The 1,101,738-nt window shown below is 47.1% G+C and overlaps 1 protein-coding gene across 1 annotated transcript; it reads right to left on the reverse strand.

The window, feature by feature from the left end:
• Nucleotides 1-14,626: 14,626 nt before the first annotated feature.
• Nucleotides 14,627-971,732, reverse strand: GRK1 (G protein-coupled receptor kinase 1). The gene is made up of 7 exons (XM_069637128.1): nucleotides 970,665-971,732; nucleotides 844,015-844,142; nucleotides 786,619-786,776; nucleotides 717,958-718,041; nucleotides 601,676-601,800; nucleotides 252,819-253,020; nucleotides 14,627-15,387 (listed from the first exon to the last, which is right to left on the reverse strand). Exons 1-7 carry the CDS (start codon nucleotides 971,364-971,366, stop codon nucleotides 15,113-15,115), a joined length of 1,674 nt encoding a protein of 557 aa, XP_069493229.1. The 5' UTR covers nucleotides 971,367-971,732; the 3' UTR covers nucleotides 14,627-15,112.
• Between the last annotated feature and the right edge of the window lie 130,006 nt (nucleotides 971,733-1,101,738).

Below are 1,101,738 nucleotides of genomic sequence, written 5' to 3' on the forward strand. Positions count from 1 at the left end.
AGCGCTGGAAGCGCCGGGCTCATAATGCTTGGGTGGACTTACCTGCAGCAGACCATGCTGCTTACTTGCCTGCCAGTTGAGCCTCTGATCCTCTTCTGTTTGGAACTACTTTTCCTGTTGGGTGGGGCAGGAGCCACTCCCTAGATTCAGAACACTGGAACTCTTCTGGAAAGCAGGAACTCTTTTCTTACCTAGGCGTGGCTGTGGAAGGAGACACCTAAGCACTACAGGAGGCTATTTAAACCACACCCGATGGATGAATCTTGCTTTGCGTTATTCTGCATCCTCTGCAGCAGAACGCTCATCGTGTCTTCTGCATCTGATCCTGGGCCTAAGGAAAAAGGCTTACCATCCTGAATCCAGTCTTCAGCAACACCTATAAAGACAAGAAAGAACAGGTTAGCATTACGGTCTTCAGTGACAGCTCTTCACTTACCTGGTCCATCGGCTGTCACCAACGCCTCGCGCTGCATTCCGGCATCTGAAAGACAAAGGCTTACCTACTCTTTGTGCGCTCCGGAGGTCTTCACACTGCATTCCGGCATCTGAAAGACAAAAGCTTACCAACTCTTCGCACGCTCCGGAGGCCTTCGGCGCTGCATCCCGCATCTGAAAGACAAGACAAGGTGCGTTTAAAGACATTGGGGAACTTTAATACTCACGTGCCATTACTCCTTTCCAAATCTAACCCAGTGAGTATTCCGGCACCCTGCAGCCGCTCCGAACTTGTACCTGCAAAATAAAAAGACAGTTAGAGCGCATCGTGAAGCAGGCAACAAGCGCTTACTTACGTGCTTCCAGGCGCTTCTATTCATCACACGGGCTCCATCTTCAACTCACTTCAGCCCGTCATCCGCCATCGCCGGAACCCTGCAAAACAAGGGACATCATTACTAAAGACTTTAAAGACATTAGAATTACTCGAAACTTACAGTTCGTGCAGTAAACGACGGACAGCAGTCCTCTGAAGTCAAGAGGCCTGCTCCGCTTATCCAGTGAAGAAACTGGTTACAGCACCCTGCCCCGAGGCAGATGGAGAGCACAGCGTTCACTTACCTAAGGTGAGAGCGTTAACCTTTGGGGTTCTACAGGAGAGGAGAAAGGGAAGAAGAGAGAGACATTCAATAACCCAGTTCCTTAATCCCATATTTTCTATCTGCAGACATCTTACCCTTCGAGTCAGACATACAGTGCACAGAGATCCAGCCCAAAGAGCCAGCCCTGTGTTACACATCACCTTTGAAGATACAGTATACGCCCAGTCAAGACCGGCGCCTCTACGGGAATCAGGTGAGCGTTATAGAACGCAAAGCCTACCACAAAACTCCCGTCCAGGCGCTATGGAAACCTCGGACACCGACCAGCTAGCCCAGTTACTTGGGGAACTAAGGGCAGAAGTGCATGCAGCCGGTCAGGAAACAAACACTCTAAGAAGGGAACTGATTATTTCCAAGGAGCGAACAGATGATCTCGCTAGACAATTGCTACAGTCACAAGCCGGACAGACCCCGTTACCCGCATCTGGGGGAAATCTTCCTTCTACATCCTCTATGAATCCAGTGCAGATCAACCTACCTGGGAATGTACCTCTGGCTCCGCCGGAACGATTTTCTGGTGACCCAAAGAGGTTTGCAGTATTTCAGTGCCGGTTGCATTTCTTATGCCGGCCAGCAGCCTTTCCAACTGATCAAGCTAAAGTAGCTTTCGTGCTTTCGTACCTTAGTGGCAATGCGGCAGACTGGTCGATCCCTCTAGTAAATCAAGATGATCCGGTCCTCCATGATTTTCAAGCTTTTCAGCTCAGTATGGAAAAACTGTTCGCAAGACATTCACAGGGGCAGGCCTTGGACAATGAGCTTCTTTCGTTGCGACAAGGTAATCAAGACCTTTTGGCTTATATTGCGTCTTTCAACAGACTGATAGTGGAAACTCAATGGCCTGAGGACAAAAGGATTACGCTATTTTATAGAGGTCTAAGTGGAGAGCTCAAAGATGTGTTAGCCCAAGTAGTGAATCCCCCACAAGATTGTTCGGACTATATAGACTTAGTCGTTCAAATAGATCACAGACTGCAGAACAGGAAGGACGATTGTTCCAAGTTTGATGCTCGAGTATTTTCCAAACCGCCAACTCCTTCCAAAGGAGTAGATTCCGGGGAACCCATGCAAATAGGGGGTCTGAAAGGTCCTCTAACACAAAAGGAGCGGGAAAGGAGAAAACAGTTGCAATTATGCCTCTATTGCGGAAACTCAGGGCACTTTCTTCGAGACTGTCCGGTGAAACCTGCCAAGAAGGCAGTAGGAGCTGCAGTTACCAAAGTTACAAACTCTGAGCAGGGAAACGACCTCGCCCGACAAGAATAGAGGTCCTCTTGCCGAGCGTGAAAACCAGTTCCGTGACCTCGCATTTCGTGATACCTATGGTCCTCATTAGCCCTGATAATCCGGATCGATTACATGCAATTGAAGCTTACGTCGACAGCGGTGCCATCGGCAATTATGTGGATCATGAAATGGTTTTGAGGATGAATCTAACTCTTTGTCCCAAGGCTGTAAAGGACGTCATTACTACGGTGGATGGTACGGAGATAGCCTCCGGTCCAGTAACGCATACCACTCAAGAGGTGACGCTAGTAAGTCAAGATGGACACCATGAGAAGATCGTGTTCGATGTGATCAAGGCCCCTCAGTTTCAGATTATTCTAGGAATACCTTGGTTAGAGAAACACAATCCTCTGATCGATTGGCGAGCAAGAACGGTCCAGTTTCCAGAATGTGTCTCTACTTGTCACCCTCCACCTGGTGTTGCACTGGCAGCAATTTCTTCAGAGACTCCCCAGTTACCTCCCGAATACCTAGAATACCAAGATGTTTTCCGGAAGGATCAGGCTAACTCTCTACCTCCTCATAGGTCTTCTGACTGCCAGATAGACCTGATACCTGGATCTACTCCTCCTTGTAGTAGAATTTATGCCCTCACCGAGCTTGAGAACCTTCACCTTCGACAATACCTGGATCAATACCTGGCAAATGGGTTTATTCGTCCTTCCAAGTCCCCTGCTTCTTCAGCTTTGTTCTTCGTTCCAAAAAAGGAAGGAGACCTTAGAACTTGTATAGATTATCGCTCCCTGAACCAGATCACCGTTAAGAATAGATATCCGTTACCTTTGATCCCTGAACTCCTGGACCAAGTCAGAAAAGCATGCATATATACAAAGCTGGATCTTAGAGGAGCTTACCACTTGGTACGAGTAAAAGAGGACGATGAATGGAAGACGGCCTTCCGCACCAAGTATGGGCTATTTGAATAATAGGTCATGCCCTTCGGACTTTGCAATGCCCCGGCCGCCTTTCAATATTTTATGAACGATGTCCTCAGAGAGCTCATAGACGTGTGTGTTGTTGTTTACATTGACGACATCCTCGTTTATTCTTCATCGGAATCTGAACATCGGAAACACGTGAAAATGGTCCTCGAAAGATTGCGTCAACACAAACTTTTCGCTAAGTTGGAAAAATGTGTTTTCAACGTGACTGAAGTTGAATTCTTGGGATTCATATTATCACCTGGCGGAGTGCGTATGGATTCAAAGAAGGTCGATGCAGTTCTCAAATGGCCATCACCATCCTCCGTAAAAGGTGTGCAAAGCATGTTAGGCTTCGCTAACTTTTACCGCAGGTTTATCCCCGAATTCTCTCGAATAGTCCAGCCCATCACTGCCTTGTTAAAGAAAAACAAACGTTTTGAATGGTCTACCGAGGCGGAACAAGCTTTCCAGGATTTGAAGACTAAATTTATCTCTGCACCAATCTTAAAACACCCTCGCCCCGAACTCCCCTACATCGTGGAAACTGATGCTTCAAGCCTTGCCATGGGGGGAGTTCTATCACAAAAGGACCCGGTAACCAATCAGTTGCATCCCGTGGCATTTTGGTCCCGCAAATTCTCGCCTCCTGAAATCAATTACACGATTACTGACAAGGAACTTCTGGCTATCAAGTCTGCCTTTAAGGCTTGGCGGCATTATCTGCTGGGGGCCCGACACACCGTTACTGTGATTACGGATCACCGAAACCTGCAATATTTGAAAACCGCAAAAGTGCAATCCTCTAGACAACTCCGTTGGGCATTATTCTTTGCCGAGTTTGACTTCATAATTACCTATCGACCTGGTACAAAGAACGGTAAAGCTGATGCCCTTTCTCGGATGGGAGTGGAAGAACACTTGATCAACCCTAAACCTGTACCAATCATTCCCGAACAAAGAATTCTGGGTGTAATCGCCACAGAATCCATAGAGGAAGTTAAGGATAAAGCCAGGCAACTTGTAACTCCAGCAGACATACAGAATTGGCATCTGCAGGGAAAGGACTTTGCAGTAAAGGACAACTTATTGTATTTCCAAGAACGATTATACCTACCCAGCACAGATTTACAGAAAAAAGTAATCTCTTGTTATCACGATTCTTTAATGGAAGGACATCCCGGTATAGCCAAGACCTCAGAAAAGATCAAGCGCTACTTCTGGTGGCCGTCTTGGAAAAAAGATATCAGAGACTTTATAATGTCCTGTGGAGTATGCGCCCAAAACAAGAGTCAAAAGGAAAGACCAGCAGGCCTCTTACACCCTATTGACATCCCACCTCGCCCTTGACATACGCTTTCTATGGACTTCATCACCGATCTACCTCCATGCTCCGGATACAATACGATTCTAGTAATCGTGGACTTATTCTCCAAGATGGCGCATTTCATTCCGCTCAAAGGCTTGCCAACAGCAGCAACTCTGGCCCGAGAATTTCTCGAAAACATTGTCCGACTGCACGGTTTTCCTTCGGTTCTAATTTCGGATCGAGGTAGTCAATTTATTTCTCATTTTTGGCGAAGTTGCTGTCGGTCGGCTCAAATTGATGTGAGACTATCGACCAGTCACCACCCTCAGACCGACGGACAAACCGAGAGGACCAATCAAACTCTGGAACAGTATTTACGCTGCATGCTGCAACAAACTGAAAAAACTTGGAAAGCATCCTTTGGATAGCCGAATATGCCTACAATAACTCAGTCCATTCGGGAACTGGGAAAACCCCGTTTTTTGTTTTGTACGGCAGTCACCCTCGAACCTCGGAGTTGGATCCCCTCCAAGATCTTGAAACACCAGCAGTAGACTACCTGCATTCTACAATCACCCAAGCCTTTAAGGAAGCTGTTTCTCACCTTCAAAGGGCTAAAGAACAATACAAGAAAGAAGCAGATCAACATCGGAAGGAAGCCCCTCAATATCAAGTAGGGGATCAAGTCTGGTTATCCACCAAATATCTACCTCTAAAAGGGCCACGCACATTCAACCCAAGATACCTTGGTCCCTATTCCATCACTACCATAGTAAACCCAGTAGCGGTCAAGTTGGACTTGCCCCCGCACATGAAGATACATCCGGTCTTCCACGTCTCTCTATTAAAACCCGTGCAACCTCAAACCCGACTAACTAAATCTCCAAAACCTATCCTAGTTGATGGAGAACTCGAGTTTGAAGTCAAAAGCATTCTGGACTCCAAGATCTCCAAATCTAAACTATTTTACCTAATTGACTGGAAAGGCTACGGCCCCCAAGAGAGATCCTGGGAACCTGCTGAATATGTCCACGCTCCTCGCGTAATCAAAAGATTTCACCGAACATTTCCTGACAAGCCAAAACCCCCGGAGAAGCCCGGTTTGGGAGGGGCCTTGAGGGGGGGTACTGTCATGATCTCTGCTTCCAAAAGGTCAGGGTTTTCCCAACACCCTTGGAAGCAGATCCATAACCCAGGTTCCGAGTGCCAACCAGTCCCAATTGGGACCTTTTGGACCCAGTCCTGGCGCCAGTGGCACCAGGCTCATAAATATGCCCAGTCCCAGCGCTGGAAGCGCCGGGCTCATAATGCTTGGGTGGACTTACCTGCAGCAGACCATGCTGCTTACTTGCCTGCCAGTTGAGCCTCTGATCCTCTTCTGTTTGGAACTACTTTTCCTGTTGGGTGGGGCAGGAGCCACTCCCTAGATTCAGAACACTGGAACTCTTCTGGAAAGCAGGAACTCTTTTCTTACCTAGGCGTGGCTGTGGAAGGAGACACCTAAGCACTACAGGAGGCTATTTAAACCACACCCGATGGATGAATCTTGCTTTGCGTTATTCTGCATCCTCTGCAGCAGAACGCTCATCGTGTCTTCTGCATCTGATCCTGGGCCTAAGGAAAAAGGCTTACCATCCTGAATCCAGTCTTCAGCAACACCTATAAAGACAAGAAAGAACAGGTTAGCATTACGGTCTTCAGTGACAGCTCTTCACTTACCTGGTCCATCGGCTGTCACCAACGCCTCGCGCTGCATTCCGGCATCTGAAAGACAAAGGCTTACCTACTCTTCGTGCGCTCCGGAGGTCTTCACACTGCATTCCGGCATCTGAAAGACAAAAGCTTACCAACTCTTCGCACGCTCCGGAGGCCTTAGGCGCTGCATCCCGCATCTGAAAGACAAGACAGGGTGCGTTTAAAGACATTGGGGAACTTTAATACTCACGTGCCATTACTCATTTCCACATCTAACCCAGTGGGTATTCCGGCACCCTGCAGCCGCTCCGAACTTGTACCTGCAAAATAAAAAGACAGTTAGAGCGCATCGTGAAGCAGGCAACAAGCGCTTACTTACGTGCTTCCAGGCGCTTCTATTCATCACACGGGCTCCATCTTCAACTCACTTCAGCCTGTCATCCGCCATCGCCGGAACCCTGCAAAACAAGGGACATCATTACTAAAGACTTTAAAGACATTAGAATTACTCGAAACTTACCGTTCGTGCAGTAAACGACGGACAGCAGTCCTCTGAAGTCAAGAGGCCTGCTCCCCTTATCCAGTGAAGAAACTGGTTACAGCACCCTGCCCCGAGGCAGATGGAGAGCACAGCGTTCACTTACCTAAGGTGAGAACGTTAACCGTTGGGGTTCTACAGGAGAGGAGAAAGGGAAGAAGAGAGAGACATTCAATAACCCAGTTCCTTAATCCCATATTTTCTATCTGCAGACATCTTACCCTTCGAGTCAGACATACAGTGCACAGAGATCCAGCCCAAAGAGCCAGCCGTGTGTTACACATCACCTTTGAAGATACAGTATACGCCCAGTCAAGACCGGCGCCTCTACGGGAATCAGGTGAGCGTTACAGTAGTCCTGGATGGCGCCCCTTATGTCGTCTTCCGTAATCAGGGTTGACCTTTGACCCATATATTCGAAGGTCAGGGAGAAGGGGTAGCCCCATCTGTATTGCACCCCTTTCTCCTTAAGCAGTTGCGTTAGGGGGCGGCACATTCTGCGTTTGGCCAATGTGTAGGCCGAAAGATCCTGGTATATTGAGATCTGAGCGTTATTATAAGTGATCTCCCGGGCTTTTTTGGCCTCCTCCAGCACTTTTGTCATTTCCGAGTAGTAATGGAACCGGACCAGGATCGACCGAGTTCCCCCACGCTCTGTCCCCCGCCCTGTGCACTCTATCAAATGTGAGTTCTGTCATCATCTCCTCCGCGAACAGGAGGGTGATGATGTCTCTCACTGTGCGGGTGATGTCTCTCTCTGTTTCTCCTTCTGATTCCGGGACCCCAAAGATCCTGAGGTTGTTCCTCCGTTCTTTATTTTCAAAGTCGTCTATCTGCCTGGCCCGCTCTTCGTCCCTCTTCTCCAGGGCCGCTAGCCTCATGTCTATTTGCATTTCCTGGGAGATGAGGATTGGTTGGTCTCCACCTGTAGTAGTCTGTCTTCGACCTTATCCACCCTCTGGTCAATTTTTTCAAATTTCCGAGCGCATGTCCCTGATCTCCTGCAGGATCGAGACGAAACCCTTTTCCATTGCCGCTGTGGAGTGTGTCGGGGCCTCTGGCTGGGCCATTCCGCTCCTGAGGGTCGTACCTCGGATGCTACTCACAGCCACCTGAAAGTGAAATTCCTGCAATGTTTTCTGCCAGTTCATCTGGTCACCCCCAGTCCGCCACAGTCGAGAGGCAGCTGGTGATTTTCCTCCTGGGGAGCCTCGGGGGTCAGCGAGAGAGAGGGGGGACCGGGGCCGGGTCTCTCCCCACCCGCCCCTACTGTGGTTCTGCTGCTGCGGGGGGTACCGGTGTCGGGTGGGCACACGCCCCGCCGTCGCCGGGCGGGGGCCTCACACCCTATCAAGTTTCACCGTGGCAGTCGGGGGTTCTTGGCGGAGCAGGCAACTGGGTCCGTCCGGCCTGGCCCAGAAGGGGTTACGGGTGGGCACACGCCCCACCAATGGCGGGTGGGGGCCTCGCACCCGGGCCTCCTCAGTGTCTCCCGCGGGGGAGGCAGTGGTCAAAGGGCCTGGCTAGTCCACCTCGCCGTCCTCGCTTAGTGCCTGCGGATCCCTCCACGACTGAAGTCGGCGTGTTCGCGCTCCCTCCACTCGCTCTTCTGGTGGGAGCGGCACCTCCTGGCCCGCCTTGACTTTTTCAGGCTGTTCAGAGCCCAGCGACGACCCGTCCCGATGAGTGGGGGTTCGACCAGGATCGACCGAGTGCTCCCCGCCCTGTGCACTCTATCAAATGTGAGTTCTGTCATCATCTCCTCCGCGACCAGGAGGGTGATGATGTCTCTCACTGTGCGGGTGATGTCTCTCTCCGTTTCTCCTTCTGGTTCCGGGACCCAAATATCCTGAGGTTGTTCCTCCGTTCCCTATTTTCAAAGTCGTCCATCTGCCTGGCCCGCTCCTCGTCCCTCTTCTCCAGGGCCGCTAGCCTCATGTCTATTTGTATTTCCTGGGACGCAGATGAGGATTGGTTGGTCTCCACCTGTAGTAATCTGTCCTCGACCTTATCCACCCTCTGGTCAATTTTTTCAAATTTCTGGGCGATGTCCGAGCGCATGTCCCTGATCTCCTGCAGGATCGAGGCGAAACCCTTTTCCATTGCCGGTCTCTCCCCACCCGCCCCTAGTGTGGTTCTGCTGCTGCGGGGGGTACAGGTGTTGGGGGGGCACACGCCCCGCCGTCGCAGGGCGGGGGCCTCACACCCTATCAAGTTTCACTGTGGCAGTCGGGGGTTCTTGGCGGAGCAGGCAACTGGGTCCGTCCGGCCTGGCCCAGAAGGGGTTACGGGCGGGCACACGCCCCACCAATGGCGGGTGGGGGCCTCGCACCCGGGCCTCCTCAGTGTCTCCCGCGGGGGAGGCAGTGGTCAAAGGGCCTGGCTACTCCACCTCGCCGTCCTCGCTTAGTGCCTGCGGATCCCTCCACGACTGAAGTCGGCGTGTTCGCGCTCCCTCCACTCGCTCTTCTGGTGGGAGCGGCACCTCCTGGCCCGCCTTGACTTTTTCAGGCTGTCCAGAGCCCAGCGACGACCCGTCCCGATGAGTGGGGGCTCCACCGCTCCTGTCCCCCAATCCCACACCTCCCAACGGCCTCGGGGTAGTGCGTTTCGGCCCGGGCAGAGGGAGAGGGGGGTGAGGGCTCACCTCGCGCTCCGGGTCCGTGCTCTCGGTCCGCGCCTCCTCGTGGCCTCTGTGAAACACCTCCGTTCCTCTGGAGCCGCTGCCGCCCAGGCCTCGTTTTCCTTCTCCCCTCGTGTGCGTCGGGCCCGTTCTCAGGCTCCACGGGGTTCTCGGGGGTCGCTCTTTCGAGCCTAGGGTGCCCGGGGGGGTCACAATGTCGAGTCGCTACGTTGAGTTCGCCTGGGGGGGTTCGGGAGGCTCAAACCTCCGAAACGGCCAGGCCTCAGTGGGAGCTGTACGCTCAGGCAGCCATTGCCTGTGCGCCCCCTGGTGGCCTTCGTGAGATGCTATTTCAATGACATGTGCCATTGCCATCCTCCGATCAAATCACCTCACACTAAGTGGGACCTTAAGGTGGTTCTTCATGCAATATGTAATAAACCCTTTGAATCCATGGCTACTACCGATATTAAATTTGTTTTCTTGGAAGGTGGCATTCTTTGTGGCATTCTTTGTTTCTATAAGTTCTGCAAGAAGAGTTAGTGAGTTGCAGGCTCTTTGCGATGATGAAGCTTCCACAACGGGACAAGGTTGTCCTTCAAACTCCTCCACCCTTTTTTACCGAAAGTTTTGACGGAATTTCATATCAACCAAGATGTTTCCTTACCAGTATTATTTGCTGAACCATCTTTTGATGCAGACAGACACCTCCATAACATAGACGTTAGGAGAGTGCTTAAATTCCATCTTGACAGAACAAAGGACTTCAGAGCATCCTCAAGTCTTTTTGTCACGTTTGGCAATTCCAAGAAAGGTGCAATGGCGCCAAAGGTCACCATCTCCAGGTGGATAGCTTCCTGCATCTCGGAGGCGAACTCTGTTCAAGGTCTCCAACCACCGAAAGATCTTCATGCAGGCTTAGTGAGAGCCAAAGTGGCCTCAGTTGCCTTTCAAAAATATGTCCCCTGAGGCTGGGGGACCATCGCAAAAACATCCACTTAGGCTAACCCATCAGCCTTCTGTAAACACTACCCCATCAGTCTTCTGCAATTAGAATGCTGCTTCCCCCGCGATAAAATTCAACCTAGCGGCACATTATGCCTCACACACTTTGCACAATTCCTCTTCCACTACACTGCAGCCATCCCTACAATAATACTTGGTCTGGCTGCACACATAATGGCTCTCCTGCCTGACACATTTTACACAACACCTCTGCCATTAGAATACAGCTATCTTCACAATAAAATTCGGGCTAGATGCACACATAATGTGTTCCCTGCTTCACATACTTTGCACAACGCCTCTGCCTTTAGAATGCAGCTATCCCTACAATAGAATTCGGTCTAGCTGCACACATGTTGTCTCTCTTGCCTCACACACTTTGCACAACACCTCTGCCACTAGAATGCAGCTATCCCCAATGGTGAAAGGTGCTATACAAATGCCCATTACATTACATTACTACTGCCTCGACTTGAGTTCCAGAGCTGATACTCAGTTTTGGCAGGGAGTTCTCTAAAACCTCTTTAAATGATATGAAATCAGAACCACTTACCCATTAAACTTCATCTAGCGCTTAGGAATCTCCCATAAGTATGGAGGAACGTGGATGGGACCAAAGAGTAAGAAGAAGTTACTCACCATAGCGACTAATGTACTCTTAGTCCAGGGTCCTCTTTCCTCCATACTTATGCTCACCACACCTTCCCCTCTTCAAAATATCCATGTTGATCGGAAACAGACTGAATGATGAGGCTTGTGCAGGGCTGAAACTGCACATGTGCCAGCCCTCGCGTACAAATTAAAAAAAGAACAAACATTTTTGGTGCTCCAAAAAGTGCTCCTTTCCCATCTTGAAGGGCGGAATGCCCCATAACAAAATAAGAAAAAAGGACAGGGGACTCTGGAGTTGGAGTATGTTAGTCACTACAGTGAATAACTTTTTCTGTCCTATATTGTATCAACAAACTAGGTTGATCCATTTCCGATATCTTGCAGGCTGTTAGAACCCCAGAAATGCACACTTTTCAAGTACATGTTTGTGGTTATTATCCTTACAGTGAGGGTGAAATATATTCAGGGATAAAAAACATTTGTCTCCACAAAACTTCTCAATGCCATATTTAAAGCTTTATGAATAATCGGAGCACAGGATGTCTTTGATTTTTAGGGTGGGAAAGAAAGAACATTTCTAGTGGATACTATCAGGAATTATTTGTCGAATTATATGCAACCCTTTCCTCTGAGGCCGCTACTTCCAAGAGTCCCACGAAGGTTTGAGGAAAGTACATAATGTACACTGATACTGATTGCCAAATAGTGTTCTTCTCTGTTTCAGTTCTCAGGCCTTCTACTTTAGGGCAGAAACAGCACAAGGTATCTTCTACTATTACCTAACCAGGAGCAGGGGTGGAATTCTCAATCTATCAGGGAATCTATACATTTGAGTGCATTGTTCCCAAAAAATTGCACATCTGAAGCCCCCCGGCAGGTTTATAATCTCCATGTTAGCCCAAGCCCCTTGACGAAAAGGACAAACTCTTATAATTTTCCAGTGCTCTGCGTAGAAATGTTCTCTGATATTTAGATGAACTGAACTTGGAATCCAAGTGGACACCTGTAAAGCATAATGATTCATTGGGGCTTAGAGGAAAAGTCTTGGGGCATCCTTTTTCTTCTCAAAATCATTTATCTCTTAGCTCTGAGGTCTTCTACCGCTCCACTCCCCAATTGGACTTCAACCATCTATTTGGCACCTTCATCAGAATCTCCATTTGACATTGTATGATATCAGGTTTATTTATTTTTTATTTAAAGGGTGTTATGGCTTGATATACAAACCTTTCACCTGTCAAATACATATCATGTACATAAAAGAATTAATCAATTATTAAGAAACAATATTATATTGTAGTTACTACATTTACATAATATATCAGGTTTATTGGTAGATGGCCTCTTCTTCTTCCATCTTTAATAGTAGTGGAGTGTGTTGGCAAGCTTCAGGAACTCTGTGCCTGAAATCGTTTTACTGTCTTCCACCTCTTTACAACCCCCACCACATTTAATTCCAAGGTCTTATTGGGGGCCTCCATTTGATAGAGTAGATATGTATTTAAAATGTTTTGTGCTGAGGAAGCAAGGAAGTCTTCTGGATCTTCATCCTGTTTCTTTGGCACCTCTGGTGCAGTGGAGGGGGGGCATCCAGCTTCCAAAGCCACCATCGAAGGTGGGTTATTTCATATATTCAGTTTTAGAATGAGCTATCATGGTTTCCCTCTGAAGAAGACAGGTAGTTGTACTTTACCAGAGCTAGATTTGCACTGTTGGCATCCTCCAGCAATGTGAGATCCAGGGACTCTGTAGGTCAACTGTGCATACTGTCGCCCATGCAATCTGCTCTGTATGCATTATGAAGAAATTATGCTTAAGTCATGTAGCCCTGAGACACGTGTTTGCACGTGTTTGCTTAGGCACTTGGATACGAGTTGCTGGTATCCTCCATGCTTTTAATCCTTCTTTCTTCAGCAGCTTCCTCACTAGTTGGGAAAAGAGAGAGCCTTGGTATACAACTTTATGGGGACTTCTACTATTCCATGACTGTCTACTATTGTCAGTACTGAGTACCTTGCAGTTCAGTTTCAGGTTTTTAACCTTTCAGACAGACCATTGCGACAGAACTGTAGCCACCAAGACTGCAACGATTTTCAGGATAACCACGCATGTGTAAATATGTTCCCATTTAGATCAAATGGAGGGAGATTTATAAATTTTATGGATATTCATAATGGATATCCGGAAAGCTTGACCAGTTTCAGGGCGTCAATTGTTGGAGTTTTGCATCCCCTTTTAGATGAATCAGCACAAATACAATATCCTACAGATTTGCAATCCTATAAAAATATTATACTGATTTTACCACTGGGTACCTTTGCAAAAAGGAAAATGACAACTCCTTCCCATTAATCCCTCTATCTTGTTTGACCTTCAACCAGGTTACGAATAGGGAACAGATCCGAGTGTGTGACTGTCTACTTCCTGCCACTGTGACCATCCATATTTATGGTGTTAAGAAGCAGTTTCCTGCACAAAGGGATAAGCTCTCAGATGACTGGTATTAGTCACGATTTGTGGACTAGACTTCCTGAAATTACTTTAATGGTTGGGGTTGCACAATGCATATGGTTTCAAGCAAAGATTAAATTACTTTTCTTTTTTTGTTTTGGCTCATAGCTGGCCCTTTATTACAAATATTACAGTAACAAATGTCTGCCAATCTCATGTTTCAATTATAACCCATTTCAATTTCACCCATTTTCTCATTCCTCAACTGGTGAAAGACGTTGCCATGCCAGGATTGTAATCTAGTCACCTGTAAATTGCACACACATCTCTACAATAATTTCAACATTTAACTTGCATTTGGCTTGACATGTTTGTAAATTTGCAATGCCATGAATGATGCCAACGTGAAAAAAATGGAATCTTAAGTTCTCCATTTTTTGGGGATGTTGGGCTGTCTAATTCAGTGCCCACTCATTCACAGGACCCACTACAGGAACTACCTATTACTTTGTCAATTAGTAACCATTATGATGGGTTTTTGTGCATTTTGGATACTCTTATAGCAGGACGTAGGTATTGTAACATGGGCCATGAATAAAATGTAACGTGTTTCAGTAGTGCTCGTCTTGATCATTTTGCGAGCCATCAACTTGCAGCTGAAATACCTTCCTTTTCAGAGCTGTATCTTGTGCTAAACTTGTCATAATGCAGCCTCTTCTGGTGTTAACTGATGCCTTGTGTTTTCAAAAGACTGGGGCTTCTAATTCCAGTGGTCATGCTTGTGGAGGATGCGTATACCAGTCATACATGAACTATGATATTGGCATTTGAGTTTTTTATTTTTCTGGAATGAGCATACCTTCAAACATTGGTGGCAGTAACTTTGAGTCCTAGTAATTTGCCTTGTCATATAGTTTATACATATTCCATTGGTCTTTTTTGTGATCTTGGACCTAAGGGTACATATTTGAATTGATGTTGCCTTGAATATTTATCAGTGCATATGTGCTTTGGGTGTCTTTGACTTAAATTGGATTATAAACTTGCAAATCTAGCTACTTTTTACATCATGTAAATTCACTCAGTTAACACTTTTATATACAACTCTTTATTTGATAGTTACAACAGACAAATAATGCTACAATACAATTGAAGGGTATAGTACAAAGCAAAAAAGAGACCAGATACTTTCTAGAAATTTTAAGTCGGAGTCCATTGTGCATCCTCAATGAAATGCATGCTCATGGTGATTCTTCGGATTCTCCTAATGAAATGGAAGTGCTGTGGAGCTTTGTAGATTGATTGCTCATGATTTGTGACAGTTCACAGCACTCCTTCAGCATACAAACTTGAAAATCATCACGGAATTACTTACATTGCTGTCAGTATACAAAATAGCCTATAACAGGTTGTGGTCTATTCACTGAATAAAGAGCCCGTTTTGTGCAGGATGTCCGTTCTGCTTTATCATGTAGGAAGGGCATTCGATTTGCAATGAGCACAGACCAGCCCTCCATTCTTACATGCTTGGCTGCGCTACCTTCAGCTAAACTCTTAAATGTCTCTAAAGCTTCTTTATGCAATTCGACATACTCCAGACTTGGAAGAGCTCTCCACCATGGAATTTCTTCTCTTATCGTTTGACTGGCCATTCAGTTCCCCAAAAATACCAGTTTCGATCATTTCTTCTTGCCAGGGTATAGGTATATTGCCTGAAGCAAACTCATCAAAAAATTCTTTGTCTGAATCCTCAAGGACGACACCTTTCACTGTGGAAAAGGCACCAACATCTTGGATATCCTTAGCATAAACTGTTCTAGAATCAGGAGCAAAGGGTGGTGGAAGTATACCTGAAATAATAAAACAACAGAGACTAGGTTTAATGTGCAATTTGCATTATGGGTAAAAGTAGGGTAACAAAAACAAATGTCAATATACTAGGAAACCTTTCACAACCAAAACAACACATCATGCAAGAATTATACAAAATTGAAAACTTGTAGAATATACAAACATTTTAGAATATATGAATTTAAAATGCTCGCAAATAGTTAAGCCCGAAACAAAACTCACATAGAGCAAATGTGAAAAACTATAATCTAAACAATGCTTGCCAATATTCTTCCATATATTAAGCCCTTTTACTGAGTGCCAGCAAGGGTCAATAACCAGTTCTATGTGACGGTGCCAAATCAGGAGGGTCTACAGTCAGCCCTCTTTGTCATACAACTTTAGAAATATCAATTTACCTATTGTCTGCTTTTACCTCCAAAAACAGCCCAACAACAATGACAGGGATTACTCCTCTGACCAAGAGTACCAGCAACACCAGCCATATGCTTCTCCTTTGTTGAGTACCATCCGTACGTTACGGCTAAGGTGCAGTGTCTAATCATCCAGGCACAAAATGTCCACATCTAGATTAACCTTACTAAATCATATAATCTAAACAATTGATTAATGGGTTTCATTTTTACAATGCAAAGTTAATTGTGTTAGATGCTTCTCTTGGATGCATTTAGCAGAGGCAAGTTGCAGGTTAGTTCAGCATAAAACATACATTAACCAGCCAACAGCTGTGACAACAATTCCTACAGCCCAGGAAAAGCACCATGTAGTCTTGGTGCAGTTGACAGAAGTCATTGCTTCGACTAAAGATCACCCCAACATATTTTTGAAAGGGTGACCAGGAAAGCCCAGTTCCCCCAGGAGAAATTGAGCCAGTATATCGTGCTTTTTGCAACAGGGACAATGTAATCCGCTTATTAGGCAGCCAATCTGATGGGTGGAACCCCCTATGTGGAAGTTTAAAAAGGCATTTAAAATGGCTAGTTTTGGATAAGGAAACTTATTGGACCACCTTTAGAGAAATCAGATTTGTGGCAGGGGAGACCACCCGGAGAGTTATACTGTAGGCCAAAGGATTTGGCAGACAAATGGGTTCAACCAGCCAAGGCTACGATCCACGAAATCATGGATAGGGTCCTACTAGGACAGTTCTTGGATGCCCTATATCGATCGATCCAGAGGTAAGTCTGCAAGTACCACTGCCTAACCTCACCAAGGCCATCATAGTATTCTCAGCCGATTGGAAGGTGGAACAGGTCAGGTAGCTTGATGACCTACGGTCCTGGGATTAGAGATGCCAAAAGAATACTGCCATTCTTGAAGTGGAACCTGTGGTCTCTCATGAAGGAGCTCATTAGAGGCTTTGATGAAGGATGTAACTTCCCTGGTCCAAAAGCAGAAAAGCACTTCAGCCCAGGAAAACCAAAAACCCTGCAATGCTTTGAATGTTTGAATGAGTAAATTTTGCATGCTTGTGTCCAAAGAAGAAACAATGAGAACCTATTGACAAAGGAACTTTGGCTCTGGAAGGACCTGACGATGCAGCCACCAGCCGACCATATTGATACGCCAGCATGTAAGAAGTGTTGGTGGATGGAGAACCTGCCCAAGCTCCACTTGACAGCAGGTTCCAACAAACCGCTGTAATTACCCGGCTTGGAATGCCACATGCGCCCTATTCAACCCAATTCAGATTCTTTACTTACATGGAGATGTCAAATCCTACCCGACTAAAGACATACAACTATGAGGTAAGGACAGGACACCTGGGAGAAGTGCGCTATATTCCCCTGTCTTCCCAACCCATTAGTTATGGAAACCAACATGCCACACTTCAAAAACCTGATGAACAGCTGAACAGCGGCGTTTGGACCCCTTTTAGCATTAACCCTGAATTCCCTCCACCACAGTTCGTCTCACCAAAACATGGAAGGAAAAAAGGGAAGCCACGAAGGGGTTGTTGACGGTGGAAGGCCAATCTACATTGGTTGGTTGGAAGCAACTTATAATTGAACAAAGCCTTAGAACCTCCCTGTTGTTGGATGGGGCTCTATGAAATATTCCGGAACAAGCAGACAGAGGGATTTGGCCCACCTGCCCAAGGGCACTATGATTTTGAAAGAAGGGAGGCCTATACTATCTGTCACCCAAGATAATGCATATCAGGATAAGTACCAGCTTCCAGTCCATCCTGCAAATTGGACCTTGTTGTTACAGTTGGCAGCTACTTAGATACAGAGAAGACGCAACAGGTATTACTTTCAGTGATTTCACACGCCGGGAATATATGGCAGTCACCTGACACTTTCAATTATGCACCACCTGCCAATTCAAGAACATGTGGACTGTTCCCAGATCACCGTTACGAAGCCTGTTGCTTATCAGCGTTCGGTTCCATTGAATGGAGATGGATCAGATTGCACCCCTGAAACTGTCCAGTAGGGGACATTGCCACATTCTCGTTATAGTTGAATATGCCTCATGCTAACCTGAAGCCTTACCCATGAGAGGAAGATCAGCAAGACATGTTTGTAATCTGCTCATTCCCTTTTGTGCTAGAGTGGGCCTTCCCGTTGTGATATTCTCTGACCAAGGTACACATTTCATGACCAATGTGATGATTCAGGTGTGCCCATCCCTGCAAATCCATCAGATGCGAACCAGCAACTACCACCCACAAACTAATAGTTTAGTAGAATGGTACAATCAAACTATAAAACAAATACTTAGAAAAACCGTCAGCCCACAAGTAAGGGACAGGAGTACAGTGCTTCTGTTCATATTTATGACCTTAAGAGGGATGCCACAATACTCCAAGTGATCATTTAAACTTCCTTTTTGGCCGAAACCCCAGGACCGTCCTGCAATCAATCCAAGAAGAAAGGAAACAGCCGGAACTTGAGAAAAAAACTTTTCTGCAATATGACATTGATCTGTGTAAACCACATAAAGACACTTCAACATATACCACAATATACCAATCAGATGCAAGAGCAATGGGGGCGTGTGCAAGTGGCTAACAAGGGGCACGCTCTTGTTTACAGAAGGAGCCTCATCTACAGTGACATGGCATCCTGTGAATAACTCTAGGGGGTTGCCGATCTGCCGGTAGAGCTGACCCTCATCCCCTGAGACGAGGAGAGTTTTACAGAGGTGCCCGGTTGGCCGCGATACCTTTGCGGCGTCTGTCGCTGTGGAGGACTGCGGGTGTTAGGATTCCGGGGTCCCACCCCTGTTTTCAGTACTCATGTCCCAATGTAAATGCTCCCACCTCCAGGTGCAGACAACGCCTGTCTACCCCCTTCTACCAATGCTGGTGGTTGCCTTGGAGACGGGCAGTGGCCGCCCTCCTCGCCGTGAGGGGGCGTTTGAGGAAAACACACTGCACGTCTATGGGCGATCATGTGATCATGTCAGCTGATCTGCATGGTAGGCCCTGCCTACTACGTTCACATAAGAGGTTTTCTTAAACAGCACTCGCTGCTTCTGATTGATGTTAGCACTCTCCGGTTTCCTCTTGTTTCTGTAACTATTGACTTCAGCCTCTTGACTCACGCCTGCTTTTCACGGACTGCCTTTGCCTGCTGCTTTAGTCCCTGGATTGCCTCGCTGTTACTGATCCATGCCTGCATACATGGACTACCTACGCCTGCCGTTTTGATATTGGATTGCCTCGCCGTTGTTGACCCTCGCCTGCCTACACGGACAGCCTTGCCAACCACCTTGACACTTGGTTGCCTTACCGTTGCTCACCCGCGCTCACGGTACCAACCTGCCTTTTTTCGTTCGCTCGGAAAACATCACTGCCGGACTCCAAGTTCTTCTGTAGGGAACGTTTAGAGACTGGTGACTCAGCCTCCAGAATCCATAGTGCACTTCTCCCAGACGCTCTGCAGTTTATTCAGTTCGACCACCTCGGAACTAGTGTGTCCCTTGTGCCGCCCGGGCTGAGTTCCCTACTAACCTTCACTTTTATTATTTTGTACCTCCCTCGTTTACTTCAAGTGGAGTCCATTTCTGCCAACTACATCAACAGCCTTTCATTGTACGCCGGTAAGATAACTTCTCTATTAGTGTCCACATAGCTGCCTTATAACATTTCCTATTCCTACGGTAGCTCCCTCTTTATTGCCATTAGGTACATGGGTCCTGGAATGGGTTATCTCCCTGTTTGTCTATGAACATCCAAGTCACACAAAACAGGTTATTTACTTGTGCTACAGGGATTATTGGTTACCTTTCTCATAGACTTCCATTAAACTCTGTGTTATTCCCTTACAGCTTGGTAGCGCAGCGGTGTGGTCTCCCTGTTCTTTCATTTGATCTGCTCCTCTGTCTGGCCTCATTTCAACTCAGCAGAGGAGTGCTTCAAGGGAAAGAGTTCCCTCAAGCGAGGAGGCATGGGTTAGAACAGTTCTGAACTCCAGTACTTACCTGGCCTTGTCTCACATCGATCCTTGCTGGTGAGTAAGCGGGAAGCAGCAAGGAACGAGCCTGCTGCCCCGTGGCACAGAGGCCAGATGCGTCGTTGCACATGTCGTACTGCTGATGGGAGCAGTAGCAGGGAAGGATGCATTGTCTGAGAGGATGTGATTGGGAGACCCTCGGGGTAGACGGGGGCCACAGGCCCAATTCGGCAGTCACCCATTCTCGGCCTAGTGGCGACACATCAGTGCCCTCCCTCCCTATCTCTCAGGTACTGGTGAGTTGCGTTGGCACTGGTAGCTCCGGCTCGCGCTGAACGGAAGACACTGCAAGGACCCACTATGGATACAGTTGCTTAATCTTCCCAACCTCATGGGCCCCTGTAATGGTCAGCTCTTTGTTCCATAACACCATGGAGGAATCTTGGCAGGGGAAGCACAGTCCACACATTCAAGGGTCCCCAGTGCTTGTACCAGTGCACCTAAACATTGATGAGCCGCGGTGGGGGGATCACCTTAGTGTGCGGACAACCTTGGTGTGGGGAAAATCTTGCGGAGGGCCTACGTGCGAGTCCTCGGTGCTATCTGGCCCATGAGGTCTTGATTGCCCTTTCCACTAAGCCCTCCAGTTAGCACTCTGGTGCCCCGTGGAGGACGACCAAGTGGTGCATTACATTGCCAGTGATCATGACAAGCCTTTCCTAACCCTTGGTTTGCATGCAGCGGAGGGGTGGGGCACCTTACACGGCCACATCCCCTCCCTCTGCGTTGCTGGAAGGATCTATGGCCTCCCGGGGAATCCAGATCTCCTTTCCCCTGCACTATAGCTAAAAAGGGCAAACAGTATAAACCAGCTGATATTGTCGCAATTATGAATGCCACTGCGGATAAGGGAAACAAACATGACATCCGTATTGACGCTTAGGTTCATTTTCCAGATTCTAAATCTCACCCATCAGATACCCCTGCCACCAAATTGGATCTGCAGCTCCTCCTCCAAGAAATAAAACATGAGATTCACTCCAACACAGCGTATTTGAGCCAGAAAATCTCAGCACTTGACAATCAAGTCCTACGTCCAGAACACCACGTCAGCGACCTCGAGGACTCTACCCGCAAGCAGGCATATGAGCTAGCAGAGCTTAATAAGAGGATGTAAACTTTGGAATCAGCAGCAGAGCAACTTCAAGCTAGACAGGTAGACATAGGGAACCAAGCCAAGAGGAATAGCATTAGAATCAGGAGGGATCCCATCTTGTATTCAAGATCCGGAGCCTAAAATATTTGTGTTAGGGTTTTAAAGTCCATCCTATCGTTACCGGACAAGGAGAGCAATCTCCTGGACCTCACACATCAGGTGTACTCTACCTTTCAAAAATCGAACAATCTGAATCTCGATGTCCTCACCAGGGTTCATTGTGAGATACGCTACAAGGATGTTAAAGTTCAGCTATTCCAGGATCATGCTCCTCCACAATGGAAAATCGCTTCACATTCAGAACGGTGACCACCTGTCTGAGGGACAGAGATTTTGAATACCGCTGGGGCTTCCCTTGCTCCCTTCAATTTACTTGGAAATATAAATACTGGTTTTATCAGTTCCTAGCAAAGGGGAGCCTATGCTGAATCCGAGCCATTCTGATTCTCCAGGAACATCTGACCTGGGCCCGGATGCCCTTATGCGTGACCGCAAACCACATGACAGAGGTGAATGCTCTTCCCCGGCAGACTGCTAATCCGTTGTGGTCCTCCTGGTGCTGTCCCCTGCACCAATAACCTGCATTTTTTTCCAGCTGACCTTGGCGTCAAGACAAATTGTTGCTTGTTCAAATAGATCTATTCTCAAAATAGTGTCATTTATATAGAGTGTGTCTCAACAAATGCCCCCTTTGCCTTTGCTCTTGTAGCTGTTGTTGCCTAGTGTCCTACCATGTATTCAGCATTCCTCATAGACTTCCCAGCCAAGTCTATATGGCATCTTCATTTTTATTGTTTTATCTTTCAACACCCTCACCCCCTTTGGAAATACTTGAATCATGGGTTTTCATTGGCAGACACAGTCTCCGACTATAGCATCCTTAGACACACACATTTCAGTCTCGGCTGACCCTGTGGCCTCACCCTCTACCCCGCTAACCAACTTTAATGTGCAGGGGCTGAATTCACTGAGGAAGAGAAAAGGGATCATTCACCCTGTGGGCCAATTAGCATGTTGCATAGCTCTTATCCAAGAGACACACCTAATACAAGCTGCTGAACACCGCCTCAGACACCCTACTATTCCCCAGCAACACGTTGCATCACAGCTGCAAAAAGAGGAGGGTGGCGATCTTTATATCCAAAGACTTACCATTTACTAAACAGGCAGTCTGTAGGCACTCCGGGGGTACAGGAGGGCCTTCCTTTTGCTCAAGGGAAGCCTGAGCGGGCACCTGATAACCATTGCAACTATATACGCCCCGAACGAGGCACAAGCCTCCTTTTTCAACGAAGTTAGTGTGATCCTTGCTGCCTTCGCTGAGGGCTTAGTGGCCATGGGTGACGACTTCCATATTATGTCTAACGCTGATTTAGATAAGTCTCTTCCCCCCTCTCAACCAGACTTCTTCAACACATTGGCTCTCTTACAGTTCTTCCCAGGGCCGGTGCTATCATTAGACAAGGTTAGGTGCTTGCCTATATTTGGAAATGTTAGAGCGGCAAAATGCTGCTTTAACACCTCCACACTAATTGTATACTTAATGCATTGCATGTGAAAGCACCGGCCCTGATTGTCTGCAGGCTGAGGCTGGCTGCAGTAGCAGCAGACCAGGCGGCGCCGCCACGCCGATAAGGTTGGCGTCGGTTCAGGGTCACGAGTGGCATGGGCTTGGCAGCGCTGGCACGGTCCGGCACCTGCGCATTTGCACTCCATGTGGCAGGTCGTGAACGAAGCACCACACATGCCCCCTCGAGTCTCGACTGATCTTCATGATGGTCATGGTGTGAGTCTATCAGGGAATGTTGCAGTGCACTGTGCAGCCCGGCTGAGCCCCCTGCCCTAAGTCTGTTAAATTGAATTGGTCCACCGTCCGGACCGTCCATCAGACGTGGTGGCCTGCGCACCCTGGCTGGAGGCCAGCAGCAGCCTTTTGCTGTGCGGTGCGCCAGGCCAGTTAGTACCTGTCGCGTAGGTCACCCATCCTGGATGCGCGGCCCCTGCTGTGCTGTGAGAACAGCCCTGGGGCTGGGCCCTGCTTGTACTGGAGCCTGTTCCGAGAACAGTCGGACGTCACGGAGGTGAGGACTTCACACTAATTGTATACTGCCTTGCCTTGATAGGATTGACCCTGCTTCCTTCGCACACTCCCTCCTCCTCTTCAAATCCCCCTAGCAGGAACTGGTACCTGCGTCAACATGAGTTCTTCGCTGTACTGTGCGTGCAACATTAGGAGACTGACACTGTGCAGATTGCATGCTCGTGTGTGTGCCCTGTGTCTCCTTCACACTCCACTACACGAAGGTCAGTGCGTCCCCTGCAAACACCTTTGAAACCTAGTTTGGGTTGCACGCCCATTTGTACCCTTAATCTAAATGCATTAACTATAACAGTGGAAAATAGCACGGAGTGTAGGAAGAGGTGCGTGCGTGCAATATATTATGCATTAACTTAGCTCACTTTGTTAACACGCCTGCTGTAGACGCCCCGCCGGTGTGCAGTGCAAACCCTTCCGGTCAATGGCACTAATGCAAGCAGGACCGACTCCACCTTTCAATCTTGCAAGGTCAATCAATACCATGGCTGCCATTTCCTCCTTGGGGCAACACTTGTTCTTGACAATGTAGCCAGTCCCCCACGCTACCTATTTGGGGATTCTGAATATTGCTTTTCAATGCATCCTGGGGAGCTGGAGGCAAGAAATTCACAGAATGCCCCACGTGGAATAAATACAGGATGTTTACTGAGACCCCGGAATGCAGGCAATCCCAGCGTCCCTGTAGGTCGCAGAGTCTTTCTGATTCTCGTACATTGTTTTAGTGATTACATCAAATGCGAGGAACATGGGCGGGCCGAGTTGCCCCATCTGCCTTCGTGGGACACTTCTGCCCATTTGAGCTTGCAGTCCATTGACTACCTAAGGCCATGCTAATCCCTATGGCCAGCCATTCCAATCCACTTCCTGCCCAAAACGCATCCCCTCCTCGGATGTCTTTGAGCTAGCTTTACTCAAACCAAAAGCACCATATCGTCCAAGATCATCTCAGAGTCAGCCCTCGGCCCCATCAGTCAGGCTGCACCGACAGCAAAAGATGTTTTGAGTAAGTGCAGTTCATTACTGCTCAGTCACAGCTCTGCTCAAGTAGGTCACTTTGAAATACAGTTGTTGCTTAAAAAAGAAAAAGGGGAGTTGGGGGCTGTGAGAAGGGCCGGCTCATCACACTTCCTCTAGTACTGGAGTGCAGAGTAACCTATTTAAGGGAACATCATGACACTAATTTATTTATTTGTACTTATTTTATTGTTCATTTATACAGCGCTTATGCACAGGTGGAGTGCTTCAAAGTGCTTCAAGGAGGGAAGGGAACAAGGAAATACAGTAACTCTTAGGCCTTGAAGTTTCAGAGTGATTGACAGAAAAACTGTCAGCATTTCACCTAGTGCAAGTGCATGAAGTGGTACAGTAGGATGTCCAGTCAAAGGGTCGAATTCAAAAGGGTCGAATACAATACATTCGACTCAAAAGGACCGGAAAAAAAATGATCGAATGCCTTTTTAAAACTTTTTTTTTTTTTGGCCTTGGTATAGGTTAAATTTGTGGGTTTTGCCCAAAAAACAGGGGCACCCTCCCTGCCACCCCAAAAAATAAAAAAATTAAAAGTGCATTTGATTTTTTTTTTCCGGTCCTTTTGATTTGAAACAATTGCATTTCGAACCTTTGTATTCGATCCTTTCACCCTAAACCGTACAGTAGCGACCAAGCTACGGGGAAGGGACACCAAAGTGGTGGGGCTTTACTGTATGCAGTGATTATCATGAATACCAAAATAACTAATACCATTATAACAAACCTAAAATGACGAATTCCAAAATGTTGAATTCGGAAAAAAACAAAAAAAGAGGGTTGGGAGGGGGGATAGTGGTGTTGGGAGTGGGGGAACAGTATTAAGAGCAAACAAAAAAATTGGGGTGTTTTGGGGCGGAACCACCGCAAAAACAACGATAAAGGAATTTGTTATTTGGGAATTTGTTATTATGGTATTCGTTATTATGGTATTAATTATTTTGGATTCATTATAATTACATGTAACCGTCAGGACAGACAAACTAACTAGTCCTGGTACATTTAGATTATGCATGCATACAGATGGAGGTGCGAGGAAGGGGATTCTGGGGGGGAACAAATGGGTCCAGTCCAGCAGGGCCCTGGGTTAAGTGCAGAGAGGTTGCCCCGCTCATGGAGCATGATCTAAAAGTGCCATAATGCTGAACATAGTACAGTGGCCCGGATACATGTGCAAAAGGCTGGTGGGGGAGCCTGGGACCTGTAATGCTCTGGAGGTGAGCCAGGCAACCAGTCAGCAAAAGTGAACAGAGTATGGGAGGAGAAGGAGGGTGGAGAGAAAAAGAATGGCGGTTAGCAAGGGAGAGGGAGAGAGAAGGAGGAAGAGAAGAGGAAGGTCTTGAGGAGTTTACAGAACTTAAGGTGCTCTGGCTCAAGACAGAGAGAGGCAGAGAGGCTGTTCCAGGGGGAGGCACCTGCAGAGGATAGAGATGTACCCCCAAATCTCTGTTTGTGAAAGTGGCTCACCCGCAGAGAGTTGGAGGACGACGAGTGGAGGACTCTAGTGGGAGACTATTTAGGAAGCGAGTGTAGTAGGTAGTGCAATGCCTCAGCCCCAGAAAGCCTTGTGGATTATGCAGAGGGTCTTGAACTTGATCCTTTCAGCCACAGGGAGCCAGTGGAGGGATTTCAGTGCCCGAGAGATGTGGTTACTGGGCTTGAGGCCACGGATAAGTCTTGTGGTTCTGTTCTGGATGAGTTGTAAAGGACAGAGAGTAGAGGTAGAAAGATTGAGAAAGAGACTGTTGTAATAGTCCAGCCTCGAGAAAACCAGGGCTTGCGAGGTGGGGAGTCTCTGGGGGAAAGTGAGAAAAGGCAGAATAACTCTCAGGGGGTGCAGTTGGTAGTGGGACTTTTCAGAGATGTCTGAGATGTGAGAGGAGAAGGAGAGATGACCCCTAGATTTTTTGCCTCATTGGTAGGTGAGGGTGCAAGGCCGAGGGAGGTCGGCCAGTGTGAGAAAGTGGGAGCAGAGGTCCCAATGAGTACGATCTCTGTCTTACTGGTATTCAGGCAAAGATCGTTACAGCAAACCAAGACTGACCTGCAGATAGACAGTCAGGAATGAGTGAGGAGGAGGAGGAGGCAGAGAGTAGCCTGAAAGAGAGCTTTGTCATCCGCATAACACTGAAAGTTAGAGGTAAAGGTAGAGATCCTGTGGGCCAAGGGAGCCATGTAGATATTGAAAAACCAGGGGGATAGGTTAGATGCCTGCGGGACACCACAAGTAGAGAGAGTAATATAGGAGCGAAAGGACCTAAGTTCCACATGGGAGGGCCGGTTAGAGAGAAAGGAGGTGAGCCACGGCAGGGCCTAATTTGTGATGCCTATGATATCACTGTGACGGGTGATCAAGATGTTGTGGTTTACCATATCGAAAGCAGAAGAGAGGTCGAGAAGGATGAGGACAGAGGTAGAGTTAGAGTCAAGATTTGAGAGCAGGTCTTTACGGGTTTTCAGAAGAGCAGTTTCCGTGCCTCTGGATACTCTAAAGCCAGACTAATGGTCACAGAGACAACCAACAGATTCAGTGTGGAGTGTAAATTGAGTGATAGCAAAACAAAAGAAAGCCAGACTGTGTTTACTTTAGTTTATCAGCCAGCATCAGTCAACAATACAAGCAAAGCCTGCTGTGTGCATCCATGTGTACAATAATTGTCACACGGACATGAACGCTCCATGCACTGTGAAAGAGTCCCTTTGAATAATAACCCTGCACAAGCGATTAGCTCTTGGTTGCTGTTCCTGGCCATCTCTCAACCTGCCATCACCCGCTGCAAGCATGTGTGCAGCTGACACACAACTGCATCCGAGAGCCTTCACAAGGCAGCCAGCCTCCCTGGATACAGTGTACCAGCGACATGCTAGTGCTCTTGCAGTTTAATGTGAAGAAAGTACATTGGAATCCATACACAGCAGAAGACGTGAGCAATGTGTTAGGTGAAGGTAATGTAATGGGTTGCAGCAATCAGTAACAAAATGGTGACAGTTGGTTGAGAACGGTTATACCCCGGAAAGATAGTGGTGGGGTGGGCCCCAATCTGACAGTTGCACCGGCCCTGCTACATCCGCTGTGCAGAGGTTGTGGACTCTGGGAGTGTCTTCCATTCCAATGAGCGTGATTATTCCTTTTTTTCTAATGTCCATAGGGGTCACTCCGTCTGGATTAGCTTCTCGTTTTACTGTCCCTGATTCCTTACTAATCGGGCTTTAAAATCGGGATCAGGTGGCTAACGGACCACTCCCCAGTTACAGTGGAACGGCTCATACATCGGCTGTCACCAAAGATCAGACCTCCCTGGCAGTTGAATGAGGACCTCTTTAGAGACGTAACCATTCGCGCGACGTGAGGTCTCGTATTGACCATTACTTTGAGACCAAAATGACCCCAGATATATCCTGGAAAACCCTTTGGGACACATTCAAAGCAGTTATGAGGGGGGATTCATAGCCCAGGCCTCAGCTTTCAAGGCTAGAGAGGCCATTAGGTGTCAACTGGTGAATGAAGTCCGAGATCTGGAAAATCTTCATAAAGCATCCAATCCCTCAAGAGCCTAGAGAAATCTGCGCATAGCGAGGGATACAAACTAGAAGCACACCTAGCAGTGCGTTCTGCGCATGCGATTTCAACTGGGCAACAGAAATACTACATCCAAGGCAACAAGGTCAATAGGCTTTTAGCCTTCAAATTGAAAGGCCTGAAAACCAGAAATAGGATCCTTCGACTCTCTGATGCATATAAGACCTTGCAGTATGGTGAGGTGGAGAAATGTGAGGTAGCTTTACAATACTTTTCGCACCTTATGGCTGTAGACTCCCAGGACAAAGAGGTTTACAACGCCTATACTGAGTGAGCCAACCGTTCCGTCACTTTCTGAAACAGAGAGAAATGATCTAGACCAGCCGATTTCAAAGGAGGATTTCAAGGAAGCAATATCTGCACTACCTCCCAATAAAACACCTAGCCCGGACAGATTCACAGTATGCTTTTATAAGCTGTTTAAGTCCCAGTTGGCCAATCCCTTGACCAACCTATATAATGTTTTCCTGTCTTCAAAGGTGGTAACCTAAACAATGGAGTAATCTCTTACCGTCGTACTCCTTAAACCCGGCAAAGTAGATTCGGAATGCAATTCCTATTTCCATCATGAACACTGATGCCAAAATATTCCGAAAGATCCTAGCCACCAGACTCTCACGTGTCCTCCCGTTACTTATACATCCCGCCCAGCCAGGTTTCATCGCAAATAGGTCCACTGAGGACAATTTACGGAGGGCACTTAATCTAACTGAATTGGCCAAGTTCCATAAACAACATTTCCCTATAGTGGCACTGGATGCAAACAAGGCGTTCGACAGGCAGGATTGGGGATTCTTAGAGAAGGCACTGGTAGCTTTCGGGCTTGGCCCAAATTTCAGACCTTGGGTATTGGCCACATTGCATGCACCCTTTTACGAAAATCAGAATAAACGAAACCACAACAAAACCCATTTATATAAAGAGGGGCACTTTCGTATAAATGTCTGAACAATCCTTATATTGCATTTATGTGTGCTTTGGCTAGATTTCTATTCAAAATTGAAGAGCAATTTAGGCTGAAAATGTAGAGTTATCAAAATGTGATAGATTAAGAATGTTTACAATCCGTCTTAATTAATATTCTTGACTGTATTTTTAGTAACAGAATCTATTATTTTGTTCTTTCCTTTTCGCGATTTGATTAATTTTGAGTTATGTGGGCAAGTCCATTTTGAAGAAAGAAATTATCTAAGATTATTGTTTTACTTTCTCTTTGTCTATGAAATGTACTTTTAATGTATCAAATTTTTCTCTTCTGTTATTTTACTTCAACTATGTCAGTGTGAAAAGTTTCATTTGTAAACTATAACACACTATATTAATTAAAAAAAATGTTTTAAAAAAGAGGGGCACGTGCTACGGTTGTCCTCTAACCCCCCCAGGCCCCTATGTTAGCATGGCGATGGAACCTTTGGGATGTAAAATTTGAGCAAATACGCACATTCTTGGGATTAACACAGGACCTTCCCCTCAGAAAACTGCTCTATATGCAGATGATATCCTTTGATTTCTCAGCCAAACGGAAAGCTTTCTTCACTGTACAATTCGAGAACCTGAGGATTTTACTTGGGTTTCTGGCTCAATCATAAATTATAATAAATCCCTGGGGCTTAACATATCTGAGCCGACAGATGCAATTGGCTGCCTAGTGGACACAGTCTCCCTTAAATGGTCACATAAAAGCCTGGAATACTTAGGCGTACACATCACCCCATTGAGGAAAGGCCTCTTTAAGTACAACATTCTCCACCTCTCCTGAAAACTCTAACTACCGACTTGGATAGTTGGCTCCCCTTAGAAATCTCCTAGGTGGGTCGGATCCATTCGGTTAAGATGAATATACTCCCACATCTTTTATACCTTTTTAGTAGTCTCCTGATCCAGATACCCAAAACTGCCCTCCTCACTATACAAAGGAAAATGTTCCACTTTATATGGGGGAGTAAACATCCCAGAGTTTTGTGGAAAGTGTTGTTCCATTCTGCGTCGCTGGGGGGACACAGGGTCTCAAACGTATGGCCTTATCTGTTGGCTGCTCAATCATCGCAATTCGGGAAGTGGGACGGGGTCTCCACGGGCTCTGGTTTGCCTCAATTGGAGCAAGACCGTACTCATTTCCCCTTACCCTCATTTCCTTAATGAGAGGACGGAGGCGATTGCACTGGGGTCCCCTTCTGGGCTTGACACTGGCATCCCTTTCATATCGGGACATCGCACACAAGCTCTGGGGCCTGAAGTCGGGCCTGGACCCCCTCTCTCCGATCCTTAGAAACCCAGATTTTACCCCAGGGCTATGCCCAGTTGCATTCAGCTACTGGTTTGGTCGCGGCTCGGGTGTCCTTTCGTACTGCTATATTCAATGCCTCCCTCGCTCCTTTGAGGAATTCAAGGCGCAGTTCTCCCTCCCGGAAAGAGAAAGGTTACACTATTGCCAGTTGAGACACTGGCTCTCAGCAGTGGCATTGCGTTGTTCTGGCACTAGGGATCCTACTGCGTTGGAATTACTCATTACCAACTTAACAGTCAAAAGGAAGATTTCCGGGATCTACAGGGAGCTGGACAGGTCAGACCCGGGTGAAAAACAGCCATATATGGCAGCCTGGGAAAGAGACCTACAGCAGGAAATCCTGATGGGCTCCAGGTCACGCATTTGTTTGAGGGCTCACAAAAGCGCCAAATACACCCTTATTAAAGAAAATTGTTATACGTTAATGCTCCAATGGTATTTTCCCCCTCAGCATCTTCATAAACTATCCCTGAAGTACTCGCCATTGTTCATACTAGTCCCCGGGGATCTGTCATCCAGCTGGCCAGGACACGGCCATCGCTATTGGATCCAGTTCCTGGGGGTAGACCAGTGCGGGAGGATCACCTGGATGGGGGCTCCTCAGGGAGTGGAAGTGGGACGGACGCCGACAGGCAAAACACGGTACCGCCTTCCTTATACCACCTTTTTGCCATCCTACCCCGTAGGATATTCTGAAACTCTACCCCAACCTTTCCCATCACAAACAAACACTTTCTTACACCATGAAAAACAATGGACTAACACCAGAGCCGTTCAAGTGACATGTCCTAACACAAGGGTCAGGCAGAGTCAGGCAATAGACAATAACCACATACACCTGACGGCTCTTTCCCATCCCCACAGGGATAAGGTGGAGCATGAGAGCACACTTTGAGCAAGGCAGACCGCACGAGGAGGCAGCTATTCCAGCACGGCAGTTCAAGAGGAGGAGAAAGGCAGCAAGAACTGAAAGGACGACAAGGAGGGAAGTGCCCTTGCCATTTTTTCGACCCAGACCTGCAAAGCCTTCGAGAAAGGAATCACAAGGCCGGAAACAACAGCCAGTGTGTGGCGTAGCAGTTGTCAACGGTGCACAGAACCAGAAGATACACTGGATCAACAATAAGTGAGTTTCATTACAAAGTACAGCAGTAACCATTTCACTTTAAGGAAAATACTCACCAAACATTGGCATCTATTGAGGCTTGATGAACATATAAAACAATATGTAGCAGACAAACCAACCATCATTTACAAGCGCGCAGAGACATTGCGATCAAGAGTTTCCCCGTCCCTTTTACCTAACATCATAAATACAGAGGAGCATACATGGCTCCCAACAACTCAGGCAGGATTTAGGAAATGTTGGACATGTTCGGTGTACAAGTATGCACATGGGAAAACTCAGGAATTTACAGACAAGACTGGCAAGAAGTATACAATTTAACAAGACATGAATTGTAAATCAAAATGTATTGTTTATGGGATCATCTGCATATGCAATAAACTGTATATCGGGAACACCAAGAGAGAACTGAGAATTAGAATACGGGAACACATGAATAAAATCAACAGTCAAGACGCAATGTTCCCACTCTCTCTACATTGGCAATCAACGCACCAGACAAATCAGAGATGGAATTCCTAGGCTTGCAACAAGTGACCCTAGGAAGAAGAGGGGGTGACAGACTCAAACTATTGAGACAGGCAGAATCCAGACTTATATGTTTTTTCAACACTAGTTATTGGTCTGAACTCCGACAACGAAATGGCTTCATTTTTATGATGAACTCAGTATACAGAACTGTAAACTTAGCATATCATTTCCTATTACTGTAACTCTGGTTTTCCTTTCCATGCGCTAACATATAAATGACCACTTTGAATGACCATAGTTTAATGGGGTTAGCTCATATACCTAATGACAGCGTGGGCACCCCCAGAACTAAACCCAATATAATCAATTCCCAGAATTATGGATAAGATCGGATTGAGATTGATTTCGATCTCTATCTGTAGGGAAATGACTTTGAAATTGGCAAAATTTGAGGAGATGGGCACCATAATTATCTGCGATGCTAAAGACCATAAGGAGAATGTCTCAGTCCAAAGTTAATAATGTGACAACATAGGTATAGTAATAAGCAGTGAGTAGTAACAAAGAGACTGTTTACTGGATATTTTAACACATTGGACTAACCAGATGCAGAGGAGTTTTTTTAGCCAATACTGACATCAATACAATATCGAGAACCATATTAACTTTCCAAGCCAGATTTTAGGAATTACTTCATTTAATCACCCAATATAATAATAATATACGCGGAGATCAGTACAGTTAGATCATTAGGATTACAGTATGTACACATAACGAGATGAGTTAGATTTCAATTAAGAAACAAGTCATTCCAGTATGGCCGCCATACTATTAGATTCAGTAAGAGCACTTCCACAACAACGTGCCGTTGCTATGACAACGGCCGTTGGGAACCTCGTTGCCTTGCCGACTTACACAAACAATTATTAAATATGGCGCGGATGGCTCGCATGAAGAACAGCTACACAGAATCACTCCGGATAATACGGTAAAACCCCAGCGAGACCTCGCTACTGGGTATTTAACAAGGGATATATACGCTGGGATAGACTTAACACATAGCCAGCCCGTGATATTTACAAAGACACTAAATTTCGTACGCACACGACAGCCGCAGCACTAAGAATAACAGCAACACGGCTTACAATCAGATTATATAACCCGTATAAAATATACTTAAATCATACGCATATGACAGACTCTGCCTTAAGATTTTCAGCAACACGGCCTGCATGCAGATTTTACAACCCGTATGGTAAATAACAAGGCAGACTCAATGTTCATATTTACGAATTGAAATATCAGTACACTGAGTGTAATGAGTTTGGTTAACATATTCGATTAGTGCACAAATCCCATCAACAGTTTCACTGTAAAATGGGGAATGGATAGACATAGCTCAACAAAGACCTGATGAGAAATGTTGTCTTATCCTTAGCTGCACATGGATCTATCCCAGGAAGTCAACCAGAATACTATTTAGCAACTAAGTTTGGACGGTAAGATTAGTAAAGTAAGTGGCTTCTATCAGCTAAATAAACCCCAATGCATCGCAATACATGAATACACTAACCATATCTTGTTTACTATCTCACCTGTGCAAATTATTGTCCTCTCTTTGCTTCTTCTCATTCATAACAATCCTCCCCTGAACCCCAACCCTGTTTTCTGTTGATTGCTAATGCTTAGCAACATGAATAGCATTACACAATGCTTATGTTTTACAACTTATGTTGGAATCATGTCTTGACATACTTGCATTTGATACAAACTGATACTGTTTATTTTTGTTATGACTAATATACATGCAACTTTAGCATTTGTTGTAAGGAATATGTGCTTGCCCTAATTTGATAAAGGCGTATCCAGCCGAAACACGTGTCATCATAAGAGGGCAATTGATAAGTTTGGGTTCATGTTTGATGGGGAGGGGGTCGGGACTTGGGACTTTGTTTCAGCGGGGGTGGGTTGGGTGTTTTGGGAGGGGGTGTGTGTATTTTGCCTTGTTCTCTTCAGTTGTTTATGGTTGGTTGGGTTGTCGGGTGGGAAAATTGTACAGTGAACATGGTGGGTGAGGATTTGAGGTTGGTGACTTGGAACGTCAATGGATTGAATAATGTCAAGAAAAGAATGAAAATCTTGCGCTTCTTAGATGATCTCAAGGGTGATGTGTGTCTCCTGTAGGAGACTCACTTGGCAAAGGGTGAAATTGAGAAATTGAAGAAAGGTTGGGTGGGGCAGGTCTATGGTGCCTCATTTAATACCAAATCGAGGGGTGTGGTGGTTTTGTTCAGGAAGAATGTCCCGATCAGGGTTTGAAGGAGGTGTCTGACAAAGAGGGGAGAATAATTGCTCTGCTACTTGATGTGCAGGGTCTTGAGGTGTCCTTGTGTAATATTTATGCGCCATCAGTGGATGACGGTTCCTTCTTCAGAAAGGTGGCGCAAATATTGCAGGATTTGGGATCCAGGAATGTTGTGTTGGGCGGAAATTTTTATATCGTTTTGGATGAATCTGCGGATAGGAGTGGAAGTCGTTATAGGGGTGGTGCGGACCGACAACATTTGGCCTTGGCGGATTTGCTGTTGGAACATAATTTGCAAGACTGTTGGAGACTGGAACATCCCTTGGATAGGGAGCACAGTTTTTACTCGGGTGCACATTCAGTCTATTCGAAAATAGATATGTTTTTGACTGCTGGTCGGATGACGGAGTGTTGTGAGACGTGTGAGATTGGTAGCATACTTTTGACGGATCATGTCGATGTGGTTTTGCAATTGCGGCTGCGATATGCACTGACTGTGCATATATTTTGGAGGATGAATGTATCATTGCTGCAGAAGGATGATGTGTTGGAGACATTGAGGAAGGAAGTGGACTGTTTTGTGGAGTGTAATCATGATGGAGTGATGCGTCCCAGTGTTGTCTGGGAGGCTTTGAAATGTACGATACATGGCCATTTAATTGGTGTATCGAGTGAGCTGAGGAAAAAGAGCGTTGAAAGGGAGGCATTGTTGGAGACTAAACTTACCGAATTGTCAAGGAGGGTGATGGTGGATCCCGTTTGTGGAGAGGCGGTGGGTGAACTTAAAAGGGTAAGGAGAGAATTGAACTCACTCATTGATGAACGTAATGATCGGAGGGACTTCTATTTGAAATGTGCGTATTATGAGAAGGGTGAAAAATGCGACAGGTGGTTGACTTATAGGCTGAGGAAGCGGGAGGCAGAGCGGTTTATTCCGTCGATTCGTATGCATGACGGCAGTATAAGTTATCATCCGGGTGAGATAAACCACATTTTCAGAGACTTTTATGAAGAACTTTACAAGAATGAGTCAGAGGTATCAGGTGAGGGTACAGAATTTCTGGATAAGGTGGGCCTATCTAGGATTAATGTGGATGATTCGGCTTTACGATTGTTGCTAGATATGTATGTGGAGTCGTTGACCATCGGATTATTTCCTGAGACTACTCGACATGCTCTGATATCGGTTTTCTTGAAAGGAGGGAGGGATGTTACTCTGCCTTCCAGTTATAGGCCCATTAGTCTTGTTAATTTTTTTTTTTTGTATGTAATCAACTTGTGATTTTTACATAGTCAATTTACTTCTTGTGAATTCTAATGTTGATAATAAGATTCTGGCGAAAATGCTGGCTTGCAGGTTGGAGCGTCTGCTTCCGTCTGTGATACATGTGGATCAATCTGGTTTTGTGAAGGGTAGGAAGACCTCCAGTAACATTAGGAAGATTTTGAGTATTGTATCGAAAGCGAGTGGTCAGGAGGGGGATAGTGCTGTTTTGTCATTGGACGCGGAGAAAGCGTTTGATAGAGTGAATTGGGAATTCCTCTACGCGGTGTTGGGCAAGATGGGTTTTGGTATGAGGTTTATTTCATGGATCAGGTTGCTATATAGTGAGCCGACTGTGGAGGTGGTCACCAATGGTATGAGGTCGGCGAGGATTAAAATGGAGAGAGGTACGAGGCAGGGGTGCCCTCTGTCACCTCTTCTGTTTGTGTTGTCTTTGGAACCACTGGCCGAGTTTATCAGGAGGGCGGAGGACGTGGTTGGTCATTCGTGCTGGGGGATAGCGCAGAAGATTTGGCTGTTTGCGGATGACATGCTCTTAGTCCTTAGTGATCTTAAGAAATCTGTACCGGCATTGATGGATGTTATGGCGGAGTTTCATCATTGTTCTGGATACAAAATTAATTGGATGAAATCAGAGATTATGCCTTTGACACATTCTGTTGATAGGAGGTTTGTGGTGGACTTGGGCTTCAGGTGGTGTCCAGATAAATTGCTGTACTTGGGGGTTTGGCTTACTCCGGAGATAGGGGACATGGTTAAGGGAAATGCGTGGGTCATGTGTAGTGGTTTGCGGATGGACCTTGAGAGATGGAGTCTTTTGAATCTTTCTTTGTGGGGTAAGGTGAATGCCTTAAAGATGATATCTACCCCGAGAATTACTTATGTTTTGAGTATGGTCCCTTTGATGTTCCCTGAGACTTTTTGGAGAGAGTTGGACAGGATGCTGCAGGAGTTCTTGTGGGATAGGATGCCCCCGAGGTTGAAGTTGTGGAAGTTACAATTGCCATTGCATAGGGGTGGTCTTGGGGTGCCGAATTTCAGGGCATACCACCTGGCTTTCTTTTCAGAATTTTTGGTTCTATTTGTGGAGGACTTGCAGGATGTCTGGGTAGAGGCTGAAACCAGTTTCCATGGGCCTCTTACTCCAAGACTGTGTTGACTTCGCTCTCTAGACAGAGTTGTGGACATGATTTGCTGATGGATAACATGAGGAGCGCCTGGAAGGGCTTGTGTCGTTATTTGAAAGTGGACGCTTTGAGGGAGCCCGGTGCCTCGGTGTGGCTAAATCCTGCTATCAAAATAGATGGCAAGGTGGTCTTTTGGGCAGATTGGTTTCTGGGTGGGGTGAGGTGGGTTGCTTATATGTTTACAAATGGTCGTTGGATGAATGCAAGGGAATTGCAGCAACAATATGGTATTGAAACTCTGATTTTGTGAAGCTTAAACGTGCGATTGGAGTTGTGGATTTGGAGAGGAAAATTGCATTGGATCTGTTTGCAAGGAATTTGGTGGGTTTGGGTGGGGGACTGGCCAGTCGCCTGTATAAAGCATTTGTGTCGTGTTATCAGGGGAATGATTCTTTAAGAGAGGAATGGGGCAGGAAAATCGGATTGAATATCACAGAGGGCTTATGGCAAAACATGTGTATGAATGTGAAGTTGTGCTCGCTGGGACTCACGGAAAGATCGAGATGGATTAAAATTCTTAATCGAATTTATTGGACGCCTGAGAGAATGTGTAACAGAGGGTTGTTGGAGAGTGCAGATTGTTGGAGATGTTCATGTGAGATTGGTACGATGGAAAATCTGCTATGGGTTTGTAGGCTGGTGAGACTGTTTTGGGGTGAGATTGGACGTGTGTGTGATGAAGTGATTGTTGGTCTCCCGGTCTTGGATTTTAGTATGATCATATTGGGGAGTGATGAGTCTTTGGATGATCTCACTCAAAGTGAGAAGAAGTGGTTGTTTAGAGGGGCGATGACTGGTAAAAGAATTATATTGAGGAACTGGAAGAATGCTTTGACATTGAATGTGGAGACGTGGTTGTCTGAGATGCATGAATTGGCAAACATGGAGAGAGTGATGTATAGGAGACTTGGTAAATTGGCTTTGTTTGAGAAAATATGCAGTAGATTTTTGCAGTTGTTTTAAATTGACATTATAGTTGTTGGGTGGGGGGGTAATTGAGAGATGTATTTGAGATGTTGGGGATTTAGGGTATTGTATATCTCGCTGTGTACATAGTACTGTGTAAAATGTTGTGCTTTTCTTGTGTTTTTTTTCATGTGTTATTTGATATACGCTGATTGTATTGGGATTTGTTATGGATGTTGTGTAAATAAAGTTTTTAAAAAAAAACTATTTGGAATTACCATAGGCAGTAGTTCAATTGTGCTGAATAAACAATTTTACCCACTACCTGATTTGGCTCAAGTCTCCAGGAGAGTTACTTTTTACCTTGGTGCACAGAACCCTCCTACACTGATAACCAAGTCAGGGAGAGACTCTGGCTAATGTGGTATCGCCCTTGACTCCAGAGACAAGAAATACCAAGAGGTTCATCACAGCCGGTGAGTCAACTGTGTTGAGCGAAGTTTGCAAGTGGCAAGTAATGTGAATCAAGGAACAAAGACTTTGGGCCTCATTACAGGTCGGGTGGTCCGGAATTAACAGTGGCGGTAAACCCGCCGCCACTGTTAATTCCGGACCGCCCGATCCCGACTCCTGCAGGCGGGAGGTGATGGTTTAACACCGCCCGCCTGCAGGCGGATGTGGAAACACCAGCACCATCACGAGATGGTGCCGGTGTTTCCACTTCCCCATTCCCATTGAGTCTTATGTGACTCAATGGGAATGGGGATTTACCGAATTCCGCCTCCGTAATTCCCGGGACGCCAGGGTCGTAATGCCCTGGTATTTCCGGGAGTCACGGAGGCGGAATGGTAATACGAGTCCGGCGATAACCAGGCGGTTTTACCGCTTCGGTTACCGCCGGACTCATAATGAGGCCCTTTGTGTGTTACAGAACTGTTCAGAAAGACCAGGGAGAGACCAGGTGCAGAGTGGTCCGGCGCCACGTGGGCGCTCATTCGAAAGACTCTGGCCACTCCCCATTGTGTAAAACAACCGATACCAGAAGGCACTAGGCGAGCCCGACGTAAGAGGTCAAAGTGGTCATACAAAGGACAAGTGAAAAGCCCTTGTACCGTCGAAAGCCTTTGACCCATTGTGGATACCAAGTGAACTGTGTTTGTGGCAAATGTAAACCCAACAGACGGATGCCTGCGAATAAGGGTGATCAGTAACACCCCGAGAACATTGAAACACGTGAAGCCTGACTGGGGGATGAAATACGGACTTAAGTAGGAAAAGAACCTAAGAGATCTAACAAGCAAAGGCAAGTGTGAACCCAACAGAGGGAGGCAGACAGAAAGCTAGGGGAAGGGAACCCAGCTTTTCTAATGAGATGTTAAAATCATGAACTGTATTAGAATGACAATGTAACGCTTACCTTGTCTCTGCAGGAGCGTAAATGACCTGAAATCTATTTGGGCTGCTGTTGCTAGTCAAAAGGTTCCCCCTGTGATAAATGAGGGATAAAGTAATAGGAATGATTTTAATATGGACTCCACACTCTAAGGTTTGCTCCCATAACCCTGCTGTGAGCTCTTGGAATTTGTTTTGGGTGCCTGCTTCCCTTCCCACCTGTGATTTGGTTTTGGGGAGCTCTCCGTCCTGCTATCATGCAGGGGTGCATTGGTATAAGAGCAAGATTTTTCCAGAATGAAGATTGCTGAGACGTTTCTGAAAATGGTAAGTATCTTGACAATTCTAGGTTGGCTGTAATCTTGCTTTGAGTAATAGTCTCTGTGGACAACAATGTTCTGAGGGAGGTTTTCTCTTGACAGTCTAATCTTGTTCTGTCTCTCTTTATTTTCAGGTTTTGAAGAGAGAAAATATTTACACATGGAAATTCACAGGCGTTTTAAAACGAACGCCACAAAGTCTGGCTGTCCTGTGGTAAGGTGTGCGCGTAGTGAGAGAAGACGCACGGCAAGGATTAGGCGTTGTGGCCTGCTGCAGAACTTCACTCTGTGGCTGAGTCTCTGAGAGCTCGGAAGCTGCTTTCTTCAGGAATGTGATAAGTGAGCGCGTAATTAATATCTGAGCGCTCTGTGTAAATTATGCCTCTTTTAGCCAAAATACCTTTTATTGCAGGTTACGGAATGTCAGAGGTCAAAGAAGAACGTAGACGTCTGAGGTATGCAATTCGGAGAAAAGGCTCCTCTTCTCCAGCATGGGGTCTGGCATGGATTCACATGCTCATGAATATTCCCCGTCGTCAGGCTGGGAATCCTCGGTAAAGAAAAAACCAGTATCAGTTTCGTTTCTGATCTGTCTTTCGTAGTAATAACCAATCACTGGTCTCTGCGTCATACTGACCACAGCCAATGACTGCCCTCTACCTAAGCACCGCCTCTGGCAGCCATCTTCAGATTTTTACCGCACGTTCATGTGTTGGGATCCTCGTGCTATTGCTCTCGAGCGTTAGTGCTATTTTTCGCGCTTTTTCACAAAAAACTTCGATTCTTTCGGTCAAAAGAGCCTCAAGCTCCACCGATCCTACATCCGATCAACGGAGACCCGTGTCGGATTCGTCTGTGCCCCTCAAGGGTGAAGATTTCGTCGAGCTACACTTCGGAGGACTCCAGAAGCTTCTCAGGCCCGGTCTCGGAGATGGCCCAGGAGAAGGGAAGCTCGACGCCCGGAAAGCTGTTCAGGGTCTGCCCTGGATGCCAGCTGCAAAACGTCTTTAAGGAGGACGAACACTCTTTCTGCCTTTACTGCCTTCATGAGGACAAGACGCACGTGGAGAAGGACTGTGCGTTTTGCGGCAACATGTCGGAACGGACCATGAAGGACCGCCATCAACGTCTCGCCAACTGGCTGGAGGGTAAGAGCCCGTCTGGCGAGAAGAAGAAGAAATCCGAGCGGTCTTCTAAGACCTTTGAGGGCGCCCCGGCGACGGGGGCCCAACATAAGGCCAAGCACCGCGAGTCCGCTGGCACCGGGAGCGCCGAACGGTCGGGCTCTACGGGCGCCAGGCAGGGCGCACCCTCCCCGGCACCATCAACCACGAGCCAACGCTCTGGGTCTGGTAAGAGGAAGGCCGAGCACCCGGCGAAGCTCCTGGAGAGGCCCCGGTCGAGCTCTAAGGCAGAGGAGGAGCGTGGCAGTGCCCCCTCCCTCAAGGATAAGGCGGTGAGCGCACCTAAGGTGGTGAAGGCCTTGATCCATCCTACCAAGCCCTCTATCGAAACGGTCGCGGCGGCCCTGGCTCAGCCTGTGGAGGCTGCACCAGTGGTGGCGACCTCAGGGCCCAGAATCTCCCTGCCTCCTCGGAGGGAGTCTTCTTTTGTGCCCATCGATAGGACCCCCGTGAAACCCTCCGTGGGGAAGAAGAAGGGGGGGCAGGGCGTCGTCGTAGATTCGGCCTCAACCTCAGAAGAGGAGCTGATCGAGGTCTTAAGCCACGGCCTAGGCGTGGAAGAAGGCCAGCCCGTCGGAATGGACCCCGACGCAGGTGACGACGACGACATCGTCGAGGATACCGACGGGGCCCCTACTCGCCCGTCGGATTCCCCTCTGCCAGCGCCGCAAGACAACTCGGCGGCCATTTTGTTGGCCATATAGTCCTTATGCTTCGAGATAAGGACGAGGCTACCGTTACCGACGGAGGAACCTCTCCCGTCGGGGGATCCAGAACCGGGACCTTCTGGTGTTCCCCCTACCAAGAAAAGAAGGATCCATCCACCACCTCCTTTTCAACCGTCGCGCCCCGTCCAGCCCTCCTCCCCGTCCACCCGAGGGGATGATACGGGGACTGACACGGCAGCGACGGGTACGGACGACGAGGCATACGACGAGGATATTCCGTCGTCGCCTCCCACCAGGGCTTCTCCGCCCGACGAGATCGGATCTTTCCACTCCATGATCTCCAGGGCTTCCGAGCTTTTCCAACTCTGCCCTGAGGAGAAGAAAAAGGAAGGCTTCCTTTATCAGCGGCGCGAGGCCAAGAGGAAGACGGTCCTCGCAGTGCCTCTGTTGGACGACATTTGGGATGAGGGCCTTTCCCTCCTCAAGAACCCTTCCACGACGCCAGCTAGAAGAGACCGGTACGAGAAAAAGTACCGGGTCCTGGACACGGCCCCCCTATGCCTCCGGGCGCAGCCTACCCCGGATTCCGTCGTCTCCGCGGCAGCCAGGAAGAAAGCGGGGGGGGGGGTGCGGCCTCCACATCGACTTCCCCGCCGGATGGCGAGGGAAAGAAATTGGATGCTATGGGACGTAGAGTCATCTCGTCGGCAGCGACGACGATTAAAGCGGCCAACGCCTTGGCTATCGTGGCTCGCTACGACAGGGAGCTCTGGTACAAGATAGCTCCCCTGCTGGATTTTCTGCCGGACGACAAGAGGGCGGAGGCCCTGGAGATCCTGCAGGAAGGTGAGGTGGCCTCGGACCATGCCATCACCGTGGCGACGGACATCGCCATAACTGGGTTCCGCCAGCTGGGCAACGGCGTTTGCCTTCGACGTCGTGGATGGCTCAAAGCTACGGACTTCCGGCAGGACGTCCAGACCAGAGTCCTGGACATGCCCTTCGACGGGAACAACCTGTTTGGGAAGACAGTGGACGATTCCCTTCAGGCCATCAAGGCGGATACTGAGACGGCCCGGGCCCTTGGAGTTCTGCAGCAACGACGGACGCCCTTTCGGAGCGGCGGAGGCAAGGGCGCCTCCAAAGGTTCCGGCGGCGGTTTCGCTTCCTACCGTCAAGCGGCCCGCTCGTCGTCGCAAGAGGCCTACAGAGGACGAGGCAAGTCTAGCGGACCCCGCCGTCGTCGCCAAGGAGGTCAAGGCGGCAAGGCCGCGTCCAAGCAGGATTGAACCGGCCGTGGGGTCGGGCCCCCACCGAAGCACCCCGGTGGGAGGCCGGCTGGCGGGCTTCGTCAGCGTGTGGGAGTCCATCTCCACCGACCGTTGGGTGCTGGACGCCCTGGCCCGGGGCCACGCGCTCGAATTTCAAAGAAGGTGCCCGCGCGTCCCCCCCGTGGCCAGGAAAGAACTTCACGTCCCTCAACTTCTCCTGGAGGTAAAGGCGATGCTCAGAAAGGGCGCCATCGAACTCGTCCCAAAGAGGCTTCGGGGCTCCGGAGTCTACTCGAGATACTTCCTCGTGAAGAAGAAGACGGGAGGATGGCGCCCCATCCTAGACCTGCGACGTCTGAACAAGTTCATCAAGGCGCAGAAGTTCCGGATGGTCACCCTCCAGCACGTCCTGGGTCAGCTGGAGGTAGGAGACTTCCTATCGTCGTTGGATTTGGAGGATGCCTACTTCCACATTCCCATCCTAAAGGGGCACCGAAAATTCCTCAGGTTCGTGGTCCAGGGGCGTCATTACCAGTTCAAAGCCCTTCCCTTCGGACTACGGTCGGCACCCAGGGTATTCACCAAGTGCCTCGCACCGGTGGCGGCGCAGCTGCGCCGCGAGGGGATTCACGTCTACCCCTACCTGGACGACTGGCTCATCCGCGCCAAGACGAGGGAGCTCGCCGTGGTCCACACGGCAAGGACCGTCCAACTCCTCACGGACCTGGGATTCTCCGTGAACTACGCCAAATCCCACCTGGTGCCCGCGCAAGTCGCACTGTTTCTGGGAGCGAGGCTCGACACAGTGTCCCTTCTGGCCTCCCCGTCGGAGGAGAGGACCAGGACCATCTTGGGCAAGGTGCAACGGATGTTGGTGGCCGACGCGGCCAAAGTGAGGTCCATCAAGTCCCTCCTCGGGATGATGTCTTCCTGCATCTACCTCATTCCCATGTGCAGGCTCCGGATGCGCCCGTTGCAAGAATTCCTGGATGCGCGCTGGATCCAGACGACGGGCAGCTTCGAGGAAAGGATCAAGCTCGACGAGAGTTTCCGACGAGCGATACGGTGGTGGGGCACCCGCGCGCATCTGACGGCGGGCATGGACTTCCAGACCCCAGCCCACCAGGAGACTGTGACCACGGATGCCTCCCTGGAAGGGTGGGGAGCGCACACCGAAAATCTGCACGCAAGGGGACTCTGGCTCCCGACGGAGAAGTCCCTGCATATCAACGTCCTGGAGCTCCGTGCAGTGTTTTGGGCCCTCAGGTCCTTCCTTCCGTCCCTCAAGGGCAAGGTGGTGAGGATCTTCACCGACAACACCACCACCATGTTTTACATCAGGAAACAGGGCGGAACCAGGTCCCCAGCGCTGTCCAGGGAGGCGCAGGACCTGTGGCATTGGGCCGTCGCCCAAGGGATTTTTCTGGTGCCGTTTCATCTGGCAGGGATAAAAAACACCATCGCCGACTCACTCAGCAGGGAGCTGCGCTCATGCCACGAGTGGGAACTACGGCAGGATCTGGTGGATCGCCTCTTCCGACGGTGGGGCACACCCCAGATCGACCTGTTCGTGACGGCGACGAACACCAAGTGCCGGAGGTTCGCCAGCAGGTTTCCCCAGACGAGGAGCATGGGCGATGCGTTCTCGTTCCCCTGGGAGGGCCTGTTCCTCTACGCGTTCCCTCCCTTGCCTCTGCTAATCCGGCTCGTCAACCAGCTCAAGAGGTCACGGTGCAGGATGATCCTCGTCGCACCTGCGTGGCCGAGGCAGATATGGTTCCCGGACTTGCTGGACTTGTCAGCGTTCCCGCCGATCAAGCTGCCGGCGGACGCGGATCTACTCTCCAGGGAAGGAGGCGCCATCCTCCACCACGACCCGAAGTCGCTGAACTTGCAGGCCTGGCTCCTGCAGCGCTAGAGTTTGGAGGATACGACATACCGGCCGATTGCAGAGAGGTTCTTGCAAAGGCCAGGGCGTCCTCGACTCTTAAATGCTACGGACACAAATGGAAGAGGTTCTCTGTCTGGTGCCACGCACAGAAGATTAACCCTCTACGGATTACGGCTCCCCAAGTACTGCCGTACCTGCTGACGCTGGCCAGAGCTGGTCTGGCACACGCGTCCATCAAGATTCATCTTGCTGCGATCTCCCGATACACCAGAACCACGGGGCGGACGTCCTTGTGGTCTCATCGTCTGGTGAAAGAGTTCATGAAGGGACTGTTCAGATCGTTCCCGCCGGTGAAGGCTCCGGCCCCGGCGTGGGAGCTCAACGTGGTGCTGACCAAGCTCATGGGACCTCCGTTCGAGCCTCTGCACTCGGCCCCGTTGAAGTTTCTATCGTGGAAAACAGCTTTTCTTGTGGCCATCACCTCCGCACGACGAGTGGGAGAGATCCAGGCCCTTTCCTGCAAGGCCCCGTACTTGACTTTCCACGACACGAGGGTAGTGCTCAGGACGCACCCCTCCTTCATGCCCAAGGTACCGTCGGACTTCCATCTCAACGAACCCTTGGTGTTACCTGTGTTCTTCCCGTCGCCTTCGTCGCCGGCTGAGAGGACTTTGCACTCGCTGGATGTGGCTAGAGCGCTGAAGTTCTACGTGGACCGCACGAAGGGTTTTCGGAAGACGTCACAACTCTTTGTGAACTTTGGACCTGTCAATCAGGGGAAGGCTCTCTCGAAGGCTTCCATCTCCAGATGGCTCTCCGGCTGTATCATGTGCTGTCACCGGTTGGCAAACCGACCGCTGCCTGGCCGTCCGAGAGCCCATTCCACCAGAGCGATCACAGCTACCACGGCGTTCCTATCTGGTGTGCCCCTGCTGGACATATGCAGGGCTGCTACGTGGAGGTCGACGCACACCTTCACGAAATTCTACTGCGTCGACCGGGATTCCAGGGAGGAGTCCAGGGTCGGCCAAGCAGTGCTGCGCAACCTGTTCGCATGAGGTGAGCCTGGTGAGGAGGTAAGATGCTTAATGTTGAGTTGATGTGATGCTTAATGTTGAGCCTTTGCCACCTCCCGTGGTTGTGCATGTGTGTACTGCTATGTATTCTTTATTCATGAGCATGTGAATCCATGCCAGACCCCATGCTGGAGAAGGAACAAGTTACTTACCTGTAATTGTTGTTCTCCAGCATGGGTCTGGCATGGATTCACATGCGAACCCTCCCGCCTACCCCTCTGCGGCTCTTCACTTGGTCATACTGCCACTTCACGTGCTTCCAAATCTGAAGATGGCTGCCAGAGGCGGTGCTTAGGTAGAGGGCAGTCATTGGCTGTGGTCAGTATGACGCAGAGACCAGTGATTGGTTATTACTACGAAAGACAGATCAGAAACGAAACTGATACTGGTTTTTTCTTTACCGAGGATTCCCAGCCTGACGACGGGGAATATTCATGAGCATGTGAATCCATGCCAGACCCATGCTGGAGAACAACAGTTACAGGTAAGTAACTTGTTCCTTACTTGGAGAACTGCTGCAGAGAAAACTTCTAGTGGTGTACGTAGAATCTTTGGTCTGTGGAACTTCCTGGTACTTCGACAACATGCTTTTTCTTTTGGTTTGACAGGTCTGTGAACAGAGCGCCAGTAAGCGTTGCACCGCTGTCAGCGGAACCAACGCGAAGCGCGGGTCAAAGCGTGGGCGGGGCTTATGTACTCCTCCAATCCTAACTACAATTTCTTACAAGCACTTCTGTCCGTAGCCCACTAGGCAGCCATCTGGGGGAAACCCTCTACCATTAAGCTCCATGGGGGCTCACTGTGGATTCCAACTCTGATAACTGAGAGAAGTGCCTGGCACGCCATGCTGCTAACCATCTGGTCCCTGCTTGTCTGCATAATGAACCGTTGATTCTTGAGGTGATCATGACAGACAAGCATGAAACCGACCGCCGGATGTCTACAGTAAATTGATGGTCTGAGCACGACAGAGGGAGGCTATCATAACCAAGAAGAAAGGTAATGGAAGTAAATCCTGAATTGTGTAACGCAAAGTGAACTGTGTAACTGGCAACTATGAACACGGCTGAGGGATGCCTGTAAAACAGGGTGAAGAGCGATGACCTTGCTCTTCATAACATTGTGTTGACAAGAGTGAACCCGGCTGAGGGATGTCCACAGTGAAAGATTGTTTAAAAAGACATTGAGGGGGTTGGCCACCAGGGGGCGCGCGGATGCAGACCTTGTCCGCGTGAGCTCCCGTCGCACGGTCCCCTAAATCGGATTGAGCCCCCGTTTTTAGGGACCCCCCCGGACTGGAATTGGGCGCAGGGGTGTTGGAAGGGCCCCCCCCGCAATACAGCGAAATCCCGACCAAAATCGGCCAAGAACTCCTGGAGAAAAAGCCCTGGGCGTTTCGCTCCGGAAACGAAACCAACAGTGCCCAGAACGAGCACCACGCCGCAGTGCCCAGAGTCCCCGGCAAACCTTGCGCGCTTCGACCCACGGTGTGGGGGCAGCGCCCAGACACCCGCGCACCCCACCCTCGCGGGAACGACCCGCTGGTGGAATCCATGATCACTAGCACAAAGCGGGCGAAGAACCTCCTCGCGACGCGGCTCCAGCGAACCCCGCCGAGACACCAAGTAAGTGCGCACATTGGCACTCCCCGCCTGCTCTCGCACGACCCCACACTTACAATCCGCCCTCCCCGCCGAGGAGCGAACTAGCCCAGAGCGGTGGGTCGAGGCCCCCACACGAAGCAGCATAGACCCCGGAAACCCTGCTGCGCCCGACTACACTGGAGCTTCAACCACACAGGCCTACACAAGCAGGGCCCCGCTCTTCCAGGCCCACGGCACCTGCGGCCTCCCTGCGCCACACGTGGCGGACAGAAGGTGGTCCCCGGTCCACCCGGACGACACCAGGCCTCACAGAGTGGACTCGACTTAACGCTCCTGTCCGGACCCCACCAGCGGAAGGCCCTCACCACACAGCCAAAGAATATAGCCACAAGGAAGGGGACCCACGGCCCGTTGGGACGAACCTAACACGGCAGGACCCGCAAGAAGAGGGTGATCCCAAAACATGAATGCTTTACAGATCTACTGAACGCCACGACTCTAGGGCACTACATGGGGGGCACTCTCTAGACCTAACTCTCCTTAAACACACTGGAAAACTGCCTTGTCACACACCGCTGGGGGAAAGGCCCCCTGACTCATCATTGTCCTCTCGGGCATACCAGTGACTCCAAGAAAGACACAGGGGCGTGTGCCTCCTCAGCGGTATCCACAGTCTTACCGAGCGAACTCATCTAAAAGTCCAGAACGGGTTCTCACAAGCGCATGAACCCCCGACAGAAACTCGCCATCTACGCCTACAACGCAAGCCCCGAACCTACCGGCAACCTGGAGATGGCATCCCCGATAAACCCGGCCCCGGACGGGAACACAGCGGCAACGAAAGGAGATATTGCAGGCCTGCTCGCAGAGATCAGGAACATGGGTGCCAGCATTGATGGAAAAATTGACAAACTCACACAGCGGATAGACAACATTGAGGACAGGGTCGAAGGGATTGAAAATAACCAGGTATCAATTGATACCCTTGAGACCCAGTTGTCACTAAGGATAAGCGATCTAGAGAGGAAGGAACAAGAGTGCAAACTGAAGATGGACGATTTGGAGAATCGAGAAAGAAGAAATAACCTCCGATTTTTCGGCATCCCAGAAAAAGAGGGGGAGACTGAAGAGGACCTGAAAACGACCATACACAATATCATAAAGCTCCTCGTAGCCGACGACAATATAGATGAACCCAAAACGGAGCGCATCCACAGGGCGGGGGGGCCACCTGGGGGACCCCGGTCCGTCCTGGCCCGTTTCCATCATTACCGAGACAGATCGAGGGTGTTAGAAAAGGCAAAGAATGGAGGCAGCATCACCCTGAGCGGGGCACACATAACGATTTACCAGGATCTCTCCTCCTTAACCCTCGCAATGAGGAAAATGTGCAAACCGCTCACCACATGGCTTAAATCTCGGGACATAAGATATAGATGGGGATACCCCTTCTCCCTCTCCTTCGAACATGAGGGATCGAGAATCAAATTGTCCTCGGAGAAAGAAATCAAGGCCTGCATCCTCAACCTGTTAGGCGAACAATCTCAGGAAGAAGAGACCGATCACGCACCCCGCGAAGATAGGGAATGGCGAATACAAGGCCCAAAGAGGAGGAAAGTTAAGGGCTCGAGAAAATACCGCAGAGGAAATGGCTCACCAGAGGGATTGAGTTGACTATATCCCATCGCTTTTCCACTCAGCTAATTTGCACGCCAAACGGAGAGCGAAGCACATCGCTAATATAGGGTGTTTCGACCCTACCCGTGCTCAGCTAACAAGTACACTTGGAGGGGGGGTTCCAGGGGGCTCTAAAGTTGATATTGTCGTACATACTGCAAGGGGACCGTGAAGTAACGGTCTCCACTGGTGGTTCGGTTATGAGCCAGTGCCGCCAACTCGGCTCAATCGAACGCCACCGAACACATGGGGGGAGGGGGAGGGAAGGATGGGAAAGGGGAATGGAAGCTGATTTCGTGTCAACAAGTTGGGTATATGGCGCACACAGGGAGATGGGCTTGTTGCCCCCCGGTTACCACGGGGAAACAATGGAAGGGTCAGCGTGTCCAGGTGACCTGAAATACCACCGTCGTGATGATGGCTGAGGCATGCCCCAGGGGCAACATGAAGGTGGGCACATTGAATGTGAAAGGCCTGAACTCGCCCACAAAAAGGTCCCTCGTCTACAGAGAGTTCCGGAGGTCGGGATTTGATATCCTTCTCCTACAGGAGACGAAATACGTGAGAGGTGAAGAAAGATCAATCTTGGGGAAACGAACGGGGCTGGAGTTCTGGGGATCAGGCCGACTGCGCAAAGGTGGGGTGGGGATCTTGGTCAGAAAATGAATAGATCTGGTGGTCACGAAGGTTTGGGCGGACGTAGAGGGCCGAGCGCTACTTATCACGGGTACCATAGGTAAACTAGCTATTACGGTGGCCACAATTTACTCCCCAAATGTAGGTCAGATCCGGTACCTCTCCAAAACAATACCCAAGATTATGCTGGAAGCGACCGGCCATGTAATATTAGGCGGGGACTTCAACATGTGGGCGGATCCCGACATGGATTGGCACCCTGGCAATCCCCAAACTAAGGCCAAACCCACTGGGGACTACACCCAATTTAATAAGATGATGGAATTGTATGGCTTGATGGACGTGTGGCGTTGTAAGCACCCCACCGATAAGCGGTACACTTTCTTTTCAGCCCCACATAACACACACACCCGCATAGATTACCTTTTCTTTTCAAGGGACATATGTGATACAGCCTCTAGCTCAGATATCGTTACAATTTCATGGTCAGATCACGATATGGTACGAGCCGAATTGTCATGGGGCTCCCTCTCAGTGGGGAGGGGTAGATGGCGTTGTAATGAATCGCTTTGGAGGGATGCAGTTTTTAAACAAGAAATGCAAACCGCAATTGAAGATTACTTTCAACTGAACGACAATGGCGAGGTCTCCAAGCAGGTGGTCTGGGAGGCGGCCAAAGCCACATGGAGAGGGGTCTTAATAAGGGAAGGGGCCAGTAAAAAAAGGGAGAGAGCTTTGATCGAAAACAGGCTCCGCAAGGAAATTACCCAGCTAGAGACGGGAACCTTCAATAACGGGGTTGCAGACTCTGAACGGGTCTTAGAAGCTAGGAAGAAAAGGGAGGAACTCCGTCTCCTAGAACATGAACTAATAGCCTGCAAACTTGTCCTCTTGAAGCAGAAGTTTTATGAGAAAGGGGACAGAGCTGACGCGCTATTGGCAGCTAGACTACGGGCCCAGCAAGCCGACAGAAGGGTACTCGAACTATCTGATGCTGACAACACCCCGGAAGGGCCCCAAACTACCATCCCTGAAAAATTTGCCAACTTTTTTGAAGCTTTGTATACCCCCGACGGAGAACCCGACACACTAAACATCCAAACATACTTAAACGACATCGACATGCCCGAGATTACAGTCACAGAGGCCGAATCCCTTGACAGCCCTATAACAAGTGTGGAGATCCATGAAGCAATAAAGAGACTCACATCAGGTAAATCCCCGGGGGAAGATGGCTTCTCGGCAGGATTTTATAAAACGTTTGCAACACAACTCACTCCCTTCCTCACTGATCTCTTCAATCAGATCCTGAAGACAGGGAAACCCCCCGATTCTTTCACGAGGGCGATCATTGTGGTTATCCCAAAGGAGGGGAGAGATCCCGCGAGATGTGGCTCCTACCGCCCAATCTCCCTATTAAACTTAGACGCGAAAATTTACGCCAGGGTCCTAGCCGCTAGACTCGAATCGTTCCTCCCCCGTCTCATCCACGCAGACCAAGTAGGATTCATATTAGGCCGTCAAGGCGCTGACACCATGCGCAAAACCCTTCACTTGATACATACCTCCCATACCCTCCATACCAACCCTGCGCTGCTCTCTATTGACGCGGAAAAAGCGTTCGATAGGGTAGAGTGGGACTTCTTAATGAAGGTCCTTCAGAAGATAGGACTTGGCCCCAACTTGAGAAAGGGAATACAAGCAATTTATTCAGCTCCCTCGGCATCGGTCCATGTGAATGGAGAATATTTTAGGTGGTTCCGATTAACGCGTGGTACCAGGCAGGGATGCCCCCTCTCAGCGATTTTATTCGCCCTATCGCTAGAACCAGTGGCATGCAAAATCAGAAAAGACCTTGGTGTAGAGGGCATACGTCTGGGAGGCGTAGAGTACAAATTAGCGCTATATGCGGACGACATACTACTACACGTAGTCAACCCAGAAACCTCCATTCCTCGAGCCATCCTCCTACTTGAGGAATACGGCCACCTGTCGGGGTTCAAGATCAACCGCGCTAAGTCAGTCCTTTTCGCCTTACAAGGTGACCCACCCACGAACGTGGAAAGATATTCCTCCCTGGGGCTAACGATCGAACACCACACATTACAATACCTAGGGATTCGAATCACCAAAAATATTGCCTCTCTCTATGACGCAAACTTTCCCCAGCTCTTAATTAAACTCCGGTCGGACCTCGCCAGATGGGGTAAACTCACGATATCGTAGTTGGGCAGGCTCAATGCGATAAAAATGACTTGCCTCCCGCGGTTCCTTTACCCATTCCAGATGCTCCCAATCGGGATCCCCCAACGGTACTTCATAGACATCAGGAGGGAAATTCTAAAATTTCTCTGGCAAGGAAAGAAGCCCCGTATAGCATATGCCACCCTCACACTGCCCAAAGATAAAGGAGGAGTAGGACTACATGACCTGAGAAAATACCATGCAGCAGCCCAACTCCGTCTACTTGTCCCCCACCTGCGCAACTACAGGGAACCACAATGGGTAGCAATGGACAACCACTACCTTGCACCTGCAACACTTGGAGAGTGGATGTGGGCACCGCGGAAATGGGTGTTGAGAAGAACGAGAAACCACCCACTATTTGTAGCCCTGTGGGACATCTGGAGGGAGGGATCGGATATGACTTGCATTACAACTTGGCCGTCCCCACTAAGCCATTTATGGTCACCAGGTATTAACAATCATATTCCCAACGTAGAAAGATTCCAGACCTGGTATGAGGCGGGACTTGAACGGGTGGGTCAACTTGTTCGTACCGACTCCTTCATCTCCTTGCCAGCCCTAACAGAGACCTTAAACATAGGAACTCTATCCGCTTTTCACTACCTCCAAATTAAAGGAGTCCTGACGAGGGAGGTGTGGAAGGATAAACTGAGCAGAGAACTCACCCCATTTGAAAAAATGCTAGACTCCAAGACTGATAGGAAGGGACTGATCTCGATAATGTATAAGCTGTTGCTGGAGGGTGGTACTGGGTCGACACACACTCTCCGAACACGATGGGAAAATGACATGGGGATTGAAATTGTAGACGAATTATGGGACAAAATGTGCTCCATGGCCACACGCACCTCTATTTCAAGCCAATACAAATTACACTCCATCAAGCTCCTCCATCGCTGGCAATACGACCCACACAGATTATCAAAGATGTATCAAGCATCATCCCCCCATTGTTGGCGCGAGTGTGGTCAAATAGCTGATTATTGGCATATGTGGTGGGACTGCCCTAGGATCCAGATTTTTTGGGATGAGGTCCTGGGCTGGATAAGACACACGGACGGGATCCAGAGAACCCTGACCCCGCAACTGGTGCTATTTAGTCTGGAGGCGGAGGATGGCGAATGGACGAAGGTCCAAGGAGTAGTCCCCCACTTACTACTTGCGGCGAGGGCATTGATAGCGACCAAATGGAAATCATTGTTGACCCAGAGTAAGAAAGAATGGATTAATGTCGCTTTAAATCTTTGCACGATGGAAAAGATAACGGCATCACTCCATGGTAGAGCGTCACAATGCGAACTGTTATGGTCCGACTTTCTAAGCGCACACACGTCCACTGCAGAACCAACCCATAGCGAAGACGGCTCTCTGCCCTGAGGAGGCCAGACCAGACCGTCCTCCTCCTCTAGGGACGACCCCACCGCCACTTTACCACAGATCTTCCCCCATCCCACCAGACGCAACCAGCCCAGGCCTGTAACCACACACCCCTCATGGACGCCCCCACAGCAGAACTCAAATGACCTAGCCCTGACCCACAACATACACCTTGACCAACGATGCAAAAATCACCAAATGACCAGTCTTCCATTCCAGGGGGGAGGGGGTATTGACACTACATTTGTTGGGGGAAAAGAGATGACGTATTTGTGTATATTGTTGGTTCCCCTATGTTCTTCTGTTAATGTATGCTCTATAGTTGCACTTTCCTATCACCAGGAAGAACCTGACCTGAACAGGTATTCGTTGTTATTTCAAATGATATTTTCAGTCTGTACTTCTCTGTTCATGTGCAATGTGTCTATTTTGAAAACTCAATAAAAACAAATCTAAAAAAAAAAAAAAAAAAAAAGACATTGAGACTCGTGAATACAACAAGTGAAATAGTCTGAGTAAAAGGCCATAGTGTACCCGACGGAGGGAGGCTAGCATTCGAGAAGGGTCTAAGCCCGGAAGAGGGGGATCCAAGGGTGAAGACTTATCACCCCACGTACATATGAAAGGAACTTTTGTTTTGTTATTTTGGACACATCAGGCCCTCTGAGGCAAGAGACTTTGTAGAAAAGAGACTTAACTACCGAAGGTCCTGATAGAGCAGAAAGGAACTGTAGCCTCGTGCTAGAGAAGCCCAGAGAGTGCTGTGCTCAAGAGTCCCACCTTGTGCCGTGGGAAAACGTGGGGAAGGGAGACCCCGGCTATAACATCCTGACTTATCATTTGTGAACACTTCTTTCTTTTCTTGTAAACACTATCCCACACCTTTTTGTAACTTATCGGTAAGGATTGGCAATAGGTTTTTCTTAGTATAGGCCCTTTTATTTGACAAGACGCAACTAGGACTGTATTGTTATTATTTGATGGTCCTAGTTTGCTTCCATCTTAGATTTAGGTTTAGATTAGTCGTTTTTCTCACCCATTTATACAGTTTAATAACCACCCTTGAACTGTGATCACTTTTGTCTGTCTTTACCACCATGAGTTCCTTACAGTAGTTATGCCCACACTGACAGTTTTATTGGAAGGAAATCTGTTCAGGGTCAGAGGGCTCATGGGGCAAAGGTTCCATTTGAATCTGCTTACAGTGATTCTGGGGGACACTGACTCGGGGGGTGGATACAGTCTATTCGGGGATATATTACAACTGATCACCCAACTGCTGGTTGTGGCTCACAGACCCTCACTCAGGCGTCGAAGTCGCCAAACTGGCCTAAACTAAACGTGGTGCATACAGATTTGTGAGGACTGAGCCTCAGTAAAAGTCACTGCTACTCTGAACAACTCCCTGCTTTCATTTTCTAGAATCTGGCACCACTCTGTGACAAACTGTAGAGATACTCTAGATGCCCCGCCCAAAAAGACACTGAGTCACTTGTCTTCTTTCTGATAGACTTGCTACATACTCTGTTATGTGAAATATCAACTCCGGGGAGGAAGAGGGTACAATATCACACCCCCAAGGGGCTCCAGCTCCTACTATTGGCAGAGGGCCATGGCCGGATGCCAAACTGTGCCTGCCCGTTACATACTCATGCTTACACTCCTATGGACTTGTAGAACTCACCCTTACCCCTTTTTCCCCTTTTCAGTTAGTCCATTATTGAGTACTTGCAATTTAATTTCTTATTTGTTGACTTGTTATATCTGTTCTGATTTTCGTTTATCACAGCTCTTCTCTACTCTGTTATATGAAGCACAGAAAATAAGAACAAAGTTGGGTAAAAAAAAAAGATACAAGAGCAATATAGCAATCGAGGAACATACCTAAAAAGTTTCCAACTGATAGAGCAGGTAGTTAACCTGCTACCCGTGACCGAGAACAAATGTTGGCTGAGTGGAGCGGACTATATTCCGTATCGGAACGCTTGGGACCAGTCACCTGCAGGGTATGACTACAAAATGGAAAAAACCTGCACAGACCTTTCACATCTACCTGGTAAATAAATGGCACGTGCAGGCTGCTTGGATAGCCCTACTTGTACCAGAATGGAAGGAAGGTGCAGAAATATACTGTGTAAACCCAGGAGCTAAGTTGGCGGAGACACCCTAACTGAGTACCAGCGAACAACTGGAAGACAACATTGGGCTGGACCCACCAGAACCACTGATTTAACTAAAGGTTATTGGTAAATACTGCTCCGCTTAGAGGACAGTAAAAAAATAAATGTCCTTTGCTGCTCCATATGACCTATACCACTTCACCATCTTGCCTTTGTGGCTGCATGAGGCTCTGGCGACCTTCCAGTGACTCATGAATACCTTCTTCCACCCATGCTGTGATTATGCTGCAGCCTACCTCAATGACATGATTGTCTTTAGCGAATGTTGTGAGTCCCATCTCACCCACCGTAAGGGAGTGCTTCATTCTCTATGGGACATTGAAACTGAGAATCAACCCAAGAAGACTGCGTCCACAATGCAGACGTACTACTTGGATTATACAGGAGGGTTGGCAGGGTAGAACCACAGACAATGAAAATTGAAGCAATCCTCCAATTTCCATTACTTGAGATGATAAAGGACATACAGGTCTTCCTGGAATTTCTCTGTTCCTACCGGGGGTTTATCCCACATTTAGCTACAGTCACAAAACCTCTAACAGACCATCTGAATGCCTCTTTCCATTGCACTCCAGAGACTGACAACCTAGCAATGCAGGCCTTGATTACTTTTAAGTCCCTATTGTTTATACGGCCTGTCTTAACATGCCCGCACATCATGGCCCATTCTCCCTTCAAACCAGTGCCTATGGAATTGTCTTGGGCGCTGTTCTTCCTCAGGGTGATCCAGAGGCCTCACCACAGTTTTGTTCATCAGCTGTAAATTACTCTTTCATAAACTTCATTATTCCATGATTGGAAATGAGTGCTTAACCCTTAAAGGGGTAGTTGATGTGCTCAACTATCCGTTTGGCCAACCTTTTACACTTATTGCTGATCACTCTCCCTTGGTGTGGCTCTACCAGTACTCAAATCCCTGTCTTTTGCTGTGATTTCTGGTCCTGCAACCTTTTTCTTTTATCACAGTGTAAGGAAGGCATGGTATCAAAGTAAGACAGACACAAGTGCTCACAAATCAAGGGTGTTCATTGAACTTTATTAGGGGTGTGAAAAACGCCTATCTAAACCTAAATCTAAGATAGCAAGCTACGACCATCAAATAGTAATAATACAGTCCTAGTCGAGTCTAGTAAAATAAAAAGGGCCTATAGTAAAATGAAACTATTGCCAATCCTTACCACTATGCTATAAAATAGTGTGGAATGATGTTCACAAAAAGAAAGAAGTGTTCACAAAATGATAAGTCAGGATGTTTAGGCCGTTGGCCTCCTTGCCCCACCTTTTTAGCATGGGACAAGGGAGGTCACTCGAGCACCGGACACTCTTGGGCTTCTTCAGCACAAGGTCACAGTTCCTTTTACCAACATCAGGGCCTTCTGTGCCCAAGTCTCTTTCGTGCAAAGTCTCTTGCTTCAGAGGGCCTGATTTACCAAAAACAAGAAAGTTCCTTTCCAAATATTCAAGTCGGTTGATTTACTCCTCATCGGCCGGGCTCAGATCTTTCTTTCACAATTCTTTCACAATTAGCCTACCTCAAGTCGGGTTCGGACCAACTATAATTCGCAGGCATCCCTCAGTCAGGTTCACATTTGCCACAACAATATCTTTGCGGGTGAGTTTTACTGTTCACCCAGGATCACCCTCTTCCAGGCTCAGATCCCCTTTTAAACAATTAGTCCCCCTCTTCTGGGCTCAGACCAATTTCAGTTCGTAGGCATCCTTCAGTCATGTTCACATTTGCCACAACAATATCTTCGCGGGTGAGTTTTAATGTTCACCCAAGATCCCCCTCTTTTTAAACAATTAGTCCACCTTTTCCGGGCTCAGACCACTTTCAGTTTGTAAACAACAAAAGTCTTTCGAATGTGCACAGGTTTCAACTTAACCCGCTGGGGGACCACCTCGGTTTCACTGTTCAATAATCTTTTACACGCTCTGGGGGTACCAAACAGAGACCTTCGAGTGAGCACCCATGTGGCTCCGGAACACTCTGTATCTGGTACCGATTTTGGTTTCATAAAGTTCAATTGCACACAAGTTCTTTGTTCATACAATGTTGCTGCTTGCAACCTTGAGCACAACACAGTCCGGTCTGCTATCAGTTTCTCCCGACTCACCGGCTGTGCTGAACTTGTTGGTGTTGCTTTGCTGTCGGTGTCAAGGACAGAACCACAGTGACAATCGCTTCTCCCCACCTTGACTATCAATGCGGGAGGCCCCTGTGTACCTTTGACACATGCTAGACTGCTCGTCAGCTGTAATTACTGGTCTTATGTTTCTTTTCCTTGAGGCTACTTGAAAGTCGCAATCCTTTCTTAAAAGGGCAAGGGTAACTCCCTCCTTGTCGTCCTCTCTGTTCTCGCCACCTTTTTCCTCGCTTTAAACTGCCATACCAGAATAGCTGCTTCCTTGTGCGTTTGGCCTTGCTCAGAGTGTGCTTACGTGATCTGCCTTTTATCTGTGTGGGGAAGTGTGATGGATGTCAGGTGTGTGTAGTTATCAGTAATTGCCTGGCTCCTCCTAACCCTTGTGTTGGGACATGTCAGGTATACGGCTCTGGTGTTAGTCTGTTGTCACTCACGATGAACTGCCTGTGACAAAGTGTTTGTGTTGAAAAGGGGGGGAGGGTGTTAGGATGGGGAAAATATGTCATAAGGAAGGGGATATCGCGTCTCACCCTTCGCTGTCCCACTTCCACTCCCCGAAGACCTCCCCATCCAGGTGATCCTCCTGCACTGGTCCACACCCAGGAAATGGATCCAATAGCGAGGGCCGTGTCCTGGCCAGCTGGATTACAGATTCCTGGGGACTAAAGGTGGAGACAGTTAACTTCCTCAAACTGATTCTGAGCGTGGTGGAACTATTTCTATTGCACTTTTCCATGGATTTTCATCAGGGCTTGAGGGCCGCAGGGGGAAGGAAACTGCGGGCAGGAGTGGGTGCCAGGATTGTATCAGGGTTCAGTAGGGCAGGAACAGATCCGACCTGCAGACCCAAAGGCTGACAGGCAACCATGCGGCATGTACCGTGCTCCGCCTCGACTAACACGCAAGCGAGAGACGATAAAGGAGAATGCAGACTTAAGAAATAAGACGCTGCCCCACCACAATGACACAGGCCGGACGATGCCGGAGACGCCATGCCTGGTGTTAGAGTGGGGCGCCGACTTTGCTGTAAAGAGAGCACTGCTTCTAGTGTCTCCCGACCGCCATTCCTCATTACCCGAAAGAAGAGCCAACTTGTGAACGTTGGTTCGGCTTGTGAAGTAGGGGGGCGTTCTGCAGGTTGGGTGTCATGTGCTGCCGTAATGCAGGCCCAGGCTTGTGTATATCTGCCCCTTTCCTGGATCACTGTCATGGGTGGCTTTCATCGCAGCTCTCTAAGCAAGGGACCAACTACAGGACTACAGTTCCTGATAGGCCCTGTATTACAGGTTACCAACTCACACTGCACAATCGTTGCTCATTGATCTGAGGTGTGCATGTGCATTTCAACTCCAGGAAGTAAAACTTGCAGGTGGGAACTGGCCTTCACTCCTCAACACGTTGCCTTTCTTGCTGCAGTCATCGCTCCCAATCCCAAAGCGCACAAGGATCAAAGGTCAGACACAGCATGTTTTCTAACACATCTTCATTAGGATTTTGATAACGACAAATCAAAGCAATTCCCAGAGGGCCAAGAATGTGCACGAAAGTAACTGAAACTAAGTGTTACAGAGAAATGGGCTGTAATGCAAAACACACCAGTGCATGGGAGAGCTGATTACTGCTCTACACCCCCCCCCCCCGTCCCGCACGTATAATAACAAACAGGTACATTTCGGAGAGAAGCGGGAAGGCGTATAGCCTGCAGTTGCGAAATGCACTGTCAAATCTGTGAGTCAGCTCTGGCCTTGGGGATTCGATATAGCAATGTCATCAGCTGGGCAGTTGGGACTCATGAACTGGCCCAGGCAGCCAGAGGTATCATGTATTCCACAGCTCAGCGACCTCGCTAGGCACAGGTGTTCAGCTGTAGCCCATTCACATCACAGATGGGCCTCAAAGAAACCAAAAGAAAATGCAGTATCAGAGTTGGTAACACTAAGGTTGTAGGATCATGCACTAAAATATGCGTAAGGGTCTCTAGAGAAGATTCAGAAGGTCCAAAATAAAAGTTATTTCAGTTCTTGTTGGGGCCAAGACTTGGTCCTGGTCCTTTCCAGCAGCTTATCAAAACAAAATCCAGATGTTGGGTATGTGCTCAGTGTCCCAAATCAAGCATAAAGAATTCCAAGAAAAATGTCAAATGATCTTATCATTTCAGTGTGTAGCACTGTCTCAGTCTCTGGCCATCTCCTTGGCAATATTCTTGTGTAGCTAGTGTAGCTGGGTCTCTCTCTCTGCTAAGCCTTCTCCGTCTATCTTACACCAGCCTCTTCGATGTATCTCTCTCCCTAGCCTGCATGGTCCTTCTCCCTCCAGCCTCCTGCAGTTCTTCCCATGTCCAAATGAGCGTCTTTACCAGACTACAACAGCCTTCTGCCCACAAACCCTTCCTTATATTGTGCGTTGACCCCGGCTTCCAGCCTCTATATCCTAAGGGAACTCTGGTGTCTCACTGTGCAATTGGTATGAGGATTTGTTGGTTGGTCCTGTCTCTGATGATAGCATCCAGTTTTGACAATGGACTTGCAGGTGGCTGATACGTTCTGATTACCACCCTGGCCCACCCTCAGGAAGGACTGCCTTAGCCAAACAGGTCTTATGTGTAAGTGTAAACATTGTCGTATGACTGATTAACTACTACAGTTTTCTATCTTAAGGGTCCCACTTCATCCACCCGTTATTTTGGATAGGATTTCTGTAAAGGCCCTGACGGCTTTGACAGCTTTGTCATAACGAATTATCATAATGAATTCCCTTGAATGGACAGAAACTTCTAGGGTGGCAATGTGATGTTCCCCTGCCTGAACCTCCCCATGCCGTCCCCGGGTCTTGCATCACTTGGCATGTGTGGCACACAGCCCACTTATCAACACCACCATACACAAGTAAGTTTAGGCAAGAGACTTTGTCACAACCGGCTTCTTTAATTGACCACCCTTTGTTTATTTATTTTATTTATTGGTCACTTGTTAGGTGCCTATACATCAGCAAAACTGTTTCAAAGCATCCACAGGGCAACAGGGTGGGGACAGGGGAAGATAGACAATGAATTACAACAAAGATTAATTGGATTAATAGTAAAACATATAATGAGAATAAAAAGGAAGGGAGACAACCCTACTATGTCTTGTGAGCATTCAGAACGTGCACGTGCAAAGGGGAGGGTGTAAGGGATAGGTGCTGTGGTGCTCATGGAGAAGTGCTCAGGGTAAGTGCTAAGAAGCGGGGGTGGATTGGCCCCTCGGCCAATCGGCACGTGGCTGATATGATATGGGTCAGTCCCTACCTGGGGGCCGGTTTCTGCCCATGCTGGGCCGGTGTGAGGAAGAAAAAAAAAGAAAGCAAAAAGCACCCGCAGCACAGCAACAACTGCAGCAGGAGCCAGGAGGCTGCATGCAGTGCTGGGCTGGGCCTGGCTCGGACCACAGCACAGTGGCGGCGCCAGCGCACACATTATGTTGCTTTCAACTTTGCAGGAAGCAACAAATTTGTTGCACTTCTTTGCAAAGTTCAAAGCAACTTGTTGTGCCTGGTGGCCGCCAGCGCTGGGCCAATAAAAATGGGGCTGCAGAGGTTGAAAGAGCAATGAAGACATGGAGAGAGAGTGACAGCAATGGGGGAGGCGGCAGGAGAGGCATTGATTTATGTTACTAAAAAAGTGGTATTGCTGGAAAGAATCAGAAACATCCAGGGCTGTTCCTGCTCGCAGGAAGTAGGATAGAAAACCGATGCCGTGCAGCAGAGGAGTGACTCTGCCCAACCCCTCCGACACCTCAGCAGAATGCAAAAAGCAGGACGACATGGACCAACAACGAGAGGGATCAAACAATGGCTGCAGGTGGCCCCGGGCACACGAGGGTGTCAACAAGCCCCAGAGGGGCAGCAGGCGTGATACCTCCATACTCACCTGACTCAGACACAGCACGGCAGCCTCCGATACTGAAACTAAAAGCAGCCCTGCACGAAGGAAATGGAGAGCCAGGCCCGTTCCTTGGCCCACTGGAAGCTAAACATTGGATGCCGCGCTGGGAAGGCAGTGACTTTTTCCCAACCCGCATGACATCAGCACAGCAGGCAAAAGCCAAAGACGGCGGCAGCACAATGCGCTAAGGAAAGGAAGAGCCGGTGCTGCCTCTAAGCAGAACTGAAGGTGCACGGAAGTGGACCAGTCCAAGCCTCGGATGCCAAAAACCGGAGAGCCAGCACCAGGAGGAGCGGGCAGAGGCAGCCCCGGGCCTGCCCGTGGACCCAGGACCCCTTCATTTGCCCCTGCGGCAAAACCAGCCCTGCCTCAGGTCCCCCACCCCCTCACCCAAATAGCAGGCTGGAATGACTGCTCGGTGTAGGCAATGTACCGGCTTGTGATTGTAGGAGGCAGCAGCGTGGGCAAGCCTGCGCTCACCTTCCAGCTCATTCAGGTACAGGCGGCCCAGGACAAGAAAAAGAAAGAACTAAGAACATACCGCTCTCGTGAGGAACCGAGCTTCAGGAGCGGCACTGGCAGACTGACACTTACCCAGCCCATCCATTAGAGCTGAAATGATGCAGTGTCAGCAGTGGCCAGGGCTTCACACAAGGCGGCCCTGGGGGAATCGGAAGAATGGTCCATGCCCATGTGTAACAAAACACAGCGAGTGCCACTGGCTGGGCGACCGTCAGTGCCCCAGCCCTTCCAGCACATCTGCAGCTTCCCAGAACAAATTAAGCTGGGACAGCGTGACAAGGGATCAACTGTGTGCTTGGGAAGGCAAAGGCGGGCGGCTACAAGAAATGAAATTAGCCGACTGACAAGCGGCTTTTGAAATAGCCCTTGTCAAAATGTATGTGAGCAGACTCCCGCAGCCCCCTGCGACGAACACTCCAATACATGGAAAAAGTAATTGTTTAAATTGCTGGCCTGCAACACCTGAAAGCCGCATTTTGCAGGCACCACAGGATTGCTTTCACACACAGAGAGAGGTGAGGCCACAGTTTTTCTGTTAAGCATCCACGAGGATCAAGACAGCCGGAGCACTGACACTTTCCCAGCTCTCCGACAGCTGGGTGCTCTGCTCACCAGCCATTAGCAAGACGGAACAGAGCAAAGATCAGCGAATGAACACCAGTTTAAACAATGGTGCTACAGAAGGGCAAGCAGGCGGAATTCTTCCCCTGCTGCAGGACCAGGCACAGCATACATTTTGCGGCAGAAATCTGGAGGCCCCCCTTATTTATTTATTTTTTTTATTTGCATTTAATCAATAAAAGATTTTTAGCGTTCTTACTGAAAAAGTTCTTGCTGAAAAGTTCTTATGAGGCTACTTGGGACATAGCTCTCAGTTTCTTTTTTTTTTTCAAAAGTCAAAAGTCAGTTTCTCCGCTATCGTCATCAGACTGATCTGTGACCATTTGACATTTGAGATTTCCCAGGTTTGCTTTTTTTAAAGCAATGTCCAAAAGTTTAGCTGCAGCCCTCGACCATCTAGCAGAGTCGCCAGAAATAAGCCGACACCAGCCTATCTCTTCACTTACTACAGATGGATGGGATAGCAGCGGTGCCAAGTACGCCTCTCTTTCCGAAGACAGCGCAGAACAGGATATCAGAAGATGTCTCACAGTTTCAAGTTGGGCAGGGTTCTCACATAATCGACATGAGGCTATTGTAGATTTTGATCTAATAGACAAAATTTCCCTTGTGTGTAGGGTATTTAACCGTGCTCGCATGAACATTTTTCTCTGAGCTTTTTCAAGGAATTTTTCGCAATATTTCAGTGGGGTTTTTGGTTTATTGTGTCCAGGCGGAAGATCTTTCAATAGTTTATATGACAGAATTATTTCGTTTGTCAAGATCCAGTCTTGCTGTACTATTTTTTCCTTCACTCTGCCAGGATTTGAGATTTGAAGCTCTTCCGTGCAGGCTATCTCTTCCAGTTTGTCTTTCCGTTTCTTGACCCAAACAATTAGAGGTTTACATCCTCCTCTTTGGATTTCTTCTGCTACCATCGGAAAGATGGGGAGGGCGTTTGGCGAGACAATTTTTCTGAAGAGTTTAAGTGCCCCTTGCTCCACTGTTGAGGCAAGGGACGTGAGACCAAGGTCCCGTCGGATCGCCGCCATGGGGGCTGACTTAGGGATTCCCAATACCGTCTTCCACACAAAGCCTTCCAATTTTTGCCATAGTTCTTCCGGAAGGTTTAGATTTTCACACATTCCATAAGCTAGAGCAGGGACTATTTTTGACTTATAAAAAGTCAAAGCTGGTGTCCATGAGAACTTTCCAAATTTTCTATCAACAGCTTTTAGTTGGGCATTCAGATTTCTTGTTTTATCCCACAAAGCCTCCGTAGTGGTGTTTTCTCTCAGGGAATTGTCTATCCACACCCCAAGATATTTATATTCATTGACCACTTCCAACTTGTTTTTTTTTTACCAACTTTATTTAATTTTCAAGGCATCACAGACATGAATCCATTAGAAAAACTCAGTACAGCCCCTATCCGGGGATTCATTGTAAATACATATGGCTGTGTTGCCCATGTAAATAGAGTAACAGCCCCTGAACTCCCCCCTCCCCTCTCCCCTTCTCTTTCCCAACCTATAGGTAGAAGGTTCAACATTCCAGTTCGTAAGTGCAACAGGGTGAATCATTTGTAGTCTAAAGTTCAGTTTCCGTGATTTAGAAACGGGTTTTCAGATGATAGATATCGCTCGAAGCAGCCTTGGTTTAAAGAACATCTGCTCCTTGTCATCCATGAACTTGTGAAGTGGCAGCCAGGTGTTTAAGTATTTGGTATAGGAGCCTTGGGCCAGTGCCGTCACTTTCTCCATGGCCATCACCCCCCATATTCTAACCCACCACATGGCTGTTATTGGGCCTTCTTTTGTTTTCCATGCCTGTGCGAGTGCTATTCTGGCCGCGCTCAACATGTGGGTTATAAGGGTGGCTGTAGGCCCTGAGTTCGCGTAACTCCCCTCCACTTCTTCCCCCAGCAGAACCACCAATGGATCTTGAGGCAGTTCTACCCCGGTGACATCTTTGATATGGCTTAGAATCCCCTTCCAATAGGTCGCTGCCACTGGGCAGGACCACCACATCTGTATGAGGTCCCGGACTGTCCGCAATTTCTCCAGCAGGCTGCGGGATATTCTGGGTTGATTGCATGCATGCGTGCAGGTGTCATGTACCATCGAAGGCAGAGTTTGTATGCTGCCTCCTTTATGGAGGTGCATTTGGATCCTTTAGCTGCTCTATGCCAAATGCGACTCCAGGTCTCCTCGGAGATTGGTTTGCCCAGATCTGCCTCCCACTTTTGCATGTATGTAAGTTTGTTTTTGGGGTTAGCCTCTCCTGTCAGGCGATATAATCTAGTTATGCCCTTTTCTGGTTGACCTTCTTGTATTGTTAATTCTATGCCTGTCGGGTTTCTGGTTGCCCTTTCTTTTACTTTAGCGTTGGAAACCCAGTGCCTGAGCTGACAATAGTGATATCGTTCCCGTTCCGGTAAGAGGAATTTGGACTTGTAATCTTCGAAGATTAGGGGTGTCCCTTCTGCGTATAGGTCTTGTAGGTTTATGTTGCCCTCTCTGCCTCCCCATTTTGTCCAGAAGTTAGCTTGCATTCCTGGGATAAAGTCTGGATTATAAGCGATCGGGGCCAGCGGGCCTTCTCCTATTTTGATTTTCTTGTGTCGTAGCACTCTGTCCCAGTACCATAAAGTGGTCTTTGTTGATTCCAATAGTGGACCCTGTTTACCCCTGTGACGTGTGGCAAGAAAGCCGAGATTCCCTAGGGGAGTCTTGGTCGCCATTCTTTCTATTGTAAGCCATTGATTGCGGTTCTCTCCAGCTGTCCATTGTAACATCGGGGCTATTTGCGCCACCCATAGGTAACGGCAGAGCTCCGGAACCCCCAGTCCCCTGGATATTTGTGGTCTGAAGAGCACCTGTCTTGGTATTCTTGGCCTCTTTCCCCCCCCCAGATAAAGGACATCACGTCTCTTTGTAGTGTTTGGATAGCTGGACCAGGGATTTTTATCGGAAGGGCTTCCATCACATATAAACATTTTGGTAGTAGGGTCGTCTTGACCGCTGTAATACGTGCCATCCAGGACAATTCCTGCATTTCCCACCGTTTTAGATCTTTAGTTAGGGATTTGAGAAGATTCGGGATGTTAGCACCATATAATCTATCATAACAGGAGGTTAGTTGTATCCCCAAGTATTTTACCGATTTACGTTTCCATTTTAGCGGATATGATTTTTCCCATTCCGGAATTCGGGTCATCTCTTCCGTGATATTAAGAGCTTTAGATTTAGGATAATTAATATGGAAGCCTGAGACCTGTTCGAACTCCTCCAGTAGTCGTATGGCTGCTGGCAGGGAATTTCCGGTGTCTCTTAGGAACAGAAGAATATCATCTGCATATAGTGCTATCTTCTGTTGCCCTACATTGCCCACCTCCACTCCTCGAATCCCTGGGTGTTCCCAGACTCTACGTGCAAACGGCTCCATGGCCATGGCAAATATCAGGGGTGACAATGGACACCCCTGTCTCGTGCCTTTCTGAATGAGGATGTCTTTTGTGAATTTACCATTGATCATGAGCTTGGTGGAAGGGTGTATAAAGTTTGCCATGACCATGCGAATGAAGATCAGCCCACAACCGAATTTTTCTAGGGTTAGTCGGAGAAATCCCCAGTGTAAACTATCGAAGGCCCTGGATGCGTCCAGAGCTGCTACCGGAAATTTTTTTGCCTGTCCTCCGCCCCCAGTCGTGTCAATAGCCCTCCGTATATTGTCATATGTGTGGCGCCCCTTCACAAACCCAGCCTGGTCTGAATGTATTATCTCTGGGAGAATCAATGCCAATCTTCTCACTATTATCATGGAGTAAATCTTTGCAATCGGGCGGTAGCTTGTACATTCAGCTGGGTCCCTGTCTGGTTTCAGCAATAATATTGTAGTTCCTGCCATGCCCTCTGTGAGCCCTTTTTTTGATATTCTTCCTCCGCCACTTGTATGTTAGCCTCCATGTTACTTTGTACTCTCGCCCGTGTTTTGGTATAGTTTGAAGCTTGTGCTATAAACTCCCCCCGTATCACTGCCTTGCTTGCATCCCAGATGGTTGCCCAGTTCATCCCGGGGGTTATGTTTTCTTGAAAGTAGTTTCTTAAAGTTTGTTCTATACCCTCCCGGACAACAAGGTCTTTTAATATTATTTCATTCAAACGCCAGGGTTTGCGGGGTTGTTGTTGTGGGTGGTCTAGTTCTATTTTCAAGATAACCGGGGCGTGGTCTGAGAGGCATCGTATTCCAATGTCTAGGTCTGTGACTTGTGGGACCAATGTGTCTGAGATGAGTACCATATCAATACGGGAGTAACCTTTATGTACAGCGGAGTAGTGAGTATAAGTTTTGTCATGTGGTTTAAAAAAACGACATGTTTCTAGCAGGTGTAATTCCCTTAAAAATGTTGCGAATGCCTGCCTAAATGAGTGGTTATGGGGAGTAGCTGGAAGGGTTTTATCCATGGGCGAGTCCATGACCCCATTAAAGTCACCACCTACGAGGATCTTCCCGATACCCCACTGTGCTATTTTAGGGAGTAACTTCAGCAAAAATTCGTCCTGTTTAACATTGGGAGCATAGACTGAGATCAGTGTGACCAATTGTCCACATAGTTTCCCTCTCAGCATCAGGTATCGGCCTTCTGGATCTTTTTTGACAAAACGCTTTTCGAAGTTAACACCCTAAGATCCCCACTCCCCTTTTCTTAGACCCACTGGAGGCCAGGTATTGCATCGGAAAGGTTCTGTGCTTCAGCCTCCATTCATCGTCCGAGAGTAAATGTGTCTCTTGTAACCAAACCACTGAGGCTTGCATGTCCCTCAATCTGTTCAATATAGATTTCCGCTTGACTGGAGAGTTCACCCCCTGCACATTCAGCGAGATAAAAGTTAAGTTCGCCATTACCTCATTTTCAGCCATTTGTGATAGAGGGTGCTTTTTGCCCGTTGGTAGTTTTTAATAAATTCCAAAAGTCTCTTGTATTTTTTGAGGCGAGGGACTTCTGCATGGCTTCTGCGTCCTTCTGATACAAGCTTGCCGTGTGATGTTTTATCCACGATTTATAGTGGATTGCACCCTTTTGGTACTCGGACCATGCCTCTGCTGTTTGGTGCCTTCTTGGGAAGTTTTTCAGATTTCTTACTTCACGTCTCTTGGTCACCAACCGGTCATAGGTATGATTATGTGCGGGTTTCTTACCCCTTGTTCCTGAGAAAGCCATCCTATGGGGCGACAGTAGGGGTATGTAATCTAGTCTTTTAGCAGCTGTGCTAGTTGTTCTGAACTGAGGATCCGTACTCAACCTGGCCTTTATGGCTCTGATGTTCTCAGCCGTAAGGCGCAGTCGAGATTGTTGCTTGTTTGGCTCTACTTCTGAAGCGTATATGGGCCTTTCCGGTACATGTGCTCCCCAAGCTAATTGTAGCAGGTTGTGATCGCTTTCCAGAGTTTTCACGACTTTGAAAGATGAAACAAAGGGAATCAGACCCTCAGTTACAAAGATATAGTCCAAGGTAGCAGATGATTTGTCTCTTTCCCACGTAGGAATCTGGGGTTCGTAGTATTTTAACGTGGCTGCATTGAAAAGATTTCTTGATTTCATCAACTTTGACCATGCGGAACCTCTTTTGTCTGCCAGAGAGTAAGTCGACAATGGTTTTTCAGATATTGCAGAAGTTTTGCATTTAGCATTTAGGTCACCACAAACTATGATATTATCAATGTCGAAGTCTGCGGTGATGGTGTTGATTGCTTGAGCCACTGTACTGCAGAATTTTTTTGATGAAGTTCTCTCCGGGTTCCAGTATAGGTTTATTATCACAAGGTCTGAAGTGATCCATGCAGCCTGCCGAGGGTCAAAGCGCTGCCATGAGGTCAGGGTTCCGAGCATACCATATGCTTCAACGATTTTAGTTTTCGGCGTAATCCCTGAGCCTGTGTGAATAGCCGTTAGAAGGCCCGAAGATGGTCTTCCTAATAGAGATCTGTAAGCTGGAGAAATTTCTATTGTGAATCCATCTAATGTCGGAGGGTCTGTTAGCCAGTTTTCTTGTAAACACAGGATATCGAAACTCCCTAAGTTTATGTCGCTCGGGCGAGTCAGATGGTTGAAGCCTCTAGTGTTCCACGATGCCATAATCAGTTCTTTATTGGCCGATTTGAGGGTCAATTTCTCTGTAGACGTCGGAAGCTCTAAAGGACTTCTTGTTCGTTGCTATTTCTTATGGGATCGACCAAAAGTGTCCGCCAACCACTTCCATGGCCCCTCTGAGACTTTTCGCTTTTGCTGACACGTTTGATTTTTCGTGGAGTCTTCCCATTTGTCAATAGGGTTGTTTCTGTTTGTTGGGGTCCGCATGGTTTTATAGTTGCTTCGATAATGCGGGGTCCGCCCGATGTTTTCCCATTTTGATGATGATTCACACCTGTTGTCTTCTTTTCTCCGATCGATGTGTTCGTGGCCATTGCTCGGTAACTGATGCTGAATAATTTTGCTCCTCGAGGAGTCTTGCCTGCGATTTTGATTATACAATGCTTCAGTTCTTGAGATATAATGGGGCCTTGCCGGAGAAGCCCTCTTCCGAATTTCCTTTTCTGGTTGCTTTCTTGCCTGTTTGGAAACTGAGAACAAGTAAAATCCTAATTTATGTAAATCTTGGGAAACTTCTGAGGTGACTTCTGCAAGGGCTTCGTTTTTTATATGAATGAATGCTTTTGCTCTGTGGTCCCGATGATAAGGTTCCACCAACTTGACATCATTTGTCGTCAGATGTTGTAAATTCTTAATTTTGGCTATGGTTTTGAGAACCATTTTTCTGTTTAGGACCATGTACCCTTCTTTAGATGACGTTTGTTCAATTTTATAGACTGTAGTTCCTGCGAGTTTTTCATCAAGTTCCTTTGATCCTTTTAACGCCCATGAGTTTTCAACGTGCTTCGTGTGCCTTCGGGCGGTCTCACGTTGTTCAATTTGTCTTTCTGGGGTCATCGCCTTTTTTTATCTTTGATCTCTAAGGCTTGTTTTGTAATTAGTTTGGGGTTCCGTTTGGTTCTCAACAGCCTCGGTTCTCCGGTGTCTTTGTATGGGAGCTTCTTTGGCATCCTCCACTTCTTCAAGGTCATTCGATAAAGAAGTTTTTGCTACAGCTGCTAGAGCTGATTTGGCTTCTGGTTGGGGTGATATTGTCATGATTTGGGAATCTTCTAAATTATCGTGGTGCTGGGACAGGTTCATTAGATCGCTATTTTCTTGAAATTCCTCAATCGTTTTTGGAGATGTAGGCATAAACTGTTGAAATGGTTTAGCAGATGGAGTAATTTGAGAGCGTTCGGTTTTTCTTACTTTGGTCTCTTCATGCTTCTTTCCTTTTGTTCTGGAACCTAAAACCAGCAGTGGATGGGTTGACTTTTCTTCAGTTTTATTTGGTTCAAGTATCAGTGCGTTTTTTGCTTGCTGAGTTTGAGTTGGATTAGTTTTTTGCAACACCTGCTCTGTTCGCTCTTTTTTGGTCCTCGATTCACATATTTCAGATGGGTTCCCTGATGGTTTCATTCCAAAAATGGGTGCCAAATCCTTATGGATAGGCCCTTCACCAGTGTGTGAGCCAATAGAGATTGAAGGTAATGGTATTTGAGCGGAGTTGTGCTTTTCCATAAATTGGGCTTCTAAATTGGCAATTTTTTTCTCCATAGTCGCATGTGATAACGTGCTTTTTCTGTCCAGGGCTGTTATTAGCAGGGTAATTCATAGAATCCAGCGCACAAGTAGCGCACGCGGCTGGCGCACAGCGTGCGCCTGCGATAGTCTGCGCCAGCCGCGTGCGCCAAAACCGAATCCGGCGCACAGCGTATTCATGGATTTTAGCTTCCCCAGGCAGCCGTGGCGCACAGTGGCGCAGCGACTCGCTGCAGCGCCAGTTACGCCCCCAGGAACGCCCCTTGCGCTGTGAAATCTCATAAAAATCACAAACCAGCGCAAGGGGCTGCGCTAACACTGGACCATCACGGCAAGCGGCCCATGCGATTTTCAAGGGTGCGCGGGAAGTTTCACACGTCAAATCCCAGGCTACGTCCATTTCAGGGGTGCGCGGGAAGTTCCACACGCGAATAGCCTGGCCGCGTGTATTTCAGGGGTGCGTGGGAAGTCCCACACGCGAATAGCCTGGGCGCGTGTATTTCAGGGGTGCGCGGGAAGTCCCACACGCGATTACAGCAGGGTACTTGTATTTCAGGGGTGCGCGGGAAGTTCCACACGCGAATAGCCTGGGCGCGTGTATTTCAGGGGTGCGCGGGAATTTCCACACGCGAATAGCCTGGGCGCGTGTATTTCAGGGGTGCGCGGGAATTCTCACACGCGAATAGCCTGTGCGCGTGTATTTCAGGGGTGCGCGGGAAATTCCACACGCGAATAGGCTGGGCGCGTGTATTACAGGGGTGCGCGGGAAGTTTTACACGCGACTTCAGCAGGGTACGTGTATTTCAGGGGTGCGTGGGAATTCTCACACGCGAATTGGCTTGGTACGTGTATTACAGGGGTGCGTGGGAAGTTACACACGCGATTAGGCTGGGTGGGCCCTCACAGGTGTACCCTGTACACCCTCCACGGCCCCTGCAGGCAGCCCACAAAACAGGGGACTACCCTGCACACCTGATCATGTCCCCCTGCACCCCCATCCACCAGGGGCACCCTCCACCAGGCCCCCACCCATGTCTCCCACCACCCCCACCCCCCATCCACCAGGGGCACCCTCCACCAGGCCCCCACCCATGTCTCCCACCCCCCCCACCCACCAGCACTGTGGGGCACGTGGCCAGCAGGCAGTCAGGCAGCAGCAGATGGCAGGTGGGAGCGTGCTCAGGGCTCTGGGGGACTGTAATTTTGCCTCCTGGCCAGGAGCGTGGTCTTTCGTGTTTGAACGCGTGGACAGCCTGATAGGGAGTGAATCTGCACGTGAAAACCCCACACTCAGCGAATCGCGCGAAAACCCGTCACCAGCATATGTGCGTCTATAGTTACCTGCACGTGCAGTGTCAAAGCGTGTGATTGGTGAAAATGGATCTACACGCATGAGTGACAAAGCGTGTGATTGGTGAAAATGGATCTACACGCAGGAGTGACAAAGCGTGTGATTGGTGAAAAGTGAGCTACACGCAGGAGTGACAAAGCGTGTGATTGGTGAAAAGTGAGCTACACGCAGGAGTGTCAAAGCGTGTGATTGGTGAAAAAGGATCCACACGCAGAAGTGACAAAGCGTGTGATTGGTGAACATGGGCCAAGCACGTACACGCCGTAAGTGACGCTGTACGTGTGGGCCTGTATATAAGGTAGTGTTGAACACCATTTCCTTGTACGTGCTTTTCGTGGAGAGCGAGTGGGTGAATTCTGTACTTCTTGTCGTTTCACACGCGATTTACTTCACGGCGTTTCCAGTTCGTACTCCCTGTTACCTCTGACAGCTTTTTCTCTTTTTCCTCTTGTACTGGTTTACCTGGGCCTGTTCCCTCAAACAGTGTCCCCTTCTACTGTTGTCCTGTCTCCTCAGACAGCGTACACATCTTCTTTTGGCGGGGGTGTTGCCAACCAAACGCGCTCATTTTTCACGCTCTTTTACCTGGCAGACGGTGAGTCACGCACGTATCTAACTTCTGTGCTTGCCCCGTGTGTAGCCTACCCCTTCAGAGGTCATTCTAGGCTGCGTGTGACACGCATACGTTCATTGTGTTACTGGATGCCACAGCGTAGTGCAGGGTTTTCCATCAGCACATGTGGTCTAGGAGGGGTATTGTGCATGTTCCTTAACTTTTCTGGGGTGCCTGTGCGTTGCGTGACCCGTCATCTTTCCCCAGGGGTGTCATATAGCCTTGCCACTGCACTAGGGTACGAATACCATCTGGTACCCAACCCCTTTGACACCCAATTGCCCAGGACAATTGTGCACACCGACTCCCATACGCACAATAACATCAGTGCCATGGTTGGGAGGCGTGCAAGCCGTAAGGGTGGCAAAGGTGGCCGAGCCACACGTGGTGGCCGTGGAGGATCCACTAGGGGACGTGGTTGTGACTTGCAGGGTGCCCCTGTCCCCCCCAGTCTGGAGGACCAGTCAGGGACACCCATGACCCCCCCCCCCCCAGTTGAGGGTCATGTGGCTGATACCAACCCTGATCAGCCCTTGTTGGACCAGCCCATTGTGGCAGCAGACCTGTCCGAGGGTGATCCCATCGCTGACATCCAGGTCAGCAGGTCCACTGCACGTGCACCGGTGCACATTGGTGTCATCAGGGCACGCGCATCTATGCCAGATAGGTCATCTGCTGGCCCCCGTAGCCAGGGTGTGGCTCCATCCACCCCACCTCTCATACACCCTGCCAAGACTGTGTCGGTCCTAGTTCATGCACCTCAGATCAGGCCTGACCCCATCCCACTACCCCCAATGCCTGCACCTACTCCCATGCTGAGTGTGCAATCCCACACACCCAGTACTGAGTCCACCACGGCTCCTGCCCCTAGTGTCCACAGCGGCGTAGGACACTCTGGATCCCCACCCCCTTCCAAGCGCAAGAGGAAGAGTGCACGTCCGGCACAGGCTGATACCCCAGGCACGGCTGCACAGTCCGGCCCATCAAGGAAGCCAAGCTTCACAGACGCCGAACTGAATGCACTTGTTCAGTATGTGTCAGATCATGATAGGGAAATGGTCATCGTTGCAGGGTCCAAGACCACACATGCCAGACGCCAGGCACACTGGCAGACCATTGCTGACAGAATAAGTGCCCTTGGAGTAGTGAGGCGCACAGCTAGTGATTGCCAGAAGCGCTGGAATGACCTTAAGCGCAGGGCAAAGGATAAGCTGGCCTCAAGTCATGCCGCAACCTTGGTGACTGGAGGTGGGTCCCCAGCACAGGAAATAGAACTCACACCACACGAGTCCGTAGCTGGATCCTACGTCACCGAGGGACAACTCCAAGGTGTGGGAGATCTCCCTGATTACGAGGCATCATCCGGTGAGTGCACATGCATGTGTGTATTATCCATGTGCATGGTGTGTGTGTGAAGCATTCATGTTGGGTGCCTGTCAAGGGGGTGTGTGGCAGAGTAGATAGTGGCACCCATGTGCCTCATCCAGTATGTTCAGTGCAACACCATCTGCCCACAGCACTATCCCAACTGGCAACAGTGCACATATGGCCCTACACCATGGAAGTTGCCCTTGAATTGTCATTTTGTCACTACATTGTTGCTCATACTCCCCTGTCTATTCATCTGATGTCTTACATACCATTCCTATACTTTCCCCCAGCCAATCAAGTTTCATCTTCACATGCCTGACATGCAATGATACCACATGCTAATGCGTCCTCTGTATATAAATGCCTACCAACATGCTGTCATACTGTGGATGTTGCCTTGACATCCACCTCCTACCTGTGTGCTTTGGTACCGTCTGGTTTCGAGCCCCATTCCCTCACACTCCATGCTGCTCTTCATGGTCTATCTTCCCTGACTTCTACAGTTCAGACCATCGTGCCCTACTCACGACACCTGCTTGCTAACAGTCAAATGAGGGCACCCTGCCCTCCAATGCGACCCACCCTATTGCTGACAAGTGCATCTGAGCCTACTCAAAGCCAACTCTCACTGACATCTGCTCATACATGCCTTTGCCTGTCCCATAGACCCTTCACATGGTCCCTGTCCTCTCTCCTTGCTCCTCTTCCACCATCAATGGTGGGACCCGTTGGGGTGTACTCCTGGCCACCTTCCAACCCTCAGAGGCCACAATTGATGTGCATGGTAATGGGAGCATCTCAGTCCAAGGCCCTTAGGCCAACCTCATTCTCCTTGAGAAATGCTAGCCACATCTCATCAACTTCCTTACCTCTCCTGCTGTCCCCCCTCCTCTCTCCTCATCAATCCTGCACTGCCTCCCTGCACCCTCCCATGATCCTTCTCCGCCTCCCACTCCAACTCCTACACATGCTGCACCTCTGATCTCTAGCACTCCCCGTAAGTCCTCCAAGGCTGTCAACCTCCTCCACAATTACACTCCTTTCACTGCGGCTGCATCAGGCATTCCTCCGATATCTGTCACTTACATGAGGCTATGCACCTTGACATCCTTGGTCTCATGGAAACATGTCTGACGGCCAGCTCTGTCTGCATCCTTCACACACTCCTACCTGATGTTCAGGAGACCCTCTCCTTTGCCCGCCACTACTGTGCAGGGGGGGTGTGCCCTTGGCTTCCCTGAGGGTATTCCTGCCACTGTCACTCCTACTTAGACCTACTCCACTCTGGAATGGCTTGTGTGACGTCTCTCTCTACCACACCTTGACATTCACAAACTGTGCGTACTGTGTCTGGGAAAACTGGTCAAATGTACTACTTCCTTTCTGAGTGTCCTCACCTCTCCTCCTCACTCATGTCCCCAGACACAGAAATCCTCTTCCTTGTTGCTGTACGCATCCACCTGCATGCTTGTTGACCCCCCCACGTGACCTTTCTGTGACCTCAGCAACTCCCTCTCACCCTCTAGACTCCCGTCTGTCCCTACTCATTCTGCAGGGCACACTCTTGATGCTCTGATCTCATCTGACTTTCCCCTCTCCGTCCATCTCTGCACTCCTCTCTCCTGGAGTGATCACATTCTCCTCTCCTCCCAGCTCACCCTCACCACACCACAGGCAAAGCCACCCTCACCACTGTCACACACCTTCTTGGTATTCCAACCCATGAAGTGTGTGTCAGTCGAGGCTCATGCTGCCAAAATCTCCCCCCCATCCAGCTCCCCCTTAGGCTCACTCCCATCCTGACAGGGCCCACTCCATGCTCCACTCTATGTCAGGTACACTGGATGTCTTTGCCACGGTCATGACCACCTGTCTGAAGCCCCATGCCAATGCAGAGTCCTGGCATGACTCGGATCATGTGAACCCAGACCACAGGTGCCGGGTGGCAGAGAGGAAATGTCCTGCATCATGCTCATCCTCTGGCAAACTGGCCTGCCACATGCTCCAAAGGCAATAGCGCCTCACCCTTCTCACCAAGATGAGATCCCCAATCCAAGGGCACATATCTGCGGCATGTGACAACTCTGCAGGACAGATAGAAATCTGCAAGGACCTTGCCGAGCCAGATGCAGTGTGTACCTCCCCTGTCCCCTCCGAGCCCACAGCACTGCATGATTGTCTCTGTACCCCTATAGGCCACCCCCCCCAGCACTTGTCTGCGCCTAACACCATCTGCCCTTGACGTTAAGTCCTACTTACCTTGTACAGCACTTCCAGCCGCCACTTCCCCTTGCACATCATTGTGCCACCCACCCCTGCACTTGCGTGACATGAATGACACCAGCACCAGTAGGATTGTTGACTGGCATCCCCTACTGCCCCACCACCCCTCAGTGCTCCGCTGTACCTTCATACATTTCTGGACCGGTGCTTCACGAATGCTATATGATTCCTTTACAGGTGATGGGGAGGTGGAATCTCATTGTTTACTGCATTTTGTTGATGTAGACAAGGCACTGTGCATCGTGGCCAATTTGGACTAGCAGATCCATGTACAACATGTCAACTTATTGATGTGATGATGCAATGTCAGGACCAGAGTGGTAGAAATCCAAAAAAGTTGCCCTCCTCTCCCTCTTCACTTGGTGGCTATGTCACATGCCATGTGTGTGATGGCATGTGCGTTTGACATGGCAATCACCGGCCAATGTGTGATGGCAGTGCTAGGCAGCATGGTGAGCAGGCGTTGCTCTCCAATCTGTACATTGTATGCCCTGAGCCTCCCCTACAGACCCAGTGATGGTGAATGCATAGGAGGTCTCCCAGTCATGTGGGACATGTGTCGTAGAACTACTGCCTCTGTTGTTCATCAGCCCTTGTTGCATGCCATGGTGCTAATGCCTGTTTCCATTTTTCTCTTTCATGTCTTTGCAGGGGACGAAGCACTTGTTGATGCTGGGGATGTGGTGGTTGAGCCGTCCCAGGAGGGCAACCCGGGCCGACCTTCCACAAGTGAGGGACGTGGTGTGTTTGTGGGTGAAAACCCACAAGTGCTGCAGGTCGTGCTGTCGAGGGGTGTCTCTGGGGGTTCCTCCCCCGAGCAGTATTCAGGTGTAGACTCGGAGGATGACACCTATGTGCAGTCGCAGGTGAGTGTTCTTGGGAGAGAATCTCCTCTGTCCGACCCACCTGCAGCCGGGCCATTGCCCTCAATGGGGATGTCAGTGTCGGCAGCTCAGCCTCCGGTGGTTACGGATGCAGGGCCACACCACACAATCTCTGATCCTGTTCCTGGGGCTGCAGATCAGAGAGGGAATGCAGTCCTGCAGCCTGAGGCCTTGCCGGCACAGCAAGGCGCAGTCCGCCTTGCCCCAGGCAGGTGTGGTGCCCGTCAACGTGGTGGCCGTATGCCACCTGGCAATACCGCTTGGGAGCAATCCATCTACGGTATGGCCAACCAACAGGCAGCATCATCCGAGATGATTGCACAGGCCATGGATAGGGTGGCCACTTCCATTGTCCCCCCAGAAAGGCTGATGGAGCGACTGGAGCAGGCTACAGAGTCCATCTGCCAGGCACACAGGGAGGATATGTTGGCGTCCAACAAGGACAGGCGGGCGGCACTGGCGACTCTGCGGGAATCACTTTCCATGGAGTCCCAGCGCCACAGGGAAGGCCTGAGGGAAGAATTCCGTCACCTCAGGTCGACCCTGTTAGAGCTTGAGGCTTCATCCCATAGAAGGACAGAGGAGCAGCTGGAGCGTCTGACACGGACGCTCTCGGCCGAGATGCAGGCAACTCGTGCGGAGGTCAGGTCATCCCGGGAGTTACTGCATGGGGACCTCCGCATGATTATAACCCAGAACCAGAACTACCAGACCCGCCTGCTTGCAGCCATGGAGGAGCAAACTCGTGCTTTGCGTGGGCTGCCTCCCATTGTCACACCATCTTCTGAGGCAGCTCCCCCACCTCCTGAGTCAGCTGCAGGGTCTGGCCAGAGCGATAGCGACTCATCTCCCACAACAGAGTAGCCGTGTGGGCCACGAGCCTATGGGGTGTTTTAGTTTCCCATGATCCACACAGGTGGATTGTGGCGTGCATCCTGTCCTCGGACCTCATAGGTGGCCCCCCGCCGGCCCTTTCATGGCCATTTTTTCTCAATTTTCTTTTTCCTTTTCCAAGAGTGTTGCCTTGTGTGGGTACCTGGGCATACACTGTATTGTGGCTGGGCACATGCAGGCTTGTCCTGAGTTTGGTTTAGATGCTTGGGTAGCAGACATCCACACCCCTCCTGCTTCCGTTTACATGGGCTTGCAAAGTGTGTGCCCAAGTGACAGCAAATTACACGGTGACATTGGACTCCCATGAGCTGTTGGCCAGTCCATAGTCAATACTGTGTAGACATTCATAGTGTACATTGTTGTTGCACCTAACTATGCATGATGGTTTGATATGTGCCTCTACTTACATATGTTGCTCATGTTTTGCAGGTATTTCACACAGTTCTTCACACGGACATACTCTCTGGAGTCAGACTACATGTCGGTAGATGTGCACTGACACTTTTGCGTGGCGCCATCACTGTACATCTGGACGGTGAGGACATACCAGCAGAATCAGGTAATGAGACTACCATTGATTACATGCATTGTGTCTTGTTTGGGTGGGCTTCAAGGTGGGTTGGTGTGTAATTTGATTGAAATTACTCTTACACAGGTGTGTAGTAGTGGCTCCAGCGCGGTTAGCTGTTCAAGTGCGGCTATGTTCCATTTGGGGCACTGCTATTTGTGACACCGGTGTCATGTTGTGATGGCCAGTTTGTTTGCTCTCACATACCATGACATGGTGTCCTCAGTGGCGGGACTGTGAAGGGAATGGGTGACATGGCAATGTTGTCATGTAGTGAATCGCCTGTGGCAATGCATATTTGATTGATGGAGTTGTGTCTTCTCGTTGTGATGCATTGCTGGTGTATGTGTAGGTAGGGGTGCACACATAGTGACACTTCCATGTTCCATGTTAACAATCTCAGGCTGATGTGTATCTGACAGTTTATTGTCGAGTAATTTTGTGACATTGTCAGGTAGTGTCATCATTGATTGTCAGATGGTATGTGCCAGAGCAGTGTGCACTAGCCAGCACTGTGATTCCTAGGTGAAGAAGTTGGCCACCAGTTGCGTACGGGCTGCCACCCCCCGTGCCCTTTCCCCTCCCATGCGCAGCGGGCGTGCATGTGGTTGTGGATGTGGGGGCACCACCATGTCCACGGGCAGGCCCCGGCGTGTTGCAACGTTGTGCAGGACACATGCTGCCACTATGATCCTGCACACTATTCGGGGAGCATATAACAGCTGCCCGCCAGAACGGTCAAGGGAGCGAAAGCGTGACTTCAGCACTCCGAATGTGCGCTCCACTATGCCCCGTGTTGCAATGTGGGCTGTGTTGTACCTTACCTCGGGTGGCGTGGTGGGGTTCCGGATTGGGGTCATCATGTGGGGGCTGATAGGGTAGGCACTGTCCCCTGCGGAGGTGGTGATGGGTATCATTAGTGGTGTTGTGTCATGACCCAGTATCTGACATGCATGCATGTGCAGTGGCATTCATGCTCACCAAGCAGCCATGTATCTCCATGCTGGCCAGCCTCCAGGTCCCGGCATAGTGTAGACATTCTGTAGATGAAGCTGTCGTGGGTGGACCCGGGATAGTTGGCATATACTGATGTGATTATTCCCTTGGCATTGCATACAACTTGCACGTTGATGGAATGCCAGTGCTTGCGGTTTCTATAGATGTGCTCTGTTGCCCTGGGTGGACGTAGAGCCACATGTGTGCAGTCAATTGCACCAAGCACTTTGGGGAATTGAGCCACACCATAGAATTCCTGGATGCACGTCCGCCTTTCTGCATGAGTCCTGGGGAGATATATGTGCCTGCGGACTGATGGCCGTGCAGTGATGATGTTCAAGACCTGGTGTAGGCAGCGTGACTGCGTGGCCTGTGACACACCACCCACTATGGCACTTGTCCGCTGAAAGGATCCAGTGGCCAAGAAGTGCAGTACATTCAGGACCTTCTGCAGGGGGCTGAGTGCTTGGGAGCACAGGGTGGGTGATGTGAGGTCATCCTCCCACTCACTGACCAGGTCCAGTATGATGTGTGCTGGAAACCTGTACCTCCCATACACCTGGTCATCAGGCATCCCGAATAGGCTGGTTCTGGGTGTGAATATTCTGGCCCTGACTCTCCTCCTCCTCCTCCTTTGGTAGCCCACTGCCACTGCTGCTAGGAACGGTATGTTCATCCTGGCATCTGGCTTGTTTATTGATAAGTGCGCAAATTAATGCCTTGCGCGTGTTCTAGGCGAGCGTGTGACCCTCGCACCCCTGGAATCTAGTTCCCACTCCAATAGCGTGTGGAAATTCCCACGCAGCAGGCATACAGGTGCGCTGACGTACTTGCGTGTGTAAGTGCCCGCGCACCCCTGTAATACACGTACATAGGCCAATCGCGTGTACGCGCACTTTTGGCCAATTACACGCAATGTAATACACGTACATAGGCCAATCGCGTGTACGCGCACTTTTGGCCAATTACACGCGATGTAATACACGTACATAGGCCAATCGCGTGTACGCGCACTTTTGGCCAATTACACGCGATGTAATACACGTACATTGGCCAATCGCGTGTACGCGCACTTTTGGCCAATTACACGCGATGTAATACACGTACATTGGCCAATCGCGTGTACGCGCACTTTTGGCCAATTACACGCGATGACACTCTGACGTGCAGTATTTCCACGTGTGCTCCGTCATCACGTGCTGAGTGGGGAACGCCGTGCGGATCACGTCAGACGCGCTTACGCGGTGAGGGACTCTGGTCCAATAGAATCGCGTATGCGTGCTGATGCACTTACGCGCTAAGGGCCTTTCCTCGGATTTCACGCTGACGTGCAGGAATTTCACGTGCCAAATCACTCCGTATCAAGCTGGCCACCCGAAAACACACGGAACACCACGCTCCTGCCCAGAAGGCCGAGTTACTGCCCCCCCAGTGCCCTGAGCAGCCTCCCACGTGCTATCTGCTGCTGCCTGCCTGCCTGCCTGCCTGCTGCCACCGTGCCCTGCCATTTGGTGCCTGCACATCAGCCATCTGCAGGGGTCCAGTTGCTGTGTCCACCCCTGCTGGAACTGAAGACTCCCAACTGGGATTACATCGCTCCACAGCCCAGCCCCAGGACCCAGTTGCCCACCCACACCTGCCTCTGGGGTTGCCATGTCGGGCACTTCGACATCTGGCACCAGTGGCAACCCCAGGCCAGAGGGGCAGAGGGGCACCAGCTTCACTGCCACCGAAGTTGGTGTCCTGGTGGAGCATGTCCTGGGGCAGTATGATGCCCTCTTTGGATCGTCCCGCGCCAGCAAGGAAGGACGGGAGAGGATCTGGGCCGACTGTGTGGTTGCCATCAACGCGGAGGGGGTGGCAACCCGCAACGTCCAGAAGATCAAGAAGCGCTGGGAGGACTTGAGGTCCAGGACCCTTGTGAAGGCCCGGCGCCTCGTGGAGGGGGGCCGGGGCCGCATGAGTTCCATCCAGAAGAGGGTCCTGGAACGCGTACGCCCAGCGCTCCACGCCCAGGTCCTTGAGAGGGAGGCCCGTCTGGAGTTGAGCGGTAAGTGTGCAAGCATTACTGTGTGAGACAGGGCATGTTGCGGTGTGCTGGTTCTATGATACTTGCCTGTATGTGTGCCATGGGCCATGTATGCATGTATGTGTGCAGGGACATCATGGTAATGCATGTGCGACCAGTGATGTGTGACCCACATGGTTGTTGCATGTGTTGAAATGTGGCATGGGGAGCCCTATGCAGATTTAGGACATGAGAGCATGCCAGTCTCTGTACCTGGACATGGATGGGGGTGAAGGATGGGTGCTGATGCCAGGTACATATATGGTAGCCATGTCTGTGTGCCTGACCTGCGTGTCTGTGACTTGTGCATGCCATGGATGCATGACACATGTGTGTGACAATGCACAGATTCTGTGACGCACCCAACTAACCCTTGTTTCGCCTGTGTTCGTTGTGTTTGGGGCCAGATGGATGTGACTGAGGTGAAGTGTGTGCATGTGATATGCATGAGCCATGATGCATGTGAGTCACATATCATTGAATGTTTCAAGAGTCAATTTGACATGCATGGAAATGTGCATGGCATGCACCATGCCTGTTACTGTGTGTGTTTTGCCTGGACTGACCCATGTGTTGTGGAGGGACATGATGGAAGTGTACTTTGACAGGGGTGCTCATCTGCTATTGCTTCCTGTCTAGGGGACCATTTTACAGTAGCCTGATGCTTGTGTCCTTTGTCTCCCTCTACGCAGTGGCTACTGAAGAAGAGGGTGGAGACGGCGCTGTGGAGCAAGGCGGCGGGGATGCCCCCACGGCTGCAGCGGAAGGGGTGGGTGAGCCCCCACAGGGGCCTGCTACGGCGGGAGACGGTGAGGAGCCATCCAGGTTGGTGGTTTGCACAGAGGAGGAGGAGGCCGACACTGGTGCACACATGGGGCCTGGTGGGAGCATCCCTGCTGGTGCAAGTGGTGCAGTCCAGGGCCAGGGGCAGGAGGCAGCACAGGTCACCGTGGAGGTGCCTGTGCATGTCGCTGTCCCTGACCCTGTGAGTGCACCACCATGCACCAGCAGGGATGCCCCGTCCCAGGCCCGTCCGCAGGTAGTGGGGATGTCCATGTCAACTGACTCCCCTCCACCTGCGGCCGTGGGAACCCCTGGCCGCGTGGAGCAGGTCCTGATTGGGGTCGCGATGCGCACGGCTGTGATTCGTGATGACGTGCGTGCTTCCCGGGAGGAGCACGCACGTCATCACGAAGTGCACCGTGCCGACGTGGCCCAATTGGGATCGGCCATGTTCGGGGGGTTCCTGCATGTGTTGGCCAATCTGACGGCCCTCTCCTCCTCTGTGCAGGCTATCCAACGGTCGTTCTCCTTGCCGTCTTCCGGCCCAGATGCCACCATGGCCCCCTGTGGACCTGCCCCGACCAATGCAGCCAGCTCGGTGGGGATCCCATCCCTGCCACAGTTGGGAGTCGGAGGTCCAGCAGGGGTGGACGACACAGCAAGTGGACCCCAGCAGATGGAAGATGTGCCGGCATCATCGGGCAGGGCACGTGCACGACGGCGTCGGTGGTTACCATCAGCCTGGATGCCGTCGTGCTGGCAGAGGCAGTGGCGTCGGAGGCAGCAGCGGGCTCGACGTGGGAGGCATCATGGCTCAGGGCCATCAAGATCAGAGGGGCAGGCATCGGCCGGAGGGCAGGGCAACCCTGGCATGGCGGTGTGTTCCGTGTGGGAGGAGTTTGGCCAGCGGATAGGTGCGGAGCGGCAGCGGGCGGAAGAGGAGCGGCTCGCCATGGCCAGGGCGGAGATCTCCATGCATCGGGCATTGAGGCTGGCTGAGTGCCTCGAGGAGGCTCGCAGGGATTTTGGTGAGCACATGGGGTTGTCCCTGCGAGACCTCGGGGCCAGGACAGAGTCCCGCCTCCAGGACATTGACATGGAGTTCGAGGATGCCCTGGCCAGCATCACCAAGTGAGCCGCAGGACTAGCCCGCTGCCTTTGTATATAGTTTTTTAGTTAGTTAGTGCTAGGTTTCCTTTATTTATTTTTATTATTTTGGACCGCTCGGACAATGGCCACTTTTTTGTACATATTTATTTTATTAGTTAGTATTAGGTTTCATTTGTGCTGTTGGGCTCATGGACCCTGGAACATTCCTGTATATATTGTTTTATTTTGGGAGATACATTTTTTGATTTTTTTATTGTTTACACCATGACGTAATGGTTTTTCTTTGATTTCCTACTACATGGTTTTGCTTTGGACAAATTATATTGATTTTTTAATCCTTTGTTTTTTGGTTTATCATTTTTGTTATCGGACATGGACCTTTTATTTACTTTGCCACATAGTTGTATGTTTTATTGGTTTACTTGATTTGTGTTTTTAATACATTTTTATATTATCTTACACTTGTGTTATTTTCTCTTTGGTTTGTTACATGTCATGATATGGGTTTTGACATTCACTTGCACCCATTGTGTATGTGTGTGTGACAGACATGTGTTCTTTTGCATACTTGCCTTTGGGGTTGTGTCATGTGATTGCATTCACTATGTGGGTGCATGCAATCCTTGCCTGGGTGTTTGTGCTGGGTATGCTGGCCATTACTGCCATGATTGTGTATCGTCAGGACCTGGGGCCAGGGGGACATGGGTGGGGGCCTGCTGGCAGGTTCCCCAAAGTGCTGGGGGTGGTGGGAGACATGGGTGGGGGCCTGGTGGAGGGTGTCCCTGGTGGATGGGGGGTGGGGGTGGTGGGAGACATGGGTTGGACATGGGTGGGGGCCTGCTGGCAGGTTCCCCACAGTGCTGGGGGTGGTGGGAGACATGGGTGGGGGCCTGGTAGAGGGTGTCCCTGGTGGATGGGGGGTGGGGGTGGTGGGAGACATGGGTTGGACATGGGTGGGGGCCTGCTGGCAGGTTCCCCACAGTGCTGGGGGTGGGGGTGGTGGGAGACATGGGTTGGACATGGGTGGGGGCCTGCTGGCAGGTTCCCCACAGTGCTGGGGGTGGGGGTGGTGGGAGACATGGGTTGGACATGGGTGGGGGCCTGCTGGCAGGTTCCCCACAGTGCTGGGGGTGGGGGTGGTGGGAGACATGGGTTGGACATGGGTGGGGGCCTGCTGGCAGGTTCCCCACAGTGCTGGGGGTGGTGGGAGACATGGGTGGGGGCCTGGTGGAGGGTGTCCCTGGTGGATGGGGGGTGGGGGTGGTGGGAGACATGGGTGGGGGCCTGGTGGAGGGTGTCCCTGGTGGATGGGGGGTGGGGGTGGTGGGAGACATGAGCAGGTGTGCAGGGTAGTTCCCTGTGGTGTGTGCTGCCTGCAGGGGCCGTGGAGGGTGTACAGGTAATGCCTGGGAGCACACAGCCATATCGCGTGTGGAACTTCCCGCGCACCCCTGAAATCCACGTACACGGCCATATCGCGTGTGGAACTTCCCGCGCACCCCTGAAATCCACGTACCCTGACTAATCGCGTGTGGAACTTCCCGCGCACCCCTGCAATCCACGTACCCGGCCATATCGCGTGTGGAACTTCCCGCGCACCCCTGAAATCCACGTACCCGGCCATATCGCGTGTGGAACTTCCCGCGCACCCCTGAAATCCACGTACCCGGCCATATCGCGTGTGGTACTTCCCGCGCACCCCTGAAATCCACGTACCCGGCCATATCGCGTGTGGAACTTCCCGCGCACCCCTGAAATCCACGTACCCGGCCATATCGCGTGTGGAACTTCCCGCGCACCCCTGAAATCCACGTACCCGGCCATATCGCGTGTGGTACTTCCCGCGCACCCCTGAAATCCACGTACCCGGCCATATCGCGTGTGGAACTTCCCGCGCACCCCTGCAATCCACGTACCCTGCCATATCGCGTGTGGTACTTCCCGCGCACCCCTGAAATCCATGTACCCTGACTAATCGCGTGTGGAACTTCCCGCGCACCCCTGCAATCCACGTACCCGGCCATATCGCGTGTGGAACTTCCCGCGCACCCCTGAAATCCACGTACCCGGCCATATCGCGTGTGGAACTTCCCGCGCACCCCTGAAATCAACGTACCCGGCCATATCGCGTGTGGAACTTCCCGCGCACCCCTGCAATCCACGTACCCGGCCATATCGCGTGTGGAACTTCCCGCGCACCCCTGAAATCCACGTACCCGGCCATATCGCGTGTGGAACTTCCCGCGCACCCCTGAAATCCACGTACCCGGCCATATCGCGTGTGGTACTTCCCGCGCACCCCTGAAATCCACGTACCCGGCCATATCGCGTGTGGAACTTCCCGCGCACCCCTGCAATCCACGTACCCGGCCATATCGCGTGTGGAACTTCCCGCGCACCCCTGAAATCCACGTACCCGGCCATATCGCGTGTGGAACTTCCCGCGCACCCCTGAAATCCACGTACCCGGCCATATCGCGTGTGGAACTTCCCGCGCACCCCTGAAATCCACGTACCCGGCCATATCGCGTGTGGAACTTCCCGCGCACCCCTGAAATCAACGTACCCGGCCATATCGCATGTGGAACTTCCCGCGCACCCCTGCAATCCACGTACCCTGCCATATCGTGTGTGGTACTTCCCGCGCACCCCTGCAATCCACGTACCCTGACTAATCGCGTGTGGAACTTCCCGCGCACCCCTGTAATCCACGTACCCGGCCATATCGCGTGTGCAACTTCCCGCGCACCCCGGTATGCACGCACACGTTTATTTTTTCTCTCAGCCCGTGTCTGTGTTTGTGGGTACCCCTTTGTACGTCATTTGTCCTGGAGGGCCACAGTATTGGACATTGATCATGTCTGTATATAGGTGCTATTTGTTGGCGCACCTTTTAGCGCACATTTCTTGCAGGCGCAGAGACGCTACCGCCTGCTTTCTTGTGGCGGTCGTGTTTGTGCCTGTTTGTGCCTGTGTGCTGCTTTGAGCGTGCGCTTTTTTGCCCTATTCTATTCCATGAATACGTGTTGTATGCGAGCGTGTGGGCGTTCCGCGCACTTGCCTCCTATACTTTCCCCGTGCCGCCCACATTCTTCCCCATTCCGAGTGTTGTGCCCCATTTTATTCCCCATTCCGAGTGTCCCGCCCTGTGTTCCGCCTACTTTAGAGCTGTGCGCTGCGCTCGGAGTGATAGCGCAGTGGCCGTGGCGCACGACGTTGGTTGACCTGTGCGCCGGCCTGCGCCGCGCGCTTTTTCAGCGCACGTCCTCTGCTTTTCTTGCGCACGGACTTCCATGAATCGACGTGCGCTGGTTTCCCTGCGCTTTTCGCTTATTTTCGGCGCAGCGCACGTATTGGCCCCTCTGCGCCGGGATTTTCGGCGCACATTTATTCCATGAATCGGCCTGAAAGTCTTCAATGAAGGTCAATTTAGCGAGCATTGCCGATGACATAGAGGTGTTATCTTTGAGAGTTTCATTGATGGACTCGTAGAGTTTAGCGAAGGGATTTAAGGCGATTGTAAATGATGACATTATTTGCAGCAGATCTATTTTTTTGCTGGGGGAGTCCTTTTGAGCCGGCGCTGATATTTCACTAAGTCTTCGACTAGAGACCGGCGTGTGAAAGCTCTTGTCACTAGTATGTACAGAGACTCTGTCCATACTTCTTCTGTCTGTGGGTAGTAATAAATCTTGTGTACGAAGTTCTTCTTCTGCTTTGCGGCCTTGTGGGGGTTCTGGAATGTGGGCTTTAGTCCATGCGTGTCTATCTTCCATTTGTCCCGCTGCCTGTTTCGGAGAACACCGTGCTTCTAATGGAGTATTTGGCAGAGGAAGACTAGCTGCCCCCTGAGTCCGGGGAGCCGCTAATGTTTCCTTTGCTTCTAACCTAGGAGGCCTCCCACTGCTGCTATGAGGGCTTGAAGGAGCTGGTAGCTGAGGGGGCAGCTCTGCACAAGGGTCCTGGGCTGTTGTGCTTGTCGTTTTTTCAACAATTCTTTCCTTTTGGCCTAGTGCCTTTGGTTTTGGGTCCGGCCTTGTGAAACTTTGATTGGTCTTTTTGGCTTTGCTTACAGGCAAGGGGTCTTGTACCGCCTCCAGGATCTCTGCATCAGAAAGTTCCGAATCATGATCCAGCTTCCTTTTATGTTGGTTCAGAAAGTATTCTTTAAGGGAGGACGATATTAGGGGAGTTGAAAGACACTTTGCACTCCCCTGGGGTTTAGGTCCCAATTTTCTTTGTTTTTTCGTGTATATTTTATTTGGAGTTGACGTTATTTTTGTCAGTCCTTTTGTGTTTGGCTCCATTATTGCAGAGACGGCGGGCTCGTTTTCAGCTTGATTACAGATTCCCTGAGCCTTTAGGGAAGCCATTGCCAAGATTGGGTTTTTATCTTTAGAGGTGGTCACATTTGCCAAGTCTTCAGGTTTCTGAGTCTGATTCACCATCCGTGTGGGCGCTGGAGGTTGGTCCAGGGGTCTTTCTTTTTTTGACGAACAAGCTTCAAACGCTTCCTCATCCGAGGTCCTAAGATCGTAAATTATAGATAAATCTTCTTGGTCCGAGGCCAAAGAGACACTAGATGCGAATCTTAAAGGCCGGTTTGATGGAGAAAGTAGTCTTTGATTTCCACTGTGTGGATTGGCACTCCTGTGAATCAGTGCAGTCGTTTGGGCATTTATTCGTGGAGGTACCTGATTCTCGGCATCTCCAGTTTTTGTTTCCACCCCGTTTTCCACAGTCAGGGGGTTTTCAGGTTGGTGTAGCCGGGAGTCTTCTGAAGCAAGAGACACATTTTCCGACCCCCGCCGTTGAGGTTCCTGCCGAGGCCGTCCTCCGACCTCCTCGGGCAAGCGACCACTCGTCAATACGGTGGAACGGGTGGGGGTCTGTAGATCTATTTGATCGATCATTCGCTTTTGTTCCGTGACGGCCATTTGGTTTTGCCTTTTGCTCTTACTGTTGCCCTCATCATCCGCCTGCCAGGCGTCCGCGGGGGGCGGATCTACCCCCTGGGCTGATATATCCACTCCGCACCTCGATGTTTGTCCCATTTTTTCTTCGCCACCTAATTTAGGGCGGAGTGATGAAGTTGTCTGATGGCGTTTTGTTGTCAATAAAGATTTTTGAGCCGCCGTTGTCTTAGGTGGATTCGCCACAATCGGGCTTGTTTCCAAGTCATTATCCAAAGTAATCATGGGTACAGCTGACAGGAGACTTTCACCCCCAAATTCATTTGTGAGGGTGTCGCTTCGGAGCCACCGTTTCTGAAGGGTTGCCTCGGTTGGAATGGGCAGTGCCATATTGGAAGTGGCAAATCCAGAGGAGCAGAGAAAAAGGAAAAAGGCTAGGTCCGAGGTACGAGGCTGCAGGACGTTGTGTTTATTTTTGTAGACAACCTGGGCAGGTTATTCTCGGGCGTGTGTGAGTTAAGTGGTTTGGACAGTACTGTTGTAGATTACTGCACAAGGGGAGAAGCCAAAAGGGGGTAGGACCCGCTTACCGCTACTCCCGACTCCGGACACCAGACACACTGCTCGCACACCGCGCAGCGCTCCGCGCATGTGCGGTGTTTTTGTAGATGGAAGCTGGAAACGTTTTCAGTTGCTGTAGAGAGCGGACTGTCCTCACGAAGCAAAAGGAGCAAAAGCACAGCGGTCTATCCACCAGTTCTCCACCAGACACACTGCTCGCACACCGCGCACCCCTTATTTTCCCCAACCCTTTCAAAAGGGAGAAAGGAGAATACCGCGGCTATCTTCAAAGCGACTAAGAGCAGACAGCATCTTTCAAAGATCAGCACTCCGGCCATGGAGGTTTGCTGACCTGGCCACAGCCCATGAGGGAACCATGAGTAAGACTAAAATAACAATATGACCAGAGATTTTAATGATACGTATGGTGGTCCATTTTTGTATGAAATGTATATCACATTAGTGAAATCATAACCATATTTTTCGTAGTGTACTTAGGAACAATGCTATACAACATCTCCCTAAGCCTCATTCTGGTTTTCCTACTTCCCCCACTTCCTATCCAACCATCGTCACCCTAACCCTCCTTTCCTGCTGGGGTTCGGAACCCTATCTAAGCATCGACTTGCAGCAGGTCTCAAAACCGCAGTGGGGGTGGTAGGTTCATGTCACTCCTGCGCCTTGTAGCTGTGGACCCCGTCACAGAACTGTGCAAAGTTATGCTATTTTGTGAGTTGTGTTGTAACGTAATAGACACATGAACCCTCCATAAGTAGCATTTTCTGTAAAGTTGTGAATTGACGCAATTCATGGATGATGGTTTGAGGGCCACTTTTTTGAGGTGCGAGGTGGGCCACTTTTCTGAGGCGAGGGGTGGGCCATTTTCTTGAGGCGAGGGGTGGGCCGCTTTTTTTTGGGTGTCTGGGCCTATATCTTGTCCCAGTCCGACCCTGCTAAGAAGAGACAAATGAAAGTGCAAGTAGGGAGGGTGAGCCTAAGTAAGTGCAGTAGAAAGAAAGCAGCTGGGATGAGAGAAGTGGGGGGGTCAGAGCCCCGATGAAAATAAGGGCCCTGCACATCAGTCACACTACTGGATGATTAGCAGGGATGAGAGGAGGTAAAGAGAAAGGCCTTGAGTCTTTTTTGGAATTTAAGGGGGTTATGCTCAAGACGCAGAGGGAGAGGGAGGCTATTCCAAAGGAGGGAGCCAGCCGAGGAACGTGATCGACCACCAGCTCTCTGTTTAGCCAACCTATTAACACGCAGGGAGTTGGTGCCAGAGGAACGCAGGAGTCAAGAAGGGGAGTATTTGGTCAGGAAGCGTTGAAGATAGAGTGGTCCCTGGCCCCAGATAGCCTTGTGGATGATACAGAGGGATTTGAATGTAATCTGTGCTGAGACCGGGAGCCAGTGAAGGCTTTGTAGGGCAGGAGAGATGTGGCCCCTCGGCTTGAGGCCAAGGATAAGTCTTCCTGCCCTATTCTGGGTTAGCTGGAGGGGTCACAGGGTAGACGAAGGAAGATTAAGGAGGAGGCTATTGCAGTGGCCTGGAGAGAGCCAGAGCACGGGTAACGTTAGGCAGAAACCTGTGCAGTTCCCTTAGGGACCACTGCAAAAGATTTAGGACTACAGGTGGTTGGCAGTAAACCCAATTGGTAGCAGTCTGTACCACCCAGATTTACCTGGTAGCTGTGGCTGAGCAGTCAGACTTCTCTCAAGATGAGTTAGGCAGTATATAGAGTATACACAATAGGTACAGAGATACAGTAGCACAAGCAAACACTGACCAGAGCTTTGGTGTAAAAGTATATAATTATTTATTTAAAGACACACTTGTAAAATTACACTAGCACAAAAAGAGATAAGTAAATTCAACACATAGGCCCTCATTACGACCCTGGCGGAGTGGGTTTACGCCAGCGTTATTCGCGGCGGACCCGTCCGCCCTACTACGACTTTCCGTAGCGCCATCGAACGTTTTCCGCCTGGTTTTTCCGGGCGGAGAAATCCTTGGCGCTACGGGACCTTGATGTTAATTACGCCACCGTATTTTACGGTGGCGCAATTAACGCCTTCCCCACTCCCATTATACCCTATGGGGCAAAAATGGGAATGGGGAAGGGTAAAATGGGGAATGGGGATTTACCGCCCCGCCAAGGTCGGCATGGTGCGGAAAATCCGCCAACCTCCATGGCGCTATCGGCAGCTTTCCGCCGTGCTCCGCGGTGCATTTAGCACCGCGATTTCCGCCAGGGTCGTAATGAGGGCCATAGTCACTATTATATATATACAACCCTGATTACTTATTAGACAAGTCTTAATGAGAAACACCACTTATTTTTAGACAGAGGTGAGCGCTTAACATAAGATGGCACTCTAATAAGTTATAGAAAAAGGGAGGGAAAAGGCAAAGTTATGAAAGCCCACAATTTCAATACTTTTCAAAGAACCACAGTGAGGCAGGTTAGGCAAAGTCTACTGGAGAGCAAGGAAGTTCAAATGCCCGGCCCACTCTTAGAGAGAGCAAGCGAAATGTGTCCAGGATCACACAGTGGGGTTATGCCCAAAGAGTCTTTGTAGATAGTTCATAAAAGATTGAGATCAAGTCAGGAAAAGTTAGTTAACAGGCCCCAGGCTAACCCAGGTTAGAAAGTCGAGGATTTACTGTCACCCCGAACGATCTGTCGCAAGGGAAGCCAGGCGGGACACAGTACCTGAAATGGGAAGAACGCTCCAGCGGGGGCAGTTGTTCCTGGCAGCGGGTGCAAGTCGGTGTTTCGTCTAGAGGAAGAGGAGGTCTCGACGTGGAGGAAAGATGAAGGTCGCTGAACTGCCAGGGAAGAAACCAGCCGCTGAGTTCTCCGGTTACAAGGTACTACCCTTTTCTTCGCTGTAGTGGTAAACCGCGGTGTTCCGGTTGCCGAGGTGCTTGGCACAGGCAAGGCGGCCACGACATGGTCCAGGAAGGTGAAAAGACGGGCAAACTGGTTATCCCCACCAGTCAAAGGAAGAAGACTCTCCGGACTGGAGATCTCCTCTGTCGTCAGGAAAAGTGGTGAGACGGTTCAGCAGGGCTCCACCGGTGGTGTCGTCGTTGCAGGTCGGCTCGGCTTCTCCCTCCTCGGATTCTTTAGGTCCTGTGGCGACTTCTGAAGTTCCAGTCCCCAAAGCCCTGCTTTTATGCAGAAAACCCCCATTCATTCAGCCTAGCTGTCACTCAAACATGCTAAGTGGTGAGCCAGGAGGCTCACCACTTGGGCCAATCACACAAGAGTGCGACTTGAGTTGCCGAGGCAACTCAGTCCAGGGTGCCTAAACCCCCTCCCACACCCTGTGTGACAGAGTGGCACCACTTTAGGAGGCTTCTGTGGAGAAGCCTGCCAAAAAGTGGAACAAAGGGCTCGAGTTGGGTTGGAATTGCCCCGACCAGTACGTCCACAATTGGATGGTTTGTACTGGTTCTGTTCACAATTTAAGACTAGTAAAGCCATTGGTGACTTTACATGCCCTGGGAGACAGTAGTCAGTCCCAGGGTATAGAGTCTATGTTTGGGGGTCGCTACGACACCCCTGGGTTACTGCACGGAGGGTGCTTTGTAACCCATAAACCAAAAACACATGAAGCCCTATGTGGTAAAGGACCCCATAGCCCATAAAACACATACAAAGTCAAAGGAACACCTCAAATCATGTCTAAGAGTGGGAGAAAAAGAGTCTCACTCTTAGCAGGAGAAAAATATAAACCCCAAAAATCCAGCAAAGCTGCTGGGGTACTCACTAAGTTTAGGAAATTAGCCTTAACAGAGAATTCTCCCTAACACACGGGTAACATTGAGTCTCTGGGGGAAAGTGAGGAAGGGTAGAGTTCCTTTGAGAAGGAAGAGCTGAAAGTGGGAATTCTTGACAATGTGCTGAATATGAGGGATGGAGGAAAGGGAGGAGTCGAAGATGACTGAGAGATTACTGGCTGGATCCACATTTTCCTCTGATATAGCTGTCTTCAATTTAGATGTGCCTGTGTGCCTTCGGGCAGTTCAATGCAGACTGTGTCTGCCTCAGTTAACTGCCAATAGGAAAGTTACAGTCTGGCCTATGAACTGTTAAAGGGGATCAAAGGGGAACCACAGTATGGTTGCTATTTAGGATTTTGCCTCAGTCGAAGGCTGTTGATCAGGTGTGACATGGCCCCAGTGATTGTGTATCGTGGATGTACCAAATTTATATGGTCAGTTGTGGACTTCTGGAGATCATTGTGTACAGTTGCAGCAAGGTTTGGGAGTGAATACTTCATATATGAGAGATAAAATATTCTCTTTATATTTGCCTGCAGGGTTTACAATTTTTTCCTGCCCGGAAGAAGGTGGTTGGGAATAGGAGGCCTGTCGAAACGCCAAGTTAAGGATAGACTATGCGCACCTCTGTGTAGATACTTGCACAAAAGTTATAGCAGAGCATTGGACTTAGGCTCATGAATGGTGGCGTAGGCAAACTACATACTGGACGTAGGCCCTGGTGTTATAACACAGCCACAGCAGGAAAAGATCTACTGTTTGATTAAGGATTGGCTTGTGTTGGGTTAGAAATATAGGAAAATAATTTATATTTTAAAAAACATTGTCTTTTCTTGTTTCATTTTGTTACACTACGGCAGCAAAGAGCTTTCTTACGGCAGCAAAGAGCTTTCCCACCATGGACTCCGTTTTGGCATCGTTACAAGTTGCCTTGGAAACTGTTCAGGTTACGGAAACGTGCTAATCAGCTGATCGGACGTGCTTCACTTACACGGAAGCCACGCCCCCTTGTTCCTTAAAGCCTTCAGCCGTGGGAACTTCATTGCTGCTAATTGTACGTTACTAGGTGTCTTTTCGTAGCCCGCCTACGGCACTGTTTGCCTTCCTCGGATTGCCCTCAGTGAACCTTTGACTCTGAACTCTCGTTACCAGACCTCGGCTTTGTATTCTGTTTCTGCTTATCTGGATTACCCTAAGGACTTGTTGCCACAGTAGTTAAACCGCAGGAGCCTCCCCGCTCAACCTTCAGTTCTACGGGCTCTGCGGTTCTTCACTTCTGCTCAAAACTGAACTCCAGTTCTCATTCATCTTACGCTTGCACAAACGCCCTTGCTTTCCAACTGGAGTTTCTGGCTCTACGATCAAGGTCTGCTGAGATCCGCTGCGCGCGACATTGCTTCGTCCTTTTCTTCCTGTTCTATCTGAATCATCTATTTGGACTATAAGATCATTCTTACCAGTGCTGCTTATTAAGGACTTCCTTTGCTCCAACTATCTGATTAACTGTGTTCACATACTGAGAGACTATTTGTTCTTTCTACTGAAGTGCATTTACGAACGCTTTCCAGGACATGCACCAACCCAGCCCTAGTGCGTCCCTCGTGCCGTTCGGGTTGTCCTCCCTATACTAACCTTCCCATTTTATTATTTTTTCCTGTCGTTTTCATCAACCATTTGGATTCTGTACTCCTTATTGAAACTGGTCCAGGGTTTCCTCTCAGGACTACTCACATACACTATCTCAGGTACCGGCGGTTCTATTGTGTTTAATAGAATTAATTAAAACGAAACAAGTTAGGCATTATACTCAAAGCCTTTCCGTATCTCTTGCAGCATTGGTTTGGCGGTGCGCTCAATCCCGCTCTTTTGCATTATAGATTACTCTCTTGTTCTTACATAAATAGCAGAGGGGTACATTGTGTAAAAGAGCCCCTCTCGAAGAGGAAGCCTGATTCTTGAAATCAGGGGAACTGGGTTTTCGGAGACGTCTACGGCTCATCCTACATCTCGATCCAGGTTGGGGTCACGCATACCTTCCGGCTCGGTGAGTAACACATTTGTATATGTGTGTTAGTCCTACATGTTGGATGAGCAATTTCTATTTTGTTCATAACCAAAAGAATTGGAGCACTAGCACTTTCGGCATTAATGCAATTTAGGAACAGTTGTTGGGAGCTATGTTACCAACAGATGTTTACATGTTTTGAATTGCACATTAACCTAGGAATAGAGATGAACAAAGGGGAAGACTATAGGACACTTGGGTTGGAATGACATCAAATATTTTGTGCGGCTAATTTGAGTCTACGTGTCTTTTATGTGATGAATTTATGTCAATGTGTTTTTTGTGAATGTAAATTATACATGTAAGGTTTTAGATCAGGTCTTGATAATAAAAAAAAATAATGGTTTTATCATTACCTTGCCCTTGGCAATTAGAAGAAAGTTTTGAATTCAGCAATTGAATCTACATATGTCAGGGGCCTCTTGTTATGTTGTAGTCACTTTCCCGTTTGGCATTGGCACCTCCTTCTCCGCTTTATCTCCTTATCTCTAGTCTTGTATTCTTACTGAGCAGTCTTCGTTTCCTCCTTGATGCTTCATCGCATTTTACTCCTTTCCTCCTCCCCGCTTGCCTTTTCACTCCTTCATTTATCCCCATCTTCGTCCCCACTATATGTTTCTCTCCTTTGTTTTTAGATTGCTTGCTACCACCTCCTAGATGTTTTCTATATCTTCCTCCACGGTTGTCTCTGTGTTTTACTTATCTGCTTTCACCCTTCTACATCTCTTCTCCTCTCTGGTTATTCTTGACCTCTTCCTTCCCTTTAGTTGTTCTTTCCACCTTGTTCTTTCCGCCTTCTTCTCACCCTCCTTCACCTTTATCACACTCCTCTTATTGGTCACATCCTCCTTCACTTCAATCTTTCTCCTCCTCCCCACCTCCTCTCTGCCTCTAAACCCGTCGCGTTACTGTTCTGCATTCCCCAGCTCTATACGCCTGCAACTCCTGACTCCAACACCTTTCCAAAACTCGTGGGCCTTTTTTATAAGCCAGTCGGTCTGCCTCCTGACATTGTAATTGCTTAATGACACTTATCTGGAATGTGCTGTCATACAAGCTTTTTGATTGGGCGTATCGCAGCCTGACTATGAAAGACCCAGCTGATGTTGATTCTTTGTATGTGTGGTAATCTAGCCCTGCAGTCCGATGTTTCAGTGCAGAAGCAGTTAGGGAGAATTCTCATAAATGTGCTAATTCCCTTCACATTAGAGACCCCCAGCAACTTTGCTGGACTTTGAGGACTTGATTTTTTTTACCTGGAAAGAGTGTCAGCCTTTTTTCCCACTCTCTCATGTATTTTGATGTGTTTTACTGTTGTGTTCTTTGATTATGGGGTTTTAGATAGCTCCATGGGCATCATCTTTTCACGTGTGTCACACAGCACCCTCAGTGCAGTGACACAGGGAAGCCTTTTAGGCTGTCCCAGGTAAGTTTTACATACCTTCTCTGGGATAAACTACTGTTTCCCAGAGAATGTAAAGTTAAATTGACTTTACTAGGCTTTTTTAATTCCTAGACCCAGCACACACTATCTTACAATAGAGTGCTGGAGGGGTTACCTAGTATCCCCTATGTCTAAAATCTCATGTAGCAGTCAAATGCTACCCTTTCCTATCGAAATGGCTGGCGGCAGTGGTTTTACAACGAACTACCATGATTTTTCCCGACCATGAAGACCGGTAGATAAAAATCACGGGAGTCATGTTTTTCAAGATGGCGTCTGAGCCCCCTTTGTTTAAACAGGTCCCAGTCTTCTTTTTTCACCATTTCTATTTGGAACGGTCCTTCTAGAGTTCGTCTCTGCGTGTCAAACTAGGTTTGGTCCCTTTGTTCCTACGCCTTTGGCGGGTTTCAGGACTGAAGACCGCCTCTGGTGCCCAAGTTTCTGGGGTGGGCAGGCAGTGAGCGAGTTGCCCGAAACTCCCTGTGCTTAGTCTCCTAGGAGACCCAAATGCACTCTGGCGTGATTGGCTGGCTGACTGTCTGGCCAGGACAGTCACTCTGCTGGGTGAGTGGCAGCTAAACTGGAATGAATGGGAGAAAACGGTTTATAAGGCGAGTCTCTTGGACTGGAAAGCAGAGTCGAACACTGGAACGAAAGAACCGAAGATGACCTGGAAGAGGACGGCTGCTGCAACTACTGGACTGTTGGTTTGCCCCGTAGAGCCCTGCTGCAGGGCCGAATCGCCAAGCTCACCTCGACAGAAAAGCCCTTCAAGGACAACTTCTTCCTTTGAGTTGGTAGGACCAATCAACTTGTAAGCCACCTGGATACCATTCTCAGAGCTGGTTAGGATTAACAGGGGGAAGGACACCAGCTTGTGTGCTTGAAGGACAGCAACTGGAATTGAAGATTTGCCCATTTGCCAGCTTTGTGACCAGTCCTTGTGCCTTGCAGGAGTCCCCCGACGTCCTGCCTCTTGTCCCCACGACTGAGGCTCAGGAACAGCGAGATCTGCAGGAACTGCCAGGAACAGAAGTCTTCAGCTGCATCTTTTTCTTCAAAATAAGGTACTGTGAAATCCCAACCGAGAGAACGTACCTCTCACTGCGAAAGTGCGTCAACTTTGGCAACTTGCAGGCCTAGTCAGCTTGTGACCTGACATACAAACCTTTCTTCTGCTAACTACTTCTAAGAACTGTGGCAAAGACCTTTCCGTTTTAAATACCAGAACCATTTTTACTTATACAAGACACTAGCCCATTGACGTTGGCCTACCTATTGCATTGAATCAACTCCTCCATAGTAACTGTAATATTCGTCTTATTAATTTATGCCTTTTTGCTCCTACTTCAAGGGAGCTCAACTGCTTAGTAATCAGTACTGTAGTATAATGTTTGTGTGATATTGGTTGCCTCATTTAGTGAATGCTTTATAAATGATTGTGTAATACATTAAGAAGTGTTTTACCAAGAAACCTTGAGTATAAGTGTCTGTCTGAATACTTGTCATTTTAGACCTTTGTGTAACACCCTTACTAGTTCGCATTCCCTCTTGAGATAAGCCTGGCTGCTCAGCTCGCTACCAAAAATTGTGTGTTACAGACCTATACCAAAGGTTGGTTTTGCTTAGTAGTCCTAGTAGTCCTAGTTGTGTGTAGTGGTCCCAGAGGGTACTGCATACAAACTTTGCCTAACAGGAGCCAATTGTTTTTTCATGTCTTCTGTCTACGTCATGGGTAAGCATTTGCGTTATTGCGCTGATCCATGTTATGAGAGCTCCTGAGTGTCATGTCCCTGCAACACTGTGTGGGGAAGAGTGGTGAACAGATTGTGTCCATTCAGACCAACTCCTTCAAGTTGCATTGCCCCAATTGAGGGACCCTGCTACAGTCTTCCTGCAGGCCACCTTGTTCAAAATGTCCTCCTCGTCAAAGCCACTCCACTTTTCTGTTCACACAAATTGTACCAATATTTTAATTGGGACTTGACTTGCGTTAGAAACATTATATCCTTAATGAAGGGTGATTGCAACCTCCCAATGAATACTAGGGATTCTTACAAACAGGCAGAAGGGTTTCAGTAGCCAAAGTATTGTTCAGACAGTGGGGTAGGGATAGGCTGGAAGACCTGAGGGAACCACCATTTCCCTTCGGAGGGGTCAATTTCACACTCCAAGTGACCTCCCTGGCCCTCATAACACCCTCACGCCCATCCTCTAACCCAAAACATTACACTTCATCACACAAACGCTTCTCTCCTTATAGTGTGGGGGTGGACTGTGGTTTTCCTTCCCACCATTTTACCTGATGAGCGTTCTACATTGATTTGAGAACATATGAGGGACTTATTTGGGGATGTCACCTCCTTGGCCTTGCGCCCTTTGTTTTCTTTAAAGTCTTGTGGAAGTGTTGCAAGTGTGTGAAAGCAAACAGAGGCTTGAGTTCTTCTACTGTGAATCACATAGTTGAGTATAGGATTGCTTCACACATATACATGCACCACAAAGAAGCTATATGATGCAGCCACAATTAGATCCAATGCAAATTTTATTGTCAAGTGATAATCGTGTATATGTGTGAAGCAATCCTATACTCTACATTGATTAGAGGCACAGGCTTTGCTGACATTCAGATCCTGACAGTTTTACAGTTTTTGTCTTTCAATCCTGGTGGAATGGAGGCTGAAGGCGACCCCATGTCTACCTTTATTGTAGATATGTATGGGATTTGCAACACACAAACCTAGCTGGAAAGCAACTAAATCCTATCCATGAGGGATGCACCCAGGGGTTTACAAGTAGTAATAGGTGTAACAGAGGAGCTTTATGTGATTTAAAGGAACACTCACCTCACCCTTCTTCAGGACCTATCCCAATGTCCGTAGCACTTCAGGTGGTTCTGCAGAACTGGTTTCCATTGCCGTCTATAGCATGTTTTTATGAGTATTGTCACACAGGATGCCGGGATCAACAGATGAGCCATTCACAACTTTTGTAGTTCAAAGATTTTCGCTGTGGGAAAATTCCAAAAGGAGGGCCAAAACAACAAATAAAATTGTTATAGGTCATCCACATAAAGAGAAGAAAGTGAAAGCGGACTCCTTGCACAGGCTTTTCCATGCCTCTCATGAGTGGTAGCAGATCGGCCATCGTCAATTTTTTCAGAAATGGGGTCCTCCCTGGCACTGTGAGCAACTGTCTCTGTATCTGGAGTAAGCCTCTCGTCAGAGGTTGGGTCACTACTCCCTAGAAGATGCCTTCAGCCTGAATTGATCAGGGAGGTTTCTTTACGCATTTCCTCCCTTTCCTCTAATTTTTTCTAAACAATATTTGTATTGAGCACTTGTAAGGCGCTTATACAACTGAATAGGTTTTCAAAGCACCACAATTCAGCAAACTACGCAACTTCCTGGTGTCCCGCAGTCATAGCCTAATCTTGGTGGCTCCTTACTGTCCTCAACAAACATGGTTTTGGGGCCATCTCCTGCTCTCTAGGAGAGTATTTCATCCCATCCTCAGGACGCAGAATCTCCTAATACAGCAGGGAGGTTTGGCTACTTTTCCATGCCTACCCTTGCTGTGCTTGAGCATCTCGTTCTTTAAGAAGTTTTATACACCAATGCTGGGCGCTCTGATGCTAACATTTTGGTCATGCAGGCCCTAGGAAATATTCCACAAGAAGTCAATATAAGAGTAAATTGCTAACATTTTTTTGCTGGTCTCTATGGAAGAACCTCAATTCTCTTAAGGCCTCATTAGACAATGTTTTGCCTTTCATTACTTTTTTAGCAGATACAGGCATTCAGGTTCAGCCCTGTAAGCATTATTTGTCTGCCATAGCCGGCTACCTTAATTCTTCTGAGGAGTCTTTCTTTGAAGAATGAAATCGTTAAGCTCCATTTTGAAGGGCTTCTACATCCCCTATTCAGAGAACCTCTTCTATGACACCTTAATGTGTTTCTGGCTCTCATTATTGAAGGTCCATTGAACCTCTAAATATTTTGTGTCTTGGACCTTCTCGCATGGAGAATTGCCTTTTTGGCGGCCATTACTTCCTCGAGGAGGATGAGCAAGCTTCATTCTCTTTCTTCAGAAGATCCTTATATTACCTTCCATAGAGCTAAGGCTGTCGTCTTTACTGTGCTATCATACATTCCTAAGATTTTGTCTGGTTTTTGCTGAACTCATGAGATTGCTTTGCTGGTCTTCCACCTGACCTCACACTTCCTCAGCCGAGGAGACTTTGCACAATCTTGATGTGGCAAGAACTCTGAAGTTCTACCTGGATAGAATCAAGTCTTCAGGAAGTCTGACTGTCCATTCAATACTGGTCTTTACCGTATGAACAGAGCGAGTAAAACTACAACCTCTAGATGGATGGTATATGGTTTTTCTAAGGGTAACAAACTTACTGGTCTCCAAGTTCTTGAAAGATTACATGCTCATTCTACCAGAGCTAAGGCAGCATCTATGGCCTTCCTGAAACATATCCCCTTTGAAGATGCATTTAAGGCTGCTACCTCAGCTACTTCCATGCTTTCGTGAGGCATTATTCTTTGGATCCCTCCTCCAGGAGGGATTCTCTCTTTGGCAAGAAAGTACTGCACAACCTTTTTCCTTGATTCTGTCTCCTCCGCCCATTTCATAGATCTGCATAGTCTGGGATCCCAACCAGTTGGGAAGGAGGGAGAGCAGACTCTGTAGTACAATACATTATATTCATGGTGATCCCAGTGCTCCTAATTCTTGCTCTCCTTCCTTCACTACGCCTTCAGAACTGCTCCTACACACATATGCCGTATCACAATGAAAAAACAGCAGAATTGCAAGGTGTGCGTTGGTGACGCATGTCTGGTGGTGTGCCGGGCACATGGAGGGATCTCATGATGTTTAAAAATCTCCTCATTACTAACACCAACTAATCACCTTGATTGATTTACAGCTTAAATCCTCCCACCTCCCTTGTCTAGGCCGGTTCCCTCCTGGGGAGGCTTCACTCAGCACACTGATTGTCTTCTTCAGCCTTCAGTGTCTCTGTTTATCTCACCCCTGGTCTGGCCTCACCCTATCTCCAGGATCTATCCTCAAACCACCTCAGTGTTCTCTCGAGACTCGTCACTCTCATCCAAACTCCCATCATGCTTCTTCTCAAAGTTCTGGCCTTCCCACTCAAAACACCCATGTCGTCAGATTGCGCCTATGAGCTTTTATTACCAATGTTTTCCTTATCCCTGGTCTGGGCTCGTTGTGAGGATCTCCACATGTGTCCTGAAATTGGTAAGGGCTGCTGCCTACAGGCTCATGTGAATTTACTCATTGTATCACTTGTGGGAACACTGAAATCTGTCTGGGCCTTTGAAGCAAGTTCTTTTCTACTGCATGATCTTTGGTAAATTAACAGTATTTTTTTGTTTCATATGTTATTACATTTAAAGCAACAAAAAGGAATATCAAAACCTATATTACAGAGTGTTATGGTGGTAGGAATCAGGAACGTCCCTCAGGCCTGATGGTCACCCATAGAGTTCATTGAATGTACACCACATCTCATAATCCTCACTCTCGTGTTTGATAGGAGACGTTTTCTTTAATGGAAAGAACAACTAAACTATGTAGTCAGTCCTCAGAAGATGGCTTAGCGCTGTCTGTGTTATTTGTTTTTGTTTCTTAGCCATTGAGAGAGCTTTTTAAGCCATTTCAGTTTCCCATTTGTTGTGGAATGAAGCCCAATGTGTTGGCAGTCCACAACGGTCAAAATGCTAGGTCTATAATTAACTCTATGCGTTTAAGGCTTCCCAAAATTCTCTTACTCTAATCCTGTACCTGTACCAGAACATATGAATGGTGGATCCTATCTCTTTCTTACAAGACCAGCAGAAGTTAACAGGAAGCAGTTCACATGACCACATTCTCCATAGTAACCAATACAAATAGTGAATATTCTCCAGCATGGGGTCTGGCATGGATTCACATGCTCATGAATATTCCCCATCGTCAGGCTGGGAATCCTCGGTAGAGAAAAATCAGTATCAGTTTCGTTTCTGATCTGTCTTTCGTAGTAGTAACCAATCACTGATCTCTGCGTCATACTGACCACAGCCAATGACTGCCATCTCCCTAAGCCCCGCCTCTGGCAGCCATCTTCAGATTTTTACCGCACGTTCAAGTGTTGGGATCCTCGTGCTATTGCTCTCGAGTTTTAGTGCTTTTTTCGCGCTTTTTCTTAGGAAAATGTTCTCTTTTTCGGTCAAAAGAGCCTCAAGCTCCACCGTTTCTTTATCCGACCAACGGGGACCTGTGTCGGATTCTTCTACGCCCCTCAAGGGTGAAGATTTCGTCGAGCCACGCTTTTGGAGGACCCCAGAAGTTTCTCAGGCCCATCGCGATCATGGCCCAGGAGAAGGGAAGCTCGACTCCCGGAAAGCTGTTCAGGGTCTGCCCTGGATGCCAGCTTCAGAATGTCTTTAAGGAGGACGAACACTCCCTTTGCCTCTACTACCTGCATAAGGACAAGACGCACGTGGAGAAGGACTGTGCTTTTTGCGGCAATATGTCGGAGCGGACCATGAAGGACCGCCATCTGCGTCTCGCCAACTGGCTGGAAGGGAAGAGCCCGTCAGGCGAGAAGAAGAAGAAGAAGTCCGAGCGGTCTTCTAAGACCTTTGAGGGCGCCCCGGCGACGGGGGCCCAACAGAAGGCCAAGCAGCGCGAGTCCGCTGGCACCGGGAGCGCCGAACGGTCAGGCTCTACGGGCGCCAGGCAGGGCGCATCCTCCCCGGCGCCATCATCCACGAGCCAACGCTCTGGCTCGGGTAAGAGGAAGGCCGAGCACCCGGCGAAGCTCCTGGAGAGACCCCGGTCGAGCTCGAAGGCCCCATCGGAGGGGGAGCGAGGCGGTGACCCTCCCCCCAAGGAGAAGGCGGTGAGCGCACCTAAGGTGGTGAAAGCCTTGATCCACTCGGCCAAGGCCTCTATCGAGACAGTCGCGGCGGCCCTGGCTCAGCCTGTGGAGGCTACACCAGTGGTGGCGACCTCGGGGCCCAGAGTCTCCCTGCCACCGCAGAGGGAGTCCTCTTTCATGCCCATCGACAGGACCCCCGTGAAACCTCCGACGGGGAAGAAAAGGGGGGGCAGGAGGTCGTCGTGGATTCGGCCTCAACCTCTGAGGAGGAGCTGATCGAAGTCTTAAGCCACGGCGTTGCCGTGGAAGAAGACCAGCCCGTCGGGAGGGACCCCGACGTAGGAGACGATGAGAACGTCGAGGGTGCCGACGGGGCTCCTGACCGCCCGTCGGACTCCCCTCAACCAGTGCCTCAAGACAACTCGGCGGCCATTTTGTTGGCTATACAGTCCTTATGCTCTGAGATAAGGACGAGATTGCCGTTACCACCAACGGAGGAACCTCTCCCGACGGGGGACCCAGAGCCAGGCCCTTCTGGGAGCCCTCCGCCTAAGAGAAGAAGGATTCATCCTCCACCTCTTTTTCAACCATCGCGCCCTGCTCAGCCCTCCTCCCCGTCCACGACCCGTGGGGATGATACGGGGACTGACACGGCCGCGACGGGCACAGACGACGAGGTTTACGACGACGATCTCCCGTCGTCACCTCCTCCCCGGGCCTCCCCACCTGAGGAGATTGGATCGTTTCATGCCATGATCGCCAGGGCATCCAAGCTTTTCCAGCTCTGCCCGGAAGAGAAGAAGAAGGAAGGTTTCCTTTATCAATGGTGCGAGACCAAGAGGAAGACGGTCCTCGCTGTACCTCTACTGGACGATATCTGGGATGAGGGTCTCGCCCTCCTCAAGAACCCATCCACAACGCCTGCGAGAAGGGATCGGTACGAGAAGAAGTACTGGGTCCCGGACGCGGCCCCCCTTGAAGCCTACAGGGGACGAGGCAAGTCGGGCGGATCCCGCTGTCGTCGCCAAGGAGGACAAGGCGGCGAAGCCTCGTCGAAGCAGGACTGAACCGGCCGTGGGGTCGGGCCCCCACCGAAGCACCCCGGTGGGAGGCCGGCTGGCGAGCTTCGTCAGCGTGTGGGAGTCCATCTCCACCGACCGTTGGGTGCTGGACGCCCTGGCCCAGGGTCACGCGCTTGAGTTTCTAAAGAAGTGCCCGCGCGTCCCCCCCGTGGCCAGGAAGGAACATCACGTCCCTCAACTTCTCTTGGAGGTAAAGGCGATGCTCAAGAAAGGCGCCATCGAGCTCGTCCCAAAGAGGCTTCGGGGCTCCGGAGTTTACTCAAGATACTTCCTCGTGAAGAAGAAGACGGGAGGATGGCGTCCCATCCTGGACCTACGACGACTGAACAAATTCATCAAGGCACAGAAGTTCCGGATGGTCACCCTCCAGCACGTCTTGGGTCAACTGGAGGAGGGCGATTTCCTGTCATCGTTGGATTTGGAGGATGCGTACTTCCATATCCCCATCCTAAAGGGACACCGAAAGTTTCTCAGATTCGTGGTCCAAGGGCGTCACTGCCAGTTCAGAGCCCTTCCCTTCGGATTGAGGTCGGCACCCAGGGTGTTCATCAAGTGCCTCGCACCGGTGGCAGCGCGGCTGCGCCTGGAGGAGATCCACGTCTACCCCTACCTGGACGACTGGCTCATCCGAGCAAAGACAAAGGAGCTCGCCGCGGAGCACACGGCGAGGACCGTCCAACTACTCACGGACCTGGGATTCTCAATAAACTACGCCAAGTCCCACCTGGTGCCCGCTCAAGACGCACTGTTTCTGGGAGCGAAGCTCGACACAGTGGCGCTTCTGGCCTCTCCGTCGGAGGAAAGGACGAGGGCCATCCTGGGCAAGGTTCAGCGGATGCTGGTTGCGGACGCGGCCAGGGTGAGGTCCATCAAGTCCCTCCTCAGAATGATGTCTTCTTGCATTTATCTCATCCGCCTGTGCAAGCTTTGGATGCGCCCGTTACAGGAGTTCCTGTACGCCCGCTGGATCTAGACGACAGGCAGCTTCGAGGACAGGATCACACTCGACGAGAGCTTCCGACGAGCGATCCGGTGGTGGGGCACCCGCGCGCATCTGACGGCGGGCATGGGCTTCCAGACCCCGGGCCACCAGAAGACAGTGACCACGGATGCCTCCCTGGAAGGGTGGGGAGCGCACACCGAAAATCTGCACGTGAGGGGCCTTTGGCTGCTGACGGAGAAGTCCCTCCATATCAAAGTCCTGGAAATCCGTGCAGTGTTTTGGGCCCTCAGGTCCTTTCTTCCGTCCCTCAAGGGCAAGGTGGTGAGGATCTTCACCGACAACACCACCACCATGTTCTACGTCAGGAAGCAGGGCGGTACCAGATCCCCAGCCCTGTCCAAGGAGGCACAGGATCTGTGGCATTGGGCCGTCGCCCAAGGGATGTTTCTGGTGCCGTTTCATCTGGCAGGGATAAAAAACACCATCGCCGACTCGCTCAGCAGGGAGCTGCGCTCGTGCCACGAGTGGGAACTACGACAGGATCTAGTGGACCACCTCTTCCGACGATGGGGCACACCCCAGATCGATCTGTTCGCGACGGTGACCAACTCCAAGTGCCAGCAGGTTTCCCCAGCCGAGGAGCATGGGCGATGCTTTCTCATTCCCCTGGGAGGGCCTGTTCCTATATGCGTTCCCCCCATTGCCGCTGCTGATCCGGCTCATCAACCAGCTCAAGAGGTCACGGTGCAGGACGATCCTCGTTGCACCTGCGTGGCCGAGGCAGATATGGTTCCCGGACCTTCTGGACTTGTCAGCGTCCCCGTCAATCAAGCTGCCAGTGAACGTGGATCTTCTCTCCAGGGAAGGAGGCGCCATCCTCCATCACGACCCGAAGTCGCTGAACTTGCAGGCCTGGCTCCTGCAGCGTTAGAGTTTGGAGGTTACGACATACCGGCCGACTGCAGAGAGGTTCTTGCAAAGGCCAGGGCGTCCTCAACTCTTAAATGCTACGGACACAAATGGAAGAGGTTCTCTGTCTGGTGCCACGCACAGAAGATTAACCCTCTACGGATTAGGGCTCCTCAAGTACTGCCGTACCTGCTGACGCTGGCCAAGGCTGGGCTGGCGCACGCTTCCATCAAGATTCATCTTGCTGCGATCTCCCGATACACCAGAACCACGGGACGGACGTCTTTGTGGTCTCATCGTCTGGTGAAAGAATTCATGAAGGGACTGTTCAGATCGTTCCCGCCGGTGAAGGCCCCGGCCCCGGCGTGGGAGCTCAACGTGGTGCTGACCAAGCTCATGGGACCTCCGTTCGAGCCTCTGCACTCAGCTCCGTTGAAGTTCTTGTCGTGGAAAACAGCGTTTCTTGTGGCCATCACCTCCGCACGAAGGGTGGGAGAGATCCAGGCCCTTTCCTGCAAGCCCCCGTACTTGACTTTTCACGAGACGAGGGTAGTGCTCAGGACGCACCCCTCCTTCATGCCCAAGGTGCTTCCACCTCAACAAACCCTTGGTGTTGCCTGTTTTCTTCCCGTCGCCTTCGTCGCCGGCTGAAAGGACTTTGCACTCGCTGGATGTGGCTAGAGCGCTGAAGTTCTACGTGGACCGCACGAAGAGTTTTCGGAAGACGTCACACCTTTTTGTGAACTTTGGACCTGTCAATCAGGGGAAGGCTCTCACGAAGGCTTCCATTTCCAGATGGCTCTCCGGCTGTATCATGTACTGTCATCGGTTGGCAAACCGACCGCTGCCTGGCCGTCCGAGAGCCCATTCCACCAGAGCGATCGCAGCTACCACGGCGTTCCTATCTGGTGTGCCCTTGCTGGACATCTGCAGGGCTGCTACGTGGAGGTCGACGCACACCTTCACGAAATTCTACTGCGTCGATCGGGATCCAGGGAGGAGTCCAGGGTCGGCCAAGCAGTGCTGCGCAACCTGTTCGCCTAAGGTGAGCCTGGTGAGGAGGTAAGAATTGCTTAATGTTGAGTTTTGGATGTAATGCTTAATGTTGAGCCTTTGCCACCTCCCGTGGTTTTGCATGTGTGTACTGCTATGTATTCTTTTATTCATGAGCATGTGAATCCATGCCAGACCCCATGCTGGAGAAGGAACAAGTTACTTACCTGTAACTGTTGTTCTCCAGCATGGCTCTTCACTTGGTCATACTGCCACTTCACGTGCTACCAAATCTGAAGATGGCTGCCAGAGGCGGGGCTTAGGGAGATGGCAGTCATTGGCTGTGGTCAGTATGACGCAGAGATCAGTGATTGGTTACTACTACGAAAGACAGGTCAGAAACGAAACTGATACTGATTTTTCTTTACCGAGGATTCCCAGCCTGACGACGGGGAATATTCATGAGCATGTGAATCCATGCCAGACCCATGCTGGAGAACAACAGTTACAGGTAAGTAACTTGTTCCGTCTTTGGCTCTGTATGACTCAAGTCAAGGTCCACTTTCCATTGAAAGGCACCAGAGCATACTTGATTCCAGTCATAGGGCCTCATTACGACCCAGGCGGTAAGTTACCGCCTGGGCCGTGACTTTACCACCATGGCGTAAACTATGTTTACGCCATGGTGGTTGGCGGACTTACCGCCCCATTCCGAGGTCGGCGGGGCGGTAAGTCCCCAATCCCCATTTACCATTCCCATTTTTGCCCCATAGGGCATAATGGGAGTGGGGAAGGCGTTAATTACGCCACCGTAAATTACGGTGGCGTAATTAACTCCATGGTACCTTAGCGCCATGGATTTTAACACCTGCTAAAAGCAGGTGTTAAAAGCGCCATGGCGCTAAGGGACCTCGTAGTTGGCGGTAAGGGGTCGGCGCAGCTAACGCTGGCGTTAACCCCTTACCGCCAGGGTCGTAATGAGGCCCATAGTGTCTGACCCAGATCAGCCTCCCAGGCTTACCTTGCAAGGAGTTTAAATCCACCTCAAGCGATATGAGCAAATGGTATATTTATGGCTGCCGTAAGCTAGGACGTCTTCAAGAGATGAAGTATTGCAGAAAGCCCATGTTTTACGCATTTAGTGTGGAGAGAAGAGTTGCAAACAAGTTTCGAAGTTGCTGTTAACATTAGAGTTCTTGTGCTTGCAACTTGTACCTCAATTAGGGGAATTCAATATCCAGTAAAGTGCTCCAATCAAAAATCTGCCCTAGCATCCATATTCCAGTTCTCTGCCATTCTTTCCAGGAGATAATATGATTATCAATACATATTGCAGTTTTCCTCCAAAGCACAATTAAAAGGGGATATTTCACGCCTCTAGCCTGGTAGCTTTTCTTACACTCATAAATTCTTGTCCATTTATAGCAACAACAAAAAAATTGGATTTATTGTGTTAAGCTGATTTTCGTTGTTTCTTTCTCCTCCGGGACTTTGGGTCTGCTAGTGGGTCCTTTGGGCTGTTTCTCCTTTGAGGGGGCAATATAGATTTCTCATAGGACTATCCCATGCCATGTGAATGGTAACTCATGGTAACTCATGGGACACTAAAAGACCCAGAAACAGTCAAGGGAATTTGTCACAGGATACCACTGAGCTACCACATTTTTCTTATTCACTGTAAACTCCCCATTTTGTGCAGACTTGCTGCATTCTCCGATGCCACCTTAAAAGCAGCCCATGTTTTGCCAGACCTAGGAGTGGTGGCTACTGCTTGGGCTAACCCTTTGTTAAAAGCCAACAGCCCAGTGTTAAATGATTTTGATGCTCTGACTACAGTTATGTCTTAAGTGTTCAACACTGGGTACGATACCCAGGCCAATAACCTCAAAGTATTGGAGTTAACACAAAGGAGGAAAGGCTTGATGGTGTATGTGTCCATGTTTAATCAGCTGATTGCTAAGAAAAAGAAAAAAAAGCGTGTGTGTTTTACAAGGAACCCATATGTTGAAAAGCATCTTGCCACTTGTGTCCTCCATTACCAACAACTAACCATAATTGCTGGAACTAGGGTTACAGTTAGACACCCTTATGTTTTCTCGCCTCTCCTAAGTATTGTGAGGAACTCAAGATATAAAAAGGAGAGTCACAAACAAGAGATGCAAGTTCAACAACTTTATTGATAACTTTGCAAGGGTTTGGCGACGTCCTAACTGGCCCTGAATCTAAAGTGGGAGTAAACTCGACCAACTTCTGGCCTTCCTGTGGCTGCCTGTCATCCTCCCTTCTCTTCCTTTCCTTTGTTCACCCCTGACGATGTTTCTAGACAAGTTCGATATATGAAAGTCTCCTCAAAACAGGTTCTTCACTGTTCATCCAAAACCATCAAGGACCATATTGACACCATCGCTCCAGCCTTGGCCGACTTCTGCAACCACTCTTTCGCCACTGGAACCTTCCCTGCCCCCCTGAAGCACTCCCTTGTGCACCCTCTTACGAAACCCTCAGCCGACCCCTCCTGTCCGGCCTACTATCGCCCTATCTCCATTACTCCTTTTCTGGGCAAACTCTTGGAAAAGCTGGCCATCTCCCAGCTTAACCTTCACACTGAATCTGTTGGTTGTCTCCATGACCATCAGCCTGGCATCAGAGTGGCCAGAAGCACAGAAACCACTCTCCTGACCATCTGTGAAGACCTGCTCTCAAACCTTGACACTAACCATCCCTCTGTCCTCATCCTCCACGATCTCTCTTCTGCTTTTGATACTGTCAACCATGCCATCCTGCTCAACCGGCTATGTGATAACCTGGGTATCACTGATCAGGCCCTGGCCTGGCTGACCTCCTTTCTCTCTGACCAACCCTCCCAGGTCCAACTTGGATCCTTCCTCTCCTCTATCTCTCTCTCTACCTCTGGTGTTCCCTAGGGGTCTAATCTTTCTCCTTGGCTGTTCAACCAATACTTGGTACCTCTTGCCCATCGCATAGCTGCTCTCTGCTCCAACTTTCATTGCTAAACGGATTACACTCAGCTCGCTTTCAGGCTCCCCTCAGCCGCATCGTCTTCCTCATTTCATCCCGGATTGTCTTTCCACAATCCAGGAATGGTGTGCCACCAATGATCTCTGCCTTAATGGCAGTAAGATGATATCTTCCTCATCGGCTCACTAGCACCTTCCTCTCCTCTCACTCTCTGGCCACCCACTCTGGGCCCTCTTCCTGCACCCCACTGTCAGGCTAAGAACCCTGGGGCATCTTCAACTCCACACTCTTCTTCTCTCCTCACATCTCTGATGTCTCTAGGAAGTCAAACTACCAGCTGCACCTCCTCAGAGGTATTCTTCCTTTCCTCACTTTCCCCCAGAAGCTCATTGTCTCCAGATCTCTGGTTCTCTCTAGACTGGACCACTGCAACAGCCTCTTTCTAAATCTACTTTCCTCTACTCTCTGTCCTCTACAACTCATCCTGAACAGTGCTGCGAGACTTGTCCTTGGCCTCAAGCCCAGGGATCGTATTTCTCCAGCACTGAAATCTCTTCATTGGCTCCCAGTGGCAGCAAGGATCAAGTTAAAGACCTGCTGCATCATCCACAAGGCTTTCTGGGGCCTGGGAACGCAATACCTCCAACTCTCTCTACCGAAATATCTTCCTACTCGAGCTCTTCGCTCATCCACCTCCACCAGGGTCAGTCGCTTCTCGAAGCAACAAGTTGCTGGCAGATCTCGTTCTTCGGCAGGTGCCTCCCTCTGGAACAGCCTCCCTGCCTCTCTGAAACTTGAGCAGAACCATCTCCTGTTCCGCAAACACCAAGACCTTCCTCTTTTCTCATGCCTTCTCTCTTCCTCTGCCCTGCTGATCTCCTGTCTAATACATGCACTGGTCACCTGGCAACCCTCTGAATTCGGCCCAGGACCCTGCCTGTCAAGCTGCAAACCCACACTACCTCTTGGCACCCCCTGCACTTGTGGTCTGTATCTGTAAACCTACAGTCCCCTCTCAAGGTGCAAGGGAAATGTACACAAAATGAAAAGGATAGTGTTCTCAACAAAAGGATCATGATGGCAAAGGGTCTGAAGCAATGGTGAATCCTTTTCCCACGATTTCACCTTGGGACAATGGAATTCAAGCGCATAGGGATTTAGGCAGCACAGTATTTCCCAGTGAGGCCCACTCTGGTTTACTGGGACGAGTCAACAGAATGTTCAGGGTGCTTTCATAATCAAATGTTAGTTTGGACTTTCCAAAAACTAAGGTTGCAAATGTTTTCCACAAATGGACTTCTTTGTCTTGAAACAAAAACCTTAATAGTAGCAATCTTTCATAAACGTCTCAGGGATACCCTTCCCCAGGATTTCTTGGTCAAAGACCTTCGAGATGGCATAGGTTTGGCTTCTTACTATGCCTGACCACTTTGACAACCGTTACCTTTACTTTCTCCGAATGATTTCTGGTACTTGTAGTTGCAAGATTATGGGCTTCTCTCCATCGGGCTCGAACCACTAATTATATAAGTGGTTTCTCTCAGTCAGGCTCATACCTCGTATCTTTCACATCAGCCTCCATCAGTCAAGCTCAGGCCTTCAATACATTTTCCACAGTTCACACAAGCCTCTCTCAGTCGGACTCAGGCTTGAAATGTGTTTCTCCAGCTCACACAAGCTCCCCTCGATCGGGCACAAGCTTCAATCTTTTATTTTCTATTTCCCACAATCCCTTTTGCCTCGGAACTTTGAATAGTCAGGCAAGTTACTACAGAGGCTTTCGACTATGCAGTATCCAACAGCAGGACCACTCTGTGCACATTGTATCGCACTGTCTCTTTAAAGTGTTGATTTTTCTTTACTCGTGGTTGCCGTATTATGCGCAACCTTGTCTTGATACAGTTACTTTCAAGGAAAAACAACCAGGCCTTTGTTCTTCTCTTTTGTTAACTCAATGGCTATGTTTTAATATATTTTTTCGACTGTCTCAGGGTCAAGGTTCCTTTACTTGTAGCTTTATCGAACCTCCCCAATTCAATCATTCACTGGGAGGGAAGCAGGCTTCTCATCAAGGTTCCCCAGAAGGACCACTTCCAGCTTGAGTTATCAGCTGCTTGTTGCAAGTGGGGCACTTTTGCCTGGCTTTTCTGAGAGTTCTCCAAAGCTCGTAAAGTCCTCTGGCTTTCTGCCCTCCAATCTCACATTTGCAGCAGCTCCTAAATCCGGTCCCTTCTCGCTGCCAACCTTGCTCAGAGTATACCTGTGTGCTCTGCCTTTTATCCCAGGTGGGGAAGTTAACAGGTTTCAGGTGGGGATGATTGGAAAGGGAGACCTGACCTTGCCTGGCTTCATTACCGTGACAGAGCCATTGAAAAGAATCAGAGGCAATCTTCATGACTCTGTTCCTGATCTTCCTCGGCCCATTAGTACTGCTAGACTAAGAAGGGAGAGGATAGTTTCCTGCAAAGTAGGATGGGATAGGAGTACGGATTATGTCAAAAGAAAGGGGGGAACAAAAACGGTGGGGTTGGCATTTTCTCCGGTAGTAAGAAGATGCTGATTTTTTAAAGATGTTTGATAAAGAAGGGGTATTCCTCACCGGTGTTATGTGAGGTAGAATTTGTTCTGTCCTGGTAGGTATAGCAGGTTTGTTTTCCAATAAGGGATAGGTTTGTGGGGAGTTGTTATAACAGTAACCTACAAAGGCCAATGGGGTGTCAGGTAAGGAAGTTGAAGCAGGGGAGGGGGAATGCCATGTCTCACCTTTAGGTGTTCTCCCCAAGGTCCCAAGAGATCCTTTACCTAGGCGATCCTACCAAGCTTGTCGGGGCTGAGGGTTGGAATCCAAAGGTAATGGTCTGCCCCTGGCCACCTGAGCGCGGAATACCTGGATTCTAGCAGTGAGAACACCTTCAGGTTTCTTACAGTACATAGACCCAGGCTTTGCTAGGAAAGGTAGTCTCTCAACCACCCCTAAATAGTTCAGAGCTGACTAACTACTTCTCGTCAAACGCTTGGGAAGTTGTGTTTGACTTTATTGCTGCCCCCTTCTTTGGGCTGATCCCAGTTGATTTCTTGGTTGGCACTTCTTAACTGTGATATAGATTGGGTGCAGGAAACCGTTACTTTTTCCTCTGCCTTTTTCAAACTGCATTGTTTTCAGGAAGTACATGGAAAGGTACCAAGCCCTTCATGTTGACAGTACATGATGTTGTGGCTACATCTTCCGAGACCTCTCGTCCAGCCTGGTATTACAAGGATGTGTTCAATAAAAATAGGCAGGGAAGCTTCCTCCTCACATAGTAGGACTGTTAAATAGACCTTGCACCCAGGGCTCCCATGCCATGTGGTGAATTTTCTCTTACTAAGTAGGGGGATGTACACCTTTGGGAATATCTGAATGGGGCACTAAAGATTGGGTTATAGGACTTGCAAGAGACCGGGCAGCATTGCTGCTCTTTGTATTTAAGAAGAGGAATCTGGATAAACATCCCACCTGCATAGACTATAGAGCCATAAACACTATAACCATCAATGCGCTCCCTATTATCTGTTTCAACGGATCAGTTTCACTGGCCTGCTGTCAAATAAACCAAGTTAGAATTCGGGGTTGCCATGGCTATAACCTGGGGACAAATGGAAAACCGCCCTCCGTCCTAAGTATGGGCCGTTGGATTATACACCTATGAATTTCAGACTGTGTGACACATGTACAATCTTACAATATTTCGTTGTCAAGAATTTTTGGTATATCATGTACAGATATGTGGTGGCCTCCTCAACATCATGTTATATTCGTTGTTGATAGAAAGGCTTGTGGGTCGTGTAAAGATAACGGTTCTCCAGTGCCTGCTTGGTAATTCTTTGAATGCTAAACTCTGTATCTGTCACAAACTTGAGGCAGTGTTCCTATTGTTTATTCTGACCCTAGCAGGAGAGCAGATGTCCACGACGTAAGTCAGAGCAGTATTGGGACCCCTTCACCCGACTTCCCTCCACTCTGGCCTCCTTCCATGGGCTCTCCCCCTGCTTCCTCTTCGGAAGCTAGAAACCTCAGTCATCTTCGACTCCTCGCTCTCCTTCCTCCCTCACACTTAAGACATAGCCAAGAAGTCCCACTTTCAGCTCTTCCTTCTCAAAGGAATTCTACCTTTTCTCACCTTCCCGAGAGGCTCAATGTTTTTTTTAAAACATCTCTTTATTGAACGGTTCACATCTTAACACCATCAAACCACATTGATACCGCATTTCATTACAAAGAATTGCCATCACATACAATGTAAAGTACTTTCTGCCATGGTTGGGATCAGGGGTGCTGCTAGGTTGGAAAAGATCTGGGGCTATGTTCATTTTGGGACTGTCAGGACTGGGGGATAACTAGCGTTTTTGGTTGTAACCCCTCAGCGTCTAGCCGGGGCTACAACCAAAAGGCCCGGGGCTATAGCCCCCCTCAGCCCACCCCTAGCAACGCCTCTAGTTGGGATAAGAATACAAGTTTGCCTGGGCCCAATGTCCCATCCCCTCACCCATTTAGGTTATTCAGCGTGTATATCCCACACTTAAAGTGTCTACAATCCTCTCTCAGAGCGGAGCATCGTCTCTTGTCTGCAGGTAGACCGTGAGGGGGTCCCAAATGTTCTTGGGCCTACTCTGCAGACCACACAAGGAAGCATAGCCTCTTTCAGCATCTTTCAACAAAATTAAGTCTCTCAACCACTTGTTCACCCCGGGTGGGGAAACGGTTGTCCATTTCATCAGAACGCACCTCCTAGCTGGCATCATGCATGTCGTCAATAGCTTGCGATGTTGCTTTGGCACCCCAGGTGACCACCCAAACATACAACACAATAATGTACATGGAACGGTCTGACCCAGAATTTTAGTCACAGTAGCCACCACTGCTTCCCAGTAATTTAGCAGGCTAACACACGACCATAGCATATGTACAACATGTGCAGGTTCTACACTACACCTAGGGAATTTAGCTGATTTAGGGCCTCATTACACAGACGGCGGTAAGGGTTAACGGTCACCGTTAATGGTACCGGTGACCATTAACCCTTACCGCCTTACTACGAGGTCCCTTTGCGGGTTGGAGAATTTAACGCTTGCTTTTTGCAGGCGTTAAAAACCAACCCGCAAAGGGACCAGGGAGCTAATTACGGTACCGCAATTTGCGGTGCCGTAATTAGCACCTTCCCCATTCCCATTATGCCCTATGGGGCAAAAATGGGAATGGGGAAGGGCAATGGGGGAAGGGGGAATTACCGCCCCACCAACCTTGGAATAGGGCGGTAATTCCCCTTTCCACCAAGGCGGTGCCGGTATTTTACCGGCATGGACCAAGGTGCTAATAGCACCTTGGTCCACCGCTGTCCGTGTAATGAGGCCCTTAGATTCATCATATTTGTGTAGTCTTGCCGGTGGGATGTAGGATCTGTGGAGTGTTTTAAGTTGGATCTGTTTTAGCCTGGAGCTGCGCGCCCCCATGCGTGTAGTGCCACACATCACCACCCACTGCTTCGCGGAAAAGGATTAGCCGGAGTCCTCTTCTCACTGGGTTTTGCATCAGAGAGGCTCTCGACGTGACCCCTCCTGGATAATTTTATATATTGATGAGATCACCCCTCTGCACCCAGGTGAGCTTCTGATATATTGAAGTAGTGGAGTTGTGCGCGGCATTTCAGGGAAAACTGGGGACCATTCTCGAAAAGATGCCATCATCCTAAAATACTGTAGCCTATGCTGGAGACCATCCCCCATTTTATCAATGAATTCCTCCTGGAATACAAATCCCCCTTTCGGGTACATATCTTCTAGTCTAAAAATTGCCCCCCATCCAGTCACGCACCAGTATCGCCCTAACCAACACGGATTCCTTAGCCAAAGCAATGCCACGGATATAAGTGAGCTCTCCATCCTGCTACTTCTGGCAGGGGCACATTTATGATGAGGACCGAGTTCCTTCACTGGTCCTTCGTACGTGGCGTCCAGTCCAGCTGCAACGATTCCACGCCTTTCTGGTAAGTGTCTTTCTGTTTTCTCTTTGTCTTGAAGTATTTGTATTGTCTTTCTCACAGCCTGTTGTCAGCTCTGTAATAATGTCTATCTTTCTCCCAAATAGGTTTGATTGCGGCCAGCAGACCTACAACGCACAAGGTGGCTCCAAATGAGGAGCAGAGGATCCCGCGGCTGTCCGGCAGCAGGTAAGTGAGCTTTGTAGAACAAGCGCGAAGAATTTTGCAAGCGCGACCTCAAACTGCAAGTTCGTAATGTCTAACCTTGCCTTTTGTCCTTTTACAGGGTCGCCTTCGTGGATGAAGAAGATGTCGTGTTGTGGTGCCCAGAGCTGAAGTCCTGCCTGTCGGAGGATGAAGCGTTGCCCAGAGCTGAAGTCCTGCGTGCCGGAGGATGAAAAGGATGTCGTGCTGCGGTGCCCAGAGCTGAAGTCCTGTTTTCCGAAATATGAAGAATGTACGTCAGGCTCAGCGGTGAAGAATGCGGGTGAATGCTGACTCCAGGAGGTAAGCATATGGGCAGGAGACTGGATTCCCAAAGGTAATTTCTGCTTTATCCCAGGCGGCGGTGAGCGTTACGCTGCATGCAAATGCAGATTAACGCGAAGCGTGCCCCTTGGGGTTGGGCTGGCTTTTATAGCTGAGCTCTTAAGACCACGCCCGCTAGTTCTGTTCTGCTTGCCACACCCTGCCACTCCTTGAAGTTGCATGTGCAGCTTACTGATGGAAAGTTGCACATGCAGCTCAAGATGGAAAGCCACACCCGGACTGACTGCACACTCGTGGAAAGTTCTTGAAAAGCACTCCTGCCCATAATGAAGAGTCTTGCTTATGTTTCTCCATGAGCCTAGGGCCAAAGGCGCCAGGACTGAGTCCAACAGGGCCCCCTGTGTATAAACGTCCCAAAGGGACGTGCGTGAACCATGCTGCCCCTTGCTCCCTCAACCTGATGGTGCAACTCCTGTGATCCTGGGCAAGTGGCCATGACAGAGAAGCGTGTGAGATGACCGAGCCAGTGTTGATCTCAAAGTACTCCTCGATGCATTTCTCCATCTCAGCCGCAAACACTGGGTCAGCCAGTGCCCGTGGCTTCAGTCTTCATGGGGGTCTCGACTCCACTGCAACCCCCAGGGTGAGTGTCAATGGGACCGGAGAGTGGTCAGAAAAGGTCCTGGGCAGTATACTGGCCTCTAGAATGCAGCCAGCCAGGGTGTCAGATATCAGCCACATCTCAATATGTGAGTGAGAGTCGTTCACTGTGGAGTAAAAGAAGTACATGCAGTTTGACGGGTGTAGTAGTCTCAAGGCAGCTCTAGACAGATGTCGGTCTTTACATCCAGATCTGTCAAGGGTAGTATTCATAATGGTGTTAAAGTCTCTGCCCCACAGGATGGCCACTAGGGGGTCTATGATCTGGTAGTAGAATTCTGGGTCATCAATGTTTGGACCATATATATTCATTAACACCATTTCCTGGCCCATCAGTACCCGTGTATCTGGACGTACCGCCCAAGTCGGTCTATGTGTGAGGACTTGTGTGTATATGGTATTGTTTTATGGATCAGGGTCACGACTCCCTGACATTGAGTGGATTACGCAGTATAGTAACGTTGTGCACCCCAAGTCTTTGCAAGTCTGTTGCAGCCCATTCCCAGTGCGTGTGTTTCCTGCAGGAATAAGACACTGGTCTTATGCCTTTCAATATATAATTGGAGCTTTAGCATTGTCACCGGATTGCCCAATCCACGCACGTTCCAGCTCATGCAATGCAGTGTCTTAGCCGCCATCTAATCTGAGCACAAGGTGGATCAAGAGCCCAGTGCAAGCAGTGAGCACTTCACTAGGCTAACCTAATGGGGATACTGCTGTCCCATAAACATAACCCACATGTCAAGCACATTTTGTTTAACTCCCCATTGTTCCCCAACCCCCACCCCTCTCCCAATCACAGGAATTGAAACTCCCACACCCAGAAACCCAACATTCTTTACAGCTTTGCATGGGGGGCTGCTCGCCGACTGCAGTCCGGCCTACAGCACAACCGTACCTTCCGTATATAAACCACATTTTGAGTGCATATTGCAAGTATACAGGACCTACATGGTAGCAGAGTACTGTCGATTAAATGTCAGCAAGTGTGTTCAACATAACGAATACTGAACCAGTATTACAACAGGGACGAGCCCATTGGACTTGGGCAAGCGTGTTTGTGAAGGATCACCGCGTAAAATGGTCGTCAAGGAATTTAATGGCCTCCTCGGGTATTGTGAAGAAGTATACCTTCCCAGAGTGTTCGATCCTCAGCTTGGCCGAGGACAACATTGCATATTTAACCCCTAAGTCTCAAAGCCTCCTCTTCGCTGCCAGAAATGATTTCCGGTCCTGCTGCACCACTATCGAGAAATCAGGATACAGGTGGAGCCCAGCACCAACTCACCCATGGCCCTGGCAGCCCTCAACAGATCGTCCCTGTCTCGATAGTTAAGGACCCCGGCAATTATTGGACGGGAGAGCCCCAGGCTGGGTTTGGGAGCCAGTGAGTGGTGGGCGTGCTCTATTGCAAACTGTGGTGAGAGTTTCGGGCCCTCCAGCAATGCTAGAAGATTATGTTCAACAAAATCCTCCATAGACTTCAATATTGTTTACTGGAACACCTATAATTCGAAGGTTGTTTCACCTCGAGCGGGACTCTAAATATTCATTCTTCTTACTAATGCACTGCACTTGCTTTGAGAGTGAGGTGACATCCGCCCTTATTACCGTGATGTCATCCTCCGCTGTCCCCACTCTTCACTCCACCTAGGTGACGCGGGTGTCAGTTTTTTCCATACAAGAGTTTACAGCACTGATAATGCCGCTCATGTCGTCGAGTTTGGTGTGTATGGCCGTGAACCCCTCTCGCATATAGTCCATCATATGTTGGAGTTCAGTGGGCTCCTCAGGCACGAACGGCTCCATGCCATCGCCCTCAGTCCCACCTGGAACTTTGGTGCAGCCGTGGTGTAAATGTTTATTGTTCTCTGTTTCTTCCCCCCACCCCTGGCCATGTTGGTGCAGCGTTGCAGCAGGAGGAGTACTATGGGCTGCACGGCGGGGTCACGGTGCCGGAGGGACACAACCAGATACTATCACTACTAAGTCGGCGCGACACACCACAGTATTCACAGTCCAGCTCTAGGTTCAGTGGGTGGTGCAAGGTGGGCCGTTCAGTGTATCACAAGAGACAATGCCACATCCAGCTCCTACGGAGGTAGAACGGAAAACAGGGTCCAGCCAGTACAGCCCGCAATGAGGGCCAAAGAAAGTTGATGTGGTGGGCCCACGACCACAGCGGTGAATGTCACAAACAGATGAGGCACTTGTAGATCAGGGGGTAGCAGCTCCCTCCTGTTGATTGATATTGTGCAGGCCAGGGACAGCCGAGCGTGGCATCAGTTATGTGTGCCCATCTCAGTTATTGTCTTAGAGATGAACGTTGAATCAATGCACTCTGCAAGCCCGCTGCAAATGTGTGTGTGCAGCTTCAGTGATATTCAAATCCAGGCAGGACTCAATCAGGGCTGCTATGCCACAGCGCCACCAGTACAGAGGTCGGGGGACCGTTTATCAGTAGAATGCCCTCACTGCAGGGTGTAGATCGTGGAGTTGCACATAGACGCTGGGTGACTCCCACCACGACGGGATCAAAGGCCCGGAACAGCTGAGGTCGGGTTACAGGTTACGGCGAGGAAGAGTCGATAGCTGAGGACCATCCGCAGACGGCACAGCAGAAAGCAGAGTATATATCACATCCGCCAGCAGCAGATGCGTGGTTGCAGCAGGTCAGCAGCCCAACGCCAGAGTAGAGGGGCTGGCAGAACAGGCACAATCCTGCTCCACTGATCGGGCTGCCCACACAGCATCAAGCAACCGAGGCCGGGGACCGCTACACAGGAGAGATCCAACCGCAGTACCCCGATCTGGCAGCGCTCTCACTGGGGCGGTAGGTAGCAAGGACGGTCTGTGTGGAACCCAGGCAGGCGTCAGTCGATGACCGTGCAGCCGTAGGCATGGGGTACAAGCTCCAGCAGTCAAGGATGCTCGTGCCTTGGGCCAGCACAGGCTAGCCAGTAGTGTTGGGGATGGACGGCGGGTAAAGCAGGTCTTACTGCCGCATTGTTAGAGTGTCAGCTGCTTCAGAGGCCCAGAGGCAGGCAGAAGCACTCTGCGGGGCACAGACTGCACCAGTCAAGTCTGTGTGTGTTCCGCCTTCTTTTAGAACTGTTCTTGCTGTAATATGCACGCAAAGGACTGAGTTTGTGTCGTACTGAGGTCCCAGGCTGCAGAGCCTCCGGATCAGGCTGCCATCTTTGTCTCGCTCAACAGTGCCGCCCTGGAGTTTGACTACAACGCTTTGGAAGAAGTTGAAAATGTGTAAAGGTTTTTCTAAGTGTTTAGTGGTTATAGCGCTGTGACACAATCATTCAGACACTTCAATATTAAAGCTTGGAACCCGCAGCCCTTATTACCGTTCCATACATTCAATTATAAATTAAATAAACCCTGACTGCACTTTTGGTGCACTTGTCTTTTTGTGATGCAGCATATTTGCACACGCACAATGCTGTGTTTCAGCTGCACAGCGCCGATAAAGTTGATGAAATATTTTCTGTTTGTAAAATCTCAGCACAGAGGGATCAGTATGTGGCAATTATCACACATGTCTCGCAAACGCTATAGCAGAGATTTATTTTGTACAAAGTACTAGAGTTGATGACATTTCTAAGGGTGGGGAATGCCAGGGTGTTATGGAGGGCTTAAGATGTTTGTGGATGTATAAAAGTTGGTTTCTGTGCCAGTGCAGGATTTGTTTTGTACTTCTAAGTAGGTGCTACATTTTATTTTATTCTGCATGAAGAGTGACACAAAGTAAAACAAAATGTGTCTAATCTCTGTGTACAAGGGAAGCGCAGAGTGTTGCCCTGCATCTTTACATGTGATAACTACAATGTGTGCTTCTAAAACACAATTGTAAAGTAGAATTCTGTCAGGACTTTTTTAAATACGGTTCTAAGTTTTGCAGTGTTTTATACAATCTTAACACGTCCCAAGATGCAGTGGATTTGATTTTTTTGCCAAACGATCACACCTTTGATGAAGTGGTGTAGCCGCAATTATTTTATATAAACGGATTGAAATTAAAATTTCTTAGGGACCTCTACTTGGTTGTTACATTGGATTGACACTGACCTTGCATCACGCTGTGTGTTGCTACAGTTGTAACATTGTTGGTAAAAATTGTAATGCGCTGATGCTCGCTGTGTAATCGACGACCTATACTGATTGTTTATTTTTTGTTTTTTTATAGAAATGTTTTCCAACAACTGGATGTTACAGCAGGCCGCCCCTGAAAAAACAGCCTGCGAAGCTCAGCATTCGACACCCATTGGATTTATGAAACTTCCTATACATAATTCAACAATTTCTGGATGTTTTGAATGCTCGAGAATGGTGTTTGGGGCCCGACAAACCATTGTGGTCTCTGTACTGTTACGGCACTGTGTGGGACATGTGGCCTCTCGCAACCAACATACAGCGACGCCATGGATCTAGGAGTACCCATGGATGTGTCTGATGGGTTCACGCAATCATCGAGGCTGGATCTTCGTGGCAAGGATTTGTGGAGTGTGCCATTTATACCAGCAGATGGGCGCTTCAAACCACAAAGCCCTGGGTTTGCCACTGACAGTGGAGAATGGCTTTTGGGCTAGTTTAAGGAGCTCCAGTAACAAGGGTTATGGAAATGTCTCAAGAAAAAAAGCACGGTTTTGGACCCCGTCGCTATCCGCAAGCACAAGGTATAGAGGGGGTGATGGCGCCCATTGCTATGCCATCACCAGGGGTTACACACCAGAGGAGCTGCTACTAGCAAGATATCAATCACGGGGTGCTACAGATAGTGGTTCTGATCTCCAAAAGCGGAACTACAGAATGTGAAGCATTGTCTTGAAGGCCTGAGGATGGGTCATCTTTGTTGTTGATCATAAGGGCTGCTGGATTGCCTGACGAGCATAGTTATTTTTATTATTAGTAACCCGGCGAGAGACAATCTGAATGAAACGCTCGGGTCCTTACCTATGGGCCCCGGGGCATTACCTGAGTATGCTCGGGTTCTATTGCTTAATTATTTTATTTTTTATTCATGAAGGGCCTGAGGAATGTCTGGGGGGCACATACGAGCAGAATTGTTCTTTTGATTTATCAATGGGGCTCAAGAAGAGGTGTTATGGGGTGTCTGACAAACAGCAACCCATTGTTTTCTACTAGGGTGACGGGATGGGGTGCTATATGTTGGATGATTCATTATAACTTCTAAAGATATGTTGTGTGTGATATACAATGCCTGGGTTTTAAGGGGTGTATTGTATCATGTTTTTTTATTTGCTGCTTCTTTGTATGCCAGAGAAGACCATGCATTTAATTTGTAAGTTGTCACGTGGTGCTTAAGTGCCGAATATACATTCCCAGATACAGCAGTGTTTGTTTTAACAACCCCTAGAAGGTTGAAAGGCTAACCAGCCGCTGCGATTGAAAAAAAAAAAAAATCTAATTATTTTTAAACAACACATCAAACTTAACCAACATGTAGGACATTTCCATATGTACACTTCTTGTCTTTACATTTGCATGTTACGCTTCACAGTCCTCCCCCCTCCAGTCCCCTTAACTCAAGCTCCTACTTCAATGCCTTAAGGTTTGTTCCTTAGGGTTTATCCCCTTTACTGTTTTCAGGCATATAATGTTCATTGGATTCGACCTGGGAGAGTCCCGACATCATAGCTACCATTTGCCTCCATTCTATCAGGGGTCCCGCATCCTCCTCCCCTCCCCTGCTGACTGCTTCGTACCATGCCACCGTCTCAGCCTCTGCCCACTTCAGGAGGTCGTTCCACCACACCTCTAATCTGGGTCTTTGGGATGCTTTCCAGTGCATAGCGATTCTCTGTTTAGCCAGGATGTAGGCCAGGTCTTTCAGTTTACTGATGTGTTTTAAGTTACGTGGTCTAGTAAAGCTCCCCAGCATGCATGCCCATACTGACTCCACCTCCAACTTAATCCCCTTTTGGGACAGGCATTGTTTAACCTCCTCCCAGAACCTTCCCACCTCCGGGCACACCCAGAACATGTGAATCATCCCGGCATCCACCTCCCCACACTTGGGGCATTTCTGTGTCACTGAGTTTCCAAACCTAGTGATTTTACTCAGGGTCATGTATGCCCTGTGGGTAATATATAGCTGGATCTGCTGCAGCCACGCATTCTGGGACACCTTCCTATGATACCTCTGGGCTCTTTCCCATTGCCCATCCTGCATAGGTTCTCCGACCTCCTCTTCCTCCCAGTCCTGCCTCAGTTGGAGCAACTCCTTACCCACTCTGGACATCAGTAATTCATAAATTCAGGATATTTCGTGCCCGCCCTCCGAGATATCGTATATCGTTTCAATGGGCCTCATTACGACCATGGCGCTAATGGGTTAACGCGCCGTAAAAGGCTGCGGCGCCGGTAACCCATTAGCGCCTTACTACGAGGTCCCTTTGTGGGACCCGACCTGAACAGCTGGTCTAGATCAGCTGTTAAAGTAGGGACCCGCAAACGGACCTTGGTGCTAAGTACGGTACCACAATTTGGGGTACCGTACTTAGCGCCTTCCCCAGTCCCATTGAGCCCTATGGGGCAAAAATGGGAATGGGGAAGGGCCAATGTTCAATGGGGAATTACCGCCCCGCCAACCTTGGAATGGGGGGTAATTCCCCATTGAACATTGGCGGACTCGTTGCGATACCGGCACCAACCATGGTGCTAATAGCGCCTTGGTTTAGCGCCAGTATCGTAATGAGGGCCAATGACTGCATCGGGTTGTTCTACTAGTACTGCCTCAGACTACTTTTATCTCACTCGTTTGATGATTCTGGTGTATGTAATGTATTGTCCTCTGTGTACCCCGGTGTCCTCCATTATCTTTTGCCATATGTCTCCAAGGGTCACTAGGCCCATCGGTTCCCAAAATGTACGGATTCCCTTTATCATTTACGTGTCCTCGCAGCATAGCGCTACTAGAGGCACCTGCGGGGAGCATGGGGTCGGGTTTCTCACCACTTGGCATGCTTTGCGCCATATTCTCCAGCCTAGTTCCAGCAATCTCGCACGTCCTTGCATCTCTGATTTAGGCAGCCATATTAGTTCTTTTAGAAATAATGGGGTACAGTCCCTACTTAGTAATCTAGCTTCTGCCGTCTCTTCTTCGGCCAGCCATCTGGCCACATACTGAAGCTGCCCGCCAGGTGGTATATCTCGAAATTTGGTAGGTTTATGCCCCATCTATCATGCGGGTTCTGCAACTTCCATAGGGCCACCCTGTTTCTGGAATTATGCCATATGAAACCCCTCCATAGGCTCTGGAGTTTCGTGAAAAAGCGATTGGGGAGCATGTATGTAATGTTCGTGAAAAAGTGTAACAGCCTGGGTAGAACCACCATATTGAGCAAGGCCGCCCTGCCCACCATAGCCAGGGGGAGTTTCGCCCAGAACCCGATGCTGTTCTCGATGCCTTCCACGGCCCTCCTCGTGTTGTATTTATATTCGTCTACGACCGTATGATATATATATTGATCCCTAAGTATCTGAAAGTTCTAGTCTGCCAGGGTATCTGCAAGATAGGTAGGTCTCCCTGTGGGGACCCCCTATATCTTCCCAGGGGGAACATGCTTGACTTTTTGGGGTTTACTGCTATACCTGAGAGGGTTGCGTAGTGTTCCATCACTTCCAGGACATACTGCAAGTTTTCCTCTGGGAAGCGCAGGTATAGCAGCATATCATCAGTGTACAGTGATATCAAGTGCGGTGCCCTCTTCGTGTGGATCCCTATCTCGCCGTACTGTTGTCTGAGGCTGATTGCTAATGGTTCTAGTGCAAGAATGTATAGCATGGGTGACCAGGGACAGCCCTGCCTTTTCCCTGCCATTTGTCTGAGATTGTCGCGTCCTTTTTGACCCTAGCTATTGGAGAGCTGTATACCATCTGAACCCACCTCAGATACCCAGGTCCTAGCCCATATTCTTTCAAGGCCGCCATCATCCACGGCCACCTCATGGAGTTGAAGGATTTTATTGCATCCAGCGAGACTATTGCCATTTCGCCGAGGTCGCTCTCTGTCTGTTCAATTATATGGTGGAGTCTCCAATGGTTGTCGGTTATGCTACTACCCGGAACATAGCCAGTTTGATCAGGGTGTATGAGTTTGTTAATTACCCTTTTTAGTCTGTTTGCCAACACTGCCGTGAGAATTTTTACTTTCTTGGTTTAACACGGATAGGGGTATGTTTTACCCACATTCTGTGATCGGCTTGCCGGGTTTTGGAAGCGGAACGATCACCGCTTCTCTTAGGGATTCCGACAGCCTTGCCCTTTCGAACGCCTCATTTAGCATAGCCAGCAGCGGGGGGAGTACTTCTTGCCTATACGTTTTGTAAAATTCACTAGGGAGCCCGTCTGGCCCCGGGGCTTTGCAGGTGGGTAAGTGCAGGACCACTGTCTCAAGCTCTTCTATGGTAATTGGGGTCTCCAGGTTCTCCCTTTCCTCCTCATTTAGTTTGGGTAATCCCATGTCTTCCAGTGTTTCTTGCGTCTTCCGCCCTGCTTCCTCCCCTGTATCTTCATAGAGGCGTTTGTAAAATCTAAGGAACCCCTTGTTCACTCCCTCCTGGGTGTTCCAGATCTGCCATTCATCTCCCGTTATCTCCCTGATTACTGTTCTCGGTGTCTCGTTTTTATATAGCCATGCTAGCAGCCTCCCTGTTTTGTCCCCCCCTGCGTGATGCCTTTCAATTTATTTTTTATAATTCAATTTGCCTAGCCGTTCCCAGAGCTCCCTATTGGCTTAATGTAGTTGGTTCACTTGTTCGGTGTCCTCCTGTGAGGTACACCCCCCTCCGCATCATTGCTTCCAATTTCCTCTCAGTTTCTTGTAGCTCTCGCTCTATGCCCCTTTGGAACCCTCTAGATTTGGATATGGCTGCACCTCTTACTACCACTTTAAACGCTTCCCATAAAGTTTCTTCTGACTTCACACTCCCTGTGTTAGTGTCAGTACTCAATAATCTCCTCCCTTAAATCCTCTCGAAATGCTGAGTCCTGCAGGGCCTCGGCTCTAAGCCTCCATGTCGGGATTCTTGCCCTGGGGGGGTGGTGTCTCCACTCCATGACCAGGGGGAGTGGTCTGATAGCGTTCTTGCCTTATATTCCGAGCCCATCATTTTACCTACGAGTTCAGAGGCAACGAACATATAGTTCAGTCTCGTATATAGGTTTTGTGGGGCGGCATAGTGTGAATAGTGCCTATCATTCGGGTGTTGCTGTCTCCAGATATCCTCTAGCCCGAAGTCTCTCAGAAGGGCCTGTAATGCTTTTGCGGCATGGGTGGGTTTATCTAGTTTCGTATCTGACCTGTCCATTTTGGGGTTTAGCGTGCAGTTGAAATCTCCTCCCCATATAATCGCACCCCCCAAGAGGGGGCTGATTTTGCCATATAGGGTCCTGAAGTAGGCTGCTGTGTCTTGGTTGGGGGCATAAGTGTTTATGATACTCAATTCTCTGTTCTCCAGCAGCCCTCGCATCACTATCATCCTCCCGTCTGGCTCCGCCGTGGCTTGGAGCATCGGAAATGGCACATGAGGTGCTACCCAGGTAACCACCCCCTTGGCGTAAACTGAATATGTCGCTCCCACGGTGGTCCCTCTCCACTTTTTTTGACCACCTCTAGTTTCTCCTTGGTGAGGTGGGTTTCCTGTAGTAATGCTATGTCCACTTTCTGCCTTCTCAAATACATCATTACCTTGTTCCTCTTCAAGTAACTATTAAGGCCTCTCATATTCCAAGTTACAATTCTGAGACTTCCCATTGCCATCCATATTTTTGTTCCCCCTCCCTCCCTCTCCGTTCCTCTCTCCGACCTTATTTGGCATGAATGTGGGCTTGTTCCCCATCTAAATTCAACATCAACTCCCCAACTAACCCCCCCACCCCATTTCCCCCAACTATATTCACTACACACATTCCCTTTCCTACCCATACCAAACTGGTGCCCAGCTCCATCCCTGGATCTCAGGCTCCCCCTCATTTGGTCCTATCTCGGGTTGCCGAGATCAGGAACCCAGCAGGGTGTTACCGATCTATCAGTATCCTAACTAGTCTATTTTCTAGGGTGTGAGAGCGGGTTCCACGAGGCTCCTGCATTTTGTGCTATATCACTGTGCTTAAGCATCCTTATTTACGCAGCCCATGTAGCAAAAGTCCCAACTGCCTTTGCCCTGTCTTATATTCTAGTCCCAGTGTCTGAGTCCGCAGCACCGTAGGTACTGCAGCCTCTATTTTACTTATCTGCACCGTCTTCCTTCCGGATACCAATCTCCGATGGGCAGTTCTGTGTGTCAAGCCAATCTGACGCCTCTTCTGGGGTGTCGAAGAACAATACTCTGTTTTTGTGGTACACCTTCAGTTTCACCGGGTATATTAGCATGTACTTATAACCTGCTTCGCGCAACCTTCTTTTCACTGCACCATAGTTCATGCGCCGTCTTTGTACCATCAGTGTGTAATCCGGATATGCCGTGATGTTCGCTCATGCCCTTTGTATCGTTCCTCCTTTCCGAAAAAATTCTAAGATTCTTTCCCTGTCTCAATAGTTCAGGATTTTGGCAATTATTGGCCTCGGTGGGGCTCCTGGTGGTGGCCTCCTCGTCAAGGCCCTGTGCTCCCGTTCCACCGCAAATTCTTGAGTCAGCACCCCTCCTGTTATGTCCTGCAGCAGCATTGTTTCAATGAAGTCCGTGGGGTTTGATCCCTCTGCTCCTTCCGGCAATCCCACAATGCGTATGTTGTTTCTCCGGGCGTGTCCCTCCGCTTCTTCTGCCCTATTTTCCAGATTACTCACGCGTTGTTCTAGGATGTGAATCTCCGATTTGTGAGACACACATTCAGCTATGTTCGGGGCCATCTCCTTTTCCAATTTGCCCGTGCGTTCTGCCAGCGTTCTGACGTCTTGCCTGAGGAGATTCACCTCTTCCTTTACTGCACCCACTTTAAGTTCCAGGGCCGCCTTCAGTTCGACCATGACTGATTCCAGTTTAGTTTCCCATGCTAATTTCAAGTCTGCAATCACTTCCAGGATATGCTGGTCTTTGCTTCCCATGACGGTGTATGTGGCGGGAGTTTTCTACTTACTTCTAGCCCCTTCTGACATTTGCGGTGTTCTAGTGTATTCTTCCAACATAGGTTGTTTGCCCTTTCCCTTGGTCTGTTTGTTAGCCATCCTGCCTGGTCGTGCTGCTTGGCACTGGGCTGTACTCTGATCCTCCGTTACTGTTATTCCTGCCCTAGCAATTTACTGGGCTAAGCACCTCTGTCTCCAGGCCACCGTCATTGTGTCTATCCATGTGCCTTGCACCTCTTTCTGTGCCTACAGTGTGCTACAGCCGGGCGGTTACAGGGTCTCACTGGCGAGCATCTGTCCACCCTTCTTTACTGTTCGCAATGTGTGTCGGTTCTGCTAAGTGTAGTCACCATGTTGTGCCTCCGATGTATGGGCGGACAGACTTATATCTTTCGGGCACAGTCAATATCATTACCTGGGGGCCTCCATTCGCACTTTCTGCACTGAGATAATACCAAAGTGAATCAGGATTCCCAGAGGGTTAACTTCTCTGGCACTATGTGCTCTTGCTGCCCAGTATTTTGATGTCCTGCGTTGCAATCCCTGTGTGTTTATACCTTGAGAGCGTATCCCGCTCCTCTCAATGCGCTTTCAGCTGTTTGTTCAATTATATTTCGCTTGCGTGTTATTGTGCAGGCAGCATGGGCGAGGTTCCCAAGATACTGAAAATGGGCTGCGTTGCATTCGCGATCAGCCTGCCTCCTCACATTTGTCAGTTTCCGGAGTGAATCTGGATTCCCAGAGGGTTAACTTCTCTGGCACTATGTGGTCTTGCTGCCCAGTTTTATGATGTCCTGCATTGCAATCCCTGTGTGTTTATACTTTGTGAGCGTATCCCGGTCCTCTTCCAATGCACCTACAGCTGTTTGTTCAATTATATTTCGCTTGTGTGTTATTGTGCAGGTAGCATGGCGAGGTTCCCAAGATACTGATAATGGGCTGCGTTGCTTTCGTGATCAGCCTGCCTCCTCACATTTGTCAGTTTCACTGCTTCAGCTCGCACTGTCCGGGACCTCTCTTCACTTGCTACTCTTGTGGAGCATCCGTTGTATCCGTTCTGCCTCTCACACAGCTCTGCGCGGTGTCCCCTTTCGGACTGCGGTCAATCCCACACCTCTTGTCTTTTCTGTGTTTCCAAAGCCTTCAGCCTTCCCAGTTTATGTGAGCGCTTCGGCTACCAGATACATGTATCCGCTGTGCAGACAGCTCGGCCTGCACTCTTCCTTTACTGGGAGCTCCGGCGTGAGCACCGCGTTTCCTAGTTTCGTTTCGCCTGCCCTATCTGCGACTTGCACAGGGGCTCTAGTACGTGGCAGCGCTGCGCAGGGCTTCAGATCCGTTATTCGCCGCCTTGAAGGCTTGTTTCGTCCGTGGTGCGAACTCTTTGTTCCTTCTGCTGTGGTCCGGTGACCGATTCCTTTGTCCTTGTCTTCACTCAGTCGCCATTTTGTTGTATTCGCCGACGGGCTGCCACAATACTTCTTCTGCTCACGATGTACAGGCCACGTTATATCTTGCTGCAAGAGTCTGCTCACGTTGTTCCCTGCATGTTCATGTGTTTGCAGCATCAATTTTACACGTCGCAGCGAATACAGTATTTAGCTTTTTGTCCGGATCATGAAGGATCAGCAGGAGCACCGTGGGATCACCTCCTATCTCATGGCCATGTAGCCACACCCCCCACCAGCCGCTGCGATTTAACCTCACTCAGGGCACTCGCACGTAGATATATGAACATGGTTTGTTAGTGCACAAGTATTTGTTGTTATGGATACAATGCTACAACATCCGTTCGCGTGTGTGCTGACAGTGTCTTCCAGCTGTTGCAAGAGTTTTTTTGTCCAAAAACGTTAGAAAAAGCCCACACAATATTATCACATGTCTCCGATAATATCTGGTTCTACAGCTGCTGGCAACCTCTTTATACCACCTTGCAACAGAAGTTTAAACACCTGCAGTTCGTAGAGGGTATGCCCGACAGTCTCAATGACGATCGTTTACTTCTGGTTAGAATGGTTAATATGATCATCGTGGACGATTTGATGACCGAGGGAGGCCAAAACCCAGAGTTAGAAAAAGCCTTTGCTCAATACTCCCACCACTGCAATCTAAGCATTTGTTACATTGTGCAGAACTTGTTCAACAAGGGCAAGAGAAGCAGATCTATAATTCTAAACGCTAGTTGCATAGTGTTATTTAAAACCCCCTTGCATAAACAACAACTAGCTTTAATAGCCCGACAGATGTATCCGTCCAAAACGTGTTTCTTTATGGAGGCATTTTAAGACGCGACCAGTACGCCCTACGGATATCTCCTGGTTGATTTAAAAATGACCATTCTAGAGGATGATGGATTGTGCACCGATATATTCCCACCAGGATTACCCGCTGTGTATATTCCTAAAAAGACATCTAAAAAACATTAATCGCATTACAGCGCCAGTAGCCGGTTGTGCTTTCACCATATCGACACGCATACAGAGAAACATCGAGCTGCTCAAAATGCTTTGATACGCCACCCCTCAACAACGTAAGCCCTTCTAGCCATAACCTCTGTCGATCTGGTGGCCGCTATTTCGGAGATTGCTCAGAACACTATAAAGGGACACGTGTCTCTAACACACCGTCAAATAAGTGTGTTGAAAAAGAAAAAGAAGGTCATCAAGAAGCTGGTCAATAAGCGAATATTGCTAAGGGCTAAAAGAAAAGCGGTCTCAGAGGCTGGCGAATTCATAGGGCCTTTGATAGGCCTAGACCTACCGCTAATCACCAGCTTGCTCGTGGGCCAGTGATGGAGCACACCCATAAAATGTATTTGGTGGACAAGCGTCGGTTAGAAAGCCTGACAACTCCCAAACCTGTGCCTGATTGAGATATACAAAATGTTGTTACCTTGCATCTCGATTTGGACATGAAGGATGTTTTTAAACAGACCTGATTTAGCGGTGCATGATAAAGCGGCCTTATATACGAATATTCTGCATAAATACTTAAATCACGCCAGACACAGTGATGGAGAGAAAAACAAACTAAATGTATACATGCCGCCTGAAGAATCTAGCGGTGTGAAGGCTCCACCAGAGGCAGATCTGGTTGTGGCCGATGTGGTGAAGACTCTTAGCCAACGCTATAAACCTAGCGCGGAACTATTGTTAAATAAGATGAAACTTGCAAAGGATGTGGCCATGTGGACCGATAGAGGCGAGTTTATCTACAGAGGCAGTGTTGTCAGGGGCTCTAACTTGCACAATCTAGTACAATCTAGTATTGGGTGTTATAAATGACCACCCCGCTCCTATAATAAATGCCCCCATTGTCTGGAAAGAGTTTATGCAAGCAGTCGCGGATTTAAATATTCCGACTTCGGTCGTGTGTAATGTGGCCCAAAGACGTGTTCTGGAGCCGCTAAAAATGGGTGCTTTCGTAACTCCTCGTCAACTACACAGTCCTTTAGTGACCCCTATAAACAGTCCCGGCTCTTCCAGCTCCGAAAAGGAATGGAATATCAGCTGGTTTAAGGAATCTTTACCCTTCATTCATGACTCTGAAGATGCAGCAGACCTATATGGTTATCCGAGTAATACGGGGGCACCCCATTGTTGATTGTATACGTTTCTTCTTTGCTATATTGTGGTATAAAAACATGTTTTTTCTGGATTAAATATGTCTTTTTTTAATTTATAAATGTTTTCCATTCATAAAATCGACTGGTTCTTTATTACGTTGTATTATGTATTATGTATAATAACGCACGACCCATGATCAATTAAAAAAATGTGTTAATTTATTGATGAATGTATCACTGGATAGACGACCCGTATTTACATTTTTGACACACTGAACAATTTGCAACATCTATACACATTAGGTAACGCCTTGTTAACGAATCTGGCCACCATTTGATTGTTTTGATTGCGATTGCTCGAATACATTTTCAAAACAGCCGACAGCGATCTCCATTCAGACATTTGACTGCTAAAAAATATACAGTGCGGATCACAAGTCACAGCTTTAGAGTCTTGAACCGGCACAGTGGTATAATGTAAATACTTTGCGAGGCTTTTCACATAGTCTATTAAAATGCTGGTATATATGGGGTGTTGCAGGAAGTGTGCCAAACTATCAAACACTGTTAGCACATCCCCCTCCAACCATAAAGCTATCCAATGTGTTCCACCACAGGTCTGCGGATCGGTGTTCACCAACAGGCTAATCGGCCGATTCCTGGGTAGGCGCTTGGGACATGTATCGCTGGCGTACACACCGTGAAATGTTTTCCGAGCGTGTCTGTGCTTACACAAAAATCCTTTTATCTGTAGAGTATCCCTTAAATATCAAAAAGTATGTTTCTTTGTGCATTGATCTCGAGAACGCTATTGAAAACGCTCCACGCTAGCAGCAAGGGCGTGGCGGTTAGGTTTCTTTTAAACTTTATTTCGGGACGAAGGTTTCCTCTCCTCATGAGATTGAAATGACCCGCTAATGCGTTGTCAGGTCTAAGATCGAAGGCCAGAAGGGTATAGCCGAGACCATACTTGTTGCATGTGATTGAGACCGGTGCATCACGCATGTGCTTCCCCGTGACAGCCAGCAGGCCCAGGTATTCCCTGATTATGTTCGGAACTCCAAAGTTAGGAGCATATGCTTTGGCAGGGATCAGGACACCATCCTTATGCAGCGCAGCATAGTTCATGTTACAGTGAAGTAAAAGGGATTTTGATCGTACTCGCCGGTCATTGATATTGTTTCAACAATACCCATGATGATTATATTTGGAAGCTGGCCCAGGAACAGGTTGTCTTGACTGGTGCACCGGCTACCGGTAGGAATGCTGAAGACTTTAAGGGCGACTCTCTCCACAGGATACTTCACGTTAGATATCTGCAGCACCTCTGCATGTGCCACTCTAATGGTCGGCAAGATGCTTACACGTTTGACGAATAAAGTAGCCAATATGATGACTAGTTTGTATTGTCCAGCGTCCCGCTTATAAGACAGAACATCTCTGTGTTTCTGGATAGTTTCACTTTAAAGTCAACACCGTTGATCAATAGTTTATCCTGGAAGAAAAGGTCAGCGTGTAGACGGCCTAGTAAATCGAATACTCTACTGGTTCTGGCGTAAAAGGGCTCTCCCTTGTTATCGTCATTCTGAGCGGTGTTGTCAAAATGCCCTGGTTGGATGCAGCAGCGTGCATTCAAATTCAGATAATTGTTGGTGGATACCGATACAAAGAACTCTATGGGGCCTAGTGGTGATAGAGCCGCCACAGGCGAGACCTCCATGTAGAAACTGTTATCCATGCTTGTTTGGGTTGGGGATACTTTAAAGAGATCGAGCTCCGATTTCACACATTCCCTGGAGGCTTGGTGTAAGAAGGCCATTGTTCTTTAAAAGATATCCCCACCCTTGTGTCTTCTAGTGATAACATGCATCTAATTTAGCTGTCTGCGTCAGGCTTTTGAACTTTTTTTGGTGGGTTTCGGTGGGGCTTGCCACAGGGATGCTGACCTCTTCCTCTTTACGCTCTTGCATGGTTTATAAATGAGGCCTGATTCTTCCTGGCCCTCCTTTCTATGTTTGGCGAGACGCTCAGCATCCGCCGTTGTCACGCTTCCCATGATGTCTTTTCCAAAATTAGTGGCTGCCATTTTCACGTCCGGTTTAGCCAATTCAAAGCCGTGACGTAGTAAGGGCATTGCACGTTTGAAAAGACTTCTAAAGATACCGTCGAGCCCTGCACCATACATTGCAGGTGTTCCACTAAAATACGGCTGATCGATGTAACTGGCCTGGTGCATGTAATATTTCATATAGGCCCTGGGGTCTCCATAGTTCTTCACCGTAGCCGTTATAACGTTGTTTTATTAGTCTTTCAGCTGGAGTGGTCTGAAGTGCGACTGCAGCCAGATTTTTCCGTATTTAAATGATACAAACTCCGCCTGGTCGTCTGTTAATTGTATGTTAATGGTGTTGAAATGGTTTTTACACACTGGGCCGTAATCGAGCTTGTTGTATTGAATGTTCACAATGTAGTTGTTGTTCCCTTTAATCTCCACGTTTCTACACAGTGGGGCCTAGCTATCCTCCACCCTTTGATACTCCACGATATTGCTGTAAAGCAGTAAGCTATAAAAAACCTTGTTAATGTCGACGCAGGTATTGTCCCACGGTTCTTTACTTCCAATGTGCTGCACGCTTCCCAATATGTTGTGCAGTCTCCCTGCTGTTGAAAACCTAACCGATGCGTCCAGATTCTGTAAAAAAAACTTTACGCTGGTGCGGCTCTAGGTGTAGCGTTGTATCGCTGTACTCTGGTATGATTGATACAGCTTTTTTGATGACTCTGACAAGTTCCTGTATATTTGGGTAATGCCCCTCGGGGAACCTATCCGGCCAGAGCCTCAGGGGGTTTATTCATGGCTTCCTCTGGGCTAAAGTGTCCCACGATCGGACATACTGAACTTCAGTGAGCGCCACCATCCATTGCCCTTGCAAATTTACGGGTTGGTCAGTTTCACAGTAAAGTTGGATATTTTGTTCCCTGGGAATGTCTCGGCTGAAGCGTTGCTGGGGAGCATAATATAGAAAGGTGCAAACTCCATGCCGCCCTGTTACACACCCGATACCTCTAAAAATCCGGTGGGCACCCAACTGTTGAATTTGCCAGGACAATCTAACCATTTCACTAGATACTGTTTCTCGGCTCCACAACCTTTACTCTTTATGACTTTTTCAATTCTATAAACTCACTGTTGGCCTTTACTGACTTTCTGGATCTCCTACCTGTAAAAAATACCCTGAACACCCTCCCCCCAATAATCAATTTGTGTGTATATATAGATGCCCTCCTTTTGAATCACTCCTTCTACAATAAAGATCTTGTCGCTGTAGTTCTGCTCATAGCCCTTTGTAAAGACAGCCTTGTGTTTTGAGATCCGCACATGATCCCCCTTTTTAAAGGGCATAAGTTTAATCTTTTTAAAAAGTTTTTCGCCATACAGTTTTTTCCACACCTCCAGGGAATTCTACGGCATTACATCAGTGGGGTGGTTTTTTAGATCTATGTTGCGTGTTGTTGTACACATTTATGAAAGCGAGTAACACCTTCACATATCTACGGGTGCTTTTTTAGCTGTGAAAAATCACCAGAGCCATTTTTTTTAAGTTTGTATAAAACGTTCCACAATAGAGGCTTTAACTTCGGAGTGTATTACGAAGTGATGCACCCTGTGTTGCTTTAGAAGACACAGTAGCGGCTTATTTAAAAACTCCTTACCGGCATCCGTGTGTAGTTTGGCGGGGGCTCAGCCTTTGTTCAATATGTGTTTAAAAGCCGTTGCCACGCTGTGACCCGTCTTGTTCTATTAACCTAGGCGTATTTTGATAGAATGTCGATGATGGCTGAAAGTAGCGGAATCCATCGTTGTCTTTGCAGAACTGGCTAAAATCCATTATATCTGCCTACTATTGTTGGTCGACGTCGGATACCATGGTAATTCGTTGTTTAAAGACGTTTTCGGGATGGCTTGTGTAGCATGTAGGCCTCCTCCCCTGAAAGCCACATCTTCACCGCTCCCCGTGACACCTTCTCATCATCGGTTTTGCAGTTTACGGAACAGGCTGTCAACCCCGCCATAACTACCATCACCCCCTTCATCATGATATATTTTCGACAGCTTCAGACCAGACATGTTCACCCATAACCACTCAACATAAAGATGCAACTAGGTTTTATGGACAACAGATTTTTATTAACATTTAAAACATGTATTTGTATTCAAAATGTATTTGCATTAAAATTCTAGAACAATCAGTCCTGCTATAGGTTCCGTAGTACATGCAATTACTGCACAGATACATTGCACGCCACCGCCTCGATAAGCAAACTTGTCGAAATTCCATTAGGCATTCAATTAGATATCTTTTATCCTTGCCCTCTTGGGAACTGTTTTCTCAATGATGTTTCTAGCAGCCGTCGGACACACGTGTCTAAACTGCTTAATTTTCCAAAGAGGTTTATTCGCCGATTTTATACCCATAATGTTTTATACACGTATTGTTCAGTCCCTACGCTAATCCTTATCTGTGTCAGCAGCTGTGTCAAGCGCAGCAAATCTACTAGACGTTTAGGGCTCAACACGTAATATATTTTACATAGCAAATTATCTGTGTAAGATATTTCCAAACATTCGTGAGCATCCTGCTGGGGATCATCACATTTATGTCCGTAGCACCATCTGTAAAAGTGTTGTTTTAAACACGCCCCAGCCACAATGGCCGTAAACCCCTGGATGGCCCAAATATCAGCACAGGAGAGAGCCGGCATGTTAATATTGATCTCCATTAGGTAGATATATTCCTTACACAAACTGTTATCCCCCGGGCTTCCAATTAGTTTTGAACAGCAGGCACAATGAATAATAACATTGTCTTTAATGCTACCGGTCTCCGTTAGCGAAACACATTCCTTACATAGGCGATTATCAGGATCCACTGGGTTTTCAAGTTGGTTTGCGCAGCAAACATAATAACTATTGCTAGTCTCTGGTACAGCTTGGCGCTCAGCACCCCCACAGACAGGCCCCTGTCTTTCATCAAGGCACCCAGGGGCTAGATCAGTCTTGGGCGTCACCACCGCCTGCAAAACCCTAAATTCACAGTCCCTAGCCTCGGCTGGTTGCTCCAAAACCACATCGTCGTCGTCCCAAAACTCTTGGGGTTCACAGTTGGCTATTAAATCCTGAGAATCTTGAATCCCATCATACACCGTAAAACAATCAGAAATATGACTATCGTCATAACCCCCGGGGCTTCCAGGGGGTGTTCTCCCCTCATCTTAACTGTAGCTGTTCATAATCGTCGTTTCCTGGATAGCCCCTGGAAAGCTGAAAGAGCGCCAATGTTTCCCAGGCCTACCACAAAGGCTATATATTCAGGTTGTAAGCCCCTGCCCCCACGCCATCCTAGCCTTAGGGCTGTCCCTTTAAAATATATCAAATGTATATAAAAAAGTATTGGGGTTCAATAAAAATGCTATTAAAATCTTTGGGGGGGCTTATCAATTTGAAATAAAATGTATCTCTGCTTCATATCACCCTGGGGATGAACCCCTCTGTGACGTCATCACTGCATCACTCTGTGAAACCCTAGATTCACAGTCCCTGTCTTCAGAGCTGACTTCGCTCTCGCCGCTAGATTGAGCAACATCTGCAAGCGCTGCTCCCAGCTGCTCCCATCTATATATAGATTGTATATAAAATGTATATTCATTTTATATCAAAACTGATATAAATTAGAAAACACTTTATAGCCAATATACTTTTGATATAAAATCGGTAAACATTGTTTAAATCCTTTTTATATCAAATTTATATTAAGTTTATATCAAAGCACATCAAAAGGGGGAGGGACTAAAACCCAAAGCAGGGCGTGTGACCATCTAACCAAATTTTGACTTGGACAAAAGGGGACCCCTTCTACCACTCAAGATGACCATGAATTTTATTGTAGAACTGCCAACAGCTCAGCAGTACCATGTAGGTGTTGGTTGATTCCTTTTCCAAGAGGTGTCATTTTATTCCTTTTGTAGGTTTCTTAACTGCCTGAGCTTGGTAAATGTGGTTTATTTATTTATTTGATATTTGATTTTAGGCGGCAGTCAGCACCAGAGGACAGTGTTGGCAGTACACTGGTTATCCTATCAGCCCATTCCCCAGACCCAGACTCTCCTTCCACAACTTCTAGGGCCTTTGAGGTTTTCAGGATTATTAATCCAGTGGCTGTATGCCTAGCGCTACCTCGGACATGGAAGGTTCACTCAGTGTTTCATGTATTTGCTAAAACCATGTAGACCCACCACCATGCTTCCCAATCACTCAAGTCATGTCTCAGGGCAGGGTACACTTTAGTACCTGGGTGACTGGGACTGTGTGGACTTGACTTGGGAGCCATCCAGCACTGCCCATGCCCCTTGCTTGATAGCTCTGTTCCATGACTCCCATACTGATCACAGTTGTGATTCAAGGGCACTGCAGAGGGAATCATCAAGTGGTGCTGCTGTAGTTCACTCATTGGGCCTCATTACGACCCAGGCGTTAACCCCTTAACGCCTTACTACGAGGTCCTTTTGCGGCTCCCGACCTGAACGGCTGGTCTGGACCAGCTGTTAAAGTAGGGACCCGCAAAGGGACCTTGATGGCAATTGCAGTACTGCAATTTGCGGTACCGTAATTGCCGCCTTCCCCATTCCCATTGTGCCCTCTGGGGCAAAAATGGGAATGGGGAAGGGCCATGGAGAAAGGGGGAATTACCGCCCGCCAACCTTGGAATGGGGTGGTAATTTCCCCTTTCTCCATGGCGGACTCCGGCATGGACCATGGTGCTTATAGCACCATGGTTTAGCGCTGGAGTCCTAATGAGGGCCATTGAATTAGGGCCATGTGCCTCTTTACTATATCACTGGACATATTCATTACCATTGATCTCAAGATACAAGGCTCCTACCTATGTTGTCAGCTATGAAGTAAGCACTGAAAAAGCCCTATTCAAAGAAGTATTTAACTGATCACCAAAATGTATTGGCTCAACCTCACAACCACCATTTGAGAGGAGACCGGGACAACCCAAACATTCCATTCAGAAACCGGGCACTCCTATATTGCTCACATGGAGTTATACTCCTCAGGTATATTAAGTAACCTTCATGAGGTTAACATCTCCATGAATCTTTAGCACTGCAGAGTTGCTTCAAGGGAGCATTTTAGTTGTGTAAAAAAATAAAAGAAATATATACATAAAGATTGACTCAAAACAACTTTGCTGACTGTGTACAGTTGTCAGCTTTAAGCTTTGGTCTGGGAAATGATTTTGGTATAGTAACACACCTATAAGGGACACTGTATTGTTGAACTCATATAGTAGTCTATAACGGAATAACTTTGGTTTGTATCTGGACACACTTAGGGCCAAGGACCATAGTCTGCCATGAGATACTGGCCCTAATGCGATATACAGGAAATCCGCCAGGCCCTTCTCCACATCCCTAGCCTTTTGTCTCATACCCGACATAGCCGCAGAACTCCACTCTGTTGTCATCCACCCTATGGTCCCCGAGTATATGCTATATTTGTTCAAAGGAGATAGGGTAGGAGTCAGGGTTAAGCAATATGGCTCTTGTTATGGAATCATCATAAGTGATGACTATAGGTCACTGATGGGAGGGAAGATGTACTCTTGAAAATTAGATTGCTGGTTTAAGTTTGCATTTTAAATGTTGGTGGTCATACATTACATTGGTTTATATATTTTTTTAGATTAATTAGAATAGCTAAGGGTAATATCAGTTGAAAAGTTACAAGATGTGAGTACTGGTTTGACTTTGACTTTGAAAATTGTAGGTAGTTATATAGATGTAGATGAGCAATATTTATTTTATAGAACTAAATGTAATGTTATAGTAGATTTAGCTCTGAATGATAGGGAGACTAGGATACTTAGCATATATTTAGTATTAAGGCAGGTACAATTTGAGGGGATGGGGTTAGAATGCTGTTTGTTCAGGGAAGTTTGGTATTTAGTGTTACCTGGAGGGGTTTCCCAGGATTCTATAAGTTTATTATTTGTTCTGTGTTTCATTGTGGTGTCTTGTGCCTATGTGCCATGTGTATTTGTTTTTGTGTTGTTTTTATGTGTTGGTACCTTACTTAGTTTTCAAATGTTGGTTTCATGTGATTTTGATGGTTCCTGGTACAACAGGGCATAGTAGCTCGTCGAAATGGGGATAAATAATCTGACAGTGGTAACGTGGAATGTAAGAGGTATGAGATGCCCTAGGAAGAGGAGGAAAGTTATGGCAAGACTGTGGAGATCCAAGGCTGATATTGTTTTCTTACAAGAAACGCACTTAATTGATGAAACTAGGCAATGGCTGAATACTTCTAAATTTAACAAAGACCTACCAAACTGTTATTCTGCAAATTCAAGGGGTGTGAGTATTCTATCCAGGAAGGGATTGCAATATAAAGTTGAGAAAGTGGTGATGGATGGAGAAGGCTGCATGATTTTTGCTGATATAACTTATGAAGGGAAAGTGATCACCATGGGTTGCGTTTATGGTCCATGTACACTTGGTAAAGGCTTCTTTGATGATGTTTCGAATCTTTTGAGTGAAATGCATGGTGAGATGATCATTTTAGGGGGTGATTTCAATTGTATTCGTGATTGCAAACTTGTAGTTAGCTCGTGTAGATATACCAATTTGAGTATATCTAGGGAGTTCAATTTCTTCCTTGAAAAAATTTGAGATGATTGATATTTGGAGAGAATTGAATCTGTCTGACAAAGAATTCACATTCTTTTCCTCGGTGCATGATTCTTTCTCCAGGTTAGATTATTTTTTAGTCACTAAGTCACTATTGGACAAAACGCTGGATGTTAATATTAGGGAGAGGGACATTTCTGATCATGCACAGGTGGATGTTTGTTTGCAGATGGATGAAGTAACCTCACCTTTTAGAAAGTAGAGATTAAAAGCGGGAACATTGGAAGAGAAAGAGGTAGCAATTGATCTGTTGTCGCAAATGACCCTTTTTTAACTTAATGATGGTTTTGCTAGGAAAGGAGTTATATGGGATAGCTTTAAGGCAACTATTAGAGGATCTATGATTAACTGGACTTCTCGTCTTCGGAAGAAATCCATGAAAGAAATAAATGAATTGGAATTAAAGTTATCAGAGTTACAACAAAAATATGCCCAGTATGGGAGAGTAAAGGACAGATCGGTAAGGAATCAAATTCTGGAAAATTTGGCAAATGCAAATAATTTGATAGCAGAGCGGGGTCTTTTCTTTATGCGACAAAAATATTGGGAAACTGGTGAAAGAAGTGGTAGGTTGCTGGCGAATAGATTGAGGGCTATACAGGGGGGACATTTGTTCAGGGAATTTGGGATGAGAATGAACAGTCAGTGTGGAAGAATACTGACATTTGTTGAGGTTTTAGGAAGTATTATAAGAAATTATATACAGAAGAAGCATCAATAGCCAGACAAGATTTGGAAAATCTATTTGAAAATATACCTATCAATGTGTTGGCATGTTATAAGCAGATATTGGAGTTGATGAGGTCCTACTGGCCATTGGGAATTTGCAATTAGGGAATTCTCCAGGTTTGGATGGGGTACCTATTGAGTTCTATAGGAAATTTGATACTTTCTTGGCTCTGATTTTGTGCGACTTGTTTGATTATTTTTTTTAAAGGGGAAGATCTATGTCGATCAGTGACTGAGGCCATGATTACTGTGATACCGAAAGAAGGAAGGGATAGTAAAGAATGTAAGAACTATAGGCCTATTTCATTATTAAATGTGGATGTTAAACTTTTTACAAACATATTGGCAAATAGATTAACTAGTTGCATTGGGACTATCATTCATGAGTCACAAGTGGGATTCATGAAAGGTAGATCTGGCTATGATAACATAAGGACATTTATTGACATAATAAGCCTTTACAGTGATAAACATGTCGATGCTGCCTTGCTCTTCATGGATGCTGAGAAAGCGTTTGACAGAGTAAATTGGAACATTTTAGATTTTGCTATGGAAAAAATGGGATTTGGAAATAGGTACAGAGGAGTGATTTGCCGTCTTCAGAATTCTGCATTGGGGCGTGTTTGGGTTAATAATATGATATCTGAACCTTTTCAACTCAGCAGTGGTACGCGACAGGGATGTCCTTTATCAACTTTTTTGTTTAACATTGCATTGGAACCCTTGGTAGCATTGATACGGAATGAACAAAGAATATATGGTCTGAATTTTGGGCCAAGGGAAGTGAAAGTACTTTCTTATGTGGATGATATGGTAGTGGTACTCTCTAATCCTGAGAGAAGTAGTTTGGTTCTTAAGGAGATACTTGAAAAAGTAGGCAAATATTCAGGTTACAAAATCAACTGGGATAAAACAGAGGTGTTCCCACTTTCAACTGCAGTTAGAAGTGGGGATTTTGAAGGATGGAACTGCAGATGGTCTGAAATGTATGTGAAATATTTGGGGGGTTTTCTGATAAAAGATATGCAGAAAATTGTTCAGTTTAATGTAACTAAGTTGTTGGATACCCTTAGGAGAGATATTAGGAAATTGTCAAGATTAGATTTAGGAATTTGGGCAAAAATTAATACAATAAAAATGTCACTTCTACCAAAGATTATATATGTCATGCAATCGATTCCTCTGAATTTCTCTAACAAATTGCTTAAAGACCTGGATCGGGTTTTTCAGGATTTTCTTTGGGGTGAGAGGAAGCCTCCTAAGATTCCGAAATACATTTTTCTACGGGATACAAAGGAAGAGGGTTTTGGTTATCCGGATTTGGGGAAGTATTATAGAGGTTTTATTTTGAAAAAAGCAGCCTTATATGCATATATGAGTTGGAGGAAGAACCAATTTGGTTAACTATAGAAAGGGAAGCTTTGTTACCATTCCGTTTGGGAAATATCTTTTCGATGGGGAGATTGCCTAAATGGTCTACTAAGTTGCCGACTATAAAGGTGACTAAAGACTTAATGTCATGGTGGATACTTAATTTCAACGGAAATGTTTTTAGGAACCTTAGGTCGTCAATTTGGTATAATCCTGCTTTACAAATGGGAAACAGATTTCTATACTGGCGAAGCTGGATTTCAAAAGGTGTATTGTCATTGGGTGATTTAATGCGGGATGGACGCTTATTGACCTTTGAGGAGCTTCAGGAAGTGTTTCATTTAAGTGGGAGAGAGAGGAATAGATATTAGGAATTAGAGGGTCTATTGACTTGTGTATTCAATATGTTGCCTATACCATTAGAGAGAGAGCCGGCGGGTTGGAACATGTTTAGTTTATCAATACGTAATGTATCTACATATTTAAAACTTATGCGAGAGGGCGATTCAGTGATGGAGTCATCAAACAAATTGAAGGAAAATGGGAATTAGATTTAGATTGTGTAATTAATGATGATGCCTGGGTATATATGTGGAGGGTTGGATACAGCAGCAAAATGGATCTTAAATTGCAGTTTATTCATCAGAAGATTTTGGGGAGTTTATATTGGACACCGATACGAATGTCTGCTTTGGGTTTAATAACTGAAGATCTTTGTTGGGAGTGTGGAAATGAGAAGGGGACATTGGTCCATATGTTGTGGCATTGTCCAAGAGTGTTGACTTTTTGGTGTGAGGTGCTGGATAGGTTAGACATTACTTTGGCAATCTCATTTCCAAGGGGACTGTTTCAAGTTTTGTTAGCAAAAGGTGGGTGCTGTTTGAAGGCCCGCTTATATGGAGTTTTGATAGATACGGTTTTAGTGATAGCAGTAAAACAGGTCTTGAAGGTGTCTCAAGTTATGATTGATGTGTAATATTGTTGTGTTAAAGCTCAAAGTTTGTGTTCTTATATTAATTTCCTTGTATTCACAATGTATCTGTATTGTTAAAATCAATAAATAAAGATGTTAAAAAAATAAATTAAAAAGAGAAATCTGGCTCTTGAGCCCCTGTTTGGCGAACTGTGCTAGTCACACAGTAAGTTGACATGAAAGCAAATAACACTGAATGACAGATGTCAAAATAGTCAAAGAAACACATTGCAAATCATCCCTGCACTGACAAAGGGGAACTCACTCTCTGGTTAGTCAACAAGAGAGCCCATGCATAGTTGAGCAGAGCATTGGTACAAACAAGGAGCACCATGTTGCGGCTCGGTGACTATGGGGAAGAGATAGCCTGACTCCAAGATAGCAGACCCCCTGTTTCTGCTCTCAGTACACAGAGCTACAGCTGGACCACAATCCAAGTAGGTACACATGAGGCTGTGATAGTCGAGTGTGGGACCGGCCCATAAGAGGGCCCAAATCTAATTTCTAAAGAGATGCTCAAGATTCCCCGCTTGAAGCCCCAATTTCAGTCCAGGGAGCGATATAAAAGGGACCCTGATCAGGATTGTAGTTGGGAGTTAAGCGTTGGTTGGCCAACATAGAGAGAGCAAGAGGGGAGAAAAGGAGAGGGAGAGGTTGGAGTGGAGGGAGGGAAAAATAGAAGGGGAATATTAGGAGAGGAGGAAGTGGAGGGAAAGACAATGGAAGGCGAGGATGAGTAAATACCAGGAGAAAGAACTGTAGTGGAGTGGAGTGGAAAGAATTGGCTGGAAGTGTGCTCTGCAGTTGATGAAACAAGTAACAATCTAATGGACACTTGTGGTGGTGCAAAGACTTGTGGAGACAATCTTTAGCATAGACCTCTGATGAAAAGGGGCACCTAAAGCTTACCAGGAGGACAGCTTGTATCCTGGAGTTGAACGGTTCCTTAAGAGGGACGCCTGACCACCTGCCAGTCAACCTAAGGTTGCTGCGGTGGTCCTGATCAGCAGCATTGAGTCCAGGACAACTAGGTCGACATCCTGACTAATTATGTCCCCGAAAAGGAATACCCCAAAACCAAGAAAGCAGTACCTGGCAGCTTTATACAATCCTAGAGACTTTGAGTGACTGTTTGAGATATGCATGATGACAACCCTAACATAGAAAGAGAGGGACGGACTCCTGTGCTCCTAAAACAAGTGGCGAACATAGTGCAAGACCTCATTGCTTATTCCTTTGGCCCAAGCCACAGTTTTAGTCACCCCTCTTTGGTTTCTCTCACAGGGATTTTCTATACTCCTCACCACTGTGATATTAACAATAAATAAATGAGACCTCAGAATTGCTTGGAGCTATCTGTTGATCCCTCGACCATTAAATATGATGTAGGAAGTGAGATCAGTAGGACCATAACCAAGGGTTGCAACTTGCAAAGCACCTCCTTCACTTAGGGAGTTTATGGCTCAGACATGGCCAAAGTACTTTATTGGGTCACTCCGGCTGCGGCCTGATTAGATTTGAACAGTGCAGTCAACTCAGTGACCCTGGCGTGAGATAGAGATCCTGTCTCTGCGGACTTAAATATTCTGCTTCCCTGAGGGACCTAATGGAAGATCAGCTAATCGGAGCTTTACATTTGGAGCTCGGGTGCTAGATCGGGACTACCAGAGAGTAGTTATGGTGCTCCTCATTAACCTTTTGACACATCCCTTTCGCTTCTCCCAAATTGAACCCATAGTGGAACTTATTTGCAAGTTTATTTACATACTCAAGGTGGAGGAAGTAAAGGAATTAACCCAAACTTGGAGGTGTGAACGAGGTATGTCAACACATACAACATGATCCCTGTCACCATAACCCATGCCATTGATGGACCTTTCCCCCGTATTTGCTGCTGTCAACTGAATCTTCAAAACAGTGCCTTGAACTAGCAATTCTGGTAGAAGAGGGGGCATTGACCCCTTCTTTGTCGAAAAAAAGGCATTACTTTATCACGGATAGAGCAATTTGAAGGGGATGGCACTACCCACAGCAACTTTTAGTGCCAATCTCGTTCAACCAAACAGTGAGCAAATTGGCTCACTGTCAGCTGATGGCAGGACATCAGGGGACGGCTAAGATCAAAGATCATGTGTTTAGAGTATAGAATAAAACTTGCAATAAAAATTGACATAAGAAGTATTGTGACATCCGCCAGATATGTCAAAAGACCTTTGGGGTGAACGTGGATTAAGACGCTTTCCAAATCCTTGTTATCATTGAGGTTCAATTTTCCATAATAGACTTGGACATTGTGGGACTCTTAGCACCCAGAAATGCGTAGTTGTTTTTTCTGTCCAGAATTGTCCACCACGCATCTAATAAAGGACATTATTTGAAGTTTGAAGGAGTTGGTATCTACTTTGGAACCCAGTGGAAGAGTGCTGCCATCTTCTGACTATATATATATATATATATATATTACACAGCCCACTGTAGCAGCTGTGTAGTTATGGTTAAGTTGCTAAACTCAAAGTAAGAACACTTTTTCGGCAGCTTATAACTTCGCTCTCCCTGGACGAATCCTCACCAAACATTGCAAAAAAGGTATATGGGCGGCTCTGAATTTTTTCGCCAAGTTGGGCGAGGTTTCGTGCCAGGGGGTGGGGGGAGTTATAGGAGGGGTCCCTTTTTTGTCCCTTAGACTGAATGGGAGAAAACTTTGTGCACGACTGGACGGATTTTCACCAAACTTGCCCCAGGAGTGGGGGCTTGAGCCAGAAAGCATGCTTTTGTGTGTTCAGTGGAAATCGGACTGGTAAATTCTTTGCAAAACACAGAAATATATGTCCCAAAAAATTAGTGATATCTGGGTCTGCTCTGCGGACCCATTTCCCTGTTTGCTCTGAGGACAAATGTGTCATTGGATCGCGGTACGGCGTGGTGTCGGAGAAGTTTGGACACAGCCGGTGGTTGGCTGGAGGGAAGCATGCTGTGCGTCAACCTTTTTTGGGAAAGCCACCATGGTGTCTCGGAGGACAGTGCAGTGGCGGAAGGGTCTGAAAAATGCACCGTACGCATTGTGTTGGCGGCAATAAGGGAGGGAATTGCTTGGCGAGTGAGAAGTGCTTTATATGTGACATATGTAGGCTAGTATTTTCTGTGGTGATTGGAGGCAGCTGTCGTAACGGTCCCTTAGCTTCTGTCGCAACCTGTTTGCGGCGAATTCTTGTTGAGTGGTGGCAGGTCATTTGCAGATGGGGAATGAATTGCACATGACATAGGTTGGGTGGGAGCGCAGGTGGCGGTGAGCTGTGGATGGAATGCAGTAGTTGGGCACATGAAGGCATGCATGGGTGAATGAAGGTGCGGTGGGTAACAGTACTTTGTGAATGGGAGTGGGTACGCCTATAGTATGTGAATGAAAGTGTATAGGGGTGCAGGAGAGAGTGTTTTCTTTCCACATTGGGTTAACTGTTGCAATTTGTTGCTGCATAGCTACATGGTGGTGTGCAGGTTGAGTAGGACTGCTGGTGGTAGTGGTGTGTATCTTGATAGTCTTAGATGATGAAATGGTGAAATGCATGGTGGCATTACGTTGCTGTAGGTGTGTTCAAGGCCTATGCTGTGTGCAGAGGTGTTGGTTGAAGTAGGCCGAATGTTGTGAAAATGTTGTGCTTAGTGACACAATACTTTGTGAATGACTGTGGGTAGAGGTGGTGGAGGATGTGGTATGTTTGTACATTCTGGTAAGTGCGACCTGTGTTCGTGATTGGGTGTTTTATCGTGTGGGGGAGTTGGGGTGAAGTGCTGCTGCCTATGTGTGGCACGTTTGTGCAAAATGGTAGCTGCCCACATGGCCATCATGTTAACTGTTGCCATGTGTTGCTGCGTAGCACCATGGCGGTGTACAGGTTGGGTAGGATTTTTGGTGCCAGTGGTATCTATGTGGATTGTCGCAGTTGCTTATATGGAGACATGCATGGTGGCATTATGTTGCCGTTAGTGTGTTCAAGGCCTAGACTCTTGGATGCATGGACGTTGGCCGTAGGCCATGCATTCAAGAGCCTAGGCCTTGAGGACACTCTTTGCAGTGATGCATTATTCAATGTGCATGAGTTAGAGGGTGGTGACATGTAAGGAATGGGTGTGGGGCACATTTAAGCCGTTACAGGCCACTGTTGTAAACAGATTGTGGGTAGTTTGGCAGTGTCACAATACTTTGTGAATGATAGTGGGAACACCCATAGTACAAAATTGAAAATGCACAGGGATGCAGGAGGAGTGTCTTGTTTGTATATTATGGTAACTGTTGCAATTTTTTACTGCATAGCTCCATGGCGGTGCCCTGTGGTTGGAGATGGTGCAGTGAAAATTCACGCTGTGTGGGCTTTGGGTGCAATGCTTGTAAACTGTCAGTATGTTATGGTTGAAGGGCAACTTATATGTGCTTGGATAGTTTGCTGTGTGCACAATGCTTGCAGTATGGGCAATGTTGTAAACATGTTGTGTTTATATTGCCAGTGAAACAATCCTTTCTGAGTGGAAGCGGGTAAGACAATAGTATGTGAATGAAAGGGCGTAGGGGTGCTGGAGACAGTGTAATGTGTATACATTATGGTAACAGTTGTATGTAATGATGTGCATGTCCATTGCAGTGTCAAGGTTGATTAGGCGTTCTGGTGCCAGTGGTCCATATGTGCATAGTGGTAGTTGGTGATATGCTGACATGTATTGTTGAATTACGGTGGGGGGAATGTGTGCAAGAAGCAGACCCTCTGGTGCAATGCAGGTTTGGCAGTGTATGAAGCACAGGGTGGTGATCTTTGGAGAATTCGTATGGAGCACATTGTCAACGTGCTACAGCAGCACAAATGAGTTGCAAAGCATGTATTGTGCATTATATGGTTGTGGTAATAGTTGGAACATGCTACAGTATTTGGTGTGTGGCAGGAGATGGTGCAGTGAGAAGTTGGGTAGTGTGGCCACAGGTTGCAGTGCGTATGTAATGTGAGTATGGAAGTGGGAAAGGTTGAAGGTCAGTTTATATGTGGTTGGTTACTCTGCTGTGTGCAGATTTATTGAAGTAAGCCCAATGTTGTGAAGGTGGTGTGCATTGGTTGGCAGTGACAAAATAGCATGTGAATGGTAGTGCGTAGGGGTGGTGCAGGCTGCGCTATGTTTGTGGTGTCTGCTAAGGGTGACACGTTTTCGTGAATCGGTGTTTTATGGTTTGGGGGAGATGGGTAGAGCTGCCGCTACGTATGTAACATTTGTGAATAATGTTAGGTGCCCACATGGTCGCTTGCTTGGATGTGTAGTGTTGTGGTGGGTGTGGAAAGGGTTGCAATGTTGTGTGCATAGCTAAAGGTGTGCTGGGGGCGTGTTAGGATGTTTGTGGATGCTGCAATAGTGCCTTCTTTAGCAGACATTTCTGGTGGAGGGGCTTTGCAATGAAACAGAACGTGTACTGAGAGTGTTTAACTGTAAATAAGGAGTGTTGTATAGAAATGACAGTGTGCAATGCAGAGGTTTTGTATGTGATTGGTGCATGCATGTTTTGAAATGTGACTGCACCCAATTTGGGGAGTGCTGCAAAAAGTGACTGTGCGAAGGGAAGAAGTATTGTCAGAGCTTTACTGGGCCGTGGCCCTCACTGTAGATGGGAAAGCGCACATGAACATCCTCCCATTATGAGCAGGGCGGAAATGGAATTATAGGAAATAGGCAATTAGGAGTTTAGGACGTGCTTCATAGGAAGGGGCGGTACCATTTCATCGCAATACTGTGTTTTGAGTGTGGTCAACATAGAGAGACGCACAGTGCTTATTGTGGGTGATGCCTTTGTGCGCCATCTGCACAGGTGTTGCGTGCAAAGAGGCGTTGCTGGTAATTTCAGGTTGGAAGGAGTGGACGCTTTCTGTGCCTGTCAGGGTGACTGCAGTTTTGGTGGGATGGTTCGCCTTTGCAGATAATTGGCGTCCGTCACGAACGTGGACTGTGTCGTGGTGCACTATGGAAGCGCTCATTTGGATTAATCTGTCTACTGACGAGGTTGCTGACCGCAGTGATGCGTATTTTTCCTACTGCCATGGTGGTTTTCTCATGCATAACACCAAGAGGAGTGTGGGTCCATGACGGTGTAATTTGTCCCCAGTCAGCGGTCGGAAGGTGTGTTATAAACAGATTTATGCGTCAGTTTATGCAGACTGCTGGCATGTTTTCCACCCACAATGAGATCGCAAAATATGCAGTGGTTCCGTAGAAATGGCATTTATTTGAGCGCCATTGGCAATGCCTTTTTATTTCACACTGTGCAAGAAGCATTGACCAGAATGTTGTAAAAGTGTCAGGATAGGCAAACAGAAACGCATATAAAGAGAAAATACAAAAAAAATGTCTTGCACACACATAAAAAACAACAAAAAAAAAACACTTTATACATATACGCTGAAAGACTGAATCCCCTGTCCAGTTTCATATTGTTTAAACCCCCCCCCTGCTCATCACGAAAAGGTAGTGGATTATGCAGTACTTTCAGGATGGCACGTGCCACAGACTGGGTGGCTATGTGGATCTATGCGGATGGAGAAATCGTGCTTACTTTCATTGAACTTTGTGGTGGACGTGCTTTAGAATGGCACAACATTTGTACTGTAAATGTGTAATGGTACATTTCAAGTGTTGTACAGCAGTGACAGTGTTCGATGATGGTGGCTTTAATGCGATTGGTGGATGCGTGTGTGCCTATTTACCAGTAACCTAATGAAGTAGAGCTGCAGAGATGATAGTGCAAAGGGAAGAAGGACTGTTCCAGTTTTACAGGGGTGCGGCCCACGCGCTACTTTTTGGAGGCGCATGTTCCAAAATCTGCCCTTTACACCACCTTGCCCAATTGCCATGGCAGTGTGGGGATTAGCCAATCAGTCAGTGTGGGCACATTATACTCTGCGTACTCAGGGTGGCTGAAATGGCGAAACGTATTGTGTTGACTGTAGGTGATCCCTTTGTAATAGATCTGCACAACTATGCCCTGCAAAGAAACTTTGACAGCAATTTTGGTTTGGAAGGAGTGGACACATTGTGGAACGCTGTGCGTAAGTGCCATTTCATCGATATGCATGCACTTTGCAAAGACCTTGCCATGTTTCCAGTAGTAGATGTTATCGTAATTCATTACGGCGGCATGCATGTAGGTTACCTGCCTTGCTTACATTTGTTATGTAGACTGTGGAGGCTGCTGGATGTTGTGAGGACGCTTTTTCCCATCGCCAAGGTGCTTTTCTCATCTATAATACTGCGAAGAGCATGTCCTACTGCTCATGGATGCTGTTTCGAGCCAGACGAAGGAAGGTGACTCATCACCAAAAGCATGTACACTATTTTGTCCGCTCGTGGAATGTTCTTCTGCAACAATGACCTTATTACTTGGGGAAATGATGAGTTTTTCCAAGAAAATGGCATTTTGTTGTCATCCATTGGCAATGCAGTTCTGTTTGCTCGTCTACAGGATGCAGTGAAGAGTTTACTGAACTAATGTGTGTAGAAGAAAACACAAAAGCTACTAAAAATGTCTTTTTGTAGAAGGATCTACACAAAAAAAACAGACTCTTTTAAGAGTCGCCCCTTTCTGCAAACTCCCCCTGCCCTGGTTGCACGTTACTCCCCCACGCCTGCACGCAGCACAAAAGTCACATGCAGGGATTTTGCGGGTAGCGGCCACGAAAATGGAACTGTGGGGATTGTCCAATGAGTTGGGTTGAGGATGTGCGGCAATAGGAAGAGGGACTCCTGCTACACTGGGGACTGGCCCTCGACGTACTTGGGGACCCGCACATGCCACATTCAACGCTCCTCACAATGCTGGCCTATGGAAATGGGACTGTAGCGATTGTCCTATCATGTGCTTCTCAGGATGTGCGTCAGAGGAAAGCGCGCCAATAGGAAAAAGGACTCCTCTGGCTTTACTGGGGCGCGGCCCTGGCGGTAATTGGAGAAAGGCACGTGCCACGTTCTGCATTTGTGAGCATGCTGGCCAATAGACATGGGACTATGCCTTTGGCCAATCAGGTGGTCAGGGTGTACGTTACAGAAAAGAGCACCAACAGGGAGAAGGAGTCCTCCTGCTTCACCAGGGCGCCTCCTTCGCGGTGATTGGGGAAAGGCACATGCCACATTTTGCCCTTCTCACCATGTTGGCCAATGGAAATGGGACTATGGCCTTTGGCCAATCAGGTGCTCTGGGTGTGCGTCACGGGGAAGGGGGAGGCATTCACTTTTCCATAACTTTGTGCACTGCGGGTGGCAAACATGGCAAGATGCACAGTTTTCGTTGTGGGTGATTACTTTGTGGAAAATCTGTGCGTGTATGCCCTCCAAGAAGACTTGTCTAGCAATTTAGATTTGGAGGGAGTGCACGTTTTGTGGAGTGGTATGGAATCGTGCTGTTTCGGCTGACTGCTTCTAGAATGACGACGCGTGGCCTCTTCGGCAACTGTACATTCTTTTTATTTTTTTTATTTATTGCATTTGTTGTACGCCCAAACCCTGAGGTATCACGGCATAATTATACAGAAGTAACTGGCATAAATCTTGGTAGTTGTGTGTACAGAGTAAATTATACAAAGTCAGAGTTTTAGTACAGTACAGGTACAATACAAAGAAGAATAATGTCATAAGTAATATACAGAAAGGAGGCATACAGGAAAATAACACAGTTACTAAATGAAGGATCTGGACGCAGGCTTATTCCTTGGGTCTGGCTCTTAGTTCCGGTAAAAAGGTTGTGGAATGCAAATGGTGTGGCAGTCACTGAAATTGACTGCAAGAGAATTTAGAATAGGGCGGTGGCAGGCTGAAGTGGAGCTAGGTATCTGTGGCAATTTAATATTTGTTAAATAACCAAGTTTTGAGGAGTTTCTTAAATTTGATTAGTGAAGGCTCGTTGCTGATGTAGTTTGGGAGGGAGTTCCAAATTCTGGGTGCTGCTATTGGGAAGCTGGCGTTACCTGTTCTCGAATTCTTGAATCTTGGGATGTGTAGGAGTGTGTTGTTATTAGATCTAAGTGTTCTGGTAGTGATTTTGCGGCTGATACTTTTGTTGAGATAGTTGGGTGCGTTACCTGTGACACATTTATGTGTGAGGGTTTGTGGAGAATCCTCACTTGGATAGGTAGCCAGTGTGCCTCTCTTCTGTGTTGAGATATGTGTTCACTCTTTTTTATACCTAGAGCTGCTCTTAGTGCTTTGTTCTGCAATAGTTGCAGTTTATTTAGTTTTTTTTTTAGAGGGGCCTAGTAGTAGTATGCAGTTTTGTTGTGAGAGGAAATGTCGACTCAACGCAATGAGTTTGGCAGTGCATGCAGTAGAAGATGATAGGGCACTCATGTGTTTACTCATAGTGAGACTAGAGTCCAAGTAGACGCCTAGCATTTTTACTTGGCTGGAAATGGGGATATCAGTGCCGTCGATGACTATGGCTGTGTATTGAGGGTGAAGTTTAGCTAGTTTTGTTGGAGCTCCTACTATCAAAATTTCAGTTTTTTCACCATTTAAGCAGAGGCCATGTTAACTGCCATCCACTTTTGGATGATGGAGTAAATTTTGTTCACAAGAATGGTATCCTGTTCGAAGTTGCCTGAGATTGGGATTAGTATTTGAGTATCATCGGCGAAATTGGTGTATAATACTCCCATTGCATCTAGGGCTGCAAATAAGACTTTAGTGTATGCATTGTAAAGCTTAGGGGATAGGCAAGAACCTTGTGGGACTCCCAGGGGGACTGGGATGGGATTATCTGAGACGTCTCCTATCGCTACCCTGGAGGTGCGATCTGATAGGAATGATTTGATCCGTGCAGTTGCTTCTTCGGAGAATTGGAAGTTGTTTGCTAGTGTTAGGCAGAGTTTACTGTGATCCACTAAATCAAATGCAGCGGAGAGGTCAAGTAATAACAATATACATAGTTTTCCTGAGTCCCTGACCGCGTCCATCTGATTTTTTAGATCTGGCAGTGCTGTCTTTGTGCTATGTACAGGGCGGAAACCTGATTGTCTTTCTCCTAGCAGGTGGTTATTTTCAAGGTGAGATTGTAGTTGGGTATGAACGATTTTGTCTACGATTTTAAGAAGGAAGGATACTGTGGTGATGGGTCTATAGTTGGTGGGGATCGTGGGATCTAATGACGATTTCTTGAGAAGTGGGGTGACCCAAGCTTCTTTGATATTAGATGGGATGGAATTGGTGGCAAAAGAGGCATTGACGAAGTTAGTAATGGTTGGAACTCAGATAGGGGCACAGTCCTTTACTAGTTTAGCTGGGAAGTTGTCTTCTTTACAACTGGAGGGTTTGAGCAAAGCTATCGTTTTTTGTACTTGGTCAATAGTCACTGAGGAGAAGTGAAATTCCGGTAGATTGCTTGTCTGCAACAAGAGTTGCGGTGAGGTCGGTTCTATCTCTGGGGTGATTTGTGATGTTTTTATTTGTGTCACAATTTTATTTAGTAAGGTATTTATTTTGGATGCAAGTGCATCTTGGATGGTGGTACACCAGGCTTTGTTTATTATGGCTTTGCTAGGTGGGATAACGGGTGTTTCCAGTTCTTTGATAATGGCGAAGAGCTCTTTGCTAATAGAGGTAGTATTGGTCTACGCTCAATTAGAGAATTCGCTTTTTGTATGTATTTTTCTTGCTTGCATGCTTTAGCTATTACTTAACTAGTACATGTTGTGATCATGCACTTTGGAGGCTTCTTTTTGGGTTACATGCCTTGTTCCTGTGTGTTCAGTCAACTGAAAATTTTGATGAACGTAGTGCAGCGTATTTTCCCTACTGCCAAGCTGCTTTTCTCATGTATACTGCTGAAAATCGCGTGGAATTATTCCAATGCTTCCTGTTGCCAGCCAGAGGTCGGAAGGGGGCTCATCAACAGAAACATACGTGGGATATTCTCCTGTGAGAATGAGAACATTGGTTCCCGATACATACACCTTTTCAAGGCAAATGGCATGTCTTTGTCGGGCAGTGGCAATGAAATGTTTGTTCACAATCTACAGACTGCACTGAAGACCCTACTGTAAGAATGTGAGCTGAAGTTGAAAACACACATTCACGTGTGAAAACCCCAAACATTTTTTTTTCTAGGGAAGCACCTTTAAAAAAAAAAAACAACAAAAAAAAAAGTTTTGTTTAAGAGCCACCACAACCAACAAGTGCGCTCCCCTGGTAGAAAGTTATTCCCACAATTCTGCGCGCGTGCAACACGAAAAATCAGCGAATACCGCAATAGTTGCAGGGCAGCACGTGGTACATATGCCCCTTTTGCAGATGACATCCATAGAAATGGGTCTGCAGAGGCTACGGGATTGGGCAATAAAGTTTGTGGGTGTGCTGTGTATGGACCGACAGTACTACATTGTCTATTTGTTCACAGAAACGCAGAGGGCGCCATTATGGCTGGGTTTTTACGAGGCACAGCGTGCAGATTTTAGGGTATGCCGACATACATTCAGTGAAAGTGAATGCAAAACACTGTGCACTCGCTACTCATTTACTAATCTATGATGTGCATGTGTAGTGCTATGGACTAGGTACAATGAAGTGCCTGATTTTGATTTTTGTGTGTGATACGCAATCATGACGATATTATTGTTGTTCATTGTGCAGGGAACATTGCACAGCATGTTACACAAGTTTCAGTGCCATTTGCGATGAAGGAGGCACTTGCCCTGTTCATGCGTTTCTATCCGATCTCTTGCATAACTTTTCAGCGCAGTATGCAGCTACTGATGTGGCAGCGTCATTTTCTATTTGGTTCATCAATGGAGACAGCGCGGTACATTGCAAAGCAGTGTATTTGTGCATTTCTTTGTCATTTGCCAATGGCATACTTCGCCCGTGGCATTATGACGTTTCACAACACGAAAACTTTTCCCTAGCTACAATGTTCATCTTACTGTACCAGCTATCTCAATTTCTGCACACCCCATCTAAATTGTCTTGATGCCTTTCTTGCAAGTAGTGATATTTTCTTGTAATAAGTGTTGCGCTGTGACTCGCTTGAAAACACTCTGCAACACGTAAAGAAATTGCTTTGTACAGCGCAATCCTTTCTAACCGATGGACCTACAGTGTTCTCCACAATGCCACACCTCCCGCACGGCATGCGTGCATTGGCAATTCAATTGTTCATATGTGAAAGGTGCTTTCTTGTTTTACCTTTTTTTGTTATCCAGTGCATCTTTATTTATTATCGTGTTTTCACACACACCACAGAAGGAAAGCCAGGAAAGGTCTGGTACAGAAGGGGCAGAACCTGCCTAGATACTATATGGGACGTGCCGGGAGACGGAATTATTGGGTGGCCCTCATCTATATAGGCGGCACTCATTGGCCGTCATTACGACTTTGGCGGTAGCCATGCCGCTATTGCACGTCTGGTAAAACCAGACGTGCAGAGCGGGTCCTGCGAGGGGACCTCGTAATCAGGCGGTACGGGGTTGACAGCGCCGGCACCTTTACCGGCGCCGTTGACCCCTTACCGCCTGACTTATAATGAGGCCCCTTGTAATGCTCCTGTAATGACCTTTGCAATGCACTTCCAATTAACTTCCCTGTGTACAGTTGCGCATTGCACTACAATGCCTTTTGCTGGGTAAGGGTCTGTAGCCCAGCATATGCTTTGGAAAGGTTGTTTTACAGCTCTGCTGCCCTTCAGGAGTGTCCCTCTTGTTGCCCGCAGCAGATGTGGCAAAGGCTGTACATGAAAGTACCCAACGTCATTCTTCGAAAGGTGGTAGCCGGCCCACTGCTCCTTTGTTCTTTAATTTGAGCTGTCGTCACATGCAGTACAAACACTTTATGCTACGCCATTACTGTTGGCGGTACCATTCACGGATATACACACATACTCCTAGGTCCCGCCCCCTTTCCTCCATACTTATGGGGACATTCCTCCATCCTGTGGGACGGGACCAGAGCACTTTGTAAAAAGCATCACATTTTTCAAAAATGTGTCCTTCCTCTCTTTTTACACGGGGCACGGCACGCAGCCGTAACTCCGCCCTTCTTAGCTCCGCCCAGTGCATCGCCCATCAGTCCTTTTCTCCGCTCGATCGGGACTGGACGCACTTGCATCTTCGGAAGATTTTTTCCTTCCAGTTCCTCCTCTCTTGCTCTGGCTTAGCGGTCGCGTGGTAGTCCGTCTATGCCATTTCAGCTAGACTTTCCAAACTGTTCTTCTTTTCAGCGACTCTTCGCTAGGGCGGATCCCCATCCTCTGTGCTTAGAGTGTTTGGGTCCGGACCACCGGTGGGACTCGTGTTTTTATTGCGACTCCCTTTCGGTCCTGGTGCTTCAACGTTGTTTGGAGCAGTTGGAGGAGGTGTTTCAAAGTACTCCTGTGGCGCATTTTCAAACTTTCATCGACGAAAAAAAGAAACGCCCGGTGAGTTCTTTACTTTTTAGGGCACCCCGGCCAGGGGACTCCTTTCCGGGCTCTTTCCTGTCCGGGAGGAGCGTCAAAAGCTCTATTACCGGGGCTTGCCCTGAGGTGCCTTCTAGGCCTAAACATTCTACCAGAGTTTTCTCTGAGGGCATCCGTAAGGGGCCTATTGACACCGGATTGCATTCCGAGGTCCCTCCTGTGTGGGCTGTTTGTGGGGCATCGGGTACCGGAGCATGCTCCGAGGTCTCCTTGGTTGGAGCTTCCCGTAAAGTCACCAGGGTACGCCCTGAGACCTCGGTTGAGGTTGTTGACACCGAACGAAAGTTTGAAGGGCCTCGTGCGGGGCATTTACCAGACGAGGGTCCGATGCCCGTCAATTAGAGGCTAAGGTGACCAACAGTTCTGAGAGGCCTGTTAAGGTCTTGTCGCTGAGGTGTGTTCCTCATCGTTCTCACTCTTGCGGAGACACCAGTTCTGTTGAGGGGGCACGGAGTGAGGTTTTGGACCGTGATCCCTCCGTCACTGGTAGTGCCGAGGTCCTTCCTTCGAATGCTAGTTTGGCCGTTACGATGTTACAGAAACATTCTAGGCCACACAGTACCGACTTGGCCGAGGTTCCTTGTGTTAAGGCTAAAATGAAGACCCCTGACCCACCTGTGAAGACCCCTGCTTCACTTGCACACGTGTCGCAGTTCTCCTCAGGTGCCGACAAAATGGCGGCCGTTCCCGCCAAGACCAAGGCGGCCATTTTGGATTCATCACTTACAACTACGCCATCGGCCCTAGGCGTAGGGGGCGCTTTTTCAGGTGAACATCGGTTTCCTTGTGCACATCCGTTTCATCCAGTTTATGATTGGAACGCTTGGATGCCTCTACTGCACAATGTCTCGCTTCCTGCGGTATCACCGCCCTTGATTTATGTAGACAACAGTGGGGAAGGGCCCTCTTGACAACCCTCTCTCTTATGCCCCTGGAATTACTCCGCTCATGAGAGCCTCCTCCTGTCGCACCTAAACCGTCTGCGGAGGACGTCTTTTTCGGCAGATTTCAAATACTGATGCGTTCCGACCCCATGAAGGAGTACTTTTCGAGGCTTGTTCAGGGAGATTTGCCCGCCTGCGCCGACGGTCCCGGCTGCGGTGCATGTGCCTCCGCCGGCTCCGCCTTTACCGGCAGGGCCTCCCCCATATCTCCAACCCCTGCCTCCATTGTCCCCAGTGGACAAGGCTATTGTGGTACCGGATGTGACTGAACCTGATCCGGACCTATCGGATGAGGTACAGGGCGATCAGGACAGCGAAGACCAGCCCGCTCTGTCAGAGCTTTTCATGACCGGGTGCTGGACATGATGTGTCTGTTAGATGTTCCAGTACCTGAAGCATCTGCTCCGCAAGTGGGCGTGCTTTCGGGGGCGTTCATCTTGTCTCCTTCGGAGCGTACCAGCTTGTTCTTGCAGAAGGATGTTTTGGACGAGGTCCATAAAGTTTGGGAAAAGCCACACTCTGGACTGTTTGTCAACAAGAAGATTGATGCGCGTTACAGGCTCCGTTCTTCAGAAGAGGTGGCCTTAGCGTTGTGTCCGCACCCCACCGCCACGGTAGTGGCGGCAGCCACTTTGCAATCCAGACGTGGGTCATCCTCTTCTACAACAGCTACACAGGTTCTGGCCAAAGAGGATAAGCTTCTTGACTCCCTTGGGAGGAAGATTTTCGCGTACTCATCTCTGCAGTTGCGTCAAGCCAATGCTGAACTGGTGTTAGCGGGGGCGAATATGAAAATGTGGAAAGGTCTGTTGGAGTTTGAGGAGTTTATTCCCGCTGAAAAGTTGGAAGATTTCAAGGCGGGTTCGTCAGACGTCAGGGTCTTGGCACAGGATCTCCTGGAGGCTGTGGCTCACCATGTCGACAACTCGGCCCGGGGCCTCATGCTTGGAGTGGACACCTCTCGTCAGGCTTGGCTGCACGCCACCAAGTTCTCCAAGGAGGTGCAGGATAAGGTTTTGGACCTGCCTTTCGATGGCAAGGAGCTCTTTCACTCTACAACTGACGTGGAGCTGACCAAAACCAAGGACAGCACTCAAACCACCAAGTCCTTATCTGTCCTGGTTAAACCTCCTTTCAGGACACAGAGATCATTGTCGAACCCTCGGCCCGCCTCTGGTTTCAGGGTTTTTGTAGACTGGAAATCCTGCAGGGTTGACACTCCTTCGGGAAATTCCTGCCAAAGGCAGCAACATAGCTGTTTTTTCTCTCGCTCCTCAACCTCCTCCTCAGGGTCTGGTGGTGCCGCCACCGACAAGCCAACAAAATGAGGGTTTTCTGCGCTCGCACAAGACCCCGATGGGAGGACGTATTGCGTATCATTGGGAGGCGTGGCAGACCATCACTGAGGACCGGTGGGTCTTGTCAGTTGCTCAGGCGGGCCTCCGCTTCCCCCTTCCCCCACCCCACCCATCAATCCTCACTTCCATCAGGGCTTCTATTCCCAGCTGTTTACGGTGCCCAAACCCAACCAGGCTGGCATGAGCACCATCCTAGACCTTTCCCAGTTCAATCTCTCTCTACCCCAAGAGAAATTCAAGATGATCACGCCCTGTCAGATAAAGTCCTCTTTACAGAAGGGCGATTGTGGACCTTCAGGATGCGTATAGGCATATCCTGATTTGGAGTTCGCATCAGAGATACCTATGGTTTTCTATGGCGGAGGAGCACTTCCAGTTCCGAGTGCTCCCTTTTGGCCTCAGCTCGGCACCGTGTGTCTGTACGAAGATGATGCTGGTATCGCAGCTTATATTCGGCTACAGGGTATCCATGTGTATCCATATTTGGACGATTGGCTGCTGCGCAGTCCTTGTCCGCTGAGAGCCTCGAGCAATCTTCAGTCTCTCCTCCAGATCCTGTTTCACCTTGGGCTGTCGATGAACTGGCAGAAATCTTTCATGACGGTCTCTCAGGACCTGATTTTCCTGGGTTTTCGTTGGAACACGATCGACTGCAGAGTTTACCTGACAGGGGACAGAATGGCAGATCTGTTGGCTACGTGTCAGATGTTTGCGCAGTCGGACAGCATGTCGGCCTGGTGGTTCCAGAGGCTTCTGGGCCTCATGGCCTTGTGTGTGCTGGCTCTTCCTCGGCTCAAGATGAGACGGAAGCAAATGGCTCTTCGGAGTTCTTGGTGTCAGGCTGTGGATCCAGACTCCGAGATAATAGCAATTCCGGCTTTCATGAGAGTGGACCTGGTGTGGTGGTCGTCTCTCAGCAACCGGTCGGTGGTTGTGGGTTTCCAAGACCCTGCTCTGATGGTGACGATCACTACGGACTCCTCCCTTCAATGCAACGTTGAATCTTCTTCAGGTCTCCGACCTCTGGTCCCACACAAGACAAGTTGCTTCATATAAATCAACTGGAGCTTCTGGCGATTTTTCTGGCACTCAAGGCGTTCAGGCCAGTCATTGCCAACAAAGTGGTTTGTGTCCGCACGGAAAATGTGGTGTCCATGTTTTACATCAACAAACGGGGGCACCAAGTCTCCTCCTCTTGTGGATCTGGCCGGTTCAGCATGGTGTCTGGCTGGTGGCAGTACACATCCCGGGCCAGCTGAACGTCACGGCAAATGCCCTCAGCCGACAAACAATGGTCAGCTACGAGTGGGAATTGAAGGCGGAGGTCCTCTTACAGATTTACCTGTGTTGGGGCACTCCGGAAGTGTACCTCTTCGCGACATCGGCAAACAAGAAACTTCCTCTGTATTCCTCCAGAAAAGGGCTGGGAGCTTCCTCTCTGGGAGACACTCTCGAGATTCCATGGCACAACATGAGGGCCTATGCTTTCCCGCCTCTGCCTCCGATTCATCGGACGATTTGCAAGCTGAAGAACACAGTGAATTGTTCTCTTCTGCTCATAGCTCTGTGGTTGCTGGCCAGATTCTGGTTTTCAGGGCTTCAGCATCTGTCGGTGCGTGCACCGATCAGGCTTCCGCTAGTTCCCGACCTGCTTCACCAGAGAGATCGGCAACTGTGGCACCCCTCCCCACAATCGTTCAGCTTGGCGGCATGGTGCCTGAGTTCAGATCTTTAGAACATCTCAACCTGTCTGCTGACAACATGCGCATAATTCAGGCAGCCAGGAAGCCCTGGACGAGGTCGCAGTATAAGAGAAAATGGCTTTGGTTCTGTCACTGGTGCTTATTTAAACAGCTGGACCCCAGGGTAGCTACTATTGACACTGTACTGTCTTTCGTTTCTCATCTTGCAGAGTCAGGCATTCATATCCTGTCATGCAGGACTTATCTTTCGGTGGTGGCCGCCTACCTATCCACGGACCGATGCTCGTTCTCACTTTCAAATCTAGTGATTAAGCGACACTTTGCAGGTCTTATGTGTCTTTACCCTCCGGTTCGTAAGCCGCATCCGATGTGGGATCTGAACGTGGTCCTTACAGCCTTGTGCCATAAGCCTTTCTAACCAATGGCTACGGTAGATCTTAAGCACCTTTCGTGGAAGGTGGCTTTCTTGGTTGCCGTTACCTTGGAAAGGCGAGTGAGTGAGCTCCAGGCTTTGTCGGTGGAGCATCCCTTCTTAGTCTTCCACAAGGATAAGGTTGTCCTTAGGACAAATCCTTCTTTCCTACCAAAGGTGGTTTCCGTTTTCCATTTGAATCAGTCAATCTCGCTGCCTGTCTTCTTTCCAAACCCAGCTTCGGAAGCTGAAAGGGTTTTGCATTGCCTGCATGTTAGAAGAGCTCTTAAGTTCTATTTGGACAGAACTTCTGAACTTAAGAGTTCTTCTCAACTTTTGGTGACCTTTGGCAGCCCTTAAGGCAAGCAGGCCTCCAAAGCGACTATCTCCTGAAGGATTGCTGCCTGTATTTCGGAGTCTTACACTGTTCAGGGCCTACAGCCTCCTAAAGGGATTCATGCACATCTAGTACGGGGCAAGGCAGCTGCTGTTGCCTTTCAAAAGTATGTCCCCTGGGAGACCATTGCGAAAGCGGCTACCTGGGCCTCCCCATCGGCTTTTTGTAAATATTACTGCTTGGACTTGAGCTCCAGATCTGATGCTCAGTTTGGGCAGGCTGTGCTGAAAAACCTTTTTCAGTAAAGGGGTTTCCATCCACCCATAGTTCATGTGAGGAGTGCTTGGGAATCTTCCATAAGTATGGAGGAAAGGGGACGGGACGTAGGAGTATAACCAGGTTACTCACTGTAGTGACCACCTTACTCCTAGTCCATAGTCCCCTTTCCTCCCGCTCGCCGTCCCCTCTAATAAGGTTCCTCTATTATTGCTTAAAGGTCTCTGACCTGGCGATAGAAAAGGACTGATGGGCGGTGCGCTGGGCGTAGCTAAGAAGGGTGGGGTTATGGCCGCGTGCGATGCCCCGCATAAAAAGAGAGGAAGGACACATTTTTGAAAAATGTGATGCTTTTTACAAAGTGCTCCGGTCCCGTCCCACAGGACGGAGGAAAGTCCCCATAAGTATGGAGGAAAGGGGACTATGGACTAGCAGTAAGGTGGGCACTACGGTGAGTAACCTGGTTATTGTGTAATACAAGAAATTTTACAACAACGCAAACCACAACTTCCTTACGTATACGACAAAGCCATTTATTCTGTGCAACCCATGCACATACAGCGCTTTTCTAACCACCAGTAAGATTGTTTGTGCTCTGCATATTCTGCTGTTTCCTTACTTGCCTTTACATGCACTATTATGTGCGTGAGGAAGGTGCACCAGCTTTGCAATTTTGCAGCCTTACTACAGACTTTCCCACTTTCAGTTACATGTTTTCTTCAACTGTATAACCGGTGCGCAACCTGATCATACTTTCCGTCACACTGCCGAGTGCACACACAATGTATCAGTTTCACGGGTCATGGAAAGGGAAGCAGCAGATAAATCAAAGTAATGCCACATTTAACATGCCCACGTCACAGTGCAGGTTGTTGTTCTTTGTTTACCAGTGGCCGTTATACAGTTAGGGGTACTTTAGCCACACATTGCTAAGTTTGCAGAGCCACCCACGAAGTTGACAGCAATCCTTTAAATGCAGTAGCCTACTGCATGAATATGAAGGGCTGGCAACAGGGGCGGTGTTATCAGCATACAGTGCATGACCTATGCATGGGTCTAGGTGTGGAACGTAAACATATGCGCTTCCACAACTACTTAAAAATGCATTTGAAGATTGAAGATGCAGACATGCGGTCACTAATTGAGTCCTACGGATACTTGCCGTGCAATTGCACATACACCAACCAGGTGAAGTCTATATATGTTACTAAAAACCTTTTCCCTTACTGAGAAAACTACCCTAAAGCAACATTATGCTTAAAGTTCCCTACTGAAAACCTATGAAATTCACTAACAAAAAACGTTGTTACAGGAATGTTATGGTTACAGGTAAAACCGAAAACCCTCGAAATTCAACAGTTATGGTAAGCTAAGCAACCATAACTTGTGCCACCAGTGTGCACTGCAAGGACTAACACCCATGACATCAAAGATGCCATCACAAATCTCATTCATGACATCACTGATGACATCACATGTGCATTTAGTTTTAATAGGAATCCTCCACAAGGGATTGTTATAGTAATGGTGGGAGAAAACTATCAAACAATATTGAAAGAACTATCATGAGAGAAGTAGGTCATGGAGGAATGCATTGCTATACACACCATTGTATTACACACTTCTTCAATGTAAATGAAGGAACTCATGTGGAAACACAGCCATTGTCTGCACCATGCCTCATGGAAGTGTAACCTTCAAAATCTTTCCATGTGATACAGTGAAATTATGAATGCATTTGTTTTAGAGTGTCGGGTACTGTGAAACATGTAAGAAGTAGCTACCATTGCCTTTATAACTACATAATTGCAATACTGCACAGAAACCATGAAGACACCACAATGCATAAAAACATGAATACAATGGAATTAAAGTAAGATAAAAAGGAGCAGTATTACCAGAAACTGTTAATAACATAACTGATTATCTTCATGCACAGAAACCAGTGCTGTGTTTTATGCTTTCCTCTTCCCCTATGTGTATGTGTATCATATGATGTGAGTGAACCGTAAGGAAAGTAGTGTACGTACATATGAGAAGGATGCCGTACACAAATATAGAACCTTTTGAATTGTTTGTGCCTGACTGTTAGTGAAGAAAAGCACCTGCCCTACTTATGGTAGTGAAGAAAACAGAGGGAGCCACACATGTGATGTCATGATGAGATTTGTGATGGCATCTTTGATGTCATGGGTGTTAGTCCTTGCAGTGCACACTGGTGGCAAGAGTTATGGTTGCTTAGCTTACCATAACTGTCGAATTTCTTTTTTCGGTTTTACCTGTAACCATAACGTCCCTGTAACAACTTTTTTCCATCGAATTTCATAGGTTTTTGCTAGTGCAACTTAACCATAATATATATATATATATATGTATATATATATATATAATATATATATATATATATATATATATATATATATATATAGTCAGAAAAGACTGTTTTCTCTGCAGTCCATGGAAAGCACTCCCCCATTCATAAAATATTTCTCCAGGAAGCCGGTGTTTTTGTGTCCAAAACAAATGTTCTTTATTGATTAAAATTGCGCAGCATATGGCTCATAAAAATCCACCAACATTGTGGTCCTCCCAAAATGTGTGGCCCTTGCATAGCAGAAATGACGCGTTTCGCGGTTTCCTCACCGCTTGTTCACAATATATATTACTGGGCCACGGTAGTGGCCGTGTAGTTATGGTTAAGTTGCTGTTTCCATAGGAAGAGCACTTTTTGGGCGGCTTATAACTCCGCTCCCTCTGGACGAATCCTCACCAAACTTTGCAAAAAAAGTATATGGGCCACTCTGAATATTTCTGCACAGTTTGGTGATGTTTAGTCTACGGGGGAAAAGTCATAGGGGGGGTCCCAAAACGTCTTTTTTTCCCATAGACTGAATGGGGGAAAAACTGTGCACGCCTACAGCTCAAACCGCTGGACGGATTTTCACCAAATTTGCGGCAGGAGGAGGACCTTGGTGCCGAAAGCGTGCTTTTTGTAAATGCGTCCAGTAGTTTCCTTTAAAACAACCAAAAAGTATGTCTCAAAAAATTTGTGATATCTATGTCCGCTCCGCGGTCACACTTCCCTGTTCGCTCCGCGGATAAGATACCGATTGGCTTAGGTGCTCGCGTCATGACCGCGGACACTCGACATGTCCTCCGATTGGCTGGAGTGAGGCGTGATGTGCATCGGATTGTTTGGATGCGCCCGACATCTTGGATCCGCCGACAGCGCGGCGCCGACCAGAGGCGAAATGCTGTTTTGGGGAGTGTTTTGGTGTGTCACAGTGCTTGGGCAGGTTCACAGAGTAAGAGATTTTTGTTTAGGCGGCAGGTGCTAATGATGTATTGGCCATGCCCGTGCTGTCTGGGATGTTTGTAATTACTGAAAATGAGGGGTCTCATAAGGATAGTACTTCCATCCGTGCTGTGCGCAGGCAAGTTGAAACTGTTCTAAGGACACGCGTGGTGTTAGCGAATGCTATAATTGACTACATGCCGCAGTTAAAAATGTTGGTTTTATGGGTGTGGTACTGAGTTATAAGCCGCCATGGGTGTGATATGCTGCGGTGGTTGTGGCCAGGGCCTAGAGTCTTGGGTGCATGGCCATAGGCCGTAGGCTGTAGCCCATACCCCCAAGACTCTAGGCCCTGGCCACAACCACCACAGCATATCACCGCAATAGATACACCCGTAGTATCAAATATCAATTAGGTGGTTGTGGGGAGGGCCTAGAGTGTTGGGTGCATGGCCAAAGGCGATGCAACCAAGACCAAATTTATACGTAGTGAAGTTATAAGCCACAATGGGTGTGATATTTTGTGGTGGTTGTGGCCATAAGCACTGGAGTCATAAACCACCATGTGTTTTATATAGTGCACGCCCATAGATTCCAATATATATGGCCATACACCTAAGACCCTGGCCACAACTACTGCAGCATATCACAGCTATAGATACACCGCTAGTATCCAACATCGATCAGGTGGTTGTGGGGAGGGCTAAGAGTCCTGGGTGCAAATTGAGTATATGCTGCAGTTAAAATGTTTCATTCTATGGGTGTGGTAATGACTTTTAAGCCACTATGGGTGTGATATGCTGCGGTGGTTGTGGCCAGGGCCTAGAGTCGTGGGTGCATGGCCGCAGGCCGTAGGCCATACACCCAAGACTCTATGCCCTGGCCACAACCACTGCAGCATATCACACTCATACATCACACCCATAGAATGGAATATCTGAGGTGGTTGTGGGCAGGGCGTAGAGTCTTGGGTGCAAATTGAGTATATGCTGCAGTTAAAATGTTTCATTTTATGGGTGTGGTAATGACTTTTAAGCCGCAATGGTTGTGATATGCTGCAGTGGTTTTGGCCAGAGCCTAGAGTCTTGGGTGCATGGCTGTAGGCCGTAGGCTATATACCCAAGACTCTAGGCCCTGGCCACAACCACCGCAGCATATCACACCCATAGATACATCCATAGAATTGAATATCTATCAGGTGGTTGTGGTCAGGGCCTAAAGTCTTGGGTGCATGGCCAAAGGCCATGCACACAAGACCAAAATTCTAGGTACTAAAGTTATAAGCCACAATGGGTGTGATATGTTGCAGTGGTTTTGGCCAGGATCTACAGTTTTCGATGCATAGCCGAAGGCCATGGACACAAGACCAAAGTTATAAGCAGTGCAGTTATAAGCAGTGAAGTTGGGTGCATGGCCAAAGGCCATGCACCCAGGACCAAAGTTAAAAGCCCTGAAGTTATAAGCTAACATGGATTTCATATACTGCACTGGTTGTGTCCAGGACCCAGACTCTTGCATCCAAGAACAAAGTTCTAAGTACTGAAGTTATAAGGCACAATGGGTATGATATGCTGTAGTGGTTGTGGCCAGGACCTACAGTCTTGGGTGCATGGCTGAAGGCTATGCACCCAAAACCAAAGTTATAAGCTGTGAATTTATAAGCCAGCATGGGTTTTATATAATGTGGTGGTTGTGGCCAGGATGTAGAGTCTTGGGTGCATGGCCAAAGGCCATGCTCCCAAGACTGAAGTTATAAGCACTGAAGTTATAAGTCAGCATGGGTGTGCTGTGGTGCGGTGGTTGTGTGCACGACCTAGAGTCTTAGGTGCATGGCCGCAGGCCATGCACCTAAGACCAAAGTTATAAGCAGTGAAGTTATAAGCCACCATGGTTTTGATATGCTGCGGTGGTTGTGGGTAGGACCTAGAGTCTTGGTTGCATGGCCGCAGGGTGTAGGCCGTAAGTTATACATCCAAGACTGTAGGCCCTGCCCACAGCCACTGCACCATATTACAACCATAGATCACACATATAGATTAGAATATGTAAGGAATGTGTGAAATTATACTTACTGTTTAATTTGTTGAGATTCCATATATTTCTTACATGACTTTAGTACTTGGAGAAAATATTCTTTTTCAATTTCTGTGATAAAAGAAAAGAGCATGTTAGTGTTTGTATTTTATAAAGACTTATTACATTGTATAATAGACATTTTAGATTTTTTTTACCCTCATATTTAATTTACAAACCAGTGTACTGTGCATTTTGCTCAGTTTCTGTGTTTGTTTTTCAAATCATTGGGTCTGGGGGAAAAATAATCCTTGTCAGATTTAACAAAACCCTTTCTTTGCTGTGCTACAAACAATTTCTTTGTTTCATTTGAGTGTTCACTTGTTATTTCTGATTAATGTTCTATATGTTGGCTTCTTGCAGATTTTTTAAACATTTAGATAACTGTTGGCGTATTCTAACTGTATTTTCTGTTGCAAATCAGTGGTATTGATTTATCTGTGTGGTTGTTGTACAATCTTGGGCAGTTAGATACCTGTTGGCGTATTATAACTGTTTACAGTTTTTTATTTGAATTTTTGTTAATGTTGACGTACACATTAGTTATTAAATTTTGGCTTTAAGAAGATTAAATAAACGTTCGTAAGATTTGCTGGTAATATCTTCTTTAGAGTAATGCTACTATCATTACATTCGAACCATCCACTTTTCTTTTTAATATACGCAGAGTAATGACCTGCATTGGTTGTGGTTCCTGCGTGATAGATTATACCTATTGCTGTGAAGATTTTCTTACCAAGTGACACTTGACCGTGTGTGAATCCAGTCAGCTTGCAGTTGTTTTTGGTACCATCTGCATTGTAACGTAGAAGCATTATTATTATGTAGTTACTTTGTGTTTGTATCAGTAAGGTGGAGCGATTAGCTGAATTGCAGATAGTACATAATCTGCCATGTTTTGCATTTTGTAGAAGTTGCTGAAATGGAATAGATTCACAATAAGGTATGGATACATACACAAATCGCTCATTAGGGATTTGTTCCTGTGTCACATTGTTACAGAGCTTGCATGTATGTTTCCACATGTATGAAATCTGGAAGATTTCATTTATAGGTATGTTTTTGTTTTCAAGTACTTGTAGTAAGTACATTATACATTCTTGTGGATCTTATTGTGAGTTTATAGTGAACCTCACCATTCCAGCACAGTAGTCCAATTCTTGTCTTATTCCGTGAACACTATACGTGTTGTCAGGATTGCTTGTTGCGTTTCTATGAAGGACTAACATTTGCAAACACAATTGGTCTGTACTGTGTAAGTAAATGTTGTTCACAATTGGTGGCAATTTAAATAGAATATTCATTGCTACATTTGCGTAGCAACTTACAACAGTTTCATTTGAAAATTTGAATGGACCTGATAGTTCTGTGTCCGAGTGATTTTTTCGGAGTTTGTGTTCCTTTTTTGAAGAAGTACCTGATTTACTTTCAATTATAGGTTCTTCTTTGCTTGTGGTAATTGGTGAAGTATTAGCTTCTTTTGATTTCTTTGAAGGATTTGCAGTCAGATCCTGTTGCATTTCTGTTTGAATTAGTTTTCTTTTACAACATTTTCTTTTTTCTGGAAAAGGATATGATTTCAGATGGGGGTGTACAGTGAACGCTGTCTATTGTATTCTAAAATGCAAGGAATATCAGCGTTCACTTTACTTGCATCAAAGTTGATTGGAAATAGACCGTCAAGTGTACGTAAGCGTGATAGTGCTACGTAGCTCATGCCTTCTTTAAAGACTGTGTTTCCAATATCTATCAATGCTTTGTCTAGGGTAAGACCTTGGGATTTATGAATGGTGACTGCATATGCAAGAGTTAGAGAAAATTGTTCTCTACGTTCATACATGTCTTTGAAGAGAAGGAATCGAGCAGTTGAGCGCCCTATCCTTTTTACTTCTGAAAGTTTGTCAAAGAGAATATTGACAAACTGAATGTTGTTGTCACGTGGGTATGTTTAAACGCCAACAATTGTACCCAGTGCCCCAGTAACTAGTCCTTGCTCCACGTCAAGGTTACGTTTAAGCATTACTCTACAATTTAAGAACAATTTTAATATTTTTTCCAACCCAGCTGTGTTGGAGATTGAATTTTCTAAGGTATTTAGTCTTGTTGTGGCTTGCTGACACATGGGTAGCGTCATATCATGTACGTCCAGTTTGTCTGTGGAGCAAATTTCAGTTATTGGTTGCATTTCTTTTTTTAACATTGTTTCATTGAATTTGGAACAGCTTGCAAGAGTTGGCATTAAGGCCATACAATTGACATTTTTGTGCGCTAATTGTTCCATGACATCAGTAGCACTTGCGTTATTGCCATAAAGTGCATGGATGTGCCGGTTTTTCAATATTGCTTGTGCTTCTTGAGATAGTACATCAATTCTAATACTTTTTAAAATGTTGGCGTAAGTGAGGTCTGCAGATTGACGCAAGTTTTCTGTTAATTCTCTGTATTGGAAATGTTGCCAAAGGTTGACATTTCCTATGCTGCCAACAGTTTTACGGCAGAGTTTGTGTCCTAAGGTTTTAAAAATAGGTTCACCTTTCACTGGTGTCAATTGTAGAAGATCTCCGAAAACGATAATGTGTTTTCCTGCAAAGAGTTCTTCGTACTTTGTTTTAAGTACTTCTTGCAATCTGAGGTGAATCAAAGCCAACATTAGTTTGGAGACCATGCTCACTTCATCTATTAGTAGCATTTTCATTTGTTTTAATACTCTGCGTAGTTCCATTGCAGTTTCTGTAGAAAGTTTATAATAGTCTAATTTGTTTTGGTGTTCTACTGGAAGGAGTAGTAATTGGTGTAAAGTCACACCGCCTATGTTGTAGGCAGCTAAACCTGTGGGGGCAGTTACAACAGCTGACAGTTTTTTGTTTGTCAATTGTTGAAGGAACTTGCTGATGATTTTGATTAAGAATGTTTTTCCTGAACCAGCTTCCCCACTGACGTACAGCAGTATAGGTTTGTAATTTTGGCGGGTACATTCTTTATTGTCGTGCTGTACACCATGTGCAATTTCTTTTGTTACTTCTTCAAAAATGGTGCGCTGGTCTTTGTTAAGTCTTGATTGTAGTACAGTTAAGTCTTCTGTATGTTCTTCATAGTGACACATGGTGTTTTCCACTTCTGTCATAGTTAATTCTGCCTCATTTGATATTAGTGGTTGTCCTAGTGGTTCTTGACTTCCTGTTATAGAAGGTTGACTACTGTCGGAAGTGACCTTATCTAGTTGGGCTGGAGTTCTTCTTCATGTTGCTGTTCATTGTGCAACATTGTTTTGTACTGCGTAAAGTGCACATCGGTGATAGCGCTCTCATTTGCTTTGAAAACCTCTTCATAGCAGTCATAGTTATCTAGTATCTGCTCCTCTTTTCTCCATGGTTTAAAAAGTTGTAGCAGGGACATGTAATATAGTTCTTTCTGTTGAGGAGTTTTTAATGACAATTTGACATGATTAATTAAGCTTTGTTTGGTAAGTTTCACTAAGCTGCCTTCACAATCTGTCACTCTATATCTACCTTTGCTTTCATCGGGTTTTATATTATTTTTTAATGCAAAGTTTTGGGCTATGTGGTATAGACAAATGGGCCCTCATTAGGACCCTGGCGCTAAGTGTGGCGCCGTTAAACACTTAGCGCCTAATTACGAGGTCCCTTTGCGGGACCCGACCTTAACGGCTGGTCTAGACCAGCCGTTAAAGTAGGGACCCGCAAAGGGACCTTCGCGGTAAGTATGGTACCGCAATTTGCGGTACCGTACTTAGCGCCTTCCCCATTCCCATTATGCCCTATGGGGCAAAAATGGGAATGGGGAAGGGCCATGGGGAAATGGGGAAATACCACCCCACCAACCTTGGAATGGGGCGGTATTTCCCCATTTCACCATGGCGGACACGTTACGATACCGGCACCAACCATGGTGCTAATAGTGCCATGCTTTAGCGCCGGTATCGTAATGAGGGCCATGGTTTCCCAAGTGGTACTCCTGTTCGGGTAGTATTTGTCTAGTAAATTGTTCTTTAAAATGTCTTGGCTATTGTGATAATTTTTGGCTATTGTTTCTATGTCCTCATATGATTTGAGAACTCTTTTTCTAGATTTAGCAGGACCAAGACTTAGCCATACTATATTTTCAGATTTTCCATACAAAGCAGTACCGGTTAAACGATCTGCAGCTTCATAGATGCCATATTCTCTATGAGAGAGCATTTTTATACCTAGGCTGTACAATTTCTGAGATAGTGTTTTGTCTGATGATAGGTCATTCCAGAGGTCTTGCAACTCTGTTTTTTCTGCTTTTGTTAAGTAGGCTGTAACATATCGTGCAACTGCAGTGGAATTGTCTGCAATGTACGGCACATCTATGTTTGCATTCCATAAGAGGGCAATGATTGCATTGTAATCATTGATATATTTTGATTCTTCTGTTCTTTTTATGTAATACGTGTTCTTAGGTGATTTACCTTTAACACTATGTCGAACTGAAGACATGAAGTTGTTGACTTCACCTGTTTCTGTAACTGGTCTAGGGAAACCAAAGCGGCATTTGGTGTAGTATTTCCCTTTGCTTTTGTATTTGTGACGACAATATTTGCCACATTTGTGTCTTTGAAATTGTACAATTTGTCCATGAAGGTCACTATGTGTCCTTTGTGAAGGGATTTCACAAGTGACATATTTTTGGAAGAACTGCAAAACAGTGGCATCACTGTCCTGACCAAATTTAGGTGCACCTTTAATCCATAAAAGCATGTGGATATGTGGTGCTCCTCTGGCTTGGTATTCTTTTCTCCAAAAGAAGTGTTGCACTTCTCCGAGGGGAGGAACAGTTTTATTACAAATAAAGTGTAGCATAGCAGCGAAACGATGGTGGAAATATCTAAATATCTTGAAACATTAACAGGATCTAGAGAGCAAAGTTCTCCGGATGTTAGTATATCTATGTTGGTTTTGTTGTTTGATATGCGTAGGAAATCATATACATCTTCCCATGGATATTCTGCACAACTTAATGTAACAAACCAAGTGGGTGGTCCAAGGTTTCTGATCATACAACGTACATCTCTGTGACGTCGGAACCAGTATTCTTTCGTACCACGCATGTTTGCAAACAGATTTGTTATGCTGATTGTAAAACCTCATCTTTTTCTTGCACTTTTTGTATTAATTGCTTAGCTGACATATTTTGAAAGTGGGTTCCAGATTTCAATATGTGTGCAACTCCGTAACATACAGTTGCTAGTTCACTTTCAAAGAGTAGGTGGAACATGTATTCCACATTTTGTCTAAATCTGGGATCTTCAGAATACATTCGTAATGAGCGGTATTCTGATGCTGTTATCTGAGTGGGTCTATCATCGTATCTTCCTCCTTTGCCAGTAGGAAATAGTAGTGGAAAAGCATGTGCTCCGATACATTTTTCCCATATGCTGATTGGTGACCCTTTGGTTTGTCGCATTTGGTAAGTTTCTAGTGCATCGTCTATGCTCTCATTAGAGTGCAATGGCTGAATTGTATAATGGTCTGAAAGAGTGGATACTGCAGCAGGATCCAGAAGTTCAAATTGACCAGTTTCTGATGAGTCTTGAATTATTTCCGTTGTTTCCCTTAAGCTTTCTTCAATATTTATGTCTTTGTAGTATTCATTATTGTGTTTCAGATATTGCAAGACTTGTCTAACTTTATGTAAATCCACGAGTTGTTGCCAATTTTTTTTGTCTTTTGTTGGTACACCATTTACTAACACAATTACAGAATGCTCTATTGGACGTTGCACTCCTAGAGTGTGCACATTTTCTGTCAGATCTAATGGAAAATAAACTACTTTGCCACAAATACCTTTCACCAATTCAGAGGGAGGTAATTTTGCTGTTTTTGGTTGAAGGCATATTATTGCTTGAAATGGGTGTACTGTTTGAATTATGATGCTCTCATACAAATTGAGTTGTTTCAGGGGTTTTGGTAGTGGGAATAAATCCAAGTTATTTGTGATAGCACGTGAAGGAGTTTGGTTGTTGTCAAGTTTTGTAGTGCAGTAACTGCAACATATTAAGGGTTCACTTATTTCGTATTTGTTTTATGCTAAAAGGTAGAGAGCTAATTCAAACCATTTGGAATCTTCATTGTCTTCTATTTTGTATGTTACGTCTATAGCTTTTGTGTTACTTTTCTAAAAAGTTCTGCGGCAACACACACACACACATGGTTTGGTACTTCAGCGGATGTACTTTTAAATATTAGTATTTCTTTTTTGTATGTGTTTAATAGAAGGTTGCCATGTGTAGAATTGTTGCTAGTCTATTCTAAAGCTATTGCATTTTGTAAGTGGCTTTCACTTCCAAAATATTTTCTCTGGATACGGTCGATTTCTTCTTGTAGGTATTTGGGTGTACCATGCAGAACAGTGTTATTTAAATTGGCTAGTTCTAAAGCTGGACTTTTAGCATAGTACAGTTTATACACTGGATTTCTTACATTGGAATGATGTGTTGATATCATTTTGATATCATGGAAGGTGCTTTTGCAAATAGGTCCTGAAATGCAGGCTAATGAATGTCCTTGTAGTCCTGTGTATTTGCGCACTGGACAGGTATCCATATTTTGCAGCACTTTCATTTTGATTTTGTCTTTACCTTTCACATACTGATTGAGGAACTGGCGTAAAGATTTGAAAGATTTGTTGGGAATTTTACACATTTACGTGCACTGCCATTTGTATACTGGACGTTCTGGTTCAGTCGAATGGAGAGGTCATTCTGAGTTTTTTGGGGATACTTTTATAAGCAGTGTTTCTTGTTCCATGATGGTATAATTTAGTACTTAGTTTTGTTAGTGGTTTCATCTTTTTTTAAAACTAAAATAAATAACTTTCTTTTGAAAAGGATTGCACTGTCTACGAGAGCTTCTAGAATCCATTTTCTACAGTAGGTTTTAAGGGTTGGGGATGATTTCACTCCTCTTCTTATTAGATTCTGAAGGACTCTGTGGCGGAACATCTTTGCTAAAATACTTTTTTTACTATGGTTTCTTGCTAGTATATGAGGATTTATAGGAGCAGTGTTAGCAGTAGTGGTAGCCAAATTCTTGTTAAGCATTTTCTCTTTCGTGCCACATTTTGATAGAGGAGGGAAAGTTTCTGTAGTTGAAGATTCATTTGTTTCGCTAGATGACTGCATTAGCTGTTCTGTTTTAACGTTTTGTACAAACTCTGGTCGAGATGGATGCTTTCTTTGGACACTTTTATTTTCATTTGCTCTATTTCTGCGTTCCTTTCAACTGACTTGCTTTTTGGTAGGCATTCTTTGGGGTCTGTTGAAAAAAAAGACGGTATGGGTTGGTCTGTTTTACAATGTATGTGTGCTGTGTGCATGCGTGTATGAGTTTGATGGGGAAGATGTATGTGGTGGTGTTTGAATGTGCATTGGACAGTTACAATAAGCTGGGAAGGCTATTCTTCTGTTTGTATGTTACTACAATGCGGTTCAGATGAGAGTAGAAAGTGAGCTAGTGGTGAGGAGAAGCATTAATTGTAAACGTAATGGTATAAAATTGAAACAGTTCTTTGTTTTCTAGTACTAACATGCTAAGGGATGAGTATGTTATTTGTGTTCCAAAAAAAAAGATTTGTGTGCCATTCTGCCTGCTAATCTCTGTTTAATAAATGGGAATTTGTGGGCAGAATTGTTCAGAAATCGATGTTTTTTTTGGTGCGCAAATTACATACATAACCCACACAATCTCTTTGAGGAACAGTAAGAATATAAAGGTAGTTTTGTACTTACTTTTTTTTGTGCAATGACCAGGCTACTTCGGATGTGTTGTTTGTAGTGTAGATGCTGTTGATTTTCAGGACAGTGGTCTTCACTGCAATTGTAAAAGGAAGAAGTTAGTAATTTTGTGTGTTTATAGCACTGATGTTAATGTACACGTTCATTTTTCAGCTTTTATGGAAGTATTCTCATTTGATATCTCGACGCAGTGTATGCGTGCATTTCATTTGACTATGTGCAGCCTTTATATGATATTTGAAATATGTTAGTTGAACCTGCTTCGCAAATGAGTACAATTTTAAGTTCATGAAATTCCCTTGTTTTTTGCAGCTGTGTTGCAGATAGCAGAGAGGATTGTAAGTGAAAGGTTATTATATTAGATGAGAAAAATGTGAACGTTTATTTTTCTCGTACGATCGCATTGGAAGTAGCATTCATTTAGGTGGAAGACAGTACAAATGGTGACATTTTTTAATGAAAAATCGAGTTTCGCGCGTATATCGGGAGGGTTGGCACGTATGTATAGGTTATGTGGGAGATAGTAAGAAGTAGTGCGATTTTTCAATGACAAATCGGAAGTCTCGCGCTTAAAGCGGGAGCGTTGGTATGCATGTATTGGCTATGCAGATTTAGTGGCATTCATTTGTTTAAAAGTATTCATAAGAGTTGCACATGTAATCTGAATAATATATGCATACCTGTACTTTGTAATCATGCATGTGGGTATGCATGGAGCTGTAAGTAGAAATCTTCGAAACTTGCACAATACTTTTTGTAGTAGGTGCTTTGCAATGATATGAGACTTGTATTCAGAGTGATCAACAGTACATTTGAAGTGCGGAACTCTGATGACGGAGTTAGATGTAGAGGTCTTGGATGTGATTGGTGGATGGTTGTGTGACTGCTTAGCTCTGTCCAATGAGGGAATGGATTCGCGAGTGATGTGGAAATGGTAGAAGGGCTGGCTAAGAGTTACGTGCCGCATAGACACTGCGCTTGTCCGCGGGCAGGGCCTGCCACATACAGGGTTTTCCAGCAAATCCAGCATGGAAAGGGGATCAGCCAATCAGATGTTGACATTGTTGATTTGTGCAGAAAGAGAGTGTGTGTAGTGAAGATGGCAGAGGTGTAGACAGTCAGGGTGTTGGTGCTCAGAGATATTTTTGTCCATGGTTTACAGCACTATTCTGAATGTAGGCATGTGGCAAACAATTTCGATGTACGAGGAGTGGAGGTGGTGTGGAGCACTGCAACGGACTGCAATGTAGAGGCAATTCTCCAAGTTTGCAGAGATATGCTTAGGATGAACATTCCCCATGTGGTAGTTTTGCACTATGGTGCTTTCCATTTGGGCTACGTGAGTTCACCTGCTTTGTTGGGAGATTTGGAACAGTTGGTTCAAGCAGTCATCAACATCTTTCCAACTGCTAAAGTAATTTTTTCTGGCTTACTCCCTCGAGCAAAATGGGACAACAGTTCTGTTTTTTGTCCTGATCAACGTATTGCTAGGTGTGCAATCAATCGCTGCATGCATGCTTTCATGTTAAGAGCTTGTATGTATTTCTGCAGCCACGAGAACATTGTTTCCAGTAATGCGGCTTATTTTGAAGCAGATGGTGTTTCTTTATCTTTTTTGGGAAATGCCATGTTCTTTTGGAATGTAAGGCTTGCTTTGGAGAAGGTTATGTAATGATTGTAGGAGTAAACTAAGATGAAAAAAAACCCCAAAAAATACAAAATAACAGGTGTCTGTCAGGCATCTGCAAAAAAAACAAAAAAAACGGCTCTTTTCAGAGCCCTCCTTAAAAGGGAAAAGGGGAACACTATTTAAATGTACAGTCGTCACATTCAGATCCTCTACATGTCCGTGGACATGGCAGCAGTCTGCAGGCAGCGCGTACTACATATGGGAATTCTGGGGTGAAGAGGCATGCAAATGAGAATGAACGGAGCTAGGGATTGGTCAGTAAAGTTCAGTGGGTGTGTTGTGAACGGAGAGATTTAGTGAGAACATCTTTTCCCTGAGAGGAGAACAGACAGATATGGCTGTGTGTACTCGAAAACAGCTTATCTGGATTTTGGGAGACTCATGGATATATTGGTTGAAGGTGCATGCAGAACATTGCGGTATATCTGCAGATCTTGGATTCCCTCATGTGGAAGTGCACTGGCTTGGAGTGCGTGGAATGAAGTGGCTGGACTTGGTACCTCTCTGTGCTACTTTACAGACAGAGCGTCATCTTGATATAATTATCATTCATTGTGGAGGAAACAGTTTAGGGCATGTGTCTGGAATTTCTTTGCAATTTGCAATGAAGGAAGGTCTTGAGAAGGTCATGGACATGTTTCCAAATTGCCAAGTAATTTTTTCACGTATTGGACAAAGACCAATGTGGCTGCGTTCTTCTTTATATGGTCCACAAATGGAGAAAGCGAGGCGCAATGTCAATAAGGCTGTTTGTGCCTTTCTAAGAGATGTTGGCATGTCCTCTTTCCACAATGAAAACATTATGTTTCTGTCATGATGCCTACCCCCGGGGAACCAGACCAGGTCCAGCAACCCCAGAAGCAGGCATCAAGTTATTTTGAGCAAGCCCAAAAACCCCTGCTAGGGGCTATTTGGGTGCGGTCCTGGCACCTATGGCGCCAGGCTCATATGGAGAGTCAGTCCTGGCGCCATAGGTGCCAGGCTCATAGAGTAGAACTTACCTGATGCAGACCATGCTGCAAGCTTACCTGATGCAGACCATGCTACAGAGCTTCAAGCCAAAAGAGGCTTGGAAGGGACTATTTTACATAGGGACTATTTTTTTAGTCGGGTGGGGCTGGGGAGGAATACTTACCTGGGACTACTTTGGAGGCTATTTAAACCACGCCCGAAGAGCAGCACACGCTTCGCGTTATTCTGCATCCAGCAGCGTAATGCTCACCGTGTCTGCAAGCCTGCATCCAGTCTTCTGCCACGCCCGCTCGAGTCTGCAGTTCCTAGAAAAAGGGAGTAACAGAAGGAGAAGAGGTTAGAATAAAAGCAAAACCTTCGATCCTTACCTGAATTCCGGATACACCGCACCTTCGAGCTGGAAGAAAGAAGCATTTTACGTGCGCCGCCTCGCCTGCTGCAGCGCCGCGCTGAACTCACCGGCCTTCGCAGCATCCTCACGATCCACCGCATCCTTCTGCACGTTCCCGCCGCACTCTGGCACCTAAGGGGAACACAAGAACAGCAAAGGTGAGCCAAGGGAATAAACAGAGGCAATAGTAACTACCCCCATAGACTTACCTGATTACCGCCAGGGGTACTATTCCTCTTCACGGGTCGGCGCAGTCTCCATTGCATCCTCGCCGTACCCCGGCCCCTAAGGGGAACAAAAGGACAACAAGGTGAGACGAAGGGACAAACAAGGGGAACTCTTCTAACCACAATAGACTTACCCAATTTTACCGCCGGAGGCATTATTCCCCGAACTTCATATTTTCTCTCCACACCTGAATAAGGGAGCTAGCCACAGGTTACATTCTGACCTTATTTTATTGAACTGTGTAGGATAAGCCAAATCCTTACCTGAACTTCGTCAGCTACCACGAGGAACTCTTTGCTGGGGTCAAGCTGCAAACTGCAAGGAATCGGACAAGAGTGAAAGTCAGACATGTGAACTCTTACGAACTACATACTTTTCCGAGTCAATATCGTTCTGGAACTCACCAATTCCTTCGAGCCAGTGAAGCAACTGGTTATCAACGCACCCCTGCGCTCAATGCAGGATGGAGAGCTCATCTTTTCAAACCATCAGATGAGACTATAGGAAGGGACATCAAAGGTGATCTGTGGGGAGAACAGCAGGGGTGGGGGGAATTTACACTCGACTCCACAGGTGGTTAATTCCCTTTCTCCATTTGCAGAAGGATATTCCTACGGGCCAAGCAAACGAAGCTAGGTGGGCCAGTCCACTCCATCATCTCGGCCCTACGCGTCACATTGGTGGAGACCGCAGCTGTCCAGTTTAGACCGACGCGTCTGTGGGAGCCAGGTGAGCGTAACAGTTTCGTAGCACATTCATTTTTTGCAGAGATGGAGTCCATCTTACATATGCTGGCAATCAGATTTTTCTTCGAAATGTACAAAATGCATTGCAACCTTTTTTGCCATTATAGTCACCTATTTTGCATTACATGTTTAGGAATCCAAGTTTTTCAAACACACACAACACCACCAAAAGGCTCTTTTCAGAGCCACCACTTACTCCCGGAGAAAAGTGCATTGGTTTTGCTACGGTTGCACCCTAAAATTTTGTCTGTCCTAGGACTGTCCGCAGACTTTTTGAAAAATGCGCGGAGACCTACACCGTATACTTGATAGTTCCTTTTTTAAATTGAGAAAGGCGGCTCTGAAAAGAGCCTTTTTTTAAAAATGTTGTTGTTTTATATTTTTTTGGATTGTTTACACACCACACTAGGAGAGGAGGGGAAAGGAGGGTAAGGAAGGGACACCAACCACGGGGATAAGAAAGGGCAGGTGGAGCGAGAAAGATGTAGGGTGGGCCTTATTTAGGTAGGTAGTAGGTCTTCTGGTGCTCCGTGACCGAAGTCTCAAAAGCACTTCTAAGACTCTCCCCCCTGCAGAGTACTGCGTCGCAGAACATACGCAATATTGTGACCTTCGAAAGGTAAGGGTCAACAGCATTGCGAATGGCCTGTGAGGCAGCTGGAGGGATGCGCTCTCCCACAGGAGTGTCTCTTGTGGAGGGAGGATCGGACACGGAGGATGCTGCGGAGGTACTCAACCTACTACGTTCTTTACATGGTACCACCTTTGCTAATGTCTGCACCGTGGAACGAAGTTAGGTGTCGCTTCATGGTTGTCGTACCAAAGCTGTACGCACCAGGTCTCCCACGACTCAGCACCAAATTTCACTTTTTACAGGTGACCAGGTTGCTCGTGCTTTTGGTACGTTTCCAAAAACGGTAAACAACTGCCACACCCACGACTCCCGGCGAGTGGTGGTAGTAGGGAGTTCCCCCACCTCATTCTCTTCATTCTCTTCTTCCTCGCTCTCTACATCCTCACGCGTATTTCCCTCTGCAGGCCCTTGGGTAGGTGGTGGCAGTGGAGGGTTTGGGGGTGGTGCTGAGGCTGATGTAGCAACAGCAGCCATGGATGCCATTAGGGTTGGTGAGATAATCTCCACTAGAGCACTAAAGGCAGCAAAACTCAATCTACAATCGCCAGAAGTACAATGAAGATGAGCTCGGGGGTGTGGCCTTTTATAGGGGTGGAGGGGTGCGCTTCGTGACCATATCGATCACTCAAAAGCGTTGAAAAAGTTCCAAACAATATGTGGAAAGCTAGGGCCATTGTATGGGACATGTGAAATGGTGATTTTGTATTGTAAAATAATTTGGCCTGTCTGCATAAGTTCTTTTGAAATGTTGCGGAAGCAGACAAAGTGCTCAAATTAGGGCACACGCTCAGCGTGGGTGTGATCACATGATGACGTCGTGAACACATCCGCGAAGGAAATGGGTGCCCGCAGGACTCCAAAAGCACAAGAATGGTCGTACGCATGCGCGCGGGTGTACTACAGACAGTGCTCGGGTTCTGAAACTAATTAAAAGTGTGACACAAGTGAGAAGGACAGTTACGGACAGGCGCAATGTTCGCAGGACTTACGAGTGTGGTGCGCATGTGCGTAAATGTTCTGCTGACTGTACGGCCAGGTATAGTGTCCTTAGGACACCTATATTTTGTTTGACAATGGACACGCCGGACACCGCGCCTGTTGTACGGACAGTTCCATCTTCGCTGCGGACGGTATGGACAGGTATAGTGTCCTTAGGACACTCCTCTTTTGTTCATTTACGGACATCCCGGCCACCTGGTGTGTTCTAAGAACTGTTCCATCTTGGTTGCAAATGGTACGGGTAGGTGTATTGCCCTTAGGACATCCATATTTTATTAATTACCGACAGGCAGAACAGGCGCTCTGTCTGCGGACATTTTAATAAAAAATAATAATAATTGGACGCACACAATTCCATTAAAAGTAACATAACATTTTTTTTATCAAACACATATACAGCAATTAAGAGAGAGAGAGGGGGAAGCCGACACTGAAACAAATATATGGGAATTAGGGGTTTCCACAGGCTCGTTGTGAGGGGATGAAAGGATGGAAGTTTCATCGCAACGTTTATGTTGTTCTTCAGGGTTTGGGGATAGTTCACTGGGAAATGGAGAAGGGGGACAGGTACAGGTAGGACAGTGGTATCTTATTTTTCCTTTGACGTGGTCCTCCACAAATTGCCTTTACTCGTTAAAATTCTCTTTTAGCATGTCCACTTTGCCTTCTATGCGTTTCAAGGTGTCTTGCACTGTGTCTTTTGGTGGACTTTGTTCATTTTTTACCTGGTCTGTTGAAAATAAATATATATATGTAAAGTATCCATAAAGTACTGACTATTAATTTACTTATGCAGAGAAGTGTGTACCATTATTATCGCTATCTTCCGACATTTCGCCATGCGGAACATTCTCCTCCAGCCAGTCCAAAGTACTGCACATTTCTGTGTGAAAACAACAGAAATACATTATTTGTTCTGCACCTCATACGAAAAGTGTACCAACATACAAAAAAAATGAAGTTCACTTACTACTTTCTTGTAATTTGTATTCATTGTGTTGTGTTTGTCTAGTGTCGCTCCGAGCTGCACAGTTTCTGTGAGGTAATTACGTTGGAGGCATATCTTTTTTTGTTATGGTATGATCCATTTAATTACACATGGTATTTAAATGGATGGGTTATGTGTGAGACGTGTAGGTTCCAATGGTTATTTATTACTACTTATAATGTGTTTATGTGCTGCTTTTTAACCTTGTGCAGTTTTTATATGGCATGACAGAACAATTTCAAATACCCCCTGACTGTTTGGGTAGTGTTGCTCTTGTCAACGCCCGTCCGCGGACAGGCGCTCAGTCCGTGGCCTTGAAATATCATTAGCGAAGTAGGTTCAGTATGTTCTATGTTACATGTAAGGGAATCCTAGTAATTATCTCCCAATTTCACATGATGAATGTGTATATTCAGTAAAAAAACTTTGCTAAAGGGATGTTATGATTAAGTTGCCCTACTAAAAAAACTATGAAATTCAGTAAAAAAAACTTTGTTAAAGGGACGTTATGGTTAAGTTGCCCTACTAAAAACCTGTGGAATTCAGTAAAGAAAAACTTTGTTAACGTGACGTTATGGTTAAGTTGCCCTACTAAAAACCTGTGAAATTCAGTAAAAAAAACTTTGTTAACGGGACGTTATGGTTCCAAGTAAAACCGAAAAACCTTTGAAATTCACCAGTTATGGTAAGCTAAGCAACCATAACTCGCGCCACCACTGTGTACTGCTAACACTAACACTCAGGACATCAAAGATGACATAAGAAATGTCATTGATGACATCACTGATGACATCACATGTACATTTACTTTGAATGAAAACTCTGTAGAAAGTATTCTTATTATAATTTTCACCAAAAAGTGTCAAGGATCATTGGAACAAATATCAAGTGCTAATTAGTGCATTAAGCAATGCGTTGATATACGTAGCATTCTATTATGAAGTTCTATGCAGTATGCTAAGGTACTCATGTAGAAATATAGGCATTGTGTGCAGCATACATGATGGAGGTGCAATATTCATAAGCTTGCCATGTTGAACAGTGAAATTATAACTGTTTTCTTATTAGAGTTTTGGCTACTGTGAAACATGTGATAAGTAGGTAATGAAAACCACTTACTACATAATGGCATTATTATAGACAAAACAGAAAGAGACATCATCAGATACAAATATGAGTATATACATAAAAATTGAAGTAAGGGAAAGAAACTGCGGTAGTAGCAGTAAGTGTTCATAACCTAACTGATCATCTTTATGCAGAAAAATTATTGCTCTGTTTCAAAGGTGCTACTTACCCTATGCATATTGTAGGGGAGGAGTGGTCCAAAAAAACCCCCCTTGCCTACATCTCCACCCCAGGTGAGGGCCATGGCTCATCGGGCGTCCCCTCCTACCACCAGGGCCCAGGTGGTGGATGGCTCGCCTGCTGAAGACATTGCCTGCACGCATTAAATTTAGCTAGGCCTCAGAAACCATTTTGTCTGCTAAACATGGTGTGAGCTTAGCGACCTGTAGCGCGGCCCCCACCCTCGGAGAGCTTCAGTTATCCCTGTCGCCGCAGCACCCTGGCAGATCCGCTGTGAGCCCGTTCCCACGAACAAGACGGACATGAGCTAGCATAAGAGACTAACATTGTAACAGTTCACCTTCCGCAGTGTATCATCGCTCCCAGCATGACCCGGCCAGCAGGCCTGAGCGATGAAAAGAACGGTAAAATGGTCATCAGATGGCAGAAAATCTCTGCATATTAATGCCAAGACCACTGGCAAAATATGCTTTTCTCTACAAAATCTCTTATATTATAAAAACCTGTAAAGTGTATAAACATAGAAAGCATGCTTCCATGATATAAGCAATGGCGAGCCCACACCACTGCAGTTGGGTACTGATAATGAAGGAGCATTCTAGGGATCTATTTGTTACGTGTTTCACTGGGGAACTTACACTTCATGGTTTTGCGCCATAACCAAACTAATGCTGCTAGAGTACACGAAAAGACAAATGTAACCATACAGAGGTCTCATGTGAAGGATGCGCGAGAATGCACTTGTCATGTGCGTATGTCTAAGCCCCATATGTGCCACCACCGTCACGTACAGTGGCGGGTCATTTTCTATGTACTCCACCAACCTTAATACTACCTCACTTACTGCAAATGTATATGCATAGAACTAATCACTGTAATTGTTAAAACATAGTGTACGAATAAGGTGCTCAAGCTGGATATAATCAAGACACACCCAGCAAAGTTGAAATGCATGTTTTAAAGTGATTCGAATAAGTAGTACAGAATGTTCAAATGTTTATGATGTTTTCACCTAAAGTCGGCAACATACGAGGAAGATACCTTTTGTGAATATGTGCAAGGCCATTTCCCCTCCCACCCTGCGAAGACTGCCAAACATGAGAACAGAGGCCCGCGCCGCACTGCTCTACCTCCCCCAACCAGACTGGAGCCGCTCCAAAGATTTGTAGCCCCCTCTGCAGCATCCAAGGCCACGGCCCGCCACCTGCATTATTTACAGCACAGCAGTAAACCTCTGCCTGAACACACACTTCCAAAGGCGCCCCCCTATAAACCCCACAACCCACCGGATCATCTTAGACTTATGGCCCTGTGCAATCAGGACACCCAACACTTTGACAACACACAGCGGCACATCCATAACAACTTCTAACAAGGCAGAAAGACCTGTACCGCCCATCCCAGGCCCTAAAGCTTAACCCCTCGACCTGTGGCCCCGGTCAACAGGACACTGGTAACCATGTCCTGACGTATTGCCACCAGACCCCTCACAAGGTGCATTCCTCCTGTGTTGCATTAACCTGTAGAATAACCTATTGGAAGATTTACTAAAGAAGCTAATATTGCAATGACTGAATGACTGCGGTGTGCATGGCCTAGGGCAAATAAGTCAGGAAAAGACATTCATCTCTGACACTGGCTGCGATGGCACAACAACACCGCCCGGATGAACTCAGCCAACCTGCCAGGCCCAGCCCAACCCACGAGGCTGACCAGTGACGTCTTCCAGCCAAAGCCAACCACATCACAGCAGCACCTATAGTTAGTCGTCGCCACCCAATCCCATTGAACTTGTGCCCCCTATAGTGTGTAGGTTCTTATGACGTTTTTTGTAAATATATACGCCTGTCTTTGCGATTGTCAGACAGAGCGCTCTCGGAGTTTGCAGAGTTCTTTGCATGCCCTATTCTGATCGATAAACTCCCATTTAAGCTCACCCGCACTCTGTCTTGGCTTTATTCCCGATTTGGGAGCGTCCTTTATTGTCTCTCATTGCGGGGAGGATCGTGCTGGTTGGGGACGCTTGCCTTCAATATGTATCACATGATTTGACTAGACCCTAAGGGAATTACTGTAAGAACATACTTGAAGGATAAGTCTACAAATATAGTACCTTTTATATTTTTAATTCCTGACTGTTACCGAAGAAAACCATGTGGCCTAGATATGTTAGTAAAGGAAAAAAGGTGGAGCCAGACATGTGATGTCATCAGTGATGTCATCAATGACATTTCTGATGTCATCTTTGATGTCCTGGGTGTTAGTGTTAGCAGTGCACAGTGGTGGCGCGAGTTATGGTTGCTTAGCTTACCATAACTGGCGAATTTCAAGGGTTTTTCGGTTTTACTTGGAACCAAAACGTTCCGTTAACAAAGTTTTTTTTACTGAATTTCACAGGTTTTTAGTAGGGCAACTTAATCATAACGTCCCGTTAACAAAGTTTTTTTTACTGAATTTATATATATAATGTATATATTTTGAATGGATTGTGTCCTCCCACGTATTCCTCATTTTATGATATTCGTATCTAGCCAGCTTTGCTGCTTTGAAAAAATATTTCTCGGCCGAGGGCGCTGTGCACCAGGTCGTGGCGTCGATTTCCCTCGACGGGCTCTGTACCGTGTCGACGTCGCCATCAGTATAAGTAGCTTGTGCCGCGCCCGTTGGCTTCAGTTCTGTTTTTCCGATTGCTTCACTCTCAAGTTAACAGCGAGCTTCGAATTTTTTTGGAGAAAATGTCGTCTTCTTCTACCCCTTCTACTCCCAAGACAGGGTTAAAAAAATGTGTTGACTGTGGATCTAAAATGTCGTTCACTGACCCTCAATGCGTTTGTCTTTGGTGCCTGGGTTTGGACCATCAGACGGGTGACTGTGGCTCCTGTCAGTCGATGACAGAGAAAGCTCTTCGTGAGAGAAAAGGTAAACTGGCGTTGGAGTGGGAAACTTCCAAGGCCTCTCCGAAAGCCTCGTCAAAAAACATAGAAAGTCGGGCGATTTGAAGACGTTCTTCATCTTCTTCTTCAGAGAATATGAAGAGGAAGCAGAGATCTCCCTCCTCTTCCTCTGACACATCTACCGAATTGGTAAGATGTCCGACTAAGTCGCATTCCCCAAGGAAATGGGATGAATTTAGAAAACCAGATGATGAAGGTCTTTGAGAATGCGTGTTCGACCCCCTCAAAGAAACCCTTGAAAGAGCCAGACCCCAGTCGCTCCGTTGGACGACGCAGTAGAGTCCAAAACTACTGTGGGTAGAACAAGTAGTAAGGGTGAAATTTGAAAATCTCGACCCAACCTCAAATTGTCGAAGGTTCCTCGAGAATCGAGTGATTCCCTGACACCGACGTAGAAACATAAGTCGTCGAAGCTCTTGACGACTTTGTCGACGCCATCAGCGCCGACAGCTTCGACACCGAAGCAGAAGGAGGTTTTGACACCTTCTTCGAAGACGTCATTGATGCCTTCGAAGACTCCTTCGATTCCCTCGAGCCAAACTCAGACACAGGAAAGGAGGTTTACTCCCTTACCTAAATCAGACTTTTTAAGTCCATGTCCTCTACTTTTGAAGAGGAGAGTGCCTCAGAAGAAGACATTTCTCCTTTTACGATACAGTTTGATACCAGAGGGGTGCCAGAGGAGTTATTCGATCCAGAATCCAAAATGAGAGACCTGTGACACCCTTCACTCTGCTAGTGGCATTGATACGGCAATCATGTGAATCCCTCTCTGTCAAGCTATCACTAAAGAACTCCCAATCCCTCACCATGCATATAGTTTACAGACCCCCTGGTCCCATTGGCACATTTGAAGAGGATCTGCATAATCTAATTGCTTGTAATTTCAAACCTACCTCCCAAGCACTGTTGCTTGGAGACTTTAACTTAGGCCTGAATGATCCTTCTGACAATCATGCTGTGCAAATAGTAAACTCCCTCAATGCAATAGGATTAACCCAAAAGGTGAACGCTCCCACCCACATTAAGGGTAGAACCCTGGACTGGGTAGCCAACCATAATTGTACAGCTACCTCTATCTCTCCCCTATCTTGGACGAACCATTTAGTCGTGTCTATGACACTCTCCACTACCAGACAAAAACTCATGGCTCCCCAAGAAGCACCACCCTGTCTAACCAGGTTAAAAAAGAATATATCAGTGGACAGTGTGATCCCTAATAATCTACCCACCCTAAATTCTCTGGCAGACAACCTGGACCCAAGTACGATGGTGCATGAATATAACAAGATCATGCTCTCTACCTTGGACAAAGTCGCCCTTCTCAAACTGAGAGCTAGTAAACCTAAACTACATCTCGACAAGTGGTTTACTCCTCAGTTAAAAGACTTGCGACTATTAAAAAGAAAATGTGAAAGTGATTGGCGCCTCTGCCCCTCCCACGAAAACAAAAAGAAGCTAGCGTCCACTGCATCACATTATAAAAAAGAAATCTGCCAGGCCAAAAGAAACTCCTACAATGAACGGATAGCTAAGTCCAACTCCAGTATGAAAGAATTATTCTCAATCCTAAAAGAGCTAGAGTCCCCTATCTCTCCTCCTGATATCTGACTTAAAGACAAGAATTGGTGCTCAGAGATACAACTAGCACTAACCAATAAAATCAACACCCTCCAAACTAAAATAAAAAACAAGAAAGACTCTCTGAACTTATCTCAACCAACCAACCACCACTCCCCACCTAATGCAAATATCCCCGATCCAAATACCACATTCTGCTTCACCAAAACTACTATCCTCGAGGTGGAAAAAACTATCCTCTCTCTCAAACCATCCAACTGTAAAGGTGATACCTGCCAAGCGTATATCATAAAAGAGGCTGCGAGAGACCTCTCCCCTTTCATTTCCAAAGTGATTAACGCCTCTTTTGCTTCCGGCACGTCCCAGCCAATTTGAAACAATCCTGAGTACTTCTGCTTCTCAAGAAGCAAACCTTAGACCCACTTATCGCCACCAATTACCGCCCCATCACAACAGTACCATTTCTTCTTAAAATTTTGGATAAAATAGCATATTTGCAGATCCAAAAACACCTTGAACAGCACAAACTCCTAGGGGTCCATCAATCAGGATTCCGACCATTACACGGGATGGAAACTGCACTGATAGACCTGAAGACACAAATCGATGATCTGAGAGACCAAGGGAAAACAGCATTATTACTGCTACTCCATCTCTCAGCTGCATTCGACTTGGTTGATCATAAGGTCCTTTGTAGGCATCTTGATACAGCAGCCCACCTTTTTAGAGGTTCTGTTAAATGGATAGAATCCTTCTTGAGCGACAGAACTAGCAGAGTATTCTCTCCCTCTGCAGCTGCGGACCCTACCCCTATCATGTGTGGGGTCCCTCAGGGTTCTTGTGTGTCCCCCACTCTCTACAATATATTCACCAAGCCACTGTTCGATGATCTGGACCTTCTGGGTGTCACTTACACTAACTACCCGGATGACACTCAGATTCTCCTCCCGCTTTCCGGAGATCATGGGAAGGACCTGGCGTTCGTGAACAGAATCTATCTAATTATTTAGGCATGGATGGCCACTCACGGCCTATGCCTGAATGATGACAAGACAGAGCTGATAATCCTTGGCTCCCCATCCAACATCTCCAAACTAGGGCATGAATATGCCTCTTTCATCATTGACGGTAATAATACTATCGTCTGCAAGGAGGTAAAAACTCTTTGTTTCTACCTGGATGCAACAATGTCCTTTACCAAACAACTAAATTCTCTGGCCTCTACCACAGCCTATACTTGTAAGCTGATCAGAGCAGGCAGGCCCTTCATTTCCAATGACAGTTGCCTTATACTGGCCAGAGCATTTATCCTATCAAGACTAGATTACTGCAACACCCTCTACAGTAGTGCTAATAAAACCATTATTCAAAAACTCCAAATATTACAAAACAATGCCATTAGAGCGGCACTAGGCATCAACAAAAGAGTGCATATCTATGCCATCAGACGTCATCATAAATGGTTATCGACCCACAATAAAATACAACTAAAAATCACCTCTTTGACATATAAAGTGCTACACAACGTGGCACTGAGCTACCTCATTGACAGAATATCCAGAAGAACCTCTAGTAGACCGTCCAGAACCATTAATACTAATTGTTTGGTAGTACCCAGATTCAAATTGTCTAAGATTGGCGACATCAGTTTCCCCGTGAAGGCCGCTAAACTTTGAAATTTCCTGCCACACCAGCTGAGAGCCGACCTCCCCTACTCTTTCTTCAGAAAGAACCTCATTACTCACCTTAACCTGACTGAGAATTAGTTCGCCCTGAAACTCTGGTACGTCAGCAGGACCTGCTGCTAGATTGTAAATTGTGTATAGTTTCTGTATATTCTGCCTCTACGTGCAACTTAAGTCTTGTATATTGTATCATATTGTATTATTTCAGATGTAATGTCGACATTTCGTATTCTGCCTGTATATTTGTAACATATGTAAGATTCGCATATTCGTCTGCACCCTGCTACTCCTGGGTCTGGTGCGCCTTATAAATGCAATAAACAAACAAACAAACCTCACCAGAGCTAGAATTTACAAGACCTGACCCTGCAGAACATGCAGATTCAGGGTACAGGAGTCTGATGAATAGGGTCGTTGAATACGTGGGTTGGGGTAGATCCTCACCCATATTTGATCAGGATGATATGACTGATATCCTGGACCAGGGCCCCCAGAAGGAACCAGTTCTCCCCTTCCATAGGGTGCTTCAGAGGACAGTGGAAAAAAACTGGGAGGCTCCTGAGACTGCTTCTGCGGTTAACAGTAATTTTCCTAAGAAGTACAGAGGGCCTCATTACGACTTCGGCGGTAGCCATGCCGCTATTCGGATCCGGGTTCCCAGAATGGGGAATTACCGGGCCATTCCGAGTTCGGAGGGCCCGGTAATTCCTCCCTCCAGGAACCCGGACCCGGACCTTCCCCATTCCCATCTGAGCCCCGTTGGGCTCAATGGGAATGGGAGAGAGTGCAAACCATGGGCCGATTACGAGCGGCCCGTTGTTTGCTCCCTCTTCTCCTCGCGGGACCCGGTAAGGACACCTGGTTTGACTTGGCGTTACTTACCGGGTCCCGCGAAGGGAGCTTGTAATGAGGCGGAACAGGTTTAACGGGTCTGCCTCCTTTAGCGGAGCCCGTTAACCCGTTCCGCCTCAGTCGTAATGAGGCCCAGAGCTTCTAGTTGTGACCCGGATTACTTAAAGAGGCATCCCGCGCCTGAGAGTCTGGTGATTCAAGCAGCAACTTCTTCAAGACAAACAGCCTATCCATATATCCCCCCAGATAGAGAGGATAAGAAAGTGGATGCTTGTGCCCGTAAGTTCTTTACCTTGGGTAGCATGGCTTTCAAGTCAGCAAATGCCACCTGTACCCTGGCCAGGTTCACCCATACCCTGTGGGACTGCATCACAGGGGCGGCTGATCATATTCCGGAAAGGCAAGGAAAGGGAAGGCTTCCTGAATATTATAAAAGATGGCAAGAAGGCAATGGGGGAATGTCTCCAATCTGGACTGAATACTGCTGATAGCATCAGCAGATCCATGGCTGCAAGCACAGTGCTAAGCAGATTTGCGTGGTTGAGGAAGTCGGGGTTTGCACCTGATGTGTAGGCCAGGCTACTCAACATGCCTTTTGATGGCTTAAGGCTGTTTGCCAGTAAAGCTGATGAAAGCTTAGAAAAAATGCAGACCTCCAAAGCGGCGACTAAATCTCTTAGCGCCTCTATGCGACAGCCTCAGAAACCTTATTCAGGCTCATCTTCCTAGAGAGGTCGTTCTTTTTTATACTACTCCTCTTTTGGTAGAGGAAGAGGACAGGCCATACAAAGAGGTAAAAGAAATGTCCCTCGTGGTGGACGAGGAAGAGGTGTGAAACCAGCCTCAGGAACAGCATCTTTGCCCTCAGCCGCTCCTGCAGCCACCTCCAAGTAACTCTGAGGCGTTATCACACAAGACCTCAGTGGGAGGCAGAATCTCACAGCATCTGAAAGAATGGCGGAGAATTACTTCAGATGCTTGGGCACTGGAGACAGTAGCTCAAGGTTACTGCCTTCCCTTCCTAAAAAGACCTCAGGACCATCCACCGGGAGCCAATTCTACCAAGATTCCAGATCCGCTCCTTCTGTAAGAAATAATAACCCTGCTAGAGAAAGGTGCAATAGAACATGTACCTGTAGTGGAGAGGAACAAGGGTTGGTACTCCCCTTACTTTCTCATTCCAAAGAAGGACGGAGGTTTGAGACCCATCTTGGACTTTAGAAATTTGAACAAGTTCCTCAGGAAGGACAAGTTCAAGATGGTAACCCTTTCTCAGATCCTTCAGGCTCTCCAACTCCAAGACTGGTTGGTATCATTGGACCTTCAGGGTGCTTACTTTCATGTGCCAATCCATCTCAAGCACAGAAAGTACCTGAGGTTCACGGTTGGCGGTTCTCACTATCAGTTTCGAGTTCTGCCAGTCGGGCTGACCTCCGCCCCAAGGGTTTTCACCAAACTGATGTTGGTTGTGGCAGCGAGTCTCAGGAGAGGGGGGATTCACGTCTATCCCTACCTGGATGATTGGTTGATCAGAGCGGGTTCTCCCGAACAAGCTCAAGATCATCTGTCAATCACCTGTCTCTCCCTTCACAGACTGGGCTTCTCCCTCAATTACAAGAAGTCCCACATGATACCATTCCAAAAGCTCCAGTTTATCGGAGCAGTCCTGGATACTTCCTCAGGTAAAGCCTCGCCTCCTGAGGTGAGAGCTCTTCACATTCTGCAGATGGTAACAAAGTTCCAAAATGCCAAACATCTGCTGGCCTTCGATTTTCTGAGTATGATCGGTCTCATGGCATCCTGCATCTTTCTGGTGCCAGAGGCCCGATTGAGGATGAGACCCCTTAAATGGGCTCTCAGGACTCAGTGGTCCCAATTCTCTGGAAATATGTCGTATCTTCTGCAAGTTCCAAGCACAGTGGCTCAAGACCTTCTTTGGTGGGCTTGCAACGACAACATTCTCAAGAGAGAATCTTTTTGGCAACCATGGCCTGAGATAACTGTAGTGACGGATGCCTTACTCACGGGGTGGGTAGCTCACACCAACGATTTGACAATAAGCGGTCACTGGTCTCCATCGGAGTCCAAACTACACATCAACCTGTTGGAGCTGAGGGCAATCAGACTAGCGCTGAAGGCCTTCCTGCCCTCTGTACAGGGAAAGAATGTCTTCATAATTACAGACAACACGGTGGCCATGTACTACCTCAACAAGAGGAGGAGTAGGGTCACTACCACTGTGCAGAGAGGCAATGCAGCTCTGGTTCTGGGCAATACGAGAAGGAATCTCTCTGTCGGCAGTTCACCTAGCCGGAGAGCAGAACACAGTGACAGACGATCTGAGCAGGCAGAGCACAGTGTCCCCCGAGTGGAACTAGCTCAGGAAGTCCTTCAAGAGAGCTTCACCCTTTGGGGAATCCCTCAAGTGAATCTGTTCACGACCAGGATCAACCGGAAGTGCGAACAGTACTGCTCAAGGGAATTTCCTCTCCTGTGCACGTTCTAGGAGCTCTAGGAGATGTGTTGTGGTGGACTGGGAGTTTCCACTCCTGTACACGTTTCCGCCAGTCCCCGTGATTCCTCACGTAATCAGGAGGTTGAGAAAGTTCAGGAGAACCATGATCCTAATTGCCCCGGATTGGGCCTGGAGGATGTGGTACCTGGACCTTCTGGACATGTCCATCTTCCCTCCAGTACGTCTTCCACATAGAGAGGATCTTCTCTCGCAAGCGGAAGGTCGGTTTCTCTATCCAGAGGTCAAGACAATGAACCTACATGCATGGTTTCTGAGAGGTTGAGATACAAGGATTGGGATCTTCCGGATGACGTAATGGAGATTTTGCTTTCGGCCAGAAGGCCAGCAACTAAATCCCTGTACCGGTGTCATTGGAATAAATTCACTAACTGGTGCAGGGATAAGGATGTGGACCCTTTTCAATGTGGCACCCCAATGGTGCTTTCTTTTCTATTGCATCTAGTCAATCTGGGGCTCCAGATCGGAACAATTAAAGGATATCTGGCTGCACTGTCCATTTTGAAGCGCTCTTCGGAAGAGGTTTCCTACTTCAAAATTCCATTAATCATTCAATTCCTGAAAGGGCTCACTAATGTGTACCGTACAGTCCCTTTTCATGTCCCGACTTGGGATTTAAATCTTGTACTTAAGTTTCTAACTTGTATACCTTTTGAGCCTCTGCATTTCTGTCCTTTGAGGCTTCTAACATTAAAAACTGTCCTTTTTGTGGCCTTAACATCAGCCCGCAGGGTTAGTGAGTTGCAGGCTCTCTCATGTAAACCTCCGTACACTACTTTTCACAAGACAAAGTGGTACTTAAGGTTAAACCTTCTTTCTTACCAAAAGTTGTTTCTGACTTTCTCTTGTCACAAAAAATCATACTACCAACGTTCTACTTTCCTCCTCATTTGGGCAAAGAAGAGGAGAGGTTTCATAGACTGGACCCAAAAAGGGCTCTCAGTTTTTATATATCAAGAATGTCAAAATTACGTCAGGATGACCAACTTTTTGTGGGTTATACTGGCCATAAATTGGGATTAGCAGTGACAAAATAGACCATATCCCGCTGGATCATTTTGGCTATAGTTGAGTGCTACAGATTGGCGGGAAAGGACCAGCCGGATGGGCTTCGAGCCCATTCCACTAGGGGTATGGCTACTTACGCGGCTCTGAAGAAGGGAGTCCCTGTAGCAGATATTTGTTCAGCCGCAACCTGGGCATCAATGCATACCTTCATCAAGCATTACTGCTTAGATGCTTCTTCTTCCAATGAAGGATTATTTGCTAAGGCGGTACTCCATTCCGTCCATGAGAAAAATAATAAGTACTCCCACCTCCAAAATTATCACTGCTATGGGAGTCTATTATAAGATGAGGAATATGTGGGAGGACACAATCCATTCAAAGAACAAGTTACTTACCAACTGTAACGTTCTTTTGACTGGACATTCCTCCTACGTATTCCTCATCGCCCCTCCTATCCTACGCAGTACAGTTTGTGTTATTTACACTTCTCTCTCACAAAGAGTTTTTCAGTCATGAGGCGCGCCTGGGTGTTCCTCGAATATTTCCTTGAAAAAACAGAACTGAAGCCAACGGGCGCGGCACAAGCTACTTATACTGATGGTGGCGTTGACACGGTATGGAGCCCGTCGAGGGACATCGACGCCACGACTTTGTGCACAGCGCCCTCTGCTGAGAATTTTTTTCCGAAGCAGCGAAGCTGGCGAGATACGAATATCATAAAATGAGGAATATGTGGGAGGAACATCCAGTCGAAAGAACATTACAGTTGGTAAGTAACTTGTTCATCTCTCTCTCTCTCTCTCTCTATATATATATATGTATATATATATATAGTCAGACATGATAACACTCATCACTTGTTCAAAATGAATGATTGTGTAGGTCGCTGTTCCGCCTCACCCTGGCATGGTTCTGTTCGTTTCGGTGCATTGCGGTGCAAATATCTTGGAAACCATGCATTCTACGGTCTTGAAACGTGGTTTTCGAGGTTCCACACTACAGAGACCTCGGGTTTTGTTCCTCGTGTCGGGACCGGTTGAAAAACTTGTTTCCCTTCCCGGTAAACATGGTTTGCGGCTTCGTCCGCAGGCACCATCTCGCAAATATCCTCTGGAAAAGTAATTTCACCGGATGCAGCAAAAATGTGGAACCTTCTAGAATGCTACCTGCCTTCACCTTCGCTTCTCAGGTTCATTAGCCTCTCAGACATTTTTTGTTTCCCTTCCTGGTGAACATGGTTCACAGCTTTGTCGGCAGGGCACAAACCCACAAACACATTTGAACTTTTGCTGAAATCTAGGGAAACAGGTGAGTTGTCCAAATGTCACATAGCCAGTATTGCCCAGAGGGTCCTAACAGGTAACTGCAAAATTTGGTGCAGATTGATGAAACGGTGTGGAATTGTATAAGGAACCACGCTTCGCCAAGCCACAAATCCCGTCACAAAGCCACAAATCCCATCACAAACCCACAGACACATTTTTACATATGTAGATAGATTACTTCTTTATGCCACTCGATAAACAGAAGCTTCCTCCTGGGAAACTATACAACCCAGCAAATTCCCTGGAACTTGATGCCATTCTTGCGTAATACGTTTGTTTTTCGATGTCAGTTTAATTGTGTGCATCTTGTTCATGCACTTTTGCTCGAATTTGAACAATTACAGGTACTTTTCTAATGTATATTTCCGTGTGTGGTAAGGGGTGGGGAGGCTAAAAGGAGGCCCCATTTAAAAAAATTAATACGTTATAATCAAATTGCATGAACTAAGTGCTCACTGTTAAAATGACAATGAAAAACAAAAGTAGAACCTATTCTTTACAAGGGTTGGATGTCCGAAGGAGAGCTTTACAGATCAAAGGTCTACCTTCATGTCCAAAGTTATGTTAGAAGTTAGCGCCTTGTTGCTTATCTGCACTTTCTGAACCTCTATAGACTAACCTCCAATTGATGTCTTAGTGAAGCATTTCAATTAAATCTAAGAAGCTCCCAAGACACCCAGTGGACACATATGGGACAAATTGGGATGGCCTGATCCCGTGAGATCTTTTCATGGTCTGGAACATCCCATAAGCCTCTACAGAATTATTGCTCTTTGAACTTGTTTATTAGACAGAACCTTGTAGTGTCCTCAACATGATGAAGGAGAGCTTGGAAAGCCAAGAAGACTCCATAAATTCAGTGCAGTTTGTACAGCGTAAACCCTATATGTGATAGGTCCAATTCTAGCAGAAACTGCTTTGTGATCACCAATCTCATCAACACAAATTCAAGATGGGAGACCAAGCATCCATTCTGCGCCCTTCCTTTGAGAACAAGCTCTTAACCCAGCAGCATGGTCCATACCACATTATCAAATCATCAGTGATTTAAACTATCAAGTGTACCAACCGGACAGATGGAAGCCCTCTCAAAATTATCTTGTAAACTGGCTAGCAGAGTGGAAAGACCCAGATGGACCTATCCTGGTGGCTTCAATTAAATATGAGGTTACAAAAATGGTGTTCGGCCCACCGATCCAGGGATTGATAACTGAGGGCCTATGGCCCCAACAGACCTGATATTTTCATGATTGTGTGGCTCACTTGAAAGATATCTATTCAGAAACACAGTTTCCATCCATACCACACCAGAAATATCCACAAGGCTCCATGTATATTGTTTACCAGAAGTGCAATCGCAAATTGTTAAACAGTCCAAAACATGTTGTCTTTACATATCATTTAAGCCTCTGATAGCTACTGTGCTTTCCCGATTGTTGTAGTTGGTAATCTGAAAAGTCAATGAGTTCTCCAAGTTTGATATATAACTGATGCTATGAATTAGTGAGATAAATGATAGAATCGAATTCTACTCACATTTTAACCATTGTCCTGAACAATCGCTCTGGCTCCATAAAATAAAATTTCAGACACATTCAAGAGACTGATGAACCATTACATTTATGAATATTAATAAATTAATAATAAAAGTTTGGAAATCAAGGAAAAATCCAAATGTGGAAGATTGGCTGTTAGATGTCCGTACTTTGGGGGTCATTCCGGGGTTCGTGCTAAGGGAACAACGATGCCGGTAAATAAATACCCGCATCGAACACCGCTACGGGCTATTCCGACCAGCCCGACCGCTATTAGCGGCATCGTAAAGTACGGTGCCGTTAATAGCGGTCTGGGCGCCGGCACGCGACCCACCATGCCGGCAATAGCGGCATGCCGTAAACTGGAGTAGATCACAAGTGAAGCAGACATGCAAATAACGGCTTCATGAAGGCAGAAAAAGTCGTGACCGGCATGCCGTAAATACCGGCATCTCCAACCTACCGTAAAATGCCTTGAGCAGTGTTCCCAACTGCCACAGGTGCACACAGTCAGCACAGGTGGAGGCAATGGAGTCTGGCCCAGTACAAAAGGAGCACACCCACACACCACACCCCCTCCCACACCAAGATGATTGCAATAGCAGTAGCATTACTGGAGCTCGAGGACATGCTTGCATTGCCACACCATCAACAACAACAACAACAGCTGGCACCACAGAGGAGACGCAGGAGGAGAAGGAGGGTGAGACAGGCCCAGCATGCCCCACCAGTGCAGCCACCGTTACCACGCCGGCAGCCCCCAATCCCTTGCATCAGTGCCAGTCCTTTCAACCTAACACCTGAGCAGATCCACACCCTGTACCGTCTGGACCGGGACACCATCACCACCATAGTGGACCTGATGCACGACGACATAGTGAGCCTCATTGAAATACGCACCGCCATCCCCCCTCTACTGAAGGTAGTGTCTGTGCTCCACTTCCTTGCCACAGGCACCTACCAGCACACAGTGGGGCACATGCATGACAAATCACAACCCTTGTTTTCCCGGATTCTGAACCAAGTGCTGGATGCCCTCCTCAAGAACAAAAGGGACTACATATCCCTACCACGGACTCACCAGGAGATATTTGATACAAAAGTTGCCTTCCATGCACTGGCAGGCATGCCAAATTGTGTAGGTGCCCTCGACTGCACCCACGTGGAGTTGGTGGTCCCGCATGCCATGGAGGTGGTGTACCGCAACCGCAAGCAATACCACTCCATCAATGTGCAGATGGTATGCGACGCCAGCAAGATCATCACACATTGTTGTGCCCGATATCCCGGATCAACTCATTACTCTATGGTCCTGCGGAACTCCAAGCTACCACGCTTCATGGAGCAACATGCTGGACGACGTGTCTGGCTGCTTGGTAAGTTGCAGGACTGGCACATGGCATTGAAATGGGGGGAGAGATGCACACAACACCATGCTGTCAATGTTGATGTGACTGCACGATGTGCACATCACCGAACACTGTGCCCCAAACCATCACAAACGGTACATGATAGCCAAATACCATATGAATGAAGTAAGGTTGACACCTATCACTACATGACTAACAGGAAACCACCCCACATCCCACAACATGTGCACCATTCATCAGCGGCCCTCACCCTCCGTAACGCCATCCTGCACCATGCAGTTCATATGCACTATGTTGCTGTCTCCAGCATATCACCACACAGGACAAGCATCCCTGTGAGTGCATCAAACTGTACCTATTAGGGAATCCACTGTCTGGCACAGGGCGGGCACACTCACAGGAGTGCTGCATGTCACCATGGGAATGATCAGCGCTGATTTCCCAATATTGCACAGACTACTGCCAACGCTCCCTCTAAGTAAATCTCACAGAACACAACACCTCACTAATTTGACACTAACACAGCTGTATGCGTACACAATGCATGTGCAACAAGACGTCAGTGCACACCATGTATCATCTTGAAGATGCAACCCACACCATTAGTCCATTAGCACAGGACACGTTGAGGGACTGAAAATGGCGTCAATACATCCAGGGACATGTGCATGTGGGCAACGATAACCTGCAGGCATGTGTGACCAGTACAGCTGTCCATCATGAATCGCCTAACATTTACCTTTAACTGCCTCTTATGCACGCGATAGTGGCTATCCCTTGAAGCTGTTGCTCCTCGCCCCTGTCCGGAACCCACAGAACATGCACGAGGAGGACTACAGTCGTTCCCTAACCTGTACCCCTGTGGTCATCGAGCAGACCTTTGGCCTGTTGAAGGCACGATTTCGCTGCCTCAGCCGGTCGGGTGGGGAACTCCTCCACAGGCATGAGAAGGTGGCCAAGATCATCATGGCATGTGTCATGCTGCACAATATGTGCATCTGCCGAAACGTGCCCCTGCCCCCTGACATTGAACTGCTACCACCTGGTAATGATGAAGGGGAAGAAGAAGATGTGGCTGGACATCATCGCGGTGCCGATGCACAGGAGGGACGTGCTGTGTGCCAGTCAGTGATTGCACAATATTTCTGACACACATGGCAGCAGAGGGTGACATGATGGTTGGATAGAGGGCACTGGGTGTGGGGGTACACTATGCACTGTAAATGTATAAATGACACATGTGCAATGATGAATGTCCACTCAGGTCTTGTTTTTCACACAATGGGTGTATTAAATATAACAATGTAAACGTACGTGCAGAAATCCTCCACCGCCCTCTCCCCCTCCCCCTTCCCCCACAACTCCCCCACACACCCTCACCCCCTCCCCCACAACTCCCCCACACACCCTCACCCCCTTCACCTCCCCCCACAACTCCCCCACACAAGTCCCATTAAGTCTCCAAAGCCTACATGAGGCTGCCCTTACAATTAATCAGCACTCCCTGGTCCAGGGGGCGGCATGTCTTGCCGGCGCTGGGTACGGGCCGACCTGAGCGGGCTTGTTTGCGTAGAACTGGAGGAAGATGGTGTGGCCGACTGCTGTGGTTGTGTAGCGGGATACCCTGCCTCCATGGCATCCGCTATGCGGCCTAACACCTGCCGGAGGGCCGAGACCTCCTCGCAGAGGCGGCTGGTGTTGTCAGAGAATGATCTCACCATGGAGGCAGTGTTGTCCGTGATGGACCTGACTAGTGCGGCTAAGTCCTGATGCCACTCCTCTCTGGCCAGCCTGTTGTCCTGGACAAACTCACGCACAAGGGCAGTTAGCAGGTCAGACCGCTGCGGCCCTGCGGGTGCACCTGTGGAGGTAGTCGGCCCCTTGCTGTCCTGCCCAGCCTGCTCAGCCTCCCTAGCCCTGGAAATTGGACTGAAGTATCCCTCTATCTGCTCATGAGCAGACTGCTCCGGGGTGGTGGCGTGCTCTGTATCGAGCGACTATACTTGGGGGGATGCCGGTGGAGTTGGGGTATGGACCACATCCAAAACATCGCCCTCCATGGGGACCCAGATGTCCTCCTGTGTGTCCTCCACAGTCAGGAGTGCCGTGGCTGCCACCTCCCCAGCCGAACTCGACTCCTCCGATTGTGGTGCCTTGCATGTATCATCAGGCTGACCAATGGGTGGAGGTAGTGGTGGTGCTTCGCCGTCCACGGGCCTTGTTGGCACCGGTGCTATGGGCACCTGGGGTGGCTTACATGTTGGTATATGGCGCCCCCTGGGTTGTCCCCTCGAGGTTGAAGGCTGGTTGCTGTCATCCCGGGACCTCTTCCGGGGTGTGGCCTTTGCAGGGGTTGCGTCCTGCCCATCGCTGTCATGGGTAGTGCCTGTGGGGGTCGAAGAGAAGGACGGCATGAGTGATGTTTTGATAGGCATCATACATACATTAGGACAATTGCTCATCCACACAATTGGGGGTAATAGGCATTTGTGTTAGGATGAGCACGTTCTTTGATACATGGGTGGTTAATGCAGGCATACGTCGGCATCACTCATGTTCCCCAGGAGTAGTGCTATCTGACATGCATAGTATTTTGGCCATGCACGCTGTGTGACTCGTGGCATTTCCAGCTTTGTGTGGTATGTGTCATGTACGATATTGCCTTGCACCAGGCATCTGCATGTGGCTGTAATGCATCAGCCTACTTTAGTGGGAGTGTGTGTGTGTGTGTGTGTGGGCTACCATGGCTTGTCTCTATGAACTGACATATTGGTTGACTTTCATCAGAATTGGCATAGCAATATTTAATTTGGACACTCACCTCCATCGCCCTATGTTGTGGCACCACACTCCATCTCGCCAATACCTTCAATGCCTTCCATCCGTATCATGCTGGCGCAGATGTCCTCCCATGGGGTGAGTTGGATAAGGGAACTGGGACCTTCTCCTGTTTCCATGGCCTGGCTGCGGTTCACAGAGAGGATGTTTCGTACTCTTAGTCACAGGTCGTCCCAGCGCTTGCGGCAGTCTTTAATTGTGCGTGGTGTGTTCCCCACAGCACTGACCTTCTGGGCAACAAGGGCCCAGATCTCTTTCTTCTTTAGCACTGCCTCTCTCTTCATGTTGTTAGAGAACCCAATGGCAGCATGCTCCTGCAGTGTGTCCACCAGCATCTGCAGCTCATCCTCATTGAACCCTTCTTGCCGCAGGCGGGCAGCTCCCTTCTTCAGGGCTTTAGGCATAGTGGTGTTGGAGGTGGATGTTTTGCAAAAATCAACTGAGTCCCAGGGGTCCTGTGTGGTGAGGATGGCAATGGATTGTGTTTTTAAAGATGGCCGTCGTGCTCCTTCCCGGTCCTGTGCGATGACGTTACTTCCTGTTCCGCTTATTAGCGGTGACTGTAAATAGCGGTGACCGCTAATAACGGTCACTGCTATTTACGGCCACCGCTAATGCCACTTTGAACAATGTCGGTAGTGTTAGCTGCGCTATGCTTGATGCCGCTAAGGGCATTTTGGGTGCCTTTAACGGCATGGCGCAAAATACCTTACCGGCATGGCGTAAAGCTCGTCCCCGCGAAGTCGTAATAGTCCTCTATTAGCAGACTGGTGACAGCCCAAACACGCTATTTACGCCATGCCGGTAAGGAACGTTACTTACCTCCAAACTTGGAATGAGGGCCAATGACTTCTCTCTAGCTTTTGTCCTCCAGATGGATGATTTGCAAGTAGTACTAGGGATGGACCTCTCACAAGAACAAGAAAGTAGTGAACAAGCTATCTTGCATTAGTACAAAAAGCTATTCCATAGGTAACAAAACCATGCAACGATTGAGCTGGAATGCCTAGTTGTCAAGTAGGCAGTAGAATTCTATTTCACAGGCTGGCATTTCTAGTTGCTCACTGATCACACCCCTCCCACTTGGTTATCGAGGAACAAAGACACACACCCTTGCGTCATGAGGTGATTTTTTTGCCATACACCTTCACTATAAAACATCATATGGGGTGATTACCGATTTCCTGAGTAGGTATCTCCCATAACAGGGGCCTGCAACCTTTGGTTCTCCAGATGTTTGAACTACACATCTCATTAACCCCATCCGGCATAGTTATTGGTGAACAATCAACAGAGTTGTAGTCCAAAACATCTGGAGAGCGACACGTTGCAGAACCCTGTCCTGTCACATCAAGAAGACAAGGAGGCGCTCCATGGAGCTGTGGGAGCTACATGACAATTTACTATAGGGGCAAGTAGAGCATCCCATCGGGCATAATGCTGGTCCTGATGGTGGAATATGGGTGATTCCTCACGGCCTTCGCTCCATCCCTTGCCTTGAGTGTCACACCCCACGTAGTCACAGGGAACTGTGAGGAGTCAGAAATGCAAGGCGGACTTGGTAGGTTTCTGACACGCTGCTTCCACTTCTTTGTTCGTCGGCGCTCCTGCAACATTTGACAGCTCCCGCCAGCCTGCCGCTGCTCGCGCTTACTGTCAACGAAGCCTGTACAACCCTGTTCGCTCACCAGTGAGAATCTTACACCAGAGCGGGCTGCACGACACGGACACGGGAGCTTTTCTGTCCCACGGGGTCCTGGCCGCATTGACGCTTCCCGCTGCACATCCTCTGCATACACCAGGATCCCGACCTCCAACAGACTCTTTGCATGCCGTCTCGCTGTCAGCAGAGCAGCGACTCAAACCTCTGCTTCTTCCTGCTTCTTCCTATTTGCCCGCATTTAAAGGGCCTTGAAATGTTTATAGGTCCCACTCAGGTGTGGGGCATTACAACAACTAGAACACACATTACTCTTTGGTAAACCTGGACCCCACTTCCTTGTCTCTGTACCAGGAGCATTATGGGACTTGAAGTCAATAATGTTCCTAGTTGTTGTAACATCAGAATCATACATTTTACAATAGCAATTTAAAACTGTATGGTCATTAGGGAAATTGTTAAGAGGGTTCTCTAATTTTGCCTGACCCGGGTCCCTTCCAATGTGATCCTCCTGCATACTACCCCCATGGTCAGGATCAGGTAGCGGTTGCCTTTTCCTGGCCACAGGAGAAGGGTTCCAGGCCAGGATTTTTGGGGTGATCACCTCTGATTCATCACAGAACCTTCTCCAACTCTGCAGTCTCACTATAGGATATAGTGTGTATTCAAAATAGATAGAAATGTAGACAGAAGCTTCGGATTCCCTACTTATAGGTCCATTTGCAGCCATGGGAGGGATATAACAGGGAGCCTCATCTGAGCAGTTGTGTGGGAGTTAGGAGATAGGTGGCCAATACAGAGGAGAGGATGACAGAGGCAAGAGGAGGCAGCGGACACGGTTCTGTGAGGGAGAAAGAAAGGGGAGGAAGATGAGTACTATCAAGTTAGAGAGAGGAGATGATGAGGAGGAACATGAAAGGAGGAAGTAGGCGCTTGAGAGCCCGATCAATATGGTGGCTCCTTAGTGAGCAGCCCATAAATCCAGTGATATGTATCCTGCCAGAAATCTGCCCTATTCCGACTAATGGGGTCGAGTACTGTGTTCAGGTTGCTCCCCATATTGTCAAAGAGTCAGTAAATCTAACTAGCCTGCTCGTTATCCACTCATAATATTCCTGGGAGTCCTTGTTGGGAGCATATGAGTCTGCCAGCATGACACTATGGGCCTCATTACACGGAATGCAGTAAGGATCAGCAGTTGGAACTGGTCAAGCTTCACATTTCCAATGGATCCAAGGGCCCTGGACATGGGTCTGGGTCCTCCTCTCATCCAAGGTTTCCTAAAGATCTGCTCAGTGTGTATGATGAAAAGAATGACATTATGGACTGCTGAATACTTTTGAGTATGCATGTGAAGTTCAACAGGTTGACAATGCTGATAAGATTGCATGGTTACTTAGCAGACTGCCCCAATCTGGCTGCAGTGCTATTATAGAAATGTCAAAAGCTGAGAGAGCAGATTTTGCAATGTTGACGCAAACTCTCATCTTAAAGTTTGGAAAGACTCCTGCCCAATACTTAAAGAGATTCAGAGAGTACAAAAAGAAAGAAGGAAGTACTTGGGTATCTTATGTAACTGAATCCTTAAAAAACTTGACTGGCTGGGTTGAAGGTTATAACGTCCCTACCTTTGAGGGTATGATATGTCTTGTCATGCTTGAACATATTTTTGCATCATGTTCCCCTGAGCTTAAGCAGCATTTGGCAGATTCAAAGGAAATAGATCCTAAAAAGCTTGCCATAGCAGCATATTTGTGGGTGTCACATAGAGTGTCCCATAAGGACAAGACTCATCCTGGTAAGCAGGAAGAGGGGAAAAAGTCCAAAGATAAGGAGGGTGGGGGATCTGATAAAACTTCCTCCCAGAAGGGCCACAAAAAGAAAAATAAGGGTAAGTCACAAGAGAACTCACAGTGTAGTGGAGGATATCCTCCAAAACAGAACTCTGGTCATAATAAGCCTCCCTATGTAAACAGACCCAGTGGATCTTGTTTTGCTTGTGGAGCAACTGACCATGTGAAGGGGGACCCCAGATGTAAGGTCAAAACCTTGGGGGTCCACTCTGCTAACCTGGCCTTCTCCTCCTATGAGGAAGAAGATATTACAGGGACATCCTTCCCCTCAGACTCCTTGCCCAATGGGATAGAAGCTGAGGTAGTTTTAGTTTCCCTGAGTTCCTGGCAGCCTAAAGTCTCAGAGGCGTTTACAAGGATTCAAGATAATACCAAGCACTACTTAAAATACAGCGTGCTGATCAATGGAGTAGATACTCCAGCTCTTAGGGGGTAGTGGTTGTAGTCGAACTGTAGTGGATTCTACCTTGGTAGATCCAGAGGAAGTTGCCAGAGCTCCTCTCTTACCCACTAAGTTGGCTCATGGCCCACCTCTCCAGTTCCCAGTAATACCTGTAAATCTTACTTTAAGTGGTACAGTAGTCAGGATTCCAGTGAGCATTCAGAGAGATGTCCCAGGAAAGGTCTTGCTGGGAAATGATCTCATAGCTTTAGGGCTTGTGGGAGATACAGCTGAAAGACCCTGCACAAGGTCTCAAACAAGGGCAGCACTGGCCAAGACCACTGCAGTGCCCAGGCCAAAGGGGAAACCCAAGTCTAAGGGAGTCAGAAAAACCAAAAGAGGGAAAGAAAATATTCCCCCTAACTCACCTACCACTGAGGTGGAGGTAATTGGACGAACACCAGACCCTGACGAGGAAGTGGTGTTGCCTGAAGTGTTTGACCCCAATGACCATCCTGAACTAAAAGACTTATTAGTAGAAGGTTGTCCTGACAGGGAAGAATTCAGTAAGGGCCAACGTGAGTGCCCATCTCTCGAAGGCCTAAGGAGACAGGCCTGTGCCCAGCTTGAGGGTAAACCTCCTGGGACACATCAGATTTATTGGGAAGGTGGGCTCCTTTACAGTGAGCCTACAGAGTCTACAGAAGGAAACCATAGGAGGTTGGTGGTTCCCCTTGCTGTAAGACCCTTTCCCCTGCAGCTGGCGCATGAAGTTTCCCTTGCTGGTCACCTTGGTATCAAGAGAACCAAGCAAAGGTTATCCATGCACTTCTACTGGCCCAAGGTGGGGGTGCAAGTAGAAAGTCACTGCAGGAGTTGTGCCACCTGCCAGTTATCTGGTAAGAGTGGCTCAAAATCCGAGCTGCATTGGTACCACTCCCTGTTGTGTGTGTACCATTTGAGAGGGTAGGGATCGACATTGTTGGTCCCCTTGACCCCCAAACATCCTCAGGCAATAGGTTTATCCTGGTGTTGGTCGACCATGCCACCAGGTATCCTGAGGCCATCCCATTAAAGACTGTGACTGCCAAGTCAGTTGCAAAAGCTTTACTTGGCATATTTACTAGGGTTGGCTTCCCTATAGAAGTTGTGTCTGATAGGGGTAGCAACTTTATGTCAAAGTATATGCAGGCCATGTGGAAGGAATGCAGTGTTACCTATACGTTTTCATCTGCATACCACCCACAGACGAATGGTCTTGTGGAAAGGTTTAACAGAACCTTGAAAAGCATGATTGGGGCTCTGGAAGAACCCCAAAGAAGAGAATTGGATCTTCTGTTACCATGCTTACTGTTTGCCTACAGAGAGGTACCACAAGAGGGTGTTGGCTTTAGTCCCTTTGAACTTCTGTTTGGTCACACTGTAAGGGGACCCTTGGCCATAGTCAAGGAGGGATGGGAGATGCCCACTCCCCCTATTACTACCAACGTAGTGGACTATGTGCTAGGGCTCAGAAAAAGGCTGGTACTCCTGATGGGTCTGGCTAGTGAGAAGCTGAAGGCAGGGCAAGCACTGGTGAAACATTGGTATGACCCGAAAGCTTCCCTCATCACTTTCATACCTAGTTAGAAAGTCCCGATCATGAATCCTATAAGGCCTAGAGCTTTGCAGGACAAATGGTCAGGCCCTTACACAGTGGTGAAGTCCCCCTTGTTTTCACAGTCTCCTGGTTTGACACCTTGGTGCAAACATGACATTGACACAGGAGACAGTGTACGTACCAAAAGTAGGGGATACAGAATGTCAGACAAAGTAAGGTCTTACATTAAGACAGAGGTCAACAAAATGTTGGATCCTGGGGTGATTGAACCCTCTAGTAGTCCTTGGTCCATCCCAGTGGTATTGGTTCCAAAAGCAGGTACTTCTGAGATGATGTTCTGTGTGGATTACAGGGCTCTGAATGCTGTCACCAAGACAGATGCACACCCCTTGCCTAGAACAAATGAGCTGGTGGATACTTTGGGTGCCTCCAAATACCTCAGCACATCCGACCTAATTGCAGGCTATTGGCAAATATCTCTTGCAGAACATGCTAAGGAGAAGACAGCTTTCTCAACAAAAGAGGGTCTTTACCAGTTCAGGGTAATGCCATTTGGGTTCAAGATTGCACCTGCCACTTTCCAGAGGCTTGTGAATCATGTATTGAATGGGTTGGATGAATTCTGTCTTGCATATCTGGATGATATAGCAGTTTTCAGTGCCACCTGGGAAGACCATGTGAAACACCTTAGGATTATGTTACAGGCTCTTCAGAAGGCCCACTTGACCAGGAAGGCCAGTAAGCGCCAGATTGGACAAGGATCAGTGGTCTATCTTGGTCATGAAGTAGGTGGAGGGAGGATACAGCCTCTACCCAGTAAAGTACAAGCAGTACAAGACTGGCCTACCCCCTCTACTCAGACCCAAGTGAGAGCCTTTTTAGGACTCACTGGATATTACAGAAATGTCATGGCAGACTATGGCACCATAGCTGCCCCTCTGACTACTCTCACCACTCCAAAGAAACCCAAGAAGGTAACTTGGTCTGAAGAGTGTGAGAAGGCCTTTAATGGCTTAAAATTCTCCTTGCGCCAAGCCCCTGTTCTCAAGGCCCCTGATTACCAAAGACCTTTACTCCTACGTCCCGTCCCCTTTCCTCCATAATTATGGGACATTCCTCCGTCCTGTGGGACGGGACCGGAGCTCTTTGTAAAAAGCATCACATTTTTCAAAAATGTGTCCTTCTCTTTTTACGCGGGGTACCGCACGCGGCCGTAACCCCGCCCTTCTTAGCTCTGCCCAGCGCATCGCCCATCAGTCCTTTTCTCCACACTTTCGGGACTGGACACACTTGCATCTTCTGAAGATTTTTTCCTTCCAGTGTCCTTCTCTCCTGCTCCGGTTTAGCGGTCGCGGTGTAGTCCGTCTATGCCGTTTCGGTTAGATTTTCCTAATTGTTCTTCCTGCGAACGACATTTCGCTAGGGCGGATCCCCATCCTCTTTGTTTACAGTGTTTAGGTCCAGATCACCAGTGGGACTCGTGCTTCTACTGCGATTCCCTATTTGGTCCGGGCTCTTCAACGTCGTCTGGAACAGTGGGAGGAGGTGTTCCAGCGTGTTCCTCCTCTGCATTTTCAGAGTTTCATCGATGAGAAGAAGAGACACCCAGTAAGTTTGTTTGTTTTTAGTGCACCCCGACCGGGGGACTCCTTCCCGGGGTCTTCCCGGTCTGAGGGGGGGCTTTAAAAGCTCTGTCACCGGGGTTTCCCCTGAGGTGCCTTCTAGGCCCAAGTAAAGTACCAGAGTTTTCTCTGAGGGCCTCCGTAAGGGGCCTACTCACACCGGATTGCAATCCGAGGCCCCTCCTGTGGGGGTTATTCAACAGCCCAGGTCTACTGAGGCAGTGGGTACCAGGGCTTGCTTTGAGGTCTCCTTGTCTGGAGCTTCCCCTACAGACACCAGGGTGCACCCCGAGACCTCTACTGAGGTTTTCTGTACCGAACCAAGGTTCGATGCCCCTCGTGAGGGAGATGTTACCGGACTCGGGTCTGAGGTTCCTCTATTGGAGGCTAAGGTGACCGACACAACTGAGATGCCTGTTAAGGTCTTGTCGGTGAGGTGGGTTCCTCATCGGTCACGCTCTAGTGGGGATACCGGTTCTGTTGAGGGGCACAGAGTGAGGTCGCTGACCGTAATTCCTCTGTTACAGGCATTGCAGAGGTTCCTCTTTCAGAGGCTAATTTGGCTAATATTATGTCTCAGAAACATCCTAGGCCACACAGTACCGGCTCTGCCGAGGTTCCTTGTGTCAAGGGTAAAGTCAAGGCCCCTGACAGGTCTGTGGAGATCCCTGACTCACACCCACATGTGACGCAGTTCTCCTCAGGCTTTGACAAAATGGCGCCCGTTCCTGCGCGAACTGCAACTGCCATTTTGGACTCTTCCCTTACACCTACGCCATCAGCGTTGGTTGCTGGGTGCATCTTTTCGGGTGAACAGTGTTTTTCTGGTGCACCGTTTCGTCCAGTTTATGACTGGAACGCTCAGATGCCATTACAACACTCGGTCTCGCTCCCTGCGGCGTCTGCGCCATTGATCTACGTCAACCCGGCTGGTGATGGCCCCTCTTGGCAACCCTCTCCTTTGCGTCCCTGGAGCTATTCCGCTCATGAGAGGCTTCCTCCTGCCACAATGACTAAGCCTTCGGAAGAGGATGCTTTCTTTGGAAAATGTCATAAGCTAGTGCATTCTGACCCCATGAAAGAATATTTAAGAGGTCTTTTTAAGGAAATCTGCCCTCCCAGGCTCGGTTCAGTTCCGACGGTTCCCGTCTCAGCACCGGTTGTTACGGCAGCTGTCCCACCTCTACCAGTTGGCCCACCTTCCAGCCCTTCTGCCTCCGCTGCCCTTGTCTCCATTAGACAGGTCTTCGACGGAGCCAGACGTGACGCAGGTCGATCCGGATGCGTTGGATGACGCGCAAGGGGATCAGGATGGTGATGACCAGCCCCGCTCTGTTAGGGCGTTACATGACCAGGTACTGGACCTCCACAAGAAGGGGTGCTTTCAGGGGCGTTCACCTTGTCTCCTCAGGAGCGCACCGGCTTGTTCTTTCAGAAGGACGTTTTGGCCGAGGTCCGCAAAGTCTCGGATAAGCTCCCGACTGCATGTTAACAAAAAGATTGACGCTCGTTATAGGCTTCATACTTCGGAGGAGGTAGCCTTAGCGTCTTGCCCGCTTCCTTCCTCCTCAGTGGTGGCCACTGCCACTCTTCAATCCAGGCCAGCTTCAGCGTCATCTACAGCGGCGGCTCTGGTTCTGGCCAAAGAGGACAAGTTGCTTAACTCTTTGGGGAGGAAGATCTTTGCTAATTCAGCTTTGCAGTTGCACCAGGCGAGTTCATTCCTGCGGACAAGCTGGATGATTTTAAGTCGGGCTTTTCAGATGCCAGAGTCCTGGCGCAGGATATGCTTGAGGCTGCAGCGCAACACGTCGACACCTCGGCTCGGGGCCTCATGCTTCTCACGTCTCGTCAGGCTTGGCTTCACGCCACAAAGTTTTCCAAGGAGGTGCAGGATAAAGTTCTGGACCTGCCTTTTGACGGCAAAGAAATGTTCCGTTCGTCAACGGACGTAGAGCTAAACCAAAGGACAGCACTCAGACGGCCAAGTCTTTGTCCGTTCTGGTAAAACCACCTTTTAGGACTCAGAGAACGCCTTTGCAGCCTCTGTCTTCCTCTGTTTTTCGGGGGTTTCTAGATCGGAAAACACAGAGAGTCGATCCTCCACCTGCAACAGAGAGGCCGGTTTTTCTCTCGGTCCTCAGCCTCCTCCTCAGGATCTGGGGGTGCCACCTCTGAGAAACACGCTAAAGTAGGGTTTTTGGCGCTCGCACAAGACCCCGGTGGGAGGGCGCATTGCGTCTCACTGGGAGGTGTGGCAGACCATCACCGAGGACCGGTGGGTCTTGTCAGTAGCTTGGGCGGGCTTCCGCTTGCCCCTTCGCCCTACCCCACCCTTCAATCCTCCTTTCCAGCAGTCAGGGACGCCCTCCCACAGAGCCAAAGTCAAAAACTTCTGGATCTCAAGGCGGTGTAACCCGTTCCCCTAGGGGAGCGAGGCGAGGGCTTCTATTCCCGTCTGTTCATGGTGCCCAAACCCAACCAGGCTGGCCTGCGCACCATCCTAGACCTTTCCCAGTTCAACCTTTCTCTTCCCCAAGAGAAATTCAAGATGATCACCCCCAACCAGATAAAGTCCTCTCTCCAGAAGGGCGACTGGCTCAGTGTGGTGGACCTTCAGGATGCCTATATGCATATCCTCATTTGGAGTCCGCTTCGGAAATACCTATGGTTTTCCATGGGGGAGGAGCATTTCCAGTTCCGTGTGCTCCCTTTTGGTCTCAGCTCACCACTGCATGTCTTTAAGAAGACGATGTCGGTCATCGCAGCTTATCTTCAGCTTCAGGGTATCCATGTGTATCCGTATTTGGACGACTGGCTGCTGCGCAGTCCCTGTACACTGAAAGCCTCGAGCAGCCTTCAGTCTCTCCACCAGCTCCTGTTCCACCTTGGGCTGTTGGTGAACTGGCAGAAATCCTCCATGACGGTCTCTCAGGACTTGATTTTTCTGGGCTTTCTTTGGAACACGATCGATTGCAAGGTATACCTGACTGGGGGCAGAATGGCAGATCTGTTTGCCACATCTCAGATGTTTATGCAGTCAGAGAGTATGTCGGCCTGGTGGTTTCAGAGGCTTCTGGGCCTCATGGCTACATGCGTGCTTGCTCTTCCTCTTGCTCGTCTTAAGATGAGGCCGACGTAGATTGCTCTTCGGAGCTCATGGCTTCAGGCAGTGGATCCAAATTCCAAAATGATACTGGTTCCATCGTTCATGAGGACGGAACTCTTGTGGTGGTCGTCTCTCCGCAATCTGTCGGTGGGCGCTCCCTTCCAGGACCCTTGCCCGCATTTGACTGTCACAAAGGACTCCTCCCTTCTGGGTTGGGGGGCGACGCTGGATCATCTTCAAGTTTAAGTTCTCTGGTCGCCACAGGACATACAGCTTCATATAAATTATCTGGAGCTTCTGGCTATATTCCTGGCGCTGAAAGCATTCAAACCAGGTATTGTCAACAAGGTGGTCCGTGTCCGCACGGACAATGCAGTGTCCATGTTCTAGATCAACAAGCGGGGGGGGGGGGTATCAGGTCTCCTCCTCTTGTGGATATTGCCATTCAGATCTGGGAATGGGCCATTCAGCATGGTATCTGGCCGGTAGCGGTTCACATCCCCGGCCAGCTGAATGTCACTGCGAATGCCCTCAGCCGACGAGCGCATAATTGTCAGCTATGTGTGGGAACTGAGCACATAGATCCTCTCAGACATTTTTCGCTGTTGGGGCACTCCAGAAGTGGACCTCTTTGCGACATCTATAAACAAGAAGCTTCCCCTGTATGCCACCAGGAGCGGGCTCGGACCCTCCTCACTCAGGGATGCTCTCGAAATCCCATGGCACAATATGAAGGCCTACGCCTTTCCGCCTCTTCCTCTGATCCATCGGGTGCTTTGCAAACTGAGGAACACAGTGAATTGCTGCCTGCTGTTCATAGCCCCTTGGTTGCCAGCCATGTTCTGGTTTTCGGAGCTTCAGCATCTATCAGTGTGCCCGCCGCTCAAGCTTCCACAGGTTCCCGAACTGCTTCACCAGAGCGATCAACAATGGCACCCCCCCCACAATTCTTCAGCTTGGCGGCTTGGTGCCTGAGTTCAGATCTTTAGAGCGTTTCATCTTGTCCGCGGATAACATGCACATTATTCAAGTGGCCAGGAAGCCCTCAACAAGATCTCAGTATAAAGGTGAATGGCTACGCTTCTGTCACTGGTGTTTGGCGAGGCAGCTAGACCCCAGGGATGCTACTATCGACACAGTCCTGTCTTTTGTCTCACATTTGGCAGAGTCTGGCATCCATGTCTTGTCCCGCAGGACATATTTATCGGCTGTTTCTGCTTATTTGTCCACTGACCAGTGTTCCTTTTCACTGTCTAATCCAGTCATTAAAAGATACTTTAAGGGCCTGATTGTTAGGATACACGATCAGCCAGCCCCTAATCTACCTGGTGTTCGCATTGTGCTTCCTACGGAGAACTGTTATCCCAGAGTGAGGAGGGGCGTTACGTTACAAAGACGCCCGATGCCTTTTGCAAATCGAGTTTTTCTGATGGCTAGGACCCGTCTCGCAGAGTGTTGATGGTTGCCCTGGAGACTGGGTCATTTTGGACGACGTACTGGTCACGTGCATCGTATTTGCAGGTCACGTGATTTTGGCTTCTTAAACCGCTCGCTGAATCAGCTCGGTGCTTCTGATTGAAGTTTGTGCTTTGTTACTTGCCAACCTTGTCTTGTGCGTTATCCTGTTTCTTGACCTCTGCCTGCCTAACGGATTGCTCTTGCCTTGCCCTTTGTTTTGGTTTCCTGGTTCTGGTATCTCGACCCTTTTGGTTACGTCCCTGGATTGTTGTTTCCTTGTCTGGCGTGGTCCGCTTATTGCTATCCTTGCATGCTCTTTTGCCTGTTTCCTGTTCTGGCATTTGGGACTCTGCTCACCTGTTTACAGGTTTTCACATCACAGCGAGAAGTACCGACGTCCCAGCATTTCATCACGGAACCTGCAGTTGTGTCTTCGGGTTCAACTACTAAAGGAATCAGCATGTTTTGACATCCGCGGAACAACTTGGGAGTACTTGCTGGAAACTGTGCAGCCCAACGGAAGAACGCGGAATAACAACATTCTCCAGGCAATTTCGGGTCTAGGTTTCAACTTATCTAAGGCGTCCTCGTGCCGTCAGGTCCGGTGGTTCTGTTGTGGACTTGAGACTTACCACCTCAGGAAAGGCATCCGCGTGCCGTCGGGTCCGGTGGTTCCAGTGGACTAGATACTTGCCACCTTAGTTCTGCGTCCTCGTTTCGTCGGGTGTTGTTCATTGGTACATTCAAGACCAGAATTGCTTCACTGCTCTACTTCCACTTTGGTAAGCCTGCTTTTCCTTCATGTTTTATTGTTCTCCTATGAATTTCCAAGCTTCGCTACTGTGACTTTCTATCCTTGTACAGTGCAGTCTTTTTTAGGGTCTTAAGGGGTCTGTTCTGATATCTGAATTGTACCTTTGTCTTAGGTGATTATCTCTTAAGAGTTACACATCATCTGGTGGCTGTATCCTGTTGAGAGTTGCAAATCTTCCGGTGACGATATTACCAAGTTCGAGTCTACGACTGATATCCTTTCTCCTGAGCAATACTCCTATTGGTGTTTTCTTTACCTTGGTACTGACCCCAAGAGTGTATTGGTTTGAGGAATTCTACGGCTACACTACGTGGTCAAGGCCATGGGATTCCTAACACTGATGCATCTTTATCCTCCTGTTCGCAATCTGCATCCAAGGTGGGATTTGAATGTGGTCATTAGGGCCTTGTGTCATAAGCCTTTTGAGCCCATGGCTACTGTCGATTTTAAGTACCTTTCCTGGAAAGTATACTTTTTGATTGCTGTGACTTCGGCAAGGCGTGTAAGTGAGCTTCAGGCCTTTTCGGTTGAGCATCCATTCCTTCCTTTTCATAAAGATAAGGGTGTCCTGCGAACAAATCCCGCCTTTCTTCCTAAGGTGGTCTCTGATTTTCATCTGAATCAGTCAATTTCATTGCCTGTATTCTTCCCAGAGCCAGCCTCAGAGGCTGAAAGGGTTCTGCACTGCCTGGACATTAGAAGTGCCCTTAAATTCTATTTGGACAGAACATCTGAGCCCAGGAACTCCTCGCAGCTTTTTGTGACCTTCGGAAATCCGCAAGGAAAGCCTGCCTCGAAAGCGATCATCTCCCGGTGGATCGCTGCCTGTATTTCTGAGGCGAATACCATTCAGGGTCTTCGGGCCCAAAGGGAATTCATGCTCATCTTGTGCGGGGCAAGGCGGCTGCCGTTGCTTTCCAAAAATATGTTGCCTGGGAGACCATCGCGAAAGTGGCTACGTGTGCCTCCCCATCGGCTTTTTGTAAGAATTACTGTCTGGACCGGAATTCCAGGGCTGATGCTCAGTTCGGTAAAGCTGTGCCTAAGAACCTGTTTCAGTAATGAGTTTCCATCCACCCGTAATTCCTGTGAGGAGTGCTTGGGAATCTCCCATAAGTATGGAGGAAAGGGGACGGGACGTAGGAGTATAATAAAGCTATTCACCGTAGTGACTACCTTACTCTCAGTCCATAGTCCCCTTTCCTCCATACACCCGCCCGCCGTCGACTCTAAAAAGGTTCCTCTGTTATTGCTTAAAGGCCATAGACCTGGCGATAGAAAAGGACTGATGGCCGATGCGCTGGGCGGAGCTAAGGACGGCGGGGTTACGGCCACGTGCGGTACCCCGCGTAAAAAGAGGACACATTTTTGAAAAATGTGATGCTTTTTTCAAAGTGCTCCCGTCCCGTCCCACAGGACGGAGGAATGTCCCATAAGTATGGAGGAAAGGGGACTATGGACTAGGAGTAAGGTAGTCACTACGGTGAGTAACTTTATTATTATTGTGCAGACAGATGCCTCTGACACTGGGATAGGAGCTGTACTATCACAAGTAGATGAGAAGGGTAAGGAACACCCTATTGGCTTCATTAGTCGCCAGCTTAAGGACAGAGGGCTCAGATGGTCCACAGTAGAGAAATAATGTTTCTCTGTTGTGTGGGTCCTAAGGAAGCTGAGGCTCTACCTCTATGGGACCCACTTCACTGTACAAACTGACCATAAGCCCTTAAAGTGGCTAATGAACATGAAGGGAGAGAATCCAAAGTTGCTTAGGTGGTCCATAAGTCTGCAAGGCTTTGACTTCACTATTGAGCATAGGCCAGGTGTCCAACATAGCAATGCTGATGGGTTGTCTAGAATGTTTAATCGACGTGAACATGAGACTCATCCAGGGGTGGATTAAGTTCCCCTGTCTTTAGTCTGAGAGGGGTGAGGAAAGATTTCATTTTATGTGTAATTTTCCCTCCAGTTGTACACCCCCAAACTTTTTGCTGCTGTTTAGACACCATAGACTGACTTTGCCAGAGAAGCACAGCCTTCAGCTGCACTCCTCTGGGCTTTCGCTCACTTTTTAAGGGGGAACTAACATGCCCTTAAGACAGTCAGTACTGGGAGATTTTGTTTCCCTTAGTCCTTTTCCAATGTTGTAACTTTTGTGCAACATGTAACAAGTACACCATGTACTTTACAGTACAGTGTACTTGGGTCTCATAGTTAATTACAATGACCCTAGATACTCTCGATGGACTTTTGTGCAGATGTGTAATGGACAGGGCTGTAGGCAGCTTATCCTTTCATATAATTGGAACCCTTTCCTGCCATGTTAACTGCGTTAACCGCGTTTGGCACAAATAGGTGCCTGGCTCCAAAATGGCCATGCCACAAGGTTCTTTGTCCTGTCCTTTGGCCACCTTGCCCCTTTGCCTTCCCCAGGTCGAGCCGTCCTGTCAGTCCTTATTTGGACATGCAGTTTCCCGCGAAACGCCAAGCTTTCATGGGCTTTTGCATGTCTTTTGTGAGGGCCTCCAGGATGTGGGCTGGGGAGTCTGTCCCCAATACACATCCTGGGTGCCAGAGAGTCTGGAGTGCTGTGAATGCCTGGTACCACCATGGTCCGTGAATGGTCCACGTATGGAATGTGTGTTTGTGAACAGATTTCCCATTGGGTCCTCTTCGTTTTGGCGTGAAGGGAACTTTGGATAAGAGGAGGCCAAAAACACCCCTACCATGTCGATTTCTCTGGAGTTCTCAATGAACGAAGGATAGGATCCAAGTATTCTGAATCTAAGAAGCCGAGTCGAGGAACCGCTGGTGAACCGCTGGAAGGTTTGGCACCGTGAGCCCGCTGTCGTCCAGCGGGACCCCTCTGCATCTGGTCATCCTAGAAGGTCTGCGAAGACGCTTTGACCCATTAGAATAGTGGGACCAACTATTCTCGGCACCTTCAACAAACCTTGCAAGTAAGCCTTCTCGAAAGTGTCCCTGGGCCAACCAGTGGGCTGACTAGCTTACTCAGGACATTTGCTCTGTTTCCGCCGTTGTTTCGAGGAGCCCCTCGAAACTTGGTATACTGTTAGCCCTGTGTCCACGGCAGTACACTTGGCATTGCCAGGTCTGAAGTGAGACAAGTGCGCCAGGACTGGAGCATACTCGGTTACTGTGTTGCCCTGCCGCGGCAACGACCTTTGCAGTTATGCTGCATTTGTGACCCTCTTGCCCCTGAAGCCGGCTGCAGTGAAACTAGGGCGATTCATCCACCCAGAGCAGAGAAATCGCCACAGTGCCGTTTGGGAATCCTCACTGTAACTTCGGAACTGAAAGCCGCAGACCTGTCATATTGCCGCAGTAGAACCCGCTACCGAAGTGGACTCGACTGGCGAAGTTTGGTCCGGAGTGCGCCTGGGGCAGGTGTGTAACCCTAACCTTAACAGGTGGCCCCTAGCACCTCCGTCCATTATTATGCATGAGTGGCCCCTGGGGGTCCCTCTCCTTTCCACTGCTAGTGCTAACTAGCGACTCCATCCCTGAATAGTGGGAACTTATTCTTCATCGCCTCATCCATCTTCCCGAGCTGCTAGAGACCCCTGAAGAGACCCTGTTTTGCCCATTGGAACATCTGCCCACCAGGTCAGAGTTCAGAAATCCATCCTAACACCGAGCCCACATAGGGTGGATGGAGAATTGCGACATCTTTCCCTGCACTCTCTCTGGCCATGCCTCTGTCCAGGTCAAGCCCACAGAGCACACAGAACATGTAATGAATGGTGATTAAAGCCCAACTCCCTGGCGGATGTAATGAAATGAGGGTCAAAATAGTCTGGTTCTTTGAAAAAAAATGAACATTCTGTCGCCCCCCCCAGCTGGTACTTGGGGAACCGTTCAAATACTACATTCTCAGCATATCTATATCAAATGAGTCTGGAATTCTTTGCACCACAACGAGAGAACTGAATCAGCTTAAGAGTGAAATGAAGGCGCTGGAATCAGAGCACACTCTGCTGTTTTAGCTCGGCTCAGACGAGCCACGCAATGTTTCTATGAAAGGGCTGATAGAGAGGTTATGTTTCTTGGCCGGCAATTTTGGGCAGACGCCCTCAGAACGGTCATAACTAGCAAAGACTGCACTACACACAACAGGCACAAGGATATTATCGACACATTCATTAAATACTATACCGAGGTGTACTCATCCACCACTAGCATCAGTGAGACTCGGGTGTGGCAATAGGTGTGCTCAGGTTGGATGACAAAGTGAGTGATGTCATTGATGGGCCTCTTACATTAAACAAAATCTACAAGGCTAGTAGCAATCTTCCAAGGGTAAATCTCTCAGTACTGACAGGCTTCCTGTGGAATTCTACAGAGCCTTTAAAGAAATCGTAGGCCCATGTCTTAAGGTATATCGGGAGGCGGTCGGAGGCGGTCGGAGGCAGGGATCAACCGAGAATGATGAATGAATCCATCATCACCCTCCTGCTGAAGCCAGGAATACAGCCAGACAGTTGTTCCTCCCATCAGCCAATCTCACTTATTAACACTGAAAATGAAAGCCTGGCCAAAATATTCACAAACAGGCTCCAGCTCATAGCTGGTTGGGTGAAACCAGATCAGTCCGGTATATACCAGGAACATCCACCTCATATGGCCTGAGACGCCTCTTTGGGAACTGCATTTGGTCAACCATGACCCCTGTGCAGATACTGTAATTATGGATGCAGAAAAGGCATTCGATTCCTTGGCATGGTCATTTCTACTTTTAGTCTTTAAAAAAATCAGGTTGGGGTCTAATCTTATATCGATAAAAAATCAGGTTGGCGTCTAATCTTATATCGATAATAGCCCTCTTACATATTCATCCCACCGCCACAATACATATAAATGACAGTTTGTCCTCAGTAATACAGCTCCCTCTCCCTGATACTGGTCGCCTTAGCAGTTGAGCCTTTGGTCACGCTGATGAGGGCTAATCAACTGCACCAGGAATACAACTGTACACACTGAAAGTTCTGGTATCGATGTACACTGATGACCTAGTGCTTGTTATTAAGAACCCGGAGCACAACTAATCCATGAATTCGGGCAGTACTCCAGCCTTCGTATTAATGTAACAAAGTCAATCTTGTTTCCCCTAACCAAAGGTACACAAAGAGATGACAATGGCCTGGGATTTACTTGGCAAATGGGGAGTATGCGCTACCGGGGCAAGAGATTGCCAGTGACTTCAGCACACTTTGCAGGGAAAACTACAGAAGTGTGCTTGATAAACTGAAACTGCAAATAGTGATGTGGCAATGTCTCCTGTTGTCACTTCTGGGCAGAATAGCCTTAATAAAATGTTCGTCCTCCTGAAAAGGTTTAGACATATTTATCAACGTCGCCCTGTTTTACCCTAGAAATTCTTTACACATCTGAGAAGCTTGCTGCTTGAGTTCATTTGAGATGAGAAGCCCCCAAGAGTTGGATGGGAGACTATTATCACAACGACAGAGGACGCATTAATCATGCCAGATTTTGAGAATTATTACTTAGTCGTACAGGTGCACTATCGATTGTTCTGGTACAGCCTCGTCCCAGACAGACCCCATGTTCAAATAGAGCAGGCCATTACGGCCCCTGCATTATGCAGAACAGTAGTTTGAACTGTATTAGGCGCGCTCGGAGCAAGATAAATGCTGGTGCGTGTAAGCGCACATTGGAAAAGGATAGCCAAGAAAGTCGGGCATTACTCGCAGTACTCACCGCTCCTCCAGGCTATACAGGTGTCATGTCTGCCAATTACACACAAGAAACAAAGACCAAGCTGGGGATTAAGACGATAGCCAACCTGTTCACAGATGGTCACTTAATTGCACTAAGCACATGGAAATTCATGGGGGGCACATCTCCACTTGAGATAGTTCTCTACTTTAGGTTGAACAATGCAGCATACGCCACGCTCTTATCTTTCCCTACGCAACTAGCTTCGATGGATATCCTTCATGAAATGATCACTGCACAGGGAGACGGGAGACCAGTTTCCCAACTCTAAACCAGACTGAATGGCGATAATGTGACACGCATTGACTAAATGAAAACAAGATGTGGTTACACTAGTAGTTATGAAAAAGATCTCTGGTGACGTACTTATGGAACTTACTATGGCAGTAAATATTTCCTGAAACATGGGGGCCATTCCGGCAGAATTTAAGATCGCCACTGTGATTCACTGTACCCTTCCCTTCTTGTACATTTACGTCCCATCTCTCTTCTTCCTTTTTCTATGAAGCTGCTGGAGTCTCTGGTATGGCCTCTTCTTTCTTCCTTCTTGGAATCTTCTACACTGTTAGACACTGCCCAATTGGGCTTTAGGCCTGGTCCAGGTACGGAAAGTGTACTGGTGTCAGTAAAGGATGACCTGGCCAAGCTGGTTGATGCTGGTGGAGTGGGGGCCCTGATTCTTTTAGATCTATCAGCAGCCTTTGACACCATTGACCACCCCACCCTGCTGACCCGGGTCAGATCCTAGCCTGGTTCATGTCATTCCCGGCTGACCGCACGCAGGTGCTCTCTCTTTTTCCTTTCCTTTCTCGCTCCCACCGCCTCATCTGTGGCGTTGCAGAGGGTTCTGCCTTGCCGTCCATTCTTTTCAACATATATATCTGGCCCCTAATTTGTCACATCCACTCCCTCAGCGTCAGGTGCTACTCTTATGCCGACGACACCCAGTTTCTGATCCGCCTCGATCTTGATCCTGCTGAGGTGTCGTCATGTTTCCATCAGTGCCTGGCGGCCGTAGGTGAGTGGATAGGCCAAAATTGGTTGAAGTTGAATGGGGATAAGACAGAAGTGATGGTGGTAGGCGCCCCTACCCCCGAATCCTTCACTGTGGGTGTCTTTCTTTTAGCCCTCCTTCTTGGGTCCTCTCCCCATTCCAGTGAGGAAGGTGAAGAATCTCGGTGTGACCCTCTCTGCTTCTCTGTCTATGAATGACCAAGTCTCAGCCGTGTGCAAAGTGGGTCATTTTCATCTTAAAACATTGAAGAGGGTTCTGCCGTTCCTGTCGACTGCTCTTCATCCACTGGTTGTTGCCACCCTGTTGCTTAGCCGGCTGGATTACTGGAACTTGTTATATCTTGCACAACCTAAAGGTCTCATCCAACGGCTTCAACGCCTACAAAAACTGGCCGCCCGGGTAGCTACTGGGTCACCATATGAGCTCACATCTCCCCAGTGTTCCGCGCCATGCACAGGCTCCCTGTTAGGCAGACAATTGAGTTCATGACACTCTGTATTGTGCATCGGGCGCCTCATGTACTAGGGGCAGAATAGCTTCAGTCCAAGGACAGGGCAGGACAAAGGCTGATATGCAAATGGATATTTCCCATCTGTGAAAAGTACAGTGAGCAAAAAGCATGTGCTGCAAACTCTCATCTCAGAACAGGTTATCATGCTATGTTCTTTCTGGAGAGGAGTGCCTGCTTCCTTTTTTGAAATACCTTCAGTCCAAGTTTGTTTGTTGCTGCCCCTCCCGCCCTTTGCGCTCGGCATCAGTGGGCTTGCTGCTAGTGCCTGCTATTGCCGTGAACATATTGAGGACAAGCCTTTTCGGTAGCCGCTGGCCTATTCTGGAACGATCTTCCGCCATCGGCTAAGGCCCTATCTAACCATCTGGCCTTTAGAAAGGCCCTAAAGACTCTTTTATTCTAACATATGACGGTAGACAGCTGATGGTCCCCTCTCTCTCTCTCCTATAGCGCCAAGATTCCCCTTGTGACCATGCGCTCTAAAAGTTCAAATAACATAACATAACAAGATGGGAACACACCCTGACAGGGACCATTTTTTATTTTATTTATTGGATATTTGTAAGGCACCTATACAACAAATGATGTTTCAAGGAGCCACAGGACAAAAGGGGGGGCATGAGAGAAAGATAATACGAACGGTCCTACTAGGCCTTGTGACATTCGGAACATGCAAGTGCAGTAACAAGAAGTGCGAGGGAGTGAGGGGGGTGCCAGTTAGCCTCGAAATGCAAAGTGCTAGTGTGGGAAGGGAAGTGCAGGGCAATAGGAGAGAGTGAAGTCAAGAGGGGATGGATGACGGGGAAGAAGGCCACAAGAGCTAGGCGAGTGCTAAGGGGAGGCCAGGTGGGCAAGTGCCAGGGATTGCATGGGTGCAAGGGGTGAGGGTCGACATGCTAAGTGCGAGGAAGGGGGTGGACTGGCGGGGGGAGCTGGTGCCCTGTAGAACTCAGAGGGAAACCAGGCAGCCAGTCACTGAGGCAGACGGAAGCATTAGCAGGGGACGGGGAGAGGGAAGGATGAAGAGAAAAAGGAGGGCCTTGAGGAGCTTCCGGAACTTAAGGAGTTCTAGCTCAAGCCTGAGAGGGGCAGGGAGACCATTCCAGGGGGAGGCTCCTGCGAGGAGAGTGATTATCCCCACTCTCTGCTTAGAGAAGCGTTGGATCTGCAGAGAGTTGGAGCCAGAGGACCGAAGGGCTCTAGCAGGGAGGCATTTAGGGAGGGAGAGCTGGATGTAGCGGGGTCCCAGGCCCCAAAAAGCCTTCTGGATGATACAGAGTGTCTTGAACGTGATCCTAGCAGCAACTGGGAGCCAGTGGAGAGATTTTAGGGCTGGAGAGATGCGGTCCCTGGGCTTGAGGCCAAGGATAAGTCTTGCAGTCCTATTCTGAATTAGTTGAAGGCGACAAAGGGAGGAGAAAGGAAGATTGAGGAAGAGCTCTGGAGACATTGAGTTTCTGGGAAAGGTGAGGAAAGGGATGAGGCCTCTGAGGAGATGCAGCTGATAGTGGGCCTTCTTGGCAAGGTGCGCGATGTGAGGAGAGAAGGAGAGAGAGGAGTCAAAGATGACACCAAGGTTTTGTGCCTCACAAGAGGGTGACCAGAGGATAGGAGGGAAGGAGAGAGCTGGGGTCCCAATGAGAAGGATCTCAGTCTTACTGGCATCAAGGCTCATTGATCATTGCAGCACACCATGCCTGAATAGCAGTCAGACAATCAGGGATGAGAGAGGAGGCAGTGGAGGGTAGCTTGAAGGAGAGCTGCATGTCGTCTGCATAGCACTGGAAGTGAGGAGAGAAAGAGGAGATCAGGTGGGCCATAGGGGCATGGTAGATGTTGAAAAGCCACGTCAAGAGAATAGAGTCTTGAGGGATGCTGCAGGTGGAGAGAGTGATTGGGGAGAGAAAAGGGCACAGTTGAACCTGAGAAGGTCAGTCAGAGAAGAATGGGGTCCAGTGCCAGACCTGGTATACCAAGGGTGCAGAGAGCCGATTTGTCAGGGAGGCATGATTGGCTGTGTCAAAGGCAGAGGAAAGATCCAGAAGGATAAGTATGGATGGAGAGTTGGAATTGAGATTTGAGAGCAAGTCATCGCGGTTGTTCAGGAGATCCAAGCCTCTGGCTGCTCTGAAGCAGAGTGGTGGTCCTGGAGATAACCACCAGAGTCAGTGTGTTGAATCAGTTCGGAGATGACCAGCTTCTCCAGGAGTTTGCCCAGGAAGGGGGTAATGGAGATAGGGTTTTAGTTAGCCGGGCAGGAGGGGTCGGCAAAGGGCTTTTGGAGGAGAGGATGCACAAGGGAGTGATTGAGGGGGTAGCAGGAAGGAGGCAGTGGCAAAGGAGTGATTGCAGAAATTGGCCAAGGCTGGAACAAGGGAGGTGATGTTGTCCTTGATAGTTCTGAAGGAGCACCTGTTTGGAGGAGACTTTCATAGAGAGGACTTGTCTAGAGACGTCATCCAGTGCTATGGGCAAGAAAGAGGAGAGTAAGAGGGAAGGGGAGAGGGGGCCCAGGGGAGGCATGAGAGCTGGGGAGGGAAGAGGAAGGGGTGTAGAGTAGAGTGAGGACAGGATGTCCTGAGCTTTGGTTAGGAAGTGGGAGGCCAGTGATGTACAGAGGGTCAGGGATGGCACGGGAGAATTGGAGACTGCAGTAGGATTGGCGAGTTCCTTGACGATTTTAAACAGTTCACCTGTGTTGTTAGTGGCCCCGAAGATGCAGGGTTGTTATGGGTCCTCTTCTTCAATCGGATGGAGAGCCAGTATTGCCTTTGGAGCAGGTAGCAGGCCAGTCTCAGAGGATGTGTCTGAAGCCCGCCACTTCTGCTCAGCAACTCTGCACTTGAGTTTCAGAGAGGCTAGATCGGGGTCATACCAGGTGTTGCGCTTGGAGGCAGGCTTCATGAAGATCCTCATGACAGTGGTAAGGATGTCCAGGGCGTTGGTGATAGAGAGGTGAAAATTAGCAAGGACAGAGTCAGTGTGGGAGTCCGTGACTGGAGGGGGAATGGAAGTGGCGGCAAAAGCAGCAACTGACACACACTTCATCGGTCGAATGATGGAGAAGGAGACTGGCAGTGCAGGCAGAGGCTTAGCCAGGGGACCTGAGAGACACAAGTGAGAGGACAGAAGCGCATGGTCATACCAGGAGAGAGGTGTAGTGAGAGCGTTGGCGATGGGGATGTCTGCTGAGATGAGAGCATCCCCGGTGTGTCCGGCTGAGTGCATTGGACCGAAGGGCAGAATGGTGAGGGAAAGAAAGTCGCAGAGGCTGCGGAAGAGTCCAGTGGCAGAATCAGGAGAGTCAAGGTGAATATTGAAGTCTCAGAGGAGGAGAAATTTGGAGGTGGAGGCAAGAAGAGAAGGTGTGCAATCAGACCACTCTAAGAGGAAGACAGAGAGCGGACCAGGGGTGTGTAGATGATGGCGAGAGTCAACGAGAGGGTTGGAGAGACACCAAGGCTGCAGACGAGGCATTCGAAGGAAGAGTAGGTCTAAGTGGGAATGGTAGTAGCAAGGACCCATTCAGGAAAGATCAAGGCAACTCCACCTCCAGACCGGTTAGGCCTGGGCTTAGAGAGGATCTTGTAGCATTTGGGGAGGAGTGTGTAAAAAGCAGTGACAGAGTTGGCAGTGAACCACGTCTCGGTGAGAGCGCGAATGTCAAGGGCAAAATCTTCAAGAAGGAGACAGATAGTAGTGTTTAACAGCAGACTGAGAGTTGAGGGTAGCTAGGTGAAGCTGGTTGCTACCTTTTAAAGGCCTTCTGAGGAGGGGTACAGGAATGTGGTATGCCCGGCGGTGGTGGAGAAGGGTCAAGAGGGGTGGCAGGAGAGGGGAGGAGGTTGATGAGAGACAGAAGACGCCTATCAAGAAGGAGGAGATTGGGCAGAGAACCCTGGGCCATGATAGTGCCATTCTGATAGACATTAATGATGCACCTAGAGAATGGAAAGCATGCCAAGATTGCTTCCCATCTGATTCCACCATTAATGGGCGACGAAGAGAAAGGGGAGATGACTGAGACCATGTGGGGAGTACATATGTCCATAGAGGGAGCGACAAAGAGGATGCAAATGACAGTCTGGAAGAAGTGTTGATGTAGGTGTCAGCGATGGTGAAGCCTGGAATGGAGACCAGGAGATGTTTTTTGACCTTTTTCCTTCCAGGCTTCGAAAGAGAGGTAGGATAGGTAATAGGTAAGCAGTTCGAGAAAATAGGGGAGATGGACAGCACCCTGGAAGGAGAGAGTAGAGAGACAAAAATGCGGAGAGATAGAGATTGGGAAACTGCACAATGTGCAGCGAATTTACCAGGCGGGCAATCAGCAAGACAGGTGCAGACGAGACAGGTGCAAGAGACATCCCAGGGCCCCGAAAACAGGTTTTGCTCTGCTCCAGCAGTGAGAGGTGGGGGAATGCCCCAGTGCCAAGCACAATGGTTGAAGGATCCGCGGCTACTCTTAATGGTGAGGGAGATGAGGTGTCTGGGGTCAAAGGCTGCACTTTATCGAGTGTAGCGGCCACCTCCGGTTGTTTAGGGAAGGTTGGGAATAGCTGGTGCATAGTGTTTATCAGCCTGTAGTACAAAAACACCTCCAAAGCATTAAGTTGCTTTCATCTCTTCTAATGTTATGAATTGCCCACTCGGGAAAAGATCCCCATAGCAAGTTATCTGTAACCGTTGCATAAGGGTGACATAGCATTTTTCGCTAGCAAGAGGTACCCTGGGCGTGTATATGACTGGCAACTACAGAGAGTACAGGACTACATTTTAGTCAGGGAGATTCTACCATAGAGATTAAGGGGCAGATTCCCCCACATATCCATTGCGGAATGGCCTGATCTAGCACCCTATGATAGTTATCCTTGTACAGGATAGCTGGATGCCGAGCGATATTAACCCCTAAGTACCGGGTGTGGTCCATATGCCATTGAAACCCTCACCCATCTGCATCCCGTCCAGGCTTCCCGTTAGCGGAAATAGGAAAGATTTGGCAGCGTTCACCTTGAGCCCCGAGAAGTCCCTGAACAGTAGAACACTGCGCATAACTGGATCTAGGTTATGTTTGGGGTCAGCAACAAGCAGCACCATGTCGTCAGCGTAGAGAGAGATCACCACCCTATGTTTGCATTATTGAACTCCTCTATGCAGATGACTCTCCCGACTCTTTGTGCCTGTGGCTTTATCAGCAGCGTGAATAGCAGTGGCGACAGAGGGCAGCCCTGCCTTGTGCCCCTCTCCATCTTTATATTCAGCATGAGGTGACCACTCACCCTTATTTTAGCCATTGGTAATGAATATAGCAGTGACACCATCGAAATGAACAGTTCCCCCATGCCCATCCTACGTAGTCCTGTAAACAGGAAGGGCTATTCCACCGAGTCAAACGCTTTAGCAGCATCTATTAAATCTGCTATTACTGGCTCCTCCTGCTGTACCGCAGCTATCGACCCAAACATCCTCTGTATGCTGTACGAGGTGGAGTGCCCTGTGATAAACCCAGCTTGGTCTGCTTTTTTTTTTTTTTTTTTAAACTTTGGTTTTATTCGCATTTTCTTAATACAACAAATGGGTTCATTGTGGCTACAGATTTAACACCTTCATCAAACCCTAGAACCCAACCCCTTTCCCCCCCATACCTCCCAACTCCATCCCTCCCCCCCATTAGAATGTGCAAACAGAACTTTAACCGCAGGAGCTTCCATATGTCCACTTCTCCTTGGTGCAAGGGGCTGAACTATTCATTGACATCTGTGTTGGCTGCGTTACGTCTGCTGTCCCCCGGGCCGTGTACCGGGCGGTACTCTAAGGATACCACATATTCCCCTTTCCACCCCTCACCAAAGTGCCTGCACGGTGTCAGTGGGCGTCCCAACCCCATGCCTGTCGCACACCATACCAATTCGCCTGGAATGAGCCGGAGTCGTTATTTACCATTGCAGTCAGTTTGTCCATGAGAAACATGTTCTTCAGTTTTTTCAACCAATCCACCTTGGAGGGGGTCACCAGGCTCTTCCATTTCCGCGCCAGGGCCACCCTTCCCGCCCTCAACATTGTTTCCCACATTCTTGGGTACCTATATATTTCCGTCTCCTCCGGGGGGAGGCCCAACAGCATCGTCAGCAGGTTTTGTGGGAGTAATTCTTCAGTGACTTCCGCGATCCATCCCCTTACATTCTCCCAAAACTCCTGAACCCTAGGGCAGTACCACCACGTGTGGTCCCTCGATCCCACCTGGCTACAACCCCTTGACAATGTAGGTGACACCGCTGGGAACATCTTTGACAGTTTTAATGGGTCCCTATGCCACCCCTGCAGGATCTTAAAATTGTGCTCCATATCTGACGTAAATAAGTTCCTGTGGAATGCTATTTTAAATACCCTGGACCATGCGTCCTCCGAGAGGACCTCCCCTGCCAAATCGTTACAGAACTTGCAGAATCCCCTCCTAGCCTCTAAGTTGTTGGTGTTCAATATTCTGTACATCTTGGACACTGCCCCCTTCCTTGTTGTCGCCGTGTCCAATAGTTTTTCAAAGGGGGTCAGCTGTCTCCTCAGATTTTGGCCCCATGACTGGTCACAGAGAATGCCCTTTAGGCGAAGGTATTCGAAAACTGAGAGCGATCCCCTCCCCAGAGCTTCCCTCATTTCCTCATACTCGAGGAACTCGCCCTCTTTAAACATCTGCCCCGCCCATTCCATTCCCATATCCGACCAGGATTGAGCGTTCTTGAACCCCCTGCTACCAAGTTTGAGAGGATGATCCTAGAGTGAAGACGTTGGGGAGGGCCATGAAGTGAGTTATGCGGTCGGGGCCCCTCTTTCCAAATAGCCCAGAGTAACCCCAAGGTTGGATGGGTTTTCAATCTGCTCGGGATTAGTTTACGTGGCATCCGCAGGAGGTCACGTACTTTAAGAGGGTGAGCGTCCATATCTTCTAGGTAGGACCAATAGGTACCCATCCCCTCTTTCATGTGCTCCAGAAGGACACGCAACTGGGCGGCCCGGTAATAGAGAGGAAAGTCCGGAACCCCGAAACCCCCCTTCTCCCTGGGTAGAGTTAGCGTATCTCTCCCTATCCTCTGGGTCCTCCCCTGCCATATGAACTCTCCCACTGCTTTCTGTAAATCCCAAAAGGTTTGGTCGGGGACACTTGATGGGAGTGCTGTAAAGAGGTACAGTAATCTTGTCAGGATGTTCATTTTTACCGCTGTCATGCGACCATACCAGGACAGGATCACCCCCCCCCCCCCATCTCCTCAGGTCTGATGCAATCCCTGCCATCACGGGGTCATAGTTAGTTGGGGCTTGCTTTGAGAGGTGCCTGGTGAGGAGAATGCCAAGGTATCGGATGGAATCTTTCCCCACTACAAACCCCTTGCACCGGTCCAAAGGGTCCATCCTCGGGTCCTGCGCCCTCATGGGGAGTAATACTGACTTTGACGTGTTTGTTTCTAACCCTGAAAAGTGCCCAAAGGTTTTCATCAAGGCCAGGAGACGGGGGAGCGAGGAGCCGGGCTCCGCCAGGTAAACCAGGATGTCATCAGCAAACAGGGAGAGCTTAAACTCCACCTCTCCTCTTTTAATCCCTTTGATATCAGGGTGGGCTCTTACAGCTATAGCTAGGGGTTCCATCGTAAGGACGTATATCAAGGGGGAGAGAGGGCATCCCTGCCTTGTCCCCTGCGAAAGGGAGAATGCTTCTGACAGCTCTCCATTCACCTGCACCCTCGCCGTTGGAGCTCTGTACAGCGCGGATACCTAGTTCCTGATGTGTACCCCGAAACCGATTTTCTGGAGGAGGAGTTCCATATATCTCCACTCCACCCTGTCAAAAGCTTTCTCCGAGTCCAGAGAAAGCAGGCTTGCCTCGAGGTCTGACTCTTGAGCATAATGAACCAGGTCTATCGTTTTAAGAATTTTGTCTGAGCCTTGTCTTCCCCTTATGAACCCCACCTGATCCCCGTCAACCAGACTTGCCATTATCCCTTCCATTCGCCTTCCCACCACCTTGGCCAAAATCTTGACGTCTATGTTAAGAAGTGATATCGGGCGGTAGGAGGAGCATTCCATCGGGTCTTTACCCTCCTTGGGCAACACCACTATTATGGCCCCCATCATTGATTCTGGCAGGGTTCCCCCCTCCAATACCGCATTGAACACCCTCACTAGGTGCGGAGCAAGGGTGGAGCGGAACCTTTTGTAAAAGTACACAGAGAAGCCGTCTTCACCAGGAGACGTCCCCACTTTCATCCCACTAATCACCTGCTCCACCTCGTCCTCCGTCACTGGACCCTCGATATCCTCAACCATTTCCCTTGACAGGGCCGAGACCTGAATGGAGTCCAGAAAGCCCTCTATCTGGGCGTCGTCCTCGTCGTATTCTTTCGAGTATAAGTGTTCATAGTATCGACGGAAGGACGCTCCTATGTTTGGAGTGTCATAACCCAACGACCCTTGTTCATTCCTCACCGCCTTCACCATCCTGCTTATCTGGACCTCCCTCAGCTTCCAGGCCAAAATTCTATCCGCTCTATCCCCCTTCTCATAATATTTTTGTTTCACCAGCTGTAGACTCCTCTCGGTCTTGTGCAGAAGGAAGTCTTTCAACTGGAGCCTGTAGTGCTCCAAGGTGGACATCCGCTCTTGCACTAGGGATTCCTCTGGGGGACCCCCCGGTTGGAGTTGGGCTATTTTCCACTCAGGGACCTCTCCTGGGCCTCCCTCTCCCTTTTTTTCTGGGCCCCCATTTTAATGAGGACTCCTCGAACGGTCGACTTGAAGGCGTCCCACAGTGTGTGCGTGCCAACCTCGCCATTGTCATTCAGCTCGAAATATTCCGTTATGGCGTCCAACACCTCCTGTGCCAGGACGACATCTTTCAACAAGGAGTCATTACATTTCCAGCGCCCTCTGCAGTTTCCCCGCCATCCTCCCGCTATGGTGGCACGGACCAAGTCATGGTCGGACCAGGGGACTGGGTCGACCTTGTGTCCCGAAATGTATGGGAGCAGGAGCTCATCGACTCAAATTTAGTCTATTCGAGAGTACGATGCATGGATTGTGGAGTAATATGTGAATGAGGGGTCTCCAGTCCTGGGGCTCGGGATTGTGTCCACCAGGCCCAGTTCCATGTTAACCTTCTGGAAAGTTTGTGCCATGGCTTCGTCCGCGAGCCTAGTTGTCTGGGGTCCCATGCGCTTCCTGTCAGCGGCTGGGTCCAGGATCATGTTGAAATCTCCCCCCACCACCATCGTGCCATGAACAAAGAGTTTCAGCCTGTCCCTCATTTCTTCCCAAAATTGAGCTTGGCCTTCATTCGGGCTATACACCACCACAAGAGTCAGAGGGGAGCCCTGCAAGGAGCCCGTCACTAGCAGATATTGGCCCTCCGGATCCTTCAGGGTGGCCTCCTTTCCAAAGCCCACATCCCTTGCCAACAATATGGCCACCCCCCTTTTTTTTGTCTTGTGCGATGCACTAAACACCTCTCCAATCCCTCCCCCCCGCATTTTGGGTTCCTTCCCCTGCACCCAGTGAGTCTCTTGTAGGAAGAGTAGGCCTAGTTTAGCCCTTCTAAATTCCCTGCAGACCAGGGACCTCTTGGTAGGGGTGTTTAGACCCCGCACATTGAGTGAGCCCACTCCCAGGGCAGGCAGACTTTCAGCCATTATCCAGGTTTCTTTTTCTCTCTGTCAGCATCCTCCCCGCACCGCATCCCACCAGCTCTGTTAGGCTATACTCCCCTTTACCCCCTCTCCTCCCGGGTGGGCCATAAACTTTTCCCCAACTGCCCCCCTTCCCAACCACAAGAGTAACAAACCCAACTTTCCCCGTTCCGCCCTCCCCCCTCCCCGGCGTCCAGCCAGATAGTTCCACCATTACTGGTAATTGGCCGGACCACCAGCCTGCCGCCCCCGCTAGGCTGATATAGAGATGCGCTCCTCTTTGAGCCCACCCGTCAAATCGCCCGCCCAGAGGGCCCTTTATACTTGCTGTTCCTGGGGACCCCGATTACTGTTGGAACCCAAGATCTTCAACTCCCAGTCCCTTGTGGGCCAGGTTGGCCCGCTCCTCTTCACTTAGGGTCGATCCGCTCTCTGTCCTTCGCCGGAGATGACGTGTTCAATTTTTAGAATTTCCTTGAGCTTGTCTTCCTCCTCCTGTCTCCTTGTGGCCCTTGTCCATTTGCGCCTCCCACGGCTATCCCTGTGAGTCCCCTCTGGGGGCTCGGATCCGTCACATAGTCTCGGATGTCTCCCCTTATGTCCTCCTCCGTGACCAGGGTCGTCCGTTGACCCATATACTCAAACGCGAGGGAAAAGGGGTAGCCCCATCTGTAGCGCACCCCCTTCCCCTTTAACAACTTCGTTAGGGGGCGGCACATCCTGCATTTGGCCAGTGTGTATGAAGAGAGATCTTGAAAAATGGACACCTAAGCATTGTTATATGTGATCTTCCGAGCCTTCTTGGCTTCCTCAAGCACCTTTGCTTTTTCTGTTTAATAGTGGAACCGGACCAAGATTAGCCGCGGGCCCCCCGCTCTGCCCCCCACTCTATGCACTTGGTCGAACGTTGGTTCTGTTGTCATCTCATCCGAGAAATGGAGAGTAATAATTTCTCTTACCACCTGGGCCAAATCTCTCTCCGTTTCTCCCTCCATCTCTGGGACCCCAAAAATTCTGAGGTTGTTCCTTCTTTCCCTGTTTTCAAAATCATCCATTTGCCTGGCCCTTTCTTCGTCCCTTTTCTCCAGGGCCGACAGTCTCAGGTCCATTTCCATCTCTTGGGTCGCTGACGACGATTGGTTGGTTTCTAGTTGTAGCAGTCTGTCCTCGACCTTGTCCACCCTTTGGTCCATTTTTTCCAATTTCTGGGCAATATCCGCTCGCATGTCCCTGGTTTCCTGAAGGACTGAGGCAAAACCCTTTTCCATTGTTGTGGTAGACAGTGACGGAGTCTCCGACTGGGCCATTCCACTCTCCCGGTCCGGGCCGCTGTTTTCGCTTCTTGCCTTCTGGTATCGGTATTCCTGAAGGTTTTTTCGCCAGCTCATCAGGCCCCCTTTCCTGCTCTGCAGACGGTGTCCCTCAGGGGAGGGCGGGGGGGGACCAAATTGAAGTTTTGCCCTCTTTCCTTCTGTCCTGTCCGCCTCGGGAGGACCACCTCTGGGCGGGCACACGCCCCACCAACCTCGGGTGGGGGCCTCACACCCTGACCGTTCTCCCTGTGTCCGCCCGGGTCCTCCTTTCACTCCAGCAGGGGGGGTGGTATGGTTGCTGGGGTCTGCGTAGGTAGGACCACGGGTGTTGACTCGGGAGGGGGTCCGACGATCGTGCCTCCCGGGCTATTCCAGGTATCATGGCTCCCCTCTCGAATACCAGCAGGCGGGCACATGTCCTGGGTTGGGAACCAGGGGCCACCACCTGCGCGGGGTCTCGGCACAGGGACCCCGGCCCCACCGCCTTCTGCCACACAATGATTGCAGGGTTCTCTTCTCGCCCAGTGCCCCCAGGGGAGGGGGGGCGCGACTACGGCCGCCGAGGAGCCGAGCCGCTGACTCTCCCGAACCGGACCGGGCACCAGGCGCCCCAGGCGTCCTCTATCTGGTACCGCACCAGTGTGAGGGTTGGGAGCTAGTCCCCCACCCCCTCTGGAGCAATGCCCGCCCTAATGGGCCTGCGGGCCCAGGTCTGCGGTGCCTCCGCTCTGAAGCCCCCCCAAGGGTCTGTGGGCCGGGACCCCGGCGCTCCTGCAGCTCGTCTCTGTGCTCAGGCCCGGGCAGGGCAGGCGTCCTCGCCACCGAGGGGCCCGGGCCGCAGGAGCGGATCTCTTCCGATAGCGGGCAGGGGCTCCCGCAACGCTCCGGTGCCGTCCTCCAGCGCCGTGGGCCTTGGCGAATGGGTTCCCCACTGGTCCTCCGGCGTCCACACGGGGAGGGGTTGGGGAGGAAGAATGGCCGTGCAGGCGGCTCTCGCGGGTCCGGCGCGCTGTGGCCCTTCTCATTGCCCCGAGGCCGCTCTGATCACACGCGGCTACCCTCACTGGGCCACGGGTCTCGTTCTCTGTCACCCTAGGGTCCGCAGACATCGCTCTTTCGGCAGGGTGGCCCCTGGGGGTTCACCGCTTCGGCGGGCTAAGATTATCCCGTTGGAGGATCATGGGGGGAGCTCAATCCCTTATTTTAGCCCAGCTTTGGCGGGAGCTCAGACCTCAGGCTGCCATAACCTGTGCGCCCCCTGTTGGCCTCTGGCGCTTGGTCTGCTTTTACCATCTTTTGCATCAGGGGTGCTAATCCAGATGCCAGTATCTTGGCCAGGATTTTATTATCCAGGTTGATAACAGATATAGGCCTGTAGGAGGAGAAATCATTTGGGTCCTTGTCTAGTTTGAGCAGCACCACCGCCAGTCTCTTAGAGACTCCGGTAGTCGGCTGTCCTGCAGGCTCTGATGGAACATCTGCAGCAGGTACGGGGCCAGTTTCCCAGCATAGTGCTTGTAGAACTCAGCTGTAAATCCATCGGGTCCTGGGGATTTCTCAGATGCAAGGGATCTGATAGCTTCATGCACCTCCTCTAGGGACACTGGACGTCCTAGTCATTCAATTTCCTCTTGAGTGCACCAGTATAAGGCCACCTGGTCTAGGTAGTCATTTACCTCCTGTTGGGAAACCTGGATTTGAGAGGAGTACAGCTGTCCATAAAATCAACAGAATTGCTGTACTATCTCCATGTCAGGGAACCTCTCCATTACTTGGGCGTCTTTTATGGCTAGAACTCGGTCCTTAAGATTGTCCAGTTTTGCGACCCTTGCTAATAGCTTACCCGGTTTCTGTCCCTCCCCATACTGTCTCAGTGCCGCTCTCCTCTAGAGAAATCTGGCCTCTCTGTGCGCCAGTTCATTGAATAACTGACATTTTTTCTTGATCTCTGCTTGTTCCAAGAGTGTCGGTTTGGGTGCCCTGGACTGCAGTCCTCTAAAGTGGGCCTCTGATTTGGCCAATTCTCTCTTTATCTGTTTCAATACCCTGGATTCCCTCGATATACATTCCTCTCTAATTACACACTTAAAGCTTTCCCACAGAACCTCAACCGATCCCACCTAACCTTCGTTGATCTCGAAAAACGTGTCAATTGCTCCTGCTAGACCTTCTCAGAGCAATACATCCGTCAGTCCCTCACTTTTCAATACCCAAGCTTCCCTCTTCTTCTCTCGGCCCGTTATTTCAACAGCTAGTAATACTGGGGCATGATCTGATAATGTGCGCCCCAGGATAGTCACCTCTGTTACTTTGCCCATTAATGCGTGGGAGACCAGGAAAAAGTCCAAATTTGATGCTGAGTTGTGGACAGAGGAGTGGTACGTATACTCCAGTGTTTCCTGGTACCTAATTCTCCACACATCAACCTCCCATGTTAGGCACATGCCCTGCAATTTACCAATCCTCTTGGGTAATAGCCGATGTGTCCTGCCTGTGCGGTCCCAGACAGGACCATGACCAGGTTGAAATCCTCCGCCCATATTATTTGCCCGGGAGTAAGCATTCCCAGTAGAAGGTCAATTCAATCAAGCACCTCTGTGGAGTCCTGATTCGGGCCGTAGTGATTGACCAAGGTGTACAATTTGCCTTGTAGGATACCCTGTACTATCAGGCCCTGTCCTCCCGATCCTTAACTGTGGAGATCATACGAAATCCGACTGACTTGTGGACAAGGATACACACCCCTCTTGTGTATGATGAATAAGAGGAAAAGTAGCTGTGGCGCCTCCAGTCTTTCCCAAATGTTTCTATTTCCGGTGTTAGATGTGTTTCCTATAAGAACGCTATTCCCACCTGGCGTAGTTGCATATATACCAGGACTTTATGACATTTAGATGGGCAGTTCAGTCCTCTATCATTCCATGTAATATTTCTAAGTGACCCAGTCATTACTTTCCATTGTCGACATACCTGTTCCAAGACTCTTAGCCTTCAAAATGTCTCCATGCATGATCTCTGGTAGCTCCTCACAGTTAGTTAACACTCGATTCCTATGTACACCCCAAACCCTACCACCCCTCCCCTTCTTATAAACTCCCTCCCTTCACCTCCCCCCTCGGCCCCACACAGTTGAACAAACTGTTCAGATAGTAATAGTACCCCTAACTGTCGATTGAGGAGGTCCCCAGCCCAGCCCATCCTGAAAACCTCTACTTCATCCCCCTTCCTTACCCACAAGTGCTCATGATTGGGGGTTCGCCAGGGCCCAGCCGCCCCCGCAAACCTTCCGTAGAACACTCCAGCCACTAGCATACATCAGAAACCATTACTATTCATGCTGTAAAGTTGTATTGCAAGTGGCTCCCGGGGGTATCCCCCTCAGTCATTTTTGCCCCTCCTCGCGGTGCCCTAGGAAGGGTTTCAAGGAAGGAATTTTCCTCCTCGGAGTGTGAAAGAACTGCACCCTTCCATCATATTCAACTCTGAGCTTAGACGGGTACAACATGGCATACTTAACACCTCGGTCTCTGAGTCTCCTCTTCACGTCTATAAAGGTCTTCCTGGACGACTGCACCTTGTTGAAAAAATCTGGGAATATACAGATATGTGCTTCATGGTATCTAAAGGAGCCCTTTTCCTGAGCTTTCCGCAATGCCATGTCTCTGTCACGATAGTTCAACAGTCTGGCTATCAGCAGGCACGCGGGGGCTCCTGGTATCGGTTTCCTGCCACTTGGTATGTGATGCGCCCTCTCCACGATGGACACCGCCGAGAAGTCCCCATCGCCCAGCACTTCCTTCAGTAGATTTTCCACCATTCCCTCCATGTTGCCTTGGTCAGCCGCCTCCAGAACTCCTATTATCTGTAGGTTATTTTGTCGAGATCTGGATTCTAGGTCATCCTAGACCTGGCACTTCTTGCCCACCGCATTGCCACTCTCTGCCCCAACTTCCAGTGCTATGCGGATGATACCCAGCTCATTTTCTGGCTACCCTCGGCCTCCTCTTCTCCTTCCCTCATCCCTGACTGTCTTTCTGCTATCCAGGAATGGTGTGCCGCAAATGACCTCTGCCTTAATGCCAGTAAGACTGAGATTCTACTCATCGGCACACCCACTCCCTCCTTCCTTGAAGCTCTCTGGCCGGCCTCTCTTGGCCCTCTTCCTGCTCCTACCTGCAAAAAACCTCGGGGTCATTTTTGACTCCACACTCTCCTTCTCTCCTCACATATCTGACATCTCTAAGAAGTCACACTACCAGCTACACCTCAGAGGTATCCTTCCTTTCCTCTCCTTCCCCCAGAAGCTCACTGTCTCTAGAGCCCTGGTTCTCTCGAAGCTGGACTACTGCAACAGCCTCTATCTAAATCTGCCTGCTTCTACTCTCCGCCCTTTGCAACTCATCCAGAACAGGACCGCGAGACTTGTCCTTGGCCTCAAGCCCAGGGACCGTATCTCTCCAGGACTGAAATCACTACACTGGCTCCCAGTGGCTGCGAGGATTAAGTTCAAAACCCTCTGCATTGTCCACAAGGCCTTCTGGGGTCTTGGGCCAAATTACCTTCAACTCTCTCTTCCTAAATATCTTCCTTCTTGAGCTCTTCGCTCATCTGCCTCCAACTCCCTCAGGGTCAGCCGCTTCTCCAAGCAACGAGTTGGGGGTAGATCTCTCTCTGCAGCAGGGGCCTCCCTCTGGAACAGCCTTCCTGCCTCTCTGAAACTTGAGGAGAACCATCTCCGGTTCCGGAAGCACCTCAAAACCTTCCTCTTTGCCTCCGCTTTCTCTCCCCCTCTCCCCTGCTAAAATTACTGAAATTGCACTGAATCTGCAATCCGGGCCACACACCGAACTTCGGTCCTTGGCCCAGCCACTCTCCCTTGCACTGCCTCCCTGGCAACCCCTGCACTGTGGGACTGTCTCTGTATCCCTACAGCCCCCCTTCCCAGCACTTGTATGCACTTAACTTGCACTTGCCACCAGCTGGCCCTTATTATTTGTCATTCTACTAACCCTGTACTGCACTTCCCCTCTGCCTTTCCCCCTTGCACTTTTCCCCTCCTCTCTTCCCTTGCACTTGCACGATCTGAATGACACCTGGCTTAGTAGGATCGTTGTCTGTCTCCCCTGCCTCGTCACGCCTTGAAACACTTGTGTATAGGCGCGTTATAAATGCCATATCATATCATATCCTGTTTCTCCGTTAGATCTTTCACCGCCCGCTTTAGTACTTCCAGGTACCTCACTGCAGCATTGGCGCCATCCTCTGCCGTTGATATCCTCCGTTCGGCGTCATCTAGTCACTCACCATGTCTGTCCAGGCGTACCTGCATATGGTCCACTTTGCATGTCAGGGTGTCCATTTTGCCATCTAGGGACTGGATGCTTGCTTGAACTTGACCAAGCATCATTTTGATCTCACACAGTACCTTACCTGGAACAGACATTTGGTTATTTGAGGTTCTCTCCCGGGGTTCTAGCTTTGTCCCGGGTTTCTTGGGCAGCGAGGCGGATTTGAATTGCAGTTTCGACTGCTGTTTGCCTGATTTCTGCACCTTTGACATGGTGTGGGCTGTGGCTCCTGGGCAGACCAGTAGTTCAGACACAGAGTCACTTACTTAATGTCCAAGCCCCACAGGCTTCAGTGTCCGGGCCCACTCCAGAGCATTCCTCGCCACCCCAATAGGAAAAGATACATAGGGTCCGGGTCCCTTTGTCCAGTTCCCTTCAACCCTGACTGCAGCAGATGTCTCTTACTTAGGATGAGGAGTTAAACCACGCTGTCTGCTCCTCCGGGTGGGTTCCTCCTCCGGGGCTCCTAAATGGGAGCCTTGACTGTCCAGGTATCTCACTCTGTCAACCAGCACCTCTGATGGTCTCTGCATGGTGGTCTCAATGTCTGCCAGTGCGTCGTTACCTGTGGGTGGTGTCACCAGATATCACCAGATGGGGTTAATATCTCCTCTGGGCGGTGGTTACTGGCTCTTGTCCTTCCCTCTGTGCTAGTCTGGCAAGGGGCAGCGTTGCAACCACCTGCCCAGCACTCCAGAGTTCCCCCCTCTATTCCTGCTGGCCTTGTTGCCAAGTATAGTGCAGATCTGGGCCGTATCTAACACGATGCTGTTGCTCCTACGGCCAGGGGGGGCTGTCAACCCCACTGCAGTGCCTCTTTGAGCCTGCGGGATCGCTGTTATGATCTGGGTCGCATGGATGGTGTCCCTCACTGCCGCAGCGCTGCTGCACTGCAACTCATGTGTGTGTTGGTCCCGGTTCTGGTCACGGTAGTTTGGGTCACCGCAGCATTCAGGCAGCCTCTGGTGTGTCGCAGGCTGACTCCCTGCCTCCAGACTCCTGCCACGGTCTTGGCCGTGCCATGCACCTCTTGGCATGCGGGATCGAGTTGTCCGTCACAGCGTCTGTAAGGCTCTTGCTCCTCTCCCCAGGCTCTGTGGATTCCCAGACTTGGCTCGTCTGCTCACTGGGGTCTCCCACACTGATTCGAGCCTTAAAACGTGTGCAGCAGCTCGGCTAGGACAGGATTATGACCGGATGTTTCAGGGTTGGTTGGGAGCTTCATGGGCCTGCTGCCATTTTTAACTGGGCTCACTAGCGCCCCCTACTCACTGCCACCACTGATGACTGATTCCTCCATAGGCCTTTTTTAAAGCAGTGGAAAGATCCAGGTTTCTGTGGGTACTAGCAATCTATATCTCTGATACACTCAGACACCTACATTCTGGTAAAGTGCCCAATGCTAAGCCCAGACAAGTTGATCCCTTACATAGGTTATTTATTTAGGTATTTATTGTTTGCTTGTTAGGCGCTTATACAATAAGAAAACACTGTTTCAAAGCACCCACTATATTTATATATTGTATCACAATATTTAAGAGCAGCTGGGGGAAAAGGAAAGAGGACGAACCTTCTATGCCTTGTGAGTACTCAGACCGTGCAATTGCAGCAAGGAAGAGGGGAGGGGGTAAGTGCTGAGGAGTCTGAGCTCATGGGTGAGCCACAGGTGAAGTGCTAGGAATGCTACACGGCTTGGAGCCGCAAGGGGTGTAAGTGCGAGCCTTCAGGGCGGAGGGAGTAAGTGCAAGTGCAGAGGATAGACAGGAACTGGGCCAATTGGGTGCGGTCAGGGCCCGAGGATGCATAAGGGCCCAGGACACCAATCGCAGCAACTGTGGCATTAGCAGGATCCAGGGGAGAGAAAAAGGGAAGGAGGAGGTACAGAGGACAGTCTTAAGGAGCTTCCAGAATTCAAGAAGAACCTGCTCAAGGCTTAGAGGGACAGGGAGGCTGTTCCATAGGAGGGAGCCAGCTGAGGAAAGCAAACAACCACCTGCCCTCTGTTTAGCAAAACACTTTACACACAGTCACTCACACACTCACACACTCACTATCGTCGCCCTAATCATGTCAAAAATCGACTATGCAAACAGCCTCTACCTCGGAATACCAGAATACCTCCTGAAGAAACTGCAACGGATCCAAAATGCAGCAGCAAGACTACTCCTCAAACTATCCAGAAGAGACCACATCACTCCAGCCCTAAAAACACTACACTGGCTCCCAGTAAAACAACGCATCACCTTCAAAACAATGTGCATAACGCACAGGGCAATCAGCGGACAAGGAGCAGTATTCCTACAAAAGAAAATAACAGTCTACAAACCAACGAAACCCCTCCGATCAAGCAACGAAATCCGCCTGTAACTCAAACCATACCTTAAGAAAAAACTTGGAGGCACCTCCTTCTACCACTTACCCGCAAAAACCTGGAACAACATCCCAAAAGAAATAAGAAACACTGAAGATCACCTTAAATTCATGAAATCACTAAAAACCTGTCTCTTCAACACCATAGACTAAATCTTGAAACCAAAACCGGAAAAAGGATGACTAAGCCGGAAAGGACACAGACATCCCCGACCCGAGAGGGTAGCTCCCACGGCACCTGGACGGGTGACACCGGATAGACTGGAACACAGGCGGCATGTATAGAGACTGAGTCAACTATCCCAGACAATCCCACCAACACTTTCGCCCGCCCCTTAGTTACTGCCAGGTACCACAGTAGTGTGGAATTGTCGAGACATTGGTAATCACCACACTACCTGAGAGGTTGACATTGGCAGGTGCACTAGCCACAGGAGTATGAAGGGAGGATAAGGGGAGCTATGAGAGACCATGTTAGAGGTGGGGGCCAGAGGAGTAAGGAACCTTGTATACCAGTCGGACCCAGATCAGGACAGAGCCGCATCAGGGGAGACTACGCAAGCCGAGCGCCTCAATTCAGGATAGAGACGCAAACTAACCAACCCTACTAACAATTTCCCTTTGTGCATACACCTCTCAAACTCCAAACCAAACACAACCAAAACCTACAGCACAACAAACAGCACAAACTTCACTACATTGCAACAACAAAACAAAAACACACATAGTCTTGCAGAACAGTACACGACGACTACCGGCCGCAAACACCCCAGGCCCAGCCAATGGACCCACCGGGCTGAGGACGCCAACAGCACATCACTGCTCTCTTGCACTTTTCCTGCTTCCTCCCCAATAACTCAACCTCCCCTCCTCTTTCAGAAGCGCCAGGGGACCACTCCGGTGGTGATAGTGCGCGGTACAAATGTCCTTTAACATTAACATTAACAGAGAGTTGGAGCCAGAGGAATGAAGTGGCCTAGAGGGAGAGTAAGATACATTCGAAGATAGTGTGGTCCCTGGGCCCAGACCGCCTTGTGGATGATGCAGAGGGCTTTGAATTTAATCTGTGCAGCAACCGGGAGCCAGTGAAGACTTTTTAGTGCAGGTTGATCCCCAACATGGTACATACCAAACAGACTGTTCTTTTTGTTTAATTAAAGTAAGAGATTGCACCGGTAATGTCAAAAGGCTCTTGAATCTAATGTTGGGATGCAAGGACATGCACAATGTGTTCTTGGTGCTGGATGCCAAAAAAAGGTATTTAACAAGCTTAGGAGGGACGATCTCTCCCACATTGCAGGACTTTGGCATCTGTGGTCAATTCAAGCGAATACTGAAAATGTCATCATTGTATATGTAAAACAATGTTTTGCTGTGCATGGCAAACCAAGCATCATCTATTCCCAGGCTAATTACTACTCTAGAAATGTAGGGCTAGATTTCAGGAAATAAAATACATTATGATAAGCCAGACATATTTGCGTTATCTATGGGCTCATAGGGCAGACGCTAAGAGCAGACGATAAGAGGGTAGCTTAAAGTTAAAAATACCTAAATGAGCTGAATAAATTGTATGCTACTAATTTCCTACATATATGATAGACTGGATTGGATTGTTTCTCAACCTTTGGAATATTCTCACATTCTCAATTGCAGATTAATGTTTTAATAATGAACAGTAGCTCAGTATTAATTCCCCAATGATTATTAGCAAACAATGTTTAGGCAAAGTTATCCCCCCCCTTTCATCTGAGAAACCAAGAAAGCCAGCATAATCTCGAAAATATTGAATGCCCCCAAACATAATTCCACTCTGATCTGAAATGTTTAGGTTACATTATACATTGTTCCTGCTCCATTTCAGAACACAAGAAAGCCAAAGCAAACTCCAACAGATTGCAGACCCTCAAACCTAAAACAGTGTGAGACTCTGGGAATGAGACACGGGCACAGAATCCTCTGGTGGTTGTTATATACTTTGAATTGATTAAGGGGTTGGAAAAGGCCTAACTGTCCCTAATCCAGGAGGGATGTCCCTACGTCAACCAAAACGAAGGGTCTGGCAAGATGTCCAAAGCAAAAACGTCCTGTTTCTGAAATCCTACCTAGCCCTCACATTCCAAAACAAACTCTAAGGTGTTAAGGGTATTTGTCTTTTGCTTAGAATGTGCACAAATGCTCAAGTTCAACAAGAGGTATAGTTCCAACAAAAGTTCCAAATGGATTATGTTCACAGTTCCAGAGGGAACGACTCCCTCCTTTAAGATTCTCTCCACCAAAACAAAAGTTCAAAGAATAACCAAGCTCATTATAGCTCAAGAGGATAAATCCCTCCTCTTGTGTTGCAATTCACTCTAGGGGAAATTACTCCCATCCCCAGGCCTTTTCCACTTTCAATACAATTTCAAATCTTAAGAGCATGAGTCTTCCTTAGGATTCTCCTTTCAAACACAACTTGGGTGCGAGTACAGACTCACAAAACACACAGGGCCTCATTACACGGTATGCGGGAACCATGCGCTATTAGAGCCATGGTTGCCGCCAGTATTTTACAGTGTCCGCCTTGGTGGATCGCGGAATTACCGGCCTACTCCAAGGTGAGCGGGGCCGGTAATTCCCCATTCACCAAGGCACTTCCCCATTTTTGCCCCCATAGGGCTCAATGGGAATGGGGAAGGGGGTAATTTCGGTACCGCAAATTGCGGTACCGTAATTAGTACCAAGGTCCCTTTGCGGGCCCATTCCTTAACGGCTGGTAAAATCAGCCATTGAGGTCGGGTCCGGTAAAGGGACCTCGTAGTAAGGTGGTAAGGGTTTACCGGTACCGGTGCCCTTACTGGTACCGGTAAACCCTTACCGCATACCGGGTAATGAGGCCGATAGTCTAGCCCCCTGCCAGGTTCTTTTGTACACTTCTTTTACACAATTTGGGCGTGGGGCCCAGACTCCCAAAACACCTGGTATACTCCCCTGCCAGGTTCTCTCATACAGTTCCTTCTAACAATTTGGGTGCAGGTCCCAGACTTGCAAAACACCTGGTACACTTCCCTGCCAGGTTCTCTTGTACAACGCAATTATTTATGGGTGCGGATTCCAGATCCGCTCTTCGCCTAATAGTATACTCTCCTGCCAGGACTTTATGGTACACTCTCTCTTTCTCATTCAGTACAAGTGGGCATGGCTCTTACCCAAGTTACTTTATGGCAAATTGCTGTGAGTATGAAGATGACACTGATTACATTGAGGATTACTCTCTTTCCCCACTCTTGGCAACCAATTCACTATTTCAGGGTCTCTTTGCCTCAGTTTTGGCATTCCCTTCTCCCATCACGGTTCACCGACATCATCTGCATTCTCTCGCTCCAATCGCACACATTTGCCTTGGAATCCGATTAACTCTAACGGCTTTCCACAGTCAGCAGCACAGAGCTCGTTGCATCAGAACAAAGCCGGGCCTGGCTTCCAGTTCTCGCCGCAACTTCATTTTTCTTTGGGCGCCTCCACTGACAACCGGCACCACTTCCCAAAACAGCCGATTTGGAGCTTGCCTCTCCGTTTCTCTACTCGCTGGTAGTTTTCTGCAGCCAAAGCTTTCGGTCCAATCTACTTCCTGGTTCGCCCGACTTGCCAGAGGTTCTTGGACTGGCTCCCTCTCTCGCCACCGCCACTTGTCTGCCTCCAGGGTTCGTTCCCGGGACTGGGACACTGTCTGCTCTGCAATGCACCCTGCGTCTCCTGACGGATTCCAAGCCGACGGTTGGAAAAGGTAGGTTGCTCCATTTTCTCGCAGCAGCTGATTTAAACTCCCGCCTCCAGGCTGGAAAGTGTTGTGTACCAATCACATTCTTCAGAACACTAGACTGCTCATTATGGTTCACACTCTTGCTCATTGCTGTCCTCTTCCTCGTCTTAGTACATGTTTTTTAACCAGGTGGAAAATGTTCATGAAGTATGTCAGCAGCTTTTACAGGATGTTGAGAGGGTTTTCTATATTATGCCATTAAGACATGGGGAATGGAGTGGGTATCCCTACAAGGAAAGTGGGGATACCATGCCTCATCTGATGATGCCTGTACATCCCTCGGCCGGTCGCCTCCCCTCATGTGATCCTGCCTTGCATAGTCACCCCCAGGGTCAGGATCAGTTATCTGTTGGCCACATGAGGAAAGGCTACCTCCGGGAAAGGCTTGATGACATCATCAAATTATCACAACAGGCTTTGCCTTTCTAGAGCAGGGAAAATATATATATATTTTTTTTATTGAAACTTCAGCCTAACAATCACAACTTTACAGTTGATCAAGCATGACTTTTGTTACAGAAGCCATTTTCACGTCTGCACAACATCGAACATAAAGGGAAAGAGAAAAGTCAGTTGACATCTGTCTCGTGACCTCCAGTTTGGCTTTGATGGCCATAGACAATAAAAGGGAACAAATAACAAAAAAGCACATAGGGATAAGATATACAGTTAGACAAGTATGGCGTCAAGAGTCATTCAATTGTGCTCACTGACAATCGAAACTATGGGCCTCTCATCAGGACTGAGTCAAGATTATTCACTACGGCACAGGTTAAGGTTATGTCGTGGCCTGCGGTCACACAACCCCACCAGTTCGTCATGTCATCATCCTGGGGGGCGTACGACCCAAGGTGGCATGATCGCTGATTGATCAGCCCTGTGCATGCTATGACTACGTGATGAAGCGATTCGGTGTCACTCGAACAATATCGACAGATGTTGTCGGCAGTATCTTTATTCTTTCGCTGCCACAGCATTTCTTTGGTTTGCAGCGCGTTTAAGCGGAACCTCAAGAATTGTTCTCGATAATAGCTTGTGGGACACTTTAGTAGATATCTACATTGTTTATTCAGTCTATGGAAGCATGTTTCGGCTTTCAATGTTGATTTCAATTTGTCTCGTTGTTCGGAGTTTGAGATCCAGGTCCAGGTTTCAAATTTCTCTTTCGCCAACTGTGGTAAGTTGATCAAGTCATCAATTTTTATGTCGGCCTTTGATAGATGATTTGCTAGGGATAATTTCCACTCATTTAACAGATTATCGTTGGGTTCATCTTGTTTTATGGCAAAGATTTTGTATGCCGGTATTGCTGGTGATAAGAGCATCTTGCGCCAAGCACTTAATGATTTCCAGTTTACCACTGAATATAAGGAATTCAGTGATAACTCGTAGCGAATCGCTGTTACAGAGACGTAGTTAGGTAGTCTCAGTACACGCCTCCAAAATAGACCTTCTAGTTTGTGCCATATTTGAGGCTCTAGGTTCCATCCAGCTTTGGCGCCAAACGTAATTGCTGGTATTACTTTTTGTGAGTAGAATATGATAACGGGTGATAGACTAAATTTCCCGTACTCACTATTAATCTTGGAACCCTGAATTCCAAATTGAGTCATCCGTGCAACCAGGTCCTGTCTCCAATGCCGCTCGTTTAGAGAGTTATTGAACATGACCCCCAAATAACGGATGGAATTTACTGACAACAAGGGGTCATTGTCGATTTTCCATTTGAAGGCTTTATCTTTCCGAGACCCAGGATGACCAATAATCATTACTTTTGTTTTTTTGACATTCAATTCCAAATCATTTGATTTTAAATAATTTTGGAGATGTCCCAATAACCGTTGTAACCCAATCGCAGTGCGGTCAATCAACACAAGATCATCTGCATATGTTATGCACTTGATATGAGTCGCATTCAGTTTGGGTGAGAAGCAATGTACTTGGTTCAGGTGCTCCGGCACGTCGGCGATGAAGAGTTTTAATAGCTCCGCTGCCATTGGGCACCCTTGTTTCACGCCTCTTTGGGTTAAAATTTTATTTGACAAGTCTCCTAGATTATTTAAGCGCACACGGATTGATGTGCCGTTGTGGAGAGCTTGTATCGGTTCCAGTATGGACCTAGGGCAGTTCCAGTTCTGCAGCTTCTTCCAGAGCAAGCTTAGATTAATTTTGTCAAAAGCTTGACGCATATCAATAAAGGCTAGGTATAGCTTCTTCTTTGCCTTTAGAGATTCCAACTTCAAGATGTTAAGAATAAGCAAATTTACTTCCACCCCCACTCCTGAGGTGAAGCCAGTTTGTCGGATATCCAGGATCTTTGCGTTGCATGCCCAGTCTGCCAATTTTTGGCGGAGGAAAGCACCTAGGATTTTTCCAATCGTATCAAGTAAGGCAGTCGGGCGGTAATTTGTCGGGTCCGCCTTGTTGCCCTTCTTGAAAATTGGGACTACTATTGCCTCCAGCCATGAATCTGGAATTTGTTTTGTGGTGGCAATCGTTCTGAACAGCACTTCGATCAATGCCGCCCATTGTTGGGCATGTTTTTTCAGCATCACTTTGGTGATCATATCTGGACCAGCCGCGTGCAAATTCTTTAGAGATCTGATCATTTTAACTATATCAGGTGCTGAACTATTTACCGCCCACATTACATCGGCATCTCTTCTCTGATTAAGTGGTTCCTCTTGTGGCTTCTGATAGATTTCAGAAAAATGGTCTTCCCATTGCTTACTATTTATTTCGTTTGAGATGATGGCCGGGCATTGAGAGTTTCCCATATTCAGGATGGTCCATATCTGTCTGGTATTTTTGGTCACTAGGATTTTCATCATTTCTTCGGCTCTGTTTTGTAGTATTATCGTCTTCTGGGATTTTAACCAGTTTCGGCATATTTGTCTCCTTTGTTTGATAGCCTTTCTTAAGTCATTTGGGAGCTTCATGAGTACAAGGTTCTTTTTCAGCCGTCTGATATCGCGCCGCATGGGTTTCTTTTGCGCTGATATCATTGTGCATGTAATATGCATATGAGAGCTTCCCATTTGTCGAGCCACTACCATGGAGGTCTGAAGTTGGTGCAAAAGCGGGGCATAGTTGACTTGTTGGTCATCATGAAGTTTGAGTACCTGATCGCCGAGTAATTGAAGCTGCGGTGCGTTAATTCGCAGCCTGTTTCCACCGGCGTTTACTAATAGTGGTATTGTATACTGCTCATCTGATCTTGCCCACTCAATCGTACAAGCCAGTCGAAGAAGGTCGTGATCACTATTAGCCATTTTTTCGACGTTCAAACTGATCGTTTTTTCAATCATGTTTTGTGAAATCCAGAAATAGTCCAAGATGCTGTGCGAGTCAGCACGGTGCCAGGTAGCAACCGGTGGCTCATCGCCTTGAGCGTTTCCGTTTACCATATAGCAATTGCGGTTTGTTAAGGCCATCGTCCAAGCCTGACTACGTCGAGACATCTCATTCTCATTTAAAGGTACATTTATCTCTTGATCTGCGTCGAACCTAAACCAAGAACAGTTTAGGTCACCACAGCAGATTATAGATACGTTTCTGAGTGTTGTTAGAGCATTGTCTATCAAATGGGTGATGGCCTTTATAGAGGTCACTGTACTGATTTTAAGGGGGTTCCAATACCCATTGATAATCAGCATATGTTGACGCTCTTCCTTTTTCAGATGAGAAGATTGTAGGACTATGCCTTGAATAAAATGGTTAGGATTGAAGATCTCCAGGGTTGTCCACCAGGTATTTATTCGTATCATCGCCAAGAGCCCCGAGTAAGGACGACCCTGGGGGTTCTTCACAGCCGGGTTCAGGTGGATTTCAAAACCATCTCTAGATGGAGCTTCACTTAGCCACGTTTCTTGTAGGCAAATTACAAAGACCTTTTGTAGGTTGGTGTCGAAATCGTTGAAAAGATGCGTGAACCCTCTCGTGTTTCAGGAAAGGAATTCGCACCAGGATTCACGCATTGCAGATCATTGCTATTGCCTCGTGTTTTCGGTAGTTGGCTTGCGGTTATCTTCGGACATTTTGTTTGTTCTGAATTGCCCTTGTAGGGATCTCAGCAAGTGATTTCCTCATGTCATTGCGACTCAGAATTGCTTTTTTTTTCTTAAGGGCATAGGAGAGTGACTATTGGCAATCATTGTCAGCTCCGGAGGTTCAGTCATAATGTCGAAGCCAAAGGCTAGTAGTTCTTCAGAAGCTCGCATGATGGTATTGCGGACTGAAGCAGAAGCAATGTGCAATAGAACTTGATCTGCTGTAAGTTCCGTCGGATATTCTACAATTTTGATGTCCTCTGACTCAATAGTGCGTAGAGAGGGAATGCATTTGAACAGCTTCATGACGTTATTACGATTTAAGTTGACGACATTATCGTCGTTTTCAATGTTTTGTAGGTGTAGTTTCCCAATTTGAGTTGAAGGCAAAATTGTTTGATTATAATGTACCTTTGAAGAGTAGTGCACTTTTTTACTCTTTTGATTTGAAGTGTATTTTGGGTTCCATCTTGATAAATGATCGCTGTGTTGCTCCTGTTGCTCGTGAGAGTGTTTTTGGCTCTTGTCTAGAGAATTTCGCGTGGAATTCTTAGGATGTTGATTTGTCATCTCTTTTGATACTCAGGGCGGTGGTTACAAATCATGGCATGAATTTTCACTTTCCATGTTTTCGTAGCCCTCAGAGGATTCACTGTTGTGCGAGTATGTGGTGAGGTCGCATAAATCTATTTCAGATCCAATTTCAGAACTGTGCACTGTTTCGATGTCAGACTCCAGTCTTCTCCTTTTAAGTTACTTAGGAGCTGGAGTAGTTTTAGGAGCCTCGATTTCAACAGTAGACGCGGTTGATTTTCTCTCAGCCTCTTTTGGTGGTGCCACTCGCTTGAACAGACCCAAGTGCCAGGGAGAAGTTAGGTTTCGAATAAACTTTTTTACGTTGGTTTTGCCCTTGGCCAATTGGGGTCGTTTGGCCTTGTGTGGGTGTTTATTGAGCAGGCACTTCGTTGAATATGGGTTGACAAGTGATGCTTTTGTCTGGGCAGTAGTTATTGATTTCGCATTGCCCTCAGATATGCCAAACGAGTTTGTCGGACCCCGCAAAGCCTGTTTCGCAGCAGGTTGCGTCATCTCAGTCGCTATGATCTCCGCAGATTGTTGGTCATCTTGGTCATCCATGGTTGCTTCTTTTTGGTTTTGGGCCTTATTAAAGTTCGTCGTTATGGCCATTTGCTTCGTGTTATCGTTAGTTACTGGTGTTTTTGTTGAGCTTGTCGGCGTCATCGGCCGGGGGGACTTCGATGTTACTTGGCCACGTTGAGACATCAGGGAAGACGCTTGGCCACATTGTTTCCCTCTGTTGTTTGCTCCAGACGATGCGTGGCGTTGCCCCCCGAAGGATTTTTCGTTTATTGTCGTGGTGAATGGACGTTCTGTCCTTGTGTCACCATTGAATTGCGGGAGCGCAGTGTTGCAAATGGTCACATCAGCATTGTGCCGCATCCATTTTATGGCCTCCAATAAACCTTCCGTCAAGGTGTCATTTTGGCAGTGATGTCGAGCTGCTAAATCGGTCAGACGCTCCTGCCAACGAACTGTAAGTTCGGCCTCCATCGAGATCTGATTGGTTAGAAAGTTGTTGAAGTCCTCTACTTTCTCTATTTACTCGGATAGAGACGCTATTAAGGCGTTCTGATCTTTGAGCACTTCATGGATAGATTCATAGAGTTTTGTGAAGGGGATCATCGCCATTGATGATGCCGCAAGCACGTTGTTATACAGCTGGGTGGCTGCTGCAGCTGATAGACTTGATTTTTGCGACGCCGTAGGAGGACCATCCGAACGAGAGTGTGCACTCATCGTTGTGTTTTCGAGCGTTGGAAGATGGGTGCTCGAGTGTAAGATTCCAGGATTTCCTTGCAGTGGGTTTTTTTTTGTTTTGGGTGGCCGAGCTCTAGGTGTGCTTGTTGATGCGTAGTTAGTGGGTTGTGGGCAATCTATCAAATTGGACAAAAAATTCGAACTCTGAGTTTTGTTGAACTTGGTTAGGGGCTGGGATACAGCTTTTTCTGAGCGCCGCCGGCCGGTGTCCACCGCTGGCGGTGTAGTTTGGTTGCTCCAAATTTGATTAACGTGAGGCGCCACTTCATCTAAGTCAGATGATTTTTGTAGCGGATGTTGGAATTGTCTCTTCATACGTTTTTGCTCGTGGTAAGCAATTAGTTTTTCCTTGGCTGTGGCATAATCAGCATCCAATTGTGCCATCAAACGTGTTTCTCGTCCTGGTTTGAGGAGGCCTACATTGTTGTCTTTAGCAGCGGCGACAGCTGCTTGTGGCACTTTAGGCGGTGTGGACGTCTCATGCAGATGTAGCTGACCTGAGCCCACAGCACCTTCCCAATGTTTTTTCGTGACCAACGTTTGTTGATTTTCATGTCTCAAATGTTTGTTTACAAGACATAGGCACTCATCAGTCGGCCTTGACTGTTTATGCGTTGAGGGCGCATTACCAATTGACCTCCATTGAAATGTGTCTTTGGACCAGGGTCTTTGCTCCGACATTGTCGAGAGCGTTGGTTGAGGTATTGAATGAGGTGCAGCTGCTTCCGACATAGCACATGGGCCATTGGAGTCTCTTACCGCTTCATCCATGTTTAGTTTGTCGACAATGGTGGTTCGTTCGAGTGACGCGCCTGATGCGCTCGACCTAATTGCTGGGCTTGCAGGTTTATTCTTAATCCCTTCTTGAGTGGTAAGTGATCAGGGTAACTCGTGTCGTTGGACTGATGGCTGGATGCACGCATTTGAGCTGGTTGTAGTGTTTGTGATGTTTACACTTGTGTTTGTGGCTTCAATCAGTTCCACATCGGTCAGCTCAAAAGGGGAGTAAAAGACATCGGGGCTTGTTGGTACGACATTGCTCTCAATGGAGGTTTTTTCATGAGCATTTGTGCTCGGCATTGTGCTCAGTTCCGCCTCTGGAAGTGAGTGCTGGATCAATTTGAGGGTAGAGAGGTAATTTAATGATAGTAACCCAGTGACACAGAGGCCCTGGGGTGGGGAGACTAGTGGGGGTGTTATAGTTACTTCAGACACCCGTTCGCTTCCACTTTCTCCTCTTTCATTGACCTCATTTTAATTTCCAATGGTGGCCGGGTCAGCGTGAGCTAAAGATTGACTGCTGCTATTGGCGGTAGGCATTGGCGGCAACACTTCTAGGGGTGTCAAGGTCGTGAGGGTGGAAGAAGGGGGGCTAGCTGACATCACAGGCCCCCCTTCAGAGACGGGTACCGCCTCAACTCGCTCACTTACCTTTGGCGGCTTGTTGCCTGTTACCGCCTTCAAGGAAGTCCAGGGATTCAGCATTCGACGGTGCTGAAGCGTTTTCCTTCTTGTTTGGGGGCCTGAGTCGGCGGTCATCTGACACACGCGGACCGCCCCGGACGACCCCAGACCGCGGTCAAGAGTGCTAGGCGGGGCTCGCGGGGCCCGTGGCGGACTGTGGCAGACTGACTCTGCTTCACGACTCCGCACTGTTTTCGAGTTTTTAAAGGCTCGCCTTCTTTTTAAAGCAACAGTGTCCTTCGTAGAACTCGGGTACGTTGCTGCAGCTCCTCAGGGAAAAACACACAAGAAAAGCACTCGACTGTGGCAGACTGACTCTGCTTCACGACTCCGATATCTATAAAAAAGTATGAATCTCCTTCACCCAAGTTTTTAACACTGAAATTAATGTATGCTCAATTGCTGCTGAGTGATAGTGTTTGTCGCTCTGCCTCATACAATGGAATTTGTCTTTAGAATTCTGCGCAAATTAATGATTGCCGTATTATAATACAAACGAATTTCAATGTTCAGCTTTAAATTGTCTTCAATGACAAGCAAACCATTCACCGCTTGTTGCACGCACCATTCCATCCCCGGCAAAATATTGAATGGCAATCCTTTTGGCTTTGTCCATGCTCTTCCTACCTTCCTTGCCACTTACTTCCTTTTGCTAACTGGCTGCATCATGTCTGCTCACAGTTGGTGCTGGAGTTCCCACTCAAATATTGGAAGGACACCCAGATGTGATGTGACATACTATTGATGTCAACATCTTCCCTATTAACTACCAACTATATCTCAAGCATCTTTAAGCAGAATTTAAATCCAATAATGTGTGCAATGAGAAAGAAAATATTTAACATATTGGAGGTTTGCTTTCACAAGGCAGTTACCGGTCGGCGACAATAAAAAAATAGGAAATCCTTAAACAGATTCAGCCTGGCTTCATCACCAACTGTCAAACGTGGCGATAAAACACATTGAAGCCTCCCGCCTCAGGAATAGTTGCCTGTCCTGTTGTGAAGAGAAAATGCTAGGTGTGGATGACCTTTATTCTAGGATCATTCCCCTTTTTATTTTAATTATCCCTGATAACTTAACACAACTTAACGCTAGCTAGAAATTGGCCAGAAGATTTGCAGTGTGACATAGATCCTTTTGTGTTTGTTGGATTTTGTGATCTTCTCACTGACGTTTTCTTCTCCCGTGGAAACATGGTGGTTCTGTTTCAAATATTCCATAGATTATATTCGACACCTGCATCTGCGCACAGCCTATAACTGGCAGGGTACACACATTTCAGGAGGGGATATAACATTCTGTGTAAACTAGAGATATTATTGAAAACAGCAGGGAAATTTGAAGTTGCGTGACCCAACGATAATCCTGTTTGGGGCAGGTCCCTCATTCAAACATCAGCTCTAGAAAAGTCTGGTTACCACAGCACTCTTCACCACTAAGCAAACATTCCTCATTGATTGGAAGCAAGCTGCGAGCCCCATTTAGATGACATGTTCTAACACTTTGTTCTCACTATCTATTGCTGAGACGAGTGCCTTAAAATATGTCTCCCAGAAAACTAAAAAATGCTATTGGGAGTTACATGGTTTATCGATTTGATGATGTGCATGTTAGAACTTCTACTAGCCATGACATGGTAAACGAAGGCAAGGCATGTATGAGCACACCTGCACTTCTAAGCACTTCTCAGGGGCAAAACGCGGGTCATCGATGCGCTTAAGCATTGTACCTACTCAATTTGTCAACCTGGGTAGAATATATAGGATCAGATGGGTCATAATTTGTAATCCTGAACTGTTACAACATTATTCAAAATGTGCCTGTTAGACGATGCATGTTAGACGGAGCACATTTCTTAACTCCTATTTTTTTTAAAATTAAATCCACTTACCTTATCACTGTTCTTATTCTTTAGAAGTACCTTTTCCAATTTATATCAAATTTGCCTCTCTGAAACTTGAGCAGAACCACCTCTGGTTTGGGAAGCAACTCAAGACCTTCCTTTTCGCTTGCGCTTTCTCTCCTCTTCTTCCTTGCTGATGTCCCTTACTGCTCCGCACACTGGTCACCTGGCCTCCCAATGAACTTGGACCCAGGCTCCTGCATGTCCAGTTGCCCTTGCACTGCCTCCGGGCTCCCCCAGAATTTAAGGGCCTGTATCTGTAACCTTACAGTCCATTCTCTCTCTGCACTTATGAGCTACCCCCCGGTTGCACTTATTAAATACCTACACTTTCCCCCCCCTCTGCACTTATTGAGCTACCTGCACTTCTCCCTTCCACCTTACCCCCCGGGCACTTCCCCCCTACCCCTCCCCTACACTGGCGCGATCCTAATGACACAAGGCCTAGTAGTAAGATTGTTGTTTTTTCCTCCTTCAGTTTCCCCCTCCTTGTCTTGTCACGCCTAGGAACACTTGTGTACAAGCGCGTTATAAATTACATATCATATATGTTGTAATATTCCTAATGAAGAATTTTTTTTTTTTTAAAGTGCTAAACGAGTCTGCCCCTTCAAAAAATACCTATGTGCTTGGAATCGATGTGTCAAGTCTTCAAATGCGAATTCGGAACATTATGCTCCACAAAATCCCAGTAACAAACCTGGCAAAGGGTAAGAAAAGCTTAAAGACATTTGAGATCTAGTAATACAGACAACTCACACAGTTGATGCCAGCACTACGTTATCACTTTATTTTCTGTTTGTTAATAGTTGAAAAGATAAAATACTGTGCACGTAGTTGAGCTCTATCATATTAAAAAAGATTGTAAAAGGTCATATTCAGTTGTCAAAAGCATTGTTTGATTGTAAAATAATCATCTGTAAACCTCTAATTCATAGGATGGAACGATTCAGCATGGGTATTTGGATCGAAGGTTATCATATTGCTTATGTTTCTTCCTTCCGTATGCTCCAAGGAGGCTAATCTTTATTATTCCTTCTCCAAAATATGCTCAACACTACAAATAACACATTGCCAGTTTTCACTGGAATCAAATTCTAAGCCTGGAAATGTGAGACCACGTTTGTGTGTTTTTTAAGTAGGTTGCATTTAAACGGAACTGAACACCTACCAGCTTCAAGCTTTCTCCAGTTAATATCGTGGAAGAAAGAGTAGGCTCGCAACTCATCACAGTTTCCATTTTTGAATCCTATGCGCTTCTGTGGGTCCTTTTCCAGCAGTGCTTCACAAAAAGACTTGCACTCCTTGCTGAATTTTTCTGTGTAGATGACTGAGTCGTTGAGAATTCTGTTTTTTAAATCTTTATTTTCAACCTGAGAAGAAAAGGAAAGGCTTAGGATGCTCCCTTTCACACTTTACTAAAAATGTAGCTTTCAAAAGCTCTTTGATCTTCATTTTATGATATTTTAGTTCAGCGTTGTACACAATGTTTATTTTGGTATTGGCTATGTGGAATTAAGATCACTAGTGATCTATGAACCGAAAACCGATTGCGTTATAATTTTAAATTTCTGGTTTGAAACAAAGTCGCATATTATTTTAACTTTCAATCAATTACCAATGTACATATTTATTATATTGAAATTTATAAACCAATTTTGCCAAAGTGCTGTACATATTTAAAAAGAACAGTACAATAACACGAAATTGTGAAGGGGGGAAATAATCAGGTTGTGAAGGAATTAGAGAGGAGATAGACGGGCTAGACAGTGAGCTTTTTAATGGTAGCGGATGATATGGAGCAAAGAGGGTGAACCAATGTCAGGGGCAAAGTATTCCAGAGTTTGCAGCCAAGAAGGGAAAATGAACGGAACCAGTAAGGTTAGGGAGAAGTCAATAGGTGAAGATATTTCGAACAAGAGATCGAAAAGGCGAATATAGTGAGATGAGGGAGGCAAAATAAGGAGGGACAAAACCATGGTAACATTCCAAGACGATATAAAACAAGTGAAAGAGAAGATGAGAATCGGAGGGGAGGAGAGAGATGAAGAGATGGCAGGGAGTAATAGAGGATCGAGGGGGAAGTGAGAAAAGAAGACGAATGGCAGAGTTGAGAATAGAGCAAAGAGGTGTAAGATGTGAGATATGTTTGCAAAATGTAGATTAGCTCATTTGTGGGACTTCAAATTAAATGTGAAGAATAACAGAATCAACATATCAGTCAGCATGAATCTAATTTCTTTTGGTACAGATCTCATTTTAAGAAAACAGAAATCATCTTTCTGCAATCTGGAAGATTATATTTAGCAGCTTCATCTTAATGGAAGAAAAGGCATGACCAAAATCAGAAAATAACAGCTACAAATGTATATGGGCACTGACTGCATACAAAGGTTGGGTATCATGGTAACTGTAACAGATATTTGGCGAACAACATTGGGTGAATTATTAATTATGGCCATTGAGAAATTGTTCCATCTTAGTTCGGAAATGAAAACAAAATCTTTTCCACTAAAAGGCTTGATCCTGTTCAAAATGATTACAATTCTTTACTACAACTGGAAAGCAGACTTCCTTTTTTCTACCCCCAAATGAGAAGCATCGTTTTTCAAAACCATTATCCTGAAAATGTGCACTGTTCAATGCTTTATTAAAATTATTGGAAAATCAGGCAGAGTATTCTCCGATGGGTGAATCTTTACATATGCACATAGGTTTAATAATTACAAGTTTTGTAGTTATGGTCAAGTTGGATCCTCAAAGGTAATAGTTCTTTTTGGGTAGCTTATAACCTTGGTGCTTTTCAACTAATCCGCACAAATACTTCTAAAATAAATGTACACTCAACTTTATACATTTTCTTAGAAATGTTTGGAGCTTCATCAAGATAGGAAAAGTTATAGTGGAGGTCCAAAAACGTAGTTTTTCCATTCATTCTCAATAGACACATTTTCTGTCACAGCTACAGCCCAGACCACTGGATGGATGTATGTCAAACCTTTGCTAGGAGGTCATTTCGAATGGATTGTGTCCTCCCACATATTCCTCATTTTATGATAATTCATTATCTCCAGCTTCGCTGCTTCAGGAAAAAAAATTCTCGGCAGAGGGCGCTGTGCTCGAGGTCGTGGCGTCGATTTTCCCTCGACGGGTTCTGTACTCTGTCGACGTCACTGATGGTATAAATAGCTCGAGCCGTGCCCGTTGCTTCAGTTCAGTTTTTCAGATCGCTTCGCTATCAGGAACGGCGTGCTTCGAGATTTTCTGTGGAAAATGTCATCTTCTTCGACTCCTTCGACACCCAAGACTGGGTTTAAGAAGTGCATCGACTGTGGATTGAAAATGTCGATTACGGATCCTCACCGAGTTTGTCTCTGGTGTCTCGGTACAAGTCATCGAACCGACGACTGTGGTTCCTGTCAGTCCATGACGGAGAAGGCCCTTCGTGAGAGGAGAGGTAAACTGTTGGTGGGCAGGGAAGCCTCAAAGGTTAAGGCTGTGTCCAAAAAACGTAAAAAAGTGACCGATTCAAAGGAATCGGATTGCCATAGGCATTCCAAGAGATCTCGATCTCGTAGCAGATCGAGACACTCTTCTTCCTCATCTAAAAAAATGAAGAGGAGACATAGATCTCCCTCATCATCTTCTGAGTCGACTGAAGAAATTCGATGTCCGACAAAATCGGATTCCCCCAGAAAATGGGAGGAATTTCGTAAAAAGATGATGGAGGTATTCGAGAATGCGTCCTCGACCCCCTCGAATAAACCTCAGAAGAGCCATACCTCTAAAGTCGCTCCATTGGACGACAAAGGGAAGTCAAAAACAACTATGGTAAAAGCCAGTAGTGTTGAGGATACTCGAAAAACTCGAGTCGACGTCAAGTCGTCGAGGACTCTTCGAGAGTCGAGCACCTCTCCGGTTCCATATAAAAAACATAAGTCGTTGAAGGCTTCCACGACTTTGTCGAAGCCATCAGCGTCAACCGCTTCGGCATCGAAGCCAAAAGCATCTTCGACGCCTGTATCGAAGTCCTCTTCGAAGTCTTCGAAGATTCCTTTGACAAAGTTCAAAGGATTTTTCCATTCCTTCGAAAAAGATTGTTTAGGAAGAAAGGAGATTTACTCCATTACCCAGATCAGACTTTTTTTTTTGTTTAGATATTTTTATTGATTTTCAACAGAAAAAGCATTACAAACAATTATGTTAACAATTAATACCATTTTGTTCAAATCAAGAACCCTCATACCCCAACAATATCTCAATGTTTCCCATATTTGACATGAAATAACAGCATAGAGTATAGATTATGTGATGAAATATGTCTTCAGTTGATTAGTCAGGGGTAATGAGAGAGAAACTGGAGGAGAAAGTAGAGAAGAAAAAAAAATAAAAAATAAAATAAAAAGCCAAGTTAAGATCGTTGGATCAGTTATCTCTCTTTTAACCAATCAGAAACATGAATTCATTAAGCAATATTAGGTATTAAGAGTTCATAAACAGGACTACCATTATTGCCCATTCTCTGTCAAAAGTGCGTAAGTGCAAGGCTAACAAATCTACAGGCAAATCAGGAATTCATGAAGTGCTTCAAGAGTTGTGGTTGAAAGTACATGTGTTCTTTATCTGAGACAAAGTCCAGAAAGGGGCGCCAAATCTTCTGAAATCTCGAAAACTTTCCCTCCAGCATTGCTGTAAGTTTATCCAAACCCAACAGTTCCCACAGTTTCATCCACCAGTAGGCTATCTGCGGGCCCTCTATCGTTTTCCAGAATCGGGCTCTGGTAATGCCAGCAGCCACCAATAAATGCGAAATCAGGATTGCCCTATGCCCTGACATGTGGAAGGACCCATCCTCCGGGGCATCCCCCAGTAGAAAAACCCTCGGGTCCATGGGGAGCAAAGAGTCAGTGATTTCCTTGATTCTAGACCTCACTTCCAGCCAGTATGACTGAATTATTTGGCAGTGCCACCACATATGCGCCATATCCCCTCGCTCACCACACCCGTGCCACTATGTATCCGGATATTCTGGATTAATGGAGTGGAGTCTGCTGGGGGGGAAGTACCACCTGAAACAAAACTTGATGGCATTCTCATTCACCGGAGCACAACGAGAACTGGTCTAAGTTTGGTGCCAGATTCGCTGCCAGGATTCCTCTGGAATCTCTAAGGACAGTTCTCTCTGCCAAGCTTTCATATATGGAAGTTTCTCATCCATTGAGGCTTTCTCTAAAAGTCTATAACACAGCGAAATTTTGTGGGATTGCTGGCCTTCAAGAATTTTAAGTTCAATTCCCAGGGGGGCCCTTCTAACTGCTCTACGGGTGTCCCTATTAGTGAGCCAGTGGCGTAGTTGTATGTACCAAAAGCGTTCCGTCTCTGGGAGATCAAACTTTTCCTTGCATTCCTGGAAAGTTAAAGGTTCCTGATCAGCATATAGATCTCTCAGACGTAAGGGCTTGTCTCGACACCAGATAAAGGCCCGCATATGTTGGAGTCAGCTTTACCCCTAAATACGGAATCTCCGTTGGGGACCAAAGAAAGTTTGTCATTGTTTGCATTTCCTCTAGTCTACCAGAGTCTTCAGACAGGGGCATGCCCACCGATTTGGCTGGGTTTACCTTGAAGCCCGATATCATGGCAAACTGGTGTAAGACATCCAAGAGGGGGGGGAGTGTGTGAGGGGCGTACCTCAGGAAACAAAGCAAGTCATCCGCGTATAGCGTGATTTTATGGGATTGCCCCTCTACCTCAAAACCCAGAATAAGGCTCCGTTGCTAGGGCGAAAATTAACAGGGACAAAGGACAGCCCTGTCTAGTGCCCTTGGCTAACCTAATTAGTGGAGTTCAGTTTTTGTTAACTTTGATTTTGGTCAAGGGAATTTGAAAATTTGAGAATATTAACCTGGAAAATCCCGGACCAAATCTGAATCCCTCCAGCACTAATTCCAGGTACCCCCAAGACATACTATCAAATGCCCTACGGGCATCCAGGGACAGCAGGGATAGGTTACCTAGGATCTTTGGTGCAAGGGCGACTATGTTAATGGCACGGCGTACATTGTTGTAGGTGGACCGATTCTGTATAAAGTCCGTCTGATCATTATTTATTAAAGAGGGGAGAACCGGGCATAAGCGACTCGCTATTATTTTCCCCAACAATTTCGCGTCTGTGTTTAATAAAGCAATTGGCCTATAAGAGGAACAGTCTGTAGTATCCTTCCCAGGTTTCAGGACCAACGGCGTAGCTGATTCTGCCATAGATGCTGTGACCACTCCCGCCCTCCATACCAAGTTAAATAGTTTAGTTAAATGGGGGGCCAACTTCTCCCGGAAAGTCTTATAAAACCTGTTGGTAAAGCCATCTGTCCCCGGGGCCTTTCCCAGTGGGAGGGAGCGGATTGCCCTATCCGTCTCCTCCATGGTTATCAGGGCCTCCAAACATTCTCAAAACTCACTGGATATCTGTGGGAGGTCAGCCCTCTGGATAAACTCTCTAGCTAACTGTGGATCAGTTACATGGGGGGTGGAATGATTTCAGAAAAACTCTTCAACAATCCGGAGCTCCCCGACTTGGTGAAGACCTGCCTTCCTCCTGGTTCTTTTAGAGAGTCTATATGGTTGCGTTTTGTTGCCTAAATTTAGCCGCTAATAAGCGATTCTCCTTGTTCCCCTTAGAGTAGTAGTATTGTTTTGTGCGCATTATGCCGAGGGCTGCTTGACTCATATGGTGCGCCTCAAGTGCTTTCTGTGTCGTGCAGACCTCCCTAAGTGCGCGTCTAGAGGGTTTTTCCTTATGTGCCTCCTCTGCCTCACAGAGCCTCAGTTCTAAGTGGGCCTGGGTCTGTCTGTAAACTTTACTACGCTCAATTGTTTGAGTTATAACCTGACCCCTGATAACAGCCTTCGCCGCATCCCAGACTACCGCATACTCCAACTCCCCAGTGTCATTATCTGTAAAGTACTGGTCTATGCAGGCAGCAATGCAGGAACGGGCCCAAGGGTCCAACAATACAAGTTCGTTCAGCCGCCAAGTTCGGAGGGGTTCCGGGGAATCGCTAAACGGAGACATAGAGACCAATACCAGGGCATGATCAGTTAGGGCTTTCGGGAGGATCTCTACCTCTATGGTGCGAGGGATAAGGGTATCGGAGAGAAGAAACATGTCTAACCTAGAGTATCCCCTATGCACAGGAGAGAAAAAAGTATGATTTCGTTCTCCCTGATGGAAAAACCGCCATCCCTCAATCAACGAGTGTTCCCTGAGGAGAGAGGTTAGCGCCATAAAATTCTTCTCATCAATTAGAGTTGGGGGGATATATTTATCTTCCAAAGGGTTAACCACAGCATTAAATTCACCTCCAATCATAAGGTCTCCCACAGCATGCTCACTCAGTATTTCGGACATGGCGTCACAGATCAGACTTTTTTAAGTCTATGTCCTCAATTTATGAGGAATCTGGCTCGGAGGAGGATGAAATCACTCCTTTTGGAGTTCAATAGGGCACAAAACAAGTTCCTGAAGAACTCATAGATCAAGAATCTAAATTGAGAGACCTGAGTGATACTCTACATTCTGCTAGTGGAATTGACACATCACCAGAATTAGAGTTTGCCAGACCTGATCCTGCAGAACATGCAGACTCAGGGTACAGGAGTCTTATGACCAGAGTAATTGAATGCATGGGTTGGGGTAACACGTCACCCGTTTTTGAACAGGACGATATGACAGATATAATTGTCAGAGGTCCTCAAAAAGATCCAGTTCTCCCCTTCCACAGGGCTCTTCAGAGGACAGTGGAGAAAAAGTGGGAAAATCCTGAAAGCATTGCTGCTGCAAACAGTAATTTCCCCAAGAAATACAAACCAGCTGGTTCTGATCCTGAATATTTAAACAGGCATCCAACTCGAGAAAGTCTAGTTATTCAGGGAGCATCTACATCAAAACAAACACCATATCACACTATCCCTCCGGATAGAGAGAATAAAAAGGTTGATGCTTGGGCCCGTTAAGTTTTCACATCAGGCAGTATGGCCCTTAAATCAACAAATGTCACCTGTACCCTGGCCAGGTTCACCCATACCCTGTGGGACTGTATTTCGGTGGCGGCTGAACATATTCTGGAAGGCAAGGAAAGGGAAGGCTTCCTGAATATAGTCAAAGACGGGAAGGAGGCAATAGGGGAATGTCTCCAGTCTGGACTGGATACTGCTGATAGTATCAGCAGATCCATGGCTGCAAGCATGGTTCTACGCAGATTTGCGTGGTTGAGGAAGTCGGGGTTTGCACCAGTTGTACAGGCCAGTCTCCTCAACATGCCCTTTGATGGCTCGAGGCTGTTTGGCAGTAAGGCTGATGAAAGCCTAGAAACACTCCAGACCTCGAAAGCGGCAGCTAAATCTCTTAGTGCCTCAATGCGCCAGCCTCAGAAACCCTATTCTGGCTCATCTTCCTGGAGGGGTCGTTCTTTTCGATACTACTCCTCATTTGGTAGAGGAAGAGGACAGGCTTTTCAAAGAGACAAAAGAAATTTCCCTCGTGGTGCACGAGGAAGAGGTGCAAAATCAGCCTCAGGAGTGGCATATTTGCCCTCAGCCACTCCTGCAGCAGCCCCCAAATCTCTCTGAGACCTTATTACACAAAACCCCAGTGGGAGGCAGGATCTCTCAGCATCTGAAGGAATGGCGGGGCATTACCTCAGATGCTTGGGCACTGGAAACAGTAGTTCAAGGTTACTGTCTCCCCTTCCAAAAAAGGCCTCAGAATCATCCACCGGGAGCCAACTCCGTAAAAATTCCAGACCCGCTCCTGTTGCAGGAAATGTTAACCCTGCTAGAGAAAGGTGCCATAGAACAGGTATCTGTAGCGGAGAGTAACAGGGGTTAGTACTCCCCATACTTTCTCATCCCAAAAAAGGACGGAGGATTGAGACCCATCTTGGACTTAAGATACTTGAACAAGTTCCTCAGGAAGGACAAGTTCAAGATGGTGACCCTTTCTCAGATCCTTCAGCATCTACAACTCCAAGACTGGTTGGTATCATTGGAACTTCAGGATGCTTACTTTCATGTGCCAATCCATCCCAAGCACAGAAAGTACCTGAGGTTCGCGATTGGCAACTCTCATTATCAGTTTCGAGTTCTGCCATTCGGGTTGACCTCCGCCCCAAGGGTTTTCTCCAAATTAATGGCGGTGGTGGCAGCGAGTCTCAGAAGAGGGGGGATTCACGTCTACCACTACCTGGACGATTGGTTGATCAGAGCACGTTCTCCCGAACAAGCTCAGGAACATCTTTCGATCACCTGCCACTTCCTTCACAAATTGGGCTTCTCCCTCAATTTCAAGAAGTCCCACATGATACCATCTCAAAAGCTCCAGTTTATCGGAGCAGTCTTGGATACTTCCTCGGGAAAAGCCTCGCCTCCCGAGGTGGGCGCTCTCCACATCATGCAGATGGTAACAAAGTTCCAGAATGCCCAGCATCTACCTGCCTTCGATTTTCTGAGGTTGCTCGGCCTCATGGCGTCCTGCATTTTTCTGGTGCCAGAGGCCAGACTGAGAATGAGATCCCTTCAATGGACATTCAGAACTCAGTGGTCCCAGTTCTCAGGGAATATGTCAGATCTTCTGCAAGTCCCGAGCGCAGTTGCTCAGGATCTTCTATGGTGGGCTTGCAACGACAACATTCACAAGGGAGAATCTTTTTGGCAACCATGGCCGGAGATAACAGTAGTAACGGACGCCTCACTCATGGTGTGGGGTGCACACACCAACGATCTGACAATCAGCGGTCGTTGGTCTCCATCGGAGTCCAAACTACACATCAACCTTTTGGAGCTGAGGGCAATCAGGCTAGCGCTGAAGGCCTTTCTGCCCTCTGTACAGGGAAAGAATGTCCTGATAATGACGGACAACACAGTGGCCATGTACTACCTCAACAAAAGAGGAGGTGTAGGGTCACTACCACTGTGCAAAGAGGCAATGCAGCTCTGGTTCTGGGCATTACGGGAAGGAAGCTCTCTATCGGCGATTCATCTAGCTGGAGAGCAGAACACGGCGGCAGATGCTCTGAGGAGGCAGAGCACAGTCTTCCACGAGTGGGAGCTAGCTCAGGAAGTCCTTTAAGAGATCTTTGCCCTTCGGGGAACCCCTCAAGTGGATCTGTTTGCCACCGTGATTAACCGGAAGTGCGAGCAGTACTGCTCAAGGGAATTTCCTCAAAGAGAAGCTCTGGGAGACACATTCATAGTGGAGTGGAAGTTTCCACTGCTGTACGCGTTTCCCCCAGTCCCCGTGATTCCTCAAGTAATCAGGAGGTTGAGTAAGTTCAGGAAAACCATGATCCTAATTGCCCCGGATTGGGCCAGGAGGACAGGGTACCCGGACCTTCTAGACATGTCCATCTGCCCTCCAATACGTCTTCCGCAAAGAGAGTATCTTCTCTCGCAAGAGGAAGGTCGGGTTCTCCATCCAGAGGTCAAGACACTCAACCTTCACGCATGGTTTCTGAGAGGTTGAAATACAAGGATTGGGATCTTCCGGGTGACGTAATGGAGATTTTGCTTTCAGCCAGAAGGCCAGCAACAAAATCTTTATACCGATGTCGCTGGAACAAGTTCAGTAACTGGTGCAAAGATAAGGATGTGGACCCTTTTCAATGTGGCACTCCAATAGAGCTTTCTTTTCTATTACATCTAGCCAATCTGGGGCTCCAGATAGGAACAATAAAAGGATATCTTGCTGCGCTGTCCATTTTCAAGCGCACCTCGGAAGAGGTTTCATACTTGAAAATACCATTAATCATTCAATTCTTAAAAGGGTTTACTAACTTATACCCTCCAGTACCTTTCCATGTCCCAACTTGGGATTTAAATCTAGTACTCACATTTCTGACTTGTATACCTTTTGAGCCTCTGCACTCCTGTCCATTGAGGCTGCTAACATTAAAGACTGTCCTTCTTGTAGCCTTATCATCAGCCCGCAGGGTTAGTGAACTACAGGCTCTCTCATGCAAACCGCCATATACTACTTTTTATAAGGATAAGGTAGACCTTAAGGTTAAACCTTCCTTTTTACCAAAAGTAGTTTCTGACTTCCATTTGTCACAAAAATAATATTACCAACTTTCTATCCTCCTCCTCATTTGGGCAAAGAAGAGGAGAGACTGCATAGACTAGACCCCAAGAGGGCTCTTAGTTTTTACATTTCAAGAATGTCTAAATTATGACAAGATGACCAACTTTTTGTGGGTTATACTGGCCATAAACTGGGTTTATCAGTAACAAAACAGACCATATCCCGCTGGATCATTCTGGCCATAATTGAATGCTACAGATTGGCGGGAAAAGACCCACCAGATGGGCTTCAAGCCCATTCTACAAGGGGAATGGCTACTTCTGCGGCTCTAAAGAGGGAGTTCCGGCAGCAGACATTTGTTCAGCTGCAACTTGGAAAACAATGCATACTTTCATCAAGCATTACTGCTTGGATACTGCCTCCTCCAATAAGGGGTTATTTGCCAAGGTGGTACTTCACTCCGTCCATGAAAACAGTATTTAGTACTCCCACCTCCAAAATTGCCACTGCTATGGGTGCCTATCATAAAATGAGGAATACGTGGGAGGACACAATCCATTTGAAGAACAAGTTACTTAGCAACTGTAACGTTCTTTCGACTGGATGTTCCTCCCACGTATTCCTCATCGACCCTCCCATCCTACCCCGCAGTACAGTTTACGTTTTCTTACACTTTCCTCTCACGAAGAGTGCATCAGTCATGAGGCACGCCTGGGTGTTCCTCCTATATGTTTCATCGAAAAAACAGAACTGAAGCAACGGGTGCGGCTCGAGCTATTTATACCATCAGTGATGTCGACAGAGTACGGAGCCCGTCGAGGGACAATCGACGCCACCACCTCGAGCACAGCGCCCTCTGCCGAGAATTTTTTTTTCCAAAGCAGCAAAGCTGGAGATAACGAATTATCATAAGATGAGGAATACGTGGGAGGAACATCCAGTCGAAAGAAGGTTACAGTTGGTAAGTAACTTGTTCTTCTGGTCTAATCCTCAATCCTTTTGTTGTTGGTATGAATCCTTTCAATGTTGTTTTTTATTGTTCAGAAGAAGGCAACAATCATTTTGCAGTATCTGAGTTTGCCTGGTGGAGACTGAAGAGCCATTTATGGCAATTTTCTCCCCTAAATTGTTATATTAGGTCAGGGATTACAAATATACTACAGGGGAACCCAAACCTGGGGTTGTGGGCTTGGTAAAAGGCAACCAGGAAGGCTAGCTGAAAAACAGTCAATCTGATTAGTTGGGGACTTGTAACATTCTTTAAACAGCCGCTATTGTGGTTTGCAAAGTTTGCTGGCTGATGTCTCTGGGCCTAGCTCTTTACAAAAATGGCAAATGGGCAAACTGGAGTCCTCTGGGGGATGCTTAGGGAGGGTACGGAGGATAAAGGCGGGGCAAAGTATTGAATGTAGGGTAAAATGCACACAAAATGGCTGCTTTTTATATACTTGGCTCTCACACTTGATTGTAGATCCAGAGACGTGTGGGTCCACACATTTGGCCTGTGGGTCTGCCCACAAATCCATGGGCCAAGACTGGCTCTCAAACCATGCCTAAATCCATCCTGTAAGCACAGACCGGGCTCATACCCACGGACCAGGACCAAAAGCTAGTAGTAGCCTTTAGACCCACCCCTGTCATGCAGAGTGGACCATGGATCCGCAATGGGGGTAAAGTGGCCACTGCAGCCTGGCACAGTGACCACTTTGGGTGGCTTGGCAGGGCCTAGGGCATGGTTGAGGGCCATGCACAAAGTAGCCACAGACAATGGTCAGTTGCTCACATCCCCACAGTGGGGGTAATCTGGGAGTGGATTGGACTCACTTCACGTGGGTCATGATAACAATGCAAGAAGTCATTGCCCCCAAGAGTGGGGAGATCTATTTTGCAGTTGGAGAGTTTGATAACCTCTGGGAGTGACTCTTCAATCTGATAGAAAACAGTCTTACCCCCCAAAGAAAACACTCTTGCTTTTACTGTGCCCAGTGTTGCACTGGGGAAATTAATTTGTACACTTTAAATAGGAAATCAAGTTCATGTTTACTTGCAAACCTAGAACCATTAGAACCTTTGCTGTGGTTAAGAAGTCTTGAATGGCTTTTAGTGCTCAGCTTGACTTGATGTGCCAGTCCTCGAGCAATTGAAACAAACTTTTTTGTCTTTCTCAGATGCACAGCCACCACTACCATGCACTTTGGCAAAGTCCTTAATGCCCATTTAAGACCAAATGAGAGTACTTTGTACAGCTAATATTGATACTGCACCATGAATCTCAGCAATTATCTCTGTTTTACATGCACACGAATGTGGAAATATGCATCCTGAATAACTATTAAACACTTTCAATTGTTCTTTGCAAGGTTAGGACAAATTTGGTAAAGCGCCAACATGCTTTACATATTTGTTTGCAATTCGCAAATCCAGAATTCATCTCAACTGAGCTCTACCTTGCTTCTCGACTAGTAAGTAAGGAAAATTGATTATTCCCCCCCACCTGTATTTCTTGGAAACCTGTTCAATAGTTCCTTTTTGAAGAAGCATGCTTGCTTCCTGAACAGCAAAGTGAAGTTCAAACAGAGTCTTTGGAAGGATGGCTCAGGTAGGTTTTGCTACCTTTAGGGAATAGCCATCATGTAAAATATAGAGCACAGTGACGAGATCTCCTGTGGGTTACTGGGAGCTAGCAGTGCTGTAGCCCAAAATGTCAGGGACTCCTCTACCCGTCAACATACTTGTACTGAAACTGGGCAAGCAGTTAACACAAACGCAGACATTAACAGGCCGATTCATGGAATCAACGTGCGCCGAAAAAACGGCGCACACGTGCGATTCGCAGTGAAATAGCGAAAATCGCAGTACAAGTGCGATTATCGCAGTGCAAGTGCGATTATCGCACAGAAAACATCGCACATCTATTCATGGAAGTCCGTGCACGCGCGAAATGTGGGATGTGCGCTGAAACACGGGGCGTCACACGCAGAATGGGGAACAACTTGTGAAAATGTGGGCGTCACGGGGGAAGTACAGGAGGCAAGTGCGCAGAACGCCCACACGCTCGCCTACAACACGTATTCATGGAATCGAATAGGGAAAAACAGCGCACGGCCAAAGACGCGCACAGGCCCATACATGTCCGCCACACGAAAGCAGACGGTAGCGTCCCTGCGCAGGAAAAAAATGTGCGCCAAAGTCCTACACGCGCGAGAAGGCCCACACGCGATCGGGCCTGGGGGAGCGTGTGCGTGTATTTCAGGGGTGCGTGTGAAGTTCCACACGTGATTGGCCTGGGCGCGTGTATTTCAGGGGTGCGCGAGAAGTTACTCACACGCGATTGGCCTGGGCGCGTGTATTTCAGGGGCTCGCGGGTGTTTTCACACGCGATCGGGCCTGGGGGAGCGGGGTACGTGTATTTCAGGGGCTCGCGGGTGTTTACACACGCGATCGGGCCTGGGGGAGCGTGTGTGTGAATTTCAGGGGTCCGCGTGAAGTTCCACACGCGATTGGCCTGGGCGCGTGTATTTCAGGGGTGCGCGAGAAGCTTCTCACACGCGATTGTCCTGGGCGTGTGTATTTCAGGGGCTCGCGGGTGTTTTCACACGCGATCGGGTCTGGGGGAGCGGGGTACGTGTATTTCAGGGGCTCGCGGGTGTTTACACACGCAATCGGGCCTGGGGGAGCGTGTGCGTGAATTTCAGGGGTGCGCGTGAAGTTCCACACGCGATTGGCCAGGGCGCGTGTATTTCAGGGGTGCGCGAGAAGCTTCTCACACGCGATTGTCCTGGGCGCGTGTATTTCAGGGGCTCGCGGGTGTTTACACACGCGATCGGGCCTGGGGGAGCGGGGTACGTGTATTCCAGGGGCTCGCGGGTGTTTTTACACGTGATCGGGCCTGGGGGAGCGGGGTACGTGTATTACAGGGGCTCGCGGGTGTTTACACACGCGGTCGGGCCTGGGGGAGCGGGGTACGTGTATTCCAAGGGCTTGCGGGTGTTTTTACACGTGATCGGGCCTGGGGGAGCGGGGTACGTGTATTTCAGGGGCTCGTGGGTGTTTACACACGCGATCGGGCCTGGGGGAGCGGGGTACGTGTATTCCAGGGGCTCGCGGGTGTTTTTACATGCGATCGGGCCTGGGGGAGCGGGGTACGTGTATTCCAGGGGCTCGCGGGTGTTTACACACGCGATCGGGCCTGGGGGAGCGGGGTACGTGTATTCCAGGGGCTCGCGGGTGTTTACACACGCGATCGGGCCTGGGGGAGCGGGGTACGTGTATTCCAGGGGCTTGCGGGTGTTTTTACACGTGATCGGGCCTGGGGGAGCGGGGTACGTGTATTTCAGGGGCTCGCGGGTGTTTACACAAGCGATCGGGCCTGGGGGAGCGGGGTACGCGTATTCCAGGGGCTCGCGGGTGTTTTTACACGCGATCGGGCCTGGGGGAGCGGGGTACGTGTATTTCAGGGGCTCACGGGTGTTTTTACACGCGATCGGGCCTGGGGGAGCGGGGTACGTGTATTTCAGGGGCTCGCGGGTGTTTACACACGCGATCGGGCCTGGGGGAGCGTGTGCGTGTTTTTCTGGGGTGCGCGCAAAGTTTCACACGCGATCTGGCCTGGGGGAGCATGTGCGTGTATTTCAGGGGTGCGCGTGAAGTTCCACACGCGATTGGCCTGGGCGCGTGTATTTCAGGGGTGCGCGAGAAGCTTCTCACACGCGATTGGCCTGGGCGCGTGTATTTCAGGGGCTCGCGGGTGTTATCACACGCGATCGGGCCTGGGGGAGCGGGGTACGTGTATTCCAGGGGCTCGCGGGTGTTTTTACACGCGGTCGGGCCTGGGGGAGCGGGGTACGTGTATTTCAGGGGTGCGCGTGAAGTTCCACACGCGATTGGCCTGGGCGCGTGTATTTTAGGGGTGCGCGAGAAGCTTCTCACACGCGATTGTCCTGGGCGCGTGTATTTCAGGGGCTCGCGGGTGTTATCACACGCGATCGGGCCTGGGGGAGTGGGGTACGTGTATTCCAGGGGCTCGCGGGTGTTTTTACACGCGATCGGGCCTGGGGGAGCGGGGTATGTGTATTCCAGGGGTGCGCGCGAAGTTTTACACGTGATCTGGCCTGGGGGAGCGTGTGCGTGTATTCCAGGGGTGCGCGAGAAGTTCCACACGCGATTGGCCTGTGTACACAATTCCATTGGACCAAAGGCCCTGACAGCGCAGGCGCCTCTGTGACGTGACACGCGCGGGCGTGTCCCGGTACCCACGTCCGAGTGTCAGCCTGCGTGATTGGAGGATAGTGCCTCAGTGCGTATACGCGGAAGTGACGTTGGACGTGTGTTGCGGTTTAAAAGGTGCGTGTAGTACGTCATTTCCTTGTACGTGCTTCCCGTGGAGAGCGAGTCGGTGAAATCTGTACTTCTTGTCTTCTTACTTCACAGCGTTTCCAGTTCGTACTCCCTGTAACCTCTGTCAGTATTTTTCTGATTATCTTTTCGACCTGTTTCCTCAAACAGCGTTGACTTCTCCTTTTGTCCTGTCTCCTCAGACAGTGTACAATACTTCTTTTGGCGGGGGTGTTGCCAACGCGCGCACGCGCGTATTTTTCACGCTCTTTTCCCAGGCAGACGGTGAGTCGCGCACGTATTTACCAACTGTGCTAGCCCCGTGTGTAGCGTACCCCTTCAGAAGTCATTGTAGGCTGCGTGTGACACGCATACGTTCATTTTTGTGTTCCTGGGTTCCACAGCGTAGTGCAGGTTCCTTTTCCCACGCACGTGGTCTACGAGGGGTCGCGTGCACGTCATTTTCTGTTTTAGGGGTGCCTGTGCGTTGCGTGACCCGTCATCTTTCCCCAGGGGTTACATACAGCCTTGCTAGAGCACTTGGGTACGAATTCCATCTAGTACCCTACCCCTTTGACCCCCAATTGCCCAGGACAATTGTCCACTGCAACTCCCATACGCACAACTCCATCAGTGCCATGGCTGGGAGGCGAGCAAGTGGTAAGGGTGGCAAAGGTGGCCGAGCCTCAAGAGGTGGGCGTGGTGGGCGCGGTAGGGGACGTGGCCAGGATTTGCAGACTCCCCCAATTCCCCCACGTGTGGAGGACCAGTCAGGGACACACATCACCCCCCCATGGTTGAGGGAAACGTGGCTGACACCATCCCTGCTCAGCCCTTGTTGGACCGGCTCGTTGTGGCACCTGACCTAGCACAGGGTGACTCCCAGGCTGACTTCCAGGTCGCCAAGTCTAGGCCACGGGTGGCGGCGCAAGCCAGTGTCACCAGGCCACGTGGTACAGGGGCAGCCATGTTATCAGCTGCCCCGAGTAGGCGGGGTGGGGAGGCTGCAGGGGCAGCTGCAGCTCCGTCCACCCCATCTCTGACTCCCCCAGCAAGGACAGTGTTGCTCCCGGTACATCAGACTGAGGTTCCCCCTGCCATCATCACACTTCAGCTAATGCCTGCAGAAAGACATGTGGTCAGTGTGCCATCGCACACTACTACTACACAGTCCACCGGTGCTCCTGCCTCTAGTGTCCAGAGTGGCGTAGGGCACTCCGGATCCCCACCACCCACAAAAAGAAAGAGGAAGAGTGCTCGTCCAGTACAGGCTGATGACCCCGACACGGCTACACGGTCCGGCACGCCAAGGAAGCCTAGCTTCAATGATGCCGAACTGGATGCACTTGTGCAGTATGTGTCCGAACATGACGCCGAAATGTTGGTCACTTCAGGGTGTAGGATTACACCTGCTCGACGTCAGGCACACTGGCAGTCCATCGCGGACAGCATAAGTGCCCTTGGGTTTATGAGGCACACAGCTGTTGAGTGCTACAAGCGCTGGAACGACCTTAAGCGTAGGGCAAAGAAAAAGCTGGCCTCAAGTCATGCCGCAACTCTGGTGACTGGAGGTGGGTCTCCACAAGAGGACATAGAACTCACTCTACATGAGCATGTTGCTGGGACCTACGTCACAGAGGAGCAGATCCAAGGTGTGGGAGAACTGCCAGATTACGAGGCATTGTCCGGTGAGTGCACATGCATGTGTGTGTGATCCATGTGTATGTAGTTTGTGGGAGGGGATTCGGTTGAGTGCCAGGTCAGGGTGTGTGTGTCTGAGTGTTTTGTCCCACCCATGTGCTTCATCCAATGCATTCTGCGCCCCGGGATTTGGGTATTACAGTGTCCCTTCTGGCCACAGTAGGCGTTTTGCACTACATTGCGCCAGTTGCCCTTGAAGTGGCATCTTGCTACCACATTGTTCCGTATTAAGCTGATTAAGCAGGCCGATTGTAGGAATTCACCTGATTCTACTGCGCATCACTCTGCCCCATTGTCACATATATGTCATGGCCATGGTACATGCCATCTGTGTGATGGCATGTGTCATGTATGTGTATTGGACATGCCACTCACAGGCCAATGTGTGATGGCACTGCTAGCCAGCATGCAGCTGATGTGTTGCTCTCCCATCTTGGTGTCATCAGTGTCTGACATTTTCCTCCCCTTCCAACTCATGGCCAGTGCATGCATGGGAGGGTTATAGTCATGTGGGACATGTGTAAATCAAGTACTGGTACTGTAGCTTGTCTGGCCTAATAGCGTGCCATGGTGCTAATGCCTGTTTCCATTTTTTTTCTTTCTTGTTTTTGCAGAGGATGACGCACCTGATGCTGTTGAGGGAGAGGAGATGGTGCAGGCCCAGGAGGGATCTGAAGCACGACCAGGCACCAGTGGGGGACGTGGTTTGGTGGTGGGGGAGAACCCTCTCTTGCTGCAGGCCATACTGTCCAGGGGTGTCCCTGGCTGCACCTCCCCAGAACTCTTTTCAGGTGTTGATTCGGATGAGGCCTATGTGGATTCGCAGGTATGTGTTCATGGAAGGGATACTGTTCTGTCCGACCCACCTGCACCAGGGGTAGAGCCCACTATGGGGATGTCAGTGTTGGTAGGTGCGCCTGTGGTGGTTACGGATGCAGGGCCACACTCCGCAACATCTGATCCTGTTCCTGTCCTGCAGCCTCAGGCAGTGCTGACACAGCAAGGCGCAGTTTGCCATGCCCCAGACAGGTGTGGTGCCCGCCAACGCGGTGGCCGTCCGCCACCAGGCAATACCGCATGGGAGCAATCCATTTACGGTATGGCCAACCAACAGGCAGCATCATCCGAAATGATTGCTCAGGCCATGGAGAGGGTGGCCACTTCCATTGTCCCCCCAGAAAGGCAGATGGAGCTACTACAGCAGGCAACAGACTCCATTTGCCAATCAGTCAGGGAGGACATGTTGGCGTCCAACAGGGACAGACAGGCGGCCCTGGACAATCTGAGGGAATCAATTTCTGTAGATGCCCAGGGACAGAGGGTAGCCCTGAGGGGAGAGGTCCGGCACCTCAGGCAGACTCTTGTGGACCTTGAGGCTTCCACTGTCACCAGGACGGAACAGCTGCTGGAGCGCGTCACCCGTACACTCTCAGCAGAGATGCAGGCAACTCGGGCGGAGGTACGGGCAACACGTCGGGTGTTGCATGGGGATCTCCGCACCATATCCCTCCGGAACGAGGCCTTCCAGGCCCGCATGCTTGCTGCCATGGAGGACCAAACTAGGGCATTGCGTGGGCTGCCTCCCATGGCACCACCACCTCCTGTGGCAGCAGCAGCAGAGGTTGAGGAGAGCGAATCCAGCAGTGAATCTCCCACTATTTAGTAGCCGTGCAGGCCATGAGCCCATGGAGGTGTTTTTTTTTCTCGCAACATTCACGCAGGTGACTGTTGGTGGGCACCCTGTCCTCGGACCTCCTGGGTGGCCTTCCCCACCCCCCCGGCCCACACATGGCCATTTTTGATTTTTGATTTTTGATTTTTGATTTTTTGTTGCAGTGTGTTGCCTTGTGTGGCTCCCGTGGGCATCCACTGTATTCCGGCTGGGCACATGCAGGCTTGTCCTGAGTTTGGGTTAGATGCTTGGGTCAGTGAGACACACACCCCTCCTGTTTCCCGTTTCCATGGGCTTGCAAAGGGTGTGCCCAAGTGACAGTGAATTACACAGTGACGTTGGACTCCCATGAGCTGTGTGGGCAGTCTGTAGTCAATACTGTGTATACATTCCTAGTGCATATTGTTGTTGTATTGTGCACTGCATGGTGTATTGATGTGTGCTTGTGCATCCATGTCTCCCTCCTGATTTGCAGGTTCATTCCTCATGTCTTCACAAGGCCGTCCACTTTGGAGATGGGGCTCATGTTGTGAGCAGTGGACTTCCAGATGTGCGTGGTAACAACACTGTACAGTTGGAGGTGGTGGATGTGCTGGCATTCTCATGTTGTAAGACTACGTATCCTTTGCCTTAGTACTGTCATGTTTATGCTATGTCGATTGTATTGTGGTAAGTATTTGGTCATGTGTGTTGTTGTTTCTACATTCATGTGGGCATATTGTGTGTGGCCAGTTTCCATTAGGGACACTGTACTTTGTGACCCGTGTCATGTTTGGGGGATGACTTTGTTTGCTCTCACATGGCATGTCATGCCATGGTGTGTTGGGTGGCGGTGCTGGGGAGGGGTTGGGTGACATGGCACTGTTGTCATGTTGTGTCTTGCAAGGGGGTAATGATTTCAGCAGCATAGAAGTGTGTCTTTTGAACGCAGCATTGGTGCTGTTTGTGTAGTTTGGGAAGCACACAATGGAACACTTCCAGATGTACAATCTCAGGCTGGTATGGTTGTGACAGTTGACTGTCCATTGACACATCATAATTGTCAGTAACAATCATCATTGATTGTCAGCTGGTATGTGCCAGGGATGTGTGCACTCCACAGGGGTGTGATTTTATGTGAAGTAATTAGCCAAGAGCTGCGTACGGGCTGCCTCACCCCGTGCCCTTTCCCCTCCCATGCGCAGTGGGCATGCATGTGGTTGGGGATGTGGGGGCACCACCATGTCCACGGCCAGGCCCCGGCGTGTTGCAACGTTGTGCAGGACACATGCTGCCACTATGATCCTGCACACTACTGGGGGAGCGTATAACAGCTGTCCGCCAGAACGGTCAAGGGAGCGGAAGCGTGACTTGAGCACTCCGAATGTGCGCTCCACGATGCCCCGGGTTGCAATGTGGGCTGTGTTGTATCTTACCTGGGACGGCGTGGTGGGGTTCCGAATTGGCGTCATCATGTGGGTGCTGAGAGGGTAGGCACTGTCCCCTGGGGAGGTGGTGATGGGTATCATCAGTGGGGTTGTGACATTACTCAGTATCTGACATGCATGCATGCGCAGTGGCATTTATACTCACCGAGCAGCCATGTATCGCCATGCCGCCCAGCTTCTATGTCCCGGTTTAGGGTAGACATTCTGTAGATGAAACTGTCGTGGGTGGAGCCTGGATAGATGGCGTACACTGAGGTGATGATTCCCTTGGCATCACATACTACCTGGGCGTTGATGGAATGCCAGTGCTTGCGGTTTCTATAGATGTGCTCAGTTGCCCTGGGGGACGTAGAGCCACATGGGTGCAATCAATGCCACCCTGTAGAAGTCCTGGGCAACAGCCTGCCTTTCTGCAGGTGTTCTGGGCAGGTATATGTGCCTGCGGACTGATGGGCGTGCAGTGATGATGGCCAAGACCTGGTGTAGGCAGCGTGACTGCGTGGCCTGTGACACCCCCCCCACTATGGCACTTGTCCGCTGAAATGATCCAGTGGCCAGGAAGTGCAGTACATTGAGGACCTTCTCCAGGGGGCTGAGTGCTTGGGAGCACAGCGTGGTTGATGTGAGGTCATCCTCCCACTCACTGACCAGGTCGAGTATTATGTGAGGTGGAAACCTGTACCTCCCATACACATGGTCATCAGGCATCCCAAAAAGGCTGGTTCTGGGTGTAAAAATTCTGGCCCTGACTATCCTCCTCCTCCTCCTGCGGTATCCCACGGCCACTGCTGCTAGGAACGGTATGTTCATCCTGGCGTCTGAGCTTGTTTGTTATTTGCGTGCACTTTTATGCTGTGCGGGTGGACGTACGCCTACTTCCTTCTGGCGTACGTGTTTCCGGATTGGCCACGTTCGTTTCCATGATTACGTGTTGTAGGCGAGCGTGTAGAACTTCCTGCGCAGCCCTGGAATACCCGCACCCAGCCCAATCGCGTGTGAAACCACCCGCGAGCCCCTGAAATACACGCGCCCAGGCCAATCGCGTGTGGAACTTCTCGCGCACCCCTGGAATACACGCACACGCTCCCCCGGGCCCGATCACGTGTGAAACCACCCGCGAGCCCCTGAAATACACGCACACGCTCCCCAGGCCCGATCGCGTGTGAAACCACCGGCAAGCCCCTGAAATACACGCGCCCAGGCCAATCGCGTGTGGAACTTCTCGCGCACCCCTGAAATACACGCACACGCTCCCCCAGGCCCGATCGCGTGTGAAACCACCCACGAGCCCCTGAAATACACGCACCCAGGCCAATCGCGTGTGGAACTTCTCGCGCACCCCTGAAATACACGCACACGCTCCCCCAGGCCCGATCGCGTGTGAAACCAGCCGCGAGCCCCTGAAATACACGCACACGCTCACCCAGGCCCGATCGCGTGTGAAACCACCCGCGAGCTTCTGAAATACAAGCACACGCTCCCCCAGGCCCGATCGCGTGTGAAACCACCCGCGAGCCCCTGAAATACACGCACACGCTCCCCCAGGCCCGATCGTGTGTGAAACCACCCGCGAGCCCCTGAAATACACGCACATGCTCCCCCAGGCCCGATCGCGTGTGAAAACACCCGCGAGCCCCTGAAATACACGCGCCCAGGCCAATCGCGTGTGGAACTTCTCGCGCACCCCTGAAATACACGCACACGCTCCCCCAGGCCCGATCGCGTGTGAAACCATCCGCGAGCCCCTGAAATACACGCGCCCAGGCAAATCGCGTGTGGAACTTCTCGCGCATCCCTGAAATACACGCACACGCTCCCCCAGGCCCGATCGCATGTGAAACCAGCCGCGAGCCCCTGAAATACACGCACACGCTCCCCCAGGCCCGATCGTGTGTGAAACCACCCGCGAGCCCCTGAAATACACGCGCCCAGGCCAATCGCGTGTGGAACTTCTCGCGCACCCCTGAAATACACGCACACGCTCCCCCAGGCCCGATCGCGTGTGAAACCACCCGCGAGCCCCTGAAATACAAGCACACGCTCCCCCAGGCCCGATCGCGTGTGGAACTTCTTGCGCACCCCTGAAATACACGCACACGCTCCCCCAGGCCCGATCGCGTGTGAAACCAGCCGCGAGCCCCTGAAATACACGCACACGCTCCCCCAGGCCCGATCGCGTGTGAAACCACCCGCGAGCCCCTGAAATACACGCGCCCAGGCCAATCGCGTGTGGAACTTCTCGCGCACCCCTGAAATACACGCACACGCTCCCCCAGGCCCGATCGCGTGTGAAACCAGCCGCGAGCCCCTGAAATACACGCACACGCTCCCCCAGGCCCGATCGCGTGTGAAACCAGCCGCAAGCCCCTGAAATATACGCACACGCTCCCCCAGGCCCGATCGCGTGTGAAACCACCCGCGAGCCCCTGAAATACAAGCACACGCTCCCCCAGGCCCGATCGCGTGTGGAACCACCTGCGAGCCCCTGAAATACACGCACACGCTCCCCCAGGCCCGATCGCTTGTGAAACCACCCGCGAGCCCCTGAAATACACGCACCCAGGACAATCGTGTGTGGAACTTCTCGCGCACCCCTGAAATACACGCACACGCTCCCCCAGGCCCGATCGCGTGTGAAACCAGCCGCGAGCCCCTGAAATACACGCACACGCTCCCCCAGGCCCGATCGCGTGTGAAACCACCCGCGAGCCCCTGAAATACACGCGCACAGGCCAATCGCGTGTGGAACTTCTCGCGCACCCCTGCAATACACGCACCCAGGCCATTCGCGTGTAATACTTCTCGCAGGCGCAGCCCTTTGCGATGGTTTTGCGATCTTGATGGCTTTTCCTTGCGCGAGGGCGTTCTTGGGGGCGTAACTGGCGCTGCTGCAGGGTCGCTGCGCCACTCTGCGCCACGTCTGCTTTTGGAGGTGGGAATCCATGAATACGCTGTGCGCGGAAATTGATTTTATCGCACGCGGCTAGCGCAGACATTCGCACGGGCACGCTGTGCGCCAGCCGATTGCGACACTTTTGGGAAGAATTACATGAATCGGCCTGTAAGTCTGACTTGGGGTTACCATGGTCAGACTGTGCCTTAGTTAAACCTAGTTGGTTTAGGGGTGGGAAACCAAGCAACAGCCAACCCGGGAGAAAAGGGAACATAGCCCCTTTAGGAAAAGTGCTATTGGTCAAAATAAACATACCAAGGATGGAAAATAATAAAAACTCTGAGGAGAAGTGAGTGTGCACAACCTGAACTTTCAATTTATTTCCATTCAAGTCATAAGAGTTTGAATTTACTGTGTGGGGTGCAAACCCACTAAAGAGGTGCCTCTGTGAAAAGCACTACAAATATAAGCAAAAACAAGACCTTGACTACAAAGCCAGCAGTGTGGGCTGCACTCCCAAAAACCTCATAAATGTGGTATGTGTTTCAAATCATAAATTCGAAGAAAAAATGCATGCAAGCTGTATAGCTTATATTTTCCAATCTTTGTTTATTTTTCTATTAAATCCTGAGGTAATATTATCAATAAATTGCAGATGCATCTGAGCCAGGGCCTATGCATTTCGGACACTATCACCCTTTATCAGTGCCTGTGCTTACTGTTCATTAAGTACCATGATAAACATATTTCAAATCCACATTACAGTACAACATTAGATTCACATGATGACCATCCAAATTCAAATTCATTTGATGTCCAAAACGGTTTAGTCCTTGCAATATACCATTATGATTTTTAAGGTCCACATTGAGATGTGTGACCCGCATTGCATCGATCAAAATTTTGATTCATATAATATTATATAAAATACAAAATACATTGAGGCATAGACAACCATGGTATTTCAATGTTCCCCAGAGTTACATCATATCCACAAGTATTGGTTAAAATACATCACAATAATATGTGGCAATGTTATCAACGTTGACACGTACCCTGAAATGGTGCAATGCGGGTGGAAAAAATAGAGAGAAAGAAAATCATATGTGTCAGCTCATTAGTCGGTATAACATAATGCTATGCGTGTGCCACAGAGATTCAGTACTGACCTGATGCTATCAGTCTCTTCGTTATTCCTATAAAAGATACTTGTCATGAGCACTCTCATATATTTTAAAGGGAAAATGAAATAAAAAGCAAAAGTCTTTCAATGTAAGCTTCCTGCCGAGAGCATATTGCAGCCCCTTGGTACCTATATAGACTGATGTACTTGAACAGTATTGATACTCGCATTCAATTCACCATGGACATTGGGAATCCTGACGTACACTACATAGATGTACAAACAGTGATCAAAAGACCCAAAATCACCAGACCCCTATTTACCAAAAAGACTGACAGTAACAATTTACTTCACCGCACAAGTTTCCATCCGCCCAACATTTTGCGTAATTTACCTTACGGACAGATGTTAAGAGTAAAGAGAATTGTAAGTGACCCTGAGGAATGGGAAATACAATTGACAAAGCTACAAGAAAAACTACGTGGGAGAGGATACCCAGAGAGAGATTTGGAAACAGCCTTATCAAAAACAAAACTCAGGAACGCGATCAACTTTTACTCAGCAAATCGCAATGAGAAAGCCTAGATCTAGTCTTCGTGACGAGATATTCTATTCAGAGTAGACAAATCAAACAAAATATTCTAAATCGGTGGAATATTCTTTTTTTTTTTAAATCAACTTTATTTAATAATTATACAAAACATAATACAACTGAGTATCAACAGAATGGGAACAAGCAAAATATTACTCCATATACATCAGTGCAATAAAATGCAAATTACTACTAAAGTAACAGCTATTCAAAACAAAATCCGAAAACATCCCCACCCTCCTATCTCATGGCAAGACGTGACAACACAAAACACAAAAAAAGGACAAAACATACACCCCTACCAATCCCCAACCTCAATATCCACAAAATAAACCAAAGCCTACACCTCATCCAAATAAATCCCTGAATGACCCCCATCTTTCCTCGTACTCAGTTTCCCGATGTTGTCGAACTGCCTGAGTCTTCTCATACCAAGAGAGAGTCCGCATATCCGACTAGTGACAGTAGAACAAAAGATTTGTTCCACCGCCCTCTAGTATTTGCCTACCAAAAAAGCAGCAATTTACGAAATATGTTAGTGGCCACATGAGAAAGATCAACGCTCAAAACACCGGACAAACATCCAGGTACTTTTCCATGCCTAAATTGTGGCAATTGTAATAACATTATCATGGGAACTACAGTTTCACACCCAAGAACTATCGAGAAAATACAACTGAAACATCACGCTACATGTCTCTCTGAGAATGTGATCTACGCTATCAAATGCCCCTGTGGGATTTACTATGTTGGTGAAACATCAAGGAAAATAAGATTACATATCAACAAACGCAAATCATGTATTAGGTACCATAACCAAACATCAGGGTGGCTAGACATTTCACAGAGAAAGGCCATTCATTAACGCAGTTACAATTTTTGGTGTTAGAAATTGTAAAATCAGAGGCTACAGCACAGACATCAAAAAGCTACAAGCACAAAAGGAAGCTTTTTGGATTGAGAGACTAGATACTCCCTCGCCCAGTGGAATCAATGAAGAATTTGATCTGATTTCTTTTTTTATAATTGAATTAGGATTACCACAGTGATGTATTATCAACAATATCCCAATGTTTTTAAGTTTGTTTAAATTATCACCTTGACTTTAGTATTTACAGCTCATTAAATAGATGGTCATAAGGCCCATTCGGCCTGAACACGAAGGACACTAGCGATGAACACATTGGTAGCTTGCTTTATTAAGGTTCTTTATGCAACATGGAACATTCCCCTCTACCCCTACTTTTTTAGTCTAGTGACTTTCTACACTGCACCCTATTAGATACCAATCCAGCTATACAGTATTGGTCATGTGGCATTGGCTATTTGATTTTTTATCTCTTTCTTATCCACACTTTTTCAGTTTAGTGATTTGCTATCACTGTACCTAACCATACCACGCTCTAGCTATACATCATTGGTCACGTGACAGTATGTACGTGGCAATTCGAACTACCAACTTCCTACCATCTCTGCAAAACTTGTCTGTGTACCAACACTCCTCCTCTACTTATTTTTGACAGTCATAATTGTCTAATTTGTCCATCTGTCAATTTATATTATTGTTTATAATCTTGATTCGTGCGCGGTATAGATATTATTAAGATTGCCAATCTCGGTTCAGTATTTACAGTAAAAGTAGTTTCTTCATTTGACATGCCAGATATGCATAATAAACAAGTTTAGTGCGATTTCATTAGAAACCAAACCATGCCGTCAACTAACGCCCGTTAGATTGAAGATATTAACTGACCATTCTAAGATGGCCGACTCGTTCGGAGTCGAACGGTGGAACGATTTCCATGACAACTTTCAGCAACATAAGATATCTAATGCTACGCTCAGCTCGTCCTTGCGGCGCCCATATGACAAATGCAGACTGTCTCCAAGGTAAGAATTCTGACAGGCACTCAATCTCCAAGATCATTGTGTAATCACAACTTTGCATTTACACGTACACTACCCTGATTATTGAATCCATATTATCCTACAGAGATATTCTCTCGGCAGGAAGCTTACATTGAAACACGGAACACTACGTTCTTTCGACCAATTTACTTTAATCGCGAGTGGAATAGGCACGAATTCCCAGCTCCAGTGAGCATCCATGAGCTAATTAGACTTTTACTTTTTATTTCATTTTCGCTTCAAAAGGTATGAGAGTGCTCATGACAATTATCTTTTATAGAAATAATGTAGAGACTGATAGCATCAGGTCAGTACTTACTCCTACGTCCCGTCCCCTTTCCTCCATACTTATGGGTCATCTCTCCGTCCTGTGGGACGGGACCGTTGCACTTTGTAAAAAGCATCCAAAATTTTGCAAAAATGTTGTCCTTCCTCTCTTTCTGCACGGGGCCCGGCACACGGCCGTAACCCCGCCCATCTCGGCTACGCCCCGCGCATCGCCCATCAGTCCTTTTCTCTGCTCGTTCGGGACTGGATACACTTGCATCCGCAGAAGATTTTCTTCCCTTTTTTCCTCTCTGGCTCTCGCTAGCGATCGTGTACTAGTCTGTCTATGTCGTTCAAACTAGACTTTCCAGATTGTTCATAGTGTCACTGACGCTTTGCGAGGGCGGACCCCCATCCTCTTTGTCTCGAGTGTTTGGGTCCGGATCACCGTTGGGACTCCTGTTTTTACTGTGATTCCCTTTCGGTCCGGGCACTTCAACGTCGGTTGGAGCGGTTGGAGGAGGTGTTTCAACTGACTCCTCCTTTGCATTTTCAGGCGTTTATCGACGAAAAGAAGAAACGCCCGGTGAGTTCTTTACTTTTCAGAGCACCCCGGCCGGGAGACACCTTCCCGGGTTCTTCCCGAGCCAGGAGGAGCGTTAATCGCTCTATCACCGGGGATTGCCCCGAGGTGCCTTCTGGGCCTAATAATTGTACCAGAGTTTTCTCCGAGGGTCTCCGTAAGGGGCCTATGGATACCGGAGTACACTCCAAGGCCCCTCCTGTGGGGGCCGATTGTAGACCCAGTTCTACTGAGTCGTGGGGCCCTGAGGCCTTGGCTGGGCTTGGTGTTAGCGAACGGATGTTCGAGGCCCGCACTAGCAAGGCTGTTACCGGACCTGGGACCGAGGTCCCTCGTACAAAGGCTAAGGTTACCGACATTTCTGAGAGGCCTGGCAAGGCCTTATCGGTGAAAGTTGTTTCTCACCATTCCCACTCTTGTGGCGACGCCAGAACTGTTGAGGGGGCAAAGAATGAAAGTTCTTCCTTTACCTGCAGCGCCGAGGTCCTTCCTGGGAAGGCTAATTTAGCTATTGGTATGTCGCGGAAACATTCCAGGCCTCATAGTACAAGCTCAGCCGAGGTTCCTTATGTTAAGGCTAAAGTTAAGACCCCTGATCCATCGACGGGGACCCTTGCCTCACTTCCTCATGTGCAGTTCCCCTCAGGTGATGACAAAATGGCGGCAGTTCCCGCCACGACCACGACGGACATTTTGGGTGCTACCCCTACAACTACGCCATCGCCTCAGGTGTAGGGCTTGGTTCTGTGGGTGAACATAGAATTCCTTGTGCGCATCCTTTTCGCCCAGTTTACGTCTGGAACGCTCGGATGCCCCTTCCGCACAATGTTTCATTGCCTGCGAGGTCGGCACCATTAATTATTGTCGATACATTGGGAGATGGGCCTGTGTGGCAACCCTCCCCGTTGGGTCCCTGGAATTATCCTCCTCATGAGAGGCCTCCTCCGGTACCAAAACAGTCCCAGGAGGACGCCTTTTTTGGCAAATTTCAGAAGCTCATGCGTACCGACCCCATGAGGAAATATTTCAAAGGGCTTTTTAGGGAGATATGTCCACCCGCGCCTCCGGCCCCACCCGCTCCTCCGGTGGCTCCGCCGGCGCCGCCCTTGCCTACGGTGCCTTCCCCGACCCTTCTGCCATTGCCCCCATTGTCCCCTGTGGACAAGGCAGTGCCCGACACGGTTCAGCAGGATCCTGACCTGTCAGATGAGGCGCAGGGAGATCAGGACAACAAGGATCTGCCCCGCTCTATTAGAGCTTTTCATGACCGGATACTGGACATGATGTGCTTTTTAGATGTTCCGGTGCCCGAGGCACCTGCTCCGCAGGAGGGCGTGCTTTCTGGGGCGTTCACCCTGTCTTCTTTGGAGCGTACCGGCCTGTTCTTGCAGAAGGACGTCCTGGCTGAGGTCCATAGGGTCTGGGAAAAGCCACACTCTGGACTTTTCGTCAATAAGAAAATTGGCGCGCGATACAGGCTGCATTCTTCGGAAGAGGTGGCCCTATCGTCTTGTCCGCCCCCCTCCTCCACAGTGGTGGCTGCGGCTACTTTACAGTCCAGACCTGCAGCATCCTCTTCTACGACGGCTACTCATGTTCTGGGGAAGGAGGACAAAGCTCCTCGACTCCCTTGGGAGGAAGATTTTCGCTATCTCGGCCTTGCAGCTCCAGCAGGCCAATGCCAAACTAGTGTTAGCGGGGGCGAATATGAGGATGTGGAAAGGTCTGTCCGAGTTTGAGGAGTTCATTCCGGTCGAGAAGCTGGAAGACTTTAAGGCGGGATTATCCGATGCCAGGGTCTTGGCCCAGGATCTCCTGGAGACTGCGGGTCACCACGTAGACACTTCGGCTCGGGGCCTTATGCTAGGGGTTGATACCTCCCGACAGGCGTGGCTGCATGCCACCAAATTTTCAAAGGAGGTGCATGACAAGGTGTTGGACCTTCCTTTTGACTGTAAGGAGCTGTTCCACTCTACAACGGATGTGGAGCTGACCAAGACGAAGCACAGCACCCAGACAGTTAAGTCCTTGTCGGTCCTGGTTAAAACTCCCTTTAAGACCCACAGGCCGTTATCGCAAAGTCGGCCCTCCTCTGGTTTCAGGGGCTTCCTAGACCGGAAATCTCGTAGAGCGGATACCCCTTTGGGTAATAACAGCCAGAGGCAACAACAGACTCGGTTTTTCTCCTGCTCTTCAGCCTCCTCCTCAGGTTCAGGTGGCAATACCACTGAAAAGCCTACAAAATGAGGGTTCTCCGCACTTGAACGAGACCCCGGTGGGAGGACGCATTGCGTCTCATTGGGAGGCGTGGCAGACCATCTCCGAAGACAGGTGGGTCTTGTCAGTCACTCGGGCGGGCTTCCGCTTACCTTTACCGAATACTCCACCCTTCAACCCTCCTTTCCAACAGTCGGGGTCGTCCTCCCTAAAAGCTGAGGTTCAGAAACTGCTGGACCTCAGAGCTGTGGAACCTGTTCCCCTCGGGGAACGAGGGGAGGGCTTCTATTCCCGGCTTTTGATGGTGCCCAAACCCAACCAGGCTGGCCTGCGCACCATCCTAGACCTTTCTCAGTTCAATCTTTTCCTACCCCAAGAGAAATTCAAGATGATCACGCCCGGCCAGATACGGTCCTCCTTGCAGATGGGCGATTGGCTCAGCGTGGTGGATCTTCAGGATGCTTATATGCATATTCTGATCTGGAATCCACACAGGAGATATCTCCGTTTCTCTGTGGGAGGGGTGCACTTCCAGTTTTGAGTGCTTCCTTTTGGCCTCAGCTCAGCGCCGCGTGTCTTTACGAAGATGATGTTGGTGATCGCGGCCTATCTTCGTCTGCAGGGTATCCATGTGTATCCGTATTTGGACGACTGGCTTTTACGCAGCCCTTGCCCGTTGAAAGCAGCGTGCAATCTTTAGTCTCTCCTTCAGCTCCTGTTACATCTTGGGCTGTCGGTGAACTGGCGGAAATCTTCCATGACGGTCTTGCAGCACTTGATTTTCCTCAGTTTTCGCTGGAACACGATCGACTGCAGAGTGTACCTGACCACGGACAGAATGGCAAATCTGTTGGCAACGTGTCAGATGTTTGCGCAGTCGGAGAGCATGTCGGCCTGGTGGTTCTAGAGGCTTCTGGGCCTCATGGCCTCGTGCGTATTGGCTTTTCCTCTTGCTCATCTCAAGATGAGGCGGACTCAGATGGCTCTTCGGAGCTCTTGACGTCAGGCTGTGGATCCGGACTCCAAGCTGATAATGATTCCGGCTTCCATGAGAGTGGACCTGGAGTGGTGGTTGTCTCTCAGCAACCTGTCGGTGGGTGTGGGGTTTCAGAACCCAGCCCCTATGGTGACGGTCACGACGGACTCCTCCTTTCTAGGGTGGGGTGCGACGTTGAATCTTCTTCAGGTCTCGGATCTCTGGTCGAGTCAGGACAAGCTCCTCCACATAAATCATCTGGAGCTTCTGGCGATCTTCCTAGCGCACAAGGCGTTCAGACCGATCATTGCCAACAAGGTGGTCCGTATATGCACGGACAATGTGGTGTCGATGTATTACATCAACAAGTAAGGGGGAACCAAGTCTCCCCCCCTCGTGGACCTGTCCATCCAGATTTGGGAGTGGGCGGTTCTTCATGGTGTCTGGCTGCTTGCAGTACACATCCCGGGCCAGTTGAATGGCACGGCAGATGCCCTCAGCCGGCAGACAATGGTCAGCTACGAGTGGGAATTGAAGGTGGAGGTCCTCTCATGGATTTTCCTGCGTTGGGGCACACCGGAAATGGACCTTTTCGCTACGATGGCAAACAAGAAGCTTCCTCTGTATGCCTCCAGAAGCGGGCTGGGAGCCTCCTCTCTGGGGGATGCTCTCGAGATTCCATGGCACAACATGAGAGCTTATGCTTTCCCGCCTCTGCCTCTAGTTCACCGGACAATTTGCAAATTGAAGAACTCAGTGAACTGTTCTCTTCTACTCATAGCCCCGTGGTGGCCAGCCAGGTTTTGGTTTTCAGAACTTCAACACCTGTCGGTGTATCCGCTGATCAGGTTACCGGTTACCCCCGATCTTCTTCACCAGAGGGAACAGCAGCTGTGGCACCCCTCCCCACAATCGCTCAGCTTGGCGGCATGGTGCCTGAGTTCAAGTATTTAGAACATTTTAATTTGTCTGGTCTGCGGATAACATGCATATTATTCAGGCAGCCAGAAAACCCTCGACTAGGTCCCAGTACAGAAGCAAATGGCTTAGGTTCTGTCATTGGTGTTTAAGTAAGCAGTTGGACCCTAGGGGGGGTTACAATTGACACGGTACTGTCCTTTGTATCCTTCTTAGCAGAGTCGGGCGTCCACGTTCTGTCATGCAGAACTTATCTTTTAGCGGTTTCCGCTTACCTTTCTACGGACCAATGCTCTTACTCTCTGTATAACCCAGTGGTTAAGAGGTATTTTGCAGGCTTGACGCGCCTTTATCCTCCGATTCGTAGTCCGCACGCGACGTGGGATCTAAATGTGGTCCTGACGGCGCTGTGCCATAAACCTTTCGAACCGATGGCCATGGTGGACCTCAAGCACCTGTCATGGAAGTTGTCCTTTTTGGTCGCCATTCCTTCAGCAAGGCGGGTGAGTGAGCTCCAGACTTTGTCGGTGGAGTGTCCCTTCTTGGTTTTTTACAAGGATAAGGTGGTCCTACGGACAAATCCTACTTTCCTGCCGAAGGTGGTATCTGAGTTCCATCAGAACCAGTCAATTTCCCTGCCGGTCTTTTTTCCGAACTCTGCTTCAGAGGCAGAAAGGGTTCTGCATTGTCTTGATGTTAGAAGGGCTCTTAATTCGAGGGGGCGCTAGAGGGCCAACCAAGATGGCCGCTCTTACCTGAGCTCCCGCTCTGCCCGCAATAAATCCTGTTGAATCCCGCGGTTCCCGGCTACATACTGGAAATCAGAGGGCTTCTCCCTGCTTCTGATTGCACAGCACACTCCCTGCCGAAATTTGGGGGAGAATCGGCCAGTCCAGGTCCCCACACCACTACATCGGCGCGAAGGCCGGGACCTCCCCGAGCGCCGGGCGGACGCCGAGGGGCGGGGCGCGGCTTCGCGGAGACCGTTGAGCGGTCATTCCTTGCTCCGGAGATCCGTCACCCACGGACACCGACGGCCCTCGGGGAGCGCCGCCCCCCCCCCTGGTTCGGGGCCGACGTGGGTCCGGACGCGTGCCTGCGGAGCCCCCCCCTCCGGATCGGGGCATCGGCGCTTCGGACATAGGGCCCGGGCCGGTGCTGGTGGGACCGCCCGGGGCCCGGCAGGCAACCAGCTGCCCCCCATCCTTCCTGGGACCGCCTCGCCGACAGACCCCGTGGTGAGGGGTGTCATCACCTAGCCATCCGGCGGATCCCCAGCCCCCACCTGAGTGCGACACCTGCAGTCCGGCCACAGAGGCGCCTTCCCGCTTTCCCCGGAGCCATCATGCGGGGCCGCACCGAACCGGGAGGCAGCGACGTGAGCGGGGGAACTCCAGGACATCCGCCCGACAGATGAAGACCTGAGGTACGTGCCCGGATTCGCCGAGAGCCCCGAGAATAGACTGCTGCGCCCCCCAGACGTGGCCACAGGCGCGGTTGGCCGTGGGTGGTGGCGGCTCAGGGGGCTGAACTCCCTCCGGTCCACGAAGAAGCCCATAAAACACCTGGGGCCAGGCCTCGATTGGGGGTCGGGCCTCCACCGACCTAACGCCAGTTCTCCCTCAGTCACGGCGGCAACTACAAGCCACCTCGCCACCGCTGACCCTCTTCGCCAAGACTGCATACATTCACCCGCCAAGATGGGCAAAGTAGATAAACTTCAAAAGAAGCTGACATTCGATAGCAACACTGCACCCAAAACTCCAAACCCACAACAAGGGGATGACCCGTCACCGTGCAGTTCTAGTCAACCAGTAGCCGAAAGCTATCCAATGGAAATAAAAGAACTCCTTCTAGATCTAAAAGCAGGCATAGGAAGTCTAAATAACAAGATGGATGGTCTATCCTCCAAAGTCGATCTGATGCAACATCGCCTAGACACACATACAGAACGGCTAAACGACGCTGAGCAAAGAATCTCGAGCCTCGATGACGGTGCCACATCCCTCTCCAACAAAGTTGCGCGACTTGAAAGCCAAATGTCCGCAACAATGGCCAAGTGCGAGGACCTGGAGGGTCGCTCTAGGCGGAACAACATCCGAATCGTTGGGGTCGGGGAAAACGCTACCCCAGGGAAGATGGAGGACTTTGTGGAGTCCGTGTGCCTCTCCCTCTTCGGCCGAGACTCCTTCTCGCAAATGTTCATGATTGAAAGGGCCCACAGGACCCCGACCTCCAGACCAGCCCCAGGCGCACCTCCTAGAGTCATCATAGCGAGGCTGCTCAATTACAGAGACCGCGACACCATCCTGCGACTGGCAAGGGAGAAGGGAGAGTTACACCACGACGGAGACAAAATCCATATTTATCCCGATTTTTCATCAACAGTACAGACCCAGAGGAGAGCGTTCACCAGTGCCAAACAACGACTGCGTGAAGGGAAGCTCGCATATTCCATGATTTTCCCTGCTCGTCTCAGGGTACAATACAACGAAAAGACTCACTTCTTTAATTCACCTGAGGAAGTCCATCTATTTCTGGACCGTAACGGTTGCCCAGCTCACAATCCTCAACGACCCCACGCACGAAGAGAGAGGGTCCCCAGGAATCCTCCTTAAAACCCAAGCCAGGCTCCAAAACATACCCAAATTGCCGGAACACGCTCACTCACCATTAAACATCTGGGCAGAGTTCTTGGAAGGACCCCAAGCGCCCCGAGCACAGCATCTGTTTCCTCACTCAGGTTGAGGGGGATCCCGTCGGACATGTTGGGGGTTGTCCGCGAAATGGGAATAGTTTTAAGGGCTGTTGGACTGTTTATTGTTTTTTGTTCAGGGTCAGGTTAACAACCACCCTTCTGGCATTGCCAGATCTCGTTAAGTGCAAATCTCTCACTAGGAGAGACCAGCACCCTCCTGAGTTGCCTCCCCTCGGTTTCGCTCCTCGCTCTCCGCTTCCTGTCGTCGTGCCCCATGTAATGTACCTCGATATGCTCCATGCCCACCATTCCACCCAAAACTATATAACGACCATTGGACCAAGGAACTCCCAACGCAATTCCAAACTTTCTTCTCTTGTCAACACTCAAGGTTGCGACATGGAATATAAGGGGAGGTAACATCCCTTCTAAAACCTGCAAAATCCTACAATACCTAAGGAGACATGAGATTGACGTGGCAATGATACAGGAAACCCACCTAACACCCGTGAAAGAACGCACATGGGCCAAATCGTGGGGATGCCATAGATATTATTCATCTTACTCCTCCTATTCTAGAGGAGTGGCTATTCTAGTACACAGAAGAACCAATTTCCGTCTCACACACGTTGCAAATGACTCCATAGGAAGATCCGTACTGGTCAAGGGCATAATTGCAGGCAACGCGATAACCTTTATTAACTCCTACGCCCCCAATGTAGATGGTCCAGATAACTTTGGCTGGGTGATGTCGCAGCTCTCCTCACTTGAACATTCCACGGTGGTTTGGGGTGGCGACATGAACACGGTCATAGATCCGGCCAAAGACAGATCACACCCCTCGTCTCAGCAGACCTCTAAAGCCAGTTTGCAAATAACAGAAATCTGCTGCGCCTTTGACTTAAAAGACGCCTGGAGAACAGTTAACGGAGATCTGAGGGACTACACCTTTCACTCAGCGGTCCATAATACCAGCTCTCGCATCGACTACTTGTTCACATCCAGAACAGGCCCCCTACAGCCCGGTCCCTGTCACATCCTTCCACGAACTATATCAGACCACTCGCCAATGGTCCTTTGTCTCCTCGCCTCCCAGCCTATCCCCAGACTACAGAATTGGCGCTTCAAGACAGGTTCCATGCTGGACACGGTTTTCGCAGCAGAGCTAAAAGAGGAGATCGAAATCTTTCTCGGAGCCAATGTGGGGTCGGTCTCCTCGGCCGGAGTGCTATGGGAGTCTCTGAAATGCTTCGTAAGAGGCGTATGCCAAGCCAAGGAGAATGGCATCGTCAAACTTATTAGACGCGAACTTAAAACCTGCGAGGACCGCCTCAAAGATCTCGAACGCAAATCCAGAGATTCGGACGAACCAAAGATGAAAGCTACCCTGAAAGAAGAACTGCTGAAGTTTAATACACTCGCCGAACGCGAACTAAAATTTCTCCACCGTGGCACGGTAGTCAGAGAATACGGTGAGGGACAAAAGCCTGGAGCTCTCCTGGCGAAGTTGCTGAGAGCTGACCACACACCGACGCCCATTACAGAGATTCGCAGCCAACAGGGAAGAACGTCGAACACAGATGTCGACATGGCAGAGGAATTTAGGCTCTTCTACCAGGAGCTTTATAGTTCCCAACACCCCGAAAATTCTGATGCCCCACTGAGATACCTGAGGGAGACGGAATTATACTGGGCAGAGGCACAACTAAGGGAACCCCTCAATGAACTGATTTCCCCAGAAGAAATAGCTGAGGCAATTAAATCACTCCCGAATACCAAAGCCCCCGGCCCTGATGGCTTAACCGGGGAATTCTATAAAGCCTTCGCGCCTACCCTTGCTCCCCTTCTGGCCGATGTATACGAGGAAGCCCTAGAGAACGGTACCCTACCCCAGACCATGCGTGAAGCCAATGTGATTCTCCTGCTCAAAACAGACAAGCCACCGGATAAATGTGCTTCCTACCGCCCCATTTCCCTCCTAAATCTAGACAACAAGATTCTAGCAAAAATCCTAACGAACAGACTGATGCCACTAATGCCTGCTCTAGTTCTTGCTGACCAGGCGGGGTTCATACCGGGCCGCAATACCACATTCGGCATTAGGAGACTGTTTGGAGTGATGGGAGCACTGGACCCAGCCCAACAGGCCATTGCTCTTCTTCTTGATGCTGAAAAAGCGTTTGACTCGGTGGAGTGGCCATTTCTATTCTCCGTACTCGCCAGGATGGGCCTGGGGGCTCGCTTCATTAAACTAGTTTCCCTGCTATACTCTAAACCTACAGCCAACATACTAGTCGGCACAGCTAGATCGTCCATCATCAACTTACAACGGGGTACCAGGCAAGGCTGCCCACTGTCAGCTCTACTATTCGCCCTAGTAATGGAACCCCTTGCCTCCAATCTTCGTGAGCATAGTCAACACCGAGGTCTGGTCATAGGCCCACACAAACTCATCATCTCGCTGTACGCGGATGACGTGGTTCTTTACATAAGAGACACAATCGACAATCTGAACCCCATCATGCGCGAAGTGATCAGATTCGGGGCAGCATCTGGCCTCAAGATCAATCAAACAAAATCAATTGTCTTCCCGCTCACCCCGGCGACTCAGCCATTTCATGACGACTTCCATTTCACCTGGAAATCATCCAAGGTGCGATACCTAGGCATCCAAATGTCACTAAATCACCAAGAAGTATTCCGGGACAATTACGAGGTGGTTTTCAAGTCCCTAACAGAAAAGGTGGCCCGATGGAAATCCCTACCCCTAACACTATGGGGAAGAACCTCTCTTGTCAAGATGGTGATTCTTCCGAAACTTCTTTATCTCTTCACCAACATTCCCATCCTACTTCCACAACCCTTCCTGAAAAAACTAAAGAGTCTGGTCCTGGAGCTACTGTGGGCCGGTAAACCCGCCAGAGTGGCTCACTCCACGCTAACCCTCCCAGTAACGAAAGGTGGCTTGGCGCTCCCCGATCTGGAGAGGTACTACTGGGCGGCTCAGGCGCAATTTCTTAGCCACTGGTACGCCACAAACCCTGTCAGACCACATGTCCAGATTGAGAGGGCCCTAGCCTCACCGAATCTACTGAGAGCAGTCATCTTCGGGAAAATCCCGGTCCCCAACGACACGATGAATGTAATCTTAATAACGTACAAGATATGGAAGCTCTTAGCGCAGAGACACAACATCGTCACTCGATACTCTCCACTCCTACCTGCAAAATTCATACCGGGGATCTCGCTGACGTCCGAAAAAGTGTACCTCCAATGGCTAGAGAAACTTCAAATTAAGAACCTTGGGGACCTATTCACTGATGACAGTTTCCTGACCCCCGATCAAGCGAAGGGAAAAGGTGGCACTACCTCGCTAGACATCTTTATCTACTTCAGGGTACGCCACACTCTGCAAGCAATCCTTCCTACCTTTCCACAACAACCCCAAACATGGCAACTCTTACACTCAGTAATTCAGTCTCAGGGTGAGGGGAGACCCCTCTCTCAGATCTACAGAACCATCACTACAGACACATCTCCCACTGTGACCCGAGCCAAGATTAGATGGGAAAGGGCCCTAAACATAACTTTCTCCGACACCGATTGGTCCTTTATCCTTAGACAGACACAGAAGATTGCCCTCAATACCCGCCTCAAGTTAATCCACTTCAACTACCTGCACCAAACGTACTTTACACCAGCCAAAGCAAAAATACAGCATCCAAATTCATCCTTCGAATGTGAGAGGTGTGGATTGACATCTGCAAACTTCTTTCATCTAGCATGGGACTGCCCTAAGCTGGCCTCATTTTGGCCCCAGGTGCTGGAAATTACGAGTAAGATAATCGGTGAGCCGATTCTCCCAGCCAACACAGCAGCGCTGTTGGGTATGACCAGACTGTTGAAGGCCCCTACGAGAAAGCTAGCAGGCATTCTACTGACACTGGCTCGCAGAAGAGTCGCCATGGCATGGAGCCGTGGTCCTCCCCCATCAGTCACCGCATGGCGCAGAGATATTCTTTACTGCCAAGATGTTGAAACAGATTTCATTAAGCTGCTGCCACAGCATGCACGCCCACCCGACATCTGGGGACCCTTAGTAACCTTTTTGATGAATGAATCAGTGGGGGCTCCTGCCTCGCCGATCAGTTCTCAGTAGAGGCAGTATCTTCTCGTTAGAGACAACAAGGGAAGTTTCCCTTCTCATACCAACCGCTGACTCGGTTGCATACTCATAGACTTGGTGGAATATACACAATATAGGGGTCGGGGGGCGGGGGTGGAGGTAGGGGGGGAGGTAGAGGGGGACATGGCTAGGCTAATTCCACCCTAATGTGGGTGAGAAGTTGTTTGTTGTTTGAAAATAATAAAATAAAAATAAATATGGAAAAAAAAAGAAGGGCTCTTAATTCTATCTGGACAGGACATCCGAGCCTAGGAGCTCTTCTCAACTTTTTGTGACCTTTGGTAACCCACAAGGTAAGCAGGCCTCTAAGGCGACTATTTCTCAATGGATCGCTGCTTGCATTACAGAGTCTTACACCGTCCAAGGGCTGAAGCCTCCTAAAGGTATTCATGCACATCTGGTGTGGGGCAAGGCAGCCGCGGTTGCCTTTCAGAAATATGTCCCCTGGGATACCATCGCAAAAGCTGCTACTTGGGCCTCACCTTATGCCTTTTGCAAGCATTATTGTCTAGACATGAGCTCAAGATCTGATGCTCAGTTTGGTCAGGCTGTGCTGAAGAAACTGTTTCAGTAAGGTTTTTTTCCATCCACCCATAGTTCCTGTAAGGAGTGCTTGAGAATCTCCCATAAGTATGGAGGAAAGTGGACGGGATGTAGGTGTATAACAAGGTTACTCACCGTAGTGACCACCTTACTCCTAGTCCATAGTCCCCTTTCCTCCCTACGCCCGCCCGCCATCCCCTCTAATGAGGTTCCTCTGTTATTGCTAAGAGGTCTTGGACCTAGCGATAGAAAAGGACTGATGGGCGATGCGCGGGGCGGAGGCGAGATGGGCGGGGTTACGGCTGCGTGCCGGGCCCCGCGCAGAAAGAGAGGAAGGACAAAATGTTTGCAAAATTTTGGATGCTTTTTACAAAGTGCTCCGGTCCCGTCCCACAGTACGGAGAGATGTCCCATAAGTATGAAGGAAAGGGGACTATGGACTAGGAGTAAGGTGGTCACTACAGTGAGTAACCTGGTTAGACTCTCTGTTGCACACGCATAGCATTATGTTATACCGGCTAATGAGCTGACACATATGTTTTTCTTTCTCTCTATTTTTCTTTATTTTTTCCACCCGCACTGCACCATTTCAGGATACGTATGAACGTTGGTAACATTGCCACATATTATTGTGATGTATTTTAACCAATACTTGTGGATATGATGTAACTCTGGTGCACATTGAAATACCATGGTTGTCTATGCCTCAATGTATTTTGTATTTTATATTATATGAATTGAAATTTGGATCGATGCAATGTGGGTCACATAACTCAATATGGACCTTAAATATCATAACGGTGTATTACGGGGACTGAACCGTGTTGGACATCAAATGAATTTGAATTTGGATGGTCATCATGTGAATCTAATGTTGTATTGTAATGTGGATTTGAAATATGTTTATTATGGCACTTAATGAACAGTAAGCACTGGCCCTGATGAAGGACGATAGCGTCCGAAATGCATAGGCCGTGGCTCAGATGCATCTGCAATTTATTGATAATATTATTGATTAACTCCTGAAGTAATATTGATAATATTACTTCACGAGTTAATTGAAAAATAAACAAAGATTGGAAGAAATAAGCTATACAACTTGCATACATTTTTTCCATCGAATTTAAAGATTTGAAACACATACCACATTTATGTGGGTTTTGGGAGTCCAGCCCACACCACTGGCTTTGTAGCCAACGTCTTGTTTTCGCAAATAATAAAAACTCAACTTCAGAAATTCCACAACCATGTTCATGCCACCTATCCCAGGCCATCAGGTGAGGTTTAAGGAGGCGGAAACAAAAGTAGCGGCTGTTAGAGTCTCAAACCCACCTCCAACACTTCAGGGAAGGACCTACAGGCAACAAACAGAAAAATAGGAGGCAGGCAGTAGACTTAAGATTCAAGATGGCCGCCCCACCAAGTACAACCTTTATCCAATAAACTCTTAACCTTGCCAGGTCCAGGAAGGACGGGGAATCAACCAATCACATTGCACTCCTCCCCACACACCTCAGGTGCAAATCGCTTGAGAGAGAATACCCAGGAGAGGGGCCATGACACTGCATAAGCCTAGACTCGAAGCCTGTCAGATTAGGAGCTTGTGGGAGGGATTGACAGTAGTTGAAGGACCAGGAAGGAGCTTGTAGAGACCGGGAGGAAGGAGCAGAACTGGAGGAAGGAGTACAGGCAGAGCTGGAGACAGGCCGGAGGAGACAAAAGGAGAGGAGATGAATGTTCAGAAGGGAGATGTCCCTGGTGGAAACTATTGGGAATTAAAAGCTATATTGGAGTAGAGGGTGAACTATCAAGAGTATTATTGAGGTTGATTGATTTCCAGTATGTCCTGCTTTTTGTCTGCAGGCAAGAACTCTACCATCCTTTGTATCAAATCCAAGAGGGATTAGTTCTCTCATCCCAACAGCTACATAGAACTTGCAGACTTGGTGGTCTCCACCTTAGTGGAGATTACCTTCTTTGCCAAAAAGAGCATTTTACAGCTCTCCTTATCAGTATGTGCAGACAACTGAGAGGATGACTGGAACAAAGAGCTCCTAATGCTGGTGACTAAGGCAGACAGTCAGGAGGAGGGTCTTTCAGCCAGAAGAGCGGGTTAGAGTTAGGAGTCCTATACTTATCCCAGCTCGCATTTTGTACCACTTAAATGGGGGATATAGAAAAGTGTCCATGATTATTGATTCATTTAATTTACGCTATATTTAGATAAAAAGAATTAAAACGGTCGTCCATCAGGAGCACAAACATCATACGGCCGTCTCGACCACACAGCTGAGAATGGGCTCGTGAAACACGAGGGGCTTCCCGCATCTAACTAGAAAATCTGACTTGGCTCTAACAGATTTCGACATACTTTATTTCCAGGAAACCTAGTTAGTGGCAAACCCTCTTCTTGATGGCTTCAATCTAGCCCATGCATTGGCATTAAAAGACCTTAGTGGTAGACCCAGGTCTGGGTTAATAACAGCAATAAAAGTCGGTAGTGGCCTGTCTTTAAAGCAAGTCCTACTGGCGTCAGAATTAATTCTGGCCACGATCATCGATTGGAGAAGATATCCTATCTGTGACCAACCGACTTTGCCGGAAGAGATCTTGCTACTCAAAGTGTACTGGAATCCAGCAAGAGTTAAGACAATGACACTGCTGAACCGTATTGAAGCTCTGATTGAAAGTGCAATGGCCAGTAAGAAGCCCCCCCATATCATCATTACGGGCGACTTAAATGTGGATCTCTCTCTCTGTACAAATAGTTCCACTGGACGTGCATACGCTTGGAATAACCTAATGGATACAAGAGATCTACACAATCTGCAGCTAGCGGTTGCGGGAACCGCCCCTCAGATACCCTCCTGGGAAATAAATGATGTTGAAGCAACCATCGACTACATCCACACCTCTCGTAGCCTCCTGGCATTATTAGACTCATTCACAGTGATTCGCACCAAATCTAGCGATCACAACATCTTGACTGCGGTTTGGTTCACGGACAAACCCCCAGCGAGACATCTGAATGCCAGGGTAGAATTAAACACGTCTGGCAATAGGATAAGATTGTCAGACACAGCCATCTTGCAATTTACGAAAAGCTACGCTGATTTCACATTGCCGTCCGCAAACGCAGACTATTCCTCTTTCTTGACGGCTCTTGTCCCGCTAAAGAAAAGGATACTCAAGCACACGAAACCCACCGTGCACGTTTTCAACAAACCTTTAGTGGAGAAAAGAAAAGACTTAAGGCAACTGCGGCGGACAGCAGAAAAATCACAAAGTGCCGGCTCATGGGAAGCAGTAAAACTCGCTAAGACCAACTACAAAACCTGGCTACGTAATACCAAATATCAACGTTACCAAGACGATGCTGAACAAATGCTATGTGTGATATGCAGCATGAATTCAAGAGATTTTTGGGCATTGATCAAGGGCAACAATAACATGTCCTTGCTACCTTTGATAAACACTGTGAGTGATTCGGCCTGGACAAACCACTTTGAAACCCTGTTTAGTCCCCGCAACAGACAAGAAAGCCCGATTGTGGATCTCACATCCACCACATGGGATATTTCGGCCGATCAGGAGACAATTCTAATGAAAATTAGAAAGCTCAACAACTCGCAGGCTGCGGGTCCAGATGGAATCACCAACCACGAAATAAAGCAACATACTGTTCCTTGAAGCCTTTTTATATTGGAAGTCTTCACAAAATATGAGGAAACAAGATCTATCCCCCCATCATGGAAGCAAGCAATCGTGGTTCCGATTTTCAAAAAAGGGCCCAGGGACAACCCGAACAACTACCGGTCCATCGCCCTCCTTGATTCCATAGGGAAATTATTTGGATCCCTATTACTGGACAAGTTTCTGCTTTGGACAACATCCGCGAAAAAGGCGGACCCACTCCTAGCGGGTTTCGTGAAGAACCTGGGCACAACAGTGAACATCTTGGCTCTGAGTATATTTAAAGCAAAGGTCCTTGAAGGTCGGCCAAAAATCTACATCGCTTTTATCGATCTGGTTCAAGCCTTTGACCAGATCGATCGATCTGCGCTCTGGGAAAAACTCGAACAACAGTCTTGCCCGCCTCAAATTTTGAACCCCATCAGGGCTTTATATACAGGCACTTCCATGTGTCTGCAGCTAAATCAAACTGGCCTGCTTTCCCCATAGATTCAAAAAGGCCGTGGTGTTAAACAAGGCTGCCCACTGGCCTGGCACTGTACAATGCCTATATTGCAGACTATGAGAGATGCAAGAACAGAGTGAAGTCTCCCCCCCTCCGACTTTAGGAGAAGAAAAAATATCACGTCTACTTTATGCAGGCGATATAATACTCCTGGACTACACACCGATAGGTCTCCAGAGGCAAATTTCCAACCTGGCCGTTTACCTGAAAGACAACTCCCTACAGATGAATAGAGAAAAAACAAAAATCATGGTATTGAACAAACATAAAACCACAAAGAAAACATTTACATGATCAATTGCCAACCAACCATTGGAGGTTGTGGAATCCTTCAAATATCTTGGAGTGATTTTGAACAAAAGCACCACTGAAGCACCGATCCAGGACTGTCTACGGGCAAAGACTCGCCTCCTCACAACCCAGTCTGTTGCTATTAACAAAAAACATGGCCGTTTTACAATATCTCCGCTTTTGATGTTTTACAGGTCAAAAGTTGTTTCTAGCCTCACATATGGGATGGAGGCAATGCTCTACCTACCAGGAATATTATGTCAAAAGTTGGAGGGTCAATACTGGAAGAAGGTCTTGAACCTCCCATCTTCTCTGCCAATTTCCATGATTAGGAGGGAGCTAACTCTTCCATCCTTAAGCTCCATAGTAGCAAGGAATGAGCTGATGCTCTATAGAAAAACCCTGTTACCAATGCCGCCTTTTATCCTAAAGGTGATCAACAAGGAAATTAAAGCCGGTCACTGCAAAAGGTTAGAAATCTGGACTAGTAAGAACAAACTCCCGCTGGCTAGGATTGGCAGCACAGATGCTGAACTCATCCAGAACCCAGAAAAGGTCAAGAAAAAGATTCTGGAAAATGACTGGATTTGAACTCTGGACGCAACAAGTCATCTCCAGTCCTCATTGGAGCTTCCTCTGGACGTAAGAAAGGTTAATGAAACCCACAGCTATCTGATAAAAAGTCTGGATAGGAAACTCAGAGAAAACTTTATGCAAATACGTTTAAACATCATGCACACCAACGAAACATTAGCAAGATGGAAATTGTCCGATTCAGCAATGTGCCATTTCTGTATGCAAAAGGAAACTACAGAAACCACTCGACATCTCCTCATGAACTGTCAGGAGCTGATCGCCGTTCGTTCTCGTCACCTGGATCCACTAATTAAACACTTAAAGTTCTTTGACGAAGATGAATGGTGGCATCGGCTGATGAGTGGAGAAAAAACTTCTTGGGCGATCGCTGTAGTAGGCTTCTTCCAAGAGTTAGGTCTATTCACCAGAGTTAAAACCGATAAGACTGTAGCCCAAAACGATAAATAACCACACATCCCTGGTGGAATAAACTGGAGATTCAGCTTCCAGAAGAACGCTTAGTGGGGATCCTGGACTCGATATGGATATATAAAGTTCTGGAAGGATATAGCTTGACAAATCCTTGTAAAAATTGTTTGTAATTCAATTGAATCAAGAATAAAAATAAAAAAATAAAAAGAATTTACCATAAAAGCCAACATGTGCATAGACAACCAGAAATACAATCAAGGCTAATAACACCAAGAACTACACATTTTGCCCAATTAATAAAATATCATACAGATTGCCAATACTAAAATAAAAACTTTTTTTTTTTTTTTAATTGTATTACAATTTTTACAAAAAGACGTTCCCTTGTTTGCAATTTTTAGGAAAAGTGAAACTTTCTCCGTTGTCTTTTTCCCTTTTTTTCCCTTTAAAATTCACAGATTCTATTTGTTCCCTGTTGGATTTCCTTTCAACTCCAGGCTTTTAAGGAACTTAGCTGTTGCCACGGTTAATGTTGTTGAATTTCCACTCATTAACTTGTTCCACCAGTCGTCTTCACTTGTGGTCGAATGTGAGAGCCAGTGTAGACGCAGATAGATTGTTCTGAATTTGTCCATACCCAGGCAGTGAAGAAGTAGGTGTTGCACTGTTTCGGGCTCCAACCTGTTACAATACCGACAGTTGGGGTCTTTAGACTGTTTTCTCTGGAATAAAACTTCTTTCGTCTTCAAGACATTCAAGCGAGCTCTTAAAAAAGTTGTACGTAACGGTTTATCTGGAAACTTTTTCAGGTAGTTTCTTAGCTCATCAATCCTTTGTGTATTGATTGTATGGTGAGTCTGAGTTGTGTGCTCTTGAGCTTTTTCCAGCGTGTCAATCCAATCTTGAATTTTTAATTTTTTCTTGATTTTTCCGGGAATACGCTCTATGTCCCATTCGGAGCATCCGATTTTTTCTGTTATTTCCAGTAATTTGTTATACCAAGTCGTCAGCATTTGATTTTTTTTGCTCTTCATTTCATCGTGGATGATGTCCAAGATTTTGGGCCGGGGACTTCTTAGAATTTTTCCCAGGAATAGTAGACTGTTTCTCTCGACTACCGATTTTAATGATTGGAGGCTCAGTTCTCGTCGGATGACTGCTATGGGAGTAGAATTCGGGAGTCGTAGCACTTTACGCCAAAAGATCCCTTCCAATTTAGGCCATAGTGTCGATGGAAAATGTGGCATTGCCTCTGCTCCATAAGTTATAGCCGGTACTGCTTTTGCTTTGAAAAAGTTGATTATTGGGAGGATTGTGAATTTGCCGAATTTTCTTTCCAGGGTCAAGGCCTGTGCTGCCAATGTCTTAGTCTTGATGTGTAGGTGCTCTTGCATCGTTATTTCTATTCGACTTCGACAGATTTTTACTCCCAGGTAGGTGAAACTTTTTACTATGTCCAGTTTCTCCGAGTTTGCAAACCACTGAGGTCTTTTAGTTGGTTTTGACGATTTTTCCAGGATCAAAATTTTGTTTTTTGTTGTATTTAGTTCCAAGTAATTTTTCTTAAAATGTGTTGAAAGACTGTCTAATTGCCGCTGAAGACCGATAGCTGTTTGGCCCAGCAGTAAGATGTCAGCCGCGTAGAGCAGTCGTGTTACTTTCCACTCACCGTTTTTGGGTGGATATGAGCGGGTGTTGTTTTCTGCTTCCACTATGTCTGCCATATATGCCTTGTACAATGCTGGAGCCAGGGGGCAGCCTTGCTTAACCCCTCTGGCTGTTTGTATAGTTTTTGACAAGAGGCCGGCGTCATTGAGGCGTACTCTGATTGAGGTCTTACTGTACAAGGCTTTGACTGGGTCTAGATTTGATGGTGGACATTTCTGTTTTTCTAGTTTTCGCCATAGTTTTTCCCTGTTTACGCGGTCAAATGCTTAGACCAAATCAATCGTTGCTATATATATTGTTGGATGACCCTCGGAAACTTTAGACTTCAGGATACTCAGCATCATGATGTTAACTGCGGTGCCTAGGCCCTTTTCAAAACCCGATTGTAATGGATCTGCTGTCTTAGCCTCTTTCTTCCATTCACGAAATTCGTCCAGCACCAAGGAGCCAAAAAGTTTTCCCAGCACGTCCAATAGTGCTAACGGCCTGTAGTTTTTTGGGTCGTCTCTCAGGCCCTTCTTGTAAATCGGGACAACGTTCGCTGTTTTCCATGTTGCAGGGACAGATCTTGTAATCCTGCATCTTGAAAAAATTTCTGTTATTAGTGGTGCCCAGATTTCTGGGTCCTGTTTAAGGTCGATATTTGAAATTCCATCGGGGCCTGGGGCGCGGGAGTTGTTTAGCTTCTTTATCTTCTCCAGAATGGTCTGCTTGGTGTGCACGTTCCATTTGCTTGTACCTCCTTTGTCTGTTATATTTGTTTTTGGTATAGTTTCCTTGAAAAGATTAGTGAAGTGATCCAACCATTTTTCTTCAGAGACGCTGTTGATGATGGTCTTTTCTGTGACTGACGATTTGTTCTTTATTATCGTCCAGAAATCTTTTGAATTCCTTTTGCAAACTGTTCTCAACATGGTCTCGGCATCTTCTTGATATAGTTTCCAACGTATGTATTGAAGCCATGACTTGTAGTTTTTTTTCTGTTGGATTACTAAGTCAAGATTTTCTTGCGTTGGGTTTGTTTGAGCCCTCCTTTTGGCTTTTCTGAGGTTGGATTTCTTTAGCCTCACTTCTTCATTGTGTATATGCAGATTTGTTTTTTCTTTTCTTCTTTTCTGTCTTGGATGTGAATACGGTATGAGAAGTGGGCAATAATCCACTTTGTCTATGATGTTATTGATGGTGTTGAGTCTATTTTCATTTTTGTAAGTTGCTGTGATGGAAACAAGACCTAAAATTAGGTCTTGTGTTGTTAACTTTAGCTGGTTTCCTTGAGTGTTAGTTTCTATTTTTTGAGACATTTTCACCAGCGAGTCTTTAGTTGCATGCCATGTTGCTGTTAGTAAATTGTGGTCACTCTGAGTGGTTTTCACTACCTCAAAACTCTTGATTAGTACATATAGACCCTTGGAAGCGAAGATATGATCAATTGTACTTGAGTTTCCTTCGCTTTCCCATGTTGGAATCCTGGGTCGAGCTATTTCTAGGGAGTTGAGGTTATACAAGTCACGGGATTCCATCAGTTCAGACCATGCAAGACCTCTTTTTGCTGATTGCGAGCTGAAGTTTGTTTTATTTCGAGCTGTGTTTTTTTCCTCTTCCGGAGCTAAACAGGTGGCATTCAAATCGCCACATATCAAGATATGGTCCACATTGTAGGCTGTCGTTGCTACAGTTAATATTTCTTCTATGTCGTTAAGAAATTCAATCGTTTTTATTGCAGCCGGATTCCAGTACATATTCAGTACGAGGATAAGATCTTTTCTTCCTTTCGTCTGTGATTTTCCGTCTTTCTCCCAGTCTAATAATGTCGCTTGGATTACCAAAGATGATACCAGATTATGGGCTATTCTCAAACTTCCGCCTATACAGACGGCTGTTATGAGGCCTGATGTTGGATGACCTCTTTCCCCTTTTTGAGCTAGAGATAGTAAAACCTCAAAGCCGTCCATGCTCGGTGGTTGAAATAGCCAGGTCTCTTGCAGACTGGCTAAATTGAATCGGACTAGGTTTATCTCCCCTGGTTGTGAGAGGTGAATATGGCCTCTGGTGTTCCATGATCCGATGGTTATAATTTGCTCCGTAGTCTGTGCCGTAGTTTCAAGACCACGGACACAGTATATGGATTGCTATTTTCTGGTATAGCGTGACAGTACCGAGGGGATCCAGGCCCATCTTTTTGAGTCTTTTTCAATCGTGTCAATCGTGTCCGAGTGATCTTTGGTCAGAGATTTATCACTCACCGGGCATCTCTCTTTCCCTCTAGTGGTCTGCATGTAGATGAAACCCTTTGGTTTCCGGAGTGATCCAGGATCTTTTGTCACTTGGAATAGGTGCTTTAGCTCTCTCTTTTTTTTGAAATTGTGATTTGTTTCTTTTGTTGATTTCCTTTTGGATCTCGAGGTGGAGATTTATAATCTAAAAATGACACCTTTCTTTTTTTGTTGTTGGACGTGGTATTTCTGACTCGGAATTTTCAATGGTGTAGACACTTTTGTTAGATATGTCAATCATACTTTCATCTGGCATTTGTTGAAACTCCCTTTTGTCGCATGTCTGCTGGGAACCATTCTCCATGTGTGTGGATTTTTTTTCCGTAACCGTTATCCATTTTGTCATAAGCTCGTTTGTCTTGCTTTCGCTTTCCGATTTCTTCTGTGTCTGTTGTATTTTTAGACATTGAATTTCTTTCGGTATTAACCGATTGTTTGGTGTTGTCTGTCTCGATTGTTGTTGGTTCTTTTCCTTCCTATATCTGTCAATGTTTTTTGTTTTTAATTTGAACTGATCCTCTTTGATTTGTCCGTTCATTCTCGTTTCAGTTTCGCGAACAAAATTTTTTGGACTATTGTGTTGCTTTGTACTGCGTGATTCTCGTAAGTGCTCCTTGGCAGTGTCTTTATTCCGAGTGGAAATCTGACTCACACTGGGAATCGCTGGTGTCTCTGTTTGGTTTTTATCAATCATTTTTTCTCGATTCTCAGTCTGATATGTTTGGGTGCTAATGTTCACTGATTTTTTTTTTTAATTGAAATACCTTGTTCTTTTGCTGTTCTAGAAGATTTGTTTGGGTGTTGGTTGTGTCCGTCATTGTGCCTTTATCTTGAGTATTTGCCTTCCAAGCTTCTGTGGCCAGTATAAATCTTTCTAAGTGAGTCAGTTTTGAGGTGAAGGACGCTAATAGCGAAGTGTGGTCCTTTAATGTATCGTTAATGGACTCGTATAACTTGCCAAACGGTGCTAAGGCGATAGTTACTGCTGACATCAGCGGCTTTTCCAGGTGAAATACTTTCTTTTATTTTCAAAATTTCCTGATCACGCTTGACTTTATGTGGGGTAGAGAGGAGTAAACGCAGTGTGTCCGTTAGAGCATCATCCTTTCTTTGTGGAATAGTCGAGTTCGTGCATCTGGTCGACTCTTTGTGTTTAATCATGTTTTTGTAATTTAGTATGGCCTCTACCAGTTTTGCTTCTTCTTGATTTTTTCGATGAGTTGTTTGAGGCCTCAATATGATTTCTTGACTTTTTGTCTCCTCTGCGGGTATGGTTTCTGTACCTAGTGCCTGGTCGCTTGTTTTATCATCCAACTCTTTTTGTTTAGTCGTTGATTTGTGATCTAAAGTAGCTTCAGGTATTTTCTCTTCTTCACAGTTTCTTGCGTTGACAGTTATAAGCTTGGATGAGGCTTCTTGATTTTGTTCCCTTTCTGATGGTAACACTTCCGTCTCTAATGTATTCGTTTTTTTTCCTTTCTTTTTTCCCTCGTCATTAACCGCTGGTGCTGGATTCTTGTTTCTGCAGTCACTAGCGAGTTTGAATAGCTCTGTTGTTAGCTGAGGGGTCTTAGTTTGGCTAAGGTGCCAACGTATTTGAGGTGAGAAACAGCCACTTTCAGATGATTGTGCTGACACTGATTGGTTGAGTGATTTTCTATGCGGGGATGGTGGAATCTCCTCCAGAATTTCCATGTCGGAGAGTTCGAATCGATTCACCATGGGCGTTTTCCCTAATTTCTCAAACAACCTACCGATCGGGTTATTTGTCTGGACTGCCAATTTGCCTGTTTTCTTCGGCTGTAACTTCGGTGGCAGTTTGAAGTTGGGAGTTGATGAGCGAGTAAGGTTAAAGTCTTTGCATTCTTTACTTTTTGTGATTTGTTTACCCACAGCTTCCTCTTGTTTGGACTCAGAAGTAATTTCTACTTTTCCATCGTCGTTTTGATCGATGGGTGAGTAGTTTGCATCTTGACGCGGCGATGTTTCGCCTTGATGTTCTCTTGCTGAGTAGGTGTGTGTTTTGATCCAATTATGTTCTCTCAGCATATTAAGGTCGTCCGGTTCACGTTCGTCCAGGTCTTCCACGTTCGTCCAGGTCTTCCAAATCAGATATGGTTCCGTTGAGTGAATTGTTTTCTCTAAGATCTGTTAAGTTTGGGTCCGGACTTGGGCGGTCCGCTCTTGCTGTCACCGGATGGACCTCCGTTTTAATTTGCGATTTCTGAAATAATACATTGTTTTCTGTTATTTTCCTTTTGTTTGTGAACGTTTTCTGTGGTTAAATTGTGCGTGTTTATTTCTGGTGTGTATACGTTTTTGTGTGGTTTCTTTGGCATGCCACCAAAAGGCAATTTACAGGACACTTTTTCTTCTTCGTCAGTAAGTATAGGGCTCAACCCTTGCTGGTCTCTGGCGGGCTTGTCTCGCCACCCTTTCCACTCCTCCTCATCATCCACGGCACCAGTGTCCCCCGCGTCGTCAGGAAAACTCCGTTCACGGAGCTGCGCGGCCGCTTCCGTCACCTCTACTCCTCCCACTGATGCGGCTGTTTTCTCTAGTAACCTCTCCCCACTCGCGCTCCCAGTCTCTCCGCATGAAGGCCGCCGTGCCCTGCCCTTGTTGCTGGGAACGTTTCCGTGGTTTTCTTCTTGAGCACGACTGTCTGTAAACACAGCTTCCGACTGCGTGGGCCCATTCAGAGTTAGGCCATACTTATGGGGGGATCTTAGGGGGGGATTGGGGGTGAGAAGGACACTTTTTGCACTTTTTGTGTAATCACCGTTTCAGTTTTGGCACAATTTTCAGCTGTTTTCTGTGCCTGAATTACCACTGAGGTTTTCATGGTTACAAGGCCACTTCTCAGCAAGCGGCCGGATTCTTCAGAGTTAGTTGTCAGCGGTGTTTCCACTAGAGGGGAACCCTCCATAGTGGTACAAGCTTACAACGAATCTGTTGCGATGGTGCAGCGGGATCAAAGGAGAGACCTCCCGCAGTCTCCCGCTAACACGGCTGGCAGTATTGGTAGGAATATATGAGAATCCTACCTTTATGGCCCAATGATCTCAATTCGACTATTCAGCTTCTCCGTGTGAAGGGGCCACCTGTCTGAGTTTCTCCACTCGTTTTCGTGATGTTAATGCAGACTGCCCCTCCGCCCACCAGAGCCAAACAGCAACCCAACAGCACCGGAATAGAAAAAGCACCGCCCTTTACCCCGCACCCGGGCTTCACGCCGCAAGGGTGCAGGGCTCTGCTTTTTATTTCCGGGTCTCGGCTCCAACGTCCAGGGGGGCGTGGCTTAGAGTTCCTGCCTGTTTAAAGCCACAAGCACTGGCTTTTTTGTTTCCAGGATAAGTCTTCACTGAATCACACAGCGTGTGAATGCGAACGAAGCGAAGGGGTGGGATAAAGCTCTCCAGAGCCACAGCAGCCCAACAGCATCGGAATAGTAAAAAAGCACCACCCTTTAATCCGCACCCAGGCTTTTTTTTAACCAGTACCAATCAGAAAAGGGAAGTGTTCATGTGCATGCAGTTTATAAAGATTTTGGTTGTGATGTGCGTCAATTGTGAATGTCCATACAAATCAGGTGGTCATTCTTTAACTAACATGGGCAGAGAAACACATAAAAAAATATAATTGCATTTATGGAAGAAGGTTGCTCAGTTTCGTTCTCCTATACCAGGGCTGTATCAAAAACCAACCTGTGGTAAACGTGGCCAGGGGTACTTAGCTCCCAAACAGAACCTAATGGCCTCAGCAACATTTGACACCTAGTTCTGCAGAAAAAGATACTTTATAGACATTCAAATGAACTCTTTTTTTTTCCTGACCCCTGGACAAAAAGGACAATACAGGCTCATGTTGGCATTTAATTTTGACTTTACAGTTGCCAGAGGTAGAATGCCAAAACGAAGCTTACGGAACAAAGAGAGCCTTGCTTTGGGGCTCATAGAGTCCAGATAGTCCTCATAGCCCTGCACCTGCTTGAGAGTCCAATAGGTACTAAACTGAGACGATATTTTCAATCTCCTAGATATTTCAGCCATCCTTTCCAACTTAAGGGCATGTTGTACTTCGGCTTTTGAGTTTATATCAAGGATCGTCGGGTGGGCCCAAAGATCCACAAGACCCAGAGCCAGGATTTTGGTCTTTACATGCAGCAGCCAAGGAAATTATAGATTTTCTCTCTGGGTGCTTAGAATGGATGTTACAATTCAGACCTGCCCTCTTGTGTACCTCTGAGAATGTGATGACATACATTGTAGAAATTCTTTCAGGGCTGAATTCGTTTTGGTGAGTAGCTATGATGAAAATGGGAAATATAATGTGCAAACTGTTCTGGGAGGGAACAGAGAGCTATACTTAGGGATCTTACCCAGGGCTTTACAGATAGGGCTCAGAGGTTAGCTGGAATCAGTGGAGTGCCTAGTGAGTGGCGTCTTCAGAGTGGGATTAAGTAGGGATCAGTTGAGCGATCAGTGATTGGAGATATGTTTTTATAAGAGTAGGATCTTCAGATTCTACCTAAAGTGTAGGATGAAGGGGAGCAGTCTTCTCTGCGTGCGTGGAACATGTTCCAGAGACTGGGTACGAAACAGGAGACGGCATGTTTACTAGTTTCTTCACTCTCTTTTAGTTATGTTTACAATCTGGCAGTGTCAAGGCTTATGATGGTGCTTTGGCCTCCAGCGATGGTGTGTTCCACAGCAAAGGGGAGTGATGTGTTGGTTATGACTGCTTTATAAGCAAAGCAGGCTCTCTTGAACATGATGTATGCTGAAGGGTTAGGAAATGCCGCTCCATGAATATTGGGGAAATGTTGTTAGACACATCCATGGAGATATCCACGTCCACAAGAGTTGGAGTGAGCTTGGTAGGTCTTCTATGCCGTGTGGAGAAACATGCCTCTGTGGACAAGCTGGTATTCAAGGAACGGTGCAATGTGGATAGTGCTACTTAGAAGGACCTAGGAGTGTAGTTCCCACAGCTGAAGACTTATAGAAAGTCTTGGACTTCCCAGCTTTGCCCTGAGCTAAATGCGCTCTTCACTGTTCAATGACCTATAAAATACTTTTTGGCAAATTGCATATGGTAAGGCAAGTCGGACGATAAACTATGCACCGGGCATGGTCATCTTATTTTAGATTTTATTTTCCACCGCCAGGGCATGTTTGTCAAAAAGTGACATCTTCGGGGAGAAAGGGAAACACATTAACTCAGACGAAACATTTTCTAGCAAGGTGGTTAAAGATGAGTGAGAAACCTCCAGTAAAGTCTAAACAGTCTGAATTAAAACACCAATTTACTGCAAAGACGTAGAAAAGTGTTCCTAGATCCTCCTTGATCAGAAAAAAGAACTGGATGCCGCGGTCCAAACAGTGCATGGTGGAAGGCAGTAACTCACTGCTGCTTTAAAGTGTCAGTTTCATGTTTTCAATGCTTTTCTGTGTCCTTGTTTTGATATGATATGATATGATATGGCATTTATAACGTGCCTATATGTGTTTCAAGGCGCGACGAGGCATGGAGGGGAACAAAAGGAGGACAAACAACGATCCTACTAGGCCAGGTGTCATTCAGATCGCGCAAGTGCTTGGGAAGGGGGAAGGGACAGTTCAGAACATGGGAAAAGAAGTAACAATAAATAAGTAACGGCCAGCATGTGGCAAGTGCATGGGTAAGTGCAGACATAAGGATTAAGGGCTGGTGGGGGGGACTGTAGGGATACAGAAACAGTCCCCAAGTGCGGGGGTAGCCAGGTGGGCAGTGCAGGTGTGTGACGCTGGAGGTGGAGGGACCTGGGCCCGAGATCAGAGAGTGTCCCGGTAGCCAGTGCAGTTCAGGTTAAAGCCAGGAGTTCAGCAGGGGAGAGGAGGAGAAAAATCAGAAGCAAAAAGAAAAGTTTTGAGGTGCTTCCGGAACCAAAGATGGTTCCCTTCAAGTTTAAGGCAGACAGGGTGGCTGTACCAGAGGGAGGCCCCAGCAGAAGAAAGATATCTACCACCAACTCGTTGGTTGGAGAAGCGACTGACCCGGAGGGAGTTGGAGGCGGATGAGCGAAGAGCTCGAGAATGAAGATATTTAGGGAGAGACTGTGTCATCTCTGTTAGACTGTCATGTTAGGACACCGTGCTGTGAAGTGATTCATGTGTTTTTTAAGGAAAGCAAGATAGATAAGCAACATATTTTACTTTTAAATATGAAAAATATTTAAAGGTATCTAAGAAAGGGTGGTTGGTCTTGATTTTTAAAGTGTCCTTTGATCCCTCACATCAGTGTTTATGAATGTGATAGTTTGCTAGTGAAAACATTATTTCGACGTACATGTCTTAAAAGTCACAAACATATTATCTAAATTCTAGTTAACATACTATATACAAACATGCAGTATCATAAAAACAGAAATATAGAACCAGATCATTGAATAACCATAAAACATAGCCAATGACAGTTTACAAGGGGTGGCCAAGCTGATGGCTATAACCTTTTAAAAAGATGCAATCATAAACTATACGTTACCAACCCCAAACTGTTCATGCATTCAGTCTGATCTGAATTGTGTTCCTTCCGAAATACTATGATGCTATGTGACGGCCCTGTCTGGAATCATTTTTAACTAGCACAGCGCAGGACGACACTGCAAAACAGTTTGTGATTTTTAATAATGGGACCAACGCATTTAGCCTTAGTCATCTGGATTGCCTGCAGAACAATATAAAGTGCATCTCAACTTCATCATGGCCTGAGCAAAACAGACAAATATTTAGCTCCTTTCTTAGATTTTGCCATACAGTCACACTTTTCCACAGAGGTACGAATTTCAACCTAAATTTGGTTATCTGATGCCTATACTTCAAGTTTGATATTCATGTCAATAACTGCTTGCACAGACAATCTATTAATAGTAAAGTGGGCTTAATTCCGTTTTTATGCAGCTAATTTTTCTCCTTCATTTCTTGGTGTCTGTCTCTTATCAATATACATAGATTTTGTCAGTCCCCTTTTATTCTTAAAGTTAGTGATTTAAAAAGATGGAGACTTCCTGCCGTCTTAAGCTCTGTAAAAATAAAGTGAATACATGGGATCTTTAGTGCAAAGCTACAAGTCAAGAGATAACATGTACATGATGCAGACAGGCTACACTATATAGATAGCCAGAATAACACCTGCCTTCTTTAGAATCTAGTGAAATAAATGACTGGCTAATCTTGTTATGAATTGCAAAATTGGTTGACTCTTTTGAAACACCTAGCCCGTTTTCAAAAATATATCTTCTAAACGTAGGATTATTGTCCCCCCAGACCTTGAATCAACACAAACCTATAGTTTTAGATGTACCATTATAGATTTGTAGGATCACCGAAAAGGGTTATTTGCTAAAATATCTCCATTGCCTGGGCCATATTTACAGCTTAGTTACGCATGTGATAGGAGGCTGATCATTTCTGCAAGAACCTGACTCGCCGGTATTTGAAACTCAAAATGCTCTCAAATTCTTCACCCTCGTAAATAAACACCTGATTAAAATTACGCTTATGATTAACTATCATAAATTTTGTTTTGCTAACATTGGTTTTAATTTATCTACTCATCATAAACACACTTTAAGTATTAGTTGCTGCAATGCTTTAGAATTCGCACCGAGTAGTACAGTTTCGAAGGGATTGTGTCCTGCGACGTATTCCTCATCTTAGATATCTCCTTCCAGCTCTGCTGGCCTCGGAAATTTTTTTTCTCTAGAGGGCGCTGTGCGTCGACGTCCTTCGAGTCGATGTCCCTCGACAGCCGCCGTCTCGACGTTCGACGTCATCCTGCCTATAAAGGCCGCGCGCAGCGTCCGTTGCTCAGTTCCGTTTTTCCGCGCTTACTCGGTGCCTCGGAATACCGTTGCTCAGTTCTTAGTCAGATTAATCCTATTTACCTCGAGTTATTCGATCCGTACTCGATGGCTTCCTCGTCGGAACCGACAACTCCTCGATCCGGCTTCAAAAAATGTCGAGATTGTGGGAAAAAGATGTCGTTGACCGATCCTCACAGAATTTGTCTGTGGTGCTTGGGAGCTGAACACCATTGTTCGGAATGCGAGGACTGTATGTCCATGACAGCTAAGGCCCTGAAGGAGCATAGGGGGAAGCTGGAGAAAGGTAAGACTTTTAAAGCTTCTTCTTCGTCGACGAAGTCGAGACATTCGTCTCCTCGTCACCATTCGCGCTCCAGGTCTCGGAGTGGGTCTCATCACTCCTCGAGATCGAAGCACTCGAAGAGGAGACGTCGAAGATCCCCTTCTCCGTCTTCCTCTTCCTCTGTTTCGCCAAAAAGAATCCCTTGCCCCACGAAACATAGTTCCCGGGCTGAATGGGAGGAATTCCGAAAGAATATGAGGAGCGTCTTCGAGAAAGCGGCCTCGACCCCCTCGAAGACTGCCGAGAGCGATGCTCTGGTCGAAAGACCCGAAGGTCAAAAACGCTGCGAGTCGCAGTACCCGGCGAAAGAAACCTCTCGAGCGCGTTTCGAACCCTCGAGCAGGACTATGACCTCCAAACCTTCCTCGAAGGTTCCGTCGACGCCGTCGACGAAGGTCCCGTCGAGGTCGATGTCTTCGACGCCGTTGTCGAGGGGACCTTCGACACACGGGTCTGTCGACTCGACGCCGGCCTCGACACCGGCGTCGACGCCAAGAAAAGTCACGGTTACCACACATCCAGTGACTATCCCGAGGCCCTCGACATCGATGGCTTCGATATTGTCGAGTAGAATTCCAATTCTGTCGAGGTCCTCGAGGCCTCCACCTCTGTTTTCGACACCACGCTCGAAGCCTTCGACGTCGGCGTCGACGACATCGACGCTTTCGAGGCCAATAATGACAAGTTTGGCACCCTCTGCCTTGGAAATGGGATTTACTCCATTTATGAGTTCAGAACAATTGAGAACTATATCCTCAATTTTAGAAGAGGGTGATTTGTCTGAACAAGACACATTTGAGTTACAGGGACCTGTAACCTCAGTTAGAGAGGAATTTTCCTCTGAAGAGCGCAGATTAAAGGATCTTCATGATTCTTTACATGAGGCAAGTGGGTTAGACACTTCCCCTGAGGTGAAGTTTGCTAAGCCAGACCCGGGGGAGCATGCTGAAACCCCCTACAGAGCCTTAATGGCCAGGATTACAGAGTTCATGGGGTGGTCTGCACCTTCACAATCTTTCCAACAAGATGACCTCACGGATATTCTTGACAAAGGCCCACAAGAGGATCCTGTGGTGCCCTTTCATAAAGCTCTTCAGAGAAAGATCATGACAAACTGGGAAACCCCAGATGTAATACCAGCAGTAAATAAAAAACTGTCTACAAAGTACAGGGTATCTTCCACAGACCCAGAGTTTTTGTCTAAACACCCATCCCCAGAAAGTCTGGTGGTACAAGCAGCATCCTCTACCGATGTCAAGACGGCTTATCCTACAGTCCCACAAGACAGGGACGATAAAAAATATGATGCTATGGCAAAAAAAGTCTTTTCAGCATGTAGCATGGCGTTAAAGTCTGTTAATGCTACTTGCACCCTTGCTAGGTTCAGCCATACACTTTGGGAGTGTGCTTCTACAGCGGCTGACTGCATCCCAGAGGGAGAAGAAACGGATGCGTTCCTGAATATTATACAGGACGGTAAAGACGCTATGTGCGAATCCCTCCAGACGGGCATTGATTCGGTTGACAGTATCAGCAGAGCAATGGCGGCAAGTACATCAACCAGGAGATTCGCTTGGTTGAGAAAGTCGGGTTTTGCCCCAGATGTGCAAGCCAGGCTCTTGAACATGCCATTCAATGGCTCTTCTTTGTTCGGGAAAAAGGCGGATGACAGTTTAGAGAAACTGCAAACTTCAAAAGCTGCAGCAAAATCCCTAGGAGCTGCAATCCGTCAGACTCCTTTTCGTCCCACAGGAACCTCTGCGAGGGGCAAGTCCTTTCGCTTCTACTCCGCATTCGGAAGAGGTAGAGGATGACCGGCTCAAAGGGGTCAAAGAAGAACTACCCGAGGTGGACGGGGTAGATATTCTAAAGCCGCAGCAACAGCAGGTGCCTCTTTACCATCAGCATCTGCATCAGCCGCCCCAAAACCACTCTGAGGACTCCCCTCACAGGACACCTGTAGGATGCAGGTTGACTCAACATCTGACGTATGGCAGGCTATCACGTCAGATGCTTGGGCATTGGAAACAGTCGCCCATGGTTATTGCCTGCCTTTCCTACGTATACCTCAGAGTCATCCACCGGGGATCAGCTCTCAGAAAGCTCCAGATCCGCTCCTCTTGCAGGAAGTTTTGGACCTGCTAGAGAAAGGTGCCATAGAACCGGTACCTGTAGCGGAGAGGAACAAGGGCTGGTACTCCCCTTACTTTCTCATTCCGAAGAAAGACGGAGGACTGAGACCCATCTTGGACTTGCGAGAATTGAACAAATTCCTCAGAAAAGACAAATTCAAGATGGTCACTCTTTCTCAGATCCTCCAGGCCCTTCAGTTCCAGGACTGGTTGGTATCTCTGGACCTTCCGGATGCTTATTTCCATGTGCCTATCCATCTCAAACACAGGAAATACCTGAGGTTCGCAATTGGCAACTCTCACTATCAATTTCGAGTGCTGCCATTTGGGCTGACCTCCGCCCCGAGGGTCTTCACCAAGTTAATGTCGGTAGTGGCTGCAAGTCTAAGGAGGGAAGGGATTCACGTCTACCCCTACCTGGACGATTGGCTGATCAGGGCTGTTTCTCCGGAGCAAGCTCAGATCCAGCTAAATCACGTGTGCCACTTCCTTCACAGACTGGGCTTCTCCCTCAATTTAAAGAAGTCACAAATGATACCATCGCAGAGACTCCAGTTCATAGGAGCGATCCTGGATACTTCCCTGGGAAAAGCCTCGCCACCAGAGGTGAGGGCTCAAGATATTCTACAGATGGTTACCAAGTTCCAGCATGCCCAACGTCTCCCAGCCTTCGACTTTTTGAGGTTGCTAGGCCTCATGGCATCCTGCATTTTCCTTGTGCCAGAGGCTTGCCTGAGAATGAGATCCCTCCAGTGGGCACTGAGGACTCAGTAGTCACAATTCTCATGGAGAATGACAGATCTTCTTCAGGTTCCCGGCAGGGTGGCTCGAGACCTTCAGTGGTGGGCCTGTCAGGAGAACATTCTGAAAGGAGAACAGTTTTGGCAACCCTGGCCGGAGATAACAGTAGTCACGGATGCCTCACTCACGGGGTGGGGAGCCCACGCCAACGACTTGACCATCAGCGGTCGTTGGTCTCCATCGGAGTCCAGACTACACATCAACCTGTTAGAGCTGAGAGCCATCAGACTTGCGCTGAAGGCTTTCCTGCCAGCTGTACAAGGGAAGAACGTCCTGATAATGACGGACAACACAGTGGCCATGCATTACCTCAACAAAAGAGGAGGCGTAGGATCACTACCCCTGTGCAGAGAGGCGATGCAGCTCTGGTTTTGGGCAATCCAAGAAGGAATCTCTCTATCGGCAGTTCACCTAGCCGGAGAGAAGAACTTGACAGCGGACGCTCTGAGCAGGCAGAACACAGTCTCCCACGAGTGGGAGCTAGCTCAGGAAGTCCTTCAAGAGATCTTCGCCCTTTGGGGAACCCCTCAGGGAGATCTGTTCGCCACCAGCCTAAACAGGAAATGCGACCTGTTCTGCTCAAGGGAATTTCCTCCGAGAGGAGCTCTGGGAGACGCGTTCATAGTGGACTGGGAGTTTCCGCTTCTGTACGCGTTCCCACCGGTCCCTGTCATTCCTCAAATGATCAGGAGGTTGAGAAGATTCCGGCGAACCATGATCCTAATTGCCCCGGATTGGGCCAGGAGAACGTGGTACCCGGACCTTCTAGACTTGTCCATCTGCCCTCCAATTCGACTTCCACTCAGAGAGAACCTACTCTCACAGAAGGGAGGTCAGGTTCTCCATCCAGACATCAAAACCCTCAACCTTCACGCTTGGCTTCTGAACGGCTGAGGTACAAGGATTGGGACCTCCCTGATGATGTTATGGAGGTGTTGCTTTCGGCAAGGAGGCCAGCAACAAAGTCTTTATACCGCTGCCGTTGGAACAGATTTTGCAGCTGGTGTAGAGAACAGAATATCGACCCATTTTCTTGTGGTACACCAATGGTTTTGTCCTTCCTACTATATTTGGCAAATTCAGGCCTTCAAGTTGGCACCATTAAGGGCTATCTCGCAGCGCTATCCATCTTTAAGCGTACTGCGGAAGAACCATCCTATTTCAAATTACCCTTGGTAATACAGTTTCTAAAGGGGTTAACCAATGTTTATCCCCCAAGACCATTCCAAGTTCCCCTATGGGATTTAAACTTAGTACTAACTTTCCTGATGGGTACACCTTTCGAACCTCTCCATTCTTGTTCGTTAAGATTCCTTACCCTTAAAACTGTTTTATTAATAGCACTTACATCTGCTAGAAGGGTGAGCGAATTACAAGCTCTTTCTTGTAAACCCCCTCATACAATCTTTCACAAAGACAAAGTTGTCCTGCAAGTGAAGCCTAATTTCCTCCCAAAGGTGGTTTCTGAATTCCATATCACTCAGAAGATTACCCTGCCATCTCTCTATCCTCCTCCTCACCCGGGGAAAGAGGAAGAGAGGTTACACAGACTAGACCCTAGGAGGGTTTTAAGTTTTTACATTAGTAGACTAGCCAGGATAAGACAGGCAGACCAGCTGTTTGTAGGTTACACAGGTCACAAGCTGGGGTTACCAATAACTAAGCAGACCATTTCCAGATGGATCATTCTAGCCATTCTGGAATGTTATAAACTGGCATGGAAAGAGCCCCCTCAACATCTTAGGGCTCATTCGACCAGAGGTATTGCAGCTTCATCGGCCCTCAAAAGAGGCGTGCCGGTTAAAGACATATGTGCGGCCGCTACATGGTCGTCTGTCCATACCTTTACACGTTTTTACAATCTGGATTCCTCCTCCAGTCAAGAGACTAGGTTTGGAAGGGCTGTACTGCATTCTTTTCATCAATAGAAGACAGTGTGAAGTCAGTACTCCCTCCTCCGAATATAGAATACTGCTATGGGAGCCTATCTAAGATGAGGAATACGTCGGAGGACACAATCCCTTCGAAGAACAAGTTACTTCTTACCTTGTAACGTTCTTTCGACGGGATGTTCCTCCGACGTATTCCTCATCGACCCTCCCATCCATCCCCGCAGTTCTACTTCCCTTGTTGTTGCAGCTTACGCTCCTTCAGGGTGATTAGTCTAGTCCAGACAGTAATACTGTGGGCTACAAAACGGAACTGAGCAACGGATGCTGCACGCGGCCTTTATAGGCAGGATGACGTCGAACGTCGATACGGCGGCTGTCGAGGGACATCGACTCGAAGGACGTCGACGCGCAGCGCCCTCTAGAGAAAAAAATGTTCCGAGGCCAGCAGAGCTGGAAGGAGATATCTAAGATGAGGAATACGTCGGAGGAACATCCCGTCGAAAGAACGTTACAAGGTAAGAAGTAACTTGTTCATTTATTGTATGTGTAGCTCAACGCAGGCTCTTTCATCCCTCAAACTGTTTCTGCGCAGCCAGGTCTTCTTCCAGGGTGTTAGCATAAAGATTACATATTATTTTTTGGAAAGGAATGGTCCTACAGAGCTTGAACTTAACTCCACTGTTAACAAAAGTGTGGTCTGAATCAAATATATCTAAATTTAATGATCAATTATTTCATCTATGGTATTTGGAAGATAATATACTGATACAACATAATCTTACAAATATATTGATCGATGGACACAAATCCAACACGCATGTTAATTTTTAAAGAGGTTCCTCTTTGTATACACCTCATAACTATATATTTGACATGGTGGTTAAACGTTAAAAAAAACAAATATTGGGGAGAAAATTAAGGGCACTGACTAATGACCTGCACATCTCTTTTCCAGATAAATCTGGAAATTGATGAACAGAGTTAGCACACTCTCAGTTGATAAAGTAATAAATCCAATACCTGCCTGTATTTGGGAACATTATTTCAAAGATCCTTATTCTGGTAGTGGCCTGTGGGAATTCTTCTTACATAAAAAAGTATGATCTTGACTGGCATTTATCGGTCTCAAAAAAACATTGTTGAGTTAATTTTAAAAATGAAATAGTCAAGAGCTGTAACCTTGGAGTGACCCATGTCCAACTGATTTCATAATTGAGAGCAGATCGGCAGACAGCCCCTAATCTCAAAGCAGTTAAGATACTCTGTGTGGATAGTTCAAGGGTACCTCACCCACCACTACAGTTAGAAAGGTACGTTGACAGAACATTGACTGAATTGAACATGGGCTGCCTCAGTTACTTTTGATGCAGCCGAATCCAGGAGCTGAGCGAGATGGAGAAGTTAAAGTTTCATTTATTTATTTATTTATTTTTAGACTTGTAAAGCGTGGACTAAGGCCCAAAGGCGTCTAGGCGCTGAAGGGAAGCAGTGTATCAAGAAAGACGGCTACAAATGAGAAAAAGAGCGAAATTGGGAAATCAGAACAAATATGTTTTCAGCGCCCTATGGAAAGGAAACTAGTCCTCAATGGCTCGCAGCGAGGGGGAAGTGAGTTCCACAGTCTGAGAGCCAAAGCTGAGAACGACTGACCCCATAGCCAAGCCCGCAGAAACCTTGCTATTTTTAGAAGCAGCTGTGATGCAAGCGCAAATGTCTGGTTGGACAGTATTGTTTAATCTTCTTCTTAAGGTGTTCTGGACCTGTATTATGCACAGCCCGGTGAGTAACGCAAAGTGTCTTAAACTCTATCCTTGCCGCCACTGGGAGCCTGTGGAGACACAACAGAAGCTCTGTAGACGGGGTCAACCAGGGCACCCCCAACCACAATCTGGCTGCTGAATTCTGAAGAACCTGCATCTGCTGGATTTGGTATTTTGGTTGACCCAAATAAATACCATTATAGTAATCCAAAGACCCCATTAAGGTGGAAGTAACCACCATGGTACGGCAAGCAGGGGGAAGCATGGGGAGAATTTGCCTCAGTATTTTGAGCTTCCCAAACCCTGCATTACATATTGCAGAGATCTGGTCTTCTCGTGAGCCATTAGGGAGTAGCTTCATCCCTAGACTTTTTACAGATGTACAGGTAACTGGGCAGTGGCCCAAAGAGTCAGACCAGTATTGGGCGTTCCAGAGGTTATAAGGCATGCCATCCATTTACTGATTTTGTCCAGGCAGTCCTGAAGTTTTCTGAGAGGATCAGTCTGAGAGGAGTCCAGCCGAAACACTGAGTGTCATCAGCATAGGTATAGAAAAGGACTCCACACTCAGCAATAAGATTGGCAAGAAGGCAGACATACAAGTTAAAAAGAAGGGGGCAGAGGGGCGAGCCCTGCAGAACCCCGCAGGTTAGACCTAAAGTGGGCGCAAGGCAGCCCTGGAAGGAGATGGTCTGAGACCGCCCCTCGAAAAATGACCTAAACCACGCCAACAGGGAACCGGCCACCCCTGTTTGCTCCAGTCGGGTTAGCAGAGTGTAAGGATCCACTGTGTCGAAAGCTGCGGAGAGATCAAGGAGAATGAGAACTCCTGACTCTCCACGTTCCTGGAGAAAAGCTAAATTGTTCAGTAGTGAAATCATAACAGATTCAGTGTGCATAGTGGGACGAAAACCGGACTGAAATGGGTGTAAGCAGTAGTTGTCTTCCAGAAATCTCGAAAACTAAGGAGTGATCACTGCCTCCATCAGTTTCATGATGGCAGGAAGATGGGAGATGGGATGATAATTTGCCACATCCAGAGGGTGCAAATTAGCTTTTTTCAGGAGGGGGGCAACAACAGCATGCTTCAAAGAAGCAGGAATACTGCCCGTAGCGAAGGAGTACTGAAGGGCGTTTGTGAACATAAAGATCGCCCTTTGCAGGAGAGCTTTTAAGATCCGGAGCGGAACTGCGTCATGAGGTGAGGCCGATGCTCTCATTACAACTTAATCATCCACTGGGTCAAGGCACAATTTGCTTAGCAGAGGGGGATGGGGGGGTCATTTGATAGAGGCCTCGTCAGCCAGCCCGACCAAAGGCTGGCTAGCCCAGTCAGCAGATTGGCCACTCACGATTGCTTGGCGAATATTGCGGATTTTTTCAAAGAAAAAAGCGCCAATTGCGTTACAGTGTGACTGTGCAACTGGCAATTTAGCATGCTTCCTAGAGGAGGAAACGGACAGTTTCTTAGGCACTAAAAACAATTCCCTAGAGGAAAAGGAAGCGTCAGTTATTCGATTGGCATAATATTTAGATTTTTCGGCTACAATCATCTTGTGATAGCAGGACACTGCTTGCGTATAAGAAGCTGGATCTTCCTCAGAATAGTGAAAACGCCACTTTCTTTCCAGATGACGGCAAGCCTATTTCTGCTTCCGAAGATCTGAAGTGAACCAGGCGGCCATGGGTTTAGATCTTCGAAAGTGTGTTTTCAGGGGGGCCAGATCATCGACCACCTTTACAAGCGCTTTCAAGAGAGAGTTACAGGGATCGTCTCCCTTTCCTCCATATTCATCATTGGCTTCCAGTAACCGGACAGTAAAAACAGACAAGTCAACCTTCTGCCAGGCCCTACAAGATTGTAGGCCATGAGAAACCTCCAAACCACAAAATGAGGTTCTGACAATAAAAGTCTGATGTACCCAAGACAGTTAAGTTGCCTCTTGTGGTGGTATTGCTAGTGAAAGTACAGGTGCAAAGACAAATGTGGAGATAGGCACTTGGTTCAACGACACTATGTGCCTGACTTGCCATATTGTACCTATTCTTAAAGGCACTGTTACTGGTCCTGCTATTGCTATTACTACTTCAAAAAATGTAATGGCTTGGCCACCCAGAAAGCCTGGAAAACAGCAACCTCCTATATGTGGGCTGCTCTGTGGTGCTTGTATATCTCTGCCATCACTAGGAAGGTCTGTCCTGTTTCTTTATGCAGCTCCCTTGGTAGGTCTATTAGCGAGTCTGCAAAACAAAAGGGGTGATGGCTGAAAGGTTTGGAATTAATCCTAACCTCTGACATTGCACTGGGCATACCTCAAATGTTCACTGATTTGTTCCCCCCCTTTAACATATTAATTAGTACAAGAGACACGGTTTTCTCTTGAGCATCCTCTCATCCATTTGGATGTTGTAGTACCAATGGGATGTAATCTACTGCATTACTGATTAAAGAACTTTAGCAGGCTTCTTCTGTCGGGTGTCCTTCTTTGCCCCTTCTTGCAGCACCCAGCACATCCGTAGACAAAAGCTCTGCTTTAACTGGCTCATGCCTGGAATGCCCATTTTGACCCATTAGTCCATTATTATGTAACCCATTTGGCACTACATTTAGCCAATTACGATTATGGGACAAGGCTGTATGTTGTTTTACCAGTTTGCCCTTTCCCTTTTTATTTCCATACTTTTGGGTGGCCTGTATGTTCTTAACCCCATTTTCCTTTTCACCTTTGCCTCATGGATAGTAGGAAGCCACATGGTTAACTTTCTCTTCTACATGTGTCACAAATGCTCGACTTTCAACAAGTTAAAGGGAGCTATCGGACCCAGGGTACAACAATGGTTCAACACCAATGGAGCACCCCAGGAAAAGAAAAGCTGCAGGCTGCAAGTTAGTTGTTAAAATAGCTGAGTTGCAATATAAAACGCTACGTACATTGGGTTCCAACTGCAAATGCTATCCATAATATCACAACAGCAATCATGTGGCAACACAAATGCAGGAGCCAGTGGTCACAGAGCCGCATAGGGCCCTGTGAGCCCACAGTAACCAGACCCGAGGTTCTACCCCTCAGAGCTCACCCATGTTCACCAAGTAGGGGGCATCCTCTTTGCACTTCGCCTCGTGCTCTGCATGCTGCTCCCTGGACCCCTCCACCCCCACCAAGAACTATCAAGCATGCCATGCTAGATCTGCGCCACGTCCGGCTGATAAGTGTGCCCCCTTACTATGCACCTACCCCACTTCACGTGCTGCTCTGTGACCTCTCACCAGTAGAGCCTGACTGGGCTAACGCAGACAAATCATAAAATGTATACAGTGGTCCTCTGAACACTCCATATAAACATTTTAGTCAAAAAGAGCTCACACCGGGCCACAAGTAATGCTGTTTATTACAGCTGGTTAAGCACAAATCAAAAAGGACAGTGGACAGGCACAGGTTGATGAGAGTTGACAAGAGGGTGTTCAGCAAACATTAGTTCTATAGGATGAGTACATTAGTCCAAGCATTTAAAACAGTTATGGTTAGAATGTACACATTTTCAGTCGTTCCCAGGACAGTCATTGGCTGTGTATTTATGTCACATCCTTAGTGCTGTGCACATGTTAGTGAAACATGATTGGAGCAACCAAATCAACAATGTGACAAGACATCCATCCCGTGTGGTGCCACACCGATTCTCATCCCTCCCCGGAACAATTTGTCATTAGTAATTTTATATTTGTGCTGACGGCTGAGGCTTTATTGATCTACCATTGGTCAGCACTGTTGCGAATGAAACATGAGACACCCTGCTTCTGGTGGGAAGGGAGACAGTTACACAGTACCTTCTGAATATTGGCCATCGCAGTGTTTGTAGTTGATACTCTGAAGGCTGGCCACCACCCGGGCACACAAAACGTACTGCTTGATTGGTTCCTCCAGGAACGCCACTCCGCTCAGATCACTGGCTCAATTCCTACTCCTCTCCATCCCGAGTGCCTGCTGGATTGGCTTGCTGCCTTGTGTTGACATCACCCCATGAGGCTGCAGCTGGCTCAGTCTGCCAGTGATGCGCTGCATGAGCTCTGCTCCCCCAGGCTCCCTGGCCTGCAGAAGGTGGATCATGTGCTTGTATAACATCATGAATTCTGAGTACAATTAATCAACATTTCTTTTTATGATGTTTCATAAACAGTGTAGCAACTGCATAAGCTACCCTTTTCAACAGTGAATCACTCTGATGACAAATGAACCCTTAATCATGCCATTCTGAGAAGTTCAAATGGCATGAACGCCTAGAATCTAGTGAGAGGCGACTTGTGCTGTGCTGCATGCTTTCTGCAAGCATTACCTGTAGAACACCTTCTCCGTTTCTGTTCTTTTTGGCTAATCATTGTTTAAGAACATTAAGGGGGAAAGGACATACAAGTAAATACAAGTTGCCCAGCATTAGACCTTGTTTGACATGTTTATTCTATATTCCTCGACAATTAGGTGGTAAATAACCAGTTTAAAAAAAAAATCTTTAGCAGCTTATATGTATTGAATTATTATTCCTTCTATTAGTATGTCTTCTTTTTCCTAAGAACAGTTAGACTTGTATTAACGCACGAGCCTTGCTGACCGGTTAACCTCATGCCTCAGATTCTGAATGCACCTGATAATGTAGGGAGTCCCTGCTGAAAGATTAGGTAGTTTATCTTGTCACAAAAAAGTTTCTTTTTTGTAGGATAGCAGTAATCTTCCTAAATGTTTGAGAAGAGGAAGAATTATTTTAAGCCCTATTACGAGTGTGGGCAGAAGAATGTTTTAGAGGAGGCGAGGTGGGAGCACCAATGGTGAAGCTGTATATAGGAAAACCTGTCGGTCTCGTGCAGATGAAAGGTCTCTGCATTGAGTGAACGTCTGCGGTTCCCCTCCCTCATACAGTTGCCCCAGTGATTCCAGGCTCCCCGCAATCCAGTTCTTAAAGTTCCAGGGGTTCATACCTGGCAAAAAAGTTCGATTGAGAAAAATTGGCGATGAGGGGCTCAGGCCTCTGGGGACCCCTTTTTTCTTCAGCGCTTTGTCCCATGTGTCCACGGTGTGCCTGGTGGCCAGCAGTAGTTTCTCTGTCACATGGGCTGCGGGACGTGTGGGAGGAAGCGCAGGGGGAGGGCCAGGCGAGACTGTTCGAGTTCCACCCACCTAGGGCGGTCAGAAGATATTCGCCATGCTTGGGTAGATGCCAGTTGTGCTGCCATCATGTAGCCCTGTAGATCGGGCACCCCCAGACCGCCCAGCCTGGCGTTCCCCAACATCGTTCTCAGGGGGATCCTGGGCTTATTCCCCCGCCAGATAAAGCGTAGCATATTCCTTTGGAGGTCTCGAAGAGCCGAAGGAGGAATAGGCACCGGGAGTGAGGAGCAAGCATATAGGAATCTGGGGAGAAGATTCATTTTACAGGCAGTGATATGGCCCATTAACGAGATTTCCTGTGATTTCCATCGTTTCAGGTCATCTGCCAGATCCTTGAATAGAGGGGGGAAGTTCATGCGGTAGACTGCCCTTGGATTTGCCGGAATTTGGACCCCTAAGTAGGGAATTGCCGTAGTTTTCCATTAAATGGGACAAAGCGGGGTCAGGGATGCCCTCTCCAACTGAGACAGGCCTATCCCAAGAGCTGTAGATTTGCCAAAGTTAATAGAGAAACCAGTAACTCTCCCATAGTCCTCTATCTCGGCCAGGGCGTGTTTGAGAGAGACAGTGGGCTGTGAGATGGTGAATAGGACGTCGTCAGCATATAAGGCCACTTTGTGTTGGGAGGGTCCAACCTGGGGCCCCCTGATAGAGTCATTCAGTCTAATTCTTTGGGCGAAGGGCTCCATGACCAGGGCAAATAAAAGTGGAGAGAGTGGGCATCCCTGCCTGGTTCCGCTGGTTAGAGGAATAGGGGGGGGAGAGATTGCCATTAATTCTTAGAAGGGTCTTCGGGGATCTGTAATTCGCCATGACCATATTGCGGAACTCCAGTCCGAAGCCGAAAGCCTCCAGGGTGAGGTTCATAAAGGTCCAGTCTACTTTGTCGAACGCCTTAGTGGCGTAGAGGGCCAGCAGTGCCAAGCCTTGGGAATTTCGAGTAGCTAGATCCACCAGATCCAGGGTTCTACGAATGTTGTCGCTTGTAGCTCTGTTCCTAATAAATCCGGCCTGGTCTGGGTGGATAATGTCAGGCAGGACGCGGGAAAGGCACGTTGCTAGGACCTTCGAATAGATTTTGGCATCGATGTTCAGTAGTGCGATGGGTCTATAGGAGGCTGGATTTGCTGGATCCCCCCAGGTTTAGGCAGAAGGACTGTAATGGATTCCTGTATGGAAGGGGTTATGGTGCCTGCGACCCGGAAAGAGTTAAAGAGCTGCACCAAGGGTGGCAATAGCTGATGCCGAAAGAGTTTGTAGAATCTTGTGGTGTATCCGTCTGGTTTGGGGGCTCTGGATTTGAGGGTTTTTATAGCCTCCTCGACCTCTTCTGCCGAGATTGGTGCGTCTAGGGTGTCACAGGCTGAAGGCTTCAGCTGTGGAAGGGTAGCCTTCCGCAGATATTCCGTCTGCTTCTGCCGGTTGCGTGGCTGTGCTGACATAACTTGCACAAGATGTTCGGTCGCTAGTCGTAGTTTCTCAGGCTCAGAATATTGGGTCGTGCCCTGGGAGTCACGCAGTCTGACAATGGTGTTATTCCTCTTGAATTTGGCGAGTTTTGCTACCATTAGATTGTTTGCTTCATTATTCCTGACATAATAGAATTGCTTGGTTTTTGCTAGTAGGTGCGCCGTGTGATCAGCGTAGTGCGCCTCAATCTTCATCCGTGCCGTTCGGAGTGCTCGTTGTATTTTAGGGGACCAGCCTTTCCCCTTATGCCTCGCCTCCACTTCCCGGAGGTCTTCCTCAAGAGCCATACGAGTTTGCCTTCGGTTTTTGTGATATGCCACCCCGCAGGCTATTAGCTCTCCCCGGATGACCGCCTTCATGGCGTCCCAGGTATTGGCCGGGGAAGTGTCCTCACTGGGGTTCTCCTGGAAGAAGTTCGAGATCGAGGTAGCTACAGCATCCCTGACTGACATATCGTTCAGCATCGGGTCATACAAAGACCATTTGCGGCGGGCAGAGGGTATTGGGTCATGAGTGCGGATCTCCAGGGTTACCGGGGCATGATCTGACAGAATTCTCGATCCAATGGACACCTCATTCGTGAAGGCAAGTATCTGTGGCGATGTCAGCAGGAGGTCGATCCTAGAAAAAGTTCTATGAACACCGGAGTAGAAGGTGAAGTCCGTTTCCGAGGGGTACAACACCCGCCAGGAGTCGACCACTTCCAGGGTCCCGAATGATCGTAGCACTCCTAGAGCCACGACGGTATCTCCAGAAGAGGCCGAGTGTGATTTATCCTTCGAAGGGTCTGGGACTCCGTTGAAGTCCCCGCCCATGACGATCTGGCCCTCCGCAAAGGGAATCAGGGAGGTGGAGAGGGCTTCATAGAATGCAACTTGTCCGTATTCGGGGCATAGACCGAGATAAAGGTGTAAAGCTGGTTCAGAAGGAGGCACTTTACTGCCGCAAATCTTCCCTCCGGGCAAAGTTTAGTTTTCAAAACCTGGGGATTTAGTCCCTTCTTAAAGAGGACCGCCGTGCCTCCTTTCTTGCTGCCCCCTGAGGCAAGGAATTGTTTGGGAAATATTTGGGTGCGCAGGCGCCCGAAGTCCGCTGGTAACAAATGGGTCTCCTGGAGCAGGGCCACTGCTGCCTCCTCATCTTGGAGCTTCTGTAGGACGGACCTGCGTTTGGGGGGGGAATTCAGCCCCCTGACATTGAGGGAAACGACTCTCAGGATGCTATGGTCTCGAGTAGCGGGGGTGGGAGCTCCGATGGGCTCAGGCAAGAGGAACAGATGGGATTGAGGTCAGCCATTGTCCATAAGGTGAAAAGTGGTTGTTATCCTGCTCTTGGGTTTTTAGTCCCTGCCTCCAACGGGGAGGCCGGGTATTAACTGGTGGGGGGGCCGGCATTGTGAGGCCAGTGCCACCCAAGGCCAACTGGGCCAAAAAACACGGGACAGCCAACATGGCTGGAACTTTCGGCCAGACTGTAGCTAGCATTCCAAGGGTCTATAGGTGTAGCCTTCCTTGGAAGTGGGCAGGAGCCATGGGGGGGAGAGGCCCGCTGCGGTGGATGTCGATGGTGATTATGCAAGATTTGTGAAGTGCGGTTATTTCTACCTCCTGTCCCTTGGGACCCTAGTCCATGTGTTTCGTTTTTCTTTCGGTGGAGGTAACGGGTCCCCCTCAATGATACTTTCGGAGGTCGCTGGAGGAGACGTTCCAGGTGAAGGTGGATGCATTATTTGTGCAGCGTCCTCAAGGTGGGCGATTCTATGTAGCGTGCCTTTATAGGTGAATTGTAGTGCTGTTGGAAAAAGCCACCTATAGCGGATCCGTTGGTCCTGGAGAAAGAGAGCCAATGGACGGAGAGCCTTTCTTTTTTGCAAAGTGACGAGAGAGAGGTCCTGGTAGATTTGGAGCGGGGATCCTTGGAAGGATAACTCGTCTTGGGTGCGGGAGATGGATGAGATGGCCTCTTTGGTGGTAAAAAAGTGGACCCGGGTGATGACATCGGGGAGTGAGTCCGATTCCGCTCCGCGGCGAGGGCAAAGCCTGTGGGTGCGGTCCAGCAAGAGTTGGGATTTATCCATGTCCGGAAGAAGGCATTGAAAGAAGTCCCCGATATATTCAGCCAGCTTTTGATCCGGGACTGCGGCAGGAACACCCCGGATTCGTAGGTTGTTGCACCGGGCTCGATTTTCCATGTCTTCCTGCCTGAATTCCAGGATTTCGCATCTGTTTTGTAGAGCTGTGATGGAGTGCTGGATCCCGTCTATAGCCGTGGCGTGGTCTTGGGCCTGGTCCTCAACTTCCCCCAGTCTTTGTTCCGCCTCGGTAACTCTCTGATCGGTGTGTTCAAGCTTCGTAGAGAGCTCAGTCATGCAGGATCGAAATTCAGCCTTAATGTCAGCCATAAAGGCCAATAGGTCGCTTCTGGTTGCGAGGTGTTCCTTGCCCTCCTGGTCTGCCTGTAGGGCGGAGCTGGGTGGGTCTTGCTTCCTCCCTTTATCCGCTGCCAGCAGCATTGTAGTAATGTCTGTGTTTTTCATGACCTTAGGTTGTTTCGACATGATGCCCCTTCCCCTATATAGGCAAAGGAGGATAGGGAATCGCGGAGTGGGCCGGGGCGCCCCAGGAATAGTGGTGGGAGTCTTCAAAAGCCAGGAGTCCACAGGTCTTGGAAGTGGAGAAAAGGCGTACCATCCGGGCAGGAGTGGGAGAATGAGAGATCTAGGGGTACCCTGCACATAGGCACTGGGGTTCCAGAGAAAGACATTGGGCCTCGGAGGCGAAGAGGGGGGGTGGGGTGGGGGAGGACCCCCTCCTCCCGTGTCACAGGCCGTCCGGGAGTGACCCCAGCAGGGGGACGGGAATCGCTGAGTGGGCTGGGGCGCCCCAGGAATGGTATTGTGGGCTTGGTGGGCCTGCAGAGCCCGAAGAAGGCCAGCGCTGTGACACTTTGTAGTTGGGGCAAACTGCCCCTGCAGAGTTGCAGTGTCCTGATTTGCAGGGTCCCGGTTTATCCGCACTGGGTCCAATGGTGTGCTCCTCTCTCTCCAGGGGCCATGAAGATAAGGGGAGAGAATCTCCCCCGTCCCACGCCAAGCGGGATCCCAGCAGGGGGGGCAAGGGGGCGGCGGTTGTTGAGTGGCCCAGGAGATGGTAAGGGGGTGGGGGGCAGCTGTCTCTGGGCACAAGCAGGTCGTAGGTTCCAGGCGGGAATCAGCCCAGGGCTGGGTGCCCTTAATTACTGCAGGCAGAGCAGTGCTCGAGTTTTCCTGGATTCGGGCTCAGCCCGCGTGTCACCGCCCGCAGAGTGGGCGGGTGGATTAGCCCCAATCTCGGGCGGGGGAGACTGATGTTCGTTGCTGGTAAGGCGTGCCCCGTGGGAGTTCCGTATGATACGGGCTCTCCGCCCGCGAGACGCTGTCGCTGTTCCCGACTGGAGCAGGCTCTCAAGGGGGGGGGCAGCCAGCTCCGCAGAGCGGACCCGGACTGTCAAGCGCCCCGGCCGGGAGCCGCCGAGCCCCCGAGGTAAGGCTCAAGGAAGGACAGCAGGCAGGGCCGACACGCAGGCGGGGAGCAGGGCAGTGCGTCCACAAAGCGCTCCGCAAAGCCGATGCCACGGTCGGTGCCCTGCGGCGTCCCCGCGATCTCCGTGAGCGCTGTCTGGAGGCAGCGGGTCCCCTCCGGTCAAGCGGGATGCCCGTGAAGCTGTTGGTCTACGGGGGTGCCGGGTCTCACCCACTCTTCGCGCTGTTTCAGCTCCTCCTTCCCCCACTGAGATGTCCGTCCGCCATCTTGGGGCACTGCAGCTGGCGGGCCGAATCTTCCTGCATCAGTTCTGCATCAGTTCCGAGGCTCAAGAGGTGCGATGAGCAATATTATTAGCCCCCAGTGTGCCTGGGGAGTTCCGAAGGCGATAGCCATGCTTTCCGCTTCTTGCAAATCGCAGGAACCGCCTGATTTTCACCACCGCAGCGGGCTCCCCACAGAGGCCATTAAAAGAGCGACCACATCGATGGCGCTCTTGGCCACGCCCCCCAGCAACAACGACTTTATACAGCTGCCGTTGGAACAAATTTTGCAGCTAGTGTAGAGAAAGGAATATTGAACCCTTTTCATGCAATATACCAATGGTGTTATCTTTCTTGCTTTACTTAGCAAATTCAGGTCTTCAAATTGGTACGATCAAGGGCTACCTCGCAGCGCTGTCAATCTTTAAGCGTACTGCTGAGGAGCCTTCATATTTCAAATTACCCTTGGTACTCCAATTCCTGAAAGGATTAACTAATGTTTATCCGCCGAAGCCTTTTCAAGTTCCATTCTGGGACCTAAATCTAGTCTTAAAATTTCTGATGGGTACTCCTTTTGAACCACTTCATTCCTGTTCATTAAGATTCCTCACTCTTAAAACAGTCTTTCTAGTGGCTCTAATATCCGCCAGAAGAGTGAGCGAATTACAAGCTCTATCTTGCAAACCTCCTCATACAATCTTTCATAAAGACAAGGTTGTCTTACAAGTGAAGCCTCATTTTCTTCCAAAGGTGGTCTCTGAATTCCACATTACTCAGAAAATAACTTTACCTTCGTTCTATCCTCCTCCCCATCCAGGGAAAGAGGAATAGAAATTACACAGCCTGGATCCAAAGCGAGCCTTGACTTTTTATATTAGCAGACTTGCTAAGATAAGGCAAGCAGACCAATTATTTGTAGGATACGCAGGGCACAAATTAGGGTTGCCAATCACGAAACAGACCATTTCAAGATAGATCATTTTAACCATTCTAGAATGCTACAAATTGACAGGAAAAGAATTCCCTCAACATTTTAGGGCTCATTCAACCAGGGGTATGGCAGCCTCTTCGGCTCTCCAAAGAGGGGCTCCAATTAAAGATATATGTGCGGCTGCCACATGGTCGTCTGCACATACCTTTACCATATTTTACAGCCTGGATTCTTCCTCTAGCCAGGAGACAAGATTTGGGAAAGCTGTGTTACATTCTGTACACCTTTAAAGGGAAATATTTCATTTTTACTCCCACCTCCTCTTTACACTACTGCTATGGGAGTCTATCAAAGATAAGAAATAGGTCGGAGGACACAATCCCTTCGAAGAACAAGTTACTTTCTTACCTGGTAACGTTCTTTCAATGGGATGTTCCTCCGACGTATTCCTTATCACCCCTCCCATCAATCCCCGAAGTAAAACTTCCCTTGTAGTTGCAGCCACGCTCCTTCAAGGTTACTAACCAATTCATGCAAAGCAAATTTAAGCTTTAAAACGGAGCTGAGCAACGGATGCTGCGCGAGTCTATTTATACTCATGATGACATCGGCGCCGATACGGAGGCTGTCGAGGGACAACGACTCGAAGGATGTCGACGCGCAGCGCCATCTACTGAAAAAAATTTCCGAGGCCAGGCAGCTGGAATGGATAACATCAAAGATAAGGAATATGTCGGAGGAACATCCCATCGAAAGAACGTTACCAGGTAAGAAAGTAACTTGTTCTTCTCTTTCCTCTTTATGTTTTCTTTTGCCAGTGAAATTAAGAGTTCCTAAGGTATTGAAGTTAAATTGCATTACATTTTCTCTAATGGTCATCAATAGAAACAATTCTTCCATGTATGGGCTCAGTGTGTACACATAACAAAAGTAAGTTTTGAACACACCCTTTCCAGTGAATTAGAGCCTCAATTCAAAGCCTGCTGATTGGCTAGTACTGGAGCTGTGATAAGAACAAAGATGAGGCATAAAATGCAGGCTTTCACTGTGGTTAGATCCTGGATTCTACACTTTTGGAATGTCTAAAAGGAAGAAAGGTTGCTCTCATTTGTGATATTTATTCCAATTCTAGTAACACTGTTTGCATTTCTTGACACCATTGTATTGGTCTATTATTAACAATGTTTGATCCAAAGAGCTGCCCCATATAAATGTTCCTAATTTAGGTGGTTTTTCTTTTCATACTGAAATTGAAATCCAGAGCTCCGTGGTACTAATTGCATTTTAAACAAAGTTTGGATGACGCAAACAAAGTTAACATTCTGAAATGCCTAAATACACAAAAAATCCAATCTCATGTCAAAACTCGAATTCCAATCACATCATCACCAATTAGAATAATCCAGACTCAAAATAATCTATAACAACAAGGTTCCATTTGGACCAAGTGATTCGATTTCCTGGCACTTCTAACTGTCTGCTGTGACCACCAGCTCACAAATGATTGAATAATTTACTTACAACACTGCCAGTGGAAGATTATGACTTTCCTCTCGCTAAATAACTGTCAGAGATTTTGCCATCCTAAAATGTGTCCACTGCATTACCCTGCATTGCCGGACTACAACTTTGGTGGTAAGGTGGAGGATTTACCTCCAACAGAATGCTGAAGGTAAAACCTCACTTTACTGCCAAAAAATTGCAAAATCGGCAGAATTGAAATGGGGTCTTATATTGCCGAACACCACTTATAATCCTGTAGTAAATCTGTGGGACCAAGTGGCAGGAACGGTTTTTTCGTTCGCAGTCTTTATGTGGATTTACCACCAAAATACTGCCAAACTTGTAATGAGGCCCTTTATTACTAATTTGCCTGTTATAGTGAGTAGCCAAACCCGGACACTTAAACTTGGGCTTTCAAACTCAATTTTAGTTGGCAAAATTATATTTCTAACCCTAATCAATAGTCTTTCTTTAGGTAAACCTGACTTGCCCCTTCTAGCAAATCCTCCTAAGTAGTGATAAAACAATTGAATCACTCATTCTCAAATCTCGGCATATGCTCCGTAGTATTCTTTTCTAGTACAGTCATGGAATATAAACAATAAATGTGTGTTCAGTAGATTGGTCTGAATTAGAGCTGGCAATCAACCCCAATACACAGGTTCAGCCTCCTTTTTCTTTTGATTAGGAATTACCTCCGGTACTCAAGGCCCTCCTTTACCTTGCTGAGAACATTTAATGATTAACCTTGAGTAACCCTCTCTAGGTCTCTTCCCTTTCCCTATTGACATGTGCCCTCAGTTTAGGGCATTCAGTTAGAGCTGTATTAATACCACCTCTCGTGGGGAGGATAACCATTCAACGAACGCATAACTGAAACTGTAGTTAGGCATTTGATCGGAGGTTTTGGGTTAACCTATGATCAAGGGTTTAGGCTAAATTTTAAGAAATACTATAATCAATATTCAATTAATTTACATGATGCTATTGTAAAAAATGTTGGAAAAGAGTAGTCTCAGAGATATTATCCATCATGTATTTTGTATAAGATATTTGGAAGATGGTTTTTAACGAGACGTAATTAATGGGATGTTATGGATTTTTTATTTTTGTGTTTTGGAATAAGTGTATACGTTCATTGTTATCCAAAAATACACTATGCAATAATTTTAAAAAATCCGAATTCACAAAAAGCATTAAAAAAGACTAAATCTACTAGTAATGTAGATTTAAAAGTCACTAGATCCTGAAAATGTTTGTGTAGGACTGAACTTTTTTTTTCATTTGCTTTATGCAGCGAGTGCCAGCTACTGGATTATAATGAAAATGTAGTCGTAGCTTTTGCAAGGATTTAAACATAGTTGGTGTTTTTTTGCTAATACAAAGACTGGCGATGTTTCTAAACGCTTTCACACCGTTTTGTATTGGATGGGGCTGGAGGAAATCAGCACCCAGGCACATTCACAGCACTTTGCGGTTTTGTTCCTGCACCATGGGCGCTGGAACCTCGGACTCCGAAAAAGGTCTCATCACCACTCCCTCTCCATGCCTCGTTCATTCTGGGGATGGGTCAGAATGCTGACCCCACCCTAAGCCTGATTGCCAAGCAGGGAAGGGGAGGGGTCTAGCCCCTGATCCCCTGTGTGATTCCATACCACGAAGATTGTACTGCTGCAGCCCAAGAAACTGTGTATATATATATCTCTGTGTTCATGTTTGTTTGAACATGCTTGTTAGTTTGACTGCGCATGTACGTATGTGTGCATGTGTATAGGTATGCATATGAGAGCATGCTGGGATATTTCGCTTGTCATTCAACTCGATTTTTAAATCCCATGGCTGCTGTGTTTTCTTTTAATGGAGTTCGATATCAGACCAAATATCAGGATCAACAAAGATGCCTGCTTATATTTTATTACATTTACTGGCATTATTACCATTTTTTTGGGGCAAAGCAACTTGAGTTTTCTTTTGTGGATACTGGCATAAATTGGAACAGGCTGCATGGGCATGTTTTCTTACAGTAGCATTGTTATGGCATGAAGGTCAACGCAGCATGAGTGTTCTCGCGTAATGATACTGGCCAATGTTGGCACAGTCTGCATGTACATGATTTCTTACAGTGGGATAATTACTGGCATTAAAGGCAAAGCAACATGTCTGTTCTTGCATGCGGATGTTAACCTATATTGGCAGTTGCTTGATAGACATTTTCTTATAATTACTACTGGCATTAACTGCATGGATATTTTTTCTATCAGTGCCATTATTTTTGGTAGTATGGGCAAAGCAACATGAGCATTTATACATGGGGATACTTGCGTATATGGGAATGCTGGAATATATTGGCACACCCAGCATACACTTGTCTTCTTAGTGTGGCATCACTGGCATTATCAGCAAAGCTAGCATGAGAATGTTCTTACTTGGTAATACTGGCATACATTGCCAAAGGCAGCATGACATTGGTGCTCATTACAAGGTTGCCAGTAGGCACCGCCTGATATCCTGGTAATACCGGGTTATTACAGGCAGCAGAGGAACGGTATGTTCCTATTCCTATTGGACTCCACAGGAATGGGACCACTGAAGCACCAGCACTGTTAATAACGTTGCCGGTGCTTCAGTGATTTTTCTGCCGGTAGGGGCCTGAACTACAGCAGGTCGGGCCTGCTGGTAGTTCACTGCCCCTACCGGCAGACTCAGAGTATGCCGGTCCGGAAAAGGTGCTGGTAAAGGTTCTTACCGGCACTTTTTTCCAGACTGGCATCCTCGTAATGAGGGCTATTGTCTTCCTATAATGGCATGATGTTATTGTTGGTCTGCATATAATTGTCTTTTTACACTGGCAGAAAACTGGCATATATTGATTAGACTAGGCATTCTGAGACACTCCTTTGACTTGGAGCAGCATAAATGCCTTATACCTGACCATAACATACATTGTGGGCAATACATCATGACAATGTGCTGGAAAATGTTCTTGTGCACTGTTGGTGACATGGCATCTTTTGGATTTGTTCATGTTACCCTACAAAATCAACTGTAAATTGCATGTTTTCCCCAATTCTTTCCACAAAAAGGTGCTGCAAAATGAACAATGTTTACCCATTCTTTTATAAAATTACCTTTGGGGAGAAATATTCCGAAATCTTGCTGGGTTGGTTGGGGCTCTGCACTATGCTTGATCGCTCATGCATATTCATAGTATTTTCTCTTACGTCCTTCTCTCCCTCCTTCCCAACTGGTTGTGGACCGGCTGCATCCACAGGCGGGTCGGAAAATGCTGAATCAAAAAGATAGCTGCTTCTTTAAGAACTTTGACATGATGGGACCATATTGCATGCATGAGTCCCTCCGCGTGCCAGCCCTATCCCTCACCCCTATGTCCCCAACTGCCCACACCCAGTTCCTGTTTCCTACTGGGTGTGTTGGAATTGCTGCGGCCTGTGACATCCAACCTTTTTTGGGTGTTACTTTTTTGCTGTTCATCCTCCTTTTTTCATCTGATTGGATGTATTTTTTCTTTTTTCTCTTTCGGAGTGCCTCCTCTAACGTATGCCGTTTACCACAGGGTGCAAAGAATGCATCCGATGTAGGAAGCATTAGGAATATACGGGCCGGGTAGTCCTGCTCACTCTGCACTCCTCATGGTTATATTGCATACCGTAATATTCTTATTGAAGGACACTAGCTGCCCCAGGTACCAGTAATATATACCCAAGACCTTGAAATCATAAGATTCAGTTTAGTTAGCTACCCGTATCCTGGTGCTTACTGAATGAAATGTAATAATTGGTCAATTAATAAAGCAAGAATTGCCATAAGTAAAAGTTATACGTGTAGTGCCTTTATTAATAAGTGTGCCCTTATGTTGACATGTGTTTTGACCTGTGCTAGGACTTTTTCAAAACCGGGCACTCGTACGTTTTCTGCACTCGAGGTCAGTGTATGTTGTTAGTGTCTATACATATGCGGAGTGTATACTCCAGGTCCTGCTGCAAAATTGAGTGATCCCCGTCTTACCACAGGATCACGTAGCCTAGTGGCGGTTCGCGATCTGTTTAGGTCCATGTAGGAAGCCGTTCTCGGCAGCCGATCCTCATCATGCCTGTTTCCAATGCTTGGGGATACATCACCCTGTGAGTGCCTGTGTCTTCAGTCATGGGATTCACCCGAAGTCTCTGCAGACTCGTCTTCTTTCCATGTCACAGCTGGGACCAGTACCAAAGATGACCGGGGACTTTGTTTGGACCAAGAAGTAGGCCGATATTGGACTCCTCCTCTTTCCATGTCACAGCTGGGACTGGTACCAAAGATGACCGAGGACTTCGTTTGGACCAAGAAGTAGGCCGATATTGGTAAGAAGGAGACCTTACCGGCAGGTGAGGGACAGTGTTGGACAAGAACGCCGAAGCTTGGGAAGCTCAGTGTAACTAGTCTTACTCTAATGCTTCATTACAAATCAGACAAGTCAGCACTGCTACGGATGTGGCAGGTTTTAACATTCTGAATTGGGGAAAACCCAGATCGCTTTACAGAGCTACTTCCACAAGAAGCTGCAGATGAGTTTTCTTTCTTGGTTTCAGAAGGCAGGGATGCTGCGATTTAACAACTACAGGTTGTTAAAGATTTGACTGACACTATGGCAATGGCCATGACAGGCGCAGTGTGCATGCACAGACATACGTATTTGTCATCTACGTCTTTGCATCAAGACATTCAAGACAAAGTAATGGACGTGCCTTTCGATGGGAAAACTTTGACCCATCAACAGATGAAGTACTGCAAAAAATACAAGGCGAGTGTTACGGCGGAAACATCTCTGAGTTCCATCTCAGATAAACAATCGTACCATCAATACTTTAGAGCTTTTAAGCCATGCTCTTCAACTGGAAATAGTTCTAACAGGATCCAAAGAAGTCTGTTTTACTTCCATCCGGGGGTGTACGTCGCATCTGCTCTGCTCTACTTCAAGAAGCATACATCCATGGTAGCGGGAAGGATTTCAAAATTCCTCTTCAATGGGAAAACATCCCAAAAGAGGATTGGATTTTGAACATAATTCATCAAGTTTACTCTCTGGCCCTTCCTTCTATACCACCTCTTCGCCACCAATGTTCCCAAAATCATCTCTTGAGCTTCTGAAAGAGATTAAAAAGCTTCTTTCGCTAGGAGCGATTGAATTGGTTCCCGAAGAAAAAATAGGTGGGGGCTTCTACACCTGCTATTTTATTATTCCAAAAAAGATAGGTGGAATTCGAGCAATATTGGATCTTGCAGCTCTGCACCAATTTCTCCTGGTGTAAATCTTCATATGATATATGTGACTCAGGTTCTAGGGACACTCCATCACAACTACTCAATGACATCTTTAGATCTTCAAGATGCATATTTTCACATTCACATTTTGAAGGAACACTGTCAATATCTGAGGTAAACCTCGGGTAGGTATACTACAAATACACCCGTCTGCCATTTGGGCTGAATTCTGCTTTGATAATGTCCACCAAGGTTCTGGGTGCCATAACAGGTTACCTATGGTTGAAGAAAGTTCATCTCCACCCATACCTGTACGATTGATTGATAAACGCCCAATCTCTGGAGGAAGTGTTGAAGAAGGTGCAACTTACACGTGCCATGTTGTTCAAACTAGGCTTGTCGCTTAATGTGGCCATGTCAAAACTGATCCCATCTCAAAGGATTCAGTTAATCGGAGCAGTAATAGATACTACTCTAAAGATGGCTTTTCCTCCTGTAGACAGGGCGTCGACTATTCAAGAAGTAATCTCAATTTTCAGGACACACCAGTCTTTGGTGGCCTGGTGGCACCAAAGACTCTTGGGGCTGATGGCATCTTGCATCCATCTGATACCCTCCACGAGACTACGAATGACAATTATTCAATGGCATCTGGCCAGCAACTGGAATCAACTATCGGGCCCTCAGAGCTAAGAGATTCCGATACCGAGTTATGTTCAAGAATCCCTGTCTTGGTGGAACATTTTGGAGAATATTTTGATTGGTTTTCTTTTTCAAACTTCCCAGATCACATTGTGGTAACAACAGATTCATCAGAGTTAGGATGGGGAGATCATTGTCTAGATCTGTCAGTACCTGGTCTCTGGTCGAAACAAAAAAAAAAGAGACCACATACATGTTTTGTAGTTGAGAGCAATCTTCTATGCTCTAAAGTCTTTTCTTTCATTGGTTCAGGGAAAAGTGGTAAAGATTTTTACGGTCAATACCACCGCAATGTTCTATGTGAACAAGCAGGGAGGGACTCGTTCCCGTACTCTGTGTGTTCTCGCTGGTAAAATATGATGTTGGGCTAGGGATAACATTTTTCTGATAGCGTCCCATATAGAGGGAAAGAAAAAAGTCTTGGTGGACAAACTAAGCAGGTTAGAATCCATCCCACACAAATGGGAACTGAAAAAATCAGTTGTAAGGATGCGTTTTCAGAAGTGGGGTCGTCCAGCGATAGATTTATTTTCAACCCAATACAATGTGCCCTCTTTCTGCATCAATGTAGGGTCAGGGATGTCACTCCTTGGGGGACGCCCTGCAGCTGGACTGGTTGTAAAAGACGCTGTATGCACTTCTCCCACTTCTCCTTATATACAAGACATTTTTGAAGTTCAAGATGACTCACAATGATTCTCGTGATCCTGTTCTGTACAGATCGAATTTGGTTTCCAGACCTTCTGGATCATAATCAGCAATGGTAGATTTACTGATGATGGAGGATTTTCGGAACCAATAGAAGGGGCAGGTGCTTCACCCCTCCCCTCAATTGCTGAACTTGAAGGCTTGGTTCATGAAGAGCTGACCTTCTAACATCTACATTTATCTAAACAGAATTTGGAACACAGCTTCTAGGAAGGCTGCCACGAAGAAACAATATCAAAGCAAATGTTTGCGGTTTTGCCATTGGGCTTTAGATCGCGATTTGAATGCATTAAGCTTCTTTTTTGTTTAATAATCTTTATTGAGATTATGAGAGGTTAAGAACAGTACGTATTAATAACATTGCAGATAATTATGAAAAAAACATATTAATTACGATATAATAAGGGGGAAGATGATAGAATATTCAAAAACTAGTAGCCAAATGAGTAGGGCCATAAGAATATTGATGAGGAAAGTTCAAAATGCTGGAGATCTGCAATCAAGTTGAAGTTCATAAACCAGGACTTATAGGGGGACAAATGAGGGGAAGGACAAAATACAAAGACGAGAACAGAGGGGAAACAGAGAGGGGGGGCTTACATATATCAGTACAATATATGGCATTTTTTAATCATAACATTGGAAAAATCTGATGAACAAATAAAAAAAGAATCAGGCGATGACCAAAAAGAAAGGAAAGAGAGATCAGATAACAAAAGCCCAATACCATGCAAAGGCGCATTAAAAGAGTCTAGATAACGAATAAAAAAAGCCCATTTGGCATTTTACTTGGCTATAGTGTCCAGGCAGGTGGCCATACATAATTCAATTCTTTGCACATGACAGATGTTGTTCCACCAGCCCCTGGTGGATAAATAAACTTCAGAGCAAGGGCAATAAACAAATCATATAGCTTGTCAGAGGATTGTAATTTGATGTTTGTGACAGCCAGGCTACCCAAAAAAATATTCAGAAAAGATAGTGGAATATCAACTGTAAAAATTAGTTTGAAGAAATTCCAATCATCCTGCCAGAAATTAAATACATATGGACAGTCTAAAAATCTGTTTATAGGAGGCAGGTGCACCACAGCACGACCAACATGTATCATCTGCATCTTTTTTTGATTTGGATAATTTCAAGGGGGTAATAAATGCTCTGTGAATGAAGAAAAACAGATGTGTTATGTTTGCTGAAGCAGATGTGCCTCTGATCCTGGCGTACAATAAAGACCAAGTGTGGTCATGAAGAGCGCAACCCAGGTCATGTTCCCATAACAAGCGCACAGGCCACAAAACACTCACAGAGGTCAAGATATTGTAAAATGTCAAGGCTTTGATTTCAGAAAGCATGGTTAACAGCAAACTTCTAGAGGCATTAGGTAAAAGGATAATGTTCGAGAAATGATGGATTGCATTAAGACACGCATTGACCAAGTTACTATAATAGTTGAAGCCAGCGACAGGGATGGAAAAAAGATATAAAGTTCTATCATTAATTGTAATACATTTATTGTGCCAAAGCAACGGAGAGAGGTTCTTGGATGGGGTCTTAATATGGGGGAAGAGAAACAATTTTATAGCATAAATGCCTTAATGTGGTCAGGCAGGGCAGCAGAAGAGTGATTAAATACATAAGTAAGGTCGGCTACCTCGTAGGGATTTACCAGGTGTTTTTGTAATGTACACCAGGGCGGAATGTCTGAGGAATTAGGAGGAGCAAACCAGCAGCGGGATTGTTTAAGAAGAAATGCTGAATGATATTGTTTAAAGTCTGGAAACCTAAACCCACCCATGTCATATGGGGCTTTTATCTTGGCTATAGCAATCCTTTTACATTTAGCTGTGCCCCATAAGAAATTGAATTGACCGACTTGAAAAATGAGGGAGACAAGGGGACCGGGAGAAGTTGTAAGTAATATAAAACAATGGGGGGCAACATCACCTAGGAGAGGTAGAGTGGAGACCACATTGATGTTAATTGTCTAAGTTTATCTAATAATACTTGTGTGTTGAGTTTGATGGTGTTAGTTCAAATCATGACACCATTTAAATCCAAACATATCTAAGTCATGTTTGATACAGAAGGAGTTGAATGGTAAAATCTTGGATTTATCTTTGTTAAGTTTGTAGCCGGATACAAGGGAAAATTGATCAAGTCTATTAAGCAGATGAGGGAGATGGAGCTTGGGATTCTTAATAAGGATAAGTATATCATCAGCATAAGCAGCAGTTTTAATGATTGATTTCCCACTGGGATTCTAGGAATGTTTGTGCCTGATCTGATAAGTTCTAGCAAAGTTTCTAGAGAGAGGATGTAAAGACTAGGGGAGAGGGGACAGCTCTGTCTAGTACTTCTATGTAGGGGAAAGAAGAATGAGGATTGACTATTAATGCTAACAGATGATTTGGGATAAGATTAGAGAAGTTTAATAAGGGAGATAAACTGCTCGCCACAGCCATGCCAACAGAGAGATTGAAACATAAATTCCCAGTTGACCCAGTCGAAGGCTTTTTCCGCATCTTTCGCAATTGCAGTATAACCCTCTTTATCTTTCTTGTCCTTAGAGATTACATGAAAGGCGTCAAGCAATAATCTAGCATTTGCAGAGATGTTCCGCCCCTTCACATAACCAACTTGGAAGGGCTTGATCAAAGTGGGAAGAGAAGACTCAATTCTATTGGCGAGGATTTTAGCAAAGATCTTACTTTCAACATTAATGAGATTGGTCTATAGTTGCAGGGAAGTGTGGGATCCTTGTCAGCTCTGGGGAATAAGATGAGTAGAGCCTTAGAGAAGGAGTCTGAAGAGGATTCCTGAGAGATAAATTAGGAGTATAACGATTTAAGTTCATGTGAGAGGGAATGGGCCAAACTAACAATAAATTCTGCAGAAAGACCGTCCGGCCCGGGGGGCTTTCCTTTACCCAACCCCTTAATGGCCCGAGTGATTTCAGGAAGCAAAATGTCGCCCTCTAAATGAGAAAGGTCAAGTTTGGGATACAAATGTCTATTAATATTGCTGAGAAAGGATTCAATATTCTTGGAGGGAACATTGGTTTCAGGAGTGAAAAAGCCTGAATAGAATTGTTTAAAACAATTTAAAATATCATCAGGGTGATTAAGGGAGGTACCATATTTATCTTTAATGTGTGATATATATGTTCTTTCCCTCCTAGATTTGAGATAAGAGGTGAGTGACTTCCCAGCTTTGTTGGAAGTCTGGTAAATCTGGGTCTTATATTTTAGTGGAGTCCCAGCGGCTAACTCAGTGAGCTCATTATTCATTTGGAAACGTAAGGCCATGACCAGACAAACGTTTGTTGCGTTGGAGTCTCAATAGAAATGTTTTTCAGCATTGAATAGTTGGATATATAGATCAACAAGATGTTTTTTACGTAGTTTCTTTTTTTAGCCAAATAAGCCATGATATGGCCTCTAAGTGCAGCTTTGAACGCATCCAAATTGGTAATACTGAAGTATCACAATCTAGATTTTCAGCAAAAAATTGTTGTAAGAATGATTGAACTGATTGAATGAATTGTGGATCTTGCAACAAATAGGTATTTAATTTCCATCTAGATGACGTTGTTTTGATCTCTTTAAGATTGAAGGTAGAGCAAACAGGGGCATGATCGGAAATGATAATATTAGAGATCACAAAGTCAATAATAGTGCCCGTAAGAGATTTGCAAGAGAAGATATAATCTAGGTGGGAGAGAGTATCATGTGGGGTTGAGTGAACTGTGTAGTCTAACTGTGTTGGATGGGAAAGCCTCCATGATTCTACTAGGCCGGTCTCAGCCAGAAAACTTAAAAAAGGATTTGTGGGTTTTAGATGTTTTGAACACACATTTAGATTTCCTATCTAAGAACGGGTCGAGGACTTGATTAACATGGCCACACATAATGAGATTGGTGAGATCATTTTTGAGAATCATTTGTTTCCTGGAAACCCAAAAGCCTGGTCCTGGTAGGGTAGGACCATAGATATTCAGAATGGAAACACGATCAGTCCCAATCAAAAGCTTGACCTATATCTATCATACTCATCGCCCATTGGTATCAGCATCTTGGCCCAGAATCTTGAATGATAATTTCTTGTTGAGAAGTATAGCGACTCCATTTTTCTTACCCACTGCAGGACTTGCAATGACCTCTTTGAGCCAAAGGGATCTATGTTTCATCGCTTTGGCAGTTGATAGGTGAGTTTCTTGTATACATGCGACTGATAGCTTACATTTATTGAGATATGATATAATTTTGCACCTTTTTATTGGATAATTGCATCCCTTAACGTTCCAGGTTATACACTTAAATATCATGAAAAAAGTGGGGTAAATGTAGGGGCAAAATACAAACCTGTAATAAGCATAAAATGCAAGCAAACCAAAGTAACATGTGTATAGCCAGAACAGTATGAATCAATGAAATAAAGACACAAATACGACCTCCTGCAATGGGGACAAGACATATATACGGAAAACACACAAGGATGAGGGCATAGGGAGGGGAAGTCTGACCAAAGACTGCTTATTTGAAGTAAAAAAGTTAGGAAAAAGCCTTAGAATCATGGAAAAAAGAATCAACAACATATATGGCTTCAGAACAAAAATATGTTCAGACTGGGAAGTGGGAGAAAAAGGAAGAAAATGCAAAAAAGGTGTAGGTGACACCTACCGAGCCGTCAAAGGAAAAAGACGACTCACATTTGGAGAGGGACGCCACCACAGTGCCCGACCCACCAATGCTATAACATAAAGTCAGAACGGCAGAGAAAAAGGCCCGACATGGGTGAGATAACAAGAACCTTATGTTGCACAGAAAGAAGAGGCATTAACAGGTGACAATGTGTCCATGCCCTCAGTCTTAATAGTGCGGATACATGATTTCAAATCAGCAGGATCGTCGAACATGGCAGTGCGCCCCTCATGAGTGACTTTGAAGGAGCAGGGGTGATATAAACCATATCTAATGTTGAGTTGCTTTAATGATGAACGGAAGAATAAGAATTATTTTCTGCGTAGAGCAGTACTCCTTGCCACATCCTGTGAGATATGTAGTTTACTTCCATGCCACGTGAGGGAGTGTTTTTCCTTAACACTTAGCTGGAGCTGAGTGTATTCAAGCAAGTGCAGGGAGGAAGGCGAGGGGAAGCAGAATTTCTTGGAGGACCAATACGATGAGCATGTTGTATCTTAAATGATGTCTCCGGTGATAGATGTAGTAGGGCGGGTAGTAACTTTTTTATAAATGCAAAGGGGTCCAAACCTTCGCAACCCTCAGGCAGGCCTGAGATACGCAGGTTGTTGCGTCTGCTTCTGTTTTCCAAATCCTCATTGTGTCTCTGCAGGTCTTTGACAGTTTTTTCGAGCTGTACCACCCTGGAAGAGACATCCTCCACATGACCGACCCTTCTCTCCACCTCATCCATTCCATTTTCAAAGCCCTTACATCTGTCGTCTAATTGTTGAAGTTTTGAATTGGTAGTCTCAATGAAGGGCCTCAGTGCTCTAAATTCTTATAGAATAGTTTCAATGGCTGGATCTGCAGGTGCAAGCAGAGGAGGTGAGTCGTTTTTAGGTTTTTTCAGGTTGGTCGAGGAAGGTTTGGTGTCTTTGTTTACAGAAGGCTTTTTTATGTTATTCTTACCAGTGGCCATGTTAATCCCAAGGCCCTAGAACAGAGTTTCTTGGAACGAAGACAGCAGAATAAGGAGGAAGCAGGCTGTGGCAAAACCAGTGAGGTGTTCTGAGCAAAGGTATAAAAAAAGCAAAGGACTACAACACAGACTGCGCAGTACAGAGAGGGAAAAAGCCCACAAATTGTGAGAGAGGTGTTGTTGTAGTGATTATTTCCCTAGCCTACACCTCCTTCCTTTCCTATTCCTTGCTTTCTTCCTTCCTCTTTTCCTCCTTCCTCCTTCTCCTCTTTTCCATCAAATGATATTCTACCTAAATTCGCTTTGAAATCTTTTTTATAATCTTTGTTAGTCTTGTGGTATGGAAGGAAGTGCAGCCAATAGTAGCAGTGGTGGTTAGCGCTGAGGAGAAAGTATACACACGCTTAAAATGTATAGAGTGGGGGGGCGCTGATGCCCATGGGAGAAAATGGCCGCTTCTGTGTGAGCTCTGGAGTGAACCAGGGGCGTAATGCAAATATAACTGCTCAACGGGTCCGGTTCTACTTCTATGAAACATGGATTGATTGGCAATCGCTACTGAACAGTGCTGTGAAATCTGGAAGCTAACGGTGAACGACTCTCCGAGATATAGCATTATACAAACTTCTCGGACAGCGGGGATCGGAGCCTGAGGCCGAGCCGGAACTCGAGGGGAGGAGCTCGGCAGAAATAGGCTCACTTCACGCCCAAGACACTGGAGGCCCATCGTTATTGGGGCCTGCTGCGGGTGCTCCGCTCCTCGTAGAGTACCCCCCCACTGGCTCCCGCCATCCCCCTCCTTCGAGCACCGCTGAACGGCCGGCACTCGGCCCCTACCCGGCGACAAGAATCCACCGACGAACTGCTTGAGCAGTACCTTCTCGGCGAGAGCAACGCAGATAAGTGGGGCGGCGAGGGGGAGGTGGCAGCATTGCACAAGACACGAACCCCCACGGCCCCCGAAATGTATTTGGGGTGAATTACAAACACACACGGCAGACATAAACGATTAGAAAGAAGTTTGAATTGTGTGTCGTAGACAGTGTATACGAAGATGGGAACCGAGGCTTCTCAAGGACACTCTCAGAACTGTATCTTCATAGCTAGCAGGAGGCTTCGCGGCAGGCCGTGTCGACCTTTTACTACGGCTCTGGTGCTGCGATACCGACCACGCATTACGACTACGCACTACCTGCAACAAGCATATTGACCCCCCCACCGCTGATAAGACTTTCCGCGGAACGAGTGCTGTGTTGGCCCGACCAGGCCTGCTGTCGGCTGTGAACACCTCGACCACACATAGCAATTACCGCCATACGCCGATCAGAGAAGGCAGAGCACATTAATCCTGTGGAACAATCGATCAACAAAAAAGGCGATAATGCCCAAGAATTTTGGTCCTAAGAAGAACAAGGGGGCTATCGACAAATACACCACGACTATCCAGAAAGATCCAACGTCCGAGATGGAGGAGGTAACGATCCCGCTCGACCAGCAGGCTCCGCCAACCACGCTGATGGACCCGCAAGCGGTCTTCCTCGCAATGCAACAGGGGTTTGCAGCACTGAACGACAAACTTGACGGGATCACTGCAAACGTGGCGTCCATTAAATCAAAATGGGACAAAACGACAACATGTATAACGGAGGCGGAAACAAGAATATCGGGCACTGAAGATGCTCTTGAAGCCCTGAAAAGTACGGTATCCACGATGGCGATCGAACTAGGAATGGTGAAGACTAAATACGAGGACTTAGAAGCGAGGTAAAGACGCAACAATATTCGCATAGTGGGTGTGCCGGAGGATGCGATGAAGGGCTCCATGGAAAAAGGAATTGAGGCCTTCCTGCACACACTGCTGGGAAACCCCGGGTGGTCACCTATGTTCATTATTGAGCGAGCTCACAGATCTCTGGCCCCGAAACCGAAGCCGGGAGCATATCCCAGACCAATAATAGCACGTGTGATGAACTACAGGGACAGGGTGCTGATACTGAAGGCGGCAAGGGAAAAGCAGGAGCTGAGATCGGAAGCCAATGTGATACGGATCTTTCCGGACTTTACACTGGCGGTGCAACAAGAAAGGAAACAATTCAATGGGGTTAAGAAACTGCTCCGGGAACGGCAGGTTCAGTACGCCATGCTCTATCCGGCAAGACTTAAAATTCAATATCAGAACAAGATCCACTTCTTCACCTTCCCTGAGGAAGCCGCCAACTTCATAGAGACACATATCCCCACTCCGTCGAGGAGCACTGAAGTTAACGGACAAGAATAATCCTCATGAGTGCACATTAACAGAACGTTCAACCAATGATCCATTAGTCCTGTAGCATCGGCTCCCCCTTCTGGGGGTTGCTTTAAGTCGGGGCGGGAATGCCTCAATAAGTGTGATAAGCTGCATTGCAATGTCCCCCGCTGACAATAACAAGTGTGAGAGTAAAGTATGGAACCGGTTACCCTTATTCAAGGTTTGGAAAAGCATAGGCCCTGGGAATCACTGCAGGCCCCCCTGTAGCAGGTGCATATGCAGTTGGAAGGGGGGAAGGGTTGGGATCCTAAAAGCACAGTTGAAGTTAGGGGAACTGTGAGGGTGAGGGGAGGGGGGAGTTTGACATGTTGGGAGGGGGTTATGTTATGTTGGGGAAGAAAGTAAAAAGCACACAGTTAATGTACACTGGCAAATCTGAAAGCATTGTAAAGCAATTTTTGCAAACACACATTCACAATCATTTCGTGTGGAATGGCTGAAACAAGCATTGAAGATATTAAAGTAATGAGCTGGAATGTTCGAGGTCTAGGCTCCAGAGTTAAGAAACGGAAAATTATAGCATACATTAACAGACAGATTCCCAAGATTCTTTTCCTACAAGAGACACACATTGGGCCACAACAGGGGGGACAGCTGGTTTCGAATTGGGGAACACACCAATACTACACAACTTACTCGAAAAGAGCTTGAGGTACAGCAATCTTGTTACACAAGACCTTGCGGTTCACGTGCAAAGAAGTGGAATGTGACTCTGGGGGGAGATATGTGTTAGTACATGGTACTCTACTAGATAAAGAGTTAGTCCTCCTAAATATATATGGGCCGAACATAGATGACCCGGAATTCTACTCCACAATCTTTGGGAAACTGGCACACTACGCCACAGCCCATCTGATATGCGAGGGGGACTTTAATACCATTTTTGATGTGAGCATCGACTGTACTTCGACACAAGTGAGAGCATTATCCAAAGCAGCACAGACAATTATCACTCACATGGCAGATTTGAGACTGAAGGATGCATGGAGGACATTACACCCCTCTGCAAGAGGATACACATATTACTTGACAGTACACGACATGCACTCCAGGATAGATATTTGGTTGCTGGATAACACAGTGTTATCATGGGTCACTGACACTCAGATACTCCCCAGGACATACTCTGATCATTCCCCCATACTGATGGCATTGCGAATACCCGGCGATGCGGTGGGCAGGCCCCCATGGAGATTCAAACCGGCTGCGCTACGGGATCTGGTCTACAGAAATGCAATGGACCAACACATACAAGAATATTTTGAACTCAATGAGAACTCAGTGTCCTCTCTCGCGATATTGTGGCAAGCATTTAAGGTGTATATAAGGGGCGCATCCATATCAAAGGAAAGTGGCATCCTCAAAGACATTAGGAATAGATTGCAATGACTAGAAGCGCAAATAGCATCAATACAAGCCCAATATGTGCTCACTCCGACACCACAACTCACGTTAGATATAAAAAACAAGCTAGACGAATATACGGACACAGCGGACCAGGAGATCCGCTACTTTGACAGACCGTCGGCTGCACGCCGCTACGGTGAAAGTGAACGCCCGGGGAGGTTGCTAGCCAGAGCAGTGAGGGGAGAAAGGGGATCAACAGATATCCCATGTATACAAACAGCAGACGGCTCGGTCACCACAGATCAGGGTAAGATACGTGACACATTTCACGCATTCTATGAAGAACTTTACTCACCTCAATCTGACGCTACGGATGCGGAAATTGAACAATACCTCTCCTAGATCCCAACGACATTACTGGCGGAAGATACCAGAGAGTTGTTGGGGACTCCGATATCTGAGGCGGAAGTTGTGGAGGCAATTGAGGCACTCCCCAACGGGAAGGCCCCTGGCACTGATGGCCTTAGCGCAGAGTTCTACAAGGAGTTTAAACATCTTCTGGTGCCCAGACTACTGGCGATGTGGACCGAAGCCCTGGACAGGGGAGAGCTCCCTGAGACTACAAGGGAAGCAGTAATAACGGTGTTGCTTAAATCGGGGAAACCCCCGGACGACTGCGGGTCTAATAGACCTCTCTCATTAATTAATATGGATGCAAAGGTCTTGGCAAAGATACTCGCCACTAGGTTAACACCATTGATGCCATATATGGTCCATGAGGATCAGGCAGGGTTCATTCCTGGCAGGGCCACGGCCATTAAAATCAGAAGATGCCATGAGATCCTGACTACAACACCCCCAGACCAGCAAGCCATAGCCGTGTCACTAGACATGCGCAAAGCATTTGATATGGTATCCTGGCCCTTCCTGTTCGGGGTCTTACGAAATTATGGGTTCGGTCCAAACTTCCTGAAATGGATACAGTTACTATACACAGGGCCCCAGGCCAGAGTTAGAGTTAATGGCACCCTAACAGAAAAGCTCAAACTGCGAGGGGGCACTAGACAGGGTTGCCCATTGTCGCCACTACTGTTCGCCCTAATAATAGAACCATTGGCGGACATATTGAGGGCTCGCTACAGCGCATACGGGCTAAGGATAGGGAATAAAGTACACATCATAAATCTATACGCAGACGACATCTTGCTCTACCTAAAAAACCCAGACAGAACATTGGGGAGGGTCCTGGCAATAGTAGAACAATATGATAGACTCTCGGGCCCACGACTTAACCCCAACAAATCAGAAGTGTTCCCCATTCCTGAAAACATGAGTAAACCTCATGACCTGCATGGCCTACAGTGGTGCCCGACACATATTCTGTATCTGGGAGCATGTATAGCCAGGACGGCTCAGTTGTCTCGGGCACTAAACTATAACCTGCTGGCAGACTCCCTATGTATGAAGTTAAGGCGTTGGAGTGCTCTCCCCATTTCCATGATGGGTAGCATCGCCCTAGTGAAAATGATAATTCTCCCAAAGCTGTTTTATTTATTTGGTATGGTACCGGTCTGGCCGGGGCGGGCCTTATTCTCCAAGATGTCTAGTGCATGTGTTTCATTTGTTTGGGGTGGTCACCCTAGGTGAGCTGGAGGGTACTTACTGATGACTACCCAAAGGGTGGTTTGTTGGCACCAGACCTAGAACTGTACTATTTGACCGCACAGGCACAGCATGCCGCCCAGTGGGCCACAACATTTCTTAACCCAGCGGGCCCTGCACTGAGACAGCCCGAAAAAGAGGCCGTGTTGGCGCTCCAGCAACTTACGAGGCCCACTTCCAAGCATTATAACTCCCTGAAACCAACAAAAGTGGTGACTACGGCGTGGGCCAAAATAGTTGAGATATATGGCTTGGATAAGATATACCACCCGAGTATGCCGCTCTGGGGTGAACCCCAGACTCCCTTCAGTATAGAGGAGGAAGTGGCCCGCCATTGGTCCTTCATGGGCATATCACAATGGGGTCAACTATTCACAGATGGGCACTTTACCCAGTGGGATGATATCAAGGATGTAGTAGGGAATACGCATGGGACCAGACAACAATATTCCCGTATACGGGCAGCCATACAAAGTATATGTCCGACCTTTCCTAATGAACCACCACTTAACATGGGATTGGGATACATGTTCACGGGGGGATCTCAAAAGATAACGGCATCAGCACTGTATAAGATCATACTCCAGACACGCCCGATAGAGCAACGCACAACTAAGGCCAAGTGGGAACAAGACTTGGGTGAGCAGATTGAGGACGATGAATGGTCCCGACACTGTGCACTCACCAAACAGATTTCCTGTAACTCTAGAAACAGGCTAATTCACTACAAGATAATACAAAGAACACACTACACTCCTATGAAGCTCAAACGCATATATCCGGCCATGACTGGGAACTGCCTGAGATGCCATGCTGAAAATGCAAACATTTACCATATGTTATGGCCGTGTGTTAAACTGAGGGGATATTGGGAGGAGGTGTGTCTAGCATTGGATGAGATGGCAGATCAACCAGTAGAATGGACCCCACGGATGTGACTGTTGAAAATGAACCCTATATGGCGGAAACTACTGAACTTAAGTCTGCTCCTAGCCAAGAGGGCAATCCTGCTCAAATGGAAGAGTGCAAATCCCCCAACCAAGGCGGATTGGGACAGGGACATGGAGGAACTGTACATAGACTCGGTACTGCCTGTTTCCCGGCCAAAGAATATTTGGGAAAGATACAAACTGTACCTATTTGAAAAGACAGAGCAAGAACACTCTGACTCAGAACAGTAATTGAAATTGTACAATGTATGAACATATTAATATCACAGCTAAGTGTTTGTATTAACTGTGTGCAACAAAAATAAAGAATTAATAAAATAAAATGTATAGAGTGGTAAAAAAGAAAACTTAGCTTGAAATCATTAGATAATGTCTTTGAAGTACACTTTGTCTGCATGCGGTGGCGCTGTTCCACATAGAAGGGCCAACAGGCACTGAGCCTGCGTGTTGCGTCCCAACAACGCCAGAGGTTACCTCAGAGGAGGCAGCCGTTGTCGGGAGCAGCAGGCGCAGGAAATAAGAGGCTCGAGCGTACTTGCCGACAACGTGCCATTAAAAGCTTCAATCAATGATGTGATGTCCTTTATGTCCTTTTTGGTTTCAACAGGTGTGAAAGTTGGCACTAGTAAACATAATTTGTCAGCAATAGGGGCTTATTTGAATAAAGGGAAACATTTTCCCTTTCAAATGAGGCAATCAGGAGGCATTTTGAAGGCCTCCTTCACTTACATCTGCCGATTTGTGATCCTCCACATCAGTGGGATTTGAAGATGGTTCTTTCTACATTAATGCACAAGCCATTTGAACCCATGGCCTCTTGTGATTTGGATCTCTTAACATGGAAAACAGTTTTATTTAGTAGCTGTTACATCAGCAAGGAGAGTAGGAGAGCTTCAGGCTCTATCTTCAGAGGGACCTTATCTTGTTGTTCATAAGGATATGGTAGTCCTTCATATATGCTTTCCTTCTTTGCATCAAATTTTCATTCAGATCAAGAGATATTCCTTCTGATTTTTCATCCCAGACCTCATTATTCTCCCGTGAAAAGCCCTTACATAACCTGGATGTGTCAGGTACTCCGAAATGTAATTTAGAAAAGGACAAAACCGTTCAGAAAAACAGACCAACTTTTTGTCACATATGGTGGTCTTTTGCCTGCTAAGAAAGCTGCTAAGGCATCATTGCCAAGTGGGTTGTCTCGTGTATTACAAATATTTATGACTTGAGAGGGCGTTCAGTTACGCAGAGACTTAGGGCTCACTCTGCAAGAGCTAAGGCAGCATCAGTAGCCTTCATTAGGCATGTCCCTATTGTACAAATGTGTAGGGCAGCTACCTGGGCAACTCATCTTTCTTTTTTGCAAACATTACGCATTGGACGCATATACCATGAAAGATGCCAGGTTCGGCCAAGAGGTCTTTCGTAATTTGTTGCGTTGAATCTCATGCATGCTGCCTCCTTCACCCTTACTGTTTTTTGGGGCTTTTGAATCTGGTCCAAGCCAGTTGGGAAGGAGGGAGAGCAGGATGTAGGAGAAATGAAAACATTACCTTCACGGTGATTTAGGTTCTCTTAAACCTTGCTCTCCCTCCATCACTCTACCAACACAGCCATCCCATCTAAAAGCATATACTTCACCACAACCGACAGCAGGTGAAATCAGGAACTGTGTGTGGACAGTTGTTGACATAGGGGTGCAGGATGGGGCTAGTGCACGGAGGGACGCACGCATGCGACATGGTCCCATCACGTCAAAGTTCTAAAAGGGACAGCTATCTTTTTGATTCAGCTGTTTCCAACCTGCCTGTGGAGGAAGGCGGTCCCAACCAGTTGTGAAGGAGGCAGAGCAAGGACTAAGAGACCCTGAATCACCATGAAAGTAATGTTTTCATATTTGCACTGTTCCTTTGAGCCATGTTCTAAGCCAGTCGCTACTGGCTTCGAACATTTTCTCACACTGTCCTCTTTATTTTTATTTTTTTAACCACGTTTATTTTTGGTTCGAAAGCATATAAGCAATTACAACATAGCATTTGTCAACATTAAACTCTTATGCTCTACATTTAACATCTGTTCGAGTCTTTCAGATCGCTAGGATACGCTTTACCTCAAGTTCTCCCCTCAGTTCACTCCCTCCCTCCTCCCCCCCTCACCCACTTCTTTTTATTAACCTCTTAACCTCTATAGGATCCTCTCCCCCCAACTGTAAGTGTTGTTTTACATTTCAGATTCTAAACTTTTGAAGTTTTCTTCCCCTTCTTAACCTCAGCGTCTCATTATCTTCGTTTTGAGGGAGTTCATGTTACATGTTTATTTCGGAGCAGGCGGGGTTTAAAGAAATGAGCTTCTCTGTCCCGTACATGTTCATGAAATGGATTCCATATAGTTAGGAATCTTAGGTATTTACCAGTGCTGATGGTGCATATCTTCTCCATAGCCATCACCCCCCCAGATCTTAACCCACCAGCATGCTGAAATTGGACCTTCTTTGTTTTTCCAATTTTGTGCAAGAGTCATTCTGGCTGCTGATAATAGATGGGTGATAAGTTTGGCTGTTGCTCCCGACATTGCGTATTTCCCTTCTAAAGGGACTCCTAGCAGAATTGTCTTTGGAGATCTCGGCAGATCCACTCCTAAAATGTCTTTTACGTAGCTTAGTATTTCCTTCCAGTAGGCAACTGCCTTAGCAAACGTCCACCACATGTGGAACAAGTCTCCCTTCTCCCCGCAGTTCCTCCAACAGTTTGGTGAGTAAGACTTGGTCATTTTGTGGATGCGGTTCGGGGTCATATACCATCTAAGGCACAATTTGTATGCAGATTCCTTTATTGTAGTGCATCTGGAGGTGCTGTGTGCACGCGCCCATATTTGGTACCATTCCTTCTCCGTTAGTGACTCTTGCATATCTCTTTCCCAGTTCATTTTGTATGCGAGACGGTCGGTTGGCTGGTCGTTGGAGAGGAGTTTGTAGACTCTAGAGACCCCCTTTGCTGTGTTGCCTTCTTGTAGCGACAGTTCTAGGCCTGATGGTGTTCTAATGCCCGTCTTCTTCACCGTTGGGTGAGTAATCCAGTGTTTAATTTGCGCATATCTATAGCGTTCGTTTTCATCTATATTGAATTTCAACTGGCAATCTATGAAGAGCAATGGAGCGCCGTCTTTGTACATGTCTTTCAGGTGCATCGTTTCTGCCCCTGCCCAGCCCACCCAATATCCACGCTGAAGACCCAGAGTGAAATCTGGGTTGCCCATCAGTGGCGTATATGGACCCATTCCACCAGGAATGTGTTTCTTTTTCCGGGCTTTGTCCCAACTTAGTAGAGACCATTTTGTCATTTCTAGTAAGGATTCTCTGCTGTTTCGGTTTTCTTTGCTCAGGCTCAGAAGGGCTATTAGGGGGATGTTTGAGACTGTTTGTTCGATTCTGAACCATCCTTTATGTTCTTCTGGTTTCGCCCATCTCAGCATTGGCGCTAATTGTGCCACCATAATGTATCTGTCAATTTCTGGAACTCCCAGACTACCCATATGTGGGGAGCGCATTAGGATTAGTTTCTGGATTCTAGGTTTCTTATTATGCCATATGAATTTGAATACCGCATTCTGCAGCTCCCGGATCTTGGCTGGTGGTATTGGTATTGGCACTGGCAGTGAGCTTACTACATAGAGGAGGCGGGGGAGAATGGTCATTTTGACCGCTGTGATGCGAGCGAACCATGACAGCTCCTGGGAATCCCATCTGCGCATGTCTTCCTGTAATTGTTTCCACAGCGGTGTTATGTTTGTCTGATATAGTTTGTGTGGATTGCTGGCGAGGTGAATTCCTAAATATTCCAGTTTTCTTTCAACCCAGTGCATCGGGAATGATCTCGCCAGTGTCTCGACATCCTCTCTCCTTGCCGTTATGTTCATAGCTTTTGATTTGACGAAGTTTATGGAGAACCCCGAGACCTGTCTGAATTTCTCCAACTGGGCTATGGCTCTGGGCATTGTATTTTTTGGGTCTCCCATGAAGAGCATGATGTCGTCCGCATATAGGGCTATTTTGTGGGTTTCCTGACCTATTGTAACTCCCTTGATACTGACGTCCTGGCGGATCTGCATTGCACATGGTTCCATTGCCATTGCAAAAATTAGGGGAGAGAGAGGGCAGCCCTGTCGTTTGCCCCTTCCAATCTCCACGAATTCTGTGCCTTGACCATTGATCCTGAAGCTTGTCGATGGGTGTCGGTAGTTGGCGAGCACCATTTTCGTAAATTCTGGACCCCAACCAAACCGCTCCAAAATCAAACTCAGATAGCCCCAGTCCATGCTGTCGAAGGCCCGGGTGGCATCCAGAGCCGCTACTGCAAATGATTGTTGTGTACGTCGCCCAGCGTCTATGATGTCTACTGCCCTTCTGACGTTGTCTTGTGTGCGTCTATCGGCAATGAACCCTGCTTGGTCATCCTGTATTATGTTTGGAAGGATTTCCATTAGACGAGTTGCTAAAATTTTCGTGTAGATTTTTACGTCTGAGTTCAGCAGTGCTATAGGCCGATAGCTTGCACAGTTTTTGGGATCTTTGCCTGGCTTTAGCGGTGGTATAGTTATGGACTTCCCCATATCTTGCGTGACCTTCCCCTCTTCTCTAATTGTATTGAATAGTTTTGACAGCGGACCTAGCAATTGTGTACGAAATGTTTTGTAATAGCCATTGCCAAAACCGTCTGGACCTGGAGTCTTATTTGATGGTAGTGCTGTGATAGCGTCGCTGATTTCTTGGGCCGAAATTGGTTTCCCAAGATTGGTTCTGTCTTTCTCTGCAATTTGGGGCAGCTGGAGAGAGTTGATATAGTTGAGTTGATGTTCTGAGTCTAGATTTTCCCCCTTTAATAGTTCCTTGTGAAATCGTTTCATTATTTCTTTTTTTTCTAGCTCTGCTGTGTGACGTTTCCCATGGGAGTCATTTAGCTGCACTATGTAGTTCCGGGTTTTTTGTTTTCTTAGTTTTGCTGCCAGGAATCGATTAGCTTTGCCTCCATGTATGTAGTAGGATTGTTTTGTTTTTAGCAGCGACTTTGCCACCCGGTCCGCTTTGTGGTTCTCCAGTTGAGCTCTGATTTTCCTTAGTGCTCTTAAGGTTTTCCTTGAGCCCTGAGTCTTGTGTTGGGCTTCTGCAGCTTTCACCTCTTTTTCTAGTTGGCTTGTCACTAGTGCTCTTTCGCGGTGGTATGCCGCTGCTTGTGACATGAATTCTTCCCTGATCACTGATTTTCCTGCGTCCCATATTACCCTCCAGGTCGTTTCCCCGTTGTCGTTTTCTGTAAAGTAGTTGTTGATGGCGGTCTCCATATGGGCTCTTAGTGCAATGTCTTTTAGGAGAATTTCGTTTAATCTCCAAGGTGGTTTAACTCTGTTCCCTTCCACTCCCCAGTCCACACCCACCATCACTGGTGCATGGTCTGAATGATATTCCACTCTAATTTCTACTTCCGTTATTTGCGGAACTAATTATGTGGATACTAGGATCATATATATCCTGAAGTAACCGAGGTGAACCGCTGAGTTGCGGGTGTACTCTCTCCTATCTCCATGGAAGAATCGCCAGGTTTCAATTACTCCTAATTCTCTTTAGAACCGGCCCAGGGCTTGTCTGTTTTTCTGATCAGTGGTAGTTGGGGGAAGAGTCTTATCCAGCACTGGGCCCATGACGTAGTTGAAGTCCCCACCTATTATCAGTTGGCCCTCACACCAGCTGCCGAGTCTGCCCAGCAGATCCGTTATGAACACATCTTGGCGGCTATTTGGAGCGTAAATTGCTATGATTGTGTACAATTTTCCTTTTATCAGCCCTTTAAGCCCCAAGTATCTGCCTTCTTTGTCTTTGCAAGTTTGCAGTTTTTTAAAGTCTAGGGCCTTCCCAATTAGTATAGCCACTCCTCTTTTTTTCTCACCACTTGAAGCAAAATATTGTTGTGGAAAGCACCGACTGGACATGCGCTTTTCGTCTTTGGGGAGGAGGTGTGTCTCCTGAAGGAGCCCAATCGCCGTCTGCATTGATTTCAGCCTGTCTAGTATCGCCCGGCGTTTTATTGGTGAGTTCAGGCCCTGTACGTTCAGAGATATGACTCTTGACTCGGCCATTTTGGTTTAGGAGGGGTTGCGCTGTTACAAGCTGGGATTGAGTTGTGTCTGTGCCTTCCATGTTTACTTTTTGGTGCCCCAGGGTTCGGGTTCGTGCTGATGCTGGAGTTTTTGATACGTTTTGTTCTACTCGCCGCCTTCCAGTTCTCCCTCTCAGCTCCCACCTTTTGGGTGTGCTGTTCCCTCTCTTCTGTGTAGGTTTCGTGTGTTTTGATGTATTGTAAACCTCCATCATTGTTCTGCTGCTGTACATTCCCTGGTTAGTCGCTTCTTCGAGCGTCCTTCCGCATCTTGTCATTCTTGGCTCTGTTGCTGGATTTTGGGCTTCTCTGTTTTTTTTGGTTTACGCTTTTTCTCAATTGACCATTCACATAGTTTACTCGCAGTGTCTTGGGAATTGGGACGTGTACGGGCGATCAGACGTTCCTGGACTTCTTCTAGCTGCATGATTGCTCCGCCCTCCTCACAAGTAGTAATCTTCTGCTGTTTATCCTCCCACATAAATGAGAGGCCGAAAGGGTGAGTCCATCTATATCGTATCTGTTTTGCTTGTAGGACCTTTGTGATTGGCTGCATCATTCTTCTTTTGCGGAGCGTGACGAGTGCCAGGTCTTGATAAAGTTGAATATGGGAACTATTGATTGTGAGGTCATTGTGGAATCTTGCTGCTCTCAGTATTTCTTCTTTCTGACCGTAGGACGTTACTGATATTAGCACATCTCTGGGTCTTGCACCTGGGTCATTCCGTTTTTGGCCTACTTGATGTATACGATCAAAGCCGATTTGGTCTGATTGGGTTTCCGGCAGAAGGCTGCTGAAGCACAGTTGCATTGTATCTTTAAGGTCACAGTCCTGGATTGTTTCCGGGGGGGCCTTTGACTCTGATGTTGGAACGTCTTGAGCGGTTTTCAAGGTCTTCTGTTTGTAGTTCTAAGTTGATTGTTGCGGTAGCCAGCTGTTCCAGGAGGATACTGTTCTGGTTAGATTCTTCTGCAACAGCTGATACGCCATTTTTGACTGTATCTACTCTTTTTCCTAGGTCTGTCATTTCTCTGTTTACTTCCTGGAGGGAGGATTTCAATTCTTCTTTCATCTGTTCCAGCTGGTTGTGGAATGAGTTCGTGAGTCGGGCTTCCATCCCCTTCAGACAGTTCAGGAGTTCCTCCTTATCTGACGACATTGTGGATGATATTGTTTCTGCTGTACGGTCAACCAGTAGGGGGGGTGAATGACTCTCCTTTCGTCGACTCTGACCCCAGCACTATTCAATTTGGCCAACTTGAATTTTGGCTTGGATTCTTAATTTTGACTGTCCAGATCTACCTCTGACCCCTGGCATCAGGGCTGACCACTTCAGTCGCCGGAGTGCAGCTATATACTCGCTAAGCGCGTCTTACCGATTGTCCTTGAAGTCGCGTAGCTGTAGGGATTCACTTCCACCGATTCCCCACTGACCGCTAGCGCTCGACAGGTCGGCCTGGAGCGCCAGCAGTACGGGGAGAGGGGAACTCGGGCAGACCCACCGCAACAGCAGGGGGCCACACTGTCCCAAGTTCCGTGATCTCACTGTTCCCAATCGGCGTACCGTGTCAGTGCAGTTTGTGTGATCGCCCCTTTTTCAGCAGGGTTGCCATTAGCCACTTCTGCTCTGGAGCACCGCTCTTCTGTCTTCTCTCCTATTTTGCACTGCCCGTCCCAGCCACCAGCAGGTCTCGCCGCCTATTGATTGAGTTGGCACTCTGTCATTCCTCTGGTGTTGTGAGCATGTGCAACAGGCTCCATTACAGCGTGGGTCTGGTTCCTGAATAACACACCCTTTCTGTCTGTGGGGCGTACAGTGCGATCTCACCTCCAAGTGGTTTCAAGGTTGTCCCAATGTTATGAAGCTGTATTGGGTTGTGGGCAGTATCAATAATTCGTCTAGTGAGATTGATCTCTTCTTGTGCTCTGCTTGCTCTGGTATGCCTGTGCTTGCAGTGTCACAGGGCGCCTCTCAGGTTCTGCCTGGCCCTTTGCCCCCACATGTATGACCCCCCTGTTTCCTTTGTGCCCCAGGGCGATTGACTTTCCAATGTAATTAGGCACTTATACAGCGTGTCCTATGCTGCTTTACGTGGCTTGATTTTGCCCCAATTCAATTTGCCCCCAGCCCAGAGGAAGCAGTGGTGTTCTTGGGCCCCTCCTTCCTAACACCTCATCTTTGATCCTTGTCGCGGGACCTGCGGTGCATCCGCCTTCTATCCGCTTCTTCTTTTCCACGTCCTAGAAGGCACCGTCAGCCTCGCACTTATCTCCAGCGTTCCCCAAGCTTCCGTTCTTCGTGGCTCCGAGTCTCTGTGTGCTTGGGGGTGCCCACCCGCGGGAGCTTATGCCCCGTGCCTCCCCTGGTACGCATCCTCACTGCCCGCCGCTTTTACCTTCTCCCTGAGGGGCCTTGCCAACGCCGCGTCTCTCCGACTTACGCAGCTCCGGCACGTCCGATTCGCCGTGTGCTTGAAGGCCCGCCAGCAGCCACGTTCTTCCAGCGTCCTTTCGGGCGCACTCTCGCACTGCCAGTCTCTTTTGCCTTCCCGCCGGGGCCCTTCTCTGTGCGGCTGCAGCCTTGTACCACTCCTCCCTCTCCCACTTCGTTATCGTGCGGGTGCACCTGCCATTTTGTGCCGACAGGAGGTGGGAGGTCAGTCTTCGAGCGTCTCCTGCTTTACTTTCTATCCGATTTCTTTCGGATTCGATGCGATTCTGCTAGGGATCGCTTTATCCTCCCAGCAGCGTCTTCTTTTATCGATGTTGAAAACGGATAGTTTCTGTTTTTATATCGATGTGAGGATCTCGGCCAGAGCTTTGTGCCTTTGCTTCCTCACTCCATGCGCGCCAAGCCACGCCCCGTCCTCTTTATTTTTAACCTGCACTGCATCGGTTGAAGCAATAGCACAGAGCTGTGGAATTTGGTACAAAAAGTATATACTTAAGCTATGATTTAGGGGATGGTCATCCAGTTCACCAAAAATAGAACTTAACTCTATGGGCCAGACTCTCAAAGCTTTTATTTTTTGCAAGTGTGGAGTTGCGCTAGCACAACTCCTCACTTGCACCCAAAAAAGCAGCAGCCCAATTCTCAAAGGGCATCCAAATCATTATTCGGATGCCCTTTTTCCCTTCCTTTGTGCATTTGCACAAATAACGGGGTGTATCTGTGCATTTAAAAATGCACCCTAAATTCACAAACAGGATGACCTTTTATATGTGCAGAAATGAGCTTCACCCCCCTGCGTCTGTCACATTTGCATTTTCATCTCCCAACAGTGATGGACATGTTTGTTTTTATCGAGCGTGATTGCTGGGACCAAATGCGTCCCTATAATAGCCGTACATAAGTGAGTGAGCATACAATTCCTCGCCTTTTTTTCATATGTTTATTTTAGATTTTTATCAAATGAACATCATAGTTGCATAACCAAAGCAAATGTAATAAAACAAACATTTCACACATACCCCTTCACCCTTCAAGCTTTTAAGTCAAAGTGAACCTCTAAACAATAAAGTTTGTCATCTGCATGTATGAAGAAGCCTTTCAACTGGAGACACAGCAAATTGATAACTCTTATTTAATTCATACATTGAAAAGGTTAGCCCAATAATTATCAAACAACTTAACTTCAGAGCCTTCGTCCTTGTGATCATGGAAAACTGATAAATACATTCTTTGATCATGTCTTGCCCTTTACTCTTCAAACTGGCTTTTTCGTGCCACCACCAGTACTGTGCTACTCCATTCCACTTCTTTTTGTGATAGGGAGTTGTTGCCAGTTCCGGTGCGATCAGGAAGCACATTTTTTATTATTTCGGACAGATCAAGTCAAAACCTGTATCTTCTGGGTATTGCCAAAGCACATATAAAAATGTGCCGACTTGCCCACATCCCCTCCAACAAACAGTGAAGAGGGACTTCTCTCTATATATATATACATAAAAGAAGAAGTCCTGACTGACTGAATCATCAACGCCCAGTTCAAACTGTTTAACCTAGGAACATGAAGTTTGGAAGGTACGTTGTTTTCATGACGTAGGCACCCACTCCAGAATGATTTTTGGGAATTCCATTCCTAAGGGGGCGAAAATGGGGGTTCATTTTTTAATGAGGATATCTATATCTTCAAAACCGAAGATGTTACAGACGTGAACATTCATATTTAGATTCTTCTTCAAAAATAGAGAAAAACGTGTTTTACCATTTTCCAAAAATCCAGTTAAGGGAGGTGGAAAAGGGGGGTGAATTAATTTTGAAGGATACCCTTATCTCACAAACAGAAGATGTTAGAAAAGTAAAAATTGACATTTTAAATCTACATTGTGAAGTAAGTTTATGTGCCAAATTACTTGCTCCTAAAGTCAGTAGTTCTCAAAATATGGATATCACTAAAAAAAGTGCAGTCTTTTTTCACATCTGACATATGAGTCATAATATGTCATTATATTTATACTATTACAATTTAATATTACAGTAATTTTAAACAAAATAATATCAACATATTTTTAGTGTGATGTACGGACGCCCTGCCAATAACTTAGCTGATTGGTGCCCATCTACAAGAAATACAGAGAATTAACGAAAACTCATGAAGTTAATGTCAACGAATGTGCAACCCAAATGGGCACACACTTGAGGGCACACATCGTTGCGAGTGGGCGTGTTTGTTGCTATTTTTTTTTAATTCCAAGATTATTATTTTGGAGCTGCGTTGGTTGGTTCCTATATACGGTTGATTTCTTACTTAATTTCAATTGTTATTTCTGTTTCTTTGGTTTAAATTATCTTTCTATATTTAAGAAGTTTATTTGTATAAATAGTAGAATTAATATAGTCACCAAAAATAATATATTGACTTGCTTCATTTCTTTAACTTCTTCTCCATAAAAAAAAATTCAAAATGGAAATTGAACATTTAAATCTAAATGGTGTGGTGACACTGCACACAGTTGTAACAATTGTAGGCGATGGAGTGTGCTTATTCCGGGTGCTATCTTACGGTATATATGGCAGCCAAAATCTAGGTAGGGAGGTATGCGAACAAATAGTTGATCATGTCGTTGAAAACTGGGATGAATTCTCTATAATGTTCCACGACAGTGATTGTAACAACTAAGCGAGTGCCGATGCATACTTTGACGACATGTCCCAACCCCATACTTATGGTGGTCTCTGCGAGTTGACAGCGGCTGGACACCTTTTCAAATTAGTTTTCTTAGTTTATCGTAACAGTGAACTTTACGCAAAATTCAGTAACAAAGGTAACCCTGTAGAACGGTTACGTTTTATGCAAAATTTTTCCAGCGGCATGCTTATTTGCAATATAAACCGGATGGTGTTTCTAATAGCAACATTTCACACTCAGTTCAGTGTTATCACTCAATGCTCTCAGGAATCATCTCTTTCTATTTCCACACCTAAGACATCTCGCAAATGTTGTGCTAGATACACCAATGCCACAAGGCAAAAGCAACTTAGGACTGCGGCAAAATACCATACTCAGCGTAATCCTGATGTACAGTGGCTGTTTATCAACAAAAGAATTCAAATATCCATAAAGCAGTGTCAGTTACATAACAAAAAAACAAGCCTGAGGTTCATAGGTTGGCAAAGAAATATCAACAAGAAAAGCCAGAGGTGCATAGGGCAGCAGTAAAGAAATATTAACAAGAAAAGCCGGAGGTGCATAGGGCAGCTGTAGCAAGGTATGAGCAAAACGATCCTGGTAAACGAGTCAAAAGGCGGACGGTTCTGTGGAAAGTTAAAGCTTTCTCAGGCTTAGCATATGACCCTAATATGAGTCATGAAAATGACAACACTGTAGCTCTCGGTGCTATGTGCCACAAATCTAATTTCGAAGGGATTGTGTCCTCCGACGTATTCCTCATCTTAGATATCTCCTTCCAGCTCTGCTGGCCTCGGAAAAATTTTTCTCTAGAGGGCGCTGCGCGTCGACGTCCTTCGAGTCGATGTGCCTCGACAGCCGCCGTATCGACGTTCGACGTCATCCTGCCTATAAAGGCCGCGCGCAGCGTCCGTTGCTCAGTTCCGTTTTTCCGCGCTTATTCGGTGCCTCGGAATACCGTTGCTCAGTTCTTAGTCAGATAATCCTATTTACCTCGAGTTATTCGATCCGTACTCGATGGCTTCCTCGTCGGAACCGACAACTCCTCGATCCGGCTTCAAAAAATGCCGAGATTGTGGGAAAAAGATGTCGTTGACCGATCCTCACAGAATTTGTCTGTGGTGCTTGGGAGCTGAACACCATTGTTCGGAATGCGAGGACTGTATGTCCATGACAGCTAAGGCCCTGAAGGAGCGTAGGGGGAAGCTGGAGAAAGGTAAGACTTTTAAAGCTTCTTCTTCTTCGACGAAGTCGAGACATTCGTCTCCTCGTCACCATTCGCGCTCCAGGTCTCGGAGTGGGTCTCATCACTCCTCGAGATCGAAGCACTCGAAGAGGAGACGTCGAAGATCCCCTTCTCCGTCTTCCTCTTCCTCTGTTTCGCCAAAAAGAATCCCTTGCCCCACGAAACATAGTTCCCGGGCTGAATGGGAGGAATTCCGAAAGAATATGATGAGCGTCTTCGAGAAAGCGGCCTCGACCCCCTCGAAGACTGCCGAGAGCGATGCTCTGGTCGAAAGACCCGAAGGTCAAAAACGCCGCGAGTCGCAGTACCCGGCGAAAGAAACCTCTCGAGCGCGTTTCGAACCCTCGAGCAGGACTATGACCTCCAAACCTTCCTCGAAGGTTCCGTCGACGCCGTCGACGAAGGTCCCGTCGAGGTCGATGTCTTCGACGCCGTTGTCGAGGGGACCTTCGACACACGGGTCTGTCGACTCGACGCCGGCCTCGACACCGGCGTCGACGCCAAGAAAAGTCACGGTTTCCACACATCCAGTGACTATCCCCAGGCCCTCGACGTCGATGACTTCGATATTGTCGAGTAAAATTCCAATTCTGTCGAGGTCCTCGAGGCCTCCACCTCTGTTTTCGACGCCACGCTCGAAGCCTTCGACGTCGGCGTCGACGACATCGACGCTTTCGAGGCCAATAATGACAAGAACTATATCCTCAATTTTAGAAGAGGGTGAATTGTCTGAACAAGACACATTTGAGTTACAGGGATCTGTAACCCCAGTTAGAGAGGAATTTTCCTCTGACGAGCGCAGATTAAAGGATCTTCATGATTCTTTACATGAGGCAAGTGGGTTAGACACTTCCCCTGAGGTGGAGTTTGCTAAGCCAGACCCGGGGGAGCATGCTGAAACCCCCTACAGAGCCTTAATGGCCAGGATTACAGAGTTCATGGGGTGGTCTGCACCTTCACAATCTTTCCAACAAGATGACCTAACGGATATTCTTGACAAAGGCCCACAAGAGGATCCTGTGGTGCCCTTTCATAAAGCTCTTCAGAGAAAGATCATGGCAAACTGGGAAACCCCAGATGTAATACCTGCAGTAAATAAAAAACTGTCTACAAAGTACAGGGTATCTTCCACAGACCCAGAGTTTTTGTCTAAACACCCATCCCCAGAAAGTCTGGTGGTACAAGCAGCATCCTCTACCGATGTCAAGATGGCTTATCCTACAGTCCCACAGGACAGGGACGATAAAAAATATGATGCTATGGCAAAGAAAGTCTTTTCAGCATGTAGCATGGCGTTAAAGTCTGTTAATGCTACTTGCACCCTTGCTAGGTTCAGCCATACACTTTGGGAGTGTGCTTCTACAGCGGCTGACTGCATCCCGGAGGGAGAAGAAAGGGATACGTTCCTGAATATTATACAGGACGGTAAAGACGCTATGTGCGAATCCCTCCAGACGGGCATTGATTCGGCTGACAGTATCAGCAGAGCAATGGCGGCAAGTACATCAACCAGGAGATTTGCTTGGTTGAGAAAGTCGGGTTTTGCCCCAGATGTGCAAGCCAGGCTCTTGAACATGCCATTGTATGGCTCTTCTTTGTTCGGGAAAAACGCGGATGACAGTTTAGAGAAACTGCAAACTTCAAAAGCTGCAGCAAAATCCCTAGGAGCTGCAATCCGTCAGACTCCTTTTCGTCCCACAGGAACCTCTGCGAGGGGCAAGTCCTTTCGCTTCTACTCCGCATTCGGAAGAGGTAGAGGACGACCGGCTCAAAGGGGTCAAAGAAGAACTACCCGAGGTGGACGGGGTAGATATTCTAAAGTCGCAGCAACAGCAGGTGCCTCTTTACCATCGGCATCTGCATCAGCCGCCCCAAAACCACTCTGAGGACTCCCCTCACAGGACACCTGTAGGAGGCAGGTTGACTCAACATCTGGCGGTATGGCAGGCTATCACGTCAGATGCTTGGGCATTGGAAACAGTTGCCCAAGGTTACTGCCTGCCTTTCCTAAGCATACCTCAGAGTCATCCACCGGGGATCAGCTCTCAGAAAGCTCCAGATCCGCTCCTCTTGCAGGAAGTTTTGGACCTGCTAGAGAAAGGTGCCATAGAACCGGTACCTGTAGCGGAGAGGAACAAGGGCTGGTACTCCCCTTACTTTCTCATTCCGAAGAAAGACGGAGGACTGAGACCCATCTTGGACTTGCGAGAATTGAACAAATTCCTCAGAAAAGACAAATTCAAGATGGTCACTCTTTCTCAGATCCTCCAGGCCCTTCAGTTCCAGGACTGGTTGGTATCTCTGGACCTTCAGGACGCTTATTTCCATGTGCCTATCCATCTCAAACACAGGAAATACCTGAGGTTCGCAATTGGCAACTCTCACTATCAATTTCGAGTGCTGCCATTTGGGCTGACCTCCGCCCCGAGGGTCTTCACCAAGTTAATGTCGGTAGTGGCTGCAAGTCTAAGGAGGGAAGGGATTCACGTCTACCCTTGCCTGGACGATTGGCTGATCAGGGCTGTTTCTCCGGAGCAAGCTCAGATCCAGCTAAATCACGTGTGCCACTTCCTTCACAGACTGGGCTTCTCCCTCAATTTAAAGAAGTCACAAATGATACCATCGCAGAGACTCCAATTCATAGGAGCGATCCTGGATACTTCCCTGGGAAAAGCCTCGCCACCAGAGGTGAAGGCTCAAGATATTCTACAGATGGTTACCAAGTTCCAGCATGCCCAACGTCTCCCAGCCTTCGACTTTTTGAGGTTGCTAGGCCTCATGGCATCCTGCATTTTCCTTGTGCCAGAGGCTCGCCTGAGAATGAGATCCCTCCAGTGGGCACTGAGGACTCAGTGGTCACAATTCTCAGGGAGAATGACAGATCTTCTTCAGGTTCCCGACAGAGTAGCACGAGACCTTCAGTGGTGGGCCTGTCAGGAGAACATTCTGAAAGGAGAACAGTTTTGGCAACCCTGGCCGGAGATAACAGTAGTCACGGATGCCTCACTCACGGGGTGGGGAGCCCACGCCAACGACTTGACCATCAGCGGTCGTTGGTCTCCATCGGAGTCCAGACTACACATCAACCTGTTAGAGCTGAGAGCCATCAGACTTGCGTTGAAGGCTTTCCTGCCAGCTGTACAAGGGAAGAACGTCCTGATAATGACGGACAACACGGTGGCCATGCATTACCTCAACAAAAGAGGAGGTGTAGGATCACTACCCCTGTGCAGAGAGGCGATGCAGCTCTGGTTTTGGGCAATCCAAGAAGGAATCTCTCTATCGGCAGTTCACCTAGCCGGAGAGAAGAACTTGACAGCGGACGCTCTGAGCAGGCAGAACACAGTCTCCCACGAGTGGGAGCTAGCTCAGGAAGTCCTTCAAGAGATCTTCGCCCTTTGGGGAACCCCTCGGGTAGATCTGTTCGCCACCAGCCTAAACAGGAAATGCGACCTGTTCTGCTCAAGGGAATTTCCTCCGAGAGGAGCTCTGGGAGACGCGTTCATAGTGGACTGGGAGTTTCCGCTTCTGTACGCGTTCCCACCGGTCCCTGTCATTCCTCAAATGATCAGGAGGTTGAGAAGATTCCGGCGAACCATGATCCTAATTGCCCCGGATTGGGCCAGGAGAACGTGGTACCCGGACCTTCTAGACTTGTCCATCTGCCCTCCAATTCGACTTCCACTCAGAGAGAACCTACTCTCACAGAAGGGAGGTCAGGTTCTCCATCCAGACATCAAAACCCTCAACCTTCACGCTTGGCTTCTGAACGGCTGAGGTACAAGGATTGGGACCTCCCTGATGATGTTATGGAGGTGTTGCTTTCGGCAAGGAGGCCAGCAACAAAGTCTTTATACCACTGCCGTTGGAACAGATTTTGCAGCTGGTGTAGAGAACAGAATATCGACCCATTTTCATGTGGTACACCAATGGTTTTGTCCTTCCTACTATATTTGGCAAATTCAGGCCTTCAAGTTGGCACCATTAAGGGCTATCTGGCAGCGCTATCCATCTTTAAGCGTACTGCGGAAGAACCATCCTATTTCAAATTACCCTTGGTAATACAGTTTCTAAAGGGGTTAACCAATGTTTATCCCCCAAGACCATTCCAAGTTCCCCTATGGGAATTAAACTTAGTACTAACTTTCCTGATGGGTACACCTTTCAAACCTCTCCATTCTTGTTCGTTAAGATTCCTTACCCTTAAAACTGTTTTATTAATAGCACTTACATCTTCTAGAAGGGTGAGCGAATTACAAGCTCTTTCTTGTAAACCCCCTCATACAATCTTTCACAAAGACAAAGTTGTCCTGCAAGTGAAGCCTAATTTCCTCCCAAAGGTGGTTTCTGAATTCCATATCACTCAGAAGATTACCCTACCATCTTTCTATCGTCCTCCTCACCCGGGGAAAGAGGAAGAGAGGTTACACAGACTAGACCCTAGGAGGGCTTTAAGTTTTTACATTAGTAGACTAGCCAGGATAAGACAGGCAGACCAGCTGTTTGTAGGTTACACAGGTCACAAGCTGGGGTTACCAATAACTAAGCAGACCATTTCCAGATGGATCATTCTAGCCATTCTGGAATGTTATAAACTGGCAGGGAAAGAGCCCCCTCAAAACCTTAGGGCTCATTCGACCAGAGGTATTGCAGCTTCATCGGCCCTCAAAAGAGGCGTGCCGGTTAAAGACATCTGTGCGGCCGCTACATGGTCGTCTGTCCATACCTTTACACGTTTTTACAATTTGGATTCCTCCTCCAGTCAAGAGACTAGGTTTGGAAGGGCTGTACTGCATTCTATTCATCAAAAGAAGACAGCGTGAAGTCAGTACTCCCTCCTCCGAATATAGAATACTGCTATGGGAGCCTATCTAAGATGAGGAATACGTCGGAGGACACAATCCCTTCGAAGAACAAGTTACTTCTTACCTTGTAACGTTCTTTCGACGGGGTGTTCCTCCGACGTATTCCTCATCGACCCTCCCATCCATCCCCGCAGTTCTACTTCCCTTGTTGTTGCAGCTTACGCTCCTTCAGGGTGATTAGTCTAGTCCAGACAGTAATACTGTGGGCTACAAAACGGAACTGAGCAACGGACGCTGCGCGCAGCCTTTATAGGCAGGATGACGTCGAACGTCGATACGGCGGCTGTCGAGGGACATCGATTCGAAGGACGTCGACGTGCAGCGCCCTCTAGAGAAAAATTTTTCCGAGGCCAGCAGAGCTGGAAGGAGATATCTAAGATGAGGAATACGTCGGAGGAACATCCCGTCGAAAGAATGTTACAAGGTAAGAAGTAACTTGTTCTTCTGCAGCGCTTTAAAGTGGAGGGAAGAAGCTCTTGGCATTTGTTGTAGTGCTGGTAAAGTGCAGCTTCTCCCTTTACAGCCTTTACCTGAGCCTCTGTACAGGTTGCTAATGAACAATCACCCAGAAGATACTCATTTATGGACTGTATTTGGAAATATAACGTTTGTTTTCAAATGACGTCATTCGGTGCAAAATAGATGATAGATGACGGTTTTATGCCAAGGTGCAAGGTCAGGTATACCACTTAGTCGGAGGTCTTCTACCTGTTCCATATCAAGGACCTCCAATTCTTGCAAATGTATTTCGTTGGAGAGGACGAAAGAGTGGCACGCCTAAGGTGCAGCAATTTTCCTGGTGCCATACAAGTTTTGGTGAAACAATTGCAGCATATGTTGCACGATAACAATGAATATATAAGGGACCTGAAAACCACCTTAGGCAAGGTGCCTCTAAACTGCAAATTTAAAGTCGTCATTAATGCGGACAGAAAACCTGTTGATGGGCATAGACGTCGCTTTAACGTACCGGCAGCGAATGAAGTGGGGGTAGTGATGGTAGGGCAGCAGTTTGAATGGTAAAATATTGTTTTGTAGAGCCACGATAACACGCTTCGGCATATCTGCGATATTCACTGTTCTTGCGACGGTCTTCAGTACCCACTTCTGTTTTGTCGTGGTGAACATAGCTACTCAGTTCATATTCTTCAATGTAACCCCAGAACCAAAATGCCACTCTGCAGCTTCCTTTTATTCTTATCACCTCATGGTCAGGCAAGATGAGATTAACCACTTGCTGTACTTCTGTTCTCTCTTAAGTCCGTTTTTGGTTGACATGTATGCAAAAATAGAGAGTGAAAGGTTGAACTTCATTAAAAATAACCAGTCACAACTCAGGGCAGAGAGTTATATTCATCTTAGGGATGCTGTGGGAAGAAGGCAAGATGCTGATGCTACTTCAACTTGGTCAGATGCTGATACTACCCTCTTCATTCACCGGGAGACCCCGTTACATGCACCAAAAAAAGCAGGACGTCATGACATATGTCCACCAAGAAATCATAGAAGCACTGCTGCCTGGCCAAAAGTCCCATGATCGCCACAACATTGTAGCCAGGGTGCTTCATTTAAAAGTTAAGAAAATGATGGCTCTTTTAGGGAAAGTTGTTTGACGATGTTCGATGCTTCATATTCTCTGTGGTGTGGCAGAAGTGACATTTGCCTCACGTACACATTTTGCTATCGCTAGAGCAACGCATTTCCCCCAACAAGATCGATGATGTTATCTGTGCTGAAATTCCTGAACCTAATAAAGACCCTCTCCTTTACAACTTCGTAAAGTCCAACATGATACATGGCCCCTGTGGAAGCGTAAACCACAATAGCCCTACATCAAAGAAGGCAGCTGTAGCAAGAGGTACCCACAACCTCTCCTCAAGGACACTCAGACAGGAGATGACGGATACCCATAGAATCGATGAAGTCCTCCATCTGACAGTGGCTTCATCATTGATATCAACGGTATGCAGCTAGACAACCGCTGAGTAGTACCTTATAATCCTGTGCTTTCACATACTTTTAATTCATATATTAACGTTGAGTACTGCAACTCGGTTAAATCTATAAAATGCATTTGCAAGTACGTGAACAAGGGCAGCGACCAAGCATGTTTTGACCTTGAGCATGACAAAGATGAAGTAAAGCTTTATGAATGTGGTCGATACATTAGCAGTTCCAAGGCTGTGTGGCAAATCTTGGGGTTCACTATTAATGAGAGATACCTAACTGTTTTACATCTCGCTGTCCACCTGGAAAACAGGCAGCAGGCGTATTGTTACTTGAATAACTTGGTTGATAGAGTCAACAACCCACCTAAAACAACACTCCCCGCTTTCTTCAAACTATGCAACACTGATAGCTTTACAAAGACTCTCCTGTACTCTGAAGTGCCTTCTTCTTATTTTGTGTTGGAAGAATAACAAGTTCAAGAGAAGGAAGCAGGGAAAGGATGTCAAAAGTTAGCCCGGTGTAAAGAAGGATCATGCGTTGGGAGGGGCATACACTATACACCCTAATAACACAGAATGTTATCACCTCCACCTGCTTCTACATGAAGTGTGCGGTCCAACATCTTTCTCTGATCTGAAAACTGTCAACTGTGTCCTCCATCCCGCTTACCAGTCAGCATGCCAGGCGCCCGGCTTGCTGGAGGATTACAACCATTGGGATACTACCTTAGAGGATGCTGCTCTATGTGATTCTCATCATAAATTGCGGGTGCTCTTTTCAGTAATGTAGGTGTTTTGTCAACTCTCCAATCTCTTGAGTCTTTGGGAGAAGTATAAAAACAGTCTAGCTGAGGACATCGCATGGAAGATAGCAAGAGAGTTACAAGACAATGTGCTGCATGTGATGGACGTGGTGTATAACAGGTGCCTGTTAATGATCGAGGAGGTGATATTAGCTTTGGGAGGGCAAGGGTTATCACAGTATAGTCTTCCGCATCCGTCAAGGTCTGGAGGAGATTTTGGTAACACATGCTATTTAAGGGAGACCAGCTAAGATATGAACTCTTTAGACGCCTTGACTAACAAAGGTTCATTGACAGATGAGCAGTTTACCGTCTATAAGCAGGTCCTTAAGAGGATTGACATAGGATATGCGCAAGTGTTTTTCTTAGATTCTCCCGGTGGCATTGGGAAAACCTTTCTCATTAACATGCTATTGGTGAAAGTAAGGAGTAACAGTTGGATGGCCTTAGCTGTCGCATCATCTGGCATTGCCGAAACATTGTTGAAGGGTGGTAAAATGGCTCACGCTGCCTTTAAGCTGCCTCTTAACCTAATACACACAGAATCTCCTCTGTGCAATATTTCAAAATAAAGCAACATGGCCCAGGTGCTCCTGGATTGCAAACTCATTGTTTGGGACGAGAGCACTATGGCGCATAAGGGAAGTTTTGAGGCCTTAAGCAGAACCCTTAAAGACAACAGGGGAAACAATGGGGTGATACAAGGTGTTACTGTGCTACTAGCTGGGGAGTTTTGGCAGACTTTGCCTGTAGTGCTGAGAGGAACGTGGGCTGAAGAATTAAAGGCATGCATCAAATTGTCCTATTTATGGCCAGTTATACAAAAAGAGTCCCTTAAGAAGAACATGAAGGTTAATTTGCGAAATGATGTGTCTACAGGGCAGTTCTCCGAACTGCTTCTTAAAATTGGTAACAGAGAGTATCCCGTATTTGAGAGCAAATTTGTCATCCCTTCCGACCTAGGCACAGTCTTCAATTCTCTAGCAGACCTCACATCCCAAATTTATCCTGACATAACAAAAGTAATGGAGAAATCTACAGAATGGTAATGTGAGCGTGCCATTTTAACGCCAAAGAACAGCATAGCCGTCGTAATCAATAAGATACTTATTAATTATTTCGGAGGAGTCCAATTAAAGTACAAATCTGTAAACTCAGTGGTTAAAAGTGATGACGACGTCCACTACCCCGTTGAGTTCTTGAACACTTTAAATCCTCCTGGTGTTCCCGATCACAAACGTATTCTGAAAGTGGGACAACCTGTAAAATTATTGCAGAACCTCAACCCACCTAAGCTCTGTAATGGCACCACGTTGTGAGTGAAAGCTCTCCAGAGAAATGTGATTGAGGCTACAGTGCTAACCAGTTCTGGCCAGGGGGAGTCTGTGTTCATACCACAAATATCTCTTATACCTTTAGAATATCCATTTGAATTCACTGGACTTCAATTACCCTTAAAGGTTTGTTTCACCATGACCATCAGAAAAATCACACGGGCAGACATTAAAGTTAGCAAGGATTGACCTAAGGAAAGAATGCTTCTGGCATGGGCAGTTTTACGTGGCCTGTTCCAGAGTGAGCTCACCTAACTCTCTGGTAATCCTATCCAGGGGTGTTGCTAGGTCTGGAAAAGATCAGGGGCTAAGCTACAGTTGCGACTGGTGGGATTCACGGCTAGCTACAGCCTTTTGGTTATAGTCCCTGAGATTCTATCCAGGGCTACAACCAAAAGTCCGGGGGCTATAGCCCCCTCAGCACCCCCTATCAACACCTCTGATCCTAGCACCTGAAGGGAGAACCACAAATGTAGTTTACAAAGAAATACACAAATAGTTTTTTTTGAAGGTTGCAGATGCCAAATACGTAGTTTTCATTTTTTTGTTTGTCTCATTGTCTGTTGTAATTACAACACGAAAACATTTCTGGACAAACATCAATGGAAGAACTATCTTTGTTTTGTAGCCAATAAGCACCGAATAACGTCTGCAATAAACATTGCTTATCACGTTAAGACATCAACCTGTGAATTATATTTTGTAAAATTTGAACTAAAACCTCATGTGTCTTTTAAAAACAATTGTACTGTATCCAAAAATCCATGCGAGCGAAGCTGCGGGCAACAGCTATTTATCACATATAGCTTAATTGGATGCCAATGGGCCCTCATTACAACACCGGCGCTAAACCATGGCACTATTAGCACCATGGTTGGTGCCGGTGTTGTAACGGGTCCGCCATGGTTCAATGGGGAATTACCACCCCATTCCAAGGTTGGCGGGGCGGTAATTCCCCATTGAACCATGGCCCTTCCCCATTCCCATTTTCGCCCCATAGGGCTCAAGCGGACTGGGGAAGGCGCTAAGTACGGTACCGCAAATTGCGGTACCGTACTTAGCACCAAGGTCCCTTTGCGGGTCCCTACTTTAATGGCTGGTCTAGACCAGCCGTTAAGGTCGGGTCCCGCAAATGGACCTTGTAATCAGGCATTAAGGGTTTAATGGCGCCGACACCTTTTACAGCGCCGTTAAACCCTTAACGCCAGGGTCGTAATGACCCCCAATATGTTCTATGGATGATGATGCATGAAAGTAGCTGAGTATTAACGTCCCTGGGACCATTATGCAATTCCCTGAGGCAGTAGTTCTAAATTTCAGGTTCAAATTAGATGCCCAGCTCGCCTTCCCAATTCCTTTTCAGCTTCTCCAACAGGCATCCTACCTTTGTTTGCAGAGAGGTGTACACCCAAGAAATACTGGGTTTTAAGACTCTGATGGTTCTGAGATATTTATCTACAATTTCCAGAAATGTGTCTTATCCAAATTAAATGACCTCTGCAGCATCTCAAACATAACAAATGTTCCTTCCCTAAAACACTGCCCCAATTTAAGTAATCCCTTTCCATTCACCGTTTCCAATTCAGGCCTTACCCTAAACTGATTATGAAACCAAATTGGTGAAAAGTACGATAGAAGGGGTGACAAATTGATGTACTTGTTGATAAAGGCATTTCTGTAGAGCACAGTCAAATTGGCTTAGAGTGTAAGAGGGCAGAATTTTTCTCCCACAGAAAGGGTATGAAAAGACTGAAGTAGTGTCGATTTATATCTGACCCAACACGGTTGCTCTTGTCCCTGCATGTTCATCCTCGCTAGTTGTGTCAACCAAGTTGCCTATGAATATAATTCAAGATTTGGGACTCTTGGCACTACAATCTCTATATAAGGCTGTGATGCCAATTCTTGCTTTGCCTCCAGGCCAGAAGAACTTTCCAAGCTGTATCTCTAATATTTTTAATCTATCTTCAGAGAGATGCTACTTATAAGGTAAATAATCTAAGGAGTAGTACTCCTTTAAAAAAGAGTTATCTACCTAAAGGCGACACTGGGAGTATAGACCATTTTCAAAAGTCCTCAATCTTTCTCCCTTAGTCTTCAAAATTAAGATGAACTAGGGAGCTTAAATTACTGTGCAGAACTATTCCCAGATATGTGATGTTATCTGTGAATTACAATCCAAGGCTGTTCTGCTGGTTACCTATCGGGCTTCAAGGGTTTATGATATACGTTCAGTTTTGTGCCAGTTTATCTTATATCCTGACAGAGAGGCAAAGCTCTGTGCTAAAGCTAACATTTCAGGTAAGCTAGAAGCTGGGTCCTTGAGTGTGATGAGAATGTCATCTTTAAACAAAAGTAATTTGCTTTCAATATTCCCTAACTGGATCCCCTCTTTCGTTTGGATGCCCTGATATTAGTTGGGAGCGGTTCTAAATTGATTGCAAATAAGAGGCAGGCAGTCTTGCCTTGTTCCTCTAGATAAGGAGTGGAATCGATTTCAGATTGCCTGTTGAAACGTGTGCCATCTGGAATGTGTAGAGGGTGTTCAGCCAGGAGATAAAGAGCAGCAGGAAACCAAATTAAATCGGGGAACGCCTAAGAAAAGACCATTCAACATGATTGAATGCCTTCTCTGCATCTATCAAGACCAGGGCTGAGTGAGCATTCTAATGAGTTTGAATAATGTACCATGTTAAATATTAAATGTTTTTGTACCGCGCACAGTCACCAACGGAGTTGGTCCCCAAGCGCTCTGGCAGATCAGCAAATGAGAAGGTGGGGTGGGTTAGTAGGGTGAAGAGGGAATAGGATAGTGAGAGGAGTGGTGTTCTGTTGGCAGCTCATCTCGGTATACACGGTGCCCTGAGCTTTGGTGTGAGTATCAAAGCGATTTCAGACCTTGTGTGCTGTTGGTGCGGCTTATGTGTTGTTGCGGTGTGGTGAAGCGCATGCGACTTGCAGTGTGAGAGGTGGTTGTGTGATTTTTTTGAGTGATTTAAGTATGCAGAAAGTTTGAGCTTTTTTGTTAGTGGGTTATATGTTTTGCAGCTAATCTTCACAGTATGGCTGAATCCCTATATTTCAGGAATCCTGCATGGTGTGACAACAGCTAGAATTGAGAGTCCGGCATAGTGGAGCGAGAGTGCCATGCCTAACAGAACAATTGAGACTTCAGTACAGTCATAAACACAGCTAGATTTGAGGGTCCTGCGTAGTGGGAGAGAGGCCTACGCCTAGCAGAACAATTGGGGTTTTAGCGTGGCACACTCCCTGTTGTGTTCTAATGAACTATGTGTAGTGAGGCTGGGGTGTCTATTCTCCTCCTTGGGTGTCGGAGCTGGGGTTGAAGTGTCATCTTTCCCTACTATCTATGTGAATTTGCCTGCTGGAACTTCGGGTGTGGTACAGGCCGGGATGCTATGGTTGAGTCTTCGTAAGTGCTTCCGTCTTGGTTTGTGTATGGTTTCAGTCTTCAGTGTCCTACTCTTGTGACCGTCTCTCATTATGTCTTATTTTATGTCGTGGAGTGTGTTCCTTGGATTCTGTTTGTGTTCCGTTGTTTGGTGTGAACTGGGATCAGTAACTTTATTCATCGTTGTTTTAGCGGTGTGGGCATTCTTGTGGGTGGTCTTCTAGTTACGCAGTGAAGAGTCAGGATTTGAGCCGTTTCCTGAATACTACGTGTTTTTTTGTGTCCCGTATATTCTTTGGTAGGTCATTCCAAGTTTTCAGTGCCTGGTGAGAGAAAGAGGATCCTCTGAGTTTTCTTCTGTTGTAGGGTTTCGGTTCCAGGCGGATGTCGTTGCTTGATCTGAGCATTCTTGTCGGCTGGTGTAGGTGTAATTTATCTCTCAGGAATTCTACGCCTTGGTTGTGTATTGCTCTGTGCGTTATGCACATTGATTTGAATTTTATTTGTGGCTTTATTGGTAGTATTTTTAGCGCGGGTGTGATGTGTTCTCTTCGCAGTAGTTTGAGAAGGAGTCTGGCTGCTGCATTTTGTATACATTGTTGTTATTTTTAGAAGTCGTTCAGGCATACCCTGGTATAGGCTATTGGCATAACCTACTCCGGACATGACCACCGCGATGATGGTAAGTGTTTTGTTGGCGAATGACAGGAACGGTAGGATTCTTTTTGCCGCTCGCAGGAGAAAGATGCATTTCTTGAGTAGAGCGTTTAAATGTGGCTCTAGAGTAAGATGGTTGTTCATCAGGACCCCCAGGTTTTTTACAATCGGAGATGGCGCTGGGGTCGTACCGAGTTCTCTTGGCCAAGGGATGTAGTCGTTGTCTCCTCCATTTTTTGTGACAGTCATTATCTACGTGCATTTTCCATCTTAAGCAGTCTGTGGCCATGCGTCTATTAATGAAACCCACTTAGTTGGGTTTATAATTTGGTGGATGCATTGTTGAACTCTAGACGATTTTTAGAGTATTATTTATAAAATTTACTCTGGCCATATCAAGCCTAGTTGTTTTTCCGAATGACTTGCAGAGTCAATAGACAATCTGTCACAAAGTTTTAACAATGAAGTTTTTTTGAGTGACGAAGTAGGACAAGTAGCATTATTAAAACCCTTCATTACACTTTGAATCTGCATAGCTAGGTCAGCTCATAAAATGAACATGATCGATGGTTTGTCTGGTGTACTGAGTTATTAAACAAGGTCTCCCCGAAGACACACTTTGAGCATCCTGGGTAGAACTGCGATGCTTGTAAATAGTTACCATAATTTTATTAATTTCACATCCAGTGAGAGGTGCCATCAAAGATTCAGATTTGGAAGTATTAGCAGTCTCTGATTTACTCCTAACACTCTCATATGAACTAAAGGCAATAGTTGTGTTAATTGATTCCAAAATGTTTGTGTCTAAACAGGACAAATGAGAGGAAAATAATATTAGGGGCCTTAATACTTTTTCAGAGAAGGAACAATGTTGTAATTTTACCTTGAGCAGTGACACACTATGTGTGTCACTTCGCCTTCAATAGGGGTGGACATAAAACTGCTATTGTGTCCGTTTGAACTTTTTTTCTTGTTCTGCAAATTTTATAACTAGTGGCAGGAGGTAGAATCCTTGCCATTTCATTCAGACTAGGGATGTCACTTTATTACATTTTCAGCGATATAACCTGCTAGCAAGGTGATGGTATACCAGGGTTATCACTGTATTTTGTACAAGTATTTAGAATTCCCCCTAAGGTAGCAGCATTTTGGTAAAAACAGCTCTACAATGTTAGATTCTGTAAGAAACACATACAACCAAGTTAATGTTAGGCCCTGTTCACTGTGTTTATTTTGGTTGAACTATAATGCATGAGGCCTGTTAGATACAAAAATATGTTCATTTTGAGGTCCAAATATAAAACCCTAATATATAGTGAATACTGTTATGTTGCATTGGATTCATGCTCAGGGGCCAGCCCATTTGTAGGGCCACATCTTTTACATCAATGTTAACTGTAGCAAGTGTTAACTCATTACTACTGATTAAGAAGTGTCAATTAGCATTCCTCTTTACTAGCACTGATTGAATTACCACCACACTGAAACATTATTGGCGTAGCTTCTTTTCCCTAGCCTTGTGCTACAGCTTTGTTGCACTATAAATATCAGATGTTCCCATTAACCAACTCAAAACTAACTTTGTGAAACGAACAGTCTAGAAAGGTAAGGGCACAGACCAATGAGCTTATCTAAACAAGTTGTTTTCTTCACATAATCTCTGGAGGGCATGTATGATCCCTTCCTATGGACATCAGGTGGCATCTTTGTGAAGGAAAGCATTCCAAGGCTGCACTACAGTGACTCCTACTTACTAGCAATGATTGCCTTCCTCCCCATAAACATAAGAGCCAAGAATATATTGTGTGTCCAAGACATGCAATGGGCTACTTGTTGCAGTTAAGAAAAATGCAACCAACCATCCTGGCTCTCTTATATCACTTATATGTAAAATGCAGTACCAAGTAACACGTGTTGTTAGAAGTTCAAAGTTGAGATCTGAGGGGTATTGCACTCCTGCCTACATCAACTATGTGTTTGGAGGTTTATTAAATTAAGGATGCATTGCTCCACTTTGCATCGCATGTCTACTTGACTGTTGTCATGGTCCATGTCAAACGTGGGTCAGGTGGTATCATTCAGGGTACAAAATGTCCACTTACCACTAGCCATTGGCTAGTGATATTTGACTCTTGTCAAATAAGAAATGGTTTGTGGTGTGCATGTATAGCATTGAGATGGTGAGTTACTTTTTTACGGCTGGCTAGTAGCTTGCAACTTTAATTTTTGCCTCCTGCTTATAATTACAAAATCAGAACTTACATATGTTTTAAGGTTTTACAAAATAATAATTATTGCTACCCTAATGTGAGAAGTTGCTAGATTATTTTGATCAAGTTCGTGGTCTACTTCAGAATACTTAACTCGCCCAATCTTCAAACAATAGTAAAATAGCACCAACACAAAACCCCATAAATAATTCCTAATGGTATACAGACATCGCGGCTAAAACAAATAATTTAGAAAAGTTATTTTACAATAGATTAAAACAATGAGCAGGGGGGAATAGTGAAGTAGTGGGTCATGAATTCCTGTGATTCAAATATTTGTAAAGATTTCTGTTGATGAATGCTATTTTTAACGCTTTTGTAATTTAATAATCTAGGAAGCACTCTTTAAATTCAAAGTAAAAAATGTCAGTCAGTTTGTGCTTGATTCTGCATTTCTTTAAAATTACATTTACCAGCAGTGACTGAACCAGATGTATTACAAGCTAACTGTTTTGAGTAGGCCAAGCCATGTTTTTTTATTTTTGGCTATCAGGCGGTGCTGAAAGCGCTACCTATAAAGCCAAAACTCCTGTCATTAAAATAAGAGCTTTAACATAAGAGCTTGAAATAGGGGCTTTGGATTCAGGTTTGTAATGCTTTTCAATGCAGGTTGACATATGAGGATGGATATTATGTAGTTTGGGTATCTGTCCCACCTATTTAACGCCCATTGCTAAGTGAAATGTATAGGATTTGCCTCCTCTTCCTACCCAGTTTCCCTCCAACCACACCACCCTTTGCACTCGATTTCTACTGTGTGGTGAATTTGTCACCCATTTACTCCCAAAATGACGGCCTCCTTCTGTTAATTAAGCAATAGAACCCGAGCGTCGGGGGCATTACCTGGGACGGTAATGCCCCCGACGACGAGGGTTCTATTGCTTAATTAGTAACTCGGCCCGCAAAAATTGCGTGACCGGGGCACTAAAAGCTTTTTTTTTTGTCCCGAAACGCTACAGCGTTTCGGCGCTGTGCCGTTTTGGGAGAAAAAAAAAAGAAAAAGAAAATGGCCGCCGCCATGCAAAGGGAAAACGGAGTCCGTTTTCCCTTTCCATGGCGGCCATCGGGAGCGGACGCGCTGGGAAGACAAGCGTTCCCAGCGTGTCAGCTCCCGAATAAGGATAAAAAGAAGGTAAGTGGGATTGGGAGGGCGGGAGTGGGATGAAAAAAAAATGTTTTTAAAAAGTACCTGCGTCCCCGGCGGGGGACGAGGGAAGCCTCCAGCCGTGTGGAGGCGCGGTGCGGGGATGGCCCCGCTCCGAGTCTCCACAGGGCTGGAGGCTTTCCTCGTCCCCCGCCGGGGACGTAGGACCAAGAAGGTAAATTGGGGGGGTGGGTGGGAGTGAGGGAAGGGAGTTAAAAAAAAAGACTTACCCGAGTCCCCGGCGGGGGGCAAAGACAGCCTCTCAGCCGCGGGGAGGATCGGAGCGGGGATGGCCCCGCTTCGAGCCTCCTCATTGGTTGAGGGGCTGCCACGCCCCCCGCCGGGGACAAAGGCTGTGGAATCCCGACGGAGGGATTCCCAGCCGGGTAGGGACCTGGCGAGAGCAGATCAAAATGCTTGTTGCATTCTGCTTCGCTCTCGCCGGGTTGCTAATGTTATTTAAAGGTTATTTGACTTGATTGTTGCTTTAAAACATATGTACTGCAGCTTTCAAGTTATGTTACATGTGTGAAATATTTTATAAAGAAGGTAGTGTATTAGTATGTGTTGGTTTAAAATGGCACTGAAAATGTACATCTAGTGATTTGTGTGGTGTTGGTGTAGTGTTTTTGATGTAAGCAGCACCTGATTGACTGTTTAGTTGGTCATTTCATTAGGATGTGATTGGCTGTGTAGTGTCTGTTTGTTTCTCCAAGTAAGCAGCATAAAGCTGTGTTTTGTCTGTTTAATTGATGTGTTTGTATTTGGTTAATGAAGTAATCCATCTATTTCCACTGCAATTTAGTAGAGTGATTTTTGCCCTGAAATTATATTAGGTAAGCGCTTGTTTATGTCCACACGCTCTCTGTTCCAGGAAGGCTTCTGCGTGCGGCCACTCCATCCCTGGTCTGCCTGGTCTGCCTGCACACGCTGCAGTGGCTTGATTATCTACGTTAATAAAACTAATTCTGAGCTGGCGGCAGTTTTGCTTTTCTAATGCCGCTGCCGGCTCCAAGTTTGTTTTACTAACGTTAGAAGTATGCAGGATTAATGTTGTTCCGCTTTCCCGATGCCACCGCCGAGAATGGAAGTCACTTTAACTATAGCAAATGTTGGACAAGAACTGTACATCTTCCATTCACTTTCGCAATTACATTAATTACACAAATGTGCGTGCATTCAAGCAGTGTCTGTCCCTGAGAATGTTTATGAATTAGTTATTTTGTGAGCCTGTTTTCCCGACCCATTGGTGGTCCAGTTTTGGTGCAAGTTCTCGACCACTCAACTCCTTCTTCTTGGAGACTTCAACATCCACCTGGATGCTTCCTGCCCTTCCTCTGGACTCTTTCGCGACCTTTGCAACTCTCTCTTACTCTCCATTCTCCCCTCTGGCCCGACTCACTCTGGATGTTATGATCGCCTCAGACCTTCCCGTTTCTATCCCTCTCACCACTCCTCTCTCCTGGAGTGATCACTTTCTCCTTTACTCCCGGGTCACCCTCTCTACCCTTCATGCCAAGCCTACTCCATCATTGCCACCCACCTTCTCGGTCATCAGACCCATGAAGCGCGTGTCAGTTGAGGCTTTCGCCGCCACTTTCTCTCCTCCCCTCCCCCTTTGACTGACTCACCCTGACACAGCCCTTTCCATGCTCCACTCTGCTATATCAGACACTCTCGATGTTCTTGCCCCTGTCATGAGGATCTGACTGAAACTGAAAGCCAAGTGCAACTCCTGGTACGACTCAGACCTCGTCACCCATAAACGCAAGTGCAGGGAGGCTGAGAGGAAATGGCTTGCTTCTTGTATATCCTCTGACAAACTGGCCTGATGCCTGCTCAAAAGGCAATACCGGCTCTCTGTTCGCAATAAGAAGAGAGCTCACATACAAGCCTGCGTCTCTGCGGCATCCAACAACTTGGCTGAACTCTTTCAAATCTGCAAGGAACTGGCCAATCCTGACGAAGTCTCTACCTCTCCTGTCCCTTCCCAGGCCCTCTGCACAGCACTGGCTTCTCACTTCATCTCTAAAACTCAGGACATCTTGTCCTCTCCCTCTCCCCCTTCTCCCTCTACTCCCTGCTTTCTTCTGGCCCTTCTGCGGCCACCTCTCCTCCCTCCTTCTCTGCCTTTCCCCTGTTCTCCCCAGATGAAGTTTCTAGACAAGTCCGATCTATGAATGTCTCGTCAAAACAAGTTCACCTCTGTTCCTCCAAAACCATCAAGGACCACATTGACTCCCTGGCTCCTGCCCTTGCTGATTTCTGCAACCACTCCTTCACCAATGGAGTCGTCCCCTACCCCCTGAAGCACTCTCTTGTGCACCCTCTTCTTAAGAAACCCTCTGCCGACCCTTCCTGCCCGGGTAACTATCGTCCAATCTCCATCACTCCTTTCCTGGGCAAACTCCTGGAAAAGCTGGCCATCTCCCAGGGTAATCTTCACACTGACTCTGTTGGTTGTCTCCATGACCATCAATCTGGCTTCAGAGCTGCCAGAAGCATGGAAACTGCTCTCCTGAACATCCGCGAAGACCTGCTCTCTAACCTTGATTCCAACACCCCATGTCCTCATCTTACTTGATCTCTCTTCTGCCTTAGACACGGTCAACCATGCCATCCTGCTCAACCGACTCCGTGATAACCAGTGGATCACCGGTCAGGCCCTGGCGTGGCTGACTTCTTTTCTCTCCGATCGACCCTCCCAGGTTCAACTCGGGTCCTTCCTCTCCTCCATCTCTATCTCTACCTGTGGAGTTCCCCAGGGGTCTAACCTCTCTCCCTGGCTGTTTAACCAATACCCGGCACTTCTTGCCCACCGTCTTGTCGTGCTCTGCGCCAACCTCCAGTGCTATGCGGAGGAGGTGCAGCTGGTAGTGTGACTTCTTAAAGACATCAGAGATGTGTGGAGTCGAAGATGATCCCAAGGTTTTTAGCCTCACAGGTGGGAGCAGGGAGAGGGCCAAGAGAGGCCGACCAGAGAGTGACAGGAAAGGAGGGCGTGGGTGTGCCTATGAGGAGAATCTCAGTCTTGCTGGCATTCAGGCACAGATCATTGGCGGCACACCACTTCTTGATGGCGGACAGACCGTCAGAGATGAGAGAGGGAGAAGAGGTGGCTGAGGGTAGCCTGAAAGTGAGCTGTGCCACACTATCTCCTGCCACAACCACACAGGGCCCTCAACCAGCCAAAGTGAGTACCGATGCCCAGCCCTGCCTACCCACAACGGAACATTAATCTCATTTCCAACAACTCATTTAATATTTTGTCATGCCATTTATGTTGTACAGTAGTTGAATTTCACAGCATTGAGCATGTTTCACCTCTCTGATAGCATAGTGCAATATCTTGCAAATGAGACCACAGTTACACATTGCCTTATACACTCACTGTATAATGGATTGTGCCTCTTAAAAAATGCTGACATGCTATGCCAGTGTACTATGTGCTTTCGGTCTAGCTGGGGCACGAATCGAATATTCATTTGTCCTGCATACTACTCAGTCACGGGACATTTTGACAATAAAACCCAATTCCAGCAGTGCTGGTCAACACCCTGCCCCACAGCCTTCAGACATCTATATGGCAAACCCCTGGCAGCATTATTATGACGTTTACCTTTGTGAACAGTATCTGAACTTGGGAATCCTTCACTTCTTCTATGTGCCCCAAGGTATTGTATATAAAACATGAGCCACAGTTAGTAGCCAGTTATCCGCCTCCAACATCTGTGTGGATACTTAGGACAGGCTGCATGTTTCCAGATCCCTCGTGCTGGGGGCGTGGGGTGATGAGTGGAAGGGAAGAGGTCTAGGATTATGGTGGCCCTTGGCAGGAAAGATAATGAACCTGCAGGGTATACCCTCCTGCTTGGATGTCTTTTATAGTTTACGAAAGATTGCTGTGTCGTTCTGACTAATTTGAAGCTGCATACTTTTTTTTCAAGGACTGCCACAGGGTGCCTAGTGAGGCGACACCTTCAGCCTAATTCAATGTGCAAACTCGCAGCAGTGCAAAGGTGGGGGTCAGCTTGTACCATATATTTCACTTGATGGCAAGAACTTACATGAAAAGCAAAACACAAACATTCCACCAGAAATCAACCGCTAACATGGACAATGACAACAATCCAGATTCTGAAATACATTGGGCCTCATTACGAGGTATGAGGTAGCCATGGCGCTCTGAGGTAGCCATGGTGCTGTTAGCACCATGGCTACCCCCTTACCGCATTCCGGGTCCGGGTTCCCGAAATAGGGACTTACCGGGTCATTCCAACCTTGGAGGACCCGGTAAGTCCCTATTCCGGGAACGATTCCCCATTCCCATTCGAGCCCCCATAGGGCTCAATGGGAATGGGGATGGAGCTAATAACGGTACCTTAATTTGCGGTACTGTTATTAGCTCCTAAGTCCCTTAACAGGTCCCATCCAGACGTTAAGGAAGGGACCCGCTAAGGGATCTCGGAATAGGGTGGTAAGGGATTACCGGCACTGGTGTCCTTACCGGTGCCGGTAATCCCTTACCGCCTACCTCGTAATGAGGGCCATTGTATTACGTGTTTGGTTCAACCGTGCGTGTGCTTTCAGGTAAATGCAAATGAAGTGTATGTTCAAAGTGTGTTTGCTCTCTCTCAATATGTCTATAATTTTGCGGCCCTATCACTTTTTTTTTTTTTTAAGCTTTGAAAATGTCTTTATTGTATAACACATGTATCTGTGACACTGTTCATTCATCAGTTGATAGGAACATGTTTGTGTGCACTGCTGAAGTTAAACTCAAGAAAACAAGAATCGATCGGCATGTTGTTATTTATATTTAAGCACAAAATGTTTTAGAAAAATGTCATTACAGTGCTTAAACTATTTTTATGCAGCATATTAGAAGATGCATATTACATGTTTTCATCCAAGCAGATTCTACATCATCATCATCATCGTCATCATAGTTTATGCCATAAAACTAACAAACACATACACATCACAATGTATAAAATGCAATAATAAACAATGTTAATAACCCTCAAGTAAACCACATTTCAAATACATCAAACTGTTTAAAAAGCAAAACTCATATGATGAAGTGACTAATAAAGTGCATGATTCCATGAATAACTAAATAATGAGTGACTAATAAAGTGCACAGTTTAGTTACATCTTACAAGGCAAAGGCACTCTAAAGTGCATTGGGCTTATCGTCTACATGTTGCAATATCCTTAACACGCTGGATCCCCATTTATAATTATTTTAGAACTAAAGTGCAAGGCAGTTCAAGAGTGGATACAGGTCAGAAGCCTCACAGTCAGGGGTCTATGCATTTGCTACTAAGGAGCCAGGCCCTATACAAAACATTTGCAACAGGAAAATCTGCATTGGTTTTACAGGTCATTTTACAAAAAAGAAGTGCATCATGAACCCGTCTTACAGAATGCTCCCTCAATATTTGCTTCAAATATGCGGATCGCAACTGAACATTTTTTGGACAAAAAATGGATTCACTCTCCAGAGAGCAAGCACAACACAAATAAGAGGCGCGTAACTTCCACACCTGTTGATTATATGCCAGTGGTAAAATACCAAACCACAATTTCAGGTAAAATGTAGCCATCTAATCTAAATAAACCTCAAATCCGAAAAGTAGTTTGCACTATATAGAACAACTGGCAAGGGTAGGGTTATTACAGAATACGTTGACACTATCACACAAAAACGTACAATATGCTGAATTGAGTGTATCCTTTGTGTCAAATGTAATATTAGTGGCAGCCTTCATCCTGTGATAGGAGATTGCATACAGCTTCCCTATACTCACCCAAGGTTGGAGAACACCACAATCTAACCCAGTATAGGACAGGCCGCAAGAAAATCAAGTCGCTTATTGGTTTCTGATCTAGCTTGAGCTGTACTATAAAGTTAGTCGTACTCAGTGGGTGTATTTTCTGTGGTCACAATTTTTGCACATGTTGTATAACCCAAAAGCTCTGAGCGGTAGGTTGATGCAGCCTTTGCTTTCATATTGTAAATAGTAAATGCAGGAGTAAGTGCCCCATTGCCATGCGAGTTATTTAATTTGATAATCGCATTAGCATTCCTTTTTTTAAAAATTCTTTATTTTTGTTGCACACAGTTAATACAAACACTTAGCTGTAATATTAATATGTTCATACATTGTACAATTTCAATTACTGTTCTGAGTCAGAGTGTTCTTGCTCGGTCTTTTCAAATAGGTACAGTTTGTATCTTTCCCAAATAGTCTTTGGCCGGGAAACAGGCAGTACCGACTCTATGTACAGTTCCTCCATGTCGTTTGCCCATACCATGTCCCTGTCCCAATCCGCCTTGGTTGGGGGATTTGCACTCTTCCATTTGAGCAGGATTGCCCTCTTGGCTAGGAGCAGACTTAACACACGCCCATAACATATGGTAAATGTTTGCATTTTCAGCATGGGATCTCGGGCAGTTCCCAGTCATGGCCGGATATATGCGTTTGAGCTTCATAGGAGTGTAGTGTGTTCTTTGTATTATCTTGTAGTGAATTAGCCTGTATCTAGAGTTACAGGAAATATGTTTGGTGAGTGCACAATGTCGGAACCATTCATCGTCCTCAATCTGCTCACCCAAGTCTTGTTCCCACTTGGCCTTAGTTTTGCGTTGCTCTATCGGGCGTGTCTGGAGTATGATCTTATACAGTGCTGATGCCGTTATCTTTTGAGATCCCCCGTGAACATATATCCCAATCCCATGTTAAGTGGTGGTTCATTAGGAAAGGTCGGACATATACTTTGAATGGCTGCCCGTATACGGGAATATTGTTGTCTGGTCCCATGCGTATTCCCCACTACATTCTTGATATCATCCCACTGGGTAAAGTGCCCATCCGTGAATAGTTGACCCCATTGTGATATGCCCCTGGAGGACCAATGGCGGGCCACTTCCCCCTCTATACTGAAGGGAGTCTGGGGGTCACCCTGAAAGGGGCCCTTAGGGGTCCCTGGCGATATGGAAACAAGGCAATAACCATACACGAAAGGATGCGCCAGACACGAGGTTGAAATTCCCAATGCTAGGGTTTATTGCAAGCAAAATAGTCCCAATTGGCCAACTGTGGTCTCATGCCCCGCGACGTGTATTCTCTAGACCTCGAGGGACGCAAGAGAGCGAATGACGTACATCAGTTACATATATACAAAATGCATATCATACAATCAGCTATGTCATGTTTAACACCCCCCTTTTATTGAGTTTCTTTGAACTCGGGATGATGATGGACATTTCCGACAAGTATGACAATTATGACACTTTCGATGTCTATTCTAGTAACAATGTGCAATTTAGAAAGTGCGGAGGCATCTCCAGTTGTTGAACAGAACATGGTGCTTCTGTTCTTGGAAGCAAGCTGCACACGGGGGAAGAGTCACATTCCAAGCTTTGCTATCTATGAGGTGCTATTCGTGTCCTGGGAGCTGACACGCTCTAAAGGGTTTTGTGAAGGGGGGCCATAAGAAGAGCATAATTCAAGCCTTTAGCTGCTTTATTCTAACATATTCTACCACAGTACGAGACTGGCTGGCAGCTGTGAAATAATTAAATGCCCTGCAACTCTCCCTCAAGGCTACAGAGAGGGAGCGTGGGCATTCCTTTCTGGGCTGCTCATGAGGAGTTTTCAACAAACTCCTCAGTCCTGCGGCCTTGCCCTTTCATATTCAGACAACAATGTTAACAGTTGAGCAGAGTAAGCAGAATTCGCAAGAATTGCAAGCTGCAAAGCAGTTTAGACAGAAAGCAATGAGCAATCGTTAACAAGAAAAATGGCGATTCTTGCTACGTTTAAAATGGCCGCTTGTTGGTCAAGCATAGCAGTCTGTATTTCTATAATTCTGTGCATAAGACAGTTGGCCTTTAGCCATCAAGATACGTCTATCATCCAAATGAAGGGTATTCATTTTTCCAGATTGACAAACCCTCCTTTTGGCCGTATGCCAAACGTCTTATTCATTCATTGTATCCTCCTCTGATGAGGATAAGTCTGGGGTATCTATGTCTAAACCTTTCATGTTATCATAATTATCATCTTCATCATTAATGTCTATAGCCATGAATTGTTTTATTGTTTTTGTTTCATCAGTGTCTCTGTTATTTCGGTCATGCGTTTGTTTTCCTCTCGACACCATGTGCATACATCCCTTAGTACATCCCTCAGTTATCTCAGTGCAAACTATTGGTAGGCATTGTATGCAACAGCAACATGTTATGAATATGCCAAATACCACCACTAGTATCGAAATTAGCTTCCACCCCCAGGACCGCAATAGTCCCCAAAACCAGGATCCTATCCCCCAACCCCCTTCTTCAGTAGAGAGTGTGGAACTTAGGACATGTAATTTGCGGATTGCTTTAAATATCGTAGGGGAGTAATCATCTATAAACACACAGCATGCAGTTTTTACGATTTTGCAAACTCCCCGACGATCAACTAATATTATATCAAGAGCCATTCTGTTCTGTAGTGCCATTAGCCTAATTCCTTTTTCTTCCAACGTCATGTTGTACAAGATATCCGTTGTTGTATCTATTGTATTGTTTAGTATTCTGGACAGTTTCCTTATGTTATAGGAATTTTCTATTTGGGCCAAGAATGGTATAAACGATTTGGCTACATCCATTGCTATCATTCCATCTTCACTACTCCTTCGGGTTCTACCTTTTAATCACCTCACTACTTCTGCAGTTTCTAAGAGGAACACTCCTGGGAATAATAGACCCAAGTAACACGTACCTCCCCAGTTCCTGGGTAACCATGGATATGCTTTTTCCCCACATATAAAGTAAACAGGGTCCCCTACATACACGGGTTCTATTTTGTGCTTTAAAACCACTGTGTTTAGGCAGCTGCTAAACGTTCCTACTTTATAGGAACCTTTTTTCTTTAAACATAAGGGAGCAGTTTTGGGGCTATAATCCACTGTATAGGCAGGGGGCACAGCATCTTTACTCCATTCATCCCTTATTCGGAATCTCATTACTGATGTTTCATCTGCTGGCGGGGTCGGTCTATTCTGCCTATGTAATCTATCTAGTCTTGTTGTCTTTCTTGTATTTTTCCTTATGGGATCTGGTGATAACACGCAAGCTTTGTGGAATATGGAACAACCCGCAGGTCTCATGATCACTTCCTCAAATTCATTCATATTGGTCTCGTCTAGCTGACCCGTATTACTCTTGTTCCATTTCCCAAAGAACATTGCACTCAACGATACTTCACATGAATAAACCAATGATAACGGTTGTACATACCAGCCTATCCCTTTCCCACCGTGCTGTGGTAAATGGGCACAAACCCAGCAATCTTTTTTCTTTAAAACCGCATGGGTCATGTTCATGATGAGCAACAATGTATTGTTGTCATATCCTTCTCTATGTCTTTCTTCCATTGGGGACAAAGTACCAGTGATTACATGAACCGGGCTCTCAGTAGCTGCTTTTAGCAAAAGTGTTTCTAATAGGTGCGCGGACTCCAGGAACCATAGTGTAATAGCTATTATTGTTGGTACTACCATATTTAGAGAACACAGGACCAATGTCCAAATCAGTACCTTATTCCTTTTACCATGCTTTTTCCCTAAATTTACAGTCTCTAAAACTATCATCTTTTCAGCAGGGGTGCAGGAGGAGGCTGAAACCGGTCTTGATTTGTTCTTCATCGTCCTTCTTTTTGCTGGCAAAGTTCGTCGCAAATGTCTCTCGTTCTTGATGCAAAAAGTTCAATGAAAATGTCACAGTTCAATTCTGCCAACCCTTTCACAGCCTAGATCACTTATCCCCTCCGAGCAAGATTAGTTGTTCTTTCTCCCACTGCTCAGACGATTTCTGAACAGTTCTTTATTGACAGAGTAATATGTGCATCCAGCTTGTCCCGCTCTGGCTTAGGACACATGTACTCTATCAGCCTTAGTACCTATGTGCGTCCAGCTTGTCCTGCTCTGGCTCCTGACACATGTACTTTATTATAAGCGCACCGAGGAGCCGTGAGTCTTGAATTGTCCGACTTGGACAACTCTCACACTTCTCTCCTCTACGCCCCTGGTTCCTACTCCGTCCGTGAGTGGAACCAAAGGCAAAAGAAAAGCACCAATGATCTGTGGATCACTTTGCCTGTCGAGGCCGCAGATCATATCGTTTCACTCCTGGTATTGTGTGATCTGTAAACAGTGCCGATGCACTTCCAGTATCAGGCTCAGTGTCAGCCTGCGGTGCAATGATGGGTAGCGATGAGCGCAGTGGCAATGATGTAGTTTCTTTCTTTGGCTTTGGTGCGTTTGCAGAAGCTGGTGGGCGCCAAAGGGGTACACGCGTTGTTTCTGCTCGTGTTTGTAATGCTGAGTTTGTGTCGCTCGGCAGTGATGTTGTTTCTGCTAAGCAACGTTGGGGCATTTTTCGCCCCTTCCCCTTCCTGGCAGCCTCCTCAGGCTCTGTTTCGAGTTTCACTTCTCGCTCACGCTTTGTTTCAACTTTCACTTCTCGCTCAGGCTGATGCTGTGGCAGTGGACTGGCAACAGTTTTTTTTCTTTTTCAGGACCGTTGTCTCTTTCTGGTCATCTGGATCAGGCAAAGTTCTCAGTGAAACTGGGAGCCTTTTGGCATGCGTAGCATGAATCCAGGCCTTGCGGCCGTCCACCCGTATGGCCGTCTGCGTCGCCAGCAACACTTGATAGGTGCCGCGCCACCTGGGTGCTAATGCTGTCTTCCGCTCAAAGTTCTTAATCAGGACCCAGCTTCCAGGCTCCAGCGCGTGCCCCGGTCTGGTGTATCGCACTGGTAACGCCTCCTGCACCTGCTGATGAATCAAACGCAATTTCTGCATTAAAAGGCCACAGTATGTGCTTAACACAGGATGCTCGACCTCACATAATCTTTTGGGCTGCGGTGCGCACCATACATTTGCTGGTCTCTCCTTGATAATTTCATAGGGAGAGAGCCCAGTTTTAGCCTGCACAGACGTGCGCATGCATAATAGCGCTAGGGGTAATGCATCCACCCAACTCAACTTGCTCCCAGCACAAATCTTAGCTATCTTTGACTTTAAGATACCGTTATGTCTCTCAACAAGTCCGGCGGAACTCGGATGCCTGGAACTGTGGAATCGTTTCTCTATCTGTAGAGCTGCACAGATCTGTAGTACTACTGCGCCCACAAAATGTGGGCCGTTATCTGACCACAGGACACGGGGCAGCCCGAACTGGGAGAAATACTCCTTCAACATTACTTTTGCCGTTGACATGGCAGTACAGTCTTTTAAAGGATATGCCTCCAACCACTTGCTAAATGCACAAATCACCACTAACACATATGTGAAGTTCTGGCATCTTTCCATTTCTATGAAATCAAAATGGATCACCTCGAATGGCATAGAGGGTGGGCCAAAACTACCTACTGGAGTCACGGTTCCCTTCCCTACATTGTGTTGCAGGCACGTGATACAATTCTGCACTAGCCTTGCTGCATTCTTTTTTATGTGCCCATTTTTCCATACTGTGGATAAATGCTGTACCATTTTCTTTGCGCAAATGTGGGTAGGGCTATGCGCCATTGTAACCATTGCGGTTACGTAACAATTTGGCAACATCCATTTCTTGGTCTCTTTGTCCACCCAACATCCTTCCAAATCTAACTCAGCAGAGCCCTCAGCCCACCCCTGAATCTCTTCGGTCGTGGCCTCAGCCTGCATTTCTTTGACTGTGGCAACTCCATTCTCTATCATACAAGGTACTTCCTCTGTTTGTACTGTCATCATTCTAGTACTCAAATCAGTGGCTGTTTGTTTCGCAATCCTGTCTGCAAATGCGTTTCCCTCTCCCACTTTGCATGTTACTTTTTTATGCGCCTCGCATTTTACTATAGCTAAGCGCTTTGGAAACATGAGTGCAGACAACAATCGTACAATCAAAGGGCCATGCTGAATCCATGTGGTGTCAAGAAGCCCCTCTCAGCCCAGAGTCGGCCAAAGTTATGAACCACGCCAAAGGCGTACTGGCTGTCAGTATAAATATTCACGTTCAAATTCTCAGAGAGTTCACAGGCTCGGGTCAATGCTATTATTTCTGCGGCTTGTGCCGAATTGTAGGGGATTCTTCTGCTTTCTACAACACTTTCTAGGGTAGTAATTGCATATGCGGCCGTTGATGTGCCATCAGGTAATTTAAAACAAGAGCCGTCACAAAACAACTCCCCATCTGGCTCTTTCTGTGGGATGTCGCTCACGTCAACTCTTCCCTTTGTTTCTTCTTCAGTGACCATTAAACAATAATGGGATGGTGATTCGTTGTCACCAATTTCTGCTATGGGCAGTGGCATTAATTCTGCAGGATTCAATGCGCTACACCTCATAATTTGGATGTGGGGTGCAAACAAGATGAGCTCATATCTTGTTAATCTAGCAGAGGTGAGGCGTTGCATCTGTGTTCTGTTTAATAGAACGTCTATGGCATGTGGCACCATCAGAATTAAAGTATGCCCCAATACCATTCCTTCCGTTTGTTTCACTGACGCAGCAGCCGCTGCAACAGATCGCAAATATCGTGGTAGTGCGCGTGCTACAGGGTCCAGCGCGGAAGAATAATAGCCACACGGCCTATTTCTTCCACCTTGTTCCTGTGTCAAAACCGCCAATCCACATCCTTCACTCTCGCTCACAAATAGTCTAAAGATCTTTTTATAGTTAGGAGTGCTTAAACTGGCGCAGCACACACTGCAGCTTTCAATTGCTCAAACGCTTTCTGACATTCCTCATCCCACTGTAAAGGCATCACTGCATCCTTTTTAGTTAATTTTATCATCGGCTTCACAATCAACGCAAAATTACTGATCCACTGCCGACAATAAGAGGCCATGCCTATTACAGCTCTCACTCCTTTTTGAGTTTTTGGAATAGGCATACTAGAAATACTTTATATGCGTTCTGGTGTTAATCTTCTCCCTTCTTTCGAAAGTAGGGAACCCAAATAAGACACCTCCTTTTGATTATACTGGAATTTCTTCAAACTTGCCTTGTGACCATGGGTCGCTAGGTGTGTCAATAGTAATATAGTACTTTCTTTGCAGATCTCTTTTGTGTCAGCAGCTAGTAACAAGTCATCTATGTACTGCAAGAGTACGCAACCTTCAGGTAGTTCTAGCATGTCTAGCTGCTCTTTTAGCGCTCTGCTGTAAATGCTCGGGCTTTCTGTGTATCCTTTTGGAATGCGTGTGAATGTGAATGATCGACCTCCTAGAGTGAACGCGAACAGATATCTACTGCTTTTATCCACTGGAATGCTAAAGAATGCGTTCTTCAAATCAACTACACTAAAGTATTCTGCAGTGGCCGGTATCATTGTCAGTATTGTTGTGACATCTGGGACCAAAGGGAATTGTGGGTCTACCACTTTGTTCAATGCGCACAGATCAATTATGAAATGATATGGTACTTCATTGCCTCCTTTCTTGTAAACTGGAAGAATCGGGCTGTAGCACGTGCTGCCTGCAATTTCTTCAACCACCCCCAATCTCACCAGGTCAGTAACAATACTCTTTAATCCCTTCTCACCTTCAACAGAAATTTTATACTGGGGAATTCGTGGTAATGTAACACCTTATTTCAAAGTTATTTTTGCTGGCTCTATTTTCAAGCATCCTACATCGTTATCATGCATTGCCGATAGGCAGGTTGGTACTCTACTTAGCTCTTCTGGTAACGCTTTTGACATAAATTCCGTCACCGGTGCAGCGTGAGGCCAAATCGTGAGGAACACCCCATCTGCCGTACAATGTATAACTGCCCCCAATTTTCTCAACAAATTTAATCCTAGCAAGTTCTCCCCACAATTTTTTGTCAGAAGAAATGGACACTGTTCCGTAAATGGTCCTTTTGTAATTGGGACAGCTTCGGACATGGGGTTAATTACTGGTGTACCTGCGAACCCTACAGAAACATTCTTTTGCCCCGACAGTGGGATCTCCGGAACCAAGTGGTGGTCTATCGAACACTTCTGTGCCCCTGTATCTACAAGGAAACGGTGCTCCTTATTCCCGACTCTCATTTCTACGTAGGGTCCTCTCTGATTCACGGGAATAGACACTGCTTCCAACCCCTGCCGTGGGCTGTCCTATTGCAAAAATAACACATCGTCCGATGTGTAGTCACCGCTGCTACTATAATACGTGTTTGGCTGTGTATCAAAAATATTCCCATTTCCCCCTCGGTGTCCTCCACTCTGATCATTTCTCTGTTGGCTCTGCCTGCCCTGATTTAACACTTTGGTTCAGTGCCTGGTTCTGTTGAGCTTGGTTTTGACCATAGGATTGGTTTTGAGTACCTCCATTGGTATATCCCTGCTGCTGCTGTATGCTATTTCTGCTTGGGCCATTTGACCCCTGATGTTCTCTATGAGGCCTTCTCTGGCCAAACCCACCTCTATTCTGTAGGTGTGGGCACTGCGCTCGCCAGTGTCCTTCCTCTTTACAGTACGCACATTGATTTAATCCCAATGACACCCCGTGAATATTATTCAAATTTCCCCTGCCTTGTGCATTTCCTCTACCTCTATTGTATCCAATTACCTGCCGCAGTAACACCCCTACTATCGTTCGCATCGCTTCTTTTCTCATCTCCAATAGGTACCCATTACACATTTCACTTACTTCCTTCACTGACGTTCTTTTGTTCGACATCCATCGCATTGTTTCCCCCACCCATGCCTGCAATCTTTGTTCATCACTTATTTGTCCCGGTGCCGGCAAATGCTTTGCACCACCTGGAAAAACTGTCGGCCACGATTTTTGCATATACAACCTCGACACCTCCTTCCTACCTTTCTTAATACACTCCTGACTATATTCAGGTGTAGCAAACATTTCAGCATATCTATCTTCCATTTCATTTTTCAGTTCAATGAGTTTGTACACATGTTTTCTTACATCCTCATCTCTTTGCTCACTGCGTGCTAACTTATTCAAATCTAACAATCGTTGTGGTGGTAAATTCCCAAGTATCTTTTTCCATTCTCCCACCAAAAATTCCCCCATGGATTCCAACACTACCGGTCTCTCGTTGCTTCTTCGGTACCCATATAATGAGGCCAATGCTGCCGTCCCATCATTTCCTTCCATGTACATTTCTGCCTCTTGCTGTAATTCAATCTTTCTTTCTTTGCTGATCGCGCTGCGAGTTACCCGTCTAAATCCTGTTCCTTCAGCCCCGCCTCTCGCCTCCCCGGTCTCAATTTCGACTTCGGGAGGGGCGGATGGTGCTGAATCTGTCTCTGGAGCGGGAGGTGCGGATGGGACAAGTGACACATGTGGTATCTGTGGAGGGCCTTCCTGGGTGCTGGGGAATTGTGCGTCTGCGGTCTGCGCTTGTGGGATGGCTCGAGCTGTGGGTGGGGCAAGGGTTAATGCTTGCATGAGGGGAAGTGCTTGGGCTGCGGGAGGGGGTGTGAGAGCTACTGGTTGGGCCTGCGCAGTCACTACTGGCGTGTTTGGTTTCGATCCTGGTTTTGGGCCTCGACCCGTATGGGTTAACAAATGTTCCATTAATTCGTCTGCTATGTGTAGTTCCTGCTGCGGGTATATTCCTTCTATGTTTATTTGCTCACGATTCCCTTCCCGTCTTAGACTTGCCGTCCACTCCTCCTCCTCCTTTTCTTCTGCTACCTCAAGCTTCGATTTGTGCCTCCGCGCATGCTTCTCTCTACTCCTAAATCGAAGCATTGCTTCCCTCCTCCAATCTTTGATAGTCTCAAAAGCTACGGGTCGCGCTTTTTCCCTTATCAACACCCTTTCTAAGTTATCTATCCTCGCAATCTCAAAGCTGCCATTAATCGGCCATTGATGGTCCTGTTGCTTTCTAGTTTGCCTATGCCAAATTTCACAAAACATTATCGCACCCACACCATATTTTGCATAAATGTCATAAGCCGGCGTTCCCCCAGGCGGTGCACTTAGGCCATTTTCCAAGGACTGTCTACCGCAGCGGAAAAGCCCCGCTAAAGTGGACAGTACTCCTGGCATGTTTTTAACCTTCCCCTTGGTTAATCAACCTTACTCTGGATGTTTGAATTTGCAAAATCAACCCTCTACCAATAATCAGGGTTTCGTTTGAATTGGGGAATGACTCACCTGATAAAACAAGTCGCCTGTTTCCTGACGCAACCTCTTCTCCCAACGTTGTGTCTGCGCTTCTCTGGCTTCTGCCTCGTTTCGGGACCCTCGCCTCCATTGCCCTCTGGCCCGGTACGTCGATCAGGGATCAGATGTGTGCAGATCTGCAGAAGGAATCTCTCCTCACTTCTACAGGGCACCCCGTACACCTCTTGATACCGGCTCGATCGTCCCGTCCTCGCCGTTCTCCGCCTTTACTCCATTACAACGTATACGATGGGGCAAGTGGGGGAGGGTCCCTATTCGGGTGCCATCTTGAAAGGGGCCCTTAGGGGTCCCTCGCGATATGGAAACAAGGCAATAACCATACACGAAAGGATGCGCCAGACACTAGGTTCAAATTCCCAATACTAGGGTTTATTGCAAGCAGAAAAGTCCCAATTGGCCAACTGTGGTCTCACGCCCCGCGACGTGTATTCTCTAGACCTCGAGGGACGCAAGAGAGCGAATTACGTACATCAGTTACATATATACAAAATGCATATCATACAATCAGCTATGTCATGTTTAACACCCCCCTTTTATTGAGTTTCTTTGAACTCGGGATGATGATGGACATTTCCGACGAGTATGACAATTATGACACTTTCGATGTCTATTCTAGTAGCAATGTGCAATTTAGAAGGTGCGGAGGCATCTCCAGTTGTTGAACAGAACATGGTGCTTCTGTTCTTGGAAGCAAGCTGCACACGGGGGAAGAGTCACATTCCAAGCTTTGCTATCTATGAGGTGCTATTCGTGTCCTGGGAGCCGACACGCTTTAAAGGGTTTTGTGAAGGGGGGCCATAAGAAGAGCATAATTCAAGCCTTTAGCTGCTTTATTCTAACATATTCTACCACAGTACGAGACTGGCTGGCAGCTGTGAAATGATTAAATGCCCTGCAACCCTCCCTCAAGGCTACAGAGAGGGAGCGTGGGCATTCCTTTCTGGGCTGCTCATGAGGAGTTTTCAACGAACTCCTCAGTCCCGCGGCCTTGCCCTTTCATATTCAGACAACAATGTTAACAGTTGAGCAGAGTAAGCAGAATTCGCAAGAATTGCAAGCTGCAAAGCAGTTTAGACAGAAAGCAATGAGCAATCGTTAACAAGCAAAATGGTGATTCTTGCTACGTTTAAAATGGCCGCTTGTTGGTCAAGCATAGCAGTCTGTATTTATATAATTCTGTGCATAAGACGGTTGGCCTTCGGCCATCAAGATACGTCTATCATCGAAATGAAGGGTATTCATTTTTCCAGATTGACAACCCCAGAGCGGCATACTCGGGTGGTATATCTTATCCGAGCCATATATCTCAACTATTTTGGCCCACGCCGTAGTCACCACTTTTGTTGGTTTCAGGGAGTTATAATGCTTGGAAGTGGGCCTCGTAAATTGGTGGAGCGCCAACACGGCCTCTTTTTCAGGCTGGCTCGGTGCAAGGCCCGCCAGGTTAAGAAATGTTGTGGCCCACTGGGCGGCATGCTGTGCCTGTGCGGTCAAATAGTATAGTTCGAGGTCTGGTGCCAACAAACCGCCCTTTGGGTAGTCATCAGTAAGTACCCTCCAGCTCACCCTAGGGTGACCACCCCAAACAAATGAAACACATGCACTAGACATCTTGGAGAATAAGGCCCGCCCCGGCCAGACCGGTACTGTACTAAATAAATAAAACAGCTTTGGGAGAATTATCATTTTCACTAGGGCGATCCTACCCATCATGGAAATGGGGAGAGCACTCCAACGATTTAACTTCATACATAGGGAGTCTGCCAGCAGGTTATAGTTTAGTGCCCGAGACAACTGAGCCGTCCTGGCTATACATGCTCCCAGATACAGAATATGTGTCGGGTACCACTGTAGGCCATGCAGGTCATGGGGTTTACTCGTGTTTTCAGTAATGGGGAACACTTCTGATTTGTTGGGCTTAAGTCGTAGGCCTGAGAGTCTACCAAATTGTTCTACTATTGCCAGAACCTTCCCCAATGTATGGTCTGGGTTTTTTAGGTACAGCAAGATGTCATCTGCGTATAGATTTATGATGTGTAGTTTATTCCCTATCCTTAGCCCGTATGCGCTGTAGCGAGCCCTCAATATGTCCGCCAATGGTTCTATTATTAGGGCAAATAGTAGTGGCGACAATGGGCAACCCTGTCTAGTGCCCCCTCGCAGTTCGAGCTTTTCTGTTAGGGTGCCATTAACTCTAACTCTGGCCTGGGGCCCTGTGTATAGTAATTGTATCCATTTCAGGAAATTTGGACCGAACCCATAATTTCATAAGACCCCAAACAGGAAGGGCCAGGATACCGTATCAAATGCTTTGCGCATGTCTGGTGACACGGCTATGGCTTGCTGGTCTGGGGGTGTTGTAGTCAGGATCTCATGGCATCTTCTGATGTTATTGGCCGTGGACCTGCCAGGAATGAACCCTGCCTGATCCTCATGGACCATATATGGCATCAATGGTGTTAACCTAGTGGCGAGTATCTTTGCCAAGACCTTTGCATCCGTATTAATTAATGATAGAGGTTTATAAGACCCGCAGTCGTTCGGGGGTTTCCCCGATTTAAGCAGTAGCGTTATTACTGCTTCCCTTGTAGTCTCGGGGAGCTCTCCCCTGTCCAGGGCTTCGGTCCACACCGCCAGTAGTCTGGGCACCAGAAGATGTTTAAACTCCTTGTAGAACTCTGCGCTAAGGCCATCGGTGCCAGGGGCCTTCCCGTTGGGGAGTGCCTCAATTGCCTCCACAACTTCCGCCTCAGATAACAGAGTCTCCAACAACTCTCTGGTATCTTCCTCCAGTAATGTCGTTGGGATCTGGGAGAGGTATTGTTCAATCTCCGCATCCGTAGCGTCAGATTGAGGTGAGTAAAGTTCTTCATAGAATGCGTGAAATGTGTCACGTATCTTACCCTGATCTGTGGTGACCGAGCCGTCTGCTCTTTGTATACATGGGATATCTGTTGATCCCCTTTCGCCCCTCACTGCTCTGGCTAGCAACCTCCCCGGGCGTTCGCTTTCACCATAGCGGCGTGCAGCCACCAGTCTGTCAAAGTAGCGGATCTCTTGGTCCGCTGTGTCCGTATATTCGTCTAGCTTGTTTTTTATATCCAACGTGAGTTGTGGTGTCGGAGTGAGCACATATTGGGCTTGTATTGATGCTATTTGCGCTTCTAGTCATTGCAATCTATTCCTAATGTCTTTGAGGATGCCACTTTCCTTTGATATGGATGCGCCCCTTATATACACCTTAAATGCTTGCCACAATATCGCGAGAGAGGACACTGAGTTCTCATTGAGTTCAAAATATTCTTGTATGTGTTGGTCCATTGCATTTCTGTAGACCAGATCCCGTAGCGCAGCCGGTTTGAATCTCCATGGGGGCCTGCCCACCGCATCGCCGGTTATTCGCAATGCCATCAGTATGGGGGAATGATCTGAGTATGTCCTGGGGAGTATCTGAGTGTCAGTGACCCATGATAATACTGTGTTATCCAGCAACCAAATATCTATCCTGGAGTGCATGTCGTGTACTGTCGAGTAATATGTGTATCCTCTCGCAGAGGGGTGTAATGTCCTCTATGCATCCTTCAGTCTCAAATCTGCCATGTGAGTGATAATTGTCTGTGCTGCTTTGGATAATGCACTCACTTGTGTCGAAGTACGGTCGATGTTCACATCAAGAATGGTATTAATGTCCCCCCCACATATCAGATGGGCTGTGGGGTAGTGTGCCAGTTTCCCGAAGATTGTGGAGTAGAATTCCGGGTCATCTATGTTCGGCCCATATATATTTAGGAGGACTATCTCTTTATCTCGTAGAGTACCATGTACTAACACATATCTCCCCCCAGAGTCACATTCCACTTCTTTGCACGTGAACCGCAAGGTCTTGTGTAACAAGATTGCTGTACCTCTAGCTCTTTTCGAGTAAATTGTGTAGTATTGGTGTGTTCCCCAATTCGGAACCAGCTGTCCCCCCTGTTGTGGCCCAATGTGTGTCTCTTGTAGGAAAAGAATCTTGGGAATATGTCTGTTAATGTATGCTATAATTTTCTGTTTCTTAACTCTGGAGCCTAGACCTCGAACATTCCAGCTCATTACTTTAATATCTTCAATGCTTGTTTCAGCCATTCCACACGAAATGATTGTGAATGTGTGTTTGCAAAAATTGCTTTACAATGCTTTCAGATTTGCCAGTGTACATTAACTGTGTGCTTTTTACTTTCTTCCCCAACATAACATAACCCCCTCCCAACGTGTCAAACTCCCCCCCCCCACCCTCACAGTTCCCCTAACTTCAACTGTGCTTTTAGGATCCCTACCCTTCCCCCCTTCCAACTGCATATGCACCTGCTACAGGGAGGCCTGCGGCGATTCCCAGGGCTTATGCTTTTCCAAACCTTGAATAAGGGTAACCGGTTCCATACGTTACTCTCACACTTGTTATTGTCAGCGGGGGACATTGCAATGCAGCTTATCACACTTATTGAGACATTCCCGCCCCCACTTAAAGCAACCCCCAGAAGGGGGAGCCGATGCTACAGGACTAATGCATAATTGGTTGACCGTTCTGTTAATGTGCACTCATGAGGATTATTCTTGTCCGTTAACTTCAGTGCTCCTCGACGGAGTGGGGATATGTGTCTCTATGAAGTTGGCGGCTTCCTCAGGGAAGGTGAAGAAGTGGATCTTGTTCTGATATTGAATTTTAAGTCTTGCCGGATAGAGCATGGCGTACTGAACCTGCCGTTCCCGGGGCAGTTTCTTAACCCCATTGAATTGTTTCCTTTCTTGTTGCACCGCTAGTGTAAAGTCCGGAAAGATCCGTATCACGTTGGCTTCCCATCTCAGCTCCTGCTTTTCCCTTGCCTCCCTTAGTATCAGGTCGCTGTCCCTGTAGTTTATCACACGTGCTATTATTGGTCTGGGATATGCTCCTGGCTTCGGTTTCGGGGCCAGAGATCTGTGAGCTCGCTCAATAATGAACATAGGTGACCACCCGGGATCCCCCAGCAGTGTGTGCTGGAGGGCATCAACGCCTTTTTCCATGGAGCTCTTCCGGCACCCCCACTATGCGAATATTGTTGCGTCTTGACCTCGCTTCTAAGTCCTCGAATTTAGTCTTCACCGTTCCTAGTTCGATCGCCATCATGGATACCGTACTTTTCAGGGCTTCAAGAGCATCTTCAGTGCCCGATAGTCTTGTTTCCGCCTCCGTTATACGTGTTGTCTTTTTGTCCAATTTTGATTTAATGGACGCCTCGTTTGCGGTGATACCGTCAAGTTTGTCGTTCAGTGCTGCACACCCCTGTTGCATTGCGAGGAAGACCGCTTGCGGGTCCATCAGCGTGGTTGGCAGAGCCTGCTGGTCGAGCGGGATCGTTACCTCCTCCATCTTGGACGTTGGATCTTTCTGGATAGTCGTGGTGTATTTGTCGATAGCCCCCTTGTTCTTCTTAGGACCAAAATTCTTGGGCAGTATCCCCTTTTTTGTTGATCGATTGTTCCACAGGATTAATGTGCTCTGCCTTCTCTGATCGGCGTATGGCAGTAATTACTATGTGTGGTCGAGGTTTTCACAGCCGACAGCAGGCCTGGTCGGGCCAACACAGCACTCGTTCCATGGAAAGTCTTATCAGCGGTGGGAGGGTCAATATGCTTGTTGCAGGTAGTGTGTAGTCGTAGTGCGTGGTCGGTATCGCAGCACCAGGGCCATAGTAAAAGGTCGACACGGCCTGCCGCAAAGCCTCCTGCTAGCTACGAAGATACAGTTCTGGGAGTGTCCCTGAGAGGCCTCGGTTCCCGCCTTCGTATACACTGTCTACGACACACAATCCAAAATTCTTTCTAATCGTTTCTGTCTGCCGTGTGTGTTTGTAATTCGCCCCAAATACATTGCTGGGGCCGTGGGGGTTCGTGTCTTGTGCAATGCTGCCACCTCCCCCTCGCCACCCCACTTATCTGCGGTGCTCTCGCCGAGAAAGTACCGCTCCAGCAGTTCGTCTGTGGATTCTTGTCGCCGGGTAGGGGCTGAGTGCCGGCCGTTCAGCGGTGCTCGAAGGAGGGGGATGGCGGGAGCCAGTGGTGGGGACCCGGCAGGCGCTCTATGAGGAGCGGAGCACCCGCAGCAGGCCCCAATAACGATGGGCCTCCATTGTCTTGGGCGTGAAGCGCGCCTATTTCTGCCGAGCTCCTCCCCTCGAGTTCCGGCTCGACCTCAGGCTCCGATCCCCGCTGTCCGAGAAGTTTGTATAATGCTATATCTCGGAGAGCCGTTCACCGTTAGCTTCCAGATTTCACAGCCCTGTTCAGTAGCGATTGCCATTCAATCCATGTTTCATAGAAGTAGAACCGGACCCGTTGAGCAGTTATATTTGCATTACGGCCCTGGTTCACTGCGGAGCTCACACAGAAGCGGCCATTTTCTCCCGTGGGCAACAGCGCCCCCCCCGGCCCTATCACTATTAAGCCAGAATCCCTCCTGCCCAATCTGGAGTGAAGTCTTTGCTTTACTGCAACACACTCATTACGAGGTTGGAGGTAGTCATGGCGCTATCAGCGCCATGACTACCTCCAATACCGGTACCTTGTCCGGTCCCGTTCAATGGGGACTTACCGGTCTATTCCGACCTTTGCGGGACCGGTAAATCCCCATTGAAAAAGCCATTCCCCATTCCCATTTCAGCCCCCATAGAGCTCAATGGGATGGGGGAAGGTGCTAATAACGGTACCGCAAACTGCGGTACCGTTATTTGCTCTGAAGTCCCTTAACGGGTCACTTCCATAATGCCTGGTAAAACCAGGCGTTTAGGAAGGGACCGGCTAAGGGACCTCGTAGTAGGGCGGTAAGAGATTACCGCCACCGGTGCCCTTACCGGTGCCGGTAATCCCTTACCGCCCACCTCGTAATGAGGCTCACTGTGTTACTACATGGTCCTGTTTTCTGCCGCAGATCATGCCAAGCCCAAGTAATCGGAATCCATGTTTTGAAAATGATCCAACAGAAAGGGAATGTGATGGCTCCTATGCCCATGAGCAGGGCTTTATGTAATGCAGCACTTCTTTTGAAAGTCACATTGCGCTGAGCGCATATCTGTTCTGCTAACCACCATTAGGGCCCTTCATCATAGCCACCGGAAAGATTTGTGATGTCAAAAAAAATCGGCATCCATAATTCAAACCGAGAAACGAACAACGTACATGGAATGCTGCTTTATTGTTACACTATGTAAAGTGTTTGGACACGTTTAAACAATGTAATATTCTCAGTTGTGATGGACGTTGACAGTGATTCAAACGTGGAAATGTCTGTCAGATTGTGTTGACATTCTATATAAATTCATTAATAGCGGTACCATCCACTGAATTTTTAACATGCTCGGCCCTTCGTTTCTCCAAGAATGTAATAACGTGTGTGTGTGTGAGATGTGTGACCTGCAGGTTGGTTCTACATATATACCGCCGTCAATTACCCTTACAGCGTGCAATGCATTGCGCTAAGGACAAGGCGTTGGGGGCAGGGGACCCGATTTATGAATTTCCCGGTGGGGGGGCCCAAATACAGGAAGTGACATCACTGGCAGTTATATGACTGCAAATTTGCATGTAGTCGCCAACTTGGTGCAACGGCGCGCGGGGGGGGCGTGTGTTGGCGTGCGCAGCGCAGAACAGTGGTAACATTGGCCAGCATCTACTGCATATACTAAAGTCAAGAAAGAAGGAGATTTAAGCCTTTGAGTTGCATTCCAGTAAGACATCACTGCCCCTACTCCACCGCTCTATAATCGTTCAGCAACAAAACTAGGATGGGAGAATGAAATGCTTGTTTAACAGAAGGTACAGCTGCAAGGTGGAGTACCACCACCACCAAAAAAAAGTTCCCAATTCAAGGGAAACGAGAAGTAAAGACGTTTCCCGATTAAAAACTATCAAGCAAGACGTGTGTGGTGCCATAGTTCAGTAAAACATCAACAATTCAAACTTACAATAGTGCTGCTGTAGATTGGACAGCCGAAAGTGACATTTGCTCAGATATTACCTCTGGGTAACCAGATAGGGTTAGGGATGTAGCTTAATCTTAAACCTTTCAGTGGACAGATCAGATGTGCTGCTGAAGTATAATCCAACCCTGGCTGATGTATAATGCAATCCTGGCTGAAGTATAATGCAATCAAGTGTGGTTTCAGACTTGGGGGGAAGAGTGTTAACTGCTTTTAACATTGTAGTTTACCATTCTGGTAAAGTAGTGTACAATGTTAAAAAAGCAGTCACCCAGGCTCACCCTGCACCCAGGTGATGTTTGAGACTGATGGAAGCACTCGCGTCTAAATGTTGTAGCCATGGTTGTCTCCATGTTTTAAAAACTCCCACTTTCCGGCTTTTCAACATTCATTTGAAACACCCCTTATTCAAAAAATGAAGGAGTCAGTAAAAAAAAGTATACCCCACTTATGCTTAATAACGTCTTACCTTCCAAGAAACCTTCAGTCAAAATTCACCCACTGCAATGTTCCTAAATTCAGATTGCAGAGTAGTGTCTGACGGAACCTCAATCAGCTCTTCCTGGGCATCAAATGGAAGATGCACCACCTCCTGTGCCAGAAAAGTCTGCATCACCCAGTCATTAATGCCAGAATTTTCTTCAGGGAATTATTCATCAAAGCTGGACCTTAATGTTGCTAGGTGGCTTGCCCAGCTCCAACTGTTCTGTTGCAAAGGTCTAGCTTCCTCTTGAAGGCAAATACTTTTTTATTAATTCTTTCCTCTATGTTCCCATGTCCACAGGAATGCCCCCAAAGGTGGGATTGGGAGTTTTTGGGGTGGTGAGTTCTAGTGGTCTTAGTTTCCTTTATAAAATACACAAATCACATAGTATGTCAACCAGACAATGTATCATTGTGTACAGCTTAAAGGGGGCCACCTGACCCAAAGCAGCACACTAGGAGATGTATTTTGGAACAATCAACATTGTAAACACACCTCTAGTTTAGATTGTAAAGAGTGCTTGTGCTGCAATTACAAGCACCCAGTTAATAAAGTCCAGACTTAAAACACTTGATCAGCATTCAGTGAGTAAAATAACCTTGTAAAAATAAAATGCAGCTTTGCATAAAATTACAGAGAATTTTGGGATTATCAGGCACTGGCAAGCGGGCTCTGCTGTTGCTGTGGGAGAAGTGAGACTTGCGATGGCGACAAATTTAAGGTTAATAGCTGCTGTTCATCACAAGATGGCAGGCCAGCACAGATCTTAACCACTGAATGCCCACTGAACAGCTATACACCCTTCTATGTCAGCAAGAGGCTGATGTAGAGGAACCATTGTTAGAAAGCAATGAGGTAATTATACTGTACCATATCCCGTGGTAGGTGATGCCCCCCCAAGACTCAGTGAAGGCCCCTCATGTCAAAAGGTTGCAAAGTCCTGCCGTCTCAGTCCCCACAGTCCTAACTTCTCCCCCGCTTAAAGTGGAAGCAGTCTGCGGCACACAGCTTGTAATGCAAATCACACATTTTAAGCGTCAGGACTAAAAACAGAGAATTGAATACATTGCTGAGGTAAATGAGTTCTGACTGGCAACACTGGTAATACCGTATAGAGCCACATTATAGCACCGCCCAACTATGAGTTTGAGGGCAAAGGTGGAGGAAAATCCTTCAGCAAGAAGCTGGAGGTATTTCCTCCACCATACCGCGCAAAATAGAACAATTTGGGGTATTACCACCAGCAAAATTACTACCAGCAGTAATACCGCTGAAATCCACCATGGAGTCCTATGGACTCCAATTGATGGGGACTAACACTGCCTACCACCACTTGTAATCCGGCAGTAATATCGCCAGACCAAGTGGCAGTAATGGTAGTACAGTTTGGTGGTATCTTGGCAGATTTACAGGCCACACAGAGACATCACCCCTCTCCATGTTGTATTTTATTGTAAAGTGGATTACCAGGTTTCAGACCTGTAAAATACCCCTGTCTCCTCAGGTGACTCAGACCCCCACCATTCCATCCTACATAAACTTGATGCCCCCAGGCTGTTCTTCTAGTCTACTTTTATTCTACCCATGTAGATCCAGGAACGTCATACTCCTGTTACTTTCATGGATTATTTTACTTTCTGTTCCTTAAAGCCAGGGGTCTTAAACATGTGGCTCTCCAGATGTTTTGGACTACGACTCCTATGATCCATCACCATTGACAATGCTGGTTGGGGCTGATGAGCATTGTAGTACAACACATCTACAGAGCTAAAGGTTGCAGAACCCCGTGTCCAAGCAGAGGCCTGGAACTCCATACTGCCACAAGCACCTTATCATTGGACTCTGGCTCTGAAATAGAGACTTTATGCCGGCCCTTTACCCACAAAAACTGGTTGTTAATATTATACCTTGGAGCTGCACGCGTTAATATCACTAGTGCAAGAAACAGACGTTCAGGACGGGCGGTAAAAAGACTTCCGTGGGTCGTATGCGGCCTATGAGTTCACAGGGTTTGGTTGACCAGGGAATAGCACACGAGGCATGGAGTTGGGACAGGTTGGCAGGTTAGCTGCTGGCAACCTTTCAGGTGGCAACCGTAAACCCATGAAGAGGGAGCGGAGATGTGCAGTGCTTCTTTGCCCCTCTGGTTCTCTGATTTGTCAGAGCTACATTTTCAAAGCCTCTCTCTGAATGGAGCATGAGTACATTCATCTCTCAGTTGACTCACACAGTTATTGTTCTGTCTGCGTCTTTCATTTGTTATAAAACGGCACCCAAGGTTGGTGGCTCTCAGGGGGTAGGGAGCCTGGGACGCTCCAAGGACAACAAACTGGCAGCCAGGGGGTTTTAGTAATGTGCTACTTTTGTAAACAAAATGAGCCCCCAAAAAATCGTTTTTTTGTGACTGCACCAGTAAATCATCAAGAATCGATGACTGGGAGAGAGGCTGCAGGAGAGCGATTCCCCCTTATTTGTATGGTACAGTAGCATAGATAGGAGAAAGAGGTTGGTTGGCTCTCGACTTACATTTACCTGTTCAGTAGCACACCTGGGAGTGGGTAGTTCAACTGGCTTTGGGGTCCCCGTTTCTTTGTGATAGCATACTCTTGAGGGCATACTTTTTTAATGAACATTTAATTGCAACTGCATGTGTATACCAAGTGATTAATTTGTAAAGCAGTAGGTGCCTGTGCCCAAATATGTTCTAGCACTTCTGTGACACTTGGGCAGTTCCACACCACTGCTGCCACCACCCATAGTGCGACAGACACCCAAAGAAAAGTGGCCCACCTCTCGCCTCAAAAAAGTGGCCCACCCCTCGCCTCACGACCCTTGACCTCTAATGACATCACCAGAAGTGATGTTCTTTGACCCCACATACTGTGAAGCGATGAAACACAACCTTTCACCCCTTGACAAAACAGGAAGTGGCATCAAATAGCATTGTCCCTAAGTACACTAAATTACTGTGAATCCAAGCAGACGTCCAAGGACAAATGATAATGTTATTGTATAGCACTCACGCTTAAGCTCTTTTTTTTGTAGAAGAAATATGCATACAATATCACCCAACCTGTGGTGGTACTCATTTATCGACCTAAGAAGGATGAAAGACTTTTTGAAAAAAAAAAAAGAAAAGAAAAAAAAGAAATGTTCTATTTTTTTCTTCTTCCAAACCAGCCCAGGCATGGCTAGAAACCGGCCCCCACTCCCCAGGGACGATTTCGCCCCGGCCACGGCCGAAAGGCCGAGGGGCCAATCCGACCCTGGGCCTCAGGCTCCATTAGGAGCCTATTCATGAAGACAAAAAAAGCACACACCTTCTTTTGCCGTGATGACCATCATCAAGGCAAAAGAAGGTGTGCGCTTTTGCTTTTGTCTTCATAAATAGGCTCCTAATGGAGCCTGATACCTCACAAAGGCCCGGCCCCTGTCCCACTAAGTATGTGTGGCAGGGGCCGTGGATCGGGCTGCTGCTTGTTAATGAAGCAACAGCCCGACCCTTTGGTCATTTATCCTCTTTTTATTTGGACAACATAGTGTATAAAATTGCTTATTTAGCCAAACAATTCTTCAATGGAGGCGATTAAATTAAAGTGATATGTTTTGAATTGAGCTTATTATTTTTGTAGGTGAACTCTGATTGCGGAAGCGCACATTTTATGTGTTAAAGAGATTGGGACTTTATAGCCTCCAACTATACATTTTTTGTCTTAACAGACTCCTTCGTAAAAAGTGGGTGAGCATTTACAACTATGATACTACACTATATCATATCATGGAATTCAGTTTTTCACATAAGGGAACATGTTTATTCAATTACAAAAAGTAAATTTAAAACTTAAATTTACACAGATCTGAGGAATTGAATTGTGAATTCAAGATCAAGCATACTGAGCTACCTTTTACATCTCAAACTTGTGAATCTCAGTGAACTATACAGGGGGTAAGCTTTAGTTACAGCAACAGTGTATGCCTAAGTACTAACAGGGGAATGGAGTTACATTCACAAATTCACAATTTCATTTTTGATTACTTTTACTTTGGTAGAGCTAGAATGGTTTCACATGGTGAGAATTTGGGACTTTACAAAATTCTACTCTCTGGATAACTAACTATGCATGAAGCTAAAAGTTTTGAATTTCAAATGCTATTCCTTTCAAACTTAGTCCAATTTGGAGTAGTTATAACGAGTGGGCTTTATTGTGAAAAAAACTAATTTATGGTTTTGAATTTATGTTTTTCTCTTTCATATCGATTCAAATCTTTGATTATGGCACAAATTTTTCTCTAATCCTGACCTGACATGTGGAACTATATGGTATGGTTTTCTGTTATAATTTTCCACACTGTTTTATATTGATTGATTGTATAATTTTACACAGCCTTGAAAACGACCTTTGGTCGAAACACGTGTCGGCTGTTTTTCTTTTACAAATTAAAAACATCTTTTTTTGAGAAACATTACAATGATGGACTTCTTGGATTGACGTTGCTTCATTACAGAACAATACAGTTGTTGGACTTATATTGATTAGAAATTTTGATCAAGTGTATGGTGTGAGCGCGAGATATCTTCCCGAACCAGGATTTCTTTTGTAAAGTAAAAGGTTATTGTTAGAATAAAACAATCTTCACAGTATAAATACCTTTATACCGGTATTCCTTAACAACCCTAATTCATACCATGAAACATTACATCATACGAGTTCAAAACACTGAATCCTGACTTCATTTGATCTGCTACACTGAGATCTATTTGTCAGGACAGTCCTGGCTTCGTTCTCTGCTGAAAAGGGTCTTCTCATCCTAACCACCCACTGGATGATGGTGTGTCAGGGACGCTTTGGGCGCTTCAGCACAGCAGCAAGAATAGATGGACACAGGTGAGTTGGCTGGAGAATTAATTATACTGCTGGCGATGAAGCACCACAGAATGATTCAAAGAGCTAACAGCCCCCACAAGCGCTGCTGCTTTCTGTGCACCTTGCTGACCGCCCCCCTTCTGTCCAAGAGTGAGTAAGAGATTGCTATAAGTGCAGGCACCAGGTGAAAGCACAACTTCAGCATTGCAGTAGGAATATATGTAGACGGCTGGGCGGGGGGAGAGGGGAGAAGGGGACATACATTATTCTGATTTAAATTATATGATGTGCTCCACAGGGTGGTTTAAAGGGATCACAAGCCCAGCAGGCACCTGTGACACGACTGATGATCGGGCGTTATCAGGAGAGGGGAAGGGCGAGGTGAGATAATTTCTGAAATTAGACCCAGGGTCTCCCACACGGACCCTGACCCCTGAAGCCCCTTGTACCAGTATGTTGGTGTGAAGGCCTTTCCTTCCACCAACCTTACCTTGTAGCCCGAGTGCGAGCCTGGGTTGACCCTGTTTCAAGGGGATATACAGCGAGGGCAGAGGTTTGGACCAGATTGGTGTATGCAACGCGGTGAGAGAGAGATCCGGTTACGAATCCAGACCAAGCGGCAGCAGGAGGAGCCAACAGCCTTGATGAAGCCGCCTCCATTGACAGGGGGTGTAATGTGGTGCTGGCCGAGGACTGCCGGCATTCAAGAAGCTGCTCAGAGTGGGAGGGTGGAGCTGGTCTTCACACCCACCAGAGGTAGGGGGCCGCAAGACCACCAGACAATAGGGGAGCCTGGAGTCTTGGCCGAAACAAGGCCTGGCTCCAACAACAGAACAAGGTTCTGACAACACCGGCAATGCCAGACTGCAGTGAATCCACACGAGGCAAGGGGCCAGGACTTAAGCCCATCTTAAAGATTTCTCGCCATGCCCATACAGTCTAGCAGGGGAAGTTAAAATCAGATTGGTTAGGGAGAATCAGCGAATCACTGAGGAAAGAGGTACATTTAAGACAGGAAAGAGAAGGGGTGGGTTGTCCAGAGGACGTGAGAGGAGCGGGAGTCAGACCTAGAGACCAACAGCAGGAGGAGGAAGGAAGCAGTGGATGGTGTAAGGAGTTGTCATTAAAGGTGGGGTATTGGTTTTGTGGAAACAAAGGTACTGCACTTTGACTGCATATGTATGTGTGGTGAGTGAGTAATAGAACAGACTGTATGGGATGGCTGAAATATGGTATTAGTGGGAGGAATGGCAGTAGTGGGAGGAGAGTTAGTAGTGGGAAGAGGGGTTATTGTGAGAGGAGTGGTAGTAGTGGGTGGACCAGTAGCATTAGGAGAAGGGAATACATTTACCTCCAAGGGTGGAAGCACAAAGGTGGAGTAAACACATGAGGAACAGAAGATTGGAGGGGAGGAGAAGGGGAGAGAAAAGGGCAGGCCAGCAGGTCAAGGTGAGACTGAGCATGACTGGATTGGACACTTCTAAATGAGCAAGTGGAAAGCACTGTTCCTCAACTCCCTATAGAACAGGAGAACAAATGAACAGGGCTGGAGTAGGGACAGCTAGAAAGCCCCAAGGGAGTCAGTGAGCCAACGGTTTGGGGAAATCATCACAGCACTATATCTACGCCCATGGACAGTAGGAGCTATTGCACTAACAGGGGATTACGGACACCTGGGCTAAGGTGGGTAACCCAAGGGAGTTGAAAGATGGAGGGATGGCCTTAGCACCACATTCCAAGGCCCCTTTTACAATGAACCCTTGGATTAGTTAACCTTGCCATGATCTCACCAAAGTCCACCGACACCAGGTGAAAGTTGTCGAATGAATTGTAGCTATTGTGTATGCAAGATGCCAAAAAGCAGTTTTTTTGAAAATCATCTCTCAGGAGTACAAAACATGATGTTCCCTATTCTCCTGTGGGGAACACCAGAAATAGACTTGTGCACAACAGAATCCAATGCGAAATTTCAAACCTGTGCCTCACAATTTGCACCGAAGGGACCGATGGTCAAGGCTTTCACAATCAACTACACTCAGATTTCTTTATGCTGTCACCCTCTGCCGATGATGGAACAGCTGCTTCAGAAGCTCAAATGAGAATAATGCACAATGTTTTTGATTGCTCTACATTCTCCTCCAAGTGCATCAAACTCTCCTCGCTGTGAAGTTTGGGCACACCCTCTACCACAATCCACCTTCACTCAACCTGGCAGCCTGGCTTCCAAGAATAATCAGAATTTGAACCTTCCTTAACAATGTATGGAAATCTACTTACATTCAAGCACTTCTATTATGAATAACACATCCTTTATGAAGTGGAAAAGATCTTGTGTGTGCTGTGCTGCTCAAGGAGTCAATCCAGCAACTTGCCTCCATAAGGAGCTATGCTTTTTTTACTGCATCTGTCGCAAACAGGCTTACAGCATTGATCAATACGGGCTTACTTGTTATTCATTTCAAGGTATAAGAAAACACACATTGGAGAAGCTCTTTTCTTTCACCCGTTGATCAAGGTTTTTCTATAGGGTTAGTACATGAATTTCCACAGCTGGAGCCGCCAACTCTGCCTTCGGAACTAAATATAGTCCTTTCAACTTTATATCATCCCCTTTTTAACCAATGCACTCAGAAGTGTTGCAATTTGTCACTTGGAAATTTACTTTCCTGTATGGCCACATCATCAGCATGCAGAGTGAATGTAATGGAGGCCTTTTTGGCAACAAAACACCATCTTAGATTTCACCTGTACATAGGAACAAATAGGACACATCTAAAAATGTTTGTCAAAAATTGGCAGCATATCTTCTAAACCAGGAAATTTGCCTACCTGGATTTTTCAACTCACGTAGTTTAGGGTCAGTGTGCACTGCACATCCTACACAGGAAACATTGCCTCAATTACTATATCAGCAGGACTAAGGAGTACGGAAAACTGCCCCAGCTATTCTTTGCTTATGGGTCTTTGACTAATGGATAGTCAATAGCAAAACCAGCCATCATGCAATGGCTTTTCGACTGCATTAAATGTTGCTGCAGGTTTTCGAATTGGCAGCTGCTAAGCAGAGTAACTGATGAAGCTTCAAAAGGGAAAGAGGCAAAAACCTTTTTTTCTGACAGACACAGCATTAAATGATGGGCTCATTATGAGTTCGCCGGTCTGGAAAAAATGCCAGAAAAAATGCCAGTAATTCAGTCACCAGCGTTTTTTCTTTCTGGACTAGGTAAACACAAATTTGCAATTGGGGACTGTGAACTACTGGCAGGCCTGACCTGCCGGGAGTTTAGGCCCTTACTGGCAAATAAATGCCGTAATCACGGCACTGGTACTACCAGTGCCGGTAATTCCGACAATCCCATCTCGCGGAGTCCTATGGGACTCCGTGGAATGGGAACCTAGCAGTGTCTCCGCCGCCCATAATATCTTGGTATTTCTGTGATATGGGACGGCGGAAACGGTAAAGCAGTTTTGCCGGTATCCCACCAGAATTACCGGCAAAACTGTAATGAGGGACTTTATGTAGAAGTCCCTTGGGTTTTCTGCACACACTAACTGGGCAAAGAGACCAGATCCGACACCTTGGGCCAAGAGTGACTGAATTACCTCTTCAAATAATACCAGCCTCTGATCCCACCTCGGCAGTCATTTACTGCTCACTTCTCTAAGGATCGGAATTCATCAAAGATGTGCTAGAGAAATCTAAGTTACTTAACTGTATGTATAGTCCTCCAGCACTGGATTCACATAAGACCCACCTAGCACCCCTAAAGGTTGTCATTGTTGTTAATCTTTCATGCTTCAAATATGAGGTGTGAGGATATGGGGTAAAGTTAACGGGTCAGCAGAGCTACTCGCTACTTGGTTAAAACAAGCCCTACTGACGTTAGTAACCTGTAGAGGAGTAGATCTGCCCCCTTTCTCTGGTGATAGACAGGTGAAAATGTCAATCAGGGCATGTGCCCTGCCCTCCTGTCCATCATTGTAAGAGTCAGAAGCATTGGCCATTGAGGCAGCCAGGCTGCCCTTATTATAGGAAGGTACATTAGAAAATAGGTGACACTGCACACATTTGTTTAGGACAATATAAAAACACAAAGAAATGCTTACATTGCGCACAACATACAAAACATAGAATATAGCTTGCTCACATAAGAAATATTACCCACTCAATAGACATCAGAAAAACATATCAGAATAAGGCCGATAACAATAGCAAAGGGATCCATTCTTTTAAAAATTGATACCATGGCATGTATTAAACTGAAAATAGGCTTCAAAGCAAATTACTGAAAAAACCTAGAAATATAGAGCTGCGAAGAGCTCAAACAAAGTAGCTAGATACCCAAGCCAAGGTTATTGGGAAAAGGGAGGGTATAGACAAAAGCCAAGGTGCAGTGGCTTAGCAGTTTAAATGGCAGAAATATACAGTTTTTAAAGATGGTGTTCAATGTTTTTTTATAAATAAAATTTAGCAGTAGGCTGAAGCAGATAAGGTAGGCGAGGTAACCAATAAGAAACCAGACAGCTAATCTGTGTCCTTGTCGGTTGTCTGGAGCATGCATCATCCCCAAAACTGCTTTTTTCTGGTTTTGAAATTTGCAACATATGCCTTGTGATGCAGTAAATGTGTAAAATGCCCAGTCATGCTTATTAGCATAAATTAGGTCATTGTGACAGGAAAGAATCATGTGTTTCAGGAAGTGTTTATGTGCAATGGAAAACAAGTAACGTACTTGACCTTTAAGTAAATTGGCCTATCAAAATACAAGGTTCATAGTAGCATAAACGTATTATGTAATTTTTGCCATTTTATAAAACCTTGATGATGCAGAAATGCAGTGAGATATTACTCCTACGTTCCGTCCCCTTTCCTCCATACTTATGAAACATTCCTCTGTCCTGTGGGACAGGAACGGAGCACATTGTAAAAAGCAACACATTTTTCAAAAATGTGTCCTTCCTTTCTTTTTACGCGGCGTACCGCACGTGGCCGTAACCCCGCCCTTCTTAGCTCCACCCAGCGCATCGCCCATCAGTCCTTTTCTCCGCTCGCACAGGACTGGACGAACTTGCATCTTCAGATGTTTTTTTCTTTCCAGTTCCTCCTCTCTTGCTCTGGCTTAGCGGTCGCGTGGTAGTCCTTCTATGCCGTTTCAGCTAGACTTTCCAAATTGTTCTTCTTGTCAGCGATGCTTCGCTAGGGCGGATCCCCATCCTCTTTGCTTAGAGTGTTTGGGTCCAGACTACCGTTGGAACTCGTGCTTTTATTGCGACTCCCTTTCGGTCCGGGCTCTTCAACGTCATTTGGAGCGGTGGGAGGAGGTGTTTCAACGTACTCCCCCAGCGCGTTTTCAAACTTTCATCAACGAGAAAAAGAAACGCCCAGTGAGTTCTTTTGTTTTTAGGGCACCCTGGCCGGGGGACTCCTTCCCGGGTTCTTCCCGGTCCAGGAGGAGCGTCAAAAGCTCTATTACCGGGGCTAGCCCTGAGGTGCCTTCCAGGCCTAAGAATTGTACCAGAGTTTTCTCCAAGGGTTTCCGTAAGGGGCCTATTGACACCGGATTACATTCCGAGGCCCCTCCTGTGGGGGCTGTTTGTAGGCCCAGTTCTACTGAGGCATCGGGTACCGGATCTTGCTTCGAGGTCTCTTTGGTTGGAGCTTCCCGTAAAATCACTGGGGTACACCCTGAGACCTCGGTTGAGGTTGTTGACAACTAATGGAAGTTCGTAGCCCTTGTGAAGAGGCTTTTACCGGATTCAGGTGTGAGGCCTGTCATTTAGAGGCTAAGGTGACCAACAGTTCTGAGAGGCCTGTTAAGGTCTTGTCGGTGAGGTGTGTTCCTCATCAGTCCCACTCTTGCGGAGACCCCAGATCTGTTGAGGGGGCATGGAGTGAGGTTTTGGACCGTAATCCCTCCGTTACCGGCAGTGCCGAGGTCCTTCCTTTGAAGGCTAGTTTGGCTGTTACTACGTCACAGAAACATTCTAGGCCACACAGTACCGACTCAGCCGAGGTTCCTTGTGTTAAGGCTAAAATGAAGACCCCTGGCCCACCTATGGGAACCCCTGCTTCACTTCCACACGTGCTGCAGTTCTCCTCAGGTGCCGACAAAATGGCGGCCGTTCCCGCCAAGACCACAGCGGCCATTTTTGATACATCGCTTACAACTACGCCATCGGCCCTAGGTGTAGGGGGTGGTTTTTCAGGTGAACATCGGTTTCCTTCTGCGCATCAGTTTTGTCCAGTTTATGACTGAAATGCTCGGATGCCTCTACCGCACAATGTCCCGCTTCCTGAGGCATCAGCGCGATTTATTTATGTAGACAACAGTGGGGAAGGGCCTTCTTGGCAACCCTCTCCCTTATGCCTCTGAAATAACTCCACTCATGAGAGGCAGCCTCCTGTCGCACCTAAATCATCGGCGGAGGACGCCTTTTTCGGCAAGTTTCAAAAACGGATGCGTTCCAACCCCATGAAGGAGTACTTTCGAGGCTTGTTCAGGGAGATATGCCCGCCTGCGCAGACGGCCCCGGCTGCGGTTCCTGTGCCTCTGCCGGCGCCGCCTTTACCGGCTGGGCCTCCCCCAACTCTTCGACCCCTGCCTCCTTTGCCCCCAGTGGACAAGGCTATTCTGGTGCCGGTTGTGACTCAACATGATCCGGACCTGTAGGACGATGTACAGGGCGATCAGGACAGCGAAGACCAGCCCTGCTCTGTCAGAGCTTTTCATGACCGGGTGCTGGACATGATGTGTCTGTTAGATGTTCCAGTACCTGAGGCACCCGCTCCGCAGGAGGGCGTGCTTTCGGGGGGTGTTCACCTTATCTCCTTGGGATCGTACCGGTTTGTTCTTGCAAAAGAACGTTTTGGCCGAGGTCCGTAAAGTTTGGGAGAAGCCGGGGGGCGTGGCTTGGACGCCATGTGAAAGGACGTGCCTGAACGGGAGCTCCCGCTGATCCGAACATTATCCGGCTGAATCCGCGCAACGGCCGCTACGATGTGGCATAGACGGTGATGACTGTAAATGCGAAGCTCGGCTGCACATGTGGACGCATTTTCACATGGGATTGTGCAGCGCTTGTGTACTCAGGAGCCGCGAGAAGTTTTGGTGCCGGAGCTTCGCCGGCAGACAAGATGGCTGCCGTCGCCTGATGTTGGGACAAAGGATCGGGGACCGGGATTCTGGAGGCGATTCCCTCAGTTCACGTTCAGCGCGATCCAGCGAGAGCAAGCCTGACTGGAGGTAGCCGAAACTGTGTGGCGACGGGGGGACATAGTGCCCCCAGGCCTGGGGCCTAAGCGAGATCGAAGGGACGCTCCTGATCGAAGATATGTCGAGCAAGCTCCTGAGGGCGAAGAATAAACAGCCCACGCTCGACGAATTTGCCAAGACGTCGCCTGGCACCGAGGGGACCAGGAGCAAAGAGAAGGCCCAGCCCAAGGAGATGGCCACAGGAGGAACGAACCAGGAGGTCCTGGCAGCGATCGCAGATCTGAAGGCGACATGGGAGACCAAACTCCAACTTGCGGTGGCCGAACTGAAAACTGCGATGGAACTACAGGTCGGGGCGGTACAGGAGGACGTGAACCTCCTGAGGCAAGATGTGCGAACCCTGGCCGAGCGCACAGAGACCCTGGAGAAGGAGATGGGCCCGACTGTGGCGGAATGCACCGCGCACAAACGAGAGATCCATGCCCTGGTGCAGAGGGTAGGCAACCTGGAAAGCAGGGCTGAAGAGGCAGAAGGTCGGGCCCGCAGAAACAACATCCGGATTGTGGGCCTACCGGAGGGAGCTGAGGGCCAGAATCCCACAGATTTTATTGAGACCTTGCTGCTGCAGGAGATCACCGGAGGTGCCCTAACGCAGGGTTTTGCAGTGGAGAGGGCACATAGGGCCCTGATCAGAAGGCCACCGCCGGGTAATCCGCCCAGGCCCGTGATCGCCAAGATCCTCAACTACAAAGACCGGGAGAAGATTCTGGAACATTTTCGTAAAGGGGGCACCATACGGCGAGGGGAGGCAACCATCACTGCTTACCCTGACTACACTCTACAAGTGCAGCGCAGTCGGATGAACTTTGGGGCGGTCAAAAGGCGCCTGCGGACCTCCGGTTTCAAGTATATGTTACTCTACCCAGCCAAACTTAAGGTCTTCTTCAAGGCTAAGACGCTGTTTTTCGACACCCCTGAGGAGGCCATGGAATGGCTCGATGCGCAGAACTGCCCTCAGGAGCCCGATGAGCAGATGGCGGACGGAGCAGGGAGAGTTAAGTGAAACAGTGGGCCCGGCTGACTTTGGACATTTGGACTGGAATATAGTCTTTGCCACTTTGTGATGGGGATGCACTTTTTAACTGTTTCGAACATGGTCCGCGAGCGCGGATATAGATGTGTAGGGGGCATCCGAGGGCCGTTTTATTCGTACCCCAGTGTGTGTTTAGATTAGTCACTGTGTCGGGTTCTCTACACGGGCTTCCGGAGAGAACCGGACACGGGATGCCTGAGATCCAGGGATGGAGCTGGGCAGTTGGTTGGGTTAGGGGGGTGGGGGGTGTTAGTTGTTATGTGAGCCTGGGGAAGAAACTGAGAAGGGAAGTAGTCGGGACTGGGGGGAGGCGATCAGACCAGAGGGGGAAGTGGGAGCTACGGATAAATCATGGGAGACCTTAAGGTATTGACATGGAATGTCAGAGGGTTGAATAGCTACCTGAAGCGTAATAAGGTCATGTTGTATTTGAAGAGGCAGAGGATAGACGTGGCCTTGTTACAGGAGACGCATTTGACACGGGATAAACTTGAAATGCTGCGGAGAAAATGGAGGGGGACAGTGGTTGGATCCACATTCTCTGCGTATGCCAGGGGTGTGCTGGTTTGGGTTGCACCACATGTCCCGTTCAAGCTCTTGGGGGAGGTTGTGGAGTCGGACGGGCGGCTGGCCATGGTTCGGGGGATTGTGGAAGGTAGAGTTGTCTGTATCATAAACACTTATGCGCCCAACCAGGACACAGCGACTTACTTTAAGACACTGTGCGCGAGACTCGGTGAAGGGATGGGGAGCACAGTAATCTGGGGTGGAGACTTTAATTGTGTGCTTAACCCCAGGGAGGACAGGTCGGATGACAAAATGGTTAGGCCCAGCCTAGCGGCCAAGGTATTGCAGTCGCTGCTAACGGATCTAGGCCTGGTAGACGTGTGGAGAGCGAGACACCCGGGTGGGAGGCAGTATTCGCACTATTCGGCTCCGCACCAACTGCACACGAGGCTCGACTACTTTTTTGCCACTCCAGACATTCTTACGGAGTGTGAACAGATTGACTACAGGGCGAGGGTCCTCTCGGACCACTCGCCCCTAATCATGCAATGGCGGCTGCGCCCCCCACGTGCACGGATTCCAACATGGCGCCTTCGGGCGGAAGCGCTACGGGATCCGGTATTCAAGGAGGACATGAGGGAGGAGATAGTCGCGTACTTTGAGTCGAACACAGGGAGTGTCAAGTCGGCTGGTACTTTGTGGGAGGCTTTTAAGGTGGTGATGAGGGGAGTTGCTATCGCGAAGTCCAAGGGATTAATGGGCGGAATCCTGACCGACCTGCGAGAGGCCGAGATCGAGCTGGAAAAAGAATTGGAGAAGGGTGGGACGGATATGGAAGTAGTTACTGAGCTGCAGCAGCGGTGCTCTGGGCATTGGGACAGACTTTGTAACCTGAATTATACGAAGTACATTGAGAGGTTGCATGCGGGTGGGGACAAGACAGGCAGGCTCCTCGCTTGGCTATATAAGAGCGAAACCCCTAGGGCTCCGATCCGATCGGTCATCACCGAAGGGGGTGCGGAGATCGACACGCAAGAAGGGGTAAATGGGGCATTCGCAGAATACTACCAAACATTGTATGAAGATCGGGAAGGGGGGAGCCGAGAGGAGATAGATGAAGTACTCGGGGATATAGGCCTGCCCAGAATCAGCGATGAAGAGCGAGAGGAGATGGATGCTCAGAGAGATAGTGCGACAGCTGCCCACTTGCAAGGCCCCGGGGGCGGACGGGTTCCCCAGTGAGTTTTATAAGGCGTATGGGGAGGAGGTACTCCCACCCATGCTGGACATGTTTAATGAGGCGTTTGAGCTGGGACAGCTACCAGAATCACTCAGGGAAGCGGTCATAGTGCCACTCCCCAAGCACAATACACCGGGACACGGTTGCGGCTCCTATCGACCCTTGTCGATGCTGAACCAGGACAGCAAGATCCTAACAGCTGTCTTGGCGGCTAGAATGAGGAGAGTGATAGGCAAGCTGATTCACCCTGACCAGACGGGCTATGTCCCGGACAGGAACATTACCCACAACCATAGACGCCTACACAGAGTGGTCGAATGGGGATGTAGCAAGGACGGCGAAATGGCGATAGTGGCGCTGGATGCGGTCAAGGCGTTCGACTCTGTTCGTTGGCCGTGGCTGTTGGCGACACTGGATCACTTCGGAATGGGGCCAGGGTACAGGAGGTGGGCCGAATTATTATACAGCGCGCCTCTAGCCAGAGTTCGTACGGGGGCAGTAGTGTCGGACAGGTGGCAGTTAGGTAGAGGCACCAGGCAGGGATGTCCTTGGTCCCCAATGTTGTACATCCTGGCCCTTGAGCCCTTGGCAATTTACCTCCGGCAACAGTATGACCCGGTGGGCATAGAGGTGGGGGGGGAGAGCCATCTGATATCCCTGTATGCCGACGATATGCTGTTGTACCTCCAATACCCTGAAGAGAACTTGCAATATGTCTTGGAGGTGATGGAGAGGTTTGCTTGGCTTTCTGGCATAGCGGTCAACCCTCGGAAATCCACTCTGTTCCCGCTGGGCGGCTATGTGGGGATACCGGCTGAGAGGTTGCCAGTATTGCGGATCCCATGGGCGACAAGCACCTTTCGGTACCTTGGCATAGACGTATACCACACGACCGGGGAGGAACACAGGCACAATACTGAATTGGCAGTGGGGAGGATTGAGAAGTGCATGAGGTTTTGGGAGAAACTACCCTTAGCGATGATGGGCCGGGGTGCTATGCTTAAGATGGTCGTGCTACCTAGGCTGCTGCATTATTTCAATAACATTCCATACATGATACCCAAGGGGTTTTTTGCTAGACTACATAGGGTATGTAGAGATTTCTTATGGCAGGGCACGCGTAACAGGGTCGCATTGTGGAAATTGCAGAATGCTTATGAGAAAGGCGGCGTGAGGCTGCCGAACTTTGAGGCCTACTACGTGGCAGCGCAGCTGCAGTATGTGGCCAAGTGGCTTTCGGACGACGAAACCCCGGAACACAGACTGTTGGGAAAGGACTGCTCCCCCTTCTACCTGCGAGAGATTATTTGGGTATCCAGCACATGGATGAGGGGGCGTCCTAAGATGCTAGCGTTGGGCAGGAACATGTGGCGAAGAGCCTGCCGGATGATGGGGGATCCCCTGCCGTGCATGCCGCAGCTGCCGCTGGTGGCCTTGGCAAGGGAAGACGGACAGCTTGGGGCCATCCTGCGAACATACTGGGAGTCAGTGGGGCTGGTCACTTTGGGTGACATTTGGCAGGATGGGGCCTTGGCGGAGTTCGCAGATCTAGAGGCGGGGGCGGGGCTGCACACGGGGCAATACATGATGTTCCACAGAGTGATCAGGGAGGTCCGGAGCACTTGGCCCGAGACCGTATTGGCTGACGAGCCGGATGCGACGCTGGAGATTATGTATGACGCATCCGAGGGCGGGCATGAGGTCTCCAGGCTGTACGATATGCTGATGGCAAAGGTTGGGAAGGATTTGGGGTACCTGAGGTTGGAATGGGAAACAGAGATGGGGGCCCCGATGGCGGATGGGCAGTGGGAGCGCGCCCTGGGGTACCACAAAAAAGTATCGAGGAATGCCAGGTTTAAACAGATACAACTATATATCACGCATAGGGCATACATGACCCCCCTGAGAATTTCCAGATTTCGAGACACTGGGCGCCAGGCGTGTCCCAAGTGTAACACAGAGAACGCTGATATGATTCACATGTTCTGGGCCTGCCCTGTGATTGCAACCTACTGGAGTGAAGTAGCGCAGAAGCTGGCAGGGAGGGGCATTGTACTTAAGATAGATTCGGCCTGGGCCTGTTTGCTTGGAGGGTACCCCAGGGCGCGCAAGCTTCGGCACGTGGAGAAGCTTAAGGATTTGGCTTATGTACTCGCCAAACGCAGAATAGCCATGGGATGGAAGAATTGTCAGAGGCCACGGGTGGAGGTATGGTGGCGCGACCTCCAGAAATGGGCTGCCGCCGAGACGACAGCATGGTGGGAGGCCAGCAGGGCGGGAGGGGAGGAAGAGGTGAGCTCCCTCACGGCATGGAAGGTGCTATTGGCTGAACTGTTTAGTACGGGGTCGACCTCGGCTGGATCTGAGAGCGACGGAACCCCACCACACGGAACGGACAATGATGGTGGACACCCCACAGGCTCATAGGGGGGAGGGAAGGGGATTGTTAAGTTAATTCTGTTCTGTTTTTTCTTTCTTTTCTTTTTCATATCTGTTGTTTGGCCTTTGTTGTGGCTTGATGTGTTCTATTTATGTTCTGTTGCACTGTGTGGTCGTTATAAAATAAAATACATTTAAAAAAAAAAAAAAAAAAGTTTGGGAGAAGCCACACTCTGGACTGTTTGTCAACAAGAATATTGACACGCGTTACAGGCTCCATTCTTCGGCAGAGGTGGCCTTAGCGTTGTGTCCGCCCCACTCCTCCACGGTAGTGGCTGCAGCCACTTTGCAATCCAGACCTGTGTCCTGGCCAAAGAGGATAAGCTTCTCGACTCCCTTGGGAGGAAGATTTTCGCCAACTCAGCCCTGCAGCTGCGTCAAGCCAATGCAGAACTGGTGTTAGCGGGGGCGAATATGAAAATGTGGGAAGGTCTGTTGGAGTTTGAGGAGTTCATTCCCACTGAAAAGTTGGAAGATTTTAAAGTGGGTTTGTCGGACTCCAGGGTCTTGGCACAGGATCTGCTGGAGGCTGCGGCACACCACGACAACACCTCAGCCCGGGGCCTTATGCTTGGTGTGGATACCTCTCGTCAGGCTTGGCTGCACGCCACCAAGTTCTACAAGGAGGTGTAGGATAAGGTTTTGGACTTGCCTTTCGATGGCAAGGAGCTCTTTCATTCTACAACAGACATGGAGCTGACCAAAACTAAGTACAGCACGCAGACTGCCAAGTCCTTGTCTGTCCTGGTAAAACCTCCTTTCAGGACACAGAGATTGTCGTCAAACCCTTGTCCTTCCTCTGGTTTCAGGGGTTTTTTAGATCGGAAATCCTGCAGGGTTGACACCCCTTTGGAAAATTCCTCGCTGAAGTCAGCCTAAGAGTCGGTTTTTCTACTGCTCCTCAGCCTCCTCCTCAGGTTCAGGTGGTGCTGCCACCGACAAACCAGCAAAATGAGGGTTTTCTGCGTTCGCACGAGACCCTGGTCAGAGGACGCATTGCAACTCATTGGGAGGCGTGGCAGACCATCACCGAGGACCGGTGGGTCTTGTCAGTCGCTCGGGCGGCCTTCCGCTTACCCCTTCACCCTACCCCATCCATCAATCCTCCCTTCCAGCAGTCCGTGTCGCCCTCCCTCAGAGCCGAGATTCAGAAGTTACTAGATCTCAGGGCGGTGGAACCCGTTCCTCTAGGGGAGCGAGGGGAGGGCTTCTATTCCCGCTGTTTACGGTGCACAAACCCAACCAGGCTGGCCTGCGCATCATCCTATACCTTTATCAGTTCAATCTCTCTCTATCCCAAGAGAAATTCAAGATGATCACACCCTGTGAAATAAAATCCTATTTACAGAAGGGCGATTGGCTCAGCGTGGTGGACCTCCAGGATGCGTATATGCATATCCTGATCTGGAATCTGCATCGGAGATACCTACAGTTGTCTGTGGGGTAGGAGCACTTCCAGTTCCGAGTGCTCTCTTTTGGCCTCAGCTCGGCACCGCGTGTCTTTACGAAGATGATGTCGGTTATCGCAGCTTATCTTCGGCTACAGGGTATCCATGTGTATCCGTATTTGGACGATTGGCTTCTGCGCAGTCCATGTCTGCTGAAAGGCTCGAGCAATCTTCAGTCTCTCCTCCAGCTCCTGTTTCACCTTGGGCTGTCGGTGAACTGGTGGAAATCTTCCATGATGGTCTCTGAGGACTTGACTTTCCTGGGTTTTCGTAGGAACACGATTGACTGCAGAGTTTACCTGACCGGGGACAGAATGGCAGATCTGTTGGCCACGTGTCCGATGTTTGCGCAGTCGGAGAGCATGACGGCCTGGTGGTTCCAGAGGCTTCTGGGCCTCATGGCCTTGTGCGTATTGGCTCTTCCCCTTGCTCGGCTCAAGATGGCGCGGACGCAGATGGCTCTTCAGTGTTCTTGGCGTCAGGCTGTGGATCCGGACTCCAAGATAATATCGATTCCGGCTTTCATGAGAGTGGACCTGGTGTGGTGGTCGTGTCTCAGCAACCTGTCGGTGGGTGCCGGTTTCCAAGACCCCGCTCCAATGGTGACGATCATGACGCACTCCTCCCTTCTGGGGTGGGGTGCGACGTTGGATCTTTTTCAGGTCTACGATCTCTGGTTGCCCCAAGACAAGTTCCTTCATATAAATCATACAGAGCTTCTGGCGATCTTCCTGGCGCTCAAGGTGTTCAGGCCAGTCATTGCCAACAAAGTGGTTCGTGTCTGCATGGACAATGGTGTGTCCATGTTTTACATCAACAAGCAGGGGGGCACCAAGTCTCCTCCTCTTGTGGATCTGGCCATTCAGATTTGGGAATGGGCGGTTCAGCATGGTGTCTGGCTGGTGGAAGTACACATCCCGGACCAGCTGAACATCACGGCAGATGCCCTCAGCAGTCAAACAATGGTCAGCTACGAGTGTGAATTGAAAACGGAGGTCCTCTTGCAGATATTCCTGTGTTGGAGCACTCCGGAAGTGGACCTCTTTGCAACATCGACAAACAAGAAACTTCCTCTGTATGCCTCCAGAAATGGGCTGGGAGCCTCCTCTCTGGGAGATGCTCTCGAGATTCCATGGCACAACATGAGGGCCTATGCTTTCCCGCCTCTGCCTCTGATTCATCGGACGATTTGCAAGCTGAAGAACACAGTGAACTGTTCTCTTCTGCTCATAGCTCCGTGGTGGCCGGCCAGGTTCTGGTTTTCAGAGCTTCAGCATCTGTCGGTGTGTGCACCGATCAGGCTTCCACTAGTTCCCGATCTGCTTCACCAGAGAGATCGGCAGCTGTGACACCCCTCCCCACAATCGTTCAGCTTGGCAGCATAGTGCCTGAGTTCAGATCTTTAGAACATCTCAACCTGTCTGCTGACAACATGCGTATTATTCAGGCAGCCAGGAAGCCCTCGACGAGGTCTCAGTATAAGAGCAAGTGGCTTCGGTTCTGTCACCGGTACTTAGCCAAACAGTTGGGCCCCAGGGTGGCTACGATTGACACAGTGCTGTCCTTCATCTCTCATCTTGCAGAGGCAGGCATTTATGTCCTGTCATGCAGGACTTATCTTTCGGCTGTGGCCGCCTAACTATCCACGGACCAGTGCTCTTTCTCACTGTCAAATCCAGTGATTAAACGGCACTTTGCAGGTCCAATGCGTCTTTACCCTCCTGTTCGCAAACCGCATCCGACGTGGGATCTGAACGTGGTTCTTACGGCCTTGTGCCATAAGCCTTTCGAACCAATGGCTACGATAGATATTAAGCACCTTTCGTGGAAGGTGGCTTTCTTGGTCGCCGTTACCTCGGCAAGGCACGTGAGTGAGCTCCAAGCTTTGTCAGTGAAGCATCCCTTTTTAGTTTTCCACAAGAATAAGGTTGTCCTTAGGACAAATCCTTCTTTCTTACCAAAGGTGGTTTCCGATTTCCATCTAAATCAGTCAATCTCGCTGCCTGTCTTCTTTCCAAACCCGTCTTCGGAAGCTGAGAGGATTTTGCATTGCCTGGATGTTAGAAGAGCTCTTAAGTTCTATCTGGACAGAACTTCTGAATTTAGGAGTTCATCTCAATTTTTGCTGACCTTTGGCAAGGCAAGCAGGCCTCCAAAGCAACTATCTCCAGATGGATTGCTGCCTGTATTACGGAGTCTTACACTATTCAGGGTCTACAGCCTCCTAAAGGGATTCATGCACATCTGGTATGGGGCAAGGCATCTGCTATTGCCTTTCAAAAGTATGTCCCCTGGGAGACCATTGCGAAAGCGGCTACTTGGGCCTCCCCATCGTCTTTTTGTAAACATTACTGCTTGGACTTGAGCTCCAGATCTGATGCTCAGTTTGGCCAGGCTGTGCTGAAAAACCTTTTTCAGTAAGGGGGTTTCCATCCACCCGTAGTTCCTGTGAGGAGTGCTTGGGAATCTCCCATAAGTATAGAGGAAAGGGGACGGGACGTAGGAGTATAACCATGTTACTCACCGTAGTGACCACCTTACTCCTAGTCCATAGTCCCCTTTCCTCTATATGCCCGCCCGCCGTCCCCTCTAATAAGGTTCCTCTATTATTGCTTAAAGGTTTCTGACCTGCCGATAGAAAAGGACTGATGGGCGATGCGCTGGGCGGAGCTAAGAAGGGCAGGGTTACGGCTGCGTGTGGTACCACGCATAAAAAGTGAGGAAGAACACATTTTTGAAAAATGTGATGCTTTTTACAACGTGCTCCGTTCCTGTCCCACAGGACGGAGGAATGTCCCATAAGTATGGAGGAAAGGGGACTATGGACTAGGAGTAAGGTGGTCACTACGGTGAGTAACCTGGTTAAATTATTTCAGCTTGTAAGACAGTTGATTAAACAAGGTGCTCTCAGCTGGCTGTCTTTATGTCTGTTCCTTGCACAGTGTGTATTTACTTTCCAGGATGGCTGGCAGCAGAAAATTATCTGAGAGATGACCTCCTTTAATGTCAAACCCAGAAAGGGAAGAGAGCATCGACACTCTCCCCCGAACCACATGCCTGATGTCAAGACCACAGGTAACCACATGGCAGCCAATGGAGGTAAGAGGGATTAGGTAGGTTGTGGATAGGGAGGGAGAAGTTAGGAAAACCGGAAAGAGGTGAAGGGAAACCATTTTTGGATAGGGATGGGGGAGTTTAGGTAAACATATGTATAATGAAACTGATATAAACTCTTATAACCCTGCTCCTTCCTGCCACCTCTCTTGATTCATAACCTCCTGTACCTAAAACACTATACAGTGTTCATATAGCTTCTCCCTTTGACCACCTGTTTCGAAACTTAGACATGTGACATGAAACAATATTAGCATGATACATGGTCAACACTTAGCAAGCAATATGAAACACACAGGAAATCTTTCTCATTTGAATACACAAACGCATGGCCACAATGGCAAGCAAAGCAAACATGACATGAACATAAATCAGCAAACTGGATTGTAGCATAGATAGCCCTATAGTGTCCTGTGGGGCCTGATTTGTGTTATCTGATCACACGCGCTTACATAACTCAAAATGTGAACCTGCTTACTGCTGCGGACCCATAGCCCCTTTACTGTCCCTCCCTGACTCAGAGCGTGTCGTTTATACAAACATTTCCCACTTTGGATCTTATTGCAGCAGTTCAAAAGGGTAAGCCCTGGAATTCCAACATCATAATATTGTTCAAACAAGAGTGTGCCACTTAGCTTTATGTCCGGGAGCCCCACTGGACTGCTCGGACTCAAAGAAGTTGAGAGTAATTAGGGGAGAAGCATTCAGCCACCGCCGCATGTTCCGGGTTGTCCCTTCACAGGGCAGACCTCCGGCGTTCCGCTTTTCCCTCCGTGGTTCTTCCTCGTTGCCGTAGCCACCCGTGCTGATTCAAAATAATCTGCACCTGGCACAGGCGGCCGGCCTTCTAATAAACCTGCTGCAGTTACCTACAGATGCTGCCGCGGGTGCACAAAACTACACCACTCCCCAATCCTGCTGGGAGATGTAGTTTCTTTACCTGCTCCGGCCTAACATTTGTTTCGCTTAATGCGTCCTCGTCTGCCCCAGCCCTTAACCCTGACGTTTACAAACCTACATTGTGTAGGTCCTATATAAAATGTTAACTCTGTGTACAGCAATTGGAGAAAGGTTCACGTTAATGGAGATTCCCATCTCAAGGTTGAAGAATATTCAATAAGCATGTGAATCTAAGTGCGTTCAAAGTGCTGTGGGCTATGAAGTGGAGGTGGTGCAATTTTCTGCAGGAACAGCTTCCCTGGTGGTCTAGTGTGCAGTGAGCCGCTGGTGTGCCTGAAAGCTTAAAGGCTCAACCTTGCACTTCATTGTGCGTGTCTAAGTGCGTTTGAAGTGCTGTCGGCTGACGGCGACTGGAGAGTGTAGACTGCAGATTTGTGGCCTCTAATACCTGCTGTTTGTCGGGACGTCTCGGGAGTTCTCGAGACAGTGCCAGTGGGACAAGCATGGAGTCCAGCTATGCATTGAGAAGCAACCATTTGCTGGTGACATGCGCTCATGATCAGGTAAGCGCTAAACCTGATCATTTGTATGAGCGCGAGAGTGAACATAACGGAACATCTTGACCCCTCCTGGCTTTGCCATCTATTAGCTGTAACACTAACTTTAACCTGACTCCTCTTACTACGCCAGCGTCTTCATTAACACTCTCTAAGAATTGATCTTCGCTAGAGGAAGAAGGAGTGCTAAAGGAGGTTTCATTGTCTGTAACTTTGCTGCACTTGAATTAAGTTACTAATGCGTGTCAACTTAGTGAAACTTTGGCAGAGATCACATTTTTGGAAAGGAATATCACTTCATTTTTTTCAACTCGAAGTACGGTAGTTCCTAATTTGGGGAATGTGGATTTACCAATGGAACGCGCTCAAGTAAAAGAAATTACTGATGTTGAGTTGTTGGCTGGGGTGAAGATTACTTATCCATCAGATTTCTAACTACCAGCTGAGTCGACGCCGAATCTGGATCTACACTCGAAAGCATCTGTTATCTGCCAGAGTAAGGCTGCCCTTATATGGCATATGGAAATACCTAGGTACTTCCTGGAAATATAAATACACAGGATAGAGGCCCGGAGGGGGTAGATAATAACTCGTTTGAACTGAAACTGCTGTTAAACCCCGAAGGGAGGGTCCCTGGAATGGCTCTCATGTCCCCTAACCGCATGACTGCCCGAAGGACGAGAAATGACAGATAACAGTCACTGTTTGGCCAACCCTCAGGTGGACCGGTGCATTCCATGTATGTGAGCAGATATTGGCTCAGGCAGCAGTTCGAACCCTATCCAGCTGATGTCTTCGCGGATAGAGGTGCCCATCACTGGACCAACGTTACTATGTTACAACATAGTAACGTTATCACAAAGTAAACTTGCATCCCTCCACGAAGTTACACAGACACACACGTGCATACATGAAGAACATGCATACACAGTTCTGTAGACAGAGGATGGATGCATGTACATATTGTCAGAAGCCTCTTTCCTTTCACTAGCCAAACGCAGAAACGCAAGAATGCAGAAAGTCTCACAGAGCAAGCTTGGAACCACTTCACTGCAACTCACCATATGGATCTACAGGGACGCATAAGGAACCTGGAAGAGCCGAATACTACTAACCCCGAAAGAGAATAATATAATATACATGTAGAGAAACCATAGAATGACTGTAGTGAATCCATATGAAGCCACAGGCCTCAGAATAAGGGACGAAGAGATGTAGACTCTAAAGCACGAAGCAAAGGGCCGGTGCTCGCAGCCAAGGACAAGGTCGGGTGGAAGATTCCTGGCTCCCAGGGCAGGGTACCACCTGCAAAAATAACAGAATAAATCCTCACTAATTACCGACCCAAAAGCTCAGTTTTGCAGTCCTCACCCACGTGACTCAGCCAAGCCGAACAATAGCCATTTAACCATGGTGGGAAGAGAAGCGGTTCCCAGCGAAGACGGACAGAATTGTTACATGTGTTGCCCAACGAACATAGCTATCTGCAGGCACTCTCCCAGGCTAGGTGGCTATACCAGTGGCAACAATAGGGATACACAGTCTTTCACATTACCTTGAAAGTTATCTGTGTTAGGGCTGCACCCATGCATCCAAGGGGCTACAAATTACGTCACACAGCACACCATAGTACACGCTATGTTTAAATCCTCATGTGTCGCGGAATGCACTCCCCTTCTGCAAATGTGCCTGCCACCACTCATGACAGAAAGACATTGCAGCTGTAGCTCGCATGCCATACCACAGGTTGCCTACAATGACCACACAAGATAGTTCCCTGTTGAGGTATCTGTGCATTGGCAGAGCATGCACGGATATCGCTGGCAGACCTCAGTCTTCTGTATAATGATATATATCACGTGAAGCTCTTCTCACTCACGCACCCTTTCCATCCCTTCTTTCCACCACCAGATGCCGTACACTATGTTTTTCAGATCCTTTTACCGCTGCATTGTCCTCCGATACAACATACTGCCGTCATGGAACACTTTTCACACATCCCGTCACTGCACACTGCAGTTCATTCAAAGTTTTGACCGCGCTGTGAACAGGGAAATGAGACCACGGAGCGGAGCCAGATTCGACTAAATTTAGTACGCACACTGCTACGTACAAGAGGCCCAGCCATGCACACAATGGCTTAGAGCCTTGCCACACAAACCGCAACACTATCCTCCGATACACCGTGGCGGTATTTGTGATCTCATCTTTGGTGTCCTGGGTGTTAAGTCTTAGCAATGCACGTAGATGGTGCTAGTTATGGTTGCTTAGCTTACTATAATGGGGGAATGTGCAGTGGTGTTTGGTTGCACTGTGAAGTATAACATTTCTTTAGTGAATTATTTTTACTGATTGTACATATATATGTATGGCAGGGAAGGAAAAGAAAGGGGCTAAACAAGTGATGTCATCATTGATGTCAGCATTGACATTTGAGATGACATCTTTCATGGTCTGGGTGTTAGTGTTAGCAGTGCACAGGGGTGGTGGCAGGGTTAGGGGCTTACTTTACCATAACTGGCAAATTTCAGGGGTTTTTCGGTTTTAATTTGAAGCATAAAGGGGAGGTGGAAAGTTTTTTTTAGTGAAGTGTACAGGTTTTTGTTAGGGCAACTTAACCATAACATCCCCTCAACAAAGTTTTTTTTTGTAGTGAATTTCACTGGTTTTTGGGAGGGCAACTTAACCATAACATCCCCTTAAAAAAGTTTTTTTTGTAGGGAATTGTGTAGGTTTTTGGAAGGTGGAAGGTAAGCATGAAATTGTGGCAATGAAGTTGGTGAGCAGAATATACACTGTAATCATGTGATTTTGAGAGATATGTAGTATAATGTACGTACTTGACATACATTTAACATGGAACATACAGAACCCCCACACTATTGAAATCGGAAAGGTACGGCCTGAGCGCCTGTTTGCGGACGGGGTTTGACAGGATCAACATTACCCAAAGAGGCGGGGGGTAGTTGAAAATGTACTATTGTCTTACACAAAAAGTTTGCAACATAGAAGAAGGACATAAAGATATTATAAGTAGTAATAAGTAAATATGGAAACCTGAAGCTGGGAAAAGAAAACAACACATTTAATAAGCATGTAGAATGAAGTGGATGGTAGCATTAAAAAAAAGGATGCCTCCAGCGTAATCACTTCACAGAAACTCGACAGCCTGGAACGACAGTGGACGGACGCAGTAGGACTAAGGGAGATTGCAGCAAAAGAGTGAGTGCAGATCATTTTTTTATATGCGTGAGGTTTTTTTTGGTATGGGGTGCATAAATAATCATTTCTTTCTGTTGTTTTGACTCAGAAATGGCCAGTACTTTGGAGTGGCTGGAGGAGTATTTCCCGCATGGGGAAATGTCTGAAGACAGCGACAATAATGGTACACATTGCTCTGCATATGGAAAATAGTGACCAGTATTTTAGAGGCATTCAACTTATATATTTTTTATTTTAACAGACCAGGAAAAAAAAGACAAAAGGGCAACAAACGAGACAGAAGAAGACAGGATTAAGAGGGTAGAGGAGAAAATGGACATATTGAACACCAATTTTCAAGGTTTACAGGAGTTTGTGGTGGACTGTGTGAGAGAAAAAGTTCGTTATCATTGCCCCATCTGCACCTGCCCTGCTTCTCCATTCCCTAGTAAACCATCCCCAAACCTTGAACAGGAAAATAGACGTTTTGACGAAATATCCATCCCTTCTTCCCCTCACAAATCTTCTCCTCATAACCAGCCCGTGTTGAATCCTAATTCCCCCATATTTGTTTCAGTGTCCGCTTCCCACGCTACTTCTTTAGATTGATGCGTGTGTATGTTTGAAATGTTTTTGTACAGTAGTTGTAGAGAAAAGGTTTATACGCAAAGAATGGATATGGGTCCTGTGTAATGTCAAGTAAGACGGATGTGATGTGTGACTGCACCATCTGTTGAAATTGTGCGTACATAAGCAGAAAGGGGTGTCCAAAGGATATACTACCTCGGTGTACCGCTTGGAAACGAGATAATACATGTTCGTAGAACACACCAGATGTCCGGAATGGGTGTAAATGAGGAAAATGGGAGTGTGTGAAGGACAGTATAGCGGTCCTTATTGGGCGCAGCCACAATGGTGCTGCCCGTAGAACAGGCACGGTTGCCGGCAAGTTCGTAGGCAAACAAAATGGAGTTGTCCTAAGGACACAGGAACTGTCCGTACAGTGAACATAGCATGCGTGCACATGCGCAGTAGAAACATACGTATTGCGAACTTTGCGCCTGTTCCTAACTGTTCGTCCCACTTGTGTCGCACTTTGAAGTAGTTTGAGAACCCGAACACTGTCCGTAGGACACTTGTGCGCATGCGCACGTTTGATTCATTGCATTTGCTGTCCAGGAGACTTTCATTACTGGGGCGGATGTGTTGAGGGTGTCATCATGTGACCGCACCTATGCTGAGCGTGGGGACTAATTGCTGCAGTTGGTGTGCTTCCGCAACAATACAAATGACCTTGTAGACACAAGACAAAGTATTGTAGAGTGTAAAAATGTGATTTCACACATCCCAAACAGTAGGCCACCTCAGGACTTGCTGTGTAAAATTTGTTTACCGCTTTGTAGTGATGAAGACGGTCACGAGGCACACCCCTGCACCTCTACAAAAGGCCACACCCCCGAGCGCATCTTCATTGTCCTTCTAGCTATAGCAGATTGAGGTGTGTTGCCTTTACTGCTGTAGTGACCAAAAGGAAACTAATCGGTATGGCTTCCATGGCTGCTGTTGGGTCATTAGCCTCTGTACCACCCCCAAACCCGCCACCACCACCACCTCACCAAGGCCCTGCAGAGAAATATATGGGTGAGGATGTAGAGATCGAGGAAGAAGAGGAGGAAAAGAATGAAGTGGAGGAACTCCGCACTAGGAGCACTCGGCGGGAGTCGTGGGTGTGGCGGTTGTTTTCCGTTTATGGGAATGTACCAAAAGCATGTGCGAACCTGGTGAAGTGTAACCAGTGCGCAGTGGTGTTGAGTCGCGGGAGATTTGGAGTGTACAGTTTTGGTACGACAACCATGAAGCGACACCTCACTTTGTTCCACACTGCGGACATTCGCAAGGTGGTGCCATATGAAGAGCGTAGTTGTTTGAGTTCCTCCACAGTATCCTCGGTATCCAATCCTCCCACCACAAGAGACACTCCTGTGGGGGAGCGCCTTCCTCCAGCTGCCTCACAAGCCATTCGCAATGCTGTTGACCCTTACCTTTCAAAGGTGACAGTAGTGTGCACGTATTGTGACGCAGTACTCTGCAGGGGGGGAGAGTTTTCGAAGTGCTTTTGAGTCTGCAGTCACCGAGCACCAGAAGATCTGCTCCTTACCTAAATAAAGGTCACCCTAAATATTTCTCTGTTCAGTTGCCCTTTTTTATCCCGTGGCTGGTGTCCCTTCCTTACCCTCCTTTCGCCTCTTCTCCTAGTGTGTCGTGTGCTGTTAAGCAATGAGCGTAAAAACAACAAAAATTACAGAAAAGACTCCTTTCAGAGCCGCCTTTCTAAGTATAACAATAGAATTATGAAGCGACGGCCATAGACCCCTGCGGAGTTCTGAAAACGTTTGCGGACAGTCGTAGAGGAAAAAAAGGAGGGTGCAAGCGGAGCAAACGCAATAAAGTGTACGTTTAGAGTAAGTGGCGGCTCTGAAAAGAGCCTTGGGTGGTGTGTTGTGTGGGTCAAAAACAGTGGATTGGGGAAAACGGATTGTCAGATAGGTTAGTGTGATTGCAAAAGAGGTTGCAATGCATTTTGTACATTGCGAAGAAAAATCTGATTGCAGGCATATGTGAGGTGGACTCCATCTCTGCGGGAAATGAAAGTGCTGCGAAACAAAATGTTTTCATTGTGTAAAGAGGACATGCCAACATCTCTTAGAAATGCACACACAGCCTTATTCACATTGCGTCTCGCTTTCTCCATTTGTGGACCAAACATAGAAGAACGCAGCCATATTTGTCTTTGGGCAATACAGGAAAAAAGTATTTGACAATTTGGAAACATGTCCATGAGCTTCGCGAGTCCTTCCTTCATTGCAAATTGCAAAGAAATTCCAGATACATGACCTAAACTGTTTCCTCCACAATGAATGATCAGTATATCTGGAGGACGCTCTGTCAGTAAAGTAACACAAAGAGGTATCAAATCCAGCCATCTCATGCCACGCACGCCATGCCAGTGCACTTCCGCATGTAGAAATCCAAGATTTGTAGATAAACTGCAGCTTTCTGCATGCACCTTCAACCAATGTATCCATGAGTTTCCCAAGATCCAGATAATCTGTTTTCGAGCATGGAAAGCCATGACTGTGTGGTCTCCTGTGAGGGAGAAGACGGTCTTACTAAAGTACGTCGGTCAGAACACACCTACTGAACTTTATGGACCAATCCCTAGCGCTGCTCATTCTCATTTAAATGCGGCTCCACCCTTGAATCCCCGGTGGTAATATGTGCTGGCTGCTAACTACCGCCATGTTCGCGGACATGTACAGGATCAGAGCGTGACGACGGTACATTAAAGTACTATTCCCCTTTTTCCCCTTTAACGTAGGCTCTGAAAAGAGCCGTTTTTTTTATTTTGGCCACATACCGTACAGACATCTGGTATTTTATGTATTTTTTTGTATTTTTTGTCCTTGCTTTACCGTTACAAATATTACAGAACCTTCTCTAAAGCAATCCTTATGTTCCAAAAGAACATCGCATTTCCCAAAGAAGATAGCGCAACACCATCTCCTTCAAAGTAATGCGCATTGCTTGGAGCAATGTTTTCGTGGCTGCAAAAAAACATACCAACTCGTAGCATGAATGCACGCATGCCACGATTGATGATACACCTCCCGATGCTTTGATCTGGACAGAAAACAGAAGTGTTGTTCCATTGTACTCTCGGGAGTAAAGCAGAAAAAATTACTTTCGTTGTTGGGAAGATGGTCATGAGTGCTTCAACCAACTGTGCCAAATCTGCCAACAAAGTACGTGAAGTCAGGTATCCCAAATGGCAAGCGCCATAGTGCAAAATTACCACATGAGGCGTGGTCATTCTACGCATGTCTCTACAAACTTGCAGAATTGCCGCAGTATTGGCATCAGTGTCAGCACTCCACACTACCTCCACTCCTCGCACATCGAAATGGTGTGCCACATGCCTACTCTCGGCATAGTGTTGTAAGCCTTGCACAAAAATGGCTCCAAGCACCAAAACCCTGACCCTCTCCACCTCTGCCATCTTCAGTGTGCGCACCGTCTTTACACACAAAAGAGTAATGTGAACATCTGATTGGCTGATGCCTACAGTCACCTTTCCATGCAGGATTTGCTGTAGAAACCCATATGTGACACGCCCTACCACCGGACAAGCATTGCCTACGTGCGGCACGTAACTCTTACCCAGTCCTTCCACCCTTTCTACAGCGGTACCAAAGCGAGTCCCTCATTGGACACAACTAAGCGGTCGCACAATCATCCACCAATCACATAGAACATCGCTAATTTTAACTCCGTCATCAACATTGCACACTTCAAAATTACTGTCGATGATTCTGAATGGAAGTCGCATACCATTGCAAAGCACCTACTTCATAAGATACTGTGCAAGGATTGCGAATTTCTACATACAGCTCCATACATGTGCACATGCATCAGTATAGAGTACAGGTATGTATATTTTAATCAGAGAACATGTGGAAGCCCTATGATTTAAATTAGACAAAATAATGCCGCTAAATGTCCATAGGGAACACATAACAACGCTCCCCCTTTAAAGTGCACGATTGCCGATTTGTCATGCACAAATCGCACGACTGCTCACTGTATTCTGCATAACCTGTACATACGTTGCAAGCATGCCTAGTTAGGACAGACCTCAATTTTATATTTGAAAATGTCAGAGTTCTGTACTCTGTACGGCCTACAGTAATGCTACTTGAAATGTGATCGTATGAGAACAGTAAGCGCTCCCGATTGTAGTGCTGACATTTCCTTCTTCACAGAGTGAAGTTAAATGTGCACGTGCACTGGGTTGAAATATGAAAGTTAAATCCTGTGACAAAAGAAGCACAAGTAATGTCTGCAGTATCATCACTGCTGCAAACACACAAAGTAATTGATTTTGTTTTTTTAATTCGCAGTGAAGACTACTCTCATGAGAATTAACAGCATCTACACTGCAGACGACATATCGGAAGAAGCCTGGCCATCTTGCACAAAAAAGTAAGTACAGTACAACCTTTATATTGTAACTACTCGGTAGAGAGGCTGCGTGGGTTATTTGTTTATTTTGGGCACCAAAGCAAGCATTGATTTGTAAACCATTCTACCTACAAATATCCATTTATTGAACAAAGAATAACAGGCAGAATGTCTGACAAATCCCTGTGTGTTTGGTACTGAAATAACATAGGTAATCCTTAGAAGGTTAGATGGTGAAAAGAAGTTGCTGTAGCAAGTTTTTGGCCTTTCGGTTCTTAATAATGGTTCTCGTCACAAGTAGGCCACTTTGTACTCTCATCTGAAGCACATTGTAGTAGTATACACACAGTAAAGTAGCCTTACCAAATGATTGTTAGAGTTCACTGTACATTGAGACACCATGACAAAGAGCTTTCCCATCAGACTTATGCACACATGCACACAGCACACATACATTGGATAGCAGACCAAAGTATATTTATTTTCTCAACAGACACCAAAGAAAGCCTACCAAAAAGCAACTCCGTAGAAAGGAACGCAGAATTAGAGCAAAGACAAATAAAGGTGCCCAATGTAAGCATCCACCTGTTGTAGAGTGTGTAGAGAATCTTGGTACAAACTAGCTAATGCAGTTGGGTAACATAATAAAGGAAGTCGCAACTACCGAAACTGTACCTCCTCCATCAAAAAGTGTCACAAAACACAGAAATGTTGTAAAAAAAAACGGCTGTCAGTACAGCTAACAATGTTCCTAATAATCCTGATAGTGTAAGAAGAACCCATAGTAAAAAAAGTATTTTAGCAAAAATATTTCATCAGAGTCCTTCAGTATCTACTAAGAAGAGGACCAAAATGATCCTCACCCCTTAAAACGTACCGTAGAAAGTTAATTCTACAAGCACTCGTGGACAGTGCAATCCTTCTCAAAAGGAAGTTGTTCATATTAGTGTTAAATAGGATGAAAGCACTAACAAAACTAAGTACCAAACTACAAAAGAAACTCAGCAATAAACGGAACATGAACAAAAATAATTTCTTGCATGTTTGTGGTGGTGAATGGAGTCACACAACAACCACAGAGCCATTTTAATGAAGAAGCATACAAACAAAATAAAAAAAAAACACAATTGCCATCCATAGCAGTGGACGAGGGTATGAGAAAATCAATACTACCAACATGGAACAAGAAACACTGCTTACAAAACGCGATCTCCTGAAAACTTAGAATTACCTCTCGATTCAGCAGAACCACACCGTCCAGTATACAAATGGCAGTGCACCTCAATGTGTGCCATTCCAAACAAAGCTTTCAAATCTTTACGTCAGTTCCTCAAACAATATGTAAAAGGTAAAGACAAAAGTAAAATGAAAGTGCTGCAAAATAAGGATATTTGTGCAGTGCAGAAATACACAAAACTAAAAGGACATTCATTAGCCTGCATTTCTGGGCCTATTTGCAAAAGTACCTTCCATGATATCAAAAGTATATCAGTACATCATTCCAATGTAAGAAATTTAGTGTATAAAATATACTATGCAAAAAGTCCAGCTTCAGAATTAGGCATTTTAAATACCACTCTTCTGCATGGTACACCCAAATACTTACAAGAAGAAATGGACCGTATTCAGAAAAAGTATTTTGGAAGTGAGAGCCACGTAGAAAATGCAACAGTTTTAGAACATAGTAGTGACAATTCTGCGCATAGCAACCTTCTACTACACACATACAGAAAAGAAATAGTAAATAATTCAATGCCTAATATGTTACAGTTACTGTACTGCAAAATTACACAACAACCACACTCCTTCATGTGCTATTACAAATAATTTGGAATTATTTCCATTACCAAAAATCCTGCAACAGCTCAATTTGTATGAGAGCATAATAATTCAAACAGTTCACCCATTTCAAGCAATTATACGCCTTCATCCAAAAACAGCAAAATTACCTTCCTCTGATTTGGTGAAAGGCATTCGTGGCAAAGTAGTTTACTTGCCATTAGATCTAACGGAAAATGTACACACTCTAGGAGTGGAACGTTCAATAGAGAATTCTTTAATAGTCTTGGTAAATGGAGTACCAACAAAGGACAAAAAAAATTGGCAACATTTAGTGAACTTACACAAAGTTAGACAAGCATTGCAATATCTAAAAGACAATAATGAGTACTACAAGGAAATAAATATTGATGAAAGCTTAAGGTAAACAACTGAAATAATTCAAGAGCCATCAGAAACTGGACAATTCGAACTTCTGGATCCAGCTACAGTATCCACTCTTTTGGACCATTACACAATTCATCCATTGCATTCCAATGAAAGCATAGATGATGCACTAGAAACTTACCAAATGCGACAAACCAAAGGGTCACCAATGAGTATTTGGGAAAAAAGTATAGAAGCACATGCTTTTCCACTGTTATTTCCTACTGGCAAAGGTGGGAGATACGATGATAGACCCACTCAGATTGGGGCATCAGAATACCGCTCATTACGAATGTATTCGCAAGATCCCAGATTTAGACAAAATGTGGAATACATATTCCACCTACTCTATGAAAGTGAATTAGCAACACTTTGTTATAGAGTTGCACACATTCTTAAATCTGGAACACACTTTCAAAATATGTCAGCTACGCAGTTAATACACAAAGTACAAGAAAAAGATGAGGTTTTACAATCAAGTATAACAAATTTGTTTGCAAACATGCGTGGTACAAAGGAATACTGGTTCTGACGGCACAGAGACGTGCGTTGCATGATCAGAAACCTTGGACCACCAACTTGGTTTGTTATACTAAGTTGTGCAGAATATGCATGGGGAGATTTACATGAGTTCCTACGCATAGCAAACAGCAACAAAAACAACATAGATATATTAACACCTGGAGAACTTTGCTCTCTAGATCCAGTTAATGTCTCAAGATAATTCCATCATCGTCTCATTGCAATGCTACACTTTATTTGCAATAAAACTGTTCCTCCCCTTGGAGAAGTGCAACACTTCTTTTGGAGAAAAGAATATCAAGCAAGAGGAGCACCACATATTCACATGTTGTTATGGATCAAAGGTGCACCGAAATTTGGGCATGACAGTGATAGCACTGTTTTGCAGTTTATCCAAAAATATGTCACATGTGAAATCCCTTCACAACAGACACATAGTGAGGTGGAAGGGCAGATTTTACAATTTCAAAGACACAAATGTGGCAAATATTGTCGCCGTAAATACAAAAACATAGATAAATACTACACCAAATGCCGCTTTGGTTTCCCTAGACCAGTTACAGAAACAGGTGAAGTAAACAACTTCATGTCTTCAGTTCAACATAGTGTTAAAGGTAAATCACCGAAAAACACGTATTACATAAAACGAAGTAAAGAATCAAAATATATCAATGATTACAATGCAATCATTGCCCTATTATGGAATGCAAACATAGATGTGCAGTACATTGCAGACAATTCAACTGCTGTTGCACGATATGTTACAGCCTACTTAACAAAAGCAGAAAAAACAGAGCTTCAAGACCTCTGGGATGACCTAGCATCAGACAAAACATTATCACAGAGATTGTACAGCCTAGGCATAAAAATGCTCTCTCATAGAGAATGTGTGGCCTATGAAGCAGCAGATCGTTTAACTGGCACTGCTTTGTATGGAAAATCAGACAACATAGTATGGCTCAGTCTTGGTCCTGCAAAATCTAGAAAAAGAGTGCTAAAATCATATGAGGACATAGAAACAATTGCCAGAAATGATCCCAACAGCCAAGGCATTCTAAAAAACAATTTACTGGACACATACTATCCGAACAGGAGTAGCACTCTGGAAAGCATGTGTCTATACCACATAGCTCAAAACTTTGCATACAAAAATAATGTAAAACCCGATGAAAGCAAACATAGATATAGAGTGACCGATTGTGAAGGGAGCTTAGTGAAACTTGCCAAACAAAGCTTAATTAATCATGTAAAATTGACATTAAAAACTCCTCAACAGAAAGAACTATATTACATGTCTCTGTTACAACTTTTCAAACCATGGCGAAAAGAGGAAGACATACTAGGTAACTATGACTGCTATGAAGATGCTTTCAAAGCAAATGAAAGCGCTATCACCGATGTGAACTTTACAGAGTACAAAACAATGTTACACAATGAGCAGCAACAGGAAGAACTTCCCGCCTAACTAGATAAGGACTCTTCCGACAGTAGTCAACCTTCTGTAACAGGAAGTCAAGAACCACTAGGACAACCGCTAATAGCAAATGAGGCTGAAGTAGCTATGGCAAAAGTAGAAACACCATGTATCAGTATCAAGAAGATACAGAAGACTTAACTGTACAACATGCAAAACTTAACGATCAGCGCACCATTTTTGAAGACGTAACAAAACAAATTGTACATGGTGTACAACACTAAAATAAAGAATGTACCTGCCAAAATTACAAACCTATACTGCTGTACGTCAGTGGTGAAGCTGGATCAGGGAAAACATTCTTAATCAAAATGATCAGCAAGTTCCTTCAACAATTGACAAACAACAAACTGTCGGCTGTTGTAACAGCCCCCACAGGTTTAGCTGCCTACAACATAGGCAGTGTGATTTTACACTGATTACTACTGCTTCCAGTAGAGCATCAAAATAAATTAGACTACTACAAACTTTCTGCAGAAGCTGCAATGAAATTACGTAGAGTATTGAAACAAATGAAAATGCTACTAATATGTGAAATGAGCATGGTCGCCAACCTAATGTTGGCTTTGATTCATCTCAGATTGCAAGAAGTACTTAAAAGTAATAACGAAGAACTCTTTGCAGGGAAACACATTATCGTTTTCGGAGATCTTCTACAATTGACACCAGTGAAAGGTGAACCGATTTTTAAAACCTTAGGCCACAAACTCTGCCGGAAAACTGTTGGTAGCATAGGTAATGTTAACCTTTGGCAACATTTCCAATACAGAGAATTAACTGAGAACATGCAGCAATCTGCAGATCTCACTTATGCCAACATCTTTAAAAGCATTAGCATTGGTGTGTTATCGCAAGAAGCACAAGCTCTATTGAAAAACTGGCATATACATGCATTTTATGGCGATAATGCATGTGCAACTGATGTTATGGAACAAATGGCGCACACAAATGTCAATTGTATGGCCTTAATGCCAACACTTGCAAGCTGTTTCAAATTCAATGAAACAATGTTAAAGAAAGAAATGCAAGCAATAATAGAAATTAGCGCCACAGACAAACTAGACATACATGGTATGACAATACCCATGTGTGAGCAAGCCACAACAAGACTAAATAGTTTAGAAAATTCAATCTCCAACACAGCTGGGTTGGAAAAAATATTGAAATTATCATTAAATTGTAGAGTAATGCTTAAACGTAACCTTGACGTAGAGCAAGGGCTAGTTAATGGAGCACTGGGCACACAATTGGACGACTGTGCTGGAATGGTGAGATTCACTATGAACTCACAAGAAGATCCAGAAGAATTTCTAATGTACATACTATTAGTATTGGAAAACAAAAGCATACCTGTAAATGAAATCTTCCAAATTTCGTACATGTGGAAACATACATTCACTCTCTGTAACAAAGTGATACAGGAAGAAATCCCAAATGAGCGATTTGTGTATGTTTCCATACCAAATAGTGAGAGCATTCCATTTCAGCAACTTGTACAAAATGCAAAACATGGCAGATTATGTAGTATTTGCAATTCAGACATTCGCTCTACCTTACTGATACAATCACATAGTGCCTACATAATACTTATGCTTCTACGTTATAATGCAGATGGCACCAAAACCAACTGCACACTGACTGGATTCACACACGGTCAAGTGTCACTTGGAAAGAAAACCTTTACAACAGTAGGAATAATCTACCATGCAGGAGCAACAACCAATGCAGGTCACTACACTGCACACATTAAAAAGAATTCTGGATGGTTTGAATGTAATGATAGCACCATTACTCTAAAGCAGAGGTTGCCAGCTAACCTAACAAATGCGTATTTAATGTTCTTGAAGCCAAAATTTACGAAATAATGTGTACTTCAAAATTGTCAACAAATTATGTAAAAGACTACAAACAGTTAGAATATGCCCACAGGTATCTAACTACCCAACAGGATGGAAGATGACACAACTAAATCATTATCACAGATCGTTGGAAACAAATGCACAGGTAGAATACGCCTATAGGTATCTAACTGTTGTTAAAAATCGGCAAGAAGGCAACAAAGAAAACATTAATGGGAAAGATAAAGGAAACAGGATATGACAATGTCACAAATGAAAGAGTATCACAAATCTGCAGGAACAAATGCACAGTTAGAATACGCCTATAGGTATCTAACTGTTGTTAAAAATTGGCAAGAAGGCAACAAAGAAAACATTAATGGGAAAGATAAAGGAAACAGGATATGACAACGACACAAATGAATGAGTATCACAAATCTGTAAGAACAAATGCATAGTGAGAATACGCCTACAGGTATCTAACTGTTGTTAAAAATGGGCAGGAAGGCAACAAACATAACATTCTTTAGCCATGCACCCAAGAGTGCAGGGTCTCCCCACAACCGCCTCGGTGATGTGTGGTGTTGGGGGGGTTATTCTATAGGTGTGTTATCCTTCAGCACCTCTGCCCAGAGGCTTCCCTCCTAGCTGTATGTCTGTAGATCTTACATGGGATGGGTGTGCAGTGTCTTCCAAGTCTAGTACTTACCACTTTGTTCTTGGTTGCATGGCCTTCGGCCATGCACCCAAGACTGCACGCACTCCCCACAACTTGCCAATCAAAACGCAACACTACGGGTGTATGCATGGGTGGCACATGCAGCGGTGGTTGTGGCCAGGGCCTACAGTCTTGGAAGTAAGGCCTTCGGCCGACGGCCATGAATCCAAGACTCTAGTCCCTGGCCACAATCACCGTAGCATGTGCCACCCATGGCGGCGTACTAATGAGTATAATAACTAATTGCTTATTTAAAGGAGGGAGCGCGCAGGGCTTGGTGCCCGAAATCTATGACATTGTTGGGAATTATAGACCCGCAAGAGGAATCGGACATATAAGATGAATCAAGAGTGGTCTGGATTCAAGGATCTATCGTTTAGGGGTATGGGTCTCACCCCTTGTTCGGATGCCTGGAACTTATCGGTGACATCATGGGGGGGGGTATTTCCTGGATCAAGCAACGGGGAGGGGGAGATGGGGGTAGGGGGGGGGTTCTGTCCTGTTGACACTTTCATTGTTGGTGTATGAAATGCCAATAAAAATCAAGTTGAAGAATAATAGCCATTGGAAAAAATAATGCATTCACGGCATGTTGTCAATTTCAATGTGTTCCCTAACACGACACGTGTCCTTACAAATGTAACAACTGCCCCGTACACTGCACAGGCTGAAATACTGGCCTTATTGGACCCCTCATTTTCTGTGCGTACAAGGAGGTCATAGAACATACGTCATTAAGTAGGTATAAGTGTGCTGTGCGTACAAGATGTCCATAGAAATTACATCATGACGACCGACCCCCAGAACAAATGCATTCATCACCCATATCTTAAAACTCTAACCCCTGGCCACAACCACCGTAGCATGTGCCACCCATGGCGGCGTACTAATGAATATAATAATAGCCATTGGAAAAAATAATGCATTCACGGCATGTTGTCAATTTCAATGTTGCCTACCAATACGCGTGTGCTTTCAACAGTTACAAATTTCCTGTCCACTACATGGACTGAAGTGTTACAAATTTCCTGCCCTACATGGACTGAAGTGCTATCGTTATTACACCCCACATTTACTGTGCCTACAAGGTGTCCATAGAAATGACATCATGATGACTGAAGAACAAATGCATTGAACACCCATGTCTTACTGTCTGAACCTTTCCCAATGCTCTGTGACACAGCAAAATAGTTTCATGAAAAAAGCATGTGTACGCTTGTTGTTAATCTGCTTTCCGGGGATCCAAGATGTCAGGCGCATCCAAACCATCTGACGCAGTGCACGTCTCGCAGCAGCCAATTGGCAGAGACCTTGCGTGTCTGTGGTCATGATGCCAGCCCCTTAGCCAATCGGTATCTTGTTCGTCGACCGAACAGGGAAGTGTGACCGAGGAGCGAACATAGATATCACTAATTATTTCAGGTCTACTTTTGGTTCATTATAAAGAAACATACTGCACGGATGGTGACCAAATTTACAAAAGCATGCTTTCTGGACCAAGCCCTGTACCTGCCGCAGATTTGTCCAGCGGTTTCACCTGTAGCCGTGCGCAATGTTTTTCCCCCATTCAGTCTATGGGAAAAAAAAGTTTTGGGCCCCCCCTATAACTTTGCCCCCCCTGGCCCAAACATCTCCAAACTTTGCAAAAAAAATCAGAGTGGCCCAAATACTATTTATGCAGAGTTTGGTGAGGATTCGTCCAGGGGGAGCAAAGTTATAAGCCGCCCAAAAAGTTCTCCTCTATGGAAACAGCAACTTAACCATAACTACATGTAATATATATATAAATATATATATATATATATATATATATATACATATATATATATATATATATATATATATATATATATATATATATATATATATATATATATAAGAATTTAATTTCAGATATCCTGTTATAACCCACACTACATTACTCAAATGCCCTCTCTATGTTTCCACTTTTATTTGTTTACATTTTAGTGCACTCCATTCATCACATGAAGGGTGAGAGCTTAATGTGAGAAACGTATAGAGCACAGACCGTCCAAACTCCTCAACAAGAGGAATAATATTGGGGCCACACTTGTCCATCGTAAGCCAAATATTGTGACAGGTGAACAAACAAAAAGAGGAAATCAAAGTCAAACAGTGAAAAGTCTTAAGTGAAAAAGATAAAGTTACCGCTCACAAACGATCCATTGAGTTATTAAATGTCAACGGGTGAAAGGAAATAACTTCTAAAACAGTCGAAGTCATAACTTATAAGAGGAGTTGATCAGTCCCTAATTCATGATTGATTCAGAATGCATCCCTTATTGACAATATGGGATATTTCACCGTTGCTGCTATCACTTTGTATATGTTCAATTTACCAAAAACAACATTTATGTTGGTGACCTTTATTAATGTCATGCTCTCTTACCTATATAGTGTTGAAAATAAGGGTAACAGTTGCGCAGCTGATTTGGTCTTGTTTAGCATAGCAGCCTCTCAAATATTGAATATATGAATCTATAATATAAAGTCATATAAACACTTAATTAATGTCCTAGCATTTGGAATTAAGTTTGTAGCATGTTTTTATTTCTTTTCATGTTAAGTGATGGCTTATTATATTAATCTTATTTGAGCAACACCAGAACTATTGGTCATGTTGCTTAAGTAGCAAGCCTCTTATTCTTTTATGTACTATTGATAGATACCCACTGGAAAGTTACAAGGTCATTGCTATCAGCTTGAGGACTTAATCTACTTAAATCGTCGGCTTGGATTTAATATGATCCGAAGACATCAGCAAGATTACATAAGAACATTGTGCCTGCATTCACTTAGTACGTTATTACAGCTTTGGTGTTAATGTTAAAACAGGTGATATTTCGAATACTACCTTTTTAACAACTATGACATTACAGGTACGAAGGATACTGTGTTAAAAATAAACCTTTTTTAAAACAGCCCCTCCAGTATTTGATAAATACTGCCTACATGGTTTGTTTTTCAGAAATAATTAATGGTGGCAGTAAATATCGCCTGATTAAAGTATGAAAAAACACCCACAATGTCAAAAAAACCTTCATGGTTACTTCCTGATCAAAGCTGGTATTAATGACGGGCAGATCCAGGCCAGTGTCTAATTACATACTGTTAATTGGCTGCAAGTCGAAATGGTGCATGCAAAACACTGTTACACATATAAATAAGCACAGTTGCCTGAATCCCTCAGGAATACCAGTTGTTCAGTGCTTGGAAGTCTGATTTATGGGCCTGAGTGAAGCAAGGGCGCATAAGGAAGGCCATGGGCCCTTAAATGATATGCCATGGGGCTGTGGGTAATATGACACTTGCACCCGGCCATGTGTCGGGGTAATTGATTGAAGCATTAAGTCTATTACAATGGAAAGCAAATGACGAATGCTATTTAGTAAAGGCCGCCAAGCAATCAAAGGGGACTTTATGTAGCTCCATATATAAGGTTCCAAAATTCAAAACTTTCCCCAAACTTTCAAAACTGGTGTTGGTGTAGCAAATGATACCCTCCAAGAATATTTGGGGAAAAAGGACTAACATCGGCAGCTTTTTTATTTACTCTTTTTACGTCACATTTAAAAATGGCTGTGATAGGCCCATAGCACTCTGAGGGCATAAGTCCCTTTTCGAGTGGATTGTGTCCTCCAACATATTCCTCACCTTAGATGTATTCCATCCAGCTTTAGCTGCTTCGGAAAAATATTTCGGCAGAGGGCACGGTGCGTCGATGTCGTTGAGTCGATGGTCCCTTGAAGGCCTCCGTCGAGGGTGACGTCATCGGGTGTTATAAGTAGCATGCGCGGCGCCCGTTGGCCTCAGCTCTGTTTTTCCGCAGTATACGGTGCTTCGGAGATTCGGCGTCCCTCGAGTTCTGTGAGAATAATCTAAATATAACGAATATGTCCTCGTCATCGACGCCGACCCCGAGATCGGGTTTCAAGAAGTGTAAATTGTGCGGTTCAAAAATGTCTATCACAGACCCGCACCAAGAGTGTTTGTGGTGCCTCGGAGAAGGCCACGACATGGAGGCCTGTACGAAGTGTCAGGCCATGACGGGGAAGGCCTTGAGAGAGAGGAGGGGAAAACTACAGGTAGGTCGTAAATCCGACCGTAAAGCCTCTAGGGTCGAGTCGAGGTCCCGTGAGGAGAAGTCTCCTCGACGCGAAAGGCATCGGTCCAGGTCCCAAAGCGGTTCCCATCGCTCGTCTTCTTCGACAAAAAAAATCGAAGAAACAACACCACAGGACCCCCTCCACTTCGTCCTCAGACGAATCCCCAAAAAGGATGAAATGTCCCACTAAACATTTGTCATCCGAAGAATGCGAAGCATTCAGGGTCAAAATGATGGAGGTGTTCAAGAAAGCGAAGCATCGGTCCCGCCTTCTTCGGAAGCTGGCCAGGAGCATCATCGCTCCGACACTTGCGGGCCCTCGAGCCCGGGTGATCGAAAGAGGAAGGATAGAGAACCTTCTAGGACGCCGAGCAAGAAAAGCCGCTCGAGTCGAATCGACCACTCGAGGTCCCTGACGCCGTCCAAGACCGAACACACCTCAAAGGGCAAGTCTTCGAAGAGCGCCTCGACGCCCTCGAAACCGGCACCGTTGATGACAGGTATTACGTTGACGCATTTGACGCCTTTGTCGACGTCGACCCCGAAGCCCTCGGCACCAAAAACTCCAGTTCGGCCAAATCAGCCAGAAAAAGGGAAAGAGAAGGCTACAAGACCTGTAATGCCTTCAGGACCTATAAATACTCCTCCTCCACCTCTCCCAGAAAAGGTTTTCAAACCTCCTCCTAGGAAGGAATTCTTCAAGTCCCTGACCTCAATTTATGAGGAACAGGAGAAATCTGATGAGACGAATGTACCCTTTGGGCTGGAATATGTTCCAGAATGTCCGATTTCAGAAGAAAGCAGGATGAGAGATTTGGTTGAATCACTACACAATGCAAGTGGCATTGATACATCTCCTGAAAATTACTTTGGTAGGCCAGAACCAGGAGAACATGCCAGTCCATCATACTGTAAGCTAATGACAAAGGTGATAGATTATTTAGGATGGGCCAGACCTCCAGCCCAATTCATCCAAGATGATCTAACAGACATATAAGATCATGCTCCTACTGAAGACCCAATACTACCCTTTCACATAGCCTTGCAAAATAGGGTGGCCAAAAATTGGGAGACTCCAGAATCTATTCCGCCAGTGAATAAATCCCTCACTTCAAAATACCGCCCTGCCAGTAGTGACCCCAGCTATCTGTCTAAACATCCCACTCCCGAGAGTTTGGTCATACAGGCAGCCACAGCTTCTAACAAACTGGCGTACCCTTCTATCCCTCCGGACAGGGACGATAAGCGTGTGGATGGCTGGGCATGGAAGGTATTTCAGCTGGGAGAATGGCATTAAAATCAGCCAACTTCACATGTGCCTTGGCAAAGTTTTCGTACACTCTGTGGGAGTCCATTGCAATGGCGGCGGAGCACATTCCAGAAGGGGACGAAAGGGAAGGATCCCATTGCCATTATTAGATATGGGAAGGAGGCCATGCAGGAATCCCTTGAATCTGGATTGGACACTGTAGATAGTGTGAGCAGGTCCATGGGCACTAGCACGGTAATGCGCAGATTTGCGTGGTTACGGAAGTCGGGTTTCGCACCAGACGTGCAGAACCGTCTTCTGAACATGTCCTTTGACGGGCCTCACTTTTTTGGCAGCAAGGCTGACGAGAGCCTTGAGAGGTTGCAGACCTCAAAAGCAGCTGCCAAGTCTTTGGGAGCTGCTATTAGGCAACGTCAGCCTTTCCGTGCGCCAGGTCAATCTTGGAGGGGACGATCCTATCGTTACTACTCCTCATATGGAAAGGCGAGAGGAATGGCCAGTCAAAGGGGCCAGAGGAAGGCCACTCGCGGTGGACGAGGAAAACGTGCAAAGCCAGCTCCAGCTACAGCCTCTTTGCCATCAGCGGCTGCAGCAACAGCCACAAAATCACTTTGAGGACTTGCATCACAAGACACCTGTAGGAGGCAGGCTGTCACAGCATCTGCAAGAATTGCGAGCCATTACTTCAGATTTTTGGGCTCTAGAAATAATAGCCCATGGTTACTGCCTTACTTTTCTAACGCAACCTGAAAGCAATCCACCAAGGAGACACCCGTTGAAGTTTTCAGACTCGCTCCTACAGCAGGAAGTTATAACCCTGCTGGAGAAAGGTGCTATAGAACCAGTACCTGCAGCAGAGAGGAACAAGGGATGGTACTCCCCGTATTTTTTGATCCCCAAAAAGGACGGAGGACTGAGACCCATCCTGGACTTAAGAAACTTGAACAAGTTCCTAAGGAAGGACAAGTTCAAGATGGTTACCCTTTCTCAGATCCTTCAGGCCCTTCAACTTCAGGATTGGTTGGTGTCATTGGACCTCCAGGATGCTTATTTTCATGTGCCGATTCATCTCAAGCACAGAAAATACCTGAGGTTCGTAGTTGGCGACTCACACTATCAGTTTCGAGTCCTGCCATTCGGATTGACCTCCATCCGAGGGTCTTCACCAAACTGATGGTAGTAGTGGCGGCGCACCTCAGGAAAGGGGGGATTCACGTCTACCCCTACCTAGACGATTGGTTGATCAGAGCACGTTCTGCCGAACAGGCACTGGATCACCTGAAAGTCACCTGCCACTTCCTCCACAGACTGGGCTTCTCCCTCAATTTCAAGAAATCACAAATGACACCTTCTCAACGGCTCCAATATATAGGAGCTGTATTAGACACATCCCTGGGAAAGAGCTCGCCTCCCAGGCCGAGGGCTCAAGACCTTTTTCTAGATGGTTTCCAAATTCCAAAATGCCCAAAATCTCCAGGCCTACGACTTTTTAAGGTTACTCGGCCTCATGGCATCCTGCATCTTCCTGGTTCCGGAGGAACGTCTGAGGATGAGATCCCTTCAGTGGGCTCTAAAGACTCAATGGTCCCAGTTCTCAGGTCAAATGACGGATCTTCTCCAGATTCTGAACAACGTTCGACAAGATCTTCTATGGTGGACTTGTTCAGAGAATATCCTGAAAGGAGAACGTTTTTGGCAACCATAGCCGGAGATCACAATAGTGACAGATGCCTCACTCATGGGGTGGGGAGCTCATGTCAACGATCTGACAATCAGCGGTCGTTGGTCTCCATCAGAGTCCAAACTAGACATCAACCTTTTAGAGCTGAGAGCAATCAGACTAGCGCTGAAAGCCTTCCTGCCATCTGTCAGGGGAAAACATTTCCTGATAATGACGGACAACACAGTGGCCATGCATTATCTAAACAAAAGAGGAGGTGTAGGGTCACTACCTCTGTGAAGAGAGGCAATGCAGCTCAGGTATTGGGCAATTCAGGAAGGAATCTCTTTAACAGCAGTTCATCTAGCCGGGGAGGAGAATATGATGTTAGATGCTCTGAGCAGGCAGAGCATGGTGTCCCACGGATGGGAACTGGCTCAGGAAGTAATTCAAGAGATCTTCTCCCTTTGGGGAACCCCTCAAGTGGACCTATTTACGACCGGAATCAACCGGAAGTGCGAAAGGTATTGCTCAAGGGAATTTCCCCCGAGAGGAGCCCTGGGGGACGCGTTCGTGGTGGAGTGGAATTTCCCACTACTGTACGCGTTCCCTCCCATTCCCGTCATTCCTCAGGCCATCAGGAGACTGAGACGCTTCGGGAACCGCATGATCCTAATTGCCCCGGATTGGGCCAGGAGAACATGGTACCCGGACCTTCTAGACATCCAGAGGTCAAAACGCTCAACCTTCATGCTTGGTATCTGAAAGGCTGAGATACAAGGATTGGAACCTTCCAGATGACGTCATGACATCATGGAGGTGTTGCTTTCGGCAAGAAGGCCAGCAACAAAGTCTCTATACCGTTGCCGTTGGAAAAAGTTTTGCAACTGGTGCAGAGAAAAGAATGTCGATCCTTTTCTATGTTCTATTCCGCAAGTACTGTCCGTCCTCCTGTCCCTAGCACATAGAGGTGTAAATGTTGGAACCATTAAAGGTTATCTTGCGGCGCTTTCCATCTTCAAGCGCTCGTCGGAAGAATGCTCCTATTTCAAAATTCCTTTGGTAGTGCAATTCTTAAAAGGACTCACTAATGTGTTTCCTCCTTACCCATTTCAAGTGCCAATTTGGGATCTCAATCTGGTCCTAAAATTCTTAATGTGTGCTCCTTTTGAGCCTTTGCACACTTGTGCATTAAGATTACTGACATGGAAAACTGCTTTCCTAGTTGCTTTAACATCGGCAAGAAGATTGAACGAATTGCAGGCACTGTCTTCTGGGCCCCCCTATACTGTGTTCCATAAGGTCAGAGTTGTGTTGAGGGTTAAACCCTCATTTTTACCTAAAGTGGTGTCTGATTTTCATTTAAGTCAGAAAATTGTTTTACCCGCATTCTATCCTCCACCTCATCCTAGTAAGGAGGAGGAAAGATTACACAGGTTGGATCCAAAAAGAGCTTTGAGATTTTACATCTCTAGGCTTTCCAAGCTTAGAGTGGACAATCAACTGTTTATCGGCTACACAGGAAGGAAATTGGGTCAATCAGTGACAAAGCAAAGAGTATCACGCTGGATTGTGCTTTTCATTTCAGAATGCTACAGATTAGCACAAAAAGACCCACCAGAAGGTCTAAGGGCTCATTCCACCAGAGGCATCGGCTCTTCGACAGCCCTACAAAAGAGGTGTTCGTATAAGGTCCATTTGTGAAGCAGCAACTTGGTCCTCGCTGCATACTTTTTCAAAATTCTCTAGTCTGGATGCTTCCCAGTCTAAGGATCTGAATTTTGGTAAAGCACTACTATATTCAGCCATTTAAGGCTAACTCAAAATCTAACCCCGTCCTCCAGAGAAATTGTCCATACTGCTTTGGGAGTCTATTTAAGATGAGGAATACGTTGGAGTACACAATCCACTCGAAGAACAAGTTACTTACCAACTGGTAACGTTCTTTCGATTGGATGTTCCTCCAACATATTCCTCATCGCCCTCCCAACCTACCCCTCTGTAGATTTTTGCGGGCTATTGCCACTTCAACTCTCGCAAGGCGAATACCTGTCTGCCGGCACAATCTACACAGTGTAAAATCGATAGTAAAAAGGGAAAAACAGAACTGAGGCCTACGGGTGCCGCGCGTGCTACTTATAACAGCTGATGACGTCACCCTCGACGGAGGCCATCGAGGGACCATCGACTCGACAACATCGACGCACGCCGCCCTCTGCCAGAATTTGTTTCTGAAGCAGCTAAAGCTGGATGGAATACATCTAAGAGGAGGAACACATTGGAGGAACATCCAATCGAAAGAACATTACCAGTTAGTAAGTAACTTGTTCTTCTCTTGCAATTCTGCGGGCACAGTGGCACTGTGAGGGGTGTTTAGAGGGTGAGTCTCATTGGGGAAAAGATGGTGCCATGCAGTTTAGGCAGACGGCCAGAAAGAAGACCAAAGTGAAGCGGGGACAGTGGTGGAAGGAAGCAGGAACGTTGGAATCGTGAGCAACAACCCAATCCAAGGCTGCACCAGTGAATATTGGACTAGAAGGGTCTAGGGAAGCTTTTCTTAAGAATGAGCAGAACGATTGCATGCTTGAAAGCAGAAAGAAGAGAGAAAAAGATTAAGAATAGTGATGAGAAAAGAAAGAAGAGAAGGATAGACTTTCAGGATAAGAGAGGTAGGGAGTGGATCAAGTGGGGACGCAGTAGGATGGACACGAGCAATAAAGTGGGCAGTATCCAAATCAGAAAGGAGGGAGAAGCAGGACAGAGAAGAAGTAACTGAGGAAGAATGAGGTGGGAATTCATGAGTAGAAGGGGACACAGATTGTGAAGAATGTAAAAGACAGATCTTTTCTGTAAAGACGTTAGCAAAATCTGCAGGGGCAAGAAGCAATTGAAGGGAAGGAATGGGAGTGGGGGAGAAAGGATGCAGTTAAGAGTCTGGAATAGACGGAAAGGTTGAGGGGAAAAAATATGTTCATAATAGTACAGTTGGTTACCAGCTAGCAAGGAAGAGTCATAGGCAGAGTGTAGAGCAGAAAGTGAGTGAAGATCAGCAATAGAGTGGGACTATTTCTAGAGTCTTTTAGCCCACTGAAGTTAGGTACGGAGAGGCAAAAGATCAGATGAGAGCCAGGGCTGAGGAGGTTGACGCAAAGGGCGAAAAGGTTGAGATGGATGTAATAGATCTAAAGTGAAGGTTAGGGCAGAGTTCAGAGATGTGAAGGCTGTATCATTGCGTGTGTTGGAGATTTCAAGACCTGGAGCCTATCCATGACTCTGATGTAATCTGGTGGGTTTGTGCACAAACGGAAGGTGCGGACCTCCTTTCCAGAACTGCCAAGGCCGGAGCAGCACAGTATGCTTTTGTTATCCTTGGGGCGGTCGTGGCTTTTAAGTGCGCCAGAAGCGCTAGCATTCTCTCTCTCTCTCGGGATAGGGCTGTAGAGCCTCTTCACGCTCCGTTGGCCTGGGTGTCACTGCAGGCGGTGGCTTGGCCAGTCCTATGCAGCTGCATCGCTTGGATGGTTTGGCACAATTCCTTCACTTTTTGTTGCAGGTCAGAGTCTGGGGCTGTGTATGAAGACCATTTGCGTTGGTAGACTGTATGCTGTGTCCTCTATCTCTCCTTCCAGAGTATGCAGCTCTTGGACCAGTTCATCAAAGCAAGGTGGTCTCTGGTTAATTTCTCGGAGTCATAGCTGCAAAAGCATCAGCAGCAATGATTTTGCTCCAAGCATGACTTGTTGCAGACTGACCAGGTTCAGGCTGTTTGGCTCAATCCCCAGCCGTTAGAAAGCCAGCTGCAAAATCGTCTCGGCCCTAGCCAAATATTCTGAGAGTCTCTCACCATATTGGAGGCAGGTGGCAGAGCATTTGACCATCAGCTCTATGCTAGATTCAGTAGCCCCAACAATGTCATTTGCGTTGGGGTCTGGATGCGTGGTACGTGGTGTCTGTATGACTCTCATCGCAGGACAGCACAGACTCTCGATGACGCAGTGCCTCTTCTCCCGGTCTGAAGCTCACCGATCATGTATCGTCTGGTTTGTCTGGTCTGCCCAAAGTTGATATTTTTCTTCACCTCTCGGGATGGGTTTCTCCCTGAGATGGGTATCAGCGGGACATAGGGGCAATGCTTGGATGGTGTGTTGGTCACCTCATGTCACATGTGCTTGAAAGCTGTCTGCCATGGAGAAAGTGATCAGTTTGACACCTCTATCCACTGATTTGGCACAGCACACACACTAGGCCCTGCTGAAATAGAGGTGCTTATGGGTGCAGCTATATACTGGGCGCTGCAGGATGACTGGATCCAGCGCTGGGCAAGGCAGGGCTTGGACTAGCAATAGGTGGTGTGATTGGTATACTAGCCTGCAACCTTGTCCATGTGTTCAATGCCCACAGAGGATATGACACTGTAGGCTCTCCCACGTGGATGGTAAGGGGCATTGTCTCAGGGTTCACTTCCTTAAACCCATAGCAGACCAGGATACTGGTCCCTGCTAGGCCAGGGGCTTTGCCTATGCACGTAACCTGGCCGGTAACAGATTATAGGGACTCTGTCAACTTGAGCACCTGATGGAGAGGTGTGTTCCAAGGGACATAACTTATAATGAAACAATGTTCAGGCTTAATCCCCTTAAGCTCAGCCCTGCTGGATACCTGAAGCCGATCCATGAGGATGGTGCCTGTCTGCCAGATGGGTGGAAAATCTGGTAAAAATCAATTCAACAACCATTATCACAGTATATAGAAATCCCTATCCACACAAAAAATGCAAACTTATACTAGAGATCTGCACACTACCCAGAGAAGAGAAAAGGGTAGTTATGGGCAAAGTAGGTAGGATAGGGTAGGTATAGGCTCACCAAAGGTGATCTCATCGGTGACTCCAAAAGATGTAGCATGGAGATCTCACCATGCACTTATTGGGAGACAGGTGTAGGCAGGCACCACCTCTTACATGTCTCTGAACCCTGCTTACCTGAGCTCTACATAACCTTGGTGGTTTAGCTGCAAATAGATAAGGATGAAAAGGCAAAGGTTAGGGCAGGATGGATTTCCCTCAAACCCCATAGGTGATAAACACGAGGTTAGAATAACTTTGTACAAGAAAGGGAAGGCGGACAATGAAATGCTGGTGTAAGTTTCTTTAGTTGTTCATTAGATTATCTATACTTATCTCTTCCAGCACACCAGCAGGGTTTTTATACGTTTTATATAAAAAGGGGGAATCACGAGACACTTCTGCTTTTTCTCTCTCTCACCCCGATGATGTTCTTGTCTGCTGCACTAACTGTATACCGGCCTCCCTCTGAACCTTATGGGGACCAGGTCCCATTCACGACCAGTAGCCCTATGCACTCTCTCCGGTCCCACCGCACACTAGGGACTGTATCTGTAACCCTACAGTCCCCTTCCTCCTTGCACTTACTTAGAGTCGGCCACCCCAGCGGCACTTACTTGAGCTTTGCTATTGCACTCTTCCCTTCCCTCCCCCTGGCACTTCCCCTCTCCCTTCCCCTTGCACTTTCACGATCTGAAAGACACAAGGTATTAAGCGTGTTATAAATAACCAATTATAATTATAATTTGGTCAGATCACTTGCATCCACAATTTGTTGAACTTTCGTGGATGAAGTTACAGAAGAATTTTTTTTTTCATTTTCCTATGTAAAGTGTCATGTAACCTGTTATGTGTGGGCTTGAGTGGGCCGGATCACCGCTTGCATGCAATCATAAACAGATATTAATTAAAGACAATAAATCAGGAAGAGGAGTCGGAGCGTCTTGTTGGTTCTTTATTCGAGTGCGAACTGCCTCCAGAGGGTAACCCCGCTTCTCTTACCCACGTGGGTCGCAGCCCACTAAATAATTGGAATAAACAGAGGACTGCTCTTCTACATGTCAACAAACAATAGAGATAGGACGTTACAGCTCCCCGTCACTTTAACATGCACTTCAACGTGGTTAATTGAGTTCTTCAATCCATCTTGTGGGCCTTCTGATATCCCTCTTGGATAGACTGCACGCTGGTGGGGGCAGGTTGGAAAGTGTCTCTTCACCATCACTGTTGCTGTCATCAGCATCTCTTTTGCTCTTCACGGTACTCAGAGTCTATGTCTGAGGAATCATGTGTCACTGTCCTTGGGGTGCTGGCATTTGTGGAAGTGCCTCTAAATGTTTTGAAGAAGGATGAATTTCTGGTGATTGTGCCCTGTGGGCTAGCTGCCATTATCATCGAGCCCTGGATGTGAGTGACTGTCATGGGTTCCGGCTTGAAGGTGGGTGTGTCCTTCGTGACTTGAGTTTGCCGCACCAGGACTTAGTCTCCAATACAGATCGAGCTTGGTCTTGCTTGTCTCCTTGTGTCCGCGTATTCTTTCATCCTGGCTTTGCTCTCTCGATCCTTGCTTCTGGCCTCTTCTACTTGGGTGTCTTCATTCTTGGCTCGTGGGTGATGCGGGAGCCTTGTATTGATGACACGCCCAAACATTAGCATTGATGGGCATCTACCAGTGTAGCTGTGAGGCGTGTTCCGGTATTCTTGTAGCAGTGTGCAGATGGCTTGCATGAATGATCCATTTGTGATGGAACATATCTGTAGGGTGCGTTTGAGGTTTCCCATGAACCGTTCCACCATTCTATTCTCTTGTGGCCACAGTGGTGTGACCTTGTGGTGCTGGACACCTAGGTGTTCTGCGAACATAGCGAAGTCGTGTCCAGTGAACGGAGGTTCTTTGTCTGATTTGACTCTGGAAGGGATGCCGTAGTCGGCAAAGGTCTTGTCCAGAGCTGGTATGACGGCCTGAGCTCTGGTGGAATGAATCAGATGGACTTCTGGGAATCGTGACATCTCGTCGATGATTACTAGAGCATATTTACCATTGGCCAGCGGCCCAAACATGTCTACAGCTACCTTGTCCCACACTCGTAGAGGCATTTCAGATGGTTGGATTGGCTCGGGGAACGTGCAAGGGCCACTGCCTGGCCTGGTAGACATTTCCGTAGCATTTGTTCCACTCGTTCATCAATGGATGGGAACCAAACCTTGGTTCTCAGTTGTCGTTTTGTTGATACGATGCCTCGGTTTCCTGCGTGTGCGATGTCTAGTACTTGGTCTTGCAAGCCAGCCCGAATTACTATTCTGTTTTCCTTCAATAGCAGGCCTTCGGGTGACGTGGATAGGGTGTTGCGGACGAGCTTGAATGTTCGGAAGTGTTGTTCTTCCTCCGCAGACATGAGTGGTGCCCCTCTCTGTTTGCTTTGCCACAGGTTTGATCTCAGACATGCTTGTACTGTCTGAAGTAGTCGGTCCTTTTGTGTTGCCTCCAGTAACTGAGCTGTGGTGACAGACTTGGGTAGTGCACTGCTGATCAGGTAGCGTAGGTATTGATTTGCTTTGTTGATTGATGCTCGTCTTGAGCTGGAAGTGGATATCTCGATAGAAAATCTGCAGGATTGTTGTCCTTGCCCGGCTGATGGATTATTTTAAATGAGTACTCTTGTAACCTCAGGCCCCACCTGGGGATGCGTGGTGGCATCTTAGCTGTTGGTTTGCCGTAGATACAGGTGAGAGCCTGGTGATCAGTGATTATGGTGAAAGGTCGCCCGTACAGGAATAAATGGTAATGCTTGCACACCCATACTACTGCCAGGCTTCTGCTTTTCAGGTTGAGAATATGCACATTCTGTGGGGGACAGACTGCGGCTTGCGTATGCTACGATTCTCCTCGGAGAGTCTGGGGACGCTTGCGCCTGGATTGTGCTAGAATGGCTCCAAGCCCTACCGGGCTAGCGTCTACTGTGAGTTCGGTGTCAAGATCGGGGTTGTAGTATGCCATGCATGAGGCTATGGCGATCCATTTTTTAATTTCTTGAAATGCCTCTTCGCATGTGTCGGACCTTTGGAATTCTTGATGCTTCCCTGTGAGAAGTCGAAGCGGTGTGCTCAAGGACGCAAAATCTTGAATATATTGTGTGCAGTAGCTCGCCATGCCCAGGAATGAGCATATTGCAGAAGCTGATGTGGGTGTGGGGGTTTCCACTAGAGCTTGAACTTTTTCCGGATCTGGTTTCTGGCCGTCTTTTGAGAATATATGTCCGAAGAATTTGAGGGTGGATTTGCTGATCTCACATTTGTTCGGGTTAAGTGTAAGGTGGGTGTCTTCCAGCGCCATACAGACTCTCCTCAGCGTGTCATCGTGACTGTCTTGCGTGGTGCCGAAGATTAGTATGTCGTCGGAGTAGTTTAGGCAGTTGGGAATGTGTTTTATTACTTGGTGTATTTCGTTCTGAAACATTTGTGCAGCTGAAGATACCCCGAAGCTAAGTCTTTTATATCTGAACAAACCAAGATGTGTTGAAAATGTGGTGATATATCGAGGTAGGGTGTAACTCCAGCTGGTGGTATCCCTTGTTCAAGTCTAGCTTCGAGAAAACTTTAGAACCGTGAAGTAAATGCATCATATCAGTCATTCTAGGGGCAAGGTGTCATTCTCGCTCTATGGCCACATTCGGGGCCCTCAGGTCAACGCATATGCGAATGCTGTCCTTGTTGTCCTTCTTGGGTACTGGTACAATGGGCGACACGCACAGTGTCGGTCCCGATGTTGGTTCTATGATGTCCTGCTGTAATAATGACTGAATTTCGTCCTCCACGTGCGTTTGTATGTTGAGAGGTATGCCTCTGTAGTGTTGCGCCGTTGGGGGAATTTGTGGATTGATGTGTAATTTGACTTGTTTGTCCTTCAGTTTTCCTAGGCCTGTGAATAAGGAGGGGAACATTTACTGCATCATGTCCATTGGGCTCGTGGTGTATGCGGACATTATTTGGTACATTATTTGAATGAGTCCCATTTGAATTGCAGACTTGAAATTTAGGATGCTGCCACCTGGCACTTCCCCTTTTATGACGTATATTTTGATCTTTTGACTCTTGGCCTTGTATTGACAGTGTGCCGTAAACATCCCATGGCAATTGAGTGGCTTTCATGGAGCCGTATGGATATATCAATGTCTCAGCTTCTTTCAGTGCCTTTTTGTAAGTGAGTAATTTATATGTCTCATCATTGGTGACATTGACCGTTGCTCCCGTGTCAATTAGGAACTCTTTATTTTGTCCACTTATTGGTAGTAGTAGAGTGGGGCTGTATTCCGCGGCTATGCTGTTTCCGATGGCATGCACATTTCCCCTTTTTCGGTCCCCACTTGATTATGATTAGTGCGACTCACGTCCTCTGCGAGGCGAATCATCTAGATGTTTAATCTTTTGCATGGAATGACGTCTTTGTGAATCGTGCCTGTTGCTGGTGTGATTCGAATAATCTCTTCGGTCTTCTCATTTTCTCTCCTCCCACGGTGCATCGCGTGATGAGCTTTGAGATTGATGTCTGGAAGATGTCCTGCGTGGTCTTGTGCTTTCTTGCCCTGGGTTGCGGTCTTGCCTCCGAGTGTCCCTGTTCCCTTCAGTCGGTTGAAAGAAATTGATGTTTCTGCACACGGACTGGAAATGGTTTTCCCCACCGCATTTGTCACAGTTGTGTCCAATGGCAGGACATGGGCCTACATGTGGAAATTTGAAACCACACCTGTAGCATTTTTTTTGTTCTGTAGGATGTGTCTCTCATTGTTCTGATGGGGCATACTGATGCAGTGGAAGCGGACTGGGTAATTTTTATGTTGCTTAATGATTCCGTCTATAGCATGAGGGCAGAGTCAGCCCGTGCGAGTTGCAATATTTCTTCTAGTGTCCTGCTCTTTTGAAGTAGCTTCTTTCTGAATTCATGTGATGCACAGCCAGCTATGGTTTGAGATTTTAGCGCCTCGTCCGTTGAATATCTGTCAAAGTCACAATATTTCGCTCTCTTTCTTAGCCTCATTACAAAACTGTCCATATTTTCACCACTTTCTTGTGTGGATGTGTGGAAGATGTGACGTTCATAGTCAACATTGCACAGCGGTGCAAAGTAGGTATTTAATGCATCAATAATGCCTTGGAAAGTGTTTGTGTTGGACTCAGGCATTTCAAAGACAATATCACGTACTACTGGGCCCAGTGAATGTAGCAGGATTCCTTTCAGTCGGCGCTCTACCCTTACCTCTGATGCATCAAAGTAGATGTGCAATTCTTTAAGCCATCTAGCCCATCTGGGGGCAAGGCTGCTGGTGTCAGCCATGTGAAATGGTGGCAGTGCTTGTAATTGTGAAGATTCTGAGCCACTATCTTCTTTGTGCGTGGCCTGGCGAGGTGTGGAGGAGGAGGAGGGGCTCAGGATCCCACTGTCTGGGTTGTATTCCGACATGGCTGAGTTCTTTCAGATGGTGGTAAGTTTTGCTTGATTGCTGGAACCTCGTGTCTTGTGAAATGCTGCTGGGTTGGGTGGCGCAGTACATGCTTTATGATGAGCGTGTTAGAATGCTTTTGAACTTTCACAATTGGCGAGTCTGTGCTTCCTCAGAGCATGTGTGGTTGCGCTGGCTCGGGATTGTAATCAACGCTTTGAATAGAGCGTGTATGAGAGGCCGCAGGTGATTTCACTATTGGAATGTCCTTGTGCTTAGTTCCGAGTGCGCGCGTAAGGATACGCCGACTCTCCTCATGTAATACGCATCGTGCGTAACACGTGTGCCGGCAGCTTCCTTCTTGTAATGCGACTGCGGCAGTCGTGCGCGAGGAATTTCTTACTTGAGCTGAGTGCTGATGCCGCGTGTGGTCTACGTGAGACCGGTGCATCAATTCAGTCAGATTTGTAACTTGTGCCACGTCAGAGTGGCTGGACTGGAATCCGGGTTCCGGTGTTGTGTCAGAATGACCTTGTCGCCATTGTTATGTGTGTGTCAGGTTTTCACATTTTGTACCTCACATTGGCAAGGGGTCTATGAGATTAGGTTGTTTCAAATATTTTCCCAGGAAACTTAGAAAGGGAGGTTTGTTAAAATAGTAAATAAAACCTAGTTAGAGAGTAGAGAATTTCATTTGTAAGTTTGATCTACTTTCCTTAACTAACTTTCATTTAGAAAGATGAAATGCTCCCAAGCCAAGATGGTGGAACACTTTCCCAGTAGTGATTGGTTTAGTTTACTGCAGGCAGCATTGTGTTGTCATTTGGAATGTTCTTAACAGTTCTAAGCTGCCTTTCATTAAAGTATTCATTAGAGTAGGTCATATATTTCTTAGCTATGGGTAAATCTAGTAAAAGTTATTTAAAAGATATGGAAACTCAGTTTTTTTTAGTTCATTACAGTTTTTATCATGAATATGTTTTCAGAAATCTACTGTGAAGATTCCAAGAGAAAACCAGGATGCTGAGCTGCTTAGTTGCCCTGCATTGTTGACTAAGACTGAGCTAAGTGAATTTTCGTATTTTAGGAAAAAACTCAAGACTTTTGAACTAAGACTTCTTAAGACTTTTGGAAAGGTTGTTGTAGATTTTACCTTAGTGTAAGAAACTGTATTTCGTATTTTAATTTGAGGATTAAACAAGAGTTTTAAAACGAAGGAAAGATACATGAAGAAGGATTCTGCAGTTATTTTGTGTAAATACCACTAACTGAATTAATAAGGCGTGCGGATCGTAATCGCTGTAGCACTAATGTAAAATAACCAACTTTAACTCCAAAAACTAACATAGAATAGTTGTATTGATATTTGTTTTTCGATGCGTATAGCAGGGATCTATGCGCGAGCGCGGATTAAAGAAAAGGACCTTTGTGCATCGCGAGTGCGTCGCGGCCATTTTGTGGATTGTTTGTTATCCTTTTTATCCTGCGTAGCGCGAGTTACGGAAAGGTGTCAGCTCCATTTACCACGCGAGCGTATGTTCGTTAAAGCAGCTGATTAAGTGAGTGCCTTCTGACAAGTTTATTTATAAAGACATTGTGTTTGAACTACACGCAATATTTTTCCTGGGAACAACATTATATCAGAATATAATTAAAAGCCTACAAATACAGAGAAATCAGCAGGTAATTTACATAGAATGAATAGTAATATCAATCACACAGAAGAATTAATTCAATTATAATAATTACATTGTTGCTTGGGTATTATTAAAAGGATCCAAGAAGTAAAAGAGTTGAGAGAAGATAGTCAAGTTGAAGACATAGTAATCTGAAAATCCACAGCCAGCAGCACAAATCTTCTTGAAGCAGCCTAAGGGCAAATTAAGCGTAGGCAACAGGTAATTAGAGTTAAGGATTAGTCTCAGAGTAAATTTAAAAGTGAGTAGTAGACATTGTATATATAAAGTTGTATTTCCCTTTTAGGAACTCAACTGTGTTGAAAAACTCCAGTGAAGACAGTCTGAAGTACCTGCAGTGGGAGTTCTTGTCTTTTGTTATTTTCTCCCTTCCCCTTTCCCCTTGGGTTTGCCTGGCCAATAGTTTTAAAGAAAACAGGATTGTTGAGCAGGCAGGCTTAGGGGGTTTGGTGGGCCAGCTTCACTCCTGCAGGATCCAACAACTTCAGTACTTGACAGTGTGGGCTTGAGTGGGCCGGATCACTGCATGCATGCAATCATAAACAGATATGAATTAAAGGCAATAAATCAGGAGCAGGAGTCGGTGTGTCTTGATGGTTCTTTATTCGAGTGCGAACTGCCTCCAGGCGGTAACCCCGCCTCTCTTTCCCACGTGGGTCGCAGCCCACTAAACAATTGGAATAAACAGAGGACTGCTCCTCTACATGCCAACAAACAACAACAATAGAGATAGGACGTTACATAACCTTAACTATGTAGCTGTGACTCTATAATATAGCTATCACTCCTGCTTCAGTGGGGGCTTACATGGCTGGCAACAGCCCACAGTCCAAACCAAGGCAACTCTGAGCGAAAGGCTTGGGGCCAATACAACCCATTTAAGTACCCCCAACAAAGGGGTGATTGCACACTGGGGCACTGTCCGAGTTGCAAATAGTCTTTTATTCATGGGAGACAGGCTATGTGCATATTGCATGAGCCCAATCTCCCAAATAAAAAAACAAGTCGGCCCCCTGCCATAGTAAATAGAAAGGGACGTATACCTCTCAATTCACACATTTTTGGCGGGTCTTAACTGCCCTGAAAGCAGCAGACTCACCGCCAATCTCTCTACCCTTCCATGTAAATTAATGGGATTTCACACACCAAAAGCTAAATCGGCTGTTTTCACCCGCCATGGAATGACAAAACGTTCAGAGCTATGGGGACGTAGTCCCTTTTTTATTTCTATTGTTGGCGTAGAAGATGGGAAGGAGCTTTGAGAAGGGAGCACAAAGCACCAGTCCAGCAGATAAGTGTGTAGGGAAAGGGTTTGGGATGTCTTGGAGGGTGGGGGGTAGGGTTTGAGTGTGGGAGGCAACAGGGAGTGGCTCCCTGTTGCCTCCCAACAATCAAGATGACGGCACCTGTAGAAGGGCCTCAGGAGGCTGGAGAAACTCAGGCGAGACACTGTGTGTTCTCACGCAGGTTTCCAGCCACCTGATTGGCTGAGCACCCTTCCACGGTGCAAAAAAAATATACTTATACACAAATATATTAGTGTCATGTTAGTAACACTATAGTTAAAGATCCTTAACACTTTAACAGTGTACCTTTTGTCCCTTCCATGAAAGATGACCACATTTAATAATAATAATAATAATAAACATTTGAAAAGCAGCTGATCTGATCACTTCTCATGACCAATACTTATGCCAAATTGAAGTGAAATTTCATTAACGTTTTCCTGTAGAAAAATTATTTGATTTTGAAGTGGGATTTGTCCTAAACCCACAGAAAATATGATTTTAGGACACATCTCCATAGTGTTCAACTTTGGTTGTCGATTTCCAACTGATGCATGCAGCAAGCTTGTGAAAATTGGATCAGCAAACCACAAGATATTACGTTTCAAAAGAAAAAAAACCATTATCAACATATTTGTGCATGCACATTAGGTCCGTAGTGACCAATATGCCTGGTGCAGATGAGTCATACCGATACAAAAATAAATATCACCCGCATTAAACTATGTCCATCAAAAAACACCAAACACACACTGACAGTTCATGCAGAATACTGTCTACAATAATACACAGGAAGAACACACATGAAATTAACTTATGCCCACACACTGCATTGAATAACACTGAGCATAATAGTTACAGGCAGCGGGCACATACTACATGCACATGCCATTTATTCAGAATGTGCTTGTGTGTAATGGCAGAATACAATTAAGCCCAATAGGGCCAGGCAATAAGTTGGCCAATAGGCCCAGACGTTATTATCTATGGAATTAATGTAAGCACAGGTCAAGCTTGGAAGTAAGACTGACAATTTGATACTCGGAAAGAACATAAGCAGAAATCTCAAGTGTGAAGTAGCCAATATACACATAACATGCATACACATTGTAATAAAGTACCCTGCCTGGCTGTGTGGTCAGGTGGGAGGTGCCCTGTGGTTCTGTGTAGGTAGCTACACCAGTGGATTATGGGCCTGTGAACGGGGTTTTGGGGGAATCCCATGAGCACTCTTCACTGTTCAGGCCATTTTGGTGCCAAACTACCCACTCCTCATGTAAGCCCTTGTCAAGACTTTAGTCAGAATCGTCCAACCCCTTTCCCACCTCTGTCTCCTCACCTGACGAACTTGAATCCGTAGAATAGCTGGATGACTCCCGGTAAGTATGCACGGCAGATGAAGAGAACCTTCCGCGGTGGGAAGCCACAACGGCCCCAAGAAACCGTGGCCGCTGTGGCCCCGTCACTGCAGAAAGGCTTTTGGGGAAAAAGCCACAGGCGTAAAAAACCCTGTGAAGAAATCCAAAAGTTTCTTAGGAGGATGCGTCCATGTGGAATGGTGAGTTGTTGAAGTAAATGGAGATCCGTTCAGCAGATACAGTGTCCTCCGTACAGGCTGCGTGGGATGAAGCTGAAGGAGGCACGGGAAGACAGGTAAGGAGTAGGAGAAAGGGAGACAAAGAGAAAATGGCGGGGAAGGAGAATGCCCCACAGGTCTGCGAAATGCAGAAAGAGAAAGAAAGGCTGCCGAGCTGGCAGTGATAAGCACTAGGAAAAATAGCAACAGAAACTGGGAAGATAGAAAATCACAGCGTACAGCAACAAGACAGCGAAAGACGCTAAGACGTTGCAACGCGCCGACAGTCCGGAAACCCGAAAGTAAATACTTCCTGGCTGTGGACAGTCACAACTAGAACGTGAAAAAGACTAGACCGATACCCAAGAATAGCAACCTGCATGGTGGAACGTCTAATGGCCGCTCCATCGAAACCGCCGCCATAAACTCCATGCGTTCGGACGCATGACAGTATGCCCCCGTCTGAAGGCCACCCCCCCCGGTTTACCCGGGTGGAGGCGATGAAATGCTCTAAGCAGCCGTGGGGCGTGAATGTGCGACATGGGTTCCCAAGAATCTTCAGATCTGGGATAACCCTTCCACCCAATGAGGTACTCCAATCGACCTCTATGGTATCTAGAGTCGAACACATGGGACACCTCATATTCTTCTTTTTCATCAACCGCCTTAAGGTGTGCGTGATTCTGTATGGACCGTCCATGAGACTGGAAGAAAGGCTTGAGCAAAGATGCATGAAAGACTGGGTGAATGCTTTTCAAATTAGGAGGAAGGTGAAGTTTATTGGATACAGGGTTGATTTTAGCAAGAATAGAGAAAGGACCTATATATTTTGGAGATAGTTTGGATGAATGGGCCCATCGGGGTAGGTACTTGGTAGAGAGCCATACCTTTGACCCTACCTTCCAGTGAGGTCCCGTCTGGCGATGTAAATCAGCTTGTTTCTTGTTGTACTGTGCAGAATCTCTGAGACTAGTTGAGGCGCTGGCATGGGCTTCTCTAATGGCTGCTAAACAACCCTCGACTGCAGATATTGGAGTCTGGCTAATCGACCCTGGCTGAAACCCTTTCGGATGTAGACCATAAGTACAGTAAAACTGAGACATCTTGGTGACCGAATGTCTGGTATTATTATAGGCAAGCTCTGCTGTGGGAATGAGCGATACCCAATTATCTTGCTGATGATTACAGAAACAGCGGGGATACTGTTCAAGCGTAGCGTTTACCCTTTCTGTCTGGCCATTGGTCTGTGGGTGATATCCAAACGAAAGAGCCCTTTCTATGCCCAAGTGTTGGCAGAATGCTGCCCAGAATCTCGAAGTATACTGAGTTCCCCGATCCGAGATTATCTTGTCTGGGATGCCGTGCAGGCGAAAAATATCCCGGGACATCTCCTCCGCGGATGGTATCTTTGGTAGCGGTGAGAAATGTGCCATTTTGGAATAAGAGTTAATCGTCACCATGATACATGTACATGAATCAGATGGGGGCAGATCCACAATAAAGTCTATGGTTATTACTTCCCAAGGACGAGTGGGTATTGCGGGCTGTTCCAAGAGGCCAATGGGTTTGCCTGTCTGATACTTCGCCTTGGCACAAACCGAGCACCTCCTAACATACTCAGCAATCCTGCTTCCCATCTGAGGCCAAAAGTAATAGCACTCAACTAGGTCCTGTGTACCCTTTACTCCTCTGTGACCTGCAATGAGGCTGTCGTGACACCACTGGATAGCCTTAATTCTGAGATTCTTCGTGGGAAGATAGAGATGTTGATTCTTGAACCAGAGTCCATCCCTTTGAGTGAGACCCTGCAACGACTGAGGCGGCATTTGTTTGGTTGCTTCTTTAACTTGTTGAAGAAAAGAGTCCACAACAGAGATTTGGTGAGGTTTAGGAAACATGAGTTCACGACTTGAGGTGATGGTGTCTCCAGTGTCCTTCTGGGATAAAGCGTCAGCTGTAATGTTTTGGCTTCCCGGATGGTAGGTGATGTGAAAATCATACTGTGCAAAAAAATGCACCCATCGGGCCTGGTGCGAGTTGACACACTCCATGGATTCCAGGATCTTTAAATTCTTGTGATCTGTGCGGATTGTAAAAGGCTTATCTCCGCCTTGAAGTAAATGTCTCCAGGTTTCACACGCCTGCTTCATCGCTAGAAGTTCTCTTTCAAGGACCGAATAGTTTCTTTGGCTGGAAGTTAGTGTTTTAGAAAGGTAAGCAATGGGGTGTTCGACTCCATCAAATGATTGGGGTAGTACTGCCCCAATGGCAGCCGCTGAAGCATCAGTTTCGACGAGAAATGGTAGGGATTGATTGGGGTGCTTGAGTATCGCAGCCGAACAAAAAAGGCCCTTGAGGTATTCAAAGCTCAGGAGTACAGTGGAACGGAAGTGTACTCTTTTTTAGGAGAGAAGAGATGGGGAGAACCTTGTTGGAGAAACTCGGATTAAACCGGCGATAATAATTGGCCAATCCCAAAAATCGCTGGACCTCATTCACAGAGGAGGGCGGCGGCCAGTCCAGAATTGCTGAGACCTTTTGTTTATCCATGGACACCCCTTCTGCGAAGAGCACAAATCCCAGATAAGGGATTGAGGTAACTGTCATGATGCCTACCCCCAGGCATCCGGACCAAGCCCATCAGCCCCGGGAGCAGGCTTCTAGACATTTAGTCAAACTTCAGCGGCCCCGGCCCAGTCCTTAGGCGCCAGGCTCATAGTAGAAATCAGTCCTGGCGCGTAAGGCGCCAGGCTCATAGTCATTACTTACCTCCGGCAGACCATGCTGCAAATGACTCCAATCCAACATGAAGCCTGAAAGGGACTATTTAACTACAGGGACTATTTTTTACTCGGGTGTGGTTCTAGGGACTTCTTACCTGGGACTACTTTTGAGGCTATTTAAACCACGCCCGACCAGCAACACACGCTTTGCGTTATTCTGCATCCAGCAGCGTAACGCTCACTGTGCCTGCAAGTCAGCTTCCAGACCTATGCCACGCACGTCCTGAATCCGGAGCTCCTAGAGAGGAAGGAAAGTAGAGGCAAGGTTAGAAAACAAACTTTATTCCAGTTTCTCACCTGATTCCAGAACCATCACGTCTCAGCACCTGGAAAGGACATTCTTTCTACATGCGTCGCATCGCCAGCTGCAGCGCCGCGCAGTCCTCACAGCACCTTTCGATCCGGCGCTGCCTCCATCATTTCTTTGCCGGGCTCCGGCATCTGGGGACAAAAGTAATAATCAGGTGAGCCGAGAGAGCCAACAAATACAATCTCTCTTAGCACCATAGACTTACCTGATTTACCACCGGAGGCATTATTCTTTAACTCTTCACATCTTCAAACGCCGCATCTGAAAACGGAGAGAAAACAACACGTTAAATACATGCATCATTTACCGGACAGCATCGGGTAATACAGACTCTTACCTGAACGCCATCTACCGCCACAAGACCATCTTTTCTCGAACTCCACTGCAAGATAAGAAAGGAATGGGACAAGAGTGAACATCGGACATATTGAACTCTATGAACTCTATACTTACTGGTCTTCGCCAGGAACCTCAGAGTCAACTCTCGTCCGGAACTCCCCAACGCCTTTTAACCAGTGAAGCAACTGGTGTCTACGCACCCCTGCAATCCACGCAGGATGGAGAGCTCATCTTTCAAGAATATAAGGTGAGAGTACTGGAAGGGGATTTCGGAGGTGATTAGTGGGGAGAGCAGGGAGGTGCCATCACTAGAATCCACGGGTGGCTAAATTCCTCTCTCCACTTGCAGGAGAATCCTTCTACGGGTCAAGCTGACGAGATTAGGAGGGCCTGTTCAGTCTGTCATCTCTGCACTACGCATCACGTTGGTGGAGGCCGCAGCAGTCCGGGTCCGACCGACGCCCCTGTGGGAGCCAGGTGAGCGTATCAGAACGCAAAGCCAATCTGCAAACACCCACCCGGGCGCCATGGAAACCTCAGAAACCGACCAACTAGCCCAATTGTTAGGGGAATTTAGGGCTGAAGTGCACTCCGCGCACCAGGAAACTAATGCCCTCAGGAGGGAACTGATCATGTCAAAATAGCGCACTGATGATCTTGCTAGACAACTGCTGCAAAACCAAGCTGGGCAAACACCGCTACCTGGACTCGGGGGGAATCCAACTCCTGTTTCATCGAGCAATCCTGTGCAAGTGGTCCTACCAGGGAGCATTCCTTTAGCTCCACCCGAACGTTTTGCTGGGGACCCGAAAAGGTTCGCCGTGTTCATGAATCAATGCCACTTGCACTTTTTATGCAGACCTGGAGTTTTCCCAAACGATCAAGCTAAAGTAGCCTTTGTACTATCATAGCTTAGTTGTAGCGCAGCGGATTGGTCAATTCCACTAGTCATCCAGGATGACCCTCTTCTTCGGGATTTTCATTGTTTTCAATTCAGCATGGAAAAACTATTCGCCAGACATTCACAAGGACAGTTCCTGGATAACGAACTTTTATCCCTACGACAAGGTAATCAGGATCTGCTAACCTATATCGCAACCTTCAATAGGTTAGTGGTGGAAACCGGATGGCCAGAAGAAAAACGAGTCACATTATTTCATCGTGGACTTCGGGGTGAACTCAAAGATGTTTTGGCCCAAGTTGTGAACCCACCTTAGGATTGCGCAGAATATATAGACTTAGTGGTCCAGTTAGACCACCGACTTCAGAATAGAAAGGCTGATCGAGCTAAGTTCGAGAATCGGGTATTGGTTAAACCTAATGTTAACCCCAAAGGAATAGATGCATCAGAACCTATGCAGATCGGGGGGGTTAAGGGACCTCTAACTCAAAAGGAAAGAGAAAGGAGACGGCAGATGCAATTGTGTCTGTACTGTGGGGCCTCAGGACATTTTATACGGGATTGCCCTATAAAACCATCCAAGAAAGTAGTTGGAGTTCCTGTTAAAAATCAAACTGAGCCTGACTCGGGAAACGACCACGCCCAACAAGCGTACAGGTCCGCTTGCCGAACTTGAAGAAGGACACTCAGACCTCACACCTAATCATACCAATGGTCCTTATTGATCCAAGGCAGCTATCACGTATACACTCAGTATGGGCATAGATCTATAGCAGGGCCGTAGGAAACTATATGGACCACAAATTGGCTTCTAGGATGAATCTACCTCTCTGCAAAAAGACCACTTCGGATGTCATCACCACAGTCAACCGAACTGAAATTGCTTCTGGGCCTGTAACTCATTCCACTACAGAGATGACTTTGCTAGGTCAAGATGGGCATCAAGAGACTATTGTGTTTGATTTAATCAAAGCCCCGCAGTTCCAAATAATACTGGGGATACCTTGGTTGGAAACACATAATCCTTGTATTGATTGGCGAGAGAAGAGAATAACCTTCCCGGATTATGCGCACACCTGTTACCTGGAAAAAACCTTGAACACAGGCCTGGCCACAGTCACTAATCCAGTCGTGCAGTTACCTCAGGAATACCTAGAATTCCAGGACGTTTTCCAAAAAGAACAGGCAAACACCTTACCGCCTCACAGATCATACGATTGTCAAATCGACCTCATACCCGGTGCGCAACCTCCATGCAGTAGGATCTACGCCCTTACGGTACCCAAAAACCTACACCTACGACAATACTTGGATCAATACCTGGCTAACGGCTTCATTCGTCCATCCAAGTCCCCTGCATCCTCAGCTTTATTCTTCGTACCTAAAAAGGAAGGTGACCTCAGAATGTGTATAGACTACCGCGCATTAAATCAGATTACGGTGAAGAAGCGATACCCATTGCCTCTGATCCCCGAATTACTACACCAAGTAAAGGATGCTTGCATCTACACTAAATTAGATCTCTGAGGGGCATATCATCTGGTATGTGTAAAAAAGGGGGACGAATGGAAGACTGCCTTTCGTACCAAGTACGGATTATTCGAATATCAGGTGATGCCCTTCGGGTTGTGCAATGCACCAGCAGCCTTCCAGTATTTTATGAACGATGTCATTCGTGAACTCATTGATGTCTGTGTTGTCGTATACATCGACGACATTCTAGTATACTCCTCCTCGGAATCAGACCATGTTAAGCACGGTCGTGCAGTCCTCGAGAAACTACGTCAGCACAAGTTATATGCAAAATTGGAAAAATGTGTTTTTCATGCTACAGAAGTTGAATTCCTTGGATTTATCCTGACTTCAAAAGGAGTCCGAATGGACTCTCGAAAGGTGGATGCAATTCTCAAATGGCCATCACCCAGTTCAGTTAAAGGGGTACAAAGCATGCTTGGATTTGCTAATTTCTACCGCAGATTTATTCCTGACTTCTCACATGTTGTACACCCCATCACAGCACTTTTGCGAAAAAACAAACCCTTCTTGTGGACCGAGGAGGCTGAAAAGGCCTTCCAAGAGCTGAAATTGAAATTCACGTCGGCACCTGTCTTGAAGCATCCACGCCCCGAGCTCCCATATGTAGTCGAAACCGATGCATCCAGTTTAGCCATGGGAGCTGTCCTGTCCCAGAAGGATCCTGAAACCGGTCAACTTCATCCAGTAGCATTTTGGTCCAGGAAGTTTTCAGCCCCCGAGTTAAACTATGCGGTTACCGATAAATAGTTTTTAGCCATCAAATCCGCCTTCAAGGCTTGGCGGCATTATCTTCTCGGTGCAAGGCACACCATTAATGTAATCACCGATCACAGGAACCTGCAGTATTTAAAGACAGCCAAGGCCCAATCATCGCGTCAACTTCGATTGGCATTATTCCTTGCCGAATTCGATTTCGTGATCACTTATCGACCAGGATGCAAGAATGGTAAGGCAGATGCCTTGTCCCGAATAGGGATAGGAGAAGCATATTCGAACCCAGAACCGGTGCCTATAATTCCAGAACAAAGAATTCTTGGTATAACTACTCTACAGACTCTAGAAGATATTCATTTAAAAATCCAACAACTTTTCGATTCAGCAGCCCTGCAAGATTGGGTGAAAAAGGGCCATGATTATTCAGTCATCAATGACTTACCTTACTATCAAGGGCGTCTCTTTCTACCACTCAAGGAACTACAAGAACTAGTCATCTCCAGTTACCATGATGCTCTGATGGAAGGACACCCAGGTATTGCAAAGACTGAAGCTAAAATTAAAAGACCATTCTGGTGGCCCACCTGGCGAAAAGAGGTAAAATCATTTGTGCTGTCTTGTGGTATCTGCGCCCAAAACAAAAGTCAAAAGAAAAAACCAGCCGGTCTTTTACAACCTTTGGATATTCCACCCGCACCCTGGCACACTTTGTCTTTAGACTTTATTACAGATCTAACTCCGTGTAATGGGTATAACACCATTCTGGTTATTGTTGATCTTTTTTCCAAGATGGCCCACTTCATTCCTTTAAAGGGATTACCTTCCACTTCAATTTTGGCCAAAGAATTTCTTGAAAACATAGTTCGAATACATGGATTTCCTTCCGTATTGGTCTCTGACCGAGGTAGTCAATTCATTTCGCAATTTTGGAAGAAATGTTGCCAATTGGCGCAAATCGACGTGAGGTATTAACCAGTCACCATCCCCAGACCAATGGTCAAACGGAGAGGACTAACCAGACTCTTGAACAATACCTACGTTGCATGCTACACCAGACCGAAAAAAACAATTGGAAGGACATTTTATGGATTGCTGAATACGCATACAATAACTCAGTACATTCAGGAACCGGACAAAGCCCCTTTTATACCATGTATGGACATCATCCTCGAACCTCAGAACTCGATTCGCCCCAGCACTTGGAAATGCCGGCAGTGACCCATCTGCACTCTACTATTACACAGGCCTTTAAGGAGGCAACTGAACATTTGAAACAAGCAAAAGAGAAATACAAGAAAAATGCTGATCAACATAGAAGTGACACTCCCCAATACCAGATTGGAGATCAAATTTGGCTGGCTACGAAACACATACCTCTAAGAGGAACTCAAACTTTTAATCCTAGATATTTGGGACCTTACACCATTAAGGCCATTATCAACCCGGTGGCCGTCAAATTAGAACTAGCCTCTAATATGCGGATCCTTCCTGTCTTTCATGTTTCACTTCTAAAACCAGTTCAACCCGGAACAAGATTAACCAAACCACCGGACCCCATCCTGATAGATGGAGAATCTGAATTCGAGGTAAAAAATATCCTGGACTCTAAGATGGTTAAATCAAAACTTTTTTATTTAATCGAGTGGAAAGGTTACGGACGACAAGAAAGGTCATAGGAGTCCAGTGACCACGTTCATGCACCTCGGTTGGTGAAAAGATTCCATCGGAACTTCCCAGACAAAGCAGGGCCCAGGGGAAGAACAACTTTAGGAGGGGCCTTGGGGGGGAGTGCTGTCATGATGCCTACCCCCAGGCATCCGGACCAAGCCCATCAGCCTCAGGAGCAGGCATCTAGACATTTAGTAAAACCTCAGCAGCCCCGGCTAGGGGCTATCTGGGTTCAGTCCTAGCGCCTTAGGCGCCAGGCTCATAGTAGAAATCAGTCCTGGCGCCTAAGGCGCCAGGCTCATAGTCATTACTTACCTCAGGCAGACCATGCTGCAAATGACTTCAATCCAACAGGAAGCCTGAAAGGGACTATTTAACTACAGGGACTATTTTTTACTCGGGTGTGGTTCTAGGGTCTTCTTACCTGGGACTACTTTTGAGGCTATTTAAACCACGCCCGACCAGCAACACACGCTTCGCGTTATTCTGCATCCAGCAGCGTAACGCTCACCGTGCCTGCAAGTCAGCTTCCAGACCTCTGTCACGCCCGTCCTGAATCCGGAGCTCCTAGAGAGGAAGGAAAGTAGAGGCAAGGTTAGAAAACGAACTTTATTCCAGTTTCTCACCTGATTCCGGAACCATCACGTCGCTGCACCTGGAAAGGACATTCTTTCTACACGCGTCGCATCGCCAGCTGCTGCGCCGCGCCATACTCACCAGTCCTCACAGCACCTTTCGATCCGGCGCTGCCTCTCATCATTTCTTCGCCGGGCTCCGGCATCTAGGGACAAAAGAAATAACTAGGTGAGCCGAGAGAGCCAACAAATACAATCTCTCTTAGCACCATAGACTTACCTGATTTACCACTCAAGGCATTATTCTTTAACTCTTCACATCTACAAACGCCGCATCTGAAAACAGAGAGAAAACAACACGTTAAATACATGCATCATTTACCGGACAGCATCGGGTAATACAGACTCTTACCTGAGCGCCATCTACCGCCACAAGACCATCTTTTCTCGAACTCCACTGAAAGATAAGAAAGGAATGGGACAAGAGTGAACATTGGACATATTGAACTCTATGAACTCTATAATTACTGGTCTTCGTCAGGACCCTCAGAGTCAACTCTCGCCCGGAACTCCCCAACGCCTTTTAACCAGTGAAGCAACTGGTGTCTACGCACCCCTGCAATCCACGCAGGGTGGAGAGCTCATCTTTCAAGAATATAAGGTGAGAGTACTGGAAGGGGATTTCGGAGGTGATTAGTGGGGAGAGCAGGGAGGTGCCATCACTAGAATCCACGGGTGGCTAAATTCCTCTCTCCACTTGCAGGAGAATCCTTTTACGGGTCAAGCTGACGAGAGTAGGAGGGCCAGTCCAGTCTGTCATCTCTGCACTACGCATCACTTTGGAGGAGGCCGCAGCAGTCCGGGTCCGACCAACGCCCCTGTGGGAGCCAGGTGAGCGTAACAGTAACCCCAAACACACACTTTTCGAGTTTGACTAGTAGATGGTTGACTTGGAGCTGGCTTAGGACTTCAGAGACATGTTGAGTGTGATGTCTGGGTTCCTTAGAGAAAATCAGAATATCATCTAAATAGATGATGAAAGTTATGAACATGATATCAGAGAACAAACGGTCCATGAATCTCTAAAATACCGCTGGAGTATTCACTAATCCAAACGGCATAACTCTGTACTCGTAGAGGGCAAATGGGGTACGAAAAGCGGTCTTCCATTCGTCCCCTTCTCGAATTCGCAAGAGATGATAGGCACTACGTAGGTCGAGTTTGATGAAGATTTGAGCCCCTTGGATGGCTTCCAAAATATCGGAGATGAGCAGCATCGGGTATCTGTCCCGGATTGTTACTTTGTTTAAGCCCCGGAAATCTATGCAGGGCCTGAGTTCCGACGGATCCCTCTTTGGGATGAAGAAGAGGGGAGCTCCTGCGGGTGATTTGGAGGGTTGAACCAGGCCGTTTTGTAGATTATGGTCCAGATATTGTCGAAGTGCTTGCTTTTCTACCAGAGAGAGAGAAAACATCCATCCAAATGGTACCAATGCCCCAGGTGTCAGCTCTATTGCGTAATCCTCGGGTCTATGCGGGGGTAGTTCCACAGTGGGTTGCTCAGAAAAAACGCTCTGATACGGAAGATATTCCGCTGGTAAGGCGTGAATACCCACTGACTGACTCACGGCAGGGCTCGCAGCCTGGACCCGAACTGGACAAGTCTGTAAACTGCAATGACTTTTACAAAAATCAGACTCGAAGGCCAGCTGGTTTTTTGCCCAGTCAATGCGGGGATTATGCTGGCGAAGCCATGAGATTCCCAAAATGATCGGAAAATGCGCGGCTCTGATAATGTCAAATGTTATGATTTCTGAGTGTTGAGAGATCTTGAGATAGAGTTCTTCGGTGAGATGGGTGATCGATCCTGATGACAACGGCGTTCTGTCTACCCTTTCAACCTTTTGACTCTCCTGTTTTCCGATCCGTTTGATTCCCATCTTGGATGCCCAGTGTGTATCGACAAAATTCCCTGCTGCACCGCAGTCTAACAAGGCTAGAGTATCCATCCATACGCCCTTGATGAGTAACTGCACAGTGATCACCATAAGTCGGGAATCTTCGGCCTTCGGGATTTTTGAGGCCGAAACTGATAATGAAACGTAGGGACTGGAAGGGTATCCTCAGTGATTCATCCCTTTTAATTCCGAGGATATTCGTTTCCCGACCAGCGGCCAGCCAACTCCACACAATCCTGGATAGAGTGTTGACGCACAATACGCGCATAAGCCCTTCTCCCTGCGGCGTCGTCGTTCTTCAGCAGTGAGAGGACCCCGGGCGACTCCGATTTGTATGGGTTCTTCCTTGGGTAGTGAGGAGGGAGTAGGAGGAGCGGTTAGGGAAGGACCAGCCAAATAAGATCGACTCCTGAACTTGCGACGTTCATTCCTTCTCTCTGACAGTCGGTGTTCGATCTGAAGGACCGCGGAGAGTAGCTCTGCAAACGAGGAAGGCCGTGGCATCCGGACTAGTTCATCCTTTATGTCCTCTTTCAATCCTCTGCGGAAGATTGCATACTGGGCCTTTTCAGGCCAGCCTGCCTGTGCAGCCAATGACTTGAAGTACGAGATGTATGTTAGGACATTCATGGAACCTTGATGCGCATCCAGGAGGTCTTCACACGCTGAAAATGTGGTCTCTGGATGCTCAAAAGTCTGCTTGATAAGTGCACAAAAACCCTCATAGTCTTGTAATGAAGGATCCTCCCCCGTGACTAGAGAAGTGACCCAGGACAAAGCATTACCCGACATGTTTGAGATCATAAACCCTACTGGGGCCTTACTGGTGGCAAAAAGAATAGGTCTGTAAGTGAAATATAGTTTGCAAGCATCCAAGAACTCTTTTACCTTTCTCGAGGCCCCATCAAACTTCCCCGAGGACAACGGCATAGGGGGTAATTCCAGATCCGGTGGATTATCCCTTGCAGTCATCAATTGTTTAAGAACCACATTCTCTGCCTTCAGAGTTTGGACTTCTTGGGATATTTGTTGTAGGGTTTGATTTTCGACCTTCAGAGGTTGTACCTCTTGGGAAAGCTTCTGTATAGCCCCCACTAACTCTTGGATCTGCTCCGGTGTAGCCATAGTCCTTTGGCATTGCAATCTGTCAGGACTTGAGTCAGAATCGTCCAACCCGCTTCCCACCTGCGTCTCCTCACCTGACGAACTTGAATCCGTAGAATAGCTGGATAACTCCCGGTAAGTATGCGCGGCAGATGAAGAGAACCTGCCGCGGTGGGAAGCCACAACGGCCCCAAGAAACCGTGGCCGCTGCGGCCCTGTCACCACAGAAAGGCGTTTGGGGAAAAAGCCATAGCCGTAAAAAAACCCTTGAAGAAATCCGAAAGTTTCTTAGAAGGATGCATCCAGGTAGAATGGTGAGTTGTTGAAGTAAATGGAGATCCGTTCAGCAGATACAGTGTCCTCCGTACTGGCTGTGTGGGATGAAGCTGAAGGAGGCACGGGAAGACAGGTAAGGAGTAGGAGAAAGGGAGACAAAGAGAAAATGGCGGGGAAGGAGAATGCCCCACAGGTCTGCGAAATGCGAAAAGAGAAAGAAAGGCTGCCAAGCCGGCAGTGATGAGCACTAGGAAAAATAGCAACAGAAACTGGGAAGATAGAAAATCATAGCGTAAGGCAACAAGACAGCGAAAGACGTTAAGACGTTGCAACGCGCCGACAGTCCGGAAACCCAAAAGTAAATACTTCCCGGCTGTCGACAGTCACAACTAGAACGTGAAAAAGACTAGACTGATACCCAAGAATAGCAACCTGCGTGGTGGAACGTCTAATGGCCGCTCCATCGAAACCGCCGCCATAAACTCAATGCGTTCGGAAGCATGACAGCCCCTTTCCAAGCCCAGCTCCATTAAAGATCCCCTTCTCAAGCATAGGCCAGGTTCCCTAAAACAGGCCAGCCTCAAACCCTCAATCCCGATCACCAAATTCACGCAAGAGCACAGCCGCATAAACAGTAGAATCACCTTCAATTCCCAAGAACACATGCATGTTTGTGACTCCAATCTCACATACTGCTGAACCGCCTACAAATTCTGTCAGCTGATGAGCAAAGGCATGGAACTTAATGCTGCGATAGAGTGTTTGTTCATGCCTGCACTTCAGCAGCATCCTTGCACAGTCCACATCCTCTCCAAGATCAGACTAGTACAAGGACAAAATCTAAAATAGCCATCTCAATATATATAATTTGGGACATCCTCCTGAACCTCATTGTCATTTGTGGGGAGGGACGCAACCTGACCAATCCCAGCCTCAGACAGCCCTAGGTCCACAAGGGCAGACTCTGAATCATAATACGAACCAAGAGTAGGGGATACCGTGGTAGAAAACCCACCCAGCCCAGATTTGTGGTGTGGGTTGCAGGAGAAGGAGGACGCTTGAGGTGCAAGGAGGCTAAGGGATGGTAGGATTCCCACTGAATCTGTTGGTTGTCTCCATGACCATCAGTTTGGCTTCAGGGCAGCCAGAGGCATGGAAACTGCTCTCCTGAACATCCGTGAAGATCTGCTCACTAATCTCAATTCTAGCCTTCCTTCTGTCCCATCCTCCTTGATCTTTCCTCTGCTTTTGACATAGTCAATCACGACATCCTGATCAATCGTCTCTGTGAGAACCTGGGCATCACAGATCAGGCCTTGACATGGTTGACCTCCTGGGCCAACCTTCCCAGGTCCAACTCGGGCCCTTTCTCTCCACCACCCCTCTCTCCACATATGCTGTTCCTCAGGGCTCTAACCTCTCACACTGGCTCTTTAATGTCTACTTGGCCCCTTTGGCCCACCTTATCTCTACCTTCTCCTCTAACCTTCAGTGTTATGCAGATGACACTCAGCTCTCTTTCAGGCCCCCCTCAGCCTCCTCTCCTCTGTCTCTCATTCCTGACTGCCCATTCCGCGATTCAGGAGTGGTGCGCTTCAAATGATCTCTGCCTTAATGCTAGCAAGACTGAGAACCTTCTCATTGGGACTCATGCTCCCGCTTTCCTCCTCTCACCCGGGCCACCCTCCTTGGGCCCTCTTCCTTCGCCTTCCTGTGAGACAAAAAACATTGGTTTCATCTTCGACTCCACTCTCTCCTTCTTGCCTCACATCACAGGCCTTGCCAAGAAGGCCCACTATCAGCTGCACCACCTCAGAGGTATTCTTTCTTTCCTCACTTTCCCCCAGAAGCTCACTGTCTCCAGTGCCCTGGTTCTTTCTTGTCTGGACTACTGCAACAGCCTTTTTCTCGATCTGCTTTCCTCTACTCTCTGCCCTCTGCAACTAATCCAGAACAGGACTGCAAGACTTGTCCTTGGCCTCCAGCCCTGAAATATCTGCACTGTCTCCTGCAAGGATCAAGTTCAAGACCTTCTGCATCGTTCACAAGTCTTTCTGGGGCCGGGGCCCACACTGCATCCAACTCTCTCCTTCTAAACACCTTCTTCTCAAACCCTTTGCTCAGCCACCTCCAAATCTCTGAGGGTCAGACGCTTCTCCAGGCAGAGAGCGGGGATAGATCTCTCTCCTCTGCAGGTGCCTCCCTCTGGAATGGGCTCCCTGCCCCTCTCAAACTTGAGCCAGTCCACCTAAAGTTCCGGAAGCTGCTGAAGATTTCCTTTTCGCCTCTGCTTTCTCTCTCTCACCTGCCGACCTACCTGTCTGCTGCACAGACTGGTGCCTGGCTACCCCCAGAGTCTCATAGGGTACCAGGCTCCTCCCAACCAGTAGCCCATTCACTGCCCCCGGGCCTACCGCACACTTAGGGGCTGTAACTTGAGCCCTACAGTCATCTGCCTCCATGCACTTACCCAGAGCCGCGCCGCTCTGGCTGCAATTACTCAGAGCAATGCTGCCCTTATTGCACTTCCTCCTTCCCTCCCCCTGGCACTGCTCCTCTCCATTCCCCCTGCACTTTGTATTACCTCACTTGCAAGATCTGAATGACACAAGGCCTAGTAAGATCATTTATTTTGTCCTCCCTCAGTTTTCTCTCCCTTGTCTTGTCGTGCCTAGAAACACTTGTGTACAGGCGCGTTATAAATAACTTATATCACAGAATGGACTAGTGGGTAGAGCGGTGGAATGTATAGAGCAGACGAGTACATAAGAACGAATGAGAGGTGCGTAAAAGCGGGTGAGTGCGTAAAGTGAGTGGATGGAATGGTTCGGAGTGCGTGGAATGGTTCGGAGTGCGTGGACTGGTTCAGAATGCGTGGAATGGTTCAGAATGCGTGGAATGGTTCAGAATGTGTGGAATGGTTTGGACTGCGTGGAATGGTTCAGAGTACGTGGAATCGTGCAGAGTGCGTAGAATGGTTCGGAGTGCGTAGATGGTTCAGAATGCGTGGAATGGTTTCGGAGTGCGTGGATCGGTTCGGAGTGCGTGGATCGGTTCGGAGTGCATGGAATGGTTCGGAGTGCGTGGAATGGTTTTGGAGTGCGTGGAATGGTTTTGGAGTGCGTGGAATGGTTTTGGAGTGCGTGGAGTGGTTTTGGAGTATGTGGAGTGGTTTCGGAGTGCGTGGAAGGTTTCGGAGTGCGTTGAGCGGACTGGAATGCACGGAGCGAACTGGAATGCACGGAGCAGACTGGACCGCACAGAGCGGACTGGAGTGCATGGAAGTGCGCGACATACATGAATGGTTTGGAATGCATGTAACGTTTGAAAGAGCATGTAAGCCATCTTATCACATCACCATGCTTACTCTTCTCCTTAAACCACCATTCAACTAGAACACAGTGATACTATGACACCATTTGGTATAGCTGTTCTCATACCAACATCTTCCTCATACTCCACATCACCCTAACTAATCACTGCTGGTTTCACCCCCCCCCCCCCCAGCCAGGTGTTCTCCTCAGGCCTAATGCAGCCAGAACCGGTCTAAATAAAACCTACCAGAACGAACACATACCCCTGATCTCTCAACCACCACACCTACCGCTATGAAGCAGCTATTACACGAATGCCACACCAGCTGCACACATATCCGGTGCTCACAAGCACCTTTGACTCTCTCTACTGACTTGAACTTCGGTTCCCGAGGGCGTTCAACCTACCAGTGCCTTCAGACCATACCAATGGTACATAAGGCGCTATATAATGCAAAGTAACATAACATAACATATCAAGACGGCAAAGGAGCAGAAGGCGACAAGAATGGAGGATGGCAGAGGTATTAGTAAAAGCTGGTTGAAGAAATAAGCCTTGGTGGGGAAAGGGACATTTTGTGGAGGAAATTAGATCTGGAGGAGGAGAGGTGAGTAATAGGTGGTTGGAGGATAAGACTTGGAGGAGGCGATGACATCTGGTAGACCAGTTAATGAGGTCAGTTCTGGGATAGGAGGTGCGAATAAGAGGTTTTTCGATGTCTAAGACTTGGGGGGAGGAAGGCAAATCTAGTGGAGGAGGTGATCATTTGAAGAGGAGAGGCAGACGGCAGTGTAATAAATTGTATGTGGAGGAGGAACTGAGATGGTGAGACCAGAAGAAAGGAAAGAGGGTGGTTTGAATATAGTGGGGAAGGAAGAGGGACTTCAAGCATAACGAGGAGGAAAGTGGCAATACCAGAGATGGGGAATGAGACAGAACCCATCAAGACATTATGGGAGAGTTACGTAGAGGAGATGGGAAGACATGGAGAATGGTGGGTGCTAACAGGGCAAGTTCCAGGGCCTAGCCAGCCAGAGGTATGCAGGTTCTGGAGGGTTCGGGGGCTAGGCAGGCTCAGACTGAGTACTGACAGTTTGGAGAGGTAAAAGGAATAAGGGCTCCCTGATTTATATTCTCCCACTCTTCCTCCCTCCTCTGCCCATCAATAGGTAATGGGGGAAATACTGGACTTGAGGGTTCTGTTTCAGCCCATGGCTGTTTGTCCGAGTCGTAGAGCTAGAGAAGAGGGCCTACAGGTTCTGCCAGGGAAGGCAGATGTGATGCAGCAAAGTGGGGAGCGTGGAGATATGGCAGAGCCCTACTGTCCTCATGGAGCAGATAGTGGTTTATTGGATGATGGCTGTGGGCACCTGTGGGCTGGCCACCATTTGGGAGTGGGGCGTTTGTACCTGGCAATGGGTGAATCTGTCCCTGAGAGGAGGAGAGCGCACCCCGGGACTCTCCCAGGATTTGGGTCTCACTTCTAGGCAACGGTCATCATGCATCATGTATTTAGCCTCTGCTCTGGGGAGCCTACCACTCTTGTTCATTGTGCTGTGCATGGTATTTGAGGCTTACATATGAATGGGGGTGCAGTGCTTTTCGACTTCGGCCATCCCCATGGTTATCCTTCAAGATGCCACTGTTTGATAATCCTTTTGCACCATGATGGCTGCTTCTTGTCTGGACTTTCCCTCGATGGGGATGAGGTAGGAGAGGGACCCGAGCGATCATAGACACACATTTTATAGTTCTTTTTGTGGAAAAGACAGAGAGTGCTGTAGTGATTCGGAAATACAAGGTTGGGGGTACTATAACCTCTTTCTTGGCTTGGCTTGATGCACACTGTCATACCTACGGATTGGGTGTGGTGCACAAGTAACAGGTATACTTTATCGGGAGAAAAGAAACCAAGATGATTCTCAGAAAAGTTACAGCAGCCGTTTTGTATACTTTTTCGTCGAATTCGTTCAGGGATATAAACCAGAATTGTTTTCATTGTATAACAACTTTAACAACATTCTTTGAGCCATAAGACATACGGCAAAGGACTTGGATGTGATGCTGCTTTGGATATACGAACGTGGTCTATTTGTGAAGTACCTTGCATTGTTTCTAGACTAATGTGCCTTACATGGAATCTTAATTGGGAATTGTTGGATTACGACTTGCCTTGAGGACGACCCAGAGGGGGTCGAAACACGTGTCAGCTGTACAGACTGTGCCAATGGAACAATTAAAACAGCCTCTATCTTAATCTGCCCGCCTCTACTCTCTGCCCTTTGCAACTCATCCAGAACAGGACTGCTAGACTTGTCCTTGGCCTCAAGCCCAGGGACCGTATCTCTCCAGGACTGAAATCACTACACTGGCTCCCAGTGACTGCGAGGATCAAGTTCAAAACCCTCTGCATTGTCCACAAGGCCGTCTGGGGCCATGGGCCAAAATACCTTCAACTCTCTTCCTAAATATCTTCCTTCTCGAGCTCTTCGCTCATCCGCCTCCAACTCCCTCAGGGTCAGCCGCTTCTCCAAACAACAAGTTGGGGGCAGATCTCTTTCCACTGCGGGGGCCTCCCTCTGGAACAGCCTTCCTACCTCCCTGAAACTTGAGGAGAACCACCTCCGGTTCCGGAAGCACCTCAAAACCTTCCTCTTTGCCTCCGCTTTCTCTCCCACTCTCCCCTGCTAATACTACTGAAACTGCACTGAATCTGCAACTGGGCCATTCACCGTTCTCGGCCCAGCCACTCTCCCCTGCACTGCCTCCACGACAACCCCTGCACTACGGGACTGTGTCTGTATCCATACAGCCCCCCTTCCCAGCACTTGTCTGCACTTACCTCGCACTTGCCACCAGCTGGCCCTTGTTATTTATCCTGTATGCTGTATGCTAATAACCCTGTACTGCACTTTCCCCTCTCCCTTTCCCCCATGCACTTTTCCCTTCCCCTCTACCCTTGCACTTGCGCGATCTGAATGACACCTGGCCTAGTAAGATCGTTGTCTGTCTCCCCTTGTTCCCCCCCCTGCCTCGTCGCACCTTGAAACACTTGTGTATAGGCGCGTTACAAATGCCTTATCATATCTGAAAGCTTATACTTTGTTGCTAACCACATACAATTGGATGATGTTTCTTTCTTGAATTATTCACTTTAAATGCCTTCTCAGAATAATTAACAGAGTAGAGCGCTGACATCTAAGCCCCAGCCCCTTTCTTCCTCTTTTACACATATCTTAAGCCCTTACTGGTGGTCTATAGGTCTTTGGAGCACGTGGCCTCCCTTTAAAACATATCATTCTCATTTTTGGGCTTTAGCGCCTTCCCCTTTTTAGGATCGTACCCGTAGGTACTTTGTTTTTAAGTTACAGCAGCAACAGACTTGAGGGATAGGTAAATTAACCCCCTCTGTATCTATCACTCTGCCTGTCATCCACAATATTGTTGTGTTGACTCAGTTACTGAATACATAACTGTAATCCATTTAAAGCTTTCTGTTTTTTCCTCTGTGCGGCCCGGATGGTTTGCTCTTGTCACTGTCCCAGTGGCTTGCTGCTAGGGCGAAGATGCACTACATCCTCAGTGTTTTACCATATTGTACTGCATACCTCTCAACTGACATGCTTTTGGCGGGTGTCACCTGCTACGTATGCAGCGTTCTCACCTGCCAAACCCCTTACACGTCCATATAAGTCAATGGATTTCAAACGCCAAAAACAATATCGGGTGTTTTCACCCACCCTGGGTTGAGATTTATGGCATTGCTCTCTCCAAATGCTTACTTAGTGCTCGGGTTTTTGTTGGAGGCCTTGGTTCTCTATGGGCATCTGTGGGTCTGTATGGGTAGTAGTCAGTAGGACTGAGCATGTAGAATGAGGAGGATGGCATAGTTTGCGTGCTGTTCTCGGCAGCCTGGTGGGATAGCCAATATTAGCCAAAATTCGAATTATTGAAGGGGATCAGGTTCAGGGTGGCTGGGTTTAACACAAACTTACATTGGAGGCTTGTGGGAGAAATATAAGAGGTTGAGAGATCACAGGGGGAGCGAGGTGAGACTGGGAGCAGAATCACAGAAACTACCCGCACAAAATGTCTGCTTCTGATCTTGCTATTTGGGTGGGCACGGACAGTGGTCTTGTTCCCTGGTTGGCGTTTGCATGGGTCTTGTAACTGTCTGATGCCCACAGTGAACATATTCTGAAATATGCAAGTAGTAGGCCCAGGATATTGTATATTCTTCTATTCTAAGTGCGACACAACTTTGCTGCATTTCACAGAGGTACATGAGTCTTTATTGTATAGTCTTTTATACGAAGCACACGTGTGAGACACGAGTCATGAGTGGAGTTACAAGAATGGGCGCCTATGTGGCACTGGAGGCCCAGCAGATGAGGGATAGCCTGCGGCTTCCATGGGTTTGGAGAGAGAAGAGCATTTGATGATGGGTGGTTGGAGAGTGATATATGATCTCGGAAGAGCGAGTAGGGATCGTCTGAAGAGGACCTGTACATCAGGGCCTTGGATGCTTTGGAGAGTGAGGTGGTAGCTGACATTGCACTGGTTTGGCCTAGCTGTCTTTTGGATAAGGTGTCTGCTAAGTTAAAATAGGGAGAAACAGGTAACATTTGTCTTCGGTTCTTGCCTTGCCAGATGGGTCGGGAAGAAGTGTTTACTGTATTTGGCTGCAGCGGTTAAGGCTCGGATTTCTATCTGCCAAATCTCACCCACCCTGGATCCTGGTACAACGCAGCTCATAAGGTAGGCGAGCTATAATTATTGTTTTTGCTCCAAATGTTTATGAATCTTGGTCGCTGTACATGATTCATATTGCACTGTTTGAATTGCAGTGATATAGATTGTATTGCACACCACCATATCTGCTTTGCATGTTTTCTTCCACACTTTAAGCTGTATTCAATTGCTGTTGGAGTGCCCCTCGTGCACATATTTCATAATTAAGCTGGGCTTTATGTTCAGTAATGGCTTCTGACCAATGTGACTTAAAACAAAAAATGGTGACTTATTTGGAACTAAACGTGGAGCAAGACATTTCGCTCAGCTCATTCCCAGACCTGTACACATACGTGGGTCGCCCCAAATGCTCCCTCAGGGGTTTATACTAATATGATTCTTGGTTGAAACCCTCATTGTGACTCCGGGGCTAGGGGTGGGTCAGTGACCACGATTACTGACTCTCCTGATGTAACCGAGGTTACCTGGAATACCCAAAACTCAGTCAATATTGCAGCAGTGAATAAGGAGGATGCATTGGAAGCCTTGTGTGCAGAAATATCAATGATGGAGAAATCTCCCCCCTGCGTCTAAGCCATTTAACATTGTGAGGTCTAACTTAGGGGTGGGGGTAAAACCCACCAGGCAACCCACGTTTTCCTCTTGTTCCGAAACTCAGGTGACGTCGGTACAAGACGTCTGTATGAAAATACCTGCTCAAGCACGAAAAATTATTAGAGATCAGGCCGATGGTACGAGGCGTACAGTAACTCTAAAAGGCCCTATGGACAGGTGGACCATCTCTAAGAGTGATCTTTTGTCATGCAATTCCCCAGGCGGTTGGCCTTGATACAGAAACTGGCAGGAAAACCCCTGTGGTAACAATGGGTAGTTATTTTGATCAACTCCCCCCTATCAGGTTGGGATTGGGTACCCGGAATACACCTAAAGTCACTTCTGGGCCACACTCGTATATAAATGGAGGGGGCTCCTCATCCCACGCTAGTGGAAGATCTAGGGGAGTTAAGTTTTTGAGTGATATGTAGTGCCCGGGGGTAAGTGTCCCTATGTTATGAGGCCCCTACAGCATAACCACTGGTAATAGGTTGCTGGGTCCTATTAGGGCCGGATGTTCAGTGAAACGTGAGGAGAAGCAGCCAATGGAACAAAGCCCATTTTTGAATAGATCTACTCTACTTCGACTCTGTGCTCCCACAACAATGCTATCCACGATCTCCACCACTGATATGGCCCAACTGGAATTACCTAAATGGGGTAGCTCGACCAATTGGGTCTTGATACGCTTTGCTTCTACATATACAGTTTCTTTATTGTGTGCAAATGCTGATGTTTTGTTTGCTCTAGGGCTGAAATTAACTATTTGTCATGAGTTACTGTCCCTGACCAGGTCCCCGACCCTTATAGGGAGGGCCCACACACTAAGGGGAAAGATAGCCACCACGATTATAGGGTTTTCAATAAATATGGTGGCACTTTTTCGCCTTATGTATCCCCTGTGCATCCTCTACCAGGCATTGAAGCAGTTCATTGAGTGATGAGGCCCCAGGAAAGGGCTGCCCTGGAGGAAAGCTAGATAGGGACAGACTGGCCCTCATTAGGACCCTGGTATTAACCAATGGCGCTATTAGCGCCATGGTTAACGCCGGTAACTTACCGAATCCGCCATGGTGAAATGGGGAATTACCACCCCATTCCAAGGTTGGCGGGGCGGTAATTCCCAATTTACCATTGGCCCTTCCCCATTCCCATTTTTGCCCCATAGGGCTCAATGGGAATGGGGAAGGCGGTAATTACAGTACCGCAAATTGCGGTACTGTAATTACCTTCAAGGTCCCTTTGCGGGTCCCTACCTTAACGGCTGGTACAGACCAGCCGTTAAGGTTGGGAGCCGCAAAGGGACCTCGTAGTAAGGCGTTAAGGGGTTAACGGCACCGCAACCTTTTACGGGGCCGTTAACCCCTTAACGCCTGGGTCATAATGAGGCCAACTGACCCCTAAAGATTGCAAGCTGGAACACCAGAAGTTTAGCCACTTACTGGCGGTGGAGGGGACTGGTAAAATCCTGGGTGACTATGACATTTTTTCCGCTGTAGGAAACCTGGTTGGATTGTCCACTGATGGTAAATGGTTTCCACCTGTACCAAGTTTTTGAAATAAAGGCCCCAGGGTACGCCCCTTTGGGGGTCTTCTAATGGAGGCAGCCACAAAATATGCTCTCGTTGCGTGTCTCCAGTGACAGGTGGGGACAATGTGTTGGCTGTTGACTTGTGGTCGGACACTATCGGAATGAAGTGGAAGATGCTACTCATAAACATATATTCCCCGCCGGGTTTGGGCAATATGGGAAAGATGTTTGAGCAGCTAGAAGAGGCCTTAGCTATGGTTAGTGGGCGCCTCGCTGATTATTTTGTTTTGTTGAGAGAAGATTTTAATGCCAAATGTATAGATGAATCATCTTGTGACACATGTAGAAATGTGGTTAATCAGTGTACTATGCTGCAAGGTAAAAGTAATGAAAAGGGCGAGCAGTGGATCAAGTTGCTGAGAACCTGGGACTTGGTTATGGAAAATGGCCAGTCCAGGGGTGATATACCAGGAAATTATAGGTGGACTGGGAATAATAGCCAGTCGATTTTGGATTATTATTTTGCGAATAAAGCATGCCTTATGGCCGTTACTGAATTTAGGGTGATCCTTAATGATAGTAGTGATCATAATATATTGGCCCTTAACCTCCATACTTCCCCCACTCCATACCTCCCCCACCTTAGGTCCGCCAAGGTCGGCATGACCAGGTAATTGCCCATTCCATGGACCCGGTAAAAATTAATTACCGGCGGCAGCCCTGCCCTTAATAACAGCAGCATGTGAGGTGTTAGTCCTGTACCTGAGCAAAGGTAGGGTACACAGTGCGCTGACTGCATTAGGCCCCTGCAACGAGTATCTGGACATATCAAGTAAGTTTGCTGCCTGGTCACTACTCTTCCTCTCAAGCTCCTTATTAAGAGAGCAGTTACATCACTGCCTGTGAATGCGCGCCGTGCAGTTTCAACAACTCCATCTTTCTTACAGGAGCCACACTGGGCCCACGCTGCTTATTACACAATAGCACACAGAGACCACTTATTACTGTGATTTGTGCAACCTTGTGCAATAGGCGCGCTTTCATTCACTCACTAGTCTCTCAATAAAATTGCCAGATACACACGCCACCTGAAAGATGCCCGTGAAGTGTATTGTGCTCCCTGCCTCCTCATACAATTATGACGTTCTATCGCAATATGTGTTACGTAGTTACTATATAACTGTCGGTGCTCAAACATGTTTATACATTAACAGTTGTTAATCCTCATCATCATTTACTGATATGTTTATGCACTCGGCGAGGAAGTGGGGAGGGGGGGAGTTTTACGAATATTTCCCCCTGCCCCCACAGCCCACTCCCAGGATTGTAATCCTAGACTCTTAAAGCATTTGTCTGGGTCAGCCGCCGAGTGTGGTGAAATAGGGGGTAGGGGGGCAGTGGAAATAAAAACAGTCGGCACTCGGCAGAAGATGCTTTGAAACGCGGGCAGACTGCAAGGAAAAGCAGTCTATGCCCGCTTTTTGTTTTATACACTGCTTATGTTTTTACGGTTTGCCAATAAGAGTACCAAGGCACACAGAGAATGTGCACAGGATTACACATACTATGGGTTAATGTGCACAGGATCACACATACTATGGGCTAAGTGTGAAAGCCGAGGTTACAGACTTGATCAGCAGTTGGGTCACTTGGTTGGTAACATCTCCTTCTGGGAACAGTTCCATGGTTTCATGACTTCCATAGTGTGTGGTGGTGGCCTACTTCGTTGTGCTTTGAGGAACAGCATTTGTTATTTTTTTGTGGGTCCAGGTGGGTGGATGTATGAGCAGCTGGTACTAGGATTGGGTGGTTGGTTCGTCTTTTGGTATGGTGAGGAAGTGGGCATTTCATAAATTAATTCTGTAAGTAGCCATCTTCTCGGACCCCAGGCCCCACTTTAGCAACAGCAATGCAGTCTAGAGGCCAACACAACTGTCAGCACCAACTTCTAATACAGTTGTAGTACCCTTTTTTATCTCTTCAACCTCCTCACCTGTGGAGTCGTAATCCTCCTCAACTGGGCTGAGCGCTCGATGTGCCGTGTAGTCCTTTTCCTTTTTTCGAGGCTGAGCGTGTCTCCCACAAGAGGAAGCCACAGTGAGAGCGTGTAAATGCGCCCTGACCGTGTCCCCCTCCCGGGAGGGACAAAAAGGGGGAAAAAAGCCAGAATAGGCAAAAAACCCCTTGAACCGGCAGGTATCCTGATGGCAGCTGGGCGTGTAAGCAGATGATCAATGGGAGAAGGCAGCAACAGGACCCTCCAGGATAAGTAAACTCGAGCAAAACACCAGAAGAGAAAGTAAACAAACTAAAGGCAGAAAGCCGGGCACGAAGGAGTGAAAGTACGGAGGAGGGAGAGAACAGAAGGCGGGGACCGGAGAAGGACCGGGAAGAGAAAGTAAGGTGCAAGAGGGAAGGCTCGAGGAGCAAGAGGAAAAACAGCGTTTAGCAAGACCGCGGCAGCGAGGAAAAGCAGCTGACCGTGGAAGGTTGCAACGCGCTGGACCCAGGGAGAGGAGTGGTTAAATAACGCTACGGTCACCCTAGCGGAAAAAAGACTAGACCGCTTAGTGAACGTAGCGTCAAGCGTGACGGAAATCAGGAAGCCCGTAAGCGGCAGCAGGGCCAAAGACCCCAGGTGAGAAAGCGGCGCATGACAGTATGCCCCCCGCTAAGGCCCAGGCCACCCGGTTTACCGGGATGTAAACGGGGAAACTTCCGGAGAAGGACAGGAGCGTGGATGTGTGTTTTAGGTTCCCAAGAGTCCTCAGCATGGGAAAAACCCTTCCAATGCACCAGGTATTCCAGGCACCCTTTGCGGTACCTGGAGTCCAGTAACCTGGATACTTCATACTCAGGTGTGTCAGGTGAGTGAGAGAGAGTGGGGAAAGGACGAGCCCTTAGTGACTGTTCGGCACCCTTCAAAAGTGATGCGTGAAACACTGGGTGAATTTGCCTAAGCGAATGTGGCAGCTTTAGGCGGAAGGCCACTGGATTGATCTTGGCAATAATGGGATAGGGACCAATAAACCTGGGGGACAGCTTAGACGGCCGAGACCATCTAGGAAGGTATTTGGTGGATAACCACACCTTGGAGCCCACCTCCCAATCAAGTACTACCTGCCGGTGCCTGTCGGCTTGCTTCTTGTATGCCTGGAGGCTATCTCTGAGGTTCAACTTAGCTTTGTCCTGGATGTCCCTTATACGGATTAGTACCTCCTCTACCGCCGGAAGTGCAGGTTTGCAGGAAAAATGGGGAATGATGGCTCGGGGATGAAATCCATATGAACAATAGAAGGGAGACATTTTGCTTGCGGAGTGACTGGCATTATTATATGCGAATTCCGCCAGCGGCAGCATATCCACCCAGTTGTCTTGTTCCAAATTGGTGTAGCTGCGCAAATATTGTTCCAAGGTGGCGTTTAACCGCTCTGTCTGCCCATTGGTGTGGGGATGATATCCTGATGACAATGCGCGCTGAATATTAAGAGCGGCGCATAAGGACTTCCAGAATTTGGAGATGTATTGGCTCCCTCGGTCTGATACAATCTTGTCTGGGAGACCATGGAGTCGAAACACATCTTTAATGAAAACCAATACCATACCATCAGCAGTTGGTATACCAGGGAGTGGAGAGAAATGAGCCATCTTGGTGAGGGAATCGATGGTCACCATTATGCATGAACATCCTTGAGACAAAGATAAGTCCACAATGAAATCAGTAGATATATGACTCCACGGACGTTCCGGGATGGAATCTTGTTGCAGCAGACCTATGGGTTTCTTTGTGTTGTTTTTACTCTGACAGCAGACTCTGCAGGACCTGACGTAACGTTTAACGTCTTCAGACAAACTTGGCCAATAAAAGGCTCTACTAATCAGGTCCAAGGTACTCGCCTGTCCCCTATGGCCTGCAGTCTTGTGATCATGGCACCAGGACAATATGTCTTTCTGAAGAGGTTTGGATGGTACCCAGATCCTCTGATTCTTCAGGAACAAACCATCCTTTTGAATCATGCAGCGGGGTTCTGGATGTAAGGAGACGGCTTCTTTTATCCGTTGAAACAAGGAGGAGATAGTGGCAACAATGCGGTTCCTGGGAAACAACTTCTCCGGGCAGGATGAGGCAACATGGGAGGAGAAAGACTTCCTGGACAGGGCATCTGCCAAAGTATTTTGGCTTCCAGGAATATAAGTGATGGTAAAGTCATATTGTGAGAAGAAATGCGCCCATCGGGCTTGTCTGGAATTGATGCACTCCATTGACTGTAGAACTTGTAAATTCTTATGGTCGGTCCGGATTACAAAAGGGTGGCTGCACCCCTGTAGGAGGTGTCTCCAGACTTCACAGGCTCTTTTCATGGCCAGAAGTTCACGTTCAATTACGGAATAATTCCGTTGACTAGTAGTGAGAGTTTTTGACAGATAAGCTATTGGGTGTTCCGCGTTGTCATGCTCTTGTAGTAGAACAGCTCCTATAGCTGCGGCAGAGGCATCTGTCTCAACGATAAAAGGTTTGTTTTGGTCCGGCTGGCATAGGATGGGAGCGCTGCAGAAGCTCTTCTTCAAAAGTTGAAAGCTCTCTTCAGCCTGAGGGCTCCAGATGAAAGGCCCAGATGTCTTCTTTAACAAGTTGGTAATCGGTAGAACAGTGTTGGAAAAACCTGGCACGAAACGCCTATAGAAATTAGCCAGGCCAAGGAATCTCTGAACCTCTTTGACTGAGGAAGGAGCCTGCCAATGGAGAATAGCCTCGACCTTCTTTGGATCCATTTGTACTCCTTGTGGTGAGAGGATAAACCCCAAGTAAGGGACCGAAGATGCCCCAAATTCACACTTTTCACGTTTGGCCAATAAATTATGTTTCTTAAGGCGCTCCAGAACCTCTGTGAGATGCAGCAGATGCTCCGACATAGACTGTGAAAAAACAAGTATGTCGTCAAGGTAAACTACTACTGAAATAAACAATAAATCTGAGAATATTCGGTCTATGAACCTTTGAAAAATTGCTGGAGCATTGACCAGTCCGAAGGGCATTACGTAGTATTCGTACAGGCCAAATGGTGTCCTGAAGGCCGTCTTCCATTCATCTCCTGGACTTACTCTGAGTAAGTGATATGCATTGCGCAGATCCAATTTGGAGAAAACTGTCGCTCCCTGTACCGATTCCAAAATGTCAGGAATGAGGGGCATGGGATATCTGTCCTTGCGAGTTACCTTATTGAGTCCCCTGTAGTCGATGCATGGCCTGAGGTCCTTAGAATCCCTCTTTGGGATAAAAAACAAGGGAGCACCCGCCGGGGACTTAGAGGGTCTGATGAGACCGTTACATAAGTTGTCATCTAAATACTTTCGTAAAGCGTCCTTTTCAGTCTTGGATAAGGCAAACATTCTGCCAAATGGCACCAGGGATTTGGGTATCAGCTCAATGGAGCAGTCCTCCGGTCTGTGGGGTGGTAATGCCATGGGGGCGGATTCAGCAAACATCATAGGGTATTCTTCCAATACCTTGTCAATGGAATGCACCCCTATACTCGTGGGGAGAACAGTGGGAGATATTTTTACCTCCTGGTAATGTGCTTCTTGAAAGCAGTGTGTCTGGCAATAACTGGAATTAAAATGCAAACAATTAGACTTCCAGTCGACATGGGGATTATGTTGTCGCAGCCAGGTAATCCCCAAGATTAGGGGAAAATGGGCTGCTCGAATGATGTCAAAAGTAATGATTTCTGAATGCTGAAAAATAGTTAGAGGAAGGGGTTCGGTCGTCTGAACGATGAGTCCTGAGCTCAAAGGTGTACCGTCCTGAGCTCAAAGGTGTACCATCTACTCCTTCTACCTTCTGGCCGTGTCCGCGATCTATCCTTGAAGCACCTACTTTGTCAACCCAAAGGGTGTCCGCGAAGTTCCCTGCAGCACCACAATCCAAGAGAGCCAGCGTCTCTACAGGGCTGCCATGGATAGTAACCTTAACCGTTATAACCATCAGGCGGGAATCTTCTGAAGGGTTCAAGGAATCAATAGACATAGTAACGTAGGGACTGGAAGACTGCCCTCGATAACCCGTCCCAATTAGGCTCGAGGGTTTGCGTTTTCCGCCGGTTTCTTGGTTAGTTCAGTACAATTATGCACCGTGTGGCGATCAGAGGCACAATAGGCACATAGGCCCTGTTCCCTTCTCCTCCTTCTTTCTTCAGGCGTTAGGGAACGGCGAGTAGCGCCGATTTGCATGGGCTCATTGTGAGGTTTGAGCGCTGCTGAAGGTGGTGAGGAGGTCCTTGAAAAGGAGGTACGTGTCTTTCTTCTTTCTTGGCGTCTTTCTTGCATCCTGAACTCCATCTGAAGGGCGGCCGTCATCAGATCCTGCAGGGAAGTAGGACGAGGAAAGTGAGCCATTTCATCTTTTAATTCTTCCCTAAGGCCTCGGCGGAATAGAATAAATTGGGACTGCTCAGACCAACCCGTCTCCATGGCCAATCTCTTAAAGGAGGAGATATAAGACAGCACATCAACTTGTCCTTGACGAATGTCCATCAAGTCTTCTCCAGCTGCCATTGAAATTTCGGGTCTTTCAAAGGTTTGTTTGACAAAATCAACAAAGGCATCGAAATTCTGAAGGACAGGGTCATTTCCGGTGACTAGGTGGGTGGCCCAAGCAAGAGCGTTCCCTGTCATATTGGACACCAGAAATCCAACCTTGGCATGATCAGAGCGGTAGGTGCGGGTTCTGAAGGAAAAATACACCCTGCAGGCGTCAAGAAATTCTTTTAGGGTTTTGGGGGAACCATCGTACTTCCCCGAAGACAAAGGCATAGGAGGCAGGTCTGTGTTGGGGGGCTCCCTCACTGCCACCATTTGTTTTAACAGGTTGTTTTCGGTTTTCATATTTTGCATTTCTAGAGAGAGGCTTTGTACTGCAGCAATTAGTTCCTGTACTTGCTCAGGAGTTGCCATGGTTGTTGTTTGTAGGCTTTGCAAACTGTCAGCACCAACTTCTAATACAGTTGTAGTACCCTTTTTTATCTCTTCAACCTCCTCACCTGTGGAGTCGTAATCCTCCTGAACTGGGCTGAGCACTCGATGTGCCGTGTAGTCCTTTTCCTTTTTTCGAGGCTGAGCGTGTCTCCCACAAGAGGAAGCCACAGTGAGAGCGTGTAAATGCGCCCTGACCGTGTCCCCCTCCCGGGAGGGACAAAAAGGGGGAAAAAAGCCAGAATAGGCAAAAAACCCCTTGAACCGGCAGGTATCCTGATGGCAGCTGGGCGTGTAAGCAGATGATCAATGGGAGAAGGCAGCAACAGGACCCTCCAGGATAAGTAAACTCGAGCAAAACACCAGAAGAGAAAGTAAACAAACTAAAGGCAGAAAGCCGGGCACGAAGGAGTGAAAGTACGGAGGAGGGAGAGAACAGAAGGCGGGGACCGGAGAAGGACCGGGAAGAGAAAGTAAGGTGCAAGAGGGAAGGCTCGAGGAGCAAGAGGAAAAACAGCGTGTAGCAAGACCGTGCCAGCGAGGAAAAGCAGCTGACCGTGGAAGGTTGCAACGCGCTGGACCCAGGGAGAGGAGTGGTTAAATAACGCTACGGTCACCCTAGCGGAAAAAAGACTAGACCGCTTAGTGAACGTAGCGTCAAGCGTGACGGAAATCAGGAAGCCCGTAAGCGGCAGCGGGGCCAAAGACCCCAGGTGAGAGAGCGGCGCATGACAACAACAAATAGGTAAAAATCATAATCTATGGGCCTCATTACGACCCAGGCGTTAAGGGGTTAACAGCGCCGTAAAAGGTTGCGGTGCCGTTAACCCCTTAACGCCTTACTACGATGTCCCTTTCTCGGCTCCCGACCTTAACGGCTAGTCTGTACCAGCCGTTAAGGTAGGGACCCGCAAAGGGACCTTGAAGGTAATTATTGTACTGCAATTTGCGGCACCGTAATTACCGCCTTCCCCATTCCCATTGAGCCCTATGGGGCAAAAATGGGAATGGGGAAGGGCCAATGGTAAATGGGGAATTACTGCCCCGCCAACCTTGGAATGGGGTGGTAATTCCCCATTTCAACATGGCAGATTTGGTAAGTTACCGGTGTTAACCATGGCGCTAATAGCTTCTCCCATCCTAGTTGTGTTGCTCTGCCTTTTGAGGGAGGGCTACTACAAACTGGATGATGATGGCTTACTGGAATGCTTACGGGAATGCAACCGAAAGGCTTAAATCTCCTTCTTACTTGACTTTAGTATATGCAGTACATGCTAGCCAATGATTCCACTGTTCTCGCTCTGCGCCCCCACGCCATTGCACCAAGTTAGCGACTACATGCAAATGGGGTCATACAACTGCCAGTGATGTGACTTCCTGTATTTGGGCACACCCCACCCCCATTCCCCGCCCATGGGAAAATCATAAATCGGCTACCCTGGGTTAGAGTTGGTGGTGATGCGTACGTGTATGCAGGCACGGAATGGTGTGTGTGTGCAGTGACTAGTTGTGGCTCGTCAAGAGACTCTGTGGTAAAGTCAGTGGTGATGCATGGGTAAATGCAGCCACAGTAGTTTGTGTTGGTGTAAGGACCAGTGTTTGAACTGGGTCAGAGACTCTGCAGAGTTGTGAGGTGTAGTGACCAGTGATGTCCTGGTCGGGAAACTCTGCAGAGCTGTAGTGTGTAGTGACCAGTGGAGACTGGTTGAGTGACTCTGGTGTACAGTTGCTGGTGATGCAGGTGGGTTTGTATCCCATTTAGGATTAATGTTATTGTTCGACTTTTGTTCGACATTAGTTTGGTTCATTCGCTGGTATGTATTGGTTTTTATTAGGCATTGTGAGGTGATGAACTCTTGAACGTTTTGAACCTTGAATTGTGCTGATATGCTTGTGATCTAAAAATGTAAAATGTTGTCCTCCCAACTATGATTTTGTGTATACATATACAGGTGTATGAAAGTATATGTATACTTGTGTCTATATTTGTACATGTATTTGTGTATCTGTACTTGTATTTGAAAGTATTTTATCCTGACAAATGTGTTGTGTTTGTAAAAGTTCTTTGAACTGTACACAAATAAATAAATAAATCAGCTAAACGGTTTAACCCAGTTCTCAGTAGATGCCGTTTTTTTATATGTCTTGTGGCCTACTATTACCTGTGCACAGTATTGAACCACACACACAATGTCAGGTGTTGCCATATTCAAGCTTTATAATTCCAGTTGCATTTGACCCTGATCATTAAGGCAACAATCTATGTAATTCTTAACTTGAACTATGAACAAGTGTGCATCATTTACCTTGCATCTGGGTGCCAGGCTTAATACCATTTATTACACCTATTCCATTGCACTGCTTGTGTTGCCATCAGCACCCACCTTTTTCACACCCTGATCTTGAACAGGGTCATTTTGGCAATTGGCTTTGTGTCTCCAGAGCCATTTGGGAAGTAACATAAATAGCCATCCGATGTAGGCCTACATGTCCTTGTGAAAGTCTTCTCTCAAATCCTTTTGTAATATAGGGCGATGGTATAAACCTAGAATCCATAAGAAATGCAACAATTCTGTGGCTAATAACTTTTGAATTGTAGGATCAGCGCAACATTTAAAATGTGTAATTTTGGGCCAGGGCCCCCCACAACAGGAACATTTTGTACAAATCCATGTTACAGTTCAAAAGATATAAAGGGTAAAAAAAGAGTGTGTTTTTCTCTTTTTCATTCATCTTCCAATTGGGAAAACTTCCAAATTGTAATGAAACGCACAACATAAACCGCTGGACGGATATAGGCCAAATAAGGAACAAGACAGGCACAAAGCGCTCAAAGGAAATTCTTTGTTGGTTTGTCGTAAATCCGCCCAGCCGTTTGTTTTTAAATTTGGTATAGAGTGTGCTGCCTTTGTACCCAAAAAGTGAGTTATATCTCCCATAATGCTTTGCTGGTGCCAAGATTTCTCAGTTCTGAAAAACCGCCATTATAGAAATCTCTATTTGAATCTCGAATCTGCCTCATCAGAGTAACTGCTCTAAAATGATATATTTATTTTTATTTATTTCTTTACATTTGTAAAGCGCCCCAGCCCAAGGGCTTCAGGGCGCTGTTGCAACCGGTTATACTGAAAAATAGTGATGTCATTTGAGTTCGTAGTTGGCGGTCACATGCAGGGATAGACTTTTTGGAAGGGCCAGTAGGATGTCTCAGCTCTCAGTTCAGGCGTTAGGGAGTTCCAATGTTTAGCTGCGACTGATGGGAAACTGAAACCTGCTCCTCTTGACCTTTTTGTCTTAGGCATCTTTAGTCAGTTGGCATAAATTGTCCTTACTGGTCTGATGGACGTGGATCTTTTCAATCTTCTGCCATAAGTATTGTGGAGCAGTGTTGGAGAGGCATTTGTGCATGATGCAAAGAGATTTGTATATGATCCTTTCCCGAGGTAGCCAGCAGACTTTTTTCCTAGTGTCTGAGATATGGAGTAGTCATTACGAGCTGGGCGGTAAGGGGTTAACGGTACCGGTAATGGTGCCGGCGCCATTAACCCCTTACCGCCCTATTACGGGTCTGCTCGCGGGACCCGCAAAGGGTGCCTGGTAAAACCAGGTGCCCTTAACAGGTCCCGCTAGCAGACCAGGGAGCTAACAACGGGCTTGTTATTAACGGGCCCGTTGTTAGCTCCCTCCCCATTCCCATTCGAGCCCTACTGGGGCTCGAATGGAAATGGGGATGTACCGGGTCCGGGTTCCTCAAATGAGGAATTACCGGGTCCTCCAAGGTTGGAATGGCCCGGTAAGTCCTCATTTGAGGAATCCGGACCCGGTACACGGAAAGGAGGTAACCATGCCGCAAATTGCGACATGGTTACCTCCAACCTCGTAATGAGGCCCATGGTCTCTTTCGGATATATTCAGGGCTGCTTGTAGTTTATTTTGGATGACCTGGAGTTTCTCCACATTGTGTTGCGAAGTTCCGGCGAAGAGGACATTGCAATAGTCACGTCTTGCTCCGATGATTGCTCTTGCAATGGTTAGGCAGCTTGCTGGGGAGAGGAAGTGTCTGGCAGCGTTAATGAGTTTTGTTGTGTATGCGGCTGAGGAGGCGATTGCGTTCACTTGCTTGGTAAAGGTGAGGGTAGCATCCAGATGTACCCCTAGTGTTTTTACTGAAGTGGATATTGGTATTTGAAGACCATCAATGAGGAAGGAGGTAATTCACCACCAAGCTTTTTGAGCAAACTAGGTGAGCCCACAAGCAGAATATTTTGCCTTCTCGTCGTTCAGGCTTCAGGGCGCTGTTGCAACCGGTTATACTGAAAAATAGTGATGTCATTTGAGTTCGTAGTTGGCGGTCACATGCAGGGATAGACTTTTTGGAAGGGCCAGTAGGATGTCTCAGCTCTCAGTTCAGGCGTTAGGGAGTTCCAATGTTTAGCTGCGACTGATGGGAAACTGGAACCTGCTCCTCTTGACCTTTTTGTCTTAGGCATCTTTAGTCAGTTGGCATAAATTGTCCTTACTGGTCTGCTGGACGTGGATCTTTTCAATCTTCTGCCATAAGTATTGTGGAGCAGTGTTGGAGAGGCATTTGTGCATGATGCAAAGAGATTTGTATATGATCCTTTCCCGAGGTAGCCAGCAGACTTTTTTCCTAGTGTCTGAGATATGGAGTAGTCATTACGAGCTGGGCGGTAAGGGGTTAACGGTACCGGTAATGGTGCCGGCGCCATTAACCCCTTACCGCCCTATTACGGGTCTGCTCGCGGGACCCGCAAAGGGTGCCTGGTAAAACCAGGTGCCCTTAGCAGGTCCCGCTAGCAGACCAGGGAGCTAACAACGGGCTTGTTATTAACGGGCCCGTTGTTAGCTCCCTCCCCATTCCCATTCGAGCCCTACTGGGGCTCGAATGGAAATGGGGATGTACCGGGTCCGGGTTCCTCAAATGAGGAATTACCGGGTCCTCCAAGGTTGGAATGGCCCGGTAAGTCCTCATTTGAGGAATCTGGACCCGTTACACGGAAAGGAGGTAACCATGCCACAAATTGCGACATGGTTACCTCCAACCTCGTAATGAGGCCAATGGTCTCTTTCGGATATATTCAGGGCTGCTTGTAGTTTATTTTGGATGACCTGGAGTTTCTCCACATTGTGTTGCGAAGTTCCGGCGAAGAGGACATTGCAATAGTCACGTCTTGCTTCGATGATTGCTCTTGCAATGGTTAGGCAGCTTGCTGGGAAGAGGAAGTGTCTGGCAGCGTTAATGAGTTTTGTTGTGTATGCGGCTGAGGAGGCGATTGCGTTCACTTGCTTGGTAAAGGTGAGGGTAGCATCCAGATGTACCCCTAGTGTTTTTACTGAAGTGGATATTGGTATTTGAAGACCATCAATGAGGAAGGAGGTAATTCACCACCAAGCTTTTCGAGCAAACTAGGTGAGCCCACAAGCAGAATATTTTGCCTTCTCGTCGTTCAGGCGTAAGTGGTTCTTTGCCATCCAAGTTTGGACATTGTTGTAGATTCTGTTGATGTTTAGGGAGTCATTTGGGTGGGATCCGGATAGGGGGATGAGGATTTGGGTGTCGTCAGCGTAGTTAGTGTATGAGACATCCATAGAGTCTAGAAGGTCGAACATGGGCTTGGTGAAGATATTGTATAAGGAAGGGGAGACACAGGACCCTTGCGGGAACCCACAGGGTTGGGGCTAGGAAGTTCGCTATCTGTGTCTGAGAAGACTCTCATGGACTCTCATGGACTCTCATGGATCTGTTGGTTAGGAAGGAGTTAATCTATGGCATGGATTCCATTGAGAAGTTGGCAGATGAGTTGAGGTGGTGGCATAGCGTGTTATGTTCGAACATGTCGAAGGCCTCCGATAAGTCCAGGAGAAGGAGGAGGGCTAGTTTGCCTTCATCTTTAAGGGAGTGAAGTTGCATTATTAAGTCAAGAAGGGCCGATTCTGTGCCATGTCCTGGTTTGGCGTATTCCGAGGATATGGTGGGCTTCGAGGTAAGCTTGAATTTGTATGTATGTTGCCCTGTCTAGGATCTTGAGGAGAAACGGTACTGTGGTAATCAGGCGATAGTTGTTCGGGGAGAGTGGGTCGAGTGAGGATTTCTTTAGCAATGGGAGTACTCAAGATTCTTTTAGACTGTTTGGGACTAGGTTAGAGGAGAAGGAAGCATTGATGAATCTGGTTAAAAATGGGACTATAGTTTCAGAGCAATCTTTGCTGATCATGGCTGGGCATACATCCCCTTTGCACCTTGAGGGTTTAAGGGTTTTGAGTATTTTAGCTGTTTCGTCGTCAGTCACATTTCTGAATTTAAAGGTTGGAATGGAGTGATATGACCTTGTGGAGGTAGGCAAGTTAGTAAGGGTAGTTGCTGCTTGTTTCTTGGCAATTTTGCATTGAAGGTACATTATTTTGGCATGCATCGCGTCCTGGATACTACTGCACCTAGTTTCATCCTTGATGAAGGTACTAGTCGGGGCGGAGGGGTTTTCTATTTCTCTAAGTGTTTTAAAGAGCTCTTGTGAGTTGGAATTGGCGTTGGAAATCCTTAAATTGTATGCTGAGGTTTTAGCCTCAATGATGGCCTGTTTGAATTCATTGGCTAGGCTAATAAAGGTGGATCTGGTGCTGGTGGAGGGGTTTTTCTTCCATGTGCTTTCCGCTAGTCTCTTTTTAGAGCGTAAATCCAAAAAGTCAGAGGAGAACCAAGAGTTGATGTGACTTGTGGTTTTTCTTTGGAGGAGGGGGGCAACCACATTTACTGCGTTGGTGAGGGTGGTGGTGTACAGGTTGGCCAGGAGTTCTGGGTCAGGTGAGTCTGTGTGATCTGAGGCAAGGAGGATGAGGAGGGGTGCAGTGGTGTCTTTGGTAATGTTTTTAGTGCTTCGTTCTAGAATGGGTGGTAGATTCTTGGTGTTGGGAGATGAGTGTTTCAATAAGGGGAGAGAGAAGCATATGACATGGTGGTCGGACCAGGGGCAGGGGGCGTTAGACGTGATTGAGATTTGGCCGTTGAGGTCTGATATCCAATCCAAAGATCTACCTTTGATGTGAGTAGGTTTGCAGACTCTGGGGATCATTACGAGTTTGGAGGTAGCCATGGTGCTATTAGCACCATGGCTGCCTCCAAAGTTGTGTCCGGGTTCTCTGAATGGGGACTTACCGGGTCATTCCAACCTTGGAGGACCCGGTAAGTCCCCATTCAAAAAACCATTCCCCATTCCCATTCGAGCCCCCATAGGGCTCAATGGGAATGGGGAGGAAGCTAATAACGGGCCCGTAAATTATGGGCCCGTTATTAGCTCCCTGGTCCCTTAGCAGCTCCCGCTAAGGACGGCTGGTTTTACCAGCCGGCCTTAGTGGGACCTGCTAAGGGACCTCGGAATGCGGCGGTAAGGGGTTAACGGCACCAGCATCCTTACCGGTGCCGTTACCCCTTACCGCCGCACTCGTAATGAGGCCCACGGTGTGAAAAACCTAGGTCTGTCAGATCTTTTGTAAGTGCAGCTGCAGTTGAGTCGTGGGGTTCAAGGCGGCTTAGGCTGAGGTCTCCTAGGAGTACAATTCTAGAATTAGGTTTAATGTTGGTTCCGATAGAATGTAAAAGTTCTTCTTCGAAGGAGATGGGTTTGCCAGGTGGTCGGTGTATAATGTGGATGGTGATAGCGTCCGAATGGGAGGATATGAGTTTGAGAGAGAGAGAAGTTCACAATTCTTTACCACTGGGGAGTGGGAGTTTCGAATTCGGAAGGAATCTTTGTGGATGAGGGCAACGCTGCCACCCCTGGATTCAGTTCTATCCTGACTAAGTATGGTGAATCCCTCTGGAAGAGCCAAAGAAAGTGCAGGGGCAGAGGCATGATGGAGCCAGGTTTCGGAGATGACCAAGAGGTCTAATTTCTGGACGTGATGAGGTCATTTGTAAGTAGAATCGTTTTGAGGCTAAGGGAGCAAGTGGGCAGGCTAAGAAAGGATGATTTGTGAAGGTTTTCGGCCTGCAGATAGTATAGTTTAGTCTTTTTTAAAAACATGTTTCTGAGGTCTAGATTCATTTTCGCGTGACCAAAAAAGAGTACACACTTCCAAACTATAATATATTGAGATGTGGCAGTCATTGCGATGGCTAGTTAGGGAAAAGGAGTATTTTAATTTAAGAAGATATTTGTTTTTGTAATATAAAATAAAAGGGATTGTTTTCTAAATGTACTTAAAATGTGTGGGAAGGCGGTGTTATGGGGCTATTAGTGTTTTGGGGGGTGGTAGGTGTGCTTAAAAAGCTTATATTTCATTAATTAAATTGAAAAATAGTGTGCAATATAAGACTGAGTGAAGCCGATGCTTGTTTAGTATATCTTTTGTTTTGATTGGACAAGCTTTTCACGTGAAGGTCTCGGTTCGCTCCTGACATCAGCAGGGGAGATATCTTCATTATTGCACCTCCCTCTTCTTTGTCACAGTACCTAATTATTAATCCTACCTGAACCTATACATCCCTCTTCCTCATCCCAGTACACAATGGTAATCTTACGTTTACCCTCATAACAGTACCCCCTAACCCGCCTCATTCCTGCTTGTCACAATCCCCGTTTACCACCATGTCACTCTTCTTCGTCACAGTCCCCCACTACTACCACATCACTCTTCCTAATCGCAGGGTCCTTCTACCACCAACTCACTAGTCTTCATCACAGTACCCCACAACCACCAAGTCAATCTTCCTTGTCAGTCCCCCACTACCACCATGTCCCTCTTCCATGTCGCAGTACCCTCCTACTAGCAACTTACTCTTCCTGTCAAAGTCCCCCACTATAACCATCACACTCTTCCGTGTCACAGTTCTCCACTACCACCATGTCACTCTTCCACCTCAGAGCCCCCACTACCACCCGCCACTCTTCCTTGTCACAGTACCCCCACTATCAACATATCACTTTTCCTGTCACAGTACCCTACTATGACCATCACACTCTACCTCGTCACAGTTCCCCACTACTACCACTTCACTCTTCCTTATCACAGGGCCCCACTACCATCACATCACTCTTCCCCATCACAGTCCCCCACTATCACCATCTCACTCTTCCTGTCAAAGTACCTCACTATGACCATCACACTCTATCTCATCACAGTCCCCCACTACCACCATGTCGCTCTTTCTCTTCAGAGTGCCCCACTACCACCGCGTCACTCTTCCTTGTTATAGTTCCCCCACTATCACCATTGCACTCTTTCTGTCACAGTACCCCACTATGACCATCACACGCTTCCTCGTCACAGTACCCCATTACCACCATTTATTTATTTTATTTTATTTATTGCTTGCTTGTTAGGCGCTTATACAATAAGAATATACAGTTTCAAAGCGCCCACAGGGCAGGGAGGGAGGGTACATTACAACAAAACATTAAGAGCTGTGGGGGAGGAGGAAGAGGGACAAACCTACTATGCCTTATGAGTATTCAGAATGTGCAAGTGCAGAAAGGAAGAGGGAAGAGGGGGTAAGTGCTGGGGAGTCCGAGCTTGTGGGAGAGCCATGGAGGAAGTGCTAGGAATTTTGAGTGCTACACGGCCAGGCCGCGGGAGGTGTAAGTGCGAGTCTCCAGAGAGGAGGGTGTGCAGATGCAAACTGCTATGGATAGACAGGGGCTGGAAATAATTGGTGAGGGAGGTCAAGGCCCAGAAGATGCATAAGGGCCAAGGACACCGATTCAGCAACTGTGGGACTAGCAAAGGAGAGAAGGTGGGAAGGAGGAGGAAAAGAGGAAAGTTTTAAGGAGCTTCCGGAATTTGAGAAGGTCCTGCTCAAGGCACAGGGGGAGGGGGATGCTATTCCCAATGAGGGAACCCGCAGAGGAAAGTGAGCGACCCTCTGACCTCTTTTTAGCAAAACACTTTACACACAAAGAGATGGTGCCAGAGGAATGGAGACGTCTAGTGGGAGAGTATTTAGTGAGATAGAGTTGAAGATAGTGTGGTTCCCGGGCCAGACAGCCTTGTGGATGATGCAGAGGGATTTGAATTTAATCTGTGCAGCAACTGGGAGCCAGTGAAGACTTTTTAGTGCAGGAGAGATGCGGTCGCTGGGCTTAAGGCCAAGGATAAGTCTTGCTGCCCTATTCTGGATAAGCTGAATGGGTCGCAGAATGGAAGAAGTAAGATTCAGGAGAAGGCTATTACAGTATTCAAGTCTAGAGAAAACTAGGGCTTGAGTCACATTGAGCCTCTGCATGAAAGTGAGGAAAGGTAGAATTCCTTTGAGAAGGAAGAGCTGGAAATGTCCTGAGTGTGAGGGAGTAAGGAGAGAGAGGAGTCGAAGATGACTTCAAGATTTCTGGCTTCAGTTGAAGGAGCATGGGGAGAGCCCAAGGAGGAAGGCCAGAGTGAAGGAAAGAAAGAGGGGGCAGGAGTCCCAATGGGAAGGATCTCAGTTTTACAGGCATTGAGACAGAGATCATTGGAGGCGCACAAGGGCTGGATGGCAGATTGGCAGTCAGGAATGATGGAGGCTGAAAGAGTGTCAGCAGGGATTCTGAAGAAGGGCTGTGTGTCGTCTGCGTAACACTGGAAGTTGGAGGAGAAGGAAGAGATGAGGCGTGCAAGGAGGTCAAGGTAGATGTTAAATAGCCAGGGGGAGAGAATATAGCCCTGGGGGACGCCATGTGTGGAGATGGAAGTAGGAGAAGAGAATGGGCCCAGGATGACATGGGAAGAGCGGTTAGTGAGGAAAGAGGACAGCCAATTCAGTGCCTGCTGTGAGATACCAAGTGTATCGTGGATCCTTTGTATGAGGATGAAATGGTTAACTGTGTCAAATGCATAGGAGAGATCAAGAAGGATAAGGACCGCCTGGGAGTTTGAGTCCAGAGAAGCGAGCAGTTCTTCAAGGGTGTGCAGAAAAGCAGTTTCCATTCCTCTGGATGCTCGGAATCCAGATTGATGGTCATGGAGGCCACCAACAAGTACAGTGTGAGAGTTAAGTTAGGAGAAGGCCAGCTTCTCGAGATGCTTCCCATGGAAGGGGGTGATGGAAATAGGGTGATAGCTGGCAGGGCAGGTAGGCTCAGAGGAAGGTTTTTTCAGGAGTGGGCGCACAAGGGAGTGCTTAAGGGGAGAGGGGAAAGATCCTGTGGTAAAAGAGTGATTGCAGAACTCAGCGAGATCAGGGGCAAGAGAGCCAATGTTATCCTTGATGGTCCTCGATGAGCAAGAGGAGACCTGTTTAGTAGAGACCTTCATGGAGTGGACAACTCTGGTAACTTCCTCAGGTGTGCCAGGTGTGAAAGAAAGAAAGAAAGGAAGGAAGGAAGGAAGGAAGGAAGGAAGGAAGGAAGGAAGGAAGGAAGGAAGGAAGGAAGGAAGGAAGGAAGGAAGGAAGGAAAGAAAGAAAGAAAGAAAGAAAGAAAGAAAGAAAGAAAGAAAGAAAGAAAGAAAGAAAGAAAGAAAGAAAGAAAGAAAGAAAGAAAGAAAGAAAGAAAGAAAGAAAGAAAGAAAGAAAGAAAGAAAGAAAGAAAGAAAGAAAGAAAGAAAGAAGGGGGTGGGGGAGGTATGTGTAGGGGGGTGTGGGATGGGATGTGGGGATGTGTAGAAAGGGAGGTCAGAATATCCTGTGTTTTGGTGGCAAAGTTTGAGAACAATGCATTGCAGAGGGACTGTGAAGGAGAAGGAGAGGAGGAGACTGCGGAAGGGTATGCTAGTTCCCTGCAGATTTTGAAAAGTTCAGCCGTTATTGGATGCGCCTGGAGACCTGTGCCTGAATGTGTGCTCTTTTCTTTGCACAGATGGCAAGTCTGTTTTGCCTTTGGAGCAGGCGGCAGGCCAGTTTGTCAGAGGATGAGCCTGAGGTTAGCCAATTCGGTTCTGCTGCCCTACAATTTCGTTTCAGGGCTGCAAGTTCGGAGTCGTACCAAGAATTACGCTTTGAGGCAGGTTTCAGTCGAATCCTAATGACTGGGGCAAGAATGTCAAGGGTGTTGGTGATGGGCTGATGGAGGTTGCTGAGGGCAGAGTCAGAGGTAGAGTCAGAGGTGGGAGGGTGAGGGGGTAGGTAGGTGGAGGCTGAGACAGCCGCAGTCCCTCGTTTCACCGGGCGCGTGTCGGTGAATGAGGTTGGTGCAACTTTTTGGGGGGCGGTCAGAGGGCCAATGGGACCCAGGTGAGAGGAGAGGAGAGAGTGGTCAGACCAGGATAGAGGGGTGACTAATGGGGGAGAGAGAGAGAGAGGTCTGAGTGTATGAGGGCATCCAGAGTGTGTCCAACTGTGTGGGTTGGCCCAGAAGGGAGAATGGAGAGGGAAAGCGAGGAGCAGAGATCAGTGAATAGGGTGGTTGAGGAGCCAGCAGAATCCAATTGAATGTTGAAGTCACCCAGGAGGAGAAGGTTAGAAGTGGAAGCAAGTAAAGAAGAGCAGAAGTCAGCCCATTCAGAGAGGAATAGGAAGGCGGCACCTGGAGGACAGTAGATGGTGTAAAGGTCGGGGTGGAAGTGGGAGGATTTCAAACGAGGAATAGGTCTGGGTAGGTAAGATGGTGGCAGGCACCCACTCGGAAAATTAAGGCAAACCCCCCTCCAGTGCAGTGAGGTCGAGGCTTGGAGATGATCTAGAATCCGACATGGAGGAGGAAATCAAAGGCAGTGACTGAGCTGGCATTGAACAAAGTCTCGGTAAGCGCGAGAATGTCGAGGTCAATGTCTTCAAGAAGGAGACTGATGTCAGAGGAGTGTTTGTTGGATGAGCGGGCGTTAAGAGTCGCCAGGTGGAGGTGGTCAGTGCTTTTGAAACTTTTCTGAGGTGGAGTACTGGGGTGTCATTCTTCCCATCACAGTCCCCTGTTGCCACCATGCCACTCTTCCTGGTCACAGTCCCCCACTACCACCACATCACTCTTCCTGGTCACAGTATACTGATGTAATTTGTGATGTCATTTGTGATGGCATCATTGTGCTAAGAGGAAGCGCAGTGGGGCTTCAGTGTTAAGTTAGCGTAGCTTCCAACACCTGCTGAATTTCAGCAGTTTTGTGGCATTAAATCTGCACCTTAAAGTCACTTAAAGTAACATTTGTTTCACTGAATTTAATGGGTTTTGTTGCACTGAACCTAATCACCTTCACATCAACTGTCCCTTAACAAAAGTTTTTTTCATTAAACATATATTTTGTTTAATACTTAGCTGACTGATTAACGACTGTTATAAGCATCTAAGTGTAGTTAATGTGTGTCTCCTCCCTTCTCCTACCTCTTGGTCTCCCACACATTCATCTTTACATGCCAAATTCTTGGAGCAGACACTTCTATGAGCTGGCTTGGCAAACCAGATCTTTCCCTTACACTGGGGCTGTCCCTTAGATGACTAACGTAGTGATAGCCTCCATACTTCAAGGGTTCGCTTGAGTACCTCTGAAGTCCATCACGCACCCACACAATACTCTCGTACCATGCATTGACTGGCCCAGAAATTGCAATCACAGTAACACTTTCTCTGAAACCAAATCTACAGCTAAGAAACATGAAGCCCTGCTATCACAATCATATTCCCTGCTCCTTTTTCAAATTTGCTCTATCCCGCTGAACTGCTCATATACCGACTACTCCCTCTCTTCTATCACATCCCTTCCTGATTTCCTATCTTTTCCTAACCTCAGACGAACGTGGGGCGACACCCAGGCAGGGACACAATACACCATTTATCGGACAAGATTTTGGCATTGTAAGACCACTACTAGACCACTGATCTTTGTACTCCGCTTGGCTCTACCGGATACTGGGCTGCCTTTGGCTTTGTCATCTTGATCACCAGTAAGTTCTGTTGTGGGCTCCCAGAATGTGGATTCTCTTAAATGTTTTTTATTCAGTGCACGCTGAATGGTTGCGCACTCACCATCCTGTTATGATCTTATATCGGAACACAGGCCTGACGTTGCCTGCATTACCAAAACCTAATAGCAGGGGGTTTTAGTCTTAGATTTAATGCTCCAACTGACCCATCCACTACTCAGTTTGTCACTGCTATGACTGATTTAGGTCTTCAACAACGTGTACTAGAGCCCACATTGGTAATACGTTGGATCTTATTTTTTCTGCCGAGACCCATATCACCATTTTTCCTGCCTTTCAGGTAACCTGGACTGACCATTTGATTGTTCCCTTGTCTGTTGAGATCCAAGCTCCTCAACCTATTCCAACCTCACAGGACGATCTGAAACAAAACTGGCGTACAGTTGCTAAATCTGATATATCTTCTATTGATGCTAGTTGTAGCAGCGACCCTTTTGCTGACTTGTCAGGCATTCATTTTTACAGCCAACAGCCTTACCCCACTTCTATCTATTAAGCTTTGTGGACGTTTATCTGAGCCATAGTTCAATGAGGACCTTAAGTCACTCCGTCTTAAACGTAGGCAAGCCAAGCACAAAGGGCTGGCTATGTATTTCCAGAATGAAAACATTCTGCTGAATCAAATTACTATTGCCTACCACAAATCTATTAGGGAGGCTAAACTCACTTTTGATACTACTAGAGTTGAAGGGGCTCTTAATCAACCCAAGGAACTGTTCCCTCTGTGCGTTCTCTGTCATCCAACTCCACCTCTCTGGCAGGGGTTGTTCCAACCCAGGCATTGTGTGACTCTCTTTCGAATTTCTGTATACAAAAGATTGACAATATTCAAAATAAAATGTCTTCTTCTGGTTTAAGAATAGGAAAATACATTCCTCCAATTCACTCCTGGTCCTCTTTTCCCTTGTTAACAACAGACAATATTTTGGCCACTAACTCAAATCTAAAATCTTCTTCTCCTCTTGACCCCATTCCATTAGGCATTCTTAAATATATTATTAATGATATTGCCCCCCCATGTTGCGCAGGCAGTGAATTTCTCATGCACTTCTGGCTTTATTTCAATGGAGCCGAAGCAACCTTTAGTTATTCCTCTTCTGAAAAAATCTTCTTTAGAACCCACTATACCGGCAGACCTTTGTCCTATCTCTTCTTCCCTTTTTTATGAAGCTTACTGAATCATTGATTTCACTTTTGCTTAGTTTATTTCTGGAAGATTCTAATTTTTCTTACCCTTTTCAGTCCAGTTTCCGACCAGGTCGCAGCAGGGAGAGTGTCTTGGTCTCTGTGGTGGATGATCTGGTACAACTTTCCGATCAGGGCGGAGTGGGTGCAGTGATCCTATTAGATCTTCCAGCAGCATTTGATACCGTCGACCACTCTCTCCTGCTGGACTGCCAGGGCAGGTCAATACAGTTTGGTTTTGACCTGGTTTATATCTTTCCTGACTTACTGAGGCCAATCTCTTATTCTTCTTCTTTTTTTCGTTCCCGGTCTACCCCTCTATCCTGTGGGGTCCCCCAGGGCTCTGCCTTGTCCCCCATTATATTCAACTTTTGCATTCAGCCTTTAGTTGAGCTCATCAACTCCCATGGCCTCCGGTGCTACTCCTATGCTGATGATACCCAGGTTATAGTTCGGCTTAACCTTACTCTGCCTGGCATGATTGCTCAGTTTAGGGCCTTCCTGGATGCTGCGGGTTGTTGGATCAGCAACAACTGGCTTAAATTGAATGGGGAAAAGACAGAGGTGCTGGTGGTCGGCTCCCCTTCTGCCACTGCTTTGTGGACTTCTATGTTTTGGCCCCTTTCCCAAACCGGTTTCTGTTGTTAAGAACTTGGTTTAAAAAAAAAAAAAAAAGAATTGTTTATTGAATTTTCAGAAGAAAGAATATCATCAATCTGCCAAATTTGTCACTTTCAACTAAGGGGGTACTTTGTAAGGTTCTGCCTTTTCTCCCACCACAGTTACATGCCCCCTTTGCTGCCTCACTTGTTCTCAGTAGCATTGCCTACTGTAATTCCCTTTTCTTAACTCAGCATTTGTATCTCAATCGCCGTTTGCAACATTTTCAAAGCCTTGCGGCTTGAGGCTTCTATGTCATATCATTGACAACAGTTTTTTCGAGGGTTTATGTCCGAAAAATGTTTGCCGAATAAAATGTATTGAACTTTTCTTTTTTTTCTTTTTGGGCGTTTCCCCCCCCAGTCCTCTCCTCTTCCACCTATTTTTTTGCTGTTCCTGACCCCCTAACCCTTTATACCCCTCCCCGAACCCAAATAATTTCAATGGGCCTCATTACGACCCTGGCGGAGTGGGTTTACGCCAGCGGTATTCGCGGCGGACCCGTCCGCCCTACTACGAGTTCCCGTAGCGCCATGGAGCGTTTTCCGCCTGGTTTTTCCGGGCGGAGAAATCCATGGCGCTACGGGACCTTGTTGTTAATTACGCCACCGTATTTTACGGTGGCGTAATTAACGCCTTCCCCACTCCCATTATACCCTATGGGGCGAAAATGGGAATGGGGAAGGGTAAAATGGGGAATGGGGCGGTAAATCCGCCAACCCCCATGGCGCTATCGGCAGCTTTCCGCCGTGCTCCATGGTGCATTTAGCACCGCGATTTCCGCCAGGGTCGTAATGAGGCCCAATGTGTTTTTTCAGCAATAATTTTTCGTCAAACAACCGTCAACAAATCTACTGTCGATGATACTACGCTGTATCGGCTAGAGTTGCCCCTGGTTCTCCTTTTGGTTCTCATATTTCTCCTGTTCTTTGCTCTTTGCACTGGCTCCCCACTTCTAAATGCATTGAATTTAAATCCTTGCGTATAGTCCATCGACCTTTCTATGGCTATGGCTCTGAATATTTGCAATGCAAATTCCAGCCATACATCCCAGGGCACGTTCTTCGCTCTCAGGAAGCTTTCCTCACTCCAGTTCTGCGCTTTAGACTATCAAGGATGGAGATCGTGCATTCTCAGTGGCCGCTGCCAAGCTTTGGAACTCACTGCCTCTGTCGCTCAGGGCCACTGAGAACCACGTGGTGGTTCGCCGCTCCTTAAAATCGTACCTGTTCTAGTCGGTCTGTACTGTTTGGCTGGCCGCCTCTGTTGTGTTCTTAGCGCCAAGATGCCTTCTGGTGGATGTGCATTTTACAAATACTGATAACATAACATATGATGGTGACAGCCACAGTATACATTTTTATTAACATAACCTCTACAGAAGTGCCATACAGAGAGGAAAAATACACAGCAGAGGCAGCCCCTGCAACAGGGTTGTTTTCAAAGTTTCAATTAGTATATTGGTGCATGTGGGCCGTGTAGTGGAGGGGTCATTCATTGGTGCATAAGAAGGGGACTTTAGGTGACACTGAAACATACATAAATATAGTGTACAGTATTTACATGAGTTCAATATACAGTTGCTACTGCAAACAATGCGGCAAACAAGTCGCGTAAGGGAGGGCACTGCTCGACTCCCTTTGGAAAGCAAAAAAAGAAAAGGCAACAAATATATGCTTATTTCCACGCTTCCAATCCTCGGGAAGGAAGAGAATCGGGACCAAAAATTAGCTATAAAAATGAATTTATTAGCACCAACAAACAACCGACATTTCGCCGTCACCTATGCCTTATTCATGGTTGATAATCATAGACAAAGGACACAAATTTCAAACCACAATATGCACTATATTGCCCATGATTCCTACACAAATTATGCAGTTTTAAGAATAATTGAAGATATATTAAAGTGTCTAGTGAAAATGACTAAATACTATCGATCAGCAAAAAAGTGACAAGTGCTTAAAATGAAGAAACAGTCCTCCATAAACATGTATAGTATATGCAATGTAAGAGCTCAGTTTATTTATTTATTTTCATTTATTTATTGGACATTTGTAAGGCACCTATACACAAGTGTTTCTAGGTGCCACAAGACAATAAGGGGAGCGGGACAGGGGGGAGAAAAAAACAATAACAGTAAACGGTCCTACTAGGCCTTGTGACATTCGGACCGTGCAAGTGCAGTGACAGTAAGTGCAGAGGGAAAGGGGGCAGGTCAGGGGGAGGGGGTGGGATGGGTTAAGGGGAGGGAGAAGTGCAGGAAGGCATGGGCTGTAGGGGCTAGGCAAGTGTGGAGGGGAGCCCAGGAGGGCAAGTGCCAGGGGTAAGGGTCGACAAGTGCAAGGAAGGAGTGGACCAGATTAAGGCTAGTCAGGAAGGGGGCCCAAAGGCAAGTGCTGGTTGAGGGGTGCTGGAGTAGACTGGATGAGGTGCGCCTGGCCCCAGTAAGGCAGATAAGGGACCAGGCACCAATCGCAGCATCAGGGGGACATTAGCAAGAGAGGGGGAGAAGGAAGGAGGAGGAGAAAATTAGAAGTTTCCGGAACTTAAGGAGATCTGGCTCAAGTCTGAGAGGGGCAGGAAGGTCATACCGGAGGGAGGCTCCCGCTGAAGAAAGAGAACTGCCCCCCTCTCTGCTTGGAGAAATGTCTGATCAGCAGAGAGTTTGAGCTAGTGGACCGAAGGATTCTAGCAAGGAGATATTTAGGGAGTGAAAGTTGGATGTAGCAGGCTTCCAGGCCCCAGAAAGCCTTGTGGATGATGCAGAGGGTCTTGAATTTTATCCTTGCAGCCACCGGGAGCCAGTGGAGAGATTTTAGGGCTGGAAACATGTAGTCCATGGGCTTGAGGCCAAGGATAAGTCTTGCAGCCCTATTCTGGATTAGTTGAAAAGGGCGAAGGGAGGAAAGAGGCAGATTGAGGAAGAGGCTGTTGCAGTAGTCCAGTCTAGATAGAACCAGAGCTCTGATAACATTGATCTTCTGGGGAAAGGTGAGGAAAGGGAGAATGCCTCTAAGGAGGTGGAGTAGAAAGGGGGACTTCTTGGCAAGGTCTGATATGTGAGGGGAGAAGGAGAGAGAATAGTCGAAGATGACCCCAAGGTTTTTTGCCTCACAAGAGGGTGAGGGGAGGGGGCCCAAGGAGGACAGCCAGAGAGTGGGAGGAAAAAAGGTAGCAGGTGTCCCAATGAGAAGGATCTCAGTCTTACTGGCAGAGATCGTTTGCAGAGCAACATGCCTCAATAGGAGTCAGGCAGTCAGGTTTGAGGGAGGAAGAAGAGGAGGTAGAGGAGGGAAGCTTAAAGGAGAGCTGTGTGTCATCAGCATAACACTGGATTTGAGGAGAGAAGGTGGAGATCCAGTGGGTCAGAGGGGGAAAGGTAAATATTGAAAATCCACAGTGATAGGAAGGAGCCCTGAGGAACGCCACATGTAGAGCGGCACTTGGGAAGGTCGGTTAGAATGGAAGGAGGTCAGCCAGGCCAGTGCCTGGTCTGTGATGCCTAGAGTATCATGGAGACAATTTATAAGGATGGCACGATTGACCGTGTCAAAGGCAGAAGAAAGATCAAGAAGGATAAGAACTTAAGGAGAGTTGGAATCAAGTTTGAGAGCAAGTCTCCAAGGGTGTTCAGGAGAGCAGTTCCTGTGCCTCTGGATGCTCTGATGCCAGACTGGAGGTCATGGAGACAGCCAGCAGATTTGGTGTGGTGAGTCAGTTGGGGGAAGACCAACTTCTCCAGGTGTTTGACAAAGAAAGGGGTGATGGAGATAGGGCGATAGTTAGCCAGACAGGAAGGGTCTTTAGACAGCTTCTTTAGTAGAGGGTGCACAAGGGAGTGCTTAAGGGATTGTGGGAAAGAGCCAGTGACAAATGAATGGTTGCAGAGGTCTGCCAAGGAAGGGGCAAGAGAGGAGATGTTGTCCTTGATAGTTCTGGAAGAGCAAGGCAGCACCTGTTTGGAGAAGACTTTCATAGAGCAGACTACTCTTTGAGACCTCGTCCGGTACAATGGGAGAGAAAGGGGGAGCAGGAGAGGGGGGCCAAGGGAGGCAAGAGCGGAGGGGGATGGGGAGGGGAGTAGAGGAGAGGACAGGATGTCCTGGGTTTTGGTGGAGAAGTGGGAGGCTAGTGCAGTGCAGAGGGCCTGGGAGGGAAGCGGAGAAGAGGAGACTGCAGTAGGATTGGCAAGTTCCTTGCAGATTTTGAAAAGTTCTGCCATGTTATTGGTGGCCCCACTAATGCAGCTTGGACATGAGCCCTCTTCTTCGAGCGGATGAAGAGTCGATATTGCTTTTGGAGAAGTCGGCAGGCCAGTTTGTCAGGGGATGTGCCTGAAGCCTGCCATTTCCACTCAGCAACTCTGCACTTGCGTTTCAGAGCAGCCAAGTTGCAGTCATACCAAAATTTTGCACTTGGAGCCAGGTTTCATGCGGATCCTCATGGCTGGGGCAAGGATGTCCAAAGTGTTTGAGATGGAGATATGGAGGTTCTCAAGTGAAGAATCGGAGAGTCAATAGCAGGGGTGGGAGGTGGAATGACGGTAGCAGTGAATGCAGCGACTAACACACGCTTCATCGGTTGAATGACAGAGTAGGGGATTGGCAGTGTGGGTGGAGGCATCGCCGAGGGGCCAGGGAGCTCCAGATGAGAGGAGAGCATGGTCACACCAGGAGAGAGGGGTTGTGAGAGGATTGTTGGAAAGAGCGGTGTCTGCTGAGATGAGCGCATCCAAGGTGTGACCAGCAGAGTGGGTCAGGTCGGGCCAGAGGGAAGAATTGTGAGAGAAAGAGAGACACAGAGGTCACAGAAAAGAACAGTGGGCACATCAGGAGAGTCTAGATGAATATTAAAGTCACCAAGGAAGAGAAGTTTGGGGGAAGAGGTCAGAAGGGAGGAAGAGAGGTCATCCCATTCAGAAAGAAAAAGGCAAGTTGGTCCAGGGGGCCTATAGATAGTGGCGAGAGTGAGCAAGAGGGTGGGAGAGACACCCAACCTACAGACGAGTCATTCAAAGGATGAGTAAGACTGAGTAGGAATGAAAGTAGCAGGTATCCGTTCAGGGAAGACAAGGGTGACTCCACCTCCAAGCCGGTTAGTTTTGGATTTGGAGAGGATCTTGTAGCCTTCAGGAAGGAGAGTCTCAAAAGCAGTTTCAGAGCTAGCATTCAACCACGTCTCAGTAAGAGCGAGGACATGAAGGTCAAAGTCTTCAATGAGGTGACAGATGCCGGGTGAGTGTTTAATAGCAGAGCAAGAATTAAGGGTAGCTAAGTGAAGCTTGTTGCCAACTTTGAAGGTCTTCCGAGGTGGTGTACAGGGACGTGGTACACCCATCGGTGGAGGTGGAGGGGCCAGAGGGGTGGCAGACGGAGGAGCGGGAGGAGAGGGGAGGAAGGTAATGAGAGACTGGCAAAGTCTATCCAGAAGGAGGAGGTTGGGCTGAGAGCCCTGGGCCATGATAGTGCAATTTTGGTAGACATTAATGATGCACCTAGATGATGAGAAGTATGCCAAGAGAGCTTCCCATCTGGTTCCACCATTAATGGGAGAGGAGGGAAAAGGGAATAAGATAGAGATAATATGGGGAATAAATAGATCAGGAGAAGGGACAGTGAAGAGGATGTCGGTGATAGTCTGTCTGGAGGAAGCATGGACGTAGATATCGACAATGGGAGGCCTGGGTTGGAGACCCAGAGCGCTTTCTTAAACTTTTTCTGTCCAGACTTCGGGAGAGAGGTGGGATAGGTGATATGTGAAACATATTATTATCCCAAAACACATTCCATTTATGAAATTCGGTAGATAATGGTACTAAAGTGCACAGTTATCTTTCTATTTTTATGTTACTTATCCTATATGACAAGAAATGTGTTGTACTATTAGAAGTAAAGTCACTAACAAAGAGACTGATACACAGTTCCCATGATGCCATAATGACATAAAAATACAATAGACAGATAAACTCATTGGGCCTCATTACGAACCTGGCGGTCCCGTAATGAAGGGTGCCGGTACGGGACCAGCACCCTTCATTATTACAGGATGCCCTATTACGAGGTTCCCTTGTGGGACCCGGAACAGATGTCTGGTAAAACCAGACGTTCTTTCCGGGTCCCGCGAGGGGACCAAGGAGCTAATAACGGGCCCGATATCAATGGGCCCGTTATTAGCTCCATCCCCATTCCCATTGAGCCCTATGGGGGCTCAAATGGGAATGAGGAATGGTTCTGTGCATGAGGAATTACTGGGTCCTCCAAGGTCGGAATGACCCGGTAATACCTCATTCACAGACCCCGGTATTGGAGCCCGGTATGGAGGGTGCCATTACCTCCATACTCGTAATGAGGCCCATTGTATCGACTATGCTTCTTTTTTATTGTCAACTTTTGATGATAAAGTTCAATGATTTAGATAAGTCACAACTAAACAGTACACACAAAAAAACAATGTGTCTATTATAATCATATTCAATCTAAAATTTAGGATGGGGGGGAAACTGTCCTGTCAGTTAGTTAAGCTAAAGGGTTAAAGAAATACATGGTAACCCTTGGTTGTGTTTATACCATTGGGGGCTGCACAGTTAAATCTTAGAATCAGTTGGGTCTCAAAAGAGATACTTCACCCATCTGTGTTGATGAGCCATGTCTCACATTTAGCCCATTTGTATTACTGAGCCAAATCTTGCATTTATCCCACCTGTTTTAGGGAGCAGTATCTCGCATTTAGCCCATTTCTGCTAGTGGGCCATTTCAAATGGATCGTGTCCTCCCACGTATTCCTCATTTTATGATAATTATCTCCCCAGGTTCAGCTGCATTGGACAGAGGGCACTGTGTGCTGTGTCGTCGAATCGATGTCCCTTGAGGGCCTCAGTTCGACTGTCGACGTCATCATCAGTATAAGTAGCACACGCAGCACCCATTGGCTTCAGTTCCGTTTTTCCGAGCTAACGATTTGAGTGAATTACGGCACGCTTCACTAAAATAGTGATTTTCGTTGGAGACATCTTGGACCAGGGTCCTCAGAAAGACCCAATTTTACCTTTACACATGGCGCTACAGAAAAGTGTCTCTTCAAATTGGGAGATCCTGGAAACTGCGGCTGCAGTAAATAAAAACTTTACAAGGAAGTATAGACAATCCAGCAGTGACCTGGAATATCTCAACAAGCATGCCACACCAGAAAGCTTGGTGGTTCAGACGGTCAGCTTGCCCATCCATCCCTCCTGACAGGGATAAGAGAGTGGATGCCTGGGCGCGAAAAGTTTTCACTGCGGGTAGTATGGCTTTGAAATTGACTAATGTGACTTGCACATTATCTAGATTTACGTTTACCCTGTGAGACTGTGTTGCTTTGACGGCTAAACACATCCCGGAAGGTGAAGAAAGAGACGGCTTCCTGGTAATCATTAAGGATGGTAAGGAGGCTATTGGTGAATGTCTCCAGTCAGGTTTGGATAAGGCAGACAGCATCAGCAGATCCATGGCGGCTAGTACAGTGTTACGCAGATTTGCGTGGTTGAGGAAGTTGGGGTTTGCACCAGATGTGCAGGCAAGACTACTCAACATGCCCTTTGACGGTTCGAGGCTGTCTGGCAGCAAGGTGGATGAGAGTTTGGAAAAGCTGCAGACCTCACAGGCAGCGACTAAATCCCTTAGTGCCGCCATTAGACAGCCTCAATCCTATTCGGGCTCATCTTCCTGGAGGATTAAGTCCTTTCGATTCTACTCCTCAATTGGAAAAGGAAGAGGACAAGCCGGTCAAAGAGGTCAGAGAAGATTCCCTCATGGTGGATGAGGGGGAGGTGCTAAGTCAGCCCAAGCAGTGGCAACTTTACCTTCAGCTGCTACTTCAGCCGCCTAAAAACCACTCTGATGCCTTGACTCACAAGACCCCAGTGGGAGGCAGACTTTCTCAGTATCTGAACGAATGGTGGGGCATTACTTCAGATGCTTGGGCATTGGAAATTGTGCCCCAAGGTTACTGCCTTCCTTTTCAAAAGAGGCCTCAGGATCATTCACCGGGAAACAACTCTGTCAAAATTCTAGATCCACTCCTTGTGCAGGAAATTTTGACCCTGCTAGAGAAAGTTGCAATAGAACATGTACGAGCGGAGAGGAACAAGGGTTGGTACTTCTCGTATTTTCTCATCCCCATAAAGGACGGAGGATTGAGACCCATCTTGGACTTAAGAAACTTGAACAAGTTCCTCAAGAAGGACAAGTTCAAGATGGTTACCCTTTCTCAGATCCTTCAGGCTCTCCAACTCCAAGACTGGTTGGTTTCATTGGACCTTCCGGATGCTTACGTTCATGTGCCAATCCATCTCAAGCCCAGAAAGTACCTAAGGTTCGCAGTTTACACTTCTCATTTTCAGTTTTGAGCTCTGCCATTCGGGCTGAAGTCTGCCCCAAGGGTCTTCACCAAGTTGATGGCGGTGGTGGCAGCAAGTCTCAGGAGAGTGGGGATTCACGTCTATCCCTACCTGGATGATTGGCTGACCAGGGCTCGCTCACCCGAGCAAGCCCGGGAACATCTCAGGGTAACCTGCCACTCACTCCACAAACTGGGTTTGTCCCTCAATTACAAGATGTCCCACATGATGCCATCCTAAAGACTCCAATTTATTGGAGCAGTCCTGGATACTTCCTCTGGAAAAGCCTCGCCGTCCGAGGTGAGAGCTCAGCACATTCTGCAGATGGTTACCAAATTCCAGAGTGACCAGCATCTTCCTGCCTTCGATTTTCTGAGGTTGCTCGGTCTCATGGCATCCTGCATGTTCCAGGTGCCAGAGAATGAGATCCCTCCAATGGGCTTTCAGGACTCAGTGGTCCCTGTTCTCATGCAAAATGTTGGACCACCTGCAAATTCCAGGCAGAGTTGCTCAGGACCTTCTGTAGTGGGCTTGCAAAGCCAACATTCTCAAGGGAGAATCTTTTTGGCAACCATGGCCGGAGATAACGGTAGTGACGGACGCCACACTCACGGGGTGGGGAGCCCACACCAACGATCTGACAATCAGCGGGCGTTGTTCTCCATCAGAGTTCAAACTACATATCTATCTTTTGGAGCTGAGGGCAATCAGACTAGCATTGAAGGCCTTCCTGCCCTCCGTATGGGGAAGGAATGTCCTGATAATGACAGACAACAAGGTGGCCATGTACTACTTCAACAAGAGAGGAGGTGTAGGTCACTACCTGTTACGCTCACCTGGACCCCACAGGGGTGTCGATCGTACCCGGACAGCTGCGGTCTCCGTCAACGTGATGCGTAGTGCAGCGATGACTGTCTGGACTGGCCCGCCTAGTCTTGTCTGCTGGACCCGAAGAAGTATTTTCCTGCAAGTGGAGACAGAGATTAGCCACCTGTGGGTTTTAGTGATGGCCTCCCAACTGTTCTCGCTCTCCCCCACTAATCACCTCCGATATCCCCTTAGTAACCTCACCTTATGTTTGTAAAAGATGAGCTCTCCATCCTGCGTGTTTTGCAGGGGCGCGTAGATACCAGTTACTTCACTGGTTTGAAGGCGTTGGGAGAGTTCCGGTAAGCATTGACTCTGAAGTCCCAGGCGGGATTGGTACGTATCAAGTTCAAAGAGTTCAATGTGCCCGATGTTCACTCTTGTCCCCTTCCTTCCTTAAGTTGCAACTGAGTTCGTGAGAAGAAGGTCTCGTAGCTGCTTCTGGCGTTCAGGTAAGAGTCTGTGTTACCCAACGCTGTCCGGTAACTATTGCATGCGTTAATGTTGTTTTTCTCCCTCTTTACAGATGCGGCATATGAAGATATGGAGAATAATACCGCCGGTGGTAAATCAGGTAAGTCTATGGTGGCAAGAGGTATTTGTTGATTCCCTTGGCTCACCTTGTTATTCTTGTGCCCCTAGGTGCCGGAGTACGGCGAAGAAATGATGGAGACAGTGCCGGATCGAAAGATGCTGTGAGAACTGGTGAGTATGGCGCTGTGCTGGAGCTGGCGAAGCGACGCGTGCAGGACTGATGTACTTTCCAGGTCGGGAGATGAAATGAATCCGGAATCAGGTGAGGAATTTGAAATAAGTTCGTTTTCTAACCTTGTCCTTTTCTGCCTCTTTATTCTAGGAGCTCCGGATTCGAGGCGGGCGTGGCAGAAGACTGGATGCGGGCTGCAGGCACGCGGGCGTGGCAGAAGACTGGATGCTGGCTGCAGGCACGGTGAGAGTCACGCTGCTGGATGCAGAATAACACGAAGCATGTGCTGCTGTTCGGGCGTGGTTTGAATAGCCTCCAAAGTAGTCCCAGGAAAGAAGTTCCCCAGGACCACACCCGAGTAAAGAATAGTCCCTGTAGTAAAATAGTCCCATCCAGGCCTCACGTTGGCTTGGATTTATTTGCAGCATGGTCTGCATGAGGTAAGTAATGTCTATGAGCCTGGCGCCTATGGCGCCAGGACTGATTTTTATTATGAGCCTGGTGCCTACGGCACCAGGACTGAACCCAGACAGCCCCTAGCTGGGGCTGCTGGGGTTTTTGTAAATGTCTGGATGCCTTCTCCCTGGGCTGATGGGCTTGATCCGGATGCCCGGGGGTAGGCATCATGACAGCACTCCCCCCCAAGGCCCCTCCTAAAGTTGTTCTTCCCCTTGGCCCTGGTTTGTCTGGGAAGTTCCGATGGAATTTCTTCACCAACCGAGGTGCATGAACGTGGTCACTAGGCTCCCATGACCTTTCCTGTGGTCCGTAACCTTTCCAATCGATTAAATAAAAAATTCTTGATTTAACCAACTTAGAGTCCAGGATATTCTTTACCTCGAATTCAGGTTCTCCATCTATTAGGATGGGGTCAGGTGCTTTGGCAAGTCTTGTCCCGGGTTGAACTGGTTTCAGAAGTGAAACATGAAAGACAGGATGGATCCGCATATTAGAGGGTAATTCAACTTGACGGCCACCGGGTTGATAATGGCCTTAATAGTGTAAGGTCCCAAATACCTAGGATTAAAAGTCTGAGTTCCTTTTAAACGAATGTGTTTTGTAGCCAGCCAAACTTGATCCCCAATCTGATATCGTGGAGCATCGCTTCTATGTTGATCAGCATTTTTCTTATATTTCTCTTTCGCTTGTTTCAAATGTTCTGTTGCCTCCTTAAAGGCTTGTGTAATAGTAGAGTGTAAATGACTAACTGCAGTGCTGAGGCGAATCGAGTTCTGAGGTTTGAGGGTAATGTCCGTATATGGTATAGAAGGGGCTTTGTCCGGTTCCAGAATGTACTGAGTTATTGTATGCATATTCGGAAATCCATAAAATATCCTTCCATTTGCTTTCGGTCCGGTGCAGCATGCAACGTAGGTACTGTTCAAGGGTCTGGTTGGTCCTCTCCGTCTGACCATCGGTCTGGGGATGGTGACTGGTTGATAACCTCACGTCGATTTGCGCCAATTGACAACATTTCTTCCAAAATTGTGAAATGGATTGACTGCCTCGGTCAGAGACCAATACGGAAGGAAATCTGTGTATTCGAACAATGTTTTCGAGGAACTCCTTGGCCAAAATTGAAGCAGAAGGTAATCATTTTAAAGGAATAAAGTGGGCCATCTTGTAAAAAAGATCCACAATAACTAGGATGGTGTTAAATCCATTACATGGAGGTAGATCTGTAATAAAGTCTAAAGACAAGGTGTGCCATGGTGTAGGTGGAATATCCAAAGGTTGTAAAAGGCCAGCAGGTTTTTTCTTCTGGCTTTTGTTTTGGGCGCAAATGCCACAAGACATCACAAATGTCTCTACGTCTTTTCGCCAAGTGGGCCACCGGAACTGTCTCTTAATTTTTGCTTCAGTTTTTGCGATACCTGGGTGCCCTTCCATCAGGGTGTCATGGTAATTGGAGATGACTAGTTCTTGTATTTGCTTGTGTGGTAGAAATAGTCGTCCTTGATAGTAAGGTAGGTCATTGACGACTGAGTAGTCCGGGCCTTTCTTTACCCAGTCCTGCAGGGTTGCTGGATCGAAGAGTTGTTGGATTTTTGAATGAATATCTTCTAGTGTCTGTAGAGTAGTTATGCCAAGGATTCTTTGCTCGGGAATTATTGGCACCGGTTCCGGGTTTGCATATGCTTCTCCCATCCCTATTCGGGATAAGGCATCTGCTTTGCCATTTTTGCAGCCTGGTCGATAAGTGATCACGAAATCGAATTCGGCAAAGAACAATGCCCATCGAAGTTGTCGGGATGATTGGGCTTTGGTTGTTTTTAAATACTGCAGGTTCCGGTGATCAGCGATTACGGTAATGGTATGCCTGGCACCAAGAAGGTAGTGCCGCCAAGCCTTAAAGGCGGATTTGATAGCTAATAGCTCTTTATCGGTAATCGCATAGTTTAACTCAGGTGCTGAGAACTTTCTGGACCAAAACGCTACTGGGTGAAGTTGACCGGTTTCAGGATCCTTCTGGGACAGGACAGCTCCAGTGGCTAAACTGGATGCATCAGTTTCTACTATGTATGGAAGCTCAGGGCGTGGATGCTTTAAGACAGGTGCTGATGTGAATTTCGCTTTCAGCTCTTGGAAGGCCTTTTCAGCCTCTTCGGTCCACAAGAAGCGTTTGTTTTTTCGCAAAAGTGCTGTGATGGGGTGTACAACATGGGAGAAGTCCCGAATGAATCTGCGGTAGAAATGAGCAAATCCGAGCATGCTTTGTACCCCTTTGACTGAACTGGGTGATGGCCACTTGAGAATTGTGTCCACCTTTCGAGAGTCCATTCGGACTCCCTTTGGAGTCAGGATAAATCCAAGAAATTCAACTTCTGTAGCATGAAAAACACATTTTTCCAATTTTGCATATAACTTGTGCTGGCGTAGCTTCTCAAGGATTGCACGCACATGCTTAACATGGTCTGATTCTGAGGAGGAGTACACTAGAATATCATCTATGTATACGACGACACAGACGTCAATGAGTTCACGAAGGACATTGTTCATAAAATACTGGAAGGCTGCTGGTGCATTGCACAACCCGAAGGGCATCACCTGATATTCGAATAATCCGTACTTGGTGGGAAAGGCAGTCTTCCATTCGTCGCCTTTCTTGACACGTACCAGATGATATGCCCCTCGGAGATCTAACTTAGTGTAGTTACAAGCATCCTTTACTTGGTCTAGTAATTCGGGGATCAGAGGCAATGGGTATCGGTCTTTTACCCTAATCTGATTTAATGCGCAGTAATCTATGCACGTTCTAAGGTCACCTTCCTTTTTTGGCAAGAAGAATAAAGCTGAGGATGCAGGAGACTTGGAAGGACGAATAAAGCCATTAGCAAGCTGTTGGTCCAAGTATTGCGGTAGGTGAAGATTTTCAGGTTCCGTGAGGGCATAGATTCTACTGCATGGGGGGTTGTGCACCGGGTATGAGGTCGATTTGACAATCGTATGATCTGTGAGGAGGTAATGTATTGGCCTGTTCTTTTTGAAAGACATCCTGAAATTCTTGGTATTCCTGAAGTAACAGCACGATTGGGTTAACGACTGTAGCCAGGCCTTTGTTCAAAGTTTTCTCCGGGTAACAGGTGTGTGCACAATCCGGGAAGGTTATTCTCTTCTCTCGCCATTCTATACAAGGATTATGTGTTTCCAACCATGGCATCCCCAGTATTATCTGGAACTGTGGGGCTTTGATTAGATCAAACACAATAGTCTCTCGATGCCCATCTTGACTCAACAGTGTCATCTCTGTAGTGGAATGAGTTACAGGCCCCGAGGCAATCTCAGTTCCATCAACTGTGGTGATGACATCCGAAGTGGTCTTTTTGCAAAGAGGTAGATTCATCCTTGACACCAATTCGTGGTCCATATAGTTTCCTACGGCCCCGCTATCTATGTATGCCCTTACTGCGTGCATACGTGATGGCTGCCTGGGATCAAGTAGGACCATTGGGATGATCAGATGCAAGGTCTGAGTGTCCTTCTTTAAGCTCGGCAAACGGACCTCTAAGCTTGTCGGGCGTGGTCGTTTCCCCCATATCCAGGTAGGGGCGTTTGCCCAGCTTGGTTTTGCAGTAGTTGTCTAGCCAGATCATCAGTGCGCTCCTTTGAGACAATCAGTTCTCTCCTGGGGGCATTAGTCTCTTGGCGAGCGGCATGTACTTCTTCCCCCAATAATTGGGCCAGTTGGTCGGTTTCCGAGGTTTCCATAACACCCGTGTGGGTATTTTTAGAAAGGCTTTGTGTTCTGTTACGCTCACCTGGACCCCACAGGGGTGTCGATCGGACCCGGACAGCTGCGGTCTCCGTCAACGTGATGCGTAGTGCAGAGATGACTGTCTGGGCTGGCCCGCCTAGTCTTGTCTGCTGGACCCGAAGAAGTATTTTCCTGCAAGTGGAGACAGGGATTAGCCACCTGTGGGTTTTAGTGATGGCCTCCCAACTGTTCTCGCTCTCCCCCACTAATCACCTCCGATATCCCCTTAGTAACCTCACCTTATGTTTGTAAAAGATGAGCTCTCAATCCTGCGTGTCTTGCAGGGGCGCGTAGATACCAGTTACTTCACTGGTTTGAAGGCGTTGGGAGAGTTCTGGTAAGCATTGACTCTGAAGTCCCAGGCGGGATTGGTAAGTATCAAGTTCAAAGAGTTCAATGTGCCCGATGTTCACTCTTGTCCCCTTCCTTCCTTAAGTTGCAACTGAGTTCGTGAGAAAAAGGTCTCGTACCTGCTGCTGGCATTCAGGTAAGAGTCTGTGTTACCCAATGCTGTCCGGTAACTATTGCAGGCGTTAACGTGTTGTTTTTCTCCCTCTTTACAGATGCGGCATATGAAGATATGGAGAATAATACCGCCGGTTGTAAATCAGGTAAGTCTATGGTGGTAAGAGGTATTTGTTGATTCCCTTGGCTCACCTTGTTATTCTTGTGCCCCTAGGTGCCGGAGTACGGTGAAGAAATGATGGAGACAGTGCCAGATCGAAAGATGCTGTGAGAACTGGTGAGTATGGCGCTGTGCTGGAGCTGGCGAAGCGACGCGTGGAGGACTGATGTACTTTCCAGGTCGGGAGATGAAATGGATCCGGAATCAGGTGAGGAATTTGAAATAAGTTCGTTTTCTAACCTTGTCCTTTTCTTCCTCTTTATTCTAGGAGCTGCGGATTCGAGGCGGGCATGGCAGAAGACTGGATGCTGGCTGCAGGCACGCGGGCGTGGCAGAAGACTGGATGCTGGCTGCAGGCACGGTGAGAGTCACGCTGCTGGATGCAGAATAACACGAAGCATGTGCTGCTGTTCGGGCGTGGTTTAAATAGCCTCCAAAGTAGTCCCAGAAAAGAAGTTCCCCAGGACCACACCCGAATAAAAAATAGTCCCTGTAGTAAAATAGTCCCATCCAGGCCTCACGTTGGCTTGGATTTATTTGCAGCATGGTCTGCATGAGGTAAGTAATGTCTATGAGCCTGGTGCCTATGGCGCCAGGACTGATTTTTATTATGAGCCTGGTGCCTACGGCGCCAGGACTGAACCCAGACAGCCCCTAGCTGGGGCTGCTAGGGTTTTTGTAAATGTCTGGATGCCTGCTCCCAGGGCTGATGGGCTTGATGCGGATGCCCGGGGGTAGGCATCATGACACTACCACTGTGCAGAGAGGCAATGCAGCTCTGGTTCTGGGCAATACAAGAAGGAATCTCTCTGTCGGCAGTTCACCTAACCTGAGGGCAGAACATGGCGGCAGACACTCTGAGCAGGCAGAGCACAGTCTCCCACAAGTGGGTACTAGCTCAGGAAGTCCTTAAAGAGATCTTCACCCTTTGGGGAACCTCTCAAGTGGATCTGTTCGCGACCAGTGTCAACCGGAAGTGCAAACTGTTTTGCTCCAGGGAATTTCCCTCAAGAGGAGCTCTAGGAAACGCTTTCATAGTGGACTGGGATTTTCCACTCCTGTATGAATTTCCTCAAGTCCCCTTCATTCCTCATGTGATCAGGAGTTGAGAAAGTTCAGGAAATCCATGATCCTAATTGCTCCGGATTGGGCCAGGTGGACGTGGTACCCGAACCTTCTGGACATGTCCATCTACCCTCCAGTACGTCTTTCACAAAGAGAGGATCTTCTCTCGCAAGAGTAAGGTTGGGTTCTCCATCCAGAAGTCAAGACACTCAGCATTCACACATGGTTTCTGAAAGGCTAAGATACAAGGATTGGGACCTCCCGGATGATGTAATGGAGAATTTCCTTTCGGCCAGAAGACCAGCAACTACATTTTTGTACCGTTGCTGTTGGAACAAGTTCAGCAACTGGTGCAGGAAGAAGAATGTGGATCTATTTCTATGTGACACATATGTGGTGCTTTCCTTTCAGTTACATTTCGCAAATCTGGGGCTCCAGATTGGAACAATTAAGGGTTACCTAGCAGCGCTTTCCATTTTCAAGCGCTCTTCAGAGGAGGATTCATATTTTAAGAACCCTCTGTTTGTCCAATTCTTGAAAGTACTTAGTAATGCATATCCACCAGTTCCATTCAAAGTACCTGTATGGGACCTCAATCTTCTGTTAAAGTTTTTAACATGCATTCCCTTTGAGGCTTTACACTAATGTCCTTTAAGACTCTTAACATTAAAAACCGTTTTGCTTATTGCAATAACGTCAGCCCGCAGGGTAAGCGAGTTGCAGGCCCTTTCTTGCAAACCTCCACATTCAGAATTCCATAAAGACAAAGTTATTCTCAAGGTAAAGCCTTCTTTTTTACCGAAGGTTGTCTCCAACTTCCATTTGTCACAAAAAATTACCTTACCAATCTTCTATCCACCTCCTCATCCAAGAAAGGAGAAGGAGAGGGATACACTGGACCTAAAAAGGGCTCTCAGTTTTTATATATCCAGAATGTCTAACTTTCGCCAAGATGACCAAGTATTTATTGGCCATACTGGTCCCAAATTGGGTCTTGGTAACTAAACAAACAATATCCCGATGGATCATCCTGGCTATTGGTGAATGCTACGGATAAGAGGGCAAGGACCCACCGGAAGGCCTAAGAGCACATTCCGCAAGGGGCATGGCGACCTCTGCTGCTCTTCAAAGAGGTCTCCCAATCAAAGACATTTGTTCAGCCGCCACTTGGTTGTTTATCCATACCTTCGTAAGACATTACTGCCTGCATTCATATTTCAGTCAGGGAAGACAATTTGCAAAAGGGGTCCTTCATTCAGCCCATGATTAGATCTAAATTGAATTGGTACTCCCACCTCCAAATTATTACTGCTTTGGGAGTCTATGATAAGATGAGGAATACACAATCCATTCAAAGAACAAGTTAGTTAACCCTCGTAACGTTCTTTCGATTGGATGTTCCCCCCACGTATTTCTCATCTCCCCTCCCAGCCTACCCGCTGTACAACTTGCGTGTTCTTACACTTACACTTAACGCTTTCTGTGAGCCTCCGGTCTGTGGTACGCTTGGTAATTCCTCTTCAGGAGGGGGGAAAAACAGAACTGAAGCCAACGGGCTCTGTGTGTGCTACTTATACTGATGATGACGTCGGTAGTCGAATGGAGGCCCTCGAAGGACATCGACTCAATGACACTGCACACAGCGTCCTCTGTCGAAATATTTTTCTGAAGCAGTTGAAGCTGAGGAGATAATTAGCATAAGATGAGGAATAGGTGGGAGCAACATCCAATCGTAAGAACGTTATGAGGGGTAAGTAACTTGTTCTTCGAAGGGATTGTGTCCTCCGACGTATTCCTTATCTTTGATAATACGTTTCCAGCTTGCTGGCCTCGGAAATTTTTTCTGTAGAGGGTGCTGCGCGTCGACGTCCGCCGATTCGATGTCCCTCGACGGCTACCGTATCAGCGGCGACGTCACCATGCCCATAAATAGCCACGCGCGGCGTCCGTTGCTCAGTTCCGTTTTTCTGCGCTTCGTGGGGCCTCGGAACATCGTTGCTCAGTTCAGTCAGATAATCTAATCTACATCTACTCGAATACCAACTCGTTCTCGATGGCATCTTCATCGGAACCGACAACGCCGCGATCCGGCTTCAAAAAATATCGAGACTGCAGTAAAAAGATGTCGATAACCGATCCACACAGGATCTGCTTGTGGTGCTTGGGAGCCGAGCACCATTGTTCAGAGTGTGAGGACTGCATGTCCATGACGGTGAAAGCCTTGAAGGAACGCAAGGGGAAGCTCGAGAGAGGTAAGTCAGTCAAAACCTCCTCGAAAGTTTCTTCGGCCGAGTCAAGGCATTCGTCTCCTCGCCATCGAAAACATTCCCATTCTAGATCTCGAAGTAGCTCCCACCATTCGTCGAGATCAAGACACTCAAAGAAGAGACGTCGAAGATCCCCTTCCTCGTCGTCTTCTGTTTTCCCAGAAAGGGTCTCCTGCCCCACAAAACACAGCTCTCAGGCTGAGTGGGAGGAATTCAGGAAGAAAATGTTAAGCGTCTTCGAGAAAGCGGCCTCGTCCCCCTCGAAGACAGCTGAGGGTGATACCCCAGGTGAAAAACCCAAAAAATCAAAACGCTGCGAGTCGCAGCACCCGGCAAAACATTCCACCCGAGAGCTCCACGGGCCATCGGGTAAGAAGGCACCGTCTTCGACGCCGTCGTTGAAGATCCCTTCGACGCATGGATCTGCGCCATCAATGCCGTTGTCAAAGGGTTCTTCGACGCATCGGTCGATCGACTCGACACCATCGTCGACGCCAACGTTGACGCCGATGAAAGAGAAGACCATGGCTACTCCACAGCCAACGGTGATTCCAAGAGCCTCCGGCAGGACGCCGAGACCGTCGTCGATGTCCTTGAGTAGGATCCCGATCCTCTCGAGTTCTTCGAGGCCTCTTCTGGTTTTCTCGACGCCGTTTTCGGGGCTTTCGAAGCCTGTCACATCGGCGTCGATGACATCGACTTTTTCTCGGCCAATAATGACGAATCTGGCTCCTTCTGCCTTAGAAATGGGTTTTATACCATTTCAGAGGTCAGAGTACCCTGGACTATCTTCAATTTATGAAGAAGGGGAAGATTCTGACCAGGAAACATTCAAGTTGCAGAGGACCACACTACCTGTTTCAGAGGACTTCACCTCTGAGGAAAGAAGGTTGAAAGACCTACAGGAGTCATTACATGAGGCAAGTGGGCTAGACACTTCCCCAGAAGTGGATTTTGTTAAGCCAGAACCAGGGGAACATGCCGAAACACCCTATAGAACCCTGATGGCAAGAATTATTGAATTCATGGGTTGGTCTGCGCCTTCGCCTGTTTTTCAACAGGATGACCTGACAGACATATTAGACAAAGGTCCACAGGAGGATCCTGTGGTCCCCTTCCATACAGCCTTACAAAGAAAAAATTGCATCTAACTGGGAAACTCCTGAAGTTATCCCTGCTGTCAATAAAAGATTATCAGCCAAGTATAGGGTAGCTGCTGCTGACCCTGAATACTTATCGAAACACCCGACTCCAGAGAGCTTGGTGGTCCAAGCGGCAACGTCATCAAGCAGCAGGACCGCTTATCCTACTGTCCCACAAATTAGAGACGACAAGAGGTACGATTCTATGACAAAGAAAGTCTTCTCTGCTTGTAGTATGGCGTTGAAGTCCATCAACGCCACCTGTACGCTCGCCAGGTTCAGTCACACACTATGGGAGTGTGCTTCATCAGCGGCTGACTGCATACCCGAAGGAGAGGAAAAGGAAGCCTTCCTTAACATTATTAAAGATGGCAAAGATGCCATGGCGAGTCACTTCAAACTGGCATCGATTCCGCTGACAGTATCAGCAGGGCCATGGCGGCAAGTATAACAATCTGCAGGCATGCGTGGTTGCCAAAGTCTGGCTTTGCTCCAGATGTACAGGCCAGACTTTTGAATATGCCCTTTGACGGCTCTTCATTTTTCGGAAAAAAGGCTGATGACAGTCTGGAAAAGTTGCAGACATCTTAAGCAGCAGCAAAATCTTTAGGAGCTGCTATCCGCCAAACTCCTTTTCGCCCCTCAGGAACCTCTGGGAGAGGAAAGTCCTTTCGCTATTATTCCGCATTCGGGAAAGGCAGAGGACAGCCGGCTCAAAGAGGCCAAAGGAGATCCACCCGAGGTGGACGGGTCAAAGGTACTAAGGCCGCAGCAGCAGCAGGTGCCTCTTTACCCTCGGCATCTGCATCAGCCGCCCCCAAACCACTCTGAGGTCTTTCCACACAAGACACCGGTAGGGGGCAGGTTAACTCACCATCTGAGGGAATGGCAGGCTATAACGTCAGATGCTTGGGCATTGGAGACAGTTGCCCAGGGTTACTGCCTGCCTTTTCTACACATCCCTCAGAGTCATCCACCGGGGACCAGCTCCCTAAAAGTTCCAGATCCACTCCTCTTGCAGGAAATTATAAACCTGCTAGAGAAGGGTGCCATAGAACCGGTACCTGTAGCGGACAGGAACAAGGGCTGGTACTCCCCCTACTTCGTAATACCAAAGAAGGACGGAGGACTGAGACCCATCCTGGACTTACGAGAATTGAACAAGTTCCTCAGGAAAGACAAGTTCAAGATGGTAACTCTCTCTCAGATCCTTCAGGCCCTCCAGCTCCAGGAATGGCTGGTATCTCTGGACCTTCAGGATGCTTATTTCCATGTGCCAATCCATCCCAAACACAGGAAATACCTGCGGTTCGTAATTGGCGACTCTCATTATCAATTTCGAGTTCTGCCATTTGGGCTGACCTCCGCCCCGAGGGTCTTCACCAAGCTAATGTCGGTAGTGGCTGCGAGTCTAAGGAGGGAAGGGATCCACGTCTACCCCTACCTGGACGATTGGCTGATCAGGGCTGTATCTCCGGATCAAGCTCGGACCCAGCTAGATTATGTCTGCCACTTCCTTCACAAACTGGGCTTCTCCCTCAATTTAAAGAAGTCACAGATGATACCATCACAGAGACTCCAGTTCATTGGAGCGGTCCTGGACACTTCCCTGGGAAAAGCCTCGCCACCAGAGGTGAGGGCTCAAGATATTCTGCAGATGGTCAACAAGTTTCAAAATGCCCAACGTCTCCCAGCCTTTGACTTTTTGAGGTTGCTAGGCCTCATGGCATCCTGCAACTTCCTTGTGCCAGAAGCTCGCCTGAGAATGATATCTCTTCAGTGGGCACTGAGAACTCAGTGGTCGCAATTCTCAGGGAGAATGTCAGATCTCCTCTGGATTCCGGACAAAGTAGCCCGCGACCTTCAAAGGTGGGTCTATCCAGAGAACATCTTGATAGGAGAACTGTTTTGGTAACCATGGCCGGAGATAACAGTAGTCACAATCGCCTCACTCAAGGGGTGGGGAGCCCATGCCAACGACTTGACCATCAGCGGTCATTGGTCTCCATCTGAGTCCAGACTACACATCAACCTATTGGAGCTGAGAGCGATCAGACTAACGCTGAAAGCTTTCCTGCCATCACTACAGGGGAGATATGTCCTGATAATGACGGACAACACGGTGGCCATGCACTACCTCAACAAAAGAGGAGGCGTAGGGTCACTGCCACTGTGCAGAGAGGCAATGCAGCTCTGGTTTTGGGCAATTCGGGAAGGAATCTCTCTATCGGTAGTCCACCTTGCCGGAGAGAAGAACTTGACAGCGGACGCTCTGAGCAGGCAGAGCACAGTCTCCCACGAGTGGGAGCTAGCTCAGGAAGTCCTTCAAGAGATCTTTGCCCTTTGGGGAACCCCTCAGGTGGATGTGTTCGCCACAAGCACCAACAGGAAGTGCGATCTGTTCTGTTCAAGGGAATTTCCCCCGAGAGGACCTCTAGGAGACGCGTTCGTAGTGGACTGGGAGTTTCCACTCCGTTACGCGTTCCCACCAGTCCCTGTTATTCCTCAAATGATCAGAAGATTCCGGAAAACCATGATCCTAATTGCCCCGGACTTTGCCAGGTTAACGTGGTACCCGGACCTTCTAGATATGTCCATCTGCCCTCCAATCCGTCTTCCACTCAAAGAGAATCTTCTCTCGCAGAAGGGAGGTCAGGTTCTCCATCCAGACACCAGAACCCTCAACGTTCACGCTTGGCTTCTGAAAGGGTGAGGTACAAGGATTCGGATCTCCCTGATGACGTCATGGAGGTGTTGCTTTCGGCCAGAAGGCCAGCAACAAAGTCTTTATACCGCTGCCGTTGGAACAAATTTTGCAGCTGGTGTAGGGAAGAGAATATCGACCCGTTTTCATGTGGTACACCAACAGTGTTATCGTTTCTACTCTACTTGGCAAACTCAGGCCTTCAAGTTGGCACTGTAAAAGGCTATCTCGCAGCGCTTTCAATCTTCAAGCGCACTGCGGAGGAACCATCGTATTTCAAACTACCTCTAGTGATACAATTTCTCAAAGGATTAACTAATGTTTATCCTCCAAAACCATTCCAGGTTCCCTTATGGGACTTAAATTTAGTCTTAAACTTCCTAATGGGCAAATGGGCACTCCATTCGAACCACTTGACTCTTGTTCGCTGAGATTTCTCACGCTTAAAACTGTCCTATTAGTAGCACTAACATCTGCTAGGAGGGTGAGCGAGCTACAAGCTCTCTCCTGTAAACCCCCTCATACAGTTTTCCACAAGGACAAAGTTGTCCTACAGGTGAAGCCTAATTTCCTCCCAAAGGTGGTTTCTGAATTTCATATTACTCAGAAAATTACCTTACCTTCGTTCTACCCTCCTCCCCATCCGGAGAAAGAGGAAGAAAGGCTACATAGGCTGGACCCAAGGCGAGCTCTCAGCTTTTACATCAGCAGAATGGCTAGGATCAGGCAAGCAGACCAACTGTTTGTAGGATACTCAGGTCACAAGTTGGGACTACCCATAACAAAACAAACCATTTCCAGGTGGATTATTTTGGCCATTTTGGAATGTTACAAACTGGCAGGGATAGAGCCACCCCAAAATCTTAGGGCTCATTCAACCAGGGGTATCGCAGCCTCTTCGGCTCTCCAAAGAGGGGTACCGGTCAGAGACATATGTGCGGCTGCCACATGGTCGTCCGCACATACATTCACAAAATTTTACAACCTGGATTCCTCCACCAGTCAAGAGACCAGATTTGGCAAGGCCGTATTACATTCGGTCCATCCTTAAAGGGATACATAACATTCTTACTCCCACCTCCAATTACATGCCACTGCTATGGGAGTTTATCAAAGATAAGGAATACGTCGGAGGATACAATCCCTTCAAAGAACAAGTTACTTCTTACCTTGTAACGTTCTTTCGACGGGATGTTCCTCCGACGTATTCCTTATCGCCCCTCCCATCCATCCCTGCAGTAATACTTCCCTTGTGGTTGCAGCTTACGCTCCTTCAAGGTCAATAACCAATTCAGGCATGACTTTTCTTATGCTACAAAACGGAACTGAGCAAGGGATGCCGCGCGTGGCTATTTATGGGCATGGTGACGTCAGTGCCGATACGATGGCCGTCGAGGGACATCGACTCAGCGGCCGACGATGCGCAGCGCCCTCTACAGAAAAAAATTCCGAGGCCAGCAAGCTGGAAACGTATTATCATAGATAAGGAATAGGTCGGAGGAACATCCCGTCGAAAGAACATTACAAGGTAAGAAGTAACTTGTTCATCTCACACGGACCGACCGACGGGCACAGAGAACACATCACCCCTGGAGGAACACGGGGTGGTGATATGTAGACGACACTCCACTCTTTTTCAGGCTTCCTGCTGACTCACTCGCACCTTCCTTCATCCCTGACTGCCTATCTGCCATCCAGGCCTGGTGCACTTCCAACAATCTCTGCCTCCGTGCCAGCCAAACTGAGATCCTTCCGATTGGGACCCCTGCTCCCTCCTTCTTCCCTTCTCTCTGGCCTCCCACCTTGGGCTCTCCCCCTGTTCCTTCTTCTGAAGCCCGAATCCTTGAAGTCATCTTTGACTCCTCTCTCTCCTTCCTTACTCCCACTCGGGACATTGCTAAGAAGTCCCACTTTCAACTCTTCCGTCTCCAAGGAATTCTCCCTTTTCTCACTTTCGCCCGGAAGCTCAATGTCTCCTGAGCCCTGGTTCTCTCTAAGCTTGACTATTGCAACAGCCTGTTACACTCTGCAACCGTCGGTATATTGACGACATCTTACTGCTATGGGAGGGTGATATTGCCACACTTGAACTTTTTGTTCAGTGGCTTAATCAAGTAGACATCAACATCAAATTTACCCTGGAACACTCTACCTCCCGTATCGCGTTCCTAGATCTATCTATTTACAGCGAGGATGGGTTCCTGCAGACCGAGCTCTATAGAAAACCCACAGAAAGGAACATGACACTACAGTTTGAAAGCCAACACCCTAAAAGTCTTTTACGTAATCTCCCTTATGGGATGTTTTTACGGTTACGCCGCAATTGTTCCAACCTTATACAATTTAATACTCATGCGGACGTACTACAGACTAGATTGCTAGATCGCGGATACCCGCGTAAACTTATCAAACATTCAAGAAAAAGAGCGCGATATACCAATCGGGATGCCCTTTTAAGACCTAAAAACAAAATTGTGGACAAAGAACAGTTAGTTTGTGTGTCCACTTTTTGCCAACATAGTGAGACAATTAAAGCTATTGTTCTGAAAAATTGGAGGATCCTTAATTCCACAGATCTCCAGCTAGAGAAACCTTTATTTGCTTTTAAAAAAAGCAAAAATTTAGGGCAGAAACTAACCCGAGCCTCCAGACTTCCTGTTCGCATTAACCAGGTCAGAGATATTAACCTGAATCAGGTTAAAGGCCATTATCCGTGCACTTCGTGCGCAGCTTGTAAATTTTCTAAAAAAATTACAGACTTTTCTTACAATGGTAGATCTTGGGCACTACGTACATTCACTACGTGCAAAAGTAAGAATGTTATTTATGCTATCCAGTGCCCGTGTCAGCTTTTGTATGTAGGAAAAACCTCTAGGGAAGTCCATCTACGTATCAATGAGCACCGGTCTAAAATTAGAACACGCAACCTTTCGGCTCCACTAGTGATTCATTGCGTAGAAATGGGACACAACCCAGACTCTTTAATCTGGTTTTGTTTGGAAAAATGTTTTGCTAATAATACAATACAACTAGCTAATAAATTGTCCTACAAAGAACAAATGTGGATGTTTAATTTAAAAACACTCCACAAAGGCCTTAACACATTGGAGTCGTGGGACTTCAATAGTCGCTAGCAAGCTTGTTCTGCATTTCTCTATTTGCCCTCTATGGCTATTATGACTGTTTAGCTATTTAGTTTAATTGACACAATTTAACATCTTTTACATTAGATTATCGCCTTTTCAGCCAAGGCTTTTTACCATCTTTCTTGCCTATCTCTGGTCTAAAAACACTCTTTTAGTCATTGTATAGTAGCTCCAGAATTGCTTAGAGATATAGGGCCTGTTATATGGTTCTGTCCTAAATTGGACTACAACTCCCAGAATTCACTTGGTGTGGTGATGGCAGCCCAAAATTTATTTACGCTGCTTTTTAGTCTGATGTTCATCCTTTTCTAGTATTTATTTAGTATTATTTTTTCTATCAGCAGCGGCGTTTTTCATCATCATTTCCTTTTAATTTGGGCGGCATTATTTGCATTATTTGCGCTTTGTTCTGCTCGTGGAATGTCTTTACTGGCAGCACTTGCTGACATGCGCAGTCAGTCTTTAGTTTTGCCTTTAAAAAGGCTTTTGTTTACTATTGGCTGTAGCCAGCCACTCCTTGCAGGTCCCTACACGCATGCGTAGCGTTTCGAATTTACAACTAGTTTCAAACAAAGAGATTACCATCTGTTCTCCCTCGTTGCTGGACAATTCCATTATACAGCAACCGTTTTCCAGGTAAGCGTGTGGCCAGCCTTCCTGCAATGTTAATAGCTTTTCAGCTTCAGTCCTCTGCATAATTAACTTTGCAGCGTCGCCCTTTAGACTACTGTTTGTTGCCTTTGAGCTCACTATTACATTTCAATTGTGCGAGCTGCTCCAATTGATTTATTTGGCACTTCGTGTGTTTATATTTAAACATAGCACCGTTTATCTTAGATAGCTGCCATTTGCCCTTAAGTTTACCTTCTCATTTCAATTGTGCTCGTAGCTCCATTTGATTTATTGGGCTTTTTGTGCATTTACATTTAAACACCTTTTGGATCCCCCAGAACGGTGTGGTTGTCTGTAGGCTTCCTCCCATTTTATTGGAGATCTTTTAGAGGCATTTCATGCAGTGCCCTTGTACTCTGGTAAGCCGTGGGTCACTGCTTGCCATTTAACATTGTAATGAAGCTCTTTTGCCACTTTTGTAGTCATTTACAGACGGCGTTGAAGGCTCAGGCTAAGTTGCGCTGCCTCTTCACTTTTCAAATACATGCAGCGCTGGATCATCTTAAACTGCATGGGGCGCCCTCCAGGTGAGCTATTATTATTATTTTTGCCTTAGTCATAGGCACTCCACTTTGAACCTAGGTTTTTTATTTATTTTTTTATTTTTTTATATTTTTTTATTTATCTGACCTAGTGCATTCTGGTCTTGTTTCTGGTTTCAGGTTATGTTTTAGTCCTGAATTGTCTCGCGTGACTGGCCACACTACACTGCATAGATTTTTGCAGCAGCTAGGTTTTCATCAGGTTAGTCCACTACTAGTTCTTTTTAGATACAGACATTGCCATTGGTCAGGCTTTTTTGGTATTTAGATATATATTATTATATATATACATTCTTGTTGCCGATCCACCATGGTCTTGAAGGTTCCCTTTCATCTTGCACGGTTCTCTTTTGGGAGTCACTTACCCTCTTGTTCTGGTTTACACAGCTGTTGTAGCGGGGGCCGTATATGCTTATTTTCACTATGGTATACACGGTTCTTAATTGTTTTTAATAACTTAGGCTGCTAGCAGCAGTCCTTTTTCTCCTTCTTTAATTGTATGTTACAGGCAGTCGGCAAAGACTTTTTCATGTAGTAGCTTATAGTCGCTTTTGCGTACTTGTTTTTCAGAATGGTAACACCCACCTCCTGAGGAAGACGTTCAGTTAACCACCACTACACGTCGAAACCGGTCGAGAGAAAAAATTCTACAGGGATGTGATCTTTGCATTTGTTCTTCCTATCCACCCTGACAATAGATTGTTTGTGAATTATTTCTATTGTTTGTAAACACCGCAATAATGAGTGTTATTATGGGGACTAGTTATGAATTCCTCTTCCCCATTGGTTCTTAGCATGTTTTCTGTGTTTTTAGTACTTTGGATGTATGCCACGGTATGATGAGTTGTGTGTGTATGTATGTACTATGTATGTTGAGTATGAGTGATGAAGTTTTAGCCGATTTTCGGCATATTGTTGCTGCTGTTCTGTTATGTTAAAATGATCAGTGTATAATAATTTTGAGTGATTTATTCACTAGTTTTCAATTTTTGTATCACCTTTAATAAATTTGGATACATTTTTTCTAAACATATTTTGCTCTGGACATATCTTTTCTGTTTCTTGATGTTATTATAATACTCTGGTCCAGAGGCTAGAGTTACCCTGCTCCTTTCAGTGTTTGCACACTCTGCAACCCCTTCAGCTAATCCAGAATAGAGCAGCAAGACTTATCCTTGGCCTCAAGCCCAGGGACCGCATCTCTCCTGCCCTAAAAAGTCTCCACTGGCTCCCGGTTGCTGCACGGATCACATTCAAATCCCTCTGCATCATCCACAAGGCTGTCTGGGGCCGGAACCACACTTTCGAATGGATTGTGTCCTCCCACGTATTCCTCATCTTGTGATAAATCGTTATCTCCAGCTTCGCTGCTTCGGAAAAAAAAGTTCTCGCCAGAGGGCACTGTGCTCGAGGTCATGGCGTGATTGTCCCTCGACGTACTCCGTACTCTGTCGACGTCACCGATGGTATAAATACCTCGAGCCGCGCCCGTTGCTTCAGTTCCGTTTTTCCGATCGCTTCGCTATCGAGAACGGCGTGCTTCTATTTTCTGTGAAGAAAATGTCGTCATCTTCGACACCTTCGACACCCAGGACTGGGTTTAAAAAGTGTGCAGATTGTAGATCTAAGATGTCGATCACCGATCCCCACCAGATTTGTCTCTGGTGTCTCGGTTCCAGTCACCGAACCGACGACTGCGGGTCCTGCCAATCGATGACCGAAAAAGCTCTTCGTGAGAGGAGAGGTAAACTGTCGGTGGAGAGGGTGGCTTCAAAAAAGGTTTTGTCTAAAAGACATAAGAAAACGACTGATTCTAAGGAATCGGATCGTCATAGGCAGTCGAAGAGATCTCGATCTAGGAGTAGATCGAGACACTCTTCGTCGTCATCGAAGAAAATGAAGAGGAGACATAGATCTCCCTCATTATCATCTTCTTCTTCAGAGTCGACCGAAGAAATTCGTTGTCCGACTAAATCGGATTCTCCCAGTAAGTGGGAAGAATTCCGCAAAAAGATGATGGAGGTTTTCTAGAATGCGGCCCCGACCCCCTCGAAAGACCCTCGAAAAAGCCATACCCCTAAAGTCGCTCCATTGGACGACAAAGGGAAGTCCAAGGCTACCATGGCTAAAACCAGTAGCGCCGAGGAATACAAAAAACCTCGAGTCGACGTAAAACCGTCAAAGACTCTTCGAGAGTCGAGCACATCTCCAGTGCCGTATAAGAAACACAAGTCGTCGAAGACTTCGACAATTTCGTCGACGCCCTCGACGTCGATAATTTCAACGGCAAAGCCAGATGCGTCATCGACGCCATTATCGATGGACTTCGAAAGACAACCTCGAAAACTTCGAGGGATTTACAATTTTCTTCGAAGCAGATGGAAGAGGAAGAAAGGAGATTCACTGCTTTACCCAGATCAGATTTTTTCAAATCTATGTCAGCAATCTATGAACAGTCTGCTTCAGAAGAAGACGATGTTTCTCCTTTTGGAGTTACTTATGGTACAAGTCAAGTTCCTGAAGAACTCATTGACCAGGAATCTAGAATGAGAGACCTGAGTGATGCTCTACATTCTGCCAGTGGAGTTGACACATCCCCAGAATTAGAGTTCGCCAAACCTGATCCTGCAGAACATGCAGATGCTTGGTACAGGGGTCTTATGATCAGAGTAGTTGAATATATGGGTTGGGGTAATACTTCACCCATTTTTGAACAATATGACATGACTGATATAATCGTCAAGGGACCTCAGAAAGATCCTGTTCTCCCTTTTCACAGGGCCCTTCAAAGGACTGTAGAGAAAAACTGGGAGAAACCAGAAACTATTGCTGCTGCAGACAGCACTTTTCCAAGAAAATATAGATCCGCTGGAACGGATCCTGAATATTTTAATAAACATCCGACTCCAGAGAGTTTAGTCATTCAGACAGCATCTATTTCAAAACAAACTGCTTATCCAACTATTCCTCCAGATAGAGAGGATACAAAAATTGATGCCTGGGCACGTAAAGTTTTCACGTTAGGCAGTATGGCACTCAAGTCGGCAAATGTCACCTGTACCCTAGCCAGGTTTACCCATACCCTGTGGGACTGTATTTCGGCAGCGGCTGATCATATTCCGGAAGGCGAGCAAAGGGAAGGCTTCCTGAATATAGTCAAAGACAGGAAGGAGGTAATGGGGGAATGTCTCCAGTCTGGACTGGATACTGCGGATAGCATCAGCAGATCCATGGCTGCAAGCGTTGTGCTACGCAGATTTGCGTGGTTGAGGAAGTCGGATTTGCACCGGACGTGCAATCTAGACTCCTGAACATGCCCTTTGATGGCTCGAGGCTCTTTGGCAGAAAGACTGATGAAAGCCTAGAGAAACTTCAGACCTTGAAAGCGGCAGGTAAATCACTTAGCGCCTCTTTGCGCCAGCCTCTAAAACCCTATTCGGCTCATCTTCCTGGAGGGGTCGTTCCTTTCGCTACTACTCTTCTTTTGGTAGAGGAAGAGCACAGGCTTCTCAAAGGGGCAAAAGAAACTTCCCTCGTGGGGCACGAGGAAGAGGTGCAAAATCAGCCTCAGGAGCGGCATCTGTACCCTCAGCCACTCCTGCAGCCGCCTCCAAATCCCTCTGAGACCTTGTTACACAAAACACCAGTGGGAGGCAGGATCTCCCAGCATCTGAAGGAATGGCGGGGCATTACCTCAGATGCTTGGGCACTGGAAACAGTAGCCCAAGGTTACTGCCTCCCCTTCCAAAAAAGGCCTCAGGATCATCCACTGGGAGTCAACTCCGTCAAAATTCCGGATCCGCTCCTGTTGCAGGAAATTTTAACCCTGCTAGAGAGAGGTGCCATAGAACCGGTACCTGTAGCGGAGAGGAACAGGGGTTGGTACTCCCCATATTTTCTCATCCCAAAAAAGGACGGAGGACTGAGACCCATCTTGGACTTGAGAAACTTGAACAAGTTCCTCAGGAAGGACAAGTTCAAGATGGTGACTCTCTCTCAGATCCTTCAGGCTCTCCAACTCCAAGATTGGTTGGTATCATTGGACCTTCAGGATGCTTACTTTCATGTGCCAATGCATCCAAAGCACAGAAAGTACCTGAAGTTCACGATTGGCAATTCTCATTATCAGTTTCGAGTTCTGCCATTCAGGTTGACCTCCGCCCCGAGGGTTTTCACCAAACTGTTGGCGGTTGTGGAAGCAAGTCTCAGGAGAGGAGGTATTCACATATATCCCTACCTGGACGACTGGTTGATCAGAGCAAGCAACGTCCCTGGTCGATCACCTGCCACTTCCTCCACAAACTGGGCTTCTCCCTCAATTTCAAGAAGTCCCACATGATACCATCCCAGAAACTCCAATTTATCGGAGCAGTCTTGGACACTTCATCGGGAAAAGCCTCGCCTCCCGAAGTGAGAGCTCTCCACATCCAGCAGATGGTAACGAAGTTTCAGAATGCCCAACATCTACCGGCCTTCGATTTTCTCAGGTTGCTCGGCCTCATGGCATCCTGCATTTTCCTAGTACCAGAGGCCAGGTTGAGAATGAGATCCCTTCAATGGGCTCTCAGAACTCAGTGGTCCCAGTTCTCGGGGAACATGTCGGATCTTCTACAAGTCCCGAGCGCAGTTGCTCAGGATCTTCTATGGTGGGCTTGCAACGACAACATTCTCAGGGGAGAGTCCTTTTGGCAACCATGACCGGAGATAACGGTAGTGACGGACGCCTCACTCACAGGGTGGGGAGCACACACCAACGATCTGACAATCAGCGGTCGTTGGTCTCCATCGGAGTCCAAACTACATATCAACCTGTTGGAGCTGAGGGCAATCAGAATAGCTCTGAAGGCCTTTCTGCCCTCTGTACAGGGAAAGAATGTCCTGATAATGATGGACAATACAGTGGCCATGTACTATCTCAACAAGAGAGGAGGTGTAGGGTCACTGCCACTGTGCAGAGAAGCAATGCAGCTCTGGTTCTGGGCAATACGAGAAGGAATCTCTCTGTCGGCAATTCACCTAGCTGGAGAGAAGAACATGGCGGCAGACGCTCTGAGCAGGCAGAGCACAGTCTCTCACGAGTGGGAGCTGGCTCAGGAAGTCCTTCTGGAGATCTTCGCCCTTTGTGGAACCCCTCAAATGGATCTGTTTGCCACCGCGATCAACCGGAAGTGCGATCAGTACTGCTCAAGGGAATTTCCTCAAAGAGGAGCTCTGGGAGATGCATTCGTAGTGGAGTGGAAGTTTCCACTGCTGTACGCGTTTCCCCCAGTCCCCGTGATTCCTCAAGTAATCAGGAGGTTGAGAAAGTTCAGGAAAAACATGATCCTAATTGCCCCGGATTGGGCCAGGAGAACGTGGTACCCGGACCTTCTAGACATGTCCATCTGCCCTCCAATACGTCTTCCGCAAAGAGAGGATCTTCTCTCGCAAGAGGAAGGTCGGGTTCTCCATCCAGAGGTCAAGACACTCAACCTTCACGCATGGTTTCTGAGAGGTTGAGATACAAGGATTGGTATCTTCCGAATGACGTAATGGAAATCTTGCTTTCGGCCAGAAGACCAGCAACAAAGTCTTTGTACCGATGTCGCTGGAATAGGTTTAGTAACTGGTGCAAAGACAAGGATGTGAACCCTTTTCAGTGTGGCACCCCAATGGTGCTTTCTTTCCTGTTACATCTAGCCAATCTGGGGCTCCAGATAGGAACAATCAGAGGATACCTTGCTGCGCTGTGCATTTTCAAGCGCTCCTCGGAAGAGGTTTCATATTTCAAAATACTGTTAATAATTCAATTCTTAAAGGGGCTTACTAATGTATACCCTCCAATACCTTTTCATGTACCAACTTGGGACTTAAATTTAGTATTAAAATTCTTGACTTGCATACCCTTTGAGCCTCTGCACTCATGTCCATTGAGGTTTCTGACTCCTTGTGGCCCTATCATCAGCCCGCAGGGTTAGCGAACTTCAGGCTCTCTCATGCAAACCACCATATACTATTTTTTATCAGGATAAGGTAGTCCTTAAAGTTAAACCTTCGTTCTTGCCAAAAGTAGTCTCGGACTTCCATTTGTCACAAAAAATATTACTAGCAACTTTTTATCCTCCTCCTCATCTGGGCAAGGAAGAGGAGAGATTACACAGACTAGATCCCAAGAGGGCTCTTAGTTTTTACATCTCAAGGATGGCTAAATTGAGACAAGATGACCAACTATTTGTGGGTTATACTGGTCATAAATTAGGCTTATCTGTAACAAAACAGACCATTTCCCGCTGGATCATATTAGCCATAGTTGAATGCTACAGATTAGCGGGAAAAGAACCACCAGATGGGCTTTGTGCCCATTCTACAAGGGGAATGGCTACTTCTGCGGCTCTAAAGAGGGGAGTTCCGGCAGCAGATATTTGTGCAGCTGCAACCTGGAAAACCATGCATACTTTAGTTAAACATTATTGTTTGGACACTGCCTCCTCTAACGAGGGTTTATTTGCAAAGGCAGTTCTGCATTCTGTCCACGAAAACTGAAATTAGTATTCCCACCTCCAAAAATTGATACTGCTATGGGAGCCTATCACAAGATGAGGAATACGTGGGAGGATACAATCCATTCGAAGAACCAGTTACTTACCAAATGTAACGTTCTTTCGACTGGATGTTCCTCCCACGTATTCCTCATCGACCCTCCCATCCTACCCCACAGTACAGTTTACGTTTTCTTACGCTTTCCTCTCATGAAGAATGTATCGGTCATGGGACACGCCTGGGTGTTCCTCCTCTATACATCGAAAAACAAAACTGAAGCAAAGGGCGCGGGTCGAGGTAGTTATACCATCAGTGACGTTGACAGAGTACGGAGTACGTCGAGGGACAATCGACGCCACAACCTCCAGCACAGCGCCCTCTGCCGAGAACATTTTTTTCCAAAGCAGCGAAGCTGGAGATAACGATTTATCACAAGATGAGGAATACGTGGGAGGAACATCCAGTCGAAAGAACGTTACAGTTGGTAAGTAACTTGTTCATCTGCAACTTTCTCTTCCGAAATACTTCCCTTCTACAATTCTACGTTCCTCTGGCACCAACTTCCTGTGTGTAAAGCGTTTCGCTAAACATAGAACAGGACGTCGTTCGCTTTCCTCAGCTGGATCCCTCCTATGGAACAGCCTCCACCCCCTCTGCGCCTTGAGCAGGACCTTCTTAATTTCCGAAAGCACCTCAAGACCTTCCTCTTTTCCTCCTCCTTCAATTCTTCCCTCCCCTGCTAATCTCACAGTTGCTGTCATTGGTGTATTGGACCCTTATGCTTCCTCGGGGCCCCAGCCCAATCACACCCAATCTCCCCAGCTTCTGTCTACCCTCAGCACTTTCCTCGGCACACCCTCCGCACTGGAGACTCGTACTTTTCCACCCAACGCGGCTCCTGGACGCATAGCACTTACCATACCTTGCACTTCTCTGTGGCTCACCCTCGAGCATAGACACCCCAGTACCTACCCCCACTGCCCTCTTCCTTACTGCACTTGCATGTTCTGAATACTCACAAGGCATAGTAGGTTCGGCCGCCACTTCCCCCACTGTATTTCTTGTATATTTTAACTGCACAACAATCCCATGTTCCCTCCCTGTTGCCCTGTGGGCGCTTTGAAACAGAATTTATTTGCTGTATAAGTGCCTAAGAAGAAAACAATAAATACAACTACAAATACACCAGAATGTACGACAGGAGAAGGGATATGGGCGGCATTTTGTCAGAACAGCGGGGGTAGGAAAGGTACTGCCACTAACTAACCCTACTAAAAACTCACCCTTCTGCATACACCTTCTCAAACTCTGAACTAAACACAACCATACCTCTACAGCACAAAAAAACCCACACACGTCACAACACCACAAAAACAAAACAAACCACATATAGGCTCGACCAAAACCACATGGTGGCTACCAACTGAAAAATACACCTACGCTCAGTGAACGGTGTCACTGAAGCGAGGCTGCCAGCAGCACATAACAGATCTCTTGCTCTTTTTTCTGCTCAGTCCTACTAACTTACCCGCCTACCTCCTTGCTTTAAAGACCCGCCAGAGCGCCAAGAGACCACACAGGTGGTAACAGTGCGTGGTATAAGAACCTTTCACATGACATAACTAGCGCCTCTTCTAAGATTGAGTTTAACACGACACAGTCCTACCCATTTGAAGAGGCTGCTGTCTTTTTTGTGATATTTTGAGAACTGGGTTGCTACTGGATTTTTACTGTCCAGATTTGTAATAGCTTGTGCATGTTCCATTGCCCTGATTTACATTTTTCATGCAGTATTACCTATATAGAGTTTTGGACATGGAAACTGAATCTGTATACTACAAAATCAGTTTTACAATCAATTCGGTCAGTAATTAAAGGATGCCCTTAAATACCATATTTCGAATGGATTGTGTCCTCCCACGTATTCCTCATCTTCTGATAAATCGTTATCTCCAGCTTCGCTGCTTCGGAAAAAAGAAATTCTCGGCAGAGGGCGCTGTGCTCGAGGTTGTGGCGTCGATTGTCCCTCGACGGACTCCGTACTGTCGACGTCACCGATGGTATAAATAGCTCGAGCCACGCCCGTTGCTTCAGTTCTGTTTTTCCGATCGCTTCACTATCGAGAACGGCGCGCTTGAGATTTTCTGTGTTGAAAATGTCATCTTCTTCGACTCCTTCAACACCCAAGACTGGGTTCAAGAAGTGCGTAGATTGTGGATCGAAAATGTCGATCACGGATCCTCACCGGATTTGTCTCTCGTGTCTCGGTTCCAGTCACCGGACCGACGACTGTGGTTCCTGCCAATCCATGACTGAGAAACCTCTTCGTGAGAGGAGAGGTAAACTGTCAGTGGGGAGGGAAGCCTCTAAGAAGTCTACGTCCAAAAAACATAAGAAAGCGACTGATTCGAAGGAATCGGATCGCCATAGGCATTCAAAGAGATCTCGATCTAGGAGTAGATCGAGACACTCGTCTTCCTCGTCCAAAAAAATGAAGAGGAGACATAGATCTCCCTCATAATCCTCTTCCGAGTCGACCGAAGAAATTCGATGTCCGACAAAATCGGATTCTCCCAGAAAATGGGAAGAATTTCGTAAAAAGATGATGGAGGTATTCGAGAAAGCGGCCCTGACCCCTCGAAAGAACCTCGGAAGAGCCATACCCCTAAGGTCGCTCCATTGGATGACAAAGGGAAGTCTAAGACTACCTTGGTAAAAACCGGTAGTGTCGAGGATACTCGAAAAAAATCGAGTCGACGACAAGTCGTCGAGGACTCTTCGAGAGTCGAGCACCTCTCCGGTGCCATATAAAAAACATAAGTTGTCGAAGGCTGCGACGACTTCATCGACGTCGACCGCTTCGGCATCGAAACTAAAAATAACCTCGATGCCTGTATCGAAGTCATCTTCGAAGTCATCGAAGATTCCTTCCACAACTTTGAAGGATTTTTCCATTCCTTCGACGCGTATGGTAGAGGAAGAAAGAAGATTTACTCCGTTGCCCAGGTCAGACTTTTTTAAGTCCATGTCCTCAATTTATGAAAAATCTGGCTCGGAGGAAGAGGAAGTCACTCCCTTTGGAGTTTCATATGGCACAAAACAAGTTCCTGAGGAACTCATTGATCAAGAGTCCAAAATGAGAGACCTGAGTGACACCTCCCCAGAATTAGAGTTTGCCAGACCTGATCCTGCAGAATATGCAGACTCAGGGTACAGGAGTCTTATGACCAGAGTAATTGAGTATATGGGTTGGGGTAACACTTCACCCCTTTTTGAACAAGATGACATGATGGATATAATTGTCAGAGGTCCTCAAAAAGATCCAGTTCTCCCCTTTCACAGGGCTCTTCAGAGGAGGTTGGAGAAAAACTGAGAAAAGTCAGAGAGCATTGCTGCTGCAGATAGTAATTTCCCCAAGAAATACAGACCAGCTGGTATGGATCCTGAATACTTAAACAGGCATCCGACTCCAGAAAGTCTAGTTATTCAGGCAGCATCCACATCAAAGCAAACTGCATATCCCACTATCCCTCCAGATAGAGAGGATAAAAAAGTTGATGCCTGGGCACGTAAGTTTTCACGTCAGGCAGTATGGCCCTTAAATCGACAAATGTCACCTGGACCCTGGCCAGGTTTACCCATACCCTGGTGGTCTGTATTTCGGCAGCGGCTGAGGATATTCCGGAAGGCGAGGAAAGGGGAGGCTTCCTGAATATAGTTAAAGACGGGAAGGAGGCAATGGGGGAATGTCTCCAGTCTGGACTGGATACTGCTGATAGTATCAGCAGATCCATGGCTGCAAGCATTGTGCTACGCAGATTTGCGTGGTTGAGGAATTCGGGGTTTGCACCAGACGTGCAAGCCAGACTCCTCAACATGCCCTTTGATGGCTTGAGGCTGTTTGGCAGTAAGACTGATGAAAGCCTAGAAAAACTTCAGACCTCGAAAGCGGCAGCTAAATCGCTTAGTGCCTCCATGCGCCAGCCTCTAAAACCCTATTCCGGCTCATCTTCCTGGAGGGGTTGTTCTTTTCGTTACTATTCCTCATTTGGTAGAGGAAGAGGACAGGCTTCTCAAAGGGGCAAAAAGAAACGTCCCTCGTGGAGCACGAGGAAGAGGTGCAAAATCAGCCTCAGGAGCGGCATCTGTACCCTCAGCCACTCCTGCAGCCGCCTCCAAATCCCTCTGAGACCTTGTTGCACAAAACACCAGTGGGAGGCAGGATCTCTCAGCATCTGAAGGAATGGTGGGGCATTACCTCAGATGCTTGGGCACTGGAAACAGTAGCTCAAGGTTACTGTCTCCCCTTCCAAAAAAGGCCTCAAAATCATCCACCGGGAGCCAACTCAGTAAAAACTCCAGACCCGCTCCTGTTGCAGGAAATTTTAACCATGCTAGAGAAAGGTGCCATAGGACAGTTACCTGTAGCGGAGAGGAACAGGGGTTGGTACTCCCCATATTTTCTCATCCCAAAAAAGGACAGAGGACTGAGACCCATCTTGGACTTAAGAAACTTGAACAAGTTCCTCAGGAAGGACAAGTTCAAGATGGTCACTCTTTCTCAGATCCTTCAGGCTCTCCAACTCCAAGATTGGTTGGTATCATTGGACCTTCAGGATGCTTACTTTCATGTGCCAATGCATCCAAAGCACAGAAAGTACCTGAGGTTCGCGATTGGCAACTCTCATTATCAGTTTCGGGTTCTGCCATTCGGGTTGACCTCCGCCCCGAAGGTTTTCACCAAACTGTTGGCAGTTGTGGCAGCGAGTCTCAGGAGAGGGGGTATTCACATCTACCCCTACCTGGACGACTGGTTGATCAGAGCAAGTTCTCCAAAACAAGCTCAGGAACATCTTTCTATCACTTGCCACTTCCTCAACAAATTGGGCTTCTCCCTCAATTTCAAGATTTCCCATATGATACCATCCCAAAAGCTCCAGTTTATCGGAGCAGTCTTGGATACTTCCTCAGGAAGAGTCTCGCCTCCCGAAGTGAGAGCTCTCCACATGCAGCAGAGGGTAACGAAGTTCCAGAATGCCCAACATCTTCCGGCCTTCGATTTTCTCAGGTTGCTCGGCCTCATGGCATCCTGCCCTTTCCTAGTACCAGAGGCCAGGTTGAGAATGAGATCCCTTCAATGGGCACTCAGAACTTAGTGGTCCCGGTTCTCAGGGAATATGTCGGATCTTCTGCAAGTCCCGAGCGCAGTTGCTCAGGATCTTCTATGGTGGGCTTCCAACGACAACATTCTCAAGGAAGAATCTTTTTGGCAACCATGGCCGGAGATAACAGTAGTGACGGACGCCTCACTCACGGGGTGGGGAGCACACACCAACGATCTGACAATCAGCGGTCGTTGGTCTCCATCGGAGTCCAAACTACACATCAACCTTTTGGAGCTGAGGGCAATCAGACTAGCTCTGAAGGCCTTTCTGCCCTCTGTACAGGGAAAGAATGTCCTGATAATGACGGACAACACGGTGGCCATGTACTACCTCAATAACAGAGGAGGAGTAGGGCTACTACCACTGTGCAGAGAGGCAATGCAGCTATGGTTCTGGGCAATACGAGAAGGAACCTCTCTATCGGCAATTCACCTAGCCGGAGAGAAGAACACAGTGGCAGACGCTCTAAGCAGGCAGAGCACGGTCTCTCACGAGTCGGAGCTGGCTCAGGAAGTCCTTCTGGAGATCTTTGCCCTTTGGGGAACCCCTCAAGTGGATCTGTTCGCCACCGCGATCAACCGGAAGTGCGATCAGTACTGCTCAAGGGAATTTCCTCAAAGGAGAGCTCTGGGATACGCATTCATAGTGGAGTGGAAGTTTCCACTGCTGTATGCTTTTCCCCCAGTCCCCGTGATTCCTCAAGTAATCAGGAGGTTATGAAAGTTCAGGAAAACCATGATCCTAATTGCTCCGGATTGGGCCAGGAGGACGTGGTACCTGGACCTTCTAGACATGTCCATCTGCCCTCCAATACGTCTTCCACAAAGAGAGGATCTTCTCTCGCAAGAGGAAGGTCGGATTCTCCATCCAGAGGTCAAGATACTCAACCTTCACGCATGGTTTCTGAGAGGTTGAGATACAAGGATTGGGATCTTCCGGATGACGTAATGGAAGTCTTGCTTTCGGCCAGAAGGCCAGCAACAAAATCTTTGTACCGATGTGGCTGGAACAGGTTTAGTAACTGGTGCAAAGATAAGGATGTGGACCCTTTTCAATGTGGCACTCCAGTAGTGCTCTCTTTTCTATTACATCTAGCCAATCTGGGACTCCAGATAGGAACAATCAAAGGATACCTTGCTGCGCTGTCCATTTTCAAGCGCACCTCGTAAGAGGTTTCATATTTCAAAATACCATTAATCATTCAATTCTTAAAAGGGCTTACTAACGTATACCCTCCAGTACCTTTTCATTTCCCAACTTGGGATTTAAATTTAGTACTAACATTTTTGACTTGCATACCTTTTGAGCCTCTGCACTCCTGTCGATTGAGGCTTCTAACACAAAAAACTGTCCTTCTTGTGGCCCTGTCATCAGCCCGCAGGGTTAGTGAACTTCAGGCTCTCTCATGCAAACCACCATATACTGTTTTTTTATAAGGATAAGGTAAGGTTAAATCTTCCTTTTTACCAAAGGTAGTTTCGGACTTCCATTTGTCACAAAAAATTATACTACCAACATTTTATCCTCCTCCTCACTTGGGCAAGGAAGAGGAGAGACTGCATGGACTAGATCCCAAGAGGACTCTTAGTTTTTACATCTCAAGGATGTCTAAATTACGACAAGATGACCAACTGTTTGTGGGTTATACTGGTCATAAACTGGGTTTATCAGTAACAAAACAGACCATATCCCGCTGGATCATTTTGGCCGTAATTGAATGCTACAGATTGGCGGGAAAAGACCCAACAGATGGGCTTCGAGCCCATTCTACAAGGGAATGGCTACTTCTGCGGCTCTAAAGAGGGGAGTTCCGGCAGCAGATATTTGTTCAGCTGCAACTTGGAAAACAATGCATACTTTTATCAAGCATTACTGCTTGGATACTGCCTCCTCCAATGAGGGGTTATTTGCCAAGGCAGTTCTGCAATCTGTTCATGAAAACTGTAATTAGTACTCCCACCTCCAAAATTGCCACTGCTATGGGAGTCTATCAGAAGATGAGGAATACGTGGGAGGACACAATCCATTCGAAGAACAAGTTACTTACCAACTGTAACGTTCTTTCGACTGGATGTTCCTCCCACGTATTCCTCATCAACCCTCCCATCCTACACCGCAGTACAGTTTACGTTTTCTTACACTTTCCTCTCACGAAGAATGTATCTGTCATGGGGCACGCCTGGATGTTCCTCCTATATGTTCATCGAAAAAACAGAACTGAAGCAACTGGCGCGGCTTGAGCTATTTATACCATCGGTGACGCCGACAGAGTACGGAGTCCGTCGAGGGAGTCCGTCGAGGGACGCCACGACCTCGAGCACAGCGCCCTCTGGCGAGAATTTTTTTTCCGAAGCAGCGAAGCTGGAGATATCAATTTATCAGAAGATGAGGAATACGTGGGAGGAACATCCAGTCGAATGAACGTTACAGTTGGTAAGTAACTTGTTCATCTAAAAACAATCAATTATTAAAACATGTTTAGACAGGAGATACGTCCCACATGAACACCGGATCTGTTGTAACCAGCTTATTGATTTGGGTATAGTAAAGTGAATTTTGATTACATAGTCACCTATGTTTTTGCCACATTGACAGCAGATCTTAGGTTTAGGGCTTAAAACACATTTAAGATCATTTATCTTTCTTCACTGAGTACGATTGTTTATTATGACACCACAAATCTGTCTTGACATGTGTGGTGATCAGATGAAAATCTTTGGAGTCTTGCCGTGATTCTTTGGGTTGCATTAACTTATAAGGAGATATACCATAAGCTCTCTGTTTTGCATTATTGATAACTTTGGAATAGTACCCACAGTGTTTAAAATGTGTACTCATTTCCTTACTTATGATTTTGAAATCGGTTTCCTGTGAGGAATTCTGCAAAAGGAACATTTTGAATATTATTCTGTGGATGACAAGACTTACCATGTAAGATCGAATTTCCGGCAACTTATTTTTTTAATAAAATGTTGTTTAGATCTGGTTATTTTTAACCATATTCTTTAAATCCAGAAATGTTATTTGTACTTTGTTATAGTTCATGACAAAAGGCAACGTTAGATCATTTTCATCAACAAATGATTCAGATTTCTTTAACTCATCCACTGTTCCTTGTCACAAGATGAATACATTGTCAATATAACACAGTGTCACACCCCTGGAGTATCTGACAACTCCTTCCTAGCCACGGAAGCCAAATGCAGTTGGCCCCTCCCACCTTGGTGCTCCTGATTTTAGTATACACAGGTAACGTTGAGGCAGCCAATGTGGGGAAGAGGTTTAGGGAGAGGTTGTGAATAGGTAGGGGGTGTTAGGATAACCAAGAAGAGTTTAGGGCTCTTGAATTCGATAGGTATGGCGGACATAAGGGGAAATATGCCTAACAAAACACAGTCTTGTACAGTGAAAAAACACCTCCTATACCACCTCCTGAAGACAGGCTAGCACCCTTCTTGATTAGGATATTGCTCTCAAAACCTGTATTCCACACCCTTCATACCTAAGCCAGCAACTAACATAAGCACACCTTCTGATAACAACTGTACCACACAACATGGAAAATGACATAAGCAGGAAGATAACATATACATCTTGCAAGCAGTAATGGTATCCCCACTGGTCCTTCCAAAACCTCCTTCCGTACCACCTGGCAGAGGTCACTTTCATAGAATGCTATCAAGCGAGCACATGTAAATATTAAATATCTGTATTTGTACAGATTTATATCCCGTTTATACATGTGTATCCTGTAGGATTTGACAAGAGCAAGCAGCCAGGAACAACATATAGCGTCCCTCGCTTTTAAACTTGAAAATCCAGGGAACGTTCAAAATCCACAAAACCAAGATTCCGCTTTCTGCAGCTTGCCCTGCTTGAGTTCCTGAGAATATGCTGCAGCGATATGAACGTGGAAGCACCTAACCACGCGGTGCTTCAGATATCTGCTGCATGCCGGTAAGTAATGCGCATGTAACAACAACACACAACGCTTGCCACACTAGTTAATGACTTTTCCCACAAACACTCTCACACTCCCGGGTTCCCAGAGGTTCACTTAACTGAGGCCTGGGTGGGTCTCGTCAGCACCTCCCCAGGCAATGATGCTCCAGCGTTGAGCGGTCACACCGCTGTGATCGGCTCCGTCTACACCATGAGGGACAGAGACCGTCCGGAGCACACCTGCTCACCGCCTGAGCCCGGGTCCATGAACTCTGCCAGCTGCTCTCCTCCGGCCTGTGCCTGCCACACCAACAATCACCAACAGGCAGCACGGGATGAGGAGGGGCTTAAGTAGGTTGCGCGAGCATGCGCATGTGCCGGCACACTAAACCCCATGTCATTGTGGGAAATGTAGTCCTCGGGCTGTCTTAGCCTGCAAATAGAGTCCTCGGCCCGTTTTACAGCCCCTTTTCCTCACACAGAGTCACAAAGTAATATTATCATTCCAGAGATTCATGGGGTTGTTTAAAACAATACTGTCTTCCCAGAATACCATCAATCAATAAGTTGGTATATGCAGTGGCAAATATGATACCCATTGCTGTTCGTCTTGGTTGAAAAATGAACTCAGTATTAAACAAGAAATAATTGTGATTCAGAACAAAGACAATCATATCAAGTAACATCATGGTATGTTGTTTAAATGTTATTGATCTATTCTTAAGAAAAAAATCCACAACATGTAAACCGTCTATATGTGATATTGCTATGTGAAAAGTAGAGACATCAAATATCACCATTATGTAATCTTCCCAAGGTACATTATGAAATCTATTGAGGACATCACTAGTAACTTTAACAAACGAAGGGAGTGATGTTACAAAAGGCAGTAGATAATACTCTACAATGCTAGACATTGGTTTTGCGAGTGAACCTATTGAACTAACAATAGGACTCTCAGGATAATTTTGTTTATCTTTATGCATTTTTGGTAAATGATATAGATTTGGAAATAGTGGGATGCTTGTACAACAGATATTGATATTTTTCCTTATTCAGCAATCCCTCAGATACACACTTTTCAAGCATATTCTTCAGGGTCTGATTGTATTCAATAGTGGGATCTTTGGTTAACATGCAATAGCAACCATTACCTTTAAGATGTTTATCTGCTTCCCTAATGTATTCCTTACACACCATAAAGCAACATTGCCTTCATTATCTGATGGTTTAATAACCAATTCTAGATTATTGCCCAGATCTTTTAGTAATTTTAAATCAAAAGATTGGTACATTCTGATTCCAATTCATTTTCAAAAGATTTGTTTTAACAGCACTCAAATTGTAAAATAGCCTGGCCATTTATATTAAAAGGAGTTAAAAATGAAGTTGGTTTACAATCACTATGATGATTAAACAATTCAAAATGGTAATTGGACCAATCCTGTTCCGTTGTTTTGTGTAGGGTAATGCCCTCTGGGCCCATGGTTACAGGCCCGAGCGTAATGGCCCAGTCGAGGGGCATATTCCCATTAGTACCCCGGCCCGTAAGACTGGGGTACTAATGTTTTTTTTTCCTGGCTGCAAGGCGCTGTTACGCTCACCTGGTCTCTGTGGGGACATTGGGGCACGGTTGCAGCCCTCCCTGGAAGTGGATTCCCCTTGTCAGGCTTCTTCCCCTGCTCATGTGCTGTGGTCTGCGCTGTTTGTTGGCACTGCCCAGGCGAGGATATGAGAGATCGTGAGAAGGCTGCTATATGACTGCTGTCTCTCTCAAACCCTTCTTACCAGAATGTGGTGAGCATGCGCCGACCCATATAGTCTCACATGTTGATTGATGATGGCAAGCTCTCGGTCCTGCTTCTCACTGCAGGGGCGCTTTTGATGGGCCTGGAGGTGTTTTATGACTTTTAAAATATTGTAGTGTTGATTCTTAATCATTGTCTGTATCCTTTTAATAATGTCTTTTCCCCACTTTCTCCCAATAGGTGTTATGCGGCCCAGCGGTAGTTGCGGTGCATGATGTGACGCCAAATGGGAAGAGAATGGAGTCCTGACAGATGGTGAGTGTTGGTTTAACATCAAGCGCGAGGATATGTCTAAGCGCGACCTTAAACGTAATGTTTTAGCAAATTCTAACCTTGTCTTTTTCTCTTGCAGGCACTGTCTGTCATGATGTCGGGCTGGAGCGCTGCTATCTGGAGGTCTCGAGATGTAAGATGAATGCCAGAGTCCACGATGATGCATGTCAAAGGAAGCAGATTGCAAGGTAAGTGCTGCGGCTGGTAGCTGGAAACAAGGTAAGATGCGCTCTGGCGACTAGCTGAAAACAGGTAAGATGCGCTCATGCTGGTAGCTGGAAACAGGTAAGGTGCGCTCTGGCGACTAGATGAAAACAGGTAAGATGCACTCAGGCTGGTAGCTGGAAACAGGTAAGGTGCGCTCAGGCCGGTAGCTGGAAACAGGTAAGATGTGCTTAGGCGGCAGTGAGCGTTATGCTGCAATAGCAGAATAATGCGAAGCGCGTGCATGAAGGCTGAGCCGGCTTATATAGCCTAGCTCTGGCCACGCCCATTAGCTGACTCATCGGCCCCACCCTGCCACTCCTAAAGGCTGCTTACACGTGCAGTCTGACTCTCCCCAGCAGCCACGCCCGACTAAATGCATATGGGGGCCTCTGCAGGGAAATAGCAGGTACTTGCACCAAGTAAAAATGTGGTATTGCCCTCAAGGGACTATAAAAGGTTGTATTATCCCTTGCTCTCGTGCCCTGATGGTGCGGGGTCTGGGATTCCGGGCCCATGGCCATGACAGCACTTCCCCTCAAGGCCCCTCTCACGGGTGTTCTTTCTCCTGGTCCTGGCTTGGTAGGATTGTTGCAATGGAATTGTCTGATCAGTCGTGGAGCGTGGACGAATTCACTGGGTTCCCATGTACGGTCTTGAGGTCCATAACCCTTCCAGTCTATAAGGTAGTACAATTTAGATCACACTATTTTGGAATCCAGAATAGTTTTGACCTCGTATTCCGGTTCTCCTTCTATGATGTCAGGCGCTGGGGGTACTTCAATTCGAGAACCTGGTTTCATTGGTTTCAGGAGTGAAACATGGAATACTGGATGGATTTGCATATTAGATGGTAATTCCAATTTCATGGCAGCTGGGTTTATCACAGCTTTGATGGAATAAGGCCCCAAGTACCTGGGACGGAAGGCTTGTGGTCCTTTCAAGGGAATGTTTTTGGATGCTAACAAAACCTTGTCTCTGACCTGATAATGTGGGGCCTCCCTTCAGTGTCGATCTGCAAACTTTTTCTGCGTTTCTTTAGCTCTGGTCAGGTGTTCAGCTGCTTCTTTAAGAATCAGAGTGATGGTCTTATGTAAGGTTGTTACTGCTTTCATTTCCAATTCGTCAAGGGAATCAAAAGTGGACGTTCGAGGATGTCGACCATGCACCTTGTACAATGGGGTCGGTCCGGTGCTACTGTGGATGGAATTGTTGTAGGCAAATTCGGTCAACCAAAGTATGTCTTTCCAGGATTCCTCAGTTTGTTGCAACATACACCTCACATATTGCTCCAAGGTCTGGTTGGTCCATTTGGTTTGGCCATCGGTTTGAGGATGGTGAATAATGGATAACCGGAGATCAATTTTGGCTATTTTGCAGCACCTCCTCCAGAGTGCTGAGACAAACTGAGTACCACAATCTGATATTAGTACTGATGGGAATCTGTGCAATTTGACAATCTGTTCGAAAAACACAGTGGCGAGGGCGGAAACTGCGGGGAGTCCTTTTAACGGGATAAAATGGGCCATTTTGGAGAATAAATCTACAATAACTAAGATGGTGTTATATCCATTGCGGGGGGTGGGAGGGAGATTTGTGACAAAGTCCATTGACAACATAATCCACGGTGCTGGTGGTATTGTCAATGGACACAATAACCCAGCTGCATTCAGCTTCTGAGGTTTGGGTTGAGCGCAGTCACCACAGGTCGCAATAAATTGGGCAATGTCTTTTCTCCAAGTTGGCCACCAATAGCCTTTTTGAATTTTAGCTTGAGTCTTGGAAATCCCGAGATGTCCTTCCACTAGTGAATCGTGATAGTTAGCTATTATTTGGTCTTGTAGCTTCTTGTCCTGAATGTACAACCTCCCTTGAAAATACGGCAGATCATTTTCAATGGTGTATTGGTCCCCTCTGGATAGCCACTCCTGTCGTGTCGCTTGGTTCATCTGAGATTGGAGATCGGTTTTCAAGTCATGCAAACAGGTGGTTGCAGCGATTTTGTTCTGGATTTGTTCTTCAGGAATAATGACAGGCTCAGACGTGGTAAAAGCTTCTTGATCCTCACTCAAGCGTGACAGAGCGTCTGCTTTCCCATTGCGTACTCCGTGTCTGTAGGTGATGATAAAATCGTATTCCGCAAAGAAGAGAGCTCAATGAATTTGACGAGAAGACTGGGCCTTGGCGGTCTTCAAGTTTTGCAGATTGCGGTGATCAGTGATGACAGTGACTGTATGTCTTGCTTCCAGAAGATAGTGTCTCCATGTTTTGAAGGCTCCCTTAGTCGCTAGTAGTTCTTTGTCCGTGATCGCATAGTTCAACTCCAGTGCAGAAAACTTACGGGACCAGAACGCTATGAGATGTAATTGTCCAGTGTCGGAGTCTCTTTGTGATAATACCGCCCCCATGTCTACGTTGGAGGCATCTGTTTTGACCACGTATGGCAGATCTGGTCTAGGGTGTCGGAGAACTGGTACTGTGGTGAAAGCAAGTTTCAGCTCCTGGAAGGCTTTCTCTGCTTCTGGAGTCCAAAGGAATTTCTTGTTTTTTCTCATCAGGGAGGTAATTGGATGAACTATCTGCGAAAACCTAGGAATAAACGGACGATAAAAGTTGGCAAATCCAAGCACACTTTGTACTCCTTTTGTTGATGTCGGCGATGGCCATTAAAGGATAGCATCCACCTTACGTGTGTCCATGTGTACACCTCGTGGTGTGAGCATAAAACCCAAGAATTCAACTTCTGTTACGTGGAAGAAACACTTTTCTAACGTGGCAAACAGCTGATGCTGTCGAAGTTTCTCCAATACTGCTCTTACTTGGCCGATGTCGTCCTCCTTGGAAGCTGAATAAATGAGAATGTCATCTATGTAGATAAGTGTGCAAACGTCCAATAATTCTCGAAGCATATCGTTCATAAAAAATTGAAACGCTGCTGGGGCGTTACATAACCCAAAAGGCATAACCTGGTATTCGAAAAGAACATACTTGGAACGGACTGCCGTCTTCCACTCATCTCCTTGTTTAACTCTTACAAGGTGATAGGCTCTTATAGATCCAGTTTTGTGTAAATTTGGGCATTCTTTACCTGATCCAGAAGCTCTGGAATAAGTGGCAGTGGGTATTTGTTTTTTACCGTGATCTTGTTAAGCGCTCTGTAGTCAATACAAGTTCTCAAATCGCCTTCTTTTTTATTTTATTTTATTTTATTTTATTTTGGATTTGAAGAGCACACTGCAGACCACAGGCATCGAGGCGCTATAACAGATACTTAAGGAGGCTTGCTTGAGGGTTACAATAAGCGGCCCAAGAATAAAGCTTCAAGACAGTTGCTTACATGGTTATATTACATAGTACAGTGTACTGCATAGCATAGTGTGTCATAGTTAGTGGTTGATGAGAAGTAACATATGCGAAGTAGGGCTCATAGGGATAAGCCCTTTCAGACAAAGAGCCTAGTTTTTAAAGTTGCGGAAGGCAGCATGAGAGTCGATTGATCTGATCTGGTCTGGGAGGTTGTTCCAGAGGGTAGCAGCCATTGTTGGGAAACTCGAGCTTCCAGCACGCACTCTACACGTGTGTGGAACCGTGATACGGTTGGCATAGGCAGAACTGGCGGGTCTGGGTGCTGTATGTTTGGAGATCCTTTGCGCCAGGTATCTAGGTGCCAGTCCATGAAGACATTTGTGTTTTAGGGCCAGTGTTTTGAAGACAATCCTTTCCTTGATAGGTAGCCAATGTACCTGCCTCCTGACCCCTGAAATGTGCTCCTTGCGTGAGATGCCTGTTGCGGCCCTTAAGACATTATTCTGGGCTATCTGGAGTTTAGCCAGGTTACTTTGGGAGGTTCCAATAAAGAGGGCATTGCAGTAATCCAGTCTGGAGCCAATGATGGCTCTGGCTATGGTGATACAGTTCTGATGGGACAAGAATGGCCTGACAGCATTGATCAGTTTAGAGTGATACGCTGCAGAGTAGGCGATGGCATTGACCTGCCTGTCCATGGTAAGGCTTGGTTCAAGGTACACACCCAATGTCTTGATCGCTTAGAGAGCCGAAGAGGCAGGGGATTTAGACAGGCGGATAAAGCCGTTAGCTAGATACTGATCCAGGTAAGTTTGTAGATGCTGGTTTTCCAGCTTCGTTAGGGTGTAAATTCGACTGCAGGGATTTGGGCTCCGGGCACCAGATCAATTTGGCAATCGTAAGACCTGTGTGGAGGCAGAGTGTTTGCTTGCTCCTTCTGAAAAACATCCTGGTAATCCAGATATTCAGGTGGTAAGGAACCAGTGAGTCCCAGAATAGTTTTTTCTTGGGGTTTAGGTTGCTCACATCTTTGTTATAGCAAGCATTAGCACACTCTTGAGGAAAGGTCAGAACTCGTTTTCTCCAGTCGATCCTAGGGTTGTGGGTTTCCAGCCAAGGCATTCCTAATATCATCTGGAACTGAGGAGCACTGATGAGATTGAAGGAGATGTCTTCTTGATGACCATCCTGGCACATAAGCATGACTTTTTTGTATGCTGCGTCAATGGTCCGTATGATAACTGAGAACCATCCACTGCTGTGACGTATTCCGATTTCAGCTTCTGTTGGAGAGGAAGGCCCATTCGTGCAGCCAGATCTTGATCAATGTAATTTCCCACTGCTCCGCTATCAATATATGCCTCCAAGGCATGTATCTTTGATGGTTGCTTCTGGTTGACCAAAAGTACCGCGATGACTAGATGTGAGGTCTACACGGATTCCTTCTTTTTGCTCCACAAATGGACCCCTACGCTTGTCAGGCGTTGGAGTTTTCCGACTCTTGTTCCTTTTCCTCGTCACCATTGTCCGTTGCTCCGACTAATTTCCTGGGTGGTTTCACTGGGCATTCTCAGAGGAAATGTCCTGCTTTCCCACAGTATAAGCAGAGCTGCTGTTGCCTCCTTTTCTCCCTTAAAGCCTCAGTGATTGGACTTCATAATCCACCGACCTGCATTGGTTCAGTTTGTTCATGGGTTTTGGTTTGATTGTTCCGGGGTCGCATATAGACCAACCTCCCTTCAGCTCTTTTGCGATCCATTTTTCGATTCTGCAATCTGTGATCGAGCTGCACCATCAAGTTGATGTATTCCGCACATGCCTGGGGGGGATTGACCACTTGGACTAGAACATCCTTAAGTTCCACGCGTAACCCTCGATAAAAGAGTGTAGTCCTTTTTTCTTCTGGCCAGTTTGTCTGTGCTACAAGACAATTGAAAGTGGCGATGTAGATCAATAGGTCTTGGTTTCCCTGTCTGAGTGACAGTAATCAATTGTTCAAAGCTTGTCCTTGAGTATGCCTTGCGAACAATTTCTCCATATCCCGCTGAAATTCCCCAAAGTCTCGAAGTAGCGGATCATCCTGGTTGACTAAGGGTATCGACCAGTCCGCTGCGATACCTCCTAAATATGAGAGTTCAAATGCGACTCTGGCTTGATCATTAGGAAAAGCCCCAGACCGGCACACAAAATGGAGGCGACATTGGTTCATGAATATTGCATACTAGTTAGGGTCACCAGTAAAGCGTTCGGGCAAGGCCAGTGGCACTGCACCTGGGAGAACCACTTGAACTGGTGATGATGGCTGCGGCATGGGAAGATGGGCAAGTCCTGGTAGTGGGACCTGGCCCGCGTGGGACTGAAGCATTTGTCTTGTCAAGTTGTCAGTTTGTTCCTGAGTTACAATAAGATCCCTCCGGAAAGCATTGGTTTCCTGTCTGGAGGCATGAACTTTAGCCCATATTTCCCCCAGTAGTTGGGCCAACTGGTCTGTTTCCGAGGTTTCCATGACGCCCAGGCAGAGATTTGTAGAGGCTTCACGTTCTGTTACGCTCACCTGGTCTCTACGGGGATGTTAGGGCATGGTTGCAGCCCTCCCTGGAAGTGGATTTCCCCATGTCAGGCTTCTTCCCCTGCTCGTGTGCTGTGGACTGCGCTGTTTGTTGGCACTGCCCCTGCGAGGATATGAGAGATTGTGAGAAGGCTGCTATATGACTGCTGTCTCTCTCGAACCCTTCTTCCCAGAATGTGATGAGCAAGCGCCGACCCATATAGTCTCACCTGTTGATTGATGATGGCGAGCTCTCAGTCCTGCTTCTCATTGCAGGGGCGCTTTTGATGGACCGAGTTCCTTCACTGGCCCATGTGCGTGGCAGCCCAGACCGGCTGTGGCTGAACCACTCCTGAAGGTAAGCTTTTAAAATATTGCAGTGTTGATTATTGATTATTGTCCGTATCCTTTTCATAATGTCTTTCCCCCGCTTTCTCCCAATAGGTAATATGCGGCCCAGTGGTAGCTGCGGTGCATGAAGCGAGGACAAATTGGAAGAGAATGGAGTCCACGATGTTCCGACAGATGGTGAGTGTTGGTTTCAGGTCAAGTGCAAGGATTTATCTAAGCGCGACCTTAAATATAATGTCTTAGCAAATTCTAACATTGTCTTTGTCTTTTTCTCTTGCAGGCACCGTCTGTCACAACGTCGGGCTGGAGCGCTGCTATCCGGAGGTCTGGAGATGGAAGATGAATGTCGGAGTCCACGATAATGCGTGTCGAAAGAAGCAGATTGCAAGGTAAGTGCTGCGGCTGGTAGCTGGAAACAAGGTAAGATGCGCTCTGGTGAGTAGCTGAAAACAGGTAAGATGTGCTCAGGCTGGTAGCTGGAAACAGGTAATGTGCGCTCAGGCCAGTAGCTGGAAACAGGTAAGATGCGCTTAGGCGGCGGTGAGCGTTACGCTGCAATAGCAGAATAACGTGAATCGCGTGCATGAAGGCTGAGCAGGCTTATATAGCCTAGCTCTGGCCATGCCCATTAGCTGACTCATCGGCCCCACCTTGCCACTCCTAAAGGATGCTCACACGTGCAGTCTGACTCTCCACTGCAGGGAAAAAGCAGGTAGTTGCACCAAGTAAAAATGTGCTAGTGTACATTTATTTATGAGCCTGGCGAAGGCGCCAGGACTGAATCCAGTTGGGCCCTCCGTGTGGTATTGTCCTCAAGGGACAATAAAGGTTGTATTACCCCTTGCTCTCGTGCCCTGATCGTGTGGGGTCCGGGATTCCGGGCCCATGGCCATGACAGATGTGTTGTGTTTCATAGCTGGAAAAAAAAGGTTTTAAAAAGTATTAAAAAAAATGGCAGCCACGGACAGAAAAAAACGTAGTCCGTTTACTCTTTCCGCGGCGGCCATAGTAAACAAAGAAAATGGCTCCCATGGAAGGGGAGAAGGGACTATAAATAGTCCCTTCTCCCCTTCCATGTCAGCCATTCACGTACATTGAAAAAAAAGTAAACAGAAAAAATAGCCACCATGGAACAGGGAGAAGGGACTATGTGTGGTCCCTTCTCTCTTTCCATGGTGGCCTGAAAGAAAAAAAAAAGAATAGGAAGACCGGCGCGAGGGACGCGCACGAAGTGAGCGGGCTTACCGTGAGGTAAGGCTTGCAAATACAACAATCGGTGCGTTGGTTTCCAGCGCAATAACCCGCGCCGGGTACTAATGCTCAATAGTTCCAGGCAAACAAGAGCCTCTGCTTACCTTACACTTGGAGGATTCATCTCTGTTGGCTCCTGTATCCTTGAAAAATCTTTATGGGAAAAATGTTTTAAAGACGTAACTTCCTACAGAGTCTGAAAATATCAATACATGTACCAACCCAATCGAAATTATGACTGGGAACAAAGGAGAGTCCCATATCTAATAAGCTCATTGTTCGCACAGGAACTGGAAAATCAGTTATATCAACCACAGTTAATGTCAAGGATCACATAGAGCATTTTCCGTGAGCGTGACTGCATTAGCATTTATGGTCTCCCCTATGTTGGATAACCTCTCCCTCTGTTTTTTTGTTTTTTCCTCTTCTCCCCTCTCTGATGTTCTTTTTGCATTGTACACCATCTGCATTTCCTCTAAAAGATAATTGATTTAGTTGTTGACAACTCTTGAGCATACTCTTCTTCAGCTGAACTTATATCTGAGGATTCAGGAGTTGTGAAATTCTTAAAAACATCTTTTTTTGATAATGAGGTAGACTGATCCAGTACATCGTATTTTTTAGTAAAGGTTTAAATACGACCATTCATATAATCTTGGTGTTCTCGCTAGAATGTCCTTATTTTTCTTTTCCTGATTTCATCTTGGAATTTCTGTAGTTTCTGTTTAACTCAAAATGAATGTCACCATAGCCAGATCTCTTTCTATTTTCAGTTCATCATTTAATGTAGCAATCTCATTAATTCATTACTCATGATTGATATTGGTCATTTTAATCAGTAACGTTAACATATTGAATGAGCAGTCCATTATTCCCATCTTCCATTCTTTGAACAAATCACTATCTTTTTCCTCATGATTTGGAAATGTTAAAATGTGTAGTCCTCTCTGTATCATCTTGGATTCTACGTATTTCTCCAAAGTAGTAAATTACCACCACTTTGACAATTTCCCTAATTCTTAAATGTGTCCCAGGTTGTTGGGGAGGTAGGATTGGCAGTATTTGGGCCCATCAGATTGTTCGTAATTGAAACTGGTTGGAAAGCAAGTTCTGTATGTTTTAGCCAATTCTCTGCTGACAGAGCCGTATCCATGGTGTATATTGTTATCAATACGAATAAAGAAAAATCAAGCTCAATATTGCAAATTCCCAAATGCTGTAATATTCGTTATATTGCGTGCTATGGCCACACAATGTCAAAAATACAGCAATTTGTTCTGTCCACATAAGACTTCAATTATGGTCCCGGGATCTGCATTACTGAGCCATTACAGTAATGACTGCAGAGTGACGGTACCATGCTTATGCACATCCTCTAAGGGTGCAGCAGAAGACTGACACACATATGGCATGTTTGTTGGCATAAACTTGTATTGCATGAGAAAATCTACCTCTTCTTAACTCTAAGAGGGGTTTCCCTACCTCGAATAAAATACTAAGTAATTAAGAGTCCACCGCCCTGTGTCAAAACCTGCTTTTATCCCTTAGACTTGTAACTAAACTAAAGAGGTGGTGGGTCTTCTTAGTCCAGAAGAATGACTCCCTTCTTCTGGACTATGGATCACAGTTCCAATTGTAGGTGGGTTTTACCTGAAGGAATGGCTACAGGTCTCAATCCCTTTTCAAGATATACAACAAAGTTCCCGGTTGAAATTTCAAACAAGCCGCAAAGTTCTCAGTTCAACTCAAAAGGGTAGAGTTCCAACTTAAACATCAACATTCCTTATTGCCCATAGTTACCTTTCACTACTGGGTTGCTGGAGAAAACATCTCTACCCCAGGTGTATTTTCCTTCGCACATAGCAACAGGGAATGACTCCCTTGCCCGAGTCTCTCTCTTCACTTGGCTTTGCATTTTTAGAATGTATGGGGAATTACTCCCTTCGCCTGGCCTTCCTTAGCTCTGTTCTCAGACTTTCTTGGGTCTTACTTTCACAGTTTACAAAACCAGGGGGGTTGACTACCTTCCCCTGGTCTTTCTCAGGCTTCTTAGTACAATTCACAACAGCCAGGGGAATGCCTCTCTCCCCAGGCCCTTCTCTGGCTCCTTGTTACAGTTCACAACCGTAAGGGGAATGTCTCCCTTTCCTTGGCCTTTCTCTGGCTTCTTATTACAACTCACAACTGTCAGGGGAATGCCTGTGATCCCTGGCCCTTCTCAGGCTTCTTGTTACAGTTCACAAGCATAGGGGGAATGTCTCCCTTCCCCAGGCCTTTCTCAGGCTTCTTATTGCAATCCGCAACTGCCAGGGGAATGTCTCCCTTCCCTTGGTCCTTCTCAGGCTTCTTGCAGACCCCCCAGAGCAACCCCAGGGGGATCTCTCCCTTCCCCTGGCTTTTCCCCATGCTTCTTTTCTTTTTTTTAAAAAACAATTTGTATTAACCTTTTTTATTTCAACATATGTGTGAGAAGTTAAGAGCAATAAGCATCAACCCGCCCCTCCCTTGTATACAAACCAACCCACAACCACCCCAAACTTGTAAACAGTGACTTCCCTTTTTGTTCAAACCCCTATCCCCATTAGAAAAACATTGCGTTGCTCTCCGGCATCGTCACCTCTACACAAACCGTCCCATATTGAAGGTAGTTAATGCGCTATGGGCACGTTGCCCAGGGGCACACACGTTATCTCTGTCAATACATTCCCTGATGTGACATCCTCACTCATCTCTCCAAGTCCAGGTACAATGCCCTATGCCAAACCACAGTCTCAGCCAGTGCCCACCAGATCTTTTCACCAAGCATCCATGCTAGGGCCATCTAGCGACTTCCAGGACATCAGTATTCTGTGTTTGGCCAGCATACAGATGAGGTCCTTCATTTTAGTGATGCATCACGCTTGCAGGGAAACACCCCTAACAGACATGCCTTCTGGGGTACCAGTATCCAAGTCTCCCCTACCCCTAGCCACTCTATTTGCAATCTCCGTCCAGTACCCCTGGATCTTTCTGCAAGGCCAGAACATGTGCAGCATGCCAGCGTTTTTCCTCTGTGCATCTTTACTTTACTTTTATTCATTTGTATAGCGCACCATAGGACCCAGAGGCATGAGGGCACGACAAACAAACAAAAAACAAACAACAGAGCAAAATCAGATAACAGAATACAACCCTTATTTAAAAAGCAACGTCTTGATCTTTTTCCTGAATATTGCCATTGACTCAATGTTTCTAAGGTCAGGAGGAATATCATTCCATGCTCTAGGAGCTGCCATGAACAAAGCACATCTAGTGACCTGAGTAAGATTGCATTTAGAAATGTGTAGCTGATTAGCATTGTTAGACCTCAACGTCCTGACATTCGTTTTTTTTGTCAATGCCTCAGCTAAGTAACGAGGGCCAGATCCCTTAAGACATATATGTGTAATGATCAGCAACCAAAACTGGATCCTGTCTTCAACTGGGAGCCAGTACAGTCCCCGACTGGCCTTTGAAACATGGTCTCTCTTTTTTAGGCCAACAAGGATCCTGGCCATACTAATTTGCAGTGTGTGAAGTCGGGAGATGTCAGTCTTAGCCACTCCTCCTAAAAGACTACTGCAATAGTCAATCTGTGACCCAACAATAGCCCTAGCTACAGTCTCCCAGTTAGTTTGGGAAATGTAAGGCCAAAGTTGGGCCAACAATTTAGTATGATATGCAGTAGACGAGATCAAGCTGCCTATTTGTGTCTTCATATTTAAATTCTGATCCAAGACAATGCCTAGGGTCTTCACTTTCTTTTTGCTTTCTATGCCACAGCCAGCTATTACATTTTTTTCATAATTTTCACCAAATTTCTTTAATGTATTTAATGTAATGTCATGATCAGAAATATAAGCCTCAAGATATTTGAGGATCAGTATTGCAAAGACCTTGGCGGAGGCGTCCATGAGGGCAATGGGATGATAATTTGTGGGATCATGTGGGTTGCCCTTCTTATAGATAGGAATTATAATGGCAGTGAGCCACGAATTTGGTATTTTGTTAACGCGAAGAATGTAGTCAAACTTACTTTGGAGAATGGACGCCCAAAAGTACGTATCAGCCTTTAATATACAAGATGGTATTCCATCAGGTCCCAATGCTTTAGAGTGTTTGAGTCGTCCAATGGCCCACAGGACATCTTCAAAGGAGAATGAGAGGCGCTCAGAAGATATTAACTTAGAGACATCAAAGTTACAGTTACAGTATTGACTAGGTAGTTGACATTTTCGTAGTATATAAGAATTCCAACAATCAGAGGAAATGGAAGAAGTTAGACTTCTATGTGATTCAAGCATACCACCTCTCAGTACTGCCTATCCCTTTTACAAAGAAGCGCAATCATTCTCTGATTCTCAGCTAAGTGATGCTGGTGTTTCAATTGTTTGATTTTATTTTTATAACTTTGACATATGTGGTGTTTCAATTTACATGGATCCCAACATTGTCTGCTTCATGAGTGCTCTTAATCTGAAATTCTTGTTGCGTTTGGCGATTTCGGAATTAAAAAGGTGAATGTGTAATTTCTGTTGTTTAGATACTCTACTTGCAACCTTGTTTAAATGGAATTTGATCACTGAGAAATTCCAATTCTCCTTTTGTTCAGAGTTCATTCCCAAGAAATGTTGGTCAAAATAGCGACAAGAGTCCCTGCTCACTCTGTAGGTGAGTTCTCTACACAACTTAGGTTCCATTGAACAGAGATGAGCGGCCTATCTATGTCTATTAAGGCAAGAGTTTGATTTTTGGGATGTAAATGCAAGATTAAATTGACCCTTGTGTTGATGGTCATGTGATCTACTTGTTTCAGGCTTTCAATAACCACAGGGTCAACCAACCATAGCAGTTTTGAAGAAACAAAAAAGTTATCAATATATGAAGTTGAAGACCCCCTTTGCCATGTGCCGGTGTGAAGACTGCTCTTAAAGTTGACGAGTTGTAGATCCCACTCATCTGAATAGTCAACCCAGAGTTTACCTCTCAACTGTGCAGGAGATTGAGTTTTGGAAGAGCATGTGGTAGAAAAAGGTTTTGTAAGATTCATACAAACAGAGTTGAAGTCACCAACCAATATGATGTAGTATTCGGGGTTGTGCAGAAAAGCATCTTCTAAAACTGAATCTAGGAGTGTGAAAAGGCCATCTATTGTGGTTTTGGCAGGATTCCAATATATGCATGTAATTAAAAATGTTTTTTTTTTAATTTATTTATTTATAAGATTTACACAAAGATAAAAAAGCAAATCAAGTAATACAATTAAAACAAAGCAATTAAGTACACGCAGAATATAATATACAAAGAACCATCAAAGAACTAATACAAACTCAGAAAATCATCCCAAATCTTTGCATGTAATCTCAACTTCCCTTGTCGCTTATAAATTACTCTCTCCATGGTTGCAAGCCCAGACATCCCCTCAATCCAGTCCTCCACAACCGGAGCAATCCGTGTCTTCCAGCCCCTCAGAACCAGTTTTTTTCCTAAACTAGCACCACGGAGCAGAAATTTCTTCCGTGAAATAGAGAGATCCTCCAGCAACTCACCTCCCCCCAAAATCATTGTCATGAAATCCAACTCAACATCCAAATTCAAAACACGAAAACAGACACAACAAACATCATGCCAAAATCCCCGCACACGCACACATTCCCAAAGCAGATGTTCCAAACTTCCCAAGGCATTCCCACAACACCAGCAATCATCCGAATCAATCATCCCTCTCTTGAACATCCGTTCTGGATACCAAAACACTCTATTGAGGATCTTTACCTGTCTCGACCTTTCCTCCAAATTAATAGCACAAAGCTTAACATTTGCACACATTTCGAACCACATCTCTTGCGAAATCTCACACCCCAATCTCCTCCCCCACTCATCCCTCAAACCAGAATTCTCCTCATAAGCAGACACAACACTATTGTAAATCCTGCTAGCAATTGAACAACCACCTGGCTCCCTCTCCTTAAGAAAGAGATTCACCATTGCACCCCCTTGCTCCACTACATCACCAATACATCTTTTCAATTTTCTGAAATCATTGGTTCGGAAATTGTCAATGTAATTAAAAATGTGATATTAGCCCACTGTTCAGAAAGAATTCTATTGCCAATATTTTGTTTAAACTCACAATAAGAGCTGAATGTTCAACCAAAGAGCTAGGTTAGAGAAACCACAACAGTTCCATGACATGATGTTAAAATCTGTCTGGCTACGCTTGAGTGTTTGCTTTGGTCAATGCAGAAATACTAGTCAATAGAGGTGCGAACCATGGTAGATCTTTAATTGACCCAGTTAAAGTGGATGGTTGCGCAAGTACGTCCGCATTGGAGTGCATTTCATTCTGATTACAGGAGCTGCTACCATCATTAATGCCTGGTATATTAACTTGTGTTTCTATAAATTCATTAGCAGCTTCCATAGAACTAAACAATTGCAAGGCTGGTTCCCACACCTGTTTGGTGATTATATGAGATTGAAGACCACAAATCATGCGATAGTTATTCTGTGTAGATAATGTGATCCAATCTATGTCCTCCGAGTGTAAGGTTCTTAATTGTGGGCTTTGTTTGAAGGTGTTTAGTATGAATGACCGATTCAGTCTACGTCTGCCGATAATTGCAGGGTTGCTCGTCCATCCTATTATGTTAGGAGTTTTTAAGATCAGCATTAGGAACATTAGAATCAGAGAGTTTGTCTGCAGAAGTTGAATGTGACATTTTCTATTCCTCAGCTGAGGCTATGGGAGCATCACCCTTTGAGTTTTGAGGACATAAATCTTTATTCGAGCAGTAAGGAGTCTGTTGGATAGGCAATTGCACTTCTGTGCCAGCAATGCCCATAGAGGTAGGTGGAGGGCTTCCATTGATCAATCTACGAACAGGAGATTGATTAGGGTTGCTAAGTACTATTAGTGTTGATTTTAGAGGGCCATTGCTACTGACAGATTTAGAGCCTCTTAGTTGCTTGTGCCTATGATTGGAAAGAATTGCGACAACTGTACCTGTTTCGTCTTACTTAAGAGAGTGTTGTGGTGGCTCGCGAACTAGTCAGGGGATTTGGTTGGACCAGAGGAATCACAACCCTCAGAATCAGTGACATTGGTACAAGATTGCCTAGTTGGAGTTTCTATTGATTCTGGAAGCGGACCTTTCCGTTTGCCATTGTTTGATTGTTTACCTTGGTTAAGAAGCATCTTAGATTCTTCATTTAGTTGGTTTAAGTCTAGAGTCTTGTTGTCATCCTTCAAGAGATTGCAAAGATTTCTTATGTTGGAATCATGCCCATTCATCTTGTTACTTGATAGATTTTTAGTTTTTTTGGCCTGTAAGTCTTGCTTTTTTTTTGTTTTGATTTTGCGTTTAAGAGCTCTGGGATGCGCACGTTTCATTTTGCGTGAACATAATTGAATTGACGAGTCTGATAACTCATGATTGTGAGATGGACCCGTTGGGACAGGTGCATCAGCGCTTGCTTGATCAATCATTTCGATAATATCTGTGAGGGGCAAGGGGCTATTTCGATACTTCGCAGGCAAATCCATAGCTGCGGCTATGTCTGCAGTCTGCATGGAGTTCTGAGTTTGACCACGATTCAACAATCCTTGCTGCGATATTAAGTAACTAAAGACGTCTTCCAATTTGGCTGCATTCGAGTTAACTACTTTTAGTAGAGTAGAAGTCAATGCTTGACCATCAGATTAAATTTTTGAGGCACCGCCTAGAAGGGCTTCTGCATAAGTTTTATTAGGAAGTCCGAAAGACAGAGTAATTTGAAGTTGGCGTGGTTTTAACTGCTGTGTTTTGCAAAGAAGACGCTTTGAGTTGCCCTATCAATGTGTCTAATGTTATTAATTTCTGTGCATGGAAGTTTTCATGTGCAAACATGAAGCCTTCCAGTCTGTTTAGTTGTCCCATTATGTCTGAGATAAAGAGCTTCGTTTCACGTAACTCTTGGTGTGTCAATTCATGCCCCTTGTCAAGTAGATTTAGTACAATGGATTCGTGAAACTGTATGATGTTTATCGTACCCATTTGTGAGGGCACATTGTGTTTGTTTCAGCATTTCCCACAGCGTAAACCACCTGCCATGATCAATGGTTCAATTCAGCATCTATGCTGCTCTACGGGTGCGTGGTTTTGCAAAATTGCGGGTCACTATGATTACAACCTGCTTGATTGCACAAGATCTTAAGAAGTTAGAAACAAAATCACAAGTAGTTTTATGTGCAATGAAACTACACGTTGCAAGTGGCTCTACTTCATTCAGATATATGACAATGTTCGCCAAGATTTCAAGACAAAGTGTGCAACCTTGCCTTGTTTTGCGGACCAGGCAGTTGCCTTTGCGAAATTAACTGCTGAAAGTCTACAAACCACAATCTAAGTAGTGCACATCCTGATACAGACTTACAGCAACAATGCAAGAAACGATGAAGAAAATGTTGCCACAATACAGCAGTAAAGTTATGAATCTACCTCTAACGCGTTCTGTCAGCTGGATTGCAACCCGCCAGCGCACTTAAGCCCCACAAACCTCTTCCAGGGCACTTCACATAGGCGCGCGGGCAATCCCTTTAGTAGGGTGGTGATTGCAAAGGTGCGTGACCTATGATAAAGAGTAGGTAATGCATATTAGAATGCTGCGAAAGCAATATAAAGCAAGTATAGGTGATATAGTAGGCTAATGTCCACTATGAAAGTCCACTTTACTAGAATCCACACCATTCCTAGGTGCTGTGATGTTGTCACAACAGGGCTGGTGAAGCTGATCCTGCAGTATGCTCAGGCGTATCAGGCACTTCCAGGGCACTTCACATGGACGCGTCACATCTAGTCATTTTAGCCCTCCATTTTTCTGATATTGCTTTGGGGACCCGAATCGGGAGCATCTGGAAAGCAATAGTGCTCTGCTGGTGAGGACACTAATTTTAAGGGCGTAGACTCTGCCCATCAAGACAATCCTAGCTTATCCCATCTATCCATATGTTTCCCTTAAAGGGCCATAATTGGTCTCATGCAGGTCCCCGTAGTTTTTCATCAAGTAAAGTAAGTCTGAGGTATTTAATTGTATCTCAGTCCAGTAGAAAACATTGATCCCTTAGGTCATTGCATTGGTCCACCGTCTCCCGCCCAAAGGGGAAGTGTTCTGATTTTTGGTAATTAACTTTGAAACCTGATAGCCCCCATACTTCTGCAGTTCTCTTGGCATTTCTGGGATGGGTTCTCAGGGGTTAACCAATGCAATACATTGTCCGTAAACAGCTCTAGTTTATACTCACGGCCCCCTACCATCATCCCTTGTACCTGAGGATTTTGCCTAATTTACTCCTACATCCCATCCCCTTTCCTCCATATAATATGGGGGTCCCTGCACAGGGACGGTGGTGGAACCATTTTGCCTTGCAAAAATGTGCTTTTCCCCCTTAAAATTTAAATGTCACTGTGGTGGGGCTACGGGCGTGACCACGCCCAGCTGACCCCACCCACTGGCGCCTCACCTCAGTCCTTTTCCGCACGGACGGAAACGGACTTGATCTGCACCTCAGCCTTTTTCCCTGTACCTTTCTAACGCCTTCAGCATCTCGTTCCCTGGCATATGTCGGCCGCAATTGGTTTTACCTGGTCCTCCTCTTGTGAGGGTTCCTGCCCTGCGGGTGATCTCCATTCTCTTTGTTTACAGAGTCTCGGACCCAAGCACAGGTGGGACGCATGTGCGGCATGCAACGCTCTTACACCTAGCTCCCTGAAGAAACAGTTTTCCAGATGGACAGAAATCTTCTTGCGTCACCTCCGGGTTATTTTAAGGCCTTCATGCGTCGCAAGTCAAAGACCATCAAGCAGGTAATTCCACTTTTTTCTTCTGCACCTCAGCAGGGTGACAAGGTGCTCCTCCGCTGAGAGGGGTCCTCATGAGGCCGACAAGGCTACCGGTGCATGCACCAAGGGGTCCACGGATCCTAACAGGTCAACAATTGAGAGGCTTGCTGGCTATTGTACCGGACTTCAGTCTGAGGGGCGTGACAGCTCTATTACTTGTCCCAGGCCTGAGGGGGTGCCTATACGCATTCAGACTACCAGGTGAAAGCCTCAGGGCTTAAAGCCTACCGAAGGAAACTTCGAGGTCACACTTATCACTAAGCCAAGTCTCTATGGTCTACAAAGGCCTAAAGTTCAGAGTCCTGCTCAGAGCAGCAAGACTCTGAGCATTCCCCCAAAGCTACCACAGAAATGACTTCAAGTCACTACCTAACACTGGAACCCCTTTCAGATGAGTTTAATGCTTCTATAGCCTCTTCTCCTTCAGAGTGGGCTATGCATTTGAGAATTTACAGGCTCTCCACACAGACTACATGGAACACCTTGTATCGTACACATTCTGTAAGATACACAGGGGGGAGTGGATCCTCAGGGGGAGGACTCCAGTATTTACCTGTACCCCCACAGCAACGTGTCAACCTTTTGCCCCACAGGCTCAGGGGGCATGTGAGGAACGATTTATTGACAGGTTCATGTGGTTGATGAGGTCGCAGCAGATGACTAGCCTTTTGAAGAACATTATTAAAGAGGTAGTACTTCAGGTACAGCCCTCTCATCCACCACAAATGCCGCTGTCTACTCCACCACTTCCTCCTCCTCCTCCACCCCCTCCATCTCCCTCAGAAATGCAAATACCTCCACCCGTTCCGGTCCTCCCACAAGCGCAAGATGAACCCGTGCAGCTAGCACCAGCTCCTCTCCTACACGCGCAAGAAAAGGAGTTATCTCTCTCCAGCAGAATGAGGCCCAGAGAAAAATCTCTGGCAGATAATGAGACTGAGGAGGAAGAGGAGGAAACTCCCTCCTCAGCCAAAGCCTTTCTCGACCATTTGGAGGGGCTAGCAGATTTTTTAGGTGTTCCAGCACCTCAGAAGTCTTTACCGGATGGAGGAGGGAGGAGTGCTAGCTGTGTTCTTATAACTAAGAGCACGTTCTGGTATTCCCCTGCAGAAGGACATTATGGACTAAGAAGTTGTAGGTTAAGCCACAGTCCTCTCAGCCTATTAATATGAGACTGGATGCAGGTTTTAAACAATTGGATGGAGAAACAATTTTGTTGTCTTCCCATCCTCAACCCCATTCCTCTGTGGTGGCATCAGTGTGATTATATTCAAAACCGTCTGCTTTTTCATCCACAGCGACTTCAGCTGCAGCCTGCCTTTCCTAAGAAAAAAAGCTTATGGAATCCTTTGGGAAGAAGGTTCATCTAAATGTGGGCTTGCACTTAAGACAAGCAAATGCAGAAGCTTTGCCTGCCGCAGCAAACCAGAAGATGTGGAGAGAGATTAGTGACTTACTTCCAGATTTGCCTGTTCACTGCCAGGTCGGCGTTTAAGGCAGGATTGGCAAGGCAAAGATTATAGCACAGGACATACTTGAGGCCTCTGTCGCTCACATTGATACAGCAAGGAGAGGGCTATCCTTGGGCACAGATGTGAGACATTCAGCATGGATGTATGGCACCAGGTTTACGTCAGACGTCCAAAACAGGACTTTGGCTCTACCTTGCGAGGGCATGGAGCTCTTTCATTCTTCTTCGGATTAAGAGCTCACTAAGAAAAAGACAAGCACCCAGACAGTGAAGTCATTGGCCATACTTTCTCAACCGGTAGCTAAGGGCTTCTAACAGGGCCAAGCAAGATCATTTTTAACACGAAAAGAGAGGTAGGGGTGCAACTGTGCATATTATACTGCTACACTAGCAACAAACCCCAAAATAGGTGGGAACCTATAACAAAATACGACAAGTGCTGGTGAGCAGTGCTCACATTCAGGGGGGAAAACTCCTCTTTTCCATTGGCAAGGATAGTAAAACATCGCACAACCTTTTGTTGTGTTAGGATCTGATAGCTTAAATAAGAATATTCAACCGACTATCAGGCAGAGAAATTAATTAAAAAATCTACAAGTTTAAAATTTAAAGACGAAAGCAAAAAATACTTCGTTGTGCATTGCATAATGTGTACATTTACAAACAGACCAGACAAAAAAGAGTGCACAGGGAGAAAACCTGCCGAAGAGAACAACTTCTTCAGCTGTAAATTCAGGCTAGATGATAAAGCAGATCAAGCCTGATGGTTACGAAGCAGTTTCAACTGTTAACCATAAATGTGCAAAAATTCAATTTTTCATTCACTAACACACCAATACATTCCCATTCAACCCAATATTTTTCATTCCTCACACACTTCTCTTAAAATAAAATCAAGGGAAATTCATCAGGGGCACTAATTTGCCTGTGAACAAAGTGCAATGTATCTTGTGGAGGAAAAAAAGGCCACAATAGTCTTTAGCAAGATCATACCAATGGCCCTGACTATTTGGAGGCTACAGGGGGTCGCAGGACAGGAGAGCCAGGCAGTCTTACTGTTCCCCGAGCACTCATCGAAAGAAAAAAAAAAGCATACAGGCCCTAAAGGTTTCTGCTCACCCCCTCCTCCTCACAAGCCTCAGAATCTAAAAAACAATGAGGCAAGCGCCCAGGTCCACAATACTCCGGTGGGGGGGCAGACTGTCTCTGCATGTGCTCCGATGGCAGGATCTTTTTCAAGATCCATGGTTACTATCCGTAGTTTCCAGGGGTTTTCGACTCCCACTCCCTCCAAATCTTCCATCTTCTCCTCCCCTCCTTCAGATTGGCTCTCAGCACTTCACAAAGAAATTATAAAGTTGGTGCAAGACTAAGTTGTGGAACCAGTTCCTCTTCTTATCAGGGGGCAGGGCTTTTACTCGAGGATCTTTGCGATCCACAAGAAACAACATGCGTGCCTGCAAGTAGTCTTAGATCTTTCCTACCTCAACCTTTCCCTGCCCTTAGAAAAGTTCAAGATGGTGATGCAAGCTCTCGTTGCCAAGGCTTTCTGCAGAGGAGATTGAATGTGCTCCATGGACCTGAAGGACTCTTATTTGCATGCCCCTGTATGGCATTTGCAGATACAGATGATACGTTTCAGTGTGATGGGCCATCATTTTCAGCCCACTGCATCAATACTCCAATGCTGTCATCATCCTCCTATTATGTTCACCTAAGGTCTTTCCGTATCCCAACACATCATCCTGGAAATATATGATTCCTTGTTTCTCCACAAACACCTGATATATTATGTGCTGGAACACATCCGCTGCCGAAACCAATCCAAATGGCATGCAAACACATTGGAATAATCCTGTGGCATAATAAAAGTAGTCAGATTCTTTGATGCAATGTGTTTTAACTTGATGGTATGCCGACTTCAAGTCCAAGGTAGAGAACCACACTGCCTCCCCCACAGTACCAAGCATTTCTGTGATATTGGGGAGAGAATGTCTGTCAGGTACCATGAGTGCCCTCAAGTCAATGCATAATCTCAACTTTCCATTAGGCTTTCCTACTAACACTAATGGCGAGACCTATTTAGCTGAATCCACTTTTTCTATTACTTCTTGTTCTTCCATGAGGGTCAACCTTTTTTTGACCTCCTCTCTCAGTGCAAAAGGGATGTTCCTTACTTTCTAAACTACCAGGATGACACTTTCTTTCATCCTTACCTTATGTCAAAAGTTTTTTAACACACCCTAACTCATCCCTGAACACACAGTGCCTTATGGGCTCTGCTTGTAAGCTGATTATCTCATCACTCCTCACATCACAGTTCCGTTGGCTATCATTTGCAAAGACTGCCTCTTGAGCATTGGGGTCTAAATTGATGTTCAGTCTCTTCTGGTGCGACCAACTCAATAGAGGAGCTTTGTTGATACCTAGACTTTCACATTAGCAACACGTTCCTTAAATCTCATGGTGGCCAAGGACAATCCTACCAGTTTAATCTGTTTGCCGCAATATGCCACAGGATTGATGTGAAATTTGTTGAGAGACACATTACTCAACTCCAGAGTCAATCACCATACCTATTGCTACTACTCGCAACATTTCTAGCACCATAGGCTTATCTGCATCGGCATTCTCATCTTGTATTGCATTGACTGCATCGGCTATCTGCTCAATGCTGTAAGTGCACTTGTCTAATTCTTCACACTGTTGATCCAGGTAATCATTAGATTCCATTCTGCATCTGCAGCAACTTGTGAAGTGCCCTTTGCGATTATACCAAACTGTCATATCTAAAACATGTTTTCCTTTCTTCTCCTTCTCTCTTCTCTTTGCGGAATGGTTTCTTCCGCACAAATTGTTTCTACTTTTCTTGTTTCTTAGCCTGAACAGCTAAGACTTCTGAGGGTGTTGGAGGCTCACTTTTCTTTACTTCGGGATACAGCCTTTTTTCCAGTTCCCTCGTACATTTATTGGTGTGCTCCTTGCCAAATCTGAGTACTTCATCCAAAGACGGTTACCCTTGGCCCATGATGCTGCTCTAACCTTTCCAACAATGCACTCTTGCATGAATTGATCTTAGTGGCACTCCTCCACTGTATTTCTGAATTCTCATGATGTGGCCAGCCCCCTGAGTACAGTGAGGTACTGCTCGACACTTTTACCTTGTTCCTGCACCCTCTTTCCAAAATAATACCTCTCTAGCACAATACTGACCTTCATTACATAGTGTTTGTCTAACATCCTGGTACACTTCTCATATTCTGTAAGCCCTTCTGATTCTTCTACGTTCAGTGTTGACAGGTTTTCAAACTGTTCCTGCCCATATTACCTAAACAGTGTATTAATAAGGATTTCTTTCTTTCACTGGAGTAGTTAGGCCCATGCACAGCATGTGCATATTGGTCACATTTTCTTTTCCATCTCTTCCATGGTACTTGAGGTTCCCCTTGGTTCTCAAGAAAGCTGGAAATCTACTTGTCAATAACTCAGTTTACACACACATGATATATATGTTCTATTCAGTGATTGGCTGCGTTAATGTGTATATTAAGCATTTATTTTCTGATGTGTTTTTTTTCCGTATTCATTATGAATGCCACTGTTCAAATGGAATTCTGATTCTGTGTGTTTATTTTCTCTTGAAAAGTGTGCTTGGCTTGGCAAAACAGGTGCTCACACACAGACTTGCACCGCTGGTTGAACTGGCTACCTGGATGCCTTTACACTTATTCTTTCTTGAGGAGCATTAATGCAACACAGGTACCCTCACGGCTTGTTGCAATGACTACCTGGACACCTTTACGTCAGAAAGGACCTTGCAGGGTTCCTTCCTCTAATCCAGCACTGCATGTAGAGGTGCATGCGAACCGGAGAATAATAAACTTCAACAGCCATATTAATTATACTTTTCCTGCCTAATTTTGTGTGCTGTCTTGTTCCAGAACAGTATTTGTTCACTGCGAAGTGGGAAACAGCCAATATCTGCAATATATGGTTGGTCAGTTTACACCACCGGAGTAACGGACAGCTTTGGCACTGGGCGAACTTATAGCTGCAGCCTTCGTGGACAGCGCTGCTAATCGGTGAAGCACCACCTGTCGACACCCGCTCGTCGCCAATGAAATGATGACTCTTGGCATGGTAAATTGAGATAGCGGTTTATTGTTTATCTCTTAGCCCCACGGGCTCCGTTTCAACTGCTGTTATGTTTCTGTGTGTAACTTGGAATCAGACTACTGATTCCATGGTCCACCCTGGCAACAATTAGAATGCTACAGCAAGGTACACTAGGAGGTAGTTAAGACAGTTACCAAGAACACGAGAAATTAGGCCAATGTCACGAATACCTCAGAGATAAATGAATAGCTAAGAAAGTTACTGGAGAGGACTTAATAATAATAATAAATGTGCAGAGATGTGAAATACTTGTCAATAAAAGGCTGGTTATGAAAATGAAAAATGTTAACTTACTTACCTCCTTTTGATTATCTTTCAGCAGAAGGAAATGTGTGGTTCAAAGGCTACTCATTTATCTCTTGTGGAAGAAAGGCATTTAAGGTGCACTCCCAATATGTGAACTAGGATTTAAAAAGACAGATATTGGCCCTCATTACGACCCTGGCGGAAAGTGACTGACCGGACCGCCACAGCGTAAATAGCGTTTCCGCCATTGCACGAAGGAGCAAAGTGCGGCCCATTCCGACCCATCGGGCACGAGCACCACGGCATGGCGGAAGTGCAAAGTCTGCGATGGCGGAAATGACCCCAAAACGGGCCACACCGCCGCCGTACGGCGCCCTAGGTGCAATACCGCCACCCATCACAGCGGACACCGCAGTGTGCGCCTACCGGAAAGTACGGTGACCGAAAATATACGGAAACGGAAGTTAAAACATGGGCCCGGAACGGGAAACATCCCGCCGTACACCTATAAAACCACTAAAACCACACAACCACTAAAATCACTACCCTGAGACACACCCCAACCCGTCATCCACCCTAGCGAAACCAAGAAAAATGGGAAAAGTAGCGAAGAAAGCGTGCGACCGCAAGCGGCAGGTCCACTTCTCCCATGAGGAACTCACCGTGCTAACAGAGACCCTCCAGGAGAATGCTGCCGTCGTCTTCTCCACGCAAATGACCAGGACGGCACTTGCAAACAAGAAGGCCATATGGGCTCTGGTGGCACAGCGGGTAAGTGCGGTGGGGACCGCACCCCGCACCCCACAGCAATGCCGTAAGCGATGGGACGACCTGCGGATACGCGTCCGCAGCATACTCTCTGCCAACCGCAACATTGCCACAGCCACCGGGGGAGGTCCTGAATCACCCATCAAGTTGACCCCCTGGGAAGAAATCTGTGCCTCCACCATCGGAATGGAGAGCATAGAGGGAGTCGGAGGGATGGAGAAAGGAGTGCAGACATCCGAAGATTCAGGTAGGTGGGCCAAATAAAACAATGCCAAATCCACAAAGTCCATCCATGTGAAGTACCATGCGTCCACATAGTGCAACAGAAACACATGTCCAGGAGAACGTCCACACACATCGGCCTGATAGCGCACGTTAAAACCCACGATAAATACATAAATAATTAAAAACCCCTAAAACACGCACTACATGTGCAGCAGGCACACCCTAACTGCAGGCTGCCAAACAACTGCACCCTCACTCCACACACAAATGAAAGCACCTCCAAGGCCCCGACCCAAATCACCCTCAGGTACCACCCCAATGCATGTGATACAATGCCATTCCAATTCCCACAGACCCATCAATAACCCTCGCCCTCCTTTACTCCACCACAGGGTCCGATCCAAACGACGAGCTCCAGGACACCCCTACCAGCACACCTGCAAAGAGGGCCAAGACCAACGGCCAAAGACCCTCCACCTCAGCTGCACGCATCAAGACACGGCAGCAGCACAAATCAGGTGGCAGCACAGAGGAGGGAACATCAACAGGCACCCCAGCAGCCAGCATGCCCACACCACCACCACCACAGGTCCCCCCAACGGATGCCACAGAAGGCACTGCCTCCGGTGGCAGCAGCACCATAGGTGACACCCCATTGATGGCAGCATGCTCCGACACAGAAGACGGGGATGTCGAAGTCAGATCCATCCATGACCTGTCCCAATCCCCCTGTCTGTCCCATCCCGTACAACATGAGGATACCACGCAGGGGCACCCACAAGACGACGACTGGCCATCCCCCACAAGCCCTGTGGCAAGGCAACATGAGGACAACAGCCCCTCTGTGACACCCCCGCAAATGGCCATGGCCCAGCAGAGGCAACAGTCCCTCGACCAGTTAATCGTGCAACAGCAGCAACTGGCCACGCTCCTCAAGGACCATGCCGATGAATGTGGGGGCACTAAGGCAGACATAGAAACATCAACTGAGACACTTAGGGCAGAAATGGAGAGAGGTACAGAGACACTAAGGGCACAAATGGAGAGTAGCACCGAGAGCCTGAGAGTCCAAATGGAGAGAAGCACCGAGAGCCTGAGGGGGGAACTGCATGCGACGTCCAAGGACGTATGTGCCGAACTTGCCGCAGTGCGCCGTGTGCTCACTGAGCTCTCGCAAACCCTTAGGGACATGCATGGACGTGAGCAGGCAGAGACATCATCCGTTGCAAGTTCCGTCCAGGGCAGCCCCCAACGTAGATCTGGGAGGAACCTGCGCTCCACAGGCAGGGGTGCCCCTGATACCCGCAGAGGGGGCTTGCAATAGCGACTGCCCACTGACAATGAGCATCTTTGGACACTGGTGTTCGGGGGGAGGTAGGAGGGTGGAGGGGGTGTGTTGGGCTCACTTGGGTGGCGGGTCGATAGGGTGTACAACATGATATCACATATGCCATAAACAGTGCACGATTAACCAATGAGATGTGTGGACATTGATCTTTGTGTACTAGGCCATCATAGGCGTACAGTCCATATTGTGCATGTCCCAGACACACACAGTGCCACGAGTCCTGTGTCCATGTATCAGCCACCAGGCGTGAGTGCTAGAAGCATACATCAATGAGATGCTGACGAATTTCACGGGCCTCCTGTGCCTCGCGGACTCCTTGAGGTGCTGCCACATCCCCACCCTCATCATGACCATCTTCAGGTGCATGCAGTTCTGCGTCAGGGGGCATGGGCACATTTCTACGTACGCACATGTTGTGTAGCATGACACATGCCATGACCATCTTTGCAACCTTCTCATGGCGGTACAGGAGTGCCCCGCCAGACCTGCTGAGGCAGCGGAAACGACCCTTCAGTAGGCCGAATGCCTGTTCTATGACTACACGGGTACGTGAGTGGGCATGGTTGTAGTCCTCCTCATGCTGGTCCCGTGGGTTCCGGACTGGTGTGAGGAGCCATCTCTTCAGTGGATATCCAGCATCACCTGTATGTGGACGAGAAACGTATGATGTGGAATGCCATTGCTACGTACGCACACCCCCCCCCCCTTCCTGCCAGGTCATTGCCGAATCACATAGCCCACATTATCATGCATGTAATGAGACTCACCGAGTAGCCAGGATCTGTTCCCTGCGTGTCGCTCCATGTAGCGTGGTATTGTAGAGTTCCTCAAGACCATAGAATCATGGGTTGATCCAGGGAATCGGGCACAACAATGTGTAATGATCCTGTTGGAGTCACACACCATTTGTACATTCAGGGAATGAAATTGTTTTCGGTTGCGGTACTGGGCCTCCATGGCATGTGGGACGACCAATTCCACATGGGTGCAGTCGATGGCACCAATGCAACCCGGTATGCCGGCAAGTGCATGGAATCCCACTTTTGTGTTCGTAATTTCCTGCTCCGAGCGTGGTAGGGAGATGTAGTCGTCTGCGTGCTGCAGGAGGGCATCGAGCACTTGCAATAGTGTCCATGAGAACAGTGGCTGAGAAATGCCATGCAACTGTCCGACTGTGTGCTGGTAGGTGCCTGTGGCCAGGAAGTGTAGTACAGACACCACCTTCAGTAGGGGTGGGATGGCGGTTGGGCTATCTATCATGCTGACAAGGTCAGCCTGTGTCATGGCCACAATGGCGGCTATGGTGTCCCGGTCCAGACGGTAGAGGGTGTGGATCTGCTCATCAGTGAGGTTGAACGGATGTGCTCGGAGGCGTGGGATTGCGGGCTGCCTGCGTGGTGGTAGTGGCTGTGCTGGCGGCCCTTGCTAGCCCTGCCTTGGCCTCCTCCTCCTCCTGCGTCTCCTCCGTGCGGCCGGTTGTAGTTGGTGTTCGTCTTCTTCTTGGAGTTGGAGTACTTGCAGTGCTATCAGGTCCCCCAGGGCCAACATCGCGAGTCCTGCCGGTAGCATTTCGGTGTGGTTGTGGGAGGAGACTGGCTGTGCAATTTATGTGTTTTCAGGCTGTATGGCCTCCACCTGTGGTGATTCATTCCACCTGTGCAAACTGCTCTCCCCTTTGGCCGAGCACGTCCCGCGCACAACGCTGCAATTCGGGGAATGGCATCTTGCTATTGCAATCATGTATTTGTACCCGATGGCCGTGTAACATTGGTTGACATGTTCATTCTGCTGTGGTCCCATTGTTTCACATAATATCTGTGCAGTCGCGAACAGACTTGTGAAGGGTCAGTGGAACGTAGTACTCGAGTAACGGTGGGCCCTCATGCATCACTGTACCGAGTTGCAACGACGGGCGGGGCGTCCCATTTGTGGGTGAAGGCAGTTGCCATTTTCACACACAGCCGCACTCGATGGATTAATTAGTGATTTCAAACGGCCACAGATGCCTTTTCGACGTGATGTTGCAAATGAGGAATTCGAAGGGAGGCGCTTTCGGTTATCAGCTAGCGGCGAGGAAATGCCCACAGGTCTGACTGCAAATATAACGTTCTATTGTTCAATGTCCTTGAGACAGGGGCCATGGCGAGGATGCAATGATTGATATGAATAGTTTGGGATGCGCAATAGCGACGTGGGCGATGAGGCCGGACGTTCCCAAATACATGTTACTTCACTACACTGGAATTACGGGCTGGGGCACAGTGGATTTTGCAGGCTGCATAACGCACAGACTCAATGGATATTTCTAATGTCATGTGAGTAAATATTCAGGCGTTTTCATACCGGGATGAGGGAATGATGAATGGATGCATGGGCAGGTGATTTGATACAGAGTTTGCCATGTACAGGGCTTCTTGGGATCTATCCGCCTCCCCTACGCTATGTGATGCAGGGCTGCCATAGTGGGACCATCGTCTATCTGGCCTTGTTGAGCCCTCCCTGTCTCGACGCGCCCTCAGACACTTGTGTCCATGCACGTTAACATTCCCATCTGATGGATTCTGTTTTCACAGACGCATGCACAGGTACACTCGTTTGTGATGGTGTTTGCACCTCGATATAGATGGTTATGAGTCGCAAGTGGTTTTGGGGTGGTGATGATCCTTTGGAGTGGGCTAGCATGCATATGGCTGTGGATTTAGTGTGATCATTGAAGTGAGTTGTTCGAATGTAGTTCTGATGGCCATTCTGTTCTTTTTCTTTTCTTATGGTTGACAGGTATCTCCTCCCCTTTTGCCACTGCCATCTGTATGCCACTCCTGCAGATGGGTTTTACTCCCGACACCTGCTGCTTCGTGTTAATCAGTGGAGCAGCATTACGATCTTATGGGACGATCGCCAATGGGCCACATGCCCTTACGCAGTACTGGTGGCTCGGAGCAACATTTCGGCCTTTCAGCTGGACTAGTGCCTCCCGATTGGGACGGCCCTGCGGTTCTGTGCGCTTCCATGTTGCCTTTTCGTACGTGAATGTGGCTCTGTGTACCATGAGGGAACAGGGCGTCACACAAGTAGTGGCTGGTCATTTCTTGCGGATGCAGCCCACAATGGTGAAGAGTGTTTTGGAGTTCATGGCCTGATGGCTGTATGGGCTTGGTGATTTTGATGTGCATTAAATTTCTATTCTGATTTGGCCCGTGTAGCCTTCTTCTTTGCAAGTGATGTGGCATATGCCTATTTGGGGAGCGATGTATTGTGAGGAGATCTGCATTGGGTTCCAGCTTCGGAGTTTAGTTGCGTGGTACTGTACTGGACGCGTTTGCCTACGAAGCCCGTGAGGTCAGGGATGGGGGCTGCCAATATGACTGTTTGAATGTTGTCATGCTCAGGGGCGGGGGATTGGGTTTTGTGTAACAGATGCCGGTCAGCCAGGTGGACTGGTGGAATGATGTGATTCTCGGAATATTGCTGGTCACAGGTGCCTGTGTTTGCGTGCGTTTCTTGGTGGGGGACTGTGGTCATGTCCATTGGGATGGCTTCTGTATTCGTGCCATCTGTGCCCTGCAGCTCCCATTGGCCCCTGTTGTGTTTCTTTTGTTCGTTGGCATGCATGGGTGACTTGTACATTTCAATGGTTGCATTGTGACTTCATTGCACCTACGGGGAGTTGGACTTTGTGGGCAGGGAGCAGTGTACAGGCACTCAGTGGGGCCGTTTACGGTTGATTCGCGATGCCGTACTTCTCACCATGGCGGTATGGTACATTCCGCCATGCTTGATGGCGTTAGGTACATGTCCGCTAGGGTCGGAATTGGCGTACCCTTGCGCCATGGTGGTGTTTGCGGTTTGGCATGGCGGGCGCGCGCGTGCTTGGTGCAGTTAGCGTTGGCGTTCACTACGGTGTCGCTAATGGCTTCGTACTTTGCGGTGACGGGTCATAATCGCACCGAGCGCTATTCGATGGCGGTATTGCATTTCCGCCATCGTTTTTCGATTTCCGCCAGGGTCGTAATGAGGGCCATTGTCTGGTTGGTCAACCCTGTCATAACATGGGCCAACATTTTGTCTACAATTAAAGTCATTTGAGAAAAGGCTCAGCCTGTGATGTCCAGGGGCGTGGGGGCCACTGAAGGGCTTCATGTGGTGTAACATGGAGGGCAGAGTTATTGTGGTCAGAAATTATATCTATAGGGTAATGGTGACATGTCAGATGGCGGGAGGCTGTCAAGGGCTCAAGATGACAGATTAATAGGACCATAGAGAAGTTCACGAGGTTGCATGGAGTGGCCTCCGTCAGATACAGATTTCTGTGCAAGTGGCACCCCCATAAGTTCACAGGGGACACTGTGTATTTATCAGCCGAGGAGAATGGCCAATTCTCATTGAGTATCTTCAGGGCATTTAAAACATCAGTGTTGCTAAAGGGTAGGATGGCGGATATGAAAGAACCCTAAGAATGGGGTGTGGTGTGTCATGGGAGGGCCACCACAATGCAAGGCAGAGTTACAGGGAAATCTTAGCTGACAAGGAATGAATATATGGCTGACAGCAGTGATGATTATCTTCCGGTCATCATGTCCCTTGCCGGTGGGACGGGTGCTCGAGCCATAAAGAAAGTGGGGCTCACCTTAACAAATAAAAAGTGGCATGGGCTACATGCTGTATGGAAATAACCTTTCTGCAGTAATGATTACGAAGATGTGTTTGAGCCCTAGTGACACAAAAGGTCATCCAAAAGTTAGTATGACCAGCATTGCTGCGCAGATGTAAATGAGAAGGAATTGCAAAGGAGATTTAGAAGTAATAATTAGGAGCACAGCTCATTCGGAAACAGGCGTTGCTGGGTTTGTCTGTAAGTTTACTCTTAGAATAAACTCTGATCTGTGTGTACTCCTGTCATATAGCCGAGTGCGGACGACAAAGAGACTGGACACAATTTCAGAGTATAATCCGTTTTCATAACAGTTTTGGTATACCTCAGACATATAAAGGTATAACCAATGTCAGTGATATTCTTTCAATCAATTGTTGTTGGGTTATTTTATTCAAAAGTCTGTCACAGACATAAGAGGTTTCTGCACCCTATGATGGTCTCCCTCTTGACCAATTCTCAGTTCCAGCCTTAGGGGTTTCTCACACTGTTCTAATCTCTTAAAAGGAGAATCTTCCAAGTCTCTCTGCCAGAGTCTTGGATTTTACCCACAGTCCCACTTCCCTACACCTGCTCCCTGTCGTTGCCACATCAAATGCTCATACCTGCTCCTATGGGTGTAGCCCTTTCCTAGCCGGTCTTTATGGTTACGGTCTTCTCTAGTGTAGGTTTGATGTTGCCCAACCTCTTCTGCTTGACTTTTCCAAGCTTCTCCTGGTATTTCCCAATTTTCTTCACTTGACTCACACCAGACTCATCCCGATGTTTCACAACCACCTCCTCCTGACTTTCACCCACTTCTTCCTGATGTTCCTAACTTCCTCCTATTAAGTTAGCTCTGCCTCTTGTTGCCAACTTTCTCATTGCTCCTGCCTCTCTCCAATGACTCTTCTCTTTCCCCAGCCTTTGTGAAATATTAATATTATTATTAATTTTCCATCACTGTGTCCACGTTACTTTTACCTCACACAATCAAATGATTCCCAGAGACATGAACCGGAACAGAGCCATATTTCGGTCAAACTGTTAACAGGATGGTACAGTTTGAAATTTCCCAGATCCACCTAACAAAAAGCTGTCAACACTGCCACCTGGCTGAGTTTTGGTTTGTTTTTGGCTCCTGTTCGATGATCGCTTTTTGTTAAGTGAATCTGGGCATTTTCGAACTGTACTGTCCTCTTACATTTGCGACAAAAATGTGGTTCTTGTCCAGTTCATATATCCGGGAATCATTTGATTGTGTGACATTACAGTGACACTGATATATGGAAAACCGTTAGCTGTATTTGAACTAATTAATTGTAATGAAGGCTTCATTATTCATGGAGTAAGTGGATATTGTGCTCCCAGTGGGCCGAAAAACAGTGTGTTGACATTGTAATTAAAGTTTGGAAATAAGAATAAAATGATTGTAGTCATGGTATGAGATACTCATTCTTGTGAAAGCACCACACTATTGATTGTGGTATACTGCAAACAAGCATTCCTCATTGGAATTAAAGTATGCAGATGTGTTTGTTTAGGTCACTGTAATGAACTCCATGTAATTAGATGGATTTGTAGTGTGGTTTTATGTCTTGAATAATTAGAAATAAACTAAGTGTTATTGGTTGATTAGGTGTGCATTTTTATTCATAGGTTCCTCCTCCACCCCAGCCATCTCGGTACAGATTAGTAGTTGTTTCACTGCATTCTGTATGGAAGGCTCTCCACTGCTTCATGCTCTTGAAAAAGTAAGTCCTTTTTCTCCTGACTTCCAATGCCATCCTTACCTTACCTTCTACCCTTCCTGACCTTCTTGCTGCCCACACCCAAGATTTGCAACCTTGGGGTCCTCTTTCATAGTGACCATTGGCTGCAACAATTCATCAATGCCACTCCCCTCTGCTGCTCGTATTATCCCTATCAACATTTGGAAAATGTGCCCAGTTCTTACCACTCTATGAAAACTCTAATCACCACCCAGTGCTCAGCAAACGCACCTACTACTCATTCCCACTCCTTGACCTTTGTCTCAAATTCTTCCTCCCGCTAGTGAAAGTCCTCAACTTCACTATTTGCACTCATTACAACCTACTCAGATCCACCCCACTTCCACTAACAACAACCTGCTGGATGGTTCCCCCTGCACAACAGCTTTCTTTTCAAGTTCCTTCTCAAATGTCTACAAAGCTATCAATGGTCTTGCTCCTCAGCCTTACTCACTGTATCTCTGTCTACTCACCAACATGTTCTCTCCGCTCCTCCTCTGCACTCAACCTCACTGTTCCATGCTTCCTATCCCGTTCCTCTCACTTCTGCTTCTTCTCCCTACTCACCTCCCTCCATTAAAAACTGCTGCCCATCATAATCAACGAAGCCCAACTAGGCATGTTTTCCCAAGATCGGCTTAAACGTCACTTACTGGCCAAATGTGGACTACCCCTTCTGCATCTTCATTTCCTGACCCCAATACTCACTCTATTGCTATGTTATTCTGCATATTGGTACAGTACTCCTCTTGAGTTTGCAGCCCTCAACCCCCCGCCCCCGGGTTAATGTTACTTTTGTAAGTCACCGGTTTTTGTTTTGTACCTGGTCTATGTCCCACTTTGTACAAACCCTCATAAACTGGCTCACTGCTTGTTCTTATCTTATTTTCACTGCACAAGCACCCTTTATGGGAATGCCTCTGCCATCTGCACTTATTCCCAGCCAAATATTGTCTCTCATCTCTTCCCCTGCCTATAATGCCTCTGCCATCTGCACTTATTCCCAGCCAAATATTGTCTCTCATCTCTTCCCCTGCCTTTTCAGTACCCACCTGACACTCTCCTACTCTTCTCCAGCTAAACATCGTGTCATCTACATTTATTCTAACACCTTCTCTACTTTCATCTCCAAAACTGCAGTGGCGGCTCGCTTAAACCTCCTAAATATCAGGCACCTCCTTCTTTGCAACACCACCAAGCACCTCTTGTCTTCTCTACATTGGACTTCTGTGCCAGCATCCTCTTTGGTCTCCCCAACTATGCTTGCTGTCCTCTCGACAAGATCATTAACTTTGCTACCAGGACTCCCTCACTTCACACTTATTATCTTGTGCCATCACCAGGCTGGATGGCTGACGATGCAATACAGAGCAGATTTAAATAATTTGTTTCCTTGGTTCACAAACCTATCCACGGTAAGGCACCACCATATCTATCCAACTCTACAAGCCTTCTAATAATCTCTGCTCTGCCTCCTCAACTACCCTTGTGACTCATCGCCCAAGGTGTGCTTCCTCTCGCTACTGCTCTTTCTCTATCCTTGCTCCACTTGCATGCAACTCTCTTTCTACGGACATCCGAAAAACAGTCCACACTGATTTGTCCAAATTGAACTAAAAGCCTACCGTCTTGCCTCTGAATTACCGTCTTAACCTACCTGTAATCTGCCTTCTAGTTAACATTTTTCCCTGCCTCTTACCTGCTTCTGTCACTCACTTTCTTTGCCTCCACTCTAGCACTTCATCCATCATGGTCACATTCCTAACACACCCGGCTCTACCTGCTACCTGCACTTCAAAATGTCTAATGGTGATTGTCCATAACCTTGGGAAGCCCCAGCCCATTTATTGTTCCCATTGATTATTCCCTTTACTCCCCTCCACAAACTGATCAGAATGTCACTCGAACTCACCCAATTGTAAGATGCTTACTGCTTCCAGTGAAATCTAATTTCTTATCTATTTTACGTTCTTTTGTGATCAAAAGAGCATTGATTGTATGTAAATAAATATATAAATATGTAAATGTCCTTTTGAAAATCATTTGTAATCTAAATTGCTATACCTGTTATTCAAATAAGTATGAATAATGTTCAAAAGACATTTTGATTCCAAAGGAAATTTCCTATTTTAGATACACCTCATGTTCAAGGTGTATTAAAGTTACCATAAATGTAATATTTTCTGTCAGTCCGAAAATATATTATTTTTCCTTCCTTTTAGAAAAAGGAAGGTGAGGCGCGCATTCTAGTTCCCAGTCATGTATACTTGCTGCTGGAGGAGAAGATCAACTGAACTGCAGCAGGTATACATGGCTGGGAACTAGAGTGCGCGCCTCACCTTCCTTTTTCTACATAATGTTACAAGAGGCCCGGGACCCAGAGGCAGCGGCACCGGGGTTAACATGCCCCACCTAGGAGAGCCATATTAATGGTTTTCCCCACTCCCCCAATTATGGGAAAGAATTGTGCTTTTGGAGGGGAGTTGGTTCCTGGTCAACTGAATTGGAAAAATTGTGCTATCACTAGAGCTACCAGAATTCCTTGAGACTGAAATTGTAACTAATCAGTAACACCTGAAAAGACTGCCTCCCTGAAGATTGTTAGAGACATGAAAGCGCTTGGAGGAGAAGATCAACTGAACTACAGCTGGTATGCATGAGTGGGAACTAGAGTGCACGCCTCACCTTCCTTTTTCTACACAATGTTACAAGAGTCCCGGCCTCCAGAGGCTGCGGCACCAGGGTTAACATGCCCCACCCAGGAGAGCCATATTGATGGTTTCTCCTCCGACACCCAATTATGGGAAAGAATTGTGCTTTTGGAGGGGAGTTGGTTCCCGATCACCTGAATTGAAAAAAAAATGTGCTATCAGTACAGCTACCAGAATTCCTTGAGACTGAAATTGTAACTAATCAGTAACACCTGAAAAGAAAGACTGCCTCCCTGAAGATTGGTAGAGACATGATAGTGATTGGAGGAGAAAATCAACTGAACTGCAGCAGGTATACATGACTGGGAACTAGAGTGTGCGCCTGACCTTTTTTTCTACATAATGTTACTAGAGTCCCGGGCTCCAGAGGCAGAGGCACCGGGGTTACCATGCCCCACCTTGGAGCGCCATATTGATGGTTTCTCCCTCCCCCAATTATGGGAAAGAATTGTGTTTTTGGAGGGGAGTTGGTTCCCGGTCACCTGAATTGAAAAAATAGTGCTATCACTACAGCTACCAGAATTCCTTGAGACTGAAATTGTAACTACTCAGTAACACCTAAAAAGAAGGACTGCCTCCCTGAAGTTTGTTAGAGACATGAAAGCGCTTGGAGGAGAAGATCAACTAAACTGCAGCAGGTATACATGACTGGGAACTAGAGTGCCCCCCTCACCTTCCTTTTTCTACATAATGTTACAAGAGTCCCGAGATCCAGAGGCAGCGCCACCGCGGCTAACATGCCCCTAGGAGAGCCACATTGATGGTTTTTCCCCCTCCCCAAATTCTGGGAAAGAATTGTGCTTTTGAAGGGGAGTTGGTTCCTGGTCACCTGAATTGAAAAAATTGTGCTATCACTACAGCTACCAGAATTCCTTGAGACTGAAATTGTAACTAATCAGTAACACCTGAAAAGAAAGACTGCCTCACCGAAGATTGTTAGAGACATGAAAGCGCTTGGAGGAGAAGATCAACTGAACTGCAGCAGGTATACATGACTGGGAACTAGAGTGCGCGCCTCACCTTCCTTTTTCTACATAATCAAATATGAGTTACTTGCATCAAATGCCATATACCCCTTCAAATGCTGGGTACATTTATCATATTCCTAGTGCTGCAAACAAATGGCAGGTTTTTGTATGTTATGCCAGACCTTGCAACACATGCAGGGCATTGTCACTGACTAGCAGGTGCTCACAACATAAATTGGGAATTCTGATCCAAGGGGAGATCAATACTGTACTGCATTTAATCGTGAATCCTAGACTTGAACATATTGGAGCTCAGTTTCTAAGCACCAGAGTGCCAAAGTAAGGTGTACAAGCAAGGTGTTAACCATTTAAGCTGTACTTTTACACTCCACTGTATTTGAAAGCAATTGGAAATGGAGAAGGAGCTTGAAACAGAATTAACGTTAACATTTTCAGTGTGTATTCCTTCTCCAACTTCAAAATGCAATGCCTTTACCCCTGAATTAAATTTACGTGCAGATGTAAAAGGAATGGGTTCCCATGGAATTTGCCTGTTTGTAGCACCTAGACCTTGGAACTCCCTGACACTCCCCCTTTGATCAGAACCATCTTACTGGACCGTTAGGAAGCAACTCAAGACATGGCTTTTCAACGAGCTGGCTGCCTTATCAGCTAATTTGACCTCTTCTTGTTTACTGTTCTGTATTTATTTTGTAACCAGCGCCAACCAGCGCCAAGATGCCCTCGGGTTGAGTGCTCTTTATAGATGTAAAAACAAACAAATAAACAAATAGATAAAAGCCGGCAGATTCCCTAATAATCCATTGTGAATGCCGTCCGCAAAGCAATATTTGCAGGTGGCACTTTTTAACTATACAGAGTAAAAGCAAAAAGCATAGGCAATTTTGCTTCCTTTTACTCTTTACTTTTCCACTCTTTTTTGAAACAGTTGAATAGTACGTGCAAGGGACCCAACAGCATATAATGGCTAATGTTTGCGATCTCCAGCATGAAAGTAATACATTTTACAAAATGACTGGCAGTTTTGGAAGGTAAAACACAGTAAAGTTAAAGGAATTGCCCAGGATCAGACATTTTGATGAAGTGGGGAAGCATTATTATTATTATATTTCCCAGCTCAAATTTTATAGTGTGGTACACTTATTTGTGAATGCTTTGCTTCAAAGGACTAAAGTAGCACTTTGTTTCATAGAGCTGATTTGCTAAGTACACAAATCACATGATAAACCAATATGGATATAATATTCAGTGAAAAAGCATTAGTTAAGAGGGAGTTAAGGTCATCAGAAAACAACAAATTCAGCACCCCATTTCAAGCAAGTTCACCTTTACTATGCGTTCCTGTTGCTCAACGTATGACCACAATGATGACATCACTGGTGACCTCACTAATTACATCATACATGGCATCACTGATGGCGCCACAGATGGTGTCACTAACGACATCAGACATCACATCACTGATATCACTGCTTTGATTAATTACATTTTTAAATATGAGAACTCTTACATAACATACATGAACATATTTCATATTTACACTGTACACTGTACATTGTATTCGACCTTTGTTTCTTTAAATGTAGTGTATGGTGCACAATTGTAAGTAAATCCAGACATTTTTACAATGAATAATAGTACATACACATTAATGTACTTTGGTTGATAATCTGTTGTATTTCAATAAAGATTCATAAAAAGAAATGATTAAAAATATTAGTAATAGAATTGCCATGTCTATAATTAAAAATGTACTTTCTAATCTTCATTTCTTTTCTATAACCGTAAATGTAAAGTAATTACATTTTTTTGAATGTTAAACAAACTACAAATTCTTAGATTCTATACTATTACAATGCACACAGGCACTTACTTTCTTTTATATGTGATTATTTTTTTTTTACAAAACTTGTCATTTAGCAAAGAATGTGTTCATGTAATGTTACCACAATAACAACAATCGAAAATGTAAATGCGTACATTTTTTATTTTCATAGCACTTACTATTAAACATGTTTCTACCTCTATTTATTTTTTCTATACCACTTCATATATTTATTATATTATGTTTGAAATACCTTAAATTAATTTTCCTGAATCCGGTCTGTTCCCTGCAACTAAGTATTGTAATTGCTTACGAATACCGGAAATTCAAAGCATGTGTATTAGGTTACTTATTTTTATTTTTATTTTATACGTTGATAAATACTAGAAATGAATGCTCTGACGTAATCATATGATATTTGTGTGTGGCTGTATTGTTTCATGTCATGTTGTTATTATTGTTATGTGTAATAACATGAATCGGGTATCAAAAGGTGAACAAAATGTAATCATTGATCTCACCAGTGATATAATTTTGATGTCATCATTGTGGTATTACATGTTGAATTTCAGAGGTTTTGTTGCATTAAATCTGATCACTTTAACTCCTGCTTAACTAATGTTTTTTTCATTCAATTTCAAGGGTTTTGATATAGTATGGTTTCTTCAGGGCATACTAGCCATAGCCTTTGTCTGTGAACACTGTACATGTTGCATCCATAGGTGTCTTTGGAGCCCCCAAGCCATCGCCTTCGGCTGTGGCCACTGTACATGTTGCACAAATATGTTTATTTGGGGCCCACTAACCATGGCCTTTATCCATGGCCATGGAACATGTTGGACCAATAGGTTTCTTTAGTACCCACTAGCCATGGCCTTAGGCCATTGCCACTGTACATGTTACGCCAATTGGTTTCTTTGGGGCCAACTACCCATGGCCAGTGGCCACATCCTTCAGCCGTGGCCACTGCACATATTGCACCAATAGGTTTGTTTGGGGCACACTAGCCATGGCATTTGACCGTGGTTACTGTACATATTGCACTGGTGACCTCACTAATTACATCATACATGGCATCACTGATGGCGCCACAGATGGTGTCACTAACGACATCAGACCAATAGGTTTTTTTGGGGCCAACTAGTCATGGCCTTCAGTCATGGCAAGTGGCCACGTCTTTTGGCCTTGGCCACTGTAGATTTTGCACCAATAATTTCTTCCCAAAGACCCATTGGCCACTGCCTAGTAGTTGTAACCTCTGCAGGTATAAAAAAAAAGTCACTCCCTTATCCTGCAGCAGTGCTGATTCCCCTGATAATGAGGACAACATGGGTGAAATTTCCTGCAGGAGTTCCCTGGTATTACCCCAATAAGGCAAAAAATGCTTGAAAAGGAAAAAATTTTCCCTGTCCTCACATGCACTCACCATGTGCCCCCTTCATCTTGTCTTCATCCCCCCAATACCCTCATTTGCTTTTTCATTCTCTACCCCCTCTCACTACCCACTATCACTGTTCGGTTCGTGGGACATAGTTTCTTTTCCGAGCACCTCTCGTGGCATTGCTGCAGTAATCTTGCAAGAATCCCCCGATTAGCCAAAAATGTTATTGCCATAACTGGCTCACCACACCCTGCACCTCCACTCCTCAACTTCACATAGTGTCCTCTTTCCCCCTTCCCACCTCTAGCCTGATGTGATTGCATCCTTTTCCTACTCCAAAGTACGTTTTGAGCAATTCTCATTTTCGGCTTACGCCAATATTATCAGAGGAATCGTTCACATCGAGCAACAAAAAAAAGGCTGGCTTTTCATTTCAGAAAAGACTCTGTTGCAAAGCACCATGGGAGGTTTTGGGAGCAGGGGGCACTCCCTTCTCAGTCAAATATTTTTAAAACTACTGGACAGATTTACCCCAAACTAGTCAAGGAAATTAAGTCAACACTTTTTGCCCAAGTTGTTTCTTATTTGATCCAAATCCATCCAGCGTTTTTTCCGCCATGGATTCTCACAAATTGCCCTTTTTCTCTATAGGAAAATGACTAGGAGTAGGACGAAAAACAACATTTCTTTGTTTTCCTAATAATGTTTAAAAAATGTATGAATCGTTCCCAAATTTTCCAATTGGGGTGCCCATGAAAAACTGTCTGTTTGGAATATTTCATCATAATCCGTCCAGCAAGTCAAATGTTATTAGCAATAGAATTTGGAGAAAACTCTATATACAATGCTTTCACCTTAGATATAGGGCGGTGACCACCACCCTGTAATATATATATATTTTCTTTTCCCTCCCTTGGTTTAGTTACACAATATTTTAAAAGAGAGTAAAGAATAAAAGTATACATCAAGGGAATAGAAACACCTAGAAAGATCACGATTTAACCCACATGGAAATATGTGTTTCCTCTTTAAAGTTACATTGAACATATGAAATGGTAATAAGAAGCTACGACTCTATTGTCAGGGTAAGTAATATCGCATACAATGTAAGTAATATCTTTATAGTTACCAGCGTATGAATCTGTAATAGGAAGCTATGACACTATTGTCAAGGGATGTAGTGTCGTATACTGTATATATAATGTCTTTTTCGAATTTGGGATTTTCTGAGGTCTTTTAATCTTTAACAAATTTGCCCGGCACGTGGCACTTTCGATTAGGTGACTGCACTAAACGCACTTTTTTTATTAGTTCTCTTTCTATTAGCACCCATAGAAGAGAGCTTGTTAATAAAAAGAAGTCCTTCTTTGGGGTTTCTTTTAATAACATTTTTGAATCGCAGCCAGGACAAAGCTTGCAGAGGCAGCAAAAAGTAAGTGTTTTTAACGATATGAAATAAAAGCTAACATGCTAAGCTCATGGGGATAATGCATACCTTCTTTTTGTTTGAAACTTGTCTAACGAAAATGGTACAATTGTAGCTTTGCTGCTATATATTCTGATGCATTATTTTCCAAGACGAATAAATGTATTACTACTGTACCTTAAAGACTGAAATACACTTCAAAGTCTATAAACCGTGTGGGGAGTTGACAGTCTAGATTTTTCTTTTTGTTGACAATGCTGGTATGACATGTTATACTGTTGTACAGTCATTTTTCCTTTTTCATTGTATAATGGTGTAGATAAAAATATAACTAGTGGTACAATCACTTCTATGCTTTCTAAAAAACTGAATTTTATGGGGATAAGGGAAACAATGTTTTTTATTATATCTACCCTCCTCCCCTGTACGGACTCTGGAGGATTCTGGGAATTAAAAAAAATGGTTCCAGGAGTATTTGTTTTGTTGTGAAAAATAAATATGCATACCCTAGAGACAGCAAAAAAGGATACCACATAACCATTGACACAAAGAGGATACATGGATCCATGGACCATGAAATAGGCTATTTTGTCCCTCTTGAATGGCATTCTATCAGGGCTTTAAGAAGAATGTACAGTGTGATTAACACATGCTTCACCACTTAAATGGCATTTTTTCTAAAACGTGCTTCTTAAGCAGAGCAATGTCCTGATGCAGCCCCTCCGACTCCCACACAGGTACAGGCAAGGACTTAAATATTGGTTTACTGCCCGAGTGAAGTGTTTAGCTTCTGAGAGTCTATCAAGTAAAATTAATAAGGTAACATTAGCTTTAAAAGGGACAGTTCCTGAACTATAAAAATGATTGTGGGATGAAGGGACAGGGATTATCTGATTCATCGGATTCATGTGAGATGGGGGAAACGAGAAAAACAAAGGGAAAGAATACTTGCCAGTTTCAGCCGTGAAGAGAAAAGAGAAAGGGGGAAGAAAGATGCGGCATGAAAGGAAAGGGAATGGGGTAGGCAGACTTTTAGAAAATTACTGTATTGTGGAGACAGGGGAGCAAAGGATGGGGGTGGAAGGAGGGGTGAGTATAAAAGGATGAATGGGTGATTAAAGGAATGGTTGAATGAATGTTCCTTTCCCGCTCTGCTGCATGTATCCAGCTTTCATCCGTAACCCCTGCTCCTTTGCTTCTGCTCTGCCTGTAGAACTTCATCATTGCATGCTACGGTTTCCTTTGCCTCTAATCCACCTGCCGTGCTTTGCTGTACTCATTACGCACCTCGTGATTCACAAAACTGGAGACGTCCTAGGCAGGTGAGCATTTCTTCTAAACATAATGGGCCTAACTTCCAAACCGTTTAGCACAGAGAAAAGTGACTTAGCACTGCAAAAGTACACTTTGCACCATGCTAAATGGGCATAATTCACCAATAAAGCCCTAAGCCCACGCTAAGTAGTAAGCGTGAGCAAGAACATTGCGTGGAACAAATGTATTGCGCTGGGAGTCGATTAATTGAATCGAAAGCACCCAGAAACCTGCAGCACAAAGAAAAATGAGTAGCGCCCGGCACGCCCACAACAAGCTTACATGCCAAACAGAACATAGCGCTATCCAGTGCTCCAGATAAGATTTTAGAGGTGGGAGTATTTTACTCTCTATTTTTAAACTTTGAGAGTAAATGTGATTTTAAGAGAGCCTGAATGGCGGCAGAGCATCCAATAGGAAAAAATAAATATATATATATATATATATAAAATGGTCTCTAGGGCAAGAAACGCTTCAGATCTCTCAAAATGTTAAATATCTTGGGATGACAATAAGCTCTGCTATAAATTATGGGCCCTGGCTTGCGGAAACCAAAAGGAAATGCAAACAACTAGCGAGCCAGGCATTAATTATCCATAAGAAATTTGGAAAATTTTAATTACGACCCGTCTTGTCCTTTTATCAACAGAAGGTCATCCCAGTTGTGACATATGGGGCAGAAAATGCCCTTGGTTGCCCGCATGAGACTTGGGCCTCCATAGAAAATTGCTTCTGGTCTAAGGTATTAAACCTTCCTAGAGGCGTGAAGACGTCTTGTAAAAGATATGAGCTTGCCCTAATATCGATGCATGCAAGAATATGTTGGAGCCTGTTGAACCTGTACCGAAAGACCTGCGCTCGAGCACAGATTCCACAATTCGATATCTTTCACAACGTCTTACGCGCTAACTCCAAAATTGTTTGTATGTGGACAAACAGATGCAAGGCTATTTTAACGAAATATGACATCAAAACTGATATGCTTCACGAGAATCCGGATGCAGCCAAATTAAAAATCTGGCATGCAGATTGGGAAGAAACCTGTGTGGAGAGATCATCTGCTAATCAAATGTGCGACGTGCCCTTAGAAGAACGTGCTTTTAACTCTCTTCAGCGCTGTGTGGCACTATTTCCTGACCCGCAGGCCCGAAGACTGTTCATATTGTTTCGACTGAACATGTTTAAAACTGTCGATCGGCTGCGCCTATGGGAGGGCTACGATCATCTGGCACCTGAAAGTAGGTTGTGTTCAAGTGTTCAAGTGCAAACAAATCACTAAAACACTTAGTGCTATTTTGCACCAAACTAAGATCCGTGAGGACAATCCATTTGGGTACCTGGAGCTTAAACCACCCATCCTTGTGTGCTGACGACTGGTGGAAGTTGATGTTTCAGGGATCTGACTTTAAAGCTAATACTTCCATTAACGCGGCTGTTGGAAACAATTGAAACCAGTTTGACACCAACAGAAGGAACACTCCTTGTAAACAGCATTACTGGGTGAAACCGCGTATGTCGATGTTAGATGTGGGAGTTATGGAAATGGACGGTCTGTTGGTGTTGGGTGTATGTCTATATGTGTGTGTTTATGTTGTACTTATTTTAAAGGTTTGTAAAAACCAATAAAATAAAACATACAAAAAATAAAAATATATTAACTGAGGTATAATAATCACAGTACCTAGATGTATGACGAGCCATTCATGAAGCGCTACATAAAGTTAAATACCTATCTGGATTATGACAGGGACAGGTTTTGCTGAGTTTCTATTTCAATTACCAATGTAATTTTCATTTGTTTGTTTTCGAACAGTGCTTGCACTTCCTTGAGAGTCAGGTTTTGGATGTTTTATTTGTAGTCCTGAATATTTGAGAGGCTAGAACACCTGTGTTCAGTGTAATGACAATCACTCACCATTGAGCAAAGACTCTGCTGCCACTGACCATCTATAGTAATGTACCCCATTGACTGCAAGGTTGAATGGATATAAACTAGACTGTGAATAGTCATCATTTTACACACGGTTTTTATAATTAGAATATAAATTAAATTATAAGTGTAAAAATTATCTGCCTGCGCATGATTATGCACAGAGCACCGGAACTTTGAAAAATACAATTGTGCAATACTGGTTTGCTTTCACTGGAAAAAAAGCATAACTTGTTAAAAAATATGAATTCTTAATTGCAACTTAGTTTTCTATCTTATTAGTTATTCAATTCTAAAATTCTAGGAAAACATGCACAGTGCTTCTGAAGCTGAATGGAAAGAAACCATTCCTTTGATCACAGTGTGCAGTTTATTTTTTTTAAAGGCTTCAGAGAAATACATTCTGTTTCAGAGGTGGCTTGCTAAACATCAAAAGAAGCCTTCTGGTTTTTGTCAAGTAACCTGATCTTTGCACTGGCCTCTGCTCTAACCCTCTGTGTAAATGTACCCAGGAAAATATATTTTTTTAAAATGTTTTATTTTTTTATTTGACATTTAGTTTATTACAAACTTTTATCAAAACATGAATCCACACATCCGATCGTATTTGCGACAGCCTTGATCTCATTCAATCAGTTTGTGTTCATCATGTATTTCTTTTTGCATCAGATCAAGTTTCCTAATCCGCATAAATTAAATTCGGGTGAGCGTATTTACGTGTCTTTCAGGATTGTATCCATATAGTCAATTACTGTGCATGTTAGCATTACATTATTTCATGTAAGTACTTTGATCCACCACTCATCCATATCGTCATTTAAAGGAGCAAAATTGTCTAAAAATTTGGATCGCAATGGTGACAATTCCAGGCATTCAGTGACCAAATGCTTCATTGTTTCGACTTCTGGCCTGCAGAATCCGCACTGGTTATTTAATGTGCCTTTGTTGTGTTTTAAAATTAACATTTCTTTTGTTTTGTACAGGTTTAGTCGAAACCTTAGGAACTGGTCTCTATGATAGCAAGAAGGTAATTTTATAAGGTAGTTCGGTGGATGGTCTACTCCTCACGCTATTGGGCCGTTATCTAAGGATGAGGCTAGATTATTCCATTTTTTGGTGTTCAGGATCCACTGCCACCACTTTAATTTTTTTCTTGCGGCAAGCCGGTTTGTCAGAACCGTGTTCATAGTAACCTCAGCTTCCTTTAAAATATTGTCAATTTTTGCTGTCCATGTATCGAGTAAGCCCTTATAAAAGCGGTTGTTATCCGGCTTCATCAGGCGATACGGTGGCGGTGCAGGTGACAGACGTATTTTTCCCAACACTGCGGCTGATTTCCAAATCACTAGGCTTTGCAATGATTCCAGTCCTAATTCATAACGTATTGCACAAATTGACACATTAGTGGGGAGCCTTAATGTTTTCTGTCAGAATTGGCCCTCAAGTTGATTCCAAAAGGTATTGCTTATGTTCCAACCTGCTTCACATCCCTATGTGATGATTGCCGTTACTTTCTGTCAGTAAAAACTTAATAATGGTTTAAGTGTGAATTTTCCATATGGCGTGTGTAGTTTGACAGCTTGTAAAGAAAGCATTTTCATTCTAGTTATTATATGCTGTGTCCGATTCCATTCGCGAATCGATTTATTGAATTCGATCCGCAAGTAGCGTATGGAGCTGACTGATTCGAGTGACTCGCCGGCTACTGACCACTTAAAAGTCTTGTCTCTTTTTTCTTTCTTGGTCCCAAATGAAAGAATTTTTGATTTATATATATTTATTTCCAGGTCGTTTTTTTGTAGATAATTATGCAGATTTTAAAGTAGGCGTTAAAGACCTATTTGTGTGTAGTCTATTAGCACAATGTCATCTGCATATGTGACCCAACTAATGTGCTGTCCATTTATCCGAGGTGGAAATGAATTTGTTGCTTCCAGAGATATTGGCAGATCAGAAATAAATAGTTTAAATAATAAGGGGGCCATAGGGAAAATAATAAAGCTGTCATATTTACAAGATTTTCATGCGTAAAAAGGCTTAGTACCCACCTTATCTGGAGGCCTGGCGCTATCGAACAACATTTATGCCGGGCCCATGTGAAATAAGTAATCAAGGATTACTCACAAGTAATCCCAAGTAATCACCATTTCTTCCCCTGCTCTCCTTCGACTGACAAGTCCTTGTCCCAGGACCTTCACTAATCTGCACCCCAGGCCCCTACATTAAGGAAGCACCCACAAGTTCACCCTTGTCCTAGTACACCCACTAATCTGCTCCCCAGCCTCTTACACTAAGGCAGCACCCAAAAGTCTACCCTCATCCCAGCACCCCCACTAATCTGTGCCCCCAAATCTACATCACTCTAGGCTCACTCCTCTCCCACATAATACTTGCCCCAAAAATGTGCCACATCTCAATAATGCACCACAAATGCACATCGCCCCAAAACCCACTCTTACTATTTCAGTGCACCGTACTGACATCAGGAGTCTAATTAAATGTGAAATGTCTGACTGAATATCCTTTGAACCACCTAACTAGACCACATACACCCATGTAATTTGACTACAACACTTGCCTGACAACAGCTCACTTGATGTGTCCCCCATACCCTTTGCACATAGGGACACAACAATCAGACTCCCACAGATGTACACATTTTGTTTCCTGCTGAACAGACAAGAGGTATGCTGCCACACACTCATGATCCATTGGAAAAAGGGTACTGTCACATACCCAACAGTAATGGAAACCCACACCCATTCATTGTCCCTATAAGGTGGCAAACAGGCTTGTGGGCCTTGTTCAATGCGATGGAGGTGTTAGCCTTACAATCATTATAACAGCAGCAACGTGTGCCCATGCACACCATGTACATTATTGACCAGAAAGCTTGTACTGCAAATCACAGAAGTAGCCAAGCAACAGATGTGAATGACAAATACGTGAAACACGAATAACTCCAAACATGTAATGTCACCATATCTACAAATATCCACATACGTACATTGGCCATGAAGGCATCAAACTAGACATCACACTCACATGAAGCATGCACAAATTTCTCCCAGAAGATAGGCCAGTTTTAATATGACCCATAGAGTGTGCCCTAAACACAACCCTAACCATCAATCTGGATTCCGAGCATCCAGAGGTACGGAAACTGCTCTTCTGAACACCCGTGAAGAACTGCTTGCATCCATGGATTCCAACTCTGCTGCTGTCCTCATCCTTCTTGATCTCTCCTCTGCATTTGACACAGTCAACCACTCCATCCTCATACAAAGGCTCCACGACACCCTTGGTATCTTGGAGAGGGCATTGGACTGACTGACCTCCTTCCTAACTGATCGCTCCTCCCAAGTCATCCTGGGCACCTTCTGCTCTCCTACTTCCTTCTCCACCTGTGGTGTCCCCCAGGGCTCTATTCTCTTGCCTTGGTTCTTTAACATCTACCTTACTCAGCTGGCACAGCTCATCTCCTCCTTCTCCCCCAACTTCCAGTATTATGCTGACGACACACAACTCTTCTGCAAGCTTCCTGCTGAACCTCTTGCACCTTCAATCATCCCTGACTGCCTTTCTGTCATCCAGGCCTGGTGCACTTCCAATGATCTCTGCCTCAATACAAGCAAAAATGGAGATCCTTCCCATTGGGATCCCTGCAGCGGACGTTTTCCCTTCACTCTGGCCTTCTTCCATGGCTCTCCCCTGCTCCCTCTTCTGAAGCCAGAAACCTTGGCGTCATCTTCGACTCCTCTCTCTCCTTCCTTCCTCACACTCAGGACGTTGGCAGTAAGTCCCACTTTCAGCTCTTCTTTCTCAAAGGAATTCTACCTTTTCTCACCTTCCCCCAAAAGCTCAATGTTACCCGAGTCCCGTTTCTCTCCATGTTTGACTATTGCAATATCCTCCTCCAGAATCTACCTTCTTCCACTCTGTGACCCCTCCAGCTAATCCAGAATAGGGCATCGAGACTTATCCTTGGCCTCAAGCTCAGGGACTGCATCTCTCCTGCTCTAAAAAGTCTTCACTGGCTCCCGGTTACTTCACGGATTAAATTCAAATCCCTTTGTATCATCCACAAGGCTGTCTGGGGCCGGGGACCACACTATTTGCAACTTTTTCTTAGTAAATATTCCCCTCTAGACCTCTGCGCTCCTCTGGCACAACTCTTTGTGTGTAAAGCTTTTTGCTAAATAGAGGGCAGGAGGTTGATCGCTTTCCTCAGCTGGCTCCCTTCTTTGGAACAGCTTTCCCCTCCCTCTTTGTTTTAAGCAGGACTTTCTTAAATTACGGAAGCTCCTCACGACTTTCATCTTTACCTCCTCCTTCCCTCCCTCTCTCCTCTGTTAATCTCACAGTTGTTTGTTTGGTGTTGAGGGCCTTTATGTATCCTCTGGGCCCTAACCTTCCACACCAAATCTCCCCCCAGCTTCTGTCTATCCTCATCACTTGCCTCGGCTCACACACTTACCTTATATTGCACTTCACCTGTTGCTTACCCATGAGCACTCCAGCACCTATCCCACTCCCCCTCCATTCTGCATTTGCACATTCCGAACACTCACAAGGCATAGTAGGTTTGTCCCGCCCACTGTATTATTATTTGTTATGTATTTAATTGTTTCTCATCTCCTTGTCCCCTCCCTGTTGCCCTGTGGGTGCTTTGAAACGGTATGTACTTCCTGTATAAGCTCCTAAAAAGCGAACAATTAATAAATAAATAAATATGACTGCCCTAGGACAAACTTAGTTGGAGATTATGTTCGTACAAAAGGTGCACAAAGACAAAGACGCACAAAAGCATGCATACACCAGCAAGCCAACACATACTGCACACGGCACAAAGAGACGGCAAACAATGGTGTTGAATAATAGAGTATAACAGTATTGATGCAAAAGAATGTACAATGATGTAAACTGAAAAAATAAATACAACAACAGGAAATGTACAACTAGTGAACTATGTACAACAGTCAGCAGGCTAGTCCATGCTTACCTCAGACAATGCCTGAGCCAAGGCCTATTCACCATCCACATCTGCCTCTTGTAGGCGGTTCTCTGTTGTTTCCTGAAAGGCTTGCAGGGCCTCCCTCATCCTACACTCAATCTCCTCTGTGCCCGGCAAGATTCCTCCAGGATGGCAGTCCATGTCCGTGCCAACCTCTCCTCAACCCTACCAATTGCTGCATCATGTGCCTGCTGCCTCTCTTAATCCTGTTGCCTCACAAACTCCACCTGTGATGACAGCAGTGCCTGCAGACGCCGTCGAGCCTCCTGTCTCACTTGCACCATGAGTGCACCTTCCCTCCTCCACCTGCTGGCAATGCCATCCAGGATTTGCCTCTTCAACGACATTCTTACTTTCTTCTCATTTGGCATTTCAATGAAGTGCAATGCATATGTTGTGAGACACTGAGACATTAGATACATCTATTTCAATGTCAACAGTAACACGTGTATCATCGCAGAACAGTACAACGTTTATGTTTGCTGGTAGTGCGCCTGAAACCAGAGCGACCCGAAGCCTGAAAAGTTTCCTGAGCTTGTAACTATCCCTTCTTTTCAATGCATTTTACGTTCACATTGTTGCTTTCAATACCTATTGTAGCTGGATTGTGCCTCTATACCAGTGTGCCTAGGTGAAGCCATGCACCGCATCTCATGACGCTCTATAAATAATATAATATATATCTATGCCTCAATGAATGCACAACTGTCTATGTTGGGGTGATTCCAGAAACTGGACGCAGTGATGTATCACTCCGTACTACACAGACATTCTTTCCACAGGTCGGGGCCGGCATATAAGATCCCATCTTGCTGAAACAGCACTTGTGATTCAGGCCTACTGCTGCTATGCCGTGCGCTGCGCAGTGTGTCTAGGTGAGTCTGTTTAGTTGTAAGCACTCGGTAGTCCTTTAACTCGGTGCAGTTGGAGCCTGTGGTCTAAAACTATCACTGAATGAGCTGCTTTCAATCCTCGGATCAGTGAGGAGAGGCAGCGCGTGTGCCTGCGCTTTCCACAGTGAGTGCCACTTTGAGCTGTATAAATAGACTAACGAAGTAAGTTTGTTCCTATTGGCTTTACTTTTATTTTAAAAAACCTGTTCCGGAACGATTTCTTTTTAAAATAAAGGTATAGGAATTGTATAAATGTTTTTTAAAAGGCTTAAGAGCGCAGCTCCCACTCACTTCGATCACTGACATAAGTATAGCTTTCTAAGAGGCTTAAGGTATAGTTGAATCTATCACAACTGTATTCATGGAAACACTATCACATATTCAGAGAACATGTGGGCAGTGGCCCTTAATTATCTCTTTCAGATGTGTTAAAGCATTTGGAGGGACTAGGATAGAGTGAGGTACTGCCTGCAAACATTTGTCACACAGACAAGACTGGGGCCTACTTAACTAGCCCTAAGCAGACCTTCAGAGGCATCAGTCCCTCTGGAGTTTTACTGAATGCCTGATTTGCCACTCGCATCCAACTTCTGAGTCCTATGTGACAGTAAACTTGTATTCATAGCTAAAGTAAATGCTGTTGCCAAGAATGCGTGGTTCCATGTGATAATGTCACTGTGAAAAAGTAGACTTTTTTCCTGACCCCAAAAATGATTTCCCGAATTATTCTAGGAGGGGTATAACTATATATTATTACCTCCAATCCTGAAATATTTTGGGAGTGTTTGATTGTCTGAAGGGTACGTTTTTAGGGAAATGTTGCCGCCTGGCTGCCATTTTCATGGATACCACTGGATATCACTGGATACTGAATGTGTTATACCACCTAAAGTTGGTAAGTGGGCTCATCCTCCTCCGCCTCCTCCTTTGCTAAAAGATTGATTGATTTTCGAGGAGGTCACATACCTTTTGGACTACTGAAACGCCTTCAACACCTTTTGGGGGTAGATCCTTCATGTTCATGGTCGTTCCCAAAGGGAGGATTTCCTACCTCGTTTAAGTGCGGAATTGAACGTGTAACGTTCTGGAGATCCATTTACAGTATGCTGCATGTGGTCAATAGGAATTACCCCTCCAAACTATTCACCTAAGTCTCTCTTGCTGTAGCTTTCTCCTTCTTCCTACTGGCCAGACATCTAAGACTAGAACTAGTTGAAATATTGCTATTGTGCAGGGGATTTCTGCAGTGTGAATAGTTTGGGGGTCTCAAGCATTATGGCTCCCAAAGCAAGAGGCGGAAATGTAGGGGCTAAAGAGTTGGTGTGTATGTGCCAGTTCAAGCGTTAACAGTAAAGCCAAACTATAACAGTGGAATGTGGCAAATACATTACCACTGATATGTATTGTAATGTGAAAAAGGTAATGCCTTTTAACTACCTACACAAAGTAAAAATCATACTAACACATCTGAACAAATGATTGCAAAGTTATTACAATAATCAACAATAAAAGGGAATTCGAAAAGTATAACAGTAGTTGTTAGAGCAGGCAGCAGCAAATCAACGGAGCTCCCTATGTGACAGTGTTATTGTACTGGAGACACCAATACCTTTTCACCTCTCGATCGGAAGGGTCCCTTTGCAGCAATCATCTCATACAGTGTAACACCAAGTGCAAAATAGTCCACTGAATGATCATATTCTTCACCTTGCAGTAACTCTGGAGCCATGAATCCTACAAAACAGTAACAAAACAAAAAAAAAGAAATGAATACAGCAATGCCAATGTTGCTTGCATTCACTTGTGCGTGGAGTCAAAGTTAGATCTACAGGGCCAAATGGTAATTGTAAATTGTGTAACATGCCCTTTCTTCTATAAGATATACATTAATTTAACCAGGTCAAATAATCTATATCTAGCAATGCCTTAAAATATGCGAAATACTTAAAGTAATGATTGCCAATTTAACCTAGTCATTAAAAACATGTTCTCCAACAAGTATTATTGAAAATAAAAAAGGCATACTCAACTGTCCAACATAAGTATTAATAGAAGTAACCATTTGTGTCTTAAGTTTTAAAACATATAATCCTGTAATAACTATTCAATAAAACAAATTAGAATCTACATAGGGTTTCTTGTAAGCCTTGAGAGATTTTATAGCATGCACTGACTTAATAAAGTTGGCTATTGCAAACCAATTTTCAACACTCTGGGCCATCAGGAGCCTGCCTTATTCTTAATGAATGCTTTATTCATCTGGTGTTTCTGTGGATTGTCAAGTCGTGGGTAACTGCAAAGGAAATGTAAAACTGTATTTTTTTTTGTTTTGTTGATAAATAGCAAATCCCATGTTCAGCTGGGATTTTAGACCACTTTCCCAATACTACATGCAGGAAACATGACAAAAGCACAATTTTATCATGCATGTCCCCTATTCGCAATGCGAAAACAAAACACATTTAATTTAATTTTATTTTATTAGTGTTCCAATTTGAAAACATAAGCCTAACACAATTTCTATTTTAAAAAAAGACAGTAAGAAAAATAAATGGTACAAAGTCAATACTATTAACCCCATCATCGACCCTTACACCATTTCAACAAATTCAGTTCTTGATAATGCATACATTTCTGACATAATATTTTGTACACTATTTGGATAGACATTCTTCAAATTTCAGTGGCGTAAACCGTGGCTACCTCATTGTAACTGTATACTATTATACATTTCCCTTTGCATTCTCTCCAATGAGATTTAAAATGTCATTCACAAACCTTAGACTAGCCAAAATTAATGATATGTGGTTCCCGGCTAAAATCCTGCTGCAGAATTATAAAAATGGATGTACATTCATATCATGTAAAAACCCCTTAAAGTGCTTAGATCTATATTGATGTAAACTGGGGCATTTCAAAACAAGATGGTTTCATGTTTCAATGCTTTCTTTCACATTACAGAAGTGACAGGTGTGCTTCTTCCTTGGGATTTGAAGCCTTGCTCCTATAACTTCGAAGAAACAGGTGCTTCCATTTGCGGCACAGGATTGTTTTGATCTATGCATTCACTGTAGTAAAACATCCCTCCTCACGTGCCAAGCTGTAAAGTAATGAGTTTTTATCCACAGCGTCTCTCGTTTTGCACCATTCATACTCCCATAATAGTTTTTAACTCAACTTGGATTTTCTATGATATTCTGTTTGCGCTGGTTTATTGTAGGAAGTAGATGTTCACATTCTTTCCCCCATTTAGATTAAATAGAGTTACATGTTCCCTTTAGTTCAAGATGTACATTTATGAAAAGGAATTATGAAGGTGTTCTAAGATTTTCTTGTAAAAAGATAGGATTTTCCCCCTTAATCAGACATGTTAACAATAGGAGCCCGAGTTCATATCCTAAAACACCTGCTGTTACGCAAACCCCAAAATCCTTCTCCAAATCAGTCTTTCCTTGGTCATGTGATATCCTCAGTGTTGAAAATAAAATCTCTGTATCATACAAGAGATATGGAACCACCTTTGCTTTGTAATATTTTAGCATGTGGAGGAAAGACCATAAGGATTGTTTTTATTTTCATTTCTGCAATAAATATCCCACACTTCCTTTTGAGTTTATCTAAATGTGGAACCCATCTTGGATCTATTATGCAACGTGAATCCCAAATAACTGAATGGGTCCACTGTCTCCATTATTTCCATGTTTACTTTCCATGTGAAATTTCTTGTATCCTTATCATTTATTAATTAAGTTGCATTCATTTCTAAATCATGTTCCGGCAATAGGAAGTTATTGCGTCTAGCCTGGTCGCTGACCAATGGGCTTTTGGGCCAGTACCACTAAGTCATTCTGCATAGACCAAGTGTTGCCCTTCACCGGGAACCAATTAGTGGGAGAATTCTTTTCTCTTTTATCTTTTGGAAGTGCTCCAGACCACGGCTTCATAAATCACAGACCTGGAAACAGGCCTTGCCTACATCTCTGATACCTTGAGGCTCAAAGCCATTCGCATTTGGTTATCCTTGTGGAAGATCAACAAATGGGGCTCATTACAACTTACCGACACCGTTGTTTCCGGACCGGCAAAGTACAAGTCTGGGGAGCGGGTGCCTTCCCGCCCGGCCGGTCTGACTTGCCGGACGGGCCAGAACCTGCCCACAGACTTTCACAGAAGCATCGGCACTGTTATTACTGGTGCCAGTGTTTCCGTGGTCCCCATTCCCATAGAGTCCTATCAGACTTTATGGGAATGGGGAACAACATATTACCGGTGCCTGACTTTCCGGCCACTGGGGTTGTAATACTCGGTGTTACCGGCAAGCCAGGCGGCAGTAACAGTTTGGGTCCGGCAGCTACTTGCCGGTTTTACCGGCACGGTTACCACCGGACACGTAATGAGGCCCAATGTACCCAAAGCACTGATAAGACATCTACTGTCCTTGGGCAATCACTTCAAAATAGAATGGTTATTTTACACTAAAAGAAAACTCTCTGGACTGCGGGTTGGCAGATGGTTTTGCAAATCATTGCCACTTTGTCTGCGAAAGAACTAAAAAGCAGACGTTCTACCCTTTGGAATAGCAGTAGGAAGGATATACATTTCCAGAGGTTTTCTGTAAAACAATGGGCCTAATTCACAGAAACAGTTTATAATGCAAAACCCCATTGGAAAACGCTCTGTGTATCAGGCCCAATATCTCCCTCTCTCACCATCCACTGGTATAACATAACAGGTGTATTTATAGAGTGCACATTCACCCCACAAAGGGGTATCTTGTTGCTATTGACAGATAACAGATGTTTATTGTACTCCTACGTCCTGTCCCCTTTCCTCCATACTTTTGGAACATTCCGTCCAGTGGGACCGGACTTGAGCACTTTTGTCAAAAAGCATAACATTGAAAAATGTGTCCTTCCTCTCTTTTTACGTGGGGTACCGCACGCAGCCGTAACCCCGCTCTCCTTAGCTCCACCCCGCGCATCGCTCTTCAGTCCTTTTCTCTGCACAATCGGGGCTGGACGCACTTGCATCACCAGGAAGACACTTTTCTTCTTTCCCGTTGTCCTTTCCTCCTGCTGCGGTTGTGCGGTCGCGTAGTTCTCCCTCTCTGCCGGATCATTTGGGATTTGTCTCTTGTTCCTCTTGCGAACGTCGTTTTGCTTGGGCGGATCCCCATTCTTTCTGCTTGGAGTGACTGGGACTGGATCACTGTTGGGACTCATGTTTCTACTGCGATTCCCTTTCGGTCCGGGCACTTCAGCGCCATCTTCGACGGTGGGAGGAGATCTTCCAGCGAGTTTCTCCACCGCATTTTCAACTCTTCATCGACGAAAAGAAGAGACGCCCGGTAAGTTCTTTACTTTTTAGGGAACCCCGACCGTGGGACTCCTTCCCGGGGTCCTCCAGGTCCAGGAGGGGCTTCAAAAGCACTGCTACCAGGGTTTCCCCTGAGGTGCCTCGCAGGCCTAATAGGCGTACTAGGGTTTTCTCCGAGGGTTTCTGCGAGGGGCCTGCCTACACCGGATCACGATCCGACGTTCACCAATCAGGTGCTAATAGCCAGCCGAGTCGTGCTGAGGCTTTGGGTAACAGAGTTTGCTCCCAGGTCTCCTTGTCTGGAGCTTCCCATAATGACACCGGTGTGCGCTCCGAGGCCTCTGTTGAGGCTTTCTGTACTGAACCACGGTTCGAGGCCCCTCTCAGGGGAGCTATAAAGACCAGACTCTGTTCTGAGGTTTCTCTCATCGAGGCTAAGGTGTTTACCGACAGAACTGAGAGACCCATTAAGGTCTTGTCTGTGAGCTGGATTCCTCAGCATTCTTGCGCTCACAGTGATACCGGTTCTGTTGAGGGGGCACAGGGAGAGGTCGCTGACCGTTTCTCCTCTGTTACCGGCTTGGCCGGGGTTCCTCTCTTAGAGGCTAATTCAAAGGGTCACGACAGGATGTCCAGTAAACATCCCAGGCCCCATAGTACCGACTCTGCTGAGGATCCTTGTGTCAAGGCAAAAGTTTCAATCAAGTCCCCTGACCAGTCTGTGGAGTTACGTGCCTCATCCACACATGTGACGCAGTTCTCCTCAGATGCTCACAAAATGGCGGGCGTTCCCGCGTGGTCTACTTTGGCCATTTTGGATTCTTCCCTCACACCCACGCTATCGACGGCGGGTGCTGGGAAGCTTCTTTTTGGTGGACAACCTTGTCCACGGGACAGTATGAATGTGTTCTGCCCCTCCTATGACTGGCACACTCGGATGCCACTACCGCATACGGTCTCGCTTCCTCCTGCTTCTGCCCCACCGGTCTTTGTAGGCCCCATTGGTGGTGGGTCCTCTTGGCAGCATTCCTCCCTGCGTTCTTGGGGGTATGCCCCTCATGTGTGGCTTCTGCCCATTCCAGTACCTAAAGTTTCAGCAGAGGATGCCTTTTTTGGGAGGTTTCGGAGTCTTATGAACACTGATTCCATGAGGGAGTACTTTAAAGGTCTTTTTAGGGAGATCTGCCCTCTGGTGCCGCATCCTGCCCCGGCAGTTCCAGTCACGGCACCTGTCGCTCCGGCAGCAGTACCACCTCTACCTCCCGGCCCGCCTCCACCTCTTCCGCTTCTGCCTCCGTTGTGTCTGGTTGACAAGACTCCAGCAGAGCGAGACGTCCATTTGACACCAGTCGCATCACACCCGGCGGATCCTGACATTCTGGACGACCCTCAGGCAGACCAGGATAGTGAGGACCAGCCTCGCTCTGTCAGAGCATTCCATGACCGGGTTCTGGACATGATGTCACTCCTTGACATACCAGTACCTGAGGCACCCGCTCCGCAGGAAGGGGTGCTTTCAGGGGCACTCACCTTGTCTCCGCAGGAGCGCACCGGCCTGTTCCTTCAGAAGGACGTTCTGGCCGAGGCCCGCAAAGTCTGGGATAAACCCCACACTGGGCTTAATATAAATAAGAGAATTGACGCCCGTTACAGGCTCCACACCTCAAAGGAAGTAGCCTTGGCGTCATGTCTGCTCCCTTCCTCAATGGTGGTTGCGGCCGCCACTCTGCAATCCAATCCAGCCTCTGCACCATCTGCTGCTGTAGCTCAAGTTCTGGCCAAGGAAGACAAGTTGCTCCATTCCTTGGCCAAGAAGGTTTTTGCCAACTCGGCGCTGCAATTGCGTCAGGCTAACGCAGAGCTAATTTTGGCGTCTGCGAATATGAAACTGTCAAGGGATTTGGCTGACTTCCAGGAGTTCATTCTTTGGTACATGCTGGAAGACTTTAAAGGCGGCGGTTTGTCAGACGCCAGGGTATTGGCGCAGGATATGCTGGAGGCTGCTGGGCACCATGTCGCCACCTCAGCTCGAGGACTCATGTTGGGGGTGGACACCTCACGTCAAGCTTGGCTTCTTGCAACAAAGGTTTCGAAGGAGGTCCAAGATGAAGTTCTGTACCTGCCTTTTGATGGCAAAGAGTTGTTTCATTCTTCAACGCATGACAAGCTTACAAAGCTTACAAAGACTAAGGTGAGCATGCAAACTGCCAAGTCTCTGTCAGTGCTTGTGAAGCCTCCAGTCAAAGCTCAGAGATCTGGATCCCAGTCTCGGTCCTCCTCAGGCATCAGAGGGTTCCAGGACTGCAGATCACGCAGAGCTGATCCCCTGACAGGTAGCTCCCGTCGGAGACAGCAAAAGGGTAGATTTTTCTCTCGGTCCTCAGCCTCCTCTTCAGGGACTGGTAGTCTCTCTGCTGAAAAGTCTGCAAAATTATATTTGTTGGCGCTCGCACGAGACTCCAGTGGGAGGACGAATCTCGTCTCATCTGGAGGCATGGCAAACCATCACCGAAGACCGGTGGGTTTTGTCCATCGCTTGGGTGGGCTTCCTCTTGCCCCTCTCTCAAACCCCACCCTTCAATCCTTCCTTTCAGCAGTCGGAGACGCCCTCCCTTAGAGCCTAGATCCAGAAGCTTCTAGATCTCAGGGCAGTGGAACCCGTTCCCTGGTTGGAACGAGGGGAGAGTTTTTACTCTTGTCTGTTCACGGTGCCTAGACCTTTCCCAGTTCAACCTTTCTCTTCCCCAAGAGAAATTCAAGATGATCACGCCCTGCCAAATAAAGTCCTTTCTTCAGAAGGGCGATTGGCTCAGCGTTGTGGACCTTCAGCATGCGTATATGCATATCCGAATCTGGAGCCCGCATCAGAAATATCTGCGGTTCTCCCTGGTAGAGGAGCACTTCCAATTCCGAGTGCTCCCTTTTGGTCTCAGCTCAGCGCTGTGTGTCTTCACAAAGATGATGTTGGTCATCGCTGATTTTCTTCGGCTACAGGGTATTCATGTGTATCCATATTTGGACGACTGGCTTCTGCGCAGTCCTTGTCCAGTGAATGCCTTGAGCAACCTTCAGTCTCTCCTCCAGCTCCTGTTCATTCTTGGGCTGTCGGTGAAATGGCGGAAATCCTCCATGATGATCTCTCAGGACCTGATATTCCTGGGTTTCCGTTGGAACACAATCGACTGCAGAGTGTACCTGACTGTGGACAGGATGGCCGATCTGTTGACCACGTGTCAGGTTTTCATTCAGTCAGAAAGCATGTCAGCCTGGTGGTTCCAGAGGCTTCTAGGCCTCATGGCCTCATGCATGCTTGCTCTTCCCCTTGCTCGTCTCAAGATGCAACTCGCGCAGATGGCTCTTCGGAGCACCTGGCTTCAGGCAGTGGACCCAGACACCAAAATGATTCTGGTTCCACCCTGCATGATGACAGATGTCCTATGGTGGTCCTCTTCCAGCAATCTGTCGGTGGGTGCTCCTTTTCAGGAGCCCTTCCCTCAAAACAACCATTACGACGGACTCCTCCCTTATTGGGTGGGGCGCAACGTTGGATCATCTTCAGGTTTTTGACCTATGGTCACCACAGGACAGACAATTTCACATAAATGATCTGGAGCTTCTGGTGATTTTCCTGGCGCTCAAAGCTTTCAACCCAGTAATTGTGAACAAAGTGTCCGCATACGCACAGACTGAGAATGCAGAGAATGCGGTATCCATGTTTTACATCAACAAGCAGGGGGGTACCAGGTCACCTCCCCTTGTAGATCTAGCCATTTAGATTTGGGAATGGGCCATTCAGCACAGTGTTTGGATACTGGCAGTGTACATTCTGGGCCAACTCATCGAGCGGTGGTCAGCTACGAGTGGGAACTGAACACAGAGATCTTCTCCGAACTTTTTTGCCATTGGGGCACTCCAGAAGTGGACCTCTTTGCAACGTCATCAAACAGGAAACTTCCTCTTTATGCTTCAAGGAACGGGCTCGGAGCTTCCGTGGCACTACATTAGGGCCTACGCCTTCCCGCCTCTTTCTCTGATTCACCAGGCGCTATGCAAGCTCAGGAACATGACAAATTGCACTCTCCTGTTCATAGCCCCGTGGTGGCCAGCCAGATTCTGGTTTTCAGAGCTTCAGCATCTGTCAGTCTGCTCACCGATCAGGCTTCCGCTGATTCCAGACCTGCTTGACCAGAGCGACCAGCAGATGTGGCACCCTCCCCACAATCATTCAGCTTGGCAGCCTGGTGCCCCATTTCAAATCCTTAGAAAGTTTCAACTTGTCCGCGTATAATATGCATATTATCCAGGCGGCTAGAAAACCTTCGACAAGGTCTTGGTATAGGGGCAAGTGGCTCTGGTTCTGTCACTGGTGTTTAGCTAAGCAGCCGGACCCCAGAGAAGCTACCATCGATACGGTCCTGTCATTTGTTTCTCATCTGGCAACTTCAGGCATACATGTATTGTCTTGTAGGACTTTTTTGTCGGCTATCGCCGCTTACCTGTCCACGGCTCTTTTTCATTGACAAACTCTGTCATTAAAAGACACTTTGCAGGTCTATTGCATCTTTATCCATCTGTGCGCAACCCGCATCCAAAGTGAGAATTGAATGTGGTCCTCACTGCCTTATGCCGTAAACCTTTTGAGCCCATGACTACGGTTGACTTGAAGTTCCTTTCGTGGAAAATGGCTTTTCTGATTGCGGTGACTCCGGCAAGGCGTGTAAGCGAGCTTCAGGCCTTGTCTGTAGAACATCCATTCCTCACCTTTCATAATGATAAGGTTGTCCTCCGGACTAATCCTTCTTTCCTTCCAAAGGTGGTATCCGATTTTCATCTGAACCAGTCTATTTCCTTACCTGTCTTCTTTCCAGACCCAGCCAAAGATGCCGAGAGGGTATTGCATAATTTGGATGTCAGACAAGCTCTTAAGTTTTATTTGGACAGAGCATCTAAACTTAGGGGCTCTTCCAAGCTTTTTGTGACCTTTGGAGATCCGAAAGGAAAGCTGGCCTCGAAAGCAACTACCTCCCGATGGATTGCTGTCTGTATTTCAGAGGCGTAAACGGTTCAGGGCCTTCAGCCTCCAAAAGGAATTCATGCCCATCTTGTGCGGGGCAAGGCAGCTGCCGTTGCCTTCCAGAAATATGTTCCCTGGGAAACCATTGCCAGAGCAGCCACGTGGGCTTCCCCATGAGCTTTTTGTAAGCATTACTGCTTAGACCTGAGCTCCAGAGCCGATGCTCAGTTCGGTCAGGATGTTCTTAAGAACCTTTTTCAATAAGGGAATTCCATCCTCCCGTTTTCCTGTGAGGAGTGCTTGGTAATCTCCCAAACGTATGGAGGAAAGGGGCTGGGACATAGGAGTATAACAAAGTTACAGTAGTGACTACCTTACTCCTAATCCATAGTCCCTTTTCCTCCATACGCCCGCCCGCCATCTCCTCAAATAAGCATCCTCTATTTTTGCTTAAAGGTCTCAGACCTGGTGATAGAAAAGGACTGAAGAGCGATGCACGGGGCGGGGCTAAGGACGGCGGGGCTACGGCGGCGTGTGGTACCCTCTTTAAAAAGAGAGGAAGGACAAATGTTTCAATTTGATGTTTTTTTACAAAAGTGCTCTGGTCCCATCTCACTGGACGGAATGTCCCAAAAGTATGGAGGAAGGGGGACTATAGACTAGGAGTAAGGTAGTCACTACGGTGAGTAACTTTGTTATTGCCCAACTCAATGGTACTCATTTTATCACCCTCGAAAGGATTAAGGGCTAAGTGGACCTGCCGAGATTTTAACCTGTGACCATGCGTCAAACACAAGCCCCTGTAGTGGAGCATTAGTCCAGTGACCCACAGAGCCGGGGATGGCCCTGTATCATTAGTAACTAACATTTATCACAGCTCACTTTCTTGTTGAGCCAGATTAAATACTTTACGGGGTAAAGACAGTTATCTGCAATTGGCCTGGCACAAAGTCTGAAAACAATACTTGCTGTCCCTATGGCAAAGTTGAAACATTGGCACATTGTATTATTTTCTGTCCTCTGTACAGTGATCTAATGTGAATATATCTTCTAACCCAATTGAGGGGCTTTGGCATTGATCATTGGAAAACTGCTTTTATGTTGCTGTTTAACCCATCTGATGCAACAAGTGTTTTTAAACCTGCATGTTACCTTCAATATGCATGAAAAAGAAGAACCTTACTATCTTCATCATGATGCTAACCTTTCATTGTGATCCTACGTTTTGTATTGTATGCTTTTTAAATCTACTATGTATGACTCAGGGTTTATGAATTGCACTGTATTTGTTTTAAATCTGTTATTTGTGACTGATCGTGGGGGGAAAGTCCTGGTCTTAAGAATGGACTCACCTATATCTATCTGATAGGTATACATCAAAAAGTGCTGGTGCCAGGACACATCCTTCTCTGAGTCCCTGCTCGGAATCAACAGCCCTAGATATCGTCAAGCCCCCAGCCCCCTCCGCCCCATCTAATCTAACTTTAACTTTAGTATCAGCATGTAGAGATGTCAAGATCTCTAGTAAATAGTTACGGAACATGGCAACTCGCCAGTTTCTTCTACAATTTCTCCCAGTTCACTTTATCGAATGCTGATGTAAGATGTATAAAAGTCTTTTCTTTAATCGGCTAGTCTTCAGAAATAATGTTAAGAGGAATCTGTTTAACTGTGTGCCCAGACCTTTTACGAAATCCTGATTGTCTTTTATCCAGATGGTCCAAAACCATTGCCCAGTTGTTAAGGTCCCTAAGAACTAGCAAAGAAAAAAATCGTACTCCCCACATCCTAGCGCCCTTTTTAAATATGGGGACTAGCTAAGACATCTTCCAAGATTCGGGGATCATTTTTATATGTATCACATTTGTAAATAAAACATACAGAATTGAGGCCTGGAGGTCTGGCTCTTCTTTCATTACACGATTTGATATGCCATCAGGGCCATTCGCTAGGGACGGGTTGCCTTTTATGATCAGTTGCAGAATGTCATCAGTTCAAAATTCAAAATCGAACTGTTATTCCCATAATTATAGGGTATGTTCTTCTTATCCCCAGGTGATCTATATAATTCCTGTATTTATGTTACCCATCTTGTTTCAGAGATTGGATTTAATGGATGACTGGTTTGATAATTTCTATCCACGTTTATAAGGGTCCAAAAGCATTCAGATTGATTTTCAATCACAATATTTAACATGAACTCTCCATCTTTCGGGCACAACCTTGCTTTGGGCCTCTTTAGCCAGTTTTTGTAGTATTGTTTTTAGGGCCTTTGCTCTAGATATATTGGTGGGATTCTTCTTTATTGTAAGCACCTGTAGTTTGCTACACAGTTTTCTTTTTTCCTCTTGCGCCATGCTGTTATATGTGTGTCCTTGCCCGCCCCTCACTGATGACCCATGTGGTTTGGAGTACTCCACCCATTCTTTTTTTTTTACACCAAAAAAAGGTGGAAAACGAAAGAACCGAGAATAAAACAAATGTGTCCTATGTATCTCATTTATTACACATTGGGCTAACTGCAGATTAAACTTTGACACTGTATTGAATCTCCATTTAATGTGGTTTATTCTTTTTCTGCACTTTTCTATTATGCATGATAACAACGAGCCATTACCATGATCTGAACAGATCTTAAAACCTTGACAGGCATCCCTAATTGATTGGGAGGCAGCTATGTAATCAATAGTCGAATGCACATTTGTCCTCTTCCATGGATTCCACTATGTTTTCATTGACAAAGTCCACATTTAGACAACTAAAATCCCAATCATTCGTAAGCGCCACCTGTTTATGCCCATTTCCACTTCAAACTAGTTTCGGTGCATTCGTTATTATATGTATGCCTGGTAGCAACTTGTGACAGTCACGAGTCTCTTTTTGCTGAAGCTGAGCAGGTGAGTGCATTGAAAGGTACCCTGCCCCTGGGCCCTGCATCCTCTACATTTTGTTTAATCCTTGCGCCTGTCCCTTTGCCAACCCGCCCTCCACCCCACCGATCCTCCTTCCTGGTTGCTGCTTCCCGCCCCTGGACCCACCCACCCCTCCCGATTGGTCAATTCTCAGTGTGCCTGGTGGCCTAGCGGCCTGCACTGCACCCCGCTTGCTTCTTGTTGCTGAAGCTGAGCAGGTGAGTGCATTGAAAGGTATTCTGCCCCTGGGCCCTGCATCCTCGTAAATTTTGTTTAATCCTTGCGCCTGCCCTTTGCCCACCCGCCCTCCACCCCACCGATCCTCCTTCCTGGTTGCTGCTTCCCGCCCCTGGACCCACCCACCCCTCCCGATTGGTCAATACTCGGTGTGCCTGGTGGCCTAGCGGCCTGCACTGCACCCCGCTCGCTTCTTGTTGCTGAAGCTGAGCAGGTGAGTGCATTGAAAGGTATCCTGCCCCTGGGCCCTGCATCCTCGTAAATTTAGTTTAATCCCTGCGCATGTCCCTTTGCCCACCTGCCCTCCACCCCACTGATCCTCCTTCCTGGTTGCTGCTTCCCGCCCCTGGACCCACCCACCCCTCCCGATTGGTCAATTCTCTGTGTGCCTGGTGGCCTAGCGGCCTGTACTGCACCTCACTCGCTTCTTGTTGCTGAAGCTGAGCAGGTGAGTGCATTGAAAGGTATCCTGCCCCTGGGCCCTGCATCCTCGTAAATTTTGTCTAATCCCTGCGCCTGTCCCTTTGCCCACCCGCCCTCCACCCCACCGATCCTCCTTCCTGGTTGCTGCTTCCCGCCCCCAGACCCACCCACCCATCTCGATTGGTCAACTCTCCGTGTGCCTGGTGGCCTAGTGGCCTGCACTGCACCCCGCTCGATTCTTGTTGCTGAAGCTGAGCAGGTGAGTGCATTGAAAGGTATCCTGCCCCTGGGCCCTGCATCCTCGTAAATTTTGTTTAATCCCTGCGCCTGTCCCTTTGCCCACCCGCCCTCCGCCCCACCGATCCTCCTTCCTGGTTGTTGCTTCCCGCCCCTGGACCCACCCACCCCTCCCAATTGGTCAATTCTCTGTGTGCCTGGTGGCCTAGCGGCCTGCACTGCACCCCGCTCGCTTCTTGTTGCTGAAGCTGAGCAGGTGAGTGCATTGAAAGGTATCCTGCCCCTGGGCCCTGCATCCTCGTAAATTTTGTTTAATCCCTGCGCCTGTTCCTTTGCCCACCCGCCCTCCTTCCTGGTTGCTGTTTCCCGCCCTGGACCCACCCACCCCTCCCAATTGGTCAATTCTCTGGTTCACACAGGCCATTACTGCCACTCCAGTGCATCCTTCTGCCCTTGCAGCCCCTGCGGCTAAGGACCTGAGGCAAAGGACGGCTCCTACAGTGACGGCGCCAGATCGTATCTGCAGGTATCCGCAGGAGAAGCAAGAAGCCAACAATAAGTAAGTGTGGCAAGGGCGGGGACTGAAGCAATTACTTCACGCCATAGTACCCTACCACTCATCTAACAAAGCATCACCAGTGTAAATTCATTACATCTGTAGTATACTTGCATTTGGAAACCCCATCCTATACATGTGAAAAGCTGCATTTAGAAGTGTGCCCAATAGCCTCTGTGTGAAAAGTTGCATTTAGAAGTGTGCCCAATAGCCTCTCTATGAAAAGTTGCATTTATAAGTGTGCCCAATAGCCTCTCTATGAAAAGTTGCATTTAGAAGTGTGCCCAATAGCCTCCGTGTGAAAAGCTGCATTTAGAAGTGTGCCCAATAGCCTCTCTGTGAAAATAAAAATTGGAAATGTGCCCAATAGCCTCCCTGTGAAAGCTGCATTTAGTGTTGTGCCCAATAGCCTCTCTATGAAAGCTGCATTTAGTGTTGTGCCCAATAGCCTCTCTGTGAACATTTGCATTTAGAAGTGTGCCCAATAACCTCTGTGTGAAAAGTTGCATTTAGAAGTGTGCCCAATAGCCTCTCTGTGAAAGCTGCATTTAGTGTTGTGCCCAATAGCCTCTCTATGAAAGCTGCATTTAGTGTTCTGCCCAATAGCCTCTCTGTGAAAAGTTGCATTAAGAAGTGTGCCCAATAGCCTCAGTTTGGAAAGTTGCATTTAGAAGTGTCCCCAATAGCCTCTGTGTGAAAAGTTGCATTTAGAAGTGAGCCCAATAGCCTCTCTGTGAAAGCTGTATTTAGTGTTGTGCCCAATAGCCTCTCTGGGAAAGCTGCATTTAGTGTTGTGCCCAATAGCCTCTCTATGAAAAGTTGCATTTAGAAGTGTCCCCAATAGCCTCTGTGTGGAAAGTTGCATTTAGTGTTGTGCCCAATAGCCTCTCTGCGAAAGTTACATCTAGAAGTGTTCCCAATAGCCTCTGTATGAAAAGTTGCATTTAGAAGTGTGCCCAATAGCCTCTCTGTGAAAGCTGCATTTAGTGTTGTGCCCAATAGCCTCTCTGTGAAAAGTTGCATTAAGAAGTGTGCCCAATAGCCTCAGTTTGAAAAGTTGCATTTAGAAGTGTCCCCAATAGCCTCTGTGTGAAAAGTTGCATTTAGAAGTGAGCCCAATAGCCTCTCTGTGAAAGCTGTATTTAGTGTTGTGCCCAATAGCCTCTCTGTGAAAGCTGCATTTAGTGTTGTGCCCAATAGCCTCTCCGTGGAAAGTTGCATTTAGAAGTGTCCCCAATAGCCTCTGTGTGAAAAGTTGCATTTAGAAGTGTGCCCAATAGCCTCTGTGTGAAAAGTTGCATTTAGAAATGTACCTAATAGCCTCTGTGTGAAAAGTTGCATTTAGAAGTGTGCCCAATAGCCTCTATGTGAAAAGTTGCATTTAAAAGTGTGCCCAATAGCCTCTCTGCGAAAGTTGCATCTAGAAGTGTTCCCAATAGCCTCTATGTGAAAAGTTGCATTTAGTAGTGTGCCCAATAGCCTCTATGTGAAAAGTTGCATTAAGAAGTGTGCCCAATAGTCTCTCTGCAAAAGTTGCATTTAGTGTTGTGCCCAATAGCCTCTCTATGAAAGCTGCATTTAGTGTTCTGCCCAATAGCCTCTCTGTGAAAAGTTGCATTAAGAAGTGTGCCCAATAGCCTCAGTTTGAAAAGTTGCATTTAGAAGTGAGCCCAATAGCCTCTCTGTGAAAGCTGTATTTAGTGTTGTGCCCAATAGCCTCTCTGTGAAAGCTGCATTTAGTGTTGTGCCCAATAGCCTCTCCGTGAAAAGTTGCATTTAGAAGTGTCCCCAATAGCCTCTGTGTGGAAAGTTGCATTTAGTGTTGTGCCCAATAGCCTCTCTGTGAAAGTTACATCTAGAAGTGTTCCCAATAGCCTCTGTATGTAAAGTTGCATTTAGAAGTGTGCCCAATAGCCTCTCTGTGAAAGCTGCATTTAGTGTTGTGCCCAATAGCCTCTCTGTGAAAAGTTGCATTTAGAAGTGTGCCCAATAGCCTCTGTGTGAAATGTTGCATTTAGAAATGTACCTAATAGCCTCTGTGTGAAAAGTTGCATTTAGAAGTGTGCCCAATAGCCTCTCGGTGAAAAGTTGCATTTAGAAGTGTGCCCAATAGCCTCTGTATGAAAAGTTGCATTTAGAAGTGTGCCCAATAGCCTCTCTGTGAAAGCTGCATTTAGAAGTGTGCCCAATAGCCTCTGTGTGAAAAGTTGCATTTAGAAGTGTGCCCAATAGCCTCTGTGTGAAATGTTGCATTTAGAAATGTACCTAATAGCCTCTGTGTGAAAAGTTGCATTTAGAAGTGTGCCCAATAGCCTCTCGGTGAAAAGTTGCATTTAGAAGTGTGCCCAATAGCCTCTCTGCGAAAGTTGCATCTAGAAATGTTCCCAATAGCCTCTATGTGAAAAGTTGCATTTAGTAGTGTGCCCAATAGCCTCTATGTGAAAAGTTGCATTAAGAAGTGTGCCCAATAGCCTCTCTGCGAAAGTTGCATCTAGAAGTGTTCCCAATAGCCTCTGTGTGAAAGCTGCATTTAATGCTGTGCCCAATATCCTCTCTGGCAAAGTTTCATTTAGTGCTGTGCCCAATAGCCTCTCTGGGAAAACTGCATTTAGTGTTGTGCCCAATAGCCTCTCTGTGAAAGTTGCAATTAGTGTTGTGCCCAATAGCCTCTCTGTGAAAGTTGCATAGAGGTGTGCCCAAGAGCCTCTGTGAATAGAAGTGCGCCAAATAGCCTATCTGTGAAAGCTGAATCTAGAAGCGTGCCCAATAGCCTCTGTGAATAGAAGTGTGCCCAATAGCCTCTGTGAATAGAAGTGCGCCCAATAGCCTATCTGTGAAAGTTGAAACTAGAAGCGTGCCCAATAGCCTCTGTGAATAGAAGTGTACCCAATAGCCTCTGTGAATAGAAGTATGCCCATTAGCCTCTGTGAGTAAGTTGAATCTAGAAGTGTGCCCGATAGCCTCTGTGAATAGAAGTGTGCCAATAACCTCTATTGAGTAAGTTGAATCTAGAAGTGCCCAATAGCCTCTCTGAATAAGTTGATTCCCGACGTGTGCCCAATAGCCTCTCTGCGAAAGTTGCATCTAGAAGTGTTCCCAATAGCTTCTGTGTGAAAAGTTGCATTTAGAAGTGTGCCCAATAGCCTCTCTGTGAAAACAAAACTTAGAAATGTGCCCAATAGCCTCTCTGTGAAAGCTGCATTTAGTGTTGTGCCCAATAGCCTCTCTGTGAAAGTTGCATAGAAGTGTGCCCAATAGCCTCTGTGAATAGAAGTGTGCCCAATAGCCTCTGTGAATAGAAGTGCGCCCAATAGCCTATCTGTGAAAGTTGAATCTAGAAGCGTGCCCAATAGCCTCTGTGAATAGAAGTGTGCCCGATAGCCTCTGTGAATTGAAGTGTGCCCAATAGCCTCAATGAGTAAGTTGAATCTAGAAGTGTGCCCAATAGCCTCTCTGAGTAAGTTGATTCTAGAATTGTGCCCAATAGCCTCTCTGAGTAAGTTGATTCTAGAAGTGTGCCCAATAGCCTCTGTGAATAGATGTCTGCCCAATAGCCTCTGTGAATAGAAATGTACCCAATAGCCTCTCTGTGAAAGTTAAAGTTAGAAGTGTGCCCAATAACTTCTGTGAACAGAAGTCTGCCAATAGCCTCTGTGAATAGAAGAGTACCCAATAGCCTCTCTGTGAAAGGTGCATTTAGAAGTGTGCCCAATAGCCTCACTATACAAAGTTGAATCTAGTAGTGTCCCATTTGCCCCTCTATGAGAGTTGAATTTAGTAGTTGAACTAAAGTGTGCCCAATAGTCTCTATGTGAAAATTGAAATTTGAAATGTGACCAATAGCCTCACTGTGAAAATTGAATCTAGAAGTGTGACCAATAGCCTCACTGTGAAACTTGCATTTAGAAGTGTGCCCAATATCCCGAGTGAAAGTTGCACCTAGAAGTGTGCCCAACAGACGCTCTGCGAAAACTGCATTCAGAAATGTGCCCAATAGACTCTCTGTGAAAGCTGAATTTAGTAGTTGAATTTTAAGTGTGACCAATAGCCTCACTGTGAAAATTGAACTTAGAAGTATGACCAATAGCCTCACTGTGAAACTTGCAGTTAGAAGTGTGCCCAACAGACTATCTGTGAAAACTGCATTTAGAATATGCCCAATAGCCTCTTTTGAAAGTTGATTATGGAAGTGTGCTCAATAGCCTCACTGTGAAAATTGAATTTAGAAGTGTGCCCAATAGCCCCACTGTGAACAAGTTGCATTTAGAAAGTGTGTCCAATATCCTCTGTGAAAGCTCACTATAGAAATGTGAATCTAGAACTACAATTAAAAACCTGCCTAAACTCCTCCTAAAAGTCCAACTAAAACCATACCTGGGGTGTTGCTACATCCAATTCCTCCTTAATAGTTTACCTGTACTCCAGCTTACTAGAAAGCCTACCCAACAGCGTAACTGTGCTGTAGCGACAACTAAATAGACCGCCTAATTAGCATTTCCTAACGGCTAGCTACACTTCAAAACGGCCTAATATCTGCAAGCTAGTACAAATAGTTCACCAAAACCTAGAATAAGTGAATAATATCACCCGGCTTCGTGGAACCCTGAAATCAAGCTCACTCTCAGCCAGTGATATAACCAAATTTATATAGTCCAATAAACTATAAGTCACACTTGAAACTACACCTAACAGCTACTAAGCATGAGTGCACTCACTCCACCAATGTTTGTTGGAAACGAGCACCATAGACCGCCCCCACTGCATGATCCGCCTTCCCTCCCATCCCGCCCCCCCTCTTCCCCAATCAACCCACCATCCTTCGCTTTCCCTACCATTCGCTCTCCAAACACCAAGCCAGAGCGGCACGATGGCGAGCCAACCACCCTAAGACCACTCCTCCCCCAAACCCCACCACCGACCAACCAAGGATAACCATGCCCGCTCCCCTCACTATCATACCGAGGACATCCCGCCCTACAAACATCCACCCTAAAACCACTCCTCCCCTGAACACCACCACCGACCAGCCAAGGATAACCATCCCCGCTCCTCTCACTATCATACCAGGGACATCCCGCCCTACAACCTCCCACCCCCCGCTTGCCCACAAACCCCCGCCACCTTCCACCACCGACCACACCCTTTCCCCTCCCTAAAAACTGCACACCTGGCCCTAGCAAGAACCGAAGCCGCATCCCTCTCCCCCTCTGACCCCCCTACCCTCTCTCACACTCCAATCGCAACAAAGAAACTAAAGAGGAAAAGTACCTGGTCCCCCTCAATCTCTCAACACTCTTCACCTCCCCTGTCTCGACCCACCTCCTCTTTTCCCCAATCACCTCCTTCTCCCGTGGCTTCACCCTTCCTGAAACCCCTCTCCCTCGACTTCTCATCATCTGCAACTGAAACGCCAAACTGCCCACAACCCACCTTCAAATCCCCCGAGCCAAACCCGATCATCCTGACACACGCAATCACCCAATCGGGCCCGAAGCGCACCATTTTGTCAGCGCACCCACTATTCCCAACGATCATCACCCACACTACCCCTCCCCCTCTCCAGCTTCCACTCTCTCCGCCAACACCCCCTTCCGCTCCAGCCCCGAGACCATCCCCGCCTGCCGATGTGAACTGCATCCTCTTTAATGCCTGATCTGTAGCAAAAAACAGACACTGCATCTTTGACCTCCTCGCCTCTGACAAACCAGACCTGGTCTTCATCACCGAAACATGGCTCTCGGACGACTTTGCCCCAATCGCCACTGAAGCCTTCCCCCCTGACTACTCCCTCATCCCACTGAACTGTCCCTCTAGAGGAGGGGGAGTAGCATTCATCTTCAAGTCTCTCTTCCGCACTTCAATCATCGACAACCAACCTTCCATTCCTTCCTGCAAATCTCTCCTCGTTAAACTATCCCTCTCCCCGCGCTCTCACACAGCGTCCTAATAATCTACAGACCCCCTGGCTACGATAGACAATTCGCAAACAACCTCTGCGAACATCTTTAGCTCCAACACCCGGATTCATTTAAACCCACCCACCCCTATCATCTGGTCCGATCACTTCATTCTCTCTTTCACCATTCGCTCACCTGACCCCTTTTGCGTACTCAAATCTGAACCTCCGAATCTACGCAAATGCTGGAAAAAAACTAATAATTGTGCCGGATCTAGCCGACGCCCTCCTCCAGTCTCCACCACCTACCTGCCAACTCAATAAACAACTAACCCCTGACGCCTTTGACTCGTGGCTCAATGCATCTCTGACGCGGCTCACTCCCTCTTGCAAACCATCAACACGCCTTGGCCTTTTCCCCAGATGGTTCACTCCGGAGTTGAAGACCACTAAACAACTATATAAATACCTAGAATGCAAATGGCAGAATAACAAAGCCCAGGAGAGCAAGGCCACTTTGGCCAGACACCTCTATCAGTACAAGGCCGAAATTCGGAAAGCAAAAAAAGCCCACTACAACTCCCGAATCCTAAACTGCAAAAATCCAAGCAAAGAACTCCACAAAATCATCTCCGAATACACCAAACCCGCTTGCACCACCACCGTCCCGACCCCCTCCCAATCACTGTGCGACTCACTCTCCCTCCACTTTTACACCACAGCTCTCGAAAGAACAAATACTCTAGCCACCAAGCTAGCTCTCTTACATCCACCAGACAATACTTCCCCCATACCGCCCAGTCCATCGGCTGCGACCACTACCCGACCAATGTTCGAATCTTTTAGTCCAATATCTCCAGAGCAATTTCACAAACTTCTATCTACCTGCAAACCATCCGGCTCTCCGCTGGACCCTTGCCCAGCCACAACCCTCAAAGAAATTTTCGCTTCCACCTGCGCAGGAGAACACGCAAGATCCATCATAAATGCCTCCTTATCCTCTGGTATCTTTCCCGACGCATTCACAACGGTTCATGTCAAACCTCTAATTAAAAAACCTTTGCTCGACCCTCTCGAGCCCAAAAACTACTGCCCCATCTCAAATACTAGGTTCCTAGCCAAACTCATTGACCGAACCACCTACTCCCAACCAAATGCCTTTGTTGAAGCCAACAACCTCCTTGATCCCGCACAATCAGGTTTCAGAGCCCGTCACGGAACTGAAACCACCCTAACCTCAATCTGGGATGACCTTAAAATGATAGCAGACTCTGCGGGATGCGCCGCACTAATCCTTCTTGACCTATCCGCCGCCTTTGACACAATCAACCACTCAATCCTCCTAGACTGCCTCCACTCCCTAGGAATCCGCGGAACCGCTCTTAAATGGATAGCTTCATTTCTCAAAGATAGGTACCAAATAACGATACTCTCCACCTATACCTCCCAAGCCAGACCAGTCGACACAGGAGTCCCACAAGGAGCATGCCTATTCGCCCTCCTATTCAATCTCTACTTGATCACCCTCCCACCGATAATTGGTTCACACAACATCTTGTGCTACAACTACGCTGATGACACTCAACTAATTCTAAAACTCCTGAACTCAAAACCCAACTCCCGACCTGACCTGGCCGCCTGCCTCCTTGACATAGAACTCTGGATGTCCCAAAACCACCTCTTGTTAAACCCCTCCAAAACGGAAATCATGGTATGTGGCAACTCAGAACTTCTTCCGCACCCGCTACCCTGGCCATCCGCCATTTGCAACTCACCGACCCCCTCCAACTCAGTGAAAAATCTTGGATGCACCCTTGACTCTGATCTAACACTCTCGCGTCAAGTCAACAATGTCTCAAAGTCCTGCCACTACCACCTCAAAACCCTTAGGCACATCTTTCCATATCTCTCCTTTCCCAACAGACTCCCCGCAGTCCAATCAAATGTTATATCAAGACTGGACTACGCAAACCCCCTATACCTCGGAGTCCACGGGTACCAACTGAATAAACTCCAAAGGGCACAAAATGCGGCTGCCAAATTGCTACTTGCGCTCGGCCCAAGAGACCACATCTCCCCAGCCCTTAAGACGCTGCACTGGCTCCCAGTAGCCCGAAGGGTGACCTTCAAAACCTTATGCATCTCCCATCGAGCATTGCATAAAACCGGACCTCAATATCTTCAAGACAAGCTAAAACCGTATCACCCCCCTCGCACCCTGAGATCAAGCTCTGCCGGCCTCCTAATCATACCAAAGACAAACTCAGGTTAGGTGGATCATCATTCTCAGCCTTGGCGCCCTCGCTATGGAACTGACTCCCACCCAACATCCGCCTAACTGAGGATTTAACATCTTTCCGCAAACTGCTGAAAACCTGGCTCTTCCCCTAAAAACCAACCTGTACCAAATAACCCAAACAGACTAACAGCAACTCAATGACACCAATCCAACAAACTATCTGATGTTAGAAATCGACAGGCAATAATCTCCAATATAAACTAGAAGGACAACCAGAATTAAACGAATAAAGTAGATCAAAGCAGTGAAATGGTTAATAAGAGTAAATCTTACGGAATCAGTAACGAGATTTAAACTCCTGAAATAGAAAGAATGCATCGATGAGTATGTAGAGTGCACAAGTGTGGATAGCGGATGAATACGGAAGCGCGGAGAGTGTGTAGATAGCCGGAGCAGATGAATGTATAGAACGGTTAGGTCTATAGAGCGAAATGAGTGTATAGAGCGAAATGAGTGTATAGAGCAAAATGAGTGTATAGAGCAAAATGAGTGTATAGAGCGGAATGAGTGTATAGAGCGGAATGAGTGTATAGGGCGGAATGAGTGTATTATGACGGATGTGTGTATATGACGGAGGTGTGTATATGACGGAGGTGTGTATAGGAAGGATGAGTGTATGGGACGGATATGTGTAAAGAGTGGATGGGTGTATGGAGAGGATGGGTGTATGGAGCGGTTGGGTGTATGGAGCGGATGGGTGTATGGAGCGGAAGGGTGTATGGAGCGGATGGGTGTATGGAGCGGATGGGTGTATGGAGCGGATGGGTGTATGGAGCGCGTGGGTGTATGGAACGCATGGGTGTATGGAGCGCATGGGTGTATGGAGCGCATGGGTGTATGGAGCGAATGGATGTATGGACCAGGTGAGTATATGGAGAAGATGAGTGTGCGGAGCAGATGAAGGTATAGAACAGATGAGTGTAGGAGATGAATATACAGAACAGGATATTGCTGCTGGATGCGTGAAAAACACGAGTACTTAAAACGGATGAGTGCAGAGAGGAGATGAGTGCATGGAGCGGATGAGTGCGTGAAGTGGATGAGTGCGCAGAGGGGATGAGTGCGCAGAGGGAATGAGTGTGCAGAGGGAATGAGTGTGCAGAGGGGACGAGTGTGCAGAGGGGATGAGTGCGCAGAGGCGATGAGTGCACAGAGGGGATGAGTGCACAGAGGGGATGAGTGCGCAGAGGGGATGAGTGCACAGAAGGGGTGGGTGCGTAGAGGGGGTGGGTGCGTATAGAGGGTGAATGCGTAGAGAGGGTGAATGCGTAGAGTGGGTGAGTGCATAGAGAGGTGAGTGCGTAGAGAAGGTGAGTGTGTACAGAGGGGGTAGAGAGGGGGAGTGCATAGCGCGGATGAGTGCGTAAATCTCAGAGAAGCAAGTAGAATGCAGGAATAAAGGAATGCGCAAACCAGACGAAAATGCAGAACGGATGAGCGTAAACCGGATGAATGTGTAGAACAGATGAATATGTGGCGCGAACGAGTATGTAGAGCCCACGAGTGTGGATAGTTGATGAATGCGGAAGTGCGGAGAGTGTGTAGATCGCCGGAGCAGATGAATGTACAGACATGATGAATGTATAGAGCACATGAGCGTATGGAGCGGATGAACGTATGGAGCGGATGAGCGTATGGATTGGATGAGCGTATGGAGTGGATGAGTCTATGGAGTGGATGAGTGTATGGAGTGGATGAGTGTTTGGGGTGGATGAGTGTAGGGAGCAGATGAGTGTAGGGAGCGGATGAGTGTAGGGAGCGGATGAGTGTAGGGAGCGGATGAGTGTAGGGAGCGGATGAGTGTAGGGAGCGGATATGTTGATGGAGCGGATATGTTGATGGAGCTGTTGAGTGTATGGCGCGGATGAGTGTATGGAGCGGATGAGTATATGGAGCGGATGAGTGGATATGTTGATGGGAGCGGATATGTTGATGGAGCGGATATGTTGATGGAGCTGTTGAGTTTATGGAGCGGATGAGTGTATGGAGCGGATGAGTGTATGGAACGGATGAGTGGATATGTTGATGGAGTGGATATGTTGATGGAGCGGATATGTTGATGGAGCGGATATGTTGATGGAGCGGATATGTTGATGGAGCGGATATGCTGATGGAGCGGATGAGTGTATGGAGCGGATGAGTGTATGAAGCGGATGAGTGTATGGAGCGGATGAGTGTATGGAGCGGTTGGGTGTGCACAAGAGTACATGCGGGACGGACAAGAGGGCACGCGTGGGGCGGACAAGAGGGCATGCGTGGGGCAGACAAGAGGGCATGCGTGGGGTGGACAAGAGGGCATGTGCGGGACAGACTAGAGCGCGCGGGGCAGACCGGTGTATTGGATGGACTGGAGCGCATAGAATTGCATGACGTATATAGTATGGCTTAGAATGCAGAGAGCGGTTAAAAGAGCATATAACCCATCTTATCACACCACCACGCTTACTCTCTCCTTTACATCACCACTCACCTAGAACACAGAGATACTATGACACCATTCGGTATAACTGTTCTCATACCAACATCCGCCGCTCACTGCACATCATTCTAAGTAAACACTGCTGGTTTCACACCCTCCCAGCCAGGCGTTCTCCTCAGGCCTAACGCAGCCACAGCCGTTCTGGATAAAACCCGCCAGAACGAACACATTCTCCTGATGGCTCAACCACCACACCTACCGCTAAGAAGCAGCTATCACACGAATACTGCACGAACTGCACACATACCCGGTGCTCACATGCACCTTTGACTCTCTCTACTCTCTCTACTGATCTGAACTTCGGTTCCCAAGGGCGTTCAACCTACCAGCACGTTCAGACCATACCAATGGTATATAAGGCGCTATATAAGTGCAAAATAACATAACATAAAATAACATAACAATTCCGGCCTCCTAATACCAAACGTCCACCGCCTTGTTACAAGTATAGCAATCTGCAAAAATATCTAACACACACTCCAAAATATCTTTCTCATGCATACGGGTTGCAGCGTACCTTTATAAGAAGACAATTGTTGCTGGCCACTACTAGCCACCACTTAGATGCCAAGGTGAGAAATGGGCCAGTGTCTGCAAATCACCCCAATATCATTCCTTATTGACATTACTAAACCTCCAAAGGGTCGTCCCCAAGGTCCCTGTTGTGCTGGTTGAAGAAACTTTGATTAGCCATCTATAAATGGTGGTTCCTAGATCCAAACTACCTTCAAGTTGATTATGTGAAATGTTGCTAACATGTTTTGCCCATTCCCTTTCCTGAACAAATGGTAATTGCCTCGTGAGTTCCAAGGGGCTATGGTGATGTCTTCATCCAACAGCTTATATTTAATGCGCTCTGACGTTTGATCCTGGAGCAGTGTGGAGAACACATAAGACCAGTGAGAATCCTTTAGGGGGCAGGGGCATTCTTACTTTGAAAATTAACAGTTCATTCAGATTCAAAGCATTCCCTATTACCCTCCTTGCGATTTGAAAACCTCCCCATTTCAGTCCTTTTCCTCCTCCCAGTGTTGTGTCATTGCTTTGCAGCCCTTTCCCGCAATCTGCATTCTTTTCCTGAACCACAAATAGATCATATCCCATGGCTAGCAGGGCTACTTTTTCAGAGAGTAGGAAATCATACACACATTTAGGGTAGACATGTAAGATCTCTCTTATCGGTTATGAGGTGGTCAATTAATTCAATTAGCTTGAGGTCTTTGGAATAGATGTTTCTCAGACTGTCAATATAATGCAAGAGGTCCAGAATATTTGATCGATTTAGCAAAACATTGTTATCTTTACATGACACAAATTCCAGTCCCAGATGATCATACACCTCATTGTTACTGCCTCTATAAGAACTATCCCCTACGCTCACTTTTTTGTTCTGTTTCCTTCCAATAGTATCATCCCATGCAAACATAATATTATCTTTCTGGATGTCTTTAACAATTATTTTTGTGTGGATAGTCAGCGTTTTTTTTAACATTCTTGCCATATCTAAGGCTTCATCCAGTAATGCCGAAGTGTCTGTATTTCCTGTGGGTGTATTTGCAGATACAGATTGTAACTCAAAATCTGCTTATTTATTTATTTATTTATTTAATTTGATTACACGCCCAAACCCTTAGGTTTCACAGCGGCGGTTACTTACATCATGGGCATCTTACATAGTTACATACAGTTTACAAGACATAAATGCAATTGGTTGCATACATCATAAGCATCTTGGGGCTACAGAATGATACTGGCATCTTTTTTTTTTTTTAAAACACTCTTTATTGGCATTTTGTAATAACAAACCAGAAACCGGTAACAAACCACACCCTCCCATCCACCCTCCTCCCACCAACTCCCCTACCCCCTAGATCCCCCCAACACTTTTATTAACTTTTAAAAGTATCATCGAGTTCACAACCCCACCGGGCCCCCTCTACCCCCCCCCCTTCCAGTGTCCAAATTAGCCTTCCAGGCATCCATTCCTTCCATAGGTCACAGCAAGCAATCCTCCATCGTCTAGAGTGTCCCTGAAAATCGGGCGGCTCCACCGCCATTCCCATGGTTAATGTCTTCCCCATTCGTCCTTACCATCCTCCACCCCCCGCCCCTACCCAGTCACTTTTCACGGCGGCCGTAAATAATTAGCCTTTGACAAGTCATTCAACAGTTGAGTCCAATGTATCGACACTCCCACCCCTTCCATCTCAGTATCTGCCTTCTGCAAAACCGTTAGTTCCGCCATGACCAATCTCCAGACATCCATCCACCACATATTTATCGCTGGGCCTTGTGCCCGCTTCCATGCTATTGCCACTCAGCGTTTAGCCAGTATCAACAGGAACCGGCCCATCTTGTTCCTTTTGTGCCTTTTCCCTCCTGGGAGCTTTCCCCATATACATATTCCCGGACTCCGTTCACATCTGGTCCCCAACAACCCATTCACACCTTTAATAACCTTGTCCCAATACTCAGCTATTATCCCACACTCCCATATCATGTGCCAGAATCCCACCTGTGTCGTGCCACACATAGGACATTCTTCAAATGGATTGTGTCCTCCCACGTATTCCTCATCTTGTGATAATTCGTTATCTCCAGCTTTGCTGCTTCGGGAAAAAAAATTCTCGGCAGAGGGCCCTGTGCTCGAGGCCATGGCGTCGATTGTCCCTCGACGGACTCCGTACTCTGTCGACGTCAGCGATGGTATAAATAGCTCGAGCCGCGCCCGTTGCTTCAGTTCTGTTTTTCTGATCGCTTCGCTATCGAGAACGGCACGCTTCTATTTTCTGTGAAGAAAATGTCGTCATCTTCAACGCCTTCGACACCCAGGACTGGGTTCAAGAAGTGTGAAGATTGTGGGTCTAAGATGTCGATCACCGATCCCCACCGGATTTGTCGATGGTGTCTCGGTTCCAGTCACCGAACCGATGACTGCGGGTCCTGCCAATCAATGACCGAGAAAGCTCTTCGTGAGAGGAGAGGTAAACTGTCGGTGGGGAGGAAGGCCTCAAAAAAGGCTATGTCAAAAAGACACAAGAAAGCGACTGATTCTAAGGAATCGGATCGCCATAGGCACTCAAAGAGATCTCGATCTAGGAGTAGATCGAGACACTCTTCGTCATCATCGAAAAAACTGAAGAGGAGACATAGATCTCCCTCATCATCATCTTCTTCTTCAGAGTCGACCGAAGAAATTCGTTGTCCAACTAAATCGGATTCTCCCAGTAAGTGGGAAGAATTCCGCAAAAAGATGATGGAGGTTTTCGAGAACGTGGCCCGACCCCCTTGAAAGACCCTCGAAAAAGCCATACCTCTAAAGTCGCTCCATTGGACAACAAAGGGAAGTCCAAGGCTACCATGGCAAAGACCGGTAGCGTCGAGGAATCCAAAAAAACTCAAGTCGACGTAAAACCGTCAAAGACTCTTCGAGAGTCGAGCACTTCTCCAGTGCCATACAAGAAACACAAGATAATTTCGACTCCAAAGCCAAAAACATCCTTGACGCCATTATCGAAGTCATCTGGTGGGCTATGTGTGTGTCTGTTTATTACATATACATATATTATGCCAATTCGCAATGCATAATTAAGGTTAACACAAAGTCTCCGTCACATTTCGTAAAATTACTTTTCTTAACGTACGAGCGCTTGTATTAAAAATCGAGACCAATTTTTCGAGGCAGCCACCTGTGCATGCAAAATGTCAAAACGGCTTCATAGTTTAAAATTGTTTTACTTTGATTGCGTTTTGAACAGCTTTTAACATGAGGGTTTCCCTACAAAAAAAGAAATTGGCACAAATATCTCCAAATTAGCCACTTCGATTTTCCAAATTTTTTTCAGGCACCTACATTTTATCTGGAATTGGTGCAATGAAAACAAATTTTGTAAACCGACAATTTTGAAATATTAAAGTTTGAAATGCATCACTATATGCTGCATGCGCCAAATGTCTGCGCCTTTTACATACAAATTGTACACAAAGGGTATGAGTTTTATCGTTGGTACATTACAACATTAACATCTCCTAAAACCCACATCAAAGGCAAGTCACAGCTGACATTGATGTCAGTTTTAAGTTGTTGGAATAAATGTACATTTTAAATACGAACTGTCCACAGAGCGCATGAGTTTTACAATGCATACTACGCAGTTAACATCTCCTAAAACCTCACATTAAAAGCAAGTCACAACTGACTTTCATGTGAGTTTTAAGGTGATGGAATAAATGTACGCTTACAATATGAACTGTCCACACAGCGTATGAATTGGCTTTGATGTTAGTTTTAAGGTGATAGATTAAATGTACACTTTTCATATGTACTGTACAAAGAGTGTGCACCTACGGCACATGTACCTATGACACATGCTCGTATGACACATGCTTCTACGACACATGCTTCGAATAGATTGCGCCCTCCCACGTATTCCTCATCTTATGACAATTATCTCTCCAGCTTCAGTTGCTTTGGAATTTCTTTTCGACAGAGGGCACTGTGTGCCGTCTCATCGAGTCGATGTCCCTCGAGGGCCTCCGTTCGACTGTCGACATTATCATCAGTATAAGTAACGCACGCAGCGCCCATTGGCTTCAGTTCCGTTTTTCCCAGCTAACACTTCGAGAGAATTACGGCACACTTCGGTTCTTCTGTGAACTTTGATAGTTATTTTCATTTAGAAAATGTCTTACCCATCGGCTCCATCAACGCCTAAGACCGGCTTCAAGAAGTGCCAAGACTGTGGATCAAAGATATCGAACAATGACCACCACCGCATATATCTATGGTATCTCGGTCACCATACCTCAGACTGTGGCTCCTGTCAGGCGATGACCGAAAAGGTTCTCAGGTTCTCAGGGAGCGTCAAATTGGCGGTGGGGAGGTTGCCTTCGAAGTCTCCTTCAAAGAGTTCAATGAGAAAGAACGACGAGTCAAGGGATTCTTCTAGACGTAAAAAATTGAAACGGTCTTGATTGAGAAGTCGATCACGCCATTCTTTGTCGTCTTCTTCAAAGAAAGCCAAGAAACTGCGTCATAGGTCACCTTCGACCTCCAGTGATTCCTCGACTGATGTAATCAAGTGTCCAACTAGATCGGACTCCCCATCAAAGTGGGATGCGTTTCGTAATGAAATGCTCAAAATCTTCGAGAATGCGGCCTCGACCCCATCGAAGGACAAGCAGAAAGCCCATGCCCCTGTCGATCTGCATAAACCGACAAAGGGAAGTCGAAGACAAAATCTTCGGAACTGAGCCTTAGGTCGGTACTGCATTGAGAAAAATCTCTATCTGATGAGAAATCGTCAAGGGCTTTGACGAGTCAGGAACCCAGCCCATCAAGGGTTCCTTCAAAGAAACATAAGAAGTCGAAAACGTTGAAGCCTTCACTGACACCGTCGGCATCAGAGCCGTCGACACCAGTACCGAAGTCGACGCCGACAAAGGTTATCTCGACTTCAAACTTATTGTCGACTATTACTTCGGTATTGTCGAAGCCATTGATAGTCCAGGAAAATATTTTCAAATCTTTGCCTAAAAGAGACTTTATCAGCCATCTATGAAGATGAACAACTTTCAGATGATAACACACCACCATTTGGGTTACAATTTGATACCCCTAATGTGCCAGATGAACGGATCTCTGATGTGCCTAGATTAAAGGATTTATATAACAACCTTCAGTCAGCCAGTGGGTTAGATACCTCTCCTGAGTTAGAATTTGGCAAGCCAGATCCTACTGAACATGCTGACTTCTCATATAGGAGACTAATGAGTAAGGGTATAGAGCTTTTAGGCTGGAGCAGGCCTACTCCTTCATTTGAGCAGGATGACATGACAGACATCTTGGACCAGTGTCTCCAGAAAGATCCAATTTTGCCATTTCACACTGCGTTACAAAAAAGGGTCTGCACAAATTGGGAGACACCAGAAAATGCGGCTGTAGTGAATGAACATTTTGCTAAAAAATACAGACCATCCAGCAGCGACCCAGCGTATCTGACTAAACATCCAACACCAGAAAGTTTGGTGGTTCAGGCTGCTACATCTACCAAGCAGTCAGCATTCCCATCAATCCCTCCATATAGGGATGATAAGAGAGTGGATGCCTGGGCGAGAAAGGTATTTACTGCGGCAGTATGGCATTAAAATCAACTAATGTAACTTGAAACTTGTCAAGGTTTACGTTTACCCTGTGGGACTGCATAGCTATGGTGGGTGACCACATCCCAGAAGGAGAGGAAAGAGACGGCTTCCTGGCAATCATCAAGGATGATAAGGCGGTAATGGGTGAATGTCTCCAGGCAGGTCTGGATACTGCAGATAGCATCAGCAGATCCATGGCCCCTAGCACAGTGTTACACAGATTTGCATGGTTGAGGAAGTCTAGGTTTGCACCAGATGTGCAAGCTAGACTAGACTACTCAACATGCCCTTTGATGACTCGAGGCTGTTTGGCAGCAAAGCGGATGAGAGTTTGGAAAAGCTGCAGACCTCAAAGGCGGCGGCTAAATCCCTTAGCGCTGCCATTAGACAGCCTCAACACCCCTACTCTGGCTCATCTTCCTGGAGGGGTAAGTACTTTCGATTCTACTCCTCAATTGGAAGAGGAAGAGAACAAGCTAGTCAAAGAGGTAAGGGAAGATTCCCTCATGGTGGACGAGGGAGACGTGCTAAGCCAACCCAAGCAGTGGCAGTTTTACCATCAGCCACTGCTTCAGCCGCCTAAAAACCACTCTGAGGCCTTGACTCACAAGACCCCGGTGGGAGACAGATTTACTCAGCATCTGAACGAGTGGCGAGGCATTACTTCAGATGCTTGGGCACTGGAATCTGTAGACCAAGGTTTGTTTGTTTGTTTGTTTTAATCTTACGGTTAAGGTTTAAGGTTACTGCCTACTTTTCCAAAAAAACTCTTTCAAAATTCTGGATCTGCTCCGTGTGCAGGGAATTTTGACCCTGCTAGAGAAAGGTGCAATAGAACATGTACCTGTAGCGGAAAGGAACAAGGGTTGAGACCCATCTTGAACAAGTTTCTCAGGAAGGACAAGTTCAAGATGGTTACCCTTTCCCAAATCCTTCAGGCTCTCCAACTCCAAGACTGAATGGTATCATTGGACTTTCAGGATGCTTACTATCATGTGCCTATCCATCCCAAGCACAGAAACTGCCTGAGGTTTGCGGTTGGCGGTTACCATGATCAATTTCGAGTTCTGCCTTTCGGGCTGACCTCCGCCCCAAGGGTTTTCACCAAGTTGATGGCGGTGGTGGCAGCGAATCTCAGGAGAGGGGAGGATTCACGTCTACCTGCACCTAGATGATTGGCTGATCAGGGCTTGTTCACCCGAACAAGCCCAGGAACATCTCAGCGTAAGCTGCCACTCTCTCCACAAACTGGGCTTCTCCCTCAATTAGAAGAAGTCCCACATGATACCATCTCAATGACTCCAGTCTATTGGAGCAGTCCTGGATGCTTCCTCAGGGAAGCCTCGCCACCCGAGGTGAGAGCTCAACACATTCTGCAGATGGTTACCAAATTCCAGAGTGCCAGTATCTTCCGTCCTTTGATTTTTTGAGGTTGCCCGGTCTTATGGCATCCTGCATTTTCCTGGTGCCAGAGGCTCACCTGAGAATGAGATCCCTCCAATGGGCTCTCAGGAATCAATGGTCTTAGTTTTCAGGCAGAATGTCTGACCACCTAAAAAGTCCAAGCAGAGTCTCGCAGGACCTTCTTTGGCGGGCTTGCAAGGACAAGGGAGAATCTTTTTGGCAGCCATACCCGGAGATAACGGTAGTGACGGATGCCTCACTCACAGGGTCGGGAGCCCCCACCAATGATCTGACAATCAGCGCTCATTGGTCTGCAACAGAGTCCAAACTACATATCAACCTTTTGGAGCTGAGGGCAGTCAGACTAGCCCTGAAGGCCTTCTGCCCTCTGTACGGGGAAAGAATGGCCTGATAATGACAGATAACACAGTAGCCATGTACTACCTCAACAAGAGAGGAGGCGAAGGGTCACTACCACTTTGGAGAGAGGCAATGCAGCTCTGGTTCTGGGCAATTCAAGAAGGAATCTCCCTATCAGCAGTTCACCTAGCCGGACAGAAGAACACGCCGGCGGACGCTCTGAGCAGGCAGGGCACAATCTCCCACGATGGGAACTAGCTCAGGAAGTCCTTCAAGAGATTTTCACCCTTTGGGGAACCCCTCAAGTGGATCTGTTTGCTACCGGTGTCAACCAGAAATGCAAACTGTTTTGCTACAGGGAATTCCCTCCAAGAGGAGCTCTAGTGGACGTGTTCGTGGTGGACTGGGAATTTCCACTCCTGTACGCATATCCTCCAGTCCCCGTCATTCCTCACGTGATCAGTAGGTTGAGAAAGTTCAGGAAATCCATGATCCTAATTGCCCCGGATTGGGCCAGGGGGACGTGGTATCCGGACCTTCTGGAGCTGTCCATCTGCCCTCCAATGCATCTTCCACAAAGAGAGGATCTTCTCTCACAAGAGGAAGGTCGGGTTCTCTGTCCAGAGGACAAGACACTCAGCCTTCACACATGGTTTCTGAAAGGCTGAGATGCAAGGACTGGGACCTTCCTGATGACGTAATGGAGATTTTGCTTACGGCCAGAAGGCCAGCAACAAAATCCTTATACCACTGTCGTTGGAACAAATTCAGCAGCTGGTGCAGGGGTAAGAATGTGGATCCATTTCTATATGACACACCTAGGGTGTATTCCTTTTTGTTATATTTGGCAACTCTGGGCCTCCAGATTGGAACAATTAAAGGTTACCTGGCAGCGCTATCTATTTTCAAGCGCTCTTCAGAGGAGGATTCATATTTTAAGATCCCTCTGATTGTTCAATTCCTAAAAGGCCTTACTAATGTATTTCCACCAGTTCCATTAAATGTCCCTTTATGGGATCTCAATCTGGTGTTAAGATTTTTAACATGCATTCCTTTTGAGCCTTTACTCTCATGTCCATTAAGACTTTTAACATTCAAAACTGTTTTGCTTATTACAATAACGTCAGCCTGCAGGGTAAGCAAGTTGCAAGCTCTTTCCTGTAAACCTCCACATACCGATTTTCATAAAGACAAGGTTACTCTCAAGGTGAAACCTTCTTTCTTACCTAAGGTAGTCTCAAGACTTCCACTTGTCGCAAAAAATCACTTTACAAACTTTCTATCCATCTCCCCATCTGGGAAAGGAGGAGGAAAGATTACATAGACTGGACCCAAAAAGGGCTCTCAGTTTTTACATATCTAGAATGGCTAAATCTCGCCAAAATGACCAACTATTTATTGTCTATACTGGCCACAAAATGGGTCTAGCTGTTAAAAAACAAACCATATCCAGATGGACCATCCTGGCTATTGGTGAATGTTACAGATTAGCTGGCAAGGACCCGCCGGAAAGCCTAAGAGCACATTCCACAAGGGTCATGGGAACATCTGTTGCTCTTCAAAGAGGTGTTCCAATCAAAGACATTTGTTCAGAGGCCACTTGGTTGTCTGTTTACACTTTTGTGAAACATTACTGTCCAGTCAGGGAGGACAATTTGCAAAAGTGGTCCTTCATTCGGTCCATGATTAGAACAAAATTTAATTTGTACTCCCACCTCCAAATTATTACTGCTTTGGGAGTCTATCATTAGAGGAGGAATACGTGGGAGGACACAATCCGTTCGAAGGACAAGTTACTTACCCCAGGTAACGTTCTTTAGATTGGCTGTTCCTCCCACGTATTTCTCATTGCCCCTCCCAGCCTACCCCGCCATACAATTTACGTGTTCTTGCACTTTAAACTTTCTTGGAGCCTACGGTCTATGGTACGCCTGGTAATCCCTCTTCAGGCGGGCGGGGGGACAGAACTGAAGCCAACGGACCCTGCCTCCGCTACTTATACTGATGATGACGTCGACAGTCGAACGGAGGCCCGCAAGTGACATCGACTCGAAGAGACGGCACAAAGCGCCCTCTATTGAAAAAAATTCCGAAGCAGCTAAAGCTGGAGAGATAATTATCATAAGATGAGGAATACATGGAAGGAACATCCAACCGAAAGAATGTTAACAGGCGTAAGTAACTTGTTCTTCTACCACAAACGCTCATACCACACACACCCTTATGACAAACACACACACTTACCGCACACTCTTACAGCACACACACTCCTATAACACGTGCTCATACGACATGTAGTCTTATGACGCATGCTATCATAACAAGTTCTCCTACAATGCAGACTCCTACAAGTTCCTATGACACATGCACCTACGACACACGCTCCTACCACACACATCTCTATTGCCACACTCTTGCAAAACACAATCTGATGATGCACACTCCTACGACACGTGCTCCTACGACACACGCTGCTATGACACATGCTCCTAGAGCACATACTCCTATAATACATGTAGCTACAACACATGGTCTACTTCACATAATGCAGATGTATGACATGTGCTGTTACGACACATTCTCCTACTACACATACTTTTATGACACACACTCTTACGACGCAAACTCTTATGATGCACACTTACCACACACTCTTATGTCACACACGCTTATGTCACACACTCCTGCAACATGCGTCTCTACATGTGCTCCTATGACAAGCATATGCTTCTACGACGCATGGTCCTATGACACACACTCTTACAACACGTATTCCTACTACAGAGGCAACTACAACATGCGTTGCAATCACGTGTGCAGAGCGTATGAGTTTTACAGTTGGTACATTATAAAATTAACATTTTCTAAAAACTCATCAAAGGCAAGTCACAGCTGACATTGATGTCAGTTTTAAGGTGATGGAATACATTTACACATTCAATTGGAACTGTTCACAGAGCGTATAAGTCGTATAGGTTTTACAATACATGCATTACACAATTACCATCTCCTTAAAACTTAATACGAACTGTACACAGAGCGTGCACCTATGACACATGCACCTATGACACATGCTACTACGACACATGCTTCTTTGACACACTCTCCTACCACACACACCCTTACGCCACACACGCTAACGACACGCACGCCTATAAGACGTGCTGCTATAGCAAGTGGTCCTATAACACACACTCCTATCATGCATGTTCCTATGACACGCTCAACTACTGCGCATGCACCTACTGCACATAACATGTGGACATACGACAAATGCTCTCACATGCACCTAAGACACATGCACCCCCGACACACAGTCCTACCACACACGGTCCTACTACACATGCTCGTACCAGGTCCTACTACACACGCTCATACCACACACACTCTTACGACATACACTCTTGTGGCACACATTCTAATGGCACACACTCCTATGACATGTGCTCCTACAACACATAATCCTATGATAAATGTTCCTATAATACACTTCTACACATGAATCTACTACATTTAACATGTGGGTAACGTACAATGCATGATCTTAACACACATGCTCCAACCACACACACTTACAACACATACTCTTATGATGCCCACTCTTAAGATGCACACTTAGCACACACTCCTACAATGCGCTCCTACAACGCATGCTCTTATGATATGTGCAGCTACTACATGTGCTCCTACTACATACACACACTCGACAGGAAATCCTACAACAAATCATCCTATGACCCACACTCTTACAACATATACTCCTACCGCATGTGCGCCTACTACACATAATATGTGTACATACGACACATGCTCTCAGATGCACTAAGGGCACATGCATATATGACATATTGTCCGCCGACACATGCTCCTACCACACACACTCTTACAACAAACACTGTAATGACACATATTCTTTTGAGACATGCTCCCAGCACACGTTTTCCTACAACACATGCTGCTATAACAAGTGCTCCTACAACACACACGCCTATGGTATATGTTCTGGGTTTGAAATTCAGGTTCAATGAGCAGGAGGGAAAACCAGATCCTGGGTATCGAGCATCACCCAGTAGTCAGGAGCTACTGCTGGGGAACCAGATGCAAATTCCAGCACACTGCAAATCTAACTCCCACATGAGATGCACACTTCACCTTTTTGCCCAAAATGTATGCTCCATTATACTGAAATGTGTCCTAGATGTGTCCTAATTCTTCTTTAAGTACATCCGCAAACAATTATAGTTAATGCCACATATGCATGTTTGTAATGCACGAGCTGGCTTGGGGAGCCAAACGTAGCTCCCGGTAATTGTTGGTGTTAAGCTAGCCAGTCTCGCCTAGGCTAGAAGAAAGAGCAAAATATCTCCCACCAATTTTGATCCCTGTATGTTCCTATAACACATACACCTACTACATATGCGCCTACTGCACATAATATGCGGATGCATGACAAATGATCTCAAATTCACGGAGTAAACATGCACCTATGACAGATGCACCTAGGACTCCTGCACCCTCAACACATGCTCCTACGACACATGATCCTACCATACCCTCATATCACACACACTCTTATGATACAACTGTAATGACACACTCCTATGACACGTGCTCCTACGACATGTGATACTATAATGTGCACTCCTACAACACATGCTCCTACAGCACATGTTCCTACAACACATGCTCCTGCAACACATGCTCCTGCAACACATGCTGCTACAACACACAATCTTACCACACACCGTCTTACAGCACAGAAACCTTATGCCACTTGCTGTTATGCAACATGCCTTGTGCCACACACACACACACACACACACTTATACTACATGCTCTTACAACACATGTTAGTATAAAAAAAAACACTCAGAATCAATAACCTTGTGAACGTAAAATGTATTGAAATCTTTTTCTTTTCACAAAAGAGTTAAGGTTACACCAACAAAAATCTAAAGTCTATAAACATCAGCAATAGAACACTTAAGGTAACAACATAATAAACATTATTAAGAAATTAATATATATATATATATATTTTAAATCAAATATCATGACAACCTTAATTCAACCACATACTTAAAATCACATAATATTGCCAAAAATTATAACAATTTCACACATAAAAACAAGTAATTCTATAAAATGTCAAACCATAGAAAGTACATTAAATGTACAACTATGATTAATGTTAAAAGAAGGTAGAACATATTTTTTTTGTAATACAAAATTATTACATAATAACAAACTTAAATGGTAATATACAGAAACATAATTCCACTGTAAAATTGCAATAAGAAAATACAGTGTTATACTTTACATATACAATGTCAATTAAAAAATTACTTTATATCTGAATATAAATGTTAATTAACAAGGTACATGTCATGTCATCATTTTAAATACATATAATCTACTAAACAGAAAACGTAACATTATAAAAATAAAACGTACACAAAACCAGGACACATTTTTTGAAATATATACAGAAAAGCTTAGTAACATTTGCTTCTACAAATATTATTAAAATATACAAAACATTTATAGTCATAACACTGCGCATAAATAATGCAAACATTTAATATGTGGCTAAATAAAATTTAGTAAATGAGGGGATTGCTGTCGGAAGCAGACAAACCTGTTGGTGCAGTTTAACGGCTGAGTACTGAGCAGCGTGTCTTGGTTGGACATTGTGATGTCATGAAGTTCTTTCCTTGTGGCTCTGTGCTGGCAGTGAGAGTTTTGCAGACAGTGAGCGGACAGAGAGCAGCATTCCAGCACTGTAACTAAGAGTGGAGCAGACGTTCTGTGGCACACTCTTTTGGCGTGAATCCTCCTGGCTGTTCCTGCTCCTGGGGGTGTCCTGCTCTCCTTTCCCAGCGGTCCCCCGAGAGGGGGGGCATGACTGAGCTGACTAGAGGGTAATCCAGGGGGCTGTGATCTTGCCTTTTAACAGCGTCCTGCAGATAGCGTTACAACTATTTTGCCTGAGCTGCTCTGTGCTTTAAATTTAGTAAATAAGGCAAACTGAAAATAGTAACAAAAGCAGCACACCTGTAATGCACATTAAAGTTGAATATTTTTATTAATAAGAAATAAAATATTCACACAATACATTACATTATTGTGACTATAAAGCATTTTAGAGCAAAAACTAAATATTGCAAAATAAAAACAGGGTGAGTTAAGGTTACCATGATATTTGATTTAAATATAATATTCATTAATAAAGTTTATTCTGATACCTTAACTTTATTATTGCTGATGTTTACAGACTTTAGGTTTTTGTTGGTTTAACCTTAATTTTATATATATATATATATATATATATATATATATATATATATATATATATATATATATATTGATGACATCACCGATGACATACATTTTGATACTTTAGAAAAAATAAAACACAGGACAGATTTGCAAAAGCATCTGTTTAGGTCCTTGCTGATGCTCCTTGATCAGGTTTGGTGCAAACCCGTCCAGCACTTCGGGCTATAGCCACTAGCAGAATTGTTTTCCCATTCAAGCCTATTTTGAAATGTTTACCACATAACCAGTCCCTGGTGGCCATGCCCACTATAGCCCCATTGCCGGACGCTGGTGGCCATGGCCAGTGCCCAGATTGTCCAGCATCAGTCACCAAAGTTATAGCTCTATTTTCTGTACCTACATTTTGATACATTGAAAAAAATAAAACAAAGGACAGATTTACAAAAGCGTGCTTTCGGGTCCTTGCCAATGCTCCTCTCGCAGGTTTTTTGCAAATCCGTCAAGCACTTCGAGCTGTAGTCGCAAGCAGAATTATGTTTCCCATTCAAGTCTATCAAAAATGTTGGGACACCCCCTACAATTTAACCCCCACTTGACAAAATCCCTTCAAACTTTCCACAAACATTTAAAGTTGGTTCTGTAATCTTTTTGAAAACATTTGTGCAGATTCCTCAAGCGGCACCAAAGTTATAAGCCATCTAAAAATGGTGAGACCACCCCTATAATTTTGCTTCTTCTTCAGAAAATTTCACCAAACTGCAAAAACATTCAAAGGTGGGTCCATAATCCTTTTGCAAACGTGTATGCAGATTTGTCAAACGCCACCAAATGTATAAACATTTTGGGGGACCCCCACTCCAATTTTGCCCCCTCCTGGTGAAACAACACCAAACTTTGCAAACGCTTTCAAAGTTGGGTATGCAATTACAATGAAAGATTTCCTGCAGTTTTGTTAAATGGTGCCAAAGTTATAAGCCATACAAAAACTGCTCTTCACCGACACTGTAATGCAGAAATATGCATGGATGTCCTCGAACATTTGTCAAGTTTCTAACATCACAGCAATGTCACTGAATAGTGGAGAATGAAAAACACCTGTTTGTTGGCTTTTCTTGACATATACCATCCTATCGTCATCACCACTTACCCCCGCGCAGTTCGTGAATCCAAAACTATGGAAGTGGATATTGGAATTACAAAACCCTGGAGGCAAACTGGATTTACAAATTGTATCTCAAAAATTGTGATTTATGCCATCTGGTGTCCTTGCCATAAACTTTATATTGGTAAAACAGAAAGAAAGATCAAGACCAGAATTGTAGAACACAAAAGTTGTATAATGTGCCATTGGTGGCATATTGGATAGAGGCAATCCACACAGTTGAGCAAATCAAATGGACTGTCCTGTTCCAACTTAAAACAAGTAATGATGAAAACAATGACAAAAAGAAACTGATACTCAAAGAACAACAATTGATTTGTATAACCAAAAGCTTAGAAAAAGGTTTGAACAAGCAGATCGATTGGTTTGATTTATAGAGGAGAGTAAGTGTAAGTTCAGAATGCCGCGCTCGTAGAAACGCCTGAACACAAGTTAAAACGACCACAACGCTCCAGATCAATATACGACTTAATGTGTGGGGTAGTGGGTGCATTTATAAATTTGTGATTGCAAGGAATCCTCACGCAAGGTATTGGACATTATCCAGTAGTTTAAAACAATCAAGAAGAACGACAAAGAATGCGTGAGATGACTCACTAGTTCATGCATGCGTAGTGGCACTAGAAACTAGTAACCACTGTCAAATGGGTTGTGTAAGTAATAACATGCAAAATAGATATCTGTTCTTCCTCACAAAGATTCGGGTGGCAACTTAATAAAGGTCCTAAGCACCTGCAAAGCTCTTAAACAGTTTGTTCAGATGTGTCTGCTTCGATTCTTTGCACAAACAATGAGATGAATGTTCCTGAAAGACCACTCAGAAAGATGGCGCAATATACATAGTGCTTTTGTATCATGTTTGCGTCTGAAGAATTAACCAAATTCTGCTTTCTGGTGGAATGCAATTTCTTGCTGTAAGCTTGAAAGTCCTAAGCTGCAAATCTGTTACAACATGCTTGGAACATTTTAAATGTTACATCACTGGCTCATGACTTTTCCCTACCAAACTCTGACCCCAGAGCTGCATAAGGATGCAAATCCTTATGTGCCCCCTTAAGGATTGGTTCGGGAGTTACCAGTTTAGCTAACTTGCTAAATATCCAGGGCAGGTTCCTGCGGTCATGTTTTGTTCCTACCGTGTGCTTTGGATTTTAACATGGCCATGTCTGGTCATATGTGCTCATGGCTCACCTTTCTGGGGTTTCCAGAAGGCACAATGAGCCAATACAAGATCTATACAGTGTTAGTGGGGCATCTGGAATCAAATCCACTTGCTGACTGTTTATCAAGGGAGAAGCATGTGAAAGTTGAAGAGTAATTTCACAGAGGGTAGCTATCCATGCAAAATCGCTTCCAGTTCATATTCCTTCTACTTATGTTAGTCTGTGGGCAAACCATCTGCCCCCACCTGTCTGAACCTATCACCCTGCTACTCAGGCACTCACAGTCTATGATCTCAAGCTCTGTTTAACCTGTCTGTCTTTTATGCTTGAAGCCCACCGAATAAACAAAGCAACAAGGTATTTCTATGAAAAGTTGACAGCAGAAACTGACAACAGGGGAAGGGTTGGAAGCACAAGGTACCATTCACATTGTTGTATTCTTTTGGGCCAAATGCATTTTCTATTTTTCCTATTCCTTTTGGGTATCTAATCCACAAGGGGTGATCAGAAGAAACACAACCACAATATACAGTACCCATAACCAGGTAGTTTGCCATTGTTAATAATTCCAATTTCACACAGCATCAGGACAATTTCCTGGTGAACCGATCAGCCTTCACTTGACAAAGGACTTGAGTTCAACCCATACCTCAGTCGTGATGAAAACTCAGCTTTGGGCATGTGAGGCACCCCTGTAAATGCATATTTACTGAAAAGACGTCCTGTGAGCCAACAATTTCTTTGACCATATTTTTGATCCCAACCCTAACAGGTAGTGACTTTTTAAAACCTGATTCCAGCAACTTTGGAATTTCACTGCTTTACACTACTACTTTTCCTTGTAAATAACCCCCCTCAGTACATCTGGTAAAGTATTTAAAACCTACACCTGTAGGACATTCCTTTTATTCACTTTGTGTTAATCTACCTTGAACCATAACACATAGTGCTGGGAGCTAGGCCTGACTGATCAGCGGCTGCTTCAAATAGGTTGAGAAAAGACATTTGATGGAACCATCTTTGTCTAGGTTAGGAACAGTAATCAGACTCTTCCAAAAGCCTGGATAATCATTATAACACATGTTTGACCTTGTTTATCTACTGTGTGTCTATAAAATCCTAGTCTAGATCCAGGCGCTGTGGTTTGCCAAAGATAGAAACCTCTGGTTCTGGTAGCATAGAGAGCAGCAGCTTCCTCTGTAGAGAGCAGAGAGCTCATGCTGGTAATTACACTGGTTGTAATACTTGTATTTATTTTTCAATGTATTCTGTTAAGAATTTCCACGTCACCTTCTGGACAGTTCACAGTGCTCAGTTTGCCAGTTGTGTCACACTTCAGCAAAATATTGCCTTTTCTGCAACAGTAAGGGCCAATGCCCATCAGAGTGGTGCCCTGGACTTCTGTCCTTAAGAGGGTAGGATGCTAAACTGGTATGGATGCGTTTGGGTCCCGCATCTTGGTTGCTGCTTAAAAGGTGCAATGATCATGTTCAAGACAGGTTAAGGAAAGGGTTCCTTAAAATAGGCTCTTTCCTGTTTTTTTTTTTAAGAAGAGCAGCTAGCTATGACTCTCATGTGTGAGTCAAAGTAGAGGTATTTTGAACCTTTGCCACAGTGGACCTTTCATTCATTGCAAAGAATGTTCAATTTGATCAATTGTTCCACTAGGAGCCAATAAAATACTTTCTTGTAAACTTAACAACGTCTATCTTCAGGGAGACCCAGAGTACTGGGTCAACTGAGATGCTTAGGTCTCTCAAATTTCCATAGGTGATAATGCTGCTCTTATGGTTGGTGATCAAATGAAAGCCATGGAATTTCTGTCTATGTGCAGCACATTATGTTCTCTGTTTATGTCCATTCTGGCAGAGGTACGTCCTCTTCAAGCAGAGGTAGATCTATCTTAAGAACTCTGTCATGCTGTCCCAATTCTGAGGCCTAGGTGGATCTGAGTGTAGTCAGCTCACATTTGCAATTGGAGCTGGCGTATAACTAGCTGCACCATGTCTGTACTAAAATGTTGATTGCAGATGGTAATAAAGGAGCGTAGGTGACCACACAGGTAATGATTTCTGATACAAACTCAATGTGACTGGTTGTTGTATGTCTCCAAGAGGATGTCCTATGAATATGCGATGTACGGAAAGCATATTTTGAAATGGTAGTATGTGATCTTGATGCATTTGCAGGAGAATGAGCCTTAAATATGGCTTTAAGCAGCCGTGGGACATGCATCTGCTGTTTAATCATCTTTATAATTGATCTCTTATGTGGAGAAAGACTCCATTATTAATACAGTGCAACATTCATATCTGAGGAGATAATAGTTCTCAATAATTGGTTAATTCTTTAGAATAGGATGTTCAGCATACAGTGAATTTATCACACTAAGTCCGGATGTTTTCAGAATTAAAATAATATGCCCTATGGCTTCCAGAAGGCTGTGCACCCACATCCACTGCTGATGCCGTTCCTGAGAGTGAATCAATATCATCCCGTTAGAACGCGATGACGTTGCTTATAACAGATGAAGGACACGCGCGTCTGCTATCATGGTAACATTTTAGTTCCACGGTGAGGCAGACATGCAGATCCTTTACAACAGCAGAATAGACAGCGTCTCAGAGCGGCACACAATAAGATTTACAGTTGGCACATGCCACTCTTTATAATCAAGGTAAGATGCTATTTCCATGTATTAGCATCATCAGTTTCTATAAAGAATGAAAACATGAAGCATGTATACATGTATACATGGCTCACCGTGTAATATTAGCCTGTGCTCCACTTCATTTACAGTGCCACTATTTTAACCAATGAAACTCCACAGCGCTTCTATCTAATTGAGGGGATTCTGCATAACTGGAACTTAGTTCAAGGTAAGACAGAGAGCGGTTAAGCCCACTTCATCTCTTATTTTTTTATGGAGCTGCATGCTGTGTATCCCAGTACTGAGAGCACTATATATCGTTTCCTACAGGTATCCCTGTGATCATGTATGAAAACTGTTAGATAGCAGAGACCAGCTCCTTGACCATTCCCGATTTCTCACGAATACCATTAGGTAAGAGTACACTGTGTTATCTAATAGATTAAAAATATTTCATGATCTTCATTATCTACAAAAATTGCATTGTCGTCAGAATCATCGGATGTGTCTGTGGTGGTTAGGATCCACTCATTTAACAACAGAGTGTGGGTCCTGCCTATCGTTGATAGCGAAAGCTCTGAAAGTGCCTAGAGGGAAGTTAGCTTGCAGGTAGGTTTCATATATCGCCTTCGACAACCCCGTCGATAAAGCGATCCTCCGACGAGTCAAGAGATGACTCTCCTCGTCGGAAGAAAGCTAAAAGGGCCCAGTCACGCAGTGGCTCACACCACTCATCATCATCCTCATGGCGGTCAAAGAAAAGGCACCACAGATCGCTGTCTTCGTTGTCGAGTTCCTCCTCGGAATGGGTCTCGTGCCAAACCGGCCTCTCCGGCTGAGTGGGAGAGGTTCAGACTAAAAATGCTCAAAGTATTTGAGAATGCGGCCTTGACCCCTCGAAGAAAGATAAGAGCCATGTCCATGTTGACAAACACGACAAAAAGGCCAACAACAAAACCTGTGTGCTCTCGGCCCCGAGTGTCCAGGAGAAAATTCCTCGGGAGCCCCTAAACGTTTCCTCGAGTAGCGAAAAGACTCCTTCGAAGACAAAATCATTGATGCCATCGGCATTGAAAAACTCCATGTCGATGCCTAAAATAGCCTTGACGCCACAGCCGTCGAATCCCTCAACGTCGTCATCGGCGGCGTCGAAGATTTCGACGCTGCCGACGCAAATAGCTAAACCTTTGAAGGATTTCGAGAAAACTTTGAACCCACTGCCAAATAAAGACTTTTTAACGTCTCTTTCCTCAATTTATGAAGATGCTTGAGCAAACTTCAGATGAATCACGTCCCTATTGGTTACAGTATGCAACACAAAAGGTTCCAGGGGCCTTAATTTCAGAGGACTCAAGAATAAAAGACCTTCATGAAACCCTGCAATCTGCAAGAGTTTGGCAGACCAGATCCCTCAGACCATGCCGATGAATCTTATAGACAACTGATGTCTAGGGTCATAGAATATCTGGGATGGAAAAGGCCTGCACCACTTTTTGAGCAGTACGACCTGACTGATATTTTATATAAGGGACCCCAGGAGGACCCTATTCATCCTTTCCATGTAGCTCTACAAAGGAGAGTTGATGCCAATTGGGAGACGACACAATTAATTCCAGCAGTGAACAGAAAACTGACAAGCAAGTACAGAGCATCAAGCAGTGACCCTTAATATGTGACAAAGCATCCAACTCCTGAAGGTTTCGTAGTTCGGGCTGCCACGTCTACATCCAAACAAAATGCATACCCAACTACCCCCCGGACAGAGATGACAAGCATTATGACGCTTTGGCTAGGAAATGCCACGTGTGCACTGGCAAAGTTCACTTTCACCTTATGGGATTGCATAGCGATGGCGGCTGAACATATTCCCAAAGGGGAAGAATGAGACGGCTTCTTACACATTGTCAAGGATAGGAAAGATGCAATGTGCGAATCCCTAGAGACTTGGCTGACAGTATCAGCAGGGCGATGGCAGCTAGCACTGTAATGCACAGATTTGCCAGGTTGAGAAAGTCTGGTTTTGACCGGATGTGCAGTCTAGACTTCTTAACGTGCCATTTAACGGCACACATTTATTTGGCAGCAAAGCTGACGAGAGCCTGGTGAAGCTGCAGACCTCCAAAGCAGCAGCCAAATCCCTTGGCGCTGCAATCAGACAGCCACAAACTCGCTCCACTATTACAGATTGAAGGGGCAGGTTCTTTCGCTATTACTCCTCAGTTGGAAGAGGGAGAGGACTGTCAAATCAAAGAGGTCAGAGGGAATTCCCTTGTGGTAGATGGGGAAGAGGTGCTAAAACGCCCAGGCAACGGCTGCTTTACCCTCAGCCGCTGCATCAGCCACTTCAAAACCTCTCTGAGGCCTTACTCTAGAAAACACCTGTGGGAGGCAGACTCTCACAGCATCTGAAAGAATGATGGGGTATTACTTCAGATGCATGGGCATTGGAAACAGTTGCCCAGGGTTACTAACTTCCCTTTCTAAAAAGGCCTCAGGATCATCCACCGGGGAACAGCTCTTTCAAAGTTCCATAACCGCACCTTATTCAGGAAAGTTTGACCCTGCTGGAGAAAGGTACCATAGAATCGGTACCTGTAGCGGAGAGGAACAAAGGTTGGTACTTCCCTTACTTTCTAATCCCCAAGAAGGACGCAGGATTGAGACCCATCTTGTACTTAAGAGCTTAAGAGACTTGAACAAGTTTCTCAGGAAGGACAAGTTCAAGATGGTTACCCTTCGCAGATTCCCTGAGGCCCTACAGCTTCATGACTGGATGGTATCTTTGGACCTTCAGGATGCTTACTTTCTTGTGCCAATCCATAAAAGGCACAGAAAGCACCTGAGGTTCGCTGTTGGCAGTTCCTATTAACAGTTTTGAGTTCTGCCATTTGGGCTGACCTCCGCACTGAGTGTTTTCACCAAGTTGATGGTGGTGGTGGCAGCGAGTCTCAGGAGAGGGGGGATTGACATCCACCCCTTCCTGGATGATTGACTGATCAGGGAACGTTCACCCGAACAGGACCTGGGACATTTCGGCTCCACCTCTCACTCCCTTCACAAACTGGGCTTCACCCTCAAATTTAAGAAGTCCCACATGATACCATCTCAAAGGCTCCATTTCATCAGAGCTGTCCTAGATGTTTCCTTGGGAAAAGCCTCACCACCCGAGGTGAGGGCTCAAGACATTCTGCAGATGGTCACCAAATTCCAGAGTGCCCAGTGTCTTCCGGCCTTGATTTTTTGAGGTTGCTCCGCCTCATGGTAGCCTGGTGCCCTAGGCCCGCATGAGAACGAGATCCCTTCAATCGGCCCTCAGGACTCAATGGTCCCAATTCTCAGGCAGGATGTCAGACCTCCTTCAGGTTGCAAGCAGAGTCGTACAGGCCTGTGGTGGGCCTGTGAGGACAATATTTTGAAAGGAGAACCTTTTTTGGCAACCATGGCCGGAGATAACAGTAGTGATGGATGCCTCACTCACGGGGTGGGAAGCTCACGCCAACGATCTGACAATCAGTAGTCATTGGTCTCCATCGGAGTCCAAACTACACATCAACCTTTTGGAGCTGAGGGCAATCAGACTAGCTCTGAAGGAGTTTCTGCCCATTGTACGGGGAAAGAATGTCCTGATAATGACAGACAACAGAGTGGCCATGTACAACCTCAACAAGAGAGGAGGCGTAGGGTCACTACCACTGTGCAGAGAAGCAACGCAGCTCTCGTTTTGGTCAATTCAAGAAGAAATCTCTCTATCAGCAGTTCACCTAGCCGGAGAGGAGAACACAGCGGCAGATGCTCTGAGCAGGCAGAGCATGGTCTCCCACGAGTGGGAACTTGCTCAAGAAGTCCTTCAAGAGATCATCGCCCTTTGGGAAACCCTCAAGTGGATCTGTTTGCGACCAGTGTCAACCGGAAGTGCGAACTGTACTGCTCCAGGGAATTCCCCCCAAGAGGAGCCCTGGGAGACGCGTTCGTAGTGGACTGAGAGTTTCCACTCCTGTACGCATTTCCTCTGGTCCCTGTCATTCCTCACGTGATCAGGAGGTAGAGAAAGTTTGCTCCAGATTGGGCCTGGAGGATGTGGTACCCGGACCTTCTGGGCATGTCCATCTGCCCTCCAATACATCTGACACAAAGAGAAGACCTTCTCTCACGAGAGGATGGTCAGGTTCTTCATCCAGAGGTCAAGACACTCAACCTTCACGCATGGTTTCAGAGAGGATGAAATAATATGGATTGGGACCTCCCAAAGGACGTAAAGGAGATTTTTCATTCAGCCAGAAGGCCAGCAACAAAATCCTTATACCGCTGCAGTTGGAATAAATTCTGCAGCTGGTTCAGGGGTAAACATTTTGACCCTTTTACATGCAGTACACCTATGGTGCTATCATTCTTGTTACACTTGGTAAATCTGGGGCTCCAGGTTGGTACAATTAAAGGGTATCTAGCAGCGCTATATATTTTCAAGCACGCCTCTGAAGAGGTATCTTTTTTCAAGATTCCACTGGTTGTACAGTTTTTGAAAGGATTGACAAATGTTTTTCCTCCAGTCCATTTTCAAGTCCCGGTTTGGGATCTCAACCTAGTTCTGAAATTCCTAATGTGTGCTCCATTCGATCCTATCCACTCGTGTCCTTTAAGAATGCTAAACTTAAAGACCATCCTTTTAGTGGCTCTTACATCACCCCGTAGTGTGAGTGAACTTCAAGCCTTGTGTCAAGCGCTGTCCATGGAAGTTGTGGCAATGCTGGAAACACCGGTAGTTCCTTCTTTTTTCGCCTTGTGATAGCTGCGGTCTAGTCTTCCACCAATATGGCCGCTTAGTATAAGAAGGGGGCGGATACTTCCTTCAGTGCGTTGTATCCGTTTTACGGTGTTGTTCGCCCTTCTTCGCTCTGTTATTTTCAAGTTTCTCACCACTCGAAACACTTAGGTCCGTTTCCCTCTGTCTTGCAGTTTCGGAGCGTTTATTCTTTCTTTCCTACTTGATTTTTGTACCTACTACTCTTCGCTATCTTCAGACCTCTTTCCGACTTCTGGGTTCTACGGGTCTGTTTCTCTTGCTCTAATTGTTAATTTCTTATTGGGCTCCCTATCCACTGTTTTCACTCTTTTACGCCTTCCGCATACCTTTTCTTTCTTGCAGTGCGGCTACCATTTTTTCTTGGAAGCTGCCCTGTATTCCTTTCTTCCTTACCATTCCATGCGCCTGTTTAACACTTGCTTTCACTTACCTTCGTTTTCGTGCGAGCTGCCATTCATTCCTGGCCTTCATCTTTTGTAATCAGCTGTTCCGATCTGCTGTAGATTTTCATTCTTTCCTACCTTCATCTCGGAACATTCTATCTCTCTCTTTGTTCTGCTGTTATTATTTTCCCTTGTGTTTACGTGCTGCTTGCATTTACTTCCCATTGAAGTCAAGATTCCTGATATTGGAAGACCTTTTCGTCCTGTGCCTGAAAGGCAGTCTCTCTCTCTCTCCTGAACTGGAAGAACATTCAAACCTTGCAAGATCTACTCTCCTATACGGACATTTGTATTTGGATAACTTTGATCTTGTTCTGCTTCAGAGAGTTATTTCCTAAATGGAAGAATAGGACTACAGACTATCTTCCAGGGTTTTTTCAGCCTATAAGACTTTTTCCATGAATTTGGGGTCAGCTCCCCGGGGGTCCCTGGATTCAGGGTCTGCTTCTGATCACGGTGGCCTCCGAGGGAGCTCGCCCTTATCTTCACCACAAGAAGGAAAGGAAACTCAAAGAATCCAGAAGGCCTCGGAAGAAGAAGGATTCTGAAGCCCAAGACAGTTCAGTGGATGATCCAGGTGAGGAGGAAGGTAGGGAGGGTTCTACAAGGCGTGACACCTTGTCCTGCAAGCCTCCTTACACAATCGCCTTTAAGAATAGAGTGGTCCTTAAGGTTAAACCTACCTTTCTACCAAAGATTGTGTCTGAGTGTCATTTAACTCAAAAAATCATTCTACTTTCTTTCTATCCCCCACCTCATCCTGGAAAGGAAGAGGAGAGGCTATACAGGCTTGTCCCAAAATGTGCACTTAGGTTCTACATTTCTAGAATGTCTAAATTTAGACAAGACAATCAACTTTTTATTGGTTAGACGTGCCATAAATTGGGTATGGTGGTCTCAAAACAAACTTTATCTAGGTGGATCATTCTAGGAATCTCGGAATGCTACAGATTAGATGGAAAAGATCCTCCTGAGGGACTCAGAGCACATTCGACCAGGGGCATGGCTACTTCCCAACCTTACAGAAGGGAGTACCAATTCAGGATATTTGTGCGGCAGTCCACGCTTTCACCAAGCATTATAGTCTATCGGCTAATGATATGATATGATAAGATATGATATGATATGGCATTTATAACGCGCCTATACACAAGTCACAACGAGGTAAGGGAGGGGAACAAAGGGAGGACAGACAACGATCATACTAGGCCAGGTGTCATTCAAATCACGCAAGTACGTGGGAAGGGGGCAGGGACAGTGCAGTACATGGGAATAGATAATAACAATAAGTAAGTAATGGCCAGCATGTGGTAAGTGCATGGGTATGTGCAGACACCAAGTGTCAAGGGCTGGTAGGGGGACTGTAAGGATACAGAAACAGTCCCCAAGTGCAGGGGTTGCCAGGCGGGCAGTGCAGGTGTGTGACGCTGGCAGAGGAGGGACCTGGGCCCGAGATCAGAGGGTGTCCAGGTAGCCAGGGCAGTTCCGGTTACAGCCAGGAGGTCAGCAGAGGAGAGGAAGAGAAAAAGCAGAAGCAAAGAGAAAGGTTTTGAGGTGTTTCCGGAACCAGAGATGGTTCTCCTCAAGTTTAAGGGAGGCAGAGAGGCTGTTCCAGAGGGAGGCACCAGCCGAAGAAAGAGATCTACCACCAACTCGGTACTTGGAGAAGCGACTGACCCTGAGGGAGTTGGAGGCGGATGAGCGAAGAGCTCGAGAAGGAAGATATTTATGAAGAGAGAGTTGAAGGTATTGAGGCCCCAGAAGGCCTTGTGGACAATGCAGAGGGTTTTGAACTTAATCCTCGCAGCCACTGGGAGCCAGTGCAGAGATTTCAGTCCTTGGGAGATGCGATCCCTGGGCTTGAGGCCAAGGACAAGTCTCGCAGTCCTGTTCTGGATAAGTTGCAGAGGGCGGAGAGTAGAAGCAGGCAGATTTAGAAAGAGGCTGTTGCAATAGTCCAGCCTCGAGAGAACCAGAGCTCTGGAGACAGTGTGCTTCTGGGGGAAGGAGAGGAAAGGAAGAATGCCTCTGTGGAGGTGCAGCTCATAGTGTGACATCTTAGAGACGTCAGAGATGTGAGGAGAGAAGGAGAGTGTGGAGTCGAAGATAACGCCAAGTTTTTTAAAATTTATTTTTGTATTGATTTTTAAAACATTTGATCCAAACAATGACAATACAAGATGTGCATAATAATTCATAAAGTCATCAATTCATTTTCCCTCCCCAGAAATCCACTCCCGTTCAACAAAACACAACAGTTTAATATCAATTTATAGAACATAGCGGAATCATGAACAAATTCATTAATCAGTAATCAATTGGAGGGAAGAAAGCATTGAAACAATATATTGGCAGAAACGGAGAGAAAAAAAAATAAAAAATTAAAAAATATATATATATATATTGGAGTCTGTGCAATAGAAGGCAATATCAAGTATGTCAGGAGTTCATAAAGTGTCTCATTAAATTCGGTTGAAAGAACATCTGCTCTCTATCTAACACATAATTCAAGAAAGGGTTCTAAATCCGTATGAATTTCAAGAGTTTCCCCTCTAGCATGGCAGTAAGTTTCTCAACACCTATCAATTCCCACACTTTCACCCACCAATACGCCACATGTGGTCCCTCCACAGATTTCCAGAAACGAGCTCTTGTGATTCGTGCCGCAATAAGTAGCTGGGCAATTAGGGCTGCTCTGGTGCCCGACATTGGGAAGGACCCATCCTCTGGCACGTCACCCAAAATTAGTATGCGTGGGTCCATAGGGAGCAGTGTGCCAGTGATGTCCTTGATCTTAGATCGCACCTCCAACCAAACGGTTTGGATAACCGAACAATTCCACCACATGTGCCCTAAATCTCCCCGTTCACCACAGCCGAGCCAGCATGTGTCTGGGTAGTCTGGGTTCATTGCATGCAACCTGCTTGGTGGGAAGTACCAACGAAAGCAAGCCTAATAGCGTTCTCTTTTACCAAAGTGCACCTAGAGCTCTTATGGGTTTTATACCATATTCGTTGCCAGGACTCCTCTGGAACCTCTACTCCCAATTCCCTCTCTCAAGCCATCATGTAAGGAAGTTTCTCGCCCTCTGAAGCATTTTCCAAATGTTTACAACAAGTAGCCAGCCTATGGGAGCACTGCCCCTCAAGAATTCTAAGTTCTATGCCCAGTGGCGTTCTACTGGCAGCCTGGCGAGTGGCCCTATTATTTAACCAATGTCGAAGCTGTATGTATCTAAACCGTTCCATCTCCGACAGCCCAAATTTCTCCTTACACTCCTGAAATGTCAGCGGTTCCTGATCCACATACAAATCCCTAAGCCTTAAGAGCCTACCCGAATTCCAGCTCTGAAATTAGCTGGGATTTAGTCCCGGCGTGAACGCCGGATTTTGAACAATGGGGGACAGTGGGCCCAGTCCTGAAGCAATCCCTCTTTGCGCACTTGCCTTGTCCCAACTCCGGAGCGTTGCCAGCATTGTGGGCAACAGTCCCCCCTGACAGCCCTGCGCCTCTTTGGGTAGGAAAGGGAAGTATTCCAACGGAAAAGGGGCGGCTTAATGCTCAATCTCCGGCCATTTAGGGGGTTCCGAAGAGCTCCCCCAGGCTAGCATGGGTGCGACCTGCGCTGCTCTATAGTAGCGCGAAACTGAAGGTAGACCTATGCTACCAGACGCCGCCCTTCTCGTAAGGAGCTTATACGGGATTCTGGGCTTCTTAGTTTTCCAGGCAAAGCGTCCTATTTCCTTTTGCATAGCAATGAGGTCCCCTTCAGGGATCTGAACCAGTAAAGAATGAAAAGCACACAGCAGCTTCGGGATAAGGGACATCTTCACTGCACCCCCTGCCCAGCCATGAAATTTCCAGAGAGTCCCAACGATGAAGCCATTCTTTGGCTTCTCTCAATAAAGCCGGTATGTTAGCCTTAAATAAGCCTGCGAAGGTCAGGGTCAATTTTATACCTAAATAAGGGATATTTGTGGAGGACCAGGGGATGGAGAAAGTTGCTTGTGCCTCTACTAAACCCTCGGGGGATTCAGTTAGGGCAATACCTACCGATTTATTAGCATTCACTTCGAAGCCAGAAATTCTAGCAAATCGGGATAATAATTTCATTAGGGGCGGAATGGATTTAGGGTCATCATTCAAAAAGCACAACAAGTCATCCACATATAAAGCTATTTTATGGCATTGTCCTGCAAATTCAAAGCCCAAGATCTCCGCACTCAATCTGATATGCTGTGCTAAAGGCTCCAACGTCAGTGAGAAAACCAAAGGAGACAGGGTACAGCCCTACCTGGTGCCCCTATATAAACGTATTAATGGGGTCCAATTTGCGTTCACTTTAACTTTAGTAGAGGGGAACTGATAATTTGAGAGAATCAACTTCAAGAAACTGGGACCAAAGCCAAATCACTCCAGTACCAGCTGCAAATAACTCCAGGACATACTATCAAAGGCCCGATGGGCATCTAATGATAACAATGACAGTTTGCCTGGCAATCTGGGGGCCAAAGCTATCAAGTTTATCGCCCGGCGTATATTATCGTGTGTCAAATGGTTGCGTATAAACCCAGTTTGATATTTCTCCACTAACGCCGGAAGGACCTCTCCCAAGCGCCCCGCTATTACCTTACTTAGTAATTTCGCATCTGTGTTTAATAAAGTAATAGGACGATAGGATGCAGACTCGACTAGGTTTCAAAATCAGAGTTGTAGTGGACTCTGCCATAGATTCCGAGACCGAGCCAGCGGCCCCGAGGTTTTTAGCCTTGCAGGTGGGAGCAGGAAGAGGGCCAAGAGAGGCCGGCCAGAGAGCTACAGGAAAGGAGGGAGCAGGTGTGCCGATGAGGAGAATCTCAGTCTTATTGGCATTAAGGCAGAGGTCATTGGCACACCACTCCTGGATAGCAGACAGACAGTCAGAGATGAGGGGAGGAGATGAGGAGGCCTAGGGTAGCCTGAAAATGAGCTGGGTGTCATCCGCATAGCACTGAAAGTTGGGGCAGAGAGCGGCGATGCGTTGGGCAAGGAGTGCCAGGTATCTGTTGAACAGCCAGGGAGAGAGGTTAGACCCCTGGGGGACACCACAGTGTGGTGATCCAGTGAAGGCAATCACAATACTGTTCCCTCGGGTAACTGTTCGCTTTCAGAACAAAGACAATGAACAGTAGACCATAGACAGAATAAACGTTCCCCCCAAGAGCACAGCCTGCAGGACTAAAGACACCTGACAGGCCACGGGTTTGGGTGAAAAGTCAGGAGTAGCAACAGAGCTAAGAGAAAAAGACAAAGATTATAGATACCATGAGCATTCGTTACACCAACGAGTCCCAGCTGCACCACCCTCAGCAACCCCACTCTTACTTGCAGTGTTCTTGAAAAAGTGAAGAACCTACTTAAATCAGGAAGTCGTGTTGACAACAGGTGAGTAAATATTCAATAGTTTCCAGAAGTGAAAGTCCAAAATAACTAACCCGAACGGCACGAGGGCACAACTACAAAAGCAAATCAAATCCAAGATGTCACAGCAGATCGTCCCAAGAATATCCACATAAAACAGCAAAGCGTCCTCAGTAGAATCCAGATAAGAAAACAGCAAAGCTTCCCAAAATGAAATCCACCAAAAATGAAAGGAAGTGACCAAGTATTCAATCAGCAGAGCATCCAATGGTCACTTTGGAGATAGGATGCCTTATGCTGGCATAGGCGACCAACAGCCAGACGTTCTTTATGTGTTTGGGGGGAAAAGAAACACTGGGATTAAAGTAAACCACAAGCAAACACCCGCGGCCATACATTAAGTTGTTATATGGCGAGAAAAGTCTTAGATCCACACGCAGCAGCTACACACAAAGTAGAAGGGTGGGGGCCAGTGTGCAGCGTTCGTGTTCAGGTAGCAGGAACGTAGCCAGAACACCAAATCCAATTAAGGGCCAAGACAGTAGAGGAGTTGGATGAAGGAGCCAGGGTTCCGGTAGTTAGGAGAACTTATAAGAGGGAAGGAACCAGGCGCCGGGACACAATTACAGGGCAATCCAAAAACTTGTAGTCAGGAAACAGGTCGGAATCCAGGAAACCAAAGGATCAGGCAGGAAAAAATGCAACTTAACGTGATAGCAAGGATGCAATTGTTAAGGAGCACTTGAGCAGCGTTCCTCGGTTACATATAAAGATGCACAGTGAAGCAAACGAGGGGAACGTCGCGTGCGAGTCACGTGACTGCCCTTTACCCTGGAATGCAGGGAAATGTAGTTTCTCCTATACTGGCATTGTGCGAGGCGCCAGGGCAGCCTCAATGCCTTCAGGGAAGCAGACCGTAATGGGGGTAAGTCGGAACGAGTCATGAGAGTAACCCCCCTGCAAAGAACGGCCACCCAGGGGACCATGGGGATGCTGCAACCAATACTGATGTAGAAGGCGGGGGACATGCAAATTAGAGGCAGGTTCCCAGGTCCTCTGCTCCGGCCTGTATCCCTTCCAGTCCACAAAACAGAATCGCTTACCGCGACAAAGACATGAATCGAGGATGGCATTAACCTCATATTCGTCCTCACCCTGTACTGTGACAGGCGCAGGGGCGGTAGAAAGTCGGGTCCCGGGAACACAGGGGCGAAGTAACGAGACATGAAATACCGGGTGAACCCGCCAACGTGCTGTAATGTCTAACCGGACAGCCACCGGATTAAGTCACTGCAAAACTTTGTAGGGGCCCACATAACACAGCAGCAATTTACGCTTTCCATGAATAGACAAATGTTTAGTAGAAAGCCAAACACGGTCACCAGAACGATAAGAGGGGGCCGGAGATCTGTGTTTATCAGCTTGAGTCTTTGCCCGGGATTGGGCGTGATTATCTGCTGGGAAACCGTTTTGTGGATAGACACCAGAGCATCCCGTATGACTTGGGCTGCAGGGATTCGTTACAAGGAAGGCAGGACAGGTGGAAGGGTCCAAGGATGTTGACCATATAGAGCATAAAATGGAGAGCAACCCACTGAAGAATGCCTAAAATTATTGTACGCAAATTCTGCGGCCCCCAAGACTGACAACCAGTCCGTTTGATGTTGCAGACACAAAAAACTGAGGAATTGTTCCAGGGTGGCATTGGTACATTCCGTTTTCCCGTCAGTTTGTGGGTGATATGCTGATGAAAGACGTGCGTCGACACCCAACGAGCGGGTCAAGGCAAGCCAACAGCAGGAAGTGAACTGCGAACTGAGGTCTGAGATCATCACCGTGGGGAGACCAAAAAAACGCACCACATGATCAAACAACAATGCCGCTAGACGAGTGGCCGATGGCACGCCAGGGCATCAAATAAAACGTGCCATCTTCGTGAAGACGTCTACCACGACTAGAATAGCTGACCTGTGCCTGAGCACAGGCAACTCCACCACAAAGTCAAGGGTAACCGTATGCCATGGATGTGGGGGTGGAGGCATTCTCATTAAGAGACCTACCGGTTTACCTAATGGTCTCTTGCATTGTACACATACAGCACATCGGGAAGCATACTGGTTAACATCACCCTTCATACCTGGCCACCAGCACCAATGATGTAACAGGTCATATGTTTTTGCTTGACCCGGGTATGCGGCTAGTTGTGAATCATGGGACCATTTCAGTGCCATATTCCTGTAATGGGTATCAGGCAGATACAACAAATATTTTATATAGGGAAGACCCGAAACAAGCCTGGCACCTAAGCCATCAAGAAAAGAGACATTGGAGGTCATTAGGACCTTGGCGGTAGGGGGTTAATGGGGCCGATAGAGCTGCCTGCCCCATTAACCCCCTACCGCCTCATTACGAGTTACGCTCGCGGGACCCGCTAAGGACACCTGTTTTTACCAGGCGTCCTTAGCGGGTCCCACGAGTGGTCCGGCATGCTAACAACGGGCCCGTTATTAACGGGCCCGTTGTTAGCATGTCCTCATTCCCATTTGAGCCCTATGGGGGCTCGAATGGGAATGGGGCGGGTTCCTGGAATGGGGAAATACCGGGCCCCCCAAAGTTGGAATGGCCCAGTATTTCCCCATTCCAGGGACGCGGTACCCGTAATGGGGGTAGCCACCCCGCAAATAGCGCCATAGCTACCTCCAAGGTCGTAATGACCTCCATGGTCTTTAGCCCACCGTTTTAGGTGGTCCAGGAGAGAAGGGGAAACAGAACAAACACATACCACTGATCCAGAAGGCAGTATAGAAGGTTGGGGTTTTGGAGTGTCAAGATCAATGCCAATGCAAGATAATGCATCAGCTTTATCATGTAACGGGCCAGGTCGATAAGTGACTGTGAAATTGAAAAAGGTGAAAAACAAATGCCAATGTATTTGTCGGGCATTGGTACACTTGGCATGAGATAACGTCTGGAGATTGCGATGGTCAGTATAGACAATGACTGGGTGCCGGGCGCCCAGAAGATGGTGTCTCCATTCTTTGAAAGCTGCTCTGAGAGCCTGTAATTCCCTCTCCATTATGGTATAGTTGCGTTCAGCTGGTGATAAGGATCGGAAATAATAAGCCACTGGGTGAAAACGTTGTGTAGCAGGGCATATTTGAGAGAGAATGGCCCCGACTGCAATAGCAGATGCATCTGCTTCCACAATAAATGGAAGGGACGGGTTGGGGTGTTGCAGGACAGGGGCGGAGGTGAAAGCCTCCTTCAAAGTTTGAAAGGCCGATTGAGTTTGAGGATCCTAATGAAACGGGACAGAGGGGCTGGTAAGGCGAGTAAGGGGGGGTGACAATTTCAGAAAAGGAGGAAATGAACCGCCTGTAAAAATTAGAGAAACCCAGGAAAGATTGCAAGGCCTTCACTGAAGTCGGAACGGGCCAGTCCAGAATCGCTTGCACCTTGGAGGAGCACATGTGCACCCCGTCTGCAGAGATACGGAAGCCAAGGAACTCAACCAAGGAAGCATGGAAAACACATCTTTCCAATTTAGCAAATAGTGAATTTTCTCAAAGGCGTTGTAAAACAGAAACAACATGTTGCACATGATGTTGTAGAGTATCGGAAAATATAAGGATGTTGTCCAGGTATATCACTATATAGCAGTCCAACATATCGCAGAAGATATCATTGACGAAATGCTGGAAAGTAGCTGGGGTGTTACAAAGCCCAAAAGGCATGACACAGTATTCATAAATACCATATTTGTTCTTAAAGACGGTCTTCCATTTGTCACCCAGCCGAACCCGCACAAGATTGTATGCGCCTCTTAAATCAAGCTTAGTAAAGACAGTGGAAGAAGTTAACTTGTCTAGAAGTTCCGATATAAGGGGCAAAGGGTACTGATTTTTAATCGTAATCTTGTTAAGAGCTCTATAGTCCACGCATGGACATAGATCCCCCCTTTTTAGGCACAAAGAATATGGGAGAGGCGGCGGGAGAACAAGAAGGCGGATATGACCCAGACGTAAGGCCTTGTCCGCATAGTCACGCAGACAATCCTCTCCCTTCTGTGTAAGAGAGTAAATGCGGTCATGCGGAACGACCGCCCCAGGCACTAAGTAGATAGGGCAATCGTAACTCTGATGAGGAGGAAGCTTCTCTGACAGGCCCTTGTCAAGGACATCAGCATAATCTGCATAATCCAAGGGTAACTCAGAAGTGGAAGCTTGGAGCGTGGCACTGATTGAAAGAGCATTGGCCACCATGGCCAAACAAGGCGACGATACCGCTTCAGAACAGGTTTGCAAACAGTGCTTGGCACAGTACTCCGAAGAGAACCGGACTGCTTGCTTTACCCAATCAATGACAGGATTATGTAGTTTCAACCAAGACATCCCGAGTATTACCCCGAATTGTGGGGTTCAGATCAAATCAAAGGAAATCTGCTCTGAATGCCCTTCTGTCGTGGACATAACGATGGGACCAGTGTGTTTGGTGACTTGTCCTGACACCAGAGACGTTCCATCCACGGTTTGTACCTCCTCCGACTTGGATTTCGGGAAAGTGGACAACCCATGGTGTTTAGCAAATTGGATGTCCATATAGTTCCCGCTAGCACCGGAATCCAGCATAACCTGGCAAGAACAGGCCACATTGTCTGACGTAGAAAAACACATGCACAGATAAATGTGTGAGGGAAACCCTTCCGAACCGTCTATCGGCAGACTCATCCTCCCGGTTTGGTTCAAGGACGAGTCCTGGCATTTCCCCAGACTTCAGGGGTCTTTTGGGACATACCCGAATGAAATGCCCGGACTGGCCACAATAGAAGCATACATTGTTAACCAGCTGCCTCTCTCGTTCTGCCTTAGTCAAAGGACCTCATCGGCTCGGGATCCCCTGATGAGGATGGAGAGGATGAGTCGGATTTAGGAGAACGCAGATCGGGTACTCGGCGTTCACCTCTGCGTTGTCGAAGTCGAGCATCCACCTGCAGGACTAGATCCATCAACTCAGGAAATCCGATGGAATCGAGGGTACAACAGATCGGGCGTCTTTTAGTTCTTCTGACAGTCCCTGTAAAACACGGCTGCCTTCTTTTGTTCGGGCCAAGTTGTCTCTGCAGCCAATTGGTTGAAACGGGCAAGATACGGCAGGAGTTCCTGCTTAACTTGACTTATGGCTAGGAACTCCAAATCAGAGCATCGAAGACAGAGTTCATAGCTTGTATCAGGGTGTCAAAATCATATAAAGCAGGGTTGTTGACTTCCAACAACGGGTTGGCCCAGGCTGCTGCTGTCCCACCTAAATGGGACAAAACAAAAGCAGCTTTCGTAGTAGCATCTGGAAAGGCCAACGGGCAGCAAAGAAAATGTAGGCAACCCTGATTAATTTTTTTAAATGTATTTATTTATTGTTTGGCTGTATAAAACAACCTTTCAATAATTACAAAAAATGAATAAAAACATATCAAACATATTACAAATCAATTCATCAGTATCTAACAACATCTCACAATTGATAAAAACCAATGTATGTACAGCTTAATAGCAGCATTTTTTTATCACCTTCCCCTCATAAAACCATTCACAATTACTTTGGGTATAATTCATTTAAAAAACCCGTTGTTGCTAATCTAATTGACATTCTCTTTGCACCAAAAATCAATAGCCATAATTCTTCCATATCGGTTATCATTTGCGCTTTAAAACAATGAAAATAATATTTACGACGTATAGCATATAATACAGGACAGTAAGCGATGACATGTTTCAAGGTTTCTGTGGTATCAGGCTCCTTACAAAATCGACAGATATTCTCACTGACATCTATTAGTTTTCGCCTAAATAATATATCCTTTGTATGCCACAAATTTAAACGAAAACAAATATAGTCATCTCTAAATTTTGGAGACGGATATTTTAAGATATAAGATTCTTTTTGTGGCCAAACTGGGCAGTGTTCCAGTCTTTAGAGTAGGAGCATTTTTCCAAAGTATATATCTAATCTTGCCGATACAGTTTAATTTTAGCTTGCGTCGGATTGTGGATTAAAGTATCTAAGGAGATGTCCGCATCAGAAAGAATATTTATAGCTGTATTTAACCAGCGTTTAGGGTATTGATGATCTGAATATAGTAAATATTTGCCTAAAATACAGGGTATGTCTACACATTGTAGTGACAGAATACATTTCCTCAACAGAGCTATCAATTTCCATGCAATAGTACTGTATAACGATAGCAGCCCTAATTCAAAACGAATCATTGCAATGGGGACACAGGTAGGCAAGTTAAAAATTGAGCGCCAGTATTTACCCTTCAATCGATCCCACACTAAGCGGGGCAACATCGACGCAGCTTCAGATCCATACGAAATAATGGGTTTGACTTTCATGGAATAAAATGATATTATATGATTGCATGTAAACTTTCCAAACTTATATAATATAACCTTAGATTGGGAGATTAGGGTATGCAGTTTCAATTCAAGTTCTTTTTGAAACACTTTATCATTGTTACCCTGGCTAATCATAATACCTAAGTATCTATATATTGAGGTTGAGAGAATTTGCTCCTTTTTTATATACCACTTGAATTGAGAGTATTTTGTCATTTTATGATTTTGGCACATCATAATTTGTGTTTTCGTTAAGTTTATGGTCATAGCATTTTCTACGGTATACTCCGATAACCCGTTAATCAAGCGTTGCAAACCTGCTGGAGTTTTTGACAATAAAACAAGATTGTCTGCATAAAGGATCCATGGTATCTGTTCTTGATCTATTTTGGGGGCGTCAGAGTTAACATTCTGAAATTTTTCACCCATATCAAGGATAAATAAGTTAAATATAGTAGCTGCCAGGATGCATCCTTGCTTCACTCCTTGATATGTTAAGATGGGAGGAGTTAACATTCCATCGCGACTAAGACGGATATAAACCGATGTGTTTTCATGAAAGATAGAGATCAACTTAACCAGTGAATAAGGGTAGCCCAATAACAGCAATTTATGCAGCATTAGATTGCGGTCTATAGAATCAAATGCTTCCTTGAAGTCTACAAAGGCAACGAATAACGGTTGCCTTTGCTGACAACAGAGAGCCTTGATTGCAGTCAAAGAGACAATATTTATAGCCGTTCCCTTACCAGCCACAAATCCTGTCTGAAACCTGTCTCTCATGTTCGATGAGTTAATCCATTGTTGGAGATCTCTTAAAATTAATGAAGCAAAGATTTTCCCTGGAACGTCTAATAAGGCGATTGGCCTATAATTTGCGGGATTTTGTCTATCGCCTTTTTTATAAATGGGTACAATCAATGAGGTACACCACGATTTAGGGATCTTTTGGGTAATTACAACTTGAGAGAAGATTTCAAACAGGATGGGAGCCCATAGGCCCGGAAATTCTTTCAGCATGGCATTAGAAAGCCCATCAGGTCCTGGAGCACAGGATCTACTAGCTTTGTGAATAAAATAAAGAATATCGTCTATTGTGAAAGCTATTGAGAAAAGTCCCTCAAGTTTTACAGAAGGAATGCAGTTGGTAGGAGGTTGAAGAGCATAAAGACCAGAAAAATGAGAGAGCCATACGGAGGAAGCAACATCATTAATCTGCATTTGACATTGGGTGGTGTTATATGTGTCTGTTATTAATGACCAACATCCTGCAGAGTTTTTTGTTAAGACTTTAACCAACATTGCCTCACCATCTTTTTGATATAATAGCGAACGATAAGATCTTCTCCAGTTCCTATGTTTGGTCTTAATTGCTTTAAGAGCAGCCTAGCGCTGATCAACTGGTAGAGATTGGACCGATTTCTTATTTTTTCGAAATAGAGCTTTTGCTTTCTGCATATTTTGATTGTAAGAATGTGAGACAACTGAAGATCTTGTTATCTTATTAAGACCAGCAAATTGATACATTAGTTTTGTGTAATCAAAATCAGAATTCCAATCATTTAGCGAGCTTTTACATGATATTTTAAGGCAATCCGTAAAATGCAATAGTTTGGTAGTGGACCAACCTAAACGGTTTCGACCAGGATTTACAGCAAAAGTACCTTCCATTGTTATAGAAGACACAAGCGGAGTAATTCCTTGGTTACCAGAGTTCAGTGACCATTGGAGATGCAACATATTATGATCACTAGCCGAAGATGGCAAAACCTGAAACCCCTTCAAAAGATGGAACAATGAACGGCTAGCATAAATGAAGTCAATGGTAGCCACAGATCTACCCCTTTTCCATGTCGGGTGAGGAGGAGAATCCTCAGGAAATGAACCATTCACCATAAACATATCTTTCGACTGTATAAACGCATTCCAACTTCGCAGTCGATCGTCAGATAATGCTTTACTATTATTTAAACAATGGAGATTTAAATCTCCCGCTAAAATTATATGCAATTGTTTCTTATATTGATATATCTTTTCCCATAAACCCTCAAAAGCTTTTCCCATAAACCCTCAAAAGGGAGCAAATAGGAATCAGTAGAGAGAGCAGCTGGATTCCAATATGTATGAATAAGGAAATACTGACAATCATCAATAGATAATTGGACTAACTGGTTATACGGGGTCAGGGTTTCATGTGAAATAACACTCATGGTTGGAGTTGTTTTCAGCATCATCAGCAGACCAGACATTGGGCGACCCTTAATAGCAGAAATAGCAGGATTTAGAATGGGGTAATAACCATCCCAAGACGGGCAATTTGATAGCCATGTTTCCTGTAGCAGTATAAAATCATACTCTCTTAGTTTAATAGCAGCATCAGAGAAAAGATGTTTGAAGCCTCTAGTATTCCAGCTTAATAATGAGAGTTGCTTACCAAGGAGAGTGTTAAGCTTGGGAGGCAGAGCACCGACATTTACATTGTTGTTTGCATTGTTGACCGCTAGGATCCGCTTTAGTAGAGTCGCCCAATGTTACTTGCTCATCTTTACATGAGACCGAAGTAGCAGAGCTTCTTTGATGGTCAATTGCCAGATCAAAACCCAAATCCCACAAGGCTGAGCGAGCGGCCCAAAGAGTATTCAAAACCACTCTGGAGCGGAGCCAAAGCCGCACTGAAGACAGATCATTATAATTTAGAAATTCAACTTGTTCAATGTCACCCGAATTAATATCCTCCAAAGCATATATGTCACCAAAAATGGCTAAAAGGCTAGCCCGATTCAAATCATAAGAATGATACGGCAAGGGCCTACATTTAATGATTAGTGAATGGAGATTTTTTTTTACATCAGGTTTTTTCTGTCTGTTTTGAGTACTCTCTGAATTCGTAATGGGTATAGCATGAGAGCTCACCTGTTCAGTGAGTCCAGACGGAATTTGCTTTAAGTTAGGGGCAGCAGATATAGTTTGTTTTAGATTAGAAGTAGCAATAGATGAAGGTAATTTCTGCCAGCCTTCATTACACGTAACAGCACTATTACCATAAGTCTGATGATATTTTAACATGTATTGTTCAATGGCTGATGCTATGATACAATCTAAAGTTGGAGGCATGGAAGATAAGTTACGTTGATCCATTTTATTCGCAACCGCCAAAGGAGGGAGGGATGGCAGCTGCGGTATAGGATTTAGGCTAGAAGGTAATCTAGGTTGAGATAATTTATTTGCTTCAATTTGAGAAAGAGAACTATCTTTAAGTTTAGATCCATGAGTGACATTAGTTTCAACTAGTGGAAGTTTCATACTTTTAACGTCCAGATAAAGGTCTATTTCTTTGCGCAACTCTGCACGTTTTAAACACAATTCAGCATCCGATAGATCGTTCACTCCTGGAACTGTGATTAATTTCGGGTGATTATCCAATACAACAGATTCATTGTCAATCAAAGCCACAATGTTATTTAAGGGCGAGTGTTCAACTGAAAGTTGTTAATTTACAAGCCCTTTTAGGCTTTTCTCAGCAGCGATTTTTGCATATTTATCCCGTACTACTTTAGCAGCCATGGTCATTTTATTTTTGGCAGGTAGCTTTAATCCTTTCAAAAATGATTTAGCAATAGAGGATGGAATATGCTGCTTTGGCCGATTTTTGTTTTTCTTTTTTAAGGGGCGTGTATGAATCTGTTTAGAAGGGGCAGCACCCGAAAAAATTGTAAATAGTTCTTTAGAAGATTGTAATTCATTCACTGATGCTGAAGGCAACACAGTATTAGATAATGGGCCTACAGGAGCACAATTCTGAACAGGGGAATGAAGTTCTCGAATAATTTGTGGAAATAAAGGCAGGGCAAACAAGGCAGGTGCAGCCACATTTTCTATGGTCAATTTAGGTTTCTCCAATTGGTTAAAAGGAGAGTCCTTGGTTGTTTTCTGCTGTAATAATTTAACAGGAGATAACTTTGATTTTTTAGGAGAAATGAGAGTACTTCTATTTAATGGTTTCAACTGTTGCAAGCGTAACTGTGATTGCCATCTAAGTAATTTAGTAAGTTGTTTATCCTGGATTTTAAGTTTTTCATCCAAGGTCTCGAATAATTTAAACAGCGATGATGTAGCCAAATTCATAGCATGCAGGGTGGTACAACTAGTATTGTGGAAGACAGACATGCAGCAGATGGAAGTGGCGAACGAGGAAGGGGCATGGAAGGAAGAGGGATGGGTTTCGGTGTAATATAAGACCGTCTGGGTGTAGGCGCTATATACGAGGATACTGACATATGTTTCTCATCATCAGAGTAGATGTGAGAAATTTCAGGTAGCTCATAGTTTGCCTCAGGCGCCACATTATTATCAATAAAAGATGAGTTAGAACAGTGATCAAGTTCACCTTGATCCTTTATAGACTCATCAACCAATGCTATAGCCGCAGGATTAAAAGATGTACCAAACATAGATGCAGCACACGAAGCAGCAGGAGTTACTAAGCAATTGGACCCAGGTATAACAGAAGGCTTGCTAGTAGGCATAAGATTATCTGTCCGCGGCAGCGGTGTAATCACTTCTTTTATAGCCTGTATATCTTTATCACATGGTAATTTTCTCAGATCAATATTGGAATCGGCAAAAGAACCGGTTGTATTGGAATTTCGCTATCCTTCAGCATTGTTATATCCGAGATAGAACACATGGATTTGGGCGGAATTATGGCAGATGGAGTATCAGTAGCAGCAAAATTACAGGGCAGGTCATTGTTACATACCCTTTTGTCTTACCCATAGTGGAGATCATCTCCTGTAGATCGCTCGATGCTACCGTTGCTTTAAATCTTGCAATTTTAGGAACTCGGGAAGCTGAAGCCGCATGCGGACGCGGCGTACTACCCATTACTTTCCTTTTCTGAGGAGCAAGAGGTGGGGAGGATGGAACTGTCGCCAGCTTGCTTGATCTCAGATAATAAAAGCGTCGGCGCATTTAATGCGCCACCCAGAAGACACTTGAATTAGATTTCACTGAAAAAGGGTAAATTTGATAATGGTTTTAAAAGAGAAAAAAACAAAAAAAGGAGGACTTTGGCGCCGCACACAGGTTGCTGCACAGACTAATAACAAATGTATTAAAAACTTGAATTGATAGTATTCTTAATCAATACGTAATTAAATAAATTCTTTTTTTAGAAGTGATCACATTGATCAAAAGACAACTGTTCGATTTCCAGGGAAGGGAACGCCCGACAGCTTGTGGAGCTGCCAGAGTCCGACTCTCCACCCCAATTCCTGAGAACTAGTAAAATACTTGTGAGTAAAGTTAGCAGCTGAAGGCCTCGATTCAGGTTACTGAAAGGTCACAGCCAAACAGCACAACAGCGGCTCCAGCCCTTCTGCCACCAGGGCTTACGCCGCGAGGGTGGCGAAGAGGTGCCTTTGAAGTAAAGTTCTGTATCACGTGATACTATCACGTGGTCCTCGGCGCCTCCGCCTCCCTTGAAGGAACAAGAGCCCAGTGCTCGCAATGCTGCTAGGGGAGGGAGCAGGCAGGCAAATGTACAAAACAATAAATGTAAAGCTGCACTCCCAATGCTGCATCCGTGTAGACACCAACGTTCTGCAAATACGCCACTCGGGCGGCGAAGAGGTGCCTTTGAAGTAAAGTTCTGTATCACGTGATACTATCACGTGGTCCTCGGCAGCTCCGCCTCCCTTGAAGCAACAAGAGCCCAGTGCTCGCAGTGCTGCTAGGGGAGGGAGCAGGCAGGCAAATGTACAAAAACAATAAATGTAAAGCTGCACTCTCAATGCTGCATCCGTGTAGACACCAACGTTCTGCAAATACGCCCAACGCTGATTAATAAATGTCTGGTATGTTTTGGGGTCTCCCACAAAGCGCTCTGGCGGGACCAATGGAAAGGGCCCAGGGAGAACCACTGGCGTAGGAGCAGGAGGTGGTTGAACAGGAGGGGGTACGGCAGCTGCAGTATCACCAAATTCCTCATCATGAGGCAGGGGCTGCACAAAGCTCTGTAACACAACCATGCGTTGATGAAGTGTCGCATGGGCTGATGCCATATCGTGTGTAAAGCAGCAAATGCTAGCATGAGTGCGGCCATGGGGTCTGCCCCACGTTCCATACCGATAGGCAAGTAGAAGGCTCCTTAATTTGTCGTGATCCAGTGGAGGCAATCACAATAGTGTTCCCTCGGGTAACTGTTCGCTTTCAGAACGAGGACAATGAACAGTAGACCGTAGACAGAATAAACCTCCCCCCCCAAGAGCGCATCCTGCAGGACTAAAGACACCTGACAGGCCACGAGTTTGGGTGAAAAGTCAGGAGCAACAACAGAGCTAAGGGAAAAAGACAAAGATTATAGATACCATGAGCATTCGTTACACCAATGAGTCCCAGCTGCACCACCCTCAGCAACCCCACTCTTACCTGCAGTGTTTGTGAAAAAGCAAATAACCTACTTAAATCAGGAAGTGGGGTTGACAACAGGTGAGTAAATGTTCAATAGTTCCCAGAAGTGAAAGTCCAAAATAACTTACCCGAACGGCACGAGGGCGCAACTACAAAAATGAATCAAATCCAAGATGTCACAGCAGAGCATCCCAAGAATATCCACATAAAACAGCAAAGCGTCCTCAGTAGAATCCAGATAAGAAAACAGCAAAGCGTTCCAAAATGAAATCCACCAAAAATTAAAGGAAGTGACCAAGTGTTCAATCAGCAGAGCGTCCAGTGGTCACTTTGGAGATAGGGTGCCTTATGCTGGCATAGGCGACCAACAGCCAGACGTTCTTTATGTGTTTGGGGGGAAAAGAAACACTGGGATTAAAGTAAACCAGGAGCAAACACCCGCGGCCGTACAATAAGTTGTTATACGGCGAGTAGAGTCTTAGATCCACACGCAGCAGCTACACACAAAGTAGAAGGGTGGGGGGCAGTGTGCAGTGTTCGTGATCAGGTAGCAGGAACGTAGCGAGAACACCAAATCCAATTAAGGGGCAAGACAGTAGAGGAGTCGGATGGAGGAGCCAGGGGTCCGGTAGTTAGGAGAGCTTATAAGAGGTAAGGAAACCAGGTGCCAGGACACAATTACAGGGTAATACAGAAACTCGTAGTCAGGAAACAGGTCGGAATTCAGGAAACCAAAGGATCAGGCAGGAAAAAGCGCAACCTAACGTGATAGCAAGGATGCAATTTTTAAGGAGCACTCGAGCAGCGTTCCTTGGTTGCATATAAAGATGCACAGTGAAGCGAACGAGGGGAACGTCTCGTGCGAGTCACGTGACCACCCTTTACCCTGGAACGCAGGGAAATGTAGTTTCTCCTATACTGGCATTGTGCGAGGCGCCAGGGCAGCCTCCATGCCTTCAGGGAAGCAGACTGTAATGGGGGTAAGTCGGAACGAGTCATGACACACAGGTAGAGAAGAAGATAGCGGAGAGGAAGGACCCAAGTTGGACCTGGGAGGGTCGGTCAGAGAGGAAAGAAGTCAGCCATGCCAGAGCCTGACCAGTGATACCCAGGTTATCACGGAGGCGGTTCAGCAGGATGGCTTGGTTGACAGTGTCAAAGGCAGAAGAGAGATCAAGCAGGATGAGGACGCATGGGGTGTCAAAGTCAAGGTTGGATAGCAGGTCTTCATGGATGTTCAGAAGAGCAGTTTCCGTGCTTCTGGCAGCTCTGAAGCCAAACTGATGGTCGTGAAGACAACCAATGGATTCAGGGTGGAGATTAAGTTGAGGGATGGCCAGTTTCTCCAGGAGCTTGCCCTGGAAGGGAGTGATGGAAATTGGGCGACAGTTTATCCAGACAGGAGGGGTCGGCAGAGGGTTTCTTAAGAAGAGGGTGCACACAGGAGTGCTTCAGGGGGCATGGGAAGAATCCAGTGGCGAAGGAGTGATTGCAGAAATCAGCCAGGGCAGGAGCCAGGGAGTCGATGTGGTCCTTGATAGTTTTGGAGGAACAGGGGTGAACCTGTTTCGACAAGACTTTCATAGATCGGACTTGTCTAGAAACCTTGTCTGCGGAGAACAGGGAAAGGCAGAGAAGGAGGGAGGAGAGGTGTCTGCAGGAGGGACAGAGGAAGAGCAGGGAGTAGAGGGAGGGAGGGGATAGGAGGAGAGCGAGGACAGGATGTCCTGAGTTTTAGAGATGAAGTGAAAAGCCAGTGCCGTGCAGAAGGCCTGGGAAGGGACAGGAGAAGTAGAGACTGTGGCAGGATTGTCCAGATCCTTGCAGATTTTAAAGAGTTCAGCCGTGTTGTTAGATACCTCAGAGATGCTGGCTTGGATATGAGCTCTCTTCTTGGTTAGGACAGAGAAAGGTGTCAGCAATAGGGATGTCCTTTTTAAACTTCTTCCTACCAGATTTAGTGAGGAGAAGAGGCATAGTCAATAGAGAAGCAGTTAGAAAAGATAGGAGTGACAGAGAGCACCATAGAGTAGGTGGCAGAGGAGAGAGGTGGAAGGGACAGGGGGAGGCAGAGGACGGTATTGCCTTTGGAGCAGGCAGCAGGCCAGTTTGTCAGAGGATGTACATGAAGCAAGCCATTTCCTCTCGGCCACCCTGCACTTGCGTTTTAGGGTGAAAAGGTCTAAGTCGTACCAGGAGTTGCACTTGGCTTTGGGCTTTAGGCGGATTCTCATGACAGGGGCAAGGATATCAAGAGTATCAGATATAGCAGAGTGGAGCGTGGAGAGGGCTGTGTCAGGGTAAGAGTCAGCCAAAGGGGGGGGGGGTGAAAAGGTGGCGGCGAAGGACTCAACTGATATGCGCTTCATGGGTCGGATGACCGAGAAGGTGGGTGGCAGTGATGGAAGTGGCTTGGCCTGAGGGGTAGGGAGGGTGAGGTGGGAGGAGAGGAGAAAGTGATCACTCCAGGAGAGAGGAGTGGAGAGAGGGACAGAAAGGGGAAGGTCTGAGGAGATCAGAACATCCAGAGTGTGCCCTGCAGAGTGAGTTGGGCCAGAGGGGAGAATAGTGAGTGAGAGAGAGTCGCAGAGGTCGCGAAAGAGTCCAGAGGGAGGACAGGAGGTATCCAGGTGGATGTTGAAGTCTCCAAGATCGAGGAGTTGAGTGGTTGAGACCAGGAGTGAGGAGGAGATGTCTGCCCACTCAGAGCGGAAGGAGGAGATCTGACCAGGTGGCCGATAGATAGTAGCCACAGTAAGGAAATGGCTAGGGGAGAGAGAGATCCTGCAGACGAGGCATTCAGAAGAAGAAGAGTAGGTCTGCTTAGGAGTGACAGAGGCAGGAATCCACTCAGGGAAGATCAGGGCTACACCCCCTCCAGAGCGGTTGGACCTTGGCGCGGAGAGGATCTTGTAGCCGTCAGGTAGGAGCGTGTCAAAGCTAGTGACAGAGCTGGCCGTGAACCATGTCTCGGTGAGACCGAGGACATCGAGGTCAAGTTCTATCAGAAGGCGGCAGTTATCAGAGGATTGTTTGACAGCAGAGCGAGAGTTTAAAGTGCGATATGAAAAGGTTGCCATCCTTGAAGGACTTCCGGGGAGGGGTACAGATCAGAGGTACGCCCTTCCAAGGTGTAGAAGGGGCTCGAGAGGGGGCAGAGAGGGAAGGAGAAGGCAAGGTAGCCAAGGAGGAGGCAGATGGGGAGGTGAGGTAGCCACGGAAGGGAGGGAAGGGACAGCAGGAGTAGAAAGGAAATTGATGAGGCGCGGGAAGCGTCTATCAAAGAGGTGAAGGTTGGCCTGAGGGCCTTGGACCAGGACGGTCCCATTCGAGTAAACATTAATGAGCAATAGCTTGTTCAGTGTCAGCAGTACAGGCTCATTCCATATCAAAGGTAGCTGATACACCTTGTCCATTTTTTGTGGCGATCATGGAGAGAGAGTGTGTGTGTGTGTGTGTGTGTGTGTGTGTTTTATATCAGAGGTCTGTGTGCTTTCTTATTTGAATATAACTTCTAGGAAGGCAGTTTTATTATCACCAAGCTCTCGTAAAATGTAGGGTTATTTTATCATTGCTTAATCACACATTTATATGAGGTATATCTAGATACAATAATTTCTGTGCAGGTTATACATCCTATGTGGTTCGTGGTTACATTCTTGCCCCTCCTATATACGGTAGACAGTGGCATGTCCTAAAGGTAGAAACTAATTGAAAACTGCCAGTGAGCTAGAGAGCACTATGCAGTTGCCAAGAGTAGAAAATGACATTTTCTTTTTTCTTTTTTTTTTTTTTCAAATTGAATTTTATTGATTTTCAACATTAGAAATGAACATTCAGGTGGATGTATATTATGCATTCATAGTTACATCAGAGGCTTACTTCATGTCACTCTAACAATCATCTAACAACAATAACGTATTCCGTTCCAATGAAAGGAAATTTAAAGCCCACCCCCTTGCCCCCTTCCCTTTGTCCCAGCTCATAAAACTTCCATGTCTCTGGTTGCGCTGTGGTGACACGTAGTGGGTTGTGTGACGTGTATCCTTGGTCATCGTTGAATTTGTGAGGGTCTGGTGGAGTCCGTGACAGGCATGGGTGATTGGCAGTGGGCCATGTGGCGTTCGGGTTGCGGTGGCACAGACTGGTTGTTAATTACCTTGATGTGTAGAGGCATCTGTTACTGTGCCTGTGATGAAGTGCTCAATAAAGTCGTTTCAGGCTTCCTCATGTCGCGCAGCCTTATCGTGAAGTGCTGCTGTTATTTTCTCCATTGTGTAAATGTCTGTGGCGATCTGTATCCAATCCTTTTTATATGGAAGGCGTGGAGATTTCCATTTTATAACCAGGCCCGCCCTCGCCGCGAGCAACAGGGAGGACACTAAACCTTTTACCCTAATCAATTCGTCCTCTTCTTCTTCAAGGCCAAAAAGAATCAGGAGGGGGGATAATTCCCTCTCTATGCCGTCCAGCTGTTTAATCCATCCCAGGACTTCTTGCCAATAGACGCAAACTTTGGGGCAGTTCCACCACATGTGCCAGTAGCCGGCATCCATACCACATTGTCGCCAGCATCTCAGGCTGGAGGTTTGGAACATTTTGGACAGCCTGTGTGGGTCGTGTTGCCACCTATGGAGTAATTTTATAGCGTGTAGTTTATACTTAGCTGCGATTGATATTCTGGATGGCGTTTCACAAATTTTGTCCCAAGCCTGCTGGTCAAATTCTCTGCCAAAGTCTCTTTCCCATCTTCCTTTGAGACGGAGACTTGGAGTGTCGTCTTTAGTGATTAGGGCCCTGTACATTCGCGCTATAAGGCGTTTGGAGGAGTTGGTCGTGTCTAGGATCGTCTTGAAAGGTGTGAGTTCTCTTTGTGTGATGGTCTTCCAATCTCTCCTGGATAGTACGCCTTTCAACCGTAGGTATAAGAAAATCTGAATCAGATGGATTTGGAGAGCATCTTCTAGTTCCGTAATTGAAATGAATTTCCCTTTTCTCCACAGCTGGCCGACTCTCTCAAGGCCGGCATCAAACCAGGCTTGGTATCTGGCGTGTTCTGGGATTTCTTCTCGGATCCCGGGGGACCAGAGATGGCTCAGAGGTGAAGGCCACGTGGTGATCCGAGACATTGCTTTCCCTTTCTTCCATATGTTCCACATTGTTCCCAGTATTGGGTGAGTACGCAGTCTTCTAGTGAGCTTCGGTCTGGGAACCCATAACCATTCTGCTAGGGTTACAGTGGCTAGAATGTTGTTATCTAACTGGACCCATTGAAGGTCTTTTCTATCTGACAGGTGTGGGGTCAGGATTCTGAGTTGTGTAGCCTGATAATAGCGTTCTATGTCCGGAAGGCCTACTCCTCCTAGCTCCTTTGGTAGAATTAAGATGTCGTAGGGAATCCTGGGTTTCTTTCCATTCCACAGGAATTCTCGTGTGGCCTTCTTGACTTGTCTGAAGAAGTGTTCAGGGATTGTGATGGGCAGGACTTGAAAAGGGTATAAAAACCGTGGGAGGCTCACCATTTTGATTGTGTTTAGGCGTCCCATCCAGGAGACTGTAAGTGGTTTCCATTTCCTAAAATCAGCCTTGAGGGCTTCAAGAAGTGGAGGAAAGTTTGCTTCGTAAAGGTCGTCGAGGTGTCGCGTTAAATTGATCCCTAGATACCTCAGTGTCGGACCTTCGATGATCAGCCCAAGGCGTTCGAGAGCCATTTGCTGTTCTGGGGATGGTTTGTGGAGTGGAAAGAGGATGGATTTGGTTTTGTTGATTTTGAAACCTGAGAGTGTGCCATATTCTTCTATCAAATGGATCGCTCGTGGAATTCAAGACGTTGGGTTTAATACATGAAGCAGGATGTCATCTACGTACAAGGCCAACTTATATTCTTTGCCGTTTACCTGCATCCCCTCCACGACGGGATCTGCTCGAAGCGTAAGGGCAAGTGGCTCCAAGGAAAGTGCGAAGAGTATTGCCGAGAGGGGGCAGCCTTGTCTCGTACCTCTACTGAGAGGAAACCAGCAGGAAAATTGGGAGTTCACTGCCACTGATGCTCTTGGGGCCGTATAGACAGCCTTGATCCCTCGACGGAGTGTGGGGCCTAAGCCTATCTTCATTAATGTGGCCTCTAGAAAATGGCATTCGACTCTGTCAAACGCCTTCTCGGCATCGATTGAGAATAGCGCTGGTGCGTTCAACGATTTTTGGGCCTCATGAATTAGGTGAATGGTCTTTTGGGTGGAATCTGCACCTTGTCTACCTAAGATGAAACCCACTTGGTCATTGTGGATTATTGCGGGCATGTGTGACTCAAGCCTTGCCGTGAGGATTCTTGTGTAGATTTTAGCATCGATGTTTAGGAGGGATATTGGGCGGTAGGAGGCGCACAGCTTGGGGTCCTTACCCTCCTTGGGGATGACTGTTATTAATGCTTCTGAGAAGGATTCGGGTGCCACACCAGTGTGAAGAATGTTGTTGAAGAGGTCAACCATGAATGGGAGAAGGGCGTTTTTAAAGGTCTTGTAGAACCCCGCTGTGTAGCCGTCGTTTCCAGGGGCCTTCCCTGTTGGAAGTCTTTTGATCGCCTCTCCCGTGATGGGCGCATCCAAGGCTTGTACTATGTCGAACGGAAGAGTTGGCAAGGGTATTCTGTCCATGTAGTCTGTTATCGCTTCTGGGTGCGGAGTGGCTTGTGACGTATATAGTTTCTCGTAGAAGCTGGCAAAGGCTTCAGGGATATTGGGGGGGCTTGGGTCGTTGGAAGCTTCTTCGTTTTGAATTGTAGGTACCCATCGCTCTTGGCGTTGGCCACGGAGTCTTGCGGCGAGTAATGCACTTGCTTTGTCTCTGTGTAAATAATCCTTTTGTTTCAGGTATTGGAGCTTGCAAGCGATTTTACCTGTCTCTAGTTGTCGTAGCTCTTCCCTTTTGTCATTGGCCTGTTTAATCTTTTGTAGTCTATCATGGTCCGCAGATTGTGCCATGAGGTCAAGTTGAGTGATTTCGTCTCGCAGTCTACTTTTTATGAGTTGGCGTTCCCTCTTCTTCGCCGCTCCCTCCCTGATGAGTAGTCCCCTCCAGGTAGCCTTGCCAGCCTCCCATACTACGTTTGTGGAGATTTCACCCGTATTGTTCTGTTCAAAGTATTGGGTGATGCCTTGCTCTAGCTGTTCCCGAAAGATTAGGTCTTTGAAGAGAGTCCCATTACATCGCCACTTGGAGCTCCTCCGGGGGAGGGCCATCTGATCAATAGTGACCGTGACCATGTCGTGGTCCGACCATGTGACAGGAGCTATGGTGGCTTCGATCATCGCCGCAGTGAGTTCCGAGGTTAGATATATATAGTCGATTCTGGAGAACGTTGCATGAGGTGTTGAGAAGAAGGTGAAGCCTGTTCAGTTCGGGTTCATGTACCTCCATGCGTCAGTGAGGTTGTAAGCGTCCATCATGTCCGCAGCTGGTGGGCGACCGGAGCCTGACGGAGGGGTCGTGGGTGGGTTGCCTGCTTGCCTATCCTGATTTGGGTCCATCCATGTGTTAAAGTCACCACCTAGCATTACTTCCCCCTCTGCTTCATTCATGACTTTAGGGATTGTTTGTTGTAGGAATTTGGACTGTCCCGTATTGGGTGCATACACTGACGCAAGAGTGATGATGGTGCCTTGTATCTTGCCAACTAGCACTAGCGCTCTGCCACTCACATCTGTTCAGGATTTTAGGAGTTCAAATCGAATCGTTTTATTGACTAAGATGCCAACTCCAGCTTTCTTTAGTGGGCCGGAGCCCCAGTATTCCGAGCCTAGCTTGGTGCATAAGACCTTCCTCTAGTCTCCCTTGCTGTTTCGGGTTTCTTGTAAAAAGAGTACATTTAGCCTCTCTCTCTTGAATTCTCTAGACACTAGCAATCTTTTGGTAGGGGAATTAAGTCCCTTGACATTCGGAGTGCCAATTTTGAGCATGCCATGCCTGTCACTTGATTTGTCATGACCGTGGATCATTGATATGTTCATTGCAATCGGTCGTCACGTCTCGTTGCCCATCGCAGGAAATCGCTGCAATGGAAGTAATCTGATAGCTGTCCCTGAATAACAGAGACATTGGGATTTGGTGTGCCCCCCCTTCCCCTTCAGGGTATTAAATTTCATACCCGTTGGCCCCACATTTAACTGTCCACCTCTCATTGTCTTCATGGGGGTCTGTGTTCCAGTTAGATGGCATCCGAGTTGGACCAGGTGTGTACAGCTGGTCTACTGTCGGACCACTAGTGAGGGCCGTCACCGCATGACCCCCGACCTCGGATATCATCTCTTTAACATTCGGAGCCTCTCCCCTTTCTTAGCATATTGACCTTAATTAAACTTTAACAAACAACAACAACTGCTATTATGAACAAATAGTTAAAACGATACATGCAGTTTCTGGGTTCGTCCCCCATCGGCCGCTCGTCCCTGCACTTCGGATGGTAGGCTTATTGTATGTCGGATCTGGCAGGACCACCATACCGGACTCCGAAGTACTGGTGGTAACCGGACAATGGTGTCAAGGCGGACGTTGCCATGATGGGGACCTGCGTGTGCGAGGTCATTTATTACTGTCTGGTGTGTCATTGGGGCGTCTGTACTTTCTAAAACCCTTGACTTTTTTCCTTCTCAGGCCCCGGGGCCCCCATCTCGCTCTGTCCTGCGTTGGTTTCTCTTGTGTTCCGTGTGAGGGAACACAAGAGAAACCAACCACAACGCGTGCCGGTTCCGAGGAGGTCTGCGATACACTCTCGGATTTCTTCTTCAGAGCAGAGTACTACCTTCCTACTTCCGTGCTAAAATGTGAGAGAGAAAGGGTATCCCCACCTATATCTGGTTCCTTGTTCTTTGAGCCATTTCGTTAAGGGGGTACAGAGACGCCGCAGGGCCAGGGTGAGTGAGGACAAGTCTTGGAAAATAGTTATCTGGGCTCTCCGAGGGTGAGGGCTCTACCGGCCCTGACCTTCACGAGTATACTGGCTCTATCTTGATATTTATGAAACCTGGCAAGGACGGATCTCGGGCCGCCTGGCGGGCCTCCAGCCCTGTGTATCCTCTCTATTGTAGGTTTGTCGATGTTCTCGTCTGCAGCTAGGATTCTGATGATGTTGTGCACAGTTTGCTTGAGGTCTTCCTCTGTTTCCCCTTCACGTTCCGGAATCCCGAAAAATCGTAGGTTATTTCTTCGTTGTCTATTTTCGAAATCATCTATTTTCAGATGGATTTCGTGCTCTCTTTTCTCTATTTTGCTCATTCTGAGGTCTAGTTGGGTTTCTAGTGTGTCTATCGAGGCTTGATTGTTTTCTACACCCTCCAGTCTCTCCTCGATATTGTCTACTCTCTGGGTCATCTTGTCCATTTTGCCGCCGAGGTTAGCCCCCATGTTTCGAATTTCGCTCAGAAGGGCGGCAATGTCCCCCTTCGTGGCTGCCGCTCCCGTTTCCGAGGCTTCCACTGACATTGTGGCGGTAATATCTGGGTCCAAGTGTGGAGAGGTGTAGGCGTACTTCGCCAACTTGCTTTGGGTGCTCATATGGTGCTTGAGTGCGAGGAGGTACACGTCCCAGGAGTGGGGGCCCTACCCTCTGCACTGGCGTGGTGTGAGGCTCTCAGAGCGCGTGGCGGGAGCTTGCCCAAGGAGTCCAGCGTGTTGGGACCGTAGTGGTGGGAGGAGGCACACACCCTGAGACCAGGGGCCGTACCCTCCGTTTGCATTGGTTCCGAACTCCGGGAGCGAAGCAATGCCAGAGGTGGTTCAGTGCGGGCACAGGTTTTGTTGGTAGGCCTCACTGGAGTCGGAGGGTTTAAGCTCTAGCGAGGCTCCTGGGGATACCAATACAGATATTCCAATCGTGTAAGTTGTCGGTCTGCCAGAGTAGCTCTTGAAGGGGCAGGCGACTGGTTGTTACGCGGAGGAGGGCACACGCCCCAACGGTGGGGGCCCAACCCTCAGCGTTGGCTTCTGGTCAGGGGCTAACCCCTTGCGTTAAACTGCATAGTGCCCAGTGTTGTGTTCGAGGGGGGTTCCTGAGACGTTTCCGGGGGATGTTTGGGCTAGGCCTCGGACCGTAGATTATGGTGGTGCGGTCGAATGGAGGAGGGCCAGGCCTGGTATGAGGTGGTCTCGGCGGGAAAACACTTTGGGCCTCATTACACGGTATGCTAATAGCGCCATGGTTGCCGCCGGTATTTTATCGTGTCCGCCTTGGTGGATGGCGGAATTACCGCCCTACTCCAAGGTGAGCGGGGGCGGTAATTCCCCATTCACTAAGGCACTTCCCCATTCCCATTTTTGCCCCCATAGGGCTCAATGGGAATGGGGAAGGAGCTAATTACGGTACCGTAAATTGCGGTACCGTAATTAGCACCAAGAGCCCTTTGCGGGCCCGTTCCTTAACGGCTGGTAAAACCAACCGTTGAGGTCGGGTCCCGCAAAGGGACCTCGTAGTAAGGCGGTAAGGGTTTACCGGTACTGGTGCCCTTACCGGTACCGGTAAACCCTTACCACATTCCGTGTAATGAGGCCTTTTATGTGGAGACGGGGCCTCGGTGTGTGTTAAGCACCGCTGAGTAGTCCAGGGGAAAGCGGGGGGCACCTACACGCTCCGCTGCGCTGCTCCTCTCGGCGGGGTGCTGGGCCTCGGCGCAGCTCGAGCCGCTGAACGGGGGGTGTGCATGGACACCTTTGCAACAAATCCACCAGCTCCACGAAAGACCTTGGTCCGGGTGGGGAAGTAGGATCCGCCCAGGAGATCCGCGGCGAGGCCCGCGCTCTCTACGCGTGGGCAGTGGGAGGGATCAGATGCCTCTGAGTACATTCAGGCTCGGCCGAGGCCTCAATTGCCGCGTGTGTGCTCGGGGAGGGGAGGCTCACGCCATTAGTCTTTTCTCCCGACTGGGTCCACCGTTTTCAGCCGGATTTTCGTTCATCCGGTGGGGGACCGGTTCATGCTGCTAGGGCTGTCGTTGTTGGGCACGGGGGGGTCAAAAGTGGGGGCTCAGATCACTTTTGGGGCTCGTGGGTCTGGAGCTCACACGGAGGTGCTCTTCATCCGTGCACCCCCTGGTGGCCGATCCCCGAAAATTACATTTTCAACTCCAGGGGTTCATGAACCTCTGAACTGTCTTTGAAGGTCGAATGAGTATTAATCAGGCCTATTATGAATGTAGTGGATTTTTGTTTTTAGTTGTTCTTCTAGGGGTGTAGTTGTCAGAATGTGCTTGCAAGACAGCCTGCGTGCTGGCTGAAATGTTGATTTTTGTAAATCATTCTTGTGGCAAATTCCTAAAGGAGCTGTTCTGCATCTGTAATAGCTGTTGTGGTATAAGCATGCTTTGTTGTTGGCCCTGTGCGGTGGATGAGGTCTGTTGTACATTCCTTCACAGCCGAGTTAAGGCTTCTTTGGTTGTGCCATCATAACAGCTTTTAACTGCTATACTTTTGCTGCTTGAAGAGCAAGCGCAATGGAGACATGCTATTCGGAGATGGATTCTCTAGGGCTTTGCACATGGAAGAGCTGGATGGACAACTATCTGACAGTGACTGGTCGGTGTCAGCTATTGCACCAGTTTATGCTATGTGTCTCAGTGCAAAAAGGTAGGCAGTTTATTGGCTGTGTGACTTTGGGTGCCCCTGAATGTTTCCCCAGACATGACAGCAGCAACAGGAGGGAATTGCGAGGAAAAACGAGAGGTATTACATATTCCTAAATGAGAAGTTCTGCTCTGTGTTTGAGGTGCTCGGACAGTGTATTCCGGAGCTGATTAATAAGCAAGGAAGTGACCTTCTTTTTCTGCCTTTTTGGAACCATCAGCACATTTATTTATTTTTACCAACTTTATTTAAATTTGGCTGCAAAAGGTGAGTACAAACGATGAGTTTGAAGAAAAATAAATACATCCAAAATGCTTCCAATGAGCACCCTCCTCTCCCCCTTGCGTTGCTCTGTTTCCCCTCCACTCTGTCCCCCTCCAAATCCCCCCCCCTCTCCCGAGGTGCTCCCCAGATCAGAAATGCCGAAAGCATCAGGCCAGCCGAGGCTTATGGATCCGGGCCAGGTAGACCAAGTCATATTGCAAGAACTGGGGACTAGATATCCACAAATCTATGTAGGAGAGCCTCTTTTGCTGCGGTGACCTCTTCTGACACTAAAATATCCCAAATCTTTATCCACCATAGGGGGATAAGCGGCTCCTCTAATGTCTTCCAGGTTCTGTCAATCGTAATTCTTGCCGCAACCAGCAAGTGGGTGAACAGCTTGGACGTTACTCCAGATGTTTTGTATCAGCTTGTAGGAAGCACACTCCCGGGGGTCCTTTCTGGGTTTCAACAAGAGAATGGTCTTCGATTCCCCCATTGTCTCTGTTATCCTCCCTGACTTCTGAAAGAAATTGAGAAGCTTCAATAATTGGACCCTAAAGAGCTTATAAAACTGGAGGGGTGAACCCATCAGGCCCCAGAGCTCTGGTTTCGGAGTTTTTATCACCTCATAGACGTCCTCTACAGAAATGGGCCGGTCCAGGAGTACCCTATCCGACTATGAAAGGATGGGCAGGGCTGCCCCCTCCACCTATTTCCTTTGCACTGAATGAGCTGTGGGGGGACCGCCCTGGTCTACACCAGGTGTTCCATGACAATTGGAAGCTCGTCCTTTTCTGATTATCGAATGACCCCTGCAGCATCCCGCTGCCCTATTATCGTGTTCCTTTGTGACAGGTGTGCCAGTTTCCTGACCAGAAACATGTTTGCGTTATTTTCCTTGGCGTCGTACCCCTGCTTTGTTTTAAGTAGGGCCTGAGCTGTGTCCTCCATCAGATGAGCCTCCAATTTATTACAGGCCAACCTCCATGCCTTGTGCGATTTCAGTGACCAACTATGTGTGCTTGCTCCCCTTCCAACATTGCCTTTTTCTAGCTGCTCCCTCGCCATCTTTCGCCTTTTATGATATATGGCGGCAAGGGCTATCGATTCCCCTCTAATAACTGCTTTCATGGCTTCCCATTGCATCGCTACCGCTACTGCCTCCCCACTGTTTTCCTGAAAGTAATTTCTGATCGACTTTGCGATACCACCCCGAGTGGCCATGTCATGCAAGATGGGGTCATATAGCCTCCACCGTGGCCTAAGGGTGGGGTGTGGTCGTGAATTCAAATGCTTATGACAACTGGTGCATGGTCAGAAAGGGCCCTAATGCCAATGGCCACCTGATCTACCACTGGAACCAACCGGGGGATGGAAAGGAGTAGGTTGATTCGAGACGAGGTGTGGTGCACATGTGGAAAAAAATGAATAATCACACTCCCCTTGGTGCAGAACCCTCCACACGTCCACAACTCCCTGCGTTGAAGTCACCACCAATCACCAGTTGCCCATCGACAAAAGCAGACTGCTTAGCTGCCAGGGCATCAAAGAAATCTGCCTGTTTCTCATTCGGGGCATATAAGGGTATGGATTTGTCCAGACAGCCTGTATTTCAACCCCAAATATCCTCCCTCCAATCCTTGCTGCGCCTCAGGTTCCGTGAATGGAGTGTCCTTGGCCACCAAGATGGCTGTGCCCCCTTTCTTCAAGCCACTGGATGCCACATATTGCTTTGGGAGTAGACGGTGTCGTAGCTTGGTAGTGTCTTAAGGGGCCAGGTGGGTTTCCTGCAGGAAGGCGATGGAGCAGTTCAAGTCGTTGAGACCTTGCACATTGAGAGTTATGCAGCGTAATAGTGATTGGGGGAGGGCATCTATATCCTCAGCACCAGTGGCGGGTAGGGCAGGGCCTGCATCCACCCTCATCTATGGTCGTTTGCTAGGCTCTATGCCACATGTGTAGCCATTTTTCTTGAATGAAACCTCTCAACCGGAACAATTAAAGAAAAACTTTGGTAACAATTATGAAACAAAAACAATTCATGTTGGGCAGGATCCTCCAGGTGACCTACGAGCAACATTGCTCTGTGGTCCGGCTAATTCTGTGTCATGTTCAGCTTCTCTTTGCTTCCTTAAGTCATGTGTCGAGCCCTGGATGGTGTCACCATCGGGCTTGGAGTCCTAATTTGTGCCTTGGGAGGCCTCCCAAGGCCTTGTTTCCTCGATCTCCCCACGGTTGACCACGGGTTGCACTGAAGCTTCAAATCTGGTCCTCCTGCCGCCCGAAAGATACAGCAATAACAGATCTTCTTATCGTGCAGGTGGGTGGTCACCCGGACCAACCAGGCATTCCCCCTGCTGGGCTGGCAGCCTGCTCGCTCCTCACCATCTCATCTCGGGCAGACAGTGCGATCCCCGTAATCCCTTGGGTTGGCGGTCACTATCTTGCTGATGTGTACGAGGCGGCCCCGGCCGGGACCATCGTTCACACCTTCACTGTTCTTGGGGCCAGCAAGCCCCCCGTCATGCCACCTGGCTCCTCCAACTCTCTGACACCCCTGACACCAAGATTCAGTGCAGCCAGGAGTGCTGACCGCAAACGTAGGCCATTATATGCTGGGCACTACACAGAGGCTACAAATGGCGCGTCCGCACCGTTGGCGTGCCAATTCACGCCCCCCACCACCAGCACATTTGATGTCCCTATACGAAGAATGTGGGTTAGTTGGTAGCGATTGAGTTTGTGCATCAAAAAGCAGGGCCCTGTTTTAATGAAGAGACACCTGAAGAGCAGGGATCCCCAACCACCGGACCTAGGGAAGATAAAGCAATTGTTTTCAGAAAAAGGCGGTCTGCAGGTAAAAATACCCAACAGTACAGGGTTCGAAAGTGAGGGGAGGGGGGGCTATTTAGCTCCTGCTTGTAGCCTAGAAGAGCCAGGTTAGTTTGACACCAATAGCGACCAGCAGCTACTTTTGGCTCCCCAGGCCAACTGATGCTGACAAACACACCTACATGAATTTACCTCTGTGCATTTAGGACAAACTATAAATAAACATTAGGACCCATCCATACAACATTTTAAAGAAAAAGGGGTCTTAAATAATGGACAAAATTATATATTTCCATCTTATGTGGAAGTTAGATTTGCAGAATGCTATGTACTAGCTCCTTATTCCCCAGTGTTAGCTCCTGTTCATTGGTTAATGCTGGATAACTAGGAGATGCGTTTAGCTCCTGCTTATCTAATCTTAATTTCGAAACCCTGCAGTTCATTTAATGTATTTATTGAATGTTGAATCATATGCTAAAGTCAATACTTATATACAAAAAGACACCCGCAATACAAATACGAACAATACATCACAAATTGAACATGTATATAACAATAGAAACAAAGCACATGAATGACTTGAAATCTCTCAAAAGCTTTCCGCAATTATTTGCTTTAAACAGCACCCCAAACAGTGAATACTCAATAATAAAAAAGGTGACTTTCAGGCCTACTAATTAATTGAAAAAGCAGCTCTGTGCATTTGTGCAGGAAACAACGAAACACTCACTTGATGTAACAAATACAGGGGCTAGAAACATGAGATGGTCATTAGTAAGATATTTCCATCTTCAAGCCACTCGGATTACCGACCGGTTTCGACGTGAATTATACAATTTTAAGCATGTCTTCCTTTGGGAAATGTACACTAAAAACAGAAAGAAGAGGAAAAGGCCACAAAAATAACCACTATCTGATTGTATAAAAATAATTATTTGAATGCTCACATTAGGCAATGGCCAAAAAATGTGTTGTGGCCTACAAATGAAAAATACTGGCGGAAATATAGTTAATATAGTGTTTTCAGTGGAATTATAGTTAATATGGTTAATGTAGGATGGGCATGACATCACCACCAGTGGAAACACACAAAGGGACACTCACGAGAATGCCTTTTCCCAAACTATGCAGAGATCAGGATTCAAAACTAAATGAAGAATGCACATCGACTGAATGAGGGACAGAAGTCCACAAAAACTACTGTGTCTAAAGATCATGAAACATACGTTGGTTTGCGCACGGTTTGCGTGGATGTGTGGTGTTAGGTTGCTGGTCTCTGGATGAACTTTCACTTTTGAAGGTACTACTCTGGTATTATCACTCTGACTATACTATTCTTGCACCTTTGCCTGAATCATTGCTGTAGCCTAACATTATGCCCGCCGTCCTCACACTCATGGATAACATGGCAATCTTAAAACTACTATCCCCACCCAAAATGTTAATGGCCATTATACCAAACATGCAGAGATAGTATCCTGGTACCTGGCCATGGAATCTACCACCCAAAGTGTCAATACAGATAAAAAACACTGATGCAAAAGAATTCTGACCACGCCCCTGAGTTTTGTGCGATATCTAACTTGAGGGTCATAAAAGGGGCAGAGGTTTCCCCAAAACAGGGTACAGAATTAAAACAGGGTGGGCTTATGACCGATATGGGTGATGTGCTGGTTGTGAAAGAGGTAACTGAAATAATACTCATAGCACTAATAATGCCCAGACAAGCTCTCTTATATCAGACACTAATATTAACATATGTAGCTCCATACAGGAATCATACTTTAACATATCCATGCTGATCACACAATGCCTAGTCCAACATGGAGTTGAGATTGCAGACCATCTCGCTACAGCCAACCCAGATATGTTTGCCGTAACAGGGACAGCCTCACAGGCCCTCCTTCCCAGTAATAAGATATTTAGATCAGATCGATCCAGGCAGATAGGTGGAGGGGTCACACTTACCCAATCAATGCTATAAACCTTGAGGGCTGTGAAAGTCTGTTGATAAAAATGAAGGTCAATCTGAATATATCTATGAGAGTTCTCACCCTATATAAACCTCCGAAGCATATGCTGCAATTTGAAGAACATGACCTTGCCCTTCTCAAAAATATCACTAAGCCCCAATCACCAGTGATTGTTTAAGGTAGCTTCAATTTCTGGGCTGAGGATAAGCCGGGCACTCAAGCCTCATCACTACTTTTAGCTCTTCGAGCCATTGGCTACACCCAACTAGTAAAGGAACAAACCCACAAAGATGGCCACACTCAAGATTGGGTGCTGACACATACTCTCCCTACTGTTCCCACCGCAACAATGCTGTGGCTATGGTCAGACCATGCAATGGTCAATCTATCAGTACTGTTATCATCTAAACAACCTAGGTTGGACAAACAACCTAGAATACAAAAAAACAGTAGGAACCTTAAGAATGTTACCACAACTGTTTTTTCTACAACTTTAACTACTAAGCTGGATCTCCTGGAGTCTTGATTATCCCACTGACCTGGTATCATATCTGTTACTTGCCATTTGCTCTATTATCGAATTCTTGGCACCGGAAAAAACAAAATGATCAAATGAGAGAACTATAAGAAATCCTTGTTTGGTGATGACATTATTCAGGCTAGAAAACAGAAAAGAAAACTTGGAATGGGAGTGGCAGAAATACCAATACCCTAAGTGCTTACAAGGAATATGTGCAAAAATTCAAACATTTCATAATAGAGGCAAAATCCAAGGACTACAATACCCAAATTAACAACACAAGATCGAATTCTAGCGAACTCTTTATAATCCTGTAAGAGATTGAGGGTAAAGCCCCAGCATTCCCTTTAACTATCAGGAATGCAGCTTGGTGCAAGGAAGTGCAGAACGAGTTTGTAAAACAATATCATTGATTATCAACTGGCTATTACAGCTCATTAGCACTGCCTCAAGGGCTCCAATCTAGACATTGATTCTCTGTGCATATCCGTTAATTCCACCACCAGTTCGACTCTGCGGGAGTTTGAACTTAAACAAAGTAGAAATCCTTGCAATAGTCTCAAAGTTAAAACCAACCTCTTGTATTGCAGATGCACGCCCAGCCAATATCTTCAAAGGGTCTCTCGACAAACGTGTTCTGTGAATCACAAAGCTTGTGAATACCTCCTTTTGAGATGGTGTAGTTCCGCTATTTCTGAAGGATGCATGGATCACTCCAGTACTAAAGAAAAGTAACCTAAATCATTCCCTGGAAAAAAACTACCGTCCAATCACAAGTGTTCCATACTTTCTAAAACTTCTTGATCGAATTGCATATTTGCAGCTCCAGGAATTCTTAGAGACTAATAACATCTTAGGTATCTGAGAATCTGTATTTAGAGCCACTCATTGGACGGATACAGCTCTATTGGATCTCAAGTCTAGTATCACCGGTAATGTGGAGAAGGGCCATGTTGCATTGTTGATGGTATTGGACATCTCAGCAGCCTTTGATTTGGTCGACCACAAACGTCTGATTAATAGACTGAAAGGCATTGCACGTTGCTCAGGGATGGCTGCCCTGTGAATTGAATCCTTCTTGGGCCCTAGAAAATCTAGTGTGGCAATTGAGAATGCTCAAGCATCCCCACCATCACCACCTGTGGAGTGCTGCAAGGCTCATGCTTATCACCTAGCCTATTCAACCTTTTGTATAATCCGGTTGTACAGTACATAAATTATGCTGATGATACCCAGGTCCTATTTGCGTTGTCGGTTAATTACGCACAAGACACTGAGGCCTTGAATGGGGTGTACTCTCGCCCTCAACGGTGAGAAGGCAGAGCTGCCCATCATTGCTTCAGGCCCTCGACTGAAGAAACTGGACCCTCTGCACAAGTGCTTCTCGATCATGGGTAGTAAGATCCCCATGGTTAGACAAGTCAAGATTCTGGGAGCGTACCTGGATGCTGAGTTATCCATGAAACCTGATGTCTCTCATCTCCGCTTCTCATGCGGATATGTTACAAAGCAACTGCACCAAAAATGGCCTTACCTGTCGATTACAAACAGATCTCTCTTAGCCACTGCCCTGGTTAATACAAGACTTGACTTTGCAATAGTCTCTTAATTGCAACATCCCAAGCTAACTTGCACTTCCTCCAGGCTGCTCAAAATGGTCCGGTTAGAGCCTACTAAAACGAGACCATGTGACACCATCGAGACAGGCTCTACACTAGCTCCCTGCCAAACACAGGACTACCCGCAAACTGCTGTCACTAACGTACAAGTGTCAGACAGCTATTCTCCCCAATACCTGACCAACCACCTGCTAGTCGATCAGTTCAGGCAGAATTTGCGTTCCAGTGACAATGAAAAGCTCTTACAACCACAATTTAAACTGATGAAATTTGGTGGGACAAGTTTTGACAAGCACCAAAAGAATGGAATGCTCTTTCTTTTTCTGTAAGGACATCCTCGTCCCTGCTCGAGTTTAAAAGATCCATCAAAACCTGCCTGTTCAATCTGAAACCAGGCTGAAGGAAGCTAACCTCATTGCCTCCCCGTCTTTCTAGCGTCTGACTGTCCAGCTTCTTGCTCCTATTTGTTATGTGTGCACCTTGAGGCCCATGGGCATGTGGTGCATTATTAAAAATAAAAAAATGAGTACATTTGGCAGAATGAAGATCACTTAAATTAGCATGGCAAAACATCTGCCTGTGATACAAGAAATTATATCATTAAATATGTCACCATCATCGGAGCACTCTAAATGCAGTGCTGGTGCATTTAGGTAATAAACACCAGAGGAAAGCTACATACCTGAAACTGCCGCCTTGCAGGTATGAATAATAGTTCCCTCCCACGTCAAAGCTGAGGAGAACGCAAACGTCTTTTAAAAAGGCAAAACGACTTGAAAGTATGTCCTACAGATTCCGTGCCAGCTAAAAGACAGCTAATGGGGTTGAGGTGACAGACAGCTGTCATAGGTGCAACCCACATACCAACGAAGGCCATAAATGTAAGCGTAACTGATGAAAAGTGTTCCTTGTTCATCCCTGAAGGACCCAGAATTAGAAATCATGTGATTGAATGAAAATAGAGAAGAGATTGAAAACAAAGCTCCCAGCCCAGGCGACCAAGGCAGACATCTTAGAATGGCATAAAAAAGACCCCAACATATAGGGCTAAACACAGGATTGTCATACCTCTAGTGTATTTAGGCCATGTTCAATGGTCTTTAAATTAAAAATCCATAGTTGTTCCTTATAAGACCGTTTATTGGTCAGTGATTCATTATTTTCAGAATGTATCTTTTCAATACAAAACCATACTAAATCACCTGCTGTAAACTCATGCTCTACAAAATCTGCAACTAAAAGCGCAGTCATAGTGTATGGCTTGTGTGGTTTTGCCTATGTACATCTTATTGCATGGACAGTAGATAGCATAAATGACATTACTATGTTTTCATGTAGTAAACAAGGGCAATTACCTTCACCTTCAAATGAAGTTACCTTTTTGGAATATGTACACGCAACACTGGTGGTACAAGGAAAATGGCATATCACAAGAGTGTTAAAAATGTTGCACAGGCTCACTTGTATGCCCGTCAATCTGGATGATCTGACAAGTTTTTGTTTGAGGCTTTTACCTCTTTTGAATGCGAAAAGGGGCTTATTGAAAGATCAGTCAAGTGTGTGTAACACTCAGCAATTTCTCAAAATGGAACCCCAAACTGCTTTGCTAAATTGGCAAAAGGTAGTAACACAAATCAATTGGTCTGACTTCTCACGCATGTCCACAGTGGATAAAAGAGCCTCACGATTGGTCACTCTTGTTCTTTTGCGACAGTGTGTCTCAATTTCTTGGGATAGCCTTGAGAACAAAGTGTTATGCTCACCTGATATCCACGGGGACGCCACCCAGCCCTGGTTGGATGATTTGCACTCTTGAACCCTCTCCCGGTCCCTTGGTAAGGCCTCTGGTTAAAGATAGGTCTTAATATTGTAAAAGGTGGATTCTCCGTCCTGCTCCTCGTGGCAGGGGCGCGTAGATGTGGGGGGCGAGCAGCAACCAAGTTACTTCACTGGTGCAAGCCCCCCTGTGGGAATCCAGGCCTGCTGTGACTCCGTAGGTTTGCTGCTTTACAGTCTTTATATGCAGTTCTTATGTTCCTTTTAGTTTGAATAATAATGTCTTGCTTCTTTCCTTTTAGGTATGGAAAGATATTTTGGTGTTGTCATGCAGTTTGAAAATGAACATAGGCCGGTAGGCGAAAGCGCGGTGTGCGTGATGCTGTCCGGTGAGTAATGCGCGATGCGCGGCGCTGTTTCGCCTTTTATATTGCTAACCTGTGTCTTTTCTCTCCTTGCAGGTTGTGATGTTCCTCGCCGAGCGCCGTAATGTTCCAGCAATGATACTGACCAGGAGATGACTACCCAGGTAAGAATTGTGTGGCTTTCTTCATTGGGGAGGAAACGTGAGTAAACACTTACTAATGGTGTCTTTCTTTCTCCTCTTTCCAAGTTATGGTATTCCAGGATGCATGTGGTGCCGGATGATGGAGAAAGTACCTTCAGGTGAGTGGAACTGAAGTCAGTGATGGATTGAAGACAGGATACTGTTCCAGGTAAGTTTCATAGTGTTCTTTGTCTCCATGCAGGTCCTTGGTTTCAGGTAAGCTGGCATCAAAGAACTGGACACAGTGAGCGTTACTCTGCCGACAGCAGAATAACGCAAAGCATGTTCTGCTGTTTGGGTACGGTTTAAATAGTCTCAGGTAAAGTAGTCCAAGTAAAAGCTCAGTTCCTTGTAACTGAGCTATGTGTGTGCCTCCATGTTGGCTGAACCCCCCCCCCCAAGTTAAATAGTCCCAAGTAAATCGTCCCATTCTAATGTTGGTCTTCATGATGGTTATGAGCCTGAGAGTCTTGGATGAGGTTTTAAGGCCTTTGATCTGGCCCTAACTGGAAGGCTGACTTGCCAGTGAGGGCCAGGGCCAAGGGTCATGACACAAAGCCTTTGTTGAACAATATCTGCTTGCGCATCCAACTTTAAAACATTGTTACAGCTCCTGCGAATTTGTAAAAACATCCCATATGGGAGATTACATAGAAGAGGCGTGGGGTGTTAACTAGTGAAATGCAACCTAGTGTTGTGTTCTGTAGCCTTGTGGAATAGATCTAACTGTAAAATGCCATCAAAATGAAAAATCCTCAGGTCTAGGAAGGAAATCGTTGAAGAATCGTATTCACTAGTGAAATGCAAATGAATGTCAAGAGTATTCATCCAAGACACAAATTCAATGAGACTAAGTTCTGTACCATTCCAGATGATAAGAATGTCGTCGATATACATTTTGTACAGTGAAATCGATCGAGGGAATGGATTATTGTTGCCCAGAATGTATTGTTCCTCAAAGGCTGCCATGTACAAAATGGCAAATTAGGAGTAACAGTGCAATGGCAGTTCCTTTACATTGTTAGAAATACTAATTTTTTAAACTTAAAGAAACTGTTTTTCAATACTAATGCTGAACATGCAACCAAAACATCCGTTGGTAGATTGTGAGGTACTGCAGGGACTTGAATGCGACAATTGAATCGTTAGGACAGTTTGATGCCCAAAATTCAGATCTTCCTGACAAACGTAAAAGAAATCAATCTCACCTTGACCCTGAATCAACAGCTAGAGGGAAGCAATGGAGTGTAGCTATGGATTCCTGGGACCTCCACAATCTTCCTTGGCTGACATCCAAGAAAGATTTAAGAATTCCAACATGGGAACTAGCAAGAAAACAAGCTTCTCTTGACCATATCTACACCTCCAGAAACCTCCTAGCAAATGCAACTTCTTTTTAAGTAATACATACACGGAACAGAAACCATAATCTCCTTTAAAACTACACGGAAAACGGGATACCTGGAACCACCATCAAAAGATCAGCAAATGGAGGCAAGAGTGGTGACTAACCTAGCTGGTAGTAGGTTGAGGTTAACTGATGAAGCAATTGCAGAAATAACCAGGAGGTACTTGGCAAACAAAGATTGAGCTGCCGCAATTAATATAACTCCAACAACAGACTACCGTCCTCTGCTTGTATCCCTACTAGCGAACGGCTTCAAAACCAAATCAAACTGTGGCTTATTGCCACTCGAATAATCAAATCCTGAGACAGAAACGCTTGGAAATGAGGCGCCTCTCTCGTAATGCAAATAAATATCCTTCCACTTACACAGTGGAAGTCGCCAAAGCTGCAACAAGGAGCTACAAACATTGGCTAAAATCATATAAGATCAGTCTATATCAGAAAGACACGGAAAATATGTTAAGAACATTAAGTGGGAAACAGGCCAAAGCCTTCTGGTCTTTAATCTCAGCAGACAAAAGAGCGACGGAAGACACTCTATTCAACAGTGTCAGTGAACACGAGAGGTCTCTATATTTCTCGAATCTCTTTGATAAACTTCAAACTAACCACCAGGAAACTGTTTCTACAAATGAAAAATGGGATATAGAGTTAGGCAAGGCATCCATTATGAACAAAATCAACAAATTAAAAACATCTAGAGCGCCCGGTCCTGACGGGTTGTCAAATATGGACTTAAAAGCAAACCCTGAAGCCTGGGCAACCCTGATCACAGAAATCTTCAGAACGTGCGAAGAGACCAACACGATACCCAAGTCCTGGAAAACAGCCAATATCGTCCCGATATACAAAAAGGGGGACAAGGGAAATCCGGCCAGCTATCGACCCATCGCATTACTGGACTGCATCGGCAAGCTTTTTGGAGCATTCGTGCTTGAAAAATTTAGATCATGGGCTCTATCCTCAAAAGGACATGACCATTTCCAAACTGCCTTTACCAAAAATGTAGGAACGTCTACCAACATCATGATACTTAGTATCCTAAAAGCAAAAGTCCTAGGAGGTTCTTCTTGTCTTATGCTAGCCGTCATAGATCTCACCCAGGCTTTTGACAAGGTCAATAGAGACAAACTGTGGAACAAACTTTCCTCATGGGGTTGTCCATCATCCATCTTGGCACCCATCAAAGCCCTTCACACAGCTACCTTTGTGAAAGTAAGACTTAACAAGACTGGACTCCTCTCCCGAAGCATTCCAATGTACAGAGGGGTAAGCAAGGATACCCCCTCGCCCCGGCTCTCTACAAGGCCTACATCAGTGATCTTCAAAGGTCTGAAAGTGATAGTAGAACCTTCTCTCTGTCATTTGGTGAGGAAAAGATCGCCAGACCCCTCTATGCCGACGATATTATCCTGATCGACCAGAGGAAACTTGATAACCTTTTGGTTTATCTTACACTGAACGATCTCGAGATAAACCGAACAAAAACCAAAGTGATGATCATAGAAAAACCACCAATCTCAAAAAAGAAAACATCACCAGCATGGCATCTAGTAAAAGACAAACTAGAAAGAGTGCAAGCGTTTAAATATCTAGGCCTTACAATCAGCACCAGCGCACAAGAAAAACCCATGCAGGAAACCATCCGCCATAAAACCAAAACCTTAAGCATACAAACACAGATGACGGACAGACGATTATCCCTCAAAGCATCAATTTTTATAAAACAAAAGTAGTTCCAGCAATAGTCTATGGTGCTGAAGCAATGTCAGCCATACCATCTGAATTCTGGTCCAAAATAGAAGGACTATTTTGGAGGAAAACACTACACCTGCCACCCTCAACACCGATAGCAGCAAAACTGCAAAAAAACAGAGAGAATTGGATTGGTGCAAAACATTGGAGACGGCTTGGAAGAACAAATTGACATCTTACTTACCTATATCAGCTCAGAAACTGAACATGCCTGTAAATTACCTGGTGAAATTCCCCAACAAAAAATGTGCTCGACTTTCATGAGAGCCAGGCTGAACACCCTAAAAACAATGGAAATTCAAGTGATTCGGGATAAAACCAAGTCCAACAACTGCCGATATTTTAAGGAGCCTCCAACAGTGGAAACACTAAAACATCTGCTCCTCAACTGTAAAGGCCTATCGACTACCAGAAGCACATATCTTGGCCATCTCTACACTTACTTCTGTAGTCTGGAAGAAGAATACTTGTGGGCATACTTGATGAATGGAGAACACACCAAACCGGTCATTGCAGTGGGGAACTTCCTTGAAAGCCTCAACCTGGACTCAAAATAGTTCAAAACATGAACGGATTGCAACTAAAGGAGTGAGCCTCATTCCGGGTTTGGAGCTAACCATGGAGTAATTAGCTCCATGGTTGCCTCCGAAACCGTCCCAAATCCGGCATGGTGAATGGAGTAATTACCGGTCCATTCGAGGGTTGGAGGGACCGGTAATTCCGCATTCACCTTTTGCCCTTCCCCATTCCCATTTCTGCCCCATAGGGCTCAATGGGAATGGGGAAGGAGGTAATTACGGCACCGTAAATTACGGTACCGTAATTAGCTCCGAGGTACCTTTGCGGGTCCCGTACTTAACTCCTGCTAAAAGCAGGAGGTAAGGAAGGACCCACAAAGGGAACTCGGAATACGGAGGTAAGGGATTACCGGCATCGGCACCCTTACCGGTGACGGTAATCCCTTACCTCCAACCTCGTAATGACCCCCAATTACTCCTGAATTGACTTTCTTTTAAGAAAGCAAAAAAAGACAAGGGAAAAAAAAGAAGAAGAAGAATACATATCTCTAACCAGGCGGAAATAGTTAAATCAAGCAAAAATAAATAAAAAATTGGGGGGTACATTGTACATTGCGGAAGCCACCTGTATTAGTTACATTAAGTCATTGTTTGACTGATTTTTGCACACATGTACAGTGCTGCTTTTTTGATTAATTAGTAGGCCTTAAAGTAATCTTTTTTATTATTGATTGTGCACTGTTTGTGGTGCGGTTTAAAGCAATTCATTGCTGAAAGTTTTTGGGAGATTTCAAGTAATTTATGTGTTTTCTTAATTGTTATGTATGTGTTCAATTCGTGACATATTTTTCATGTTGTGTACCCTGGGCCTCATTACACGGTAGGCGGTAATGGTTTACCGGTACCAGTATTTTACCGGTACCGGTAAATCCTTACCACCTTACTACGAGGTCCCTTTGCGGGTTGGGGAATTTAACGCCTGCTTTTTGCAGGCATTAAAAACCAACCCGCAAAGGGACCCAGGGAGCTAATTACAGTACCGCAATTTGCGGTGCCGTAATTGGCGCCTTCCCCATTCCCATTATGCCCTATGGGGCAAAAATGGGAATGGAGAAGGGCAATGGTGGAAGGGGGAATTACCGCCCTGCAAACCTTGGAATGGGGCGGTAATTCCCCTTTCCACCAAAGCAGTGCCGTTATTTTACCGGCATGAACCATGGCGCTAATAGCGCCATGGTTCTCCGTCTACCGTGTAATGAGGCCCACTGTCTTTTTGTATATGAGTATTGACTTTAGCGTATGATTCAATATTACTGCTATGTCCCGTCCCCTTTCCTCCATACTTATGGGACATTCCTCCGTCCTGTGGGACGGGACCGGAGCACTTAGTAAAAAGCATCACATTTTTCAAAAATGTGTCCTTCCTCTCTTTTTACGCGGGGTACCGCAAGCAGCCGTAACCCCCCACTTCTTAGCTCCGCCCAGCGCATCGCCTATCAGTTCTTTTCTCCGCTCACTCGTGACTGGACACGCTTCCATCTTCGGAAGAATTTTTCCTTCCCGTTCCTCCTCTCTTGCTCTGGCTTAGCGGTTGCGTGGTAGTCCGCCTATGCCGTTTCAGCTAGACTTTCCTAATTGTTTTTCTTGTCAGCGACGCTTCGCTAGGGCGGATCCCAATCCTCTCTGCTTAGAATGTTTGGGTCCGGACCACCAGTGGGACTCGTGCTTTTATTGCGACTCGTTTTGGTCCGGGCGCTTCAACGTCGTTTGGAGCAGTGGGAGGAGGTGTTTCAACATACTCCTCTGGGGCACTTTCAAACTTTCATCGATGAAAAAAAGAAATGCCCTGTGAGTCCTTTACTTTTTAGGGCACCCTGGCCGGGGGACTCCTTCCCGGGGTCTTCCCGGTCTGGCAGGAGCATCAAAAGCTCTATTACCGGGGCTTGCCCTGAAGTGCCTTCCAGGCCTAAAAATTCTACCGGAGTTTTCTCTGAGGGCATCCTTAAGGGGCCTATTGATACCGGATTACATTCCGAGGCCCCTCCTGTGTGGGCTGTTTGTGGGCTCAGTTCGACTGAGGCATCGGGTACCAGAGCTTGCTTCGAGGTCTCCTTACTCGGAGCTTCCTGTAAAATCACCGGGGTACGCCCCGAGACCTCAGTTGAGGTTGTTGACACCGAACGAAAGTTCGAGGCCCCTCGTGAGGAGGCTTTTACCGGACTCGGGTCCGAGGCCCGTCATTTAGAGGTTAAGGTGACCAACAGTTCTGAGAGACCGGTTAAGGTCTTGCAGGTGAGGTGTGTTCCTCATCGTTCCCGCTCTTGCGGATACCCCAGTTCTGTTGAGGGGGCACGGAGTGAGGTTTTAGACCGTAACCCTCCGTTACCGGCAGTGCTGAGGTCCTTCCTTTGAAGGCTAGTTTGTCTGTTACGATGTCACAGAAACATTCTAGGCCACACGGTACCGGCTCGGCCGAGGTTCCTTGTGTAAAGGCCAAATTGAAGACCCCTGACCCACCTGTGGGGACCCCTGCTTCACTTCTACACGTGTCGCAGTTCTCATCAGGTGCCGACAAAATGGCGACCGTTCCCGCCAAGACCACGGTGGCCATTTTGGATACAACCCTTACAACTACACCATCGGCCCTAGGTGTAGGGGGTACTTTTTCAGGTGAACATCGGTTTCCTTGTGCACATCCATTTCGTCCAGTTTATGAGTAGAACGCTTCGATGCCTCTACCGCACAATGTCTCGCTGCTGGCGGCATCAGCGCCCTTGATTTATGTAGACAACAGTGGGGAATGGCCCTCTTGGCAACCCTCTCCCCTACGGCCCTGGAATTACTCCCCTCATGAGAGGCCTCCTCCTATCACGCCTAAGTCATCAAAAACTGATGCGTTCTGACCCCATGAAGGAGTACTTTCGAGGCTTGTTTAGGGAGATATGCCCGCCTGCGCTGACGGTCCCGACTACGGTTTCTGTGCCTCCGCTGGCACTGCCTTTACCGGCTGGGCCTCCCCCCTACTCTTCCACCCCCGCCTCCGTTGTCCCCACTGGACAAGGCTGTTGTGGTGCTTGATGTGACTCAACCTGATCCGGACCTGTCTGACGATCTACAGAGAGATCAGGACAGCGAAGACCAGCTCCGCTCTGTTAGAGCTTTTCATGACTGGGTGCTGCACATGATGTGTCTGTTAGATGTTCCAGTACCTGAGGCACCCGCTTTGCAGGAGGGCGTGCTTTCGGGGGTGTTCACCTTATCTCCTTTGGAGCGTACCGGCTTGTTCTTGCAGAAGGATGTTTTGGCCTAGGTCCGTAAAGTTTTGGAGAAGCCACACTCTGGTCTGTTTGTCAACAAGAAGATTGACGTACGCTACAGGCTCCATTCTTCAGAGGAAGTGGCCTTGGCATCCTGTCCGCTCCCCTCCTCCATGGTAGTTGTGGCAGCCACTTTGCAATCCAGACCTGCGTCATCCTCCTCTTCGACGGCTACACAGGTTCTGGCCAAGGAAGATAAGCTTCTTGATTCCCTTGGGAGGAAGATATTCGCTAACTCAGCTCTGCAGCTGCGTCAAGCCAATGCAGAACTGGTTTTAGCGGGGGCGAATATGAAAATGTGGAAAGGTCTGTTGGAGTTTGAGGAGTTTATTCCTGCTGAAAAGTTGGAAGATTTCAAAGCGGGGTTGACAGATGACAGAGTCTTGGCGCAGGATCTCCTGGAGGCTGCGGCGCACCATGTCGACACCTCGGCCCGAGGCCTTATGCTTGGTGTGGATACCTCTCGTCAAGCTTGGTTGCATGCCACCAAGTTCTTAAGGAGGTGCAGGATAAGGTTTTGGACCTGCCTTTTGATGGCAAGGAGCTCTTTCACTTCTCAACAGACGTGGAGCTGACCAAAACTAAGGACAGCACTCAGACCGCCAAGTCCTTGTCTGTCCTGGTTAAACCTCCTTTCAGGACACAGAGGTCGTTGTCAAACCCTCGACCTTGCTCTGGTTTCAGGGGTTTTTCAGATTGTAAATCCCGCAGGGTTGACACTCCTTCGGGAAAACTCCCGCCGAAGGCAACAGCGGAGTCGGTTTTTCTCCCGCTCCTCAGCCTCCTCCTCAGGTGGTGCTGCCACCGACAAACCAGCAAAATGAGGGTTTTCTGCGCTCGCACGAGTCCCCGGTGGGAGGAGGCATTGCGTCTCATTGGGAGGCGTGGCAGACGCTCGGGGGGCTTCCGCTTTCCCCTTCCCCCTACCCCACCCTTCAATCCTCCCTTCCAGCAGTCGGCATCACCCTCCCTCAGAGCCGAGATTCAGAAGTTGCTGGATTTCAGGGTGGTGGACCCATTCCTCTAGGGGAGCGAGGGGAGGGCTTCTATTCCCAACTGTTTACGGTGCCCAAACCCAACCAGGCTGGCCTGCGCACCATCCTAGACTTTTCCCAGTTCAATCTCTCTCTACCCCATGAGAAATTCAAGATGATCACACCTGGTCAGATAAAGTCCTCTTTACAGAAGGGCGATTGGCTCAGTGTGGTGGACCTCCAGGATGCGTATATGCATATCCTGATCTGGAATCTGCATCGGAGATACCTACGGTTTTCTGTGGGGGAGGAGCACTTCCAGTTCCGAGTGCTCCCTTTTGGCTTCAGCTCAGCACTGCGTGTCTTTACGAAGATGATGTCGGTTATCGCAGCTTTTCTTCGGCTACATGGTATACATGTGTATCCGTATTTGGACGATTGGCTGCTGCGCAGTCCTTGTCCACTGAAAGCCTCGAGCAATCTTCAGTCTCTCCTCCAGCTCCTGTTTCACCTTGGGCTGTCGGTGAACTGGCAGAAATCTTCCATGATGGTCTCTCAGGATCTGACTTTCCTGGGTTTTCGTTGGAACACGATCGACTGCAGAGTCAACCTGACCGGCAACAGAATGGCAGATCTGTTGGCCACGTGTCAGAGATTTGCGCAGTCGGAGAGCATGTCAGCCTGGTGGTTCCAGAGGCTTCTGGGCCTCATGGCCTCGTGTGTATTGGCTCTTCCCCTTGCTCGACTCAAGATGAGGCGGACGCAAATGGCTCTTCAGAGTTCTTGGCGTCAGGCTGTGGATCCGGACTCCAAGATAATATTGATTCCGGCTTTCATGAGAGTGGACCCGGTGTGGTGGTCGTCTCTCGCCCCTATCGGTGGGGGCGGGTTTCCAGGACCCCGCTCCGATGTTGACGATCACGATGGACTCCTCCCTTTTGGGGTTGGGGGCGATGATGGATCTTCTTCAGGTCTCCGACCTCCGGTCGCAACAAGACAAGTTCCTTCATATAAATCATCTGGAGCTTCTGGCGATTTTTCTGGCACTCAAGGCCTTCAGGCCAGTCATTGCCAACAAAGTGGTTCGTGTCCGCACGGACACTGTGGTGTCCATGTTTTACATCAACAAGCAGGGGGGCACCAAGTCTCCTCCTCTTGTGGATCTTGCCATTCAGATTTGGGAATGGGCGGTTCAGCATGGTGTCTGGCTGGTGGCAGTGCACATCCCGGGCCAGCTGAACATCACGGCAGATGCCCTCAGCCGGCAAACAATAGTCAGCTACGAGTGGGATTTGAAAGCGGAGGTCCTCTTGCGGATATTCCTGTGTTGGGGCACTCCGCAAGTGGACCTCTTCGCGACATCGGCAAACAAGAAACTTCCTCTGTATGCCTCCAGAAACGGGCTGGGAGTTTCCTCTCTGGGAGATTCTCTCGAAATTCCATAGCAGAACATGAGGGCCTATGCTTTCTCGCCTCTGCCTCTGATTCATCGGACGATTTGCAAGCTGAAGAACACAGTGAACTGTTCTCTTATGCTCATAGCTCTGTGGTGGCCGGCCAGGTTCTGGTTTTCAGAGCTTCAACATCTGTCGGTGTGTGCACCAATCAGGCTTCCGCTAGTTCCCGATTTGCTTCACCAGAGAGATTGACAGCTGTGGCACCCCTCCCCACAATCGTTCAGCTTGGTGGCATGGTGCCTGAGTTCAGATCTCTAGGACATCTCAATCTGTCTGCTGACAACATGCGCATAATCCAAGCAGCCAGGAAGCCTTCGACGTGGTCACAGTCTAAGAGCAAGTGGCTTTGGTTCTGTCACTGGTGCTTAGCCAAACAGCTGGACCCCAGGGTGGCTACGATTGGCACAGTGTTGTCCTTCGTCTCTTATCTTGCAAAGTCGGGCATTCATGTTCTGTCATGCAGGACTTATCTTTCGGCTGTGGCCGCCTACCTTTCCACGGACCAGTGCTCTTTCTCACTGTCAAACCCAGTGATTAAACGGCACTTTGCGGGTCTTATGTGTCTTTTTCCTCCTGTTCGCAAACCGCATCCCACGTGGGATCTGAACGTGGTTCTTGCAGCCTTGTGCCATTAGCCCTTTGAACCAATGGCTACGGTAGATCTTAAGTACCTTTCATGGAAGGTGGCTTTCTTGGTCGCCGTCACCTCGGCAAGGTGAGTGAGTGAGCTCCAAGCTTTGTCAGTGGAGCATCCTTTCTTGGTTTTCCACAAGGATAAGGTTGTCCTTAGGACGAATCCTTCTTTCTTGCCAAAGGTGGTTTCTGATTTTCATCCAAATTAGTCAATCTTGCTGCCTGTCTTCTTTCCAAACCCGGCTTCGGGTTGCATTGCCTGGATGTTCGAAGAGCTCTTAAGTTCTATCTAGAAAGAACTTCAGAATTTAGGAGTTCCTCTCAACTTTTGGTAACCTTTGGCAAGCCGCAGGGCAAGCAGGCCCCCAAAGCTACTATCTCCAGATGGATTGCTGCCTGTATTACGGAGTCTTACACTGTACAAGGTCTACAGCCTCCTAAAGGGATTCATGCTCTTCTGGTGCAGGGCAAGGCAGCTGCTGTTGCCTTTCAAAAGTATGTCCCCTGGGAGACCATTGCGAAAGTGGCTACTTGGTCCTCCCCATCGGCTTTTTGTAAACATTACTGCTTGGACTTGAGCTCCAGATCTGATGCTCAGTTTGGTCAGGCTGTGCTGAAGAACCTTTTTCAATAAGGGGTATTTGCATCCACCCGTAGTTCGAGTTAGGAGTGTTTTGGAATGTCCCATAAGTATGGAGGAAAGGGGACGGGACGTAGGAGTATTACCAGGTTACTCACCGTAGTGACCACCTTACTCCCAGTCCAAGGTCCCCTTTCCTCCATACGCCCGACCGCCGTCCCTTCTAATAAGGTTCCTCTATTATTGCTTAAAGGTCTCTGACCTGGCGATGGAAAAGGACTGATGGGCGATGCGCTGGGCGGAGCTAAGAAGGGCGGGGTTACGGCCGCGAGCGGTACCCTGCGTAAAAATAGAGGAAGGACACATTTTTGAAAAATGTGATGCTTTTTACAAAGTGCTCCGGTCCCGTTCCATAGGACGGAGGAATGTCCCATAAGTATGGAGGAAAGGGGACTGTGGACTAGGAGTAAGGTGGTCACTACGGTGAGTAACTTGGTAATTCTATAAATAAATTAAATGAACGATTTGATATGTTTACCTCTAGAACTCCTTTTTCTGTATACACCTGTTTTAATGAAGACATGTTTAATCATAATGTATACAATAGATCAGGGCGTCCTGAATGGACGAAAAACTTTTGTGACTCAGAGACGTTTATTAAAATGCTTTACTCATGACGAGTTTACAGAAGAATTTGGTCATAACAAAATGAGTTGCCTAATACAAAAAAAGTTCATCCTAGTTCCACAGGACAAATCAAAACATTACACATATATGATCTGATGGAATCGGCAACATGATCAATGCACATACGGGAAACAAAAGAAACAAACTCTTCTGGAAACTCGTCATGAGTAAAGCATTTTTATTAAACTTCTCTGAAAGGAACCAATGTATTGAACACACAGCAGGTTCAATATGTTCAAATCACCAAGATATGGCTTATTGTTCATATATTACAAAAATAACTTCTTAACCTTATTTGCAATTTGCAGGGTGATTAAGAACTCAGAATCTAGTGGAATTCCTATACTATGTACTATTTTTACCGATATAGGGGAGCATCTTAATGGTGGTGGTCCCCTCCTAGCAAAATGTCACTTCTTGTCATTCATCTTGAGGTGAAAAATAAAAAAGGAATGGAGATCATGTGTTTTGCGCCAAACAGTAATTTATTAGCTTTTAGATGTTTTTTTTCAGATCAAAAAGGTTGTTTTTGTTTGCTGGCCTGTTAATTAAATAATTCTTTCTTTGCAAATTAATAAGCTTTTTGTCAAATTCTTGTGCGAGTATTAGTGTGGAGCACTTTGTGCTTTAAGATTTTGTGAACAGTTAACAAGAGTTCGATTAGGAGAGTTTTTAGAAAACCTCAACATGTGTCTCACCGTCAATTATATGTGACGGTTCATCAGGAGGATTAAGCCCTTCAATCGGCTATGATTTTCCAATGGATCGTTTATGTGGATATCATAAAGTATCCTTTAAGGTTGTAAAATAGCGTGTAAATTGTTATGATAGGCTCGCGTTCGAGACCTATGCGGCTTGCTCTAGTTTTCAATCGCCCTTAAACTTACTGTACTTATCTGGAGAAAGGTTGAACAAGCATCGTTGCGGCATGATAACCTGAGTACGTTCAGTTCAGCCTCAGAAACGGAAATCCAGTTGCAGCCTCACAGGTCACAGTCAATCTACACTTATACCTCAATCCTTGATTCGAAGTTGTGATAAGGCTGACATCTTCCAAACCACTTGTTTTATCTTGAGTTGAATTTGACACATCCATTAGTCAATGCTAATCACACAAGGTAAAATTTACCCAATTTGAGGCATCAGAAGTGAGTTTAAAGGTGAGTTTAGTATGCTTGTAAGGTAATGTTATCTTAAATTATTTACTGAGGTCTATGAATAGAGATAAACACACATTAAAAAGCAACATTGATAAGGATGAGCCCTGCAGGACTCATATAGTAGTACTGATTAGGCCTGGTTCAAAGTGGCCAAAATAGACTATGTTCTGTCCATTGTAAAGAATATATGAAATCCATTGCAGTACCTTGTTATGAATATCATTAAGAAAAATGTCCTGACTGATGGGTGTCTAAGTCAGACAACAGGTTCAATAGGCCTAAGATCTTGGCTTACTCTTAATTCACCATTCACCTAAGGTCAGAAACACACCTTTAGTTTGACCTTACCTGGCGAGATTTCCCTGGTATTCTGTTTATGACTGTAGCTTTTGAGTTTACTGCGCTTTTTGTAGTAACTTTGCAACGTATGATAAATATGATAAATTAGAAATTAGGCTTTAAATTGTAACATTAGTTGGGTCCGCTCAGGATTTCTTCATGAACGGGGTGACTGTTGCTTACTAAAGTTCTCTGGTACTATTCCAGCTGTTGTTCTTGAATTAAATACTTCTTTTGATCTGTCTGAGTTCAGGGACATTTTTAAAGACTTTTGGAAGACAGCAGTCCTTAGGATAGCATCATGATCAGAGAAGGATTGTGCAGATCTTGATAGTGGGAAGCTTTGAATATCATATCTTTATACAGTGTTGTGAATCTGATTCATTTTATTTTATCTTCAAGGACAATATATTGAGGATACTTGCCCTCTAGGGTTCTTTTAGTGTTTATTAGTTCCTTCAGTTGTAGCGAAAACTAGAAGTATATAGGTTTATTACTCAATATTTTCTTCGTCAGCAGGCATAAATGATCACTTTGCATTCAGCAGGCATAAATGATCACTTTGCATTCAGTTAGCCATTTTGTGTAAATATCATGAGCACTTATTTGGGTGTTCTCTTTGCTGGTCATCTTTTCTATTTTCTAAGAAAAGATAATCAAAAAAATGTCCCGGGGATAATTGTTTCAAGTTACAACACTAGGGCACTATGATCAGTCCAGTGCAATGGGAGAGGTGTGTGCACCATCTACTATTCATCAGTGCCAAATAGTCGATCTGATATGTATGACCGCCCTCATGTGTTTGTCCTTGGACCCGTTGTACTAGACGTGGGTGTTGAAAATGGGCAAATAAGATTATTGTGCCCCTTGTATGTACAGACAACCAAGAGATTTGCAGTTGGCCAGTGATTTGTGCAAAATGGCTGAGGTTACTTGAGCAGAGAAAATGACTGCTAGGCCTGCTAGAGGTATGGTTTTCCAGAGGAATTTCATAAGCAAGATCTTGTATTATTGACATACTGCTTTCATTGAGCAAGGCTATCGTGATAAGAAATAAAATATCACATTTGTTATTCTCAACGTAATGTTTCCAGTCTGTATTCTACCACCAAACATGCGTTAATGAGGACACATTTAAATAATTGAGGTTAGTGAATGCACATATATTTTAAAGCCCACTATAGAAGAATCTCGTTGTGCAAATCCTTATTTTCAAAATGGAGTGACAAAATGATTAGTGCTTTGAATAAAAGATTGCCCCATTAGGGTTTTAGAAAAAATAGGAACTTAAATAGAACAATTAAATGCATAGAATTAATTAAAAAAACCAAGAAACCTTATACAAGAAACACAGAGAATGCAGAAATGTATAGGAAAGAGTATTCTGGGCTGATAAGCAGGGGTGTTCAGGCAAGGGTGTTCAGGCAGAAAGAGTCAGGAGCTGGATTCTGTCTTGGGGAACGGGCCCCCCTCCGTCCTGTAATAGGAGGCCTACTAGGGTGTATGCCAAAGCCAGTCCTACCCAAGAGGCTGGGTGAGTGAGCTGGGAGGACCCAAGTCCTTGAACACCTGAATTGTGACCAGATGATGATATTGGTACTGCTGGCTGTCACGCATGCCTTGCACCTTCAATGTGAATTCTCTTTTCATGTCAGGACCACCAGTACCAACAGGCAACACAGCGTCCCAGGAGCCGCCAGCATTGAAACCGTCTCTGATTCTGCTGGGCCAATTGCACGTCAGTAAAAACCAAAGAGACACACCTTACTGCAAATCCAAGAAAGAGGCCAGACGAGTGAACACTGGCCATTGCAAACAGAGACTGATTAGAATGCTGAGCATGAAAAGGGGGCAGGACCAAAGGTTTTTTTCAAGACTCCCTGATCCAACCCAGGGGAAAGGAGCCGACATAGATTGGCCTATGGTGCCAGCTGAGACACAGAGCCAATGGTGGGGGAAGAGGGCAGAAGAAGAGAATCACATGTATGAAAGACATAGAGGAAAAATAGAATAAAAGGTGTTTGTGTGAGGTCAGAAGGTGTGAGGTGGATGAAGAGACCAGGCAAAGGACGGAGGGTGGAGCGCAGTGCTAAGGAGTTTGTGGAGGAGTTGGAGGAATGTGCCGATGTGGTACTGTATTTGAGAGAGAGAGTGGTACCATGTGGAAAGTTTGTTGCTGTGATTGTTAAGAGTGTATGTGAGAGTGAGCAGAGAAGGGTGTACAATGGTGGTGTGATTATAGAGGGGGAAGGAAACAGTAGAGCGTCAGTGATGGAGAAAGAGAGACTGGAGAGAGAATATTGGAGAGAGGTAGAGGAGAACCAAAGCACATAGATATTAAACGGGAGGTTGGTGGTAGGAGGAAGTAGTCGATGGGGGAGGGAAGTGGCAAAGGTAGAGGGGAGGAGTGTGAGAAGACCAAATGGGCAGAAAAGGAAAGAGGGGGAACAAAATAGAGGAAGAGAGAGGAGAGGAGGGATGAGCAAGAGGGAGAGAGAGGAAAGGGAGTAGGTGAAGAGAGAGGGTGGAGACAGTGACAAACAAGGAAGGAGAGAGAAGAATAGGAGTTTTGACCATGGAGGTAAGATCAGAGAAAGGAGCAAAAGGAAGTGAGAGGGTGAGAGAGAATGAGTGGCTCTGGGTATATACAGGCCCCATTTAGAGTGCTGCTGTGACCATTCTTGTGGGAGTATTGGAATAGGTTACCCTTAGGAAGCCCCAGGGGAAGGAAGGTAGATAAGGCCTTTGTCTTCACGCCCTCCTAATGTAGAGAGGCTAGTTTACACAGTAGCGATTACTGAGCTATACAATTGACACTATTTTTTAGTGTTAGAGAAGCCTTGATTAGGGGGGCACTGTTGAGCAGCCTGCAAGATGGCTGCCTAGCTCTCTTGCTCCGTGCCCTGTTTACTTTATATCGCCTTAATCAGCGGTTCCCTGCTCCATCGGAGGCTGTGACCGTGATCATTAAACAGCTTATGGTCTCCGCGACACTTTGAGCCGGGTCTGCCTGAAATCTGCGGCTCTGGGACTGAGTTCACCCCGTGTTCGGCGCCCGACAACTGAGGCCTTCGGGCCGCGTTCTCCAGCTGCGGCCCCGACCCCCCTGTGTCTCGTGGGAGACAGCTTTCAGACCTGGGCGGGGTGCCTGGCTCCCTCGCCTTGCTGTGATGCGGGCTGGTGCGGCGGATCGGCCCGCCTCCCTGCCTGTCCCGCTTCTGGGCCGGGCCCTCACGCTCCGCTGGGCGGCGTCCCCTTTCTCCGGCCCCCCGCTCCTCCTGAGGCTGGGTGCCGGCGGCGGCCAGTGCGGCTCCCCTATCCGCCGGTCCCTGGAGGGACGGAGGCGGCGGCGTCGATTCCTGCAGCTGGTGGCCTGATTTCCGCCGAGCCGCCGGGCCTCCGGAGCGGCCCCGCCGCAAAGAAGATCCTGATTTCGGAGTGCCTCAGCTGCTCCGCTGTGGCCTTCGAGGCCGCGTATTCGGGCCCCCGCTCTGGGCACCTACCTTGAGTCTCCGCCCAGCTGCACGGCGGACATATCCTTCATCTTCCCAGCCCACCCGGGCTGGCCTCTGCGCGCCGCTTCCTCCTGCGGGATTCTCTCTACAGCTCCGCGGGGGTTGCTGGTGCTCCCCCGCAGCGTGCATTCTGTGCTGATCTCATCCTCCGGATTCCCTCGCAACGGCCTGGTCTCCTGCTGCTGCCTCGCAGGCCGGCTCCCGCTCCTGGATGGGGGCCTGACATCGCTCCCTCTACCCCCTACATCTCCCGTGGACCTTGGTGCTTCAGGTGAGGAGCTGGGGACTGGGAGTGCGGTGTACCGGTCCATTTTCATGCCGAGGGCCCCAGGGGCTGTGCTCACTCCACCCCACAGGACATAGATGCCCCCATATTCACTTTGGCTGCCTTGGACTAAGTGTCTTTAACCCCGGCAGGGCTACGCTGCCCCCTTTGGTCCTTGTGGTGCTGTTCCCTTATTGCGGTGCGGCCTGTGGCACCTTGACTGATCCACGAACTGTTCACCCACACGCCAACACCCCACGTTTGTTGACCGTCTTCTAACTGCGCTGCTATCTGCTTGACACTACTGTTGCCCATTACTTCCATCAGTACACGCTGCCACCTGAGACCACCTGTCGCACCGGCCTCCCTTGCACTGGGGTGCCCACGCCCTGGAACGCATCTGGCTGGTGTGGATCGCACCCTAGCTCCTTTACAGTGGTCGGTCCTGGTTGGGTCGGCGCATACATTCTACTCGACCTCCCCCCGGGTCTCAGTGTGTCCCCAACATGTCCAATAGGCAGCGTGGGGCTAACAAAGCGGGGGCAATGGACAAATATGCCAAGACATTCCCTAGGCAGGAGCAGGGGAGGGATCCCTCGCCTCAGGACGATCTGGTTGCGCCCTCATGTTCCCCTCAGCCAGACCTCACTACATTGATGGAAACTATGGCAAAGAACTTCGCGTCACTCCACGAAAAACTAGATGACATTAACGCTAGCGTAGCCTCGCTCTGCACCAAACTCGATCAGCATGGCGCCAGGCTGGTTGAGGCCGAGACCAGGATAGGGACCAATGAAGACGAGGTCCATGTGCTTCAAAACACGGTCTCAGACTTGGTGCGAGATATGAAGCAGGTCAAGGTGAAGTGCGATGACTTAGAGTCCAGATCCCGCCGGAACAACATCCACATTGTAGGGGTCCCGGAGTCGGCCCTCAGAGGCAAAATGGAACAAGCTGTTGAAAATCACCTGAGAGACCTATTGGGTAACCCTCAGCTCTCCCCATTCTTCACGATTGAATGCGCCCATTGGACGCTGGCCCCCCGCCCCAAGCCGGGTGACTTCCCCAGGCCAATTATTGCTAAGGTTCTCAGCTTCAGGGACAGGGATCACATTCTGCGCTTGGCCCGGGAGAAGGGTGAGCTGAAACTGGAGTCCCAGACTATCCGTATCTTTCCCGATTTCTCCGTCAATGTTCAAATGGAACGCAGGCAGTTCACCGGTGTGAAAAAGCTGCTTAGGGAAAGGAAAGTGGAATATGCCATGCTGTTCCCTGCAAGACTGAAGCTCACCCATCGCAATAAGCTATATTTCTTCACGGTGCCGGATGAGGCGGTTAAATTTATTGAAGCCCACATACCGCTCCCTGGGCCGGGGGATATTCAGCTGGAGGAGGGCTGAGGTAGCCTGCCTGGACTCCGGTGTCTGCGCCTCCCTCTGCGCCAATGGCGTGTTTGACATGTGCATTTCCTTGCTAATTTGTGAATCATTTATCTTGTATATCCATTATTGGGTTTAACTTGTTGTAATGCCTCCTTGAAACCCTAATATGTGATACCGCTGTACGATCCATGGTGTACCGCACCATTCACTTATCTAAGACAGGTTCACGGCAGCAGCGACCCCCGCTGCATTTGCAATGCCGTGTTTGGCTTGTTGTGATCACTTGATGCGCCCCAGTTGGGTGTATTGGCGAGCGTTGCCCTGTTGGGATTGGCACGCACGCACTTGGTCTTCAGGTGGGTTGTTGCACACTGCTGTGTTTTGGGGGGCAGTGAGGGAGGGGGGTACAGTTGTGGGATGTTATAACAAAAATGGCAAGGTAGTGTTGACTCTGGGCACGAATCAGCGTGCCATTGCATTGATAGCCAACGCAGGTTCGACAGATAATGTTACACACTGCTGGAATCCCCCCTGAGAACCACAGAATGGCTATTAGGTTAATGTCCTGGAACATCAGAGGGCTCAGCAACTTCACGATGGCCCACAGGATCACTTCTTATGCCCAGAGGCACGGGGTCCAAATACTCCTCTTGCAAGAAACCCATGCCCTTGCACACCTCTCGTCCTCTCTTGCTCCGACATGGGGTCCCAACAAATATTACACGGTTTACTCCTCTCAGTCCTGGGGTGTCCTCACCTTAATTCACAAGTCCATGGAGTTTTCTCTTCTCATCAGTCACATAGATCAAGAGGGAAGGTACGTAATCCTCCATTGCCTACTTGCCAACACAGAATGCCTTGTGGTTAACACGTATGCCCCGAGCAGTGATACACCTGACTTCTTTGATCACATCAACAACATACTCCAAAGATATGTTGGGATCCCGATTATTTGGGGGGGGACATGAATCTAATACTAGACCCCGAGCTGGACAGATCGGGAGCCGCTCCCAGGGTGATGTCTAGAGCCGCCCGCCGCCTCCACGCCCACATGGTCCCTGCTGGTCTGGTTGACGCCTGGAGAGCGCTCCACCCGCTGACTAAAGAGTTTACATTCTACTCTTCAGTGCACGATAGCCATTCCAGGATTGACCTCTTCCTTCTTTCAGCTGGACTCATTGGCAAAACCCTTGACTCGCAGATAGTGCCTCGCAACCTCTCTGACCATTCCCCGATCACATTGGATATAGCTCTGCACCCTCCTCTCCCCTATCGCTCCATCTGGCGATTTAAGTCGGCGGCGTTACACGACATTGTCTTTAGGGCCGACATCCTTGCAGACATCACCTCGTTTTTTGATAACAACAAACGACACGACACAACAGATGGGGTTAGATGGGAGGCATTCAAGGTCTACATCAGGGGCATGTGTATCTCCAGGGAGGCGGGGGTCCTGAAAGACATTAGGAACTCCTTGCGTCGCTCCGAGTCCAGACTCAAGGAATTGGAGCGCGAATACGCTTCTGCCCCTTCCCCACCCAAGTTAGCACAAATACGATCTGAACTAGACACGTTTGAGTCCCTTGCCCTCAGCGAGATAAGATACTTTGCCCGACCCGCTGCGGCTCGGCAGTATGGCGAGGGCGAGAGGCCGGGTCGCACCTTGGCCCGCCTAACCCGGATAGAGGGGGGTAAAGCCCGAATAGACAGTATTATCGACAAAGATGGAGTCCGGCATTGGTCTGACCAGCCCATTCTTGAGACCTTTGCAGACTTCTATGCAACCCTCTACGCTCAGCAGCGAGAGTACAGCCAACAAGATCTGGACATGCTTCTTGATCGCATACCTATGTCCCTTATATCCAGTGCTACTAAAGAGCAATTAGACACGCCATTCACCCTGGATGAAATTACTGCGGTCATATCTTCCCTCCCTAAGGGGAAAGCTCCCGGTCCAGACGGCCTAACCGCCGAATTCTATCAAGAGCATGTTGCCCTGCTGGCCCCACGCCTGTACGAGGTATGGGATGAGTCGCTATGCCACGCTACCCTCCCTCAGTCTCTGCGTGAGGCTGCCATCACTGTGCTCCCCAAGCCGGGTAAGCCTCTGGATGAATGCGGCTCCTACAGACCTCTGTCTCTCATGAACACTGACACCAAAATATTTGCCAAGATTATAGCAAACAGGTTCCTCCCCATCATGAAATACTTGATACACCCGGATCAGAGTGGTTTTGTTCCCGCCCGCTCCACTGCGCTAAATATTCGGCGACTGTTTAACGTCATCTCTAGAATCGATCCCAATGCCAACGCGGTTGCTGTGACACTGGATGCCCAGAAGGCGTTCGACATGGTTTCATGGCAATACCTATGGGCAGTGCTTGAGAGGATGGGAATCGGCCCAAACATGCTGTCCTACATCAAACTGCTATATACCAACCCTGTGGCCAAAGTCCTGGTTAATTCTCATCTGTCAGCTTCATTCACCCTCCACAGAGGGACGCGTCAGGGATGTCCTTTTTCTCCTTTGCTGTTTGCGATGGCTATTGAGCCCATGGCGGATAGCATACGGGATAATCACACACGTAAGGGGATACGGCTACGGGATACCCCTGAGATTATATCACTCTATGCGGATGATGTACTTCTGTACATCAGAGACCCCTCGGCTCATCTCGACCCGATCATTCGTGAAGTAATCAAAATTGGTACATTCTCAGGCTTCACCATAAATTATTCCAAGTCAGAAATCTTCCCCCTCACACCCGCAACTCCCCAACCTGGGTGCGAATTCCCGCTCAAATGGGCTCCTGGGGGCATCAAGTACCCAGGGGTCCGGTTGTCCCTCTCGAAAGCCTCCTTGCTGACCGATAACTACGAGGCTGCTGCACAATATGCCGAGGCCAGAATGAAGAGGTGGTGTAACCTCCCCCTCTCACTATCAGGGAGACTTTCGCTAATCAAAATGATCTTGGTCCCAAAACTCCTTTACATATTTGCTAATGTCCCACTCTGGCCCGGGAAATGATACTTTGCCGACCTGCATGCAGGGTTCGCCCGCTTTCTATGGCATTCTGGCGCAGTGCGTAGGAAGTGGCAGCACATGACACTGCCCTATGAGAAAGGGGGCTTCAATGCACCGGACATTGCCCTGTACTGGATAGCTGCACAAGCTCAGCATGCCACACACTGGTACCAAACACCAGGACCCTCCCCCGCATGTTACGCTTGAGATCCTTGCGACAGGAGAGGTAAACGTTATGTCCCTGATCCTTTTCCATTCGTATCACTCGGACGCCCCAGCGGACCCAGTGGCCGCCCCCATCAGGGCGTGGAGACAGGGTTTGCTACCCCACTCTGACAATCCCCCGTACTACAAATGGCTACCCTTGTGGTCATTCCCGGGCCTAGCCCCTACACAGGATAAGCTCCTTATGCGTCACTGGCTAGATCTGGGATATCGTTCTTTTGCTGATCTGTTCCCTGATGGGAAATTCATAACCCCGCAGACATGGAGGCCGGGGCACTCCAAGTCCTCACTTGAGCTGCTGCAGTACTTTAGACTCAGAGCGGCAGTTCGAGACATGTGGCCTTGTTACCCGGACGAGCCCCCTGTGTCCCCCGAGATCTGTTACATTGCTAATTCTGCAGGGGGCAGGGGCATAGTGTCCGCCCTGTATATAATATTGAGGGCACGGGCTGTAGAACCCTCCCACGCGATCCTTGGTGCTTGGAGCCGGGAGCTGGGGATAGACATCACTGATGGGATGTGGACAAAAATGTGTGTACACACGCGCAGATTTTCCCTCAACTCTAGATTAAGATGTGTACAATACAAGCTACTTAATCGGCTGTACTGCACTCCCCATGTGGTCGGGAAGTTTGCACGGGACCAACCTCATCCCTGCCAGAGGTGCAGATCCACTGATGCGGACCACGCCCACATGTTCTGGTCCTGCGGGGCGTTGGTTCCGTTCTGGGAAGCAGTGCTTGGGGCCCTTTCTGAGATGGTGGGGTTCCAGATCGGCCCGGACCCCCTGGCTCTGTTGTTCAGGCTGTGGGAGGGGACTGAGGCAAGGCGTTTTGCTAAGTTCCAGAATGTGGGGGCGATGGTGGCTAAAAAGTGCATTCTGCAGTGTTGGAAGCGGCGCTCCCCCCCTTCACTGGAAATGTGGTTAAGGGCCCTTACCTGGGTGCAAATGTGTGAAGAGGACTATATCAACACGCTGCCTGTGATAGCCCGCCCCAAAAATATATGGACTGAGTTTTGTGGTTATCTGAACAGCAGAGCGGACTTGGAACTTCTATCTTCTCCCCCATCACCCGCGCATACGACTGCGCAAGTTGAATTGTAGGGGTCAATATTGTAAGTATCCTGCTCCTGTTGATATTTAGTATTGCTGTTGAACCTTTTCACTGGCACCCGAGCCCTGTAGTTTGTACTATGAGCTGTTGATGTAATGTGCAATGTGCCTGTCTCTACTTCTTGCCAATAAAGAAAAGTTTAAAAAAAAAGAAGCCTTGATTAGGGTGGAAGGAGCCCATGGGATATTGAGAGACCAGCTAGTAACACCCCTGAGCCAAACCCATGTGCAGCCTCGAAGTTCGAAAAAACAAGATTTAAGTACTTTCAATAAAAAACTTTGAACTATCTATCTATCTACCAGAGATATTTAAGGCCATCTGTGACACTTAGCAACAATGTCAAGCATTCAAGGATATGTCTTTGGAAGGTATAGAAGGGGGGGTAAAAGACACTATGTTCCCAAAGGATGTACCAGAGGAGCAAGGACTCTTCAAAATACCTTAGTTCTTGTCTTTGGGTGATCAACAGCATTGAGCTTGGCATCTAGGTGTAAATTAGTGTTACATCAGTTTGATGTGCAGGCTCTTGCTGGGTCGAGTTGACCTCTAAGATGGTGAATTTATGGCTTCCAACACTTTGGGACGGCAGTTGACACGGCAACGAAACAATGCTTCTTTGCCGGGTTGAGTCGGTGCACGATACAGCGAGTTCAATAGCTTCCAGCAAGCCCAGAAAGTAGGCTAAACAGATGCCTCCATGAAGTCGAGTTGTCGATCGAGTTGGTCGATGTGTTGTGTAGCAATGGGTCAATCTAACGTAAGGGTTGCTTTCAGTGTAGCAAGTAGTTCAAAGGTCAATAGAGTGCCAAACGCAGCACCACAGGTCCTGTGGTGGCTCAAAGTGTGTTGAGTGTGGTCAAAGCAGCTCAAAGGTATCTCGAGGTGACAAAACAAGCTGCTTTTGAGTTACTGGGAGGCCCAATCCAGATCTCCTGGACAAGGTGAGTCCTTCAGTTCTGCGCTTCCCTGCAGGAAACTAGCTGGCACCTACAGGGAGTCCTTCACCTCCAGTGAGCAGGCTCCTGGTTCCAGTGCCACTGCCATCACGGAGTACCTGGTCCATAGCAGGTCACCCCCATTGTTCCCTGAGGATGGTTAGGAACAGTGCCCACTTCTGCCTTGGATGCCTTCTGCATTCACCTGTATGGAAGAGGAGTTTGAGACAAACTTAATCCCCAAAAGAGTCCAGTGAATTCTTCTTGTGAAAATCTAATGTTGAATCAAATAAGGAGGGGCTCCTCCTAACTGTAAAGAAAAAATATCACAGGGATTGGCTCAAAGCAAGTCTGCTGTAAGGGGTCCAAACCAGGCTGTTGTAACAAGTGCTCTTTGCCTTCTGACATTATACTCAGACTGCCTTATCCTGGGTGACAGGAAGTTGTAGAGAGCTCTATCAGAAACCAAGGTGCTGGAACCGCTCTCTCAGCCCACCTCTTTCTTATGGCTACTCTAACTTCAACCCCTTCCCATGACTTCAAAGGGACTCCAGTGTGCAGCACCCTGGTGTGCGTGGGGCTTTATGTCAGTTCTGCTTGTGAAACACAGACTCCCATCCTATATCAGGAGGTGGTTCCTGTGCCCTGTAGTAGAGTGTCACCTATCCGGCAGGAGTATCAACAGAAGCAGCTTCCTGGTGATTGTCCAATTGCAAGTTGTGAAGAGTCGCAGACCAGACACTGAAACACATCATCACTGGCATAGCTGAAGCCCTGCACGCAGAGCTGACACCTGTATGATATCCAATTGCTGTGACTGTAGAATTGTGTGACCTTAGCAACCACCATGCCACTACCAGGCAGATAGGGGAAAAGAGACCAGAGAAAAGACTAGCAGGAATAATGGTGGCGCCCTGAAGATCTATCCCTGGATGCACTCACTTACAGGCAACTCTGTTTCTAAAGTTGTATGTGCTTGCATTGCTTTCTAATCAATTAAAACAGTATTAAACGATTGTAAACAATAAAACAAAGATACAATTATTTTAAAAAGTCCTTTCAATTGAGGAATACCTAAGTCTGTGGCATAGACTGATTAAGAATTCTTCTCTATGGCTGTGTGAGTCTTTAAATCTGTTCAACCATTCTAGGAATAAAGGTGATCATAGTCTTAACCCTCAGCGCATCTTGGATGCGGCAGTTACCAAAATCAATGTTATGCCAGGTTCCTTTCATGTCTGAATTTCTTCTTAGTGGAAAAGGTGTTTTGGCTTTGTGTTTCCCTGACCTGTTTTTTAAACAGTGCATTGCAGCAAGCTTTTCTTGGTTGTCTTTTGAGCATTTGTCTGTCAATTTTTGGGGTGGTATTGGATTGGTAGAGAATTTCTAATATGTTTGGCTTCAAAGACTGCCAGACTGGTATTGATTGGAGGCATGTTCGATTGACCCCTGAGTAGAGCTAGTCTCCCCTCTGTCCCAGCCTCTGTCTTTTGCTGTAAGATTCTGTAGTCGCTACTTTCATTCCCCCTCCAACCCCTGCCTCTGATTCTCCCACAGACCTAGCTCTTGCTAACCTTCACCTCTCCATCTCTAACACCGCTGATAGCCTTGCCCCTGTCAGAGACCCATATGAAGCCTGCCTCCAAATGCAACAGTTGGTATGACACCGACCTGGCCGCTCTGAAACGCAAGTGCAGAGCTGCTGAATGGAAGTGGCAGGCATCAAACACATCCACTGACAAACTGGCCTTTCGCCTGCTCCAAAGGCATTATTATCTTTCCATCTGCTCCAAGAAGAGGTCCCATGTCCAAGGCCGCATCTCTGAGGTCACCAACAACATTGCTGAACTTTTCAAAATCTGCAACCCTACTGCAGTCTCCACCTCTCCTCTTCCATCCCAGGCCCTCTGTACTGCCCTAACATTTCACTATCCAAACCCAGGACATCCTGTCCTCACTCTCCTCTACCCCCCTGTTGCACACTCACCATTGCCCTGTGGTTCGGAGTCAGGCTCCTCCTCGGCGATCGCCTCCGCTCCAGGTCCGGGGCCGTCTTGCTACCTCCCCGCTTCGCCCGCTGGGTTACTGGGGCGCTTTGCGGTTCCCACTGCGCATTCCCGGTGCCGCTGGCTTCCTACCACATTCCTAGGACTACGCCTCCATGCAGCGTGATGGAGGTTGCCATGGCACCTCCTAGACGCTCGACTGCGAGAACGCCGTTCTCCCGCTCACGTGACCTGCACCAGTCATGTGATTACATAACAAGGAAGCAACCTATAAAAGACCCTGCCTCCTTTCATTATTGCTTTGAGTGTTCCTGTGAGTGGTGTTCTGGTTGTTTCCTCCTTGTGATTCCTGTTTTTGGTGTATTTTGACCTTGGCTTCGATTTCCTGGATTTGCCTTTTGGATTTCCCCCCTGGATTTAGCTGGCTTGTGTTTTTTTTCTACTGGTTTCAGACCCTGGCTTTGCTCTCCTGGATTGTTACTGGATTTTCCTGGTGTTCTGGCGACCAGCACTCTGTTATGGATATTTAGGGAACTTTGGACTTTGGCTTTCTTTCGATTTCTCCCTTGGAATTTACCATTGGAATATTGTCTTTTTTGAACATTGACTTTGAACATTCTTTTTTTTCCTCTTTTCAACTGTGGAACTTACTAGTCACAAAACGTTGTCATCAACTGCACCCTGTTTACCCTCAGGAAAGATTTTTTTCCCACTCCTGGGTTTTTCCTTTCCGTCCTTCGATCTACTACTGGTGTTCTCACTAGGTAGGTTACAAGCTTAGTTCCAATACCAATAAGTGTTCTGCATATTGCTGGTCTTTAACCTTGCATTTTCCTTTTTAGCTACCTGGGGATCTGGTGCTGCAGTTCCAGTCCACCTGTGGCCCCAATAACTGGTTAGGGAGTTCATGTACTTTTTCTGACTGGTGCTTGGGGACAGATGTATAGTCCACACGGGAGACTACGTCTTAACACTCCCTCCCCACCCCCCCACCTTCTCTCAAGCTTCCCTTGGCCCCCAGTCTCCCTCCCGTTTACTCTCCTCCTTCTCACCCATAGCAGCGAATGAGGTCTGTAATGCTGTCCTCTCTATGAAAGTCTTTTCAAAACAGGTGCTTCCTTGCTCCTCCAGAACTATCAAGGACAATATCTCCACTCTCACTCCTGCCTTGCCTGTTTTCTGTAACCATATTCCTTTGCCACTGGCTCATTCCCACTTTCCCTCAAGCACTCCCTTGTGACCCTCTCCTAAAAAAGCTGTCTGCTGACCCCTCCTGCCCTGCTAACTACCACCCTATCACCACTACCCCCTTCTTGGGCAAACTCTTGGAGAAAGTGGTCATATCCAACTGACCCATTACACTGAATCTATTGGTTGCCTCCATGATCACCAGTCTGGCTTCAGAGCATCCAGAGGCACAGAAACTGCTCTGCTGAACACCCGTGAGAAGTCCTGCTCTGAAACCTTAATTCTAACTCTCCCTCTGTTTTCATCCTCCTTGATCCCTCCTCTGCCTTTGACACGGTCAATCATGCCACCCTCTTAAAGCGGCTCCACAACACCTTTGGTATCACGGACCTTGCTCTTGATTGGCTGAGCTCCTTCCTTTCTAATCGACCTTCCCAGGTGCAACTGGGCCCCTTCCTCTCCTCCACCTCTCACTCTACCTGCAGCGTCTCTCAGGGCTCTATCCTGTTGCCATGGCTCTTCAACATCCACCTTGCCCTTCTGGCCCACTTGATTTCCTCCTTCTCTCCTCATTTCCTGTGTTATGTTGACGACACTCAGTTCTCCTTCGAGCTCCCCCTTCAACCTCCTCTTCCTCCTCTCTCATCCCTGGCTGTCTGACTGCTATTCAGGCCGGTGCTCAGCTAATGATCTCTGTCTTAATGCCAGTAAGACTGAGATCCTTCTCATTGGAAGAGGGTCCCATGCCCCCTGCTTCCCTCCCTCTCTCTGGCCACCCTCCTTGGGTCCCCTCCGCTCACCCTCGAGTGAGGCAAAATACCTTGGTGTCATCTTTGACTCTGCTCTCTCCTTCTCCCCTCACATGTCTGACCTTGCCAATAATGCACACTTTCTGCTTCACCTCCTCAGAGATATTCTCCCTTTCCTTACTTATCCCCAGAAACTCAGTGTCTCCAGAGCTCTGATTCTCTCTAGGCTGGACAACTGCAATAGCCTCTTCCTCAATCTAGCTCTCTTCACTCTTCATCTCATTCAACTTATCCAGAATAGGACTACAAGACTTATCCTTGGCCTCAAGCCCAGGGAATGCATCTCTCCAGCCCTTAATTCTCTCCACTGGCTCCCAGTGGCTGCAAGGATCAAATTCAAGACCCTCTGCATCATCCACAAGGCTTCTGGGGTCTGGGACCCCCTACATCCAACTCTCTCTCCTTAACTACCTCCCTGCTAGAGCTCTTCGGTCCCCTAGCTCCAAATCCCTGCAGATCCGATATTTTTCCAAGCAGAGCGTGGGGGTAGATCTCTCTCTTCGGCAGGTGCTTCCCTCTGAAATGGCCTCCCTGCCCCTCTCAGACCTGAGCCGGACCTCTTTAAGTTCCGGAAGCTTCTCAAGACTCCTCTTTCCCCCACCCTCTCCCTTGCTAAATGCTCCGCCTACTGCTGTGACTGATGGCCCGGTGCACTTTATGAGTCACACAGTGTACCAGGCCCTCCCTCACCAGTCTCCAACAGCACCGCCTAACCAGCACTTGCCTGCCTACGGGCTGGGCCCATCCCCCTGCCCTCTCTTTCCCTGCCCAATGTAGATGGGCACTGCCCCCCCCCTCAGTCCTAACTCCTCCCCGCCTCTCGCACTTAGATGGGGGCCCTCCGATGTCCCCCTCCAGAGCACTTGTATGGCCCCTGGTCCAGGCCCTCACCAAGCGCACTTGCCTGGCCCATGGATTTGGCCCATCCAGCCCCCCCTCCACCCACAATCACTCCAATATCCAGGAACACTTCTTCCTGCACTTGCACGATCCGAATGTGACAAGGCCTAGTAGGACCCTTACTGTTATTTTATATCCCCTGTTACCCCACCCCCCCTTTGCCTTGTGGCGCCTAGAAAGACTTTTTGTTGTACACTGCGCCTTAAAAAAGCTCAAAGAATAAATAAAATAAATGCAGGACCGGTGGCATCTGGGGGCTAAAAGATGTCTAGTTGACCCACAGGTAAGACTAGATCGGGCGTTAGTTCTGTTTGAATCCTTTGATGGTTGCTCCGTAGATACTATGCCTCCCCACTATAGGTGTAATCCTGATGATATGAATCCGCCGAGAAAATTACTTTACTCTGTATAGACAGCACCCTTGGGGAAGACATTAAATAAGTCATAACTTGACGGTTTTTGTAGGTTTTCAACGTGAGAACTAATATAACACGGAAAAAATGTTTGCCTTTGTCTCGTCCTTCAGCTTGCCTTGTGCACACCTCGTTATTCATTACATTATATCATATTTACCTGGCGTTCCTGCATAGCCCTTCGTTTTTGTTTTGTTCTCCTTTAATTCAACGGCAAGCCCAAGGTCAGAGATACGCACGTTACCTGAAAGGCAAACATTGGTTTTGTTCAAGCGATTGTGAGCAAAACAAAAGGAGTTTACAGCGAAAGCACCAGAGTGATGATGCACAAGCGGAATGCCATTGAAAAATGTCAGATAAGAAAATCTCAAAATGCTTCCAAGTCTCCCGTTTCCTACTAAGAAAACAATTGTATGTTATGTAGAATATCTCCTATGTCCATAAGGAATCGCTGACAAAATGTCACTTTAGCATGGCGTTTTTTCAAATCGTTAGTTAAAATGTATCCGAGATTTGCACCTAACATGTAATCACTAATAATTATAAACGAAGGACACAAGCACATTGTTTGTGTGTGCTGAGAGAATAATTGTGTATATTTTTGGTGAAGTCTCCTTGCCCTTCAGATGCTTACATGTGTTCACTTGCTCCAAAAAGATGCCCTATACACAACGGGCATTTGAATGTGCGTCCCATGGATGAGCATATTCAAATGCCGTCTTTATCCATCGTAGTGTATTTGCGCAAACAAGGGGGTGTTTCAAAGCACATTTCTTATCCAACAACAGGATTAAATTTAAACTGTGCTGAAAACAAAGGCATCCCCTGTATCTCTTTGGAACAGTTCCAGGGGTGTGCACATCACATGACAGGATCATTCCTGACTCTGACATATGTTATTTAAGGGAATCAGCAGTTGTATGAACCGATGCTGGCCCACTTGCATTTCTATCCCAGGGATAGAAATGTTTGTTTTGACATTTCACTTTGACTGGCACTTTAAGGAGCCTGTTACACATTACATTAGTGTAAGGTGCACAGAGCCAACCTCTGAGCAAGGGGGCTGGACAGCACATTTTTCACGGCTGTCCAGCCTCACCGAAATGCGCAGATCATCTCTGAGAATAAAGTTACCTGCGCCTTTCTCAAACAAGCATAAATAAAAAGACACATCCTGTGTGCATTTTTTGAAAACTTCTGCTTGTTTCTTAGCATCTGGCCCACTGTTGTTACCGTGCTTAACTAGGTAAACAGTCTTGGCCGTTTCACACAGATTTGTACTAAAGCAATTCAGGAGATTAACTAATTGCTCCTGTTACCTCAAACCTGATTGGCAAAGCCCACAACTAGAGTAAATCTGGAGCTTTGAGAAAAAATAGCACACGTTCTCTTTCCCCAATACGGGTCCCTAGGCAAACAGATATGACAGAAACACAACTCCAAAATGATAATTCCAAGCTACAGTGGATGAGCATGGCACATGTAGCCCAAGCGGCTTTCCCTATTAGAGACTACTTGATGTCCAATATTGGCATATGTAAGGAAGTCATGGGGCCTCATTACAAGTCAGCCGGTCCGGAAAACAACGGTGGCGGTAAATCCACCGCCACCGTTGTTTCCGGACCGGCTGATTCCGAGTCCTGCAGGCGGGAGGTGTCACTGAGTAACAGCACCCGCCTGCAGGCAGACATGGAAACACCGGCTCTGTCATAGACGGAACTGGTGTTTCCATGGTCCCCATCCCCATGGAGTCCTATGGGACTCCATGGAATGGGGATTTACGGAATTCCGCCTCCGGAATTACTGGGTCACCGGGGTTGTAATGCCCCGTTGATTCCGGCAATCACGGAGGCGGAATGGTATTACGGGTCCGGCGGCAGCGTGCCGGTTTTTCCGGCACAGCTACCGCCGGACTCGTAATGAGGCACACGGTATCAAGAATAGACAGACCCAAGTATTCACAGTTCAAGGGTGTTTATTAAACTCGATATGCAGGTTGGAAAAACGCCTAATCTAAACCTAAAAGTAAGATGGGAGCAAGCTCCAATCATCAAATGAAAATTAAGGCAGTCCTAGTGGCGTCTTGTCAAATAAAAAGGGCCTATACTAAAAAGAACTATTGCCAATCCTTACAACTAATACATAGGGTGTGGGATAAGATTTACAAGAAAGAAAAAGTGTTCACAAATGATAAAATGATAAGTCAGGATGAGGTAGCCGGGGGTCTCCCTTCCCCATGTTTTAGCATGGGACAAGGTGGTACTCTTGAGCATAGCACACGTTCGAGCTTTCTCACCACGAGACAACATTTCCTGCTTCAGTTATCAGGACCTTTGGTGGTGAACTGTCTTTTCAACAAAAAGTCTCTTGCCTCAGAGGAGCTGATATCCTTCAAAATAACAAACAAAGAGTTATATTCCAAAAGTATGTTGGATGATGGGTTTTCACCCTTGGATCCCCCTCTTCCGGGCTTAGGTCCACAAACAGTTCCTATTGCTATAAGGACCTTCGGTGGTTGACTTTCTTGCTTTCTTGCTTCTTGATACGTTCAAATATAACAAACAAAAAGTTCCTTTCGGATTACACTTGAGGTGATGATTCTTCACCTCTGGGTCCCCCTCTTCGGGTGCCGACGCCTCTCGAATATCTGCCTCCCTCCTGTCGGGTTCACTCTGGCTTATATTCAAAATTACTTCACGATTGCATTCACGTGTCGTTGGGGTGAGGGCTTCTCACCTCTGGATCTCCCTCTTCTGGGCTCAGACCCTTTCAAACGTTTACGTAAGGCCTTTCGCAAAAATATTTTCTCCTTGGCATTCACAAATCTTAATGTCTTTTTAAACAGTTCTCTGCGGACATCCCTCTGCCAGATTCACTTTTGTCAACACACTGTTTCTTGGGACTTTAGACTTCGCCCCTCTTTATTAGCATTCCTCTGTCGGGTTCACTCTTGCCACTTTACAATTCCGTTTTGCTTTCTCTTGCTGTGGGATTCACTTCCCTTGTGTTTCTCAATGGTTTGTCATCAAAGACTTTTGACTGTACAGGGATTTTGCTAGACCCCTGTATGACCACTTTGACCTTTCTTGTCGGCTCTCCTACGGCCTTCTGGTATCAGTAGTTTCAATCAACACGGGATCAACCAGAGTCTCTCGAGTGAGCACCCACATGGCGCTGATAACAATTTACAGTTCTTTGAACTTTCCTCAATGTGCCACTTTGTGACTTTCATTTAACACAGTTCGGTTTCTTTATCGGTTCCCCTTCGACTCACCAGCTGTGATGAACCGCTTGGCCTTTCAGTATATCTGGAGTCAAGGCCGACACCACGGTAGCAGCGTCTCCCTCTGTCCTGCTTCTCAGCGTAGGCACACTCTGTGTACCGTTGACACCTGCTGCAACACACTTGGGCTATTGTTCGCAGTCTTACAATTCCTTCCAAGGAGGTCTTGTGGGTCTGGGTTGGAAAGGGCATGGTCCCTTCTCTCCTTGTCAGCCTCTCTCGACCTTTCTCCTCCTCTTAAACTGCCGTGCTTGGATAGCTGTCTCGTTGTGCGGTCTGCCTTGCTTGTCCTGTGCTCTCATGCTCCACCTTTTCTCCCTGTGGGGAAGGGAAAGGGCCGTCAGGTGTATGTGTGATCCTGGTCAATTGCCTGACTTTGCCTGACCATTGTGTTGGGACATGTCAGGTAATTGGCTTTGGTGTTTGTCGTCTTTCGTGGTGTACGAAAGTGTGAAGTATTGTAAAAGTGGGCGGGGCGTACAGTTTCTGAGCTTCCTATATAGCAGGATGGGGAAAAGGCATTAGAAGAAGGGGGATACCGCGTCTCACCCGTCGGTTTCTCACTTCCACTCCCTGAGGACCCCCCACCCAGGTGATCCTCCCTCACTGGTCCACCCCCGTGTCCTGGCCACCTGGATGTCAGACCCCGGGGACTAGTCAGGGAGACACCTTCAGGTTTCTCACATGCCCTTCCGCCATGCAAGGTGGATATGCCTGTTCTTTGCCTAGGTCCTATATTGTTAATATCTGGAAGAGAACAGGGGCGAGAGATGTCCATGAATTCTCGCATATTCCACTGAGTGGTTTCAGTTGTTATAGGTAGAGGTGGGGTGGTTGTACTGGTCTCTCTGCAATAACCTATGAATTGGGATTTAGGGTCTATGGCAGGTTTTATGGGTTCAGACTTTTCCCAATTCCATATGGGAGAGTTTTGGGAGTGATAGTTTGCCTGCCAAGAACTCTGGGTTAGAAAATCCAAATAAGGAGGTGGAGTCTCATGTAAAAGAGTAGAGAATGTGGGGAAGTCCCTCCCTAGAATAATTTCTTCAGAGAGTCCTGGAATGATGGCTGATGTTGCTTCACATGATTCACCCCGGATTTCAATGCGTACAGGTATCTTAGGGTACAATTCATTGTCTCAGTGTACACATGTAACTCTGACTAGGGCTGCGTCATCTAGGTCTTTTATTGAAACCAAATCGGCTGGTATAGCTGTTCGTTTACTCCCTGAGTCAATTAAGACCCGTACTTGTCTTTCTGTTTATCCAAGCCTTTTCATAGGAAAAATCGGTTGTCTGACATAAACAGATGCTAAAGGTTTCTAGTTCTTCCTCGGGTTCTTCCCACTCTTTGCGCTTTAAACACCCTATTTCCATAGGTTCATCCTTTATATTCTTTGGGCAGTGTCTAGCTAAGTGTCCTGTTTTTCTACCGGGGAAACATACTGGAGGAGGTGGTTTGCCTCCCTTTATATCCTCTCTTCTACCTTCATCTTTGGTTTTAAAGTCAGTCTTCCTGATCTCCACTATCTCTTGTGTCAAGCCTTCCTTACTTATCTATTCCCTGAGTTGGAGGTCGGTGGACAGGTTTATGATCCTTCCGTTCCTCCTAACGATGGTCAGAGTGGAAATGTTTAGCTGCATCTGAATGGCTTTGTGCAGTTTATATAGCTATGGCCAGGGTAGGTCGATTTAGTAGCAGAATGGCCTTCTGCGAAAAAGGGGGTAAAGAGTTAGTGAATTGTTCCAAAGTGATAATTTTTGTCCGTTCTTCCAATGATTTGTCACTAATCCAGAGGGCCACTGTGTTTTTGACACATTCACCCATTTCTAAGCGGGTTTCCCCTGGGTTCACTATAATGGTCCTCAATTTCTGCCGATAAAAATTGCAGGTTTGCCCCACTCTTTTAAGCAACCCTTCTTTGATGGATCGAAAGGTGGCTCCTTGGGCAAGATTTAGTTTCTGATAGGAGGTTTGTAATTCGCCATTCAGATGAGGGGTTAGATAGCATCTTTTAAGGTTCTCTTCCCATCCTAGTTGTTCAGCTAGGCGTTCGAAGTTTAGATTTGTTTTTCATAAATCTTCACCTTCTAGATAGGTTTGGAGCACCCCCTGTGGTAGTAAGGGCCTTGCTTATAGTTCAACTAGCTTAGCAAAATGTTCTTGAAGACTAATCTCGGTCTGCATCTGTTGGGCTGCTAACTGGGCAATAACATTGGCTAAGTCAGCCATTTCTTCCAGTGGTGTAAGGGTTCCTTCTGTAGATTGTTCTGAATTGGAAAGGAATCAACTTTCAATTCCGTCGGATAAGGTCTCGAAATCGTCCGGGGTGTCAGGTGTGTGTGATACTGGTAATTTGCCTGACTTTGCCTGACCCTTGTGTTGGGACATGTCAGGTAAACAGCTTTGGTATTTGTCCGTCGTCTTTCGTGGTGTACGAAAGTGTTCGTGTTGGAAAGGGGGAGGGAGGTAGAGTTTCTGAGCTTCATATATAGCAGGATGGGGAAAAGGCATTAGAAGAAGGGGAATACCGTGTCTCACCTGTCGGTTTCTCACTTCCACTCCCTGAGGATCCCCCACCTGGGTGATCCTCCCTCACTGGTCCACCCACAGGAACTGGATCCAATAGCCATGGCCGTGTCATGGCCAACTGGATGACAGACCCCCAGGGACTGGTCAGGGAGACACCTTCAGGTTTCTCACACATACATTTATAAAGGAGCAAATATTTCTTTTACCACCATTACCACACTAAAGATATCCCCTCGATATGTGGAAGTTGAACAGCAGACTGACCATTATAATTACAAATCTACAGTGATTCTCCTGGATCACAGTGCACTGGAAATCACTCTTGAAGAAATCCAAAAGTAATGGGGCTGAAACATGTAGGGCAGCAAAGGGAGCATACTCTTCATCATGCAACAAATATGGGTTTTGTGCTATTCGTGAGTCAATGGAATTGTATGTATGTGTTGTATTTTGTGTGTTTTTTTCAATAGTGAATATGCTTGCTCCTTTTTTTATTATGTTTAATATGCTTATTATTTCATGGGAGTATTGCAGGCCCTCCATATGGAGAATGAAGTGTCTGTGCATAGCAGTGTGGGGGGTTACTGCACTGCATGTTTTAAGGTTGGTTGTGGAGTCTGTCAAGGGTGCGTCTTAGCTCTGATCCTATTTACCCTTTACATTAACGGCCTCTTAAAGGCTTTGATGGATACGAGGGCGGATTATCCGTATCTGGGGGGCCGGGCTTTTCCAGTCCTGTCTTATGCTGATGACACTGTGTTAATTGCCAGAACCCCAAGGGCCCTTCAGGTGATATATGATATGATAGTTTATTTATATAGCGCCTATACACAATGTGTTTTAAAGTGCTTCAAGGCAAGGGAGGGAACAAGGGAAAAGACAATTACATTCTTATAGGCCATGAACAGTAAGATGTGAAATTAACTATCGTACTCGGCCTGATGACATTTCAGATAGTGCAAGAGCTAAAACATAGATAATGAAGGGAGGGGGAGAGTGGGAAGGAAATGGAAACAGACAGGCGACAACCGTACTAGGCCTGACAATCTTTACCTATGCAGACTTTATGGAAAATGTGGAGCTCAAAATTAACACCAAGAAATCTGCAGTAATGGGTTGCATGGGACGAAAGAGATCAGCCAAGATGCTCCCTCTGCTTTGTAATGCGGAAATAATTCCCAGAGTAAAGGAATTCGACTATCTGGGGGTTAGATGTTCAGAGTCAATCACGGGCAGTGTACACATTAAGAAACAATCCACCAAGCTAGCCCAACAAGTGGGTGGGATATCTTGTTTCTTGTACTGCTGCCAGGGACAACCGTTGGATGTTATCCTAAAGATTTACTCTGGCCAGACGAAAGCAGTTACTCTGTATGGAGCACCACTTTGGTGCTTCCACAGAGCCGTCGAGATTCAGGTGAAGGAGGACACCTTTTTTAGAATGCTATTGGAACTGCCCGGATCCGCATCCTGTTTTTCCAGTCATAGGGAACTGGGAATGGAATTCTGGCAGGAACAGTGAGCCTTTGCCCCTATAACATTTTGGATCAGGCTCTGTACTAATACATTTGCATCCTTATGCCATTTTATCATTAGGTCAATAATGGCTAGGGACAACTGGAGGAAAATCTAGTGGCTTTCGTCTAGTGACGACGCTTTGTCCCGCGCAAACATTTGGCCACTCTCACCCCCAGCTAATCTGTTAACTAAAAGCCAAATGAGATCGTTCAGAAGTAGTGTGCGAGAAGCGTGTATGAGGAAAAGAGATCTCATGAAGTTTGTTATTAATTCGGACCGAGCGCATGCTGTGATTAGCCAGGTGGATGAGATCCAGCCCTACCTTATATGGGGTTCTACTAGAAGACACCGCTGGCTGCTCAACCATGCAGGATTTTATTTCCTGAAGCTGAGGGGAACTACAGCTAAATGGAATGGATATTCTGATGTAGCAAGTTGCCCAGGGTGCGGTGTTGTGAAAGAGGATTTGATTCATCTTTTACTGTTTTGCCCTGCATACAATGCCATTAGACGGTCTACTTTACTGCCGATTCTTAGGTCAGCTAACATCCGCTCCTATAGGCCGCCTGTTACATATCTTTTGACACCAAACTCTGTTTTGACAGCTGGGGCACTACTGTCGTTTTTTAAAAGAGCTGTGTTCCAAAGAAAGGGGCTGCTTATGTAATTGCCCAAATGGATTTGTCATCTTTGGAACAACTGGAAGGAGTATGGCTCTTAAAGAAGTGGGAACACTTTGCGTTCCCTGTGCGTCCCTTGCAATAAACTTTTCCCTATGTTTAAACGGATGAAATGTTAAGTATGCACCTTATTGGAGCGAATGTTTTACTATTTATGACTGTTCTTGCTTGTTATGTGATTTTACCCGTTTATAGAGAGTCCCATGTTGATAGGCCCTCTTTTCTTGGGATAATTGAATTGTATACACTCCTGTGAACAACAAGTCGATTTCACTTTGTATTGTATTATTGTATGTTTGTATGTGTTTTATGGATTATTTGATCCGAATAAACATATTGACTGACTGATTTATATATTAACAGTGATTTATTGTAAATAGTGTCTACATGACTAACGTAGTATGTGTGAATTCTTGTACACACTTATTTTATGGGTCACTGCATGAAGATGCATAGTGTAAACAAATATTTAATCACACAACAGACTCATGATACCACATGGCATCATGATAGTCTCATGACAGAAGCCTGCCACATCACTAGGGTTTTTACTTTTCTATTTCAGTGTATACTACCTGCAATACCCTTCTGTGTACCCTCTAGATGTTTATGTAGTAACTATATTTCACACCAAGACTTCCTCCTCAGTATAAGGCTGAATGCTCAGTTTCGCTACCTTTGAGATGTTGTTCAAAGACGTAAGTGTAGACTGTTGGCACCTTTTTGTTTATTTCTCAGAATTCCTCACCAGAGCAGGTTCTGAAAAACCCTTTTTGACACATCTCCTGGTGGGTCAAGTGTAGAGAGCGTCATACCTTGTTGTTGCTCTTTCTATCGTTATCTCCCTATCTTCATCAGCAAGTGTTACCAAGCAATGGCAAAGGCCTGCCACTTATAAGACTTCATGTGGCTGGGATGGTACCCAGGCTTCAGTCGAAGGGGTACATCATTTCAAACATTCTGGCCAATCACTGAGCGTCGCCACATTCCACTTTCACATGCTTCTTCACCAATGTTTTCTCAGGTTGGATTTAATATTCAATGCAGACACAATTCACTAACTGGTCCAAGCTGGTCCTGGCAACCACTGGCCCCGTTCTCTGAGTCAGGCAATAGCCATTGATATAGCTGGCTAAACCAAACCCTCATTACTCTACACATAGGAACAATGTGAATTTCCTCCAGTTTTTTCAGTCTCCTGATATGAGCAAAACCTCTTACCCACTGATACTTCCGTTCACACACACTCCTTTAAATTTCACAGACACCACACACAGAACTGTGGTATATGGCATGCTGGCCTTTTCTTCTTGCCTATATACATGCATCCACATTTCAACCAACATCTAGGCAAATCTAATTCTTGAAACAAATGTCTTTTCTGTTTATATTTACTGCTGTTCCTACTAAAGGCACACTTAAAGTGTGGGCTATCCCAGCCCACGAGATAAGGGAAGCAAGGCCTGAAATACAGCCGAGTCTGGAAATTGTTTTTCAGTGCACGTTTTTAATTCATGACGTATAGAATTTTAATTATAAGAGTTTCTACAGTCATAAGATGGTATCCCTATCATATTGGGCCTGATGGTTTGTGAAAGAGTACCATACTATTGAGGTTGTAATTGTCTTTCTTCAGTTCAGCTGGTCTCTTGAACATAGTGAAGCAGAGCCTTCCCGTGGAGGGCAAAATATTTCTGATAACTAGACCTCCTTTTCTATTAACTATTAAAGCTATACTCAATCCCATTCTCAATCATTGGATTTTTTATGGATTCACATGCTCTTGAATATTCCCTGTCGTCAGGCTGGGAATCCTCCGTAACATTAAAGCAGTTTACCTTTTTACTTTTAAACTGCTTGCCCCGTTAGTGTTCTATTAGAATCATTTTGGGTCATTCTGCCGACAGCCAATTAGACAGGTCCCCTTAGCTGTTTCCTTCGTTGCCATCTTCAGATGTTTTACTACACATTAAGTTTTGGGAGTCCTCGAAAATTGTCTCATCTACTACTGTAATTCTTTTGTCTATTTTTGCTACTTTCTTCGATCAAATCATCTGGTCTGGTGCACATAGGTTCTCGCCGATGGCAGTGAAGTTTCAGACCATTCTATTGCTTCTGGAGTTCCGATCTTCCGTTTGAGGCCTTCAAGATAACAGAAGAAAAGCCTATTCAAGGCCTGCTCGACATGTAACTTAACGTTTATGTCAAGTATCTTCATGAAAAGTGTCTTCACTGTCTGTACCTGGACCACCACTTGAACAACTGTACCATCTGTCAGTCTTTCTCATCTAAGACCCGCAAAGACATATCCTTGGATCAGCGCCTCAATGCCTCTGGGCTGCTTGTGCGCTTTATACATTAAATAAATAAATAAATAAAATAAAGACCACCATAATGGTTGGTTGGATGAAGGTGCTGTGTCTCACCACAGTGGATTGCCAGCAAGGGAAGGCCTGGTTTCTCCTCCTCCAACCAGGTCCTCCACCTTTGCCGCCAGTTGCCCTCACAGATACAGTCACTGATGCTGACGACTATCCAACTACTGGTTCTCCAGGAGAACACTCTTCAGACGAGTTTGGTCTTATTTTCAAATCCCTCTATGGTCTTGCCCCCCCCCACCTCTCCTCCCTTCTCACTTTCTTTATCCCTTCTCGTTCTCTCTGTTCTGCTAATCTTTTCCTACTCTCTCCTCCTGCACCTCCATGTGCCCCCTCCCGCTTCCGATCTTTCCAACTTCTTGCCTCTGACTTGGCCCCTGTCAATAGTTATTCCTCTGCCAGGCAGAGCAGACCCCTAGAACACACCCCCTCTTCCAAGAGGTCAATGTCCCATGAGGAATCTTCCCCAGGGAAGAAAGCTGCAAAGGGACATGGATCAGATGCTCGGGCTGCTCCCTCGTCAACGGTGTGTTTGATGGCTCCATCAACGCCCACGGTCCCTTTGTTTACAAAAATGTGGTGCTAAGAACATCTTTTCCAACGGCTTTGTCGTCCAAGCACTCTTCTGAAAAGCAACGCTCGTCCACTACTACAGTTCCTCTGTTTACATCATCATCGTCGATGACTTTGTCGACGACCCATAGTCGACCAAGATCATCGTCTACAATGAAATCCTTGTCGATGACAACCATGAACTCTTCGACAACAGTCCCTTTGATGACCCAGTCGACCGCCTTGTCGATGACCAAGACGTTGATGATCAAACCGGTTGCTTCAGTCTCATCAAGCACTCCATCGACAGCCAAATCACCGTCCACATCTAAATCTGCTACGTTGACCACTTTGTTGCTGAGTAGACCTAACAGCCGCCAAGCACGTCTGCATCATCTGCGTGGAGGCCCTTGGTCTCAGCTTTCCCACTGAAAGTTGCTGTAGACTGGGATGTCCCATCTGATTTGTCTTATCTACCAGGGCCAACTCGTGCTCTGCCACTGTTTTCACTGGCTCCCTATGCACCGCCTGCAGTCCACTTCCGATCCATGGCCCCACCCCAGCATTTGCTACAGCAAGGCTCTGATTCGGACTTAAATGTGCCAGAGATGGCATCCTCTAAAGATGATGGGTCGAACACTGTACCTCCTGTTGTGGACATGCAGCCTCTTGCCCGACCTAAGCAAGGCTTTCCATGTCAAGGCCCAACTCAGCCGTTGCCAGTTGCCAGGGATGTGCCCTCTGAGGCTCTGCAGACCCCTCTGCCATTTGTCTCAAGGGGTGTGTCCATGCATATCCATTCCACACTACAGACACTTGTGTCAGAGCTACAGCAATGGCTTCCAGCACCATCATGGTCATCTCACAACAGTGGATTGTCAGCAAGGGAAGGCCTGGTTTCTCCTCCTCCAACCAGGTCCTCCACCTTTGCTGCCAGTTGCCCTCACAGATACAGTCACTAATGCTGATGACTATCCAACTACTGGTTCTCCAGGAAAACACACTTCAGACGAGTTTGGTCTTATTTTCAAATCCCTCTGTGGTCTTGCCCCCCCACCTCTCCTCCCTTCTCACTTTCTATACCCCTTCTCGTTCTCTCCGTTCTGCTAATCTTTTCCTACTCTCTCCTCCTGCACCTCCCTGTGCCCCCTCCCGCTTCCGATCTTTCCAACTCCTTGCTCCCTTTCACTGGAACCACCTCCCCCCTCACATCCGCTCTTCCCCCTCCTTCCCTTCCTTTCGCTCTTCTCTCAAATCTTACCTTTTTCACTCACCTCCCTAGCACCCTTCATTTCCTCTCATTCTTCTCCCTCCCCCTCATTCCTCACCTCCTAGCACTGCTATTCCCTTCCCTCTCTACCTCCTTCCTCCCCACCCCCTGCTCTCATATAGTCCTACTCTTTCCTCTCCTCTTCCTCACTCACTCTTACATTCCCTCTTACACCCGCTCTTACCCCCACTAATACCTACCATTCCCTCACTTACCTCTGCCCCTCCCTACTCCCCCCTCACCTATGCAATGTTGTAAATCGTTCTTTATACTGTTTTCGAGTTATGATTCAATTGCCATTTTATGCTTGTTGTATTTTGCGTGTTCTTATGTAAAGCACTTTGGATTAAATGGCTATATAAATTCAATAAAATACAAAATACAAATACAAATCCAGGTGACGGTCAACCAGCAAACCTATCGCCAAGGGATTCGCCCCCTGACAAGATTGGCTCCTTTTATGCACTCAGTTGCCCTTCTGCAAACCTTTTTGATACGCTACCGGAGGAGCAGAAGAAGGAGGGATTTCTTTACCAGCAGCTGAAATCTGATAGGAAATCAATGGTGGCCATTCCAGTACTGGAGGATATTTGGGAAGACGGCCTCCTAGTGATGCAGAACCCATTCTCCACGCCACCCAATAAGGATTGCTTTGAGAAAAAATACAAGGTTCCAGATTCTGCACCCAAATGACTGCCAATGCAACCTTGTCCAGACTTGGTTGTTTCCACAGCTGCCCGTAAGCGTTTAGCCAATCTTTCCTCTCCCTATATGGTGCCTCCAGACAAAGAGGGCAAGGACGCCTTTAGGCAGGGTGATCAGATGTCCTAGTTTTGCTGGGATTGTCCTGGAATTGGACACCCTCTCCCGAGAGTATTTTTAATTAAACTCTCTGTCCCACGTTTGGGGAAAGGGAGGGTGAGCGTCAACAATTTATCAATTGATAACAATTCATCAATTAATTGACATGCTTGCTCCTGCCCTGGCTGTCTTCTGCAGCCACTCCTTCGCCACTGGAGCCTTTCATTCCCCCCTGAATCACTCCCTTGTGCACCCTCTTCTCAAGAAACCCTCAGCCGACGCCTCCTGTCTGGCTTACTATCGCCTGATCTCCATAGCTCCTCTCCTGGGCAAGCTCCTGGAAAAGCTGGCCATCTCCCAGCTTGATCTTCATACTGAATCTGTTTGTTGTCTCCATGACCATCAGTCTGGCTTCAGAGCAGCCAGAAGCACAGAAACTGCTCTCCTGAACATCTGTGAAGACCTGCTCTCTAACCTTGATTCTCATCTCCCCTCTGTCCTCATCTTACTCGATCTCTCTTCTGCCTTTGATACGGTCAACCATGCCATCCTGCTCAACCGTCTCTGTGATAATCTAGGTATCACCGATCAGGCCCTGGCCTAGCTGACCTCTTTCCTCTCTGACCAACCCTCCCAGTTCCAACTTGGGTCCTTCCTTTCCTCTATCTCACTCTCTACCTGTGGTGTTCCCCAGGGGTCTAACCTTTCTCCCTGGTTGTTCAACCAATACCTGGCATCTCTTGCCCACCAGATTGCCGCTCTCTGCTCCAACCTTCAGTGCTATACGGGTGACACTCAACTTGTTTTCAGGCTCCCTTCTGCCACCTCTTCTCCTTCTCTCATCTCTGACTGTCTGTCTGCTATCCAGGAGTGGTGTGCCACCAACGATCTCTACCTTAATGCCAGTAAGACAGAGATTCTCCTCATCCGCACACCTGCACCCTCCTTTCCTGCCACTCTCTGGCTGGCCTCCCTTGGCCCTCTTCCTGCTCCCACCTGTGACGCTAAGAACCCCTGGGTCATCTTCGACTCCACACTCTCCTTTTCTCCTCACATCTCTGACGTCTCTAAGAAGTCACACTTCCAACTGCACCTCCTCAGAGGTATTCTTCCTTTCCTCCCCTTCCCCCAGAAGCTCACTGTCTCTAGAGCCATGGTTCTCTCTTGACTGGACTACTGCAACAGCCTCTTTTTAAATCTACCTGCTTCTACTCTCTGCCCTCTGCAACTCATCCAGAACAGGACTGCAAGACTTGTCCTTGGCTGTTACGCTCACCTGGTATCCACGGGGACGCCACCCAGCCCTAGTTGGATGATTTGCACTCTCTAACCCTCTCCCGGTCCCTTGGTAAGGCCTCTGGTTAAAGATGGGTCTGCAATATACGGGAGCTGGATACAATACCAGATTGTCTTTATGTTTTCTGACCTCCCTTGGCCTCAACTCCTTCCTCCCCCTTGGGCCCTCTCCTCACCTCAATATTGTAAAAGGTGGATTCTCCGTCCTGCTCCTCGTGTCAGGGGCGTGTAGATGTGGGGGGCGAGCAGCGACCAAGTTACTTCACTGGCGCAAGCCCCACTGTGGGAATCCAGGCCTGCTGCGACTCCGTAGGTTTGCTGCTTTATAGTCTTTATATGCAGTTCTTATGTTCCTCTTAGTTCGAATAATAATGTCTTGCTTCTTTCCTTTTAGGTATGGAAAGGTATTTTGGTGTTGTCATGCAGTTTGGAGATGAACATGGGCCGCTAGGCGAAAGCGCGGTGTGCGCGATGCTGTGCGGTGAGTAAAGCGCGATGCGCGGCGCTATTTCGCCTTTTATATTGCTAACGTGTGTCTTTTCTCTCCTTGCTGGTTGCGATGTTCCTTGCCAAGTGCCGTAATGTTCCAGCAATGATACTGACCAGAAGATGACTACCCAGGTAAGAATTGTGTGGCTTTCTTCATTCGGGAGGAAACGTGAGTAAACGCTTACTATGCTGTCTTTCTTTCTCCTCTTTCCACGTTATGGTATTCCAGGATGCATGCAGTGCCGGATGATGGAGTTCGTACCTTCAGGTGAGTGGAAATGAAGTCGGCGATGGATTGAAGACAGGATACTGTTCCAGGTAAGTTTCATAGGGCCTCATTACGAGGTATTCCGGTAGCCATGCCGCTATTGGCGGCATGGCTGCCGGCAAAACCGCATCCGTGTCCGTGTCCTCGGAATGAGGACTTACCGGACCATTCCGAGTTCGGATGGCCCGGTAATTCCTCACTCGAGGACACGGACACGGTTCATCCCCATTCCCATTTCAGCCCCCATAGGGCTGAATGGGAATGGGAGAGGGGGTAAACAACGGGCCATTACAAGATGGCCCGTTGTTTGCTCCCTCTTCCCCTCGCGGGACCGGTATGCACGCCTGGTTTTCCCAGGCGTGCTTAACGTGTCCCGCGAGGGGACCTCGTAATGTGGCGGAACGGGTTGAACGGCGCCGCAGCCTTTTACGGCGCCTTTTAACCCGTTCCGCCAGGGTCGTAATGAGGCCCATAGTGTTCTTTCTCTCTCTGCAGGTCCTTGGTTTCAGGTAAGCTGGCATCAAAGAACTGGACACGGAGAGCGTTACGCTGCCCACAGCAGAATAATGCAAAGCATGTTCTGCTGTTTGGGTGCAGTTTAAATAGTCTCAGGTAAAGTAGTCTAGGTAAAACAGTCCCAGGCCTACCACACCCAAAGTTGTCCAGTTAAAGTAGTCCCAGGCCTGCCACACACCAAAGACTAGACCGCATAGCTCAGTTCCTTGTAACTGAGCTATGTGTGTGCCTCCATGTTGGCTGAACCCACCCAAGTTAAATAGTCCCAAGTAAATAGTCCCATTCTAATGTTGGTCTTCATGATGGTTATGAGCCTGGCGCCAAAGGCGCCAGGACTGACTCCAAGAGAGTCTTGGATGAGGTTTTAAGGCCTTTGACCTGGCCCTAACTGGAAGGCTGACTTGCCAGTGAAGGCCAGGGGCAAGGGTCATGACAGCACTCCCCCCCAAGGCCCCTCTCACGGTGGCACTTCTGCCTGGTCCTGGTTTGGCTGGGTAATTCTGATGGAACTTTTTAATTAAGCGAGGTGCATGGATGTATTCACTAGGTTCCCATGATATGTCTTGAGGGCCGTATCCCTTCCAATCAACTAAGTAGTATAGTTTGGATCTGGTGTATTTTGAGTCTAGGATATCCCTTACTTCAAACTCTGGTTCTCTGTCAACTAATACTGGTTTTGGTGGTGTTGTAACCCGAGTACCGGGTTGTACCGGTTTCAGGAGTGATATGTGAAACACAGGTTGAATCTGCATAGTGGGTGATAGGGCTAATTTAACTGCCACTGGATTTATTATGGATTCAATAGAATAAGGTCCCAGATATCGGGGACGAAAGGTTTGAGTCCCTTTTATGGGCACATATTTTGATGCTAACCAGACCTTGGGCCTCATTATAAGGCTGGCGCTCCCGGAATGAGGGGGGTCGGTACGGGACCGGCCCCCTTAATTCCAGGAGCGCCTATTACGAGCTTCCCATCGCGGGACCCGGATCACACTTACCAGGCGTGCTTTCTGGGTACCGTGAGAGGAAGAGGGAGGTAATAATAGGCCAGTTTTAATCTTCCCGTTATTACCTCCCCCCCATTCCCATTGAGCCCTATGGGGGCTGAAATGGGAATGGGGAATGGTTCCTGCAAGGAGGAATTACCGGGTCCTCCTATGTCGGAATGACCCAGTAAATCCCCATTGCAGGAACCTGGTAATGGAGCCCGGTTTGGAAGCAGCCATGGTGCTAATAGCACCATGGCTGCCTCTAAACTCGTAATGAGGCCCCTTGTCTCCAATTTGATAGTTGGGGGCTTTAATACGATGTTGGTCCGCACATTTCTTTTTTCTGTTCTTGGCTTGGAGTAAATGTTCTGCTGCTTCTTTGAAGGCCTGGGAAATAGTCGTATGTAGGGTTTTAACCGCTGGCATTTCCAAAGGGGTTGGGAGATCCAATTCTGAAGTACATGGATGTCTAACATATAGGGCCTCATTCCGAGTATGGCGGTAAGGGATACCGATCACCGTTAACGAGACCGGTGCTGGTAATCCCTTACCGCCACATTCCGAGTTCCCTTTGCGCCCTCGTCCTTAACGCCTGCTTTTAGCAGGCGTTAGCGACGAGGGCGCAAAGGGGCTTTTTAGCCAATAACGGTGACCGTAAAGTACGGTCACCGTTATTTGCAATTTCCCCATTCCCATTGAGTCCTATGGGGGCTCATTTGGGAATGGGGAAGGGCCCTGGGGAATGGGAAATTACCACCCTGGTCAACTCGGAATAGGGCGGTAATTTCCCATTCCACCAGGGCGGTGCCGGTACGGGTCCGGTGCCGACCAAGGCACTACTACCGCCATTGGTTAGCGCCAGACTCGGAATGAGGCCGATAGTGTAGAAAGGGGTTTGTCCAGTGCTGGTGTGTAATTAATTATTATAGGCATATTCAGCTATCCATAACAAGTCCATCCAATTTCTTTCCACTTGATGTAACATGCAACTTAAGTATTGCTCGAGGGTTTGGTTTGTTCTTTCTGTTTGGCCATCTGTTTGAGGATGGTGACTTGTGGATAGTCGATTGTCAATTTGGGCCACTGAACAGCATTTCCTCCAGAAGTTGGATACGAACTGACTACCTCGATCTGAGATCAAGACCGATGGAAAGCCATGTAGCCGTACGATTTCCTCCAGGAATACTTTTGCTAAATTGGATGCATTTGGAAGACCCTTAAAAGGAATAAAGTGTGCCATTTTAGAGAACAAGTGTCCAACTACTAAGATGGTGTTGAATCCTTGACTGGGAGGTAGATCTGTAATGAAATCAAGGGACAGTGTGTGCCATGGTGCTGGAGGAATTTCCAATGGTTGGAGAAGACCAGCTGGTTTCTGCTTTTGGGAGTTGGTTTGTGCACACACACCACAAGATTGGATAAATTGTATGATGTCTTTACGCCATGTGGGGCACCAATAGCTGCGTTTTACTTTAGCTAGAGTTTTGGCAATTCCAGGATGACCTTCAATCAGGGAGTCGTGATAACCTGAAATAACCTGCTCTTTTAAATCTTTACTTGGCAAGTATAGACGGTTCCTAAAACACGGTAACTGGTCTTTAATGGTGTAATGTTCTCCTTGAGTACACCACTCTTGTGAGAAAGTGGGATCCATTAAGAGTTGGATCTTGTTTTGGAGTTCACTCTGTGTCAATGTTGTCGTAAGACCCAGGAGTTTGTCTTCTGGAATGATGGCTACTGGATCTGGAGTTATTTATACCTTTTCATCAACACCCATGCGGGACAAGGCATCAGCCTTTCCGTTTCGGACTCCTGGCCAGTAGGGGATCACATACTCATATTCAGCGAAGAAAAGAGCCCTCCACAGTTGACGGGATGATTGAGCCTTTGCTGTTTTAGGTATTGCAGGTTTCGGTGATCAGTTATGACCGTGACAGTATGTCTAGCACCAAGGAGATAGTGTCGCCATGCCTTGAAAGCTGATTTTATAGCCAAGAGTTATTTGTCTGTGATAGCATAGTTGAGTTTGGGAGGTAAGAATTTTCACGACCAGAAGGCCACAGGGTTTAACTGGCCAGTTCCTGGGTCCCTTTGTGAGAGAACAGCTCCCATAGCCATGCTTGAGGCATCTGTTTCAACTATATAAGGGAGGTCTGGGCGAGGATGCCATAGAACTGGAGCAGAAGTGAATTTTTTCTTAAGTTCTTGAAAGGCCTTCTCTGCTTCTTCGGTTCAATGGAACTTTTTATTGTTTTTTCTCAATAGTGATGTAATTGGATGCACTATTTGGGAATAATCTGGGATGAATCGGCGGTAAAAGTTTGCAAAGGCCAACATAGTCTGGATTCCTTTAAATGAAGTTGGTGACGGCCAGTTAAGAATGGCATCTACCTTGTGCCTATCCATTCTGATACCTTTTGCTGTGAGGATAAAACCGAGGAACTCCACTTCGGTGATATGAAAAGAGCATTTTTCAAGTTTAGCATACAGTTCATGTTGGCAGAGTTTAGTAAGGACGGAGCGGACATGCCTGACATGGTCTTCTTTTGTAGCAGAATACACTAAGATGTCCTCAATGTAAACCAGGGCGCAAACGTCGATTAACTCCCGCAAAACATCATTCATAAAGAACTGGAATGCAGCGGGAGCGTTGCAAAGTCCAAAAGGCATTACCTGGTATTCATACAAGCCGTATTTGTTACGAAAGGCTGTTTTCCATTCGTCTCCTTTCTTCACTCGAACACGATGGTACGCCCCCCTAAGGTCCAGTTTCGTATAGATTTGGGCGTCTTTGACTTGATCCAATAATTCAGGAATAAGGGACAGCAGTTAACAGTTTTTTACTGTGATCTGGTTTAATGCATGATAGTCGATGCAAGTCCTCAAATCTCCTTCCTTCTTTGGTACGAAAAATAAGGGACTGGCTGCCGGTGATTTAGATGGGCGGATAAATCCATTTGCCAGGTACTGATCAAGATAAGATTTCAAATGGAGGTTTTCTGGTTCAGTAAGTGCATAGATTCGACCACAAGGAATTTGCGCACCAGGTTTGAGGTCGATCTGACAATCGAGGGCCTCTGCTGTGGTAGAGTATTGGCTTGTTCTTTCTGGAACACGTCCTGAAAATCTTGGTATTCATTTGGTAGAGTACTAGTCACACCTAGTACAATCGCCACCGTACTGGGAGTAGCAGATGTACATAAGTCTATTTTCCCCTTTTCTTGGTAATGACAGGTGCAAGCACAATCATCGGAAAAGGCCAACTTCTTGGCACGCCAATCTATTAGAGGGTTGTGAGCTACCAACCATGGCATCCCTAAGATTAGTCGAAACTGAGGAGCTTTGATGAGGTTGAATGCAATAGATTCTCGGTGTCCATCCTGGCACCTTAGGGTTAGTGCTGCTGTGCATTGGGTTACTGGTCCGGAAGCTATTTCTGTCCCATCAACTGTAGTAACTTTTTGAGTAGTCGACTAAGAGCATAAGGGAAGCCCCATCTCTGCTGCCAGATCTTGGTCTACATAATTCCCAACTGCTCTGCTGTCTATGTATGCTTCGACAGCATGCATCCGAGACGGTTGTTGGTGATGGATCAAAATTACTGGTAATGCAAAGTGTGAGGTCTGTGGCTCATCCTTCTCGCTTGACGAGCGGACCTCTACGCTTGCCAGGCTTGGTAGTTTTCCGACTCCTTGTTATTATCTTCCTTCTCTGTGGCTCCAACAGTTCTCCTTGGTGGTTTCACTGGACATTCTTTGAGGAAGTGGCCTGATTTTCTGCAATATAAGCATAATTGCTGTTGCCTTCTCTTGTCTCTTTCAGTTTTAGTTAAAGGGGCCCGTACACCTCCGATTTGCATGGGTTCTACCGTGTTTTCCAATGTACGTGGAACATTATCCTTTGACCGGACATACGTAGCCCGAGTGTCTAACCTTATCCAGTCCACTTTTCGGTCTTGTAATCTGTGATCTAATTGCACCACAAGGTTGATGAATTCTCCAGTCTTTAGTTGGGTTAACCACTTGAGCAAGGACATCCTTTTGTTCCCCTCGTAGACCCCGATGAAATAGTGTGGTCCTTTTTTCCTCAGGCCACCCAGCTTCAACGACTAGTCTGTTAAATGTTGCTATATATGTAAGCAAGTCTTGACTTCCTTGACTGAGTGACAAATGTTTGTTGTCTAATGCTTGGCTTTGGATATGACGAGCAAACAGTTTTTTCCATTTCCATCCGGAAACCCCCAAAGTCATGTAACAACGGGTTATCCTGACTTACCAATGGTACCGACCAATCCACAGCACTGCCACTCAGATATGACAAGACAAAAGCAACCCGCTCTTGGTCGTTAGGAAAAGCCCCAGGTCTGCAAAGGAAATGCAGACGACACTGGTTCATGAACGTTGCGTACTTCTTGGGGTCCCCTGTAAATCGTTCAGGTGGAGCTAAAGGAACTGCCCCAGGAAGGGTTATTTGTACTGGATTGGTGGAAGAAGTTGGTACAGGTGCTAGCGGAATGTTACCAGGCAATGGGGTCTGCCCTGCCTGTGATTGGAGCAATTGTCTCCTTATTTCGTCGGTACGATCCTTAGTAACAATCAAATCCCTCCTAAGAGCGTTGGTTTCTTGCCTGGCTGAATGTACTTCAGTGCGTAATTGTCCTAACAACTGAACTAACTGGTCAGTCTCGGAAGTCTCCATCACGCCCAGGTGGATAATATTATTGAGGCTTTGCGTTCTGTTACGCTCACCTGGTATCCACGGGGACGCCACCCAGCCCTGGTTGGATGATTTGCACTCTCGAACCCTCTCCCGGTCCCTTGGTAAGGCCTCTGGTTAAAGATGGGTCTGCAATATACGAGAGCTGTATTCAATACCAGATTGTCTTTATGTTTTATCACCTCCCTTGGCCTCAACTCCTTCCTCCCCCTTGGGCTCTCTCCTCACCTTAATATTGTAAAAGGTGGATTCTCCGTCCTGCTCCTCGTGGCAGGAGCGCGTAGATGTGGGGGGCGAGCAGCGACCAAGTTACTTCACTGGCGCAAGCCCCCCTGGGGTAATCCAGGCCTGCTGCGACTCCGTAGGTTTGCTGCTTTACAGTCTTTATATGCAGTTCTTAAGTTCCTCTTAGTTCGAATAATAATGTCTTGCTTCTTTCCTTTTAGGTATTGAAAGGTATTTTGATGTTGTCATGCAGTTTGAAGATGAGCATGGGCCGGTAGGCGAAAGCGCGGTGTGAGCGATGCTGTCCGGTGAGTAATGCGCGGTGCGCGGTGCTGTTTCGCTTTTTATATTGCTAACCTGTATCTTTTCTCTCCTTGCTGGTTGCGATGTTCCCCGCCGAGCACCGTAATGTTCCAGCAATGATACTGACCAGGAGATGACTACCCAGGTAAGATTGTGTGGCTTTCTTCATTGGGGAGGAAACGTGAGGAAACACTTACTAATGCTGTCTTTCTTTCTCCTCTTTCCAAGTTATGGTATTCCAGGATGCATGCGGTGGTGGATGATGGAGTTCGTACCTTCAGGTGAGTGGAAATGAAGTCGGCGATCGATTGAAGACAGGATACTGTTCCAGGTAAGTTTTATATTGTTCTTTTTCTCTCTGCAGGTCCTTGGTTTCAGGTAAACTGGCATCAAAGAACTGGACAGGGTGAGCGTTACGCTGCCCAAAGCAGAATAGCGCAAAGCATGTCCTGCTGTTTGGGTGCGGTTTAAATAGTCTCAGGTAAAATAGTCCCAGGCCTGCCACACCCAAAGTAGTCCAGGTAAAGTAGTCCCAGGCCTGTCACACCCAAAAGACTAGACCGCATAGCTCAGTTCCTTGTAACTGAGCTATATGTGTGCCTCCATGTTGGCTGAACACCCTCCAAGTTAAATAGTCCCAAGTAAATAGTCCCATTCTAATGTTGGTCTTCATGATGGTTATGTGCCTGGCGCCAAAGGCGCCAGGACTGACTCCAAGAGAGTCTTGGATGAGGTTTTAAGGCCTTTGACCTGGCCCTAACTGGAAGGCTGACTTGCCAGTGAAGTCCAGGGGCAAGGGTCATGACATTGGCCTCAAGCCCAGGGATCGTATCTCTCCAGCACTGAAATATCTGAATTGGTTCCCAGTGGCTGTGAGGATTAAGTTCAAGACCCTGTGCATTGTCCACAAGGCCTTCTGGGGCCTAGGGCCTCTATACATCCAACTCTCTCTTTGTAAATACCTTCCTACTCAAGCTCTTCGCTCCTCTGCCTCAAACTGCCTCAGGGTCAGTTCCTTCTCCAACCAACAAGTTGGTGGTAGATCTCTTTCTTCGGCTGGGGCCTCCCTCTGGAACAGCCTCCCTGCCTCTCTGTAACTTGAAGAGAACCATCTCAGATTCCGGAAGCACCTCAAGACTTTCCTCTTTGCTTCTGCCTTCTCTCTTCCTCAACCCAGCTGATGTCCTGGCTGAAACTGCACTGGTCACCTGGCTACCCTCTGATCTCAGGCCCAGGTCCCCTTCTCACCCAGTTGTACACCTGCACTGCCCCCCGGCAACCCTTGCACTTGGGTCTGTATCTGTAACCCTACAGTCCCCCCACCTGCACTTTGGACACCTGCTGTCTGAACTTTCCCTTTCACCTGCCACCCGTTGGCCGCACTTCTTGTTTTGTTTGATCTCATGTACTGCACTTCCCCACTCCACTTCCCTTTGCACTTTTCCCCACCCCTCTCCCCTGCACTTGCGCAATCTCAATGTCACTTGGCCTAGTAAGATTGTTGTCTCTGTCCTCCCTTTGTCCCCCCTCCCTTGCATTGTCACGCCTTGAAACACTTGTGTACAGGCGCGTTATAAATGCCATATCATATCATATCATACTATGTATAATGTAAATGATTAGGTGAGTGGTCCCCTGAGAACACCCAATTGCATGGGCTCTGAGTGCATTTCTGAGGCCTCTCGATGGGACGCTTCCTTTGGTCGGACATACACTGGTCTATGCTCTGATCTGGTTCGGTCGGCCTTGCGAGCCTGTAACCGGTGGTCTAGTTGCATAGTTAGGTCAATGTATTCACTGCAATCTTCGGGAGGATTAACTACTTGCGCCAAGACATCTTTTAATTCTCCTCTCAATCCTCGATAAAATAACGTTATTTGTTTCTCCTCTGGCCAACCTGATTAGGCTATTAAGTGATTGAATGTGGCGACATAGGAGATTAGATCCTGACCACCCTGTCACAGAGAGAGTAGCTCATCATCCAGGGGCTGACCTCGAGTCCGATGGGCAAATAGTTTTTCCAGTTCACGCTGAAATTCTGGGTAATTTCTCAGTAAAGGGTCGTGCCTAAGCACTAACGGGACAGACCAGTCCGCCGCGTGCTCTCCTAAATAGGAGAGGACAAAAGCTACTTTAGCTTGGCCATTCAGAAAGGTGTCTGGTTTGCATATGAAATGTAGCCGGCATTGATTCATGAATGTTCCAAATTTCTAAGGATCCCCAGAGAAGCGTTCCGGGGGTGCAAAAGGGATGTTGCCTGGAAGCAATACCTGAACGGGTGTGGCTACAGGTACCACGGTAGGCTGCCCCTGTGGAACTCCACCTGGTAGGGGTGCTAGACCATCTTGGATCTGTAGGAGCTGTCTTGCCAAATCGTCTGTTTTGTCCCTGTTGACTACCAGTTCGCGCCTTAAGGCATTTGTCTCTGATGGGGCTGCATGCACCTTGGCCCGTAGTTCACCTAACAATAGGGAAAGCTGGTCTACCTCAGAGGTTTCCATTGCTCGGGCAGAGGTATTGAGGATGGCTTTGTGTTCTGTCACAATCACCTGTGTCTCTGCAGGAGCAATGGACAAGCCTCCCTTGACCCCGAGTCTTCACTTCCCCTGCTTCACCCAGAGGAATACCTTGATCTTTAGTAGGGTGTGCACTCCATCCTGCATTTGCAGGGGCGCGATTCACTCATGTGATTGGTGCCAATGTCTGCAGGCTGAGTTCAGATGCCAAACGCTGTTTTATGCCTTCACAGCGAGGCCGAGAGTTCAAGGTGCCAGTTTCTTCACTGGCTAGAAAGTCCTTCCCACAAGTGAACGTTGCGCAGAGAATGTTGAGTGTCCAAAATTGTCCGTATTGTCTTTGTTTGCCGGTATTTTTGTGGGTGAGTAGCACTGTGTGTAGGAGCTAGCTGCTGGTAGGTTTGCGCAGCGCCTTCAATTCGAGTGCGCCTGGTAATGTCTCTCCCTTCGAGGAGAAATGATGTGGTATTAGCGTCTCGAGTACGGGTTCAGCGCTACTGGAGACTTGGTGGTTAGGTAAGTTTGCACAGAGGCTTTTGTTAAGAATGCACTGTGTAGAAATAAGTGTCTGCGTAATTGGAGCAAGCGCAATGAATAATGTCTCTTCTTTCTTACAGGGGTTTGTGCGCTCGTGCAACTAACTTGGATTCCAGCATTGCGGGAAGATTCGGTGAGTATGCGCAGCGTTACTGATGTGCGCGTGTTAACGCTGTTCTTCTTTGTTCTTACAGGTGCCGGTGTAGAAGTCCCCTCTTGACTGGAGATAGCTACAGCGTGGAGTAAGAACTAGGTAAACTGAAGCTGAATGATCCAGAGCGGGTAAGCAGAAGCAGGATGATCCGGAGCAGGTAAGCAGAAACAGGATGATCCGGAGCAGGTAAGCAGATGCTGGCTGATCTAGAGCACGGCAAGTGTGTTGCTGATACAGCTCACAGTAAGCAAAACAAAGCACTGGAAGAATCTTGGGTGTGGCTTATGTAGCCAGCCACACCCAAACACTAGAGAGCTCATGAGTTATCATGCACTTCCTGTTTGGCAACAGGAAGTGGTAACCAGAAAGTTACTACAAACACTAGGAAGGAATGAAAGGAGGGATTTGTTATGGGTTCTTGGTGTGCCTATGCCAGGCCTGCCAAGCCTCCACCCAGCTTGCCCCAACTACCTGCCTGATACCCATGACAATGCACCACCTGTTTTTAAAATATTCAACATATAAATTTGCCAGATTTAGAGCCATGGTATCCACATTCCAACCAACATCTAGGCAAATCTTCTTCTTAAAACAAATGTTTTTTCTGTTTATATTTCCTGCTGTTCCTGCTAAAGACACACTTAAAGGGTGGACTGCCCCAAACTACGGGATAAGGGAAGCAAGGGCAGACATACAGCCCTGTCTGAGAATTGTTTTTCTTTGCAAGTGTTTGATACATGATTTGTAGAAGTTTACTTCTAAGAGTTTCTACAGTCATAAACTGGTATCCCTATCATATTGAGCCTGAAAATTTGTGCAAGAGTAATCATACTATTGAGGTTGTAATTGTCTTTCTTCGGTTCAGCTGGTCTCTTGAGCATAGTGAAGCAGAGCCTTCCCTTGGAGTGCTAAATATTTCTGATAACTAGACCTCCTTTTCTATTGCAAAGCTTTTAAAGCTACACTTAATCCCATTTCCCATCATTGGATTTTTCATGGATTCACATGCTCTTGAATATTACTGTCCTCTGTAACATTAAAGCAGTTTACCTTTGAACTTTAAAACTGCTTGTCACATTAGTGCTCTATTAGAATCATTTTGGGTCATTCTACCCAAAGCCAATTAGACAGGTCCCCTTAGCTCTTTCCCTTGTTGCCATCTTCAGATGTTTAACTGCACATTAAGTGTTGGGAGTCCTCGAAAATTCTCTCTTCTACAACTTTAATGTTTTTGTCTATTTTTGCTACTTTCTTCGATCAAATCATCTGGTCTGGTGCCACATAAGTTCTCGCTGATGGCAGTGAAGTTTCAGAATATTTTATTGCTTCCGGAGTTCCAAACTTCCATTTGAGGCCTTCAAGATGACAGGAGAAAAGCCTATTCAAGGCCTGCTCGACATGTTACTTAAAGAACGTTTGCGTCGAGGATCTTCATGAAAGTGTCTTTACTGTCTGTAACCGGACCACCACTTGAACAACTGTACCATCTGTCAATCGTTCTCATCTAAGACCTGCAAAGACTGCCACCGCTAATGGTTGGTTGGATGACGGTGCTGTGGCCTCTGACCTGGCCCCCGTCCGTAGTTATTCCTCTGCCAGGCTCAGCAGACCCCTAGAACACACCCCCTCTTCAAAGAGGTCAGGGTCCCCAACTGGTTAATCGTATTGGGGTAGTGTCTTTTATGTGTATTGTTGCCGTATCGAGTGCAAGTAGACTCTGCTGTGAATACCAGAAGGAAGTTGGGGGGTGGAGGGCTTTTGTTGCCCTTGGGGTGTATCAGTTTGTATTGTTCAATATGCCAAATGTTAATAAAAACAGTTTTAAAAAAAATAGGTCAAGGTCCCATGAGAAATCTTCCCAGGGGAAGAAAGCTACAAAGGGACATGGATCACATGCTTGGTCTGCTCCCTTGTGAACGGTATCGTTGATGGCTCCATCACTGCCTACGGTCCATTCAGTTACCATCTCAGCGCCAAGAACATCTTCGCCAATGGCTTTGTCGTCCAAGCACTCTTCAGAAAAGCGACGCTTGTCCACTACTACAGTTCCCCTGTTTACATCATCATCGTCGATGACTCTGTCAACGACCCATAGTCGACCAAGATCATCGTCCACGATAACCATGACTCCATCGATGACCTCTTCGATCACAACCCCCCGAAGACCCAGTTGACCGCCTTGTCGATGACCAAAACATTGATGATCCAACCGGTTGCTTCAGTCTCGTCAACCACTCCATTGACAGCCAAATCATCGTCCACGTGTAAATCCGCTGCGTTGACCACTTTGTTGCTGTGTAGACCTAACTGGCGCCAAGCACATCTGCATCATCAACAACGCCTGTACGGAGGCCCTTGGTCTCAACTTTCCCACTGGGAGTTGCTGTAGACAGGGATGTCCCATCTGCTTTGTCTTATCTACCAAGGCCAACTCATGCTCAGCCACTGTTTTCACTGGGTCCCTATGCACCACCTACAGTCCACTGCCCATCCATGGCCCCCCTGAGCATTTGTTACAGCGAGGAGCCAATTCGGACTTAGATGTGCCAGAGATGGTGTCCTCTAAAGATTATGGGTTGAACACTGTACCTCATGTTGTGGACATGCAGCCTTTGGCCCGACCTAAGGAAGGCTTTCCATATCAAGGCCCAGCTCAACGTAAGTCAGTAGCCAGGGATGTGCCCTCCGAGGCTCTGCATACCCCTATGCCGTTTGGCTCAAGGGATGTGTTCATGGACATCCATTCCACAGTACATAAACTTGTGTCAGAGCTACAATCATGGCCTTCTCCACCACAGTGGATTGCCGGCAAGGGAAGGCCTGGTTTCTCTTCCTCCATCAGGATTGCATCCAGGTTCTCCACCTTTGTTGCCAGTCGCCCTCACAGATACACTCACTGATGCTAACGACTATCCAACTACTGGTTCTCCAGGAAAACACTCTACATATGAGTTTGAAGATCTTGTGCCAGGTGACGGCCAACCAGCAGACCTATCGCCAAGAAATTCTCCTCCTGACGAGATTGGCTCCTTTCATGCACTCATGTCACGTGCTGCAAAGCTTTTTGATACGCTACCGGAGGAGCAGAAGAAGGAGGGATTTCTTTACCAGCAGCTGGAATCTGATAGGAAATCAATGGTAGCCATTCCAGTACTGGACGATATTTGGTTAGACAGCGTCTTAGTGATGAAGAACCCATTCTCAACGCCCCCCAATAAGGATTGCTTTGAGAAAAAATACAAGGTTGCAGATTCTGCACTCAAATGACTGCCAATGCAACCTTGTTCAGACTTGGTTGTTTCCACAGCTGCCCGTAAGTATTTAGCCAATATTTCCTCTCCCTGTATGATGCCACCAGACAAAGAAGGCAAACAGCTGGACGCCTTAAGACAGGGTGATCAGATGTACTAGTTTTGCTGGGATTGTCCTGGAATTGGACACTCTGTTCTGAGATTTTTTTTAATTAAAAACTCTGTCCCAGTTTTGGTGAAATGGAGGGTGAGCGTCAACCATTTATCATACTATGTATAATGCAAATAAACATTTTTAACAGTTTAGTACTTTTACACATTATCCTGAGATGGGCTTGAACCCCCTCTTTGGAAAGAAAGTTGATGAGAACCCTATAGGCCATCACGGCTGATACTGAGACGGCACGTTCCCGGGGCACTCTACAACAGTGCCACCACTTATTTTTCTCTGGTAAAGCGAGATTCTCACAGACCTCGAGGGACTACAGGTCCTCCAACCGTCTGCAAGCATCCTGGCCTGGCACCTCTCAAGAGGGGTACACGGGTAGATCTCAATCATACAGAGGAAACTAGCGATGACGTGAGATTCCTCCAGAAGTCAAGTACCCAAACAGTTCAGACCAGGCCACAGCCCAAACTCCCACTACGACCTCCCATTAGGGGGGCGGCTTCCCAGCTTTGTTGCACAGTGAAAGAACATCATCACTGACAAATGGGTGCTGTCCATCATTCAACAGAATACATACCCTGGAGATCATGGGGAAACACCCCTCCATGCCCCCTGCACTAAGGTCAGAAAAATACTAATCCTTGCTTCTACAGGAAGTACAGTCCCTCCTAAAATAAAAGGGGCAATAGAAGTCCAACACACCTCTGAGGCACCAGAGTATACTCCAGGTACTTCCTGGTAAGGAAAAAGTCAAGAGGATGGAAACCCATGCAAGACTTCAGGTGACTCAGCAAATTCCTTAAGTCTCAACATTTTTGCATGGCAGCGTCACAACACATCCTGTGTCCAACTGGAAGAAGGAGACTTCCTCTCCTCTCTAGAACTAGAGGATGTTTACTTTCACCGGGGGCACGGGCGTTTTCTTGGGTTTCAAGTGCAGGGAAGATGCTACCAATTCAAACCACTGCCTTTTGGGCTGAAGTCAGCACCAAGAGTGTTCACGAAATGCTTTGCTCCGGTCGCGGGCCATCTCTGCTGTTCAGGCGTCCATGTGTACCCACATCTGGACGATTGGCTGGTGCGTGCCCCGTCTCAGCCACTTGCGGGGCAACACACCGGAGATACCATCCAATGTTTGATGTTTCTGGGGTTTTCAGTGAACTTTGCAAAACCATGCTTGCATCCTGCTCAAAGCTTGCTATTCTTGGGCTCACATCTCAACACTGTTGCCACGCCTTCACAGCAGAGGGTCAAAATGATACTACGCTAAATCCAAAAATTGTCCAACCTCCAGGTCGCATCTGTTTGCTCGCTCAAGGCCCTCCTGGGAATCATGCATCCCATTGATTTTGCACTGCAGATTTCAAATTAAACCACTTCAGAAGTTCCTGGATGCCGTTGGCAACAGATATCGGGATCCTGGGACGACAAGATTCGCCTCACACACTCCTTCCGCCAAGCTTTCCAATGATGGAGTTGTCACCTCAACCTCAATCAGGGGGCCCTCTTTCGCATTCCGGCGCATCAAGTCACAGTGGACACAGATGGGGCGGGATGGGTAGCCCACTCAGGAGATTTTCATGCCAGAGGCCTGTGGCTACTCAAGGAAAAGGGCCTTCACATCAATGTGCTGGAGTTAAGAGCAGTGTTCTGGGCCCCAAAGTCTTTCAAACCACAGCTACAGCACAAGGTTGTTTGCATCTTCACAAACAACACCACCATCACGCACTACATCATCAAGCAGAGTGGGACCCGCTCTCCAGTTCTATCGACAGAGGCACAAGTGCTGTGAAAATTGGCACTAGCACAGGGTATGTTTTTGATTCCCTTCCACCTACCAGGGATCCACAATACGATAGCCAATTCACGTAGTAGGGAACTCAGGTCCTGTCACCATTGTGAACTTCACCAGTCTGTTCTCTGATTGGGGGTGCCCGTAGATCGATCTGTTCGCTACAGTGAACAGCAGGCAATGCACTAGGTTTGCGAGCCGGTTTCACCAAGAAGGGAGCCTAGGGGACATGTTGTCATTCCAATGGGACGGACTGTAGCTGTATGCCTTTCCTCCAATCTCTCTGATACCTCGAGTTGCCAGTACACTCAAACGGAGCCGCTGCAAGATTATCCAGGTAGTCCCAGCCTGGCCACAGCAGATTTGGTACTCAGACCTGCTTCACCTGTCAGTGACGCCCTACATCAGGTTGAACCCTCTACCCGACATGCTGTTCCGAGATGGCAGAACAGTGCTGGAAAACGACCCGCCCTCTCTCAATTTGACTGACTGGTTCCTGCAGCCCTAGAGTTTGGAGACATTCCTCTGCCTACTGCATGAAAAAGGTTTCTAGCCATGGCAAGAGAGACATCGACACTGTCCTGCTGCAAAAGCACCTGGATCAGTTGCACATTCAAGCTACACAAGTCTTGCCATCCCTTCTGTCTTTAACAGAATCCAGTCTGTCGCACTCGCCCATCAGAGTGCATTTGGCAGCCATTTCAAGCTATACAGGGATCACAAGCCAGCCTTCTCTATGGTCTCAGAGGTTGGTGAAGGAGCTCCTTATGGGCCTGTTTCGAGTCTTTGCCCCGGTTTGGGCCCCTGCTCCAGCATCAGAACTCAATGTTGTACTCTTGAAACGTTTGGGACCTCCTTTCAAGCACAGAGACACTTTGAAATTTCACTCCTGGAAGATGGCATTCCTAGTTGCCATAACTTAAGTCGAACGGGTCAGCAAGCTGCAAGCCCTCTCCTGCAAGCATTCCTACCTGAGTTTTCACCAATCTAAGGTGGTGTTACGGACAAATTCTTCCTTCATGCCAAAGGTCCCTTCGGCATACCGCCTGAATGAAACCTTAATTCTACCAGTGTGTGACGCTCACCTGGCTCCCACGGAGGCGCTGGTCTGGTCTGGGTTGCTGTGGCCTCTTCAAGCGTGATGCGCAGAATTCGGACCACCGATTGAACAGGACCCCCAAATCTTGCTTGTCTGGCCCGTAGGAATATCCTTCTGCAGATGAGAAAGGGGATTAACTGTCACCTGAATAGTGTGCTTGCTCCCCCCTTTCCCCCTTCCTTCTTCTCTGACTTCCTCCAAAACCCCCGGTTTAAGCTCACCTTATGGTTTGGAAGGATGAACTCTCCATCCTGCTTCTGGTGCAGGGGCACGCGTTCGTCCAGTTACTTCACTGGTTTTCACAATGGCGCTGGCAAATCCATTTGACTTTTCTGAGCGATACGCCGTAAGTATGAAGATGCAAAAGTTCAAGTGTGAGTCTCCTTTTATGTTGTTTTTCCTAACCTGTGATCCGTCCTTTATTTCAGGTGCAGAACAAAGGCGATGCGTTTAGGGGTTAATTTGCCGGTGGTAAAATCAGGTGAGTTAGTGATGAGGGCGACCCCTCTAAATGTCTTTATATTTCCCCAGTAATGTCTTTTGTCCTTTTCCCATAGGGGCCGGGGTGCGGTACCTGCCAAAGATGCGGCGCCGACCCGAGATGTGGAATGGTTCACCAAGAAAAGCCGGTAAGTAATATGGCTGAAAAGTCGGCTTTCCTCTTGTGTTCCCTTGCTCACCTTTTTTCTCTTCTTCTCTTCCCTAGGTGCAGAGATGTGGCGATCGGTGCTGAGAGCCGCGATGGAGCCGGGCGGCGTCTCGGGAACAGGTGAGTGAAGTGTGGCGCTGCAGCGAGCAACGCGGTGCTTTTAAATGGAAGTCTTCCTTCAGGAATGCTGGCGTGAAGATTCCGGATGCAGGTAAGAAGGTTGAATAAGTTCTTCGTTTTCACCTTTCTCTTCTCTTATTCCTTACAGGTGTTCCAGGTTTGAGGCGGGCGTGGCTGAAGTCCAGGTGCAGGAGCAGACACGGTGAGCGTTCAGCTGCTGGGATGCAGAACAACGCGAAGCACGTGTGGCTGTCCGGGCGTGGCTTAAATAGCCTTGGAAGAAGTTCCAGGTGAGTATTCTTCCACAGCCCCACCCAAGTAACAAAATAGTTCCTTCAGAAAAATAGTCCCTCCTAAGCCTCATTTGGCTTGGTTCTTCATGTAGCATGGTCTGCATCAGGTGAGTGTGCAGCATGGTCTGCTTCAGGTAGTGCACCAAACACTTCCCCTTATGAACCTGGCGCCTATGGCGCCAGGACTGATGTCCAACATGAGTCCAAAGAGCCCCTATAAAGGGCCGCTGGGCTTTTACCCGGGGGCGTGATGCCTGCTCCCGGGGGTGCTGGGCCTGGCCTGGTGCTCCGGGGGTAGGCATCATGACAGCACTCCCCCCCAAGGTCGTTTCCCCAGGAGGTTTCGGTTTGTTCGGGAAATTCCGATGGAACCTTTTTACTAGCCGAGGTGCATGTACGTGGTCGCTGGGTTCCCAAGATCTTTCCTGAGGCCCGTAACCCTTCCAATCAATTAGATAGAAAAGTTTTGATTTTGAGATCTTAGAGTCCAAAATGTTCTTTACCTCGAATTCAGGCTCCCCATCTATCTGGATTGGTTCTGGTTGCTTTATTAATCTGGTTCCTGGTTGCACTGGTTTCAAAAGCAACACATGAAAAACGGGGTGAATCCGCATGTTAGCTGGTAGGTCTAGCTTGACTGCCACTGGGTTAATTATAGCTTTGATCGAGTAAGGGCCTAAATACTTTGGATTAAAAGTCAGAGGTCCCTTGAGCAATAAGTGTTTGGTAGCCAACCATACTTGATCCCCTATTTGGTATGGAGGCGCCTCCTTTCGATGCAGATCCGCATTCTTTTTGTATTTCCCTTTCGCATGTTGTAAGTGTGCAGTAGCATCCTTGAAGGCTTGAGTAATCGTAGAATGCAAATGGTCCACTGCGGGCATTTCGAGGCTCAAAGGTGAGTCCAAGTCTGAAGTACGAGGTTGATGTCCATATAGGGTATAAAAGGGGCTCTGACCAGTTCCAGAGTGTATCGAGTTATTGTATGCATATTCAGCCACCCATAAAATATCCTTCCAATTACCCTCCGATTGGTGCAACATACATCGTAGATATTGTTCAAGGGTCTGGTTCATTCTCTCCGTCTGACCATCGGTCTGTGGGTGGTGGCTGGTTGAGAGTCTTACGTCGATTTGTGCCAGTTGACAACACTTTTTCCAAAAATGAGAAATAAACTGGCTTCCGCGATCGTAGATTAATATGGACGAAAATCCATGCAGACGGATGATATTTTCGAGGAATTCCTTGGCAAGAACAAAAGCTGAAGGTAATCCTTTCAATGGAATAAAATGGGCCATCTTGGAAAATAAATCCACCACAACCAGAATAGTATTGTATCCATTGCAAGAGGGCAGGTCCGTGATAAAATCTAGTGTCAAGGTGTGCCAAGGCGCTGGTGGGATATCTAAGGGTTGAAGAAGACCGGCGGGTTTTGTTTTTTGACCTTTGTTTTCGGCGCAATCTCCACAGGACATCACGAAAGATTTAATATCCTTTCGCCAGGTCGGCCACCAGAATTGTCGTTTAATTTTTTCCTCTGTTTTGGCAATGTCAGGATGTCCTTCCATCAGAGTATCGTGATGACGGGAAATAACCAGTTCTTGCAATTCCTTTTATGGCAAAAATAAACGTCCTTGGAAGTAAGGTAAGCCATCGTTGATTGAAAAGTCAGACCCCCTTTTGATCCAATCCTGTAAGGCTGAAGAGTCCAGGAATAGTTTTACCCGTGCTTGAATGTCTTCAAGGGTTTGTAAAGTGGTTATCCCCAAGATTCTTTGTTCGGGAATTATCGGCACAGGTTCTGAGTTTGTGTCCATTTCTCCCATTCCAATTCGAGATAGCGCGTCCGCTTTGCCATTCTTACAGCCGGGACGGTAAGTGATTACAAAATCGAACTCAGCAAAGAATAAAGCCCATCGGAGCTGTCGTGAAGACTGAGCCTTGGCAGTTTTTAAATATTGTAAATTTCGGTGATCAGTGATCACGGTGATGGTATGCCTGGCGCCAAGAAGATAATGCCGCCAAGCCTTAAAGGCGGACTTAATGGCTAATAATTCCTTATCGGTGATTGCATAATTTATCTCCGGCGGCGAGAAATTTCTGGACCAAAATGCTACGGGGTGCAGTTGGTTGGTTTCGGGGTCTCTCTGAGACAGGACAGCTCCCATGGCTAAGCTGGATGCGTCGGTTTCGACTATATATGGGAGATCAGGACGCGGGTGTTTCAAAATAGGTGCGGACGTAAATTTAGCTTTTAATTCCTGAAAGGCCTGTTCACCTTCCTCGGTCCATTCAAAACGTTTATTCTTCTGCAAGAGTGCAGTGATGGGTTGCACCACCCATGAAAATTCCGGGATAAACCTGCGATAAACATTGGCAAAACCAAGCATGCTTTGGACACCTTTCACCGAACTAGGTGATGGCCATTTGAGGATGGCATCCACTTTCCGTGAGTCCATCCGGACCCCTTTAGGTGTCAGGATGAATCCAAGAAACTCAACCTTGGTGGTATGGAAAACGCATTTTTCCAGCTTTGCAAACAGTTTGTGCTGGCGCAATTTCTCAAGGACGGCCCTGACATGTTTTCTGTGATCTGATTCCGAAGAGGAGTACACCAGAATGTCATCGATATACACGACAACACAGACATCGATGAGTTTCCGAAGGCCATTGTTCATGAAGAATTGGAAGGCAGCTGGCGCGTTGCACAACCCGAAAGGCATCACCTGGTATTCGAATAGTCCATATTTTGTACGGAAGGCCATTTTCCATTTGTCGCCTTCTTTTACTCGTACCAGATGATAAGCCCCCCGGAGATCTAACTTGGTGTATATGCAAGCGTCCTTCACCTGGTCAAGGAGTTCAGGGATCAAAGGCAGAGGGTAACGATTTTTAACAGTTATCTGGTTCAATGCGCGGTAATCGATACAAGTTCTAAGGTCGCCTTCTTTTTTTGGCACGAAGAACAAAGCCGAGGATGCCGGAGACTTTGACGGGCGAATGAAACCATTGGCTAGTTATTGATCTAAATATTGTCTCAAATGCAGATTCTCTGGCTCAGTAAGGGCATAAATCCTGCTACAAGGGGGTTGTGCACCGGGCACCAGATCGATTTGGCAATCGTACCATCTGTGAGGAGGTAACGTGTTGGCCTGTTCCTTTTGGAAGACGTCCTGAAAGTCTTGGTATTCCGGAGGTAGTTGCATGGAGACAGAGGTTACTGATGCTAGACTGATCTTCAGATTTTCTGGGTAGCAGGTTCGTGCACACTCCGGAAAGGTTATTCTCTTCGCTCCCCAATCAATTCGAGGATTATGTGTCTCTAACCAAGGGATTCCGAGAATAACCTGAAACTGTGGAGCCTTGATTACATCAAACACAACTGCCTCCCGATGGCCGTCCGGACCTACAAGTGTCACCTCAACTGTGGAATGTGTTACCGGTCCCGAGGCAATTGCGATTCCATCAACTGTGGTGATGACATCTTTGCTGGTTTTAGGACGCAGAGGGAGGTTAATCCTGGAGACCAATTCACGATCCACGTAGTTTCCTATAGCCCCACTATCGATGTATGCCTTTATTACATGCAACCGCTTAGGCTGTTCCGGATCTACGAGGACCATTGGCACAGTGAAATGCGAGGTCTGCGAGTTCGTTTTCAAGCTCGGCAAGCGGACCCCTACACTTGTCGGGCGGGGCCGTTTCCCGATACAGAGGTTTCATGGATTTTATCAGCGGCTCCTACCACCTTCCTCAGCGGCCTTGCCGGGCAATCTCGTAGAAAGTGTCCAGAGGATCCACAATAAAGACATAAGTGCATCTGCCGTCTTCTTTCACGTTCCTTTTGAGTTAAAGGTCCTTTAACTCATCTGATTTGCATTGGCTCAGAGGCTTCAGCCCCCTTGAGGTTAGCGTGGGTCTTGACTAACACCCGGGTCTCAAACTTGGACCGATCTGCTTTTCTGTTTTGCAGTCTGTGATCAAATTGGACCACTAAGTCTATATATTCTGAGCATTCTTGGGGCGGATTTACAACTTGGGCCAGGACATCTTTAAGTTCTCCGCGTAGACCTCGATAAAATAACGTGATTCTTTTATCCTCTGGCCACCCAGTTTCCACAATTAGTCTATTAAAGGTTGCAATGTAGGAAAGGAGGTCTTGATTGCCCTGTCGTAGAGATAGAAGTTCGTCATCTAGAGCCTGCCCCTGGGAGTGAACAGCAAATAGCCTTTCCATGCTTGCTTGAAATCCTTGAAAATCACGAAGAATCGGGTCATCTTGAGTTACCAGTGGAACTGACCAATCGGCAGCACTGCCGCTGAGATATGACAATACAAAGGCTACCTTGGTCTGGTCATTAGGGAAGGCCCCAGGTCTGCACAGGAAATGCAAACAACACTGATTCATGAATACGGCAAATCGTTTGGGGTCCCCAGCAAAGCGTTCGGGTGGGGCCAGCGGCATGTTTCCAGGTAGATTAATCTGCACCGGGTTACTGGAAAGCACAGGAGCGGGGTTCCCTCCGGAACCGGGTAAAGGAGTTTGTCCAGCTTGACCTTGCAAAAGCTGTCTAACCAGGTCATCAGCTCTTTCCTTAGTTACAATCACTTTCCTCCTGAGAGCATTAGTCTCTTGAAGCGGCGTGTACTTCGGCCGGTAATTCCCGCAGTAGTTGGGCCAACTGGTCAGTCTCAGAAGTTTCCATAGCGCCTGGGTGGGAATTTGTAGGAAGGCTTTGCGTTCTGTGACGTTCACCTGCCTCCCACGGAGGCTCTGGTCTGGGTTGCTGTGGCCTCTTCAAGCGTGATGCGCAGAATTCGGACCACCGATTGAACAGGACCCCCAAATCTTGCTTGTCTGGCCTGTAGGAATATCCTTCTGCAGATGAGAAAGGGGATTAACTGTCTGCTGAATAGTGTGCTTGCTCCCCCCTTTCCCCCTTCCTTCTTCTCTGACTTCCTCCAAAACCCCCGGTTTAAGCTCACCTTATGGTTTGGAAGGATGAACTCTCCATCCTGCTTCTGGTGCAGGGGCGCGCGTTCGTCCAGTTACTTCACTGGTTTTCAGAATGGCGATGGCAAATCCACTTGACTTTTCTGAGCGATATGCCGTAAGCATGAAGATGCAAAAGTTCAAGTGTGAGTCTCCTTTTATGTTGTTTTTCCTAACCTGTGATCCTTCCTTTATTTCAGGTGCAGAACAAAGGCGATGCGTTGAGGGGTTAAATTGCCGGTGGTAAAATCAGGTGAGTTAGTGATGAGGGCGACCCCTCTACATGTCTTTATAATTCCCCAGTAATGTCTTTTGTCCTTTCCCCATAGGGGCCGGGGTGCGGTACCTGCCAAAGATGCGGCGCCGACCCGAGATGTGGAATGGTTCACCAAGAAAAGCCGGTAAGTAATATGGCTGAAAAGTCGGCTTTCCTCTTGTGTTCCCTTGCTCACCTATTGTCTCTTCTTCTCTTCCCTAGGTGCAGAGATGTGGCGACCGGTGCTGAGAGCCGCGATGGAGCCGGGCGGCGTCTCGGGAACAGGTGAGTGAAGTGTGGCGCTGCAGCGAGCAACGCAGTGCTTTTAAATGGATGTCTTCCTTCAGGAATGCTGGCGTGAAGATTCCGGATGCAGGTAAGAAGGTTGAATAAGTTTTTGGTTTTGACCTTTCTCTTCTCTTATTCCTTACAGGTGTTCCAGGTTCGAGGCGGGCGTGGCTGAAGTCCAGGTGCAGGAGCAGACACGGTGAGCGTTCAGCTGCTGGGATGCAGAACAACGCGAAGCACCTGTGGCTGTCCGGGCGTGGCTTAAATAGCCTTGGAAGAAGTTCCAGGTGAGTATTCTTCCACAGCCCCACCCAAGTAACAAAATAGTTCCTTCAGAAAAATAGTCCCTCTTAAGCCTCATTTGGCTTGGTTCTTCATGCAGCATGGTCTGCATCAGGTGAGTGTGCAGCATGGTCTGCTTCAGGTAAGTGCACCAAACACTTCCCCTTATGAGCCTGGCGCCTATGGCGCCAGGACTGATGTCCAACTTGAGCCTGGCGCCAAAGGCGCCAGGACAGAGTCCAAAGAGCCCCTATAAAGGGCCGCTGGGCTTTTACCCGGGGGCGTGATGCCTGCTCCCAGGGGTGCTGGGCCTGGCCTGGTGCTCCGGGGGTAGGCATCATGACACAGTGTTCTTTGACTCTCTGTCACCTGTGGTGCAATAATTACATTCCCTTGATGTCGACCGAGCCCTGAAATTCTATGTGGTTCGTAAATCATCACAACTGTTTGTTGCCTTCGGACCTGTCACCAAGGGCAATGCCCTTTCAAAGTCTTCCATTGCAAGAGGGCTGTCAGCGTATATATCCCACTACCATCGTTTGGCCAACAGTCCCCTTCCAGGAAGGCCAAGAGCACATTTGTCAAGATCCATGGTGTCTACTACTGCTTTCCTGTCCAGTGCTTCCCTGCTCAACATCTGCAGGGCAGCCACATGTAGGTCGATCCACACCTTCATGAGATTTTATTGCATCAATAGAGATTCCAGAGAGGAGTCCGGAGTCATCCAGTTGAGTGTTCCAGAGGTGAGTTGGTTACTTCTACTGAGCTATGCCTCAACCCATGTCTGGTTGTGTATATGTAATGCTGTATAATCTTATTCAAGAGCATGTTAATCCATAAAAGATCCAATGCTGGAGAAGGAATAAGTAACTTACCCGTTGCTCCTGTTCTCCAGCATTGGTATCTCCCTCCTACCCCTCTTTGGCTCTTCTTGGCTCATACTGCCACATTACATGTGCTGCCAAATCTGAAGATGGCCACCAGGGGAGGAGCTAAGAGGAACTGTCTAATTGGCTGCGGTCAGTAAAATCAAAAATGACTCCAGTAGAGCACTAAAATAACAACCAGTTGAAAAGTTTAAAGTTAAACTGCTTTAATATTACAGAGGATTCCCAGCCTGACAACGGGGGAATATTTAAAGACCCTTTAAATCCATGAAAGATACCAATGCTGGAGAACAGGAGTTACAGGTAAATAACATATTCCTTTTCCAAGATTAGCTTTCAAATCTCCTCCCCAACCCAATATCCAGAGGATCGAATTGGGTTGAAATAGCTTTTACTCCTACGGTTCGTCCCCTGTCCTCCATACTTTTGGGACATTCCGTCCTGTGGGACGGGACCGCAGTACTTTTTGTAAAAATGCATCGAATTGAAAAATGTGTCCTTCTCGTTTTACGCGCGGTACCGCACACAGCCGTAACCCTGCCCTCCTTAGCTTCGCCCCGCACATCACCCTTCAGTCCTTTTCTCTGCGCGGTCGGGGCTGGACGCACTTGCATCCCTGTGAAGACCTTTTTCTTTCCTGTTGTCCTTCTCTCCTGCTCCGGTTCCGCGGTCGCGTAGTCCTCCGTCAATGCTGGATCATTTGGGATTTGTCGCTTGTTCCCCTTGCGAACATCGCTTTGCTAGGGCGGATCCCCATTCTCTCTGTTTGGAGTGTCTGGGACCGGATCACCTTTACAACTCGTGTTTCCAATGCGATTCCTATTTGGTCCGGGCACTTCAACGTTGTCTTCGTCGGTGGGAGGAGATCTTCCAGTTCCTCCATCGCATTTTCAACTCTTCATCGACGGAAAGAAAAGATGCCCGGTACCACCTCTACCTCCCGGCCCGCCTCTGCCTCCGTTGTCTCCGGTTGACAAGACTCCAGCAGAGTGAGACATCAAATTGATGCTTGTTCGCATCGCTACCGGCGGATCCTGATGTTCTGGATGACCCTCAGGCAGACCAGGAGTGTGAGGACCAGCCCCGCTCTGTTAGAGCATTCCACGACCGGGTCCTGGACATGATGTCACTCCTTGACATACCAGTACCTGAGGCACCCGCTCTGCAGTAAGGGGTGCTTTCGGGGGCGCTCACCATGTCTCCACAGGAGCTCACCTTGTCTCCACAGGAGCGCACCGGCCTGTTCCTTCAGAAAGATGTTCTGGCCGAGGCCTGCAAAGTCTGGGATAAACCCCACACTGGGATACATATAAATAAGGGAATCGACACCCATTACAGGCTTCACACCTCCGAGGAAGTGGCCTTGGCGTCATGTCCGCTCCATTCCTCGACGGTGGTTGCGGCTGCCACTCTGCAATCCAAGCCGGCCTCTGCGACCTCTGCTGCCACAGCTCAAGTTCTGGCCAAGGAAGACAAGTTGCTCGACACCTTGGCCAAGAAAGTTTTTGCCAACTCGGCACTGCAACTCCGTCAGGCTAACGCTGAGCTCCTTTTGGCAGCAGCGAATATGAAACTGTGGAGGGACTTGGCCGAATTAATTCCTGGTGATAGGCTGGAAGACTTTAAGGGCGGTTTGTCAGACGCTAGGGTTTTGGCACAAGATATGCTGGAGCCTGCTGCACACCATGTCAAAACCTCAGCTCGAGGCCTCATGTTGGGGGTGGACACCTTTTGTCAAGCTTGGCTTCATGCAATGAAGTTTTCGAAGGAGGTCCAAGATAAAGTTCTGGACCTGCCTTTTGATGGCAAAGAGTTGTTTAATTCTTCAACGGATGACGAGCTTACAAAGACTAAGGCGAGCACACAAACTGCCAATGCTCAGAGATCTGGATCCTAGTCTCGGTCCTCCTCTGGCTTCAGAGGGTTCCAGGACAGCAGGTCACATAGGACTGATCCGCCGAGAGGTAACTCCTGTCGGAGACAGCAATGAGGTCGGTTTTTCTCTCGGTCTTCAGCCTCCTCTTCAGGGACAGGTAGTCTCTCTGCCGAAAAGTCTGCAAAATGATATTTTTTGGCGCTCGCACGAGACTCCGGTGGGAGGACGAATCTCGTCTCATCTGGAGGCATGGCAAACCATCACCGAAGACCGGTGGGTTTTGTCCATCGCTCGGGCAGGCTTCCGCTTGCCCTTCCCCCCTACCCCAGCCTTCAATCCTTCCTTTCAGCAGTCGGGGACACCCTCCCTCAGAGCTGAGGTCCAGAAGCTTCTAGACCTCAAGGCAGTGGAACCTGTTCCTCTAGTGGAACGAGGGGAGGGCTTCTACTCTCGTCTGTTTACGGTGCCCAAACCCAACCAGGCTAGCCTGCGCACCATTCTAGACCTTTCCCACTTCAACCTGTTTCTTCCCCAAGAGAAATTCAAGGTGATCACGCCCTGCCAAATAAAGTCCTCTCTTAAGAAGGGCGACTGGCTTAGTGTTGTGGACCTTCAGGACGCATATATGCATATCCTGATCTGGAGCCTGCATCGGAAATATCTGGGAGAGGAGCACTTCCAATTCAGAGTGCTCCCTTTTGGTCTCAGCTCAGCGCTGCGTATCTTCACGAAGATGATGTCGGTCATCGTGGCTTTTCTACGGCTACAGGGTATTCATGTGTATCCATATTTGGACGACTGGCTTCTGCGCAGCCCCTGTCCAGTGAAAGCCTCGAGCAACCTTCAGTTTCTCCTTCAGCTCCTGTTCGGGCTTGGGCTGTCGGTGAACTGGTGGAAATCCTCCATGACGATCTCTCAGGACCTGATTTTCCTGGGTTTCCTTTGGAACACGATCGACTGCAGAGTGTACCTGACTGTGGACAGGATGGCGGAAATGTTAACCACATGTCAAGTTTTCATTCAGTCAGAGAGCATGTCGGCCTGGTGGTTCTAGAGACTTCTAGGCCTCATGGCCTCGTGTGTGCTTGCTCTTCCCCTTGCTCGTCTTAAAATGCCACTCACGCAGATGGCTCTTCGGAGTTCCTGGCTTCAGGCATTGGACCCGGACACCAAAATTATTCCGGTCCCACCCTGTATGATGACAGATCTCCTATGGTGGTCATCTTCCAGCAATCTGTCGTGGGTGCTCCTTTTCAGAAGCCCTCCCCTCAAACGACCATTACAACAGACTCCTTCCTTATCGGGTGGGGCATGACGATGGATCATCTTCAGGTTTTTGACCTGTGGTCGCCACAGGACAGACAATTTCACATAAATTATCTGGAACGTCTGGCGATTTTCTTGGCGCTCATAGCCTTCAAGCCAGTGATTGTGAACAAAGTGGTCCGCATCCACACAGACAATGCAGTATCCATGTTTTACATCAACAAGAAGGGGGGTACCAGGTCACCTTCCCTTGTAGATCTAGCCATTCAGATTTGGGAATGGGCCATTCAGCACGATGTTTGGCTGCTGGCTGTGCACATTCCGGCCAGCTAAATGTGACTGCAGACTCTCTCAGCCGGCGAGCGGTGTTCAGCTACGAGTGAGAGCTGAACACAGAGATCCTCTCTGACCTTTTTCGCCATTGGTGCACTCCAGAAGTGGACCTCATTGCAACGTCATCCAACAGGAAACTTCCTTATTATGCTTCCAAGAACAGGCTCAGAGCTTCTTGCATGGGGGATGCTCTCGAGATTCCGTGGCACAACATGAGGGCATATGCCTTCCTGCCTCTTCCTCTGATTCATCGGGCGCTATGCAAGCTCAGGAACATGACGAATTGCACTCTCCAGTTCATAGCCCCGTGATGGCCAGCCAGATTCTGGTTTCGGAGCTTCAGCATCTGTCAGTCTGTTCACCGATAAGGCTTCCACTGATTCCCGACCTTATTCACAAGAGCGATCAGCAGATGTGGCACCCCTGCCCACAATCATTCAACTTGGTGGCCTGGTGCCTGAGTTCAAATCTTTAGAAAGTTTCAGCTTGTCTGCGGATAATATGCGTATTATCCAGGCGGCTAGAAAACCTTCGACGAGGTCTCAGTATAGGAGCAAATAGCTCTGTTTCTGTCACTGGTCTTTAGAAAAGCAGCTGGACCCCAGAGAAGCTACCATCGTCACGGTCCTGTCATTTGTTTCTCATCTGGCAACTTCAGGCATACATGTCTTGTCTTGTAGGACTTACCTGTCCACGGACTCTTGCTCTTTTTCGTTGACAAACCCTGTCATTAAAAGACACTTTGCAGGTCTAGTGCATCTTTATCCACCTGTGCGCAATCCACATCCAAAGTGGGAACTGAATGTGGTCCTCACTGCCTTATGCCATAAACTTTTTGAGCCCATGGCTTCAGTGGACTTGAAGTTTCTTTCGTGGAAAATGGCTTTTCTGATTGCGGTGACTTTGGCAAGGCGTGTAAGCGAGCTTCAGGGCTTGTCGGTAGAAAATCCATTCCTTACCTTTCAGAAGGATAAGGTTGTCCTCCGGACCAATCCATCTTTCCTTCCAAAGGTGGTATCAGATTTTCATCTGAACCAGTCTATTTCCTTACCCGTTTTCTTTTCAGATCCGGCCTCAGATGCCGAGAGGGTATTGCATAATTTGGATGTCAAAGGAGCCCTAAAGTTCGATTTGGCCAGAACATCTAAGCTGAGGAGCTCTTCTCGGCTCTTTGTGACCTTTGGAGACCCGAAAGGAAAGCCGGCCTATAAAGCAACTATCTCCCAATGGATTGCTTCCTGTATTTCGGAGATGTATAACATTCAGGGCCTTCAGCCTCCAAAGGGAATTCATGCCCATCTTGTGCGGGGAAAGGCGGCTGCCATTGCCTTCCAGAAATATGTTCCCTGGGAAACCGTTGTTAGAGCAGCTACGTGGGCTGCTTTTTGTAAGCATTACTGCTTAGACCTGAGCTCCAGAGCCGATGCTCAGTTTGGGTAGGCGGTTCTTAAAAACCTCTTTCAGTAAAGGAGTTCCATCCACCCATTTTCCTGTGAGGAGTGCTTGGTAATCTCCCAAAAGTATGGAGGAAAGGGAACGGGACGTAGAGGTATAACTAGGTTATTCACTGTAGTGACTACCTTACTCCTAGTCCATAGTCCCCTTTCCTCCATACGCCGCTGCCATCCCCACCCCTCTAATAAGTCTCCTCTATTATTGCTTAAATGGTCTCAGACTTGGCGATAGAAAAGGACTGAAGGGCGATGCGCAGGGTGGAGCTAAGGAGGGCAGGGTTACAGCCGCGTGCAGTACCCCGCGTAAACAGAGAAGAAGGACACATTTTTCAATTTGATGTTTTTTTACAAAAAGTGCTCCGCTCCCGTCCCACAGGACGAAATGTCCCAAAAGTATGGAGGAAAGGGGACTATGGACTTGGAGTAAAGTAGTCACTACGGTGAGTAATTTTGTTATTCTGTCCATTCTGCTCAGCTGTGGAACAGTGTGAGCCAAAGAGTGCATTAAAGTTTGAAAGAACAATTGAGACCTGGCACCATCCACAACAATTGTGACAAACTATTCTCCAGAGTTACGTTTTGCAGTTAAGTTCTAACACAAGCTGCTGGGCTAGGGAACTCATTCCCACCTAAAATCCCCAAACTGCCTAACCACTTAATGTTCCAAAAGGTTGTAAAACATGTATCTTACAAAATAATTAATACAGCCCACACCAGGCACCCCGGCACTAAAACATCACTGCACATGGAAAGCACCTCACTCCCCCGCAGTACAGGGCCCATTCACCAGCTCACCAAGATCTCACATCCATGCACCTAAACACCAGCCACAAATTCACCTATTCTTTTGATCTGCCAAAACCCATCAACTCCGTCCGTTGTCCCCTAACCACACCATCTGTCATCTCATCCACTTACAAACAGGAGGACTGCATGTCCCAGGTTTTACTTTGCGTAACAGGATGCATGACCCCACAAAGGAATGTATGCTCCAAAATGCATCTTTCCTCATTAATGTAAAGTGGTCTTATATAGCAGGTATCTTACAATAATGTTGGACTCACTGGATGTGGCTCTGTAAGAAGAAAATGGATGGGAAGTGCTAGACGGACAGCGGGATGGAAGATGTATTTCATTGTTTTTATTTCTAAAGCACTGAATCCCGTACCTGAGTTAGGGATCGAAGCGCGGATCTGGGATTCAAAACTATGTTGCTCTGCATGGTCTTGCTTCCAAGACCAGCGTATTGCCCCTGTGCTATCCTCCCTTCACATTGCAAGATGCAGAAGGACTTCTGTTGTTGATGAGTGCATGTCGGAAGTAACAAAGCTGTGGACCTAGGCTAGTAAAGCCTGCAGTGAGGGTGCACACCCTTTGACTAGCGTGTCCGCTAGATTAACATTCAAATGAAAAGTAGATGTGTCTTTCGTGGAATCATTACCTTAAGTAAGAAAAACGCCAAACAATGATTGAGGCAAAAGCCACTCTGTATTTACATCAAACAAGTATCAGCACTTAGTGGTGGCTTATGCCAGTGTACTAAAGTGCCTATGCATTTCGGACATCTTGTATTATAAACGGGTGTTATCAGGGATAATTGCCTCAATAAAATAGCCCCTCCAACCTTCAAATCGAAATCCTATGCATCAAGCAAAGCAATTGAGTGTAGGCTAGCATTCAAAGGATGTCCCGTCGGTCTGACGATCTTGTGCTGCGTGACATTGGTCGAAATCTCAACCTCTCAAAGAAATCTACAACCCAGACCACGGAAGTGACAAAAACCCTAACCACATCCCACCCTCTTATCCTTAAACTAACTTCTCACTATTAAAATCTTGCAACCGTACACATCACTCACTCCCATCAGATGACTGTCCAGACTCTTACATTTTCTATCTTCTGTCAATAGCTACTTCAATCAGTTTTTCCCAATGTGGGGGCTGCCATTGTGGGTAACCTGCACCTGTATATATCACCAAATCAAAAAGCACATAGAGCTCCATAACAGCAAACAGGTAATGGGTACTTTCAGCATGCACAAGTCACGAGTGTGAGCAGACACAGCTGGGTAAAATGTAATTAAAGCAATTGGTTGTAGTGGTTTTTATCAGAAATGTAAACTTGGGGTGCATACACTATAGAAAATGCCTCTGCAAGGGGCATTAAAAATAGTGACACAGCTGTGGACCTAGGCTAGTAAAGACTGCGGTGAGGGCTGCATACCCTTTGTCTAGCGTGTTTGCTAGATTAACATTCAAATGAAAAGCAGATGTTTCTTCCCTAGAATCATTGCCTTAACTAAGAAAAACACCCAACAATGATTGTAGCAAAAACCGCTCTGTAAGTATATCAAACACGTATCACCACTTAGTAGTGGCCTATGCCAGTGTGCTAAAGTGCCTATGCATTTCTGACATCTTCTCCTTGGTCAGGGAAAATAGCTGACGTGGTTGTTGCAAGTAATATTAATGCAGGTTACCCACAATGGCAGCCTCCACATTGGGAAACACTGATTGAAGTAGTTGTTGACAGAAGATAGAAAATGTAAGAGTCTGGTCAGTTATCTGATGGGAGTGAGTGAGGTATACGGTTGCAAAGTTTTAATAGTGAGAAGTTAGTTTAAGGATAAGTAGTGTGTCTTATGCCTCCATGAACAGATTATGATGTCCTACTTAAAAAAAAACTCTTTAAAGCGGCGAGTGCACTCCAAAAAGGCTGTAAATAATGGCAGTGCTCAAAGATCCAAAACCTCTCACAGTCTCAGTACTCTAAATTTCACTCTGGTTCCTGCTAATGTGAAGTTCACACATGAAGATGTTTCTGTATGGTGTTCCGGAATTTCGTGTCCAGTGTGGAGAATGAGGATCCTCTTTGTCTTTTCTTATTGAAATTAGGGACTAGGAATAGGGCAGTTTTGCTTGACTTTGTTCTTAAAAGAATGTAGTGCCGGAATGTCCTTCTGTGGTAGGAGCAAGGAGAGATGCACAGGGTTTTGAGATTAATCAATTTCTTGATGGGCTGCCGGTATGTAGTGCTGGTGTGATATGTCTTGAAGTTCCTTATCCTGAGGAGTCTGAGATAGAGTGTGTCTAGATCATAGTAGTGATATCATAGGCTTGGTTCTGTGGGTGAAAGTTAAGTAAATTATGATACGAGAGTTGGAAAAAGCAGTTTCTGACAATGGCCCTGACCTGCTGCTCAATTGTATTGGCCAAGTTATTTCAAGATTCCTAACCATGATGCGCAATATGGGCTATGGGCCCATCTCATTAGGCCAAGGGATTGAGGAGGTGTCTGAATTTGGGGGATTGAAGAGCATTAGTTCTGTTTTTTGGTATGATTGCGCTTTAGTCTTTTTGCTGCCATCCATTCATCAATATGTGCACGGTATGTTTTAATAACTGTATTGTTTCTTTGCAGATTGTTCTCAAGTTTGTAGTTATGTTGTGTGTCATTTGTGTTGTAGCAGGTGATACCTGTTGAGTTGATAAGACCAAGTAGGGGTGTCATGGGTATGTTGAATAGGAGAGGTGGCAGCATGGATTTGTAGGGGGGCCATGATAGTGGTTTTGGTCGTACACATGAGCAGGAAGGTGATCCAGCGGGTAGCTGTTCCGTTAATTGCACTGTCTTCCAGCCTTTTGAGAAGGATCTAGTGACTGATGTCAAAAGCAGCTGAGATGTTTAGAAGGATGAGTACGCACTTAGAATTTTCATCTGTGTTATTCTGAAGTGTGTTTTAACAAACAGACAGGTTGCACACACGTATAATATTTGAAATGCTCAAAAATGATACACAAACATTTTATATGGGTATCAGTGCTAAGACTAAGGGGATTCTTACTACAGACAGTGTTTGACCTAGGAAAATGGCACACATCTTTATGTTTTGTGCTTGAGAAGAAACATGCGAGTTTACTATACAGCTATCACACTCTGAAACAATTGTGGAAGAAGTTGTGAAGTGTTGTTGACCTTTTGGAAATCTTTGGATACAAGTGTGCTTTTGGTTGAAACCAGATTGAAGAAATTTCCCGAAAAGTGGTGTTTCGATTCACGATGAAGGTTTCTCCCCAAAACACGTCAAGTGACCACAAGACACCAATCTTGATTCTTTAAATAGGAAATAATGGCATAATGAGAAGAGTTACATTTTATTGCTCTAAATCTAGGAAGCACTATGTTGTGCTGTATCCACTATGCATATTTGTGTAGTTTTTGAATGTGTACTTTAAGAAATTATTTTAATTGTATTTTCCTATCACATGAATGTATCCAGCATTTCTGATTAAACTGTTCTTGAGATTTATCCATTTGAATCCAGAGAGTATGTGTATTTTCCTAAAACAATTTTATGTTGATTATAAACAGTCTTTTTTTACTACTAATTGAAAGTGTCTTTTGAATTGTGGAGTAAAAATATAATTTCCTCAAATAATTGACAATGTTATTTTTGAACAAATCGAAGAATTTTGTGAATTAGTTTCGGAGAGTTGTCCTTATGAGTACCACACTGATCCTACAATGGAGTTTTGTGTTATGATTATTAAGTGTGTCCCACATTGGGGAAAGAGGTGTTTCTGTACCCCTTGAACATCTAAAGCCATGCTGTGCCTCATTCACAAGGTTGTTTGTTTTGGTGAAGTACAAGAGTTGACTGTATAAGAATGTTTCCAGTAACTTCTCCATTAAAGGAATGTTCGACATTGGGCGGTATCTAGCTGGATCATTTGGGCCAACTGTGGGCTTTTTGAGCAGAGGCCGTAAGTATGCCGATTTCAGCAAGGCCGGGACAGTTCAGGTGTTGGAGTCATTGAATAAGGAACAGACATTCGGCATTAGTTCTGGATGTTTCATGATGTATTGTTTTAATTTGGGGGCCGTGGTCCTCCGCAGATCCAGTTGAGTTGCAGGAGTTCATGGTCACTTGGTAGCATAAGATTGTGACCATCCTTTATTGTCTAGGCGTTCTTGGCTTTGAAGGATTTTTTGTTGAACGGTGCAGCAATCTGATCACAGATTTCTTGAGTTGCAATAAGATTTCTGTTACATGCTGTTGGGTTTTCGAATCTTGGATACTCTTAAACATTTACTTTTGCCAATGTTGTTCAGATTCAATGCATTTAGAGTAGTGCGTTATCTTGGCATTGATGCCCTCTACCCTGTAAAATCGTAGCTGTTGAAGATAAAATGTGTTTGTTTATCGTTTTAATCCTTCATATGTTCTCTAGTTTACGAATTTCCTTATTTTGGTTGGGGGGAGGGGCATTTAGCCAGTATCTTCTTTTGTGAGTTTTAAAAGGTTTCTTTGGAGCAATATTAACCACAGGCTAGTGATCCAGTTATGAATTTTGTGAAGTTTCACATCTGGCGTGGTTGTTAGTCCATTTGTGGGCAGGGCAGAGATTTGTTTGCTTCTAGTCTTTCCAGAAGAGTGTTGATGTATATGCCTTTGCATGGTCTAGTCATTGTCGAAGGTTCTTTGGATGGTTCTGCCAGGAGTGATGTCTGTGAATATTGCGAAAGGTATAGCAAAGTTGTCACCCCATGGAATGTGTGCTGGAGAGCATACGTAAGATATATTTTCCTTGCATAAGAGCACATCCAGAGTGTGATTGGCTGTGTGGATGGGGCCATTAACCATTTGTGTGAGGGGTAGTGCTACAAGATGTGCTTTGAGTGAATTTGTGGCAATGTTGTCTTTTTTCTCAAGTTATATTTTTAAATCTCTGAGTATAGTTAGGAGTTGATGATCCAGGGACAGGTTGGCAGCTGCGTAGCTGTTACCCTAAAGTCCCCTTACCTGCACTTTTGGACATCTGCTGTCTGCACTTACCCTTGCACCTGCTGGTTGCACTTCTTGTTGTTTTGATTCCATGTTTAGCACTTCACCCCTCCCCTTTCCACTGTCACTTTTCCCCCTCCCCTTCCCCCACACTTGCGTGATCTCAATATCACTCGGCCTAGTAAGATCGTTGTCTTTGTCCTTCCCTCTGTTCCCCCTCCCTTGCCTCGTCACGCCTTGAAACACTTGTGTATAGGTGCGTTATAAATGCCATATGATATCATATCATACCCCTAGTTGCAATTTAAGGGCCTCCAATGGTACTAACTGGGACACTTTTAGAATGACCTCAGAATGTTCCCTTCCACCGTTTCTAGCCAGGCACTTTTATGTGCATTTAGAAATACTGCTCTGTATAATATTCCTGGGACAATGGATGTATTGTATACCGTTATCATACCTTCTACATTTGAACCCCCGTTTTTACATATGCATTTCTTTACAATCAACCATTTACTCATAATTTTGGGCATGTAGAAATCCTTAAGCAACCTATTATTTTGGTGCAGTCTAATAGGAAAATCCAGATACACATATTCACTAACGACTTCAGGCTGGGTGGTATTGTGTCTCCAAACAAAGCCTGGATCCCGAGTTGCTCTCCTGCTTAAATGTAAGATTTTAGTTTTATCGATGTTTTTTTTTTTTAAAATTTCTTTTATTGATTTTATGCAAACAAAACAACAAAAACCAAACAAGCAGCATAATCATAACAGTTCCATTACACATCAAGTTGTCTTAATCACTGCTCCCACTACCCCTCCCTCCCCCCGTGAGCCTATTTGTCACTCTCATTCAATGTTTGGCACTTGTGGCCGGGTTTCGTTCTCTTCGGAGTCTGTTGGATCTGATATTACTCCAAACAATTCTGCTATTAGCGTTTTCCAAGCCAACAGGGTGCCCGCCTCCCCTTCATCAGCCCGGCTACTCGCTTCTTGCCATGCCACCGTTTCAGCCTCCGCCCACTGCAAGTCCTTCCACCAACCATCCACCTTGGGTTTGTGGCATTTCTTCCACCCCACGGCGATCCTACGTTTCGCCAGCACATACGCCAGATTTCTCAGTTTCTCAATATGCCTGAGTTTCCGTGGCCTAGGAAACCCGCCCAACAAGCAGGCCCAGGCCGTGTCTGTGACAAGAGTAACCCCTTTATCAGCCAGTTTCTGCGCCACTTCTCCCCAAAAACACCTAATGATCGGGCATGACCAGAACAAATGTGTCATGTCAGCGTTCTCCAGGTTACATTTAGGACACACTTGTATTCCAGCGTTTCGGAACCTAGATATCCGCAAGGGGGTCATGTATGCCCTATGCGTTACATACAGCTGTATTTGTTTTAATCTGGCATTCCTAGACACTTTTTTTTGGTAGTCCAGGGCACGCTCCCACACCCCATCCTCCATCTGGGCCCCCACTTCCGCCTCCCAGTCCAGTCTCAGATGTGTCAAATCTTTCCCCGCCTTAGCCATCACCATCTCATACAGTCTCGAGATCTCATTACCTCCTTCGGATATATTGTATATTGCTCCCAAAACTGCATCTGGTTCTTCTATCAAAACTGTCTCTGGCCAGGTGTTCTTAATCATCCGTACCAACCTATGTACGTGACATATTGGCCCGTGTGTAGCCCCGCCTCTTCGCTGAGTTCTATGAATTCGTTAATGGATCCCTCTTGCCAAACATCGCCTAGCGTTGCCAGCCCCACCGATTCCCAGTAGGTCCTAACAATCACCCTCAACTGATTATCCCCTCCTGCCAAAGCAACCAGCGGTACCTGCGGGAGGCACGGGCATGGGACTTCCATCAAACGACAAGCCCTACGCCAAACTTTCCATCCAAGCCTCAACATCGCAGGACGCCCCTTCATTTCGGTATCAGACAGCCAAATCATTTCTTTCAAATAAAACGGGGCACAGTCCTGTCCAAGCACCCTGTGCTCAGGGGTCACTTCATCAGAAAGTAACTGTCCCGCCAAATAATAAACCTCAAAATGAGGCAGTCTGATACCTCCTTTTTCATAAAAGTTCTGCAATTTCCAAAACGCCACTCTGTTTCGCGAACCGTGCCACAGGAAATCCCTACACATGCTGTTCAATTTACTAAAAAACTTCTTGGGTATTATGTATGGGATATTACAAAAGTAATGCAGGAGTCTGGGCAGAACTACTATCTTAAGCATAGTCCCCCGCCCCATCATCGCCAAGGGCAATCTTGCCCAGAACTGCATGCTGTTCCTAATTTTCTCGACGGCTACTTCCGTATTATGTCTATGTTCTTCTTCCACCGTGTGATATACATCTACGCCCAAGTAACAAAAAGAGCTAGTTGCCCATGGTACCTGTAGCACCGGTAGTCTATCTACAGGGGTCCCCTTATAGCTACCCAGCGGGAATATGACGGACTTTTGGGGGTTCACCGATATGCCCGACAACTCTGCATACCTTTCCATCACCTCAAGTAGGTATAAGAGATTTTCTTCTGGGTATTGCAAGTACAGCAACAAATCATCTGCGTACAAGGATATCAAGTGTTGTTCCCCTCCTACCTCAATGCCTATCGCATCATACTGTGCCCTAAGGCATATCGCCAGAGGTTCCAGGGCTAAGATGTAAAGCATCGGAGACCAGGGGCACCCTTGTCTGGTGCCTCTACCAAGTTGCCATCTCGCAGATATCACCGCTCCAGCACGGACCCTGGCAAGCGGCTCACTGTACAACATTTTAGCCCATCTGATATAGCCTGGCCCCATACCATGCCCTTCCAAAGCAGCCAATAGCCACGACCACTTGACCGAATCAAAAGCTTTAACTGCGTCTAGAGACACTATCGCCATCTCACCCTCGTTCTTACTACCCCATTCGACCACCCGATGGAGTCGCCTATGGTTGTGTGTTATGTTCCTGTTCGGGACATAACCCTTTTGATCAGGATGTATGAGTCTACCAATCACTTTCTGCAGTCGATTTGCTAGGACAGCCGTGAGAATCTTGCTGTCCTGATTTAGCATTGACAAAGGCCTGTAGGAACCACATCTATGCTCCGGCTTATTGGGCTTGGGCAGCGGTATTATAATCGCCTCTCTGAGTGACTCAGGCAACCGTCCTATCTCAAACGCTTCATTAAGCATGTCCAGCATTGGGGGGAGGATTTCCTCTCTATATACTTTATAGAATTCGCTGGGGAACCCATCTGCTCCCAGGGTCTTACAGGTAGGCAACTGCTTCACAACCTCCTCCAACGTGATTGGATCATCTAACTCCTCCCTCTCCTCTTCACTTATCTTGGGCAGCCCTATGTCTTCTAACGTCTCGATTATCCTGCGTTGGTCACCCATCTCATCAACTCCGTACAGCACTCTGTAATATTCCACAAATTCTTTGTTAACCCCCTCTTGCGTGGCCACTTCCTCCCCGTCCTCCCTAATAATGGTCCTAATCGGAGGCCTAGGGGTCTCGCTTTTGTATAGCCAGGCCAAAAGGCGGCCTGTCTTATCTCCCCCCACGTGCTGCCTCTCAACATATTTCCTATAATTGAGATTGCAGAATCTTTCCCAGTGCCCTGCACATTGTTGCTTTAGTTGGAGTACCAGCTCCGTGTCTACGTCACCGCTCTTCAATGCTGGTTCTAGCTCGGTTTCGGTCCTCTGCAGGTCAGCCAAGACCCCACCCTGTAACCCTCTTGACTTAGCAATGGCCACCCCCCGCATCACCACCTTAAAAGCTTCCCATAATGTGCCCGCGGAATCAACACTCCCAGTATTCTCCTCAAAGAAGTTAGTAATCTCTTCCCTTATATCTTCTCTAAAGACTGGATCTTTAAGCGCCTCCGCTCGGAGGCGCCATGTAGGGATCTTCGCCCTCGGGGGGCAATATTGCCATCCGAGGATCAGGGGCGAGTGATCCGAGAGGACCCTAGCCCTATATTCGATTTGGGTAATCTCAGACATCACATCTGCTGTAGCAAAGACGTAATCGAGCCTAGTGTGCAGTTGATGCGGGGCTGAATAGTGCGAGTATTGCCTTTCAGTGGGATGTTTCATCCTCCACGCATCTGTAAAGCCAAAATCAGTTAGCAGTGTCTGCAACGCTCTCGCCGCTGGGCCAGGCTTACCCACCTTGCCATCTGATCTGTCCACCACAGGATCCAACACACAATTAAAGTCCCCACCCCAGATCACCGTGCTCCCTATACACGTACTAAGATTGGTACACAGGGCTCTGAAATATGCTGCTGTGTTTTGGTTGGGAGCATACGTGTTTACTATGCATACCTCCCTGCTCTCCAACAGCGCTCACAATATCGCCATCCTTCCATCAGTTTCAACTACCTCTTGTATCGATTTGAACGGGACATGCGGTGCCACCCAAATTAACACACCCCGGGCGTATGCAGAGTATGGCGAGCCCACTACAGTCCCTCTCCACTTTCTCTTAACCAAGTCCAACTTCTCTCGCGTCAAGTACGTCTCCTGTAGTAGTGCGATATCTATCTTCTGCCTTTTCAGATACATCATGATCTTGTTTCTTTTCAGATAACTGTTAAGGCCCCTGACGTTCCATGTTATTATCCTGAGGTCCCCCATAGGTCGTTAATAAGCACCCTCTCGATCCTCCGCCGATTCCGCCCCCTTTTGCACCGCAAGTACAACATGCCGATTCCTTCAAATAGGCTCAAAACAAAACTTAAACTCCCCAAATCCACACACACACTCAACTTCCCATCCCCCCACCTTCTTCCCACCCACCCCTCCCTCAACAATACCCTCCCCAACCGTTCCCTAGCTCCATGCCTGGATCTCAGGCACCCCCCACATCTAGCCCTGCCTAGCACAAGCTTCTACTCAGGGCTCAGTAGGGTAAAGCTGCCCTAATGGCTGCTGAAACTAATAATCTATTGGGGTAGGTCGTCCACGTTTTGTTGCTCCTTTCAAAAAAGAAAACGTTATGCATACAGATGCCATACAGTTACCAATTACAGTTACACTCACTATATTCCAGTCCAAGTCGAGCACCGTGCTCAGATTGTGTTCAAAGTTCAGTCAGTTACAGTTTCTTTGTACACTCAGGGTCCTCATCCCGCTCACTCTCACAATGTCCGTGTTTACAAAATCTTCATTCGGTATGATCCTGCCGATCTCTATCCGCTTCTTGTTCCGGGCAGCCTTGCAGGTCCAGCCATGTGACAACATCCTCCGGGGTATCAAATAATAGCGCTTTGTTCTTATGCAGCACTTTCAGTCGTGCCGGATACAGCAGCATATATTTGACTCCCGCCGCCCTCAGCCTTCTTTTGACGGCGACATAACTGTACCTCTGCCTTTGCACCAGTATCGTATAGTCAGGGTATGCTGTGATGTTGGTGGATGCTCTCTCTATCGTGCCGCCCTTAGGAAAGTATTCGAGGATCTTTTCTCTGTCCCTGTAATTCAGGATCCTCGCAATGATCGGTCTTGGCGGGGCCCTCGGCTGGGGTTTCCTCATTAGGGCGCGGTGCGCCCTCTCAACCGTAAATCCCTGCGAAAGATTCCCTGCTCCGATCCCTTGCAGGATCATATTTTCCACATAGTTTGTGGGGTCTTGGCCTTCTTCCCCCTCTGGAAGACCAACCACGTGAATGTTGTTCCTCCTCGCCCTTCCTTCCGCCTCTTCCACACGATTTTCCAGATTGGGGACCTGTTGTTTTAAGACATGAATCTCTTTCGCATTGCTCGTGCTAACATCGGTGTTAATCTTCACCCCACTTTCCAGACCGCTGGTCCTTTCTGCAAGCGCCCTGACATCTTGACGTAGCAGGGCGAGTTCCGTACGTACAGCATCGATCTTGTTCTCTAGAGCTGTGCGTAGGTCTGCCATTGCCAGGTCCCATTTGGCACTCAGTCCCGTTGTGGCCTCCAGGATCTGGTGCTTGTCCCCTTCGGGGGCGTCCTCCACAGGGGTCGCGACCATGCTCTGCACCGATGCTGAGGGGGTCCGCTGCGTTTTCGTGAAAGCCTCCATCGTGGGTTGCTTAGCCTTGACTCTCAACCCTTTAGCCGACATGGCGCTGCCCTTTACTCCTGTATGACTCCACCTTAGTGCAGCTGTTGCCCTGTCCTTGGTCCGACAATGGTCTGGCTCCCAGGTCTCCTAGCTCACATTCGAGATGGCACTACGAATTGTTTTACGGGTGGGCTATGGCCTCACACTCCTCATTCAACTCCCGTAGGCCTTGTCGCCCAAGCATCCAATGTTATCTCTTCCTGCGGTCAGATCGTCAAGGCTCCATTAACGTGTGTCAGGCCGGGCTCTCTCATGGTGCTAGTTCGAACACCCTGCCATATGTCCCCTTTGTACTATTCCTCCAGGCAATTCTCGCAGCCATGTCCCGCAGTTCCGCGGGATCAGTTTCGTTTCTCCTCGGAGGCCTCTCCTTTGTTAGCCGCCATCTTGGTGCCGAAGCGGTCACACAGCCGTACCAACAAAACATGTATATCTCACGATTCCCTGGGACTATGAGCTTCTCCAACGAACTTCACTTGGCGTGCGGCTTCCGACGCCTGATCCCCAAAGTTCTAGGCGCTCGTTGCAGTTTCAACAGATAACTTTGGCAAAATTAGAGTCGGATCATCAGGAGCTCCTCACGCAGCACGTCCTATTCCATGGCCAGCTAGCCACGCCCCCCCCTAGTTTTATCGATGTTAATCACTAAATCATTCTGCTTAGCGCAGGTACTAACTGCTTCAATCGACCGCTTTAAACTGATCTGTGTATGGTCCATTATAATGGTGTCATCCGCGTATCATAACGAGGGAATCGGTATACCTTCCAATGAAGGGGTGACATTTTGTACCTTATTTATCGCCTGTCCCATATCAGCTGTGTACACATTAAATAGTATTGGGCAAGTGCACAACCCTGTCTTAATCCCACATTAGTCTCAATGTACTGTGTCAGTTGTCCCTCACGGTTTGTGCAAATTCTGACCGTGGTATCCGTGTATAGAGATATAATAAAATGTAGTAACTGCCGATCAATATTCCAATTACGTAATTTGTCCCATAACACAGATCGGTTTACTGTGTCAAAAGCCCTTGAAAAATCGATAAAGCATATGTAGAGGTTCTTACTTTTGGTATTCTCAGCCTTTGCTATTATACTTAATAGTGTGCAGATGTTATGCGCCGTTGAGTATTTTTTGAGAAAGACAGTTTGACACATGTGTAAAAGTTCATTTTTCTTCAACCAAGCATTACGTTTTTTTCGAAGCAAGGCTGCAAAAGTCTTCCCACTAATGTCTAATATGGCTAGAAGCCGATAGTTAGATGGGTTGCTCCTACAGCCCTTCTTAAACACAGCAACCCAAATCGAAGTTCGGCAGCTGGGGGGAATTATACCAGTTGTCCATACCTCTAAAAAGAATTCAAACAGGGAACTTGATCACATATCTGGATTCTCTCTAATCACTATATTGGCCAATCCATCTGGTCCTGGAGCTCTTGAATTTTTTAGGGCTTGACAATCAGAAGGATATCTGTCTGATCAAAATCAATCACCCCCTTTACTTTACAGAGAGTCTCATTATAGTCATTGTCCCAGGTGGGAACCTTATAGAATAGCGCCTAAATAAAAGTCACCCAGTCCTTTTCAGTGACCGCGACATTGTCGCTTCCAAATTTTTCATTTAGGGAATGTCTGATAAATGGCCAAAACCTCTTGTTATTAGTCAATTTGAGTAGGTCAAACAGAAACATTGATTGGCATTATTTAAAGTACCTCTATACATTTTCACCCAATTTTTATATTTGGTTGCCAATTTACTAAGAATCTTTTCCTTCCACTGTTCAGTCATTCCCGAATGTTTTAAAATGGCCATTCTAGAGGTACTAAACTCAAGTTTAATTTTTTGTATAGCCCCATCAAATTGTGCTCTTCTTGTGCTCACACATGAAAAATTCCTCTAATACATACCGAGATGTTGCCCCAACAAATTCATCAAGGCTTTGATATCCCACTCATTACTCCTTAGCCAATTTACGGTGGCTAGACCATGTTCTGAGAAAAAACAAGTTAGTCTTCCTATGTTTATATCTGACCAAATATGGTTGCTTTGGTTATTAATGGACAGTTTGATGCCTAAGGAGGTGTGAGTGATGGGCTTAGCCATCAAGGTATTCCATTTGGGAGTAGCATGGTCACTCAGAGCATTTTGCTCAATTTTCATAGCCCTGCAACAATTCCACAACGATTGATCAACCAGCACATAATCTAAACAGGAATGAGAAATATTATTTGACCATGTAATCTGTTCATTTTTCCTACCGAGTTCTTTGATATTTAAACATGTCACATCATGTGTTTGTATCAAACCACCCCATTTAATACATCTGGCAGAATAAGTTTCCATATATTTGGTTTCCCTCGTATCTGCATCATGCTTGTCTTTAAACACAGGGTGACTATATAACATAGGTGTGTTAAAGTCCACTGCAATAAACAGAAGTACTTTGGAACACAACTCCTCCCAATCGCAAATCAGTTTTTCCATAATATTAAAAATGGTAGTGATTTGCTGGTCTTGGGCCACAGTAGGCATATACACGTTTATGGCCAGGATAGGATTCAGTTTTTGGTCTGGGAACGTAATTACTGACGGTAAAGTATAAGAGTTCTTATTGGATTGCGTGGAAAGGGCTGTATATCGATGTATGATCAGGTTCCCATAGCTAATCCACACTTCATTCTGCCTCTGTCCATCTTAATGTCCATTCAATTCAGAATTCAGAAACCATCTAAGTGGAGGGATTTAGTGAGCCAAGTCTCTTGTAGGAAGAAAATATCACAATTCTGTAGATGGGAAACACCGTCTTCATACTTAAGGAAAGAACCGTGTCCCCTGGTATTCCAGCATAGCCAAGTGGCTACCTTTTGCTCAACAGGATTTCACTTGTTGCTCACCTTTAGTGTTTCGGGCAACCACTGTACGCTGCCTGCTTTTACGCTGGTGCCTTGATTCATGGGTCTTAGTGACGCTCTCAGGGTTGCTCTTTCTGTTCCTGCTGTCCTCCTAGGATTTCCCCTACAGTTTTCCATTGGCATATCATAGTGCTGATGATTACTTGATACATGTTTCCTACACACAGTTATTTCAAAGCCCAGTTCGTATAATTCATTAATGCTTGAGTACAGCAGGGACACCACTGCCAGCGATATAAATTCGATCAGTGCTCAGTTGTAGCAGTCTCCCACTCTGGGTTATTCGATACAAGAGTTTAGCAATAAGAGACCATAAAACCAATAGCTTAGATCGATTCAAGAATGGGCTATTAATTGCTGGATTCAATTCTGATATTTTTTCCCATCTCCCTACCAGCAAGCGGTCATATACTTCAGCATTGGTGACCCTTTGGGCTGATGGATTGTCAAGTTTCCCACTTTCAAAGAGCCTTTCACCAGCCCTGATCGTGCTTTTGTATCTCTCAATATCACTCTGCTGTTTCTCTGCCTTAGGACTACTCACCCCAGTCAGACCAAGATCAACATTCATTGGAACATGCTCCGAGATGTTAGTTGAGGGGTATTTGTTCATCCCTTTTCTCAAACCATTGGAAGCTAGCCAGCCATCTATAAGGCCATGCAATAGTACCTCCCTGGTTGAGCCATCTGCTTGCGTTTCTTTTTTTACTTTGACCCCTTTATTAGAGGCTGTTCCACCTGGCTTCACCAATTTCTCAGTGGCCCTATGGGGGGGCTGTCTTGGTGTATTGTCAGCTATAGGCTCCATCACTGACTGTTCGTCAAAATGTGTCAGGGCCTTTTCCATGCCGTGCCTACGCCTCATTTCCCCCCAGTTGGTTCCTCCTCCTGAATGAATTTCAGCACCTTCTTTCTTCTTTCGTCCACTGAGCATGTTATGTCAATGGTTATGTCAATGGTAGCCTCCATATCGTTATCGATCAAAATAGTTGGCTCTAGTGGTTGTGTTGATACAATTTCTACTGCCGCAGGCCACTCCATCTGTGCATGCTTCAGTTTAGTGATGGTCGTAGAGGGGATAATACGAGCCTCCAGTAATGACTCTACCACTCTTGTCAATATCAATTTCAAGTCAGGTTGTTCTTCGACAATGGTGTTACAAAGGGAGCAGAGGGCTTCTATCTTTGCTGTGCAAGTTGTAATAGCTCTCAATTGTGTGTAGTCCTTTTCCATTTCCTTACCAAAGGAAATTGCCTTGGATAGAGCAATACTTTCATCCTCACAGTATGAGGAGTCCGTTGTTGAAACCAGCCTACTTAAGTCTGGGCTGGCCGACAGATTAGAGCCAATAATATTTCCCAGGTCCTGTTCGGCTTCATTGTAGGGTTTAGCTGCTCCTAAAGAATCCTGCCGAAGTACCCAGCATAGATACAAGAGAGATTGATTATTATCAATTGAGACTGATGCTAGGCTTATAGCCAACTGAGCATCTATATTTGCTTCTATAATCAGATCAGTAGTGCTGGGTACAGGGAGCTTTGAATTAGAGGCAGCTTGCAGAAACCCTGATATTTTGGGCTGTGACGTCACCTGCCTGGTGGATTTATCTTTCTTGGCATTCAGAGATGAAAAATTGCCCATAATATTAGGGCTGCACACTCTTTTGCTGGGTTTTTTCACTGTACTCTGCATAGTGCATTTCCTCTGTCTGCTAATTTTCATCCTCTCTTTGATGAAAATGCCACAGTTGTATAATTAAGATATTAGTTAGGATTCTGTAGTTTAGTTACTTCAGTCTCCACTGTACCAGGGGTTCACAGGGCGTCTTGCACTGGTTCCAATGAGGCTCAAACCAGCCGTCTGCTCACAATAGCTTTTCAGATGTGGTCGTCCACCACCATCAACCAAGTCAAACACCTTAAACACTTCTCCTTACTCCGCTACTCCCTATCTCCCGCTAGCGCCACCGTGCTTGAGCTCAGGGTGCTGAATGCACTCGCCATGCTCAACACTGTAGCATTCAGAGGTGAGGGGTACCTCCCCTGTGCGCAACAGTAGCAAACGTGCTCCTATTGCTTTGCCACTTACTGCAGCTAGGGTATCAGAGACAGTAGACTTAAACCTCAGCTGCCTCGTCACTCGGGCAAAAAAGCAAAAAGCAGGCTGAGGGATGGTTAAGAGAGCAACCCAGAGCAGCCAAGACTCCGATCTCCGGTCTCCAACAGCACCCCCAGCAACCTTCCCTCTTCAAAATTAGAATTAGGGACCTAGTGAGCGCAATGTGAGTTAAGAACATCAAGCCGCACTGCACTCGCTCTCGTTCTAATGGACAGCTGCTTTCGATGTAAACTGCACTCTCCGTCAGTCAGGAGTATTCTTGCCCTCTATGTCTTCTATGCATATACCTTTGCACCCCTTTCTCCTTCAGATGCGTGTCAAAGATTCAATGAAAATGTTAATGAGGAAGGGATGCAATGTACAGCCTTGCCTTGTTGATGAGTGAAATGGTGTTAAATTAACTAAGATACTAGCTTAGGCTCCCATGATAAAGCTCTGTATAATGTCATGAATGCAGGGCCAAAATGCATTTCTGCAATACCGCTTCCAGGTACAGCCATTCTACTCGGTTAAATGCTTTCTCAGCATCTACACTTACTTCGGCTAGGGAGTTAGAAACATTTTGGTGCAAGTAGATCTCATCGATGAGTTCCCGTACATTGTCCGAGCTATTCCTTCCACGATAAACGCATTCTAATTCTTATATTACATTCAGTATTGATAACAGTGGCGTAATGATTTTGGCCAAAACCTTTACATACAGGATCAACAATCTGATAGGTCAGATGTTTTCACACACCTAGAAGTAGCGTTAGATAGTTTTGGGATGAGACTGAATAATGAAGACTTACTTATTTATTTATTTATTACATTTGTTACTCGCCCAGAACCTAGGGTATCACAGCGAAAGATACAGGAGAGTTCACTCATTATTATACAATGTTGCAGTTACAAAAACAAATAATACATTTTTTTTTATACATAGGTTACAAGAGATCATGTAGTCATATACCAGATTCCATTTGGTCAGTTAGCCCTTCCCATTTTGTTTCAGCACTATTTGCATTATTGCGGCTGCCTAAGCAGTGTAGTTGGTCATGGGAGGGTAGGGCTTGAGCGGTTAATATTTATTGAATAACCAGGTTTTCAATGCTTTTTTGAATTTTCATAAGGAGTCCTCGTTTTTGATACTCAGAAGTAGAGTGTTCCAGTGCGAAGGGGCTAGAACTTTGAAACTGCTTCTTCCGGCTCTGCTGTATTTGTATTGAGGACTTCTAAGAGGGCCACATTATTAGATCTCAGCGACCTGCATGACATTTTTTTTTTAATGGAATTGTTGAGGTAGCTGAGCGCTTTGTTGGTGGAACATTTGTAGACGATACTAAGAGTTTTGAATATGATCCTTGCTTCAATTGGCAGCCAGTGGTTTTCTCTTCTAGTACTGGATATATGTTCAGATTTCTTCATCCCTAAAGCCGCTCTAAGGGCTTTGTTCTGTAGTAATTGAATTTTGTTTAAATTGGTTTTGGACGTTCCTAGGAAGAGGATGTTGCAGTAATCTAGTTTTGTTAGGATTAGGGCTCTAGCCAGGGTGATGCAATTTACAGGGGAGAGAAATTGGCGACTGAGTGCAATAGGTTTTGCTGTGTAGGCTGTGGACGAGGAAAGGGCTGCTATTTGTTTGTACATGGAGAGGTTGGCCTCAATGTAGACACCTAACGTTTTGTTTTGTTTAAGTACTGGGATCCTGGTACCGTCGATGTTAATATGAGAGTAGTCCGGGTGAAGGGTGCTTATTCTTTTTTGGGAGCCCACAATGAGGACCTCCGTTTTCTCATCGTTTAGGCAGAGACTGTTCAGGGCCATCCAGTTTTGGATTATGGAGTAAACTTTATTGATGGTGATGGTATCTTGGATGTAGTCGCCTGTAATAGGGATGAGGATCTGTGTGTCATCTGCGAAATTGGTGTAAATGACACCCATATCGTCTAAGGCTGAGAATAAGAGTTTAGTATATGCGTTATAGAGGGTGGGGGAGAGGCAGGATCCCTGGGGGACTCCAATGGGTACTATTATGGGGTCTGCTGCAAAGTTTCCAATGGCAACTCTGGATGTACGGTCGGTGAGAAAGGATTTGATCCAGTGTGTGGCGTTGTTGGAAAAATCTTTTTTTAGAGTGTTGCATAGTTTGTCATGATCTACCAAATCGAATGCTGCTGGTAGGTCCAGTAGCAGTAGTGTGGCAAGTTTGCCTGAGTCTCTAATAGAGTCCATTTGGATTTTAAGATCCAGGAGGGCTGTCTCTGTGCTGTGATTAGGCCTAAAGCCTGATTGTCTGGCTCCTAGGAGGTTATTTTGTTCTAGATGAGTTTGTAGTTGGTTTTAAGCTATTTCATCAATGATTTTAAGTAAAAATGGGACAGTCGTTATAGGCCGGTAGTTTGTGGGCAGTAGAGGGTCTAGAGTGGGCTTTTTTAGTAGAGGGGTGACCCAAGCCGCTTTAATGCTGACTGGGACTTGATTTGTGGAGAAGGAGGCATTAACAAAGTTGGTGATTATAGGCGTGAGGGTGGGGGCACAGAGTTTAATTAGGTGTGCTGGAAAGTTATCTCCTTTGCAGTTGGACGCTTTAAGTTTGGATATAGTATTAAGTACTGTATCATGAGAGACTGATGTGAAGTTGAAGAGGGGGGCGGATTTTTCTATGATCGTGGAGATCTGGTTGGCCGTGGAGTGTTTGTCGGACAAGAGGTTTCTTTTGGAGATAATTTTGTTTTGTAATAGTTTAATTTTAGTGGCCAAGGCATCTTGGATGGTGGTGCACCATTCTTTACTAGGTTTGACTGGGTTAATTATGGGGATTGGATTCTCCAATTCCTTGAGTATGGTGAATAGCTCTTTGCTATCGGAGGACGCATTACTAATTCTAGTATTGAAGGCATCTGCTTTATGGGCAATGATGGCTGATTTATAGGTTTTGTTTGCAGAGTTGAATTCTTCCAGGGCTTCTGGGGTGTGGTTTTTCTTTAGGCGGTGTTCAAGAGATCTTTTGATCCGTCTAAGAGAGACTAATTCCTCGTTGAACCAAAAGGAGGACTTTTTGTCTTTACGTTTGGTTTTGTTAACGCAGGGTGCTAGGGCGTCAATAGTACTGGTAAGACAATTATGGTAATGGTCTGCCAGGGCACAAGGTTTTTTGGTGGTGATGATCTTGTTATTGAGGGCATTGGCTAATAGGGGGTTGATGTTTTCTGCTGTGAGTTTACGGATGTTTCTTGTTACATAGGACTCTTCGACAACCATTTTCGGTAAGTCTAGTTTTTTACACAGGATAGTGAAATGTATGCAATGATGGTCTGACCAGGGTACCGGGGTGATGGAGTCTATGGATACTATATTGTTAAGATGTAGTATCCAGTCTAGTGACCTCCCTTTTGTATGGGTAAGGGCGTTCACGATTTGCGTGAAAGCCATGTCTTTAAGTGCACTGTGTAGTGCATCTGCTTTGTGGTCTTGGGGGTCGTTAAATCCTAGATTAAGGTCCACTAGGACTAGGCATTTTGTGTTTGGTTTAATAAGTGGCGTTAACAATAGTGGTATGTCTAATTCTGGTTGAGATATGGTGTTAGGTGCTCTGTAAATAGTTATTATGTTTATAGTGGTTTTGTGGTCCATGGCTAGTTTAGTTAGCAGGACTTCGTAGCCGACTGGGCTCTCAATAGGACTGGTTCTTATTTTGAGATGGGCTTTAGCAATAATGGCTACTCCCCCACCTACTGATTTTGTTCTGTCTGTTCTGAGAATGGTGTAGACTGGGGGAATGGCAATGGAGAGAGAGGGGCTGGACACTTGGTGGAGCCAGGTTTCTGTCACTATGAGTAGGTCAAGTTGTTGCTCGATAATGAGGTCATGAATTTCTGTGGCATGATCAGGTATGGACCGCGCATTAATGAGGGCTGCTTTGAGGTGTGTGGATGGAGGTGACTCTTGGGTAGGGGGGGTGAATGAGTGTTGGTAGTCTCTATGGAGTTAGATTGTTCTTTGATTGTGATGGGACTTTTAGGGTGTTTGGCTTGTTTTTTTTTTTAGGGGTATACTTCCTGTGTTTGCATGATTGGTGAAGGTGATAGCTCTAGGAGGGTTGGTGAATCTAGATCTAAGTCTTTGGGTTCTTATGGTGCCTAGAAGAGGGATTTGATTGGATTGATTAACTTTGATGGGTACTCTGGTAGGACCGTAGGAGGTTATGTGGGTCCGTGATCTGAGTCTAGTGCGTCTAAGTGCACTGAGAACCGGGGTAGTTGTAATAGGTACTAAGTGGGGTGTGTTGTCATTTAGTGGTTTTTGGATGCTTTTGTGATCTATTAGACTATTAGTCGAATGGTACAGATTGGGGAATGGTGTAGTGCGGGGCAAGAAAGGTGTAGGGCATGGGATGGGGTGATGACAGGGGCAGGCTGCTCTGGAGAGGCCGTTGTCGAGGAAAAGGAAGTGGGTACCAGTGCAAGGTGTGTTATACGGGATGACACAGAACGGAAACATCATGAATAGTAACCAGCTTTGCATGGTGTGGCTTAGTTTGGATTGGAGAGGGGACTGGTATTGGCTATCTGTAGTGTATCTGAATGTCACTCTTGTGGATCGTGCCTTAGCGAGTAATAGTACTATGGGCTACTATTATTTAATGGGACTAGCTAGTAGTACAAATCTGGGCAATGACAGGTACATATGCGTGATTATGGTTGCAAGGTGCTAGGTCCTAGGCAAATTAGTGGTGGATAGTACTAGCAGTGGCAGTACTGACTAGCATCACAGGGGTCGAGATGCGACTATGCACCTGTGTGCAGGGAAAGGCAACAATGGCAAGAGCACACAACATCACATTAGGCGAGATGCGACTATGCACCTGCATGTAAGGAAAGGCAGCAATGGCACGTGCTCACAACATCACAGTAGGCGAGATGCGACTATGCACCTGTGTGCCAAGAAAGGCAGCAATGGCAAGAGCTCACAACATCACAGTAGGCGAGATGCGACTATGCACCTGTGTGCAGGGAAAGGCAACAATGGCAAGAGCTCACAACATCACAGTAGGCGAGATGCGACTATGCACATGTGTGCCAAGAAAGGCAGCAATGGCAAGAGCTCACAACATCATATTAGGCGAGATGCGACTATGCACCTGCGTGTAAGGAAGGCAGCAATGGCAAAAAAGTTCACAACATCACATTAGGCGAGATGCGACTATGCACCTGCGTGTAAGGAAGGCAGCAATGGCAAAAAGCTCACAACATCACAGTAGGCGAGATGCGACTATGCACCTGTGTGCCAAGAAAGGCAGCAATGGCAAGAGCTCACAACATCACAGTAGGCGAGATGCGACTATGCACCTGTGTGCCAAGAAAGGCAGCAATGGCAAGAGCTCACAACATCACATTAGGCGAGATGCGACTATGCACCTGTGTGCCAAGAAAGGCAGCAATGGCAAGAGCTCACAACATCACAGTAGGCGAGATGCGACTATGCACCTGTGTGCAAGGAGAGGCAGCAATGGCAAAAAGCTCACAACATCACAGTGGGCGAGATATAACTATGCACCTGTGTGCAATGCAAGGCAACAAAGGCAAAAGCTCACAACATCACAGTGGGAGAGATACGACTATGCACCTGTGTGCAATGAAAGGCAACAATGGCCAAGTTTGCAAGACAATGTGTATCACGGGAAATGGCAGTGGTTTCAGGTAATGGTGGCAGTATAGCATTATGACAATATTCATGCGACTAAACAAACAGAATATTGATTAGAGGGCCAGTATGCAGGGCCAAAGTTCCCAATGTAGTCCATCTATGCAAGGTGTGTGACGCAGTGGATTAATAGTGGTTGAAGGGGCGATGCGAAAGTAAAAGGGGGTAGTTGGGAGGCTCACCGTTTTGTCCACTGTCCTGGGGAAGGAGATCCAGCAGAGGCACGACAGGAGAGCAAGGACCTAGGGCAGCCCGCAGCTTAATGGAGTGTGGGGTATCCTGCCTTCTTATACAATCTGTGAATAACTTTTGTATCAGGATAAATTGTGTTTTGTCACAGGTACTTAAGTCACCAAGTTTAACAGTAACGGTCTTGGGGATAATGGTTTTTATTAGTTTTTGGTTACTATTATTGTTTCTGTATCACCGTATTGTTTGTTTACAGTTTGGTTTCCTATGAGGGTCTAGGAGACACCCATTTCCTAAACACGTAGTTGAACATAAACCACAGAACAGGTTATTATGCCATGTTCTTCCTACAGAGGGGCGCCTGCTACCTTTATTGTATTTTTGCAAGCTTCTTGGGGTTGGTCACCCTATGTTACCTGGGGGAACCCAGATGTGGACCCCTTGCTCACTGTGCTCAGAGAGGCACAGCTCCACCTCACCGATGAGTCCCAACAAGGCTGAAACACGTGCCTGGGGTTGCTGTTTGTATTCTTGTTCAAAGGAGGTTTGCCTGGCATTTCGGTGCTGGACTGCCCTTATGGGCGGGACAAAGACTGATATGCAAATGGATATTCCTCCTTTATGAAAAGTACAGTTAGCAAAAAACGATGCCTGCGGACTCTCAAAGTGGGAAAAGAACACAGAACAGGTTATCATGCCATGTTCTTTCTAGAGAGGGGCTCCTGCTACCTTTTTTGTATGTTTGCAAGGAACTTGGGGTTGGTGACCGTAAGTTACCTGGGGAAACTCAGATGTGGATCCCTTGCTCATTATGCTCAGAGAGGCACAGCTCCACCTCACTGATGAGGCCCAACAAGGCTGAAACACGTGTCTGGGGTTGCTGTTGGTACGCTTGTTCAAAGGAGGTTTGCCTGGCATTTTGGTGCTGTACTGCCCTTATGGGCGGGACAAAGACTCATATGCAAATGTATATTCCTCCTTTGTGAAAAGTACAGTGATCAAAAAGCGATGGCTGCCGACTCTCAAAGTGGGAAAAAACCACAGAACAGATTATCATGCCATGTTCTTTCTAGAGAGGGCGCCTGCTACCTTTTTTTGAAAAAGATAGATATGGAGCCTGATCCTGGGTCTTATGTGAGCTGGTGAGCTGCTGCTTCGAAATTAAAAAATACCCAAAGCTACAACTCACCTTTCAAGAAAGTCACTAAGCTAAAGAGAATACGAACCATTTGCGCATGCCATTCCAGTCATTTGCAATACAGTCTGGATTTTTATAAGAAGCTTTGTTGATGATCACATTTTAAACATGTGCTCATATTCCTGTGAAACTTCTAAACGTGCACAGTGTCAATTTAAATAGTGCCCAAACATGTTTCTCACTCCTGTGCGTGCATTGTCAAGGCAAGGGTCTGTGCCCTGCTGGTATTAAATTGGTCCAGGGCGTGTTCTCATATTCCAAATGAGGGTGTGGATAAATAGAAGGCCTGTGACTTCTGTGGCTGACAGGTGGCAGCCACGAGTCATAGGCCTTACTTTTCAGTTGATCCACACTTTCATTTTGGACTATGAAACTGTAAACCCAAAATCGATTTAGCACTATGGGAACGAAGAATCTTTCTTTGACATAGCGCAGGAATATGAAACGCATGTAGGTACGATTTGAATTGCCAGTGGGTACATTTGGAACTTACAAATAATGAGCCAATGTCTAAATTTCAATGTTCAATAAATCGTCTTATAAAATAGTAAATTCAAGTCTGAATTACAAATCACACAAGTAGCTTGTAGATGTGGTCAAAATTTGGTTTTACGTCATTTAGAAATTACTTTTAGTAAATTGACTCAGTTGATCATAAAACAAGACAAGAAAAATGCAACTAATATTCAGTGTGCTGGGTTCCGTAAAAATACTTATCCGCAGTTGAAATGCATTCTCATGGAACTGGTATGAATCATGCTCATGAAAACACATCATTATTTCACTGGTTTAAAAGACACATACCTTCATTATCAAGTAACACATTTTCTGGTTTGAGATCCCTGTAGATGATCCTGTTTTGATGTAGGTGCTCCATGCCACAGATAATTTGGGCTGTGTAAAAACTAGCTCTAATCTCATCAAAGCCTGGATTTTCTTCATCAACATTGTAGATGTGGTACCTAATCAAATTAATGCCATCGGAAAAAAAGAAAACATTTACATGTAAGTGTAGCTGAGCGTATTGTTAATACAATTACGGTAATCATATAATATTCTATTGTAGCCAAACCAATAAATAACATTTTCGGCCCCAAAGAACTATTCTGGTGAAAAGACCTTGCATCTCATTAACATGCTGAATATTGAGGTGGCAAAATCAAAGACTCTAGTTTCTTACAATACTTATGCTTGTGTTATGAGAGTTTTCCAAACAGAAGATGCTACATAACTAAACTTCCGTCCCCCAAGTTGTACAGAACATGTTTTGGCATCATTGTGCATCTTACGTGAGCCGACCAGGGGAGGCAGACTGCTTAATGCATGTTCAATATAGATGGCAAAAACGCAGATTGAGATCAGGAGACCACTCAAAGGGCGTGCGTGGGACTTCCACTGGGCTATCCTCACAAGTGAAAGCCAAAGCGAAGATCCTTTCACTTATGATGTAAAAAGAGTTCAGGCCTGGGTGTTTAGAATAGACAGCATTACTGTAGTGTTATAGAGGCAATTACTATTGTGCTCTGACAGCTGGAGGAAAAACAGAATGATTTTTTCAGTCAAAATGATCTTGCAGTAAAAAACCCAAACGAAATAAATGTGTGAATCCTAATTCGCTGGACACATTCTGACGACATTCCATACACATCATACATGCATATTGTTGATATGGAAAGGAAAAAGGGGGAAAATGAAAAAAAGTTGTAAAAAAGGAGATGTAGGAGGAAAGTGGGGCATAAGGGTGAACCCACCATTAAGAAAATCCTTAAAAGTCATAAAGGAAAGTCAAATATTTTGCTCGTTTTTCCAGGAGTTTGCGAAAATTGGCATATTGCACTTCTGATATAACCGTAAATTTACCATCACTACGAATGTGTCCATTGTCAACATAGGGATGGTTTATGGCCTGGAAAGACTGCACTAGGAGCACAAAATATAGAACACGCTGATCTTTGTGGATTTCTGCCTTAACTCGATCCTACAAGCCTCTAAGTGAGTGTGCCACTTTGTAAGCATGTTTTGATAAGGAAGACAACCCATTATAGGGCAACCCCCTCGATTTCTTAGGTCGATGGTGATGAATGGGACTGAAAGAGCTGCTATCTGGCACCATCTTGATATCGTCCAGTACCATAACCAATATAAATAATCTGGCGGGTGTGAAGCCGAGCTGACATTTGTCACGCAGCCCATGGTTACCAAAGGCTGAAGTTGAGCATGTCTAGTTTTCTTTAATAATTAGTATTGTGAAAGACTGAATGCAACAAGTGCCGAAACGAGATGGCTTGAAGAAGCAGAGAAACACAGTGGTTAACTTGCCACTCAGGCGCATTGTTTGTTCCATAAACTATCATTCAGAACTAGAAAATAAGTGATGTTAGCTTGGACGCACCAATTGCTTGCAACCATTAGATAACTGAGAGCTGACTTATTGCCTATAATTCAATTGACATTCGATATAGTGTTTTCCATAACACACCGTTTTATATCTACCTTGGTTTGTTATGCATGGTATTGGTATCTGCATAAATAAATGCTTCCACTCTGTAGCATTTCAAAATGCAATGTTTCAATCAGGGGTGCGGACGTTCATGGGATACAGTGAATTAAAACATTACTACTAATGAATACCCTCATAGTTGACATCACTGGAAGTTCTTCCCTGAAACCTGCAGACCTTTGGAAGTACAAAATACGCTTTCGAGAACAGAATAAAGAGCAAACCACTAACAGCACATATCACTTGATTTGTACATATATTTTTGAAAACATTGAAATCGGTGTGACACTTTACAGGAAAAGTATACAAAGCATTGTGTCGATCTGTGTATTTACTAAGAAGCAAATAGTGTATCAGATAATACTCCAGAATTAATGCAACCACCAAACACTTACACGCATGGGAGTGCCATATCAAACAAGCATTGACAAAGAAAACAGTTCTGGCGTTATTTGTTGCCTCTTGCCGTCTCATATGCCCAGCTACACCCATCGTATGCAAAATATACAAGTGCTACCATCATATGGCAAGCACAGCCTCATATGGTGAGGTACTGCCATGATATGGCAAATGCAGCTTCATCTGCCAACTTACATCCAAATACGCCCCTCTGCAGTCATCTTTTACTCCGCTCAAGCCTTGTGTGACAGTTATAGCAATCATTTCTCATGTCCCATCTCATGTTTATTATGTTTGTTTAAATAATTTGGTGCGAACCAAAAAGTAAATGGTCACTAATGCTAATAAGGGAACCATAGATGATTGCAAGGCAAGGCAAAGGTGGGAAGCGGTGGAGAGGAGAAAGGCATGTCTAGAGATGATAGTCTAGTAGGCAAGTTCATCAGTCAGGGGTTTTCTAAATTGTAGCAGGGAGGTGGCTTGATGAAAGTAACTGGGTAGGTGCTCCATATTTTAGAGATCGCCACTAAGAACATTCTTTCTCCTCAGCCACTGCAAGTAAAGAAGGGAACATTTATAAGTAGTTGATAAGCCCAGATAAAACATGGCATGGTTTGACATTATACGCCGGTGTGTATCCCAAGTGCATTCCAGATTCTCCAGCACTGTATCTTTCATAGATTCATATGCTTTAAATATTCCCCGTCGTCAGACTGGGAATCCCCGGTTGCACACTTCCTACTTTTACTAAAGGAAACAACAGGTGTGTTTTGTAGTCTATCCTCCTCATTATGGGTGCTTTTGGTCCTGGCCAATGGGACGTTGAGTGGTAAGCCCCTCCCCTGGAGGCCATGTTCAGATTCTAAGCGCATGTCATGCTGATACCAATGCCTTTGATACCAATTATGGCAGCTCCAGCTCCGCAAATGGTTTCTCCAGCACAGGCCTTAATGCACCCACAAATGCTATCTTCCCTGCAAAGCTGTCTCCGCTCAATATGAGACTACAACTTCCTGCACCCCATATACATCCACAGCAGGAGGCAAGGCCACTAAAGGAAGCTCAGCCCCTGTTAAGAGCGGCTTTGCCAACACAGATGTCCAGGTCTCCTCAGTGACACAAGCAGAAAGTGGTACCTGGACGTACACCACCAAGACATCACAGGTCGCCAGCACGCCCAGCTAAATTGCCGGAACACCACTGAATGCACCCCTGGCACATAACTGAGGAGCAAGAGATGGGTGAGTTACCGCATACTAATACTGATGATGATTCACGGGACGCAGCATCCTCAACGTTGGCATCATTTAAGGGCGATGACTGGGATACGGGTGATGCCCCCACAGAGGATACACCGGAAGAGCCCCAAAGCAATATTCACTGGACAAAATAGGGGCATTTCATGCAATGTTCACTAAAGCAAGTCAGGAGTTTGGCCTCTCACCAACTGAGGAAAAAAAGGACTTTTTCCTATTTGATCACATGAACAAACGTAGGAGAGCAATAGTCTCCATCCCCATCCATGATTATGTCTGGGCGGAAGGCCTTGGAACCATGAAATACCCATTCACAGAGCCAGCCTTAATAGGGTGGCTCGAAAAAAGTGGAAAGCGCGAGAATCCACGCCGAAATGCCATACTTCGAAGCCCGCTCCAGATTCGATAGTCTCGGTGGCTGCGGAGAGAAAAAAAAATCACAATCGCCCAAATGCTATGTCCCTCCAGAGAATGAAGAAAGGAAAGTGGATACATTCGGGAAAAAGGTGCGAATGCACCTGCTATCATGTCAAGATATGACAGAGAAATGTAGTACAGGATGGCCCCTGATCCTGGAGCACCTGCCAGGGGAGAAAAAAAAGAAGCAAGCCCTCACCACCCTGGAAGAAGGGGAAGATGCCTCTAACCACAATATCAACATAGCAGTAAATATTGCAGAAACTGGCTTTAAACAAATAGGAAATGGGGCAGTGCTCCGACATCAAGGCTAGCTCTGCTGCACTGAATTTCACCAGGAAGTTCAAAGTAAAGTCCTAGATATGCCATTCGAAGGGGACAACTTATTTGGAACAAAGATCGATGACTTGAAGATGATTAAGGTGGGCACAGACAACGAAAATCACTAAGAAGTCTACAGGGCAGAAAGACTTTTCATCCCTTCTGGGGTGCATTGGGCAGGGCAGCCTCCTCGTCCACCACAAGGGGAGGGTAATTGTACAGTAGAAGCTCCTACTACCCACTAAGATTTAAGAGGAATTTTCAAGGATACCAGAAGTCTTTGGCTCCAGACCACTGCAAAGGCGCAGAGGCCCCTTGTCTTCACAGAGAGGGAAAAGACAGAAAATTATACAAAGCTCCAGTGTCGGCCAAAACCATTACTGAACAGTATCTGTTTCTCAATCTGAAGTGTAAATTTGTGCGCACCTATTCGATTCCGACACCTATAACCTTGCTTTGTATGTATTTACAATGTTCTACAATGTATGTCCAATCTGCATGAAATAATGTCTTTTGGGAAGTTTCTTTTTATGTTTAAATAATTCACACTGTTGTGATAACATTGTAACTAGCTGTACCTCTTGAACCATGGTACACCTTACACTGGCCCTCATTACGACCCTGGCGGAAAGTAACTGACCTGACCGCCATAGCGTAAATAGCGTTTCCGCCATTGCACGACGGAGTAAAGTGCGGCTAATTCTGACCCATCGGGCACGAGCACTACGCCATGGCGGAAGAGCAAAGTCCGCGATGGCGGAAATGTCCCCAAAACGCCCCTCACCGCCGTCGTACGGCGCCCTAGGTGCAATTCTGCCACCCATCATAGCGGTCACCGTAATGAGCGGTAATCGGAAAATACGGTGACCGTAAATATACGGAAACGGAAGTAAAAACATGGTCCCGGAACGGGAAACAGCACGCCGTACACCTATAAAATCAGAATTCCCACACAACCATTAAAAATCCTACCCTGAGACACATCCCAACCCGAAATCCACCCTAGTGAAAACAACAAAAATGGGAAAAGTAGCGAAAAAAGCTTGCGACCGCAAGCGGCAGGTCCACTTCTCCCATGAGGAACTCACCGTGCTCACAGAGACCCTCCAGGAGAATGCTGCCGTCGCCTTCTCGACGCAAATGACCAGGACGGCACTTGCGAACAAGAAGGCCATATGGGCCCTGGTGGCACAGCGGGTAAGTGCGGTGGGGACCGCACCCCGCAACCCATAGCAATGCAGAAAGCGATGGGACGACTTGCGGATACGCGTACGGAGCATACTATCAGCCAACCGTAACATTGCCACAGCTACCGGGGGAGGATCGGAATCACCCATCAAGTTGACCCCCTGGGAAGAAATCTGTGCCTCCACCATTGGAATGGAGAGTATAGAGGGAGTCGGAGGGATGGAGAAAGGAGTGCAGACATCCAAAGAATCAGGTAGGTGGGCCAAATAAAACAATGCTAAATCCACAATGTCCAATCATGTGAAGTACCATGTGTCCACATAGTGCAACAGAAACACATGTCCAGGAGAACGTCCACATACATTGGCCTGATAGCGCACTTTAAAAGTCACATTAAATACATAAATAATTTAAAATCCTAAAAACACCCTCTACACGTGCAGCATGCACACCTGACTGCAGGCTGCAAAACAACTGCATCCTCAATCCACACAAAAATGAAACCACCTCCAAGGCCCTGACCCAAATCACCCTCAGGTACCACCCCAATGCATGTGATACATTGCCATTCCAATTTCCACAGACCCATTAATAACGCTCGCCCTCCTTTACTCCACCACAGGGTCCGATTCAAACGACAAGCTCCAGGACACCCCTACCAGCACACCTGCAAAGAGGGCCAAGACCAACGGCCAAAGACCCTCCACCTCAGCTGCACGGATCAAGACACGGCAGCAGCACAAATCAAGTGGCAGCACACAGGAGGGGACTTCAACAGGCACCCCAGCAGCCAGCATGCCCACAACAGCACCACCACAGGTCGCCCCAATGGATGCCACAGAAGGCACTGCTTCTGGTGGCAGCAGCACCATAGGTGACACTGCATTAATGGCAGCATGCTCCGACACAGAAAACGGTGCTGTCGATGTAGGATCCATCCATGACCTGTCTCAATCCCCCTGTTTGTTTCATCCCGTACACCATGAGGATACCACGCAGGGGCACCCACAAGACGACGACTGGCCATCCCCCACAAGCCCTGTGGCAAGGCAACATGAGGTGATCATCCCCTCTGTGACACCACCGCAAATGGCCATGGCCCAGCAGAGGCAACAGTCCCTTGACCAGGTGATCGTGCAACAGCAGCAACTGGCCACGCTCCTCAAGGAGCATGCTGATGAATGTGGGGGTACTAAGGCAGCCATAGAAACATCTACAGAGACACTTAGGGCAGAAATGGAGAGAAGTACAGAGACACTAAGGGCAGAAATGGAGAGAAGCACCGAGAGCCTGAGGGTACAAATGGAGAGAAGCACCGAGAGCCTGAGAGTACAAATGGAGAGAAGCACCGAGAGCCTGAGGGGGGAACTGCATGCGACGTCCAAAGACGTATGTGCTGAACTTGCCGCTGTGCGCCGTGTGCTCACTGAGCTCTCACAAACCCTTAGGGACATGCATGGACGTGAGCAGGCAGAGACATCATCCGTTGCAAGTTCCGTCCAGAGCAGCCCCCAACGTAGATCTGGGAGGAACCTGCGCTCCACAGGCAGGGGTTCCCCTGATACCCGGAGAGGGGGCTTGCAATAGCGTCTGCCCACTGACAATGAGCATCTTTGGACACTGGTGTTCGGGGGGGAGGTAGGAGGGTGGAGGGGGTGTGTTGGGCTTACTTGGGTGGCGGGTCGATGGGGTGTGTAACATAATTTCACATATGCTATAAACATTTCACAATCATCCAATGAGATGTGTGGACATTGATCTTTGTGTACGAGGCCTTTATAGGCGTACAGTCCATATTGTGCATGTTCCAGACACACACAGTGCCACAAGTCCCGTGTCCATGTATCAGCCACCAGGCGTGAGTGCTAGAAGCATGAATCTATGATAATCTGACGAATTTCACGGCCCTCCTGTGCCTCGCGGACTCCTTGAGGTGCTGCCACATCCCCACCCTCATCATGACCATCTTCAGGTGCTTGCAGTTCTGCGTCAGGGGGCATGGGCACATTTCTACGTACGCACATGTTGTGTAGCATGACACATGCCATGACCATCTTTGCAACCTTCTCATGGCGGTACAGGAGTGCCCCGCCAGACCTGCTGAGGCAGCGGAAACGACCCTTCAGTAGGCCGAATGCCTGTTCTATGACTACACGGGTACGTGAGTGGGCATGGTTGTAGTCCTCCTCATGCTGGTTCTGTGGGTTCCGGAGTGGTGTAAGGAGCCATCTCTTCAGTGGATACCCGGCATCACCTGTATGTGGACAATAAAGGATGTTTGTGGAATGACATTGCTACGTACGCATCCCCCCCCCTTCCTGCCAGGTCATTGCCGCATCACATACCCCACATTATCATGCATGAAATGAGACTCACCGAGTAGCCAGGATCTGTTCCCTGCGTGTCGCTCCATGTAGCGTGGTATTGTAGAGTTCCTCAAGACCATAGAATCATGGGTTGATCCAGGAAATCGGGCACAACAATGTGTAATGATCCTGTTGGAGTCACACACCATTTGTACATTAAGAGAATGATATTGTTTTCGGTTGCGGTACTGGGCCTCCATGGCATGTGGGACAACCAATTCCACATGGGTGCAGTCGATGGCACCAATGCAACCCGGTATGCCGGCAAGTGCATGGAATCCCACTTTTGTGTTAGTAATTTCCTGCTCCGAGCGTGGTAGAGAGATGTAGTCGTCTGCGTGCTTCAGGAGGGCATCGAGCACTTGCAATAGTGTCCGTGACAACAGTGGCTGTGAAATGCCATGCAACTGTCCGACTGTGTGCTGGTAGGTGCCTGTGGCCAGGAAGTGGAGTACAGACACCACCTTCAGTAGGGGTGGGATGGCGGTTGGGCTATCTATCATGCTGACAAGGTCAGCCTGTGTCATGTCCACAATGGCGGTTATGGTGTCCCGGTCCAAACGGTAGAGGGTGTGGATCTGCTCATCAGTGAGGTTGAACGGATGAGCTCGGAGGCGTGGGATTGCGGGCTGCCTGCGTGGTGGTAGTGGCTGTGCTGGTGGGCCTTGCTGGCCCTGCCTTGCCCTCCTCCTCCTCCTGCGTCTCCTCTGTGCGGCCGGTTGTTGTAGTAGTTGGTGTTCGTCTTCTTCTTGAAGTTGGAGTACTTGCAGTGCTATCAGGTCCCCCAGGGCCAACATCGCTAGTCCTGCCGGTAGCATTTTGGAGTGGGTGTGGTTGTGGGAGGGGGTTGGGTGTGCAATTTATGTGTTTTCAGGCAGTATAGCCTCCACCTGTGGTGATTCATTCCACCTGTGCAAGCTGCAATCCCCTTTGGGCGAGCACGTCCCGCACACAACGCTGCAATTTGACGCATGGCATCTTGCTATTACAATCATGTATTTAATCCCGATGGCAGTGGAATATTGGTTTATATGTTCATTCTGCTATGGTCCCATTGTTTCACATACTATCTTTGCAGTCGCGAACAAACTTGTGAAGGGTCAGTGGAATGTAGTACTCGATTAACGGTGGACCCTCATGCAGCACTGTACCGAGGTTCACCGACGGGCGGGGCGTCCCATTTGTCAGTGAAGCCAGTTGCCATTTTCACACACTGCCGCACTACATGGATGAATTTGTGATTTCGAGCGGTCACAGATGCCTTTTCGACGTGATGTTGCAAATGAGGAATTCGAAGGACAGCGCTTTCGGTTTTCAGCTAGCGGCGAGGAGACGCCCACAGGTCTGACTGCAGTTATAAAGTTCTATTGTTTAATGTCCTTCGGACAGGGGCCATGGCGAGAATGCAATGGTTGATATGAATAGTATGGGATGCGCAATAGCGTAGTGGACGATAAGGCCGGACGTTCCCAAATACATGTTACTTCACAACACTGGAATTCCGGGCTGGAGCACAGTGGATTTTGCAGACTGCATTACGCACAGACTCAATGGAAATTTCACATGTTATGTGAGTAAATAATCAGGCGTTTTCATACCGGGATGAGGGAATGATGTATGGATGCATGGACAGATGATTTAATGGAGAGTTTGGCATGTACATGGCTTTTTGGAATCTATCCACTTCCCCTGCGCTATGTGATGCAGGGCTGCCATAGTGGGACCATCGTCTATCTGCCCTTGTTGGACCCTCCCTGTCTCGACGCGCATTCAAACACTTGTGTCTATGCACGTTACTAATCCCATCTAATGGATTCTGTTTTAACAGACGCATGCACACGAACACTCGTTTGTAATAGTGTTTTCACCAAGATTTATATAGTTATGACTCGCAAGTGATTTTTGGGTGGGAATTATCCTTTAGAGTGGGCTAGCATGCATATGGCTGTGGATTTAGTGTGATCATTGAAGTGAGTAATTGAAATGAAGTTCTGATGCCCATACTATTCTTCTTCATTTCATTTGGGTGACAGGTATCTCCTCCCCTTTTGCCGCTGCCATCTGTATGCCACTCCTGCAGATGGCTTTTACTCCCGACGCCTGCTGCTTCGTGTTAATCAGTGGAGCACCATTACGATCTTATGGGACGATCGCCAATGGGCCACATGCCCTTACGCAGTACTAGTGGCTAGGAGCAACATATCGACCTTTCAGCTGGACTAGTGCCTACCTAATGGGACGGCCCTGCGGTTCTAGGCGCTTCCATGTTGCCTTTTTGAAAGTGAATGTAGCCCCTGTGTACCATGAAGGAACAGGGCGTCACACAAGAAGACGCTGGTCATTTATTGCGGATGCAGCCCACTATAATGAAATATATTTTGGAGTTCATGACCTAATAGCTGTATGGGCTTGGTGATTTTGTTGTGCATTAAATTTCTATTCTGATATTAACCGTGTAGCGTTATTCTTTGCAAGTAATGTAGCATATTCCTATTTGTGGAGCGATGTATTGTGAGAAGATCTGCATTGGGTTCCGGCTTCTGAGTATAGTTGCGTGGTACTGTACTGGGCGCGTTTGCCTACGAAGCCCAGTGAGGTCAGGGATGGGGGCTGCCATTATGACTGTTTTAATGATGTCATGCTCAGGGGCGGGGGATTAGCTTTTGTGTTACAGATGCCGGTCAGCCAGGTGGATTGGTGGAATGATGTGATTATCAGAATATGGCTGGTCACAGGTGCCTGTGTTTGCGTGCGTTTCTTGGAGGGAGACTGAGGTCATGTCCATTGGAATAGCTTCTGTTTTCGTGCCATCTGTGCCCTGCAGCTCCCATTGGCCTCTCTTGAGATGGGCCTGGCTGCTCCGTCACTCTGCCAACTTGTGTGGTACATGCTTATGCTGATGGTTGGTTTGTTTACTGGCAAGAGTACAGGGCTGGTGCAGTCTCCCTCAGGATACTGCTTTGTATGTTGCCTTACACTGGTGTCAAGCGATGGGGGCCTGTTGTTGTTTTGTCTCATATTTCAGTTCATATTGCTGTACTTGAACCTTTACATGCCTGTGCTGCATCAGTACGGCAATGGTGACATGGCAAATATGGATGGCCACTCACAAGGCACTTGGAGCCCCTACATTCATTTGTTCGTTGGCATGCATGGGTGACTTGTACATTTCACTGGTTGCATTGTGTGACTTCATTGCACCTACGAGGAGTTGTGCAATGTGGCCAGGGAGTGGTGTACAGGCACTCAGTAGGGCCATTTACGGTTGGTTCGCGTTGCCGTACTTCTCACCATGGCGGAATGGTACTTTCCGCCATGCTTGATGGCGTTGGGTAAATGTCCGCTAGGGTCAGAATTCGCGTACCGTTGCGCCATGGTGGTAATTACGGTTTTGCATGGCGCGCGTGCGCGTACTTGGTGCAGTTAGCGTTGGCGTTCACTACGGTGTCGCTAATGGCATCGTACTTTACGGTGACGGGTCATAATCGCACCGAGCGCTATTCGATGGCGGTATTGCATTTCCGCCATCGTTTTTCGATTTCCGCCAGGGTCGTAATGAGGGCCACTGTGATTTGTGAACCTCTTCTTGTCTTTGCTTACGATGCTCACAGCCCTTCATGTTGATGTTTTTACATAATACAGTTTAAAAAAATAGTGTCAGCAATAAGAAAAACTGACCCACCTTAACTTTACTGAGTGCCCAGTTGTATTTTACACAGCAGCGCATGACATGGTAGCAAAATAATACACTACCTGTTTGCTATGTTTTTGACTAAACCTGCACCTGAATGAGTTGCAATTGAAAATATTTTTTTACAGCAGGACCCCTCCCTGTTTTTAGCTTTGTTAGCCCATAGTCCTGTCGCTGAGTTGGGCTCTCCCTCCTGTTACTTCTTTTTTTGTTTTCCTTCACAGAGAGGGAGGCAGGCCAAAACACAAGCATGACTCACCATCAATGAAGCAGGGGGAACGAGTTGGGTGTAACCTCACAAAATACATCGCAGAATGGAGCAAGATCACAACAGACAGATGTTTCCTGGATGTAATCCAACAAAGTCACGTCCTAGAGTTAACCAAGCCCCTGCCGTTACGCCACCAAAACATCGGTATTACCCAAATTGACCTTTTACAATTGACCTTTTGCATAATTGACCTAATTATAGTGGTCCTAATTGACCTTCTGCACAATTGACCTTTATATTATTTTAGTTATTTAGTTAGTTATTTTATATATGTATTGGGTTGGTTTGGATTAAAAACAATAAAAGGGGATTGGTTGGGGTTTTGTGGGGATTTTTGGATTGGGTGGGGGGTTGCAGGGGGCTCCCCCTGCATATATGTCCTAATTGACCTTCTAAATTAGGTCAATTCTCCTGAGGTCAATTTTCCCAAGGTCAATTGTGAAAAGGTCAATTAGTATACAACCAAAACATCAGGTGCAAGGCAAGAGGTACAAGAGATGCTGCGATAAAGACGCTGCTGTCACGCATCACTCCCGACATTGGTCTCTGTGGAGGAGATGGAGGCATGTTGGTCTAATACTGCAGACCACTTCCAAGATGGCGCTGGGTGTTCCATGCAAAGCGCTAGTCCTTGGTTCCCCTTCCATGTCTTTCCTTTCTCTGCCTCGTTTTGGCAGTGACGGAGGATATGAGCAACTTGGTGAAGGAACTTGGCGCGTCGCTACTCCATTAGGAAATGCTCTGTGAGCTTGCATCCTAGCTTCATTTACTCTACGACTTACGTCCTTGCATCCTTACTAACCTTTCTTCCTTGATCCTTCACACAGAAGCAAACTGAGTCTCTGCCTCCGTTCTCTCTTGCTTCCTCGCTCTTACCTGCATACCCAGAATCAGTCCGCTCTGGTAGGCTCATGCTTGTTTACATACCGGTATCACTTTCGCAGGTACATGTGGTCTGACCTTTGCTTTCTTCCCATTCAGTCGCGCAGTCTCCCTTCTTTGCTTCAAGCAAAACATCAGTTCAGGATATCCCATTCTTACAATAGAGGTAGGTGGGCTTCTTCACACAAACTTGCCTTGCCCTTTCGCTTCACTCTATTATTGTCATTCATTATAATCATTCTCTCAGGGTACTTTGCCCGCACTCCGGCTCACCAGTCCAGAGCTCCAGCACTCATTTCAGAGGCTTACGGTGCGCAATCAAATCTCTTAGAGCATTATTTACACATCACATCCGCACTTACTTACTTTCCTTTCTATATCCTCTCAGTACTGCAGCAAGTCCGACCTCCAGCCACAGGACAACGCTTCTGCGGACATCAGCATTATAAATCTCAGCACCCTGAGCAGAGACAGTCTTCTCCACACAAACGACGGCAGCTCGCATGGACCAGAGACGGACCAAAGAGTTCCTGATCAACAGGGGTTTTCTTCCCCTAGAGGGTTTTCCATGGGGCGCTTGTCCATCCTGGGTCTGTATATTTACGAGACCAGGGAGGATGCAATGACCCTAGGAAATCCTTCTTGCCTTCCGCAAGCTGTTGCGTCTGATAAAGGTCAGTGCTGGCAACTTACTCTAATAAAACGCTAGTTCAAGTCAACTTGTTTACAGCTGCTCAATAAACGCCAACACATCTCCAACGAACTGTGGTCTACTCCAGGTATTTTGTCATCAAAAAGTCAGATGGAAAATGGAAAGCTATCCTCAACCTCAGGATGCTAAACAAATTCACAAAAAAGCAGAAATTTAAGATCATTACCCGGCAAGATGTCATAAGAGCATTTCAGTCGCGAGACTACTTGGTGTCTCTTGACCTACGAGATGCGTAACTCTATATCCCAGTGCACAAAAAGCACAGAAAGTACTTAAGGTTTGCAGTGGGAAGCAAGCACTATGAATTCAGGGTTTTACCCTTTGGACTCAAATCAGCCCCCAGAACATTCACGAAGTGCCATGCCCGTATAGTGGCGTACTACAGGAAATGCGGTCACCAATTCTACTTGTACTTAGACAACTGGCTAGTGTGGGTGTCGACATTAGCTTTGGCAAAACAGTCAATTTCACAAACAGCGCAGACACAACAAAGGCTCAGATTTACCATAAACTACAAAATGTCCTGTGACCTACCCTCAAACGACTGGTTTTCATTGGTGCAACCGTTTCCGCGATGGAAGTACTAGTACAACCGCCAACAGACAGGATCAAGTCTTTAACAACAATGGCCCCTTCCCTCAAGCAGGGAATGGGGGTTTCCATCTGGAAGTGCATGCAAATGCTAGGAACAATGTCCTCTTGCATGCTTCTCATTTCACACTGTAGACTACAAATGAGGCCACTGAAGGAGTTCAAAGCCGATACATGATCTCATACAACTGGCTCCTGGGACGACAAAGGCGAAATCATCACCCCCACTCTGACCTGCCGACTCAAATGGTGGTCTGCTACATGAAGCACCACACCAAAGAACCCTAGTCACAGGCAACTCCCTGCCCAGTTCGGGGGCACATATCAATCACCTCAACATAAAGGAGTGGTGGCCGCAGTCGGAAGCCATCTTACATATCAAATATCTGGAATTGAGGGCACTCAGGTGGGCACTTCGGTCATTCCTACCGCTGTTGTGGGGTTCAGCAGTGAGAGTACTCACAAACAACAACAATGTATTTCATACAGAAACAATGGTGAACAAGATCCAGGACTCTGTCCTGGGAGGCTCAACAACTATGGCACTGGGCAATCTACAACCACATATCTCTGCAAGGGTTCCATGTAATAATATCGCCACAAAAATATCGCCATACAAAAATATTGCCGGAAAATGGTCGTTTTTTGTGGCGACATTATTGCATGGAACATGCGGGGGACACCCCCGCAACCCCCACATTTTTTTTTTTGCCCCTATCGCCACATATATGGTCACTCAAATAATATCGCCACGACATTTTTGCGGCGATATTATTTACGGCGACCATATATGTGGCGATATTAATACCTGATACCTCTGCAAGCTTGCCACCTTCCAGGGATCCAAAACTCGGTGGCAGACAAGCTCAGCAGAGCAGCCATGCAATGTCATGAATGGGAACTGCACGATGCAAAACTCTGGAAAGTGTTTGCACATTGGTCTTGGCCGCAGGTGGATTTATTTGTGACCAAACACAACAAGACGTGCAAGAGATTTCCAAGCAGAGTACACCAAAAGGGGTCAATGGGGACCCTTTCGCCTTATCGTGGAATGGCCTGTACGCCTAGGCATTTCCCCCAATCCCAGTGATCCGCAAGTAGTGCAGATGATGCAAGCGTATCCATGGCGCCTCATTCCGATAGCACCAGCATGGCCCCACCAGCTGTGGTACTCAGACCTTGTCCAAATGTCATAAACCGTGCAATTCTGATACAGGTATCCCCTGACATGCTGCCGCAGGACGGGTGAGAATACTACATTGTGACCCACAGTCACTGAAACATTCAGCGTGGCTCCTGGTTTCTCTGAGTTCAGGCACTTAGAGGTGCCAGAAGAGTGTAGAAAGATTCTGCAGGCAGAGAGAGCGACCTCAAACATCCGTTCTTACAAATTCAAATGTAAACGGTTCTGCCCATGGTGCGCGCAGAACTTGCGACCACTTCAAATACAGCAGGACCAGATCCTTCCATGCCTCTTAACCCTGGCTCAGAGTGGGCTGTCCCATTCCACTACTAACATGAAAAATGGTTACCCTTTAAATGTGCTCCAGCGCCCATTGATATGAAATCCTTAAAATGGAAAAAATCACATGACTTCAATTGGAAATTGATATTACTCAATTTATCTTGAAAACGTTGCCCTATGGTGATTACACGTGTTTCGACGTATCCAACGTCTTTTTCAAATCAGGGCTATTGTTAACCGTGAGTGTATATATAATGGTCAGCTTTCATGTACGGTCATGGGATAATCCCAGCTACCTAAGTTGTTCTGTTCTTTCTTTCCGTCCGCGTTCCGGCCAACCACATGAAGTCTACCATCATACTACCGACTTTAATCCAAAATGCCACGTAACCCATGGAGATCGCCCTGCACTCCCTGGATGTGAAGATGGCATTAAAGTACTATTTATACAGAACAAACCCCTTCAAAGACTCTGCACAACTATTTGCCGCGTTTGACCCGTCCAATAAAGGGAAGGCCAGCTCTAAACAAGGGTTGTCTAAATTGATCTCTTCAGTGATCTCCCTCTGTCATCATAAGGCAAATAAGTCATTAACGGGGAAGGTGCGGGCCCAATCCACTAGGATCACGGCAGCACCAGCCACACTATGGGCAGCATCCTGCTGATGGACATATGTCAGGCAGCCAATGGTCGGTGCCCCACACATTCACCAAGCATTACTGCCCTGGACGACAGCATGCAGCAGATGCAAGAATAGGGAGAGCTCTCCTGCAGCAGCCAGTCCATCAATGTAGGCCTTTATCCTTATCACCTCTGACATGCTAACAAGTACTGCTATGTATTATATTAAAATCATGTGAACCTATGAAAGATCCAAAACAGGAGAATTAATATGTCTCTTACCAGTAACTCCAGTTCTCCAGCATTTTTATCTTTCATAGATTCACATGCAATCTATGTCCTCACCAGCGGTTAAAGGCCTTACTTCCCATTTGCCCCATCCCTTTTACATCCCGTCCCCTTTCCTCCATACTGTATGGACGTCCCGGTACAGGGACAGGACCGGTACCATTATGCCTGGAAAACATGTAATTTCCCCTTTAAATTTGAAGCACGTTAGAGTGCGGCCGCGGGGCTATCATGCCCCGCTTGCCCCACTTACTGGTGCCTCACCTCAGTCCTCTTTCAGACGGTGCATTAGCTTGCACATTTGTTGTTGTGCAGCGATTTATTTTTCCCTTGTTTTTCCCTTGTTTTTCTGCCTCCAGCACCTCGCTCCCCAGCGTATGTCATCTCTGAGCGGGTTTTCCAGGTACGCATCCTGCGACAGATCCTTTCCGGCTTCAGACCCGGATTCTCTCTGCTTAGGGTGTCTGGGGGCTGATCAACAGTGGGATTCTTGCATGGTGTGTGACAAATTTACACTGAGGTCACTTAAGAACTGTCCATCAAGGTGGAGGGAAATCTTCTTGCGGTCCCCGCCGGAGCACCTGAAGACCTTCATTGATGGAGAAACAGCTAAATCACATTTTTTCTTCACAACCTCAGCACGGAGTCTCCTTCTCAGGAAGTTCTTTAGTTGGATGGGTCCTAGAGAGTCACACACTGGCGTTAGGCCTGAGGCCACTGGGGCCACCACAATGAGGGGTCATCTGACAGTACCTGGACAGTCGCAGAGGGGCCTAACGGTTCTCCTACCGGACACCAGTCAGAGGGGCTTTACAGCTCTACTACGGGCTTATGCCGAATGGGGCATCTGTATGTGAAAGGAATATCAGACCAGGCCCTGAAGGCAATAAGCCTGCCGGAGCTATTTCTGGGGTCATTCACATTACAGGGAAACATCCCAAGGGCAATAAGGAGCCTATTGGTCTGGGCTCTGCACTGAGCAAATAGCCTCAGGGTACCCCAATTATATCTTTCCCAGGTTTGGCAGCCAAAGAAGTTGACACATCAGGGCGTATGTCAGAAGAAGAATCACAGTATTCATTGGGTTCTTCCCACTCAGAGTGGGTCTCACAGCCAGATAGATGCTCATCACTGACCACACTGTCAGGGTATGGAGATTCTGCAACAAGAGGTGAACGGCATCAAACTCAATCCCTTACCCTTGGGGAATGTATCAGAGCCTACTGGGTACCATGCCTGACATATCTCAGAGAGGCCTTCTGCAACTTATACCCCAAAGGCTGTAGTAGCTGCTGCTGCTTCACAGAGACAATCCTCATCTCAAGCAGCAGGTGAAGAACGGTTCTTCGACCGTTTTATGTTGCTTATGAGATCTCAACAAATGACTTGCTTTGTGAAGAATTTTATTAGAGAAGTGGTACCACAGGTTTAAACTCTGAGGGTGCCACCAGAGCCGTAGTTATCTGCTCGGATGCCGCCACCTCTGCCACCATCACCACCTCCTCTACCTCCACCTGTACAGGTTAATGTTCCACCAACAAAGGTGGTTCCTAGCACAATACAGGCTCTGTTACCACTTACACAGCCACTTGACATGATACAGAATGTGGCTTTGGGGTCTGGTAGCTATGAGGGAAAGTCTCCCCACAAAGACACAGATGATGATGAAGAGGAAGATACGTCATATTCGGGAAAATCTGTTCATGGTCACTTTGATGGACTAGTGGAATTCCTATGATTACTGATGCCGCACCGGAAGCAGCAGGAAGCAGTTGTTTTCTCAGAGGTTTCATCTTTATGACAGACTAGCCGCTCTGAATACCTTTGCAAAAATATGTACTGGCGATTGTGAAAAAACTGTGGCTTAAAACTCACACTACTCCATCCACAAACAAATGCCTTGATGCCAGGTTCAGGCAAATGGAAGATGAATCAGTGCTGTTGGCTTCTCATCCCCAACCTCATTCATCGGTGGTAGCTGCTGCGTCCCTATATTCAAAGGCTTCCACAGGGTCCTCTTTGTCAGCAGCATCTGCGTCATCTTGTTTATCCAGAGAGGACAAGCATTTTGAATCCTTTGGTAAAAAGGTGTACCTATTTTTGGGTTTACACCTCAGAAAAGCAAATGCTGATGCATTACTTGCTGTGGCAAACAAAACATTTTGGAGACTGATCAGGGATTTTCTACCTGACCTGCCAATAGAAAGCCAAGCAGCCTTTAAAGCAGGCTTAGCAGAAACCAACATAATTGCTCAGGACATGTTAGAAGCTTCCGTATCTCACATTGATACAGCTAGCAGAGCCATGTGTGTGGCAACGGATATGAGAAGGTCGGCATGGATGAACGCCACTAAATTTGCAGCAGACATGCAGGACAGGACTCTTAGACCTTCCTTTTGAGCGAACAGACCTTTTTTATTCCTATACACACGAGGAATTAACAAAAAAGAACACAATCACACAAACGGCTAAATCATTGGCGATCTTAACTGTGGCAAAGCAATTTTCAAGTGCGCAACTAAGATCCGAATAAAGACCATCATCATTCAGCGTTTTTAGAGGATTTCAGGACAGGCGAGCCAAGCAGTCTGACCGGTAGCCCAGTAAACACCATAGGAAACAGCAGCATACAGCAACAAAGGGGTTTTTCTCATCCCCCTCCTCCTCACAAGCCTCAGATCCCCAAAAACAATGAGGCCAGCATACGGGTCTATGATACCCCAGTTGGGGGCAGACTAGCCTGGCATGTGGCAGTATGAAGTCACCTCTTTAAAGACCAGGGGCTCAGATCAGTCACTTTCGTGGGTTTTAGACTCCCTCTTTCAACGCCCTTCCTTCAGCACCTCCCCTATTACAAAAAGTTTGCAAGCGCTCTTCATAGAAATAATGCATTTGTCTCAAGATCAGGCAGGGGAAAAAGTCCCACAAGCGCAGGAGGGTCTGGGCTACTACTCTGGATTCTTCGCGATTCACACAAAAGCCAGGCAGGCCTGCGAGTAGTCCTGGATCTATCAGACCTTAACCTTTCCCTATCCTGTACAAAAGTTCAAGATGGTGACGCCAGTGTATATAGCCGAGGCTCTCTGCAGGGGAGAATCGATGTGCTCCCTGGACCTGAAGGACACCTATCTGCATGTCTCTATTTGGCACCGACATAGGCAAATTCTATGCTTTATAGTGATGGGTTAGCATTTTCAGTACAAAGTGCTTCTATTTGGACTAAACTTAGCCCCATGAGTTATCACAAAATATTGAATTCCATTGCTGCAGTTCTCAGAATGGAGGGCCACCACAGATATCCCTACCTAGACGACTGGCTAATTCAAGCCAGTTCCCCAGAGAACATGATGGTCTCCTGTCACGGTCTGATGCAAATACTGTTCAACGTGGGGTTCTCAATCAACCTCAAGAAGTCAGAGTTAGTACCATCACAGATCCTAGTGTTTCTGGAGATAAGGTGGGACACAATATCAGAGAGAATGTTCCCTACTCAGGAAAGAGTCAGAGCTATTTTATCAGCGGTCAATCACTTTCTTGTGAGACACTTAATGTCAGCGTGGTGGTACCAGCACATGCTAGGGCTCGTAGCTTCTTGAGTTCTAACAGTACCTCTACAGACTCAACAAAGTAGTACTCAAAATGCACTTATCCGGTTCTTGGGACTAGGAAACGGGAAATCAATCAGACAAAATGTGGATCCCTTACACTTTAGAAAAAAACCTGATATGATGGAAACAGGAGTCCAATGTCATGATAAAAAGGGTGGGGTGCCACCTTGAGAGACCTAAACGTTCACAGGAAATGGAGTCAGCAGGAAAAGTTGTACCACATAAATTATCTGGAACTACTGGCTGTTGCTCTAGCATTAAAATCATTCCAGTTTATCATATGGAACAAGACTGTCCTCATCAGAACAGATGGCTTCACTGCAATGTACTATGTCAACAAGCAGGGGTGAACAAAGTCTCCAACCCTTTGCAAATTAGCAGTGGAGACATGGAATTGGGCTGTAAATCAGGGCATTCAGCTCAAAGCTGTTCATCTTCCAGTGGAAGAGAACACGAAAGCGGGCAGGCTCAGCAGGCTAGGATCCACCTTATACAAATGGGAACTGAACCAGAGAGCTATAGCACAGTATTCACTTCTTGGGGGCATCCAAATGTGGACCACTCATGTCCCCCAGCGCCCCCACCCCCCAGCAGTGAGGGGCACCTGCCAGCAGGCCCCCACTCATGTCCCCATGCACCCCCACCCTCCAGCAGTGAGGGGTACCTGCCAGCAGGCCCCCACTCATGTCCCACTCATGTCCCCCAGCACCCCCACCCCCCAGCAGTGAGGGGCACCTGCCCGCAGGCCCCTACTCATGTCCCACTCATGTCCCCCAGCACCCCCACCCCCCAGCAGTGAGGGGCACCTGCCAGCAGGCCCCACTCATGTCCCCCAGCACCCCCACCCCCCAGCAGTGAGGGGCACCAGCCAGCAGGCCCCCACTCATTTCCTCTATATGCCTCCTGGACAGGTCAAGGCATGAGATCTCTGGGGGATGCTTTCCAGATCCCATGGGACAGGCTTTGGTGTTATGCATTTCCCAAGAGTCCTTTGCAAGCTCAAGGACTCAATGAACTGAACAATGATATTAATAGTCCCACTATGACCAACCAGAGTGTGGTACTCGAATCTCTTACATCTAGCTCAAGAAAAGCCTATTCACTTGCAGACAGAGCAACTTCACATATTAACACAGCAGAGAGGAGAAGGGATTCACCCGGCTTCGGACAAATTAGCCCTCAGGGTTTGGTTCCTGAAGAGTTAATTCTGGGATATGTAGGTCTTTCACACCGGAATTTACAGATAATTAAAAATGCTCTAAAACAGTCTACCAGATCCCAATTTAAATGTAAATGGTTGACGTTCTGCTTTTTGGCTAAGGACAACAATGTTAACTCATTGCAGTGCTCTCTTGATGATGTATTATCCTTTGCAACACATCTTGCTCAGTGAGGGGTACAAGTGGCTGCATGTCAAACATATTTAGCTGCCATCGCCGCATATAGGAATTCATAAAAGCTTTTGCTATCATCTGCTAACCCTATAGTCATGAAACATTTACAAGGGCTTACCAGGATGTAGCCTCTTATTTCGCACCCTCATCCAGTGTGGGACTTGAATATAATTGTGGCGGCACTGGCTAATGAACCTTTTAAAACAACGGCATCCATTGACATTAAACTAGTCACGTGGAAAACCATTATTTTAGTTGCGTTTACGTCTGCTTGGAGAGTCACTGAAATTCAGGCGTTAGCGGCAAAGGAGCCATCCACAGTATTCCATAAGGACAAAATGGTTCTGAGAACCCACCATGGTTTCCTGCCTAAAGTTGTATCAGCCTTCCACCTCAAACAGGAGATAGTAATTCCAACTGTGAGGAGCACTGGAATGAGATGCGGACACAGAGGACTCATGTTTTTGGTTCTAGAATTTTATTAAATAATAAAGGGGTTGGAAATGCCTCACTATCCCTAATCTAGGAGGTATGTCTCTATCTCAACCACAGCTAAGGGCAAATATGTCCTGTGTCAAGATGTCCAAATCAAAATATGTCCTGTTTCCAAATCCTATCCTAGCCCTCACATTCTAAAAGTAACTCTAAGGTGCAAAGGATATTGTCTTTGGCCTTGAAAGTGCACAACAGTTTCCAATCCAACAAAAAGGTATAAATCCAAGAAAAGTCATATTCACTGTTCCAAGGATCCCTTGCCCAGGTTTCACTCCACCAAAACAAAAATTCCAAAGAAACAATCAAGATCTTTGTAGACCAAGAGGACAGCCTCCTCCTCTTGCCACCGCAATTCACACCCGGGAGAAAGGACTCACTTCCCCAGGTTTCTTTCCAACTTCAATGTAATTCACAATCCTAAGGGCGTATGTCTTCCTTGGGATTTTCTTATGCAGTTAATTACCCAAACTTGGGTTTGCCTGGTATACTCTCCGACCAGGACTTTGTATGCAGTTTACGTCACACGCTTGGCTTTGCCTGGTATACTCTGCTACCAGGACTTCTCACATGCAGTTTCTTTAAACTGCGTGTGTCCAGTTCTCTTAATTTATTAATTCACTTTAATACACAAAAATGCCTGCCATGCTCTCCTGCCAGGTCATAATACACAATGTCCCTCTGGTGTTCCCTTCTTGGCCTTCCCCATTTCCACTCGCCTACCAACATGACAGCTTGGGATCCCCGGCAACGCCTAGCCGGTGGGATCTCTCGTTCTCGCGGCATCCTTGATCTGCACCAGGATGAAGAAAAAGAAGACAAACTCCTTTCTTTTCTTCCCGGCATGGTTTTAAACCATATCAGGCCAATCAGATTCTTCCAGCTACTAGAATGCTGATGTTGGTTCTTATTGGGAGTAATCATCATTGCTCCTTGCCTCTTCTTCGTCTCAGTTTTTGTCACTTTGATCGTTATCTGATATTGAAGAGTGTTAAAGGGCAGGTTCCAGGCTCTTTAAGTTCACTTCATGTAAGTTTATTTCCAAGTTCTTAGTTACATATCCACATGAAGACATTAGGGACATAAGTTAAGACAAACACCGGCTCCCATCACCCAGGGCCAGCCAGCTGTAACTGCCACTACACAGAACACTCACTCATAAGATTCCTTCATCCACACATAAACATTACACATGACATCACCAGCTACCTCACCTCAGACAGGCACAATACAACACAGAGTACTGTCAGTAGACTTGGCAGTTTGTCAAAGGGGATTTTGGCAATATGCCCTCAAGGCATGAGGAATGGAAGGAATATCCATAAAAGGGAAAGGGGGATACCATGTCTCATCTGATGATGTCATGTCAATCCCTGAGGGCCGCCTCCCCCCATGTGGCCCTGCCTCAAATAGCCGCCCCCAGGGTCAGGATCAGGTAGCGGCTGCCGTCGCCTGGCCACATGGGGGAGAGGCTACCTCAGGGAAAGGAGCGATGTCATCATCAGATTCAACACACACCCTTTTTTCCAAATCCCACACCTGAGGCTGACAAAGTTCTGCATTGCCTAGACGTGCGCAGAGCATTAACATTTTACTTGGATAGAACCAAAACTCTCAGAAAACTAGAAGCCTTGTTTGTCACCCATGGTGTTTCCTCACAAGCATCCAAAGCATCCATAGCCAGGTGAATTGTAGCAACTATTTCAGAATCGTACAAATAGTAGGGTAAACAACGACCAGCAGGAATGCATGCACATGCCATCACGGCTAAGGCCACAGCAGTGGCGTTCCAAAGACAAGTGATGTGGGACGCTATAAGTAGGGCTGCCATATGGGCCTCACCTTTGGCCTTTGTAAACATTACTGCCTCGACACTGGTACAAGGTTGGATGCAGCGCTCGGACAGGCAGTACTTAAAACCCTCCAATAGCTCATAATAAATGAGTCCTCCTCGCTGAGGCATGGTGTGTTAGAATCACCCATATAGTATGGAGGAAAGGGGATGGGATGTAGAAGTAATAAAAAGTTACTCACAGTAGTGACTGAAGTACTCCAAGTCCATAATCCCCTTTCCTTCATACAACCCATCACATCCCCCTAAATAAAAGATCTAGCAAACTAGTCATTCTTGTGTCCGGTGCTACAAAGGGGACTAAGGTGAGATGCCAGTGGGTGGAGCCAGCGGGGCGCAGTTACGCTCACGGCCACGCCCTAGTGCGCTTCACATTTAAAGGGGAAATTACATTTTGCAAGTTAAAATGGTACTGATCCTGTCCCTCTATCGGGACACCCATACAATAATGAAGCAAAGAGACTATGGACTAAGAGTACTTCACTCACTACGGTGGGAACCTTTTTATATTCTCAGGTAGAGACAGCATATCATCACTTCCTTGTGAGAATCTGAGCATGGCCTCCAGGGCAGGGGCTTACCACTCAAAGTTCCATTAGCTGGGACCAAATGCACCCATAATGAGGAGGATAGACTACAAAACACACCCGTTTTTCCTTTAGTAAAAATAGGACGTGTGTAACCGAGGATTCCCAGCCTGATGACTGGGTATATTCAAAGCATGTGAATCTATGAAAGATACCAATACTGGAGAACTGGGGTTACAAGTAAGAAACATACTTCTTGTTTGTTCTTTTAAAATGTACACATGCACAGGAATACATTTACCAGAATGTACTGCTCATTCAGTGCAGCAGTTCAAACGTGCCTTTGTATTACTCAGTATCCTGATATTGGGACATGACTAGATACAATATAATGTAATATAAAGTGGTTTGCCACTTTTGTTGGCCTCGGTGCATTTGGCTCTGTAAGAAAAGTGAAGGGGCTATTAGTGGGATAGCAGCAGAGGCAGATTGGAAACTTGTGGTGTTGATGGGTGCAGGTCAGAGGCACCTGATGCTTGAGTGCCGATCTGGGGCTGTGGGTTTGGTGGTTATACTTGGGAATGTGTTATCCGAGGTCTGGTAGGTTGAAGCACTTTGGATCTTGGTTAACAGGTGCTAAGGAGTGTGTGATAGGACATAGGAGGAGATTTAATCCATGGCTTAATTAATGCTGTTGTGGTAACTAATGGCATTGCATTAGTATTAGTGTGATATTTTGTGTTTAGTGTAAAGTGATAGGAGGTTTTAGAACAGAGTTGGTTAGTTATGATAAAAGGGGTAAAAAGGAGGGGTACATGTAGATGTTGTGAGGCATTAGGCCCTGCTAGGGATTGAGGTAAGTGAGCAATTCCAATGAGATGGGTAGGATGGTTTGATTCAAGTTTGTGTTAGTTTTAGTTTAAGTCTCTCTTTGTTTTGTGGCGTTCATCCCAGATGTTTCTGTTTATCCAACAATCTTAGCTGGTAATATGCATGCGGGTTCCTGCAAAATTCATTGAATTATTGGAGCTCCCTTTGTTAGGATGATAAATGACACAAAATAAATGGTATATGTCACCAGAGGTATTCACACTGCCTCACCTAGCATACGTTCCTCCACATTACTTTGTCCCATGCCACCTGCCATACACCGTGTTAATTTCACCAGAGTTGCATATCCCAGAATGCATTGTCACTTAGTATAGAAGTATATTTAGCGACCTTTACGTTCCAGAGTGCATCCAGCCTCATTACAAAAGTCACCGCAGAGCCATAGTTTCCTGAAGGAACTTTGCTTCTTATTCTTATCACTAAAAAACGAATCCCAGAATACATTGCTGCTTACTTAATACAAATGCATCCACAACACTGTGACATATATACCAGCCAGCCTACCCGTACTACAGATGTTATAATGGGACTATGGGGCTCCTTACGAGTTTGGTGGTTCTGCCGAATTACAGCCAAACTCCATTTCTGTTACCGCTGCTTGGTACCATGGGTTTACCACTGGATTGCAAGTGGTGGTAACTCCCCATTTTCGAAGTCCATCGGACTCCATGGGGATTTCTTGGCGGATATACCAACCGGCGGATTTACCGCACAGTAAATCCTCCAATTTTTGGAGGGAAGGTAGAATATTTACCTCCTGCTTTTTGCTGGTGGTAATTCTTCCACAATTCCACCAAAATTGTAGTACGGCGGTGCAGTAATCCGGTGGTAAAGCGGCAGTAACATAGTTACTGCCACTTTAACGCCACGTTTACCCTAAACGCCCTACTTGTAGTCATGCCCTATGTGTCAAAAGAAGCAGCCTGCTGAACACATGTCCAATGCCTCCCCATACCACACAGAAGACTACAATTTAAAGAATGTACCTTACAGTATGTAAAAGCATCCACAGGACCATATATCAACAGGTGTACTTTCACATACATAGTAAAGCTGCCACCAAAGAACAACATGCTCCCAAGTGCACTTTGCATCACCACCCCCAATTGACTACTTTTGAAAAAAGACATAGTGTAACCCAATTCAGAGCCCTACACAATAAAAGATACATGACCCAGAGCACACTTTGTCCCGCTTAGTACTACATATGTCTCAAAGATACTATGCATATTAGAATGCAATCTGCTTCATTTAAGAGTAGATTCCCTCGCAGAAGTACGTGCCAGTGAATGGACCCATGTCTAAGTACAGGAGAGCTCCCCTTCCAGTATACATTCTGCCTAATAGTTTGGAGGACTCCATTCAGAAATACATGTTGCAGATTCTGAAACTGACGGGCCATACATGGAGCTTCCCACGGTGAATGTATGTGAATACAGATGATATTACTGTAGGCGGAAGGGTCTGGGCGAGTGTTGAGCTGTTCACTGGAGCTTTGACAGAGTAGGCACATTTACTGGTCTTTAGATTCCTAAACTTACTGAAGGGGGACAGTATTGAGCACTTGCAAAATGTTGTGGCATGTCCACTGCATTCAAAGGGTCGGCAGGAATCACTTTTTCAATAGTTCTGGCAGGAAACAAGCCTTGTGCAGTGTATCCCCAACATGTGAATGTTCCTACTTCTGCAGGTTTAGAAAACACACACAGACGAACCCTAAACTTTGGTAAGCTCACACTTGACCATATTTCAGCAGGAGATCCTGGGCCATCTTTTCAACCTACATAATCGCATGGTTCCTTGCTTCTGCCTATTTATAACGGGGTCTAAAAATGTGTATCAGTAAGTGGGTGCGCTCTATGTATAACAGGTGTCTAAAAATGAGTATCAGGAAACGGGCACCCTCCTCGTGCTGATTGATAATGCTTACTCATGCTGTGTTATAGTTTCACACTATGCATCTTACTGGCTGCCTCGCTGGCAAAATGAAAGACTTGTGGGAGTGGAAGGTAAAATAAAAAAATAATCTGCTTTTATTGGATTATACCCTGTAAGGCCTTCAATGGATGTGGGTGCCCTTGGTGAATATGCCTGATCCAATGGGCTACGCATCAATATTGAAAAAACGAAAATAGTGGCTTTTAGGGGGAAACATAACAATGGAATCGGCTCGAGTGTGGTATGGAAATTAGACAAGAAGGTGGTGGAATGCTAAAAATATGTAGGGGCACTGATGGGCAACAAACTGAAATGGGCGTCTCAGTGGGAGGGGAACAAGGTTCATTGTATGACGATTACTAAGACTTTGGGCCTCATTACGAGTCCGGCAGTAATCCTGCCGGTGCTACCGACAAGTTGCCGCAGGACTCGTAGAATTTTACCGGCGCCTGACTTCCCGGTGCCAGCGGGAGATTACAACTTTGGCGGCCCGGGAAGTCAGGCACCGGTAAAATGTAAGTCCTTATTCCCATTCAGTACAATAGGACTCTTTGGGAGTGGGGACATGGAAGCGCCAGCACCGTTGCTAACGGTGCAGGCGCTTCTGTGACCTGTCTGCCTACCGTGGACGCTGAGCCCAGTAGGCTCAGACCTGTCAGGCACAGCGGCCCTGGCAGGCAGACTCCTAGTTTACTGGTCTGGAAACAAGGGCGCCCTTGAGCTTACCGGCACCCCTGTTTCCGGACCAGCAAACTTGTAATGAGACCTAGGCAAGGTGGTTGCTCGATCAAAACTATCCTACCTTTATACACAGCTAAAATAGTACCATGTCTGCTGTATGGTGTTGAAGTCTGGGGGTCTACCTTGATAAAAGAGTTAACAGAATTTGAAAGTAAGATCTAACACATACTATTTAGGATGCCAAAATCACTATCCATTGCATCACTACAGCCATTAATAGTAAACTAGCGCTGGGGTATGATAAGCTGCTTAAACTATATAATGGTACAATAATGGTAGAGGCAATTCTGGCAGATAGAGCTATACATGACCTTGAACGATTTGGTACCATTGGTAACCTATCATCTGTATGTAAGACCTGGGCATTAGGTCATGATAATCAGAGCATGTTACTAGCAAAGAAGGGACTTAAAAGATGGGTAAACGAAAATGGTGAAGACGTTGATTTGATACGACTGGCGTCAACTATGTACAATGGTCCCTTCCTCCAATATTGGATGGAACACAGTACCGTTCCTAAATACCTTGAGGCATTTCCAAATAGTACTGTAATGAGAATGTATCTACTTCTAAAATTGAATAGTACCCAGGCATTAGAAATTGAAGGAGCCAAAAGACGATTACCTCAATGTGAGCCAATGTGTTGATTATGTGGAGAGCTGATTATAGAATCAACAAAACATCTAATGTGTTATTGTGTAAGTTTGAATGCTCTGAGGAGTAAATATATGAAACGTTACTGTAACAAGATTAATTGTGATGATGTTGCATCAATGTGGACGCTGCTGTTGGAAGGGAATGACGTCGATCTTATCTATCGCATGATGACATTGTATAGTCTAGTGATGGACATTTTAAGGGAGTAGCATAGGGCCTTTCATACTTCTAAATAGGCTGCATTTAAAGCACTGACGCCACTTGATGCTGGATGGGTAACTGCATCCTAATCCACTGGCATTGTGCATTATCTTATGTGTCAGTACACCCATCTTTTCAAATGAACTTCGGAGGCCACAAACGTCTGGATTTTGTCATAGTTATGTATTCAGTGCTTAAAGGTGTTTGGGCCATGAGTTTTACTTTTCAGATCTTTAAATCAGTGCTTAGCCCATCCTCTGCCTTCTATTGAGCTGTTTAATGTGAAGTTAATATGAAAACTCTGGCACCCTTTTAATAAGTGAGTGCAGCAATCAGTGTACAAAACTGTGGTCGTATTTGCCCACACACCAATGATCACCCATTTCTGTCTCAACTGTTTCACTTGCGGTTCCTCATACAAGCAGTGGGGAGTTGGCCCGACTCATATGCCAAATGGGCATACGTCATAGAAAAATTACATCAGTGCAGTCACAAGCCAACGGGATGATAGAAAAGTTTATGGGTAGTTTGAAAAAGGTAACGCAACAGAATGCATTGAGCCAGAGGTCGTGGAACCAGGCACTGTGTCGCATGCTCTGGGATTATCGGAACTCACCACATGGAACAACGGGAAAGTGCCAGTCTGAACTGGTGTTTCAGAGGAAAGTGAAGACGAGATTGCCCCACAGCAGGGACTTCCGAGAAACCGACCTAAAGGCACTCCAGATTGAGGACGCAACAAAGAAACAGGAGATGAAAAAGTATGCTGATGAGAAGAGGGGAGCAAAGTGGTCAACACTGCAAATGGGAGACAAGGTTCTCGTGCGTTAGAAGCAAGAACACAAGTCAAGGTCTATGGTGACTTCCCGGTCCGTGAGGCGAGTGATCATGCGAAATGTGTCACAATTCCGACTTTATCGAGAGGGGAAAAAGAGGTCGAGGAAGGAGAATGTGGCCTCGCCAGAGATGGAGCAGCTAGTGGAAGTGTCGGTGAGGCCCAAGCAGTGGCTCACCCTCGGCCTCCTCCTCTCCTTCCCTCATCTCTGACTGTCTGTCTGCTATCCAGGAGTGGTGTGCCGCCAACGACCTCTGCCTTAATGCCAGTAAGACCGAGATTCTACTCATTGGCATACCCTCTCCCTCCTTCCCTTCAGCTCTCTGGCCGGCCTCTCTTGGCCCTCTTCCTGCTCCCACCTGCAAGGCTAAAAACCTAGGGGTCATCTTCGACTCCACACTCTCCTTCTCTCCTCAAATCTCTGATGTCTCTAAGAAGTCACACTACCAGCTGCACCTCCTCAGAGGTATTCTTCCTCTCCTCTCCTTCCCCCAGAAGCTCACCGTTTCCAGAGCCCTGGTTCTCTCTAAGCTGGACTATTGCAACAGCCTATATACATCTAAATCTGCCTGCCTCTACTCTCCGCCCTCTGCAACTTATCCAAAACAGGACTGCGAGACTTGTCCTTGGCCTCAAGCCCAGGGATCGTATCTCTCCAGGACTGAAATCTCTGCACTGGCTCCCAGTGGCTGCAAGGATTAAGTTCAAAACCCTCTGCATTATCCACAAGGCCTTCTGGCACCTGGGACCTCATTACCTTCAACTCTCTCTTCCTAAATACCTTCCTTCTCGGGCTCTTCACTCATCTGCCTCCAACTCCCTCAGGGTTAGCCGCTTCTCCAAGCAACGAGTTGGTGGTCGATTTCTCTCCTCGGCTGGGGCCTCCCTCTGGAACAGTCTTCCTGCCTCCCTGAAACTTGAGGAGAACCATCTCCGGTTCCGGAAACACCTCAAAACCTTCCTCTTTGTTTCTGCTTTCTCTGCCTCTCTCCTCTGCTGAAATTCCCTGCCGATTCTGCACTGGTTACTTGGCCACCCTTTCCAATCCTAGGGCCAGGTCCTGCCTTTTGCTCACCTGCCCTGCCTCCCTAGCAACCCCCTGCTCTTGGGGACTGGTTCTGAAATCCCTTCAGTCCCCTTACCAGCACTTATGACTGCTCTTACCTTGCACTTGCCACCATCAGGCTGTTTTTATTTATCATATTTATTCTTCTTTGCCATGTACTGCACTGCACTTTCCCCTTTCCCTTCCCCTTTCCCTTCCCCTTGCACTCTTCCCTTTCTCCCTACCCTCGCACTTGCGCGATCTGAATGACACCTGGCCTAGTAGGATCGTTGTCTGTCTTCCACTGTTTTTCCCCTCCCTTGCCTCGTCGCGCCTTGAAACACTTGTGTATAGGCGCGTTACAAATGCCATTTCATATCATATCATGTCAGAAGGGCAAAGACTACTCATTTCAAGAGCTACCTTTAGTTCAATCACGTGTGGACCTTTATCTTAAAAAGAAGGAGTCTCATATCACTTTTATGAATCATCTCTGGAATCCAACTCTGGAAGAAGATTTCACTGGGTCCTGCTGAGAGAGCAGTCCTTTCTAAAGTCCTCTAGTTGTTCGTATTTTTTTGTAATTATTTTGTATTTATTGAGTGCTATACACCAAAGCTCTGTACGTTATCACATCATCAGAATACAATAAAAAGAGTTACAATTTCATGAAGTCAATGAAGAAGGTAAGCTTTAAGAGCAAAACGTAAAAGTGCATAAGAAGTCATAGAACAAAGAGGAAGAGGAAGAGGAAGAGGAAAGGAGCATAAATGAGACTGAGCACAAGGGGGACGTGGTTCAACTAACAGAAAAAGAGACTGAGAGCGAAGTGATCGTAAAGGAACATAGAAGGAAACCATAGAAGAAAGATAAGGAGGAGCTAGATTGTGAAGAGATTTAAAACCATACAGAGAAAGTTAAATTTAGGTTGAGAATAAAAAGACAACCAACCAACATTCAGTAATGATGATGAAATAGAATCTCTTGGCGAAAGTGAGTGGAGAAGACGAACAAAAGAATTAAAGATTGATTTAAGAGGAGCCAAATATGAAGCAGGAAGACCAAAAAGTGTACACGATCAATAGAATAAACGAGAAAAAACTAGTGAGGAGATCAGCGTTAAAAGTAAGAAACGGTCCAGCCTTTTGGATATTTAAAAGAAGTGGCAAGTGTGTGAAAGTAAAGAAATGTGATAAGAGAATGAGAGATCAGAGTCAAGATAGAGACCAAGAGACTGGGCAGACAAAGTAATAGGTAGCAAAGAAGGAGGAAAGGAAATGAAAGCAGGTGGCGAGAGAGATGGTAGCAGGAAAGAAGAGAACTTCAGTCTTAGAAAAATGTAAGACAATATAGTGGTCAGCCATCCATGATTTAATTGCTAAGAGGCAAGTTGACAGGGTATCATGGATGGCAGGAGTGAAAGAAGGAATGGAAAGAAAAAGCTGAGTTTCATCAGCATAAAAATGGTGGGACATTCCAAAGGACGACATTATAGACGCAAGACGAGAAGCGTAAAGCGAGAAGAGAAAGGGGCCCAAGACCAAGCATTGGGGAACTCCGTGCAAAAGAGGGGTAGACACTGAAACATGACCAGCCCAAGACACCAAGCAAGTGCGATCAGATAGGAAGAACAGAACCAGAAAATCCAAATGAAGAAAGAGAAGACAGAAGCAGCAGATGATCAACGGTATCGAATGCAGAAGTCAAGTCAAGTAAAACTAGGAGAGAAGATTGTTTTGAATACCGAGTCGAAAAAAACGAGTTACAAACAAAAAGAAGACCAATTTCAGTGGAGTGAAATGAACGAAAACCAAATGATTGAAAATGAGGAAGAATAGAATTATCAAAAATAAAAGAAGAGACCAGAGTATGAACCAAACGCTCAAGGAGCTTTGAGAGATAAGGAAGAAGAGATCTAGGTCTAAAGTTGGAAGGAAGAGAGGAAGAATAGAGGCCTGTTTAAATTAAGAAGGAAAAGTCAAAGAAAGAAGAGAAATATTAAAGAGGGAGCTTAAGTGAGAAACCAAGGAAAGATAGACATTAGGTATAAGTGAAGAAGGGATTGGATTGGCAGGCATGGCTGTAGGATAGGCGCGAGCCATCAAAAGCATAGTATCAAAGCTGGAAATAGGAGAAAAAGAAGACAGAGCAAGAGAATGTCCAGCAAAAGGAAGAAAATGAAGAAGGAGGGATAGACGCATTAAGAAAAATACAAAGCGAAATCGAAGCAGAGTGAGAAGAGGTAGAAGTTACATCAGCAGAGGGAGGAGTAAGTAGCCGGTCAAGTGGCACAGCGAGTAGAGCGCTAGCTTTGACATCCGTGCAGAGCATGCTAACGCAGGTTTGAATCCCGGCAGGGCCAAACTCTGCCTTTCATCCTTCTGAGGTCGATAAATTAGCACTGCACACCGTGGGTAATAATAAGCAGCACTCAGATACCCGAGGGTTCGTAGCGCTATATAAAATGCGAAATTATTATTATTTATATTAATTAATATTATTTTAAACGAGACATAGTATTGAAGAGACGCAGAGGATAAAAAGACTGAGAATGAAGAAGGTCAGAATAATAAGAACGCTTCGCAGCAATGAGAGCATCATCGTATAGAGAGTAAACAGAAGACAGAGAAGAGGAATCGGCGTATGAATGAGATTTCTGCCAGCGACACTCTGAATGCTGAAGTGTTTGCTGCACTGTCCAAAGCTGTGGGGTAATCCAAGCTTGAGATGGCTTTAGAGAAGGAGTAACGGAAGAGGCAGGGTACAAGGAATCAAGAGAAGAAGAAAGAGCAGAAGAGAGTAAATTAGCCGCATCGTCTTCAGAAAGAGCTGTGAATGAAGAGTGTGAAGGAAGATCAGAAATGCAAGTAGAAATAAATAAAGGGGTCTTAAAAGCTTGAAGATGACGATTAAAATAAGTACACTAAGAGGAGGATGAAGAAGAAACCAGAGGGGAACGAGAAGAAGGGAACATAGAAAAAAGTAGAAGGAGATGATCAGAAGAATACATTGCTGCAGCAGACAATGAAGAGGTGGATAATGAAGAAGAACAAATTAGATCAAGATGAGAGCCAGAAACATGAGGAGAAGAAGGAATAGAAATAGGATGATAGGAGTCAAGAATAGAAAGTAACGGAGACGAAACAGGAACAGAAGAAAGATTAAGTTTAAATTCACTGAAAAGAATAATAGGAGTAGAAAGAGGTAAATCAACAGATAAAGCGTCAAGGTCATCGCAAAACAAACCAAATGGACCTGGAGGGCGATAAATCAGTAAAAAAGCCAAGGTGTGCGGTTAAACAAAGGTTGTAAAAGAATACTCAAAAAACGAGAAGTATGGAAGAGAGAGAGAAACCTAAGCAGTAGTAGAAGCTGAGCAAACAAGAATACCAGTCCCACCCCCACAACCAGAGGGGCTGGTGCATGCAAGAGAGAAGTAGAAGAGGTAATAAGAGGAGCAGGAAGAGCTGTATTAAAAGAAGAAATCAAAGTATCCGTAATACAGAGAAAGTGAAGATTAAAACAGAGAAAAGTATTCAGAAAAGAATAAGATGGGGAGGTCACCAGTGGGCACACAGGCTATGGCTGCCTGATTCCCTATTTCCCGCTGAGGCTGGGCCTAAAAGTGGTGTGAGTACCCCCTCCCTCCCCCCGAGGACCTTCCAGCGAGAATAAACTGGTGGGATTGTGAGGTGACCCCCCCAGGGACCCTCTGACTGCAGGTGCAGCGATCTGGGACCCCGGGAAGCCAGAGTTTAGAGGCCGTTGGGTCTGGAGGACAGCGGTCGCGGTCCCAGCGGCCTGGGAAGTGTGAGAGGAGCCGTTGGAGCCTGGGGCGGCGGGCTCCCGCAGGTGTGCTCGCCTCCCTCTTCTGACCCCTGCAGGCGTGCGCGGGGGATCACAGTTGGAGGAGCTTTCCCCTGGTGGAGCGGGAGTAGAACCCCCTCGTGTCTGGGGGAGAGCAGCTTCGGGCGGCCCGGTTCCCAGATCCGAAGTGGGAGGAGGAGTCCCGGCCGGGCGCAGGAACGCGGACACGGGGGAAGGAGGCGGGCATTTAGAGGATTGGATCCACCTCGCGCATAGCCCCTCGGGGGGCCGCAGGAGCGCGAGCCCCCCCGAGGTGGCCATCAGCCTGAACAGAGAGGGGGGCCCAGAGGTAAGGAGACACATCTACCACGGAGCGGGAGATTGGAGGCCCTCCAACCCATTCCCCAGTGATCGCTCGCCCAGTGACCCCCCCGCGAGTGGACTCTTGAATGGACTGGGGTCTTGGGAAGGGTGTCGGGGCTTGGGAAGTGGAGAGGGGCTACTGGTTGGATACGAGGCCCGAGGCTGCAGAGAGGCTCCAGTGAGGGTGCAGAGGGTGGGTGAGCCGACTCTGTGGGGGTGATTGCCCCGGGGCCTGTGCCCGCAATGAGGGCCCTCCCAAGAGTGCTGGAGAGGGGAGCCTTCTCCCCTGGCGAGGATTGGGAGGTCAGACTGGTGGGTTTCTCCCTGGAGGAAGAAGGCGGCACTGGCCCCCGCGGTGGTGTGGAAAGGGTGTGAGGCCCCCGCCCGTGGTTGGTGGGGCGTGTGCCCGCCCAGGAGTGTATGTGTGGGGTCTCCCTCACGGAATACGAAGAGGATCTTGGACTGTGGCAGCGCTGTGGAAGGGGTGTGAGGCCTCCACCCGAGGTTGGTGGGGCGTGTGCCCGCCTTGGGGTGGAGGTGAGAGGTTCTCTCCCCCCGGAGTGCGAAGAGGACTTTGGACTATCACTGCAGAGAGTGTAGGGTGTAAGGGCCCCGCGCGTTGACGGTGGTGTGTGTGCCCGCCCAGGAGTGGATGTGACCCCGGAGGACGGTCCGACTCTTCGACGGCAGCCTAACGGCCGGAGTGGTGACGAGTGCTTGCGGTGGGGTCTGGGAGGGTTACCTCGTGACCCCCTTGATGGTGGCTGATCCGGCGGTGGGGCACACGAGGTGGCCGGATGAACTGGCGTAAAACCCTCAAGGAGTATCGGTATCGGGAGGGTAGCAGCTGCAGCAAAGGCATGGATCGAGATAGCGAATGGCCCAGATGGAGTCTACATCACAGTCGGCCTCTGCAATGGAAAGGGGTTTTGCGGCAGTCTTGCAGGAAATCAGACATTGCTCAAAAAATGGAAAAAATTGACCAGAGGGTGAGGAAAGTGGAGGACAGGCTGTTGCAATTGGAAACTAATCAAACTTTTTCTGTGACCCAGGAAGTGCAAATAGACATGAGGTTGAAGGCCCTGGAGAAGAAGGATGAGGAAAGGGCCAAGCAACTGGACGATTTTGAAAACAGGGAAAGAAGGAATAACCTCAGAATTTTTGGGGTCCCGGAAATGGAGGGTGAAACGGAGAGAGAGCTGGGCCGAGTGGTGAGAGACATTATTAATCTCCTCTTCGCGGATGGGATGACAACGGAGCCGATGTTTGACCGGGTTCATAGGGCCGGGGGCAGAGCGGGAGGCCCCCGATCCATTTTGGTCCGGTTCCATTATTACACAGAGAAGGCTAAGGTGCTGGAGGAGGCTAGGAAGGCCAGGGAGATCACATATAATAATGCGCAAGTTTCAATTTTCCAGGATCTCTCAGCGTACACATTTGCTAAGCGAAAAATGTGCCGCCCCCTAACGCAGTTGCTGAAGGAGAAGGGTGTGCCCTATAAATGGGGCTTCCCCTTCTCCCTTTCCTTCGAGTACATGGGGCAGCGTATGACTTTGGTCACTGAGGAAGACATAAAAGGTGCTATTCAGGAATATGTAACAGAGCCGACTCCCCGGAGGGGCCCCGTGGGGTCGATCGTGGAGGGGTTGGGTGGTCCCGGGTCTCTGGAAAACAGGAGAAAAAAGACAAGTTCAAGAAAATTAAAAAACTTGAATTCTCCCTCACCGACCAAGAACGACCAGAGAGGAGGAGGGGTGGATCGCACCGACCAATAATGGAAAAGAGGAGAGGGTGCAGGGGTCCATGCAAGATCGGGGACCCCCTGAACAGCAAGTATAAGGAGACCTCTGAGGGGGCGCCGGGTTGGGGGTGGTGGGGCTCACAGTGGTGAACATGTCAAGGTTGACCCAGCAGAGGTGGGTATGCTGGTGGTCCGGCCACGCGCCTGTGATGGTGGAACTATTTGGCTGGACGCCGAGGGGGGGTGGGGGGATGGGAGGCAGTTGGGGCTGTTGAATCTGGGGGGGAATATGGGGCAGTTGGGGGCAAATTTAAGTCCCACCCGGGGAGGAGAGAGTGGGGGTGTTCGGGGACACAGGGAAAAACATCAAGAGCTGTTTATAAAAGGTGCGGTGAGGGTGTGGATCGAGAGAAAAGGTAACTTAGATAATGGCTGAGTGTCTGCCGGACCTGGGCGCGGGTTCCCTAAACGTGCGGGGCTTGAATACCCCTACCAAGAGGTCCTTGGTTTGCAGAGAATTTATAAAGGCCAACCTAGACCTTCTCTTTTTACAGGAGACGCACTGGGCACGGAGGAAAGGACCCAAAATGCGGGGGGGGGGAATTGGGGAGGTATTCTGCGGATCGCACAAGACCAAGAAGAGAGGGGTGGCCATCTTAATGGCGAAGGACATGGGCTTCGACAAGGAGGCCATAATGAGGGATCCGGAAGGCCGATATTTAATGGTTAGAGGGTCTCTACAGGGCTCCCCACTGACTCTTGCTGTGGTGTATAGTCCAAACGAAGGCCAGGCACAATTTTGGGAGGAAGTAGGGGCCCGGCTAAAGTTATTTGTACAAGGCTCGGTGGTGGTGGGGGGGATTTTAACATGGTCCTGGGCCCATCCACTGACAGGAAACGGCTGGGATCTCAGGCTGCTAGGGCAGCGGACGAACCCATGGCCCGAACCTTTCAGAAGGTTAATGCGGAACTAGGTCTGGCGGACACAATCCCGAGTCCCAGGACCGGTGACCCCTCTTTTACATACTACTCTGTAACCCATGAATCTTATTCTAGAATTGATTACATCCTGGTTGATGAGCTCATGTCCCCTTTTTTTTCGGGCCACAGGGTTGATCCTGTCCCCTGGTATGACCATGATATGGTACGGGTTGCCGTAGTTGGTGGAAGGCGGGGTCCTCGAAAAGGGCGATGGAAATGTAATGACTCCCTACTGAAGGATGACGTGTTGGCTCAGGGGATCCTGGATGCCATAGTGGATTTTTTCATACTGAATGACAATGGCGAGGTAGGCATCCACACACTATGGGTCGCCTTCAAAGCGACCTTTTGAGGTGTCCTTATTAAAATTGGAGCCCAGAGGAAAAGGGAAAGGGAGGCTCTGGAGAGGTCTTTGAGAAAGAAGATAGCCCATCTCCAGCCGGGGGGTCCCTCAGAGATACCTTTAGACCGGAAGCGGGCGGCCACCTTGGTGGATTACAGGCTACAGCTGAGGGATCTCCTCCTAATTGAAATTGAGAGAGGTCCAGAGAAGTAAAATGTTAAAAGCAGTGAAAAATGATAGGGGAGGTGATGGTCTATGACACCCCGAGTATAGGTGAGGCCTTCAGTCGATTTTACGAAAAGCTATACTCATCTGAATATAAAAGGGAAGACGCCCAGATTGAGGAGTTTCTGAATACCATTAAGGTCCCGGCCTTACCAGAGGAGGTGGCGGATGGATTGGAGGGGCCTGTAGCGGAGGATGAGGTGGAGCAAGCGATTAGCGGGATGAGGGGGGGGGGCGTCACCGTGTGAGGATGGCTTCACTGTATACTTTTACAAAAGGTTCCGCTCCACCCTAGCTCCGTATTTAGCAAGGGTGTTTAATGCGGTGATAGAGGGGGGAATCCTGCCAGAATCCATGATGGGGGCTACAATAGTGGTGCTGCCTAAGGAAGGGAAAGACCCGACGGAATGCCTCTCTTACCGGCCCATATCGCTTCTTAATATAGATGTAAAGATCCTAGCCAAGGTGGTGGGGAAGCGGATGGATACGATAATGCCAACACTGGTCCACGGGGATCAAGTGGGCTTCATCAAGGGGAGGCAAGGGTCGGATAATATCCGTAAGACGTTAGATTTGATCCACTATGCCCAAGAGTCGGATCTGGAGGCGAGTTGGCTTTCTCTAGACTCGGAGAAAGCTTTCGATAGGGTGGAATGGAGATATCTGGAACTACTCCTCCAAAGAATGGGCTTTGGGGTAAACATTAGGAACTGGGTGGCCGCACTATATAGGGCCCCAAAGGCGAGGGTCCAAGTGAATGGGGTGCTATCTGACTCGTTTTCCCTTTCACGAGGGACGAGGCAGGGATGCCCGCTCTCCCCCCTATTATACGTTCTTACATTGGAACCCCTGGCCATTGCGGTGAGAGCCCATCCAGATGTCCAAGGGATTAGGAGAGGCGATGTGGAGATCAAGCTATCCGTGTTTGCAGATGATATCCTGGTATATCTGGTGCAGCCTGACACCTTGCTTCCCCCTCTCTTATCATTGATGATCACTTTTGGGCAATTCTCAGGGTTGAAAATCAACATGGCAAAGTCAGTGATACTTCCCATGAGGGCTCGGGACCCGAGGTTGGATCCCCTGGATAGCTATAAGGGAGTGGTGGTTCTGGATTTTTTAAGGGTTCATTATGGTCCATTTGTTGTATTCAGAAAACGCTAATGAAACCAAAGTTTAAAAAGAAAAAAAAGAAAAGAATAAGATTTCTTACAAAGAGAACACGCATTCCGTAATGAAGCAGTAGAAGGAGGATGAACGAGATGTGGATAGTTACAAGTTGAATAATGGGGAGACAGAGTATAAAAAGAATAGACACCAGGGTGAGTTGTGAGGTGAAGGCAGGTGTTCCAAGGTGGAGGCGGGCTCTGTCCTCTAACCATCCCCAGGGTCCATGGGGTGAACTCTGCTGCTGGACCAAGACTGCATCTCTGCAAGCCACCCTGTTGCCTGGGACCTCACTGTGTTGCAGGACCCCTAAAGGTGTGTCCCAGACTCCCTGTGTTTGGGAATAAGAGAAAAGGACTAACCTTGGCCTTTGAGACCCTACAGTTGGACTCACAGCTCCAGAAAGCCCGAGCAGCTAAAGTCCTGTATTTTTGACGCAGACCCGCTGCAACCCATGGAACGAACCTCCAGAACACTTTGAAGCTGTCTTTGGCATTCCTCGCTCTTTTAACTACTGTTCCTGCTCGACTCTGTTCGCCACTGCGCCAGCTGAAATGCATTGTTGCCTCATCTCGAACCAATGGAGTACTGGTGCTTTGCATTGCTCAAGTCACTGTTCGAAGCACCAACTCCTTCATCTGGTCCTATAAGTCAATCAAACGAACCGTCATGTCTCCTGAACAGTGTCCTTGGAGCCTCTGCATCGAATCGACTCGCCTGCATATCCTGGTACCAGCCCAAACACTGTTGAACCTTGACCGCTGACCAAATCTGGTGGCCACCCGATCTGTACAGCTTGAGTAGACACTTCGAGACAGCAGTTACCTTCCGTTCACCCCGACTCAATGGCAGCTGGACCATTTTGATTGCTGTATCCTCGAACCGAAAAGAACCTGCAGGAAAGCCTGGTTTGATGCTGTTCAACCCGCCAAGACACTTGCAAAGGTATTACTGACTGATATCTGCCCATATCTGATCCATCTGTGGGCACTAGAGACTAGATAGGCCACTTGGATCCCTTTTGCAAGCTCAATACATATTCTTTTGAACATTGTGTTCTTTTAATTGATGCTTCCCCCATGCCTCATTACCCTGAGTGCTGCAGATTTCATATGTTTGCATATTCAGTATTCTTTCAACAGGGGTGGGTTTTTACAGTGATTTCTAGTTAGCTATTATTGTACATGGTGTGCTTGATTAAAGTATATATTTTACAGAACCTTGATTGGACATTCCTTTATTTTGGACTGTTATACTTCGCTGTTTGGGTTGCCACTGAGGCACATTCACACCCTTGAGAGTATAACCTTCATTTGGCCGATGTAAGCACAAAAGGCAAAGAAGGTATAGCTTTTAACTTTGCCCATTTAATCTTTATGATTGTGTGGGCTCTTGGTTTGTAGAAGTGTGAGGGCTGAGTGAACTCTTTAGCCTCTACTCATCCTTGTACTCCTGAGGGCAGAAGTGAATTCATCACACTAATAAAGACATGCTCTCTTTGATTGATCTGGCTGTGCAGGTGAAGACCTGCTGTTAAGAGGCGTTCACTCTTTTTACTATCTGGGTGATGTCGAACTGAGACACAGGTTTTAGGAGACTTCAGTTTTAGTTCCTGGTCAGTGGTAAGATAGTTTGTTGGATGCCTCTCATCTTGTCATAAAGTCTAATAAGCTGCCAACAAGGACCTTTGAGCAAGCAGAGGAAGATGCACACGTAGGTGATTACCTCAGTTCTATGTGTCCACAGAGTGTGTCTGGAAGATGTGGGGGTATTGAATGTGGTGGTTGGATTTCCTTTTGGCTGACCTTTCACTGTCATGTCACCAGGTTAGGCATGTCTACTTTCCTTCCGTTTGATCAATGCCCCTGAGGGTGGGTCAGTTAGGAGTTTGTCTGTTTTCACCAATGTGTTTACTGCCTTTGCTGTGCCCTATTCCGTCACTTCCACATAAGATGTAAATGCAATTCTGTTCCACCAAAATGTGCAGTCCTTTCGGCCCGAAGGAGTTATAGAAACAGTTCCTCACTCCTGTTATCCATGGTTCGTAATACACTGCTGCTTGACCCTGATTCATGTAGAGTGCGCACTGACATAGTACAATCAATTGTCCTATGGTTTTGAGTGTGTTGACCATCAGTAAAACAATTGATAGTCCTTTCTTCCTATTTATCAGTGTTTTGTTATAGCTGGGCTTATTTCTCTATTGAAGGCCCATGTATTTGAACTGATTACTACTCCCCAGGGCCTTTCTTCAATTTTGCACTTACAAATTTCCCTTTAATATGCATTACTTTTACTGCTCATCTTTGATTGCTGTGCACATGTTAATAAATTATCATTAGTAATACTGTGCCATTTTATTCAAATGCAAAAATGTTTGCAGGTGTTTGGACTGCACCTTACACCCTCTTGGTGTTTGCTGGTGCAGGACTCCTGAAAGTGATGTTATGTAATGTTATTGTGATTTATACCGTGCACTGCTGCCATTTCCATGGTCTCCAGGCACTCTGAAGGATCTGTAAAGGAAATTGGTTGGGTGGGCTTTGTTAGTGTGATTGAGAGGGAAAAGCGCAAGAGAGCTTTGATGTGCTGTTGGTAGCTTTATTTCGGGAAAAACTGTCACTGTGTTCTGGTTTGTTTTTAGTTGGTCGACGCTATGTGGTGTTTGGTGCATGAGTGTGATCTGTGTGCAATTAGTTTAGATTCCTGTTGGGTGTTGTGAAGTGTCTGTAGTTTGCGGTTGGTATTTTGTTTTTGTTTTACGTCAGATGTATATGTGTAATCTGTTCAGTGTTTGAGGGTCTACTGAGTATTAGAGAGTTTTTAGTAGGGTTAGTGGGGTAAGTAGGGTTTTTCTGGAGGCTATGTTGGTTCGACGAGTTAGTATTATTCTATGGTGATGTGCAGTAGGATGCTTTGTTTCTTTGGGTGGCCCACTTTCGGGAAATCAGGTTTTCATTGTTTTCAGTGTTTCTATTGTGATGTGTTGGTGGGTTCCCTTCTGTGATATTTTCGTATTTAGCTTGCTGAGTTAAAGAGTCATTATTTGTAACACTTTTCTGAACTCTAGGTGATCTTCTGTTGTTCGTATTTCCCAATTGTGAGTGAGTTCTAGAAGATCCCAGCTATGCAGGAGAATGCTGAACCCCCAAATGTATGCTCTGAGTATTGTTTTGGTTGGAGGCAAATATTGTTGCTGGACCTTAATGTTTGTTTTGGTTTGTAGATGGAGATTTTTCCCTATATCAACTCTGCTCCTTGGCCATGGATTGCTCTATGTGTTATGCAGAGCGTTTTGAAGAACATCTGTATTTTGACCGGCAGCCAATGTAGTTTTCTCAGTACTGGTCTGATGTGTTCTTTCTCAGTGAGTCTGAGGAGTAGTCTTGTATCAGCGTTTTATGTTGGTTGCAGTTTTTGCATATGGTGTTCTGGCATTCCGAGGTAGATGCTGTTGGCGCAGTCTGTTCTTGACATGACGAGAGAAATGACATTGAGTTTTCTATGTGGGAAGGGGAGTATCCTCTAGATTGTGTGCAGGTGAAAGTAGCATTTTCTTTCCACTGTGTTGACTTGTGGTTCGAGTGTTAATTCATTATCCATTAATATTCTGAGATTTTTGACAATTTTGGATGGTTCTGGTGGGTTTCCCAATTCTGTGGGCTATGGGATGTGGTGATAATTTGACGGGTCATTGAGCATGATCATGATTTCCGTTTTGTCTGGGTTGAATTTAAGGCTGTTGGCACTCATACACTGGTTTATTTCTTTGAGGTAGTTGGTAAGGGTTGGTTTTTTTTCTTCGATAGCATTGTAAGCAGTACATTGGAAGAGTAGTTATTGGTGGCTATATTTTGTCAAAAGACGCGTGGAAAGGTCAGGCAGTGAGATCAGCTTTGCAGGAAATCCCCCCTGCCTGTTTTTTAGTTTTGTCACATACAGTGGCCAAAATAAGGCTACAAAGAGAAGAGAGTGGGGTAGTCGGGCAGCCTCGGACTGGCCTATATGGCAATAGGGCAACGCCCGATCAAAAAATGCAAAATGCTAGCGTGGGCTGCTCTTTTTGGTCAAAGTGGGCCACTTTTTTGGCCCATATGGGCCAGTTTGATAAGTTACTTTACCATGCAGCTAGTAGTTTTGACAGTGTTACTGAATAAATATTTTTTTAAATGCATAATTTGCACCACATTTTATCAAAAACTACCCCCTTGGGTACTACTCAAACAGTCTGTCAAAAAAAGGAATGAATTGCCATTTGCAACTGTGTGCCACTTTTTCATTGGTGCCTAGGACAAATGTATGCCCCAGTCCGACCCTGGAGTTGGGTACATCACAGGTTCTTATTTGTATCCTGCAACTCACCATGCATTATTTTGCAAGTGTCTCTCCGCTTAATCACAAGTAAACAAAAGAAAACTGTAGAGCTTTGTAAATTATGGAATTATCAGTCCCCTATCCCTATTCCCTATTCCCTATCCCGGTCCCTCGCCCTGGTCCATATATCCTGTATGTCTATATTCTATTTTGAAGTGGTACCGTCCCATATTTTGAGCATGTAGTAAATGGATTGTTAGGGGTTACACCTTTCTGGGTAATTGGACTTTGAAAGTAAAGGGTGCTGGGCTGGACAGTACAGACATTAAAAGCATTTCATTGGCCTTCGTATGCAGGCTATATAAGATGCAGGTTTTATGCATCAGCGGCTGATGTAAAATGTTAGAAGCATTTCCATAGTTCTCCTCACTCAGTAATAGTCATGTGATGAACGCCCTTTTAGCTTGACATGCGCCTGTTTTTTATGTGGCTGACACACATTCTTTCCTGTAAGGGGAAAATGCATAGAACAACTGTATTCATTTTGCCATTGCTTTTTTGATGTTATTAATGTGCAAACAGCTAGGTCTTCATGGAGGCTCACAGAGAAATCAACCTTTGCCATGGTGGCTTGCAAATCTGCACAGTTAATTTAAAGGCATGGTCTAGTAAAAAATGTTATTGTCCCTACGGGTCGCCCATGTTTTTTTAAGCCTAAGTGGCTCGATTTTAGAAAACTTTCCTATGGACCTTACCCGAGTTTTCGTCCATTAAACGCACGCGAAAACAAGCGCCAGGGAGCCGCCATTTTCTGATAATCCAATCTTTTCCCCCATCGCTCTGGCTGACCTGCTTTTGCGGCACTAAATCAAATCCCCCGCTCCAGAGCCTGTCATCAGCAGACTCGTACCGCCCATTTCCCAACGCCAAAGCACGTCTTGTGTCAACATTCGCTGCGCTTCAGCTAATGACGTGTCGCCATGGAAATGGCAGGACGCCTCTTTCCTCAATAAGTATAAACAGACCGTTTCACAACACACAGCAGCAGATTTTCGATTCCATTCCTCTCTCTGTGTTACTTTGAGTATTCTGTGACTCGTTTCAGTGCTCTGGTCAGCTACCTTCGCCGCTTGTAGCCCGTGTGAACAGATACCAGTACCACCGCTATAAATTATTTTAGATTGTTTAACACACAATGGCTACAATAATGCCCTACATGTACGAGCCCGAGTATACCGAGGAGGAACTACTAGAAAGGGAAGCACGCGAAAACGATGGGGATTCGGACGGCAGTTGGCAGGACGAATCAACAGATGAAGAGCCTGGGCCTAGTCGAATGGACGGCGTCTCCACCTGGTGCACATGCAATTGTGCGAGCTAATGCCAACTGAGGACGAGAACTGCTGCTGCCGAGAAAACTCAGGATGCCTGGCCTACATTTCGGAAGGCGAGCCACGACCGCAATGCATCACCGAGCTGCCAGACTTCAGGGCAGCCTGCCTCACACGGGCCGTGTTGAGAATAATGATGGTGCTTATGCACGAACTTCGCGCAACTGTTCGTCCTCATAATCCGAGTAACGAGTAAGTATACTCTGCTTGTCATGCCACTCCTATTTCATGTTCTTCTACTATATCCAAAATTACATCTACATATCATTGTAACGCATGTAAGTCGTTCAATAGTGTGCATTGTCTAGATAGCATTTGTCCGTGCAGAATGCCATTAGTTACAGGAATTGTCATTGACAACAAACGTTTATTAAACTTATCTTGGTCATTTAAAAACAGTTTGTTTCATTCCTTTTCACAGGTGGTACAGGCTGGTGGCCTATCGTTCCTTTACATGGTGGCTCCACTGGAGGTTTGGAGACCGCGTTCGAAGAGTGATACCCGCCTTTGCCGTTCGTGCCATTAGAGAAATGTTCCCTGGTGACAGCGGTCAGTACAGGGGATTTTCTCTCGCTGTGCTGCAACCTGACCTGTATAATCTTTAAAGTCTTGTATTTTGTGTCATGAAAATAAGATACAAAATAAAACACCACATATATTTTAACAACGGTTGTTTCGATTTTTTAAATGAATCAAGTGTGTTTCCATTCAAGTATGGACGTCAGACATCAGTACTCCGAATTGGTGAAGGTCTGGTCGCTGTGAAGCAGGGTGGTCACTATCTATCTAAGCTAACATAACATATTCTCGATAATGCATGCAGTAAATAACACTTGTTCAAAGTCTTTCAGTGGGTTATGTCTCTATAAAAGTCACACATATATCTATACTAACAATTACCATTGGATTATACAGGCCTTAGGGTCTTGACCACTGTAATACACCGGTTAAAGTGTGGGTCTGTGCTCACAAGAATCTCCGGTATGTGGCATTTGTTATTGATAAGCAACGATATACTATCATTGATATAAAGACGATATACTATATATTGATATAAAGGCGGTTCGCGCCAGTGGATGAGCGCTGGCATGGGGGGCTGTCAGGGGCACGAAAGGCCAAGGTGCCAAACTACATGTACACTTCAAAAGGTATCCCACGCCAAGGGGCCATCGGTCACATGGCCTCCTCAGATCCCGTGTCGCCAGCCAGGCCTCCCCTTGAAGCAGGCCGCCCCCCTGCAATCCACATAAGTGTGTCTCCATTCAGCAGTCTTCCTGTGCCTTATCTGCACGCCCCAGGCCCATCCATCCCACCCCCCTCTATCAAAGGCGGTTCGCACCAGTGGATGAGCGCTGGCATGGGGGCTGTCAGGAGCGCGAAAGGCCAAGGTGCCAAACTACATGTACACTTCAAAAGGTATCCCACACTAAGGGGCCATCGGTCACATGGCCTCCTCAGACCCTGTTTCTCCAGCCAGGCCTCCCCTTGAAGCAGGCCACCCCCCTGCAATCCACATAAGTGTGTCTCCATTCAGAGTCTTCCTGAGCCTTATCTGCACGCCCCAGGCCTATCCATCCCACCCCCCTCTATCAAAGACGGTTCTCACCAGTGGATGAGCGTTGGCATGGGGGGCTGTCAGGGGCACGAAAGGCCAAGGTGCCAAACTACATGTACACTTCAAAAGGTATCCCACGCCAAGGGGCCATCGCTCACATGGCCTCCTCAGACCCCGTGTCTCCAGCCAGGCCTCCCATTGAAGCAGGCCGCCCCCCTGCAATCCACATAAGTGTGTCTCCATTCAGCAGTCTTCCTGTGCCTTATCTGCACGCCCCAGACCCATCCATCCCACCCCCCCTCTATCAAAGGCGGTTCGCACCAGTGGATGAGCGCTGGCATGGGGGGCTGTCAGGGGCACGAAAGGCCAAGGTGCCAAACTACATGTACACTTCAAAAGGTATCCCACGCCAAGGGGCCATCGGTCACATGGCCTCCTCAGACCCCGTGTCTCCAGCCAGGCTTCCCCTTGAAGCAGGCCGCCCCCCTGCAATCCACATAAGTGTGTCTCCATTCAGCAGTCTTCCTGTGCCTTATCTGCACGCCCCAGGCCCATCCATCCCACCCCCCTCTATCAAAGGCGGTTCGCACCAGTGGATGAGCGCTGGCATGGGGGCTGTCAGGAGCGCGAAAGGCCAAGGTGCCAAACTACATGTACACTTCAAAAGGTATCCCACACCAAGGGGCCATCGGTCACATGGCCTCCTCAGACCCTGTGTCTCCAGCCAGGCCTCCCCTTGAAGCAGGCCGCCCCCCTGCAATCCACATAAGTGTGTCTCCATTCAGAGTCTTCCTGAGCCTTATCTGCACGCCCCAGGCCTATCCATCCCACCCCCCTCTATCAAAGACGGTTCTCACCAGTGGATGAGCGCTGGCATGGGGGGCTGTCAGGGGCACGAAAGGCCAAGGTGCCAAACTACATGTACACTTCAAAAGGTATCCCACGCCAAGGGGCCATCGCTCACATGGCCTCCTCAGACCCCGTGTCTCCAGCCAGGCCTCCCATTGAAGCAGGCCGCCCCCCTGCAATCCACATAAGTGTGTCTCCATTCAGCAGTCTTCCTGTGCCTTATCTGCACGCCCCAGGCCCATCCATCCCACCCCCCCTCTATCAAAGGCGGTTCGCACCAGTGGATGAGCGCTGGCATGGGGGGCTGTCAGGGGCGCGAAAGGCCAAGGTGCCAAACTACATGTACACTTCAAAAGGTATCCCACACCAAGGGGCCATCGGTCACATGGCCTCCTCAGACCCTGTTTCTCCAGCCAGGCCTCCCCTTGAAGCAGGCCACCCCCCTGCAATCCACATAAGTGTGTCTCCATTCAGAGTCTTCCTGAGCCTTATCTGCACGCCCCAGGCCTATCCATCCCACCCCCCTCTATCAAAGACGGTTCTCACCAGTGGATGAGCGCTGGCATGGGGGGCTGTCAGGGGCACGAAAGGCCAAGGTGCCAAACTACATGTACACTTCAAAAGGTATCCCACGCCAAGGGGCCATCGCTCACATGGCCTCCTCAGACCCCGTGTCTCCAGCCAGGCCTCCCATTGAAGCAGGCCGCCCCCCTGCAATCCACATAAGTGTGTCTCCATTCAGTAGTCTTCCTGTGCCTTATCTGCACGCCCCAGACCCATCCATCCCACCCCCCCTCTATCAAAGGCGGTTCGCACCAGTGGATGAGCGCTGGCATGGGGGGCTGTCAGGGGCACGAAAGGCCAAGGTGCCAAACTACATGTACACTTCAAAAGGTATCCCACGCCAAGGGGCCATCGGTCACATGGCCTCCTCAGACCCCGTGTCTCCAGCCAGGCTTCCCCTTGAAGCAGGCCGCCCCCCTGCAATCCACATAAGTGTGTCTCCATTCAGCAGTCTTCCTGTGCCTTATCTGCACGCCCCAGGCCCATCCATCCCACCCCCCTCTATCAAAGGCGGTTCGCACCAGTGGATGAGCGCTGGCATGGGGGCTGTCAGGAGCGCGAAAGGCCAAGGTGCCAAACTACATGTACACTTCAAAAGGTATCCCACACCAAGGGGCCATCGGTCACATGGCCTCCTCAGACCCTGTGTCTCCAGCCAGGCCTCCCCTTGAAGCAGGCCGCCCCCCTGCAATCCACATAAGTGTGTCTCCATTCAGAGTCTTCCTGAGCCTTATCTGCACGCCCCAGGCCTATCCATCCCACCCCCCTCTATCAAAGACGGTTCTCACCAGTGGATGAGCGCTGGCATGGGGGGCTGTCAGGGGCACGAAAGGCCAAGGTGCCAAACTACATGTACACTTCAAAAGGTATCCCACGCCAAGGGGCCATCGCTCACATGGCCTCCTCAGACCCCGTGTCTCCAGCCAGGCCTCCCATTGAAGCAGGCCGCCCCCCTGCAATCCACATAAGTGTGTCTCCATTCAGCAGTCTTCCTGTGCCTTATCTGCACGCCCCAGGCCCATCCATCCCACCCCCCCTCTATCAAAGGCGGTTCGCACCAGTGGATGAGCGCTGGCATGGGGGGCTGTCAGGGGCGCGAAAGGCCAAGGTGCCAAACTACATGTACACTTCAAAAGGTATCCCACACCAAGGGGCCATCGGTCACATGGCCTCCTCAGACCCTGTGTCTCCAGCCAGGCCTCCCCTTGAAGCAGGCCACCCCCCTGCAATCCACATAAGTGTGTCTCCATTCAGAGTCTTCCTGAGCCTTATCTGCACGCCCCAGGCCTATCCATCCCACCCCCCTCTATCAAAGACGGTTCTCACCAGTGGATGAGCGCTGGCATGGGGGGCTGTCAGGGGCACGAAAGGCCAAGGTGCCAAACTACATGTACACTTCAAAAGGTATCCCACGCCAAGGGGCCATCGCTCACATGGCCTCCTCAGACCCCGTGTCTCCAGCCAGGCCTCCCATTGAAGCAGGCCGCCCCCCTGCAATCCACATAAGTGTGTCTCCATTCAGCAGTCTTCCTGTGCCTTATCTGCACGCCCCAGACCCATCCATCCCACCCCCCCTCTATCAAAGGCGGTTCGCACCAGTGGATGAGCGCTGGCATGGGGGGCTGTCAGGGGCACGAAAGGCCAAGGTGCCAAACTACATGTACACTTCAAAAGGTATCCCACGCCAAGGGGCCATCGGTCACATGGCCTCCTCAGACCCCGTGTCTCCAGCCAGGCTTCCCCTTGAAGCAGGCCGCCCCCCTGCAATCCACATAAGTGTGTCTCCATTCAGCAGTCTTCCTGTGCCTTATCTGCACGCCCCAGGCCCAACCATCCCACCCCCCTCTATCAAAGGCGGTTTGCACCAGTGGATGAGCGCTGGCATGGGGGGCTGTCAGGGGCGCGAAAGGCCAAGGTGCCAAACTACATGTACACTTCAAAAGGTATCCCACGCCAAGGGGCCATCGGTCACATGACCTCCTCAGACCCCATGTCTCCAGCCAGGCCTCCCCTTGAAGCAGGCCGCCCCCCTAAAACCACGACATACATACGTCATTCATTCACAAACACACCCCTGTTTCTAATACTTTATAAACCACTTGATATGTCTCATGAGAACATCTGTGTGCTTTGCAAGTCAACTCCTGAACGTGTTACCTGGCAACCACTGAGATCTACGCTAATCTGCTCGTCGTCGTGCTATCCGTGAACTTCTGTGACCGCTTAGAGAAAACCCATCAGTGTGCTACCTGTGGCCACCCACCTATTCTCCTGCAACATACTGCTCTGCTTGCTGAATCCAACTGTTTGTTGGTCAAGGTAAGGCCATGTATCCTAGTCATATTTCGCAGATTTTTAAATTTCTATCTATTTGCGAGTTGAGTACACAATAGTGCTAGGTTCATTGGTCTCATTGCTATTGACTTGAGTTTCCATTGCTATGCTATCAATAGATCTATTTATTTTCATCTGTGTCTATTGTCATCGAATTGCATCCTTCGGGGGTCCAGTCTATAATGTAAGCATGTTTCCTTCTTGTGCAAGACAGAACATCCAAGGGACGAGTCACATGTTCAGATTTTAGTCACATCATTTATACATTTCTGCAACTTATGCAAATACTAAGCCGCACATAATGAACTGGTATAGTTCCTGCGACCAAAACAAACCTTGCATTGATCATTGTATGATTCATTTACTTTTGTATCAAATCTTTATTCTTGTAGATTGTATAATAATGTCGATATTGATTTATCAACAATGCCTGCCTGTTCGATTAGCGGTTGCCCTTCGAAGACCCATGCGAAATCTGAAGGCACTACAATGCATGTTTTCCCGAAAACTGTTGATCGAATAAGAGAATGGGTCAGACATTGCGGATATCCACTGGATGAGCTGGAAAGTAGAGTCCAACAAGTCTTACAGGACAAGAGGGGTGATCGATACCGCATCTGCAACCGGCACTTTTCCTTGGACATGTACACAACATCTTGGGTAACAAAGAAGAATAAACGGTGAACGACACGGAAATTGCTCGAAAACGCTATTCCCACTCTATTCGTCCACATTCCGCCATCGGTGAGTCAAGTGTCCGGATTTAGCTTTAGGCCTTGCGGTAGTGTGTAGGTAGCCGAATGGATTAATTGATATTGTAGGTGTTCTATCCCTTGTAATAATTTCGATATTGATATAAGTGTATAGTTTTTTTGAATGATGACATTTATCAATATATTCTTTTTTGATTTCATAACCCACAAACGCAATGTATATATATGGGAACAGGGAACTGTGCTGTATTGAGCATTTTTCAAGTATTCTGTCGCCTTACATGGCTAATTTTTATATTGGCATTTCATTATCAATCATTCATTTACCTTTACAACTTCTTGACTATCCCTTGAATCTGAAGCAAGAACATTCTACATCCTTGACGTGGTCGCAGTTATCAACCACTTCTAGCGCGTATCAGGCAATCTTACTAGGCTAATCCGCTACAGACTTGTTTTATGCATGTCAAGTAATAGTTTTATTTTATCGTGTAATTATTTTACCGAATGTTTGGTTAGTGCTTTCCAATTGATATACACCTTAGTTATCGTCCACTGGTGTTTGTTTTCAGTTATAATTAGTGTTATCCATACTAATGCAAGTACTGTCTTTCAGGGAGATGCTGAAGCGTCCGCCACATCTACAACATTTCTAGATGTTCTTCACCAGCAGGAGGTATGGATACTGACAGCTCCATCGAGCGTCATCATCAGAGCTGGAATTCTTGTCATTTGATTGTTCTACACAATGTTTCATTCGTGGTTAGCCGTTGATATGTACCTGTGCTGTCGACCCCAGGTGTGTGTTATGTTTTCACTATTGTAATCCTCACTAATGCAAGTACTATGTTTCAGGCAGTTGATGGAGCGTCAACCCCTGCACTTGATGCAGAGCCTGACATTCAAGTAATTCCAGGGGAAGTGGAAGCGGGACCATGCGTATACGAATCGGCGCAGCAGCTTTCGGAAGTGCGCACTACATTTGCAACATCCATAGATATTCTTCAGCAGGACGAGGTATGGATAATGACAGCTCCATCATGCGTGATCATATAACGTGATTCCATTTGCTATACTTTCTTCCCTATTAACGCAAGTGCTGTGTTTCAGGGAGACGACGAAGCTTCCACTACAATCACAACATCCAATTTAGATGATGCAGATGTAAATAAATCGGAGAAATAAGTCGATGAAATGTGATCATATTTAGATTTTCCTTGATTCTTTTGGACAATGCATCATTTGCGGTTATCTCTTTATATGTACCTGTGCGTTCGACCCCAAGTGTGTGTTATGTTTCCAATATTGAAAACCATACTAATCCAAGTACTGTGTTTCAGGGAGATGCGGATGCCTCCTCTCCAATGCAACCATTCATGGCAGTCCATGCAGAGCCAGAGGTATGGATACTGACTGTTCCATCGAAATAGATCATCACTAGTCGAATACTTGTCGTTTGATTGTTGCACACAATGTTTAAATCGTGTTTGGCTATTGAGATGTACCTGTGTGTTCGTCCTCACGTGTATTTTATGCTAACAATATTTTGATACATAGTAATGAAAGTACTATGTTTCAGGGAGACGATGGAGCCTCATTCCGTGCTGTCTATGCGGATACTGAAAATATAGTCGTTGCAGCGCAAGAGGAAGGGAGGACATGCGGAAACGAATCGGAGCTACAGCGTGCAGATGTTGAAGGTCGAGTCAAAAAAGTTGCAAAGAAAAAAAAACATAAAAAGGTTAGTTACAAACAGTTCATAACTTTAAAAAAATGTTTGTGCTGGGAACTATGTTATGTTTTTTTCCAGTCAATTCTACTACACTCCATCTTGTGTTTAAACTGAACATCCCTTTTCCAATCTCTCCTCCAGTTACCCGTGGGTGTCAGAACTATACATACACAGACAGTGAAGCGAATGAGAGATGTGGCTTGCCAGACCGTGTACACTATGGAGGAACTATTAATTGAAGCGAGGCGTGTTCAGGCTCGAGATGCTCATGTCCAATGGCCAGAACATGAATTAACTGTGTTTGGAGACTACAGCAAAGTTGCATTGGACCATAGCTACAGTGCGACCGCACCACCACAAGAAGATGTTAATGAATGTATTGAAGATAGCTCTGAAGTAGTTGCAGATCAATTCACACAATCTACACCCGCCAAAAATTTGCCACCCAAAAACCTGTCCACATTGTTGTGTTCTCCCATCAATGTTGAAGTAATAGATGTCGAAATGACAGAGAATGAACCAGCCGCAGCATCCATAGACGCATCAGAACTTGATATCAGCGATATTACTTTCCAATGTGTTGAAATCTCCACAACGTCACAGGCCTTAACAACGTTGACGCAGGATGACAGTCTAATGAAAGAGAGCAAATACATTGTATTCGACAGTTGTTTGATGGAAATTATAAGTATGCTGAAATGTGTGCATTCCATTAGAGGGAAAGTATGTGGGAAGCCATTGATTAATGTGACTCGTCAAATAAAAGGCAGTAACGTCAAAATAAATGCCGCCTGTAGATTAAATCATAGGTTCTCATGGTCTGCACAACCGATGCTGGGGAAACTGCCAGCAGGCAATCTACTGTGTGCAGCTGCATCACTTTTTAGTGGCTCCAGTTTTAGAAAGTTAGAGGCTTTCTTTCAGTTTGTGGGACTCCATTTCATTTCTAAAGCGCTGTACTACATATACCAACGTGATTATCTGTTTCCGGCCATTAGTGATGCTTGGAAAATTGAACAATTGTCTCTAGCAAGTACATTCAAAGGCAAACGATTCAGGCTAGCCGGCGATGGACAGTGCGACAGCCCTGGATTTTCTGCCAAGTACTGCACCTACCACTTTCAGGACATGGATAGTAAGAAAATGGTGAGTTCGGTGGTCGTGCAGGTAACACAATGTACATCGTCAGTGGCCATGGAGAAACTAGGATTTATAAAATCAGTGGAATATCTACAATCAAGGGGAATGCACATCGACCTCATAACCACGGATAGACACATTTCAATTGCCAAGACAATGAGAGAGCAGTTCCCACATATTAAACATCAATTTGACGTATGGCATCTTGCTAAATCAATCAATAAGAAAATCTCGGCTGCAGGGGAAAAAAAAGGTTTTGAAAGTATTTTGCAGTGGTCACATTCTATCACCAACCATCTTTGGTGGAGCTCAAAAACTTGTGAAGGGTCAGTGGAAATACTACTTGAAAAATGGCGGTCACTGATGCACCACTGTACCAACGTTCACCGCTGGACAGCAAATCAACATTTCCACCAATGTGAACATGGCCCTTTGTCCCCAGAGGAGGCACAGAAGAAGAAGTGGTTGATTCCATCTTCACCGACACACAAAGCCATTGAGAAGATTGTTTTCGACAAAACTCTATCAAGAGATTTGGGAGGACTGACAGAATTCTGTCACACAGGAGATTTGGAGGTGTTCCACAATATGTGCCTAAAGTACAGGCCAAAGCGCTTGCATTTTAGCTTTCGGGGCATGAAACATCGCACTCTACTAGCGGTCTTGGCCCATAACAGCAATGTCGGACGTGAACAATCTAGGACTAGGGGTAAAGTAAGGATGCCTCGCTACACTAAGGTGTTTTCAAAACGAAGTAAGCAATGGGTGATCAAACCAGTCTATGATGAAATGCAGTTCGACTTTGTGAAAGGCCTTATTGTTGCTGTGTTAGAGAAGCACAGATATGGGATTTTGGACGTTTCTGTGCAGAGCAGTGATCCATTGCCACCGAACATTGCGACTGTGCCATGCCCACCCGAAGCACAGCTGATTGTGAAGTACAAATCCCGGTATAAATAATTGCAATACGATTGTCTTTTTGTAAATAAATGTTATTGTACAGTGTACCTGTAAACCTAACCCCTACCTTCACCATCATGGGTGGCGAACAAGCTGGGTGTCATCTTTGAATTCTCTCTATTCACCTCATATATGTGTATGTATATATTTTTCTCATGTCTCATCTCATGTAAATGTAAATGCTGCGCACTGTTAACGGAGGGGAGGCTTGCGTATTGCAAATAATAAAACAAACAAACAAACAAACAATAAATCTCACTTTTAACTCAACTCCTGTGGTACTTTATACTTTCCCTGACCTTCCGCCAAAAATTAAATGTCTCAATTTGGGCTGCAAAGCTCGCAGACAACGGGGACAAAATTGGGGCACTTAGAACGCGCCAGCCAAGCGGGCCGTGGCATTTGGGAGAGAAGCCAGTTCGTATTTGCACATTGAGGCGCACTACATAGACGGATTCTAAACTTCAAGTTCTCACAGATGCCTATACTATGTGATGTTGCAAATAAAGAATGCGAAGGACAGTGCCCAGATGAGGCCCACAAGTCGCACTGGAAGTATAAGGGTCTATTGTTTTTTGACCTTGAGACAGGGACCATGCCGAAAGAACTACATTTGAAGGGGGTGCGCAATAACGTAAGAGACGATAAGGCAGAAAATTCAGAAACTAGACCGAGTTTCATTTTAGTTCAGTATACGAAAAATCGTTGTCAAGAGCACGGCACGTTTTACAGACTGCATTACGAAGAGACACAATGGAAATTTCAAATATAATGTAAGTAAATCTTTACACGCTTTTATACCGGAATGAAGATTTAATGAATGGATGCATGAATAAATGAATGAAGAGCTAGGAAAAGCAAGGAAAACGTGTTCGCAGTGGGCACATGGGCATGCAGGTCCACTGGTCTCACCGATCTCGGTCCTTGGCCCAGCCACTTTTCCCTGCACTGCCTACCTGCACTACGGGACTGTCTCTGTATCCTTCAGCCCCTTCTCCCGGCATTTACCTTGCACTTGCCACCAGCTGGCCCTATTATTTAATTTGTATTCAACTAACCATGTACAGCACTTTTCCCCCCCTCTCCCCTTCCCCATGTACGATCAGAAAGACACCTGGCCAAGTAGGATCGTTGTCTGTCTGCCCTTGTTCCCCACCTGCCTCGTCGCGCCTAGAAACACTGTCGTTTTTCATTGTGTGTTGGCCTCGATTTATTTCGTTACTTTTCGCATTGATTTTAGAGCCGAACATACTCCATTGAACTATCCTTGCAAGCAAATAGTTTCTGATCGGCTGTAATAAATAAAATAAGTAATATTAATGAAGATCGGCTGGCGAGACTAATTATAATTTTTTTGTTTTCATAACAGGTATTTGCTCCCCTTCTGCTACTGCCATCGGTTTGAGACACCAGCAGATGGCTTTTACAGTAGACACCTGCAGCTTCGTGTGAACAACTGGAGCACACTAACAATTTTATGGGACGATCGCCAGGGGCCCACATGCCCTTACGCTGTACTAGTGGCTAGAAGCAACATATCAACCTTTACGATGGACTAGTGCCTAGTTGATGGAACAGCCTTGCGGTTCACCGTGCTTCCAAAGTGCTTCTTTTAACGAAAAGCAACACACTGTGTACCATGGCGGATACAGATAAAATAAAATAAATGGCTTTCGGAGTTCATATGGCAGTTGCTGAATATTCTCTAAACATTTAATGTAAAATAAATGTACTTTACCAAATGTACCGTGTTGCTGTTTGATTTTAAAGTACAGTTTCATATTCCGAATTGTGGCGCGCTGTGTTGTGAGATGGTCTGTGTTGGTTTCCGGGTTCTGTGTGGAGTCGCGTAGAAGACGACTGGGCGCGTTTGCCTACGCAGCACAGTAACATCACGGAGAGAGGCGGGGAATATGAATGTTTTGATAATGTCAGGCTCAGGGGCGGGGGAATTGATTTAGTGTCTCAAAAGCAGGTCAGCCAGGGCGATGGGGGAAAAGATAGGATTATCAGAAAATGGCGGCTCCCTGGTGCTTGTTTTCGCGTGCGTTTAATGGACGAAAACTCGGGTAAGGGCCATAGGAAAGTTTTCTAAAATCGAGCCACTTAGGCTTAAAAAAACATGGCCGACCCGTAGGGACAATAAACATTTTTACTAGACCATTAATTTCATAAAGTTGCATGCCTGTGTGAAATAATGCCTATAATCAAGTAACTTTATCACAGTTGCTTTTGTTGCAGTACAATAATAAAATCCTAAGCTGTTTTAGTCTCATATCACCATGCACTATGGTACTTGGAGTCTTCCCTTTATAATGGGAAAAGAAAGAGCCACAGCCATGCTCATTTAAAAGAAATATGCTGTTCTGTTGGTTTATAGTGATTAGTATATTAAATTGCAAGTGAGTTCTATAAAAAAAAAAGGCCATTTATGTAGTTCTTCTCGCCAAAATATTCACAAATAATTGTATCTGTTGTGTAAATAGAACTGTGAAACAATGAGGCCAAGTGCCTATATTACACAGTGGGCTCAATCCAAATTTCAACGCTTGACCAAAGTGTGTAATCCTTTGTAACTCGATTAATCTCCTTGTGCCTTAACTTCCAAAACTGATAGTCCCAAAAGGTGTTTTACTTCAGTATGCTCTATTTTAAAAAGTCCGCATTTTTACTTTTTGGGGTTTTTTTGGTCCACTTTTTTTACAGCCCAGGCTTATTTGTTGTTTCCGTGCGACCTTGCCAGCAAGTTCACATCGCGTATCAAAACATTTGCTTGCCTTATTATAAAGATTAAAAAGGTGAAGTGGTTCCACTATCATCCTTCATCACGGTCTCAGTCAGAAAAGACTTTCAATCAAAGGTGTATTTTACCTCAAGTCTCCGCCGTTCATGATTGTCATCACCAAGCAGGCGTCAGTTTTGGTTTGGAATGCATAGGCCAAAGAGACGATAAACCTACTGTGGACTTTTGACAGAATCCTCTTCTCCACCATAGCACCCTATAAATAAATAAATAAATAAAATAAATAAATAAATAAATAACTGAGTCAACCTTTGCGTGGGGGAACGTTTCAATGCCATGGAATGCTTTGTGGCGCGATACAGTAGCTTGAATATGCACCAGACATTCTAACAACACAATCGTTATAGTTCACAGTGCAATTTTCAAAAATGCTTAAATTTAAACATACACCAAGTGCGTGTTGTATTAAATGCAGAGGCAATAAATCCAATTTACCAGTCCAAATTCAGCGGCGTAAAGGGCACCTCTATATCCCCTGTTGTGTAAGGGAATAGGTGCACTATTCCTAGACTCCACAATTGCTCTAAGGCCTGACATAAGTGTCTGGGTATCAGGAATCTTAGAGGGCCCTGACCACATTTGGCCAAATGAAGGTCCAACTTCATTTTGTTTTATGCCAATGTTACCGTAATTAGGCAGCAGGGACCTGTTAAGTTTACACTTTTGTGTAAATGGGTCCCTGCAGTCTAATTGTTCTCGTTTGCATGGCAGAGTACAAAAGGGAAGAGTAAAAAGGAGGTGTACACACTTGTATGCCAACCTTTTCCACTGCTTGCCATGAAAATGAAGTAAGCATTGCCTGCCTTGTACACATGGATTCCTATGGACTCCTATGAAGTCTCTGCTTTTTACTAGTGTAAAAAGCAGGCAGACTGCATAGGAATCCACTGCATTTGCACTAGTATGAAAATCCATGCTGGCGCAAATGCTATAGTATTTGTATGGCAGAGAGGGATGGGGCATTGGAATAATAGCTTACGATCCGCTCCTCCTCTCTACCAAACAAATGAGTGAATATGAGACATGACATAAACGAAATGAACATTACATTTCAGAGAACTATAAGATCTAAAGGTTGGAATTCTCTGATAATGTCTTCCAATGGATTTTAAACACAATGAGGGTGTAGTATGTTAAGTTATGGTAATAGGCTTTTATACTGCACCAAATAAACATCGTAGTAGTATCAGAGCACCTAGCCTTGTCCGTGAAGCGGCTTCATTTGCTTCCACCAGGATATCATACCTGAAATGAAGCGGGTCCAGTCTTCTAGGTTGACTTGCTAGGTTTTCTACCAGCTTCATAAGTAACTTTACAAGCATTTCATAAGTTACATTTAAGTAACATAAAGGACATAAAACACTGGAGGCCCATCACCCAGGCAGAGGGCTGACCAACTGACCAGGTTAGAACATTCACACATGCATTCCAACACTCAGGCATAAACACTCCACATGACATCACAACATTCCTTCTGCACAGGCAAGTCATACACAACACATCTCCCCCCTTTACATTTGCACATCACACACAACAAAGCGCTATACAACACACCTCCCCTCTCTTTCTAGGCACAACACACCCGGAAGACTAACAACACACAACTCCATTCACACCCGCACAACCATTCACGCCGACTCTTATCACCAGGGCATAGATGGATCATGTGACCAACACTCTACCACTCACAACACACCCGATGCACTGGCCAGGCACACAGAGACCAACAACCAATGTCACTGGAACACTCTGGACCCTGATGAGGTTGAAACGAGTCATGAAAGAGCACACAGAACAGCCACACAACTGCCTGTATGCAAAGAAACAAAATAAATATGGTACAAGACCAAAAACAAAATTTAAGTATATGCGTGACGTTGCATGACCATTACCACAGACATGCCCAACCTAAACCGGGGGCGCTACCACCCCACACACATACCTCAATATACCATGCATGACATTACACCACAATCATGCCCACACCAAACTGGAGGCGCTACCACTGGACACCACACTTTGAAGCGCTACTTCACCAATACACTCTGGCATACTACACATAGGACCAAAGGCACTACCCCCAGTAACCTCATCTGGTGAGGCGCTACCTCACCAATATCCTTGTGGAATCGCATCCACACCCATACAGAACATTGAAACTGATGCGTTACCCCAGATAGCCAAACAACATTTTAGGCACTATATATCCCAGTAACCACACTTGAGAGACGCTATCTCCCAAAATACATCAGTGGCAAATTGAAACTGAGGCGCTACCCCAGATAACCAACAACATTGGAGGCGCTACCTCCGCCACATCCTCGAGGCTTATTCATCCACACCCGAACTTATGAAGAAATAGGAGGAACAACCCCCATCTGACCTATCGCCCACATCAAGAAAGGAATTCCATACTCAACATCATACATCACAATCACGAATAATACATTTCATGTTGCAGTGCTCTATACATTTACCAAACAGGTGTATACACTCAAACATAATAGATGTTATGAGCGAGCCCAATCCAACCCAATCCTAACAGTCCATGTCGCGACTCACTGTCGTAAACGCTGAAAATCCTCAAAAGGTTATGTCTAATCTCTAAAACAACAGATGTCATGAACTCCAACCCAAATCCAATCCTAAAAGTCCATGTCGCTTATACACGAGCTAAAAGCTGAAAATCCTCAAAGCATTAAAACTAGTAGTAGTTTCATCCAGCAAAACATAACCCACCCATCTGACCTCACACCCATAGTGCATAGACATGCCCACATTCCCATCTAGAACTACATATTTCTTTACATTTTTAGAAATAGCATAAGCGTGTACAATTCACTTGTACACTAAGCAACACAACCAGAGCCTTGCCAAAAGATAAAAGGATATACCCTGCTCTTCAAATGCAGAACAGATGGGGATCCCCGTTACAAATCCACTGCGCTGCTCCAATGCCTCCTGACCAGAGCGAGTTCGTATCAACACGAGCGGCGCAGCATGTCTGCCTTTACTTCTTGCCAGATTTGTATTGCCCTTCGATCGATGCCGATCTGTGGATGACTCTAGTTGCCCCTGATGCGGGTTTGCTCGAATGCATGTTCGTAGAACAGTGCATGTTAATTCATCGACCCCTCCTCCCATGGTAACACATCTACATCGCTTCATAATCTGTCCGTAGAAATAAACGCCTCTCACACGATAGATCCATGGCAATGGAAATCCAGCAAATTGGTGAGACACAAGATGCGAGTTACCCAGATGCTCTCACGAGAGATTCTTTAACTAACCCCCAAGCCGACGCCTCTTCTCTTCCAGGTTACGCCAGGCAATGTACTTGGATACTTTACTTTAATGTTACGCATCACCGTCTGTGAAGCAACGGAGCACCCGCCGCGTAGACCGCAACAGGTAAGAGAATCCAGAGCGCTGGAACACACAGGCAGTTCCACCAACTCCCTCCATCTCACCATGACGTCACCATTCATCTGTGGCTACATGCTAACACGGACCGCTCCAAGCCCAACCCTCACCAGTACCATGCTACCAACTTTGGGCATAGAGCACCACTGGGCACCCACCTGCAACACTTTTTCAGGACGATAATCCTGTGGGGACCTGTTAAGACGGATTTCTGAACTCTGTCCTGGTGGCGCAGAAGTTCAGAAGGCCAACCTAATTACTTGGAACAGGGTAACCTCTGGACAAGCCAGACCAATCAAGGTAGCGATCGCGCCGGTCAAGACTAGGTCTCAAGAGGGGTGAGGGTGACTGAAAGCCCGCAGTGAGCACACAAAGCAAGAGCGCTTACAAACTACTCCAAACAGTTGTTTATATCAAAAATAGATACACATTTATTATAAGGCCTTGAAACTAATAACCACAGTAAAAGCAGCAATATACAACGATATTAAACCAACACATACACTATCCACCCAATATATATACAGAATACACAGTTTCACAGCATTAGCAGCACGAAATATGTTATCCACCTGCAGGGGAAGGAAAACAGGCAGTGCGAACCAATGCGTGTGATATGTCCGCCTTCTGAGGCCCCTAACTAGATGGTAGTCCAATCCCTACGAAGAGTGGAGCCTAGCGCTCAAAAGTACCTGCACACGCCGGTGCCAATGGGCAGAAGGTGAAGCTCTTCGGAGGACGTTGGACAGCTCTGTAGGGTGCCCTAATGAAGGAGAACACGGTCCGCGACTCTAGCGCAGCCTCCACTGTGAGGCAGAAGTAGGGCGCGAGTACGGACAAGGGGAGCTGTATTTACAGCGGGGAAAAGCAAGGGGCACTGCAGGAGGGCGACCAGATCCTAGCTAATCTACTCACCGGTCCCCGAAGCAAGCAGGCCCGAGCTTCTCCTCGATAGATGCAGCTTCTGGCAGGTTCTGAAGAGCAGGGAACGTCTCGTCGTCGTGCAGAGTAAAAAGACGTCCCGATCGAAGAATCCTGCACAGTTTTGTCGCCACGGCAGGGCAACGGAACGGCCAGGTGTATTCAAGCCAAACGAGCACCGTTCACCTCTAGCTTAGGGTTGCTAAGCAAATGAAGCGTGTGAGCGTGCCCCGGACTCAGAATACCACCCAACCTGTCGGCGATTACAGAGCAGGACTCCTTAGTAAGCTGGTCAGTCAACTGGATGGCCCAGAGACACTTCCGAAGGCTTACGGCAGGAGTTGATGAAGGTGCCGGGAATAGCTGGTCCTGCTATTCCAATAGGTCGAAGCGCCAGTACAGGCCTTCTTGTTCGATCTTAGGTGGAAAGGGCTTCACCGGACGACAGCAATGAGGAGCAGAAGTTCTTCAGGGGGTCACCAGCGATTCCTCGGTCCAGCCTCGTGTTCGCAGGATACTTGGCTCCTGTATCCCTGGGTTCGTAAGAACTCAGGAGATCGACATGGTAGTGGTGTTTCCAGCTCCCTCTTATCCACGGTTCCCTTCGCGCCAAAACGGAGGGGAGCCAATGGGAGATCCGCTCATCAACACACATACCATACGTGGGCCAATCACGGACCACAGTGGTCCCAGGCATTCACACCACCCTAGACTCTCTGGCACCCAGGATGTGTATTGGGACCAGACAGCCCAGCCCACATCCTGGGGGCACTCAAACGACATGTAGAAGCCCGCGAAAGCAACCGTGTTTCGCGGGAAACTACATGCCCAAATAAGGAAGGCCCCGGGTCGCCTGACCCGGGGGAAGGTAAAGGGAGCAAGACGGACAGTGGACGAGACAAAGGAGCCTCGTGGTCCGGCCATTTTGGGTAGCCGGGCCACCCTTTTGTGTTCGCGGCAAAAAGGTGCTCAGAACGGCAAAAGGAGCTCAAAATAAACCAAATGATCGCTGCCACCAGCCCAGTCCCTGAATGACTTGCACCGATCCAAAAACCATCCTACAAGAGTGTCTAGGGTCTGTAGAAGGCTAGAGACCCAAGAAAGCTGTAACTTAGCTTACAGTGCCCTCTTGTGTCGTGTTGCACTAAAATGGCGACACGATAAAAGAAACTACGGGAAACAGCGTTCCCCGGTACTGACTGTCTTAAGGGCATGTCAGTTTCCCCGTAAGAAAGGAGCGAAAGCCCAGAGGAGTACGGCAGAAGGCTGCACTTCTCTGGCAAAGTCAAGAAAACAGGTTGAAAACAATAGCAAAAAGTTTAGGGGTTGCCACATGGAAGGAAAGTTCCCTACAATAACGAAATCTTTCCTAACACTCGCCCCTCCCAGACTATGGACAGGGGGGACTAATCCACCCCTGGATGAGTCTCTTGTTCAGGTCGGTAAAACATTCTGGACAACCCATCAGCATTGCTATGTTGGACACCTGGCCTATGCTCAATAGTGAAGTCGAAGCCTTGTAGACTTATGGACCACCTAAGCAACTTTGGATTCTCCCCCTTCATGTTCATTAGCCACTTTAACGGCTTATGGTCAGTCTGCACAGTGAAGTGGGTCCCATAGAGGTAGGGCCGCAGCTTCCTTAGGGCCCACACAACAGAGAAACATTCTTTCTCTACCGTGGACCATCTGAGCTCTCTGTCCTTAAGCTGGCGACTAATAAAACCGATAGGGTGTTCCTTACCCTTCTCATCTACTTGTGATAGTACAGCTCCTATCCCAGTGTCAGAGGCATCCGTCTGCACGATAAAAGGTCTTTGATAATCAGGGGCCCTGAGCACAGGGGCCTGGCACAAGGAGTCTTTCAAGCCATTGAAGGCCTTCTCACACTCGTCAGTCCAAGTTACCTTCTTGGGTTTCTTCGGAGTTGTGAGGGCAGTCAGAGGAGCAGCTATGGTGCCATAGTCTGCTACAAAATTGCGGTAATAACCCGTGAGTCCTAAGAAGGCTCTCACTTGGGTTTGTGTAGTGGGGGTAGGCCAGTCTTGTACTGCTTGTACTTTACTGGGGAGAGGCTGTATCCTTCCTCCACCTACTTCATGCCCAAGGTAAACCACTGAGCCTTGTCCAATCTGGCATTTACTCGCCTTTATGGTCAAGTGGGCTTTCTGAAGAGCCTGGAGCACAATCCCGAGGTGTTTCACATGGTCTTCCCAGGTGGCACTGAAAACTGCTATATCGTCCAGATATGCAAGACAGAATTCGTCCAACCCATTCAACACATGATTCACAAGCCTCTGGAAAGTGGCAGGTGCATTCTTCAATCCGAACGGCATTACCCGGAATTGGTAAAGCCCGTCGGGAGTTGAAAATGCTGTCTTCTCCTTGGCATGTTCTGCTAAAGCTATTTGCCAATAGCCCGCAGTCAGGTCAAACGTGCTGAGGTACTTGGAGGCACCCAAGGTATCCACCAGCTCGTCAGTTCGAGGCAAGGGGTGAGCGTCTGTCTTGGTGACAGCATTCAGAGCCCTGTAATCCACGCAGAACCTCAATTCAGAAGTGCCTGCCTTTGGAACCAATACCACAGGACTGGACCAAGGACTACTAGAGGGTTCAATCACCCCAAGGTCTAACATCTTGTTGACCTCGGTCTTAATATAAGACCGTACTTTATCTGACATCCTGTATCCCCTACTTTTGGTAGGTACACTGTCTCCTGTGTCAATGTTATGTTTGCACCAAGGTGTCAAACCAGGCGACTGTGAAAACAGGGGGGAAAACTGCCTAAGCAAACTTTTCACCTCAGCCTGCTGATCAGAAGTCAGGTGAGGGGCCACTCGGACACCCTCAACGGAGCTATCTGAAGGACCGCTTTGGAACAGGTCGGGAAGAGGTTCTGACTCCTCTTCCTCAACGTCTGACGCCAGTAGCAGTGCTGCGATTTCGACTCTTGGGACGAAAGCCTTCAGCCTATTTACGTGGAACACTTTTGGAGCCTGTCCAGGCCTTCCAAGGTCCACTAAATAGTTCACCTCACCCAGGGGCTCCACCACTGTGTAAGGGCCTGACCATTTGTCCTGTAAAGCGCGAGGCCTTATAGGGTTCATGATCAGGACTTGCTGACCAGGGGTAAAGTGAATTAAGGAAGCTTTCTGGTCGTACCAATGTTTCACCAGCGCTTGTCCTGCCTTCAACTTTTCACTAGCCAAGCCCATCAGGAGTACCATCCGTTTTCTGAGCCCTAGCACATAGTCAACTACATTGGTAGTAACAGGGGGAGTGGGCATCTCCCATCCCTCTTTGACGATGGCTAAGGGTCCCCGTACGGGATGACCGAACAGAAGTTCGAAGGGGCTGAAGCCAACACCCTCCTGTGGTACCTCTCTGTAGGCAAACAGCAAGCATGGTAAAAGAAGATCCCATTTTCTTCTCTGGGGCTCCTCCAGAGCCCCAATCATGCTCTTTAACGTTCTGTTGAAACGTTCCACCAGACCATTGGTCTGGGGGTGATATGCAGAAGAGAACTTGTAGGTGACCCCACATTCTTTCCACATAGCCTGCATATACTTCGACATAAAGTTGCTGCCACGATCTGACACAACTTCTTTAGGGAAGCCAACCCTAGTAAATATGCCGAGTAAAGCTTTTGCAACTGACTTGGCAGTTACAGTCTTTAATGGGATGGCCTCAGGATACCTGGTTGCATGGTCGACCAGCACCAGGATAAACCTATTGCCTGAGGATGTTTGCGGGTCAAGGGGACCAACGATGTCGATCCCTACCCTTTCAAATGGTACCCCCACAACTGGGAGCGGTACCAACGGAGCTTGGATTGTCGCGCCAACCTTACCAGACAACTGGCAGGAGGCACAACTCCTGCAGTGACTTTCTACTTGCACCCCCATCTTGGGCCAGTAGAAGTGCATAGATAACCTTTGCTTGGTCCTCTTCATTCCAAGGTGACCAGCAAGGGGAACTTCATGCGCCAACTGCAAGAGGAAGGGTCTAACAGAAAGGGGAACCACCAACCTCCTATGGTCTCCTTCTGTAGACTCTGTGGGCTCACTGTACAGGAGTCCACCTTCCCAATAAATCCGATGCTTCCCAGGAGGTTCACCCTCAAGCTGGGAGCAGGCCTGTCTCCTTAGGCCTTCCAGAGATGGGCACTCACGTTGGCCCTTACTGAAGTCGTCCCTATCAGGACCTCCTTCAACTAACAAGTCTTTTAGTTCAGGATGGTCGTTGGGGTCGAACACTTCAGGCATCGCCACCTCCTCGTCAGGCTCGGGCGATTGACCAACTCCCTCCACCGCAGTGGTAGGCGAGCTCGGGGGAATATTCTCTTTCCCCCGTCGGGACTTGTTGACTCCTTTCGCCTTGGGTTTCCCCTTCGGCTGGGGCGGCGTATTGGACTTGGCCAATGCTGCCCGTGCTTGAGACCGTGTGTAGGGTCTTTCGGCAGTGTCTCCTACGAGCCCTAGATCTCTGAGATCATTGCCCAACAAGACCTTTCCCGGGACGTTTCTCTGAATGCTCACTGGAATCCTAACTGCTGTACCATTTAAAGTTAGATTAACAGGGATCACGGGAAACATACGGAGGGGGCCGTCAGCCAACTTAGTGGGCATCAGAGGAGCTCTGGCAACTTCCTCTGAGTCTACCAAGGTAGAATCCACTACAGTTCGACTGCACCCACTATCCCTAAGAGCTGGAGTATCCACTCCATTGATCAGCACACTGTCTTTAAAGTAGTGCTTGGTATTATCCGGAATCCTAGCATACGCCTCTGCGACTTTAGGCTCCCAGGAACCCAGGGACACTAAAACTACCTCGGCCTCTATTCCGCTGGGAAATGAGTCTGAGGAGAAGGATGCTCCTGTAATCTCTTCTTCCTCGTAGGAGGAGAAGGCCAGATTAGCGGAGTGGACCCCCAAAGGTCTAACCTTACAACGGGGATCCCCCTTCACATGGTCAGTTGCTCCACAAGAAAAACAAGCCCCATTGGGTCTGTTTACGTAGGGAGGCTTATTGTAACCAGAGTTCTGTTTCGGAGGCGAACCTCCGCTACCCTGTGAGTTCTCGTATGGCTTACCCTTATTTTTCTTTTTGTGGCTCTTTTGGGAAGAAGATTTAGCAGATTCCCCACCCTCCACATCTTTGGACTTTTTCCCTTCCTCCTGCTTACCAGGATGAGTTTTGTCCTTATGGGACACTCGATGTGACACCCATAAGTCTGCTGCAATGGCCAGCTTCTTAGGATCTATCTCCTTCGAATCGGCCAAATGCTGCTTAAGCTCCGGGGAAGAAGAAGCAAAAATGTGTTCCAGCATGACCAGATTGATCATGCCTTCGAAGGTAGAAACCTTATAACCTTCAACCCAGCCAGTTAAGTTTTTCAGGGACTCAGCTACATACGACACCCAAGTACCACCTTCCTTTTTCTTATACTCTCTAAACCTTTTCAAGTATTGGGTCGGAGTCTTCCCAAACTTTAAAATGAGAGTCTGCTTCAACATTGCAAAATCAGCGCGCTCAGCCTTCGACATTTCCATAATGGCACTGCAACCAGAATGGGGCAGTCTGCTGAGTAACCATGCAATCTTATCCGCATTATCAACCTCTTGAACCTCGCATGCATACTCAAACGCATTTAACCAGTCCATAATGTCATTTCGTTCCTCATACACACTGAGCAGATCTTTTGGAAACCGTGGATGAGAGGAAGCCCCAGAACCATGTCCAGGACCCTTGGACCCATTTGCGAACTGAAGCTTGGCCAGTTCCAACTGGTGATCCCTGTCTTTTTGTTTTTCTGCCTGGTCGATTTTCAGTTTGGCTATGCTGAATTCAAGCTCCTGCTGCCTAAACCGCAGCTCTTGCTTCTTGAATTCGAGCATAGCCTCCCCATCAACACTGGCAGAGGAAACGTTAGACATTACATCCTCCCTGTCCTCGTGGTCGTGATGGATCAGTGCAGCGGCAGAACCGTCGGTTCTGCCAGTGAGAGCAGCCCCACCACCTTCTGCACTGTCCTCGGAAGTTATAGCGTCAAGCTGCGCTTCTTGCCACGCCACGATTCTCTGGATCATTTCCAATTTAGTGCCTTGAGAGGAAACCCCTCTCTCCGCACACATCTTCTTCAATGTTTCAGATTTCGAAGCATTCAAGGTTAATAAAGTATTCGTTTCCATACTGTTGATAGGACTATGGCCTTTTTAACGTTATATTCAATACTTTACTGCGTGTCCTGGTTGGAATAACCTGAAAACGCCTTAGCTCGTGCGCAACACTGGATACCTTCAGTCGTGTCCCACCGCTGTACACCAATTTGTTAAGACGGATTTCTGAACTCTGTCCTGGTGGCGCAGAAGTTCAGAAGGCCAACCTAATTACTTGGAACAGGGTAACCTCTGGACAAGCCAGACCAATCAAGGTAGCGATCGCGGCGGTCAAGACTAGGTCTCAAGAGGGGTGAGGGTGACTGAAAGCCCGCAGTGAGCACACAAAGCAAGAGCGCTTACAAACTACTCCAAACAGTTGTTTATATCAAAAATAGATACACATTTATTATAAGGCCTTGAAACTAATAACCACAGTAAAAGCAGCAATATACAACGATATTAAACCAACACATACACTATCCACCCAATATATATACAGAATACACAGTTTCACAGCATTAGCAGCACAAAATATGTTATCCACCTGCAGGGGAAGGAAAACAGGCAGTGCGAACCAATGCGTGTGATATGTCCGCCTTCTGAGGCCCCTAACTAGATGGTAGTCCAATCCCTACGAAGAGTGGAGCCTAGCGCTCAAAAGTACCTGCACACGCCGGTGCCAATGGGCAGAAGGTGAAGCTCTTCGGAGGACGTTGGACAGCTCTGTAGGGTGCCCTAATGAAGGAGAACACGGTCCGCGACTCTAGCGCAGCCTCCACTGTGAGGCAGAAGTAGGGCGCGAGTACGGACAAGGGGAGCTGTATTTACAGCGGGGAAAAGCAAGGGGCACTGCAGGAGGGCGACCAGATCCTAGCTAATCTACTCACCGGTCCCCGAAGCAAGCAGGCCCGAGCTTCTCCTCGATAGATGCAGCTTCTGGCAGGTTCTGAAGAGCAGGGAACGTCTCGTCGTCGTGCAGAGTAAAAAGACGTCCCGATCGAAGAATCCTGCACAGTTTTGTCGCCACGGCAGGGCAACGGAACGGCCGGGTGTATTCAAGCCAAACGAGCACCGTTCACCTCTAGCTTAGGGTTGCTAAGCAAATGAAGCGTGTGAGCGTGCCCCGGACTCAGAATACCACCCAACCTGTCGGCGATTACAGAGCAGGACTCCTTAGTAAGCTGGTCAGTCAACTGGATGGCCCAGAGACACTTCCGAAGGCTTACGGCAGGAGTTGATGAAGGTGCCGGGAATAGCTGGTCCTGCTATTCCAATAGGTCGAAGCGCCAGTACAGGCCTTCTTGTTCGATCTTAGGTGGAAAGGGCTTCACCGGACGACAGCAATGAGGAGCAGAAGTTCTTCAGGGGGTCACCAGCGATTCCTCGGTCCAGCCTCGTGTTCGCAGGATACTTGGCTCCTGTATCCCTGGGTTCGTAAGAACTCAGGAGATCGACATGGTAGTGGTGTTTCCAGCTCCCTCTTATCCACGGTTCCCTTCGCGCCAAAACGGAGGGGAGCCAATGGGAGATCCGCTCATCAACACACATACCATACGTGGGCCAATCACGGACCACAGTGGTCCCAGGCATTCACACCACCCTAGACTCTCTGGCACCCAGGATGTGTATTGGGACCAGACAGCCCAGCCCACATCCTGGGGGCACTCAAACGACATGTAGAAGCCCGCGAAAGCAACCGTGTTTCGCGGGAAACTACATGCCCAAATAAGGAAGGCCCCGGGTCGCCTGACCCGGGGGAAGGTAAAGGGAGCAAGACGGACAGTGGACGAGACAAAGGAGCCTCGTGGTCCGGCCATTTTGGGTAGCCGGGCCACCCTTTTGTGTTCGCGGCAAAAAGGTGCTCAGAACGGCAAAAGGAGCTCAAAATAAACCAAATGATCGCTGCCACCAGCCCAGTCCCTGAATGACTTGCACCGATCCAAAAACCATCCTACAAGAGTGTCTAGGGTCTGTAGAAGGCTAGAGACCCAAGAGAGCTGTAACTTAGCTTACAGTGCCCTCTTGTGTCGTGTTGCACTAAAATGGCGACACGATAAAAGAAACTACGGGAAACAGCGTTCCCCGGTACTGACTGTCTTAAGGGCATGTCAGTTTCCCCGTAAGAAAGGAGCGAAAGCCCAGAGGAGTACGGCAGAAGGCTGCACTTCTCTGGCAAAGTCAAGAAAACAGGTTGAAAACAATAGCAAAAAGTTTAGGGGTTGCCACATGGAAGGAAAGTTCCCTACAATAACGAAATCTTTCCTAACAGGACCCTTGTCCACCTCCAAAACCTTTACGCATAGAACTCCATAAAGTTGCCCAGACTCATTCACTGGATTGAAATGCCATATATCACACAATATAGACCGTTATCTATAGGTGACACCGCTCTAAGACCACAGATTCCACTTTTCCAATGAAAAATGGACTGCCCCTCAGTTGCTTCTGGGAATATCCTTCCCTTTTTCAGCTTCTTCCCTCCTCCAATCTTATGGGGCACTTCCCATCAGATCGTCAGAATCAACCACCAGACCAATGATAGGCATTACTTCCAATGCTTTAGCATTTCCAATGCTTTAGTACTGATATCCGGCTAAACACTGCTGTCTTTTTTCCAGCAAACCCACAGGGTACCACTGTCCTCCCTTATGAGATATGGACAAGCTCCACCACCAGCTTGAACTCTCCAACGTACAGATGGGACAGCTTCCCGCTCCAGGCCCAGGACTAAACCCTGCTTACACTTCATGGGTACTTCCCGTGTGGGCACCTGGACACATCACTCCACCTCCCCCTCTTTGCCACCCTGGGTGATGGGCCTTACTTCATTTGGGGGCAGTGTTGACCCTAAAGCCAGGAGGAAATAGAGGTGCTTTTAAATGAATGTGGCTTTTGAACTGCACTCCTCTGGGAGCAAAGCCCTGCACCGTGAATGCTGGGAGTTCTTGAGGCCTTCTGGAAACTACCTGGGGGATTGTTATAGTTCTCCAGCATGGGGTCTGGCATGGATTCACATGCTCATGAATATTCCCCGTCGTCAGGCTTGGAATCCTCGGTAAAGAAAAAATCAGTATCAGTTTCGATTCTGATCTGTCTTTCTTAGTAGTAACCAATCACTGGTCTCTGGGTCATACTGCCCCCAGCCAAAGACTGCTCTCTCCCTAAGCCCCGCCCCTGGCAGCTATCCTCAGATTTTTACCGCACGTTCAAGTGTTGGGAGTCCTCGTGCTATAGCTCTCAAGCTTTTACTGCGTTTTGCGTTTTTTTCAAGAGATTTATCTCATTTCTTTTCGGTCAATCGAGCCTCAAGCTCCACCATTTCTACTTCCGATCAACGGGGACCCGTTTCAGAATTTTCTACGCCCCTCAAGGGTGAAATTTTCATCGAGTTACGCTTCTCGGAGGATTCCAGAAGTTTCTGAGACCTACCTCGTGGACATGGCCCAGGACAAAGGAAGCTCGACACCCGTATCCAAGCTGTTTAGGAACTGCCCTGGATGCAGATTACAGAATGTGTTCAAGGAGGACGAGCATTCGAGATGCCTCTACTGCCTTCATGGAGACAAAACGCACATGGAGAAGGACTGTACGTTTTGCATGAACATGCAACGGACTATGAGGGATCGTTGGACCCGTCTCGCCAGCTGGCTGGAAGGAAAGAGCCCAGCAGGTGAGAAGAAGAAGAAGTCTGAGCGGTCTTCTAAGTCCTGTGAGGGCGCTCCGTGACGGGGGCCCAACAGCAGGCAAAGCACCGCAAGTCCGCGGGCATCGGGAGCGCTGAACGGTCGGGCTCCTCGGCTGTCAGGCAGGTCGCACTTTCACCGGCGCCATCAACCACGAGCCAACGCTCTGGCTCAGGGAAGAGAAAGTCTGAGAACCCGGCTAAGCTTCTGGAGAGGCCACGGTCGATCTCGAAGGAACCAGCAAGGGGGAGCGAGGCAGTGACCCTCCCCCCAAGGTGAAGGCCTCAAGCACACCCAAGGTGGTGAAGGCCTTGATTCACCCGGCTAAGGCCTCTACCGAGGTAGTCGCGATGGCCCTGGCGAAGCCTGTGGAGGCTACCCCAGCAGAGGCGATCTCGGGGCCCAGAGTTTCCCTGCCACCGTGGAGGGAATCCTCTTTTCAGCCCATCGAGAAGACCCCTGTGAAGACCCCGGTGGAAAAAGAGGGGGGCCGGTGGCCGTTATGGACACGGACACAGCCTCCGAGGAGGAGTTGGTGAAGTCGTGGAGGGCCTCAACAGGAAGTTTGGGTAGGCCCCGTCCCATGGGAGAAATCCTGATGAGGGGGACGTACAAAGTGACGGTGGCGCAGACGAGGCTCCCGTGGAGGAGGAGCAACCATCGCGCCTGTCGCAACCCGAGCCACAGGACAACTCGGTGGGGGCCATTTTGATAGCAATCCAAACCTTATGCACGGAGATAAGGACGAGATTGCCCCTACCCCCAACGGACGACCCAGCGGAACAGGGCCGGTCGGGAAGCCCTCCAAACGAAAGGAGGAGAGTTCATCCACCCCCGCCATTCCAGCCCTCATAGCCTTCTCAGCCGTTGTCTCCTTCTCCTTCCCCTATCACTGGGGATGACATGGAAATAGATACGGCCATGACGGGGACGGATGACGACGGTGGTGACGACGGGACGGACCTCTCACCACCACCTCCTCGGGCCTCCCCGCCCGACGAAATTGGCTCCTTCCATGCCATGATTGCCAGGGCATCCGAGCTTTTCCAGCTCTGCCCCGAAGAACAAAAGAAGGAAGGATTTCTCTACCAACGGCGCGAGGCCAAAAGGAAGACGGTCCCCGCGGTCCCGTTGCTGGATGACATCTGGGACGAGGGACTTGTTCTTCTGAAGAACCCGTCCACGAAACCTGCCAAGAGGGACCGGTATGAGAAGAAGTACCGGGTTCCCGAGGCCGCCCCTTTGTGCCTTAGGGCACAACCGACCCCGGATTCGGTCGTCTCAGTGGCAGCCAAGAAGAAAGCAGGGTGGGGGTCGGCCTCAACTTCGACTTCCCCTCCAGAAGGCGAGGGAAAGAAACTGGACGCCATGGGACGACGAGTCATCTCGGCGGCGGCGATGACGATTAAGGCAGCCAACGCCCTAGCTATTGTTTCCCGCTACGACAGGGAGTAGTGGTATAAGATCGCCCCCCTGTTGGACTTCCTACCGGACGATAAGAGGGCAGAGGCCCTGCCGATCCTACAGGAAGGTGAGGTGGCGTCGGACCACCCATAACGGTAGCCACGTACATTGCCGACACCGGTTTCCGCCAGTTGGGCAACGGCGTTTGCCTTCGACGGCGGGGGTGGCTCAAGGCAACGGATTTCCGCCAAGACGTGCAAGCCAAGGTTTTGGACATGCCCTTCGACGGTAAAAATCTGTTTGGGAAGACAGTGGATGAGTCACTGCAGGCCATCAAGACCGACACAGAGACGGCTCAGGCCTTGGGAGTTTTGTAGCAACGACGGCCGCCCTTTCGGAACTTCGGAGGCAAGCAAGGTGCATCCAAAGGATTCGGCGGCAGCTCCTTGACATACCGTCAGGCGGCTCGCTCCTCGTCACAGGAAGCCTACAGGGGACAAGGCAAGTCGGTTGGATCTCACCGTCGTCGCCAGGGAGGCCAAGGCGGCAAGGCCGCTGCCAAGCAAGATTGAACTGGCCGTTGCGTCGGGCCCCTACCGGAGCACCCCGGAGGGAGGCCGGCTGACGGAGTTCGTCAGCACATGGGAGTCCATCTCCATCGACGGTTGGGTGCTGGATTCCCTGGCCCACAGGCACACTCTCGAATTTCTAAAGAAGTGCCCCTGCATTCCTCCCATGGCCAGGAAGGAAAACCACGTCCCTCAACTGCTGTTAGAGGTAAGGGCGATGCTCAAGAAAGGAGCCATCAAGCTTGTCCCAAAGAGGCTCCGGGGCTCCGGAGTATACTCAACATACTTCCTCGCCAGAAAGAAGACAGGAGGATGGCGTCCCATCCTGGACCTGCGTCGACTAAACAAATACATCAAGGCACAGAAGTTCCCGGATGGTCACCCTCCAGCACGTGGTGGGCCAGCTGGAGGAAGGCAACTTCCTATCGTCATTGGATTTGGAGGATGCGTACTTTCACATGCCCATTCTAAAAGGACACCGAAAGTTTCTCAGGTTCGTAGTCCAAGGACGGCACTACCAGTTCAAGGCCCTCCCATTCGGATTGAAGTCGGCGCCCAGGGTATTCACCAAGTGCCTAGCACAGGTGGCAGCGCGGCTGCACCTGCAGGGGATCCACGTCTACCCCTACCTGGACGATTGGCTCATCCGAGCAAGGACAAGGGAACTCGCCTTCGAACACACAGCGAAGACCGTCCAGCTGCTCACGGACCTGGGATTCTCCATCAACTTCCCGAAATCCCACCTGGTCCCGTCGCAGGTCGCACTGTTTCTGGGAGCCAAGCTCGACACAGTAGCGCGATTGGCCTCGCTGTCGGAGGAAAGGACGAAGGCCATCCTGGGCAAGGTGCAGCGTCTGCTGGCCACAGACGTGGCCAGGGTGAGGTCCATCAAGTCCCTTCTCGGGATGATGTCCTAGTGCATCTATCTGGTGCGCCTGTGCAGGCTCCGGATGCGTCCCCTACACGAGTTCCTCAACGCCCGTTGGATGCAAGCGGTGGGCAGCTTCGAGGACAGGATCTCGCTCAACAAGGCTTTCCGCCAAGCAATTCAGTGGTGGGGATCCCGCGCGCATCTCGCGGCGGGCACAGACTTTCAGACCCCAGCACACCATTTGACAGTGACGAGGGATAACCCCCTGGAGTGGTGGGGAGCACACACCAGAGAACTTCACGCGAGAGGCCTTTGGCTCCCGGAGGAGAGGCCGCTCCATCTCAACATACTGGAGCCCCAAGCAGTGTTCTGGGCCCTCAGGTCGTTCCTCCCGTCCCTCAAGGACAAGGTGGGAAGGATCTTCACCGACAACACCACCACGATGTTCTACATCTGGAAGCAGGGAGGAACCAGATCCCCAGCCCTATCCAAGGAAGCCCAGGATCTGTGGTATTGGGCCATTGCCCAGGGGATGTTTCTGGTGCCCTTTCATCTAACAGGGATAAAAAACACCATCGCCGACTCACTCAGCAGGGATCTGCGCTCGTGCCACATGTAGGAACTACACCAGGATCAAGTGGTTCTACTCTTCCAGCGATGGGGCAAACCCCAGATCGACCTGTTCGCGACTGCGACGAACTCCAAGTGCCAGAGGTTCGCCAGCAGGTTTCCCCAGCCAAGGAGCATGGCGATGCTTTCTCATTCCCCTGGGACGGCCTGTTCCTGTATGCGTTCCCTCCATTGCCGTTGCTGCTCCGACTCGTCAATTAACTCAAGAGGTTCCGGTGCAGGATGATCCTCATCGCACCGGCGTGGCCGAGACAGATCTGGTTCCCGGACCTTCTGGACTTGTCAGCGTCCCCACCAGTCAAATTGTCGAAAGACGCAGATCTTCTCTCCAGAGAGGGATGCGCCATCCTTCATCATGACCCGGAGTCGCTGAACTTGCAGGCCTGGCTCCTGCAGCCCTAGAGTTTGGAGGGTATGATATCCCGGCGGACTGCAAGGAGGCTCTTGCAAAGGCCAGGGCGTCCTCAACTCTCAAGTGCTATGGACACAAGTGGAAGAGGTTCTCTGTCTGGTGCCGTGCACAGAAGATTAACCCTCTACGGATTACGGCCCCTCAGGTGCTACCATGCCTACTGTCGCTGGCCAAGGCGGGACTAGCGCATGCTTCCATCAAGATACACCTGGCAGCGATTTCCCGATACAACAGAACTACAGGACGGCCATCCCTGTGGTCTCATCGCCTGGTGAAGGAATTTATGAAAGGACTGTTCCGTTCGTTCCTGCCGGTGAAGGCTCCGGCCCCGGCGTGGGAGCTCAACGTGGTGCTGACCAGGCTCATGGGGCCGCCATTCGAGCCTCTGCATTCAGCACTGTTGAAGTTCCTGTCGTGGAAGACAGCATTTCTTGTGACCATCACCTCCGCACGACGAGTGGGAGAGATCCAGGCCCTATCCTGCAAGCCTCCATACTTGACTTTTCACGAGACGAGGGTGGTGCTGAGGATGTACCCCTCCTTTATGCCCAAGGTGCCGTCGGACTTCCATCTCAACGAGCCCTTGGTGTTACCAGTTTTCTTCCCGTCGCCTTCGTCGCCGGCCGAGAGGACTTTGCACTCGCTGGATGTAGCTAGAGCGCTGAAGTTCTACGTGGACTGCACAAACAGTTTTCGGAAGACGTCACAGCTGTTTGTGAACTTTGGACCTGTGAACCAAGGGAAGGCCCTCTCGAAGGCTTCCATTTCCAGATGGCTCTCCGGCTGCATCATGCACTGTCACCAGTTGGCAAACCGACCATTGCCTGGCCGTCCGAGAGCCCATTCGACCAGAGCGATCGCTGCTACCACAGCGTTCTTGTCTGGTGTGCCCCTGCTGGACATCTGCAGGGCTGTTACGTGGAGGTCGACACACACCTTCACGAGATTCTACTACGTCGACCGGGATTCCAGGGAGGAGTCCAGAGCCGGCCAAGCAGTGCTGCACAACCTGTTCGCCTGAAGGTGGTCCTGGTGAGGAGGTAAGAGTTGCTTAATGTTGAGTTTATGTGATGCTTAATATTGAGCCTTTGCCACCACCTGTGGTTGTGCATGTGTGTACTGCTATGTGTTCTTATATTCATGAGCATGTGAATCCATGCCAGACCCCATGCTGGAGAAGGAACAAGCTACTTACCTGTAACTGTTGTTCTCCAGCATGGGTCTGGCATGGATTCACATGCGAACCCTCCCTCCTACCCCTCTGCGGCTCTTCACTTGGCCATACTGCCACTTTACGTGCTACCAAATCTGAGGATGGCTGCCAGGGGCGGGGCTTAGGGAGAGGGCAGTCATTGGCTGGGGGAAGTATGACCCAGAGACCAGTGATTGGTTACTACTAAGAAAGACAGATCAGAAACGAAACTGATACTGATTTTTTCTTTACCGAGGATTCCCAGCCTGACGACGGGGAATATTCATGAGCCTGTGAATCCTTGCCAGGCCCATGCTGGAGAACAACAGTTACAGGTAAGTAACTTGTTCCTTGTATTGGAGGCAGGATTCCTGATGGGCTGAGGAAGAATCCTTCTGGAATCTAATCTGTATAATCCAGACTTGTCTACCCTTTTCAACCTGGGCTGCAGTTCCTTTGTCCTATTAACAGAGGGAATCATAGGGCTCTTATGTCTAACAGGGGTGTATACACGACTTACCACCTTTCATTTGTAGATCTACTTCCAGCATAATGCTGTTTTCCTGAATTTAGTGCTGCTCACGTGTATTATTTATTTATTTATTTGGATGTTTTGTGGAGTGCTGCCTGCCACATTATGGCTGCTTCAAAGCGCTTAACATTTGACATTAATGTGAAACGACAAAGTATGGCACATTGTAATCCAACAATAACAGGACCTAACCAGCTAGTTAGTAAATTAAACTGACACCGGCTCCCAAAAGGAGCTGAATACATATATCATAATAATAATCATAATAATAAATGAGTGAGGAATGAAAATGAAAAATATGCAAAACTCCCTTAAAAACCAACAAATCCAAATTATGTTACGAGATCATAATTGGGAACGGAAAAGTAAAAAAGGAGAAATACAAGGGTTTAGTGAGGGAGGACGTGGAAATCCAATCATGGGGTCTGTGGGGGCAGTCCACCCAGCTAAAAGTAAAAGGAAGGTATGGTGTGTAATAACATGTTTGGAATACACTTAATGAAATGAAAGCTAGACAATGGGGAGATAATGACTTCATTCAGACACCGTCCACAAGAAAAACGACATGAACTAATGACAAAAAATAAAATAAGAACACAAGTATAGAAATAATTTGCCTTTCCTTATTGGCTTATAACACAATGCATGAAGCAACATATTATCAATTCAGATATTCCCTCACATTGCTTTGAACACATCACGAGAAATCCTTTTTATGTCACTCGGTAATATGCTCTCTCTGAATGGTACTTGCAAATACGAGTTGCTATAGTTCCAATTGGACAATCTCAGCAATTTTAAGCAGGGCTGCTGTACCGTTAACGGTATAGATATGACTTCTCTCAGCAGGCTTCCATTCCATTATTTGGGCATGTTTAACAGTTTTACAAGAGTGACTATAACATTTCTAGGTCTGCAAATGTACTACACTTTAATTAGACAGCCATCACAAGCACTTCTTATCTGAACTAATACACCACTTGTGGGCGGTATCTTCACTTTTATGTGGATAGAGTCTGCATTGGTCAACAGAGCTGTTTCCTTTTAACAGCACAGTCCTGTTAATGTTTAGCAATGCTGATACAAATATATAACGGCACCTTCACTACTCAACAGGGCTACTGCGCTTTTAAAGGCAGAGTAGTAATATTTCTTAGCAGGGCTGCTATATTTTTAATGGCGAGGCAGCACCATTGGTTCTTATAATGACAGTGATAAATATACATGGCAGAGTATGTGCAAGTGGACTACTGGCTTCAGGAAGAGGCCTGGGAATAAGTTTAATCAATAGGCCCAGGTTTATTACAGTGGCACATGCATTTTTGTTTTTTTGCATGATTTCGAACAGATGGGCGAACCTGAAAATAACCTTTGAAAACTCCTTTTAATTCAAATGAAACATAATTCTATGTCTGAAATATGCATTTCCAAGGTGTAATAAAGTTGTATCTACAATGAGTGTAATATTTAGTCAATCAGAAAACATATATTCTCCAGAATTGGAGCATTCATAGATTCTTTTTTTTTTTTTTTTTTATTAAGCATATAGAGTAAATAAATACAAACTTTTGCTTGTTTCGCTCACTTACAAAGCCAAACCATATCTTGAAGTCTTCCTTATATTTCTATGGCATTTCCTCCCATACTTGCCACTTTTTAATTGTTTATTCAAGTCCTCTTTGGTTTGGCCTAAGTATAGACATATATCAAAGGTTATGCTTTTTCCTTCGTCATGAGATCCTTTTCTATTTCACTGTGTAATTCCTGTTTGTTTTCCAATTTGACCATCATCGTTTGGAGAAAAATTCCAAGAGCTCTCGTGGTTTTCTGATTAGGGTTAACGTACAAAGTTTCCCACCATAAGTCAGAATCCACCCCGCACGTCGGAGTTAATGCTGGGTGTAGGAATAAATCTCTTGCTAATCTTAGTTCAGGACAAAACATTATTAAGTGTTTTAGAGATTCCACTTCCTGCTCACAGAGCCGGCACATGTTATCACGTACTGTGCCGTATTTTTTCAAATTTGTTTTTGTTCTTAGGATATTTAATCTAAATCGTAAGATTAGATCCCGATGAATAGGATTCCCACTCTTTTTCAGATAGCTAGGTAGAGTTTTTGGTACTGATCTGAGATTGTTTGAGAGAGTGTGAGATTTGGAATTGGCGCGAGCAGTTTCTGTTTTATCCCAGTCAGCACACAGTAACGCAATCTTCACCCTTTTAGGGTTATTGCATAGTGTGTCCTCAGGCATATTTAAGTTCTGTAAGAGATCTTTACATTTTTCTTTCCAACTAGACAGTGGCCAGAATTGCGCTTTTATGTTTTCGTCCTTTAAGATTTCATATTGAGGTGGACAGTCTTTGATTAGTGTCTTTCTGAATGTTAATAGGGCTTTCCATATAATTGTGGCCTGCAAGGAGTACAAGCCCAGTTCATGTCGTATTATAATCATTGGGACACATTGAGGTAGTCTCATTAGTCTTCTCCAAAATGTAGCTTCGACCTTACCCCAAAATTCTGATGGTATATAAGCGCTTGTGCCGTTAGTTGACTCATTTTACGCATTATGTGCTCTATCCACGGTCGGTCATTCCAGTCTGCACTTATTATTGCTCCCAGATATTTTGCGCTCGTTGTTATTGGAATAACTTTATTCCCGACATACCATTTGAAAGACTTTTTCTCTCTGGCTCTTGATGTTTTCATTATTAGGATTTCAGATTTTTCAGGATTTATTTCTTGATTATTTTCTTTGACATATGTTTCTAGGGCTTCCAGTTTTTTCTGCAAACCGATTGGGGTCTTATCTATGATGATCAAATCATCTGCGTACAACAGATGGCCCACTGCTAAGGTGCCTATTTTAGGCGAACAGCCTCTCGGTATGACAAGCCGGTCCTTTATCTCCAGAATGTAAAAGTTATAAAGGATCGCTGCCATAGGGCACCCTTGCTTTAGGCCTCTTGTTGTCGGGATCGGTTTGGTTAGGTTACCTTTTTGGTTTAACCTTACTTGGATACATGTGTCAGTATGCATGGCTTTAATAGCGGCCACGAGATCTTCAGGACATCCCCTTTGCTTTAGCTTTTTCCACAGGATTTGTCTATCCACTTTATCAAAAGCGGCAGCCATGTCTATGCACGCCAGGTAAAGTTTCTGTTTTTCGCAGATGATTTTAGCCTTTAATAGGTTGAGTATGAGCAGATTTAGCCCGCAGTCAACTTTTTCAACGAACCCTGTCTGCCGATGGTCGTAGTTTCTTGAGTCTATGATCCATTCCTTTAATCTCTTTAAGAGGATACCTGCAAATATTTTGCCTATTACGTCCAACAAAGATATTGGACGATAATTCTCAGGCTTGCATCTATCTCCCTTTTTGTGAATGGGAATAATAATCGCTTTAGTCCAAGATTCCGGTATTTGTTTGGTTTTGATGATTCGTTCAAACAGTACGTAGCACATGTCGGCCCACACTTCAGGTGATTGTTTTAATATGGCGTTTGTTAGGCCATCGGGCCCAGGTGCCCGCGAACTGCTTGCCTTGTTGATTAGTACAATGATTTCCGATTTCTCGAATGGAATGTTCCAAGGAGTCTTGTCCGTGATTATTTGCGTCTGAGCCTCTTCTAGCATCTCTTGGCTATACGCTTTTTGGAAATATTGGATCCATTTTCCTTCGTGAATCGGGTTTATCTGTTCTATTCCTTGTGGTACGCTTGTTTGATTCATTAGGGCCCACATGAATTTAGCGTTTTTATTGGCGGTAGCTGACAGCATCTCTTCAGAGTCTCTTTGAAACAGTAAGGCCCTGTGAGATTTGGCCCAATTCCGGTAGGCTTTTTTTAACATTGCCCTTTCTTCACATGCCCCCTCGGTGTTCAGTTTGTTTAGAGCTCTTATCTTTATTGCTAGCTTTGATTTTCTTTCAGCCAGTTCAGAGTTATATTTATGCAGTCGAGGAATTTTTCGCTGTATCTTGTGGCCCGATTTTACTCTGAAGGTGGAAAGACATGTTTCGTATTCAACTCCCATGTTAGTTGTTAGTTTCCAGCGTTCTATGGTTTTTTTGAGCTTCAATGTCATTTTTGGTGCTATTCGTAATCTGTTAAGGCCATTGTTCGTTTCAACCTTGTAAGGCCAGTTTTTTTGGTAGGCCGATGCACTTTCCTGTGGTTTGATTGTAGATACACACGTAAGGAGAAGTATTTTGTGGTCGCTTTTGCTTGTTGGAATTATATTCAGCGAAGAGATTGTTTTGAACGTTTCTCTATCCACAAAGAAATAGTCAAGGGTTGCGTTTTGATTATATGAAGCCCATGTGACTGCTCCTTGTCGGTCGCCGTTCACATTTCCATTTACCTGCAAGAGGTCTCGACTATTCATCTCCGCTAACCATCTTTTCATACGCGTTGCTCTCTGTTGTGAGACTCCTCTTTGTTCAACATGAGACTTCTTTATACAGTCTATATTGAGATCACCACAAATGATTAATGTGGGTTTCTCAAATTCGGCTCTCAGTTCGTCAATGTGTTGAAGCACAGTTCCTAGGAACTTCTCTCCATCCTTAGCTTTAGGATTCCAGTAAAGATTAATAATAATTTGATAATGCTTCTTGGATTGATGAAAGCCTCCGTTATACTCTTGAATTATGATTATTTGTATAAGTGGTGAGGGAGTCATAACCCGGAATATATTTCCTTTGTATTCGTTTTTTATCACTGTCAACAGTCCTGCGGAAGGTCTCCCTTTCAGACCTTTATGTCCTTTGTTAAGCAAACATGTGGACCCCCCCATGACTGGGGGTTCTAAAAGCCAGCATTCTTGGATACAAATAATGTCTGACGATTGTAATTCCTTATTCAGATGATCTAGCAGATGTCGATGCCCACGAGTATTCCATGACACTATTCGCAGGTTATTTGAGACGTCTCCGCAGTCGATCTAAAGGTTGTTTTTTGTGGATAATGTTCCAGCGAGCCAATTCCAAGGTTTAGTTGTGTCGATTTTTGTCACAAGAGCTGCTTCGCTACCAGCTAAAGGACACAACGCCTTGCATCCTACGTTTCCTTTTATTCTCATTCTGAGAGCGGTGGGTCCTCGCAAAATTGTTGGAGAGAACCTTATTGGTTTTGCATTCAAATCGTCTGTTGTCAGGGCGGCCCTTGATGGAGAGTGGCTCGGGGACCGTGGCAAATTATGCAACTGATTTAATCCTTGGTCTTGGTTTTTAGATTCAACCGATTTGATGTCAAAGCCAAGGGATCTGAGTGCATCGGCAGCTAACCAAATAAGATTCATGATTGCTTTTGAAAACAGATGGAGGCAAATTCGATCGGTTTCGTCTTCTTTAGGAAAAGCCACTATCTTGATGTCTTTAGGCTCAATGACTCGTAGTTGTGGTACGTTATGCAAAAGTCTCATAAGATTTGATCTATTTAAGATCAGACCATCTCTAGCTTTCAACACTCGTTCGACTATGATTATATGGCCTTTCTCCTCCTTTTTAGCTCGCTTTTCCGTGGACGCATTCCGCACGAGTCGATCAGATTGTTTTTTTGTTTCTTTCCTTATGGTTTCTCGTCGAGGCAGATCTTTCTTTTTCTGGTTCTCCTGATTTGAATGGTCCAACATAGCGTCCAATAATTGTTTTTGTCTCATTTCGTTTATGCTTTTGCGTTCCAGCAAATCTCTTTTTTCCTGTAAAGTTTTGAATATTGGTGATTGGGTCTCGCTGTGATTTAGTTCCTCGTTCTCGTCGTCCTGTTGGTCGGCGTTCACTAGGTCTTCTTGACTGGCAGAGTCTACAGATCTGTCGCACTCGTGGACCGAGAGTTGCAGGAGGGCATCTATGTCTTCGCTAGTATTTGATTCGTCTTCCTCTGTATCTACAGTTATCGGTTTTGGAACGAATTCTCGATTTTTATAGTTTTGGCATTTTTGTGAGCCGTTTAGTTGAAAACTTCTTTCAACATTATGCGGCAAGGTTCCAATAGGTTTCAAATTACGAATGAAGTAACGGGTTCCTTCTGCCGAGGTGTGTTTTGGCAGTGGAAGATTTTTTAACTTCTTAGCTGTTTTCCCCAAAGCAATTTCCTTTTTTTTGGAGAATTTCACAGCAGTTTGTTTGGGTTGGCCACCCGTTTCCTTTTCCTTTGTTGCAAGTGGACTTTCTGTGGCAAATAAAGGAAATAGGGCTTTATTTTTATCTACCTTAGGACAGTTGTCAACATGGCCTGTCAATGGATTTATTATCAAATCCTGTATGTCCGATTGTGCAGCAGGACCAGTTGCTGGGGCATTCACGGGTCTTTCTTTACAGGTGGTGTTTTGTTGTCCCATTGATGACTCCGGCCTGACCAGTTCTGGATGACTGTCAATAACCGCTGTTTTATCTGACATATTATCAATTTCGTTCGCACAACTCCATGTGTTTTCTGTGGACGTATATTTTTCCATAGTTTGGCCTTGATACCTGAGTACATCCGGTTTCATCATTGTTATTGTATCACTGAAACAGTGGAGAAACGCCTTCTTGTCTTCTCTGGCATCTTTCATCAGATCGATGAGAGTTTTGAAAATGACATGTTCTGTTTCTTCCTCTCTTGCTCTCTTTTCTTTAATAGTCGTAATATACGATTCTATGTATATTAATTTGGATTGAATTAGAGCCAAAAGAGTTGATTGATCCTTGTAGTTTTCATAAAGTACTTCGTATAATTTGAGGAACGGTGCCATGGTTATTGTCATCATAGATCCCACTGCAGCTTGCATGTTAGCGCAGGCTTCTGCATTGGCTTTTAATATTGCTGGTGCAATTTTGTCATAGGCAATCTCTGCCTGACTGCGCTTTGAAGACGCTTTAGCAGGCGGAATATCGTTTTCGTCATCTGTACTTTCAATTGTGGTTGGCTCGATGTCACTGTCCTTTCTTTTCGTTTGTCCTGCTTGTTTCTGCAAACTGATATTTGCTGTAGCTGAGAACAGCAATTCATTGTAGAACTCTTTCATTTGGCTTGGCTGCGTCAATACAGATTTAGATTTTATTTCTGGGGCTGTTTTGAAGTTAGCTGGAGTTATTACTTCTTCTCCCAAACCTCGTTTCGATCTATTTGGGTGAGGAGTTGAGGTTTTTGTTGGGCTGGTAAACACCGCCAGGGCCTCAGCTTCTGTAATTGAAATGATTGATGTTTGTCCATTTTGTGCATCTTGTGGCTTCGAGGAGCAGTCTTGGCTGGGGACTGGACCAGCTACAGTTTGCGGTAGCTCTATGCGAGCAGGATTGCATGGACTGTGATTCTCTGAAAGAAGACTCCTCCGGTCTCCATCTTTTGCTAATGTCTGGTTCGTTACGCTTGCAACTGGTTCTCCGGTTCCAGACGCTTGAAGTAATTCTTGATCAGTGACTTCTAGTGCAGCTGTCATTGAACATTGTTCTCCGTTGATACCGGAGGCTACTTTTGTTGCTGTTCCGAGGTCTTTTTTATTAAAGTGCCATCTAATTGATTTTATGTCCGTGAGAGAATTTGCTCTTGCTTTGCTCTTTTGAGTAAAATTTTGAGTATGGCTTTTATTTGCTCTGAGTAAGTCCTTTTTTGCGGCTGGTGGGTTTGTTGATTTAATGCTTTTGCACATGGTTGATTTTGCTGGTTGCTTTAAACTGCAGTTTTGGTTTTGTCCTTTTTGAATCGGGGGCTCTTCAAAGGTCAGGGGGGCGTGGACTTTTTGAGAGAGAGCCAGACTTTGCTTTTTAGTGGGAGAACGGGGGTTCGGGGAAAGTTCATTGTCGTTCCAGAGGTCTCCCATGGCATCCACATATGCAGGAGAAGTTGGGCTTTCACATAACTCTTCAGTTCCTTTATTTAGCTGTGTTTGTGGAAACGTGAAAAAGGCTTCTTCACGTGGTGCGCAGAAAACAAATTTTCCCACGCTCTCTGTCTCTTCGACTCCTACGAAGGTTTGAATCCTGTCCTCTTCCATTTGCGACACTGTTGGGGCCGTATCTCCGATCCGCGAGTCAGTAGGTGTATCGTCCAAACACACAGCCCTTCTGGCCACGCCCACTCCCTCTCTCCCCACCGCACCGCCACCACCAGTGATCGGGGGGCGGTCATTCGACCTTCCTGTCTGAGCGCACACAGCTACCCTAGCACCAAGGGTCTTGAGGACGTGCTCCCCACAAACCCCCGACAGGGGAGGCCCGCTCACCGGCTCCAGAAAACCCCCCGACACACCGGCCGCACTCCCAGAGGCACCTCCACCCGCCCCCCGCAGCGAGCGGCCGGAGCAGTGGGCCAGCGAAGCCACTCCAGACTCAACGAGCCGCACGGCAGCCGCTGGTGAGGGGAGGCACCTCGTAAGAGAGGAGGCCTTAAAGTTTTTCGAAACTGGGGAACAGGTTGTTTGGCACGTACCTTTTGATCCATTGACCGCAGTTTCCGTATTGGGAGAAGCCGCCAGCCGCAGGGCACCTGTTTCTGACAGGCCAGCTGCGGGGGCGGAGATAGTATCCTCTGGCTCTCTGTTGTGTTCAACGCTGACGCGTTGGGGTCCATTGCATATTGGCATGCCGAAGCCAGTGACATGTTCATTCCGAGTGTTGTTTTTGTCCATCTGCGTTTCATCAGAAGGCACAGGGTAAGGCGCCTCATCTACTTCATACAAGGCATCGGTCATTTTTGAGCGGCTCCGTGTATGAGGTGCTTGTTTCTTTGGGTGGTTTAACGCTGTTTGTCTTATGTCCATGTCGCCTTCTGCGCCCTCTCTGCGAACACTCTGCTAACACTCCGCGGACGCTCCGCGTCTAGAGTGAGCTTATGTTCAGGCACCACCTCCAGGCACCACCTCCAGGCAGTGGAAAGAGAAAAGATACTCAGGTCCAGCAGGGTAGCTTCCAGGCACAGGCACCAAACACTCTGCTAACACTCCGCGGACGCTCCGCGTCTAGAGTGAGCTTATGTTCAGGCACCACCTCCAGGCACCACCTCCAGACAGTGGAAAGAGAAAAGATACTCAGGTCCAGCAGGGTAGCTTCCAGGCACAGGCACCAAACACTCTGCTAACACTCCGCGGACGCTCCGCGTCTAGAGTGAGCTTATGTTCAGGCACCACCTCCAGGCACCACCTCCAGGCAGTGGAAAGAGAAAAGATACTCAGGTCCAGCAGGGTAGCTTCCAGGCACAGGCACCAAACACTCTGCTAACACTCCGCGGACGCTCCGCGTCTAGAGTGAGCTTATGTTCAGGCACCACCTCCAGGCACCACCTCCAGGCAGTGGAAAGAGAAAAGATACTCAGGTCCAGCAGGGTAGCTTCCAGGCACAGGCACCAAACACTCTGCTAACACTCCGCGGACGCTCCGCGTCTAGAGTGAGCTTATGTTCAGGCACCACCTCCAGGCACCACCTCCAGGCAGTGGAAAGAGAAAAGATACTCAGGTCCAGCAGGGTAGCTTCCAGGCACAGGCACCAAACACTCTGCTAACACTCCGCGGACGCTCCGCGTCTAGAGTGAGCTTATGTTCAGGCACCACCTCCAGGCACCACCTCCAGGCAGTGGAAAGAGAAAAGATACTCAGGTCCAGCAGGGTAGCTTCCAGGCACAGGCACCAAACACTCTGCTAACACTCCTAACACATACTTGAATTATTCCTTGACGTCAGGCTGAGAATCCCTGTTACATAATATGTAACATAGCAACACTTATACATACAGTACAATAAGGTTTGTAATTTCTTGCCTATGCACCTCCTTTTTGGTTTCTTCTGGGCCAATAGGAGTAGCACAGACAGCCATCTTCAGATTAATTACGCAAGTCTGATGACAGGGAATCCTCTTGAGCTCTTTGAGCTTTTCAACGTTTTTCCGTAGCACTTTGTGCAGCAATTGGCTCCAGTCTGTTGCCACTACCCAGGGCTCAAGTCGAGGGTACACACGGGTGGACCACTTTTTTCAGAGGTGTACTCAGTCCCTCCCCCCTTTAGCCCCCCCTCCAGCTTAAATGAGAAACATTGAAGGTCCTCTATGAATTTATGAAGTAAAGCCGACCTGGGGATCAAACCACAATCGTCAGCTTTGCAAGATGGACACTTCATCATGGACACTTCATCATGTACTATACAAGCTGATGAAAAATAACAAACAACTAAAGGTGAAAAGTCTCATTTCAGTACTGCAAGTTCCAGGGAAAGCATTTGTATTAGTTTTTGGAGTTTAATACATGCACACCTTTTAACGTTTTTAAAAGCACTATTAGAAGAAAATATCCTCTCTTGGTTTTGAGTGGATGTTGGCAAATGCCATTCGTCCTGTGCAATTTGGTTGGTTATGCAAAGCCAATTTAATGAAATGTGCATATTTCACCTTGATATGCTAATTTCTGACGACGTAACATCGCATTGCGTTTGTTGATAAGTCCCCCCACTTATATTTTTAGGACTTGGCCCCTGCCACTACCTCAGACAGGCTTTTAGAGCAATTTCCTACTCACTTACTAGCATAAAATGTCAAAGTTTTACATCTTTTGCTAGACATGGCTGTGGAAGGTAGATCAGTAGAGCCCTGAAATGTAAGAAGTCTTTATTTAAAGACTGCAAAAACTAAGCGAGCAAACGTTTTTCTCAAGGATCTACTTAATGGCTGCATTTATTGCCTGCATCTTAACAAATCCGAGGACTGTGTCATCTGCGAAGAATTTTCTCAGAAGACACCCCTGGACATGCACAGGAGAATTCAAATGTTTTAAGATCAACAAAGAGAGGCATCTTCTGGAGAGTATTCTTTCAGAACTGCCCTCAGTGGTAAGAAACACCATAAAATGGTGTCCAGGTCTCATTCGGAACGTTTCTCATCGACTCTGACTACATGACACTCGTCCATGCAGGACCGGGCAGCACTTTCAAGGAGAGCCTAGCATCGTTAATCTAAAAAGCATTTGTTGATGAGCACAGCACCATCTTCCTCATCGACGAGGAGAGCACTAGCCATACATTTACCTCAGCAGAGAAACACAAGTCATCGACGGAGAAGAATACCTTGCCACAAACTCGTCAATGGAGAAATGCATTTCGCCGGTGACGGTCAAGACCAAGACTACCTCATCAGCGGGGCTATCTACATGTCAGTCGACAAGCATGTCAACAGAGCTTTCACCTACGGACTTGCACATCATTACGTTATCACCATCAAGGAAAGGTCAGATCTTCCAGACCTGATTTTGTAGGAGGACTCAGAGCCATCTGGAGACGAACAGGTTTTGTTGGACTCTTGCATCCCCTCATGAGAGAGAGAGAGTATGTGAGTGCCAAAATTACCATGCCAACTCATTACTATCTGCTGAGGTCAGCATTCATCCAATCATTGCAGAATATCATTGCTGAATAAAAAGCAGCAAACATTTCAGTTGGAGAGGGTGTCACAGATGGCTCAAGTAATACTAAGAATCTTATAGATGGTTCAAAGATTTTTATTAAAGGATTTCTCAGGGCCAGAGGGCCATTCCACTCTCTTGGCCAGCAAGCACCATCCTCCGTAGCTCAAGGATCCCAACTCACCAGGTTACCATATGCTGAATATTGATCCCTTACTGTCTAAGAGCTGACGTGTGCTAGAGGTGGATACCTAAATGCCTTAGCTATCAAACCTTCCTCAGCGACTTTCTAGACTGACCCTACACTATCAAGTGGTTAGTTGGCTAATAAAGGATGATAGCTTGTGCAGTTTCAGCCACTCTGCCCGAATCAGTCCTCTTCTTAGCATTCCCGCATACTCCGCTCCCTCTCATCTTCTTACGGTTCCCTCTTACAACTCGTTTCCTTCCCTCTCCACCTGCCTCCTCTACTCAATGCGTCTTCCTCCTCTGTCCCTCCGCTGTCTCACTCCTTCTAAAACATGCCTCCACGCTTTGATGTTACTACCTCCTCCACTACTTTAATGTGCCTTCCACACTACTACTCCTTCCTCCACACTACTACTACTCCGCCAAACTACTGCTACTGCTCCACCCCACCTTCTACCCAGACACCCTCCTTTCACTACAAAATCACTTCACATTTACTCTCTACTCTCTTAATCACACTCTCCAGTCTTTCATGCATACTCTTAAGGCAGTACCAATGCCTCAGCCTCTCCCCAATTCACCTCCACATTCCACTCTAATGTCCTGGCTCCTGATGGTCTCTTGGTCTGCCACCTCCTCCTTCTCTGACCGCACCTGAACAACCCACAACTTCCTGCTTTCTGGGGTCTCTTTTAACCCCCACCGTATCCTCTGGTTGATCTGCTGTCCATTGCCAATCTGGCCCTGTCCTCTCCACCCAGGAGGTCTTATGAACAAAAAAACTTTGATAAAGTATTTTGAGCCTTTACCCCCTTCTCTATGCTAGACAGCCACAGAACAACAAGGGTGGTTCGTCTTGCAGAATTACCCATTTCATGTTAAGGGGTTCTGGCCTACCCACTCCAGGTAAGTCCAGTCTCTATTTGATGGAGTTCTCTTTCATTTCCCCAGTGGTCTAGGAGGTTCACACCAGTCTCATTCCCGGGTGGCTCAAAGATCCCAACTCACCAGGTTACCATATGCTGAATATTGATCCCTTACTGTCTAAGAGCTGACGTGTGCTAGAGGTGGATACCTAAATGCCTTAGCTATCAAACCTTCCTCAGCGACTTTGTAGACTGACCCTACACTATCAAGTGGTTAGTTGGCTAATAAAGGATGATAGCTTGTGCAGTTTCAGCCACTCTGCCCGAATCAGTCCTCTTCTTAGCATTCCCGCATACTCCTCTCCCTCTCATCTTCTTACGGTTCCCTCTTACAACTCGTTTCCTTCCCTCAACACCTGCCTCCTCTACTCGATGCGTCTTCCTCCTCTGTGCCTCCGCTGTCTCACTCCTCCCTTCTAAAACATGCCTCCACGCTTTGATGTTACTACCTCCTCCACTACTTTAATGTGCCTTCCACACTACTACTCCTTCCTCCACACTACTACTACTCCGCCAAACTACTGCTACTGCTCCACCCCACCTTCTACCCAGACACCCCCCATTCACTACAAAATCACTTCACATTTACTCTCTACTCTCTTAATCACACTCTCCAGTCTTTCATGCATACTCTTAAGGCAGTACCAATGCCTCAGCCTCTCCCCAATTCACCTCCACATTCCACTCTAATGTCCTGGCTCCAGATGGTCTCTTGGTCTGCCACCTCCTCCTTCTCTGACCGCACCTGAACAACCCACAACTTCCTGCTTTCTGGGGTCTCTTTTAACCCCCACCGTATCCTCTGGTTGATCTGCTGTCCATCGCCAATCTGGCCCTGTCCTCTCCACCCAGGAGGTCTTATGTACAAAAAAGCTTTGATAAAGTATTTTAAGCCTTTACCCCCTTCTCTATGCTAGACAGCCACAGAACAACAAGGGTGGTTCGTCTTGCAGAATTACCCATTTCATGTTAAGGGGGTCTGGCCTACCCACTCCAGGTAAATCCAATCTCTATTTGATGGAGTTCTCTTTCATTTCTCCAGTGGTCTAGGAGGTTCACACCAGTCTCATTCCCGGGTGGGCTGAGGCTGGTGTGCAGTGCATGGATTTGGCACCAGCTGCATAGGAGTTCCGGCTCCTTCGTCTGCTGCTTCCCCTACTGTGGCGCTGTCTGCACGCTGCTCGTGTAGAACTTTTGACGGGTGAGCAGTACCACTGTTAGCTCTTTCTCTCTGTTGGACTGTTCAGACGGTTTTGCATGTGATGCTCATGATTCTCTGTCTTACAGGTGCTCTTCTCCCATGTCCAGTGTTTCTCTAGGAAAGAAAGATATGTCGTTGCCAGCAAGGCACTGGGATTCAAATGCTTAGGGTGATGCAAATTGGTAATGAACACAAACAAGCTGGCACAGGGGGATGGGAACAGGAATTGAGACCGTCGCAACTGCCACCACCCCTCTCTGGGGCAGGACTGGCTCTGGATTCCTCCCTCATAGGCCTCCACCTCAAGCTGGCATGGGTTCCCATCCCCACTTGACTGGGCAAGGTAATGGTATTGAAATGTACAGCTCTATGCTCCCACCAAGAAGCCAACATCACCAAAACAGATGACTCCCCCTCCATATGTCCAGTCACACTTTAATGAAAAGCAACCAATGGACACTGATCTTTGAGAAGACCCCTTAGCGGATTCATATCATGATTTCTCTGATGGGGATGAACCAGCCGATGAGCCAGAGGATGGCGAATTGCCACAGTCAATGACTGGGAGGATTGTGTCCTCTCTAAACAAAGAAAGCATGATTCTCCTAGCAGGTCATCTCCACCTGATGACATCCTGTACTTCCATACGATTGCAAAAGAGGGTGAGCTGTTTGGGCTCCAAGTGTCCACTGAGATTTAAACAAATCTGTGCTGTATGATCACAGGGTTAAGCGTAGGCATCCGATCATGACCATTCCAATATTAGACAAAATCTGGTATACAGGCGAGGCAATCCGGAAAGCTCCATTGTCAGTGACCGCAATTACAGTTCACTGCTGAGAAGAAATACAAGGTGCCAGATTCTGCACCACTCCATTTATGAGGATTCCCGTAAATAGCAGTACAATACTGGCATCCAGCTTCCCTATTGATGGCACCTCTGGAAAAAGAGGGCAGAAAATTAGAAGGCATTGTCCACAAGATATCAGCATCTGCCTACATGACCATCAGGACGGTAAATGTGCCCACCATTATGGCCTGATATGACCAAGAACTCTGACCCAAAATGAGAAAGTACCTGGAACATCTACCAGCAGACTTGAAGGAAGATGTGAGGAGTACTATTAAGGAAGGTGAGATAACTTCCGAAGCTATTGAACCAGTGAATGCTGCAGATTTGGGGTTTCACCAGCATGTCCATGGAGTGCCTTATGAAGGCAAGTCTGGATGAAGGCCACTAGCTTCTGACCTGAAGTGTAGGCTCGGATATTGGAATCAGACACCGGAATCGCAAGGGTCATATGCTTCTTGCGATACTGGGCCAGATGGTCCTTTCATGCCTTCAAGGATGCAATGATAGATTCAGGATAGCGTCTTCTAGATGCCAACAGTTGCCGGGGGGATCTAGTCAAACCTGACCATCTATATCTAAATAAGCTTGAATATTTTGCAATCCAAACACCCCACACACACATAGTACCCCTGGGTGTGGGGGGGGGGTCAGATGGTCAGATCAAGCATGTGAATCAATGGCGTGCCTTTGTCTGAGTCAACTAGGTGTTAGACATAGTTTTTCAAGAGGGCATACACTAGAGTTTATGGCCATACCGCCCTACATACCATGTGTAGTGTCATACAATTAGCAGTTGGCTCCTCTACAACAGGAAATTCCAAAGCTCACGAAAAGGGTAGTGGGACTGATACCCCATCATCACAGGGCTCAAGGATTTTACTTAAGATATTTCCTGGTAAAGAAAAAGAACAGGGAGTGTATGTAGGCCCATATTAGATCTGCTTCACCTCAACAAATTCATAAAGCGCCTCAAGTTATCCTAATAAGCTCCTTTGGTCTGAAGGTGCTTAATTGCAAAATGTCAGCAACTTATGGGAGAAAAAAGCTGTAACACCAAAAACAGCTTTAAAGAAGATCCGAATAAACACTTCCCCCCAATTGTGTGCTCCTAGTTCAGTATAATTTATCAATGGACACTTCAACCAATGATATTATATTTTAGGTGTTCATTAAATCTGAAAGTGTTAAATTAGCTTTTCATTAACCCTTATGTACCAGTGCTCTTGTGTTTGTGCCTACATTAACCACTGGTGAACGTGCAAATGTTTCACAAAGACAGCTTTATCTAGGCTAGACACATGATTTCTAATCTTGTTTAGCCTTATTCATACATTTGTGATATTATTCTTTACATATTTGTAACACAGTTGTTTAGCTGAATTCACATTCCGTCTATCAGAGAGCATAGAAAAGAGAAAAAAGGAGCGAACACATCAGTTTTAACAAGCAATAAATAATTAACATGTATGGTGTAAAAAGCAAACAACCAATGGGTTCTAAACACCCATGCTAACCAGAGTAGTGCATCCCGTAACATGACATCCCAGGTGAGAGGGAATGACACCACAATACCACCCAACCGTGCACCTTCAGTTTCTATCAAGTGTTTAAATTCACCCTGTGTTGTTACTGCAGATCTTCCAAGTACAAACCAATGTGTTTCACCAAGTAAGCTTATTGAAAGGATATATTGTGATCTCAGGTTACCTCTCACTATTATTTGAGATACATTGTGGTTTGTCAGTCTATGTCCTGTAGTGTTGGCACAGTGTTAAATCACTTGTGTCTCTGGGATTTGCTCCCGATATTGGGATAGCCTATAAAAACATAAGATGAAAAAGATATTTTTCATCATCTCATTCTGAATAACTGACATCTGTTGACTGTTGCTTTACAAGAGTTAAATCTGACTCTGATTACCTGTGTTGGACAGTGTATTCCAACCCAGTTATATGTGAGCTTGGATTCCCAATCCAAACGTTTCTGGTTATTTATATTCACAACACCCATCTGTAGTGTCTTGTCTTCATTTAATTCACCACCTACTGGAAATATAATTGTTGGCACTTTAAATTAACGCCCGATACAGAGGTGCATATTTGCACCATACATAAGTGCTGTTAGATTAATGTTTTAATATCAGACTACTGGAATTGAGAATCCTCCCCTTTAGGTAGGTTCCGTTTTCATGCTTACTGTTTTGTTAAGGTAGAGAATTCTGTCATTGCACTGCCTGCAGAAAATGGTGCATACCCAGGTTATAGTAAACCCTAAGAGTCAACCTACCAGGGAAGATGAATGTCTACAAACAGTCTCAGCAAAGTGGACACAATGTCCCACATCTGGAAATTCGACGAGGCTCAGATGCAGAGTATGTTCTGAGCTTGTGGCAGACCAGAGACAGACCTTTTCGCTACCTAAGAAAATGGCAAGTTCCTATTTTTCACGAGTAGGTTCTGGGAACCGGAATCTCCGGGTGATGTATTTCCAGTCCTGTGGATGGGTAAGTCCCTTTGTGCATTTCCTCGTATACCTCTAACCGCCAAAGTACTTAGACAGGTCAGGGAGCAACCCTGCAAAATGAAACTGGTTCCTGCTTGAACAAGACAAGCATGATACCCCACTCTGACCAAGATGTCACCAACAGAGCCACTTCCACTCATGTCACATCCAGCACTGTTGGTTTGTTTGTTTATTTTTATGGCGCACCAAACCCAAAAGTAACTGGGCGTAAGCAGTACAAGTAGGCTTTAGGTTTAGGTTGCAGAGGTTAACAGTCACAATATTACAGGTACATTGTTAGAGATATTTACAGTTTACAATATTGCAGGGTACAGTGTTTAAGATATATACAATTACAGATTTTGCAGTAAGTGACAGTCATAAAAAGTCATTGTATTTACAAGGTACAGTGTTAGAGGTATTTACAGTTAGAAGATTTGCGGTAGAGTAGGTAACAGGCAATGTCAGTGAGATAGGTACATAGAGTGATCAGTATAGGTAGGCGTTCGGGATAGATACTATAGAATGTTCTTAGAATAGCATGTTGTTATAGTGTTAAGTCCTGGGGTGAACGTCATTAGTTCTGATCCATTTCTGAATGTTGCGTCGGAAGCTGGGGTAAGTTTTATCAGCACGGAGTGAGGGGGGGAGTGAGTTGCATGTTTGGGCTGCCATAACTGGGAAGCTTCTACCGCCAGATTTGGATATGTAGAAACGTGGTACACTGAGGCAGCAAGAGTTGGTAGTCCTAGTCGGGCGAGTGGTTGTTTTCCTGACTATCCAGTTGGATAGTTAACGTGGGGGCAGCGTTATTCAGGCATTTATGAGTCAAGGAGGTTATTTTAAGCAGGATTCTGTCCTTGATTGTCAGCCAGTGGTTTTGTGTTCTAAGCTCAGATATGTGATCTTTGTTTGGGATGTTTAGTGCTGTTCTTAAAGCATTATTCTGCAGCATGTGGATCTTATTTAGGATGTACTTGTTGGCTCCCAGGTAGAGGGCATTACAATAGTTCAGTCTTGAGATATGAGGGCGTTTCCTAAGGTGACGCAGCTAGATGGGGATAGGTATGGCCTGCAGGCCCTGATTAATGTGCAGGTGTATGCTGATGTGGACGCTAAGGAGTTGACTTGTTTACTCATCGTTAGTGTGGAGTTAAGGTAAAATCCTAGAGTTTGTACTTCCTTTACAACCCTGATGATATTGCCATCAATGTTGAAGGAGGAGTAATCGTTATTAAGCTTTTTGAAGTTAGCCGTGGTTCCTAGTATCAAAAGTTCAGTCTTGTCATCATTCAGGCAGAGGCCATGGGTGGCCACGCCATCCATGCCTGAATGAAAAGGTGGATTGTTTTCACAAGAGCTGTGTTGCTGATGTAATTGCTGTCTGCATAGTTGGTGTAGGTGACACCCATATTATCCATTTTTTCAAACAATGGCTTTGTGAAGATGTACATGGTGGGCGAGACACATGACCCGTGTGGAATGCCACACGTTATGGGGATTGGGCCTGCTAAGTCTGAAAGGGAGAAGACACGCATGGTTCTATTTTTGAGGAATGATTGGACCCATGCTATTGTGTCCATAGAGAAGTGAGCCGCCGAGGCAAGATGTTTACATAGAACTTCATGGTCCACCAAGTCAAAGGCGGCTGACAAGTCAAGGAGGAGTAGCATGGCAGTATTCCCTTTGTCTGTGAGTTCCTCAGTTTGTGTTTTTAGGTCGATTAGTGCAGTTTCAGTGCTGTGTTGTGGCCTAAAACCTGATTGGCGGGTACCTAGAAGGTGATTTGTTTCATGATATTGTTGTATCTGAAGGTACGCTACTCTATCAATTATCTTCATAAAGTACGGCACCGTCGTGATGGGCCTGTAATTAGTTGGAATTGCTGGGTCTAAGGTTTGTTTTTTGAGTAGCGGTAAGACCCAGGATTCTTTCAGGTCAATTGGGACAGTGTTGGTTGAGAATGACGCATTGATGAGTTTGGAGATAAATGGAGCCAGGTCTCTGGCTGCATCTTTGATTAATTGTGCTGGACTGTTATCGCCCTGGCATCTTGACGGTTTCAGCGAGGAGAAGATTTTCTCCACTTCCAAGATGGAGACTTTAGAAAATTTTAATTGATCTGGTTTGTCAATCAGTGTCTTGGGGGTGGGAATATGAGTATTCTGTTTGGATAGTAAGGATTTCTTATTGGCAATCTTTCCTTGGAGGAGTACTATTTTATTGGCTTAGAGCGCTCTGTATTTTAGTACACCAGGTTTTGTCTTTAGCAATGTTGGCGGCTGGAGGGGTGGGGGCCTGCATTTCTCGTAGTATGGTGAACAGCTCCTTTGTGTTAGAGCTGGCTTTAGTGATCCTGTCATTATACAGGTCTTTCTTTGTACTTATTATTTCTTTTTTATAGTAAGCGGAAAATTTGGTCAGATTGGTTTTGTTTTCTTCAGAAGGGGAGTGGCGCCATATAGCTTCCAATTTTCTTTTTTTTGCCTGAGTGGTTTTAAATGTGGGGTGAACCAGGCATTCAGATGTGCTTGCTGCTTGCTTTTGCGTAATTTAAGAGGTGCGATGGAGTCCAAGGCTTTGGACATGGTGTTATTATAGGTGTCGACTAATATGTTAGGATCAGACGAAGACAAGAGTAAATTCAGAGAGGGGAGGAAGTGTGGCAGTAGTCTCTCAACCGTGATATCTTTTTTGTTCCTAGTAGGTTGAGGAGGGGCTATGACCACGTTAGATTGTGGCTGTTTAACTATTGCCATTGTAAAGGCAATTAGTTGGTGGTCTGTAAATGGTAGTGGGGTTAGTGAATTGATGGATAAATTACAATTTAGGTCAGCCACCCAGTCAAGGGTTCTGTCTTTAACGTGTGTTGGCTGAGTCACTTTTTGGGTGAGTCCTTGTTCTAGAAGCATATTGCATATTGGCGATAACCTTAGCGTCTTTGTCTATTGGATCATTGAAACCAAGGTTGAAATCACCCAATAGGAGTACCTGTAAAGTTTCTTTTGTATTGTTGGAGAGGATATTTAAGACGTCATCCTCGAAGGATCCGATGGGTCCTGGTGGTCTTTATACTAGGTAAATTGTTAGTGTACTAGAGTTAGATATCGTTACTTTCGCTGTAAGAAATTCACAGGATGAGATTGGTGGTGATGGTATTAGTCTGATTGCGAGCTCTTTTTTAGCGATGATGGCGATACCTCCTCCTCTTGCATCAGATCTGTCCGCTCTTAGGATTTGGTAGTTTTCTGGGACCGCTAATGCAAGGGCTGGGCCTGCTGCAGCGTGGTGCGGCGTGTAGCCATGACTTCTAGGATGTCAAGGTTATTTATGGTGATTAGGTCTGCTATATCTTCGGTGTGTGCTACTAGAGATCTGGCATTTATTAAGGCTGTGTTGATTTTTGAAAAGTTGTCAAGGTTGCGGAAGCTTGTGGGTTTATGTAAGCTAGTTTTTTGTGCCAGTTTCTGTGTTGTAGGTGAAGGTGATTTATCAGGGTAATCTGGTAGTTTGGTGTAGTGTTGAGGTAAGTAGGGATCGCGAACAGAGTGAGGTTGGGAAAACAAGTATTTATTATACCCGGCATTTACAGGTATCTACATCAGGCCCCACCGACTAGTGCATGCAGACGTTGGACTTTGAAACCCGCATCTCCCCGTCACCGGCGCCGTCACGTTCCATAAGACGTTCTTCTCTCTCGCGCGTCTCCAGCTACCCGCAAGGTTAATATAGCCAGTGAAATGCCGATACTACACATCTCCCCTTCTTAACTTATCTAATACTACAAATTTAATGTTCAAAATATATACAGTCTTCCATTAGTTCAATGATCCCACACAAAGTCTGTCAACCCACGAGGATCACGAATGATTCTTCCTCTGCTTGACTTGCGTGATATGTCTGTTTTAGGCTTTGGCAAGGAAACACTTTGCAAGTTCTTCTTATTCTCTACATTCCTACCACATTCTTTCACATCACTAGAACTATCATTACCATTGACTCTCTTGACTCTCTCATCATTACCATGTTTTGGCACATTCACTTTAGGTATATCCCATACACATACCCTCTCCATATTCCAGACTCTACCATCCTGAACCCTCACTGCATGCTTAAACACTTCAACTACACCGACAGGTTTTGACCACTTGCACGGACCATTCCTCAAAACAGGAGGAAGCTTGATTCTCACCAAACCCCCGACCACCAATGGTGACTTCCTCACAAATTTGCCTATGGATCTATCATAAGTTTCCTTGTTCTTCAAGTGCATGGTTCTGATGTTCTCACACACATCTCCAAAATCCTTCTTTATTACAGTCATCCTTTTCATCCAGGATGGCGTCAACTTAGTGTTGGCCTTCCGACCTCTACTCATTTCAAATGGTGATAAACCTGTGGTGCAGTGTGTTGTGAAACGATGAGCATTAATCTTTTGTCTGACAGCTTCTTCCCATCTCACACCATTTGCCCAGGCCCATCTTACCGCATCTTTGAGCACTCTGTTAAAACGCTCAACTACTCCATTTGTCTGCGGGTGGTATATTGCACTTCTTTTGTGCACAATGGAATTCTCATCACAAAATGTTTGCATTTCTTTCGAACGGAACTGGACACCATTGTCCGTTAATATACTCTTTGGTAAACCTTCCCTTCCACAGACCTCTGTTAGAAATTCAACAACCATTTTGGCAGTCATGCATGGTTTGATCATAACTTCTACCCATCTAGTTAATAGATCGATGACTACTAGGCAATATTGTTGTTTTCCCTCGCTGCAAATTGGGCCTAATATATCCATACCCAGGTCATCCCATACATTACTCGGAAGATCTGTAACTACCATGGGGTATTTCTCATTCACACACCCTCTATCACTCTCTTTGCAAAGGATACAATCACGTATATTTCTTTCGATTTGTAGATCATATCCTGGCCACCAGAATTCATCACGTATTCTTCTCTTTGTCTTCACAACACCTTGGTGACCCTCGTGGCCCAGCGTAATGATCCTTTGGCGCAGACTTGCAGGTGGAATGATTCTGTCACCTCTCATGATTCTATTATTCTCCACCTTGAGTTCATTTGCTACTTTCCAAAATTCTAACAGCCCACTTTCTTCATACTTGGCTTTGATCAACGTATTACCACTTAATAGGATTTGTCTCAATTTCCCAAGTGATATGTCTGATTCCTCCGCATTTTCCCATTCCTTCTCCGATATGGATAGATCTTCAATATTAAGTACGACTTCTGAATTCATATCTTCGTCATCATCTATCTCAGAAACATTGGTGAGTCTTGAAAGACAGTCGGCAGCACGATTTTCCGTTCCTGGTACATACTTCACTACACAGTTGTATTCCTGCAGGAGTATGACCCACCTTTTTATGCGATTCGAAACATTTTCCAAACCTTTATTCATTATGACATGAACCAATGGCTTGTGGTCCGTGTGGAATTCCACTTTTGCACCCCAAATAAAATTTCGAAATTTTTCTGCAGCCCATTTGATAGCTAATGTTTCTTTTTCAATGGCTGCATATGTTTTTTCTGCACCTTTCAACAGCCTAGATGCAAAAGCTAAGTATGGTATGGTATACATTGGGGAGATTCTGCTGACTTTTGGCGTGATGATAATGCTATGGCAGAAGTCCATGATGAGCCCAGCAGTGATGATGCCCAGTGCCAGTTCCTATGAGGGGATTGGTGAGGCCAGCAGTGGAAAAGATGCCCTGATGCCCTGAAATCGACGTGGCATAAGTCCTGTTGGGGATGGGAAGACACTTTCTCCCTTGCAGGCAGCCAGAGAAATAATGATAAAATGCCCGTTTTCATAAAGGATAAAAGGTACTGTGAAATGGCTGTGAAAATTAATTGAGAAGGGCAGTCGGCCACAGGGTGGAAATGAAGCCATAGTCGGTGTAAATAGTAGCTGTACTGGGTATCATAATGTATACATCAAGATGAAGGAAGCAGAGGAAAAGTGCTGTCTGCATAAAGTTCCTGTCTAAAGTACTGTAACATGTGAGGACTGTGCACTGTTTGGGCAGGAGAAATGATATGGGGCACTCAGGCTGATGCAAGTTTTAAGCGGAGGCTTCGGTTTTCATTATATGTGTCTGCTTTCTCCATGAGTGATGGTTACTGCCAGCTTCGACCGTTGGAAAGGTCACGATCCGCAGCTCTGTGTGGTTCTGCTGCTGTAAGGCAAATGATGACGTATGTATCATTGTGGCAGAGTATGGCAAAGTCACGTAGGGAAAAGAATGCAAATGCTGCATTTCCAGGCATTCTAAAGCTGCTCATAATAGTGCGGCCTTCCATGGAGTTCCGAATTGTTATTTACAATGGAAAAATTAGAAGAAAGGTCTCTCCTGCGTGGTCTCAACGTGATGACGTACATGGGAAGGACTGCTTTCTGTTTGGGTGTTCACCGTCTCGTATCAATGTTGACCTCCAGGGATTCATACACCGCGTTACGATGGAGATGTTTCCTGTCAATTTTAAAAGGAAAGCAGATGACTCGCAGTCCAACAGCGGCGCTGCATCTGGAGCAAAATGAAATGGGTTTTAATTTATTTGCTCCTGTTCTCAACGATAATAAAACTATGGTGGTCCCTGTGATGTGAATTGCTGAAAGACAATGGGACATGGCAGTACTTCATGGAGAAATGGACGAATTGACAGGTACTGTGTTTTTAGAAACCGCAGTGCTGCCGAGTCAAGGTTAAAGGTTAATGATTTCCTTCGCCATTAACCTGCCAGAAGTTATTTATGGTACAAAATGAAGGGGGCATTAGCAATGCCTTCCACACTAATGAAAGCAGTGTTTATTCCACGTGTAATTCATGGACATTTTACTTTTAAGTACAGAAATGTTTCTGGCTGATGTTTCATGTGTATTTTATGCACTTCAATCTATTTAAATGTTTAATAGTAATGAAATTTTATAATGCTTGCAACTAATAGGAACCAGTCAGTATTGCCATAATCTGAATGTTTAGGGTATGTGCCATGGTAGTATATGTTACCTTGTATGGATGCATATGCCAATATTTAAAAGGGTGACAGAGTGCAATTGGTGATTGCATTCACTTTATGAGGGAGAGAGGTTGTGTGTGTTTATGCATAACACTATTTCACACCAACAACCTAACCAACAAACAACACAAAGAAAAAGAAAATGTTTGTTTTCCTGTGTGTAGTGTTTAACAATATTATAGGATTTTCAGGTCTCCAAATGCTGCAATTCATATATTTTTGCAATGCATATTGATATTTTAAATGTGTATCAATCCAAAGGGGAAATATGTTCATTAATGATATATTATCCATGATGTGGATTGTAATAAGTATAATTTAAGTGGCACAGCATCGTTCTGATGCCATGTTATAGTATAATATTTTGGCACAGCATCGTTCTGATGTCTTGCAATACATGAGTGAAAACAATGAGTGATTTTCATGTTAAATGAGAAAGCCCTATGGTTAAATGTGACACGAATGTTGCGTGGTACGTATACAATTTTTGGGCATAGTACTTATGGCATGCATATTAATATATTACCGGTTTATTTTCCTTGACCTAACATGTTTTTTTTAAACTTTGGATGCTTTCAATTTTTGGCTGCATTCAAAACAATTTTGTTTTCAAAGATCTTTTGCACTTGGACTCAGATTTGATCAGTCTCTGTCGCAGTGTATTCTCTTCTCGCGCTGTTCTTTTCCAGCTGCGTTGTTTTAATGTGATCTTTGTTTTGTGAGTTTCTTTTCTGCATTTTCCCACTTTTCATTGCTTCTTATGGCAGGGTGTGTATGTGAATATGTGATGGCGCAAACCACAGGTGTTTCGGAGAGGAATGGTGGTGTATGTAATTATGCAGTTATGGTTGCGAGGTATATGGTCCATATAATGTTAGATAGTTTCTGATGGTTGCGTGAGTACGCGTTTGTGCTGGGTGTGGCAGACCCTGTCTCCAGGTGGCAGATGGAGTGGGAGGAGATACGCTCTGATGGTTGAGAGTGTGGCAAGGAACGTATGTGCTCGCAAGTGGCAGTTGTGAGGCCCGGAGTGGCAGGTGGTGATTTGTGTACTTGATTGTTTTGATTGTTAGTTACGTGAATGTGGATACGCTTTCTGGGTTGTGAATGTTGTAATGGTTTTACGGATTTGCAGGAGTGTGTAATTTTGAGAGCCTCTTTTAATGCTTGGTTTGTGATACTTTGTTTGGTGTTCAATTGAAGAGAGGGAGATGTGTAGTGTTGTACTTATCTATTTGCACTGGGTGCACACAGTGCTGCTGATGGTAGAACACAGCTATGTCATATGGAATGTGATGGGACCTGAAGGTTCCAAGAACTACAGTTGGTAACACAGGATGGGAGAACCTTACTGAAAGGATGTCATCTGTTTAGCTCCCTGCCCCTTTCTATATAACTAGCCCTGTAACTCTGTAACTTATAAATAAACTCACTCCTTTTATATATACTGGTCTCCTGTGCCTTACCTGAATCCAGATGTCTTCTTACCATCCCCGATACTAAGTACTTGTCGCAGACTCGCGGTGGTTCTTCAGGGGGCGGTGGAGCCTGAATCCTCGTCGCCACTTGTAGTGTTGAGGTAAGTAGGGATCGCGAACACAGTGAGGTTGGGAATACAAGTATTTATTATACCCGGCATTTACAGGTATCTACATCAGGCCCCACCGACTAGTGCATGCAGACGTTGGACTTTGAAACCCGCATCTCCCCGTCACCGGCGCCGTCACGTTCCATAAGACGCTCTTCTCTCTCGCGCGTCTCCAGCTACCCGCAAGGTTAATATAGCCAGTGAAATGCCGATACTACATTTGGCTTTAGAGCAGTTATTGTTGAAGTAGTGGTCATGGTTTAGAAGGAGGGTCATTCGTGGTTCGTGGAGACAGGGTAATCTCGCTCGAAGTTTATTGTTTCTTGCTACAGTTGGACATGGTAAGGACCTGATGCTGGTCATAGTCAGAGGTAAGGAGCCTGCCGTAAGGCGGTTGGTTGGAGTGGTCTGATGGATACTTGTTATAGCAATGATTACTAGTAAGATTTGAGTGGTAGTCCTCATAGTCATATTTCCGCGCACTATGTAGTTAGGCGCAGTGGGCTAAATTTGAGTTTTAGAGTGGGGCACAGTGGGCAGTAAAACACAATGCAGTTTTAAGGCACAGTGGGTGGAATTCAAATTTTTTTAAAGTAGGGCACAGTGAGCAGGAGAACATAATACAGTTGAAGGCACAATAGGCTAAATTCGAATTTTAAAGAGTAAGGCACAGTGGGCAGGAAAACATAATACGGTTGAAGGCACAATAGGCTAAAATCGAATTTTAAAGAGTAAGGACAGGAAAGCACAATACAGTTTAAGGCACACTTTGTTAAATTTGAGTTTTAAATGTAGGGCACAATTGGCAAGAAACGCCATGCAGTTTGGGCACAGTAGAATTTTAGGAGTCAGACACAATAGGTAATGAAACACCATACATTTGAGGCACGTTAGGCTAGATTCGAGTTACACTAGCATAACAAAGGCACTATGCGTACACAGATGGTGGGTAGGCACTAGAGTGTTAAATCTAATGTAGGTGCAAATGAAAAGCGCTCAGCTGATTAGACTGAGTAATACTGAGATACTGCGTTAATGCTTACGTAATGTCAATGAGTGTGAAGAGCTATGAGGATACCGTATTAGGCAACTGATATATAAGGCTATGCAGTACAGTACAGAATGCAGTACATCCAAGGATATGGGTGTGTTTAATACGCCGTTGTACATCTATAATGCAGTACTACAATACCAAATACAATACACTATCAAAGGGTATGATACATCAGCATATGAGTGTGCATTAGTTGTGATACTAGTATAGGTGGGATTGAATCGTCTATTTGGTCAGTGGATGAGCGAGTGGTATCAGCAAGATATAGCTACCAATAAAAAGCACTAAAATGCTAACATGCAAGGCTGTGCTGAATCGGTTGGGATGCATACAGGTTATGCATGTATTATAATGAAGGTTCCATAGGGCATTGGCCCTAGTGCATGTACAAGAGTTTAAAACGATTAAAGTTGACCACGTAAGAGTAACAAGGCATTAAGGTCTGATACTTCACCACCGCCCAGAATCTCTAACACTCATGTTGTGGCATCTAAACATTATAGATACAGGCATTTGATTCTCCCAACGGGATGCATGTCTATCCTACAGGTCAAGAGGGCACGCAGTACATGCAGGATGTAAGCAAAGAAATGGAATCATTTCACGAGAAAAGCCTACCTGAGCTCTATTTTCCTATGAACTGGTAAACTACACCATGCAATGTGGAGATTGTTAACCTGCCCTATGGAGTTCTGTGTACCTATTTCAGTTACAGCAATGTATCCAATGGTCTGATCTATAGTGGAACTCTGCCCTAATATGGCACTCCTCGCAGAGGAATACACTAACTGCTGTCCATTCCACATCATTGTCATAGTAGTCCCAGATTGCAATTGACAGGTTATTGCCCCTGCATCCCTCCTCTTAACAGTCTCTCATTACACCTACATCCTTCCTCACCACAGTTCCTCATTACCCCTACCTGTATCATATACATTAGTCCTTCTTTACCCTTAACTCAGCATTCCTCCTCTGTGCCACATTCCATTATTACCCTTAACCTGAAAACTCCCTTCCTCGCCAGTCCTTCATTACCCATACCCAGCACCACCCCTCCTCATCACAGACCTTCATTACCCTTACCCCGGCATTTCTCCCCCCGTAACAGTGCGTCAATACCCTTAACACAAAATCCCCCCTGGTCGCAATCCCTCATCCTACCCCGGCATCCGCCCTCCTCATCATAGTACCTCATTACCCTTACCCCAGCATCCACATCCCCCCCATCACAGTCCATCATTACCCTCTTAAGCACACTGATACCATAAGGGATGTCTTATTGTGCGATGTCGTCACATATGGCACCACTTGCTCCATCACATATGACCTCACCAATGGCATCAGTGGTAGCGCAAATTACAACTGAATGTGAGCGATGCAATATTTAAATAAAAAAATTACTACACACTTAAAATCAAGAGGAAAGACTCAAGTGTTTTGTCTTAATATTGCAGCTTCCTCACTACATTTCAAACTAATGTCACTTTCATCCATCTAGTTTAAGATGAATAACCCTTAATCAGAGAAATTCCAATTTAGTTATATAATTTGATACCTTTTGCATGGTATCACGTTCTTTCATCGACAGTAATAACTTTGTGGTAATTTACCACAAATTAATAACATTGAATGTACATCGAAATATTTATGGAATTATGGGATAAGGGCTAAAAAGGGGCTGGGGAGGGTTTTGAGGTAGGGGCAGCAATGAAGGGGGCATGGGAGGGGAACCCACCAAATAAAATAAAAAAATGTCGATGGAAAAATTTGAAGTAATTACTTTGTGGTAAGCCGGCAAAACGACAGGGGAGCCTTTTAGAAGTATGCTACTTTAGCCACTCAGGTGTGCAGTTTGGCTGTGCAAACCGCCCTGTTTCCCGGCCCTACACTTTCGGCCCCAGTCCCTGTCCAAGTGCAGGTCACGCCCAAAGCCATGGCTACCTCCTACCTCGTAATGAGGCCTACTGTCTTTCTGTTGGATGCAAAGTCCTCCATACATCTACTAAATCCCAAGACCTTTGAAGCATTGACAAGCTTTTCCTAACTTTTATTTTCTAAATAAGATCAGCGTTTACTGAATTTATCCACAGTATTGTCTAGCATGGCATTAAAGCCCCCCTCCCTAGTTTGACATTATCTTATTTATCTTTCCAAAAATATGTCCTGACCTATATTGGGAGCATATACATTTATCCTCATGAACTTGTAATTGGTAATTGATAATCGTATATCTTTCCTAAATTATATACAAACTCCCATAGAACTACTTATATAACAAATTGAGATCTTGCTATTAAATGTCTTATTTAGTCTATCATTTTTATCTTTTTCTTTGAGATGAGTTTCCTGAAGGAAAACTATATCTGCTCAGTTTTTCCCAATACATGTTAGTAATTTCCTCCTTTCACCTGACTATTTGCACCCTCAATGTTTCAACTCAATATCTTCAACTGCTTGGCCATCTTATTAAGTATAGCAAGCCAATATCCAAAATAATTATGTTCATATTATCTATTAGATCACTTTTTGATTGTTGCTCAGTAAAAAGGGACAACCTCTAGAAATATCACAATCTCGGCAACCACAATATGTGACGCATCTTTCAATAACTACCTGCTTTACCAGAGATCCAGACCAAGCAAAAGAAGTAAGAAGATAGAGAAAAAAGATAATAGTAATGAAATAAATTAAATAATGAGGGATCTTACATTGATCCAACCTATTATTATAGTATTCTAAAGATCAATGTATTAAACCATAAAGTATCAAATGTGCATAGCTTAAAAACAACCATAATATTTGAACTAAAACTGATATGAGCTAGCCTACAACTAGCAACCTCCATTGAAAACAGCATGTGACTCAACATATAATTCACCCCCTGGAGTCTCTTTTTAAACACTGACATCACATATGTTATCTCGCTAGATTCATTTTGTGGCCATTTATGAGTTCCTGCAATAACAAATATTATATTATCTTAATTATAAATATTTTTAGCAAAGTCTCCACAGTCTTAGCAGCCCTTCAGTGCTCTCTGTTCTGTCCTTGGTGTGTCTGCTTTTAGTTCCACTTCTGGGGAGGCTGCCTCCAAGGACACCGATTTTTGACTGCTCCTATCAGCGCAGGCTTGCAAACTGCTGAGCTACGTTTGCAGTCTCAGGAACCGTGCGATGCTCCCTGTGCTTTCGTCAGTTCGTTTCAGCTGCTGGCGAGGTGTGCCTCTGAGGACGCCGGCATAGGATTGCTCCTCAGTACGGACATGCAAAGCATTCACTTAAGCGTACACAGTCTCAGCAGTTTATGCAGTCTAAGCAGCACAGGGAATACGTGAATACTGCCACTTAACAAAGATTGTCTAGTTTTTACTGCTAATCTCCACTCTAATCTGGATCTGGATGGGTATAACCTTCATAGCCATTCTACTAATGAGCCTGTGAAGTACTTCATGGCGGTCAGTTTTGATTACCTACTGGGTGAGGGGGTTGCTTTAGCTCATTTGGCCGGATGGATTAATAACACAGATTTGGACATTGTTAGGGGGGAACGGAAGGAGGCAGACGCTTCCTACTACTGTTAATCATTAAAATGAAATTACCTCGTATTTCACTGCAGCGAATTCCAAATCATCACAATCATTTGAAAAGGAGGTTCATAATCATACGATAGCTGACTCAAACAATCCCTTAGCTTGTCTATATTAACCATAAAAGTGAATTGCACGTGGTACTCCTCATTTTGGCAAACTTTTCGAGTCTTCAAAGAGAAGCACATGGAACGATTGTTGGAATAGAATCTGCATATATAGTGATTGCCCCTGGAAGCATCAAAGATTGCCTGATACCTACAGGTAACTTTACAATCTTGGACAACTCACTTGTATTAGTGAGTTCACCATCGAAATATACTACTGCTGCACCCCTATTGCTGGGGGGCTTTAATGTACTACCCAGTCACAGCTTAAATAATGAGATTTTGCTGGACAATGTCCATGCTAGTGCGTCTTTATTGGACAATCTAAGATTTGTTTTGATCTTAAAATGGATGGCAGGATAGCTCTAGTGAGGCGGAAAAACAACTTGATATGCTCTGTTACTTGTATATCACCTACTGCCATTGATATAGCTTTGAAGCGCTGTGGGGTGGAAGGCCATTTGGCAGACTGTAGTCTGTCAAACATGGAAATAAAAATTGCATGGGAATAGTAATTAGAATTAGGTGAATATTCAATTACTAGCAACATTGACTAGTTTAAAACATTAGAAAATTCATGGCAGAGCATGGTGTTCAAGCACAGAGATGAGTGATATGTTAGTGACTATGCGACAGCTGGACTAAATATTTCATGGGAGTCACCTGTTTTCTATGGGTTGCAGTGCAAGAGGGGGAATGTGTATTACAAATAGTCTATCAAACTCTAGGATAATTGTCTACAGTTGAGGGCTCTGTTATACTTTACATACAGAGCACATGCACAATTAATAGCATGCAATCACATGCAAATTACATGGACAATTGTCAGATATGTCAAAGATACATTCAACGCATGTCCTTTCGTTTGTACCATCGGGTTATTGCAGTACAAATGTTTTATATTGAATACAAACATGATGGCGGTAATACATAGTTATCTGTAGAGAAACATACTGCTTCATCTTCCCTGACATCCCCAGTCTCCAAGACTCCCGTCAAGCCCCTTAATATCTGTGTCGCTGCCCAGTGGAGTCCTGTGCGCCTGACCATGGGCGAGTGGGAATTCTAATTCTCTACGTATTATGCTCCTGTTGGGATGCTGCTATCCCACAGCACAAGCCTAACACTAAACCACAAGCACAATGACAACACAAAATCAACAAGCACACTTGGCAGTTACAGCCCCAATGCATTGCATCGCACATCCACCCATCGGGTGGACCCTCAGGTATACGCAGTGACAAATCACAGATATGAGGATGTGGCAACATATCAGCAGGAATGACAAGGTAACAGTATCTTGAAATATCTTTCAGAAACATCGTATGAAGACGGTCTCTTGTTTACAAATCAAAGTCTAACACATAAATGAATATATATGGGTTGAAGAGCTCATCAGTGTAAAGTACAGAGTATCATGTAGTAACATCAAAGTTTGTGGTGTGCAGGGCCTGCCAGTGTAATTTTTAGGCAGTCTTCTGAGATGTAATGCCTCAATTGGGCATGTAACTGAGTTCATATAAGCTAAAAATAAAATAGATGTGTGCCCGTGTTCCTATGTCCTGTACTTGCAAGTACTAGCAAAGGCAAACATTTGGGCTTTTTTATAGGTATTATGCAATGTAAGTGGTCTTGTATATCTGCCACTATTGGTGGCCTCACTGTGCTTGACTCTTTAACAAACAAAGGGGGGCGGGTTCATTAGTGAGACAGTGCAAAAGGCAGATGCTTGGGAGTATGTTATCCATAGAGAAGAGCCCAAGATCTGATTGACTACAGTGCTTTTGGTCTGGTTAGCCACTGATGTGTCAAGTGTGACAGGGCTAAATAAAGAGTGGTGGTTAGTTGAGGCTCGGTTAGAATTGATGTGCTCACGGCTAAGTCTGTGGTGGCCACCTGTGGGGCGGTTTTGGGTGTTGTGTAAGGTGGTAGGAGAATGTAGAGTGTAGACGGTTAGTCAGGGGATAGCTAGAGAACATTTAGGAGGAGAGGCAATCACAAAACATCTTTGCTGAAATAGTAATGAATGGCAGTAAACAATTTAGAGGCCGATTCATGGCGCAAGTGGGCAAAAACGTGTGAATCGCAGTGGAATTGCGAAAATCGCAGTGCAATTGCGAAAATCGCACGAAAAGCAGCGCACATCGATTCATGGAAGGGCGTGTGCGAAAAAACCATCTGATGTGCGCTAAAAAAGTGCACGGCGCACGTTGGCGCACAGGCCATCTAACGGCGTGCGCCAGGTCACAGCGAAAATCGCACAGGCCACAGCGAAAATCGCACATAGCGCGGCGCACGCTACAAAAGAAGGCGGAACACGGGGCTTAACACTCGGAATGGGGAACAACTTGCCAAAATGTGGGCGTCATGGGGGAAGTACAGGGTGCAAGTGCGCGGAACGCCCACACGCTCACCTACAACACGTATTCATGGAATCGAATAGGGCAAAACAGCGCACGGTCAAACCAGCGCACAGGCACAAACACGACCGCCACAAGAAAGCAGGCGGTAGCGTCCCTGCGCCTGTAAAAAATGTGCGCCAAAAGGTGCGCCAACAAATAGCACCTATATACAGCTATGATGAATGTCCAATACTGTGGCCCTCCAGGACAAATGACGTGCAAAGGGGTACCCACAAACACGGACACCCGCTGACTGAAAAATAACGTGTGCGTGTATTTCGGGGTGTGCGGGAAGTTTCACACGCGAATTGGCTGGATACGTGGATTCCAGGGGTGTGCGGGAAGTTCCACACGCAATTTGGCTGGGTACGTGGATTACAGGGGTGCGCAGGAAGTTCCACACGCGATTTGGCCGGGTACGTGGATTTCTGGGGTGCGCGGGAAGTTCCACACGCGATTTGGCCGGGTACGTGTATTTCAGGGGTGCGCGGGAAGTTAAACACGCGATTTGGCTGGGTACGTGGATTACAGGGGTGCGCGCGAAGTTCACACGCGATTTGGCCGGGTACGTGGATTTCAGGGGTGCGCGGAAGTTCAACACGCAATTTTGCTGGGTACGTGGATTCCAGGGGTGCGCGGGAAGTTCAACACGTGATTTTGCTGGGTACGTGGATTCCAGGGCTGCGCGGGAAGTTCAACACGCAATTTGGCTGGGTACGTGGATTCCAGGGGTGCGCGGGAAGTTCAACACGCGATTTGGCTGGGTACGTGTATTTCGGTGTTGCAGGGGAATGCTACACGTGATATGACCATGTGGGTCCCCCCAGGTGTTCCCCCTACACCCTCCACGGCCCCTGCAGGCAGCCCACACCACAGGGTACTACCCTGCACCCCTGCTGATGTCCCACAGGCAACCCATCCACCATGGCCATGCCCACCAGCCAACCCACATGTCACCTTGCACCACTGATCACCAACACATGTCTCCCACCACCCCATACCCCAGAGACAGGGGCATCCTCCACCAGGCCCCCACTCATGTCCCCCTGGACCCCCACCCCCCAGCCAGCAGGGGCAGCCTCCACCAGGCCCCCACTCATGTCTACCACCACTCCCAACCCCCAGCCACCAGGGGCAGCCTCCACCAGGCCCCCACTCATATCTCCCACCACCCCCACCCCCCAGCAGTGCAGGGGCAGCCTCCACCAGGCCCCCACCCATGTATACCACCACCCCCCAGCAGTGCAGGGGCAGCCTCCACAAGGCCCCCACCCATGTCTACCACCACCCCCAGCCACCAGGGGCAGCCTCCACCAGGCCCCCACTCATGTCTACCACCACCCCCACCCCCCAGCAGTGCAAGGGCAGCCTCCACCAGGACCCCACTCATGTCTCCCACAACCCCCACCCCCCAGCAGTGCAGGGGCAGCCTCCAACAGGCCCCCACTCATGTCCCCCTGCACCCCCACCCCCCAGCCACCAGGGGCAGCCTCCACCAGGCCCCCACTCATGTCCCCCTGCACCCCCACCCCCCAGGGGCAGCCTCCACCAGGACCCCACTCATGTCTCCCACCACCCCACCCCCCCAGCAGTGCAGGGGCAGCCTCCACCAGGCCCCCACTCATGTCCCCCTGCACCCCCACCCCCCAGCCACCAGGGGCAGCCTCCACCAGGCCCCCACTCATGTCCCCCTGCACCCCCACCCCCCAGCCACCAGGGGCAGCCTCCACCAGGCCCCCACTCATGCCCCCCTGCATCCCCACCCCCCAGCCACCAGGGGCAGCCTCCACCAGGCCCCCACTCATGTCCCCCTGCACCCCCACCCCCCAGCCACCAGGGGCAGCCACCACCAGGCCCCCACTCATGTCTACCACCACCCCCACCTCCCAGCCACCAGGGGCAGCCTCCACCAGGCCCCCACTCATGTCTCCCACCAGCCCCACCCCCCAGCAGTGCAGGGGCAGCCTCCACCAGGCCCCCACCCATGTCTACCACCACCCCTACCCCCCAGCCACCAGGGGCAGCCTCCACCAGGCCCCCACCCATGTCTACCACCACCCCCACCCCCCAGCCACCAGGGGCAGCCTCCACCACGCCCCCACTCATGACCCCCTGCACCCCCACCCCCCAGCCACCAGGGGCAGCCTCCACCAGGCCCCCACTCATGTCTCCCACCACCCCCACCCCCCAGCAGTGCAGCGGCAGCCTCCACCAGGCCCCCACCCATGTCTACCACCACCCCCACCCCCCAGCCACCAGGGGCAGCCTCCACCAGACCCCCACCCATGTCTACCACCACCCCCACCCCGCAGCCACCAGGGGCAGCCTCCACCAGGCCCCCACTCATGTCTCCCACCACCTCCACCCCACAGCAGTGCAGGGGCAGCCTCCACCAGGCCCCCACCCATGTCTACCACCACCCCCACCCCCCAGCAGTGCAGGGGCAGCCTCCACCAGGCCCCCACTCATGTCTCCCACCACCTCCACCCCACAGCAGTGCAGGGGCAGCCTCCACCAGGCCCCCACCCATGTCTACCACCACCCCCACCCCCCAGCCGTCAGGGGCAGCCTCCACCAGGCCCCCACTCATGTCTACCACCACCCCCACCCCCCAGCAGTGCAGGGGCAGCCTCCACCAGGACCCCACTCATGTCTCCCACCACCCCCACCCCCCAGCAGTGCAGGGGCAGCCTCCAACAGGCACCCACTCATGTCCCCCTGCACCCCCACCCCCCAGGGGCAGCCTCCACCAGGACCCCACTCATGTTTCCCACCACCCCCACCCCCCAGCAGTGCAGGGGCAGCCTCCACCAGGCCCCCACTCATGTCCCCCTGCACCCCCACCCCCCAGCCACCAGGGGCAGCCTCCACCAGGCCCCCACTCATGTCCCCCTGCACCCCCACCCCCCAGCCACCAGGGGCAGCCTCCACCAGGCCCCCACTCAGGCCCCCCTGCACTCCCACACCCCAGCCACCAGGGGCAGCCTCCACCAGGCCCCCACTCATGTCCCCCTGCACCCCCACCCCTCAGCCACCAGGGGCAGCCTCCACCAGGCCCCCACTCATGTCTACCACCACCCCCACCCCCCAGCCACCAGGGGCAGCCTCCACCAGGCCCCCACCCATGTCTACCACCACCCCCAACCCCCAGCCACCAGGGGCAGCCTCCACCAGGCCCCCACTCATGTCCCCCTGCACCCCCACCCCCCAGCCACCAGGGGCAGCCTCCACCAGGCCCCCACTCATGTCTCCCACCATCCCCACCCCCCAGCAGTGCAGCGGCAGCCTCCACCAGGCCCCCACCCATGTCTACCACCACCCCCACCCCCCAGCCACCAGGGGCAGCCTCCACCAGGCCCCCACCCATGTCTACCACCACCCCCACCCCCCAGCCACCAGGGGCAGCCTCCACCAGGCCCCCACTCATGTCTCCCACCACCTCCACCCCCCAGCAGTGCAGGGGCAGCCTCCACCAGGCCCCCACCCATGTCTACCCCCACCCCCCAGCCACCAGGGGCAGCCTCCACCAGGCCCCCACCCATGTCTACCACCACCCCCACCCCCCAGCCACCAGGGGCAGCCTCCACCAGGCCCCCACTCATGTCTCCCACCAACCCCACCCCCCAGCAGTGCAGGGGCAGCCTCCACCAGGCCCCCACCCATGTCTACCACCACCCCCACCCCCCCAGCAGAGCAGGGGCAGCCTCCACCAGGCCCCCACCCATGTCTACCACCACCCCCACCCCCCCAGCCACCAGGGGCAGCCTCCACCAGGCCCCCACTCATGTCTACCACCACCCCCACCCCCCACCAGTGCAGGGGCAGCCTCCACCAGGCCCCCACTCATGTCTACCACCACCCCCACCCCCCAGCAGTGCAGGGGCAGCCTCCACCAGGCCCCCACTCATGTCTCCCACCACCCCCACCCCCCAGCAGTGCAGGGGCAGCCTCCAACAGGCACCCACTCATGTCCCCCTGCACCCCCACCCCCCAGCCACCAGGGGCAGCCTCCACCAGGACCCCACTCATGTCTCCCACCACCCCCACCCCCCAGCAGTGCAGGGGCAGCCTCCACCAGGCCCCCACTCATGTCCCCCTGCACCCCCACCCCCCAGCCACCCCACCAGGGGCAGCCTCCACCAGGCTCCCACTCATGTCCCCCTGCACCCCCACCCCCCAGCCACCAGGGGCAGCCTCCACCAGGCCCCCACTCATGTCCCCCTGCACCCCCACCCCCCAGCCACCAGGGGCAGCCTCCACCAGGCCCCCACTCATGTCTCCCACCACCCCCACCCCCCAGCAGTGCAGGGGCAGCCTCCACCAGGCCCCCACCCATGTCTACCACCACCCCCACCCCCCAGCAGTGCAGGGGCAGCCTCCACCAGGCCCCCACCCATGTCTACCAACACCCCCACCCCCCAGCAGTGCAGGGGCAGCCTCCACCAGGCCCCCACTCATGTCTACCACCACCCCCACCCCCCAGCAGTGCAGGGGCAGCCTCCACCAGGCCCCCACTCATGTCTCCCACCACCCCCACCCCCCAGCAGTGCAGGGGCAGCCTCCAACAGGCACCCACTCATGTCCCCCTGCACCCCCACCCCCCAGCCACCAGGGGCAGCCTCCACCAGGACCCCACTCATGTCTCCCACCACCCCCACCCCCCAGCAGTGCAGGGGCAGCCTCCACCAGGCCCCCACTCATGTCCCCCTGCACCCCCACCCCCCAGCCACCCCACCAGGGGCAGCCTCCACCAGGCTCCCACTCATGTCCCCCTGCACCCCCACCCCCCAGCCACCAGGGGCAGCCTCCACCAGGCCCCCACTCATGTCCCCCTGCACCCCCACCCCCCAGCCACCAGGGGCAGCCTCCACCAGGCCCCCACTCATGTCTCCCACCACCCCCACCCCCCAGCAGTGCAGGGGCAGCCTCCACCAGGCCCCCACCCATGTCTACCACCACCCCACCCCCCAGAACCAGGGGCAGCCTCCACCAGGCCCCCACTCATGTCTACCACCACCCCCACCCCCCAGCCACCAGGGGCAGCCTCCACCAGGCCCCCACTCATGTCTCCCACCACCCCCACCCCCCAGCAGTGCAGGGGCAGCCTCCACCAGGCCCCCACCCATGTCTACCACCACCCCCACCCCCCAGCCACCAGGGGCAGCCTCCACCAGGCCCCCACTCATGTCTACCACCACCCCCACCCCCCAGCAGTGCAGGGGCAGCCTCCACCAGGCCCCCACTCATGTCTCCCACCACCCCCACCCCCCAGCCACCAGGGGCAGCCTCCACCAGGACCCCACTCATGTCTCCCACCACCCCCACCCCCCAGCAGTGCAGGGGCAGCCTCCACCAGGCCCCCACTCATGTCCCCCTGCACCCCCACCCCCCAGCCACCTCACCAGGGGCAGCCTCCACCAGGCTCCCACTCATGTCCCCCTGCACCCCCACCCCCCAGCCACCAGGGGCAGCCTCCACCAGGCCCCCACTCATGTCTACCACCACCCCCACCCCCCAGCCACCAGGGGCAGCCTCCACCAGGCCCCCACTCATGTCTACCACCACCCCCACCCCCCAGCAGTGCAGGGGCAGCCTCCACCAGGCCCCCACTCATGTCTCCCACCACCCCCACCCCCCAGCCACCAGGGGCAGCCTCCACCAGGACCCCACTCATGTCTCCCACCACCCCCACCCCCCAGCAGTGCAGGGGCAGCCTCCAACAGGCACCCACTCATGTCCCCCTGCACCCCCACCCCCCAGCCACCAGGGGCAGCCTCCACCAGGACCCCACTCATGTCTCCCACCACCCCCACCCCCCAGCAGTGCAGGGGCAGCCTCCACCAGGCCCCCACTCATGTCCCCCTGCACCCCCACCCCCCAGCCACCCCACCAGGGGCAGCCTCCACCAGGCTCCCACTCATGTCCCCCTGCACCCCCACCCCCCAGCCACCAGGGGCAGCCTCCACCAGGCCCCCACTCATGTCCCCCTGCACCCCCACCCCCCAGCCACCAGGGGCAGCCTCCACCAGGCCCCCACTCATGTCTCCCACCACCCCCACCCCCCAGCAGTGCAGGGGCAGCCTCCACCAGGCCCCCACCCATGTCTACCACCACCCCACCCCCCAGCCACCAGGGGCAGCCTCCACCAGGCCCCCACTCATGTCTACCACCACCCCCACCCCCCAGCCACCAGGGGCAGCCTCCACCAGGCCCCCACTCATGTCTCCCACCACCCCCACCCCCCAGCAGTGCAGGGGCAGCCTCCACCAGGCCCCCACCCATGTCTACCACCACCCCCACCCCCCAGCCACCAGGGGCAGCCTCCACCAGGCCCCACTCATGTCTACCACCACCCCCACCCCCCAGCAGTGCAGGGGCAGCCTCCACCAGGCCCCCACTCATGTTTCCCACCACCCCCACCCCCCAGCCACCAGGGGCAGCCTCCACCAGGACCCCACTCATGTCTCCCACCACCCCCACCCCCCAGCAGTGCAGGGGCAGCCTCCACCAGGCCCCCACTCATGTCCCCCTGCACCCCCACCCCCCAGCCACCCCACCAGGGGCAGCCTCCACCAGGCTCCCACTCATGTCCCCCTGCACCCCCACCCCCCAGCCACCAGGGGCAGCCTCCACCAGGCCCCCACTCATGTCCCCCTGCACCCCCACCCCCCAGCCACCAGGGGCAGCCTCCACCAGGCCCCCACTCATGTCTCCCACCACCCCCACCCCCCAGCAGTGCAGGGGCAGCCTCCACCAGGCCCCCACCCATGTCTACCACCACCCCACCCCCCAGCCACCAGGGGCAGCCTCCACCAGGCCCCCACTCATGTCTACCACCACCCCCACCCCCCAGCCACCAGGGGCAGCCTCCACCAGGCCCCCACTCATGTCTCCCACCACCCCCACCCCCCAGCAGTGCAGGGGCAGCCTCCACCAGGCCCCCACTCATGTCCCCCTGCACCCCCACCCCCCAGCCACCAGGGGCAGCCTCCACCAGGCCCCCACTCATGTCCCCCTGCACCCCCACCCCCCAGCCACCAGGGGCAGCCTCCACCAGGCCCCCACTCATGTCCCCCTGCACCCCCACACCCCAGCCACCAGGGGCAGCCTCCACCAGGCCCCCACTCATGTCCCCCTGCACCCCCACCCCCCAGCCACCAGGGGCAGCCTCCACCAGGCCCCCACTCATGTCCCCCTGCACCCCCACACCCCAGCCACCAGGGGCAGCCTCCACCAGGCCCCCACTCATGTCTACCACCATCCCCATCCCCCAGCCACCAGGGGCAGCCTCCACCAGGCCCCCACTCATGTCTCCCCCCACCCCCCAGCCACCAGGGGCAGCCTCCACCAGGCCCCCACCCATGTCTACCACCACCCCCACCCCCCAGCAGTGCAGGGGCAGCCTCCACCAGGCCCCCACTCATGTCTACCACCCCCCACCCACCAGCAGTGCAGGGGCAGCCTCCACCAGGCCCCCACTCATGTCCCCCTGCACCCCCAGCCCCCAGCCACCAGGGGCAGCCTCCACCAGGCCCCCACTCATGTCTACCACCACCCTCACCCCCCAGCCACCAGGGGCAGCCTCCACCAGGCCCCCACTCATGTCTCCCACCACCCCCACCCCCCAGCAGTGCAGGGGCAGCCTCCACCAGGCCCCCATCCATGTCTACCACCACCCCCACCCCCCAGCCACCAGGGGCAGCCTCCACAAGGCCCCCACTCATGTCCCCCTGTACCCCCAACCCCCAGCCACCAGGGGCAGTCTCCACCAGGCCCCCACTCATGTCTCCCACCACCCCCACCCCCCAGCAGTGCAGGGGCAGCCTCCACCAGGCCCCCACCCATGTCTACCACCACCCCCACCCCCCAGCCACCAGGGGCAGCCTCCACCAGGCCCCCACCCATGTCTACCACCACCCCCACCCCCCAGCCACCAGGGGCAGCCTCCACCAGGCCCCCACTCATGTCTCCCACCACCCCCACCCCCCAGCAGTGCAGGGGCAGCCTCCACCAGGCCCCCACTCATGTCCCCCTGCACCCCCACCCCCCAGCCGTGCAATTTGCCTGGGTACGTGTACTTCGTGGTGCGCGTGAAGTTCCACACGCGATTGTACGTGTACTCCGGGGTGCGCGTGAACTTCCACATGCGATTTGGCCGGGTACGTGGATTTCAGGGGTGCGCGTGAAGTCCAACACGCGATTTGGCTGTGTACGTGGATTTCAGGGGTGCGTGGGAAGTTCCACACGCGATTTGGCCGGGTACGTGTATTTCAGGGGTGCGCGGGAAGTTAAACACGCGATTTGGCTGGGTATGTGGATTTCAGGGGTGTGCGCGAAGTTCACACGCAATTTGGCCGGGTACGTGGATTTCAGGGGTGCGCGGGAAGTTCAACACGCGATTTGGCTGTGTACGTGGATTTCAGGGGTGCGCGGGAAGTTCCACACGCGATTTGGCCGGGTACGTGTATTTCAGGGGTGCGCAGGAAGTTAAACACGCGATTTGGCTGTGTACGTGGATTTCAGGGGTGCGCGGGAAGTTCCACACGCGATTTGGCCGGGTACGTGTATTTCAGGGGTGCGCGGGAAGTTAAACACGCGATTTGGCTGGGTATGTGGATTTCAGGGGTGTGCGCGAAGTTCACACGCAATTTGGCCGGGTACGTGGATTTCAGGGGTGCGCGGGAAGTTCAACACGCGATTTTGCTGGGTACGTGGATTCCAGGGGTGCGTGGGAAGTTTCACACGCGATTGGGCCTGTGAGAGTGGGTCACATGTATTCCAGGGATGGGTGGGAATATTTACCCGCGACTGTGCCTGTGAGAGCATGCTACGTGTATTCCTGGTGTGGGCGGGAAGATTCACACGTTCGCCTACGATGTGCCGAAAAAGTGTCCAATCCTGACACACGTACGCCAGCATGAAGCAGGCGTACGTCGACCCGCGCAGCATAAAAGTGCACGAAAACCACAAACAAGCTCATACGCCAGGATGAATATACCATTCCTAACAGCAGTGGCCGTGGGTTACCAAAGGAGGAGGAGGAGGATAGTGAGGGCCCGAATTTTCACTCCCAGAACCAGCCTTTTTGGGATGCCTGATGACCAGGTGTATGGGAGGTACAGGTTTCCCCCACACATGATACTTGACCTGGTCAGTGAGTGGGAGGTTGACCTCACATCACCCACCCTGTGCTCCCAAGCACTCAGCCCCCTGGAGAAGGTCCTCAACGTACTGCACTTCTTGGCCACAGGATCATTTCAGCGGACAAGTGCCATAGTGGGTGGGGTGTCACAGGCCAGGCAGTCACGCTGCCTACACCAGGTCTTGAACATCATCACTGCACGCCCATCAGTCCGTAGGCACATATACCTGCCCAGGATACCTGCAGAAAGGCAGGCTGCCACCCTCAATTTCTACGGTGTGGCACAATTTCCAAAAGTGCTAGGTGCCATTGACTGCACCCATGTGGCACTACGTCCCCCCAGGGCATCTGAGCACATCTATAGGAACCGCAAGCACTGGCATTCCATCAACGTGCAGGTAGTATGTAATGCTAAGGGAATCATCACCTCAGTATATGCAAACTATCCAGGGTCCACCCACGACAGCTTCATTTACCGAATGTCTACCCTAAGCCGGGACCTCGAAGCTGGGCGGCATGGTGATACATGGCTGCTTGGTGAGTATGAATGCCACTGCACATGCATGCATGTCAGATGCAGAGTAATGTCACTACCCCACTAATGATACCCATCACCTCCTCACCAGGGGACAGTGCCTACCCTCTGAGCACCCACATGATGACGCCAATTCGGAACCCCATCACGCCTCCAGAGGTAAGATACAACACAGCCCATATAGCAACCCGGGGCAAGGTGGAGCGCACATTCGGAGTGCTCAAGTCACCCTTTCGCTCCCTTGACCGTTCTGGCGGGCAGCTGTTATATGCGCCCCCAGTAGTGTGCAGGATCATAGTGGCAGCATGTGTCCTGCACAATGTTGCAACACGCCGGGGCCTGGCCGTGGACATGGTGGTGCCCCCACATCCCCAACCACATGCACGCCCGCTGCGCATGGGAGGGGAGAGGGCACGGGTGAGGCAGCGCGTACGCAGCTGGTGGTTAATTACTTCACATAGAAATCACACCCCAGTGGAGTGCACACAGGCCTGGCACATACCATCTGATTAGCAATGATGACTCGGCCTGACAATTAAGATGAACAAAGGGACTGTCAACTGTCAGAACCATAGCAGCCTGAGATTGTTCATGTGGAAGTGTCACAATGTGTGCATCCCTACCTACACAAACACCACCAATGCAGTGTCATGAAAATACACTTCCATGCTGCATAAATGAATACCCACTTGCAAAATACTACATGAAAACAGTGCCATGTCACCCACCCCATCCACGGCACGGCCACATAACACACCATGGCATGTCATGCAATGTGAGAGGAAAGAAATGAATCCCCACAACATGCCCCAAGTGTCAGCAGCTACAGTGTCCCTAATGGAAACCTGTCCACACATGAAATGCTCACAGTAATGCAGGACCTACAGCCCACATTACCAAATACTTACCAATAATACCAATCACCTACACAACCTCCAACCCACCTCAAACATGACATTACAGACTTAAAAATTAGCTAGCCTCACCACCTGATGATGACAGCCCTCCGAACACTTGCAAGTATACAGTGTTGGCGCCACGCAAGAGTGTAGGTGCACTGCTTACAACATGGACTCCAGTTCCAAGGTGGACCGCATTGTGAAGACATGAGGAATGGACCTGCAAATATGGAGGATGAGATGGATGCAGAGGCACATATGAATACACCACGCAGTGTACAATACAACAACAATATGCACTATGAATGTATACACAGTATTGACTACAGACTGCCCACACAGCTCATGGGAGTCCAATGTCACCATGTACGTCAATGTCACTTGGGCACACCCTTTGCAAGCCCAGGGAAACGGGAAGCAGGAGGGGTGTGTGTGACAAAAACCCAAGCATCTGAACCAAATCCATGACAAGCCTGCATGTGTCCAGCCACAATGCAGCGTATGCCCACGGGAGCCACACAAGGCAACACACTGTCCCCAAAAAAATAAATAAATAAATTAATAAAAAATAAAAATGGCCATTAATGGGCCGGGGGGGTTGGGGAGGCCACCCAGGAGGTCCGAGGACAGGGTGCACACCAAAACCCACCTGTGTGGATCTTGCGGAAAAAAAACACCTCCATGGGCTCATGGCCCACACGGCTACCCTATTGTGGGAGTATCACTGCTGTCGCTATTCTCACCCTGTGCAGCTGCATCCGGAGGTGGTGGCACTATGGGAGGCAGCCCACGCAAGGCCCTAGTCTGTTCCTCCATGGCTGCAAGCATGCGGGTGTGGTAGGTCTCGTTCTGGAGGATGAGTGTGCGGAGGTCGCCATGCAACAACTCACGGGATGCCCGGACCTCCGCCCTAGTTGCCTGCATCGCAGCTGAGAGCGTACGGGTGAGACGCTCCAGCTGCTGTTCTGTCCTTCGGTCTGTCGAAGCCTCAAGCTCAACAAGAGTCGTCCTGAGGTGAAGGAGTTCGAGCCTCAGGGCTTCCCTGTGGCCCTGGGACTCTATGGAGATGGCTTCCTGCAGAGTCGCCAGTGCCGCCCGCCTGTCCCTGTTGGACGCCAACATGTCCTCCCTGTGTGACTGGCAGATGGAGTCGGTTGCCTGCTGTAGTCGCTCCATCAGCCTCTCGGGGGGGACAATGGAAGTGGCCACCCTATCCATGGCCTGAGCCATCATCTCTGATGATGCTGCCTGTTGGGTTGCCATACCGTAAATGGATTGCTCCCATGCGGTATTGCCAGGTGGCGTACGGCCACCACGTCGGCGGGCACCACACCTGTCTGGGGCAAGGCGAACTGCGCCTTGCTGTGCCGGCACTGCCTGAGGCTGCAGGACTGCATTCCCCCTCTGATCTGCTGGCCCAGGAACAGGATCAGATGTCGCGGAGTGTGACCCTGCATCCGTAACCACCAAAGGCGTACCTGCCAACACTGACATCCCCATTGAGGGTTCTAACTCTGGTGCAGGTGGGTCGGACAGAACAGAATCCCTCCCAGGAACACTCACCTGCGACGGCACGTAGGTCTCATCATCCGAATCAACACCTGAGTACAGCTCGGGGGAGGTGCAGCCAGAGACACCCCTTGAGAGCACGATCTGCAGCAGTTGTGGGTTCTCACCCACCACCACACCACGTCCCTCACTGGTGGTCGGTCGGCCCTCAGACCCCCCCTGGGTCTGCACCATCTCCACAACCCCAGCAGTATCAGGTGCGTCTTCCCCTGCAAAGACATAAAAGAAAACAAATGGAAACAGGCATTAGCACCATGGCACACAATGAGGGCTGAGAGGCTATAGAAACAGTACTTGATTGACACATGTCCCACATGACTAAAACACTCCCATGCATGCACCGTCACTGCGTGTGATGGGGAGGCAGATGCCACACATTGATGACACCAAGATGAAAGATGAACACATTTGCTGCATGCTGCCTAGCAGTGGCATCACACATTGGCCAGTGATTGGCAGGTCAAATACACATGCCATCACACAGATGGCATGTACCCTAGCCATGAAGTGAAGAGGGAGAGGAGGTCACCAATTGTTCATTCAGTCCAGTTTGTTCATATGATTGATCATTTTCATTGTAATGGTTCTAATGTTTAACATGCAGCTGCCAGTCACAAATGGTCCTATAGCACAGGGACATGTCCAAACTAATCATGTCCACGAAACAGAGCCAGTCCACTGTACCATAGCCATGTCAGACATGTGACAATAGGACTGAGAAATTCCGAGTAAAAGTGGTGGTATGCAAACAATCTGCCTGAATAAGCAGAGGTAAATAAGCAACAGTGTAGTGGCAAGATGACACTCCAAGGGCAACTGGCGTGGTGTTGGGCTGGATGTCTAATGTTGGCCGAAGGGACGCTGCTATACCCAAATGCTGGTGCAAAGAATGTTTTGGAAGAGGCACATGGGTGAGCCGAACCACTCAGGCACACACACCCTCCCCTGGCACCCAAACAGAAGCCCTCCCACACACAACATGCACATGGATGACACACACATGCATGTGCACTCACCGGACAATGCCTCGTAATCTGCCACTACTCCCACGCCTTGGATCTGTTCCTCCGTGACGTAGGTCCCAGCAACCTGCTCATGTGGAGTGAGTTCTATGTCGTCTGCTGGAGACCCACCTCCAGTCACTAGAGTTGCTGCATGACTTGAGGCTAGCTTATTCTTTGCTCTGCGCTTCAGGTCATTCCAGCGCTTGTAGCAATCATTAGCTGTGCGCCTCACGATTCCAAGGGCACTTATGATGTCCGCAATGGTCTGCCAGTGTGCCTGACGTTGTGCAGGTGTGGTCTTGGATCCTGCAACAATCACCATTTCGCGGTCATGTGCGGACACATACTCTACAAGTGCATTCAGTTCGGCCTCATTGAAGCTGGGCTTCCTTGACGGGCCGGACTGTGTAGCCGTGTCTGGGGCATCAGCCTCTACTGGACGAGCACTCTTCCTCTTCCGCTTCGAAGGTGGTGGGGATCCGGAGTGTCCTGCGCCGCTCTGGACACTAGGGGCAGGAGCGTGGGATTGCACACTTAGCATGGGAGTTGGTGCAGGCATTATCTCAAGTGTGATGGTGTCAGGGGGAATGTCAGCATGATAGACTTGGACCGACACTGTCCTGGCTGGGTGTGTGAGAGGTGGGGTGGATGGAGCCGCAGCTGCCCCTGCAGCCTCCCCAGCCTGCCTACGCGGGGCAGCAGATGACCTAGCTGCCCCTGATCCACGTGGCCTGATGACACCAACGTTCACCGGCGCACGTGGCCTAGACCTGCTGACCTGGAAGTCAGCCATGGAGTCACCCTGTGCCAGGTCTGGTTCCACAGTGGGCTGGTCCAACAAGGGCTGAGCATTGATGGTGTCAGCCACGGTAACCTCAACCAGGAGGGCGGGGGGGCATGGGTGTCCCTGACTGCTCCTCCACACATGGGGGGCTAGGGGCACCCTGCAAGTCACAGCCACGTCCCCTACCGGATCCACCACGGCCACCACTTGGGGCTCGGCCACCTTTGCCACCCTTACGGCTTGTTCGCCTCCCAGCCATGGCACTGATGTTATTGTGCGTATGGGAGTTGATGTGAACTATTGTCCTGGGCAATTGGGGGTCAAAGGGCTTGGGTACCAGATGGTAATCGTACCATAGTGCTCTAGCAAGGCTGTATGTCACCCCTGGGGAAAGATGACGGGTCACGCAACGCACAGGCAGCCCAAAAAAGGGAAGTAAGGTGCACGCAACCCCTCCTAGACCACGTGCGTGGAAAAAAAAACCTGCACTACGCTGTGGCACCCAGGAACACAAGAATGAACGTATGCGTGTCACACGCAGCCTAGAATGACCTCTGAAGGGGTACGCGACACACGGGGCAAGCACAGATGTTAGATACGTGCGCGACTCACCGTCTGCCAGGAACAAAAGCGTGAAAAATATGCACGTGGGAGGCCACCAGGGGGCGCACAGGCAATGGCTGCCTGAGTGCGTAGCTCCCGCCGTGACCGGGCTTCGGCAAGGGATTGAGCCCCCCCCCAATCCCCCCTGGCGGGCCCACCCCAACGATTTCGCCGGGCGCCCCCCCCCGAGCACCTCCTGGGCGAAAGAGCGGCTTCCGAGACCCCCGAGAGACAGAAGATCGGGACCCGGGACTCCCCGCACTGGGTGAGGAGCGCGGCCCGGAAGGCTACGGAGCCAGAGGAGAGGCGGGCCCCTCCCGCAGCCTGGCAGGCCCATAGCCCGGCCCGCCCCCCCCCCCTCGACTAGCCTTTTTCCCCAACCAGGGGCGGGGACCGGGTCTGCGGCAGCCCGCAGACACCACCGTGGTCCAGGAGACGCGCTCCCTCCTCTCCACGCGCTTCACCCCGGCCTGGCGGAATACGCCCAGGGACTCTCCCCCGAACAGAAGACGACGGGACCCACCCGGAGTCCGGGGGCCCGAGGCGGGCTCCGGGGACCTGTGCCTCCCCCCCAGCCCACGAGGATTGACCGAGGCTGACGGAGCGAGTCGGGGTGGGAGGCTCCCCCTCCCCCCTGGATCTTCAAACGCGGGCTGCCACAGCCCAACGAAAGAAGAAGGCAGCAGAACCGGAGGAGGCCCGGGGACCGCTCCCCGCGGGCGTGCGGACCCCCAGAACACACCAGAGGTACGAGCCGCCCCCCCCGACCCCCCCAACACATTAGCACCATCAGACCGGGGGGTTACCTGGGTGTGAGGCCCCCGCCTGTCGAAGGTGGGGCGTGTGCCCGCCCGGGGGTGGCCCTCCACCCCCCCCCCCCCCCCAGGAGGGGGGAAACAAAAGGAAAAAGGGGAGAGGTAAAAAAAAAAAAAGCCACGGACAAACAGCTAGGCCACCACTGGTCGGGCGCTGGTTCTAGATCGCCCTCCCCCCCCCTGCAGATTCAAAGAAGTCCACGAAACTAGCCCTACAGGCTACCGGGCTCCCGGTGTCCCTCCAAGGGGTACCCAGCAAAGGCCCCGATTCCCCACGGGGAGTTTGGACGGGGTGTGAGGCCCCCGCCAGGTGACGGTGGGGCATGTGCCCGCCCCCCCCTGCAACGTTCTACAACCCCGGCTGGGCCGGCCTGGGACGGGTCTGCCCCAGTGGACGGTCCCTCGGTCTCGGGGGCCCCCCCGTGGACGTCCCCAGGAGAACGGTCTCACCCCCCCGCCAGGGACATTGAGGCCCAGATAGTGGACCACGGGAAGGCACCTGATGAGCTGGCGGGAGTCCCTGCAGGAATATCGCTTCCAGGAGGGCAAAAAAGGCGACAAAGGTACAAGTCTGAAAAGAACCATGGCCCAGTCGGAAGACACAGCCCCCTCCTCCTCAGCCATGGAAAGGGGCTTCGCCTCAATTTTACAAGAAATCAGGGACATGCGTTCTGATATTGCACAGAAGTTTGAAAAAATGGACCAAAGGGTGGAAAATATTGAAGACAGATTGCTTCAGGTCGAGATGCAGCAAACAACCTCGGCACCCCAAGAGATTCAACTCAACATGAGGCTAGAAGCCCTGGAAAAGAGGGACGAGGAGAGAGCCCGCCAGATGGACGATTTCGAAAATAGGGAGAGGAGGAACAACCTCAGGATTTTCGGGGTGCCCGAAATGGAGGGGGACACGGAGAGGGACATCACCAGAGCGGTGCGGGACATCATTACTCTCCTGTTTGCGGAGGAGATGACTACAGAGCCTACATTCGACAGAGTGCACAGGGCGGGGGGCAGAGCGGGGGGCCCCCGTTCGATCTTGGCCCGGTTCCGCTACTACTCGGAAAAGACTAAAGTGCTGGAGGAGGCCAGGAAGGCCCGAGAAATCACCTATAATAATGCCCAGGTCTCCATATACCAGGACCTCTCCGCATACACGTTAGCTAAGCGGAGAATGTGCCGCCCCCTCACGCAGCTGCTAAAGGAAAAAGGGATACGCTACAGATGGGGCTATCCCTTCTCCCTGACATTCGAATACATGGGCCAAAGATCGACCCTGATCACAGAAGAAGACATCCGCTGTGCGATCCAGGAATACGTGGTGGACACGAATCCCCGGAGGGGCCCTTCGGGCCCAGGGGGGCGGACCCGGTGACCCCGGCCCGTCGAGGGACAGGAGAAAGAGAACCGGGACGCGGAAATTTAGGAAAATGAACACCCCATCTCCAGCAAAGGAAGGCGGTCGGAACGATTCTGAGGACTGAGAACGGACTCGAACTGTTATGATCTAAAATGGCATTTGGAGGAGTCGGAGGTTTATTCTTTAACTGCATCCCCACGAACAGCAAGTATATGGGTCTCACAAAAGGAATGCAGCCGTGGGAGGGTTTGGGGGGCTCAAGAGGATCAGCTTCAAGGGCGATTAGCCTGGCCACAGGGGGCAGGCTGGTGGTTCTGCCAAAAGCCAGTGTTGGCGGAACTATTTGGCTGGACGCCGGGGAGGGGGGGAGGGGGGGTACACAAAAGTTGAAGGGGCTCAGTTTGGAGTTGGGGTTGGGGGGCAGTTGGGGTTTTGTTTCATGCCCAGCCGGGGGGGAAGAGGGGAGTTCAGAGCACAATTCAAGGAGCATCCGGGAATGAGCATTACAGAGTCGTTGACCGTGAGGGAAGATTACTTAGATTATGGCTGAGAGTCTGCCTGCCCTGGGTGTGGGCTCCCTCAATGTTCGGGGCTTAAATTCCCCCACGAAAAGATCCTTGGTTAGTAGGGTGTTCCGAAGAGCCAAGCTCGACATTCTCTTCTTGCAAGAGACCCATTGGCCTCTGGGGAAGGAACCCAAACTGCGGGGTGGTGGGATTGGGGAGGTCTTCAGCGCTTCCCACAAGGGAAAGAAACGAGGAGTGGCTATACTACTAGCTAGAGGAGTCAACTTCGAAAAAGAAACCATATTGAAAGACCCGGGGGGGCGCTATCTGCTAGTCCGGGGAGCCCTGCAGGGGGCCCCACTCACCCTGGCGGCCATCTACGGTCCAAACGAAGGCCAAGCACAGTTCTGGGAGGAGATGAGGGATAAACTAAAACTTTTTGTTCACGGTACGGTGGTGGTGGGTGGGGATTTTAATATGGTCCTGGACCCAATCCGGGACAGGAAACGAACAGGCCCCCAGATCCCCAGGGCAGCGGATGAAATCATGGCCCGAACCTTCCAGAGGGTCAATTCAGAACTAGGCTTGGTGGACACGGTCCCAACCCCCAGATCCGAGACCCCCTCCTTTACGTACTACTCAGCAATCCACACATCGTTTTCCAGAATAGAGTACATATTGGTGGACGAGTCCTTGTTCCCATTTATATCTGGCTACAGGGTTGAGCCGGTCCCCTGGTCTGACCACGACCTAGTCAGAATTACTATAGCGAGGGAAGGGCTGAGTGACCGCGGGGGGAGATGGAAGTGTAATGACTTTCTACTAAAAGATGAGGTACTAGCGCAGGAGATACTTGAGGCCATCACTGAATTTTTTGAGTTTAACGACAATGGGGAGGTAGGTCTGCACACCCTTTGGGACGCCTTCAAGGCCACCTTGCGAGGAGTCCTGATCAAAATAGGAGCCCGGGAAAAGAGGGTAAGGGCCGTCCAGGAAAGGTGCCTGAGGGAGAAAATTGCCCAATTCCAACCAGGGGGTTCCCCTGCGGAGCCCTTAGACTGTGACAGGATGGCCACCCTGGCCGATTACAGGCTCCAGTTGAAAAACCGAGAGAAGTCTCCAGCTGGTCAGACAGAGGTACTATGAGAAGGGGGACAGGGCGGACAGGATCTTAGCCTGGAAGCTGCGAGAGGTCCAGAGAAGCAAAATGGTGAGAGCAGTTAAAAATGAGGAGGGGAAATTAGGCCATGATGCATCCCACATAGGAGAGGCATTCCGCAGATATTACGAAAAACTATACTTGTCCGAATATAACAGGGATGAGGAGGAAATCGAGGGGTTTCTAGATTCTATACAGATCCCAGCCCTTTCCAGGGAGATGGCGGAGGGGTTGGAGGGCCCGGTGACCGAGGATGAGGTGGAGCGAGTGATTAGCGGCATGAAGGGGGGTACCTCCCCGGGTGAGGATGGCTACTCAGTCTCCTTCTACAAAAGGTTCCGTTCTACCCTGGCTCCGTACCTGGTAAAGGTGTTCAATGCAGTGCTGGAGGGAGGGTCTCTCCCGGACTCCATGATGGAGGCGATCATAGTGGTGCTCCCCAAGGATGGTAGGGACCCCTCGGAGTGTGCCTCCTACCGCCCGATATCTTTGTTGAATACTGACGTGAAGATCCTGGCTAAGGTGATTGGGAGGCGGATAGAGGGGGTCCTGCCGAAACTAGTCCACGGAGACCAAGTGGGTTTCATAGGAGGTCGTCAGGGCTCAGACAACATCCGAAAAACTATAGACTTGTTCCACCATGCCCAGAGGGCTGATCTTGACGCATGAGTACCATCCAGATGAGGGTCCTGGAACGCGTAGGCCCAGCGCTCCACGGCCAGATCCTTGAGAGGCAGACCCGTCTGGAGTTGAGCGGTAAGTGGCCAAGCATTGCTGTGTGAGACAGGGCATGTCGCAGTGTGCTGGTTGTCTGATACCTGCCTGTATGTGTGACATAGCCCATGTATGCATGTGTGTGTGCAGGGACGTCATGCATGTGAGACCAGCAATGTGTGAACCACACGGTTGGTGCATGTGTTCAATTGCAACATGGGTTGCCCTATGCGGAATGACCACATGAAAGCATGCCAGTCTCTGTTCCTGGACATGGGTGAGGGATGGGTGCTGATGCCATGTACATATATGCTGTCCATGTCTGTGTGTCTGACCAGCGTGTCTGTGACTTGTGAATGCCTGGGATGCATGACACATGTCTGTGGCAATGTTCCGGTTCACTGATGCAGCCTAGTCATCCTTGTATCCACTGTGTCTGTGGTGTACGAGGCCAGATGGATGAAACAAGGGTGAAGTGTGTGCATGTGATAGGCATGGCACATGATGCATGTGAGTTCCAAAACAACAGTGTATGTTTGAAGAATAACTTGGACATGTATGCTAATGTCCATAACATGCGCCATGCCTGTTACAGCATGTGTTTTACCTGCACTGAGCCATGTGTTGTGGAGGGACATGATGGAAGTGATCTTTGACAGTGCCACTCATTTGCTATTGCTTCCTGTCTAGGGGACCATTGTACAGTACCCTGATGCTTGTGTTCTATGTCTCTCTCTACAAAGCCCCACGTGAAGAAGAGGGCGGAGACAGCTCTGTGGAGCAAAGCGGCGGGGATGCCCCCACGGCTGCAGCGGAAGGGGTGGGTGAGCCCCCACAGGGGCTTGCAATGGCGGAAGACGGGGTGGAGCCATCCAGGTTGGTAGTTTCCACAGAGGAGGAGGAGGCCGCTACTGAGGCGCACATGGGGCCTGGTGGGGGCATCCCTGCTGGTGCAAGTGTTGCAGTCCAGGGGCAGGGGCAGGAGGCAGCACAGGTCGCCGTGGTGGGGCCTGTGCATGTCACTGTCCCTGACACTGTGACTGCACCACCATGCACCAGCAGGGATGCCCCATCCCAGGCCCGTCCGCAGGTAGGGGGGATGTCCATGTCATCTGACTCCCCTCCACCTGCGTACGAGGGGACCCCTGGCCGTATGGAGAAGGTCCTGATTGGTGTCGCGTTGCGCACAGGTGCAATTCGTGATGAGGTGCTTGCTTCCCGGGAGGAGCATGCACGTCATCACGGAGAGCACCGTGCCGACGTGGCCCAGTTGGGAACGGCCATGGTCGGGGGTTTCCTACATGTGTCGGCCAATCTGGCGACCCTCTCCTCCTCTGTGGAGACTATGCACCAGTCGTTCTCCATGCCGTCTTCCAGCCCCGATGCCCCGGGGCCCCCTGTGGACCTGCCCCGACCAATGCAGCCGGCTCGGTGGGGATCCCATCCCTGCCACAGTCGAGAGTCGGAGGTCCAGCAGGGGTGGACACACCAGCAACTGGACCCCAGCAGATGGAGGATGTGACGGCATCATCGGGCAGGGCACGTGCACAACGGCGTCGGTGGATACCATCAGCCTGGATGCCGTCGTGCTGGCACAGGCAGTTGCGTCGGAGGCAGCGGCAGGCTCGACGTGGGAGGCATCATGGCTCGGGGCCATCAACATCAGGGGTGCAGGCATCGGCCGGAGGGCATGAGAACCCTGGAATGGGAGTGGCTTCCGTGTGGGAGCGGTTGGGCCAGCTGATAGGTGCGGAGCGGCAGCGGGCAGAGGAGGAACGGCTCACAATGGTCAGGGCGGAGAACTCCATGCGGAGGGCGCTGAGGCGGGCTGAGTGCCTCGAGGGTCTTCGCAGGGAGTTGGAGCTGGACACTGCTTTATCCCTGCGAGACCTCGGGGCCAGGGAACATGCCCGCCTCCAAGCCATTGAACAGGAGTTCGATGATGCCCTGGCCCATGACAACTTCCAGTGAGCCGTTGGACTAGCCCGCTGCCCATGTAAATAGTTATGTAGTTAGTGTTAGGTTTCCTTTGTTTTTGCTTTTTCTTTGGACCTTTTGAACAATGGGCCACATTTTTGTATATAGTTATTTTTTATTAGGTAGTGTTGTTAGATAGGTTTCATTTCTTTTGTTGGGATCATGGACCCTGGCTTGTTCACCTGTACATAGTTATCTGTTGGATTTTCGTTTGTTTTTACCATTTACCCATGGAGCAATGGCTTTCTATTATAATTTCACATTGGATTTTCTTTTCAGGACTATGACTTTGGACACCATTCCTTTGGATTCTGATTTTTGGTTTGTCTTTTTTTCATGGACATGCTTCTTTTTACTTTTTTTAAATTCACATTTCTGTTAGTTTATGTTTGATTCAATTCTTGTTTTCTTTAATACATATTTTTAGATCAAACTTCAATGTGTAGTATCATCTCATTGGTTTCATACATATCATGATACGGGTTTGGAGATTCACTGACACCCATTGGGTGTATGTGAGGGACATGTGTTCGTTTCCAAACTTGCAATTGCAGTTCTATCATGTTATTTCCATTTCTGAGTGGGTGGATGCAATACTCGGGTGGGTGTTTTGCATTTGGAGGCTGACCATGGGGACCGGGGATCTAGATTGTGATGACATGTGGGCTGGGGTACATGAGTTGGACATGAGTGGGGGCCTGCTGGCAGGTGCCTCACGGTGCTGGGGGGTGGGGGTGCAGGGGAACATGAGTTGGACATGAGTGGGGGCCTGCTGGCAGGTGCCCCACGGTGCTGGGGGGTGGGGGTGCAGGGGAACATGAGTTGGACATGAGTGGGGGCCTGCTGGCAGGTGTCCCACGGTGCTGGTGGGTGGGGGTAATAGGGGACATGAGTGGGGGCCTGTTGGAGGCTGCCCCTGGTGGCTGGGGGGTGGGGGTGGTGGGAGACATGAGTGGGGGCCTGGTGGAGGCTGCCCCTGCACTGCTGGGGGGTGGGGGTGGTGGGAGACATGAGTGGGGGCCTGATGGTATCTGCCCCTGGTGGCTGGGGGGTGGGGGTGGTGGGAGACATGAGTGGAGGCCTGGTGGAGGCTGCTCCTGGTGGCTGGGGGGTGGGGGTGGTGGGAGACATGAGTGGGGGCCTGATGGTATCTGCCCCTGGTGGCTGGGGGGTGGGGGTGGTGGGAGACATGAGTGGGGGCCTGGTGGAGGCTGCTCCTGGTGGCTGGGGGGTGGGGGTGGTGGTAGACATGAGTGGGGGCCTGGTGGAATCTGCCCCTGGTGGCTGGGGGTGGGGGTGGTGGTAGACATGGGTGGGGGCCTGGTGGAGGCCGCCCCTGCACTGCCGGGGGGTGGGGGTAATAGGGGACATGAGTGGGGGCCTGGTGGAGGCTGCCCCTGCAACGCTGGGCGGTGGGGGTGGTGGGAGACATGAGTGGGGGCCTGGTGGAGGCTGCCCCTGGTGGCTGGGGGGGTGGGGGTGGTGGTAGACATGAGTGGGGGCCTGTTGGAGGCTGCCCCTGCACTGCTGGTGGGTGGGGGTAATAGGGGACATGAGTGGGGGCCTGTTGGAGGCTGCCCCTGGTGGCTGGGGGGTGGGGGTGATGGTAGACATGGGTGGGGGCCTGGTGGAGGCTGCCCCTGCACTGCTGGGGGGTGGGGGTGGTGGGAGACATGAGTGGGGGCCTGATGGTATCTGCCCCTGGGGGGTGGGGGTGGTGGTAGACATGGGTGGGGGCCTGGTGGAGGCTGCCCCTGCACTGCTGGGGGGTGGGGGTAATAGGGGACATGAGTGGGGGCCTGTTGGAGGCTGCCCCTGCACTGCTAGGGGGTGGGGGTAATAGGGGACATGGTTGGGGGCCTGTTGGAGGCTGCCCCTGCACTGCTGGTGGGTGGGGGTAATAGGGGACATGAGTGGGGGCCTGGTGGAGGCTGCCCCTGCACTGCTGGGGGGTGGGGGTAATAGGGGACATGAGTGGGGGCCTGGTGGAGGCTGCCCCTGCACTGCTGGGGGGTGGGGGTGGTGGGAGACATGAGTGGGGGCCTGGTGGAGGCTGCCCCTGGTGGCTGGGGGTGGGGGTGGTGGGAGACATGAGTGGGGGCTTGTTGGAGGCTGCCCCTGCACTGCTGGGGGGTGGGGGTGGTGGGAGACATGAGTTGGGGCCTGGTGGAGGCTGCCCCTGCACTGCTGGGGGGTGGGGTGGTGGGAGACATGAGTGGGGGCCTGATGGTATCTGCCCCTGGTGGCTGGGGGGTGGGGGTGGTGGGAGACATGAGTGGGGGCCTGATGATATCTGCCCCTGGTGGCTGGGGGTGGGGGTAATAGGGGACATGAGTGGGGGCCTGGTGGAGGCTGCCCCTGCACTGCTGGGGGGTGGGGGTGGTGGGAGACATGAGTGGGGGCCTGGTGGAGGCTGCCCCTGCACTGCTGGGGGGTGGGGGTGGTGGGAGACATGAGTGGGGGCCTGATGGTATCTGCCCCTGGTGGCTGGGGGATGGGGGTGGTGGGAGACATGAGTGGGGGCCTGGTGGAGGCTGCTCCTGGTGGCTGGGGGGTGGGGGTGGTGGTAGACATGAGTGGGGGCCTGGTGGAATCTGCCCCTGGTGGCTGGGGGGTGGGGGTGGTGGTAGACATGGGTGGGGGCCTGGTGGAGGCTGCCCCTGCACTGCTGGGGGGTGGGGGTAATAGGGGACATGAGTGGGGGCCTGGTGGAGGCTGCCCCTGCACTGCTGGGGGGTGGGGGTGGTGGGAGACATGAGTGGGGGCCTGTTGGAGGCTGCCCCTGCACTGCTGGGGGGTGGGGGTGGTGGGAGACATGAGTGGGGGCCTGGTGGAGGCTGCCCCTGCACTGCTGGTGGGTGGGGGTAATAGGGGACATGAGTGGGGGCCTGTTGGAGGCTGCCCCTGGTGGCTGTGGGGTGGGGGTGGTGGTAGACATGGGTGGGGGCCTGGTGGAGGCTGCCCCTGCACTGCTGGGGGGTGGGGTGGTGGGAGACATGAGTGGGGGCCTGTTGGAGGCTGCCCCTGCACTGCTGGGGGGTGGGGGTGGTGGCAGACATGAGTGGGGGCCTGGTGGAGGCTGCCCCTGGTGGCTGGGGGGTGGGGGTGGTGGTAGACATGAGTGGGGCCTGTTGGAGGCTGCCCCTGCACTGCTGGTGGGTGGGGGTAATAGGGGACATGAGTGGGGGCCTGTTGGAGGCTGCCCCTGGTGGCTGGGGGGTGGGGGTGGTGGTAGACATGGGTGGGGGCCTGGTGGAGGCTGCCCCTGCACTGCTGGGGGGTGGGGGTGGTGGGAGACATGAGTGGGGGCCTGATGGTATCTGCCCCTGGTGGCTGGGGGGTGGGGGTGGTGGTAGACATGGGTGGGGGCCTGGTGGAGGCTGCCCCTGCACTGCTGGGGGGTGGGGGTAATAGGGGACATGAGTGGGGGCCTGTTGGAGGCTGCCCCTGCACTGCTGGGGGGTGGGGGTAATAGGGGACATGAGTGGGGGCCTGTTGGAGGCTGCCCCTGGTGGCTGGGGGTGGGGGTGGTGGTAGACATGGGTGGGGGCCTGGTGGAGGCTGCCCCTGCACTGCTGGGGGGTGGGGGTGGTGGGAGACATGAGTGGGGGCCTGATGGTATCTGCCCCTGGTGGCTGGGGGGTGGGGGTGGTGGTAGATATGGGTGGGGGCCTGGTGGAGGCTGCCCCTGCACTGCTGGGGGGTGGGAGTAATAGGGGACATGAGTGGGGGCCTGTTGGAGGCTGCCCCTGCACTGCTGGTGGGTGGGGGTAATAGGGGACATGAGTGGGGGCCTGGTGGAGGCTGCCCCTGCACTGCTGAGGGGTGGGGGTGGTGGGAGACATGAGTGGGGGCCTGGTGGAGGCTGCCTCTGGTGGCTGGGGGGTGGGGGTGGTGGGAGACATGAGTGGGGGCCTGGTGGAGGCTGCCCCTGGTGGCTGGGGGGTGGGGGTGGTGGGAGACATGAGTGGGGGCCTGTTGGAGGCTGCCCCTGCACTGCTGGGGGTGGGGGTGATGGGAGACATGAGTGGGGGCCTGGTGGAGGCTGCCCCTGCACTGCTGGGGGGTGGGGTGGTGGGAGACATGAGTGGGGGCCTGATGGTATCTGCCCCTGGTGGCTGGGGGGTGGGGGTGGTGGGAGACATGAGTGGGGGCCTGATGGTATCTGCCCCTGGTGGCTGGGGGTGGGGGTAATAGGGGACATGAGTGGGGGCCTGGTGGAGGCTGCCCCTGCACTGCTGGGGGGTGGGGGTGGTGGGAGACATGAGTGGGGGCCTGGTGGAGGCTGCCCCTGCACTGCTGGGGGGTGGGGGTGGTGGGAGACATGAGTGGGGGCCTGATGGTATCTGCCCCTGGTGGCTGGGGGGTGGGGGTGGTGGGAGACATGAGTGGGGGCCTGGTGGAGGCTGCTCCTGGTGGCTGGGGGGTGGGGGTGGTGGTAGACATGGGTGGGGGCCTGGTGGAGGCTGCCCCTGCACTGCTGGGGGGTGGGGGTAATAGGGGACATGAGTGGGGGCCTGGTGGAGGCTGCCCCTGCACTGCTGGGGGGTGGGGGTAATAGGGGAAATGAGTGGGGGCCTGTTGGAGGCTGCCCCTGGTGGCTGGGGGGTGGGGATGGTGGTAGACATGGGTGGGGGCCTGGTGGAGGCTTCCCCTGCACTGCTGGGGGGTGGGGGTGGTGGGAGACATGAGTGGGGGCCTGATGGTATCTGCCCCTGGTGGCTGGCGGGTGGGGGTGGTGGTAGACATGGGTGGGGGCCCGGTGGAGGCTGCCCCTGCACTGCTGGGGGTGGGGGTAATAGGGGACATGAGTGGGTGCCTGGTGGAGGCTGCCCCTGCACTGCTGGGGGGTGGGGGTAATAGGGGACATGAGTGGGGGCCTGGTGGAGGCTGCCCCTGCACTGCTGGGGGGTGGGGGTGGTGGGAGACATGATTGGGGGCCTGGTGGAGGCTGCCCCTGCACTGCTGGGGGGTGGGGGTGGTGGGAGACATGAGTGGGGGCCTGGTGGAGGCTGCCCCTGCACTGCTGGGGGGTGGGGGTGGTGGGAGACATGAGTGGGGGCCTGATGGTATCTACCCCTGGTGGCTGGGGGGTGGGGGTGGTGGGAGACATGAGTGGGGGCCTGGTGGAGGCTGCTCCTGGTGGCTGGGGGGTGGGGGTGGTGGTAGACATGGGTGGGGGCCTGGTGGAGGCTGCCCCTGCACTGCTGGGGGGTAGGGGTAATAGGGGACATGAGTGGGGGCCTGGTGGAGGCTGCCCCTGCACTGCTGGGGGGTGGGGGTAATAGGGGAAATGAGTGGGGGCCTGTTGGAGGCTGCCCCTGGTGGCTGGGGGGTGGGGATGGTGGTAGACATGGGTGGGGGCCTGGTGGAGGCTTCCCCTGCACTGCTGGGGGGTGGGGGTGGTGGGAGACATGAGTGGGGGCCTGATGGTATCTGCCCCTGGTGGCTGGCGGGTGGGGGTGGTGGTAGACATGGGTGGGGGCCCGGTGGAGGCTGCCCCTGCACTGCTGGGGGTGGGGGTAATAGGGGACATGAGTGGGTGCCTGGTGGAGGCGGCCCCTGCACTGCTGGGGGGTGGGGGTAATAGGGGACATGAGTGGGGGCCTGGTGGAGGCTGCCCCTGCACTGCTGGGGGGTGGGGGTGGTGGGAGACATGAGTGGGGGCCTGGTGGAGGCTGCCCCTGGTGGCTGGGGGGTGGGGGTGGTGGGAGACATGAGTGGGGGCCTGGTGGAGGCTGCCCCTGGTGGCTGGGGGGTGTGGGTGGTGGGAGACATGAGTGGGGGCCTGTTGGAGGCTGCCCCTGCACTGCTGGGGGGTGGGGGTGGTGGGAGACATGAGTGGGGGCCTGGTGGAGGCTGCCCCTGCACTGCTGGGGGGTGGGGGTGGTGGGAGACATGAGTGGGGGCCTGATGGTATCTTCCCCTGGTGGCTGGGGGGTGGGGGTGGTGGGAGACATGAGTGGGGGCCTGATGGTATCTGCCCCTGGTGGTTGGGGGGTGGGGGTAATAGGGGACGTGAGTGGGGGCCTGGTGGAGGCTGCCCCTGCACTGCTGGGGGGTGGGGGTGGTGGGAGACATGAGTGGGGGCCTGGTGGAGGCTGCCCCTGCACTGCTGGGGGGTGGGGGTGGTGGGAGACATGAGTGGGGGCCTGATGGTATCTGCCCCTGGTGGCTGGGGGGTGGGGGTGGTGGGAGACATGAGTGGGGGTCTGGTGGAGGCTGCTCCTGGTGGCTGGGGGGTGGGGGTGGTGGTAGACATGAGTGGGGCCTGGTGGAATCTGCCCCTGGTGGCTGGGGGGTGGGGGTGGTGGGAGACATGAGTGGGGGCCTGATGGTATCTGCCCCTGGTGGTTGGGGGGTGGGGGTAATAGGGGACGTGAGTGGGGGCCTGGTGGAGGCTGCCCCTGCACTGCTGGGGGGTGGGGGTGGTGGGAGACATGAGTGGGGGCCTGGTGGAGGCTGCCCCTGCACTGCTGGGGGGTGGGGGTGGTGGGAGACATGAGTGGGGGCCTGATGGTATCTGCCCCTGGTGGCTGGGGGGTGGGGGTGGTGGGAGACATGAGTGGGGGTCTGGTGGAGGCTGCTCCTGGTGGCTGGGGGGTGGGGGTGGTGGTAGACATGAGTGGGGCCTGGTGGAATCTGCCCCTGGTGGCTGGGGGGTGGGGGTGGTGGTAGACATCGGTGGGGGCCTGGTGGAGGCTGCCCCTGCACTGCTGGGGGGTGGGGGTAATAGGGGACATGAGTGGGGGCCTGGTGGTGGTTGCCCCTGCACTGCTGGGGGGTGGGGGTGGTGGGAGATATGAGTGGGGGCCTGGTGGAGGCTGCCCCTGAACTGCTGGGGGGTGGGGGTGTTGGGAGACATGAGTAGGGGCCTGTTGGAGGCTGCCCCTGGTGGCTGGGGGGTGGGGGTGGTGGTAGACATGAGTGGGGGCCTGTTGGAGGCTGCCCCTGCACTGCTGGCGGGTGGGGGTAATAGGGGACATGAGTGGGGGCCTGTTGGAGGCTGCCCCTGGTGGCTGGGGGGTGGGGGTGGTGGTAGACATGGGTGGGGGCCTGGTGGAGGCTGCCCTGCACTGCTGGGGGGTGGGGGTGGTGGGAGACATGAGTGGGGGCCTGTTGGAGGCTGCCCCTGCACTGCTCGGGGGTGGGGGTGGTGGGAGACATGAGTGGGGGCCTGGTGGAGGCTGCCCCTGGTGGCTGGGGGGTGGGGGTGGTGATAGACATGAGTGGGGGCCTGTTGGAGGCTGCCCCTGTACTGCTGGTGGGTGGGGGTAATAGGGGACATGAGTGGGGGCCTGTTGGAGGCTGCCCCTGGTGGCTGGGGGGTGGGGGTGGTGGTAGACATGGGTGGGGGCCTGGTGGAGGCTTCCCCTGCACTGCTGGTGTGAGACATGAGTGGGGGCCTGATGGTATCTGCCCCTGGTGGCTGGGGGGTGGGGGTGGTGGTAGACATGGGTGGGGGCCTGGTGGTGGCTGCCCCTGCACTGCTGGGGGGTGGGGGTGGTGGGAGAGATGCATTGTTGATCAGTAGTGCAAGGTGACGTGGGTTGGCTGGGGGGCATTCCCATGGTGGATGGGCTGCGTGCGGGACATGAGCAGGGGTGCAGGGTAGTCCCCCGTGGTGTGGGCTGCCTGCAGGGGCCGTGGAGGTTGTAGAGCGAACACCTGGGAGGACCCACACGGCCAATTCACGTGTAGTACTCCCCAGAAACCCTGAAATACACGTACCCTGCTGAAATCGCGTGTGTGGAACTTCCCGCGCACCCCTGAAATACACGTACCCTGCTCGCAGGGGGACAATCGCGTGTGGAACTTCCCGCGCTCCCCTGAAATACACGTACCCTGCTCGCACGGGGCCAATCGCGTGTGGAACTTCCCTCGCTCCCCTGAAATACACGTACCCTGCTGTAATCGCGTGTGGAACTTCCCGCGCACCCCTGAAATACACGTACCCTGCTGGAATCGCGTGTGATACTTCCCACGAACCCCTGTTATACACGTTCCCCGCTTGGCGTTTGCTGTTTGCCAGCCCTGTGTACTGGTCCAGGGTTAGCGCAGCCCTCTGCGATTATTTGGGGATTTTGAAGGCTTTTCCTTGCGCGAGGGCGTTCTTGGGGGCGTAACTGGTGCTGCTGCAGGGTCGCTGCGCCACGCTGCGCCACGGCTGGTTTTGGATGCGAAAATCCATGAATACGCTGTGCGCGGAAATCGATTTTAGCGCACGCGGCTGGCGCAGACATTCGCACGGGCATGCTGTGCGCCAGTCGCGTGCGCCACTTTTGTGCGATTTTCTATGAATTACCCTGTTAATGTGACATCCCATTCACCTTTGAACAAAATTTCAACAGACTCTGCCGACAAATGTGTTTTTTCTGATTGCTTAGGGTCTGTGAGAGAGCTAGTTTATTAAGTTTATAAAACCAATCCATCGCAAAAGAAGACAGGGGCCTGGAACAAGAACAAGAAGGTCCTTAAACACCACAGATTACATAAGAAGCGGCAGGATGTCATTATTAGTGACTCGTGTAATGCCTTGCTAATTACAAATGAGAACATGTGAATACTCACTGTGATTTAATTTTGCATTCTCGGGAGGCAAAAATAAATGTAAAACATCAAGTAATAAAGCTGTCTGAATGCCACTGGTATTGGATATTTTATAAAGGCACCAATCATTTCCAAAAGTAAAGTGTGGGTGGGGGCCAAGAAGTTATCAAATGGTTATTCCAATTCTAGGATAGACTTGGACACCAACATGTCTAATCCCCAAGTGCAACAATCTTTAATTTTAAGAATGGACCCACTGGAGAGGTTTACCATGGTATCCATGTGTACTGTGGACATGGAGTTGTCTCTTGATTTGCAGGTGCCTGTTGTCGAAACAGCACGCTCCACCAATAAAAACATCCCAGTTTCTGGGAACTGGGGTGTGAAATTTGCACCAAGTGCCTCGTGTGCACTGATTCACTATACTACTGCTATTCATCTATCAAATAACTTGAGAGAGATGGTTAATAAGGAAGCAGCATATTCTGTATGGGGTTGTACATGACATCCAGGAGATCCGCTTATGTTGACTATGGAATCTTTTGTAGAAGGTCCTTCACTTTCATTGAATCACAAATGATACTTCAATTCTTCTTCCAAATACGATATCCACACACAACATTAATCAAGTTGAATTAATAGACACTGAGATTTTAAATGTGGTAAACCTACATCTAAAAACACCAGTTATTCTCAAGTTGCTCATGCCTGAGAGGGTCTCCTTACAAGTGATGGGTTTTAATGTCTGCCTTTTACAGACTCATGACAAGAAGGTTCTCGTTTCTGGAATTGTGTGTTTGTTCCACCTGTGGAGCCACACTATGGGCCTCATTCCGAGGTTGGCAGTAAGGGGTTAACGGCGCTGGTGCCGTTAACCCCTTACCGCCGCATTACGAGGTCCTTTAGCGAGTCCCACTAAGGGCGGCTGGTTTTTCCAGGCGCCCTAGTGGGAGCCGCTAAAGGACCAGCATGCTAATAATGGGCCCGTTAAAAACAGGCCCGTTATTATGATGGTCCCCATTCCCATTGAGCCAAGTGGGGGCTCAATGGGAATGGGGAAGTACCGGGTCCGGGTTCCTTGAATGAGGAATTACCGGGCCCTCCAAGGTTGGAATAGCTCAGTAATTCCCCATTCAGGGAGCCCGGACCCAGTACGCGGTAAGGGGGTAGCCCATTTAGCACCATGGCTACCATGAAATTTCCTTGAAATACTAACGCTATTTTTTTAGCTTAGTAAATCATCCCTGGATGTATAGTACCTATGCCTGACTCTGGATGGAGTGCATTCATGATTGCACTATGTACCATGGCAAGATTTTCCAGATTACACTTCTATGGGGCATGGTGCAAACAATGGCTATGTGTCCACATTAATTGGTTCATGTACCGCATGTCTGCATCTTCTAATGCACTTTTAAATAGTTATGGAAGTGCACATGTATGCGTTCCACATCTATACCCATGCATAGGTCCCCGCCTTCAAATTGGAACAAATTGGAAACTGTCGAGAGTATGTAATCCTCAACAGAAGAACGGTAATGGAACTGCTTCATAGTATCCCTAAATTGAGATCGGTGGAATCAAGAGACCTGTTACTAGTGGAACCAATACACGAAGGTCGTCAAGCGACTGCATACTTATTTATCTCATCAACATCAGTGAAACAGAAACTACGTGATTCCTTAAAACAGTTAATGAAATTAGGATATGACCTAATTGAAACTGAAGCAGCCAGAGATACACAAAAACCTGAATGCTGGAAAGCCAGCCCTTCCTACCATAATTTAAGGAAAAGACCAGACTCCTCTAAAGACTCTAGATTCTGTGAAAAGAAGACTCAAAAACAAGTATTGGGGCAGGAAAACAACATTAAACCCCTATCACTAGACACGGAGAAGACATTCAGTGTGGAAAAGAGAAGTCCTCGACCAGAAGCTGCAAGAATACTGGAAACATCTCGAATATCTAAAACCAACGACGAAAGAAGATTGAACGAGTCAATAACAAAATATGAAAGAAATCCAAGAGGTCCATTAATACAAATTGAAAGAATATGTACGCAGAACGTGAAAACATCACAAAAAGATGGAAAAGACAAAGAAAACTCAAATCCATTGCAAAATCTTTGGGCCTGGCTTCCCAAAGCCTTGAACACACAAAAGAAATAGCAACTCGTTTCCACAAAGCTCTACGACGACTCTACACGAGGAACAAACATCAAACGAGCCAAATTAGGCTCGTGGAACACCCGTGGATTTAAGCACCTTACAGTACAGAGTGACGTTGACTTGGCTTCTTTTGATATCCTGTGTTTACAGGAGACTTGGCTAACTACAAAGCCCACCCTAGACGGATATGATATAGCCTTTGAAACAGCAAAAAAGGGATTAAAGGGGAGACCCTCCTCAGGGTTGTTAATCGCAATCAGAAATGGAAAAGGAATGGAATTGTTAAACATCCTGACGTCATCATTACTTATGATCTCAGTACAGATAAAATGGAACTACTGGAACACCAAAACGACCAAATCAGTGACAACATCCCTGATTATTATAAATCTGTACTGGAACCCGGATGCCACTTCGGATAAAGACTTTCTGGACTCAGTAGAAAAAGAAATTGACAAGGCTTACATTGAATACTCTGAGGCCCATCTGCTTATTTGCGGAGATTTAAATGCCGTATGTGCAAAGAAATTGTCAGGCAAGGCGAGAACAAAGGCCGAACTGAGAGGCGAAAAATGGTCAGCTTTGATGAAATTAAAAAATCTTGTAAATGTGGCGACGTCATTTCAAACGACAAATCTGCCTCCAACATGGGAAAGTAGAAACGTTAAGGCCACAATTGACTACATCTACGTTTCATCTACACTTCTGCCGATCATTACATCCCTTGACATTCAAAAAACTAAGGCGAGTGATCACAATCTGCTATGCCTAACTTGGCCAGTAATTGCAACTGAAAAAACAATGAACGTTCCAAAGCTTAAAACGAATCCTAAAGGAAACCGGCTCGCTTTGAGTCAAAAAAATGTCATCTCCCTAACAACCAACTACATAAAACGAGATCTGTTGGAAGGCGCCTCTGCACAACCGGACTATAGTGACCTGCTAAACGTCTTCATGAAACCAAAAATTAAAAACAGTACATCTACAAACAAGTCAATACACACGTATGACCAAATTCTGGTCACCAGAAGACGAAAACTTAGAAAGCTAAAGAGAAGATACATGAAATCCGGTCTAAACATCGATAAACAAGACTGGACCCGCGAATTAAGGGCCTACAAGTCCTGGCTGATAGAGCGCCGACACATCATGTACCAAAAGGACTCAGAAGACATGCTACGGTGTGTGTCCCTCAAAAATCCTAGAGATTTCTGGGCTCTGATAAATGCGACTGATCAAATCAACTCAGATGCCCTGATCAATGGCATTTCGGAAGCAAAGTGGAAAATCCATTTTGAAAATCTCTTCTTTGACGTCGCTGCAACCAACACCATTGTCCAGGAACAAAATCAATCTCTGTGGGTGGAGCTCCACGATGTAGAAGAGATTTTATACATCTTGAAAAAGCTGAAAAACTCAAGAGCCCCCGGGCCCGACGGCCTGACCAACGTGCACCTAAAAGAACATCCGGAGGTCTGGTCAAAATTTATAAGTGCAGTTATTCAAAGAGTGACCACAGCAAAAGCTCTACCAAAATCCTGGACAAATGCGGTGATTGTCCCTATTTTCAAGAAGGGGGCGAGAGATGTCCCCAGCAATTTCCGACCAATCGCTTTGCTAAACGTGATCGGCAAGGTTTATGGATCTCTACTCCTTAAACACTTCCAAAAATGGGCAGAGAACGCGCCATGCAATGACCCGTTTCAATCTGGGTTCAAAAAGAACGTGGGAACAACTATCAACATTCTCACGCTCAACATCTTAAAAAGCAAGTCTCTTGCTGGTGGCCCACGAACTTACATGGCTTTCGTCGACCTTAGCCAAGCTTTCGACCGGGTAAATAGATCGAGGCTTTGGGAAAAGCTAAGGGTCTGGAAGTGTCCAGCAAGTATACTACAACCACTCATAGCCCTCCACACGGCCACCAGAATCCAAGTGAGGCTTGACCACCTAGGAACACTCTCTGATGAGATCCCCACAAACTGTGGAGTCAAGCAAGGATGCCCGTTGGCCCCGGCGCTCTTTTTGACCTTTATAGGGGACTATAAAGAAACAGAGCATATGGTTCGTTCCTTCCCCCCACAAATTGGAAACACGAAAATCTCAAGAATTTTATATGCGGACGACATTATTATAGTAGATCAGACAGCAATAGGGTTGCAAAGACAACTGACAAACCTTGCTATATATATCGCCGCAAATGGCTTGGAGATAAATAAGCCAAAGACTAAGATTCTGTTCTTTGGCAAAGGAAAAACTAAAAGTGATCTCTTTACATGGACTTTGGAAGGAGAACCCATCGAAAAGGTGACAGAATTCAAATATCTGGGTATCATGGTGGATAACACGCAAAAGGAAAACGCCACGCAAAAACAACTCTTAAGAAAAACAAAGAGTCTAATATCTCAAGCAAAAGCAATAGACAAGAAATTTGGCCGTTTCTCTCTTATACCAGTTATAGAATTTTACAAAACCAAGGTCACACCCACACTTGTGTATGGAGCTGAAGCCATGCCTGGCCTTCCAAAAAAAATCTGGCCTATGTTAGAAAGCCAATATTGGAGAGAAGTTTTAAATCTACCGAGTTCCACACCTCTGGTATTAATAAGACGCGAAATGAGCCAGCTCTCGTTGACCGCAGTAGTAGAAAGGAACACCATGATGCTTTTTAGAAAATTACTGCTTGAAAAACGCTCGAAACTACTAGAAGCGATAGATGTAGAAGCTGAAAGTGGTTGCTCCGCTGTCCTGACCCAGTGGTATAAAGATCAAGAAGCGAAACTGGATGAAATCAACTGCTCAAAAAAAGACCTGGTGGAAAACCCAATGAAAATTCAAAAGAAATTAAATGAGCTTGACTGGGTCAACACCTTGGAACAAGCAGGTTCTTACAAACTGGTGGCCGATTTACCATTTATGACTTTTAAACTACATGAACTCCAATCCTTTGTGAAAAGATATCCTGATCGCAAATTGAGGAACACTTTTTTAAGAGCTCGTCTCAACTTACTCCACACTAACGAAATTCTCAAGATAAGAGGTCTAGCAACAACAAACAAATGCAGATTCTGCTTAGACCCAGAGGTGGTAGAAACCACTAGACACCTACTCCTATCTTGCCCAGGCGTAGAGTCTATAAGAAATTCTTACCTGAAGACGACTTTAGCAGAGGCACATATCTTTGATGAAGAGACTTGGTGGGCTAGGTTAATTGGAGGTGGGCGTACTACATGGGTTACTGCAACCGCCAAAATTTTGGACACAATACTCGCAACTGCAAATAAAGAAGATGTGTAGAGCAAACTGTAACCTGTAAAAGAACCCAGGAACGAAGAGTCTGAACACAAAACCTTTTAAAAACCTTTCAGGTTAAAAAAAGTATAAAAATAAAAAAAAAATAAAAAATAGGTCATCCACTGTGTGCTGGTAACATCGCCCCTGTCGCCAGCCCTACGGACGCATACGGTAGGCTACCGCATTTCAAGTACTCCTGCCGACTACTTGGGTGGCTCTGCAAACCTACCAAGCACGCCTGACTGTATGACGCCCACTGGTAAACAAGGAACAGCAACCTGCAGTGTAACATGGGCGTGTTAAATGTCGCATTAATTTGATGGATGTGCTGCTTGTCTTTCAATGACCCGTGAAACAGACACATCGTGTCTGCACTGAGCAGTGTGACGGAAAGTGTCAAGAGGTCGCCTGCGGGTCGTACAGTTAAAGAAAACTTGTAACTGCAAGTGGGACACTTTGTAGTGAGTCTGCAAAAGGACAAAGCTGGTGCGGCTTGGTCACGCACATACTAGTGCATGTAAAGGCAAGTAAGCATACAGCCGAATGTGCAGAGCGCAAACAATGTTAGTGGTGGTTAGAAAAGTACTGTAGCTGCATGGGTCGCACAAAATAAATGGCTTCCTGCTCCACGAAATGAAGCTGTGTTTCCTGTTGTTGCATACATTCTGCAATACAAGAATGTTTACATCTCCATGAATGCTACTCCTAAGACTAATGGTGTAGCATAAAGTGTTTGTACTGCATGTGACGACAACCGAATGAACGCACAAGGGACCAGCGGGCAGTCTACCGCCCTTCCAACAATTACGTAGGGTAATTTCATGTACAGCATTTGGCACATCTGCTGCGGGCAACAAAAGGGGCACTCCTGTAGGGCAACGGAGCTCTAAAACATCCTTGCAGACCATATGCCGCGCTACAGACCCTTACCGGGCAAAGGGCATTGTATTGTGCATGTACTGCAACACGCTACTCTACAGAAGGAAGGTACTTGGAAGTGCGTGGGAAGGGTCCTTCTGGGAGCATGACAATGACTGGCGCCTATGTAGTTGAGGGCCACCGAATAATTCATTCTCTCGGCACGTCCCCTATCGTATCCATGCAGGTGCCAGGCCTTTCCGGGCCTTTCCTGCCGTTCCTTCTGTGGTGTGTGTCAGAAGAGCATAATAAATGGAAATGAACTGGAAAGGAAAAAAGGAAAATAAAGAAAGCATCTTTTAGAGATGAACAATGGATTTACCAATGAACAGATGCAGGACGGGAGGCGTGGCACTGTGCAAAACACTGTAGTTCAATCGGTTGGAAAGGGGGTTACTGTAGAAAGAGGTTTCTTTATGTGTTGCACAGCGTTTTGAAGAGTGTCAGTTTGCAACACTAACTACACAATTTTTCACTAATTTCAAGAAGAGCACCAAGGCAATTTGGATGGGATGTGCAGAAATCGGGATGGCAGGTATAGTAAGATGAATGTTATAGCTGGGGAAATGTGTTTGTGCTGCGAAACGTCCTATGACCATGTGTGAAGTACGCCATTGGCACATGTCGTACAAAGGCACAAATACACTTCTTCAAAATGTACTGCACTTTCTCCATTTTCGAAACTAAATAAAAAATGACGCAGCCACATCGGGGTCTGCACAATGCGATACAGATTTATGCAAGAGATCAGAAGCAAACGCATGACCTGGGCAAGTTCCTCCTTCATCGCAAACGGCACTGAAACGCGTGTAACATGCCCTTGAAACGGCCCCATTTTGTTATTAAATGCTAGAATACACGTGAGACATGACACTTAACAATTTCATCGTTTGACCTTCTTAATGTGTCAATTTCATAGATTACCGAAGTCTGGAATAGTGATATAACTGCCTGAGCCACCGACAAGCCCCCTGATCAAGGCTAATAAAAGAGATCCTGATTGGGAGACTCTAGAAGAGGAACAAACAATCCTCCTATGACTAAAGATCAGGAAAAGTGTTCAAGAGGACAAACGTGGATTGAGGTAACACTTAGTAATGAGGGAATAAGAACAAACCCAATGGAAAGATGATGTTGGGATTAGAATATAATATAATACTACTCTTATTTCATTCTATAAATACAGGGAGTGGGATATCAAAAATCCATTCCAAAACAACTAAATAGAGGAGAGGAAAAGATGCAGCAGCTATAGAGTTAACAGCTATCCGCATGAGGAAGATCACCCCCGCCACAGGTAATGGAGTTTACTCTCTAGCTTTATGAAGTCACACAAGTCCATCATATGTGTATGGAAAAAGGACCCCCTGATAGGGAGAGGAAATAATGCCGAAAACGTGAAAGTGTGACAGCGTTTACTAACAAGTAGATGGGGGATGCATTAGTGGAGAAAAAGAGAAAGAGGATAGGGACAATTGTGCCCTTCTATAAATGTAATTAAATGTAATTGAAACTTTAAAAAAATGTATGATTGACCTGGGCAAGTTCCTCCTTCATCACAAACGGCACTGAAACGCGTGTAACATGCTGTGCAATTTTCCCTCCACAATGAACAACAATAATATCGGCATGATTGCATGTCACCAAAGTGTCACAAAGACAAACCAAAATCAGTCATTTTATTGTAGGTACTCCATAGCAGTACACATCCATTTGATAGATTCCAAAATGAGCAGCCACTTCACCGTGATTTCCAATCACTTTCAGTCAATGTATTTCGAACTCCCCTAAAACCTGCACGCTGTGGCTTGTGAAACACACAGCCATAACCGCACCCTCTACATTTCTGTCGACACATACACCGTGTACCACAGTCTGTGCGTACACACCACACCCAGAAACCTTATTGACCAATCCCGTAGCTTCTACAGGCCCATTTATATGCCCGTCATCTACAAAAGAGGCGTATCTAACAACGTGGCAGCCTGCAACGATCGCGATATTCGCAGACTTTTCGTGCTGTGCGTGGGCGGGATTGGGGAATAACTTCCAAACACGGTAGGGGACGTCCTTAGTTGTGGCACCTCTTAAAAGAGGCTTTTCTTTTAAAAAGAAAAATGTTTTTAAAGGTGCTTCCATAGAAACATCTTTTTTTGCGTTTTTTATAAGTAATTTTGTGTTTTCAACATCAGCTCACAATACAACAGGGTCTTCAGTGCAGCCTGTAGATTGTGAAACAAAATGGCATTGCCACTGTTCAACAAAGACATGCCATTTCCTTTGAAAAGGTTTATATATCGAGTACCAATGTTCTCATTCTCACAGGAGAACATCCCAGCAGCACTCAAGAAGTCACACGTGCTTCTGTTGATCATACCCCTTCCTACCTCTGGCTGGTGACAGGAATCATTTGAATACTTCCACACTATTCTCGTGGGTATACATGAGAAAAGCACCTTGGCAGTGGGAAACATTCGCTGCACTGCTTTCATCATCTTCTTCAGTTGACGGTACACACTGTAACAAGCCATGGAACCCAAAAAGAAGGCTCCAAAGTGCACAATCACAACATGTACAGTTGCCGAGGAGGCCATGCATCGACATTCAACAAGCATTCTGCCAAAACAGCCCAATTCGACACTGCACCACAAAGCGTCCACTCCCTCCAAACCAAAATTGCCACAAAAGCCTACTTGGCGGGCATACACAAACAGATCTTCCACAAATGCATCAGCCATTTTTGCCAGCCGCACTGCACAAACTAATGCAAAAAATGATTGCCTCCCTTTCCTGTGACGCCCACCCTGCACACCTGATTGGACATTCCCCACAGTCCCATTTCCATTGACCACCATGGTGAGAAGCGCAGAATGTGGCACATGCCTTTTCCCAAGTACCCCGAGGGCTGCGCCCCAGTGGAGCAGGAGGAGTCCTTCTCCCTATTGGCGCTCTTGCCTGTGACGCACACCCTGAGCACCTGATTGGACAAAGGCCACACTCCAATTTCCATTGGCCAGCATGGTGAGAAATGCTGAATATGGCATGTACGCTTCCCCAAGTACCAGGAGGGCCGCGGCACAGTAAAGCAGAAGGACTCCTTTTTTCGCTTTCCAATCCAGCCATGCACGCAAGGCGCTAGGCCCTCCCCAAAGAAAGCACACCATAGTACATGCTATGGGTAAATGCTCATGTCATGGCAGCTTTCACCCCGGGCACATATTTGCACGCATGGCTTCATAACGTTGCGTTGGGTGTGCTGAACAGAATGTAGGAGCCCGTGTACATTAGCCATAGTTTTACATGTGTGCTGCAGAGCATGGCCTTTCATCCTGCAATATCTTACAGCACTCCCAAAAGCAGGGGAATTATAAGGGCCAAACCACAGGAAATGCACATGGTGGCTTGAAGCTTCCTATCGTTCAACAGGGGCAATGATGTACACTGCATGCTAATGTACGCATACCAGCTCAATTCTGCTGCTGTACCAATTCTGCAATGTCCTCCACAACCATTGTGTAAAAGTCACCAACTTCAAATTCATGCAGATACCATCGGAAACAGTATGTTTAAATGCTCATGCCATGCGCACTGCACTCCCCATCTTCAATTGAGCCTGCCATAGTACAGGCTATGGTTAAATGCTCATGTCATGTGCACTGCACTCCCCATCTGCAATTCAGCCTGCCAGCTTTCACCCTGGGCACATATTTGCACACATGGCTGCATAATGGTCCGTTGGGTGTGCTAAAGGGTATGTAGGAGGCCGTATAGATTAGTCATAGATTACATGTGTGCTGCTGAACACGTCTTTTCATGCTGCAATATCTTAAAGCACTCCGTAAAGGAAGGGGCTTATAAGGGGCAAACCATATGAAATGCACATGGTGGCATGTCGCGGCCCATTGTGCAACAAGGGCAATGATCTACGCCATATGCTAATTTACGCATAGCAGCTCTCTTCCCCTGGTCGACCAAGTGCACAATCCATTGTGTAAAAGTCCCCAACTTCAAATGCATGCAGAGTGGCAACTGCATGGCTGCAATAGGTTGTGATGGCTTATTTAAAGGTCTACGCTGTTGGGTGCAGGTGTGGTGAACGGTATGTAGGAGGCTGTGTGCATTGGCCATGTTTTACATGTGTGCTCTGCTGAGCATGTCCTTTCATGGTGCCATAACTTATAGCACTTCCTAACGCCAGGGTGTTCTAACGGCATAACCATAGCAAACGCAGATAGTGACATGTGGCTCATTGTGCAACAGGGGCCGTTATGTACACTGTATCCTAATTTACGCGCAGCAACTCACTTCTGCTGCTCTACCGAATCTACAGTGTCCTCCACAACCATTGCGTACAAGTTACCAACCTGACACGCATGCAGACTGACAAGTACATGACTGCATTACATTGTGGTGGCTGTCATGAAGGCCAAACCTCCTGGGTGCATGGCCTACGGCCTACGGCCTTCTGCCATGCACCCAACAGTCTAGGCTTTGCCCACACCCACCACAACATACCAAACCATGCAGGCGAACATGTAGGCATGTGCCACAAATCAGAAAGCCAACATAGGCACCAGCACTTCTACCCAATCTCAGCACCCTAGCTTTCCAGGCCCTTTAACTCTTCCATATTTACACTATTCCATTAGTGCACACAGTACACGCAGTACATGACTGGCTAATTCAGAAATAGCACCTCTCTTCCGCTGGTCTACCAAGTGTACAATGTCCTCCACTACCATTATGTAAAAGTCACCAACTTCAAATGCATGCAGAGTGACAACTGCAAGACTGCATTATGTTGTGGTGGCTGTGATGAAGTACTATGCTGTTGGGTGCAGATGTGGTGAACGGTATGTAGTAGGCTGTGTGCATTGCCCATGTTTTACATGGGTGCTGCTGAGTACGCCCTTTCATGCTGCCATATTTTACGGCACTTCCTAAAGCAAGGTTCTTCTAAGGCCCTAACCAAAGCATAAGCAAATGGTAACATATGGCTCCCTATTGTGCAACAGGGGCAATGATGTGCACTGTATGCTATTGTACACATAGCAGATCACTTCTGCTGCTCTACCAACTCTACAATTTCCTCCACAACCATTGCGTAGAAGTCACCAACCTGACATGCATGCAGACTGACAAGTGCATGACTGCATTGCATTGTGGTGGCTGTGATGAAGGCCTAGCCTATTGGGTGCATGGCCTACGGCCTTCGGCATGCACCCAACAGTCTAGGCCTTGCCGACACCCACCACAACATAACAAAGTTATGCAAGCGAACATGTAGGCATGTGCTACAATTCAGAAAGGCAACATAGGCACCAGCACTTCTACCCAACTTCCGCACCCTAAAACAGGAATACAAGCACACATGTTCCACTTACCGTAAAGCACAAACATATAAAAGGATTTGCCACCACTGCTCACTTCCAATCAGAAACCATTGTAATAATGCCAACTAAACAACACAATCGTCGCAATATTGGTCCTGTTCTCCACACAGTACTGCAAAGTGCGCGTCAACACGTACTAATCCGCGCAATGCACACTATGCAAGCACATGTAAAAACCATTTTCACCTATTCTCTTCCATATTTGCACTATTGAAGTAGTGCACCCAGTGGCCACAGTAGACGACTGGTCACAGTAGCATCTCCACCCATACACCGACAACTGTACGATGTTCTACCAATCGCCACACCCATGCAACCAACAATGTGTGCAATGCAGCCGAACCACACACACAAAGCAACAATGTGGCACCGACTTTCAACCAGTTGACATGCCTTTTGAAACCAGTGGACATACTTTTCTGTGCACGGGCTGCAGCCATGCATTAAAGGGGCTACGTACTTACCACACACAGCACACCATAGCACACCCTATCTGTAAATGTCCATGTCTTGTGGAATGCACTCCCCTTCTGCAAATGTGCCTGCCACCACTCATCACAGAAAGACATTGCTGCTGCAGCTGGCATGCCATAACGAAAGCTGCCTGCAATGATCACACAAGATTGTTGCCTGTTCAGATAACTGCAAATTGGCGTAGTATGCACGGATACCGCTGGCACACCACCATCTTCTTTTAATGAGATGTGTCACTTGCAGCACTTCTCACTCCCCCACACTTTCCATCCCTTCTTCCCACCACCAGATGCCATAAACTATATTTTCGAGGCCCGTTCGCCGCCGCACTGCCCTCGGAAACAACATGCCGGCGTTATCAAAACTATTCACGCACATCACGTCACCATACACTGCAGTGCAATCACATTTTTCACTGCGTGCCGAACAGGGAAAAGGGACGCCGGAGCGGAGTCAGATATGAGTACTTTTAGTGGCCACACAGTTACATACAAGAGGCCCAGACATGCACACAATGCATTAGGGGCTTGCCACACACACCCCAACACTGTCCTCCGATACATCATGGTGGCATTTCCCAAAACCTTTCACGCACAGCACACTTCCCTCCAGCCAACCACTGGCCGCATCCACTGTTCGCCGCCAGCATGTGGTACCGCAGGCTAATGAGACTTCGGTCCGTGGAGCAAACAGGGAAATGGGTCTGTGGAGCGGACCCAGATATCACTTATTTTTTGGGACGTACATTTCAGTCCTTTGCAACAGAAGTACTGGTCCGATTTCCACCAAACACACAAAAGCAAGCTTTCTGACCCAAGCCCCTGCCGCAAATTTGGTGAAAATCCGTCAAGCCGTTCGGGCTGTAGCCGTGCGCAAAGTTTTTCCCCATTCAGTCTATGGAAAAAAAATCATTTGGGACCCCCCTATAACTTTGCCTCCCCTGCATGAAACTTCATCCAACTTGGCGACGAAAAACAGAGTCGGCCATTTACTTTTTTTGCAAAGTTTGGTGAGGATTCCTCCAGGGGGAGCGAAGTTATAAGCTGACGAAAAGTGATCTTCCTATGAGTTTAGCAACTTAACCATAGCTACACAGCTGCTACCGCGGGCTGTGTAATATATATATATATATATATATATATATATATATATATATATATATATATATATATATATATATATATATAGGAAAGTCCATTTGAATCCCGTCACACATTCCACAATGCCACCAAGTAGCTATTGCTGGAAGTTCACCTCCGGTTCGAAGCCACATCTGCAAGGCATTGTGGGCATGCAAATTAGCTCAAATGCAAACCTTTTTCTGCAGGACATTGTCTTTGTCTAAGAGGGCAGGAATACTTTATACATGGCTTAATCAACACAAGACAGGCATTTGCAAGGCTTCCAGGACAACTACATACCTGGTTGCACCCTTATTAGGGATCATCAGTGCAGTATAGTCCTGAAAGCATTTTGGTTTGAGCACATGGCTCTAATGGACTTTCCTACTTCCACATTTCAGGTGAAAGGTTTTTTTTCAATCCTTTTTAAACTCACCATAACTTTCCTGGTGTTTTTTTATATATATATATATATATATGTGCAAATTTAGAGATAACGTATTCTCACCCAAAAGCATAGCGGATGACAAATCCCACCCACATGGTGAAAGTATTTCCACGTGTTCCGTCCATGACTAGGACTTCCTCAGGCTGTTTGGATCCTAAACACTCATTTGCTTCTCTAAATAAAATGTTGAGCATACACCACTCCCTGTCCACTGTTACTGCTTGTGACTGGACAAGTAATGCCTGCCATATTTTGTGAAATGATTCCACCATCTTGGACTAGCGTCCTTATCATTGTAATGCAGCACATAAATCACAGGCAGTTACCATATTGTTATCACAATTTTGCATAATCATTCACAAAGTGAACTCACAGAGCTAGTTCAAAAATTGTTCACTACAATTACAATTCGAAGCATGAAGTACCAGTGCATTAATATTTTAGTGAGGTACATTTCAAATTTGAATCTAATGATCAGACTCTAGCTCTCATTCACACCAATTACGGGTGTTAAATTGAAAGCAAACACACAGACCAACTGCTCAAGAAATCATACACATTAATCTTCAAGGAAATATCAATTAGGCAAGTGCCTGCTTATCCTATTAACATCCATCTATCAATATTCTAGACACATGCTCTAACCTAGTAATCTTTAACATTAGTATCTAAATAATATATGTATGTATGCAATATTACGGTGGTCGCCTCACAATACTTAAGGTGTATGTTGAGTACCGTAGGAAATCCGAAAAATTATTTGCTATTAACTTTTTGGCAGAAATCTTGCAGACAGAAATTGTATGCACGAGCCACCACAGACAGGAAATTTTAGGAAAGATCTGTTAACAAATAGAAAAGTTATTAAGATAACAAAAAAACACACTTTAGGCCTAGTCGCCATTCATTTTCCCATAGACAAAAAAGGCCAATTTTTTTCAGACTGCACAACGAAAACCGCTGGATGGAATTGGACCAGGTACAAAACAACTAAGGCACCAATCGTTGACTCGAGTTCCCAGGCGGGAGTGGAGTGTTGGGTGTGATTGCTTCCAGTACTTTTTAAAATATTTGATACAGAAGGGGCTTCCCCCTACGCCCAAAATTATAGATATCTCTCCCATGGTGCTTTACAGCAGAGATACTTTTCAGAAATGAAAATACCACCATATTTTTTCCCCCTGATGCAAGAGATATTCGCGAATATTCAGAGGTGATATTCGAGGTTATCAGAAAACAAAAAGTGGAAAAAATACCATTTGGATGAGGAAAAAGGATGAAATGGCATCAGGCTAGAGGTGGGGAGGGGAAAAGAGGACACCATGTTACACTGGGGAGTTTGGGTGTGGAGGGCCTGGGGACCAAGTTCAGAGCTCAAACTTTTTCTTATATTCGAGGTTATTTTTGTCATATCCAAGGTTATTTTTCTTCATATTCCCGGTTATTTTTGAAAGTGCGTCACATGTAAAATAACCGCAAATATTTTCGAAATATTCAGGGTTATTTGTAGTTCAATGCTGAAATAACAGCGGTTCATGCTGAAATAACAGCGTTTATGCGGAAAAAGGTTTTTTTTTAGAGAGGGAGTTAAAAAATGAGATCAATACAATAAAGTGGAATTTAACAGTGAGGTGTGGGGTAATCTATTGAGGTAACATTTGATGGGGTGCAATATGGCCCTGGCCAGTGAGCACGAAGTCCATGAGCACATACATATTATATGAGAACGGATTCCCAATGACATACAAAATGGCTTTATGGGGACATCAACTGGAGCACGCCGAGTTATGCTGGTCATGACTTCCCACATCTGCTGAATTTCAAGGGTTTTGCTGTATTAAATCTGTACAACTAAACTGCAGGTTTTTTTGGTGAATATACATTACCGGGCCTGTGGTAGTGGCCTGTAGGTATGATTAAGTTGCTCAACCCATAGGAAGAGCACTTTTGGGCAGCTTATAACTCCCCCCCCTGGACGAATCATCATGAAATCTTGCAGAGAAAAGTGCATGGCCCCATCAGATTGCTTCTGTGAAGTTTGGTGAGGTTTTGTGCAGGGGGGCAAAGTTATGTCAAAAGTCTTCGATAGTTTAAAGTACATCACAATTGGTGCGAGCCCAGCTGAGGGAGATCCGTGGTGAACCGTGAGTCACTCAAGAAAGAAATGTCTGAACATAGTTTGAAGGGGATCTGAGCACAACAGAGGGGTATCCAACATTGAACTTTTGTTTTGAAAGCGATCTGAGCCTGACTGAGGGGCATCCAGGGTGAACACCCAACTTGAATACTTGAAAAGGAAAAGAACGTTTTTGTTTTGTTTTTTGTATACCAGACCCTCTGAGTCAAGAGACTTGTAAGAAGCAGAGAGGCTTGGACACAGAAGGTCTTGAACTGTGAAAATACTGCAACATCCCTATGACAAAAGATGTACTTTCTCCAAGGATGAATGACTATTTTACTTTTAAAGATCTAGTTCCATTTGCCTTTTATGTAGAATTATTTGCCAGGGAGGACATGGGTCGTATGGTTGATATCGGAAGAAAGCATGAAAGTGGGTCTGTGAAAAGACAAAGGAAATTGCAACGTGAAAAGGCCGTAACAGAAGGAATAAGGACTCTAATTGAATTTGGTACCACAAAGACTGCAAAGAAGGCACCTATCTCCCAAGCAGAGGAGCAGATACCAAAAACGGTTCAATTACATGAGGAAGAGAGGATCCACCAGGATAGCATAAAAGAGCATTCAGTTGAAGCTCGGGAACCTACATGTTCAACTTATCACCTTCCATTGGCCCAATTGTCCGAATTTCAACCCCATCCTCAATTACAACTTGACAGTGGTACAGAAGAATGTCTTAACGTAGCGGTTGCTGCTGTACAATTAAGACAAACAGCCACAAACATTTCTTCTGATCCAGGAACATGGAGAGAGATTCTTATACAAGGTGAAATTGACTTTCTCATTAAAGGACCACCAGTGATTAAGGCTAGTGGTCTCCCAAGAGATGGTGATAGTTGAAAGTTTCCTAAACCTGTACTCTTCAGTATTCTCCGCAATGGTGAACAATGTTTTCGGAACTATCTATGCTGGAGTGAGAAGAAACAAGCTTTATTTTGTTTTACATGTCGCTTGTTTTCTAACGAACATCCTGCACAAAGATCAAGCTTGTGTCTTCCGAATGGATACATGGTTCGCAGATTTAGCGCTAAAAAGAAAATACATGAACAAATAGAACTACATGAGCAAAGCAAACCTCATTTTCATTTCTACAGTGGCAAAATAGACGGTGCAGTTTAAAGGGAAAAGGCATTGATGCTGCTATGCAAATGGCAATGGTTGCTGAGATCCAGAAATGGAAAGGATTGCTGGAACGTTACCTTTATGTGAATCTCTTTTTGGCGTGCAAGAACCTGTCATTTAGAGGCAGTAGTTCTTTAATTGGCAGTCTGGGAAAGGGAAACATTCTTGGTCTTCTGGAACTTTTAGGAAAGTATGACAATTTATTAGGAGACCATTTAAAAAGGAGACCAAAAAAAAATCAGCAGGTCTCAGGCAGCTGGAGAAAAGACAGTACATTATCATCCAGGCACTTCTCAAAATTAATTTTTATCACTGTGCAGTGAACTAGTCAGCAGAGAATTTATGAAAAGAGTAGCAAAAGCAAAGTATTATGCATTGATCTGTGATGCTACTCTAGACATAAGTCATATAGAGCACACAACCGTAATTTTGAGATACACAGAATTTGACATCCCCTCAAAAGGTTGGACAGCTGAAGAAAGATTAATTGAGTTGCTGGAGAATTAAAAGAAGACTGGTGTTGAGATTGCCTCATTCTTGTGCTCTGTTTTAGAGAAACACAAAGTTAGTTTTGCAGACTGTAGAGCACAGGGGTATGACAATCGGTCAAACATGGCTGGAATTTACAAAGGCGGTCAGTCTGAAATTCTTCGTAAAAACAAATTTGCACTTTTCTCTCCTTGTGCAGCACATTGTCTGAACCTCTGTGGAGTCCATGCTGCCGAAATATGTTCTGCATGTGTGACATATTTTGGAAGCATCCAAAAGTTATATACACTTTTCAGCTGTAGTCCAGCAAGATGGAACATTGTTCATGAAGAAATTAAGATTACCTTCAAGTCAGTCTCAAACTAGGTTGAGTGAAAGACTTGATGCTGTAAAACGAATCGCCAAACACTGACCATCTGTTATTAAAGCACTTGAGACAGTTCAGGCAGAAATCAATTTAACAAAAGATGCAAAGGCTGAAGCAAAATCGCTGCAGCTTTACTTTTCTTCATTTCCTTCAATATTGATGTCCTGCATATGGTTTAAAATTCTTCTATCTATAGATCATGTGAACAGAGTGTTACAGCAAAACCAGCTCTCCCTTTCCAAGTCAGTGCAGCTAGGTAAGTAACTTGTGTCTGATCTTAGAGATCTTCGTGATTCATGGCCGAGAATACTGGATGAATCAACATTAATTGCAACTAATTTAACCACCCCACCAGAATTTCCAGCTCGATGGATAAAGGAATGGAAAACAATGTTTGATGAAACACCAGAAGAGCCATGCCTGGAGACAGACTTGAAACACTCGAAGAAAACACTTTCTGCAGAAATGTGTTCTACAGAATGGTTGATAATTTGGATGAAGAAATGAGCAAGTGCTCAAAGTCAGCAGAACAGATTTATAACACATTTTGTGTATTCTGGAACTTTAAATAAATGGATCCCAAATCTATTCACAGCAAAGCCACCAATTTGCTAGAATTTTATAAGGAGGATTTTTCAGAAAAGTTCATAGATGAACTTAACCATCTGTGCAGTGTGGGGAAAACACTTCTCAATCTCAAAGATTGTACAGAACCTGATCCTCTACTTTTATTGAACCCAATATACAAGGAAAAATGTCGAAAATGTATTTCCACTGGTGTGTATAGGACTTAGGATTTTTCTAACAATCCCAGTTAGTGTTGCGAAAGGGGAACGTTCCTTTAGCGAACTGTCATTAATCAAGGACTACCTACGGTCAACAATGGGCCAAGAGAGATTAAATAGCCTATCTATTTTGTCAATTGAAAATGCACTGGCTTCCAAAATTGACTACAAAAGAATTATTTCTTCATTTGCAGAGAAGAAAGTTTGAAAGTGGAAGTTCGGGTGAAAGCTGGGTGGCATGTGTTCATATATTCAATTTTTAACAGATATATAGAGTTGTAAATTAAGTTACATCATAAAGTCCCCTTTTTTAAAAAATGCATGCAAATCTATATTTAATGCGTATGATACAAAACCAGGTCTGGAATAAACCTTTCTTCAGCTTAGAAACATGGCTTTGCTTTAGTTAATTTGCAGTCATAAAAATAAACATATTCAAGTTCTTGCATAACTCAAGTAGAGATTTCTCGCTTCACTTGTTTACGGTGCCACTGGCCAAGTGCAAAAAATGGAGGGACCTTACCAAATGTTTTGTCCCATGCCTCATCTCACCTTGTGACAGCCCTGGGGGCTACATGCCTAAAACAACTACCAGCAGGAAAGGGTTTGTGTGGGTGTTTGGAGAAGGTGGCAGTTTGACAGTTAATGTTTGGAGGCGGCTGAAGGGCCTGGTGTAAGAGACGAGGTTGAAGGTTACAAGACGAGGAAAACAGGTAGTGAGTAGAGTAAGAGCTAAGGAGGAGGTGGTATACATTGGATCAGAGAGGCTTGTGGTGAAGAAGGGATCAGGGGAGAAGTTGGAGAAGAGAGTAAGGGTTGAGGAACTAGTGGTGGGAAGAGAAGCAGAGAAGGAAGTAGTGAAGCATGGAGCACAGGAGAAGGTGGTGAAGAGAGGAGCATAGGAAGAAGGGTTGTTAGTGAGCCGACCAGAGGAGATTGTTAAAGGAAAAGTTGGAGAAGCACTGCTTGAGTTTCTGGGCTGTGCTGAACATTGCAGTTAGTTTCATCAAGCATGTCGGAACAATTAAAACGAGCCTATATGAATATTGTTCCGACTGTGGGCAAAGAAGTGTTATTGAGAAGGTCCAGCATACAGTTCTATGCGCTGTCTCTGTTCTGATCACAATGATCCATGGGGGTGATTTGGGGATTATCCTCTGGTCACCCCCAACACCTGCGTCAGAGAACAGTGGCTTGCCACATGTATACTAAAGCGACAAAAATAGAAAGAAAGTGACATTTTCAGAAGAATGGAAATGTATTCACTTTAAGAAGGTAGCGTTAGAGGGAAGTGAAATTATCTCATTGTTGTTCCCTTCTGATGTTGCATCTAGTTATATTGTATACTTGTTTATTGTATTGAATGAGGTAATTAAAATGTTTTGACCTGCCCTATCTGACCTAATGATCTGAAGAAATCTGCCAATATGAGGTTTAATAAGGAATGTAAAATTGATAAAACTAATCTCTTATTCTGTCTCAAAGATACAAAAGACAAGTCATCTGGTTGCTTTGCGTAGAGCAGATTAGAGCTACTATGATTAGAGCAAAAAAAGGCTGAGATGGAATTATGAGAACAGTTTCCCATAGCTTGTAATGTGAAAGATTCTAGCATTTGATAGAGACTAGTGGTGATTTGTCCCTTCAATAATAATGTTGCTGATGTAACACAGTATATCTTAGGGGATACATGGTGTTATGATTTGTCTGGGTTAAATGGTTATCATTAAGGATCATTATCCAAAGTTGATATTACAAAATGCTCATTTTTCTAGCTGAAGAACTACTACCACATAAGCTGTACATACTTATTGAGCAATTGGCTCCATAACTTGGACTACATGTCAGACTAACCTCTTGACCCCAGCATGACGGACTGCTGCCAGCTCACTTTGTAATTCATTGTATCTTTGTATGCACCTTCTATATTATGTTTGTTCCTAACTGTAACTGCATTGGAACTTTTTGCTGACTGCATTGCTTGTACCTTCCTGTAACTGTAACGCAACTCTTTAACGAACTTACGCACCCTTATGCCCCCGGGCCTGGTTGCGCTTTATAAATAAATAAATACAAATACAAATTACAGTATCTGAAATCTCCCTGCCCGGATGGAGTGCCAGGCGATCTCTACAAGTCAAATTTAGACATGTGGGCACCACTGCAGTGTAATGTATGTCGGACAATATTGATGAGAGTAATTACTCCTTCTTGTATAACATCTATTATCCGATCTTTAAAAAGGTTTTTCAAGATTCCCCATTCCGTTATAGACCAATTTCATTATCAGTTATTTCCTTAAAGCTATTTGGAAATGTATTTTATCTGAGCTTTGTGTATGGATTGAATAGAATAAATAACCTTCTGAACTATAGTTGGGGTTTTACGACTCCTTTGTAACTACTGAGCAGTGTTTAAACTTGTTTTTGATTGTGGACAAGTAGTATGCGCCTGGACTGAGAGTTTGAACATGGCCTTCATGGACTTGTCAATGGCCTTTGACAAAGTGGACCGGGTTAAAATGTGGGACATGCTTATTAAGGTAGGATTTAATGAGGAAATCTTGAGCTTATTGGTAAAGTTACTTTGGAGCTACGGCCATTCTCACATATGGAAAGGAGGGTCAAAGAACTAATATTGTACCTGTTACCCAAGGTGTCAAACATGGTGGTGTAGTTGATTAAACATTTTTTATGAGAATTACATTGTGATGCTCCCAGCCCCAGTTTATTACTATTATTTTATTGCTTATAGCACGAAACTAGCTCAAGAGCAGCAGAGCGTGTTTTACTACAGGTGGGTGCCAACAGGTGAGCTTGGCATTTTATACAGCAGGGCAATACTGTTGGTGGGGGCAAAGAGGGGACTATTTATTTTTCTGGCAGGTATTGTCAAAAGGGCCATGTTTTTAGTGTTTTTGGGAACTGGAGGATGGATGGGGAATTTCGAGCCGCTGACAGTTATGAGTTCCAGACTGCTTGCAAGTCTTCTCTTGACGAGCTAGCTTAGTCGTCAAGAGGAGACTCCAACCTCTTAGACTCCAACCTCTTGAGAGTTTTGCTACGGGATGTGTGAGAGCCTCCAGAAGTGTGGAGGTTTGCCACCAAGTGTGTTGGTATTCTGTTTGAGACTGCTTTGTAGGTGATACATGCAGTTCTGGATATAATCCTGGCAGATAGTGGGAACCAGTGAAGCTCACGCAGTGTGGGAGAGATAGGGTTGACTTTGAGGGCACATGTAATGAGGCATGATATACCATTGTGGACTGCCTTTAGAGAGCCTTTAACCACATCAATGTGTTTGACCACAAGTTTATGTTTATGTTTGTTTGTTTATGTTTATTTATTTATAGGCGCCAACAAAACAAAACAGAATTACATAACAGATATAACATAACAGACAATACTGAGATCCATAAACATATAAATTACAATAGGGCATATATAGCCAGTCACATGAAAGTGAATGAACAAACATCATAAACGGAAGATGACAAGGTTAATTTAACACAATACTCAATTTTGTAAGAGGAGCCGTATCCTGTACATTGGTAAGACTGTTTATGAATGTGGGCAAACTGCTAGACCCACATCCGATGATGATACAGTCAGTATTGTCTGCATGGCACCAATTGCTGATCTGTAATCTCCGAAGAACTTTCAGGTCCTGCGATCTAACACAATTGGATCCCACTTTATTATTAAGCCATGCTAAAGTTTTATTTTTTAGTGACTCCTTAGATTCAGCTTGCTTCCGCTTGTCCATATTAATTAGAACGATGTTTCTTGGATCCAGTGCGAAGCTCCTCATATTGGAGTCTGCAATTTTGGGCATAGTGGATTTTTCTGGCGAATATCCTTCGGTAGAGGGGGAGCCAGAAGTTGCACAGACTTCATGAGAGGTAATGTACTCTCTCGTGGCACTGTAGTCCCTGGACGAGACACGAGCAGAGCTAACTTTGTTTGCCAGGATGAGTCTCTATGAGTTAACTCAATCGGCTCTGTTTGAGAGTCTGCATGACCTCCATTCTCAAAAATGGACGTTTGGGAGGTCTTTTCCTCTCTTGTGAGTTCCAACTGTGTGGACTTCTCTGGAGATGACGATGAGGGCATGGACATTTTTAATGTGACAGAGTCTACCCAGGAGTAGAATTCCACAAAGTTCGAGCAAATTGATAAATCCCGTAGCATATGATCCATAAAAGATAGCCAGTTAGCTATCGCTTTGGGCTTGACCAGCTCCTTCATAGAACTGGCTGCTACTTCAGATTGATTGCCTATAATAAATGGCTGATCTCGAGGAGCATGATGGCCCATAGGAGCCGGGTTTACTGATGGATCGACAATATCTTTGAACAACTCCCCATTAACCCCACAGTGTGCATTATAAGGGGAAAGGACCTTTGACTGAGATTGCATGGGGGAACCAGTAGGGGAGCAGGTGAAGCTATTAGCGCTCCTGGGGACCTTGTTGCTACGCAGTATGTTGGTGAGCAAAAGATGTTCATTCTGCAATTTCTGTCTCCTCGTGTCACGTAGGACTAAAACCTCTGAGATTCTGCTATCCCTCCTTTGGGGAGCCCAAGGTGTTGACTGTATAAGGGTAGTCATTTTACTCGGGGCAACAAACTGGCTACAATCATACCCTAATCCAGTGCTTGAACTGCTTTGTGGAAGTCATGCAGGGGTGGACAGTTTGATTTTTGCAGAGTGTGGAGATCAGTAGCCATGTAGTTTGTACCTTTTTGGCAATGCACTTTTGGAAGTAAAGCTACCGTCAACAATGAAGCCCAGAGATTTGGCTGAGTTTGATAGCTGATGGTGAATCCTTCCAGGCTCATGCTGTGCAGCCATTGTTGCACAAGTTGTTGTTTGGTGGGGCAACTATGAGAACTATTTCGGTCTTTGTGAGGTTCAGTCTGAGGTGGTCATTTGTTATCCATGTTTGGATGGTAGCCAAGCATTCTCTGGGAGCCAATGACCTTAGCATACAGCATAGTGTCTTCAGTGTACTAATGGAAGGGTATGTTGAGGTCATTTCGCAGATTTCCAAAGGGTTCCATGTATACATTAAAGACGATTGGGGACAGGTGGAGCCTTGGGGGACCCCACACGTGGCTGGGAGTCTGTTAGAGTAGAATAAGTCCATCTGTACAGCATGGTGTCTGTCAGATAAGTAGGGCGGGAACCATTTTAGGATGTGCCGAGAGAGACCCATCCTTTCAGTGAGCAGGGAGTTGAGTGTTAGGTGGTCAACTGTCGAAGGCAGCCCAGAGTGTCATGATCCCTGTTTTAGCCCCTGATTATGCCTGCAGAATGACCTCCAGAAGTTCTTGGTCTGCAGCATACCATTCCTGGGTGGTGGATAAAGGCTCACAGTAACTTCCTCATTGCCCAACATGGCCGCCTAGTTTCCATTCTGGAAGCAGCTGTGTGTTCTAGTGGTTTTAATCCATAGACTATTTAAGCCCCTCCCCCTGCTGATCATTTTTCCCCCTTATCGTAATTCCGTTTCTCACACACATTGTGCAGTTATTCATTTTACAACAATGAAATTGAGATTTCATCTTTCATAGCCACATGTAAGGAATTCCTTCCAAAAGAAGACGCTATTTAACCATTTCATTTTCTTCCATGAAGAAGGGCACAGTGCATTACTGAACTAAAGCACACAGTTATGGTGGTTACATTATTTCTCAAGACAACTATATACCCTTGTGGCGTTACCTCTAGGATTAGGTCTTCCCCTTCTATATACATACATTTGCTTTCACCCTAGGAACATTACAGTGAGCATTCATACAAGTAGGAATCATCAATCCATCCTAGTTGTTTCCAGTTAGCTGAAATTCCCTCTTCAGAACTGGCGCCCCTGTGCAGAAGCAGGATGGAGCGTCGATTAAACAATAACTAAAGGTATAGTCAGAGAGGGTGACTTTAGATATAGATAGAAAATCTAATCTTGCTTTAGCTGTTCCTGAAAAGCATCATTGAGGATTGTTGTGCATCACACAGGTTGGCAGTGGCAGTGTTCGGAAAATTCAAGGAAAGAGAAACAACGCTAGCAGAGCAGAATCCTAGGTTGAGCAGGCAGGAGTTGGTGTCCCCGCAGAGATCAGGTAAGCGTTACAGAACGCGAAGCCGTGCTGAAAATTCTCTGCCTGGACATCATGGATACTCCTGAGGTAGATCAGTTGGTACAACTTTTGGGGGAGCTCAGAGCTGAAGTTCACGCAGCCTGTTCTGAGACTAGTGCCCTTAGAAGAGAGATAGTGGCGAATAAAGAGAGGACAGAAGAGTTAGCTTGTCAGCTGTTACAAACTCAAGCGGAGCAGGTTCCGTTACCTTTATGTACTCCACAGGGTTCAGTTCCTCCAGCACCTCAAGTTCCCGTACAAGTGATTGTTCCTGGAAATATTCCATTGGAACCTCCGGAACGTTTCACAGGAGATCCTAAGAAATTTGCGGTATTCATGAATCGGTGCAGGCTACATTTCTTGTGTCGACCTGGAGTTTTCCCTACAGACCAATCTAAGGTGGCCTTTGTATTGTCGTATTTGGGTGGTTATGCGGCTGATTGGTCTATACCTATGGTTAATAGAGATGATCCTGTGTTATGTAATTTTCATGAATTTCAACGTGAGTTACAAAAACTTTTTGCCCGTCACACTCAGGGACAGACACTTGATAATCAGCTGCTGTCACTCAAACAAGGTAACCAAGATCTACTGGCATATGTGGCCACTTTTAATAGACTGTTGGCAGAAACCAACTGGCCAACAGAGAAAAGAACAATTATGTAAAAGTACTAAACTGGTAAAAAATGTTATTTCCATTAACACCGAATAATTGAAATAATTGATTGAAATGCCCGCAGTAATGAATCTACATGCCAGCATCATGAAAACAGCCAGAGAAGCCAGCAGGAACCTACATCAAGCCAAAGAAACACAGAAAAGAAACGCTGATCGCCATTTACGAAAAGCCCTAGATTATCAAGTGCGAGACTCGGTCTGGCTGGCAACTAGACACATTGCTTTAAAGGGTCCCAAGAAATTTCAGCCTAGATACATCGGCCCTTATACAATAGAAAAAGTAATTAATCCAGCAGCCATGAGACTGGCGTTACCTCAACATATGCGTATACATCCTGTATTTCACATGTCACTATTAAAACCAGCACACCCAGGAATCCGAACTTCCACACCTTCCGCACCCATACAAGTGGATGTAGAAGCACCAGACTATGAAGTAAAGAACATATTAGATTCCAAACAAGTACAAAAGACCCTGTATTATTTGATTGACTGGAAGGGGTACCAACCCCAGGAAAGATCATGGGAATCCAGCACGCACGTGCATGCCCCCCGATTGGTGTGGAAATTCCATCGGGACCATTCTGAGAAACCAAAGCCCTCATACACACCATTGGGAGGGGTCTTGAGGGGGAAGACTGTCATGGGTATCAGGCAGGTAGTTGGGGCAAGCTGGGTGGAGGCTTGGCAGGCCTGGCATAGGCACACAAAGAACCCATAAACAATCCCTCATTTCATTCCTTCCTAGTGTTTGTAGAAACTTCCTCGTTACCACTTCCTGTTGCCAAACAGGAAGTGCATGATAACTCATGAGCTCTCTAGTGTTTGGGTGTGGCTGGCAATATAAGCCACACCCAAGATTCTTCCAGTGCTTCGTGTTGCTTACTGTGAGCTGTATCAGCAACACACTTGCCGTGCTCTGGATCAGCCAGTATCTGCTTACCTGCTCCGGATGATTCAGGCTATATAGTAAGAGGTTATAACTTTGACCTCTAATTATGGCAAGCCAACTAATTCAGAGATTCTAAGGGCACCCTAATCTTGTGAAAACAAATTTGTCAAATAATATGGGACATCTAGAAGGCTTTCTTTTCTACGTGAGTGTAAGAATCATTCATTGAGTGTTCATTACTGAGTGGTAAGCATTTGAACATCAATTTAAGGAGTGGGACATCTATCTAAATGCATTATGTATTGATCTGTTGTAAATGGTACATGTCTTTTAATACACATACGAAGGGTTACTGGGTGGTCTGGGCAGTGGACTATCAATAAAAATATATGTGACATTGGTAAACCTCTACTGTGTTGGTAATTGAGAGCAGGTGCCTACTGGGTAGAATCTGGAGGTAGGGGTGATAACAATCACATCATGAGTGAAGAACACGCAAGTGCTTATAAATCGAGTGGCTGAAAGCAGACCTGGTTAAGAGATTTTATTACACCAGTAGCACCTTTACAACTCCAATTAAGTGATTTTACTCTCCGAAGACTGCTTTGAGCAAATACTGGAAGGCACTTTGAGTGCAAAGTTTGATGGTAAGGCTTGATTAAAGTGTGGTCAAACAGTTCCGTGAAGAGGTGTTTTGGGCCGGGCAGCACAGGAACTGGGTGGAAATGGCCATAGGGATTAGCATGGCTATGGGCGGGCAAATAACCAAACAACACCTATGAGCTTTGTGTCCCTCCTCATAGGCTGTTTCTAACTATCTGTACTTTAATACAATAGTTTGGGCGTTTAGGTGGTACTTTAAGAAGACGGATGAGCATGTCTGATAGGTGTCCTATGTGCATCTTCCTGGAGGAGGATCCCAAAGGGGAAATTCAGAGTTTAACTAGTTATGGAAATTCTGTTTTGCAGGAATCATTACTGAATGTAGAGCACCACATACTGCTGGTGCTGGGAAGAGGGATGAGGGGTAATGTAAATGAAGATTCTGTTTAGAAATGGGCAGATGCACTTTTTGCCTCAGTCAGCATGGGTCAATGAAGCATGCTGTCTCTTCCTCTGTCCAGTGGCTTGTACTCAGTGCTCATAGCTTGCATACACCGTTGTTGTTGTAGAAAAAGAGGCTCAAGCCAAAATAACCATTATAGGGTAATAGAGCACTTTTCTTTTTCTTTTTTTTTATTATGTTCTCTGTACAAATAGTACATTTACACATTCACATTTCTTGTAAAAATACATATATCATAACAAAAACATATAATAACAAAATGAAACAGTGCAAATCAAATGTCACCCAGAAGGCACACACTCATCTTCACTAAAGTACCTAGTTCCCAATGTCCTTTACAATTCATTTATACCTGCCAAATCCCAAACACCTTGTTCTGATACCTTATTCAACTCTGAAAAAATATTCATTAACATCCTAACCAGAGACAAGATAAGTGATGTTTGCAGACTAGTCATGAGCGTACTGCACAAATCTTGATATATCATTTGTGAAGTTGAATGAACACATTTCTCAAAAATTTTAATTCTCAGATCTGCAAAGAACGGGCAGTACATCACAAGATGGAATTCATTTTCCACTTCACCCATACTGCACATTCTACATGTTCTCATGTCAATAGGTATGGCAAGCATGGGTCCCAAGAACTCAAGAGTGGGAAGACATTGCAGCCTTAAGCTCAAACACCAACGTCTAAATGTTGCTGAAGGAAACTGAGCCAAGTAAGACCTTGGTTTAGAAATGTGCATGAAAAAGGACTCCTTACCCTTATAGAGTCCCAGTCTGCCCAGGTCTTGTAGGTCCATTGCTCTATACCAACACTCAATCCTCCTCTTCATCACTCCCCATACTTATGTACCCCTCAGGTCCGCAGCCTCCCTCATCCTATTGCACCAGCTCCTAAATGTCTTTAAATATGGATTTGAGTCTGCTGATATTAACACCCTTATATAGAAGCCCAGCACAGATTTTCCTGCCTGCTCCAAGTTGTCCATCAGAGAAAGGGTCCATCTGGTGTACTGTGCCCACCAGGATGTCAGTCCCAGTTCCACTCTGATGACACTGACTGGAACTGAGACTGAAAGGCCCAACGCTTGCTTCAGAACCCTAGACTCTTTAACATCAAAGAATTTCCTGTACCTAATGTTCCATAAGTCACAGCCATACAGAATGATTGGTGTCACTTTGTCTTTGTAAAACTCAATGAACAGTACTAAGGAGAACTTACATAATTTGAATTTGGTTTTTATAGCCATCAGCAGTGAGATACAGGAGCACGTCTTTTCTTCTATTCTTGCTCTAAGGTGTTCCTAGTGTTTCTTAACGGATATAGTCAAACCAAGATAGCAAATTGTTTTCTACTCTCTGAATTGGTGTGTCATCTAATTTCCACACAAAACTTTTAATTTACCTGCGTGTTGCACTCACCATCACATATGATTTTTCAGGGTTAATATGCAGGTGATTTACTTCCAGATAATCTTCTAATCCTTGTATCTGACACTGTAGATCCTTCTGTGTATAATCTACCAACACCAAGTTATCTGCATATGCAATACAGCTCACTTCCAGATTGGGCCATTTGGGCACATATCCTCCCCACTCTCTGCTTTTCACCCAGAGATCAGTCAAATATACATTAAATAGAGTGGCGGCTAACAGACATCCTTGGTGTATATCTTTGTTCAATAGAATTTTCCGTGACAATTCACCCAGCAGATTTAATCTGATTTGGGTTGAATTCTCAGAGTAGAGTAATTTGATCAGGAATAATAATCCTGGATCGTTCCCCCAATTTGACAGTTTATCCCAAAGCTCAGAGATGTTAAAATTGTCAAAGGATGCGTAAAGATCAACTGAAGCCACATAGAGTGATCGATCCGTAGGGGGGTCCAATGTCAGACACACAGGCCGTCAGGGCTATCCCACTAACTATGGTGCCACAGCCCTTCCTGAAACCAGTTTGGGGAGGACTTACGATGTTAGCTTCCTCAGGCCATTTGGTCAATTTCCCTAGAAGAAGTGCAGCAAAGATCTTCGATGTTGTATCGATCAGAGAGCTTGGCCTATAGGACAGTGGATTCTCCCTATCACTTCTCTTAAAAATCAGTACAAGAGTCGAGGACTTCCAGGAAATAGGACATCTACCATCCCTGACAATGTGAATGAACAAATGATGAAAAATGTCCACCCACAATGTTAGGTTACTTTTGCTAAGGCATGTTGTCACTCCATCTGGTCCAGACGCTCTGGAATTATTTAATTTACCAATGATAACATTGATGTCAAGTTGGTCAAATAACATGGGAGTAGAGCAGGGGAGAGCTTGCAGAGCTTTCATAAAATCGTGCATCATTCCCTCACTATGATTGAGTCCGAATTCTTTGGAGAAGTAATCCATCCATACTTCTCTGAAACTCCAGTGGACTGATAGTGTATCTGATTACTACCTTTATTATTCAGAGTACACCATATAGCACTTGTTTACACAAGTTTCTATATTGCTGCTTTAGCACACTTTTCTCCCTTTCTTTCTCCTCCCAACTTTTAAAAGCACATTTGTGTTGGCCACAAGGGGGTGCCCGGATGAGCACTCTCTGTGTGTGTGTGAGCTCCTCACCCGCGGGTCCGCGAATTGAACTGAGCCCCCACTTCTTGACCCCCCCTGGTATGTATACCGATAAGAAGCCGTAGGACGACCACCACCCCCCCCCACAGAGAAAATCCCGGCCAAAATCGGACAGGGGAAAGGAACAAAACAACCATGTGAAGTTTTCGACCAACGCCGGAGCAAAATCGAAAGTAAAATCCCAGCGAGTCAATGTAGCAGCCCGCACGTAGATTGCAGAGGGAGCGGATGCCTAGATTGAGGGCTCTTGAGACAGCATGCCCGACCCCCTCAACGCACACCGCCTCTTTGCAGCAACGGAGTGGCGCAAGCCCCTCTTTCACTCTGGGAAGAAGCAAACGTCCCTGTGGAGAGATCCAAGCCCGTGACTCAAAAGAGCCCAGCGACCTGCGCCCTCGGGGGCCGGCCGGGGCCTCCCAGTCTACCACAAAGTGTCCCGACTCCCGGCAACTGGCAAATTGTGACACCCCGCAAAGAGACAGACCAGTCGGAAGCTGAGGGCCTGCAGGTGAGTACCCCTGGCTCCACAGACGGGCTGGAAGACCCCGGCGCAGCGCTCCCCATCAGCTACCCGAGCCAAAAGAGGGGTCAAAACACTATGAACACAGCAATATTGGCCACGTAGCGCGGGACAAGTGCCCAGGCCCCCCTGGGAGCACCAGCCCCGAGGTGGAACAGAACTCACAGCAGGCCTAAAGGCAGCACAAAATGCCAAAATCTGCCCCCACACTCCTCCGAACTGTAAACACAAACGGAATCCATATCAGAAACTCCCGACCGTATAGAAACCAATAACGGAGTGCACACAAACGCACACCAGGCGGGATGACTTGGGAAAAAGAGTGAGGGAGGCATCTAACCCACGATCTGTGTGCAACCACACAGAGAGCCACTGGAAAACTAATAAAAGCGCCGAGGTCCACTAAGCTCTCTGACTGCCCGACTCCAGGGTAGTCTAAGCTCATCTGAGGCAAACTGTAGCCCCTACCAGGCAAGGGCACACAACATCACATTATTACCTAGGTACAGGGTCGACTCCAAGTCCCAGTATGAAGGAACTACAGGGTAACCACCCTAGAAGCAAAGAGGTGACAAAATAACCCCCCACTACCTGCAGCCTAGAAAGAGTGCAAGGCCACCCAAAGAGACATACTTACCATCCAGTGGTGGCCCTCCCCCTACAAGGTGCCTCTAGCCATCAGCCCACAACTGGAATCACTTTGAAGTCATCTGCATACGACACTGCACAGAGGGTTTGGCCCCAAATTAGGGACATGTGCCTCCTCAGCTGCAGCAAACACCCCATGAACGCTAAGGTGAAACTGGCCAGATACGCCTACGTGCCATTGCAGTCGGACCTAGGGACCAGTAACAAGGTGATAATGGAAGCATCAGAGACAAGCGCGGCGGCCAATAAGGAAGATATCGCAGCCCTACTAAATGAGATGAAAAATATGGGAACCAAATTGGGTGGCAAAATAGATAAGATAACACAGAGAATGGATAACATTGAGGAAAGACTGGAAGGTGTTGAGAATAATCAAGCCTCCATAGATACCCTCTAAGCCCAAATGGACCTGAGAATAAGGGAAATTGAAAAAAGGGAGGAGGAGAAATTCTGACTAAAAGTAGATGATTTCAAAAATCAGGGGAGAAGAAACAACTTACGCTTCTTTGGCATTCCGGAACATGAGGGGGAAACAGAGAGAGACCTCAATAAAACAATCCACATCATTAAAATCCTGACAGCGGATGAAGATATTTATGAACCTAAAACAGAGAGGGTACACAGGGCTGGAGGATCCCCTGGGGGCCCAAGATCTTTCCACCGCCAGATTTCACAGGTACCAAGACAGGGCCAGGATCCTAGAGAAATCTAGGTCCGGAGGTTCACTTACCCTTGGAGGTGCCCAGATTACCATCTTCCAGGACCTATACTCACTCACTCTGGCCCTGAGACGCTTATGTAGCTGCTCACGAAATGGCTCAAACACCAAGGAACCCGATACAGATGAGGATACCCCTTCTCCCTCACATTAAAACATGGAAGTAGGAGAATACACCTGAAAACTGAAGAAGAGATACGAGACTGCGTCGCTGGACTCCTCGGAACGACCCCAAAAGAAGGAGACAGAGAAGGACCTGAGCAAGGGAGAACGCGCTGGGAACTATAAGGACCAAGGAGAAAAAGAGTTAAGGGGTCCAGGAAATACAGACGAGGCAACAACACTCCAGACAATGACAAATGAAAACATTGCCTGGATAGTCGAAACCCAATCGAGGAGATACTGAGAGTCCTGGCCTGACAGGCCAACGATATTGAAACAGCCCAAAACTTCTAAACCTACTGACATGGGGCCAAACGCCGTGAAAAGATACCCTCCTGGTGGAGAGACCACATGATCAGCGGAAGTTGGGCCGAGAAACTGCTTGTGCCAGGACATATCCTTTTACAAAAGTTAATGTTGTGTTCTATATAATGGGGGGAGGGGGGGGTCAGAAGGGGGCTCAAACTGTTAAAGTGATCATTGGTGAAATACGGACCATGCGGTAATGGTTCTCCCCAGTGGTCTGACGTTGGATTGACAGTTCTTATCCAATCCAAACCAGACGCCACCAATCAAGGATGGAAGGCTTGGTGGGCAGAAGGGGAAAAGGAGGGGAAGGGGGGGGAAGGGACGAGGGGATGGGTTTAAAAAGTAGGAAGAAGAGGGAGGAGGGGGAAGGGTTAAAATGTCAATATCTAAGACAGACAGACATATCGAGCAAAACATCCGCAGATCATCGGCAAGCAAAGACAAAAAGAGGAACTCTGTGAATAGACAAAGGACAAATGCTAATGGCTAATATTATAGACGTCGCAACCAACAGGCCCCCCTCAATCAGAACCGGAACACTGAACGTCAAAGGAATTAACTCTCCCACCAAGAGATCGCTAATCGCCAGAGAATTCAAAAGGGCCGAGTTGAATGTACTTTTCTTACAAGAAACGAGATATATAAGAGGAGAAGAACGAAAGGTTCTGTATGCCAGATCTGGAACCAAATACTGGGGCACTGGCCCACTCAGAAAAGCTGAGGTTGGCATACTAGCATGCAATGGACTCAAAATGGAAGTACTAAAAACCTGGACAGACGTGAGCGGTAGAGCACTCATACAGGTAGGCAGGATACGAGACACCACCATCACGCTTGCCTCCATATACGCCCCCAACACAGTTCAGTCTAGGTTCATATAACAAATAATCTCCAAAGTCATGAGTGAAGCAGAAGGTGAAGTGATCCTAGGAGGCGACTTCAACATGTGGGTGGACCCAACACTTGACAGACAAACTGGAAATCCACGTGCAGGCAACCCACCTGAGGCTGACCACACAGAAGTGATCGAGATGATGAACACATACAAGCTCGCAGATGCATGGCGCCACATGAATCCCCAGCAACCAGGGTTCACATTCTATTCTGCACCACATGCCACATACACCAGGATTGATTGTATATACACCTTAACACCAGGCCTAATAGACGCAATGTCTACATCAGAGATAACCCCCATAACTTGGTCGGATCACGACATGGTCACGGTCACCCTCACTCAAAAGGCGCTACCCCACAGGAGCTAGAAATGGCGCTGTAACAAAACACTCTGGAAGGACTCGTTGTTCCGTTACCAACTGGTGAAAGACATTAGAGAATACTTTGAATGGAACAACACAGGTGAAGTCTCAAAACACACGGTATGGGATGCAGGGAAGACCACATGGAGAGGTATACTAATGAAAGAAGGGGCCGCAAAGAAGAGAGAACGAACTCTGATAGAGTATAAGCTCAGAAATGAAATAACACAACTGGACCTCTGCGCACAGTCCTCAGGCGCTGGGAGAGAAAAGAGAATAGCCGAGGCGAACAAGAAGAGAGAGGAACTGCGACAGTTAGAGATAGGTCAAGTCGTTCGCAAACTCCAATTTCTGAAGAAGTGGGACAAAGCAGACGCGCTACTAGCTACCAGATTACAAGCACAACGAGCAGATAGATGGGTACCATCCATAGAAAATGGAACAGACCTGCATGCAAAACTCCCCGTCAACATTCCTGAGGCCTCCGCTGACTTCTATGAGAAATTATACACATCCCAAGCCACACCAGATGAGGAGGTTATCATTGAATATATGAATAAGACAACTATGCCTAAACTAACCCAAGAAATAGCAGAGGCACTCGAATCCCCCATTACAGACAAAGAAATAGAAGATGCCATCAAAAGACTCCCGACTGGGAAAGCCCCCGGAAACGATGGCTACACAGCAGAGTTCTACAAAACCTTCCTTGGCCCCCTTCTCCCATTTGTGGTCGAACTCTTCAATCACATCCTCCAAACTGGCACCGCACCTGAATCCTTCTCCGAAGCGCTAATTACAGTCATCCCGAAAGAAGTCATAGCCACCAAGCAGTGCGAATCTTACCGCCCTATTTCCCTCCTCAACATTGATGCCAAAAAATACACGCGAGTCCTTACAGCTAGACTAGAAACGCACATGCCCGCGATAATCCACGCTGTTCAGGTTGGGTTCATCCTTGGTAGACAAGGGGCTGACTCCATTCGCCAGACTCTCCACCTGATACACGAGGCCAAGAAAATGCCAAACACACCTGCACTACTCTCGATCGATGCGGAAAAAGCATTCGACAGAGTCGAATGGCCCTTCCTGTAAGCAACACTAAAGAAAATAGGACTTGGCCCGACACTCCGGAGAGGAATTAAAGCAGTATACACCTAGCCCGAGCTTCTGTAACAGTGAACTCACAGTATTCCCAATGGTTCCCACTTAGAAGAGGCACGAGGCAAGGATGCCCGCTCTCAGCAATATTATTCGCACTATCCCTGGAACCCCGAGAACAAATGCTTAGAGCAGACAAAGGAGTGGAGGACTTACGTGTACAGGGAAGGGAATACAAAATGGCCCTATATGCAGACGATATACTACTCCATGTGCAGAACCCCATGATATCAATACCACGCGCCATACGACTCATCGAAGAATATGGCTTACTATCGAGCTTCAAAATCAATAGAACCAAGTCCATCTTCTTTCCACTACACGAGCCCGCCCCACACCAGTTATCTGAATTTGCCCAACTGGGCCTCACCATCGGAGGGCCGATGCTCCACTACCTGGGCATCAACCTAACAAGAAGTATTGCTGCTCTATATGAAGCCAACTTTCCACCTCTCCTCTCCGCACTCCACGCCGACCTAACGAGATGGCAACCCCTCATGATCTCATGGATGGGCCACTTCAACGCCATCAAGATGGTTTCTCTCCCACGCTTCCTGTACCCTTTTCAGGTCTTCCCTATAAATATCCCGGAGGACTTCTTTAAACAAGTGAAAAAGGCAATAACTAGATTCCTGTGGGCTGGGAAAAAGCCTAGAATACCATAAGAAATGATCATATTACCCAAAGAACTAGGCGAGGTCGGCCCCGCTAGACATAGAGCGATACTACCAGGCGGTCCAGCTACGAGTCCTCGTCCCCCACCTAAGAGACAGAAAAGACTTACAATGGGTACAACTGGACAATGATGACCTGACCCCGGCAACACTCTCAGAATGGCTGTGGGTTCCAAGACCAAAGCTCACGCGGAAACTGCACGATCACCCAATTCTAGGAACGATATGGCACATATGGAAAGACGGCAAAGCAATGATAGGCATAACAACCTGGCCGTCCCCCCTTAGTCATCTGTGGGCACCGGGAATCATAGAGGAAATCCCCTAGCATGCCAGATACCAAACCTGGTTCGATGCAGGGCTTGAAAGAGTTGGACAACTATGGAGGGAAGGCAAATTCATAGCGATATCAGAACTGGAGGAAGCCCTCGAACTGCACCCAATACCGATTTTCCTCTACCTACGCCTAAAAGGCGTCCTATCCAAACGAGAATGGCAGCCCAAAATACGCAGAGAACTCACCACATTTGAGAAAATCCTCGACACAACCACCACGAATAAAGGCCTGATATCATGCATGTATAGCGCCCTAATCAACAAAAACCAAGATTCCGCCTCAAGCCTCAGAGACAAGTGGGAAAAGGACTTTAATAGAAAATTTGACCAACAAGCCTGGGATACTATATGTAAAACACCATCTCCAATTTCAATTGCCACACAATACAAGCTCCACGCAGTAAAGCTACTCCATAGATGGCAATATGACCCCAACAGACTCTCCAAGATGTATCAGTCCAATAGCCCAAAATGCTGGACGGAATGCGGCATGGATGCCAACTACTGGCACATGTGGTGGGACTGCCCTAAAGTACGCATATATTGGAATGAGGTGCTAGGATGGATTAAACAGATAGATGGCGTCGAGAGGCCTGCAACACCCCTTCTGATGTTATTTGGCCTAGAAGAAGATGAAGAGGATTTAGTCAGGATAAAGGGACTAGCATCCCCGCTTTTACTGGCAGCGAGAGCAGGCCTAGTCATCAAATGGAAATCCCCACACCTCCCAACGAAAAAGGAATGGACAAGTATTGCAACTAATATATACACAATGGAGAAAATTACAGCGACGCTCCATGAAAAGCGGCGCGTAATTAAGAAATATGGTGCGACTTTGCTGCACTACACGTTTCAAACCCAGGAAGTAAGTGAACCAATGATTCCGAGACTCCACGAATCCACACGACAGAGGAAGGCCTGTACACCACCCACCCACTGCAGGGTGGGTGGTGTACAAAACATTTTGTTTTCTTCAGATAAATTAGACCACCACTTATATAAGTCAGCATTAACATGATCTAGATTGGAATTGAATTGGGCCAGCCTATTGCCTTGACTCCACACCACAACCGAGCAGTTCTCCTTCACCGATAAGTGTGTGGATGGATAGATACCAGAAATCTCATCTAGATCATCCCACCCTCCCTCCGTTATCACACAGTTACAGTTGACATCCCCAGCCAAAACCACTACTCCCTCAGGATAGTCTGCAAAGCGAAGTGTTAGCACCTTGTCAATGTGATATAGGACATCATACACTTCCATAGACAAAGGGTTGAAGTAAATATGAATCATCAAATCAGCCGATTGTTTAACAGTAATACTAGAATCACAGATCATTACTGCCAAGACCGCTTCAGAGCTTATCTGTATTTTCTTGATGTGATGTTTTTTATTATTTTTACTGCTGTGAGAAGACCACCCATAGGTCTCCCCGTATGCCCCTGTTTGCCAGTTTGGAGTGGATTGAGTATCCATCCCATATCGGGGTTGACCTTAGCCATGTCTCATAAATGAATTGTGACCCTGTGAGTTCCAGTTTAGGAGTTTGATCACATCCCTAGAAGCTGGGTCTCCTTCCTGCTGAGGCTGGGAACACAGTAGCAAGCTAGCCCCAATTCGGATTTCCTGATTCAAATGGCAAGTACTTCCTTTCGTCTTGGTCGAAGTAACATATCACTGTGAGATTAGGCATCTGTTGATTTTTGGGTGTGCATTCTCCTTGGCACACCTGATAGCACTCAAAACCTTTCAATAAGAATTCATCCTGTTGTTTAAGCACCAGATTCTCTATAATTTTAAAGTGAAAGTGGAGCGCACATTTCCCCCAGGTAGGCCCGATCAAACATATGGACACATTTTAAGTCTGCTGGAGGGATTGCATTTAGCTCCTAGGATGGTTGACATCAGGGCTAGAAGTATCTGTCGATTCCTGGATATGTTCCAGTCTTCCTCAAAGACCGACTCAAAGATAAAAATGAAGTCGTCGTTTTTACTGGTGGTGTCAATATGGGCCATTGGGAAATAATTATTCGAAGCCCTTGCTCCTTTGGAGCGGGCTGGTGACCACCCACCTTGCTGCCTGGGCGCGCTTTGCTCACCCTGCCTGGGTGCTCGATTCCCCTTTTGGCTGGCCGCATCCATCTTTAACTTGGAATTACCCCATTGGTCTACTCCAGCCATACGATCTCCCAAATCGACCCTATGCAATTCCACCACCTCATCATTTGATTTTAAATCTGGTGCCCCGCCCGCCAACACCTTTGAGATTTTCTTCCTCCTCCTTAGTGTTGGGACATCAACAGAAGTACGAGTTTGAGGGGAAGTTATGCTGGACAGATCTTTGGGCCCTGACGCACTATTTCAAACAGTATTCAACGTCTGAGGGGAGGTTATGCTGGACAGATCATGGTGCCCTGGTGCACTATTTCCAACAGTATTCAAAGTCACCTTCATTCACTGGCCATTTCCTTTCACTGGCAGATTCTCCCTCTGCTCTAGAGAGTCACTCTTGGATTGTGCTGCTTTTCTTGCAGCAGTGATGATTTTCCGCAGGAATTTCATGGACCCTTTCTTAGCTGATAGCTGTATCACAGAGGCGTATGAAGGATTGCAGCACTATATTAATTACTGCAAGTGAGCTCTCGCCCATTTCTGAAGGGTCATTGAATGTCGAGTTGTTGCCCTCAGGCAGTTGCGGAATAGGTTCCAATGTTGCCGGTATCTCAGTAGAGTTACACATGTCTGATACAAAGGTGTCAGGAATCACTTCCACTGAGTCCGTTAGGGTCTGAAAGAGGCCTGAAGTGGCACTCAGGCGGTCACTCAGACTTTCAATTGACTGTATTTCCTGTTCCAGGCTCACACATGCTTCAGATATGGACAGGTTTGCCTCCTGTTCCACTTGTGATAAAACTTGACCTGAAACATCACAGTCCGTAGAATCCTTGTTAATTTCAGATGCTGACATGCTGCCATTGACCCCCACTCACCCTTTCTGAGTGGCCTCTAGATACGTTGCCAATTGTTTTGTGGGAAAGAAGACAGAGATTTTTCCCAAACCCTCATCAGCTGCAACAGGCCCTTGTGGTGTCGGCATTGCCGTACCCAGCAGCGGCACATGCAAACCTTCCCTCCACTGGGGGTATCTTTTATTTTTGCATGGCTGATCACTGTTATAGTCAGCAGCGGATCGAAGGGATTATCCCCACAGTCTCCACGCTATATTAGACAGATTCAAACTGCTTACTGTGACTTGGAACAGTTTCTACAGTATAGCTGGGCCGCCCAACACAGTTAAATTGCAGTCCCTTACCTCTGTTTGGGCTCCCAAGGAAGAACAGTCTCACCTTCCTTGCACTTGCTGCTCGAGTGTGTCCTCTCCCGTCGTGAGTTTCACTGCGTCCTGATCTTCTTACTGCATGGGTGTGTGCCGTCCCACTCCACGGACTCCCGTGGACCATGCAGACCACTTTCCTCCACTTGTCCCACTCCGCGTTCCGCTTTCAGTGGAGTTTTCAGGCTCTTTGCTGCGTCCTGATCTTCTTACTGCATGGGTGTGTGCCGTCCCACTCCACGGACTCCCGTGGACCATGCAGACCACTTTCCTCCACTTGTCCCACTCCGCGTTCCGCTTTCAGTGGAGTTTTCAAGCTCTTTGCAGGTAAATCGCGCTAAAGCCACTCCTCCAGCAATAGACAGGGAAACAAATCCTAGGACACCACGCAGACCACTTTCCGCCACTTGTGCATTTACATTCTATTAAAGTCAACTGAGCCTCTGAAACTGTGCCTTAACTTGTGAGGTTCACAAGATCAAATGACATTTGAGGTTCCAGAGCTCTATTTGGAACGTTTATGAACTAGGTTCGATAAATAAACACTCAAATTGACAGTAAGGTTGAACCTACGAATAAACAATTTTCTTGGTTTATTCAAGATTACTAGGAGGGAGATGTTACTGTGACATAGGATGCCTGCCCAGTAGTTCCTTTTTTAAATTTGCCAGAGGGGGATCATGAAAGCTGCCATATTCCTTCTCCCATATGAACTGGGGACTGGAGCCCCGTAAAACAAGTCTGAAAATTGAGTGCCATGATATATGATATGATAGTTTATTTATATAGTGCCTATACACAATGTGTTCTAAGTGCTTCAAGGCAAGGGAGGGAACAAGGGAAAATACAATGACATTCTTACAGGCCATGAACAGTAAGGATGTGAAATTAACTATCGTACTCGGCCTGACGACATTTGAGATAGTGCAAGAGCTAAGACATAGATAAGGAAGGGAGGGGGAGAGTGGGAAGGAAATGGAAACAAACAGGCGAAACTACCTTACAAGACCTGACGACATTTCTGGTAGAGCCAGAGAAAAACAAAAGGTAAAGGAGAGGGGTGCAGAAACGGTGGGGAAAAACAAAACAACCGACTATCGTAGTAGGCCTGACGATGTTTCAGATAGTGCTGGAGGACGGGTCGGGGGACAAATAAAGAGAGAGGAGACAGACGAGATTGCTATCATACTAGGTCCAGGGACAATTCTGATAGAGTAAGTGCAAAGAAGAAAGTAAGGGGAGAAGGGGAGCAGATAGGAAAAGAGAGAAAGGGAGAGGAGGAGAGAACAGATAGTAAGCAGTCAAAAAGAGTGGAGAAGCAAGAGGGGGGAGCGAATACAATTGCAGAAGTCATGTGACACACATGTGGGTTTAGTGTTCCAAAGGATAGCATAGGGATAGAGGTTGTGCCCTCTGTTTAGCCATAAACGACATACATGGAAGCATGGAAAGATAAGCTCCTAGTTATGAATGTAACTTTTAATTTCCACTTTTGTATTTCGAAAAAAAGAAACATTAATTTGCAAACACACGAAAGAAATATTGCCGTTTAGACCACCAAGCTCTATACGAGCCATTAAATGTATAATGTCCTGAGTTGTAGGCACTAGCCTTGGTTGAGGACCTACACACGTGGGAGAAGCATATACCTCATCATTTGAAGACTTTGGTAAACGAGCACTGTAATAAGTAACGTGTTTTTAACAACAAAAACTCAGCTTGTGGGGAGAAGTATAAAAATGGCACAATTTTAGAAATAAAAAGTTACACTTACCCACTGTCTCATAGATTACAAAAATGTGCCGAAAAGTAGAACAGGAGACTTCATACGTATTGGGCCTGATCAACCAGAGTAACACAAGGACTATACGCAGCTGACTTACAGACACCAGGTAATAAACAGGTCATGAGTTGTTTGTAAAACATCAGGTGATACTATGTGTCCTGTGAAAGAAATGGAAGAGAATTCCACAGTTTTGTGGCCACCAGTGAATTGACCCAACCAACCCTTTCAATCTTATGGGATTCGTATACAGACAACTGGTTAAGGGTGGGGAGCAAAGCTTGAAAGAAACCATGGGAAGAAATGTCCAGGGTACCATAAGTTATTGTATTATACCACATGTAGTTGGGTTGCTTTGTAAATATGCTATATACTATGTATGAGAAAGAGAACCTGTGTGGACCAGGTGTGGAACCTTGATAGAGAGCCCTGGGGGAGAATTCCATAGAAAGAGGGATTCTGGAGTTTAGCGGTTGAAGAGATGGGGGGAAAATGGTGTTGTCCAAAAACTGCAAGTTGAACTGAAATAAGCTCCTATCGATGTGGAATAAAGTCAAGGAATCTGATGTCCAAGCTTGTGATTATTGACGGTGGGTACACCTTAATAGAATGCGAACAGAATCAAGTTGCTTCTCCTTTCATGTGTTTGTGATCTAACAACAAATGTGGTTTCATGCACAGCTCTGCAGCATACTTTCCCCACGAGATTTATTGACCTTGAATGTGTCCTTCATACAGATGCTGTGGCATTAATAAAGTTTGGCTTCCGTGGCCAGCCAAATAATGTTATGAGTCCCAGCCTTTACTTGCTCTCTAGGCTTAGTTGAGTCCATGTTTGTCCTGAAAATGCAAAAACTACTCCACGGTTTGGTACCATGGAGTGACAGGTTTCTAACCATTGCTGTTGATTTTTTTTAAAGTATCGCTGAAAGATGTGGAGCCCCTCCCATGTTTTTCAAACATGCAGGCATTACTTTCATTTACATTTTTCTCTGCATTTCTGTGCCCAATGCATGTGCTAAGATCTGGGCTCTTAGAAATTTGATTGGCTGCCATGCCTTCCATTTTGTTGAAGGAATCGAACATGTGGAAGGCAAGAGGGCTCGACCTGGCACCTCACTTAACTGCTGACTTCCCTTTATGTTTTCCATGAAAGTTATTTCTCCTAAATAGTTAAGCATAGACAAATATATTCTTTAAAAAAATGGAATAAATAACTCCCAAATGTTATTGTGTCTTGTCCCAAAATATTTTCTGAAGTCCTACCTCTTTGCATGATCTGTCCTTCAAGCTTTGCCAATCCAACACTTTTCATTGACAGTTTGCAAGTATTTCATATGGAACAACATACATTATTTGGAAAGAGGACATAACAGATATATAGGAAGCAATGAGAAACCGTGTATGGGGTAGAGTATTTCCACTTTCCCTTAGTGGAAATTGATTTTTGTACAGGAAGGTTAGGTCGAACATGTTCTATAAGTTATCATTTGTGTTGTGCCGTACTTTCCTACACAATATGTGCAATTCGGATTTCGAAAATTCCAGAGCACAGTTAGTAGAGATGTTTTTCTGACCTGCTATGTTGTATTGTCAGCAAACTGATTGCACGTTGCTGTCTTGGGAGGATAGCTCAGGGGCAAAGCTCTCGCCTTGGAAGCATGGCGACGCAGAGCAACTTCGATCCCTGTGTCTGCGCTCACAAACCTCTGGGTATTAAACGCGTTATAAATAACTAATTACAATTACAATTGCTGATTAACCCAATTCTACAAAAGTGCTTTAAATGTTTAAATGCTTTTCCCAAAAGAAGTACAGAGTGAAAAAGGAGCGGCTTTTTCACAGTATATGAAATTCTTGCATGACTGGGGACAAGCACTGCTCAGAGGGTGCTTTGAGAGGCTAGCCTCATGCACACAACAGTACGTAAGCGAGCCTTTAGCCACACCTTCAGAAGATTATTGAGGCGTAGAGCACCATGATTTCGTGGAGGGGTATTTTGGTATTTTGGGCACAGGTTACTACTGCAGGACAATGCGTTTGTCTTCTGTCCTCCAATTGCTTGATTATTGCACTGCAATGAGTTTTCGTTTTTAAGCAGTCGATGTGCTCGAGTGAAACCTTTAGCATTAGTAACCGGATTTAACAGCCCCCAACTACAATCGCTTTTCTACACACAGAGGCAGAAGGAGTATGGTTTGTCTAGTAGGGCCAAATAACCTCGACGTATAACCTCGACGTGTAACCGCCAAATTGTGCGAAGAGTCTAACAAAATGTAGGTTTTGAAACACCCAGCTCCCTGAAGATAAAGAAGTTATTGGTTATGTCTCTAAAAGCTGCAATCATCTCTGGCAGCCCCCGGCGTAGGTGCCATTTGTCACTGGGAGAGCAAGAGACTGAACACCTTTTCATAATTCTCAGTTGTCGCCAGGGTTGCAATGGCACACAGCAATAGGCTCACGTTTATGAATTAGAGTTTGAGACATTGTTGTCAAAACTGTAAGAGCATTATTCAGGCCCCTGCTACAGTAATACATATCTAGGCATCAGGTCTAACCTCATTATAAGATTACTGGGATAGGGGGCAAAATGACACTTTGCCTTGGTCCGCGTAAACAATTTCAACAGCCTGGGTAAGTACTTAGTGGCGCAATTTGTGGGGAATGTGTGGCAGGTGATGTGTTTTAGAGCATATTGGCCCAGTGCCGATTGTCAAAGTTACCAACTAACTGCGCACTTCACAACATCATCCAACTGATGTATTCTCCCACAGAAATGGGCCACACTGGTCTGTCAGGTTCCCCATCGTGAATTGCTCTATTACAATGTAGGCCAGTCTCTGCCTGGTTATTGCTCGAGTAAGGACTCAAGAGCATGCAGTGGCCACTGAAGACCAGGTTTAGGGGCTTTTTCAACCTTTGTCAGCAAGCAGGTGGGTCCTCACTTTTACAGCACTCTGCCAGTGCTCAGAAGCCTCAATTTTCACTTGGAATTAATGGAGCAAATGCAGCTCACAGATACACTATAGAAGTTCATTATGTTTGCCAAAGAGATTGTTTTAGACACCACCACTGATGAAAGGTTAAGGCACATCTCAGAATCCAAAACCCAAGTAAGTGCATTGTGTAGCAAATGCGTTTCACAGTTAGATATGTCGCCTAGGATTATGTGATTGGCTTAATGAGAAAAACTTGTAACATTGGAAACATTGATTAAGGCTAACGTTTTGCAGAAAGTACAGCAAAATAAGTGTCTTTAAGAAGCAAGTGGCACTGTGAGGTGCCTCATTGCAGAATCCTGATAATGTTATCAGGTGGATTTATACCCCCGGCTTTCATCACACCTTTGCCAAATAGTCTCTAACTAATTCTGTTCCCCATGCATCACTATTTATACTCCTTTAGAGTATACAGTAAAACTTACTTCAAATCCCTTTCTCTTCTTCAGTCTTTTTTTGTTCAGTTTCTTGCAGGCATACATTTTACCAGTAGCTCTCATCTGGGAGGCAGACACCTCACCGAAACCTCCTTTCCCCAACACGCGAAAGTCCATGAACCAGTCTTCGCCAACGGGCTGGGCCTCTAGCCATTTCCACTGCAGGAACTTGGAAAATTGAGTACTCTCCTTGTACGGCTGGTAGGCATTCTCCTTCAGATAGCCTACAGTAGACTGCAGGACTTGTGTGAAGAGGTCATCTGGCACACCGTTACAATCCTCTTTAACTTTTAAGATAACTTTATCATCCAAATATTTACAGAACAGCTTGGCGCTCGATTCAAGATACTTGTTGGTGATCCGTTGGGCTTTTTGTAGGCGGTCTTCATCCTCAGCAGTGTCATAGTCCTCCACGTCATTCCAGATTTCCAATGCCGGTTTATGCTGTTGAACCGTAGTCAGGAACTCCTGGAACAGACGTTTTCCTATTGGCTGTTTTACACAAATGTTTTCAAATTCCAAATCAATCTCATTTTTGAGGTGCTCGCATTCAGGAAGCGGAGGCAGCTGGAGTTTTGAGTGGTACCTTTTATTTCTGGTCGCCTGGGGATTGAAGCCCCCATCAAAGCTCCCACGTGCAGTGATGTAGGCAGAATTGGCTACCACTGTCTCCAATGCCCCAAAATCCATTATCAAGCGTTTAGTCTCCTAAACGAGACATGAAACACTGGGCAGATGGTCTCTGCCCGGAAGAGCGAAGAGAAAGGAGCTGAGTGCACTGCAGTGCACTCCCTGTCGCCTGGGCTTAGCAAAATCTCCTGGGCACTGTCGTTTTGGTATTACAGACTTAAATGTGCAGGATGGTCCTTCAGATCGCATGCATTTGGACGTGATTATTGGAAATACGCGATATAATTTTTGCCATGAATGGAAAATGCAATGACTAATAAAAATAATAGTTGCGTACTATATCTGGAAACTCGAAAGATGCTAATTCAAATCTCAAAAATGACAAGGATAGCTTGCAATATGAAGGCCAGTACAATGGGAGGCATAGGAAGTAATACGCCTGAGTCAACACCTCTCTAAACTCTTTATCTACTTAGCTAGATAATGCATGCTCCCTCCCTCCCTCTCTCGCGCTCTCTCTCTCTCTCAGAGGAAAGGTATGCCCCCTCGCCAGACAGACCTCTTATGATGTGTGCACATATCATTTTTTACACTGTGAAGCTCGAACAGAAAAAAACAGCATGCCATTGTGAATTGTTATGATATTGGTCGAGTTCACAGCTGATTTACCTGTAACCTCACAAACTGATAATCCATCAGAGAGGGAGGGGATGATGTGCAGACCTTTTTTCAGTTGGACAGCACCATTATAAAGGGCTTCTCTGAATCAGGCCCAGAGTCTTTCTCATCACCTGAAAGTTTGCCTTCATGCTGCACAAACAGGTAAACGTGCCCTCCTCCATAATCACTCATTGCGCCTCATTATGAGTCTGCCCGTCCATTAACACTGGATACAGTATTTTTACCTTACTGGTACACTCTGTGTTTACTGGTAGGGGCAGTGAACTACCGGCAGGCCTGACCTTGCATGAGTTCAGGCTCCTACCGGCAAAGAATTGCCCCAATCATCGGCACCACGGGTGCCAGTGATTGCGGCAAACCCATTCCATGGAGTCTGGACTCCATGGAATGGGAAATTACCCCCATTGCGAGTACCCCTGTATGATCCCAGTAACACCGGGATATCGTGCACCAGCAAGGGTAAGGGGGGGACCCGCAAACCCGTAATGAACCCCATTATCTAGAGCCCTGTGCTTTTCTACAGCAATGTGTATTCTCTAGAAATGTATTTTAAATAGTGCTGCTTGTGATGTTTTTTTTTTTTTATCAAGGATGTGAAAGATGCCTTGTGTTCCAGTTTTCACTTTGAGAAGGTGCGGTCACATAAGAGTGACGATGTAAAAGTTTGTATTTCAGCATCAGGGCTCAAGTCGAGGTTACATGCGAGGGGGCGGAGTCCACCCAATTTTTTCAGAGGATGGGCTGAGTCCCCGCCCAGCTAAAATGAGAAAAATTGCATGTCCTCTCTGAATTTATGCATTGAAGTCAACCACGGGATCGAACCACAGTCGCCTGGTTTGCAGGCCGGACACTTCACAACTGCACTATTTAACCTGACAAAAAGTAACAAACAACTGAAAGTAAAATGTCCCATTTCGGTACTGCAAGTCCCAGGGAAAACATTTGCATTGGTTCTTGGAGTTTAAAACATGCACACCTTTTAACGATTTCAAAAACACTACTACAAAAAAAATCCTCTCTTGGTTTTGTGTGTGTCGATTTTATGAAAGCCAAATGCCATTCGTCCTGTGCAATTTGGGTGGTTATGCAAAGGCAATTTAATGAAATGTGCATATTTCACCTTGATATGCTAAATTCTGGCGACGTCACATCCCATTGCATTTGCTAATGAGTCCCCCCACTTGCATTTTTAGGACTTGACCCCTGTTCAGCAGGTTATGTCAGAATTTCAATATAAGCAGTTCGTTATTTTTCAAAGGGAAAGTAGCTGCACTTTTCTGCAGGTTTTCTATAAATTTGGCAGGGTACGTTACAGAAATAATCTGGCACTAGATTACAGAAAGGTAACTGTGATGATAACTAGGATTAATGGGTTAAGTATGATGTCTATTGGTACTTTGGTCCCGTGTGGTTAAATAGCACATGTTCATTTTAAATGACGCACGTTGACAGGTTTATGTTTGTCATGCGTGTTTTTTTTAATGTGTAGTCAATTTGTACTGGCATCGACTAATACATTTGAAAAACTGAAGCAATAAACACAAGTGGAACATGCATCCAGCACTTACTACCACCACTTTGCGCATTATTCCCCAGTACAGTTTACCATCATTTAAGCAAAATAACATAAAAAGTAATTTATCCCTACGTTCTTTATTTGTATAAACCAGTGTAGTCTATGGAATCTTTTCCTTAGTGAGGTTCTGTGCACTTCTGGCTAGTGCAGGGGGGATGGGGTTAGGATTTTTGGGTGTGACAGTGCAAGTGGGGGTGAAGAAGTGGATGAGATGATGGTCGGACCATGGAATGGGGTATTAGAGCTGACATCTTCTTTGCAGTTGTGGTCTACAACCCAATCAAGGGTGCACCCTTTGTAGTCTGTCGGTGTAAGGCTTCTTTGGTGGAATTCAAGCTATGCAAGAGCTTGAGCTAGGACTTTTGCTGAACTGTCTTTGGGGTCATTGAGTCCCAAGTTGAGGTCGCCTAAGAGGAGTGTTTTAGAAGTTGTTTTATGGTTTTCGCTTAGATGATGCACGAGATTGTCATGGAAGTTGGCTGTGGGGCCAGGAGGGCGATATACTAGGTGGATGGTGAGTGTCTTGTATTGTATAATGCCATTGTGCCACATTGTGTGGCCTCGCTGCCTGTGGCTCTGTAACAAAAAGGGGATGGGGGTCATTCGTGGCAGTGTGAGAGAGGCAGATGCAGACCTTGTAATGTTGATGGATGCAGGTCCAAAGTACACATTTTTCTGTGCCGATCTGCTCTCTATGGGTTTGGCGGAGGCACTTGGGAGTATCCTATCAACAGGGAAGAGCCCAAGATCTCATAGACGACAGCACTTTGGGTCCGGTTAGCTACTGATGTGAGAGGGTGTCATAGGGCTAAAGAGGATGCCTTAGGCATGGTTCGTTAAGTGCAGAGGTGCACTGTGCACTGTGAGACCTAAGGGTGCCTCAGTATGGGCATACTATTGCATGCTATGATTGTGGATAGTGATACGCTGTGTGAGATCTCAGGGTGCCTCAGCACTTTGTTTGCACTGTTTTTCTGCCCATGGATGCTATACCATAAGGCACATTGCATAGGCACTTTCAGTTCACTTTGGTGGTGACTGGCTCAGAAAGAAATGAAGTGTTTGTGCCCGGTGGGTCTGACCTGCCGGGCACAACAGCCCCAGACAGCAGGGTCTTTACGGCAGCACTGCCACTGTTAACAACGGTGCCGCTGCTTCCATGCATCCATTCCTTTGTAGTCCTATGGGACTTCTTGAATCCGCTGCCTGATATCCCGGGCTGCCGAGACTTGTAATGTCCCGATGGCAGATTCAGTGTTACGAGGACGGCGGCAACCCGCCGGTAGCATCGGCGGGTTACCGCCATCCTAGTAAAGAGGCCCTAAGGGCCTGATTTAAAAAAATGTTTTAACATGGGAAAGTCCCATTGAAAACATGTTTGCATATCAGGCCCCAAGAATACTTGCACTTTTTTTCACTGAAAGCCCTTATGATGTTTTCCTGATTTTTCTGGGTTCCCAAATGCATTGAACAGCAGATTACGCCATCATAGTTTTGGTCTAGTTTTAGAGTCGTTTTTCAACAGCATCTTTCATCCGCTAGCGACCAGTGCAATCTTTTCTCTTCCCCTCGAGGATGTTCCAGGCGTTCTCACAGGTCTGCTTTCTTGCTGCTGCTTATGGCCACATTTCTGGTGGAATGAGGCATTAAGCGACATGCCACCCCCACACACTGGATGATCTGCGTTCTCATTGCAACGTAAAGAGGATTATGTTCTTTGAAGACATATATAAAACAAAATCTCCAGCTTAATTAAGATCTTCTGCACTTCACTGTAAAGAGCGTGTGCTGTGGAGTGCTCAATGATGAGTTTTCAAGATGTGATACCCACATATCATCAACATTTTTGTATATACTTTTGTGTGGCAGCCAATTATACAATGAAAAAGTACTTTTACTCAAAGTGATCATACGTGCAACCTGATTTCTGAAGACGTACTGTCTGTGATGGTTTGAGCTGTAAAGTGTGCCATTCTTTTTGGCTGCTGTATGCATGTTGTATAGATGTAGACATCACATCTCCCAGTACTCACACCATTCGCCTTCATGTAATGTAATGTTATTTATTTAAATTTATATAGCGCACATCGGCCGTGGGCCATCGTGGCGCTTGCTACAGAAGGCTTAGAAATTGCAGTTTTAAGAAATACAGCATTTGGTTAATATTTCCAGAAATACAGACAAGGGTGCAAGTTCCTTGGTTACAGTGGAACCTTGCCTTAATGGGTAGTCAAACAGGCTGTTGAGCTTAGGCAAGTTAATTGAACAGATTAGTTTTCAACATTTTGCGGAATACAGTATATGATTTTTCATTTCTGAGCGCAGTGGGAGGGCGTTCCAGTTCTTGGGTGCTAGGTGTTGCAAGCTGGCGCCTCCTGCTGTTGCTCTTTTGAAAGATGGAACGCAGATCGGGTTGGTGAGATGGGTTCGCTTGGGTCTAGATGATATACATGGGGTGATCCTTTCGAGAGGTAGGGTGGGGCGTTGAGTGAGAGGCACTTGTGAGTGATTGCCAGTGTTTTAAAGAGAATACGCTCTTTGATTGGCAGCCAGTGGGCGTCTTTTATAGCTTGGGATATGTGTTCCCTTTTGGGAATATTCAGGGCAGCCCTCAGGGCATTATTTTGAGTTACTTGCAGCTTATAAATGTTTTTGGCAGAGGTGAAGTGTTAAAGTGTGTTGCAATAATCAGGTTTGGTGCCGACTGTGGCTATGGCAATGGATAGGCAGTTTTGGGTAGATAGGAATGGTTTAACTGCATTAATGATTTTAGTAGTGAGTGCTGTGGAGGAGAGTATGGCATTGACCTTTCGGGTCATGGAGAGAGTGGAGTCAATGTACACCCCTAGTGTTTTTACTGCTGAGGAAACTTTGATGATGGTATTGTCTACGGTAAATGTGCTGTATAGTGGTGAGAGTTTGTTGAGTGTTTCTTTCGTTCCAGCCACAAGGATCTCCGTTTTGTCCCCTTTGAAACAGAGTCCATTGGCTTCCATCCAGCTTTGGATGGCAGCGTGTATATTGTTAAGGGCTGCAGCAATCCTGATCATAGATGCCCGTGAGGCGAATTAATACTTGCGTGTCGTCGGCATAGTTGGTGTAGGCTATGGTACAACGATTGAGATCATTGAATAGCGGGAGCGTGAAGATGTTGTAAAGAGTGGGGGCAGTGCAGGAGCCTTGAGGAACTCCATAGTGTATGGTGGTGGGTGGGGCACATGCCGATTCGGAAAATACCTTCATGAGTCTTCCGCTGAGGAATGAGGCGATCCAGGCTGCGGCTTGTGGAGAGAAGTGGGCTGCGTTTTTTTGTTGCATGCCGAGAATGTCATGGTTAACGAGATCAAAGGCAGCTGATTGGTCAAGCAGGAGGAGGAGTGCTGGTTTGCCTTTGTCCACAATATCCCTGAATTGTATTTTTAGGTTGAGGAGAGCCGATTCTGTCCCTTGACCAGGACGGAAACCGGATTGCCTTTTCCCAAGAATTTTATTTTCTTCTAAAAATTGCTGGATTTGGGTGTAGGCCACCTTGTCCAGAATTTTGAGCAAGAAGGGTACGGTGGTAATTGGTTTGTAGTTATTGGCTGATTCAGGATCTAGCGTAGGTTTCTTCAGTAGTGGGCGCACCCATGCTTCTTTTAAGCTATCAAGGACTGTGTTGGAGTTAAAGGAGGCATTGATAAAGGTTTTGAGAAATGGGGCTAGGGTTTTGGCGCAGTCTTTGACTAGTTTAGCCAGACAAGTGTCCCCTTTGCAGTTAGAGGGTTTGATTGTGTTGACTATATCTATTACTTCAGGCATTGTAACTTCCCTAAAGGAGAATGGTATTATTTTTGGTATACTAGTCTTAGTGTCATGGTGAGAGGCTGGGTTGATGTGTTTAGAGAGGTTTTTATGATGTTCGGTAATCTTATCTTGTAGGCGCTCAATTTTATTTATTAAGGCAGGCTGCTTGCATACTGGTGCACCAAGCTTTAATGATCTCTTGTGATTTAGTGGCTTGGGTAGATAGTTCCCTGAAGATGGCGAAGAGTTCTTTAGATGCGGACATAGCGTTGGTAATTCTGTTATTGTAGAAAGAGGATTTGGCTGTAACTATAGCTTGGTATAGCTGGCAGCTGTGGGCAGAGAGTGTGGCTTGATCTGGGGAGACTTGCCATTTACTCAGTGCCTTCCGTTTTAGTGTACGGAGTTCCTTGAGTTCAGCAGAGAACTAAGTGTTGCTGTGTTTATTATTTTTTTTGTTGCTTTTTTGTTCTGTAATGGTGCTACAACATCTATAGCAATTTCCATTATGGAATTGTTGGTTTCGGCCAGTACTGATGGGTCAGAGGAGGTGTAGTGTATGTATGTCTAGATATGGGAGGATCTTTTCCTTAGTGAGGTTCTGTGCACTTCTGGCTAGTGCAGGGGGGATGGGGTTAGGATTTTTGGGTGTGACAGTGCAAGTGGGGGTGAAGAAGTGGATGAGATGATGGTCGGACCATGGAATGGGGTATTAGAGCTGACATCTTCTTTGCAGTTGTGGTCTACAACCCAATCAAGGGTGCACCCTTTGTAGTCTGTCGGTGTAAGGCTTCTTTGGTGGAATTCAAGCTCTGCAAGAGCTTGAGCTAGGACTTTTGCTGAACTGTCTTTGGGGTCATTGAGTCCCAAGTTGAGGTCGCCTAAGAGGAGTGTTTTAGAAGTTGTTATATGGTTTTCGCTTAGATGATGCACGAGATTGTCATGGAAGTTGGCTGTGGGGCCAGGAGGGCGATATACTAGGTGGATGGTGAGTGTCTTGTATTGTATAATGCCATTGTGCCACATTGTGTGGCCTCGCTGCCTGTGGCTCTGTAACAAAAAGGGGATGGGGGTCATTCGTGGCAGTGTGAGAGAGGCAGATGCAGACCTTGTAATGTTGATGGATGCAGGTCCAAAGTACACATTTTTCTGTGCCGATCTGCTCTCTATGGGTTTGGCGGAGGCACTTGGGAGTATCCTATCAACAGGGAAGAGCCCAAGATCTCATAGACGACAGCACTTTGGGTCCGGTTAGCTACTGATGTGAGACGGTGTCATAGGGCTAAAGAGGATGCCTTAGGCATGGTTCGTTAAGTGCAGAGGTGCACTGTGAGACCTAAGGGTGCCTCAGTATGGGCATACTATTGCATGCTATGATTGTGGATAGTGATACGCTGTGTGAGATCTCAAGGTGCCCCAGCACTTTGTTTGCACTGTTTTTCTGCCCATGGATGCTATACCATAAGGCACATTGCATAGGCACTTTCAGTTCAATTTGGTGGTGACTGGCTCAGAAAGAAAGTGTTTGTGCCTATATATATATATATATATATATATATATATATATATATATATATATATGTCTACACACAGGTCAGGGTAAGTCAAATGAGCCCTTATAGGCAGCATTCTACAACCTAGACCCAATGATCAGAGTAGCCTAGCCATTTACAAATTTGACGTTCCAAGCCATACAAATTTCTTTTTGCTCATTTTGAAGGGAGCTGAAAGCTTCTTCTGTATGTTGCAAATGCACTGTTCAAATTTCTTAGCTGGCTTAGCATGAGACAAAGGGAGGGCAATGTGGCATTGCTTTTCTGGTCACAGAGGGGACACACTGCATCTGCCCAGTTTAGGAGTGAGTGTGGGGTACTTCCTGCTGCCTTCTCTGACATTTCCCTAAGATTTGACTTTTATGGACTTCATTCATTCACGGTGCGTCACTCTTTCTCAACTCTCATGATGGACTTCCTTTGCATCTTGTACTCATGGTGGCCCTGAATCATGCTGTTCCCATCTTCATCTTGTATCCTGGCTTGCAACATTATGTGTTACTACTGACTTCTGCAATTGTATTTGCTCTCCAATCTTGCTTCTCCACTCTTTTTGACTGCTTACTCTCTTTTCTCTCCTCCTTTCCCTTCTCCCATTTCCTATCTCCTCCCCTTACTTTCTTCTATGCACTTACTCTATCAGAATTGTCCCTGGACCTAATATGATAGCAACCTCGTCTGTTTCCTCCACCCTCCCATTACTGTTTTTTTCCTCCCCACCACCCCTCCAGCACTATCTGAAATGTCTTCAGGCCTAGTATGATAGTCGCTTGTTTTGTTCCTCCCCTCCCTTTCTGCACCCCTCTCCCTCACCTTTTGTTTTTCTACGGCTCTACCAGAAATGTCGTCAGGCCTAGTACGGTAGTCGCCTGTCTGTTTCCATTTCCTTCCAACTCTCCCCCTCCCTTCCTTATCTATGTCTTAGCTCCTGCACTATCGAAATGTCGTCAGGCCGAGTAAGATAGTTAATTTCCCATCCTTACTCTTCCTGGCCTGTAAGAATGTGGTTGTATTTTCCCTTGTTCCCTCCCTTGCCTTAAAGCGCTTTGAAACACATTGGCCCTCATTACGACCCTGGCGGAAAGGGGTCTACGCCGGCGTAAAGCATGGCGTACCTTTCCGCCTGACTACGAGTTCCCGTAGCGCCATGGTGATTTTTACGCCTGCTTTTTGCAGGCGGAAAAATCCATGGCGCTACGGGACTTGTTGTTAATTACGCCACCGTAATTTACGGTGGCGTAATTAACGCCTTCCCCACTCCCATTATACCCTATGGGGCAAAAATGGGAATGGGGAAGGGTAAATGGGGATTGGGGACTTACCGCCCCGCCAAGGTCGGAATGGGGCGGTAAGTCCGCCAACCACCATGGCGGAGTTGGCAGCTTAGCGCCATGGACCATGGTGCAAATTGCACCATGGTTCTCCGCCAGGGTCGTAATGAGGGCCATTGTGTATAGGCGCTATATAAATAAACGATCATATCATATCATAACATCTTATCAACTTGTGCAAAAGATGTAAATTGCAAGAGCACAATTCAGTCAATACCCCTACGTACTTCAGAGAGACAGCCCAAACAGCCTCTCCCATCCTTCTCTCACTTCTGTAGTGTAAACAGCTGTTAATGGGTGAGGCTCCAGGCTCCAGGAGACCCCCTGTGGGGAACTGCTCACACCTTGTGCATATGTTAATGCATGAAAGCACTTCTCTACCCTTGGAAGGATAGCCCTCAAAATCTGGATGAATTAAGCATGACTGTTTTGCTCTGGTCCCATCATTTAGCTGTGGTACAAGTAAAGAAATTCCCTTGAGACCCTTAGCTAGCAAAGGCCAGAGAGACTGCAAACTCAAGATTGCAGTCTTATTGGAAAGTCCATCATATCCTCCACCCCCATACCCCTGTCTTTCAGTACAAACAGACTGCTCTTCCCAATCCAGCAGTCATCTAACCTCCCAGTGCCCTTTTTTAGGCAAAGGTGCTGCACATTATTATTTTAGGAATCCATACTCCACCTTCCATCCTTTCTGCTCATCATTTCAGCCTGAAGAATCCCCTGCAGGGTTGCAACATCACTCTGATACCAAATACCTGGTGCTGCATGAAAACCTGGTGAGTTGTAGCTGTTTGTAGCAGTGTAGAGCGTTTGATTTTTGCTGTGTGAGAAGAGTTTGGGGCTTGTGGGAGACAGCAGGGTAGACCTCTGGACGGAATAAGGAGGGATTCTAGCCCCTGACCCAACCAATCTCCTGATGAATGCCTGAAAAACGCCTTGCCGTGCCTTGATAGGCCCTGCTGTTGATAGGCAAAAGTCCAGCAGGTCACTGAGCTGTTACGATTTATTGGGTGGTCACTCTCAACTCAGGGAGTCCCCCCCTAAGCCAGGTGGCGCACAACAAAGACTTTGCAGATTCAACTTCAGTGAGGCATCCAACCTACATAGTACCATTGAGCAAATACCCTCTTTACCACCAATAAGCTAGGAACCAGGCTGGTGTGGTGTATAGTAAGAATATATATTTATTTAAGTTTTTTACAAAGAATAATCGGACAGTCACCAAAAGCATCAGCCACCAAGCCCCTGGCACTCCACAATATCACAATTTCAAACTACTTGCGCCAATTGGTTGACATATTTCTAATGGACTTTCAGATACTACAACACACAGGTAAAATTTAGAGATGGGCTGTCATCACTTTACATCAGATTTCTTGCAAATGAACCCATTGCTTAATTTGTTACCATGCTCTTTTCTCCCAGCAATCCCCAACCTGCCGGCATCAAGCTGCTATGACTCCTTTGGTGTGAAGGCAAGGTACAGGTAGTGGGAGTGCAATGGGAACATAGTTTTGGCTTTTTATTTGAAAGGTATGGTTTGGGAATGAACTCTCTGGGAGAAATCGTTATTTAACAAACAATAAAGTGAAATTCAAGGCTTTGAGGATTCTGCTTCGAAAATAAATGGGAATAATGGGAATATTCATTTTACACACTCCACATTAACTTGAAAGGCAGAGTTTTGGGGTTACTTCCTTTTGGGATTAAGGACACACCCTTCTGTACAGAAGTCAGGGTTTTCAGAAAAATAGTCACCCAATGATTTATTGTCTATTTAGTCTCGAACACACTGGGCATGAACTTTGTTAGTTTCAAACTCTAACAACACCCATTCTGTGATTTTTCTATATGGGAATTAAGTGATTTAACTTTAATGGAAAGGATTGAGGCAGGCAGTTGCCAACACAATTCAATTTAAATGGATAGGGTGGTTTTTTGTGGGGGAATTAATTTGAGTTATATTTAATAGAAATGTGCCAAGGGTCTCCCCAGTTACACCCCCTACCTGCTATGAGATATGGGGATTAAGGCTGTCAGATTCCCCCGACACTTTTGTTGACATTTGGATTAATCTACTTACATGGGAGACCTTGGTTATGGGGCATTCCAGAAAAAACAGCAGGGCTCCTCTGAGGAAAGCACAGATCTGGTCAAAGGCTTCAGTCAAGGATATTCTGCAGGCCCAGCTAGCTTCCAGATATCCACTCTCTGTCTCCCATGCAAGATTTAAGGCCTTTCCAGGTAACCAGCTTTCTCCTGGCAAGGTTTATCCTGATGGCATTGGTAGCTCTCCTTGCCTCTCTCTAGTTGTCCCTCGCAAGCGTCCAGAAGTAGACTATCTCCAGGAATAGAGTGGAAAAGTCAAGTACCTCTCAAATTGAAAACTGATCTCTTATAGGGCTGATGACACTCACATATAATAATTCCCACGATACGGATAAGCTAGCTCTCTCCCTCCCCCTCCCACCATAGATGCCCACTGCCTGCTGATAGTACAATGAGTTGGGAGGTGTGGATGATGGAGGCTCAGGGATGAGAAAGAGTCATCATCCCACAATGACAGGTGGGTTTACCTTTTCAGTGTTCTTAAAATCTCACAACACGGCAGCTACCTTAATTTTTCAGATAAATGTAGGCACATATATATTTTTGAGTTCTATATTTTATGGTGACTCAGAAAATATTAATCTTCTTATTTTGGCATGCCCTTCATGGGAGGAACTACAATTTTTTTCGATTTGCTCCTCAGCAGAAATAGTTAAAAATCTTATACTTCAAGATTCAAACATAACTTTCACACTCTACACACCAACTTTCCATTTCCTTTGAGTTATGAGAAGGCCGGAATCATAATTTCCTTCTGAACTCAAATTGTATATATCACACAGACTTCACATTTACATGGTACCAACAGGCTTCTTATCCCCTTTAATTTGAGTCCGGCATGAGCTCGGTGGGCCTCCCGATTCTCTTTTTATTAAAGAAAAGCTGGCCCAATGTTAACCTATGGCAAGGCATCACCTGGGAGGTCATAGTTTGATATATAGCCCCTACCTTTTTTTAAGTTTCATTTCTCTTCTGTGACCTGACACAAACATCTGTTTATCAGCAGGGTCTGTTCCTACACAGTGTTTGATGATCCATTAGTGGCTCTGAAGGCCATTTCTTGAGGTCGAGTCAGCCCTAAAAAGGTCATTTCTGTTGGCCACAAATGCACAGTTAATGGGGAGGCCTGACCTTAAAGGTAATTTCTGCTGGCTGGCTTATCTGAACCCTCCACAATTCAGATCTAATTCTTCATATTTTTTTGCATTAAACTGAAACCCAGGCCTGTTTTCTCCTAGAGTGCCTCAGCCAAAGGGCTTAAGGTCGCAGTTTCATTCAGTGGAAAGGCACAAGCAGCATCCATACTTCTGAAAGTACAACTTTTAAATTGACAAGATGTGTTTACATGTAACATTTAGTATTGCATCTGGGCATGTTGTTTGCAATACAATCTTTCTTGACATACTATTTGAACAGATATAAGTTCACGTTTGGCATTATTCACCCACAAGCCACGGTTACATAGAAACCAGTGTTCATTTTTACACAAAACGAAATAGGCCTTTCCGTTTAAATGTTGAAGTTTATATGATGAAATTAAGTCTTTTTGTTATGAACAAATGCAAATGCTCAACTTCACTTTGGATTTCTGGCTCACCGTCTTGTGCTGTATAGAAGTCAATGTCACATGCAGCTATCTGTCTCTTTAAGTTGAAATTGCAACTTTTCATATTTTATTAAAAACAGCATTTCCAGCCACACATGTCTTTTCTCATTCATTGGGCATATCGAACAGTTTTAAGCTCTCAGGTAAATTTCCTTTCACTTGAGCACATGTCCATTTTAGTAGAGTTAAAGTAGGCCCATTTCTTTTCATTTCACTAGGCCTTATATTGAAAATCACAGTTTTGTAATGGCTTTTATTTTTCAATGGGACTCTACATTAGCCAGCTTCACTCTCACAATAGGGGTCTGGCATGGCCTCTCAGCCTCTGCCACTTTTGAGCTGTATTTTCACCGCACAGAGCATAGCACCTGAGCATGTTAGAGTGAGGTTTGAGACATCTGTAAGGTAACCAACATACTAAGGAAGGTGAAATGGGGGACTGCAGTCCTCAAATTTTAAGCTGCCCTTCCATTGAACCTTACGTTCTTGCCGCCCATAAGTCTTAGCAGGTTGTGGTAATGTCTGAATTTCTACACCAAACCTTTCCCTCATCTGCCAACTCGCAGCTCCTTGGTTTTTTTCCTCATGGGGTACAATGTAACTATGAGACAGAGAGAGAGAGAGAGAGAGAGAGAGAGAGAGAGAGAGAGAGAGAGAGAGAGCCAGAGAGAGAGCCAGAGAGAGAGCCAGAGAGAGAAAAAGAGAGAGAGAGAGAAGTGGCATTTGAAGTTGGAAAACTTAGACCTGTCTGTATATGGCCTTCTCCCGACTAAATGACTCCCCTCTAAAATCTCCTGCCACCTTACACTACACACGCAAACCCCCTGCAGAAGGCCACTTGATGCATAGCCATTAGCACATCAACACTAACTGCGCCAATACTAAGCTTTCCTCTTTAGCCAGGTCACCCATGGCAGCGGCTAACTAGACCCAAAGTGTTGTAGTCTAGCAGATCTTGGGCTCTTCCCTAAGGTTAACATACTTCCAAACCTAAACCCATAGATAGCAGATTGGCACTCAGGAACAAGGTACTATCAACCTGCACCAATAAGCACTGCATGTTTCTCATAAGCCTTTCCCACTGTCCCACTAATGAACCACATACCGCTTTTCTCTTATAGTGTCAAGCACAGCGAGGCCACCAATGGTGGCAGACAGGGGGCTACACAAGACCACTTACATTACATTAAGAAAGTCTCCAGGGCTTATTTGGTATATTTTAAAATAAATAGCAAAGCCATGGCACTATATTCATTTTTTATCACATGTGGTCTGCATAGCCATGTAAGCACATTTTTCATTTTGAACAGATCAAAATATTTCTGTATATTTTGCATGCTGTAGTTTTTCGAACTTCTAGGTGATTTTTATCCCCAACTATGAGATTATGGCAATTACCCCTGCATCAGGGGGAAGGCATGGCTAGTAATGGGCCCGCCAGTCTTGAATCCTTTCTTGTTTTCTGGATCACTATGACATACGCTTCCCTCATGGATTGAGGCGGTACACCACCTTCTTTAAAGAAATTGAAAAATGTTGCTAGTGGTTGAACTAGAACTGGGGCCATACATTTATAAAAGGCTTCTGTTAGTCCATCGGGTCCAGAGCCTTTCTTTGTTTTCTGTGGATTGCTTAACTGCATTTAAGTATGCATGTGAAGTGCAAGATGTTGTGGATGCTGACGAGATTACAGGGTCGCTCAGTCGACTACCCCCTTCTGGCTGCAGTGTCATTATGGAAATGTCAAAGGCTGATAGAAAAGACTTTGTGGAATTGAAGCAGAGATTACAAAAAGAAATAAGGTAATACTTGGGTATCATATGTAATCTGATTCCTTGAAAAACTTGACTGGCTGGGTCGAAGGTTACAAGGTCACCACCTTTGAGGGAAAGATTTGTTTAGTCATGCTTGAACACGTTTGAGCTTCTTGTTCCCCTGAGCTTAATCAGCACTTGGCAGATTCTAAGGAGATATATCTGAAGATGTTAGCCATTGCAGCAGATTTATGGGTTTCACGCAGAGTGTCCCATAAGGACAAACCTGCTTCTGGTAAGCAGGTGGAGGGGAAAAAGCACAAAGATAAGGAGGGTGCTGGATCTGATAAAACGTCCTCCCAAAAGGGTCAAAAAAAGCATAACAGGGGTAAGTCACGTGAGAATGTTCAGAATAGTGGGAATCATCAACCCAAGCATAGCTCTGGTTACAGTAAGCCTCCCTATGTCCCAAGAGGCAGTGGATCTTGTGTGGCTGGTGGAGCAAGTGACCACATGAAGGGGGACCCCAGATGCAAGGTCAAAACCTTGGCTGTCCACTCTGAGTCTGGCCTTCCCCTCACATGAGATTTCTGGTAAGAGTGGCTCAACAATCCAAGCTCCATTGGTGACACTCCCTGTGGTGGGTGTGCCATTTGAAAGGGTAGGGATTGACATTGTTGGTCCCCTTGACATTCAGACATCATCTGGCAACAGGCGTATCTTGGTGCTGGTTGACCATGCCACCAGGTACCCTGATCTATCCCATTTAAGTCTGTGACTGCCAAGTCAGTCGCAAAACCATTACTTGGCATATTTAATAGGGTTGGCTTCCCTAAAGAAGTTGTGTCAGACAGAGGCAGCAGCTTTATGTCTAAGTACATGCAGGCCATGTGCAAAACATGTGGAGTCACGTATACATTTTCATCAGCTTATCATCCACAAACTAATGGCTTAGTTGAGAGGTTTAATAGAACTCTCAAAGTATGATTGGGGCTCTGGAAGAACTTCAAAGGAGAAAGTAGGATCTCCTGTTGCCCTGCTTACTCTTTGACTACAGAGAGGTACCTCAGGACGGTCTTTGTTTCAGCCCCTTTGAGCTTCTTTTTGGTCACCCTGTTATGGGGCCACTGGCCATAGTCAAAGAAGGGTGGGAGCTCCCTACTCCTTCCATCACTACCAATATAGTAGACTATGTGCTGGGGTTAAGGAAGAGAATGGTCCTTCTGATGGCTCAGGCCAGTGAGAAGCTGAAGGCAGGTCAGGCTCTGGTGAAACATTAGTATGACCAGAAGGCTTCACTTATTCACTTCACCCTAGGCCAAGAAGTCCTGATTATGAACCCTATAAGGCCTAGAGCCTTACAGGATAAATGGTCAGGCCCTTACACAGTTGTGGAGAAGCTGGGTGAGGTAAACTATTTAGTGGACCTTAGGAGGCCAGGTAAGACTCCCAAAATGTCCCACATAAATAGGCTGAAGGCTTTCCTTCCTAAGGATGAAATAACAGCACTACTTTTGGCATCAGAGAGGAATAGGAACCCGAACCTCTGCCTGACTTGTTCCAAGGTAGCCCTTCAGATGGCTTCATTGAGGGTGTCAAAGTGGCCCTTCGTCTGACTCCTACAGAGCGAGAAGAAGTAAGAACTTTGCTTAGGCATTTCTCCCCCTTGTTCTAACAGACTCCTGGTTTGACACCTTGGTGCAAACACGAAATTGACACAGGGGACAGTATACCTACCAAAAGTAGGGGGTACATGATGTCAGACAAGGTGAGGTCCTACATCAAGATGGAGGTCAACAAGATGTTAGATCTTGGGGTGATTGAACCTTCTAGTAGTCCATGGTACAGTCCTGTGGTTCTGGTGCCAAAGGCAGGTACCTTTGAACTGAGGTCCTGTGTGGACTACAGGGCTCTGAATGCTGTTACCAGGACAGATGCTTACCCCTTGCCTAGAAGTGATGAGCCGGCGGGTCCCTTGTGTGCCTCCAAGCACCTCAGCACATTTGACCTCACTGCAGGGTATTGGCAAATAGCTCTAGCAGAACATGGCAAGGAGAAGACAGCATTCCTCACCCCAGAGGGTCTTTACCAGTTCAGGGTAATGCCCTTTGGATTATAGAATGCCCCTGCTACTTTTCAAAGGCTTGTGAATCATGTCCTAAATGGGTTGGGTGAATTCTGCTTAGGTGGTCCACTATAGAGAATATTTCTCTGTCGAAAGGGCTCTAAGGAAGCTGATGCCCTACCTCTATGGGACCCACTTCTCTGTGCAAACTGTCCATAAACCCTTAAAGTTGCAAATGAACATGAAGGGAGAGAATGTAAAGTCACTCAGGTGGTCCATAAGCTTGCAAGGGGTTGGCTTCGAAGCACTGCCTAATGCGATATCTGTGTTGAACTTACCTCTTCTGTTGCAGGTTGTGGTTATTTTCTCCCATTTCATCAGCATTAGTCTAAATGTATTTTGCATATATGTTATATAGTGAAAAGCGTGTGTGGAATCTAGTTTATTATTACTATGGTTTATTCATGTTTAGTTATACAGCCTATAATAAATGTATATTTGGTATGTATTTTTGATATACATCTGTCTAAGAGTAATATGTGGAGTTTTTCTGTGTGTGCTCATTGTGGGCTTCAGATCACTCTCATCCCTCCTGAGACTTAGGCTTCACAGCCTGCCAAGCTGCCGTAGATTGGTCTGGTTTGTCCAGAAGGCACTAAACTAGGGTGGCTTCCTAGACTTCGGCCCACCAGATCGGAGTTTAGAAATACATCTTTACAGTCTGGAAGGGGCTTCCCAAGGCAGAAGGGTTAGACTGAGGGGGGGAGTCCCTGATTGTCTCCCTCATCGCCTGTTGGTTGCCCAAGCAGAGGTTACCTTGCTGAGTCTCCGAGTGCGAGAGATCCCTGGTCATGGGACTTGATTTAAGCTAGGCATGGGGGGTATGAGGTTGGTGGAGGGAAGAGCCAGGTTTTGAGAGTCTTGCTGAAGGCAAAGTGGTCCTCTTGGAGGCAGAGGTCAAGAGGGAGGGAGTTCCAGATAATAGGTGCTTGAATCGAGAAAGATGTACCTCCTACTCTGGTGGAGTTGAATGGGGGTCATCAGGAGTTCAGCAGAGCCAGATCTCAGGGTTCTGTTGGGATGATAGCGAGAGAGTTTGTTCTGGAGGAATTTAGGGCCTTTTTCATGAAGGGCATAGTGGGTGATGAACTTGGCTTTGAAAGTGGCCCTTTGCCTGATTGGGAGCGAGTGGAGCACCCTGTGTGCAGGGGAAATGTGTTCCCTAGGGATGCCTTGTTGCTGAGTTGTGGGTCCGTTGGAGCTCTCTGAGCGGTAGAGGGAGTTGGCATAATCAAGCCAAGAGAGAATGACGGCCAGGATTGCTGATAATCTGTGAGGGTAGGAGAGATAGGGGAACATTTGCCTGAGAATGCGAAGATGATAATGGCAAGAGCTGGAGACAGCGTTGATGCAGAGAGAGAAAGGTCTGTGCTGAGGGTACATTCTAGATTCTTTACTTACGTGGATGGTGTTGGAGGGGGACCTAGGGACAACAGCCAGGGGGTGGGTTGCGGGAGGAGTGCAGTCTTGCTGCAGACCAGGATCTCGGTTTTGCCTGGATTGAAGTGGAGGTGATTGGTCGTCATCCATTGTTCAATATCTGTAAGGCAGGCGTCTAAATCAGGACGCGGGGACGAAAGGGAGTTTGGAATCTTGAAAATGATCTGAGTGTCGTCTGCTTAATTGAAGCAGGTAAAAAGTAAAAACCAGACTGTGAATGCATCAGTGCCTCCGAAATTAAAGATCACTTTTTTAAAATGGCTTTTCTACCTTATTAACAAGGTAACATTGGTGGTTAGCTCTACCCTCTATTAACTTTGACAAGTGTGTCCAGAGGAGGTGGTGGGTTTGTGGAAGAAAGCAAAGTTCGGCATTGAAAGAGGTGGAGGATGTGAAGGTGATGTGGAGTCGTAAACCATCCTTTTGAAAGAAAGTGCAAAATGGTGAGGGTTATTCTACATTTGATTTTAATTTATTTTACATGTTGTAACAATGGGCCTCATTACGACCCTGGCGGTCCGGAAATAACGGTGGCGGTAAACCCGCCGCCACCGTTGTTTCCGGACCGCCTGATCCCGACCCCTGCAGGCGGGAGGTGATGTTCCCGCCAGGTCTGACCTGGCGGGTTTAACACCTCCCGCATGCAGGCGGACGAGGAAACACCGGCAGCATTACGAGATGCTGCCGGTGTTTCCATGATCCCGATTCCCATTGAGCCCATAGGACTCAATGGGAATGGGGATTTACACCATTCCGCCTCCGTGATTCCCGGAAAACCGGGGTTGTAATGCCCCGGTAATTCCGGGAATCACGGAGGCGGAATGGTAATACGAGTCCGGCGGTAACCAGGCGGTTTTACCGCCGCGGTTACCGCCGGACTCGTAATGAGGCCAGGGGATGAGAGGGAGGTAGCCTTGGGGGCTTGGGACCACCATCCGCTCTGTTATGCAGGCCCTGGTGGTGTCACACTGTGGATGCCCAGGTTCCACAGAGTATCCCTGCATACTGCTGGCACCCAGATGCCCCCAGAAAAGCATATATAAGGTGTGTTATGGAACATAGGAAGAGACAGCCACTCGTAGACCTACATTCAAATGAATCTGCGAGTCGCATGACAATGGTTCCCAAAAAGAGGGATTTTCGGGCATGCTGCACACACTATCACCAATGTCCCCTCAATTCTATGCATGTCCAGGTGGCTGTGCCACAGCACACATGCTGGCCAAACCAGCACCCTGGCACACATCTGCACTCAGAGTGTTATCCAGATGCTAATATTTATCAGACCGTGGCAGGAGCACATTGATCTAACCTTGAAGTCCCTGGGCCTCATTACACGGATGGCGCTAAGGGATTACCGGCACCGGTAAGGGCACCGGTGCCGGTAATCCCTTAGCGCCATACTACGAGGTCCCTCAGCGGGTCCCGTCCTTAACGTGTGGCCAGTATTATGCATGTATTATTTTCCTCACACAGATGTTGTGCAATTTTCAGTGTGACGTGGTGCTTGGATTTCAGTTTCTGACCTTGGCTCAAGATCTCCTACTTGTCCTCTCCGTCAAACAACACTGTTTGCACTCAGTAAACACAAGTTAAATGCAATAGCTTCTAAAGCACTCCATGGTCACAAAAGAAATAAACTACTAACCTAACCGTTCAGTTTTACTGACATCTTGATGGATGGAGTTTATTTCTCATTTTGGTAATAGTGTAGTTCATATATTGTACAATTAAGATTTGAAGGGAAATACGCCATTTTATATCTACATTTCATTTCCAAAACTCCTGTTCGTGATTCTTTCATGTTCTCTCCAAATGTATGGGAATTATGACATTACACATAGTATGAAAAGAAGCAGAACATAATATTGTCTTATGGTTCCATAATGCAATCTCTGATGTCTGATAACAATTACAAGCCACTCTGTTTTTTTGACTTGTGGGTTATTATCATTTGAGCAGAGCCTCTTGAATTATACAAGGACGCAGGGTTGCAATTCAAAAACCCAAGGGGCCATGTATTCACAAGTGAATGTTGCATAACACATGTCCCCGTGCACTTCTCATGGTGTCACATATGACATTGCAGAAAACTTAAATAATGAAATAATCATTGACAGGGGCGTTGCTAGGGGGGGGCTAAGGGGGCTATAGCCCCTGATCTTTCGGTTGTAGCCCCGGATAGAATCTCAGGAGCTACAGCCAAAAGACTAGCTAGCCCCCAGTCCCAACAGTTCCGACATCAGCATAGCCCCGGGTCTTTTCCAGACCTAGCAACTCCCCTGATCATTGATTCAAGTACTGATGGCAGCATGTACAGTCTTCAATAACCCTGCATGGGGCACAGGCTGTATGAACCCTCTGATCTATCAAACATGGCATGCAGTCCCTGTTTAGTACCTGATTTTACAAACCTGATGTTGTTCGCGTACACAAAAGCGATTTACGTTGACCAAGAAATCAGGTAAGAGAAAAGGAAAATGCATGTTTCCACTGCCAAATCTAAAAGAATGTTTATGACCACTTTTGCTTGTGCCACCTGGGTCATTAGTTGAAAAAGAAGATTGCCTTATGTCCCGGTCACCAACTGCTGCATCTGGCACGCCTCCTTGAGGATTCCTTGAGGATCCAGAACTCTAAGCCCAACCTGGCATCAAAGATGGCCAATGCATGGCTGGACTGTACATATTCCTCCATGCCATCTCTCCACGATCTCCTCCTCCCTGCTAGATACTTTGGTGACGCAGTGGGGCAGCTGGAAGGCTTGGTAACAGTATCTCCCTGTGGGAGCACATACTGCGGAGGGCAACTCCCGCAAGATCCCTCTCAGTTTGCCCCCGTTGAAAATACATGGTATATTGGGTCTCAGTCCCGTGACGTAGAAGGCCCCAGCCGAGTTCTGTCATGAACCGTCTCCACTAGCCGCTTTTCTAGCTTCAGCTGAAGGTGAAGCTGGAGTAGCCACGTCCACTTCAAACTGGATGGCGAAACTACAACGAGGTTTCTCAGTAAACGCTGCACTTTAGGCCTTTACATGAATTTCTGTATTGTTCAAAACAGGGCCCAAATGAAAGCGTAAAAGCAGGAAAATCTTCTGCAGCAAAAATAAGACTTTCTTTTGATTTGGCGAATAGCAGGGGTGTTGCTAGGTCTGGAAAAGATCTGGGGCTAAGCTAATGTCGGGGCTACTGGGATTCGGGGCTAGCTAGCCTTTGGTTGTAGCCCCTGAGATTCTATCCAGGGCTACAACCAAAAGACCCGGGTCTATAGCCGCCTAACCCCCCCCCCCCCTAGCAACGCCTCTGGCGAATAGCATGCCCAATGGTACAGGAAACTGAATCACCCACAATGTAGATTGCTTTCCCAGCTATTGTAACGGGCTGCGAGAGCTGCGCCTTCAGTGGCAGGAATGTTGTAAACTCTGTGCGCCACGTTCGCTGTGGCAGCAGCAGTGCGAAGGCAGGTAGCTTCTCTGCTTTTTGGGAGGCAGCTTTGATGCAATGGTGTCTCTTCACATCGAGGCTGGCAGATTCTCGAGCAGTGGTGATGTCGCTCAGCAGAGGAGCTTTGTTCAAGCAGAAGTGATCAGCGGACTGTGAGCCACGATATCTGGCTTGTGGTCATCTCACGGGGTGCTGGAGACGCACAGCAGGTGATGGCCAGATGCACGGCCTTGCACTCCCTCGAGCGAATGAGCGATTCCATGTAGCCACTGGTATTCAAGTGTGTGGGTTCACTGGATATTGTGCTGGTCTGCGGTCGGCTTGATCCCGAAAATGTAGTCTACGAGACTAGTACAAAAGAACAGCTGTATCTTTATTCATACAACGTGCTGTTATAATATCACAGATTCATCATTAATCAGTGTGTATGTAGTCTCCAGCTTTTCCTTGTGGTGCTGGTGCACTTTCCATGGCATTTAGGAATATCCTTCTAAACAGGGAGATGATCTGGCATTTGGACTGATTTAAACCTTGTTTGGATAAACACCTTGGAGATCGGCTTTTCTCTATTTACGCATTTGCACTTTACTGACCATAAACCACTGTATCCTGTTTGTGTGCTTAGCACCTTGTCTAAGGATGGATACTTTTTTACTAAAGATGTTTTCAACTAGAAAAACACCTCTCTATGGACTCTGCTTGCTGTAAGCCTTTCTCTTAAAATAAACAACTCCCTGGTTGCCTTCGTGCACACGTTATTTTATACTGTGCAAGTTACAATAGCCTGCTTGAGTATCTAACTTCCTCTGTCAGTGTATGATACTTACATCACAGCTTTTATTTATTTATTTAATATTTATAACACGCCTACGGCCCATGGGCAAAGAGGCGCACGAAAGACAAACAACGATAGACAACAAATGAAATAAGTACAAGGACACAAAACATAATTACAATATTCATAAAACCACTTAAAGGAGAACCAGTGATGAGATTTGCGTTAAATGTCAGTCAAGTCCAGAGGCTGATTAAGTGAAGGAGTGGGCCTCGAGAACCTTATTAAAAAGTGGCATTGAGTGTATTTCTCTTTGGTCTAGTAGGAGATTGTTCCAGAGACAAGGAGGAGTCGAAAGCCAGTCTCAAAGCTCTTTCAAGTTTGACACGTAGGGTGACTAGCACATTGATGTTATTAGAACGCAGTGCATGAGGACTGGATTTGGAGGTCAGTCTGGCATTCAGGTAGAAGGAGGCACTCCCATACAGATACTTGTGGGCAATCGTGACCCGGAAGGCAAGGCGCTCCCTTACTGGAAGCCAGTGGGGAGCACAACGAGCCTCACTGAGCTGGTCACTGAGCTTAGGATGATAAATGATCCTAGCCACACTATTCTGCACAGTCTGCAGTTAAGATAAATTGCCCTGAGAAGTGCCATGTAAGAGGCTAACACAAAAGTCAATTTTTGCCCCAACAATGGCTTGCGCCAGGTGGTCACAGTTCTCTTTAGAGAGAAAGAGGCGAATACGGCAGAGCAGCTTCAGATAGTACGACATTGTAGAAACAATGTAGCTGGTTTGAGCTTTCATGTTTAAGGTAGCGTCAAGGTAGACCCCTAAGGTCTTAACCTTGGCTGCCAGTGGGATAACACATCTGGCAATGGGGAACTCCTTGAACTCTGGGGAAAGCCCACCTAACCTATATTGTGTGCTGGCAATAAGAAGCTCTGTTTTGGCATCATTGAGTGCAAGTCCATTAAAAGCCATCCAACTTTGGAAGATGTTACAAATATTTTTGATGTTGGCAGCATTCTGTTTATAATCCCCAGAAAGTTCACACAGTACCTGTGTGTCGTCGCCGTAGTTAGTCTAAAGAACACTGAGATTGTTGAGAATATCAAAGCGAGGCAGTCGCTGAGGGAGTTGCAGTCAATGCAGTTTACTCTCTCAGTTGCTCTGTTTTCCAGTCTTTCTACAGTTTCCACACAGTCTACCGTGTGGGAGGATCTTCAAAACCCCAGCAAAGGCCGCAGAGCGGCCACGGAGCCAGTCGCTGAGGGAGTTGCAGTCACTGCAGTCCCGGTCAGGACCAGCAGACGGGAGATGGAATACAGGATTTACCCCTCGCGTCCACCTCTGGACAAAGCCTCTCGCCTGAAGGCCTGGGGGATTCAAGACGCCTGAGGAGCTCTCGGCTCGCGCCCTCTAGGCGCAAGACAACAGCCGTGCATGAACGGCCTCGCTTGCTTTCTACACCAACCACAGCATCAGAGCGGCGGCTACACCAGGCTACCGAAGCAAACACCCTGCCCTTGCCGACTCAGACTCACAACAAAACTTTGGTTGTTAAACCATGCAGGTCCAATCCCAACGACAGCTCAAGGATTAAGCCTCATCTAAATGGATTGAAGGACGTTTTCCGCACTAACACAGAGACGCCCCCCTCTGCCCGAATCCCCGGAAACAGCACGGGCATGGTTGTCAGTCTTGCCCACCGGCCCCCTGCTCACCTCAGCCATGTGTGCGTCCCCTCCATTGCCAGCCAAAGGGCTGACAGGGCTGGGTTCAGCCCGGGCGGAAAAAGCGGGGGAGCCGGAGGGAGTGCGTCTTCTGTCTGGCGGGGGATCCTCTACGGGAGCGGTATGCGCTCTTACCTAGGCAGATGCATTGGCAAGATGCTCCACACTCGCTGACCGTAAAGATCCATCGTCAGCAAATCCGACGGAAGAGGCAAGGGGGCGGGAGCCTTTTGAGAAGCCTCCCTCCTCGCCACCCGCAAAGTCATTCAGAGAAACAGAACTGAAAGAGCAACCTAACTCAGTGATTACGACCGCAGAATTCCATGCTAACTAAGACGCCGCGTTCCTCTGCCCCCTCTTGGTCGGCAAGAAAACAGCAGTCAGCTCAAGCGCAGCGAACCTCACAAGTGGGAAGACCTTGATCACACCACCAAACACTAACGGGGAACAACCCACCAATGGCTTGGTTGACATCAAAAACAGGAAGGGCGGCCATCACGAAGCTCCCCAAATTTCAACAGAAAACCCACTTACAAAGACAAAAGACACCCAAAAAGCATGGCCTAGGAACCGGTGTCCCACTAACAAAACAAAAAAACAAAAAAAAAGCCTTGAAAGATCTACCAAGTGTCCAGAGGAAACAAGGTCTACATCTAGACATTCCCCGAGGAACCCAAACATAAAGCGCTCATCTGAGCATAAAAAAGAGAAAAAAAAAACAAACAGACGCTTAAAGGAATGGTTCGGTCAAAAATGTTTATTGTCCCTACGGGTCGGCTATGTGTTTTTAAGCCTAAGTCGCTCGATTTTAGAAAAATTTCCTATGGACCTTACCTGAGTTTTCGTCCATTAAACGCATGCGAAAACAGGCACCAGGGCGCTGCCATTTTGTGATAATCCTATCACTTGCCCCATCGCCCTGGCTGACCTGCTTTTGCAGCACTAAATCATATCCCCCGCCCCTGAGCCTGACATTATCAAAACATTCATATTCCCCGCCTCTCTCCGTGACGTTACTGTGCTGCTTAGGCAAACGCGCCCAGTCGTCCGTGACTTCACACAGAACCCGGAAACCAACACAGATCAACTCACAACACAGCGCGCCACAATTCGGAATATGAAACTGCACTTTAAAATCAAACAGCAATACGGTACATTTGGTAAAGTACATTTATTTGACATTAAATGTTTAGAGAATATTCAGCAATTGGCATATTAAATCAGAATGTGATTTTTTTTCTTTTCTCTCGATCCGCAAATCCGGAAAAGTTTATCGTGAGTCACGCGCTGTTCCTTTATGGTACACAGGGTGTTGGTTTTCGTTAAAAGAAGCACTTTGGACGCACGGTGAACCGCAAGGCTGTTCCATCAACTAGGCACTAGGCCACCGTAAAGGTCGATATGTTGCTTCTAGCCGCTAGTACTGCGTATGGGCATATGGGCCCTTGGCGATCGTCCCATAAGATAGTCAATGTAGTGCAATTGTTTACAAGAAGTTGCAGCTGGCGATTGAAGAAGCCATCGGCCGGGGTCTGGAATAGGTGGCAGTCGCAGTATGGTAGGATGTACCTGTTTTGAAAACATAAAAATTGAAATTAGTCTCTATTATTCATTTTATTTATCACGGGTGAGCTGAAACTATTTGCTTGCGAGGATAGTGCAATGGAGTATGTTCGGCTCTAAAAGCAATGCGAAAACTAACAAAATAAATCGAGGGAAACACACAAACTAATGATTTTTTTTACCGTTGAACCACTGAGAAACGACTGTTTGTCTACATGCGTGTCGAATGGGCACATGCATGCCCATGTGCCCGGTAGAAAGACGATCCCACAAATGTTGTACTTGCTCTTCATTCATTCATTCATTCCGGTATAAAAGCGTCTAAAGAGTTACTTACATTATATTTGTCATTTCCATTGTATCTCTGCGTGATGCAGTCCGTAAATCCCACTGTGTTCGTGCCAACGATTTTTCATATGCTGAACTAACATGAAACTCGGTCTAGTTTCAGAATTTTCAGCCTTATCGTCTCTTACGTTATTGCCCCCCTCCTTCAAATGAAGTCCTTTCGGCATGGTCCCTGTCTCTCAAGGTCAAAAAAACAATAGAACCTTATACTGCCAGTGCGATTCGCGGGCCTCTTCAGCCCGCGAGCAAAAAATCAAAGCCGCTGACCTTCACTCTGCATGAGCGTACATTCTTACTTTGCAACATCCCGTGTAAAGCCATCAGTGATAATTTGAATTTTCGACTCCATCTTTGTACTAGGCCTCAATGTGCAAATGCGAACTGGCTTCTCTCCCATCTGCAACGCCTCGCTTGGCGCGTTCTAAGGCCCCCAATTTGGTCCTCGTTGTCCACGAGCTTTGCAGTCCTAGAGAACCATAACTATGGAGACATTGACTTTTTGGGGGAAGGTCAGGGAAAGTATAAAGTACCCGAGGAGTTGAGTTGAAAGTGAGATTTATTGTTTATTTGTTTTATTATTTGCAATACGCAAGCCTCCCCTCGGTTAACAGTGCACAGCATTTACACGAGATTGCGAAACTTAGTTACAGCAACAAAAATATATACATACACATATTCACAAGGTCAGCGATATGAGGTGAATAGAGAGAGAAATCAAAGATGACACCCATGTTGTTCACTACCCAAGATGGTGAATGGATGGTTTAGGGTTAGCATACTTTGTATGCAAACTGTACAATAACATTATTTTCAAAAACACAATCAGATTACAATGATTTATTTAAACCGGGATTTGAACTTCTCAACAAGCTCTGCTTTGGGTGGACATGGCACAGTGGCAATGTTTGGTGGCAATGCATCAGTGCTCTGCACAGAAACGCTCAAAATTCCATATCTATGCTTCTCTAGTACACTAACAATAAGGCCTTTAACAAAGTCGAACTCCATTTCCTCATATACTGTTTTACCCCCCATTTCTTACTTCTTTTTCCAGAGGTCGTAGTGTAGCGAGGCATCCCTACATTTCCCGTAGTCCTAGACTGTTCACAGCCCACATTCTCGTTATGGGCCAAGACCGCTAGTAGAGTCCTATGTTTCATGCCCTGTATGCCGAAATGCAATCGCTTTGGCCTGTACTTTAGGCACATATTGTGGAACACCTCCAATTCTCCTGTGTGTCAGAATTCTGTCAGACCCCTCAAATCTCTTGATAGAGTTTTATCGAAAACAATCTTCTCAATGGCTTTGTGTGTAGGTGAAGATGCAATCAACCACTTCTTCTTCCGTGGCTCCTCTGTGGATAAAGGGCCATGTTCACATCGGTGGAAATGTTGGTTTTCTGTCCAGCGGTGAACGTTGGTACAGTGGTGCATCAGTGACCGACATTTTTCAAGTAGGATTTCCACTGACCCTTCACAAGTTTTGGAGCTCCACCAAAGATGGTTGCTGATAGACTGGGACCACTGTAAAATACTTTCAAAACCTTTTTTTTCCCTGCAGCCGAGATTTTCTTATTGATTGATTTAGCAAGATGCCATACGTCAAATTGATGTTTAATATGTGGGAACTCCTCTCTCATTGTCTTGGCAATTGAAACGTGTCTGTCCGTGGCTATGAGGTCGATGTGCATTCCCCTTGATTGTAGATATTGCAATGATTTTATAAATCCTAGTTTCTCCATGGCCACTGAGGATTTACATTGGGACACCTGCACGACCACCGAACTCACAATTTTCTTACTATCCATGTCCTGAAAGTGGTAGGTGCACTACTTGGCAGAAAATCCAGGGCTGTCGCACTGTCCATCGCCAGCTAGCCTGAATCGTTTCCCTTCGAATGTACTTGCTAGAGACAATTGTTCAATTTTCCAAGCATCACTAATGGCCGGAAACAGATAATCATGTTGGTATTTGTAGTACTGCGTTTTAGAAATGAAATGGAGTCCCACAAACTGAAAGAAAGACTCTAACTTTCTAAAACTGGACCCACTAAAAAGTGAGGCAGCTGCACACAGTAGATTGCCTGCTGGCAGCTTCCCCAGCATCGGTTGTGCAGACCATGAGAACGCATGATTTAATCTACAGGCGGCATGTATTTTGACGTTACTGCCTTGTTTTTGACGAGTCACATGAATCAATGGCTCCCCACATACTTCCCCTCCAACTGAATGCCCACATTTCAGCATACTTATAATATCCATCAAACAACTGTCGAATACTATGTATTTGCCCTCTTTCATTAGACTGTCATCCGGCGTGAAAGTTGTTTCGGACTGTGCCGTTGAGGACATATCAACAAATTTGAAAGAAATATCGCTGATATCAAGTTCTGATGCGTCGTTGGGTACTGCTGCTGGTTCATTCTCTGTCATTTCAACATCTGTTACTTCAGCATTGATGGGAGAACACAACAATGTCGACAGCTTTTTGGGTGGCATTTTTTTGGCGGGTGTAGATTGTGTGAATTGATCTGCGACTACTTCAGAGCTATCTTCAATACATTCAGTATCATCTTCTTTTGGTGGTGCGGTCGAACTGTAGCAATGGTCCAATAAAACTTTACTGTATTCTCCGGACACATTCAATTCATGTTCTGGCCATTGGACATGAGCATCTCGAGTCTCAACACGCCGCGTCTGAATTAATAGTTCCTCCATAGTGTAAATGGTCTGGCAAGCAACATCTCTCATTTGCTTCACTGTCTGTGTATGTATAGTTCGTACACCCACGGGTAACTAAAGGACAGATTGGAAAAGGGATGTTCATTTTAAACACAATATAAAGTATAGCACAATTGACCAGAAAAAAACACAATATAGTCCCCAACACAAAACAATTCCTAAAATTATTAATTGTTTGCAACTAACCTTATTTTTGTTTCTTTTCTTTGCAACTTTCTTGACTCAAACTTCAACATCTGCACGCTGTTGCTCCGATTCGTTTCCGCATGTCTTCCCTTCCTCTTGCACTGCAACGACTATATTTTCTGGATCCGCATAGACAGCACGTAATGACGCTCCATCGACTCCCTGAAACATAGTACTTTCATTACTATGTATCACAATATTGAAAACATAAAACACACGTGAGGACGAACACACAGGTACATCTCAATAGCTAAACACGAATTAAACATTCCGTAGAACAATCAAACGACAAGTATTCGAGCTCTGATGATCTAGTTCGATGGAACTGTCAGTATCCATACCTCTGGCTCCGCATGGACTGCCATGAATGGTTGTATTGGAGAGGAGGCATCAGCAACTCCCTGAAACACAGTACTTGCATTAGTATGGTTTTCAATATTGGAAACATAACACACACTTGGGGTCGACGGCCCAGGTACATATAAAGAGATAACCACAAATGATGCATTGTCTAAAAGAATCAAGGAATATCTAAATATGATCAGATTTCATCGACTTATTTCTCCGATTTATTTACATCTGCATCATCTAATGGGATGTTGTTATTGTAGTGGAAGCTCCGTTGTCTCCCTGAAACACAGTACTTGCATTAATAGGGAGAAAAGTATAGCAAATGGAATCACGTTATATGATGACGCTCGATGGAGCTGTGAGTATCCATACCTCGTGCTGCCGAAGAATATGTAGGGATGTTGTAAATGTAGTGCGCACTTCCGAAAGCTGTTGCGCCGATTCGTATACGCAAGGTCCCGCTTCGACTTCCCCTGGAATTATTTGAATGTCGACTCTGCATCGAGTGCAGGGGTTGACGCTCCCATCAACTGCCTGAAACATAGTACTTGCATTAGTAAGGATTACAATATTGAAAACATAACACACACTTGGGGTCGACTGCACAAGTACATATCAATGGCTAACCACGAATGAAACATTGTGTAGAACAATCAAACGACAAGTATTCCAGCTCTGATGATCTAGTTTGATGGAGCTGTCAGTATCCATACCTCGTGCTGCTGAAGAACATCTAGGGATGTCGTCAATGTGGTGGACGCTTCAGCATCTCCCTGAAAGACAGTACTTGCATTACTATGGATAACACTAATAATAACTGAAAACAAACACCAGTGGACGATAACTAAGGTGTATATCAATTGGAAAACACTAACCAAACATTCGGTAAAATAATTACACAACACAATAAAAATATTACTTGACATGCATAAAACAAGTCTGCAGCGGAATAGCCAAGTAAGATTACCTGATACGCGCTAGAAGTGGTTGATAACTGCGAGCACGTCACGAATGTAGAATGTTCTTGCTTCAGATTCAAGGGATAGTCAAGCAGTTGTAAAGGTAAATTATTGATTGATAATGAAATGCCAATATTAAAAATTGCCATGTAAGGAGACAGAATACTTGAGAGTAATGCTATTGAAAATGCGCAATATAGCACAGTTCCCTGTGCCCATATATAGATTTCGTTTGTGGGTTATGAAATCGAAAAAGAATATATTGATAAATGTCATTATTCAAAAAGCTATACACTCATATCAATGTCAAAAGTATTACAAGGGACACAACACCTAAAATATCAATGAATCAATTCGGCTACCTACACACTACCGCAAGGCCTAAACCTAAATCTGGACACTTGACTCACCAGTGGCGGAATGTGGACGAATAGAGTGGGAATAGCGTTTGCGAGGAATTTTCGTGTCGTTCGCCGTTTATTCTTCTTTGTTACCCAAGATATTGTGTACATGTTCGAGGAAAAGTGCCGGCTGCAGATGCGGTATCGATCACCCCTCTTGTCCTCTAAGACTTGTTGGACTCTACTCATCCAGTGGATATCCGCAATGTCTGACCCATTCTCTTCTTCGATCAACAGTTTTCAGGAATACATGCATTGTAGTGCCTTCAGATTTAGCATGGGTCTTCGAAGGGCAACCGCTAATCGAACAGGTAGGCATTGTTGAAAATTCTGAAAAGTAAATATCGACATTATTATACAATCTTGATGATAAAAATGTGATACAAAAGTAAATGAACCATACAATGTTCAATGCAAGGTTTGTTTTGGTCACAGGAACTATACCAGTTCATCATGTGCGGCTTAGTATTTGCATAAATTGCAGAAATTTATAAATGATGTGACTCGTCCCTTGAATGTTCTGTCTTGCACGAGAAGGAAACATGCTTACATTATAGACTGGATCCCCGAAGGATGCAATTCTATGACAATTGACACAGATGAAAATAAATAGATCTATTGATAGCATAACAATGGAAACTCAAGTCAATATCAATGAGACCAATGAACATAGCACTATTGAGTACTCTACTCGCAAATAGATAGAAATTTAAAAATCAACGAAATATGACTAGGATACATGGCCTTACCTTGACCAACAAACAGTTGGATTCAGCAAGCAGAGCCTGGAGACACGGAGTCTGTGGAGGCCATGTGAGCGATGGGCCCTTGGCGTGGGATACCTTTTGAAGTGTACATGCTGTTTGGCACCTTGGCCGTTCGCGCCCCCTGACAGCCCCCCATGGATGCGCGCATCCACTGGCGCGAACTGCGTTGATAGAGGGGGGTGGGATGGATGGGCCTGGGGCGTGCAGATAAGGCACAGGAAGACTGCTGAATGGAGACACACTTATGTGGATTGCAGGGGGGCGGCCTGCTTCAACGGGGAGCCCTGCCTGGAGACACGGAGTCTGTGGAGGCCATGTGAGCGATGGGCCCTTGGCATGGGATACCTTTTGAAGTGTACATGCTGTTTGGCACCTTGGCCGTTCGCGCCCCTGACAGCCCCCCATGGCAGCGCGCATCCACTGGACTTGTTCTTATGGACTTTTGTTTTTGTTAAACTAACCACTTTTTTTTATACTTTATATAGTTATACTTCGCCTTTGATAGGGGAGGGGGGTGGATGGATGGATGGGCCGGTGGGCATGCAGACAAGGCACAGGAAGACTGCTGAATGGAGACACACTTGATTCATTTAAAAAAATCGAAACAACCGTTGTTAAAATATATGTGGTGTTTTATTTTGTTTCTTTTTTTGATGGCACAAAAATACAAAACTTTACACATTGTACAGGTCAGGTTGCAGCACAGCGAGGGAAAATCCCCTGTACTGACCGCTGTCACTGGGGAAAGTTTGTTTTATGGCACGAATGGCAGAGGCGGGTATTACTCTTTGAACGCGGTGTCCAAGCCTCCCGTGAAGCCACCATGTAAAGGAACGATAGGCCACCAGCCGATACCACCTGTGAAAAAAAATGATACAAACTGTTTTTAAATGACCAAGATAAGTTTATTAAACGTTTGTTGTCAATGCCAATTCTTGTAACCAATGACATTCTGCTCGGACAAATGCTATCTAGACACTGCACACTATTGAACGACTTTCATGCGTTACAATGATATGTAGATGTAATTTTGGATATAGGAGACGACCATGAAATAGTAGTGGCATCACAAGCAGCTTATACTTACTCGTTACTCGGATTACGAGGTCGAACAGTTGCGCGAAGTTCGTGCATAAGCACCATCATTATCCTCAATACGGACCGTGTGAGGCAGGCTGCCCTGAAGTCTGGCAGCTCGGTGATGCATTGCGGTCGTGGCTCGCCTTCCGAAATGTAGGCCACGCATCTCGAGTTTTCACAGCAGCAGCAGTTCTCCTCCTCGGTCGGCATTAGCTCGCACCGATTGCATGTGCACCAGGTGGAAACACCGTCCATGCGACTAGGTCCAGTGTCTTCATCCGTTGATTCGTCCTGCCAACTTCCGTCCGAAGCCCCATCGTTTTTGCATGTTTCCCTTTCCAGTAGTTCCTCCTCGGTATACTCTGGCTCATACATGTAGGGCATTATTATAGCCATCGTGTGCTAAACAAACTAAAATAATTTATAGCGATGGTACAGGTGTTCACACGGGCTACAAGCAGCAAAGGTAGTGGACCAGAGCACAGAGTCTATACTGGCGGATAGAATAATCACAATCGGCAAATGTTCCCCTGAAGCCTCTGCCTGGTTCAAATCATTTTTGGGTCCACGGAACATGAGAGTTACTAAGGATAATGCTCACTCCATGGCTTCTTTACTATTATGTGGTGTTCCACAGGGCTCATGTCTTTCGCCTCTTCTCTTTAATATCTACTCTCGTCTTCTCTGCGCTCTTTTGTCAGCCCTAGGCATTTATTTTGCCAATTACGCTGACGACACGCAGGTTGTTATTAAACTCACTGGTGAGTATCTAAAAGATGTAGAGTATATTAACTCCATCTTCACTGAAATCCAGAAGTGGATGGCGTTAAACTCACTGGCCCTCAACAATGCAAAAACAGAGCTGTTGATTTTAGGTACCCAGAAAAAACTGAAGAAACTTGACACAAAATATGACAACTTTCTGATTGGTCAACATATAATTCCTGTATCTAAGTCCGTAAAGACCTTGGGAGTTTACTTTGACCCGCCGCTATCTTTCACCCGTCAGGCCAATTACCTCAAATCCTCGTGTCATTATTATATTCAGCTTCTATGGCAGATTCGTCCCTATCTGTCTAAAGAGAACCTTGCTGTGATTGCAGCCGCCATTGTAAACTACAAGCTGGATTATTGTAACAGTCTAATGATCGGTACCTCCCAGGCCAACATTAAAACTTTGCAGATTATACAAAATAATGCAGCACGCCCTGTAATGGGCCTTAAGCGCAACATGCACTTCTCTGACGCCAGGCCAGCCTTCATTGGCTTCCAGTGAAACAGCGCTTACACCACAAAGGCCTTACACTACTGTGTTTAAATGCCTTCATGGTCAAGCTCCATCTTATCTCGCTTCTAGGATCAAAAAGAAACCTGTCACCCGTTCCTTGCGCTCAAGTAGCAACACCGTCTTGGTTCAGCCCCCATCTATCCTGAAAAGATTTGGGGGTATTAGCTTTGACTCTTGGGCCCCGGCTCTCTGGAATGTACTCCCTAAATACCTTACTAATAGTGAGTCTCTGCCTATCTTCAAAAAGCAATTGAAGACCTTCCTGTTTGACAAAGGATAGGTCTCTTCTGTCTCTTTAGCATAGCTCTCTCGGAATTGAAATCAGTCTTCCGCTATCTTTTCCTCATTCTGCTGGTCTTTGTGAGGTTTGGGTTCTTTGTTTTCCCTGTCTGACATTGTTTTTTGTTGTCTGTCTCCTTCTTCCTTTTGTGTGCGCCCTGAGGCCTATGGGTTAGTGGCTCAATACAAGAATATAGATAGATAGATAGATAGATAGATAGATAGATAGATAGATAGATAGATAGATAGATAGATAGATAGAAACGAGTCACAGAATACTCAAAGTATCACAGAGAGAGGAATGGAATCGAAAATCTGCTGCTGTGTGTTGTGAAACGGTCAGTTTATACTTATTGAGGAAAGAGGCGTCTTGCCATTTCCATGGCGACACGTCATTAGCTGAAGCGCAGCGATTGTTGACACAAGACGTGCTTTGGCGTTGTGAAATGGGCCGTACGCGTCTGCTGATGACAGGCTCAGAGGCGGGGGATATGATTGAGTGCAGCAAAAGCAGGTCAGCCAGGGCGATGGGGCAAGTGATAGGATTATCACAAAATGACAGCGCCCTGGTGCACGTTTAATGGACGAAAACTCGGGTAAGGTCCATAGGAAATTTTTCTAAAATCGAGTGACTTAGGCTTAAAAACACATGGCCGACCCGTAGGGACAATACAAATTTTTGACCGAACCATCCCTTTAAGCCAACTGCCAAAAAACACAATGCAATGCACTAAAGGACTTCTTCAAAAAACAAGGAAAACGAAAACATGACCTCCTAGAACTGTCGGACGCAGAGATACTTGAAGCCATCCAGGACCCTTCACCGGCCCTCAAGATCCACAAAATCGTCTCTCTCCGTGAGTCACCTGCAGAGGAAATCACAAGTCCCAGGAAGCGCTTTGACACTGCTGAAGCAGAATCCTCCCCTCCAATTGAGATCCATGAGGACGTTAACACAGAAAACTCGAACTCTGAGACTCTGAAAAAGCGAGATCCAGCTTAAACAACTCCTCAATGCCTCCACTCTCTGAGACCACCAGTCCGCGAACAAACCTCATTCCACGCACACAGAATCCATCTTTGACGGCTAAAGGGCCAGGAGTCCCTTTCCCATAAATGCCTTACAACTCAAATCCAACTCCTCCAATACAGAACCTCAGGCCAATATCAAGCCCAAGAGTGCAAACCAGAGGCAGAGAACAACTGGAGTACAGCCCGCTTCCAGAGAAAGGCCCCCAACTCAATCTTCCACCTATGATGCCAAGGAACAGAGGCCGCACAAAAATTCACTCACCACCTTGTTTCAAACCGCACAACCCGGCTCTAAATACTCATGCAAAAATCTGAGCAGAAGCGAAGCGGCGCACACCGGTCAAAAGGAGACCCCATCTAAAAAGCCAGACATGTTAACAATCATGTCCGCAGTAACCATAGCGCTAGCACCATTTGCCAAACTGTACAAAGCCTTAAATGAAACCCTGAAAGACCACACGACGACATCCGCCATGATGCACACCAAACTGATCTATTTAGAGGGATATGTGACAGCCATGGAGAAAATCATTGCGGATCAAAGTAAAGATACAGAAAGGTTGGGGCATCGGATCGTTGTTCAAGAGCAACTAACGACAATGCCACAGTCTAACATAAAAAAAAAGTCCAAACATGCAGAAACTCAAACTTGCGTGGACAATTATGAAAGGGTAAAACCTACTTTTCCATGAGCTAGCAATGATCTACCACAAGAAAAACTCAGCATATTTAACACACAACAAGGGAGCAGTGGAGGCAAATTTGCCTCTCACAAGGTACCGTTCATTTTTAAATCAACTCAGGTTCGACCTGAAGATTCTCCATGCATTATGTCCGACTCATCTCCAAAGGTGGCTCCGAAAGGCCCCAAACCATCAAGCGGTGCAAGCGCAAAACCTACCACTAGGGGAAACAAAAACAACCAAATGCTCCTAAAACTTCACGAGCAAAAATGTGAAAAAAAACATGCACGCTGAGTCCACCAATCACCAAACGAAACCTAACCTCACCACCAAGTGCCCACGATCACCAATAAGCAAGGAAGCGGGCCCAACACCGCTCTCGGAGGAGAAGGAGCCCTCCGCGTCGCCAATCACGTTGAAGATCTTTTGGCCGACGAAAAGTCAATGAACATCACAACGCACTTCGACTTAGACCCGGAAGTGCGCACAAAAGCACAAACCCCCTTCAAGGCTCAAAGAAATTACTCCAGAGTGACACCGGCAAGAATGTTCTATGCCAAAACAGTGAGCCAACGCACACTGAGAAGCCCCAGCAAACAACGTGGCAAGAGCCACCATACTCAATACAGCTTTCCGCCGCACCACAAACAAAGAAGAAACGAGGGCCCAGCAGAACAAACTCTCCAAGAAAATTAGGAATGCCTAAGACGTAAAACACCGAACAAGAAACTCTACCTGAATAGCAGACCTACACACAAGACTAGCCAGCAAGAATCCCCTGGTCGAGAGCGCCCACATCAAACCCCACCAAGGACACGTCAAAAATCTGTTACGGAGCGAAGGAACAGAAATCACATTTCTACAATAATCTTCAAACTAGAACAAACAACAAGAAACTACGAAGACATAACACTAAACAGAGGAACCGTATTGAAAATCTTCAGACACAAATTTGCTAAGAGCCTTGACATCGGACGACCTAATCCTAGTGGAACCTTACCACAATGCAGCCAAGGCAAAATGTTATCTTTACATAAGGTCAGATAAACTCAGATTCCCACTCAAAGAAGCACAGGAAGATCTACTTCAACAAGGTTTTAAGTGGACAGACGTACCAGTAAATATCCAACACTACAACGCGGGGCCTCATGAAAAGAAACACCACGTGGAAAGAACCCACTATATATCCAGGATGAGTCCTTGTACAAAGGCAACAGGCTGTATCAAGAAAAAGCAGTAAAAAATACCTACAAAGGATCCAACTAGTTAAAAAACCTCACACACCAACACAAAATCTCCCAGTACTGGAGATCCAATTGGAGCCAAGTGGCGAAGAACCTAATCAAACGTGCAAAGGCAAATCATCAAAAGTCACCCTGGCCCACCAAGATACACCAACCTATCAAAAAAATAATGAATGAGAAAAGTACCCTACATAGCAATCAAACTCGTTCCACAAGCCAAAAAAGGACGACAACCTTGCGCCGATGAAGCAACTTTGGGCATGGTTACCCAAGCCTCTATCCACCACCACGAAAAAATAGCAATCCGAGGCCCGCGAAGTTGGGCCCTCCTACACGTTCACATCGAAACTATCAAACTTAATGGCAACGACTCTAAAAATAGCCTTGTGGAACACTTGCGGTTACAAACACCTCCCGCAAACCGGAGGCATCGACTTGGGGCAATTCGACATACTTGCGTTGCAAGAACTCTGGCTAACTGAGAAACCCCATCTAGATGGGTTCGACATTGCATTCTCACCAGCAGCGAAAAACAGCTTAGGGCGACCATCCTCCGGTCTTCTACTAGCAGTCCAAGCGGGGAGTGGCATCAGCATTCAAGAAACTTTAACGTCCTCGAAACACCACCTGGCGGTCCGAACCAACTGGGCTAACTTTGACCCAAAATCAACAAAAAAACAGAACACTGAAATAGCAATAATCAACGCATACTGCAACCCACAAGCGATCACGGATCAAACATTCCTGAGGATGATCGAAAAAGAAATCGATTACATGTACACTGACAAAGAGATCGCCCATGTCATTATCTGTGGCGACTTAAATGCCAAATGCCAGAGTTCACACAGGTTGATACAGGGGAACCAACAACAGACATCAGAAACGAGGGGCGCGCTCTGTGAGGAACTGATGGACTCGCAAGGATTCCACAACATAGACTCGGCATTCCCCAATATGGGGAGAATTCCGACCAGGGCGAGAGCGAACTCTAAAGGAACAATTGATTATATCTTCGTATCGGAAGAAATGCTGAAACTAATTACAGCCTTCGAAGTAACTCGAACAACAGCAAGCGATCGCAACCTCTCTGCCTGTAATCCATCTATGTCGGAAACCGTTGAGGCAACACACAGTGCAACCGACTGAGCCTGATCGCCGCCAGAGTTGAACAATTGACACATCTACGACAAACACTGCTTAACAGCCGACATTGACTACCATCCACTTCTGAGCCCTTACAAAGAAGAGACGCAAAGACAAAACAGCCCTCGACAGTCTGCGACCCACCAGTACGACGAGCAAGTGGTCATCAAACGTGCTGCACTAAGACAACTCAAGAGGAAAGCTAGACATTCCAACTCTCCCCTTCTGCAAACCCAACTTGTCGAAGACTACAAGAAATACAAAGCAATGGTAATACACCATCGGGCGTCTCTCTATCAGAACGACTCAGAAGAAATCTTGAAAAAAGAGGCGGGAAAGAACGCAAGAGAATTTTGGGCTCTAATGAAATCTCCAGCAGCCCTATGCGAAATCCTGCCTTCAAACAGCGTCAGCGAAGAAAGATGGCAATCACACTTCGAAACATTATTCGAAGAACCCAAGAATTCAGGAGCAACCACCCAGTCAGACCCAGAAGCACCCTGGGAAGACGTTTCCAATGAAGAGGACATTGCTACAATCATCTGTAAGCTAAAAGCCTTGAGAGCTCCTGGCCCGGACGGGGTTACAAATGTTAACCTCAAAAACTTTCTAAACGAATGGGTCACCTTTATCAGCCTGGTTTTCAACAGATGCAAGACCCTGAGAACGATCCCAAAATCTTGGACATCCTCGACAGTGGTCCCAATATACAAAAAAGGAGACAGAGCAGACTCAAGAAATGACCGGCCAATCGCCCTCCTTGATACAATAGAGAAAATATACACGATGCTCCTATTAAAGAAATTCCAAGCCTGACAGCTCCTGGTGCAGATCCCTTCCAAGCAGGTTTAAAAAAAAAATCATCAACAACAGTGAACATCATGCTGTTAAGCATCGCCAAAAGCTAAATCCTGGAAGGCTCAACTAGACTAAACTTGGCATTTATCGAGCTAACACAAGCTTTTGACCTAGTAGATAGAGAGCTGCTATGGTCAAAGCTTCAATCTTGGAACTGCCCGGAAAACATCCTCGCTCCAATCAGAGTTCTTCACACGGCAACAACCATGAGGGTAAAACTTAACAAAAAAGGCCTGCTATCAACAGAGATACCAACTCGAAGAGGAGTCAAGCAAGGGTGCCCTCTGGCGCCTGCGCAATTTGTCACCTTCTTAGGTGACTTTAAAGACTCAAGCTCGACCATCAGATCATTCCCTCCAAAAATAGGGGGATTACTGGTGCCTTGCCTAATGTATGCCGATGATATCACATTTCTGGACCAAACCCAGATAGGCCTACAAAGGCAACTGGACCATCTGTCAGACTACATCAGCTGTTCGAACCTGGAGATCAATAAGACTAAAACAAAGATCTTGATCTTGGAAAAGACAGCAAAAAGAACAACCACTTTCAAATGGAGCCTAGAAAAGGTACAGATAGAAACAGTATCAAACATCAGATATCTGGGAGTAATAGTGACAGCACCAGAACAGAAGTGAGCATGCAAAATCATCTTTGGGCAAAAACTTGTTCTCTGACAACACAGGCCCGGGTCCTGGAAAAGAAATTTGGACGCTTCTCTTTAATCCCAACGCTGAAATTTTACAAGGCTAAAGTCGTCCCAGCACTAACATACGGCAGTGATGCAATGCCAACAATCCCGGAAGCTTTTTGGCAAAAAGTTGAGGGTTTCTTCTGGAGATCGGTGATGAACCTGCCTAAGTCAACCTCGATGGTGGCAATCAGGAGAGAATTTGGTCTGTCTTCTCTTAAAGCAACAGTCAAATTTAACAGCATCTCCTTATTCAGGAAAACGATTCTTCCCCAAGGTCTACCATTGTACAAATTGATCGATTCAGAACTGAAAGCAGGTAGCTGCAAGATGCTAACAAAATGGGCAACACAGATAAGAAACAGCTCGACTCAATCGCCTGCTCCGAAGAAGACCTAATCTGGAACCCGCTGAAAATCAAAAGAAAACTAGCAGAGCTAGACTGGATCACCACGCTCGAAAAAGCAAATGAAAACAAGCTCCTGGCGCATCTTCCAGCTCACATATCAAAATTGAACGAAGTTCCACAATTCCTTAAAAGATTCCCTGATAGACCACTACAACAAATCTTTTTGATGGCTCGTCTGAATCTCTAGCACACAAACGAAATCCTGAATGTCAGAGGCCAATCGGCCACAAAAACATACAGACTGTGCAAAAAGAGTGATCAAACTGAGTCGTACGCCACCCATTAACGTCCTGCTCGGCGCTGACAGAGATCAGACTGGCATACTTGCACCCGGTGCTAGTAACAAACACAATCTTAGACGAAAAAGTGTGGTCGTCCCGACTGATGAGCGGAGACAAAACGTCCTGGACAATCGCCTCCGCCAAGATCCTAGAAGCGGCCCTGGGGGAATGCAACAAACTCACAATAGAGAATATCCCGCCGCCTTGATGTTGCACTCACTTATCTCATGAAAGCTCTAAATCTTCAAGAGAAGATTGAAGATCGAAACAGACATATTAGAACAAATGGAACTAACAGAACAAAGAAACAACTGCTTTTTCCAGAGTCCAATTTTGCAATATCGCAAAATCTTTTAAAATCTAGTAAATTGATAAATATAAGTAATTAAAAATAACAATTAAAAAAAGAGAGAGGTTTAGTGAACACGTTGTAGAGAGTAAGGGACACACAGGATTCCAGTGGCACACTGCATTCCAAATTAACTGGAGCCGCTAAGGCGGATACACTGAAGACTCTAGTCATATGTTCAGACAAGAAGGAATAAACCCAGCTTGCAGCTTTAGGTGAACAGTAAGCTGAGGAACACAATCTGTCAATCAGTATATTATAATCGACCAGGTCAAATGCTGCAGAGAGATCCAGGAGCATTAACAAGGCTAACCTACCCCTTCTAGGATCCGTTAAATGCCAGACTTAAGGTCTAACAAGGCATTCTCCATACAATGTACGGCCGAGACCCGACTGCCTACAATCAAGTAAGTTGTGACTTTCCACATAGAGCTGAAACTGTAGATAAACAACCATATCAATGATCTTTAACAGGAAATGCACATTGGTTATGGGCTGATAATTGGTAGCCACATTGGGGTCCAGAGATGTTTTTTTCAATAGCAGGGGTATCCATGCCTGTTTGAGGGATGACGGAATCGTGGCTGAGCTAAAGGAGGCATTGACAAATATAGTAACAGCAGCAACCAGAGTAGAGGCACATTCTTTTACAATAGCTACTGGACAAGGATCCCCTGTACAGACCATGGGCTGGAGAGAATAAATAATGGTTGTGACCTCTTTTTCCGTAACCTTGGGGAATGTTAACGATGGAAAATCAGGGAGTGGAGAGTCCCTACAGAGAGAAGGGGGAGGGGGGAAAAGTGCTTGTTTTTGAAGAATAGTCTGCTTAAGGGTGCATATCTTATTCTAAGAGCCTCCTATATCGAGCTACACCATACCTCGTCCTCCACAGTGGATTCATGCGGTTTAACACCAGGGGATTCCAGTTGTCTAAGGATTTGATATTGTTCTTTAGTATCAGAGTTTGCAGAGCTAATACGTGACTCATAATGTTATTTCGTAGATATAATTAGTGTACTCATATATTGTTTAGTTATTAATAAGTAACTTTCCTTGTCATTAGCAGATAGATTTCCAAGCCAGCTTTTGCATATTATCTCTTAATGGGATAATCTCATCAATTGCTGATAGTCATTTCTGGTGGTAATGATATGTGATGTCTTGAATTGAGGAAAGTGAAGCAAGCACTTCAGAAGAAGAGCTCAACAAAGGAGAAAGAGAATCCTTAGTAATTTTGCTCAGATTGCGTTTAGTAACCATAATATGAGTAGGGTGTATTCCAGGCTTAAGGTATGGGGTTGTCAAAAAAATTGATAACATTGTGTTCTGTCCACGGACAAGGTCAAATAACAAGGTCATTAATAGTCAGGCCATATGTACAGAACCAGTCCAGAGTGTGACCTGCTCTATGAGTAAACCCAGGTCTGTGAGTACCTGATTAAGAGAATCAGCATGAAGGTCTGTGCTGTCATTAAACCAGTACTTAAAGTCCCTAAGTACCATAAAGTTTGAAGAAGGTTTAAGTTTTGGGATCCGAGTAGATATCAGCCTGAGTCTCAAAGAGCGGCATACGATTCCAAGATGGCCAATTGGTGGAGGAAGACGTGGTAGACACAGCTCGTCCCCGTCCCATCACTAAAGGTGATAATAAGCAGTGTATGATATCCCCCATGAACTGGCAACAGAGAATGTGGGACTCCCCTAGTGGTGGCTTGGTCTGCAGAATGCTTGTGGAGCTCCGGGAGGAGAAACCGCAGCATGGCAACACAACAGGCAAGAAGCGAAGTGCGGAGCAGAGGATGCGGATGCCAGCCCTGAGGAACACACTTGCCGGACGCCGCTGGAAAGGGCAGTTGAGGCGGTACAGGCCACATAGGAGAAGGTTGGGGGCCAGGTGAACACCCGGGGCGAGCTCTGGAGGAAAGTTCTCCCGACCCGCCTGACATCAGGAGGAGCAGCGAACGAGAGTGATCCCAGGAGGGGCCGGTGGAAGGCTGTGGTGCGGCACAGCACTCAGGGTGGCCCTCCGGTAGCGGAGCGGAGAATGATGGGGCAGCAGGAATGTGGCAGCTAGCCCGGTGGGGCACAATGAAGCAATGCAGCAACCGAGGAGAGTAGGCGGCACACCCGGCGCGGGCCGCACAGCCCGATATATAGTGGTCTTCTCAACTTCTGCATCCCAACTGGAACCGGGGACGCTAACTGGAATCAACCTCCCAGCTGAAAATCACATCCCCGTCTGTTTATTATCTGCAAGGGAACCGGAAATATAAATCACATCTCAGACATTTTGTCCATTTCCGTGGGTAATCGTGCTAAAGGAACACAGTGGGAAGCCAAGAAAGGAGCAGGAAAAGCTTCCAATGACCAGACACTAAGGAGAGGTGAGGAGTGGTGGAGGGGGCCTGAGCATCGCAGTGAAGGATAAGAAGGAAGAGAGGCCCCCCACTCCCAGGTATCTGGTGCTCTCCTGCCCAGTTGACAGATGGAAGAGACTACAGCTCTGAAGACCCTGGTAGAGACCAGCAGGGCTGCTCAGAGATTGGGAGGAGGCCCCCCAGAGGACTGTTGGCACTGCACAGTTGAATTGAACAGGGGGCCTGGGATCCACAGTGCCCTCCACATCACCGCAAAGAAGCCAGGATCTGCCCAGAGGGAGTTCACCAGACACCCAAAGTGTACAAGCTCTGTGTGAACAGCGGTGACAGAAGTGGTGGTTGGATTTGAAAGGAGGGATCGGGCCACTGAGGCCATCAGGGAGCAAACCCTGGTACCGCTGTGCAAGGAATACAGGCTTTGGCGAGCTGGGTGTGTGGCCTCTAGCAGGGCACATGTTGAAAAATAAGAGCGAAGGTAGGAACAAGGAGGTTCCAGCTCACTCAACGATGGCCCACCAGGGGGCAGAGGGCACGCTAAACAGGTGCTGGCAGTTGTACAAACAGAAATTCCCATAGCCCACGTAACCGCTTCACCGATGGGTCCAATGAAAGTCAACAGGGAGGATCTGGTACAGCGCCTTGCAGACCTCCAAACTAGAATCACGGAATCCTTTCAAGAACAATTCACCTCCCTAAAATTTCGAATGAGTGGTGCATGAGATAAAGGGGGAGATTTCAAATATAGGGGAACGTCTGGACATGAACAAACAAGCTCTTCAAGAACTAGCTGAGGACTTGAGGAAAACCGACGAAGCACAAGAACAACTTGCTTGGGTGTCGCACAACCTGGACCTTCAGTGCGAGGACCTCAAGAACAGGTCACATCGCTCAAATATACACCTAAGAATGTTCGAGAGGAGATCATGGATAGAGACCTTAAGGCGACAGCTCAATAATTTTTCGCAGAACTGCTGCTCGAGACCCCCTCGCTTTTGCAACCTACTCACAAAAAGAAGTCCTGACGGCTGCCCGCATTGCCGCCTCCATGAATATCAACGGGACTCAGGTCCTATTATATCAGGACCTGGCAGAATCCACATTGATTAAGAGGAAGCTGATGGGACCAGTAGTTAAAATCCTTAACCAAGAAACAATCCGGTACAAGTGGACATTTACGTTTGGTAAGGGAGGCAATGCAGGGTAACGTCTTGTGAGCAAGGGCCCAGTGTGGTCTCACTCGAGAGCTGCAATGGGGCTTCGGCCCCGGGGACGCAGGCCCCGGCATTCGGAGTTGGCGGCAGTAGGAGTGGACTGCGGTGTCAAGTGGGAACAAATGGCTTCATGCACCGAACGCTGGAGCGGGTCCAGGGAGTAGCCGCAGGAGGGGTGATGACGAGGAAGGTAAACCAGGACTCAGCTGCTTTGGCTGCAGGTACAGTCGGCCGGGGCGATGGGAAAGGAACCGCAAGTCATTTGGAAACCCCAAGGCTGTGACCTAGGGGAATACAGCAGGAAGTGCGCCTGGGCGCTTGGGGGGAGGAAACACTGATGGGGTGGGGCAGGGAGGTAGCTTAGGGGAGTACGTTTCCTCTCATGGAATCTCATGGAGAGGCATAGTGATGACTTTCCGCAGTTCTCAAACTCAGGTGGTTTACCGGTACATGGTCAGGGTTTTGTCCCGAGGTTGCCACTAGGACCCATGGACTGGCATGGTTTGTTGGCGGGATGGGGAGGGGACCAGGAGACTGGCTGCGATACACTCAGTCAGGCTTTCTGCATGGGAGTGCGGGGGGAGAAAGGGAGGGAAGGAAAGGAGAGGGGAGGGCAAAGCAATTGCACATCAATCACAACACACAAAGGGGTTGGTCGATCTTTGGTGGGTGGCAGGCAGAGACAGTGAGAAAATATTCAGGGGGGGTCGGAGGAGGCTCGATCGATAGGTTGAAGGTTCTCACACATAATATCAGGGGATTAAATTCCCCAGTTAGACGGCGTAAGGTGGACCATTTCTTCAGGTGGGAGAAACATGGCTTTCTCCCGCTCCAAGGGAACCACATTCGTAAATGTGACAAATTGAGACTCCACTTATTGATATTCCCACATATATATCAGTCCAACATAGCAGGCAAAACAGCGGGGGTCCTAATAGCCTCTAACAACATTCCCAACCTGGTGATACTGGACTCGAAGGGTGGGTGGACTGGGGCATTTGCTATGCGTTCAATTTCATATCAACACTGACTCATTCACTCTAGCGACAGTGTACGCTCCGAATACTGCGTAAGATGGGTTTCTCAGGAAAACATTGGAGGTACTTGAAGAGATGGCTGAGGGATATGTAATATTGATAGGAGACTGAATATGGCGTTGGGTCCGAGGGAGGACCGTAGTGGAAAGGGACAGACAATCCAGGGGGCGCCATCTCACAAGCTCAGTGTCCGTGCAAATAGCAGGGCGAGTACAGGAGTTATCCGATCACGTGCTCTTGGCCGCAATGTTCAATGTGCAGCACGGCCAGGGGAGGCTCTACCAATGGTCCTTGCCGGAATGGATTCTGGCGGATGCAGCCCTGGCGGAGATGGTGGGGGAAAGAATACAGAAGAACTTTTGGGACCATGCCATATCTGACATCTCCCAGCAGAACTGGTGGGATGCCTTCAGGGCGGTAATTCAGGTGAGCTGATTGCTCTCAAGGCCTCTAGGGACAAACAGACTAGGAGACTGGAAGAAGATTTAGAGTCCCAATTTAAAAACGTTATGCCTAAAATGGGAAACTGTCCAGCAAAAGCAACGCAGAAAAATTATAGGGCAGTTAGGGGCCAGCTAGACATGTTGAGGGCCAAGAAGGCAGAGCGGAGTCTCCTGTATGTGAATCAGACATTTTATTTGGGGGGAATAGAGCAGGTAAGCTACTAGCTAGGCAGCTGAGACATATGGAAGCGGCCCAGACAATCCTGAATTGAATGGAGGGAATTCTCAGGTGCTTCGAGCACGTCTATGGCACTCTTTATGCCTTGGATAGGCCTCTGGAGGGCCTTCAGAAAGAATATCTGGGCACGGTGGAGTTACCATCATTGTCAGTGGCAGACAGGGAGGCACTAGAAGGGTATATAACAGAGGAGGAAGTCTGTGTAGCCATAGGGAAACTCCCACGCACAAAGCCCCAGGCCCAGACGGCTTCATGGCCGGCCGTCTTCTACAAAAAATACCAAACTATCCTTACCCCACACCTAGCACAGCTATATAATTCATTTGAGGAGAGAGGGGGCATAACAGAGTCCATCGACCAAGCAAAATTAGTGTTTTTTCCAAAGCCGGGCAAAGACCCAATGCAGTGTGGCTGATACCACCTGATTGCACTGATCAACACTGATACCAAGATCTACACTAAGATCCTGGCAACAAGACTAGAGGGCCTACTTCCAGATCTTATCAATCCCAACCAATCAGGGTTCATTAAGTCCTGCCAGACTTTTGACAGCACAAGGCGGGTGTGCCACCTAGTGGAAGAGGTGACGAAAAAAGGAATCCCAGCAGTCCTGCTTGCCCAGGAATCAGAGAAAGCGTCACCCTTGCTATATATGTTTTTCTTGGAACCCTTTCTCAGCGCCTGAGGGAAACGCGGTGAAAGGCGTTGGTTAGGGGGGTGGTGGTGGTCCATAAAACCATGGCATTCGCACATGACATGCTGCTGGCTCTCTTGGATCCATCCGCCTCCCTCGAAGCGGTGGCTTCTGAGATTATGGCCTTAGATGTGGTGTCAGGGTTAAACATCAATGTACACAAATCCGAGGTGCTGAACCTCACAGTGCCGAGGGAAGCCCTGGCGGAGGCTCAGGGGAACACCCTTCTTCAATGGACAAAGGAGAGAATTAAATATCTAGGGGTCCATATTATGAAAACCTTGGACGCCCTCTGCGAAGCGAACTACCCCACTCTGGTGAACGCTCTGAAAACAGACTTAATGTGCTGGAACCCGCTTCATATATCCTGGATGGGGCGTATGGCCTCGATCAAGATGGTGACCCTTCTGCGATTTATGTACTATTTCCAGGCCCTGCCAATCCCTCTCCCCCAAACGTTCTTTTGATCGCTCAATCAGCTCCTCTCCGATTTCATTTGGAGTAACAGAAGACCGTGGGTGGCATTGGGGGTACTTATTGCTCTGAGGAATGCCACAATATATTATACGGCACAAGCAAGTCAGGGATCTCCTTCCCCTACAATGAATGTGGCGCACAATAAAAACGCTTTTAATTTCTAAAACATAGATTCTTTCTTAAGGCGGCCTCCAACCCGTCTTGCACACAACCTCCACAAGCACCCTGTGTCACAGTAGACTAGGAATCAAGCCGGTGTGTTATGAATGAATTTTTTATTAATTTATGATTTATTGTTAAATTAGAATAAACAATTACAACAGCCACCAAGGTGTAGCAACAGAAAATGCAGTGTCCTTTTTTGGTCAAACAGCACACTGAGAGAACTCAAATATATATCGGACAAGGATTTACTTTACTTCCTTCACCACTATCATCAATGAACAGTTCAAAACGCCAAGTAAATGAATGCAACAGACAGGAAAGTGCATGCGCGCACATAATGGTACTTGAGTCCCAACAACCCTCACCCCCCCTAAACCTCCACTAGGCTTGCCAGTTTTGGATGGAAGGCAGTGGTCAGGAGGTAAGGAATAACTCACAAAATGGAAAATTGTTTTTTTTAGTTATAATGACAGATGCAAATAATAGGTAGGCTCTTGGGAAAAGGAATAACTCACAAAAAGGAAAATCGTGTTTTAGTTAAAATGACAGGTAAATAAGAGGTAAGCCCTGGGCAAAGGAATAACTCACAAAAAGGAAAATTGGTTTTTAGTTATAATGACAAATGCAAATAAAAGGTAGGCTCCTGGAAAAAGGAATTTCTCACAAAAAGGAAAATCGTTTTTGGGATTCGGATGGCAGAGCCAGGAGAAAATACAGTTGCAGATGGAAATTCGTTTTGTAGGGAACACTTTAAACACAGGGACAAATTCGTTTTTCAGCTCCCAATGGGATTGATTCTTTTGGACAACACTTTTATGACTCTAACCATTCACAATGCACTGGGAAGAGATGGTGGATTTCGAAATTTCCACAACAAATCCTGTGAAATAAGTGGGGAAATTAATTGATTTAGTTGTAAAAAAAATATACTAAGGATCTACACAGGCAACTGGGGATTCTTCAATGGAAAATAACTGAAGTGCACAGGCAAATAAAGGATTCTTCAATGGGGAAGTAGCTTAAATGCACAAACAAATAGAAGATTCTTCAATGGGAAAAAGACTACAAGGCACAGGCAAATAAAGGATTTTTCAATTGGAAAATGGCTTAAATGCACAGACAAATGAGATAGGGGATTTTTCCATGGGGGAATCTCTATGGCAATGCTGAAGAGGATAGGGCTTATGCAGTCTATGGCTTGGCATATTTATACTTACAGGAGAGGGCTAGGTGGACAGCAGGGAGCGTCAGAGCATCACTGCTGGGACAGTCAAGGGGTCAGTCCAGTCAAGGATTCTCTCTGTCCTCCAAGAGGTCCAAAGTCAGCTACTAAACCTCCTGGCTCCTCTGCAAGATTACAGCCTTACTCTACTGGGATGGTTTAAGATTCCGCCAGCTGCACACCTCAGGATTTAGTAGGAAGAGTCCTGATTGAGGTGGAGTGACTTATTTATAGGGTAAGTGACATCACTAATGCATCATAGTTCTCGCAGAAGGGATAGGACACTGTTCAAAAGTGCACTCCTTTATGTGGGCTGATAGGTCCAGAAAATGGAGGAGTGTTTTAACAGGAGGGCTCGGTCTGGCTTGGGGACATACGAATCTCACTGTCTGACAAGTGCCCTTACTCTTCATATTTCAACACATATCACAGAATTTTTGAACACTATATTTTTCGGTGAATCAAATGACCCTACTTAGAGGTTTGTAGGTTATTCCATTGCAGAGCTACAGTTTTCCCTCATTTACTCCCAAACTATATCCATTAAAAATATGGTGCTCGGTGGACAGAATATGAATCACATTTTACACATTTTCTCCAATTTTCATATCTCTCCACCACACCAGGAGTGCCCTATGATGTTTTCCTAAATAACTCAGGTGTAGGCCCCACCAATTCGTTTTTGGCTGGCCAGAAGCAGTCAACTTTCACATTTTCAAAAATCCTACCCTAATAATTGTGCGACCAGTATTGCCAATGTTATACAAAATAAAGCATATCTCCCATTAAAGTGGACAACAAAAGAACAAGAGAAAAAACACATACCAGATATATATTACAAACACATTTTTTGCCCTACATTTTAATCCCTCATCAGCTTCTCAAAATAAGAATAATTGTTCTACTCCCTGTAAATGTATGATTTTCTTCATCTGGGTTCCAATTCCTTACCTTTACTCTTCAGGGGATTCCTAGGCTCTACCCTCACTGGGTTCTTCAATCAGTCGCAAGTTCTGCCTGGGATGACAGCTCTTCAACTGATTGATGTGCACCCATTTCTCTTCCGTTTGTTCTCCCTTAGCGATGCAGATCTTATAGGCGACAGGTGAGCTTTTATCCACAATTTCAAAGGCGCCGCGCCAGGAGGGAAGGAACTTCTGCTCTTTGGTATGGTTCCTTTGAAAATTGTACAAGTAGACCCTGTCCCTTACTTGGTACTCTTTCTTAGTGGTCTTTAAATCGTAGTGGGTTTTCATCCCCTCTGCTGACTTTTCCAGATTTTGTTGAGCGTACGCAAAAGCATGCTGAAGGTGTTTTTGCAAATTCTCAATATATTCATGCGTCGTGGACGCGTTGACACTGAGGTAGCCCCATTTTCCGTCAAGTCATTAGCTTGAATTAAGACATTTATGTCGCAGAAGATGGTGTAGACCTGATGGTCATCAGGACAAGCGGTAGTGGGATGTCCCAACTAGGCCCAGAGTCCGCCACAAACTTCTTTAGGATGCCCACAATTGTTTTATTGTACCTCTCAACTCCCCCACTTAGAGGCTCGGGGGTAGGCAATGTGGAGTTTTCTCTTTACCCCGAGTATCTCCCCCATCTTTGTCATCACCTCGCTGGTAAAGTGACTTCCTCAGTCCAGCTCAATCCTTTGGAGAAGGCCAAAAAACGGGAAGATATGGTTGATCATTAGGGCGTCACCAATTGAAATTCTTAACATGCACCTACTAGGCAGTAGATGTTTGGAATTTGGAGTTTCCAGGCCCATTTCTTATTTATCAATCAACTTAAATGTGGGATGGTCTGATCTTTTGGGAGTTTCCCGAATAACACTTCACTGATGAAGCTTTTTTCCATTATTCAGGCATGCTCTGGCGAGAACAGGCTCCCCGCGCCCCTCATTTACCTGAATGGGGAGGAACAGCTGTTCACGATTTTCCTGAACATCAGCCAAACTTTGAGGTGGTTTTTTATCCTCTTTCGTCATGGGATTTGGGTTTTCTTCAAATTCTGGATAGGTATACAATTTCAGGGTATTTCCTTCCAGTGTGGAATGCCACTTGTAACTGGGAAGAAGGTTGTTTTTAAAAAATGGAGATGGGTTCCCATCTCCAATTTGTTCTCCTACAGAGATGACAGTAATGTCGGGGACCTGATTGTTCCTAAAGTGGAATTTGATTTTGTCAGACCGCTGTTCAATCATGTGGCATGTGCCATTTAGACTCACATAGTTTGTGCTTTGTTTTAGTTTTATTGGCCAGTTAGTCTGTGTCCAGATGACCTTGTTCACAAAGTCTATTAGGGGTGACAACTTCCAAAGGCGGTCATTCCCTAGGAGACAAGGTGAGCCCTCTGGAGTGACGACTATGACTAGGTGTTTCACCCTATGTCGCCCAATTTTTATCTCCAGATCTGCAGTCCCATCAACTGAAATTTCATTTCCGTTGAAGTTTGGGAGTTGGACAGGAAGAGGTGAGTGGGGAGTTTGGTGACTCCCCCCTTCCTGAATTGATTTGGTCAAATGCCTTTTTGGACAGAAGGGTGGCTTGGGATCCGGTACCCACCAGCACTGAAAATGCACATTGGCCTTGTACCTTGACGGAGGCATAAAATCGGCCTTCCCTCTCCGCAAGGGGGAAAAGAAAATGTGCATTTTGGGCCAGCTTAGCAGTTAATTTCCTTATGTTGAACTCTGACACTGTGTAATCTTGGGCAATTTTTTGTGTCGGAGTCCGGGAGTATGTAAAGAAAATTTGGCACCCTGATATTTGTGGGACTTGGAAATCCCCCTTTTCCCCTCATTCTTGGCTGCCCCCCATTTCCTGGAGACAGTCACTTGAACTGGTTTGCAGGGAGGATCCCTAATTTATTTCAGAGTCATTGGGGTGACATGGTTGGGGTTCAAGAATTGGTGGTTCTGGGTAAGTCCCAATACTTACCCAGTCTAAGTTGGGGTCTTTTGGGAACCATTTCTCCTTGGGAGGAATCCCCCCATCCTTGAAAGAGAAGACTTTCTTCCCTGAATCCCCCAGGGATACTTCCCCTTCAAACTGGAGGACATGGACTTCCTCCATGAAATGGGTTTTCTTTGTCCCATGGTTTCTCCTACTTACCCTCTGTTCCCTAGGTTGCAGCTTTTCGGGGGTAGGAGATTTGGGTTCAGGTTCAAAGGTTTCTAGGGGGTTTTCACGGGTGAGAAAGTAAGCTTCCTCTAGGGCTGGGCCTTGCCCTTCCCATGGGCCTCCTCCTCTAGAACCTGTCAGTTGTCAGGGTTTTCTCCCTGTCATTGCACCAGACCCTGGGTTTGAACTGTTCTGAGCAGCCATGTTCGTTTGTGGACCGTGCTGAGCCCTCAACATGTGACTCATGTCTTGGGTCAGACTTTGGACCTGGCACTCCAGTTGGGACATCCTTTCTGGTTGGTAGGGGAGGTCTAGAGTCATACCTTTAAAGCTCTCGGGAAGGGTAGCTGTCCCTTCTCCCAGAGTAGCTTGGGTATTGAGGGTTTCCCTGGTAGCCCTCCATCCTTGTCTCCCTTTGCCCTGGATGTGGAGGTCTAGAATCCTGAAAGTTGGGAGAGAGAGAGGCGGATTATTCTGGAAGTTATGGTTTGGAGGGTACCTAGAGAAGAAACTTAAGTTGGAGGATACAATATTTCTTTTTTCCAGAGGGAAGTTCTGTGGGACGTTTTGTGGGAAGTTTTGAGGGAAGTTTCCTGGGGCTGTACCTACCTGATTGGACCCCCCCCCTTGTGCAGCGGGAGTCCATACATACCCCAAGATGAGTCTGTTACCCTTGTACCTCAGGCTAATGTAGGTGGCAGAGTCAGGTGATGCATTGCTGTGATACCCTGACTGGCTACCACCCGCTTGGGACTTATCAGAGGGTCTCCTCTGCCTCTCATTTGGCTTATTACAGGGAGGAGTATTTTTAGGTCCCCCATCTTTAAGTCCATAATTGGGGTATTCTTCACCTCTGCCACCTTGGCAGTAGCTGGGGTGTTGTATGGTTTGGGATTTTTGTGATTCTTTTTATTTTCCACTGGCTTTTGGACTTCATAGATCTGGTTAGCCTGTTCTATTACCCAATCCAGGGTCCTTTGATCATGGAACTCCCTAATCAGGTGTGTCATGATATTCTTATGGAGGGCATGTAAATAAGTATTGATAGACTCCCTACTATTTGTATGCACCTGTCTAGAGGTCTGGGCAAATGCCTGCTTCAGTTCCTGCACAAACTCTCTAGGGACCTGATCCTCTCCACACTGCAGGTTGTAGGCCACTTTGCTGGACCTCCTGGGGGTTCCTGTGCAGCGAGAAGTGTTTCAAGATGGCTGCCTTGTAGGTAGAACATCTTGAATGATTTTGATCCTCCAGCCCAGCAAAGAAGCTGGAGTATTCCGGGGAGAATGTCCACTTGACAAACTCCATGGAATTGTGGTACTTCTTTATGCCAAATGATGTCATCATCTGGTCATACATCTCCAGATGCTCCCAGACAGAGTAATTGGCCTTTTTGTGGTAAAGAGTCATGAACCTTCTGATGATGGCTTTTATTTTCCGAATTGGATCTTTTACAAGAGTTCTCTTTTGCTTGGCAGCCTTCTTTTTCCGCTCCATTTGCCCTCAGACTCAGAGCTGCTACTATTTGTGGTCCACTCCCTGTCCTCTAGGCGCTCCCTGATTCTTTGAGACTGGGAGTCCCTCCTAGAATGACGGGGTCTAGTCTCTTCTCCCCTGCTGTATTGTGGGCTCTCTGGGTCACTTCCCTTGGGCTCTCTTTTTCATACAGGTGAGTACTCATCTTGCTCCTCCCTTCTTCCGGGTGTGGTGGAGAACTCCCCCCACCTTCCTAAATGGGTGGAGATTTTCAAGATACTCTTTTGAGGCCTGAAGTCTGATTCTTATTTATCTGCAAAGTGGTCCAGACGTAATGTAAAAAAACATTTTTTATTTCTATAACCTAGATTCTTTCTTAAGGCAGCCTCCAGCCTGTCTCGCACCCAACCTCCACAAGCACCCTGTGTCACAGTAGACTAGGAACCAGGCCGGTGTGTTATCAATGACCATTTTATTAATTTATGATGTAATGTTAAATTAGAATAAACAATTACAACAGACACCAAGGTGTAGCAACACAAAATGCAGTGTCCTTTTTGGTCAAACAGTACACTGAACCAACTCAAATATATTTAGGACAAGAATTTACTTTACTTATTTCACCACTGTCATCAATGAACAGTTCAAAACGCCAAGAAAATGAATGCAACAGACAGGAAAGTGCATGCGCACACAAAATGGTACTTGATTCCCAGCAAACCTCACCCCCTAAACCTCCACTAGGCTTGTCAGTTTTGGATGGACGGCAGTGGTCGGGAGTGGGAACACAAGGTAAAATCAGATTTTGAATTGTGCTTACAGAAACAATATGGGAGTCAGCAACGAATGGCACAATTCGTTTTTTTGCACCATGAAAAAATTGTTTTTTAATTATTTAGCACCATTGCTATGGGACAGAACAGAAGGGACGTTGTGCTCCGTATACTTAGAAGACAGGCAGGGCTTAGAGAATACTGGCTAGCACGCACACAGAAAATCGCTTTTAGGATATGCAACACATCCGCAATGAAAAGGGAATGCAAATGAAGATTCGTTTTTGACAATACAATAGGGAAAGAGGAACATAATAGGAAAACATTTTTTTTGGATGTTAAGCTCACTTTCAATGGAAAAGAAAATGCAAATGGTATTCGTTTCTACTAAGGCTGCAAATGACAGGCAAGCTCTGGGCAATGGGGAACTAGCAATAGGAAAACCGGTTTTTAGTTAAAAGGACAGGTAAATAACAGGTAGGCTCTGGGCAAAGGAATAACTCACAAAAAGCAAAATAGTTTTTTAGTAAAAAAGACAGATTCAAATAACAAGTAGGCTCTTAGGAAAAGGAATAACTCACAAAAAGGAAAATCGGGTTTTAGTTAAAATGACAGGTAAATAACAGGTAGGCTCTGGGCAAAGGAATAACCACAAAAAAGAAAATCGGGTTTGGGATTAGGATGGCAGAGCAAAGAGAATATACAGTTGCAGATGGAAATGTGTTTTGTAGGGCACACTTTAAACACAGGGATACATTTGTTTTTCAGCTTCCAATGGGATTAATTCTTTTGGGCAACACGTTTATGACTATCACAATTCCCAATCCACTGGGAAGAGATGGTGGATTTCGAATTTCCACGATACAAATCCTGTGAAATAAATGGGGAAAGTTAATTGATTTACTTTTAAAAATATACTAAGGCTCTACACAGGCAACAGGGGATTCTTCAATGGGGAATGACTGAAATGCACAGGCAAACAAAGGATTCTTCAATGGGAAAACAACTGAAATGCACAAATAAATAAAGATTCTTCAATGGGAAACCGACTCCAAGGCACAGACAAATAAAGGAATTTTCAATAGGAAAATGGCTTAAATGCACAGACAAATAAAATAGGTTTTTTTTCCATGTGGGAATCTCTATGGCAATGCTGAAGAGGATAGGACTTATGAGGTCTATGGCTTAGGATATTTATACTTACAGGAGAGGGCTAGATGGACATCAGGGAGCATCAGGTCATCGCTGCTGGGACAGTCAAGGGGTCAGTTAAGGATTCTCTCTGTCCTCCAAGGGGTCCCAAGACTTCTACTAAACCTCCTGGCTCCTCTGCAAGATGTAGGCCTCACTCTACTAGGATGGTTCCAGATTCCGGCAGCTGCACACCTCAGGATTTAGTGCTGATTTGAGGCGGAGTGACTTATTTATAAGGTACGTGACATCACTAATGCGTCATAGTTCTCGCAGAAGGGATAGGGCACTGTTCAAATGTTGCCTGCCATCTGCGGTCTGATAGGTCGAGAAAATGTAGGAGTGCTTTGGAAAACCAGAGGAGGAGACCCATCATCTCACTCTGACAGGAGAGCTTGGTCTGGCTTGCGGACATAGAAATCTCACTGTCTGACAAGTGCCCTTACTCTTCATATTTCAACACCTATGACAGCATTTTTGTAGCATTATATTTTTCAATGAATCAAATGAACCTAGTAAGAAGTTTACAGGTTATTCCATTGCAGAGCTACAGTTCATAGTGAATATCATCTGTTTGTAATCAAATAGCGCAAGGGATCCGGGACTGTACTACTTTCACTCGACCCAAACAGGAGGTGTGGGCAGCACCTCCACCCACCCATGACCATGCTGCTACAAAACAAACTCAGTGGGCCTCATTACGAGTATGGAGTATTAATAAGGGCATGCCTGCCTCCATACTGTGTTCCAGCACCAGGTTCCTTCAATGAGGAATAACCGGGTCATTCCAGCATTGGAGGACCCGGTAATTCCTCCTTGAAGGAACTGATCCCCATTCCCATTTGAGCCAGCATAGGGCTCAATGGGGATGGAGCTAATAACGGACCCGTTAATAACAGGCCTGTTATTAGCTCCTTGGTCCCCTCGTGGGACCCGGAAAGGACATCTGGTTTTACCAGACGTCTGTTCCGGGTCCCGCAAGGGAATCTCGTAATTGCGCATCCGGTAATGAACAGTGGCGGTCCCGTACCGGCACCCTTCATTACGGGAGCGCAAGCCTTGTAATAAGGCCCAGAGACTTATAGAGTGAAGCGCAAGAATAGTTTCAGCATACGGCCCAACGGTTCTGTGTGGTATAAGGTGCTCGCCCAATGACAATACACAGCCGGCACATTTTTGTGCTTGATTGACCTCGGACGTGAAGGATTTCGTTCGTGAGCAGAAGATTAAGGCAAGCTCTTAAGAAAGTATGTCTCATCGACTTGTTTGGGAATCTCCGAAGCAGCTGCATGGTTTCATTTGATTTCATTATGAAAGGTGGCAAGTGGGACAAGAGTTTGTTTGTGTTTGCTCTTTCCTGGGTAGTAATCCAATCCATCTCAGCTAGTTTATTTTTTATTTTTAGGCGATTAGCGATGAGATCGTCTTCCGCGCACGCAATTTGCTCAAGCTGGATTCTTTTCTGTGTTGCCCAGTTGGTTATCATTTTGCAACTTCCTTCTTTGATTTCGGTGTCAATCAGTTTGTATAGAGGAAGGCGTCTGGGAGAATTGTTTTCCTGAATAGAGATATGCTGTCAAAATCGACTGTAGCTTTTCGAAAGATGAGCAGCTGTCTGAGTTGATTTTGGCAGATTCAGCACTGATTTCTAGAAGAAGCCCTCCATTTTTTGCCAGATGTCGTCAGGGATTGTTGGCATGGCGTCGCCACCGTATTTTAGGGCAGGAATCACTTTTGCTTTGTAAAACTTGAGTGTTGGACTCAGGGAGAAGCGGCCAAATGTCTTGTCTAGGACTCTAGCCTGTGTTGTCAGAGAGCGGGTTTTTCTTCATAGGTCTTTTTGCATGCTATTTTCTGAGAAAGTACTGTCGATCATTGCTCCCAGGTATATGATGTTAGTTACTGTTTCGATTTCAACTTTTTCTAGGTTCCAGTGGAAGATGTTTGATCTTCTCACGTTCCTTTCCAGGATCAGAACCTTTGTTTTAGCTTTGTTTATCACCAAGTTTGCCTGGTCGATGTACTCTGACAAGTTGTTCAGTTGCCTTTGTAGGCCCATCTCGGTTTGATCCAGCAGTGTTATATCATCAGCGTATAGAAGTCGGGACACAGGATCGGCTACGATTTTTGAGTCGTTTCGGTACAATGTTGCACGGTAGCTTTTGATCCAAGATTTGTATTTCTTTGTTTCCGCAGCAAGTTCGTTATGGAGATCCTCTGAAGTGGAGTTCTTAGCAAGCCTTTTGATACGTCTTACAGCCACGCGTTTTGTCACCACCTGTTTGTCGTACTGGTGGGTTTGTGGCTACCCAGTCAGGGAGTTTCTTCTGGTCATGACTTTGTAGGGGCTCAGAAGGGGCTGGTAATCGACTTTTTGCGTGGTGTTTGATCTGGTACAGTCGTATTTCGACATCAATTGATCTATTCTGTCAGCTGTCAATCTGAGTTGGTTACCTTGAGAGTTGCGTTCGAAGTTTTGAGGCATCAAAGGCTTTTGCACACCTGTGGATTTCCATGTAGCTTGCAGAAGGTTGTGGTGGCTTGCCGAGGTCCGAATAACTTCAAAAGATGTCATTAACTTCTGCATTTCTTCGGACGCAAAAATATAGTCGATTGTTCCTTTTTGACTTGTTCTTTCCCATGTCGGGATTCTCTTTGGATTTGGGAAAGTTTGGGCTGCATTATGGAAACCTTGTGAGGCCATCAGTTCATTCCATTGCACTCCCCTGTCTTCTGCTGGTTTCTTTTGTGAGATTTTAGGAGCCGGCGCGGTCATTTTCTGGCATTTGGCATTTAGGTCTGTGCAGATGATGTGTGTGATTTGTTTTTCAACGTAGATGTTGTCGATCTCTTTTTCAATAGTTCTCAGGAACCTTGCATCCGAGATTGCGTGAGGATTCCAGTAAACGATTATGATGGCGATTTGGGTCTTCTGATTTTTCAGCGTTTTTGAGTTGTGGTTGATCCAGTTCATCACAACCGCTAAGTGATGTTTCGAAGTTGTGGTTGTTTCTGAGATGCTGATTCCGCTCCCTGAGCAGACTGCCAGTACGATACCTGAAGATGGACGTCCTAGCCAGCTCTTCACAGCTGGTGCTATTTCAATGTCAAAACCATCCAGGTATGGTTTTTCAGTTAGCCAGGTTTCTTGCAGGGCGAGTGCATCAAACTGGCCTAGGTAGATTCCACCTGGTCTCGTGAGGTGTTGAAACCCACATGTATTCCACGATCCGATTTTTAGACCAGTCTCTGCGATTTCAGTTGAATGAGCGGTGATCTTCTTGGTTGGCTTCGTAGGCCGCAGATTGCTATTTCCTCATGGTTGTTGGTAGGGCTTTGGGCAGCCATGCCCATAGTTGGTTCATTTGTGTGGGTATGTTGGCTCTTATCGGTTTTGCCGGCAGAGTTTTTTTTCTGTTCAAATCCGTTTCGGTTTCCCTGGTTCTTTGAGGGCTTGAGTTGTCTTGGGAAACTGAGGAACTTTGCGAAGGGTTAGTAAAAGCCGATCGCTTAGGTATTTCTTGACTTGTCTCAGTTTGGGGTCCCGATGTTGTGCATGTTTGAGTTGGGTCGGATTGTTTGGATGTGTTGTTGTGAGTTTTTCCAAAAGCGGAGTTAGGCAGCCTGTTGTTTTTGTATAAACCCTCCGTTCTGGATGTATAATGTGGTCTGTCAGGAGTTTTTCTTGTTTTCTCCCGCAACCGTTGTTCTTGGCGTCTGGTGGTGGACAAGTTTGTCAGCTGAAAGTCACGATGTTGCAGGTCATCCTGGGCTTCTTTGATGGAAAATCTTAGTACAGACGATCTTATGTGCAGGCAAGACTTTGCTTTCTCATTCTTATGGTATGGCTCAACCAAGATAAAATCGTCCGATCTCAGGTCTTTTAACGCCTTGCTCTTTCTGAAAGTTTGAAGTACCGTTCCTCTGTTTAGCGTAATGTGTTCATTGTTCCATGCTGTTTGTTCCAGTTTGAGGATAGTCGTTGGGATGTTTTTTCTTGTCTTGTATTCGTGTACTCGTGAGTACTTTGTTCTCTCTGTAGATCTGGGTGTTCTGTCTCGTCCTGTGATTTGTTTGTTTTTCTCATTTTCTCCCTTGTGTTCGTGTGCTTGAGTGTACATTGTTTTTTCTATAGATCGCGGTGTCCTGTCTCGTCCTGTGATTCTTTTTTTTTCGTAGGCACTTTTCTTTTGGTTAGGTGAGTGTGTTGAATTATGATAAAGGTTTTCTTTAGGTCGCCTTGATCTTGGTGTTTTCAGGTTGTGTTTGCTCTGGCGTCTTGCTGAGCGCGTGTGTGGAGAGGTCAAGAGACTTCTTTTGTACGTTTGGTCTGTCTGGTTTTCGCTTGCAGAAAGTGTTTTAATCGGGCCAACCTCTTTTTTTATTTTTTTTTGCATCTGGCTGTAAATGTTGAGTAATGTTTATCAGGACATCGTCATTTAAGAAGTCTTCCACAGTGATTGGTGATCTTGATATCTGCTGGTTCGTGGAGGTATGAGTAGAGCTCTCTTTTCTCTTGTCTGGAGAGGATTGGCGTATAGTTGTGGGATTAGAAGGCTTTTCTTGAGCCTGATTTGAGGATTTACTTTCTTCTATTTGAGCTCGAAAGGGCTCTGAGTTTTAGCAGCGTTTGGTTGTTTTTGCCCCCCTTTATGCTTGTTTGTGGCCTTTTTTCCACCAGTGATGCTTCTACGGCCGGGGCTGTAACGCCGGACAGCACCTCCGGCTGAGTCAAAGTCGAGTTGAAGATGAAAGGCTCTAAGCTGGAGTTTGGTCGATCTGTGCATCTTCTCAGGTTGCTATTGAATATGCTGAAGTTGTTGCCTTGACTCAGTTTTGATTTTGAAGGAGAGCTCTCAGGCTCTGGTTCTTTTTGGTAAGCATCCGAAGTTTGGGTTTCTGCAGATTTTAGTTGTTTAGGTATTGGTGGGTGGTCACAGAGCTTGTTGGGTCTAGGAGTTTCTTATGGGTCCTGCACCCTTCTGTTTCTTTGTTTTGGGTTGGGGTTGTTTTTTCCATGGCTGTAACGTAGCCCTCTAAGTAAATCAATTTTGTGTGCATCACGGCAGACAACAGAGTTGTGTGATCTTTTAGGGTCTCGTTCAATGATTCGTATAGTTTGCAGAAAGGAGCAAGTGCAACGGTTATAGCCGACATGATTGTTAGCGTGTCTGGTTTTTTGGTGGGCGTTTCTTTTTGGATGTAAGATAAGGCCTCACTGTGTCTCCTATTTTCAGCAGACGTGTAGACAGTGGTGGACTGGCCTATAGGGAACTCTGGAGATTTCCCGGTGGGCCTCTGCACCCTGGGCCTCTTTTGTGTGGTATTTCCTTATTTTCTGATAGGAAAAGTATTGGGCTTGCTGAAAATGTGTCATATGGGGCCACTTTGAACATTATTTCCAGGGCCTCTTTTGGTCCCCAGTTATTATTTCCAGGGCCTCTTTTAGTTCCCAGTCCACCCCTGCGTGTAGAGGAAGGATTCTTGTGTCACTTGGCGAGAAGGTGACTGGTTGGTCAGAGGGCCTCTTTTGTTTGTTTTTAAAGGAATGGCGTTGGGTAGAAAACTTTTCTCGAGGTTCAGGGATGGGCCCGTGTTCTCACTAGTTCCAGTTGGAGCGGCGGGCTCATTGGAGAATTAGTGTTCATTGCAGAGTTTGGGATCTTGATTTCTGGATCTTTATAGGGTGTGTCTTTTTTCTGATTGGGTGTCGATGATGGTTGTGGGGTGTTTGAGGAGCAGTTTGGCTGGGTCGGTCCTGGGCTGATGATCTCGGGGCTAGAAAGCTGGAGATCGTTGGCCAAACTGTTTTTTAAGAGCTGGGTGGGAACAGCCAGGATGTTGTTGGGTGACTTGTCCCCCCAGCTTGCTTCTAAGTTAGCTGCTTTGAGTAAGCCTAGTTCTGCTGTTGTTGCTTCCGAGCCGCTGTTCACAGTCATAAGGTTTGTTTGCACATTTGGTTCTTTGTTGATTCCGATTTTTCGCACTTTGGAGAACGAAGCTAAGTCCTGCATTGCCTCCAGAATCTCGGCATCAGAGAGTTCGTCAGAGGGATTGTATTTCCGTTTGCCTAGACGTTTAAAGAAGTCTTTTAGGGAGTTGTTTTGGGTGTTCTTGGAGAGGGTTTTTTTCAGATATTCTTTATGTATTCGTTTTTTTTGTTTGTTATTTAGAGTGTGGTGGATCTGTGCTCTTTTCCAAGTCGCTGTTTTCTACTTTGTTTTCTGCAGCTTTCTGCTTATCTGTGGCTTTTGTCTTTGTTTTTAAATTCTTTTTAGTAGGCGCTTTCTTCACAATAGATTTTGTCTTTGGCGCTGTGTATTTTATTTTGTTTTTTTTGTTTGATGCTGTGGGGGAGACAGGTGAGCTGCTCTTGTGGGTTTCTACGTCTTCCCACTCTTTGCGCACCAGTTCTTTTGTCGCACTGCTTCTCCTTTCCTTCGTCGACCGGCCAGTGAGTTCTTGTGCTGCTTCCGTGTCTGCCGTTTCCACAGCGCCTGCCAGAGGTCGCCTCTCCTCAGTCGTGTGGACGATCGCATTCGTGGTCACCTGACCTCGGGCTGCTGTGTGGTTCTGCGCTGTCGGCAGCTGCAGCTCCAGGGGCAAGCGAGGCCAATCCGAGTGCTCCCCGCCACCCTCCATGCTCTCTGGCACCTCCGCTGCAGCGTCCCGATGTGAGGTGAGCCTGGGGAACGAAGGCAGTGTTGGTTGAGGAGCAGGGTCGCTTGCTGCTTCCTGGGAGGAGTCATCGAGTTGGCGTGGCGGAACCCTGCTCAGCTCGCCCGCGAGCCCAGCCTCGCTGAGCTCCCTCACCGTCTGCCCTCCAGCTGGCGGTGGGAGAGTCGCGGATGGGGCAGGGACGATCGGGGTGCTGGCTCTCGGGGAGAGCAGTTTTGCTGGAGCTGAGGGCCCAGTTTCCTGCAAGGTAAGCAGTTCTGTTGTCTCGCGTAGCATAGCGCCTTTGTGGGTCACCAAAGGTGGCATGAGTCTCGGTCTGGTAGTAGAGTTAGCTTTAGTTAGTTAGTTAGTTAGTTAGTTAATTTGGCCTGAAGCGGGAGGCGGTTGCCCGATTCCCCTAGGTCTTTCTGCACCCACAGTTCTGCCGCTGTAGTGGGAGTGGATAGTTAGCGCAGTCTGCTGGGCAAAGGAGCACATGCCAGCTCTCGTGTTGAGTTTGGGGGTCTCGAGCTCCTCGGGCATCTTTTTTCCCCCTCCTCTTCCGGAACAACGATTTGCGGCTGGTTGACCTCCCGATGTGAGGTGGTTGTTTCCATTTCCAGTCTTTACGGTCCTTGCAGAGACTGCAAGGACTACTACTCCTTCAGCACTTGGCTCCGCGGTGTTGGTGGGGTATATGTAGGTCCTCCCACACAGGTAGCTGGATGAAAACCTTAGAAAGACTCCACAGTAGTTGAAACAGAGCAGGCTGAGAGTTGACTGCAAGGACTGTGACTCCCTCAGCGACTGTATGTTTCATACTTTCATAGGGCAAATTGTACATGACTTTGCCTTCTCTATTCTGTCAGAGAATTGCTTGCTTTGTACAGCATAGGGCGTATGTATATGTATTTGTGTGTGTGTCTCCCAATGAAGGAAGTATATCCTTAACTTCCCTTTCCTCAGCTTCTGGGAAGGTAGGAATAAAAAAATTAACTAAGGCAATGTCATTTTATAAGGGATTAATTATGCTGTGTTATTTTGCCCATTTTGGCTGGCTGCGGCTGGTTCTCACTGGGAGAAAAGTGTTCACCAAGCAGGGTTTGAATTCAAATGAAACAATGCCAATTTCATAAATTGCATATTTGATCGTACCAATCTTTTTTTTTATGGGTGACAGCCTACTTATGGAAAGCTGTGTTGAAGGTGTGACTTCGTCCTGTGCATGCTCCTTCGGTCAAATGTGTACTCTGTCATCTTTACACTTGCCTGTGCAAAGGAATAGCGACCATTATATCTTAAGCAAGTCAACTAAGGGGCCTCTGAACTGGGAAGGCCTAGGGACGTCAAGCAAAGCAGCATCCCTGCACGCCACACACTCTCTGGATGCCACAAAGGTAACTTAGCAAGACATGGCCCGTCGCCAATGCAACTCGGGAACGTTTATCCCATTCTAGATTGCTGTACATACAATTATTGGATGACTAATTCTAAGCTTCATTACTGGTCTCAAGTGCAAGAGCTTACTGGATGACCCACTTGAATTCACATTAACACCATGGTGTAGCAATTTACCAGGAATTACTGCTAGTGCCTTCTAGCAACCTGTTATGTCTAGATGCTATTCTTTCCACACAACACCCCTCTTTGCCTCTGCGCTGCTTTGATCTCTCTTTTGATCTCTCCCATGTCAGTAATATAGCGCTGCTGCATGAAGCAGCTGTATCCGACAATGGGTGGCCTGCCCATATCTGCGTTGAAAGAATTAAAGGCTTTGTTTAACCTGCCTGAATGTGAATCTACTTTTTGCAGATTACACTGATAGCAGAAGCAAGCACTTAACTGATTCTGCTATCTGAAAGGCGATTCTTCATTTAGAAATCTTTATGCTGCGCAGCATAATATCAGGTTATGTTTAACAGGTTCTATTGAATGCCACATATTTGTCTATGCATTGGTATAGTTGTCTGTACACGGTACCTATGGATTTGTATGTGGTTTTATTACTAGAGCTGCTTGCTAGAGTGCACATGTTAAAGTTTGCACCATTTCAGTGTTACTTAAATGCATGTGATTTTAGGCAGCTATATTTCACTCATGAATATGTCTGCTTGGTTACTTTGGCTGGCTGCTATTGGCAGGCGTTAAACCCACAGGACTACTTGCCACCTTTTATGGCGTTTGCTGAAACATTGTTCTGCTTTGGCAAAATTGCCTATTTATAAATACAGGCTAATGGTGCCCATTTTAAATCTTTAGCTTTTAGGTGCATTTTATCAACCTCTTACATGTGTTTGATGGAAGATCGAGTTTCCAGATGTGTCTAACTTTAAAGTTTCTTAGCTTAAAGTGAAACCTGTGCTATGTGGTTGTGTTCCCTCATTATGATAATCTGGCTCCAAGCTTTGGGGAGTACCTGTGAATGAAGCATGCGCTCGGGAATGTGTCTGTTCCTCGCTGCTTGGAAGGGAAGGGGTACCCTTGCAGTTCCCCCTTAGTGTCCGCGGTGGAGGTTAGCTGAGAACTGCTTCGTTCTCACTCTCTTGGGCCCCACCCTTTTTTCAGAAGGATGCCCCAAGCTTGTTTAGGCTGAAAACAAGAAGCTTTTTGCCTTCACCAGCGTTCTTGCTCCAATTTGTGGTACAACATGAGGGAAAGAATGTGCTTTATTCACGTAAACATGCAGCCGTCCCTGCCCGGGTCTGTGACAGATAGCAGTGACTCCGTTGCATGCACCCTGTTGCTTTTTGACCTGCTGGCTGTCTCGAAAAAGTCATGCTTTGCTGAGTTACTGTTACTTTAATATATATGTACAGTTACTTTTCTGGATATAGCTATGATTCCTCTTTATATTACACAGACATGTGTCCACGTGGTTATATATAGTATGAGTTCCTCTAGTTTTGGTTTTCCAAGGACTTATGGTTGAATTGCCAATAGAATGTACTATTGAAAGGCCTGCATGGGGCCTCAGGCCTCATGCGATCGGATTGCAATTACACAAGCGTTTACTGCTGTATTTTCTGGCTACTAAATTAAGCAATATAACCAGGTCATAGCAAATGTGCTCTCTTGGAGGCTTTTCTATTTGAACTTTAAATAGACTGCATTATTGTATGTCTCTGTGTATGATGACAATTGCTCTTTCGAATGGATTGTGTCCTCCCACGTATTCCTCATCTTATGATAAATCGTTATCTCCAGCTTCGCTGCTTCTGAAAAAAAATTTCTCCGCAGAGCATGCTGTGCTCGAGGTCGTGGCGTCGATTGGCCCTCGACGTACTCCGTACTCTGTCGACGTCACCGATGGTATAAATAGCTTGAGCCGTGCCCGTTGCTTCAGTTCTGTTTTTCCGATCGCTTCGCTATCGAAAACGGCGCGCTTGAGGTTTTCTGTTAAGAAAATGTCGTCTTCTTCGACTCCTTCAACACCCAAGACTGGGTTCAAGAAGTGTGTAGATTGTGGATCGAAAATGTCGATCACGGATCCCCACCGAGTTTGTCTCTGGTGTCTCGGTTCCAGTCACCGGACCGACGACTGTGGTTCCTACCAATCCATGACCGAGAAAGCTCTTCGTGAGAGGAGAGGTAAACTGTCGGTGGGGAGGGAAGCCTCTAAGAAGACTACATCCAAAAAACATAAGAAAGCGACTGATTCCAAGGAATCGGATCGCCATAGGCATTCAAAGAGATCTCGATCTAGGAGTAGATCGAGACACTCTTCTTCCTCGTCCAAAAAAATGAAGAGGAGACATAGATCTCCCTCATCATCATCTTCCGAGTCGACCGAAGAAATTCGATGTCCGACAAAATCGGATTCTCCCAGAAAATGGGAAGAATTTCGTAAAAAGATGCTGGAGGTATTCGAGAATGCAGCCCCGACCCCCTCGAATGAACCTCGGAAGAGCCATACCCCTAAGGTCGCTACATTGGACGGCAAAGGGAAGTCTAAGACTACCTTGGTAAAAACCGGTAGTGTCGGGGATACTCAAAAAACTCGAGTCGACGACAAGTCGTTGAGGACTCTTCGAGAGTCGAGCACCTCTCCGGTGGCATATAAAAAACATAAGTCGGCGAAGGCTTCGACGACTTCATCGACGTCGACCGTTTCGGCATCGAAACGAAAATAACCTCGACGCCTGTATCGAAGTCATCTTCGAAGTCATCGAAGATTCCTTCGACAACTTCGAAGGATTTTTCTATTCCTTCGACGCATATAGTAGAGGAAGAAAGAAGATTTACTCCATTGCCCAGGTCAGACTTTTTTAAGTCCATGTCCTCAATTTATGAGGAATCTGGCACAGAGGAAGAGGAAGTTACTCCCTTTGGAGTTTCATATGGCACAAAACAAGTTCCTGAGGAACGCATTGATCAAGAGTCCAAAATGAGAGACCTGAGTGACACTCCACATTCTGCCAGTGGAATTGACACCTCCCCAGAATTAGAGTTTGCCAGACCTGATCCTGCAGAGCATGCAGACTCAGGGTACAGGAGTCTTATGACCAGAGTAATTGAGTATATGGGTTGGGGTAAAACTTCACCCGTTTTTGAACAAGATGACATGACGGATATAATTGTCAGAGGTCCTCAGAAAGATCCAGTTCTCCCCTTTCACAGGGCTCTTCAGAGGAGGGTGGAGAAAAACTGGGAAAAGCCTGAGAGCATTGCTGCTGCAGATAGTAATTTCCCCAAGAAATACAGACCAGCTGGTATGGATCCTGAATACTTAAACAGGCATCCAACTCCAGAAAGTGTAGTTATTCTGGCAGCATCCACATCAAAGCAAACTGCATATCCCACTATCCCTCCAGATAGAGAGGATAAAAAAGTTGATGCCTGGGCACGTAAAGTTTTCACTTCAGGCAGTATGGCCCTTAAATCGACAAATGTCACCTGTACCCTGGCCAGGTTTACCCATACCCTGTGTGACTGTATATAGGCGGCGGCTGAGCATATTCCGGAAGGCGAGGAAAGGAAAGGCTTCCTGAATATAGTCAAAGACGGGAAGGAGGCAATGGGGGAATGTCTCCAGTCTGGACTGGATACTGCTGATAGTATCAGCAGATCCATGGCTGCAAGCATTGTGCTACGCAGATTTGCGTGGTTGAGGAAGTCGGGGTTTGCACCAGACGTGCAAGCCAGACTCCTCAACATGCCCTTTGATGGCTCGAGGCTGTTTGGCAGTAAGGCCGATGAAAGCCTAGAAAAACTTCAGACCTCGAAAGCGGCAGCTCAATCGCTTAGTTCCTCCATGCGCCAGCCTCTAAAACCCTATTCCGGCTCATCTTCCTGGAGGGGTCGTTCTTTTCGTTACTACTCCTCATTTGGTAGAGGAAGAGGACAGGCTTCTCAAAGGGGCAAAAGAAACTTCCCTCGTGGAGCACGAGGAAGAGGTGCAAAATCAGCCTCAGGAGCGGCATCTGTACCCTCAGCCACTCCTGCAGCCGCCTCCAAATCCTTCTGAGACCTTGTTGCACAAAACACCAGTGGGAGGCAGGATCTCTCAGCATCTGAAGGAATGGTTAGGCATTACCTCAGATGCTTGGGCACTGGAAACAGTAGCTCAAGGTTACTGTCTCCCATTCCAAAAAAGGCCTCAGAATCATCCACCAGGAGCCAACTCTGTAAAACCTCCAGACCCGCTCCTGTTGCAGGACATTTTAACGCTGCTAGAAAATGGTGCCATAGAACAGGTACCTGTAGCGGAGAGGAACAGGGGTTGGTACTCCCCATATTTTCTCATCCCAAAAAAGGATGGAGGTCTGAGACCCATCTTGGACTTAAGAAACTTGAACAAGTTCCTCAGGAAGGACAAGTTCAAGATGGTCACTCTTTCTCAGATCCTTCAGGCTCTCCAACTCCAAGATTGGTTCATATCATTGGACCTTCAGGTTGCTTACTTTCATGTGTCAATCCATCCAAAGCACAGAAAGTACCTGAGGTTTGCGATTGGCAACTCTCATTATCAATTTCGGGTTCTGCCATTCGGGTTGACCTCGGCCCGAGGGTTTTAACCTAACTGTTGGCAGTTGTGGCAGCGAGTCTCAGGAGAGGGGGTATTCAAATCTACCCCTACCTGGACGACTGGTTGATCAGAGCAAGTTCTCCAAAACAAGCTCAGGAACATCTTTCAATCACTTGCCACATCCTCCACAAATTGGTCTTCTCCCTCAATTTCAAGAAGTCTCATATGATACCATCCCAAAAGCTCCAGTTTATCGGTGCAGTCTTGGATACTTCCTCGGGAAAAGCCTCGCCTCCCGAAGTGAGAGCTCTCCACATCCAGCAGATGGTAACGAAGTTCCAGAATGCCCAACGTCTACTGGCCTTCGATTTTCTCAGATTGCTCGGACTCATGGCATCCTGCATTTTCCTAGTACCAGAGGCCAGGTTGAGAATGTGATCCCTTCAATGGGCACTCAGAACTCAGTGGTCCCAGTTCTCAGGAAATATGTTGGCTATTCTGCAAGTCCCGAGCGCAGTTGCTCTGGATCGTCCATGGTGGGCTTGCAACGACAACATTCTCAAGGGAGAATCTTTTTGGCAACCATGGCTGGAGAAAACAGTAGTGACGGACTCCTCACTCACGGGGTGGGGAGCACACACCAACGATCTGACAATCAGCGGTCGTTGGTCTCCATCGGAGTCCAAACTACACATCAACCTTTTGGAGCTGAGGGCAATCAGACTAGTGCTGAAGGCCTTTCTGCCCTCTGTACAGGGAAAGAATGTCCTGATAATGACGGACAACACAGTGGTCATGTACTACCTCAACAAAAGAGGAGGAGTAGGGTCCCTACCAATGTGCAGAGAGGCAATGCAGCTATGGTTCTGGGCAATACGAGAAGGAATCTCTCTATCGGCAATTCACCTAGCCGGAGAGAAGAACACAGCGGCAGACGCTCTGAGCAGGCAGAGCACGGTCTCTCACGAGTGGGAGCTGGCTCAGGAAGTCCTTCTGGAGATCTTCGCCCTTTGGGGAACCCCTCAAGTGGATCTGTTCGCCACCGCGATCGACCGGAAGTGCGATCAGTACTGCTCAAGGGAATTTCCTCAAAGAGGAGCTCTGGTTTCCACTGCTGTATGCGTTTCCCCCAGTCCCCACGATTCCTCAAGTAATCAGGAGGTTGAGAAAGTTCAGGAAAAACATGATCCTAATTGCCCCGGATTGGGCCAGGAGGACGTGGTACCCGGACCTTCTAGACATGTCCATCTGCCCTCCAATACGTCTTCCACAAAGAGAGGATCTTCTCTCGCAAGAGGAAGGTCGGGTTCTCCATCCAGAGGTCAAGACACTCAACCTTCACGATTGGTATCTGAGAGGTTGAAATACAAGTATTGGGATCTTCTGGATGACGTAATGGAAGTCTTGCTTTCGGCCAGAAGACCAGCAACAAAATCTTTGTACAGATGTCGCTGGAACAGGTTTAGTAACTGGTGCAAAGATAAGGATGTGGACCCTTTTCAATGTGGCACTCCAATGGTGCTCTCTTTTCTGTTACATCTAGCCAATCTGGGGCTCCAGATAGGAACAATAAAAGGATACCTTGCTGCGCTGTCCATTTTCAAGCGCACCTCGGAAGAGGTTTCATATTTCAAAATACCATTAATCATTCAATTCTTAAAAGGGCTTACTAACGTATACCCTCCAGTACCTTTTCATGTCCCAACTTGGGATTTAAATGTAGTACTAACATTTTTGACTTGCATACCTTTTGAGCCTCTGCATTGAGGCTACTAACACTAAAGACTGTCCTTCTTGCGGCCCTATCATCAGCCCGCAGGGTTAGTGAACTTCAGGCTCTCTCATGCAGACCACCATATACTGTTTTTTTATAAGGATATGGTAGTCCTTAAGGTTAAACCTTCCTTTTTACCAAAGGTAGTTTCGAATTCCATTTGTCACAAAAAATAATACTACCAACATTTTATCCTCCTCCTCATTTGGGCAAGGAAGAGGAGAGACTGCACAGACTAGATCCCAGGAGGGCTCTTAGTTTTTACATCTCTAGGATGTCTAAATTACGACAAGATGACCAACTGTTTGTGTGTTATACTGGTCATAAACTGGGTTTATCAGTAACAAAACAGACCATATCCCGCTGGATCATTTTGGCCATAATTGAATGCTACAGATTGGCGGGAAAAGACCCACCTGATGGGCTTCGAGCCCATTCTACAAGGGGAATGGCTACTTCTGCGGCTCTAAAGAGGGGAGTTCCGGCAGCAGATATTTGTTCAGCTGCAACTTGGAAAACAATGCATACTTTTATCAAGCATTAATGCTTGGATACTGCCTCCTCCAATGAGGGGTTATTTGCCAAGGCAGTTCTGCATTCTGTCCATGAAAACTGTAATTAGTACTCCCACCTCCAAAATTGCCACTGCTATGGGAGTCTATCAGAAGATGAGGAATACGTGGGAGGACACAATCCATTTGAAGAACAAGTTACTTACCAACTGTAACATTCTTTCGACTGGATGTTCCTCCCTCGTATTCCTCATCAACCCTCCCACCCTACCCCGCAGTACAGTTTATGTTTTCTTACACTTTCCTCTCACGAAGAATGTATCTGTCATGGGGCACGCCTGGGTGTTCCTCCTATATTTTCTTCGAAAAAACAGAACTGAAGCAACGTGCGCGGCTCGAGCTATTTATACCATCGGTGACGTCGACAGAGTACGGAGTACGTTGAGGGATAATCGACGCCACGACCTCAAGCGCAGCACCCTCTGCCGAGAATTTTTTTTTCCGCAGCAGCGAAGCTGGAGATAATGATTTATCATAAGATGAGGAATACGTGAGAGGAACATCCAGTCGAAAGAACGTTACAGTTGGTAAGTAACTTGTTCTTCTATCTGTGGGCAGGAGCCAGACCTATTAATTCATTTCCCTACTATCCTGGAATACCTCAGCTTGCCAAATACATTCCTAAAATGTAGGAGAAAGTAATCTCTTTTGTTTCAGCACCTGTTTGATTGTTGATGGATTACAATGCACTGAACACTGCACTTTTGTGTCTTCTATCTCCATTAGGCTAAAAGACCTTTTCTTTTTATGGCACTTGATTATACTTCTCATGGAATATACTGCCTTTATAAACTGAACGCCAACTATTTTAAATGGTCCTAATAGGATACACAGCAACAGGAACACTGACCCCGTGAGTTGCCTATTTATGTATTTATCATTCTATTTAGTGGTGGCTCTTGCAGCATGCGCATCTTGCTTATGAATGTTATAATTGCATCTGTACTGTACTAACTGTGCCGTAAATACACGCTATATTAGATGTTATGTACGCTGTCAGAATTGTTTGAAAGGAAGAATATACCTTCCAGCTGTTTGTGCGCATGGTGTGTGCTTAAAACTAAACAGGGGAGATGTATACACAGTATTATTGTTTTCTGTATTTGGAGCCCTGCACATGCAGGTGCTACACTGATTAAACAATTATTTATGTTTTCTTGGTTAAAAAACTGCTACACTACAAATGCACACACTATCAGGATGTGTTTAATGGTAAGTCCCATTTTTATGTTACTTGCTAATATTATTTGAGTAGGGGAGTTACCTCGGTAACACTTCAGTCTGATTCAGAGAACGTGCTTTCATTGTTCTGCTGTGAAGTAGTAGGCTGGACGTTTAGCAGCTGTCAAATAGTTTTGTAGGCAAATGTCTAGGTAATCCTTTGAAGTGAAACCTAGGGTTTTGTACTTTTGAGGCAACTGCAGCCATTGCTTAGTTCCTTGTCCTGGTTCCTCAGAAGAGAGACTAGACTGCACCCCTCTATGGTATTTGTTTGACTCCTGCTGCTTAGTCAGTTTAAACATCAACTTGATCATTCTGGAGACCGCACCTTGGGCTCTCCCCAGCTCACATTTAAACCATCTTGGGGGTCTCTCCTGTCCCCAAAAGATGAGGCCTGTATGCCTAGGTCAGTTCGTACAGACTTCTATGTTATATCTTGCTCTTGAGATTGTCTATTCTGTACTTCTGCTTGTTTCTCCAGGGTCCACTTACACAAATTATCATAGTGTCGTTTTAAAAGAAGGTATTCCCCAGTATCATTTGGTATTGTAAGGTCTCTTATGGGCTGAAATCCCATTGTCTTTTCAAAGGACAAAGGGTCTTGTACAAGGGGCCCTTGTCTTGCATTACAAGAAGGGAAATGTACCCCTTGTGGAAACCAATGAACATATCTTTCCCTAGAAAGACAGAGTTCAGGCGCTTATCTGGCAGGTAGCTTATCCATGCCTGCTATGCCCTATAAATAAGGCATGTAAATGTACCCCTAATTCTCACTGAGGGTGTCGTCACAAAGGCATGAAGCACTTCTATAGGTAGAGACATTGGCCCTCATTACGAGGTTGGTGGTAGTCATGGCGCTATTTGCGCCATGACTACCACCAATAACGGTACCGTGTCCGGATTGGTGAAATGGGGACTTACCGGTCCAGTCCGACCTTGGCGGGACTGGTAAATACCCATTCACCAAACCATTCCCTATTCCCATTTGAGCCTCCATAGGGCTCAGTGGGAAGGCGCGAATAACGGGCCGGCATATGCCAAGCCTGTTATTTGCACCCAGGTCCCTTAACGGGTCAGACCTGGCGTTAAGGAAAGGATCCGCTAAGGGACCTCGTAGTAGGGCGGTAAGGGATTACTGGCACCGGTCTCCTTACCAGTATCCCTTACTGCCCCACTAGGAATGAGGGCCATTGTGTCTGAGGTTGTTGCACCTTTATTATGAAATCTTAATTGATCTGGTACAGATTGTAGCCGCATAACTAAGAATGCACTTGGCCAATGTACTGCAAAGGAATGTACCTGCCATGTGTGGAACATGAGTACAGCCCACCAGCTATTGTCTCATATCCTCCTTCCAGCACCATCAGAGGGAAGATCGGTATCTGTGTGTTCTATGTAAGCACTCATAGTGAACAGTAAAACAGGCGCTGTTCCTGTTTACTGTTGTAAGGGACTAGGACGTTTAAATCAAAACAGAACACACGTGGCTTATGCAGTACTGGTGATTAGTGATACTTGTCACTAGCTGATATGTATCTGTCTGGGTCCCGATCAAAACTCTTTTACAGTAAGAAGGCCTTTTATGTATTATGATCACAAACCCCACACCACTCTTCGTAGTGAAGGGAAAAGACTAAACAAAAATGTGCTGCACATTAATTTAAGCTAATCTAGTATGCTATAATGAGAGAGAAAACATTGATAGCCCTGTGTTTAGGGTGCCATGTTGCGTATTGTATTAAGGATCTCCATCCAGATAAAACCCTGCCCCTGTTATCTCAGCTCAGCTCCAATAGAGGAAATAGCGTTTTTCTGCCGCTGACGCGAGGAGCAATCAGTCACTAGGATAGCAGTCCAGCCCAGAGCTGATCTGTGCTCTTCCTACATAAATTTAGATGTTTGGGCATCCAGGTATGTTGCTACCCCTGGCGTTCCCTCTGCTACCCCTAGACCTGTCCCTGCGACCACTAGGCCACTGGACAAAGAGGTAGTGCCAAGAGCAGATACCTCTGTTGCACCTGAAAAAGGCAGTTGTAAATGCAGCAAAATGTGGACACAGCTTTTTTCTCACCTGGAATCTAGATCTCGTTAGCTGGAGAAATAACAGGGATGCAAGAAAAACCATGAAGCTGCATCACTAGCAGGTTGGCTGTCCATTAGTGAAGAATGCCTGGATGTTTGGCTCCAGAGGCGGGGCTGACTGTGTAGCTCATACCCAGCACTGTAGCAACAAGAAGGCTACATGGGCTAGGTTTAGCTAGCTGGGAATGGGTAAGAGCAGCCTGCAGTACTCAGTGACAGCACATCATGAATGAAAATCTCATCAGTGTTTCTTGTCCCCTTTACACATCTGGTGAGCCACTGGGCTTGTGATGAGAGGGGTGCAGTGGTCGAAGTGTACGAAAAGAAGTAGTGGAGCTAAGTTCCCTGCTGGCCTGCCCCCGTTCCCCACAAACCCTGTCACTGCGCTCCCTTCCCACACACAATCCAAACCCCCCAAACAAACACACTTGCTATTTATGGCAATGTGCAGTGCAGTGCACTGAAATTCAAGCTTCAACTTCTTCCTACACTTTTATTTTAAAACAAAACCATTCCAGAATGGTTTTTTTAAAAAATAAAAGTATGGGAGCTGTAAAAGGTAATTAAAAAAAGTAGAGGAGCACCGCTGCCGACTGCTCCCGCTCACTTCGACCACTGGAGGGGTGTGCCCCAGTGGCTTCTGTCACCAATCCTGGCTAGGCACTGTGTGAAATGACCCAGATCTGCCAGATCTGCATCACAGGCACACTGTAGATAGACACAAGGTGCGATAATTAATGCACATGACGTTGCCCTCCCCCTTTGAAGTAAACCATCGGTTGCTTCCTCAAGCAATACAAAGTATATATTTGGAAGGCTAGCTCACAGGCAACCAACTTGCTTTGGGAACAAGAGGATGCAGTGCAACATGGGTTCAGCTCCTGTTCCAGTGCTTAGAAGCTGGAGGAGGCTGGCATTAAGCAAGATATAAAGACCCAAAGAAAATAATAAAATGCGCCTAGTCTAGGGGCGATGTCATGGAGCTGCTGCTGTTTACATTTTAAAATTTAAAAAACCTGCAATTACTGTGACCCACAACACATCCTTCCCCTCTATCATCCATTTAAAAAAGCAGTGTGGGCTACTTACCAAATAAGAGGAAGGTAATTGCTGGAAGGTTTCAAATCATTCATAACCGCTGCCACAGCTCTGGGCAACCCTCCAGACCATCGTTTTTCTGTCAGGTGCTATTTACAGTCTGTGGCTAGACACTTGGCAGGCACTGAATGTCTGTGCTCTGGGGTTTAGGCCTCTTCGGGATTCTCTGTCTGTTTACACTTTAGCCCAAGTGATGTACCATAGTCTAGGTTGTTGTGTTGGACGTCTGCTTACATTCACAGTTATTTGGTAATATGGGCCTATACACATTGATATTAACACTACACACGGTGATCCATTCTTGTAAGAAATGTATATGCTATTACTGTGATATCGTAACCATTTTTTTCTTAGGGTACTGAGGAACAATGCTATGTGATCCCACTTCCTGTTTTGTCACTTGGGGCGGGGTCAACTTACATCACTTCCTGTGCTGTCATCAGATGTCAAGGGTTGTGTGATGTCACATCCACTATCCCTGGCATTTTGGTGAAATGGCATCCCTGGTTTGTGAGTGGAGTGGTAGAGGAGAAGAAATCCATGTTATGAAAGGGGAGGCTAGCCTAATCCTGATGCTTAAGTGATGAGACAATACCAGTGACCTGTGCCACACATGGAAATATAAAAATGGTGGGAGTGGGGGCATGGCTTCGCACCGATGGAGATGACGGCTTAGCACGAAGCTCCGGTCCACCATCACACATACCATCCTGCAACACTGTTTTCTGCCTTCCAACCCTACCCCTTCCCCTCACCTTCAAGCAGCTACGGCTGCAGGCTACCTGCTGTTCCATTGCAGCATGCTCCGGTGCTTTGGGAAACCTTCTCTTCATCCTGTAAGGCCCCGCGGCAGTGAACACAGTCTCCTGCTGTCATCTGCGAGGAGATCCCGGGCTGTGGTGGTGACGCAACTAGGCCTATCAAGGTACTCTCAGCGCTACCTCATGGACAATATGTATTAGTGCACTCTGGAACTTCGAATTTCACAAAATAATTGCAAACAAGAAAATTATAAGGTGAAATGAATTCACCCATAACTTACACAGTTTATTTATTTATTTATTTTCTACCCTAACTCTCTTCGATTGGAGTCTTCTTTTTTTTGTTTCTTATTTTTATCTGTGCCGGAGGGATTCCTCTGGACTCAATATTTCTACATGTTGAGGCTTAATTAGTTAATATGGCCTCCAGCAAAAAAAAAACAGAAAGTGGCAAATGCTTCTAAGGATGCGGAAATCTCCTCTGCAACTCTTAAAAGGCCTAAAAGTGATTTACTGCCGCCATCAATTTCACAGGACCCTGCCATTGAAGCCCTTCTACAGGAAATAAGATCGCTCAAACCATTTATTGAAACCACCAACCAAAGATTGCAACAGCTTGATGAAAGGTGGAATGTATTTGAAAATAGAATGCGTGAGATGGAAAGTAGAATAGGTCTGACGGAAGACATTTCACGTAGGATGTCTAAACTTGAAAAAGCTGTGAAAGACCTTCAAAAGCACAACGAGGTATTAGAAAATGGAAGCAGACGTAACAACCTGCGTGTTACAGGCCTTCCCGAGGGCTGTGAGGGGAATGATGCAATACTGTTTCTCCAAAATCTACTACCTGACCTACTTAACATCCCAAATAAAATATCTCTCAACATCCAACGCGCTCATCGTATCGGCCCATCAAAAACCCCACAATCTGCACACCTCCCACCGTGCACTTTGATCTTTAATCTTCTTGAATACACCCAATTTCAGCTCATTCTTTCAAAGGCCAAAGAGTCAAACAACCTCATCTGGCATGGGAATAGTATCTATATTTCTCAAGATGTGCAGAGCGCAGGAAGGAATTCCTCTCCTATCGTCTGGCGGTTAAACAACTCAATGTCCGTTATGGCCTTTACCATCCCTGTTCCTTAAAAGTTACCTATGATGTTCGCACTACAATATTTGACAAACCTTCTGACCTCAAGACATGCATCCGTTCCGTCAAGACCGAGAACATGGATAAGTTGCTCCCTATCAACCTGTCTTCTTCTGGAACTTGACTTTTATTTTTTAACACTCCTGAAGTGTTGCAGCCTCTAATCTGCCCCCAACAATGGTGGGCAGGGCTTCGCTTGTTACCCCTCTCTTCCAGCGTATTTATTTTCAGGCCCTGCTGGCATCACCTACTCCTTTCTTCTTTTCTCCCTTTTTATTCTCCTGGATGGACTTGATCCTGTCTGCTCTCTCTATACACTTTATGTCTCAATCTGTCATCTCCTTCTTAGTTATGCTTTTCTGTTTTATCTCACCTCTCCTGATCAAGTACCCCCTTCCTTCCCCTCCTTCCTTTCGTGTCATCCTTCTATGTTCACCCTCACTATTTTGGATACACCGCTCACTCAGGTATTTATTTACAGTTGCTATTCTTACTACTGTACTGTGTACTGCATTCATTGAAACCTTCATCCTTAGGTATTTTTGTGTTACGGTTCTAACCATGCTGCTCCTGTTCAATGGTTTTTAGATGTGTTTCTTGGAACATGAAGGGATGTAATAATCCAATCAAGAGGTACAACATTATTTCTCATCTAAAAAAACTAAATCCATTGGTTGCGTGTATACACGAAACGCACCTCTCCCTTACAGAAGCCATGAAACTCAAAACCCTTTGGGACAATGATGTTATCGCTAGTCCAGCAGTGGGGAAGAAAAATGGTGTGGCCATACTAATTAATAAGAACCTGTTATATAAGATTGTTGGTCAAGATGTGGATGCCAATGGGTGGTGGGCGTGGGTTAAACTATTGGTTGGATCTGATGTCATTACTGTTATGTGTATTTATGGTCCCACCCTGCCTGAACCAACTTTTGGAATTCTATCAAACAAACCATACTTAGCTCAAATTTCTCCAATCTAAAGTTATGTGGTGATATGAACCAAGTTCTTGATCCTGTCTTAGATAGAACATCCAAATGCTCCTTCAAGATTTACATGTCCCACAAAGCCTTCACACTTTGCTTGACTGAAACCGGCCTTATTGACACTTGGAGACTGGCCTATCCGGCAGACCTAGAGTACCCATTTCATTCACATCCCCATGATACCCTTTCACGCCTTGATTACATTTTCACTACTAAATCCCTTACCAACACTATTACTGACGCCCTTATCTCTAATATTATTATATCTGATCATACCCCAGTCATAACCACCTTTGATCTCTCTGACGTCAGGAAACCATCCTCCAGATGGAAATTTAATAACTGTCTTCACCAAGACCAACATTTTATTCAGTCTTTCATGGCCTTCCAAGAGAACATTTTAGCATAAAATCTAGATGAAGACACCTCCATCTCCACTAACTGGGACGCCTCCAATGCGGCTCTAAGAGGTCATATAATCACCTTCTCCAGCATGAATAAGAAGCAATACACAAAAGACCTTGATTCGCTATACCTTCAGCTGAATACTGCTGTGAAGCAATATTATCGCTCGTCCTCAAACACAGACCTTCGCACCGTCCTAGCTCTTCACTTTCAAATTAACAGAATACTCACTGAACAAGCTGCTGGTGCAATCTTAAAATATAAATCCAAAATCTACCAAACCTCCAATACAGCTGGCAAAGCTCTTGCCTCCTATCTCAAAGCTAGGAAAGAGAAAACTCTAATCTCCCACATTAAAAACGCCTCTGGTGCCATTGTTACTAATCCCTCCGAGATTATTAAGGTCTTCAAAGAATTCTACAATGATCTATACACTCTGGAATCCTTGGTCTCAGGCAACACTCTCAAATCCTTCTTTGATAATATTAACAGACAATCTTATCCATCAACTGATCTGGGTGGCCTGGAAGGCGACTTCACCACACAGGAAATCATACAGGCCATCAAGGGGTTGGGAAAAGAAAGGCTCCTGGACATGACGGTCTTTCCACTGAATGTTTTTATCGATTCTCTAGCTTCTTGTCCCCCAGACTCAAAACCCTTTACTCATTGTCTGGAACCTTTTCTGAAGCCCTCCTTATCCTTTTTTCTAAAACCGGTTAAGGCCTAGATCTGCCAAAAAATTCTAGACCCATATCCCTCAATAATGTACAAAAGAAAATATTTGCCAAAATTATTGCCAATAGAATTGAATCCTACTTTCCCAATCTCATCAAATCCGACCAGGTAGGATACGTCAAAGGCAGAAACATTTCGGCCCATGCCAGACTCCTAATTAATTTCCTGCATATTATTTCACAGGACAAAAAAGATAAATCTGGTCATGCCGCCATTGCCCTAGACGCCGAAAAGGCCTTTGATCAGGTCAACTGGGACCATATGTTCAAAGCTCTACGATGGCATGCATGTGGTGAGGGCTTCATTTCCCTTGTCAAACCTCTGTAGTCTGACCCCAAATCCTTGATATGTATAAATGTTCAGTCCTCATCCTTTTTCTCTTTACAAAGAGGAACTAGGCAAGGTTGCCGTCTTTCCCCCATTTTATATGTCCTATCCCTGGAAACCCTTTTAGAACTCATCCAATCTGATAATAATATTCCTGGGATTGCGTTTGGCGTCCATGTAACAAAGATTGCTGCATATGCGGATGATATTCTCATTCTTATGAAAAATCCCAAACAGCACCTCCCCCACTTGCTGGCCAGACTTCAAGATTGTTCATCTGTTTCAGGGTATAAGCTCAATAGAGACAAATCAGAACTTTTACCTTTCAATTCATACTGCCTCAAACATGAATTAGCTGTCTTTGGCTTCAAATGGTGCGATAACTCCTACAAGTATTTAGGCTTACGATTTGCTTCTTCGGTTAGCAGCACTATCAAAATAAATTCAGACACCTTACTCAATAGGCTTAAAGATGTATCCTCCACCTGGTCCCCTCTTTATCTATCCTGGTCGGGTCGCTTGGACACTATTAAGATTAGGTTTTCCCCCATTGTGCTATACTATCTACAAATGCTCCCAATTCCTCTCCCTGCTACATTTTTCAAATCCATCGACTCAATATTGCTCAATTTCTTATGGGGAAAAGGCAAAAGCAAAAGAATTGCACTCAACAAACTCAAAGCCCCTTATAAAAGTGGTGGTGTCAGATTTCTGGACTTCAAACTTTATCACTACGCTATCATTCTTAAATAAACCTGCTGCTGGTATTCCCCTTTGGATTTTAAAGACCCACCGTCCTGGTTCATAATTGAAAAGCAGTTAGTTTCCCCTCACAATCTTGCCAACATATTTTACCTCACTAATTGCTCTTCCAATATGCTCTCCGACCCGATCAAAGCTTCCAAACCTGTCCTAAGAGCATTCCTCTTCTCCTCCATCAAAACCTGTCTCAAGAACTTTCCCCTTATTTGTGTCATAACAAGTCTATTACAATTAATAACAGAACGCTTTCTAGAAAATCTTGGCTCTCCAAGGGCATTACGTTTATTTTTCAGAGTGTACAAGATCACACCATAACGGCATTCCAAGACCTCAATAATTTATTCACTCTACATACCCCAGACTTTACCTTTTACAACAAGTTGGTCAATGCCTGTCTAGACGGTCTTCTAGCTCACAACAACAAAGTTCTTTCACCAGACACCACAAAACTTCTTCTCATTACCACGGTCCCTGACATTCGTGCTACCAAACTTTAGAAACTGTTGACTACGGCTGACTCTCCCACAATCAAATGGCTTGTAAAATCCCAATGGTAGGCTGACTGTGGGTTGGTCTTTGATGATCATACTTGGTCTCAGCTTGGTCCAAGATTAGATATGTTTCACCTCTGCCAACATCACTCAAAATCTATTTTTCTTCACGCACAGAGTCTTCACCCCCCCCTTAAAAACTGACTAAAACTAAAACTCAATCAGATGGCATCTGTTGGTCATGTGGGAATGCACCGGGCTCTTACAAGCATATGTTTTATGAATGCCCATTTGTGCTCAGGCTATGGCAAGATATATGGAAATTCCTAAGGGCAATTTTTAACATGTTCCTCTATACCTTAGAAATGTGTTCCTGGGTAGCATCGCTGTCAATGGTGTTGAATCTCTCTCCTCCCCCATTCTATATGACCTCTCTATTGCTATTGACTCATTGCGCCAATTGGAAAAACTTTCAAAACATCTCTGCAAAGGGCTGGTGGAATACTATCTGCCATGCACATATAATTGAACACTGCCTGGCTTCCTATCTTGATGCTGTCCCCAAACACAACTTGAAATGGGCTCCCATTGTTAATTACTTGGATCATCATAATATGTCTGCACATGATTCATGAATTCTCTTTTACATTTGTAACACATGAATTTTCTTACCATTGATTCTTTGCACTGCAAGATGCTTAACTGAATATGAGCAAACATGTAAATTGTATCCTCTCCTCCCCATCCCCTCTTTTGCTTGTGTATGGTGTCTGTCTCTTGTTCGTTCCCAAGCCTGTCCAAAACTCAATTATCCACTCATGTTTATGTTAATCACTTGACAGTAATGGATAATTTTATTATTTTCATGCTTTACTCGGTTTATCCGGTTCACCTCTTTTTGTCCATTTACTTCTCTTCGCTAATTAAGATTTTGATATAGTGCCTCAATTTTTTGTATCAACATATAACACACTGGTCCCCTGATCTTTTCCAAGTTTACCAATATTTGGGCATTCACTCTTGTATGTTCAATAAAAATGTATTAAACATAGAAATGGTGGGAGTCGCAATTTGAGACAGTCGGGTATGCTTCCCTAGTAAGCCCCCAATTTAGAATTATCGATGTAATCAAAAGGTCTGCCTTCAGCCACTCGATTTATAAGCACTCTGCGTGTCTTTCACTGAAGTCCTGTGAAAAACAAGCATTGCCACAGCCAACAGTTTTGGCTTGTGTATAAGTATTAGGCATTTGCCCCGTACTGCTATTAGATGCCCAGGTATTTGCACCATGTCATTTATACCTGATACCATCAATTGCCAGTTAATACCACTATGGCTGTGCCTGCCTTTATCATGCCAACAAAAAAGCCCAAACTATTGGCATTGCTAATGCTTGTTTTTATCCCATCTGACCCATTACAGAAGGGCGCCAGCCAACTGCAAACCAGTCCTGGGCCCGCCACCAATGTGTAAGGCTGCCCACGGTGATGCTAGCGGTTATGATTATTTTACACTTTTTAGTGTTAGTGGAAAGCAGATTGTCATTACAAAATATGACCCCCAACAGTGTCTCGCGAGGATAGCTGAGGGGCAATGCGCTCGTCTTGAAAGCAAGACAACGTGGAGCAACACAGGCTTGATCCCCGATAGCGCGCAGAAACCTCTCTGGCTATTACGCGCGTTATAAATAATCAATTACAGTGCATCGCGTGCCTGTTATGCCGCTTCTCATGTCATCACCTGGGTCAAAGGTTGCGACATGATGTTGCATTGAAGGTTCAGACCCTCGCCCTCGTATGTTTAGAAGTTTACATCCCTGCAATGTAATTGCACTTATGTGTGATGCATTCTATCACCATGAGTATTTTACAATGGTGGAGAGGAGATCACACTGTACCCTGCCCGGCAGTCTTACTCTCCAGTTATGTAGGGAAAGCTCGCAGAGCCCCTTCCACCAGTTAGACTAGTTTGTGTGCGCAACAGCTGAAAGTTTACTTATACTAGTTTATGTCTACCCTTACTGCCACCCCGTTTCACGGTGTGCGTTGGTGATAGGATGGCCGCATTCTAAAGCGTGTGCACACAGTCTTCTCTGTTGCGTGATATTTGTGTATGCGCTTGTGTATAAAGATTAAACTAAGGCTAATAATATCCACAACAGACTTCAAGGTCGGCAAAGGTCGCCTCAAAGCTGCCATCTGACCTTTCTGCCCCGTCAGCGTTGCCAGCATAGAGGCTTATCCATCTGTTAAACGAGATAATCTGGCGATGAGTGTGTAATCAACTAGAAAAAGACCGTCTGCGGGAAGCAATACACATATCTGTCGCGGCGGAAATTAGGAGAAAGAACGATGTCTGTGCTTGTTGCTTTTTGCATTTTGCTTTGTATGGAGTACAATTCGCGAGGAGCGCTATGCCTGAGTTATGGATGACAAATGCATCCATACACAATTGGACAAAAATATGAATTTATGGAAACGCAATTTGATAAAAGCCAATCAAGAGAGGGCATCATCAAACATCTCTCATGTGTAGCACAGTGTAACACTCGGTGCGCACACCATACTTTTTTTGTTTCCCTTTGCTGCCTTTCCTAAAGTAAGTGCACATCTGTCCACGACGAATGACAAGGTTGTCTTTCACATAAAGAAGGCTACACGGACAGGTTTCTGAGGATACCTAAGAATAAAAGTAAACTGGTAGCTATGGTGCATTGTACACGCACAGGTTTAATGGAAGGTAGGTCATTGGTATGGGTGGCCCAATGTTCATGTGTTTGTGTGTGCTAGTGTTCCTGAGTGGCGCTCCTCTAACATAGGCTGAGTAGTGTGCCCCCCCCCTGCTCTTATACCTGACACCTGTTACCTGTGATAAAAGAAATGAATAGTACAGACCATATTTTTGCTTTGTGGAAAAATTGTGGCCGTAGGCCCTTTTATTTTCTACAAAAATTAATGCCACACAATAATCATGACAGCCAAACATCATTAATAATCGCTTTTGGGCACATCGTGTCCAGGGGTTATAGATGCCGAGCCTTCCCTTAGGCTAGTTTTCGTTGTCCTGTGGCATCCCTTCCTGGACACGTGCCGCCCGCCTATGACTTTCATCTACCATGTACCGATGACGAGTACTTGGCGTTCTTGATCTTGTTCCTTCTTCTTTCATTTTTTTTTTTTTTTTTTTTGCCGGGTGGGATGGGTGGTGAACGTTTCTTTTATACCCCTTTCTCAGGTCCGGGGAGCTTACCCGAGTGAGGTGAGCTCCGGACCTGTTTGTGTTTACCTTGGTTTTCACCGGGGTATTTATCCTCCCAGGCCCCTTTGTTGTGTTGTTGGGGGCCGGGCTTCCTGCCCTCCCCTGCTGTTTACCTTTCGCACCTTTTGGTGTGCTCCTCCGGCAACGCTGAGGGTGGGGGCGCCGCATTGGCTGCCCCTCCCTCTGTGTTTCCCGCCGTTTGGCTCCCCCACCCTGCGCCTAACCCCCCAGGCCCTCCATCGTGTCACACTTTGTATGGCACGGGGCCTGGGGCATAGGCTGAGTAGTGTGGGCCCCCCCCCCTGCTCTTATACCTGACACCTGTTACCTGTGATAAAAGAAATGAATAGTACAGAACAATAGTTGCTTTGTGGAAAAATTGTGGCCGTAGGCCCTTTTATTTTCTACAAAAATTAATGCCACACAATAATCATGACAGCCAAACATCATTAATAATCGCTTTTGGGCACATCGTGTCCAGGGGTTATGGATGCCGAGCCTTCCCTTAGGCTAGTTTTCGTTGTCCTGTGGCATCCCTTCCTGGACACGTGCCGCCACGCCTGAGGGGGTGTTGCCTAACCCGCTCAGGTCCCCCCAAACAGCGAACCTATTTGCACCCACGAGCTGCCAATGCTTGAAAGATGTTGTCCGTAAATCTGCCCAACCCTTTATTGGATAGGTGCACCCCGTCCTGATGAAACCACTCTGGGTCATTCTGTGATAGCCCATGCCTTATGAAATGGAGATCCGTGTTCCTACAGTATTTTTCTACAGATTTGTTTAGTTTTTTCCGCGCTGTCTCAATGGCCTGCCTTCTGCGTGCCCCATACCAAATTCTGCGGGCAATTATCTCTGACATGAACATTTTTGTTTTCCACCAACAGTGTGCTATTGCCCTTAAGGACTCGCACATGTTGCGCATCAGCTCGCCCCTATTTGTTTTAACCAAGTCATTGCCCCCGAGGTGGATGACCAGGTATTCAGGGGATCCCTGAACCCGATCAAATCCGATAGCCGGTCGTGGATGTCCTCCCAATGCATTCCTGGGAGGCCCCACCAGGAAGTTATTGTCCGTTTAAAATGCAAACCTTCTCTGAAATCCTCGATCCACCTGCCTGCACGCGTTACGAATGAATGGCCAACTATCCATGCCGACTTGTAGGGGGTCTCATCTGCGTGGGTGGATGGGAGATGAATTATATCAAATATTCTCGCACATACCTTTTGAAACATTGTGACTTCCACCTCCCAATTTTCTTTACTCCTTTTGCCCCTAGCCCTCCTACCCATGCAGAGGTGGCTGCCCCTATCCTGAAGGAGTGGGTTCCAAACTCAGCTGCGTCCCACCCTGCTTTTGCTATGGTTTTCTTTAGTACGGCTTGGAATTGATATCTGCTGAGGGCTCTGCCGTCTTTATGTATCAATAGCTGCCCCCCAACTTCACGACGCACTTTGAGAAATTTCTCGGTAATGCATCTGGGGCAGTGGTCCCTTTCTTTAATACAATGTAGCTCAATTGTTCGCCCCTTCCCTCCTTGGTCCGTTTTTGATCTCCTTAATATTATGGACATACCCTTAGAACCTATGCTGATGTCGCTCCTTGCTAGCCCGTCTCCTGCCAACGTGTTGCTTGCTACCAGCTCCCCGACCCTGAATGCCCCATAGTATGCCAATGCAAACGCTGCCCTAAACAGCATACTCTCATAGCTGTTGTTACATGTGCTATGCAATAGCTGCAACAATTTTACTACTTTCAAAACATTCAGGGGCCTCCTGTTGTCTGGTTTCTTTCCTTCTAGCCTAGACCACCCCTTCATTGCGTATTTTAGGCGAGGGCTCGATGTAGGGTCTGCAAACCCAGCCACCTTTGCCGTATAAGCGACTGCGGCCAAATGTGCTGCCGCCCAGCTTTTCCTCTTCCCCTGTGAAAATGCACTCCCGAAGAAGTCGCACAAATTGGAAACAGTGATATCCCCCACATCTTTCACTTTTGATTCTCTCAACACGTTATTTACATATTTTTTATATTGCTCACCAGTTTTGTATGTTATGGCGTTTCTGGCCAATCTTTCCACTACTTGCTCCCTCGGGCCTTCTTCCTCTTCTGAGTCAGCCTCGTGGCTAACCGACCCTTTTCCCATGCCTCCAGCGGTACCCATGCCTTTTTTGGCGTGGGCGTTTTCATCCTTCTTGCATCTGGCCGTAGTTCCCTGAACCTGCTCCACTGAAAACGAGACAAGGCATCAGCGACCATATTTGCTTCACCGGCTATGTGTCTCGCCCTTATGTTAACATTATTATTCAGACAAGCCAGAGTTATTGCCCTCATTAACACCAAGACCAGCGGACAAGAAGCGTTTCCGTTATTTATCACATGCACTACCGCCATGTTATCGGACCATACGTTTAACTCCTTGCTGCTTAGTTTTGCTTCCCATGCACACAGTGCCACCCAGATTGGAAATAGCTCTAAAAGTGTAATGTTACTTGTCCATGCAGCCTCATGCCACGCCTCTGGCCACCTTTCTGCGCACCATTCTGTATCCAATATTGCACCAAAGCCAAAACCACCCGCTGCATCTGTGAACAACACCCTTTTGCTTTCCTCGTTAACCGGTGTGCGCCAGATCACTGAACCATTGAACGTTTTTAAAAATTCTGCCCAAACCTCCAAGTCTTTCTTTATTGCTCCACCGATCCGCACCTTGTGGTGCCCCACCTTAGCACCCTTTGTGCTTTGCTCGACCCTTCTCTGGAATATCCTGCCTTGCGGTATGACCCTCCCTGCAAAGTTCAATTTCCCTTCCAGTGATTGCAACTCCCTTACTGTGGCCTTGTTCCTCCCTTTCAGATCTGTGATTGTACCTAGCAAGTCCGCCACCTTCTCCTCCGGGATCCTGCACACCCCGACCCGTGAGTCAATTTCGATGCCTAAAAATTGTATCACTTGAGTTGGCCCTATTGTTTTTTCTTCTGCAAGCGGAAAACCCCACTCTTCTGTTAATGCCGTGAACTTCTTCAAGGTATTTCTACACAGCTCGGAATCTTGTGGCCCCACAAATAGAAAATCGTCCAGGTAATGGACTACCTGAGCTCCCTTCATTTCCTTTGTAAGAGCCCATTGCAGGAAAGAGCTCACTTTTTCAAAGTATGCACAAGAGATGGCGCAGCCCATAGGGAGACATTTGTCCACAAAGTATTTGCCCTCCCAGTGTATGCACAACCATCTCTGTGAATCGCTCTTCACTGGCAATAGGCGAAAGGCTGACTTAATGTCTGCTTTCGCCATCCAAGCTCCCTGTCCTGCTTCCCTGACTAACTGCACTGCTTCCAGGATATCTGAGTAGTTTACTGATGATGCCTCTTGTGTGATGCCATCGTTAACCGAGGCCCCTGGTGGATATGAAAGGTGGTGAATCAGCCTAAACTCGCCTGCCTCTTTTTTTGGGACCAAACCCAACGGCGAGCATATAAATTCTTTAAAAGGAGGAGAACTATACGGGCCTCCCATCCTCCCTAGCTCAATTTCTTTTCTGATTTTCTTGCCCACCAATACCTTGTTTTCTAAAGCAGACTTTAGGTTTTTTGGAGTGTTCTGGGAGCCCTGTCCATTAAACGGTATTATGAAGCCTTCTTGGAAACCTCGCCTTATTGTTTCTGCTCCCTCCTGGTCTGGGAACACCCTTAGCCACTTTTCCATATTCTCGATTTTCACTGGTGGGGCCCCTTTCTCTCCTATGCTCCTAGCTCCGTTTTTCTGGTACCCTGTACTTACTGGTCACTGCTCTGGTGCATTTGGTAGTAATATGTTCCCCTCCGCAATTCTCGCATCTGTGATTGAATTTACATTTCTTCCCCCAGCTGCATGGTATTCCCTTCTCAAAGTTACGGCATTGTGCTGGCTCTGACTTTGCTGTCCCGTTACTCCCTTTACCACCCCCTTGTGATGTTGGAGGTATGTTGCTCTGCCACCCTCTCTGTGCCTCGTACTGTCTACTCCGAAAATTCTGCTCCCTTGCTCTGTCATAATAGTTATCGTATCTCCTGTTGTTGTATCTGTACTCGCTTCTATAATCGGTCTGGCCATACTGTTTCCTATAATAGCTCCCTGAATTATGTTGTTCCCTGGTATCCCATTTCTCTTTTAGCACGTTAAATATGTATAGATTGTAATTTTCTTCATCCCACCCTATATCCGGGAAGCAATCCATTTCTTTCCTGAATTCATGGTCGTATTCCTTCCATGCATCACCCCCAAATGCTTTGTACACCCGCAAGACTCTCTGTTGATATGTCACTAGCGATGGGCCGTCCTCTGGAAATTTCTGCAAGATGATTGAGGACATTATCTGAAACGCTGCTGTCCAATTGTCAAAATTCCTTGACACAGCTGTTCTTTTTAATAAGCCCTTTTCGTCCTCTTTTATGTCTTCCTTTGATACATCATGACCCCTTTTCTGTACGTCTAGCAGGGAGAAGATATCTATCAATTCTTTTCTCCATATCTTCTCCTTCACCTTGTCGCTAATGTACCAAGCTTGTGCTTTTAAGGACCGCCCCTGTGCGTCCTGCCTATTGTGGGCCTGCCATATTTGGTCATAATTGTGATGGGTTCTGTCATTTTTTCTATGGCAGGCCCTAACATAGTCACTGGAGTGTTGGTAGGTGACCCCTGGGGACCAGGAATTTGGGGAAGCCCCTGTGAGATGGGAACCCCGCTGTCTGCTAGCCCCTGCTCGCCTGCCCCCTGATCTATACCTGCCTTATCCTTTTTTTGTTTTTTTCTTACTTATAACCCCCTTCGTTTTCACCCATGCTTGAAGATGGTCCCTCTCTTCGTCTTCGCTACTTTCTGTATCAGATGCCCACCGTTTGTGCTCTTTTATTCTCCCTTTACTGATCCGGGTCGAGCAGGGTGCACCCTGCTGATTGTGGGCTGCGTGAGAGCAGCGTGTGGACTCCCGTCGGGTGATCCCGACATCTCGTGTGGCCCGCCCCGGTGACTGGAGGCGGGCCACCACATTGGCGACAAGGGCGGTTTATGCCTCACGCACTGTGTTGTGTGTGGGGTGCTGGAAGCCCGTGGAGCAGTGCTCCTTGCGGCTTTGGCCGCAGTGGACTGTGGTGACCTTAGCTGCGCAGCTGGTGGCCCAGGGACCTCGTGCTGAGCATAGGCACGGGCTGCCTGGTGCCAGCGAGTGCGGCTGGGGTGCTGAAGGCTGTTTGCGTTGCAGCGTCGGCCGCGCGGCTGAGGAGGCTGCTGGGCCGCATAGTCCGCCCAGAATAAAGGAAAGGGGTGAAGCCTGTCCTCTGTCGGCCAAGCGAGGAGTGTTCTTGTGGGAACAAGAGGCCCCCATTAGAACCCGGGCCTCCTGATGAGTCGATTGGACATTTCAACGAAAAATAAAACACTTTTCCTCTGCTTTCGTTGCGGCGTCTGCCATGTGTGGAACAAGGCTGCCGGACGCGTTGTCTGCCCGGAACAAAGAAAAGGCGCATAGCCTCTCCTCCGTCAGCCCTGCGAATACAGAAGCGGCGGGGGAGTGCACTCGTGGGAACAAGTGGCCCCCATCAAGACCCGGTCTGTTTGGTGAAAAGGGGTGTGGCCTCAACTGCTCAATCCCATTGACAAAGGCAAGGGGAGCCCAAGAAAGAGCGGGTCAACAGGAAGAGAGGGAGAATAGCAGTTTTATTCTCTTCCATTCCGAAGCGGAGGGGCAATAAAGAGGAGGAAGGTCCTCCCTTGGAGAGGGCAGACGGGATCATCAGACCGTCCATGTATTCTGTTGTGGCACCAGGCTGCCCCAGGGGTAGCGGCTCCCCGAGGAGTGTTCATGCACCCTAGCTGGGTCAAGGTACAGTCGCTGTGTCATTTTCACCAACTAATTACCAACTGAGGGTAGCGGCTCCTGGCGGAGCGCTTGTGCGCCCTCAAGAACTTCCACTCGGCCCAGCCAGCCAGGGGTCTGTCAGCAGTGAGTGCCAACTGCGCCACGCCCTGTACCAGTTATGGGGGACGAAGAGAACGAGGTGGTGTGTGGGCAGGGTCATCTTGCGCCGCTGTTTCACTTCAATGTTGTGGGTGCCCCTGCCAGTTTGGGGCCTCGGTGGACAGCCTGGGTAGAGAACCTGGAGCTGTACTTCGAGACAGTGGAAGTCAAGGACAGAGCGAAGTGCCCAACCCTCCTGTACTCCGCCGGACTGGCAGTCCAGAGTCTGTTCAGGACCGTACTGCCCGCAGACCAGTCCTATGGCACAGCCATCGCAGCCCTGAACGAGTACTTCAGGCCCATGGTCAACAGGGACTATGAACGGTTCAGGATGAGGTGCGTGAGGCAAGAGGAAGGGAAGAGCCTTGATGCATTTCATGGGAAGCTGCAGGGCATTGCACTGTCCTGTCCGCTGGGTAATTTTAACGAGGTTGAGATCAGGGCGCAGATCATCTACGGCTACAGTTCTTCGAAACTGTGCAAACAAGTCCTGAGGGACCCAGCGCTAACCCATGACCGCATACTAGAACTTGACCGTGCCCAGGAACTGGCAGAAGTGCAGGCCTCAGCCATGGACTCATCCAGACAGCACCTCAAGTTGCAGGCCCTGATGCAACGGGTCAAGTTGGAGGAGGTGGCAGCCGTCAGCAAGTGGCAAGGAGGCAGGCCGATGAGGAGAGGAGATTGGCCAAGGAGAGACCCGGTGCCGCCATATGCCATCAATGCGGGTGGAATCTTCCACATCCGCAAGACTGCCCAGCTAAGGGTTACATCTGTGGGAGGTGTGGGAAGGTGGATCACTTTGCACGGGTGTGCCTCGCCCCAACGCCCGCAAGCATGGTGGGGATGCCGGTGGGAGTGCGTTGAAAGGGAGCGGTGGGAGAAAGGCCCCCAGAGTGGCGGTGGTCCAGGTGGCTCAAGACCAAAGGAGGGAATGGTATAACTGTGCCGAGGAAGCAAAGTAGGAAAACGTCTTCTTTTTGTCCTGGAGCGGCGTCAGCGGGCAGTTCGATCCGGGCATCTTTGATTACGAGGAGTCTGCTGTTGGGCTCCCCTTTGCGGTGTGAGGACTGGAACACACCTGTTAGGTTGCAGTGTTTAAATAGTTTATTAGGATAGCATGGGTGCGAGGACTGGAATGCACCATATGTTTAGATCCCGTATGGGGTCACCGTTTGCAGTGTGCTGTGTTTTTTAAAAATTATAATAAAGGAGGGATGGTATGGGTGGCCCAATGTTCATGTGTTTGTGTGTGCTGAGTGAGGCAGCGTCATGAGTGAGGCAGCGTCCTGACCTCGTCATGACGCTCCTCTAATAAAAGGGGCCCTGCTGGCACGTAAGGCTTAGTGCAGCAGAGCCCCAGGAAGCGGCAACTCGTGTCTTTGATTTCTTTCGTGTGCAACTGATTGCTGTGTGATCACGGCCTACGGTGCTGCCATCACTGGGTGCCCCCAGTGCTGCAGCGGCCACGCGTTGGGTGCCCCAACAGCTATGGTGCGGTCCAGTGGTCCGGGCCAGCAGGGTGCTCCCTGCTGATTGTGGGCTGCGTGAGAGCAGCGTGTGGACTCCCGTCGTGTGATCCCAACATCTTGTGTGGCCCGCCCCGTTGACCGGAGGCGGGCCACCACAGTCATCACGGGTAGAAAATAACATCCATCTTGTTTATGGTTTACATGGGAAGCCATGAGTGCACAAAAGCTTCTGGATGTGGTATCCTGTGTTATGATATCACCCCAGTGGACCATGGTGCCATTTTACACTGGTGTGACCTCACAACAGCGGAATTTAGCATGGTTTCTGCCTGCCTGGGTTTCTATTGGCACAGGGAAGGAAGAGAGTGACAATAGGAAGGAAAATGTGAAATGGTGGCTGAAGACAACCCTTCCACTCCACCTTCCCGCCCCTGCCACCCACGAGCCAAAAGCATTGTACTGGAGAATGGGAGATGAAATGTGAGCAGGGACAAACAGCTTGTGGATGCTGTTCTGTTATTTACTCCCCCATTGATTGCAAATAGCCATGCTAATCCCTATGGTCATTCCTACCCACTACCTGCCCCTCCCCATCCAAAAAAACAGCCCTTTGGAATCTCTTTGAGCTAGCTCTATCAAGCAATACCATAAAACGTTGGCCTGCCAATGTTATTTCGAAGTAGCCCACTGAGGGTTAATGGCTTAAATGTAGCTGTGAATGGGCTACTTGTTTAATACAAATGACATAACCAAGTGTGTCTTCAGTCACTTGATTTATTATTTATTGAATTCCTTGCAATGCAATACTGTTAAAAAGAAGCATTGCCTAATCCAATAGTTGTGGTTTGTGTATAGGTATTTCATAGGAATATGCCATGCATTGCAGTCATAAGCCCCGGTATTCACAGCATGTGCCAGCTGTTCCCATGTTATGGCCAGGCAGTGCCATTATATCTGACAATAACGGGGCCCATACTTCAAATAGGCCCGCAGGGATAAACTATGTGCAGCTAAGTGTTCCCATTGGAAGTCCTTTTCAATGAATTTAAGAACGTGTAATCATTTCACAAGACATGTGCCTAAAAAGGTGCATCTTATTGCAATTAATGTTCAATAACTGTTAATTATAAGCAATTCATATAATTCACAACTCAGTTGTCATTCTAACTATTAATGAAAGCTCATTGAGATGAGAACATAAGCAAGAGAGAGAACTATATCAAAATAATAATAATGATCTATTTTGTACATTGGAGCCGTTAGCCGTTAGACTTTCTATACATACCATTTACATTACATCTCAATACAAATGAATACAACCATCAGCATTAAAACCCCATCCCATGAATACAGCCAATCAAGACAGAACCATTCCCGATTTTTTCCTTTTACATATAAAACAATTCTCCATTCAGTAAAATCTTATTGAAAACAAACTAACCGTTTATCACATTCTTATAGCCTATTCTACATTACCGCTGTTCACGTGCCAACCATATAAGATCTATTGTTTGCCTCGTCCATGATTTGATGGTGCGTCATCGTTATTGCAACATTAGCAACCGTGTCCCAGAATGCAGTCAAGTGAAATATAAAGCAAACATCACCCCCCTCCAAATAGGTTTGCCATACTATATATCACTCTGCGTGCTGATTCCAGTTGCCGATCAATGCTTCGCAGCCCATCAATAAATGCTTCAGGCTTTCCCTTGGCGGTCCAGCACATAATCTGCATTGAGTATTAATCATACTTATGCCGCTGCTAGCATAAAGGGCATGCCGAAGGTTAAACTTAATGGGTAAATAAGCCACTGCTATGTTATTATAGAGGTATGCTATTACATAGCCTTTTTCCTGTTATATGACATGCTACATAATCAGCCTGCAGAGCGCTTAGTAGCTCGATTGGTCAAAATGTGTTCACTATCACTATCACCAGCAAATCCCGTTTAACAGTGAGCTGTAGTTTTCCTGAATAAGGGTTAAAATGAGAAACTCCCTTATTGTCCATCCAATTTTGCACCTACATAAGAGCCGCTGTTTACATTCTACAACGTCAATGTTGACAAGCATAGCATTAATATGTAGCAAGGAGCTTTCCTTGGCAGAGGCGATCTTAGTATGCACATTTATTCTAGATCTTTCACATGCATTTTCCAGGGAATTCATGTCTGCCTCCAGTAGCATATATTGAAAAGAGGTGGAAAGAGGAAGCTTGAGCAAAGATCGAATCCTGAAGCTTTCCAGCCGCACAAGCTTTGCTGGCCATACGCCAGCCCCATACAGCAGCAGGGGCCTAATCTTGGCTTTATATAGTTTTATCATACTAATTAAGGAGTAGCCAGCCTGTCTTGCTGCAAAAGTCTTTAGACCAGTCAGTGCAGATCTAACCTTTCCCTGTACCTGTTCCAAAGGTGGCTCCCAGGTTGCACATGTTCAACCCTCAATGACCCCTTTCCTAAGGTTCACCTGTTGTTCAGACTTTGTTGCTCTGGGACTAAACAACATAGTTGTAGTCTTGCTTAGGTTAATCCTCGGCCTATTTTTGTTGTTGCAGTAATCAAACAAGCAATCAAATGAACTCAGCTGCCCTTGAGGTGTTAAATCAAGCAGTATCAAATCGTCGGCTTAACCAAGCCAGTGTATCTTTGCCATTTCTCAACCTAGGGGATGCCGCATGTTTGTTCTCAGGTGCAGATGGCAGATCACCAAGGAATACGTTAAATAACAGGGGCTCCAAAATGCACCCTTGTTTAACTCGTACGTATGTGAAAATGGGATCGCTCAATGTGCCCTTGTTATTGAACCATTTTCACTCTCACAGATGTATTGGAGTGCAGGGACATCAGCATTCTCAATAGACCCATGGGAATGCTGCAATCAATTTGCACATTCCACAATTTCTCACCGCGTGACACTGTATTGAATGCTAGTGAGAAGTCCACATATGCAGCATATACATTACACTTGACCACAGGGGTGGACTGCCGTATCGGACATTCTGCCCCTGGACTTGGGATGGCCTGGGGCTGGTTTTACAAGCCGCCTTGGGGCCGGTTTGGAATATATCATTATTTTTGTGATTAAGTAAGTTACTAGATAACGTGATGTTACTTATTGCTCTGAGTTGCTCGCCACCGCACAGCGTATGCGATGCAGCAGGCATTCATCAAAGAAAGTTAACACTCACAAAGTGTTCACTTTCTTTGATGAATGGCACAATAGCTGAGGCCGTGCTGGGGAATATGATATGATATGATATGGCATTTGTAACGCGCCTATACACAAGTGTTTCAAGGCGCGACGAGGCAGGGAGGGGGGAACAAGGGGAGACAGACAACGATCCTACTAGGCCAGGTGTCATTCAGATCGCGCAAGTGCATGGGTAGGGGGTACGGGAAAAGTGCACGGGGGAAAGGGAGAGGGGAAAGTGCAGTACAGGGTTAGTAATGAACAAGATAAATAATAAGGGCCAGCTGGTGGCAAGTGTAATATAAGTGCAGAAAAGTGCTAGGAAGGGGGGCTGTAGGGATACAGAGACAGTCCCGCAGTGCAGGGGTTGCCAGGCAGGCAGTGCAGGGGAGAGTGGCTGGGCCAAGGACCGTGATTGGTGAGTGGCCCAGTTGTTGATTCATTACAATTTCAGTGATTTAGCAGGGGAGAGGGAGAGAGAAAGCAGAAGCAAAGAGGAAGGTTTTGAGGTGCTTCCGGAACCGGAGATGGTTCTTCTCAAGTTTCAGGGAGGCAGGAAGGCTGTTCCAGAGGGAGGCCCCTGCTGCGGAGAGAGATCTCCCCCCAACTCGTTGCTTGGAGAAGCGGCTGACCCTGAGGGAGTTGGAGGCGGAAGAGCGAAGTGCTCGAGAAAGAAGATATTTAGGAAGGGAGAGTTGAAGGTAATTTGCCCCCAGGCCCCAGAAGGCCTTGTGGACAATGCAGAGGGTTTCAAACTTAATCCTCGCAGCCACAGGGAGCCAGTGTAGCGATTTCAGTCCTGGAGAGATACGGTCCCTGGGCTTGGGCCAAGGACAAGTCTCGCAGTCCTGTTCTGGATGAGTTGCAGAGGGCGGAGAGTAGAGGTAGGCATATGTCCCCAGCCATCTGCTGGCATGGCGCCAGGATGCGGCCGCACTTTGATTAAACAACAAATGGTAACAAATTGTCCTGGGGGTTGGTTGGGAAGGAGTGAATTGAGAGCTCGCCTCCTGCTGTGGGTGGTTACTGTCCTGCGTGCATGTTTGTTTTTGGGGAGGGTGGCGGATGGGGTGGCCTGCTTAGAGTAGAGTCCTCCTCGCTCTGAACCTCAGGGCAGGGGCCAGGCAACTGCCAGGGGCCTGCTGCTGGTATGTGGCTTGGCAGCCAATCACGTGAGCGGGTCGCATTCGCATTGTGCTGCTGGGTCTGGGTGCGGTCGGTCACTCACTACGACACCCCCCGCCCATTTATTTGGGAAGCAAGGAAGGAACTGTTGACATGGAGCAGTAGCCTGAAAGCCTCTAGCTCTCTGGCTGTGGCAAAGAAAAGCATGTGCAACTTGCAAGTGGAACAACAATGACAAGGCCTCTATTCGGAGCTGCAGCAGGCCAACAGCAGCCTGCTCCTGGCCTAACCCAGACCTGCAGCCCAGCCGAGGTGGACAGCAGAAGACATTAGTTGTTCACTCACGTGGGCCGGCCCAACAGGTCATCCATCCTTGATGGCGTTTTTTATCTCTGGAGGACTCAACTGGACTTGTACACCGTCTGCAAGCCCAGCCCTCGAGGCACATCTACTCCATGCAGACCCCTGCTGTAAAGCGACTTAAATTAACTAGTGATTGACCTGAAGCCTCCGCTATCTGAAACCTCTTTAAAACAAATAGAAATGACCCGGCTACTCCTTAAAATGGACAGATGTGCTGACGGTCAAAGGGAGAAAGAAAGCAGAGCACCCATGCCCTAGACCTGTTGTAGCATTGCTGCTTTTAGAAGTCTCTGTAGGGATACCACTAAGAGGACACTGTTTATTTTGCAGTTTTGTAATGTACATTTTTTCTCTTGTTACCAGTATTCCTAGTGCTACAAGTAAATCTAAAAATATATTTATTTGTTCAAAATGCACCTTTACTAAATTAACTGAATAAACAAGAAAATAAATCACAGCACCTGATAGCAGAGTGTGAATGACTGAAATTACATACCAAATGGCCAAAATGCCAAATGTACACATACTTCAATGGAATGTGACATTATGAAAACAGAGTGGAATATCCCAGTAGCAATATATTTATCTTAAAAATATATGTGCCCTAATAGCCCATTTCCTTATCTTTTACAACATTTCTAACAGTGAGTACGCTAAAGTATACACATGGCAGCATTCAACATTTGTTTGATCTAATACATCTAGTACACTGTCTGTTCCATTCTTTATAGTTCAAGAAATCATGCTCTGAGTCTACAACACTCTCCACATAATGACTAATATCTTGACATGTGCACATGAAATTGTTGCTTTATGTCACTAATTAAATGTTTTCAACATCACCTTCATAGTCAACGAGTAGATGAGGCATTCCAGCAATCATTAATCTGCGGATGCACGAGGTCCGGTTCTCTGGGGAGAGTACCTTGTGTTTCTCCAGGGGTAGGAAGGCAGATTGGAGAATGGTAATTCAATGTGTATGCTTCTGATGAATAGTTAAGTTGAATTAGTGCATGGAAATGCAGGGCCAAAGATTAGATCTGTGCAGTTTTAGCTCTCTTGAAATGTGGCTTGTTGCCCTAGCACAGCCAGTGTGATGCACCCTTCTTCCACCATTAGTGCTGCAAGTGTGCTGGGGGATCGGAGAGTTGATGGCAATGTGAACTTTACAGGCACAGAGTCCCTGTCTATCGCCGCTCAGCATGTGAGTGCGCTTTACACTAAAATGCCCCAGAAACTGCAGGTACATGCAGTTCACTGCAGATTTTGCTCAATCCTGTGGACGGGACTGTAAATATGGAGCCAGAAAGTGCATTTTTTATTATTATCCTAATTATTGGATAGTCTGGGTTCGATTGCTATGAATGAAACCAGGACTCTGCATACGACTGTGAATTATGGAATATTATAAAGTTTTAACCTGGCTCCAAGAAGTATCTTATGAAATGAATGAATTGTAAGATAAGAAGTTTTCCACTTTTTAGAATTCTAACGATTGGACTTAAGAATTGGTTCTAATGATATGATTTTAAACAAATGTTGATTGTATAAATGTACATTTGTTCTCTTATTACCAGTATTCCTAGTGCTATCAGTAAATCTAAAAATATATTCATTTGTTCAAAATGCACCTTCACTAAGTTAACTGAATGAACAAGAAAATAAATCCCAGCACCTGACAGCAGAGTGTGTATGAATGAAATGACATACCAAGCGGGCAAATTACCAAATGTACACATACTTCAAGGGAATGTGACATTATAAAAACAGAGTGGAATGTCCCAGTAGAAATCTATTTATCTTAAAAAAATATGCGCCCTAAGACCCAATTTCCTTATCTTTTAAAACATTTCTAACAGTGAGTAAGCTAAAGTGTACGCATGGCAGTGTTCAATTATTCATTTGATCTAATACATCTAGTACACTGTCTGTTCCATTATGTATAGTTCAAGAAATCATGCTCTGAGTCTAGTTCCTTTTTTGAAACAATTAAGTTCCATTGTGCAGCTGGTACTGCCCATTTCTGTAATTCTCTCTCTCTGTACAATTTGCAATACATGTAAGCGCGTGTAAATTGACTACACGCCTCCACAAATCGGGGAGTTAAATCGGCCAAGACCAGGTCTCCGACCACAGAGATATTTTGGAAGGACTCACCCGCTCTGTGCTGAGATCAATTCGAGACACACACACACACTGCATATACATTTTTTTTATTTCTAAACTTCCTATTTACATGAGGCAATCTTCTTTATGGTTGGTGCAGGTCAACAACACAGCACTCTCCACATAATGACTAATATCTTGACATGTGCACATGAAATTCCTGCTTTATGTCACTAATGAAATGTTTTCAACATCACCTTCATGGTCAACAACGAGTAGATGAGGCATTCCAGCAATTATTAATCTGCGGATGTATGAGGTCCGGTTCTCTGCGGAGAGTACCTTCTGGTTCTCCAGGGTTAGGTAGGCAGATTGGAGAATGGTGATTCAATGTGTATGCTTCTGATGAAAAGATAAGTTGAAGTAGTGCATGGAAATGCAGGGCCAAAGATTAGATCGGTGCAGTTGTTTAGCTCTCTTGAAACATGGCTCGTTGACCTAGGACAGCCAGTGTGATGCAGCCTTCTTCCACCACTAATGCTGCAAGTGTGCTGGGGGATCTGAGAGTTGATGGCAATGTGAACTTTGCAGACATAGAGTCCCTGTCTATCGCCGCTCAACATGCCAGTGCGCTTTACACGGAAATGCCCCAGAAAACTGCAGGTACATGCAGTTCACTGCAGATTTTGCTCAATCCTGTGAACAAGACTGTACATATGGATCCAAAAAGTGCATGTATTGATTATCCTAATTATTGAATAGTCTGGGTTGGATTGCTATGAATGAAACCAGGAAGATGCACTCCGCATGTGACTGTAAATTATGGAGTATTATAAAGTTTTAACCTGGCTCGAAGAAGTAGTTTATGAAATTAATAAATTGTAAGATAAGAAGTTTTCCACTTTTTAGAATTGTAATGGTTGGACTTAAGAATTGTTTCTGATTATATGATTTTAAACAAATGTTGATTGTATAAATTCTAATATGTTTTTTTAATGTGTAAAAGGAGGACAATGTTTCTTCCATGTGCACTTAAATAAAGAAATTAAAAATTATCCTAATTATGTGCATTTTCTAAGTGGACTCCCTTAACAAAGCAAAGCTCAGAAGCATAATTTAGACACAAAGTTTACATACTTAATCTGCTGCTCTTAGGATGCAGCTATCTGTGTGCCAGCAACAGAGCTTCACCGACCAAAAGCATTTGTTTAAAAAAAAACTCTCTTCAAGGTTCATGCATTCCCACCTGAATTCCCTTATATGCTACGGAGAGACCTGACCGATGGATGGATGGCATAGGTTGGTTTACATATTTGTCGATCTATGGCTGGATGGATGGGCAGACGGGAGTTGGGCGAGCTGAAGATTTGTGACAAAGAATCTCCATATCAGAGTTTATTACACAACTTATTTTATTGCATGTCTTAAATCCCTGAAAGTACAGTGCATTTACATAGATTTTTCAGGTTGGCATTATCTTGCATTCTGTGACTTATAGTTTACTATTCAAGATGTGAAAATTAAAGCCACAATGATATTCTTTTGGCTTAATATGTTGTTATAAGGATTTACATGTTGTCATGTGGCACGATTATGCATTTCTGTTTTTTGTTAGTCAACTTTATAAAAGATTATTACTGAAAGCCTTGAAATCCAAACTATTTGTACCCTGTCAAGCTTGGAAGGTAGGTGATCAAATATGAAGAGTGGCGCTTTGCTGTTCAGCTGAAGTTTGTCATCCTCCTAGTCCATTCCCCCACCCCTCCAGCAGCTGTTCAGCCATCCCACTCCCTCCTTTTTGGATGCAGCCAGAGTACCACTAGTTTCTTTTTTCCACTGCCGCCACTGCACACTTCACAGTCCCCAGAATTGTACAACACATGCATTAACCCACTCCTTTTCATGCATAGCCTGTTCTTGCGTGGGTGAGTTGTCGGATTGCCTTGGGGTACCCGGTGGCACCAATGGAGAGGGTAGATTCTGGCAGCATGGGCCAGCCCAGGTGTTCACATACAGAACAGGGGGTGCATTTGTGATTCTTCTGTAATGGCGGGTGATGCATGTGCGACACACAAGCTAATTTGTCAGATTTCTGCAGCAGGTGTGTTCACCCACTGGATTATCAGACCGGTGCATGCTACCAAGCATAACATGTTCTTGCTGGAGCTATACCCTGCAAGTTCATAGAGTTGTAGGATTGCCAGTTGTACTAGGTGGCAGCAACGAAGTAGGGTAGATGTTGGTAGTGTGTGCCAGGTACTCAAGTCCAGCTTACAGGATGTGAGATGCCTCTGTACGGCAGGTCACATCTGATACCATAACATGCCTCCACAGATTTCTGCAGCAGGTGTAGTCGCCCATTTGGTTATCTTACCGATGGATGCAAAGTCGTGAATTGACACGATTCATGGATGATGGTTTGAGGGCCCCTCTTTGTAAGGCGAGGGACGGGCCACTTTTTTCTTTGGTGCCCAGACCTATTTCTTGTCCCTGTACGACCCTGGTAGCAAGTAGTAGTTAACTCAATAACAATTAATCCAGTTTAAATTGTGTGAAGACATTATTCTTAAACACAACAATGTACATGCATTTAAGTAAAGCAGATATGCAAAAACAAAACGTAGTAACCAGCATTATTTCATCCTAAATTAAAGTGTATGTAATACACTCTCCAACAGATCTATAGCATACCCCTACCCTCCAAAGCCCTCCTTCCTAGTAATGTGTATTCACTTCTGTGTTTTTTCAGTTTTAAATGACTATTACTGATAATATAGATCCACATCCTTAATGGATCATGTTTAAAGATATGGACATTACAGCGGCATTAAATGCTTGAATTTCTTACTAGTCATCTTCATTCCTCCTTGTCCTAATCTTCCTCATCCCCGTGCTTACTCTTGAAGGCACCCTGACTTCCCTAAGAGTAATCCCGTTTAGAACCAATACAATCTTCGAAGAAGATGCACCCCTTCCCATAAGGTAAACATACTTACCTCACATCCTCCTGGTTTCTTCCCATGCCAACAGAAGTGACCCGGTCTCAGAAAGGAGCACATGCATAAATAATGGATGAGAATAGTAGGGCTATGAAGGTTACTGGTAAGTAATGAAGGTTACTGATAAGGAATACAAGCATTACCCTACTTCCCTCTTCCTCGTCACAGTCCTTACTCTTGCAGTGTACCAAAAATCAACACAGTCGAGGCTCTTGGGACAAAAGAGACCAACACATATCAATGGTGCTGCACACCCAATGAATTTGAATGGTCCAACCAGGAGAGGCCTCTCCCTCTACCCAATGTCCCAGCCTCCCAGCAATCCATTCCAGATCCTGGATCCTGACCCCACCCCTAGCAATTGACACATGCCAGGGCTGAGATGTTGTCTTTCCTGATGAAAACCAAGCAACTCTGAATCTCGAGTATCAAGTCCAGCATTACTCACATCCAATTCTTTGCATTTTTATGACATTGCCAGACTTTCCAGCGACCAGAGACCCGGGGCAGCCCTCAGACCCATGATAGCCCAGAATCCTGTTGACCTGGCATCCCTTTTTATCATCACTTCCAAAGATTTGTTAAGTCTAGCCACCACTGTAACAAACCAGCCACAGTCTCTGACATAGAACTCGAGGCCCCAAGGATCTGGTAGGGGATCCACCACCTGTGTTAGTGGGAAAGGAGAGGCCATAAAGGAAGGCATGCCCAAGGGGTTGCATCAACCGTGGAGGCCAGGAGTTCCTATACCCTTAACCAAGTCCAAGCCAGAACTTCGGGTGTGGGGGGTTAAACAATTGCTCCACCACTTCCCTGAGACAGATTCTGTAGTGGCCAATCATCTGGGTAGGAGTACAGGATGATCGTCTTCCTGTGGAGGTGACCCATGATAGGAGCCAAGAACTTGTGTAATAATCTTGGGGCTATACAAATGCAGGCTGAAGAGTAACACATGGAATTGAATGTTCTCCTGTTCTACTGCGAACCTGAGAAATCTGAACGAAGAGGGATGAATTGGGACACGTAGATAAACGTCAAGGGGATACAGTGACACAAACCAATCCTGCATTGCTACTAGAGGAATGATCCTTTACACAGTCACAATCTTGAAGGTGATCTTCTGAATAAATCAATTCACCCCCCTTCAGTTTGATAACTTGTTAACACAAAGACAACGATGGAGTAACAGCCTTGGCCCAGTTGGTCTGTCAGAAGACTCATAATGGTTCCCTTGTAGATCAGAGCCTGAATCTCCATCTGAAAGGCCTCCTGTTTTCAATATTACTTGGTAAAGGTGTGGTCACCATCCCAGTCTCCACTGGAGGTCTGGCAAATTCCTGCTGGTAACCCTGTGGCACAATGTCCAGTACCCACGTGTCATAGGTCTTTGCTTCTCAACCTGGAAACAAAATAGAAGGTTGGCTGCTACTTGAGTAGACTCGACAGTCGGGAGCACTGTTATTTTCAGGAGACATGTTGAGCCTGACAAAGGGCATTCCCTGACATTTCTCCTTGGAGACAGGCTTGTCTCCACCTGCATGAGTAGGCACTCCAAACCACACCAAAGCACTGGCCTCACTCAACCACCCAGTGTGCTTACTTACCTAAGACCCCACTGTTTCTCTGATATACTACTTCCGTGTGCCCCAGAGGCAGGGTAGGCGCTTCCTCTTTGTGCCCCTGCAGCACAGCAGAAGGGACAATAACTCAATGTTGACAGAGACCAGACCAGCAGGCCCTCACAATTACTGCACAGAAGGACAGGGAAAAAAACAGGAGGGTCACAGAAAAGCCCTCTCCTTGAGGGGAATTGATGAGGTGGTCTTCTTTGAAGATTTGGATTAGTAATTGGGATTGTTGTTTGAAAGTACAGAATGGAATGAGGAAGAGCATGACTTCGGGGTAATTAAATGTATATTCTATTTCATCTACTACTCCGAGCCATAGAGCATCCATGGAGGCCTTCTCTCCCTGCACCAACATCTTTATGTCACTAAGTGTGCATAGCAAGCATAGCAAGGGCAGACTCTTGTTTTCCACTGTGCGATTATATTGTGCTTAGCCAGTACCAGCCCTACAGCCAATATTGTCATCCAATAGCCACTCGAGGAAACCATGCATCTTCTCTAAAACTACCTTTCAGAAGTCAGATTCCTCCAGGCTTCCGCACCACACATGTACAGTGTCAAGATGGATAGAAAATGACCACACTTCCAAAAACTCTGAGCCTGGTCCCATTGTATTTTATGCAACACTGAGTGGTATAAGCTCTTATGATGCACTTGTAGCTATAAGACCAAGCCTAGTAAAGTCTGGACCTGACCCACATGTGTCTCCACCAGCTGTCAGCAATCCCACCCATTGTGATTACTTCTAGCAGGAACCACAGGTATAGCAATTCAGCACACCATGGCACAGCCTGCTACATTATAACTGCCCTGTAATATGTCCTTATTACTTAAGTCTAGCACCCGAATCCCACCTAATCATACAGCATTTTCATAGCGGTCAGTGTAATTTTGGGCGTATCCTCCATCACCAATGGCATAACCTAAATTGCATAAAGTAGCCATGAACATTTTGGCAATGGGCATCCTACACATGAGAGACAGATGAAACCTACCCTAGAACTATACTGAGGCTGCCAAAGCTTGAAGTATCCCTGAACACATTCTGCTGGTATACCTTTGCACTCCCCCACTGCATACAGATCCCTAAATACTTTAGATCTTCTTATGATATTCCAAGATGTGTCCAACCCCATCATTCTCTGATCAGGCCAGGGGTAGAGATCCAGCATACCCTTTTTAATTTTCAGGTCTGATATTACAAAATCCTCTACAGTGTTGACCATGTGTGGAAACATTGACACCGGAACCCTGATATACAACAGGACATTGTTGTTATTATTATTATTATTATTGTATATATTTAGCGCAGACCTAGCTCAGAGAAGCAACAGAGTGCTTTACAGAGGGGTGCAACAAAATAGATACATAACGCAGTGCTTTACAGAGGTATACAACAGTACAGATGCATAATGGAGCACTTTTAAGAGGTAACAACAGAACAGATATACAGAGAGTGTGGAAAACAGAGGGGCACATAGGAGGGGTACAGCTGTACCGGGTGGCGTGGAGGAGAGGGGCAGGTGGTGTCTAGTGAGTCAGATGGCTGGTGGGGCGATGTGATGGCCTCAGTGTTGAGGAGCAGAGATTCCTTGAAGAGGTGGGTCTTGAGTTCTTTTCAGACAAGACTGATGCGCATGGGGAGGAGGTTCCATAGTCTTGGGGCGAAGGCAGTGAAGGCTTGTTATCTGGTCCTTTCCTTTTTGCAGCGGCAGATTTCAAGTCTGCACGTGTCCTGGCTCCTGGTGGTGCGCTGTCTGCCGGAGATGCTGAGTTTCTCCACAAGGCAGCTAGGTGACTTGAGGGCGACTGCCTTATGATGGTGCAGCAAGAATTGAAGGTGATTTGTGCGTGCGGTGGGAGCCAGTGAAGGTCGATGAGGGCCTGGATAATGTGGTTGTATCTGCGTAGACCCTTGATGAGGCGTGCAGCCGCGTGTAGGACCCTTCTCAGGGGCACAGGGGAGGACGACGGGAGGCCTTTGAGGAGTGCATTGCGCCCATCCAGATGGAATAGGACCAGTGCTTGACCAGTGGATCTAATGTTATATTTTGGAGTGCCCCATTTGCATGAAAGCTGCTTTCATTCTACCACTTGCAGAAGACACCCATGACTGGCTCTATCACCAAGGCACGCTTCAGTGGATAGACAGCACCTCTAAGAAGTACCACGATGCATTGGTTGACAATTTGGTATTGGTCAATACTCACAAATAAAGTAATTGCTGCAAAGCCTAGCAACCAGACTCCCGTATACCTTTCTCCCTGTCCAAACCTCCCTAGCACCATACAAAAATAATAGCATTCGACCCAGTCAAAAGCATTTAAGCTTGTACTCTTATGTCCCGTCCCCTTACCTCCATAATTATGGGAGTCAATCCCATGGGGATGGGACCGTACCACTTTTGCACAGCACTGAGCAAAACCTCTGCTTTAAGAAATGTGGTTTCCGAGTAGGCAGCAGAGCATGGCTAGCCCCACAGACTCCTGCTAATGGCTACCACTACTTCCTCTCAATATTTTTCTTTCAATAATTTGTCATCTGGCAACACCCTCTAAGTTTATGACGGGCGTTGCTAGTTTTTCCACCTGTGCATCTTGCTGCAGGCATTTTGTGCGGCATATACCCAGACGCATTGTCTACAGTGTTTAGGCCCCAACCATTGGTGCGTGGCCTGTTCCTTTTGCTCTGTCCTTTCTCCAAGAAACCTTCATCTTCCCTGAAGTCCCCCAGTCAGATAACCATCTTGGTAGCCGGCAGATACTACAGCCTCTTGAAAACCAACAGCCTCTATGTCCTCATCCACATCTGAAGATTCTTTGATAAATTGCAAAGGATCATGCACTCGAATCCTATGAGAACTTTTTTCAAGAATTTGATTAAAGAGGTAATCCCTCAATCTAGCCCTGCTCCAGCTCAACCTTCGGTTCTGACTCCAAGGCCTCTGTCGGGCGCTTCCAGAGACACAGTCACAGATTCTACTGTTTCAGACACAACTACCACGGCTAGCATGGTTATTTCTACAAAATACCATCCCCACTGCCTTCTGGCATGCTTAAATCCCCTCTGACTCAAGTTCAGGTGGACACAGATGACACAAATGATGATGACAGCAAAAGCCTTCCATTATAGGATGCATGGGAGTTCAGGACTTCCTGGGATTTCCTCTTCCTGAAAAACTTGAGGAGAAACCAGGTGTGTTGTCGGGAGTTCTCTCGTTCAATTAATTAGACAGAGCAGGTATGCCGCTGCAAAATGATTCCCTTGTGGAAGTAAAAAATCTATGTAAAACACCTAATCCCTTGCCATCAGTTGGTAAAAGGTTGGAAGCAAGATACAGGGAGCTTTCTTCAGCTAAACCCAGCCTAGCACCAACCCCACAAACTCAGTAGTCAGTGGTGGCCGCAGCAGCAACAATGTTTGCTAGAACACCACAGAATACATCCTTCGGTGTACAAACCTCGAATTCCCTTTCTAAGGAGGATACATTGTTGAACATATCCAGCAAAAAAGTGTATGCCAATGCATCACTTCAACTCAAACAGGCAAACTCTGATGCGCTCTTATCAGCAGCTAACCATTGGTTATGGACTGGGATTGCAGATTTTCAGCAATACCTCCATCAAGAATGGGTGGCAGCTTTTGAATCTGGGTTGGCTGAAGCCAAGTTAATTGCTCAGGATATACAAGAATCTGCGGCTCATCATATTGATACAACTACCAGAGCAATGTCTATAGGTGTAGATTTGAGACGAACCGCATGGGCTAGAGCTACCCACTGTCACAAGGATGTGCAAAACAAGATTTTGAGGGTGGTGAATTGTTCCACTGATCCACAGATGAGGAATTAAATAAAAAGAAGACCTCTATACTAACAGCTAAAACGCTTACTGTGCTTATCAAACCTTCTCAGAATCCCTTTCAGGGCCCCAGGCAAACCCGGTCCGACTTCAAAGGCAAGAAATTCAGTGGGTTTCATGTACACCACAAGAGAAAGGGAAGGCAGCGAGGTAGATCGCCCAGCTCCCAAAGGAGAAAGGAGAAGAGAACCTTGAATAGGGGATTATTTTCTTTCTCTGGCACTGCTTCCTCGTAACAGTAAGAAACAATGAGAAAGCCATCCAAATCCACTCCTCTGTTGTTGGAGGCAGCATTTCAGACTGCCACTTCTCCTGGCATACCATTTTTCAGGATTCTTAGATCCTATTTGTAGTCTCCAAAGGATACAGATTACCCATTACTCCCCTTCCACTTTCTTCCCCTCTTCTTATTCAGCTGTGGTCAGCCACTCTTTTCCAAGAGATAGCCAACCTCATCGACATCAGTGCAATAGAAGCAGTTCCTCCCCTCGAGAAAGGACAGGGCTATTATTCTCTCTTCTTCACTGTCCCAAAGAAAAACCAGGCAGGCCTGCAGATGGTCTTGGATTTATCCTCCCTAAATCTTTATCTTCCTCTAGAAAACTTAAAGATGGTCACTCCAGGCCACATCAAAAAAGTACTTCACCAGGGGAACTGGCTGTGTGCAGTGGATCTAAAGGCCACCAAGTGAAAACAAGACCTCCTCTGGTGGAAGGACGATACAAGTGTCTAATGTGGTACTCCTTTTCAGGATGTTCTTCACCAGCACATCACAACCTCGGATTCATCATTGACAGGTTGGGGAACGACGCTGGACCAGTTGCAAACAAATGACCTGTGGTCTCTTGCAGAGAGTACATTTCACATCAATGTGCTAGAGCTTCTGGCAATTTTCAAAGCACTCAAATCTTTCTTAACCCTGATACAAAATTCAAGGGCTCTCCACAAAACAGACAGCATAAAACCCATGTTTTATATAAACAAACAAGGGGAACGGGATCCACTGCTCTATGTCAGTTAGCAATACAAATTTGAGGATGGGCAATATAACATTGCATTTTTCTTCATGCTGTTCATCTGGTGGGAGAACTCAATTGCGTAGCAGACACATGAAGTCGTCTTTCCCACTGCAACCACGAATGGGAATTAAATGAAGTAGTTCAACAGGACATTTCCATGTCCTCAGGCATCGTGAAGTGGATCTTTTTGCGACAATTCACAATCAGAAATGCCCGCAGTTTGCATCACTTCTAGGGAAACATCCAAGGTCACTAGGTGATGCACTTCATATTACTTGGAACGGAATGCAGGGTTATGCGTTTCTGAGGGTTTTCTCCAAATTCAGGTCTACAACCTATTGCACACTAATTTTAAAAGCTCCTAACTGGCCAACCAGGATCTGGTACTCAGATTAGCTTATCCTAAGCAATCACATGCCATTGGTATTACTAGTAATGAAAGATCTCCTATCCCAGCAGGGGGTTGGGTGCGTCATCCCTCCCGAGCATCTCTGAACTTAGCAGCCTGGTACCTGAATAGTTACACTATGCAGCATTACGCATTTCTGGCCACATTTTGTCTATCATGCAAGCAGCCAGGAAGCAATCTACTAGGTCGCAATACAATACAAGAGTAAGTGAATGAGGTTCTCATATTGGATGTTAGAACATTGAAGTGACCCTCCCCATCCGTCATTAGATGATACCCTTTCTTTTTTGTCTCATCTAGCCTCAACTAGAGTTAATATACATTCTTGTCGCACTTATCTATCAACTATAGGAGCATATGTCAGCCATCCAAAGCTTAACATATCTGCATCAAAATCTGTGATTAAGTGACACTTCGAGGGTTTGTTCCACATGTTTCCACCGGTGGCTAAACCTCATCCGGTATGGGATCTCAATGTAGTTTTAGCTGCAATTTCACATAAACCATTTCAGCCAATGTTATCAGTGATACAAAGCTTGTTTCCTGGGAAACTTTTTCTTTAGTAGCATTTCCTTCTGCTAGAAGAATTAGTGAAATTCACACTCTTTCATCAACAGAACCATATACTGTATTTTAAAAAGATAAAGTGGTGATGAGGACTCAATCAAAGTTCTTACCTAAAGTAGTGTCAGCTTTTCACTTAAAGCAACAGAACGCGGTTTTGGCGCCTGCAAGTCAGAGCTGATGCAGGCCCCTGCAACACAAGCAGGGAACGAGGGCTAGAGAAACACTGGTTGGATATGTATGGGGAAATGAGGGTAACCAGGAAAAGGTTTAGGAAGAGGTTCAGGATGGGTAGGGGGGCATAGGGTAAGCAAATACTCTATACATGTTACATGCCCCACAATGCATGGATAACAATGACACTGGCTTGTACTAGTACTGAACAGAAAAGCACTTAGCTCTGGGTATGGCTGCTGGCTGCTGGAGTGTCCCTTGTTGACTCCTCGCCTTCGTGCTCTATGGTCCGGACAGCAGGAGCAGTTCAAATGCTACAGAGAGAGACAATATTATTTCGCACAAATTATGGTTGTAGGTGGCTCACGCGTGCATGTGTTCAACTGTGGAAGGCTATGGGGCTCTGAGTTAGCAGCACAGGTGTGCTAATGACATACAGAGGTTGCAGGGACGCATGTGGCTTTTGCATGCAGCGTCAGTGGTTTTCGGGCCGCACATGGCTGTAGACATGCAGCTTTTGTTTAGGAGCCACACTTGGCTATAGACATGCAGCTTTTGTTTAGGAGCCCCTCGTGGCTAATTTGCATGCAGTGTGGAGGTCCAGTTGTCTGTGACCATTACAGCGTGTATGCTGTCCTAGTACTGTTCACTCTGCCTATTGAGGGTCGGGTCCGGAGCGCGGGTTCATGCAGGTTGCCTGGAGCAACAGCCGGCGCAGTACTTGGCTTAATGGGGAGAAGGGGACGTTTATGGGTGGGGCTGGGCCCCCTGTACGTATCCCCCTGCATCCCCACTGCCTCAGGAAGCGTTGCAGCACTTAACTTGTCTGAGCGAGGTACCAGGATCATGATCCTGTGGGGCGTGGCCCATCGCATGTATTCCCGTGGCCGGAGCTGCTCTGCGTGCGTCTCTCATGGGCGAATTCTCAAGCACAAGCCCTGTCCTTTCTGTTGGTGGTTGACTCCTTGAGCCTCCCTTATTCCCTGTGCTCACACCACACACACTCTGGCCCCCAGCCCTGACAGTACTCCCCCCCCCCACACGGAAGGGCCTTGGCTTGGGTTTATCTGGATGATTATTATGAAAGGCACACACCAGTCTAGAGGCATGGGCATGAGACAGTATGCCTGACCATCCTTACGTAGTTGGGAATTGGGGATAGGTTGCACCTCGGACTCAGGGTTGCTATGTACCAAGATGGGGGAGGTCTGGTAGTGCGGATAGTAGGGCGAGCAGGCTTCAACAAGGACACATGGAATGTCGGGTGTTTTTTCACTTGGCTTGGGAGCTATAGTCGAATGGCTACCGGATTGATGATATATTTTATGGTAAATGGACCAAGGTATTGTGGTTGCAATTTACGAGGGCCCTGCATTCAGATGTCTCGAGTGGACAGACATACCGGATCTCCTTTCTTGTATTGTGGACTGCTTCGACAATGTTTGTCAGCATATTTCTTGTATGTAACTTTGGCTTGATTTTAATTGGTCTGGATATCCGACCAGACTTACTGGGCATGAGCATGTTGTCCCACTAATGTGGGCAGGTCTGGTTGGGGGAGTGCAGCAGCCATGGGCAAGACCCATGGATGGAAGCCATACACACCGTAAAACGGGGTGTGTTTCGTGGAACTGTGCACAGTGTTGTTGTATGCGATCTCAGCTAGCCAGACACATTGAACCCAAGATGTTTTCATGTTGGTGGCATAGCATTGCAGATACTGTTCTAGTCCCCGATTCACCTTCTGATAGTGCCTGTCAGTTTCCGGATGATACCCAGAGGAAAGACTAACCTCCATTCCTATAATTTTGCAGAACGAACACCAGAATCGGCACGTAAATTGCGGGCCACTATCAGTGATAATGCGGGTCGGTAAGGCATGTAACCGTACCACGTTCTGTCGAAAGAGCTCCGTGACTTCCCCTGCAGTGGGAACGCCTTTGCATGGGATGAAATGACCCATTTTAGTGAGCAAATCTATTACTAGTATGGAGGTATATTTTTGAATGGGAGGCAGATCCATAATGAGATCCATTGTGACCATGTGCCAAGGCACTGGGGGTGTGGCTAGCGGTTGAAGCAGACCTGTGGGTTTTTTATTATTGGCCTTGTGCCTGCTACATGTTTCACAGTCAGACATGTAAAGCCAGACATCTCGATGTAGAGTGGGCCACCAGAAGTGTGGAGCCACCAGTTTGTTTTAGCGATCGGAGGATGTTCAGCCAACGAGGAGTCGTGACACCACTGCATAACTGCTTTTCTCAATTTGTCTGTGGGCAAATATAGGGCGATAGCATGGTACTGGAGCCCGTCCACCAATGTGTACTGTGCATCTATGGTACTCCAGTCCTGCAGCTCCCGGGTTGACATGGCCTTTTGCACATCTTCAAACACATTTGGTCTACCCACTGCTCCCACAATCAGAGGCATCAGAATAATAGGTTGTGAGTCTCCAGGCCCTTTCTCATCTGGCTCTGGGTATCGGGAGAGTATGTCTGCTTTCTATTGTCTGTCCCGGGCCTGTATGTGATAAGAAAATCGAAATCTGCAAAGAACAGTGCCCAACGGAGCTGCCGAGGGCTGAGAGTCTTAGCTGTTTTGATAAATTGTAAGTAACGATGGTCAGTCATGAATGTGAGTGTTTGACGAGCCCAGAGAATGCCCCCATTCCTTGAATGCAGATTTTACCGCTAATAGCTCTCAATCAGCTATGGCGTAATTATCCTCCGCGGGCAGTAGTTTACGTGAATGGTAAGCCACTGGGTGCAGCATGCCGGTCTGAGGATCCCGTTGGGAGAGAACCGCACCCAATGCGTAGGTAGATGCGTCAGGTTCCACAATTAATAGCTGCGTTAGGTCCAGATGTCTGAAAACCGGGGCCGAGGTAAATGCTGCTTTGAGTTGCTGAACCCCATGTTCTGCCGCGCTGTCCAAAAGGAACTTACACCCCGGCATAAGCAAGGCAGTAATGGGTGTGACCAGGTCGGAGAAGTTCTTAATAAAACACTTTTAAAAATTGGTGAACCCCAGGAAGGATTGTATGTCCTTCACTAAGGTGGGAGCCTGCCAGTCCAATATAGCCTGTACCTTTCGTTGGTCCATCTGTACCATTGATGGAGTCAGGAAATACCCCAGGAACTCAACCGTAGTGCGGTGGAACTCGCATTTTTCTACTTTGGCAAACAAATTGTGTTCCCTTAATCATTGCAGCACCAAATCTATGTGACAATCGAATGGCTGAATGGGCAGTAGCGTTTCTGCTGCTTGCTTGCTTGCTAAACACGTCTCGGAAATCCTGGTACTCCTGTGGTCAACCACTAAGGTCTAATACTTCTGTCGAGACCGATGACGCAGGTGTGGGTGTCTGGGCCACTGACACTGTATGCTGTGGTCCTTGATTAGTGCAATGCCTTAGGCAGTACAGCAAGGTCAGACTGATTGCTCCCTTTGCCCATTGTACATGTGGGTCATGTTTATGGAGCCATGAACCCCTAAAATAATGCCAAATTGTGGTGCAGCAATGAGATCAAAACAGATCTCCTCATGGTGGTTGTTTCCGCAGTGCAGTGTCAAGACCTGTGTGCAGTGGGTTATGGGACCCGAACTCAGATCAGTGCCATCCACTGCTCGTACAGCTTCTGGTTTCCTCCGGGAACAGAAAGGAACCCCATCTCTGCTGCATATGCGATGTCAATGAAGTTTCCCATGCTCCCGAATCTATGACCATAGCAACCAGGAGCTTCTGGCCCAGAAAGCTCAATTGTTCTGATAAAGTGACATGCAGTGTGTAATTGGCGTAGCCAATGTCCGGGGCTCCCGTGACTCCCAGGCTCGACTGTATGACCCCTACAACTGTTGAGCCGAGGCGTTTGCCTGCATCTTCGACTTGGAGGGGCATTCCCGGACGAAATTACCTGTGGTTCCGCAGTACATGCACAGACCTTCTTTCCGTCGCTGCTCCTTCTCATCCTTAGTGAGCGGGCCCTGGGTTGACCCGACTTGCATGGATTCATCTCTGCCTTGCTTCCCAGGGATTGGTGGGGGTCGGGGCTGGTCTAATCTAGCGACTGGTCGCAGCTCACCCCGCCTCATGTCACCCCGTCTTTCAGCCTGTCAGTGATCTATCTAAGCATAGTGCCAGATCAATCATGGCTGGGGAGTCTCGAGGTTGGGGGTCTACCTGCGCGATTCGGTCCTTCAGGTCATCTCGAAGGCCTTGGTAAAAAAAGGGACATCCTCTTTTCTTGGGGCCAGTCGACCTCGGCCACCAAACGGTTGAACTGGGTAACATAGGTAATTAACTCTTTGCTGCCTTGCCGCAGCGCTAGCAACTTTCTATCTTTACACATTGCGGCAGCCTGCCTATTGAATATCTTCCTAAAATCCTCAAGAAACCCTTCCCAGTCATACAGAACCCTGCTGTCCCTTTGTACCAGGGGATTTGCCCATGCTGCTGCATCTCCACGAAAGTAAGAAATCACAAAGTCTGTTCTGACCAGAATGAACCTGAATGCTGCAGGCTTTGGAAGAAACAGCAGTCTGCATTGGGTGTGGAACGTTTGGTATTTCTGCAGATCCCCCACGCACCGTTCGGGCGGAGCCAATGGGACTACCAGTTCAGGAGTTACTTGCACTTGCACAGGGACCGGAGTGAAGGGAGTGCCACTGGGTATTGCAGCAGTCTGAGCAGTTAGGCTGCGTAGCTGGGTGGCTAAATTGGCATAGTACTGTCTAGTGGCTGTTAGCTCGACTTGCAGCTCGTTTAGGGCCTTAGTGAGTTCATCCATGGTGCAGCTGGGTCGTGCCCGTCGGGTGCCTGAAAACACGTGGGCTTGTGCTTCTGACAGGGACCACAGCTCTGAGGTGCAGAAGTGGCACAAACCAATAACCCCCTCTGCTGTTTTGACGCCTGCAAGTCTGGGTTTACGCAGACCTCTGCAACCCCAGCAGGGAAGGAGGACTAGGGAAACGCTGGTTGGATAGGTATGAGGAAATGAGGGTAACCGGGAAGAGGTTTAGGAAGAGGTTCCGGATGGGTAGGTGGACAAGAGGTAAGCAAATACTGTATACATGGTATTAACCCCTAAGCACACTCTCACCCATACAGTCATACATGCCCACAATGCATGGATAACAATTACACTGGATTGTACCAGTACTGAACAGAAAAGCACTTAGCTCTGGGTATGGCTGCTGGCTGCTGGAGTGTCCCTTGTTGACTCCTTGCCTGCGTGCTCTCTGGTCCGGACAGCAGGAGTAGTTCAAATGCTGCAAAGAGAGCCAATATTAATTTGCACGAATTATGGATGCATGTGGCTCAGCCGTGCATGTGTTCAACTGTGGAAGGCTATGGGGCGCTGAGTTAGCAGCACAGGGGTGTTGATGACATACGGGGGCATGCTGGGGCCACATGTGGCTTTTGCGTGCAGAGTTTGTGGTTTGCAGGCCGCACCTGGCTATAGACATGCTGCTTTTGTTTATGAGCCGCATGTGGCTATAGACATGCAGTTTTTGTTTAGGAGCCGCACATGGCTAATTTGCATGCAGCATAGAGGTCCGGTTTTCCGTGATCGTGACAGCCTGCATGCTGTCCTAGTACTGTTCGTACTGTCCTTTGATGATCGGGGTCAAGTGCGCGGGTTCATGTGGGGTGCTTGGGGCATGCAACAAAAGGCATAGTACTTAGCTAAGTGGGGAGCAGAGGCCATTTCTGGGTGGGGTTGGGCCATCTGCACCCCTGCATCCCCACTATCTCAGGAAGCGCTGCAGCAGTTATCTTATCTGAGCGAGGGGCCAGGATCTTGATCCTTTGGGGCGTGGCCCCTCATGTGTATTCCCGTAGCTGGAGCTGTTCTGCGTGCATCTAGCCTGGGTGAATTCTTGAGCACAAGCCCTGTGCTTTGCTCAGCACGCATGCATGCGCTCGAATGTACCACTCCCAACATGGCCTACTTCTTGTAGTTCCTAGCCCCAGGGGTGCTGGGAAGTGTGGTCTTGTAGGCTTTGGTTCTTCAATGAGTGCAGAGAAGCCTTTGATAAGGCTTAATAGTTTTAGAACCCCTTTGTCTCTGGTTTTGGTGTCTTATTGGTGTTGGTGGTTGACTCCTGGAGCCTCCCTCACTCCCTGCACTCACAACACACACACTCTGGCCCCCAGCCCTGGCACAAACTGCTTCTTTAGTAGCATTTACTTCTGCTAGAAGAATTACTGAGATTTACGCTCTTTCATCAACTGAACCATATACTGTATTTTATAAAGATAAAGTGGTGATGAGGACTCATCCAAAGTTCTTTCCTAAAGTAGTGTCAGCTTTTCACTTAAAGCAAGAGATTGTTGTACCTACCTTTTTATCATCCATGCAAACAGAGGGGGAATAAGTTCTGCACTCGCCCGATGTTCAATGAGTGCGTACATTTTACCTGGAGCGATCTAAAGCTTATAGCAAATCCGACAGCTTGTTTGCCTCCTTTGGCGGTCAACAAGCGGGCATTCAAATTTCCAAGGCTACAATAGCTAGATGGATTGTCTCCTGTATCACTGAAGCTTAAAAGCTACAAAATAAATCAGTTCCCAGAGGTCTTAATGCCTCTGCAGTCAGAGCCAAGGCAACCATTATTGCTCCTCAAGGAAACATCTCTTGGGAGGTCCTCAGTAAGGCAGCAACTTGGTCTTCACCATCTGCCTTTTGCATTCACTACTGTATGGGCACGTCAGCCAGAGCTGATGCCAGGTTTCGCCGGGCAGTATTTCAGAATCTGTTTTCATAAGTATATTGTCAGCCTCCCAGGAGTATTGGTTCTATTTAATCTCCCATAAGTATGGAGGAAAGGGGACAGGACGTAAGAGTAAGAACATGTTACTCACCAAAGTGACTTCTGTACTCTTAGTCACTAGTCCCCTTTCCACCCATCACATCATATATCATACCATATGGCCCGTCCGACTTCCCCCAAATTATAACATGTTAGTCAGGTTTCCTGTCCATGTGATTCACGGACTGATGGGTGTTGCTGGTAGGAAGAGTCAGCTGGGCTAGCCACGCCCACGCACTGCTACCTACTCAGCAACACACATTTCTTAAAGGGCAGGTTTTGCTTAGTGCGGTGAAAAAGTTGTCCAGTCCACTCCCCATGGGACCGACTCCCATAAGTATGGAGGAAAAGGACTAAGAGTAGAGAGCTCACTAAGATGAGTTACTTGTTCTTCTTTGACACAGGGTCCGTATGATCCTTGAAAATATCTCATTAAATGCAGTGAGTTATTGCTGCCATGTTATTAAACTGCTTCATTATTTCAGGCCATATCTTTCTGAAAAAAACAGGTCTCTTATGGCTTCCACTCTTGTAAACTCACGCCTAGACTACTACAACAGCCTGCTGATTGGTACATCACAAGGTTACCTCCAACATCTTCAGACCACTCGGAATGGGGCCGTTAGGGTTGTTTTTGGTCTATCCAGACGTGATCGTGTCACTAACTTCAGGAAGAAATTGCAATGGCTTCCAGTGAAGCAGAGGATTAGACACAAAATCCTCTCGCTCACTTATAAATGTCAGAATCAGAGTGCCCCTCATTATCTTACTAAGAGGCTATCGCATAAACAATCAGGCAGATTACTGCTCTCCTCTGACAACCTTCAGCATAATCAGCCGCGTACACAGCTAAATAAATGTGGTGACTGCAGTTTTGATTTCAATGCTCCACGTAAATGGAATGCCCTGTCTTCTGTTATAAAAACATCAGAATCTCTGATAATGTTGAAGAGAAATGTAAAACCCCTTCTTTTTAACCTTCCTGGCTAATTACTGATCTCCTGCCTCTTTCTTCAACTCCTTCTGTCCTTTCTTCTTATCCTGCTCTCTTACACGCTCTGAGGCCTATGGTAGTGTGGCACTTCTAAGAATTAAAATAAATACATAAATACATGGGGCCTCATTACGACCCTGGTGGTACGGAGTGAACAGCGCCTTAAAAGGTGCCGGCGCCGTTCACTCCGTACCACCGCATTACGAGTTCCCCTCGCGGGACACGGTAAGCACGCCTGGGAAAAACCAGGCGTGCTTGCCATGTCCCGCGAGGGGAAGAGGGAGCAAACAACGGGCCATCTCGTAATGGCCCGTTGTTTGCTCCCTCTCCCATTCCCATTCAGCCTTATGGGGGCTGAAATGGGAATGGGGAAGGACCGTGTCCGGGTCCTTGGAGGGACCGAACTCGGAATGGCCCGTTAATGGCCCGTTAAGTCCTCATTCCGAGGACCCGGACCCCGACGCGATTTCGGTGGCAGCCATGGTTACCGCCGAACTCGTAATGAGGGCCATGGTGTCTAAAGTGTTACAGCAGGCATGGTAATCGCCAAATTAGTAATTGGATCTGACGACCTTTATTGTGCTCATTATAGAAAATTGGATTCTTATATCGCCCTTCATGTCGGAGTCCAGCCTCTAAACACGCGACCTGTCTTTCTTCCTTCCAAAACAGCATGTTGCCCCTGAGCTATCTTCCAGACCCTAGAATATGTGACTCCTCTGTCTCTCTCAAAAGCTGCTCCACCAATATCTGCTTTTTTTTACCACCACTCACTCTCCTCCTGTCTACTCCCTTCTTTCACTCTTCTCCACCCCCCGCCTTCCATTCTCTTCCATCAACAACTGAGAGGCTCTGAAATGATTGGTAAATACCCAGAAATCAAATATTTCCTTCTCTCTGGACAATTAACAACCTTATCCAGCATCAACACATATTCTTCAGTCTCAGAACTGATAGACATTTTTTGGAAGGATCCGTCCAATTGAAAAAGCTTTCTTTGCACAGGTGAAGCTACTGCCGATCTTAACTGTTCTAGCTTTGCCCTGTGAGGCTGATAGAAACTTCAGTGCTTTGTAACGACTGAAACCCTTGCTACATTCAACAATGTCTCAGAAAAGACTGACTTGTATTGCTGTGTGCAATATACATAAAGATAACATGGATCTGGGAAAAACCAGGCGTGCTTGCCATGTCCCGCGAGGGGAAGAGGGAGCAAACAACGGGCCATCTCGTAATGGCCCGTTGTTTGCTCCCTCTCCCATTCCCATTCAGCCTTATGGGGGCTGAAATGGGAATGGGGAAGGACCGTGTCCGGGTCCTTGGAGGGACCGAACTCGGAATGGCCCGTTAATGGCCCGTTAAGTCCTCATTCCGAGGACCCGGACCCCGACGCGATTTCGGTGGCAGCCATGGTTACCGCCGAACTCGTAATGAGGGCCATGGTGTCTAAAGTGTTACAGCAGGCATGGTAATCGCCAAATTAGTAATTGGATCTGACGACCTTTATTGTGCTCATTATAGAAAATTGGATTTTTTTTTTTTTTGATGTTTTAGTTTAGTGGTAAACTTTTACATCATTGTGTATCTTGTACGAGAGTGGAGGGGATGTAAAAAAGGGCTTTACAATTTTCTTCGCTTGAGGTCAAGAATGTTAGTCAGGAAAAGAACAACTGTGAATATGTATTTGTTGATATTTCCGCTGAGGATAGTATTCCATCTTTCCTCTGTGTTCATTTGTTGTGAGGCCAGATCGAAATGGGAACCAAATTGCGTGCGTTGAGCTGCCAGCACCGGACACTCCATGACTAGGTGGAGTATGGTCTCCGGTATGGTTTCAATTTCGCAGAAACGGCAGTAGTTCTTTGTTTTAGGGATCCGGTTTGTTGTGGCTAAGTAGCAGATTGTCGGCAGGATATTCAATCTAATTCTCAGAAATGTTGCTCTGATCACTGGGTCAGGAAATAATCGCAGGTATGGTTGTGGTTCATTTAGTTTTCTGTTGTCCTTGTTACAGTGTAGCGTTCGTTTATAGGAATTTTTCTGTTCAATGGTTTTGATCCAGTCATTTTGCAAGAGTTTGGCTTTGGCGTATTGGGGACGCTTCGTTAAAAGTTCTTGAGATATTTCTTCTTGTTCCATTTCCTTGGTAATAGATTTTTTCCATTTTGATAGAACTGTGATATTTAAGTTCGCTGGTTTAGTTTTGAGAATTTGGATTGCCGGTGTCTTATCATCGGACAGGAGTTTGCGATAGATGTCCAGAAGTTTCCATCGTACCATGGAGCCGATAGATTGAGTTGCGAGTTCGTACCTTATTCGTGGCATAGGGTACGATTTCGGTAAGGATAAGATCTTGCGCCAGAATATGGACTCAAATTTCATCCAGTTTACTTCTTGTGCGTTCAACATTGTTTCAGAGCCATAAGTTATTATTGGGATGTATTTTTGCCTGTAGTACGCAATTATCGGTTTAAATGAAAACTTTCCAAATTTTCTGTGTAGGATGCAGCCTTGGCGTGCCAATGCTTGCGCCTTCTGTTCAATTTTGTCCAACCATTCTGCTTCTGTATTTGATTGGTTGGTCGTGATACCAAGGTACTTGAATGTTGTCACATTTTCCAGCTTGTTTCCATTGATATTGAAGGTAGGTTGATGTTTTGCTTTAAATTGTGGTTTCGTCAGTTGCATAGATTTTGTTTTAGTGATATTGATTGTGAGATCATTTTGGGTCATATAGTTGCTCAGGGCTGTGAGTGAAAGTTGCAGGCCAGATGGAGTTTTGTCCATTAAGACGATATCGTCTGCGTATGCCATTATGGAGACAGGGGTTGAATTGATTTTTGGGGGGTTTACTTTATTGTTTTCTAGATGGTGTTCAATATCTGATGTATAGAGGTTATAAAGAGTCGCTGCTAGGGGACATCCTTGCTTTAGTCCGTTAAATGTTGGAATTGCTTCAGTGGTTATTCCTTGTTTTGTGAGCCTGACTTTGATTGAAGTGTCTGAGTAGAGTAATTTGATGGGCTCAAGAATATTCGGAGGGCAGTTCCATGCCTTAAGCTTCGCCCATAGTTTTTGTCGAGATATCGCGTCGAAGGCCATCTTTAAATCGATGAACGCGGCGTATATCTTGGTCTTGCTGTTAATCGCTTCGTGTTTAATGAGATGGAGTAGAAGGAGATTGATGTTCGTTCCAAGATTAGGAGTGAATCCAGTTTGTCGTGTTGAGAATCTGCCGGTCAAGGTAGCCCAGGCAGTAAGTTGTTTTAATAGGACTGATGCAAAGAGTTTCCCTAAAGGGTCCAGTAAGGTGATGGGGCGAAAGTTTTGTGGATTGTCGCGTGAGCCTTGCTTGTGTAGAGGGACTATTGTTGCCGTTTTCCAGGTAGTAGGAATTTGATTGTGTAAGTTTATAATGTCAATTATCTTGTGCAGGAAGCTTGCCCATGCCGAGGGGTCTTGTTTGAGCATGGCATTCGAAAGTCCGTCAGGGCCCGGAGCTCTTGAGGTGTTAAGTTGGTTGATCATGAATAGAAGATCTTCATATGAGATAGGTACTGACCATTTTGTGTTATCTTTAGTTTCCTCTTGTTTAGCTGAACCAGGAAGAGCTGCGTAGATGTTTGAAAAATGACTGACCTATGTCTCCTTTGTTACGTTGGCTGTTAGCTTTTGTTGTTTTTGATGATTTTCATTCAAGAGATTCCAGAGTTCTTTGGTATTATTTGTCCGATATGCTTTCAATATTGTTTCTGCGTCTGTTTGTAGTAATATTGCCTTTTGAGATTTTTTCCAGTTGTTGTAGGTTTGTTTTAGTTTAGCAATCTGACTGATGTTTTCAGGTTGTCTATTTTTCTTGAGCTGTCTTATCCGTTTCGCTAGCTCCTTTTTTTTTGCTGCTATTTCCTCATTGTAGCTGTGTAGATGAGTTTTATGTGGGCGATTTCCGACTGTTTGCTGGAACGGGAGCAGAATCCATTCATAATTCAATTTTTCCAGGTCTGCTTTTTGCGAGGTTGATAGTTTCTTTGGAAGCGATGGTAGTGCTGTTTGTGGAATGCGGAGTCTTGATGATGTACCATCGAGTTCAAGTAAAGGATGAGCCAGAGATGCTTCTTCTTGTCTGGTACAATATGACTGAACTGTTAGCTTGTTGTGATCACTGTCGTCGCAAACTATGGTTTGAGCAATGTCGACCGAATCTTGCAGAGTTTGAGAGAGAAAAATATAGTCGATAATTGCTACAGAGGAGGCTCTACTCCATGTTGGCATAAAGGGCGTAGAGTTGTTTTTTGCATGATTTAGCAGGCTGAGATCTCGAATATGGATTTCTTTCATCCATCTTGACGCTTTAGCAGATAGGTGTTCAGGTGATCGTGGAGTACCGGTTTGTGTGATGAGATTGATGTTTAGGTCACCACAGAGTATTAGTTCCAAGTTTCGATGAGTGTCAGCTAGTTTGTCGACTGTGATGAATACAGCGTCAATGAATTCGTTAGTTGTGATGGCTGCAGGGTTCCAGTAAAGATTCAGTATGGCGATTGTTGTTTCATCGTTTTCTTTTTGGTCTTGATGGGTCTTTGTTGTTATTATGGTCATTTGGATCCAAGGGTTTATGTTTTCGGTGGTCAGTACCCGCCAATAGGGATTTATTTTGATTAGGGTAAGGAGACCTGATGCTGGCCTTCCCTGTTTTTTTTTGATGGCAGGATTTAGAAATGCAAGGAAACCGTCGCATGCTGGTGTATCAGTGATCCAGGTCTCTTGTAGGCATATAATTTGAAAGTTCTCAAGGTCAGCTGATGGCTGGGTGTATAAATGAAGATTCCCTCTTGAGTTCCATGAACAAAGTGACCATGTAAAATTTGTGTTGGTTAATTGTTATGAATATGAGTAAACTGAGCTTCTTGAAGAGATGGTTTCTGTAGTTGAAGACTCTAGATCGTATATCCTTTGGAAGGGTCGATCCTGATTTTCCCATTGTTCTGCTCTTTTATCTCTGATCGTTTTTTCGTTATTAACGTGATGATTATTTGTGCGAGCGGGCCTATGGTTTCTTGCCGAGTGTTTCTTTGTTGTTGTGGTGGCCCAGCACTTGAATCCAAGGTTGAGAAATTGGGCGCCTTTTGATGCAATCAGTTCCTGGTCATCCTGATTCGAGATTTCAGCGACAATTTTGTCTAGGTACTTATGATCTTTGAAGCTGATTAAGTCAATCTCAGTTGTTGTTATATGTTGTAGTTGAGGTATTGCTCCTAACAGGCGGAGAGTGTTTGTTCTGTTCAGTATAAGGGGTTCTTTTCTGTTTATTCGGTTTTCAATATGGATTTCATAGATTTGACTTTGTTGTAGTGGGTTTATAAACGTAAGCAAATTGCAGTCAGATGTGGTTGCTGTGTGTGAGGTGCAAGAATTATCCATGACTTGATCATAGTATTCCACTGATAAGGAGCCATCGCTAGCAGACGATGTGATTGAATTTTCCTGTAGTGAACTTTCTGAGATATCTTCATATGATAGTCTTGTCTGCTGATCTCGATTACTATTATATTCATCAATTATTATGTAACTTGAGGATGTTGCATGTTGTATATCTGGAGGCGTATCGTTTGGTACATGATCTTCGTGAGTTGTGCAGTTTAGTAGGTCATCCTCTTGCGAAGCGGAGTCTGATGTGAATTGAGAGCATAAGGGTGGTGTTCCGTTCTGCAACTGCTTAGCAGTAGCATTGATCGTACCTGCTGATTTCTTCTCAGCGGTTCTTGCCTGGGTATTTTCCAACAGGTCCACTGTTCTTGATTGTGGGATTAGTTCAGTGGGTCTGATTGCTCTGAGAAACGCTCTAGAGCCTGTTTGTCGTTTTTTGATAGCTTTTGGCTGTGTTGATTTTACAGCATTAATTTCTTTTTGTTTCGAGAAGATCTTATATTGTTCGGTCTTATTCTCTTTTTGATGACCGTCGCCTTGTGTCTCTGGATGTAGAGTTGCAACAGACGCGGTACTCTGTTGGTTAGTGTTTACACCAGGTTTTTGTAGTTGTGCCGCACTTTGTCTGAGGTTTTCATTTGATTGTTGAACTAGTGTTTGGTTGTTTCTTATGTCCACCAGTTGGTTTTGTTGTTGTTCTCGCTGTGCTTTAAGAAGGGTTAGTAGTTCGGAGTTTAAGTTTGTTTTTTCCTGTCGATCGCTTCTAGCCATTTCTGCTAGTCGTTGTTGCCAGCGAATTGATTGCTCCGCTTCTGAGTTCAGTCGGACTTCTATTGTATTAATGAAATTCTCGATGTAAATCTGCTTTGAATGAATCATGGCTAACAAAGTTGCTTGGTCCTTTATGTTATCCTTCATTGATTCTTGGATCTTAATGAAAGGTATCATTGTTTGCGAGAGCACTGCAATCAACGTGTTTTGCAGGTCGAGCATCGTGGTTGGAATCCTGGGGATGATGTTTTCATCCTGTTCGTTATGCTCAGGTGGTGGGATTGGAGGTTTGGTTTCTGAAACATATGCTGCCTGTTTTGGCTGCTCATTTTTGTTGAAAGTGTCAGGAGTGTAGAATGATTCATCTGTATCATAGTTAAATTGGTTTGGAAATTTCTGGTTTCCTGGTTGGAGCTTCTCGTGTTCTTTTTTAATTATTCTGTTTCCAAGTTCTTGTAATAGACAAGGCGTTGAGGTCAGCTGCGAGTTTTGGGTTCCTATTGTTGTGCCGAATATTTCCTTTCGTTTGTCGAGATTTTGCATGATGGATTCGATTTCTGTTATAGCCATTGATAATCTTTTTGCCTTGGTTATAGTTTGTTTGTTGGTGTTTTCAGACACTTGTGGATATTTGCTTGAATTGTGAGTTTGCAGCCATGCAAGCTTAGCTAGTCTTGCTTTCTCCTTTTTCGCTTGTTGAGTTGCATTTGTTTGTGATTTACGTGATGTTGTAGAAATCCATTGTTCATCTAGTTGCAAGTTAATAGGTTTGTGAGGTCCACTTCCGTTGAGAGGTTCATGTGGTCCAATTCCAATGGGGGTTAGATCTGAATGGACTGTGGTAATAGCCTGTGCCTCGTCTGTTCTTGGATTGGGCTCTCTTGTGTATTCCTTTCCTTGAAGCGCATATTGAGTGGCTTTGTTTGCTTGTTGTCCTTTTGTTGTGGAACTTGGAGCCACTTGGCTTTTCTTTTCATCATCGGAAGCTTGCGTATATTCTATGGTGGACTGATGATTAGAGGCAGCGTTCGTGGTAAGTGTGTGTGGTTCTTTGTTGTGCGTCTGCCGTTGGGGAGCCATAGGCAGTTCATGGTGTCGGTCGCCAGTTGACGCTTGAGGTGGTTTATTTAGTTCCTCAGATTGGCCTTGTCTTAAGCTCATGTTCAAAGGATCATATGTTTCGTTTAGCTGCTCAACGCGGTTTTTTTTTTAGTTCTTTTTCATCGAAATGTTCTTCATCGGTTTGGTTTGTGTTTTCTATGGGCGGACTGATGTTCGTTCTTAGCGCTTTTCTGGCATTTTCTGCACTGTCAGGTGTATTTTTTTCAGGCGCTATGTTTTCATTTACTTAAGTTTCAGGCATATTTGACGATCCTGGGTAGTGTGATGTATTATAGATGGGCTCTGACAGGGCTGGTTCGTCAGAGATTTTAGGTTCAGTTAAGTAGGTTTCCTTTAGGGGTTTGATTGGGACGGTTTCTGCTTGGGCCGCGCTTGACACTTCATCATAGTTGTTGTCAGAGTCGTGAGTAGAATATTCTGGTGTCAGCGCGCTGTGATGAAGATGTGCTTTTGGGTTGGTTTGTGCTTGAGGGGTTGGGTAAGCGTTTGTTTGGGTTGTTGTAGCAGTTTCTGCTTCAAACAGGTCGTCTTCAATAGGGTGATGTTCAGTATCATGAGTGGTATTCTGTATCTGATGGTTCCGTGTGAGTTTTGCTGGCTGGACTCTCAAAAGTGATTGTTCTAGCGTCTGCTGTGATACGTCGAGGACAGACAAGGCTGCTGTGCTTAATTTGGTTCTTAGTCTTGTTTTTGGCCGCACAGCTGGTTGTTGCTTAGGTCTAGTTGATGTCATTTCTTCTTTAAGTAAGTGACCCGCGAGAGGAATGAAATTCTGTGTTGGGGGTAGCAGAGTTGCTAGCAGGACGTAAGAAGTGTACTGCCTGGTTCTGGGTGAATGATACAGTTGTCTTCGCAGGATACCTGTGGAATGTTAATTTAAGGTTGAAGGGACAATGCAGGATCCAAGGAACACTCCTTTCGGTCTCCTGTAAGTGAAAGGTTTGAAGGAGGGCAGTTAAATCAGGCTTGCACGGTTGGAATGCAAGGAGTTTGCTTTTCTGGTCTCCCGGGTTAGGAGTTCTTTCAGAGAGGTTTTGTCTCCGTTGATGATGCTACTGGGTAGAGGGTCCAGGGGACTAGTCCTTTCGGTCTTCTTTTTGACTAACGTGGGATAGTAGTCTATCAGTCACTCAGCGGTACTTGCTGATTCCAGGGGAAGATGAGCTCCGTTGATGTTGGAGCCAGCCACAGGATTCGGGAGTCAAAGCTCTTCTGGTCTCTTGTGGATGAGGTGGTTGACGTAAAGCTAGTATCCACTGGATCCAAGGGACAGGCCCTTTCGGTCTCCAGTGGAGGTAATTGAAGCTGGCGATTGCAATCGTATTGGAGTGTTCTTGCAAGCTCTTGTTAGTTGTGATTACTTCCGGCTAGTGTTGTTCGCCACAAGATCCAAGGGTCAGGCCCTTTCGGTCTCTTGTGGAGCGATAGACTATGAGTCTCGGGATGGCGCCTTTGTTAGTTAGTAGTGTTATTCACCACAAGATCCAAGGGTCTAGCCCATACGGTCTCTTGCGGGGTGAAAGGTTGAGGATCCCGAGATGGCGTCTCCGTTGATTAGTAGTGTTGTTCACCACGAGATATAGGGGGCTGGCACTATCAGTCTCTTGTGGGGTAAAAGGTTGAGAATTCCGGAAGAGTAGCTCCGTTAGTAAGAGTATGGATGAGGATCGGTTGGCAGAAGAGGGTTAAAAGAGGTAAAGGTCTTTCGAGCCTTACGCTGTGAGTTCTACCAGAAGAGACTATAGAGTACTTAAGGGTGCTCTTGAAGTTTCGCTTGCATCAGGTATCCTGGAAAACCTGAACTCAGTGGCGTCGGTAGCAGTGGGGGATGTATGGGACTGCTAATTCTCAGATTCACTGAGCTATTGGGTGAACGGGGAAGCTGAGAAGAAGTTTTCGTCGTCAACCAGAGGAGAAGAAGTTTGGACAACGGCGGGGCAACCTGATTCTAACTTCAGTAGAATTGCTATGTGGCTGCGTAAGCGGAGTCTCAGAAGGCTTAGGAGACTGCGATAAGTGTAGCAGAGGCTTGGTTCGTGCAGCGGTGCGACATAGGAACGTGGGTCAACAAAAGGTGTAGATGGCAGTTGGGCGGGCGGTCCGAGGGGGGGAGAGGGGGGAGGGCGGAGAGCCCAGCGGGTGCGGGGGGGGGGAACAGGAGAGCGAGGACGGGGACGTAGGTGAAAGGTGGAAGGACGCGGAAGACGGACTGAGTGGCGACAGCAAAGGATTTCAAGAAGAATGGCGAAACCGCCAAGGGAAGGGTTAGGGAGCTGACGAAAGTGAGAGCAGGGGGGGGTTTCTTGCTTGTGCAAACAGACAAGTGAGTAGGGTGAAGGTGTGGGTTAAGTACAGGTTACCTCGGCTTAGGGAACAGTCCAGAGGATCCTTCAGAGGTGGAAGGTAGGCGCCACGGAGCCCGCAGAGCCCAAAGACCAAAAGACTCTGCAGCAGACTCCGCGGCCGCTCCGCGGCTTGCTGGGTAATTTGAGTCCTCGTAGAATAGAGCTAGAAAGAGGACAGAGGGTATGTCCACCCTGACTGGATACTGGAGCAAAACGCCGTAGAGTCTCTCCCAGACACAGACCAAAAGACTCTGCAGCAGACTCCGCGGCCGCTCCGCGGCTTGCTGGGTAATTTGAGTCCTCGTAGAATAGAGCTAGAAAGAGGACAGAGGGTATGTCCACCCTGACTGGATACTGGAGCAAAACGCCGTAGAGTCTCTCCCAGACACAGACCAAAAGACTCTGCAGCAGACTCCGCGGCCGCTCCGCGGCTTGCTGGGTAATTTGAGTCCTCGTAGAATAGAGCTAGAAAGAGGACAGAGGGTATGTCCACCCTGACTGGATACTGGAGCAAAACGCCGTAGAGTCTCTCCCAGACACAGACCAAAAGACTCTGCAGCAGACTCCGCGGCCGCTCCGCGGCTTGCTGGGTAATTTGAGTCCTCGTAGAATAGAGCTAGAAAGAGGACAGAGGGTATGTCCACCCTGACTGGATACTGGAGCAAAACGCCGTAGAGTCTCTCCCAGACACAGACCAAAAGACTCTGCAGCAGACTCCGCGGCCGCTCCGCGGCTTGCTGGGTAATTGGAGTCCTCGTAGAATAGAGCTAGAAAGAGGACAGAGGGTATGTCCACCCTGACTGGATACTGGAGCAAAACGCCGTAGAGTCTCTCCCAGACACAGACCAAAAGACTCTGCAGCAGACTCCGAGGACCCGGACCCCGACGCGATTTCGGTGGCAGCCATGGTTACCGCCGAACTCGTAATGAGGGCCATGGTGTCTAAAGTGTTACAGCAGGCATGGTAATCGCCAAATTAGTAATTGGATCTGACGACCTTTATTGTGCTCATTATAGAAAATTGGATTCTTATATCGCCCTTCATGTCGGAGTCCAGCCTCTAAACACGGGACCTGTCTTTCTTCCTTCCAAAACAGCATGTTGCCCCTGAGCTATCTTCCAGACCCTAGAATATGTGACTCCTCTGTCTCTCTCAAAAGCTGCTCCACCAATATCTGCTTTTTTTACCACCACTCACTCTCCTCCTGTCTACTCCCTTCTTTCACTCTTCTCCACCCCCCGCCTTCCATTCTCTTCCATCAACAACTGAGAGGCTCTGAAATGATTGGTAAATACCCAGAAATCAAATATTTCCTTCTCTCTGGACAATTAACAACCTTATCCAGCATCAACACATATTCTTCAGTCTCAGAACTGATAGACATTTTTTGGAAGGATCCGTCCAATTGAAAAAGCTTTCTTTGCACAGGTGAAGCTACTGCCGATCTTAACTGTTCTAGCTTTGCCCTGTGAGGCTGATAGAAACTTCAGTGCTTTGTAACGACTGAAACCCTTGCTACATTCAACAATGTCTCAGAAAAGACTGACTTGTATTGCTGTGTGCAATATACATAAAGATAACATGGATCTGGAAGAAATATAAGCAATAGCAAAGTAATTTGTCATGCATACTGAATGCCACATAAAACATAACACATGTTTGTGATCCTCACAGACTATTAAATAATTGGCCCTTTTTACTATGCGGCTATAATTCCAAAGAGAGATGGTAAAGGAGAAGGCAAACAGCATTCAAGGAGATGAGGCGGATAAAGCTAGATGGAATTGTATGTTTATCCTATTTGTCATATTGTATGTGTTTCATATAGTTGTATTTCTGACTTATTTTTCTTTATATCCTTGTAAATGTGCCAGTGTGTCTTATGTAGTGCAGATGGGTGGAAACAAATTATATACTGTGAAACGCAACCCATTTTGTGGTTCTGGTTGTTGTTTATGGATAGGTGAGATGTTTTCTCGACATCCAGATCAGCACACACCACACGTAATGCTGCCTGTGAATGTTGGTGACAACGTCAAGGTTGTATGCATGTGAATGGTGCGAGGAGGGGTCTGCCTTGATCTCCTCTCACTCACCATGTGTTATCGACCAGCATTCTGAGTGAGCTTCCATCAATAAAGTCATGTTAGTGCTCTGGGGCCTTAGGACTCTGAACGTCCCCCAGAAGTGGCTCCCCATGCAACAGAAATCACACTATGTTGGTCCCTTCCAACTATGCCACCTTGGTGCTTAAGGACACTGGCAATGTGGCTTTATCCACCAATGTATTGCCAGTGATATAAGGCTCCAAAGTAGTTTTTGTAGTAATAGCTCCGAAGGTACATTTAAAAAAAAATATGCATCTGGGTTATTTGATTGTTGTATCTAAAATTGATTTTTTGAGACCACAGTAAACTTCACCCTCCTGTGCCCAATATTACAGGAGTACAGCAGTGCAGAAACATATCTCTGAACTTTATTTCCTCATTTGGAAGAACCACTTTCAAATATTGATGTTTACCTTTTGTTGCATAAAAGATAACTAATTATTGTGACTCTTTATAAACCATTCCTCAAGTCGAACACTTCATTTGAACAATATCAAATCCCCCTCACTAAAACTACATTGAGAGCTTTAAAGAGATTTAGAGAACTGAGTTTCCTTAAAATCCCTATTGTTAGATTTCAAATGTTTGTTTTAGCAGTGCACACATACTGTATTTCTGTTTTGATTAAAACAGTTACAATCATCTTTAAATGTTGTGCCATAGAGGAGAAATCTATACATTATTTGAAGTGTTTCTGTGTTTTTAAAACTGTCATTATTTGGTGTTCTTTCTTAAAATAAATCTAACAACACATATGTTTTTAGGGGTTTTAACGATTCAGCACTAAGCCCTAGGGCAGTTTGGATAGCATATGTAGCAGAGTTCCCAAGTTGCCCCCTGTTGGCCCCAGATTTTGAGTGTCTCCTACGCCCCTGAATCCCCTGCAGACACAGAGGAACGGAAGCAGCGCTAAAACCAGCCTAACACTAACTCACCCGGGCCCGCTGCATCCGAACCGCCCCGATCCTGCTCTGAGTTGGGCCTTTCAAAGTTTGTCAAACCCCCTGTAGGCCCCAAACCCTCCAGTGGAGGAGGTGCCGTTTGATCCTAGAGGTGACCAGTGAGGGACGGCACCTACTGTGCCTGATCCCCTGAACTCCACTTATACCACGTGCCATCGGTTTCTGAAAGGACTGCTGCTGCCCCTCTGTCATGCCCAGCACTGGAAAAGAGACTGGCTCCTTCCTGCGCCAGACTTTTTAAGTGTCCCGCACCCTGGCATGCCAGCTGGTTTCGGCCGGCCCAGGGCACAGGGCATGCCCCTTCCAGCTCCCTTAGGAGAGCCGAGGCGGTGTGGACCAGGGAGGGCAGACAGGCAGCCTGCTATATCAGCTGTCCCTCTAATGCCCTCTTCATGGGCCGTGCCATTTGCTTAGATGGCATTATGACCGTAGCAGACTGGCGACGATGTCTAGTGATGTCAATAATCACTGCCCGACCGGCTGTGACAAAGTTGCATATTATTTCCATGTGTGGTGGGGGCACCCACAAGTACACATGTAGCGGAATTATCTCAGCTGGATAAATGATATTACAGGGGTTAAGTTACCCAAACAGTATCTATTCATTATTTATGTGGTCTTTCCTAAGAGTCAAAAGTAATGGCACTAACTGGAACACTCAAAGCTATGCTATGCTATGCTAACTGCTGCAAGAATATCCCCTGCACAATAATGGAAATCCATGACACTACCAACTAGAAAGGAATGCTTGCACAAAGTATGTGAAACATTTACGTTCTAAAAAAATAACCTATCGGTCACATGGAAAGGCAGCAAACCTTCTGGGAGATTGGTGTTCGTTTTTTAGCTAAATACTTCTCCAGCATATTATCACTATATGAACCAAAATCCATGCATTCTTTCTCAGTGGATTAAGGAAGGGAGCGAGGTAAGACTTGTGAGCGAGGCCTTGGGAAACCAGAAGGAGCCTTGTATTATACAGCTTGACTGTGTGGAGGGACTAGCAAGGGGAGTTGCTGGTTTGGGAGATAATGTGATCTTAACCATAAACACTATGGTTCAACACAGTGAGGACTGATCTTCGTTTGGATTCTATTTCTGTTCTATTTTATAAATGTGTTTTTCACATTGTTCACTTTTTTCATATATTGGGGTATGACGTTATCGGAGATATGAACATGCTACTTTGAGTTAAACAGACTTTAGTTGGTGAGGAGAATGATCTCAGGAGATGAGGGTAAAAAGTATTCAGGAGACGATTGAGGAGATTACAAATGAAAATTGGTGTGTGGGGAACTTTGTATGTCTCTTTTTGTAATTATGTTAACTGGGGTTATAGTATGACAGCCTGGTTGGTCCTTGGTCTGCCTTTATGTTGGATGTTGTTGTTTGGAATCGTAGATTTGATTTGTTATGTTGATTGTCATGATGGTTATACATCAACAAATGTAATAAAGCGAATTATAAAAAAAAAAAAGTAAAAGGCATACTTACTTTTTAAAGATCAGTGGTCAGATTGGTTAAATTACATGGGCTGCAAGCAGCAACGTAGTGGCAGATGTAGCTTTAGCTGCCCTCCCCCACCCCCTTGCGCTACACCATAGAGCGCGGTCTGTACAGAGTGCAAGCTGAAATGTTATGTTAGGGCCGCAGTAAGGATTATACTCATGAATTTCCAAAGAAACTCGATAGTAGGCCTCCTTTGCCATTATCAAATAAGATAAAGTTATCAA

Source organism: Ambystoma mexicanum, chromosome 7p (genome assembly GCF_040938575.1).
Source record: "Ambystoma mexicanum isolate Mex_15411 chromosome 7p, UKY_AmexF1_1, whole genome shotgun sequence".
Lineage (NCBI taxonomy): Eukaryota > Metazoa > Chordata > Amphibia > Caudata > Ambystomatidae > Ambystoma > Ambystoma mexicanum.

Bases quoted from the DNA above. Each gene is read 5' to 3' on its own strand.
- GRK1 (XM_069637128.1), bottom strand. From the start codon at position 971,366: ATGGATTTTGGGGCATTGGAGACAGTGGTAGCCAATTCTGCCTACATC. The intron at 718,042-786,618 runs GTATGTGTCTTT...TTTGCCTTTCAG, and splicing joins TGTGTTACTTGATAATGAAG to GTAACGTGCGTATCTCTGAC. The intron at 601,801-717,957 runs GTAAATATGATA...ACTGTTTTGTAG, and splicing joins GGGCTATGCAGGAACGCCAG to GATTCATGGCTCCAGAGTTA.